General features: G+C 41.8%; 2 protein-coding genes, 1 long non-coding RNA gene, 1 other non-coding gene and 1 pseudogene across 7 annotated transcripts; 3 read left to right on the top strand and 2 right to left on the bottom strand.

Annotated features, from left to right (window-relative positions):
* Nucleotides 1-275,540: 275,540 nt before the first annotated feature.
* On the bottom strand, nucleotides 275,541-1,112,821 carry CACNA2D3 (calcium voltage-gated channel auxiliary subunit alpha2delta 3). 3 transcript variants are annotated; one of them, XR_002136724.3, is made up of 38 exons: nucleotides 1,112,556-1,112,821; nucleotides 1,111,809-1,111,890; nucleotides 928,823-928,939; nucleotides 858,127-858,186; nucleotides 786,254-786,416; nucleotides 733,352-733,483; nucleotides 723,335-723,395; nucleotides 723,091-723,241; nucleotides 712,035-712,109; nucleotides 668,566-668,655; nucleotides 660,378-660,491; nucleotides 566,636-566,714; nucleotides 556,966-557,099; nucleotides 510,744-510,761; nucleotides 491,718-491,789; nucleotides 490,287-490,367; nucleotides 482,640-482,714; nucleotides 457,622-457,705; nucleotides 449,509-449,580; nucleotides 449,195-449,256; nucleotides 447,728-447,795; nucleotides 443,763-443,808; nucleotides 443,551-443,648; nucleotides 441,317-441,410; nucleotides 438,305-438,400; nucleotides 433,439-433,560; nucleotides 430,726-430,806; nucleotides 362,018-362,079; nucleotides 360,991-361,035; nucleotides 351,363-351,425; nucleotides 348,067-348,137; nucleotides 334,107-334,182; nucleotides 331,445-331,497; nucleotides 329,891-329,946; nucleotides 320,470-320,581; nucleotides 278,543-278,653; nucleotides 278,238-278,303; nucleotides 275,541-275,952 (listed from the first exon to the last, which is right to left on the bottom strand). XR_002136724.3 is itself a non-coding variant. In XM_088798500.1 (38 exons), the coding sequence occupies exons 1-38, from the start codon at nucleotides 1,112,675-1,112,677 to the stop codon at nucleotides 275,860-275,862; spliced, it is 3,276 nt and encodes a 1,091-aa protein (XP_088654626.1). In that variant the 5' UTR covers nucleotides 1,112,678-1,112,821; the 3' UTR covers nucleotides 275,541-275,859. The 3 variants fall into 3 exon arrangements, 2 of the variants coding, with proteins under 2 accessions (XP_088654626.1, XP_088654627.1); XM_088798500.1 differs by having other exon boundaries at nucleotides 278,238-278,320; nucleotides 278,541-278,653; XM_088798501.1 differs by lacking the exon at nucleotides 510,744-510,761 and having other exon boundaries at nucleotides 278,238-278,320; nucleotides 278,541-278,653.
* On the top strand, nucleotides 278,187-285,442 carry LOC148758246 (uncharacterized). Its single transcript, XR_016021306.1, has 4 exons — nucleotides 278,187-278,315; nucleotides 278,536-278,679; nucleotides 279,078-279,173; nucleotides 285,056-285,442. It is a non-coding gene; the product is annotated as an uncharacterized LOC148758246 (long non-coding RNA).
* LRTM1 (leucine rich repeat transmembrane protein 1) lies at nucleotides 387,835-412,304 on the top strand. 2 transcript variants are annotated; one of them, XM_088798502.1, is made up of 3 exons: nucleotides 387,835-387,984; nucleotides 401,991-402,587; nucleotides 407,804-412,304. In XM_088798502.1, exons 1-3 carry the CDS (start codon nucleotides 387,933-387,935, stop codon nucleotides 408,235-408,237), a joined length of 1,083 nt encoding a protein of 360 aa, XP_088654628.1. In that variant the 5' UTR covers nucleotides 387,835-387,932; the 3' UTR covers nucleotides 408,238-412,304. The 2 variants fall into 2 exon arrangements, with proteins under 2 accessions (XP_088654628.1, XP_019579795.2); XM_019724236.3 differs by lacking the exon at nucleotides 387,835-387,984 and adding an exon at nucleotides 398,645-399,432.
* Nucleotides 856,797-856,903, bottom strand: LOC141567406 (U6 spliceosomal RNA). Its single transcript, XR_012489990.1, has one exon. It is a non-coding gene; the product is annotated as a U6 spliceosomal RNA (small nuclear RNA).
* A 2,375-nt stretch (nucleotides 1,112,822-1,115,196) lies between the features above and the next one.
* LOC148758245 (heat shock cognate 71 kDa protein pseudogene) lies at nucleotides 1,115,197-1,136,863 on the top strand (annotated as a pseudogene).
* Nucleotides 1,136,864-1,153,433: the final 16,570 nt, after the last annotated feature.

The following is a 1,153,433-nucleotide window of genomic DNA, read 5'->3' as shown; positions in this document are numbered from 1 at the left end:
GATAATTGGTCTGGATCCCAAGAGCTTGCTGCTAAGTTATTCTCTATTGCCTTTTGTAAAGTCCCTTCATATCCAACTCTCTCTCCTTTAGCCACTGGCCCTGTGCCCTTGCTATTCTCCAAGGACGTGGGGTCTTTCTGCTGCTTTTGTGTCCTTCTTGGATGGAGGGTATTTGGTGAAGTTGTCTAGGTTTGATTTTTCCAGCCCACCTTTTCTCTGTGTTCTGTCCTTTTTCTGGGTCTCTACTCAGCCTCTGAGGCCCAAGATCATCTATTCTCAGACCCTTTATGTCACCCAGCGGATGCTGAGGTCTCTTTTCCTTCTGCTAGCATTCAGTGTGGGAAGGGGTCGGAGAATTGCTGCTGAGTCCCCACTCTAGCAATGCACTTATGTTCACTGAATCCAGGTTCAGGCTTGCCCCCATCCCCAGCATCCACCTGCTGAGGCCTTCATTGTGTCTCAGGAGGGAAACTTTGACAGTACAGGTCCATCACCTCTTCTCCCACATCCATTGTTATATGGGAGTCCTTTCCTCGCTCATCTCCCCACACTGGGGACAGCTAAATGTTTCTAGAATTCAAAAGCCAGGGACAAGATTCTTGTTTCTTTCTTGGTTGACTTATCTTGTCCTGAGACGGTGAACTCAGGGAGGCCTTCCTTGAAGAAAAGGCCAAAGGGACAGTAGGAGAGGGAAGAAAAAGAACACACTATTTCAAAACATTATTCCATCACGTCAATTTGCCTCAGAGGTCTAGATTTCAAAACTTGCCTACTGACTTTAATCTTGAGGTTGCCAAATTACAGCTGGTGGGCCAAACCTGGCCTGCTGCCTGTTTTTGTATGGCCTGCAAACCAAGAATGGTCTTTATAGTTCAAATGGTTACATTTAAAATCGTTGTGAGGTAACATCTATTATCTTCTATTTGCTTCTTGGTCCATAAATTCTAAAATAATCATTCAACAGCCTTCTCAGAAAAAGCCCGCTGACCCTGGTGTAGAGCACGGGGTGGAAGTACGGACATTTTTTTTCAACTCTCTGAGGCTACTGGAGGAATGGACTGGTTTGTCTTTGCTTCTCCACATTCCAGCTCCTTAGAATAAAATATCATTGACTGCTTAGCCATCACCAGTTGGCCTCAATTTCAGGTCAGTTGAAAAGGATAAAACTTCAGAAAAGCTGGTGCGGGAGAATCTTCCTAATAAAAAATCCCCTTCGGCCTGACTGTTGCCCTGAGTTGTCCCCAGGAGCAGCCGTTCCCTCTTTGGGGAGCTGCTTTCCACTAGCAGTGACATGTGGAAAATCTACTATGGATATGAAGTTTCCTGCCTGTAAGCTTGCATTTTGGCATTGTCCCATAGAATACATTGGGAAACAAATGTGATTCTCACAATATGGTTCACCCGACAGGAAAATATGTCATTTGAGTCAATGAATAATATATGTTGCTATACATTTTTAATAAAATGAACAAATTGTTTCTGAGTATTTGGAAGACTTAATTCTTCATTTGCTAGTTCATTTTGAAACCATTACGGTTCTGTGTATTGCTCTGTACAAAGATGTGAAATTAACCGTCATAATTTCTTCTGCGGTCTGAAAGTTGAACAAGTTAATGTTTCACCCAAATTAGCTTCTTTCCCTTCACATTTGCTCTATCATTAACCTTCCCTATTTGAGCCTGCAATAAAAATTACATCATGATCAAATTCAAGGAAAGGTTTTGTGTAAGCCATGCCTAACGCAGATATTTATTACTGGGCTTGAGGGGCAGGAGTCAGATTTATTTGGATAATTTGTTCACAATTTATGCTGTGACTATTTTAGACTCTTGAACACACAAATGCATGCTCTCATGTCAACCCATTGCCATAGTGATGGGCACATCAACTACACCCTTAGAGCTGGGTTTTGCTGACATCTGTAAACTGAGACCTTTGAGCAAATCTTTTTGGCACGGCCAATCTTTGCTGTGAACTGGGAAAATTCATCTCCTTAGTTTTGGTTAGGCCACTGGCTATACCAATTTGATTATTTTGACTTTCTTTTTGTGGAGTCAGTAGTGATGATAACAATAAAGATTAAATTGAAAACACATATAATATATGTAAAGGTCAAGCCTTCATATATCTTTTCTCTCTTGATTCTTGGGCACCATGTGGACTAAGAACATAACTAAGAAGATAAACACCATTTCTGTTTAAAAGGAGGGCATTCTGAGGCCCAGAGAAGGGAAATGGATCAGTGGGGGCCACACAGCTGGTGAGTAGCCTGTTCCTCTGTCTTTCAGCTTTAAGCCCCCTTTCTATAATATTTCCTGTTTGTTTGATGGTCAACATTGGAGGGGTCCAGATGATCCCCGTTGTGGTTAGACAGCTTGAGTGTGTTTAAAGGTACCTGAGAGAAGAATGTTTTTGGAGTTTAAATTGGGCTGAAGCATCTTTGGTTCTGAATTTAGACGCAATTTTACTTTTTTTGAGGTTTTAGTCAAATTACTTGAGGCAAATAGAACTTCTTTGTTCAAAGGAAATAGATGCTTTTAAAAGTCTTATAAAATAGACCCATAATGCTTTTTGGGACTCAAATAACTCTGTCCCAAAACATTTAAATAAATTAAATGTAAGTGGATTAGAAACAGACAGATTGTCTTTCCATGAACTACACCCAGGCCAGACACAGAAGGAGAAGCATGCGGAGAAACGTGTTTTGGGTTTCCTTAGATTCTGGCACTCACAAAGCTTAGCCTCACTTCTCTTTCTGATAATAAAATGGAGATGAAGTCTGGTCTTTTTTCTGAGGCGATTGCTTTGTGCCTTTCCAATATGCTTCTCTTAATGTGACCATGTTTAACCTTTACCATATTGAATGGTGTTATCCTTCCCTTAAGCAGGTAGGCATTTAATGAGGCATGGTGGGGTGATGGTGTTTGACTTGACCATGCCCACTATCTTTGACTTTGAAACCTAAAGGATGTACCTGTAACGTCAGTTAACAGGGAAATGATTGGGAGGTTTTGGTGGGTTGTAAGTACCGTGGCTAAGAGTCAGATGGGCGGGGCTTAATCCCAACCTTCCCACTGACCTGTTACATAAGTCAGCATGTAACCTGTTTCAACCTGTTTCCTCAGCTGTAAAATGCGAATAATCATAGACTCACCCATTGTTATTAAATGGGGCAATCTTTGTCAAGTGTGTATTTTAGCTGCAGGTATAGCACTTAGTAGGTCCCAGATAGCTATTCCATGACTTCATTATGGTGGATGTGGGTTACTTTACTGCTTTGACTCTGTGGCCCTTTTCTTTCCTAACAGCACCTGATTTTCCTTCAGGGAGCTCCTCCTCCCCTACCACATGGAGTCCTGCTGGGATTGTCAGTTAAGCTGACCTTTCCTCAACAGACAAGGGAGTGGGCAGGTGCCCTGAGGTAGACCGAAAAATTGTCTCTTCTGGGATTTGAGGCTGGAGCCTAGTAACTCAAGGACTGCAAGTGGCTGAAGTCTTAAGTGGTTTCTGCTGCCTGTGTCCCCAAGAGGCCCCAATCCCTGGCCTAAGGCCTTGTTGGTCAGCTTTTCCTTAGATCCCATGAACCGATAAGAGTGTGTGTGTGTGTGTGTGTGTGTGTGTGTGTGTGTGTGTGTGTATACAACTAAAGTTTAACAGTGCCGTTGTTACTCAAGGTCTGATTAACTGTATTGCTGTATATTTCTTAACTGATAAATTTCATCATCGTTTTTTTTCAGTACATGCGTTCAGTAAAAAACTTATTTTTAGAATTACAAATGTGAAACATAGTTTAAGGGAAAACAATAAAGAAAACACCATAAAAGGAAAGAACAAAATCATTTATAATTTTTAACAGGGAGAAAAACCCTCTTAACATATTCATAAATATGAAGTTTGTGTGTTTTTGTATATTTCTGTGAAATGATTTTATGAACATCTATACACATTTGAAGATGACGTCAGAGGGAACAATGTATGGGGAAGTATTTAGGGTCACTGTAGGTGGTTATTTGTGGAAATTTTGCGTGAGCCAATGACACAATTCTTATAAGAGACATTTGTGTTGAACTTAAGTGTGGCTCTGATGGTCACGCAGGTCATTCTGCTGTCCTATCTACCCAAGGGTTCCTCTCCTTCAACTCACTGCCCAAGTGGTGATCTGGTTGGCCAGATCCAGTTCTTGGGAATTGAAGGTGATCCATTCCCTTCTTTGAAAAGTCTCTCCACCAGATGAATAATTCTGGTAGCATAGAGAGTGGATGGTCAGGGAGTCAGGTGGTGAGCACACTGAGAGCCAGAAGACAGTGACCTATCACTGTGGCCACCTCCTCTTCACTGAACACTGGATATGTTTTCTATACAACGAGGCCATATTTGACCCTGGAATGAGGTCCAAAAGGAAGCAAATAAAGCAAAAACAACAACAACAAAAAGTATTCATTACCCTCAATTTTAGACAGATGACCATTTCTTTGGTAGAACATTGAATGGCTTGCGTCTGGAGTCCAGTCTTTATGAAATATACATTCAAACCCCAGAATCATCCTCACTTTGATGATTTCTCCCCTTTCCTGTATACCTTCCTGGTGAGCAGCTGAGACCAGACACGCACGTAGCAATCTCACACCTTTCGTTTTGTACTCACTCCAGGGCAGATACACACTGGCACGCCAGCAGAAACCATGAGGTAGCTTGCATTTATTTACTTACTTATTTGTTTATTTATTTAAAAAGAAATGGTAGAAAAAAAAAAAACCACAACAACCAAAAAAGCATGTTCTTTTGGGCAATCATAGTTGGAGCCTCTGAAGCTGAGTGTTTATGTCTGCAACTCCCTTGTGCTAAAGCTTGGAGTTGTGGAATTCTAAATTGAAACCACAGACTCAGAGCCATTAGCCTCGGGCGCTCTAACCATGACAAGGCAAGTATGCCGAGTGGTCCACACTGGTAGGCGTGCGTCAGCCTAGAGAACTGACCATAGTGATAGCTGTCACTCAACCAGTACAGATTCCATCCCATCAATCTGTTGAGAGGGTTCTTCGGTTCCTGTGCACAATCTCAGGGCTCATCTTTACAGAGAACATTAAACTCAATTTCATCAGGTATCGGTGTAGTTGTACTTAAAAAGACAATTGTGTTACAAAGGAAGCTTCTCTTTATCTCTTGGACCATGGATTTAATACGCTTCCTGTGCAGCGCTTGTAGAAGTGATGCATATATTACATTAGTAAAGTGGCCATTTACATTAGTCATTGCCTTATTCATGCAGCCCTTTAATAGAAATTAGTTTAAAATTAGCCTCACTCTCTGTAATTTGAAGTATTTGCAAAGATAATTTTATCTGGCTGATAAAATTTATTATGGTATCCTTCTTAGCAATTATAAACTGTTTACGTGAAAAGCGTTCAGTGAGATACATGGACCATGGCTTCTCAGGATGCAGTCTCAGCACACATTATAGAGAGGCTGGCAGTTTGCAATCTACTGTGCCACACTGATTATAAGCGTCTTGGAGCCAGATCACCAAGGTTCTGATCCAGGCTCTGCTGCTTGTTCACGTTGTGGCCTCACACAAGTCATTTCATGTCTCTGAGCCTTGGTTTTCTCATGTATAAAGTGGGGTTAATAATGGGATAAACTCAGGAGTCTGTGGTGAAGATGAGATAAAATGTTATGCAAAGGCCTTACATGCCATAATCACTCAAAAAATATTACCTGTTTATTACAGTCGGTGTTGCTGCGGTGGTATCCTTCCTACGAACTGGGAAGGGTGTGGACTATACAACAGAAGCTGACTGCTCTGATCTTTTCAATTTGTGAAATAAGAAAATATTTCTTTTACTAAATATCATCCTCTGGGCTCCAGAAACTCATTTTTTTTATCAACTTTATCAGTCAGTGATATACTTTCTGAGACCACCTTTATGTAAGGAACTGAGCTGGGCTCTGTGAGAACATCGTGGGCCTTCAACACACTTCCAACCTAATTGGTGAGTATATGGCATGTCCTCTGGTATGTCCTGTTGTAGGCCAATGGCGCCAATAGCCAGCGCTTGGCAGCCCAGAGGAGGGAGCCATGGCCAGGGCTGGAGAGGTCAGTGGAAACTGCTGAGAGAGGAATCTTGGTCTTGAAGGACGTTTAGATTTTAGGCAGGTGGGGAGGAATAATGAAGGCAGTCCAGATGGGGAACTCTACCAGAGGGAGGGGAGCCCAGTCAAGGTTTGGGTGAAAGCAAGAAGTAAACTTAATGGTACGTGTAACTGTGTTCCATGAGAATATATGGCTGCAGGCATGGGTAGATCTACCTATTCTAAAAGTGCCCCGAGGATACATCTTCTCTTCTTTCTTTATCTGGAAGGGAAGCATTGTCTTTATGCTTTCCGGCTTAGATGGTGACAATGCTGACCAAGGTCTGATTGCATCTAGCTGAGTTTGATTGAGTCTTGTGCTTATCGCTGAGCCAATCACTTTGGCCAGGGGCCTGAGATATAATTGGCCACGTGTAAGATTACAGTTAGTTAACCTAAGCAGGGGTAGGGGGATCCCCAAATGCAAAGTGGAAATTGCTGCTGACAGTAGCCGAGTAACTCAGGATTCCTGTGGGGGGAAATGGTCTTCAGCAGAGGAGATGTTCTCATGTCTAGGTTTATTCTCTTGAATTTGATACCTGATTTACAACAACATGAAAATCGGGAAACCTGTTACTTACCTTGGAGATACTGAGTTTAATTCTTTGTACCCTTTTACATTAAAAAATGTACAATTGGGAACAGTTACCTTCATCAAAATGAATACTACTGGATTTACTTCAGGGCAAACTGTGACCCCTTCACCCCCTACGAGTACTTTGCTTTTTATAATACAAGGGACAGGATATGACTGAATAGGCCATAATTGCTGCTTTAAAGTTTTTTTTAAGACTGCAGCTAACTTATTTTCTCTGATTCCCTTGGTTCTTTGAGTAATTTTGGAGTTGGTTCTCTATGTTTTGGTAGCACTCAGTTTCCTCAAAGTTGAGGAAGTAGAGTTAGGGTTTTTAGAAGGCAAGCACTAATGAAAATAAGTGGACTGCATTTTAAAACCAGTATTTTTATACTAATGAGAAGTCTATTTCCTCCTCCTTGGAAAGTCTTCATCCAGTTTTTTATTGCATGGAAAATTCTGACAACAATTCCATGCAAGATGGGTTGAGATTCCCCTTTTGGCCGAAGGTGTGATAATGATGCCAATGATGAATATGGCTGAAGCAAAAACTATCGTCTATTAAGCATGATGTGATAAGGGTTTTACATTTATTGTTTCATTTAATCATCACAATAACCCTGTTATGTTCACCCCGTTATCTTAGTTTTACAGATGAGACTTGGAAAGGCTAAATAATTTGTTCAAGATGACGCAGTTATAAGAGATGTAGCCCACCTTCCAAATATACCTACCAACCTGAACCTGTGTCTTTGCAGATGCTATAAAATGCTATTTGATGGTGACCCTTTTGATTAGCATCAGTTTCACTTGCCAAAGTCACATTAATATTATTCATCATGTGATTGTGAGCTAAGTATCCTGACACACAAGATGGTATTGTTGGGGGCAGCAAACATGGTAACCCAGAGCCAGGCTAAACTTTTTCCCAAGTTTTCTGTACATACTAGTTTTGTCCTGTGCAGCCCCATCTGCAGTTACCTTTTCCTACCATAGTGCCACTGTTGGAGATGAATCCTACATGGTCTGACTAAGGTTCTCCCGTGGCTTTGTGGTGTGCTTGCTGGTCTATATCCAACTGCAGTGGTGTCCTTGGGAGATGTTGCCTCAGCCACATGCTGAGCTAAACCAGCCATCCTTGGGGTGTCTTAGGTAATAACCTAGTCCCAGTTCCTAGTAGGACGTACTTGATCTTTCTTTCTGCCATTTGAGAATGAGAACCCAATGTTATGGTAGCTGGTGTGCTAAGATCACTAAATGAATCAATGAGTGGATACATTTTTCCTTACATGTAATAACCTCTTAGGGAGGCAGGAGATACAATGGTGAAGAGTTGCAGTCCTACCAACTTGGTTTAAGTCTTGTCTTCCCTATTTATAGCATAAGTAATTTGGGGCACATATTTAAATTTCTGAGCCCCAGGTTTCCTCATTTGTGAACAGTAACTTTTTTTTTTCTTAATGAGTTGGTTCTGATGCTTCACTAAGAAGATTTGCATATTAAGTTCTCAATAAATGATAATAACTATTATTAATCAGTCCATTTGTGCTCCAGGCTAGTGTTATGCAGCCAGTTCTGCTTTGATGCTTGTTTTATAAATTCACATTTATTCCAATGAGGTTGATATATTAGGGAAAAATACAAGCATAACACAAATTTTACGTTTGAGTTTGCTGAATTTTATTGAGGACAAACAATGTGTGAACTCTAGAAACGGCACCCAATGGAATGAAGACATGTAGAATACACAAAATACACACACCTCAAACACCCACCATCCACCTCAGGTCAGCAGGGATGTTATGAATCACACTTTCCACATGTGGAACTATAACTTTCTGTCCAATTTCAGATAACCTCCTTCCACCACTACACAACAATATCTCACAAGCTGCAACCCTTCCCATACCCACTCCCACAAGAAAAATATCAGGTCTTTTTCAAGGTAAACTGCCATATTTATGGTAATGCTATGTATTTCTCAACCATTTAACACATGTGAAACTGTTACCATTTTTATGAGGGTTCTATCTTTTTAAAAAATGTGTCATTGGTGAAGATTTTGAGTGTTGTGCTCCAACACCTCCCCCCCCCCACATACTCCATGGTTTTTATTGCATAATTTTGCATAGCATGGCGATTTTTAGGAATGCATATTCCATGTAATAGCAGGACTGATGCACTGGCCATTCATCTGTAAAACAATGCCCCTGTTCTCAAAGGGGGGGCTTGCAGTTATGCATAGTGAATTGTGCTGCTAAATTGTAATTTAGATCACTGGCACCCAATCAAATGGTAATGGTTGAACGGCAGAATGGGTATGCTATGCTGATCATAGCTGGGGCTCTTGCCCACTGGAACCTTCCTTGCTTTTTCAGAGAAGCTCAATGGAAGCCATGGTTGGCATAGTCTTCTATGTGCTGAGCTTTCTTCACAGACACTTGCCAGCACTTTCATTTCTCTCTTTTCATTTCTCCTGTGCTTGAATCCTCAAAGATATAGGCATATGATACCATTTTTCTGCTTTAATTGGCAGCGAATTCTGGTAGTAAAGATGCCTTAAATGGCATAGTGTTTTAAGATTCTTTTCAATGTACTTTTACAATTCATTAGTTTACTTGATTACTTTACATATCTGGGGAAGTTGGTAAGACTGTCTTCTTTACATTGCAGAACATCTTGTGTGGGAAGAGCACAAGCATGGCCATTTTCCCCTTCATGCCATGGCAGATATTATTAGTCAAGCCTACATCTGCAAGCTTACTGAGCTTGCATTTTTCTTGACAGTGCTCCTCGTAGCTCCTACCAATAGGTTGGTAATAGGAAATGGTATTTATTTGCCTTCTAAGATCTAGACTTTTGAGCTTCCTAAGGCAGAATGGATCTCTAGCCTCCATCACAGTAGGCATGAACGAATGTCTAATGGGGTGGATTGAATGACTGAGGAAACAGCAACGCAGGTTATGTGATGTCCTCATGGTGGAATGTGTATATTTAAGATACGTGTTAGGCAATGCAATGTTAAGAATGTGCTGTTAGCTGTAACACCCTCAGGCAGCCAATTCCTTAATCAGGAAGTCACACTCCACGGGAAGTGAGCCAGCATGCTGATGAGAAAGCCCTTTTGACTCTCTTCAGCTCCTCTTTCTCTGTCCATCCCGTGGGCTCTGGGGATTTGCGTATGGAATGCCAGAGATGGGTTTCCCTTAGTGAAATGAGTGGCTTGTCCATTCATGATGGGTGTTAGAAATGAGCTCTCACAGGTAAAACTAGTGTAGTCAATACATGTGGATTAGTTGAAATATACTAGGGACACTGTCCCATCTTCACATTAAACAGGTTGTAAAAACCTACCTGGACCCTGTTCACTGCGGCTGGACCCTGAGGCATGACCCTAAGTGACACTGTGCTCAGCCACTGGTGCATGGATTTCTGTTTATCTGAGGCTGACTATAGGGGTAACACAAACTTGACTCTAGACTATTGGGGCATCTGTATTGAAGCACCTAATATTTTGAGTCAACCTTTCATGCAAGCTGCGGTCAGCATGCCCGAGAAGTCACAGAGCTGGGATCTCACCAACTTTATATTATAGGCTGCGTCAACTGTTTTGTGCAGCCTTGCCAATTAATGTTTGTTTATAAAAGGGATTCCAGGGGGGCAGATTTAGGCTGAAATGTGTTTTCAGTCGGAAGGGTGTGGCGTAGGGCTAATCCTCACAGTTAATTAATGGCAGTTATCTACCCGCCAAAACCTAATACATCAGTGTGAGTAGCTTATGTCAGTTCAGAACTCCAAAGTCACACAGAAAATTAGGTCAAATCTGGAACCACCATGCACATCAGTGCTTTTCCCTTAGAACTGTATGATTCTTTTGTTTGTTTGTTTTAGTTTCAGGTGTACAAAGCAATATAATAGTTATACATTCACACCCCTTACAAAGTGATAACCGCCCCCCCCCAATCTATTACCCCTCTGATATTATGTATAGCTATTACAATACCATTGACTATACTCCCTATGCTGTGATTTTTTTTTCAGAGAGCCACTATGTAGGGTTGTGCAGTGGTGCTCTGTACAAGAATTCCCCTCTAAGGGACATCATTTGTATCACAAATTGTATATTTATTATGTTCATTTTCTGGCAAATATCAATAGAGTGCTATGTTCTAAAAAAAAAAGTAGTGATTGTGTGATTATGACAACTTTTAAACAAGTGGAAGTAAAGAGTCTTGAGGGAAAGGTTGCCTTCTTTTAATGTTCACTAGTGGAATGCTAGTGGGTTAATTTCTTTTAGCATTTCAATTAGTCTTTCCCTCAGGTAAATCAGCAGGAGGGTTTGTATTCCCTCATACCTAGTACCTACTAGGACTCCACAATTTGTTGAGTGAATGAGCAATTAAGAGAGATAGAAGTTTATGTTTCTAAACACTCTTAAATGGCTGCTCTCTATAAGCAAAGAACTAAGATACAGGAATATGAAACTCTTGAGAGCTGGAGTACTAGGCTGTGAAGTTAGGAAAATAGGTGGAAAAAGAAGAGAAGAAAGCTTGAAGCACCTTAATATGCTTGAAACAAGAGGGTCTTTGGAACCTCCAGCTTCTCTAGCTAAGGGGCCATCTCTCCATCCATGTCACACTAAATTCCTTCACCACGTTCCCATCTCTGTATTTGTCACAATCGGAAGATACTGTGTCCATTTTTTCCTTTACTAGGATGTGCACTCCATGAAGACAGGGATTTTTAACTAACTTGCTCAGTGTTGTATCCGTAGACCTAGAACAGTATCCAGCCTTGAATAAATATTTGTGAAATAAGTGAATGCATGCTGAAGATTAGTGAAAAGTGTACACACAAAAGACTAGAGATTTGAAAAGGAATCTTCAGAAGATCCCATCTGCTATGGTCTAATTCATTCATTCTTTCTGTTTATGACGCATAGTAGAGTGGCTTCTAGATTTTGACTTCCTTGAATGAAGACTCTTTGTGAATTTGTGTACAAAACTTTTTGCGGACATGTTTTCATTTCTATCAGGTAATTATCTAGAAGTTGAATTTCTGGGTCATCTGATAAATGAATGCTTACCTTTATAAGCAGCTACCACACTGTTTTCTAAAGTTGTTTCATCATTGTACATCGCCACCAGCAGTTCCAGTTGCTCCACATTTTTGCCAAGAGCGGGTACTGTCAATTTTTAAAGTTTTAGCCATCCTGGAGTAGATAGTGGTATCTCATTGTGGTTTTAATTTGAATTTCTTTATTGACGAAGATATTGATTTATGTCTTAATTGTTTAGTTTTGTGAGTTGTGTGTTTATATTTTTTACCCATTTTTTTTTTACTGGATTCTTAATCTTATTAATGAATGTTATATGTTCTCTGTATGTTTTGGATACAAATATGTTGATAGATATATATAAGTTGTGAATATTTCTCACCAGTATGTAGTGTATCTTTTACTTTTCTTACTGATGACTTTTAAAGAGCAGATGTTTTTAATTTTTATGAACTTCATTTTATCCATTTTCCCACGGTTCATATTTCTTTCATCCAATCAAGAAATCTTTACCTATCCCAAACTTGTAAAAATTGTTTCCTAACAAGTTTTATAGTGCTAGTTCTTACTTTTAGGTCTATGAGCCATTTTGAATTAATTTTTGTTTATAGTCTGATGTAGGGGTAGGTGCTCATTTCTTTAAATAAACATATCCCGTGATTTTAGCACCATTTGTTGGAAAGACCATCCTTTATGTAGTCATTCTTTTGTTGTAAATCAATTGTCCATATGTATGTGTGTCTATTTCTGTTCTATTTCCATGTCTATATTTATGACCTTATCACACTGTCTTGATTACTTTCCCTTACTAGTAAGTATTAAAATCGGGCAGGATAAGCTCTCCAACTTTATTCCTCTTTATCAAAATTGTTCGGGTTATTCTTTTAAGTTTTAGAATCAGCCTATCAATTTCTACAAAGAGCATACTGGAATTTAGATTGTGATGACCTTGAATCCATTAATCTATTTGAGGGAGAAATGACATCTTAGCAATATTAAAACTTTCAATCTGTGAACATGACACAGATCTCTCTATTTAGTTAGGTATTTTTCAAATTTTTTGTGAGTTATATTTTTTTAGTTTTAAGTATGTCCATTTTATTCACAGATGTTTTGTACTTTGTAAATGGGTGTATTTTTTTCTTTTACAAAAATAGCCCTTTTATTTTAGAATAGTTTTAGATTTACAGAAACATTGGGAGAATAGTACAAAGATCTCCTGTCCATCTCTTACCTAGTTTTCCCATGTATTACCGTTTTACATGACCATTTATATCTTTGTCACAACCAGGAAAACAGCACTGGTATCTACTATTAACAAAACTCCAGCTTTGTTCAGATGTCATCAGTTTTCCCACTAATGTCCTTTTTCAGTTCCAGGATTCCATCCAATATACCACGTTGCATTTAGTCATCCTGTCTCCTTAGTCTCCTTTGGTCTATGGCAGTTTCTCAGACTTTCCTTGTTGCTATGACCCTGACAATTTTGAGGAGTATTGGTTAGGCGTTTTATAGAATACCCTTCATTTGGGATTTGTTTGATGTTTTTTTTCCTCATAATTGGACTTGAATTTGGGGTAGAAAAAGCACAAATGGAAAGGGTCAGTCTCGTTACATCAAACGCTCTTTTTTGATTTTGTTAGTTTTTGAGCTAGGAGAAGGTTGGACTATAGTTTCAAATATTTTTGTTTTATCTCCAGCAGAGCCCTTGAATCCTATTTTCGTGTGCCTCCTGTATTGATGCTTTCTTGGCAAAATCTGAGGGTGTGGAAGAGGGGTGAGAATTGTTGGGTTGAGTCATTTGTTTGTGCATTTGGATTCAGTCCTGCTGCTCCATGGTTTCCATCGAAGATTCAGCTGGTTTTCTTCTTATCGGCCCAAAGGATCTCTGTTTATGGTTGAAGCCCATTCCTGTCCCTCTGTATCCAAGCTGAAACGGAGGCTCCACTCACTTACTAAGGCCTCTTTTCTCTCTGTAATCCCGTTATTCAAGGCTTCTAACTGCTCTTTAGTAGCTCCTTAGAATAGTATGATTTTTAAATTTGTCTGGTGTTTTCTTGTTGTGAACACAAGAGAAATGCTCCATCGTATCTTTCTATACCCTAAACAGAACAAAAGTTCCATACGTTTGGGTATTTTCTTTACCTTGTTTATTCTTTGTTTTTTGTCTTTTCCTTCCTTTTTGAATTGCATGATTTCTTTACAATTCTTCTTTTATCCCAACTAGTTTGCATGTTGTGTATTTCTCTTATATTTGTATAGAGTCAATAAAATATTTTTAACGTGGTTGCTTAACTTGAAAATGAAGTATATGTCATGTTTTAACATTCATCACCCCCCCTTAATTATATATTATTGTAATCTCATGTTTTTATCTCACCCCTTTTATCCTAAAAAATTAGTAATTATTATTTACACATCCAGTTCTTGCTTTAAATTTTTCCCAATTTGCTCACCATTGTTTCTCTCATCCCACTCTCTCATAGGAGGCTCAGATTCCTTCTCTCTGTGATCCACTCTTTGATAGTTCTTTCAGCAAGGGACTTTAAGTGGTGACTTCTTGCAGGCTGTGTGAAACTATATTTATTTTATTCTTTGCTCTCACTCTTGAATGGTAATTTAACTGAGGGGAAAATTCTAGGCTTACTATTTATTTTTGTTCACTATTTTTGGTATATAATTCAATTTTCTCTGACTTATACTGTTGTTTCTGAGAAGTTTCCTGCCAGTTAAAGTGCCATCTCTTTGTTCGTAATATATAACCTTCTGCCTACCTGCTTTTAAGATGTTTTCATTGTCTTTGGTGTCCTATAGATTTAATGTGAAGTATCTAAAAGTAGATTAACTTTTAAGTTTTTAATGCTTATACTCGTGTAATATTCCCGTGTACTGTGGTTGCATAATTTATGAACTGAGCTCATGTCAATAGACATTTAGATGTTTCTACTCTTTTATCACATCAAAATTACATCAGTGAACATCCTGGTGTAATATCCTTGCACATGAATAAATGTCATATTGTTTTAGTCACCAAAGTTTTATGATGTATTTTAGTATCTAGGAGTTTAATGAATCTCTGCTATAGCATTACTCTTCTTTTAAAAAATGTTTTTATTGCAATTCTCACTGAGTAGTCTTCAGATTAATTTTAGGACAATTTTGTCAAGCTCTAAAGCAATGAGATGGCATTTATTTTATAGGCCAGTTTTGAAGAAGAATGGTATAATATTATGTCTTCCTATCCAAGTGTTTCTATGGTATATCTCTTAATTTATTTATCTTTATTTTGTACCATAGTATAATTTCATAGCTTCTTTTAGGTAGGTCCTGAATGTGTCTCGTTTCTTTATTTGTAGGTATCTTGTGTTTTCAAGGTATTTTTGAATCTGATATTTTTGGGGTTTTTAAAAATAGGATATTGCATAAAAATTTATTCTTGTACATTTATTCAGTTCTCTCTCTGGCTCTAGTAGCTGTGTTTGTTGTTGTTGTTTTGTTTTTAAACTGATTCTCTTGGATTTTCCAGGTTTAAAAAACAACACGTAATTTGCAAAAAAAAAAAAAAAAAAAAAATCACTACACTATTCCTTTCTAATACTTTTACTTAAAAAATTTTTTTTATTAGTTTTAAGTGTACAAAACAATGTAACAGTAGACATTTATACCCCTCACAAAGTGATAACTCCCCTACCCCAATCTACTACCCCTCTGACATGGTATACAGCTGTTACAATTCCACTGATTCTATTAGTTTTTGTGTAATGTAAGGATAGTGATATCACGACTATTATTTAACATTCTGTACTATATAGCCAATATCCTTTTCTTAACTTCTTTGGGAATTACAACATCTATTCATAGGACACAGTACTGCTGGTTGATGTAAGACATTTAAAGCACACATTAAAAATATATCCTCTTTCTTTTTGGAGTCTGAAGTTGAAAAAAAGACTATAATTTTATTAAAGACACTTTTAATTGTAAAATATATTATATATACAAAATTTTGTAAAATGTGATAGCACAGTATAAAGAGAATAATGACATGAACCCTAAGTTCCAACTACCCACATTAATTAAAACACACACACACACACTTCCACTACCTTCCAAGCTTTCTCTTAATACTTCCATGATTTCATCTCCCTCTACCTATGGTAACCAATATTCAGAATTTCTCATTTCTTTGCTTTTGTTTATGGTGTGTCACAATTTACAAATCCTTAAAGAATAAATCCATTAATTTGCCTGAATTTGAACTTTATGGAAATGGTTATGTTGCTTGCATTCTTCTGTACTTGCTTTTACACTTATTGTTTTTTGAGATTCATCTAGTTTAGTCCTTGTAACTGTTACATTCTACTTTCCATTGTAGAAATATAGCACAATGTATCTATCTATTCTGCTGTGAATGGACATGTAGATTGTGTCCAGTTTTTCACTTTTATGAACAATCTTGTCATATCATTTTTGTATATGTTCCCTAGTACATATTTGTAAGAGTTTTTTGAGGGAGCATTTCTTGCAAGACTTTTCCAACCAGTGATTAGAATTGCTGGGTCTTGGTGCTTGAGCATGGTGAATTTTACTGAATAATGCCAAAATATTTTTCAAAGTGGCTGTTCCAATCCATATTCCATTAACAATGTAATAAGAATCTCATAACTCCACATCCTTACCCCCATTTAGTACTATCAGACTTTTAAATTATTCCCAGTCCATTCATCCATTCAGGGACATCCACTTCATATCTTGGCTATTGTGAATAATGCTGCAATGAACATATGAATGAACATGTCCCCTCAAAGTAGCGTTTTGGGCTTCCTTGGATAAATACCCAGAAATGAGATTACTAAGTCCTTCTTTGTCTCTTGTTACATCATTTGTTTTAAAGCCTATTTTGTCTGGTATAAGTATTGCTACCCAGTTTATTTATTTTTGTTTTTATTATTGTTTGTTTCCATTTTCATGAAATAACTTTTTCCATTCCTTTATTTTCAGTCTCTGTGTGTATTTTGATCTGAAGTGAGTCTCTTGTAGGCAGCATATGTATGGGTCTTGTTTTCTTATCCATTTAGCCACCCTATGTCTTTTGATTGGAGCATTTAATCCATTTACATTTAAAATAATTGTTGATAGATATGTAGTTATTGCCAGTTTTTAATTCATGTTTTGATCTTTTTTTTTCATCTTAGTCCCACTAAGATTCCTTGTAATACTGGTTTAGTGGTGATGAACTCCTGTAGCTTTCCTTGTCTGGAAAGCTCTTTGTCTGTCCTTCGATTCTCAATAATAGCTTTGCTGGGTAGAGTAATCTTGGTTGTAGGTCCTTAGTTTTCATCCATTTGAATATTTCCTGCCAATCCTGTCTGGCCTGCAAAGTTTCTGTTGAGAAATCAGCTGACAGTCTTATGGGAGCTCCCTTGTAGGTAACTAACTGCTTTTAAGATCCTTTCTTTGTCTTTAACCTTTGTCATTTTAATTATGATGTGTCTTGGTGTGGGCCTGTTTGGATTCATCATGTTTGGGACTCTCTGCACTTCCTGGGCTTGTATATCAATTTCCTTCACCAGGTTAGGGAAGTTTTCCATCATCATTTCTTCAAATAGGTTTTCAATTCCTTGCTCTCTCTCTTCTCCTTCTGGTACTCTTATGATGCAAATATTGGTACATTTGATGTTGTCCCAGAGGCTCCTTAAATTGTCCTCATTTTTCTGGATTCTTTTTCTCTTTGCTGTTCTGTTTGGGTGCTTCTGCTACCTTATATTCTCAATTGCTGATTCGATCCTCTGTTTCATCTATTTATTGTTGTTTCCTTCTAATGTACTCTTCATTTCAGGTATTGTACTCTTTATTTCTGACTGTTTTTTTTTTTTTTTTATGTTTTCTATCTCCATCATTATGTTTCCTATCTCTTTGTTGAAGTTCTCCCTGAGATCATTTGCATCCTTGCAACCAGTGTTTTGAACTCTGTGTCTGGTAGATTGCCTGTCTCCATTTCGTTTAGTTCTTTTTCTGGAGCTTTGTTCTGTTATTTTATTTGGAACATGTTTCTTTGTCTCCCTATTTTGGCTGCCTCCCTGTGTTTGTTTCTATATATTAAGTAGGGTTGCTACATCTCCCAGTCTTAGTAGAGTGTTCTTATGTAGTAGGTGTCCTGTGGGGCCCATTGGTGCAGTCTCCCTGGTTACCAGAGCCAGTTGCTGCAGGTTTGTCCCTAGTGGGGGTTGTGTTTGCCCTCCTGTTGTAGTTGAGCCTTGGTTGCTCTTTGCACATCATTGTAGTTGCACATTGTAATGCTGAGCTTAGGGCTGCTCAACCAGTGGTCTGGGACATGCTGAAACCAGACGCTGCTTGTTTGGGATTTTTGAACCTTTGAGAGACTTTAGGAAAGTCTGCAGCCTGAGCCAAGTCAGGTGGTTTGTATGAAAAAAACCACTGGAAGCAGCTTGGGTGTGCCCGAAAGTTGGGGGAGCGAGGTCTCAGAATCACCAGGGCGGGACAAATGAACAGCTTTAGCCAGGTTGATAGAGCCTCAGATATGGCATCTGCCTGTGTCTGCACACTGAGAAGGGGGAAGCTCAATGAGGAAACACCAGCTCCATCGTCCAGAAGAAATCTGTCCCTCCAGCCCCCATCTTGAGACCAGACAACTCAGTTCCTCCTTGTATGTCCCTGTCATTGCCTTTCAAGCTGCTGCCCCAGTGCTGGAGCTCCGAGTGAGTGAGGCCATCAGTGAGTAAGTCTGTGCACAGGCCCTCCAATAGGAACACCTAGGAGTGCAGCCACCCTCCATTCCACTCAACCACAATCTCTGCTGCTTTTCACAACAAGGAATTATGGGGACTTTTCTCCCCAACAGTGGAACCCTGGGCTGGGGAGCCTCATGTTGTTCAGGGACCCCTAGCTCCTCCAAGGGGGCCCCTGCAGCTGAGATATACCTCCCATTTTTAATGGTCACATGCGGGTGTGGGACCAGCTGTTTTGTGTCTCCGCCCCTCCTACCCATCTCATGGTGGCTTCTTCTGTATGTCTTTAGTTGTAGGGCTTCGGTTCAGATATACTTCAGGCAATTCTCAATAATGGTTGTTTTGAAATTGTAATTTTGATGTGATTGTGAGGTAAACAGCATTTACCTCCTCTGCCATCTTGACTGGACAAATCTCTGATTTCTATTATTATTTTTCTTTGGCCCCTTGTTTGTCTGTTTGTTTTCTCCCGAATATATACAGTTTTTCCATTTATCTTCCCTCCAGACACATTTTTTCACTTAAGTGAATATTGGTCAGAGAATGTAACACAGATGAATGACATCAAGTTTCTGGACTTTCAGAGGCTGACTTTATGGCATAATATGTGGCCAGTTTTTGTGCTTGAAAGGAGTGTGTAATCTCCAATTGCTAGACTTAATAGTCTATGTAATCCATTAAATCAGGATTGGTAATTGTCTTTTTCAATTTTTAATGATTTCTTGGTCTATTTGGTCTGTCACTTATTGAGAGAGGTGTGTTAAAAGATTTCTATTATATTTGTGGATTTACCCAATTCTTGCAGGTCTGCTACTTTTAATTTTAGTATATAGCATATGATTGAACTTTTTAAATTCTAGCTCTGACTGGCAGTTTTGTCTTTTATCTGTAGACATTAATCCGCTTACATTCATTTGTGAATGCTGATATATTTACATTTATTTCTTCTGTCTTGTTATGTGATTTGTGATTCTTCCTTCTCTTCTTTTGCCTTCTTTTGAATTTTGTTTTCTTATTCCCTTTTTCTCTGCTACTTCTTTGGTATATGTGTGTTCCATGCTTATTCTTTTAGTAGTTACACCAGCAGTTTTAATGAGCATACTTAGCTTAATTAAATCCAAATTTAATTAACACATTTCCCATCCTTTTGGAAAATCCACAGTTTAGGATAATTTAACTCCCAGATTACCATCCTTCCAACTACTGTTATTCATTATTTTGTTTTAGCTGGAGTTCTTTTACTATTATAGACCAGTATTTTTGTTTCATTTTGTTTTAGCTATTATTTTTGCTTTGCTCCATTCCATTTGGTGTTATTTTTTATTATTACTTTATACAATCATTGGATTAGTCCACATATTTATCAATGTCTTTGCTTATTCTTCCTACTTTCATCAGACTTTCATCTGGAATAATCCTTTTTCTGCCTAACACATCCTTTAGAATTCAAATTTTAAGGACAATTTATAGCTTACTATTTTGTGGATAAACACGATGGTTTTTTTTTTGTCTTCATTTTACCATTGTTATTGAAAGAGAGTTTCATAAGATATTGATCTCTAGATTGATAGTAACTTTTCTCAGCCCACTGAAGGTATTCCACTCCTCTGAGCACTCTTGTGGGTGAGTAGTCAGCAGTTATTCTAAAGGCTATTTCTTTGTAGGCAATTTGTTTTATAATATCATTACCTGCTTTTAAGATTGTTATATTTTCTTTGCTTTTTGGCAAGAAATGATGCATCTATGGTAAATCCTAAATCTGAAAATTGGTAACATGAGCTCTTTGATAGTACTTCTCCCCTATTCTATCTTTATCACCTTCCAGAACTTGGATTACATTTGTGCTAAACTTTCTCTATAAGAAAATTCCATCTTCTATGTCTCTTAATTTCTTGTGCTTATCACTCATCTTTTTATTTTTGGACTACATTAGGAATACTTTCCTGTCTTCCATTTTATTAATTGCCTCTTCAGCTCAAACGCTCTGTTTCAAATGTGGCCACATATTGCAACCTTTAATTGTTGAGCAGTGTACCTCCATTGGTAGAAATAACAGGCTTTGGGCCAGCCCTGTGGCTCAGGTTGTTGGAGCACCGTGTTCCTAGCATCAGGGTCACCAGTTTGATTCCCACATGGGCCGGTAGACTGCGCCCTCTACAACTAAGATTGTGAACAATGGCTCTCCCTGGAGCTGGTCTGCCGTAAGCAGCCAGAGGTCAGTGTGGGCTGCCGAGGGCTGCTGTGTGCTGCCACAGGCTACTGTGTGCTGCCAGGAGTGGCCGGCAGCCAGCGTGAGTGGCCGGCAGCCAGTGTGAGTGGCCAGCAGCCATCGGGAGCGGCTGGCAGCCAGTGAGAGCTGCCGTGAGCTGCTGTGAGCGGCCGACTGACGACCGGCAACTGACTGCCTCAGCTGGGGGGAGCGCAAGGTTCATAACACCAGCATGGGCCTGGGAGCTGTGTCCTACACAACTAGACTGAAAAACAGTGGCTTAAACCAGAGTGGAGGCTGGGAGGCAGAAGAAGGGGGGGAAAAAGAAACAACAGAAAAAGAAATCACAGGTCTTATCATAAAAAGCAATGTCATTCCCTAGAGGAAGATCAGGTCTTTCCAATTTTTGAGCTGGAGACAATAGATTTACTGAGAGAAATACAGGCTCTGCTTGGCGATACAATTACATCCTCGATGGATCCCATGCTGCATCACTTCATGCTTTTCCTACTTTCTTAATAGCCAGCTCTTTGGTAGGTAATGCCAAGAGCCCAACTGAGGTACCACCAATATATGTATCTGTAACTGGCCACATAAGAGGATGAAATCAGCACTTATAAGCTTCATGCTTGCAGTAAAGAATATAATTTTACCATAATACTGATAACAATTCCACACGCCACCCATTTTGACCACTAGAAAATTATTTTTCTCCCCGGGGAAAAGACAGGCTTGTCTGGTCCAGTAGGCATGCGAGACTCTATTCCTTCTTCCCATTCATCTTTGTCAGAAGTTGGAGGACTTCTTCAGGTCGTTCTCCTTGGCGCAGTACCCTTTCGGGGTCAAAGGTTATTCATCTGAACCTACTCAAAGGAATGGTTTATGTACCATGAAATTTGTAAACCAAGTAGACTATCCTAAGGGATTTTTCTGGTCTGTTTTATAACTGCCAAAAAGACACAAAGCAGGAGTAAAGTTCTGTAGACCCTTGATCCATTTTTCTTCTTTTGCTATGTTTGGTGGAACATTTGGTCTTTTACTAAAAAGGTGGCGTGGAGTAGACCTTCTGAAGCAACTATTGAAGACATCCATAGAGGGCAACATTCTGAATTGTATATAACTTTGGAGGTCTTTAGAGAGGACAGGTGCCCTGAGCAGGGTTACTCAACAAGTCAGGGCCGGCTTATCTCATTATGCCCAGTGAGCACTCCTGTTATGTGCTTGATTTTACTTTTACTTATTTTTTATTTGGGAAGAGGGACAGGACTTTATTGGGGAACAGTGTGTACTTCCAGGGCTTTTTTTTTCCAAGTCAAGTTGTTGTCGTTTCAATCTTAGTTGTGAAGGGTGCCATTCAGCTTCAAGTTGTTGTCTTTTCAGTCTTAGTGATGGAGGGCACAGCCCAGCTCTAGGTCCAGTTGCCATTGCTAGTTGCAGGGGGCACAGCCCACCATCCCTGGGGGGGTCGAACCGGCAACTTTGTGGTTGAGAGCACGTGCTCCAACCAGCTGAGCCATTGGGGAGCTCAGCGGCAGCTCAGCTCAAGGTGCCGTGTTCAATCTTAGTTGCAGGGGGTGCAGCCCACCATCCCTTGCGGGACTCGAGGAATTGAACCAGCAACCTTGTCGTTGAGAGCCCACTGGCCCATGTGGGAATCGAACCGGCAGCCTTCGGAGTTAGGAGCACGGAGCTCTAACTGCTTGAGCCACCGGGCCGGCCCACCGGCCCTTGATTTTAGTTTTAAATGGTCACTGTGGTTTTTCGCTGGCATGATCCACTTTCTTTTCCCCATCACCCTCTCCAACAACAGTGATACAGCCCTCACTAAATGTAGTATCATATTCCTGTGACCACAATGATTGTAATGGCCCTATGATTCAGTCAGAAACATACTGAGACTCTTGTTGGGAATGTCAGAAAAGAGGCACATCTGCTTTCCCACTAGACTAGAACCTACAAGGATGTAGGCAGAAGTTGTAATGGCCGTCTGGATACAGTGATGGAGAAGTCTTTGTGAGAATGGAGCCTACACAGAGGGAGTAGGGCCAATAAATTGAGATGCAAGAGATCCGGGTGTTAGTTTCTGAGCACTTGGATCCAGCCATGCCTGAGGTCATTCCTCCTTTGGCCTTTCCTGTTTCATAACTCAATCAAATCATGACAAAGAGTCCCAGTGTATTTTGATCAAGCCAGCCCTAGCTTCTAATCAAGGGACCGCATGACTCCAGTTATTAGACATTTTGTCAGAGTTGCTATGATGGTTAATTTTATGTATCAACCTCACTGGGCTGTAGGATGCCCAGAGAGCTGGTGAAACATTATTTCTGGGTGTGTCTGGGAGGGTGTTTCTGGAAGAGATTAGCATTTGAATGGGTAGACTGAATAAAGATCACCTTCACCAGTACAGGTGGCATCATCCAGTTTATTGAGAGCCTGAGTAGAACAAAGAGGTAGAGGAAAGGCAAATTTCCTCTCTTAGTTTGAACTAGAAAACCCATTTTTCCCCTGCCCTTGGAGATCCGTGTTCCTGGTTTCCTGGCCCTCAGACTCACACTGCGATTTATACCATCAGCCCCCTGACTCTTGGGCATTTGGTTTTGGACTGAATTACACCACCAGCTTTTCTTGTTCTCTAGCTGGCAGAAAGCAGATCCTGTGACTTCGCAGCCTCCATGACTATTTGAACCAGTTCCTATAATAAATCTCTGCTTATCTATTTATTATCTATCTATCATCTACCCAGCTATTATCTATCTATCTATCTATCTATCTATCTATCTATCTATCTATCTATCTATCATCTATCTATCTATCTATCTATCTATCTATCTATCTATCTAGCTAGCTAGCTATCTATCTATCTATCTATCGATCGATCGATCTATCTATCTATCTGTCATCTATCTATCATCATCTCCTTTCAGTTCTGTTTCTTTAGAGAACCCTGAAAGTACAATTGCTTAATTTTTATTAATACTAGTATTATCCTTAAATGATCTACAGATTTGGTAGGGCTCCTTAAACATTGTCCTGGTTGGGAGATGAACTTTTGGCCTATTTTGAGTGTATCATACGATTGTAAATTATTTGGAGAAAATGATTCAAACAAATAAAAAACAGAGTACATTATGAGTAGCAAGAGACAGTTTATGTTCCCCTAATTTTATTATTCTTGGTTGATATTAAAATGCTCTTCCTGGCAGAAAGTCAGGAGACTTTGGGGTGAGTGCAAGCTGTGATAACTCTATGGATCCACTCATCCCACAAAGACTCTAATTTGACCTTAAATAAGAGAAACAGAAAGTTAGTAATTACTTGGAAGGTTGTTCTTAACAAATAATATGGAGATGATATGGGTCTCAAAATTAATGGAGAATGCCAAAGCTCAAGGAACAAAGTGGACATTTAATTGTCAACAGAACAACTATAAGCTGAGCCCAGCTAGTTAGGATAGGAGAGCTCTGGACCCATCCTGTAGATAGGATGGGAGTCTCTCTCTAATTCTCATATTCTCAACCTCAGCACTAATGACTTTTAAGATGGAGTAATTCTCTGTCCTGTGCATTGTAGGATGTTCAACACCATCCCTGACTTCTACTGACTAGAGGCCAGTAGTATCCCCTGCCTTAATTGTGATACTTAGCCAAGTGTCCCTGGAAGGTAAAATCCCAATTGAGAACTAACGCTCCACCCAAAGTTCTCCTGCCTTTATCCTGTTTCTGAAGCTAGACTGCAAACGAGATCTGTACTGGTAACTATAGGTAGTCAGGCACAACCTGTGCTAAATATTTATAGAGAGACTGTGTCATGCGTCAAAAAGAACATGGACTTGAGAAGCAGTCAGAGCTAAGTTCAAATCCTAGATATTCCCAGATGGGGCATGTGATACAGTTGCTTAATTTCACTGAGTTACAATTTCTTCAGGTGTAAAATGGGAATAATAATTCTCTAATCCAAATGGTGACTTGGATTGAGGTGACAGTTGCTAAGTATTTACATGCTAAGTGTTTAGATTTGTTAGTTGTCAGTGTGTGTGTGTGTGTGTGTACGTGTGTGTACCTGTGTGTACGTGTGTGTACACATGTTTATGTGAATGTTTCTGTGTGTTGTGCCCCGTGGTGCCAACCTTGGTCCTGCATGATTTATCTCTTGATGGATCAAATGCCTCCCACTGGTTTGGTTAAAAAAAAAAATCTATCTATTCTTAGTGCTGAAGAGAGGACCAGGGCATAAATTGAAGGACAAGAGGAATATTGCCATTAAAAGATTTTGTTTTCACAGCCTGATTTCTCCATGGTTTTGGGCTGGTGCCAGTGTGTATGGTTTACATTCTCCATAAAAAGACAAGTTGCCTGCTGTTCACAGTCAGGATTGGTTGTGCAGGTCACGTCACTGCAGTGACGTCATAGAGTAAGGATAAAGTAATAAAATGGAGGATTTTATTCATCATGTTTCCTGGGGGACTGCTCTTGAGAAAAGCTTTCAAAGATGGGGAGTGTCTGTAGGTTCTGGGCAATCGTGTATGTGTTGTGTGTGTGTGTGTGTGTGTGTGTGTGTGTGTGTGTGTGTTGTTATATTGATATCAACTATAATGTTGGCAGCTGACAATCTTAGTGCCATTTATATGCTAAGAATGGCACAAAGGACTTTATAAGTTTTCGACTGTTTAGTTCTCTCTGTAACTAGGTAAGCATTCATAGAAGAGGAAATGCAGGAGTTAGGAGCGTGCCCAAGTTCACATAGGTAAGAAGTGGGGCTGATTTTCACATTGGCTCTCTGAGGCCAGAGGTCCAGCCCAGATCACTGACAGCTCCTGCCCCAGCCCCTCCTGGACTCACAGTCCTGTCTGGACTCTCACTGAGTGCCTCACTCGGGAAGGAGGAGTGCACAGCCTTAGTTAGCCTCTCACTGGGAAGCACTAAATAGCCACCTCTGGGACTGGGCTTAGGCAGGCAGCCCAGCGACTTTGGCACGAAAGAGATTGGGCTCTAGCCTCAAGATGCACCTTGAACCAGTGGAGGTTGTGCAGCTGCCTCTGACTTTCCTCACAGTAACCGATGACTGGTCCCTCCCTCCAAAATCCTTGGGATTTATTTTATGTTTTCCTCAAAGGCTCTAGAGTGAGCGTGACGCTGGCACATAAATCTCAAAGTAGGAGGGCTAGTGGGAGGACAAGTCAGAAAGGAGAAAGCCCAAACACACACGGGAAGGGCGGCCGATTCACATAACCCCCGCTCTGGGGCCGGCGAAGGCCAAGGAGGCCACCCCCAATGGCTGCTCCCCAGGCCCAGGACGCTAGGGTCAGCCGGTCTCTGGCCCTAACAGAGGAAGCATTTCTCGCTGTTGTTTAAAAAAAGAAAGGAAGAAAGAAAATTCCTGTTAGGTATTGCTGCTGCTCACTCATCTGTCAGAGTCCTTTTGCACTGACTCAGTTTCCTAGACATTTATGGAACCCACGCCCAGCAGGGTGGTGTTCAGACAAACTATGAGGCCCGCACACCTCCCACCAGCACTACTCCTCAGCTTCTCGCTGCCAAGATCTGACAGCTCTCCACTCTTCACCACCCGAAACACTTAAAACAAACACAAAAATGAAAGAAATTCAGTTGAACTGGTCTGTGTATAGATACAGCCCTGAATTGTCAACAAATACTGGTAGTTAGAAACAGAGTAAGTCGTTCAGAAGTTCGAGAACTTGGGAAACACTTTTCATGAACTGGTCGCAGGACCCCTAACTTTCTACACGGGACACTGTTTGCCTCCTTCAGGTCAGACTCCAGTGTCTCATCGCCAACCAGGCCCACCCTGAACCCCCTGTTTACAATGGTAAAACTGAACCCTTGATGGCTCTTAACCTTCTCTGTTTTTCCCCCGTGGTACTTGTCACCTTATAATGCTCCACGTAACTTATTGTCATTTGTTTACTGTTGATTACCTGTCTTCTGTCTCTAGAATATAAGCTCCGTGAGTCAGGGCCTTTATCTGTTTTGTTCAATCATGTTTCTCAAATACCTGGACCAGTGCCTGACACATGGAAACCACTGAAAAATATTTACTGAATGTATGAAGAAATGAATGAGTGAACAAATAAGTGGGCAAACCATGCTTGCCGAAGGGTGTGGCTCAGAATGTAGAGTTCATGCTTAGCTTTTCCCTCTCTGCCTGAAAGGTTTAGTTGGTGAAGAATTTTGAATAATCAAAGCGGGCAATTTTGGAACTGATATATCTGGATGATGGTGAACATCCCAGGACGGGGACCTTCACATGGCAGGAAGAATGAAAAGAAAGTCCAGGCCCCAGATGCCCAGCTGCTCCCTCGGCCCTTTAAGGCCCTGTGCACCTCTGTGATACCAAGACTTTTGTCACAGTATCTGGTGCTTTCCCCAGCTCCAGAGGACAAATGGCAGCCCCGTATGTTTCCTCAACCAGGTCAAGGCAAGGTTGGCACAGTGGTGGGCCTGGAGGGTCTTTTCCTGAGATCCATTACATTGCGTTGGAGGAATGCACCGGGATAGGTGTCTCTTTGAGTCTTATTCTCTTGGTTGTTAGTATCCAAACATCCAACTCAGACCAATTTAAGCAAAAAAAAAAAAAAAAAAAAAAAAAAAAAAAGAAAAGAAAAAAAAGGTAAAAGTCTAGGAGTATCTGCCTTCAGGTACAATTGGATTCAGGGCCTTAAATGATAGCACTAGGAAATTGCTTCTTCCCTTCTCCCTGCTCTGCCTACTGAGATACTGGTTTTGTTCGTAGTCCCCTCAGTGCTTGCCTGGCTACTCTAAGCTCCCATGATTATAACAAGCTGAGAATGAGAACCTGCTTTCCCACCAGCTCAACAAAAGCCCAAGAACATTGGCTCAGAGTGGCTTGACTTAGACAACTCCAGAACCAATCTCCATGGCCAGGGCAATAGAATGAGCCAACTGGTTCTGCGCTCTACCCTGGATTCAGGGTTTGAGTCAGTGTCCCCGGCTGCCAATAAATTAGGAGTAGGAGAGAAGTGGGTCCTCAAATGAAAATTATCATAAGAAGAAAGAATGTTATCATAAGAAGGAAGACTGGATACTGGGACAGAAAAAAATAACAAATGACTATTACCACAATGTAAAAGGAAACCCATTTGGAGCAGAGAGATAGAATGGGTCCACCTCAGAGACCAACTCCACTTGAGTATCAGTGGCTCTCTGGAATGCCATGTTGAGAAATAATCTGAGGCCGAGCCAAGGAAAAACAGTGTTGTGATTGATTAGAAATATCTGCTATGTGCTTAGAAAACAGTTGGGTGCCAGATATTTGTTCTCCATTATTTAGGCATTAGCCAGTGGAAATAATTACAAGTGAAAGCACGCAAAGAATGACAATTATTCTAGGTTGTGGTCAGTTTTGAGACCCACCATGAGTTTATTTATTAAAGCCCTTGTTGCTTTATTATTCACATACCAAGTCAGGACAAAAAGTAGGGTTCCAGTTAACAAGGCAACTCATTGCCATCAATGTCAACCTGTGATGCTGAAGCAAGGTGACATTTAACCTTGCCTTTTTCATTGGTGACATTGCCAAAACTATCCACTATGTGGCCCTGACCAGGACTTGCCAACTGGCTGTCAATAATAACTTGCTTGTTCTTTTCCTCTTGCTCAACAAATCTTGACCCACGCCCTATTTGTGACAGGCACTATGCTAGGCACTGTATAAACAGATCTGGACCCTGTCCTCACTGAGTTTATGGCCCATTTGGGGCAGTCCTGCTGTCTTCTTCCTTACAATGTCTATTTTTATTCCTGGTTTGTTATCTGCAAAGAAACCATATTCTGGTATGTTCCATTCCAGCCCAATGAATATCACCATAGATGTTCTGCCTGGAAATGTCACTGCTCCTAAACTTGGGAAAGAGCATCATGTGACTAAGGCAAACCTCCCCAGGCTACACAGGGGCATTAGTTCCAAGAAGGTGTTTTTCAGCAAAGCCACAATTTGGAAGCGTAATGAGAAAGCTGGCATTTCACAGGCATTGATCTCACTTATCACGGCCAGCAATCCTAATGGACAGGACCTGTCTTGCCAATAAGAAAGCCAAGAATCAGGGAGAGTTAAGTGATTTTCTAAACACCACCAGGTAACAATGGTGGAGCTGGGATTCAAATCTATGTTTGCTTATTCTGAGAACTAGGTTCTTAACCACTAGGAATTACCATGCCGTGAGCTCCTGGAAATAGAGGTGGTGTGGTTTGATTTTACACATGACTCCAGTGAGCTTCAGTGGAGGATGAACAGGCACTTAAGTGTAGAGTCATTAATGATTTTATTTATGTGTTCCCTCCTTGTATTAGTCTGTTTAGACTGCTATCATAAAATACCAGATTGGGTGGCTTAAACAACATAAATTTATTTTCTCACAGTTCTAGAGACCAGAAGTCCATGGTCAAGGTGCTGGAAAATTTAGTACCTGGTGAGAGCTCTCTTCCTGCTTTGTAGACTGCTGCCTTCTGGCTGAGTCCTCACATGGCTTTTCTTCTGTGCATGGAGAGAGAGAGAGAGAGATAGGGGGAGAGAGAGAGAGAGAGAGAGAGAGAGAGAGAGAGAGAGAGAGAGAGAGATGTGCTTGTGCTCTGGTATCTCTTCTTATAAGGACACTAATCGAATCAGATAAGGGCTCTACCCTTATGACCTCATTTACGTTTAATTACATTCTTAGAGGTCCCATCTCCTAATATGGCCACTGGAGGTTAGGGCTTCAACATATGAATTTTGGGGAACACAAATATTTAATACATGGCACTCCTTTTCTTGGGATTAAAGTTATTTTATAGGTTATGAAGAGATTATTATGCATAATGGGTGTCTCCAGTGGTGGATGTTAACTTTACCAATAGCCTTATAGAAGTTTAAGACATTTTATAGCATAAATCATTGATTGAGCATTAATGAATTATAGGGAGTTAAGAATGTAATGTTTGTATTTCCTTTAAGTGGATAGGACCCAAGTCTAGGTTTCATTTTTATGCCTTTCCCATTTCTCATGTTGGATACAATGCCCAGGAGTAATTAACATCCATGTATCACAAGGCCTTCTCTTCTTTTTAGTAAAGATAACTCCTGATAAGTTTAACAATTGATATTTAATTTTTCATCCTTGTAAGAAGTTTTGTAAAAAATAACCAGATGAGAAATGCTCATTTTGCCATTTTCTGCTCTTTGCTTAAAGGATTCTCCCTCTGTCTCTGTCTCTGTCTCTGTCTCTGTTCCTGTCTCTCTCTCTCTCTCTCTCTGTTGTGTTTACAAAAGTGTGTCACTATATTTATGGGACCCTTTGGATTGAGCTAGGTTTTCATAGGTTTAGCAGACTATTGGAAAGTTTTCCTTTACTAATTCCCCATATAGGTGTCCTTCTGCCAAGTGGATCGTTGTGGGTTTAAGGCATTAGGGGTGTAGTTATTTCCTTACTGAGTTTTATAATCTTTTCCCAGAGCTCCCCATCCAAGTAAAACATCCATGGTTTTCATGGAGGCGCACCCTTACCTGGAGGTGCCTAAGCTGTTACAAATGGGCCAGAAATGGCCGTGAGGAATCAGCCTAGTGGGTCTGCATCACAGGCATTTAGGAATTTGGGGATGAAATTAAAATTTTGTCAGCATTATATTTCAGAACTGAAAGAATGTAGAAGCCCTGTAGGAAAGAGATTCTCTGGTTCCCTCCCTGAGCAGGAATGTCTGGCAAAGTAGATTTTGTGATTTTGCAGGGGCCACCTGTAAATGTTTCCTCATAGCAGAGGTGAAGATCATTATCCTGATACATAGTCACAAGTTCTGAAGATAATCCTTTTCTTCTGGGTGAGTCCATATTTTTCATACCTCTGACGCCTTGGTGTCATGAGGGGAGAGGCCATCTGATGGTGAAATTTCTTTGGGAGTGGGTCATCATGGGTCTAGATGCCACACGATTAATTTCCATTTGGCTTTACAGGGAAGAAGCAATGGCTGGAGAGGAATCTAGGAAGGACCCCTTGATTGGGTCCTGTTTCCGACCCTCACACACATACTGCATATAACGGAGTAAAGAAATGTGACATGACTCCAAGTGATAAAAATCCAAGACAACTGAGCTAAGCAAATTGGGGCTTTATAACCAAAAGTTATGAAAGCAACCGAAAAGTTCAAGTTTGAGAGTAATATTGCTTTAGAAAAACCTGGGCTAACATGCTCAAATAGAGTCACTGTGAATCTGTATTCTCTCTACCTCTTGGCTCTGCCTTCCTTAGTGTTCTTTGCATTCTCAGGTAGGCTCTTCCCATGTGGAAGTAAGATGGCTATCAACCACTCTGGGTTTCATTCTACCAACTCAGCAACACCAACAGAAAACATAAATCTCCTTGCCCATAATCCCAGCAAAATTCTCAAGGCTCACTCTCATTAACTTCTCTCCATTTATGGAAGTGAGGGATGGAGTCAGCCTTATTTAATCTACAAACCCTGAAAGTAGGGAAAGAATAATTTCATAAATGGAAATTTGGGGTGTTGTACCCAGAAGAAGAGGGAAGAGGTGGATGGCATTCAAATCAAATCAGTGGGAAAACGTCGTAGGTTACATAGACTATTACCATCTTGGAGAAACAAGAAGACTGAAAGATTTTCTATTGTTTTATTATGTGCTTTCATTTATTGATTCATTCATCAACTTTACCAAATGCCCACCATGTAGAAGCACCAGACTAAAAATCCAATGGTGGGTAAGAAAAACATGGTCCTAGTCTTCTTGGATGTCCCAACCTTGCAGGGAAGACTGGAATATTGTCCATTATAATCAGTGTGTAGTGTGGTGATGAGGGAAATACATGGTGCTAAGAAAGTACATGGGCAAGGACCCATCTCCATTTTGGAGGGAATGATGATGTATTTGAGGCCTGAAGGTTGAGCAGGGAATTGCCAAGTTCCATTGTGGCTGAGGTGTAGGTGGGAGGGTCAGGAAGGAGAAGAGCATTTCCTAACAGAGGGAACAGAATGTGCAAAAGCGTGGAAGCTAGGAAATTAGGAGTATTGGACGTCTGGGGCACTGAAAGAAATTCAGTATGTTCTGAGACTAAAGACCTCTCTGTTTTTCCAGGGGAGCACTGGGTCATTGGTGGGTGATACAAGGAGGAGAAAGACTGAAGAAATTGGTTTAACTCCTTAATCCATTGGTCTGTCTTGTTACCTTGTGATCTGAGACCTCTTCTTGCCATTGCAGAGTCAGACAGTGTAGCTCTGAATTCAAAATAGGCACGCCGTACTGAAATATTTACAGATATATCATGAAACAGAGGAAGACATTATTTTGTTATGTTTTACTGTATAAAAATGTTCCTGATAAGAGAATTGAAGATATAAGTTAATACATGGAGTGTAATCAGAGCTATGTTAAAATAATATGACAAAAGCAGTGTATGCATTGAAAAGGGAATGGAATGCACCAATATGTTAATTACTATGTGATAGGATTCAGAGTGTTAACTTTTCATTTTTCATTTGTATTTTTTACCCACCGTTTCCATGGATAAACAGGTATAAAAAGGGGGGAAAACTAAGATTAAAAACTCCACCAGTTAACCACCAAATGTTTATTCAATCATACCTTACAGAAGACAAGCACAAGCCCCTAGTCTTCAGAACTTGTCCTCTGGCCTCTTGGAGAGCATTTGTGCTTTACAAATGCAGTATGAGACAGGAGTGCTTCAGCGCTGATGGGAAGCCAGGGGCAGCTAGGTCTGCAGGGACTTTTCTCTGCAGCCACTATATTTTGAGTCAATTCTTAGAAGAAATGAGGGGAGTCCCCCCACCTCACCCAGAGACTGTGGGATGAAAGGAGTAAGAAAGAGCATTCTCCAGAAGGACACATCTTGTTTTTCCCCCACGGATTTCTCCATGGGATTGTCCCTATTTCTTACTGGACTGGACCTTGGTAGACACGATAAGGTCGGAGGCAGTGGGACTGACCAGGGGTCCAAACGTTCATCTTCTCTTGCCTGGGAGCCTTAACACGACTATCATAAAAATGTAATGGGCAAGTGACCAACACCAACCTCAGCAGATAAATGTAACACCTAAAACAGAGACACCACAAAGGACTTTTAAGGAACCTCAAGATCTGAAGATTAAAATTGGTAAAATATTATATCTGGAGTAAAATGTGTGCGTCACAGAACAATTCCTTATCCTTAAATAGAATTTGCACATTGATCAATAGACTTCAAGTTTGGGGTTGCGGAGGGTACAAACAGTAAAGCTAAAGCACTAATTTACTTAATTTAAATAATGCAAGTGTGTGAGAAAAAAGTATACGTTAGTCAATGAATGAGAAAGCAGAGCTTTACTTACTAGGGTCAAACTGACATGCATTAAAAAAGAAATCCTCCCTTGAGACCTCAGCAATTTTTATAATTGTAGTACAAAAGCTAAATGTTTTAGTTTAGGGGAGAAAAAACTGAGTTGAGTTTTGCAGCTGCATGTCTGCTCTGCTAGTCAAAGACAGAAGGAGAGGGGGTTGATAAAAGTACAAATGAGCAGTGTTATCTTTCAGGCCTGGGAAGCTACTAGTGGCTGGTTGAACGGTTACATTTATGATGATCTATCTATAGTAGCATCAGAAAAGGGCAGATTGTCAGTTTCCCTTCAGCACTCTTGCCCTGGGAGAGAAGGGTGTAAAAGGAACACATCTGAAATCAGGACCTGAACAACACTTGGGGGATGAGATTGTGTCATTTCACTATCTTTGAAATTGTCACCAGACATCCAAACATAGGACACTGGAGATATGAAAAAAAGAAGAAGCCGAAAGAATCGATTCCTGGATGTTGGCTGGCTCTTCCTTCATGGGGCTTGAGGTCACTAGCCAGTGCAACGTAAGAGTGTGATTGATGGCAATGGTATCATATATTATAATAATAAAAGATGTTACTGATACCATAAGAGCTATTTTTATCTTGTTCTTCCCTTATTTTTCATCTGTATCAGTGTGGTTTATGTAAACCTGACACATTTGTGTATGTGAAACAGATGCAGGGTAAAGCACAGTTGTGTCTATTTGAACCATATTTTTTTAATCATAGACATGATTTATGAAAATGTTCTTTGTGTATGAGTTTTTTCTTTCTCTCTCAAACAAAACACAATAATTATAAATCTAACATTCAATTTTTCTGGTACTTAGAGAGCTAGAAGAAGTAAAGTTTTTAAGTTGCTTTGCCTAATCTGTCTTCATTAGGTGTTGTAAGAAAAACAGTATGTGGCTTTTCTGCAGATGCAAATTAGAATTTTAGGAAAGAACTCCCTACTCAAATGCATGATATGGAAATGGTCCTTTCAACCACAAGGAGCCACATCCCCTAAAATACATACTCCCCTCCCCTATGGTCCCAGGCACTGCTTCCTCTGCGGTTCCGTAGTGAATGGCACAAAGAAAATTTGGGTCTTTCTCAACCTGCACCCTCAATGGAGTAACTCACAGAGTTACTCCCTGAGACAGATGGAATCCAAGTGTTTCTTATCACTGCAAATGGCCCATCCATCAGATTTCTCAGACCTACAACCTACAAGTCTTCTCTGTCACCCTCACATCCAATCCATGACAGTGGATTGGATAGAGTTTATTTCCTTAATGTTTTCAAAACCCATCTACTTCTCTACACTACACACCAGCTCCCTCTTGGACATAGAATTGTCTTCACATAATCTCCTGAAACCTACTCTTGCTCTTCTTAAGTCCCCTTTCTTCTGCACCCAGTACGATGTGATGGGGCAAGTGGAGGGAGCCGTTGCCAGACCTTGGACAAGACCAGTGGCTGTAGGAAAGGGCTACCCGCCAGGAGTTGTGGCCTTCAGTAGAATGAATGAATGAATAATGAGTAAATATGTCAATCTCTCTCTCCTCTCCTGTTTCCATATCCTCCTGGCACCTTCCTCCGACTGAACCCAACTTGAATAGAGACAGCAGGAAGGACCAGGGGATGAACGTTGCAGAGGTCACTTTCCTCAGGTACAGAGCAGGGAGGAGAAGGGTGGTGTGAGCAGGTAGAGTTATACATGCAGCTCTCTGCTTGGAACCCTTCCAGTGGCGTCCCACTGTGTAGCCCTGACGCCTACCGTCCCATCTCAAATAGTGAGATATCAAAGTATTAGAATTAAAGTAGCTTTCTTACTTTTTCTCACTATAGGAAGAAGTTGATGCCAAGACCTGCTTTTATGAGCAGATTTTCTGAGATTGGCGCATTGTTCAAATGGATACTGTTAAATTCATATGATTTCAAGAGCTGATAGGTGGTCTCTGTAGTCCTGCTTATGTATCTACTTTCAGCTCCCCCACATTACCTTCGTTTCCAAATGAACGATCCTGATTCTGAGTTCCTTTCCATCAACACAGCTGGCCTGTCACCAGGCTTCATGTAAAGGTGAACTAGTCTGTTCATCCAAACACGGTTAATAGTTCGTTCTAGCATCCCTCTCACCTCTAGAATGTTTGCAATACTAAGTCTAAATTTAATGTGTGCATTTACCATGCAAAAGTGGAAAACACTTTAAAAAACACACTTTTAAAGAAAATAATGATCTCTGTTTCTGTCATTTATTTTATGCATTGGCTTTGTTCTTTTTTTTCTTTTTACCTTTTTCCCCCTGCCCTCTCATCTTGTCTTTCTCCTCCTTTCTTTTTTGTTCTTTTATATATTCTCCCCTCTTCTAGAATTTTTCATCTTTTACTAAGAATAATATCTTACTTTTCTTTTTAAAAAGTACAATGAAAAAAATTACCCATAGTTCCAGCCCTTGAAATGAACTACTATTAGCACATGGCTTATCTGCTTCTAGTCTTTCTTCTACTGTCCATGAAAGAATGTCCAGCCTAAGAAAAAGTCTTGTAAGAATTTTTTTGAGCCAAAATGACAATTGCTGGGAAGCAAAATCTCAGCGGAATGAGAAAATGCTCCCAAGAATGGCAGTTTTGTAGCTTATTTTATACATTAGAATCAAAAGAAGCGATGTGAGGAGGGTTACATGAAATCCATTGTTGGTCGATTAAGGGGGCTGGAGAAAGCAAAACGGGGAAGTCTCTGGGATTAGATAAAAAGTAAAATGGAGAGACACGTACTTCTTTTACATTGGTTGGTACAGGATAGTTAACAATGAACATTTACAGCAAGTAGAGATGGTATGTGGGCAACAAGATAACAATGAGGTGTTCTATGGTCTAGTGCTCTGGTGGGAGGTTGTGCCCTGAGGGGTCTGGAAAAGGACATTACTTGGATATTTCAAAGGTATATCATCTTAGATGCAAAAAGACACTAGACAGACTCACTTAAGGTAAAGATTGACCTTTGTCAAGAAAGCTACAGGCCTAGGATGTGACTACCCAGCATGACTCACTTTTAGATAGGCATTTTTATGTTCAGACCATCCTATGTGGCTACTTTTAGTCCCTGAGTTTGTAAGGCGCACCATGCAGGCCTCCCCTAAGCTTGTCAGATTTAATGTGTGACCCCTTTCCTATCCACACTACCATAGGATGTTATAAGAAAGCCATTTCTGTCTCATTTAGCAAAGAACTCAGTATTATTTAATACCTGTTATCTTGGAGCCACTGCATTTTAATATCATGTAATATGTTAAAAAAATTTACTTGACTTGATGTGGCAGTGGGTAGGTGCAAATGGGATTTGCAAACTTTAACCCCTCTTTGGGAGGTATAAAAGGGTTAGATAATTGAAAAGTTGAAGAAGCTGAGAGGTGGAAATAGAAGAAAAATCCTTTGAAGAGAGTTGTGAGCAAGCTGTGATTCTCACTTTATCTTCAATTCCCACGCCACAGTAGGTGAGGGGTACTTCCTCTTAACCCAATGGCACATGACTGAGGTTTCAAGCTCACCCATCACCTGGAGACTTTTGGGACATGGAAGCTTGGACAAAACGTGGCTGTGGTAGGCCGCTGCCCTGGTAGGCGCAGGGAAAGGAGACTGTTCTGAGCACCTCACCCTCCCAGAATTTGTTTCCTTTGGACCAGATGCAGGCCATACAAGGAGCGTTCCAGTCTGCCAGGGATGTTGGGACTCCAACAAAGAGACTCTCTGCATGGGGTGAACCCCACCAGGGATCCAGAGAAGACTGCAGTGTAGCCAGTCTGAAACCGTCGCCTGTCTAAAGACTTGGAGAGGAGAGATCCCCAGTGATAGAAGAAAAGCCAAGAAAACCGATTCCCCCCCACAGGGCCAGCTTTAAACATCTGCCATGACCAGAGAAAACCATTGTGAGGTTATACTAGTGTTGAACCAGAAGGAACTTTCCTGCTTTTCATCTCCCCTTACTGCCTGCCAGGCCTGGAGAAGTCAGAAATCCAGTGACTGGGGGCAGGAAGATAGTGGCAGGACAGGGAAATGAAGAAGGATCTGTAGGCTTCTTCCCCTATTAGAGGTCCCAACCCGAGGCAGCCTGAGCTGGGAGGGGTGAAGCTTTACCTTTAAGTGGAATTTTGACTATTACATGGAGCTGTACATTATTTATAAAAATGATACAGTTGCTGAAACGGTAAGTGACAAGAGGACATTTTGTGGTTTCAGGCAGACCAGAACATTTATGGGCCCATCTCTAGACTTTTTCCAAGAGGTGGGAAAGAATTGGCTCTACAAAGTCGGTTTGAATCGGTAAATAAGGAAAAGAATAGAGTTGTGTGCTGGCATCTAATTGGCCTGCAGCTCTTTATGAATATACTGATTTGTATATTGATTGCATGTGTACATGCCTTTAAAAAAATAACAGAAATTACATATGAATTCACCACCCCAAAACAAAATTAAAGCATTGTATTTAAGCCAAAGCCCCCTTTAATTCCTGTCTCCTTCTTCATCCCTGCCCTCACACCTGTGCTGTGAGGTGGTACCTTAGATTCCTATAGGGCATTTCACTATGTAAAGTTTCCTTTTTTCCCTTTTCTCCTATCTCGTCATTCGATCCTTGTGGCAATTCCTTGTAGTTACTAGGAGCAAAGTGAAGTATGAACCCCATTTTACAGGGGAGAAGACTGAGGCTCGTAGATGTTATAGACGTGTCCATGTGCTTACATCTGCTTAGTGGCATCGAGTGCTTTTGCCTCAGGCCATGTTGCAATCATGAGGATGGATTTTTTTTTTAAAGCAGTCCATCCCCCAAGGACAACAAGATTTGTCTTCTCCTCTTTCCTCCCCTCCTCCTTATACTTACCTTCTAGAGAGGAATCTTTGCTGGCGTCTTTGGTATGCTGACCCTCTCTGCTGCCCCTGCATGCCTTCCCTGTTAATGGAAGGGCTGGCATCCCTGCACCTTTAGTCATGCCCAATTCATCTTAGTGGACCGGGTCAGCCAAGCCAACATTTACTCAGGCCCGAAGCCATTGGGCAGAGTCTTTTACAACAGCAGCAGCAACAGCCAATAAGGAGACCTGTTTAGTTCAAGTTCATTGCCTTTTGGCATTGGTGCTTGAGGTCTTTGGGATGAGTCCATGGCATTCCTTTGTAAGGTACAGTGACCATCTCTTGGGCAGCTTGGGAATTCCACAATTCAAATTAAGCCACTTGGTGTCATTTAATTTGGCACTTAAGGCTGGAGCCACCCTGGGCTTCTCTCAGGATTTGGATTCTTCACCTTGTAGCTCAGAGTGGGAAATTCCTCATTAAACAGCCAACTTCATGTGGCTCTTTAGAAGAGAGAGGCTATAAAATGCACACTGGGAGTATTCAGGGGAAATTTGTTCAGGTTGTTACCTTCTTTTCTTGCCTTTTAAAATTCAACTCAAAATTCCAAACAGTTGAGGAACTATAGAATCCATAGTTAGGGTCACTATAAAACATATCATCTAAACCAAATGCGTCATCTGGGACTGTCTAGGGGAAAACCAGGACACGGGTTACCCCTGCCCTAGTGTACCAACCAGTCTACCCCTTGGCTGAATTCATAAACTGCTTCCACATACCCAATTTATTTAAAAAAAAATTCTTTTAATTTCCCCTTCACTGAATAACCAAGATATTTAATTGATGGATTTGTGGTTGGGATATCCTAGGGCTATTAGAGTACTATCGTCTTTATGAGTAAAGCTTTGGGGTCAGACCTGAGTCTGAATTCTGGGTTTACTACTTTCTATGAGTGAAATCTTGGCCAGATATTAATGACTTTTTCAGAATAGACAGTTGAGTGTAATGGTAAAGAGAAGGGACTCTGGAAGCAGAATGGCTGGGTTGTAAGCCACTTATTAATAAGTGATAGGCAAACTATTTAAATTATTCTCCAGTTTTCCTATCTGTAAAATGGGGATAAAATAGCACTTAACTTCAGCAAAGTTGCAGAATACAAAAACCAACACAACAAAATTCACTTTTGTTTTTATATATTAACAGTGAACAATCCGAAAAGAAAATTGAGAAAATAAGTCATTTACAATAGCATAAAAATACTTAGGAATAAACTTTAGGAAGGCAAAGACTTATATACTAAGAAGTATAAAATGAAAGAAATTAAAGAAAACTCGAACACCTGGAAAGACAAATTCTGTCGTGGATTAGAGGACTTAATATTGTTAAGATGTCAATACTGCCCAAAGTAATCTATAGATTCAATGAAATCCTTATCAAAATCTCAATTATGTTTTTTTGCAGAATAGAAAAATCCATCTTAAAATTCATATAGAATCTCAAGGGATCCCCAAATAGTCAAACCAATCTTGAAAAAGAAGAACAAAGTTAGAGGTATCTCGCTTCCTGATTTCAAAACTTACTACAGAGCTATAGTAATCAGTCATGTGGTACTAGCATAGAGACCAATGAAATAGAATAGAGAGCCCTCAAATAAACCCTTGTATATATAGTCAAATGATTTTCAACAAAGTTCCTAAGATCATCCATTGAGGAAAGGACAGTTTTTTCAACAAAAGATGTTGTGGAAACTGGGTCTCTACATGCAAAAAAAAAAAAAAAAAAAAAAAAAAAAAAAAAAAAAAAATGCAGCTGGACCCTTACCTTACACTATATACTAAAATTAACTCAAAATGGATCAAAGACCAAAATGCGAAAGCTAAAACTATAAAACTCTCAGTAGGAAACATAGAAGAAAAGCTTCATGACATTGAATTTGGCAATGATTTCTTGGACATGACACCTGAAACACAAGCAACAGAAGTAAAAATAGATAAATTTCTTCACAATTAAAAGCTTTTGTGTATCAAAGGACTATTAGCAGAATGAAAGGCAGCCTATGGAATGGGAAAAATATTTGCAAATCATATATCTGATATGGAATTGATATCTATAATATATAAAGAACTCCTACAACTCAATAACAGCAACAAAAAAACAACTGCCCCAATTAAAAAATGGAGAAAAGCCTTGAATAGACTTTTCTCTAAAGAAGATATACATATGGCCAATATGCACATGAAAAGTGTGCATTTATTATCACTGTTTATTAGGAAAATGCAAATTAAAACCACAATGAGCTATCACTTCATACACATTAGGATGGCTATTATTTAAAAAACAACAATAAAAATTCAGAAAATAACAAGTATTATCAATGATGTGGAGAAACTGGAACCCTTGTGCATTGCTGATGGGAATGTAAAATGGTGCAGCTGCTGTGGAAAACAGTGTGGTGGTTCCTCAAAAAATTAAACATAGAATGACCAAATGATCCAGCAACTCCACTTCTGCGTATATATCCAAAAGAATGGGAAGCAGTATCTCAAAGAGATACTTGTATATCAATTTTTATAGCAGTATTATTCACAATAGACAAAGGAGGTAATAACCCAAGTGTCCATCAACAAACGGGTGGATAAATTAAATGTGGTATAGACATACGATAGAATATTATTCAGCCTTAAAAAGGAATGAAATTATGGCATATGCTACAACATGGGTAAACCTTGAAGACATTATACTAAGTAAAAAACACCAGGTATAAAAGGAAAATACTTATATGGTTACACTTATGTGAAGTACCTAGAGTGGTCAGATTTATAGGGACAGAAAGTAGAATGGTAGTTGCCGTGGACTGAGGGTGGGGGTGGCATAGGGAGTTATTGCTTCTTGATTGTGAAATTCCAGTTTGGGAAGATGAAATTAGTTCTGGAGATAGACGGTGGTGATGGATTGCACATCAATGTGAATGTACTTAATGCCACTGAACCGTATACTTAACAAGTGTTCAAATGGTAAATTTTATGTTATGTATATTTACTACAATAAAAGAAATCACACTTACAGGTAGTGTTGTTAGGAGGATCAAGTTATTAGATCTAAAGCAAGTCTAAAGCAAACTTTTCCTGTAAAGGGCCAGAGAGTAAATATTGTCGATTCTGTAGAATAAATGGTGTCTGTAACAACTATTCAATTCTACTGTTTTAGCAGAAAAGCACTCATCGACAATGCTTAGACAAATAGGCATGGCTGTGTTCCAAAAACACCTTTATTTATCAAAACAGGTGGTGGACCAGATTTGGTTTATGGGTAGAAGTTTGCTGACCCCTAAAGTCTAAAGAATTTAGAAGAATTCCTGGCACAGAATCAGTGCTACTTGATTATTAGATATTATTGTTGCTATGACACAGGATTGCTGTAATTAAATAAAACCATGCATACAAGCACCTGGCATAGGTATGTATTATCTAATTTACAAGTGTAGCTTTTAAATCAGGACATACATACTAGGGATATTTCATGCCAGGTTTGAAACCTGAGATGCAAACGAGCGCCCAGAGGTGGCCTAACAACAATGAGGCAGGGCACGTGAGTTCTGAAGGAAGTGTGTGTGAAGTTCCCTTGGATGGAGTAGGTGCCCCACAGCTTTCATGCATCCTGCCTTTGAACCTGTGATGTTCTTTACCTTGACTGCTGCTCCACCTCATTAATTACTGATACACTGGCATCATCACCGGCTGCTGATGGGCCTTCGTGTTTTACCTGACACCTCTCCCCACAAGCACAAGGCCCAATGCACATAAGATGTTAGAAATGTGTGTCAGAAGGTGAGCACATCAAAGTGAAGGGCGGTTTATCCATATCTTTGGTGCCCTCGCTGTGTTGACATCCATATAAGCGACTGGGAGATAAAGTCTCTAGTGCCTTGGGTGCTCTTACGGCAAAAAGCAGCCATTGAAAGGATGTTCAGTGAACATGGCAAGGTACTCAGTGAGGCAGAGCCCCTTGAGGCACTGAAGCAAACCCTCATGTCCACACTTCAAGTCTTAAATCTGACATGGCGTGAATGAGTCTGAAGTCTTTGGGACCTTCACATACTGCTCATCTTGCCAACATCTGGGGGGAACGTCTTACTCTCTTTGTTCTCTTTCTCTCTGAACTCGGTTTGGTAGTAGTGTTGGCAGGGTCTTCTCATTAGGAGAATGTTAGTGTGTAGAATTCTCCAGTTGGCCCCAATTCTTGATGTGTGTCAAACACACCAAGAGACATTTCCCTTCTCTGCTGTCCAGGACCACTTGGGGCCATGCACACATAGTTTCTGCATGAACACAACACTCTCCAACAACAGATGACCCCCCCCCCCCCGCCCCCAGTCATCCTTAGCACAGGCCTTTTTGTTCCTTTGTAAGGACATGTCCCTGGGAGGGCAGAGGAGCCTGGAAATGTCTGCTGACATTAATGGCCCTCGGTCTTGAAGGAGCTGGAATCAGGGCCTCCTAGGAAGCCACAGAATCCACAGTCTCCCAGGTAAACTCTAAAAGCAGAGGTATGAACACATCAGGCGATGCTGGCAAGACAGAACGTCAGCCTTCCCCCGTGTCTGCGGCTCAGCCCTGGGGTTTGTGATTGCAGGCAGCTTCCTGGCCAGCCTGTGGGAAACGTCAGATCTCTGCTCTACTCCGGGATCAAAAACAAGTCACGAGGAACAGTGCCTTTCCACTGGAGTCGTCTTCTGCCTCATCCAAAACACTTCACATTCGGAAAAAGAAAACATACACTCCGCAGACCTCCCCCTGACCCCTGTCAAGATCCAAAAAGCGGAGGGAGAAAAGAAAGGGGACTGTTTGGACACTGACATTTGACTAGAGTTCCTTTCAGGAGAGCTAAATCCCCCAGAGAGACAGCAGACATGAACACAGGTGCACACACGTTTACCTACCTGATAAAATCAGGAGTCGTTGCTTATTTCTCCGCATATTGTTTCCTAAACTTTCATCTCACATGGGTCCCTAATGGGTCTTCTAGATGTCTCTTTGTATTGGGATTTAGTTGTGATTGGTTTTCATATACTATTACTGTTATTTTTTGTTTTTCTCTATTATTATTGATATTTTGGAGGAATTAATAATGATGGTTATCTTTAAAAGAAAAGTCACAAAGCAGGTATTGATTCGTTAAGTCAGCCCACACAGTCTCCACTTCACTTTGGAAGTTCTGGAAGGTAGGAGCAGGAGGTAGAGAGGTACGTGAATTTAAAAAAACAAAGGGTCCAAACAGTGTATGCCCTACATTTCTTACATGTGAGCGAGAAGGGGGTGGTTGCCACTCTTAATGCTGCCCAGTACCAGACACTTGTTCTACAGTGGTGAGAAAGATGGTGGTGATGGCAGTGACGGTGGCGAAGGACCATAGCTCAAGATGAAGTTCATTAACAGAGCTACTGCTAGTCTAAAAGGAATAAGGGCCCCCCTGCACTGCATTCAGGGACCTTCTGATTTCCTAAATCTCCATTTCCTGCTGGTTTGTGCTCCTGATGTATTGATTAGGGCAAGACGCCTTTCATTTTTCCACTGGAAAGAAATATATAAAACAACATTTAACTACACGTGGGGCAATGTGACTAAGAGAAGATTAATGCATATTTGCCGGATAGAGTATTTCCCCCCCAGTGACTCTGACTAATGAAGAACACACCGAGCCCTGGAGGCAAAGGGAAGGGCATCCACGTGTTCAGGATTTTATCATCACAACGTGGACATTACTGATTTATCACACGTCCCTGGGACTGATATTAAATGCTCACCTCTGAGCTGAGTGTTCCGAGGAATTCAGGCTCACATACATGGTGGTCCCTGTTCTCTGTTGGTCTTTTCTGGAGAGAGACTTTCATAATTAACTCGCATCAAGTCTGAGCTCTGAGGAAGCATGGTGGGAGCACCCACAAAGCACAGGAGAATGGATGGGACTTGGACCACAGGATAGGAGGAAATGGCCCTCAAGTAAAGGTTTGGAGGTAGGCGTGGGCAGGAGGTGCTTGGTGAGGGGAGATGAGTCCAGTACGGTTGGAGTGACAGATGGTAGGAGGGGCAAACAGATGCCGTGGGGCAAACATGGCAGGTTGGGGAGGTTGGATTTTATAGCCTTTGAAGTGAGGAGATTTAGAAGGTTCCTGAGCAAGAGAATGATAAAATCCTATCTGTTTTGGGAATGAAAACCAGTGTAGTGTGGAGGGTGAACTGGGAGAGGGAGAGGGTAGCTGTGGGCTGGACCTAGATGTGGTGTGCCTAGATGTTTTTAAGGCAAAAATGTGTTGACAGCATTGGAGGCAGGAATGGGTTTCACAGCTGATGTGGATGGAGTGGGGGGGTCATTATGGGGCAGGAGTGTTGGGTGTTGGTGGAGTACAAGTTGTTGATGATCATGCCACAGTCGAACGCCTCTAGTCATCCATCTTAGCCCATGATTTATGAGGAACAGCTCCTGAGGGCATCTGGAGTCCTACCAGGCCTTCCCCATAACCTCTCCCTGAAGGACGTGGGCAGCTGAGACATCTGAGGAATGAGGCAGGATTGCATAATTGGATTTTTCACTTGGGCCCAACCAAGGTCTGGTACTTTCTGTGGGAGGGCGGTACTGAAAGCTTTGGAGATCTAGCTTCTAATTCCATCAAGGTAGAGATTTATGAGCTATTATGGTTTATCCTTGGAGTCCTGGGCCCTCCCAAAGGAGAACAGACTGCTTTGGGAGCAATGTCCAGACCAAGGTGGGTTTTGATCAGTAATTGGCGAAGCTCCCCATTCACTGCATTACTGGACACTTCCTACATTGCTAGCTGCTTCATAAACATAATTATCTTTAATCTATTATGCATTCTAACATTTTATCACCAATTTACTGGTGATGAAACTGAGCTTGGAGAGTTTCTAAAACTTCTATTTCCTTGTCTTACCTCCTAGTTTTAGTAAAAATAAGTCATTGGTATTCTATTCTGTTAGTATTTGCCATTCTGTTTGCCTCTCTTCATAAATGAGCTATGGTTTATGTTTTTTTTTTCCTGTTTTTTTTTTTTTGTTTTGTTTTGTTTTGTTTTTTACTTCTCTCTTTGACAGCTTTTAAGACCTTCTCTGTCTTAGTATGAATCTCTTTTTTCTTCATTCATTGCTTGGGACACTTGGTCGAGCCTTTCAATCTGGAAACTCATGTCATTCAATTCTGTTGACGTCTCTTGTTTGCTTTAGTCAGATATCTTTTTCTCATGGTCCTGCAGGTTTATGGCACCTTATATCCTTGACTGCCATTTGGAAGGGTTCATTGGGAAGGAGTACATGGAAATAAACGTATTGTGTTCTCGGGCCCTCATTTTTAATGGGAATTGCTTTGAGCTATTTTCAGTATTTTTCTACAACTCTATCAGAAATTGTTGGTTGTCCAAGCTAATGCCAAATAGGCTCATTAGAAATAATAGACTAATTAGAAAGCATCATCCAATGCTTAGAATAATGCCTGAGACTTAGTAAGTGCTCCATTGTAGAATATATATTATACTTGTTGCTGTTCTTTTATCGCTCTAATGATCTCTCTCTCTCTCCCCCCCTCTGTGTGTGTGTGTGTGTGTGTGTGTGTGTGTGTGTGTGTGTGTGTGTTTGGGGCAGTAAGGAGTCTGGTGAGAAAACGTAGACTTACAATACAAGCAGACCTCAGTTCCAATCGTGACCCTACCATAAACCAAACAAGTCCTGTAACCATCCTGAGGCTCAACATTCTCCTCTACAAAGTGAGAATAATAATACTGTGTGCAGAATTGCTGTGAAGAGTAGATGCGATGATAATAAGAATTTTAATATTAATTAACACCTACTAGTTCTCTCATAGTGTCATGTGCTTGACATGTATTTTGTTAATTATTTCATATAACAGCACTATGAAGTGGATAATATTCACATCCATCTTATAGGTGAGGAAATGAGACTTAGAGAAGTTATTTACCTGAAGTCACTCACTTCAGAGTGGTGAAGGCAGGCAAGACTCATATCCAAGTCTATGGCATTTATCACAGAGCCATATAAATGATGGCTGCTTTCATTGTGTTCAACAAACTTAGGAACTGATGTCCTTATTGATTAACAATATAGGGTGAGTTTTTGTTTTTGTTTTTCTGCTTTTTTGGTAGACATAATGTATAAAAACAAGGAGCAAATAGAGAAGGAGTAATAAAAAGGATCCATTGGTGGTGAAAAGTAGGTGGACTCTTGAAGAGGTTATGCATACAATGTCTTCTAGTAGTAACATTCTGTGATTCAGAGGTTGTTACACTCCCTAGCAGTTTTCAAATTGTGTAGAAACCCAACTCAAACTGGTTTAGGCCAAAAAGGAGAATTTACTGGTTCATGTAACTGAAAAGTACAGGAGTTTCTAACTTCAGGACTTCAGGTATAGTGGGATCCAGGTTCTCAAAAGTTATCTTTAGGACTCAGGCTTTCTCTCAGCTATGCTTAGCTTTGTGTTGATTCCATCCTCAGACAAGATGGCTGCCCACAGTTTTAGGCTTATATCAACTCTTCTCGCAACTCTTGTGGAAACCATTCCTCTTTTCATCTATTCTCAGAAAAGTTTCAGAGTTGAATCTCTCATTGGTTCTAGCGATCTTACTCCTAGAGCCTCAGTTGGAAGTCTTCCCACATTAAATCACATAAAATTGAGAGAAAGCAAGGTGGTTTCCCTAAGAACAATGAAAGTGCTGCATCTAGAGATGGTAAAATAGATGGTGAGCCATCAAAAAAAAAAGATGTTCCCATATGGAGCTCTGGGGAATCCCTTGAAGGGCTCTGGGAGTTAGAGATGGGGATTGGGGGAGTTGAAGCAGGATGGAGAGGACTCAGTGGGACCCAGACACCCAAGTTGAGAACTACTGACTTACACAACCCCAGGAGGGCACTATTTATGTTGTAGAGTCTGTGAACAGCACACTTGCCCAAGACCCATTTCAACTAGAGCAAGTCAGTCCTTTTCAGTTTTACGTGGGCCACCATGGGAGATTTTAGTTAAATAAAGGTTGAAAAACACTGTGTTAACCTAAAGGGATTGAATGGGGGGGGGGAGGCAGGGATCCTGGGAAGTTGGCAGTATGAGATCTGTGAGTACTAGAAGGAAGTATCCATCTTACATTCCAAGTAATGGGCAGAAGGTTTATCAAAGGAAAGATGGAGGTGCTGGGAGAGAAAGAGGATTGGTGATAGAAGCTAGATAAAGTGGTGGGCTGGGTGTAGACTGTCCTAGAGTGCCAATCTTGGGTGTCACCAGCTGGCTCAGGTGTGAGTCCATGCCTAGGCATGGACTTCCTGCATGGCTCTGCCAACAACCCAGGGTTGGTGACATCTGCATCAAATTGGGAAAGCCCTGTTTTAGGATCTTAGAGGAGTTAGATGCCCCCTCACCATCCCAGGAAAAATAAAGAACAAAAGGATATCACTTGCAACAAAAATATCAAGGATGGTTTGGAGTCACCAGAAAGAGTCAGGAAACCGATGTCCTGTCTTGCCTCTTTTCTGCCCCTTAATGAGCTTGTGAGTAGCTGCTGTGTCCCTGGCCCTGTGGTCAGCACTAAAGGGGAAGATATGAAACCCACATGAATGTTGCAACAGCTATGACCAGGGCACCCTCTGCAGAACTTGCTCTTGGTCCAGTGCTGTGCCAGTAAATGTTTAACAACCAACTCTCTGGAGGTGGGACAGCAGGGTGGAGTTCGGCTTTGTAGCACTTGCTAATTTCTGTGGTGTAAATACTCCCATCATGACTGATTTCAAGCTACCAACATGACACCATTGAACACAGAGTTGGGAAGAGATGTGCAGTAGCATATCATTAATAACCACAAGAGTATAGATAATAGCAAAAGGTAATATAATACAATATTAGGAAGTGATGGATCTTGAACATTTGTTTTCTTTGTTTTTAAGGGAAGTCAAGTATAAATGTATATAATTTAATTTTTAATAACAACTATGTTTAACAACTGGGTCACAGAATTCCGAAAATTTAACAATTTGCTCTTGGGAGTCCTTTTGGCCTAACTCTAGCAGAAGACTGCCTTGTTCTATTCATTCTCCTAGGTCCCAGGGGTTCAGAGTTTTTCTCTCTGTTCTTTTAGAAGCCTCACCCCAAGGCAAATCCATTGCCTAGACTTGTTTATTGGTCAGTCTCTTGGATGTGTTTTCTGTAACTGAGACAGGAAGCCTGGCTGCTCATTTCCATCTCCTCAGGGTAGTCCAGAAAGGCATAGGGAATATTTGATGAATGGATAAGTGAGTGCGTGAGTGAGCGAGAGAGTGAGTGAATGAGTGAGTAGCTACTGGGTATAAGGGGATTGTGGAGGCTACAGAGATAAATCCTATGTTCCCTGCTCCACGTTTCCACCACTCGTGATGCCTCTTGGTTCTAGCACCATCCTTATGTGTGATCATCCGTTTAATGGCTGTTTGTGTGGCTGGATCATCCTTTCAAGAGGACAGGGACTATATCTGGCTTTTCACTTGTCAGCATAGTACCTGTCACATACTGTGTTTCCCCGAAAATAAGACCTAGCTGGACCATCAGCTCTAATGTGTCTTTTGGAGCAAAAATTAATATAAGACCCGATCTTATTTTACTATAAGACTCGGTATAATATAATATAATGTAATATAATATAATATCGAGTCTTATATTAATTTTTGCCCCAAAAGACGCATTAGAGCTGATGGTCTGGCTAGGTCTTATTTTTGGGGGAACACGGTAGTAAATGTTCAATACTTGCTGATTTTGGCTGACTCTACAAAGCTAATAATACTTTTTTAAATTATGTAAAAATACACAAATTGCATATCAGAAAAATATTCTCACATTACAGATAAGGGTTGGCCCTCTGACTAACCCTTAATCCCAAATCGTCCCCTTCTGGCAAAGTGACCACAACAATCACTATGGTATGTATCATTTTAGTTTGTTGTTTGTTTTCATTTACTTACAAATATATCTATGGAAATATATGGTATTGTTTTGGGACTTGTGCCCTTCACCCAGTTTCCCTCAGCAATTACATTGTGTATAACTACACTGCAATATCAAAACTGGGCAATTACATTGGTAAAAAGCCTACGCCATTTTATCACTGTGTAGATTTGTATCACCCCCATCACAATTAACGTACAAAATTATTCCATCAATAAATTATTCTGATTATTAATTCCACCACCTACCCCTTTGTACTCACCTCTTATGACCTTCCTCTATTCCCTGACTCCTAACCACTAATCTTTTCTCATCTCTATAAGTCTGTCATTTGGAGGATGTTATATAAGTGGAATCATATAGTATTTCACCCTTCGAGACTGTTTTTTCACTCAACATAGTGCCTTTGAAATTGAGGTTTTTTAAAGTTGAGTTTTTGTTTGTTTGTTTGTTTGTTTTTACGTAAATGACATTGTGCTGCACATATGCTTTTTAACTGGACTATGTGTCCCAGACCTTTCCTTTCAGGATATTCAGATGTAGCTAATTCATTCTAACAGTCATATGATAGTCTATAGAATATCATACTTGCCTAATTCTGCTATTGATTGTTGGCTGTGAATTCTTTCCCCTCCTCTCAAGAGGCTGCTTACAGGATTGCTTTCCTAAACTCCTTCACACAGAGAATGAGTTGGGATGGGGAAGAGGGTGCCCCCCAAAATCCACAGAGGGTCTTAAATCTTTAAGAAAGGCACATGAACAAGTTCTCATGGTTCTCGAATCTCTTTTGCTTCACTCCTTTGCTAGGAGGTAACTTGTCTTCCTACGTACAACCCCGAAACATGAATGAAGCCGGCGGCTGGGGGAAAGGGGAGAACAATGAATGAATGTCTTTCCAATCACCCACTGCTATCAGTGGATAAATCCCATAGCAGTGATTTCTGCCCCTAGTGCTCCCTAAACACATAAACACATCAAGGGACCTAAGAGCAGGTGACAAAATGCCATTCAGCCCCCCCCCCCTTTTTTTTTGCCCTCTTTATAGATAATAAGACCACCTCCTGTGTGGTGAGTGGGTGGAAAGGTATCCCACAAGCATGTAATGGGGTACTGATTCTGAGGGGTCTGGGGTGTAAGGTAACAGGGTGGAAGTGAGGCTCTGGGAACCCTCCTGCGAGCCCCACTGAGCCAACACGAGTTATGAGCTCTCAGCTCTGTCCTGAGGGAACCCTATCATGGTTTCCAGGCCAGAAAGCTTTGGCAAGCCCCAAACCCCAAACTCCAGTACCCAGGCAAGCCTGATTTGTGAACGCTTCAGGCCTGAGCCTCCCACAAATTCCTTCTCTGCCTCCCCACCCTTCTCTTGCCACGCTTTGAGGCTTTTGTACAAAATTTGGGGCTTGGTATCCATGTCTGGGAGGCTCAGAACTTTATTTAGAGTTTTCTTATTCTTTGGGAGAATAAAACAGGGCTCATTTTAATAGACTAAACCAGGAATCTAAACTGAAAGCAGAGGCCATGTAAACAAAACCCTTTTATGTGGTGCCTCCAAATGAGTTTACTTTAACAAAAACAGGACAAGTAAATAAGCGAGGTTTACAAATATAAACTGCAAAGTTGCTGAAGTGTGAGATAAATTGTCTAAGGCCCTTCTGTTTAAATTCTATGGCCTGGCATTGCTCCTTTTGAGTTTCTATCAGACGGAATCTGGGGAGGAGAGAATGTTCCATGCGAGAGAAAAGAATTTCCCATAGTGGGGCCAACCAATGATCTGATTAGAGGACTTCCTGCAGGAGCTGAGAGGGTTGGCCCCTCCTCCCTCCCAGGGTGCAGGGAGATGCCTAGCTGGTGATATCACCTGACTATTCCCACCCTGTGGAAGGGACTCTTAGAAACAGCCTCTTCTGCCATCATGACCCAAGAGAACAATGAAGTGATGGGGGTTGGGAGTGGGGTAGGGAGTTGACCTTTAGAGCGATGATGAAAAAAATTCTATCAGATGTCATTGTTACTTGAGTGGAAATTTCCCTCCTTTATCCACCAAGAAGCATAGGGTGTGCCCAGCAGGTGGAATTCATTATGAAGACAACCATCCTTGCCAGCGGGATTGGGGACCTGGCATTCAACCACTCTCCCAAGGAAAAAATCTAAACATGGCATGAGATTTCATCTGGGTGGTTCTGAGGCAGTCAATTGGGTCTGGAGGTGGGAGTAGGGGTCAAACCAGTACAAGTACTGCAGGAAAGAAGGCAGAGAACAGAGGAGGGGTGGTGGTAAGATGACCTGTGTGCTGTGGTGTGCTAGGAAATGTTTAACAACCAGCTCTTGGGGCTGTGGGTAGAGCCCTATTTGTCGTGTTTCTGGATTTTCATGGTGTAAATTCTTCCAGCAAGGGCAATTTCATGTTATCAACAAGAAGTCGCTTGGCTCACAACGTTTTTGAAAATTTAACGATTGGCTCTCCCTCACTGGTATGAGCTGGCTCCGTCATTCCACTACCTACGTGGTTCAGGAAGCGGGTCTTTAAAGGCTGAGGTAGGAAGTGATGGATGGAGAGTTATTATATAGGAAAAAGACATATACATCTATATATACATAAATACATAAAGCACTCTCTCTCTCTACATATATATATGCGCACACACACACACACACACACACACACATACATGACTTAGAATATTTGTTTAATGTCTGTCTACCCTTCTAGACTCAATGGCAGGACTGCTTCTCTCTGTGTTACGGATGTATTCTAATAGCTAACATAGTGCCTAACATATAAGAAGGTCTCAAAACATCTTTTGATTGGTCCAAAGGTCTGTTGAATACTGTAAAAGTGCTTACTATGTGCCAGGTGAGCCCTTGACAGGAAGTATTTAAGTTCATCTTCACAGCAGGCTTATCAAATTTTGATGGGTATATCACATGCAGGGTTGACTACAAATAAGGTTGTCTAGGCTCGACCCCGTATCTTGCCCAGGAATCTTCATTTAAACAAGCTTCCTAGATAGATTTTACACAAACTCAAATTTTAGAATCGCTTCCTGACAGGGTAGATCTTATTATTCCTATTTTATAGTTGAGGAAACTGAGGCTTATGAGTTTCAGTAACTTCCCCAAGGTTGTACATTAGATAACTGGTGGGTCAAGGACACCAAGCTAGGTTTGCCAGATGTCAAAACTAACCAGTAGGCTGGATGGGTTCCCACTGAAAAACATTGAATAACTGAATGACAGATCTCTCCATTGGTTGTTCACTGCAGGATTTAAGAAATAAGAGTAGAGGCAAGGGAAGCCACCAGAAGTCAATTACACTAGTTTTGGAGTGTAGTAATGAGCCAGGTTTAGAGTAGAGATAGTGGACACGCAAAGTAAGAAAATGTCATAATGATTCAATGCTATGTGTCAGGTACTATGTGAGTTTTGCATCATAATCTCATCGAATGTGCATAACAACTCAACAGGAGAAATTTGTCAACCATATTTTACAAAATGGGATTCAGAAAGAATAAGTCATCGAGTTCACCATTAGGAAGCAGAACAGCTAAAATTGGAACTCTAGTTTCTCTGACTTTATCCTCCTTGGTCCTGTTAAATTACGATTCAGACCTATGCACTGTGACTAAAAGGGATGGTAAACGCCACCCTGCAGGAGGGTGGAGGCAAGTCATGGGTAGTGGACTTCCTGCAAGTCCAGTGAGAGGAACTTTGGCAAATGTTGGAAGAAACGCAGTGGAGGACCAACACAGTTGCCACAACCACTGGAAAACACGAGTCTGTGTCTGTCTGGTTCCTGGAAAATGTCACTGTGTCTGAGGCATCCCCAGCGTTTGTGTGGACACATGCTATCTGCTGGTGAAATGATTTTCTTACGGCTCTTCAGTACCCTAGATCTGTGTTTTATCTTATCTCATGGCCATGTGCAGGTCAGCTGAAGCTGGGAGCATCTATTCTTGGAATTGAGGTAGTTTCCTTGGAGATAAAAGTCATCAGTGGTGATTAAAACTGCAGAATAAAAAGTTAGTGACTTCTGAAGAATGTTGTCAGTGTCACCTTTTCCTCCATCTTCTTCATCTTCCCCGCTTACAATTTTGCATAGAGCTAATGACAAAGCTGTGAAAATAAAAGTCCTGCTGGCCAGCAGAGGAACATGTTTGCATGGTGGGGAGGACGGAGTTGGAGAGTCTGCATTCTTCCAGGAAGACAGCTGTCCTCAGAATCATCCTTCTTGAGTCCCAGGGTTTGGAATCAACATGACACAATATAATTAACAAGCAGATCCATGTCTGTATAGAGGCTTTCTATAAAGAATGTCTGGGAGTCTTTGGGTGGGAAGAAGATAGGATGGGAGGCTGAGGGTAAGGAGGAAGGGGCAACACCCAAATGACTCTGCCAAGGCCATGCTTTTTATTGGCCTGCTCCTGTGCTGTTCTTTCCTAAAGTGTAGGAGTGTGTGTGTGTGTGTGTGTGTGTGTGTGTGTGTGTGTGTGTTGGAGGGGGAGACGGCCAGTTTTCTTATATTACCATTGAGATTATAAATTGGTATAATCTCTCTGGAGGGCAGGTTGGTAAATGTCACTGTCTTTGATGGTTGCCTACTATTGATTATTATAAAACACGAGGATTTTGGAGTGGTTTGTTACTGCAGCATAATTTAGCCCCATCATGGCCAAAACATTAGATAATGATTTACATTTAGGCACAAGGTATTTGTACCCTAAAGTAGAACCCTAAAATAGTAATGCAGCTCTAAAATAAGGAGCTAGCTTCACATTTATTGATATGTAAGGCTCTGCAAAATATATTTTCAAGTAAAAAACGCATGACACCAAATAGCATGCATGGCGTGATCCCAGGTTGGTAAAGCTAAATATGTAAACTGTAGGTGGCCATGGGCATCAACACACTGGACTGCATAACTCGCCTTCCCTCCTGTGGCATCTCTAACTGGTGTTGTCTCTGTCTGTTCCCAGGCCCCTGGTTCTTAGGTGGACTGCTTCTTGATTTTAGTTTCTCAGCAGCTCTCATTTGTACAACACCATAAACACTCAGGAAGCCAAAGCCTATAAAATTCCGATCTTTACGCTTGCCTCATGTCATACATCGTATGTGAAGTTCCCAATGCCATAAAGATCTCACCAGGTGCTGAGAGGTGTGGAAAGTGCTTTATGTTTATGCATTTGGGAGGACACCTCCCCCCAGCTCCCCATGTGGCTTCTTTTCATCCTGCCATTCATCACTGTGTGTGGTTGCCTAGGATTTATGAAAAGACATATTCCATGTTTTACCACTTCATACAACTCTGTCGCACACTGTACCCTAATACCACTGCTGCCATTTAAAAAGTGAAAGCTGAACTCAATCTTTGGCACCCCCACCCCTCCGTAATGATATTGATTGCTGATGTGGCTTTACAGTGTCTCTTGGCATCATGGCAAATCATGGTAGGCAAAACGTGTGGTAGTTGAGACCAGCAATTGCTTGTGCAGCCAAGCATCTATTTATTAGTAAATATGGGTCTTTGTAGCCTTAGGAAGACTTGAATTAATACTAATTTAATACGAAGACTGCTACTACTATAATAGTAAGCATTGTAGTTACTTGTCCTTTGTTGAACATTGACTGTGTTGGGCCCCACGCTAAGCACTTCCTGTGCATTCTCAAATTCTACACTCACCGTGTGAATATATGTCTCTTTCCAGGAGTACAGTGATCATCTGCCCTTCACAGGTGAGGATGCTGAGTATTAAGATGAGAAGTAAATGAGCCAGGGTCACTTAGTTTGGAAGGGGTGATGCTGAGATTGCAATCCACGTATCTTGGGCTCCAGATTGTGAGCTAGAATTTCTCCCTCTTGGTTCATGGTTCATTAATGGTGAGGCTGCTTTCAGGCATCCCTCAGTCCCCACTGTGATATCCCACTTAGTCAGTAATTTCTGGATATTAGTCAATAGAGGAAATGGGGAGAAGGGATCAAGAAATCTGCCATTACATCATACACAAACCTCAGCATTGCTCTCTCTTGCTACCTCCGGAAGTGAGGTTGAACAGAACCGGCCTGACTGACTGTGAACCACCACTCCATTCAATCAATCAATCAATCATCAATCAATCAATCCAGTACATCTTTAGCCCATTCCTAGCAAATATTACACATTATTACACAAGATGGCTTTCAAAAAGAATGCCCAGGGACCCATTCTTTCCCTCCAGCATAAGTCCTTTCCTTCTTCCACATGCTATCAAAAGTGAAATGGGGGTAAAAGTGCCAATAACCTAACAGCCCTGCAGGCAATTGGTCTGTTTCTCTTTGGCCTAAAGTTTCTATCTCTCAAGAGCCAGTGTGGAAAGAATAGAGGAGACCATGGTTTTAGATAATTCCACCTTCCCTCTAGTTTTACAACCTCTTTTACTAGGACACTCATGCAGCCCCATTGGAACACCCCCAGTCTCTGTCCTACCAATGAAGTTAGAAAGGTAGTTTCCTTCTCATAGGACCAGGTCCAAACACCTTAGGATGGCTGTCAGCCTTTATAATCTGACCTGTTTTCAGCTCTCACCATTGCCACCACTTCATAACTATCCCCCTCTCTGTTAAACGTCTCTCAGTTCCATCAACAAACCACATTTTGCCCAATCTCTGAAACGTCAGCTGTATAATTTCCCCTCCACCTGGAACAGTTTCTTCCCATGCCCCCCCCCCCCCCGTCCCCTCCCCCGCATACTGGATAAAATCAACTCATCCTTCAGGACTAAGAGGCATCACACTTCCCATGGGAAGCCTTGGCTGGCTACCACCCTCTCAAACATCCTTGCCTGGAGCAAATACAACCTCATCCCATCTTCCCAATTCCTCTGTACCTTTTACTAAAATTACAGCGCTTATCACACTTTTTAGCTATGTGACCCTTTTCTGATGATCTCTTCTATTCTTACAAGTCTATCTATACATATTTGTTAGTGAGAGGAGTCTCTACTGTTAGGAGTTAGTGAGAGGAGTTCTTTCCTACTACACCACTGGCTGGTTGACTACGTCGACTTTCCTATAAGGCCTACGATGGAGGACAACCTGGTGGTTTTTATCGTAGGTGTGAACTGGATGGAGGAATATTTTTACATAAAGTGTTATTTGGTGCCAATTGATAGGGAGGTGGAGGGCATAACAGGATCCTGGGCTGTAACTTGCTTTTTCCGTTTTCCACCCCTTGAAATGTATGTGTGCTTCAATAAAGCTTTCCCTCCCACTTGTAAAGATAGAGAGATACCGATACATACATACATACATATATATATATAGAGACAGAGAGAGAGAGAGAGAGAGAGAGAGAGAGAGAGAGAGAGAGAGAGAGAGAGAGATTTACTTTATTTGTAGTATCCCCAGCACCTTCAGTGACCAGCACGTGATAGACAGTATGTGCAGGAGGGAGGAGCTCACCTGCGCAGGTGTCAGCCATCCTCAACGTCATAGACAGACATTTCAGTCCTGTGGTCTTCCCTCTGATGCACCTTCCTCTGCAGGGGTATTTCTGCCCCTACCTGCCACTGCAGAAACTCATAACCTGGTTATCACTAGGCTTGTACTGCATTTGTCAATGCCAAGTTTTCCTCTCCATTCCTGCTGGTGGAAACTTTTGCTTTCCCCTGTCTCTCTACTCCCACACCAACTCTGCCCAGCGCCCACCTCCCCCCACCCCCTCCTGGCCGCCTTTGTTCCTTTTATTTAAATGCATCACTTTTGGCAAAAGCAATACTCCTTCTGGCCATCCTCGTGTTTCCATCACTCTGAAGCTTTCCTTGCGTATGTTACAGACACGGTGTCATCAAACACACCCCTGATCCCTGCCCCATTCTTTCACAAGCCCAGACCGCTGATGACCCGGTGGACCACCCCAGAACCCAGAACCCTCTTGGATGGTCTTGCCGTCGCTGTTCCCTTGAGAAGGATGACACAAAGAAGGCATTATGCCAGTCTTTGTCTGAGTAGGTCCCTCCCACTGTATTGCTGCTGTTGCCATAAGGACCAGCTAAGAAATGTTTATATTAATTCAAATGCTCATTGGGGGTGGGGGTGCAAAACCAAACAACACAGGCTGTGGAAAAGTTGCAGGTGTGCTGCAAGAAGAGGATTAACTGCTGTGTACAGCCTTGTTTCCCTGGCGACCACATGTGCTGCTCTCCTTAGAAACGCCTGGATTTGGTTTGATTTGCTGTGCTGGGTTTGTCAGAGTGTGGGCCACTCCTGGATAGGTCAATGTGGTGAGTGACCATGGTTCTGTCTGCTGTCTGTCTTTGGCCTCTGTTTCTCTCTCTCTCTCTCTCTCTCTCTCTCTCTCTCTCTCTCTCTCTCTCTCTCTCTCATTTTTAAGGACACTTTCAGCCTCTTAGGGGAGACATAAAGTACCCTATACAATGAGGAAGCTGCCTATGAAAAGAGCCTGCTGGGTATTCCGTGCTGCACCAGAGAAGTAATTGAGTCCAAGTGGACAAATATTTGAGCTCAATTATGGGCTGAGGCGTTTTGGCAGAGCAATGTGGACAGCTCACAGGATTCTCCTCAGTTGGTGCATGACAGCTGGAGTGTTGTCATCCAGGAGCTGGGGCCATCTCTGGGAAGATCTGCCCCCTCCTTAGGCTGCTCTACCCAATGCCCACACCAAGGTTTGGTCCCTGCTGAGCGATCCTGCGTACACTCTTCCTACTGAGGAGCATTCAGTCTCATGTATGAGACGTTGTCCTGTCTGCTCATCTTGGGTATAGTCGGTCTGGGTCACTCAGTAAGCCCCTTGCCAGCATGGTGTGTGAGTGTGCCTGGGTGTTTGCATGTCCACATGTTCACCGTGTAACTGAAGTGCTTTGGCTTGAACAACTCTGCAATGTGGCAAGTGTTACTCTAGCCGGGTATAAACATTTGTCCTTGGCCAAGCCTATAAACTGTTTCTTCTTTAAACTGGGATGTTCACTCCCAACTTGGTGAGACAGTGTTCCAAGGGCAAGGGTGGGGGGCTCCGGGTCCTCTTTCCTCCTCCTCCAGAGAGAGACCTTGCCATGACACCGTCAGCCCTCCAACCTCTTGTGGAGGGGGCTTCAAAGGGGCTGCCGCCTGGGGGCCTCTTCACTCATCCTGAAGTGTCCACGTGCTAGAGCCTGCGGTCTTGGTTTCTGGGGGCTGAGTGGTGGTGGATGCTCCCCCACAATGGCCCACAATTCCACCCCACGTCCCCAGAAAGGCAAGCGGGAGCAGAGCAAAGGCAGCCCCTTCACAGGAAGATGAAAGCCCACTCCTCTGTCACCCCGACTCCACCTTCTGCCTTCCCACAGTGGTCGCATGGTGGAGGCTCAGTTCTTTGATGAAGCCAGTGGCACAAAGAACATTGTACAGGGCTCACAGAGGCAGATTTAGGGCCAAGACACCTCTAGCCTCAGAGCCTGGGAATAAGAAAGTGCCGGAAACTGGGAAGGACCTTTCAGGAGCTTGCCTTCTAAGAATAATTCCCAAGGACCACAGAAAACATTTGGGCCTCTCTTCCTGAGAACGAAAGCTGTGTTATTTCATCCACACTATGATGGATTGTGCCCTCAGCAATTGTAGGGGAATATAAGAGGAGCAGGGTTAACCTTCAGCGTCGTCCCCGCTGGGTCCCCTGTCCTGGTCTCAATCTCCTGCTCCCTGAAAAAAACCTCTGTTGAGTTCCAGACCTTAGTTCTGAGCAGTCTGTGATTTCTGCCTTCATCTGTACAGCCTTCCCTTACCACCTCCCTCCTGACTTCTATTGTGGAAGCCGGGTCTCTGGAGGAGGCAGGAGGAGACAGCCTCTGTTTACCCTCATCACCTCCAGATAAACAGACATTAGCATTGTTGTATGTATGGGGTCCTTTCAGTATTTTCTAAAGGTAGGTCTCCTCCATCACCCCTTCTGGTAGGGCTAATGTTTTTGTTGTGTTTTAATGATCCTGCTGGTCTCAATCTCCTGAATTCTTAGGAGCCACTAACCTCCCCCTGTTCCGACCAACTCAGTCTACTTCCTCGATGGAAGAGTACTTTTAAAAATCACCCAAGTAACGTTTGAAATGCTGCTGTGTGTGATCCCACTGTCTAGACCTACAGCTAGTTAGGAAAAGCACTCTCTTACCCTCCAGCAGCATCCACATGTGGGAGCCCACCCCCCAGCCCCCATTTAGTTCTTCTGTGCTTTGTTACTGGCACCTGTATCCTCTTTCCCCACGCTGAAATGCCGACATCAGTGTCTATGTTTAGCCTTTCCAGTAGAATGCCGTTTGCCCAAAGAGACTGGCCCTGTTTAGGAAAAGGGGTTTTTCTAAGAGCTCAGACCTAGTCTCCAGGACTCTGCATTGGGTTTGGAGACCACAGATTCCAGAGAGTGAGGTTGATTCTCCTTGCTTTGCTCTCTGTGGTTATAAGTATACCTCCCCCACTTTCCATTCTTGTACCTGTCTTTCACTCTCAATTCCATTATTGTCTTCATAGTCTCATTAGTATCTTAAATGATCATTTTCATTAATTTGTGATCTTGTTTATTGTTCTTTATTTTACTTCTTCCCTCACTATGCTGGGAGCTCCATGAGAAACTTTTACCTCATCTGTTGTTCTTTTTTTGCTAATTTATTACATAGAACTGGGCAGGATGCATACCAGGCCCTCATTCATTTTGAATGAGTAAATGAATGAAGCAAGAAAGCAAGCAGGATAAGAAATCTATGAATTCCCTGGCAAATGCCATGATTAATAGCTTCACTAATATCCCAATATCCATTTCCTACAGGAATTTTGTACAAACAACATCTCAGAATGAACTATGAGAATACCAGAGTATTTTCAGATAGATATAACAACTTCACCCTAACACAAAGAAGCAGACCAGGTGTGATTGAAGGGATACCAAGAATTATATCTGACCCTCAGGACACCTCCCAACCTTTCTGGAAAGGGGAACACCTTTCAACTCAGAATGAGAGAATCCTTATCAAGGAAGAAACTTTGACTTGAGTTTCCACTGAGGGACAAGAAATGGAGAGAAATGTTGAGAGTGGGATGTCTTGGAGACCCAGATTTTCAGAGCCCATGAAGGGAAGAAGAGAAGGCAGTGTGTTACAAGGGGGAGGTTGAATGGCTACTTCTAGTGAGGGGATCTCTCCCAGTACTACGCAGCCTGTATGATAGAAATGTCCCTTGTATTAGCTTGCTGAGGAAAGTCTAAAGTCACATTCCAGGCCAGCACGAGGCCCAGAATCAGACTCTGGCTTGGGTCCAGAAACCAGTTTGGGTATAGGGTCCGACTATAAGAAATGGGGTAAAGAAGAACCTTGGACATTGGCCTGGAGAACCAAAGAGACGGTGTTGGGATAAATTTCAGGGATGGGTGAAGGCATAGGAACGACGTAGACATAGAAGGGTCAGCTGTGGAGGTGTGGGCTCCATGCTGAGAGATGGAGCTCAGGGGCTGGGGAAGGCAGTGAGGAGGTGCTCCCTGAGGCCTTGCATGGAGGGGTCAGTTTATGGGGCGCCTGTGGCTTCCCCTGTGGGTGGAGAGGGAGCTGTTAAAGGCACTGAGCTGATCTGGACAAATAAAGATTTCTTTCTGAGGCTCCTTGTGTGTTCTTCCTCCCCAGCAAGACCACCTCCCCTGGTGAACCTCCTCCTTGACCCATGGTGACCAGTGCATAGTTCTGAGTACACAAAGCACTTGGTGTAGAGGTGGACACCCCACGGGCTCTGGGGTCCTTCTTCACAGATTTCTCCTTAGCTTCAGGGGACACCCTGGGACACTTTTCCAGGAGCTGAGACAAGTCACCTGAAAGCATTTAGCTGAGCACAGTGGGCGTGAAGAACTCAGGGGCGGTTTGAGCATTTAAAGGGAGATATGTTTGCTAGTGTATGCAGCCCCAAGATCCATGTTTTACAAGAGAGCTGGGCAGTGCCGAGAGGGGCCTCCGTGCTTTTCATATTTTACCTCTCCCACACTTGAGGCCTGGTGGGCGGCTTTCACTTTAAACTTAGAAAACATTCCAGCCCTTGCCCGTTAGTGTGACTCCTGATACGCCTCATAAACTATTCATAAAACAAAACGATTCCAGCCTGAGTTGCTTCTCCGTCTTCCTCCTCCTCAAGGTTTATTTTCCCCAGCCTGTTCTGCCCCCTCCACCTTCCTGGTTAACCCTTGGGGGCCTCACTTAACGAGGCATTGCAGCCTGGCGTGGATAATGTGGCCACAGCTCCACACGTCCTCACGTGAAACCCTAGACCTTCTCTCTACCTCAGTCCCCCCCGTGTGGTCCTTGTCCTTCTAGACAACCACTGGCTATTCCCTTTCCTCCTGTTCTTCAGCATCAAGGACATTTAAAATGTTTTTCAGCAAGGTTGTCCCTCTGCTGTGTCCCCTTGCCCCAAATACCTAGGTCCTCAGTAGGCCTGAGAAGGCAGTTCGCTGTGTTGTCATAGGTTCTTCCTTTGCCCACAGACACAGGGTGTCACTTTAGAGAAAGGTCACCGGTGGTTACTCATGGGACTAGAATTGAAGAATGAAGTTGGTGCATTCTCCCTTTTAACCAACCATGAGTTTGATGAACGGGAGGTTTTGCTGTAAACCTGGGTTCAAAGCTTGGCTTGGTCATTTTCTTGCTAGAAGGCCTCCCTAAGCCTTAGCTTCCCACTATTCATTCAGCCAATCACTAATGAGCACCTACTAGTATGTGCCAGGCCCTGTTTTTGGCACTGAGGACTTAGAGGTGATTAAGCTGATGAGTTTCTGTCCTCATGGAGCTGACATCCGAAATGAACTAGGAATAATAGATAACCTACCTCAAAGGGGGTAAGTGTAAATTTCCCCTAGGCTGAGCCACATGAAATTGCAATTTTTTAGGTCAAAATTGTAGAGTAGTGATCATTTCATATGAATCAAGCCAACAGTAAAGTGCCTAGTACACAGTGGGTTCTCAATGAAGAGGTAGGAAATGACCATCTTCTTACAAAGGATTTATGTACTCCTCAACAAGAAAGAAACTGTCTTCCAAAAGTCTAGTTCATTTAGTGAAAAATGCAGTTGAAATCAGGTATTATTTACAGCTCGTGTTTTTTTATTAAGTGTTACGAGCCCATGAAGTCTCGAGAAGCAGCTGACAGGAAGTAGCTTGTTGAGTTTTACCCTGCGTTTTAATGCTCCCGTCCGCCAGACCGTATGACCAATATTTCAAAATATGCTGATCCTTTTCTTGAGTAGATCAGCAGGGCTTAAAACAGACTTTGCATTATTCAAAGCATCCATAGGGGAAGAGTGGGTGAGGAGGAAGACCTTCTGTTAAACATTTATGTCTCATCGCTGAATAGCAAACGTAACCCATCTTTACTAAAACCTCTCCAAAAGGTTGAAATACATTTCATACAATGAATCTCTTTTTTGCCATCCAGAAAATATACAAAAGCAGGTGTCTAGACTTCTTGGTGTGTGTGGAAAAAAAAAAAAGAAAACAAAACAAAAAAAAACCCAAAGCCTCAGTTTTTAATGTTTGCTTGTTTTCAGGTGCAGTTGGGGTTCTTAAGAAAACATTGATGCAGCTTCCCAGGGATTCCCGAGTTGCTGAGGCATTTGGCTTTCCAGGACTTGAAGGCAGTCACCAACTGCTACTCCTATGAGTTTGAGAGCATTGCAGCCAGAGGACCCAACTTTGAATCTTGACTTGTACTGTCTAGGAGTGTAATCGTGGGCAAGTTCTTTTTTATCTCTGAGCCCCAGTTTCTTCATTTGAAAATTGAAAATAATAGGATTGCCTACTGCTGGAGTAGTTTTGAACAACCAGAGGGAGAGTGCTTATAAAGCACTTATTAAAGTGTTGGGCATATACTGAACAATCAATTATTGTTATTGCTAATAATGATAATATGATCATTGATACCAATGTTATTATTTGGGGGGCATTGTCAGTATCTGTACTCTCACCAAGACTCAAAGGCGTGCAATTCCTTTGTGACGATTCTTCTTCTGTTTTGCCCAGGTTCGTTTTCTGCCCTTCTCTGTTCAGCTCCACCCCCTTGGATTGGGTTACCCAAACTTCCCTTACTTCTGGGCTTCAGTTGACTTAGGACAGTGAGATACACCATGGTATGAAACATAAAACCAAAAGACTGAAAGCATTCTTAGGTGGGACTAGATTTTGTTAGAACAACATCTTGTGGCGGAGACTTCTGTTACATGGCTTAGACAACTTTCAATATAGTCCCTCTAGCTTATGTATATGCAGAAGACACAAGTAGGAGAAATCACTTAATATAAAACAAACAAACAAGCAAACAAACAAACAAACAAACAAACAAATTCAACCTTCTACCTGCCTTCTTGAGAGATGACCATTGCTTACTATGTGGTCTTGCAAACAACAGTAATTATTTTTAAAGCAAGTGCTTGACTATTTTTAGGGCATCTATTTCATGTTGGGCTTTTTTTTTTTTTTTTTAAAACAACACTTTAAATCAACAGAAATGGCAAGGTTTTTCTTAAGAACCAAGAACATCTTTTGTTGGAGAAAATGTTTTCTAGATATGTTAAAGCACTTCAGAGTCTCCTTTCTTTTGATTGGCACAAACTAGAGATAGGATTGCTTATGTGGCCGTTTGGCCTCCTGTGAAAGTAAGAGCCCCATCTTAGAAACTTGACTGTCCTCTCTCCTTTTACTCCAGCCTCTCCTCTGTTACACCCTTGAAGTTTACTGCTGCCATGCTTCCCAGAGGCATCTGCTTTAGCATTCCCATCACTGGAAAGGATCAGACAGATACCTCTCTGAGAGTTTCAGTTTCTGTAGGCATTTGAGCTGTCCTAAAGAACCTTTCCTGCTGGTTCCCTCTCCTGCCTGGACCTCCTAGATCCAACCAGAACCAGGAAGCATTTAACACCTGTTTGTCAGTGAAGAGAAACCCATGTTGTAGGAATAACTAGACTTCCATATCTGCCTAGGATATTTCCAGAAAGTTCCTTGTTGCTCACTGGCCAAGGGAAGTTCTGAATCTTGGAGAGTTCAGACCAGGAGAATTTTGTTCTCCATATAGAATGCTTCTGAGTTATAACTTACGCTGTTTATGAAAGTTGGTAATATCTAAGGTCCTTCACCCACTAGATCTGAAGAGTCTGCTTAACAGGCAGTGAGAAACTCCTAAGGGAGTCAGAAGAATTTATTCTTTTATCATAAAAAAATTATTAATCACCTTCTCCTGCACTGGATATATGATAACAAACAAAGTGGATACAATTTCTACTTTTAAAGAGTTTAGATATTAGAGCTATGCTATCCAATACAGCAGCCACTAACCACAGGTGGCTATTTAAATTTAAACTAATCCAAATTAAATAAAATTTAAAATTGTGTTCCTCAGTCACACTAGCTCTACTTCAAGTACTCAGTAGGCACAGGTGCTAGTGGCTACCACTTGGATAATGCAAAAATAGAACGTTTTCATCATTGCAAAAGTATTTTTGGACAGTGCTTATTTGGAGAGGTATACAGATCAGTAAAAACCAGTTAATAAAAAGTATATTAAATGCTATAATGAGAAAAATACTGGCAGCTGTGGGAGCCCACAGGGGGCACTATAATTTTTAGAATCCTTGGTTGTAAGTAAGTGATGGAAAACCAACTATCAGTTATTTATTGACACAATAATGTTGTATAACAAACCATCCCAAAATTCAATGAATTAAAACAATAAGTATTTCTTTAGCTCACAAATCTATGGGTCAGACATGTATACTGGGCTTAACTGGGTAGTTCTTCTGGTCTTTGCTGACTCACTTCCTTGTGTTGTGGTCAGGTGTCTGGCTATTGGTTAGGGCATGTTGAAAGCCAGGCCATGTATATCTCATTTCCCAGCAGGGTAGCTTGGGGGTGTTCTTATGGCAATAACAGAAGTGTAAGAGTGAGCAAATTTCACCATGTGTGCACATTTAAAACCTCCATTTGTGCCTGCTAACGTTTCAATGGCTAGGGCAAGCGACGAGACCTGCCCAGATTCAAGGGGTAGGGAAGTGGACTGTGCCTCTTAGTTAGAGAAATTGCAAATTCATGTGGCAAAGTCATGCATATAAAAAGGAGAATTAGAGATAGTGATGGATTAATTTACCATGCCTCTTCAAACTGGCTTAATTTTAGAAGGTCCCTTATTGGCTTATAGAATTCAGAAGACTAAGTGTAGTCTAACTTCAGTCACGAGTGGATATAGGTGCTCAAAGTGGTGAATAATCAATCATAATCCCTCAGTTATGCTTACCACTGTGTGGTTTCTTTCTTAGCTAATCTTTCCCTGGGTAATAGCAAAGGTGATTCCAAACAGGTCTAGACTTACCCCATCAGACTTCACAACCCAGCATAAACAGTTCTGGCATTGATCTCATTGGGCTGGCTTGGGTCATGTGCCCACCTATGAACCAATCACTGCACCCTGGGAAACTGAATGCTTTTACTGGCCAGATAAGTGCAGATCCATGGAGCCTGAGAAGGAAAGAGATAGATGGAGACCAGAAGAACGATGGTTTCCTCAAGGATAACAGGCATACTCTTCCCACAAAAAGGGGACTAGATGTCAGGAGTGGAAATAATAAATTTCCTCTACAGGCAGACTTTGGGAGGAGGTGATGTGTGTGTTCCATGCCAAGGTGCAAATGAGGAAATACAGAACTGAGAGCCAGTACAGGACGCTGGAAGATTTTAAAGAAGTTTCAGTCTGCAGTAGAGTGGTAGATTCATGGTAAACTAAAGTGAAGAAAGGAGTGGAATGAGGGGAAGGAGAAGAAAAGACAAATAGAAAGTAGTATGAGAGAATGAGGGTGAAGAGAAAAATGGTGAAGAAAGAAAGCAAGGGAGAGAAATACGAGCGATAGATAGATGGTAGATAGATGATAGATAGATAGATAGATAGATAGATAGATAGATAGATAGATAGATAGATAGATAGATAGATAGATGATAGATAGAGACAGAGAGAGACAGAGAGAGAACAGGCTCTGAATTGTTTGTCCTGATATTTCAGTTCTGATTTTCTGGATTCTCCAATCCAGGACTGTTCTCACACTCTTGCAAGTCTTTCTGTCAGTTTCCTCAACCCTAAAGTAGGCACTAAAATACCTGTCCTGTCTGTTACATGCCACTGCCGTTTCAAAGGATCTAAAAGATCCCAAAGCCCTGTAAAACATTATACAAGCATGATTGTTAGTAGGTCAAGAAGGCTTTCAAATAAGACCCCACAGATAGCACTGCACCACCAACCCCTTAGAGTCCATCTCTGGACTGACTCTTGGAAGACGTTGAAAAGAGGCTCAAAGCTATCAGTTAAGAATCAAAGGTCAGACAAAGAACTTCCCAGACAAGAAAAGCTGAAAAAGTTTATAACCACCAATCAGTATTACAAGAAATGTTAGAGGGACTTCTTTAGAAGAATATAAAAAATATGAATAATAAAATGGCAATAACTATATATGTATCAACAATTACTGGAAATGTTAATGAATTAAATGCTCCAGTCAAAAGATAGGGTAGCTGAATAAATAAGAAAATAAGACCCTTACAAATGCTACCTACAAGAGACTCACTTCAGATCTGAAGACACACAGAGACTGAAAATAAAGGGATGGAAAAAGATATTTCATGAAAATGGAAAAAAAAAAAAGAAAAAGAAAAACCTGGGGTAACAATACTTATACCAGACAAAATAGACTTTAAAACAAAGGTGATAAGAAGAGACAATGAAGGACCCCCAGTAATACCAGTTCTGGATATTTATCCAAAGAAACACAAAACACTGTTTTGAGGGGACGTGTACATCCATATGTTCATTGCAGCATTATTTACAATAGGCATCAATGGATGAACAGATAAAGAAGAGATAGTATATATATATATATATATATATATATATATATATATATATATATACAATGGAATATTGCTCAGCCATAAAAAGAATGAAATTTTGCCATCTGCATAACATGGATGGATCTAGAGGTTATTGTGCTGAGTGGAGTAAGTCAGACAGAAAAGACAAATGCCATATAATTTCACTTATATGTGGAATCTAAAGAATAGAACAAACAAACAAAACAGAAATAAACTCATAGATATGGAGACCATTTTCATGGTTGCCAGATGGGAGGTGGTTGGGGATGTGGGTGAAAAGGGGAAGGGATTAAGAAGTACAAATTGGTACTTATAAAATAGTCATGGGGATGTAAAATATAAGCATAGGGAATATAGTCAATAACATTGTAATAACTGTATGGTGTCAGAGGGGTACTAGATCTATCAGGGTGATCATTTTGTAAGTTATATAAATGCCTAAACACTATGCTGCACGCCTAAACTAGTACAATATTGTATGTCAACTATAATTGAAAAAATATTAAAAAAAGAAAATAGGCTTTAACATATCATCATTCCAAATTTTTCCCACTTCTTAGTAGTAAATAAAGCTCCAGTCATGTGCCAAAAGGTATAGCTCCATGAATTTTTACTTATGTGAATGTATAAATTGTTTATGCCTGTATGTTACCAACCAGAACAAGCTACAGAACATTTCCAGCACCTTGGATGTTTCATTGGGCCCATTACCAGTCAATACTCTTCCTAGTAACCACTCTTCTGGCTTCTATCACCATTGATTAGCTTTGCTTGATCTTGAACTTCACACAAATGGAGTAATACAGTATGTACTCTTTTATGTCTGGCTTTTGCTCAATATAATGACTTTGAAATTTATTCATGTTATTGTGTATACCAGTAATTTGGTTTCCCTACTGCTGTGTAGTATTCTATTGTATAAATGTATAACAGTTTATCTATTCATTTGCCTGTTTATGAACATTTAGGTTGTTTCCAGTTTGGGGCAATTTTCAATAAAGCAGCTGTGAAGTTTCTTGTACATGTCCTTTGGTGGACGTGTTTCTGTTTCTCTTGGATAAATACCTAGAAGTAGAATTGTTGAGTTATAGGTTAGATTTAGATTTAGTAGGAATTACTAAATATTGTTTTCTAAAATAGTTGTATTAATTTATGCTTTTATCAGCGTCCTGGCCAGTAGTCCCATTGCCACACCTGTCACCTGGTTCCAAGCCTGATTTACTTTCTCTCTCATACTCCACGCTCATCTTCTCAGAAGAGAGATCTGGGTCCTGGCATTGTTCTGGAATCTAGAAAAGGCCACCATGCCAACCCTTTGTCACAAGCTGGTTTGAACCTAAAGGCAATTTCTCTCTCCTCCCCTACTGCCTATCGAGCCGCAGGTCCTCTTACATGGCTCTATGGTGAAACAAACATATCCGGCCACAGACTGGACCACTGGTATATCCCTACTGCGTGTTTGTTGACTTCCTACAGTGTCTCAGGCACCACAATATGTGCCCCATCACCGGAACCTTCATTCAGAACTTCGCTTACATGTCACCTCTTTGAATAGCCTTCACTTCACCCTCATAGTTCAATTCTTTCACCTCTCCTTATTTTTGTCACAACTTGAAATAATATATACAGAGGGTGCCAAAAAAATGGATACACGTTTTAAGAAAGGAAAATTGTATTGAAATTGTAATACTCAATATATACCGATAACAAAAGATGAATCAAAGTCACGTTTGACTTCTATAATGACAAGAGGTGCTCAAAGTGGTTACCATCAGCGTCCAGATACTTCTGATTATGGCGAACTACTGCTTGAGCAACGTTGACCAAAGTGTTCCTTGTCTACATTTTTTGGCACCCCGGTGTATATAAATTTGTCTAGTTATTTATTTTATGCCTTACCTCCTCCTCCTGCCCCCCAACAAACTACAAAGTGCCTGGGCAGAAACTTCATCTTTCTATCTCAAATGCCTATAGCAGTATCCTGAAATAGTTGTAAAAATGCTCAATATATATTTAATGAATGTTCGATTGGATTGTTTAGGTTTTCTCTAAACCTGTTGTGTGAAACCAAGATTTTTCCATCAGCATGTATTATATGCTAGCTACTATATGTTTACTATAGGCTGCATACTAAGCCAGTGTAGATAAATTTGGTCATCTGATTTGTAGTTCATCATAACTGTATGAAGGTGGGAATTATTATAATTTACATTTTGTAGTCGAGGAAAATGAGGTGCAGGGATGCTCAGTGACGCGGTCGCTGTCCCGAAGCTTAGTCAGTAGCAGAGGCAGGGCTTTAACCCAGGCCTGTCCACTTGCACACATGCACTTTGGTGTGTGTCCCTAAAAACTCTTGTTATTGTGAGCCGAACATGGCCAGCTGAATACCAATGGCAGTTCCCATTGCATGGCATGTGGGCCACTATCTTTCCTGATAGGTAGGCAGAGGAGGGTTAAAGAGGAGTTCTTATGTATGGTCGTTCTATGCTTTTCCTGTGAGAGGCCACAAACACAGGAATGGAATATTAACAAGAGCAAAGGCAAGGACGCTAAGTAAGCCAACTGAAGGACTGTGGGGACCTGCCCAAGTACCACTTGAAGAGAGAACCCTGGGAGGAGCTGAGGAACTTGGGCTTGACTTTGCCCCTTTCTTCCTGTGACCTTGGGCCAGATTCCCCACACATCTAAGCTTCAGTTTCTTCATGTACACAATGCAATATAATAATCCTTGGTATAAACTAACCACTCATAATAATAGTGGTCCTTATTTTCAATGTTAATACATTATTTTAGTTACTGGTATTTTAAATATGATAGCTACCAATACTAATACGGTGCACTGAATAAGAGACAATTAAATTCCCATCTCCGCTCTAGGACTGCAGGCAAACACTTACCCTCTCCAATCCTCAGTGACTTTGTCTGAAATCTGGGCTAATCTGTACCTGCTGTGTATGGCAAACTTGCAGGACTCAGCGTTAGAAGGAGCTGAAGGTGTTTAGATGAGGTTGATACACATGCAAATGTTTGTCATCTTAGCTGTAGTTGATGTGAAAGAAGGTAGCAAGCAAGGGAGGGCAGGGTCTAGAAGCTCATTGCCCTCACAGACATGTCCTCCGCTGCTTGGAGACCTCTCAATAGCTGTCGCTGTTAAAGGGGTGCAGGCAATGGTCCTCCGTGTCAGGGAGCATCATGTGAGGGGTGGCTTTCACTTTGTGATCGTCAGTAGAACCAGCTGGTCCTGCTGGCCGTAGAGTATCTTTATTCGGGCAGGTCGAGTCTGGTTTGAGAAGGCAAACTACAGGTGAGCTTTTGGACAAATTCTGAAAGACCCTCTCGTTGGGAAGAAGCCACGGAATAGAGCCGGCACCGATGGTGCAGGATTTTTCTTTAATGTCTAGTGTACCTCATGCTCAAAATAATAATTGAAATATATGCTGTTTATTACATTCACATATGTTTGTAATCAAGGTACAACTCTAGCGGATGAGAAGCAAAAAGCTATAATTTGCTGCTTAGCTTCATAGTGGTCGTACATTCATTTAAATAGCTTTATTTATCTTCTTCTCCGTAAAGAACCTTCCATATTGCAAATTTATTGAATGGCTAATGGCCTAAAAGTATGGGGTTCATTATAGAGCGATGTATTTATTGCAGTGTTAATTAAATAAAAGCATTGTAATCTTTCCAAATTGAACAATTATGTTCATTTAAACATTTTAAACAGAAAAATCTTTTATACGCTAATTGAGTTGCATAATGAAAAGCATGTGTAATGGAAATTTAAACAAAACAAATACTGAAATAATTTGAACAATTTTTTTTTTTAACAATATAAAATGTCTACCTCCATCTTTATTAGAGATACACTAACGGCCAGCTTGCTTTCAGAGCTGGTGACCTCTGCGCAGAGTGTATGGTTTCAGAGCCCACTGGCCACCCTCACATACCATCTGGCCAACTCTTAGACATCAGCGTTCTGGTTGGCTACCAGCCGCAGCCCCTGACACTCTGGCTGTTAGCCTGCATCCTGACAGGCTGGCTTGAGGCCTGTAGGCCAAGCTGACAGCCTTTTCTGCAGTCTGATGAATGGTTTCTGGCAACAGACAGCTATGTTCTGACTGCCTGTGAGAGCAGTACCCCATCTAAAACATGTACACTATCTCTCCCAGCTTGCCTGAGGTCGGGGCTTCAGAAGTGCCTTCTGCTGCTGATTGTTTTACACCCAAAAGGGGTCTTTATTTGCTCTTGGAATTCCCATTCCCTCCCCATCTCTGTCAGGCTGTAAGGGGTTGGTGACAAAAAAGGTGCCATCGTCAGCATGAACAGGATTAGCTTTATTGATGCACTCCAGTAAAGATTTTTCGCTGCCTGTATTTTGTGGCTCTATCCCATGCTTCAGTTATTTAGGGCTAAATCTTAATGTTACATTGAGACGGTAGGAAGGGGTGTGGAGAGAGAAAAACAGGCACATTTTTCAACTAGATGCTCATTTCCTGGTTCCACAGAGGATTTATGTGGGATCCTTGGTTTGCCCATGTCTCATTCTCCGATTCTCCAGTTTTGAAATGGTCTTTACTTTAGCTAGACTCTATTAATGCCGTCTTGGATACATGGCAAAATGTAGGAGACTTGCTTCCATTTTCTGACACCTAGAGTTTGCTTGGATTATTGAGAGGCTTAAGGATAAGTCACTGTATTAAAACCTTCAATTACCGAGAGGTAGCAACAGTAAGTTGCTTTGGAAGCAAATTCCTGCTTGTCTTATCCTTAGGATGAAGTTTTAGAAACATGAATATCTAATAATAATCCCCATACTGACTAAATATATTAATAAAAAAGGCTTATGGCAGCCTAAATGAAAAATATATATACTCTGATTAGGCATGTAACTCAGGCGCATTTTTCCTCTGACCCATTCATGAAAACTTGCCCAAGTGTCACTCAAGCTGAAGGGATTTAAGTGGATCCCAAAAGAATGGAGAAAATTCATAAGGTCAATTCATTATGCCCAAGGTGATGGTGGTAAGGTTAATTGAAGACAGGTGAATACTCAACATGGGAGGCATATCTCTGGCTCAGTCAAAACTTGGTGAAGAGAGTCTCAAGCCTGGACTGTGTTCCTTAAGAGAGTCTCGCCATTGGCCTTGACTTTACAGATGGAAAGAAAGAGGCCATTCAAAGAAAAACCCTGTTAGTATGCCTGCCCCCTTATTTTCCCTTCCCAGCTAAGGCTCCAACTTCTAGTATAATCTTGGGGAATGGAGTGGGGTCTGTGCCATTGATGGGTGGGGGCATTGACACTTTCAAACAAGGTTCTACCCCTTGACCACCTTCTCTATGCCTCTCATAGACCAACTGCTGGTGCTTCATGCTCACTTTTCATTTAACTTCTTTTCATGTATTTTGGCCATAGTCCTAACAATCATTGAAAGGCGCCATTTTGCAGAAGGTGATAGAGAACCAGCTGCAGGTTGAGATGGTTTAGAGAGAAGGTCTGGAGATATTGACTAGGGATCTGACTCATATTTTATTCCCAGTATCATCACCATTTAGCTATGAGGTTATGCCTGGAATTTGCAGAGAAAGTTCTCAGGGCCTTGAGGAGTAAAACTAATAATAATAATAATAATAATAATAATAATAATAACAACAACAACAACTTACCTAAGATCGGAGAGCTACTAAATGGCAGAACTGGGGTTTGTGCTTAGGTAGTTTAGATTCAGAGTTTACACTCTTAACTACTATTGTATACTAGTTCTGTGGGTTCTTTGAACACAAACTCTGTTTTGAAGTTATTATTATTGATGAGGCTACTGATGATATGAACAGCTCCTTATAGGCCTACACAGTGTATCATGCTCTATAAATTTTGACACACTATTTGAACAATCCAGGAAGGTTGATATTTGTGCCACTATTTAATGAATGGGCACACTGAGGGAGTTACTGAATTTATTCCCAGGTCATATAACCAATAAACGGTAGATTCGAGTCTAGGCCTGAGATTCATAATATTTATAACACTCTCCCCCAACATGCCTATCTCGTCTTCTTACCTTTAAAGGGGTGAATCGACTGGTTTAGGAAAAATGAAATCCCCACTGGGATAGTTCGTTGGTCACAGCTACACACAGGGTGGTCTCTTTCATCCAAACAGAATGGGTACCTGGACCATTTGTTTTCAGGATTTCCAGAGCTAGGGCACCCCTCTATTGACACGACTAACTGGAACATGACCATATAATTTTGAGAAACAATATGTATGCTTGTTCCTTATAATTATAGTCATGTTTAGTGTGCAATGCACTGTTCAACCAGCTCTGGGATAGAGTTAAAAACACTGCCTTCTAGGGTTAAGAATACCCATCACTCATTTGCTCAGTCACTCAACATGTTTATTGAGCTTTTACTAAGTTCTAGGCACTGTTCAAGGTGCTGCTGACACCATGGTGAACAAAATAGGAAAAAATAGCAGCTGGCCTCTTGGAGTTCACATTCCAGTTGGAGGGACAGATTCTAAACTGCCAATATAGATAAGGGCCATAAAGAAAATTAAAGCAAAAGGAATAATAGCCCACTTCCAGTGAAACCCCTCCAGCACAGATACCTTTCCTCTCATTCACATTCAACATTTCCATCTTGAAAATCGGAGTCATAACCCTGTTTCGTTTTAGTGTTGTGTGCAGTCTTTGTGCCAGGCAGCATGCTGGCTGTTGGGGCCAAGACCAACAAGATCCTGTGTATCTGGACATATAGCTTTGAGTGGAAATAATAATAAATGAGTAGAGAGAAAACAATTATAGTGTGTGTTAAATCTATGGAATTTGGGGTTCATCAAGTTTTTTTTTATATATATAAGGGGTAGTATTTCTGGCTTTGAAGGCCATATAGTCTCTGTCTCAACTACTCAGCTCTACCATTGCAGTGTGAAAGCAGCCACAGACTACGTGTAAATGAATGGGCATGGCTATGTTCCAATCAAATGTATTTACACAAGCAGGTGGACTACCAGATCTGACCCTCAGGCCATAACTTGATGACTCTGCTCTAGAAGATAACAAGATGGGAACTTATCAAGAGATTCTCAGGGAACTGTTCCTTGTGGGGCTTGACTTTTAAATGTCGAGCTAAGAGAAGAGGAGTTAGTTATGGGAGGGAGCATTCCAGGCAGAGAAATGGCAAACACAAGACACAGAATGGGTAGAGAATAAGGTCTCAGGCGTGGTTGAAGGCTGAATGACAGGTATACCAGAGCTGTGAGAAGAGGAGAGGAATGATGTAGGCTGAAGAGATATGCAAGCACCCAAGCATAGGGAGACTTGCAGGCCCTACGTCAGAGATAGAGGTCTCTCATCTGTCTACTTAGATTGGAAGATGGGATATGAGCCTTTCCTTCTAGAACAAGGATCCCACTAAACCCAAAGAAGCCAAGTTATCCATTTGTGCTTGGAGGGAACTTTTTTTTTTTGAGAGGGTGATGATGGGAAGAATATGCCCAGGGTCAACTTCATGAAAGTGATTTCACCCATAAATCCTTGCAAAACCCCAATCAGTATTTTGGCCCAGTTTCCTTTCAACGATGGTTGTTATTTAGAGCTGATAATTGCACACAGCTATTATTATCCAGGATGGGGAAAACTCAGCAGTTCACAAGTTCAGCTCAGATAAGCAGTTTAACGTCTGGTTGCTTAACCTTCCCTTGTGAGCCAACATGAAACTTCTACCTTCCCATCTTCCCTAGAGGCCAAGTCCTGAGCAGCAAATCCCCCAGCCTCCAGACATTCATGTGGCTATTCTAGTTCCACTGCAAAACTGCAGTATCTTTTCCAATGCATTGTTTACCTTGAGTGTTTCTCTAAGACCCCACATGGTCTGGTTCTCCCCCTGCCACCTTTACACATAAACCCCTCCCTGTGAGCTTGCTCCTCTGCAGGTAGCTTCACACTGTGGGGAATTAATTCTAATCACTGAGAAGGAAGTGGTCAGAGCAATACAAGAGGTTTCAGAGCCTCTGAGCACTTTATTTTCTCCCGGGGCAGCACGGAGATCTGCTTTCCTGACCTTTATGGGATTTCAGGGGATAGTAAAGACGTACTCAGCAAACAGTTTTCAACCTCATGTGTCCCAAGTTTGTGACATCTGTCTTCTGTTGCCTGCGTATATTTTTTCTGGATTGGATGAAATTTTGAACAAAGACTCCTGCTTTTATTTCCGGAAATTTTGTGCGTCATTGTAAATCATATGTAATTATGTGCATAAGAAAAAAAAGAAGAAGAAATATTTGGGTTGGACCCTGAAGCTTTGATTTGGCTACTTTAGCCAGTTAAGTCCAATTGAATGGAGTCATTTTCAATATCTCCCTAAAGGTAGTTAAGTAATAGTACTGGGGTTTTCCCAAGGGGATTGAGTGAGCAAGTTAGGTTCATTAAGGCAACAAACTAATTAGCTTTAGAGAATGGATTGGTCCATTACAACATGGTGCAAAAAAACCTTCTCATCTTTGATAAAACAGCAGAAGTAGCTGCTGCTGGCATGCGCACGCGTGTGTGTGTGTGAGTGTGTGTGTTTGTGTGTAGGATATTTTCATTTGAGTCAGCTTTTAAATTGTTTGCAAGGAGACACCCCACAAAATAGGCTGTGATATTGAGGGGCAGCTAGATTCAGGCTGGCAGAAGGGCATGTGCCCAGAAAGCACAACCCGTCACTTGCAGAAGTTGATTTTCTGCTAGTGACAAGACTAGTTATCAGCTCAATGCACTTGTCTACAGTGGTTGAAACCATCTCAGTGTGTGTGGAATCAGAGTATATAAAGAACATTTCTTTCTGAAGCACCTCTTGGTTTGAAGTATTGGTTACTAGCCATATGAACTGATGTTGGCTAATTGAAGCCTTGTGAAACTTATTAGGAGGCTAATGGGAAGCTCACAGAGAGAGGAATGAGAACATAGAATGGTGAGCAGGTGTCAAGGGCTGGTGGAAGGGTCAGGAAGATGGGAGTAGCAAGGGAAGCAAAGCCACAGCCAGGTCTGTCTGATCAAATGAGTTGCTATTTGGGGGCCTGACCTTCTGCCCTTGAGTTCTGAGACCAAGGTTCAAAGTCCTGGGAGCGAGTTTGTCCTGTTTATGCTGAATCTATGAAAGATGTGTCTGACTCTGGCCCTTTGACTTCCATGGAGGAAAGTGGTACTGGAATTATACTCCCTCCAGGGCAAAATGGAGCCATAGGAGGAAGTTACTTCCTGGTGCGATATTAGGGTAATTAGGAAATTAGTAAATTAAGGGGGAGAAAATAAGCAGTGAACAAGCAGGCAGAGGGAGAGAGAGAGAGAGAGAGAGAGAGAGAGAGAGAGAGAGAGGAACTTTTGTGTGGTCTTTTAAGAGAAAAGTTCATAGGCAGATGTCTTGACTCAAAACCTGCCATCTTTACCAGGACAGATTCCAAATCCTAAATTTCGTAATTCCGTTGTCATTCAGTGGTTTTCTGTTTTACCTTTTTGATAGTGGCAGTTGGGATTGGGGAATTGGAAGGAGAGACTGGGGAACACAGACAAGAATGGTTTGGTAACATTAAACCCTCAGGAGGTAATACATTTCATGCTAATATAACTAGTGTTTTCACATTTGATTCATTTTTTTTTCATGGCTCTCTCTGGTCCACACACATCAATGAAATCACTCATTCATTCACTTACGATTTTATTTTCTATGAAAAATTTATTGAACACTGACTTTGTAAAAGGCAACTCTTAAATATTCTTGAAAAAGGGGTCACTAAGGATCTATGAGCTCACCTCCTAGACAGGACGTCAGACCTCCAGTCACCTATAATAAAAGGCAGAATGGAAGAAATGGCAAAAGGACAGGAGTAAGAAGGAGAGATCATGCCCAGTTAGAGAGAACAAAGGAAGGCTGCCCAGAGGAGGTAGCATTTGAACCAGACTCTGGAGGATTAACATTATGTACCCTTAAAGCTGGGGAGACCCAGAGGTAATGCCTGCGCTGCAGTGATGGAGACCTAAGTATGTATAGGTGTGTGTGTATATGCAGGTTCATCTGTATGGCTTCACTTGTGCACTCAGAGAGGGGGATAGTCAACTTTCAACTGGTACAGCAAGGCACTCCGGGCACTGACCAATTAGAACTTTCACTGCCCAGCTGAGCCCACCAATGTGTAATTAAGCACCAGCCTTACCTATGAGGATATCAGTGAAATCCCTGTTGTACATGTTTAACTTAGTCAAATGAACCATGTCCACTCAGATCAATTTTGGGCATCCTTCCCTTCAGTTGGGTTATGCCTTCGGTGGGCATAAGTTGGGAATTAGGAATCTGATGTTTTCTTATGCTGTTCTGTTTTCTTAGTGTAGCTCCTAGTATGAGCATCTGCCTATGTTAAGGAAAGTTCTGCTATTTACAAATCTATATTGTTTGAAGAACATGACCTTTAAATTCAGACCAACTACTTCCTGCGGTGCTGCCCTGATGAAAAAGAAGCCTCTTTCCATACCAGTGGACAGATTGGCTGTGTTGCCCTCACTGACAGTATTCTACTTCACGCATAGTTCCAGGGATGAACAGGGAGAGGTCAATTCTTGTCAAGTTTTGCCTTGCTGACTTTGGAACCAAACGCCCTTGTTGTGAGCGTTATTGGACACGGTCTGATACAAGCGTGTAGGTAGCGTAACAAAAGGCACAAATATATACCCAGGTGCAGTCCCCACCTTACGTCCTCCAGTGGACAGCAGCCATTGGTCGTGAGCCATTCTGGACTTTCTGGCTACAGCTGAGTGGAATCACATGGAATTTCCCTTTTTTTTCTTTGTTCCTTACCCTTTGGAACCATCCCTTCACCTCCATTTATACCCTCCTCCTTATGTGACCCCACAACACCTTGCTATGTTGGCGGCGATCAAAGAGAGGAAATTGACCTATGGCTTTCCTTCATGGCTGAGTCCCCAGCAGCCTCTGCCTGTCCTCACTCTACACCTTACAGCTTCTCAAACTCTATGTCCCATCAACTGAATGCGGTCCTCTGGACTGCATATTCACATAAGTAAAATAAACGAAAATGTTGGTGAAGACCCTAAGCATATCTATCTATATCTGTATCTATATCTATACTTATATCTATATCTATATCTATATCATCTATCTATGTATATATAAATTATATATGTTCATTTATTTATAAGTGTGTGTACTTTTTTTTTTCTCATTGCTAAATGGAGTCAGGTGGTCAGAGCTTGGACCGATAGCTGGGATCTGAGTCCTGGTCTAATCTTTAGTGGCTGTGATAATGAGCCAAAAATAAAAAAAAATACAAACACAAATATGCCAAAAACAAACAAGCAAAGCTCTCTGTGTGTCAGGTTCCTCAGTGGTGGGAAGTATGAAATAATACCACTGACCGAGTAGGATTTCTGTGAGGATTAAAGCAGTCAATGCGTATGAAGTCCTCGGTACAAAACCAGTGCTCATAGTTAGCTCTTGTTTGTATTATTTTACCTGATGACGGCGGTCACTGCCAATGACAGACAACTAAGGGAGTTATGTGTCCCAGAGATTTGGGACAGCATGTTTCTAGTGTTACCATGGCAAGGAGAATTTCACCCCCCAAGGAGCCACACTGAATTTTCTCACGTGGAGACCTAATTTACATGGAGGTGAGGTGCTAGCACCCTCCATCCATTATGCCCGGTGGGAATAGAGACTGGGAACATAAACAATTCTGGCCATTTCTTCCTGGGAAAATGTATTCCATACTCTGCCCACTCAGCCTACCAAACAAGGCATAGTGTAACCTTAATGACAATTCTACCTGGGAAGGTGATGCTGGGGATGCAGAGTCAGGGTCGAGGCAGTAGGGAAAGTAAAACCTTCTGGACTAGTTGGCAGTGGTCAGATCGGGATTCTCAGGCCTGGCCAGAGACTCTGGCTGACTCAGATAACTGTTATTTGGATCAAGTGAGAAACTGTAGGTGAAAGTGCAAAGTGCAGAGCTGGGAGTTGTATAAGCAATTATTGTAAAGAGCAATGATATCAGCAAGGAACGCAGAGCTGAGGACGGTAACCTGACTAAATTACCCTGTAGAGCATCTGGGAATGGGATTGGACGATCCATGAATTCACTGATACTGTTAGCAATTATTTGTATGTTTGGGTTGTGTATCTCAAAAATGGTTAAGATCCATTGTTATAAAGAACTGTGTACATTTAAGGTAGGGCTGTCTTTTAAGGCATGCTTTGAAAACAACACAGAGAATAGATTTTTGTTAGTTTTTACATTATAAAATAACCTTGGATAATTCTCACTAAGCAGTGGAATTTTAATCAAAACTTTAGCGAAAAAGTAATACAAGAAAAAATGTACACATTCTAGAAAGTAAATAGAGCATCATCCCAGTGTTGTTCAGGCTATCATACACCACTCTCCAATCTCGGTGTAAGATACTGTGTTTTTTCTAGAATGGAGGAAAAAAAAATGTTGCATCAATTCCTGTGTTGCAATTCCTTCTGGAATCCATTTTAAGAGACAAGCATTTATCTTATTGAACTATTAACACCATTTATCTCCAATTTATAAAATGTCTTCCTTTATCTACCTCCCTTCAACAGTCATAGTTATCACTCCCACAAACACATACATATCACTTATACAAAAATGTCTGGGAGTTATAGGATATTTTATCTGAGAGCTTTCCTCATTGCTTGTTAAGCATTTCTTACTATCTGGTTATTATATTTAGTGTTCATCTTAGATGACAGACAGATCACTAAAATTCTAGTAATTGCCTACGAAAGAAAAGATCTGAAATCATTAAGAGGTTTCAAATTTCATTTGTATCCAGATAATTGAGTAAAATCTGCAGAAACAGGGACTAATTGTCTGTCCTTTGCCCCTCGGTGTGAACACAGATCTGGTTTCCAAAGGGAAAATTCTTGCATCAGAAATCAGTCAATGGTTTAATAAATATTTGATTCAGAAGCTCAGTTTGAACCTCAAGGGATCCAGTGTACAGAATAATTTGGATTTCTTCAATCTGCCTCTAGGTCATCCCAGGGACAAGTTGTGTCCCTCCCAGGGAGGCTGGCCACCAGGCTTTCCAAGTGTAGCTCTCATTTCTCTTTGTGAAAAATCTGGCTTGACTGTGTTTTCCAAATAGAATTCCCTTTCTGAAATGCAAATTCACACTCTTATTTCAAATCCAGGTGAAGACTCAGCACATCAATTCGCTTGTTTCAAGGCCAGGCATAGAGTAGCCACCTATCAAGTGATGACATTTTTTAGATGTATTGGGTCCTGAAAAGGTGTTTGAAACAAGAATCAAATTAAAAAATGAGTGGTTACATATGTGTAACTGACTCTGTTGCAAGCCATTAAAATGGAATGTATTGAGGCCGCCATTTGCTTCAATTCCAGAGAACCTTTCTCTGCAAGCTTGAATGGAGGTGGGGCCATTTTCTTGGCTGTTTGGGAATGGTATTGCCTGTTCTGTTTGAATTGGGGGAGTGGCTCACCTTGGGATCCCAGTCCAGGGTTCCCATTTGTGAGAAACATGATCGCAGAGGTAATTATTTGATTGCTGAAATATTGCTTCTCAAACATGAACCCTCTCTCTTTTTTCCAAGGTCTGTATCTATTTTATCTAAACCTGCAGTAGTCATAACAGCCCTCTCTTTTCTAAGGGAGAAAAGAGCTATCAGTTTTTCTCAGGCTTGAGCATTCTCCCACCTGTCCTCAATTTAATGCACAAATGAAAGCACATAAATCTTTGTGACATTTTGGCATAAAGCACCTACTTCAGATGACTCCTTTAGGAAACTCTGAACCCAGGTGTTTGGTTTTTGCATAAACTTTGCAAAATGAGAATTGTAACGCGACTGTGTGTACACACACATACATACACAAGCACCTCCCCCAAAAGGTGGTTGCATATGAAATGTGGAGAGCCGAAGGGATGTGGGTGGGGGTAGGGGAATAACATGTGTGCAAACTTAATATATCTTTTCCTCACCTTAAGTTGGACCCAGACAGTTAAATTATAATTACAGCCCCATCTGGAGGGGGAAAAAGTACAGTACTCCAGTGCTTCAAGCCTTTCAGCCATGGGTACTTTGTCAGGTAAAATAAACACACGTCCCATTTTCAGTCTGGGGTCAAACTCAACAAAAGCCATGAAAGATGGAACACTCATCAAGAACCAGATTGTGACATGGTCAGAATGACAGCAACAACAGGAAGAAGGAATAAAATGGTTGGTTATTTCTCTCAAGCCAGATGGTTCAGGAAGGTTGCTCAAGGCTAACCTCAAAGGGATATAAATCCTCAGCAAAACTCATGGTAGATTGGTGCTACTGCCAAGTCTAGTGGGTGGAATGGGACAGAGTCCTTCCCTGTCCGGACAAATTGGTCCCAAGAGGTGCAATGACCCAAATGGGTCCATGGCCGACCTTGGAGTGTTTTAATTGGATCGTCTCTGGTCACAAAATGGTGAGGCTGTAAAACCTCACCAGAAACACTTGCTGACTGTGTCCCTGTCCTGGGAAAGAAGCCAGTCTTGTTTTCTAAGAGAATGAAGGTGATACAAGGAGGAGAGTGACAGAGAGAGGGTCCTAGGTGTATGTGAGTCCCTGATTGCATTCATTCTTAAGGCCAACTCATGCCACCATTGCCACTATTTCCACAGACCAGCAAATTCTCTTTTTTCCCTATTCTACCTCTAAATTTCTGTTACTTGCTATCAAAATGGCTCAGTCTGATAAATCAATCATAAAATGAAATTTATGAAAAGATTCCTTTTGTTTGATCTAATAGTATCGATGTTAACAATAATAATTGCTAACATTTATTGAGGACTTACCATGAGCCAAGTCCTATCCTAAGAAGGAGAAATGACTCTGGGTGGTGAACATACAATGTGATATATAGATTATGTATTACAGAATTGTACACTTGAGACCTATTGTACACTTGTAACTTTACTAACCATTGTCACCCCAATAAACTTTAATTAAAAAAAAGTTGTCCATTTTCTTTCATTTAATCCTCACAACCCCGTGAAATAAAAGCAATTATTATTCCTGTTTTACAGATAAGGATATTGAGGAACAAAAAGGTTGAGAGACTTGCCCAAGTTCTTCCTGCTAATGAGAGGAGGAGGGGAACCCCAAACCCAGGCACCAGAGCCCAGGCTTTTACCCACCCCCTATTCTACTTGTATGTAAGTCATGACGGTGGACTGAGCACCGTCACTCCCACCAACTTGCAATTCTAAGTATTCTTGAGTGAGTAAGGAGTAGAGTTAAAGCCAACATATCCAGAGACCATGCTCAACTCTACAAACAATTTTGTCTACGTCAGAGCCAGAACAGAGTGACAAGTACTGATCTCCTACCAATAGTTAGAGAGACTTCAAATTATTGTAGCCTTGCATTTCCCCATCATTTTTTCCTTCTCTTTCCCTTGATAACTCTGTCTTAGGAGATGTGAGCACAGAGTGTCATATGTGTTGCAAGAAGAGGATGAATGAATGAATGAATGAATGAATGAATGAATGAATGAATGAATGAATGAATCTGATAACCCTTATATCCTCAGTGGTTCTCTCAGTCGTCCTTGGATTTGAAGGGGCATGAGGAACACCTGGAGAAGCTTGTTAAAACCAGGACTGCTGTGTTTTTGATTTGGTTTCTGATTTAATGAGACTGAGCTGAGTTAGGGAACTCAGAAATGCATTTCTAAGAGAACTTGCATTTCTGACAAGTTCCTGGGCAATGCTCGTGTTGCTGGTCTGGGACCACACTTTGAGAACCGTTGTCCTTTGGCAACTGCAGCTGGCTGGTTTGTAAGCACGTATGACACATCCAGTCGATTCAGGAAAATAAATCAGCCAATTTGATTGTTCAGACAATTTAGCCTAACTGGCCTGTGTTCCAAAATGGCCAAATCAAGGTGAGCATATTTCAGGGGTACTGAGATGTATAAAATGGCACACGAATATATTTTAAAATTTTATAAGCAAGAAAATATTAAACTATCTTTTTATTAACAGTTTATTATATCAAAATAACTTGAAGCAGTGTATTCCTACTTGTTGTTGAACAAAACTACCGCTCTTCATCACTGTGATTGGTGCCAAGTGGTCACAAGTCTTGTCTCGTATCTGAGTACTTCTCAGTACAGGACTGTGTGCCCGCTTTCACCTGAAACTCGTCACACGCATACAGTGGGGCATGATCTCACCATTACTATCCTGTATGTTAGCAGAGATTTGTCATGCAAATGAGTTTGGGTGAGCTAGGCCAATATCATTTTACTCTCTTAATTGTAATCGCTTTCTTTAAAGAGACCAAAAGATGGACTTGATCCAGAAAGAGGAATTGTGAGTAATTTTGTCCTTGGGACACAAATAAATTCTTTGGGGATATCAGGCAAACATTAAACACCTACCTACTTTTGAATGCAACATTCAAGTTTGAAAAATTGTCTTTCCTGAAATCTTTCTCTAAGCCAGCAAATATGTCACAGATGTACTTACAAGTTAGCCTAACTGAACAAAATAGACATGAAGCAAAGGAATATCTTGCCTTTTTTCAAGAAATCATCTTTTATTATCATTATTTTTAAAATTAAATTTATTGTGGTGACAGTTAATAATATTGTATAAGTTTCTAATGTACGATTGTATAATACATCATCAGGATATTGCATTTTGTGTTTACCATCCATAGTCCAGTCTCCTTCTGTCACCATATTTTTTGTCCCCCTTTACCCTCTTATTATTTGTTGATGCAAGAGATTGGCCTGTAGTTTTTTTTCTTGTAATGATTTTGTCATGTTTTGGTGTCAGGGTTATGCTGACCTCATAAAATGAATTTTAAAATATTTTCTTTCTTTCTTTCTTTCTCTCTCCCTCCCTCCCTCCCTCCCTCCCTCCCTCCCTCCCTCCCTTCCTCCCTCCTTTCCTCCTTCCTTCCTTCCTTCCTTCCTTCCTTCCTTCCTTCCTTCCTTCCTTCCTTCCTTCCTTCCTTCCTTCCCTCCTTCCTTCCTTGGTTTCAGGTGTACAAAGCAACATAGTAGTTAGACAGTTATACCTCTCACAAAGTGATAACCTTCCTCCCCCAAGCTACTGCCCCTCTGACATATTATATACCTGTTACAATACCATTGACTGTCTTCCTTATGCCGTACTCCACCTCCCATGACTATATATATATTAATATATATATATATTTTTTCTTTTTTTCTTTTTCTTTCTTGTATTTGACAGCTTCAGTTGAACAACACTTTTGTCAGGCATCTGCAGTCTATGAAGAGATCCACCTGATAAGACCAGTACCCATCTGGCACCTTACATAATCACCTTACATAATCTTTACAACATTGTTGATTATATTCCCCAGTCTGTATTTCATATCCCCATGACTATATTGTGTCTACAAATTTGTTCTTTCTAATCCCTTCACCTTCTCCCCCATCCTCTCCCCCCTCCCATCTAGGAACCAATGGTTTTTTTCTTTCTATATCTCTGAGTCTATTTCTGTTTTGTTTGCTCATTTATCCTGTTCTTTAGATTCCTCATATAAGTGAGATCATATGGTATTTGTCTTTCTCAGTCTGACTTATTTCACTTAGCATAATATCCTCAAGTCCCATCCATGTTGTTGCAAATGATAAGATTTCATTCATTTAAAATATTCCCTTTTTTTAAATCTGAAAGAGTTTATATAAAATTGCTATTATTTCTGCTTAAATGTTTGGAAAACTTCACCCCTGAAACCATCTGAACCTGGAGTTTTCTTTGTGGGAAGGTTTTTAGTTAAAGATTCAATTTCTTTAACAGATTTCTTGTTTCTTCTTGTGTGAGTTTTAACAAGTTGTGTTTTACAAGGGATTTATCCATTTCATCGAACTTGTTTAATTTATTGCCATAAAGTTATTCAACATAACACATCATGATTCTTTTAATGTCTATGCAATCTGCAATGATATGGCCTTTTAAAATCCTGATATTGGTAATTTGTGTTCTCTCTCTGCCTGTGCCCCCTTTTTTTTCTTGATCAGTTTTGCTAAGGGTTTACTTATCAATTTATTCATCTTTTCAAAGAATCAACTTTTGGCTTTGATAGGTTTCCCCATTATACATCTATTGTCTATTCCTTTGCTTTCTGCTCTAATCTGTATCATTTTCTTTCTTTTACTTTCCTTGAGTTTAATTTGCTAAGATATTTATTGAATCGAAGCATATATAATTTACTTTCACTCTTCTTTTCTATTATATGCATTTAGAGCTAAAAATTTGCCCCTAAAGACTGCTTGAGCTACATCCCACACAATATGATATGTCATTTTTTTAATTGCTTAGTTCAAAATAATTTCTAATTTCCACTTTAATTAGTTCTTCAACTCCCAGGTTATGTAGAAGTAGGTTGTTTAATTTCCAAGTATTTGGAGATTTTCTAGTTATCTTTCTGTTATTGATTTCTAGTTTAATTCCACTGAGGTGAAAAACATACTCCTTTGAAATCTGTTGAGATTTGCTTTTTGCTCCAACATTGTGATCTATTTTAATAAATGCCTCATATATATTTGTAATAGAATCTGTAATTATAGAGTATAGAGTTCTAGATAAATTCAATTAGTCAAGTCAGTAAGAGATTACTTCTTAAAAGAAAAAAAATGAAAACTTTTCCAAAGTTTAAGGGATAAGAAAACCACATTGACTGTATGCTTACTCCTGGAATTTTAGCACTGAACCTCTCAGCAACAAGTCATGGATCTTTGTCTCAGCATCTGATGGCTTGGCATCTCTGTCTGGATGTGTAAAGAGCATTTCCAATTAATATGCCCCAGAGGTCCTCCTAATTTCCCCTTTATATCTGCTCTTTTCCTATCTCCTCATCTATGCTACCAGTGCCCAGGGGGAAAACATTAGGCGTTGTCCCAATTTCTCTCTTTTCCTCATACCCACATCTTCAACAGGAGGTTGTGTTCCCTCTACTTTAAAATCTGATTGCTTCTCACAGCCCCCTACTACTCGCTGGCCTAAGGCATCGAATTGCCTGTTCTTTCACGGGTACCACTATAGTAACTTCCTAACGTGGTTCTCTGTTCTTTTTCGCTTCTTCCTGCATCTCCAGCACCTGCCATGTCCTGCAACAGGGCACGTAGGTTTTGTTTCTCCCATAACAACTAGAGTCAAAAAGGAAATCAGATCAAATCACTTCCTTACTAGGAAATAAATAAATATACAAAATTCAAAGGCTTTCCCTCACATGTAGAATAAATTATAAAATTCTTACTATGGCCTATGAGGCCCTCTGTGATCTGGCCCTGCCTCCCTCTTGAATCTCATTTCCCACCCCTCTCTCCCTCGTCCACTGCTCCAGCCACAGTGGCCCTCTCACTACGCTTGGAAAATGTCTAGCTCATTTTCTCCTCAGAGGCCTGGTACTTGCTCTCCTCTCTGCCTAGAATACTCTTCCTTCAGATCTTTACACTCGCTCTTCCATTTTATCTGTGTGTTGACTCACATGTCACCCCCCTGTTTAATACCCTATCCTACCTCCACTGTGCTATCACTTGGTCTCCACTTCTCCTGAAAAAAGTGTCTTCATAGCACTTATTGATACCTCAAATTACTCATAAAGTCAATTGTTAGTTGTGTTTATCTATCTTTTGTACTAGAATATACTATTCTATGCGGTGAGCATCGAATTGCTCTGGTTTATTGCTGAAACCTAACCATGTAAACCTGACACATAACAGACACTCAGTAGACAGCTGTTGGTTAGATGAATGTGTAGATGGACGCATGGAGGATGAATGTTTAACAAAAAAAAAAACAAAACAATTGTTTTACATCCATTTATATGTAATGATTAAACTCATCTTCCTCTAGGTATTACTGTGCCGTTCTCATTCCTATTAGAAGGTTGGTTTACGCTCTATGTAAGGTTAAATTTCTTAAAGTAATCTGTGGATCCTAATGGCACTAATTTGGGTTGGAGTTGACACCAATTAGTTTGAGTTGGTTTTCTTTGAGTATACAGAAGCTTCACAGTTTCCAAAGACTGTGCACAATCATTTCTGAAACAGAAGTGTACTCTGCGTGTGTGTGTGTGTGTGTGCCTAAAAGCAACTGTATCATATATACCTAATCCATGAGTGGACTGGACTGTGGGCATTAGTGTTGATGGATTAGGATTTAAATATAGGGGAGGGTGGAGGAAATTTTAACTTAGGTGCTATTTTTTGTTTTTTAGGGGAAGTATTTTTTCTTTCTGATTTTCTGTAGAACATGGTAAACATTACTATCTGATCTCCACCACTAGCAGAATAGGCTAGGCCTTTCTAAATATCAGCATTGATAATTCTCACCATAACCCTACAAACCAAAGATGGCTATTGCTATTTTCCAAATGTGGAAATTGACACACAGAGACAACATTTGCGAGATGACGTGGCTGAGAAGTTACAAAACCAAGCCTTTTCCTGTCTTCTCTCTGTCCCCCAAATTGGTGCTATTTCTGCTGCAATGTATATTGCCTCTCTTTTCATGATGACTATGGAAAATAATTCAAAAAATAATATTTAGGAGTTAAGAGTAAAACCTTCTTGCATATACATGTACTTGAGTCTCATGTAGTAACTTATCCATAGCTTTTTATTATAACCAGGCAGATGTAGATATTTTAGAATTTTCCTTACTTATATGTCCTATGTCTTCTCCTTTCTGTGTACCTCACTAAATTTCTGCCAGCCTGTGGAAGAAACAAGATGTTTCCAATGATTTTCAGCATTCCAATATGGTTGTGCAATGAACTGTTCCCGTCTGATTGTTTTTATGTCATTGTGTGATGTTGCTTCAGACCAAAAAGCCCTCTGGGGTCTTGTCAGATGTTAGTGACCCATATTATCATATAGTGTGTGCTTTTACTTAATCCAAGTATTTGTTCAAATGTTCCCTCCCTAGAGATGCTTTCCTAAGGAGACTATCATCAGTAACTTCCCCTCCATCTACTTTTCTTCATAGCTCCCAACACCACCTGATCTTCTATTATACTCTTTAAAACTATCGTTCTCTTCCACAAAAGTAAAATAATCTCCCCAAGGAATGGGACTTGATCTTATATCACTGTCTTTCCAGGGCCCAGGATAGTGCCTGGCACATAAGAAGGCCCTGAGCGACTATTTATCAAATGAATAAATGATGCCTCCACCTGCCCCCCAACACAAGGCTACACTGAGCCCCTTGTGGAAGCGGGGACTGGACATCCCTGGCTTCGGAGCATTGCACAGCTATATGGAATCACTTTGTGCAATACCTTGATTCTGTGGTCACTAATTGACATCAATCAATCAAGCTGAGGTTCAGGTCGACTAATCTGACTTGCGTTCTAAACATAGGTTGTCACCCGTGTCAGGATGGGATAGGCTAATGATTCTCAAACTTTGTTTCTACCAATTGCTACTAAGTGTTCAGTAGAGAGAGACTTAAGAAATACCTAAGAAATTCCCACCTCTAAGGTTATAATGGTGGTCTCTCAATGCAGAGGATGAAATGATAGACTTTTCTCAACTGCTGAGCCTTCTGTTCTTTCATAATTTCCTTTTAAAATCTGTGGTGCTACTACCTATTCCACTAATAGATTCAATAATAGCCAATGAATTTGCTAGAAGAAGTCTGAAATGACCAGACACATACATATTGACCCCATGTTTCTCCTGAGGATGCTTGTTCAGGCCCTGGGAAGTCCCTGCCCTCATAGAGATTGTTTCAATCTCATTGGAGAGAAAGACGATTAAAAAAAATAACAAAACAGGACAACATTTACGGTTGAGTTGTTAAATTACATATCAATAACATAGCCATAGTTTAAGTTAGAAAAATTGCCCCTACTGTGTTTCCCCAAAAATAAGACCTAACCGGACAATGAGCTCTAATGCATCTTTTGGAGCAAAAATTAATATAAGACCTGGTTTTACTTTATTATAATATAAGACTCGGTCTTATTTAATATAATATAATATAATATAATATAATATAGTATAGTATAGTATAGTATAGTATAGTATAGTATAGTATAGTATAGTATAATATAATATAATATAATATAATATAATATAATATAACCAGATCTTATATTAATTTTGCTCCAAAAGACGCATTAGAGCTGATTGTCTGGCTAGGTCTTATTTTCAGGGAAACGCGGTAGGTCATGCACTGGAAAAAATGGTATCAGTGTTTCCTGGGGTACTCCAGAGAGAACATGACTTCCAGATGTTCTCTCTCTGAGTGTGTTGGGAAGCGCTCATGTTAGAAAAGGGGTACCCTCAGCCCTTGGCTCGGGTCTGAGCCTGGTGGTTGGGATCCATGATGTCAACCCTGCTATGGGTATTTTAGCTACAAATTCCACCAACCCCCATTGCATGTATTTGTTTACTTAGCCTGTAATAAATAACTTCAAATACAGAGATTCCATCTGAACACAAACAGTCCCAGCCTTCAGAAAACTCTGCAGCAGAGCTCTGGGAGTCATGTGTGTTTAGGGTAATCATCTCCAGGCAACACTGGTGGGTCCTAGAAATTGTCATTGCTGTCATCTTCCTATGAAATCCTTCATCCTTTTGAATGCTCATAAATGGGCATTTTCATGCAGAGTACATCATTTTGAATTGAATTTCAATAACTCCTCCAGTGGCCGCCTGCCAGCCTGACAATGTCTGTCCTTGTGAAACGAGCCTCAGTGAGTCTGTTTGGAAGCGTGCTGGCTTTGGTTTCAGCAACAGACTAGGCTGGGTCCAGAAAATATTTTGTGATATTTATTTTCATAGCATGAATAAGCAAAACATTCAAGAAAGTGCTGATGGGTCTCTAATTCTTCAACTCTGGCTTAGAAAATAGAAATTCAGATTCTCTATTCCACCTCCCAGTACCACCCCATTCTCCCTTTTTTTCCAATGGGGGCTGATCTTGCTGGCTTTGGCAGGAGCGGGGATGTGTTGAAATGCTATAAATTACAGTTAATGTGATATGGTTCTGTTTATCCTTGTCCAGAACTGTTGAACCTACCAATTTTTCCCTTCTTGGCTTCCTATGAATTAAGGCAACCATAGAATAGCCAGTTGGAAGGCTGGACCCTTTTCTTTTTCAGTTAGAGTAAAAGACAAGCATAGCTGATGAATGCTGGCCCCAAAGAAAAGGTTTTTTTCGCTTTGACAAGACGTCCAGAAAAAAAACCCAAGACACTGCCCTATGTACTTCTAAAGAAAAAAAGATTATGTTCTTGGATATAAGGAATTGAAAGCATGATTCAATTTTCTAGAGAAGATTCATACCAATAAAGTTGAAGTGGAAAATGTCAATGACTTCGTAACTATGAACTGAACACGACAGTGACAGGTGCCATATTTGAGTTTCTCACTCACAACTGGAAAGATCACCCCAAGCAGAGAGTCACTGGCAGGGTCTCATTGCCTCACACCTAACTCATTTGAAAGGCTGTCCCTTGATGGGCACGCCTCCTGGATGCTTTTGACTCAGTCACTCTGGCTATCATGGAGCAAAATGGTCAGTGTGACTAAATTGTTCAACTGCCAATCACTAGGTTTGTTAGAGGGATGTGACAGTTACACTTTTATCGAAAGTCAGAGAATTGGTAGAGTTTTGTTTTCATGTAAATTGAAGTTTTGAGAATGGGCTTTATTAGGGCCATAGAGTTCTTTTGGGAGGAGGTAAGAAAAATTCACAGATGTGGTCAGAATAATCATAAATAATTGGAAAAAAGGTTCAAATTGAGCATTTACATATCTGGTGTGCTTTAAATATTGCACAGTCCAACTTAGGTTTGATTAAAGAAACAAAACAAATAGCAATGATTTTAAAGAACTGCGGGGGAAAAATTTAAGAAAAAAATCTATTCTATCACACAGTTAATAATTGGCTTTAAAAATGTGTAAGGGGTGGTTAGGAAAATGCGATGTGAGCTTAAGAGTACGATGAGCACTTAAGAGTTTTCCAAAACGGAGACAGATGACATGCTGTGTTTGTGGAGAGAGAAATGACCCCTCCACGAACATCCCCCTATGCAACATGCAACTTTTCTGTGTATCCACTCAAATTCCTTATATTTGTCTGGCACATTGCGTATTTGTATACATTCGTTTGACAAACAGAGAACTTATGATTTGCCAGAGACTTTTAAGCACTTGCAAATATCACCCCAGCTACAACCTCATGACTACCCCGTGAGTTAGATGATCGTATTTTCTTTTCACACGGGGAAATAGAAACACCTGGAGGTTAAATAGCTTCATTCATTCCCTTAAGCTCTAACTGACTTGCTGCGCATTATGGAGCCCTTACTACGCACAGACGCTGTGCAAGGGGCTGAGACACAGCAGGACTGGGACTTAGTCCTGACCTTCAATGCAGTTTTGGAATGGTAGAGAAGACAGACAACTAAATAAGAACTCATAATAGAAAATGGTAAGTAGAGTGATTAAAAAAAAAAAAAACTATGTATACGGGCGGCCGGATGGCTCAGTTGGTTAGAGCGCGAGCTCTCAACAACAGGGTTGCCAGTTCAACTCCCGCATGGGCCAGTGAGCTGTGCCCTCCACAACTAGATTGAAGACAACGAGCTGTAGCTGAGCTGCTGGAGGGGTGGCCAGATGGCTCAGTTGGTTAGAGCACTGAGCTCTCAACCACAAGGTTGCCAGTTCAACTCCCGCATGGGATGGTGGGCTGCGCCCCCTGCAACTAAGATTGAAAACAGCAACTGGACTTGGAGCTGAGCTGCGCCCTCCACAACTAGATTGAAGGACAACAACTTGACTTGGAGCTGATGGGCTCTGGAGAAACACACTGTTCCCCAACATTCCCCAACAAAAAAATAAAAATAAAAAACAAAAAATTATGTATAAAAATCCCTCCCTCACACAGCAACATCTTAAAGAACCACCAGCAATGAGTGTGTTTTGCACGTGTTGTACTGTGCTCTGGCCATACCACATATTATCTCATTTCACTCTGACACCAACCCTATCGGGTATTCGTTCTTTCCACGAATGACACCCACTGAGTGTCATTCCTAGGGTAGGCATAGTACCCACTATTATGAGATTGGAGTCTAGTCAGGGAGATTGACATTCATCAAAAATATCACAAAATATAAATGAGATGGTACAACTGTGATAAGTGCCACCAAAACAAGTGACACAGAGCTAGAGGAGTGCACAGTGGGGGGTCTCAGCTCATGGGAAGGTCAGAAGAGGCTTTTCTGAGGATGTAACCATATGAAGGATGAAGCGGGATTAAGCAAATGAGCTGGGGAAAACATTCCAGCAAAAGGGAGCAAGATGGTGCATGGAGAATTGGATGAACTCACTGAAAACCAGTCAGGAGAATGCAGTGATATGAGCAAGGCGAGGTCAGACCCAGAAGGTCCTTGCAAGCTACGTGGGGAGGGAGGCCATCCTCACCATGGCACTGCGAAGCCACTGAAGTGTGTGGCACTTGGTGGATAATGATGCTGATTGGCATTTTTAAAGACGACTTTGGCTGTTGTAGAGAATGCATTATAATGGTCCCAAAGGTAGAAGTTGAGAGATTAGGTCTCTAGGGGAGAGAGATGCTAAAGTGGTGCCTATGAGATGGAGAGAAACACAGAGATCTGAGAGATGCTTTGGGAGGTAAACTGACAGGATTGCGTGTGGTGAATATGGGAATGGCTCAAGGGTGACCCATTTTACGGATGAGAACATGATGGCCAGAGAGACGTTGATTAACTCTCCCAAGGACACACAACTGGTAAGAGAGGACATCCAAGGACATCTTCACTGGAGCCCTTTGACTGCTGAACTCAAGCACTTTTACCCTCTGTTCTGTGAGAACAAAGAAGAGGGAACCAGGAACCTTGGCTGAGGAAGCTGTATAAAATTCTAAGAAGGAAACAATATTTGAACTGGTCTTTGCAGCATGGGTGAGAGAAAGGAAATGGGGACATTTTGGACAAGGAAATTGTATAAAAACAAGCAAGATAAGGAAACTGAGGAAAGAAAGAAACTCTATGCCTCAATTGTGGTGCTACATTGTTTTTCCCAAAAATAAGACCTAGCCAGACCATCAGCTCTAATGCATCTTTTGGAGCAAAAATTAATATAAGAGCCGGGTCTTAATATTTAATTTATTATTAAAATATTAAATATTTTAATATAATAAAAATACCAGGTATAATATAATATAATATAATATAACACCCGGTCTTATTTTAATATAATATAAGACTGGGTCTTATATAATATAATATAATGCCCGGTCTTATATAATCTAAGACTGGGTCTATAATATAATATAATATAATATAATATAATATAATATAATATAATACTGGGTCTCATATTAATTTTTGCTCCAAAAGACGCATTAGAGCTGATGGTCCTGCTAGGTCTTATTTTCGGGGAAACACGGTAGTTACAAGAGTTCATAGATTCGTTCAAACTCACTTAAAATAGGTCAATTTTAATAAGTATAACAGGTGCCCAAATCTTGGTCTCTAAAATCTTTGCCCACTAAAAGGAACCAGGAATTCTCAGAGAAATGGCTGCTTCTGGGGCTGCAAGCAGATTTTTACAAGATGAACCTAGAACATTTCGTTGTGCCAGAAAGTAAAGTTATTTAAAAAAAAAAAAAGAAAGACATATCACAAGGAAATAATAGCCAATCTGAAGGGGGTTTTCTAAAACAAAGTTAGAAAACTCTGGGAAAATGTGGGCACCCAAATAATTAAGGACAGTCATGAATTATAAACTATGAGAAAAACAGGAAACTGTGAGTTCATACTTATAATAAATGGGTAGGAGGGGAGATCTTATCTACAAAAGAAGGCTGAATGTGGACTGACACATGTGGAGGGAGTGCTGGAGTTGGAAAATCATCATTTTGCATCCACCGTAATAAACTTTTGTACATGCAATGATCATCAAAAGACACTAAATCCATGGAGATATTTTAATGAGGAGCAGGATATTTGAATGGTTTCAGAGAATCTTCCCATACATTGCTTATTAGTTGCAAGGAACAAAGTAGTCACTACACAGTGGAGAAATTGGATAACACTTTGGGTGATTGCCGTCAGCTTCACCAGTAGGGCAAATGGCCATCGTGGGTCTCCAGACGTCATATTCATAGTTATCGTTCCAGTTGTTGACTTGAAATAGGATTAAAGCAAAGGATATCAAGTGCTAAGTCTCAGACAAAGAAGAGGGGAAAAAAATGGCCAATGGATTTATAAAAAAGGATGCTCCCCCTGACTAATAAATGGGAGAATGCAATCAAAGCAATGCAGTATTCATGTCCTCAAACTGATATTATTTAAATGATAAGTGATTTTGCAAGGGCAAAGGCATGGAGAGAAGTAGGAACATTCATACTGTTTGCATGAGGGTAACTTGCTAAATGTTTTCAGAAGTTAATTTAGTGGTATTTATCTATGTTAAATACCCTTACCCTTAGACTGAGCGATCTCAGGTCCAGGACTTGATCCTAGAATTGCCACTAATTACATACAGAAGAACATTTGTTCCAGTGCTGTTTGTGGTAGAAAGCAATTAGCAACTGTACCAGTTATCTATTGCTACATATCAAATTACCGCAAATTTAGCAGCTTAAAACAACACACATTTAGTATCTCAGTTTCTGTGGATCTGGAATCCAGGCACAGCTTAGCTGGGCTCTCTGCTTCACAGTCTCTCACAGGCTACAATTAAGGTGTTGGCCAGAACTGGAGACTCATCTGGGACTCCAATGGGGAAAGATCTGCTTCCAAACTGACATAGCTGTTGGCAGGATTTCGTTACTTGTGGGCTGTTGGCCAGAGGCTACCCTTAGTTCCTTGCTACACGGGCTCTTCTGTAAGCCAGCGAGAGACTCTGCTAGCAAGAGGCAAGTTACAATCTCTTGCCACCTAATTGCAGAAGTGATATCTCATCACCTTCACTTTATTCTATTGATTCACTAGCCAGCCCACATTTAAAGGGAGCCAATTACACAGGAGCATAAATACCAGGAGGCAGGGATTACTGGGGACCATCTTAGTGTCTGCCCACCAAGATGACCCAAATATCCACCCAGAAGGACAAGGTTGAATAATTTATGGAAGCACTGCACCATGGGAAACACTTCTGTAGTTCATGAAGAATGATTTCAATCAGTACCTCTGTGCACAGACTTGGAGAGATTTCCCAAACCTATTGTTAAATGAATAAAACAAACAAAGCTATTTTGAAAACAAATGTGATGCCATTTTGTAAAAACAAAATATTTTTCCAAAACAAAACATATATATGCATTCAAATACAAAGGAAGAAGCTTGGGAGGAGACCCATCCCATCCACCGATGGTGGTTACCACATACCCAAGAGATGTAGGTTCAGGGTGGAAGTGGGGAATAATGAGCAACTTTCTCGTTTTATTCATCATATTTATTGTTTGGTCTTTTATTTTTAAGTGGGAATATATTTATGTATTGTATATTTGTGTCTAAAAAAAAAACGAAAGAAAGAAAACCTTCAAGTGGGGAACTGGGGCTTATGTCCAAGAGTGTTAACTTTTGAAAACACAGCATGCTACGCATAAACGTGTCCCAGCAGTGCCTTTTCACTGTGCACATTCTAAAGGTCTGCTTGGTTTTCCATTCCAGCTTTTTCTCAGATGTTTGCGACTATGCTTGGAACAAGGGGGCTAATAAGAGCTCTGTTGTTCCAGACCCAGGAGCTGTTCTGGAAATACACGAATGAGTAGGGCCGCAATGAGCTGGCAGCTGGATCCTATCGAACACTCTTCTTTCTCAGACACAAAGGAAGAACCACAGTAGCCACCCAGAGCGAAGCCTGGTGCTGCGGGGCACTTCTGGGAGGCCACAGGAAGGCATGTGGGACAAATAGTCCCTTTTGTGGTGTGTCTTTCTGTCAGATCCATGACCTACTTTATCATCAAAAGATGAGCCCTGGCTCCTGTGGTGGAGGCGCAGTTCAAGAGCCACTGCTTGTTGGTGACCTTGGGCCAGCTGCCTCATTCCTCTGTATCCGTGACCATTTATAAAATGGTCACGGTGATATTATTCTATCAGAGGTTTGCTGTGAGGATTAAATGAGCTGATACGTCCGAGGCACTTGGCTTAGTGCCCAGAACATATTAGGCATTCCAGGAAGGCTAGCATTCGCTGCTGTTGTTGATGTTATTTATTGTTATCAGCAAAAGTTGGCATTCACTAAGCCCTTACCAGTTTCCTGATCCCAGCTCTCTGATAAGTGTTTTACATGCATTGTCTCATTGAATCTCCCCAACCTTCCAGAGTGGAACCTATTCTTAATCTCCCCATTTTATGAACAGGAACTCTGAGAGGTTAAGTTAGCTCCCTAAATTCATAACCTGGGAAGTAATAGTGCTGAGATTTGAACTCAGGTTTGCGTGTCTCTGCAGCGTCTGCTCTTAACAGTAATACCCTGTTGCTTCCGGGGCATTGCCACCACATTGTACTCCTCTCAGGCTGTGGGGAAAGCTCCATCAGTGCTAGAGGATGTGAGAATGGACCAGAATACTTAGGAGAGGATGAGTTGGGAAGCTCTGCTATGAAGATATGACAGAAACACGAAGAGAAATGGATGAATGAATAGTTGGTGTGGGAAACTGTCTACAACTTCCTCAGAAACCAACCAATCAAGGAGATCTAAAAGTCAACAAAGATAAACTGGATTTGAGTTACACATTTAACATGCTTGATGTGTGTGTGTATAAAATCTTGGTACTCAACAGAGAACATCCATTCTTGTCACACACATAGAGTATTTTCAGAAATTGACCAAGATTTCCCTTTCATCTGGTGGTGGACCCAGAGACACTGCCACAAAACTACAAGACCTCAGGAAGAGCCATTCCAAAGAAACTTTCTAGATTGTCTATTGCACTCCATGTGAGCTTCCAGATATGTTCACACATCCACACATGTCTCATTTCATTTTAATGAATGATGGAAATACCATCCTCATTCTACTTGTGAGGTCACCAACGATTGAGCAATAACCTACCAAAGGTACACCATTTGCAAATCATGGTGCTGAGAATGTGACCATAAGGGCCTTACTTGTTCTCAGGTCCAGCAGCTTTTCTCTCCCAATGAGCTTTGCCTGCGCAGGAGTCAGAGGTTCAATGAGAGTTTTATGGAAAAACATTTCTTGAGTTAAGTTTTCTGGATACCCTTCTTTTTCTCAAACTTGTTCCTGAAAGAAAGCTTCAGACTAAGGCTGCAAGCCTGACAATCAAAAAGACAGACAATGACAAACGTTGGTGAGGATATGCAGAAATTGAAATGCTTTTACATTGTTGGTGGAAATGTAAAATGGTTCAACTACTTTGAAAAATAGTTGGCAGTTCCTAAAAATGTTAAACATAGAGTTAGCATATGACCCAGAAATTTCACTCCTAGGTATTTACCTAAGAGAAATAAAAACTTACACTCACACAAAAACTTGTTCGCTGATGTTTACAACAGCATTATTTATAATAGTCAAAAAGTAGAAACAACCCAAGTGTCCATCAACTGATAGATGGATAAAAAAAGCTATATCTATACAATGGATGAAAAAGAATGAAGTACTGACACATGCTACAAAGTGGATGGACTAGAAATTATCATGTTAAGTAAAAGAAGCCAGTAACAAAAGGCCACATAATATACAATTATATTTATATGAAATGTCCAGAATAGGCAAATCCACAGAGATTGAAAGTAGATTTGTGGTTGTCTAGGGTTTGGTTATGGGTGGGATGGGCTTATGAATACTGTGTATGGGTTTCTTTGTGGGGTAATGGAAATCTTCTAAAATTAGATTATGATGATGGTGGATAACTGTGCACTAAAAACTACTGAATTGTTAACTTTAAAAGAGAAAATTTTATGGTATGTGAATTACATATCAATAAAACTGTTTTTTTAACGGGGTGGGGGTGGGGGGAACAACAGCCTGACTTGCCAAGATGTCCTGCTTTTGAAAATTGAATGTTCACCAACACCTGAAATTTGCTATTTCTTATTTGAAAATGTGCCGAACTGGGGGAGATACTTCCAGTAGAGAAATCAGGAAAGACTAGAAAACAAGGCATTTGAACTTTAAAGCTTTAAATATGCCTTAAAGAATGAAATAGGTTTGGGCATATGTAGGAAGGCTATTCTAAATGAAAGGAGGAATGTGAGCCAAGCCTCAGAGGTGAAAAGGCAGAAACGAAAAACATTGACCAATGTTGTTTGAATTATACAGAGAAGACGTACTGCATTTTTAAACTATACTTACAAATACTCACAGATATGAACAGCTTTTGGGTAACTTTTATATTGGAAGTCAAAGGGAAAAAAATACAAAAAACTTAAGTGAAGTTCACTTTATAAGAGATATTGGTAGGCAACCTTTATTATTCCAAGCAAACATATCAATAATGGCTTCCATTGAGAAATTAAATATGGTCTGGGGTTGCTAGGAACACTTTTTAAAACATTAACTGTGAAAAACAACTTCATCCTAGCACATCTATTCTCGGTAATCAGCCTGTCTCGCTTTTTGGTTGTATGGCTGATTCAGGGTGGTCCCATGCAGGGCAAACTCAGAGCGATAAAATGGCATGCGGCATTACTCATGGCAGACATTTGTCCTCTCTGAGAAGAACCTTCGTGGGGCAGGTCGCCAGAGCGACGACTGTCTCAGAGCTTTCAGGGGAGATGATTCATCCCAAGCCCCAGGCACACCAGCAGTCCTTTTATAGATAGTAAACAGCTTTCTAGAGCCTCTCCCCTCTACAGACGTGTCTCAGCAAACTTAATATCCATTATGTCTTCTGCTTTTTGTTCTCTGCTCAAATGTCCTATGATTCCCCATGTTGATCCATTAACGACAACAATGAGAATAGAATATCTCAAGTTCTCATTAAAATTTTACCTCTGTGTAAGGGTGGAATAAAGCTTATTCCAGTCTTTATTCCTGCTCTTTCAGAGATTGAATTCACAGGGAGAACACGGACAAGCCATCCATTAAAAAGAAATCAGTAGGTGACTGAAGAGATAATGGATGAGGATAAACCTCTGCCTTTCAATCTCTGAGGCCTTGTACAAGCAGAAGAGCACATGGCTGCTTCAGGGGCGTAGGCAAAGGTGGAGGGAGAGCAGTGAGATAAGTAGACTGAGGCTGAGAACAAAAACTACTGCCTCACAATCAGTCTTTGTGGGAGCAGAGATTTGGGTTCCTCTCTCCAACAGAGAGAAGTGATCTCGGCCATCTGAATGCTAGCAGCGGAAGGTGCTTCAGGAAGAAGGCCCAGTGGAGAATTTGGGAAGAGGGAGTGAGATGTGATATCTAGTAGAACTAGATGGACTCACCAGGCAGCCTAAGCTCACCCACCATCAAGAGACGTATGTGTATGTCTGTGTGTAGGGGAAACAGTGAACCATATCCTTTTTATTGCCAAAGTTTCCTAAAAGTCATGATCTGGCCTGAAGTTCTGCCGCTGGTGCTGTATCTGTGACCAATATCACAACTGCCACCACGACCACTAACAGATGGTCCACTTATGAGGGCTTACCTGAGCCAGGTGCTTTCCCCAAATCATTTCTGATCGTCCTCAGAGCCACCAGGTGACATTGGCTGTAAAATCCCAATTCGTATTTAAGGAGCATGAGATGTGGTCCCCAGAGTCTTTGGGCTGCAATTCACATCCGGTGTTGCCAGACATCAAAGCCCTGCTCCATCCAGGGCACCAGAACACAGGACAAAAGGGTTTACTGAGTTCTTTGATGGAGGAGAAGTGAAGAGGCTCCTCAGTGAGGGAAGGGTTGAAGAGGGGGTACAGAGTCCGGAGACCGGTGAAAAAGCAATTTTGTTTGATTCACTCTATGCTTCAATTCCATAGTGTTCCAGTCAGTCGGTATGAGGGTTCCTTCTTAAGCAGTAGCTAAACTGCCCAGAGTGCAGGATAGGAAAGGAGGAAAGGGGAGGCGAGTGTTCCTCACATCTTAAAGGAGAAAAATATGGTTTTCTCCGACTCACACAGACAGGTTCCTGGGGCTATCTGGCGATGCGGCCTCCAGGCAGGCTGATTTGAAACGCTTCCAAACGGATATCATGCTTCAAAGCGTCAGCCCCTGTGGGCCAGAAGCTGAACCTGAGTGTGGGAAGGGGACAAGAGGGCTGGAATTCAGGCTGCCCTCCCCTCTCCCAGGCCCGGGAGGGTTTGTTTAACCCCTCTGGGGTGCTGTGTGCCTTCCTTGTCGAGGTGGTTTGTGGCTTAGTGAAGTGATATTTATAGAGTGCTCTGTGATTCTTGGGCGAACATTCGTTTTATAAATGAATGATCAAATTTATTAGCAATGAGTAACTAACCCGTCTACATTTATTTTGTTGATAATACAAATTTACAAGGTTTTAATTGCCAGTTTTAAAACCCCAAAAACCCATACATAAATACATGGGTAATAAAATATCTTCTCACTGTGCCCTTGACTTCTGTAGTTACATTAGGGCTTAGGAGGAGGGTCTGAAGGAGGTTTCAGATGTAATCACAAAACTTGCCTAAAAGGACTCAGGGCCAGAAACAGTCTAATTTAACCTGGCTGGTGGTAATTTCATGTGTTTAAACCAAAATGCTCCTACTGATAATAATTATTAATAGTTCTCTTTATAATGCTTATTAACGTGAATAATCATCTCCTTTTATTTCCGCTGTTATCTCGTGTAATGCCCTATGTCCTCATTACTCTGAGTGTGGTCCCCAGATAGCAGCATTGGTATCACCTATAGCTTGTTAGAAGTGCAGGGTCTCAGGTCTCCTTCCAGACTTACTGAGTCTGAACCCAGCCCGCACCCTAACAAGGCCCCAGGCTCTCTGTGTGCACATCAGAGTTTGCAATCTGCTGCATTCTGAGGTAGTTGTAATCTCTCCCGTTTCACAGTCAAAAGACTGAGCTTCAGAAAAGTTCAATACACTGTCCGTGGTCCCAAGGTCAAGCTGGATTTGAATCCCGTCTGTTGCAGTCAAAGCTCTCAACTGTAAGCCAGATACGCAGGTGTGCTGAGTCCACACGAGAGTCCAGAAGCACGGACTTGCAAGGACAGTGCTGACAGTCCTGGGCCCCCAAGTAGTGACTTCACTGGGCTCTGGTCCATGGGTTGTATACTCAGCTGTTTGTACCTTCATCCTTTAGACCTAGTCTGGGGGAAACTTGTGATGGCCAATCTCTGCACACAGTCCATCTCAGAGAGACCAAGGAACAGCTTGAAATTATGACCAAGGGTGGTCTCACGTAACATTTTCCTTCAATAGCAGAAATGACTGTCGGTTGACTTATTGCTTAAGAAAAAATAACCTATTTTAGAACAGTGATATGAATCCCATAAAGTCAGAGAATGTCTGAGGTCAAAATGAAATGGTAAACTCATCATATTAATAGCAATTTAACAAATATTTAATGAGTGTTTACTATATGTAAACCATTACTAAGGCAATATCCTGAATGCTGAGAATAGAGCCGGGGTACAAAACTGAGTCCCTGACTATAAAGAGGAAGAAAGTCGTTTGTTTGTTTTTTTAATTTATTGGGGTGACAATTGTTAGTAAAATTACATAGATTTCAGGTGTACAATTCTGTATTACATCATCTATAAATCCCATTGCGTGTTCACCACCCAGAGTCAGTTCTCCTTCCAACACCATATATTTGATCCCCCTTACCCTCATCTCCCACCCCCCACCCCCCTTACCCTCTGATAACCACTAAACTATTGTCTGTGTCTATGAGTTTCTGTTTCTCATTTGTTTGTCTTGTTCTTTCGTTGTTTTTGGTTTATATACCACATATCAGTGAAATCACATGGTTCTCTGCTTTTTCTGTCTGACTTATTTCGCTTAGCATTATGCTCTCAAGATCCATCCATGTTGTCACAAATGTTCCTGTATCATCTTTTCTTACCGCCAAATAGTATTCCATTGTGTATATATACCACAACTTCTTTATCCATTCATCTATCAAAGGACATTTTGGTTGTTTCCATGTCTTGGCCACCGTAAAGAAAGCTGTAATGAACATTGGAGCACACATGTCTTTATGCATAAATGTTTTCAGATTTTTTGAGTAGATACCCAGGAGAGGGATTGCTGGGTCATATGGTAATTTTATTCGTAATTTTTTGAGGAACCTCCACACTGCCTTCCATAACGGCTGTACCAGTCTGCATTCCCACCAACAGTGTATGAGGGTTCCTTTTTCTCCACAGCCTCTCCAACACTTGTTACTATTTGTCTTGTTGATGATAGCCATTCTGACTGGGGTGAGGTGATATCTCATTGTGGTTTTTATTTGCATTTCTCTGATGATTAGTGATGTTGAGCATTTTTTCATATGTCTTATTTGCCATTTGTATGTCCTCTTTGGAGAAATGTTTCTTCAGGTCGTCTGCCCATTTTTCAATTGGGTTGTTTGTTTTTTTGTTGTTGAGTTTCATGAGTTCCTTGTATATTTTGGATATTAGCCCCTTATCGGAGTCACTGTTTGCAAAAATCTTCTCCCATTCAGTTGGTTGCCTCTTTATTTTGTCGATGGTTTCTTTTGCTGTGCAGAAGCTTTTAAGTTTCATATAGTCCCATTCGTTTATTTTAGCTTTTACTTCCCTTGCCTTTGGTCAAATTCATAAAGTGCTCTTTGAACCCAAGGTCCATAAGTTTAGTACCTATGTTTTCTTCTGTGCAGTTTATTGTGTCAGGTCTTATGCTTAAGTCTTTGATCCATTTTGAATTAATTTTGGTACATGGTGACAGATAGCGGTCCAGTTTCATTCTTTTGCACGTGGCTTTCCAATTCTGCCAGCACCATTTATTGAAGAGGCTGTCTTTTCTTCATTGTATGTATTTTGCTTCTTTGTCAAAAATTATCTGTCCATATTTATGTGGTTTTATTTCTGGGTTCTCGATTCTATTCCATTAGTCTATGTGTCTGTTTTTCTGCCAATACCATGCTGTTTTGATTATTGTAGTCCTGTAGTACAAGCTAAAGTCAGGGAGTGTGATACCTCCAGTATTGTTTTTTCTTAAGATTGCTTTGGCTATTTGGGGTCTTTTGTGGTTCCAAACAAATCTGATGATTTTTTTATTCTATTTCTTTAAAAAATGCCATTGGGATTTTGATGGGGATTGCTTTAATCTGTATATTGCTTTGGGTCATATGGCCATTTTAACTATGTTGGTTCTTCCAATCCATGGGCACGGAATGTCTTTCCATTTCTTTGTGTCTTCTTCAATTTCTTTAAAAAATGTCTTATAGTTTTCAGCATATAGGTCTTTCACATCCTTGGTTAAGTTTATTCCTAGGTATTTTATTCTTTTTGCTGCAATTGCAAAAGGAATTGTTTTTTGTATTTCTTTTTCTGAGATTTCATTGTTAGTATATAGGAATGCAATGGACTTTTGTACGTTGATTTTGTAGCCGGCAACTTTACTGTATTCGTTGATTGTTCCTAATAGCTTTTTGGTGGAGTCTTAAGAATTTTCTATATATAGCATCATGTCACCTGCAAAGAGTGACAATTTAACTTCTTCATCCCCAATTTGGATGTCTTTTATTTCTTTCTCTTGACTGATTGCTCTGGCAAGGACTAAGGAAGAAAGTTTAACAAGTAAGATGATCGGAGCCATTCCTGGGTCTCTCCATCAGACCCAACAGGAAGTCACATTGATTTTGTGCCTTAAATACTGAACTGAGCAATGCAAATGTCAGCTACAGCAGGATTCATTCAATTCACCCAAAGTATCAGAGCTTGCCATTTCCTTCTATTATGGTGGCCTTAACTTATTATGCTGTCACCCTGCATGCATCCACTTTATGTAAGACAAGAGCTCTCCATTTGTTGGACTGAGCATTTTTTACGTCAGTCAGGGTCGGATTCTAAGAATCAAGAGAAAGAAGGGATATTGGGGTACAGGGAGCCTGCCCTACTGGGCATCTCCCTTACAAGGTACTCTTCGGTATTATACTCAGCAACCCCAGACTCAGTTTGCCTACCTGTCAAATGGGTAAGTAAATATTCTCTTTATTGATGCAAAAAGGAGTGTGACTTGGGTGACTAGAAAATATGTGGATGTTCTAGGAAATAGGTTGGCCTGTATTCTTACACAGACCTTTCCTTCCTGAACCCTCTGGAAAAACAACCTTCTCCTTTAGCACAGTTATTGAAATCATTCAGAGTGCCTTCTGAGACCAAGACCTTCTAAATTTATGACCTGTCATATGCAAATTTTCTCTAGGGGCAAAGTCCCTCTGCAAGGAACACCCTTCACTGAGTGCCATTTTCAAAGAGTTCATGGGAGCTGGGGGAAGAGAGACTCACTATTCTAATGGAACCACAAACAATGTGACCTACGTGAGCCAAACCCCATCCAAACCTCTGAAAACTACCCCTGGAGGCTCTCTGGGGAGGGGGACAGACAGACAAAGACCCTTAACAATTGTCCTTTGTTTCTAATTTTATTACGAATTACTTTAGGATTATTGAATGAATAGGCATTTAGGAATCTAGTTTCATCTTTCTGGGTGTCCCCTTGTTAGATTCCTGAAGCCTAAACGAAACACAGGCCACCCAATAAACAAAACTTGGATTCCTGGGTCAGTTTACCTGACTCTGTCCTTTCACGAATTGAAAATCATAATCATGGAGCAGCTACTAGTTTCAGTTGCTGGACTTGAAAATGGGCAAATCCAGTGGGATCCCTGCCCTCAAGGTATCTTGGATAAGACAAGTAATAGCAAATATCAAACTTAGACAGTGAAGACACACAGTGTCCCCTGGTTCAAACATGGATATCTGGCCTACCCTTGCATATGGGGGAGGAGAGGTTGTTTTGCATGTACATGGATTTCCTAGAAAAGGGAGTTACTGGGACAAGGTAAATACCACAAAAGCTGTCTATACATATGGTTTAGAATTTCTCACTGTACAGAATAAAGAGATACTTTTTTTTTTGCATATGTTCTTATTTTTTCTCTAGTACTAAGACAAGCATTGTCCCCACTCCCAATAGAGCTCATACCACAATAGGAAAGAGAAATGGCATAACCACAAAAAAATAATGTAGTGATTATTAGGAAATGACCGTGATACCGTTTCGATGGATTTCTCTTTCTTTTTTTTTTAACTGAAAGTTGCAACTTCCATGTTTGTAAAATCCCCAGGAAGTCCAAGTCTCCAGAGTAAGATGGATATCTGGCCTACCCTTGCATAGGGGGGAGGGGAGGTTGTTCAGAGGACAGGGGCGTCTGGTTGACAGAGAAGGAGGTGATTGGGTGATTCAAGAGGACCTCTCAAAGGAGGTCGCAGTTTGCTTAGGACCTGAAGAGTCAGGTCTTAGTCATGAGGGTTGTGGGCAGCAGACTTAGAGGTAGACAAAAAAACATGTGTAAAGGCCTTAAGTGGGGCCATGAGCTGAATGTTTCCCAAGAACTGAAAGAAGGTCAATGAAGCTGCAATTGCTTTGCAGTAATGGAGGGGAGAATGAGCAGAGCTGATGGCAGAAAGAAAGGGAAGAGGAAGATCACAAAGGTTATGTAGTCCATCAGTGGTCCACTGATATGATCTGCTTTAAATTTGACTAGCAGCCCTCCAGCAGCTGTTTGGGTAACAGAGCTTAGGGGGGTTGGATAGAAGCAAAGGAACACTTGAAAAGCTGTTGGAATATTAGAGACCAAAGATGGTGAGGGTCCTTAGTGATGGAGCTGAAGAGGAGCAATTCAACATTTGTTTTGGGCATTAGAGTTTCTGGAACTTGTTGGTTGATTAGATATTGGTAGATATTTTCCCCCAGGATGCTACTAGGTTTTTGGCTTGAGATCTTGAGAAGATGTGTGGATCAGTTTTCTAAGATTGCAGGAGGACCTGTTTGGGTGGGGGTGGAGGGGGAAGGCAAAGTGCTAACAGAGGGACAAGCATCCTGAAGGTGCAGAAATGCAGAAAGCTGCCCTGGCCAAGTTATTACTGTTGCTCTGGTTTTGTTCACCAGGAAAAAGCCATTCTCAGTGATCATTGATGCTGGACATGAGTGAAGGTGAAGGAGTCATGGCATTTCTGCCTTAGATATAGGACAATGTCTAACTCGTAGGGCTTGGTCTGTTGGCAAATCTGTGTTGAAGTCCTTCTCTTGCTGGGCACTGTTCTAGATATGGTCAAGGCAGGTTAAATGGAGTTGACAAGAACCAATTACAATGTTTTCCTTTAAGTTTTAATGCAGGCATCCTCAGTGAGGACCAAAAGCATTTTGTTTGTCTTCAAGTGGTAAATGTGCGCTATTCTTAGATGGTGAGAAATGTCCAAGGTGGGAAAACTCAGGCTTACTTTAGAGTCTGTAGTTTTATACATGTGGCAATTTCCAGCGGCATGGGACAAACATGAACATTTGAAACAACGAGATAAATATTCTATGCACAAGTCTTTTCCACCACTTTAATACTTGACTAAAAGGAGCCTTTATTTTTGCACTTTGAAAGTCTTAGCTGTGGACTGCTATGGGTAATATTCTTTTGATGGGAACAGGACCTTAACTCCAGAGCTCATTTCAAATAACATTGGGTCCAAGGCCAAGTGCCTTGTGTCATTGGCCGGTCAAACCATACTGAGAATGCCCATTACAAAAAGATCTTTATTGCATTTTATCTCTTTAAAGCAGCAACCCTTTTTGGCAGCTGGAGCTGCCTTCTCTGGATCTAGTTAGTGGCTATAAAGGAGGCTCAGGTTTCTGGCAGTCAATCAGAACACAGGTGGAGCCGGCCTGTAGACCCAACAGCCTCCTGGCCTAGGCTAAATGGGGATTTAGTGGACCTCCTTGGGATTTGTCAGGGAAAAAAAAAAAAATCACGTTTCAAGTGGAAAGGGAGTAAATCTAGAATTCAGGAAGGGAGAGGCAGCTTATAATAATAGTCTCTTACCTCTGTACTAGGCTTTGCATTTCACAAATTATATACATTATTCTATTTGGTTCTCCCTCCAAAAAATCCTGTGAGTTATATATTGTTATCCTCATTTTACAGATTTGGAGAGCAAGGTTCACAAAGAGAAAGTGACCTAACCGAAGCCACAGACTAAGAAATAGGACTCAAATTCAGGTCTGACTTCACGTCTAGCTATCAAGAGCAGGCTTTAAGGAAAGTGGAAAGGAACTAAAATTTATTGCATTTTACCTTGCGCTTGGCCAAGGGCAGTGCTGGAGCAGAGGAAAGAGTTCAATACTGTTTACAATTTCATTTGTCAGAGCCGATACTACTTGGGGCATGAGGTTTAAAACAAACAAATAAATAAATAGAAGCCAATGTCACAGGGATCGAAATTGATACTGGAATTTCCATGCGTCCTCTATCATCTTTAGTGACAATGTGAGCATGATTTAGAGCAGGGTCAGCAAACTACAGCCCACGGGCCAAATCTGGCTGTTTTTGTAAATCACAGTTTGTTGGAACACGGCCACGCCCATTCATGCGTGTGTGGTCCATGTCTGTGCTTTTGTGCTGCAATGACAGGACTGAGTCGTTGGGACAGAGATCCACACAGCCTAACATGTTTACTATCTGGCCCTTTACAGAAAAAAAAAAAAAAAAATTTTGCTGATCCCTGATTTAGAAAAATTTTCTCATCTTGACTAGAATCACGGACTCATTCCTGAAGGCCTTTTAAAATAGGAATTGCAGTAAGGGATAGATTCCAAACTTGCTGCAAATAGGAATTTAGTATTTAAAGTACTTGGATGAGATCTCTGGGATGTCCTCTGAATGCGAAGTTAGTCATGTCTGGGACATGGCATATATATGTCTGAGAGTAGTATACGCGAGGATTTATTTACAAGCTATCTATTAGTGTCACCTGCCATGGATGGAAAAATGGAGCAAAGAGTTGTTACAGACTGAATGTTTGTGTCCTCCCTCAAATTTGTACATTGAAACCTAATCCCCAATGTGATGGTATTTGGAGGTGGGAGTCTTTGGGAGGTGATTGGTCATAAGAGCGGAGGCCTCGTGATGGGATCAGTACCCTTATAAAGAGATCCCAGAGAGCTCCCCCACCTTCCTTTGTCATGTCAGGACACAGAAAGAAGACAACTATTGACAAAATAGTCAGTAAGTATGTTCTCACCAGACACCAAATCTACCAGCACCTTGATCTTGGACTTCTAGCCTCCAGAGCTGTGAGAAATAAATATTTGTTGTTTAAGTCCCATAGTCTATGGGGTATTTTGTTACGGCAGTCCACACGGATTAAGACAGCGGTGTATTGTTCAGGGCTGACTAACTGTATAGAAACAACCCTCATATCTTGATGACTTACTTTTCTTTCTCATGTTACAGTTCAGTGTGTGGGAAGCATTGTGTTCCAGACAGTCATGTAGGGACCCAGGTGCCTTCCTTGGTGTGGCTCTACCATGTTCCAGGGCCTCATGGCCCTCCATCGGGTCCTTTGCATGTAGCCAGCAGAAGAAAGAGGAGCAAACATTGGGGAACAGAGCAGGAGGTTTCAGGGGGCTATTCCTGGAAGTGGCACACATCCCTTCTGCCCACATGCTGTGGGGGAATTTGTCATATGTCCTTATGCAAATTGAAAAATGCAGTTTACAAGCATGCTGAAGATGAAGGAAACAGGGCTACTGGTGAAAAACTAACCAGATTCTGCCTCAGTGATCTGTGGGGATCAGATAAAATGTTTTACATGCCCCTTAGTTACGGAGTCTCCTTCCTTCCTCCGCTCCTTCTCTTCCTCCTTCCTTCCTTCACTCTTGCCTTCTCTCCTTCCTTTCTTCCCCCCTTTTTTCCTTCCCTCCTTCCTCCCTGCCTCCCTTCCTTCCTTAGTTGCTTATAGTCTGATATGTTTAGCCTGGTCCTTGGTCATGATAACTACAAAAGAAACATTAAAGACTAGTCTGTCCCTGTCCTATGATCTGTGTTTTGAATTTTACCTAAATTAATAGAGGAAAAATTAGAAACAAATAGATGCAAGAATCCTATCCCCATCACAGCAACAGTGATGCAAGCAGGAGCTTGGGCACCAGCCTCCAAAACAGAATGGATTGGTAACATTTGGCTTACGTATGTGTGAGTTTAAAGTGGCATTTAATTAAAAAGTTGCAAGCTCGTGAAACAAAAGGTTTTGTTTGGCTCTCCCTTCTATGATCCCAGTTTCTAGGAAACAATAACTTGTGATTTATGGGTTCCCTTTTCACAGAAGTATGGAAGTTATATGTAGCTCATGTTCAAAAGAGAAAAAAAAATCCTGATGGTAACTCATTATCTGTCTGGCTAACAAAGGACAAAGGACAAATCTTGGAACATCTTTCTTTGCCATTTCATATTTATGACACATCCTGTTGGTGAAATGAATTCTCAAGGCAAGCTCTGGAGTTTATTATTTTTCGTCTTCTCAGTCTTCATGACTGCATTATTTTTTAAAAAATGCCAGGCCAGATGGAAGCTTTCTTCTTTTGGGGCTAGGAGTGGAAAAGAGACTTACGAAGCCATGGAAGATGAATCCTACCACACGCAGCCCACTTCTTAGAGGAAGATGGGCATGTCTCTTCACCGTTCATGCATTGCCTTATTGGGGTTTATTCTAAGGAATGTTCTGATTAGGAGTATAGATTGTTGTAGAGGTCCCTTATTACCCCTTTATGGACATTTTACCATCTGAAATTATGTGGGTCAGTGTGTGTGGTCTGATTGTCTGTCTCCTTCAATGACCCTGTGAACTCAGAGAGGGCAGAACCCCTGTAGGGATTATCCAGTGCTGTCTCCCCAGTGCCTAACATAGGACTTGGCACATCACATGCACTATGTAATATGAAGAGAGAGAAAGAAGGAACGGACGAGTAAATGAGTGCATAGCTGTCGGGAATAGATGACAGGCACTGTTACCTCCCCACACTGCTGCGTCTGGAGGAGAAGAGGAACGCACCCTAAGACTTCGTGCCTCCCTTACCTGAGAGCACTCACCTCCCATTGGTTGGGACCTGTGGATTTGTCTTCATTAATCACTGAAAAATTCGCACCAGAATTTTAGTGACAAAATGGTGTTCCTCTGACTGAAACGCTGATGAGGGGAGGCGTCAATACATTTCTAATTTGTCCCTCAGGGAGAAAGTACAGTGATTGTCTGTTTAAAGGCTTTAGTTAATACAGTCCAACTCTAATCTAAGGAAATTGAGTCTCTTTCTTGGAGGGCTGTAGGGAAGGAAATGTTTTCAGAAAAACATTAGTTCTTCAAGATGTCACTTATGAGATGCTCTTCTTAAGATGTAGGAACCAAATCAGTAAGATGCCTGGGAATGAATACTTCACAACAGTCCTGGCTGCTTCTAAGGTTATTAATCGACACTGGCATTGGGTCCCTGGGAAGGACTTCATCCTGTTCCTGTGAAATGATGAGCCTCTGCTTAGCCAACCTGTCCTCATTCCTAGAGGCAGTGAGATATGGGGTACCAGCCCGGTCCGTGGCAGGAGGCCTCCTGGTGAGAATCACAGCTGCAACACATACCAGCTATAGGACATTGGGCAGGATTCTTTCCTTTTTTTAATTAAAATTTATTGGGCTGACATTGGTTAGTAAAATTACATAGGTTTGAAGTGTACAATTCTGTGATACATCATCTAAATATCATATTGTGTGTTCACCACCCAGAGTCAGTTCTCCTTCTATCACCATATATTAGACCCCATTTACCCTCATCTATCACCTCCCTCCCGCTGGGCAGGATTCTTAAGCTTTGATGTCGGTTTTCTCACACCGAAAATGAAGACACTGGTGCTGTGAACCTTGCAGGTTGCTGAGAGAATTAGACAAGACAGCGCTTTCTGAAGGGGTCAGCGTAACAGGCAGCACGCAAGAGAAACTTCACCCGTGTTATTTACTGTTGCCATAGTTATTGCTTTTCCAGCTCCATAAGGAATCCCAAGGATTGATGACCGTTTTACAGAATATTATAGAAGTTGAAGTATCACGCTGTAGGTTGAACTAGACAAATTAGAGTATCTTCAGTTCATAGAGTCTATGTCTCTTTGATTTTCTGCTCCACACTAGACAAGATTTTATAAACATTATGCAACATTAAAATCCCTTTTCCTAGCAATCCTGACCAATCATGGCCTATTACATCTATTATACCTAATAGTATCGCTGTCAATCTCAGCCGTTAGAGGGTTATCATGGGCTAAGAAGGACAACAGACCTACTGCACAGCAGCTGATGCCCTGAGTCCGATGCACAGAGCAGACATTACTAATCAATCAGGACACTCCTTCTGGCAGGTCTTGCCTCAGTCACGTACTTGAGCACAACACTCCAAACTGTCTCCGTTCTCTCAGTTGATTAGATAATGATGCATATTTTCTTCCTAACTGAAGGAGGCCATGACAAGTATAAGCTCTGGTTCTGCTTGAACCACTACCCAGGTGTATGGCATTTAACTTTGCTTTTCTATATTATAAAGCTTATATTTTATTAAAGCTCCAATAAACGTTTCTCCATCTTCATACATCTATTGGGGGATTGACATGAGAGAAAAGTCGAAGTTTTATAGCAGCTTAACTCACATGGAAGGGCCTTTTCAGCACTAGAGAGAATTAGCACAAAATTCCATTTCGTGATGTGTGTGGTGTGCCTGTTCCTCAGAACCCTCAAGACAATTGTGGCTTCTGAGGGGGTCTCTTGTTCTCTTAGTCACATTTGTCTTAAAACTGCTTCTTCTTAACGTTATTTCATGTACATTGGCCCCTGTGGTATACACTGACCTAGCTAAGGGTCCTTCCTAGCCTTTTTGCTAGATTTACACCCTCTTCCCACAACACACACCCTCTACAGGGGCTTTGTGAATATGGTGAGTTTGGGCAGATGAAGCTGGGTTTGCACATTGGCCAAAATGGTTATACAAATCCATTTAGCTACTTACCACTTAGGTATTTTTTCTCTCCTCCTCCTCCTTCCTCTTCTTTGTGAAACTCACTGCACCACCTGTCAGAGTTCTCTGGCCCCTGCACATATTCTTAGTGCCTTATCTTCTCCCCGTTTCTTTCTCAGACACAACAACAAAAGTTAGAATCTTTTCATTTGAAATTCAGCCCTAATTCAGATCTGCCCCCTTTTCTCCTGATCCTGATTCAGGCCTTATCTTCTTATATCCAAGTGGTGCCTTATTAGTGATAGTCCCTTCCCTAAGAAGAATTTTGGTAACAGCTATTAAAAATTATGTGTATGTGTGCTGGTGTGTGCTACACTTGGCTTCCTGATAACCTATCTGTTCTTCCACTCTATCTCATTAATAAGAATGCTGATTTTTGGTTGTCTCATTAGTACCTGGTTGACAAAACCGCTTCCTCTAGTTTACCTTGTAGCTATAGTCAGTGAAGTAAGTAAACTTGGATACAGGCTGAAGTATTGTGTGGGATTTGTGGGAAGTCTCCCAAAAAGAGAGAGCAGGTCTCTTATTCCTTCTTTTAATCTGCTATCTGGAATGCTAACGAGATGGCTAAAACTCCAGCAGCCATCTTGTACCATGAAGACCGGAGCCCACCTTAGGGAGGGTGAAACAGAGTGTCTGAAGACTTCGTCAAGCTTCCAATTTGTTCTCTGTTTCAAAATAAAACTTCTATCTTGTTTAAGCTCCTTTTATTTAGGCGTCTTATATCAGAATACAATTCATTATTTTCAAAGCTTTCGTCCTTATGCATCTCTCAAACTTTACTCTGAAACACCTATGAGATGCATCCCCTGCACCCTCAATACACACATTCTTTTTTGTTTTTATGGTTGAATGGGGGCAGCTCTATCCTCACAGACAGGTGGATTAGATGTGAGCCCTTTGCTTTCAAATGGTAGAACAGAGGTGCTCTGATGGGATACAGGAACATGGGTGCTGTTGAGAATCTTCTGCCCTGAGCTAAACCTCTGACCCTGGCCAAGGAGGTTCAGATGGCTTCCAGGAGACAGCAGGCAGGGCATTCCAACACTAATGTCAGCTTTATAAAAAGACAAATGAATGCGGTACTGAGGAAGGCAATGAACCCCGTTATTCCCATGATGGGTTCCTGGGGAAGCCACAGACAATTTTGTGGTTCAAATGACAGACGTCACCCAAAAGTTGAGGAGTTCACATCAACTGAAGTGCACATTTAAGAATAATCAAAACATAAAACAGATGTCAATATCAAAATATTGAGTGTGTAGTCCCAAAATTAAAGTCAAACATGAAAAATAAGTTGAACCAAAGCACACATTCTTTTCTTTTTCAAATATTTTACTGCTTTTCCAAATAAGAAGAGGTTAGGAAAATCTAAGAAATTGCCAGTATTGTGGTGAATTTACCACCACCTGGAGCTATATAAGAGTTTGCTGTAGGCTCTTTCATCTCAATTATTGAAACTTTGACCATTTAATGCCTCACAAGAGCTGTAGTTAAATGATTTTTGTATTCATCTTTGGGTGATGGAGTCTCAGAAGACTTCTGGATTTGCTAAATCTAGACATGAAATTTTGTGTGAGAGTCATTGTGTGTTTATATGGACGGGAATATTGCTCTTGTTTTTAATTTGGTAAACAATGATAATATATGATCATAATGGGAAATATCCGCTGCAATCTGAATAGATGTAAATTCTACCCTTATTTTCTAGCACCCGTGGAATGCTAAGTCCACCATGCCCTCAACCACAAATGATTTCTATTCCGCTCAGAAAATAATACTCTTCCTGATTAAAACAGTGCATTTTAAAACTTTCAAATGGTATAAAGAGGACTGAAGAAGAAAGTAGAAATTACCCTAAATCCTATTAAATACAGATAACCATGGTTCATACATGGCCCTCATTTCCCTCAGATGTGTTACTTACTAGTGTTGGTTTATGCTTTTGTTGTAATCTCTGTGAAGGCGGGAACTTTTTCTGTCTTACTCACTGCATCTTCTCACAATGCCTAGATGCGTGTCTGGCACATAGTAGGTATTCAAAATATTTATTTTTGAATTTATGCTTTCACATTTGCATGCTTCTTTTCTTGCTTAACATATTGTAGACATCTTTTCAAATCCATAAATGTAAATCTACAACATGATTTTTAAATGGCACGCACTTTATTGGATATTAAATGTGGAGTCTTGCTGTATGTGACACACATGTGCACGTGTGTGTCTGATTATCTTCTTAGAATGTATCCTTGTGAGAGAAGTTATTTGGTCAAAGGCTATACACATTCAAAAGTCTCGCAAATATTACCAAACTGCCCTCCAGAAAGTACATATGGATTTTCACTCTCATCAATTCAGAAGGCTCATTGATCCTCCATCCTCTTCTAACCTGGGTAGTGACATAGCTTTGCCAATCTCATGGCTAAAAATGTTATTCAATATTGGTTTGATTTGTATTAATGTAATAATTTATGACCATGGACATCTTTTTACAAACTTATTGGTTCTCTGTTGGCTAAATTTGTGTTCAGTTCCTGTATTTCTCATTCCTAATTTTGACTAGCGAGCTGTCTCTCTTGTGGTCATTGTTTAGACTAACTACTGATTCATCTGTTTTACTGGGTTTTCCAAGTATTAGTTCTTGGATTTAGCACATCCCTCTTTTTTTTTCTTTCTTTCTGTTTTCTACTATATCAATCTCTATTTCATCATTATGAACTCCTCCTTTCTACTTCCTTATTTACTTTTTAGTGTTTTTTTCTATATTTTTGAGGAAATACTCATCTTATTGTCTACTATGCTTTTGTTTTAATAACAAATGAATCTTTACCTCATTAGTTTTTGCAATACCCTAGAAACTTTCGGGTGAAATGTTCTGATGTTGCTTTCCATATGTTTTGCATTTGTCTTTTTGATTTTCTCTATCACATTCGAGATGTTATGGAGGTTTTCTTTTTTTTTTTTTTAATTTTCATTTGTTGGTCAGGGGGTTTGCTGTTGGTAGTGCTTGTTCTTTTATGTATTTTGTGTTGTTGTATGTGATTAAAGAGTACAGACTGTACTATTTTTACTTTTTGGAATTTTTTAAAAAGTCATTTGGAACATTTTTGAAAATGCTTCTTGAGTTCACTACTATGTATTCTTGGACATAAAATAGATACTTATCTGATTATATGATTTAAAGCCACTCCTATTGATTTGTGTTTTGCTTGACCTGATGTGTATAGAGAAGTGTATAAAGTCACGATCCCTAGGAAGTTTCTTGAAGTTTCTCCTTGCATCTCCAGCAATTTTTATTTTGTACATTTTCATGTGTTTGCAGTGATTTTTTTTCGCTTCTATATTTTGATAGATGGTCTATCTTGTGCCTCTTCATGGCCTCTCTGGAGTTAAAAAGTATGTGATGGCTAATTTTACGATAGGGTCATCCTTCTGTACAAACGAGGAAACTGAGAACCAGAAGTTCAAGTAACTGGTACGAGTGCAAGTGAATGGACAAAAGCCCACGGTCTTAACCGGATGCTATCGTTTTTTTCCACTATTTAATTCTATGAAAAATCTAACTGGTCTCATTTCTGTTATTAAGTGACTTTCCTATTCCACATAGATGCTTGTGGAACTCTCTCTTGATCATTTAAGGACAATAATTTTACTGAATTTTTTCTCAGCATTGGTTGATATTTATCAATTTTTCCAGGATCGGTGAGCCTTTTTAGTGCATGGGCCCAGGTCTTCCTCATCTTTATATTTGTTTTATTTTAATAAACATCTTACTTTTATTTATGATTACCAATTATTCACTTGTCAGATATAAAAATGTGTATAGTAAATTATTATAACATATACTTAACATACAGAATATTTATATTTATATTGTCTTTCCATCCATATCTACCATTCTTCCTTTTAACATTTTAAATTTATTTGTCATTATACGCTACACTTCATGTATTTTCCAAATACTGTTTTCTGTAGCTGTGATTCTGCTCCTTCTCTGATGGATGCTGTTTTATCTCCTATAAAAGCATTACTTTCTTCCTCAGTTTCTTTCCTAAGCTCTGCTAAATCCTTTTTCATCATATCATTATATTTTCTTACCATATTTTGCCCATTTATTTCATCCATGTGCTTCAAAATTGATTTGAAAACTCAATACAGTTGTCATTTCTTTGGTTTTCATTAGACATTTTTCTAAAATGAAACCCTCCCCTCTTCCTCTTCCCTTTCTCTGTCCACCCTTCTCTCACTCTTTATGCTAGATTCCTTCCCTTTGGTGGGGAAAAGGGTCTGAGGGACAGAATTTTCATGTAGAGACATGCCAATTTTTCTTTTTTTTCTTTCATTCTTTTTCCTATTATTTTTTTTTCCAGTTTATTTTTGAAATCGTGGTTAGTCTGTCTTTCTGTTTGTCAGAAAAATTAAGGTTTACCTCAAATGTATGCACTCTTTTCTTATAGCATGAGATTTGGGGTTAGAAGTTGATAATCTCTCAGCTTCCCAAGAAAGGCAGTCACTGCTAAGGGTGACGTGAATTCCATCCCAAAGGGTGGGTATCCTTCAGATTTCAAGGTTTGCCCATCTGTGGTGTGAGCAGACTCCTTTACAGAGTTAGAGTTTCAGAGAAATCCTGTAGCTAACAGGCATTTGATTCAGTGTGGTTACTAGCATTTTCCTCATTTCAATCTACCTCTTTCGCTGCCAGGTCTTTGTTGCAACACTTGCTGTTAGGATATCTCTACTTACTTGGCTTCTGCCATCTGCTAGACTAGAGAAAACTATTACTAAATTTATCTACTTCTCCAACTCCACCCATGTGGCCTTCGAATATTATCTATGGGGTGAAGAAAGATGGCTCTAGAAGGCACATTGAGGAGCTTACCCTGGGCTGTTCCCATGTCCCCAGTCCCAATGTCTAGTCTAAGACATCGGTGGGTATTTTTTGAGAATTTCCTTGCTCGTTTTCAACCACTCTGTTCATCCTTCCAGAAGGACACTCTGTTTTGGTTTCCAGAATCTTCTTTACCTTAGGTCCCAATAGTTTCATACCTAAACGACATTTCTGGGTATTTAAACTATCACATTGGAACCATGTCTACTAACAATATCAATAATAATTTCTTTGTTATTTTTCCTTCTTTTGATTAATTTTTTTCAGCTTAGAAAGGGGAAGTTTTATAACCTCCTAGGCTTCCTATACCTCTTCACCCATCTTTTTCAGAACCTTCCTCTCCCTCTATAACATTGAAGTGCATCAGCTTTTGAAGACATTTACCCTCCTCTGCCTTGTATTTGAGTCATGTGTGTATGTGACCAGTGTTGCTCAAATCGACAATACTTAAGGACAATTTGCTTTTTCAGTTTCCAATCCATGATAAACCCTTACCTTTATAACTACAATAAACATTGAATTTTTAAAAATGAATTAAAAATAAGACATAAAATGCAAATTTGAATTGTTATTAGATTCACCAGACATAACATGACTTCCTATAAAAGTTCCTAAATACTTTCTCTCAATTTTTCTTCTTAGTCATCGCTATGGGTCACAAACAACCCATGGGCCAGGCACAGTCCATGGTGCCCCCTTTGAGTCGCTTCACTGTAAGCACCTCAAGGGTCACGGTTTTACTAACCAGTGTGTCCTCTTCTGTACCCACCTACCACTATGCCCACAAAATAACTACAGAAAAATAACTGTTGAGTATATGAGTAGGACAATAATCCTCCAAGTAGCAATAATAATTAATAATACTCTTGAGGTCCAAACTCTTAAGTTTATTCATGACCTTCACAACTTCCTTTTGCATTGAAAAGATGCAGGTGCTATTATTTGGATTTACAGCCAAGGCCCAGAGAAGAATGGGTCTACACACAGGAGGCCTTTTTATCCATGCTGTTTTATTTGACCCAAGGTATTTTTCCTCATATGCTATTTCATGTCTCTATAGGGAGTACAAAGCATGGTGTGAGAGACGAGGCAGGATATTAACCGGACCAAGGCCTGGGCCAGGTGTAAGCGTTCTGTCTTCTGTCCGTCACTTTATTTATCATCCTTCTCTTGAGGACTTTGTGAGGACCCTCCGAATCCCAGTCACACATATGGACTCTCTGCTTGAGGAGCATGTTATGATGAAATGCTTATTGGCAGTAATACTGTCCCTGAACTAAGAAATAACGATCAAGCCTATGTATTTTGGTGTATTCCTCTCCAGGGCACTGGTTTCCCAATTTGGAGCGAGTTGCTGCGGAACTGGGCTTATTTAGGATGGGAGCTGAGCTGAGAGTCAAACATCATCAGCAGGGAAACCACAATGAATAGGATGAAAGGAAGGGGCCTCACTTACTGGTCAAATGGAGCCTGGCTCTAGCACCAAGTGCCAGTGTTTTGCAGAGAACTGAACTGCCGTTGGAGACATACAGAAATGGATAAGCAGGAGCCTGCTCTCAACTGGATGGGAAGAAAAACACAAAGAAAGCTTTCCATAAGGCAAAGCAGTCTGTGTAAAGGCTGTACCAGATCCGTACCTAGAGAGCTAGGGCGAGGCAGAAGAAGGAAAGAGTAATGTTTAAGGGCAAAGGGTCATTTCCCAGAGTATTGCAATACACTACCACTCTATATTGTAGGTGTCTACTCTACATATTTTATCTGTTGTCTTCTCTTGACTGTTTACCATCCTTCCTTTGCCATCCCAGGTGGCAATCTCATTTTGCATTTTTCTCATATTTCTCATGGTTATATTTACAGCTTCTCTGTCTATGAAGTTGTCTAATATGACTTTCGATCAGAGTTGTTGCTAGTGTATGTGAAATGCATGGAAGAGTATCTGGCAAACAGTAGGCATTCAACCCATAGCTCGCCCGTGTTTCCAGCTTTCTGGACTCTACTGTCTGGGGAAAGACTGTCGGCCGGTTATAATGACTGTAGAACATCACGTTGAGCTCCTGTTAAGACAAAGATGAAAAAGTGAAGCCCTAAGCAGGCAAAGGGATGACCAAACCCAAGGATAAAAAGGGACCAAATTGTGCAGAAACAGAACAGAAGGGCTGAATTGTTGACAGTTTAAAAATCTATTGTTATGGTTTTTCTTTTCTTTGAGATAGAAAGGGACTTTACCTCATGAGAAGCTTCAGGTGAATCTTTTCTAAAACTCTATAACCTGGACTATTATTTGATAACATTTGTTGATTTAATGGATGAACCTGAAGAAGTTGTTTTCATGTATATCAACATTGCCCCCAGGGACATTGGGTCTGTGGGACTCAATGCGCTTGGATAGTTTAGAATGATTTGGTGAGAAGCACTAGGCTTAGGGAAAAGTGTAACCAATCTGAAGTCTTTTGAAAGCACGAGTAGATTGGAGACCATTAGTGTAATTTGAACTATATTTTAGGTGCAGTTTCAACACTAGATTTGATTTCATGGTTGAACATGAGAGTTACCACTCTCCAGCCCAGTGGCTCTCAACTGGGGGAAATTTTACTCCCCGGGAACATTTAGTGATGCCTGGATACATTTTGGTTGGGAGGAGAAGGGTGATGCTACCGGGATCTAGTGGGTAGAGGCCAGGAATGCTGCCAAATATCCTACAATGCACAGGACGGTCCCCATGACAAAGCATTATCTGGCCGTTTGAGCAAACCTGCTCTAGACAGATTTCCTAACTTAAAAGGCAACAACTAGGGTAGCTCTTCCTAAAGGCTGAAAGAAAACTTGATCATTATCATCTCAAAGACCCTTTGGACTGAATTCCCCAGGTGCTCAGATGACCTCTGGGCCTTTGAAATACACTTGCAGATTTGCTGGCCCCAGATCGTAAGCCCCTCCTCCATATACAAAGCAGGCTCAGGCCAAGTTCTTTATGTTCTTTGCCCTACTGTAGCTAACTGTTTAGATATTCCCAAGCCTTGGGCATTGTCACAATGTAAAGCACTTGAGATTAGTGCAGTAATGAAGGCTGTGATCTGATTGGTCTCTCTGGGGGTTGTGGAGGCAAGGCGGACAGTGAAAGTGCTGTAGGTACATTGTATTACGAGCTACAACAGAGCTAGCAAAAGAAGGCTTTTAACACTCACTTGTAGCTGTTCTGAGCAATGACAAAGATGCCTTCAAGATGTATTTCAATGTGTTTGCTTATGTGTCAGTTGCATAGCACTTGGATGATACAAAGTCACTCCCCAGGAAGGATATACTCTTCAGTTCACACCTCGGATCTGTGAGAGGTACTGAACCTTTTAGCAGTACAGTTCAGTAAACACTCATGGGGTTTCCACCATATTGCAAGAATTCAGATCCACCCAAATGGCAGAACAAAGCGTGGCAGCATGAAGAATGCACAGGAAGTGAACTCAGCTCAGCCTGGGGCAGCAGAAGGAGGTGGAGAAGAGTTGCCTGCAAAGAACCTGGGGAGACTCAAGGGATGAAAAGAGGGAACGCTTACAGTGGCAGTAAAGCCCAGGAGCCATTAGAGAGAAGGTATCTTGCCATTGACAGTGAAGGGTGAAAAGCCCTCATTGGCTCTGTTCTTCCTTTTGGCTTCTTGTGTGTTTCTTCCTTTCTTCCTTCCCTTCCTCCCTCCCTTTTGCTTCACCTTCTCATCTCCTTTCTTCTTTTTGGCTACCATTTCTCAGAATTAAAAGAGATGTTTGCCCTGAGCAAGCCCTATGCCTCCTCTTTTCTAATTCTCAGTAATGAAAATGCTGTGGACTTAAATCCTAGATCATCAAACTTACAATACCTGTAAAATAAAAACTCAAGCCAGTGAAATAATTATCAACTAAACAAAGCAGCTGCTCCAGTGGGAACTTTTTAATTGAGAAGAGAAAAAAGACACATGCATTAATATTATCAACATTATAACGTGAAGTGCCTATCATGGACCAGGCCCTAAAAGAGACATTATTTATAGACATTATCTTTAATTGTCACACCACTCTTCAAGATGAGCCTGATTATTTCCATTTTCATGATGAGTTACTGAGGCTAAGAGATTGGGGTAAGACAGAACTAAAGTGACATTGACCCTGAAATATATGGAATGGAATATTTGATTGGTAATAGAAATCTTTTTTTAGATAAAAATTTTAATATACTTATTTGAAGCTTTGAGGGTGAGCATCATAAAGAGAAAATTTGTATCATAATTAAAATATACTTGCAACCCCATAAATCATATATTTTGCATGTAAAACTTGGTATATCTCATCCATCTTAATGCTTTAAAAACTACATCGCAGTCCATGAGGGGAAAGGAGACAGGAGATAAGAAAGAGTCATAAAACAAAAGATCTGAAGATAGCAGTAGCCATGGCCGATGGATGAATTTCTTCCTGTGGAATTTTCCAATATAACCAAGTGATCTTGGGTCCCATAGCCAGTGCTTTCCCTTGAAATTGGACTTCAAGGAATTGGAAACTTCTTACATAGTCTCTACCTATTGTTATTAATTCTTATTATTAATTGTTATTAACAATTTGACTGGTGTTATTTAACTTTCTGAGACATATTTCCTTATTTAAAAGAAATGTAGACTAAAACATTAACGACCTTGTAGATTCATTATGAAGACTAGTATAAATGGACATAAAAATGCTTAGTTAGCACAGTGTCCAGCAGAGTAAGGGCTCAGTAAATATAGGTATTATTACTGAAGTTTGCCTATCTATGGCTCGTTAAGCCAAGAGAAATATATATCTTGTCTCTCTGTGCAGTGGATTCTTTCATTTCTTTCAGAAAGATAAAGTCTTAAAATTCCAAGTTATGCTTAGCAATAGATTTGAAATTGCCTCCTCAACAAATTCAAATCAACTCCTAATATTTTTACAAAGGCAATTATCCCAGTAACTAAGAGCAATGCCAGGCTTTCTGCAGCTCTCCTCAAACTTACTTATCATGCCTCCTGTCACTCCCGCAGGTTTGTGTGGTTTTCTGAGCACTCAGGTAGAAAAGTGTTCTACCAAATAAAGTTGTATGCAGAGGGCTAATATATAACATAGATCAATGCAGATCTGCTCTCTTTGAAATAAGGTGAGTGCCTGCTCCTGCTCTGTCCCTATTTTGATATCTTTGTCTCTGCATTCCAGGGGAACCCTGAGATGTTTCCAAAGGAACTTGAGGATTTCAGTGAATGGACCTTAAGAACCACTCATCCTTATGAATGAGACAACAGTATCCCCTTCTCAGGAGGCCTTGGAAACAGTCCTGGCTTCGCTGGGAGAGGGGAGAGGAAGTTGAGAAGGAATAGGTGAGCTCCTCCTAGTACCCACACAACATGCATGAGATCAAGTTCCCCGGCCTGGATCTGGCTCTACAGGACTCCACACATTTATATGGAGCCAGGGCATGTATTTCAGTCATCCATATGTCTCCAAATATTTTGATGCTTTGATAATTTAACATCACCCCAATGGTCCAGCTGTACAATCTTCCCTACCAAATACAGAGCACATTCTCCGTCACCATATCTTTGTACTTGAGGTTTCTTAGAATAATGTCCACCCTTCCATTTCTGCCTGGATCTCTGACTCACCTGTCCTCCAAAGCCTTCTTTATGAGACCATCTCCAATTCCTGGGGCCAGAATTCGTCTCTTTTGTGTGTTTGTTCATTTTTGCCTCCCTTGCATTATTCTAGCTCCATGAAATTCTCGTTTTGCCTGGGGCAGTAATTTGCACATAACAGACAGGGGAACTTCTCACTGAATCAAACTAAATGGATGCTGTGTGGTTGAAGTGTTGGGTCAGCTGCCTGCGTTTTTCCCTTGGCATTGCTTCATTAGCCGTCCCTGCAAAGTCAAACGAGGGAAGGATCATTTCCAAAGAAAAGGGCAACCTTTTCATTTCTAATTTCCTTCCTTTTGGGTGTCAAATGGAAACCAGGCAAGATATAATCATTCAATTTAGTTCTTCAACGGCCCTATTTTTCATCTTGATCCTGAACTTCAGGTACAGTCTGTAACATTTCTTTTTTGAGTGAGGCCATTTTCATCTCAGTTCTCAGTAATTGTAATGAACTATTGACCATCTGTTTGTTCTTTGAAAGTCAAACTAGCTGGTTTGGGTGACTCTTATCTATTCAAAATCCAGCAGCGTTGTTTAAACCTGATATTTCCTGTGGAAACACTTTATTTTGGCTATTTCAGCACCTCTTGCCTGAGTGATTACAGAACTGTTGTTTTAATCGAGGGCAGTGCTCGTAGGAAATATTTTAGTGGGATAAATTATATCTACAAACATTTATTGAGAAATATATTGCATACAATGCAGAGTATTAAGATAACTACAAAGATAAATACCATATACTACGGAGGGAGACAGAACCCCTGTCCGCAAGTAGCTAATCAAGCACAAGTCAAGAAATGCTGACACACGACTAAATAGAAACATTCTTTGGTTGTTTATATCCCATTTTGGGTTAGGAATTCATGGCATCTTACAAAGAAACATACAATACTGGAAAAAAAAAAGCATGAGTAAGAAATATCAAGGAAATGGAAAACAAGGTCAACTAGAGCCAAAATTGATGCCAGTTCACAGAATATACCCCCTGGAAACTGTAGGAAAGCAAGGGCCATTTCCAATGTGTGCTCAAAGATAGCCTCAGTGCATGGCACAGGACCTGGCACATAATAGAAATTCAAAAACAAAGGATGCAATGGGAACTTCTTCCACTGAGGCCTCTATAAACTACATCAAACCAACATTTAGAGAATGTAAAAATTTGAGGACACTTTCTCTGGACCAGACTGTATTAAAAAGCTGGAAGCTACAGCCCCTGCTGCCATATCTTTCCATCTGGGGTGACTGTGTTTTGTGTGGAGAAAGGAACTGAAGGAAACATGTATTGCAGTCTTATTGCACTAGTCCAGTGGCTATAACCTTTCTAAAGAATTTTTCTTGAATTGCATCTCTGTTACATTTTATTTTGATAGGTAGAGTATTCCTCCCCATGTTTATGGTTTTCATCTTTCCAGCTGGAGGCATGTAGAGAGCAGGAAACACATATTCTTAATCTTTGCAAATTTCCCTGTTTCTTGAGCATATAACAGAATACCTTGGATGTAGGAGGCTCTTAATAATGACTTTTAATTTTGTTTTATTTTATTGGATATCAACAATAGCTAACTCAGTTTGAGATAAGATTCTGTTGTGCAAACATTGATGATGTGCCATAAAGCCATGTTTACATATTGACAGCATATAGGGTTCAGGAGGCCAGTATGAAGAAAAGATAGGTCACTGCGTGTGTCTGACCATTCCGTCAATGAGGTTTCATTCTTCGGAAAAATGATTCTAGACTTTTGTGATACCAAATTTGGGGTGTGGGTAGAGGAAATTAGGAAAAGGGGGTGTGATGTAAAAGACAATGGAATGTTGGATGCTGTTTTTGATGGAGCATAGGAATGGAGAGAGAGAGAGAAGCTTTGAAGCAGCCATTGTGGTAAAAAAAAGAATAGAATAAGCAGGATAATTTTTAAACTAATAGCATGGATTCTAAATTGGATCTTTAAAAAATGTTCTTTAAGAGAGACAAGGAAGGTTAGATATATGATTTAAAATTTGTTATTAATTTTGGCTTCTGTAACATGTTTGCTTGAATAAGAAATCACACTAGGACAGGATCATATGTTACCGAGGAACTATTCAGGTTACAAAAAGTGTAGTTTTACTTCAAAACACACACTCTTGGTTACACCAGTCATAATTACTCACTTTGTGAGTTAGGAAGATATGTAACCAGGAAGGCATACAATACAGCAAAACTCTTCACTCTTTAATTTTTAAAAAAAGTAACTTGAAAGCTTACAAAGTAATAAGTTTCATTAGTCAATTTGAAGAGCAATAAGATAGTATTTTTACCTAGCAAATGTGCAAATATTTTGGAAAATTTTGCCACATCTAAAGTGAATTCTGTTATAAGTTTTTAATAACCAAGCCCCAACTCCCCCAAGTTAAAAATCCATACATTACTGGTGGGATTACAAGTTGAACCCGAGTTCCTGAAAAATTACATGGCAATGCATATCAAGAGTCTTAAAACTATTTGTACCATTTGGTGAAATAATGATCCTAAAGCAATAATCAAAATGGAGTCAGAATAGGAATATGATATACCCATTAAAATCAGGTTTTAATGATTATGCAAAAAAGTAAATATCTATCATCTATCTATCTATCTATCTATCTATCTATCTATCTATCTATCTATCTATCTATCTATCTATCTATCTATCATCTATCTATAGAATGACTTCAATTTTGTAAAAATACGTAGAGTTGACCCTTGAACAACACAGGTTTGAACTGCATAGGTCCACTTATATGTAGATTTTTTTCAGTAAACACCTGCACTGTTTTTGATCTGCAGTTAGGACTCCCCAGATGAGGAGAATCAACTGTATGCTTTGATCCATACCATTTTATATACAGGACTTGAGCTTCCGTGGATTTTGGTATTTACTGCGGGTCCTGGAAACAATCCCCCGTGGATGCCGAGGGAGAACTAAGATTTTTGGGAGTCAAAAGTTATATGGGGATTTTTGACTGCACAGGGCATGGGTGCACATAACCCCAATGTCGTTCAATGGTCAACTGTATAGTCATACACTCACATAGACAATAGGTTGGAAGGAAGTACTTCAAATGTCAGGTTGTATTGGACTGTTAGAATTATGGATGAGGTTTTTTTTTTCTTTTCTCTTTTTTCTGCTTTTAAAAATAAAATTTGTATAGGTGGGTATGGCTTTTAATGTGACAAAAATAAACATTTGGTGTGGGGGGGAGGCTAGTTTGTAACCTAAGCAAGTCTCATTTACTTTGCCTAACAAAGGATTCTGTTAAATTTTCTACCAAAAATATTTGACAAGCAGACCTATCAAATAGATTTGTCACTATCTCTTCAAAGGAGGAAATCCTGTTTCACATTCATCCTTAGCCCAAAATAGCTCATTTGATTTTATCAGTCCTCAGCAAAGCCCTTATGTGAAATAACTTTTGCATTTTTGAACTCCATCGCTATAGGGCAAGATTCAGTACTTAATGGAAATCATCACACCGTTAGAACTAGAACTAGAGCTCATCTAACATGCTGGCTCTGAGGAGCCCCGAGCCTGACGTGCAGTGGTCACCTACAGCGCGTTCCCTTGATCTGACGGCACTGGAGAGGATTGCAGAGGTGGGAACAAGACAAGACATCATGAGTTGCCCATAGCAGCCCCGGGATGGAAGGCAAGGAGAAAAGATGTGAGGACCTGAGTGGCAAAAGCAGGTGCAAAGATGAGTCTCCAATCGATGTCCATGGATGAGATATTGACCTAAAAAATTAACTAATTGTCAGCACCGAAATACCTGTCCTTGCTGTAAGACATGACCAGATCAGCCTCCTTCTCCTTGGCATCTGCTGTCTGAAAAATCCCTTGCAGATCTGTTTCTCATTAACTGTCTAACTCCTCTCCTACCTTATCTAAAATCATACCTGCGTTCGCTCTTCTGTGCCTCTTTATTTTGCTTTCTTTCTGTTGCTGGCATTCGAACCAAATTGCATTTGTTCATCAATAAGGACCCTTTTATCACTAGACTTCTCGGGAAGTTCTGACAGTTGGTGTTTATTCCCCTGACAAGTAGGTTCTGAGGATGAATCGGATGTGGCTTGTCAGGCACTTTGAAGACAAATCTCTTGGCAGCGAGTGGGTTGCTGTGAATTGCGTCCCGGCTTTGTTTCAGGACCCAAGTGTGATTCTGAGACAGGTAATGAAATGAGGAGCCATTTTATTTTTCATGTCTATTGGCAGGAGTAATAACAGTAAACACACCATGGGGATGCCTTTAGAAGTCCAAGAGCTACAGGGATTCAGGCAATGATGTGCATTAGGAGAGATTTGTGAGATGCTGGGATAAAATACAGACGCTGAAATAAAACCTTTCCACCAAAATGGTAGAGGAAAAGCTTCCTTAGATTCCTTAATGAGTCGTTTCTTGGGTTCATCTACAGTCTGCTTTTCACCCATTCACCAGGAAGTGTAACATGATAGGTGAGGATACAAACTTCCTGTTAGAAGAAAAATACCTTCTGGGGAATCGCACGCACAGCATTGTGATTATGGTTAACGACGATGTATTATATATACTTGAAGGTGGTTAAGAGAGTACATCTGAGATCTTCTCACCACAAAAAGAAACGGTAATTATGTGACGTGATAGAGGAGTTACTAACACTAAGGTAATAATCATTTTGCAATATCTATGTAAGTATATCAAATCAATGCATTGTCCATCTTAAACTTACTCAATGTTATATGTCGATTAGTATCTCAATAAAGCTGGAAAAAAATTGAAAGTAAAGAAGATGAAATTTAATGTTGCATGGCCTTTGTCTAGCGAGGAGAGTCAGAGAGGGCAAGTGACAATCTCATGAGCAGCCCAAATAATATGAATAAAAACACACACCCAACGTTTAGAGATAAAAAAGCATTGAACCTTTTTATTATAGAAATTCCTAAATTTCAGACATCTTTCAGGTGTTTCTCAAATTGACAGGCCCTCTAGACTCCCTTTGGTTTGGCGCCTGGTGAACACACACCATCATGTATGCTTGTGGCCCAACTGTGGGAGCTCAGTGACACTGGTACTGTGCCCACCTCCACTCACTCCTCCAACTTTATCCAGAGAGATCAGCCCAGGGGCACATGGTGCCAGCTATACCATATTTTAGTCATTCACTCAGCAGTCATTCATTCATTTGCTTGCTTGTTTAGGGCAGGAGTCCAGGGATGAGTGGTATCACCTTATTCGTGATTATTTTTCAAACTGTACCCATGCTGTGGATTGGGGCCAGGTAAGTATGTGATTTGGGTTCTCTCATGAGCTCGCTTTCCTGTCAGTGTTACTCAAACATAGTCAGTAACTGTGGCTGTTACTACAAGTGACAGCACCCCCCCACTCACATACTAGTGCAGAATCTTCATCTGGCTTCAGTGCATCCCGGTCAACGGCGGCTTGTTAGACATGGGCTGCAATGAGGCCCAGGGATCTGGACTTGGACAAGATTCCCAGGTGATTTGGAAGCAGGCAGTCCCTTTAATTCACTCCAATATTGGCATAGTGATTAGGAAAGTGGTTTTAAAGTGAAAATAAGGGGCGAAGTGGGGGGGAGGACTCAAGTTTTCCTCTATTCGCACTGTCTTATTCTGAGAGCATTTCTCACACCAGGTCTTCGGTGGCTTTGTTCTAGTCCTCCCTCAGGGCCATTTTTCTACAGCCACCGTCCTCCTCAACCCCCAGGAATAACTCACCATCTGTCCTTCCATCTGCATGTGGGCGTTTCTTAACATGGACTTCGCCCTGCATTTCCTTTCTATGATCACCATAATACTTGAGATTTCTTTTATTAAATGTGAGATAACAGGATCACAGAGATCTGAATTCAAAACCCAGCTCTTTTACTTTCTAGCCATGTGACCCGGACAATCAACAGAACCGCTTTCAGCCTCTGTAAAACGAAGGTGACAGTGTTATTTACCTCATAGAGTTGCGGTGAAATATAAAAGAGTTAGAGTATGTTAATATGTGTTGAATGAGTAAAAGTTTAGCCCAGGGAAGACTCCCTGGGCTAACTAATACTCACTAATTATTGTCAATATTCTTGTTGTTTAATTCAGTGGGCATGTATGCAACTTTTACTATGCTTATTATTACTTTTCATTTTCTTCCCAGACAGAAGTGTTTTTAGCTTACATTATCGTTTCCTCTTTGCCTTAATGACTCCCTTTTGGATCATTGTAAGTTGTTTCCATCGTCTCTTATAGCTTTTCCTTCAAACTACTTTGCTAGTATTTTTGCTTTTTCTCCCCCCTCTTCCAATTCAGCATATCCCAATTCTTGCCACAGGTGCTGGAAAGAGAACAGCACACTTTAGTAAGCAAGTGACTGTGACGTGTACAAGGTCCATGCTTTCTTTTCAATTAAAAGGCACTCAACTAGGGCCTCTTTCTAATCGGGAGGTAAATCAGCTATATTTCTGGGTGAGAAACAATTAGTTCCACTTACATTTTAGTTGCATTTTTACTCCCCCAGGTTCATATATGTTGTCTGCCACCTTCTTTTTTGTTATCTTGTGCTTATGTCATTTCTCCCCCTCTTTCCCCTTTACCTTCTCTATTGATTTAAATTAAGCTTGGTTGGTATTTCTTTGAAAAGAAAACACAAGCTTGCTGGGTTGGGAGGTTTTTCCAAGGCCTCGCTGCTCTAGTAAAATCCTATATACGTAGGTCCTGCAAACTAACATTATTTTTGCTGTACAAACACCACGTGCATGTTCTAAGACATGAGCCCTCTGTGCAAGATCCTTTCACACATGCAAAAACAGCTGACATGTCAGCACTTCCATAGAGTGAAAACAAAAGGATCCTGGTTGAGAAAGGTCAGGGCTGTTCTACTGGTGCATGTCTTACCTTGAACTTCATCCCAGCATGAGTGATATGATGGTGGGTATTCCAATTTTATACTTTGTTATACATAGTCTGTTCCCAAAGATATGCCTCCAATTTTGAATTCCTCCAATGGAACCAGTGTTAGTCTTCTACTGATGATACTGAAATGATAATACCACAAATTTAATGGCTTAAAAATAACACATATTTATTATCTCCATTTCTGTGTGTCAGTTCACGCAAGACTTAGCTGGATCCTTTGCCTAGAGTCTCACAAGACTTCAAAGTTTTGGCTGGGGCTGTGATCTCATCTGGAACTCGACTGGGTAAGGACTCAGCATAGGCTCACTTAGGTTGTTGGCAGAATTCAGATCCTTGCTATTGTAGGACTGAGGGCTTTTTTGCTGGCTATCAGCCAAGATATCATCAGCCCCTAAAGGCTGCCAGCAGTGCCTTACTGAATGGGGTTCCACATGTGGCCTCTTCCTCACAGCAACATAACTAGAAGGGAGAGAGGGAGAGGGAGAGGGGGAGAATGAGCAGGGGAGGTGTCTTAGGGACCAAAGGTAGGGTTGTTTTCTCCAATATCAGGCTCTGAACCAGGAAGAACTTTGAGGATTTAACCCGTACTGTGCAATGTGAACTATCTGCTTTACAGATTAAAAGACAAGAACGTCTGGCTTACAGGGCTTTTGTGATAACTAAATCCATAAGGCAGCTAAAAGTCCTTTGTAAACTACATAATAAATATATCTTAATGATGTAAGTTATTTCTGTGCTTAGAGACCCAAGGGAACAAAGTGTATCCCATTTTTTAAGATTTCTATGTAAAGGAAGGAACATTTTAAATTTCGTAAAAATATAGCAACTCAACTCATTCTCTTTGAAAATGAGTCAAATATTCTAGAGAAAGTTGCAGTTCTCTTGATGACCACCTCTAATCCCAGCCCTTCTGCCGAAGTGAACATTGCAGTCAGTGAGTTATGTGTTTTTTTAACCTTTTAACATTTTATATACTTATTTACAGATTATTATACATGTACTTAAGAAATATTTCTAAAGCTAGTTTAGAAAAGTAAACTAGATCAATCCTTGGATATGTTTTCTCATGTTTTCTATTATTGAAGTGTGTCTGAGTTAATTAATTTAATTAATTAAGCTTTAAATTAATCTTAGTTTTCTTTGTGCTAATGTAGAATGTTTTTTCCGCTAATAAAATATTAATTGAAAAATCCTTGTGAAGTTTTGAAGTTCTAGCCTACGGAAATGGGGGATTGGGATCAAAATGTACACATTTCCAGTTATAAAATAAATAAGTCCTGGGGATATAATGTACAGCATGGTGACTATAGCTAATACCATACTGCACATTTGAAAGTTGCTAAGACAGTAGATTTTAGAAGCCCTCAACATAAGATAAAAAAAAAAATTGTAACTATGTTAACTAGAGTTACTGTGATGATTATTTCACTATATATACAAATATCAAATCATTATGTTGTATGTTTAAAATTCACATAAACTTCAAGTACACATAATACCACCACTACCACCACCACCACCACCGCCACCACCACATGGATGGAAAGAAAAACCCAGAGCTAGGGGAGTGTTCCATCTTGCACAAGGTGGGAACAGCTGTGGGAGATCACAGAAGATGCAAACAAGACGGGCAGCCTCATCTGTCTTCTGATTGCTACACCAGAGTTTCCCAGTGGTGTGAAAAAACCCCTGGCCTCTGTTCTCCCAAAGAGCACGAAGCTAACATGCCATCCAGAACATTATTCCCCATATCAAACCAGCCCCTTTTAAAGGCCTGAAGAAAGTAAATTTAAATGTCAAAGAAATCCCCCACAAAAAAAAAACCAAAAACCTAGCATAACGTTACATGTCAATTACACCTCAATAAAAAGAAAAAAGAAAAGGATATGTATAAAGTAAAAAAAAAATACTAATGTAACAATCCCTGTGAATTTCTGGGGATTTATCCTGATGAAATAACCATGACAGCAGCAATAATTTCTGTAAAAAAAAAAAATCTATCACAGTATTATTTATAATGATGAAAGATTGGAGCGATGCAAATGTTTAACAAAGAAATTAATCATTAAATAAACACATTATATATCTTTATACCCATGTTCATTGCAACATTATTCACAATATCCAAGATATGGATACAACCTAAATGTCCTTCAACAGATGAATGGATAAAGAAAATATGGTATTTATATAATGTCATACTATTCATCCATAAAAAAAGAAGGAAATTCTGCTATTTGTGACAACATGGATGAATCTGGAGGGCATTATGCTAAATGAAATAAGACAGAAGGAGAAAGACAAATACTGTATAGTATCACTTATATGTGGAAGTAAAAAAAAAAGCCAATTTCATAGAAACAGAGGATAGAATGGTGGTTGCGTGGGGTCGGGTGGTTGTAGCATGATGTAGATAAAAGGGCAAGAATTTTCAGTTATAAGAATATGTTCTGAGGATCTAATGTTCAGCATGGTGATAATAGTTTATAATACAATATTGTATAGGTACATGAAAGTTGCTGAGAGTAGATCTTAAGCATCCTCACACACACAGAAAGAATTACTTATTTATGTGAGCTGGTGGATATGGTAATTATCTTGGTAATTATTCTATAACGTATACATATATCAAATAATCACATTGTACATTTTAAATATACACAGTTATATTTGTCCATTATTCCTCAATAAAGTAAAAAAAAATAATTACATAACAACATGAGTGGAACATTATAAAGTTACCCAAACTGGTATCTACAAAATTTGTTTTAACATATGGGCTGTATCCATAATATAATGTCAAATTTTGAAAGTAGCCTCTAAAATTTAAATGCTGTATGATCCCATCAAAGTGCATTTCAGCAGAGAGAAAATAAAACTAAATGATCATATGTTTGAGAACTAACAGTGGGTATATAGATGGGGGGTGGTAGACTATGAAAGATTTTTGTTTTCATTTTTACAAATGTTTTCATTTTCCAAGTGTTTCCATTAAGTGAAAAGGCTTGCATTTTGGTTTAACATTTTAATCAAAGTAATAGATAAACGTATTTTTAAAAGTCAAATAGCATCACAAAACTTTAGGATGAAAACAGCAGTCCTCTTCAGCTTCTCATCTCATCCCTGAATCCTGCTCACAGAAAAACCATTTCTTCTGGTTTCTAAATAACATAAATATATGCTATTCCTTTTTCTTTTTTCAGTTCTAGCTATTATTTATAGAATTTCTAGAATAGATGAAGATTTAGTTCTCCTTCCCCCCATTCACCCCATGCTATGCATATGTCTCTTTTCTCCAGCTTCCCAATATACTAATATAATAACGCATAATTAAATACGTTTTATTATTGTCGTTGAAAGTGCTATTTATTGACAGCATATGTAGTGTTCTATGATTATATTTTTTTCTATACTACTCTTGGTTTTTGTTGGAATTGATAACTGCCCTCACTTTTTTCCTCTTTTATTTTCTATCTACATAGCAATCATTCATCTGCAAACTCTCCAAGAGAATTATTTACCTTCTCTCACCATTCACATCAGCAATGCTAGAGACCAGTGCCGTTCTGACCCCGATCATTTATACAGACTCATTTTTATGACACAAGCTTTTAGGATGTTTTCTTTATTGTGGTATCATGAAACTTCATGATAATGTACCTAGTTGTGAATCATTTTGTATTCATTTTGCTGGACACTAGATCCCTTTTAATCCGAAAACTCATCATACAGATCTAAGAAAATTTTCTTATTATCGGTTTGAAAAAAATTTACCCTTTCAGTTCTCTCATCAACAAACCTTTACATTTTACTGTTTAGTTCATTGGTTTGACTTAGCTTTGTTTTTACTCTTACAGAAATGTTACAGTGAATAACCTTGGGCATATTTCCTTGTGCTCACTTGTAAATTTTCCTGTACAGTAAATATTACACGGTAAATACTGAGACGCAAAGTAGAATTTCTACATCAGAGGATATGCATAGTTTTAAAGTTCATGAAAAAAAAATGCATGCTTCCAATATTGAAAAAAAGCCTTCAATATAATTGGATAATTTTGTTCACTGCTTAATCACAATACTTCTGTAACCCAGAGTCACATTTGCTTTTTATAATGCTCACAACTTCATTTTTGACACCCTCCCCACGCCAGTTTCTGACTCTCTCTTCTATGGAGGAAAGAGCAGGCAGAACCAGTTTATTATCCTAGCTCCACCCACCGCTCCCTGGCTGCAAGACGTCAGCAGGGCCCTCTGTGGACTTCAGTTTCCTCACGTGTGAAATGGGAATCATATCTACTTCCCGGTGCTATTAAAGGATTCAATGAGACGCGTTTAGCACAGTGCCTAGCACACAAGAGATATTTAACAAACAGTAACTCCTTCCCCTTTATTGTCCATTCTATGCTTTTGGAGTTAATGGAATTGTCTATGTGGTCAGAGATGCAACTTAAATCCACACCATAACTGTAACTGGATCTACGATGATCCTGACCAGACCGAAATCTACTTGTTGAAATCTAGATATTCCTTGAAGGTCCTCTAGGACCTATTCCAAGCCCCATCCCAGGAAACAGAGCCTGGAACAATCCCTTTACTGTAGGCACCCCACTCTGTATGTCCTAGCGACCCTGGGCGGGGGTGGGGGAGTGGGGGGTGGTTGGGATTGTTCCCCTTCTACTCTGATGGAGCTCTGTGTATTTTAGATCCATAACAGGGATCCATGGGAAGGGAGAATGGTTTCTATTCCATAATTCCTTGTCCTGTCTCAGTAGCCAATCCATTTTTATGAAGCTTCATGGCATAAAGTGACAATGAGCTAAATCATTATTGTTTATTTGATTATATCACAACTCAGATAACAATTATTTCCTGAGCACATGATATTTTGGGCCTTTCTTTGTAAAGGTTAAGTTCCCCTTACTTCCCTTTTTCTTTCCTCCCTCCCTTCCTCCCTCCCTCCCTCCCTCCCTCCCTCCCTCCCTCCCTCCCTCCCTTCCTTCCTTCCTCTCTCTATGGTAGTGAATGGCATGCAGCTCTTGCTTTGCCTCTAGCTCTCTGTCCCACACCACTGGCAGGGGACAAAGTGGGGAGAGTATGGTGGAATCTTACCTGTTTACTGCTCACATCTACACATCTTTCCCTTGACCTTGCCACTCCAGAATGCTCTTATGAAGTCTGGCTTAGAAACCAGGTCCTCAGACCCATGTTACAATTCCCATTAGTGAGCACTGCTTCTCATGCTGAGGGGTCCTATCTGACACAAACAGGCCAAACCAGAGCAGTTCCTGTAGAAGTTCTAGGCAAAGTCACAGGTCAGGATACATGGTGAGGACAGGTGCGTAGTGACAATCTAGAACTGACTTGATTGTATTATGTATTATTCTGTATTCCAGAATGTCTGTGTGTTTATCTGTGTTTCTTGGCCTAACAAACCCAGTGGTATAACCTTACAATTTCTACTGAGTATTTCAGAAAATGACTGAAAAACAACTTGGCAAATGAAGCCAAGTCCCAATTTAATGAACTGAAAGATCTGGTCTCCATAATTCATCACGTGGGAAAAACGTACTGAATACCTACTCTGTGCCGGGCATTGCATGTGGGGTGGGGAGCACCCGGTCCATGGTACATACCCTCCCTGACTCTCTTTCTCAAATCCCACAGTCATGCCTATTTCTACCACTATGATAAAGATTTAAATTCTAGTTTAAGAAATAAAAGTTATCATTTATTGAGCATTTATAATATACCAGGCACTATGCCAATTAGTTTGCTACTTAACATTCATTACTTCATTTAATCCTCAGATTAAATGAAACCCCTTGAGATAGGTGCTTTCATTATTTCCACTGTAACCGATGCAGAAACTGGGGTGTAGAGAGGTTAAGTAACCTGCCGACAAACAGGTAAGAAGTAGTGACACCAGGGTGAGCTCCGGGAAACCTGTCTTTAGTTTATGTCTATAGCGACCATCTGACTCCTGCCTCAAACACCCAACATCAGGGATCCTATTTTCCTTCAACACTGAAATTATAAGAATCCTACTTAATCTTAGGGATTCTCAATTTTTTCCAGGTTCTTCTTGAGAGACACATTTCTCGCAGAATGCCTATTTACCTCTTTCATGTAGTAACCAGCTGTGCATGTTGTCTCTCCTGTCCCACCTACAGCCGGCCCCCCAATATGAACCCAGGCCCCTCTCTCACTTCCCTGAAGCACAGCTAAAACCATGGATTTAACAGGAGATTACTAAAGCCTTTGGAAAACAGAAAGGGATTAAAATGCTCATAGCAGAACCCCTCCACAGACTCCCCACAGCACCTCCTTCCTTGACCTCCAACAATCCACCATACTGAAGGGGCCAGCTCATTCCAGGCCTCTGCCCTGGGCCCCCATTCTGCTAAAACCTATAGCAAACAAGCCAACCACAGAAATCTTCCCCTAAAAGGAAGCATAATCTGCATCTATGTCTCCATCCCCAAAGAAGGTTTTACACTATCAGGCAGAGCCCGTGGTCTGCAAACATCCCACATACAAAAGGGTCTCAGTTGCTTTTTGCAGAACTCAAATGCCCTTTCAACAATTGTCCATGGCCCGACCCCCACCCTCCCCCAGCAGCTGCCCACAAACTAAGATGAGTTTAAGCAGCTGTCCTTAGACTCACAAGGATCCAGCAGGAAGCTTTAAAAAGGCCATTTCCCCCCCATTTGTAGCCAAACAAAACAAACAAACAAAAAAATCAGGACTCAGCTTCATTCAGGATGCCCAGTTTTATATTCATGAGGTATTCTCAGTTCTAAAAACCATTTCCAATCTGTTATCTCCTTGTACCTGGGAGATGCATTATCACGCTTGGGGACACCATTCTGAATCTTCTCATGTCCCTGCACCATATAGAAACTAAGTTCAGAGGAAGGCATGGGCCTGACTGTGTTAGCCTGTTTTCCTAGTCTTTTTCCCTGGGTGCTTTTCCTGTCCTTGAGTTACCTTCTCTTCGCTAAGGCAGGGTATTTGACTGGGTTTTGGTAACTCATAGGAATCTTATTTTTAAAAACCATGATGGCTCTTTTTATTGGATTTCCAGGAACTGATGAACATTCTTTTGCTAATAAGCTTCTTGACCACAACTGGTGCTGGGCAGGTGCGGAGTTTTAAACAATGAACTTGCAGTTCAAAATGAGCTTAAACCAAATCCCACATGAGCAGGCATAGTTTTACACATTGAGATCATTCTGCTGTATGTCCTCTCTGCTTTGTGTAGACCCAAAAGGCATTTAGAACCTCAAACCTGGGTGTTTCCTTAAACCACTCTCATGCACTGGGATCACACGTAAACATCACTCTGGTTCCTCTTCATCTTTTACCTTGCTTTCAAGGTAAAGAGGGGGATAAAAGGTGTGTGTGTGTGGGTGTGGGGTTGGGGGAGAGTGGGGGGCGACAAATCATTACTAATTCATTGATCTGTTTCAAGGCAAGTAGTCGGGAAGGCCAGGCTCTTCTTATTGCCACGTGCGGGAAAGAATTAAATCTGAAGCCTAATATTAACTGATAAAATGACACTTATGAGCTCATCTGTTCATGAGGAAAGACATCGTGGAGAAGTATTTATGCACCCCAAAAGGTGCATAAATTCTCTCAAGCCAAAAGTAATAGAAAGTATGTTTTAAAGATCTCATTCCCCTCCCCCCCTTGACATGGGTCTAGCCTTTAAAAAAAATCACCCAAACAAAGCAGAACAAAACTTAGCAATAGTTCACTTGATATACTTGATAGTCCTGGATCTATTTACGGGATAGTTTAAAGACAAGGCCAAGTTTTGCCTGATTACTCATACACAGGCTGTTGTTTATATTATCTTCATTATGAATCCAATTCTAATGCACTTGTCCATCTCCCGGAGCCTGTCACATTGTCTAACAGCCTTTGATAGTCCCAGGTCATAGGGCACCTCATTTCCAATCTTTGCATTATCCTCCCGTGGCATAGGAAAGACAGCTGTAGTCTTTAGGAATTACCAAACTAATAGAAACAGCTCCCAGAGTGTGTGTGTGTGTGTGTGTGTGTGTGTGTGTGTGTGTGTGTGTGTATACGCGCATGTGTATGAATGAAAAGGATTCTCTTCATCCAATAGCATAACATCTTGGTTTAACGTTACCCATGTAGGAAAACAGGAAAGAAATTAATGGATGAATTTATTATCACAGCTATTATCAAGTAACCACAAACCCGGGTCTGGTTTCATGACCAGCACTAAATCTATACTTGGCAGGGTTTCATCACCAATGGGAAATCTGACAAGCAGGCAGAGAAACCAATAGGATTTTAAAATGTTTTTTGAATTACCCTTTTAATATTCAAAAGCCAGTTTATCTAAAACATAGCAAATCTTATTTTTTGTGCAAACTTGTTCTCATGACTTATTTCCCATACACGTGGTAAATTAGTAAAGCGTGCTCTATCTAAAGTTGCTGACCTTTAATAAAGATAAATAATCGGGGGATAGGAATGAGCTCTCTTTTGTAAATCCATTCCTGGGTTTCTTCTGGCCTGGAATGCAAATGAGAGGCTCTCACATTTAGATGCAATTGTATGTGAGGGCCCCTAATCAAGAAAATAAATCAAAGAAGGAAGTCTTATATCTATATATAGAGAGAGGCTTGAATTAACATAAAGTTATATTGATTAGAAAAGGAAAACACATTTTTCCTATTTTCTATATTTTTTCAGCCAGTGAAGTCTGGCTGAAATATCTCCTTACACATTAAGTGAATCCAATGGGGACTTAGTCTGGCTGGAATGCTTGATGGAGTTTTGATAATGAAACCATTGCTGTGGCGGCATTTTGTGATTTCATGTTGAGTCTTCAAACTTACAGCAAGTTAAATCACCTAAAAACATGACTGCTGTGCTAGTAAAACTCAATGACCAAAGGGCCCCCAAGAGGACTCAGAGCTTAAAATGTGCAGGATACATTTGCATTAGTTGTTTATTTGGGTTTCATGTCAACTCTCTGATGTAGATGATGCGGAATTGTTCTCCATGTTTTACAAGGGCGGAAACTGGCTGACAGAGGGCGAGTGGCTTGCTCCAGACCAACTCTACCCGTGGTGACAGAATCACAGTTAGAACCGTGGTCTCTCATCACGGATGTTTCAAACACACAGAGAAGGTCTTTGCAAGCCAGCCAGAAGGAACAACCCTCTGTGTAATTCATTTTCGTATCCCCAGCTTTTAGTCTCGGATAGGAGCTCAGAAAACAGTTGCTCAATGAATGAAAGCACCGACAAATTGCAAAGACGGGAACAGAGCAGTGATAGCCACTGTGTGCTCCACGCTTAGGCCTCCCCTCCATCCACCGCGGTACACCCCATCGTCACTTACTTGGCTGGTTTCAGGAAAGCATGACCAGCCTGGTGTGCTGCAGACTTTGTTGTAAGACACAGACCTACTGTTTCTAAACCGTTTCCACGGAGTCCAGACCTCAGGCTTCAGGTGCCTGCTCACTCATGTGTGCTCTATGTGAACCCAGGTGACTGGACTAAGCTGGAAGCTGTAATACTCATTAGCAGTTACTTCCACAGCATTCTCATTCAGCCAAACAGAAGTGCTAAAACACATTTGCACCTAAGTGACTATGGGTCCATCAGTTAAATGTCAACAGGAAGTATCAGACAGGGATTAACATATAATTCAAGCTCCAACCAGAAAAATCACTCAGATTTCTTGAGACTTCAAGATGGGAGAGACAATAGCTATGCCCTGTTCTTATTTATTGCTCAACAAAATGTATAGATGGGATCCCATTTCTTGAAAGGGTCATAGGTCCAGCCCACACTCTGGAAACTGAACTTGTGTGCAGTAGATCCTGTATTTAGCTGGAATTTTCATTATTGATAGAGTTCATGTGGCAGGATGGACGTTTGAGGCTTTTTACCCACCACTGATTCCATTTTCATTAGTATATTGCTAACCGTATTACCTCAGGGTAATGCTATATATTAGGTAATGAACCATAAGATAAAAGTGGGTTGTACAAATAAAGAAAAATAGTCTGGGATGAACTATTATACATTTAAATATGAACTAAAACAATCGATTCCTTTTTTTAACCTCTAGACCATAGTCAAATGTTTTTATTTAAGTGCCTTGTAACACAGATTATTTTAAATAACCTTGTCCTTGCTCAATAGTCTAAAGCTTTGGCTGTGTGTACCACCCAGGCACACTCATGCCCCAAATTCCAGCATGAGCTAAGAATATTATATTATAACTCACATATAAACCTCTCCCTTGCCCACCATTACAATTTTAAGTCCCAGGCTAAGACTGGGTCTCCAGTTGAGTACAAATTTCAGTGGGATTTGGAAAAATCCTTTAAATAGATTTTTATTGGTTTTTAAGAACAGGGTTATTTTGTGCTAATAATGGGCATACATTAGGCTTTAGATAATTGCTTTATGTAACTTAGAGTTTTGGCTTTCAGCTAAATAAACACTCTATGTGTTCACAGGTGTATTGTCCTCAAGGGCACTCCGCTTTTAAGGGTGGCAGCTGTTGCCAAGGTGTTGCTGATACAGTTCTGCATATAATTTATTGGAAACAGGTGCTGGCTCATGATGAAGATAGACAGGAAACTAAAGCAGACAACATGTTTAACCACCATTTAAAAAGTTCAGGTTCAGAGAGACAATGTGTCTGAGATGTCTGGGGGATGTTGCCAGCATCCCAGCGCAAGTTTAAAAGCTCCTGCAGATCAGCATAAGGAAGAAATTGTACACGAATTTCAAGCAGCCCAGCCTAATGAGTGCCTGATGCTATGCTGCCAGATTTAATTGATTGCATGAAAAAAAATTGTAGTTTGTGGAAGGCTAGCAAAAAATTATAAAATACTTTCCTGAGCTAATTGTTAGAAATTACTTTCAAATGAGGTAATAACTGTTAGTTTTCAATTATCTGGACAGTGGATTAGCCTATTCTGTGTGTTCTTTCTGCTCAGAGTATTTGCTTTGGGTGCTATCTGTGGATCCGTCAACGGTGGGAAGAGCACAGGTGTCCACAGGGCACCGTGCAGGGTGAGGCAGGAGACAGGATCTGGAAACATGAGGACGGGATATTCACCCTCTCCCTTTGGATATTACTCTGCTAGGAAGACGTTCAGCAGGTTTTGGGACGGCTATCAAGTTCAGTGTCTTGTAGCCCCATGGAGGAGCGGAAATGGCCTAGAGTCTCGGCATTGGAGGAGGGCTTTGCCCCAGTAAAGGAAGAGGAGACATAGCAACTCATGGTCTGTGAGACATTGCCTGTGAAGAGACGCTTGTGTATTTTCCCCACTAATCTCCAGTCGAATCGACATGCCACATAATACACATGTCCATAGATATGAATACTAAATACAGCTGAAAAAGAAGTTGTTAAGAGTGCGTGCACAGTTTTTCAACCTCAAAAACCTAAATATCTTGGCCATTTACATGTTCAAAAAATACCCACAGGCATTAGACCACATTATGGACTAATGGCCTGCCAGAGTTCATTTTTTGGGAAAAAAAAAAATCTATATTTGAGTTATAACACATGAATGTAAAAAAAAGCAACTGAAACAACAAAATTTGGTTAAAAACATTTTTTGACCCCCAGGCTCAGACCCCGTATGTCAAAAATGTTGGCAAAACTCTATCCCAACACCAGCGGGCATGCACAGTTTAATATCTGCTTTATGTGAAAAATCACTGACAATTTAATGCTTGCATTAATTTGAAAGAATTTTATGCAGTAGGTAGAAACCTTTTCATTACCATTCCTAATCTCTACCAGCCGTCTTGCTCCCTTCTCAGAGAGAAAGTGACTGACAGGGCTGAAAAAACCAGATCTGCTGAAGTGCCCCTGCAGCTGCTTTTATCACCTTCCCAACAGCCCCATCCCGACTGAAATGCAGGAATTCAGTTTGCATGCTTCTCAGAGCCTTCAACGGAGGTTTAGCATAGGAAAGCAAATAGCTGATGTAAAAATAAACCTTTTATTTAAAAAAAAAAAAAACTTTATAAGGCCCCTTTATTTAGAGGGAGAGTCACTCAAATAAATACACCTTAACAAACTTATATAATGAATAATAATATATACTGTAGCAAGTGATGAAATGGAATCCCACAAAACAAGTGCTGAAATCTGATGATTGATTATCAAACCTATAGGATAAATAAACCTTCTCCAATTAATAGCTAGTCTTGGGGATGAGTTTCTATAGAAATGCCCCACAAGAAACAGCACCAGTCACAGAGGTCCAGGGAGAGTCAAATTCGGAAGTGAGCTTGATTCTCTGGGCTTACACATAGCCCTCTTTCCAGTGTAGTTACCAGCTTGAGAGTCGTAGTGAGATGAGTCCAACCCACCGATGGAGAAATATGCTTTCTCCATCTGAGCTAATGAATTATCCGGGCCATTTGGGACCCACGTGACTAAGCATGAGAAGAAGCTATTTTTAATTTATTAAAAAGGGAATTGAGAACTAACTGGGTTTCCCTGAATGTGCTGCTTGCCAACAAAGCAATGAAAGCACCCATTCAGAGATTTTTATTCTCTAGCTTTGGTTTTCTAGCTTTGCATCCTTATTCTTCTCTCTTAGTCGATGTGGATAGCCCAGTCAAAAGCTTCTTATTGATTTTGGAAGGGAGCTGACTTCATGTCTGTAACCAGCCATGCTCTGATGTGTCAGCAGCAGAGTTATGGGGAATAACATCTAATGAGAAATCCCAGATGGCCAGCTGCATGACTACAACTCTCCTTCCACATCATTCAGCAGGGTCTTCATTTGGAAGCAATGGAAGAAACGCCTATCCAGGGGTCCCATGAAAGCTGCTTTGTGACTGCTTTATCCTTGATCTTGAAATAGAGAAGTTTCTACTGAAGCAACCATAATGTTAGGCAAGTACTATGGACATCAGGGAGAATAAACCTTATACATCTGTTGGTCCATCTGACTGACCATCCATCCATCTATCTGCCCATCCATCCATCCATCCATCCATCCATCCATCCTTCCAATCTAATTGTGTCCGGTCTGCTCGGTTTCTTCTTATGAGGACATCACTAAATCTATCCTCTTCTCAGGTGGTGTATTAAATATGTCTTTTCTGTTTTGATGCTTTGGTATCTTAAAGCTTTGTTGACACTGGAAGAGACTGCCCTCCCAGGGTTAGGTAATTCCTAGATATAGCAAACAACTCACCAGGGAGCGTACCTTTAATGCCCTAGAGCCCACCAAAAGTATTCAAACCAGCCAATCCCAAGCCCGTTTAGCCTGCCTTGCCCATTCCTTCTCACAAGAACACCCATAAAGTTTCTGGCCCACATTTTGCCCCTCATCCCCTCTGCCTCCTGACTCACCCTGGTGCTTCCCTGTGGTCCTGCATGATGTGGCCTGTCCCCTCCTTGGGAACTGTAACAAACTGTCTTTTCAATGGCAGTTGCTTCCTGATCTGTTGGTCTCATCATACCTGAATATTAATAAAACCTTCAAACAGGTGGAATAAATAAATATACCTTCCTTCCGAGCCTCGAAGCAGTTCTGGCAGAATGGAAGTAGCCCTGAGCTCACAGGGCAAGGAACCTAGTCCTGACTGCACCATAGGCATAAATGAGTGGTTGTGGCTAAGCTGTTTGACCCTGCAGTTTCCACTTCCACCAACATGGGCAGTTTCCATTTTGCTGGAATTTTACAGAGGTCATCTAGGTTTATATAAATGAAAGCCCAAGCATGTGATATGTAGGAACAGAGTTGACTCTGATAAGTCTCCCTTGAGTATCTTGTCCTTCCTTGCTCAAGTTGTATAAACCCCACCTTAGGACACTCTTGCTGTGCAGGGTCTGCATTTTGATGGTGGGGACCACAGGGAAGCTGACTTTCATGCTCTGTATGAGTTAGAGAGTAAAGGGTAGTGGCAGAGAGCACTGAATGTGGAGTCAGATTTCTTGGGATGACTGCACCACTCACTGACCGTGTGGCCATAGGAAAGTTACTATTCTTCTCTGTGCCTTGGTTCCCTGATCTGTAAAACAAAGATAACTTCCCACTTCGTAGGGCTGTTTTGAAGATAAAGTGAGTAACGCGTAAAAAGTAGTGAGTGCAAGCCAGGGAGAATAGGAACAGGTAACGGGTAGTAACAATATTACAGGTAGAAGTGCTAGCAGACTTCTCATAACTGTAAATCACAAAGCACCAATGCAATACCCTCTTACTGTTGCCAAGAAGCCATTTCTCTGGTCAATTGCCTCCCAGAGAGGGGGGCTGCCATGTCAACCTACTATCTTTGACTTAGACATGACACACCTCTCAGCTAAATTTCAAACAAGAACTCACATATTAGGTGTTGAGAGAACTTCAAACCTAAGCAATTTTACTGTTATCAATGAGATTTTTAAAGCCAGGACCAAGTCCTGCAGGTGCATGAGATGACTACACTGGAACATCTGGATGGGATGTAAGCAACCTTATATTTGATCTGATTTCAACTGAGGTCACTTTGGGCCGCCAGACTTAATTGTCCTTCCATTTGATCGGAAACGTGCAATTATGAGAGCTGGGCTTCTTCTCGTTTGCTTACTGCTTAATTCTCTCTCCCTCCCCCCCCAAGAAACTTTCTCTTGGTGGATGTTTTTAAAGTAGTCTGGGCAATGAATAGTTCTCATAAATACTAGACTAATAACCAACAGATAAATGATTGGAACATGTAAATGCTGACGTAACAGAAGTACATGAAGTTCAGCATCAATCTGACCTGCATTTGAATCTAAACTCTAGTACTTGTGCTTGACACTTGCCTTCTCTGAGCCTGGGTCACACGTCAATAGAATGAGAGTGACAAACTGAGCTCACAGGGTTATAAAGCCTGGCTGCATGACAGCTAATACTTACGGAGAATTTATCACTAGCCAGACACTGTATGAATTCATTTCAGCCCAAGCAACAATCCTACGAGGTGGTTATCATTATTATCAGTTTATAAATGAAGACTCTGAGGCTCAGAGATGGAAGAGGGGGGAACTGGAGCCAGGATTTGAACCCAGGAAGCCTGGTCTGGAGACTGTGTCCTTAACTATTCAATTACGTGGTCTCCTAACAATGTCTCCTCAGAGTGGTCAACACACACTTTTCTTGATTTCAGGTTGCTTTGGGGCCTCTGGGACAAGGAGTGTCAAGAACTCTCCCATCTTATCCAATCATTTTTCTCTTACAGCTCCACTGCCCACCCACCCTCACTGCCAAGCTCCTTCTATCACCAGCTCATATCTCTGAAAACACAACACTCCCTCTACTTCCAAATTCAGTCTTCAGGAGCTGGTAGAAATGGGGGAGTTCGAAAGGCCAGGGAGGGGGCTGAGCTGCCTAGAGAAGGGGCCCAGGGAAACTTGGAAGCAAGGCCGGAATGAGTCAATCAGTCAGCAAGTATTTATTTAGTGCTAGGCAGCTTGGGGGATACAGAGAAATTATAAGACGCCATCCGGTCCCTGGCCGGATTTCTGGCTGGGTTCCCTACATAAGAACCAGGTCCGGATTTGGGGCCTGCCCAGCCTGTGGAAGGCTGCCATGGCCTGAGAGACCGGCTGCCCTGAGGAGCAGCAGTGGGTGCTGGATAAGAACAGGAGCTGGGAACAGATGGGCCAAGTCCCTTTCCCAGGAGAGCTGCACACCATGAGCGAGTCATGTCACTGCCTGGGCCTCAGTTTCCACAAATGTAAAATGGGAACAGTATCCATCCTTGCCCCATCAAAGTACAGATACGTTGGTACATGTTAAGTGTTTAGCCCAGTTTGGAGCACATAGTATGTGCAACGAATGGGGGTTCTTATTAGGAGGCATGTCCTGCATTAGGCATGTCCTGCAGAGGTATGCTCTGGAAGCCCTTGCGTTTGAATCTGACCTGCATTTGAATTTAAACTCTAGTATTTGTGTTTGACACTTGCCTTCTCTGAGCCTTGTGACAGCCTCGTGACAGTCATTGCTGTGGCAGCTGCTCAGCCCAAGTGTACCTGAGAGAGCTTCTCTCACATTTTGCTGTGAGGCTCCTCTGACAAGGTGGGGGTAGTAGGAGAATTCCTGCAAGCACCATTTGTGGCCCTGAGAGTGGGAGAGAGTTAACACTTCTCCCAGGATTCTTGACCAGCACAGGACAGACCTGGTGGAGAAATACTCGGCACTTCTGTCCTTCAGGTGGACAATTCTGTCTACATGGTTCCTCCAAAGGTCTGGCTAGATGGGATCATGCCCCACTGTGGCGGCCAGCTTAAACATCTCCTCAGATTTGCTTTCCCTCTGCTCCTGTTGCACTCTCCCCACTCCTCCTTGCTGTCTCCAGGAACACTCCAGAATGAAATACCTTTTCTCAGACTCTGATTTGTTTGGGAGGAAGGTGCAAAGACAGGGTATAGCGTTATGGCTAAGAGTTGCATCAGACTTGGGCTGGAACCCTGGCTCTCTCTGGCAATGGCTGTATCAAGGAAACCAAATGTCTCTGATCCTGTGTTTCATCATCAGTAAAATGGGGGAAATGTATGGTCCTGGTCTCGTGCAGTGGTTTTAAAGATTGGAGGAAATAACGCACAGAAAGCGGTTAGCCTGTGTTGGGTGCAGAGAGCTGGGTTCTCCAGAAGCAGAACTTAAGACCAAGATTCGTGGGAAAGTGATTTATTGGGAGGTAATTCCAGGAAAAGCCCGAAGAGCAGGAAGGGAAGGAAGCTAAGCAAGGATATCAAGCCAAGTCACAACAAGGGTAATTTTGGCTGAATTTCCCGAGGCGCTCTGGAGACAACGTGGATGCTCCTCCGAGGAAAGCAGCATCTCAGTGCAGTCAGACCAATGCAGACTATAGCAGGCTGAGGGCAGCTGCCAACAAAGAGGCTCAGGTGCAGGCTGTTGGGAGTGGATGCACATAAGAAGCCGTGTGCAAGCAAGCGATAAAGGGAGGAAATAGTGGGATCCAAGGAAAGATGGCAGGCACTGACCACGCAGCCACAGTATACTAATGGTGGTGTTGTTATAGTTATTATAATTTTGTTCTTTCAAAAAAGCCTTCTGGGATAATAGAAAAGCCAGGGTTTAGAGCCTTCAAAGCAACAGTGTCCCCCATTCCCTCAAGCTTTTCCTTCCTGGACCTCACCTTCACTAAAGTTTGTTCACACAGTGATAGCCTCTCCTGTGAAATACCAGCTCCCTGCCATGGGCCTCCTGCCATTTGTCACCCGTGGCTCAGGATTTCTCATTTCCCAAAGGCCATCAGGAGGGCTTCCTTGAGATTCCGTGAGGATAGAAGCAGTTATACTTTCTCTCTCTCTCTCTCTCTGAAGCTTCACACACTCAGGATTCTGTGGTGCAGACTGGACTTGGGGCGGTGTGTGTGTGTGTGTGTGTGTGTGTGTGTGTGACAAGACGTGCCATGGGGAGACCCCGTTGGAGTTGGAGTCTTCCAGGAGAGACGTGATGGCAGTCTCAACACAAGCAGCGACGGGAAGAAGAGGCAAGTGGGAGGATTTGCAAGTTATTCCTCAATTGGTTGGCTATGAGGAGATGAGACTCACAGACAACACTGAGGGGGCTTGCTGTCTATGTTTTCCACTTGGGCAAATGAATAGATGGTGGTGACATTCACGAGGAAGGGAATCAGAGGAGAAGCAGGTTGAGTGACGAAAGACAAGACCAGTTTGGAGCCCCTTTCCTTTGAAGTGTACGAGGGACAGGCAAATACAACTGTTGTTCGACAGATGGTTCTGTGGGTCTGCAGCTCAGGGAAGGCAACTCGGTGAAGCTACAGATAGTAGGAGTTCTGCCAAAAAGAGGCTAAGCTAGGACCTACCATGATGGATGAGCAAACTGGGGTGTGGCCTGGCCCACTGTGGGACTTGGGGGATGAGCATATCTACAAGACACCATTGACTTGCCCGACCATTGTGGAGGACATGGACTTGCTCTCACATCACTCCCCCAAGGTCCTTCCACCATCTTCATGCTTCTGGCAATGGAGTACTGAAAAAATATTGTTGACAAGGCATCCCTTTGGGAAAATGTGCTCAGGGCAGGGGGAGATACTGCTCTCCCTGCTTCCCAACTTCGCCCACCCCAGCTTTGCCCCTGACACTTCTGGGGAGCATGGTCCTTCTTGGGTCTCTCTGGCAGAGAGCTCAGGTCCTGCTTTGCTCCCACACCTTCACATAATAGTGAACTCCTTCAAATTCCTTAGGATTTTCCTCACTCTCAAGACCTGGTTAACTTCTTTTGCTACGCTCATAGAGTACTATGACTTAAAATCATTCATCTCAGCTCCTAATTATACTTTCCTTCATCTCATTATTTGTCCACCTTACTCACTACATTTGAGGCTCTGCTTCTGCTTGTCACCATATCCCTAAGGTCTTGCATGGTGCTTTCTGACCTAATAGAAATTCAATAAATATTTATTGCACGAATGAGTCCCCTCCTACTTCCTTCCCTACTCTTGATAACTTTGGTCGCAAACTGGGAATAAGGATTCTCAATGATATAAACCATTCTACTTCTATGTTATTCTAATTCAAATCCTACCAGAAGCATCTACAGCGTCTTGCCCCCGTTTCTCTGTTTGGGTGTATGTGCTGTGGCACTCTTGGTTTCCACTGTGTTTGCAGTTCCCTGTTTGGCCCATCTACCTCTCTCCAGGTTGCCTGATGGAGCCTATAGTCTTTTTCAGTAGCTTTGGACATAGATGACCGAAGCCAATCCCCTGCTCAGCTGTCAGAGCCTGAGGAAATTTTGATTACAGAAAACATGAACATTACAGAAGACGTTTCCAATCTTTTTAGATTGTAGGTCTCAACCGGAAATTTTCACAAAGGTTGGCGATGCGGTGTATTCTGTGTTACAGAACCCATGCCCAACCTCTGCTCATGTTCCCAGTGTCTGCTCTACCAAAAAAAAAAAAAAAAAAAAAAAAAAAGTGTTCAGGACATTTTTACCCCAAAATGTCTGGAACCCTCATGGAAAACCTTCTCAAAATGTTCATGTTTATGCCCAAATTCAACATGCAAACCTTTTCCTTTATTCTCCTCTTTGAACACTTGTGTGGGAATAAGATCTCATGCTATCTGAAGATTCCTTTAGTCCTTGGCTCGCCTCATGTCAGGTGGTAATCACTACTTTAAAACATTGAGATTAGTGCAGTAAAAAAGATTTATTAATATTAATTCATTTTATAGCAGGTTATAATGTGAGCTGGAGAACAAACAGAGTATGGTTTCATTCCAGTGCTTTACTGCAAACAAGAATGGGGTTGCATGTTGTGGAAAATATTAGCTGGAGATGCTGGTTTGAAAACCAATTTGTTTAGAAACCTTTGGCTATAACTTGCCAGACACCCTAAAATTGTGGATAGTCTGTTCTGGAGAGTAAGAATCATGAGTTTTATAGCTGTCATGTTTTTCATAATCGGCAGCATTATCTAAAGAATTTTAAAAAATAATATTCTTAAGATGCAAACCACAGACCGCTAGCTAAAGTGCCTGGTATTAAGAAGGATGCATCCTTCTCAAACTTTCTAGAGCTAGCTGTGATTTAAAAGGCTGAGTTGCCTTGCTGGCTAGTCATTTCTCCACAAGCCCAGTGTGGTCTCCACCTGCATCCTTGCCCTGAAACAGGGCTTTCAGAAGTCACTGGAGTGTCAAATGCAACGGCCTCGCCTCATCATTCTTGCAGAATAGAACGTCCTTGACACTTTCTTCCCTGACTTGCTTCCTTTGGTATCAGCAGGGAAAATTCTGAAAGGCTGTGTAACCATAATTAAGATGACAGACTCTGGATTTGGTCAGGTTATCAGGGTTCCAATCCCAGCGCTACCCTTTACTAGCTGTGTGACTTTACTCAATGTGTAAAGTGAAAGTAACAATACTACTCAAGAAGAGTCAAAGATTCAATGTATATGAAGTACTTGGAACAGTGCCTGATACATAGTAATTGCTTAATTAACACTCTCATTTTTTAGTTAGTAACATTACAGCATTAAGAGTAAGCCTGAACCCTACCTGGTAATTTTGTCTATGGTGCGTTTTTGAGGGAAAATCTTCCATTTTGATACCTGAGCTATCAATTTATCTCTTTAGGGCTTATGTTTTTGAGTCTTGATTTAAAAATCTTCTCCTATCCTAAGGTCATAAAGATATTGTCTACATCTTCATTAATTTCAAACCTTTAATTTTCACATTTAGTTCTTATTCTATATAAGGCTTATTTTTATTTGGTGTGAGGTAGCAATTTCATTTTAATTTTCCATATACTGAGGCTATCTACCCTTACCTTTCTCCCACTGATTCTTTTTTAAAGTATAGTTGACATACAATATATTAGTTTCAGGTGTACAACATAGTGATTCGACATTTCTATTCCTTATGATGTGATCACCACAATAAGTCTGGTAACCATCTGTCACCATAGAAAGTTATTACAATTTTCCCTATGCTGTACATTACATCCCATGACTTTTTTTTTTTTTTTTTTTTTTTAATAACTGAAGGTTTGTACCTCTTATTCCCCTTCACCTTTTTCACCCATCCCCCTCCCCTCTCCCCTCTGGCAACCATCAGTTTGTTCTCTGTATCTATGAGTCTGTTTCTGTTTTGTTTTATTTGTTTTTTCAGATTCCACATATAAGTGAAATCATATGGTATTTGTCTTTCTCTGTCTGACTTATTTCACTTATCATGATACCTCCTAGGTCCATCCATGTAACTAATTAAAAAAGAGATATGAGTCCCTATGTTCACTGCAGCATATTTACAATGGCCAAGATACGGAAACAACCTAGGTGCTCATCAACAGATGAATGGACAAAGAAGAAGTGGTATGTCTATATGATAGAATATTAGTCGGCCATACTAAAGAATGGAATCTCTTTCACTGATTTGTGATGCCATCTCCATAACGTGCCAAGTTCCCAGAAGCACCAGGAGTTGAAGCTGCTGTAAGCTGCTCCCTTGGACTACTGGCTTGCTCCTATTCAGTTGCCATACTGTCTTAATTACTAATTGCTTTTTAATATGTCTCACTACCTGGCAAGAAGAATCTCCTTCTTCTCCTTTTCAAAATATTCTTTGCCATCCATGAAACTTTATTCATCCGTACATAGTTTAGAATACATTTCCAAAAAAAAAAAAAAAAAAAAGCTTAAATTTTTTACTGAAGTTGCATTAATTTTCAGCTTAATTCAGGGTGTATTGATTGATATCATTTAAATGTTAAATTACTCCAACCTTGGGTGAAATGTTTATGCAGCTCTTCTTTCATGGCCTAGAATAAAATGTAATTTTTTCCCCATAAACATCCTGTGTCGTCTTTATTAAATTAGCTGATAGATACTTCACAGTTTCAGTCATCATTGTAAATTTTCTTACTTTCTAATAGAAATTTGCCTTAGTAGGTGCACACTATTGGTTTTTATAACTTAATCTTGTTTCTGGCAAACTTGCTGAACTCCCTCACAAATTCTAATTGTTTTCTCCTGATTCTCATGAGTGTCTATGTAATGGAAATTTTGTCTTGTCCTTTCCAATCCAATATTTTGGTTATTCATTTTTATCATTTTACTGCTTTTCCAAATATTTGGAATAACAATTGCTATATTGGTAAGTTTTGTTTTGTTCCTGAAATGATTATAAAATTTCTTCATGAAAATTATGTTTTCAATGGATTTTGGTAGATAAACTTTATCAGATTATTCTTAGTTTTCTAAGATGTTTTTCCTAAGTGAAAAGAAAAAAATCCTACATTTGTAGGTGTCTAAGAATTTTTTTTCCAGAAAAGAATGTTGAACTTGATCATTTGCTTTCTTTATTTTTATTGTGAATATGCAGTCTTTTAGTCTATTTTTAATGTGAATTATATTGCTAGTTGTTCTTTTATTGAATCATCTTTGAATCATTTTAATATACATTTGGGGATAAATAGGTAATATTTTATTTAAGATTTTTAATCTAAATTCAGAAGTTGACTTATATATTTTGGACTCAAACTCTTTTCATCTGGTTTAGCTATTAAAATTATACTAGACTCATGAAATAAGCTGCCCAGACTTCCCTCATTTTCAACTTTCTGGGACAATATATACAAGATAGGAATTGTATATTCCTTACTGTATCTGTAAAATATTCGGTGTCAGTCATTTAATTTCATATTGCCCTCTTTCTTATTTCTTTGGATTTTTTCTGTTGTTCTTTTTCTACCAATTGTAGATGACCACTTAACTTACTTGTTTTTCAAATTTCTTTATTTTCAGAATGTATTCATTGAACTCTAGGAACTGAGCTAGCTTCATCCAGCAAAGGCTGACATGCACTGCTTTCATTGTCATTAAGCTGTAAAATTTTCCCTCTTGTTTTCTATTCTACCTGAGGTCTACCCGATAGTAGATTATTTTGTTTTATTTTTGTTCTTAGTTTATAGACACATAGATTTTTATTTTTAAATAATTCAATTTTACTAACTTTAAATTTTATTATATTGTAATTAGAGAACAGTGTCTGATATCGAGCCTTAGAAATATATTTATAGTTATTTTTGTTTCTAGTACATGATTTCTTTTTATGACTAATCTATTTATTCTAGAAAAAAGTTTGTATTCTATGTCTGGGTGCAAATTTTTTACTGGGTGCAAATGCATAACTTCTTAATTATTTTATTAATGCTTTCTATATTCTAGTTTATTTTTATTGGATTTAGTACTTCAATTTCTGAGAGCAGTGATTTTAAATTTTTAATAGGTTTTTACTTCTCTCTCATTTATGTCATCAGTTGCTTTTGTATTTTGCTTTTATTATGATTGCTTCTGGATATATATATATATATATATATATATATATATATGAACATATATATGAGTATATCCAGAAGCAATTTATATATATTCACAGAATCTGAATGGAATATCCATCTCTCTTTATTTGCTATGATTTTTAAAAAATCTTATGTATATTAAATTTCTTTTTGATTCTTACTAGTGTAGCACTTTTGTTTTCTGTCCTTTATTTTCCTTGATTCTCTGCCCTTTTATATGAAGTATGTCTTTTTCAAACACTGTATAGCTGGGCCGCATTTTCCTTTTGTTTTAATTCAATTTGAGAGTCTCTGTATTTTGTTCACTGTATAATTTATCCATTTATATTTATTGTAATGTTGAATATATTATGACATTTTTGCCATTTAACATTATAACTTTTTATTTAACATTTTTTATTTTTACTTTTAAGATCTCTCTCTACTATTCATTAGACAGTTTGTTTTAAAAGTTACTAATTCTATTTTTATTTTTCTATTGGTTAATTCCAAACTTTTTAGGACTCATACTTTATTATTATTTTTAAACAATGCTTGTATCTTATCAATATTTATACATCCTCCTTTACAAGTGGCTAGTACCCTGTCACCTACTTTGGTCTCTCTCAATTCCTATTTTTATGTCACCCCTGTAGAAAACTACAAATGAACTATTTAATTAATTTTGAGTTTATAGGGTACAATGTTTCCTTTAAACTCATCTAAGTCCACAGAGGAAAATATCTTTCTCTTTTAACATCCTTTACAATTTAATTACATATTACATCTGGTGAATAAATTTATGAGAGTGAAGTAAGAAAATTCATACAAATTGTTTAAAACAGCTCCTGGATTCCACTAAGTATTCTCACAACAGCTTAATAGTAATAAGCAACTTGTATAATGTTTAAAAATATATAATGACAGAGCTCAAAGGTTCCTTAGGCAACAAACAGTAGAGATATTTCTAACCTGATGACCTTCTCTGATCCTACAAAATTATATGTAAAACTATGTGTACAAGTATGTGTTATGCCTTTGAGTATACAAGCACATTTTCTGAGGATCATATATTTCATAATATTCTCTGTGGGTTTCATAACCCAAAGAAAAATTTTAGTTGAACCCACACACTCATTTTTAAAATTCCAAACTGAGAACAAAAAAAGAGAAAGCAGTTTGTCTAAGATGTCACAGTGAATTGTTGAAAGAGCATAGAAGTAAACATTGCTAGATGTTTAGTCCAGGAGAACAGTCACTGTCTGGTCATTTCAAAGTCGAATCTAAAGAACCTACTACTGAGTTGGCACAGAGTAGGCACTCTATGCATACTAGTTGAAGGAAAGTATATTTGAATGAAAATGTAGCTCCAGAATTAGGATGTGGCTGATCTAATTAGATCCCAAGATGCAATTTACATCTCAGCACTGAAAACTGCCCATTTTTATTTGGCATCAATAGTTGCCAATATGGAGATGAGAGAGATTCTAATATTATCTCACAAGTATTAAAGCAGCCATGTAAAAAATGCATCAAAGAGGAATTACAAGAATTCTTGAAACAAACTTAAAAAAAAATAAAATGAAAAGTCTCAGCAAAGAAATAGAAAGTCTCAGAAAATAAATGAAAGATACAAAGAACTAAAAAAATACAATAACTGAAATTAAAAAAAAAAAAAAAACACTAAAAAAATTCAATAGAAGGTCCCAGTATCAGAATAGAGGGCACAGAGGAAAGAATCAGCAAACTTGATGATAGAACAATAGAAAATATACAATCTGGGTAATAGAGAGAAAATAGACTTAAAACAAATAAACAGACCCACAGGAACCTGTGGTAGTCTAACAAAAGATCTAACATTTATGACATCAGAAGAGAAGAGGGAAGACTCAAAGAAATAATGACTGATAATTTCCCAAATTTGGCCGAAGACATAAGCCTGCAGATTCAGAAACTGAGGGAATTTCAAAGAGAATAAACCCAAAGAAGTCCACAGGAAGACACATCAAACTTCTGAAAACTAAAATAAAGAAAATATTGTGAAAGAAGCAAAAAAGAAACAACACATTATCTATAGCAGGAAAATGATTCAAATGACTGCAAATTTCTCATCAGAAACAATGAAGGATATAAGGAAGGAGCACAACATTTTTCAAGTGTTAAAAGAAGAGAATTGTCAACCTGGAGTTCTGCATGCAGCAAAAATACTCTTTAAAGAATAAACAGGAAATCATGACATTTTCATATGAAGGGCAGATAAGAGAATTTTTCACAAGAAGATCTACCTTAAAGAATGATTAAATTGTCTTAACAGAAAGAAAATTATAAAAGAAGAAAACTTAAAACAGAGAGAAAGAAGAAAAAAACTACAGAATAAGTAAAAATGTGGGTGAATGCAATTCACTTTTCCCTCTCCTCTTGGATTTATGAATTATGCTTGGTAGTAGAAGAAAAAATTCTATCTCTATCTAATTTGGTTCTAAATGTATATATAAGAAATATTTAAAACAACTATGTTATATTAAGACAATTATAAACAGGGGAGGTCAAAAGGAGTGAAGTTTCTGCATTTCACTAGAACTGGTAAAATGTCAACACCTGCAGAGTCTAATAAGTTTGTGTGTGCATGTGTGTGTGTGTATTTAATCTCAAGAAACCATTAAAATGTTATATAATACAAAAATATATACTTAAAAACACTGTAGATAAACTAAAATCAGATTCTAAAAAAAGTTCAAGTATCTGACAGGACCCAAATTCAGGTACAATACAGGACCCAATACAGGTACAATAATCAACAGGTACCCAAATTCAGGTACAATTCAGGACCCAATACAGGTACAATAATCAACACTATGTAGTATTGGTGGAGCGACAGACACATAGATCAATGGAACAGAACAGAGAACCCAGAAATAGACTCACATAAATACAGCTAATTGATTTTTGAGAAAGGTGCAAAAAAAATTTAATGATGGAGGAATAGTCTTTTCAACAAATTGTACCAGAACAATTGAACATCCATAGGCCAAAAAACAAAAAGCTTTGAATGATAAATTGTGCTCCATCAAAATCAAAGCTTTCTTTCTGCAAGTTACCCTGTTAGGAGGATGAAAAGAAAAACTACAGACTTGGAGAAAATATTTGCAATTCACATATTCAACATAGGACTAGTATTTAGAATATATTAAAAAACACTCAAATAACAAATAATCCAATTAGAAAATGGGCAAAAATATGTTATTAAACAGGATGGACAGAGGCACTTAAACACATGAAAAGATGTTCAACATCATTAGTCATCAATAAAACAGTATGACACACCTATCAGAATTAGTAAAATTAAAAAATAGTAACAGCACCAAATGTTTCTGAGGATGTAGAGAAATTGGATCATCCATCCATTGCTAGTGGGAATGTAAAATGGTGCAGCCACTCTGGAAAACAGTTTGGCAGTTTCTTAAAAAAACTAAACATGCAACTGCCATCAACCCAGCAATTGCACTCCTGGGCTTTTTTTATCCCAGGAAAATCAAAACTTATGTTAACATAAAAACCTGTGCATCAGTGTTCATAGTAGCTTTATTCATAACAGCCCCAAGCTGGAAATGACCCAGATGTCCCAATGGAATAAACAAATTGTGGTATGTCCATATCATAATACAAGGAATGCACTACGGACACACACTGTAACTGGAATGAATCTCCAGAGAATTTATGCAGTGTGAAAAAAGCCTATCTCAAAAGGTTCCATACTATGTGGTTCCATTTGTATAACATTCTTAAAGTAACAAAATTATAGAAACTGAGAATAGTTTAGTGGTTGCCAGAGATTAAGGAAGGGGTAGGGGACAGCAAAAAAACGGTGGGTGTGGCTAGAAAAAGGCAACAAGAGTGATCCTTGCAGTAATGTAAATGTGCTACATCTTGACCTTCATTTTCAATACCCTGGTTATAATATTGCACTATAATTTTGCAAGATGTTACCACTGGGGGAAACCGGGCAAAGGGGTACAAAGAATCTCTTTGTATTATTTCTTGCAATTATATATGAACCTACAATTATTTTGAAATAAAAGTTAAAAACAACCACAAATGTAACAACAGCCATTTCACACCAAACAGAATTTAACTAAATTATGTTTGGCTTTGTTTAACCAAATAATTTACCTGAACTGAATTGTTTAGTTAAACCACCTAGTTTCACCCAAGCTTGCTCTGTTTCCCTCCCATTGCTTTCAGGAAATAGGCACCTTCACCCTCCCCTGCCCAGCAGTCTTGGTCAGACTTCCCGGTACAGTTCTCAGAGTCTTATTCCCTTAGTCATTTAGCACTTTTCCATAATGACTCAGTCTTACCCATTTAAATTAAGGTAATTAAGGAAACAAACAGAATCCAATTTCATCAATTTGAAATGGTGAAGCAGTCAAACCATCCTCAATGAGGTGAAACACAAGAAACAGAGAAGAAATACTAGTTTAACCAACCAGGGAAATGAAAGACCAGTCAAATAAGAGAAAATGCAAAAACAGTAATAATTCATTAAAAACTGTGGTTTGGTGAAATGTCGCTGTTCTTCACAAGAGTGAAGAACGTTCAGGAACATTTGTACAAAACAGCTATTTGTAACCGCAAGAAGTAGACTGCATACAACATGCTGTCTTCCTTGGGTCCCTAGCCTGCCTGCCTCCTGAATTTAGCCTTGTCATAGAGCCATGTATTTCATACACTTCTTGATTGTTTCAAACTCATTTTGTTATAAATATGAGACTCATTTCATGCAGGGTTTTTGTTGAAATTTTGCTCCTAGGCAACTGGCCATTTATTAGGTAGATCACTGACATCCCTGAGTTTCCTGCCTTTACATATATGATCACATAGCTGCTCTGGCATGAAAACAATTGGCTGTGAGATCTGGTGGGCAGGTTTTCTCAACTACCACATGACATGTTGGGTATGTGCGGGTAAAAGCTAGCTTTGATGGGCTAGGAGGAGCAGCGCAAGAATTTCAACTTATTCATACGTTGCTATTTATAATTAACATTTTGTTTATAAAACTAAATAGGTTCTCTAAAGCACCTACCTTTCACCCCAGTCCATTAATAGAGACTTAATTACTTAGATTTGACTAAAGTTTGATATTTAATTACAAAGAGGAACTTATATATATTACATGCATATATATATATATATATATATATATATATATATATATATATATATATAATTTATTTGATATTATTATGCATTGACCAAATACTTATATTTTCTTATAAAGCCAAACTGAGGTATAACATAATAAATGCTGTAGCTTGACCTTGTTATCAGCATAATTTGTCTTTATTGTTAGAAAACCTTATATGTCACAAGATGTATGTAACAAAGGGAGGGAGAGAAGATTTATATGCCCTCCAACAAATCAAACTCACATCATTTCTTGGAGGCCCCTTGACCTCAGCAGACTCATATGTTATCTATCTGTCCCCTGTCCACCAGCCATGTGGTCACTGGCTGTGCGCAGGGTCTACACTTGGGGTTGATATTGATTAATGAAGAGTTGCCTCAGGTTCCATGTGTGACCTGACTGACCCTGAGCCGTGGGGTCTCTGAAACTGTTGAGACGCAGTAGGGGTGTTAGTGGGTGTGGAGAGAAGCAGCCATCAGTTCTGAGAAGTTTTCTGTCTCTATCGTGGGAGCTGTTAATTCACATTTGGCAGATTGTGTTTTCTGCAGGGTATGGCTTCATGGAGATAAGATGATTCCTGCAAGCTGCTGATTCTGTGGAGCTTGCTGAATTGTTTCAGGGAATACGGAATAAATCCAAGGCCAAGGTAGCTGAGGAGAGTCCTTTCTCCACACCGCCTCTAGAACCCAGCACCACTGGGTCACCCCAGGGAGTGATGACAGAGGGAACATCAGGGATAGCCTCCCTGGCCTGGACCCTGGTAATAAGGGGCACACTTGGCAGTGACAATAAACAAGAGGAAAGCATGGCGGACAGTACTTGACAGAGATCCCTCCTGGAGATGGTGTCAGACAGATGATTTTGTGAACACATGAGAGACAGAAGTTGGTGAAACTTGGAAAAAAATGTCAGGGCATTTTGGAGACGCAGAACTGGAAGACAGCCACATGCCACTTGCAGTCAGGGTCATTGTCACTTGGGAGTTAAACACAAATATGACCCCATTTTATCATTGCTGGTTGATGAGGCTTGATAATTTGGTATATGCCTACATTTGGTTTATTATTTTTCAGTAGCTACAGTATTTCCAGAAGTTTTTAAGCAATAAGTCCAACCCTTGCAAAAGCCTTGCAGGGCAGACATTCTCCCCATTTTACACAGAGGACTTTCGAGGCTCAGTGCGTTTCAATGGTTTGCACAAGGTTTGGCTAACTGGTTAATTGGCAGGTCTGTCCATTTTCAAAGGCTAGGCTGCATTTCTTCACCAGCTCTACACCATATTTCCATTTCCAGGCTTGATTCCAAAGAACACAGGAATCCTGAGGATTGATGGGCATGCCACAGCTCAAATCCCACTTTGAAGTTCACCAGAGGAATGGCTTTGAATCAGGCTGGCCAGTCTTCATACTTCATCCTTCAGGGATAAAGGAAGGAGCATTTCCATGGATTGGGGTGGAAGGAGTTTCCTAATGGCGGTGATGTTGTGGGGGACAAACCCACACCTGTCCACTATATGTTCCTACTTGAGGGGAAGGGGCATCTGCATTGGGGATGGGAAGATCATAAGGGTGAGAAAGATTGCATTGTGCCCCATCAGAAGCTTCTGGAGGGTTGTCTGTCAAGTGATTCATTGTAATTATCTCCAGAGTATGAGCCTCTGAGATGGAGGTCATCGCCTCCTTGAGAGGAACAGATAACAAACTTGTTTCTCCCCAGACCTGACACCTGAGACTAATCTTAACTGACCACCCCTTCCTTCCTTTGACCTGGAAAACCATCCTCATTGGTGGATATTGGGATTGCCAATTCCAAGGCCACTGATTCTAATTTGCCTTGTCAGGTCAACCCAGACCGACTTCTTTGTGAAAGAGCTGCTTAGAACATTGATTTCTTTAAACAATTACATAGCAAGCCTTGGCCATTCCCTTCAAAGAATGATATAATAAAAGAAAAGAAGTCCGAGAATGGGAAATCTACATCATTTTTACTCCTTCTGTCGCAGGCAGTAAGAGAGAGAGAGATTAGGCAGGGGTGACATGCAGTGTGGATCGCCAACATAGAAGTGGCAAAATTCATTTAGCTTGAAACAAACGGTTACCATTTATAATTAAACTTTCAAAGGGTTGTCCGCTGATTGAAAAACATTATCCACTGCTCTTGTTTCCAGTTGTATTTAGAGCTGATTGGCTAATTTAGGGGCAATCTGCCTTTGATATTTGAGTCTGTCTTTCACTGTAACTTGAAACAGACATGTGGGAAGAGGAAGTTGGGCTGGTGATGTGCTAATTCTTGTTTGTGATTTACCCCCGAGGAACCATAAGAAACCTGCAACTTATTGTACGTTATGAACTGAAACTGGAGACAGCCACATCTGGTTTGTTGGATGCCTCTCCTCCCCTTTTAAAAAATAAAGCAGCAACCAAAAATGCTTAGGCTAGATAGTTTGATTATAACGGTTAATTTATCAGGGATAAAAGATTGGAGGCTAAGGTGCCCCAGAGAGAGAAGCTGAGGAGATTTGCAAGAAGGGTTATAAGCATCAGTAAGTAAATGGAAATTTAAAATATAGAAATTTAAAATTCATATACATAAATATATATAGGAATATATATAAATATATATAGGAATATATATATATAAATATATAGGAATATATATAAATATTTATAGGAATATATATATGTGTGAATTTCTCAGAAAAATTATGCACTGAAATAAAACTTTTAAAAGGCATTCATGTTTTGCACTTGAAAGGCCAAGAGACTCTAAACTGCTGTCGGATGTGCTTTGGGTACAGTTTTAGTCTCTAATGGGACCCCAGGGTCCTGAGGGAGAAGCAGGGGTGCTGGGTAAGAAGTGATCAGCTTGCTACCATGTTTCCCTGAAAATAAGACCTTGCCGGACAATAAGCTCTGATGCGTCTTTTGGAGCAAAAATTAATATAAGACCCGGTATTATATTATGTTAGATAAGACCCGGTCTTACATTATAGTAAAATAAGACCAGGTCTTATCTTAATTTTTGCTCCAAAAGACGCATTAGAGCTGATGGTCCAGCTAGGTCTTATTTTCGGGGAAACACGGTAAGGGCCGTGTTATAATATCCATGGACCCCTTTCTCTACTAAAAATAGTGAAAATTGCATTTTTGACTATATTGGTATAAAACAAATATATTAACATTATATATGAAAACATTTTAATGAATTCAGTAATCAAAATACATAATATTTTAAGGCAGTATTTTTTATTCTATTTTTTTCACTCAATTACTTTTTATTTCTCCTGTTTTTTTACACTCCTTGATTTCCTGTTATACATGTATTTTTCTCTTATCATAGTTTTTCCTGTGTCTCTTATTTTTTAGAAGTACTGCTACCTTAGAGCATATACAAGAACAAATTAGAAATACAAAACAGGAAACAACATTTTCTGTAAAATGAGTTTTCACGCATAGGACGTTATATTGTGTTACTGTGCCTGCTAAAGGGAAATATGGTCAGCAGATTATAAGAATGAGAAACAAGAACTTTTTATCTCCCCTTTCTCTGCCATTTACGTTGATCAATTCACCTTAGATTACTTGCTATATGTAAAGGATCGTGTCATGGCAGAAAAACCTATTACTTCAGAGTTTGAAAGCACATGCCATTCTATTAAGCTGGTGCAAAAGTAATTGCGGTTTAAGAGGTTAAAAAAATTGCAAAAAATGCAATAACCTTTGCACCAACCTAACAATAGCACAGACAGGCCTACTTTTCCACTAGTAGGTATCTGAGAAAACCTTTCAATTTCATAAAAGCAGACTTAATAAAATGTGTAACTACCCTGTCCATTTCAGACCACACAGCTCATAACGTACATGTCAGCCAGCTGTTTTGTTTTAAGTTACTTCCAGTGCCTTTTGGAAATAGGGATGTCAATTAAATAAGTCACCAAATAAACAAAGTGAGATGGACAGTTTTTGTTGTTGTTGTTGTTGTTTTTTTAGATCAGTACAGTACTGCCAGCAAAGATGGAGAGTTGTAGATGTAAGGATCAGGTCAGGAACATTCTGGATCATCTTTCAGGTTGGCAGAGAGAAAAGCCCAGTTCTGCCACACAAGGTGCTCCATAAGGGCAATATTATTTAAAGAATCAAGATTAATGCCAAAATATCCATGATGAACAAAATACCAACACTTTAAATAAAGACGGGATCAGCTATATGCCGAAGCTTTTTGAAGCCCCAAGCTGCACATTTGGGACTCTTGGAACACAGATGAGTCACCAGAGAGGCTGGTGGTACAGAGGGAAAAGTCTGAGTTCTGAGGAGAAACTTGAGTTCTGGGTCCTAGTCCTGCCTCTTTCTTCCCCGCTCAGAAGTGTTGGGTATGATCCAACCTTTTTCTGCCTCATTAACAGGATATTTCTAAGCAGTGATGGAGGAAAATATTCTTACCACTGGCAGAGCGTAAAAGTTGGTTGTAGATGGTCTGCAGATTACTATTTGTTTATTTTATTTTATCGTTTTTCATTTATTTTCATGTATATTTAGTTTCATGTATATTAGAAAATCTGAAACTGGCACAGTAATACCATGGTTTTACAGGTATTATTGTTGAGGGCAAGAGTACACAAAAAAAGAAAACAAAAGGTGGATTGAAGTAATTTACAAATCAATATCTATTAACGAAATAGCTGTCAGAAACTCTCAGTGTTCTAGTGATGAGCCGCCGGAGACACGGCAATGACTGAGGCAGGCTCTGGCAGTCACACTGCTGGCTTCCTGTCCCAGCTTCCCTCTCAAACTGCGTGGCCTCCAGCATCTTACTTAGCCTGGGTAAGCTCAGTGTCCTCAGATGTCAAAGGAGTTCCTAAATGATTGTACCTACTCCATGGAGCTGTAAAGATGAAATGAGATACCTCCTCAAGGATGTGGCCCAGATCTGGCACAAAGTCAGAGCAAAACCCATGTGAGTTCTGTTTAATTATTATCGCACTAGCGTATGTATTATTTGATTTTGCTACAGGGAAGATGCTTTGCTGTTACAGGGAGAAATAGCAATAAAGCTATTTTAACCCCATTTTCTCCCACTGAAAACTGAATTGCATAAACAATAAGCCAAGGCAGTGGGAAAGATTAGAAAGAACCGGGGCTTTGGAATCAGAAGTAGTTTGGTCTTGGCTCTGCCATTTGTCAGTGCAGTGTGAGTCCTTAGATGAGACAGACAACATGTAGCTGCTGTGACTCATTGGAATCAAGGAGCTTAGCAGTGCCTAAAAGAAAGCTGTGAATATCGCTGATGGAAAATAAGTGCACTTCACCTGGCTGGGCTTGGCAGATGCAATTTCCCTCCTTTCTCAGCCCTTCCCTCCCTGACCTTTCCCCTCCTCCACCCTTCTCGCCCTCCTCCTCCTCTCCCTTCCCATTTCCCTTCCCATTTCCCTTCCCATTTCCCTTCCATTTCCCTTCCATTCCCCTTCCCCTTCCCCTTCCCTTCCCCTTCCCCTTCCCCTTCCCCTTCCCATTTCCCTTCCCCTTCCATTCCCCTTCCCCTTCCCCTTCCCCTTCCCCTTCCCATTTCCCTTCCCCTTCCATTCCCCTTCCCCTTCCCATTTCCCTTCCCCTTCCCCTTCCCCTTCCCATTTCCCTTCCCCTTCCCCTTCCCCTTCCCTTCCCCTTCCCCTTCCCCTTCCCCTTCCCCTTCCCATTTCCCTTCCCCTTCCATTCCCCTTCCCCTTCCCCTTCCCCTTCCCCTTCCCATTTCCCTTCCCCTTCCCCTTCCCCTTCCCCTTCCCATTTCCCTTCCCCTTCCCCTTCCCCTTCCCCTTCCCCTTCCCATTTCCCTTCCCCTTCCATTCCCCTTCCCCTTCCCATTTCCCTTCCCCTTCCCCTTCCCCTTCCCCTTCCCCTTCCCCTTCCCCTTCCCCTTCCCCTTCCCCTTCTTTTCCTTCTTTCGGTTTTTTCTTTCCATAACATTCTCCAGTTTCTTATCCTAGCCACCTCAATATCTTGCCTGCTCTGTTTTTTCCACTTGCCTTTGAGATGTTCCTTTGACTTTAATTAAACTCAAGAGCCTGGAAAATGTATTCAGTCCTGTCTTTTAAAAAAAATAGACAATTATAATTTCCAGGCCATTTGTTTTCAGCTCCTAGACTCTTTTTAAGCTTTCAGTGACTGTAACCTCTTATTTCATAAACTTTTTTGTTTCTCCCTGTAGTCAACCAACTTGGCCTCAAGTCAATTATGCATTGATTTTTTCCCCCTCAATAGTAGATATAAAGAGGCTGACCAGAATGTAAAGGATCTAGCAGCAATCAAAATAAATGGCCCCACAAAACTCTGTCCTTCTGAAAATGATTTTTCATTTAAGAGATGCTTTTGACTCTCGTCCAGACCAAAACAAAGCAAGGTCAAATTTTTTTGAGAATTACAATGTAGTGAAGCCCGGAATTTGTCGGGAAAATCTTTCATGATGAGATTTCCAGTTCATATTTCCAGGTGTGGAAAGTGTTTTCCCAGAAGTTTAATGACAGAGCCAACCGGGTAGGTGCTTTCCTGATTCAAACAGGTAAATAGATTTGTGGTCTTCCATCACACATGGGTTTTATTGATTCTACTGTTGTTAGTGACATGGGATTAAGAAGATGTTGAAATGAACTCACCATGCTCATGTCCTAGAGAGAAAATCCATGACTCACATGAATGAGTCTTAGTGAGTATGCTTGGCTACAGGATTGTATATCTCCTGGGAACTTCGGAGCTTGGAAAAGAAGCTATGCCTAAAGAATGGGGCAAAGCTGTTTATGAAAACTCCAGCCACGATTTAGGAGCATATGAGAAGATGGGAGGAAATAATGAGAAACCAAATAGAATTGCAAAGGAAAGAATATTTTCTGAGCTTCTACTCTGTGCTGAGCATTCACAGACAGCATCTCATTTCATTGTCTTAAGATGTTGCCCAGGAAGGTATTGTCTCGGAGCCGCCCGGAGCACAACCACCACCCATTCCACAGCTGAGGGAAGCTATATACATTTGGTAGGTGGTGATGGCTGGAATTGAGAGCAGGGTCTGAAACTTAATAATGTGTGCCTTTCTACCATCTCTTGCTGTACATACTGAAAAAAATCATAATTTTTTTTTCATTATTGGGGATTTTTTTTTATGGCTATAAGAAATAAAAACAAGAAAAATAGGAATTTGTAATTCTATAAAATATTCTAACTATAATTTGGGTAGAAGTACATCATCATCGTCAAAAGAAGAAGCTGTAGACTAACCCACACCTTGGTTCCATTCCTGGGTGCGTTCTTTGGAGCTCTGTGACCTTGGGTAAGACAGGTGACCCTCGTGAAGCTGTTTCCTCAGATGTGAAAGGAAGTGCTAAGGATACCAACCTCACAGGCATTATTTAACAACACCTTATGGTTGTCAAGAACACAGGCTTTGGAGTGAGACAGCACCAGGTCTGAATTTCACATCTCCCACCTAATTGCTGTTTGTTCCTAGGCAGGTCATTTAACCTTTGATTCTAAATTTTCCTGGTCAGTAAAATGCAGATAATCCAAATTCCTTGTTTGCAATGCCTTTAGGGTTGATGTAAAGATAAAATGAACTTGTTAAATGATGAGCCCAGTTCCTGGTAGATAATAACTGCTCAGTAAATGGACATTAATATTATTCTGAGTATAAATAAAGATTGCTTGCATAATATAAGTGTGGGGACAGAGCCAGGAGTACAGTTTCCAGGCTCTCAGCCTCACGTGGAAAGGTGCTCATTCAGGTAGTAAATGGCCATCAACTGTGATTGCATGGCTATCAGCTGTGGCTAGTTGGCCGTCAGCTGTAACCAGTGAGCCATTGGCCACTAATATAACTGCCGTGGCTACACTAGCAGCAAATGGGGGCTAGCAAGAAGATGGTGGCTGAGCTGGCAAGCGGTGGAGTGCGGGTTGTGGATTGCAGAGAAGTGGATGGCAGGTTACGGATAGTGTAGCTCCTGCTTCCTGTGTCTCCAACCCAGCCGCCAGCGAGAATATAGTGGTATGACTCCCCTACCTATGGCTCCATGGGTGTTCCTTTTTGGCCCCACCCTGTCCTGCGTTCTTATGTGGGGAGCAGGAGCTGAGACCCTGCATGACATCCTGCATGACAATAAGAAACTCAAATCCTAAGACACAGCGATCATATATTGGTATTTAGCTGAATTTTCTATGATTCTGGGGAATGAAGAAGCAAAGAATACAGTAAAAAATCCCATTTTCTGAGATTTTTCTTTTGTGATCCTTTTGGCTTCAAACAAGATATTTTCCAACTCTTCTACTCAGTCTTAGAAGTAGAATCCATTTATATGAGGCCTCTCAGAAAAATGATGTCATCATTTAAAAGGAAAATATTAGCATTTTGTTGGAAGCTCCTTCCAACAGGAGTTGGAAGCTCCTGTGGGATGACAGGAAAACCCTGGGGGCGGGTGGGGGGTGGGGGTCCAGGGATGGCTGAGGGCACAGCCACGGGGAGGAGCCTGCTATCAGCAGTGTGCTCTGGGCGCCACACATTGTCCCTCCACCCTCTGAGCGCAACAGTCACAGCAAAATCCTTCAGTGCAACGTCATAATTATGGCATTCCCTCGTATCACTCTAAATGAAAATGAACCGGGGGAATTATTAAATATTGCAATATCACATATGTTGTATCTAATTTAGAATTCACCATAGACTAAAATCAGTTTACAAAAATACTGTCTGGGTGCCAGGTATTTTCAATGAGATTCCCAATGTGCAAGAAAAACACAATAAACATGTTTTCTATTTGAATGCCAAACTTGAAGAGATTACCTTATTAAAAATCCAAATTCCCTTGTTTATATAAATGCCAACTGTTTATAAAATATCATAGTTCATAAATATTGTTTCCTCTTAGATCATCTCCTGTTTGGCCTGTGCCTTCAACATGGTACCAGGAAAAATGTCAGAACTTGCAAAAACACTTTGAATATGAGAATAAAATGTGGGTATTTTTTTTAAATCAATGTATAAACTCCTGAGAACAATGGAGACAAGCCAAAGAAATGGACTTGTTTGCTTAGGAGCTTCCAGTGAACAGAAAAATCTTCCAGAGGGGCTCCCAGCTAGGTGAAAAATGGTTGAAAATGGAACCAAAATTTAATTGCTTCTCCAGGAGCCAAGCCAGGCCTGGAGGATAAATGGGAGACAGTCTTTGAATCAGAGTATCTATACCTAAGGACCCTCAAGATGTGTGGTCTAGTGTGATCCCCTCACCTCCTGCAATGTGTTTCTACTTCCTGTGTCTCCTGACCCCTTCCCCCCACTCTAATGCACCTGTGGGGTGTGGAAGTTTTGGCCCCAAGAAGGAAATTGCATAAGAATATGGTCATTCTGGGCTTGTCTCATTAACAACCTAACCATTAAGCCTGATCCTGTCTGCCAGTGTGGAAGGACATTTTTGGGGTACTTTGAACCCCATCCTAGTCATTGGTTTTCAAAGTGTGGCCCCTGGACCAGCATGTGTATCATCCGGACATCTGTTAGAAATGCAAATTCTCAGACCTGCTGAATCATACTCGCTTAGGTAGCTGTCTTCCCCCTGAAATCTACGTTGCAATAAGCCCGCCAGGTAATGCTTGATGCACGCTGAAATTTAAGAACCTGGTTCACTGGGTAACCAGGACTTTTCCTGCTGAATCCTATGCTTCCATTTACTGAGTGCTTACTACCCTTTATATATGGCATTTTATTTAATTCTTCCTGCAAATTTTGTGGTCAGTACTCGTATTTTTCTATATACAAATGAGGAAATGGACATTCACAGAGATTAAAGAGATGACTCAAAGCCATTCAGCTAAGTGGGAGGATCAAGGTTTAAATCCACATCTATCTCACAGCACTCTTTACATTCATTTACATTCAACACTGGAACTCCTGTCCCCCCAGGAATACCTGCCTGGTAAAAGGGAACTGCAAGAATACAGTAAGGCCTGCCACAGACCATAGACTATAGACTTGGAGGAAATTTTAGAATTCACCCTTGTACTTATGTATAAATTCTCGGCAGCAGTATCCCCCATGTGTGTTCATGGACCACTAGTTTCACAGAATATTAACAGCCAGTTACACAGACATAGAGTTCCAGGGCCAGATAGGTTTGGGAAATGGTGCTTTAAATTTTGCTAAATGAGTTTTTTAGCAGCAGGACTTCTCAGTGCTATTAATAAATACGGTCAGGCACGCGGTCACTCTCTAAAGCGTCCAGTGTATGTGGCATGTCTTGTTTAGTTAACTACACAACTGTTTCTCACAAAGCATTTCTTGGATCAAAAGGCCACAGAGCAAGATATTGGAAGGCCTGCTTGGAAATTCTCTATGTTGAGTAGAAACCGCCTCCTCAATAGCTTTCTGCCATTGCTACTTGTTCTTTCTTTGGCAAGACTGAGGGACTCTAGTCCCACCTTCATATCCAAGCTTTTTGGAGATATAAAGACAAGGACTATATTCCTTACTAAGACTTGTTTTTCCAGGTTTCAATTCCCAGGTCTTCCAGCCATTCTTCAGTGGCTCTATTGCCATCCCCTTTGGGCAGGACTATCGCAGTAACCTCATAGCTGACCTTTCCTTTTCTGATCTTGTGCCGCTTCTAATCCCCACAGCAGCCAAAGCAAAAATACAAAAGGATCCTATCCTGTCCCTGCTTAAAACCTTTCAACAGCTCTTCACTGAACTTGGATTAAAATCCAGCTCCCTAAAATGACCTAAATTCCTCCTCCCTACCTGAAAATTTAACGACGACTTTCCTCCATGAAGCTCTATCTATGCTTGCCTCTCAGTTCCTCAGAAGGCCCTTTCTCACCCCCACGTCTTTGTCCTTGCTGTCCCTCTGTCTGGAAGGCTCCCCCATCATTCTTAAGAGGCTGCCTACCACTGACCTCTTAGGTTTCAGTTTAAACATCACTTTTGCAGAGACCTTCCCAGAGGACCAATCTAACTTCAGGGTCCTGTTACACTCTACCCCATCACTTTGTCTTCCCCCTCATGGCACAGCCCATGCTTCCTAATTCTATATTTGTGTCATCATTGTTTTACTGCCTGTATCCCCTGCTCAAAAGTAAAAATCTTGCATATCCAATAAAGATCACAATGCCTGGCATGTGGTTGGCTCTGAAGAGTTGGTCTACACATGTTGGTCTCCAGACCCCTCACATCCTCTCCCTGCCCGTTCAGATGTTGGTGTGCTCTGCCTGGGCTAAGTTAAATCACACTATCACCTCCCATTCCTGGATATCGTACCTCAGTTCACGTAACCAAAGACCAAGTTAGGTTCTCCAGTGGCTGCCTCCTACCTTGGACTCACATTAGACTTACATTAAGTCTTTGAACACACCCAGATTTCCCATATGTTCTCTTATGTAGTATGACTTGTCCAGGCTAAACATATGCTATATAAACCCCCAGGCCTCAGCACGGATCCTCCATCATGACATGTGTCATCTACTTCTCTCTTTTTCAAGCATGAAGTCATGTCTCTTGCTTATCAGAGCCACCCCGATAACTTGCAGAGAGCTAGGTTGAGGAGTGAGGACTAGGTCCTTGAATTGGACCCTCAGAAGCCTCTCACTAGGTTGGCATCATCCTTTGGTGATAATTCCTCTTTCAGTTGAGGACTAATAGTGGTACTTCAGATGTTGCATCACCCCGTGAGAGGAGCCATCTACATAGACTGGCATCCATGGTAACCACGACATCCATGGTAGTTTGAACAGAGAAAAACCATACCTCCATTCTCATTGGCACTTTTATTCTACCCATTTGGGGTTACATATATCTTCTGCCTATCTTGGCACATATCCTCATCTCCATGTTCTGGACCTTTCTGAGCTAAGTGGATATTCCTCTTCTTCCACGAAGTCATTTTTTAATTTAAAATGCTCTTTGCATTCCCCTTCAGTGTTTCCCATAGGGACTGAATTAAGCAGAAGAGGAGGAATTAATTATTAAGATCATGGTCTTTAGATCCAGACAGAAGTGGATTAGAATTCTGGCTTCATCCATCATGAGATGTGACCTCAAGAATTATTCAACCTCTGTACCAGCCTCAGGATCTTCATATACAAAATGGACAGTTCAAATGCACCTTTTAGAAATGGGGTGAGGATCTAATTGGCACTGTGCTTGGCAGGCTAAAAGGGGGCTGGGGCTGTTGTTGTTTGTTTCTTGTTTGTCGTCTGTCTCTGTTATGTCTTTCTTCCGAAGCTAGCTTCTCTCGGAAGGAGGGAGCAGATATTTCTGTGGAGATCTAGATAGTAAATATTTGAGGCCTTATGGGCCGTGCAGTTTCTATTGAAACTACTCAATACTGCCATTTAGTGTGAAGACATCTGAAGACAACACATAAACAAGTGGGCATGTCTGTGTTTCAATAAAACTTTATTCTTAAAGGGGGTTTTTGCCTGCAGGCTTGTCACATCCTGTCCTCGGACTTCACTTTTAACAGCCTAATTGATTGCTTTTGCAAATTCAACTCCTGGTTTCCATGCGACTTACTTTTGGTCTGAAAGGGAGACAGGAATCTATGTCATTATGATCAAGTAATTTTTTAGTTTTACTTGATGAATCTCTGAAATATTTGTGGGAAACCCTGCAGATAGTACAGAAAGAATGATCCCAGTCAGCCAAGAAAATAATCCCTTCTTGAAAAATGTCATGGAAGTGACAAAGCCAGTTTGGGGAAGGAAGACAGTAACTTGTCCAGTCAGTTGAAATGCAGCAAATTCCAAATTAGAAGAGTTTATGACAAGCAGCAGTTTGTGAAAAAGAATCAAATGTAGCTTGCTGGGTTTTTTGACTCATTCTGAATTCTATTCATTTACTAGGATTACATTTGGCTGCTTGTAGCTGAAATCTGACTTTAGTGGCTGAATCAAATTCAGATATAATGGATGCAGCATCCGGGGAGCAGGTGGGAGATGTAGCAGCCGGGGATGGGGGCTGTGAAGATTTCAAAGATCTTGGCTCTTCCTAGCTTCCTGTCCTGTGATCCTTAGAAATGTGATTCTTAACTTCATAGTCACAAGATTGCTGCCATGCCTCCAGGCACCAAGTGCAAATTTCAGGCTTGAAAAAGGGGAGGCTGGAAGCAAAAGCACTGACAGAGTTGTCTGTCCCAGGAGTCTTAAGTGTATGGCTATACTTAGCTGCAAGGGAGTCTAGAGAAGTGGGTGTTTTTAACTGGATACGCTGATACATCAAACAAATCTGGGATTCTCTTGGTGAGGGGGAAAAGGAGAGCGAATTTGAGGAAGGTAATGGCAATGTCTGCCACACTCTCCAAACTGGCAAGTCTGTGCTATATCCTGGCTAAAAGGAGGGCTCTAAAATCAGCTTGACTCAGCCAGGTTTCCTCATTTATAAAGGGGAATCATAGTATCTCTCTCATAGGATTGTTGATAGAATTAGATAAAATAATCCATGTGAAGTGCCAATTATTATTATCATTACTGCTACTACTCCCCCTCCCCCGCCACCTTCTTGGAAATTGCATTTTTCTTTAAATTGTCTGATTCTGTAGCAGCACACCTGTGAACTTACCTAAGAAGGAGATAGTATTAGTACCACCTAACCTCTTACCAGTCATTACTTTCAATATAAAACAATAGGCAATGTTTGAAGGCATTGAGTAATTCTGTTTGCAAGAGTCTCAAAGGGACACTCGAAGTAGGTCCTGAAAAATGAGTAAGAATTTACCGGGCAGAAAAGAAGGAACCAGAAAGGGTATTCTAGGAAAGGGGGACAGCATGTGCAAAAGCATGGCGTCAAAAAAGAGCATTACATCACCTAGTGGCAACCGCTTCTAACTGCAGAGGGCCAGTGGACTTTTCCCAAGGGTCCCAAATGCATGACTGAGGGTTATTAGGAAATTACAGCATTGCCACTACCAAAGATGACCTCTATGTGAAAGGTTTATGTTTGTCAAATAGACAACCAGAAACTTGAGGCAATCTGTCCAGAAGATTTTAGATCACATTTTACTCTGTACCTGCCATTCCTGTCCTGGAGTCAGTACTTTACGTTCACTATCCCGTTACACCATTCTGATAACTTCATGAAGTAAGTGTTATAATCCCCATTTCATGTGTGAGTAAACTGGAGTTCAGGCAGGTTAAACCATTGCTCAAGTTCACTCTCGCAAGAGCATTTGAACCTATGCCAGTTCTCGCAACTGTGAATCTGTCATCTCTCTCCGGGCGAGCCACCTACCCACTCTGTCATCATTTTTACATCACCTTTATGCAGGAGAAGGTAGCAGGTTTTCTCAAGACTTAGAATTTTAGGGCTAGAAGAGCCTAGAGCTGCGCTGTGCCTAGCGTGCTCATTGGGCACGTGTGAGTCCTGAGCACGTGAATGTGGCTGCATGGCTAGTGCCACTGATGAACTGAATGTGAATTTTATTTAATCTTAGTTAATTTTAAAAACTGGAAATCTTTTAAGTATGTTTGGAATAACTTGGATATGGGAATCTGCTTTTCACCCATAAATATTGTGCAATCTAATTACGGATCAAATATGAGTGATGAAAATTTAGCATCTGAAATGAGATGTGCTGTAAGGATAACACCCAGCCTGGATTTCGAAGATGTAGGACAAAAGAAATAATGTATAGTATGTCATTAATAAATTTTTATGTTGATTCCAGGTTGAGATAATATTTTGGATATAGTAGGTTAAATGGAATAGCTTGTTAAAATTAATTTCATCGGTTTCTGTTTTACTTTTTAGAATGTGACTACCAGAAAATGTTAAACTGCTTGTGTAACTCACATTAGATTTCTGTTGAGAAGTGCTGTTGTAGAGAACACATCTCACTTCCCAGGTGAGGAAATTGGCTTCTCTGTCTCAAAGAGAACTTGACCACTGGACATGAACAGATCCCATTCACGCCTTTGTCTCAAATGGCACAACCTTGGGAAGTCACCATGCTTTCAGGGATCCATTTCTAAAAGCCTAGGTGGAAATTCTGTCACACTCCAAGTGTCTATGACCCCATTAAAATCTTCAGAGTTTCAAAGATATTAACCATCATAGGTCTACATTAAGAGGAAAATTGGAGATTAAGATGTGATATCGAAAACTGATAATAAGTTATGCTACTTTAGTAGTTTATAGACTTGATTCAAAAAGTAAATAAATTAATAATTATCCTTATTGGATAAAGTACAAGGGTACATGTAGAGATACATATATATGTGTGTGTGTGTATATATATATATATATATATATATATATATATATATATATATAGTATGCACATTTTAAGAAAGGAAAAAACTGTATTAAAATTGTAATACTCAATAGATACCAATAACAAAAGATGAAAATAAGTCACGTTTGACTTCTGCAATTACACATTGCTACCATAATTCAATTCAATTTCGAAAAGTAATACATAGATAACATCTCTTAAAATGTGTATATATTTTTTTGGCACCCTCGGTATACATATATACACATGCATGCATATATACATACACCTTATATATATTGCATATACATATATATAAAAGGTACTATTCGTATTTCCATATTTTAGACAAGAAAACTGATTAAATAGCTTGCCCATAGTCACTTAGCTAGTAAGGGGTAGAGCTGAGACTCAGGCTATAGTCTGTTTGATCCTAAAGTCTGCACTCAGACCAACTACCCTATAACATCAGTACCCAGAAGTCCTACATAGCAATTTCGTTCAAGATGCCCTTTCCTTTTAGCAGTCATCTGTACACCCACAGACCATAACTGGGTCTGTGCTGAAATGAGAAGAAAACCTGGGTGTCCTGAACGCTGCACAACAAGGTTCAGGGAACTTGGAAGTGGGAGGTTTGAATTAGCCTCCCAGACCAAAGGGAGTGCCGCCCATTTGTTAATTTGATTTTGTTTAGGTTACTGAGCCATGATTCATCCTTAATTGCATTGTTTCGAATGACTAAATAGTCTAAGTATTAACCAACTGCTAAGTGGTTGCCCAGCCTTAGTTTAACTAGGACACGTTCAGCTTCGGAGTCATTACAATCAAAACACTGTTGGCCCTCTGCTGGGTATTAGGTTGTCTGCCCACTGAATGATGGTTCTGGTGCCTGGGGTGGCAGAGCTCCAGCAAATGTCGCTGTTTCGTGGGTGGGATTTGGGCCCCAGTCCCTTCATTTAAGGTTGAAAATTCCCATAGATGGAATGCCAGACGACAGACTAAGCTGATTCAACAGACAGATCTTCCTTCTGACTGTGGACTTTTGGAACATTCTTCCTTTGAAACAGAAATGTTTTGAAACATGATAAAGCACATTTAGACTTCCAGATTAAAGGTTTTCTTCTCAGAGCATGTTCCACTGGGCCTCAGATTCCTTCTTTACCAAATGGGGATAAGACATCGGCTCTACCTTTTACTCCACTAAGTATTTGAACAGAGAAAATGAGATGATCTCTTATAATGGACTTTGGGCATATTTTTCAAACAGCTTATCAAAATGTAAAAGATTCTTGGTGGAATAGTAGTCTCTTCCAGTACATCGGTGGTGTCATTAGTGTTTGAACATGAAACATCCCCATGTTTAATTCCGTATCACATTTCCAGCCCCACAGTTAATACTAATAATTTCAAAATATCACAGCCTCTTGTGAAAGACTATGAGGAACTGAGAAAAGATGGGAAGTTGGGCTCCATTGATGGTCCAGTTTCCAGAAACAAGGGTTAAAGGTGAAAGATTTTATCATGAGAATGATAGTGCCAGGTCAACGGGCAGGTTGGTTTGAGGGTATGGAACACTCCAAATCCTGTTTGATGCTTCTCACACTTCAGCACACACAAAACCCACCTAGAGAATTTATTAAAACACAGATTCCTGGGCTCAAAGCCCAGTTCAGTGGGTCTGGGGTAGGTGGGGCTAGAGACAGTCAATCTCTAACCCAGTCCTGTGGTAGCTGAGGTTGCCAGTCCATAGTCCATACTTTGGACAGGACTGACCTAGGTGAATCCTGCACATGACCACAGCTACTAGGACCATTCCAACCAGCATCAGACCCTTTATATACCTGGACAGCTGGCTAATGTCCCCAAGGAACTCCCTTATCCCAGAAATAGCCAACCCCAAATTCTCCCTTTCCATTCATCCTGAGTGCAATGGCTCCTTGGGTGATCTCCCTGTCTCAGAATGCGCTTGCAACCACACATAAATTTACTTAAAAATAAGCACAGGCGCAAACATGCAAGAATCTGCTTAACATGAAGACTGACAGATTTTAGAATAATGTCCTTGTCCTTACAAATACCCCCATCCCAGGGCGGATTGTAGAGGGCTTAGAAAGGAAAGCATGGATGGATATTCACAGCTGTGAGGGGGAAAGGGAGAAAGCCTCAGTCACTCTATCCCCCCTCTCAATCCTTTGCCAGCTTATTGTGACGGGAGATCTGTGAAAGGAGCCCCTTTGACTACTTCCACGTACTGAGCTCCTTAATCAGGCTGGAGAGCTGCAGACACAGGAACATTCTTTAAGGAAGAACATCTGGACAGGGCAAGAAAGGGATTGACCGCAAGTACTGGTGGCCTGCACCAGCTGTCTCCTAGGAATGAACATGTTCCCTTCAGGAGCATTTGAGTAATGCAAGCATGCTGCAAAATGTTTTACTTTGAATTTGAACATAGGGAAAATGTCCTTAATTTAAGTCAACAAAAAGAAGACCTGCCACTAAGGCACTATGACAATGAAAATTGATTAGGAATACAGTAACTAGAAGGAGAGAGACATTTGTAGTAAATGACCACGATGTTAGGAACATCAAGTTCATGGTTGGTGAAGCCTTTGGCTATGGGCTGTTTTAATCCAACATAGTAATAATATGCATATCTAAGCTCACTGACTCTCAGGATTAGCACAGTATCGTATGAACATAACACAGCATCAGCCTAATTTAATAAGGAAGTATTAACTCACGGGATTCCTTTCATGATGAGGTATTATTTCTATAGCCATTTAGTATTTTATTGGTCTGAGACAACGCAGTGCCAATTTGCTTCACTCACAAAATACACCCTAATAAACGTGGACGTCTTTGTTCTAGCTGTGGTTTCAGGACGGCCGTTGGACAGACAGAATAAAGTCTGGTCCTCCACAGATCAAACATCTGTGTCTGCATCACCATCACAGGCTCTTTGGTATGGCTGATGGTCTGTTTGCATACCTTTCTCTCTTGCCCAAGGGGAGTCAGATGGGATAGTTAAGGTCCTCCCAACTCCCAGATTCTAGGATTGAAAACAGCCATAACATGCGTGCTGTATCCCAGGGCTGGAGATGAGGTCACCCTTTCGGGCTCCGAGGAATCCCTGTGGAACGGGGCTTGCGTCTCACTTACATGGAAAAGTACAAGCATAACTGAAAAGAAAAATGTCGGCCAGGGTCATGTCAATGTCAAGGCCCTAGAAAAATGCTGAAGGTCAGCACAGTTTTCCCAGAAGTTTGCTGACCCATTTCCCCAGAGCAAGGCGCCTGCTCTCCTGCCCCCTACCTAAACACAGGGAGTCTGAGACTCAGAGAGAGGCCATGCTGGCCTTGAACATGAGAGATGGCTGTCACTGCAACCCCTGCCTCCGGTTGGCTTCACCTCCCACAGGGACTCCTGCACATGTCCTCCTTCCAGGTCCCTGACTCTGACCTTGGTCAAATTCTCATTAAGTCTTGCCTGGAATTTTGAAGTAACCTTTCAATTGGATGTCTTTGCCTCCAGTGTTTTGTCTTCCGATCCAGCTTCCACTGTGCTACACAATAATCATTTAACAATACAGTTCTGAATAAGAGTCTCCTCTGCTCCAAAGCTTCCCATGGCTCCCCATTTCCTGTAAAACAAAACCCAAACCTTTATGGCTTCTTAAGGTCCTGGCTACATAGTCCACCCTCCTCCACCTCCTACTTCCCTCCAAGACTCACATATTTTCTTCTTCTGCCTGAGCAAATCCAGAGATCTCCAAAAGTACAATGACCTTCCCCATCTCTGGGCCTCTGTTCATCTTGGTTCCTACCGCCACAAATACTGTCCCTTGTGCCTTTTTGACCACCATGCAAACTTCAAAGCCAAGTTCAGATTCCCTCCTTTCCAGAATATTTTCCCCATGCCACCCATTTAGAATTTGTCACTTTAGGGCACTTACATTTGGTCTCCTATTCTATTTATTGATGTGTCTGTCTGGCATCCCCAATAGACTATGCAATCTAAAGAAAAAGGCCCAGTCTTTACCAGTTCTCAGCAAACCTGGCACATAAAATGCTCATAGTAAATCTATGGGGCCCCAAACCTCGGTACCTACTCCATAGAAATTATCCACATATGCCTGTCCAATCTTTGCCTGTGTACATTTCAGTCACTTCCCATGTTCTTCTGGGCATCATCCGTGTTGAGTATTGAGATCATTAATGTAGTATCTGATGACTGTTTCTAGGTGTTCAACCATTGTTAGGCAGAATTGCTGAGACGATGAGAGGAAAATTTCTTTCTGTGTAGAGAGTACACAGAAAGAAATTTTGGATACATTCTGTTTAACATTGGATTGGCTTTGTGGCCACCCTGTATTATTATTTATTATCACAATGTTGACCTTTGACCATACATGAAATGTGAGTAATATTGTGGTAAATACTAAAAACCTGGTTAATACCCAATGAGACGACTTCAGTCTGAATCACAACTCTGCCACTACTTTCTAGCTGTGTGACCCCGGCTAATTTACCTTACCTCTATGAGCCTGTTTCCTCACTTTTAAAATGGAACTGTAACAGTACCTCTTTCAAAGGCTTTTCTGAGGCAGAAATGACATAGTGTATGCATAAAACACAGAAGAGCACTTGGTACTTAATTGATGCTCAATGAAAGCTAGCTGTTGTTGCTGTTATTATTTACTATGGCCATTATTATTACTAATGTTTTCCCCTCCTAAATTGCCGCCCCATATATGTATGATTAGCTTAGCATGGACGCTTATGATAATCAACTACAAAGTGTTCAAATACGTGATCCCTAAATAGCTTCATACTGGCCATTTGCTACATATCATGTCAATTTATAGTCTCTCCATAGTCTGTAGTCTTTTATATCTTTACATCTTTGAAAAATCAAGTTGTTTTCAAATGAAGTTTTTGCCTATAGAGATTCATGAAAAGTTGGAGGGGTTTTCCAGGCAAGATGGTGGAGTCGGTAAATGCTGTGCTTACCTTCTCTCATGAGCACATCAAAATGCGATCTAAACTACAAAACAACCATCATTGAAAATCACCTGAAATCTTGCTGACAAAGTCCTACATCTACAGACACACAGAAGAAGCCACCTTGAGATTGGTTTCACCTGAAAGTACTCCCTCAATCAAGCACTAGCTTAAGACGCTTCATTTCAGGCTCCACGTATAAGAGATCCAACTTAAAGCAAACTACAGCACTCAATAAATCAGAAGCAGTCTCTAGCCACCGTCTGGGAGCTTGTTGTGGTGAAGGATACTGACAAACACAAAGCAACACTCCCGCAAGCTACCTGTCAGTGGGGCTTACAGAGGCACACCTGTGGCAATAGAAGAGCCCTCACAGGAGCATCTGGCCGCAGTGGCCTCACAGAAGTAATGCGCTCCTCATCACCGGAGATACTCAAGCAGAGGCTGCACTGCCACATCTGCTGAGATGACTTGTACAGTTTCTACCAACCAAGAGTATAAGAGAGGGGAGATCCAAGGTGATGGAGTAGATAAACACTGTGCCTGCATTCTTCCATGAACACATTAAAATTACAACTAAATTATAGAACAGTCAACCTGGGGAACCATCTGAAGTCTAGCTGAACAGAAGTCCTACAACTGAAAATACAAAGAAGAAGCCACCTCAAGACTGGTAGGAGGGGCAGAGGTGTGGAATGGGCTCCACACCTTCATGTGGGTAGAATCAAGAGGGATATTTCATCTGCCTTGGTTCTCCCCAAGGAGCAAGAGGCCCCCACACTGTGCTCCCCAGCCCGGAGTACTGATGCCAAGAAGTGGAGCCCACATCTGGCTGTGAAAAACTGAGGATTCCGACCATCTGGGTGGGATGGAAGGCTGCGGGGAAACCCAGACGTCCTCTTAAACAGCCGGCGCACATACTCACTTGTTCACAAGCACTCACCTTGGGCTCCAGCGGAGGGAAGGTGACTCGGGGGGCCTTGGAGACATACGGGGGTGCAGACCAAGGTGTGTGGCTTTGAGGGGAGGACTGCAGGACAGTTGCATTTTCCCAGTGAGGGGTTTACCTTCCTGCAGCCAGCAGGTAGGCGCCATCTTTCCTGTGTTGAGCCCACCCCCTCCAGCTAAGTCTGAATCTGATTGGTCTGTTGAGCTCCACGGCTCCGCCCTGCTGACTCACTGGGAACCTGCCACTGGAGGTACTTTCTCCACAAGCAGCCAGCCCTGGCTGCATTACACTCTTTCTTGGAAAACTATCAGAGTCCCTCAGGCCCCAGGGGAGCGGCGACTGGCTTCAGTGTGCCCTGAGACTCACTTCAGATTAAAAGACACACACAGACAGAAAGTAAAGGGATGGAAAAAGATATTTCGTGAAAGTGGAAATATAAAAAAACAAAAAAAATCCGGGTAGCAATACTTATACCAGACAAAATAGGCTTTAAAACAAAGGCTATAAGAAGAGACAATGAAGGACTCAGTAATCCCACATCAGGATATTTATCTGAAGAAACCCAAAAAGCTACTTTGAGGGAATATGTGCCTCTGTATGTTCATTGTAGCATTGTTTACAATGGCCAAGATGTGGAAGCAGCCTGGGTGTCTGTCGATGGAAGAATGAATAAAGAGTAGGTGGTACATATACACAATGGAATATTGCTCGGCCAGGGAAGGGAATGGGTTCTTGCCATCTGCAGTGGCATGGATGGACCTGGAAGATGCTGCTCCGAGTGGAGAATATCAGACAAAGACAGATGCAATGTGATCTTGCTTATGTGTGGAATCTAAAGAACAAAATAAACAAACAAAACAGAAACAAACTCATAGATACAGAAAACATTTTGATGGTTGCCAGATGGGAGGGGGTTTGGGTGAAAAAATGGGAAGGGATTAAGAAATACAAATTGGTTGTTACAAAGTACTTATGGGGATGTAGAGTATAGCATAAGGAATATAGTAATATTGTAATAACTATATATGGTATCAGATGGGTACTAGATTTGTTGGGGTGATAGATGAGAGGGGATTGGGAGGCAGGGTGAAAAAGATGATAGGATTAAAAAGTAGCTACAAAATAGTCATGGGGATGTAAAGTAAAGCTTAGGGAATATAGTCAATGATATGGCAATAACTATGTATAATGCCAGCTGGGTACTAGACTAGCTAGGGGGATCACTTCTTAAATTACATAATGTCTAACCACTATGTTGTATGCCTGGAGTTAATATAAAATAATATTGAATCTCAACTGTAATTGATAAATTTAAAAAGGAGGGGGAAGGAAAGGGGAATAAGAGGTTCAAATTTCCAGGTATAAAACAAATAAGTCTTGGGGATATAATATACAGCATAGGGAATATAGTCAATAATATTGTGATAGCATAGTACAGTGTCATATGGTTTTTAGACTTATGGTGATCACTTCTTTAGGTATATAAGTGTTGAATAAATATGGTGTACACCTGAAACTAATATATATTGTATGTTAGCTATATTTTTTAAAAAAGTCTTAAAATAATAATAACAAAAAAATGTTTGGGCTAGAGGGATGTTAGCAAGTCTCAGTAAGGGCAAGTCGTTTTACTGGACCTGCATCCCTCTCTACACCTAAAGCAGACGCTGATAATCAATGATTGTGCCCTTTCCAATGACCCCAGATGCAACTTTCCAAACCTTCCAACCCAGGGCTTGAGCTGTAGCCACTGATCATTTAGAGTTGACATCTGCTGGGGGTGCCAAAAAAATGTACATCTTTTAAGAGGTGTTATCTATGTATTAGTTTTCAAAGTTGAATTGAATTCGGTAGCGGTGTGTAGTATGATGTTGTCTCAAAAGATGGAGTTAATCAAATGAATGCTAGCATCATTCATTGTATTACAATTAAAAAAATTTTTTTAATTGGGGAATATTGGGGAACAGTATGTTTTTCTAGGGCCCAGCAGCTCCAAGTAGTTGTCCTTCAATCTAGTTGTGGAGGGTGCAGCTCAGCTCCAAGTCCAGTCGCTGTTTTCAGTCTTAGTTGCAGGGAGTGCAGCCCACCATCCCATGCGGGAATTGAACTGGCAGCCTTGTTGTTAAGATCTGAGCCATCCGGCTGCGCCTCAATGTGTTGCAATTTTAATAGCATTTTTTCCCTTTCTTAAAATGTATATACATTATTTTTGTCACCGTCTGTATTTTCCATCCCCTGTCTCGTCCTCAGCCCTCATTTTCTAGTTTTCTTCCCCCTCCTCCTTATGGCTGGCATTGCACAGAACTTCTCCTGGAAGCCCTTGGGAAGGGCCATGCTGTCATAGTTGAAGTGCTTTCTGTTCTTTTAGAAGTCTTCAGTAACTAGATAGGTCACAGTTTGGACAGAAGTCTGACATTCTTATCTATTGGGATGATCCACTGGGCTCTCTTTAACTCAAAGAAAACTCAGCTCAAAATCTAGTTCAGCTGATTATTTGCATTAATGAGGCGAAGCAGAGATGGTCTGGGCTCATTTTCAACTTTATGAGATTGACTTCAACCCGTAAGTACCACTTTAACTCTTAAAACACTAGACAGCAGGCAGCAGAGACATTTTCTGCTTAGATATGAAACCAACAGGTTTCTAATAAAGAAGGAAACCAAGTTTGGAAGAATATTTGAAAAAAATGTTGCTTATCTTTTTTTGGAAAATTCTATCGCCGTGTAAGGAAAACCCAGTGCTATGAAGGAGTCACTGATACATCCAAGGTAGGCTCACCCTCAGGGCCACGGGGAGGGCTGGCATGCTCACTGGCCTGTGATCTCTGAAAATGTCCACAAAGTCAAGCTCTTTAAGGTAACCCGACATGATCAAGGCCAAAAAGAGATACGACCCCAAATAGGGATTTCTAAACACTTCCTGTGGTACCAGGAACATGAGTCTAGAAAATTGTTTCCCTTTGCTTCGGCAAACTTAACAACAATGAACCATATTCTGACTGCACTCTGTACATAAATGACAACATTCACATTTATCGCACCACTCAGAGCCAGATGAGGCTGTCGCTGCTGGCGTTATGGCAATGATTTGCCCCAGAGCAATCCCCAGCCACGGGGAGTCTGCATCCACTCGTGGATGTTTGTGCAAGGGACAGTCACTTTCAGGATTTCCAGAAGAGGACAAAGAAATATAATAATAACACCGCTGCAATCTTACTTCCCACTGAGGTGAGTATCTGACTTCCTCTACAGGTATCCTGCTTGGCTCCTGCCCTCCCCTTCCCCCGACTAATTCCTGCTCCCCTCATAAGAGTCATTGCAGTTCTTACTGTCTCCAAGTCAGCTCCTCTGTTACCTCTTGCCTCCCAAATCTGGTGAGTGAGCCCTCTCCATCTTTATACTTCCCCCTTATTTCCAAACTCCCTTGCAACACGCTGCTCTCCTTAAAACACACCTGTCCTATTGACTGTTGTCACTCCATCACCAATACATTGCTGGAACACTGTAATTGCTTGATAAATACTTGTTGGGTGAATGATTTGAGTGTAGCTAGATAGAGAAAACTTTAATTTTGGGGACAAACATTGGTTGAGCTGCAGATCACTGAACTGTCAGTGAATTCCATCCCCCTACAAAAGAAAGAGCACAACACAGAAAAAAATAACAATGTAGAAATTCTTCTTAACATGTAGTCCCTTTGGAACTTTATAAAATGAATTTTATTTTATCACCTTTGGTCAGAATTATCCTTGAATCGTATGCAGTTGGTCAAGTCTTCTGTACCAGGTTGTGCATTCCTCAATGACAGGGAGTAGATATGTTATTTCACCCACAGCACCCTCTGAAGTAGAATTACTATATGTCTTCTTGCTACAGAACTCTTGCCTCTGCCTCTCTCCCTCTTTGCACAAAGATCACAGTTAAAAAGCAAATAAAATGTGAGCATTCCATACTTTGGCTGGATCCATTGACTACTTGGTGCCAGGTAAAGGGATTGGTGGTTTTTCAGATTGGTTTTGTCTTTTGTTCTCTGAATTTAGCATCATGTAAAGGCAAAGCATAGCCTGAAGGTGTACTTAAAATGCCGTTCTGTTCTTGAGCTGACTCAGACAGGCAATAGAAAATGGCATCCTGATAATTAATGCCCTTAAAGAAACTCAGCACAGGCTACCAACTGTAAACAATAAGTTATTAGTCAGGGAACATACTTGTAACATGAGCATGGAAATTCCCAGGAATATTTAGAGGGCAGGAAAGGGAAGATGCAAGATTATCAGGATCATTTTATTATTAGTTTTGCTTGATCGTTTTATACATAAGCCAACTATTTCTCACCATCATCCCAACCTCTTCTACTAGCTTGGATTCCTCTTAATTCATTTATAAAACAAAAGTGTTGACTGCAACCTTTAAAATAAGTCCACATCTTTGTTTAATTATAGATTCTATACAAACTATTTTAGCGTTAATGAAGGGATATAAAGAAAGAATAAAGAAAAGACAATTATCTTATTAAAATGCCAACTAAAAACAAGCAACCCTATTTTAAATGTACATTTATATCATGGAAGAGACTGGGTTAAAAATGTCCAAAGTCACAAAACTTTTTAAAGATGATGCCAGGACACTGCAAAAAAGACAAAACTGGTTGAACATAAGATATGAGTGGTTGAAATATGGTTTAATGTTTTTCCTTCTAACTCTTTTTCCCCCTTTTGGAAACTGATAAAAGATTCTGTATTTTTTTTTTTTTTTAAAAGAGTTGACCTCATTTTTAGTTTGTTTTCTAAAAGTAGAGATGTCTTTACATGTGTTTAAAAGTATGTCTGTCAAACCTTTGGAGGACTTTTCAGAAGGAAGAAACCTACAATGCATATCTTACCAAATTGTTTGGGGATTTTCCACTTTTATGTGTTTGGGCATTTTTCCCTCTTAAACATCAAAACCTAATAATCGTGGCGGAAGGTTAAATATTTTCCATACTTTGTTTCTGAAATTTGTTCCTTACAAAGAGCATATGGGGGAAGAAAATTTACACAGCCAATCTATTACTGATGGTTACCGCTGGGGTGAAGCAGTAAGATATGGGAGTGGGGGCAGTGAAGGGGGACTCTCACTACTTTTCCATTTTATTTACAATAAAAATGTACTCATGTGCCACCTTCATAATTTTTACAGCTAGTTAAGAAAGAAAAAACACACATTTAGATAAAAAGTATCTATTTGGATAATTTAAAAAGTTATAGGGCATCCCTGCTTTGAACACTGTACATAGGATTCCAGTAAGAAAAGGGTAGGGGCAAATTATGATCTGCTCTGCTGGTAGCATTCACCCTCTACAGCATTTCTGTACAGGAAGATTGAATAACAGAATGGGGAGCAGGAGGCAGAACGAAGAATCTGATATCCAGAATGGCGTTTTCTATTGAGGAAAGCTTTAGGAATTAACACTTTAAGTTATATCAAGCTCACATTGAATTCATTTTCCTTAATGCTGGTTTGCTTTAACTCAATATCCTTTAAAAAAAAAAAAAACAAAACTATGTCTTCATGACATCATCAGTCCATTTCTTGGGGCTTAAAAATAGAAATTTAAAGTTTACATGTAATAATTAAATCTAAAAGAACACCTTATTTAAATTCTCGAATCTCTTAGGGGCTAGGAATGAAATGTAACGCTAACTTAGTTTAATAATTTGTTCTCTTTCCACCCAAACACACAATCACTGCTTGTGAAATCCTCATCAACCTCTCCCCCCCACCACCCCCCGGCCTTACTTTTTTCATCAGGATGTGATGGAATTAAAAGCTGATTTGAAGAGCAAAGTCCAGTTGCATCCCAGATCCGGGTCTCCAAACATCCAGTGTCATGGGACATTTCATGACCACGGCACACCCATCATCTTATTTTCCAAAAATGGATGTTGGCGTTAAATGGGGGTGGAGCTTTCTGTTCTGCCAGGATTTAAAACTATGTATACATAAAGCAAGCAGCTGGTACAAGGCGTGTGTGTGTGTGTGTGTGTGTGTGTGTGTGTGTGTGTGTGTGTGTGATGGAGAAAGAGCTGGATCAAATGAATAGTTTCCCGTTCATAGCAGGACATAAGTTTCATTCCACGAAAGAAAATATAATTGATTCCGTGTCCATCAGCACATCAAGAGGATGGCCGGTAACTCACTTCCTCCTGGCCTGGACTAGGGGATGACAAGGCTTAGAGGAAGTGACCTGGGATAGGCCCCGGGCTGGCCTGGGAAAGCACACACCCAAACAGCCCCTTGCCTCTCCTGGTCCCCCTGGAGTCTGTCGACATTTGAGTCCTGTCCTTTTTCCACTCTTGGGAGGACACACGATGTCCCTGCAGGTCCGGCAGTCTGGGTTTGATTAAATAATTATAAACTCCCAGCAGCAGATCTATCATTTATGTTCTGAAACATGCCAGCCTGTGTCTTTTGTGGCCATGCCAGCCAGTTGTCAAGCCACTCTTGTTATTGTCAATGAGAACACAGTGGTTCAATGTTTGTGCTAGTTCCTGGATTTTGGTGATAGAACGTAGCCCAGCAGTACGTGGCTGGTGCCAACCTCGTTACAGAAGTTCATAGCAAATCCGTTCTATATTTATTCAGCCCACCACTCTGACACTGAAATTGCCTTTGATGAGCTTATGATCGGAGGCTTCTATTTTCCACTTCTAACTCTGGGTGATTACATACTCTAACAGCAAAGACGTCAAGTCCTGTTGTCCGTACATGAAGCATGGTGAGCTGGGGACTGGCTGGTTGGGGGAGGTAGGGGACCAGAAGGGTGCTTGAGCTGACCGTTCAGCCCACACAAAGAAAGCACAGAGGCCACCCCTTTCATCTCTTTAGTTAACATGTTTAAAATTTTCCACGTCCTCCACCGCTAAAGCTCAAAACAAAATTGTTAAAATAAAGCAAGAATATTTCATAGTAATATGTTATCTCCTACAAAAGCACAAAGGGAGGTGGAGGACACCACCTCATTGAGTTCAAGGAACATTTAAAGAGATATTTTTGGTTCTTGCCTTAATTGAGCCACAAGTGATCTCTAAATTATTCCCGTTTAAAGAACCCATTATCAGCCATAACTTGGAAAATAACTGAAATGCCTGAATGGGAAGTCTCTACTTTTTGTGAACATGAATACTCTTGCTGACAATAATTTACATGGTCAGGATTACCTTCCTGTTCCACTAATGATAACATAAGAGGAAGCTGGTAGAAATTATGATGTATAAAAATGTAGCTATGAAACACAAGCTTTGTTTTGGAAAGAGAAAGATGGGCCTTCTTTTATTTTGCATAGTTCTGGACAAAAGACTTCAGAAAAATATGAGTCCACGTGGCTTACGTGTGTTTTCATTTTTGAAAAGTGATCAAAGTCACTCATCTATTGAAAGGAGTACAATGAAATGAGATAATAAAGATTAGTGAAAAGAAACTATATAAACTGAAGGGTACCAGACTCACAAAATAAATTTCATCAGTCACTTATTTTTCATCACTGTTTTTTATTTGCTTTTACATGTACTGAAATGGCATGGACTTGAATTAGTATGTGGACGAAATGGGAATCTTGAAAGAAGAATTACTTTATACAAAGATAGAGTCAACTGAATTGTGTGTTTTGTTTTTACTGCTTCCTTTAAAAGGATGATTAAAATGTGTCCATTTAATGGAGAAAATGTAATATTCTATCATCACAGGAAAGGCTTCAGATATTATATTTTATTTTTAAGAGAATGGGTTTTAGAAAAATAAATATTAATGCAAGTTATTTAAATGTGTATAATTTGACATCATTTTTCAAAATGAAAAAAAGTCCTATTTAGAAAGATGGTTATTATTGTTTTGTTTTTAAGATTTGAGATATAACTTCTGTCATTGGCATAATTTCTAGTGCTATCACATTCACCCCAACACTACTCAAATTATGCTTTAGCTTTAATATTTTTGAAAATGAGTCAGTTATTCTTTTAAATGAACTTATACTTCAAAAATAAATCATTTCCAAATATTTCAACTTAAAACTATGTTATTATTCTACTGAGGCAAACTCAAGTTGGAGAAAGTTGATAATAAAGATATTCGGGTGTAGTAATATAAAATGACTTTGGGTGCATGTTTCTGGGGGGTGGGAGGGGGAAATGGTTAGGAAAAAGCAAAACCTTTTAACAAACTAGCAGTCCAGAGATAGAAATACGATTTTGTTCTTCGTTAGCTTTATGTAGGAGTCCTTATGTTTGTAAACATAGAAAAGACAAAGGACTCTTAAAAGAGAATAAATATTGCAAATGTAGAACTTTTAGGCATCTGTGAAAAAAGCTGGTTTTTAGTGCTTCTGACTATCGTGCTTAAATAGAAATGCAGCCATGTGGGGGACTGTTTTTAGTTAAGGATTTTGGATGTGCTGATCAAGTGAAGAAGTAATCGGTAATTGGCCACTAGGGGGCCTTCCCATTGGTCCTTTTATAAAACGGAACGTTAATAATAAACTGCAAAGATGTACCCCAATATTTTCTATAATACATAGAAATGGCTGGTTGGGAAGTGATTAAAACTTCCATCATCTGGTTATTCAGATAATATGAAACTATTGATTGAATTTTCCCCTTCACTGAACATAACTTAAAAAAAAAAATTAATTGCTGTTATTTTTGGTTTTGGTTTTTCTTTTTTTAGCTCAATTAATGGTTGTTGTATCTGCTTTTTATGTAATCTTATTTTGTTTGTTGATTTGCCCCAAAGTTCAAAGTTAGTTTAATATAATATAATTTAATTTAATATATAGTTTAATATAATTTAATTTAATATAATCCAACCAGTGCATTGATTCAGTTTAGAGGAAGAACCTGGGTCTGTTTACTCAGATGAACCTAACCAGATGTGCACGCTGCTCTGAGCCCATGTTCATTTCTTTCCACAACTCTCCACAATGTGCTTGCTCAAGCCAGGGAGGCCACGGTGTAAGGTTCATTTGGCAAGCCTCTGTTGAGCACTTATTACGTCCTTATCATTGTGTACTATTAGGTGTTGTACTCGGTGCTGGGCTACAGCTGGAAACTAACGTGGTGTAGCTGCCCTTGAAAAGACAGCAAGAAACACATATGCCTTTAAAAGTAGGAAATCCTGAGAGGCAGAAAAACGTGCTTTCAGAAACAATAAAATAAGGTACGAGGTGAGGGAGTCTGGGGGTGCTGGGCAGTTTTGAGGAGATTCCGTTTGGTACAAGGGAGGAGGCCCTGGGAGACTGGAGACCAGCAGGTGGGGTGGAGGATTTAACCTCAGGAGACCTGGGGTCAGGTCCTGCCTCCCTGACTCATCAGCAGCTGAGCTTGAGCTTGGGGAGGTCGTGGACGTGCTCAGATTTCTCTGTCTCACCTGGATGTTGATGGTGCTGGCTCCTTCTCTCTCACCAGATTTGGGGAGAGTCAGATGAAGTGATTTATTTGAGGATGCTTTATAAAGGGACATTCAAAAGTTATTATGTGATTCCTCCAAACAATCAATGGTTTTTATTGAGTAAATACTCAATGAGAGTACTTGCATGGACAAGAGGTATTTTTCTGTCCCTAAGTTTTAAAATATTTAATGACTTATTAGCATGAAAAATGTTCCAATACATTAAGTTTGGAAGGTTTTTGCATGAAGTATCCTTTTTTTTGGTAATATGGATACATATATGCATAATTGGTCAACAAGATATAACCCAAGGCTAACATTCCTGGTTAAATTATGAGTATTTTAATTTTTTTCCTTTCTGCTTTCTGTACTTTCTGATTTTCTACAGTGACCCTGAAATGTTTTACAGTAAAATATTATGTTAATCAAGAAAAATAATAGAGAAAAAGAGATAATGATAAGCTAGGTGGAAAAATTCCATTTTCAAGATGAAAATTTTCCTTGTAAATGTTTTGTTAAACATTCATGTGAGGAGACTTTCATCAAATATGCAAATAATTTTCAAATCCCCACACAAAAAAATTAGTATCAAAATATTTTTAAAATTTAAATTGAATTTTCCTTCTATAACCTAAATGTCTCTTTTACATGTCTATTCACCCCCAAAGGGAAATCTATCAAAATAATGAAAGATATTTTCCTTGTAAATATTAATATATATCTCTTTATTGACTTCCATGTTAAAACACGTTTCTGAAGGATTTGTTTTTAAATGGATAGTTCTTCTGAATGGCTTCTGCTTCCAGGTTGGGGCACATTAGGGTGACTTCTGCTAACTTATATCACCTTCCAGAGTATATTTGAACAGCACAAAGTATTTGAAAAGAGCTCCCAATATTACCCATTCCACGTTGCTCTGATTTCGTTTTAAGGGACATTTTGTGGGTTTCCCCCTTGCTTTCATAAGCTGTGTAACTTTGATCTACTTCTTTTCTCTATCTGAATTCCCTTCGTGACTTGAAATTTGTTTGACCTTCTACACTTTTGCTTATTTTCAAGAACACAAGTACTGAATTAATCAAGTTTGCTTGTTACAAATACAAACATGTCAAATAATGTCCAATCCCTTCTCTCCATTTCACCCTCTTCCTAGAGGTCACCACTGTTGCCAGCATGTTGCATGGCGTTTCTGCTGTTGTTTTTCTATGCATTTGCATTCAGAGATATATGCCAAAGGAAACGAACAGTTTGCGGGTTTTCTCTTTCAAACAATGTGATACCATATTGTAAGGGTTGTTCCACACTTTTTCCCCTCAAGATTCTATCTTACAGATCTGTGTAAGGATACATAGATTGCCATCATTTTAAAATATTCCTGTGTTTTAAAGACTAAATCCTTAGCCCTCTTTGGGTATCTCATGTTTGTAAGGAACTTATCTATCAGGTGATCAAAGCATGCAATTTCAAAACAGTTTAGAATACGTTGGACCCCTGCTTTGTGCAGATGGCGAGAGGTACCGCGTACTACCCCTGCCCTTGAGGGGAATATAAGGTAGTACTTAAAAGGAGAAAGGAAATAATAAACCCCAGGACCACTAACTCTTCTGCCATATCATACGTTTCATAGTAGAGAAATAAGCAAATCCACTCAAGAACACAATAATTTAAACTTTAGGCTCAAAGATCTGGAAGATGAAAGGAACCTCAAGAGGTCACCTACATCTATCCTCTACTTTTAGGTACTTAATTTAGGAAGGAAAATTAAGCCTGGGTGTGGGAGTGGTAAATGAACACCCAATTGAAACTAAACAAGACTAATATGTGGCCACAGACTCTGTTGTTCTGTTGTTTCCATTTATTTCTTCTGCAGCTGTTTGGTATCTTGAGTTTTCTCCATAGCTTAAAGTAAGGAAAAGTCATATTTTCGAATGAAAGACATGGTCAGTTTACCAATCCATAACAGGGAGGTGGACCTTGAATTTGTGGAAATACCTAAGAGGTAGAAACTTCCTCCCCGAGAGGGCAGGCAGGGTGAACATTTGCACAGTCCTGAGACCTGCCTCCCTAGTGATGGAGCTAGATGCTACCACAGTGTTAGAGATCTCGAGGGGGAGCTCCCACTCATCCCTTCTTTTATCCAGGTGCTCACGTTTCTCACAATACTGGGCTTGGGTTTCTAAGAGCCATCAAAAGTTATCAGACTTTGTGGGTATGTTCAATGTTCTCCTAAATTGGTTTGGTAAAGTAGGAAATAGGATGCATGTTGGACTCCAGGTGAGGCAGAAAATTAAGAGTAGAACTAAACTCCACCAAGTCAGCTGTAAACAGCCCTACCATGTTCAGTCTGGCTCTAATGTCCCGAGATCCCAGTGGGCAGACAGGGGGAGCCTGGATGACAGGTACCAGCCACATGGAGCTTCCAAAAATTCTTCAACTCTGTCCAACACACACTGAGCTTTAACAGAATGATCATTGGAATTAAGGAGAAAGTTTTCCCCCTGAGACAATGAAAGTAATGTTTTAATAGACTGAACTATCAAAGATGTAAAAAATAGAAATATTTCATAATATATGGATCCAAAACACCTGAAGTACACAGCTTAAGAAGGACTTCTATTTTTTTTTAATTAATCTTATTTTAGCTACAAGAAGATGAGTTTTTTTGTTATTTGTTTTCTTTTCTTTTGAAACATATCTTAGGAACCGATTATCAACATCATAGAAAGATCTCCCATGGGCTGCTGTAAAATACAGTATCCCACTCACACATTTACATTTTTGTTCAAATTTTTTAAATGTTACATTTTTGGGTGGTTTTCAAAACAAATTGTAGTTAGGAACTTTGAATCATAAAATAGTAGAGGTTCATGTCATGTAGCTCCATTCTTGAAGGTTATGTCACAGAGACACAACAGGACATCTTAATAGTGCTGGTAATTTAAGATACATTGTTAAAACACATGCCAGCTAATAAAAATAGGGTAGACTCCATCTCTGGCTGAGAAAATTATCTGTTAATTCATTTTTGTTTTGTCTTAATTTGGACTTTTCTAAAAGCAAGTAATATTTTTTAATCAATGCAATACAATTTTTATGCATAGTTTTATTTTCCTCCTACGACACAGACATAGGAAATACTAATAAAAACCATGCTTTGGGAGTTCACTGGAGCTCTCTTGCTTTACATGGCACTTACTTCTGAGTAGAAAAGTTACGTAGATCTATTCCAGCTCTCAGACTATTCATATATAATATGTCATATCAAAATCAGTTACTCTGATTTACTAACAATAGTATATTTTAATTTATGAGCACATGATATTTATCAATTAGTTATATGCAAATAGGGTATCACTGAAATTTTACTCAAGGGGAAAACAATTCTCCCAGTCAGAAAACTTATACCAAAATCGTGTCTGCTAAATTTGTTACAAAATATGGCTATGCTTTTGACATCAACCAAAAAAAGTCACAGATATACAAAGATGCCAGTTTGAATTTTCAGCATCTTTTGCTTTCTCACAAATAATTTGTTACTTAGGAAATATAGTTTTGAAACAATGTAGAGTTTAATTTGAAGCAATTGAGAGTTTAATCTGTATCACTTGTCGGGGTAGGGCAGTAAGAGATGAATTTACTCCCTAAAATGCAAAACAGCTTCCTTTACTTTGGGCTCAGCTTAAGTCCCTCGACTAGTGATCCACAGTTTGGGGACATACTTTTGCTCACACAAGCCACGCACTTCATGAACTGTACATACCCCTCAGAGCCTTAGTTTTCCACACTTGAATTTCAACCCTTTGGAGATTCTTCTGTTACAGAGAAAGCCTGAGGGACCCTATCCAGCAAAGGTGGGCTGGAGACCAAGTGTTGAGCCACAGCCCATGTCCTTAAGGGAGAGGGACTCATGCAGGACTTTGAAGGCTGGGGAGAATAAAGACTCTGGAAAATGCTTTGGAAAATAGCAAAGCAGTCTACAAAGATTTTAGTTTTATGTGTCTTTACAGAAAGCCAAATATTAGGATGTAATCTGACATTTCTATCTAATTCTGTTGGTAAACTGCAGATTTGGGAACATGCATCCTAGAATGACAATGTCATTGGGAGCTGGCTTACAGAGAAGCGGTACTTGCGTAGAAGAAATGAACTGTCAAAACCATTTGCTGTACGTTCACACTGTGGATTTCCATGAAAACGTAGTGGTAAGGTTTTCTAGGTAGAAGGGTAAAAGAATAAACGGCAGACCAAGCTAAGTTTCCACTTTATATCTACCATTGATGAGCTGTGTGACCTTGGACAAGTGAGCTAACCTCTCTGGTTCTATTTTCTCATCTGCAAAATAGTGCAAATATTAATAATGATGGTTACGTTCAGGAAGGGTTTAATACCTGCCAGGCATTGTTCTAGTAACTCAGCCCTCACAGAAAGTTTGGAGTTTAAAATCGTTACTATCGCCTTCGTCCAGTGGAGGAAACAGGTTTGGATGAAGTAAGGGACTCCAGCTCATACAGCTAGAAAGTGCAGGACCAACCTTCAGTCAAGCTGCCAAGGTCCAGAGAAAGTGCTCTGACCCACAGCGCCATGAGAGGCAGGTGAGCTTCAGCTGAGGACGCCCTGGGGCCCCATTACCACCCCCCCACACCCATCACTTACAAGCCCTGCCACCTTGCTGAGGTGTGGAGCGTTTCTCTGCCTTACGTTTGCCACGTGTAAACACAGGATAATAATGGGATCTGCCTAACGACATTGTTGTAAAGATTAAATGTTTGTTAAAAACTCAGAACAGTGCTTGCTCGTTAAGGACTAGATAAGCACTTAAGTGCTATTATTATTATATTAGAACTCATATTCTTCAATAATATGAATTGGAGCAAGGATTAATTAATACATATAAATTACATGCCTGTATGTAATAATTACCCAGTAAATGATTCCTTCAGGAGGTTTTGTGCCAAGTATACGCCATGATTTAGGTGCTGGAGAGATGCAGAGCACAGGGTGTGGGCATCTGCCACGGAGCTCACGGTCGAGTGGGGCAAAGAGGAATGGTTTTAGTTTCCTTACCTCAGGGTATCGGAAAGTTGTCTCTCAGCAGCTGACTACACATGATTCTCACCTACCTGTAATAATGGCTCGTGTCATGGGGTAAATGGATGCACGGACCCATCGCTGCCCTAGCCCAGTGGAGACAGTCCTATGGCGGACACTCTGTTTCTGCCCCTTGAGATGCCTCTGTAAGAGTTCAGAGTGACTTAAAGGGTGGGAAAGGCTGAGTCAGTCTCCATAATAAAATACTCAGTGTAGAGGGAGGAGGAGGAATGAGCGGTGCCATCCTCAGAGCACAGATAAGAGTGTGCACGTGTGCACGTGGGATGTGTATGTTGTGTCCACTGGCATGTGTATATTTTGTGAGCGTGTTTTCTGTGTGTGTGTGTGTGTGTGTGTGTGTGTGTGTGTGTGTGTGTTGGGGGCTGGAGTGGTAGCTGCAAGGTCTGAGGAAGATAGGAGACAAGAAATGGGATTGCAGCAAGTATTGAAAAGACCCATATCTTCCTTCTTGTTTTTGAAAGGCAGGAGTAAAGAGACCCCATTCCGTTTTATTACCTTTGACTCATTAATTGTGTTTGTGCAAGCCATGCTCCTTAGAGACCAAACAACCATGTGGTCTTATGGGGTCTGGAGCACCTATTTGCCAGAAGCTTAGCTAGGCCCATTTGTTCAATAAGGGCTGTCAGTTCCTGCCTGTCTTTGGCTATGCGCCTGCAGCAAATGATGTCTCAGCTCTGGCCTGGTCTCGGGGGAGCCATAGTCAGCAGCCAGCAGGACTGACCAGGGATGGAGGGGCAAAGCAAGTAGACGAGAGCTCAGAGGCCAAAAGTTTTCCCTGGAAGTCAGGCATGCTCCCCCACTGTCCTACAAGATAGGTTCACCCCCTGCTCGTGGTTCTTCTACGTGTACAGCAAGGAGAGGTGAGGCTGCTTCCATCGGCCCTTTCCAATGGAGGCATCCCTTGGAATTGAAGCAGGCTGGCTGTGTGTGAGCGGATGGGGTTGTGAGGGGTGGCATTTTGGAGGGGATGGGGGAGGATTAACAAGGGAGAGTGAGAGACTAAAGCAAAGACAGGAGCCAGCCTGACTGGGCTGCCTGGTCCAGAGGAAACAAGGACAAGCAGGGGAGGAAGAACGAAGGGCTTTGGCTGACCTCCCCCACACCATGAAGACTCAGGTACATTCTGTCTCTGAGCACCAACTTTGCTGCATGGTTTTGATTTTCCAAAGAGTTTTACTGGAACTCCAGCTCCTTGAGGGTTCCTGGGGTGTGTGGGTGGTCAGTGGGATGGTTGGAGCAGATTCCTGACCCTGTCCATTTGGGAAATGCATCAACAGATCCTTTGCAGTGGGATTCTCTGAGCCTTCTGAGCAGTTCTCAGGAGGGGGCTCTTACATGGGCATCATTTTCCAATCTTGGACCACAGTGGCCTCTCTAACATATGGTCACAGCTATTGCCATCACATACAGAACAAACTGCACAAACACTAACCTACCGAGATTTCCCAAACTGCCCTGATACAAGTCACACGAAGGCTTATTGAAAGCACTGATTCCTGGCTCCAGCCTAGACCTATTGAACCAGGAATTGTAGGGGAGAGGTCTGGAAATTTGAATTTCTAAACAAGCACCATGGGCAATTTTTATCAGTAAAGCCTGAGACAATCATGTGCATATATACAGCATTACAATTGCTCCCTACGCTATGTAGAAGAAACCAGCTCTCTTTCCTGTTCAGGGCACCAGCTATCTGTGGTGACTGACGTTGGGGATGAGAGAGGAGGGCTCCATCCCTGAAGTCAGTATGTGCAACATCTAACCCCCCCCACTCCCAACTTAGCAGCGTCGAAACCCTGTGTCTTTGAGGCCACAATGAGTTTAGGCAGAGTAAAACTACACAGCAGACACGGCCCCAGAACAGAAGCTTCCCACCCAGGCTGCCTCACTCACCCTTCCTCACAGTTCTCACATTTCTCCCTGGGACACCTACCGGCTGCTTCTGGGTTCCTTACCATTTTGAACTCCTGAGGCTGGCATCTTAAATATGATTTCTCAAAGCACTCCCTCTCCTGAGATCAAATTTCCCAACAGAACGTATCAGCACCCTGGCAGGGGCTGCAAATCAAAGTTAAACCTCTCCCACGGTGCAAGGGGCGGTGCCCTGAGTGAGGCTCAGGTCATCCCTGCAGCTGTCTGTCAGGCGCTGCTACTGTGCCATCTTTGACCACCTAGAACAGTGTGGCCCTAACTCAGAGCTTACCATACAAGTTTCTACTGAGAAACTGTGAATCCTTTTTTCAAATTTCTAATTAGAAAATTAGAAATACGGTTGTACGGTTTTATTAGTTTTCTATTGCTGTATAACAACATCATCAGAAATTTAGCCACTGAAAACAGCACACATTTATCATCTTACAATTTCTGTGGGTCAGAATTCCAGGCAGGGCTCAGGGGAGTCTTCCACTTAAGGTCTCACAGGACTGTACTCACAGTGTTGGCTGGGGCTCTCATCTCATTTGAGGCTTGACTGGGAAGAATCTGTATCTGTTTCCTAGCTCATTCAGAGTGGGGACAGAATTTAGTGTCCTATGGTCATAGGACTGAGGCCTTACGTTTTTGGATGGCTGTTTACCAGCGGCCACCTCAGTTTCTTGGCATGTAGCGTCTGCGAACATGACCACCTGCCACCTCAGAGGCATTCAGGGAGAGTGCAGCAAGATGGATGCTACATTCTGATGTTACATAATCATATACACGTAATTACATATATCCCATCACCTTTGTCATAGTCTATTGGTTAAAAGCATGTCATAGACCTTGCCCACACTCAAGGTCATGAACACCAGGAGATAAGGCTCCTGGGGTTTTCCTAAGGAATCTGTCTACCATAGTCGTGGTCACCAATGGAAGAGCCAGCTCAACCGGAAAACAATACTTTTTCTCTAAGGACTGGGTCAGCCTGGGCAGCTATACGTGTGCTGCGGGACCCCATACTCTGATCAGTCATCTGATGTGCAGGTAGAGATCCAGCCCAAAGTGAAGCGATCATATTCTTCCTTCCAGGAGTTTGGCTTTGGGCTCTACAGAGAGCCAGTTAGTCTGGACTATTTCCTTCCAAGGAGAAGAGAACAATGAATTGTTGGGCATTTTTTTCCAACACATGAATGTGGGAGAGAATGAAGTTGGAGCAAAGAAGAATGAAGTTGATACATAGGAAAAAAAAAAAAAAAAAAGGACTTTAGACATGAAGAAAAAATGTGTCTGGGTTTCTGAAAGCTATCCAGTTCCTGATTCTAGTTTTTCATGTAGCCCAATGATTTTTGAGATTCAGAGCTTTCCTATATTCTGTCAGTAAATTCTCTATTTTGCTTATGCTCACTCAAGTTGGCTCCTGTTACCTGTCAAGGTCAAAAACTGGATTAAGTTGAGATGTCAGAGTGGGCCTTGTTGATTCTTTACTCATAACCTCTCCATCACCTATTTCCCTACCAAGCACTAAAACATGTGTCTTTACTGCTTATCATACACTGTCATCCTTATCATGCACTTAGCTTCCATGCACTGTCATGGGTGCTGGAGTACAAGAGTCAATAAGACTCAGAGCTCCCATGCTCACGACTCATAATCCACAGAGGCATCGGCGTGTAAGCAGCGTTACAGGTGGGAAGTGCTGAGGCATACCAAAAGGGAACATTCACCTGGGTCTGGGGAAGAGATCTTCCAGGAGTGCTTCCTGGAGGAGGTGACTAAGCTATGATTCAAGAGATGAAGAAGAACTAACCAATTGCAGGGGAGAGGAGAGATGATTGTTCCAGACAGTGGAAACAGCATGTTCAGAGGGTACAGGAGCATGACAAGTCTGAGAATCAGAGAGCCAAGGACAGTTGAAAAGGTATTTTATGGAAGTGGTGAGGAAACTCACATTTTACATGTCTGTTCCTCAAAACGATTACCTCTTTGAAAATAGGGACTATGTTTTTCAAATTATTATTGTGAACACCTAGCTTGGCACTTAGGGATTTACTAATTAAAAATTGTGTCTAGGTATTTTATTTATATAAATTAAAATAACTCTTTTCAGTTTAGAGGGCCAGGACGTTTGACAAATGCATACAGCCATATACCCATCACCACTACGAAGACAAAATTTCACCACTCTAAAACTTCCTTCATGCTGCCATTTGGTAGTCAATTCCTCTCCCCACTCCTTGCCCTTGCTGGTATTTTATATATGTAGTATTTCGTTTAATCGTCGCATCCACCTACCTGATATAGGTAGCATTGTCTCTTTGAAAGATGAGGAAACTGAGGCTCAGTGGATTTTCCTTCCTTCTTTCCCTGGCTTCATTCTGGAAATTGAGTGATTGGTGTCTGTGTGTGAAGATAAGGGATCCCATCCTCTCAGATTACCAGGTAAGACACTCCGATGCCTCAGGTCATGCACAGGAAAAGATCAAGTCAGTTCAGAAAATCGTGCCTTGTTTCCCCAGACTTGGGCTTTGTGCTGAAAGGATATAAGAGCAGAAAACCAGCATTATCTCTGGGTCAGGTCTCCCTTTCCTGGCCTTTTGCTGTAGGGCTAAAGGCACACATTTTACAGAGCCAATAAAATGCACCTTCTCAAGAAATGTTACGACAGCTGGCTTCCAGATCCTCTGATTGTTATGTCTTTTTCAAGAAGTATCATTAATTATTTTTAATCATCTCTTGATTTTACCAAGAAGGCCATTATTTTTACAGGCAGTTCACTGATAAATTGGGGAGTGTTTTCATGTTGTTTTTTTCCTGTGGTGTGGTGTAACTTTCTTTGTCATCAATACATACGTCAAATCAGGCTAACCGGAGTATTTCCCCAGCCACAGCATATGGTTGGGTCATACAAACAGCCATCGTAAATCCTCCTTGACAATGGCCCAAAATGATATCGTGACCTGGTCCCCTTGGAATCCAGATTTATGAAGATCTGAATGTGAGAACTGAGTGTTAGGAGCATGGGTTTTAAAAAATGTGCCACGTGAGTACATCTGTCTCTTTACATGGCTACTTGCCTCCATATGTGGCAAGTGAATGAAAAATATGTGCAGAGGTATTTGAAAAATTCTTGAGGTGCCTCAATAAGCTTGCCTAGATCCCTGTGCAGAGTAAGCACCCAATAAATATTCATCAAGTGAGTGGATGAATGGATGGATAAATGAAGTGGAACTTGAGTGAGTTATATAGTCATCTCATTTTTCTAGAAAGCAGCTCATACTGGGAAGGCATACTCGGTTGCCTTTCCAACACGGTTCTCCCTTTTCTACTTGTGAATGCACACCCAATTTTGTTCAGGAAGCCTTTCTATTCCCAGGGGTAGAATCTTACTCTAAGCCAATCAGAGCGTGGCATTTTTCACGGAGATTGTGATTTGTCAGGGAATACGCATGTGACCTTTTTTGGCCCAATTAGGCTGAAGGGGATGACTAAGTCTATGGCATGGGGAGGAGTTTTCCATTTCTTCAGATGGAAATGGGAAAGGTAGAATGTTATTGCAGTTGATGCTCTAGAGTTTTCCCTTCCATGCCCACAAGATCCTGCCTGGGCTGCCCTACTTACGTTATGAGTTTGAGGGGAACCAGCTTTGGGTTGAGGCCAGTACTATACAGAACAGAGGGTGGAAGAATCTCATGCTTGATGACATAGTTGAGTTCCTAGACCTTCCTGGAGAACACCCGGGTTCTGGACCACCTGTTATTTGAAAGAATAATTTCCTTCTGATTTCAGTCACCTTGAGTTGGGATTTCTTCTGCTTTTCCCTGAAAATGAGAAACTAAAGTAAAAGCTTAAAGTTGAGAAGGAAATAAGAAAGAAGAATGTTCTTGGTGATTTAGTGTTGCTTCAATAAGTAATAACACCACCTCTGCATGTAGTGCACACACAAAACTCACTTAGATCCTGTCTCTCATTGCCAGTACCCAGGGGGCATAAGTGTTGTTATGCTGGTTCTCCCCACTTCCTTCAGGTAAGACTTGCCCTTCTGGAAAATAAATCCTCCTGCTTGTCCAGTTGGGGTGATTGAGGATTTTTTTCCCTTACTGGTTTTGCATGGTTCCTTTGCAACACAGAAAAGAAGATGACTGCCATCACATACTCTACAACCCTTTCATCTTTTCAGCCATTCATACAATTTTCCCTCTCGCTAGCACACAAAATTTAGAAAACGGTACAGCAAGTATCCCTTTTGGAGTTACTACAAGCAAGATGCCATGCAACTTATACAATAAATGTATTTCTTGCCTACAAAGATCTTATCTTCTGGTTGGGTAGCATTTTAGACCGTGAATGGGGGACTTGAATAAATAGAAATAGAAAACTGTGTTACCCATTAAAAATGGTATGTCACTAATTCTTGGGTGAGAGAAAAATAATAGTAGCTCTTAAATCTAAAGACTTTTTGTCTCTTTGCCCACCATCATCTTGTGCCTGGAAAGCTGCAGTGGTTTCCAGATCTGTTTCTCTCCTGTATATTGTCTGATCGATTTTCCATGCTGAAGCTAGAGAGATCTTATGGAGAAGAAAAAGAGATCATGTCATACCACTGTTCTTCCTTCACTGCCTACAAGACCCTGCATAGGCTGCCCCTCTGACCTCTGCCGCCTGGGCTCATATCGTGCCCCATTCTACTTGTTTCTTTCCCTCTGGGGGATTTCTCAGTCCCACTCAGCAAAGGCCTTTGAATATCCTATTTCCTGTGCCTTCTCTCTACTCTTCAACTAGTCAACACCTACTCTTTTTCCTTCCAATGTCAGCTCAAGCGTCGTGTCCTCAGAAAAGTCTTTTCTGACCTCCCCTACTGGGACAGAACCTACCACAGGCTCTTGTAGCACCAGGAATCTTTCCTCTGGACTCATCTCCATCAAAGTTCTATAGTTTTCGTCATCATTTTAAACATCGCTTGTATCCTCCACACGCCTCTAGATGGGCAGGCATTTTATCTGTATTTACTCACCATTGGCTCGGCAGAGCTTGAAAAGTGTTTGGTGTGTGATAGATGCTCAATAAATACTTACAGAAGAAAGAATGAGTGTAAAAATGCAATCCACACACTTTGATCTAGGCGCCATGCCACAAACCAGACCACCTTGTCATTTACTCCTTAAAACCACCGTATGAGAGAAGCTCTATTATTATCCCATCGCATAGTTGAGTACACTGAGGCTTAGAGACATAAACTAACATGCCAAGGTCACATGTAGGTGACAATAGGGATTCCAACTAGACCCATGACTTCAGAAACTGAACTCTTAACCACTGACCTCCACCATGTGTCACAGGTGAAAGAAAGTTCTGAAAGTTCAGAAAAAGAAGAAGCTTCGTGAGTGAAGGAGTTCTGGCTCATCTCACAAGACAAGATGGCTTTGGCCAGAGAGGTAATAAGTAAGAGGGTAGACACATATGGACCCTGCGAATATACAGGCATCTCTGAGTAAAGCTCCCCTCTGGGTACATGAATTAATAAAAAACCAGACCATCTCCCTGCAGATACAGCCCCATATTAGGACATGCAGCGTGATGAGCCAAGCACTGGCTCAATTTCAAGTCCCACTTCTCCCCTCACCTGGGCACTTTTTCTGCAGTGCACAAAGCATACAGCTGTATGCAGCACCCTGCAGAAATACCGGTTTACAGGCAAAAAAGCAAGAGGTGAAAAAATTCGTTTGGCTAGAATAGATTCCTTTTGAAGAAAATATAAAAATCTAACATTTGTGCTGCCTAATAGAGTAGCCACTAACCATATGCAACTATTGAAATGTAAACGAATTAAAATAAAATAAAATTTAAAATTCTGTTCCTCAGTCACACTACCCACACTTCAAGTGTTTAATGGCTACATGTAGCCAGTGGCTACCACATTGGGCAGCCCAGATAGAGAACATTTTCATTATTGCAAAATTCAATTGCATAGCACTGGTCTAGAAAGCAAGCTGGAGCCATAGGTTGTAAAAAGGAGCTCAGCCTTTGTGCCATAGGCCATGGGGAGGAACAAAAGGGCTGTAAGTGGGAAGCGATGGTGCTAGGAAGAGTAATAATTATTTATTGAGGGATTCGGATGTGCCAGGTGGTGTTCCAAGTACCTCTCAAGCATGATCTCATTTAATCTTTATGAGCCTACAAGGCACATATTATTATTGTCCCTATTTTATAGGTGAGAAAATTGAGGCCCAGTGAAATTAAATAACCCATCTAACTCCAAAAAGCTCTACTTTATATCATGCTCTTACTTGGTATCCAAATTAGCCCGATGATGGGAATGGAAGATCGAACAAAGAAGAGGCTGAGGTCAGGGAGGCCAGTTCAGCAGCCCCAGAAGTATTCTAGGCATGAGATGATGATGGTTTCATGGGGTGTCACACGCTTCCTTTGTGGAAAACATGAGATGTTCCTGGTTCTTCGTTCCCAGCCTATAGTTTTCTATAGTGTCCCTCTCCTCCTCCCTAAACAGGAATTGAAATGGGCTACATTCTCTTTGGAATCAGCTTCGCTTATCTTTTTGCTCCTTGCGATGGTGTTTCCAGAGAAAATTGTGTTTGCATTAGGCTTTAACCTAATAAATTTTTATCCCTGGGAGGGCGTCGCCCGCCTCATCCTGCTGCTGTGCTTACCCCTAGAGATCCCACGGCAGCTGGAGAGCTTGTGTGGGCCCCCCACACACATGCTAAACCCAGAAACCCCATCTGGAAATGCATGTGGCAAAAGTCTTCCCTCTTCTCCCAGTTTCCCCAGTAAGTGGAAATGCACCAGTGGCTCCCCCTTCCTGCGGGGATGTGGGGTCTTTTTTCTTCTTTGGGGTTAAATGTAAGCTTTCACACGGGGTGATTCTCTCTTCATTTTACGCTTCAGCACTCCTGAGTTTGTGAATGTTTCAGCTTTAGGTAAGGCCTGTCAAGCGATGGAGATAGATTGGCCTTCCCTTGGTCTTGTAAAGGAGCTGGTTTCCAGTATTTGGTTTCATGGATTATGGACTAGCAGACCCCCATTAACCCCACTGAGGAACTCTGTGAGAGAAACCGCTGGATACTGATCTATGTGTGACAGCTGGGGAAACTGAGGCAAATGAGGAGGGAGAGAATTTCATACGCATCAGAATTAAAGAACTAGAAAGAAAGCCATGGCGTCCAGGTTGCCTGGTCATGCTTTAACCGCAACCCACACTTGCCTATTTAGTTACAACAAACACAAAAAAGATAAACATAGATGTAAGTTAGTCTAAACACCAAATTTTAGAAGTTTTCCCTCTGATGTCTAGTCAGCTATCCTGACCTTTATTGGAGGATAAACCGACAGCTGTGGACAATTATTTACTGTAAGTCAGAGACTGAAGGGCTTGGATAATGAAGTGAATGTAGCATTAGAAGCAGAGCAATGTGCTTGGTACCAGAAAGTTACCCTTATAAGTCAATTCTTAAATTCCAAAGATTGAGGCACCAAGTTCACAACAGAAGAGGTGCTCAGAAAACCCAGGAGGTGTGGAGCAGTCAGCTTTGCTCATAGGTGAGCGATGTTACAAAAACGCACTGCCACACCTGGACCTTCCTCAGCCTGGAATGGTCCAGGAAGATGCTCCATGCAGATGCTACTGGGATGACATGTCCCTTGCTGTCCATAAAAGTGATGTACAGCTGGCTGTGGAGAAACCCAACCATCTCGGCTACTCAATAAGAAACAGATTTGGATTCCCTCACTCTGGCTGTCAGATTTTATAGTCACCCCATGGTCTCTGGCAGTGTGGCCTCTCAGCAAGAAGCTGCTGAAGGGGCGCTCAGAAACATTTGGCAGTCAAGAGAAGGACAAAAAAAAATCTTTGCATAATTCAGGGGTGAGTTCAATGCCAATAACACTTATACTCCACGCCAAGAAAGAATTTTAAAGCCAGTGAGGTGCCTCTAAGCTAATAAGGTGTTATTACCTTTAAGCGTGTCCCTTTTGCCCTTTGATAGTAAGCACTGTTTTAAAGCATTTGGAAATTCCATCCACAATTTAAAACAGGATATGTCACCTCTGCACTTTGAACTTCCAAGAGAAAAAGAAGCCTTGCTTGAAGTTGATACACTTTATTACCGGGTAATCTCTCTCTCCCCCCTCTCTTTCTCTGTCTCTCTTTCTCTGTCTCTCTGTCTCTCTCTCTCTGTCTCTCTCTCTGTGTCTCTCTCTCTGTCTGTCTGTCTCTCTCTTTCTCTCTCTCTCCCTCTGTGTCTCTCTGTGTCTCTTTGTGTCTCTCTGTGTCTGTGTCTGTCTCTGTCTCTCTGTCTCTCTCTGTCTGTCTGTCTCTGTCTGTCTGTCTGTCTGTCTCTGTCTCTCTCTCTCTCACACACACACACACACACGCACACACGCACACACACACTTCTCCCTAACCTGTACTATAATATAATGGAATCCGGCCACGCTGAGTGTGACAAGAGCAATGAGACTAATGACGTCCTCGCCAGGCCTCCTCCTGCCTGGAGGCCAGCCCACAGCACAGGGAAAAATTTGCTGTAAATACTCTCATCTTTTGAATGGAGTTCAGCCCCATGATGCCTTTCAGAGCAAGCCCTCGGCCTGAAGGAAGAGAAGCTGAGGAGTCTGTGTTCTAGAATTTGAGAACTCACTTTCTCCCAAATTTAATTCTGAGTCTGAATTTGAGACCAATTGTAGTTTGTAAGTTATAAATGACAAGTAGAGAATGTCATCCTTGTCCTTGGCAAAGTAATTGAGCGTAATAGAGACAGTATAAGATAAAAACATGCCCTAAGAGCAGGGTCCAATGCTTGCTCTGCTATTCACTGTGTTACCTTGGGCCCGTCACTTAATTTAGGTCGTTGGTGAATCCTTACATGTCACTTAGAATTAGGACTTAGAACTGGAAGTAACCTTGGAGACCATCTTGTTCGATCAGTATCCCATTAGTCTTACCCATGATGAAGCAATTAGAAGACTCCAGAATTCCCAATTCTCAGTCCTTCATTATTTCCATCAGAGTAGATTACAACAGAGTAGATTACTACTAAATCTTTTGCCAAGTACACCAGCCCAAATTAGATAATATTTGAGAGTCAGTGATATTTTGAGGGTGGACAATAAAGCTTAAAACTATGGCGCTTAGGAGGCTAATTGACAGCTAAGAAACTGCTTCTTATCCCTCTCCCTCCTCCCAGGATTCAGTCTCCTTGTGTCTGGATTGAGTAGTATCATGCTACATTCTCTTGATTACAGTGTAAAGCATGATGTTTACCATGGAACACAAGGCTCTTTTCCAACTGTCCTACCCTGTTCATCCAGCCTCAACTTTCACCCCACATATACTCTCTGTCTGGCCACAATGACCAGCCCCTGTCACCTAAAATGTCACATACATTCATCACCCCAGGCTATTCATGGTATTCACTGTGCTTGCAATGTTCTTCTTCCTTTTCTACCTGGCAAATCCCTACTCATTATTCAAGATCAAGGCCAATGTTAACTCTTCTATAAGGCTTTCCCAGACATTATCACTAATTCTAGTAATAGGAAAGTTGAGCACCTACCTAATGTTGAGCATTGTGCTGAATGCTTTTAATGATTATCTCATTTCATTCACGAATCTTCACTACAAGTCTCTGAAGTATATACAATTATAATACCCATTTTGAGAGAGAAATGCAAGTCTTACCAGAGTAAAATAACTTGCCCAAGGTCACAGAGCTCATTATTGGTAGAGCAAGTTTCAAGTCCAGATTTGCCTGACTCTATAAGCAAGTTCTTCCCCGTCTGTCTATCTGTCCACTCTGACTCTCCCAATGAACTTTACTTACACTTCGATTACATAATTTTTCCAGTTTAACTTTACATCTTTTTCTTCCCTTCTAGAGCAAAAGTCAGGGTGTGTGTTATTCTGTTTTATATCTCTAATATTTAGCTCACTGCTTGGCCCACAATAGATGCTTCACATAAATGTGTATAAATGTGTTGAATGGAGAAATGGATAGATGGTTGCAATGAATGGATGAAGGGAAGGAAGGAATCAAGGAAAAAGTATTCAGCTACCTCTAGGTGCATTATTCTAAACAAGCTAACCTCTTCCAAGTACACCACACATTGTTTTCCATAAAAAAGAATGTTAATGCTGCCTGGAAAATGTATCTAGATATTCAATGCGTATTTTGTATTGACCCTGAGCCTTATTAATGGCAGGAAATTCAAAGAAAAGTCAAGTCTACGTTGCGTACACCTATGGCCACAGAAGAGGAGTTTTAAAATGTTGGCCAAAGCAGAAAACATCTGGACCAGGTCACAGCTTTGAAGAATAAACATACATGTTCTCTGAGCTCAGCTTTTTTACTTAAAAAAAAAAAAAATCCTTTATGTACTTCTCATGACTTGAGTACCACCATGCCTTTCAATATGTCCTCCAAGGAAGAATTCTCAACAACTAACTTCAAATAGGTAAGATTGCAGCTGCTACAAATTCAAGTGTTTAGACAACACCAACTTGCTTTTATTAGGGAGTGTGTAAAAGATCTAGAGAAAATGAGAAAAGATCTTAGCCTCAGACAAAAATATATAAGGCTCCAAACAGATATGTCAGGGGAGGTTCCAAAGTGGGTCCCCATGGCTCAGTGTTCAAATGGGCCTGGCCAGAGTGCAAGCCTCCCATCAAAGCATGTGAGCCAGGATGGTTATCATTCCATGTTTTCAAAGCCTGTAGAATGCAACATGAGAGGCAAACGTGAGTTTCCAGGTAGGGACAGAGGTAGAATCAGAGTTCTAGGTGACATGTTAAAAACAATTTCTTGCTCTGACAGGCCGAACTGCTTTGAAGCAGCATAACATTTGGCACCTCTGTGGGGTGGCAATGTCCAGCTATGAAGTCACTGCAGGTCAGTTTGTGATGGGAAAGCATCCCAGGACCCCACCTTGGTGTGCTCTTAATGTGGGAAGGCTGACTGCTCACCTGATTGTGGGAAGCCTGACTGCTCATCTATCTTGAACCCCAAAGATGTAAGTTCAGACCAAATTCTACAAAGAATTCAATTATTTAAGCTTGGTAACCCCTCTAGGTATCGTGTTTCCCTGAACATAAGACCTAGCCAGACAACCAGCTCTAATGCGTCTTTTGGAGCAAAAAATTAATATAAAACCGGTCTTGTTTTACTATAGTATAAGACCTGGTCTTATATAATGTTATATAAGACCAGGTCTTTGAAACTGGACAAAATCAAGGTAGAAAACAGCTTCAGTCATCCACCCAAAGTAAGGGCATATGCTTAAAACTAAAGCAAAGTCTTTGCTGAGATACTGTGTTTCCCCAAAAATAAGACCTAGATGGACAATCAGCTCTAATCTGTCTTTTGGAACAAAAATTAATATAAGACTGGTTCTTGTTTTACTATAATATGAGACCAGGTCTAATATTAATTTTTGCTCCAAAAGACACATTAGAGCTGATTGTCTATCTAGGTCTTATTTTCGGGGAAACACGATATCTCAGCAAAGACTTTGCTTTAGTTCTAAGCATATGCCCTTACTTTGGATGGATGCCTGAAACTCTTTTCTACCTTGATTTTGTCCAGTTTCATTTTGGAAGAAGAGGCTTTTATAAATTAGTTTAATGTCCTATACGTACAACCACATCCTAAATATTAGAAATAATAATTGCTTTTTTTAATGAAAAAGACAGATATTGAATTTTTTAGAAGATGAATGTGACCTGTGTCCTGAGACCAACAGTAATGAATTAAGAGAAGAGTTATGTCAACATGAGAATGGAAGACTCCTGGGTAGGACTGAGGTTGAAGACACCATCTAGTATCAAGATACAGTGACTCTGGAAGACAAACAAAGGGTATTTGTTGCTGGAGTATAAATGTTCTGTTCACTCAGGAACCAAGACCACTTCAAAGACCATTTGTTGGCTTGGTGAGAAGCTGTTGCCAAGGTGAAGAGTCCCTATGTCCCAACTGCCCATAAAAATGTCTTCAAATAGCAGGAAGGAGCTGTACAAAATGGCTGGAGTAGCCAGAGGAGGGAGTAGAGACTCAGGAAGTGGATGTGTCTCCCTGAGTAGCACTGATTGAGCCAGGAAGGTTTCCACATGCTGACTGGCCAAGACAAACACAGTCCGACACTGACAGGGAGGCGGCCATTGGGGAACAGCTGAACCACCACAGTCATGCACTCTCTCGAAAGACTGTCACCGCATAAGCGAAACCAGGCCTGTGGTTTCCTGTCATCCTCTGTGGGACACAGCTCAGACTTGCAATGACTCATGGCCAATGGTGTGCCAAGATTTCACGTCCCATCTCCCATGAAGCCCAACCTGCGCAGAGTCAGGGCCATTCCCACTGCTTCCGCCTCCTGAGGAGCTTAATGAGGGGATTAACGGTGGCCAGGATGTGAGTGGACCTCTTCACGTGAACAGCCCGGCTGTAAAACTGGCCATGCACAGGCACGCAAGTGCAAAGCGGGGGGTCAGTAAGTATCAGCTGTGCTGAGCCAAGGCTGCGGAGACTTAGCTTTGCTGGTTGTGTGGAGAGGAGGAAAAGAAACTAACATTTATTAAGTCAGGCCTCTAGAGACATGATGCGGTTCGGTGGTTAAGCGCGTGGGCGTCAGATTGCATCTGGCTTCCCAGCTCACTAGCTGAGTGATCCTGGGAAGTTGCTTAGCCTTCTGAACCTCAATAGTCTCATCCAGAGAAAAAAAGGAATATTAGTAGTATTTACTTCATCAGATGGTTCTGAAGATCAAATGGAGATTATAAATGTAATGTTTGGTAAATGCTAGCTTTTGTCACTGTTATTACTGCCACTGATAATTGTTCGGTTGGTAATGGAACTGAAGAAAAGAAGGAATTACTTCAGAAGGAATTCATATGTGTTCTTGAGTAAAATGCTTTATGGAACTTGAACCCTGGACAAGTTGGAAGAGAATCTAGACCCAAGTTCAGGGTGTGTTCTGTGGGCAATTAAGCCTAGGGACACTTTGGGATCTGTACGTACTTCCGGAGTAGATTGATCAGAGTGACCATCTCACTTCCCACCTGGCACCGTCATTACTAACCCAAATCCCAATCACATATGGGCCTGCTATTTAATCCCACCAAACACATATCAAAGGCTTACCACACGCCGGGCACTGTGAGAAGCACCGGTGTGGGGCCTGGGGAGTGTGACAGAGAGGAGTAAAACATGGACCCTGTTTTTGAAATACTGATGGGAAAGATGGACACATGTGCTGTACACTCAACTAATACTAGGCAGGAGAATTCTTGTTCCAATGCTGAGACAAACTACATGCAGAATGCCTGGGGGAGAGATTGATTCTGGGGGGAGATACCTGTGAAGTCTTCTTGGGAAGGTGTATATTCTGAGATTGGGTCTGAAAGGTTAATATGATAGGGAAGCAAACACTATAGATAAAGGGATCACCTTTTGCAAAAGCAGTAGCCTACAGTGGAAGGAAGGGATAAACTTGAAAATAAATTGGGAAGGTGGGAAAAGACCACATTTTGTGGAGTTTTGACTATCAGGCTGGAAAAGCGTGGATTCTGTTATTTATTCTGGGAAGCAATATGCATTGGGAAGAAAAGCTCAGACATTGATACTGAAATGAATTTGAGTCATGGCTCTTCCTCATGTGCATGGTGTGACCATGGAAAATTACTTCACCTCTGGACTTCAGTCTCCCCACTGTAAAGCAGGGGTCACAGCAGTGGCTGACACATAGGGTTGAGGATTTATGTAGGATGCTCAGCACAACGCCTCAACACAGTATACTTTTATTTAAAAAATTGGCTGTTGGCTATCACTGTTAGCAATCAAGAAGCTATTACAACACTATTTATTGAGGAGACCATCTTTACCCCATTGTATACTCTTGCCTCCCTTGTCATAGATTAATTGGCCATATACACATGGGTTTATTTCTGGGCTCTCTGTTCCTTTTTATTCATCTCTGTGTCTGTTTTTATGAGAGTACTATGCTGTTTTGATTATTATGGCCTTGTAGTAGAGTTTAATATCAGGTAGTGTGATACCTCCCTCTTTGTTCTTAATCAAGATTGCTGTGGCTGTACGGGGTCTTTTATGGTTCCATATAAATTTTAGGATTATTTGTTCTAGTTCTGTGAAAAATGCCATTGGTATTTGGATAGGAATTGCATTGAATCTATAGATTGCTTTTAAACTAATACAATCTGGAATGTCAAGTGTAATTGAAAAAAAAAAAAAATTAAGCTTAACAAGGCCAGTGGAAAACAAAAGGAAGGAATGTATGTACATTTCAGAGGCAGATGGAAAGGTTAACAGCCTATTGGGTGTGAGAAGTGAGAGAGGAGGAGCCAATGATATCTCAAGGATTCAGGCCCAAGAAATGCGGAGTTTAAATGGTGTGACCAAGGTAGGATCATGGGAAATGATCTGTTTTGGGTATAGTAAATCAAAAGAGGCTGGAAAACTCCTTTAGGTTGGTATTTTCTGTAGAAATTTTAAATTCAAAAGTCTGAATTTCAGTAGAAGTTCTATCACAAAAGACTTAGCCTGGGGATTGTGCATGTAGAAGTAAAAGGCAAGACTTTGGAATAATGAGATGGTCCTGTAAAGATCTTTAAGAGCAATAAACCTGCTGGAAAATAGACATTCTGAAATGTGTATTTATAAGAGAGGATAAAGTAAGGGAAATAGAAGAAGAACTAAGCAGTTACTGTGTTCCAGAAACCCAGTGATGGGGGTTTCAAAAAGGCTGCAGTAATCAGCTCTGCAGATAGAGATGATGGTACTTTTCATGAGCATCTCAGGAGAGTATAGGGGAAATGTTAGTCTATAAGGCATCGAGGAAAAATTAAAAGGGGAATATGGGTGTGTGTTTCATTTGTAAAGTAGTTCAGAAGTTAAAGAAACGTGACAGAGAGTGGGAAGGAGGTGAAAACCAGTCTAGCACGTGGCAGGAGTAAGTACCACTTGAACAGATTTGTAAGTAGAGGAAACGACCATTTGAGAAAATCTGTGGATGCACAAGAAGAAAGAGGTTTCGATGAGCTAAGAAGAAGCAGGGAAGTGTGTGAATTAAAGACTCAGGAGGGATGTTAGTTTTTGAGTAAACCAGGGCCACATCTTACGTGGATTCCAGCGCAAGGAAGAACGACTGTGTTTTAAGGCAAAGAAAAATTGTATTTGGGTAGTTGGTTGATTGCAGTTTGGTGTTCCTTTATCTTTTAGTAAATTGTAGATTTTACTTTAATAACTTAATGAAATTTCATAAGCTATACAAAAACAATGTGGGATGGGATTTTATTTCCTTAATTCTCTTGAGAGGCTGAGTAGGGGAGCAGGAATGAACAAGAGTTGATTTGAAGTCGTCAGAAGTCCAGGCTAAGAACCTCATAAAATCTCAATAATCTGGTCACAAAAGGAGAATGCTCACCAAGAGGAGGGACTGGGATTCAAATGAGATAATATGTGTATGACTTTGCAAAATTGATCTGTAATTAACTAGAGTCGATTATTTTTCTTTATCATACTTATGACATTTTGTTCCTGAAGCTGTTTTTGGAACTTGGTCCATGACTTAAAGAGAAAATGACGTCTGGGGCATGAGCAAATGGAAAGTTTGTCCTGTGCTTTATTTGTGCCGTTAGTAATGTGTGATGTAGAAGAAAGCAAGGCATATCTGGAAGTCAGTCCCTGTCAAGTACCCAGAAAAATGTGCCACCATAACACTGGGGGGACTTCACGGATTTTCCACTAAGGAAGGCCCCTTCTCCTCTAACTTTTTCCCAGTGATGTCTCCAACATGGTTTTGAGTGACTCAAGCTTTGGGACTTTTACCACTTCCCTTGTTATACACGTTTGCCATTTCCCAGATTTCATCATTAGGGCATTTCTTGAAATTCAGCCGAATGTGTTCCTTTTTTTCTGATTTCACAAAGGATTCTGTTTCAAGCCTCAGCTGTCAAATGGCGACCCCAACTGTGAACAGTAGTGAATGTGACTATGAAATCAGAGTTTCCAATGGGAACCCAACTTTCCACCCTGATATCCAATTCCCTCTTTGGTTCAGGATTTAAGAATAATACACAAAAAAACTTTGTAAATTATATAGATGTCTAACCACTATGCTACACACCTGAAACTAATATAAAATAATATTGAATGTCAAGTGTAATTGAAAACAAACAAACAAACAAACAAACAAATAAATAAATAAATCCTGTTTTTTTTTTTTTTAAATGCACAGTCTTCCAGACCTCACCAATTTGCCACCGCTGGAGCCCAGCTCGCAGGACCCCAGCTCGCCTTTGAGGTTGACAGCCTATAGGGACTGTCTGCCAAGAACTGCCTTGGAACCTCATCATCTTTCCAAGACCCTGTTTTTAAGCAGATCAAAATGCTTTCCCCAAACTGGTGAAAGCCAGGGGTCCAGGTCAAGGTGAATAAGTGTGGGATTCTGAAGGAAGCTGGCAGAACTTCAAAGTAGGATTGGGTGGGACCTGAGTCCTTTCTTTGAAAACCCTTTTCCATTGTTTCCCAGGCTTTTTCAGTCTGACACATCAATGACTTTGCCTTTCTGTTCTCACCCTAGTCTCTACAACACCTATTCAGTTGTCCATTAGTTCAGTTATCTGATGCTGAGATCTTTTAGATGTTTGCATGTTCTAAAGGCCAATGAACATACAAAACATACCGATCCATACATGTGAAAAATGTCCATACTCATGCATACTTACCAACCAACAATCTTATCATAAGCCTTGGACTCATAATTCAACTTTCCCTTTATTCTGAAAGTACTTTGCTGTATCCCCCATGACACTTAATACATAATTGGGTTTCCCCCACCAGACTACACACGCCCTGAGGACAGCAATTGTGTCCTCCTAGTCATCTTTGTGCCTTTTCTCAGGCCTAGCACCGAACTTGTTGCACTTGAAATATTTGTTAAATGGTTAGTGATCACTACAGGCTGTCTTAACCTTTCTCTTAATTTTAGCAAGTTATCTATTTATACCACAGCAAGTACTTTCTGGAACTGAATTATTACTCTTGATGGGCCAGGAAAAAAAATACATATATTTGAGGTCATTGCTTCATAACTTAGATCAATAAGGAAGCAATCAGGAACTGTGGACACAATAAATATAATAATACGAGTAATTATCACCATCATGAGTCACATTCATTGAACATTTACTACGTGTCATGCACGTGTAATGTGTGCTCTGTCATGTGTTATCTCATTTGGCTCTTAAGGTTGGACTGTCCTGGGCTCAGCCCATGGTCTTCAGGTTTTCTCTATCTATACTACCCTTGGTGAGCCCACATGTCAGTTATATGCCACCGACTGCCAACTTCTCCTGATCTAACTCCTTTCCCAAATTCCAAATTCGTATGTCCAATGCCTGTACTTGGATATCTAATAGACATCACGAATTCAGCATGTCCAAAACTCACTCCTGATCTCTCTGAAAAAGCTGTTCTACCTTCTGCCTTCCCCCGTCGATGGCAACTGCAACCTTATAGTCGCTCAGGCCAAAGTGCTTGGAGTCATCTAAATTCTACTCTTTCTCTCATGTCCCACATCTAATGCATTGGAAGGGAAATCCGACTGTCTCTATCTTCAAAATATTCAAAATTCAGCCATTTTTCATCACTTCCCCTACTAGTCTTCCAGTCTAAGCCATGGCCATCTCTTTCTTAGTTAGAGGTCTAGCCAACTAATAGAATGTTATGCTTCTATCCTTGTGTCCTATGGTCCGGTGCCAACAAAGCAACCAAAGTACACATTTTGTCAGATCTTGACCATCCAGTGTTCCCCAGCTTCACTCAAAGGAAAAGCCAGAGTCTTCCCAAGGTCTTGGATGACTTGGGGTCCATTTGTTCTTTGACCTCATGTCCTAATACATCCTTTATTGCTCTCGACTCCTGCCATGTTTTATTCCTTGCTCTTCCGCAAACATGCCAGGCAGGCTCCCATGGTTGGGTCTTTGCTCTGGTAATTCCCTCTGCCTGCAGTGCTCTTCCCGTACGCACTGCTGGGCTCACTCTTCATGCATTTCACTTCTAAATGAGGCTTGCCCAAACCACCATATTAATTCTATCGTTTGCTCACCACCCAACACTCCCAATTCCCCTCACCTTTCTCTACTTTTTCTTTATTCACAGTGTTTATCACCTTTTAATATACTCTATATAAGGTTGTTTGTATGTTGTGTTATTTGGTTATCTTTCTTTCCCTTGTATAACACATGCTAAGTGAGGGTACAATTTTAGTCTCTTGTTTGCAAGTGTCTGACTCACATAGTAGGCACTCAGTGTTGAACAAAAGAGTGAGAAGTAATAGATGCTCTTGGAATTCAAATGAGATAATATATGTGTATGACTTAATATATGTGTAGGCCCAGAGGAATGGTTAAGCATTGATTCCATTAAATCATTTCTACCTACAGTCAGTTGTTCACTGCAATCCTGCTATTATTTGTTACTTATAACACTCAGGCTCCTTGTCTCAGAGCTCAAAGTGGCCTTAACTTCCAAGTATAACACATTCTTATACCCCTTGTGCTCCATTTCAGACTCAAAAGCCCTACACCCCGCCCCCCCCCCCCCCCAGTCCTCTAAATCCCTTTCCTACAGCCAGAATCTTTGCCTTGAGAAACCACTTTTGTCTGCAGAGTGGCAAGGCGCCATTTCATCTGCTTGAAACCAAATCCAATTAAGGATGGGAGACTTCTTTGTCAAATAGCTGCTTGATAAGTGGAAACTAGTAAGCTGCTTCCCGCATGGACGGCACTCCTGAAAAACTATTTCTTGAAGACAGAATTACAGCCTATCACAATTCCTGGCAAGTGGTTATCCTTTCCTGCTTCTGATGCTCACCAAGGAGAATGCTGGGAGCTGGGAGTGTGCTTTCAAATATATAAGGGCAGTGATGGAAAAAGAATGCTTACTTTTGGGAAACAAAAAGGAGTGTTTTCCACTTGGGGGAGAGGAGCTATCTCCTGTTTTAGTAACTGCAGTTTCACTAATTGGTTATAGTCTTTTATAGGGATCTAGATTAAGTAACACCAACTCAACTCAAAGCCTTTAAGTTCATTGAAGATGATAATTTTTTGGTAAGCTGCACCATAGCATCAGCAGACACTCAGCAGTCAAAGTCAAGATGCGGACGTCCCAAGCCACAGTGAGACACCTTCTACAGCATCTCCTTTTTCTTCTTTTATGTGATACACCTGAGCTTTGGGTGTTATCATCCCAATGTCTTTCCTGAGTTTTGATAAAAGAGACTTGCGTAGGCTCGGGGAAGCATCCTTAGGGAGAAATCACATAGAATCCCAAGGAGAGTCGTCCCGATCCTTGACAGCTCTACCAGAAACACAAAAGAGGAAGTAATCAGTAGTGACTTTATGTCTCAATAGGCCCCACACGGAGCCTGCTTTCCTAAGGAAACACACCTCAATGTCCTTGCTTTCTAGTTTTTCATATCCGTTTATGATGTGCTCTCCCCAGCAGGCCCAGAGGAATGGTTAAGCATTGATTCCATTAAATCGTTTCTCGTTTCTACCTACAGTCAGTTGTTCACTGCAATCCTGCTATTATTTGATATTCTTCCCCATTTTTTTTTTTTGGCATGCATAGAGTACTGTCAATAAAGTCTTTGTAAAGAATTTTGTCTCTCCCTTGACTTTCTTCTCTTTATTATCATCTCATTTTTATTGTTTTTGGAGAGTGAGAAGTGTTTGAGAGAGGGGTAGCATGAGGGTGTCCCATATTATCTATCTACCTGCTTTCTCTCTGTCTTTATGGCACCCTTTAATTTCAGGTGCTTGCCCTCTCCTCCTTTATATCTATTCTCCATACAATAACCAGAGTGATATTGTAAAAGCTCAGATATGCTCATGTCGCCTCCATTGCTTAAAACCTTTCAAAGGTTCCCAGTACTCTGACCCTCAAGTGGCCTCTGTGGTCCTGGGCCTTCTAGCTCCTTGTCTCATTTTACACTCCTCTGACACATATTTTCACCACTTTAGCCACCTTCCTCTTTCAATTCATGAAGAATCTAGGCTCTGTGCCCCAAAAGGCCTTTACCAAGCTATCTTCCTGCCTAGGGTTTTCCTTTCTGCTTCCATCCTCCACATCTGCCTCCATTCCTAGTTAACTCATTGTGAGATTTCAGCCAAAGCATCATTTTCTCAGGGAACTCCTTTACCCACTGAAATCCTCTTTCTCTGACCCTGGCCATATAAGTGCCCTGCTTTGGTACTGTCATGCCACCATGTGCCAATCCTTTATAGCACTGCTCTCCTGTTTATCTTGGTTATCTAGTTTTCACAGTAGACATGGAGCTCCAACAAAAGTGCTTTTCCCATTATTGTATCCTCCGCACCCAGTATGTTCCCAGGAATAGTATGTGCTTAACAAATAGCTATTGAGTAAATGAATTAGTAAATGAGTAAGTGAATAAAAGAAATATCTCATTAAGGTATTTACTACTTCATAATTGAGGTAAAATATGATTAGGTCACCTTGCAAAAGAGAAAATAATCTACTAATGTATTAGTCAGCGTAGGTTATCGCAGTAACAAAACAACCGCAACATTTCATGGCTCAACACAAAGGTTTTGTTGGGAATATGAAACGGTCTAGCAAGGCAGTTTCTTACAATACTAAACATGTGCTTACTACATGATCCAGGAATTGCACTCTTGAGCATTTATCCAAGAGAAATTAAAACTTATTCAAACAAAAACTTATACACAACTATTCATAGCAGCCTAAACCGAAAACAACTCTAATGTCTTTCAACTGCTGAATGGTTAAACAAACTGGTCCATCCATACCATGGAAAACCACTCAGCAATAAAAAAGAATGAACTATTGATACAACAGATCTCAGGAGAATCATGACGAGTGAAAAAAAGCCAATCTCAAAAAAGGTTATATACTTGGTTGTACAACATTGTGAATGTAATTAATGCCACTGAATTGTACACTTAAAAATGGTTAACATGGCAAATTTTATGTTATATTGTATAATTCCATTTACATATTCTTGAAATGTAAAATTTGTAGATATGGAGAACACATTAGTGGTTGCCACGGGTGGCTGTGGCTATAAAAGGGCAGCACCAAGGATTCTTGTGATGGAACTGTTGTGTATCTTCACCGTGGTGGTGGCCCTACAAATCACACATGTGACACTATTTCATAGAACTAAATACACACAAGCACACACACAAAGGAGTGCATGTAAAATTCATAAAATTTGAATCAAATCAGTGGATTTTATCAATGTCTTTTTTCTGGTTGTGGTATTGCATTACAGTTATGCAAGATGTTACCATTGGAGGAAATTGAATGGAGGATATATGGAATCTCTTTGTATTATTTCTTACAACTGCATGTGAATATACAATTATCTCACAATAAAAAATTAAACAACAACAACAACAACAAAGGGTTATTTCTCCTCGTGCCACGTGTCTTACTTGGTACAGCTGGGGATTCTAGTCCATGTTGGTGGCACAGGCTATTAGAGCCTCCGCCGTCTGGGATCTCATCAGTCACCTCCTCAAGGGAAGGGGACATAGCAAGCTACTCCCTGGCTCTTAAAGGCTTCCACCTGGAAGCGACACACTTATGTTTCATTGGCCAAAGCAAGTTCCTTTGGCTCTCCTAGTTTCCAGGAAGTAGGAAATTCAGTCTTGCCATATGTCTGGAAAGAGGAGAATCAAAATATTAGTGACAACACTAATGATCATAACTGTTGTTTAAGATTATATAAATGGTTAAAATATTAATAAAGCATTTTTGCATTTATCTCATTGTGTGACCAATGAAACAAGTGACTTCTACTTAATGATAAATCAAATATAGGGAAACATGAATATGAATATTATACTTGTCACTGTGGACAAAACTGTATTGTACCTGAGTTCACTTTTTAGAAAAAGTGAAAACTTTCTGAAAAACAGAATGAAATGCTAAAATATAAGTGCACCCATGTAACAAAGAACATTTTTCCTTAGCGTTTGCTCTTACTTCCAAATGTATGTGGAAAAGAACTGCCCACTAAATTTTCATGGAAGTAGTGCTTGTAAATGACTTTCAGCTTTTCAATCTGAAGGCACAAATGGTCAATTTAAAATATAATTCAGGTATGTATGAAAGTTTCTACATGTTAAGGGAGGCCATGTGTAGGGCGTCCGAAAGGGTGGGCATGGGTGGATGAGACTGACATCTCAAAAGACATAAGTGAGGGACAAATACCAGAAAGGCCAGGAATTTGCTAAGAAAAGAAACATGGTACCATTAACTGGCAGACACCCAGATTGCTCCTGAAACGACCAGCTGAATATTGTGGTTGTTAAAGGTTAAATCAGGTATTTTGCTATTTGAAAGTATGTGTAAAATATGGTCTTTGACTTGTACTTTGTCAGAAGACAATCATATTGATCAGCTACTTAGGAATGGGGTCAAAGGGAAACCAATCTTTTTTTTTAGCATCCATTACATGGGGTCACTGCAGAATGCTTTTGCACCGTCAGTAGCACCCTAATTTACAAGTGCATGAAGAGGTAGAAAAGTGAAGTCATGCATCTAGAGCTGCCATTTGCACCTAGGACTGCGTGACTGCAGAGTCTGGCTCTTTCTGGTGGACTATGCTATACCCCTCATTTATCATCAGTTCCCTTGGGGCAGGGCTATGAACAAGAGCCTTAGGACTCTGCTGAGTCTCCTTTTCCAGACTCTGTTCAACTGCTTCTTTCCATGACCTCTAAGCTCCCGCCAGAGGACACCTCTCACAAATACAACCTTCAAAATCCAACCTCTGTGTCTTTGCTAATATTATTCTTCCTGCCCTATCTTCCTTATGTACCCCAAATCTTACCTATTCTGCAGGTATTAGCTCATGTGCTGCATCCTTCAAATCTTCCTACATCATTGCCTTTAAATCTGTCAGATACAAGGCAAGAAAGGAATGAATGAATGGATAAATAGACAAATGGCACTTTCCTCTAAAAGTAATTCTTCATCCTTTCTTTCTGTCCATAGCATTTGTTGTTTTATATTCTATTGGAGGTCAGCAGCTATTTCAGTTCACTGTAGAAAACATTAATTGACTTCTTCCTATTGCAAAGCTCAGTGCCAAGTAGGGTAGGGAATACAACAGTGAGTGAGACTCAGCCCAGACCCTGCCCTTTAGGTGTCTCAATGTCACACAAGTAACAGGAACATTTTGTGAAATGAACTTGGATGCACTTGTGTGCCCCTGCCAGACACTCAACAACTTGAAGGAGGAAGTACATTTTCAGAGAGAGCGATGTGACTTCATGCCTTTTCTAAGAGTGTCTGACTCACATCAACACCCCTCATCAAGAGCAAGCCCAGTTCAGAATGACCCTATTCCTAGCCAGGCTCCGGGATGGATGGCCTCATCGCCCAGGATTGCAAATAGCCTATTGCGGCTTCAGCTGGTCCGAAATGATAAGGTTAGAAAACCAAACAATATCATCCTGAGTGTTCATAAAAATAAGCAGAAATTAGAGAAGACTTAGCATTCTTAAGAGTTATTATTTATTATTATAACCTTGCTCATTTCAAGAGTGATCCCAGAACATTTAAAAAAAATTATAATAAAATAAGATGGCAACATAATACTACTATTTAAAACAAAATCACAGATTAATACCAGAAAACTCCAGACTATTCCATTTAACTTCATGTAGGGGAGTCTTTGAAATTAGGTTAAGTGACTCCAGCCTTTTTATTTATAGAAACAACTTGGATGTTGGTCTGAGAAGTGAGATATCCAAGTTTTCAAATAAACTCAAGTCACAGAGAATTGTAAATAATGAAGAACCATGTGGATGAAAATAAATCTTTTAAATACCCTGTCTAATTGATAGGAAAAGCATTCCATATTAGATAAAACCCAATAAAATGAGTTAAAGACAGGATGTAAAAATTATATATATACACACAAAATCACAAAACCTGCACCACCATTCTGCATCCTGAAAGGGAGGGGGGATAAATGAGAAAAAAAAGTTGTATTTCTATAATTGAAAAAATGAAAAAGAGCCTTAGGACTCTGCTGAGTCTCCTTTTCCAGACTCTGTTCAACTGCTTCTTTCCAATGAACAAGAGCCTTAGGACTCTGCTGAGCCTAAACATCCCTTCTACCCCCGGCCTAAGAGGAACCATAGAAAAGAAGCAGAGGGAACAGCCTGGCTGAGTGCCCAGCTAGCCAGTAATGTTCCTTTGTTTGAATTAGCAAAAGGCGCCCCCTCAGGGTGGATATGGCACTTTGAACACATGGTTTGGCATTAAGAGCCTATATGCTGAAAAAAATGGTGCCTTGGCCCCCCCCAGAGAAGACAGTCTCATCCACAGTTAGGGTCAGTAGTGTCAGTAAAATAGAGAGGGGATTTTTTAAACAGTTGAGGATGTTGCTATTAATAACTCTAGCCTCTACCACCCGTGTAGGAAGAAAGGAGAAAGACTAATATTGTCTGCATTGTAATTGCCTTCTCTTAGTCTCTGCAAGTGCCATTATTGTGATTCCTAATATCGTTCTTAGAATCATTTATTCTTGTTAATAATCGCAGAAACAACCATTTGGAATCTTTGCAGCTTTGGCAAAGGCAGTCAAGGAAATATACATCGTATTTAATTCTCTTTTGAGAGTAAGTGGAAGGTGCTTAATCATGTTCATGAACCTGTAACTCCTCTCTTATATCAGAGACTCCACTCAGGAGGCCCTGTATCTTCTTACAGCTGACAGGCTACAAATCATGCCCTGGACTGCCCTACTGCTGCCTTTGAGAAATAGCACCAGCAACTTGTGTACACCGTGTTTCCAAATGTTGGGCTCTATTTATGGAACCCATCAGGAACAGTTCCTCCTGATTTCAGAAAATCTTCCCTGTATCAGAACATAAGCACCCCTCTTGGGTTCAAATTGTCTGATTCCCATAGGTGTGAGCAATGCAAAGAGAAGCCCATTTGCTTCTCCAGTGTTTTGGTCTTGATGACCAAGAGAAATTTTGAGAAATTACTATGTAGAAAGTAGTGGATTGGGCATTTGAGAACTATCTCTTGTAATGCTCAGAACAATCCTATGAGATAGTTAATATCCTAATTTTATAAGTAGAAGAATAACCTTAGAGTGATTATTTGTCCAGGGCTCTATTTCTCCTAAGCACACAAGAATTCTAGTCAGCTTGACTCTAGAAAATTTTTAATTATCAACTACCTCCCAGGTTAACCATCAGCCACAAAAAGCATAGGATGGCAGGATCCCTCTTCTATCACGCCCCTCTCTCCAGTGAGCTCTCTGGCCCCCATAAGTCAAAAGAGAGCACTCTCTAATTTTTCACAGAAATGAAACAAACAATCCTAAAATTTGCATGGAACCACAAAAAACAAAACAAAAATAAAACAAACAAACAAACAAAAAACAAAAAATAAAAAACTGATTAGTCAAAGCAATCCGGAGAAAGAAAAACAAAACCAGAGGCATCTCACTTCCTGGTTTCAAACTATACTATGAAGCTATAGTAATTAAAATAGTACGGTGTTAGCATAAAAAGAGACACACAGATCAAAGGAACAGAATAGAGAGCCCCACAATAAACCCACACATATATGGTCAATTACTTTATGACAAATGAGCCAAGAATACATTATACAATGGGGGAAGGACAGTCTCTTCAATAAATAGTTCTGGAAAAACTGAACAACCACATACAAAAGAATGAAACTGGACCCCTATCTTAAGCAATACACAAAAGTCAGCTTAAAACGTGTTAAAGACTTGAATGTAAGGTCAGCAACCATAAAACTCTTAGAAAAATCATAGGGTGTAAGCTCCTTGTCATCTGTGTTGGTGATGATTTTTTTTGGATCTGACACCAAAAGCAAGGGCAAGAAAAGGAAAAATAATTAAGTGGAACTACATCAAACTAAAAAGCCTCTGTACAGCAAAGGAAACCGTCAACAGAAAAAGACAACCTACAGAATGGAAGAAAATATTTGAAAATCATATATCTGATTGATAAGGGGTTAATATCCAAAATATGTACGGCACTTACACAACTCAATAGCAAAACAAAACTAAAAACAAACCAAAACAAAAAAATGAACTCATTAAAAAATGGGCAGAGGAGACATTTTTCCAAAGAAGACATATAAATGGCTAATAGGTACATGAAAAGTGCTCAACATCACTAATTATCAGGGAAATGCAACCCCAAACCACAATAAGATATCACCTCACATCTCTTAGAATGACAGATATATATTCCATACATATGGAATAACAAGTGTTGGCAAGGATGTGGACAAAAGGAAACCTTTGTGCACTGTTGGTGGGGATGTAAATTGGTGCAGCCACTATGGAAAATAGTATGGAGGTTCCTCAAAAAATTAAAAATAGAACTACCATATTATCGAGTAATTCCACTTCTGGGTATTTATCCAAAGGAACAGAAACCATTAACTAGAGAAGATTATCTGCACCCCCATGTTCACTGCATCATTATTTATAATAGCTAAGATATGGAAACAACCTAAGTGTCTATTGATGGGTGAATGAATAAAGAAAATGTAGTTTACATACAACAGCATATTATTCAGTCATAAAAAAGAAGGAAATCCTGCCATTTGTGACAACATGGATGGAATTTGAGGGCATCACGCTAAGTGATATAAGTCAGACAGAGAAACACAAATGCTGTATGATATGACTTACATGTGGAATCTATTATAAAACAAAACAAAACAAAAACGCAAAGATGCAGAGAAGAGATTGGTGGTTCCCAGAGGCTGACTATGTGGGGTAGACAATATGGGTGAAGGTGGTCAAAATGTACAAACTTCCAATTATAAGATAAATAAGTCCTGGGGATATAATGTAAAGCATAGTAACTGTAGTTAGCAGTACTGCTTTGTATATTTAAAAGTTGCTAAGAAAGTAGATCTCAAAAGTTCTTATCACAAGAAAATAATTTGTAACTGTGAGGTGATGGATGTTAACTAAACTTATTTCGGTCATCATTTTACAATATATGCATATACTAAATCATTATGTTGTACACCTACAACTAATACAATGTTACATGTCAACTATATCTCAACTGAAAAATATCACTCTCTCCAGTAAAACCAGGATTAATAATATTGGTTGAGTCCATTGTCTTGATATTTTCCTCTTTCAGATTTGAGCCGTAACCCACTTCTCGGTGCACGCTCTGGAGGCATTTCAGGAAGTCAGAGAGGATTCTCAGAGCAATTGCAATCAACCCAACATAGTTTGTTGAACAAATGTAGGACCTGGAAATTATAGTTTATTTGCTTCCTCTCTTCTGTTACGTAGGAACAACACCAGAGATTAAATATGACTCTACTAAGGAAAAGTGGCCCCTGGCACCATTTTCACTCAGACACATCAGGGTAAGTTTCTATTGCATCCTCATTTGAGCTAATCTCAATGGGGACGATTGGCGGTGGGGGCGGGGGATGATCCTGCTTGCTGAGTGTCACAGCCCTTCCAGAGGCCAGCAATGCTTGGGTCCTTGTGGGAAATTCAAGTGTTTGCAATTCCAGCTGTGCAACGGATGTTATTCTCACTTTGTCTTTCACTGATGTGAGATAGCTGAGAAAATGCTACACTTGTCATCCTCCCTTTCAAGGGGGAAAAAATGTCTCCATTACAAGGCTATCTATAGTTTGCCAATGTTTTCTCAAGGAAGGGAAAAGAGGACACATTGAAAGACATGGCTGCCTGTGGACACTGCTGAGTAAATTTCGGCCAGTTTAGCATAGTCATGAAACTCCAAAAATACATTTTTTTTCCCGGTTCAAGGGAGAAGGAAACAGTTCTACCACTCTATTAAAGATGTGCTGGACTTGACAAAGAGGAAACCTGCTCTTGCTGCTTTGCTTTCAAGTGTTTCCATAGACCCAAATATCTGGGTGATTACAAGTAATTTGCTTCAATTTAATTTATTTCATTCAAATTCATGGAAAAAATGCCTGTCATAGGCAATGGAAAATAATTAAGATATTAGACTAGTGTTGGGTGTTCAGACAGCAAAGACTCATTAGCTTACACGTCAATGTTGAGTTACAGTGTTGTTGAACTTACAAGTATGACAGAAATTCTAGGAATGAGATGACCACATGAGTCCCTGTCATACCCCACTCTTTGAAGTTCCTTGCCTTTCTGCTCCGGTCTTCATCTTCTCTAGTGCTCTGCTGCTATCTCTTGAATGAATTGATTTTGCCAACTTCGAGGATCCTCCTTATTAATCTATTCAATATGTGCATTCCCTTTGGAAGAAATACAGTAGTCTTGTGTGCGTTTCCTATCTGCTCCTAATTTCCTATTCTGTGAATTATGTCATCTAGTTTTTGTGCTGTTGCCAGTGGGAAAAGGCTGTCTAGATCAATTTGGTCAGACTGCCTCATACTCCTAGAAATACCAATTAGATCACCACAAAGTTGACTCACTCCTAGGAAGACCAACCCCAATTTCCTGTACTATTCCTCGTTGTTTAAACAGTTAGCCTTAGAAAGGCTCTTAGATAAGTCATTTGACTCACAATGCTTCTTTGAAGATCTAATACCACAGCAGGTCAGATTTGTACACATCTTGCAAACTCAACAGAAATAAACTGAGATACTAACTCTAGCAAGAAATCTCTTCTGATTATGGAGGGTGGGTGTTGAACTAGGAGGTAAAAATTTTGATTTTCACACTTCTGAATTTCATCAGAGCAGCTTCGGATGAGGTGGAAAATTTTTGTGATTTACAGGCTTATTAGGTTAGAAAGTAAAGGGTAATATAATGCCCACATCTACACAGCAGTGAAGAGTAAAAAGAGCTTCATGTCAAATTACCTGGATAATGTTTCTATTATTTAGTGTGATGTCCACGGGCAAAGCACAAAATTTGATGATTTTGAGAAGTATTTTAATTCAATTTTGTCCTCTTGGCAGAGTCCAGGTGAGAGGCTAGAAGACTGATTAATCCAAATCTCCCTCTGAACCCAAGATCCTAGGAAGTCACACCTGTAATCTAATCACACCATCCTGAAGAAACTCTGAATACACAAGTAAGTAACATGAAATGTTCAAACACACTTTGTAGATGAAAAGTATTTTCTGTTTTGTGATACCTTATAGATATCAGGTTAGCTTTTAAAAGATTAATGTCTTGGAACAAGGGAGACATTGTTCCAATTTTTCACCATTTACTGTGATGCTTCCCATAGGTTTTTGCAGACTTTTTTATCCAATTAAGGAAGTTTCTTCTGTTCTTATTATGCAAAGAGGTTTTAGCATGATAGGTGTTAAACTTTATAAAATGTTTTTTCATGCTTCTATTGAGTTGATTAAATCAATTCTTTGTTTTCTGTTTATGTGCTGAATTACATTGATTAATTATGTGCTGAATTACATTAAAACACTCTTGCATACGTGGAAAAGTTCTTCTCAGAAATACTATATTATCCTTCATCCTTTTCATACACTACTGGATTTTATTTGTTAATATTTTGTAATATTTTTACATTTATATTCATGAGAAAGTCTGTTTTCTAATTATTTCTTGGAAATCATTGGGTTTTGGAATCAATTTATGCTGGCCTAATAAACAGAATTACACAGGATTCCTTTTTTTCTATTTTCTAGAAGCATCTGCACAAGATTGGTTTACCTTTTGCTTTTGAAATTTTTGGAAAACATCACCAATAATGTCATCTGTGCCTGGAGTTTTGTTAGTGGGAAAGTTTAAATAATGAATTCAATTTCTTTAATAGATAGCAAACCATTCAGAGTTTTGTTCCTTCCTTTTGTCAGCTTCCATAATTTGTATATTTCATGGAATTTGTTCATTTCACCCAAATTTCCAAATCTGTTGGCCTAAAGGTGTTTGTTCTATCATACTCTTTGCTTTTTAATGTCTGTAGAGGTGTAGTGATGTCCCCTCTTTTCTATTAATTTCTCTTTTCTTTTTTTCTTTCTTCTTTCCTTTCTTTTTCAAAAATTATTTTTAGTGTAGTTTTATCAACTTTATTAATCTTCTCAAGGAATTATTTTAGGATTTATTTATTTCTTCTATTATACTTATGTTTTCTATTTCACAGATTTATCGTATAGCTTGTAAAGGAATTTTTACCAGTTTTCTTTAAGCACAGAGAAATAAAAATTAAATAATTCAATAGAAGAATATACAAAATTTTTATACTGAGGCAGACCTTGTCAAATTTTAAGATAAAGTGATATATGCATATTTGTCAAAGTAGTATAAAAAAATACAAACTGAAAAGTGAAAGCCTCTTTCCCACACTCACTCAAATGCTTCTCTCCAAATATAAACTTTTTTTTTTTTCAATTTCCTGTGATTCTATTCAGGAATATAAAAATATTCTACATTTATCTGCTTAACTCTATCTAGATATATTTTATAATTTTTTTAAAATTAACAGGATTGTACTCAATACAATATATTTTACTCTATTCACTTAATAACATATCTTAGACATCTTTTTTAAAAAGTACATATATATTTTCATTGTTCTCTTTGGAAGTTGTATGGCATTCCATTATGAAACTCTACTAATTTTCACTAAATATATATTAATTTTTGAATCATTTTCAAAGTATTGCATGCACATGGCTGAAGTGCAAAAAAAAAATATAGAAGGACTCATAAAGAAAATTAATGTTTCCCTACTTCTCCAAACCTCCCCTATTCCAATCCTTAGATCAAATACTTTTAATCCTTTTAGCAATTTCTTCTCTATAGTTCTAAATTATATAATAACTTAACTATTCCTTGATGTTTCAACTTTGGATATTTCTCTTGAATTCCTGACCTTAATTTGCAATTTGGTGGATCATAAGAGTAATGCAGAATAATGAGAACAATAATATCAAAAGTATTTAATATCATGAAAAAGAAATACTTGGTCCCTGCCTGTGGTTGGCAGAATAATGGTCCCCCAAAGATGTCCACATCCTAATCCGTGGATCCTGTGAAAATGTTACTTAAGATGGCAAAAAGGACTTTGCACATGTGATTAAGGTTCCATAACCTTAACGAGATATGGAAATTATCCTGACTTCTCTAGGTGAGCTCAACCTAATCAAACGAGTTCTCAAAAGTGTAGCTCCTTTCCCAGTTTCAGATGGGGAGATGAGACATGAGAAGGACTCAACTTGCTGTTGCTGGCATTGAAATGGAGGAAGGAGACCATGAACCAAGGAATTGGGAAGTCTATAGAAGCTGAGACTGGCCCTCATTTATAGCTAGCAACTGGCCGTGCAATCTCAAGGAGCTGAATTCTGCCAACAACCCAAATAAGCAAGGCCCAGACTCTTCCCTAGAGCTTCCAGAAAGTAAGGCAGCCCTGCCTTTACCTTGATATTAGCCTGGTGAGACCCATACCAGGCTTCTGACTTACAGTCCTGTAAGGTAATAAGATCTGTGTTGTCTTAAGCCACTAAGTTTGTGGTAATTTGTTACAACAGCAATATGAAACTAATATACCACTCTCGTGGAGCTTACAGTCCAAAGGTGGAACAAAAAACTAAATTGGAAGTAACAATACAGTGAGGTATATTTTATGGGGTGTGGATGATGTGGCCCTGGCTGCACATTAAAAAAGACCCTCTAACCTAAAATTGACTTTGTTGACAAATGATGGTCATTTGTACAGATATGGTCATTGTACAGTAAGTCCTCATTGAATGTTGTAGATAGGTTCTGCGACTTCAAGCAAAATGATGTATAATGAAACCTATTTTACTATAGGTTAATTGATATAAACAAAACTTAAGTTCCTAGGGCTTCTCATCGACATTATAATGAAAGGATGTTGAACGAAACAACGTTTTTTGAAGACCTGCTGTGGTATGAGTACATCTGTGTGTATCAAATAAACAATTTGTTAAATGGAAACATTTAAATAATACAGTTGTGTTACCTTTTTGAAGCTTTTGTGTTTTGATGTATTCACATCTCAAAGAAAGAGGTCTGAGCCTCTCTCCTTATCTCTTGGTGTTGAACAGAAAGTGTGCCTCCTACATGAGTTGAAGTGAATGGGGATGAGACATGTGAGAGGAGGCAGGGTTGAGCAGAGCCAGGTGGAGGTGAGATGTCATTCCACAAGGAAGGAATGACGTGTGCAAAGGCCAATAGTAAAGCTATAAATCATGGGCACAGATGACCTGAGGGGAGACCAGAGCGTCTGGGCCAGTGGGGGCAACAGTGGCACTGGGGAAGCAGGTAGGGCATGTTGGTCCCTACCTAGGGGCTATGCTGGAAGTTTCAACTTCACCGTAAGGGCAGTGGGAAGCCGTGGAAGGTTTAAGCAGTGAGGGGAAGGGAGGGTTGTGTAATGGGAGCCACATACTTGTTTCCTTTCTGGCATGATTCCCTGTTTGTAATACGATGTTTCTATTACGGTAGCTGCCCCTTTCCTCTGTACATCTTGACCCTCTCCTGGGAAATGCTCTTATTTTTTTTTCCACTTTCTTTTTGACTCGTTATTTTAAATATTTTCAGACAAACAGAAAGAAGAGCACGATATCATTAACATCCACAAACCCATATCCTGTATTTAACAATGTTAACATTTTGCCATTTCGAGTCATCTATTTTTTCTTTTTCCTGATGTTGAAGTAAATTACAGACAAGAAGACATTTTATCCTAAAATAGTTCAGTAAGAATCCCAAAGAAGGACATTATTCTACATAACCTCACATCAGTATCATTCCTAACAGAATTAGGCCTAATATCATCTAAGCTTAGGCAATATTCCCATTTCCCTCATTGTCCCCAAATGTCTTTTACAACTGTTTTGTTCAGTCTAAGATCCAAAGTCATGTATTTTATTAGATTATTATTTCTCTTGAGTCTCTTTTAATCAGAACAGTCAGTCACCACCACCCTTCCTTTAATTTCCCAAGACATTTAAACTTGTTAAAGAGATCAAGCCACTTGTCCTGTGGAATGTCCACTTTCTGGATTTGTTTAATGTTCTTCACAGTATTGATAAATTTGTTCCTCTGTCCCCTCTTCCCTGTAACCTAGTTTTAGAATCCTTTAGCACTTTCACCCTGAATACTTCTCGAGGGATGTGAAGTACTTCCCACTGCCTTCCATCAGGGGCACGTCATGTCTGGTGGCCCCACCATGACATATGTCAAGGTCAATCTCTACTTATGGCAATGACAGTGATGAGTTTTACACTTACGATCTGCAAATATCTGTAGGCTAACACATTGGCACCATGTGTATATCTACTTTTCCTCCAACAGTTTGCCTAAAGATTTCTGTACCCATTCTTCATTTTTGTTTGAATAGGGTTATTTCATAGGGGTTGCAAAATGGTCATATGTTTTTTGATCCAGAGATGAGCTAAACCATGAGAGTGATCAAATTCTTTTGTTTGGAGGGCCACCTAATGTGGAAAACCTCAAGTGTCCCTCGTTTTCTTTTCTTACAGTTCTGCCTCTCTGGGTGTTGTCTGGAAGAGGCACATTCAAGGTTGTCAGGCCTCATGTCCCTCCCTGCAGCCCAGGTGTACATATACACATACCTAGCCAACAACTAAGATTGCCTTTCAATGATTGACAGAATTACAGCCAGACAGCCAAATTCTAAGAGCAGAAGGTGTTCGAGGCGGCAGGAAGCATGAGGCCCGCATAGGACCTTCTCTTGCATGCATGGCTCTGTCACGAGGGCAGTCAATTACCCATCTCCTGTTTTTTTTTTTTTTTTTTTTTTTTTTTTTTTTTTTTATGGGGTCACCCAGCCGAGGAGGAACAGTGGGCAGGAGGTTCATTCAGCCCTAAGGTTATAGCAAGAAAAGAGATCTTAATTTTGATTCCAGAGATTTATCATAACCACTAGAAATATTTCCAGTGAAAGGCAAAGGAAGCTGAATTGACATGGTTTCTCATCCAATCAATGTCCCTGACTTCTCCTCCCTGACACAAGCACTTGGCAGAGCCACCCAGCACTTTTCTTGTGAATGGAGACTCTGTTAATTAAATACCACTGGCTTCCGGGAGACATTTTCTAGGCAATTATTGATTCTAATTCAACCTGGTGGAAACGTTCCCCACATTCTTGGGAGACCTCCCTGAGACAGCGACCTTTCCCCCAATCTTTTTTTTTTGCTTTTACTATTTTTTTTAACCTTCCTCGTGCATTTGGAAATGATACAATCCTCTAATAAAACCAAAATGAAAATAATTGGGCTCCTCAGTGTATTCAAGTATTCGTTCATTTCCAAAAGTGGAGGCATTTTATCCTTTGGGCCGCTTTTATCCCCTTTGTAAATTTAGGTTGTATACCTATTGGCTGTTATTTTCTCCAGTTTCCCAACCACTAAACCGTTATAAATACAGGGATGCAGCTCAGGGGCCTTTCATGTGGCTCTTTTCTCTGGAAAACCACCGGCTTGGCACCCATTGGCTCCGCATGTTGGTCTAATATTCTGTCTGCTAAGGTAGCATTGCGGTTTAGCAAAGGGAAGGGAAAAAAATACAGGGGAAGTGGAATGCCACACTATGGTGTAAAAGACTTGTTTTGAAAATCATTAAAGATACATCAAGGTTCACGAGGTCTTTGATTTCAGAACCAGGCACCAGGGGTCAGATGGCTGAAACCCCCTGCATATCGTACACCATTTTGCGGGTCTTTGCACTTGTGCATTTTCCTGGGGAGAAGGGTCATGACTTTCACCAGATCCTGAGAGTGATTCATGTTCCAACTCACTCATGATTTTCAGTGCTCAGGAAGACACAGAAAAACGTACTGTATAGAAAGAAACTAAAAAACAAAATACACCTTATCGTATGACCTCCTCAGACAACAGCCCTGGTTCAGCCTGCTGTATAGAATGATAGCTCCTTTCACTTTCAAAAGAGTCCTCCCTTGGATGAGCTCCCTATTTATAACCCTGGTTCCCAGTTGTTGGCCTAAGGTTCCTACTCCCCTCTGCAATTCGGCGACACCAGCCTTTTACCAGTATATCTGCTTAATGGGACTTTCAACTCACCCCGGATCACGTCTTTTTGGCTAACAGTCTGGGAAACGGTAGTCGTGCTCCAGACTATTAGATCATAAAAGCCTGCAGGGTAAGTCGGGCACAGGACCTGGCACACAGACAGGGCTATGGGAGGATTGTTCAGTAATGCTGTCCTGCCCAGAAACCCCCTCGGGAGGGTGCGAGTCAGGCCTATCATGGGGCAGGTGGGGGGGGGCAGGAGAGGGGAGGGAAGGGGGAGAACAGGGAATGAGTACTCAGGTCAGGCCTCCTATTCACAAAGGATAACACTTTCAAACCAAATATAACCTTTGGGGCAGGCAGAGGGATGCAGGAGACTATATGAAAAGTTCTTAGGTACCATGACACTTTTATTTTTCAATGTTTTAAATATATAAGGAATCTGAAAAAAATGCAAATATCCCAGGTCACTTTCAATCTCTGGAAAGCCCTAGACCCAAGATAGCTATTCATTCATTCAACAAATATTAGTACGCACCTATGATGAGCTGCACTCTGGGAACTCATTGTGGAGCAGAGCAGATGTGGGTCCTGCCCTCCCCGAACTCCCAGCTTATACTTGTGTGGGGTGTACAGAGGTTTCAGAGATGCTGCCAGATGCCAAACCTCTAGGACATTGTACATATTTAATAAATCGTTGTTATTAATGTTATCCATCTCTGAATTTAGCACAGACAGGCTCTTTACTTTGAATAAACAGGTTAATATTGTTTCTTTCTTTATATCCAGAAAAGAATTGATGTTTGATTGCTGGTGTCCTACTTATAAAATGAGAATCATCGGAGAATTACAAAGAATTGGTATTGCTAGAATGATACATTTAATAGGCTAGTTTCTATTCTCTGAATATTTAGACAGACAAATTAGGAATTAAGAAACTTATTTTAATTGAGGTCTATATATATCTCCAAAAAATCAAATACAAATGTGCATGTGCGTGTGCAAACACACACACACACACACACAAAATAGAAAATAAGGAAAGACAGACACCCACACATCTTTTTCATTAGAAATATTGACAACAGAGGCTGGTTTCTCTTAGAGAATGTTACAATTACTTAAAGAGCTTGACAATTACTATCATCATATAAAATAATTCAAGGATTTTCACTTGATTTTATTAGTGCATAGTAACTGAGGCTGCTTAATTAACCCTTACCTTTAAAACCAGAAGTGTCATTTTGAAAAAGGGATGGAAAGGGGTTTTGAAAACATTATTCTCTGCAATTTATCTTTCTCTTTGGAAATAGTCACTTCAATAATAAACCCTATCTGAAATGCGTTGTCTGCACTTGGTGAAAGCACTTTGGGAGGTCACGGATTTCACAACTCTAATCTCTGCACACTGCAAGATCCTTCCTAGCCCGGTGTGATAAATCAAATTAATGTCTCCAATTACAGCTCAGGAATACGAGAGACAATTGGTTCAGAATGAGCTGGCCCCTTTGCAAATTACGACCTTTTTATTTATTGTATATATCATGCTTGCCTTTTAGGCATTTTTATTTGAGGTGTCTGTAATTAATGATATGGTTCATTAGCTGGAGAACAGCTCATGCAGCTTGGCAGCACAGTAGTTCACAGGACTGTGGGACCTAACTGATTCCACATGGCCTCAAATATTTCCCTAATAGGGCCTTAGCAGGAATATTTTGAAGTGTACATAGCAAATGACATATTTCCAACCAAGAGTCCACAGTGGAGGTGTGGTATGCTGGATGGTGTTGTTTTTAGCTGATACCTAATTAATATCACCAGCTGCTTTTATTACTCCCTCCCCTTTGACATCTATCAAACTCAGGTAATGGCATTTTAGGTTATTGATTAGAATGTTTTGGGGCTTGAGTTACTGAGAGTACACTGAACACCTGCATCAGTGTGAGAGAGTTAAGTACATTGTTTTCCTTTGTATTAAATGCAAAGAAAAGCCCAACTAGAACGAGGAAAAGCCTTACGGGGCCCCAGACTGTGAGGGGTGCACTTTTCTCAACGGATCCCAGCTCTGGCTACACATGTCAATCAAAAACACTGACCCTATTACAGAGATCAATTTACTTGGTAGGGCCCAGGCATAAGTATTCTTTAAAAATTTCCCCAGGGTTAAGAGCCTCAGATATATTTTCACCCCTGAGCCATCTTTTTAAAACATTAGTTGGATTAAGCCTTGGTGGCTTCCCGCTGTGTTTACGTGTCACGGAAGCCTCTTGTGCCCTTGACCCCTTCATGACCCAGCCCCTGACCTCATCTTCTGTCACGCCCTCCCCCACTCCCCTGGATGTACCATTGATGCTGTTATTTCAACTCACAGAACTCTCATCTGCCCCAGGCCTCTGCTCACACTGTTCCCTCGTCTCATGAGCACGTCCACCACCATTTTGCCAGACTTGTTCTTGTTCATTGTTCAGGTTCCAGCCTAAATATCACCGAGCAAGGACATCCTTTCCTCCCAAATTAGAGTACCTGTGTCCCTGTGACTCTCCCAGCAGCCTGACTTTCCTTCTTCTCATTTCATACCACTTGCACTCCAGCATCTGTTTGTGTAACTCTTTGTACATCATCTCTCTTTCAAGAATATAGACTCACCAGGGACTGGGCCTGCCTGGCTCACTGCTGTACCCCTCTAATCAGGACTTCATGTGACAAAGAGGCGATGCTGACAGAATGAATGAATGCCTAGATGAATGGCTGACATGTCACAAAATGACATAGGATTCAGAGAAATTGAACCTATCCGATGGAAAAAATGTATGAGATGTGACAATTAAGTTTGCGAACTGATCCTAGAAAAAGTGCTACATACCTCATTGCCGAACATCAGTACGGTCACTTTCAAAGTCCTCCCCTTAGGAAGCTATGCACCAACACCAGTGTCTAGTCCACCCTTCAAAGCAATTTTGGAACTCTTTTTTCTGAAATGGCCATGAGAGTTGTCATTATATTACCCTTGATGTCCTGAATGGCATCAAAATGTCTTCCTTTCAATATTGCCTTTATCTTCAGGAACAGAAAGAAGTCATTGGGGGCCAGATCAGGTGAGTAGGGAGGGCGTTCCAATACAGTTATTTGTTTACTGGCTAAAAACTCCCTCACAGACAGTGCCCTGTGAGTTGGTGCATTGTCGTGATGCAAGAGCTCCTTCAGGACCATTTTTGCACACATCTTTCTCATGCCAAGATTTTCAGTGAAGATTTTCCTAACTGTTTCCTCTATCAATGTTTACTTGGTCGGCTATGCTTCTCACAGTCATCTGACAATTTTGACGCACAATTCCATGAAATTTTGCAATGTTTTCGTCAGTTCTGCTCATTACTGGCTGCCCTGACCTCTCGTCATTAGTGACGCATTCTCTCCCCCTCAGAAAAGTGTTTAATCCATTTGTACACTGCTGTTTTCTTCATGGCATTATCCCCTATAAACTTGGACTAACATGTCCCTGATTTCACTTCCACTCTTGCTTAGTTTAACAAGAAATTTAATGTTTGTGCGTTGCTCTAATTCAAACTCAGACATTCTTGCGACAGCACACAAAAACACGCAACAACAATAACGAACGCCACTCAGCAAGACACCGCCACACGTTGACATGAACACAGCTGTGAGACACTGAAAGGTTATGAAACCTTACTGAGCTGTTTGTACAGTGCTGCCAATGTAAGCGCATGGTGGCAAGTTTGAGAACGTAATTGTCAGACCTTCGTACAAACTTACCATGAATAGTAATCATATAGATTAAATGGTGACTCATTTATAAACAATATGCTTTTATAGAGTAAGATTTACTCTCGGAAAGCTGAATGGAAGGAAAGTGCTGTTTAGAAACTTTATCAAATTTTAATATCTCTGAGTTAAGAAATTTTAATACAGCTATTAGTGCCTCAGCATTTCAAATATGAGAAATAGAAAAGTAAAGGTTTGTGAAAATTTGTTTTCACTGTATTTATCCTCCGGAAACCTCACAAGTCATAAAACATGTAATATTAAGTTAGAGCATCTATTTGAGTTGTTCATGTCTCTCTTTGTGATATTTCTGATCATTTTAATTTCACCTCCAACAGTCCTTTATCCTCCAATGGGAATATAATGATAAAGCACCAAGAAGGTGAATGAAGGATTAAGGATTAATTTAATACAAAAATAAAATAACTCTGAGGTTTGGGCATTTCCCTGGGAAGATGATATAGATACAGAAATAGATACAGATGTAGTATTTAAGTAACAAATGCTTGCACTTAGTTACAGTAAGATATGATAGCTGTATCCTTCATCTGAATTCTGGAGAAGACTGCCTAGCTTTGCAAGAAGTGACATGGATCCGGAAGGGAAAAGCTAGTGTTCTAGCCTTGGATCTGCCAGAATAGCTCTGTGACCTTGGACACACAGCAGAGTGAAGGCGGTGGAGACAGTAACACTCAAATCCATACCTGCCTCACATGTTTCTTGTTAATCTTTGAGATAATCGGTCTATCAGGAGGACAGACGGAATCTCATCAGTTCTTCTTCTAGTATTCATCAAACATGGACTAGGGATGGGGGGAAGAGGGAAGCAATTGCCCTAAAACCTGGAATCCTCAAAGTGTTAAGTTTAGCCCATGGTTACGATGAATGCAAGTCTCCCATCTGCTAAGACCAACTAGGACAAGCCTTCAAGGAAAAGTCCTCCTATGTCACTTGATGACAAAATGTTTTCAAGAGCTACTCCCACCTTTGATCTCTAGCCCCAAAGAACCCAAAGGAAACTCTGGAATTATTTCACTGAATTCCAAACTGAACATTTCCCAGGTCACAGATTGTCCATTTGAGTGTCATGCTTCACCCATGTGTTTTGGCTGGACCAAATGTAATGTACCTTCTAAAATTTTGGCAAATAAAATGATTGCTATCAGCTATTCCAATTGTTTCAAACTTGATTCCTTATTATTACAGTTATTTAGATAATTTTCTTGATCTCCACAAAAAAGTGTGAAAAGCAGCAGATGTAATTTTTTCCTCCAACTTATATTTGGGAAAATTGAAATCTCAGTGGCCATCCCTTTAGGAAAGTCAACTTTACTAAAGGACTCCTCTTCATGCTCACCAAAGATTCTCCTTTTCAGACCTTTTTTTTTTCTTTATTGGCATAAATCACTATGTGTAATTGTTGTATTAGTTTCCTTACTTTTTCATCCATATCCCATCTAGACCTGTGTTGTCCAATCGGGCAACCACCAGACACATGTGGCTATTGAGCACTTGAAATGGGCTGGTCCAAATTCGGATATGCTATTAATGTAGAACGCACACTGGATTTTAAAGAAGTGCTCGCAAAATATACCTAATTAAAATTTTCTTAGAGTGCCATAATATTTTAGGCATATTGGGTAAATAAAAGATACTATTGCAATGAATTTCATCTATTTCTTTTTTTAATGTGGCTATCAGAAAATTTTAAATTGCATATGAAGCTAGTATTTGTAGTCTGCTGTACAGTGCTGGTCTGGAGGGTATGATCTTTGGGCTCAGGGACAAGTTCTGTCTTATTTACACCCATTCTTGTGCATCAGTTCTTGCACACTTGTTGTACACCAGTTCTAAGTATAGGGCCTGATGCACATTTGATGTCCCCACACCCCCAAAACAAAAACACTGGTGATTGAATGAATGAAGCAACAACCATGTCCAAAGCTTTGTAGGAATTCCCATTATGAATTCAAATCTAAAAGATGCAAGCTGTTAAGTAAACTCGTTAACTAAAAAGGTTTAAACCATTGATTTTGGAATTTGTTTGGGGTGCATCTGTCAGATCACCACTTGTTTGAGGCCTCTTTTATGGCACCTCAGAGCATCCATGGTGATGCTCAGAGAACACAGCCAGAAAAATGGCTTCCAGGCTCCCTGTGTACGTCTCTGTGTGTTTCTGAGAGGACCCAAAGCAGACTGAAAAAGATAAGCCTTTCTCTATAGATGGAGTATAGTCTTATAATCTTGATAGGTTATTATAAGGTCATTATCACAAACTACTAGCCAGATGATCTAATTCTTTTACTCATTGTTAATCCCTCTGGCTTGAGACCTTGGCAAGCCCCTGACCCTTGATGTGCCCAAAATTTCCTCCTCCGTAAATAACACATAACAATATTCGAGCTGGGTCCTTTATTGGGTTGTTGTAAAGCTCTAGTGAAATGTTAACCAGTATAAAGATTTTTTTAGAATAAACAACATGTTCTACATAGTAATGAAAAAGGGACATAAGTAAATACGAGTACCTCATTTTGTCAGTGGTACCTCCCAACCATTCTGCATACACAGAGGATATTCAGAAACTTTTTCTGAGGGCTAAAAACAAAACTCGTTTCTTGAAGGGAATCACACCCCCTGCAATTACTTCCCCTATGTTTCCAAGAAAATGATGTCTTTGAAGGTAATAAAGAAAATGTCCAGAATGCTCAGCACACAGCGGATGGACACCAGCTGGGAGAGGAGCTAGCTAGTGTTGCTGTGGGTGAGACCGGAAGAACTGGTTCCAGCCCCTTCACCAAACTGACCACCCTGCCAGGGAAGCCATCCCAGCGATTTGGAAGGTGAGTTCTTTACCTTCAGCCCGCTGTATATATCTTAAATGTAATCCAGCAATGTTTAACAAACAAGACTGTTCATTGCCCTGGTTTGTTCTTTGTAATTCATTTTAGACACATCAACAACATGAATTTGTGAGAGACTATTGGGTATAATTTTAAGTACCCAGATTTTTCAAACAAAATTGCCAACATAAAGATTGGTGTGCTCTGCCTATGTATAATGTTAAATCTGGCAATAGACGCTAGGCTGTTTCCAAGATCTTCAACATGTGTGGCAACATTTCAGTCTGGACGCCAAATGAAAAATCAGACAGAGGGGATAGATAAATATATATGTAAATTCTTTCCATAATGCAGATATTTTCTGGCTCAAATTATCGATTGTTAATGAGGATCTAACGTGCCTAGGTGTTCTATTAGAGGAAACGCTTCATTTGTATCCCTATAGCTTTGAGGACATTTTCGCTGCCCATCCCCAGGTAGCTGTGCAGTCCTAAGTCTACCTGAATAGTCCAGGAAGAGTAAGAATTATTTTTCCTAAGAATCTGTGGCTCTGTTAGAAGGGTAATCTAGACACTAGTCCTTTGTGGATTTCAGATATTTTGGCTGATTTGTTTGTTCTGGTAGAATTCCACCTAATGCTCTTGAATAATTAGCAAAGTTACGTTTGTCAATTGATGATGTTGGAATAGCATTGATGTTATGTTCAAGTATCTCAGTCTTTGTCTGAGACAACTAAAACATCTAACGATAACTGTTTCAAGGGTTTAAGGTTCTTCCTGGATGCTTTTCTTCAGCAAAGTTATTTAAGAAAATCTAAATGACTCTAAAATAATTGAGATGATTGAAAGGGTCCCTTTCAAATTAGATGAGCGGGCATCTGGATTAGACTTGGGATTCTCCAACTCTCAGTGGCAAAGAGATGGTGAATGAACATTTTGTAATGCAAACATTGTTGCTTACCAAGAGGTATGTCAATAATTTGCACTAGACAAATACAATCAGAGTGAATGTTTGGGGGTGATATAAAGGTCAAATAAACTGATTTCAGATCTTTGGTCCTTTATTTCTACAATTGCCTCATTTCTTATATAAATGTAAGATGGCTTAGTATATATTTAGTGCATGGATGAATATAAATGCATTACCCTTCCTCAGAGCTGGGACCCAGACTACAGTACAACACTGAGCTCAAGCTAGATATTCACTGTTTTCTAGTCACATCTTCAGCAAGTGGCAAGTGGACTTTGGTCTTCTCCAACTGTGAAGAAATGAGCATCCCTAAATCCAGTCTTTTCTTCTAAGCAGCTGGTTCAACCATTAGCTGTCGTGTAATATTTACTTTCCAGATTTGAAATCTAGGTTGTCTCTGACTCTTGTTCTTAGCAAACTAAATCAGGTTATTTTCTCATATCCCCCCATTTTTGTAATGTCCCCTGATCTGGACCTCAGTAATGTTCTCTGTTTCAGGTTTCCCCTCAGCTTATTTCCTGACCATTCCGGGGCTGATTCTTCAGGCATTGTTAGTGGCAATTAACCGCTACAGTCCCCTATGCCATTTTTGACCCATTGGCCCAAACTGAGTCTCTCATTAATTCTGGGCCCTCTCTTTTCAGAGAACAGTGCTGCCTCCATTGTCTCTTTGGGCATGGCTTTATAAACTTGTGAGAAAGCTAGTTCTGTCTTAATCTTTATTCTGGAGGCTTTTTCTTTGGGTGATGGTAATCTATGATGAATATCTTGCTTTTGCTGAAGGAAGCTGGCTTCTGGGCATGGAACATTTGTCTCTGTTTCAAGGTTTCACACCCCTTTGCAGTAGTCTTTTCCAACTGAATTGGCAATGTTCTTATCGTCAATGAAAACAATAAAGATTAATCATTGGTCCCTTCATGGTCTTTGGTAGATCATTAATCAACTGAACTTCTGCATTGTGTAGCATTATTGGACCCAACCTGCCTATTTCCATGGGACAGATCAATCATTACTGCTTGCGGAGAGTACACTCACTCTTCCCCAACAACGAGATTCACATATAGCCATCTGCTCTGGCTCTCACTTTAATCTGAACAGTTTCTTTCATATGCACTTTTACTTGCTACCTGATATAGAAAGAGCATGCTTTAGAGATGAATTAATGAGACATTGTCAGTGGTGCCTGGCACATGCTGATCTACTCTGGATCTGATTAGGGTATGTGTCATCTACGCTTAAGTTTTAAGTCTTCTTAACTTTTAGACCAATGCTTTTATTTCCAATAATCAGAGTAGAACGAGCTCCTTTTAAGGGAGGGCTTGTGACTTGCCATTTCTGCAGGTACGCAGTGTTACACTCACCTTTTCGTTTGTGTATCACAACAGTCCTGTGAGGGGTTTGTACTGCTCTGGGGCCCACTTTGCAGATTAGGAAGTCAAAGTAATGAAGCAGTAAAGTCATTTGATCAAGACCACAAAATTAGTAGTGATGTATTTAGATGTGGTTGAAACAACAGCAAGTCACAAGACATTACAACTGAACCTGGACCGTCCATGGATTAACCTGTATGATTAAGGCAGTCTTACTGTTCTCATACATTCCTGACATCTCTGGCCTTCTTCCTTTCTGTAAGAGAGTAAGGAGCCTTGACCACTGTCACCCTGCTCAGCTAAAGATATTAAGCCAGTTGACTCCAAGCCATCTGCTCACAAAATTTTGTCTATTGCATTGGGCAGAGAGAATTTACACCCAACTGTTTCTCAGGACACTGAATTTCATAGATGGTAATGAGCTTTAGAGCAGCTTTGTTCCAGTCATTCACATACAGTTAACTTTTGAAATGGGCACTGGCCCACGAGTGCCGAAAGTCAGGAAGATGCTTGTGTGGGTTTCTTTAACCCTTTGCCACTAACAAAAGTTTTCATCTGTGATCAGTTTAATATTGCTTTTTTTTTTTTTTAGTAAAACTGGTAATAAAAAAGCTGAAATGTCATCTGGACAATAAACTCTTTGGCCAGTCTTCAAAATCACCCAATAAGTTAAGGAAACAGTTAATGTATTAAACAGAGTGTAGGAAGTGGACATAAATTAACTAAGCTTCTGTATATTGTTTTAACTTTAAACGATATTTTGAAGGCTGTAAGCACCCAGGAAAGAAAATAGCCTAGCGAGGTCCATTCCCCTTCACCAGCTCTCAGACACCCCGTATCCCAGGAGAACTTAATTAAGGTTCTTATGTTACTCTCACATTTGCCACCTCCACACTGACTCTGTTGAAAGAAGTTCTGCCCCAATGATGGGTCAAGGCATGAGCAAGCATAAATTAACTGGTAAGCCAGCAGTTCCAGGTCAGAATGGCGGACCTCAGACCAAGCATGCCTTTCACCCCTGAGAATCCCAGGGGGACCCAGAGCCTCTCCTGCCTCTGGTCCAGGAACTGAAGCCCAGGACTGAAGGAAAGAAGAGCATGAGAAGGGATGTGCACAGCTGGGAGCCTGTGGGTCAGGTGGTCACTTCCGGTAGGTGGCCCAGGGCACATGCTTAGGAAGAAGGGAGACACCTTTCTGATGATAGGCCTTGAAAGTTGGGGACGATACTCTGTGGAAAGACAAAGTTGTCCTGCCTTGTGCAAGGATCTCAGGTATGCTGAAACGCCCTTAGAAAACTGGCTGGAAGCTACTACTGAGGCTTGCTTTTATCATTTACTATATGCTTTATTTCACAAATAATACATGTTCCTTGTTGAAACACTAAAAAATTCAAATGAGCAAAAATGAAGTACATAAATACTACCTGAAGTCTTGCCCACCTTCCCATTCCACTGAGATGACCTCTGTCAGCATTTTGCTGAATGCCTTTCGTGTCTTTTTGCTTTTAAATGGGGAGGGAATACATACACTTTCACTCCTTCTTCACACACAAATGGAATCAAATGTTTTAAATGTCTTACTCTTAATATAGCTTAAAACATCTTTCCATGTCAATTAGTATGACTTACTTCTAATGATTTGCTTCTAATTTCTGTCAAAACGAGGTTGGGATGAGCATGCCTCTCCTTAACATTTGTGAATCTGGAAGCTGGTCTATCCAGGAGAACACATGAAGGCTGACATAGCCTTCTAATATTGTGTCTAAATATTTTAAAGTTGTGAAGCCAGCCTACAAGCTGTTAAATGAAAAATATTTTATCCTCCAATCTTGATAAACATGATTTTATAAGAACCTGACTGGTCAAGTTCAAATGTAGACTGTTTGGATCCCTTGGGTTCCATGCTGGGACACAGCAATACCAGGTGAGCAGGCCCCGGCCTTTGTACCCTCCAACCAGTCCCAGTGAGTCCTGTACAATATGGGGTCTCATGTTCAAATTTTGTCTACACTGCCTGAAAAGAGCCAGCCCTTAGGTCTAAGGATGAGCCCACTCGTGGCCCAGTCTCCCTTTGGGAGGTGGACCTGGGAGCTCAGGGCCTTTCCCAGGTCCTGTGCATCTGAGGTGTGGTCTCGAGGAGGGAGCACAGGGTGGGCATGCTCCCTTGGTGTGGGTCTAGCTCACCCTGAAAGGAAAGGCAAGGCTGGCTGGAGTGGGCCAGAGGAATCCCCTAAAGTCTGAGGCTCATGGAGGGTGGTACTGGTGACTGGCATCATTGCGCACTGATATTTATATGTTTCTCCAATTATTTCCACAGATTAGAAGTGCATTAGCTGAATCAACAAGTACGGCATTTGTCATGACTTTCCTGAAACCTGGCTCTACCTCACAATCCCACCAACAGTACAGAAAAGTGCCTCTAAGTACAGGCCATGAGCACATCGACCTTGAGTAATGTAATTCTTTTCCATTATTACCAATTTGATTGATAAGCATGACATATTACTGATTCAACTCACATCTCATTACTTAATATGAGATGAATCCATTGTCACATCAGTATTTCATCTTCCGTGAATTAACTAATCACATCTTTTGTCTTTGTCTTGGATGGTTTAATTTGTTCTGTTTGGGCTCTCGATACATTAAAGATATTAGCCTTTTGGCATATCCATGAACAAACTATTCTTGAGCTAGGTAAATTATGTTTGTTCTTACTCTCCTTTTCTGGATCTATTACCTCTCAAGGATGAGTTCCAAAAATGGACCATTTTTAGAAATCAATAATTCTGGACTCAATGACCTGGTTATATAGGTCAATTCAACTTAACAAATATCTGTTCATTTCTTATATATGCTTGGCAGAGTGACAGAGAGAATTCTACAATTGTATTAAAAATTATATAGGCTCAATATTAAAAACAGAATGGAGTTACTATTATAGGAACATGAGAACACCTTGGAATTTACCACCATCCCCTGCTTATCACTAAGGAGATGATGTCCTCTTAGAGGCAGAGGGTTGTGTTCCTAGATGTAAGGACGTATGAATTACAGATGAGTATAGTTCTTGTTTGGTACCCAAAGCCATGTGTGCTGTATTTTCTTGGGGGTCTATACAATTTTCAAGGATAGTTTCAATTACATGCAATTTTCAACTTATACAATGAAGTTAGCCCTGTAATAATGTGACATCATTGTACACCAATTACTTTTAGAAAAGTAATAAAACAATAATAATAGGCACAATGTCAACACATTGGAGGACATGGAAGAGGGATACAATGATTCTTATTGATGGACCCCCATGAGAAGCACTATCTTGAGAGAAAGATATTTGGTGAGTTAGAAATACTGAATATTTATTGAGACACTCCTGTTATGAGATGGGTGCCCTTAGATAATTGTATTATCCCCATTCTACAGATAAGGAAATGGGCAGTGACAGACTAAGTAAGCTGTAAGAGGTGGCATAGACAGTAAGACAGTGGATTTGTTCCACTGGGCTTTGGAGCCTGCTTTCTTATCTGCTAATCTGATCTCTACTGCCTCCCGTGACAGCCTCTGACACTCTGGGCAACCTCGGTACCTGGAAGGAAGGTGTAGAGATGTGGGGATACAAAGTATACTTGTGAAACGGACCTGTAAATCTAGAAAAGGATGAAAGGATGACAAACACCTGAAATTGTGCTGCTACAGCCCTTTCCAGGGCACATGGTGCTCCGTCCTTCTGAAAATGCATTCACCATAGACTCCCTCTCAAAACTTCCCTCCAAGTTGTCAGTGCCAATCAGGAGAAGTTATGCTATTCTTGGGCTACAACCAAAGTTCTTTACCTGACTGAGTCCAAGGACTGTCTGGGTCCAAGTTTAGAGAATATGATAAGAGTGTACACTTATACAAACGTGTTTCTTCTCTGAGGAGAGAGTCCATAGCTTTCAGCAGATTCTCAGTAGGATCTATGACTCAGGATAGATTATAAACCACTGGTGAGGATTAAAGAAAATTTGGCGTATATCAAGAGACAGCTATAACCAAAATTGGGGAGCAAACTCTGGGGGTCTTTAGTTCATCAAATATTTATTGAGTTTATGCCATATGATGACCTTCGTGTAGGGGGCTGGTGGTACAAAGATTTGGAAGCCAATTAAGTAGGTAAAAAACTAGTCAGTGCTAAGAATTTGGGGCTTTATTCATATGCAAAGAAAAAGAATGGTTTTGTTGTGGGGTGTTATGATGTTGTATGATGTTGTAATTTTATGTTGTATGGTCTTTATCTGCTTCTGCCTCATAGGATAGCGCTAGTAATCACCCATTTCCATAAAGACATCACCCAAAAGTTCAGGGTGTATGTTTTGATTCCTTTTTGGGACATGGCAGTGGTTTCTTTGAATAGGATAAGGAACCATACCACACTGAACTAAAGTCAGGGTTATGAAGGCTGAGAACTCTCTATCTTCTGAGCTAGAATGGTCTCTCATACTATTTGCATGGATGCATTTGAACACATGTTCATTCGGGTTTATGAGAGAGAATAAAGGCAAAGTTATCTGAAAATATTAATAAACCTACTGTTGTCTAACCCCCTCATTACCCACAATGAGAAACTGAGAGGAAAAAAGGGAAGAAAAGGGCTATATGGTAAGTCAACATTAGGGCTGGCACTAAAATCCAGACCCCATGTTTCCATCCCAGTGTCCAAATAATAATTCCCTTTACAATTTATGAAGTATGATCACATCCTTAGTATCCATTAATCCAGATGCTGTTTTCTTACACAGCCCTATGGATCAGTCCCTCCAAAACACAAGCTAATGGAATTGCCCCCTTATCCATAGGTGTGGATCTCTGTGGCTTCAAACTGGGCTTTGCGCGCCTTTGAGGTACAGAAGTACATCCCTTGGAGTAGGTACGCGCAGGGAGTTTTAGAAGAATCTGTTTCCATAGCCTCTACTATACTCATGGCTAAAGTTGATTTAGTTGAGAATATGCTAGTAGTTGAGGTAGGTCTTAGTTTGAATTCCCCCAGCAGCATGCACAGTAACAAAGATTCTAGTGCAAAGCGTTAATTTGGAAGGTGAACCCAGGAAATACCTGTAGGGGAGTGAGGATCGGAGATGGGGAAGGAAAGGCAGCCTGGGAAGAGTGTCGTCCAGCCTTAATCCTGCAGGGGGAACTCTGGAAGCCAGAGTAGCACGTGATGGAGATGGGGACTGTATGAATGGAGCAGGCTTCCTGTTCCAGAGAAAGCTCTCAGGGGAAGACATGGAGGGCACAGATACACACGGAGCATCAGTAGTTCCCAGAAAAGCATCATACCAGTTCACTTTCCCACCTGCCCTTTTACAATCACTCTTCTGTTCCATTACAAAAGAATGGCCTCTCTCTCACCTACCCTGTTCTTACTGCAGTCCTCTGCCCAAGGTGTACAGTGTCCCCGTGTGCCAAACAAAGGGACAACTTAAAGGGCTCAAACGTGTGTCCATGAAGCCTTCCCTCATGACTGCACTGTAAACCTACCCCTATTCATTTCATTAAGAGATGTATTACCGATAGAATTGTACATTTTCTCTCATAATATTTTATCAAAATGCATAATATATTTATATTTTCATTATGTATTAGTACTACATAATGACAATTCAACCCAGAATAATTTTTTATTTATAAATTTAAGGTCACAGGAGATTCTAAATTCTAATTTATATGCATATTTATGTTACAGAGTATTATGATAGGTAATCATTAAGGGACTTTCAATCATAGAAACGTATTACACTGGTATAAAATTCTATAGGAATGGAATACCATTTCAAGGAAAAACGTGTAATTTCTCAAAGAACTCGTTCATTTATATTTTAAATGGTGGGTTTCAAGTCACCAATGCATTTATATTCCATTGGGTATATTTTAAAATGGTAAAATATTTCTATAATAAAATTTCAATGGTTCCAATATGCTGCAACTATTTAAACATGTTGAGAAATGTTAGTTGTGATATTAAAAAGGTGAAAGATCTACATAAGTTTTCAAAGCTCTTTTAGGGAGGGGTATAGGAGTAAGGAAGTTTAGAAATGACCTGATCTTGGCTACTTTTCGCCTTCTTTGTCTCCATTTAGGCTAGTGGTTCCCACGTATCTTATACTGGTGGCATATTTGTAACCTTTACATGGTGAAACGTAATGCATACAGAACATTGTATAAGTGATTTATCACTAAGTGAAATTACAGGTAACCATCACCACATCAAGAAACAGAACAGTCCAAGCCCCAAAGGCCCACCCCGTGCCTGAGGAGACCCCGATCTTGATCTTTAAGGAAATCATTTCCTTGCCTTTCTTTATGGTTTTATCAGTTAAGCATGCATTCCTAAACATTATAGTCGTGCCTGTTTTTTTCTCCCTGTGCTTTATATAAGCAGCTCCATATAGTACATATCCTTTAGGATCTAGCTTTCTTCACTCGACAGTTTGGGTTATTCATCCATGTTGATTCATTTTTGTTGCTATAGTTAATTCATTACCATAGCCCTAAGCCAAGTATTCCATTTTATGAATATACCACCATTTATTTATCCATCTTAATGCCGATAGACTTTTGGGGTTGTTTGTATCTCTGGGCTTATGTGAATGACACTAGTATGAGCTTTTCCGTGCTCACACTTCTGTTGAGGATATGCCTAGGGCAGGAATTACGGGGTCATATGGTAAGGATAAGTTCAGGTTCAGTAATCAATGCCAAGATGTTTTTCAAAAATGTTGCATTATTTTTTACTCCCATTGGCTGCGCCTGAGAATTCCCATTAGTTCTCATTGACTCTAATACTTCCTATCATTACACAATTTCTTCATGTTAGCCCTTCTGATGGATGTGTCACAGTATCTTATTGTATTTTTAAATTATAGTTCCTTGTTTATGAGAAAAGTTGAGCACCTCTTCGTATGTTTATTGACCTTTCGGATATCCTCTTTGATGAAGCGGAGCTTCTTGGCCATTTTTCTGTTCGGTGATCTTATTTATTTTAAGATTTCTTTCCATATTCTCAATGCAAACTTTGTCAATTATATGTTGTCAATGTCTTCTCCTGTTTTTTATGCTAAATTTTCATTCTTGTAAGGGTGTATTTTGGTGGAGTGCAGAAATGTTAGTTGTCAGATTAAAAAGGTGAAAGATCATATATTAAGTTTTCAAAGTCCTTTTAGGGAGGGGTATAGGAGCAAGAAAATTTAGAAATGATCTGATCTCAAACAGTTGTTGCCTTCTTTGCTTTTAGGGTTAGTTTTTTGTGCCCTGTTTAAATAACAACTCCTTACTCCAAGGTCATGAAGATATTCTCCTATATTGCTTCTAGAAGCTTCATTGTTTTACTTCTACAATCTACCTGAAATTGATTTTTGTATATGGTGATAAAGGAGTAAAGTTTTTTCTTTAACATGGAAAGCAAATTGATCCAGCAGAACTTATTGAAACTGTCCTTTCCCCACTGATCTGTAGAGTAAGTTTGTCCTAAATCAACTGTCCACATATGTGGAGGTCTGTTTCTGGCCTCTTTTTTCTGCTCCATTGGTCTATTTGGCTGTTCTTTTGTCATTACCACCCCGTTTTATGAACCATAAATTTAATGTTGTAGAGCTAGTCTTCCCACTTTTTCTTCTTCATTAAGGTGGTCTTAGCTTTTCTCCTTTGTTGTTTCCACAGAAATTTCAGAATTAACTCGTCAATATCTAGAAAAATGGCTGGGATTTTGACAGAGTTGCATTGACTATATAGATTAGAGTGAACCTCTGTAAAGACTAAGCCTTGAGCTCTATAACACATGTGCATTCCTCCATTTATTTAGACCTCCTTTAACTTCAGTAAGTTTATATGAGTTTCGATGTGAATGTTTTGCACATTGAGCTCCCCCCAGGTAGTGGATGCTTCTCAATGCAATTATCAGTGGTAAAATTTTTAATTATTTTTGTAAAGTTTTAAATTATTTTTTCAGTATTTCCATAATTTTAGATAAGAACAACAACAACATATTTCTTTCATATTATCCTGGTATCTAGTAAGCTTGATAAATTATTTCTAATGGTTTGTAGATTCTTTTGGATTCTACGAAGGTATATTTATTTCATCTGGAAATAATAATAGCTTTTTGCTTTCACTTGTTATCTTTATTAGTTATTTATCTTGCCTCTTTGTACAGACCAGGATGTGCAGGATAACGTAGAACAGAGTGGTACAAACGGGCATCACTGTCTTTTTCCCCATCACATAAGAACAGCTTTTAACATTTCACTATTGATGTCAACAGATCTTACATGCCTTTGGAGATACTTTTATTAGATGACAGAAGTTCCATCCTATTTAAAGCTTGTTAAGAGTTTTTAATCATAAAAGGGTGTTAAATTTTACTAAACACTTTTTCACGTATATGGAGATGCTCATTTCCCCCCATTTATTCTATTAACATAGTGATTTGCACTGACCGGTTTTCAAGTGTTAAAACAACCTTGAATTCCTGGAACAAACCCAATTTGGTTGTGATGTGTTATGCTTTTCATAATCAGTAGGTCTGGTTTGCTGATATTTTGCTTAGGATTTTTGCATCTATGTTCATGAGAGAGACTGACCTATAATCTTCCTTTCTGTAATGTCCTTGTTAAGTGTCGATATCAGGTTATTCTGGCCTCATGAAATGGGTTACAAAGCATTTCCTCTTTCTATTCTCCCTAAGAGTTTGCATTCCATTTTTCTGTCCCTTTGGGTGTCATCCTGGTTTTCTCATGGGGCCTGTCTTCCACCTTACTTTTCAGTTGTGTTGAATATGCTATTAAACTGTTCATTTCAGTTACTCTGTGATTCAATTTTAGTTTCTATTTACTTTATTTCTTAGTTCCCTATTGACATTTTCGGTATTATCTTTTTGAACAATAGCTCATCGTTGAGGATCCCATTATCTAATACTCTCTGGATTTATTTCTACTATCTGCTATTTCTCTTAGGTTTTGATTCCATTGTCCTGTCTCCTTGTCTGGGAAGGAGAATCAGACCAAGTCACAAGACCAGCCCAGACTGATGATGTGGAAAAATAGACTCCACTGCTTGATGGGAGGAGCAACAGTCACATGACAAATGACAAGGATCAGAACAGGTACAATCCATCTGCATTTCAATGGATTAATTTCTAATTCCTAAAATAAGTGGGAATTAATCATGCTTGCCTTTTAATTCCTACTCATCTTAGAACACAGTCACATTTTCCTATTATCCACTCTCATATCACCACTTCTTCCTCCTTTGTAACACTGATCACTATAATAAATTTTAGATTTATATGGGAGTTTCATTGATTAGTATGCATCTTTAGCACCACCATATCCATTAATAGCATTTTTAATAAGCCACAAAGTATAAAACGGCAGCAACTAGACTATCATACCTACTCTGTATCCCCATCTAAGTCAGCGCATAACATGTGCGAGGTGCATAATAAATATCAGTGGAGTGAAAAATAAAAGTGGAAATTGGAGAGCCGACCATGTGAGAAAGGCAGCACTATGTATTCCCATTTTTCAGACGTCAAAATTTAGGCCAAGGCAGATTACAGAGCTGGTTAGTGACAGCTCTGCAATCTGTCTCATTATGAAATCCGGCTGTTGGCCACTGCACACGCTGCCACACCTCATGGTTTATGTACTTTGCAAGAAGAAAGCCCCGCAGTCCAGAGCAGGCATTTTCACATAAGGCTCATTTGTGGATTAGAATTGGTTTTTTATGAAAGATAAGAGATTTGAACTGCTGCTGGCCTAACCACCATTACACAAGCCATTTAAATGCTTCTTCTCCTTTTTTTTTTTTTTTTTTTTTTAAGTATGTAATACCAACTGAGAGATAAACCAGATTTATTACCTTGGTGGCACAGGGGGCAGAAAATGGCCAATTTGTCATCTCTTTCTTGTTGACTCACAAATGATTTCATGTGGCAGAGGCAGTTTACATTCAGAAATTTCCCTTTCACACCTGTCAGGTCAGTTTCTCAGGATCATTAATCCCTAAGACTCAGCGCAGGCACAGAGCTGGCTGCTCATTCAGTTTGTTCTCAGGATAAAGTCAGTGCGGGACAAGGTGAAGATGGCCACAGTGCGGTTTAGTCGGCCAGTCAAAAACTGACAGAACAGCTGCCCAGCCCAGGCTCGACACTACAAAGTCCTATTATGGAAAGCAGCCTTGACTGAAATAGTCTTTCACTGAGGTTTGGCTTTGGAGTCAAAAGACCAAGTGTGAGTTTTAACTATGCCTTTTACCAGCTGGGAGACCTTGTGGAAAGTTACTTAATCTCTCTGAACTTCCATTTTGTCATTTGTAATATGGGATGGGTGATACCTAATCCATCAACCTCTGAGGGTTAATTTAGAGAATCATAAAATATTGAGGTTCTTCGTCTAAAGGAGTGTTGTTTTAGCCTGACCGGCATAATTCCCTCTTCTCCAGGGAACAGTGCACCACATTTCCTCTGGAGAAAAACTATTCCTTGGCAATCGATCTATGGGTTTCAGGTCGGCTTCCATTCATGGCTCCAGGGATAGAAGATATAATTCAGGCCTGGCCAACGAGGAAATTCTATCACCCTGACCACACTCCAAAGTGATTGCTTCATAGACAAGCATGTGACCAAATATAATCAGAGTGAACCTAGGACTTGAACCCAAATGGATGTAGGTGGGGAGTTGCTTGCTATTATCTTGCCATCACGTAGAGCCTGGGCATGGGACCAGAAGAGAGGACCGAGAACCTGAAGATGAGTGCCCGCCCTTACTGACATCATTTAAGCTCCTGGATTAAGCCACACCTGAAGGCTGTGTCCCTGGACTTTTTTATTATTTAATTCAATGAATACCCTTTTTCAATTAAAAGTGCTAGTTGAACTTTTTAAAAGAAAACTCTTTATGGTATTCCCCCATTTCACAGATGAGAAAATGAAGGTTCAAAGATGAGTAGTAGTCACATGTCTCTAAGCACATGTGAAATGTAAACCGACTGCATAAAAATGGAGTTAGTCATTGCCAGGCCCTCTTCTCTGTACCTTTCCTCACTCTTGTCCCCCTGCTATGTTTTCCTTCTCCCTTCGTTCCACCAAATGAAACCCATCCAACGTTCCAAGTTCAGCTCCTGTCCTCTCAGGATGTCCTCACTACTTTGCCTTATGTATGTCTCATGTAGATCAGCCTATCTCATAAATGCACAGCTTTCTCTCCGATCTGTTACTCTTTTGAAGTCTTCATGCCTTGAGAAGATTGCCTGAGTTCCTCAGAGGTATCAGAGCGATCTAAACACCATAATTCTCAGCTCCCCATGTTCACATTAGGTGCCTTTCCTTGCTGATAGATTAAAATGTACTTGTCACCAACTTAAAATGACTGTTAGCAAAAAAGTGTTGATTAAAAGTTAATTCATGAAGAGCACAACATCTTAGTATAGTAGGAAGGTATATTCAGTCTGGTCTTTTTCCCATTGTTGTCATGAGTTTTTCTATTCCTGCTTCCAGAAAAAGAGATGCTTGGTCTCTGTCTTGCCTTTTTTTTGACTAATAATGCTATGGAATTTCAAAGTAGCTTGCCAGTTTTGCATTTTAAAAAATACTAATGGCAAAAATGATCTAGGTGAATTAAACTATAAAAAGAAACTACAAAAAAATGGAAGAAATAAAGGTGACCCTTTAACTTCAGGATGGAAGAGGCTTTCCTCACCCTAGGGACAAATACAAAAACCAAAAAGAAATGTAGAATTTTAAAGAGATATGTATGTATACTTGGTACATAAAAAAGAAAAAGCACTATAAGCAGAAGTAAATGACAATGACAAACGTATGTGATAGGTGGACATTATAACTTGCCAAAAATTCTTTAACCAATAGAAAGTGAACAAAGGACTTGAAACACAATTTTACAATAAAGGGGGGCTATTGATGGCCAATTGGTAGAGTCAAAACACATTCATTTACACATGGACTCAGAGAAGCCAATTAGAAAAACAATATGTAGTCATTTTTTGCTTCTAAAATTGAGAAAAAATATGTTAAAATGATATTTGTGTGGATCAAATAGGAGGGAGTGAGCTCCCAAATATGTCCCCTGTACAAACAGCAGAGGGTGATTTAACAGGAAAAGTCAAATGAGAAACGTGCATTGCCTTTGACCCTTTAATGCAGGAATTTATCCTGAGAAATTAATCAGAAAAGATTCCTTTATTGAGATGTTGTTTTTTATCTCAGCCCTTTATAATACTGACGCATTGGGGGTGGACAGGTTGCTCAGTTGGTTAGAGAGTGAGTTCTGGGCAACGGGGCTGCCGGTTCGATTCCCACATGGGCCAATGAGCTGCACCCTCCACAACTAGAATGAAGTCAATGAGCTGCCACTCAGCTTCCGCGTTGCCAGATGACTCAGCTGGTTGGAGCGCGGGCTCTCAAACACAAGGTTACCGGTTTTACTCTCTACTCCCACAAGCAATGGTGGGCTGCACCCCCTGCAACTAACAGCGGCAAGTGGACCTGGAGCTGAGCTGCACCATCCACAACTAAGACTGAAAGGACAACAATTTGATTTAGAAAAGTCCCAGAAGTACACACTGTTCCCCAATAAAGTCGTGTTCCCCTTCCCCAATAATAATAATAATAAAACCTTATATATTGAAAATAACTTAAAAGTCCACCAACTGCACACTGGTTAAGTTATGATAAGTGGCACACTCCCATGATAGATATGGTTATTGAAGGTGATGAAATAAATCTGTATGCACTGATTGAGACATATGTTGACAATATATCGATGAGTTACAAAAAAAAACAAAACAAAAAAAAAACGAAAGCCACAAAATCTGCAGGATCTCAATTTTTTTTTTTTTTAAGTGCTTGTACTAAATACATGGAGAATAATGGGAACATATATAACAAGGTGATAATAGTGTTGATTTCTGGCTTGAAAGATCATGGGTGAATTTTCTTATTTTTGCTTTTCTGTGTTTTCCAAATTTCTGTAATAAACATGTTACTTTTAAAATTAGAAATATTTTTAAATGTAAGCAGCCTTTACACTTATTTTCACCAGTGTATCTGATGCCTGGATCTGATACACGGCATCCAATAGGATTCATATACCAGTGGGCTTGCATCATACACCAGCGTATGAACCACTTGGGCCACCTCTGTTTCACCAGGATTGCTATTTTCTGGTACAAAGAGAGATTTGCTTAGTAACTACTCCATTCATCCACCAACTGGGCACAAGCACCATAAACATTGTCATTTCCCAAATGGAAGAAGGTATGGCTTTGAAGAGCGGCGCCTTTAATCAGACGAAACATCTCACTTTTCCCTAGTCATTAAACGGACTTCAGAGACAAAGGCCCAAGGCCCTCCATCTGTTCAGTTTGTATAAAGACAGTCAACTGATGCTGAACACTGGGGATACCGAGTGTTTATATTAGAAGTAATGAACTGAAAGCAGGGCATCTAATCCTTTCCCTAGCCAGGAGGTACTTCCAACATTTTAAAAGTCTTTTTAAAAGAGTAATAGAACTTTATAAGCATATTGGTCCTTTCATCTCCCAGAAAGTATACTCAAGGCATAATTCAGACCTTTGCATTAGATCATATTAAGCCTAATTTGGTTGTTCAGCTCAACAAAGAGCCTGGGGATCTTTAGGAAGTTGTAAGAGTAATAGAAGCTAAAGAACCTGACTTTTTAAACAAACATGCATCTTTCCCATATGATAATGACTGTGTTGAATGTACTGCCGGGGGGTCTTGCCAACATATTGGAGGTTGGGTAATTCCAGCAACAAAGGATGTAGGGGAAAGAGTGCACTCAGCGGGTGTCTCCCCTGGATTTCCATTTTACTAGGATAACTCTTCTTCCTCCTTTTAAGTTTCTGGACAATGGCCACTCTCGTGAGCTTTTAGTGAGCTAGGTGTATATGGTAACCGATGGCCCCAAATTTCCCAACTGGCTTGCTCCAGGGACCTGACATTTGATTCTTAAACCAAGATGATTTTCATCATTTTGTTTTTCACCCACATCTGAGATCTCAGATAATAAGTCATGATTCGATTCTTTCAAAGAAAAATTTGATGCACAAACCTCACCAGCAGGTAAATCACTTGTGGCAGGGTAGGTTGGGCATAGGCTCTAGTCAGAGGCCTGGGTTCAAATCCCAGCACTCTCATTACCTAGCTGTGTGTTCTGGAACAAGTCACTTAGCCTCTCTGAGCTTCAATTTCCTAATCTCTGAGGAGAGGGGGATGGTAATACTTGCCCAGCCTACCTCACAGAGTAGGAAGAAATGAGATCATGAATGTGGAAACACTTTGCAAACTACAAAAAACTACATATTCTGACTATCGTGCCAAGTTTTGTTGTCTTGCCAGCTCCTTATGCAGTCAAGTATCAAGTATCAGAGACTGGAAGAGTAACCATGAATCAGTCACAGAGATGCTCAGAGCTGAGGCCGAGAGCCCTCGAGAAGCGTCTCTGAGTATATTGTAAACCGCAGTCCCACCTGCTGTGCAGAGTCATCCGTCACCTTCCCAACAGTTATCTCCTAGGATGATGTGCCTTGTTTGATGACTAAGAGTTTTGTTGCAGTGAGTAGTGCTCAAGTTCACAAAAGCTGGCTGCTCTGCTGGGACAGGGAAATCTTTACAGAGAGATTCTGTTGGCTAATGGGATCTTCTGAAGGGGAGTTGGCCAGCAGCCACCCTCATCCAGCTCCCCTCCCCAGGCTGACTCTGTGTCTATTAGCATGAAAAATGGGGAATTGATTGGACTTATATCATCCATAAGCTAGCTTAGCTGAATGGAGATCATTTGTCTAGTGCATATATTCCCAAATCCAAGGGAGGCCCGCCATTCTCTTTTCCAGTGAGGTCATCCTCCCTGTCTGCAGCTTTGACATCTAGCTAACCAGGACTCTCACCACAGGCTGCATGTTAACAGATAAAATGGCCTTTCATCCAGGAGTGACGGGCCAGCTTTGGGGATTTTCTTTCCCTCTTCTCTGTTCTGTTCTCTTACGCTATGATCTCTGCTTCAGCTGGGTCGATAAGACCCTTAAGCCTCAAGCAGAGGCACTTCTCTTGGCCCTGAAATGTTGCTCCCCATGCCGGCCAGGGAACACATTTTCCTTTATAACTCATTTTGAAGCTTTGTTTTTCATGTGGCGTGGCTCACAGAAAACTTTTCTTTCATTGACGGGGATCTTTGTGACTCTCAAATGAAAACACAGGATTTGATCAAAAAGGATAGTCAGCCATGGAACCTCTGGTGGTACTGTATAAGAAAAACCGCATATGCCTGAACTAAGACAGAAAAGCTCATTATGTTGGGAACCTGAAAATTCCCATATTGATCTCATTGTTCTAGGTCCCATGTTGGAGGAGAGATACATTATCTTTCTACAAGGTGCGGAACAATGCTGATGCCTGCTTGCAATCTTCACAATATCCCTACCCACTGGGCATGCTCAGTCCCACTTTTCAGATGAGGAGCTTAAAGCCCAGAGAACTTGAGCAGCTTGTTTAAGAACACACACCCAGCTCACACTTCCTTGCACTGCTCTCAAATGTCATCGGGTTATTCATTTATTCACTTAGTTCACACCCATTGAGCAATATATGCTTGGCACACTTCCTCCTCCTGGGAGTTTAACGCTGAACAAAAGGACCAGATTCCTACAGAATTGAATAAGCAAAAGACACACACAGATAATTTCATATGTTGGTAAGCACTTCAAAGCCCTGACAATGAGGTTATGGGATAGAAAAGAATGGTGGGGTGGATTGGCTCCTTCTGCCAGGGTGGTCAAAGCCACTTTGGAAGGAGAACATAGATCTGCGACTGAAAGGTAAGTCAGCTATGCCACTTTCTGCTGACAGAACCCAGCAAGTGCAGAGGATCTGAGGATGGGACAGGAACAGAAAGAAGGTCTGTGGGTTGGCCATGAAGAACAGGGCCAGGTGGGAAGAGATGTACTTGAAAAGGCAAACAGGACCTGATCATGCTCTTGCAGTATACAATCAGGTGCTTGCATTTTATTCTGTGTGGATGGGATATCATCTCATGGTTTTTAGTAGGGGACTTATCTCCTGTTCTAACGGTATCACCCTGATCTCTTCAAAAGATAATGGCTCTAAGCTGGGTAAGAATGGCGTCCTTATTTTGGGGCTGCCTACAGAGAAATACCAGCATGCCAGTATGATGAAGGAGGCATCCACACAGAGGAGTGGCATGGGGAGATGTTAGAGTCTGGGCTGGGTGAGGAGGGCAGCCACCTGGAAGGGTAGCCTGATCTGGATGGTCAGAGTGAGCAGGCCTTCTCATGGGTTAGCTGGATGCAGGGTGTCAGAGCCCAGATGGGGTGAGGCAGTGGTGGTGATGACAGATTGATTACACACAGAGAATAGACAAAATAAACGAATATATTGGGATAATATCTGCCAAAGGGAGTTACATATATAGAAGGGGAGAAAACTCTAGTTTTCTAGAACCATGAACCCTGAGGTGGTGAGTTGAAACTGGAGCTATTGGAGGTGTGGACTCAGATTTCAATAGATGATAGATAGATAGATAGATAGATAGATAGATAGATAGATAGATAGATAGATATAGATATAGATATGGAAGTAAATATAGATGTGTATATATTTTTATATATGCATATGTATATTTATGCGTGTGTATATATTATGCACGTGTCCATGCATAATATATATGTATTACACAGGTGTATGCATATATGTGCATGCTCATGCATGTGTGGATACAGTATACGTGTGTGTATATATATATGTTTGTATGCATGTCTGTGTCTATAAATACATTTATATGCATACATTTCTTCCCTAGCTCTGCCTACTGACAGGACTTGGTAACAACACCACCCCAGTGAGCACACTTAGCACTTGGATCTTGGCTTCTACATACCGTTCTCTTCTAAAAGGAACATGGATCCTTGAAGAAATTCCTGGGATAGGGCCAGGAAAGTACAAGATGAACCTGGAACATCTTATTATGCCCAAAAGTAAGTGCTTAAAGAATGATGGGAAAGGCCAGATGGACACTGGAGATAGCTTGAACTGGCCAATTTGAGGGTGATTTACATATCGAAATAAATAAAGATAACTTATTATAATCCATTGTATTAAATAAGAGACTGTTACTCTACACTGGTAAAAATAAATGAATAAGTTGAAAGTTTGATGAGAAATAAGCTGCATACATAGTTTCAATATACCACCTTACAATATACCACATTACAAAAAATGGAAAATTGTTATTTTACAGTTACTACCTTAAGCATTTATTCAAAATCAACATTATCAATAATTGGACAAACTGAAATTGTGTGCCACCTGGTAGGATGCAATGAGAATGCAGCATCACTTCTCTGATACTCCTGCCAAAGGTGCATGAGCTGAATCTGATTTTGAGGGAACAGCAGACAAACCCAAATTAAGGGAATTCTACAGGACAACTGACTTCCAATCTGCAAAAGTATCAGGGTCATGAAAGTTAAGGAAAGACTGAGCAACTTTTCCAGACTAAAGAAACAGTTAAATCTAATGTGTGATTCTGAAATGGATCTGTTTGTCTTAAGTGACATTACTGTGACTATTGGTAAAACTTAAATGGTTTTTGAGGATTACATGATGGTGGTGTGTCCTTGTTAACCTCCCGATTTTGATGGTTTCAGTGTGGTTATTTAGAAAACATCCTTAATCCTAGGACACTACAGAGTGATGGGACATCTGGTTGGCAACTTACTCTCAAATGGTTCAGGGAAAAGTTTCTTTGTACTCTACTCACAACGTTTCTATAAGTTGTGTTTGTTACAAAACATTTTTAAAGTAAGGAAAAACTCTGTCACTGCACGAGTACAAATGTTTTTTCTTACTTTAAAAAAAAGTTGAAACAATCACAACTTACAGAAGAGTGGCAAGTAAAATACAAAAAAACCTTTTAAGGTATATAAATGTTGAATCGCTAGATTGTATACCTGAAACTAATATAATATTGTATGTCAAATACTATACTTCATAAAAACAAAAAAGTTCTGAATGTTAAATTAACCTAAATTGACACCATTTCTAACCAGCACAGAGAAATTCCACATATGATCAACGTAAGAAGTTTTAAGGTATAAATACTACATCCTAGGTCTAAGGACAAAAACGAAACACATTCACCTACTAAAGCCTTAAAACCAAGCCACCAAAAGCACAAGATGATCTACTGGTAATTTAAATGCATGGTACACTAAAACTTAACACTATTCAGAGAAAGATAACAAAATCTAGGACATCTACAATGTACCATCCACAATATCCAGTGTACAAAAATTACTATACCTGTGAAGAAACAGTAAAATGTGACCAGTCAAGATGATCAATCACTAAAAACAGACCAAGATATGGCCCAGATGTTAGAATTAGTAGATAAGTGTAAGACACACACACACATATATATGTATGAATATATATGTATATATATATATTATATATCATATATATGTTAATGAGCCTAAAGCCATGTATATAGTGGACAAAGAAATAAGGGAATTTCTGCATAAATATAGAAACTATATAAAAGAATTTCAAGTAATGGAAAACTCCAAAGGGTAGTTTCAGGCAAGGCTTAATCCAGGATCTCCCTTGCTCTATACCATGTTTCCCCGAAAATAAGACCTAGCCGGACAATCAGCTCTTTTGGAGCAAAAATTAATATAAGTCCTGGACTTATTTTACTATAATATAAGACCCAGTATAATACAATATAATATAATATAATATAATATAATATAATATAATATAATATAATACCCGGTCTTATTTTACTATAATATAAGACCCGGTCTTATACTAATGTTTGCTCCAAAAACACATTAAAGCTGATTATCTGGCTAGGTCTCATTTTCAGGGAAACATGGTATTATCATAGTCTCATAGTGGCTCTCCTAGCCATCCTAGGGAGTTCATTTATGTCTACAGAAATTCCTGTCCTTACACCATCAAGTTCAAAGGAATAGAAAATGTCTACATGTAGTTCTTGCTCATCCCAGAAGTCACTCTCTTAGATGGGATCATATGCTTCCCCTTAAGTCAATCTTTGGTACAATCATTGGTGGGGAGGAAAATTGATGGTTTAAACCAATCATGGCTTGTTCCTGGAGCTTGGAGTTGAGTCAACTCCCCATAAACTATGGGCAAGAAGTGATTTTTCAAGGAGAAATAAGGATATTGTTTTATTAGAACAAAGGTGAATGAACCCTGGGTAAAAGATAAACACATGTGTATGTTACATTAGGTTAGATAGAGACACTACTCTCAAGGAGTGTATTGCATTAAAAAATGCTTTGATGAAAAAGGGCACAGACTGTATGCAGCATATTAATAGCTATATCTCTACCACCTAGAGTGATACTGGCACATAGAAAGATTTCAATAAAAATTATGGAAAAAATTAGAAAACTAAGACTGTACAAAAAATTTAATATAAAAACATGTGTTCATAATCCCATAGTCCAAAGATGACCACTCTTAAAATGTTGGAATCATTCCTTCCTGCTTTTCTTCCTGTGCAATGATGCATACAGTTATTCATACTTGGCAAAACAATGTTTACTTGGATTTTACCTTGTTTTTATTTTTCTACTTAATATTGCATCATATACATATTAAAAGTCATGAAAATCACTTAAAAACATAATTTTAACAACTGTTTAACATGCAATCATAAGGATTCAGTATAATGTATTCAAATAGTACTTGATTAAGAGATATTTAGTTTGTTTCTAATTTTTAGCTATTACAAGTTATGGTACAAAGAACATATACCTACAAAATATGTGTATGTCTTTAAGAAATTGTGAGCGATAGGTATGCTTTTTTGCGATCACTCACAGTCTTTTCCCTATATTGCATTCTTAAGTTTTGCTGCTTGATTTATTGTGCTGCTGAGGATGATGAAAAAATGAATTGGGAAAAGTGAAATGAGCTAAATTAATTTTTTAATTTAACTTTTGTAAGATTAACTTAAAAAGAAAAGACAAGAGGCTACTCAAAGGGAAAATGGGGAAGTTGGGAGGAGCCACCTGAAGAATGGGATGCTTTGGAGAGGGAGATTTAAGTGTGAGCACCTATGGTGATGCCTGGGACTTTAGAAGATGGATGCTTAAAGAGGATTCATCACTTCACTGTGTGTTGCGTAGATTAGTTTCCCCCTTTGCTATTTCTCCAAGAGTCTTCATAGAAGCATCATGCTATAATTCCGTTTTTGGAGTTGGACTTATTTTTCTTTTAGAAGTCTGAAGTTGACAGGAGATGAAAAAAGAATGAGAAAAGCACCCTCCTTGTTCTACCTTTTCCAGTTAGCTATTCTTAGAAAAAGCTGCAGGAAGTAGAATTATTGCGTCAGAAAGTATGCACTTTTAAAAGGCTACTGTGACATCTGGAAAGGGTAGAAACATATACTTCACTAGTAGAGAATGAAAATGTGTTGTGTGCTCTTTTGATAGATGCTCTTAACATTTTGGGAAAGCAAAAGTTCACGTGAATGTCTTTCCAGGTATTTTAGTGTGGAGGATGGCTTTTATTGACAAATGGCAAATTCTAAAGTGGGGCATTATGTGTTTCTTGATGGTCTTGCCCATCCTGGTTTGGGCCAAGACCAAGAAGGAAGGTCAAGAACATATTATAGCTTCCATAGTTGAGCTGAGCCTGGACTGCCCTGCTTATACACTTGGATTCAACTATTTTTGTTTTCTGGGGACATTCTAGATGGTTATGCTGAGAAGAATCACATCAAAACACCATTGGGGAGGTTTTTTCAAGAATACAATGTGGATATGTTCTACCAGCTATTCCCACACTAAGGACAGAGGAAGAGGGCTTTGGGGAAAGGGTCCACCTGCTCTTCCAAGAGCCCAGGAGCACCTTATCCTGAGTGCGCTGATGTTGAGAAATACAGCACATCCTCTGAAACAAAGAACCACAGAGACACACTGAGAATTCACCTTGACTTGTTTTACTGTCATTTCCAGTGAGTACCTGAGCTTTGGGAATCCCAACAATTCCCAACATGTCAATGAGACCCACATATCCTCCTGTTTTTGGAAAAGGCCAAGCAAGACAGTGTGTTCCATTTTGCTGCCTAGGACATCTGAGTCATTAAACCTTTTTCTAAAGTAAAACCCCAACTGGGAATCTATGCCCCCTTCTAATCTGAAACAGCTGCACCCCAAGGTTTCCATCTTGAGACAAAATGCTTTGGTGCTCTTGGAGTTCTTAGCCAGGACTATTCTTCCTAAGACTGCTTCTGAGTCTTGCTTACCGCTAAGTGCTTCTTGTAAAATATGGTAAATGTAGGGCCTCAGAAATGCTTTCTTTAGGGGAGGGAAGAAGAAAGCGTTGTGTGAGATAGACAGCTGAGCACACATAATGATTGCCATATGTCAAAGGATTTTGAGCCTTTAAAATGGACTTGGGCAATACTTTGCTAAGTGTTCCCATAAAACAACTGCTTTTATAGGTTTCTGAGGTCTTAGCAATGGAAAACATGGATTCCTGATATTTCTGTATCTTGTTTAGTTTTACCATTCTTTTGTTCCAAGGACTTGGGGACTATCTCCCCTTGGCACCAACCAGAATCTGATCTATTTCATCCAATATGGCCCATGAGTTACAATGAAGCATTTTTCTCATGCTATTCCCCATTTTATTTAGCCTTTTAAAAGCTGGGAAAATTGCCCTTTAAGTAAACCTGAGAGCCCTTGGAGCAGAAGTTTATGAAAATCAAGACCAAATGAACCGTTTATCTGGCTTCCCGTGTCCCTCTTCAACTTCAGTGGGAAGATGAGGTGATTAATTTGATAATGAGGCAAAAAATAGGTGGGAGGAGCATATATAAATTAATAACTTCCTTTGTATATAATCGCTAATGCTGAAAAATTCCCTGTGAAGGCCTCCTCACAATCTAAAATGTCTCTGTTGGCTTCGGCATCTTAGAAAGAAGCAAAGATTCTTTCAATGGCCCCAAGAGAGAGGTTTGATTAAATTTTTCAAATCAGAGAAATGGAGTGCTCTGTCCCCAAACTCTCCCCATACACTTCTTTGCAAATTGAAGACTGCAGCTTTCTACCTACCAAAGACTAAGGATTTGTGTGTGTAAAGGAAAATTCAACAAAGTCCTTGTTCTCCGGAACTTGTTCTGGTTTCAGAGACAGAAATAAGAGAGGAAACAAATAAGATGGCTATTTACTTTATTACGTCCTTTTGAGGAGATAAACAGGAGGGTGAGCTAAAGGGTGATTAAAGACAAAGTTTCCTCTTGAGGTGGAGTGATCAGCAGAGGTGTCTCCAAGAAGCTGATATTGCACTGACACCTGAAGAGCAAGTTAACCATGGAAAGGGCATTCTAGATAGACGGAACAAAAGGACAGAAGTCCAGAGGCTAGAAAGGGCTTGGCAAGGAGTAAAGAATGCTGGTGTGGCTAGAGCAGAGTGAGCAAGGGGGGGAGCATGAAACGAGGATGAAGACGCAGAATGGTGGGGTGCTGGCCACACCCTGCTGGGCCTTGCTGGCCCTACAAACCAATTTGCATTTCAGCAAACTCTAGATAATATTAAAGCCTTCATGGTAACCTGAATCTAGAATGGATCTTTGTGCCTGGGATTTGGACAGCCATGTGCCAACAAAGGAAATCTGCATCATGAGAGGGGCCAAAATTATGAGTTTGTATCAGGAAGTAAAGCATAGCACAAAAAATACCATTTAAAATTGTCCCATCTCACATAGCCTTATGTCACATCAGATTCTGTCCCAACCCCTCTAGTCAATCTCTTTGTTGGTCTGTCTCGTGTTGATTGTGCAATGTAAATGTTAGACAACATAAAGCAAATACAAGACAAATCGATTGCAAAATGAAACTGCAAACTTTGCAAATGATGCAAAATTCCTTCCTGAAAGTTGAAGAATCAAATTAGCCATACCCAAAGACATGGACCAAGGAGGATTGGGCAGAGTTAAACCAAAAGAGAAAACCAACCACATTGAGGATATAATTGGAGCTTTAAAAGAGAATGATATGCATATCAAAGATTAAGAGAGACCCATGGGAAATGTGACATCCTTGAATAATTTTGAAAGGGAAAGAGAGAGAAAAGACAGTTTATAATTATGTTGCAGAAGTTCAAGGCAAGTTGAATTTTGCTATTATACAACTTTGTCAGAACAACAGAAAAAAAAGTACAATTCATACTGAATTTCTCCTAAGAGGGCAGAATTTTAATTTATCCCTGTATTCTTGTCTATTTTGTTAAATATTAACTAACATGAGCTTATTTTCATAATTGCTAGCTTTGTTTTTGAGTTAAAACCCCAATTAACAGCTTTTTACAGTTTATTTTGAAAATGTAGGCCCTATTTTTGATGGATTCATGTTAAGTAGCATTTGTCCAGCACCCATTATCTTCAAATAATGAAGACCTACTGTGCACACAGTTAGGAATCTGCTGCCTGTACTTATTAAGATGGCAGCTCTGAGTCACTCACTAATGCCCAAGTACCTGGAATTACTTCTTGAAGAGAGAGATGACTCTCGTGAGTATTCCTACTCTCCGCTGATCCTTCACCATGTATGAGGTGCCGTCTGGGAAAGGAAGAAAGCTAAGTCTAAGACCCACTGGCTTCAACCAAGTGAGTTAATCGGCCATAGTCCAGCCAGCAAAGGAAGACACATCTCCCCAAGGAGAAATATTTCTGCTTAGCAAGAGCTTTCAGAAACTACATTTAAATTTTCTTTGTTCCAGGAATTTTCAGATGTCTGGATAACAGTGTAAAGACTTCCCAGATGGAAGATGTACTCTCTTCAGGAATTACAAATATGAAATAAGTACTTGAAATTCCTTCCCACACTGCCTTTGAGGATGTCTGTCTGTGGACACCTCTTCAGAAACTTCCTTAGTTAGAGCCAAGAGCTTAGGACATGGTGTCCAAGAGACCTGGGACTGTATCCAGGCTTCTCTACTTCCTTATTCTGTGATCTTGGACAACAGACTTACCCCTTCATTTAGCTCAGCTATGAAGCTGGGCATAGTAATACTAACTCCCTTATAAGGCAGTTGTGAGAAGTAAGGCAGACACTGCATAGAAAGTGTTTAGCACTCTGCCAGGTCAGGAGTAAGCTATAATATAATGTTTTCTACTAGTAGTACAGCAACAATACCTGAACAGAAGTTACACCTGACAATGCTACACTCTGTATCACATTTTGAAAAATGATGATATAAAACAACTGCAAGGATTTTGTGGTCACAGTAGTTTCTTCTCAGCTCACATTGCAGGTCATGGAATGCATTGTGTACCGAAGTGAAACATTTCAATTTTATTGCATAGGTTAGAAAAGCCTTGGAAAAGTTTTAATTAATGGTATAAAAGAACTAATTATAATAAGAATAATATTAGCTAACATTTACTGAATGCTTATTATCTATACCAGGTACTGTTTATACCACTTTTCATATAATAATTTATTTAATCCTCACATAACCCTAAGAAGTGGGGACTATTATCATTCCCCATTTTACAGATTTTGGAACAGAGGTTAAATGGAAGAGCCAGGATTTGAACGAAGGAAATATGGTATCAGGACCAGTGCTTGTAATCATTAGTCTGTAGTGTCGTATGGGTGTGTCATCATTCTGTTAGCTTTAGAAGGATTGGATTGGAGGTAAGGGCATGGATTATGCTGTTGAAATAGTCCAGAATAGACATGATGAAAACATGACCGAGGCTTTGATAGTGGATGTAGCAGGATTTCAAAGACCTGGTGGCAGGCAGAAATGAAACATGACTTGGTTTTTGACAGAACCTGAGGTGGGTGATGAGAAGATTTAAGAAGTTAGGCCTGCTTTGGTTGACCAGTTGACTGAATTGAAAAGATTTATAAAGAAGTAGATCTGGGACAGGGGAAAAGAGAACACAAAGTTTAGTTTTGGACATAAGAGATCTAAAATCCTTGGAAACATCCACACGGAAAAAAATGTGAGAAAATTTTGTAAGCCAGATAAATGCCAAGAATTCTAGGGAGAAAGCAACATAGTTTACCATTAAAAAAAAAAAATACAACTCACAGAATTTGAGAAAATATTTGCAAATTATATATCTCAGAAGGGACTTGTATCCAGGTTATATAAAGTACTGCTACAGCTCAACAGTAAAAAGACAAATAGCCCCATGAAAAAAAAAAATGGCAAAGGATCTAAATAGACATTTCTCCAAAGAAAACATACAAATGTACAATAAACACATGAAAAGATGTTCAACATCATTAGCCATTAGGGAAATGCAAATCAAAACCACAATGAGATACTACTTCACACCCACCAGGATGGCTATAATAAAAAGAACAGATAATAACAAGTATTGGCAAGGATATGGAAAAATTGAAATACTCATAGCAATGGATACACCGAGTTCTACCCTATATTTCTTCCAGATGACTTCCTTAAGAGACTCAAGCTATCTATGATTACAGAAAAATTTCCAATTCTCATAAGTGCTAGCAACCCACAAGCAAATGAGTCAAATTAATTTTAAACTAGCAATTTCAAATATTTACAAAGTCTGTCTAATTCTCATCATGTTTAAAAGTGGTGTTCTGAAGGACTTACTGAGTCATGATTGCATAATGGATCCAAGTGGTAGGTTACTGGTAACTGGAAAGGACTCAACTCAAATTAATCAAAACCCAGGATCATATGAGATTGCAAAGGTTGCACTTCAATTCTGGCCGGTTTAAAAGTTTCCTTCTGAAGTCTTTGTCCTTTCAAGAGTAGCACGTGTCACCTTCCCCACACCAGGCTGTTTTTCTATCATCATCAGATCTTAGAATAACTTCATTCTTTCTAAAACCAAAAAGCCATCCTAGTTCCAAACTACGAATCATTAGGAAAGGTTCCACGGCGCTTGTCAGACCTCGTGCCACATTCTTTCACTAAAATGGGTTTCAGACGCTTCTGTGGGGGCAACGGTCTGCGTCCACTTAAGCTGCCTACCATGCAGTTGGGAATTTTTATTGGAGATTTGGAAAGGGAGCCATGTGAGGTTCAGACAAGGACCTCTCTGCTCATACTGTGCCTGTGGGCAGCATGGATGGAAAGCACAACACCGGCTCTGGTATGAATCCTGGGAAGAGAGGGTGAGTCAGAGCGTGACTATAAGCTGAGGTCTTTGAGCTTTATTGGATGGACGTAAGGGAGCCCCTTAAGGGTTTTATACAGAAAAATGGAATAATCCAAGATGATTATTAGTAAAATTATTTTGACTGTGTAAGATCTGTACCGTGACTTTGAATACTGGATAATATAAGTAAGTGCTTCCTGTGTGCCAGGCACCACCTTTACACTTGACCTACATGAAAGCATCTACTCCCTACAATTGTCCTGGAGGGACAATTGCCCTTCCTGTTTCCAGATAAGAAGACAACATTTCAGATAGGTTAAGGAATTGACCCAAAGCTACTCAGTTTACTCAGTAAACTACAAATCCAGGACTCAAATTCTTATCTATCTAATTCAAAGATTTACTCTGCAAATCCTTCCTACTCCATAGGATGGTGCTGAGGCAGAAGGGCTGGAAGGCTGTTCCTTCAGGGAAGGGTGACAAAGGCTTGAGACAGACAGAGATGGGGGGAGGCATGGGATGGGCCAGATGTGGGAGACACAGCAGGAGAGGGATGAATGGGACAAGGTGATTGACTGAAGGGGCCTGGAGATCTTTCACTCTGTTCCAACCACTGTGTGAACAATGGGATACAGAACCAAGGGTCTCCCCTCCTCTCAAAGGATTTCCTCTTTGGTCCTAGGATAGAAGCCATACAGTCAGACATCATGAGTTGGGTGCATGGTGGGCACAAACAACTGGAACAGATGATAAAAGCTGGAAGGATACGTCAGAGTGCTACCTGCCAACTTGGTGTAGGGTGTGGGTAAGATGGAGTGTTTTGAAACCAGACCAACTGCTTCACACCCTGCCCTTGTCACTACAGTGACCATTGTGAACAAAGTGCTTAGTGACATGCTGAGTACATTATAAGCACGTAACAAATGTTGCTTCCTGTTTTCTTATTGCTTCTGTCACTATTATTTCTTTCAGGACTGGGCAGGCTTGCTTTTCTTTGCTTTAATCCAGAGCTGTCCTTCCAAACTTTTAGAATCACTGGAAAATAAATCCCCCTAAGAAAGAGCTTTCATTTTAGACAAAATCTTGGAGATTTGGGGAAGGTATTTTAGATTATTCCTTCTTCTGAGCCCTAATGGTGTGGGGTTCACCTCCACTATCTATGGATGGGTTAAAACAAGATGCAAAGAGAATTATCCAAGAAAGGAAGAAACAGGCCATGTACAGAACAAAATAGCCAGGTCTCGTGCAGATGAAACAAGGGATGGAGGCAACCTGCACAAGCGTCTCATCCATTCTCATGCACTGGTAAGTAGAAGAGAGTGGACAGTGTTGAGGCTACCAAGATGTAGACCTTAGCCACCTGACTTCACCTAAGGCATGTGGACTTAGTATTCTCTTCTGTAAAATGGGAATAAAACTAACCTCATAGGGGCCTATTGAGGTTAAATTAAATGTTGGTATGGTGCCTGGAATACAATGAGTGTGTAAAAATGGCAGCTACTGAGGGGGATCCAAGAGGGTGGAGTAGAGAAATTCGGTGCTTGCCTCTTTCCATGATCACATTAAAATTACAACTAAATTATAGAACAATCATCCTGGAGAACACTCTGAAATCTACCCAAACAGAAGTCCTATAACTAAGGATATAATAAAGCCACATCGGGACTGGCAGAAGGGGCAGAGATGTGAAAAGGGCCGGCCACACATCTGTGTGGGGCAGTTGAGAATCAGGAGGAATATCTCAGCTAGTGAGGTCCTCCCCGCAAGAGGAGGGAGGCACCCCAGTCCCACACTGGGCTCCCTGGCCTGAAGTACCAGTGCTAGGAAGAGGAGTTCCCACAGCTGCAGTCCCAGGTGCTCCTCTTAAAGGGACTGCACACAGACTTACCCGCTGACAGACTTTGCTCACTCTGAGCTCCAGCTCTGGGACAGTACCTCAAAAGGTGTCAGCGACATAAGAAGTGGGAGGAACTAAATTGTCTCTCTTCAGGGTGAGGGCTAGAGGGGCAGCTTTCTTCCAGATGGAGGAGTTAGTGGAACCATTGCTTCTGGGTTGAGCCCCCCCACCTCCCAGTGTGCAAACACAGGTGGCCACCATATCTGAGTCTCCATCAACCTGACTAATACCATTTATTCTCCCTGGGACCCTGTCCTGCTCAATTTACAAGGCACATCTAAGCTGCTTCCAGTGGCTTTTCTGCATAAACAGCCTGACTTGGCTCATGCTAAAGACTTTCCTAAAATCTCTCAAAGGTTCACAAAACTCAAGCAAGCAGCATCTGGCTTTGGCATGTCCCGTACCTCTGGCTGAGAAGCCTCAAGCCCAGCACTAGTGACAGCCAGCCTTGGTCTGTGGCTTGGCCTCTCAAGGCACTTCCAAGTCCAGTGTGGGTGACAGCCATCTGCAGATTGATTTGTGGCTCATGCCAGGTGGCTGGAGGCAGGGTACAGGGTGCAACTAAACTTGGCCTGCAGTGGGGCCCCTCTTAGGAGGCCCAGGACTGGAACTCCTGATGGCTAGCTTTGGACCCAGCCAGAGCAACACCCAGACACCTCCAGGGAAGACACATCCAAAAGGCAGACTGGGGAGGTGCCAGAGCCCTGCTAAAGCGAATCCTGATCTGTAAGGTCAGCCCCTGCACCACAACTCCTCCACTGTAGTCATAGCCAGTCCTCACAACCAATCAGCCCAAGGATGAGTCCCTTCTATTGATGTGCAAACAGCAACCAAGGTTCAACTACAACAGAAGGGCACACACAAGAAACACATCTGGAGCACCCACCTCAGGTGATGAGGGTGACTATGCCACTAAGCCCCATAACATACTTATTACATAAGGACACTCTACTAAGACTGGGAGACATAGCAGCCTTACCTAATACATAGAAAACAAAATGAAACAAAACAGGAAGGCAGCCAAAATGGGGAAAAAAGAAACATGTCCCAAATAAAAGAACAGAACAAAACTCCCGAAAAACAAATAAATAAAATGGAGATAAGCAATTTACCAGATGCAGAGTTCAAAACACTGGTTATAAGGATGTTCAGTGATCTCAGGGAGAACTTCAACAAAGAGACAGGAAATATAGACACAGAGATAGAAAACATGCAAAAGAACCAGTTAGAAATAAAGAATACAATAACTGAAATGAGGAATACATTAGAGGGAATCAACAGTAGGTTAGATAAAGCAGAGAACTGAATCAATGATTTGGAAGATAAGGTAGCAGAAAACACCCAAACGGAAGAGCAAAAAGAAAAAAAATTCAAACAAATGAGGATAGTTTAAGGGTCCTCTGGACAACATCAAGAGTACCAACATCTGCATGATAAGGGTACCAGAAGGAGAAGAGAGAGAGTAAGGAATTGAAAACCTATTTGAAGAAATAATGACAGAAAACTTCCCTAACCTGGTGAAAGAAATAGATATACAAGCCCAGGAAGCACAGAGTCCCCAAAAATTTAACCCATCATTGTTAGCATCTGGGCAAACCACATGTGAGCTGATCACCAACTTGACCCTTCTAGATCACCATTGGCTTGTCAACAGACACCAGCATCCACTTGGAAATCCAACCAAACCATATTGCCCAAAATAGCTATGGCCAGAGAACCCCTTTCTCATTCCAGCCAAGACAGGTGGAAAGGACCAATGTAGCCCAAACCAGATCCTGTCTCACCTGTGTAGCCTCCACAATAGAAAAAGCATCACACTCTTAAAAATCATTGCAGCTTCTCAAATCTTTATACGACCCACTCAGTGATTGTGTTGCCTCAGGCTAGCCCTTTTTTAGATTACGGAATTCAGTGCCCCACTCAGTGCCGCATCCAGCTGGAACCGTTAGTAAACTTTGTAAGTGGGTAGAGGGCTCCTCAGGAATTACCCACCTTCCGAATAGGAAAACTACAGAATGTACACATCCTCATGACAGGAGGGCTGGAACTTCATTTGGCATTAAAAGGATAAAACACTAGGAGATCCAAGATGCTTCAGTAGATAAACACTGATTAGAGGGAATCAACAGTAGGACACATTAAAATTACAACTAAATTATAGAACAATCAATCTGGGGAGCCATCTGAAGTCTGGCTGAACAGAAGCTTTATAACTAAGCATATAAAAACGAAGTCACATGAGACTGGTAGGAGGGTGTAGAGACACAGAACCGTCCCCAAACCTAGGTGTGGTGGTTGAGAACCAGGAGGGATATCTTGGCCATGGAGACTCCCGATGGAGGAGGAGCGAGAGACCCCAGCCCCACACCAGCCTCCCTAGTCCAGAATACTGGTGTCAGGAAGAGTAGCTTCCACACCACCTGGCTGTGAAAAACAGTGCGGATTCCAACCATCTGGGTGGGATAGAAAGCAGCAGGAGACCCACACGTCCTCTTAAACAGTCCACACACAGACTCTCTCACTCATAAGCACTCACCTTGGGCTCCAGCAGAGGGATGGTAACTTGGGGGGCGTCAGAGGCATACAGGTGGCAGACTGAGGTGTGTAGCTGTGAAGCAACAGCTGGAGGACAGTCACCATTTTCCCTGTGTGGAGTCCTTCTCCTGTGCAGCAGGCAGGTGGGTGCCATTTTTAATATGTTGAGCCCTCTCCTATAGGCCAAATCTTAATTTGATTGGCCTGGTGAGCTCCACTGCTCCACCCTGCTGACTCACTGAGACTCCTCCCCACCCAACTTGCCCAACACCAGAGGCACTTTCTCTGAGCAGCCAGCCCTGCCCACATTGCACTCTTTCTTGAACAACTATTAGAGTCTGGCAGGCCCCAGGCACGCAGCGACTGGCCTCTGTATGCTCTGAGACTTTTGCTGAGTAGCTCCAGGCTGAGGACTGGCACCAAATCAGTCTAGATTAAACTGCTGATCACAACTCTTCCCACTGCAGTTACTCCCTGAGACCCTGCCTTCCCTGACTTGCGTACTGCACAAGGCTTTACTGGGGCTGAAACTTAAGGGAGCCGGCAGGTGGCAGCAGGGTGTCGTGGCTTTTTGTGGAGCTACCCCAGGCCCACTACAGGTGGCAGTCCTCAGTGTGGCCTCTCCCACATGCCTCCAGGGTTTGCACAGGGAGCAAACAACTGTAATCACTTCGCAGCAACTATCAGGTAGTTCCCAGTGGGTCAGGGCAGTGGCTGACCTGGGCCTGCACAGGAACCCCTCCCAAGAGGCCCCAGAACCAACATACTTGGATGTTGGCTTCAGACCACAGCAGAACACCTCCCAATTAGCACCACAAGTGACACAATTTGAAAGACACACACAGACAGGAAGTAAAGCGATGGAAAAATATATTTTACAAAAATGGAAATGAAAAAATTAAAAAAGGCTGGGGTAGCAATACTTATACCAGATAAAATAAACTTTAATAAAACAAAGGCTGGACCAAGAGACAAAGAAAGACCTGGTAATCTCACTTCAAGGTATTTACCTTAAGAAATCCAAATGCTACTTTGAGGGGACATGTGCATCCATATGGTCATTGCAGCATTGTTTACAATGGCCAAGGTGTGGAGGCAGCCTGGGTGTCTGTCGACGGAAGAGTGGCTAACGAAGAAGTGGTACATGTATACAATGGAATATTGCTCGGCTGTGGAAGGGAATGGGTTCTTGTCATCTGCAGTGGCATAGATGGGCCTGGAGGGTACTGTGCTGTGTGGAGTGTAAGACAGAGAAAGATGCAATGTGATTTCGCTTATATGTGGAATCTAAAGAACAAAATAAACAAACAAAACATAAACAAGCTCTTAGATACAGAGAACACATTGACGATTGCCAGATGGGAGGGGGTTTGAAGGTGGTGAAAAAGGGGAAGGGATTAAGAAGTACAAATTGTAGTTACAAAATAGTCATGGGGATGTAAAGTATAGCATAGGGAATATAATCAATACTATGGTAGTAACTATGTATGGTGCCAGGTGGGTACTAGACTAGTCAGGGGGATCACCTCTTAAATTATATAATTGTCTCACCACTATGCTGTGCAACTGAAATTAATATAAAATAGTATTAAATGCCAATTTTAATTGAAAAATTTGAAAAGGCAGGGGGGAAAATGTTAGGGGGAATAAGAGTTCTAAATTTCTAGGTATGAAACAAATAAGTCATGGGGATGTAATGTACAACCTAGGGAATATAGTCAATAATATTGTGATAGCATGGTATGGTGGTTAGATGGTTGCTGGACTTATCATGGTGATCACTTCTTTAGGTATATAAATGTTGAATAACTATGCTGTATCCCTGAAACTAATATAATGTTTGTCTGTTAGCTATATTTTTAATAAAAATCTTAAAAATATAAAACAGTAGTAATGCTGGTGACAGCATTACAGACAATATAATGCAATATGGCCTCATGAAATTGCTACTTCCTGAGTCTCTGTGATAGCACGTGGAGAGGAAAGGAAGTGACATGGTAAAAGTTGACATGGTGGCAAAGTAAACAGAACATAGACTGGGACCCATTAAGGTGGCATTAAATTCTGGCTTTCTCCATCATTGCCTGTATGACTTGGCCAAATACTGTAATCTCTCCGAACCTTAGACTTGTAATTTGCAACGTGTGCCTTCTCACAGCGTGTGCCAAAATTAGTGTAAGGAGTGATGTGAAATAATTATTGTGAAGTGCTTTCCACAGTCAGCATTCAATAAATGCACCCGTCTCTACCCCAAGCTTATTGCTACAGCTTGGAGATTATGCGGTAGCTGAATAACTGAACAGCACATTTGGGGACAATATAGAATTACATAGAAATATAAGGACAGTGTGATTATCATTTAGTAGTCTTGATGCTACGGTCAGTGGTGAGATGTTGTGCCATGGTGACAATGTCTTCTTAAAAACATGCCACTGAAATATTTATCTCTCATCAATCGTTTCTTCTTAACCATTTGGAGCTAGGATAATTACAGTACGGTGTTGTTTGGCACAAAATTTGGTGGTAGGATTTTCGTTAAGAAACTTGGCAGCCTAACATACCGGGACACACAATATTATAGTTTAGAGCCACACAGCATGGCACAGGCTGAGGGAAGTAACTGAAGACAACCAGTGCTGGCAGCGGCAATGTGATTTTGTGCTTTGCTTTATTACATGTAATTGTGGGAACAGAAATGATAATATACAGTGCTGAGCTGCATTATGTCAGCCTAGACCCTTCACCTTACAATCTGAGTAGCAGTAATGCTAGCACACTATAGTTACACGCTTTCTATTTGCAGTGACATGAATATAAAGACATTAGATTATATGAGGGTACCTACAGTGTTTGAAATAGTGCTAGTTTGTATTATGTTACAGTAAAAATTGTGCAGTCACATTTATACTGTAGTAGCTCCAATATCGACAGGGCTGACACTCTGCCAGGATACACGTGTATTGCTAATTCATCATATTAATAAACCACCCCCCACAATACGATTTATCAAAGCCTTCTGTTTAAGAGGTTCTATGCAGAGAACTTTGCCTCATCATTTCATACACCTGCTATTATTCCCATTTCACTGATGAGGAAACTGAGACTCAACAAGCAAGTTACCTGAAGGTGCTACAGACAGTAAGAGGCCGGGCCTTACTCCACACCTTTTACCCTTAACCATTACAATACTATGTACCATGGATCAATAGGGACCAGTGCAACATGCCATGGTTCTGCACTGCAGCAGCACCTGGTGCCCTCAAATAGGGAGTAAGTCAAGATGGCAGTATTTCTAGTTCAGGATACTATAATTCAGCAGCATTTGACACATTAAAGGTGCTATCCAATAGTAGATTTAATGATATATTTGTTAAGTAGGATTAGAAACAGCTTAGTATAACACTGTGGCTACATATCTACTGCATTCAAAATACAGTACTTTCTACTCATGTGTGCAATAAAGGTAATGCAGGGTGGTTCAAACCAGGAGTCAGGAAAGTTACTTTCCTTCCTGTGCCCGTGTTGCTTCATCCGTAAAATGGAGACAGTAATTGCATCTACTCCCTCAGTCTGTTGTAAAGATCGCATGGGTTAATCAAACCAGTAAGCATTTTGAATGGTACCAGGTGAAGAGTCAGATCTCAGTACATGTTCATTGCAAAGTTTGTGCTTGGTGGTGGTGGTTTGATTTTTATTACATGCCAGACATTGCTCTAGGAGCTGGAGACAAAGCCACAAACAATATCAGGGAGATCTTTGCCCTAGTGGAGCTACAATACAGGAGAAGAAAATGAACATAAATTATTCCAGATACAGGCTTAAAGAAAAAATAAAAGCCGGGTAGTACAACTGTGGGAGAAGGGCTGCTTTCCCAGGGTCTTTGAGGAAGGGATATTTGAACTCAGCACGAAAGGTAAGAAGGAAGAGCTTCATAAAAACCAGCATCTGGAAGCTTCCAGGTAGAGGGCACAGGTATAGGAAAAGCCCTGGGTTTTCAAAGACATAGGCTGGCTGGCAGAGTTTAGTGAGTATGGGACAGAGTAGCTAGCACGAGGAAGGGCCAGCAATGGAGACAGAGCCCAGGCTGGGACCCTGTATGGCCCACAGGTTCCCAAACTTGCCTTCATATTAGCATCATGGGGAGTGTTTGAAGAATATGAATGCCTGGGTCCTTCCCTGAAAAGCCAAGAGTTTTGAAAATTTCCCAGGTGACTCTAATGCACAGAAGAGTTTGAGAACCACTACTGGACTTGAAGACGGGGTCTGTATATTCTCAAATTGCAGTAGGCAAAGGTATGATCTGATATTTGTTTTAGAAAAATTGCTCTGGCTGCCGTGTGGAGAATGGACCCTAGAGTGGGGATTGGGGGGGGGGGGCGCAGTGCAGAGAGCAGAGGAGAGGAGACCAATGAGGACGCAGTGTGAGGGAACTGGTAATGGCTTGAAAGAAGATGGTAGCAGTGAAGGGACGGGGAGAAGTGGAGGGTAGAACTCATGAAACACTCTGAGGGGGAAAACACAAACAAGGGTGGCTCCAAGGTTTTGGTTGGAGGAGCTGAGGCCATCGGGAGGAAAGAGTATGGTAGACAGGGATCAAGACATCTGCTTTGGACATATTAAGTTGGAGAAAATTATTAGGTATCCAAGTAGATATATGGAGTGGCCAGTTGGTTGAAGTCGTTTCAGGGAACAGAATCTGAGGTGCTAGGTGGGAGGGTCATTCACATGAAGGTGATGTCTGACAGTGTCATTGGGTCAACAGCACGATTCAACTATGCTTGCTGTGCTGACATCACAAAACAACTCACTAAAAATGATGCCACTCCACTGTTTAGAACGAGGGAGGGAGGGAAATTATAAATATTTCTAGTGCACATATTTTCTGTATTAACATGAAATTAAAGGCATTATAATGTAATACTTGACCTATTGTTGCCAGTTCTGTAGAATTTCAAAGGAGAATGGCAGGTCATGTGATATTATTTTTGTGAAAACATGACATGATTGTTTTGTGTAAATATAATGCATTTTGATACCTGTGTGAGCAACAAATGAAATCACTTGTTTATTTAGTGCACAGAAGTGAACAATATCACTGACTACAATAGTCACAATACTACAGCCCCACTGTTGTTAAAATTTTGACAGCTTGGCAGCTGATAGTATTGTTATATTGTTAACAACACTGGAGACGTAGTAATTTAAAGAAGTACAACATTGTAGTATTGTTATTCCTATAAATACCGCAATCACTTTGGTATAAAGTAGTACGATAACATCAGTTTTTGTAAAATATCAACAGCATAATGTGGCTTTTTTTAAAAAGAGTTTAAGTGGTATTCTCCATATGGCTTTTAGATGTCTGCTCTACAAAGCAGATTTTACCTAGGCACGGAAACTCTTCTACTTTATTTGGTAACCATGATACAATGGAATCTATTTTCTCTGGTTCAGGATCCAGTGTTTTAGGAATGCTTACAGGTCTGGGTAGTTTCACATCTTGTAATATTTGAGATCTAATTTCATCTCTTGTTTATGGGGAAAGCCAGAAGCCAAACGCTCAAGCAATAAGTTTGAGAGTCATTTGTAGTCATTGTTCTTTTCCTTCTTCAAGTCTTCTCACAATGAATTCCTAGGATTTATGACTTCTTTATTTCTATTGCCAAATAGTTCAAACCTTGAATATTATGGGAGCATGTGTTCTCATCCATATTATGATTTCTATTGAAGTTTAGTTCAATAAAATTCAAGATTCTCTGTAATAAATTCTTCCCATGTAGATGATATTTTTATTTCCTTCTGTAAATATTTTTATAACTGAGAGTGGAGCATCAAAACAATTGTTAAATATTTGTCTAGAATCTGCTTTAGAACAAAGTCTCTGCCAACAACCATCCTTTCCTAGTGTCTGGAATGGGTAACATTTTCATGCACTTTTCAGTCTGTACCTTCAGCAATGAAGTGACAATAAAACCCAAACAAGGAGATTATGATTTTAATATACTTTATTTAAAAAGTACACAGTTTTAAATTTGTTTCGGTGGGTTTCAAGCAGAAGGGACACTGCCCACTTGCAGTCTCGTTTCTGATGATGGGTGGTTATCATGTAGCAAACTCACATTTACATGACCAGCAAAGTAAAAAGATAACATTTTGTCAACATATCTTTAAGAGTTTATATCACGCACAGTTTAAATTCATGAGATGCTGATGGTTGGACTATATTTCATGTCTCCTATGTCGCACCATATTTGTGTTCACAGTTTATCCATAATTTAGCATGCCACGAGAACATCTCTGTCCGTGTCACCTCGAGAAGAGCATCAAAAGCAGAGGGAACAGGATAAGGACCATCTTGGCCTGGAGACTTGGCGCACCCCCACATTCCCTTGCATTCTCCTACAGGGAAAGGCAGGGTTGGTTAGAGCTGAGATGGATGTCAAGGTGCCTTACACTTTCCGAGGTATCTTGAATGCCCAGGCTTGCCCCTGCTCTTCAATTGTATGAACAAAGTATTTTGGAACCTAGACAATTCAGGGACATGAAAATGTCTAAATTTCATCAAGTTAGTGATGAGAATCTCTGGTTTCAGTTGCTAGCATAATATATTCAGAATTACTCTTTGCATACTATTAGGTAGAAGATTCAAGAGGTAAGGGACTATTGGTGGCGACGTCCGTTGTGATCATATTGTAAAAGGAAAATATTGGACTTCTAGTATTTTCCTGTCAGAATGTAAGTAAAATACCACATTTAAGGAGCCTGCTCATTTCAGAGACTTGGCTATGAAAGCTTTTGTGTTTCTTCTTTCTTTTCATTTTGGAAGGAGGGCTCTGTTTTACAAACATGAAATCATATTATTTATTACTTTCTGCAGTACGCTTTTTATCTATTGACTGATGGAAGTTTCTCCAACTCCATTATTCTAGCTCTGTTTCATTCAGTTATTTTCTTATTGATGGGCATTCATTTTCTCATCTGTTCTTTATTGCTACAAAGAATGCTGAATGTAGCTCCTCAGCAGACAATGATATTTGCCCCCACCTCTGCCCATGGTAAAGACGCCAGGAGTGGGGGTACAGACTGAAGGGGTATTTTTGTTTTAGATGGCTATAGCTAGATAGTTCATTGTTACCTGTATATTCTGATCACCCAGAGGCTTGTATCTTTCATGTTCATGGTTTATTTTTATATGTAGTAACTTGACTTACTAGTTTAAAAAGTTCTTTATAATTTGATTTATAAATATTTTTTTTAAGTTCTATAAATTGGCTACTGACTTTAAGTTATTAATTCTTTTTATAGAAAAGTTATAATTTTTGCATAGCTAAATAAATCTGTTTTTCTTCCATAGCTTTCCGGTCTGGGATAGAAAGTTCTCTCCAATTCCTATGATATATTGTAAGACTTATTTTACTGTTTAAGTCTAATCTATATTCTTCCCTTTGACTTGAACTTTGTCATATGTAAGAGTTTCTATTCTGTTCCACTGACCTCATCTTACAAGGTCTAGAAACAGAGAAAAATGCTGATTTTTAAAATGTTTTTCTTGTATCAAGTTACCAAAGCAAATTGTCTTATTAATTTTAGAAGATTTCTGCTCTAGTGACATTGTCTAAGTACATAGTTCTGGTTTTAAAAGAAGTGATTTTAGTGTTTGGCGGACTGTTGTTTGTGTTTGCATTTTACATAGAGCTTTTATTAGGGGTGATCAATGAATTTTATCAGAGTCCTTTTCAGCATATATTTGGATAATATGTTGCTGTTGAATTCCCCTTTGAATAGAGAAGCGAACATTCTTAGTAAATTCCACGTTCTTATTGGTGCTATACTTACTTGAAAATCTTTTCTAAGATTTGGATAGTTTAAATAACATCAAAATCATTTGCTATTTAAAGATGAGATTAACACTCATCTGAGTCTGGTGGCATTTTTAAAAAACTGATACCTTCCCAGTTTCCCTGTAGTAATTGATTGGTCTAGGCAGGCTTACCATTCTTCAGGGTGGGTGTGGAGTTAATTTTCAAAGCTTTTGTTTTTGCTATACTTAAAATTTTTTTTGCCCATGGTACTGCAGGAGGTATTCTCTTATAATTCATCTAAGTCTGTAGTCAGCTCACCTTTCTCACTACTGAACTGAATTTTCCTCTGATCATCGCTTTCAGTGTAAATGCAGTACCTTTATAGTTGTGACTTCATGTGGTTACGGGGTTTAGAGTCTTACCATTCCACCTTCATAAACTGTGACCCTTTACCTGATATTGATATTGCTACTTTTGCTGTACGTGAATTTCTTGTAAATGAAAGGCTATCTAAAAGTAAGCAGGGGAAAATAATTTTAGCCATAATTTGAAATAAATAAACCAAGAAGATCAGAGCCAGTTTGTGTGTAATAAATGGAACATGATAAAATGACAGCACTTCCACAGTAGGGAAGATAGTAAAGAGGTTTTAAAATACATACATACATACAATAACAAAAGACGATTAGCACAGATGAAATAAGAAGGCATTGAGGGGCTGAAAGTAGGATACCATTAGCCTTCCCGTATATTCCTCTTTGATTTGCCTGAAAGGGATTGTTTTTTCATGAGTAAATTTATTAGTTATAGTTCTTTGACCATGGTGAGATTCTCATGGCAAATCAGATGGGAAAAAGAGAAAGGAAAGGTTTTCCAACTTACCTCAGGGTGAAAGCCATGGCAAGATTCAGGACGCCTTCTGATCTTCTGGGCCTTTAAACGTTCACACTTAAGAGATTCGTTATGTTGACTGTAGTTAAGGCATATTTCCAAAATGTTACTTTCCCTTACTCTGCATTTCAGACGTCAAAACTTGGTACGAAACTCCCTTACCTACGTCTCTCTCTCCGGCAGTGGAAATGACGTCATTTTCCCCTCCCAAATATTTCTCCCCCAGGATTCCTTACTGTTGACCCCCCCTACTGGCTTCAGCCATAGTGGCTGGACCTACGCACAAAAGGATATACCTGATTTCAATGGGTGCCATCGTGATTGGGGCTGCGGACTCACAGAGGCAGCTGCTGTCCACCACCACCATGAAGAGATTGCTGCTTGGGATTTGCTGGATGACAAAGGACCTGTTAGAACAAGAGGCCCAGTCACAGTGAGTGACCATTTACCATTCCTCAAGTAAAAAGCCGTGAGGAAAGCTTTTCCCCCGGGGAGTAACTACTGTAGTAACTGGAAAGCAAGCTTCAGAGACCGCTTTATATTAAAGTTGCCTCCTTCCATGAGGCTCTTCACTTTAAAATACCAAGCTTCTCTAAGAAGACAATAGCTTGTAACCTATAACTATAGCCACATACAGCCCATAAAACTCACCTTGGGAAAGCTAGACTTTTATAGGTATAAAACAGTAGAGTCAAATTTGACTACATCACCTCAATTTCCAAGGTCTAAGAGGGATGACTTTTCCAAGCTCATCCCTTCCTAAAAACATCATCAAAAGTTGCATTTGATGTTCCTCTCTAAGTGGATGTTTCTCTCTTCCTGGCCTCAAAGGTAGATTGATGTTGTGTCATATTGAAGAGAAAAGATGAAGTGAACTTCCTACACCGTTCCCTGTACCGCTCTTCACAGTGTCTGCCCTGAACACAGGTACAGTGTTTTGATGAAATTGATGTTAGTCCTTTATGAAATTCCACTCGTCTAAGAGAACAACTTGTGCTGGTATAAGGCTGGATGGCAGCTCTGACATTATGTCCTCAGCACAGCTAGTTCAACTGAAGTAAGCTTAATGACATCTGCTTCTTACAGTACCCAACACAGTGAAATGGCAAAGTAACACCACCATAAAAATACTGCTTTAACAAGAAACTCCACTGATTCGTTCGAGGAAAAACTAGAGACTAAAATCTCATATTCTTCCAGAACCAGCAGATTAGCAAACTATTTAGCCCCAGGCCTAGAATCTCTGTCACATAACTTTTCATGATATTTCATTTAATTCAATTTGGTTGGATGTAAGAGACTATAACCTAACAAAATGTTCACTTTCTCCATAAATTTTATCATTATTCATCTTTCTCTCAACAAATTTGTTCTATTCTCTAGAGTGTATCACCATGCTTTACTAAAATCATCCAATGAAGAAGAATCCTGCTTTGTAAGAAATTACACAGAAAGGGAAAGGAGCCCCCTTTTAATTTCACCTGTTACTACCGCATATGCTGAATTATGTAAGAGTGCCTCTGAGATTACAACACAACTGGCTTCCTTTGTACAAATGCCCAGTGCCTGTTCATCTAATACCCTACGACTATGTGGTTTTTTTCTTTGTTTGTTTTCTTTTCGACTATAACAGGGAACAGGGCATGCTACTGCTCAACAATGTTTCCCCTGTGCCTAAACTATTACCCACACTCTAGGAAAGTTGTTCTCTGCCCTTCCCATCTTTCTCCACAACTATCCTTGGCTTGAGGAAAAAATTCAAACTTGCTGTCTCAATAAAACTTTACAAATCTCTGCTTTCCCTTTCCCTTTTAACAATAGGTGTTCATCAGAGAATCAATGATTTCCATGTTGGAGGCAAGTTAACAGAGTCTCAGAGAAATGCAAAACCAAGATCACACAACTTTAAAGAACAAATGGTTGACTTGAAATTTAAGCCAAATGAATCTACCAGATAAACAGTAAAAGAGAAAGAGATTAAAGAGATTAAAATATGAAATAGAAACTCCAATGGGGGAGAATATTTTCTGATTAAAGGAAAGGTCCTTTTTTTTCTCATTAAAAGGGTCCTTGAAGCATGAATGAAACTTCAGATCGTGAAAGATATAGATAGACCAATCCTAAAAATCTTCTAGAAACAAATTACTTAAAGAGGAATGAGAATGATACCACTTCTCAATGGGAGTACTTAAAAAGAAGAAAACAGAGCAACATATTTAAAGTTTTAAGAAAATGGAAGAAAGGAAGTAAGAAGTATGTGAGGTCCACAGGAAAATTGATTCTAAGTAACTGTAGATAATGATAGAAAATTATGTTTTCAATTTTAAGGATAATTACTTTTTTAAATAATCCATGAAAAATGAAAACCTGATCAATCCAAGATAGCATGGTAAATAACACACACAGAGACAGAGGGAGAGAGAAGGGGGGGGGGGGAGAGAGAGAGAGAGAGAGAGAGAGAGAGAGAGAGACAATAAAAGCCTAAAATTATTACCAATAACAATAAATGTCAGGTGATTAGATCATATGCTAAAAGGCAGAGACTCTTAAATTTGGTTTATAAAAATATCAGTATTCTATTTGCAACAGACACTCCTAAAACACACTGACGTGGAAAAGATGTCAGGATGAGGGATGTCAGATGACAGGAAAAGATATACCAGAAAAATACTAACAACAAAAGAGAGGAACAGAAACAGGTTAACATTATTACGAGAATATTCAAAGTGAAAATCATTAAATGTAATTAGTTCATACTACAAATAGTATAATGTGAATAATTTTTCATATTAAAAATAGTATAATAGTATAAAAAGGAATGACATGAACTTTTATGATCATAATGTACAAATTGATAGAAATATTGAAGTGATTGGTGAATGCATGATCTATTAAAATACAGGAGCAAAAGTTCTTCAGATCTAAACAATGTAGAATGTAAGTTGTACTATTTTTGAACACAGGGAATTGCAACACATTCCAAAGAACAGAAAGCATTGATTATATCTTCTTTACAATAAGGTACAGTTAGAAATTAAGGGCAAAAAGATATAAACAGTGGAAATTAAAGATTAAAAAACATATTTAATTAATCCTTGAGAATTTGAGAACAGCCCAGACTCAAATCCGTGCAGTATGATCTTAAATATTTTTATTGGAAAAAGAAAAAAAAAAAGTTTGCAAATAAATGAATTAAAATTTTGAATTGAGAAGCTGGAAAAATAAGAACATAAAGCTGCACCAGTGCCCTATACTTGGTCTTCCCTCTGGTCCACTGGGCTGTACCAAAGCCCAGCTCTCATGCTTCTGCAAGGATGTCACTGATGGAAGAAAGGAGAGGTGATTACTGCACAAATAGTCTACTAGCCATTCCCTTCAGTTTACAAACATGCTGTCATATCTCCCAGGTCAGGAAAAACAAACCTTTCCCTTCACCTTATCTCCAGCTACTGACCTGTTTCTCTGTCTTCCTTTATAATACAACTCCTTACAAGAATTATCCACACTCTGTCTGTTTACTTTCTCACTTCTCTCCTTCTTTCACAAATCGACTCTGATGAGGCTGGAGTCCCGACCATGTCACAGAATCAGTCCTTGTCAAGGACACCACCTTTCTTCTCAGTCTCCTTTGCCTCTGCTTCGTCCTTACCTACTCACTGTCTGCCCCTCACAACAGACTGTGGTTTCCATGGGAGGAAGGCTGCCTCTATCTGCCCATGGTTATGTTATCTCCAGCACTTAAGAGTTGTGCCTGGGACACAGCAGATTCTCAGTAAATATTTATAGAATCAATGACAGGATTACTTCACAAAGATAAAAACAGATGAATAAAATGGAAATAAAAACGTGAAGATAACTTAAAGAACCAATCTCTGGTTTAAAAAAAACATTGGCATAAATCAACTTTTGGCATTACTGGTCAAAAAAGAAGTCACAAAGTCACATTAAAACTCAAAAGCTATGGAGACATTTAAAATATTTTAAGTGACTATTATGTATATTATTGTAAACAATTCAAAAACTTGGAGCAAACACAGCTTTGGAGACAAAGTATAAATTATCAGCATTTGGCCATGCTATAAAAAACAGAAGCAGACCAAACACCATGAAAAAAACCCTGAAATGCTCATTGAGAATCTACACCCAAGTGAATACTACCAAATCACCCAAGGAACAGATACCACTGTGTTCATAGAAAACCCACTGACCAACTATTAGAACTAATAAAAGAACTCAGCAAGCTGACCAGTTACATAATCAGCATATAAAACCACAGTTTCCCTGACACTAGCAATAACCAATGAAAAAATATTTATGAAATAAAGGACCATTGATAGTATCTACTAAAAGGCATTTATTTATGAAGAAAATGACCAAAATTTACTGAACATAAAAAGACAAACTACAAATTGGAGGGGAGTACAATGGTCGTGGAAAGGAACACATATATTAAAGATGCAATTTCTCCTTTGATTAACCTTTTAATTCAAAGCAATCTCAATCAAAATCCCAACAGGATTTTTAATGGAATTTGAGGTGATGATCCTAAGATTCACTCAGAGGAGTAAATGTAAAGAATAGTGTGGACAATTGCATAAAGTTGGGTTTTATAAAAAGGTGGATGAACGAAAGTGGGTTGCCTTAACCAATATCAAAATCCATGAGAAAATTTACAGGAAAAGAACAAAACACAGGGGAACAATTGATTTATATGTACGTATGTACACGTGTGCGTTTGTGTTTACGTACGCGTTTGTGTTTGCGCGTGTACATGTGTTTAATCTCACCAAAAATTAGAGAAATATAAATTAAAATGAAAATAATGAAATGAACTGTTCACCAGCACACTGGCAAAAATTTAAATCTGTGGTAATATCAAATGGTGGAAAGTCTAAAGAAGTGAATGTTATTCTACATTGTTTGTGGGAAAGTGAGCTTTTATAACCATTTGTTATTATTACGATTGATACTATCTTTTTCAGTAGTTTTACTTCTCAGTAAGAGAAACTCTTATTCAGGATCCCAAGAAGTCATGTAGAAAGATGCTCTTGGTAGCATGGTTCATTGAAAAAAGAGAAAAATGAAACCCACCTGAGTGTCCATCAATAAAGGAATGATTAAATAAGTAATAGTAGGTGCTTCTACAGTTTACTTGACACCAGATGAAAGGAGATCTCTATTTACTCTCATGAAAGGCTATCCAAAACAAAGTAAGTGGTAAAATAATGTTGCAAAACTATACATAAAGTATGAATGTTTAAGAATATGAGTATTTAATTCTGCTACAGAGAACAAGGAAAATAAATGGGATGGATAAGACTTATCAGATATATTCGAAATAGATAGCAAATCAGTAAGCATTTCATGGCTCCTGTTAGACATAGAAAGAACAAATGGACTAAAAAAGTAGAACATACGTGAATTGAACACAAATATAAAAGAACAGAACATATGAAGTATCTTCCCATAGCTAAGAAACAATTGAAAGGCCAAGTTAAATTAAATATTTATAAAGCACAGACCCTGTCATCTCCAGACTGATAGCTCTCACCTAAGTCATCGTTCAGTCCACTCATTGGCAAATCCTATTCTCAGCCAGAGACACACAGATACGATTCATGGGTGCTTAGTGAGTTAGAGGCAAGCTACAAACTGGTGCTCCCATCTCTCCAGTGTAACATGTCTGTATTGCCTCCAGGCACCTTCTGTCTGCTGAGCCCACATGCCCACCCTCAAGTCTGATCCTTCTACCACGTCATCAGTGGGAGAGAGAGCAAGAGAGGAAGGGAGAAGAGGGGGAACGAGAAGACTGATGAAACACTTGTCAAGGGAGGCTTGAACTTAATCTGTCATGTTGAAGTTCTTTGTAAGGCAAAAGTGTTCATGTATTCTTAAAACATCTGTAAAATGGAATCTAGGCTAAGCGCAAAGAGTATTGATTATCTCATTTTAGATTAGAGAAAACTAGGACTCAGAGAGGATAAATAAACTCAGATAGAAGCTATATGAATAAGACATAATTGTGTCCATTTTAGAGATAGGGAAACAAGAGGCTAAGTAACTTCCTAGAGTAACAGGGGCGGAGCTCAAGTCTCCAGAGCCCAGGCTATTGTGGGAGCAGACCTCCTGTCCTGTACTGGAATTACTAGCACTCAAGCTCCCTGAGGGCAGATCCAGAGTCATTACTCTTTGCATACTCCATGCTTAATGACAAGTGCAAAATATTACTGGTTTTCACACGTGCACCCTCTTAGTGGAAGGCTCCCCAAGCTTCTCACTAACGCACCACAGCAAACTTCTCTTTTTTCCCCCTCAAATCCTAGGAGATGAAAAGCCCTGCCTGCAGCGATACTGAAAGGAAGGAAAACAACCCCCTACAAAGGATTTGCCAGCGGAAAGATTAACTACTTTTCCATATTTTAAAGACTTACTGTCTGCTTATTAACATGGTGCTTCGGAGGGGTCTGGGCAATGTTAGCTGTACATTTATGTGCACAACGTGTATTTATGGCCCAGGGTGCAGGGTTGAACTTCATAAAACACACCTCTATCCAGCTGGGCCCAGCAGCCAGACTGACATCACCCTGCAGAGGAACCATGGCCTGGTGGGTTTGCCTGGGGGCCCAACACCGCAAGAGGGAAATGCCTCAACAGAGAAGCCCAGCAGTCATTCCTAAGCAGGGATAGGTCAAAATGCGTGAAATAAATTAGGTCCTCGAGGGAAAGAGAGAAGGGAAGAGGGAAGCGGTTTTGATGTGTCCATTGCCGGAACTGAAATAACCCAGTGCTCTCGTTTTCATTCACTACAGACTGAGAAAGACTAGAGAGAAAACAATGATGGCATTTCAAGACAGCCTCCCCTGCTGAGAGAATACTTGCTGCTCGCTATCTACCAAGAGGGGCTTTGCCGACCAGATGAGGAAAGCAACTGTGCTGCCTCCCTAACGCTCCCCCTGAACAAATATGCATAATGGCACGGACCCAGGGATAAGATTCCCAGAGGACCCCAGGATGCACATTTGGAGAACGTGGTTGGCTTGCCTTTATTAATTGGGTACAAAACTGTGATTGAAAAATAACTGGGGCAGTAACAGAATCTTCAAACATGTTGAAGTCTGTCGCTCTTTAGATTTTTCACCACTTATAAATTTTCCAGATTTTATCCAAAGATGAAATAAAAGACAATGAGTAAGTCACAGGGAATTGATTTGAATTTGGCACCGATCCTGTTCTATCTTATACAATTCTCCGGGGGGGGGGTGGGGTAGGTAGGTGCATCGTGGTGAATCTCCAACAGGATCCTATTCTCTCTGAAGATGGGGATATGCCTGTCCTCCTGCGTGTACCCCAAAATGCCCCACACTGACCCAGGCCCATAAGTTGTGCAGAGCAAACATTTTGGTGACTGGATATTTAAATTCAAACTAGAAGTTATATATTGAAGGTGTTTCCAGCATAACTCTATAGCCAAGCTACCGACCGGCATGGGGGAGTGAGAGGGGAACACCAGAACCGACTCAGGCTCAGCCCGAACAACGTAAATGAATGAATAGCAGGGCCTCACGTGTCCACCCCAAAAGTGGTAGGCCTGGGAAATTTCACAGGTGAATCATGTTAGCATGCCAAGGCACATGTACTTCTGAAACATTTAAATTGTTCCAGAGCACAGGAAAAGAAGAAAAATATTTCCAATTTCTTTAATGAAGGACCCTGATATGAAACCTGACCAAGATTATATTTTTTAAAAAGCTACGGAATATCTCTTTTAATGAATATTGATGCAAAGATCCTAAATGAAATGCAGCAATTAGACTTCAGTAGGACATTGAAATAGTAATAAAGCATGCCCCAATGAGGAATAACCTAGGAATTCAAATGAACAAGCTTATTGAGTTGCCTTGGCTTAATAGAAATAGAAATGTGAAACAATTCTTTATTTTTTTTAAGTCTCTGTTTTCTACCCTACTATGTTGAATTCTTGCTTTCTCATCTTTAAATGATATCTTCTATAGATTCCATAACTTTCTGACAACTTTAGTTAATAAAATTAGTCAAGTCTAGTTTAATACTCCACTTTCATCATCTAATTCAAATCTTTACACTTACTGTTCTTCCTTCAAGCTTCTATGTTCTTGCTTCTTCAGAAGTTTGGGGTAGGGGAAATGGGGCAGTAAAGAGGCAGCATTTTCTACTTACCAGGCCATGGTGCAATTCTCTCACCATGGCTTGATGGACCTTTGGTGCCATTCGTGTGGCCCAGCATCCAAATGGTTTTCTTGTAAGGTTATCATGGATTCTTCAGAGGATGGAGAGCTTTCCAACATGGCCCCAACTTGACCCCCCATGCAGTTACTCTACAACTCCTTGCCCTTGGTGTGGACATCACCTGGAGAGCAGCCCTCTTGTTGGCTTTAAGCAAGATGATAGCTATCTTCCATCGTGTCCACCTGACCTTGAGAAACAGTCACATTTGCTGGCAGCAGCATTTCACTGCTGCCCCTTCTCTAAACCTTGCCGTCTCCATTCAGGTCTCTTCCCCTGCTCAAAAGGCACACGAATGTATCAGTATGTCTGCCACCTAGCAGATATTTAACCAGTGCTGGACTTCCCTTCTTTCAAGCAACCCAAAATATAGAGAAAAGTCTGTAAGAGCATTCCGCCACTGCCCTTCTGGCTCCCAGCAGGAAAAAGCACCCCTGGAGGGGAAACCTCTTTCTAAGAACCTTGATCTCTTCTTTGTTAGGCCTCTCACCAGTCTTCAAATGGCAGACAAAAGGTGGGCCAGCTGTCTACCTTCAAATAAGCACGGGGGTGGGCATTGGTGAGGAGGGTTTCCACATCTAAATTAATACCAGTTAAAGGTTGTTGTCTTTAGAACCTGTGGTGTTTAGTGTCATTTTGTCTTCACCTCAATCCGGGGCTACACTACATGACAATCTGTTCGCATATTCCCAGTAAATCTATTTATGTAAGACACCCTGTAAAGAGTTGGAAAAGAGCTGGTGCTATGGGATCTGTTCAATAGGTGCCTGAAAGACATTTGACAAAAATCCCATACCTGAAAACAATGCTGGAGAGAACAGAAATAGGCGCTGGATTGTGGACCAAATTTAGCATCATGCTTCAGGATAAAACACTCAGAATTAATTAGAGTCAGAAGAAGTGGAGGCTCGCTCCCCCCTCTATTATTCATTATTGTTTTAAAACTGTCAGCTCATGCAGTTAAACCAGAGAAAAGAGGGATGATTCAGTGTTGAAACAAAGGAAGAATTCACAGGTACCTAAAACTTGCCCCTGCCCCAATCCCAATAATTATTTCCTGTTTCCCAATATCTCCTAATGGTGCCACCATCTATTGAGTCACACAAGCCAGAGATCTTGAAGTAATTAGTCACATGTTCCTCTTTGAACATCACCATGTGCTGATTTGACCATCTCCTTACTACCTCACCCGTCAACCTTCCATCTCCCATTCCTCAGGGCCAGCTTTATGGGCAAGGGACTAATGCAGTCACACCGGAACCTACACCCCAAAGGGCTTCTCATGTGGCATTTACTGCTCTGCAGGCAGGGTAGGCTTGACAGTTTTAATTTTAACTTTGAATTTGTGTTTTACAAGTGAAGTCCAAGGGACAAGGGAGAATGCATGGGGAGTGGGGTGGGCAGTAGGGAGGGAGGGGAAGGAGGAGGTTCTTAGGTGCCAGCCCAGCCTCCAGCCCTGGCTGAGGCCTAGGTGCAAGCATGGGATGGGTGGAGGCATGGCAGCAGCTGGCAGCACCGCAGCACATTCAGCCTGTGACTTGACGGGGGTGATGCTCGCATCCACTCCCGATCCAGGTACCAAGAGCGCCCTGACGCTAACATAGAAATCCTTTGTTGATTGGCCGTCCACCATGAGTGGGGGTGGTGAGCCTGTGGGAAGGGAAGATTGAGTCCTCTTCTCCAGAGAGGACATGGCACCTCAGTCCAGTGACTAGTGGAAGGGAGAACCCAGCAGCCACTGGGCTGGCTGCACACCCCACTGAGAAATAGGCTTAGGGCCTGGGGGTTCCTGTGAAGGCCTGCATTTAACCCAGTGAGTGTCTCTGTGTCTAAGTAATGGAGCACAATATTAAATAGAAATGCATTTCTCATGACAGGTCAAGAGAGACCACAGAGAGAAGGCAAATGTTTCATCTTTTAGTGCCTTTAGTGGCACCTTTTTCCTGCTTTTTGAGCAAGCATCCCGCATTGTCATTTTGCACTAGGCCTGCCAATTATGTAGGTGGCCTTGCCAACCCGCATCATTCTTTGCATACTTTCCACCTGGTTTCCCTGCCACAGCACACTCTCTATTCCTGAAGGGGTCCTTCCGAAGTGCAAGGCTGATCACTCCATACCCCCTTTACACCTTTCCAGGGCTCCTTCACAGCTTCACAGGGGTCTGCACCTGAGTGAAGCAAAGAAGGCCCTGTATGATCCAGCTGGCTCTCTCTCCACCCTGATGCATTCAACTAAGCCACCTCCCTTCCCAACAACCAGGCATGCTGACCTACTGTGGGCCCGTGAATGCATCGTGCTGCTTCTCCTTCAGTGCTCAACCAAGACGGAGCTCTATTTCTTAGTCTGCGCTGCTCAGGGGAATCACCTGGGGAGCTTTTGCTTTTATTTTGTTTCAACCTATGTGCTTGGGCCACACTTGTAATAAATTACATTAGAATCCGTGGACGTAGGGCCAAGGCTTCTGTATTCTTTTAAGCTACTCACGTGACTCCAATGTGCTGCCAAGACCTACTGGTCTAGAGTCGCCCTCCTCAGACTTAACATGCTCACAATGACCTGAGTGAGGATCTTGTTGAAATGCAGATTGTTCACTGGGTCTAGGGTGAGGCCCAGTGATTCTGTCTTTGTCACCTGCTCCCAGATAACGCTGATACTGCTGGTTCAGAGACCAGCAAGGCTCTGCGTGTGGCAGCTACCTCTTTCTAGACCCTTGGAGAACCCCAATGCAGTTCTAAGAGACATATGTTACTTTCCCCGTGAAACACTCCCTCACATACGGAGAAAGCATTTTCCCTGGCGTGTTGTAGGTACGTGTGTCACCCCTGTAAAATACACACACCTCTCAGTGCATGTGGAACGAGATGCTCACGGCCACCTTATCACCTTGTACTGCACATCGGCAAAGGATGGAAGGATGGACACCACCAGCCTCGGCTGCATTAGAAATGCTCTGAAAACTAAGCTATGGCACGGGTAGGACATTCTCTGGTGGTAACCCAGGGGAACACATGGAACAATTATCCTCTAAAGCAGGAGAAACAAGGTTCAACAAAGGCCCCTCTGGATGTCAGGTAGAAGGCACAGGTCACACACATTTAGAACCATGAACAAAACAAAGAAGAAAAGAAAACAAACATACAATGGTGTCCCAGTAGGAGCTCAAATCAAAAGTCATGAAGGCAGATGCCTCAAATTTCAGGAGTTGATTGGCCACCACGGGCCCCTGACATAGCTTATGCTAAGGCTGCTGGTGGTAGAGACTGATTTACTCAACAATACAGTACTGTGAGGAAGCCAGCTGGGGTCTTCTCTGCTTCCCTTCCTCCTTTCTTTTTTCCTTCTTCTCTCCCTCCCTCTCTCTCTCCTCCCCCATCCCTCCTGTCTCTTTCTAGATAAGCAGACAGAGAGCTATTTAATTTTTAAATTCGAGTCATTTTGTCTTCTACTAGACTTCTGAGATCAAAGCACAGACACACACACACACACACACACACACACACACACATATATGCATCAGCTCAAAACTAAAGCTATTGAATAATAATGGAAAAAGAGTGAACGATAATTCAAAGTAGCAGAAGCTCCCTGGCCAATAAATTGTACAGAATATATATAGTACGAGGTTTAAGCAGCCAAGAATTCTTTATTCTGACAGCTCTTCAAGATGGAAACCTTTTTGCTTCTGGTTGATTTCAGAAAAAAAGAGGAGCCTGCCCTCTATAGCAGTTTTCTTTGATATCCAATCTCCCTTCTTTGGTACCAATATCCTACTCTTCGTTCAAGAATCTACCCTTCCTCCAGGCAGCCCGATGCTTCTAAATACCTAGCCCTGTACAGTTATGTTACCTGGACCTAAGTGATTGGTACAATTCTTTCCCCTAAAGAAAGCAGTTGGTTCAGAGATGAGCATTGCACCGAAGTTATTCCAACCAGACTGAAACCCAGAACTCTTATCTCTACTCCCAACACATGAGAACAAGGAAGCTTTTAGCCTTAAGAGCTACTGACAACTTTCCTGTGCTAATGAATGGAAATGCATACTGGAAAATGCCAATAGAAAACTTAGGTCTTGGTCCTAACCTTTGGGAAAGTAGAATAAACTGTACCTACAGCTTGCATCTCATCTTTTCACTTTATTATTTAAGCTTGCTTGATTTTAGCCATTATTTATAATGAAATGATACTAGGTGATGCTCTCTTAGATTCCTTATGAAGGCCATCATGCTACCTGATCAAATTGTAGTTGGAAAACAGGCATTAGGGACCTGAGCCCTAGAAGCCATGGCTCCTAGGTGTACCTTGGATGGTCCCCCAGGAACCCGACTGCTGCAGGCCTCTGTTGCTCCACTTCACTAGGTAGGAAATGTGCCATGTTTTTACAGTGAAGAAGTGAGATTAAATGGGGCGAACATATTGTCTTTGTTATACTTATTTATTCAAAAATATATATAATGGACACATTATGAAGTTCCATTTGTGAGTTGTTGATGGGTAGAGCACACAAAAATCTCAAATGATGCTTTATCTGCAGGCCACAGGGTCCTGGGGGTGGGATTTATTATATTGTAGACAGAAAGGGTAAAAAAGAGCCATAATAATGACTCCCACTCATCCTCAGCCCCACCAAGGATTTACTGAGGTGTATGATGCTGATCCACAGCTTGAAAAAAATTTGGCAGGAAGTTCTTTGGCATATTAGCCCAAGGCAGGTGGTAAGGAATGGTATTTTGTGTTTGAAATTTGGGGGGTGGGGAGAGTCCCACAGAATGAAAAGCAATAGGGACCTAGTTTTCTTTCTCATCTCAGAAGAAAAATCTCAAAAGAGCTGATAGCAAAAGATATTTTCAAAACTTGGCTATTATTTTAGCTTTTCAAAGGTGTTTTTTTTTTTTGTTTTTTTTTTGGTAGTAGTGTCTTCGGTAAAGCCTCTTAATTATGACATGAACCATTTTCATCTAAGCCCTTAAGAAAAGTAAGGAATTTGTCAAATATTTTCACTGGAACTATTAGTGTCTTTTCTTATAAATAATGAGAATAAGAGCTAACATTTATGGAGTGTTTACTTAGTGCCAAGCACTTTGCTAAGCAGTAAGCAGTTCCCCTTTAATCTTCACACCAACTCAAAGAACTATCATCTTCATTGCACAGATGAAAACATTCAAGCTTTGAGAAGTTAAACAACTTTTCCAAATCCTAAAACTCATCAAGTATCAAAGTATCAGAACTCTACACAACGAGGATTATTTGATTCTAAGCCTTTGTTTTAACCATTAGGCTATAGCTAATCACCACCATCATCCCCATCACCACCCCTGTCATAATAGTTGTTACCATCTACTACTTACATTTACCATATGCAGTCATTGTACAAAGGTGTTTTTACCTCAAACTGACTCGTTTCACAACAACTATAGGAGGCAGGTAATACCATTCCTAAGTTATAAAAGAAATACTCAAGGCATAGGGAACTTAAATAATTTGGTACCATCTTGACTTAAGATAGCATATGTAATAGAGATCAGGATCATAGCCTGAATTTACGCTGTCAGACTTTACAGCCTGCTATCTCATCCATTAAACAATAAAATCTCATGTGGAAAAGCGTTTGGGCAGTAGCAATGCAACAATTCACTGATAAACTGTGACCAAAGAATCTGTCCCTAGATTGAAGGGGGCAAACTGACATTGCCTTGGACTCAGTTACAATCTCCCATTTTCTTGTGTTACATTGTCTTCCACATCGTCTTCCACAATCCCCATGTGAATCGTCAGGTTCATTTATCAAAATAGAACAGCATCATAACAAACCATTATTAGGCCTGAACAGACCTCAAAGTAGAAAGAATTCACTAGGGGATTAAAAATCTAATTTTAAATGATCTGGCAAAGTCAGATTCTGACCGTCAATAACTGCTTGCTAAAAGATTGCCCATCTTGCATTACATGAAAAAAGCATTTTGCCTGGCCTACTATGTGAAGGCCAAGAAAACTATTAGGCTAAGTATGAGGCCAGTTTTGCATAGAAAAAAAGAATGGAAGGTAAGATAGAGCCATTTAAATACTTCTACTTATCCCGCATTTTACAGATGAGGAAACTAAGTAACTTGCCCAAAGTTTTTAAGTGAATGAAATCTGGAGTTGGGATTCAAATACAGGCCAACTGGCTTTAGAGTGTAAGCATGTAACTTCTCTGTTTCAGTCCTGAGATTACAGGTTATTTTTACTTTTTTCTTTATACACTTCTCTATTGTTAAATTTTCTGCAGTAACTAAGAATTACATTTAATACGGACAAAGAACCATGTAATAATAACTTTCTACTCTTTAGACAATAGACGTACAGATTTATAAAACGAAGTCTCAGGGATCATCATTTTGCTCGCCAGTCTCTGTTGCTAACTACCAGAAAAACTAAAATCAGAGTGAAAATTGTTAAATGAAGAAACAAGGAAGTATCTGTTCTTCTCTTCCATGTGTTCAATTTGACTGTATATGCTTGAAACCCACAAAGGAACCCTCTCTGAGCCTTTCTATAGTATCAGCCTGGTCTACAGTTGAAACTCAATACATTTTCACGGATTGAATTAAGGAAGGACTGAATCCGTGCCTTTTGACTTTAAACTTTCTGAATAATATATCTTGTAGCTTTGAATCAGTCTCCTTAGGAGAAAGTCGGACAAATTATGTAGTTTGCTATATTTTGGGATCTGATTTCTAAAACCAATTCTGCTAATAATTCCCACCACTATTAAATAGTCTCTTATCATAAAACAGCTTGATTATTCATTTTGAAGAGTATATGTACTGAGGTGGAGACCTATAGCCACAGGGAAATTTGAAGAGAGACAAGTGTATTATACTGTATCAAAGACAATGTTGTAAATTACTCTTCACACAGATTTTTGTGATGATTGATAGTATACTCCAATACAGAAAAAAAAGTCTCCTAAAACAAAACTCAGAACTATTCTCCCATATTCACACAGAGAATATTGATATGGAGTTCCGGGAAGAATAAAAGAAAAGAGGTGGGTGATAACAGGAGTATTAAAAGTGGTTCAAAAGTCAATGGAATTGAATCAAGCTCCCAGTGTGAAATTAACAGGCAAACCACCTTGGGAATTATCCCGTTCCCTATCTCAGTCTTAGTTTTACTTTCTCAAAAGTGACTTCTAAGGTCCTTTCCCAATCTAACATTCTAAAATACTTGGCTTTCACATCATTGTTTCCTCCTTGCACAAACCTCTTAAATTTATCCGTGCTGAGATAACAGACTTCAATTAGTTGTTACTATCATCTTCTCTTTCCTTTAGATTCCTCCACTGCCAACCCTAAAAAGAACCAGTTTTTTATAAAAAAAAAAAAAAAGAGGTATTCAGACTTAAAAAGTTAAAGTTCAAAAATTCTGAGTGTTAAAGAATACCTATATTTCTCAAACCATTCCCAAAAATTGAAGACGAAGGAATGTTTGCAAACACATTCTATGAAGCCAACATTACCCTGATACCAAAACCAAAGACACTATTAAAGAAAATTACAGGCCAATATCCCTGATAACCATAGATGCAAACATTATCAACAAAATATTAGCAAATCAAATTCAACAATGCGTTAAAAGTATTACACACTATGCTCAAGTGGGATTAATTCCACGGATTCAAGGACGGTTCAATATCTGCAAACCAATCAATGTAAAATACAACATTAACAAAACAAAAGGTACAATTATATGCTTATCTCAACAGACATAGAATAAGCATTTGACAAAATACAACATCCATTTATAATTTAAAAACCCTCAACAACCATGGGTATAGAGGGAACACACCTCAGCATAATAAAGGCCATATATGAAAAACCCACAGCTAGCATCATACTCAACAGTGAAAAGCTAAAAGCTTTCCCCCTAAGATGAAGAATGAAAAATCAGGAACAAGACAAGGTTGCTCCCTCCCACGACTTTTATTTAACATAGTATTGGAAGTCCTAACCACAGCAATCAGATAAGAAAAAGAAATAAAAAGAATCCATATTGGAAAGTAAGTGGTAAAACTGTCACTATTTGCATATGATATAATACTGTCTATAGAAAATCCTAAAGATTCCACCAAAAAACAAAAACAAAAAACCTATTAGAACTAATAATTTAATTCAGTAAAGCTGCATGATCCAAAATCAATATACAGAAATCAGTGGTATTTCTACACACTAATAATGATATATCAGAAGGAAAAATCAAGAAAACAATCTCATTTAATTACATTAAAAAGAATAAAATACCCAAGAATAAATTTAACTGGGAGACAAAAGACCCATACTTTGAAAAGTATAAGATATGGATGAAAGAAATTGAACACAACACATGTAAATGGAAAAATATACCATCCTCATGGATTAGAATTAATATTGTTAAAATGTCCATATTACCCAAATCAATCTACAGATTCAATGCAATCCTTATCGAAACACCAATGGTATTTTTCACAGAAATCGAACAAATAATCCTAAAATTTATATGGAACCACAAAAGACTCAAGTAGCCAAAGCAATCTTGAGAAAGATAAACAAAGCTGGAAGTATCTTGATCCCTGATTTCAAACTATACTACAATGCTATAGTACTGGCGATAAACAGACTGGCACATAAACAGACACATAAATCAATGGAACAGAATAGAGAACCCAGAAATAAACCCATGCTGACTGATATGGTCAATTAATTTATGGCAAAGAAGACAGGACTATACGATGGGGCTAGGGGAGAAGACAGTCTCTTCAATAAATGATATTAAGAAAACTGGACAGATATGTGAAAAAAAAAAAACTAAGCTGGACAACTTTCTTACACCATATACAAAAACTAACTCAAAATGGATTAAAGACTTAAATGGAAGACCTGAAACCATAAAACTTCTAGAAGAAAACATAGGCAGTAACTCTTTGACATCAGTCTTAGCAATATTTTTTCTGAATATGTCTCCTCAGGCAAGGACAACAAAAGCAAAATAAACAAATGGGATTATATCACACTAAAAAGCTTTTGTACAGTGAAGGAAAAAAATCAACAAATACAGAAAAGATAACCTCCTTATTGGGAGAAGATATTTGCAAATGAGATATCCAATAAGGGGTAAATATCCAAAATATATAAAGAACTCATATAACTCAAAAGCAAACAAACAAATAAAACAAAATTATCCGATTAAAAAATGAGCAGAGGATCTGAGCAGACATTTCTCCAAAAAAGACATACAGATGGCCAATAGAAATATGAAAAGATGCTCAACACCACTAATCATCAGAAAAATACAAGTCAAGACAGCAATGAGATATCACCTCTCACCTGTCAGAATGACTATTATAAAAAATCAACAAATAACAAGTATTGGTGAGGATGTGGAGAAAAGGGAACCCACATGCACTGTTGTAGGGATTGCATATTTTAGACACTATGGAAAACAGTATGGAGGTTCCTCAAAAAATTAAAAATAGAACTACCCCACAACCCAGCAATTCCACTTCTGGGTATTTAGCAGAAGAAAATTAAAATACTAGTTTGAAAAGATATATGAACCTCTATGTTCACTGCAGCATAATTTACAATAGCCAAGATATGGAAGCAACCTAGATGGTCATCGCTAGATGAATGAATAAATAAATAAGATGTGATATCTACATATAGATAGATAGATAATAGAATATCTAGATAGATAATGGAATATTACTCAGCCATAAACACACAATCTTACCATTTGCAACAACATAGAGGGTAGTATGCTAAGTGAAATAAGTCAGACAGAGAAAGACAAATATTGTATAATTTCATTTATATGTGGAATAAAAACACACACAAATGAACAAGTAAAACAATAAAAGAAAAGACTCACAGATATATAGAACTGATGGTTGCCAGAGTGGAGGGAAGTGGGTGAATGGGTGAAAAAGGTGAAGAGGAGTAAGAGGTACAAACCTCCAGTTACTGAAAAACAAACAAACAAAAGAACGAAAACAAACAAACAAAAAAACGCAGTAAGTCACAGGTATGTAGTGTACAGCACAGATGACACAGTCAATATTATCATATTAACTTTGTATGGTGACAGATGATTACTAAACTATTGTGGTGCTCACATAATAAAAAATATAAGTGTCAAATCTATATGTGGTAACCCTAAAACTAACATTATATGTCAACTATACTGTATAAAAAAAATTCTGAATGTTAAATGAACCTAGATTGACACCTGTACACCATTTCTAACTAGTAAAGAGAAATTCTATACATGATCAAGGTAAGAAGTTTTAAGGTATAAATACTATATCCCAGGTCTAGGGGCAAAAATGAAACACACTCACCTACTAAAGCCTTAAAACTGAGCAAGGTGATCTACTGGTAATTTAAATGCACGATAAATTGAAACTTAAAATTCTTCAGAGGGAGATAAAATCCATGGTATCTACAATGTACTATTCATACTTTCCAGTGTACCAAAATTATTATATATGTGAAAAAATGGTAAAATGTGACCAGTTAAGATGAAAATCAGTCACTAAAAACAGACCAACATATGGCCCAGATGTTAGAAATAGTAGATAAGTATGTGAGGATATATATTTTTTTTTATCTTGGCTGGTCACATTTTACTATTTTTTCACATGTATAATAATTTTGCTACACTGGAAATTATGGATAGTACATTGTAGATACCCTGGATTTTCATATATGTATATATGAAATGAGTTTAAAGCCGTGTATACATTGAATAAAGAAACAGGGGAGTTTCAGCAGAAATATAGAAATTATGTAAAAAAAAAGCAAATGCAAATCCCAAAACAGAAAGAATTACATATATGAAATCTTAAATTCATTGAATGGCATTAAAAGTAGATTGTACAGAATACAAGAAAAGACCAGTAAATGTGAAGCCAACTCACTAGCAATTATTCAAATTGGAGAACAGAAAGAAAAAAGATGAACAAAACTTCAACAGGCAATGACACAGTATCAAGCAGTTTAACAAACATGCATTTGGAATCCCAGAGTTCAGTAAAGAGAGACTGGGCCAGAAAATATATAGAAGAAATATTGATTGGCCTAAAATGGGAGAAAGGAATTGGGAATACATTATCATAAAATATGTATATTATACAACAAACAATGTATGACTATTTGAAAGTAAACCATTAGTAATTAAAGATGTATGTTGTAAACCTTAACACCACCATTTTAAAAAGTGTTTAAAGAGGTATAAATAATAAGCCATTAGCAGAAAATAAATGGAATCATAAGACAATATAAAAAGGTAGTAGAAAAAGAGGAAAAAAGAAAACAAAGAATAATTCAGATGGAAAACAACCAGGAAGATGGTTGATTTTAAGCCAAACATATCAACAGATACTTTAAAAATAAATGGCCTAACATACCAATTATGAGATAGAGATTAACATCCTGGATAAAAAAGTAGGATCCAACTATATCCTGTCTATAAGAAACCCTCCAATTATAAACACATAGATAAGTTCAACGTAAAAAGACTAAAAGAAATACACCACGAAAATACTAAACAAAAGGAAGCTGCGATGCTTACATTAACATCAGATAAAGTATACTTCAGAACAAGGAATACTATAAGTATAAAGAAGGATATCACAAAATGATAAAGGAGTCAATTTACCAAAAAGTCATAACAATCCTAAATGTGTATGTACCTAACAACCAAATATCAAAATAAAAGAAACAAAAATTAATAAACACTGAAACAACAACAACAAAACAAGGCAAATCCACTATTACAGGTTAAGACTGCAACAGTCTTCTTTTGGTCATCAATAGGATAAGCAGCTTAAAAAGACAGAAAATCGTGAAGGATGTAGAAACACTTTACCTAACTGACATCTTTAGAACATTCCAGTCAACGACAGCACAATAGATATTTTTTTCAAGTGCATGTGGAACATTTACCAAATTAGATCTGGTTATGGGTCATAAAGCAACTCTTCGCAAATTAAAAAAAAAAAATTAAAACTATACAACAAATGTTTCTAAACCATAATGAAATTAAACCCCAAACCAATTAACAAATACTTCTGGAAAATCCCTAAATATTTGAAATTGAACAACCCTAAGGTCAAAGAGGAAATTGCAGGAGAAATGAGAAAATATTTTGAAAATATTTAATGAAAAATAAAATATAAAACACAAATGAAAAATGGTGGGAAGCAGTTAAAGAAGTGCTTCCAGGAAGATTTCTAGTATTAAATGCTTATATTATAAAAGGAAAAAAGGTCTCAAATCAAAATTCATTTTTCATCATAACAAACTAGGAAAAAAAGAAAAAAAATTCAAAGCAAGGAATACAAAGAAAGCAATACAGTTAAGAGGAGAACAATAAATATGAGAACAAAAATCAAATGAAACTAAAAGCTGATTCTTTAAAATGATCAACAAAACTAATAAACCTCTTTTCTTCTATTACCAAGTCAAGAAGAGAGAAGACACAAACTAAAACTATCATTAATGAAAAAGGGACCGTCACTATAGCTCATATAGATATGAAAAGGATAATAAGGGAATACAAAAAACCAACAATGTGTCTATAAATCTGACAACTCAGATGAACTAGACAAATTCCTTGAACGACACGATCTACCAAAACCCACTCAAGAAGAAACAGATAAACTTCAACAGTCCTATATTGATTAAAGTTACTAAATTAGTAGTTAAAATTTTTCCCATAAAGAAATCTTCAGGCCCACAAGTCCACCAGGGAATTCTATGAAACACTTAAGGAAGAAGTCATAGATTCTACACAAAATCTTTTAGAATATAAAAGAGGAGAGAATATTTCACATATCTTTATAGAAGACCAGATTATCCTGATACCCAATCAAGACACAGTACTACAAGAAAAGAACATTACACATCAATAGACCATATTAACATAGAGCAAACACGCCTCAACATAATATTAGCAATTTGAGTCCAGCAATATATGAAAAGAATAATATATCTTGACCACATAAGGTCTACCCCAGCAATGCAAGACTGGTTCAACATTTAAAAACCAATGTAATATTCTATATTAAAAGACTAGGGTATCTAAAACCACTAATAGCTAATACTAGACTTAATAATAAAATTCTAAATGCTTTCCCTCCATGACTGGGAACATAACAAGGTTGCTCATACTCTCCTATTAAACATCACCCTGGAGGTCCTAGTCACTACAAAAAGGCAAGAAAAGAAACAAAAGTCATGCAGCATGGAAAAGAATAAATATAACTCTCTCTAAGCACATATGACCTAAGTTGTCTATATAGCAGATCCTAAAAAGCTACAGAAAAGTAAGCATGATTAATAAGCTTAGGAAGGTGGTAGAATACAAGATCAACATGGAAAAATCAATAATATTCATATATAGTAGCAATGAACAATTGGCAATTAAAATGAAAAGGTATTTAAAATAGCACCAAAGGAACAGCAAAAACTTAAGTATAACTCCAACAAAACATTTAAAAAATCTGTAAGCTGAAAATGGTAAAACACAGATGAAATAAATCAAAGAACACCCAAATCACTGGAGAGGTATGCCATGTTTATACATTGGAAGACTAAGCAGTGTTACGATGTCAATTTTACCCAAGCTGAGCTATATAGTCAACACAATTTCAGACAAAATCCCAGCAGAATTTTTTTAAAAAATTGACAATTTCATTCCAAAATTTACATGGAAAGGTAAATGTACTAGAATAGATAAAGGCATTTGGAGAAAGTGGAGAAATAAAAAAAAACAGTTTACAGATCCTTGTTTCCTGATTTCCAGACTTAATAGAATGCTGTAACAATCAAGATGGCTTGATATCGGAGAAAAGAAACACATGTAGATCAACGGAATAAAATAGAGTCCAGACATAGACACACACAAATGTGGTTGTTTGATTTTCAACAAAGGTATAAAAACAATTCAGCGGAGAAAGAATAAGCTTTTCAACAAATGGTAATGGAATAAGTGAATATCTATATGCAAAAAAAAAAAAATCTGAATTTGTACTTTACACCATGTACAAAAATTAATTCAAAATTGATCACAGATATAAATGTAAAGTTGAAGAGTATATACTTTTTAGAAGAAAGTATAAGAGAAAAATTTTGTGACCTTGGGTTAGGCCAAGATTTTTGAGATATGAAACAAAAGCACAATCCACTAAAAAAATTGATTAATGGGATTTCAACAAAATTAACTGAGTTCTGCTCTCTGAAAGACACTGTTAAGAGAAGGAAAAGACAAGTCACACTCTTGAAGAAAATATTTTCAAATCACACATTTCCACGTATCTAGAATACACAAAAAATTGTCAACACTCAAAACACTCATTTAGAAAACCCCAATGTAAAAAAATGGGCAACATGTAACAAACAAACAACCTGATTTAAAATGGATAGAGGAACTGAATAGATAGTTTTCTAAAGAAGACATACAGACGGCTCACAGGTAGTCAATATCACTCATCTTCAGGGAAATGCAGAAAGAATATAGAGCATTCTCTAGAACAAAGAACCTCCCAGGTAATGGCAATGTGTGCAGTTCATTTGGTTCTGCTTCATACAAACCAAAAATAAAAAGACACTTTGAAACAATGGGGGAATTCTGGATATAGATAGGGCATAATATTTAGGAGTTATGGTTAACATATGATAATGGCATTGTGATTAACCTTTTTAAGTCCTTATCTGTAAGAGATACACTATAAAGTATTTACAGATGAAAAAAAAATATGCTGTCAGGGATTTACTTTAAAATGTTCTGGCAAAACAATAATAATAGTACTACTAATGATTTTAATAATCATAAGGAGAATGTACATGGGGTTAAAATGAGATGGGATCGGTAAAATGCTGATAATTGGTGAAGCTGTGTCATAGGGACACATGGGTCCACTACACTATTCTTCTCAATTTTGTTTATCACATTACCATAAACAAGTTTCCAAATTAATCTTTTCCAATGACCATTAAAAGGTAAAAAAAAAAAAAGTGTCAAATTTTTTTCTTAACTCTGACACTTGTTACATCTTTTCCCTTAAGTTAATTTCCAAGCTATCACTTGTGAGAGATAAAAAAAATACCACAGTAATACAGGCTAGGACATTTTCTGAAGATAAACATTATTGAGAAGGTCCTAACCATGGGACTCATTATTCTTTGGATACTAAGGACAGATAAATGAATGCTTATGCCTCTTTTAGGTCTCCCTATGGTTCTATTGTCAAGAAATGTATTTTGGGACGGTGCCAGAAGAATCTTTCAGGGTAGACAACATGTCTTTCCTTTCTCTTTTTTTTAATTGAACGGGCAAGCAGTTAGCCTCCATTTCACACACCCAGTCAGACATCTGACAACTTCTTTTCTCTATGGCACATGGCTCTCTAGTCTAGACCGTCCAACTAAACATCCTAGCTAAATAAATGTACCTATAGGTTAATATTTACCTATTTGGCATTATGTCTTAGCGTTACATATCTTAGCATTATGTCCAAAGCATTTAATCTCTTATAACTATCTTAATAGTCATGACTAATTTCTATCTCATTCAATCTGTAATGGAAATCATTAGCTTAATAGAGTGGTTCTCAAGATTTGTTTTATAAAACTATTCTGCCAAATATTGATGCATGTTTGGTGAATTCCTGGTTAGAAACAGCTCAGTGGGTAAGTTTACTATAGGACTTCCCAGAACCTTTAACAGGCTAAAATGAATTCTAACTTTCTAAGAGGAATAAGGAATAAATTCATTTTAATCTAGGCATATACTACATTTCATTTCTTTGGATATTCTCATATACATATACAGCATGTGATTTCATGCCTGTAGATGTATATTCATATTTTATTTTGAATTTTTATTGAATTTTATACAGCATTTTATTGAATTTTTTGATGAGTTACATGTGCATATACAGCATTTCATCTTATACCTGTGAATACACCTTCCTACAGCACTTCTCAAACCCACCGGACAAACATGGCCTCAAGATACCCAGGCTATGTCTCCAGCATAAAAATTTTAGGATGAGAAAAGGTAACTGGTATATTCACCTTAATAACTTAAGGGGACAAAAGATAAAAGTTTAAAAGAAAAGGGACACACTCATGACCTTAGTTGGTACGGACTTTACTATGGTTCTTCCAGGTACTGTGACCAAATTTTCCAACCTTAATGGAATTTGGTTGCTTGAGGTTTTCAAGTCCACTTGGACAAAACAGCACAACTTTTAGAAGCAACTACTTTTTCACTGATGTTAGTGAGAGGAAAGGGGAGTCTTAGAAATTAGGCAAAATAAGCTGTTTTGGGGATGCAATGACTTTTCAGGAATGTCATACAACTTGATTACAAGATCGAGGGCAAGAGCCCAATTTATCTGATTTTCAATCCCTGGTGTTTACTACAGTGTATGTCACCACAGGTGTGCACAGTGAACAAATTAGTTCATAAATAGATGCACTTAAAAATATACATTTACTTTGATCTAAAAACAGCAGGGTTGTACCTTATAGTATTTTGCATTAAAACAATGTTAAATACTAGGAAAAAAAAGACTACTTCAGAGGGGAAAAGTGACATCACAGAAGACAAATTAGAAAAAGAAATAAAATATATACTGAAATGAGAGGGGAAATGTCTGCCATGATATACTAGACAGTTAATTTGTCTCATCCTTCAAACATCACTGTACGGTAATCTGGAGGAATCCCCTCCTGTTCCCTTTCTTCCCTTTCTAAATTGAAGGTGATACCTGACATCCTGTATCACCTGGCTTTTGTCTATGGTGGGGCACACCCCTCGCAGGGAGGGATTACCTGCTTTCTCCAAGATCCTGGGACACAGGTTCTGCAATTCTTCCTCCTCAATGTGCCAGTGACGTCTGGGCGGATTCTGTTCAGGTTTTCCCGAAGCTCTGATTCACAGCTCATTTATGATTACTCATCCCTTTTTCACTGTCACTCATTTCCCATAAACTCAACTTTACACCCTGGGTCGGTGATCTATCTCCGAGCCCAGCTGCATTATAACAACACCTCCTATCCTGTTTCCCTGAAAATAAGACCTAGCGGACAATCAGCTCGAAAGTGTCTTTTGGAGCAAAAATTAATATAAGACCCAGTCTTATTTTACTATAAGACCGGGTCTAATATAATATAGTATAATATAATATAATATACATAACACCGGGTCTTATAATAATTTTTGTTCCAAAAGATGCATTAGAGCTGATTGTCTGGCTGGGTCTTATTTACGGGGGAACATGGTAGGTGTGGTCCTGAACACACATTGGTGGGACCTCATTACAAACAACTTCTGAATCTTTGAGGAGGCTACGGTGCAGATGAAACTTTTGGCATTACTTTACCCTTGGTTTCTTCTTCTTTTTTTGTTTTTCTGAGTTATTTCTGGCTTCTTCTTAGTTTATGCCAATAAGAAAGAAAGCGAGAGAATCAAGCTTTTGGCAAAGAAGTGCAGGAAAAGTACTGTCACGTCCTATTGTATTATATCCTAGGAGATCCTGCAGAAGTCTCCCAGCCTGGCTGTACATCAGAAACACCTGGGGGATGTGGCCAAAAATACAGATTCCCAGACTCACCCCCTGGAAACTGGGAAGCAGTAGGATCAGGATGAGGCCCAGGAACCTACATTTCCATAATCGCCCGGGATGATTCTAATGAGCCCCCTCCTGTGTTTGATACCTACTGATAAATGTTCTGAAAGAGAAAACTAATGTAGAAAACTGGCATCATTTTAAAAAGTGGAAAAAAAAAAATTCTTGGCTCATGGTGACCATCTAAAAAATAAATCACAAGGGATGCTCTAATAACGTAAGATGGGAGATAATCACAATATGGCTAGCTAGCCTATTATATGGTTTACTGTCTAAGCCAAATGGTCTAATGAAACTGTCCATGGGTACAGGTGCCCCCAAAAGAAGAGCCATCATTTTGGCCTTGTCCAATTTTACTTTTAAAAACAAGTGGAGACCACGGTTCAGGAAACACCTGATGGATTGATGTTGTATGTACCATAGGAAATTTAAGTGGGGAATTCAAGCTAATGTGCATTCAAGACCTTTCTCTTAATTCATCTCCATCACTAGGCCAACATATGTTAGCCTCTAGCCTAGTCCATGTGCGAATTACTAGATGCTTATCTGAATTCACCACTTCACATAACATGTAGAGACATAGCTTGAAAGCATTTCTAGAATTACCCTAAATGCCCAGACCATTCAACTCTTCTTTCTCTAGCCCGCACAGTTTCCAAACCCAGAAAACAAGATTGTACAGTATCTGTTTTGCCTCTGTTCTTAAAAACCAATTCAGTTTTCAGAGCTTGATAGGCATGCATTTGAAGCCAGAGTTCTTTACAACGCAGAAATGACAAAAGAATAGATGAACAGGCCAGCCAGGAAATGGCTGGAATCAATAGCATTAGCATAATTCATTTGAGAGATTTACCATAGACTAACATAAGCATTGTGGAACACACAGGCCTGCTCAGAGAACTGTGTGACTTTTTATCAACCTTGAGCACTTTATCCTGTTTTAATCAAGGTTCATTAATCTCAACAATTTTTCATGTTGCTTTAATTTTCCTGATTACTTGTACTTATAGCCATGCTCACACATTCAAAAAGTGTTTCTGAAGCTCATTTTTCTATAACCCCTCAACAAGCCTGTGTAATGTCATTTTACTGTTGCTCATTATTAAGTTGAAATAATTAACTTGGCACCCTGCTAGAAGTCAATACCTTTTTTAAAAACTGAGCTTACAAAAAGAAAATGTAAGGAAGTTTATAAATAATTACTAACAAAAGCTTTAAATGTATAAACCTGTCTATCACTACTGCATTTTTTGTTTTTCTTATGTCTTAGGCTAAATTACAAACAGAAGTCTCCTATCTCCTTCACATGAGAAATAAAAATGTACATCACTTACCGTTCCACTCTCAGTTGGCACCATATTTTCCTGGAGGAGTGTTTTTGGAAAATAACTTCTTATTATCTGTTCCTTATAAAAGTTATATCTTATCCACCCCACCGCCCCAATAAGCAAGAGGAAAAGGAATCAAAAGAAACACATCTATATTATGTAACTACCATCATCAAGATTTATCTTAACAAAGAATGATTCTAGGAATTGATACTAAAAATATCACTACGTAGTTTGAGGAGTAAAGACATTCATCTATGATGGCATCGCTTACATAGCAAATATTACAAACAGCATAAATGGGCTGGTTAAAGCAACTAGCAAATCTGCATACTGTGTGGTAATTTTTCAAAATTATGTTGCAGAAATATTTAAGGGCAATGAACTATGCTATGACATTTCAAGTACAAAAAGCCATGCTATAAAACAATATTTATCCCCATAAAAAAAAACCTTACAGAAAACATGAATGAGAGCAAACACACTAAATTTTATCAGTAGTTTTACTCCTCGATGATGAGACTGTAGGTAGTTCTCTACCATTTTCATAACAGCCATGTATTACTTTTGTAATGAAAAAATTGTTATGATGCGCAATGTTTTTGATGCAATAAGTAGGACAAATAGTTAATATTCTTACTATAGAAAGACAATATAAAAGTCTAATACCTTAAAAAAAAAAAGACTAACAACATAAGACTAACAACTTAAGAGAAAAATAGAGGTAAGGACATAATTAGAGTACACAAAAAGAGAAATATAACACACATAAAACATATTCAACCTCAGTCATTAAAAGAAAAATTAAGATAACAATGATATTCTATTTTTCATCTGTCAGATTGGCAAAGGGCAAAACATTTTGATTACACACTTCATCGATAACATATTTTCATAAATTGGTAGGAGGGCAAATTGGTTTAATATCTCCAAAGTGCATATTTGCAGGATCTCCCTAAATTACAAACATGCATATCCTTTGACCCATCAATTCTTCTAGCAATTTATATGGATAAATTACATGTTACACAGGATATTCCTTTCTATTTTGTTTCAAGTAGTCAACATTTTGGAACAACCCAAAAGTCCAATTTGGTGAAATGAAAACATCTTCCAAAATGGAATCGCAGGTAACCATCAAAAACAAACAATCAAAAAAAAAAGACAAATCTACATAATGATGTGAAGATAGTTTCAGATATGTCAAGCGAAAAAAAACACGAAGTACAGTATATATAGTATGTTATCATTCCTGTAAAAAAAAAAAAAATGAGTGGTGAAACATTCAATATACTTGTATGTGTACATTTGCGTCAGGCCTCCCGAGGACCTGGAAATAATGGTTGTCCCTCTAGAGAAGTTGCAGGGGGTCACGGGTGTGGGGAAACTTAATTCTCATTACATGTCCTTCTGTACTACGCAGTCAAATTGCTCACCATGTTTGTGTATCACACTTTGTATAATATTTATTTATGTATTTAGTCAGTCAGTTAATAACTATTTTAGAAGTATCAGCTATGAAGAAGAAGCAATGATGCAGAGAAAGATTCCTGAATCGTGGGGCTGTCCATTGGGCTTTGGGTTTGGCATCAGCTGCTCCATTCTTTCGGGACCTTAGGTAAGCCCCCTCCCTTCTCTGGACCACCTTCTCTTTTCCTAAGGAAAATCACAAAGTGCTCTTTTGGCTCTTGGGAATCTGAGCTTCTAGTTGTTTTCAAAACAGACACTTGTTTTCAAATATCACACTAAATAGCAGGTGTCTCAGATACTAGAATTACACCCCACCACCCCTCCCCTGTTGCTCACGCTTTACAAGGTTATTCTTCTCTTGGGAAACTTTGCTTCAATCAACAATTTTCTGACCATGATTTTATATACGAGGCCCTATGTTAAGCGCTAGGAATATAGGAATTAAACATCACAGGTCCCCATCTACAATGAATTCGATATAAGACCTCTCAGCCATTGAGTGCCAACTAAACGCTAGATGCTGGAAAAAAACCTTTTTTATAATTGTACCTCGTGATGTGTACATCAACCTAACCCCTGCAGGCACTATTAGCATCTTCATTTTACAGACAAGCAGTTGGCAACTGAAAGGAGTGTCACTTGGTGGCAAATATCACCCAGTTAGGAAGTGATGGCACTGAGAACTCAAACCCAAGTTTGTGTGACACCAAAGTCAGAATCACTTTTTACCACTGGGCTAGCCTATTTCACCTGATTTGGTGGGGGAGGAAGAGAAATAAAGAGCTGCTTAGACAGTTATGTGGTAAGTGCTATGAGAGAACCCCCAAGCAGGTCTGATGGAGATCTGCAGGAAATGTGTGGCTCTTGTCCAATTGGATGTTTGTAGATTTCTTCCCATAGGTCAAGTAAATGGTGGAATTGTCAGTTTCCAAAGCAAACCCTGATTGTGAGATGAACTCAGTCTGACATGTGGCTACATAGGTGACTTGGTACCGTAACAGAGAGGCATTTAACTGGATGCCACAGGAATTCTGTATCAGAATTGGAATCAGGCAGACCTTGATCCCACTCAGCTCTATAACACTGGTCAGGAGACTTCAATTCTTTGAGCCTTAGATTCCCACTTGGTGAAATGCACACGAAATGAAAAATTGGAAAGAAACATAAATATGGAAATGGACATGAAGTTCCTGGCAAAAAACAGGCATTCAATAAACAATAATCACATATGAATTCTCATCTAAGCTTGGATTTACCAAAATAATCTAAGATTGCCAGGGCAATCTACTTCAGTAGAAATGGAATCATTCATGAAATATATAATTTGTTTTCTAAAAGTCAGTGTAGCAGTTTTTGTTTGAGAAGCATCTGATAAAATGACTCTCGCCTGAGAATTTCTCCCACATCCTTCCGACTTTGATCATCTACACCTCTAATTATTGTGGCTCATGAGTGATTCTGATCCTCTTTTTGTACCCTCTCCACCTATTTTTCTTCCAAACGCACAAAGAACCTTGGTCATTAGCCAGGGACTGATGCGTCTATGAAGGTTCTTGGGCTACATCTTCCTAGGCATGAAAATCATATTGAGATTAAGGCCTGCTTCTACCCTAGGTTGCCAACGGGTCTTCTTGTAAAAATCATGAGTTATCCTTAAAAGGTGGGAGTGCAGGTCACCTGAAGAAAAAGAGAAATTCCAAGTCCCAAAGAAAAGCTGATCATGAAAACATGAATTTGCTTCTTGAGTATACAAAATATGCCATGAAAAAGTGGTTTGTGTCTAGAAATTTTAAGTCTATATTCAATATGCTGCATTTCAAGCAGCATTTCTACTTTGATCCTTTGAGCTCCTTTAATACATCAGATGGGTTTTTAATACCCATAGGAATATATAAAGTCTTTCCAAGTTAAACAAATGGAGGGCAAGCTGGAGAGTTAATAAACACACATCTATAGGGTTTTGGCAACTCGCTAAGCCACTTCAGGTGCAGCACTGGGCAGCCCAAGGGAGGAGCACAGACTGCTCTTTGAGGTAGGGATGGTGGGCGTCACAGCACAAACAGCCATTGGGATGGAGACAATACACCGCAGAAATGCAGCTTGCACACGTCAATAGTGTGGATACAGCTCTGCACTCCTCCATTCCACATGCAAATAAACATTCTAAAAATATTCCTTGGCTCTGCTGGTCTCCTACCCTCCAGCATGGAAGAGGAAAGCCTCACTCTGTCGAGAGCCCGGCCAGACTTACATGTGCTCCCACCCTGCTTTCCCACACATTAAGAAATGTACAAATGGGAAATTGTTTGTGAGACTAATTCATGTCAGGTAGAGACCTGCCTAGTCATTATAGACATACGCCCCTCTCATTTTGCATCATGGACTTGTGAGGGAAAACAGTAATTTACAACATTTCCTGTACTAAAACCTCTCCAAACACTGCTTATCAAAGGGCAAGTAAAGATAGCAACACTTACACAACAACGGCCATTCTATCTGGGACCTCAAAGTTGTAATCATCATTGCGTCTGGAAATAAGGGCACCTTTTTTTCCTGTGAGCATCTGAGAAAGAGAATCAGTGAAGTCCTGTCTCCAGTAAAGTGCTTCACTGAGTTGAGATTCAGAAGAATTGGTAGAAAAATCAAAAGTTTTTCATCTCAATTATTCTAATGCTTTTGGACTGTTTTCATCTTTTGACACTATTTCAACAATTCAAAATAAAACTCCCAAGATAAGCATTTACCTCCCCCTGCCCTTTTCAAAAGTTTAAAGCCAAATGTTTTAGCAATGTACAACACTAACGAGACTGTTCATTGTAAGAGTTAGCATTGAGTTATTCAGACCTGGTCCCAGACCCATAACATAAAAACATAGACTGGATGAGTGGTATGTCTTCAACATTACATGGCAAATCATTGGAGAGCTTTTAGATTAGATAGAGTCATATTTTAAATCTTCTGTCCTGGAAAGAAACCACCCTTAGGATCCAGAAGTTACTCGTATCATTTTCTGAGATGCAGAACAGCAAGCAAAACTATACAGGGTGAAGGAGGCTGTTTCCTGTACCGTGGCATGGGCGTGACACTGGGAAAGTCAAAGTGACACGAACTATTTTGATTTGGGTGACCCATAGCACTGCACATTACCAGCCAACATAGCAAGGTCTAAGTGAGTAAATGACACCAGTGGAAAACCTGGAGGACAATAAATGTACAGCCCTCAATGTCCAACAGGAAGAATTTGAACCTTGGTGTTAATCTCACTGCAGAATGGAAAGTTGCGTTGTTTAGAAGTGAACTAAACCCATTGGAAAGGGCCAATGATGATTTCATGGGAAACTGAATAACATTTATTTACATGTTTCAAACAAGATTGAGTACAGTAGTTTGGCAGGAGTCTATAGAGCAGGAGATACAAAACTATTTCAACAAATTAGTGTATGCTTGCAAATTAAGTGGTTAAAACCTGTTCTATTTTAATGCCTACAAATTATATTGTTCATGACTCTAATGTACTCCCACTGACAAAGTCTGTGTCTAATTTGTGCCATGAAATATCTGATCACTATTGTGTATGTGTAGTCCCTCATTTAGAATTCCAAATTTTTTACAGACCAAGAGCTCAAATAGATCCAGGAAGTGGTAAAAATCCAAGATCTACTTTATCTAGGACAGTTTCATTGGAGCAAAAACCTCACAAACTACTTTTCCCGACTGATAATATTAGTTGCACCTTCTAGGCTAAGATATCCAGAAGAGGCGACTGACTGGAATTCTGTGGTTTTCCTATATCCCCGTCAACACAGACGGGTCTGTGCATTGTGCTCTATAAAAATATTTGGGAAGCATTTACGCTGTGCTGGGTGCTGTGCTAAGTAGGAGGATTATACATTTTTTTAACCCACATATAGATCTTACGAAGCAGGGATTATGCCTCTTGTGGAGATAAGCAGACTGAAACCCAGAATGTTTAGATAACTGGTTAAAATCTTTGCTCTGTTCAGTGTGGTAGCCCAGACTGTAGTCCAGTCCCAGAGCCCATCCTCTTCGCCATTATTTAGGGAAGACACCATGTCCCCATTATTCAATGGGTCCATTTTACAGGTCATTTCCAGAAGGCCCTGTTGATAAGAACACCTGCAGGACATTTGCTGAGAACAGTCTGAAGACTTGTGGTAAATGGCCCACCCAGCGTGAGACCTCAACAGGAAATTGGAGTAGTTTGTAGGAAAAAGGAATCCCTGAACTATGGTTCTCTGAACTGTAGCCCACGAAACATGTCAACACAGCTTCGAGACCAATTACTTTCTTTCAGCTTAGTAGATAAATGAAAGGCGCGTGGGGAAAAGTGATGAGAGAAGAAAAGTGTAGCCACAACTTTGGGGGCTTCCAGAAAGATGAGCAAAACTTGTGTGCAGATCCCAAAGCGAAACTGATGGCAACATAATTTTTATGAAAAGTGATGAGTGATAGCACTAAAAAAAGAGACACACTCAAAAAAATATATATCTGATTTGCCTTAAAAATTAATATCTTGCCAGCATTGAAATGTGACAAGATTTTTAAAGCTTTAGCATTGCAAATGTTACGTATTTAATTTTATTTTTGATTAAATTACTTTTCTTAACTGGATATTAGTATTTAAGTTAGCAATTGATTTTCATTCCAAGGAAACCTTTGTGGATCCTTTTCTCAGCGAAGGTTGAAGGGGTATCTAGAAGAAAAGCAATGTATTGGAAAATAGTAAAACATTACATTCTTTTCAGATATCCAATTTTGTTAAACTTGTTGACAGTCACAAATGCCCAGAAAATATGGGCTGAGTTGTTTTTGATTGCTGTTTGAGTAACAGATTAATTTAATAATCAGTGGGATATTGAATGACGAAAATTATTGGTTAGAGCAGCCAAACCACCAACCCTAATGACATTCTTATGTAAATTCGTATTTTCTTTTAGGCTCCTGCATTCTTAATAAACCCTATATTTTTGAAAATTCTTTTTCAAACATTGCATACTGTCCCTCTGTTATAATATATCTGTCTATAATATAGACAGATAAATGTCCACTTTTGGAGTCGCCAATTTATATGTTTCTATTTAGAGTAACTGAGTCACTGCGTGATGTATTTTCCACATAAAACCATCAAGTCATTTTGGAAATAGGACACGGAAATGGGGTTGGGGGCAGCCAGTCTTCAAAGATCCTTGGAGACCAAGAAGACTTTCACTATTCAGCTAGAAGCACCTGACATGGTTTCCTGAGTTATAGTAACATGTTTAGGCACCAAGGTCATGTGATTTCTTCCAAGAGATGGAAGGCTGCGAGCACACTGCAACATGAAGCATGGTCTCCTGGGAGGCGCACAGCTCTTAGGGATTGTTGCTCTATGGTTTGCCGTTACTTGTGGAGGGAAGTAATCGCTGCCTTGAGAATGGTTTGTAATGGACATAGTTTTGTATGTTCCATTGTGGGAGGCGAGATGTTTTTCTTTGAAAAAGATCTTAGTGCGTAATTTCTGAAATACTGTAATTTTCACCAAACTCAGTTTCCAACTCGCTTCTGGCCAAATGCTGTAGAATTGTGTTATTTTTGAATGTCACTGCCCCTGACCTGAAGTTCCCTACAAAATTGATCAAAAATTAGTAATTGTCTTAGAGAACTAGTCCTACAAAATCTCATTCTTTCCAGGCAAAGGTTTACAAATTTCTACACGAATTAGATGTAACGTAGACCATGCAAATTTGGCTTCCTGGTTGCCACCAAATGTGTTGGCCATTATACTGAAAGATCTCCTGGCCAAGATCAAGAAGGGAAAGATGACAAAAGTCAGTATTATTTTTTTCCTTAACGTATTGCATTCTAAGAATACAAAGATCATATGAAATGCAAAATGTTATCTTCACAAACGTTTTGGTAAATACTTAGATATATTTTCTAATACACTTTATTTCATAAAATGGAGCAATGCAAGACAGAAAGACAAGAATAAAAGGGTTCACTCCTTCTCAAGCTCCCAAAGTGACTATTTTTATGAGCCTATTTTTACGTGACATGAGCATGATACCATAATTTTATAACAAAGATTTTTGGATTAGAGGAAAAGAAAAAGTTGTGAATTGATTTCTCATTCAACTAGTTACCCAAGCTGATCTATCAATTTCTAATCCTCAAAAGAGAACCTTTCTGTTGTTCCACACTGGTGTCCTTCAACTTCATTTGAAATCATTTGACTTCAGTGTCTGAAGTCTTTCAAAGGACTAGTTGTCTTTGACAAGATTAAAGGGGCAACACAATTTGGCCCTTTCTCATTCCTTGTCTTCTCTCTCATCTCTCCTCAGCCCCAACTCTGTGTTCCAGCTTCCCTGAACTTCTAACAATTTGTTGAACAAACCACAATTTCTCTTGTCTACTTAAGGCTCTTCCTTCTACCTGGATACTCTCACCTGCTAACTCCTCTGTGTGTTGGTGGTACATTAGAGGTCACTTCCAGGAGGCCTTTCCTGACCAACCCAAGGCTCCATTCTATGCTCCCATGTAACCCTCTCTAAGCATGGAGTGTTGATATTGCCTGGTTACTTGTCTGTAAACTCCATGAGGATAGGGATCATGTGTGACTCATTTATCACTGTTTCCCCACAGGGTAGCCCAGTATCCTGGATATAACAGACACTGACGTCCTAAGCTATGTTTAATATTTTTCCCTAAGGCCTTATTTTGTTTTCCAAGTGAATTCCTTAGAAACCTCCCTCAAAGTCAGTCAGACATCTACCATCATGTCTTATGAACTAAATTGCCATCTCACAAGTTGACATTAGAAACAAGTAAAAGCAATCAATGATGTGAGAAATCAATAGAGTGGTTATCTTATGGTAAGTGGGGGTTGTAACTAGAAGGGGGCTGGTGGGGAGCTCCCGGGGGGGGGGGGGGGCTTGCAATGTTCTTTCAGTTCTTAACCTGAGTGCTAGTTATATAAATGTGCCCACCTTGGGAAAACTCATCAAGCTGCAAACATACAGTTTGTACATTTTTCTCTATGTGCTATACGTCAATAAAAAGCTTATGAAAAAAGAAAGGAGCCCTTTCTCCTCTCCCCATTCTGACCCCTGAGCCTTTATGGTTTTGCTTCTGTAGAGTATGACTGAACTGCTGGGGGGTGGTCTTGAAATAAAGCTTTGAAAGGAAAATCCTTCAAAGCCTGCGATCTTTCCACTGCTGCCAGCACATTGTATAAGGTCTTACTCAACTTCTCGACCTCCTGTGAGTCTTCAACCCAGCATGGAATTCAAGATTTGAAACAGACTAGTCATGGTGGGTGTAAACACCTTCAAATCAACTTCGTATCTTCTTTATCCTTGGATTTCCAAGGACCAGCAGTTTCTGGGCCATAGCAGGCAGGCAGTAACCTCTCACTGAATGTAAGGGGGTTTTCTCTTTAGTTTGAAATCGTTAGGTTGCTTATTTTAATCAAACTGCATTCATGTCATTGGTTTCTAATTATGAGTCAATAAGGAAACATATTACTTGCCCTACAATTATCTGTCTCGGTTCTATTTGTTTTCTCATTTAGGATGGAAATAAGAAATCTAACTTACTCCACTAAATACAATTGCCTATCATTCTCTGAAAGATCCTGGCCACCTCATGGCGTTTGTAGTTATGATAATGCAGGATATAATATCCCTCTGGTCAAAAACGTTTGCAATCATTATCGAATCAGTAGAGTCTACTTCACAGAGTCATGAACTGTTAACAATCCTTAAGTCATACATGAACTTTGATCATCTGAGATCTATACATATATATACATATATATTATATATATATGTATATATATACATATATTATCTATCTATCTATCTATCTATCTATCTATCTATCTATCTATCTATCTATATGTTGCACCTTTTGCCACAGGGAATTCTAAAGCAGTGAAGTGATGTTAGACTTACGGAAAGGAAAATTCACATTTCAACAGAATGGTTTATGGCTAAGTTTGTATGGTATTACGCTTGTATTAAATGCAGCCATTGACTGAGTACTTACTCTGTTCTAGGCATTATGCTAAATTCACAACATAAATTTTCCCACTTCATTCTTACAACAAACCTATGATATGCTTACTATTATTATTCCCCAAATTACCCAGGAAGAAGTTGAGTTTCAGAGTGTGTTGGTGCTTGCTCATGGTTACACAGTTAGCAACTGCTAGAGTGAGAACTCACACCCTGAGCTCTCGGATTCCACAGCTCCTGCACTAAACCACAATACTTCACTGCTTTCTTGTGGTTGCTCTCAAAAGTCTTCTGTCAGAATAGTAAAATATAACATGGCAGATTGGGCAAGTATGGAAGCCATTCTGCTCTAAACACTTAGACATGCTGGAAATGAAACAGTAAAACAAAACAAGCATGTTTAAACACACACACACACACACAAACTTACAAGAAAAGATACCAAATGCCAACTTGTACATTTATAACTAAGTGTAAAAAGCTGATAATCTGGGACTCTGAAATCAAACTTTCAGCCTAAACTACATGCTGCTTAGAAAAAATATTTACTATAATTATATGGTGCAGAAACTCCTAAATACAAAAAATTACATAACAATTATCCCCAGACATTCAGTATCAATAGGATATATCATTGAAGCCCAAATGTAAACCTGTTGTGAAGAGAAACTCAAGCTCTATTTTGTCCTCAGAAAAATAATAATTAATGGTAAACATCAGTTTATAGTAAAAAATGACAAAACACATGAGCAAATTATCTACCATGACAGAAAGCAGACACAAGAAAGAAGAGGATCAGTACTCTCAAAATTTAAACTACTAAAACAATCTTAAAAGGCCTTCATAATTAGCTGTAGGAAACTTAAGAATAAGGCTGTCTATAAAAGAATACACAGATTTTTAAAAGAAGCAAATAAACCTTCCAGAAATAAAAAGACATCCGTATTAAAAACTCAATGGATTCTTTAAGCAGCAGCAGACTAGACACAATCAAAAAGAAATTAATGAACTCTAGTATAAGCTGAAGGAAATTATCCAGAATAAAGTACATAAACAAACAGAAATAAATTTATATCTAGACATACTGCAGTGAAACTTCAGAAAATTAAAGAAAGAGTAAACAGTTTACAAGCCATCAGAGAAGGGGAAAAGACAGACTATTTACAAAGGTGCAAAACTAAAAGCCAGAAGACAATGGAATAGTATCTTTAAAATATTTTGATTTACATAGTATGGAGATAAATTATTCCTGCAGAGTACATTTAAAAAATGTGTCTTAGACAAAGAATGAGAGAATTTACAACTCCCAGATCATTCTTGCAACAACTTCCAAAGTACTATAAAACAAAAAAGCAATGGTTTATAAAAAAGCAATGGTGAGTAAACAAATTGGTAAACATTTCATTTATGATAGGCAGAAACAACAATAATACAGTATTTAGTGGATTTAAAAGCACAAAAGAACTAAAATGTTAGAAAATATCACATGAAAGAGATGGGAGGTAATCTAAGTTAGAGGGTTATAAGTTTTTTGTCCTGGAGGAGAGAAGAGATCCTGACCAATTAGAATATGTCAAAAAAGTTAAGGCTAACTACTAAAAGAAAAGACTATACTTCACAAACTAGTAAGGAAAAAAAGGAATAGAGAAAACTCAATAAATCCAATAGAAGGCAGGCAGGCAGGCAGGAAGGAAGAAAGAAAAAAAAAAGGAGAATAGAGCCCACATAAAACGGCAACAGAAATAAATCCAAACTTTTTGGTAACCACAAAATTTTGAAAGATTAAATCTAGTAATAATAGAGATATTTCAAATCAAGTTATAGTCTATTTATAAGATAGAATCCTAACAGAAAATGATTAAAAAACATTGAAAATGGAGGAAAGGGGGAAAATGTTCCTAGAAAGTGTTACCAAAAGAGCTACTGTACCTATGTTATTAGCAAACAAAATAGATATTAAAGTATAAAGCACTTGCATTAAAGAAGGTTATTACATAGTGATAAAGGAATGATTTATTAGAAAGCTATTATCAATGCCAAACAGAGATGTCCATGGTAATAACACTTCAAAATATAAAAAGCAAAATGCATTGAATGACATGAAGGAGTTGAAAAATCCCTAAGTTTAGTAAGAGGTTAAATGCCATTTAAAATAGACCCCATCCCTAAAAAAAAAGGAAATTTTGAAACACAATTAACACACTTGAACCAACAAATACATGCTAATATATTAATCCCTGAACCCAGTTATTAGAGAATGAAACTGCAGTTGCTTTCAAAAACACACGGACAAGTACTAGAATACAAAGTAAGTCTCCACACATATTAAAAAATATGTGTTATGCAGACCACAATGTCATGTAATTAGAGATCCATAAACATAAAAAAATAGTCTCAAAACCCACATATTAAAAAATCTTAAAATACTGTTTTAAAATTTATACATAAAAATTGTGAAAATTAGAAAATTGTTAGAGCTACATAATAATGAAAGCCGTATGTATTAAATTTATGGTGATCAACTGGAATGCAGAAAAAATTACACAAATACATAAAATATATTATACATGAGTGGAGCTGAAAAAGCTAAGTGGCAAACACAAAATGTTAGGAAAAGAAACAACAGAAAACCCCCTAAAACATAGAAGAAATGTAATAAATACAGATAAGAAGCAAAATAAATGAAATAGAAAATCAAAGAAACAACAGAGAATCAGACAAACTAAATGATAATTCTTTGAAAAGAAAAAGAAAACAAATATATCTCTGCTCGTGTAGAGAGGAAAGGAGGAAAAAAACATGGGAGGGAGGGAGGAAGAGAAAGAGGGGAGAGAGAAGAAGAAGAAGGAGAGGGAGGAAGAGGAGGAGAAAGGGAGGGAAAGATTGATTTAAAAGGGGGCAAAATCACAAATATGCCAGCATTTTTAATCAAAAAAGAACACTATTAACAAATGCATGCAACAAACTTGAAAAGTGAGATGAAGTAGGGAATTTTCTAAGATATATAATCACCAAAATCATTTCCAAAAAACCCCTCAGAAATTCCAAAGAGATATGTAACCACTAAAGAAAGTAATTTGGTAGTTGAAAATTTGCTCACACAAAAACAAAGAAATAAAAACCTATCAGTTACTGATAGCATTATGGGTAAGTTTTACTAAACCTACAAGAAACAGTTAAGTTGTTGTAATATACAGTTATTAGAGAAAGACGAAAAACTCTCCAAGTAATTTTGTGACAATAAAATGACCTTAATAGCAAAACCAAATGACAGTACAAGAAAGAAGTATAGCTCACTCCCCTTTTTGGGCACAGATGCAAAAGTTCACAATATAATATGAGCACATGAATCCTGAAATATGGTTTCGTTTTTCATAATAATGACCGTCAATGTCCATCCTGGGAAAGCAAGTATGTTTTCACAATAGACAACCCATCTACTACTAAAGATATTTATATTAATAGTATATATATTTCATGATTTAAAAAATTGAATTATATCAATTTAACTCAACATATTAACACATTAAAATTATTTTAGGAATGAATATAGAAAATGTTTTTTATAAAATTCAACATCCATTCAAATTTCAAACAATAACAACAGCACACTCTTAAAAAGGTTTTCTTTGACTTAATAAATGGTTAACTATCAAAGACCTCTAGTAATTTGGGACACGGATAATAGTTATGGCTGCACAACACTGTGATTGTACTTAATGCCCCTAAATTGTACACTTAAAAATAGTTACAATGGTAAATTTTTTTATTATATTTTACTACAAGTTAAAAAACCCTACAGCAAACATCATACTTAACATAGAATTATTAGAAGCAATTCCTTTAAATTAGGAACAAGACACAGCTGCCTACTCTCACTACTTCTATTCAACTATGTTTCCGAAGTCCAGTGCAATAAAACACAAAATGATAGTTAAGAATGGAGATCAGAAAGGAAAATTTTTACAAGTGATATTACTATCTACACAAAAAGCCCCAGAGAATCTACACAGAAACTATGAGATCTAAAAGAACATTTCTTGGATATAAGGTACTCAATGTACAGAAATCAGTGATGTTCTCATATGCTAGCAATTACCAATTAGAAAATATAGTTTTAAGTATATGCCACTAATGATAGCAAGAAAAACTATAAGCTGTCTAGTTATAAATCTAATAGAAAATTATAAAACTGTATTGAAAGGCATAGAAAAAGATGTATGCAAATAAATAGATCCAGGTAGTTTCTCAGGGAAAAGGTTTACTATCAAAGATAGCAATTACCTTCAAATTAATACATAACATAGCAATTTTAATGAAAACCCTAGCATGGATCATGGGAACTAGTAAGCTGATTCCAGAATTAATATGAAAGAGGAAAGAAGAAAGAAAAACCAAGACAACTTAGAAGAAGAATAAGGAAAGGATATTTGTTCTCCTAAATATAGTCATATTATAAAGCTATAATAATTACAGAGGCATGATGTTAACATAGGTGTACTGATCAACCATAAAACCTGGAAGCAGATCTGCTTATATGTGGGAACTCAGCCTATGGCACAGGTGTTGTAATAAATATATTGGAAAATAAAGACTATTCAATAAAAGTGCTGGTTAAAAGGCCGACTATATGGAGAAGGACCAAATTAGACCCTTCATCGTGCCACACACACAAACAAATTCCAGAAGCATTAAAGTCTTAAATCTGAAAGGCAAGTCTTTAAATCACTCAGGATAAAAATATATGGGGCTATCATTATGACATTAGGGCAGAGACTAATTTCTTAAACAAAGAACGAAATGCACAAATCATAGAAGAAAAGAAGAATAAATTAGACTACGTTAAAATAAAAGCTAAAGAAAATTTCCATGTATCTAAGGACATCTATAAATGTGAAGAGACAGAAAGACACATATGTAAAGTATGCGACTGCAAAGAAATCGCACCCAAAAAACAGAAAGAACAGCCAAATCAGTCCAAATAGATCCACCACCCAACAGAAAACTGCCAACAGGAATGAAAAGGTCAGGAAATCCAAACAAACAAACAAACAAACAAAAATTTAAAAAGAGATCCATCCTCATTAGTAATCAGGAAAATGCATATTAAACCACCAAGAAACGTTTCTAATATATTAGATTTCAGTGAATACTGAAGATTTGGTGCCTTCAGTAAAGATAAGGACTTTCCTAGAACAGAGAGCTGAAATTGCCATCAGTTGAGGAAACACCAATTAAGACTTTTTCCAACCACCAACGAACAGGACTAAAAATTTCCTATATTCAAGGATGCATTCTTACGCATTTTGAATGCTTCCCAAACTCTAAATGATCCAACAAAGCCAAGTGTTTTTCTTCCTTCCGAGCTGGTGGAAATACTTCCTCACACAAGAGGGCAGCCATGCTTCCATCTCTCAAAATATAATCCCGTGCATGCCAGCGGCATTGGCCCATCTGGGAAAGCTCTAAACTGAGGAGGAAGGTGGGGGCCTTACTTGGAGCAGTCTTCACAAGCAATGTTCCCTGAGGTTTCCTTGATGGTACGCTCAGAGACAAATGCTGGATATTCAGTATCGCAAGGTTCCAGGGTCTGTTTCAATTTCTGGGCTGTAGGGATAAGGGAAAAAAAAAAAAAGAAAGAAAGAAAAAGAAAACGTAAGGCACAGGCTTTATTGTGACTGGCAGCCCGTAGTAACTCAGAACACAGTTCCGCTCCTTGTGCTCTGTGATTTTTCTAGGCACAGCATAATGCATTATTTTCTAATTAGTCAATGATTTCATCTGCCAAGCAACTCTATAAGCTATAATTCCTCAAGCAGTTGTGTTGGCTTGATCAGCTATCATTTACGCATCATAAGAATTCTCCTTTCTGGGACATCAGTCATCGGGTCTCTGACCTCAGACTTACTTGAACTTAGCAACAAACACATATGTATATCTAAATAAATGTATAAAATATAAGTTACACCATATTATTTAGGGTGAGACAAAGGTCATGATACAATTGCATGGCTTTATTACAGAAACAAAATTGAAATATGGACTAGTAAAATACGTCATGTCTTTGAACCATAGCCATGAGCCTTATCCTACTATTATGAAGTTCCTTGTCCAGTAATACAGCACTAAATAACCCTGGTATGTAACTGAGTACATAGTAGGCACTTGGTAAAGGCTTGTGGTTGATCACATTATTTAAACAAGTTATGCCCAGCGGGCAACTTCCAAAACCTCTCTAAGTCTCAATTTTTTAAATTTGTAAGTTGGAGATAATATAGTTCTTCTGTCAGAGCTGATGGAGGGGTGAACAGCAAAGAAACAATATATGATGAGTACTTAGCACTGTGCCTGGAATATGAGTGCTAAGTGTCTAATAATAATAGTAATAATACTTAACAATAACTGAAACAATGCTAGCATTCTAATGAAGCCATTGAGACATGCAAACGTGAGGATGACAGATGCCACAGCACAGTGGCACAGTGCTTAAGGGTGAAGGCTCTGAAGCCAGGGAAGCTTTGAGTACGAGTCCCTTCTCCATTGCTTCCAATTAACCCTCAGTATTCTCATCTGTGGGAGACGCCAGTGGTACAGGTATCTTCATTTGGAGGTCTATTCTTCACATTTTCCCAGTAGAACACTCACAGCTTTCCAAACTCTGTACAACGTTTCTGGCTGATGTTTATATAAAATATAAACATACATTTCTAAATATGTATTACCTACCCTATAGGTTATATGCATACAGATAATTTACAACTGCACAACTCAATAGGATTTTAACAAAATGATGTGTGGACAAAGTCTCATGTTATACTCGAAATACAGTTGGTTGGATGTCAGCTCCACGGGTAGATGTTTTGTGGCACGTGTATCTGGAAGCCCACTGGCATTAAGTGAGCCATCACAGGGTTACGGAAAGCAAAACAACTGTTTGGTAACAATCAGATAACCGTTGCGTAATCAGGAAACCATGCTCTAATAAGCATTTATATCATAATGTGATTGTTTTTTATAATATAGGCTTTTCCCTGACCTTTAATTATTTTGAGGAAATTAATTCAGTGTTTGGGATTGAAGTGTAGTACATTGTAATTTTTCCTATTTAAAACAAAAGGAAGTAGACTTTTAATCAGCTTTTTTTTTTTTTTTAATGCAGAACATGTGATTTTCAGGAACTGGTCACTGACATAAACAGGAGGTGCCCATGCTAATTTACACGGTTTTTCTGAGGAATTAATGAACTAAAGCATCATAACTCTCAACAGAATGACACACACGCACTCTTTCTCACACATGCATGCACACACACAATCTTCATGAAATGCTAGCTGTTCTAGTGTTACCATCCACATGCCAGGAGTTGGGCTAATTGCGTAGTAGCTAAGAGCTGAACTTGGGGGGTTGTGTATTTGCTCCCGCTATGTGATCGCAGATGAGTTTTTAATCTCTCTACACCTTGTGTAGAGAGTGTCTTCATGTGCAAAATGGGAATAACAGTACCAGCCTCACAGGGTCGTCTGAGGATCGAATGAATTGATACGTGAAAGGGCTGACACATTGTGAGTGCTATTTGAAGGCCTGCGCTTATTGCCACCATGACAGCTACTGCATATGTCATTTCACCGAATCCTCAGACTGTTGGCCTTGCCAAGCCACATCTTTTTGGTTAGAAAAGGCACGCAGATGGCTGCCTCCCTCACTCCTGACTCCACTGATGGTACAGCGCGGATAGCTGTCAGGCTCCCCAAGGGCCACGTCCCAGACCCGGTCTGTCCCCTTGTGGCCTGCAGTGCTAGCTCAGAGGAAGCACACGTCTGCTGAATAAATGAATAATTCTCCTGAATGGTGCTTTTCAAGCAAATCAAATGGACAAAGGAAACGTGAGACTCTCAGTCCGTAATGACAAACTGCCTGCCTTCAGGTGGAGGGTGAGGTGAGTTTAGGTGGCCCAAGCCCCACAAACAACACAGAGAGGCTTCGGTGGGAATATTTTCCCAGTTCTTTTCCAACGTGTCTGATTTTGTCAGGATGACCCCTTTGCTTTAGGCTAGGGAGCAAATCATCTTTTTAATCATCTTTCTTTCATTTGCTCTTCTATTTTTTTAACCTCGGGAGGCTAAACATAAAGTTGGGAAGCTTCCTTTTAGTATTTACCTTATTTAAATGTCAAAAAGTGAGTCGGATGAAACGAAATAAGGATTAAATAAATAGCATAGATTATAAGTGAATATGGCACAAGCATACAGATGGCCCAATGATGGTAACAGCTAAATTTATTAAGAAATTATTATGTACCAATGATGTCCTGCTTTACATGAATTAATTTATTTGACAGAAAAACAAAAACTATGAGGTAGAAACAATTGTTACCCCTGTTTTGCAGATTAGTGAATGGAGGAAAGGACTGAGTAAATTGCCCCAATTTATCCAGTGAATATGTGGCAGAGCCAAAATTTGAACTTGGGCTGTCTGGCTCCAGCACAGATATATTTAACTGCTCTGTGAAGCTTGGCCAATGAACGAAAGGAAGAAAGGTCTTTAGGGCAGGCTGAGAGAGGCCGCATACGTGATTTAAACAAGCCCGATAATTGCACCATTTCTAATTCTAATTATCTGGGCCCAGTTACCATGGAATGAGTCCAACAAATCCAATGGCAAGACTCATTTGGCTCTGATCCTTTCTGGAGATGAAATTTTTCACAGATACCTGTACCACTGGCGTCTCCCACAGATGAGAATACTGAGGGTTAGTTGGAAGCAATGGAGCAGGGACTCGTACTCCAAGCTTCTCTGGCTTCAGAGCCTTCACCCTTAACCACTGTGCCACTGTGCTGTGGCATCTGCCATCCTCACGTTTGCATGTCTCAATGGCTTTATTAGAATGCTAGCATTGTTTCAGTTATTGTTTAGTATTATTACTATTATTATTAGACACTTAGCACTCATGTTCCAGGCACGGTGCTAAGTACTCATCATATATTGTTTCTTTGCTGTTCACCCCTCCATCAGCTCTGGCAGAAGGACTATATTATCCCCAACTTATAAATTAACCACCCCCCTTTGACAATTGAAAGGTACCCATACTAATGTGGTGATAAACTGTTGAGTCTATTTGCAGCATGACTATAGATTGGCTGGAGGTTGTTTGATGTGCTTTTGGGGAAACACATTAATTATCATATAAAACCATGGCCACATTTAATCTAAATAACATGGTTTATTATAAAGACCTTTCTTTGTCTGGAATACTATGGAAAACACCACTCTATATTTGCCAGTCATTACTATCTAGTCTTGGAATTTCAAACCAATGACCAAGGCTACCAGCGATCCAATGGTACTGTTTTAACTCTTAGGCATTTAAAATTCACTATCTGACAAAGGTCACAGAGCTCAATGAGACTGATTCTTTCCTTTTCCAGAAAGGAAAACTGGGGTTCAGAAAGCAGACATAGCCTTCCTTGAGTCCCACAGAGAGTGACTACTCACCACAATCATAATTGACTTAAACAGCAAAACCATCACAGCCACCACCATCCCAACTGACACTCACTATGCGCTTACTACGTGCCAGACAGCATGCTAGGCCCTTTGATGGATAGAATCTTTGCCATCACATAGTGAGCAAGGCCCTGCTGCTGTCTTGTTTCACAGATGAAGAAACTAAAGCTCAGAAAAATGAAGATGCTTGCCCAAAGTCACACTGCTGTTAAGTGGTGGGGCCCGGATACATACCCAGGTGGTGACATCCTGGAGCCTATGCTCTTTGTCATCACACTGTTTTCCCTTCCGCCCCAGTTACACTGGGTGCAAAGCTGAAGCCACTGTGACCTATCACTCACTCACTCACAATGAAGCACCCACACAATTGAATATCTTTAATTTTCCCTTAGCAACAAATGTCCCTGATGAGAATAACTGACTTGGGTTCACAGTAATTATGTGCAGACAATGGGGAATGAATAGAGTTGCCATTTGAAAAGCTTTCCTCTTCTTTTGTCTCTGTGAATGCACCCCCATTCATAACCGGGTGCCAGCAAGCTCCATTCTCTTTGTGCAACTTCGCCAAAATGATACCTTTGTGATAATCAAGCAGAAATGGGCTTCCACAGTCCCCTTCATTAAGGAAATGAAGCAGATAAACAGTGTAATTATGGATTCCATTTTTAGCTAAACAAAGATGTATGTCTCAGCTCAGGGTCTGTATCTCGTGAGGGAATGGTAAACTTAGAATGAAGAAACCTGGCAAGTCAATATAGTTAACGGTGCTTGAAACTTTTCTCTCCTTACACTGGGTCTAAGATTTACGTTTACATTTAACAAAGACATCCAGGTGACAGCAGCCCCACAGATGAGTTTATTTACTCTCATTTGATTCACTTTCTTCATCTATTAAAGGGAAAAAGTCATAGCTGTGCCTAGCAGAGGGCTTTAGGCCTGAATGTGACATTCTCGGGCAACAGCCTGCCCAACGTGGGGGCTCCCAGAAGGCTAGTTGCCTCTCTCCCCGCTGTCTCGTTGAGGTGGCGGGTCTTGGTTTAGGTAGGAGCCCATTATCTATCTGTCTGACTTAGGAGCTTCATAGAAAGGTTCAGTGACAAATTCTAGCAGTCCCCACCTGTCAGATATGTTGAAGGAATCTGAAGATAATCTAATGCCAGCACTCTGGAAATGGAAAAGCACTATATGTTGACACACTGTGTATCAATGATATAATTATTTGACAAAGTTTTTCGATAGTCTGTGGGGAAAAGTTCTCATGATGTGGCAATGGCATGAGACAACTTGGATTTTTTCCAGAATCTTTTTACAAAGCTTTCAAAAACAGAAACAGAGAACTGAGGCATCACATTATTCCTCTTAGCTAAAATTCTGTCCACTGTTGGTCTGGTGGACAGGGAAGATGGAGAGAGGGGATGTGAAATTTCAGAATGGGGACCTTCACAAGTTGCTGTAACCATCAATGAGTGCAGAGACCATGACCTCCTTCCTTATTCGTCATCCCCTACCCCATCCCCATACTCCTTGGTCGACACCAGGGTTTCTCAACAGTGGCTCTACAGTAGTGCCCCCATACCCATGGTTTTGCTTTCTGCAGTTCCAGTCACCTGCAGTCCATCGTGGTCCGAAAATACTAAATAGAAAATTCCAGAAATGAGCAATTCATTAAGTTTCAAATGGTAGGTAGTATGATGAAATCTCATGCCCTCCGATTTCACCTTGCCTGAAACATTAATTCATCCCTTTGTCTGGTGTACCTGTGCTGTAAACACCACCTGCCTGTTAGTCATTTAGTGGCCATCTCGGTTTTCAGAGAGAGAGAGAGACCACGGTCACATACATTTTATTACAGTATATTGTAATAATTGTACATTTTATTATTAGTTATTGTTGTTAATTTCTTAATGTGCATAAGTTATACATTTAGGTATGTATGTATAGGAAAAAAATATAATATATGTAAATAGGGTTTGGAACTATCCACAGTTTCAGGCATTCACTGGCGTGTTGGAACATATTCTTGGCAGATAACAGGCGACTACTCTATTGACATTTTTTTTTCTATTGACATTCTGAGTCTGATAATTCTGTTGTCAGGGGCTGTGTGTTGTAGGATGTTTAGCAGTATCCCTAACTAGATGTTAGGAGTGCCTCCATCCCCAGGTGTAACTAACAAAAATGTCTCCAGATGTTGCAATGACCAGTGGAAGGCAAAATCACCCCCAGGTTAAAAACTACTGGTTTAGGCAAAGGTCACAGGTACTCAACAGAGACTTAGAAACTAGTTGTCACATCTAAAGGACCAGAACAAGGGTGTGGGCAGGTGCCTGTGTTGGCAGATCACGGGGAAGGTGAGCGGGCCCAGGTGAGAATGTGGGAAGTGGGAATGGAGACTGGCATGAAGAAGGAGATCCTCAGGCTCACCATCAAAGCCCTTCGGCCAGGGAGGGGCAGGCACACCGGTGTGAAGAGGAATGCCCAAAAGTAAAGCACTGAAGACAACCAGCCTGCTGCCCTCAGCACTGAGCACACTCCTAACAGCCAAGCGCCTTCCAGAAAATACCGCCACCACCCAAACACAAGCACCACCCACCAGGTGTAGCATCCTTGAGCTGCATATGTCTTGCCGAGGACTTTGCATGCACTGTGGAATTCATTTCCCACAACCGCATTATGTTATAAGCTGACCAGTGAGGAAGTCAAAGCCCAGAGAGACCACATGATTTGCCCAGAACATCACAACTCGCAAGAGGCAGAGGAAGGCTGCCTGACCCCAAAGCTACAGCTTTTCATTTCTTGGTGAAACAGCCATTCTAGCTCCCAGAGTTCAACGTACGATGCAGAAGGTGGAGTGGCTTGTCCCCAGGCATGGGTGCTACAGAGAGAGCAGCCATTTAACCAACTGGCTCTATTAACCTTCTCTTAGCCTCTATTAACCTTCTTTCTTCCTTTTATCTCTTTGAATCTCATTTATCTTTTCTTAAACCCCTAATAGTAAAAATGTAGAAAAGCTGGTCAAAAGAAAAGTAAATTAAAAAAACAAAACAAAACAAAAAAATGCAAGTACCCACTTAGTAGGTTCCTTCTCGTCTCTTTTTCAAATCATGTGCAATTTTAAACAACAGCAGGTTCACGCCACAGGTGAAATTTTCTTTGGGGTGCATGATAGTCTTTGCTTCCTAATTTACCTGTCGGTCTCTGCTCACTGACTTCCCATTGGCTATCCTGACTGCCGATACTATTTAACTCTACACACTCTTCCTCCAACATTGAATGCTTTTTGGGGGTACATCCAGTTTTGTATATTGTTTTTTCTTGTTGTATTACTTCATTTCATGAGCACTTTTGATCTTGATAAAAAGTTTTCAGAAACAGAATCTTTTAAAAAGTTTTCTATGCCCTTCTATGGATGGGCTGTAATTTATTTTTAAATGTTCCTGTTGTGCATCATTTAAAGATTTGCCAGTATCTGCAATTCTTAAGTCTCAGGTGACGGTCACCCTGTCACAGAATCCCTGTTCCCATCTCAGTTAATTTCCTTAAGCTCTATTTCTAAAAGTGGGATTGTGGGCATTCACTGTCACTCAAAGATGCTACCAACCCAAGAGGAAGAGGCAAGGGTCAGCCCCTGCCTGGAGGGTCACCAGGATAGTGTGTGTGTGTGTGGATGAAAGCAGAGCATCTGGTTCCTGCCCCACTGGGCTGTCAGCCTCCCAGGATGGAGCTGACCTCAGACACACGTGGATCACGTTCATTGTTATCAGACGCTGCTCCATGCAGGTGTACACATGCGTAGAACTCTCTGCATGTGTTACTCCATCTCATATTCCAACTAACAAGAAATTAATGAGTTCCTGAATTTAGGCAAAATGGGTCTAGTTGTAAGTTGCACAGCTATGATGCCAGTGACGCTAACGATCACGCCTGGCAAAAGAAAGATGCGTTAGGGCATTTAGGAAGCAAAGGTAGCGTGCCCGCTATGCACTGAAGAGCAGGTCCGTGTTACGGGATAACAATGCTTAAGACACAGCTCCTGCCACCAAGAAATTCTAGCTCGGTGTGAATCAAACAAACTGAGTCAATAATGGTGAGGAAGGGCTGGGAAATGGGTGAGTTGACTGGGACAGAAGCAAGAAGGAAATGTTGCTAATTCTTCCTGGGAGAATTGAGGGAATTCTCAGTGACTGGGGTCTTAAGGGAAGAGAGAGCAATGCCCTGCTGAAATACAGAGGGCGCCCAAAACATGTATACACATTTGAAGAAAGTAGAACACTGTATTAAAATTGTAATACTCAATATATACCGATAACAAAAGATGAATCCAAGTTATATGTAGACATTTTTGGGGGCACCCCCAGTATATCCAGCACCTGGGGGAATGCTGATATGTTACTAAGCTACCTCTTTTTAAATGGCAGATAATTAAAAATCATCATTGTGGTAGCGGTCTGCTTCTGCCTGGCATCCCAGGTACAAAAAAAAAAAAAAAAAAAAAAAATCAACATGAATAAATGCACAAAGGAAAGAAAGAGCAGAGTGTATCTGAGAAACAGCAAGTGACTTAACAGGCGGGGGGCCAGCTGGGAGACAAGCCTCATTAAAGAGCATTAGTTTGTAGGGCAATGCGGACTCAAGTATTCATCACGGTTGGGGTCAACGCTGTCATCACCATTATCATGAATTAATTACAGCCACCACTTTCTGCGAGCTTACTGTATTCCAGTCACTGTGCTCAGCACGGAACTCAATTTATCTCATTATACACACACACACACACACACACACACACACACACACACAAATGATGGGAGATAAACAGTATTTATTATTTTGCTCTTTGGCTTCCTGCAGGGAAACTGAGCCTCGTCCAGATCAACTAACTTGCCACAGGCCAATCTTGGAGCCAGGATTCAGATCCGGACCGATCTAATGCCCCATGTCCTGCTTTGAAGCGTCTACGCATTACTTGCTCAACTCATGGAAGGTTTTTGTGCAGGAAAAGCAGTATGATCAGATTTATGTCTTGTGAGGGTGATTGTCAAAAAGAAACAAAAACAAAAACAACAGCGCAGTTATCTCTTCCTTCAGGCTGAAAACAGCAGTGTGTCTGTCTCCCTTAGAGTTTGGCAGTGCCTGCGAGCGTTTTGAGGACTTCACCTGTGCAATGTATGACCGGAAAGCCTTAGTTAAGGAAACAGGTCAAAGTGTATACTCAACACGGGCTGAATGAAGCCTGGGGAATTTTTGTCAGGCTGGAAGGTGCTGCACCCAGCACAAAGAATGCCTTTTGTGACAGAAAAATCATCACTTTGTCCTGGGTAGTTTTATACGAGCACATCCCTGATGAAAAGTAGCCAGTGAACCCAGGGTTTATTGCTCTGAGCTTAGAAACAGAAACCAGTTGCTGCTTACCTTTAGCTGTCATATCTGAGTGCCACCAGCTGCAGAGGTTAAATTCCACTAGGAACCTGAACAGGTGATGGAAAAGCCCAAAGTTACTTGGTCATCCACACCCTGAATAGAACGGTGACATCTTGTTATTCAGCAACGCTCACTTCGTTTGAAAGAATAACATCAGCATCTGGAGATATTAACACAGTTGGTCCCGGTATCATTGAGTTTTCACTGGGCTTTATGTGTGATAGGGTATTTTATCACCAATGCCAACCAAATCCTGAAATCAGGTTTTCCTAGTCTCAAGGACTCTGCTGAGAAATATCCTGCTTCATAGGCAAAAACAGTTTCTAGTTAGAGTTTGAATCCATAGTAAAAAGTCAACTTCTAAAGGGCTTCCTTTGCCTTGGTTCAGAAATACAAATAGAATATTCTTTACTAGACTATGATCTGCAGTAATAAAGGATGCTTTCAAACCTTATACTGCAATGCAAACTTGTTTAGCCGTGTGTGATTGTGTGTGTGTGTGGTGGCGGGGGGGGGGGCAGATGGGACAAACTTCTCTTTATGAAATTATACCACAATGCAAATTTAAAACATTAAACTTTCTTGATTGCTCACTAAGAATGCAAATATATATATATATATATAAAAACCATCCTCCAAATGAATGGGACACACCAAAATTCAGCCATTTTCTTTTTTCCAGGCACATGGCTATCTCTAGCAACTAACTCTCAATCAAAATCCTAGTATTACCTGTTACTGTATTTTTTTTGTTTCTTATGTGTATGCAGAACTTAACTCCCCACTTGAATTTATAACCTTGCTAAATGTTAAAGCAATAGAAAGGCAATGTTCATCGATGTCTGTTCATCAAATACTTTCTCCCTTAAACCCACAGAATTGGAACCTTAATGGGGAAAATAAGAAGAGAATTTGGTGCAGCTTAAATGACCTGGTTTCCATGCCTGTCCATTTCTCCCTTTTGTGTGACATAGTGTTTCTGTAATGTGTCATCTGGAAGTCAAGCCTTTCATCTTTGTGCCATTTCAAGTCTGACCTAAGTCACAGATGCATCCAGCTCCCTCCGAACAGGACCGAAAGTTGACAGGGTAAACAATTAAATCACACCTGAGAAAAGTCCCCAGCCCCTGGCCCATGACTACACAATCCCCACTTCTATACATGGCAAGACATCCAAAGTAGCACAGTGGACAGCCCTGGCAATTTGTTCTTTTGACCACAGGCCACCCAGGCTGCATTAAAAACAGCCAGACATCTATGTTAAATTTAACAGTAACCACAATACATAAATTTGGTTTGTGTATTGCAAGCTGTTAGTCTGCTAAACAATTACATAAGGGCAAAAGCAGTGACCATGAATAACTTAATAAAAGATAATTTTTTGGTCTCAGCATTCAATATGCTGAGATTTTCAATGAGGTTATCTCGGAGTATTATGAATCTAATGGTTATTGAAAGCATAAAGCAGAGACTCCCAATGCACTTAATCATACAAAAGAAAAGTGATAATATATTTTTTAAAAAAAATGTAGCAGTTGTACTTACAAGACAAATTCTGTCATTATCCATTTTACTGCAGCAAGGAAGGCATTATAAGGCTGAAGAGAAAAATTTAGTTTATTAAAAAAAGGATCAGACACAAAATGGAGTTTAACTTAAGGCTTTACATAAAGACAATGTTATTCTTTTAGAGAGATTGATATCATGTTAAAAAAAACAGTGAAGCTCTAGCTAAAAGATGAAAATGGTTGGATACTGTATCCCAAAACTAACATTTTAAAACTTTGAACTCCCCTGTAGTGAGATGTGATTTACAAGTAAAATAAACATGATCTAATACAGGGGTTATCTCTGGGAGGAAAAAGGAAGTTCAGCAAAGGATGCTTAAACCTTTACCCTCTAGGGGCTAATATTTCACAGCCTAATGTTGAGGGGCTGGAATCATATAACTAATTTCAAATGGTAATGTACAAGGCTGCCCCTCGGAAAGGTGATTCCCTGTTCTCCATCACTGTATGTCATTCATTGAAATAAGCAAGAATTGCATATACTTGATTTTAATGCCTTCCATGAATTATGTATGATGCAAGCTGCCTTTTCTCACACTTCCATATTTGGACTTGAAAAAATGATAACCATATAAACATGTGATTTTATCCTTCACTCTATAAAAGAAGGCATTGACAGCCTAATCTTTATTTCAGAATATTTTAATTAAGAAAAGTAGTTGGATTGTTTACTCTGTGATATTTCCTATGTGGATAATTCAATTTCCTGGATTCTGGAAAATACCAAGTCTTCCCCTCAGTTAGTTCTTTGTACTTAGGTAGGCCAGATATGTAAGTGGTGGGCAGATTTGAGAGACAGGCAATGACATTGGCAAAGCCCAGGCTCCAGATGGCAGGTTCAGAAAAATCTCAGGACCTTTTCTGGTTGTGTTTAGGTATCAGAGGCCTGAAATGCCTAATCCTGGTTTCTTAAGCAATGACTGCTTAATTTTACCTTCTGAGCATTTTGATGGTAAGGACTAGAACTAGGAATGGGGGCGGGGGGGTATCCAATTTTCAATACAACAAGAATCAGTTTATATCCCCCTAACTATTCTTGAAACATCCCTATTTCAAGCCAGTAAGTAAACTGAACGACAAATATCAACTGGAATTACTCCCAGTCCACCCAGATTTCAGACTGGATCTCTTGCTCTCATTTGATTGAGTGTATCACCATCATTTCCTTAATCACCAAGCCCTCCGGATTAGGGTCAGATAAAGACATGAACTATTAACTATTTCCTAAAATCAAATGCAAGCTTGTAGGCCTGTGGTTTTGACATTTCGAATCGTAGGGCTTGAAAAATAATCATCTTTCTTTCAAATGACCCAGATGGTCAGACCATGGGACAGTTTGTGTCTTTGCAACTGCTGGGATGGGTAGTGACATTTCAGCGGTTCTTGGTAGTGTGAACCTGAGGGAGGAAAGAAGAATAAAGGGATTAAGGAGGTGGGGAGGGACAGGCACTGGGGCAGCTGCCCTGAGGCCAGAGGGACAGCACTGGAGCATTTCCTGCCAGACACTGGCTCAATGTATGGATAAACAAAGGGATTATGTAAATACAGGATTAAAAAATTTAAATGCACATTATCATTCAGAAGAATAAAGCCATTGAGCTTTTAAGCCTAAATGATGAAAACATATCTTGGGAACATTTTAAGTCTGGAAATATTCATGCTAAGGTTAGGAAAGTTGAGTTTGGAAAGACAGGTTGATTCTCACTGAAAAACAGTGGTTTTCAAAATGTCCAATTCTTAGTTCTTAGTTGCTTTGTAAATATTTTCTAGCTCTGACTCATTTCTTGTTCCTTGAGGGTAGGAGAACTGTGTTAAATATTTGGTTTTTAAATAATCCCCTTGCAAGATTGTACATCCGCAAATGAGAAGGTGTGTGTATTTTAAAACCAAAATGAGTCTCAAGTTTTGTGTTTCAAATGAAATTTTAGGTTAATTTTTAGAATTTACAAAATAATAACATGTAAGGGTTATATTTATATACATATGTCCGATTATATTGAAGTATCTATATCTATTTTTGTGTGCGTATGTATATATGTGTTCAAATTATTGGTGGTCAAACTTACATTGCTTACACATTGTAAATTCTATTTTTAAACCGGGAGCAAATGATAGCAGTTAATTTCTAGCAGTCTGAAAAGTCATTTTCTAATGCGACAATAGCTGTCGACCGATTCTCAACTGTGACACCAGCCATGGAAGCAGCTCCAGGGAAAATGATGTTGAAAGTCACTCAGCAACAGCCTCATTAAGGTCGAGAATCTATGATCAAAATATGAATTGGTATAATGGGCTAACAGCTCAATTACAAACCCAAAGGAAGATTTCCGTGGGACCAAACCAAATTGTCTTTTATATAAGACTAAGAGAATCCACAAAACTTGCCCCTTTTTCTGTCCATCAAAAGGGGGCTGCTGTATTCATCCATCAAAGACTTTAGATCTGTTCCTCATTCACATAATAGCTGAATTTGGGTTTAGACAGAAGTGACTTTTCTTAACCAGTAAAGTCAGGAAATACTTTTAAACCTTCATGGTTTTGAAAAAGATAACTTGATTGCCCCAGAGGAAAAGATATGCTCACACACAGAGACAGATGGAAAGGTGCAGCTGGTTTCCGGGTGACTGCACTGTACTTACGTCAAGTAGCCCACGGGCACCATCGCTGCTCTCCTTGTTGGCCCGACACATGGCTTGATAGTCATAAAGGGTAATTCTGTAGGGAAGAACGGAAAGGAGCTTCACTAAAGGGGCAAACACAGGAACCAAACGGTGCCGTGGACCAACCAGCAAGGTCAACAGTCACTAACACTACCATCCAGTGCAGCAGTGACAAACACAAATGTATGCAGACCCAACAGGGATGGCAAAAAGGTAAAGGGGACCAACGTTTTGCCACCCCCAAAATGTGCCTTTTGAGATATTGATTTGAAGCTGGTTATTAAGAAGCACAAGACTCAGAAAGAACCTTTGACCCCTCCCCCTTCCTGTCTAATGGAATTCAGATGGAAAGGCCTTCTTTAGGCGGGGACTTTTAGCATGTTTACCTTAGCCTCTTTGAATTAAGTATAACAGATAGGAAGGATCCACCACACATTTGTTCTACAGGGGAGACCCCATTGTTCCTGGTCTGCCTAGCAGGAATTTGTTTGCCAAGTGTTCCCTCATTCTCCTCTCCCTGTGAACTACCTACTTCCCCCTGGAAATCCTAGACCTCTGCCCCTTCTCCTTTGTCTGGAATGGCATGGAAACCTCAACTGCCCTATGCATTTCAGGTCAAGTTCTTAGGTCCTCCCGAATGTACATTCATAGAATAAACTTGGGACGCTGTCTCCTGTTAATCTGTCTCTGTTAATTTGATTATTAGCCTAGCTAGAAGAACTTAGAAGGTAGGAGGAAAGTTGTATTTTTTTCAGCCCCTACACCAGGAACATGGCCAAGTCCCGTACTGGAGACACAGTCATGCTGCACTTGTGTAAACTCAGAACGAGCTCAAAACGGTCCTGTCTTGATTAGCGAGATACTGAGTAGCCTTTCAGAGACAACAGACCAAAACCACAAGTCACGCAGCTGAGTAGGCACAGAGAAGAGACCTTTGACCTCCAGCTGCACCTGGAACCAGAGTCTTCCCCACCCTTTCCCCAAGCAACCAAAGGATGGGGACATCACCACAACATGAACAGTAGCACCCTTTCAGAAGCAGAGGGTCCGTTGTCCAGGAAGACCCTGTGCTACGGTAACACTTTTTAGCATAAATGGCCAAGCTCCAAGTCCCGCCAATTAAAACTGGCCCTGCCAGCACTTCCACATACCTGTTTCCTCTGTACCTTTAAGAACCATCTCCTGGATCAGGCAGTTGGGCTTCTGAGCTTTAGCTTCCCGTTCTCCTGGGGGAGCCATTCATAATAAAATAGCCAATCTTTCTCCAGTGCAACACTCAGTGTTTAGTGTTTGGCTCTGCTAGCACCAGGTAGACAAACTCTTTCTGGTTTGTAACACTTGAAGAATAGACAAACAATGGTATTGGGGAGGAGAGGAGGAGAAACCCCCCCAAATTGATGAAATAATCATTTTGGTTTGACAGGAATGATTTGCATGAACCAGGATACTCTAGAGCAGGGGTGTCCAAACTTTTTTCAACGTTTTTCACCAAGGGCCATATGTGGTAAAATACACAAACAACCGGGTCACTCACTCGAGGTGAAGTACGTATTGCCTCACCTGGTTTATTTAAGTAAACTAAATATATTTTTGGAATTTGCTGAGGGCCAATAGAACATGGATTGGCCCGTGGGCCGCAGTTTGGACAGCCCTGCTCTAGAGGAACTATGCTGTTCTGAACAGGATTCTGGGGTCTGGATGGAAGGCACCTCAGCCATGTCTCCAAGGTCACGCAGAGCTGGGAAGGGCCATTTCAGATTAAGGAATGGCGGGATTCTGTCTCTCGCAAGCACTAGGAGACATGCCTGGCCCAGGATCAGCCCAGCACTTGGCAACTTGTTGGAAACCAGCTGGCTCATTGGCTTAATTCCCACTTCCAGTCCCACCACCACAATACTGAGTGTATTCTTACTTTTGAAAACAGTGCCGTTTATGAAACAAGAAAATGTGCACTTTTTTCTCCATTGATGATAAGAGTATAGCTTTTCTCTCAATTATGATGGTTATTCAGTTGCAGAGAAGTTCTACTTTATAATCGCTTCAGATATTTTAGTTTCCTATCAACCATTTTACAAAGTAAAGGAGAATGGCAGTTTCTGGGAGCAAGTTAACAGCTTTTAGATGGAGCAAACACCTTATTCCAAAGGAGACATGCATTCCATTCTTCCCCCCAGCTCCCCTTCCCACTATTCTGGGCACCCCAAAGGACAGACACTTAAAGTCCAGCCTGAGTTACATAACAGCTGCCAGATGACATATTAACACTGCAATACTACATGAACTTCCCCATGACTGGAAAGAATTCTCCCCGCAGGAATTCCTTTCTAGAATAATACAATGCTTAATGTGGAGCATACTTAATGCTGTGCTGGAAATGGACAACCAGCCAAGTATCTGGGTCAGGGAAGTCCCCAAACACCCTTCTCACAGAAATCACTGACAGAGCCCTGATAGTAACCCAGCCACAGAGTCAACTGCAGACCACAATTGGTGCCTGCCTGGCCCAGCCTGCCAGTCTGCAAACACATCTACGGGATTTCCACGGGGGACCCTGGAAAGGCTTTCCAGGATTTGGCAAGAATTATTGTTGGCTTCGTCCTTTTCCTACTGCCCGACTCTGTCTCTGGAGCTGAAACTTGGGCCAGAGCCGGGGTGAGAGGCACATGGGTTGAGTGGAACATGCGTGTGCGTGGGGTCTTGTACATGTGGATGCAGCACGCCTTGGTTTGAAACGTTGGTTCTGCCATTCATCCAGGGTGAACTCGTGTGCAGGCTGCTCTCCCTCTTCTGAAGCTCCCTTTTCTCACTTGTAAAGTGACTCAAAGGATGTTCTGAGGTTTAAATGATTAGGTATGTAAAAGTATGCGCACATACTACGACAGAAGGCCTAATTTTGTTCTTTGTTAGAGTCTGGGCTCTTAAAGCTACACTGTTCCCAAAGGCTCAAATGACGAATGGCAGCATGGCCTAATAGTTAGAATGCCAGCTTTGAAGTCTGTGACACCTGAGCATATATCCTTACTCATCAACTTATTACAATTTTTTTTAACTTTCTTGGTGCCTCAGTTCCCTTATCTGTAAAATGGTGAGAGTAATGGCTACCTTATAGGGTGGTTGTGATGATTAACTGAGATTACATATGTGTTGTATTTAGCACAGTGCACGAGACAGAGGAAGCATTCAACAGAAGGCAGAGCTGCAGCTGCTGTTACAATTTATTAGTATGGTTTTCATTGCCATTATTAATTAATGGGGGTGGTGTTTAATGTAATGGGAATTGACTCAGGCTTTACCCAGCTGGTTGGAGGATGGACAGGCCTCTTGGTTTTCTTAGCTCACTGACACATATGATGAACTGTAAAATTCACACATTACTGCAGTAAACTCATAAAGCACCTTCAGAAGCTGTGCTGGGGTTATCAAGAGACGATGCAGGGAATTCTGTTCCTGGGCTTCTTAGCTGAGGACCATGATAACAACTGATGTCTATCGAACTCTATTCGGCAACCATGAGCAAGGTACTCTTCTAAACATGTCCCTACAAGATAGTTTTAATCATCCCCATTTTACAGACAGGCAAGGCAAGTCTCAGCCAGTCGAAACAAGGTACCCAACTCCACATACCTAACAAGTGGCAGAACCAGAATTAGCTGGGGGCCAAGCTGTTCCTACCTCACTGTATCTTCTCCTCAGCAGCAGTCTGACAGATAGAATTCAGCCCTGCGCCTCATCCTAGAGTCCTGGTGGAATGTCCCAGGAAAGGTTGCCCAAGATAAGGTCTCAGAACCAATGTCCAGAATCAACTTTCAACCCAAGCTGAGGGGCCCGGCTGGACCAGCTGGCTGGGCTAGCGAGAGCCTCTTGCCATGGTAACTACCCTGACAGTCAGATGGCAGGAAGCTCAGGATTCTCCTGGGATCACTGTCAAAGGCTGTAGTTTACATGTTGGGGCCAAACTCAGTTGCTCTGCGGCAGCCTCCAGGCCAGGGTTCCTGCCTTTCATTTTACCTGGAAGCTCTCCTGATACCATGGTTGCTACGGAGGTTACAAAACAAGCCTGCCCTGTCTTCTCCACACTTAGACAGCTTTAACTAGATGTTGCAGAAAGAGAGACTTCCAGATTATTACCCTTTTTGAAGTGATTTTGTTACTGTTTTAAACAACTCCATTTTGTGGCTACCTGCATCCTGTTCGGCTGATTATGGTTAAAGAACATGATAATTGCCTGCTTTCATTCGGCTCTAAAATAAGCCCCGAGCATCGGGCGCAGCCCAGGATTGGTGCTGTGCTGCTGCCCTCAGCAGGGGGAGTTTATTCTTATACAGATAACATGCCTTAATCCCTATGGCATCACCACCAGGCAGCTTCAACCCCTGGACCTTATCATTAGCATCTCGTGCTCCCTAGACAGGTCTCTTTGAAACTTTGACAGAAGGCAGATATGGTCTCTGAAGAAGAAGCTCAAAGCGGTACATCCAAAGCCTGGACAACCCTACACGCTCCTGGACCGGGTAGAGCCTGAGATGACAGGCCCATCACATGAGGGCTTGTTGAAAGCCATTTTGCTGATTCTGTTCTTTTCCAACTCAACAAAAATCACAACCAACAAAAACATTTCTTCTAAGAATTAGAAGGTTGAATTTCAAAGGCATGAGCTCAGCTACTTTAGGCTTGTTAGTAACTGTGGCAACCAGCATTTATCAAACATCTATTCTGCGCCTGTGCGGCCAGGTACCTTACCTGTAATAACTCAGCGAGTTAACTCACTTTTCCTAAACAGTATGCCTAAAAACCAAACCTGACACCGCTCAATGATCAAAAATACAGCCCTAAAAGCCAGACAGGGAGGCATCTGACATAGAGGCCTGCTGTGGGACATATTTAAGCCATTTTAAATCTACAGTTATGAGAAGAAAAGTGACTCACGAAGGTAGCATGTAAAATATGTATTCTTTGTTGATCTGTAAAATGTGTTGTCTGGGGCAGCTTTCAACTTGCAAGTGATAGGCTACGGGGCAGGAACAGAGGGTATTCTCAACAGAGCGGCTGTGGCCATGGGAAGCCTGACTCGTTTTTGACCTCTCAGAAAGCCAGGGAAGAGGAAAGCTCAGTCTTTTGATGTGAGTGCTAATAGAAGATCCAAAAGGTACTCTGCCATCTCTCCTTTTTGCATCGGTCGCCACAGCAACTTCTCACAGAAAATGCACTGCTCTGGAAGATGACAGCAGCACATCGAACGCAGCAGAGATGTAAGTTTACACAACCCTGGCCTTGCTGCCTTTGAATGCTCTGATAGGAAATCACTAGAACAAATCTAGTTCGAGCACCCATCATTAGCAGAGAATAAGTGTCATGTAGCTGCACTGGCCCGGACCCCAGCACCCAGGATATTGGGGCCACTCAGGGTGCAGTGCAGGACCAGAGAGAGACGGGAGCTGTGAGAAAAGCCTCACTTATTCTATACATTAAGCTGGTCTGTGAGCACCAAATGCTTTTCATCGACAGGTGCTGATAATATTTCAAAAAGAAAGAAAAAAGGTTTCAGATAGTAATCACATTGGCACCTCACCCAGGTAACAAAAGCAGTAACAGGAAGAAATAATCAGTTACTTCGTGCCAGCAGTGTAGGCATTACCTCTGATGTCAGGGGCATGGTTATATCTGAAGGCTCGGAAAGAGAGCCTGCTCCAGGGTTCTTACAGCGCTGCTAAGTGGAAGGGCTAGGATTTCAATCTAGGTCCCACCTTCTGTAAAGCTGTGCATTTCAACTGCCTCCCAAGCATGGATCCCCACTGGATATCCTGCTCCTTCGGGGGACCTTGGGGATAGGTCTCAGCAGAAGAATCTGGAAACTGGGATATAAGCTCACTCTCAAATCCTAAGGCCACTTGTGAGTATACAGTTGGGCATTTGTTTAAAATAGCAATTCTCAATCCTGCCTGCCCTTTAGAATCATAACCTGGGGGACTTCAAAGATTTTACATACATGTTGATGCCTGGACATCACTCCTCCCCCCAAGATTTCATTGGTCAGGGAACCAGGCATCAGTTATTATTATTAGTTTTTACTAGTTCTGATATTCAGCCAGGGTTGAGAGCCATGAATTTCAGAATGTGATGTGTTCCACTTGCCAATTATATCTTGCGTGTTTTAGTTTTCTCCCCTCTCAAGTTGACTGTAAGTGCCTTACAGAGAGGAACCGAGACTCATACAAACCAGCACATCATCCCTGGGCTGAGGACCAGTCTGGACATGTGTAGGGGTGTGTTATGGGCTGAATTGTGTCCCTGCACATGCCCATGTTGAAGCTCTTACCACCAGTACCTCGGAATGTGACTGTATTTGGAGACAGGGCCTTTAAAGAGGTGATTACATTAAAACGAGGCCCTCAGGGTGGGCTCTAATCCAATTTGACTGGAATCCTTGCAAGAAGAGAAAATGTGGACATAAAGGCCATCTGCAGGTCAAAGACAGGGGCCTCAGGAGAAACCAAATGCTGGACTTCTAGAAGGCACCTGGATGCTGGACTTCTAGACTCCAGAACTGTGAGAAAATAAATTTCTACTGAAGCCACCGGGTCTGTGGTACTTTGTTACGGCAGCGCCAGCAGACTAAGACAGAGCGCTCACTCCACTCGCCAACCAGATGGGTGCCATCTACAAACCTCAAGGATGAACAGAGTTTCTAACTTCCCTGAGGGCAGCAGCGATTTGCTGTGAGTGCTCCCGCGCTGAGAAGAGAAAGTCCTCTGCTAGAACATGGCCCTGGAGAGCCTAAGAAGCTTCCAACATCAGAATCACCTGTGCCCCCTCTCTGAGCAGAGGACAGCTCTCCCAGCCACATCCGCTTCAATTTTGGGTCAAAGGAAACATGGATGCCCAGGGGGCACACCTAGCTGGCCGCTTCTTTGCCCACTCACCTGCCCCTTCCACGAATATTAGCTTTACTTGTTCGACTGAAGGGGAAAATGGAATCAGGATTAATCCCACATAGAAAAGATTAAATTTCTCTTGCTTCTTTGTTTGAGTAAGAAGTAGAAGGAAACGGCTGAATTCCACTTAAGCAATGAGTCAATGCAAAACCCATTTGAGGCCAGCAATATGCATGCTCGGGGAGCTTCCTTGCGCTCTGCCAACGTCATGAAGCCATGTGTACATTTCACAGCCACTGCACCACGGCAATGCCTGGGCTGCACTCAGCACAGTGTGGGGCCCGTAACCGAGGCTCACGGCATCCGTACCTAGGAGGCTGGTGTTGCCATTATCACTGAGTCCAACCCAACAGGTGTTCCTGCTTTCATTGCTTGGGGGCAGGCATCATGGTCAGACCAGTTAGATGGTGGCTCTGACCATCTGTGTCCAGGATTACTCGGGACAGATGGGAAGTGGGGAGACCTAGGAATTGTGAACACAGCCTCATCCTTGGAAGATTTTCAGAGAGGATATCACAGGAAGCCAGGTGCACTGTGGAAAGGACTTGTATGGTCTGAAGCAAACGGGGGAACACTGGATGTGGCAGAGACTATCATCGTTTCCCAATATCCATTCTCTTCTTCTGCCAAGCGGGACCCTGGCTTCTCAATATGCACATTTCCCAGGTTTCTTTGTAGCTACATGAAGCCATGTGATTAAGCAGAAGTATTGCAGGGAGTAAATCCTTTAATGAATAAAGCTTTAATTAATTAATAAAATATATTTATTACAAAATGTTAATAAAGAATTGTAATTGGCCTTTTGGGCCTCCCTGAATCCTCCTTCTGCCAACATTGATTGCAGATGTGATGGCTGGATCTCAGGAGCTATATTGGACCATGAAGTAACCTTGAATTTAACAGCCAACTTGGAGGAAGGTAGATAAAAACAGACATGGTCATACATCCAAAAAGGTGTGGCCATACATTCCTTCACGTAAAAGAGAAAAAGACGCTTATATTCTTTAACCCCTTGTTATTTTGTGATTTCCTATTATTTCTAGTAGGACCAGCTACTAGTTGATACGTTGGACTCCAAATTTGATTGAGAAACTTTCTTTCACTATCTCTTGAAGCAAAACACGCATGTATGTAAACAAATATCTCTGCAGAAAATGCTTTAATTGGTTCCAACTACGGGACAAGATGAGTGGTGATTAACAGACCATGGTGTGGAAGCTGGAATCCAAGACACATGCGTTCAGACTTCATCTTCCTCACTCACTGCTGTAGTGAACTTGGACAGGTTACAACAACGCTTGGAGCCTCTACTTCCAGTTCCACTTTTGTCAAGTGGAAAGAGTGATAGCGGTTTCTTCACGGAGCTGTTACGGGGATTAATTAAGGTAATGTATGTGAACCGCTTGGAATAATGGCTTGCCTGTAGTTAGTATTCAATAAACCAGACATGCTGTAATTATGAGGAAGGTGGTATTGTTGTAATTGGGCATCCTCAAGCAGCAGTTTGAGAATTTTAAAGAACGGTCCATTGGAATCTCCACGTCTCTGCACTCCAGAAAGTTTGGCCCAGAAACGCAGTTGTCCGAGCCAATCTGTCTTCTTGTTCCCTTCAACGCCACCTTTGACAAAGCATACTTCTGTGGACATGGTCAGGTCAACAGGAAGCCAAGAAGCCATTACATTCATTACATGAGTTGCTGAGTATTAGACATCAGTGGGGCAGTCGGCATTAAAGGAGAGCAGACATCCAAACATAACAGACTTCTCTTTTAACACTCTCTAGACTCCAAGGCCGGGGCATTCACTGAAATGTAATGTGATTACCAAGGACAGGGAAAGCTCCCAGTCACCCACCGTCGTGCCAGGGCAGTTCCATCATATAGAAACAAGGGTAGAAATGGTCCAACTCTTGATTTCTACCTGATGTGTCACCTTTTTTTAGAAAGGCAATTAAAATAGCAGAAGGAGCCACCACAGGCAATTCCACACAAGTCAACTATGCTAATAAATGTATGTGTATGGGCCGAGGTGAGGGAGACATTCCCCAGGGCCCGAGGGAAATATGAATGGTCCTGGAGAGGTGAAAGCTCAGGCATGTTGCACCAACTACAAAACAAAGAATACAGAACCAAACAGAAAAGACACGGCCAAGAGAGATAGGAACTATCAGTAGCTCCCAAAACCAAAACAAATTATTAGCAAGTGGTCTGTTTCTCTGTAAGCCAAAGGCCAGGTGTGCCCAATTGGTCTTTCCTTCCTCAAGCTTAATTAGATACACAAAGAACAAGGGAAGACCCCTTGGCAGAAACCACAAGAATGTTTGCTAAAAGCATGCGTTATTCCATTTAACCCTCACTTGCAGGTCGATGAATACTTTTTTCATTTCTACTTTGCTGCAGAGAAAACTGAAATTTAGTGAGTTACAGTTGCCAAAGTTCAGGCAGCTCCGAAGTGGGCAGCATCTCAACAGGTACCCAGGTACTTTCAACTTCGTATTTCTTGTCCTGGGCTATAATGAGAATCACGTGGATGTTTTGAAAAAGCATCAATGCCTGGGCTTCACCCCCGAAAGAATTGAATGTGAATCTCTTGGGGCGCATAGGTGTCTGAAAAGCTTCCCAGGAGATACTAACAGACGCCAGGCCCATGGGCCCACCCCCAAGGTTGTGCTGTGGAGGTAACTGCTATGCAGTAACCACATTTTGGGGGTCATTAGTAGTGACAAAAAAAAAAATGTGAAAAAAGATCTCAGACTTTTGGAGCTCTGATCCAAGAGCTAATCTTATGTCCTTGTTGCAATAGCTTTGTAATTTGCAAAGCATTTTCACATCTTGTTTAGTTGATTCTCACAAAATGCCCCTGAGGTCCGCATTTTGGTGATGAAGAAACAAAACTCGAAGAGGCAAAAGCATCTGTCTGTCCAAGGCCGCACGGTGGTGATTCTGGTGCTCAGCCTGAATCTTCTTATTTCAAGGCCAATGTGTCAGAGGCCCTATCAGGGACCTATCGTACCTAAATACTCGCCTATGACTGGCTATATATAACTTTTCACTTTTCCCTGGATATTCGACATTGAAATTGCATCACTGGAGGCAGAGAAAAGGGGGCAATAAATGAATCCCAATAAAAATATTTTGAAATGAGATTTTCTCCCGCTAGTTGTACGAAGGGCAAAGTCACTGCTAATGACAGCAAAGGCTGTCACAATGTGTGAATTTTGGGAGATGTGACAGTAAGGCTCTTGCTATACATGAACATGGGTGAAAAGGAAAAACAGCTAAAATAAAAAATCCTACATGAGTCACAACTCAGGGAATCCACTTACTTCCCATGACAGGAATGAAGAAGCATTTGAAGCTCTCCATTTGAAACCCAAAAAGCTGACCAGGCATTTGGTATCTTAGGAGAAAACACGTGAAGCCTGGGAACGTGGCTTGGTGCAACGATTTATCAACTTCAGCTAAAAGCAATCGGGGTGATCTTATCACTCAGTGGCCTCCCATCCTGAAAGCTCTGCTTGCCCAGATAAGACATTGCTGAGGCGTCTTCCTTAGCTGCCCTTCACTTCTCAGACAGAACTGAAGGAAGCTCCAGGGACTACACAGTGCTGTTGTACAGAGAACTACGTCAAGGGCAGAAACCAGAAAATTCTCTGTGCTCAGACTGCAGGATGTTTGAACCCAGCTCTGTTGCACAGAGACTTAGGGCAAGTTCTGAATCTTCCCCAGCCTCATCATTTCCATCCATAAAATGGGTATATATATATACCCAGGCCTGGCTTCATGGGCACATGGCCTGTGTAATTGTACAGAAGCCTGCACTTAGAAGGGCCCCATGCTTGGTTAAATGCTCTGCTGCCGCTGTCTTGGAATTCTTGATACTATTTGAACAAGGGGCCCCCTATGTTCATTTTGTTCTGTCCTCTGCAGATTGTGCAGCTGGTCCTGTTTATACCTGTCTCACAGAGTTGTTGGAAAGGATTTCAAGTGGTCAGGTCTCAGGTGCCACCCAGGCCTGGTGTGTGGAAGGGGCTCTGGGAAGGCAGCCACAGTGATCATTATTTTCACACTGCTGAAGTGAGCAGGGTGTTACTTGGCCCCTGGATGCTACGTCATATGCAAGCTGGGTGGACAGAGTCAAGTCAGAGACTCAGCTAAAGCGACCAAGTGGGACCCCTCTGTCTCTTAGATGGTTTGCACACACTACTGCAGAGCCTTCTCAAAGCTCCCTCAAGGTGGTGATGTGCTCACACCCGTCAGTGGCTCTCCTTCCTTCTACATGGCCTTGCAGACGCACAAGTGGATGTTCTTTCACTCTGATGGCACTACTGAGTAGAATGGCCGTCAGGTCACCAGGAAACAATCCAGGAAAGAGTCTGCTACCACATAGACGAGCATCAGAGAGAGAGAGAGTGAGAGAGGCAGCAAATATACACCAGGAGAGGGAGAAAAGAGGGAGGTGGATCAAGGAATGCAACGTTCTCCTCTTTGAACTCTGTCTTTCTGGAGAAGATGATTTGTAGGGCTCTTGTACATGAAACTCACTTCTTTAGAGCTGGGTGTAAGCAGATCAAGTAAAAAAAAAAACTTTGTGCTATTTGGGCACTGATCAAGATGCTGAGATGAGAGGTCCTCTCAGTGAACTGCTCCCAAGCTTTACCTGGGCCATGTCGCCAGAGCGACTCAGCCTCCGTGTGTCCTGTGTGACATGGCATAAGACTTCTGTCCCAGAGCGTCGTCAGTTACTTCTGGCTGCATCCTGTCAGTGCTTCTTCAGGACAGCTCTTCTCTTCATGAAAAGACTGTCAACCTAATGCTGCGAGCAAGCACGGCACACTGGAAAGGGCAAGGCCATGCAGGTCTGATTTCAATGAGGACGGCAGGACCCCAATAGGAGACCCCATCATCAGGTGCCCTGGGAAGTCTGTTGTGAAATGTGTGAGTACTGAAGAAGCCTGGTGCCAAGCCGAAAGCAAAGCCAAGACTGAGCAAGGATCTACAACAACAAAAGTCACAGCAGCAGCTAGCAATTATTGAGTCCTTAATATATGCCAGGCGCTGTGTAAGAACTTTATGCTTATTATTATCTCATTAACTCTGACAGCAACCCATGGAAGTAATCATTATTATCATCTTCATTTGCCCTATAAGGAAACCAAAGCTCGCAGAGGTAACTTAACGTATTCTAAGTCATGCAGCGAGGAAATGTCAGAGCTTGGATTTGAACCCAATCCATCGGACTCCAAAACCCAAACTCTCATTGCTCTTCCTAGCCCCAGGAAGGGGCCCCTTCAAAGAGGCCCAGGGGGTGTGTCTACTAACTCCCACATGACAGCAGTTGTTGTTCAAATGGAGAAAAGTCCCCAGCTCTTCCCTCTTCTCAAATGTGTTAGCAACTCTCATAGTAAAAGAAAGTTCTAGATTCATGCCAACCATACTTTACCCACATTAAGGAGAAGACTAGGAATTTAAAATTCCACTACAACCTTTTTCCCCCCCTCCCAACAAACTATTAAAAGAAATATCCAAGAGGGAAAAGGGGGGAAAAAGATTTTGTTAAAGAAGTTGAAAAATATGCTTTCAAATGAGAAACATGTGTGTGATTATTCTTCCTCTTTTGTCTCCCCCCACTACCAAGTTGAAAACAAGCTAACATGATACAAATGTACACATCCACATAAAGATATGAAAAACCAGTGGTGCCCTGGATGGCAGACAATCCAGAAGCTACCCTGGGAAGCTTTAAGAAGTTCAAGAAAACTCCGTAGCAACTCAAGTCCAGCTCCAAGCAGAGTTTTCAAGCATGTGTATGACTCCTGGCAAAAAAAGTTAAAAACCATACTTGAATTTTAAAAAGGGAATTGAGCAGGAGTGAACATTCTGCTACAGGGCAGGCCTGAAAGCACGTGTGTTAGAGATTGCAGGAGTGCTGGAATTATGCCATGGTTTTTTTTTTTTTTTTTAAATATCATTTCTTGTTTTCCCTCCTTCTGGCACAAACAAGCTATGGAATCTCAAAAATTGGGTCATCATTTTTGAATTCCTTGCTTTCAGCACAGTACTCAGTTGGTCTTGTTGACTGGCTTAAAAGTCTGATTTCCTGAGCTAACACTTCCTGGCCATTCAGCTGCAAGAGAATAATAAACGGGGAGACTGGCTTTCCCACTGGCAGCCAATGTGCAATGGTTCTCACAGGCGAGCTGAGGTCCATCCTTGTGTTTCCTGCTATTATATACTTAACAGCATCCAATATGCCCATGAAAGCAACGCTTCAAAGGCTGCCATTTCCTGGGAAGCCAAGAGAAGGGAGACAAGTTGACTCCCGGAAGACACCCCTGCCATCCTCATCTCTTGGGGTGATGGCTTTTCCCAAGAGCGTGGCTGGCCTTCCCGGGGAGGGACACTGTAAGGAAAATGTCCTCCACAAGTTTTACTTAGGATCAGTGAGAGCTCTCAGGACGCAGCTGAGCAGTACATGCCACCAGTGGAATTTGGCACCATCTGGGTTTTCTTCTAGCAGCAGATGTAAACTTACCTCCATCTGGGAGCAGGTGTTGAGACCTTTCACTTGATTTTCTAAAATTATATCAACAAGTCTCTAAATATCACTTTCCATCCCCGAATCCCAGATTTCTAGCAAGCTTCCCCGGTTTGTCAATGTGAGACAAAATACACACTCCTTCTTTCTGACCAAGTGAAAACGTTTCCCACTCTTTTGCACTCACTTGCTTAGACTGATATATAATAATTGTGTCCCAGTTCAGGCTCCGCTATTGGCCTCCAATAAACTCTATGCTGGGCGAACAGGAAACTCATTGTGAGCTGTGTTTCTAAGACTCTTAACACTCATGCAAGAGGCATCAAATTTCAGCGAGATCTTCTGGAGCATGAACACAAGTACAAACCAGCCACGGGGTCAAGTCTGGGCTTGCTTTATTTGACCTTGGTTTGTTTTATTTTATTTAGGCAAACTTTCTCGGGGGGCGCAGGGGACCATAAAATCCTTACCTTTTAAAGGAGCCCATTGTTAACAATTTGTTCATCACAGCTCCTTCGACCTCACCAAAAAAGTCTCCAGTCTGCGAGGAAGAAAAGAAGACCCATGAGGAAGTGTAGATAAATAATGTGCCCAAATACCAGAGAAGAAAAAGAAAAACGGACATAGTCTGTCCTGGAGCTGACAGGAGCAAAGGCAGGTTTTCAGGACTACTGTTACATACTATACGTGGAAAAGGTCTTAATAGTCATGGGATAACAGAGCAAACTAGGAAGCAGATGTGAATGTCCCACAGTGCATGGCAGGGGTGGGAGGGGGGGGGTTGCCTGTGTAACGTGCTGAGAGCTACACATACACACACACACACACACACACACACCACTACCCTTGGACGGAGTAAGCATTAATCTGCACTCAATCCCTTGTGATTAAAACTACTTCATATAGACAGAAACAGGCTGTGAAAGGGCTTCCTAAGTAGTAATAAAAAAGAATTGTTTATAATTCCTGGATGACCTGTTTAGGGAAATACAGCAGTCCTCTTCATCGGCCCTATAAATTTCCTACAGTTGAGAAAACGTCGTTTTTCAGGATCCCTTTCTGAGGAACACTCCCGTTTTGTCCACAGGCAGTTACTACGTCGACAAGAAGGAAGCCAGTCTGGCCGCTGGAGGAGCCAGCATGGCCAGTCAGGGTTCCAGGGGCCCACGCCTACTCGGGGGCTGGCCTCCAGGCCTGTGAGGACCAGAAGTCCCTCCTCATCACCAGGATGATGCTTTTGCTAGCCTAGTTCGTGGTGCTGGCTGAGATTGGTCAACTGAATGGTGGAAAAAGGATGAACATCCTCGAGCTTTGCTCTAAGCTCCCAGGACCACTATCAGCAGCGTCTCGTTGGGGAGGGTGTATGCAGTACAAGAGAACAGAGTGGGGGCAAAGCCTCCCTCTGCCAACACCCTGCAACGGGCCAGTGTAGACCAGTAGAGAACCCCTATCTCTACTGCGGCTGTTCTGAGGGTTTGTAGCTTATGTGTGGGTGGGTAGAGAAAATTCTCTAAAAGCCTGAATTAACACATTCCATACCGAATCCCAATTCCATTACAAATGAGTGACCTCAACCACGGTCCTCGGAGTTTTGGGGCAGAAAGACCTATATGGACTTTGCCAAAAAGTCAAGAAAGAGAGGCGGAAGAAGGAGGAAAGATGGCACTGACCCTATTTCACTCCAGGGGCACTAGAACCTCTGGGAAAGTCTGTGGGCATGTGCTTTCCCAGCAAGAAGGACATTGGTATTTCATGTGTGTAAATATACCTGTGTCAATGGAACTGGTTGTTAGATGAAGAAGAATGACCCTAACTGGGGTGCAGGAGATCGGACATCAAACAGGCCCAGGCAGAGCAGGCCGGCGGGTTCCCTGGGCAGCACTCTAGGCGTATTCCACAGAGAGACAGCAGGGGACAGAGCAACGTGCAGTGGCCATGGCTTCGTCAGAGCCGCTATGTCTGTGCTCCGTGTCGTTGGCTAGTTCAGCAGTCACCATTGAACCGCATGTGCCATGCCCTTTCTCCCCCAGGATCAGGTTCCTCTCTCTGCCTCTCACTGTTATGGCAGGAGGACTGGGTTCCTCCTCACAGGTGACTAATTTGAGTTCTTGCTCTATCAATGGCTCTTTAAAAAAAAATGTGGTAATGTTGCTTAATATGCTCATATGTTTCCGGTGCACAACATTATAATCTAATATCTGCGTATCCTACAGTGTGCTTGTCACTCAAAGGTCTAGGTTCCATCTGTCACCATACATTGACTATCTCAGTGTTTTTCCTCCCAGCCAAACGGGCATATGACCATAGGCCTATGGACTTCACTACTGCCTCAGAGTCTGGCCTCATTTCATGGGCTCATTCCCCATGTTCTACTAGTAACTGTCCAATGTCCACTGATGTTCAGTAGCTGAGGACATGGGGTGTCAGCAGTTTGAGTCTCAATCGTATGAGTTTTTTCACCCACCAAAGGCACACTTAAAAATCCCACAACAATCTTCTGGATAAGAGAGGAAACAAGCACAGTTCCACATGTTACCTGGGGCCAGTGCTTGTAAATGAAGGAACATTAAGCTCTGACCCTCAGGAGCCACACGCAAGGACAATTAACTAATTTATGAAGCATCAATGGGCCTATTGTACTGCTGACCACTAAAGAATTGTAAATGGTTTAAATGGGACTGCATTATAAAATGTTAGTATCCTCAAATACCAGAGTTAGGAGGAGGTTGACGTAGTCAGCCATCCTCCTTTCACAGAGCCGCCAGATGGCCGGGACAGGTTAAGTGACGTACACAAGATCCCAACACCAGTTAAAAGGAAAGCGAGCTCGGCCAGAAACCCTCTCCCTTCACCTCTATATTAATACCACACTGCTAAGCACGCCTGTATTTTATCTTCTTTTAACATGCTACTTTAATTTATAATTGCCAAAAAGAAAAAAAGAAAGTAACACACACACACACACACACACACACACACACACAGACACACACACACACACACACACACACACACAGGTTTAAAGGAGAAACCCATGCTTCTCTATTAAAATACTATTGATTTTAACTTATTTATAATTTCTGAATACAGTGGAGATTTCTGTGCTCGGCCCCATAACTTGTTTCTCTTCCATCTCTTTCCCTCCTGCCCCACAAGGCTCAGTCAAATGAAGGACATTCTTTGTCTGTCTATGGATCCTTGTTCTTCAGTGTTGAGAGCCCAAGTTAATCTTTGAACTCAGGTAACTGATTTTCAAAAAGCAAAAACCATAAAGAATAATTATGTTGGATATATATCTGTATCTGTGTACATAAAAATTATATATGTGTGTGTATATATATATATATATATATATATATATATATATATATATATGCATACACACACACACACACACACACACACACACACATATGAAGATAAACTATCAAAAGGAGGAAAACTCCTTAAAATTGCCCAAACTCTTTAAGGCACTTCTACCCTTCAGGCAAAGAGATTTATAAATTGAACATTTTATGAGTGAGAGAGCAGACCCTGAGCTCTACAGGACCCCCCTGCCCCCCACTGGGAGGTAAAAACTCTTTGGGGCCTGCTGAGAAGTAGGCTCTGACATTCTTAGAAGGATGGAAATACGGTTTTATAATCTCCTGCTATTACCTCTTAAATATAGATCACTGTCTCAAAGTTTTAACACCATAATTTGTTTTCCTTGACCCAAGCATGTTGTGAACGCCTTACTCTGAGTTGGGAGAAATTTCGCACTCACCTGTGTGTAGTCTTCAGACACCAGAATAAATCCATTATTGTCTATGAGGTAACAGTTCACAGTCTAGAAAATAAAAATACCCCAGGTTCAACTCTGTATCCTCAGACTGCTTTTACACAAAATGACGTACTTCCAACCCGAGCGCAACCTATTTTAGGTTGTTTTTGGGGAATTGGAAATGCCTCTGGCTGTAGGAGGTAATGCCAGGGTGAAGCTAACCCCACTGTTAACATGTGCAGAACTCACCAACAAAAGGAAAACACCAAGCAAACCTGAACACCCCAGATTAGGATAAGAAAGACTATACATTAAAACAATCATTAAGTACAGTTTGTCTTCGTTTTATTTTCTTTATATGACCTGAATAATATTCCCCAGGAAAAGAGCATTCAGAGGCCCCGAGCCCGTATTCATAGCAGTTGAAGTGCAGGCTGTTTGGAAAGCAAAACGCCAGTACAGTGTCATTACTCTAATGATGTATCAATGAAAACACCGCGACAGCTCAGAAGACCATCAGGGGACCAGGTAATATTTTTTAATTTGTTCATAGACTTAGGTGGGGGGCGGGTAAGGGGCTGACTTCTGTTAAAGGGGCCCCTCAGGCCTCCTAAAGGTTTTCAAACTGTGTTTTTAATTGGGAGCTGGATTTGGAGGCAGGGCTGTTAGCTTTTGGTAGCTCAGACTTATAAATTGTGGAAAGCAAGGTAACCCCAAACCTCTGCTTCCCCCACACTACTTTAATCTCAAGTGAATGATTTGCTACAGGCTAAGTTTTAATTACAGTGCTGTGGAGTTTAAACTTAAGGTTTAATTCTGTCCTTGATGTAACTCAGTTTCTATTTATTGCAGCTTTACATACCAACTGCAACATTTAATTTGTAACATATCTTTACCCTGAGCTAAATTCCCCCTCGCTCCAGGTCACCGCAGGGCTGGTGTTTTCTGGGACATTTACCTATCCACGGAGTTGGTTTTAGTCAGACATAAAAAGTGCAGCACTGAGTTGATCAGAAAGATTCATCTTTATTACTACGCAGTGGTGGAGGGTCAGCAGAAAATGAAAAACCCTGCTAGTGCCTTTTATAAGAGACTTGGCTGCTTTGATGAGCAATGGGATGTCTCTCGGTTATTCAAGACGGCCAGATGCATGACTTGGGTAACTTGGTCACACTCTTGCTACCTGAAGAAGCTCTCAGCTGCATGGATACTGCTTTGGCCCGGGTGGGAATTCTGACAAACTCCATTCTCCGTTTTTTGGAGATAGCATTATGGAAGGAATCTCATAGAGCTGTGCTGTCCAATATGGCAACCAAGAACTACATGCTGACTTAAATTTAAGATTAAGTTAATTAAAAATTAAAATTAAAAATCCAGTTTCTCAGTTGCACGAGTCACATTTCAAGTGTTTCACAGTAGCTGTAGCTAATGAGTATACTTTTGGACATTTCCATCACTGTAGAAAGTTCTTTCAGACAGCAGTGGGTTTGTTTGCTTTTGTTTGTTTGTTTTTTTGTTTTTTTTTTCAGATTAGTACGCCAATGAGTTTTAACCCGGTTTACATTGGGTCATATTAGATAAATCCATATCCTTGTTTATTTGAATGTCATGATCCTCATTTTCCAGGTCTAGACACTGAAGCAAAAGGAGGTGACCCTCAATTCAATCAGTGAATACATGTTGAGTATGGGAATGGCCTCCATACTCAGATATTGACTCTCTAAATCCTCCCAGGTGTGTAGAGAATCAAAAGTCATCATAACCCACCCCTCATTATAAAATTGGTTCCTACTCAAACATCCCTAGCCAATCAATAGTACTCTTTATATTAGACATATATCTTTGGTCAGTATCTCTGTTACAAGGCAGGTGCAAAGGAAATAGATTATAAAGTCAATTGAAAATCTTGTGAAAGAGGCAACATTTCATGAAGTCCAAGGGAGTGAGGTTGGAGATCAGCTCCGATCACAGAGGTAGCCATTGGCACATTAGGATCTGTCAGAGGTAACACATGAAGAAAGAAAAGAAAAAAAATCACCACAGATAATATGAAAGAGGCTTCCAAAGAGAATGAGTTCAAAAGTAAGGGACTAAGAAACGCTCCTGGGATAACTGATCAAACTGTACCCTAGTTGACTCTACTGTGATCATTCTGAGAAAATCAAATGTAAAGAATTCTATATCATTTATAATTTTATAATTTTATCAGAAACATTCTATAGTTGACCCTTGCACAACCTGGGTTTGAACGGTGCTGGTGCACTTATATGTGGATTTTTTTCCAATAAATACTGTAAGTGTATTTTTTCTTCCTTATGATTTTCTCACATTGTCTTTTCCTCACCTTACTTTATTGTAAGACTACAGTATATAATACATATACCATACAAAATACGTGTTAATCGACGGTTTATGTCATCAGTAAGGCTTTCACTCAACAGTAGCCTGGCTATTAGTTAAGTTTCTAGAAAGTCAAAAGTTTACACACAGATTTTTCAACTGTGTGTGGGGTCGGAGCCTCCAACCTCTGTGTCGTTCAAGGGTCACCTGTCATTTCAACTCCCAAACCCCACTAAACTTATTTCTTTGTTTGTAGAATTAGAGTACAACTGCAATTATAACCTAAGTTTCTTCAATGAAATACATGTATTTTCACAAGTTCCACTTCATTTAGAGACAACGCTTCAATGAAATGTTTCATTATATGCTGCAAATTAGGACCTCTGTGCTCCTTATATGGGCGAGCAGGGGGTGGAACCGAGGGTGGCTGGCCACTAGGAGACTCGCCTGTCAGGTACCCGCCCTTGCTCCCCACTCTCTTCTGGTGTGGAAGGAACAGAGGTGAGAGTTCAAGAGCAGGAGGTAAGGCTGTTTTAACCCAGAGCTTGGAAAACCAAGCTGTAGGAATAGAAAGATGGCAAGTTTGGGAGAACACCAGTGGAAAACGATCACACCAAGAAGTTTTTCTTAAAACATGTGATCCTCTCTAATAATATGATGACTTAATAGGCTGAATAAAGCAATAATACTACCAAGAAGAAGACAAAGAAAAGAAGAAGAATGGCGGCTACAGGAGGACATCAGCTCATGCAGTTCTTACTTTTCACAACGTCAAGTAGGGATTATCCACTTGGACAGAGGAGAAAACTGAGGCCAGAGATGTTACCTTCCCCAAGGTCACACAGTGAAGCACGTAGACATGAGTCCAGTGCTATGGGACCCCAAAGCTCACTGCTTCTACAGGCCAAGTCATCTTCCTCAGCAAAGACAACAGGACACAATTACGGTCCTGGGGGTCCTGCTGGCTCCTGGAAGGCTTTTCCTGTTAGAGAAAAGTCATCCCTTAACATACATAGAGCTAAGGACATAACTCATCTGCCACATGTCACTAAAGGAAACATGACAAATGACAGAAAAACCTGCCAGACCAGTTAAGACACCTAGTGTCTGGAGTGTTATTATTATGGCTGAAAACAAGTAAGTAAAACCAACAAAAACCAACTGGTGTTTGGGGTCATTTGGTAAAGTGGTATCGACCCCAATTTTAGGTCTCTGGACTCCTCAGTTGCATTATTTTTAAATTAATATCTGAAACCAAGAGACTTAGTCAGATACAGCCGAGGGGGATTTTCTGTATGTCCCCATCCCTTGCTAAGGAACAATCTATGGAAGAAAAAAACACACAAAACAAAACATTATAAGCTACCATCTAAAAATCCACTTGATGATCCACTCATTTTGGTCTGATTGTTCTACATCCTACCAGTCGGTGTTGGGAAGAGGAACAGGAGGGCTGACCGAGGTTCCTGGAGGTCTGCGTGCATGAGCTTCCCCTTGCTCCAAAGGCGCCTCACCTTTGGTCCAGCACAGTGGGCATGTTCTCCTGGGTCAGGACTGGGGAATAGCATTTGCTTCTTCTACATTGAGTACCAATTGGCATTTACTTCTTGGACCATGCTTCCATTTAACATTTTTTTGTTTTTAATTTACTTTCTCTTCCTTACATTAGGATTCCATGACAGGACCTTGGTGGCAGAGAAGATGCCATACTGTACTTACTGATGAGTAAGTTTGCATTTCAATGTTACACAGATAATCCAAAGATCTGGGCACACTACTGAGCAAAAAACAGATACTGTCAACATTACAATTTGCAAATCACTGAGAAAATCACAAGTCAAAAGCAAGGATGCTGTGTCATTGAAGTGGACCTGGATCGCTGACTCTGAAAGATGGTATTAAGTTTTCAGAGGCAATGCTGTTGTGTTAGGTAAATGTAGTCACCACGATGACTTCCTGAACAGACCTCCCTGCCAACAACCACTTGGATTAAATTATTATTGGGACATGCAGGGGAATGGAGTTATCCCACTGCAATTAGGTGAGCAGAGCACTAGGTTATGGCAAAATCAAGACAGAATTAGCTAGATTCCTGTCTGACCAATTGTTTTCTCCATGTCTCTTTACAACAAATAATATTCAGTTGCCTTCTCCACTCCCCCTCCAATAAAAGGAAACGAAGGAGCTATTTTCTTAGCTTTCCCTCATTACACTACTTTTCCTCCATTATTAAGCCAAAGCTCTGAGAAGGTGTCTGCCCATCACCCTGTTCCAAGAGCAGACTGACAGGCTGGAGGGCTTGGAGAAATGGAGCCCTACGTTTTCACAGCTGTTGTGGACGCCAACTCCACAGCCACCTTTGACAAAACATCTAGGGATGTGGTTGTCTGAAAAATGCAGAGATAAAGACAGAGAGGGAGAAAGGCAGAGATAATTTTTTTTTTTTAAAGACATCTTTCTTCAACTATTTGATGACGCAGTATTGCTCAGAAAAGTCTGATTCCAGGTCATAAAGGCAGAACAGGCAGAAGCCAAGGTGAAAGCCCAAAACCAGGCCATGGAAATTGGGCAGTCAGACAGTAAGGAAGGATACCTGGAGGTGAGAAACAGAGCACCAAGCTTGTGTTCTCTGGAAGAAGGTATTAGCCCCGAGGAGGCTAAGATACTAGCTTGAGAATCAGAGACTCTTGATATTTGCTATCAGTGTGAGTTTGCACAAAGTCTGTTAACACTCTGAGTCTCAGTTTTCTTATCTGAAAGATGGAGATAGCAATAATTATTTCATGGGGTTGTTGAGAAGATTAAGTGGGAGGGTGAGCGCAAAGTGCTGAGCACAGTGTGAAGTGCGTAGTGGAGAGTAAGCCCTCAGAGAAACTGTGCTGACATCCTTTCAGCAAATAATGTTTATTGGTCACCTACTATGTGCCAGCTTTATAAGCATCCTAATACTACACATTTAGGGTTTCTCAGAGAGGGAAGTTGTTCCACAATTCATAGCAAAAGGTTGTGGAGGCAGATTGGTTGCCTGTTGTTTTCACGTGTGAGGAGAAAGAGAGAGAAGAGAGAAGGGAGAAGGGGGACGGCTGGGTTCTTACACCTGATGGTGGGGCTTGAGTCTCTGCTTCTCAGGCACACAAGGAGCCACTTCTTGCTACCTTTTCTCCAAGTCTCACAATCAGACCCCTAATAAAATGATTGTGGAACAGCTTGGCCCTTACTTCACATCACTTGGTATATCTTTTCATCATAGGTCAACCATCATGTCAGAATTCTCTCTTCTTAAAAATAATTTTATTTTCTAATGAGAGTCGACATACAATATTATATTAGTTTCACGTGTACAACAGGGTGATTAGACATTTATTTTATTTTATTTTATTTTAGATTAGACATTTATATAACTTATGAAGTGATCACCCGATAAGCCTAGCACCCATCTGATAACTATACATAGTTATTACAATACTATTGACTATATTCCCTGTGCTATCCTTTACATCCCAGTGACTGTTTTAGAACTGCCAATTTGTACCTTCTTAGTCCCTTGACCTTTTGTACCCATCCTCTCAAACCCCCCTCCTATCTGGCAACTATCAATTCATTCTCTGTATCTATGAATTGTTTCTATTTTGATTGTTTGTTTATCAAAATGCAAAGAGGTCACTTTGGACAGACGTACCTAGTAGGAGTCACCTGTGTCCTTGCCCTCAATAGCTATTCCAATGAGGGTGATTCCAGAGATGGAGGCACCTGGCTGCCTGATTTAGCCCTTCCTATAGCCTGTCATACTTCAAAGAAGCATTTCAGATTCCAGAGGAAATGCCCAAAAGGCCTTACAAGTCTAATCACGACTATTAGTCTCTATTCCTTTGGAATCAGAGAGGATGGCAATTGAATTTGAATATGAAAATTTCTACCCACTCATTGCCCCCACATCTCCTCCAAATGCCACAGTAGGTGAGAACCTTCTCATTGTCCACTCTTTTTGCAGAGTGTTGTGTCCTCATCAGAAGATGGTGGCTGTTGGAAAGGTCAGTGGGAGGAGAGAATGAGAGGTTGAGGAGACAATGGTTCCCATGGATCAGACTGACACCAGAGGTGGGCATGGCCTTCTTTCTTCCCTTCCTTCTGAATGCCACCCAGGTGTCCATAGACTACAATAAACCTTTGCTACGTCAGTCCCTTGCATGTGGTAATCGATGCCTGTAAAGCAGTTATGCTCTGGGCATTGTCTTCAATGTCATGCCCTTCTTTATCTTCAGTGACTTAAATGTTACTCCTCAGAGAAGCCTTCCCTGAGCACCCATATTAATTCAATTCGTAGCACTTACTACGGTTGATAATCACACATGGCATCCCCCCTACTAACCACTTAGCTCCTGGAGCACAAGGAGCCATTTCTGACTCTGCTGCCCATTGGCTCCCCAGGGGTCAAGAGGTAGCAGGCACATGAGAAAGGCTCAGTAAACATGTCTTGAAGGAATGAATGAGTATATGAAGTACTGCCTCTACACTCTGAAGTTACCGCTCACCCTGGGTGGACTGGAGCTCCTTAAAAATCTTGTCATTGCCTGGGCCAGCCAAAGATGCATCTCTATAAGATGGGAAGACATCTGGACAGACAGCCTCCACCCACCGGCCCAGGGCACTCCAGCCAATGTCCAAGGAGTCCACTGGTGGGTGAGACAAGGGAGCCAGAGTGGATCCAAGGCAAAGCGTGTCTGATAAGTCTGAGGGAGTTGGGCCAGGTCTTCAGTGCAGAGAAGGCATAAGCATGTGAAATTAATGAGGCCCCACACCTGTTTTTAATGGGGACCTGATCACTTGAGGGCGGTTGGGGGAGAAGAGGGACACAGTCTCAAAGGCTTAATTAGAAGTTATGAAAGTAGAATGACACATGGAAAAAGTCTGCCAAAAGGTTGGAAAGGGGCCTCAGTGGGATGGCAGGGATGGCTTTTCCATTTAAAACAATGTCAACTGGTTGCCTGAAGCCAAAACTGAAGAGTCAAAATGGGAAATGGGTGGCAGTTACAAAGTGCAAAATGAGAACATTCAAGTATCAGATCAAGTTTGGCAATCAGAGCAAATGCAATGCTTAATTTTCAAAGTATGTGAACCTTTAAAAATGACATTTGAATGGAGGTTTATCCCAACAGCTGCTGAAGATAATCATTAGTAATGAGGAAGACATCTCACCTTGTACTTATGACACCAGGGGAAATTGACAATTGCCTAAAGTGCACATTGCTGTTTGACGGTTTAGATTTAGGTGAACCAGTACGCTAAGGGAAGAAAAATTCGGCAGACATTTTTGGTTTGTAGCTAACATTTATCAAGTGCTTAGCAATTGCCAGGAGCTATGCCGGGCATTTTTCATATATCATCCCATCTATTCCTCATGATTGCTCTGTGAGGTGGCTATTTCTATCGCCACTGTAGTGCTGAGGAAACTGAGACACACAGAGGCTCAGAAACTTGCCCAAGTTCACATAGCCTATTACTGTCAGAGTCACACTGCGAAGTTATCTTAGCTCCATGGCTTATACATTTAACTACCTGTGAAATCAGTCATTGAACAACGAGCATATATTAGATGTTTCTAAGTGGGAATTCATTCCCACTTTTAAAAAATGTGCTAATTTTACTTGTGAATTTGATGACTATTCTAGTTGTCATTTGCCTTTGTTTTTGTATGTGAGGATCCACAGGGGTAGAGTGGGTTGTAGGAAGATTATTGCTTTATTCATCAAACTGTTTAACCAACTATCCATCTGCCATCCAACCAACAGATAGCCAACCAATCAACCAACCAACCAACCAGCAACCCACCCAATAAACCAGCCAACTAATTAACCAACCAATCAACCAACTATCCAAACCACATCTACTGCACCAGTCAACCAACCATCTAGTCAGTCACCCAACTACCCAACCAAGTATCCTCAGTTCTGTTGCCATAAATTGGGATTAGTAATTGTACCTTCACTGTATAGGTGAAGGGCTTAATCAATATTATTATTGATCTGTGTTGTCTTGAGCTGAGTACTTCAATATGACAATAAATGTCTCAAAGGCAGAGGAGAGGTTTGAAGCTACTTGTCTATCCTACGGATGGCATTCCCAAACTGACTGAAAGGGTGTTGGTCATAAAACATCACGCGATGCTCCTTCCCAAAGGAAAATTATTTTTCATCTGACAGTCAGAAAAAGTGGGGCTTCTGCTGAAAAGCTGATTGACTGGCTTTTACTCTTCGGATAGCGACTCATATAACAATTATGTTTTGTGCTTTTTTAAAAACTGGCTGCCAGATCTTTGGGGACTGTGCATTGTAGGTTCCAGCTTCTTCCCTTTTACACTTCTCTACTTATTTTGCCATTGCCTACTTTTTTGAAACATACTTCTACACTATGTTTTCTGTGTTGAAATTATGTTTGGCTAGGATTTCTTAAACCCCTGTGGTAACCAGAAGAAATATAAATAAATGATTATTTATAAGTTCCAGTGTACGCATTGACTAATGTTTAGCTAACACAGAGAGAGAAAGGCCACTGGAGCCAAACTGAAAGACCACTACACATCTGCTTGCTCTAAAACATAGGGAAGATGGTGTGTAAAGACGAATGCTGTAAAAACGTAAGTATGATAGGCAGACGTTTGGCAGTGGTACATTTTTGTCTTCCATTGCTCATGTGTGGGATTCAAATTCCTCCTCCCAAAAGAGTAAGAGAGAGATAAAGAGAAAGAAGAAGGGAGGGAAGGGGAGCTGTACGAGAGAAACTTTTTCCAATTTTCAACTCGTAGCTTGTCAACTCATTTCGTACATGACATTAAGCAAATCATTGAATTTCTCGGATCCTCAATTTCCCCCTCTGCAAAACAGGAGAACCATTCCTACCCATTTCTCTGGGTTGTTATGAGGATAACAAGATAACACATGGGAGAAAAAGCTTTGAGCATTGTAACGTGAGCATCAAATGGCAGTAATTTGTATTTTTCTCTTTAAAATGCCAAAATTCCAACAGTGCTGTCCATGGGACATTAAAAGCACATTTCTCCAGCTCTCATAAATTACCTGATTGGAAGGAGAAAGGAAAAAAAAGAAAGAAAGAAAGAAAGAAAGAAAGAAAGAAAGAAAGAAAGAAAGAAAGCAAGCAAGCAAGCAAGCAAATATTCTTGGGTTTTGGGAGATTGGTCCAGAGCAACCTGTCAGACCTGGCTCTGTTTATGGCCGCATTCCCTCTGTGAAAAGGTACCCTCTGTCACCTCCCCTTGGCCAAGAGGCCTTCTTACCTCATCATCGCAGCTGATGGAGCATTTTCCATCCAGAGAGGCACACTGTGGGTGGGGGGAAAGCAGGGGGAAACGTGTTATTTGGACATCCCAGGGTCTGCTAGGCTGCCACTTAGTTACTCAAGGAGCAGCTATCAGAGTCCTTGCCTGTTATGCAAATCCCAGATTTCATCCAAAGGGAATGATCCAAGGTGAGTCTCACCTGCCCTCTCTAGGGTTAATACCAATTCCAAATAGTAATATCATAGACAAATTGGGGCTGGCGGACCTCTTTTTCATTTTCATTCATCTTGTTTTCATTCATATTGCTATCTTTTTAAGATCTCAATTTTTTTAAGGTCTCAAGAAATATAATTATGTAATTATTTATTTTTCAATTAATTAATCGCCAGTGACTTTTCAAAAAATAAACTCTTCGCTGTGTTCTTATAGTTTCCTAAAGTATCTTCATTTAAGAAATGATATTATCATTCAGACATTTAGCACGAAAGCAACATATGTGTTGTCATTTCTGCTGAATTACTGAACAAATACCACTGTGATTACTTAGTACAGACAGCATAGTACCAGGAAAGAATGCTCCAGATTCTCCAAGGCAAAGAAGCCCTCTGGCCTAAGAAGGCAGATGCAGGCATAGCCAGCTCTAGTTATGCAAAGGCCTTCAAAAGTGCGATAAGGAAATTCACAAATAAAGAACCAGGCAGCAGAAGATGAGATGAAAGTCACTATGAAAATTCACAAAAGTCTCCAGCAGTTAAAATAAAAATGCATCCCCTGGAAAGCCACTATGTTGATCTCACAATTAGAACTGTTTACAGGAGCAAATGTCCTGCTTTCCCAGCATGTGGTGTCTAACATGCTGACAGCCCTTTATTTTGCAGTGAAATGAAAGGTAACCTGAGCAGCCGGCAGTTCATTTTACAAACATTCATCGGAAATCTGGCCCTTGTAGGCTCCGGGTACCCAAATGTGAACACCTGTATAATAACAGAGCTGCTGATGCTTCAGCGTGCTGATTACAACTTACCTGTCTGCTGGCAGTCCAGAACTTCCTTTGGAAAAATTCAAGTTTCATCTGAATGCCTACAGCTGGGAGACATTATAAATAAAACAAAGCATTAGAGATCCTTTACACATTTTTTTAAGGTTATCACTGAAAATTATCTGTCACGGCAAGAAGCTGATATAAGCTGCTATCAGATAAGAACATGTAAAAACTAAATTTACAGTGACGCATACAACTGAGACATTTTATCTTTCAGGTAAGGAATTCTCACAATTACCTGTACTCACGGAACTCGACATAGAGCAAAACAAGCACAGTGCAGACAGTTCTTTAGTAGACATATTACTGGGGTATTTCTAAAAGTCATACACTTGTGGTTCGTCCCCCACCCCGACACAAGCTAAAAAGAGGAATAGAAAACAGATATTCAGAAGATCACTGTTTCTTCAGAATTCCTGCTTTAGAAACTTGCATTTGTATAACACATTATACATGTGTTTGTGAGGTATAAAATTTGAAAAGCGCTTGTCCTGAGGCTGGTATTTGGAAGTGAGTCACTTTGCCATGATGTGACTTAGTTTTACTGGCCCCCAGGATTCTCATCTCAATGAGCTTCTCTCCCCAGGAACTCAGGGAATTACACAATTCTGTTTGTGAAAAGCTCCCTAAAGCAACAGTGAATGCTAGTTCTAGTGAAAGCATCATACAGAAAGGGAAGAAGCTAAGAAAGCGACTTGAACTTTGGGAAGTGGGATTTGGTAGAACCTCAGAACTATGACAATATGTTTCTCCATGAAGCCAAGACAACATAAACAACTGTTAACACCGATGCAAAAGTGCTCGAGTCCGGGCTGAAAGCTTGTCAGACGGAGAGAAAACTTTAGAGGAGTTTGAAAAGAAAGAATGAGACTCTGTGCTGGAAATACTGGACTCCCTGTGGGATACCACTTACCCTGGGGCAGTTTTGCAAACTCTAGTCCTCTGCACACATCCTCCCCAATTTTTGCCATATCTATATACCACCAGTATTCTTATTTATCTTCTCATGTTTTTTTTTTTCTTTTAAGTACCTAAAGTAACTTCGACTTACGTAATACAATCTATCAAAAGAAATACACAATTAGAAAAATCATGTTCACTTGATACTCTTAAAATCTGCATGCGACCATGTTGGACTCCCCCACTTGGGTCATCACTGCTGTGCTGGCTACAGGGACTTGAAGATTCATGACGGTCTTGGGCTGTTACCTGTACAACTATCCAGCATGTTCCTATCTCCTAAAGACATTGTTGAAGCAAGGCCTGAGAGTCAAGGCTGACTGGGGTCTGTACATTTGCAGAGACTCATCCTCTATCTTTGCACTTAGAATGTCAGACTCCAGGAAAGGAGTAGCGCTAAGTATGGCTGCCGTTTGCAGAATGGGAAGTCTCTGAGATGAGCTATTTCTGCACTCTGGCTCCATCCTGTTTAGCCTTAAGCATCCTCCGCCCTCTGGACCATGAGCTCCCCAAGGGCAGAGACCTGTTCTTGCTGCCCACTGGATCCCTGCCCCCAGCAAGGTGCGAAGCGCACAGATGACCCATCTGTAAACGCGAGCTTCCTAAAAACCCTTTCAGTTGATATTAGAGTCAGTAATCAGAGAGAGAGAGATGGAGCAGTAACAGTAACATGGATTATAATCTCACCCAGATTAAGGTTTTTCAGTGGCAGTTCTCAACACATTAGAACAACCTGGAGACCTTCAAGGGAAAGTACCGATACCTGTGCTGCTCTCCACCTCCACACCAAGACCAGTTCAATCAGAATTTCTGGGAGTGGCATCTAGGAAAGGGTCATTTAAGAAAAGCACCCCAGGTGACCCAAATGAGCAGCCAGAGGCCAGCACGGCTGTGCTATAGGCCTTAGTGAACTGGTCACCCAGGACCTACCATGATGTGGGCCACTTTGTCAGACAAAAAACATGAGACCCTCTTCCCAGCCCCGGAGAAAATATCAGAGAATACCCAAAGGAAGCTGATTTCACAGCCCGAGGGCTGTTGACTGCATTTTCAGGTGAAACTTGTCTTCCAAAATGCCTGACAGGCGTCATGCCTGCTGGGATGAGCCAATCAAGGAAGCTGTGAACCAGGGTGAAGGCGGGTTTTCTCAGATCCCCCAGCAGGCAGCGCTGAGAGCGGGCCCTGTGCTTTCAAGAAGGGGCTTGTATCTCTGGTTCTACCAAAGATGGGGAGGGCAGAAGAAAACTGGCTCCAGAGCCAGGGCCTCAAAACCGTCTTGAAATCCAATCATCAGTGTCTAAGAGGAGAGTGGTAACTGAGTTTCTATTTCTTTCTCTATGCATCTTTCTCTGCAGCTCCCCTCCTGCATCAGTCTCCAGGCTGGCAGACAGAGAGTATTTCTGAGGCTATGTCTCAGGGCCAAGGCCAGCAGCCATGGCAGGTTTTGAGATCCTACCGGATAAAAGAAGAGGCTTCTCTGAAAGACTCACCCCATGGTGAGCATTCTATGGTATTTCTAGCCCTAGCAGCGCAGAGCAGCCCCTGGCCCATCGATCATCTACTGACTTCCTCCATCAGCGACCCATGCCCTTTCTGAGTACCCCTCCCCTTCTGTGATGGAGCCCTGTTTTCACCTCCCTAATGAAGTTGGTTGCTCCCTCCTGGGTGTTTATCCATCTCACATACTTGCAGCCTGCTATCATCTGCCCCTTTCAGTCTGTACCCCAGCTCCTCAGAGCGCTTTAATCTTTCCTCATGAGTCAGTCCCTCCGTCCCATTAATCATGCGGGCTGCTTCTCTCTGATCTCATTCCAACAGGCTGCATCCTCTCCCTGGTCCTGATGCCCTAAACTAGACACTGCTTCCCTCTCTCCACACCCACTCTTTTGTCTGGGCCATGGGGTTGATGCCAGAGGGCTCACACACAGTCCTGACTGCAGTGGGTCCTCTCAGGTTTGCCCTGGCCTTGCTTTTGCTTGCTGACCCCCATACCCGCTCCAGGAACTCTGGCCCCTGGCTTTCCACAGCATGTCTGGGTTTGTAGTATTTTCACCTACAAGTTAATATACTTCTTTATGCTTAGGAAATTCACAAGGCAATTGGTGTGTCAACTTCATGACTACTTGTTCAGTGGCCTTCTCCCAGCCTAGCTCCAAGCTGGGTACTAAGAGGAATGAGAGCAGACGCTCCCTCCTTTCCAGGTGGGAAGTAGCCATATGGTAAAGAGGACATCAGAGGCATACACAGAGAAGCGTGGAGCACAGAGGGTGGGGTGGCCTCGGCCTGGAGCAATGGTGAGAGCCTAGTGAAAGGTAAGGCATGGCGATCTGACCCGTAGGAAAAGTAAGAACAGAAGAAAAGGTATTCCAAGTGCAGAAACAGCACAGGCAAAGGATGAGCACTTTTTGAAGACCACTGTGTCTTCTGAGGCTTAAAAGAACGGGAATGGGGAATGTGCAGGCTGAGGTCAAATGGCAAAGGGTCTTGAATGTCAGGCCAAGGCATCTGAAGGGTATCCTGGAGGCCAGGGGTTGGCTCAAGCGCCAAATCCAGCCTCTTTTTGTAAATGGACTTTTACTGGAACACAGCCACACTTGTTTGTTTGCACACTGTCTATGGTAAAAAGGCAGAGCTGAGTAGTTGCCACAGAGACTGAATGGCCCCGCAAAGCCTAAAGTACGTACGACTTGGCCCTTTACAAAAAAAGTTTGCTGACTCTTGCTGTAGGGCCTGAGGAACCATTTATGATCTTTAAGTAGAGAAGTAGCAGGACCTCAGATCTACGTTTTAGAAAGTCCGTGACGAAAGCCTTGAAGAGGAAGTACTAGAGAAATGACATGGACAGCGGGTAACGAGGACAATGAGATGAGTTTTTGGCAGCCACAGCCACTTGGGACATTTGGCTAATTAGCTCTTAATCATGAAAATGATGTAAAGTGAAAAAAAAAAAAGCCAGAATAAAAATCCCCCCCGCAAACAAACAAAAATGCTTAAGAATATCCAGACCAGCTCTAGTCAGAAAAACAAATGTGAGCTTCCACAAACAGAAATTTATCTTCCTTTCAGTATTTTCCATTGTTTTGTCCCATATGTTATTTTTTTTTCTTTTTTTTTCAACTTTTATCAGAAAACATCATTATTTCAGCAAGTCCCACTCTCGTTGCCCTCGCCCGACATATTCCAAATGCAACCTGAGGCATTTGTCATGCCGTCTAGTTTGTTCTTTCAATAACATTTCAAGCCATAACAGTATGTTCTGATTCAAGTGAATCTTGCTAATTTAATAAGGAAAACAAGGACAGAAAATACTTTAGTGAAACCCAAGTCCCAAAGAGAATGCAGAAAATAAAAACACCATTCCTGCGTTTGAAATTTTTTAGACAGTCCAGAAAATCATCAACATACTTCTCCTGGAGTTGGTGGTGTGAGTTACTTCCATTTCATTAGGAATGCTCCCAGGCTCCCTGCTAGGAACCGTCCCCAAAAGGATAGAGACAGAGTCCCTTTTCCATAATAGCATCTGGTGGCATCTTAACTCACCTCCCAGGAGCAGAACAGACCCTTGAGATCCTTCCCAATGTGCCAACACATATTGTGTGGGCCTCTTTGACCCCAAGACACTGCAGTGGTCTTTGGAAACCAGCAAAACAGCAGAATCACTGTTACGAAAATTACCATCCCACAGAGCCCCAGAGCCTTTTACGTGAAATACGCAGGCATCTGGATCACTGACATCTCCTTCGGTTATTGAGGCTACTGTTCCTGTAACTCACCCCAACACTCTAAAAGGGCCTGAGTACAGATTTTCAGCACAGCAATACAGACCAGAGACTTTTCATTAACTATGTAACTTCCAGACTCCCTCTTTCCCCAACTTTCTAACTTCCTTTCTACCTATTATTTATGTCTCCTTCTTCCCCCTCATGTTTATCAGAAACCTGGTATGTGCTCGGTGGCGAGTGTGCTGAGATGAAACTGTGAAGGATGCAATAGCCAGGGCAGGGACCCGGGTAGGATAGTCAAATCACTGAAGACAGGATGGCACTTCCACATTCCCAGAGCTGATGGAGACTAGCACACGGCATCATCCAAGCACCAAAACATACAGGCCATTTCAGTCACAGAATGCCAATGCTGAGTGCACCTGAATTGAGACACACAGCCGACCTCAAACGCTCCTGTCCTGTGATGTCCAAATTGATGGCCACTAGCTATATGTGGCTGCTTAAATTAAAATGAAATGAAACGAATAATTTAGTTCCCAAGTTGCAGTAGTCACATTGTAAGTGCTCAATAGCCACACGGGGTTAGCGGCTACTCCCCTGCATCAGGCAGCTCTAGAACATTTCCACTGCAGCAGAGAATTCTATTGCACAGTGATCGGTGACAACAGGGGAAATCACAAAGACGTGGACAAAGACGTGGAGAAGGTCAAGTTCTCCACAGACCTGTCCATGCCACCCACTCCCTGGAGGCGGAAGAAACGGAGAAGACTTAGGTATGAGGATTTAGATCAACTAGAACTGCCAGGGTGAGAAGACCTGGATTTGTGAGGGGAAGTTGGTAATTAGTTTGTGAGAAACCCGAAGAAATCAATGCAATATGCTCAATGTGGCTACCACCCCCAAGATTTATTTATTTTGCTTTAGAAAATTTGAGAATACAAATTACATTTCCAGTGCTATTATATTCAAATGCATTCAAGATGAAATCATGCATGCATCGCATATCAGGTTAATAGACGTACATTCAAGTGTAATCAGAGACTCACCAAAGAACAATGTTACATGTAAAATTAGAAATAAAATAACTTTTTTCATATTGTATTCACTTAGCAATCATTTTCTGTGGACTTGGCCTCCAGTCGCAACATACCCCTAGCAGCACAAATCCCGTTTGTAAAATAGCGCTCACCACGCCTGGCACGCAGGCGTACACAAACATCCCTGCTCCCATTTGCCCAGTCTTCCTGCCGCACAGTATGTTCACATACACATGGAGAGCTCATGCAGGAGACAGAAAAACAATCCTGCCGCCAGCAACGAATCATAGCCAGGAATTTTTTTTTTTTTTTTACCAGGAAAACTAGTTGTGAACCCAGTTTCTAAGACTACAGTCTCGTCATCGTGGGTACATCACTTTACCTACCTGTCTCTACAGAGTCACACTGGCTTCAGCTTCTGAGCCGAACTGTTGTGGGATGGGGATAATTGACACAAAAGAAAATGATGTGTATTAGAACACTCAAAAGGCTTCTAGTACAGACGGTGTTGCCAGAATCAAGTTATAAATCATTCCTAGAGTTTTTATCCTTTATTCTTGTATTTCACCACCAAGTATAGCTTTCTTGCCGATACATTGAGACTGAACAGAAAATTCCTCCATGATAAATGCATACTGTCCACTGTTTGCAATGTCCTTTAGGGTGTAATCTTGATGGGTAAACACGCTAAAAAGTTAGTGTACTGAAGAAGGAAAGAAGATGATGTAGTACAGGCAACGTGAAGCGGAAAACGGACGATGGTTATCTGTACAGCTGGGCAAGCTTTTGAGAATGGATTTTGTTTGCCCTCCAGGATTAATGAAAGATGTGCTCCCCCCTTCAAACCCTGTCCCTCACCCCTTCTGAAACTGTGATCATTTATGCATACTCAGGACAAGGCTAGACGGGTCAGCATCGAGAATCCAGAGGGTTATTGTTCAGGTACTGGCACTGACAGCAACATGTGCTCATCAGCCAGGTTACCTGGACACACAGCTTCTCAGCTGAGGGGCCACTGCTGGCAGCGAGTGGACAATTATTTCATTCTAGTGCACAGGCAGAGAAACAGACCCCAGAGCTGCCCTGAGCTGGCTTGGTTCACAAACAGGAGTGTTTTCTTCTAATAGATTCCCACCCATGGGCAAGGATGTAGTAGAAAACTGTACCTTTATTAGAGAAAATAAAACTATAATAAGTGCATAAATAAAATACAAGTTAGGGATTTCCTATGTATTTCATCAGTGGAATAATTTTTCTTCAAACCCAAATTCTACAAATAAATGCTGGCCATGCATTATCTCATGCAGAAAACAAGCCCCTCACTGGTCATATTTCTCAAGCAGGGTCGTGGCTGTTTTTAAAGGGCTGGGTTAATAATCTCCCACCCCGTCCTCAACCCTGCTTTGACAGTCAAGTCCCTGAATTTCCCCTCCTTTGCGCATGATGGCATGGAATGCTGGAGGTGACAGTAACAAGGCCTGGCATATTTAGATTCCAACTTGCCTTAATTAACGGTCAACTCTAATAGCTGCTAGCCAAGCCACATTTGTTTAAATGTTTCTTCTGTTTGTTTTCAAAACAGTTAATTGCAAGTAGAACTAACAATGCAGCTGAATGTCACTTTTTTGGAATATTTCACGATTAACTGGGGGTTTGGAAGAAGGCCACTATTCTGGAGTGTTGAGGAGGAGAACTCTAACCTTCCTTCCATCAAATACGAGCCCATTCCAGAGGTCTGCTAATGTGCAGGATAAATGACTTACCACATGAATAACAATTTAAAATTGTAATGTGAATTATGACATAGCTCATCTGTTAAATATTTCATGTGAAGATTTTAATGAATTGCATGATGGAATGTTGGACAAAAAAGACAACTGAAATCCTGGGACTAATTTGGGCGAAACTGAGAACAGAGTATCCTCGCGAAGATGAGGGGGAAGAAAAGGCAGCCGCACTCACGTCCCCCTGGGTGTCAGACTGGCAAGTCCAAAGGCTTTCGTATAAGATTATAGGGGAGGGAGAATGATCAGCAACAACCTTTTGAAAACTATTTAGATCAAAGCAATATTCATTTATTATAAGCCTGGTAAAGCCTGAACATTAATCTCCAAGGTATGGTATTATTTCAAAAATTAGGGGAAAAAATACATTCTCACAGCAGCAGACTCACCTCCTAGTTTAGCCTATGCCAAGTGAAGAAACACAATTATAAAAGGGAAGGAGGTATTTTAAATACAGCCCCCTAACTGCTTGCATACTTCGTTTCTGAAGTGTTCCCTGTGGTACGGGGGCGGCGGTGGGCGGGGGGTAATCTTTCTTATACATGCTTTTAAGTAACAAAGAGCTACATGATACATGTCTGTGGTGAGAGAGAGGGAGGAGAACCAGGACTCATTATCACTCAATTGACAACGCGATAGCAGAAGATTTTCTTTGAAGACGCATAGCTGCGGAAGCCTATTTTAATCTAAAACCTTCCCCACCCACTGTCTGGAGCTGGCTTCTGGGAATGTGTGTCGGAAGGCCTGATCCCTTTGCCTACACATTTCTTTCATAATCACTTTGTTTTTGTCCTGTCAGAGTTCCTTGGGAGCGGTCACCTTTGGTAATGTATAATAAATGACAATTATGAATGTTTCCTCCATTTGGGTTCTAATTATTTGACAGAATCAACGTTGAAACGAGTTAGCAAGGCTGTGGAATGGAATAATAATTTTCTTTTCACCCCCGAGCTAATCTGGAAGCATTTTTCCAGACTACATCTGAAGAAACATATATTCCCTCAGCTTTCTGAGGCCAGTGGAGCTGGCATCGAAAAGTTTTTGTCAGATCATTTTATGCTCAAAAAACTCTTCAAATAATATTATTTCAATAAAGTTTTCAAGCCAATACATTTTTAGAGTCAATTCCCATCCTTTCAACCTTTCAGAATAAAACATTTAAGCCTCAGGCTTCATTGTATTTTAATCAGGGTTACACAAATCAATGTCCATTAAGAAACTATAAGCTTGCAAATTATAGCTCCCCAGTTAATAATTTCTTATTAGGTCACCACCTAATAACAGTTACCAAAGAGATTATAACAAAATCAAGAGTCAGATTTCCAAACATTTCAAAACCTATTAAAAGAATAGTCACATATATTTGCCAAGCACCTCTGAGCTGGATGTTTGTGACAATATTTAGTGCCAAGGAGCACTAAAATAGTCATGTGGGTGGCTCATGGAGCTGGAAGGATGTGTCCAGCTCCTCTGATTCTGCAGCTCACGTTCCAGGGCACAGAGAAGCAAAGGGACTTATCCAAGCACACTCAGCTCATTTGAGGGAGCCTCAGTCAGTTCCAGAGCTCCCAAACTCAGGTTCCTCCAGCGCTGGGTGGGAACTGGCGTGACTGAGAGCCCACCTTGTCTGTGCTGGTGTAAAGGGAGCAGCTCAGCTCAGCTCAGCTCAGCTCAGCTCAGCTGATGCCTTGTGGGAACATGGTCTGGATACTGTAAGGTATTCTGATGTTGCAGGAGAAGCTGACAATGTTGATTCAATATGTAGACAATTCACTGAAAAATTCACAGCACTCCGACAGGGTTACCAGATAAAGTACTTCTAATTTGCTAAACCTGGCAACCCTCCACTGAGGGTCACGTGGCAGGGCATACCCCGGGCAATGACCTGTGTTGCATGCTTTGCCCTGAGCGCACTGAGATAGCTTGTGTTCTCTAGCTAAATATCAGCACTGGGAATCAAGGCTGCCTCCAGCAACGTGAGTTTACTATTTGTTTCAGAAAATTCTTACCTAGAGGTAAAGGTCTATAAAGGAGTCAAAATACTTCATGATTTACTTGAGAAAATTCTCTCAAATCAATTTACCTGAACAACAGACTGCTTAGGACAACAGATGGCTCACCTGGGAAAACTGCTCACTTATCAAACAACTATTGATTTGTTAAGACGAGCCAATCACATCCCCCCACGGAGACACCTGCCCAGAACCCGGAACCCTTGCACTGCCTGCCTGACCTTCCCTTTCTGGGACACGACTAAGACGCTGTGAACACGCTGTTCGCCCTCACTGACTGTGCTTGGTCTATGGAGTATTCTGTGATCTTCTTGTCCAGTCAAACCTACTTTATTTTTCTTCAGAGCCTTTATCAGTATTGGGCATTCAATTACATTATGTGTTAATGATTATGTATCATTCCCACCTGACTAGAGGTAAGGTCCTTGAGAGCAAGGGCTGTTTGTCTATATAAGTAGTTTCTACACCTAGAAAAGTGCCCAGCTCAGGCAGGGACTTGTGAATACATGTCAAATGCATGACGGAGTGGTCAGAGGCTGTGCTGATGGGGATATCAGCTATTCTCAAACAGCTTTCTCTCTCAGGAGACCTACGTTCGCCATCCAGGTGGCATGGGCTCTGTCCTGAGGGAAATGGAGAGCCACAAAAAGATTCTCAGCAAGGAATGGATGTGAGAAGTGAGCAGATCTGTGCGGGTAAAGGTGGTGGCTGCATGCTTTATGTGTGTGTGGGGAGGTGGGGGGCAGTTAGGAGTTGGGAGCATTTGTACAACCAGGTAGTTGCAGATGGACTTCCACTGAGCAAGGGCCCAGAGATGGGATGGAGAGGCGTGGTCGTCCTTCCAACCCCCCGCACTGAGGAAAGCCTGGAAGGAACCCTGAGTTTTGCCATGGTGTCAGTCTCATCTACACTTTGCCAGACTGTGGGGGCAGAGCCCCAGAAAGTAGTTTCCAGGCTCTCAGCCTCACACAGACAGGTGCTGGCTCAGGTAGTAAATGGCCATCAACTGTGATTGCATGGCCATCAGCTGTGGCTAGTTGGCCGTCAGCTGTAACCAGTGAGCCATTGGCCACTAATATAACTGCTGTGGCTACGCTAGCAGAGAGAGAAGGGGAAGAGAGAGAATGGGGGCTAGCAAGAAGATGGCGGCTGGGCTGGCAAGCGTGGATGGCGGTTTGAGGACAGTGTGGATCCAGCCTCCAGTGAGAGTATAGTGCCGCCGCCAGAGAGAATATAGTGATATGACTCCCCTACCTATGGCTCCGTGGGTGTTCCTTTTTGGCCTCACCATATCCTGTGTTATGTGGGGAGCGGGAGCAGAGACCCCCAAGGCCACCCTGCATGACAAATGGCGCAGCGAGCAGGGTCTCCCGCACGACACAGACACTGCCCATTCCCCCACTTCAAGGCTTCGTTTTAGCTTGGTAAATTCCAACAGGTTTTGATTTTGCTTGCAAATCAAACACGTTTCCCTGCTCACTAGATACAGCTCAGAATTACTTAAGACCTATGCCATGGTAAAAAATGATTTTATAAAGTGAGTCACAGGCATCTTATCACATAATAATAACAGTAGCATTGATATTGACATTGATTAATAAACGGGGGTTTATTAAACCCCTACCATGTGCCAGGTACCTGCTAGATGCTTTATAACGCACCTTCCCTCACGATACCATGCAAGGTGTGTCGTACTCCCGGCCACACTTTATACATGAGAAGACCAAGGATCAGAGGAGTAAGTTACAGGCCTCAAGTCTCCCTACTAGGAAGTAATCTTCACCCTCATTTTCACCTCATAGAGTGAAGTCAGAGGTTTCCACAACTGTGAGTTCCAACAAGCTCGTCATGTTTTTCCTGTGACATTAAATGCAGACTGGCGGTTTCAGGATACATCACACATCGTTCTCTATTTAAACAATCCAGAATATTCGCACCGATTATAAGACTATTCAAATTGGTTCTATCTTTTCCAGACACCGATGACTAATTAGTTTAGGCGATTGGGCCATTACGTTAAGATGACTCTGAGAACACGTTGCTTCTCTGGAGGTAGAGTTCGGGTAGTATTCAATAAAGAAGCAGGACAGGTAGCAGGAGAAGGCATTCATGAGGACCTCGTGACCAGTGACGAGGGAGGATGAAGAGAGCATGTCAGGCCACTGCAAACTCCCATGCTGCGAATGAGCTTGGAGAGTCTGAGAACGGCAAGACCACCTGCATGGCTGGTGATTGCAAGTAAAGAAGCTGCACTTCCCTAGTTTCTGTAAGACAACGGCCAGGACCTAATGAGGAGGTTGGAACAAAAACTGGTGATCATTCTGGGGATAGCTCATCACTAACAGAATTTCCCTCTCGACGGTGGGTCAACAAGACCATCATTCCCAACCTCGAGCCAGAGTCTCCATTTCAAGTGACCATAGGAAAGACAAAGAAGAGAAACTGGGCAGGGCAGGCCATGTGCCTGGGAGTGTGCTCACGCAGCAGGGCAGCCTGCGAGGGCCGGTCCAGCATGTTATCGGGCCTGGTTCCCTCTGGCCATCCCCAGACCCACTCCAAAGTCAAACACCTGGGTGGCAGATGTGTCCGGCCATAGCAGACCTGGCCCAAGGCAGATCCTCCCAGAACAGCTGCACATGAGGTGATTATGAGCTGGGAGGGAGAAGTGAATGGGGAAGCATTAATGAGAGGGGCAGACAGCATTTTGGAATAATCAAGCACTTTTTTTCCTTCAACCTCTTGGAATCTCAGGAGCTGGGAATATTTGGGAATCAGGCTTGGAGTGAAGGATACCAGTTTTGTCCCCCAATTTAATCAGGCAGATGCTGAGGATGGAAAAGCCGTCTTTCATTATTAAGTGATTGCTCCCAAACACATGCTTGGGGACACCGTGTCTCTCATCTGGGTTCCTGAACGGGCTTTCCGAACAGGCTGCCCTGGTCAGGTCTCTGTGCATCGTGAGGGTGGGCAGTGGGAGCGGGGCTGACAGTGTCCACACCCAAGAGCCCTCAGTGTAGACAGAGGCCTCCGTGGTGAGCCAGGCGGCCTGGCCTCAATATCCCTCAGCTCAGACCTTTATCCTTCCACAAAGGCTCATGGGTGCCCAGCAGGCTTTCAATAAAAACTGAATGAATGAATGAACAAGCAAATGCACTGTATCCCAGGCATTCGGCAGTTAATCAGTTGCTTCTCATGCTTTTCTTTGAGGGCTAACAGTTTGAAACACAGTTGTTCCCAACAGTCTTCCCAGAGTTTCCTGGCACCCCCTGGCTCCTGTCCATTCCCTCAGCTAAAGCATTCCATGCTGAGGGCCTCAGGGAAGGGAGGGCACAGAGGAACTCAGAGAACAAAGAAGTAAATTCTGGATTTTTGTGTCTCAAGTGCTGAGGCCCCAGGAGTCGGGGCTGGAGGGATGATTGGAGAACTGCCTGGGCCAGTTCCTGCCCTCTTCACCTGGCCTCCAGCCACGTAAAATGACCACACAGGAGTGATGATTTGACTGGGAAAAGAAGAGAATCCGAGGAAAAGACCTGCGGGTGTCTCCCTTCTGCTCCTCCCCTGGGTCTAAACCCAAGGTCAGAGTGGACGGTGTGGGGGTCTCCCAGAGCTGGGGGAGTACTCTCCAACACACACTCCTCTTTCCAGCAGGCCTGGGAAGTAGCAGGACACTGGAGCTTGGCTTCTTCCAGCCCTGCTTCTGCTGGAAACAGACCGCTTGGCACAGGCCACAGACAGACACCCCAGCGAAGGCTCACTGCAGGCTTGTCAGTGAGGTCCAGAGACCTGCCCACTGACCTATACGTGGACTGATGACAGAGGACCCTAGGGGATTGGCTGACTCAGGAAATGCCTGCATAATTAGATGAGTAAATGCCTCCTTCCACCCTTCAGCCTTAGGTGGGCTCTGGGGAAAGAGAAGAAAGAGACAGTACATTCACTGAAAGTTCTCTCCCACCAGGATGATTGAGGCTTCTGATATAAATTAATTTTAGTTCAGATAAAGCTACATTGATGACCCACTTGAAATGTGTGGACTGAAATCAGTAGCGCTTTCTCATTGGTGACCCAAGAATAGAAACAACGGAGCATTTAACAAAAGTGGTGACCTCAGGAGTCCAATCAGAAGCCATATCCTAGGCCTTTCCCCACATCCACTCAAGGCCAGCCCTGGACAGAACCCAGGGTCGTGAGCACTGAAATGCATCGCTCTCCTCATGCAGTGATTCAAACAGCTTGCCCGGTCCTCTGCCTGTAATGGCCCTGTGTGCAGGGCTCTGAGGCTGCTGGAGCATCCCAGCGGCTTTCTCCAGAGGCAATGGGAGCAATGGATGCAAAAGCTTTATCATTAACTCCTCCCCTGCTCGGTGGAAACTGGGCCTTCAACATGGGCAAACGTCTTCAAATGGAAAGAATTATGGGGGTCCTCTGAGGCCCCCTGTAATGACCAGTGCCGCTTCTCTACCCATAACACATGTTGGGGCCTCAGCAGTGCCCTCTGATCTTGGCCCAGCGCTGTACTAGGAGGAATTTCATGAGGCTCACCTCCATAGATAGGAAGCCTCAGCAGTGTCTTGAGTCCCCACAATTATAGTAATTTCTTAGTTGCCATATGTATCTATTTCCTATACTTATGTCTAGATTGAAAACTGTCAAACAAACTTGGGTCTGAGTCCTGCCTGTCTCATGTATGGACAGTGTGACCTCCCAGTCCGTTTCCTCCTCTGCACAAGGGAACAGGAATCACGCATACCTCAGAGGGTTGCTGCATTCAGACTCATTAGCTTCAACGAGCAAATGCATGTTGTGAGCCTAGCACAATGTCAAGCATGTAGGGAACATTCAATAAATGTCACATGTCTACACACACAGGGACAGCTATGTACATAAAATATGTGCAATATTTAATATATCTATCTCCCTTGTAGCTGAGTCTCCGCACAGTTTTTCCAAGTCTGATGCACTCTGTGTCACTCGCCAATCTGCCTGCTAAGTAGCCGAGGTTCCTCTATCAGAGACAGGCCTCAGATTAATTGCATTTGCTGGCTAGCCTCCTTGTAGAGTCCATGTTACCTGCAGGAACATTGGGCTTCAACCACTGAGGAATGGTTCATCTTTTTCGCTGCACCTGTTGTAATTGCAACTACCCACCACATTCCCAATTCTGCTGAGAGCTTGTAAAATCTGAAGCTTTGGTAAAATCCTCACAGGTCTATGTGGTCATTGTCACCTCTGTTTTACAGCTGAGGACATGGAGGTTTTTGAGTGGCCCAGCAGGAGGACTCATGATAGAAATTTCCAATTTGGAAGGTGGCAGGGACTCTAGGGAAATGAGGACTTGAACCCAGATCTTTCTGACTTCAAAGTACAAATTACAAAATAAATATCTACCGTGTTTCCCCGAGAATAAGACCTACCTGGACCATCAGCTCTAATGCCTCTTTTGGAGCAAAAATTAATATAAGACCTAGTCTTATTGTACTATAATATAAGACCAGGTCTGATTACATTAATTTTTGCTCCAAAAGACGCATTAGAGCTGATTGTCCAGCTAGGTCTTATTTTCGGAGAAACAGGCTAAAATGAATGACCTAAAGAGAGTCACCCAAAATCACTTAAAAGGAACAGGTATTTAATGAGCCTATCCCTGTAAAAAGACTAATATGAGATTGATAAATCCACATATTTTCTCACAAATTTTGCTTTACATGTGCATTTTCATTTCCAACATCTGTGAACTGATCAGTTTCCTGGAGGCCAACAAGAGCTCCTCCTAAAACGCTCAGGGCACCTTTCAAAGCCTCCAGCCTTCATGCTCGCTGCCTCTCTCTGAAGACAGAACACAGGAGAGGAGGCCCCTGGGAAACAAGGCACTGCCCAGAGGAAACCTTTGATCGTGGGGAGTCCTGCAGAGTAGAGAGATCCTTTGTCTCTATGGAGGCAAGTGACATAGAGAAGACATGGTCCAGGGCATAGAGGGCTGCAGGAGTTGGTCCCAATAACAGGACATGTAGGGCACAGCCTGGGCCAGGCCACCAGCTAGCATTATCCCACTTTAACCTTTCAGCAACCTTAGGGAACAAGATATTCTCACCATTTTAAAGATAAGATGCAGGCCGTTAAGTGACTTCACTAGGGCCACATGGCTGTCAGAACTTGGTGGAACGGGAATTTCAGACCACAGACTGACTCAGAAGTCCCCTGCCCTTTTTACCAGTGATTCTCAATGGGGCTGCATCGCTCCTTAGGGGGCTGTTTTGGAAGTCTGTAGTTTGTCGCAATAACTGGAAGGCCGATAATTCATGGGACAGCCCCCAACAAAGAACGGTTCCATGCCCTCAGTGCCAAGTGCTCGCCCAGTACCGATGTGCTTGGAAAGCATGATCCGTATCTAGGGCTTGGACGGAACTCTGTTTAAATCTAAATACAACGTATGCCTTGCACATGGAATTTTCAAGAAATGTAACTACAGCCTTGAAAGACAGAGAGGAGTACATTTTGTTTTGCCTGCAACTTGATTATTTCAGAGAATTCCATCACCAAGGAGACCTGGTTTGTGGTTGAGATGTCCACACAGCAGCCCCTGCGTTTATGAAGATTCCATGCAAGCTTCTGGCTATTTCCTTTTGTTTCCTCTTGTAGTTGTGTCCAAGCATTTACACACTAAAAATATATATTATCCTATGATAAACTACTCTCCTTTTATTTCTTGATATTATAGTTGCAGTAGTCTATAGATTTTTTTTTTTTTTTTTTTTTTGCAGCATGCAGAGAAACAGTTTATAGTTTCTATATATTTCATTTTGGGATGGTAAAGGGGATGTTATGAATTATTATAAACAAGGGGTCCTGGGTGGGATAGGAATGAGAACTGTCCTGGCTTCAGTTTCTCTTCTGCCACTGAGTCTGGTGGTTATTCTCTCTTTTCTCCAACACCCTCCCCCCCACGTCCGATTTTGTCTGTGGCTCCCCAGCTCTCATCTTGCCTTGAAAACATAGCTTTGGCTGGGCCAAACCTCACATGTCGCCGTGGCTTCCTCTGTGTTTCGCTTCCCGTTTGTTTTGGCTTCGATCAAGGTGTAAGATATTGGTATCTGAGGCGCAGCTCAACTGATGGATTTCCCATCTCAGAGGCGAGCAGTAAAGGAGCAGTTCCCTCTGTGCTGAGAGAATTGAAGTCCTCTACGAGGAAATCCTTCTCTTGGGGCTATACTGCTAGAGCCTGGAGCTGGGCAAGTCAGCTCTGCTGTTGGTGTATTTTCTTTTATCAAACAGCATTGTCTTTGAATTCCAGGCAAGCTGTGAAAGGGAACGGGGCCTTGCAAACGGCTTTTCCTTGCACAAAGCATCTTAATTATAATTATTGTCAGCACTTATGTCATTGCCTTGGGAGATGAAGAGGGAAGCAGGGAATACTATGCAATTTCACAGCACACACCAGTTCCCTAGAATGAGGAGGGGGGTTGCAGAGAGTCAAAGAGCTAGGAACAGAGCCCCCAGTCGATTAAAAGGGGCCTTTGTAGTGGCTGCATCTGTACATTAAAATAAATCTCTCCTAGCACTAAAATAACATCTACATTCATTTGGGCCAGTGCCACATTCAGCATTTAAGAAATTTGACAAAACGTTGCTTGAGCATGTTGAAGTTTGCCAGCTCACAACAAAACAAGAAAGCTACCTCGGCCGCATGGAAATACTTCTCCCTGTTCCCTACTTTCACTTATGACTCCCATTTTCCGGCTGCACTTAAAAGAAAAAGACTGCCCTTTTTTCAGGTGCCAACCACTTAACATGGCCCTGAAATGGGCAGCAAATTGCCGCAGGAGGTGGTAAACTTCAAGAGGAATCTTTTTCTTTTCCCCTAAAGGAAACTGCTAGAGACGCGGCGTGCCTGATAAAGCCTTTAATAGCTAGAGAAACATTATTTGGGGTGGCCCTCAGGTAGACTAGACATGAATAATGCCTCGTAAAAATAATTACTTCTACCCAGAGCACCAGATGAGTTCGGTGGGGGTCCTGTTTCCAAGAGAACTGCAGGCAAAAGAAATCTTCCATCTTAGGCTACAACAGGATGTACCTGTCTGTGGAAGAGACAGTGGTCACTTCGGTGGAGCGTGCCCCTTCAAAACCAGTTTTGAATTTTTCAGAGATCCTAACCAGCAATGTTGCGAGACTTTTCAGGCTGCTTTCTGCTGCTTTATAACACAATTAGGCCTGAAATAAGTAACCAATCCACTTGTTGACAATGTTGTAATAGACCCCGAGCCCAATGCAGTTCATTTGGCTGTGGCATAGGTGGGTAGATTTGCAGTTCAGAGCTGGAATCACGGTGGAGAAGGCCATCAAACCCATCCTATTAATTGCACAAATCAGTAACAAGAAGCTCAAAGAAGTTAGCAACTTGACTGAGATGATTTAGACATGACCTAGACTAATTCTAATTCCAGCTGTGCTGGAATAACAGATAGCTGTGGCTATTGCCAGCTGGGCATGCGTGCCTTCTTTGTTGGGTAGCAGAGCCCCACCCCCCTTGCCCACACCCACACCATTCCCTTTTGGGAACTGTCCTGCCTTCAGTTTCAATCTGTGTGGGTTGTGTACGGTTTGCCCCCTATGCAGTAGGCACAGGAATGCATCCTCCCCTCCTCTGCCATAGTGACGGGCACCTACCCGAGCTTTGCCAAAGCCCTAGGACTTTGAACTGAAACTTTCAGGAAATAAGAGGATTCTTTCCGTTGAGTTTGCCAAGTTGGTCAGATGAGTGCTGGGGGCACTGCTTGCGAATAGGGCTGACAGGGCTGACACAAAGACAAGTGAAACCGGGGACTAAGAACCCTCGTGACTTCACCTGAGCAGTGGACCAACTGTCCCTGAAGCTTTGGACTTTTTACAAAACAGTGAATTTCCGCCCTCCTCAACCATTCAGATAATTAACTTCCTTTCATTTGCTTATTTTGCTTCAGCTGCACTGAATTTGTTTTTTGTTGCTTGCAAGGGATGGCACCCTGACAATGGTAGTCTAGGTTGGTGGCTCCTTCCAATAGCAGAAGGGCAACTTATCTTCATGTACAGAGATCCATCATACAAGCCCCTCCATGCACACAGCCCAATGTGATAGCTGATGACAGCACTGGCACAGAAGGCACGTCTGTGGCACGCATCCTCACCTTCCTGACTTCATGCCAAGCAACACTAATGAAACCTGGTACTCTGTGCTACGGAGCCTCACCCAGTGCAGCTCTCCAGGCAACCCTGGCCACATGGCCATCGTTCCGTGGTGCCAGGTCAGCATGACCACCCTGGTGCTCATGGTAGACTCTTCATAGGAAACATGGTGCCTTTTCCCAGACCAGCTGAACACACATCAGCCCTTGAATTGCTCTCAGGAACCACACTGTGGAGAATGAAGAAGGCAACCATATGCACCTCCATGAATGGCCTGGTCACTAACCTTTCAGGACTATTTCATTTCTTCCTATTGACGATTATCAAGAATTGACAGGAAAGAGACAGAGGCATGTTGCTCTGGAGGCAGTTGCAGGTAGATGTGTTGGCAGAAGTGAAGTCTGAAGCAGCTTGTAAGCGAGTGATTGAGAACCATCTGCATGGATGCTTCCCGACCCACATTCTCTACCCTTCCGTCATCATAAAAGCCTGTGGTTCCTGCCAAGTCCTTAATGCCTAGAGTAGCTTTTGTTCCTAGGATCAAGTCCTGACTGATAGGCTCAGCATCTCCTGTTTTCATGGGGTACAACCAGAGGAAAGATTCCCTTTGCACAATGCTAGGTCTCTACCGTCTCTGCACTGTAAGTAGGGTCCTTCCCCAGGGCACCAGGCCATTGGGCGAGGGTGCCTAGCACTCAGGATGCTATGGATCCATGCTGCTATCCCACAGACACTTTAGATCTTGCAGGTCTTTGGCAAAATGCCCCAGTGATTCATGCAAAGTCCTACCCTGCATTGGTAGCCCACCCTGACTCTGGGACTCCTTTCCTTTCTCTCTGTCCAACAAGTCCTAGCTACAACCTTTTGTCCCCCTTGTGTCCTGTATTTTTTAGGTTTGTTTTAGCACTGCTTGAAAGATTACGCCACCCTTTTTCTGTTCCTTAGTCTATTGAAAAACTCAAATGGCAGCATAGAGTAACGAATGGTTGGCTCTGGATTAGAATGCAGGCTTAAACTCCCTCTGCTTGGTTGTAAACGCTAAGTGATAAGTTAGATCTAGCACAGTGTCTGGCATATAGTGAGAGCTCAATAATTGTTCACTTTGGTATTATAATATTCCCCTAGAGTGGAATATCACTCTCCTCAGAGAGTTCCAGAGAGGATTAATGATGACCCTTCTGCCAGTTGGAGTTGGCAATTTACTGTCCCCTCCCCAGCAACAGGTGCTCAGATCCATAAAGTCCCCTTGGAACTATCTCACTACCTCACCCCCCCTCTGTCATTTTCTCTCTCTCTCTCTCTCTCTCTCTCTCTCTCTCTCTCTCTCTCTCTCTCTCTCTCTCTCACTGTTCCTATAACAAAACATTGAAACCCTCCTTGAATAACTGTTGCTTAGATCAGGCAATAGCAAAGAGCTGCGGGTTCCCTGCCTAAGGCTCTCCAGGTAACTCGAATCCTCTTTAATGCACTATGATAACAGGCAGATTAATTTTTCACAATGCTTAACTTTTTTTTTTTTTTTTTTTTTTAATCAAAAGAGTATTACAATTACAGTTAAAGCTCATTCACACTTGAGCTCTGTGCCTTAAGAGTAATCTCATTTGGGGACTTATTGGTCCCAGAATTTTTTTTTTTTTTTTCATAAACTGCATTTGCTTCCAAGGCCACATTTCTTACCTTTTATCTTTTCCTTTGTTTCACATGTTTAAGAAAGGGTTGGAGTCTTTTCGTTCGACGGAGAAGAGCAAAGCAATGCATTTTTCTAGCATTGGGTAGACTACTTGCTCCTCATAGGTTTGGAGCCGGTCCCCATGCAGTTTACATAGCTGCCATTGTTACTTGGTGTTCTGGAAAAAGGCATTGGTGCAGGCAGACCTGCATTTCCTCTTTGTTAAATGAAACGCTTAATTATGCTTGTCCATTGGAAGGGTTTTTTCTAAGAGGCTTCATCTTGTCTCCTGCTGTTAATGCTTCCTCACATTGCCTCCACCTTTCACGTACCTCCTCTTTCTTTACCTCTCTTCATTCGACAGATGCTGACTATCTTCTGTGCCATGAGATACAGTGAAAGATATGACGGGCACAGCCCAGAGGTTCTTAAGGGGCACAGATATTACTCAACCAGTGACCATTGTGAGTGTTGTGAAAGCCAGGTACAGGATGATATGGGAGGATAAAAGGGGTGCCCAACCAGGCCCTGGGGGTCATGGGAGAAATGATATTTGAGGCTAAGACCATGAGGCAGAAGTCTGAAGAACTGAGAGGCTTTTGGTATGTGTACATCAATGTGTATTGCTTTTTATATGTTTAGAAGCTCCCACTTCTATTTATGGTAACTTAGAATCAAGGGAACGGGATAATGAGGCAGAGCACAAATTTTCCTGCTGTTTGGAAATAGCTGGGTGAATGGGAATGGTGAAGACCTCTGTGAGGAGAAGGAGCTGGAACAGTGGAAAAAGCCCCTCTCTCATTCCAACAAGGAGGACCACCCACCATCTAAAGGGTACCCTGGCCCTCCCCCAGCTTACCTGCACTGCCTATTGACTGCCCAGCGGGAGTCACTTCTCTCCATGCTGCAAACCCTGCCTGGTCTCTGTCTGACTCCCCACATCCTCATAATGTACCAGGACATCTCTAATCTTGAGTAAAGGAAAGGGTGGCTCTAGACATCTAATAGAGTAGTGATAGGGAAGCATTTCACACCTACATTTGTGGGGAAGAGAATGACCAAACTGGACAAGCTTGAGATTCCATTGGGCTAGGCTAAGAGTTAGTGACACTAAAGTTTGGAGATGTTAAATTACTTGCCCCAGGTCACAGTGCTAATAAATGGGAGAGCATGGACTCTAGGTCTCTTCAAAGACTCTGTTCTTTATGACTATATGCCTGTAAAACACTGCCCATCCTCTGCTGATGTTCACAGGCTCCTGGGAGAAAGACAGATACATGCCTGGACTGGGTACAGGAGAGCAGGATCAAATAAGAGGTGGCATCAGGGGACAGGGACAGTTGGCCTCACTGGGCCACTTTTAAGGCCAAGATGTTATAGAATATTGCTTAGAGAGCCAGATTTCCTGGCAATTCTAATCACTGCCACAGTTGGCTAGAAAGCACAGATTAGCAGTTACCAACACATATATTCTGCTGTACATGCTACAAATACCTTTTTTTTTTTTTCCATGTTCCTGAAAACTGCTAATGTCCAGATGAAGGAGGGGTGAGGAGCTGAACTGGGAAAATGAAAACCTGCATGCTCTCTGATGAGACTCTCTAGTCTCCCTTCCCCTGTCCATCTCCCAGGCTGGCAGCCAGGCTTATATCCCCCAAGCAAGCTTTAGAGTTATTAATATCCCTCCCACCCCAAATAGGCTGGGTCTCCATTGATTCACCCAATAGTAAAGCCCATTTGTGGGGAAATTTTCAATCAGCATTTTAGTGCCTCATTCTTAAATAAGAACTAAGGCTACACATACATGTGGAGAGCCTTTGACATGACAAAGGACAAAAACAAACAGAAAAATAAATGAGTTACAGTTAACAGCACAGACAGTAAGAAAAAACAGTCAATATATTCAGAGAGATCAAAGGAGATGCTGTGTCCTTGTAACAAGAACAAGCTGTTGTAAAACAGAACTCTTGAAAATTTTAAAAAATTGAGTCAAAATAAACAAATAAATTTAAGAGTAGAAACAAGTTGGAAAAAGAAAATCTCCCAGAAAATAAAATAAAAAGACTTGGTAAAATAACATAAGAAAATTTCCTAGAACTGAAGGATACGTATTTCTAAATTAAAGCAGCTTGCAAAATGCCCAGCACAATAAATGAAGGGGACCCATGGCATCAAGGAATTTCAGGACACTAGAGCCAAGGAGTACACTCTGAAAGTTTCTGTGATGGAGTTTCGGCAAACGTGGTCATATCAAAGGATCTGGAATTAGAAGGGTATCAGATTCTTTAACAATAATAGTGGAATTCAAATGAAAATGGAGCAACACCTTCACAATTCTGAGGGACAATGATCACCAGTCCAGAATTCTATACCCAGCTAAATGATCAGCATGTGCAGGAGTGGAATTAAGACATTCTCAGAGGTACAAGGACTGAAGGAATGTTATCTCCCTTTCTTAACCACTGGTGAATGTTTGTGAACAAAATGGGTAATTAAGTCAGGAAAAAGGAAGACAGGGCCTAGGGAAAGAGGGCTAAAGCAGAGGAAAGGGATGTGAAGGGATATCTTAGGAGTCCAGCTAACCAACAGGCCTGTAGAGCAACTGTCCAGATGGAAAAGGATTACAGAGGGTGCGTGGAGCAAAGTCTCTCCAGAGAATGACAAAATAGGCAAAAATACTGAATATTTAGAAAATAGTACTAATGGGCATTTGAGATACCTGATGAAACACATGGGGAAAAAACAGTAATGGGTAAAAGGTAAGCTAAACAAATGAAAGGACGGGAATTTTTCAGTCCAGGGAAAAATATCACACAAAAGGAAACATACAATAGCACTCTGTTTAACATAGTAGGGAACATATATAGATGGTCTTAATAATATAATCACTGTCTAATTAATACAAAACTCATAGGTATATAGCTGTGTTGGTGAAATAGGGAGAGGAATAGGAGGGCTGCTGTAAAAAGGCCAAAGCACCCACCTATTAAAATAAGTAAATAAGTCATGCCTGAAAATAAATAAAACATAGTAATCTCAACTTGCTAATGAGAAACAGAGATGCTAAGAAAGGTGGAAGCTGTTGTCTGAAGTGGGACTAGGGTTTGGGAGCAGAGCGGGAGTGATGGGTAGGAACCTGCTTTTTATCTTTGTAAGCTTTTTTGCTATAAAACCAAGTTAACTAGAAATAGAAAGTGAAGCATTAAAGGGGAACAAATAACAAGCAGATTCAATCAAGCTCCTGGCACCAGACCCTGGCCCACACCTACTTCTCACCTTGCCTATTTCTCTCTGTGCCCAAATCAGAAGGTGGGCACACCTGGAAGGTGCAGCCACTCTGGGAGGTGGATGGGAGAACTTAGGGAGAAGTCAGTTCCTGCTGACTTCTTGGGTTAGGGTTGGAATCTTTGTGTTCTGTCTGACTCTCCTTAGCATTTGTCTATCCAGAAGGTGAACCTCAGATATGCTATGGCCCCACATATCAGAGACCAAGGAGATATGAGATGTGCAGACCCATCTGTGCAGGGGTGCATTTGTGAGTCACTGAGCCATCACAGAAGTCTTTCTACAGATGCTTTGGATGGCATGGCTAAGGTACCAGTGATTGCCAGGCTCTTGCTAACAATCACGCAGTAAACCCTATTTGAAGTTCGTACATGACTGGGGACACATTTTTTTGCAGTAAGGAAACTGATCCCACAAATGCTACCTGTGATCTTCTCAGGGTGGAACATAATTCCAAATAAATCAAGTAGGTTTGCTGAAAGACAGCTGTCTTTGCCATTCCACCAGGCTAAAGTTTATCCCATGGTGACCAGTTTCCATTTTTACTACAGTCCAGACAGGTGCAGACTGAGCTGCGGAACTGCACAGTGGGGAGGCCAGACCTTGAAGCTTCTGCCCAGGGTCCCAGGGACACTCACCCCAGCTCTTGGCTTAGTGCCCTTTCCGCTAGAGGTCAAAGACATCCATTTGAAACTGCATAGCTAGAATTCTACCAAAATCCCATTAGCAGGAAGAAATTATTACCTTAATAAAATTTAATCTTGTAATGTCCCACAAACCATTAAATATTATGGGTTATTTTCTCTTGTCACACAAGACAATGAAAACAATATGGGATGTTGTTTGGGGAGCAATGATACATACTGAAAACTCCAAATGTCACTGAGACTTTATTTACTGCTCACCCACATAATCCCAGCATTATGGAAACGATGAACAATGAATGGAGGGGGAAAAAAAAAACAACAGACAAAACCGGAGTCTTAAAGCCCTACTCCTGTGCCAGTAAGTAGTTTGAAAACAGTGTTCGTCAGGATCCATATGTTTTCTGCATGTGGAAGAGTACTTTTACACAGGGGGGCTTACTTCATAACTGAGATTCTTTTTCATTTAATTCAGTCATATTAGATTATGGGGCTGATTATGATCATATCCACAAATCAGTATTTTAACAGAGTTTCCATGGAAACACTATATGCCCCTGTTTTTTAACTTTTTGGACAAGGCTTTGCCTGTTTAACAACTTGAACAAGTTTGACGAGGACAACATGTTTTGTTTAAGTTACATTAACTGGGGCCAATATTTCCTAATTGCATTACCAGGAGAAACATTCACAGCATTACTTGTACCATGGAAAACCTCCCCTAGCCCAGCGTTCGATTGGCTTTAATCTCTGGAGCACAGGAAACATCCCAGGATTGCCTTGTCTTATCAAGTTTTAAATGTGTTAACTGGTTTTACATCTACGAAATAATCTCCCTTATTAAATGACAAAGTTAGTCTTATTAAGAGGCTCGGCATTTATGGCTATATCCATTTATCTCTTCAAAGGCAGACACACAGATACCTTTTACTCCCTTGCTAGAGAACTCAACTCATTGTGCATAAATGCATATCCTTTTATGTACATTCCATCCCCCAAAATGGTGAAACAATTAAAATCAAGCACCGTATTAAGCACAGAATAAATGCAAAAGTGACGTCCAGGAAACATTCTTGTTTTTCACACAACATTTTTTTTGTATTCACACCCACACAACCAGAGATGTTTATTTCCAACAGTCCACAGTTGGGGAGTAGCCTGTAGCAAAGTTTTTGAAAATGCTGCACTTTTAAAAAAAAGAGTTGGGGAGGAGGGGGGTGAAAAAGGGAGGGAGAAGGGGGTTTTAGGGACTGAAGTCAGAGTTCACCCTGACACCATATAAAATATATGGCCTGAAGCTCTGTGAGATGTCTGCGTCTGAAATGCTGGTGGAGCTTAATAAAATATCAGTGAGGAATAGTTTAATTTTACAGCATTAGGCACCGAGGCAGTAATTTGAGTGGGGTGAGCTGTATTTTAATACATCGAAGTATATTATACTACAGGGAAGCTGAATATATTTTTAAAAGACATACATTCCCTATTTGAAATTACTTGACTCAAAAACTTCCCTTTCTGAAGGAGGATACATAGGAAGCAGTCCGTCTCCCATGAGCTACCTGTCTTACTTTTTAAACTGTGGACATATCTCAAAAGCCAGCTGATCTGTTTGCAGGCCAATGTCTTTTATTCGGGGAGTGAAGTTGCAGACGGAGACTGGAAACCAACATGGTGAGTATGAGGTTCTTTCCTGACTATGGAAGTCCAGCTGTCTAGTGGGATGGCCATCAGGTCGGTTCCACCCTCTCCCTCTTCTACCCTCTTTTCGGGCTACTTATCGGTTCAGATCTGAGTTTGGCACCCTCTCCTCTGCATTAGGACCTAGAATTCCTCAGTGTGAAGGGAGCAGTGATTTCACTTCTATTTTCTTGCAGGGCATGCTCTGTCAGGAGTCTGGAGATTCTAAAGCAAGCGTGGCCAAGGGGCTTTGTTCGGATGGCTGTCCAAGCACTCCACCAGGCAGAGGGGCAGGAGCAGGTCCACGAAATGCTATGCTTCTCCTGCTACCGGTCTAGAGATCAAAGGGATCTCTCCTCTTCCTGCCCAGCTCTGAAGAGAGGGCAGGCCTGCAGGGGCAGCTTCTAAACAGGGGAGCAACCATGACAAATGTGTCCGAGATCTGACTGATAGCACCGTTCTGGGGATGGACCAGATTAGTGCTAACTCCACGCACAAAGTGCCCTGCTTCCCTCACTTCCGGCCCCAGAACCCCTTCCCTATAGCTGTAGCCACAGCAGACAGCGTCAGGCTCCGCTTCTCCTGGTGGCCCTTGGCCTGGAGAGGCAAGGGACAATGAAGACCTAGAAGGGCAGAGGTCCCATGGGTAGGGGTGGGAGTCATTTCTATCCCATCTGTTTTTTCTGGGCTAAGTCTCTTTTAAGGCCCTTCCTTTGCTTTTCATCTGATGAAAGGGGAGGGGCTGGGAAGAATAAAATAAAAGAACATAGTAGGTGAAAGGCTTTGAAATCAGGCGGCCACAGGTTCAAGTCCTAGGTCTACTAGTTACAAACTGATCTCTGGCAAGTGACTCATTCTTGCCAAGCAGATGTGAAATAACAGTTCTACGCCTGGGATGGTAGAAGAATTCAGGACTGTTTCCAGGTAAAGCACCCTGTGTGTGAGATTTTCTGCGTGTTCTGTGAGTTTTAGATGTTTGGATTCAGCCCTAGGAATTTAGGGACTTACTGTGTTAGAGCAATTGGATTTCTAGACAGAGGAGCTAAACAGAGAACAAGCTGCCAATTAACAGTGCCAGGTCACCCCAAATGTGGTGAAAGCATGGAGAAATAAACGGGGGCCTAGATTCACAGTTTCCTCTTTGTTCCAGTTTACGGTCCAACATTTGTTACCCTTTCAGACTGACTTCTTCTGGACCGAACACTTGTTTCTTAAGCCACTAGACATGCTTTGCTGGGAGAGAGACATAAGCTCCCTGAGGTTCCTGGCTGGCCCACTGTTCCCAGCAAGCCCTGGTAATCAGAGGAGCTCTACCTGGGGATCCCCCCGGTGCCAAAGTCAGAAACTTGAAATGCCTGTGCCATCCTCCACCTTGTCTGGAATCGTATTTCTAGGCAAGCCATGGGTTTCCTGTGCAAATGCACAGGCCACGACTTCCCTCCTTCAACACATCCTAAAATTGTGTATCTCATTTTTGAAGGCCATTAAAACAACAACCACCACCAAAATAAAAACCCCAAAGAATTAACTTATTTTTATCATTGTGGAAAAATTACCGTGTTCACGAGGACAAGAAGAAAACAGCAAGTTTGCATCAAGATGCAGAAGTTGGGGGGACAGGTGGGGCTCAGTAGCTTTCTAGCACATAATTCAAATTCTCCCATCCGCAAAATGGCTCTTAGCTTTGTAGTCCAGATTTATGACTCAGATTTGCAGAGGACAAGCACCTACTTCAGGAACAGAAACTCGGATCATGTTAGCGTGATGTCTGCTGTTGTCTGCCTCAAGCACTGGGCTGGAGCGGATTCTGAGGCTGTGCTGGGCTCTGTGTGGCTGCTGGGTGGGGCTGTCTCGGTCTACAAAGTAGGTAATCTTGGTGCCCAAGCACTCTGCCATCCCTGGCCTGCGGTGTGTCATATCCACAGTAACACGTACGTGGACGCGCAGGAGGGAAAGTTCTGTTCCACCACCCTCGCCTCCAAGCACCAGGAGGGCTGGCTCTTCCTAAACTGCACTTGACTGGCACACCTGTGTGGGGAGGATGACAGCTCCACTCTGTCACCCCTCAGGCAGGTGTGGAGTGAACTTGCTCACCACTGTGAACTGTAAGTAAATGCTCAGGATTTGATAAATGTGTACTGAGATTTTGTAATGCTTGCAAAATTGCAATTCTCTCTACATCTGTATGGAGGACAGCGAGATGCATCGCTCTAGGTATGGTGAGATGGTGGAGCTGCCAAAGGACACCGCCTGGGAAGTGTCAACACCTCCCAAAGTATATTACAAGGTACAGTGCAGCATCCTAGTCCTGACCCCAACACCAGACAGCAGTATTCTTGCAGAGGTGTGTGTGTGTGTGTGTGTGTGTGTGTGTGTGAGAGAGAGAGAGAGAGAGAGAGAGAGAGAGAGAGCTTTTCAATATTAGTAATACAGTTATAGTGGAAGGTAGGGGTGGGGGACTCAACAACCAGCTTCTTCACCTCTTCTCCAGCATCTTCTCACCTGAGCGCCCCCTCACCCTCTGTGCTATAGTCACACTGGGCTTCCAGTAGCTCCTAGGACACACTGGCATCTCTCCAGCTTCTCAGCCTTCCACATGCCATGTCTTTACCCAGAATGATCCTTGTCCCTTCCCCTCCCTGTAGTAAATTCTAGCCCAGCCTTCCCTTGCAGCCTGGTTATAACATCCATAGGGATGGCTGCCCCAGCCTCCCAAGTCAGATTCCCTAACTGTATCCTCTTATGGTACCAGGTACCTCCTCTTCTTAGCACTTTTCACAGCTGTAGTTTTCATATATTTGTGTGGCTGTATCATGAATGTCTATTTCCTCGCTAGATTGTAGGAGCCATTTGGATTGTAGGTCCATCCATTTTGCTGTTTCTTAGTTTCATGCCCATAGCATTCCCAAACACAGAACTTAACAGTGAAGGAACACAGTAGATGCCTCCTTAATAAGAAAAATAACACCGATTTTCAGAGATGAGATGAGTTGGGGTCAAGAATGAGAGTCCCTCTAATATATCCCATTTTTATATAAGGGTGTTTTCACCTTCAGGAGAAATGTAAAACACCAATAAGTAGAGACACACCAGTCGCTAAGAAGTAAACACCTACATTGCCTATTTTCAGGAATGTCTCAGTACATTTAACAATCATAGCTCTTCACACACAGCAGCAGGGCACAGCTGCATTTCCAAATGTCTTCATGGTAAGAGCAACGCGGGGCCATGGGTAGAAACTTATAAACATCAGCTGTAGCAGTGGAGAGCAGTACACTGAGTTTATTTTCTCCTCGGCCCTCATTAGAATCACAAATGAAATGTTGACAACACATGAAGGAGCCTGCTTGTTGAACACAAATGTTTCCACTCCTATCAACCTCGAAACTCTGATAGTCATGCTTCATGATGAAAGCTAAACAGCCCTGGGGAGGTGACTACATGTTTTCTCTAATTACGCAAGGATGGGGAAAAGGGCCCCTACCAACGAGGGACTGACTAGAGGAAAGCTGGGTAGGTAAACCTTTAAAAATAACAGCACAAGCGTAGTAGGTGGCCCAATATGGGATTCTTGGACTAAAGGATGAGAACATTATTCATCCTTTGCACCAAAATGGGAAGTTTTGCCCATTATAAATCAGGATGGAGGTGCATTGTAGTCAATGCAGGACTTTATTTTGCTAACAAAAGTCCCACATGAAGGTTGCAGTCACATGACACCAACAGCCAACCTTTTTTTGTTTATGGGACTATTTTGATGACAAGCAGAGATATGTAGAGCACAAATTCACTTAGATTGCAGCTGATTCTAGGCAAATACACATTTACACACATGCTTTATAATCCAAAAAGATGGGGAACTCTGTCACACAAGCAAAATGCTCCTTTGCGTTTAACTCACTGTGTTTGTGCCAACCCAGATTAGTGCAAATAGATACAGCCGAATTGCCTAGTCGATACAAACACAATAATAGAGAAGATACTAACTAATGTATATTGGTATGTGCAGAAGCATTTTTTTGCTAAGATTCTTACATAAAAGTATTATTTAACTCTCCCTGCAAATCTGCCAGTTTTGCCAGGGTTCCTTTGTACAGATGATTAAATTGAAGATCAGAGAGGTTAAGTAACTTATTCAAGGTGATACAGCCAGTGAAGGATGGAGGCAGCATTAGAACCTAGATGGTTTCATTCCAGGTTCCATGCTTTTATAACAGGGATACTGGTCTAAGATGAAATGGTGAGACAAATGAACGCTGGAATAACAGAAAGGATTCCTACAGTTCAGGATCTGTAATTGGTGGGTTACAATGTAAGTCCTGCTTGAGACAATTGTGCTTTCCAGAATATTTTCAAGCCACATGTATCAAAGAGCTAATATAGTGCAAACTTTAAAGAGAAAAAGGCACAACACAGATTTATTATTGCATCACAATATACATACACTAAGCTATAACTTGAAAATATGAAAACCACATTGTCATTTATTTCAGAAACTGAACTATCATAATATTCTAGAAGTACAAAAGCAAATAAAGATTCACCAAGAAGAACCGCACAAAACATTCATTTCATGTGTAACATGAGTAAACAATCAAACATAAATTTGATTCCAATTTATATTTTTGGGGCAGGGACAAAAGTAGTCAATCAAAAGATCTAAGTAGAATGAGTCAGGGTGAGTTGGCCAGGCTTCCTATGCTGCCATGTTTCTTGATCTTTCTGTTTCTTTCATTAGCTTTATATCAACCGGCATCTGTCTATGTTTACTCTACCAGCTGCATGAGCTCACTAATTACCTTTAATCATACTTATCTGAAATGCATCTTTATCTTCACATACATCCTGTATGCAGACAAACTGAGTGCTGAAAGGCTGAGGTTGGGAAGACATTGGAATGGGAAGTCTGTACTTCCTCTAACCTTGACAGTGTAGAGTGGATGGACCAAAAAAAAAAAAAGAAAGAAAAGCATCTAGGTCTGCCTTTGCTACCAACCCAAGGACTTCTGAGACTTGGTTTCAGAGCGTTGGACAGTGTCACTATCCAACAAAGTCATATGTAGTCTTTTCACGGGTAACAGATTCAAGGGGATGAGATGATCAGCATAGACTCTGATATGATAAATAAGGATTCCTAAATAGCACCCTACAAACTGGTTACACTCTTTGAAGGCCAAGGGCCAGCAGGCTATGTCTTTTCTAGTTCCCCAGCACCTAGCTCAGACCTGGGCTCCATGGACAAGTGGACATTGAAAAGCAGTCTCATACATTTTGGCCACTGTCTTCCTTAGTTTTAGGAGGTTTGGAGGCCTACATTTCATATGCACAACTCCACTAGTTTTATCAGCTAGCTGAAGGCCAGGTGAAGAGAGTTTAAACTCCACAGTTAGTCCGATTAAGTAAACTGCTTGACTGTAGGTAGCCCTTGAACCTCACTTTTCGCCTTAGCAAAAAGGCAAGCAAGAATGAGGAGGTGCACATATCCTTTCCACCTTCTCATTAGAGAGACCATATGGCTCTTGGTTCGCCATTGATTGCCTCAAAAGGAAACCACGTTCTACTCTTCTGAGTTAGTTAAAGCTCCATACAATTATATTTGTAGCTTACTGTCAAAAAGAATGGATTATATTTTTTAAAAAAAGACCTTAAGACATAAAATACATAAAACTATAGGTTCCCTGAATATTGTACCTAACAATCCATGTGTTTGCAATAAATATGCTGGAGATCTTGGGCAAGTTACTTAACTTTTTTATGCCTCAGTTTTGTCATTCATTCATTCATTCAGCATTTATTTAATAAACCTACTATGTGGTATTGTAGAGACTATGGGAAGAAGTATAAGAAACCATCTTCAGCTTATAGACTAGTGAGTTGTTGTCACTTTTAAGCGAGATATTGCAGATAAAATGTGGAGGCAGAGACTGCTAATGCTCTCCAAAATGTATGATTCCTCATTCCCCTTTTTTTAAGACACATACCTAGACTATGTTTCCCAGCCTTTCTTGTTGTTAGATATGATCATGTGACTTCACTCTGGTCAATGAAATGTAAACAGAAGTGATAAGTACCATGCCCGATCCCATTTTCTTCCCCCATCAGTCAGCTGATGGAGAGGGTTCTGAGAACTAAGAGGAGGGCATAGTGAGAAGAGGAAGGAGCCTGGGTCCCTGAATAACTGCGTGGAGACTGGCCTCCTGTCAAATTGAACTGGACTGTGCTAAGAATAATAAATAAGCTGTTGTGGTGGTAAGCCACTGAGATTTTGTTACAGCAGTTACATGACTTTAACTAATACAAATTCTCAGCAAGCACTGCATAAACATGACTGACATTTTAAAATATATTCCTAGTTCTCTTGCTGTTTTATAATATGAAAGAGAAAAAGAAAAGGAAGGTAGAAGGAAGGTAGAAGGAAGGAAGGAAGGAAGGAAGGAAGGAAGGAAGGAAGGAAGGAAGGAAACAATACTGAGGCCCGTTAAATAGCTCTCTATACATTTTATAACTGGCTGCCATCTAGTCATCCACAATTCCTAGGAAAATGTTCTCCCAGTGCCATATTTCCTCCACAATCAAATACAATGTCTGAGTGGCTTTGTGGTCCTGAGGGCTCACTTCCTCCTGTCTTGGGCTGCAGCTGGCACTCGGCCTGGCTGCCTCCCTGGCATCAAATCACCACAGTACCTGCTTTGGATGGGGACCCACGGGCAGGAATGGGGAAGCACTTTGCTGTGATTTTACCAAAGTCGATGTTAAAACCGGGAGACATGCTTATATGCATGATATAGCTTGGTCACATGCGGAGAGCATTTGGCAGAGAAAGATAGATGTCACCTTTGGGGCGAATCCTTGTGGAGTGAGAGGAGGCGAACTCTCGGAAGCTCCATTTACACATATAACTCAGCTAGTCACTGGAAAATGAGCCATCTGAAATGTTCCGATAAATAAAACGCACCTCTATTTGCTACTTAACGAAGCTATTTTGTATTTTTTAAATTATAGATGTAATAATACATGCTGGTTATAGCACATTGAACATACAGCGGTGTAAACAGAAACATTTAATTTTCCTTTCTTCTCCGTAAATTATCCCTGCCTCTGGGTAATCAGGGTATTCCATCTTCAGACAAACCAATGTACAGTTTCAGGGTGAACCCCTCCACTTTTCTTTTTTGTTTTTTGCAACAGAAATGGGATTACACCACGTGCATTCCTATTCACATTGCTTTATTTAACCTAACAATTTATTACGAGTATCCTCCCAGGTGAGTATATTTAACTCTAACATATTCTTTTAAACTAGCTGTATAACACTACCTGGGAGAAAAAGGATTTGAAGACAGCATCAATTTTAAGAATTAATAATTGTTGCTTTTTTTCTGGGAGTGGGGGAGATGAAATGTTAAATAGACCAATTTATATTAGGAAACATTCTGATTTAACATGGGCAAACGTGCATAGGAAGTAGACAGAATCTAGAAAAGTCTTGAAATCTGAGGGTCATGGTAACCACAAACTCCGAGAGTGTGTCTGAAGCAAGTTTCTGTGTGAGAAACTGGACTCCTTGACTAGGCGTTGGTACCAGGCGCCCCTGACAGTGGAGTCTTCCCCTCTAGGGCGTGGCTTGGCCTCACCTGATATTTGGCATCTTTCCTTGGTCACTTTTTTGCATGCAGAGTTGAGTTGCCACTTCTGGGACCTGGTTCCTCAGGGGAGGGAGGGAGAGAAGGCACTGCCGGCATTAGAATGCAGATCACGAACCCTCCCTTTGTTCTCTGGGCTCAGGTCAGAGGGAATAAATCAGCCTCCGCATCCAAAGTCCTTCAATGTTCAAGTGTGCACTGCCCATCTTTTAATCACCAGTTAGTCAGCAGGGACAAAAGGGAACCAAAGAACCCCTTTGAGCAGTAAGCCATGGCTCCCAGGAACCCACTGCTGTGGGGGTTCTCTGTGCGTTCCCAGGGCATTCACATTTGAAGTAGGAGCAGCCGACCCCAACTCTTTGAGGTCCAAGAATACACACTGCTAATAGGAAATGCCACTGTTGATCACTTTCTTTTCCAGATCTCTACCAGACCCGCGCTGTGCACTTAACACATATCACTGATCCTTTGCGTATCCAATGAGGTGGTATTGTCTGCATTCTACAGATGAGGAAGTGGAGACTCAGAGAGATTCTGGGGTTTGCCTAAGACCACACAGCTTTAGGGTGTAACTAGCATGCACGTGTGCTTCTTCATTTAGCCACCCAGCCTGGCCTTGCAGGTTTCCTGGCAGGTGTCCTGGCCTCTTACACCAGCTGTGCTGTCAATGGATTCATCTTTTTCAGGCCTCTGAGTCCACAAGATGTGGACCCTAGTTGGGCCATGCAGGACACAGCTAAATAGCTCTGCTGTAACCCAAAGAGACACTCAAATTCTTTGTTTGTCCAAGCCCTCCGAAAGTCTGTAAATACAGGGCCTTTTAAGTTCGCTCAGGTGTTCTGACCAGAACGACAAGATTTTACACATAAGAGGGCCCTAAATTCATCCTACCCAGCTTTCTCATTTGATAGATGAGGAGACAGGGTGGTGGGTGCACCCAGATGGGTGGTGGAATTTGGGGGTGGGGAACAGGTGATGGTAATGGAAGAGAGACAACAGTGGCTATAGAATGGGCCAGAGCAGGGTTTGCACACTACGGCCTGTGGGTTGATCCAGTCCTCTCCACTTGCTTTTATTAATATGGTTTTACTGGAGCACAGACTCGCCCTGTTTTTATGGATTGTCTATGGCTGGCTTTGTGCTATATCAGAAGTTGAGTTGTTGTGACAGAGACAGTATAGCCCTCAAAGTCTAAAATATTTACTACTTGGCCCTTTACAAAAAAATGTTTGCCGACCCCTGGGAAAAACAGAGGCACACGAGTCCATGTGAGTTATTGTAACTTTCTGGTTCTTAGAGCAAACTTTAGGTTCATAGGTATTTGTTATATTATGATGAGTTAATGGCTGAAGGATTCACATGGGCCATTGATAGTCATGTGTCATCAAGGAATGATTATTATTAAATTCTCTGCACTGAAAATAGACAGATAGGATGGTGGGAGGGAAGGGAGGAAGGATGGAACCATTTTGCCCTTTTTAGGATTTAAATGGCTCTTGGTCGCCTCCACCTGACTTTCCCCCACTGTATCTCCCATGCTCAAAGAATGTTGGAGAGAGGACAAAAGATGGCAGGCTGAGTAAGCAGGTTTTTCAGGAAGGGGGCAGGATGAGAACGTGGGTCCTCTGAGACATGAAGGGGCTTGGCCAAAAGAGAAGAGGGATCCCAGAGAGCGGGCAGTAAGGATAGTCACAATCTGATTTTTAATCTTCATTCACAAGGGGCCTCTTCCCTTGGTACCTGAGGGGACAGACTTCCTGGTCTTTCATCAGGACCTCCCTCCACCTGTCAAGTCAAGGTTGCTCTTTGAAAGCTAGCAGCACGAAAGTCCTGGAACACATTCTCATGGGTAACGGTTAACATATGAGATCCGACAATTAAGTTCGCGAACTCATCCTAGAAAAAGTGCTACATACCTCATTGCTGAATATTACTATAGTCACCTTCGAAGTACTCTCCTTGGGAAGCTATGCACTGATGCCAGCACCTAGTCCAGTCTTCAAAGCAATTTTGGAACTCTTTTTCTGGAATGGCCATCAGAGCTGTCATCGTATTACCCTTGATGTCCTGAATATCATCAAAATGTCTTCCTTTTAATATTTCCTTTATCTTCAGCTAAAGAAATAAGTCATTGGGGGCCAGATCAAGTGAGTAAGGAGGGTGTTCGACTACAGTTATTTGTTTACTGGCTCAAAACTCCCTCATAGACAGTGCCGTGTGAGCTGGTGCATTGTTGTAATACAACAGTCATGTATTGTTGGTGAAAAATTCAGTCGTCTAACTTTTTCATGCAGCCTTTTCAGCACTTCCAAATAGTAAACTTGGTTAACTGTTTGTCCAGTTGGTACAAATTCGTAATGAATAATCCCTCTGATATCAAAAAAGGTTAGCGACATCATTGCAGCAAGTTTGCGAACTTAATTGTCAGACCTCGTATATTAAGGCCATGACATGCATTGTTTAATCCTGGGAACAATCTTGTGAAGCAAGGACTACCTTTATCCCCATGTTAGAGCTGATGCCAGGAAGCTCCCAGTGGGCAAGTCATTTGTCCAGAGACACTGAGCTAGTAAAGGGTGAAGACAAATTCAAATCCACACTCATCTGATTCCAAATCCCACACTCAGCTGCTCTGTTGCACCATCTGGGGCCAGGGAGTCCACTTCATGCTGGTTCAGGAAAAGCACATGTTTTTTCACCTTTATATGTAGTCACCATGGGCACACAGGACGTTCTAGTATGTTGAAGGGCAGCTTCAGGCACTGACACACCACCTTAGCAGATGGCAGAAGATTTGCACATTTAAAGAAACGTTCCACTCCCTGGTGAAAAGTTCCCAACAGCGTCAATTAGAGGACAGTTACAGTTCATTGATGCCTGATGCTCACAGGGGCAGCTTCATTGTTTTATACGTGAAAAATCAGGGCAACGATGAAAGATTGAGAAGTATTTCCAAAGTCATGTGAACCGAAAGGTCAAGGCAAAGGGGGTGGGGGTGGGGTGGGAGGAGGAGGTAAGGAGAAAGCAAAGACGCAGCGGAGAAGTATTTGTGGCGCCAGGGAGAAGAGACTGTGATGTCCACTAAAGGAAACCATGGCTATGAATTTCAGGGCATCAAGACCCTGTCAACACAGCTAATCCGCACGGATGTTGGCTGAATAAGACTTCGATGACCAAACAAGTGCACTGTGGAAACCATGTCAGCCTCCAGCAGGCCAATTTGTCCTCATATTACACACTCTGCTGGCTCTGTCGCTAGACCCCCAGATCGAGGAGCCACAGTGAGCAGCCCCCAACCCGACAAGGGTTGACACAGCATGGTTAATAAGTCAACAGAATTCAGAAACCATGACCGGATTAAGAAGGCAGTTTTATTTTGGTGCCCTGGACTTCAAGCAGATTAAATAATCAAAAAGGCTGAGCCACCGGGGTCATGTCTGAATGCTACAGCTGTTCACCGAGGTTTGACAAACATTCTTTCGGTGGCTGGTCGCCTGAATGGGAAAGGCAGCGATGATCTCGGGGAGGTCAACACTTTAAGAAAGAAGAGGGGCACAATCAAAAGACCCTCTAAGGGAAAACAATCTCAGCCAGATGGAGACAGGGGACGGACGGCTTAAATAAGTGGTCTCCTGAAAGCAAAATTGTTTTCTGTGTTGAAGAAAAGCACAAGCAAGATTCAGAAGGGAATAAAAAGCTGGATTCCGAGTTTGCCATGCCCGCGGCTTGTTGATCTGCAGATTCATAAAGGTGGGCTACGGGTTCAGCGAGGAAGCCCGTGGAGACTCAGTCATGAAAGGTGAGCCATGATAAATCCCCTTGTGTCTTAGAAAAGTTCCCTGAGAGAGGAATGGGATTCCCCTCAAAAGATGTCTGTGGGAAACCTGTTTTCAAGGTGTCTTTCTCAAAAGACCAAACAGATACAGAAAATGTCTCTGACGAGAGGATTTATGTTTGTGCACTGTTGGGTCAGAGGAAGGGTTTGGGCACAGAGGTACCCAGCCATGATCAGATATGCAGTTGGCATGTCATGGACCATTTCATAGAAAATAGCATGCTTCAGGTTGGAGTTCATATATCATCCACTTTGGAGGAGGTGGACGTGGAACAAAAGAAAGAATGAACAAACTGGCTGCGATCGCAGAAAGACAAGCCTTTCCTTAATAGATTTGTGGGTTCTGTGGAAAACATGTTCTCTCGTTTAAGATTTGATTTCCTACAACTAGTTAAGACTTGAGACCCACAGCTAAAGTGCGGGGTGTCGACTCATCTCTGATGGGTAGACATTTGGCTTTGAAAGGAGTTATTTATGTTACTTGCAAAATTATAGACAGCAAAACAAGAATTTCACTCTTTTGTACTTTGGAAGAGGAAAGGGGACTGCATCCCGTGAGCTAAACGTCCTCAGCAGGCCCTCCAAACGTCTTCTCTATTGCCCCAAAGCACCGATCACACCAGTAGAGAATTCAAGGAAAGGCTCCAGTGCATTTGACAGCCACATTTTCCCTAGTCAAGGCTGAAAACAAACAAACAGACAAACACAAAAGTCTCTTTCAAGGCCATTTTTATGAGCAGATAATTATCTTGCGTTTCAAATATTATTTGTGGCCTTGTGAATTCCTCTACCAATTTAACCAAATATCCTTGACAGATGTTTGCCATATTTTGAAATTCAGTCTCAGGAAAAAAGAAGGGAGTGACATAGCTACTGTGGAGAATGATCCAGCAGAATCTAAGAACAGTCAGCCTCCACCCTGAACGCTGCTAGGGGGCTCCCGTGGCTGCTAGAGACCCTCTTCCATATGTCCACATGGCAAGGAGTGCCGTGCAAGGACGCTCTTGGCAGTATCATTTGTAGCAAAGAAAAACTTCACCAACTCAAATGCTCATCAGTAACAGAGTGCCTAAGTAATAAATGGCATGGTCTCACCATGGAATATTCTAAGCATTAAGAGGAATAAATTAGCCCTCAGTATATGAACATGGACAGATTCATTGTGAAGGAATAAGCTGCAGAATGAAACATGCTGATGCTTACATTTATGTAGGTTTTTTTTTTTTTAAAAGCAGTATAGTGTGTGTGTGTGTGCGTGTGTGTGTGTGTGTGTGTACGCACGTGTGTGTAAAAGTGTTTGACAGGCAGTAAAGCACAGTAGGTAAGAACTCTGACAGACTCTGGAAGCAGACTGCCTGGGTTAGAATCATAACTCTACTAGTTTACTATACGTGTGACCTTGGGCAAGTGATTTGAAGCTATTCTCTGTATCTCAGTTTCCTCACCTTCAAAATGGGGATAATAGTAGAACCAGATTTACAAGGTTATGAGGAGTAAATTAATTAAAATATGTATATAAAGCAGTTAGAATGGTGCCTGGCTGAAAACACATGCTATTTGGTTATTTGCTATTGTTGTTATTAAGACTGTTTTTTAAAAAGCCTAGTGGGATACAACAGTAATGGTGGGAGTGAAGGGTCTTCTTGTAGGAAAACATGACTTGGGTGCTAATCAAGGGAGTTTAACTGTATCAGTGATGCATTGTTTCTTTGAGTTAGAAGAAAAAAGAGAAGAAAGAAACATGATCACTCATGAATGATTGACAGAACTGTGTTATAGGAACATGGGTGTTTATTATGTTATTCTTACTCTGTTAATGTATTTTTATAGAATTCTTGAATTAAAAAGGGGACAATCATGATTCATGGAATTATTAACACCTGCAAAGATGGGCATCAATATATAGGAATGCTTTGGACCTGCCCTATCTAATATGGTACCCATTGACACCATGTGCTGTATAAATTCATTAAAATTAAATGCAAATAAAAATTCAGTTCCTTGACTACAGTAGTCATATTTCAGATCTCCGCAGCCACATGTAGCTAATGGCTACTGCTTTGGACAGTAGATATCAAACGTTTCCATCACCACAGGAAGTTTTATTGGACAGTGCTAAGCTGGAGCATACTTTTCAGAAAAAGTGAATATCTGAACTTCCTGTCACTTTTCCACACTTCTGGCCCCAGATAATTCTACAAAGGGCGTGTGCTCCAGAAAGATTTTTTTATCTTTCTATTTGATATCCTTAAGTTTTCCATCTTCTGATTTCTGAGCTACTGAGGAAGTATCTTTTCCAAGGTCTCTGGCAATAGTTACCAATAGTTTGCAATAGTTATTGAAACTGGGGATGTACCCAGTCCAGGCCCACTCTATGAAAGATGGTGAATGGCAGAACCTCTGTTTCAGGTTGTGGAAGGTGGCTGGCACAGAACCACAGTACCTATGAATTCAAAGTGGGAACAAATGGTGGTGCCACTTACAAACCAGTTCCTATCCCAATTTCTTTCTGTTTGTTACAGGTGAATTGTTCCTGCTTTCAAGTGTGATTTTCGTGCTCCAGGTGGTGGGTGCATGCCCAGAGAAGTGCCGCTGTCACTCATCTTCAAGTTCTGTAGACTGCAGCCAGCAGGGTCTGGCTGAAATTCCTTCCGATTTGCCTCCTCAGACTCTAACACTGCATTTACAAGATAACCAGATACACCAGCTTCCCGCTTTTGCATTTAGGTCAGTGCCACAGCTCACATCCTTGAACTTGTGCAACAATTCTCTTTCAAATCTGGCCCCTGGAGCATTCCATGGACTTCAGCACTTGCAGGTCTTAAACCTAACCCAGAACTCCCTTCATTCCCTGGAAAGCAGACTTTTCCACTCTCTTCCACGCCTGAGGGAGCTTGATTTGTCATCAAACAACATAAGCCACCTTCCCATATCCCTGGGTCAGCGTTGGGAGAACCTAACCATATTTGCAGTCCAACAAAACCAGCTTCAGCAGCTCGATCGAGCGTTCCTAGAATCCATGCCCAGTGTGAAGCTTCTATTTCTCAAGGAGAACCTCTGGAAATGCAATTGCCACTTGCTCAGTCTTAAACTCTGGCTGGAGAAATTTATCTATAAAGGTCAGTAACGTCTATTTAGAAATCCCTATCTGTGTGTTATGAGCCTAGGATGAACTTCATCTGTTCTCTGCATTAGAAGGAACAGTGAGGCGTGTGCAAGGGACCAGTGTAAGCTTTTCTCACATTGATGCCATTTCACGGTATTGCAAAAGAGGCAAGTGAGTCATTAAAGGGTATTTAAAGTCACCTACAAATATGATTCATGGAGATAACATTCCACTTTTTGGTTAACAACAACATTAAGTTATGTATCTGGAAACTATATGCCTTTAAGAAGGATGGAAATTCTATTGCTACCTGAATGGCTGCTCAACTCCAAAGTGGCATCAAATTCTATTTTCAAATATGATCCAACTGGGACATAGTATCTCCCCCGGGACATATTCCCTTCTTTGTCTGCTTCTACTCATTTTCTTTAAAATTATCACTTTGGCTTTAGCAAATACCATTTATTGAAATTGGATGCAACAGGGCCACCTCTCCAAACTTACTTTTTCTTTAACCAGATGTCAAAAGCAAGCGATCCTAACACATGAAAGATGAGGGGCTCTGGAAATCACCCAGGGGTCAGCAAATGACAGCGGAGGGCCAAATCCAGCCCACCTCCTGTTTTGGGTAAAGAAAGTTTAATTGGGACACATCCATGCCAATTATTATTTAGTGTGTGTGGCTGTTTTGCAGAATAAGGGCAAAACTGAAGAGTTTTGACAGAGACTGTATGGCAAAGCTTAAAATATTTATTATCTGGCCATTTACAGAAAAGTTATCCAACACCCTTCTAACTCAATGCTAGCCTGCTATCAAAGGGAAACTGAGGCCCAGAATAATTCAGTAACTTGCCCTAGATGACAGGGTGGAAGCACAGATGAGAAAAGAATGAATGGCTTTTGTGTATTGCCCCTACATTCTTTCCTCTACGTCACAGTGCTTCTTTCCTCCTAACTTTCAAGCATCATTCATTCATTCCTATATTTGAGTGCCCCTTATGTGCCAGGCACCTTTCTAGGCACTGAGAAAAGGTCATTGAACAAAAGATCTCTATTAACATGGAGGTTACATTCTGATAGTAGAAACAGATGTTAAATAAAGTAAAATATATGTTCAGAAAGCTGTTCATACTAGGGAAACGATGAGGCAGGGTAAGGGGAGAGAAAGTGAGAGGGTGGGGGTTCCATTTTAGATAGGAAGAAGGTGACATGGGTGAACAGGACCTGAGCAGTAAGGAGGAATGAGCCATAATTAGGGGAAAGGATGGCAGATGCAAAGGGCCCGACAGGGGAATAAGCTTGGCTTGACAAAAGAGTGCCTACAGCAGAGAAAAGGAGTGAGAGAGCAGATAGAAGGCAACACAAGCGTTCAGGGGCCAAGCCATGTAGGAACATGCAGAAGAGGTTGAGTGAGACATTTGGATTTTATTTTAGGTGAAATGGAAATCTCTTGAATTTTAATCAGGGGAACAATATGATCTAATTACATTTGTAAAGGTCACTCTGGTGACTCTGAGGAGAGCTGTCCAAAGGCTGCAAAAGAAGAAGCTGGGGGACGAGAAAGTGTTTTCAGTCATCCAGGGAGGAGACGGTGGTGGCCCAAACCATGGTGGTGAGAAGTGATCAATGTTGGGAGGTATTTGGAATATTGAACTGATAGAAATTGCTAATGGGTTGGAGTGTGAGATGAAGAAAAGAGAGTAATTATGGGAAATTCATTTTTTTTGGTCCTGCAGGAGTAACCAGATGAATGATGCTGGTAGCTAATAAGTGGCAGACTGGGGAATGGGGGAAATGGGCGTGTGGAAGGTGGCAAATCAAGCATTCAGTTTGGGGCATGTCATGTTTGAGATGCCCATTACATACCAAGGGCAGCTGTTGAATTTGTGGTCGTATGTTTGAGGCTATAACTCAGGAAGACAGGAGAGCTACCGTATTTCCCCGAAAATAAGACCTAGCCAGACCATCAGCTCTAATGCATCCTTTGGAGTAAAAATTAATATAAGACCGGGTCTTATTTTAATATAAGACCCGGTCTTATATAAAATAATATCATATAATACAGGGTCATATAATATAATATAATTAATATAATATAATATAATATAATACCAGGTCTTATATTAATTTTTGCTCAAAAGACGCATTAGAGCTGATGATCCGGCTAGGTCTTATTTTTTGGGGAAACACGGAACAGGCATGAATTAGGGAATCAGCAGAGTCTGGATGGTTGCAGCAGTTACACAGAAGGAAGCAGGTTAGAGTACAACATGAGTTCAAATATGCAATATTGAATGAGAATGCCTCTCAACAATATCATAGCAAATAGCTTATCACTAATTAGCTGATCTTCAAGTTGACTTATAGTAGGGGTTATAGAATCTGGCAAACATATTTCTTATAGGAGGCTGCAAATAAAAGTATTTACATCTAGAGTTGAAGTGGCATTAACTATTGTGTTCTGAACCAAGTGGTAAGCATCATATAAAGATAGTTTTCATCAAAGAAGAACATTCCTTGACAAATAATAGTTCCCAGGTCCGGGACACTAGAAGCAACATGAGATGGAATGAAGTTCCCTCTACCCTGCCACAAAGTTGCTGTAATCTTTGGGCAGATTAGTTGATGAATACTTAATAATATCTGTCTCCTCCACAAAAACATGTGCATAGATTTTATAATTAGTATTCCTCTTTCTCCATTCGTAAGTAAACAAATCATCTTTATGCTAATAGCTAACTGTATTAGACATTTATTCTGGGCTAGGTATTGTGCTAAATATTTGACATACTTTATCCAGTTGAATCCTCAGAGTAATCTTAGGAGGTGAATTTCATTATTTTCCCCTCTCTCACTTTCCAGATAAAAAAGTAGAGGCACAGGATGGTGAAGTAACTTGCTTAGGTTAACACAGCTAAGTAATGGTCAGACTCAAGCTCCAATTTCTTCCAAGATAGTGGTTAAGAGCTACTAGTAGCCAGATGGGGGATAATGAATGCCTCGCAAGTTGGAGCTTCTTCCGTTGTCAGCTTCCATGAATCTAGAAGGGAGTAGGACCCTCAAGGTATCGTCAGCAGACTTTCCTCCAGGGGTGGAAGGGTGGGAGGTGAATCCTAGCTGAGGACACAGATGCACATGGAGCTCTTGGTGGCTATAACCCCGCCCTTCAGCCATGTCTCAGGTTCTAGCCTGTGTATCTCCTTACCTCTGGGCCCAAAAGCTGTGTCCCCCACCCTAACATTGAGCAGCAAGAAGTTGTGGAACTGGAGAAAGACAGCGTTTAAGCCTGGAGCAACTGGGTGAGCCACCCCGGTCTAGCTGTAAGTCAGCTGATGGAACTGATAGAACTGCTGGTCCCATGGCAGGTGGGCTTTCTTCCCCTGGTAGATGTCTAGTGCTCTTTTGCTGGGTGTGCACCATCACTTCCTCTCAAAGCCCCACACTTCATTTCTATCTCTCTGGCCTTCTGCCTTACAACAAACTCCCAAGCAGAGGCATAAAATGGTCCACGAGGCAGGAACCCTTCATCACCATGCAGCCTGACGGCGCCTTGGGCTCATGGAGCAGCCACCCTGCACAGCTGGTCTCCTGCACATCAGCTCAGGAAAGGAGGAAATTCCTCTGTTAACTTTTTGCTTTAAAGTTGGGACTCTTGACTCTGGGGATCCCTGAAGAAGTTAGGAGGGACCCAAGAGTCTCTAGCAGTAGGCGATTCAGTTTCAAACAGTGGCAGAAAAAAAAAGGTGTGGGTTGAATTTTGTCATAGCTACTAACCCTGATATGACCTGGGCTACCGTAACTTTTGCACTGCAAACTGGCTCCAGCTACTAACAAGGCCGTGTAGGACTCGGCTCATAAACCTCAGATAGGATATATGTGAAGGCAGACCCCAAACTCTGAAGTGCTATGCAATAGAAGGTTATAATAACATTGAAGTGATGGCTTCCCACATTTGACTTTCTGGTATAATTTTATAATTGACCTACGGTGTGTACAAAGAATCTCCAATCTAACTTGGCTAAGAGTGGTGCTGGGTTTCATAGCCATCCTTGGGGAGGAGTTCATGGCAGCCGTGGGGGGGAAGTGAGACAGGTCATAGGGGTGAGGTTCTGCCCAGGCAAAGGGCTTTACTGAGGGTCATTGTGTTCACTCTGCTGACCTCAGGACGCTCCTAAGAGGAGGAAGTAGAGACAGGCAGCGAGTGTTGTGGGAAAAACTGGGATCAAGGGGGAGAGCTGGGTTTGGGTGTTGTTCTGTCCACTCATGACCTGGGTGACCTTGGACAAGAATTACCCATTACAGTGGACTTGTGAGGACTTACCTAACCATGCTTTATATACGTATTATCAAGTTGGATACAAATTTGATGTTCTTATGGCAACATTAGTCAGAGAATTCTATTTGCCTGAGGTCACATAGTAAGTTGGTGGTCAGATTTGGCCAGAATGGAATCTGTTAGTTCAGTGCCCTTTGTAGAAAAGAATTCCTAGGCACCCCAACCCTGTAGTCTACATACTCGAGGAAATCAATTGCTTTAAAGAGAATGGAAACTGGGTCTAATAACCCATTGGAAAGTTTGGTACTGGAAGTACTAACTGTTCCAAAGCCTGAGGAGATGCGTTAATTGTACTTAATCCCATGCATTTCAGTAAATGTTACTGCCAAATCTTCAGATACACAGAACACTCAAAGACCATGACCTCCCCATTTGGCATCACTGAAGACTGTTGTTAAACATAGAGCCTTTGTAATTAACATATAACATCACGACAAAGCACATTTGTCTATTTATTTATGTATGTATTTTAGATTTCTGATGGGAACTTGGTACAACAGATTTATCTGTGTGGAGGGGCTCATTAGGGGCATGAGTGGCAGGAATGCACCGGCTACAGTGCCCTCAGGTTGTGCTCCAGTGTCCCTTCTCATCAGCTTTTGCAGTGCTTTTCCCTCGGCATTTGTAAGGTAAAGGTGACTTGGCTTTGCATTCTTGGTCATACATAATTGCCAATTTAGTGTGTGGCATTTTTAGCATTTGGCCAATTTAGAAATCCTAAAATCGTAAACTATGGTTGTCAAGTTCTTTGACTCCAGGAGGGTTAAAAAAAAAAAAAAAAAAAAAAAAAGGTGCTTTATAAATTCCATCTGCCTAAGTTTTTACAGGCTGAAGATTTTGGAATTCAGTTGTATCAGGGTCTGTTATCATCCTTTTGCTTTTGTTTTTTAAAGGTGGAATAATGGACAGTGTCATCTGTGCATCACCGGACACCTGGAAAGGAAAGGACCTCCTCAAAATCCCTCTTGAGCTGTACCAGCCCTGCCCTTTCCCATTTCCAGGTCTGCAGACCTCGCAGCTGCAGCCGCTGGGTTCTGCCCACTGGGCTGTCCCAAGCCCTCCTGACAGCGACAGTGCAGGGGAGCCAGACCACGCAGAGCATGAGCTCAAACCCAAGCCGAGGCCAGCCAATCTGCGTCACGCCATGGCCACCGTCATCATCACCGGGGTTGTGTGTGGGATTGTGTGTCTCATGATGTTGGTAGCCACCATCTATGGCTGCACCTATGCAGCCATTACAGCCCAATACCATGGGGGCCCCTTGGCTCAAACCGAGGAGCCTACGAAGACAGAAGGAAAAGAGCTGCTTGACAGCTCACCAGCCTGACAGCTTCCAATTCAAGCAGGAATAATCACTTTAGAGCAGAAGGAGGTGTCTGAGTAGGGCTGCCATGTTCACTGTGACTGCCTCAGTTTGCTTTTTCCAAAAGAAAAAATTAAAAGGATGTATTCGGGAAAAAAAAAAAAAAAAGAAAAGAAATAAAGAAAAATACTCCTGGGAAGAAATGTATGTTGAGATTTTAAAAATACCACAGGTGAAATAGAGATGGTACTTGTGCTCTGTACCTGAGAAGTTATTAGAATTATTCTCTGTGGGAGAAGGCCATCACAGAGAAAGGGGAGATGCCATCTCTTTAAGGTACTCTTCCCCGCATGAAGTTGCTTTTACAGAGCACAGAAATCAGATACGTGTGCCAGTCAGCACTCCTGGGAGCTTTATGGTCTACTGGAAAACTGTCCAATTTCAACTGCCTGGGAAGAAGCTGGTGATCTTACCCAAGCGGCACTGACTACATCTATAATTCAGTTCATGTTAGATCGGTGATAATTTTAGACGTTGTGTATGTTATATATTTAATGGGAGTGTCTGTTGGTTGAGAATTTCGTAGCTTGCCACAATAGTCAGATTATATTTAATTTTTTAAATCAGAAAACCATTTGGGGCTTTCTAGGCCACAGAGGAAGAGGAGGGTTCCCTGACTGCAGAATGGGACTCAGGCCCAGGGTCTGGGGAAGATTTTTGATGCAAGGGTAAATAACATATACACAAATACAAAGAGGATGGGGAGCCAGAATTTGGGGCATTTATTACTGAAAGGCCATATCTACTAGGCGATTGGAACCTTCCATTTATAATTCTCACAGCAGGAATGAATTGAGGGTGGGCTGAGAGCGAAATAATGGCTTGTGTGTATCTGTATCTACATATACATAGTGTACAGACTCGTACAACCACACCCACACATAAACAAACTCGGAGCAATCAGTTTACCCACTAATGAAATGCAGCCGTGGCAGGGTGGAAGCCAGCAGCTGTTGACCACCACCCAGCTTGTCTACTCAACACTCTGGGATAGGAAGTAAGAAGGAAGTCTGAAGAGAGTGGGAATTATCTAGAGACTCAAGATATGTGGCAGCAGCCATCCTGAACATTATTTAGGCCGTGGTTTAAAAAAGTCAGGTGTGGCTTGCTTTACTCCACAGACGTGGTCCTGAGGAGTTGCATGCAAAGTGAATTTTTTAAAATTGAATCATCATTTTAATGCAGTAGGGGAGCTCACTATTTAAAGGAACCTTTCATGGAATCTTTCTGTAATGACAATAATTGGCTCCAGATTTATGCATTTTGTAAATTGGCATTTTCTCATGCTAGGTTTTCTTAAAGTGGAATCTATCTGCTCTCTCTCTCTCGTGATGCCCCATCTCATACTTAGTCACCTGTTAGTATTAAATGACTTCACATAGAAGAGTTAAGGACAAGTCAAGAGCAGACAATGGCAAATGTAGGGCAAGCTGCTCCTCCAGAGGCTTTGAAAGACATTGCTAATCAATCCCAGCACTTTTCCCAGCTGAGCCTGGATGGACCACAGATGCCGTCTTAAGACAGCACTGTAGGCAACCAGAACTAATCAACTGAAGTTGGTTCAAAGGATAAAACACATTTGCCATTCAGGGCACTGGCTCTGCATTCCCTCCCTCAGGCCATGTAAAAACTGGTTTGAATCCTAAATCAGTAGTCCCTTCCCTAACCTGGAACGGAACGAGAAGTCTCCTCACCCAGCAGTGTAAAGGGCCCAAGGGGAAAAGACCGGTGAACCTACCACAGCCTACCCTGCAGGACACACCGGCGTGCCCCTAAGGGTCACAGAGGCCCACAGTGCTTCACAACTAGTGTGGGCCCCACACACGCCCGCAAGCTAATGATGGACCATCTTTTTGGAGCAGCAATTTGGCTAAATGATTTTTCTGGGGGAAAAGCATAAACTTTGATGTTAATGTTTTCTGCATATTAAAACAAACCTGGATATATTAAAGAGTAGATTGAAAAATGAGCATGGATTTTAAGATCAAAAAGCGACCCCAGAGAAAGCCAGCGGTTGCATCAGCTCCATCCCCAGTCCTGGTGCGTCTTTTCTGGCCTGATTCGTGTGCCACTGTAGTGGACAAGGCGGAGCAACTGGTCAAGGATGTACTGAAACAAATCTTTCTTTCCCTTGCCCTGGCCAAGCAAGCAATATGAGAAAGGAAATTTAGAAGATCCCTTTATATGTCGTGTCCATTTCACCAAATGTTTCTGGAGCTTGCACTATGTGCCAGGCATAGTGAGAGGTGTTCTCGTGAGCATTTGTCATGCAGTCCTGGCAACCACCCCGTGAGATACTTGAACAGATATTACATAAGCTGATAACTACTGAGGCCAATAAGCGTGCTTCCTGTCACTGTGATTTGAGACTGCCAGTGTACAGTGCTCTGCCAGAGGTTTGGTGACATTGCAGGTCAACCCCATCCCCCTGCCCGCAGTGATTACATGAGAAAGCATCCAATATACCACAGAAAACCCTGAACGTGGCTAGAACCCTCACTTGTCAACACCCACGTCCTGTTAGATTTCTAAGTACAGATGATAACTCAGGCAAACAGATTCCTGTTTTATAAGTAGTCTTTAAGGAAAATGATTAAAACAGTGCATACGTATATTCAGATTTCTATCTTTTGCCTACAATCACCACAAACAGCAGTTGGCAATGAAAATAATTACTTACCCTGAAATGTCAACAGCTTCTCAGCGCAGAAAAATATAAATCAAATTGTTTAGATTAACAAATGCAGACTTATCATTTGTTAATATGAGAAATGAAATGTTTTAACTGTAAAAAACATCACAGATGAAAGACCCAATTTGCAGGGTATTCTGCGAGAACCACAAATTATCTTTCACAACCACTACAGCTCATGAGGGGTAATTTGCAAACGCCTCACAGATTAGTTTCAGCTGTTTATTACTGCTGTCATATTCATAGATTCCCCCTATAAAAATGCCCTTCCATCATAGAGCCTTGCTAGGGTACACTGTGAACAAAAATGATGTTGACTGTTGATTGTTTCTGAGAAAACCATCTACAATATAGTATTTTTTCCCCATCATATTTAGTGGGACGGTATGACGATAGCCTGGTGACTTTGGCTCTGCCAGAGGTCACAGATTCACAAGAGCAGCCCCCAGGGATGCTGTAGCTGTCTGGCTTGAGGCCTATATGGACGCAGTATGAAGAATGCACCCTGTCACAGAGGCTGTGGAGAAAGAAGACCTAGGGTCACATCTATACCTGAAGAACTTTTAAATATTAAAGCAAACATCTCTGACCCCGCAGGACAAATCTCGTGTTTCTGATGATAACATGCCAGTGGACAGCTGGGTGTTTTATTTTTCCTTACAAACATGAAAAACTGAAAACTGATTCACACTATTTCCTCCCAAAGGTTCATGAAAATCAAACCTCATTACTCAAGTTAACCAAGTTGCCCCAAGAAGTAAGACACTTCTGTCTTAGATCCTAAATATCAAAGGACGTGGCTAAATCAATTTCTGAAATGATATAGCTATAGCCCACATGAATATAACTGCACAACTGTTAGAAACCTTTCTGTGGCAGATCAGGAAATAAATGTTTACAGTTTGATCAAACCCACCAGTGTGTCCATTGTTAAATACTAGTAGTCAGAAACCTACCAGCAAATGACATTCCACCCCCACAAGGCAGCATTAGGCTGTGAATTATATGTGCAACTTCAGGGAACTATCCTGTTTTCCTTTTTGATGAAAATGCTTCATGATAAGTATTTTTTTATGCTCAAATTGCAATGAGGTCTCAAAGAAACCCCCATCCTATTCAGAGAAGCAGCTTCATAATCTACCAGTCTCCTCTCAGACACTAGACTGGACTATCCACCTACTTTTCACTCTGATGACACTAAATATTCATTTGGGTGAATAGGATGTCACCTAGTTACAAAGTTGTCACCATCAAAGAGACCCTGAAAAAGAACCAGAGGGTTGGGAGGTGGGAAGGTCCTTGGAGAGCATTTAGTCTAGGCCTGGCAGATTTCAGGATAGCTGTGACTAGCCTCCCTGCCCATTTCAGACACTGTTAACAGATGAGGACAAACTTATCTACTGAGCCCAGCTAAGGCCACAGACTCCTTCTAAATCTGTTTCCTAGGTACCCGCTACTGATCAACTGGAGTTGACATACGAGATTAAACCTATTCGTTACCCTGATATAGTTTCATGTCCTTATTTTACAAATGGGAAATTGAAGCATGGAAAAGGAAAGGGACTTTTCCAAAGTCATACAGATAATTAACTGCAGGCATGATAAATACAGTTGCAGGAGCATGTAGGTAGCATGGATGATACACTCCAGCCCCACTATTCTGCACTCGTTCTGTGTGAACTACAACACGAAGACTACGGCATTATTATAGTAATGCTGTGGATAAAGACAATTAGAGTACACCACCACAACATTTACTGAGCACTCGATTTTGTGCCAATTGTTTTCCAAGCATAATATATTCGTTTTCCCTAAGCCTCGTACGGACCAAAACATTTGGGCTTATTATGGCCACATTACAGATGAAAAAGCAGGATGATTGGGTTTGAGTCATTTGTTGAAGGTCACACCACTAGTAAGTAGTGGAGTAGGAACTTGGATGCAAGTCTCTCCAAGGCCAAAACCTGGTCACATTTTGGGATATGAAAGGTCCAAAGAAGTCAGAGTTGGGATCCCTTCCTGGCACTGCCAGCCCTTGATTTAAAATATGGCAGAGAAAGAAATCCAACCACCAACCAGTATGTCCTTGCGAGAGCTGTTCCCACCAACACCCAGGAAGCCAGCTGAAAAAGCCAAGGCAAAATGGGAAAATTAAGATTTTTCTATCACCCAAGACTATGCTAGCCTGGAAAAGATGTTCTAGGCTGGGAGGGGAAGAAACTCCACTGCACTCTCTCGTAGCTATATGAGAAAAACGATAAATTAGGTGCTGGCCAATTCACAGTATTTGCCATTGAAATACTTATGAGTACAATGAGGTTCCTAGAAATTAGGAATACTGGTCAATGATATCCAAGTCTCAAGGAGGAATGCCCACTACCGAAAGTAAAACAAGACCTTCAGACAGATGAGAGTCTGAAGGAAGCGATTAATAGTCTACACTACTCATCCTTATGCTGCTTTTCCTTTCTCTGAGAGAGTGGGCTTCAAAAACCAGAGGGAAACCATTCTCTCCTATATGTAGAGCATCTGAGGACTCCTACAACCCCGGCTATCAAGACCACTTGCTATCTTCATCCACTAGAGATGAAGAATCTCTACAATGTAGCATATAACAGAATGATAACAGGAAGGGAGGACAATAAGATATGCACACTCTAGGGACCATAGTTTTTATCTACTGTTTCTTACAAGGAATGAAAACTACAGACTACTTTGGTTTGTATAGGCTAAGCAGTCAGATCACCACGCAGCAGGAGGTGGCATCCCTTACCAATCCTGCCATGCCACACTCAATGGAAGATATCTGGACACTGGACCTTTGTCTAGGGGCTGTGTGTAACAACCAGCCTTTCATATTAGTCTCCAAGTAGTACTCTAAAGTCAACAATAAAGGACACTCCAGGGAGAGTGATTTATCCTGTTCATTGGCAAATACCCCATACTTTAATGATGATTAAAATTAAGAAAGATACCTAACTTGGAGCCCATTAAAAGATACTTAGGAAAAAAAAGGAAGGAAGGAAACACACTGCCCTCAAGATGCAGAAGAAGTATGAAAAATCTATTTTAAAACATATCCCAATACAACTTTTAAAGTTTCTGAGTGGATTTGGTGCACATTATACCCACTCACAATCCATTGGCCAAATCATGTCATATGACTAAGTTCAGAGTTAATGAGGCACAGAAGCATACAACTCCAGTAGGAAACACTGCAAGTGACATGGCAATGGGCAAGGACATGCCATCTCCTTACAGGGAAGGGAGGAGTTAATAATTGCAAACAATCAGAACATAATAATAAAATAAAATAATGACTAGTGATAGTAAATAATAAGCAAATAAGTAAGTGACAAATGAATAAAATATACCACAGTCATCATCAGAGGTACAAAAGAAACATAGCAACATATTGAATTAGTGATATAGAATACACAATATGGAATACTCCCAGATTATAGAAGGGGGAAAAAAACGTGAAAACAATAGAAGATGATTGAAACAAAGGAGCAAGAGTGAAGAATCAATACGTAGATAACTGGCTTTCTCCATAAACAGATTAGAATATATCAAACAGAAGAAAAAAAAATCGGCCAAGGTATTTTCCTGAGTTACAGAAAAACTCAAGTTATGTAGATCAAGAAAGGCTTACTATAAAACAGATTAATGGGGAAAAAAATCAAAAGTTAGTCTAGGTTAGTGTGTGGCACATATAAGTCTCAATTAGTTTAAATCAGAGAAAATAAATTAACAAATAGATTTGGGTAAAATTTTCAAATTTAAAGAAGAAATTAAAAAAATTTAAACCTAGAAACCAAACAAATAAAGACAAAACTTAACAAGGCACCAAACTGAGATTGCAATGTTCAGACTTGCAAGGACTCAGGGAATACGATAACTTCAGAAAAAAAAAATATATCTCAAGATACACTTTAATTGATTAGGAATGAATTATAAAAAGCTAGAGGAAAGGACGGTGGAGGAAGTATGTGAGAAGGACTTAAAAATGTGGAAGTCATGCCATTAAAGTGACAGCGATAAGCACTAAAATCAGTGAAAGTTAGAGTTAAATCTCAGTGGTTTTGCTAATATGGCTACAAAACAATACAAAGCCAATAATTTAACAAATTTCTAAGCACCAACTTCATGCCAGGCAATTTTCTAAGTATAAGAAATGAAGGAGAGAACAAAAAAATATAAAGTACATGCCCCACAGAACTTAACATCTAGCGGAGGCAGAAGATAAACAAATTAAAAATATATTAGGTGGGAAAAAAGCAGGTGTGAGTGAAAGTTACTGCTGGGGATTTCTTTTTTATATATGATGATCAGAAAAACCCTTGCTGAGAAAATATTTGAGCAGAGACCAGAGGGAAATAATGGAACTGGTGATGAAGATAACTGGAGAAAAATTTTCCCAGGGAGAAGGCATAGCAGATACAAAAGCCTTGAGATAGGAGCAACATTAGTATATTTGAAGAGCAACAAAGAGGCCCTGTGGCTATGTTTGTGTGGACAAAGGCAGAAGTAGAAGGAGATGAAGAGGGGAACTAGGGGTTGGTAGGACCTCATGGGTTGTGGCAGGAAGCTTTTAAGACGATGCTCAATGATTCCCACTTCCTGGTACTCATGCCCTTGTTTAATCAGCTCTCCTTTTTATTTTATTTTATTTTTTTGCCAAAGAAATATGAATGATGTGTCATTTCTGGGTAGAAGCATTCAATTGCTAGACTAAGGAGTCTGGAATGTTGGGTTAATACCTGTAGGTATAAGATAGCTGTCCTTGAGAGTCACCTGTACCGATAAGTGTACTTTTTGAAAGCAAGAGACAAGCTTTTGTTGTGTTAAGTTGCTGAGCCCTTGGGGATTTTTGTTGCTGTAGGCTAACTTATGCTATCCTGACTAATATACCATCTAGTGCACTTGAGGGGAAAATGCCTCTAATAATAAATATATTTTAGTGGCACAAATTATTGACAAATATTTTGTTATCAAAATTAAAATAAAAAACCTCTATTGAAAAATAATCTATTATCGTCCCAGTAATTTAGTGTCAAAATCTTAGAATTATCTGTGATTCTTCAATCTTGATAGTCACATTTAAAGACTGGCTAAGTTCTACTGATGTCAGAAGTGGAGAGTGGAAAGGCTGGAAAACAAGATTGTGGCTCATATTCCTGTTTTCTAAGTTGCTAACAGATGTTTTGGGGCAAGAGAGTTAATATCTATGAGTCTCTGTGTTTCTATTTTTTGTTAATGAAAGTTGGGCTATGATATTAAAATTAATTTTCAGCTCTAATATTCTATGTTTTTTTGAAATGTTTCTCAAATGAGATTTTTGTTTTGTTTGGTTGTGCAATCACCACTCCCTGAGGGTGGGCTGGATTTAGTGCCTTGCTCCTGACAAAAATGGAATATGGCAAAAGTGATAGGACAGCACTTCCAGGATTACATTACCAAAATCCCTGGCTTCCACCTTACTCACCTCTCGTTTGTTCTGAGGGAAGTCAACTAACACATTGTGAACTGCCCAGTGGAAACATCCACGTGCAAAGAAGTGAGGGAGGCCTCTGGCCAACAACCGGGTAGGAACTAAGTCCAACAACCCAGGAGGCGCAGAATCTTGCTGATCTCATGAATGAATGTGGAAGTATTTTCTCTGCTTGTTGAGCCTTCAGATGAGACCACAGGTATCAATAACACTTTTACTCCAGCTTCATGAGGGACCCTGGGCCATAGGACTCAGCTTCACTGATTTCATGCTTCACCCAGATTCCCGCCTCACAGAAATTTCGAGAGTGTAAATGTTTGTAGATTTAAGCTGCTAAGGTTTGGAATGATTTGTTCTGCAGCAGCAACAGATAACTAAAAATGGACCATTGTGAAAATGAATTGTAGCGTTTAACTCTGGGTAAATTGGGAAGTCAATAGAGTTTTGAATAGAGGAGAGACATGATATTACATACCTTTTAATATGATTGCTGTGCGTCCTATGAAGAATAGATTGAAGGGGCCAGAGGTGGAAGAAGTCAGGGGAAGCAGGATGGAAAGCCATGGCAACAATCCAGGGAAGAGATGGGAGTGACCTGGCCCAGTGGGGTAGCACTGGAGGTACTGAGAAGTGGTCAGATTCTGTACATCATTTGAAGAAAGAACCAACAGGATTTATAGATACATTGGTTGTGGGTAGGAGCAAAAGGGAGGAGTCAAGAATGACCTCAAGATCCTGATTCAAACAAAGAGTAAAAAAAAAAAGTGTTTTTGAGACAATGAGGAATTTGAACACTGACTAGGTAATGGGTAATTAGGAATTCTTATTTTTAGGTGTGGCAATGGCATTTTTATATTAAAATACAAAGAAGTCCTTATTCTTTAAAGATATATACTGAAATATTTACGGAGGAAATGATTTAATGACCAAGATTTGACTTAAAGTAATATGGGTGGGGTGGAAGTGTCCTGGGGTGTTGAAAGGCCATGAGGCTGATAGCTCCTGGGATTAGATAAAGACACATGGAGTTTCTTTTTATATTTCTGCTTACTTTTGAGTATATTCAATATTACACAAATAAATTGTTTTCAAAATGACTCCAAAGTTTGTGGACTTGTAAATAACTAGATAAGTAGAATGATCTAGATCAGCAAGGCTGCAGAGAAAGAGAGGAGGGCAAAGATATGAATGGAACTGGGACTTGAACTTGGAATCTACTGCATTTGATAGGCTTATTTGAGAAGGAGTGGAGCCTTTGAGTGGTCAAGGAAGAGTCAAGTGAGAGAGACGTAGGAGAGGTAAGCAGCAAAGTAGGTGAACCAAGTAAAGAGATACTTCAAGGAGAATGTGATCAGCATGACCAGTGCTGCTGATGGACGAAGAAAAATGAACATTTCAGGCAGATGGGTAGCTTAGTTGGTTAGAGCGTGAGGTCTGGGCAACGGGGCTAACAGTTCAATTCCCACATGGGCCAGCGAGCTGCGCCCTCCGCAACTAGAATAAAATCAATGAGCTGCCGCTCAGCTCCTGGGTGGCCAGACGGCTCAGTTGGTTGGAGCGCGTACTCTTACCCACAAGGTTGCCTGTTTGATTCCTCAACTCCCTCAAGGGATGGTGGGCAGCACCCCCTGCAACTAAGATTGAACACAGCACCTTGAGCTGAGCTGCCGCTGAGCTCCCAGATGGCTCAGTTGGTTGGAGCACATCCTCTCAACCACAAGGTTGCTGGTTCGATTCCCGCAAGGGATGGTGGGCTGCATCCCCTGCAACTAAACTTGAAAGGAGAACAACTTGACTTGGAAAAGTCCTGGAAGTACACACAGTTCCCCAATAGGGTCCTGTTCCCCTTCCTCAATTAAAAAAAAAAAGAAATCTTTAAAAAAAAAAAAAGAAGAAAAATGAACATTTGAAGTTCAACTTTGGATTTGGTAATGTGGAAGTTATTGGTAATATGGATGAGAAATGTTTCACTGTGGATGAAACCTGATTGGAATGGGTTCCAGAGAGAATGGGAGACAGGAAGTGGGAAAGGTATACAGCATAAAAGAGTGAGAAATGCATAACACAAATAAAATCACATAACAACAAAAATTATTGTAGCTTAAAAACCTGAATATATCAGCAGAATTCTGGAAGATGGTAGAAGAAGGCTAGTCAAGAAAAAGCATATAAAATGACCATGAACTACATTTTCACTTGGACATTTCTTTTCATTTTCAAAGACAATTGTACACTGTCATCTGCCTGAGCCGGGTTACATATAATTTGTCCTAGAAGTAGGAATGACATTCAGACAGTAATCCTGCCCTCGCGCAGATCTTTTCTAGTCTATGTAGTATAGAACCTAGGAGTTCTTGGGGAGTACGAACTTTGGGAGGCTATGGGAATCAAAAGCCTTTGATCAGCACTGTCCCTTTCCCTCCACAGACTGGCCAAGGCATTTTCCATGAGCAGGGAAGTCCAGGCGGACACTGCCAAGCTTATGTTCCCGCTACAGACTCTGCTCATGCCCGTCCCTTCTTCCCAGGGAGGAGAAATGCACACCAGCTCACTTATCCTTTGCGGGCCCTTCACTTAGCATGAGTCATATATATTCCTGTCTTAACGGAGATCAAAATCCCAACAAGGTCATGAAGAGATTTGCCTGGATAAAGTCAGCTAAATAAATCCCCAAATCTCTTATGAGCCATGGAAAAAAAAAAAAAAAAAAAATCTGAGAAACTGTTTTCCACCAAAGCATGTGAGAGCATTTCCAACGTTCTACCAAGTATTATGCTGATTACATCGTTCAGAGGTTTATAAACCAGAGCGAAGATTAAGTAAATCACTGTCTTGACAATGAGAGCATGCATTTTTAGAAAGCTTAGGATCTCTGATTGGGATTTCTGTGTAACCACGTACACAAAGACATTAGGTGCAACTGATGGACACAGTCTGATACCTGGAGTTCTGTCTTCAGCATCTACTAATATAGCCTCTGATTGAAATATCCACTTCACTTTTATAAGATAGAAGGATGGTGAAAGAAGTGAGGGAACCAGTCAGTGTTTTATTTATTTTTTTAATGGACTGTGATGTAGTTTCATCTACAGCAGGAGTTGGCAAACTATTTTCTGCAAAGGGCTAGGTACTACACATTTTTACCTTTGTAGTCCACCGAGTCTCTCCAACTCCCCAGCTCTGCCGTTTTAGCAAGGTGCCATACACAATACTGGCATGGCTACATGTCAATAACACATTATTTACAAAAAGATGGTAGCTATTTGACGAGGCACTTATCTTCAGAATACATAAAGAACCCTTCTATCTAAACAATAGAAAGGCAAATGACCTAATTTAAATACAGGCAAAGAATCTACATAGACGTTTCTCCACACAAAGATATGCAAGTGGTCAATAGGCGCATGCAGAGATGCTCAGCGTAATCAGTCATTAGGGAAACGCAGATCACGTCACATCCACTAGGATGGCTAAAATAAAACAAGACAGATAATGGTACGTGTTGGTGAAGGTGTGGAAAAACTGACACTGTCATAGGCTGCTGATTGTACAATGGTACAGCCACTTTGGAAAACAGCTCGGCAGTTCTTCAGAATATCAAACATAGAGTTACCACATGATGCAACAATTTCACTCATAGGTCTCTACCCAAGAGAAATGAAAACATATTCACACAAAAACTTGTACATAAATGTTTATATCAACATTATTAATAACAACTAAAAAGTGGGAACAACCCAGATGTCCATGAAATAAAAGAAGAAAACAATTGTGTGTGTGTGTGTGTGTGTGTTTCCATATATATATATATATATATATATATATATGGAAATCTAATTTGGCAATAAAAAAAAAAGTATTAACACATACTACAACATGGATGGACCTCAAACACACAAGCTAAATGACAAGCTGATCACAAAAGGCCACATATTGTGTGATTGCATTTATATTTCGTGTCCTGAATAGGCAAATCCATAGAGACAGAAAGTGGATTAGTGGTTTCCCGGGGCTGGGGTAGTAAGTGGGATATTAAGAATGAAAGTGTGGGTATATGGGGGGTTCTTTTTGGAATGTTGAAATTGTTCTAAAATTATATTGTGGTCATAGTTACATAACTTCGTCAATATACTAAAACCCAATGAACTGTAGACTTTTTTCTTTCATGTTTTCGAATTTATTTAAAGAATACAAAAAAGTGCATCTGAATGATTTAAAAAAAACACACCAAAATTTGTTTTTAAATCAACATATGCTCCTGCACCAGGCCATACGCAGTCTAAAAGATGGCTCAAAGACATGTGCTGACTTCTAGACAAACTGTTTAATATTACTGAATTTGATACAAGAATATGCGAAGTTTCTATTTCTCAAGTGGTGATGGGCACCTCATAACTGCTTGCTCAGAACCACTCACACACCGTTTTCTCTCCCTCTCCCCCACACTCTTGCCTCAGTGACACATAACACAAACTTGGGAGACATGAACTGTATACTTTAAACAAGTAAATCTTATAGTACGTGAAATATGTCTTAAGAGAACTGTAAATAAACAAAACAAGACAAAATAGGTGGTAACCTAGATTTGGTCCAGTGGGCTGTAGTTTGTCAACCTCTGTTTTAAGGCATAGGTACATAAAAGTGTGAGTTTCAAAGTTTTACTACGAAACATGCCAAGATATTATAATGACATTTCCTATGCAAGTTTTCACAGAGAACAGCACATGGCAATAAGTGTGGGCTAGTGAGTGGTGGTGGATGGAACAGTCATTCTTAACAATACAACCACACCAGTAATACTTCAGCAGCTAATCATTACTGAGCACTCAGCTATAAGCATTTACCTAGTACTTTATATATATAACAACATTGTATATTATATGAGTTGTGATAAAAAATATGGTGAATGTTTAAATAAAATAAAAATTATTCCAGTAAAAGACACATTGCCATTAATCCTCCTCAAAAATACTCCCCCTCACTTCAAATACACTTATCCCATCGTTCTTGCCACTTTCTGGAGCAGTTCTGAAAGTCCTCTTTCATGAGTGTCTTTAGTTGTGCTGTCATGGCTGCCTCCGTGTCTTTAATCGATTCAAAACGTTTACCTTTCATGGTCATTTTGACTCTGGGGAAGAGTCAGAAGTCATACGGTGCCAGATCCGGTGAGTAAGATGGATGAGGACACACCGTAATGTTTTTATTTGACAGAAATTGCCGTACCAAAAACGATGTGTGACATGGAGCCTTTCTTTTGTGATCACAAAATATGGTGAATGCTGCTGCTGAGTGCCATCCAACAGAAAGACAGGGATCCTTCAATGTGGGAAACAGTGTGTCGAACCTTAGTAACAGTGTGTGACTAGTTTCAACTTGTTCAGTGCAGTAAGTCAGGTGTGAGTTGAGAGAAAGTGTGTTTTAATATGTGCCATAAATCATCCTCCATCATGACAATGCTCCATGTCACACATCATTTCTGGCATATGGCAATTTCTGTCAAATCAAAACATTATGGTGTATCCTCATCCACCTTATTCACCAGATCTGGCACCTTGCGACTTCTGGCTCTTTCCCAAAGTCAAAATGATTCAGGACATCGAGGCAGCCATGACAGCGCTACTAAAGATACTCACAAAAGAGGACTTCCAGAACTGCTTCAGAAAGTGGCAAAAATGATGGGATAAGTATGTTCGATGCAAGGGGCAGTATTTTGAGGGGGATTAATGGCAATGTGTTTTTCACTGTAATAAATTTTTTTTATTTAAACATTCACCATATTGGTTTATTTTTGTTGTTGTTTTCTTTTTTTGCAAATTAGATAAACACATTTATTTACGTTTAAAACAGAGTCGTGCCAAACACCAAGACGGCCTGTACAAAAGTACTCCATAAATATTCTAAAGCAAACGCAGAGTTGCTTTCCTGTTTATTCAAGTGTAGGTAATGGAGTGGGGATGGATCAGGGGTCTACATGGGCCACAATGGAGCTGGCTCAGAGACAGTGTACTAGGCATACTAGAGACATAGATTCTATTTTTGACTTCAAAAAATTAGGAAACTAGTTTTTTTCCACATAAATGAAACACAGATATATAAAGAAATCAATATAAAAAATCTATTCACATTTTAAAATAGATTAAGAGAGTTTGGGACAATTTTCCAAATGGAGTAGAACTTAGTAGGTGGTTAATGGTGTTATCAATACTTTTTCTCTCAAACCTTTTTCTTAACCATTTTTTCTTATTCTGTTTCTATTTTCCTCTATGAACATTGTTTTAGTTTTTGCTTTCTTTTTCTTTTGGATTTTTATTTATTTTTTAAAAAAAGCATATTGTTTGATAATACCTTGCACATCAATTTATTTCTCTTACAGGAACCAAAGGGGCACCCTAAAGCCAGACAATCTGAGTGTAATAAATATTACATTATTGATTAATGATGAAACAAATATCCATTTCTTAAAAGCTAGGCTATTAGAAATCCAACCAATCAACCTCATTTTACAAACATGAAAACTCTGGCTCAGAGCAGGAGCAGAGAATGGCTCTGTGCTCATTCCTAAATCCTTGGTTCACATAAGCTTTAATGTTTAAATCTCACCATGATCTTCAAAAAAGGGGCCTTAAATTGCTGATACAGAAAATGCAAGCCAGGTATGAGGACCTGTTACCCTAAAATTCGGCTGCTGATTTTTGGGTTGGGAGACGTGTTGGGGCTTTTGACTAAGGTTTATAAAAGGACAGTGACTCTTGGAAGTGAGTGTCCTGGAGAGTTAGCACAGAGGATCCAGTTTCTCAAAATTCTAGGCTATTTTTATTCCTAGAGCGGTAATCTTCACCATGACCTTGTCACTGGCTATTGTGGTATGCAGAACAGCTGTTCTACATGGCAAACGCTAACTCCAATTCTGTTGCAGGCTTAAAATACAATGTGATCAGTAGCTGCTCACTAATCCACTTCTATAAAGTGTGTTGTTGTCAGTCCTACTGGCTTAGCTCTCCTTTTGCTCCTGCATTGCACCCATTTGTCAGATTACAGAAACAAACGCCAAACACATAAAAAGCCACTAATAAGACATATTGCAGAGGATATAAAGCATGAGTACTTTTAGAGCAAAATAATGTTATATAATTTTAAAGTTATGGATATGCTGCATTTTCCTATATTTGTAATTCTCTGTTCTGTTGTAAAGGCCTTTAATATTTAAATAAATAAATACGTGAATAAATGTATAAAATATGAAAGTTGGTAAAAAAAAATAAAGAAAGAAAGAAACCCACCTCAGGGGACATTTTGAGCAAAGGTTTGCCTTGGGTTCCCCTCCTCCCCCCGAGTAATGGGTCATGTGGCCACCTGCCCATCAGTCCTGCTTTTAGATCATCTAAATACACCCGAACCCTGAGAGATTCATTCATTGTCAGAGTACCCACCTGGAACATGGCCACAACATGTATGAGGGGTCTCATTCAAGATTCTTGGAGAAGTCCATTCCCTTTGCCTGGAATGCTCTTCCCACCAGTCTTTCCATAATGGCTGCCTCTCATCATTCAGGACTCTGCTTATGTCACCTCCTTAGGGAGGCCTTCCCTAAGACCCTGCACCCCCAATCTGGAGACGCATTGCCCCACCACACACCCATACACACGTATGTATGAACATGAGCATGCATCCCTGCCTTTACACTGCCAGCCGCATTTCATCTCTTTATCCTGATGTGTTTTCTACAGAGCATTTACCACTACTGGAAATTCCCGCTTCTCTCCTTTCCTTCACTCATGCCATATTTCTCTGTTGTCTTTTATCTCCCACACAAATGGAAGCTCTCCTTTGGCAGCAACTTGGTTTCGCTGTGTTCTCAGGGAGCATTGTAGCATTTGGATGGAATGATTCTTCATGGGGCAGCTGTCACCCCAGCTTCTGGGTGTAGGATACCAATAGTGCCCTCTCATGAATAACAAATAATTCCTCCCCATTCTATAATGCCCACGGGGGTACTTGTTCACAGCTGTATCTCCAGCACTAGGTATACAGCAGGTGCTAGATATATGTGTATTGAATGATTTTATTTAAAAAAGAAGAAATGAAACAAGATCTGTCTGCCTATGAGCCTATAAGGGAAAACACTGAATTTGACACAGCCATGAGCTGGGATTACCTGTCAGTTTAACCCAGCATTTCTAAATTTTGCCCCTACTGACATTTTGGACGAGATAATTCTTTGTTTTTGTGGGGGCTGTGTGTGCCTTGCAGAACGTTTGGCAGCTAATGGTCAATGATGTTAATCAATCTCTTTCCTAGTTAGCTGGTTAAAATGAAATCTTTTGTCCTATCATCAAACCTTTCTCTTCATCACACTGCCTTGAATTATGCAAATGAGACTACATAACCCACATTTTAAAAATTCATTCAAAGAAATGAATCTATTGTGGTCTATATTCCTTGCAAAGGAACAGACCGGCAGATTAGAGCACTCCCGCCCCCAAATTTACTAAAAATCATTGAATTTTGTACTTAAAATAGGTGAATTTTTGGTATGTAAATCAGACCTCAATGAATCTGTTTAAAAAAAGTTTCTGTAAGAAACTGATGCCTAACGGACACATAGACCAATGGAACAGAATAGAGAGATCAGAAATAAACCCACATCTGGATGGTCAATTAATCTACGACAAAGGAGGCAAGAACATACAATGGGGTAAAGAATGTCTCTTCAATAAATGACATTGGGAAAACTGGACAGATACATGCCAAAAAATGAAACTAGACCACTTTCTTATACCATATACAAGAATTAACTCAAAATGGATTAAAAACTTAAATGTAAGACCCCAAACCATAAAACTCCTAGAAGAAAACATAGGCATTAAACTCTCTGACATTGCTCTTAGTAATATTTTTTATGGCTATGTCTCCTTGGGCAAGAGAAACAAAAGAAAAAGTAAACAAATGGGACAACATCAAACTAAATGTTTTTGCACAGCAAAGGAAACCATCAAAAAACCAAAAAGATAACCTACTGAATTGGAGAAGATATTCACCAATGATATATCTGATAAGGGGTTAATATCCAAAATATATACGGAACTCATACAACTCAACACTAAAAGACAAACAGTATAATTAAAAAATGAGCAGAGGGCCTGAATAGACATTTCTCCAAAGAAGACATACAGATGGCCAACAAACATATAAAATGATGTTCAATGTCACTAATCATGAGAGAAATGCAAATTAAAACCATCATGAGATATCATCTCACACCTGACCAAATGGCTATCATTAAAAAATCAACAAACAACAAGTGTTGGCGAGGATGTGGAGAAAAGGGAACCTTGTGCACTGTTGGTGGGATTACAAACTGGTACATCCACTGTGGAAAACTGGAGTTTTCTAAAAAAAAAAATAGAACTGTCCTATGACCCTGCAACCCCACTTCTGGATATTTTTCTGAAGAAATCCTACACACTAATTAGAAAAGATATATGCATCCCTATGCTCGTTGTAGCATTATTTACAACAGCCAAAATATGGAAGCAACTTAAGTGTCCATCGACAGACACTTGGATAAAGAAGAGGTGGTACATATATGCAATGGACTATTATTCGTCCATAAAAAAGAAGAAATCTTACCATTTGTGACAACAAGGATGGACCCAGAGGGTATTATGCAAAGTGAAATATGTCAGACAGAGAAAGACAAATACATGTGATTTTAATTATATGTGGAATTTAAAAAACAAAATACGCAAACAAAATAGCAACAAACTCATAGATACAGAGGACAAACTGATGGTTGCCAGGTGGGAGGAGGGTTGAAGGGATGGATGAAAAATGTGAAGAGATTAAGAAGTACAAATTGACAGCTGCAAAATACTTGCAGGGATGTAAAATACAGCATAGGGAATATAGTCAATAATATGGGTTCTAGATAGGCACTAGACTTACCGGGGAATCACTTCATAAGTTACATAAACATCTAACCACTATGCTGTACACCTGAAACTAATATAATATTGAATGTCAACTGTAATTGAAAAAAATAGAAATTTAAACAAAAGAAACTAATGCCTCATGTCTATAATCTATATCTTTCTGTTGCTTATCAAATTAGCTATTCTAAGCATGACGTTTTATGCTTGGACCTCAGAAAAGACATCTGCTGATGCAGAGATAACTACTGGGCCAACACAGTTGCCACTAGGATGGGACACTAAACAGTTTTATATTCCTTAAAATATCCATTTTGTTCTGTATCATATTACTATGGTGTGGAGTGGAGTTTTATCTGCTGATTGCCTCTCTCAGTGTTTTAGTCAAGTACTGTGTTCCCATGGTCTGGACAGTAAATTTTGTAAGCTGAAGTACCCACATATAGCAGGCGAAAATGAATCCCATATTCCTTGAGTCATTTATTCAGTCAATACTTTTGACAAACTTATCACATGGCAGCCCTTGTACTAGGCACTGGGAATAAAAAGATAACTGGGACAGTCCTTACCTTGGAAATGTTTAATATTTATTCAAGAAACCAAAATGGAACATTGTAAGTAAGGATTGATTTTAGATTCTGAAATGTTAAAATGTACATTTTTAAGTAAACAAAATAATTCAGAATTTATCATCTATTATTTTAAAATTCCATAAATCTGGACTTCCTCACAAAAATTGAGGTGCAGTATTTGTCAGAGGAACAAGTCTAAAAGGAGAACAGGGAGGTCAGGCAAACACTCCAACGAGGACAGGAGTCCCCTGCAGAGTTTCGTTTTCTAACTTGGCTCCCTTCCTCCCCCTGTACATTGCTTTTCTTCTCTAGGTCATTTCCATCGGGGCATGGTAGAAGCAGTGCCTATGACTACTGGTCCCTAGGGCCCTGCCTCCCCATCGAGAGGAAAGTGGAGAACTAATGCCATTAGTTAGACAATGTGTGGAACGTAAGTCAATAATAATTAAGGACCAAACAGGTTTCTACAAGTTCAATTCAATTTACAGAATTCTTAGAGGACCGATCTACCATGCTTCAGGCACTCCTCAGGGTTATGCCGTGAAGGACAGAAGATGAAAAGAACAAAGTCTTTGACCTCTAGGACCTCTTTTTAATTCACTTGCCCTGTGTAGACGTGGCTTTCAAAGTAACTGCTATTTGCAGTCTCGGGGCAATTACAGGGCCTGGTTATGATTCATTTATATCTAGAGTGCCTGGTCAAAGCAAGAGGTGAGGAAATATTTATTGAATAAATGAGTGAATGAATAGATATGCTGCCACCTTGAAGATAAAAATGGGTAACTGCAAATCCTAGCTTTTTTATACTTCTTCATATTCAGGTATTTTCTTGTTTGTTTTCTCATGTTATACCCGAGCCAACCAAGAGTAAGGTGAGAGAGAGAATGAGCCCAATCTTATTTTAGATCGACCTTCAGAGACCCAAGACCACACATTTAACAAGTTATAGAGTCAGTGACAAACCTATGTAGACTTTGCCGTCCAAGGTTTGCATTTCTAATAACAACAGAAAAATGGATAAGGGGCCTGACACACACAGAAGATTCCAGGGCTCTGGAGAGACTTGGTAGGTCATAGAGAAAGTCCTATCACTTCTTTCTTTGCAGTGGGAAAGCAATTAAGAAAATTCAGCACACGAGTGGCAGCTGGAGAGTTGGCAGGTTCCTCAAGAGAAGGGCTGTAAGCAAAGTCATAGGCCAAGAAGATGGATGGGGCCCATTTATGCACCGAGGCTGACACATAAATGGAATCTTGCCCAGTTTGACTGCCCTTTCTTCAAAGATGGCATTGACAGATGGTATCTAAATGTTTTTGTTTAAAAAAGAAAGCAAGAAAAAAGAAAGTAGAGAATAATACTAATAATAAAAACAAAACAAAACAAAACAAGAAACTCTTTCTACTCCAAACAGACACGTCGCCAATGAACATGAGAATACCAGATCAGGTCTGGGAGCAGTGTGGGCCTTTCAAAGTAGTCCTTGATAATTATTTGCAAAGTTGTACACCTTTCCTTTCATATAAATTTCAATTTAACACAAGGATTTCATTGAAACCCCAAATGACTGCCAGTTGGCTGTATCCCATCTGCGGTGGAAGGCACACTGGTGGGGGACATGCCTGCTCACATATTCCATCTTCACCTGCCAAAACAAGGCTTCTTCCCCAATTAAAATGGCCTTTTAAAAAAATTTTAGAATGGTAAACAATGTCTACTTAATTTGAGGAAAATACACAGAAGAAAGTTATGGAACGCACTCATACAGAGTCAGTGAAATTTGGGGGAAGTAGTGAAGAGGCTGCTCAGCTTTCAGAGACAGAAAGGTCCTTCTGAGGTCATTCCGTTCACGGTGCTGCATCCACGGCAGCCTTCGAGATCAAACTGAGCAAATCTATTTTATCTTACATCTACCGAACACACTATAAAAAGGAAAGCTAATAATCACCAGTGTTACAAGGTAAGAACTAAATACAACTCCTCAGATCACCTTGTTTCTTTATCATGCTCTGTCATTACCTTCTGAACATGGGGACCAGTTGACACATACTAAGGAGCAGTAAACAAGAGCATGTCTCTTCCACCAACTCAAGGTGGGCCAAACCTGCCTGTGGTCTCTGGCTAACTGTGGAACGCCATAGTAGATCAACAAACCATTTGGAAAGTTCCCATTCTTCTCCAGACTGGATACGCAGTGCCCAGGCTGAGCCCACGTTTCACCCATACTCAGTCCCAAAGACATTTATTAAATCCGAGGCATCTGGAAATATTTGAGCATAGTCTGTAAAACTTGGACAGAGTGGCTTGGATGGCCACCGCCATCTTAGGGTCAGCACAGAGCATCCTTTGTGATGACTGAATGAGAAACCCAAGGAAAAGATTTTAAAAAGAAATTTCAAACAGACAGACAGCTTCGTCCGATCATGTCTTTGGCGGCTGCTGCATGTGGTACCAGCTCTAGGGAGATAACACGCCTCCAGAACTAGCTGGCGGGTTCAGCCTGGAGGGAACCACATCTGACCTCCTGTAAGCACAAATAAATCTTCCTGAGTTAAGTAATGATCCTGTCTCCTCCTTTCCTCAAGGAACACGAGACACTGAGTGACAAAATTTAAAGACAACAGCCGTGAATCCTCAGACTCCTTATCTCTGAGCTTTAGTTACAGGTCTGCCTAGTTCAAGATGAGCTAAGGTCAGACACATAAGATTGTCTTCCTTGCTATACCAATAACCCAGAAATAACCAGGGCAGTGTCCCCAAATCTTCCAAACCCTGCTAATACAATCAGGATGCATAGGCTAAGTCGGAAATAAGGTGGAAGGAAACCCAGTGTTTCCCAGCCAAAGAACGACCACTTCAAACATGGCTGCTCTGTTTGTATTCCTTCCCACAAACATTTGAGACGACACAGAAGTTGACGTTCAAAGTCACCCTCCAGTACAACTTCTTGAGGGAGGCTGCTCCAAAACCAAATGACTCCCTTTGGTAAATCTAGCCAATATCAGGATGGTGCTTGGAAGGTCTCACCCATCCATCAACCTGTGGATTCAACAATTATTTATCAGAAATAGATGATGTGCCAGATACTCTTTCAGGCTCCATTTTTTCTCAGCAGATCTCCTTCAAAGAGAGCCTGCGGCAGTTTCCGGCCTTTAGGCCAAATACCACCAATGAAAGCTCCCAGCCAGCCACAGACACACTGACACTCCTGAGACTGAGAGATATGGGAAAAGCCAGAAACAAGGTTTCTTTGACGATTCAAGACTCTCAACTGTAAAATGTTTTGGCTTTCTCCTTGTCCCAAACCGGCACCTGCAGATACAGTTAACTCTAATTCCTCAGGGGAATTAGGGTGATGAAAATCTCAGGCTCTCTGGAGAAGGGCACATTACAGCTTGAGCTTGCCTAAAACAAACCCACAATTTCCTTGTAGACCCACTGTTATCCTAATGATGTGGAAATGGGAGGCCGTGCTTACTTTAAATGAGCATGCTACCTACTGTCGAGAAATACTCTTTTGCGCACACCAACAATTTCTTCCTGGCTCACAGTTGAAGAACAAAAGTCCTGGGAAAAATTTCTGTTTTCATATCAAATACAACCAGCTGTCAGACCCTGGGACTGGAGGAGATGACACCAATTTGAGGAGGGAGTAATTAAATTGTTTTTTCCTTCCAAAACCAACTTTCCGGTACACAGAAGTAGTTGACTCACCAGATAAGTGGATGCCATGCTTACTTTATATTCATAAATTGAAATCCATTGTTTACCTGCCACCACGGGAGATTTCCGTTCATCCAGGAGCTGGATGGAAGTACTCGCTGTCACCACATTGCTTTTGTTGACTGTTCCTGTAAGAAGAAAAACGAAAAATGGAGATACAGTGCACGTGTTCAGAGAGTAGTAATGTTGGCTCAGTAACCAATTCTGCAGATGGGACTGGGGCTCACTTCCCAGAACCCAGAGTTGGCCTACTCCGTTAGGCCACAGATGCTGGGTAGCCAGTCCGCTACCCAGGTGAAGGAAGCAAGGCACCAAGTCATGACCACCTACACTGGGAAACGTCCAGCCTGTTCTCATCAAAATTATTGACCACCATGGCGGGACCACATTTTTTTCTAATTTGTGGTTACTAATTGCAGTGTTTACTTGTGTCAGTAATCATATTTATATTGCCTTTCTAAATATAGCTGTGGAGAGCTACATGAGAAAAAAGTTTCGAAATTATTTTACAATGAGTTGAGAACCTCAGCTCTGATTTGTTGGTTAAAACTTTACTGACTTATAAAATTCTAATCCCCAGCCCAGTTTTTCTTAGCAAAATCATTCTGAACAGGAATAGAGCTGGAATGCAATCCTTACTCCAAACTCTTGTTAAGGTGGTAACAATATGGCATTAATATTAAGAGATTTTCAATTACTAACAGTGGGTCCAATACCCACGAATTAAAAGATGCTGAGCACAAATTCCTAATGGCCACAGTCAATCACTGTTAGCCCAGTGCCTAACCTTATAAAAGGTGTTCAATGAACGTAAATGAAATGGAATCGATTGAATTGAGAAGCAGGGAGAAGGCAGACCTGAATTTGAATACACTTATGACCAAACCAATTAAGAATTTCCTTCTGGCCCAAGTCTAAACAGTAATGAAAACCAGCTTGTTTTCCAGTGTGTACAGGTATTCAACACACAGTAGAAAAAAACGAAAGCGCTCCACCACAACACTTGTACTTGGTGAGTTTCAGCATTTTTCCCTGAATCTAAAGGGGCCAAGAAATCTCTTAAGATATTATGTCATCCATAACTTTACCATGAAAAAGGTCAATTCCTTTTCATTATATGATTTCACTGAACGTTCAATGAACACTCCACTTGCCAAAAACCAATTAGACAACGGCCTTAATTAATCAGAATTTGTTTCTTCCAGACATAACTCTTTGTAGGAAAAACCATGAATAAGAAAACAAACAGACGTGAAGGCCATCACACTCACACACACACAACACATTTGGGGGATGCTTGCATCTCCCACAGCTCCTTCTCCCGGTCCAGTTTTGAGCAAACGCCACTTGTCTCAGAAGGATAACTTAATGATTCCAATCCAGATATAACAAAAAGGTTCTATTTTCTTTTCCTTTAGAGAACCGTGAAACAGAAAGCATCATGAGATTGCATGATAAAAGAAGACAGTATTACTGATAAGTTTGCAGCAGAATGAGGAAGTCCAGTTGATATTTTCAGCAATAAACTGTGATAAGTATAATAAAAAGAATGATTTCTGGTCACCTGGAAATTTATGTTTGAGAAAACGCACGTATGGGTGCGGGTACGCATAAGCCTGTCAGCAGAGGAACACAGACTCAAGAATCTCAGTCCTAAAAGGAACCTAATTGATAATCTTGTCAAATATCCTACCTAGCAAGAGAATTTCTACAATAGCGTTTGCCTTTTCTTGAATATCTTCATTAATGAGGGGCCCTCTTCTTAATGAGTCCATTCAATTAACTATTAAACAACTCTTGTCAACATGTCTTGTGCAGATTTCGAAAGCACTTTTGATGAAGGTGTTTTCATTCAGGGACATGAGCAAGTGCCAAGACTCCGGGAAGGGGCTTTGACACCCAGCACTCGGGATCCTCCATTCGGGATAACTTAGGAATGCTTGTAAGAGGTTAATACTAAAGGCTCTGATATAAAACCTAAGCATAGACTGAACTGTGCAGAACATTCCAGATTTACAGAATTGGGTTTTACTGCTTTCTGCAATTTCTGCAGTGCACAGTGCAGACCCATACACAGAATGAACACCAACAATACTGGATGCATGAGACAAGAAAAAGCCAAGGACAATTAAAAAGCATTTCTAGTTTGACTTGCTTCTCAAACTAATTGAAATAAAACAGGATGCAGTTATTTTTTTTGGAGGGAGGCAACCTTATTTGTTTTTTATAATATCATAAAATCTTAGGACTGGAAAAAATATTGGCTGCATGCTCCCCATTGGTTACTGCAGCCTTCCATCAGGATAGCACAAGGCTATACAAATTCTTAGTCCTTACTCCTGCATGTTGATTTTTAAAGCAGTTCAGTTCGGATGCGGAATTGGGGGACTCCAAAGTGATGTGATTTGCTGCAGGTTCTGCCATAGGATGTGCCTGCCTGAACTTTCTCTAAGTAGGGCCATGACAACATTTGAAAAAATCTGAGAAGTTTGTATTCAAATTCCACATGGCACACAATTAACAGTCCTGCTCTCTGAAATGCTCTTTGCACAATCTGGTTAAAGCAAAGTCTTCATTCTATTTGGGGTTGTTACACTTATGGAATAGGTCACTTGTTCAGCACTGGGCCGATATTCAGTATTGGCTCCTGAGGCTGACTGTAACTCTCCGCAGCATCCGGGCAGCTCCCCCACACTCTGCACGCAATGCCCAGGCCAGTAGGACCAGACAGACAGCCCTGCCTCCAACAAGGACACCCACCTGTGCTGAAGGGGATCGAGTAGACGAAGCTCCCTGGAATCTGCTCAGCGGCTCTTCGGTACCACAGAGGGAAATGGTCTGCGTTAAAAATATTCTCCTTGTCTCCAGCTCTCAGGAAGTCCCTTGAAATGGAAAGGAGTAAGAGCATGGTATCAGTCCGCAAGGAAAAGACAGACACGGGTGCATCGCAACTGCCTTTGTTGGATAAAAACCAAAGCGTAGTCAGAAAGCTTTGTCTTGCCTTAAAATCCACACATGGACACATATCCGTGGAAAGATCAACTACTTTTGTAGATCTTAGTCTTAGTGAAAGTGTAAAGGAGGTAAAGTGGGTCATGTGGGGATGTGGGTTCCCTTCTCTCCGCCTCTCCCTACTCTCCAGCCCAACAGGACTGCTCTGGGTTCCCTCAGTAAACCCCCTGTGACCCCCTGCCTCATTGCCTGCTGCCACAGTACTTCTCTCTATCCAGAAGGCTGCATGCACTGTGCCCTGCATCTGTTCTCCCGTTAAAATCACATTCATTTTAAGGTGTGCCTCAAATACCACCTACCATATTCATCCAGAGACACACACAGGTTCTTGCCCCACGTTGGGGCCCCACAGCCTTGGTCACTCTCACACAGCCTTCTTTTCCTTGTCCTTATCAGCACAATTGTCATCCCTCCATCCCAAGCCTTCCAAGATGATTAAGGAAAGGAGGCTTTGTTCGCCTTTTTGCATCCTTCCACAGAACCTTAAATGTACCGAAGCCCCAGTAAGTGCCTGACTTATCTTCCAACTCATGTTTACTCTCCAGCATCTGAGTGCTTTGTCTTGGCTGATATGGTACAACTCAGGGTTGGAAGTGACTATCTGGTTAGCCCAGAGCCTGCAGAGATCTTTCAGGAAGGGAGATCAATCAGGGGACAAGGTGTATGTAGGGAAAACGCCACTAATTGAACCAGAAATGGCACCATTTTCAATCCAGAAGTTTGCAGCATGGAGTTGGTTCATGGCGAGAAATACTCAGATATTCTACATGGCTTTTATATACCAAATTATAACTAGTTGGTTATTAGAAACTACTTGAACTTGGCATCCAGTTCAGGAAAGTATTCTGTAGTTGTAGGGTATGGTCAACCAGTGATCCATTGATAGCTTCCAAAGATGCAGGGCTCACTCCTTTGAGAAGACGCCTATGCCGTCAGAGGTTACCCTCAAAGTCTTAGACAGGACTGAAATATGCCTCCCCGTAACTCGACCTAGCATGTCCTGAGTACTCTCCAAGGGCAGAGGCCTTCTTTTTCTTCACATTCCCAGGGCCTAATACTCATGAGGCACCCAGGGTATGCTTAATGATCACAGAATAAATCAAACCTCATATCCAGATAAGAGCTCCTCAAGTATTAAACACAATTGGCCATGTCTTTTCTAAATAATCCTTCTCAATTCTTCCAGAACCCCTCCTCAGTATGGCCACCAGCCTGTGTAAAGGGCTCTACTTTGTTCACATCCCATGATAATCTGTGCTACTGCACCTGAACAGAGCAGACCAAAAATGGTCGGACCTTCCTGCCTACATTTGTTTACTGATTCTCACCAACAGGACAATATTCCAGAAATTAAAATCTTATTTTGTTTTTAAGTTGGCAAAAGCACTCTGCTCTCACTCAGAAAACCAACTTGGGAGCCTCGGACCAGACTGAGGAGCTGCAGACCTCCCTGTGCCACTCAGGATGCTGCACGTTCGGAGTTCCCGGGTCGACGGCACAGACCAGCTCCCCTTGGCCCTGCTATATTCAGCAGTAATGTATCCCCATCCTAAAATCATCAGGTTGCACTAATATTGAACTGTGAGCTTTTTCATTGTTTTCTTTAGGCCTGAGTTTCTTCAGAAACCTGACTTGGACAGGTGTGTGACGGAGACTGTTGCCCAGACGTAGGTGGGATGAACTGCTGCCTCCCACACTCTGCCACGGGCACAGACATGACATGTTCACTCATGCACTTCTGTTCAGTAGTGAGATGTGTATAACCGTATGGAGGAGGTGACCTTCTCATGCAGCAGTTAATGGTGCTTTAGACGGCCCTTTTCCAGTCATGGTAGGTGGCATGATAGCTTGGTTAGAAGGTGTGAGGTGGTTCTGGCTTAGACTGATGGAGACATCTATGCTTTGGGAATGGCAGGCAATAGTTCTGGAACACTGCACATCTGGCTGGCTAGTGTCTGCTGCCTCGGACCAGACCGGGCTGGCACCCAGGGCAGGAAACAGGAGCCCGCAGCTCATGATCTCTATTAGCTCTGTATGAATGCGAATGGGTCCATGACAATGCCCAAGTAGTGATTCAGAAGGAACCAGGAAGAAGAGACCTGATTCTACAGAATCTCTGAAAATGTTCTTCAGGAAAATAGATCCTTCTTCTGTGTACTAGGGGCTGTTCTGGTGTTGTGTAACCCAGGTCTAGGTTTTAGGCAGAGCTGAATGACCCTGGGTGAGTTACTTGGGTCCGTTACTAAGTCTCTAAGCCCCTTTTGCTCATCGACAAAATGAGAAGAATAAGAATATGACACTTACCAGGATACTATCAGAATTATATAGCACCATAGGTAGAGGGTTATGTCAACTGAAAATGGCTCGAACAAACATATGGGAATCTTAAAGGCCAGCAGTTTCTTTTGTTCTCTGTGGTTCAAATGGGAGCTGTGAAGTGCTCACCCCTTCGGACTTAGGACTGTGGGCGAGAGGGAGAGGCTGACATCACTGGATGTGTCTGTACGTACAATATGTGATCCAAGAGGCCACACTGATGGCTCGGGACATATTAATACTGGGGCTGATGACAGGTTACAGAGGCCACGAACTACAATGAAATGCCTCCAGCAGCAGGTGGTGGGGATAGGAGATGGAATCCCAGTACAGGAGGCTGATGATAGTACTAGTTAGTTCCGGGGGCGGGGGGATCTTGTGTTATACCCAGTACTCCCTCAACACTTTGAACTCTTCCGTGTATGCTTTCTTAAAAAAAAAAAAAAAAAGAAAGAAAGAAAGAAATTCTAAGTGCTTTCTAATCATGGCTAAATAGAGTATGTCCAAGTAGTTGGGTCTCAATGGCTATCATTGCATTGGAGGGGGTAGAGGTCTAAGACCCTAAGACCATAAGACCACAGAACCCAAGTTGCCTCTATATGAATCAGTGATATATGTTTCTTAAAGACAACGGAGTAGTTCATCCATCCAAATATCTAATGAGTACTCAGTCTGAGTCACTGTAATATCACAGAGAATAGAACTCACGGTTGTAGGTATTTCTAGCTTCCCAAAGCAATGTTTTATTTATCATTGTTTTGATCCTCACCATAATGCAGGGGGATCATTATCGTCATTTTTAAAACGCACAGAGTGAATGCAATGAGCGAGCTAAGATAGGTGCACACCCCAGCCGTCCTGAGTGCGGTCCTGCCATCTTTGAACTCTCACGATAACACAGATATCAGACTAGCGAAGGGCCATGTTTTGTGGTTGTTACTGTTTTCCTTGTTTGTTGGCTTTCATCTCAAAACAAACAACAGCCCTCCTCTTTGAGCATGAGACAGTCTCTGTCTTCTTTGCCTCTCTGGATCCTACGGGAAAAGGCAATGGGTGTCTCACATTTCTGTTCCTTCCTGGGAATGTGCCCTCAGGAAAAATAACTGTTCGAAGGCAAAGGGCGAAAGAAGGCTTGAAAAATATCAAGTCACAACTATAGCCAACTTCCTAAATGACAAATGTGAGAGGCTGAGAAAGAGTCCTTGAGTAGGAATTAAGGCAAGTCCACGGAACATCTAAAACTCGATTGACCTGTCATATTCCAGACTTGGTTGTATGAGATCATATGACGGTGTCAGGGCCTCATCTAACAGAGGCAAGAGCACTGCTGAGCTGGGCCTGATGACAAGGAGCATCTCCTGGTAGGGTCCCTGCTGGGTTCTTCCCTCTGAAATTGGCAGCCACCCTGTGGCTTGGTTATTCACCGCCAGGTACCCCAAAGGCCAACGTACATGAGGCTCTCTGGTAACCTCTGAACTACCCCATACACTTTGCACGCTTTCTGAATCTCTGATTCCATTTGTCCCTGGCCTACTAATGCCTCTTACTTCAGAGAAAAGAAGTTGAGAAAACTTATTAATGGGCTCAGAAAAGACGCCCCAGATTCACACCAGCTGTGGACAAATACCCATTTAAAGAGTTAAGGCCCAGTGGCTCTCTGCAGACCCAGGGACTGAGCAGTGCTTTAAAGGGCATCTGGGTACTGGACTCGGTGACTAGGCTGTGCCCACTGTCCCTCTGGGTCTCTCTGGAAGCACAAAGAAGCATTGTCAAACCCGCATGACACCAGATGGCCCACTCCTGGGTGTGGGGCTCTGCAGGCCCTCAGGCTCAGTGAAGAGGCACAGAGGTTTATCAAAACATACACAAACAAATAAACAACAGACTTGAAACACTGATTCTTGGACAAGCAGGAATTCCTCAGCAGAGCTGCACAACAGCTGAACTCCCTGAAGCCATTTGTGGGGGGATGTGCTGTCCCCCCTCTGGCGGCTCCCCCAGCAGCCGCACCATCTCCAGCGTTCTGAAATGACTCACTCAAGAGGGTGGTAGGGGACTCGGGGACAGTGGCCAGAAGGCAGCAAACCTGAAGAACAAAGGGTTGTGGAAGGGCCAACGGGCAGGTGACCAACACACTACAGCCTCTGGGGTACAACGGACAGGACAGTGTCACCAGGCCTGGGGGGCCTGAATTTTGTTTCTGCCAGTGGTGGAAGGAATCAAGAAATGAAACAAGCTTTCCTTTGAACCTCCCCTCTCAGGGTCTCACTGGGCCCCACAGAGAACCCTCCTACTCACTGGTTGGTGAGCTGCTCAGCCCCAACAAACAGGTTGATTCTCGAGAGGCCGGTACGAGTGCCAAGGAAGGCAACTTCCACACCCTTGTCAGAATTCCTGAAACAGAGCAGCAGACATCAGGGGGATTCTTCCAGACAGGAAGCAAGTAACGGCTTCTGCATTTTAAGACTCATGGAATGTTTTACAAAATAGCAGTTTTGAAACCTGAAAATTTAAAAGAAATGATAGAAACACACACACACACACACACACACACACACACACACACACACACAAGCACAGAATACAAACTCTTGTCACTTATAAAAGTTTTTATTGTAATTCGTGCAAGAAAAGTTCAAAACTCCATGACAACAAAAGCACCATGAGAAAATGCACCCTCTATGCTGAATAAACACACCTTTATCTCAAGTTACTGGGTACAAGTTCAGAGGGAGAATGGGAATGACTTTAAGGAAAGGAAGAAAATCCTTACAGCTAGCCTAGCTTTTTGCGTTCATGCTACAAAGTCTATACTTGGTCCAGAGACCACTTGTGGAATCTGGCATTCGTGAAAACAAGCAACTGAGCCACTTGATCAAGGCTGCAGCATGCCCCATTTCCTAGTCTGGAAATGTCCAGAACTTGAATTCTTCACCATTTGGGGGGCACCGACTTATAACTTCAGTCAGAACATAGGCCTTATCCTCACCACCAACCCCAAAGAGAGGAGTAAAGAAACAACTTCTTCAAACAGGCCTACAGAATGCCACGCAGAGGAACCCTGAGAATGGCCTGAGCAAAGAAAAGTCGTTTAAAAATTCACTAAAGATGTTTTTTTCAACTGTCAAGGCAAATTTTGTATGTTTGAGCATGGTTTTCAGGATATTGACAATGCCTACTTCTTTAAAAAAAAGGGAAGCGGTTTTTCTCAACAAACACATAATTTATTCTACAAGTAGGAAGAGCATACTGATTCTTGAGTTCGTCTCCTTGCCCAAGATCCTCGTAGCAATTTGATTTGAAGCACTACCCATGTCATCTGCAATGTAAGATCATTTGGTTACTTGATCTTTGATGGTAGTCGAAGTGGTCAGTACTACCGTTGAGTATTTAAGGGGTGAATAAAACCCAACACTACGCATTTGTTTCTGCTTGTGGCCTATACCAAATTGGAAAGCCAGGCTGCTCAATCAGTTACAGATGTGGGCAAGAAAGCAAGCTACCATTTTGGAAATCTATAGCATGTGTTAGGAGTGAATCAGCAATCTTTGTACAGGATTTTGAGTTTCGTAGGAGCCTGAAAGAAACATTTCCATACCCACCAGAGATTGCAATCACAGGAAAGGCTCTGACTCTTTCCCAACATCCCAGGGAATAAGATCCATGTACGCAAGCAGTCCAAACACACTCCACATATAATGAGAATGGCAGTCTCTCTTTGGTGCTTCAGGCTCATGTATTAAACTACCTACCTGACATCTCCACCTGGGAGACTTATAGTCACTTTAAGTTTAACATGTCTAGAAAAGAACTTTGGCCACGTCCGGTCCCAAACCTGCTCTTCTTTCATTGCCTCCTGTCTTGGGAAACGGTACCACTCTCTACCCAGCTATTCATATCCCAAAGCAGAGACTGATCCTTGACACTTCAGCTGCCCTCCCCTCACACAGCAAACCCGTCATCCAGTCCTGGGGTCTTACTGCTGAGGCGTGCCACAAGTGTATCTCCTCTCTGTGCCCACCGCCACTGCCCTGTGTAAGGGGCACAGCCCTGGGAATGCATGGAGGAGCCTTTACCCCATCACATTCTATTCTCCAGAGCAGTAAAAGGAGCTTCTTTAAAAATACAAATTCAATCATGTCCTTTTAAAAATCCTTCAATGATTTTCCAACACTCTGAGGATAAAATCCAGAATCTTACACTTGACTCCCAAGGTCCTGCCCCTGCCCTGAGCCCCCTGCAGCCTCATCTCCCAGATATCGTATACCCCACCCTCTATATTTGAGTTATGTCGGCCTTCTCTAAATTCCTCAAATGTGTCAAATCCTTTCTCGACTCAGGGCCTTTGCACCTTCTGTTCAATTTCCCTGGAACTTCCCCGACCCTTAAGCCAGTTCCTGCTCAGAAAAACCTTCCCTGTCTTCCATCTCCCCTCTAGGTCTATGTCTTTACTTATCCTTCAAAGTAGTTACCACAATTCTTAATAAGATAGCACACTATATACTACAGATACCATGACGGCAAGAATTATGTTGAACTGAATTACCTTCATTTCACCCACACCTAGCTCAGTGCCTGGCACATAACAAACATGCAATCGACATTTGATGAGTGAATGAATGGACGGAAATGAGAACAGAATGAAGAAGGGATAAGATAAAGAGAATACACAGAAGGGAAGGTACAAGAAGGAATTAAACTAATAAAGAACAGAAAATGAAAGAGAACTGAATAATGTAAGATGCGAAGGTACCAGGAATCATTTTTCTTCTCGTTTTGAATCTAATAATAATAAAACAATACTAATAAGCTGCTGAAGCAGGTCTCGTCCCGGTCTTTGACAACTACCCTGGCCCACTCCCCTCCCTCCACATCCTCCACTTCAGAAATAAAACCACAGGGTTACATCTGACACCCTAATGAAATAGAGCTCTCACTTCCCCGTCCTCTTCACAACCTAACCTGGCCCAGATCCCAAGCTCCCTCCAGACTGTGCAGTAGTGGGAGCCATGGCAGGGCAGGAAGCAAACGCTCCTTCCGCCTCCCTCTCTCTTGGAAGTGTCACCCTACCTCAGCATACCAAATTTCATGTAATGTTAAAACTCAAACAAATTAGATGTCAAACCCAGTAGCTTGCCATCCAAACCCGAGCTGCTAATCTGCTCTAGCTCTTGTGGTTTAGAGCTTTGAAGAAAATTAAAGAACTTTAACACCAGGCACCTAAAACAGTTTAGTTCTTTAAACTATAACCATATTTCGGACTGTTTGTGGGGAAATGGCCATGAAAGGGGGACACGTGCAACCACTTACTCAGATTTGTTGAGGGCAAGGCTGGTCCAATAGGCTTCAATGGGTGCGCTCACCACGGCATCAAAAAGGACCTCCTGGATCAGTTCCTTATCACCTGTTGGGAGGGACACACTTGAGAAGAGAGCTTTGGCCGGGCCCCAAACAAGGGCACGACAGGCACACCCTGGGCTCATTTTGCAGTGTCTGCAGGCAACTTTCTCACATGGGGTGTTCGTTGCTTTACACATTAATCTCCCACCAGCCGAAAATCTGAAACAGTTCTGACACCTGATATGCCCGCAATACAGGAGCCCCCAAAGCATTTGGATGAGATGATAGTAAGTGGAGCGTCTTGGGTATTTCACACTTTACTTTTCTGCTTTCTCTCCCCACCTAGTAGTTCATGCCATATACCTCAGGCCAACTCTGGGAAGCGGAGACCAAGAGGCAGTACTCTCAGAACGTTTGCTCCTCTTGTCCCCATTTCTGTCCTCTATCAAAATCTGTGAGGCTTTGGGGCCCTGTTTTCATCAGTTGTAAGAAGGGAAAGAGACATGATAATTACATAGCTCCTGGGACTCTTATTTTGTGATTCTGCCCATTTGAGACATTTTCCCCCTTCATTTTAGAAGGGGGGAAATGGGTCCCTATGCAAAGGGGCTCTTGGTAGAGCTCTGTGGAAGCAGCTAAGTCATCAGGGGGATATCATGAGTCTAGCAGAGGCATCGTAGCGCTCCCCAATCACTCCCCAAAGGGGGCAACTAATTATCACACACAGCAGGTCTGTCCTCACGTAGGCTAGGGCCCAAGAAGACAGTGGAGCTCTGTGATAAAAGTAAAAACTGAAAACAACTCACCACCAAAAAGACAATGGATAAACTGAGATACAGTCATGTAATGGAATGCTACGTAGTAATTCAAACGAATGCATTAGAGCTAAATCATCAACACAAATACACTTCAAAAATATAACAAGTGAAACACAAGTTGTAGAACAATACATATATTATACCATATCTAATATATAGTATACTATGTATGTGTGTGTGTGTATATATATATATAAATTTTATAGAAAATAATATACAAATATATTTTGTATATAATATATAAAATAATAAAAATAATCGTACATATTGTGTACGGATGCCTATGCATGTAGTAACAGTACACATGGGTGGGTACAAATACAGGACGGCCATTCTCTGGGAGGGAAGTAGGACTGGGCAGGAGCACTCAGGGACTGCAACATCATTCTGTCATGTCTCAGTCCTTAACAAGTACCTGTAGCAAGTATGGGAAATATTAAGACTTGATAAAGCTTGGGTGGTAGATATAAATGCTTTTTACATATTCTTTTTATACTTTTGTTTTCTAAATATGTCATTTAAAAGGTCAAAGGAAATTTAAAAATTGGGCTTATACGATGACCATCTGATCTTTTCTCTACCAGAGCATATCCCGAAAAATGGATTGACAACATGAAGACGTGGTCAGGGGCCGAATAACCTCCTCCTACCTCTCACAGGGTTGCTGTGGTTATTCTAGAAGATAACATGTGTGAAGAACCCTTCACATCACCTAATTAGTGGTATCTGTGAGGGGTACGGGCAGGGGCCATGCTCATCTGTGGTGAGTCTCCCCTGCCCCGTCTATAGCTACTGCTGCTAATTATGCCAGTGCAGGGTCTGACCTTGCACTGGGTGAGTGTCAGGTCTGCTGCTGCTCTTCCAGCCCCTCTGAACCAGCCACCCGACATTTGTGACTCATTGAGCTCCCTCAGGGGGCAGGTGGAGCAAGGAGAGGCAGCAGATCACACCCCACAAGAGGCAACGTGTCACAGTGGTGATCCCACTCTGGAGAGAACCAGAAGACCTTGATCATGGCCTTGAATGAGACAAGTCCTACTCCCAGCTCCCATGTATCATTTGTGGAATGAGGGAGCTGGATGAGCAGATGCGTACTGCCCCTTCCCAGGTGTAACATTTTCATCCTTTTCAGGTATTTGACTAAACAGTTCAGTAGGGGGATAAATCCAATGCATAGGGTTAAACCAGGATTTGGTTTCTGCAGGATTTTCTGTAACCCACATTCTTTCTCCTGGTCCTACAGGAGGCAGACATTGGGCTGGATGTACTATGATGGACAGTCTCTGGCAAAGCAAAGCTTCCCTTGACACTCAGGCAAAGGATGGCTTTGCGTTCGCTCCCCACGCCCGCCACATGCACACAACGCACAGGTGGAAGCACACTCACATTGGAGCAGAGGTTCTCGGCCTTTGAGGTACAGCCTAATAGCTTCTAACTGAGACAGATGACGGTGCTCTGGGTGTAGGTCAGTGTTGCAGTAGGACCTGAGAACATGACATGGCCCAAAACAAGAGCATGTAAATATGCACAGCATCTTCTGCCAACTTGAAATCAAAGAGGGCACCAAATGCCAACACTGAGGACGAGTTAATTCTTACCATTCGTCTGCCAAGGACACATCAGGGTGTTCTAAGTCATGCAGGCCTGGAGGTCAAAAAGAAGACGTTCATGAGTAGGTGCCACCTGTGTGGGGCACAGACCCCCCCCCCACACACACACACACACCCATCCTCTCGTGTGCTTCAAATGTTCTCGGCCAGGGCCACGGGGCGGTTAAGGGTAGACATCATCCCCAAAGATATCTGCCTGGGAAAAGGGACTCTGCACAAAGGAAACACATTCTCCTCCCAGGCAGAACTCTCTCCCCACTCCACCTCACTCAGCCCCCACTGCCACCTTCCCTGGCTGTGTATCCCAGGAAAGCCTTCACTCCCTGGAGAGAAATGACACAGCAGTGAGTCCTGGGAGAGACGCCTTGCATGGTAGTGGAAACACTGATGTTGGAGTCCCGTGCAGCCTAAGCTGGGAACTGGGCTAGGCCACCTAACTCCTGTGTGATGTTAGCCGGTTCCTTTACATTTCTAAATGTCAGTCTCTTCATGTGCAAAGCAGGAATAATGGTCAGTTAGTCCCTAACTGATGTGTGGTTGTGAGGGTGAAATTATAGGTTGAATGATATGAAATTGCTAATACTCAACTGTTTTGACCAGCAAAAATTGCTAGTAGTCACAGAATCTTAAGTAAAAACACATCATCAGTCTGGAAAGGTAGCTAGGAGAACAGGGGCCTTCGGGGAATTTGGGAGTTTTCCTAGACTGCCTGAGACCACCCCGACTCTGTGAAATCACTCTTTCCCTGTGTCTTCATTTCGATGGGTCATCAGCAGACATACAGTTCTGAGTGATGACCTCGGGGACTCCAGTGATGCTTATAGCCTGTTTTAGGATGTCAGAGTTTCCCAAACGACCAAAAATATCTCACTGCACTCAGGGTTCTAGTTTCCTTCTCAGATACAAATGTATGAAATATAGCAAAATAACTGACCTAGCATCACACACTCCTGCTGGATTTCGCAGGAAGTAGGGGATAAATTAGATAGAATATCATCATATATTATCCAATTGGCCACATCCTGGCTCCGACACCTACTGGTTGGATGATCTTGAGAATGTCACTTCAACTCTTTGAGTTATATTCACCAGGAGATGCAGGTACTAATGCCTAACTCACAGACTCCATGAGAGGATTAAAAGGGGTAGTGATTAGTCCCTAGGACAATCCCTGCATCCATCAGTCCTCTTTTCTTCCCCTCCCTCCCCTTCATTTCATTTATTTACTGAGCATCAACTCAGCACTATTGTACAAAGAACTGTCCCAGGCCCTGTGAATATCGCAGTGAATGAAATAAAAATCATTCCTCTCATGGTGTTTACTTTTTAGTGGCAGGAAAGAGATCTAAGTAAATACATTAAAATACATAGCTTATCAGTTAGTGGTGAGGGCTATGAAGGGAACGAGAGAATTGAGCAAGGCTAGGGAATGCCAAGAGATGGGAAGGGTTGAGAAAGAAAGTTTCAATTTTAGCCACGGAAGTCAGGGAAAGCTTCACTGAGAAGGTGACTTTTAAGCAAAACCCTGGAGGTGAGGGAGAGAGTCATGCAAATAAGTGGAGAGAGTGCTCATGGCAGAAGGAATTGCAAGTGCAAAGGCCCTCACGCGGGATCTTACCTTCCTGGAATACTGGATTAATGATGTCAATTTTATCTATTTTTCTAGTTTCTGTTCTCATCAACTCTCATCCACAAAACCCTCTCTGGCTATATTTATAGGACCTATAGATGATACCATGACAGAAAGATCTTTTTGATGGCTTCCTCATTGAGTTCCTAGGGCACCAAAGAAATTTAATTGTTCTCTACTTCTCTCACCTCTTATTTTTGTTACCCTCCTAACAAAATCACATCTCCTGATGATTGATAACATGGACGAAAATGACATAAGCTCTACTTTATTCCACAACTACTGTGTCCTGCATATAAAAGATGCAGATAAAGTGTCAAGGAGATTCAAAAGAGGAATGATTTCAGCAGGTACAAGTACAGCCCATGCCTTCAACCTCAGTAGCGACTCCTTACACTCTGAGCAAAATCTACCTGCTCACCATCTTTGTAATGTCTGGCACTGGCAAAGCCTGTTGAAAATGCCTGCGTTCTGTGGGGCAACATTCCTTATGGAAGGTCCTACAGCAGTGTAGTTGCCATTCCCCAGGTATTCCTTCTTTCTCCAGGAGCAGAACAGAACAATAATCATGCCTTGGCTCTTCCCGATGACAAGACCCTCTCCTAGTTAGCCCAAGGGGAAGCAGCTTTCTCAGGCTCTATTACTCAGCAAAGTTGGCAGGATTAGAAGCCTTCTTATTTATAGAGGACCAACAGAGAGAGGAAGATCTGACCTCATTTGTGTGGATAACCAGACACTCTCCCCCTTGCTGAGAATTCATACTAATTTCTTGCATGGTGGTTATGGTTAGCTCTGAAATTCTCTCTATGTGACCTCTCAGCCTAACAGCTGTGGAACATACAGGGAGAAGATAGTAACTAAAGAAATGATCCAAAAGACAATGAAAATAACTTGCAGGCCCATGCATTGAGGATTGACGGAGGGAATAGACACGAGAGGTAAATAATCCATTAATAATCTCGCCTCCTATTGTTCTGACCATGGGCTATTTCCTCAGCTGACCTCAGATGGCTTAGACATAAATTTTTTGGCTTCATAGGCAGTGATATCCAAAGCTACACATGGCTCAGAGAGCCAGAAAATTCTAGAATTAAAAAAGAAAAATTAAATACTCAACACATCCTGTTGAGTATCTTGCCAAAGTCAAAGTTGCCTGTTTTCTCTTGCATGTCTCTGGGAAGAGAGGCCACACAATTGATTAGCTCTGCAGTGGGCCCACTCTGGGTTCTGCCCCTGTCACAACAACCCCCTTCACTCTCCCTCCTGATCCTTAAGATCGCACAATCACCCAGTAGACAAAAGCCAACATCTGTGAAACAATGCATGGAGTCAGCTGTAAACCAGAATGCTGTCTATGGAACTTGGCACCTCAGAGACAACCAATCCCATTCTTCATTCTCTGCTATATCTGAGCCACAAGGTGGTCCAGCTTCTGGACATTCCCATTCACTTATAACCCGCTCTAACCAATTGAAACCTGACTTGTAACTGACCTTCCTGCCCTTGGTCATACTTCCTGAGGACACCCAGAAAGAACACTGGTCTGGTCCAACTCCTTTTCCGTGGAGATACAAAATTCAACACCCAGACTGGGGAAGGGATGTACTCGAGGTCACTCGGGAGTAAAGCCCTTCGGAGGCCAGCCCCACGTGAGCTGGTGATACTGAGATAGGTAACTTCTCTGAGCTACTGGGTTGTTGGGAGATAAAAAGGACAGTAAGGGTGTGAAGCAATTCTAAAGTTTAAAAGGCTATCCCAACTGCTACCACTTAGTGGGAGTTTACAGTGCACTGATGCTTTATGAAGACAAGAGGATCCGGGATTCGCAAGGTGCTATGTACCCCTCTGAACCATGGAAATCATTTGAATGATCCTATTTCCCTTGGGACCCCGGCTGCCATGAAACACAAGTGAAATTGTGGCTCAACTATGGAGGAGACTAAGCCTTGCATATTTTTGTTTTCATTTTTTTCCTTTCGCTTGAGGCTTTACACACATTTGTATTTCTCCTGGTACGGATTTTTATGGATGAGAAGAATACAGTTAGTGGATGATTCCTACGCGTGGACTCAACAACTCTGTGAATTAAAGCAGAATGTAAATAAATGAAATCGCAAGGAAGGCCACCACCTGTCCGAGTTCCCACCATTCTGAATCAGTCTCGGAAAGTGAGATAGCGTCACGTGGGCCATCCGTCGAGTCAAATGCCCAGGAATTGGACAGAGGGCTGGGCAGATGGGCAAGTTCTTCCTTTAACCCAGGGGTGGGCTCCGGGGCTTTCTTCCCACACTAGACAGTAAGACTGATCAAGGCAGCGTCTTACCTTCTTCGATGGTTACATTTCCTCGGAAGAAATATTTCCCATGGCCTCTGGAGAGCGCCACACCTAAACTGTGCAGAGAAACAAAGCAGACCTTGAAATTCATGGCATTGACTGGAATAGACTTGTGGGCTAACTTTATTTTCCATTTTCACATTTCCATTTCATATTCTGTAAACAATTTTTCCAACAGTTTATTTTGAAAACCCCACTGATTATAGTTGGTGTTGGTTCTTCTTAGGTTCAATCAGCTGCTTCAAAGTAATTTTTCTGATTGGAAGTGCCAGAAACAATTGGCTGCGCTCATGTGTTTTTAAAGAGGTGTGGCAAACTGCTCAGCCCTCCAGCCAGTCCTCTCTTAGACACCCTCAAAGGGGTCACTTGCCCTGCTCTTCACTACCACCTTACACACCCCTGCCCTACACTCAGCCACAGATGGGTCTTTCCAGACCTTAAGAGTTTGGGACCAGGGGAAATTAACCCTTTCTTAAGGACAAAAAGGAAAACTTCTACCACCACTTAAATGTGGCCACATTATTGCGTTGTGGGCTTCTTGCTCAACCCTCTCCCTCATCTAAATAGATTTTTCACACTCACTGGCTTGCTTTAAGCTCCTTTCTGTTTCTGCCGAAAGTAAGAGAATATGTTTTGAAAACACAGTCTCTCCACTTGGCAAACCTACTCAGTGGTCATGTATTCCCTGGATTGCTCTGGTTCCGAATGTAATCCAGCCACGACCCCGGCAGTATCTGACAACAATGCCATAATTTATTTTTCAGATTAATCTATCGTTGGTAAATTCTTTTCTCTCCTTGGCTCTGTGAGGCAGCAGCTCAGGAACATGAAGCAGCCCCAGTGAAACAACTTTTTACAAAAGGTGTTCTATACAACACTAAGCTAACAGTCGTGGGAGACTTTAGAATGCCACACACGCATCTGTAAGCAGGCGATGAGGCAAAGCCATTTTTCAGGACTGTTACAAAGAGAAATAACAGGATTCAAAGGTAGACAAGCACAGAAGGACAGTTCAGGGAAATTAAAATGGAAGCACAACATGGAGGAATGGATATGCTATTCCCAAGTTTGAAGGATTTTATTTTTTTTGGGGGGTCATGGAAATAAAAGGTGAAATGGTACTCACTAGGCAGCAAGTTAGATGGCTAAGGACCCTGATAACCCTCTGAACTTGTCTTTCCACCCTTAGTTGGAACCCCAAAGCTTATTTGCTTGATAATGAGATGCAAAGCCATGACAAATTGAGTGAGTTCTCCTAGGTGAGCCTGAACCATCTTCCCCCTCTGGAAAACAAAAACAAAAGCAGCCTGGGAAAAGCCCCTTCCTCACTCTTTCCAGCCTTTTGGCAGGGTGTTTGGTTATCTTCAGATGATGAGCTCTGAGAGTGTCAGCAGGTTTTGTACAAACACAACTGATGGGTCTGATGGAATGTCCATGTATTATGGTCAGCTCTACCTGAAAGGAGTACCCTTGATGTCTGTATAATAGTAGTCATTTGTCATCACCAAAACCCGTTTCTAGATTGAAAAAAAAAAAGTCGTAGAGAAAAGAAAACATGGTTAGTCTGCTAGGTGAAGTTTTCAGAAATAAATAAAAATAAATGGACACACTATGATTAGGTTAACTACATGAATCTTGTTTGAGATAAGTAAAGACAAGAGAAAAATGATCTCAGCGAAAGATATTTATTCCAGATAGAGCTTTCAAAGCTCATTTTTCACAGTGGTTTGTTTTAAATTAAGCGGCAAGAATGTTTGAGAAAAATATACCCCTTTGTCCACTGTCTTCTTCACCTCCATGGAAAACTTCCCAGTCTTTCGATTCACCATGGCGTTTCTTAACTAACAGGATAAAAGAAAATGGTGTTAGTTCTTCCCCAGGTTACCATGTCATCTGGACACCTTGCATCCTCCAGCTCGGGAACACACTTGACGGCTTGTGTAAAGAGAGGTACGGTGGCACTGGGCTGTTTCTCATTGAACCTTGGGTCCTTTTGCAGTAAGTCTGCATATTACATTCAGAACTCTAAAACAGGGCTTCTGAAGAATAAACAACCAACGGCTGTTGTATAGGGGAGAGAGGCTAACTACAATAAATAAATGACTTTCAACTTCAATTTGGGGTGCTCGTGTAAACCTCAGGGCAACAACGACAAAAAAGCCTGTGCAATGTTGATGAATCCTGAGAGACAGAGAACCAACCCCCAGAAACCCTTGAACACACTCAAGAAGCAAGAATGTCTCTGGGGACAAGTGAACATTTTCAAAAAGGGTATTGGTTTGTCATGGAGAAATCATTTCTCAAAACTTAATCAAGTTGAAGATGTTTTCCTATATAGTAGTTTAAAAACAAAACAGAACGAAAAAGCCAGCCATTTGGAAGACAGGGATGTGATGACTATAGTATGAATAGCATGAATCAGCTTCAAACGCTCTCTTACTCACGCTGAAGGGCAGTGAACAGGGAGACCCTCTATCTGATTTTTGGAGGTCCCATGTGGAACAGTGAGCCTGGCTCCCTCCCCCCACCCCGGCTGACCTCTTCTAATTATGTGTGGCCCTTCCCCGAGTTCAGAGAAGGACAGCAGACACAGTGATGAAAGATGTGCCGTCATGGGCACCAATGGGAGACGACAGGGAAGGCCATTTAATGGACTAGGAGCAAATGCTGACATGCCACAGCCTGTCAGGAAAGGCACTTTCCCAGTCCCGTGCCTTTTTATTTTTTTTATTCTTTCCCTTCTTTCTTCTATCAGGAGCTTGAATAAGATCTGGCCGATAGAAAACTGCAATGCTTGCAAGTAACCTAAATTTGATTCGGGTTTGTCTAGATTTGGGTTCACGTTCCCATCTTCTGTGTGAGAGAGTAAAAGCATAATTTTTAGCTGGAGGCATGTATAAAATAAAACATATATTTTACTCTAGATATTTTTTAACAACACATAATGGGCATTTCTGGAAATATTTTCCCATTTTAACTTTTGTGGTTTTGGATGGGGAGAGCTGGTCCTAATTACGTCTACTTTCTAACTTTTAAGAACGGCTCGATTTATCTTGAACATGGTTTTCATTTTTCCTTTCTCGTGCCTGCCTAAAGCCATTTGGGACCTTCCCCTCTCACATACCCCAGGCAAGTCAGAGATTAGGTAAGCTCTCCATGCCTCCGTGCCACCCCACCCCCAACTCCCAGTAGCACAGAACAATCAGCGTGGGGGGATTCAAGGCCAGGGTCACCAATGCTTTCTAGAGGCAAATGCTTTCATGATTTATGTAGTCTCTCTCTTTTCTTCAATAGTAATGAAAATAGGCCACACCTATTGAACATCTACTTGTGAGGCAGGATAGCACTGCAGTTAAGAAATGGACTGGGGAGCCAAAGCTTTATGATATTGGACACATCACCTACCCTCTCTGTGCCTCAGTTTCCTTGACTGCAAAATGGAACGAATGACAGCAGCTATCTCACAGAGTTGTAGTGAGGATTTGGGGAGTTGATATTTACTAGAGTGCCTGGTACCCCTTAAGCATTCGACATATGTTAGCTACTCTCTACCATCATCATCATCCTCGTCATCCTCACTTTTCTTTACTGTCAGACCTCTCCCAATAGCTTCATGAATCAGCATTCAAACTTGAGCTTGTTTGACACAGATGACCACGCTCGAAAACAATGGTTTTCAAACTGTTTTGATTGTGAGTCACGTAAGAAATACATCTTCTCTGATGATGCCCTCTGACATCTGCTATTGTAATAGATTCCATTGCTTTTAATTGCTGCTCATGAACAACTAAATGGATTTTGTGACTCTCTCCCAACTCCCCAGGTTGAAAACGACTGCTCTTAACTACCTTTGGGTTAGCACAGACTGAAAAAGAGGCAGCCCAAGGTAAAGAGAAATAATCCAGGATATCAAAGGCTCAAGTTTCAAGTTTTACCAATGACACATACCACTGTCCTGTGACCTGTCTGTGGCTCGATTGCTTCTTCTTTCACTCATTCTGTCAAAACTGTTCATGACTGAGGACTTCCAGACCCCCGTCAGGTATGGTATAAACTGTGTTTCTTAGGAGGCTTGGATAATACAGATAGATACTGAGCTCTTACTATGTGCCAGGCACAGGTTTGAAAACGCTCAAAATCATCTCCTAAGGTACCATTATTATCCCTGTTTTATAGGTGGGGAAACTGAGTCACAAAGTTAAGACACTTGCCAAGGTCACACCGGCTCTCTGCCTTGAGCCCATGCTGTGACTTCTAAATCAGGAGAGAATGCATTTGGACAAATTTAAAGCATTAAAATAAAAACTGTGTAGTATGAATATGAAAATTATATATTGTTATTTCTGGATTTTTTTTTTTTTTAATCAACGAAAAAGTTTTAAACATTGACCGTGCAGTAGTCTGAGGTTTTAGTGTCCCAGCAGGCTCTCTCACAGGTTACAGGTCCTGTGGTCTGGGATTGACGGGAACGTGGTTTTCTGTCCTCACTGACAGAGTCTGGATGGTATGTGGGTTGGTGCTTTTTCAATAGACGGGCAAGTGAGAATACAGCCCTGTGAAGCTGGAGCCGTCCAGCAATGTTACTTTTCCATCTGAGGAGAGTGAGGCTTGAGAAGGGAGGGCAACGTGCCCCAAATGCTATGGTAAGTCAGTGGCACCACCAGTCCCAGGGTCTAGGTTCCAAGACGGTACCTGGAGCAGGAGCGGGAGTAGCGGAGAGTACCGTGCTATCCGCCCAGGCGCAGCAGGAAAGGTGTGGCTGACGGTGCTGCTCAGAGCTGTGCGAACATCCCTGGAATGTGCCACGGCCTCGGTTATAGCAACTGAAGAAATGAAAATGGCCTGGCAGAGGAAAATCTCCAAACAGTGTGGGTGTGCTCATATGTTAGAATATTATATAGTTGTCAAAAAGTCACAAGTGCAGATGTTCCACTTACCACATAGTCAAAGCAAAACAAATTAAAGTGTCGATGGTATACCTTTATTTCCCCTATCAGGTATCAAACATCTGTAAGTGTGTTAATGCAGCAGACATGAAAGCAGCTTTCACCACAATGTGGCCGGTAAAATAAAGGTCTCCAGGCCTTGCACAGCAACCTGGAGACTGGGATCAGGCTCCCCGTCTCCTCCCTCTGGCCCTGCATGACTCAGGTCAGACTTGCTTCCCCAGACCCCATAGTGAGTCTGTCTTACGCATCTGCTCCCTGAGGCTGAATCAGTTTCCCTGACCATTCAAAGTACCCTCTGTACTAACGACCATTATAGCTGGTGGCCATGCTTCTGGTTCGACTGGGAACCTACAGCTCTTCTCTTATGTTAGAGTTCCTTAAGGAAGCTTTCCCCAGAGATTCATAGATCACTGAACGTTGTGTTTATAATTACATAATGGTAGCTTGTTCCCCTAATGGTGGTTCAGCATCCACATCAGAACATGAACCTCACCTTCCCGGGGGGAAAGGTGGATGCGATTCCAAGCCCCAGTCACATGCAACCCTGGTGAAGCCACCAGATGAAAGGGGAAGGGAGAAGCACTGGAAAAACAAGTCTGCTATTGCCAAAGCAGCTTCCAACCAGAATATGAAAAGAGACTCGGCACAAAACAGCTACACAACAAAATCCTCTCTCTCTTTCCTTCTGTTTGGGGTTTCAGGGGGCAGGTGGGCTATGCTGGTTTGGGGACTCAGGGCTCAAGCATGAGATGCAGAGATACTGGGACGGGTGTAAAGAAGAATAAACGAAATGGCCAAATGTCTCAGAAATATGCCTTCGGAGAAGAGGTTTATAGGGCTTTGGGAAGAAATGACTCAGAGGAACCTTTCCTTCAGAGTCATCCCAAGTAAGAAGAAAGCGAGTTGACCGGAGGACAGTAGGAAAAATGGCTGACACCGCAACACAAGGATTTCAGCTGGACTGGAGGCAGAACGTGATGGAGCTGTGTTCACAACACCATGTGGCAAGCACTGCTGAGCAGCTACATGCCAGGTACAACCCATCCTTCCTGTACCACTCAGGGAAGGACAACATACACATAAGGTACTGATGGAGAGTCTTCACGGACTTTTGGGCTCAGGAGTTCTGAGGTACACCAACATGGTCAAGAGCTCTGGGGCCAGACTGCCTGGATTGGAATCTACACTCAGTGCTCTTGTACCACTTCAGCAATTCTCTGCCTCAGTTCCCCAGCGTGTAAAATGAGAACAGCAACACCACCAACTTCACAGAACTGTTGTGAGGAATAAACAATTTTGTCCATATAGATAGCACTTAGAATAAGTAGGAAGAACTCAATATGTGGTAATTATTTATATTAGCTTTTTTCTGTCTGTAGAAATAATCGTGTTCATGGTGGTAAGTTTGGGGATGACTAAAAGATAATAGACATAAGATAAAAAATTATCCTTAATTCCTTCAGCCGTCTTTGGGAATTTATAACCAAAGGATAAACACCATTTTAAAGATTTTTTTTTTTCCTTCTAAGAGGTGATCAACACCAATGAGTCAGACTGGGCTTTGCATGTTTCAGGGTCCCTTCCTGGCTCATGTGTCCTCCCCAAATCTGTCCTACTCATTGTATTGTTGACACGATGCCTAACTCATCCTAGAGCCAGGAAGTCCCACCCATTCTCTTCTAAATGATTTCTAATGTTTTTCTTTTTTCTTATTTTAATTTTAACCAGTCTATTTTGCATGTGTATTAATAGTATGTGACTTCACTTCTTTTTGGAAGTGCACAGTGTCTAGGTTATAAATATCGTCATTATTCAACAAAAGCTTCGTTGCCAAGGGAGGTGGGGTGCTCCTTCCGAGAGGTTCTCTGCAGCTAGGCCAACTCATGCTGATTCCTCCTCAATGGCTTTTGCTTGGCTGGTCTTTCCCAGATCTTGATCTAAAGCCTACACCCTCTGCTACTTACACACAAGCCCCAATGGCAGACATATGGACATATAGGATCTTGTGTAGACTTCACAAAGATGCGTTGCCTAGATTTCAGATTTCTCCAATCAATGGAGTGCAAATCCCAAGGAGAGAAATGGTGACTTGGGTTTTCCCAATCAAACATGCTGATCATGAAGGAATTCACATTTCAAGTGGGTCTTGCTTGCAAGGTGACAAGAGACTCAAACCAAAGAGACAACCCCAGACTGATTCGTGCAGAACAAGAGCATGGGACTTGCTGGAGATGTGGGAACCCCACAGGTAGATGGTAGAACCCACTCCTCAGAGTCAGAGGAAGGTGAGGAACGTGCACTCAAGGCTGGGAATCTGAGGTTGTACAGCTCCGAGGAGAAAGGAAGAAAGGGCAAGGAAATAAAAAAGCATTTTCCAAAGCATTATTAGTAAAAGGAGATATTACATCATTAAAAATGAACCGGGGCACAGGTGATGACTAGAGTGAGCCATGCAGTAAATCTCTTCAAATAACAGGCAACGCAGAAGTGAGTGTCAGCTGAGTGTTAACCAGCACAGGGAGGGTTTCCTGGACGTGGGGACTCTGAAGTAAGAACGAGCATAATCAAGTTTGCCTTCCATATTAATTAAAGTGGGGAAGATGAGGGATGGGGAAGTATGTTGACAAGGTACACGCCTTCTGGGAAAGAAAACAAAAAGGCTCGGTTAAGTCAAAATAAAGCAACAGATGAAGATGGAAGAGAAAGGAAAACAATGGCATACACCCTTCAAAGATACATGACAGGTTAGCAACATTCATTAATGAGAAAATCACCTCAGGACTGATGATGCTGAGAATAACGCAAGCGATGGCTGCCACTCACAGAATGCTCACCATGTCCACACAACAATGGAAAACACTTTCATATCGTTCAATATATGAACACATCTAATATTCAAAACAGCCCGATGAGGTAGATGCTATTTATCATCACACTCGTTGCAGCAAAAAACCCAAACAAACAAACAAACAAAACCGAGGCACAGACAGGTTAATTGCTTTCCCAAGACCAACAGCCAGCAAACAGCAGATTTTAACCCAGGAAGACTAATCGCTGAGTTGTGTTCCTCACAACGGGGCTAGTCAGCTTCTTGGTATGAGCAGGTTGGAAAGGTAGGATGTATACATTACAGGCAGCATGATCAAAAGAATCTGGCATGAATCCTGACAATATTTAAAGAACAAGAAAATATAAAACTCTATCAGGCCATTAAGTTGACATGCTGTCAGGCCACTGGCATGTGGGCCGAAAAGTGCAGACGAGGAAGTAGCTTTATCAAACGGAGAAGTTATTTTGTCTGAATTGGGGTTTAAAAAGACAGTACAGATGAAGAAGGAAGTAGGTTAAATTTCTGAAAGAGATGTGACGTCTGCATTTTATAGATGAGGAGGAAAATCAGAGATTTACACTTGCTGAGATGTCCAGGGAGAAGAGGATGTGAGGAGAATAAAAGCTACAGTGAAAGAAGTATAAAGCTGGCCATGTTTCTGGAAGGCGTGAGAACCCAGCCTGGAACTTCAAATGGTTCCCGTCAACATCTCTTTGGAAAGCAGGACAGACTGAGGGATGGAAACAATGCTGACTTGACTAGGAAACTTAAGAAAAGACCCTGGACAAATCAGGGAGGATGCAGGTAGAAGATATGGCCTTGGCAATGCAGAGAAAGTGAAAAGCAAGGATCCGGTCAGAAATACCTGGGTAGTTAGAATTTAAATAAGGATCGTCCGCCTGGATTCACACAAAGGTAGTGAAGGGACCTAAATTTTGCCACCCTGAAGCTGCCTTTTGGGATATTGATTTTAAATTGTTTATTAAGAAACAAGACTCAGAAAGAACCTCTGACCCTCCCTGCTTCCTGTCCAAGAGATTCAGACAGAGAAACCTGCTTCAGGAAGGGAACCTGGGTTTAATCACCTTAAGAATCGTCACCCTAACAATAGTCAGGAAGATTCCAAGCCTCTTAGCTAGATAACCCTGTGTCCCATCTTTCCGAGCTGCCCAGCAAGAATTTCCCTGCCATGTGAGGTCTGCTCTTCCTCAATTACCTGTAAATCACCCATTCTTACGTCTGAAATCTCAGACTCCCATCCTCCCTCTTTTCTCCTTTGTCCAAAATGTTTCATATACCCAATGTTGCTTTGCTGTCTTCGGAATTGTCATGCTTACTTGTATGTGAATTCTCCATGCGCATGATTAAAACTTTGATGTTTCTCCTGTTAATCTGTCTCTGTTAATTTGATTATTAGCCCAGCTAGAAGAACTTAGAAGGTGGGAGGAAACGTTTTAATATAGATATAGATATATACTTTTAGCCCCCAGAGCAACCATGTCTAACAAATCTGATTTAATGAGGAAGTATCAAGATGACGGACGAGAGTGAGTTGTGAATTGTGAGCATAGGAAAGTTTTTGAAACAGTACCAGAGGCTGACTCTGTGTGGGGAATAAGCAAGTGTGCCACTGCAGTGTGGCTGCTGAAGGGGGAAAGGCTGTTACTGCCCAGGAGAAGGGGTGGCCAGCCACGCAGTCCTGGCTGCCCTTCAGAAACATGAATTGTGCCCATGAAATTCTGATAGGTGACTTCTGGCCCTGTCTTCACACAAGGCAGAGCCACAGCCAGACCCCTGATAGTGGCAGGTCCCATCCACTAAAGAAGAGTCTGTATTAATGAGCTGCTGAAGGGACCAGAGCCCACCATGGATGGTTTCTGCAGACTGTGCAAAGCAGGCAGCGGGGTGGCTGTTTGCAACTGGTCTGACCAGCAGGAGAGTATAAAACTCCAAACTCAGTAAAAGGGCCCATTGTCTCCAAGTCCTCTGGTGGCCAGGTGTCGCTCTGGTGGGCCTCTCAGTCTGCTCCTGGGGCAGCCTCCAGGTACAGAAGTGGGTACAGTGGGGCTCCCTCCTCACCAGGCAAGAAAACAAATCACTTACCACATCATCTCGGTCTTCCCATTCCACCTCGGAGAGGTCAACGCTGCTATAGTTAGGTTTCCTTCGCTTTTTTCCTTCTTCGTACTAGCAGTGGGAAGAGACAGAACACACACACACACAAAACATTTCAATGAGATCCCCAGCCGGGGCAACTTTTAAACACTCAAGTCTTGTTTTGAGGACAGAGACTATGAATGGAGGGATACCAGTGAGACAGCCAGTTGGGTGACAGTCCTAGGGGTTTTAAATGGCAGGGACACTGAGGCCAGATGCCTGTAAACATTTGCTCTGAGCTGGGAGAATATACGAGTCAACTCTTGGATTGATATGAATTCACCTAGTGGACTCCTTGGCTCTAAACACACCAGATGCAAAGCAGAGATTTTCTTCTCCTTGGATGGTATGTGTGTGGGTTGGGGGAGAGCCTTTTCCTCTACTCCAAAGCTTTAAAAACCAGCCCTTCATAACACAGGAAAGAGCGTCTTACATATGTTTACCAAATACCTAGTGGTATTGCTCTGTGTTTTATAGTTCTCCCACCCCTACCTCCTGTCTCAAATATACTCCATACTCCTTGGCTAGGCAACAAAAAGCACTGATCTCCGCAGTTGGGTTCAACATCTTGGTAACAGTTTGCAGACACACACACCCTCCTACCTGCCGTCACACTGGTCATAGCAGCCTTGAGCTAAGCACGGCTGCTTCATCCAGAGTAGGTGTGGGTACTGGGAATCACTGCCACATTTAATGGCCATGAGGCCGTTTCTCTGGGAAAGCTGACGAGTGCATTAATAACTATGGATGTCGTTTTGGTTTTTTCCCCCCTAAATCACTGGTGTTAGTCACCCTGTGAGCCTGCCATTTTATCAACTGGACGTTCTTGTGTCCAGACGTTCCTGTGTCTTGGGGCCTTTCGTGTTGGCAGTCGGGGTGTTTATAATGTAGGGAAGTCTGCCCTCTACTGCAGGCTAAGGAAAAGCAACCCTTTTACAAGTTCCTAAGCTATGGCTAAAGGCATATGGGGGGGGGGGGGTGTATATATATATATATATATATATATATATATATATATATATATATGCACACACACACACACTCACCGGAGGTGCCAAAAATGTATATACATGACTTGCATTCAGCTTTTATTATTGATATATATTGAGTATTACAATTTTAATATAGTTTTTTCCTTTCTTAAAATGTGTACACATTTTTTGGCACCCTTTGTGTATGTATATATGTGTGTGTGTGTGTGTGTGTCTGTGTATGGATAGTTTTTTTCTTTTTCACTTTTGTCTCTGAATTGGTCATCTTTTGATTTAATTAGTAAGGTTCTATGTGAGATACAGTGTCCCTCTAAGTGTTTCAAGATCTCAAAACCACAGGTTACCATTTTGGACACTACTTGACTACTATGGAAACAGGTGCTGAAGGCACACCAGACATGAAGGAGAAAATCCCTGCCAATAGCTTGACCTGAACAGGTCTACACTGGCCCCCAGTGAAATCTAGGGGACAGAGACCAGACAGTGAGTCACTATGGGGCGAAACACAGCCAGGGGATGTTTCCTGCTCTCTTTTTTTCTGCATTTCGACTGCATTTCAGGAATCCCGAGACATCTCTGGATTCTGCCCACCCCCAACACCCAGGAAGGACTCCTCGCCTTTAAGGAGCAGTGGGCCTTGACCTCCCCTGGTCAACTGCCCTCCCACTCCTTTCTCTCAGGATTCCAATTAACAGAAGTTCACGGTCAGTTTTATGACATCAGATCCACTCCAGATGAAGAGGAAGGGAAGTGGTTCCCTCAGAAGCTGTTCTAAATGATAGCAGATTCTCAGTTGGATGCTGTTATGGAAAGTTCGTGTATGCATGCAAGCTCTGGTCCTCATGAGAGTCTCAGAGTGAGGCGGCGTGATGGGGGAGGGGCACATCATGCTCAGACTCCTCCCCGTGAGGCGCTAGAGTCGGACATTCTTGGGTCATTGTTGCCTGTGCTAATGGCTCCCAAGCCCCATTTAGTAAGCATGATTACTGAGAGCCGCTAGGCACCCCAGGAGTTCCTGCGGGCCAGCTTCTGACTGCACTTTTACACAAGTTCTCTGACTGCACAAGTTCTCAGGTCGCCTAATGCTACGTCTAAACTGTCTTTTTGGTGAAAGTTCTTCCTTTGGTGGCTTCAAAATGCTCCTTCATTCATTTATTCAACCTTCGTTTACTGGACACCTAGTAAGTTTAAGGTACTAAGGCTAAACAGTCAATTAAACAGTGTTTCATTCTTTCCCAAGGACTTGTGTGCAGTTTATCACCCTTACCTCTGCCTCCGTAAGGTGAATTTATCTCCCATCATGCATAGGGGAAGATGGGCTCCAACAAGATAAATAACAAATTCAATAACAAGTTTGATGAGATCATATTGCCAGCCTAGGGAAGGACACCCCGGCCTACCTCAGCCCTGACCAACTTTTCATGGCTAAGCTTCATGTTATTTCAAACACTGTTAGAGATTAAAAAAAGAAAAAGAAGAAGAAGAAAAGAAAAAAACCCAAGTTCCAGAGTACCAAATGTTCCTTCATCCTTGTAATACTTTTGTATGAAAAAGTGTCCACCTGTCTTTGCCAGAAGAGGAGAGCATAGGGATCCTGCCACTTCCTGGGCGTGTGACTGAACAAGGCGCCAAGCTACTCTAAGCTTCCTTTCTCTCATTTGCAAAATGGGAAAAGTAAGAGCAACTCCACAGCCAACATAGGTTGAGAGGATTAAATAGATACTGTGTGTAAAGTGACAAACACATTTCTAGGCACGAAATAAACCCTTACTATGTAGCGAGCATGATTCCTGAGAGCTGCACCCTTTTTGGGGAAGACACAGGCTCACGGTATACAACTATCTGATGTCTCATTTCCGTGAAACGAAGGGGACCCATTCAGTAAGTTTGCAGGTCACTTCTGCAAACCGTAGGCAGGCAAGTGATGTTTGTTGAAGAGGATGGTGTCAGACAATCACAAATATATGTCTTCCTTTGGTGTGTACCTTACACACCAAGAGTGGTGTACTCAGCACCAATTTGGGACTCAAGGCATTCTTGGCAGAAAAACTTATACATGTGCTAAAGAACCCAAGTCCTTTTAAATGGCATCTGGCAAAAGTGGAATTGCAGTGAACCCTTGACTTCTGACCATTCCTGAAGGTCTTCCTTGATTTTCTTTTTTCTTTTTGTAACCACTCAAGAAATGCAGTATATTATACTACTGGTATTCAAGAAGCTTGGAGAGATTGGAGAGTGAGGGAAAGTAAGATTTCCCAGCATACTGATCAATAAGTCACCATATTCCAGCAAGTCTCTATAATTTAGTTTCACTGAAAGAAACAGACAGGACTGGGGATATTCCCTCTGGACCTGCATTTGAGGAATGCCACATCCCTAATGTCTGCTTAACCAGGTATGTGAAGCAGGTCTAAAACACTTTCCATTGGGGTCTTTATTAATGGGTTAGCGCCTTTAGAATATAAACAGTGATGTAGCACAGTGATTAATTTGGGTGAGAACAGGAAGTCAGTGGGCTGTCGCATGTATAATACAGGTTGAGGGTGATGCGTAAATAGCATAATGACCCCAAATCCACCTTTATCTTTTCCCCCAGTAGGAAACTTATTAAATGGCTAAAGATCAGACCTTCTTTAGGAAGACACCTGTGCTGTGACTTGCCACCACCCAATTCCCCACATTTTCCACGGTAATCATTTTTGTTTTCCTACAGGGAACCCCGTGGACCCTGCTCTCAATATAGTTAGTGAAGGTTTAGAGGTAGGAACATGTCCTGAGCATGTGAAGACCCAGATTACCCCCAGGGTACAGTGCTTAGTTCAGGTCTAGGGACATAACTCAGGCAAACCCAAATGAGACTCCGCCTGGAATGTTTTCCTGGATTTATCTAGAAAAGGGGGTTCTTCACCCATTAGCATCACTAAGGAGGTAGGATGTGAACTTGAACTTTTCATGGCTACCTCTGCCAAAACTTGGAGACGGCCTTTGTGAGAATGAAGCCAGTGCAAAGAAAGTGCAGAACAGCTATGAAAGGAGTCCTGAAAACAGGGTGTGCCCACCCGAATCCAGCAGTGCCTGCAATCCCTGTACTTCTGGATGTTTCATGTACCAATGCATTCTCTCCACATGACCCCCTCTCCCTTTGGAAAGATTCTTTTGAAAGCTGGCTGGACTTCAAGCGTAAGTAGTCAACAGAGTTCCAACTTGTATATATTTAGCGCCTTTATTAGTATTTTTTCAATAGACTACTTTAAAGGTACATTTTCAGTGAAATGTTCGCAAACTTTGGGACTGTTATGATTATTTATGAACATGTGATTTGCAAAATATCTCACTGTTAGTTAAGATAAATTACTGGGTTTAAGCACGGCTTATCCCCTGTACATGTTTTTCCCCTCGAGAGGACACATGTGTGGCCAGAGTGAGAGTGACAGAAAAAGAACTAAACTCTCGAGTCTCTGAATCATAGGCCAGCTTTCCCCCATCCCATGGGATTTGGCCTGGGACAAATCCCAGGTCCACTAGCCTACACTCCCTCTTCCCCTGCGTGAGGCTCTTGTTACTGGGGCTGAAGCATCGTATATGGCATTTGTTAGTGTATCTGTAATCTGTAACTTCCTTTGAAAATGTGATTAACGAATTGCAAACGGTTTCCAAAGGTTTATAAACAGATACTTTGAGAGCCACAGGTAGGTCTGTAGTTTTTGGTGCCTGTTTTATGAAAAAAATATGTGAGGGAGAATTTAATAAGGAAAGATATTCTGTGCTATGAAATACTTTGAGGTGGAGTTTTAAATAAAGGCCAGATGTGGCGAACACACAAACCAGCCTGTGGCCTAGAAGGATGGGACAAGAGGGTATCCATCTGAGGAGTAAGCTGCAACCATCCAGGCGCATGCCTAAGTGCCAGAACCTTCGCTGCAATGTTTAACTGTCTAGCTGTGAGCACCCTTTCGTGTTACACGCAGACTGACATTGGAAGTGTAATGGGATGGGCGAAGGTAATGGCCATGTCAGTGTTGGTTTGAAAAAACCCTCAAATGGCTTTGCTTTTTCTGTGTTCTTTTGGGTAGGCACCAGAGGAAATCAGCTACACACATCCATGTAGCCTCTGCAAAGCAAATATTGTGTGTGTTAATAATTGATAAACTGTACGTGCCGCTCCACGCTGCCAACAGGAAGGAAGGAGATGGGGTTGGGAGGCCCACAACTGGAGAGGAGGGGGCCTGGCCCAAAGCTAATGCCATCTGCAAAAGGGGTGTGGCCAGGGCCGGGAGCCAGCCGTCGTCTGGGCAGATGTTTCTCTCCCAGGGCAGCCACAGTCCTCAGCTGGGAAACACCTTGGCCACTTCCCATGAGGTTCTGGCCTCATCTTGTCTCAGAGGCTGAAGTGGCCATTTCAGGAGGAGAGAAGGAGGCACGTCTTCTTTCCTCCACACACAAGAGAAAAGGCCCTAATGGCCACTGGGCATTTCATCCTTTCCCTCCTTCATCCCCCATTCCCTTACTTGCTCATCTGTTTACTCCCATCCCCCAAAATACTGTTGGACACTGACTATGAGCCTTGGAGACACGGAGAAGCTAGTTGAAGACGATGGTTATCAAGTAGAAGACGATGCTTCACCACCGTGAATCTGGTCACTTAGGAGGACTCTGGAGCCAGGGCCCCAGAGTCAGGCTCACACGCTAACCAGGTTTCCACCGATAGGCTGTGTGCTTCTCTGGGGCTAGCGTGCACTTACTCGTCTATTGGATGAAGGTAAGAGGTTTCAGCGCACAGGGCTGCGTGAGAAACAAACGGATACAAGTGTGACTGAGCACAGACTGACTATGTCCTAACACACAGGGCTGAGACCATGTCCACTGGCCCACACTGACGGCTGATGCTATCTGTCACTGACGTAGGAGACAGGGCAGCCCCAGCCTCACGCACTCATCCCTAGAGAGTACATTCACAGGATAAAATGGGTCTTAACAGCACAGTGGTCTATGAGTTTTATTCCTTGAAAGAGGCAGCTCAACCTGATTTGGTGGCCAGTTCTTGTCAACGTCAAAGAGAAGGTTCTCAGATAAGGATGGGGTTTCCTGGCCAGGTGGCCAGGCAGGCCTGTGACAGAATAATGGTCCCTTCCCTTAGAATTTACGAATTAGCATTTGTGACTGTCACAGCATGTCCAGCCTCAGGGGAGGGGGCCCCAGGGAAAGGGGCTCCGAGTGGCAGTATCAGCCATGACTCTCCTGGCTACAGGCTACACAATCTGAACGTTTGCTGGTTTTTAAGTTTTTGTTTGTTTGTTTGTTTGTTTTCCTGCTTGCCCATGTAACAACTGGTCGTTGTAGAAAAATTGGAAAATATTGAGAAGTGCAAAAAAAAAGAAAAGAAAAAAGAAAAATTGCCGTCACTACTACAATGCAAGGCTCGTCACTGGATACTCAATATTCTGCTATCTTTCCCAAGGGGTAAGCACTTTGAGAAGTTACTGTTTTCATTTTTCTAAGTCATTATTTCTCTAACAAGGAATTTATAAAATGTAGCGACCAATCTGTTTTGCTGTGTAAGTCACAGCCTTAAGCACGCACACACACACACACACACAAAAGCAGAGGTTTCCTGCTGGCCAGCTTCCCCCTCGCCTCTGTCACTTTCATGAAGAGGGTTTCTTGTGCCAGGCACTGTGCCAAGCATTGTGCATATCTCATCTAATTCTCACAACTCCAAGGGAAGGATAATCGCTTCCAAGATGGGAAAATGCAAAACCCAGGGATGTGCATACGTCACTTGGTGACATGCTAATAGGCAGTGGAATCAAGTTCAAAACCAACTCTGCCTGGTTTCTGAGCCTCTGGTCCTCACCACCTTCCACACTGCCATCCTTGCTGTGGTCTCCTGACTACCGCAGGTCCTCAGCCCAGATGGCATGGCATATAGCAGGCATGTTACTGGTTGCAGAACCACTCTGGAAGTCAGATCCCACCCGCTATTCATGTCTCTGTTAACAAGACTCATTTGGGCTGCCCTGAAACTGGCCTTGGTGGCCAAGGATGCAAGCCTCAGTTTTAGATTTAAGAACAACTACAATAGACTGAGTATCATGCCACACACCCGATGTACCATGTGTATTACCCAGTAACCGCTATCCAATTCAGGGCCTCAGAGGAGCCTTGCAGGACCTGGCGATGTGCTGCAGCTGTGATCTCCATGCGAGTTGTGCTGGCCTCTTTGTGTGTGACCCCATAACAGACTTTTCTAGAGAAGATACGTGACGGGATGACCCAGACATTATGCCGAGAGAGAAATTCTGATGAGTCTGTTCATCAGAGGGGAGATGAAATCCTTCATGTTCATGGGAAGATGAAAAGCCCAGATACACCGGAGGGAAACAGGGCCGTGAGGGTGTGTCCAAAAGCAGCCGGAAGGTGGGAGAGAGGCAACAGGGCATGTTGAGACAACAAGCCTTTTCCTTTTTCTAAAAGGTACCATGCTCTTATTAATTAATGTTTTTAAGTGTCTCAAAGATGAAAAGTCCTACGTGCTCTCTTAGTGTGATTACAAAATCCTTTTGATCACTGTAAAACTAAAACAGCTTTGGTATTTTTTAAAGAAACATCAATTAACAGGCTGCTTTGAAAACCCAAATGACCTTTATCTTAATCAGTGTCCTCTGAGTCTCTGTGAGTCATACACACTGTGTGTGGGGAGGAGGTGGCCCAGCCCTGCCACCATTTTTGTAGGTCAAACATGGCTTACTACACAGTGGCTGGATTTAAACTCCCATTCTCAAAAAGTCAACCTGTCCTATAATAGCAAGCTAGTCATGAAAATAAAAATCGTGTTGAGTGATTGGGGTGGGAGGAACTTTTTGTGCCAGCAAAAGGGCAGGGAACAGGGGATTCTGATGCAGGGGGGATAGTGGCCTCTGCCTGCCTGCTGACTCAGGTAAAGGGGGGATGCTAAGAAAAGACCATCTCTCAGCAGATAAAAAACAAGTACATGGATGCTTTGTGCAAAATCAAGATGCAAGTGGGCACCTGGGAGAAAGCTACTCTGGTAAATTAGAACACTTTGAGACAAACCCCTCTCTGAAGTTTCATGAACAAAGGTTAGATACAAGACAGCCTTCAAAATGAATTTCAAATAGCGTTACACTGAGTTCTTGAGCACAGACATGTTCCATATTCCGACTATTTTCTGTATTTCCTATAAAGATTTCCGATACCACGGAGTTGTTAGGAGATTATATTGAGGGTAAAAAGAGGACCTCTATAATTTGAGAGTATGGGACATTTGACAAGCAACTTTTTATTTGGTTTTGCATTTATAGATCTTAAGCTGGCATTATTCCTTTGAGAGATTAACTATTTATCACAAGACCCTTGGGTATGTGGAAGCTGTCAGACCATTTTGAACAAGAGCTAGAACTGGTCAGTTTAGCAACTGCCAAGAGAATGCATTTCCTGATTCACTCAAGGGAAATCAGAAAATAGTGTCAATCAACACTGTGACACGACATTTTCACCTCTGAATGATGCCGTGGAGTGAATTCCGCAGTCAGTAATGTTCCTAATGCCTCGCCCCAGTCCCATCACTGAGAAAAGGAGGCTAGTCTGACGATCTCAGCTTAGGGGGATGGCAGTCAAAACCGAGAGATCTCTCAACTTCAAGATTTTTGTGCTAAATGACATGAAGGGAAGGAAGAGGACAGTGAATTTGCAAGCGAAGTACGAGTAAACAGAAATTTAAAAAAGAGGGAAAAGAATCCTTACTTCAAAGCCAGCTGCCGTTACCCTCGACTCTGCTTTATGCCTGTAACAGTATCAGCCCATGTCAGGCTGCTGCGCCTTCATCAAAGGTGCATGTGTGTGTCCGTGTGTGTCATTTTATTTAGGGAGCTGCTTAACATGATATGATAACATTATTTTGTGTCTCTGTTCCTGCTTACATTTTTATAGATAATCGTGAAGGAGAGGGAGACACAAAGGGCTCCATCTTTCTGGCCATGTCGTCTAAGAGTTTCTCTGACCCTTCCAGCTAAAGTCTGTCTCCCTTCTCTTCTGGGTGGCCCTTGTTCTGTTCCTCCCTGAGGACGCAACTTTGCAGCATAAACATGCATGTGGCCATGTTTTCAACCAGACTGCTCTCTGCCCTAGTTATGCCTTGACCACCAAACTCAACAGGTTCTCATCCATCATTGGTCCATCCAGACCACTGGACTGGCAACTGAGCAAAATGTTCAGTTTTGATTTTTCATTTTTGGCGAGTGATCCTCAATTCTGCTGATGTGTCTTTTAAAAAGTGTTTGTGGATGCATGCTGGTCTGACTAAGGCCAAGAGATTTCTGATGTCACTCGTGACTCATGGGAAAGCCAATGGCACCCTGGTAAGGCTGACTGAGCCCTCTGGATCTTATATTTGTCTGTGATAACAGACATGTGGCAGAGGCTGAAACGGGCAAGTGTAATCAGAGAAAGAGGCCAGTGGGCCTGGCAAAGCAGACAGGGCTCAGCAACAACCACATCCATTGTTTCTAACTAAGTGTCTCTTGTAATTGAATCACATCTCTCCATCCCTCTTGCCACCAACTTATTGTCAGCCACCATGATACCTCTCCCCTTGATGAGGGTGATTGTCTCTAATCACCCTGCCTGGACCCCACCCCTCCAATTCGTTCTCCAGGACCCAGCCAGGCAGATTCTCCTGCTCCCCAAATCAGGTCATACCACTGGTCTGGAATGCTCCTGGCTCCTCACGTCTTATAGGCTGATGTCCAACATTCCAGAATGCCACAAGTTCCCATCACTCTGACTCTGCTGGCTCTTCTGGCCTCTCTCTCTCACCACTTCCTGCTCTCAACATACTCCCCAGCTAGGCTGAACCAGCTGTGAAAAACGTTATTATCATTCCTGCCTTCGGGCCACTGCACACAACACTCCACCTGTTTCCAACATTCTGCACCCCAACTCAAAGTCAAGTGGCCCCTTAGGGCTCAGCAGAGTCAGCTGCTCTGGAAGTCCTCACTGGCCCGTCCTTTCTGCACTCCACTCAGTCTCCCATGGAAGCTCCAGCTCCACACCCATCACGCTGGACTGCCAATGAGTTGCTTACTTGCCTGTCTCCCTGACTGGGTCCCAAGCATCTTTGGGAAAAAGGCTATTTCTTGTTCAGCATCAAACTTCCACTGCCTAGGAGAGCGCCTGGCAAAGAGTGGGTTCTCCATGAATACTTGATGAATGAGTGAACAGAGTAAATGAACAAATTAGGATGTGTATTCACTTAATGAACACCTACTATGTGCCTGGTCCGTTCTAGGCATTTTGTGAACATGAACTCATTGAATCTTCAGAACAAGCCCAGGCAGTAGGCATTCTTTTTGTCGTCATTTTTTAGTGAAGGAAACTGAGTCCAGGGAGGTTGAGTAACTTGTCCAAGGTCACACAGTGGCAGAGCTGAGGTTGACCCCAGACATCTGGCCTCAGAGACTGCTCTGCTCCATGGAGAAATGTGTGCCAGTGGACCTGAGGTTGCTGCCTGGTGCCTGCCTGAGATGTGTCCTGCCAGGGAACAGAAAGGGGATGATGGCAAGGTGACCTGTGGTCATCATCAACCAGCTCCCTGCAAATCCGCATGGAACAGAGCTGAGCTCCAAATTACCTCTCAAAGGAGTGTGTGTGAGTGTGAGTGTGTGTGTGTGTGTGTGTGTGTGTGTGTGATTTATATTTGTATTTGAGCCTGGATGAAATAGGCTTCATTTATGGAGTGGCCAACCCATATTACTCTCAAACCTGCTGCAGTACCAGGAGTCAGATAAATGATTTCCCCCTCTCGGTTACTCCCAAATCCTCTTCCTGGAGTGAGGTGAGAAACTCAGACTTTGGGGGAGAAGTAGGCATTTAGGAGAACTAGAATATCTTAACTGATTCTAAGACACAGATTACATTTCTGAAATCCCTCCCCCTCTTCACTGGGGAGATGCAATAATACTCTGTGATGCCTGTCAGCTTCTGAATATCCCAGTTAAACCCTCTACCTGATTTTTCTCCTCTTCCATCTGTTTAGCCTTCTCATCCCCAAGAAACTGAGCTTAGCTCACTGGGCAATGCCTTCCACTTGGACACGTCTGCCAAGCAGAGACCCTGCCTTGAGCGTTCCTCAGCATAGGGTCTTTGGGCTCTTTACATGGAGTAACTGAGTGTGTGTGTCTTCCTTCTAGATGATGATCTAGATTTGTCTCTTGTCAAGTCTGGCTTCAGCTCTGTCTGGGGTGAACTGTGTGTCTCTGTCTGTTGGACTTTGGTTTCATAGTCACTGGGTCCAAGTGGGAGAAGTCCCTGTGGCTCTGGTCAATGTCCCCTTGTCTTGGTCTTCGGGAGATTCCCATCCTTTCAGGAAGCAACAGATTTCAAACCTGAACCCAGCGCTCCTGGGTTCAGGAATTTTGGTCTTGGCCAGCGGATGCACTAAAGTGCTCAATCCTGAGGAATCCTCAGCCACAGACCAAAGAAACAGCAGCTATCATGTTATCTACCTGGTACGTACATATGTGTGTGTGTGGCGGGGGAGGGGAGCTGTCAGTAGGGCAAGGGCAGGGGTAGACCCTGCCCCAAGGAGAAAGGGGCAAGTGAGACTGAGATCCTCCAAGCAAAACCCTGCCTGGCTTAATGGAATGACTTCCTTGAGTCAAAATTCTAAATGTATTTCATGTTTCCCTGGCCCTGCAAACATCCATGGAGAATGTGGAAATGGCACCTGGGAGGTATGTTCACAAACATACGTGCCTGTGGCAGAGTTATGAAAGTTGAGTGAAGAGCTAATGGTTCCGGCACCTTCTCAATAAAGTGTAATGGTCAGTTCAGGGTGTGATGGGGATTAAATGATTGTACCCAAAAGCCCATGGTCTCAACCTTTTTATTTGCATTCTTTGGGTCTTATCATTTAGGATTATGTAAAAATGACAGCTGCTTATAATTATTTGGAGGTTTGAGCTGCAATAATTAAAAACAGCTGCCTTTATCTTACCGCTACCAGACTTAACCCCGCGAAGTTGGGTCTACTGAACTTCAAAGAAGGAAGCAAGAAATAAAAGAAAACGCCACACATTACTAACAAATTTCTAGTGATTCATTTAAATGTATAACCAGTTATTCCAACAGCCTTCAAACCTTTAATTATCTTTTAAATATATATAATTTGGGACTGCTAATTAGATAGCAATTTAATGCTCTCATGGGGATTCAGATGCACTGTCTTTCTAAAATGTAAACTCGGGGAGGAATAATCATTGGCATTCAAATGATTGAATTCTTCAGTTATTCAAATGAGTGTGGGCATCTACACTGTTGAAATGATCTGAACATTCTGCTGTCAGCCCCAGCTGTAGGTTTGGATGGGCTCCTCCAGAGACGCAGGGTAAGGCTTGGTTTTCTCCTAGTCCAAGTCCAACCCTCTGGAGGGAAACAAGTCAGAGCCTGGGGGAAGCCTAACATCACTCAAGCAGCTCAGTCAAGTCTCCTCTTAGATGCAGATGGCTCTGCTTTCCTTTTTGAAGGAGGGATAAACTTTCCCGGAATTTATAGTTATGAAAGCTTTCATGTTCCCTTCCCAGGAGTTCTCCATGCTGGTAGGCCTGCTATTGTCTGGACAGTTAACATTTTAATTAATAACTCTCTCCCCACAACAGGCTGCTTGCAGAGGGAGGAGGTGAAGATTTCACTCTGCCTTGAGCTTCCACTTCCTGTGTATTCCTACCCCCGTTGAGATGGGCCTTTAAATTATATAAAGATGTGCATCACATGGAGAAAAGCAATTGATCAATTAGATGACATTGGGCAATGATAGAAGCCAGCTCTCCCACCTCAGTCTCACAACATGGCTAGGGTTTGCATTCCTGAGCCGGGGCTAGTAGCTAGCAGCTGAGGCTCATTTCCCCCCGAGGGGAAGGAGGTGCAGACAAATCTATAGGAATTTTTAAGAGATCATTATTCAACACATTGCATGTAATTACATTTTGATGAGCTTTTTATTGCTAATTCATCATCCGAGATGGGGCACTCTAGATATGAAATTAATCTAGTAAAACAAAGGTCAGAGTGTGTCCAGTGAAAAGAAAAGCTTTGTCCGCATCTAATCCTTTTCCAAAACAATAAAGAAGCAGAGTATCCTCTCTCCAACCCAAATTTCCTTAAAGTACCTTCTCGATTACTACCCGCACAAAGCCAAGGCTTCCTGGTACTTCTAAGGGCAAGTGTGGATGCTCCCAGCAGGCTGGGGTGAGGGGAGAACGTGCAGGGGTCTGAAGTAGAGGGAAAATGTGCCTGTGCCATCATGGCATTAATGCAAAAGTCTGTGTGGCTGCACAGAGAACTATAGTTGAAGCGCTAGAGAAAACCAAATTTTGCAAAGAAAGAATCAGTCCAACGGGTATCTTGGCATGAGTTCTTTCTGAAGCAGACCCGAAGACCAGGATTCAAGGGTCAGGTTTTTACTTGAAATGGGTTCCCAGGAAATGCCTGTAGGGACATGACGAAATGACTCAGAGACTGGGAAGGGCAGGCAGCCAACGCAAGGTGCAACATGGAGCATGTCAGCACTGGGCAATGGGAGCTGAGTCCCACCGGGGGCTCTGGGAGCAGGGTGGGGCAGGCCCCTGGAGATATCCCACCTGTGAGGTGGGGGGCTCCCCAGTCTTTGGTGGAGGGATGCTACTCCTGGCCCATCTGGCCTGCTGCATGCCTGAGAAGAGTGGACTCCAGAAGCCAGAGAACATCCTCACTCAGGTGCTGGCAGCTGCAAGCCAGGCTGGCATGTGGGGAAACGGCGAGAGCTGAGGGGACATAGTCAGGCATTCCCAGCAACTGATTTGCTAAGCATGTTCCCAAATAGGAATTTATCAATAAAACCTCAAGTCACTCTTCCTTGTCCTTTGGAAGTCTGTCCTAAATCTACCAATAGATTCCAGACATGACATTGACTATCCTCACACCTTAGGGGCTTAGCATACACTGTTCCCTTTGCCGGAACCAGTCACCACATCCTGGCACAGGGATTTCCCTGAGGGCTTCAGGGCTCAGCTTAAAATGGCACCCCTAAGAAGGGTTCTCCCTGACCATCCAACGAAGCGAGGTGCCTCTCCCCACTTTTTTTTCTCAGATCCTTGTTTTCTTTGGAGAGAGTTTATCCGAAATGTGTAAAACTTTTTGTTTGTTTACTTTTGAGCTTTTAAAAACATCACTTCTCCATGAGATTGCAAACACCAAATGAAGGGGGAATTATGTCTGTCTTGTTTTATCACTAGATCCCAGCATCTAACAGAGTGCTTAGCACTTGAGAGGTGTTCAATAAATACATGCCAGATGAGGGAAGGAGAGAGGGAGGGAGGAAGGAGGGAGGGAGGCTCCAGAAGCACCAGAATGAGCAAGTTACAGTTACCTATCCAGGTGTCTGAAAGCCCCTTGGCTGCTCCCAACTGTGCTGGACTGGATTACAAACTGTGACCTAAAGCTTACAGGCTGCACACCAGCTCCCTGCGCCTTCCCTAGCTACCTCCTCCACAGCTAGACACCAAGTCCTTTTATAAATTCTACTACTTGTCAGCATTTGCACCCTGGTGCCTAATAATATACTGTGTCATTGTGTGATCAATCTCTTCTATGTGGATCTTCTCTCCTCTTTATTTATTATTCCATTTCCTCTGCTAGGTACCTTACCAAGCCCTGGATATACAGGGTGGACAAAACACAATCTGTTCAGTGTCTTCAGTTGCTTGCAGTGCAGTGAGAGGGCACATGTGTCAAAATATTTCTACAGTGTAGTGCGGAGCCCAAATTCTAAGGCCTGAGCAAGGAGTCTGGTGGGATAGAGAGAGACCTCTTTGGGTGCAGGGGTGGGGTGGAGTGGAGAGGAAAGTTTTGTGGGGAGGGAGGGAAGAGGTACAGACTGTGAGCTCCCTTAGAGCAGAGGTCAGAGCTACACCCAACAGTGGTTCACAGACCTGGGGAGCTCATGGGCGTATCAGTCAGGCTGCTCTGGTTGCAAGCAACAGATACCAGTTCTTAATAATCACTTGAGCAAAAGGGTAATTTACTAGAAGTGTAAATTAATAAAGGAACTGATAGAGCATCTTTTCCTCCTGCCTTTCCTTTCCTTTCCTTTCCTTTCCTTTCCTTCCCCTTCCTCCCTCCCTCCCTTCCTTTCTTCCTTTCTTCCTTCCTTCCTTCCTTCGTTCCTTCTTTCCTCCCTCCCTCCTTCCCTCCCTCCCTGTCTTCTTCTTGTCTTCCTTCCTCCCTTCCTTCCTCTCTTGCTTCCCTTTCCTTTTCATTCTTCCTCTTTCCTTCCATTCTTCCTTCTTTCCTCTCCTTCCTTCTTGGCAGAGTAAGGACTTAGGAAAAACAAACCTTCCCTCTACTCTTACATTTGTATCAGTCAGGGCCCCAGCAGGAAGCACATGGCATAGTCAAGCTGGCTAATTAAGGAAAGTTTAATAAAGAGGCTATTGTAACGCTGTGGGTAGGGTGTAGAAAACTACAAAAAAATGGTGCAGTACCCTGAAGCTACAGGCAGTGGAGACCTTTTCTCCCACTCTGCATGAAGGGACAAAGGAAGGAGCAATTACGGGAGCCCACAGAGGGAAAGCCACTGAGTGAGGGAGGCTTTGTGGCTTTAGATTATGTGCGGCCCGTCCCGGAGGATACAGGGCTGAGTCTACACTGACCCCATTCTCCTCTCTCCCTTTCTTGTGGGCACAGCCCAGAGCAGAGGAGACGCTGCTGTGTCCACACAGGTGTGGGTGTGGGGCCGAGAGCAGAGGGAAGGGGAGAGCTGTCTGCAGTAGCGAGGGGAGGCTCTCCAGCTCAACTTTCATTTTGTCAAAGAAGCTCATAACACAGCTTTGGAATTAAGAAAAGTTCTTTCAATTGAATATATTTTATTTTGTGAAAAATGACATTGTCCATAGTCATTCTTTTTTTTTCTTTTTTTCTGAAGACTGATTCCAATTTACTTTCTGACTGGCGGCCCTTGGGCTAGGCATCAGTTATCCCCTCTGAGATGAGTAGGAACATGCAGGATGCTTTGAGGACAGAAGGAGGCAAAACACATAAGGTGCTCAGCATAGAGCCTGGCCATTAACACCCTTTGGGGCAGTTGCACTGTTACTGTTAGTCCTCTATCTGCTAAACCCCATATGCCCTAGGTGTCTAAGCACATACACAGCCACAGAACTCGGGGACCAACAGGCTGTTGAGTTCTTGAGGTTCACAGAACAGAGTGTAGCTCTCAGCAAACAGCAACCAGGCACCCCACTAACTTGCCTAATCCCCAGACTCAGGAGGTGTAAGTGTTCCCAGCTCAGGGCTGCAATGGTTCCATTTAAGTGTCCAGGTCGGGGCAGTTCAAACAGTGCCCTCAACAATTTCATCAAGAGGAAAGCATGCGGGGCTCTGTTTTCTCTTTTGCCAAATGATGTATTTCAAAAGGAACAGGCTCACTACGTGGGGGTCACACAGTCTTGTTTATTTTTTCTCAGAGAACACACTCCTCTGAGCAGATACATTTACTAAGCATCCGTTAATTCTTTCTCTTAAGCGGGATAGATTCAGACCAGGCCTAAGCTGGAGTCGTCTGGGGTCTGTTCAGAGAATGTGTGCTGGCAGGGACGGTATCTTTGGGACCTGGCACACGGCGGTGCCCGGGCGCCACCTACTGGGGAGTCTCCTTCAGTTCAGCAACAGGCTGGGCAGAAGGAGGGCCAGGAAGCTGAGGATTCCAGCATTTGGGAGCCACAGAAAAGTTTGTAAATAATGGTAGTTCCCCACCCCACACACGCTGACAAACTAGGGCAGCAGAATGCATGGTTCTGAGACCAGAGAGAAAACTCATGTCTGGTCTGGTCCGAGACAGCGGTCCTGGAGAGAGCGGGGGGCCCCTGTTAAGTGGGAAGAAATGTCCCCCAGAGTGGACTGTGAATGCAGTTGGCGTGCATGCTACCTCCTCTGGGAAGCCCCCCTGCATTACAAGGCACCTTCCTGGGAAAAAAGCAGACACTTCCCCTGCAAGCCCATAGATCTTCTTGGCCCCTCTGGCCATTGGGGAGTGAGCTTCCTGTGGGCAGGGACATCCTTCTACCTACTTCTATGTCTCCATTAGTTTGCACAGTGCTTGACGCAAGGAACACCTGATGAATGCTTGCAGACAAGCAGGAGGGCAGAGGAACGGCAGAGAATAGGAGGTATTGATCAATCACGCGTGCTTCAATTTCTGCACCTGACATAGGAAGGACTCAGTAAATGTTTCATGAGTGAATGTGTAGCCCCTGCATTTCTCATTTATTGTAAGAAATTGGTACCTAGACATTTAGTCATTAGCATCCATCAAACATCAAAATCATTCGATAAATACTTACTGACTGCATCCTCCATGCAACAGCAAACTCCCAGGAATTCACCAGGGACAGTAGGGGAGAGGATGAACACAGAGACATTTCCCAAGAGTGCTATGTCAACCAAGGGAACTAAAGCAGGGGATGTCATGGGGAGTGACAGAAGCAGAGAGAGGCTCCTTTGGCCAGGGAGCAGGCATCCCTCTCCGCAGGGGTGACACCTGAGATGAGACAGGGGATGAGAACACACCAGTCGTGGGTGTATCTGACACAAGATTCCAGGCAGAGAGATGAGCAGGCACAAAGATTTAAAGCAGGAAGATTTCTGAGAAACCAACAAGAGGACCTCCATGTGGCTGGAGCACAGGGGAGCATGGGCTGCCACACAGCTCAGGCAGGGCAGGGAGGTGGCGACAGATGCAGCAGGGACCGGGCTTACGGCCAGGAGTTTGGGGTTTTCTCTCTATGCAAAGGGAAGCCACGCCATCTGACTGATGTCTGTGAAAGCCCCCCCCCTGCCGAATGAATAGTGCTGGGGTGGGGGGCAAAAACAGGTGCCCAGAGAGGAGCTGAAAGGGAGCTGAAGTCATCCAGGAGAGACAATACGGTGGCCCTAACCAGGGGGTAGTGACAGAGAGAGGCAGATGGGCTTGGGGAGCGTTTTGGAGCCAGATGCAATCGGACATGAGGGTGGATGATGTGGGGGAGGGGCCCAGCAAAAGCCCCACCCACACCTGTTGAACTAACAAGAACCCTTAGCATTTACATTGAGCAGCCGTGGATGGGAAAAAGAAATGGAGGAAAATTAATGGAGGCATTGTTGGTCCAAGAAGTATACAAAAAAGAAAACTGTTAGATGTGCGGGAGACCTTACATAATTGACAATCTGCATAAGGATATAAAAATCACATTTAAACTTCCCATCAAAATTTTTAAACATGATCCAGTCTCCTCACGTTGCCTGAGCCAAATCAGTTGGACTTTGACGAGGATTCTAATAGTGCTGCTACCATTTAAGCTTCTATTTAACTGATATTTGATACGCACTGTCTACTTAGCATTCCACATATATTTACATGTATCCATAGGCATGTCCACTTAATTCCATATGAGAGGACTATGGTATAAGAATATTTATTAGCATGTCCACACGTCAATCCGTGTGTTCACTGACATTCTGCAAAGGTCCATCTGTGACTCACGTGTAATAGCAAAAAGGCCTGGATAAATGACCTGCCTGGCCATACCTAAGAACAAAACAGCAGAATCAACGTTCACAGTGGGACAGGGACAGTCAGAGAGTGACAGAAGTAAAAGGCTGTTGACATCAGACAGAGTTCAGGCTGTGGAGAGCTAGTGGCTGGGACAACAGCAAAGTTGGATTCTAGAGGGAGTCGGAAGATTCTGCAATAGGTTAGGAACATGCCACAGTGATTGCAGAGTTTGGGCTGGTTAAAGAGCTCACCCGAGTTTTACAGAATGACAGAAACGGTTTGAGTGTCTGAATATTCTGATTAGATCAGCTGACAGCTCAGGCTCACCCCGTGCGGCTAACGCTTCCCGCCACTGGCTCATGCTGCACAGTTTGGTGCGGGACTGAACCCACATTGCTGAAACAGGCAGAGATGTGCGGCCAAACCAGAGAGGTCATCTGCCCTGGCCATCGGCTCGCTGCCCTGAATTCTGGACAGTTCCCCACTTTCACTCTCTGAGAGGCCACAGCCTGCGAGGGAGGGGCCACGGCCACCAGAGAGGAGGCTAAGAAGCCACCCACTGTTTGCAGTGACTCCCAGGATGGAAAAGTGATGGGTGGTGGTAGTGGTGAAGTTTGTTGTCATGTACTTTAAGGAAAGAGGAGGTCCTACGATCAGTCCCTTTTATCTAGAAGGGTCCACAATGTCTGGTCACACTCTAGAGACCTGTGCTGTCACGTGCGGCTCATCAGCACCTGAAATGTCGCTCGTCAGAACAGAAATGAGCTGTGTGTGTAAAATACATACCAGATTTCAAAGATAAGTATGTAAAGAATGTAAAATAGCGCATTAATAATTTTTTATATTATTGTATATTAAAACAATGTGATTGTGGATATACTGTGTTCAATAAAATATATTCTTAAACTTAATTTCATCCATTTCTTTTTTGCTTTTTTAGATGTGGCTACTAGAAAAATTGTAAATTACACAGGCAGCTCGTGTTTGTGGTTCACATGATATGCTTACTGGACCGTGCCCGTCTAGACAGATTCTAACTATAATCACCCAGTGATGACTCTCTTACTCATCCATGTGGCTGTAGAGACCAGGCCTCCTGGTCAGTCCCACCTCCAACCACTCTGCCTCCTATCTTCTGAAGAACCAACCAGCATAGCAGAGTGAATTTCACACGTCTCAACTGATCTGGGTTAGAGCTCCAGGCTCTGGCACTTTCTAGTCCCCTCACCACCTTATCAATTAGTGCCTCGACTTCCTGTATGCAACCTGGGGACATCTGCCTTCCTCGCAGAGAACCCCAGTACCTCAGCCTGGCACTCACAGTTGGCTACAGTCAGACTCCAGGTGCCAACTAGATCCATCTTCCACCCAGGCCTGCCCTCACACACACCCTTCCCTTGAGCCTCTGGGCTTTCCACCGCACCTATATCCTAGGCTTGCTATTAAATGAGTTAACGATTAAAAGCTTTAACACATGTAAAACACTTCAAACAGTGCCTGTCACATAAAAAGGAATCGACAAATGTGTTTTTTTTAAAAAAAAAACATACTAAGGCCAACAATAACAATCATACAAAAATGCATCTTCCTGAGTAGTGTCTACAGTTACTCACACTCCTTAAATATTAAATGTTACGCATCGCATTAGACTGTGAGTTTTCTGAGGGGGGGCACATCTCTGTAACCTCTCCAAGCAGCTTGCTCAGGCCTAGAGCACAGTGGACATTCAGCAAATGCTGGAGGAATGAATGGAGGTTTCTCTCCATTATCCCCAGCTCCTATCTCATCTACCACCACATCCAGTGGCCCAAGCGACTGGCAACATTTCATCCAGAATAAAAACCCACCAGCATCCTTCCCCATCTCCTGGGCTTGCAGACGCAGAATGAACAGCCTTTGGCAGGTGTCACCATGGGCTTCGTGGGAACAAGTCCTAGGTTTTGCCTGCCTCAGACTCTTCTGTGGAGCCCTGCCTGCCCTGTGGCTGCTAGAAGGAGGCCTTCTTCATGTTCTTTTGGTGATCGGACCAGGCCCACATTCCAGGCCCCCTTGGGGGAAGGAAATCAACTCAAATATCCCTTTGTTCTAACATGGAAGGGGAGATGGATCACCAAAATATATACAAAAAAAGGATAAAACAAAAATCTGATCATGCTAAAGATGGTACCTTCCCTCAATGCCCTATTGGGCAAAATGAAAAGAGAGAGATTCAGGGCTCCACATTTTAAGAAAAAAATCATAAAGCTCTCAAAGACATGGGAAGCATAAAGTGGAAAACAAATCAATCTAGACAGTAACTCTAGGTAACTATACTTTGAAATAGTTTTAACCTGAATGTTAAAGAGTGGTAGAGACCAAGGAAAAAATTCCAGACATTTAATAACCACGCAAAACACATTCTTCAGGGTCTAACTTGAATCCCACTTGCTGTGTTGCCATCCTGTTCCCCATCCAGAGAATAGGTACTGGCCCCCATCTGTGAGACGGCCCCTGGCGCCCTGGAAGACAGCTACATGCAGCTGCAGCCTAACACAGGACCCAGCACACCAGGAACCGGGTACATATTTGTTGACTCAATGTCACTTCGTGTACCAGAAGTCAAGCTGGTGGCAAGGACAGACTGGTTGAGAAACAATTGGAGAAAGACTAGGGTAGCCCGATTGTCAACAGAAAAGTATTCCTGTAGCAGTTCTGCCAATTAAACCAAAGCGAGTCTGCTGAGTAAGGCCCCTACCTCTGCGCTGTTTTTGGAGACATTTCATGATTCACACCCAAGTCATACAAGATTAAAGGAAATACTGGATAAAATCAAGCCAAACATTAAGTTCAGGGGGAAGATTTTATTGGACAAATTAGAAAAATATTGGTATTGTGCTTCAGAGAAACCCACCTCTTTCCTCTGGCTGCAGGGGCAGAAAAACTCTCGGTGGCAGATGGGGAGGGAATATGAGTTGTTTTAAGTGAGCTTGATCCATCCTCTCGCACTGGCCACAACCCCACACTCACACCCAATGTGCTAATCTGGTAGCCTTGGCCAAAACCAAGGGGAACGTGCATTTATAATAAGGATTTGATTATGTGGCTGGGCTTGGGAGAAGGCGAGGCAGGTTTGAATGAGGATTCCCTGCCCGAACCCTTAGCCAGCCAAGGAAGCTGCTGGCAGCTGGTTGTCCTTAGCCACGCAGGAGGGTTCTGACCAGGCTGGATCATGTCTGGTGCAGATATGTTTCCGGGGGAAGCTCCCAAATTACATTATCCCGAAGGACGCAAGGTAAGTGAACATGAAAACATTAGCTTTGGAGATCCCTTCGTTCATTCATCTCTGGGGTCCCTACTATGTGCCGGGTGGACTGGTGATCGGGGAGAAGGGAGAAAGCTTTCTGCTTTTGTCATTCAGGTGAACAAATGTACATGCCAGAGCCTGGAGTGGTCTATCCTTGAAGATTGGCTCTTAACTAATATTCTTCAGTTACTGCAGCTTCTAGTATTATGCTTATTGCTGCCTTAAAAACAAACAACAAAACTTTGGTTCCCTTACATGGTAGGGCTCACATAGCAATTTATAGCACAGTTGTTAACTGTCTTCTAGACCAGAGTTGGCCAAGAAAACTGATAGTGTGTGTGTCTGTGTGTGTGTGTGTGTGTGTGTGTGTGTGTGTGTGTTTGTGTGTGAGAGAGAGAGGGAGACAGGCACAGACAGGTTGAGCCAAGGTTTCACAGACTAAGTTGATGGGAGACTGAAATTAGCATTGCGTGAGCCCAAGGACTCTGCATCTGTTCACTTGTGTGCGCGTGTGTGTACAATCCCTCATCAATGTTTATCCTAATAACCTGAACAGAGTGAATAATCAAGAAGTGTTCTTTAGCTCCTCCCTAAGCATCCACCACCACATCCTCCCAACCTTTCTAGCAGCTGAGCTTCGATCAATGGAGCTAATACAACACAAACAGGGTGCTGGGTTCACCACCACTGTCTGCACCATGTCCTGGGGACTGCTTTGTCACACAAGGCTCTTTGGTGGCATTATCCCATTTATTCTGACAACCAAGCTGTGATTTATACACTATAGTTATGGCAGGATTACAAGGGAGGCTGTGTGACTTGCCCAAAAACACACAGTTCAGATGTGGCAGGACTAGGGGTCAAGGGCAACCTGTGTGTTGCTGAAGTTGCGTTCCTTCCACTTCACTGCTGTCTTTTTCCCAGAAGGAAAACATAAAACTCAAGGCACAGTCAACATCCACTTACTGATAACATTCAGATGGGTTAGTTCATGAACTCCTCAATGGTGGGCATCGCTCCAAACCTCTCCTAAAGATTGTGTGGCCTTAGGGTCAGAGACAGACAACTGGCCTGGCCATTCCTTATGCTTTTATCATAGATCAACTGCAAGATGGTTCATATGGTTTGAGTTCCCACAGGTGAGATATAGAGCATTTGCTTGGGCCATTCCCTTTATGGGAACTTGACCTTGGCTACCACTTTTGGTGAAATCATTCAGTACAATGATTCAACAGTGAGAAGAACAGAAATTACATGTGGTTGTGAATATTTGCACTGGTAGATGATCGTGTGACCTGGTTGGGCTACTTTTCTAAGAGCCTTTCGGCTGCCCTCTCAGTGGCTATAGCTCTGGAAAGTGCATCAGATAGACTCTTCGCAAACAGATCATTTGCTGCATGACCAGAAGATATAAAAAAGCAGAAAGATGTTGTGAGTTGAGTGTGCAATGGGAGCAGCTCATTTCCACTGCAGCACAGAGAGGGAAAGTACCTTGGTGACTTCTGACATCTGGTTCCATTTCATTCCTTCTTTAAAGGCTGATAAATGGGAAGATAATTCACTCACTGGCAGAAGATCCAGGTTTGATTGTTTCATTTACTCTGTTCCACTCCAACTTGGAATAAATAAGCACTAGGAGCCCAGTCTCGGCCACACCAAGCACGTAACTCCTACCACTCCCAACAGACAACCCTACTGGGTGGCTTAGAAATGGGTCAAATGCCAAGCTGTTAGACTTATATGTTTTTAGACTTAAATGTCCTTACAAAGTCAGTAGCTTTTTTCAGTCAGACTTTTCAATAATTCTGAGTTACGTTTGGAATTAGCTAGCTAGTTAACCCAATGCTTTTCTGATTAAAAAAAAAAAAAAAGATTGTTGATATCAAATATTACCATAATTCCCATCTTAAAGTGTGCATATGGGATCCACATGATGTGGCCATGACTCCATTAATACCAGGGCGATTAGAGCAAAGTTGGATGATGATGGAGCTCAAACATGAACTTTTCTAAACAATGATTCAAGTGAGAAGCAAACTGGTTCCCACAATGCTTCTCCAATAAACATTTGCATAGCAGGCACTGCCTCTATTTTCTAATCTCGATGAAAGAGAAAAAGGCATTTGGGTGGATGGGTATGTGTGAATATATATGTGTGTATGTGGATTGCTACAAGAAACAACCTATACATTAACTTTCCAAAGCAGAATTTACTGTATTACTCTTTATATCTTTGTATCTGCTTTCAAATTATCTAAACACACACACACACACCGAAAGAGACCCAAACCCATGGCAGTCACCGCTGATGCCCTTCCAGCATCCACAGGAGATACTCAGTGGACCAGGGCCTCCTATCCGACAAGCCTGGCTGCCCTTCAGTGTTCTCCTCCACACAGTGCTCTAGACAGCCTCTCCCCAAAGGTTGAGCTGGACAAAGATATCATGAGCTGTTCTAGGTTGGGCCTAACCTCACACACTTCAGAGAAAGTGCAAATGATGCTGAAAGAAAATGGTTGACACATCAGGTCTCCAAACATGCTACTGCATATGGCTTAGGCAGGAAACGGAGAAAATCTCAACCATTTCAATGAAACCAAAAAGGTACTGTTGAATCCCTTCAACGCAGGAGGCACTGGGCTTAGGCAATGTAATTTGGGGGCAAATCCCATTGTAGTGAATTTCCAGGAATCCTGGGTCTAATTTGTTGTATCAAATGTGACCTGCAATAACTCAGTCTCAGGTTGGAGTGAGAGAGACCATTTGTCATACAAAGGTACCCATTATTATATGTTTCAAACTGTCTAGAGTTAAAAAAAAAAACACAAAAAAAAACATATACTGGCAGATGTAAAATAAATAAATACATGCATATAACTATATATGAATTTATATACAAAAGGGAGATAGTAAATATATCTATCCAACATTATTTATGTATCATGTGTCAAAATACTAGTTATAAACTATTAACAACCTTTAGGAGACAATATTATAAATTGAGCTTTTAAGGTAAAAACTGCTACAAAGTATTGCCACTGAAGAACTGAACAAAATATCTTCAAATCATAAAAGGAGAAACACAGAAATAAGTATTCCTCTTACCAGTGGTCTGAGTTCTGGATGCGTCAGGATATATCCATTATTTGTGATTGCAAAGGCATAACCGTGAATCCCTAACTGTAAGAGGAAGTGAGAAAGAAACCTTCATTAGCTTGCTCCCTGGTGAATTCACAAAGCATAAAGCAGCCCGACATTTAGTAATTTACAGCTTAAACTTGGCATTCATAACCCTTATCAGCACAATATTTCATTAAAATGAATGCAAGGCACTGATCCTTGACATTTGGTGGAAATGAAGACCTGTCACAGTATAAGCTCAGCAAATAGCACAATTTAAAATGTCACATCCCCATGTTGGCATCCAAAGGCCTTACTTTGATTTATTTAAAACAAAAACAATTACATTAAAAAAAAAAGAAAAAAAAAAAGAAAATGGCTAATGTTTCTGGAAAGACGCTGTGCCCAAGTGAATAGAATTTTATCAACCTCAGTGTCTTCTCTCTACCTTTCTAAGGAAAGAGGGGGGCCTGACTCTGATTCACATCCAGGCTTCCTATAATTCCACACCCATACGGGCCATCTCAAACCTGCACTCTCCCAGGCAGTCATTTTTCATAATTCTTCAAGGATAAGAGTGTCCCTCCCCCCAGCCTACGGAGGAGCCTGCCAACCCCTTTTATATCCTTTCCTCTTTAAATTGTGAGGGTGCCAAGCTTTTCCATGCATGCTTCCATCGACACAAAGCCTGGGTAATTTTCGATGCAGAACCTCACTTAATTTATGTTTTCTGACTAAATGGGACTATGGGAAATACTTTGAGAGCAATGAAATGTTTTATTAGCTTTAAAAAGTATGTAATCAAATTTAACACTGCACTTATTTAAATAATAATCCCAGCTTTTTGACAATATTTCTATTACACAGTTGACTGCACCCATTGGCTACAATAAATTTACCTACAAATCATTCATGTATTAAAATGGCCTCTGGCATAAAACTCATACTGATCTCTCCCTCTCTGAAGAAAGAAAATGTAACCCACTTTTGCCAGAGCAGTGAAAGGGGAGAAGAAAAAAAAAAATCCTCTATTTTTTTCTGACAAGTTATTTCATAGTTCTGAGCCTTCACTGTTACTTTTCTTTAAAATTCTCTGCCACTCACATTCTTGACTATGATACTATTATATGATCCAGACAACAGAGTTTACAAACCAAGAATGACCCTGTCTGCTTCTTAGCTTAACGAATTTAACACCGACAATTAAAAGTTTCCCTTGCATTACACAAAGCAAATATGCACATGGTAGTCAAGGGCAACCGATGTTTTCTCCTGGAGTTACCTTGCACAGCAAGTTTTAATAAGAGTCTACTTGACTCCAATGATAAAAGTATATTTCGTTATGCTGTGAAAGATAAACCAGAGATTTCCTATCCTTTGAGATGTATATCGTCTCTTTCATCCTGTCTCTTGGAAAAATGTCAGACACAGTAAACACTGCATTAATTACCATTACTGTGTTCCTGTCTAATACAAACTGGAGGGGTCAAAAAGGACTTGGAGAGTCTGACTTTTTCCATTCAAGGCAAAAGTGGTATTTGATTGGAAATTCGAACTCAAAATGAGACCAAATGATATTTTACAGTCAGCTAATGCAGTCAGTGCGTTCTGAAGGAACACTACTTCAGTTCTTGGCTTGCTTACGGGAAGTAAGACTTAAGAGAAGGTAGGGTTCCTTGCATATGCTCCCTTAATGCCCTTTCCTTTTCCTATATAGCATTTATCAAAATGATAATAATCAATTATTTGTGAGTTAGATTATAATAAGTAATCAAGGAATCAGTCAAAGCCTTTGGTTATTTAATGCCTGTCTCCCCATCAGAATATAAGTTCCACGATGACCAAGGTCATGCCATGTGGTTAAAACTATGTGGCGGGGTGGCTGGGATGGAAGAAAGAGGATGGGGAGAAGGAAAAAGAGGAAAAGGAGGGAGCAGGGAAACAATAAAAGACATTGAATTGAATGCAGATCCTCCAAGGCTAACCCGAACTCTGCTTCGTCCCCTGGAAACGCAGAGGCTAAGCTGACCTTCCCACCAACGTCCTATGCTTATTGTTTAAATGCCATTTCCACTTCCTTGCTGCTCCTTTATGCCTCAGCCTACTAGGATCTCCCTTTGCTGTCCCCTCCCCACCCCCACCTGCCAAGATGCCACTGGAACACCTTTCTCTACTGTTGCCAGTGGCCTCCTAATTACCAAGCCCTATAGAAAACTCTCTCTTGCATCTTCCCGGTTGTATTAGCCACTGCACCCTCTTCCTTTACACTCTTCATTCCCTCAGCTTCCAGACTCCACACGCCTGGGTTTGCTCCTTTTCATAGGATTCTCATAGGAGTGTTGTCTCCCCCAGTAAGTTTCAGCAGCCACCTGGATGCTGTTGATCTCCAGGTCTGTGGTCCAGCCTTGGCCTCGCCCCTCAGTGGCAGATGCACGTATCCAACTGCATGTCAGTCAGCTCCACCTGGGTATCCCTCAGGCTGTTGGACTCTCCTGGTCCATCATGGCAGCGCTTCCCTCAGCACGGCTCTTTCTGCTCTTCTCTCTCTGTCGGTGGCACTACCACCTGCCCACACTCCCAAGTTCGATATGACAGCGTCATCCTTAGACTTCTTTCTTTCATCCCCAACTTCTTGATCCAAGTAATCACTAATTTTTCTTCCAGAAATTACTCAGCTTCAACTTGGCTTCCCCACCCTACCATCCGTGAAGACTTAATGTAATAGATTTCCACAATGGTGCTAACTGCTCTTCCTGCCTCAAAGGTCAGCCCCATTGAAGTCATCTTCCAGATCAAAGTCAAAGATACCTCTGGCTCTGTTGCCCCCTGTGTAAAATCCACTAAAGACCTCTTTCATGTGTAAGATAAAAATCCACGGGCCTGTCCATCAGGTGTCCCTGGGGTCTGGCTCCTACCTGGGCACCCAGTCTTACCTCCTTCCCCTCGTTGCCTCTCAGGGAACATGGCAGCAACAACAACCCCCCTGCAGTTTTCTCTCCTCCCAAGACCCTCACTCACACAGCACTAGCGGCCTAGAGCCCCGCTCCTTCCCATCTCCCCCTAGCTAATTCTCATCCATGCTGTAAGCTCAGCCTCAGGTTCATCACCTACAAAAAGGTTCTCCTGGTTCTCCCATTGTTTCTTCCTTTGCATACCATGTTTCCATAAAACCCCAAGATTTCTCCCACGACTACCTTCACTGTTATGCATGAAAACGCTACACCTGACTTCCCATCTCTCAGCCCAGCTGGCTGTCTTTCCTTCCCTTGCCTCATTCTAGATAAGGTAGTACCTCTCCCATCAGAACGGGCTTTGTGGGGAAGGAGCCATTTTACTGATCTTTGACTTCTACGTCCTTAGCATACTGTCTGGCACATGGCAGGGGCTGCGGTGAAGGTTTGTGTTTATTCAAGACAGTCTTCCCTTTACCCAATATTATTTAATTCATCTTTAAAGTCTGAACTATAGTAAGTATCAAAAGTGAGCCAAAAAGGAGAAGCTGACTTGCTATGGCAGGTGCATAGCCAGTTCTTCTCAAGCTATATCTGAGAAAGTCTTCCTGACGTTCAGAAACTATCTGGTTAAAATCCTTCCCGGGAGAACAATCTGAGAAAATGACATCAGAATTTTTTGTTGTTTGGTTGGTGACATATGGATATAACTTAATATAGATGTAAGAAGAGAAAGTCTGAGCAAATCTCAAAATACACTCGGTGGATGAATCTCTCAGAAAACCAAAAGCTTCTAATATGACAATGTCCAACATTTGCTTTTGGCCACAAATCAATATCCTGATGAAATCTCTAATTTTTATTTCATCTGAAATAGAACCAGTCTTCCTGTCCATTCTAATGTGCCGTTCCGTGGAGTAATAGAGAACAGATCGGACACGAGGCGTTCCAGCACTTGGGGCTGCCAGAGGCCTTCATCCTGAAGCATGGTCTCCCGGAGACCAGCAGTCTCGTGGTCCAACAGCTGGGAAGGAGGTGCTTCCCTTCCAAGTGCAGGGGCTTTGGGCTAATGAAGTGAACCCAATTATAAAATGGCTTGTTACCTTCACAGAGGCCATGGTGTCTGGAAATTATTGCTGGGGTGTCTGGAATTCTTAATAAAAATTACAGGAAGTCTGATTGCTTATGGGAAAAATCTATGAAGCTAAGGGAAAAGAAAGAATTCTATCTTCTGGGAAAACCCCAAGAGCCAAGAGCTGACTCATCTTTACAAGGTGTTAATCAGGAGGGAAAGGTGTGATCCCCACTCTCCTCCCTGCAGCGCGCCTCTCCTGGATGAGAGGGGCCTGTCCCGCCACGGCTGTCCCTGGCTGACAGGCACACCTTTTCCCAAGGCGTGTTATGGGAACCAGAGGCGGACTGACTGGGGTTTACGCATGTTCTATCTCTGTCTCCGGTTCCCGGCCTGACCCTTGGGAAAGATTAAAACAGAAGTGCCTGTATTTCAGGCATTGCTGCTTAAATTTCTGTAGTTGCTCTTCCTCTATTCTCTTGTTACACAGTGTTTCACTCATCATTCCCTAGATGAGTTACATTGAGAAAGTTATTTCAAGTTTCCTCAACTAAAAACGGGCCAAGCTGCACCTACTTCATGGGAGCACAATAAGGATTCCAAGGGAATCATGCACACAAAGCACTTTTACCATACCAGACACATAGTAAAAAGTTCAATACATGTTTTCTTGTTTTATTTTATTTGAACTCTTACTGTTATTGTTAATATTCTAACTATTATTTCAACTATGATGATGATTACTATTGTCATTTATTGTTCCTAATGGTTTTAGGGTAATAAATAGCAGCTAAAATCATGGCTTGCTAGCTGTGAGACTTGGTGAGATAGTTAAACTCTCTGTTTCTCAGTTTCTGTAGCTATAAAATGGGTGTAATGGCAGCGTCTACCTGTTATCACGTACAACACGGCCATAAAGAGCTGAGCTTCTGGTAGAGGAAGCTTTGAGAAATAGATCCACAGGGTAATTGGTATCAGTGCCATATTATGTTCATACTTTCTTGTTCTATTGGGCATATATCAAGTAGTGACATTGTACGTAGGTTTCCACATCTTCTCATGTGAAATAAGAGGCTTAAGAATTGCTTGGACTCATTCTGTAAGTGTAGGATACCCTTCCTCAGACAGTGAGCCTGCAGTTCTGGGCATGTAGGTCTGGGGACTTCAATGAAATGAAGTGCACCTCCTTCAGGGAGCTCACCTCTCTCCCTCAGCCCCTCTGCCTTCAGTCTCAGGGCAGTGATAGCATTTCCAGCACTTGATGATGTGGGTTTGGATCAACCAGATGTCCCATCGGGCCTCTGGAAACATAACCCCAACTGTGAAAGCCTTTGAGGTGGAAGAGGCTGGATGTCAGGGCCCTGGGTGGCAGTAGGAAGAAGGCCTTTCTCACCTCAAGAAACCAGAACAGGAGAGTTTTTGCTGGAGGCCACCTTTTATGAGCCTGGACACCTGATTTTAAGTTAGAGTTCATTTTTTTCTTTTCTTTCTTATGAAGGTGATTTTTGGACCAGACAGGAAGCACTGGGTGAAGTCAAATCCTCTGGGGACTCTGAGAAGCCTGGGCTGCCAGGTGGGGGTGCAGCACAGGCGTAGGGATGCTGGTGATGACACTGATGCCCAGACCGGAGGGGAGCCCCAGACGGCAGGGGTACCCACCACCTCAGGATGAACAACCCCCATGGTCCTCACTCTGCAGCCCTCCATCATCTTCTCCTGGACTGTTTTGATTTCTCAGGAAAAATAGAGTACAGAGCAAGATAATTTTAGGTGGCATATGGGTCTGGTATTAAACTTACTCTTAGTTACTGAGAGTCAGCCCTTTTAAAATGTCTTCTACCCTTCCAATTCTATCAAAAAGAAAGTTTCCATTTAATATACAGCTTTAACAGTCGCCTTTAATACTACCTTAAAGAGAACAGACTCAAATTCAGAAACAGATTACAAAGCAATCATTTAATGCTATTAGTTTTATGATTTTTTTTTTTTTTTACAATTATATCTATTATAATGGCAAATCACACTGGTTTTTCTTTTTAAATGGTGCTATGGTGTTTCCTATTAAAATCTATTGAAGTGAAGAAAGTTTTGAGCTGATTTACAAATGAAGTATTAAGTAAATAATGATACAGATGGTATATGAACACGGCAACAAATCACGAAGTGGTGTGTGAGTGGCTTACGTCAGTTCCAAGCACGTGGGTCTAGGACTCATATGGTCCTGGCTCAAAGTCCACTCACTACTTCCTACTCATGTGGCCCTGAGCTCTGTGAACACACTCCCTATGGACTTGCGTTTCCTTATGTGTAGAATGAGTACAACAGCACTGCACTGCTCTGACAAAGCTTTGCTAACATGAAGTGGGAAATGCATTCTGCACGGCGTCAAGTACCCGGCCAATGTTATCTGCTAATCCTGTACCACGAGGCGCCCTGTCTCGTGCTGCAAAATGGTGGTTTTTTTAAACAGCCATTTCTGCACCTCTCATTTTGCATCCAACCCCCTGTGGGGTGACCTGATCGCTTTGGCTGCAGCCATCCGTTCAGCTGACTTGCTTGGACAAGAGTTTGCTGTGATGCCTGGTGACTGGTTAATCCACTCCCTTGTTCTTAGTCCAACCCTCTGTCAAAAGGTACGCCTAGCCCTGTCATCCAACTTAAGAATCCTGCCTAATGCACATGACCTTGTATCATAAGCCTTTCCCCAGGCATTTTTAAAAGTCTTGGAAAACCCCATTTTTATTTTTTAATTAGTTTCAGGTGTACAAAGCAACATAATAGTTATATCCCCCCATAAGTGGTAGTCCCCCCATCTGAAAAACCCCATTTTTAAAGACGGCAGAGAATCCCAGCATGCACTCGCCTAGTCATTCAGTTAACCCATCATTCTTTGGGGCATTCTAGGTAGCACAGGCCGAGTGGCTATGAAGCCCACAGGTACCTGAACCCGGGATGGGAAAGGTTCAGCATCCCACGCGGACGAGGGCTGTGGGTACCAGGAGGCTGGAGGTCACGTTGAATGCCCTGTAAGCTGTTCTAAACTCCCAAAGCAGTGGCCTACCAAGGCCTGCTCTATCTTCTTTGTTCCAAAATTTCCTACTTCACCCCTTCAATCAGGTTCAAAGTTAAAAAGACAAACCAAAAAAACAAAACAAAACAAAAACAAACAAAAAAACACCTTATAATTCTCTTAGTTCTATGGATTTTAATTTAGCATTAAGAAAGAAATATTAATTTATACCTCATCACCTTTCAAGATAGAGGGAATACTCATTCAATAGAGTCAGAGGCCATTTTTCTTTGTGCCTCATTGGGTTTCTGCTAAGAGGTAACAGATGTTAGAGGGTCCACAGACTGGGGTGAGTCAGGAGACCATCAGAGAAGTTAGACCCGCGTAGACCTGTATAGACCTACTTAGATCTTCACAGACTGTTACTGTTTTTTTTGTTTGTTTGTTTTTGTTTTTGTTTTAAGCATGCCAGAAAGAGAGTAGAAGGGTAGAACGGCCTCTTTACTTTGTGTTTTTATCATTACTATGGCAGGTTGTAATGTCCAAGATAATTTATCTTGGACATTTGGCGCTTGACTATTAAATAAATGATGCAGTACCTTGTATTTGGGGATGGTCTTCAGAAGCTCTTTCACTGGGACATCTGTGCCAACCACGCCCAGAAGAATGCCCTTTGATCTCTGTTGAAAACAAACATTAAACAAAACAATAGTAAGTTAATTGGGTAGAAAAAGTAGAACCTTGTGAGAAGCCACATCCCACAGATCACTGTCTGATGCCTTCTCCAAACGAACAGAGGTTGAGGATTAACCCAAATCTCCTAGAGGAAGCTTCTTCTATTCCCACCCCCCAAAAAATGTATTACTAGACAAGAATGGCAGCTTCTCAGGCCAAACATTAACAACTACAATCTAAACACACCCATACCAAGAAGCTAGTTTTCTTCTGTCTGCTGAAAATAAAGAATGGACGTGCAGAAGCACTAAAGTTTCAGCAGCTAAGGACTGCGATCATTAATCAGTTTCTCTTATGGAAGCTTTCTACAGGAAAGACTTATAGTGTGTTAACTGCTTTCTCAATTTACACTGCCATCTGGTGCCCAGGAGAGAGAGACTAAATAGTCAGAGAAAGAAGAAAATAATCCTAACAGTTTTAGCAGTCAGTTGAAACCAAGAACTAAGGTGAAGGAATAGGCCTCTAGGGTCCCAGTTTCCAAGGTCAACGTGATGTGCTGAAACTGTCCGATACCAGAAATGCCTTCCCGAAGACGCTATGTGCTACTATTTGCTATTATTCATTGTTTTACCCACATTCAAGTCCACCCAGAACCTCACACTGTGACTGTGTCTGGAAAAAGCGTTATTGCAGGTGTAATTAGTTAAGGATCTCGAGCTCTGAAATCATCCTGGATTTAGGATGGGCCCTATATCCAACGACTGGTGTCCTTATAAGAAGAGGAGAGGATAGAGACACGTGAGAGAAAAAGGTCATGTGAAGACTGAGGCAAAGATTGGAGTTGTGCTGCCAGAAGCCAAGGGAAGTCTGGGGCCATGGAAGAGGCAGAGAAGGATTCTTCCCTAGAGCCTTCAGAGGAAGCATGGCCCTGCCGACACCTTGATTTTGGACTTCTAGCCTCCAGAATTGTAAGAACAAACGTCTATTGTTTTAAGCCACCCTGTTTGTGGCACTTTGTTGCCACAGCCCTAGGAAGCTAACACAACGCTGTTAACTATAAATCATAGAACAGCTGTCCACCATAATCCAGGATTCTTCCTGTGGTTTACCTTCCTCTGGTTATTGAACACTTCAATTTTGGAAAAGTGATGCACATTGTAAAACGATGCCTGCTTACGTTCCTCTCATCTGTGCTTGAGTTCATGATTCTAACAGAAGGATTAGACATGAGGAGAAATTATATACCTTCTATCCTTAAAATAAATGAATAAAGGTCACCAGAACTTGAGTCAGAAGGGGTCTCAGAAAACAACCCTCCTAAAGCATCGAGCAGGAAGCACAGCCACTGTACTCACGGTTTCGTTCTGCTTACTAAACACGGGCATGGCGACAGTGGTCATCAGGACCAGGCCCTGATCATCGGCCAGCTGGATGGAGAGAGAAAAGCCAGTTACCTGAGAATGATCTAAAAACCACAGGGTGGGAGGCCATCCTCCCTGTCTTATCCTTTCCTCACCGGGGGTTATTGGGAATGGACCAGTGCCCACTAGAGCCTTTGGCTCGAGAAAGTATAATGTCCCTTCACCCTGACCTGAAGGTGAGGATCCCAGCCCCTGGTTGGGGAAACAAAGTCAGTCGCCATCAGTCACTCCAGCTGATATGGTTACTACATTCAGCCGTATTGGTTCAAATAAAGCCTTGTTGGAGCTTCGTTAATTCATTTTATTTTATTAACATAGATTAATTTTATATTTTTACTCTGCAGACATTTATGTTCAATGTGTGCAATGTTAATGCTTCTCCTTAATCTGAAAATTAAGGATCAGAAAGCATGAGTGTAAGGGGTCTTATGAGTTGTCCCTGCTGAGAACAATGGAATCTGGAAACATTTATTCTCCTCAATGTAGTTGAGTCAAGACTTTTTTGGACCTCTACGGATCTTTGCATGCCAGTCCCAGATGAAAAACAAACAACACAGAAATACAAAAATAACTTGATCATCCAATCCCTAAAATCACTGCTAAGAAACTAAACATTTCTCATGGAAGAACAACCCTTGATATATTGCACACAAAACACTTCTGTAACCCTTTGAGTCGCATACAAATGCATCGAGACCCACCATCTTATCTGCTTTTCACACAGTGTTGGGAGACAGACAAGGACCCCTACTCCACCTCAATAACAAATGAGGAAACAGACTTCTAGACCACAGCAGGCTTTGGTCCAAGACAAACCTGGTTCTAATTCTCAGCTTTGAATCTTTGTTATCTGTGTGAGCTAAGCCTCCATGTTCTCAGATAATATAATCCCAGTAATTCCCCAGCATTGTTGCCATGATGATAGAATGTGAAACTGTCCAGCATGGTACCTGGCATAAGAAGGTGCTCAAAGGATGCTAGTTTCCTTCCCCTGCCTTTAAGGTCACATGGCTAGTCAATAGCAGAGTCCAAAGTGAAATCAAGGCACTGCTGTGAGGAACCCACACTGGCCTGGCATGTCTGGGGGGAGAGGGATCCTTTCTGTTTACATAGCCCACTGAAGCCTCATGGGAAGCAATTTGTGAAGGAGAATCCACTGTCTTCAGTCTAGAGAGTTTTCTGATGTTTAGGTACTTCTCCATAGCTTTAATTCCACAACAAAATCAGGCGCTGCTCCCTCAGTCTTTTTGGACAGAGGCATTATAAAGAGAAGATCCTAAAATCTAGAACCCCCCCATGGACTGAAGTCCCCCTGGATGGGCTGGCCTCTTGAGGAAAGGTTATTAAACTCAGTCCATCATCCACCATTCTTGCTCTTCCCGTAGATTCTTCGAGCTACTGGCCCTCACTACTCATAGTGTAGTACGTAGAATAGCAGCACTTGAGTGCATTAGAAATGTATAATCCCAAGCCCCACTCGAGGCCCTCTGAGTCAAATCTTTATTTTAATAATTAGTATATTAAAACTTGAGAAGCACCATTGTAGCATAATCCTTGCCACCCTCAATCATCAGAATACCTAAGGAGAAGCTTGTAGTAGTTGGGGAAACGTGTAACAGGAATAGAGGGGTCGTGTTTTTATGAGTTTTACATCCACATCAAGATGGGCCTACATTCCCCCATGAGAAATATGCGAGATGAGGCAAAAACCTCATGGTCCCTCAAGAACTGAGGATTCATGGTGTGATGGTTAATTTTCTGTGTCGACTTGGCCTGGCCATGGTGCCGAACTGTTTGGTCAAACACCAGTCTGAATGTTAATGGAGATTTTCTCATGAATTTCTAGATATGATTAACATTTAAATCAGTAGACACTGATAAAGCAGGTTACCCTTCTGTCCCCTCCACAATGTAGGTGTGTCTTACTCAGTCAGTCCAAGGTCTTAAGAGAAAACACCGATGCCCTAAGGAAGAAGGAATTCTGCTTCCAGACTGCCTCCAGACTCAAGACTGCAACCTCAACTTTTCCTGGATTTCCAGCCTGCCCTACAGATTTCAGACATGTCAGCCCCCATGATTCTGTGAGGTAATTCCTTAAAATCTCTCTCTCTCTCTCTCTCTCTCTCTCTCTCTCTCTCTCTCTCTCTCTCTCTCTGTCTCTCTTTCTCTCTCAATAAATATGCAAAGAAAATGATATAGAAAAAATATATACATATATGTCTCCTATCATTCTATTTCTCTGGAGAACCTTTACTAATACATGTGGCAATTATGTAATTTATTATTTGGGGCAGCCTAATTTGGATGGCAGATTAAAAAAACAAAACTTTATCATAATATTAATAATTAAATAAAATTAACTATGAGATGATGCTGATAGTTATTATTGCCAACCAGTGTGTGAAAACATGGTTCCAACATCTTGCTAAAATACATGAAGTATAATATGGCTGCCACTGAGGGCATGCAAGGCCATTTTCAAAGGCACAACAAACCCACAGTAAACATTTCTCTCAGAATCAAACGTGTCCCCACATTCTGACTCGTTATGTAATCTTACCGCTATAAAGAAAACTGATTTGAGCTGATCCATAACCCTGGGCAACTTCCGCTTTGCAACTCAAATCGAAATTTCAAGCAATGCCAACAAGTATCATGAATGAAATCAAAACATATGATTGACAATAAGAAATGTAGCTTTTTTCTTATAACCAGTAAAAATAAATTATAAATCATTGGTCATTAATCTGGCACAAACATAAGATCATGAGAAGCTAACTTCCAAATATTAAGCCATAATATAGTGACAACTCCATTCTGGGGTTAATTCCAAATGTAATTACTGCATCATGACCTAAAAAAAAAAAAATTCCCATAATATTACATTTGTACTGAAACCATTCATTTGTAACCAGCCCCAGGTAAACAGAGGAAATGCAGTGAGCTCAGTCTAACTACTATGCTATGAGCTCACCTGCTCTCCTACGGGCAGTTCTGGGCCAGATTGGGACTGGCTTGGCCGGAACCCTAATCTGTACCTGCCTGACGTATAAGCTTACCAGTATGGCCACGAGGGCTGGCAGGGACCTGGAAATAGCACTTGCACAACATAAAGATGCCCTTCTGTACCCACCAGCTCCATCTTTCCCAGTCTCCACAGGTCTGGGTTCTGTGAACCTTAAACACTTCATGGAGAACGAACATCAATTTGAAAGTTAATTTGCACTGTAAGTACTTTATGATCGAAAGGCATTTTGTACTCCTGCCATAGGAAAGAGCAGCCAGTGGCAAAAGTTTTTTTTTTTTTTTTCAGACCACCAAGCAGAAGTTATGCAGTCAACCACAGCCAGACACACTCTGTCCCCAAACACTAGGGGGTCCCTGCTTTTCTGTGGCCCCTTAACCTGTAGCAGCTGCTGAGGCAAGAGCTGCTTATGATTCATACATGTTGCTTCCAAGAAAAACGCAGACGTAGAGTCAACAGTCATTTTCTAAAGGGTAGAAATGGGAGCGGGGGGGATCACCATGGTCCATCTGGGCAAAATCCCATTAACGTAAGTCCAAGTAGGAATCCTAAAATGAACTGCCATTCAATTACACTTGCCCAGGCTTTGAACAGGCCTCCAAAATGCGTGGTTGTGGTGCTCTGCTGTATAATACGTGTATATTATGCCATTTCCTTCATTTCCTATGCTACATAATGGGGACCATTCTGGTATCAAAGGAAATGATGAATAATAATACCGAACACCTGGTTTATAAAACACAAACTTGCTCAACAGATTGACTGCTTCCTGTTAGCTTCCCAAGTTAATCATACATGTGCTCTCATATGAATATGCATTTAGATTCATGTGTGAGGTACACACCATGATGCCAAGCCTCTCATTCTAATGCTCGATGAGTTGCCCACTGATGACACTAGTTGGCAATGCAGACGGCTTTCAGGTGTGGCCCCAGATAGGGTAACAGCACATTTGTGGGGTTTGCTGCTGGCCTCGTCATTATTATTCATTGATTCCTTTGATAAACATTCTTTGAGCATCAGCTGTGTGCCAAGTTCCATGCCACGTTCTGGAAGACAACTAGCAATCAGACACAGGTCTTACCCCAAAGAACCCCAAGTCCTTTAGGGAAGACAGAAAAGCTAAGGAGGCAGATGCAGAGGGCGGTTGGGGTGGGTACACTGGCTCTCATTACAGAGGAGATATCTTCTTCAGGACTAGCTTGAACCAAAGTAAAAAAAAACTGTATTTACTGATATGTGTCAGAGGTTATGCGACAGGTTCAGAATTCTTCCTGAAAGTCAGCTTATCGACATCAGGCATAAGTTCCCTGCTGCACTGCAGTCTCATCCACAGGTTTTATACTTAAGAATAGTTATGAATGGTACCATGCAGGGAAACATTTTTAAAAATTGCCCTGCATCCTTCTTCTCTTCTTTTTCAAATAGTACCTCCTTCTTTTAGGGAAATCCTCTTCAGCCCTTCCACACACAAGTTCTCTTGGCAGCTAAACTCTTCCATCCTGCATACGGTTGGGCATTAAACCCAGGTTGAGCCAACCAGAGCACGACACACACACACACACACACACACACACACACACACACACACACGCATGCGTCCTGCCCAGACCACACTGATTAATTTATTAATTAGTCACATAATTCAAGATAGGCTACCTGTTTTTTTTTCCTTTTTTCCTACCTGTAGCAAATAAGGAAAACTCTCTATTCTCTTTTGTGTACAATCTTAGGAATGTAAGCCTGACAACCTTGTCCGCTCCCCACAGAGCAGTGACTGGGAAAATAAATAAAGCCAACCAAGAGATAGGAGGAAAGGGGTGTGTGTGTGTGTGTGTGTGTGTGTGTGTGTGTGTGTGTGTGTGTGTGTGATGAAGGAGAAGGAGAGGGAGGGGCAGAGAGGGAGAAGAAGGAAGAGAAAGAGGGAGGGAGGGTACCAGTCCCTAGATACCTTTGCCTCTAAGATCAGCTCTACCCATGTTTTTTCCCTATTATTGAGTTATTTGAGGCAGTAAGTGATTTTTCGTTTTCCCCAAATGAGCATGGATTGGATTTGCAACTCTTACAACAGAAGAGTCCTGATTTGTACAAGTGTCAGTATCAGCCATAAGGACCCAGGTAGCTCTAGATATCCCTGGAGAGGGCCACAAGTGCCACATGCCACCCACACAGGGGGGCACAGCTGAGGCCAGAAAGGCCAAAGGGAAAATGGCTCCAACATTCCTAAGGTGAGTGGTTGTGTGTCCTTCCCACCAGGCAAGAAATTTAGGTACCCCCAAAGTACCCAAATACTACATGGCAATAGATAGTAATTTGGGGCAATGGCGACTCTTTAGGATTGCATGAAAAACCAGTCATTAGAACTTTGTGTAAAACCTTCATAATAAATAGAAGTTTTTCTTCTTTGAAAAAAGAGCCTGAGCTAGAAGTCACAGAACCAGTCTTCTTTGGACTGCACCAGGGCAGAGATGTACGAAAACGCAGGAAAGAGGACAGGAAGGGAGACCGGTTGCAAGCACTGCCAGTATCCCAGCCGGCCCCGCTACACTGGGGCTAGTTGTGGCTACAGTGCTGCTACCTTTGAAGGGCACCTGCTATGATAGCTTCTTCACATCTCCAATTGAGGGAGCTTGCCAGGGCCGGTGGCAGGATCCTCTGTTTCTCCTGCTGCTGGAGGCTCCTGCGGGTGAGGGCCCAACCCCAGAGAAAGGAGGCAAGCTGGATGCCAGACCCTGAGCAGATATTTGAGTTAAGGGCAGCATGTCTGGCACCCCAATTGAGGGCTAGCAGGTGGTTTTCAGCAGAGCCTCCTGCCAGATCTGCTTAGGCCTGGAGGCTTGTGCTCCAAGAGAAGGTTGGGCATAAACAGGGAACTCAGCTCAGGAAGAGACGGGCTCTAAGCCAAGAACAAAGGCCAGCTCATTAACTCTCCTCAAATATCAGATTTCTTCTCTACTTTGCTTCTCTTACGTTTCCTTTTCTTTTCTTATTAAAGTTGATCAACATATTGACTACTTTAACAGAGGACATCATATAAATGTATAACATAATAAATATTTGTGTATATATTGTGTATATAATATATATGTGTGTATATATTATATATAATTTGCGAGCACACAGCTGTATTTTTGCTGGGTCTTCCTTCTAACAACTGGTGTGAACACCAACTTGCACTCCATGAAAAGACATTGCCACCTTCTAGTGGCAGTTGGGGTAAATTGCAGGCATAAGGTCCTGGGAGATAAGCCATTTTGAGAGTATAGCCTTACCAATAAAAAGGTATTTAAATGGCAGCCAGTGTCACTTAATTCCCCTCCAGTGGAAGCAAAGACAGGTTGTTCAACTGTTGGTTCTGTCAATAACCTTTGCTTTGATAGGAAAAGTATAGTACAATGAGGTGGGAAAACACATCTGAGAACATTTTTAAATAGCAGATGGAACATTTTGAAAGAAGTACCATTGATTCTTTAAGGTATGTAGGATCTGGGAATGTGAGAGAGGAATGCAGGAAAAGAGATTCTTTTTTCTTGCACTTTCTCAAATATAGCTTGAACAGAAGGAAACTAACCCCTTGGCATTCTCTCCTTTCTCCATGAGCTGAAGTTTACCAATGACCTGGGAATCCCCAAAGGCCATTCTCTGGTATCACATGCCAAGGAGCAGTGGGCACAGAATGGAAACAGATGGCACCCATGTCTTCCAGTTTTCACACTCCATGGCAAGGAGAGAGCTGATAGTAGAAGGTCACGGCAATAACACTGTACAAATTAGTTGGTAAAAGCATCAGGGCAAAAAGGCTGGACACATAGATCTGGGAAAGGTGACATGAGCAGAATACGTGGCTATGCAGAGACCCTCCTCCAAAAAATCCCTGGGCCTTCCCTCCTATTCCTAGACAAAAAAAGTCTTCTGTACCTACCCCTTTCAATGACCAATTCCTTCCCCTCCCCCATATCTTCCACTCCTTCTACTATTGCAACATCCCTTATCCTCAATACTGGAACAAGATATCAGGAAAAAATAATCTAGTAAAAACCAGACTCCATCTGTCTTAACTTTTTGGACTGGGTGTATGCAGAAGGACCTTTTTCTCTGGAGACACACCCTGGTGGAGATATAGACACTTTTCAGGAACTAACACAGGTGAAACCCACTGAAATGTGGAAAGTAAATCCTACTGGTGCATTTGATGCCTGAAAGGGAGCGCGGCATTATCCCATTGTCTGTTTGGCTAATGTTAACATTATCTGACTCCATGAATTTTACTCTCATTTAGATTTTTACAGCTGTTCGAGATAATCATGACATTTGCTGGCTGTTTCAATAGTGGTCAGTTTTAAACAAGAGGCTTTACACATGTATGCATATGTAAAAGTGAAAAAGGAAAGAAAGAATAACTTACTTCAATGATAAAATCAAAAGACTTATAAATCACCATTGGCTGAAGTGTATGTGTGTGTGTGTCTGTGTGTGTGTGTGTCTGTGTGTGTGTGTGTCTGTGTGTGTGTGTCTCATTGGTTTTTATTTATCTCTTTTCTGTATGGTGGAAGTTTTTAATAATAAGAACATTCCTGTAAATTCTCATCTACAGAAAGCATTGTATCAATAAAACCACCAACAGTATATGCTTGCCATAAATACTAATGCCTAAAAATAAATAATGATTGTAATTCTTTTTTAAAAGTCCTTTTTTGCATAAAGATCAAAATAGTCCTTTAAATGAACTATTTTAACATTTTCACATGAAACTGCTATCACAATAAAGTTTCCATATTCTTAGTTAAATGGATTATATTTGATTATCAATATTTTGGATATTCTTTATAGCAAGAGGTTTAGAAAAAGCAGGCATTATTATTTTTAATTGAAGAGCTGGTTCTTTCAATGTAAGCAATATGAATTGTCTGTCTTTTATAATACTACTCAGATGAACTGTTTCTCTTAAAAGCTAGACAAATTACAAACAACAATCATTATTTAGATTCCCATTTTGCACTGGCATTTTTCAACATTTTTTGCAAGATGCCTGAATCCTAAGTAATATAAAGCATTAACAAAGTAGCGAATAAGAATGAAAATATGAAAAAATAAACTTTCCAAATGACATTTCCCCTTGTTTTGCATTTGATTGTCTTGGTAAATTGTAGTCACTGGGTCCTAGAGTATAATATATAAATGGCATTTCACTTTTAGCAAAGACATTTGCTCTTCTTATTAAATCACTATTCCTTGCACCTGAGATTTGGATGAACTAAGTTGTAGAATTTGTTTTTAATCTTCTCCTTTTTAATAACTGAAGACAACATTGTGGATGATGACAACACTGGACAATGTTGGAACATCTGTATGAGAATCTCAAAACAACTTTCTTCTAATAAATTTGTTATTATTTAGGGAAATGTTTACGTTGTTGCCTTTCCCCCAGTATTTCTAAGATGTCAGTCATTAAGCAGGGAAATATGCTTTGTGAGTAAACATCTAGAAAGAGGAGGATGTTGTGTTTGACTAAGGACACATGGGCAAGAAAATATTGCAGATTAAAACATCTGAAAGCTGTCTTAGGAAACTTCTTTGTTTGTGTATTAGGGTAAAACATGCTTATTTCAAGAATTCTCTGAAATAATGAAAATGAGAATTATCCTGGGGCATTAGGTTTTGGCCAATATTCACAATGAGCTATGACACATCACTGACCCCCTCCCCCCCGCCCCAGCCCCGTCATGGCCGAACATTTATATTTTCACAGACGTGGTTTAGCCACCTCTCAAATCGATGCCTGAAAACACAGCCAACTGTCGGAGCTTCGGGGCCCTGAGACAAAGCCTTCCCCTTGTTTAAAGACCCCCTGAAATGCCGCTTCCTCCATAAAACCTTCCCTAATGAAGTGGAAATTGGAACCAGATGTTCTTCAACTTCCCTACAAAGATAATCATATTCACTCTACAACCTAAGATACCATCGAGGACCAAATCTGTGCAAACTCGTAATACAACAGAGTCACTAAACATTGTGGCTGGAGGAAAAGCTGGGGATTCTGTAGAGCCTGTGAACTCGAGAGGCAGAAGCTGGGAAGGAATGCCTCCTCTTTTTATCCACAGCGTTTATGATAGAGCTGGTGCATAAGAAGTGCTCAGCAAATAATCCTGGAATGAATTTATCCAATTCCATCTTTTTATTGATTTTATAAATGAGGTCCAGAGAGGAAAAGGAGTCACAGAGAGCTGCTGCCAGAGTTCAGACACTAAGGTTAGCGCTGTCCCTTTTCTGGTATGTGGCCTCTACTTGCTCCTTCAGCAAGTATCTCTGTGTACTGTGCCTGTGCCAGTGTGGTCAGACTTAGATGGGAAAGAGGTTCTGAGAAGCTGCTGCCCACATGCTGCTGTTGCCAATAGGGGCAGAAGATTCATGCTGTCCAGCTGATGTCACAGAGGTAAAGGGAAAGGACTTTTTTTTTTTAACAGCTTGGTTGAATGCTGTGACTTCCTTGGAAAGCGGTATAGAGAGGAGAAATGAGCTACAGAACCAAATAGACCTGAATTAACATCCCAGAGCAAGTTATTCAAACTTTTAGTCATTTTTATCTATCCATCCTTCCATTCATTCATCCATCCATCCATCCATCCATCCATCCATCCATCCATCCATCCATCCATCCACATCTATTCCCAAATGTGGCTTGCTATTATTAAACATTTTGTTAAATGTTTTATATTTATACAGTATTATTTAACCCTGACACAGACCTTGCAAAGTGTCTCTGCCCATCTTACATGTGAAGCAATTAAAGATAAAGGGGCAAGATAGCTTTGCCCCTGGACCCAGAAGGCAGCAGGGGATGTGAGCCTTGGCCCACCTGATCCGAGAGGCCCTGTCCTAATCATGCTGTCATCAACTTCCCACTTCAGGGGTAAGACAAATGCCATGTTTTGCTATAAGGAGCTTTGAGTGTGATGAAAGAAGCAACTAAGCAAATTATCCCTAAAATAGGAATATCCCCTGGAGTTCTTGGGAGGATTAACAAGAATTATAGATGTGAAACATCTAGTACAGTGCCTGTCACACCCGACAACTATGATTGATCTCATAAGGACCGTTCTAGGCTTGGAGAGAGAAGTTCATCAGCTTCTTTGAAATCTGCCCACTGCTCTACCAAATTATAACTTCATCCATTTCTCTATTCAAATTACATAAGAAACATAGAAAAAGATTTCTCATTTATCCCAGGAGAGGACATCACAGTTTTAAGTAGTTAAATGATGTGCTTTGGGAAACAGCTGGGGTGGTGGTGATTGTAATTGTCAGTGTTAAAGGAGGTTGGGAAGGATGCACATTGGGAAGGACATTGTTGGGGAGGAAGGGGGTCGAGGAAGAAGGGACAGAGGCTTCAGAAGCACCCAGTTTCCCAATCATCTAATGTGTCCCAGGCCTGGACGAACACGGTTGGGTCAAATCCAAGTGCACTGGGCTCATGATTCAGCAAGTGGTTTAATTCCATGAGTCATTTCTGGAAAAAGAAAATCCATACTGCGGCATTGGTCCTTTGCCTGACATCTTTCTACCTCATGAAACTAGGTTGGGTTTTTTCAAAAATCCTTCCAGTTAATTTGAAGGGATAAACATCTAACTTTCCATTTTTGGACTTCTTAGTAGCATTGCTATTCACAATTGCTCAATGGCTCTAATTTACCTCAGAGGGTCATTTCAGTTGAATCCTTTAGCATGGGATCTCTGGAAGCTCGCATAGAGCCATTTCTCCAATTCTCATGGAACTGGGCTACATTTGAGTTTGCAATGAATATATCCATTAATTGGAGGTCTGGCTAATCGTGTGACTGGAAAAAGGATCAGGCACCGAACTAGACCAACACATATGTGATGAGCTGAGTAAGAAAAACTGAAAAGGCATTTGCTTCATTAAAATGACCAATTTTCCAATTTTAACATGCAGAAAAAATACAGGTAGACAAATTCTGCAGATAAAAATTAGAGTTGTTTGTATTAAAAAAAAATATGTCAAAAAAAAAAATTAAGGAAAGGAAAGGCTATGCCTGAGTGCATGGTGCATGTGTGTGTTTTCTCTTGAGTAACTCATGGTGCTTACTTACTCTAGGTGCCACTCAGAAATTCCCCTTCTGTGAGGACCTACAAAAGCAGATTAAAGTCACTGATAGTGGTTTGATATTGACTTGATATAGACTTGGACTTAGACTTCATTTTCACATAGATTTGGTTTTCAAATTAGTCACTGAATTGTATTGATTTTGATTAGCCCTGTGTTGGAAGGGTGTTCTTCATTGTTCTCTCTCTTCCTCTCTCCTCTGTACTAATGGAAATATAATAATTAAATTTAAAAAAATACACATTTATGACTGAGGTCCACACATTCTGGGTTCCTAATTCTTTACTTCATTAAGGTATGCTTTGCAGTTGTCCTTTAAAGAATGCTCTCTTCCAGGATCTTGACCAATAAAGTCTAGATTCATATACTACTTTTTCTGGAAACATATCTAGTGCGTTATATGATAGATATAGGCATTTTAAACCCATCAATACATACAGAGGAGACCCAAAAAATGGCAATCCAACTCTTTGAGTTCAAGATCATCGTTGGGTCAATAAGAACGACCTACAGCTCGCATCTAGAAGCAAAGGAATAGAAACACTGGGAGTCCTGTGCTGTTTTCTTCAAGCCCCTTGGCTTAACGTGGGCTACGCTGACAGTAACGTCATAGTAGCCCAGTCATTTGGAGTGTTTGAAATAACTTCTCTCAATCCTCTGCTTTCCTTTCCTTATAAAAGGAAAATGGATACACACACACACACACAAACACACACACACACACACACACACACACACACACACTCACACATTTCTTTGGGAATGTAAGAACAATTGTAATAAAAATGGTTTTTAAAATTCCATTGCTTTTTATTCAGATCTTTCTTTGACTTTCAAAAGAAAAGGCAGTTTAATTTTAGCAACGTTAAGAATAGAGTTTGTATTGTTTTAACGCCTCCAGAAAGTCCTATTTTATAGTTGTGTTTGACTTAAGTAAGTAATAGAAAACATTCAAACAAATGAAAATCTTTGAAAGAAGACTTTGAATTCCTAAGACACTAAAAATTAAGTCTGGGACTAGAAATCTTTGAGATAGTAGGGATTTTTAAATCAATTATTGGTTTCTGTCTTTACTAGTATCTAGTCTTTTTTTTTTTTTTTAAGAATACCAGACTATATCAGTGTTTTAAAGCCATTTCTACTGTATTTTTAACAAATGCGTCTCTATTAAACAAGGTGTAATGCTATTAGCATTATCAGTAGTACTAACACCCCGCCATGCCCTCCAGCTGAGCAGTGGCATGGATGGGCCCTGGCAAGCACGGCTCATGAACTTCTCAGGAGAGTCCTGAAAGGACGATGTTTTTATCCCATTATGACAATGAGAAAACCAAGGCTAAGGATGGTAGCATCCTGGGCCCAAGGTTACCAGGGAGAGCTGGCAGGGCTGGACCTCACCTCCACCTCTACTCAAGCCTGAAGTTGGCCTTCAAACTACTGGGCTGTCCTGACTCTGCCCCGAGAGTGGAACGACTCCATTCTGTCATATGCGCACAGCACCAAGAGCTTTACTGTGCAGTCACAGCACCCTCCAAACAGCAACTTGGGCAAATACCATTTTCACCAGCTCCACTTTTCTCATTTTTAAGCCAAGGCTGCCCTTCCTTCCAGCCAGCCCTCCAATGAAGTATGAGTAAGGCAGGCAACACCTCCAACTGAGGTGTGGTTGCCTTGGTGACCTCCAGAGTGTAAGCATGCACCTACCATTTCCATGGGTTTCCCAGACTCGGATCAATGTTGCTCTAAGTATCTGGCATGGACTGGGCCTTTGACTAAATAGAGACCAAAACTGACCTCTCTTTCTGGTAGGAAGAAAGTTTTGATAAACAAAGGTACTTTTATAATCGGTCCCATGTGAGATACCCCATCCTTTATATACCATCATCCTTATGAAGAGAACTGTCTGTACCAAGAAACAATGTAATTGGATGTGTGTTTTCACAACTGAAGTTGGGTTTCCCACTTGTTTGTTTGTTTATGGGGAAACAATTGTTTCAGCAAACAACTGTTAGGCTAACCCTTGTTAGTCTATCCATTCAATGTATTCGTAATACATTTAGTTCTTTATTATTATAAACGTAATAATAATAATAATAATAATAATATATCCTAATTGTACAGGATAAGAAAAGTACAGAACTGTACTAAGAAGAAAACAAAATAAATACTTGTTCAAAACTACTCTATTTTCTTATGTTATTAAATCTCCTTTTGGCCCATAATTTTGTAATTGCTTCCTAATATTCTGTCTTTTGGAACTTCAGTAACTTGGGCAACCACTTTCCTACTGCTAAATATTTTGGCTCTTCTTTCCCTCATTATAAATAAAATTGCAAGTCACAGGCCAATTTAGGCTAGATTCTCCAAAAGTGGATAATGAGGTCAAAGCATACAAATGTGAAAGTTCCCGATATGTACTAGCAATGTTTTCTTGAAAGCTTTGTCAATTTTCATTCTTAGTAGTGTACAAACTAAATAAACAAACAGACTTATTTTCTCATAATGAAATTGCATCCTTGTTATTTCCTTGCTATTTCCCTTATTACGAAGTAGAACCTAAATGTTACAAAAGGTCAGATATATGTGAAAACGTGGTAAAACATGAATATTTTTAATATATACAGGTAGACAAACATTATGAGACTGTTTAAAATTCAAAGTATTTCTTTTAAATAAGAAATGCAAACAGCATCCCTGGTGACCCATCAGCCCCCATGGGGCTTCAGCTGGAGGCCCTGTGTACTGCTCTGCTGGCCAGCCCACCATCAGAAAACCATACACTTTGAGCGTCTTGCACTCATGTATTTCTGTTCTCAAACACAGAGTTGGACAGGGCCACGGGAGCGGGGTTGGCCAAGGCTCACATGGGTATGACACATGCAAAAGTTCACCTCCTTCCTCAGCAGCCGAGCAGCTTGTCTGGACCACCGCGGACTCACTCATACAGAATTACAGCGGAGAACACAATACTTGGTTCTGTGATCATCATTATGGTTGAGCAATAAGCTGTAACTCCGATTTCCACAGAGTCCAACACACTGGCCACTGGAAGAACTCAAGTGACTAGACTTGCTCTAGTTTCTATTTCCCTTGCTTTTTCACAAAATAGATCTACAAAATTAAGCTGTAGCCCACCATGCTGCTATCATCTTTCAGACTCTGAGTAGAGTCAATCTTAACAGCCCCAGCTTGAGAATGCATATGAAAGATGCCTATATAGGTTCCTACAAAACAGGAAATGATAAGGAAGAAAACAGGGTTATCAAAACAAGACATAATAGTTTGCACACAAAGCAAGTAAAGGTTAAAAACAAATGAGTCATAAACCAGAACCAAATGGAAATAGTTATCACCCCGGTTTTGCACTTCATTTACATTGATTTAGCTGGTTATGTAACTGTAATGAAACACTAAAATCACTAGACCTACAGTTCTATGAAAATAGCAGCTTTGCAAGCTTTCAATTTTCTATTTTCAATGACAGTTAATTCAACATTTCAAAGTATACAAGTTAAATGAGACAAAGAATGATAAATAATGCTGCACAATTGCTGAAATCTGATTACACTGGGATAAGAGCAGGCCAAATTCTACTTACACAAGTTTGGAGAGAGAGAGAGAGAGAGAGAGAGAGAGAGAGAGAGAGAGAGAGAGAGAGAGAGAGAGAGGAAAATAAAAGGGGAAGAAAAACTTTAGATAAATAAATGCTTCCAGTTATTCTTGCATTAATAGATATAATACAAACAAGGAAACAAAGAAAATGCAAATGGTTCAGGATCCCATTTTACACTTAGGGGTGGAAATTAGTAAAACAGTTCCATCTTGAAAAAAAAAGACAACAACAAAAATCGACTTCCATTTAAAAAGCTAATTTATGCACTCCTGAGTCCTCATACAAGTTAAGCAGCACAGAATATCACAGCAGGCATAGAACAACAGATCTTGAACCCTGCTGTGTTTGTTCAAGAAGGCAAGTTAAGCTATTCCTAACAGGAAACAAAAACAGGCAGTCAAGCTATTAAACAGGGATCCTTTTGCCACACCGTGCAGTCCTGAATGCATCAATTGCTGTTCCAAACAGGATTAGAGATGTGGTTTTCTTTAACTATGGTTTTGAGAAAAATGTTTATGCCTGCTCAGAATTCTCAGGCTGATATTAACTAATACAATACAAGCAAGACATAAAGCACTTTTGAAAACTCTAAGAAACTGTCTTTGACAAACTCCAAAGTTGTGTGAAGGTGGCATAAAACGAAGACAAGGGGGTACCAGTGTGTGGAAAAGTTAACCCACATACACAGCTAAATCTGGAATTCTCTGCCTTTTAAGTACTCAAGGCCCCATTCTACAGTAAGTCAATCACACAGTAAACAACTGGAGATTAGTCCCTACTGAATAGGCACCTTGAAAAATGGACCACTTTTTTTTTTTTTTTTTTTGCCACGTATGACTAGCAAATGTGCATTTGCAAATGGCTTTGGGTAATTCTGCTATGTTATAATAATAAAATGGAATCTCCCAGATATTTCTGAAGAAATCAAGATGTACCATGTAAGGAAACAAAGGGAACTCTTTCTCACATATGGACCTCTCTTCATTTTTGAATTCAAGGAGAATCAGTCCAATGGAGAAAGTGGTTCAATTCCCACCAAAAAGAACAGATCTGTGATGGCTTGAAGGCATCTGGTCAATTGCTACATGGTTTTTAACCAAGACTTCAGGACGCTGCCTATGTCTTTGGTAAAAATATTTAATGTTGATTAGGTGTCTCACCAGTTAGTATTACAATCTTATACCAAGGGTTGAAATTTATAGTCTAGAAATTATCTTAGCGGTGCTTAAGAATCACAGGAAAAGCAAAACAAAACACTTGTTTTTCAAACCGTTCTTCCAGAAAATAGTCACAAAGGATTAGGAGATAAGTTTTGTTAAGACCGTCGAAATATTAGAATCATGAAAACCGTAGCTTATAGACAGCAACCATTAATGAGTGCTACACATGAGAGGGACATTTTTCGCTGCAGATGAGTGGAGAGATTAAAATAAGCATGTTTACAGAGACATAACTATTTAAAATATTTATAGAGAAAACAGTTGCAGATGATACAAAGAGAGATTCCAACAAAAACACAGCACGGATGCAGACACCATATGGTCCAATGTATGCGCTCATGACCTCATGTGAAAAGCAGACTAAAGACGTAACAGCTGGAGATGCAGACCTTTTACCCTCCGAACAACAACCTCTTGGGCTTGGAAGGGGCTCATTATAGTCATGTCCATGGATGGGTGAAATCTACGGGCAATGTCAAAGGCTTTGGGAAGAAATCTCTCAAACAATTGTCCCTGGAAGACTTTGCTTTGTTGGGATGTCAGTCTGCATTTCTTCTGACTCCGCGTAAAAGGAGCAGTCAGGTAATGCGCAGAGTTTCCAGTGAAATAGGAGGAGCGCCCCACACCTCCTGGGCTCTCTTTTTCATCTCCTGATTATTCACTGGGCTTGAGTCAGAACCACAAACTACTGTAGAGGTCCCAGACCACCACATTACGTATGACTGTCCCCCGGATCTGCTCTAGAGCATCACGAGCCAAGACAAACAAATGGTCGTAGGGACTCTAAATTGTGCGAGTGTCCAGCATGTCAGGCTCTGTGCTAGGCACAAGCAAGAGAAATAACTCTCCTAAGAAAACTGGAAGATTAACCTTTCATTCTTGTTAAAGAAACAAGAATCCTAAGGCTTCGAGAGGTTCAGTAACTTGCTCCCGGTCACAAATGGCTGGAGGCGGGACGACAGCCCACCACATTCCTCTGCCGACCAAGCGGCAAGACAGCACATCTGAGGAGCCTTGCTGCTTGTAAAGACCTCATCCTTCTAGTAAAGGACTCTGCTAGTGCCACTGAGGTAACACTGGGGAGAGGAAGGGAGAGAGTGTGAGGGGCAGGGATGCTCATACCCCACCAGTTGACAGCGGCAGCTCCGAGGGACGCTGCCTTCCATCTGCAATGTGTTTCTGCACACCTGCTCTCACCTTCCAGCCCAGATACCTGAGGTTTATGTTTAAACTGCTTCTCCAGAGAGCTGAGTTGTCCAGAAAGTACCCCCAAGGAGTTCTGAAACCATTTCCTGCAGGGCTCTTAATAATTTTTAAGGTACGCTAAGTACCTTTTTCTATTTTAATAGAAAAGAAGGTAACGTGTAGCCACGGTGTGAGGACTAGGAGGCAAAGCAATGTCTTATTATACAGGGCAGCAGAAAAAGGCCCTGGGCCGGTCCACTGTCTTTTGGAGAAGGGGAAGCCACTGTGGAATGCTCCTCAATTCTGCATTTTCTATGATCACAATACCATGCTGCACTTGGCAGGGCACATGAAGTGAGTCAGTATCTAATGACAGAAGGAAAGCGAGCAGTGGGTTAAGTGCTAGTGAAGAATCACACATTCCAGCAGCGTTTGTTCTCACCATATTCTGTGCTGGTTTGTTCTGAACTTTGTTTTAAAATTCCACGCTGATGGCCCCTAAATTCATGAGGAATCTTCTATAACAAAGTGCCTTTGAATATGGATCAGTGGAAATTTGATGAGTAAATGCCAGTAAGTTGAGGTTGGTTCGTTTTTAGGCACTGAATTTGTTAAGTCTCTTTACAAAGAAATTTCAAATGTGGGCAATTAAGTAAGCATGACCTATCAAAGATGCTGAGTCTTCCAGATAATCTGGAATTCTGATCATATGTTTACCCTGGAAGCTGTTGCTCTACTCAAATACTTTAACTTTAAATGAAGTGTTCAGTCCTTTTGTGATGGCACTGAAGTGTAATCAAACATTTCCACAAGCCAAGTCACACACTAGCACGTCTCTCTTTGTTTAAATATCTCAAATATATTTGAGTAATTGTGTAATGATTTCTAGGCCTCTGGTTGTCCATATGGTCTGAACAGACTGTCTTTTGTAGAGCAACTGTGCTATGTCTCTCAACGAGGAGAAACCAAATGATCTCTGCTCCAAACTGGAGCGTTTGGGAGGTACTGCTTAAATTTCAGAGTGGCTCCCTACGTCAACTCCTGAAACAGAACCAACCCACATCTGACCCCCAGAAATCACTGTCTTCTGGAAATCTTGCTTGTGTTTGTGAAATATACAAGAACAATGCAGCAGGCATCACGTGACATTTTTTCTGCCATAACTGTCCTTAGGATACAATGACATGCCATGGAGACGATACAGCAAAGCCAGCACTGCAACCACATGGAATCTTTCTGGACAGAGAACATTCTAGATGGTGAACCAGATCATCTCAGACAGACATGAGGACCAGTGAAAGGGTCTGGCCATTGGTAAGAACTGTGCTCCGATGCACTCTGGGTGGTATGAGTGATGAGGCAAGCGAAGGAGCTGCTGATTTTGCAAATAATGAAACCCAAGGGCACTTTTCAGAGATTTGGCTAAACTTGGTTGATGGATCTTACTAATTATTCACATTGTCCGTCTTCCTAGGAAAGTATCCCAGGGGAAGACCTGGAATGCTACATCTGAAGGAATGTGCCAAACTTACTCTTGACCTATTGTTTGAGAATTCTCAGCAAAATGGTTGGGCATAGATTCACCCCCAAACCACTGGCCACTGTAGGATTCTTTGGTGGGATTAGCTTGGCAGGAGACAGTGGACAACTGCCTCTGTTGGCCTTTCCGTTCCTGTCCAACTTCTGAAGTTGTAAGAGGAAAACCATTTCACTGGTCATGAGCAGTGCTTAGTGCACAAGACCATGAAGACATGCACGACTGGGGATGGCTGGAATGTGATGGAGAAGAGTTTACCTTTTGTGCCTGAGGGAGCTGAAAAGTAAGGGGAAAACAAAACAAAAGAAAAAAGAAAGAAAAATGCCATCATTACATAAGAAGGTAAGATTAACTGTAAAACTTCATTCAGCTGCCATTGGAAAATGGAAATACCAATAATGAGAGAAAAAGAGGAAAATAAAACCAAAGCCAGGTCATTTCCCAAAACAAAGCTTTAGTGTTGATGATTTCACCTGCTATGTGAATCTGTAGTATCAACAGCTAATCTGTGAGCACATGTTTTGGGAATGACCATGCCCAGGCAGTTTGATAACCTCCTAAAAGCTGGACCTGAGGTTCTTCTGTCCAGCGGCCCAAAGCACACACTTCCCAGAGCTGATCCCTTCTTCCTGTATGCCAACAGTTCCCACTGGAGGATGACTGGAGACATTTGGAGGTGTCAAAACTGGGGGGATGGGCAGGAACAAGTGCTATTGGCCTCTAGCGGTTAGAGACCAGAGATGCTGCTAAATTGCTTACAATACACAGGACAGCCCCCACAACAAAGACCTCTCTGGCCCAAATGTCGATTACACCAAAGTTGAGAAACCCTGCTGCACATAAAGGTAAGACCATTAGAAGTAGCTTATGCTCTTAAAGTCAATTTTTCTTGCTTTGTAGCACATTAACTGTTTCCTTTATTGGTGGCTAAGGAAGCACGCTCAAGAATTTGTGCATTTGAAGTAAGCTAATGTTCTAAGAACAACAAAAAGGCAGTCAGTCACTCCATAAAATAAGACATAATAGCTTTCCCAATGGCACAGGCAAGGAACGGAAGTCATAGATATGTGGAAAAGATGAACATTTATGAGACACATTTGTCTATTTTCCTACATGGAGACAATTAGGCGGTGGTTTAATGCCACAGTATTTGTGACTGCCATTATAGATAGCATGCAGTGTTTTAATAAACATCTTTCTAATCTGGAGTGGAATTACTATTATCCACATATTAAATACCAAATCTAGGAATTACATCATTTTCAAGACATACTTCTTGTCATACAGATGAACATTTATTGAGTGTGAACTTGTCATCAGGCACTGTGTTACGCCCTTTATTTATATTATGAAACAAAATCGTAGCAACCCAGTACTAGGTACCCTTATTACCCCCATTTTACAGATGAAACATAAAATGGAAGTTTGAGGTGAAGTAATTGTACAATGTCCCATAGATACATTAGAAAGCTGGGTTGCCTGACTTTAGAATATACAAATTCAGTTCAACCCCCACACTCTTAAAAGCCACAAACACTTGGAAATTGTGACTGCAGACTTCCTGTTTCTCTCCAGTTTATAACATCAGAAATACTAGAAGATGCAAGACAACTGAACCAGACATCCAAGGTCCCCATTTGAATCTTCTGCCTTTACCATTCTTTTTTTCACCCTGGGTGGTGTGCTCTCTCTATATATGCCCTAAGACCAAGCCTTTCTTGAAACTATTCTAAGCTTCTGCCCATGTGGATGGAGCCCAGCAAAGGGCAGAAGGGATTAATCCACACCAACAAAATGTATTGGATCTTAGAGACTTCTCCAGAATGGTCTAAAGAATTTTCATGAAGGGCAGACCCCAACCTCTCCAACACTCGCTTTTCAAGCAATTTTATCCTAAAAGGTCTACCAATTTAAGAAGACAGTAATACAAGCATGTTTTTCTGATTTTTTCCTCCTGGTTATGGCTGCCACTATTCAAAAAGGAAGTTCACAAGTTCCTCCAGGGCTTCTCAAGAGTTCAGAAAAAATGCATCAAGAGGTGAGAAATTGAGCCTAAAATGAGGAATCACTTAAAGAAAAGTCTCTTAAATATTAAACATCTTTTCACACAACGGAAAAGAAACCTTGGGGAGGTGAACATTAAGGGATAATGATAAATGTATGTTTCCTTAGGAAAGCATTTGTATTGAATCACAGCTTATGTCATATGAAATGCACGGGGGGGGGGTGAGAATTATAAATGTTTGATGAACCATAAAATAAATACCAAAGTTAAGTCTTGCACACACTGCCGGACTTGACAGGTTTCTTTGAAAGAAGAGCTGTCCTTTCTCTCTCTCTCTCTCTCTCTCTCTCTCTCTCTCTCTCTCTCTCCTCCCACCCCCTCTCTCTCTCGCTTTCTCTGTCTCTCTCAAAGTTTTATCTTAGCTGAGCAGAAAACACTACTTTTTAAGTCACCCATTTAAGCACATGAGAAGAAATCCTGGGAAGGAAAATGAGAGACTAGGCTTTGTGGTGATGTCTTCAGTTTAAGACTGCCCTCAAACTCTCCACAAAACATATATTTTCCTCAAGAAATAACTCATGAGAACAAAGAGCAACTTTCCTATCGGAGCTTTAAAATACCATAAATTACAGCTTGCAATGCCCTAAACAGGTCAGACTTCTGAAAAGCAGCCTCAGAATAGAACATAACAAATTTAGGTGCTACTGCTTGGGGGTTGGCTTTCTGGAGGACACACCACCCACCCGACATTCACAAACAGTGCGCAGAGCCCTGAGCAGGGAGCCAGACCAGCCGGACATTGGTCTACCCCGGTCTCTGGCTGCAGTCTTGAGGCCCATGCCTTCCAGCCTTTGGCCAGGGCGCTTGTCTGTAAAAAGGGATGGCGGAGAGAGGACTGGAGAATGGGCCAGATCTTGGGAGGCCAATAGGTTTTGCCTTGAGAGCCAAGTCTGACTGATTAGTAATGGCTGTCTGGAGGGCCATGTTGAGAAGGGTTCTGCAGTTATGTCTGAGTTGTGTTGGAAAGAATGTAATAGCCAATTAGCAATGTCTGTTGTGGGCCAAAAAAATAAGGAATAGCAAAACATATTCCTGGCCATGATGATCTCTAAAGGTCTTACTGTACTTTTCCTTTGCAGTTCTGAGCACATATATGATTTTTCTGTGATTTATTTGTTGAGTGTCTCTCCTCTACTAGGTTGCAGGCTCCATTAGGGCATGAGGGTATCTGCCCTGAATGTAAGTCTCTATGAAGTTCTCTAAGCTGTGCCTGTGATTGGTGCTCACCTTGTTAAGGAAGGTATCTTATTAGTAGGGTATACGTAGGGTGAATGCCAGGCAAACATAATGGGGTACCTGCCTTGAATCCACTTCCTTGCACCCACACGCATACCAAGTTGATAACCAAAGCTGACGGCTTTCAAGAGAAAAATAAATATCTCTGCCAGAAGGACACATATGAAACCCTCGGATTCTCATGCCAGGCACCGGTTTCTGTATATGTGCAGACAGTCTCCCTGACCCATGGGTGTGCATAAAACCAGCCTGGGAACTGCCCATCATCGCATGGCCAGAGGGGAGGCAACTTCTCTTCTGCAAAGGCCTTTCCTTCTTCAAAGCCACTTTGTCCTGCATTGTCAGGCTCTGGGTCTGTTTTCTCACTCACTACATCAAGGTCTCCACAGCCAGCTTCAGGATCTTTGTAGGACAAATCTCCCCAGTTTGGATGATTCTATACCCAACGGTACACATCTTCTTGTCACTTTTTAAAAGGAGGGGCAAAGAAAGAAAGAAGTTATGGTAGGCTGTGTGCGTGCACATTCCTAGAGAAAAGCTGTTGCAGGATACATTCATGTGATACTTCATATTCGAACATAGAAAGATGGAGACTTTGTCATTCAAGATAGAATGGAGGAGAGGAAAGGACTAAAGATGAAGGTGGCAGTAATATTAGGAACAGCTCCCCTTTAGTGAACATTCTCAAAGGACCAGGTTTGGCTAAATGTTTCACCATCTTGAGCAATGCTGGTTCTCACAGAGGAACCCTGGGTTAGATACAGTATTCTTCGCAGTTTATAGATGAGGAAATAGATAATGCACTTGACCCTTGAACAGCAAAAGTTTGAACAGCATGGGTCCACTTATATGTGGATGTGTTTTTAATAACTACTGTAAATGTATTTTTTCTTCCTATGATTTTTACTAACATTTTCTTTTCTCTAGCATTTTTTATTGTAAGAATACAGACATAATAAATATAACATACAAAATATGCGTTACTTGATGGTTTCTGCTATTGGTAAAGCTTCTGGTCAATAGTAGGCTAAAAAGTTATATGGGGAGTTTTGACCATGTGGGGGTCAGGGGAGGTTGGTGCCCCAGCCCCCTGCACTGTTCAAGGGTCCACTGTATTTAGAATAGCTAAGTACAGGGGGGTGGTAGATGAGGGTAAAGGGGATCAAATATATGGTGATAGAAAGAGAACTGATGCTGGGTGGTGAACACACAATGGGATTTATATAGATGATGTATTACAGAATGGTACACCTAAAATCTATGTAACTTTATTAACAATTGTCACCCCAATAAACTTTAATTTAAAAAAAATAGCTAAGTACAAGTTTATCTAGCCAAGAAATGCTTGAGCTGAGGGTCAAAGTCAAGTCTCTCTGCAGCCCCACCTTTGCTTTAAACGTCAGGTTCAAGGGGCTGCTTCTCATGAAGATGAAGGGTGATAAAGCCCACTTAGTCTCCTGCAGGACTTGGGGCCTGTTGGACAATTCCATCTGGACTTCTCCCATATAAGAAAACGGCAATGAGAAACCCTGGTACTATGCTTTAGGGGAGAGTCTGGATAGAAGACAGAGAACGCAGCCTACCATGTTTCTCAGCATGTGATATGATGTATGGTGTAGCCTAATTGTTTACCATGCCCTCTCCTGTCACAGACATTGACATCTGTTCTTTCTTCCTCCTAGAACCCTCATTCTACACGTCCTCCCCTGCTGAGCTAACACCTCTACTTCTTTGATCAGTTGTCACTGTCTCAGAGAAGGCTTGTCTGACTCCGTATCACATGCCCTCCTCACATGCCCTCATAACACCACATACCTCCATTTCATAGCATAGCTACTGCCAGTTGCAGTAGCTGCTATTTTGCCCTTTTCTATTGGTAACAGAAACCCAACTTTTAGAGTTTAGGGTTTAGCTAAGCCAAGCTCAGCTAATGGACTTTATTGGAACTTGGTATGGCTAAGTGATTCAGTTGTGGCCCACCCATGGATGTGGCTTTTCCAGATAGTGTCCTTAAAAGGACTCCCTTCATCCTGCTGCCAGGAATGTTGATATGATGGCTGGTGCTCTAGTAGTTATTCTGGACGATGAAGTTATTTTGAGGATGGAAAGCACTCACTAGGACGTTGAGGACAACCGCCAGCGCATGCTATGCCCCATTCCAAGTGTTTTACCTATATTAATTTATTGAAACCTCACAAACACCTTATTAGGCAAGTTCTATTATTACCCCAGTTTTGCAGATGATAGAACTACAGGGTCACACAGCCAGAGAGCAGCAAAGACAGGATTTGAGAAGGGAGGCTAGTGAAAAGGTTATTAAATAATTTAGAGGAGAGATGGTGTAGAAATGGATCAAGGTGCTGGTGGTGAAGGTGGCAGGAGGTGCCACCTAGATCTATTGGAGAGCAGAGATGACAGACTGGATGATAATATGAGAAGAGAGACATCAACGGTGTGTCCAAGGTTTTTGGCCCAGGTAAATGCAAAAATGGAACAGCCATTTTCTGAGAAGAGGAAGACTATGGGAGAAGCATATCTGAGGGAAAATATCAGAAGTTCAGTTTTGTCTAAAACTGACAACGTTAGAACGTCCACTGACCTTGCAGGCAGAGGTGTAGGGTACGCGGTATGGCCACTGTCCGCATGGAAACAAGGTCACCTAAGGGAGTGGAGTGAGTGCAGGTAGAAGAGAGTTGACATCTGGGGACTGAATCATGGGGTGGGGGTGGGGGTGGGGTGCCACCAGTTCAAGACTACTTGCTGAGGTGGGCTGGGAGAGGGGCCGTGAGGCATCGCGGGTGAACAGAAAGAGATGCAAGTGAGTACTGAGTCCCTGCGGCTAAATAAAGGTGTCTCAAGATGAGACAGTGCGTCCAGCGAGGAAAGGGAGTGTTTTTGTTTTAACTTCCCTCATTTGCTTCGTTTCAATGGCACAGTTCCACGGAGAGTCATGGGGACAACTGAGTGGACATCCATTGCTCTTGCTCAACAAAGTTCCAGAACTCGTTGGACTTTTTCAAAAATAAAACTCCAATTAAAGATCTATTGATCAAAACAACACATTTCACTATAAAATATATAAAGACCAAATGGGAAACAAAGTGTTTTCCTGCCAACTGTGTAAAACAAAAAACGCCTGGCCTACATATGTTTATTCCATTTGTAAAACTGGCCCTTTGCCTCAGGCCTTATGAATGAGCGATAGATCCCTGTTCGCTGCAAAGGTTCCTTGTGTTTATTTTTTTCTTGTTCATGTTTGCATTTATAATCTTCCATTCTTCCTCATTAAGCAAAGTGGGATAAAGAGCCCACTCTTCTATATATCAGAGGAAGTTCTGTTAATTGGCTTTAACTCCAAAACCTATGCCAAGGAGGGGAAGCTCTCTGGTGAGCTAAGACTTGGTGGTGCAAGTTCTGTCCCACATCCATCCACTTCTGCCACCCCCCCGGGCGAGCCACCATTGTTACTCATCTGTCTCCTCACTTATATTCCACCCCCAATCCTTTCTCTACACTGCATCCAGAATGATCTAACAGTGTAAGCCTGGTACTTTGTCAGCCCTGTTGTCCAAACCTTGCTTGCTAACCTCAAAGCCTTTGTGGGGCTTTCTGTGATTGGCTGATGCTCTGCCCTCCTGCCCATGTCAATTCCCTGACACCCTCCCACAGCCCCCACACCTCACTGATTCCAATACATCTGTCAGATTTCAGCTCTGATGGCACCTCCTCTGACAGGAGCCCTTATCTTAACTCAAGTGTCTTTCTATGACATCATCTTGTTTATTCCTGTTTCACGATTTATTACATTCTGTAATCTTCTTGTTTATTTTTTTATTACCTCTCCAGCTAAGAACTTAAGATACATCCAGGGGCCACATGTATCTTATTCATTGTTTATCACTAAGGACTACACATGCACTATAAGAATGTAGTACATATTTGTTGAAGGGGTAGGGGAAAGAGAAGGGAAGGGAAGGAAAGGGAAGGAGGACGGAAGAAGGAAGGAAGGAGGAAGAAGGAGGGAGAGAAAAACAAAGTTAAAACTAGAAGAAAAAAGGAAGAAAGGAAACAGAAAGGAGGGAGGAAGTAAAGGAAGGAAAAGGGAAGAAGGAAATGGAGCAGAAATGAAGGAAGGAGGGAGGGCCTTGGAGTTCAGTAGATCAGGTATCCAATCCTACCCCTACCACTAACCAGCTGTGAAGACTTGGGCAACAATATATCATCTTTGAATTTCTCATCTCTACGGTGGTAGCAATAACACCATTTTATCGGACTAAGGCGAGGATCTAATGAGATAAATACACGTTGAGAACCTACTAAAGCCTCTGGCAAGTAATGGTTGCTGTCTATACCTCCTGACCTTGAAACCTCTAGTTTTCAGGGTTGGTCCCAAGCTCATGGTATGTCAGAGTTTAACTAATAACCAACTACCTCATGGTCCACAGAGAAGTCCATGGGCCTGAGCTCACAAGCCCCCTCAATGGGCCATCACTCCTTCCCAGTGGCTTACGTAAAGAAGTGGTAAGGACTGAATAAGGTGCTTTAGACAGTGTGTAACTCTGATAGTGGACATGTGTCTCTTTGTTCTCATCGTAATGCCTTTCTTTCATAGCAGTCCCCATGCTCTGGGTAAGGAAGGCTCTGCTCCAAGCCCCACAATGTGGACAGTGCCCAGACCTAAGTCAATCAACTCATCACCCTTTCTTGGCTATATTAATTAGCTCAGAGTAGACATGTGATCTAACCTAATCTAATAAGGACTTCTATAGAAGTAATCAAAAGTTATATCCCTCTCACCCTTTCTCTCCTCTTCCAACTAGAGCCTGCACTGCTGGGGACAGATTATCAAATGGGGCCTGAGAGTGAAGCCAATATCATGGAAGGCGGGGCAGTCAGATGGAAAAAACTCAGCGCCAATGATATCATTTGAGCTCCATGTGCATCCATGGGACTTAGCTTCTAGTGGCTTCCAGCTTGGTACGAGCCATGGAGGCATCCTGAAAACACTGAGTTTTCCCATTATTTCCATAGATACCTGCAGCTGGCCATCTCTAGTACATGCCATGGCTGCTCACAATTAAATTTTACTCGTACAAATCAAGGGATTCATCAAAATATTTCCATACTGTTTGCTCAGCTTCAGAATTACTCAGGAGTAATCGCCTCAAAAGATTTCCAATGCAATGTGTGAAATTTCCTTACAACCACACAGGGCATCATATTTCTCAAAAGTCTGGAAGCCATTTTGGTCTTTATGATAATATTAGGTAAGTCATGAGACAAAAGGGTATCTCTTTGTGCCATTCTCTTTGTCCTTAGAATCTCCTTTTCCCCTGGCCTTCGCATGAGGGTCAGTTTACTTTCTTTACTCCATACTCCTTCTCTCTCTTCTTAAATGTTGGAACTCTGCTGCTTATTCTATAATCCCTAATAGAGGCGACTGCCCCAAGTCTCATGGCTTCAATCAATTCTTTGTTATGGTAGTGTTGATGAAGGAGGAAAGAATGGAAGTTCTCTAGAGATAGAAAACCTTGCAGAGTAGAAGGCAAGAACAAAAACAAGGTCAATTTAAAAAAAATACATATATAACTGACTTTTCTACTTCAAAATTACTCAAATCCTCATTCAAATTTTTGCTTCATATCCTATAAATCCTTCAAACCTTGTTAGAAAGACACATGGGGAGCACGGTGTCTATGCATTCCATATTGTCTTGCTATTATCAGCTTGGGTGTTATCTTACCTGACCATATGCAATTTATTAGTGATTTCTCAACATCTAGTTTGGAGTACAGATGGAACTTTATTTTTCCAACAGTATGTTTAAAAGCAAGAAAAATATGGACAGAAACACTCTTCTTTGCAACACATATACTTTTTAAAGTGTTTCTTAAAAAAAAAATCTCACAAGCAATACATTTTCCTTGTAGAAAATTAGATATAAGATATAGGCAAAAGGAGACATTTAGAGCCACCTATGGTGGTAATATCCTTGTTGACCTCAGTCAACAGGATGTTAAATAACTGCACAAGATTCAATTATTTGAAGGTATAATAAATTACTTATTGAATTCCTTATTATTAGCTGAGTTAGATTCACCTTGTCACTAACACAAATGACAGTGTAATAAACATCCTCATAGTGTAAACATCCCTGTAATAATAAACATCGTTGTAGTGAAATTGTTTATACACATTTTCAACTTCTCAAGAAGCTGAATTATTAGTTAAGAGCATTGTATATTTCAATCCAAATGTTCTCCAGAAAAGTTGTCCTAATTTACCCTCTGACCAGGATTCTCTCTTTCTAATGTTCATTTCACCACCCCTAAGCCAACACTATGTATAATCAACTCAAAAAACTTCCCAGTAATTTTTAAAAATAGATTATATGGATGGGTCTTTTCTGCGGTCCAAATAAGTTGAAGACAAAGAGAATATTCAAATTCAAAATTCCTGAATGGCCAAAGGTCAGATTTTTCAAACTTCACTTCAGATGAAAAAATCTAATGTTTTTGTTATAGCAGTAGAGCCATGCCTAGATGAAAGGCAAGCCTGCATAAATTCTTCACTTGATGGCAGACATTTTTTGGGACGCTGGAAATGTGGATTATTAATGGGCAGACCAGAACAATTCTCACATTACATATAGCTAAGGACTATCGGCTGGGGGAAAACCCCAGACATTTTGCTCATTATAATGTTCTGAAAATTCTCACAATAAGAAGTCATTTCTCATCAGGCTTGAACTCTGCATTGTATTGTAAAAATAAGTTTCCAATTAAAATTGTCATTCTTCAACATTATTTTGGGTGGTAATCTTGCTGATAAATTGTCTGGACTTCTGGCAGTGTTGGGGAGCCTGTGGTCCTGCTTGTTCCCTATGAGAACACAGGTTGGTAGAAGCAGAGGAAATTTGGCGAAGTCCAGATAAAACCACCACCATGATGCATTTGTATTTCCTGCTTGGGAACCACATTGGTCCACATGGCAATCCAGGGATCAGTTTAGATTAAGGAAAGTCTGATAGGGAAGGAAGTTCTTTTCTGCAGGATTCATTTTGGAAATATCTGAGCAGGATGCAAACCCACTCAGACCTTCTCCTGAACTCCCACCCGACCAGTGTCACTTTTCAACTTTGTGACTACTTCCAGTTGGATGTTCTAAGCTTCTGGTTTTAATTAAAACTTAATTTGCAAAAATGTTTCATAATTTATGCATGTCATGCAATTCCTCTGAGACTATGAACCTGGAGCCAACTCAGGGCTATATAAGGAAACACTGTAGTGAGAAGGTTGAGGGAGGAAAGGGAAGTAGGAAGAAAAGTACCAACCGAGGTGTAACAGAGGAAGGTACTGATACTTTCCTTCCGCCTCTCACCATCTGGATCTGCAGCCACCTGGGAGAGACATGGGCCTTGATGTCTGAAAGCAGAGAGCACATACGACATTGCATAGACTCAGAGAACCAGAAGAATCAGCAATGAGCAGAATGGCCTTCCAAGGAAGGCCTTACAAGGGGAGACAGTGAGCAAAGATCTTGAAACCCTCCAAAACAGATGAATTGGTTCCCACCCTCCCCACAAAAGGAGGCATAAGAAACCCTCAGAGGAGGGGCAGGGATTGGTGGGAACTCTCTCTTTGGAGAGAAGCTCTGGTGGGTGCCACTGTTTCTTTCTTTCTTTTCTTGTGCTCTTTTCCCATATGGATGGCTTGGTGCAGGTGGGCACTGAATCTATCCCTCTCCACTAACCTGGCTAACATCATTCACCCTGCCCTGCCATTCCTCTTGAGATCCAGCCAGCCCCGCCCAATCCACTTGTCCTGGTCAGAATCTCTTCCAAGCAGCTCCAGACCCACCACACACAGTGACCAGCCTCAATTCCCATCGAAGGTTTTTCCAAGTGGGTCCAAGCCATGCAAAAGTAGCAGCTGGCCTTGGCTTACATCACAGCCTTCCCCAAGCAACCCCAAGCCCAGCATAAGCCTTGGCTAGCATTGCAGCTCTTACCAAGTGGCCCCAAGCCCAACACAAGGGGCAGCCTTCCTTGGCTCACACTGTAACCTTTCCAAAGCAGCACAAGCCTGGCACAAGCAGCAGCCAGCAGTGGCTCATACCAGAGCCCCTCCTAAGAGGCTCAAGGCCTGGCACACCTGGCAGCCAGCCTTGACCTGCACCAGAGCCACACCTCCAACAACCAACACACCTGACAGACAGCCTCAGTGGTACCAGAGCTCCTCTAAAGTAGCTCCTACTCCAGGGGGCAAGCCCTCAAACACCAGATTGTCCAAAGTAATCATAGCTGGTCCTTGCATCCAGTCCACCTGAGGGTCAACCCCATCCACCGTGATTGCAGTGGGCATGCCCATAGGTGATTGCAGCTCTACTACAGTAGGAAGACATATGCAATCAAACCGGGGATATCCCTGGAGCACTTGGCTTTGATGAGCAGGGGGATTGTGGCACTGAAACTCACAAAATACCTTCTATAAAAGGCCATTTTTTTTCAAGACCTGCAAATGCAGTGGATCTACCTAACACATACAAACAAACATAGAGAGACAGCCAAAATGAGATAAAGGAATATGTTCCAAATGAAAGGTCAGGACAAAACCCCAGAAAAATAACTAAACAAAATGGAGATAATTGATCTATCAGATAAAGCGTTCAAAACAACGGTTACAAAAATGTTCAATGAACTCAGGAGAAAAATGAATGAACTTAGTGAGAACTTTAACAAAGAGGCAGAAAACAAAAAAAAGGACCAAAAAGAACTGAAGAATACAATAACTGAAATGAAAAGAAAAATGCATTAGAGGAAATCAACAACAGATTAGATGATGCATAAGAATGGATCAGAAATCTGGTAGACAAGGTAGTAGAAATCACCCAATCAGAACAGCAAAAAATAAAAATAAAATAAAAATAGTCTAAGGGACCTCTGGAACATTCAAGCATACCAACATTCACATTATAGGGGTCCCAGAATGAGAAGAGAGAGAGAAAGGGACAGAAAACCTATTTGAAGAAATAATGGTTGAAAAACTCTCTAACCAGGTGAAGGAAACATACATCTAAATCCGGGAAGCAATTGAGTCGCAAACAAGATGAACCCGAAGAGGCCACACTAAGATACAATGTAATTAAAATCCCCAAAGTTAAAGATAAAGAAAGAATCTTAAAAGCAGCAAAAGAAAAGTAGATAGTTGCACACAAGGGAACCCCAATAAAGCTATCAGGTGATGTTTCAGCAGAAACTTTGCATGCCATAAGGGAATGCCACAATATATTCAAAGTGATAAAAGGATAAAACCTACAACCAAGAATACTCTAACTAGCAGGGTCATCATTCAGAATTTAGGGAATAAAGAGTTTCCCAAAAAAGTGATAGCTAAGAAGTTCATCATTACTAAACCAGCACTACAAGAAATGTTAAAAGGACTTCTTTAAACAAAAAAAGAAATGGCAAAACTAAAATTAATAAAGTGTAGGGAAAAAAAAAAACAATCTCATTGATAAATGCAAACATTTCATAAAAATAGTGGCTCAACCAATTAAAAAGTTAGTATTAAGGTTAAAAGACAAAAGAAGTAAGATAATGTGTAACTACAATCATAAATTAAAGAATACACACACACAGAAGATGTAAAATATGATGTCAAAAATGTAAATGTGAGTAAAAAAAATTAATGGTTTTGAAATGCATTCAAACTTAAGCAATAATCAACTTAAAATAGACTGCTATAAACATAGGCTCTTATATATGAATCTCATGGCAGCCACAAACCAAAAAACTATAATATGTATACAAAAACATAAAGAAATCCAGACATATCACTAAAGAAAATCATCAATATATAACAGCATAGAATAACAGAAGAAGAAAGAAACAGAGAAGACCTATACAAACAACCAGAAAACAATTTACAAAATGGCAAAAGTACATACCTATCTATAATTACTTTAAATGTAAATGGACTAAATACTCCAATCAAAATACACAGGGTGGCTGGATGCAAGAAAACAAGACTCATATGCTTGCTGTCTACAAGACACTCATTCTGATTGAAAGACACACACAGACTGAAAGTGAAGGTATGGAAAAAGATATTTCATGCACATTGAAACAAAAGGAAAGCTGGGGCATAAGTACTTTTTTATCAGGAAAAACAGACTTTAAAACAAAGACCATAATAGAAGGACATAACATAAAGATAAAGAGATCAATCCAACAAGAGGATATAACACTTATTAAAAACACACCCAACATAGAAGCACTTAAATACATAAAACAAATATTAACTGACAAAAAGGCAGACACTGATAATACAAACAATAATCACAGGGGACTTTAACACCGCACTTACATCAATGGATAAATGATCCAGACAGAAAATCAACAAGGAAACAGTGACCTTAAACAAACAAAAAATGAGCTTAATAGATATTTTTAGAACATTTCAACCAAAACCAACATAATACATATTCTTATCAACTGAACATGAAACATGCTCTAGGATAAACTTAATGTTAGGCCATAAAACAAGTCCCAATAAATTTAAGAAGATTGAAATCATATCAAACATCTTTTTCAATTACAACAGTATGATACTAGAAATCAAATACAATGAGAAAGCTGGAAAAAAGCACAAACACATAGAGCCTGAACAACATGCTACTAAACAATAAGTGGGATAATGAAGAAATCAAAGGGGAAAAATCTTAAGACTAATGAAAATGGAAACACAATGCTCCAAAATATATGGGACACAGGAAGAGCAGTCCTAAGAGGGAAATTCATAGTGATTCAAGGCTTACATCAAGAAACAAGAAAAATCTCAAACAAACATTCTCACCTTACATGTAAAGAAACTAGGAAAATAACAACAAACAAAGCACAAAATTAGCAGAAGGAAGGAAATAATAAAGATCAGAGTGGAAAAAAAATATTATATAGAGACTAAAAAACAATAGAAAAGATCAATGACACCAAAAGTTGATTCTATGAAAAGATAAACAAAATTGAAAACCTATAGCCAGACTCATCAAAAAAAAAAAAAGAAAAGAGAGAACCCAAATAAATGTAATAAGAAACGAAACAGAAGTGACAACTGACACCAGAGAAATACAAAGAATCATAACTGAATACCACAAACAACAATATGCCAACAAATAGGACAACCAGAGAAATGCATAAATTCCTAAAAGCATACAATCTTCCTAGACTGAATCAGGAAGAAAAAGAAATCAGACCAATTACTAGTAAGAAAACTGAATCAATAATAAAAAACTCCCAACAAACAAAAGTCCAGGACCAGACAGTTTAAAAGGTGAATTCTATCAAACATTTAAAGAAGAATTAATGCTATTTCAGAAAAAAAACTATTCCAAAGAATTGAAAAGTTAGCAATACTTCTAAATTCATTATATGAAGCCAGCATTACCCTGTTACCAAAACCAGACAAAAACACTACAGAGAAAGAAAATTACAGACCAATACCTCTGATGAATATAGGCACAAAAATTCTCAGCAAAATATTAGCAAACTGAATTCAACTATACTTTAAAAGGATCATACAACATGATCAAGTATGGTTCAAAATAGGCACATCAATAAATGTGATACACTGCATCAGCAAAACAAAGGATAAAAATCAAATGATCACCTTAATAGATACAGAAAAAGCATCTGACAAAATACAGCATCCATTTATATTAACCCCCTCAAGAAAGTGGGAATAGATGGAATTTAGCTCAACATAATAAAGGCCACATATGACAAACCCACAGCTAGCATCATACTCAATGGCGAAAAGCTAACAGAGTTCCCTTAATACCAGGATTAAGACAAATATGCCCACTCTCACCAGTTTTATCCAGCATAGGTATTGGAAGTCCTAGCCACAGCAATCAGACAAGAAAAATAAATAAAAGGCATCAAAATTGGAAAGGAAGCGGTAAAACTGTCACTATTCACAGATGACACTATACTACACATAGAAATACCTAAAGACTCCACAAAAAAAAGTATTAGAGTAAATGAATTCAGGAAAGTTGAAGTTTACAAAATTAATATACAGAAATCAGTGGCATTTCCATACACTAATAATAAACTATCAGAAACAGAAATTCAGGGAACCAGCTTATTTACAATTACATCAATCAATCAATAAACATGCCTAGGGATAAATTTAACCAAGGAGATAAAAGAGCTGTACTCTGAAAACTATAACACATTAATGAAAGAAATTGAAGAATACACAAATAAATGGAAGGATATACCATGCTCATAGATTGTAAGAATTAATATCACTAAAAGGTCTATACTACCCAAAAAAATATACAGATTCAATGCAATTCCTATCAAAATAGCAATGGTATTTTTCACAGAACTAGAACATATAATTCTAAAATTTACATAGAACCACAAAAGACTCCAAATAGCCAAAGCATTCTTGATAAAGAAGAAAAAAGCTGGAGATATCACATTGCCTGATTTCAAACTACAAAGTTATAGTAATCAAAACAGCTTACTGGCACAAAAACAGACACATAGATCAATGGAGCAGAATAGAAAGCCCAGAAATTAACCCACATTTACATGATCATTAATCCATGACAAAGGACACAGGAATATACAATGGGGAAAAGATAGTCTCTTCAATAAACAGTGTTGGGAGAAATGGATAGATACATGCAAAAAAAGAAAGACTAGATCAGTTTTTTACACCATCCATGGATTAAAGACTTACATGTAAGACCTGAAACCATAAATCTCGAAGAAGAAAACATAGGCAGTAAACTCTTTGAAACTAGTCTTAGGAATATTTTTCTGGATATGTCTCTTCAGGCAAGGATAACAAAAGAAAAAAAATAAGCAAATGAACTGTATGAAACTAAAAAGCACTTGCACAGCAAAGGAAACCATCAACAAAACAAAAAGACAACCTACTAAATGGGAAAAAATATTTGCAAATGATATATTCCAGAAGGGGTTAATAGCCAAAATATATTTTTAAAAAAACAACAACAAAAAACTCATAAAACTTAAAACCAAAAAAAAAAAAAAAAATCAAATTAAAAAAGGGCAGAAGACCTGAACAGTCATTTCTCCAAAGAAAACATACAGATGGCCAACAGACATATGAAAAGATGTTCAAGATCACTAATCACCAGGAAATGCAAATCAAAATCACAGTAAGATATCACCTCACATTTGTCATAATGGGTATTATAAAAGTCAACAAAAAGCAAGTGTTCATGAAGATGTGGAGAAAAAGGCAACCCTCATGAACTGTTGATGGGATTGTAAATTGGTACAGCCACTATCGAAGACAGTATAGACATGCCTCAAAATTTAAAAATGTAACTATCATACGATCCAGCATTTCCACATCTGGGTATTTATTAGAAGAAAACGAAAACACCAATTTCAAAAGAAATATGCGTCTCATGTTCATTACAGTATTACTTACAATAGCCAAAATATGGCAACTGCGTAGGTGTCTATTGATAGATGAATGGATACATGCATCCATACTCCCTCACCACGCACATGCAATGGAATATTACTCAGTCATAAAATAAAATGAAATCTTGCCATATGCGATAACATGTATGAACCAAGAGGGTATTGTGCTAAGTGAAATAAGTCAGACAAAGACAAATATCCTATGATTTCAGAGGTTATATATGAAATCTAAATAGAACAAAACAAATGAACAAATAAAACAAACAGAAACAGACTCATTATACAGAGAACAAAGGGATGGTTACCAGAAATGGAGTAGGGGATTATGTGAAAAAGGTGAAAGGGAATAAGAGTTGTAAACTGGAACAAACATCCAGTTTACAAAAAAAATAATAATAATAAGTCATGGGTATGTAATGTATAGCATAGGAAAAATAGTCAATATTATCATAATAACTTTGTTTGGTGACATATGGTTACTAGACTTACTGTGATCACATGGTAAGGAATATAAATGTTGAATCACTATGTTGTACACCTGAAACTAATATAATATTGTATGTCAACTTTACTTTAAAAAAAAAAAAAACCCTCAGAGGAAAACTAATGAAAACTCAAGAGTTTGCAATGAAACCATTACTTCACTCAACAGATGTCTTCAAGAGAGAATTTTCAGGGATCTGCCAAACTGTTGAATCACAAAGAAATCTGTGTAACAACTTAACTAGAAATATTGTGTACCCAAGAAAGAGGACTAGAAAGGCCCTCCCCTCAACATACATCCTTTGTTAATTGTAAAATGAATGAATCTCCAATCACCTTTCATATCTACGGTAGGAGTATAGAGACAGTATATGACATAGTAAACAAAATCAAAGGGGCCAGAAATGAAGGTAAACATGGATTCTGCACACTCACAAAGAATGGGCCAGAATGTCAGTGCTATATTTTTTAGTGGCCAATCTGGTAAATTACACATTTCATTGATAGATTAACTCTATATCTATAACTCAAAGTTACAATTTGGCCCTTCCATTTTCTATCTCCTATGAAAAACTTAATCTATTAAGTAAGAGCAAAAGACTATGCCGTTCTTTCATCCATTAAGCCTGTATCTCCATGAGTTGAATGCATTATATAGTCAACGGCAAAGGTGTGAGCTAGGGGTAACAGACAATCCTCTGTAGATATTCTCAACTAGGGGATCCTTCAGGAAACTCCCAGCTCTGTGATTCTAGTCTGTGATGAGTCCATGATTCTAGCCTATGAGAAATTCTTTCTATGAAAAATCTATGAACATTTCCTTCTCTTACATATTGTTTTCACCTGGGCCCATCAGTAAATATATTTTATATTTACCTGAACACAGAAAATGTCGCCAAAGCTATGTGTTGAATGACATTAGTTCTCTTTTTGCATCTAAGCACTGTTCAAATCAAGACTGAATCTTATTTACTAACAATAAGAGCTTGTACAGTCAGCGCTTACTGTATGTCAGGCCAGGAGCTAAGGCATCTGGATGCATCCTCATGAGAAATTCTCATGACAATTCGAGGGGTCAAATACAATCACCTACATTATAAAAATGGGAAAATTGAGACTGACCCCAACCCCCGTTTTTTTGACCCAACAGGATAAACAAGTAAAATAATTCAATTGGTCTTTTCCTAAAAACTCAAAATAATATTCATGGATAATGAAGTGAATACGAAGTAAAAATAAAAATGAAATGGTCTGCTTGCCAGTAGAGTAGGAGAGGGTTTTGTCCCCCACTCAAGTCTACTGACACACTGAATTCCATACTACTTCAGACTTATTTTGGTCATGTCTAGAAAAGAAGAGGTCTATTAATATGCTGGGACTGCTGATCTCTCAAACTACATTTTACACCCCAACCCCCAAATCTGGGGTTTGGCAATTTTTAAAACACATTTTGCCAAACACATGTTCCTATAATTTTGAAGTCCATGTGTATTTCCATTGGAATTTTTCTTATGGTTTTGATTAGCTTACAATTAAATCATAAAACAGAGTAACTCTTGTCTTATATCTTTATTTCCTAGTGACTTTTTTGTCATTTTATAGGACTTTTTTTTCTCTTAAGTTAAGAAAGTCAGGTCTTATCAGTAACACTTGGGCCCACATCTCTAAGAGACCAATAGGCTTCTGAAATTTACACTTAAGAACTAGAGGAATCCACATGCCAAGACCTGAGCTACAAAATGCTGTCATTTATATTGAGTAGATAAGTTAGGTACCATGGATAAGAAATTTTTAAAAAAGAAAGAAAAAAAAAAGGAGAAGTATAAAAATGGAGGGCTATCACACAACTAAAATGACTTGGTATAGTATCATATTCAAATACAAATTATCTGAATGTCACATCCAATAAATTGCCACTGTCTTAAAAACGTTTTTCAAAAAGATGAGCATTATTCTCTGGTAAAAATTAATTCAAACCCAGTATGTTTTTAAATCTTGAATACAAATGAACAAATTAAATAATTTAATGCAACAATCTAGAAGATAAAATAATCATTGTCATCTTTTATTTTTAAATTTTTACTGTGGTCACATGGAATTAAGTACTATTGGATTAGCCCTCCTGACACAAACAGCTAGAAAACTGGACACAATGCAAAAAAAAAAAAAAGAAAAGAAAAGAAAAGAAAAAGTGTCCTTTGATATTGGTCAACAATCAGCACAGACTTTGCTTGTGAAAGAAGGCAGAAAAGTGAGGTGAGACTCATGATCATTTCAATACTCTATGTGGAGGTGTTTATAAGACCCCAGAGCAGGGCAGTGAACCCAAGCAAGGGCTGGTAGTTGTGCTGAACTGAGGAGGAAAGAATCAGAGTTGAAGGCTGAGGTGGCTATAATTTGCAATGTAGAACACCAGAGAGAAAACTATACAGAGAAAGAGCTCCAGAAATCTAGGGAGAGGTCCTCTTGCATCTTTAATTTAATACTAAAATGTGCACGTATAGGGTGAGACTCCATGAGGCTGGGCAAAGCACAATTACAGAAGAGAGAGGAGGGGAACTGTAATGAAGCTGTAAGTGAAAAAAAAAATCTATTGGACCTCAAACATGGCTGGGAATTTATAAATTCCAAGCAGCCAGTATAGAATACCATGTTAAACACCTGGGGCACTCAATAAGAACCCCTGCAAGTCTGTGGCTCGGATTAAAACTAAACTAACCCTAGCGTGAAAGATGCACCTTATCTGCCTAACCAAAGCTTAAGATAAAAAATGTAAAGGGCCAATCTGATACATAAGTAAATTAACTGACAACCAGAGCAGAACTCAATACTTGTTAAAGGAAGACAACAAAATCCAGACACTCAAAAACATAATGCCCACTATCATGTCATTATGTTCAACAGCTAATAAAAATTACTAGACATAGAAAAAGAAAAATGTGACTCATGAGAGGAAAAAAAAAATCAATCAGTAGAAATATACCCAGGAATGATATAATTGGAAAACATGGACTTCGAATCGGCTATTACAGATATAATCAAGAACATAAAGGAAAACTGAACATTATGAAGGGAGAAATAAAATCTAAAAACAATGCCAAAAAACACTAAAAACCAAAACCAAATAGGACTCAGATTTGAAAAATACAATACTTAAATAAAAAAAGTCACCAGATGGGCTTAACAGCAAATTAGACATTTCAGGGGAAAAGATCAGTGATCCTGAAAGCAAAGCAATTAAAGTAATTGAAACTGAAATAAAGCAAGAGAGAAAAAAGGAAGGTTAAAGAACAACATTATAATACAATTTCTGAAAACCAACCATAACAACAAAATCTTAAAAGCAACCGAAGTAAAGCACATAGGTATAGAGGATCAAAGGTAATTATCATTAACTTCTCACTAGAAACAACTCAAACCAGATGATGAGAGAACATTTGCTTTAAAGTACTGCAAGAAAAAAATGTAAACTTAAAATTCTATATCCAGTGAAAATATCTCTCCAAAAGGTGGTGAAATAAAATGTTTTCAGACAAAAAAAAAAAAAAAAAGAAAGAAAGAAAGAAAGAAAGAAATCACTGCTAGTAGAGTTACAGTTTAGAAAAGAATGAAGTTCTTCAGGCCAAATGAAAATGATTCCAGACGGAAGCTTCAATCTATACAAAAGAATAAATAGTATCAGAAATGGAAAAGAAAAAAATTGGGTAAATAATGAAATTTTTCCCCTCACTTTTTAATTAAATGTTTTAAGCAAAATAAAAACAGTGCATTGTGTTGGGTGTTGGGTTTAGAATATACGTAGGAGTAAAAAGTATAATAATAACTTCACAGAGGATGGAGGGGGGGCATGGCATATACGATTGTTAAGTTCCTTCCATTATAAGGAAGGTAGATGGTGAGAAGTTGAAGATGCAAATTATTACAACAGAACAACCACTCAAAAGACACAACTACCATGTTTCCCCCAAAAAAAGACCTAGCTGGACAATCAGCTCTAATGCATCTTTTGGAGCAAAAATTATTATAAGACCCGGTCTTATTTTACTATACTATAAGACCAGGTCTTATATAATATAATAATATAATATAATATAATATAATATAATATAATATAATATAATATAATACTGGGTCTTATATTAATTTTTGCTCCAAAACGCACATTAGAACTGATTGTCCAGCTAGGTCTTATTTTTGGGGAACAGGGTAAAAAGTATAGCTAATAGGCCAATAGTGATGATAAAATGGAATTTAGAACACTCAATTAATTCAAAAGGAGGACAAAAAAGAAGCAAAATAAAAGAATGTATATATGTATACATATTATAAATATATATAAATACATGTACTTATCTATGATGGTAAGTAAGCAAAAAAATGAACAGATGAGATAGATATTTATAACAATATGGTAGACTTAAAACTCAACAATAAAGATAATACATTAAAGGTAAATGGATTAAATGCACCAATTAAAAAGAGATTGTCAAGTTGCATTAAAAAGATCCAACTATATTTTGCTATAAAGGTATGCTTTAAATAAAAAAGATATGTAAGTTAAAGGTAAAAGTATGAAAAATATATACCACAAAACAATAGTCAGAAGAAAGTTGGATTGGTTATATTTATATCAAACTAAATAGACTTTAGGACAAGGAATATTATGAGAGATAAACAAAAATATTTTACAGTAACAAAATGGCCTATTAATCACAAGGATATAGTATATGCTACTAATAATAGAGCTTCAAAATATATGACACAAAAATTGACAATCAAAAAATGAAATAGATGAGTTTAGAATTTTCATTGGTGATTTCAACAGTCCTCTCTTGGTAATTGATGAAACAACTAGACAGAAAATCAGTAACTATAGAAAAGACTTGAACAATACTAGCAACCAATTTCATCCAATTGATAGTTCTAGAACAGTATGCACAATAACTACAGAATATATATTCTTTTCCAGTGCCTATGAAATATGCACCAAGAAAGACCATATGCTGGGACATAAAACAAGTGTCAAGAAACAAAATTATTGACATCATAGGATATAGTCTCTGAACACAAGAGAATCAAATTAGAACTCAGTAACAATAATATGCCTACTAATATGAAGGTATTTGAAAAATAACACACTTCTAAATAACCCATAAGTCATAAAATCCATAAGTCACAAGTGACATCAGAAAATATTTTGAACTGAATGAAAATGAAAACATAGTATATCAAAAGTTGTGAGATGCAGCTAAAATAGTTCTCAGAAAGAAACATGTAACTTTAAATGCTTATAATGAAAAAGGAGAAAGGTTTAATATCAATCGTAAAGGCTTCATCTAAAGAAGCTAGAAAAAAAGACCAAATTAAACACCAAATAATCAGAGAAAAAAAACAAACAAAAAACTAAAAAATAAGAGCAAAATCAAGCAACAGAAATTTAACAAAAGAGTAAAACTGATGCAACCAAAGGCTACTTTTTCAGAAATATATTAAAAAATTGAAAAACAGATAGCTACACTGATAGCAAATTGCTAATATCAGCAATGAAAGAGGGGATATCACCATAGATCCTAAGTACACGAAAAGGGTAAGAGAACATCATGAACATCCTTATGCCAATAAATTCAGCAACTTAAATGAAATGGACAAATTCCTTAAAACACAAATGAGGAAAATTGCTATAAGAAATACAAAATCTAAAAGCCCTACATCTATGAAAGAAAATGAATGTGGAATTAAAATCGTCCCCCTAAGAAAGCTCTAGGCCCAAATGGTTTCATTAGTGAATTCTAACAATATTTAAGGAGAAATACATCAAAGTTACACAAACTTTTTCATAAGATAAAGATGGAAATACTCCTCAACACATTGTATTAATTTACAATGATCAAAACTTGACAGATTACAAGAAAAAACAAACTACAGACTAAAATCCCTTGTGAACATAGAAACAAAAATCCTTAATTAAATGTTAGCAAACGGACTCTAGCAATATATAAAAAGAAAAAAAAATCATGACCAAATAGTGTTTATCACATGAATGCAGTTATTATAATATTTTTATAACTGATATCCATTGATATAATTTATCACATATGGAAGATTGCATTTTCCAGGGTGAGCCATACCAGCATCTCCATGCCATGTTCTATTTACAATGTAATGTTGTCATTCCTCCTCTAAAGTATTGGGATCTATGTTTCCACCCCCTGAAATCAGGAGGATCTTTGTGACTGCCTCAGTCTAGAGAGTATGGGGGAGATGTCAGCATGTAACTTCCAGGGATAGGCTATAAATGTCATACACTTCCGCCTTGCTGTGTGGAAGCTCAAATTGGCTCATACAAAGCAACCACATGGAGGGGTGATGTCCGTGTGGCCAGCATGGGTATCCTGCTGACAGCTCACCTGATGCTGAACCTTAGTCAACAGCCAGTAGTCACCACCCAACATGTGAATGATGACGCCTCCCGGTGACGCTAGTCCCCAGCAATCAATGCACCCTGACCTTTGAGTGTCCTCAGCCAAGTTCCCAGACGTCTTGGAGTAAACGTTAGCTATCCTTCATGTTTCCTGTCCAGATTCCTGCCGCAGCATTTGTGAGCATCTGAAAATGGTTGCTTCACAACACTATGTTTTGGGGTGTTCATTAAGCAGCAATAGTAACAGAAGGTTGGTATTGTGAAACTGTACCTTTTGAGCGTGACGCGAACAAGTTAGTGTGGGTGGCAAATGGCAAAGCTAAGGTATCAACTTAGCTTTCTCGGTGAAGTCATTGCATTATACTGACCTAGACAAAAAGGTTCCTGAGTGTGGCACCTCCTTATTTAGTAGGGTTTTAGCTCAGGGCTGTAAGAGGCTTTGGCTCCATCATCATCAAGATTGTGATCTGGTCCCCTAACTCTGCTTCTCTCAGGAAGACACCTGAGGTCAGGGTTTGGTATGCATGGGTCACACAATCCAAACTACCTTAATATTAAACCTTAAGCAAAGATATATCACCAATGTCTTCATTTGCAAAGCTCAAGTAGCTCAATCAGCCATGAATTCTGGGCATTTATACAAAAGTTGGTTGAAACATGAGCTTTAAGGAACACTTGCCAAACAGCTGCAAAGAGCATAGGAAGTAGAGGAATAAAACCTGTTACACTCTTGGCTCCCACTTCAATGTAGCACAGGAGATATGGGGTGGGCGGGGGGATGGTGGTGAACCAACAAATCTTTACGATAACAGGACAAAAATAATTGATTCATTTCCTTCCTAGAAAGATGACTGAACTCAGGATTGTTGAGATAGGTTGGCATTTTCTATTTTCTATCATCTTCTTCTGTGTTCCCCCTACATCTACCTGTCCTTTTTTCCCTTTGTACAAACATTGGTTTATTCTCCACAGAGGTACAAGTCCTCTATCACTAGGCTTGAACAAAATCTCCACAGATAACAGAAGAAAAATAATAGGATTTGCTTAGACTCACAGGTTTTTAGAACTGTAAGGGAGGTGGAGAGAATGGCTTCTTTTTGCCTAAACAGAATATGTCCCTTCCTTTGATAACAGCACTTTGTTTTGTCTGTGAGACAAAACCTATCTCCTACTCTCAGGTCTTTCTCAACACAGCAAGAGAACAAGAATCTCACCTGATAATAAAGCTAAACAGAATAAAATAGAGCCAAGAGATGGCAAGAGACAGATTCTCAACAACCTTTGAGCACCTAAATCCAGCCATACCTGAAGAGATACACACTTTGCCACTTTAGTTTTATGGTTCAATAGATGCTCCTTAATCACACAAGTCTGGCTGAGCTGCATTTCCTTTACAACCAGAGACCTGATTCACTAAGACATTTTACCAACTCTATACCAGTGGTTCATGAAATCTGCTCTGTGGAACCCTAAATTCTGTGAACCTCAGAGAGACTGAGCAATAGGGGCCCAATTTAATCAGAACTGCTCTTTATTTTATAGATGATGACTGTTATGATTTCATTTGAGTAAAAGAACTTTGCTAATTAAGGAAAAAAAAGACAGCTATTTAGTTCAACCATCATATTTGAGAGGTCTAGACAATCCGAGTGGCTTTCACAAAGTAAGCTCCTGACAGGAGTATACCTGGTCTCTACTGCTCCATCTGCACACTTCCTAATATCCCCTAGAGTCATGTCTGCCAACGCTGCTCACACCAGCTTTGGGTCTGGTTTCTGGGATGGAAGTGGGTCTGTGGCTTCTAGGCATTTCATCCCAACATGTAAGAGGGTCCAACATGAACCCTGGCGTTGAGTGCATGCTCCGGGAAAATGCTCCAGGTGTCACTCTTCCCAGAGTGTACCATGGACCATACACATTCAGGGAAGCAGTCAGTAAGTCAAAGACAGTCACCTCCTGAAATCATGGTAGGCTTCCGTGAAACAGCCTCTTTAACTACTGTGGATGGTACCACTGACAAAAGCACCAAGCAGTTCCAATGGTTTTGTATTTTTAAAGATCCCAGTATGGGAGAGCTTCGATTGGAACCATCTCTGACTCCACTGGACTCGTGAGGAAGTCCCACATATTTGTCTGGGCGCAAAATAATTTCTGTACCCACTGCCTGTCAGAGTAAAGGGTAGAATTCTTTTCAGTATTCTGAAATACTGGTTTGGTTTTTGAGAAGCCTTTTGGAATCTATCATCTTTAAAATTTTCTTTTAAAAAGCAACATCGGGTCATTTTTGAGACAAGTTAATTAAGTTACATCTGTCTCAATGTGGCAGTCCTCTATTTTGAAGTCAAATAAAAAAAGAGAGAATCCACACTGGCAATAATGTCCTTTTAATTGAATAAACCAACAGTTTTCTCATTCTGATGAGCATAAACTGTTTACAGAAAAGATTTTATTTAAATTACCCAGAATGATTACTTTAAATGCACAGTTTGGTTAAAAGCTATAGTCATAAATAATTAATTTTTCTTTTAAAAGAATTATGCAAATGTAAGCCATGAGCTAAAAATGGAAAGTGTCTAATCACATGTGAATTGAGCTAGCATTTCACTTCCTTGCTACTTGTCTCCGTGTTTCTGTCTTTGCACCTGCTCTGCATATAAACAATGCCGGCCCTCACTCACCATGGTCTAGGGTAGTTCTTACACCCTTTGCCAACTCTTTAGATTCCTATTGAATATTGAGTGAGGCCAAGAAATGGGTATAAACAGCCTGGTGTCATGCCATGCTCATGTAAACATCAGCAAATTCTTGGTGAAGGAGGGAAGACAATACCAACCGATCAGGACATGTTTCCTAAGCATCTGTCCTGTGCAGGCATTCTGCTGAGTGAGCAGAGCTCAGAGGAATAAACTCCTCTCTGAGGAACGTCACAGACTGTCTATAACAGAAAGTCAATTAAAAGTACAAGGATCAAGACTAGACAGAAACATCTTCAAGTGGTCAGAGGCATCGGCTGGTAAGCAATGTACGGTGAGGGGTACCACAGAAGCCAGGCTTCTGAGCTTTGGGTCAGACGATCTGAGATTCTACAATCCCTTTTCCCTTGTCTGGCACTGCCTAGCAACAGAGACACCCCTGAGCCTAGTCAAGAAAGAAAAGGCCTTTCTAGATGGTTGGCTGCTGCCACAGGACTGCCCAACACACCAAGCAGTGCCTGCTCCATGTGGCAAGAGGAGCGCAGCGGCAGGAAGATCAGGCTCCGGAGGTGGGAGCGCCAATGGATGTGAAAGGGGAGTTCTAAGTGCTGAGAGCCTGCGATGTGTCCCGTTGCTATTCTAGCTGCCAGAGTTCTGGTTTACAGGAAGGGAGGTGCCAGGGGCTTCAGTAACTGAGGAAGACAGAAGTGGATTCTGGAGGGCAGGAGGGAAAGGGGACAAAGAAGAAGCTGTGAATGGCATAGTCAGGCATAAGGAATTTCCAGCCCCCACAGACTATGCCTGTAGAGTTTCATTTGGCCATCGGGTGTTTTTAAAGTGTTTGAAATGAATACCTTGAGATGGCATGCGTGTGCGATAGGTCATCACTCCATTCCCTGTTTTCTTATACCCAGAGTTCTACACACACTCCCTTCACCAGCCTGGTCCCTGGGAACATTCACTTTTGCGCTCTCTGACGTGCATGATAAACAACACGTATTAATAGATGATAAATTGGTGGTTTGTAGTGGCGGCAGGCAACCCTGCTTCAAGGGCTGCCTCTAAACCAGAAGGTGAGAGGGGAGAAGGCCCGTCCCGGGGAGAGGACACTGCATCAGTTATCCCTGCAGAATCCGCGGGGCAGAGTCTGTCATTATTCCCCTTTGATATATGATGACACTACAGGCGCAGAAGGGCTAAGCAAACAGTCCCAGATGACACATCTGCTAAGTGGCAGAGCCTTGGAACCCAGGCCCTCTGGCTCCAGGGCTGTTTTCTTAGCCAGCATGGTACACCCCTGCCACCTGCAAAAGTGACACAAATACCTTATTAAAAAGGAAAGAGCAAACATTCCTCATTCTATGAGAAGTTTGTTTGGTCCTTTCTCCAAAATCTCCACATTGCAATTCTTTGGGAGAACAAAGGGGGCGTAGCTGAACACAGAGGGCTCAGTGCTGCTGCCTGCCAGGCCTGTTTGCTTCTCTCCCTCAGCCTCACTGGCAGAACCCTCAAGCCCCAGCTCGCGTTCACTTTAGATGTGACTCAAACTGGTCTCACTGAACACGGCCATAATTCACTTTGGTTTAGAGGAGCTTTAGAGAAAGCTCTAGCAGCTCATACAGTTAGAACTAAATAGCTAGAACTAAATAGCAGTTTAATGAGTAATGAGTAAATGAATCAGAGGCACAGATTAAATTTCCATCCAAATAACCATAGGCTTCTCAATTAAGGGTGAGGGAGAAAGCACGCTTGGCAAAACAGTTTGGTTTGGCCATAGCCACACGGATTTTCCCAGCCAACTTACTGCATATGTCAGTGCACACAGATCTGAGAGAACCTGGGCCTTGGATGTGCTCACAAACCTTACTCAGAACCAAGCGCGGGCTGGTAACTTTACAGGGCCAGCAGTCTCCTGTTGGTTATCCGAATGGCAAGTCAGCATCACGTCACTCAATGTTTACGCAGAAAGCAGCCCAGAGGTGTTCAGGACGAGGGCAAGTGCATCAATGCTCAGATAATTCACCGGTTTCATTTTAAAACATTTACCTTCCACTGCAGAAAGAACAGTTGTTGTTCTTAAAACAAATACCTCTAAGGGATATTTGGGAAAGTTATTCAACCTTTCAATGTTTCGGTTTCATCATCTGCAAATGGAGAAAATGGTAGCACCTATCTTGTAAGATTTATATATTTATGCTTCATGACATATTTAATTTTATAATTAAATGTGATATTAATGCTACATTATTTAGAGATAATTTGACATACAGTTATGTGTCAAGCTCTTTGAACTGTGCCTGGACAAGAGTGAGTATTCAATAAATGTGGATGCAATTTTCATTATTTTGGGTTGCTCAATCAGTATTGCAGAGACCTAGGGAATGGTATGTGTTTTTTCACTTACTAAAGCTTAGTAAATGTCTCTTACATACCAGATACTGAGAATCGATGGAGAAACCTTTCACAAGTAAATATCGGGGAATATTTACTTGGGGCAAATTCAGTCCCCTGAGCCATTACTGCCATGGCTATCATAACGTGAATTTTTTAAACTCCACATTATCAACACCTTAATTTTTTGTCACACATTACAGCTCACATAGCGTCTGACCTATGAAATAGGGAAACTGAGGCCCAGAAAAGCAAAGTGATTTATGTAAGGGCACACAGCCAGTAAGCAGTGGAGCCAAGACTTGAACTTCAGGTTTCAAACTCCAAGTTCAGTGATTCTTTTTCCAGTGTCCATTCAATGGTCAAGGGCCTCAGACATTCAGTGGGGGGTAGTCACTGATAGCATAGAGTTCAGAGGGACAATGGTCAGTTCCTTGGTATCCCCAGGCTTCGCCCTCATCTTCCTTGGGAGAATTTCACAAGCGATTTTTTGAGACACCGCTGAGAATTCCTCCAATGGACATTAAGAGGAAGGCAATCACTGCAGAGATATCAGGAGAGTTGAGGGCACAAAGGTGTTGGGGTACCCTGACACATCTTCCCCCACACTTAGACACTGAGTAGTGGGACTTTCCTGAACAATCAGGCAAGGGGTATTCGGGCAAAGCCTGTAGGGGGAATCAGCCAAGCTGACTGAGAAGTGGTAGACAATGATTCACTACGTTGAGGAACACCCTTCCTTCGGACCATGAATGCCCAATATTGGTGCAAAAATAAAAGGATTTTCAAAGCCCTTATGACCCACAGCTATGTTATGATTGACACATGAGATGTGATGGTTAAAAAATTAAAGACCACATGGAGTCACAGAATACAGCAGGATTCCCATTAATAAAGAAATTCATGGCACCTACAGTAACAGTGTTGGGGACAGAGAAATTTACAATGGTTATCATCAGAAGCCAACATTAAGAAGTAGGGAATTGCTAAGAGAAAGAAGACTATAAGTAGCTACCTTCCAGTTACATAGACACAAATCATTTGTGCTTCTGGTCCATATACTTAAGAGAAAATTAAAGATTCATGGTGATTTAGATTAAACAAAAAAACCTGTGTCCTAAGTTAATGGTAGGGGCCTCACAGATTTTATGAAGCAATGGATTTGGACTGATAAGGTGGTGTAATCCAAGAGGTTCGGGTCATAGTGTTACCTTGATTGCCTGTTACCTATAACTAACTCAGATGAGCTACTTCAGAATTTAGTTGCGCAATTGTCATTAAATGCGTTGTGACTTTTGTAAACACACTCAAATACAAGTATGCGTGTGCATGAAACACCCACAAGAAAAGAAACACTCTGAAACATGTGGCAATGGTAAAATTTGGTTGTTTTCATCTTCCTCTTTGGTAATTGAAATTAATGAATAAAACCCACAGAGTTCTTTCAAATAACAATGGCTTCCACATCTCCATATTGGAAAATTTAAAAATCTAATATAATAAAAGATAACAAGCATAGGTCATACATTCACGAACTCATTCACTTAATGACACAATGAACATTCATATGCACATTGGGTATGCTGGCCACATGCAAATATAAATAAGACACATGCTCTTGGAGGTGGCACTGTATCTGTCCCCAGTTTTAATATTCCATATGTAAAATCTGTTGTGATTTTTTTTTTTAACTACGAATGGATAAGATGGGTGCGAAATGGCAAAATTGCAAACTATTCACTGGGATACAACTGAGTGATAAACATCACATTCACTTTTGTTTTTTCATTTTAAACCTATAATAATGTAGTTCTTGGCTAATTACTTATCCACAAACTATCTACTAAGCATCAACCCTTGGGCTGGGGAAGACTAGAGGACATGAGACTTGGTTATCACTCCGTACTGTGATGTTACAAACTGGAGACCTAGGCGTAAAGTAAAGATAACAATACTGGGCCGTGAAGCTAGAGCAGGGAAGGGAGAAGTACGTACGTAATAGAGACTTGAAGAATGAATAAGTGTTAGGCAAGTAGATTCAACTACACTGAGAATCAAACCATGTTCCCCCAAGTGGAGATTATTTTACCTGGAGGGGATCAGAGCATACCACTCCAAAATATGTCACTTTGGCATAAGGATTATTTTGAGCTGAAAGCAAATGAGAAACTGTACACAGGAAAAGCTCTCTACCCCTCCCCCACCCTTTTCAGGCTAAAGGCTGAGTATAAATTTCCCTTTTGAAGATTTCCCCCTTCCTTCTCCCATGCCAGGAATAGGACATGACTCTTAATCATGGGAAATACTCTTATCACCCTGGATACTGCAGGGGATTGAGTCTATACAATAAACCTCACTAAAATAGCACTTGTCTTCCATTTGTTTCCCCCATATATTTACATTCTTCCTGTCTGGGGACGACCTCAACACCCCCACAGGCACCCTCCTCATACCCTTCCCTAGGGGTTAAAGATGTAGAAAATTGGAACTTTCCCCCCAACACCCTTCTTCTGATGCCTTCGAGAAAATGTGGTAAACTTCTGTAAGAGGCAGGGGGTTACACTGTAGTGAAGAAAACAACATAATATTAAGTAAGAGCTACCCCTGTCCTTGAAAAGACCTTGAGTCACTTTGTCCATCTGGAGTCAGGCACTTCCCCCCCACCCCCATCCCCCTGCTGAGTCTGCTGTCCCCTCTATTGTCTCAGGAGACAAACCTGTTTTTTCATTTGTCCTATTTTCTCATACAGAGCAAATTCATTCTGCCCCCTCTTTCATTCCAGGCACTGCCCTGAGGCCATATTTTTACATCTGAGTGGCCCCACATCTTTACTGAGGAACTCTGATTTGGAGGTGAACACTGGCAGTGATTGGATATGGAGGGAAGAGGGTAAATTTGATCATTTATTCTTAAAAAGGAAAAGCAGCTAAAAGTTGATTATTTGGGGGAAGAAAAAGCAGTAAAAGTTCAGTAAAGAAAGGTCTGATGACGTCACTGCTTCCCCTCCAAAGCAATGTTTGATCAGCGGTTCAACCTGGAGGCAAGTTTCTGAGACACCATCTCGCTCCAAGGTTAGCTGGAAGGCCACTGGGAAGGCCTTGAACGTGAGCACAGATCTCCGCTGCTCTGTTTAATGCAGGGCTCCCGGATTGGTGACCTTCCTTTCCTAGGTTCAAACACCCCACTGCAGCCTGCCTTCAGAACACTTTGACTTGTTCAATTGTGTACTTAAAGTTTTGATCTACTTATTAACTCACTGCTTGACTCGCCTGACTACCCATCAAGGTTGCCAGACTTTTCTGTTCAAAGTCATTACCAGTGCCCCCAAGGAGTCTGATTCAGGATGCTCAATATCCTGTAAGAGAGAGGCTGTGTGTATCAGGAATAACATATCATGATTCTGACATAGTGACAGCGATGGAGTTATAGAAATTATAGGATGTGATTACAGTGTTTGCTGTGATAACACCATCAAAATCCTTTTGTGATGTATAACACATTCGAAATGCAAATTCCAGGATATTTAAAAGTCCATGAAATAGAATTGTTTTGACTCAAGATTTAAGCCCAGGAATGCTGTGGCTTTTTGTATAGGGTGATGAGCTGAGTTTTCCTTCTACCACTTAATATAGCACAGAGAACTCTCCATATGAGAGATCTGTGTTGCAAAATTTACGGTTTCCTATCTTGGGTTGTCAACACTATGGGGAACATGATTCAGGACAAGTCAAGCTCCTGGGTCTTCACAGCTCAAAGCAGGCACCATGAGTTTTTCAAAATTCAGTAGAAGCAGTATAACTCAGGCATGTGGGAACCCAAGGACACTTCTAATCACACAGCAGGCATTTGAAAGACTTTGGCACAACACAAAGCAATCTGGGGGGCTTGATCCTCCTCAGCGCTCAGGCACATATGTCAGACCTACCCAAGGGCAACATTGCATCAGAGAACAGACCTCACACCAGGCAGGCAACCTAGGTTTGGATCCTATTTGTTCCACTAAGTGTCCCATCTCCTTGGGCAAATTCTCTATTTCCCTATGACTCAGCTTCCTCTGGAAATGGAGACCATAGGACCTACCTGGCAGGGATGCAGAGGCACTGAGCACAGGTGCATTTAACTGCCCCATACTGGTGGCTCTAGCATCCCAATCATTCTTACTGTGCTGCTCAAATGAGGCCTGGCCTGCAGCATCTTTCGGAAGATGCTTCTGAAAATCACCATTCGTTCTCATAGCCCAGCTTTCCCTCACAAGCTTCCTGGTTCATACCCACCAGCCACTGCATTAGATTAGCAGGGGCAAGGCAGATTCCAGCACTGTGATTACTTTTTACTCTAGTTGTTTCTAAATGATACGGCCGGAAAGACATCTGAGAGAACCGGGGGCAATGATATCAGTAGACTGTTTTTTGTTTTTTTCTTTTTCATTCCCAAGCATGGAATGGAGCTTCCAGGCAGGACAAGCTGGACACACCACTCAGGGTAGGGTGCACAGCTGCAAGGACTGACGTGACTTGGGGATGCCTTCCTGCTGGGAAGGAGAATACACGTACCAGCCTCTTTATCCCCTTTCTTCTGAGACTGTAACTTTTTTAGCAAGTACAAAAAAAAAAAAAAAGGCATAATTAATTCCACAAGGCTGTATGCATAGAACAATAAGTAATAATATTATTCTGAATCTCTAGATAATAATGATTAGCATTTATAGAGGACCATGTGCCTAGCACGGTGCTAATCAATATCACCTTTTTAAATATTCACAACTCTATGAGATCAGCAATATCATTATTACCATTTTGCAAAGAATAAACCTTGATTGCATCTAGTATATAATGCTGTGATGTGGCATGTAATTTACGGTAGCACACTTCATAAATGTGATAGGAATGTGTGTGCTCATTTTCACTGTATCTCAGACGCAGTCAATTGACCTAATCAGGAATATGCATTCTGGCTTATTAATATTTAAGTAATAGGTGAGATGTGTTACAACTATTTATTTCTGACCAACACAAGAGCTTTTGGCAATTACCATGATGGACATTAGAAATGATTTTTTTTTACTGGTCAATTGGAGGTGTCCACTCTGTGTGGACTGGTCCAATGAATTGCAGAGTCCCTCCCTGCTTTTCCCTGTGTGAAGCCACAAAAGGACTTGGGGAGCTCAGTGGCCCCTGTCTTTAGGAATAGAGTCCCGGGCCTGAATGTCAAGCAACCTTGTCTTCAGCTGCTGACTCAGGCTTCTCAGTCAGCTGACTCCAAGTAGAACGTTGACTGACTCCTGTAAACGATGCCTTTGTTCTGATGCAAGATGTCATCAGAAGCACTAAAATGATAGAGAGCTGGGGCTTCCTTGAGCTTTCACAACAGTTAGTTGGCTCTTGTGAATGCTGGTAATAAATGTTTGTATGGATGACAGAATTTGTCTGAGATTTTGTTTTCACCATAGCCTGGTAACAAGATTCTGAGGGAGAGAATGTAAAGCCTTCACTACTCAATGCTGGAGGCTACCACGAACAACCAAAATTAATTTAATAATTTAAAATTACCTAACTGGCTTGGATTGTTCATTACAAGGACGCAAACTGTATTTCCAAAAAATGAAAGCTATGACACCTTCGTGCCTAGCATAGGGACCGTCCTTCAACTTGGTAGGGTCTGGTCAATGAACTAGGTACCTGTTCCTCTGGTTTCACAAGTGTCCCCAGAACAATGATGGCCGAAGAGTAAACCCTCGTGTGTGCTGACAGCTAGAGAGAGAGGCAATCCAGCTGGCTAAGTAGGCCATGAAGTCCATATACTCGGTCTCCTGCTTCAGTCTGAGGTTGGATTATCATTGCAAGAGAAATGGGAAATGGACAAACTTGATCTGGATTCCATGAAGTCTGGGGAAATCAACAGACCTTACAAAAATGTATGGTTCTGCCAACCCAGCAAAGGGCTGCTGTGAACCTATGTGCTGTGGCCAAGACACAGCCCTCCATGTGTTTCTGCATTCCCAGCCGCCGATTTTCTTTTCCAAGTTTGTTCTTGCCTTGCATTCAGTTGTACTTGGTTGAAAATCTGTTCTTAATAATATTAATAGTTAAAAATTAAGATTATTTTAACCTTTAAATAACTTATGTTTAACAAAACCACATTATTTTCTAAGTAAAAAGATCCACACATTTTAATAACAAAAGAGAGTCAGTAATCTCACTCTAAAAGGAGAGCTTTTTCAATACAATACAGTTTTGTTACATATGTATTGTCATGCAGTGATCAATATTTCTTAACTTGAGAATTCCATGCTTTTACATAACAGTAAACTAAATAAGAAGCAGATTGTCTAGGGCTAGGATGGTCAACAGCTGCCAAAAATCTATGATTCCCTCCCCCTATTCCCTTAGTATTCTGTTGCAAAAATTATATTGAAACAGTAACTCATTAAGGATTTCTCAGTATCTTCTTCAGAAAACACACTACCATTCTATCATATCAGACTTTCTGGGAATTTTCCTTTCCAGTCTGGCCCAGAGTAATTAACTTGGCTTGAATAAGGACGGTAATTAAAAGCAGACAGCATTTGTATTTTGATGGAGAATTGAGTGCTAATGCTAAAGAAGCTCCATGGACCTGAATATTTTTCCTGGCCTCTCCCAATATCAAGTTTCTTTGGAGTCCACCTAAATTATGATGATACCCTACCAAAAAATCACATTCCACTCTTCATCCATAAACCGTATCTTTAGCAAGAAAACCACTGTTAGGAACTTTTCCATCAGACCTAAGTAATGTAGTATAAACAATGTGCCTTAAGCAATCAACCCTTTGCCCAACATACTGCTTTTAACAACATGCACAAAAACGGAGCATTACAGAACTCCGGTTCACCCCCGAAAGTTCCCTGTTCTTCCATCTAAAATCAGTAACTCTCCCTGAGTAGATGAAGTTGGCATTCATCAAAATCAGTTGCTTCAGACCTGAACTTGACCATTCAGATAGATTTTTCAAAAGGAAGGACAAATATCACATTTGCACTTTGGGGAAAATATTTTAAACTCCATCTTGGCACCACCATCCACTTTGTAGTCAATGTTCTTAATGATTTTTTCCCTAATTCTTGGTGCCTCATTGTATCTTTTCAGGAGAAGTGTAGTGCTGACTGGGAACAACAAACCAGTGAACAGTAAAAGTAAATTGGTGGTATGACTAAGAACAAGCCCCTTAGCCTCTCGGTGTAGCTACTGAGTGTGTAGTACTATGTGCCAGGCACAGTACTGGGTCGTAGGGATCCAATACAGACTTGCCCCCATCCTCCCATTATTTTTGGGAAGACAGACAAAAAATAATTTTTCAAGAGAAAAAAAATATCAAAGGACTTCATTGAAATAATTACAAATGATTACAACTTCTGTGAAGAAAAGGGATAGAGATCTGTGGTGGAAAGTCAATGGGTGCATGAGGAATAACATTCCAGCTACAACTTGGAGAATGGGAAAGAGTCTCTCCTTCCGGACAGGAGCAGAGTGGAAGCGCCATGTTTCCCGCTCAGAAGGAGAAGCATGTTCCAAAGCCTGGAGGAGGGAGAAAGTTTGGGGATGCTAAAGCACCACAAAGGGAACCAGCATGGCTGATGTTTCGAGAGTGAGGGGAGAGTGGCCAGTGATGCTGAGGCTCTGATGACCATGGTAAGACACTTGGAGACAATATATAGGGAAGCACACTGAAAGCCAGGAAATGAAAAACAAATGTAAGCGGTTATTTTTAAAGATTCTGCGAATGCCCAATGTATGCCCAAGAATCAGATATGATTCCAACAGCATCAATACCATTTACAAAATTCTTGTATTTTAACAGTAGGTAAGTATTTGTAGCATGAAATTGTATATGGCAAAAGCACCATCAATTTTATCTTAACCAGGACATAGCGGATATTAAACCCTGTTTGCCATTCAGAACTCCATTATCCTAGCTCCTCAAAGCATGCACACACGAATTCAGACCCCTTTGATGTAAGTGGCAAATGCTTCCTTGGATTGGCGGTGGTGGCTGCCTGAGAGAGAATCCCAGTGATGTAGTCAAGATGAATCCACTGACCGTGTGTATAACCAAGAGGGCCTTTAGCAACTTTGCAGCAGACTCACTGAAATGTTGGAGATGGTGCCATTCTCACCTGACATCTACGAAACATAGATACTTTGAGATGCTCTCTAACCTTGAGACGTGTAATCTATGAGATTCCTACAGCCCCGTATTGCATATGCCCATCCCTGAACTCAGGATCAGAGTGAACAGGACATCGTGCCTCTCCACAAAGAGTTTATAATTCAGTTGGATAAAAGATATGGAACTTTTTTATATAGGACAAAAAGTTCCAGGACGGTGCTAAATGCTTTGGAAGCATATCATGAGGACCCCACTCTAGATCGGGGGGGTGGGGTGGATCAGAGGGGATCAGGCGGGGCTTCCCAGAGGAGACGGTGATGAAACTGAGCACAAGGGATAATAAGCCCTGAGGCTTCCAGATGGGATAGGAGGAAGCGGCTGGTTCTTGCAGAGAGAACAGGTGCAGTGGTTAGGTACTGGAGAATATCAGGGGTCGTTCTTGAGACTGGGTTTGTGAGTAGGGGAAGGCTGGGTGGTCGCACTGAATGGGGAAAGGAAAGACTGAGGGTAAACAGGGATCAGGTTACCAAGTGATTCAAATGCCTAAACTTTAGGTTCCCCGGGAAGATTTTGAGCCAGTGGTGATCCTACCTGCATTTTTAGATCCTCTGGCTTACTGGTTGACAACGAAAATAGCTCAACCATTTGTGAAACCCTTTCAAACTGGGCCTTGAAATGCTTTACAAAGCAGACAGAAAGTCATCTAATTTGGTCTCATGATGGCCTTGTCCTTGTAAGGTGTGAGGGCAGTCCTGCCCATGCGTCCCTTCTACTGGACCAACTGATGACCACACAGTGCATTTGACACCTGTCTTCCTCATAGGAAGGATTCTTCCCATGCAAAGAAATGCTCTTTAACAGGGGGCAGAGGGAAAGAGAAACAGGCTGGGATGGTGCTCAGCTCTTGCTTCATCTCAGCCCCCCCCCCTTAATTTGGTCACTTCAGAAGAGAAATCAATGACTAGAGTGTTGAATAGTTGTTTCCATCAATTGGCAAAGATGTTGATGTTTCAGATGTTTTCATTAAACGTACTGGAAATTGATTCGAAAACATGTTCCTTTTGCCTGAATAAACAATTGTCTTTGCTTGTCCTTTCTGTGTTCAGAACAAGAGAGAATTTCCCCAGGGGAACTGGCACTGAGCATCATCAGCAGAATAAGGCTGAAGGAGATTCCTGACTCCTGTATCTCTCTCAGAAGCAGGTGTGAAAGGTCATAAAGGAATAACCTTTTAAGAGCAAGAGGAGGCAAAGGAGCGGCCTTCTGCCATTTTTAAATAGAAGCAGCATAAGAGCACAAGTCAGGTGAAATATTCTTACGTACGGTATCTTTAAGCCCTAGCTGCACAGACAGACAACACATTTATCACTGGCACAATAATCCTTATGGAATAAGAGCAAAAGAATTAAATATTTTACGTGGAAGAAGTTCTTTCTCTAGCAAGAGAAGAGCAACTAGCATCTGATATCAAACCACAGCCTGGTTCTCTGGGATTATTTTAATTATTCTTCATGTTGATAATAAGAGGAATGTGCTCATTTTTGTTTAAACCATGTCAAAGCATGAGAATCAGCTCTGAGAATCTAAATTGCCTAAATATCTGGGCTGTGAAAGTGGAAAAAGCAGCACAAAGTTGGTTGTGATGTCCAAAATACCTCGCTCAGCTCTCAGACAGCACAAGAGAGAGGGGTTCCTACCACCCATGAGGCAGGATGTTGGGTGGAGGAAAGGCAGGGTCAAAGACGTGGGAGGCAGGGAGAGGATTGGGGGGACACTTGTTGGAGCAATTGGGGCTAAAAGGAAGCCATGAGCCTGGGGCTCAGAGAAGAAGAAAGAGGACATATTCCCGAGAGTTAATATTAGAGCCCAGCTGGAGATACAACTTACCGAAGCCTTAGATAGAAAAGTCTAGAAATGCCAACTACTTCAGACTCCAGCCATTTCCTCCCACCCATACTTTTTTCTTACATAATCTATTATCCACAGGCCTGGCTGATCTGCTTTTATCATATGACCTGTGTCACATGACCCTTCCCCAGCCATAGCTGATTGGTTAAGGGGCAGGCATCTGACTCAATGGAAGGAACCATGGGCTAGAGCAAGTTCTGTAATTTGCTCAGACATGAACTCAGATACACAAACACTGAGTTAATCTCTGCTTGGTTTGAACTGGGATGTCATATAAAGTAGAGTTGGAGGGGACCATGTTTCACCCACGAGTGAGGGGAGACAAGAGAACTAGTTCACAGAGAATATAAAAAATACAGCTGACATGTGAGGTGGCAAACACAGGCAAAAGGCCGTGTGGCTCCAAAAAGAAGGAACAAAGGAAGCGATTGTTTGTTCAAGATGATTTCCTATTCTCTTGATGATTCTGGCCTCTGCTGAGGCTGCTCCTATATCCATCTAATAAGTTTCTCCTAGCGTGAGTGGGTTCTCCGCCTAGAGCCAATGTTTTCTAAGAAGTGATTAAAGTATGGTGAGTCAACTTTTGATTATCTGCAGTAAAGAAGAGAAATAAGGCAGAAATATTATGAAATATTAGTAGTATCATTATAAGAACGCTTCCACTTTGGTTTTCTAATACAACCACAGACACAGCCTGCCCATCCCCATAACCATCTTCCCTAACTAGACCCAGACCAGTACCTTGTTGTAAACTCCGGGCACAACAGATCATCTACAGCAGAAAATCCCACTTTGCCATTCTCAGAGGTTGACTCAATGATTACTCAGGATCCTACCCAGGCTCTGCAATGCCAGGAAAGAGCACAAAAAGTGCTTCAGATTCTCCCTTATGCTCTGTACTTTCACCCCGATATCTACCAGAGCAGCTCTGCCTCTGTACATGTTATATATGAAGGGTCCATGGAAATATTTGACTAGATAAAGAGCACCACTGGTTAAAAAATGGTACCAAAATGAGTACCATACTGATGGGATACATGGTCTTTGGCTTGGGTTATTTTGAGTTCTACAAACAAGTGCTATGGAGGACTTTGCTACTTCTCAGTCCTCCCAGTATCCATTTTCTTTGAGACTGGTTTCTTCCCCACTCTGTGAGATTCGGGATATCAATTAGTAGCTCCATCTAACTTCTCAGTATGGGGTTCTGACCCAAACAGGCCTATCCTAGGCTTGACATAGATACCATAAGAGTAAAGGAGGCAAGGACTACAAACATAATGAAATCTAATGGATGGTAGAGGCCATCGCTACTACCCTGTAGAGAGAAACTGCCTGGGAATTAACTTAGTAAGAATCAAGGGATAAGTCTAAATAACATGGAACTGAACCCTAAATCTAGTCATGCCTCAAGACAAAACTATATAGATGTCTTGGTTCCAAGAGTCAACAAATTCCTTTTTGACCTTGGCTAGAGTTGGGCGCTGTCACTTACTAACAAAGAACGCTGAATAATCTATCATGCTAAATGATTATTTAGACTTAATGGTCTTATCCATTTCTATAAGGTCTTAAATCTATTTCTAGAGGCTTTCCTTTCATTATAGACAATTGTAAATTATTATGCCACAATAGCAGAAACAATAATAAATCTAAAAATCTGAAAAAAACCACTTGAAATCTAACTTTCATTTTTAGCCTTAAGCTTTTCTACTAGTTGACTGTCATCCATACAGAGTGTTAATATATCTTCCCTGAAGATAATAATTTTATACTTTTGATTCATAGTTTTGTAACACTAACTCAAAGAAAAGAAGGTTAAGCTTAGGGAAAAAAAAAAAAGAAACAGAAATCTAGACTCAAAGGGAAGAAAAAAATATTTGGATGAATATAAATGGTACCAGCAATCAAGAATGCACTCATTTTTTAACATCACCATCTCGTGGCAAAATAAAATTTAAAATAATAATAATAATAATTATTATAATAGTAATCTGTTTCAATGGAAATCAAGTACTATAATATTTATAGTCTGTGCCAGAGTTAAAATGACTGCAGGGCCAGAAGTGAAGTGTCACAGCATGCTCCACATGTTTTTAACACGGTTTCTAAAGGCTCTGGAGGCTATTAAATTTAATGAACCCATCTGCTATGAAATAGAGGTCCCATCGTAATCAGTTTCCTCCATGCCATGTAATGCAGATGGCATTCTCAGTTCCGCAACCCAGCAGGATGGTTTATGTTTCTCTTTATGTGTGTCTTTTTGTTTTGACGATTTGAACTTCTTTGATATGCAGTGGTGTCTTGGGAAAATACTGTAAATTCAGTTTCCAAGCCCCAACAACTTCCTTATGATGGCTTGGACCCCCTGAGTAATTGCTTCTAGGCAGTAAGATGTTGTAGCTTAAAGCAATCACCTAAATGACTCCTAAATGGCCTAGGTGCCATTCCTAGATGGGAAACTGAAACAAATGTGTAATTTATCAAATGCAAAGCATTTTCTCCAAGTTGGACTTAGTGGGAGGTAAGGACGAGGGACACAGGTCCAATTTGCAAATGCAACTAAATGGGTTTGAAAGTTCCTACAAATTGCAGACTGAAGAGCATTACTAGCAAAGGGGAGGGCCAGGAGGCCTTGGTAATGAATTCTCATTATTTTAAATGGTCACATTCCCACTGATTCTAAAAGAATTTTTTGCTTCCCTTCTGTGTGTCACTGTGGTCTATGCTAACTCCCCTGGAGGGGTCGATCAGGATGGGGGTGTGTCCTCAGTTTAATGCAGGTTCCGCCCTGCACAGCAAGTTGGGGAGCATTCCCAGGATGACTAAGATCCAATTGGAAAGCACCAGCTGTTTGCTTACAAAATGGAACAAATTCCATTGTTAAAGATTTTTCGCTCTGCACCTAAGAGATAATGACTGTGCATGACTAGTATTCAAATAAGAAGCCCATGCATTTCAGAATTTTGGTGTTTGCTGTTTTATCAATTAATACATGAGATCTTATTTGATTAAACATAATTAATGTTGTTAACATTAATTCATTTATTTGGGCTTCACTAGGAAAGCAAATGGAATAGAACAGCCAGGCAGGAGACAGAATATTTAATCAGACTGGTAGTAACAGGCAGGGAGGATGGGCCCTGAAAGCAAAGTTTTGTCAGTGTCCATTCTACAACACCAGGCTTGGTTACATGGAATCCTTGACTTTCATGTGTAAGAATCCAAACTCAGCTTATGCTCACACACTTTTATCTTGAGCTTGTTCAGACCCAGAACTGTAGGAATCAATGCATAATTAATAAAAAGGGAAAGCACTGTACTTGCAGGTTACCTTAAGCTATTCATTTAAGTATTAAATCAATTACATAATTATATTTGTTGCTGCTGGGTTTTAAGCCATAGTAACTGATGAGTCAAGTAAACAGAAATCTTTTCGCCTTAACCACCAGATAATTAAGGAGAAAGAAGATGTTTAAGGCCATATTAAGCAAACTTGTAGGATCAAGTGTCCAAATTTCCTAGATAATTAACGAATACCTATTTTCTTAGTATTTTATAGAAGTGACGTAAATCAGCAGGGTCAGAAGTTATCTGATTCCTAAAGAAATCAAAGCCAGTTTCCGACTGCAATGTCACAAAGAGAACCAGGCCCCTTGAGACATCAGTGGTGAGCAGACATGGTGACCCTGAGACTTTCTCTTGACAGAGTTTGCAGGAGGAGGCTCTGGTTGTATTTCCCGCTGGCATTATCTTTCCCTCTGAGACCACAGAAGGACAGAGGCTGCTGCAGTAGGCAGGATTCTAAAATGGCTCCCGAGATTTCTGCCTCCACAAGTACATGTCCCATAAAATCCCCTCCCTTGGAGTACGAGTATGATGAGATATCACTCCCATGGTTAGTGACTATCATTCAACTTTAAGTTAATTAAAAGAGAGATTACCCTGGGTGGGCCTGACCTACTCAAAGAAGCCTTTAAAGGGAGGTGAGGCATCAGAGAGGTGAACTCCTGGGGGCCTGGAAGAAAGCAAACGGCATTGTATGAACTGCCTGTAGTGGCCATGTGATAAAGAACTGTGGGTTATAAGAGCTGAGAGCAATCTCCAGTGGATGACAAGCAAGAAAACGGGACCCTCAGTCTAACGACTGCAAGGGACTGAATTCTGCCAATAATCTGAATGAGCTTGGAAGAGGCCCCTAAACTGCAGATGAGAACTGTAGTGCAGCCAACACTTAATTGCAGTCTTGTAAAACCCTCAGCTGAGGGTCCAGCTAGCTTGTGCCCGGACTCCTGACCCATGGGAACCACACATTTTGTTGTTTTAAGCAGATAAGTTTTTGGTCATCGGTTTCATGGAAATAGAAAACGATTACGGGTGTCCCAGTGATGCTGACCCATTTTATAGAGTGTTGGCAGTTCTAGCTGGGAATAGCAACTGCCCTCACACCAGTTGGTGGCCCTCTTCTCTGTGTCTGGGGAGGTCATTCTCCTTCATGGAGCACAGGGCTCCCGCAGGCTACCAAGTGGCAATAAGACAATAACCAGAAACTAACCTGGCCACCAGATTTACTGCATCAACCTAGGATGACACAAATCAAGGTAAACTGTAAGAGAGAGAGAGAGAGAGAGACAGAGAGACAGAGAGAGACAGAGAGAGACAGAGAGGAAGAAGGGAGGAAGGGAGGGAGGGAGGGAGGGAGGGAGGGAGGGAGGGAGGGAGGGAGGGAGGGAGGAAGGAAGATTAAGTGTCAATTTCCTTGAATGAAGGAAAGACTTTTCCTCCCCAGTCTTTTATGATTGCTTTGCTCACGCTTAACACATTGGAATTTTTTTTTAGCAACTTTCTTTACAGCCTTTCCAAGGCATTCCTTTACATAGTCACAGAAGTAACACTTTCTTTTCCCATTCATGATTCATTGGTTGAAATAATCTTTAACTAATTTATGCAATTATGATAAAATTACAACTGGCATCAATAGATGGGGGAATGAAGAGGATTGGTTTCCAGTAAGCTTGCAACTCAACTGGGGGCACAGTTGTGTGTATGATTCTTGTGCCGACATGGCCTTCAGACCAAACGTCCGGTGTGCTGTTCAGAGCAGAGAGAGGGCACTGAAGCCATTCAGTGCAGTCGGTTAAGAGGGCTCCTACTATGTTTCCCTTTCCTTGGGCAAGGCAGCCATTTTTACACCTCAGTGAGGCTAGGAGGGACCCTCCTTGGCTGGTGCCTGCAGCATAACAGTCTTCCTTAGGGACACGGACCCGAGGCACCAACACCAGACATTAGTGCCTGGCCCACAACACGCAACTGCAGCAAAAGTAATTCCAAAGGATTAAAGTGTATCTTTAGGGGAACAGTGCTTTCAAAGTACACATCCTTCTTACGTCTCAAATTCAGAATGGTACAAGCCATACTTAGTTACCATGAAGTTTCTTTGAGACCCAGCACCCAATGCTAAGTGCTTCTGAGTTTGGTTTTCATCATTGCAAGCTCAATTGGGACTGTCCTCGAGGTGTCGGGACAGTCATGAGCTTGCCATCATCTTCTGGGTGGTTCCAAATTTGGTGGGTTCATCTTAGAATGTAGACTCTGCAGAAGTTTGGTATACAAATCCTATTTTGATTCTCCCTAAATGACAGGATATTTTTTTGTTTGTTTGTTTTTGTTTTTTGTCTTGGCAGAATCCAGGCCCAGATAAGGAGTTTGAAGAGACTGTTGCTTCCTGGCCCAAGAAGCACATATTAGAACAGCAGATGCCCTCTCCTCACTGACCTGGCCCACAAAAGAGGAAGAGATTCTCCAGTGTCCTCACTGTCCCAACAGGTTTCTCAATACCACTAAGATGAGAAGGAGCCCTCCAAACATTCTACTAGGGGATTTATTTATCAGGGCTATTTGCAAAGCTACAACAGGAGCTAGGAAAGCACAGAAGTGACACTGAGCTATCATTTCAGCACAGGCATACTGGTGGGGGGGAGAGTGTTAGTTTTACGCATGTCAAAGGGTTCTTGATGAGGTGGAATAAATGAGCTGTTACCTTGGTATACCATTTTACTCAATAATGAGCCATTTAAAACATCATTTTATTTTAAGGTAAGTAAAGGTGATTGTGGCACAGAATGAAGATTTCACGTAAATACTTAAGCTAAAGCACAAGGCTTCGAAGACATTTCCATTGCACTGCTCATCTAGGGTTGCTCCCAGACCATTTACTTTGCCTTTCTTGTCAGAAGTTCTTTCAGGGAAAAGCTACAGTAGCAATGGGTTCCCCTCCCTCTTATTGCCCTCCGTATATAAACATAAATATAAATATGCATGTATATAATTAGTAAATCTAAAACAATTGATTTAAGTGATTAACATTATTTAAAGCCAGACATCATATTAATGCAAAGCTTTATTCTCCGCCTCACCATGACCTCTAGGTTGCATATGCCCAGCCAGGATACTCTATCATGTGATGTGTTCTTTTCTGAAAGCGTGCCATGTTTATTTTCTTCTCATTGGTGATGCTGCGTTTTCTGATGACTCACCAAGATTTTTGTCTGGATTGATCCCACTATAGATACTCTTTTCACCCCTCTCACAACTTGTCAAAAAGCTCTGAGAAAGCGCTTTGAGACCATGAAAATACTTTGCTCAAAATTTCCCCCTAGATTTCTCCTAGGGCTGGGGCACCCCTTCTTATCCGGTTCATATTCCCACAGTCCCACTGTGTACCTGAAGGCTGAGAAGGGGCAGGCTGCTGTGATGGCCCCCAAGATGGGTTCCCCTCTGTTGTTCCTGCCCTGTGTTTGCTTGTAGCTGCCAGAAATGCAGCCAGAATGAGAGATCTCATGGAGAGAAAAGCTGGCCCACAGCAGCCATTGAGATCACTCTGGAGAACAGCTATGTCTGGGTTACAGTGATTAATGTGATGTTAATCCCAACAAAAACGATGGGAGAGAGGCCCTGTGGGAACATTTAAAATCAATTAATGAAAAACGCCACTCCCATCAGACTCATTATCACTATGAAAAATCACCCTGAAAATACACAAGAAACCAGGCCATTCACTGAGCCATTGTTTGATGACTGGCAAAGCTCCTCTTTTTAAAACGAGTTCAGCATCAGAATCTTTTGCTTGGAATTCAGCTGTAGAAGGAGCCCTGGCCAGAGTTCTCACAACGATGCGGTGCCGATATGACCACCATATTCTCACTTGTCTATGGGAAGAAAATGCCTGTGGCCTCTAGCGTGACTCCTATTTGAGTTACACTTGAGCTCCAGTCACCTTCCCAAGTTGAAACCTAAAGATTCATCCCCACCCAGGACTGGGTCTCTCAGATGGCGAGGACTGAATCTAATATGCTTATAATCATTGCCACAGTGACAGAATTTGTACACATGTGGGAAGGAAAAAACAAGGAACTAAAGAAGATGCAATCAAAAAAGTGAGTTTTCTGTCCTGACCAGACACTTTCCAGAAGTGCCGGTGACAGTGATTTTTCACCAACCTTGTTTGCCAAGGGGACCAGTGCAAACTCTACAACAAGGGAAAATGTCATTGAACCCCATTATTGAGGAAGAGTGATACAATTGCTGTCTTCTGGTATCACCACAGGAAAACCCTCCCATCTCAGGAGGAGCCCTCGGGCTGTCCCCCAGGGGCCCTGTGAACTCACGGTGCTGTCGATGTAAGCTTCCGTCCACACGACGTCGTGCTCCTGGTCAATCACTTTGGGCCGGCTGAGCACGTGGAGGTATTCCATGACATTTTCCTGCACATCAGCCAAGGTGGAGATCTGGGTGAAAAATCCTGCCAAGGGAAAACCCAGTTTAGTAACAGATGGGGGTGGGAGGGCGGGCCATGCACATACCATGCCGTTTTGGCCTCCAGTTAATTTCTTTCTTTTCTTTTCCTTTTTAAACGGTATTATCTCCTCTCTGCCATCACCCACTTCATGAGAATGTGTTCACGTTAGAAAAAATAGTCAAACTAAAGGAATAAGATCAGACATAAACCCACCTCCCAGATGGAGCCCCTGTTGACCCTTTAGATAATGTCTTCCCAGATATATGTAACATACATACATACATACATACATACATACATACGGACATACACCTTCCTGGCAGAAATGGGAGTCCGCTCAACATGCCATTTTATAACCTTTTATTTTTTACTTTACTGAGTTTATTTCCAATGGGAAAACTATGAACCCCAAAATTGAAAGTCTATTCCATTTTTATCATATAACAACAATAGTCATGACGAATTTTTGAGTGCTTCCTAAGGGACATGGAATTTGCTGAACACTTGATAAGCTTTGTCTCATGTATTCTTGACAACACGAGGAAGTGGGGATAACTGTACCCACTTTTAAGAGAAGATGACTGAGCCAGACTGAGAATATGTGTTTCCCCCATGTTCTCATAGGTGTCAAGCAGCAAATACAGAAGGTGAACCAGGCTTGAGTCTCTTAATCTCATCTTTTTGCTTTTACAAAATTTTGCCCTTTGTGTGTTGGAGGCTGAAATGCTAGCTCATGGCCTCCTGTGGTTACCAGACCTGCCTCTTGAATATGCTGGGTTAGCCATGGTTTCTAAGCAACAGAAAAACTCTAATCATGCTACTGTCTTGTGAATGGGGATGCCATTTTGATCTCGAGTTCAGGGCGCAGCTATACTCCTCTTCCATTTGGGGTCCCGTTGGTGTTGCTGTGGGTTAAGAGACGCTAGAAAGGATGAATTGGGCACAGGAGGGTACCCTTCGTTGAAACATTTACGGAAGGCTTTCTTGGTGCCCAGCACTGGAGAAGCAGAGATTCACAAGATGAGCAGGACCCCTGTCTCCTGGGCCCTGAAAGGGCTGAGTGAACAACGACAAAACAGCACAATCAACTTGACCCTACAGTGCACAGCAGGGCCAGCCCATGACTTGGCTACCCTGAGACAGGGTCAGTCCCACTGAACGCTGAAGGATGAGGAACAGTGAACTAGAGGAAGAGGGCTTAAAGAGTGTGTCCAGCAAAGCAAGGAATGCAAATAAAGGCCCAAGGTCAGAGTCAGGTCCTTTCTAGGAACTGGTAATAGCTCCGAATGGTTGGGATAAAGAGCTGGGGAAGAGAGAATACAAGTAAGGTACTACCAGATCAGAGGAAATGAGCAGGGCGATGGCACATAGGACCGTGGGAAGGAGTTTAGACTTTATCCTACAGGCAGATAGTCGTGGAAGAATTTTAAGCAGGATAGACAGTTACGTTTCCTCCCCATGTATTTAAATAAGGACCCTGATAACTAGGCTCATGCCAGATCCATTGCCAACAAATCAGAGAGGGTATGTATGCCTCTGAAGCCAGATCTGTCACAGCACTTGCTACGGTGTTTATAAAATCTCTTAGTGTCTAAAACAGGGCTCAGGGTAAGGAAATGCCAGACTTCCCGTTGTCCAGAAAGGACTGGGACCCTCCCAGGGCATTTCCAAACAAAGACCAGCTGGTTTGAATTTGGTATGCCAACTCCAAACCAGGTTGGGACCATGTGGCTTCTGGCTTCCTGATGACAGTTCTGTACAGTGCTAATTAACATGCACTGTCACTCCTGCCCGCCCCCACCCTGCCGGCCAGGGCCAGAGCCTCGCCCATCCGAGGGGAACCGGGGCCCCAAAGGAGCAGGCTCTGAGCGCCTGTTTGAGTACGCAGCCCTGGAGTGGGGCTCCTGTACACCGTGGATCTCCCTCAGAGGTCAGGCGTCACAGTCAGGGAGACCCATTGGGACACCGCTGTCACAAGACTTCCAGGTGGCCCCTCTTGGAGGCATGGTGGGAAAGACAAGCTTTAAAGAGGGTCACTGGATGAAAGGGGGTATCCATAGTGATCTCTCCAAGCAAGGTGGCTGCAATCAGTGTTTGAAAAAGAAAGGAAACATTTCATCTCCTCTCAAGTAGGCGAAGTTAGTCGGGCTCTGAGGAAAAGGTCTTAGAAAGACAAACATGACAAAGAGAACAAGCTGAGAGGTATTGCCATAGTGGTGAGAGGAGGAGAGAGCGCGATGATTCTGGAACATCGGGGTACATGGGTGAGTGATTCTCAGTGTAGAACAATTCCCATTTGGGGTTCCTGTGCCCAATGTGCAATAAAGACAACATCTCTTAGGAGGAGTTCTTCTTGGCTGTCTACATTTTCTTTCTAATCTTCAAAGCCAACAGCAAAAATCCTTGGTTTGGGGTTTCTCAAATAGGGCCAAGAGAGGAAAGGGAATGAACGCAGGGAGGAGGATGGGGGAGACAGGTCATTAGCATAGAGGGGAGTAGAAAGGAAAAACCACCACACATTTGGACAGGGATTGAGCTGAGATCATCCTCACTTGGCCTTGCATATCACAGTCAAAATTCTGAAAATACAAAAAGCTGGCTTCTCCCCAGAGCCACAGACCCATAGCCAACTGTACACCTGACACCTCCACAGGGTGACTAACAGGATCCTCAGACTGAACTCATTGAAAGCCAACTCCTGATTTCCCTCACCAAACTCATTCCTCCCCCATGTGTCTTTCCCATCTCAGCAAATGGCGCCACTCCCTGACTTAGGCCCCAAACCTAAGAACTATCCTTGATAGCCATCATTACTTCCCCCACTGCGTAGCTAATGCACCGCCGTCTTCGTCTGGCCCTATCTCTAAAATCTATCTAAACTCCACTTCCTTATCTCTCCTGCTCCCAGCCCACGCCAGACTCCACTGTCTCTCCCCAAGTATAGCAACAGCCTCCCCCCAAGACCCCCTCCTCATCATCTCGGCTCCTTACAGCAGCCAGAGGGATTGGCTGAAAGTGTAAAGCAGATCATCATGTCCCTGCATACGATCCCCAAACAGATTCTATTTAGTTAGAATAAAATCCACGTGTCTTACCCTGACTTCCAAGACTCTCCTTCAGTTTCCCCCCAGCACTGACCTGCATGACCTCACCCCCTTTTGTTTTCTTACCATTGCTCTCATTGTTTCAGCTCCCTGGCCGTTCTCTTCCTCTCATGTGCCAAGGTCATTCCCCTCTCAGGCTTTTGCCCTTGCTGTACCCTCTGCCTGGCACACCTTTTATCTAGTTTCTCCATGGCTGGTGCTTGTTTATCACTCAGGATTCAGCTGTCTGAACTTATTTCATCTTATTTCACCCCACCTTCACTTCCTTCAGAAGATTAATCCAGTGCTGAACTCTGAGTTACTAGTTTACTATGTTCTCTTTCATCATTATACTAGTTCCACAAAATGTGACATAAAGCTGGCGCCAGTCTTGTCCGGAGTGGTATTCTCAGAGCTGGGAGCATGGCTTTGTGGGAGCCATTTGTAATGCAGGGACACTCACTGAGGTCGCACTGTGAGTCACCTTGCCCCTGGGTACTTGGGCACCACAAGAGCCCAACTCGTGTGCTCATTATACAGGGAGGAAACAGAACACAGAGAGGTCAGTGATTTGTCCCAGATCGATTTGAATCGAGGTTCATCTGATTCTGAAATCTTTGCTCTTGACCACTGAAGACACAGCCTCTTCCTGTTTTAGAAAAGGACAGGATGGGATGCTCAGGAGTCCTCCTCCAGGAGGAAGAGCTGCCCATGTCTCTGTGGTCGGGAAAGGTTGAGGATGGGATGGGGGCATATATGGTTCTCTTCTGAAGGTCCTGAAAAATGCTCAATAATTAGTACCAAAGATCCACTCAAAACCCAGGCCACAGTTCTAACTTATATTTCAATATATAGACCAGGGATACAGATGTATAAAAGGTAAGAAAAGCTAAAATTATAAAAATAATATTAATAATGTATATTGTAAAGTTTAATGCAATTTTAATTCATCTAACCCCAATCCATTAAAACCTCAAACCTTTCTGAAAGACTCTTCTGTTTTTAAATGTTTTCATCTAAGTTTTAGTTAACAAATGTACCTTTTGATGGATAACAGGAAGTCGCAGAGGGCTGGACGCTTTGGCTGTAACCATAGACACTTCCCTTGTTTTCCCTCTGCGTTCTCTGAGCTGCCCCTTCCCTCCTCCCCACCCCTTTTTAAATTTCTTTTAAATTCTAGCTCTTGAATGTTTATTCTCTTCTTTAATGTGCCTTTTTGGACTTCATATATCATGTAAGAAAACAGAATCAGCAATCATTCGGTAATTACCAAGGAGTAATTAATGCTGAAATTAGCCACCTATTACAAATGGTCTTCTCATTTTTCTAAGTAACATCGATTTATTTACCTTATTCCCTTGCAGGGTCTCCTGTGAACTCTGGGTTACAAACTAGTCAGTGCGATAAAGGACATGCAGCCTGGTACTTTGTATTTCTGAGATTCTACCACCCTCACTTCGAGATTTCTTGAGTCCCTTGTCTAAAAGGTGCCTTTGCATGAAATGCCCCATCAGCACATCTTTCCATTTTCCACCTTATGAAGATGCCAGAGCCGAGGGCCCCTGAGTTTGCTCCTCCATGGGAGACCCTGGCTGGGGACCTCACATGCCAAGATCCTCGTTCTGCCTTTGGTGTGAGTGGTTCTACTCCCTTTGAGTCTTGACAGACACCCTTTTCCCCTCCAAACAAGATAAGCTGAAAACAAAGCCAGTGCTCAGATTTCAGTCTTCGCGGGGTAATGGGTTGGGCAGGAATGTCAATGGTGTGACCTTGTTTGTATTCCGTATGGATGAGTGTTCTGGAAAGACCCTGACAATATTCTCTTTCATCTTCCTCCACCCCATCAACATCACAGACTATTGAAAAAACACTTACTTCTGTAGAAAAATGTATAACGTATAAACAACTTTCTATCTCCACATCTCCTTGGACATTCATTAAGGTCTGTTGGGCCCTGAGAGCCAACGGCACATGTCTGATGAGCCAACCAACCAGGAGAGAATGACCATGAAGGCAGGAGCCGCACAGCCTTGGTGGGCATGTGCCCACCTGGAGAATAAGGCTCTCAAGTGTGAAGCCATCTGAATAATCAGCCAGACTCTCAAATTTAGGAACAAACCTTTTCCTTTGTGAAACTGGGGGCTGGAAATTAGGGGAATTGGAGAGATATTGGTCAAAGGATACCAAAAAAAAATTACACAAAGTTATCTGAATAACTTTCATTTTTGCCTTCTTCCACGTGTTCCAAAATACGAAAAGTTTTAAATGCCGCTTTCCCCCTACCCTCACCTACAACCATTCTAGCCTCATAAATCTGAATCTATCTTTTAGTGGACAAGACACTTGAAAAGGTAGAGTGAGGGTAAGAATTTTTTGATGGGAAAAAGGCTTTGGGTCTGAACTTCTGGGGAGGGCTCAGGCCACTAGTTCTCTTTCAAAGAAGGAGAGAATAACCATTAACCTATCAAAGAGGGCCAAGCTGAGCAGACAACCAAGAGAGACTCATGTGGAGTTTCCATTCGACCTAACGATGACTGATTGGTTGAGAACCCAAACACGGAGGCCCTTCTTTATTTGCACAGCTGGAAAACACTCCATTCACCGTGATTTCTGAAGGAGAATCAGGCAGTACTTCTTTAACATCTTGGCACACCGAACATTAGAGGTCATCACGGCATTATGGCATATCTGGACTAGTGAGCCCCTCTGTTCAGTTTTCCCAGTTCACTTATTTATCCAACAGTGTGAACGCAGAACTTTATATTCCACAAGCCATTGTACAGTGGCAATGATTGTTCTAATGTGTTTAAAATGGTTTGCTGCTTTGCCTCATTAGGGCTGGTTCCCTCAAGATAAGACTTAGTTATGCATAAAATGAAACAAACCAAGGAGCTCCAGGCCTCTCTAGATTTTGCTAGTCGATTGGAGGAGGCAGAGAACAACCATTTCCCAGGGACAGTGTCTGAGGTCCACTGGCTGAGAACCATCTCCATGGCTACCAGACTTCCAAGCAAAAAGTTCTGTACCAACAGAGGGTCCTCGACCACTGACCAGGGGAGAGGTGCTGGCCTGATGATTCCTGCTCCTCCCCAGGGTCACTCTGGCCAAGCCTGGCCAGTCAGCCAACAGGCTTCTTCTTGCGCTCCCCTGGGCAATCCCTGGGTCTGCTCTGGCCTCTGAATGCTAATGCTTCATTTCACCGAAGAACTTGTCTGAGTCAGGACGAAAATATGTAAGGGGGCCCCTCTGGACCTCATGTCACTTGAGATGAAAAATGTTATGCTGCCTCCATACTATAACAATCTGAGACTATAAACAATGATTTAATTAATGACCATAGAAGAATACTTGCTCACTGATGTTACGTGGTCTAAAACCCCATAACTGACGCAACGTGAAGCCAGTGTTTATATGGGCACAGATGACTGGAACCTAGCGTTCTGATGGCAACTGCTACTTTGAAGGGTGGTAAACAATGGCATTTTATCCCCAAGGCCCTTTACAGTGCGGAAGGTGAAACTATGGAGAGGGACTGGCTCTGGCAGGGAAGGAAACAACTGGATTCAGACAGGAAGAGAAGGAGAATCGCTGTGGAATCCAACAGCCCGGCCAGCTAAGCAGCTACTATTACCTTCTTGGATTTTCCAAGTCGCTGTGCTCAGAACTTTTAAATCTAGAGGGCTGTATTCTATAGCCAGGCCCTGAAGTACTCTGAATTGACAAAACTATCTTCAAAAGGATGCTTCAAAGATTCTTATAAACAATGACTAAAACTAAATTATGGTGTAATATTAGTTGATTAAGACAAGACTTCAATTTGAGTAATTTTCATCAGCTGGACACAGACAGTGGTAAAAACAATAACCCGTGACTAAATGCATACTAGCTGATGGGAAGAACTACAATCTGATGTGGCAGGAATAACAGCAAAATTTTTCAAAAATGGACAGGAACTCTTCCCCCCCCCCCCCAAGACCACAGGATAAAGAAAAAAAAAGGGAAAAGTATAGTTCACTCAAGATTTTTAAATGTCAACAAAGTCCCCCCAATTTTTTCATAATGGCCCCTTTACCCAGAGGACATCAGGGACGCACTCAGCCCCCATTCCTCCTACAGGTCCCCCTGAAATGAAGCCAAAGGCATGACTCTGAAACAATCAGAATCACCGATACCTTTTAGTGAGGCAAGAAAGCCAATAAACCACAATAATTGTAGGATGTGTTATTTTAGAACTTCAAGGAAATGTAAAAAACTCTATGCAGCTCTCCACTTTTTAGATGAGGAAATTGAGACTTGCTTACAAGACTGTTCCAAGTAGAAACAGATCATTAAAGGCAATGCTAAGTAAAGGAAAACCTAAGCAGAGGTTTATTTGCCTGGTTGTACATGTACTCGCTGAGAACGTCCCACACCCAACCCACACACAATGCTTAGCCCATCTAAGCACATGTATTTTTTTTTCTCCATGGGCTTACCTCTGCCATACCAAATTTGGCAGGGGAGAGACCTGGCCCAAGCTGGGTGTCATAATTTATTTTGGGAGGGAGGTCGGGCACTTGAAATCAGAACTTAAGAGTTGCTGATCAGTCTCAAATGGAGAAGATATAAACTCTTTTTCTAATATCATTCCTTAGCCACAATATGTGTTGTGTAGGTAGATGGGTGTACATGGTATGGGGTGACCATTTCTGGATGTGCATACTCCAGAGCAGAGAAAGTCTATCTGCAGAGGAGAAGAATGCCATGGAGTGTATAAAGAAACCAAGAAGGGAAAGAAAAACAAAAACACAGCTCCCTGGTCCCTCATGAGACACGAGCTTCCCCTCCCACTGTGGAAGCTGAGTCACTCCCCTCTCACTCCAAAACATTCCTCTTTTTAATTTCAGGGAACAACATTGGTTGCTTGCAACTAAAATAACTTTGTCTTAAGTCACTAAAACTAGATCTGAGATCTCCAAAGCCTTCATTGCGTCCCCTTGCCTCCACTAATGTACAAACACTTCCACTTTTATAAAGGATGGCTTAGGAGACAATATAAAAATAGACCACTGAAATCCATCAATGCCAATGTATGAGCAACAAGAAAGATCTTTCTTTATTAGTATTTGCAGTCAGGTTACTCATTTTTTGAGCATCCAATGATCACTCTGAGTAAGGTAGGAGGCTGGGGTCTGTTAGTGCTCAGAGTCAAAGCCTGCCCTCACAGAGTGTGTAGCCTCAGAAGGGAGATAAGTCATGTCTGCAGGTCAATAAACACCAGGAAATAATATCGGGCATTTATGTGCCAGGCACTGAGCTACCAGCTTTACTTGCACAGCCTCATTTCATGCCCACAGTATCTGTATGGGGCAGGTATCATTTCCCCTGTTCTGTAGGTGACATAACTCAGACCCAGACAGGTTGGGTAACTTTCACATGGTTGGTAGATGACGGAGGCTGGATTTGGACTCAAGGAGTCTGGACTTTATTACCTATTTGCCTCCTATGCTTTGCCTTATGGGTTGATCTAGAATGAAAATAAGCTTTCCATAGACTGCAGGGCCCTGTTCCTTGTCTCCCTGTACCTTTCCCCAAAGCATTACTTCTTACACACAACAGGGGATCATCCATCAATTAACTTGTGAATATAGAAAACCCAACAATCATCGAGCTCTTACTATGTACCAGCATTGAACCAGGCACCTAACATGCATCATTTCATTAAGCCTTATATTTAATAAGAGTCACAGGAAGAACTATTATCACCATTTCCATTTTTAAGATTAGAACATTTTAAGGCAGGTTAGAGTTAACTGACTTAATTAGTTGTACAGGCTAAGTCACGCTACGGGAACTTATCAAACCAGAAATCTCAGTGGCTTAACACAAAGGTTTATCACACATACTATACATCCAGTATGGGCTGGTAGATGGCAGGGGACAGGATAAGTGGAAAGGCATCTGGTCCATGTGGTCACTCAGGGACCCAGGCTAATGAAGTTTGCTCTATTTCATGACTATCCCATCATGTAGCTTCAGAGTTTATAAGAGCAGAAGAGAGTATAGACACCACCACACCAGCTCTCAAATACTTTAACCCAGAAATGGCCCAGGTTGGTTTTGCTTAAAGCCTATTGGCCAGAACCAGTGTTGAGGCCCCTTGGGAATGGTGAATGAGCACATGGATATTTGGTGCACAGTAAATTCTCCCAATGTCACGCAGCTACTAAGCAGTAGAGTGGAAAGGCTTCACCACTCCATTTGACGATGTCCTCCAAATTTATAAACATATTTTGGAAGAAGCTGTTAGAAGCCTATCAATAATCATTCAGAAACACCCAGACCTTATCTTAGAATTCACAGTCTTCTAGAACTCTCTACTTTCTCGGGGTTTGTTGCACACAATGAGATAGTCATCTCAATTTCTGCATCTCCAAGGAGAAGTTATTCAGATTCAAGCACATTAGAGAGACCTACCTTTGTTGGCACAGGCCATCCACTTGAGATTGTCTGCAAAAGCTGCCTCTCGTCCAATGAGGTACGTAAAGATGCGAACCTGAGAGGAAGACAAACACATGGATCAATGGTATTCACTGTTCACTGTCCTGCACAGACCACATGCATGGCTCACACACATGTGGTTTACCTCTTTAATGCTCCATGCTTCCCATCTGTAGGAACATATTTAAAACATTTGAAGTACAGTCAGCTAGAAATATATTCAAAACCGGGGCCTTTGATCTTTTCAACCATATGGCACTGGTGGTGGTTGTTTTTCGGTGTGGAACTTGTGACAGAGGAGAATAAGTTGCAATGGGAGGCTGGCAGCATCACGGGCCGGGGTTTGTTGCACACATATGGACAAGGAGCATCAGGTCTGGACCAAATCCGCAACCATTTTCCTCATCCACACAGGAAATGCAGAGTGTGCACTTCTTGGGAATAAAAACGCCACTGAAAGACCCTTAACATTTCCCCCCAATGGTGAGGACAGGCTGCAGACACTCTCTTGCCATCTGTGGTGTCTGGTGTGATTTTAGGAGGTAATTAACTGGGACAAGAGGTACAGCCTGTAGCCAGGAGACCAATGGAGACACTCTCAAGCCTTCCTAAGTTTTTGGTGCCCATAGAGCAGAGAACACATGTAAAGCCTTGGCTGTTTTGTTTGCTATTGCTTTCTCAACTGTCTCTCATGAGAGGCCAGAACACTTTGTTTGTTTGTTTATTTTTTATTAAAGTATTGTTGACATGCAACATATATTATTTTCAGGTGTACAACATAGTGATTTGACATTTATATTTCTTATGATGTGATCACCCCAGTAAGTCCAGTAACCATCTGTCACTATACGGTTATTACTATCATACCAAATATTTTCCCTATGCTTTATATTACATCCCCGTGATTTTTTTTGAAACTGGAGGTTTGTACCTCCTATTCCCCTTCGTCCTTTTCACCCATCCCCTTACTCCTTTCCTTTCTGGCAACCAACAGTTTGTGCTCGGCATCTATGAGTCTGTTTCTGTTTGTTTTGTTCGTTTGTTTTGTTTTTTAGATTCCACAGGGGAAATAATACAGTATCTGGAGAGGATGTGGAAAAAAGGGAATCCTCGTGCACTGTCGGTGGGATTGTAAATTGGTGCAGCCACTATAGAAAAAGAGTATAGAGATGCCTCAAAAAATTAAAAATAGAACTACCATACAACCCAGAAATTCCACTTCTGGGTATCTACCTAAAGAAAACAAAAACACTAATTCCAAAAGATATATGCACCCCAATGCTCACTGCAGCATTATTTACCATAGCCAAGATATGGAGGCAAAGTAGATGGCCATCGATAGATGAATGAATGAACAAGATGTGATATATATATATATATATATATATATATATATATATATATATATATGTAAAACTCAGCCATAAAAAAGAATGAAATCTTGCTATAACAACATGGATGGACCTATTAATAGGAGGTATTATGGTATTATGTTAAGTGAAATTGTCAAACAGAATTCTTTGAAGTAAACCAAAACGCACCTCCCAGAGTAGTACTTGAGAGTTAGATGGAAGAAAGATGGGAATTAAAAGGGCTAAGACCCATTCATTCAAATTTAAAATGGTATGTGGGTCAATACTGCACATCCAAATAAAACTCTACTGGCAGGACAAGGACAGTCCTTTGGTCACCTCTTGGAGACTGAGTTCAATGAAGACATGGTGGTAGATGAACAACGCTTGACATATGGCACCAAAGCTTTACCAGCTGACATCCCCTCAGCTCCTCCAGATCGGGTAAGGTGCCCCTACTGCTCCTCTAGAGCCTTTATTGTAGTTTCCTAGCATCTTGTGTGGTTACATCTGGGAGCCTGATCTCCACTAGACTATGTACTTGATGAGGGGAAAGAAAGGCGAGGTCTCTTCCCCCTGGCTGTGACCGGAGGGCGCACAGTATTTGGAACATTACAACTCAATACATCAATGGGTAAAAATATGTGAGTGCTCATAGCTGGCTGTAAAAATGAAGATTTTATTTTAATGATGAATATCCTCTTATCTGGGAATTATAACTTGAAGACTCGTTTTTAGGTGATGGCTTATTTCCAACTAAAGAGATGTTTAAATACACATTATCATGATGTAGCCTTAGTCCGTCCTCATCTGTGTTCAGTAATGCAGCCATTTCCCCCATCACAGCAACTGCAAGAGGGCTTCCTGGGTGGATGACAGGCAGAGAAGCCTTTGCCTCTTTTCACTCCCTTAGCTTTTTTCCACATTATTCCCACTGGAGTCACATTGGGAGGAAGACTTTTTTTCTTTTCTTTTTTAATTGGGAGATTCTGGTTTGTCTTGGGAGATGGGGGGGGGGGCGGGGAGAAAGGGAAGATTCAGCCTCATATAGCCAAAGGTGGTTACCCTTTACACCCCTACAGAGAGCTGTCCTTCTTCACTTTTCCTGCCTGACCGCTGCTGGCATTTAGCTGATGATTTCTGATTTGGGGGAAACTGAGGCCCAGTGAAGTAAAGTGATTTGCTTAGTTTCATCAAATCCTGATCTAATCAGAGCGGTCTTCTGAGACTTCAGGACAACACTGGGGGTTCCTCTTCACCTCCTGGAGATGCTGGTTCTGTGAACGCAGAAAACCCCAACCAGCTCCAAGGCCCAGAGCCAGCACCCACAGCAGCCAGAACTGGAATCTAGTCTCTTGAGACCAGACCTGTGATTTTTTTTTCCTCATAACATGTTGCCTTTCCTTTCAAATTTTTTTTTTTTTTTTAGTTCAAGTTTATTGGAGTGACAATTGTTAGTAAAGTTACATAGATTTCAGGTGTATAATTCTGTATTACATCATCTATAAATCCCATTGTGTTTTCACCACCCAGAGTCAGTTCTCCTTCCATCACCATATATTTGATCCCCTTTACCCTCATCTACCAACTCCTTCGCCCCTTACCTTCTGGTAGCCATTAAACTATTGTCTGTGTCTATGAGTTTTTGTTTCTCATTTGTTTGTCTTGTTCTTTTGTTGTTTGTGGTTTATGAAATCATATGGTTCTCTGCTTTTTCTGTCTGACTTACTTCCGTTAGTATTATAATCTCAAGATCCATCCATGTTGTCACAAATGGTCCTATTTCATCTTTTCTTACTGCCGAATAGTATTCCATTATGTATATATACCACAACTTCTTTCTTTTTTTTTGCTGTTTTTTTTATTTATTATTATTATTAGTTTCAGGTGCACAAGACAAAGCAAAACTTAGACGTTTCTCATTTATATCCCTCACACTGTGTGAACCCACCCCCCCCATCCACTATCCCTCTGTACGTTCCCCAAATTAATTTTCAAAACCCCGTGGTCATCTTGTGGTTACTGACTATTTTCTAAACCTCTCACCTTCCCCTTATCCTCATCCCCTCCTTTCAAATTTAAAGGCAACACTAGACTGATACAAACTTGCATCCCCCTGGCTCTTAACCAAGCAGAGGGCACAATAGATAATTTTTAGGAAATGAAGCTGTGAGTCCATCTTTGTAGGCAAAGAGGAGAGACTGACACAGACCAACCCATTTGTTTTTGAGTAAAGGTAACTGTGTGCACCAAACCTCCTCTGCTGTCCGGATCCAGAACCAGAGGATTCCCTGAGCGCTCTCGGAGACATAGTTAAAACTCCAGAACAATGCCAGGAATCACTGACAAAGCTGCTCTAATTCCTGATTTTAAAAGATGGCAACCCATTTGGAAAACCAGTAGAATTGTGCCAAACTTCAGACCAGACATGATTGCTCAAGAATAATCGTGCTAACAACAATCACAATAATAAAAACCAGCACTACGACCACCCCCCCAACCCCGCCGCCACCACAGCCACACACACGCCACTGTGGCCTGTATGGCCAGTATCATCCCCTGGGTCAGGCAGGCGCTAAGGGATTTACAGCATTACACTTGTTTTGGTGGCTTCTATTTATCTTATTACTTAGGAGAGAAAAAAAGAATGTTTAATATTTCCATTTATGTGCAGTCCTCGGCTTCGAGTGATGGCCTGGCGTCCTTATCTGACTAGAAATGGCATGGGAGTGACTTGTATCTCTGCCTATAAAGTAAACATAACCAAATAATACTGGGTTCTCGCCCTGGATTTCTCACAGTAATGCTTTTCAATTGGCAATGAAAGAAAAGGGATTTTACCCCAAAATAAATATTTTGGAGAGAAATTGAACAATATCTATAGCCTTTTATAATTGTAATTTTTTTCAGAACCAGTCAGTCCGTCTCTTGGCATTTATCTTATAGCCAGGATAACGAATAAAACGCCTATGGGGACCAAGCCCGTAACAAAGATGACAGGAAGTGATAGGAGTATGCAGAAGTGTAGAGTGCATATCTTCTTAAAGCCCTGCAATTTACTTTTACACATTTTCACAAATACACACAAGTGATCAAAGTACAAGGATGTTTACATTCATTATTTGTAATGGACTTAAAAACCGGTAAATCCTAAGTGTCTCTTGATAGTTGATTGGCTAAAAAAAACCTTATAGTACATTTATACAGTGGAATACCACACAGTTATGTACTCCTGCAGAAAGACGTTCATTTAAACCAGTAAGGGGAAAAAAGCAAGTGGTGGGATATTGTGTAGCACAGAATCGCACTTTTTTCTAAAAAGGGACTTGCTCTTTTGACTTCATAAATTTCAATTTCATTCGAATGCTTTTACAAATAAACAAGTACTGCTTTAATCATTAAAGATCACTTTGAATGAAAAAGGAATGGCTGCTACTTCTTAAACCATTCTGTAAGGACATAGGAAGAATAAACACAGCAGTGAAAATCAAACAGAAGAGATGACACGTGGAAATTAAGTCCGGCTTGGCACCGTTCAGGTGGACTGTTTTAGTCCAGTGCTCGATGAACTGAGTGCAAATCTCTCTGAGCAACACCGCCAACGGCTCATTTCCATCACTAACAGATCATGGAACCTGATGAACTTTATTTCCAATGGCTGGACGTTTCTTCCCTAAGAAGTGCCATCAAACAAACTTTTGCAAGGACTTGGACCCAACTCCTTTTCTGACATGCCAAGGCGCCTCGGCAGAGGACACTGAATATCATGCGCGGGAAGGAGTCATGGCACAGGTCAGACCAGCGCAGGCATCAGGACACACCAGTTCCCCAGAAAGGCCGGCCTTTGTGCTCATCCTGCAGGCATGAAGGCACCACTTGCATTAACGCAGCACAAAGTTGGTTGGAAAAAGTCTGCACCAACCTATTAGTAGTTCGTTTTGATGCCCCACTTAAGTTCGGATGGTCTTTAAATGTTCTACAAACCCAAGGAAGCTTAATAAAATGTTAAGATGTGGACATTCCAAAGTTCAAAGTCGCATAATTTAATCGACTTAGTATAAAATTTCCCAAATGAAACAAACAAAAAACTCAATCCAGTTTCTCCAAAAAACAGATTTATGCTTCTTACTCATATAGATAGATGCAATTCCCATGAAAAACAGCGGGGCATCACTCCTCCCCACCTTTGGTGAGCGGAGGTAGTTTGAGTTTACAAAGATAATGACTCAAATTCTCCCCCGTCTGCAGCCAATTAAAATAGAGGAAAGGAAGTAGCTGCTAGCAGGGCAATAATGGGACAATGCACAGCCAGGACACAGGCTGCTGCCGCTTCCACAGGTCCCGACAGTAATAAATGGAAGGTCACCAATACCCATGCTTTGGAGACAGTCCAAGAGTAGCAGCTCACCATCCATCTGCCACCAGTAACTTCTGAGCACTTACTATGTGCCAGGACCATTCTTAGGGATACAATTACAATGAATAAACAAAACGCATTCTCGGTCCTTAAGGAGTTTACATTTTCATGAGTGTAAAACAGATAATACATGTCAAATTCACATATAATGTTTATGTATTTGTTGGATTAAATGCTTATGGAGAAAATAAAACGGGGTAAGGTAATGGTGAGTAATGGGGGTTGCTGTTTTAGAAAGGAAGGGAGGGAAGGTCTCCCTGATAAGGTGATACCTGAGCAGGGATCTGGACAAAATGGGATGGGGGAGGGGAACAAGACATACGGCTATTGGGGAAGAATGTTCCAGACACAGGGATCAGAAGGTACAAAGCCCTTGAGATAGGGATGCTTAGGGATAATAAAGAGACCAGTGGGGATGGAGTGGAGTCTACTAGAAGGGGTTTTAAGGGATGGCTTAGATTGACCACAGGTGCTGAATCACAGGAAACTTTGGGGGCCATTTAGAGAGCGGGATTTTTCATTTTTGCAGTGAGAAGAGAAGCCCCCGGGGGCACTGAATAGAACCCTGACATGAGACACATATAATATTGTAAACAGTCATTCTGTCTGCCATGTGGAGAATCGGCCATGTACTGTTGTGCTCAACCAGGCTGCCCATTTGATTTCCCTGTGATGATTTTATTATTCTGAATGCCCTGGTCCCATCTAAGAATAATTAAATCAGAACCTCTGGAAGCAGGGCCCAATTTTTAATCTCCTTATGGAGGTTGCAATGTGCAGCCAAGTTTGAGAACCACAGTCATAGGGAGATAAAGAGAAACAGAGATACTAAGTAGGAGGCCACCGGAACGTTCCAGGTGAGAGATGACAGGCTCTGGCCAGGGTGCTGAGAGTTGTCAGACTTCCCTGGGCATTGGATTCACTAGGAGTGTTGAACTGCCTGTTAGAGGTGGAGTCCCCAGCACCTACCCTCCAGAGATTCAGATTAAGTAGGCCCAGGGACCTAGATTTTTTTAAGAGCACCCATGATGGGTCTGATACAAGTGCTCTGAGGTCAACACTTAAAAAAAAAAAAATACCACCGAGAAGATGAGGCCTGAGCAAAGAGAAGTGGGGCTGGGAATTTCTTGTTTCCCCGAAAATAAGACCTAACCAGAAAATAAACTAGACTTCCGGAAAAATGGCGGCGTGAGGTGAGCCTCTGTAAAGCTCCCCTGGAATTTACAAAGAATCGAACAACAAAAACTCCACAAAGGACTCCCTGCACAGCAGACAAGCAACACGAAGAGGCCCACTACCGACTGAAATCACCTACAGGTGGGAGATTCGCGCGAGTGGAGGGAGGAGGAAAGGGAGAAGCGCGCGGAGACGGAACCGCGCGGGCGCAGGACGCAGACCCAGCTCAGTGCGCCGAGCTCGCTGCTTCCCGGAACTACCGCAGCTGCGGGAGATCGGACTGCTAGGGCTCCGCCAGGGCTCCACAGGGCTGAGGGGACAGCATATAACACGGCTGAACCCAACGCTCATGGCAGAGACCTCGGAGAAAAGACTGAGGGAAAAAGGCTGAAAACGGTGGTTTAAGCCCGCACTGCCGAGCAGAGAACGGAGCCTTAGGCACTGAGACTAGCCGCCCCCTCCCTCCCCTCCCAGAGCTCGCCCCGCCCCCACCTGCCCGGTGCTAGAAGCGAAACAGTAGCAGTGTCAGATCAAAACAACAGAAAATTTGCTGTTTTGAGATCTGTGGACCGCAAACACAAATTCACAGCCCAACTAGTTCCAGCAAAGGGGAGAGAGCAGTGGAAGCAGGACCGGCTGTGGTGGTGGTCGCCGCCATTGCTCTGGGCCACCTCTCACAACTCACCCCGCCCCTGACCCCACCTATCTGGGCGGATCCCTGCAGGAGTAAACAGAACTGCTGAAATATACGGGCTCTGAATCAGCAGCTGGAAGAGCTTTCGAACATCAAAAGCTCTCCGCATACCCACCGGGACACTGCGCCCTGTGACCTAGACGAACTATTAACAGAGGAGAAGCCCGTCTCCCAGGGAATCCCCCCATTGCGTGAGAAGTTGGAATAGTGCAGAGAAAACATAGCACTACTGTGTGGGAGAAGAAAAATAAGTTGCAGTTGGAGAAATAATAAAACATTCTACCAACAAGTACTGGCAAACAAAAGAAAGACCGCTTTCTATCAACCTGTTGCAGAAGTCACTCCTGTAGATGTCTAGGAAGAGAAATAGTAAACCAGTAATCGCCATGAATAACCAAGGCAACAAGATAGCTCAGAAAGAAAGTGAAAAATCTCCAGAGAAGGCACTTAAAGATACAGAAATATGTGACTTAAATGACAGAGAATTCAAGATTGCAGTTCTGAAAAAACTCAACGAGATACAAGAAAACACAGATAGGCAGTTAAAGGAACTCAGAAACTCAATCAAAGAACAGCATGAACATTTTACGAAAGAGATTGAAATCTTAAAAAAGAACCAAATAGAATTTCTGGAGATTAAGAACTCAATAGAAGAAATTAAGAATGAAATAACCAGCTTAGGTAGTAGAGTTGACCAGATGGAGCAAAGAATCAGTGACATCGAAGATAGAAACCTGGAAATGACACAAATTGAAGAAGAAAGAGACTTGAGACTTAAAAGAAATGAAAGAACTCTACAAGAACTTTCTGACTTCATCAGAAAGAGCAATATAAGAATAATGGGCATACCAGAAGGAGAAGAAAGAGAGAAGGGAACAGAGAATATATTCAAACAAATTGTCGATGAGAACTTCCCAAATTTGTGGACAGAACTGGACCCTCGAATCCAAGAAGCAAATAGAACACCTAGTTACCTCAATCCCAACAGACCTTCTCCAAGGCACATTGTATTGAAGATGTCTAAAATCAACGACAAAGAAAGAATCCTCAAGGCAGCCAGGGAAAAGAAGACGGTAACTTACAAAGGAAAGCCCATTAGATTATCATCAGATTTTTCAGCAGAAACTCTACAAGCCAGGAGAGAGTGGAACCAAATATTCAAACTATTGAAAGAGAGAAACCATGAGCCAAGAATAATATATCCAGCAAAGATATCCTTTAGATATGAAGGAGGAATAAAGACCTTTCCAGACATACAGAAGCTGAGGGAATTTTCTAATACACGACCTGCACTACAAGAAATACTAAAGGAGGCCATTCGACCACCATCAACAGGGACAATTTGTGGCAAACAAAACTCAAAAAGGGGGAGAGTAAAGGCTTGAACCGGAATATGGGAATGGAGAAAGTAAGCGTGCTGAAGAAAATGGAATACTCTAAATATCAAACTTTCTTTTACATAAACTTAAGGGTAACCACTCAAAATAAATCCAGAATTGAAATACATACTGAAATAAAAAAAGAAACAGAGGGAAACATCATAGAATACCACCACACAGAAATAATAGACAACAACAAAAAGGCAAAGAAACAATGGAGACACAACCTTACCAGAAAACTAAGGATAGAATGACAGGAAATCCTCACATATCAATAATTACTCTAAATGTAAATGGACTGAACTCACCAATAAAAAGGCACAGAGTAGCAGATTGGATCAAAAAACTAAACCCAACCATATGCTGTCTCCAAGAGACACATCTCAGCTACAAGGACAAGCATAGACTCAAAGTGAAAGGGTGGAAATTGACACTCCAAGCAAATGGTACCCAGAGAAAATCAGGTGTAGCCATACTGATATCAGATGAAACAGACTTCAAGGTGAAAAAGATAACAAGAGACAAAGATGGACATTTCATAATGGTGAAGGGGACTGTACAACAAGAAGACATAACAGTCATCAATATTTATGCCCCCAATCAGGGAGCACCGAAATACACCAAGCAACTACTAACAGAACTAAAGGGAGAAATTGACCAAAACACAATTATACTAGGGGACTTAAATACATCATTGACAGCTATGGATAGATCATCCAAACAGAAAATAAATAACGAAATAGTAGCCCTAAATGACACATTAGATGAAATGGACATAATTGACATTTATAGAGCACTTCATCCTAAAACATCAGACTATACATTCTTTTCTAGTGTACATGGAACATTCTCAAGGATAGACCATATATTGGGACATAAAATCAGTCTCAACAAATTTAAGAAGATTGAAATCATACCATGCATATTCTCTGATCACAAGGCTTTGAAATTGGATATCAACTGTAAAAAGAAAGCGGGAAAAAACACAAATACATGGAGACTAAACAACATACTTTTAAAGAAGGACTGGGTCAAAGAAGAAATTAGAGGAGAGATCAAAAGATACATTGAAACAAATGACAATGAAAATACATCCTACCAAAATTTTTGGGATGCAGCGAAAGCAGTTTTAAGAGGGAAATTTATCTCATTACAGGCCTATCTCAAGAAACAAGAAAACTCCCAAGTAAATAACCTCATGTTACACCTTAAAGAACTAGAAAAAGAAGAACAAGTAAAACCCAAGGTCAGCAGAAGAAAGGAAATAACAAAAATTAGAGCAGAACTAAATGAAATAGAGAACAAAAAGACAATAGAAAAAATTAATATGACAAAGAGCTGGTTCTTTGAAAAGATTAACAAAATTGACAAACCCTTGGCTAGACTTACTAAGATAAAAAGAGAGAAGACGCTGATTAACAAAATCAGAAACGTAAAAGGGGAAGTTATCACGGACACCACAGAAATACAAAGGATCATCCAAGAATACTATGAAGGACTATATGCCACCAAATTCAACAACCTAGAAGAAATGGACAAGTTCTTAGAAACATATAGCCTTCCAAGGCTGAACCATGAAGAACTGGAAAATCTAAACAGACCGATCACCAGTAACGAAATTGAATCAGTCATCCAAAACCTTCCCAAAAGCAAAAGTCCGGGACCAGATGGCTTCACTAGTGAATTCTACCAAACCTTCAAAGAGGATCTAATACCAATTCTGCACAAACTCTTCCAAAAAATTGAAGAAGAGACAGTACTCCCTAACTCATTTTATGAGGCCAACATTACCCTGATACCAAAACCTGGTAAGGACAGCACAAAAAAAGAAAACTACAGACCAATATCTCTAATGAATACCGATGCAAAAATCCTAAATAAAATTCTAGCAAATCGAATACAACAATGCATTAAAAAGATTATTCATCACGACCAAGTGGGGTTCATCCCCGGGGCACAAGGATGGTTCAACATACGCAAATCCATCAATGTGATACATCACATAAACAAAATAAAGGACAAAAATCATATGATTATATCAATTGATGCAGAAAAAGCATTTGACAAGATACAACATCCATTTATGATTAAAACACTTAATAAAATGGGTATAGAAGGAAAATACCTTAACATAATAAAGGCCATATATGACAAGCCCTCTGCTAATCTCATAATTAATGGAGAAAAACTGAAGCCCTTTGCTCTACGTTCAGGAACACGACAGGGATGTCCCCTATCACCTCTGCTTTTCAACATAGTGTTGGAAGTCCTTGCCAGAGCAATCAGGCAAGAGAAAGAAATAAAAGGCATCCAAATTGGGAATGAAGAAGTTAAATTATCACTCTTTGCAGATGACATGATGCTATATATAGAAAACCCTAAAGACTCCACCAAAAAGCTATTAGAAACAATCAACGAATACAGTAAAGTTGCCGGCTACAAAATCAACGCACAAAAGTCCATTGCCTTCCTATATACTAACAATGAAATCTCAGAAAAAGAAATACAAAAAACAATTCCTTTTGCAATTGCAGCAAAAAGAATAAAATACCTAGGAATAAACTTAACCAAGGATGTGAAAGACCTATATGCTGAAAACTATAAGACATTTTTGAAAGAAATTGAAGAAGACACAAAGAAATGGAAAGACATTCCGTGCTCATGGATTGGAAGAATCAACATAGTTAAAATGGCCATATTACCCAAAGCAATATACAGATTCAATGCAATCCCCATCAAAATCCCAATGGAATTTTTTAAAGAAAAATAGAACAAAAAATCATCAGATTTGTTTGGAACCACAAAAGACCCCGAATAGCCAAAGCAATCTTAAGGAAAAAGAACAATAATGGAGGTATCACACTTCCTGACTTTGGCTTGTACTACAGGGCTACAATAATCAAAACAGCATGGTATTGGCAGAAAAACAGACACATAGACCAATGGAATAGAATTGAGAACCCAGAAATAAAACCACATAAATATGGACAGATAATTTTTGACAAAGAAGCTAAAAACATACAATGGAGCAAAGACAGCCTCTTCAATAAATGGTGCTGGGAGAATTGGATAGCCACGTGCAAAAGAATGAAACTGGACTGCTATTTGTCACCATGTACCAAAGTTAATTCAAAATGGATCAAAGACTTAAGCATAAGACCTGACACAATAAACTGCATAGAAGAAAACATAGGTACTAAACTTATGGACCTTGGGTTCAAAGAGCATTTTATGAACTTGACTCCAAAGGCAATGGAAGTAAAAGCTAAAATAAACAAATGGGACTATATGAAACTTAAAAGCTTCTGCACAGCAAAAGAAACCATTGACAAAATAAAGAGGCCACCAACTGAATGGGAGAAGATTTTTGCAAACAGTGCCTCCGATAAGGGGCTAGTATCCAGAATATACAAGGAACTCATGCAACTCAACAACAAAAAGACAAACAACCCAATTGAAAAATGGGCAGAGGACTTGAAGAGACATTTCTCCAAAGAGGACATACAAATGGCAAATAGACATATGAAAAAATGCTCAACATCACTAATCATCAGAGAAATGCAAATCAAAACCACAATGAGATATCACCTCACCCCAGTCAGAATGGCTATCATCAACAAGACAAACAATAACAAATGTTGGAGAGGCTGTGGAGAAAAAGGAACCCTCATACACTGTTGGTGGGAATGCAGACTGGTGCAGCCGTTATGGAAGGCAGTGTGGAGGTTTCTCAAAGAATTACGAATAGAATTGCCATATGACCCAGCAATCCCTCTTCTGGGTATCTACCCAAAAAATCTGAAAACATTTAGAGATAAAGACACGTGTGCTCCAATGTTCATTGCAGCTTTGTTTACAGTGGCCAAGACATGGAAACAACCAAAATGTCCTTCGATAGATGAATGGATAAAAAAGTTGTGGTATATATACACAATGGAATACTATTCGGCAGTAAGAAAAGATGATATAGGAACATTTGTGACAACATGGATGGATCTTGAGAGAGTAATGCTGAGCGAAACAAGTCAGACAGAAAAAGCAGAGAACCATGTGATTTCACTGATATGTGGTATATAAACCAAAAACAACAAAAGAACAAGACAAACAAATGAGAAACAGAAACTCATAGACACAGACAATAGTTTAGTGGTTGCCAGAGGGTAACGGGGGCAGTGGGTGGGGGGTGGGAGATGAGGGTAAGGGGGATCGAATATATGGTGATGGAAGGAGAACTGACTCTAGGTGGTGAACACACAATGGGATTTATAGATGATGTAATACAGAATTGTACACCTGAAATCTATGTAATTTTACTAACAATTGTCACCCCAATAAATTTAATTAAAAAACAAACAAACAAACAAACAAACAAAACAAAAAAGAAAATAAACTACGTTCTTAATCTGTAGCTTCACAAAAGATATTTTTAACCAGCTTCTGTTATTATGTGCTCATTCCTATGACTGCAAATGCAGGGGAACATTTCTGAATAAAAATCTTAATCTCTAAGCAGAAGATGAGGGTTAGAACTTGATTATTCACAAAAGTGCTTCATAAATCACTGCCAATCTGTGTCTTCATGAAAAGGCTGCAAGAGCAGAGGTGGACTCAGGGAGGGTTGACACCAGTGGAAACAGTTATAGTGAGCAGGCTGCTTCAATCTAGAAGCTATCATGCTCATAATAAAAGAAGAAACATCCTTATCCAAAGGGACGAGAAAGGCGAGTAAGGTAACGCTGTCCTGTGCAGCGATAAAGAGGGAAAAATGAATTAAATTACAAAAGTAATAAAATTTCAACAAATGAATACCATAGATCATTATGAAAAATGAACTGTCATTTTGGGGATGCTCTAAGAGTCTGTATAATCTCCTTCCTCTCAAGCACAGACCCTAATACCTCATGTGTGATATTGAAAATATTCTAAATGAGGAACAAAAAAAATATCACCAGTTGTAATTTCTGGCCAGGGCTATAGAAGTCCAGTTTAATGGTCATGTTTTTTTGTCAAAGTGAAGGAGATGGGTGTCTGTGGGTCACCCAGAGACTGTGACCTGGGTTAGCACAGTGGAACAGAGGGGGTTACACACCACTTAAAGTAGCAATAAAAAGCCAAGCTGCAAACCTTCTGCGGGGGGGTGGGGGGTTGGAGGAGGGTAAACTTCACTCAGGGAGCAGAACCAGTACACTAACTATATCTCTTTATTTTCTGTATTTCTGGTGCTCTGATATCTAGAGCCTTGCTGCCCTGGAGGGACTGTCTGTCCCAGAGTTAGCCAATTCCTGGAGATAGTATACAACTCACCTCCAAGTGCACCTTTGATATACAACCAAACACCCCAGAGCCCAAGTCTCCAACCACTTGCTTCTATCAGGTGCTCACACGCTTGGCCACTATCCACCTGCCCTAATCACCCCAGGGCCTGGTGCCCGACAAGGAGGGACAGCACCCCCCTACACCCAGAGCCACTGTAATGCTTCAGTCGTAAACCTGCCTTCCCTGCTTTGCCTCTTTCTTCTCATGAAAACCACAAGAGTCTTCAGTCCACTGCCTGCCCCACCCCTGTGCCCACTCATCTTGCCTTGCTGCTCCCGCATGCCCCTTCGGGCTATGGCATGCCTCTTGCTTCTACAGGTCTATGAGCCTAATAAACTTCCTCCTTCATGACAGTCATTTCCATGTCTGTGTGCTTTGCCATATCTGATGAAACCAAATCCTGAGTACCTGTAAAACAGCTGGGAATCAGAAGACTTGGGTTCCACTTACTGGCGTGGTGACCTGAGTAAGTCAGTTAAACCCCCTAAGTTCATTAAACCCTCTGCTGTCTACCTATAACATGTGGATCGTCCCGCGACCCTGCTCACTGTGATTGACAGAAAATGAGATAATAAATGAAAAAACAGGTCAGCAGCAATGAATTCCAGGAAGCTAGGGCTGTATTCCACTGGTGTTTCAGATAATTTTTCTTCGGTCAGAACTAAACAAGGTCAGCCGAGGAAGGCCAAATTTCTTATCCATAGATGTGCCCCTCATACTGCCCAGAAGTTTGGTTGGAGAAGAAATTGACACTGGTGAGCGAAGAAGAGGTTTTGTATTGTTCCCCCCCAGGGGAGGGTGTTCCAGTCATCACTGATATTTGTCGTTACCAGGGACAATACGATTGACAGTTTCTAACACAGTTAGAGTAATATTAGCGGTATAACAATAACAACCTCTATTAATCTTTGGAGAATAATAAGATCCACAAGAATTCAGCAAGGGCTACGGACTTTTGCCCTACCAGAAAATGCCCAAGGCTGTGTACATTTGCAATTTCCAACAAGATGCATGAGGTTTGGGGCATTTCCTCCACAAAAACCCACACCTGGATTCTCTAGGAACCTCTGGGTCCCAGGTTAAGAACTTCTGTCTTATAGTCTTCTTGTATTCTACACTATAAATTCCTAAAACCACAAATTGTGTTCTTTGGACAATCAAGATGGGCTCTCTCGTCTGAAGTGCTTGCCAAATGGAGAGAGAAGTTCGTACGTCTACTCGCGTGGCCATTCTCTGATTTACTGTGTACCAGATACTGGCATCCATGACCAGCTCCAGAAAAGTCATGTTGGGAATGAGTTCTCAACATGCAGGAACAAGGTGGACATGTTAGGAGCTCTGAGACTAAATGGGCATCACTGTGGTTCTTATGACATCACATCATGAAGCCTTTGAATGATCACATTTAAAGGGGCAGGAATGGAATGGACAAACACACAGGACCCCACTTCATTCATTTTTGAATCCATAGAATCCAGCACAATGCTTGGCAGTACCATACAAAAACCCCCTCTGCTGATACTAGAGCTCTTGAAACAAACTCATCTCCAAGCTTCATGCTGCTGGCCACCACACAAGCCACGGATTCCTATGGCTGGGAGACCCCTCCCTGTGACCCTGGCCCTCTCAGACCTGAAGAGATCAAGTGGTGACAGTTACTTCTTCAAAGAGCCATGAACAGAAGACACCATGAACAAAAAGACAAACTCACATGTGTAAAGCTGTTAAATTAAGCAAAATGGATCAGAAAACCTCTAATGGAAAAGGGAAAGGGATTGTTATAAAAATCGAAATGGTGAGTTATGCTCATGAAACATCATGGGATCACGTCACTCCCAAGCTTAATAACTTCCAATGCCATCCCACTGCATTTGGGATATATTCCAAACTCGTAATCACAGCAAACATGCCCTGGAAGATCTGGAAACTCTTTCTGGCTTTAGGGTCTTTGCATCCACCTTTGCCACTTCTGGAATGTTCCTCACTTCCCACTTTGCATGGCTAACTCCCTTTCACCCCAGTTATCCTCCTTCCCATCAGCTCACTTGTCTTCTTCATGACCCTTGGTACATTTTTCAGTTATCTTCACAATTTGTTTGTTTACTTGCATTATGTCTATTTTTCTCTCTAAGCAGAAATGTAGATGGGGGACGGAACTATGCCTAATTCAGTGTCCAGCATGTAGTAGGTTCTTACTAAATATCAGTTTCTCACTTTCTCTCCATTTCTTTTCATACATTTTGGAAGTCAAAAGAAGTCAACACAGAACACACTTGAATGTACCAGAATTAAAGTTCTTTCTTTCATTACCCACGCCACTGTAAATAACTTTCCTATTTTTCTAGACTGCTATGCTATCTATCAATCAGCTGAAGTTGCATTTTCCCTCTGCTCACTTCCCTTGATTTCTTTTTACACGAAGCTCAGTGATAAAATAGGAAGAAATGGAGAGGTGTCTTTGTAGTCTCGTCTCAGGGGCAGAAAACGGTGTCTTATTTCAGGCCTCGCACAGAGTGATGATTAGTTTTATGTTTTTTCCCAGGTGCTACCCCTTGATTCTAGATGGAAGCCATGCAAAGATGGAAGACAACTGTATTTTCAATAACTGCCTGCCTCAGCGATTACCTCATAGGGAAAATACTACATCTTAAAATAACGGTGTGCCAATTGCTATTCCAAGCAACTTCCCATGAAGTCTCTCCTTTCCCCTCGCGCTTTGTGACAGTTTGGACAGATGGCATCATTTCATGGAATGGAGAGACGACTGGATAGACAGGTAGCCAGAATGCAGTGGATACAAGACAGAGTTGAGAATTGGACACACCTAGTTTTAGAATCTGGGTCTTCCCACATGAGCTGGGAGGCCTTGGGTGAATTACTTGACCTTTTTGAACCCCATTTTCTTTATTTGTAAGTATCATGGTTAACATAATAGTATCCACACTGCAGGATTGCTGATAAATGGAATGAATAAATAAAATGGTAGGGCTTGGGGGGTGGGGTCATGCTGCAAAAAAGTGTGTGTGTGTGTGTGTGTGTGTGTGTGTGTGTGTGTGTGTGTGAATTCATTCTAAGGGGAAACCCCCATTAGTTATCTTGTCTAGACCCTAAACAGAAAATGTATGGGAGAAAGCCCAAGGGTACAAAGCTTGAAGACATACTTGGCCTGCCTTTTTCTGGACCTTAGAAAAAAGTTCCTTTTCCTGAAGTTCGTCCACCCCTGACTTGGTCTCCCTTTGCCTCCCTCCACTACTGGATTGGTGAGACCCCAAGGGTGCAGATCGGGGTGCAGAACCAAGGCCCACTCGGCCTTGGGCACAGACGTGCTGCTCGTGTGTTCTCACTGGGATGTGGGGTCAAAGCCGCACTGTAAGAAGCAGCACACATTTGGAGACAGCAGCCCCTCCACACACCATCCTGCTGGATCCGCACCACGGCCGAGAATAGGGCTAGGATTTAGGATACGGGAATTCTGCCCAAATCATTCTCAAACACATTAAAACCAAGCAGCTTGTGAACTCTAAACTAGCACAGTTGCTTTCTCCCAAGGTTCCTGTCACTTCTATTTTCCCAACCAATCCTCTCTGTCACTAAGAATTAGTCCAAAATAGCAGTTTCCACTGTCACCTCCGCCTGCCTTCTGGGGCTTACTTGTCAGTAAGAAAGTCAAGGACTCATCAGACAATGGCAAGGATATTGTTGAGGACAGTGTTCATTCCATTTAACTGTGATTCTCCAGGAGGCAGAGAGGCAGGGGCATGATGCTGGGGTGCAGGGCAGGGGCTCGTGTAACAGAATCACCTGTGGGGTTTCGGCCATCTATAGATTCTCATTACTGGACACCAAGCCCGACCCTGCCAGGGGTTCCAGTGTTCCCAAGATCTGCAACTCCCACTACAGGAGCATGTCCCCTGGATGAAGACCACTATTTTGGAATCAATGAGTAGTAGCCTCAGATGGATGAGGCGGGAAAGGGAGGGAAAGCTCTGGAGGAATCTGGGGGACCATTATCTTCTTTTTGAGGAACTCCAGGGGAAAATTAGTCTTTTCTTCCATTTTAATTTTATCCTAAGCAATTTGTATGTTTTAATCTTACAGACTGTGAATCCTGCAGCTCTCTCGGGTTCCCTCTTCACATTGGCTGTCCTCAAGCAGTGGGCTCACACACCTCAGAGATTAGGTGCTTTTTGGCTCCAGTTTTATACCCCTGCGTTTGGTGTCCCCTCTCCTTCCTTCTGATCTCCAATTTGTGTTAGTACATTTTCGGTTTTCCATCCACCCAGTCTCCTACCCACTCTTCCATCCATCAAGTATGAACTGGGTACCCACTAGATACTAAATCTCTTGCTTAATGCTGGAGACGGAGTGGAGAGGAAAAGCCCATATAGTCTCTACCCTCATTGAAGTTGTTAAGTGTTGGAAACACTTTTTATAGACGAAGGAAGGCAAAACGATATGAAGTAAGAGGACATGGGGGGACAAGAGCTGTCGCTGTTATTTACTACTCTTGACTCCTCAAAAGTCGCTCGTTGGACATCTCCCTCAATTTTTATACTGTCACTGTCCTAACTTTGTGACCTCCGCCAGGGACACAGGCTTGTTTTCTCTCTTCGGGTAAGGAGGCTGTGGTAGAACCCGAAAGAGGATCATCTCCTTCCAGAACTGCTTCATTCTTGCACTATGCCCCCAAACAGCTTAGCTTCCTTGAATAGGACACATGCCACCTAGTGCTCTGACTCAAACTCCAGTTGTTGAGGAGTAACTTGGGTTTTTGTTTTTGTCTTCAATCTGTAATGTATTGTGTTATGGTGCATTATACAAAGAAAGGTATATTTGTTTATTATTTTAATAGCCAAAATATGTCTTTTTTATAAACACTGAATATTCTTTCAAGCTGTAGTGAGCTATCATCAACCACGTTTCCCCGAAAATAAGACCAGGTCTTATATTAATTGTTGCTCCAAAAGATGCAGTAGGGCTTACGTTCAGCGGTATCATCCTGAAAAATCATGCTACGGCTTATTTTCTGGTTAGGTCTGATTTTCAGGGAAACATGGTTTATCACTATAAGTTTAAGGTCTACAGTGTGATAATTTGATACACAGATACATTGCAAAATGATCACCACAATAAGGTTAGTTAACACATCCATCACCGCATATACTACTGTATCTTTTCTTCGGTAGTGAGGACATTTAAGATTTACTCTTAGCAATTCTCAAGTATATAATACAATATTGTTAACTATAGTCACCAAGCTGTATATTAATTACAGAATTTTTTTCTTGTGATGAGAACTTTTAGGATCTAATCTCTTAGCAACTTTCAAATATGCAATATAGTGATATTAACTATAGTCGCCACAGCGTACGTTACATTCCCGTGGCTTATTTATTTTATAACTGAAAGTTTGTACCTCTGACTCCCTCACCCAACTCATTTTGTTCAACTCCCTCCCCCTGTCGCTGGCAACCACATATGTATGAGCATTAAGCTGTATATTAGATCTCAAGAATTTATTCATTTTACATACACACACACGCACACACATACAACAACAAATCCATTCACTTGTTGATGGACACTTATTGTTTCCATGCCTTGGCTATTGTGAATAATGCTGCAATGAACATGGGGCACAGATATCTCCATGAGACGCTGATTTCATTTCCTTTGGATACATACCCAGAAGTGGGATTGTTGGATCATATCGTAGTTTATTCTTATTTTTAATTTTTTGAAGACTCGCCATACTGTTTTCCATTGTGGTTGTACCAATTTACATTCCCACCAATAGTGCACAAGAGTTCCTTTTTCTCCATATCCTCTCCAGTACTTGTTATCTCTTATCTTTTTTATAATAGCCATTCTAACATGTGTGAGGTGATATCTCATTGTGGTTTTGATTTGCATTTCCCTGATGATTAGTGACAGCTGAGCATCTTTTCATATATCTATTTGATATCTGTAAGTCTTCTTTGGAGAAATGTCTGTTCAGGTCCTCTGACCCATTTTAATTCGGCTATTAGTCTTTTTGCTTTGAGTTATATGCTTCCTTGTATATTTGGGAAAGTAATCCCTTATCTGATATAAGGTTTGCAAATATTTTCTCCTATTCCATAGGTTACCTCTTCATTTTGTTGATTGTTTCATTTGCTGTACAGGAGATTTTTAGTTTGATGTAGTCCTACTTGTTTATTTCTGCTTTTGTTGCTTCTGCCTTTTAGTGTCATATCTAAGACAAATGTCAAGGAGATTTTTGCCTATGTTTTCTTCTAGTTTTATAGTTTCAGGTTTTACAGTTAAGTCTTTAATCCAATTCAAGTTAATTTTTGTGAGTGGGGTCCGATTTCATTATTTTACATATGGACATCCAGTTTTCACAACTCCGTTTATGGAAAAGACATTCCTTTCCTCATTCAGTATTCTTGGCTCCCTTGTCAAATATTAGTTGACCATATACAGGATGTTTCTGGGCTCTTGATTTTGTTTCATTGGTCTGTTTTTATGACAGGTAATTCTTTTTAAATTAAAGTTTATTGGGGTGACAATGGTTAGTAAAGTTACATAGGTTTCAGGTGTACAATTCTGTATTACATCATCTATATATTACATTGTGTGTTCTCCATCCAGAGTCAGTTCTCCTTCCATCACCATATATTTGATCCCATTTATCCTCATCTAGTCCCATACTGTTTCCATTACTATAGCTTTGTAGTATAATTTGAAATCAATCAGTGGGATGTCTTCACCTTTCCTCTTCTTTCTCAAGATTGCTTTGGCTATTCTGGGTCTTTTGTGGTTTCATAAGAATTTTAGAATTGTTTTTTCTATTCCTGTGGAAAATGCTACTGGAATTTTGATAGGTGTTACGTTAAATATGGAGATTGCTTTCAGTAGTACAGACGTTTCAACAATATTAATTCATCCAGTTCATGAACACAAGATATCTTTGCATTTATTTCTGTTTTCTTCAATTTCTTTCATCAATGTCTTCTAATTTTCAGTATACACATCTTTCACCTTTTTGGTTAAATTTATTCCTAAGTATTTTACTGTTTTTATGCTGTTGTAAATGGAATGGTTTTCTTTATTTCTTTTTCAGATAGATTGCTGCTAGTGTATACAAGTGCAACTGATTTTTTTTTTATGTTGATCATGTGCCCTACAACTTCACTGAATTCATTTTATTACTTCTAACAATTTTTTGGAGGAATCTTTAGGGTTTTCTGTATATAGTATCATCTCATCTGCAAACAGAGACAATTTTACACCATTCTTTTGTATTTGGATAATACGTATTTATTTGTTTGTTTGTTTGTTTGCTTATAACCTAATTGCTCTGGCCAGGACTTCAGGTACTATGGTGAAGAGGAGTGGTAAGGATGGGCACCCTTGTGCTATTTCTGATTTTAGAGAAAACGCTTTCAGTCTTTCACCATTGAGTATGATGTTAGCTTTGGGTTTTCATATACGGCCATTATTATGTCGAGGTATGTTCCTTCTATATCCAATTAATTGAGAGCTTTTATCATTAAAGGGTTTTGGATTTTGTCAAATGCCCAATTGTAAAGTCATCATATTATTTCTCTTAGCTTGGTCCACTGGTAAGAGGAACATTAGAGGCCAAAAATTCCTTCCTACTTCTTTTCCCAAATTCTTTGTTCCTGGATATAAATGCTCATTCTTTTTCCCCCTACATCTTTCATGTAAGAGAAAACAACTGAAAGTTAAGTAGTATTGGTCATGCAAATAAGTTGGTGAAAAAAAGCATTTGACAGACAAGCACTGAGGAAGGTGAGGTCACACAGGAAAATAGATCATCCCTGTCCCCAAGGAGCTTTCATGCAGTATAAAAGTTATAAACCCATAAGAAGATTTAAATGGAATGCAAAGGAATGATGGAAAACTGCTCTGGGAGGCAGCAGAAACATCTGATGAAATATAAACCAAGAAAAGCGATGTATTTGAATAGAAAAAAATATATATACAAACTAAAAAAAACATATAAAAACTATTTTTGTTTGTTCTTTTGCTATCAAATTGAAAATAACTGGTTAATAAAATGAGAGTATTGGGAAACAGCCTTTCTGCTGGTGTGAATATAAACGTGCATAAGCTTTCTGACAATAACTTGGTTATACTTTCAAATATTTAAAATGTGCATAACCTGTGACAGCAATTCTACTTCTAGGAAATCACTTCTGGGATTTTTTTTTTTTTTTTTTTTTTTTTTTTTTTTTTACCAAGTGGAAATTTTTTATTTTGCTAAAATGTACAAATAGAATTAATAATATAACAGGCCACAGCCTATGGTTTCTAAACTTTTATTCATTGATGATTTCCATAACATGCTGTTGTCTTTCATAGTTCAGAGAAAGTTCACATGGCTGATGCTCTGTGAAAGCCCAATTTGCCTTCCTTCCTAACCACCAAATTAATTTGTCTTTTCAGAAGTCTTGCCAGATGTTTTTTTTGCTTGCCTTTCCATGTTGCCCAAGGAAACCATCATACAGTGAAACAAAGATTTAACATAAAGGATATATGTTGCAGCACTGTTCATAATAGAGAAAATTATAACTTGAAGGTACCCACAGAAGGGAATTATAGTGCATTTGTTCATGAACTTTCAGGAAGCCATCACAAATAATGCTAAAGCTGATCACTTAATGAATTGAAAAGATATCACTAAATAAACAAAATAGGCTCCAAAACACCATGGACATCCTTATCCAATCCATAAAAAAATATAAATATACATGCACAGAAAAATAATGGAAAGATACAGGCGAAAAAGTGCTTAATGCCGTAATCTCTGGTGGTTGAATAACAGGTGATACTTATTTCTTTCCTGTTATCTGCTTTTTTTTTTACAAATATTATTCAGTGAACATGTATCATAATATTATTATAAGAAATTTTTTTTCAGAAAAAGACAGTAAGAAATTTCGATTCAATTCCATTCGATAGATATTTATAGAGCATCTATGTGACAAGCTCTGTGCAAAGCTCTACGGTACAATGTTGACCCAATACCTAACTCCATGCAGGTAGGAAATACACAGTTTAGGCTTAAGCATTATAGAGATTCTATGCTATTGAACCGGTCTCATGGGGGTGTTTCACTGAAAACTAGAAGCAGCACCATTCCACGGGACATAAAAAATGGAAGTTACATTAAGGATTACCCAGAGCTGTTAAGAATAGGCAAGTTCTGATTCCTCTGCATGTTTGCAGCTGAAAGTTTATTTCTGAGGGTATCCAATCATCATTTTATTTCATGCTTCTCCTCTTTGGAAAACGCCTGACCTCAAAAATGTCTCGAGCCCAAGGTAACATGTCAACGCTGACAGTGAATGTGGGTACCTGAGACATTACAGCAGAGCCTCCCAGAGGACACCTCTGAAGTCCCACCATCCACATTGATCATCTTCAGGTAACTAGAGAACATAATCTAGACTCCCAAAAAGTGATGGGAGGATCCACCAAATTCTATGACTATAGAAGACTGCCCAAGAGGTAGAGCTGCCATTAAGAAATCAGAAAATGAGTGAATGCTCTTGCAGTGCAGCTTTGCAGCTGACTATGGTTAACGCAGCATACTTTGATTTTCTTCAGAAGTGTTAGAACAGAGAAGAAATGCTGGAGTGCTACTTGTCTGTCTCCACACTAAGGCAGAGAAGGACTGGAGGTAGTGGCTTCCCAGTTATAACTGGAGCTTTGCAGCCCCAGGCCTGAGGCTGGCCGCCTACTTCAGCATATAATGAGTTTGGCAATCTCTGATGGTCTTTTCTGAATGCTAATCCCCATCACAGAACTTCTGTAATGCATGATATAATTTAATACACCTGGCAGACTCACCACCAGTTCATTCTTTTGTTATGTAATAGCCCAAAGTGAAGTCGAGGGTGGTTAATGCTCTGAAAACTAGCTATTATCCCCAATAACAGGCGATTTTCAAAGGATTATTGCCGTCAGAAACCATTTTGCAATAATTGGCAAATGGGAGCCAATGTAGCACAGTAAGATGGTCTTTGGGAGTTGCCATTTATTTTGTACAGATCTGCAAAGATGCTTCAAGCATCCCCCAAAGGAAACAACTGGAGTAGTGATGGAGTTTCCAGGGCCACATCACTAGAAAAGTTAGAAGGATGTAGACCTTAAAGTTACTCTTCGAATCTCTCTATTTTTGTAAGACTTTTCATCATTCCCCCTCATCATTGCCCTTTTCAAATATTCTGGACTCCTAAAAGCTTACTTCTGGGTAAGTGACAGAAATCCTTGGAGCTTTCTGTGAACTAATTTCACTCTGAAGATGTGTAACCTTTGTGTCAGGCCAAGAAGGGAAGATCAGTCATGGAGCTGATTCGGAGGGATTTACTTCTGATATGCACATCCTGACTTAACTGAATCTCACTTTAGGAAGATAATGTCAGTTGGGTTATGACAAGAGAAGCATGACTCACTGTCCTCAGTGTGCAGGAGTTTGGCTATCAGTCTACAGCCAAGTCAGAGTTTTATTCAACACAATGCCACCCTATTACCAAGTAAGTCCTGCCTCGTGGGGGAAGACTTCCTTTCAGGTTGCAGTTTTGTTAGACATATGAGTACTCTCTTAAAAGAAAGGCCTATGAATAATATATCTCCTTAGGATAGTTCCCCTAAAACACATTCATATCCTCCAAACTCAAACTCCAAATTCTGCAACATCAAGAAGGTAGGTTTTTTTTATGTCACTGCTATGATAAAAATCATCGAGTTCTTTGTACTTTACACAGATTGCATAAATCCCAGCTGTTTGAACTTGGGAAACGTGTTCAGTGATGAAATTAAATTGACATCATCTTCCTTTATCTTGACAGTTCAGACGACTGGAGGCAATTGCTGCTCTGGCTGTCAGGTTAGGAGAGTCAGTAGCACAATTATTATACTGCCTAAAGTTTATCTTTGATTAAAAATTAAATTTTACTTCCCTTTATCATTTTCCATAGCCCAACAACATGCATGTGTTCTCTAAGTTAAATCAAAATGGACTAAATATTTAATAACCTATTCTAATTAGCTACAACTGTTACCTAATTTCTCTATGTAAATGAACGTGAAAGGGCCCAGGAGGCCTAACGTTAACCTTCATCCACTCGTTATAGGAGAGAAATTATAGGCTCTAATTAGATGCTTCAAATTGCAAAGAAATAGAATTTTCATAACTAGCTTATTAAAATCCCAGGGCCCCTTTGGGACAGGGCAAATTGCTTCTACTCTGATCTGCTTATCCCTGTACAACACCATACAGAAGACTCGTGTTGTCTGCCTTACACGGCTCATATTTCTCCCAAATTAATGAGTACTCAAATTATTCCAGCTGCCCTCTTGGCACAAGGAAAAATTGAAAATCTATGACTGCCAAGTGACGTGGATAACTCAGCTGCTAAATAAAATACGCTTAAGGGGACACAGCTGCTGGGGTGCCTATTTACATTAAAATTACTAAATCCATGAACACAGAACAAATGTCCCAAGACAGCTAAACAGTGTTCAACACTTGGGTTAACCCTTTTATTAGTCCAGGGCCCTCAAGATGCAAGTATCTCATGTAGTGGGGCAGAAACATGGAGTTTTTAATCAAATACCCTAATTCCCACAAAACAAACCCCTAAGTATTACGGTGGGAGAAACAGTGGGGATAGCCCCTAGTGAGTCCCTACTCTTGAAAGTTCTTACTTCCATTGACTGGCTTTACATCCGTTCATGTCTTCATATAAGCCAATGAAAGCTTTCATTCTCACTAAAATTAAATGTAGATCTTAGATTTACTAAATTTTGACATTTCATAAATCTTTAACAAAATTGTCTTCTGTGCTCTGACCGCTTAATTGTTTAAAGAGTCTAATAAAGCTCAAATGACCAAGACATGGAAGTCTTAGGAAATGATTCCCCAAAGGTCAGCAATGAATGGTATCTCAAATAGAAGTACTCAGCCTTTCAGTGCAACTTATTAAGGAGGTCGCTGGTTAACCAATTCAGACAGCGAGAACAAGACAGCATGAGAGAATAAAGAACCAGAACAAAGTATGGGGGGAAATGGTTCAAATATATATTTGCAGAGGGTGCCAAAAATGTATACACATTTTAAGAAAGGAAAACTGTATTAAAATTGTATTACTCAATATATACTGATAACAAAATATGACTACAAGTCACATTTGACTTCTGCAATTACGAGAGGTGCTCAAAGTGGTTACCATCAGCATCTAGACACTTCTGATTACAGCAAACTACTGCTTGAGCAACATTGACCAAAGTGTCCGCTTTGTATACATTTTTTGGCACCCCCAATATATATCTATATCTATCTCTCTATATATTCATACATATATATATTCATTCAGCACTCATTAATATAAAATTAATGAGCTGCCATTACTATCACAAAATTTCAGACACTAAGGGATTTTGCTCAACTGTCTCCAAAATCCCTAATCATTGATAATGTCAGTCACCTCATCCAGATAAAAATTCTTAACCCGGAGTTCAAAAGTTAAACCCCCATCCAGGTCCATGTCTCAACCACACACACACATTCAAGCAGCGAAATACTCCTCAAAGTCAGTCTTGGGTCATCAAAGAATGTATCAGCAAAGACCATCTTCTCTCATTGGATTTGGAAGTGGTTTTTTTTTGTTTTGTTTTGTTTTTTAAAAAAAATATCACAAGTCATAGCCTGGGTTGTGTGGCTAATTACAAAAGTATGTTCTGTTTGCCGTCCTCAACATTCTGCCTGGCACACTTTGCATTGTCCAAATCATGTAAAATTATAGAGTGATGTCATCAAACAGATCAGGCTCAGGGGAAACAGATGAAGATTCTATAAACACGTTTCACCCTTAAACACATAGCCTAAGCAGGATACTTCCTCTCTGTGAGAGAAAAATGGCAACGGATGAGATTTAAAAAACAGAATGGGCCATGTGAACATCAACCCACAAACATTTGAAGATGATTAAAGCAGCACAGACATAAATGAAGATAAGAGGGAAAATATTGCTCTTAGAAATAAAGGCCTCGACACTGAAGGAGACCAATACAAAGTCAGTTTCAATTACACAGTGATGCTTTTGCTCCACGCAGTTGCCTTACATACTTTGCTTGTACTGAAGTATTTGCCTAAATACGTGGTATCTCCACAGAAGACATTACCTGCCTTTGAATCGTCCTGCCTCATTGAGAACCTGAGGACGCAGACATTTTTAACACATAGTCACAGAGTCCTGTATCCTGCTGAAAACCAAACATTTTGGAGATGTGAGCTTTGTAGTTATTTCCCTAGGATGTGTGTCAAAAGACAGGATTCTTACAAAACCTTCGCTGTCACATTTGTCATGACACTTCTGATTCTTCTAGGGCCACTACAAGCCGTGGACATGTTCTGGATAAAATGCAAAATCAGCACACACAATGTGATCTTAAAGAAAGATCAGACAATGGAAATGACCGTGACCTGGAAAAGCATATTTACAATTCATCCTGCCTTTGACACCTTACATATAAACAAAAGTGGTCCTCAACAACTCTGGGGTTACATATAGTCTTCAAAATAGCTCTGATATATTGGGTCAGGTGACCTTGTTAAATGAGAAAGATAGAATCACGTGACAATTATCCATGTTGATAACAGGAACAGTGCCATGGGTAGTATAAAACATCACAGGCTCTCAGTGTCTATTTCAGAGGAAAGAATACCTTTCCTAATTATCTAAGAGGAACATTACTCTAGGAATGTGAAAGGAAAGTACACGTAGGTGGTGTATGACATGTGATCAAAAAATATGGCGAATACTGCTGCCGAGTGCCATCCAACGGAAAGACAGGAATCTTCAATACAAGGAACGGTGCCTCGAACCTTTCTAACAGTGTGTGACAAGTTTCAACTTGTTCGGTGCAGTCAGTCAGGTGTGAGCTATGGTTGAGAGAAGGTGTGTTTTAAAGTGTGCCGTAAATCATCCTCCATCACGACAACACTCCGTGTCACACATTGCTTCTGGTACGGCAATTTCTATCAGATAAAAATATTACAGTGTGTCCTCAACCACTTTATTCACTGGATCTGACACCATGCAACTTCTAGCTGTTCCCTGAAGTCAATACGACCATGAAAGGTAAATGTTTTGAATCAATTCAGGACATGGAGGCAGCCATGAGAGCACAACTAAAGACACTCATGAAAGAGGACTTCCAGAACTGCTTCAGAAAGTGGCAAGAATGGTGGGATAAGTGTGCTCAAAGTGAGGGGGGTATTTTGAGGGGGATTAATGGCAACGTGTCTTTTACTGTAATACATTTTTATATTTAAACATTCACTGTATTTTTTATCACACCTCGTATGTTTATGTGTATACGTGCAGTCATTTAGATATATAACTACATAAAATCAGAAGACAGATTGACATGCAATCACTGACTGACTTCAGATTCTTTTATTTTATTTTTACCATGTTGACTCTTTTACGATAATAGTCAACCTAGTTCTGTAAGGTAGATTGAATGAACTGACCATCTTTAAAACACAGTTTCCTACCTTTTGCTATAATGACACTGTTATTTGATCTCTTGACAGTTTCAATTTAGGAAAACAAACCAAAAGATGTGTTTAAAGAGAATATAAATTAATTTTGTTTCAATAATACAGCAATACTTGCTGAAAAGTGTGACAATGCATAGTTAAGAGTCAAACTCACCGTGGTAAATTAAATATTCTGTTTCAATCTGATATATTCCCTTGAGGAGTCAAATGACCATTTCTATTGGATATTATTTCATATGTACATGCGCTAGCTAGCTTTTTAAAAATAGGAACTTGACCAATGGAAGCAGAAGTAAGGCCTAGCAGACTATTTGTCTCTATGTCCATAGAGACTAATCTTAATTCAAAGTTTCACAAACATGTCATAGTAAAATTCTAAAAATGAAAGAAAAAATCTTAATGTCAGCTAAAGAAAAAAAGACTGTACTCTCTAAGGAGTAATAAATAATAAGACTGACAACTGTCTTTTCAATAAAAACAATAAAAGCCAGAGGCAACAGAACACCTTGTGTTCTGGGCTGAAAACACTGAAAAAGGGCTGAAAGAACCTAAGTTTTGAATTAGAATTCTATACTTTGTAAAAATATCTTTTAAAATGAGAGAAATATTAAAAATTTCAGACAAATTTGTTATCAGCACAATTCAAAGAAATACTTTATGCAGAAGGTCCTATCTTTTTACTTTCAGATCTTGTCAGTACAATGTAACTGTAAATAATACTATCTTTTAATAGATGTAATAATAAAAGGACTGATTTAACAGGAAAACATAACAACCCTAATTTGGTATACTGGTAACAATACAGATAAAACAATACATAAGACAAAAACTGACTGGAATAAAAGAGAGATAAATATAACACTGTAGTGGGGGATTTTTAACACAACTCTCTGTAACCGATAGAAATAAGCAAACAGTAATCAGTACCGACATAGAAGATCTGAATATTACAATTAGTCAATTTGACCTAATTGACACATATAAAACAGTATATTCGTCAACTGCGGAATACATTTTGTTTACAAGTACTGAAGGATCATTAACCAAAACCCATCAACGTTTGTCTATAAAGTAAGTCTAAATGTATTTGAAAGGGTAGAAATCACACAAAATCTATTCACTATCTTATGGAATAAGTTAAAAATCATAAAACATTAACTGGAAAATTTGGAATCCAAACTGCTTCAAAATTAAATAATACACTTTAAATAATCCATGGAACAAAGAAGAGCTCACAAATGAAAATTAGAAAATAGTTTGAATTAAATGATAATGAAAATATATCAAAAAGCATGTGGGATATCACTAAAGCAACTAGAAGGAAACTGATAGTTCTGCATGCATATAATACAAAAGAAGACTGAAAATCAATGATCTAAGTTTCCATTTTAACAAACTATAAAAATGTCAAGGAAATTGTAAGGAAAGAGATTAAAAAAAAAAGAACAGAAATCAATGACAGAGAAAACAGATGTACAATGCCAAAAGTTGCTTCTTGAAAATCCAATAAAATTGATCAATCCTTAAAAAGATAGATTGAGGAAAAATGAGTGAAAACAGAAGTTAACCATAGTAGGAATGGAAAAGAGAAAGTCCTATAGATCTTTTATATATTAAAAAGAAAATGAAGGGAATTTATAAATAATTTTAGGCCTACAAGTATGAGAATTTGAGGGAAATGAACACATTCTTTGAAAAGCATAATTTAGCAAATCTGATTCAAGAAGGAATTTTAAAATCAGAAAGCCTACCTCTATTAAAGTGATTGACTCTGTAAGGAAAAATCTTCCCTCAAAGTAAAACTACAGTCCCTGGAAGGATTTATGTAAGATTGTTCTTCCTTCCAAAGAACAGCAACAGAAGAAACATTGCCCAATTTAATTTGAGGCTAGCATATTCTAATCAAACACCTGAAAAAGGGATTACAAAAAAGGAAAATTTCAAACTGATATCTTCCCTGAACATAAATACAAAGATCTTTAAAATTGCAGCAAATCAGTGTCAGTGAAATGTAAGAGCTTAATATATTATGACAAAGTAGGTTTAATGCCATAAACCCAGTTAGTTTGACTTTTGAAAATGAAACACTACAATTCATGGCATTAAAACAAAAAATATGGTAATCTCAGTAGATGCAGAGGAAGCACTTGATAAAATTCAACACCCATTCAACTAAATTCTTACCAAGCTAAAAACAAGCTCTTCCTTAACCTTAAAATGAGTAAGTACAAAACCAACAGCAACATAATATTTAATGGTTAAACCATTAACAATGTTCACTCTGAGCTCATGGATAAAAATATCTACTAATCTTTATCTTTGCAACATTTGTATGGAAATGCAAAAGACCAATAAGAGCAAAGATCATTTTGAAGAACCAAAATAACATCAGATAACTTACGCTACCAGATATTAAAACTTATAAAGCTCAAGTAATTAAAACAGAGGATTTAGTATAAGCATAGACAAATAGGCCAATAGCATAAAACCAGAGTACCTAGGAAAAATATATATATATATATATATATATATATATATATATATATATATATATATATATATTTTTTTTTTTTTTTTTAAGTTCTACTATTACACAATAAGGGAAGGGTGTTTTTTTTCATAAATGGTGCTGGATCAACTGACAATCCATGTGGAAAAAAATAAACCTTAATTAAGTTCAGATGGATCTTGAAAATAAAGTTTAATAATGAAGCTTAATAATGAAGCTTCTAAAAAATAACATGGAGAATTTGGGTGGGGAAATATGTCTTAAATAGTACATAGAAAGTGTTATCCATAAAGGAAAAGATCGATACACTGAACTTTAGCAAAACTAGAAAACTTCTGTTTGTCAAAGATAGCATTTAAGAGAGACAAAGGAAGCCACAGAATGAGAGAAGATATTTGCAGTATATATATCCAATGAAGAACTAGTAGCTAGAATATATAAAAAACTATTACACATTAATAAAAAAAGGCTAATAATTTTTATGGGCAAAAAAAAACTTGAATAGATACTTTACAAAAGAGGATATCCAAATAGCCAATAAACACATATAGCCAATAAGCATATGGAAAACTGATCAACATTAGTCATCATGGAAACACAAATTAAAATGACACTTAGATACTAAAACACACACACACACACACACACACACACACATTCCAGAATGGCTAAAATTAAAAAAAAAGAAAAAAAAAAAGAATATCAAGTATTGGTGGAGAGGAGTAGAACTCCCATTGCTGCAATCACTTTGGAAAACTCTTTGGTGGTATCTACTAATGACAACCATATGCATAAGTTATAGGTCGATTATTCTACTCCTAGTTATACCCTCAACAGCAATGCATACACAAGGGTGCAATAAAAGTAATGTAGAATAATTTTTATAGCAGCATAATTTGAAATAGCCAACGTTGGAAATACTCTGTGTCCATCTAAGTAGAAAAGATAAATAAATTATGATAGATCCACACTACAGAGTACAACATGGCAGTGACAAGAACAAACCAAACCTCACTGGCACACACAACAACCTGAATGAATCTCACAGACATAATATGGCGCAAAAGAAGCCAAACACAGAAGAAGAGTACATACCAAACTGTTCCATTTATACAAAGTTCAGTCATAGTTGAAACTAATCCATGGTGATACAAGTCAGAAAAGTAATTATGTTTGGGGACATCATGACTGGAAGGAGGTATGATGAGGGACGTTTGGGGGGTGCTGGTAGGTTCTGGTTAATGTATATGGTTCACATGTGAGGGGTCACTTGGTAAAAAATCATAGATCTATACACAAGGTTTTTGTAACTTCTCGCATGTTATTTTTGAAACCTTCCATATATAAGGTCTAAAAAGTTAACTGACTATGCTTACCTAAGATTGTATCATTATAAGTTGAGAGAAGGGTACAAAGGAACACTCTACACGATGTATTTCTTGCGAGTCTAAAATTACTTCACAATGATTTTTCTTTAAGGCTTTTTGGTAACACAGTGCTACCATCATCCTCATGAAGATAAGCATAAATGAATCAGAGCTGAGGAGCTGGCCTAGTGAGGGAAGAATCTATGATTGCAATATCTTTGCCAAAAGCAAGAATACGCCAGGGAACCTGGAAAAGTGGGACAGAATCACAGTGGCCCGAGGTGAAACTCACTGACCTTACCATCTTCTACTTTCCAAACATGGCCATTGCTCTTACCATTAGAAATCTAAAGAATCCTGGGGTGCGTCAAGCCTATGTGGGAATCCTGAGTGTGGCTAAGAGGCAGATTTGAAAGGTGGATTCTATGGCTTGTCCACTGGGTAAGCCATCCCGTTAAGACAGCTCACATGGAAAGAGGCCACGGCCTCAGAGCACAGTACCGCCCCCCTCCACCCCAGAGTTGGTACAATGTGCTCAATAAATGAAAGAACTTCAGCTTTGATGACTTTCCTTCTGGACTGTATTCTTGAATAAATTAATGCCATTGCTAATCTCACACAGATGAACAAAGGCTGTCTGAAAACAATAGCCCTCTTATTTCCAGGCCCGGTGACATTAAAATATCATCTTGTCTTTCATCATCTGTCTTTATCTTCAGTTATCCCTGCTATGGTATGAACACAGCCCAAGACAAGATATTAACCCCCATTGAATTCAGGTCTTGCAATATATTTCTTTCTAACCAAGAAGCTGAAGCTTTCTGCTGTCTGTCCCTTGGCCCAATTGTCATAATCCACTTCAACCAACAAATCCAGCCTCCTTCCCACAAGGAAGATTCAAAAACCATCATCACATATGTAAAATTTGAACAATGGCTATGTTCATTCTCCAGACCACATTTTCATCTCGTAATTACATATGATGCAATCTGGGGAGGGAATTTTAATGGAATAAACATTTACTCTAAGATTTAACTACACGAGAATAGGATTTTGAAGAGAACACTCAGAATCCTGCTAGTTTGGCCCCAGGCTAGCAGCACAATGGCTCTCAACTTCATTTTCAGTGAGGTCCTTAGTGCCTACAAAGGATCCCAAAGCCATCCCCACCCAGCACTTACTGCCAGGCCCTCCCTGTGCCAAGCACTTGGACTGTTAACTCAAGTAGTCCTCGTCTCTTGTTCAGGTAAGTACTGTTTTTGTCTAGATCAGACAAATGAGGAAACTAAGGCTTACGATCACCCAACTAGTGAGGGGAAGGGGAAGGGGAGGGAAGGGGAAGGGAGGGGAGAAGGGAGAGGGGAGGAGAGGGGAGGGGAGGGAAGGGGAGGGGAGAGGAGGGAAGGGGAAGGGAGGTGAGGGGAGGACAGGAAAGGGGAGGGAGGGGAGGGGAGGGGAGGAGGGAGAGGAGAGGAGAGGAGAGGAGAGGAGAGGAGAGGAGAGGAGAGGAGAGGAGAGGAGAGGAGAGGAGAGGAGAGGAGGAGGAGAGGAGAGAAGTCTAACTCTAGAGTCCTTTGTCTTAACTGCATCCTGGACTCCTGTTCCTTCCAGGGTAATGTGATTCCAGATCGAGTGCCTCTTCACCTTTCTAATAGTCACTTTTCTATGAGGATAATGTTATCTGTTTGGATCTTGCCCAGTTTTTTCATTCTTGTTATTCATAAAATTGGCTTTGCACAAACCACATGTTTTCTATGATGAACCACATAATTCCACAGGGATTTCAGACCTTGGGCTTTGGTTTCAAAAAGCAAAGTGCAGGGCCCAAAAAGGAATTGGCTTTTATTCTTATCGATACCTTTTATCATCACTTCTAGCAGTGAGCAAGGTGGCATCAGATTCTTCCTCAAGACAGAACCAGCAGCAGCTTGCCCCGCTGCAAAGCAATCGCATTAAATGGTATGAATTAATGGGGTCACGTCTGACATTTATTGAGCATTTACGTATGTGACTGGCAGTGTTCTAAGCCATTTTAGGCGTCATCTTATTTAATCATCGCAACATCGCTATGGGGTAATGTGGTAGGCAGAATAACACTGTCCTCCTACACTGACATGATGTCTACATTCTAATCCCTGGAATCTGTGATGATGTTATGTTACATGACAAAGGGGTGTTAAAGTTGCAGATGGAACTAAGATGGCTAATCTGCTGATCTTAAAATAGGGAGATTGTTCTGAATTATCCCACTGGGCCAACACGGTCACTAGGGTCCTTTAAAGTAGAAGAGGGTGTCAGAATCAGAGAGCTGTGATGTAAGAAAGACTCAACAGGCCATTACTGGCTATGCAGATGGAAGGGGGCCATGAGCCAAGTAATGGGGGCAGCCTCTAGAAATTGGAAAAGACAAGAAAACTCATTATCTCCTAGGCTCTTCGGAAAAGAATACAGCCCTGCTGACACTTTTAATATAATCCAATAAGACCCGTGTCAGATTTCTGACCTATGAACTATTAACTTAATAAATCTGATTTGTTTTAAGCCACTACATTGGTGGTAATTTGCCACAACAGAAAAAGGGAACTAATACAGGTAGGTTTTATTATGATGTTGATCTCTGTTTTCCAGATGAAGAAACCAGCACTGAGAGTTTTAGAATCGTATCTGTGGTTACCCAACTAGTAAGTAATAGCATCAGAATCTGAACTAGCCGGGCCAGAGCCCTCACTCTTACTATATGCCTTCCCACCAAGGAAACGCCTTGTACTATCAAAATTGTCCCTATTATTTCTTTCATTAAAACAGAGGCTTTGTTTAACAAGTTTAATATTCATTATGTAGCATTAGAAAGATAAGGGAGAAGAAGGAAACAACTTTTATGTAGTTTTTCAATATACAAGTGCTTCACCCTCTTAGTATTTTATTCTTTTTTATGCTATTATATATGAGATTGCTTATTTTTGTAATTATTTATTTACTTTTTGGCTACAGTTGTATAGTTGTGGGGAAAAAAATGAAATCGTTTTCCTAATTTTCTTTTTCAAATAGTTCATTGCTAAAGTATAGAAACACAACTGATTTTTAAATATTGATTCTGTATCCTGCAACTTTATTAAATTTGTTTATTAGTTCTAACAAGGTTTTATTTATTCATTTTTTAATTTTTAAAATGTTTTTGAGTCTTTAGGGTTTTCTACATATAAGATCATGTCATCCAGAAACAGAGATAATTTTACTTTTTCTTTTCTGATTTGAATGACTTTTATTTCTTTTTCTTACCTAATCGCTTAGGCTAGGACTTCCAGTATCATGTTGAATAGAACTGGTGGGAATATGCATCCTTGCCTTGTTCCTGATCTTAGAGAAAAGAACTTTCAATTTTTCACCATTGTGTATGATGTTAGCTGTGGGTTTGTCATATATGACCTTGATTATGCTATGTTCCCTCTATACCAATTGATTGACAGTATCATGATAGGGTGCTGAATTTTAACAATGCCTTTTCTGTATCTATTGATGCCTCATCTGTATCACATGATCTTCTGATCATGTGATTTTTATCCTTCATTCTGTTAAATCAAATGTCACATTGATTTGCATATGTTGAACCATCCTTGCATACCAGGGATAAATCTTATTTAATCATAGTGTATGATTTTTTTTAATGTGCTTTTGAATTTGCTTTGCTAGTATTTTACTGAAGATTTTTCATGTATTCATCAGGGATATTGGCCTGCAGCTTTCTTTCTTTACAGAGTCTTTGGTTTGGGTATCAGAGTACCACTGGCCTCATAAAATTAGTTTGGAAGTGTATCCTTCCCTTCAAAGTTTCAGAAGTTTGAGAAGAACTGATGTTAATTTTTCTTTAAATATCTGGTAGAATTCATTAGTGAAGACATCTGGTCTTGGGCTTTCCTTTTGTTGGGAGGTTTTTGATTGCTGATTCAATCTCCCTACTAGTTATTGGTCTGTTCAAACTTTTTATTCATGATTCAATCTTGGTAGGTTGTACGTTTCTAGGAATTTATTCATTTCTTCTAGGTTATACAGTTTGATGGTGTATAATTATTCATAGTAATCTCTTATAATCCTTTGTATCTCTTTGGCATCAGTTGTAAAGTCTCCTCTTTCATTTCTGGCTTTATTTATCTTCTTTGTTTTTTGTTAGTCTAACTAAAAGTCAATTTTATTTATGTGTTCCAAAAACCAATTCCCAGTTTCATTGATTTTTTTTCATTGATTGTTTTTTCTCTATTTATTTTATTTCTGCTCTAATCTTTATTTGCTTTCTTTTGCTAACTTTGGACTTAGTTTGTTCTCTTATTGTAGTTCTTTGAGGTATAAAGTTAGGTTATTTATTTGACATCTTGCTTCTTTTTTTAGTGTAGGTGTTTATCGCTATAAACTTCCCTCTTAATACTGCTTTTGCTGCGTCCCATAAGCTTTGACATGTTGTATTTTCATTTTCATCTGTCTCTAGATGTTTTCTAATTTCCATTTTGATTTTTTCTTTGACCCATTGGTTGTTCAAAAGTGTGCTGTTTAGTTTCCACATATTTGTGAATTTTCCAGTTTTCCTTCTGCTATTGATTTCTAGTTTCATTTATTGTGGTTGGAAAGACATTTGGTATGATTTCAACATTCTTAAATTTATTAAGACTTGTTTGGTGATTAGGCATTTGCTCTATCCTGCAAAATGTTCTATTTGTTCTTGAGAAGAATATTATATTCTGCTAATGCAGCTACATTTAATATTCTAATTACCAGTTAAAAATCACTTCTATAGAGAGATCCTCCTGGAGCCTCTAATCTAACTGAGTTCTTCCATTTAAATCAAGATGCTCTCCAATCCCATTTTCTCTTTCTGGGCCCTCTGTTTTCTCTTTCTGGGCCCTGTGTTTCCCAGTCTCACTTGTAGTCAAGTTAGGTCCATGTGGCTAGATTCTGGCCAATGGAATATGAACAGAAATGATATAACACTTCCTAGCTGGCCAAAAGCATGCCTGTATAATACTCCTCAATCTTTCTCTCCCTTCTATTACAATTATGGAGACCACTTTTAAAGTGGTACCAATATGGAAAGAGTCTAGACAGTCACATTACAAGAGAACTAGCTAACCTGCATCATACTGGAAAGTGAGAAGAAATAAGCCTTTGTTTTCACTGAGCCATTTAAATGTATTATTTATTGTATTGCAATACAACCCAGCCTAACCTTATTAATATTTATTATCTCTCATCGAGACATTTAGTTTTCCTTCATCAGGCTTACCACAATTTACTATGAAATACGTAATTTGGAGTTTGCTTGTTTATTTCCTGACTCCTCAGTAACCACTGTTTACCTGTGATATCCATTGGCTGGATAGTTCAGTGCCAGGTACACAATATTTGCTCAATAAATATTTGTACAACGCATAAATAAATGGGTGTTTAGCAAATAAATGAAACCACTCTGTGATTTTTGTCTCCCACATCTCTGCATTTTTTTTCCCCCTGTGAAAACCAAAGGCATATTTTCTTGTTGAAAGACATGTCGCACCTCTACAGGGTGCTAGGCATTAAACTTTTTTTTTCTTTTTTAAGATTTAAAAATTCAGTCTACAACTGTTAAGGACAGGTGTGGAGTCACATTTTAGGGTTATAAATAGATGTAAATAATAGTTATTTAAAATTGGTCCCATCTCATCATACCAGAATTAGTGGAAAACCAAAAGAAAACAATGTATCTTTTCAATTGATCGGGTTACAGAAAAAGAGGGAATCTTAAGACCCAAGATTGAGAAGCCAAACTGGGCTAGTGGAAAATAAACAAGTAACTGAAAACCTATGTAAGCTTGTTAGGATCTCACTTCTTCACCAGGAACTCAGGTGCTGGAGGAAATTCTAGGGTCTCCAGGGATCTAGGCATTCAAATTATGGCTTAATTTACAAATGTGCATTTAAAAGCATTCTTCTCTAAAAGATTTAGTTATCTTTCTCTTTTCCAAATAGCCCTAGCCCTCCACCTCCTGCATACTTGGGGCCAAGGCTGGGGGCATTTAGTTTTCATGAGTCTCTGCCCAAGCAACATGTATCGATTATAAACAACCCAAAATTCAGTTTGGCAGGAATCCCAAGGTCTCCAATCAAAAGGACCTTATTCAATTCCATCCTTTTGAACAAGAGTTTATTTGGGTGATTTTCTGTCACTTTGTCTTTGGTAGCTCAACAGAGAAAGCTGGCTGTTAATCTAAACCTCAAAACTTACCTCATTGAATTGAAATTTCCATTTTTTATTATAACATGCAAGCAAAACAGTGGTAGCCTGCTATCAAATTAGACAATACCTTTGTAAATATAATGTGATACCATCCAGCTACTTCTCATTCTCAGAGATTATAGATCAGTAAATTCGAATGGATTTTTCAGTTGCAAACCCAGAAAAGTTTCACTTGATGGTTTTGTAAGTTCTTCAGCTGAGTTGAGGCAAGGCCCCCGGGCTCCTTAAATTATGGCTCCCACATCTCTAACTTTTGGCTTCAAATAAACAATTATCCTTTTTTAGGCCATAACCTTGTCCATTGTTCAACATGGGCAGTACTTCAAAGCTTTAAACAATGCATATCTATAGCCTCTCTGTGGACACAGATGGACCTGAAGTCACACACCCAAGTCATGATTATTATATCTGAGATCCGACTCCAACGGGAAAAAGGGAATGAAAACAGGATTAGGAAGAGCCTTTCCATAAGATGAATGGTTGCTCTGATTGACAAATAAAACATTCTACTCACTGTCCTCACTTCCCTGCTGAAGTAGACAAGAAGATAAACTCAGGCAGCAGTATCCCCCAGAATTCCCCCCTCACTCCAGCTACCCCACGCAGTGAAATTCTGGGATGAGCAGACCATGGGAATGCAATAGGTCAGCAAGAATCCTAAGGAGCTCTGCCCTTACTCAAAGCCTTTTGCATAATATAACTTCCTGGTAAGCCTTGGAGACATTAGCCACACTGTGGTACTAAGACTGCAAAGAAAATTCCACCGATGAAAGACAGAGGCAGGGTTCTTTATCAGCCAACAAAACCAATGTCATTCTTAATCCATAACCCAGAGTCTTTTTCCCATTCAAACTTTAGGTTGCTCTGTGAACCCTTTTCATGTTTCAGGACAAGGGTGAAGATATCTCCTGCATTGAGATACTGGATTGATGGCATAATGACCCAGGGTGGACCAATTTATCTGACCTTCATCTAGAAAGTAAAAGGCAATAGGCACATCCGAAAACTGTAGTAAACAATCTTAAATATAATATGTGGGAAGCACACATTACAAGATTCAAATCAAATCTCTCCTCTGACCTCCAAAATGCCAAGAATGTCTCCCTTAGAACTGGTCTGGACTGTGGCCAATTAGGTCTGAATTCATTACATATGTTTTGGGGGATGGGGTTTTTGCCTGGACTCAGTCTAATGAATTGTTGGAGCTTCATGGAAATGCTCTAACGATAAGAATTTTCAGAAAGTTGCTGGCTCTTGCCTTCTTTCACTTGTTTCCCCTTAATTCACCTTCTATGCATTACTTATATTAAGGACTTTGTAAAGGAGGCCTTTGTAAGGGAAATAACTGGGGCAACAGTGCAGCAGAGCATGAAATCCCAATCTGGATGGTTGGCTGCTTCGTGAAATGTGACCAAGAATGGAGAAGCCAAAAACGGAGGTAGGGAACAGAGTGATGGAGCTCACAGTAGCTGATGGAAAGCTTCCCAACCATATCACGACAGTTGGCCTGAGCAGGACTCGGAATAAAATCCATTATGTTGCCCACAGAGCACGGGATTCTGGCACAGTCATTGCAGAAATGTTTCCCTCTGTGAGCTTTAGAAGTTAGCAAAGCCTTCTTCCATTGCTCCTCATCCTGGGAGTGAGAGTCTAAAGCTGGAGAGCACCAGTTCCCACAGTGCCACTGACAATCAGTTAAAAGCTCATTTTGAAGGGAACCAAAGATGTAGCCCTTCGGGAAAAGGTACATTGTCTCCAGAGGCATCGTTGCTCAAGGATGTCCAGTCTCAATGGCAACACACTGAGTCATGGGTGACTAATAGCTAATGACAGTCCAAGCATCAAATTCTGAGAATAGATACCATTTTAAACAAATACAGATTTTAATCGAACTGTTAATAATATCATCCCATACACTTGCATTCTAAAGGACGTTCCTGAATGGAAGGGAAAGAGGCAACTGATGCATAACTCTAGGCAAGCACTGGCTTGTGTCAAATGTGGCAATATCATACATTACTTATTCCATCTTTGAAAATGTTGATGAGAACTACCACTCCTTTGAGGAGAAAATGTTCTATTGTGGGTGCAGCACCCTATGTCAGCCTTCTGTTGAAATGTTGACCCCAGCAACAGAGCCAGTACATGGCTTTACCCCAACTCCCTTTTAGCTGAAGAACATGGAGGAAGCTCTCTCTTTGTGTTAAAAGACGGCTTTACTTGGCTACAATAAATTAATGCATTGTTTGGTCTTGATGGGCATCGTACTAGTCAAAGAAACACAGGCTCCAGGGAAGAATTGGACTTAAATGTGGAAAGACGGCTCTAGCTGATTTGATTTATGGTGTGTGAACAGGATGGTGCTTACAACATATGAATGAGCTTGTGATGCGATCTCCAAAGAAGCAGAGAAACCCAAACGATCAGTTATCCTTTTATGACAATTATGTGATGAGATAAGGGGACGTGGGCATCACCTCCTCACCACTTCATTAAGGATGAGCTTCAGTATCACTGAAATGCTCATTTTGGAAGATGTTCATTTTCAGGTTTGAGCAAGATAATAGTCTTCAAACACAAATCCTCGTATCAGATTACAAACTCATTGAGTTAGGATCAGCACATTATTTAAAGCAACTTACATACTTCTAACTAGGAAGACGCCCTATTATTTTATAACTATATCTGATAATCCAAACTGGGTTAATTTGAAGGATATATATATATATATATATATATATATATATATATATGACATTATTTGGGAGGTTCAGACTATTGCATTAATTAAATAACTGTGATCCTGTGCTAAAAACACTCATTAAAAATATTGTTCTTCGATGGCAAGAGAGGCTGTCGATATTTGAGAATCTGTCTGAAGCCCTTGAGTTTGCTGGTTTTTCGACTGTGGAATCATCCACTTACTCAAAACAAACAAACATGAACAACACAAACAAACAAAAACTCATAGACACAGACAACAGTTTAGTGGTTACCAGAGGGAAAGAGAGTAGGGGGGAGGTAGAAAAAGGTCAAAGGGGTCAAATATATGGTGACGGAGACACGATTTGAGTGGTGAACACATAATGCAATATATAGCTGATATATTATAGAACTGTACACTTGAAACCTATGTGATTTTATTAACCAATGTCACTCCAATAAATTTCATAAAAATGAAAATAAAAACAATTTACAACAAACAAACAAAAACAATAACAACAAAAAACTTTTAAGAACCAACTGCAGTGCTAGCCATGTCACCAAGGGCTAAGGAAAAACAAGCTGAAAAAAATCAAGTTTTTGTTCTCAAGTTACCTTACAGCTCTAGTTCAATAACATAATTCCAAAGACTCTGATACAACACTAAAATTTGGCAACACCAAGAGCTAACACTGTCTGGGGACAGAAATAATGTGACCCCTGGAGAAAGAGCAAGGAAGTGAAGACAGAAAAGAAGGCCAAAGAATTGAAATAAATATGACAAAATGTGAACATTTGCTAATGCCAGATAGTGGGTATTTGGTATATTTGAAATACTTTGCAAATTAAAAACAATGACTCAATTTCTTGGAGACAGAGCCACCTTCAGAAATAAACAGGTAGGACGACCTGTGCAGGTGACGGTGCAGAGGTGGCACTAGCTACACCTGCAGGGTGTGTGGGACCCTGTGCCCAGCAGAGCATGGGGAGCCCACACAAATGTCTGTTGCTTTGACTTCAGTTCACTCACCACTCTCTACAAGGATGCTTCCCGTTGAAAACAATCTCCTACTTGGTTCAAGGAGATAAATGTTCCTGAGGTCTGTGTTGGAGGGGGCTGCCATGCTCATCAACAACAACTGGACCTGAGTCATTTCTTTCTAAAAGTATTAAGAGATTTTAACCAGTGGGAAGGGAGGCCCACATCTGGGCCCCTCCCTTACATTGGGTGAGTTACGTTTGTGTCTCTTGGCCTAAACACATCATGATAAAGGGATTCCACCCCAGTGCTGTTTCTGATATCACCTCAACATCTGGGTGATCAAGAAGACTGTTCTTTATGACATCAAAAAAGAAAATTCCTAGCTCACCAAATTTTTATCAAGACACAGAGCCCACAGAGATCACTGAGCCTGCAGCCAGCAACATGGGGGGAAGGCGAAAACCCATTTGCCAGGTATCAAAAATTAGAACAAAATTAAGAAATGGAAACTATTTACGGACTGGAGCTCCAGCAGCCCCCCACCCCCACCCCACCCCAATAGAAGATTTTAGCTGTCAGTTAAAAATGTTTAAGGAACATACTTGGACTGCAGCATTTCTAATGCGGCTGTCACACTACATTTAATGCAGAAAAGATGTATTTTTAAATGATCCGGTTACTCCGAGGGCTTTGGCTTATAAAAGCCTTTTTTATTGAGATTCTAAATTCCAGTCTGAATAACCTTTCAATTTGTTCCAGTAATTTTTTCCCCTCCTGCATTTGCATTGGCAATACAGCTGGAGTCATTTCAAAGACTGGGCTCTGAGCACGGGGCCTTTTGTACCAAGCCTCCCCCTTCAGCATGGACTGTGGGTGCCAGATTTGACATTTCTATGAAGCTGTTTGCACAAGAAAACCACTTGCCTTTCAAAAAGCAAGATTAAAGTGGGTTTAGGAAAAGAAAGAGAGCATGTAGGATTTTTCATCACTCTTATGATTACCTGGGGCTTGAGGTAGGGGTTTGGACTACGAATTGAGTCACTTCAAAATTCCTTGAGTAGTTCGAGTGCTGCAAACAAATGTGGCTCTCGGTTAATATCTCTGAGTACATCCCAAAGCCCATGTTTTAGTATCTAACCATCACTTCCCTTTGGGCTCTACTGTGAGCAATGTGACTCGAACGTCTTCCAACCTGGAGTGGGGTGACACTCATGACAAAACTTCCATGCAAAGATACAAACGATGTGTAAACTCTACTGGTTTTCATGGGACTCTACCTAAATATTGAAAAGAAAAAGAACCCACTGCAAAGATGGGAAAATTGTGCACGGATTCTAGAATATTCCAATCAAAACTTGGTAAGAGGATAGCAAATGTTGATTAAATCCATGCTATGTGCCCAGCACTGAGCTATATGCTTTCAAAAATATTTTTGTCCAAAACAAAACATCTCAGTAACAGGCCACCACTCCAATCATGGAGAATGGAGACATTAGATATTTTGAAGAAAATTTAATACTACCCCCAAATCTAGAAACTACTTTTACACTTAATTTGTTGGAGTAGAATTAGGCCTATAAATTCTTAAACGTAAATTCTAGCCCCAAATGGCTAAAATGAAACTTGTGTAGGTTACTTTGAATAGTGCCAATTTGATGACATCTTGTCTAACCTAAAACTTTTCAAAGACCTTTCCTAGGGAATGAATGTTCATGACATGTATTTACATCTTTTAAGCCCATCTTGTGAACAAGAGCTCGGTATACTGGGTGCAAAGAGAATGGGGAAAAGAACTCACTAAAATTCCTGCAATTTCTTGCAAACGGCTGTTAGGCTTCTTTCACGTAATAGGGCTCATTTAATTTTCATTAAGATCACTAGTTTTCAGAATCTGATGACACACACAACCAGTTTCTCATATTCTTTGTTCCTGATCCACTTGTAAACATAAGATAATCTTTTTTTTGTGTGTGAACTGCACGCATTGTTGCTCGTAGAGATAAAGACAATTTATAGGACCAGAGATGATTTTTAAAGCTTAGAAGAAAATTTTAGTTTTGCCAAATTGGTTTCTTTCAGAAATCAGACATACTTAAGCACTATGACAAGAAGCTGACTTGTTGCATCCACTGTGGCTTCAGTTCCATTGACATTACGAACAGACAATTCTGCTGCCTCTGCCTTTGGAAGAGACAACTCACTCATACTTTTTGAGAATATGCTGTGACTTTGGGCAACGAAGTGCAAGGGCAAGGGATTAGTGCTCTGGAGTCCAGTGGATTGGCGTTAGGTCCATGTTCCTGCCCTGACCAGTTCTGAGGCCTGGAACATATGACTTTCTAACCCTGTATAACAGAGGAGTGACAGCACCTACCTCAATGAGCTGCTATAATAACTGCATGAGACAACTCATAGAAAACACATTGCATGGAGCCCAACACATAGTACAGTCAATTAATTAAAAATGGAATCCTTTTATAGTATAACTACCATGTTTCTACCGACTGGTTTTCCAATGTCTCATAAATTATAAAACCCTAAAGGTATAACCACATATGTCAGGAAACAAACAAACAAACAAAAACTCAGCATCTTGACTGTTATTTATCTGAGGTATTCTGTGGAGACGTGCTGGCCAACATAACTTTCTACAAGGATGAAAATATTATATATCCGTGCTAATATGGTTGTCAGGAGCTAAATGTAACTACCTACGGAACACTTGAAATGTAGCTAGTGTGATGAAGGAACTAAATTTTAAATCAAATTTTTAACTAACTTAAATGTCAATTTCAGTAGTTTTACGTGGCTAATGGCCACCATATTGAACAGCACAGTCAGCCCTGGAGTGAGAGAAAATCAGCTGAAGAGCATAAATAGACAAGGAAATGCATACTGGTGGGAAAAGGCCCATTAGGATTTAATGATCATTTAGCGCTCCCCCAGCAAACATTCAAGGAGTCACATGGGGTTAGACATGTGAGGGTGAGCTGGGAATCAGACTGCCCTGAGTTCAAATTCTGGACGCACCATTTACTAGTTGTGTGAGTCGGGGTGAACTATTAGCGTCTCTAAACCTTGGTTGTTCCTGGCTGTGATTAAGTGGTGCAGGCAGATAATTCAGGCTCGGAATGGGCTCTGTTACCTAAGGAAACCATCAGTGACAACCTCGTGTGTGCCTGTGTCACACACAGGTTGTAAACACACAAACACCCACACAATTTTACATCATGGTTAATATGCTGGTTTGGGTTGGCATAATTTTTGGTCATTCACTCAACAAGGGTCTAAATTGTCTAATAAACACTGTGGCTGTGAGGTGAGACTTACAGGGATAGAGGAAAAGCTAAACTCACATTACTTAACACATGCTAAGTACTTTCCTGAAGCCCCTCATTTAGTCTCATGGCAGCTCAGGATGGAGTCAATATTGCAGTCTTCATTTTTTGTGCCCCATAAACTGAGGCACAGAGTGCTTAAATAGCTCACTCAAAGGCACACAGCAAAGCAGGAATGCAAACCCAGTTTGATAAAGTCTCAATTCAAAATACACTGCTGAGAACTATAGCAATAAATGGAGTATGCCCGTGTAATAAAATGCTACTAGGCTAACAGGGAAAGTAAGACAAACACAAGACAAAGTAAAAAGTGTTGTCACGGGATAGGGGAAGAGGCCACAAAGAAATGCTGGCTTCTAGGCAATTTGGATGTGGAACAAGTGGCTAAATGAACAAGCCCGTTGTTTTCCAAAGGAGGGGGCAACTCTGGTTCCCAAAAACAAGAGTGGGACACTCTTTGCCCTATTAAAGGAAGAGCTCATACACATATCTGCACATCTCGGCCCCTTTCTCCCTGGCTCCTCCAGAACCCTGTCAGCCATCCCCCTCCTCTGCTTCTCTCCTGCTGCTGCTTCTCCCAAGCATCCTAGCACGGTCTGGCTCCACCAGAGACAGGCTGGCATGGGGTCAAAAGAAAGGAAAAACATTTTTTTAAAACTGGAAAACAGATGCTACCAGTTACCTATGACTTGAGTTATTTTTCACACGCTTGGGTTTTGTCATGTCTTGATAACTTTGTCTTATTTTCATCTTAAGTCTTTTGGGCAAGTTCAGCAGCTTCTCTGTGTCTAATGAAGCACACTGTCAACATTCAGTAACCACTGAATAATAGCAGTAATTGCAGCCTTCTTACCTAAATGCCTCCTATGGTTTCAATAATCTTTGATTCTCGTCTAAAACCCTTGCTGAGCTGCCTGCATTTACCTAGTTGTTAGTGATTTGTACAAGCTCTCACTCTCTCTCCCATACCTCCTTATATTTGTAGAAATGGTTATATTTGGGAGAAAACACACAGAAGAAGAATACACGCAGGCCATTGCCCATGTATCAATTTATAAAATGAATCAGAGAGATGAAAAGTGTTAGGCAAATGTATTTATTATTTCTATGTTGTTAACATTTTCTCCAGTCACACTGCATCTCGTTCCCCAAATGTTTTAATCATGTTTTATTCTGACTGTAAGAATTCTGCTTACTTGAACGTTTTCATCTCTTCAAACACAACTGCAAGCAGGAGGCAGAGATTCTGTTTTAATCCTTTGCTTGCCCTCCTGAATGTCAAGTATTTGTGTTCAGCATTTTCAAAATCAATAGGGACCAAGAACATATCAAAATGAATATCAGATAGTTCAGAGCGGAATATTAAACATGTCTTATGTTTTTCTAAAGCAACTTTTAAAAACAGGACCGTCAACAAAGCAAGTTGAAAGTTTATGAAAACAGACAACTCTTGCTGTATTCTATTTCCCTTTGTCTGGAAGCCAGTTCTCTTGAAAGAGTTCAAAGGAAAAGAGAATTGTGACTCATCTTCTAAACAAACAACACCACCCCTGTATGTCAATAAGTTAACCTCCCCCCAGATTGTGATGTCCAAACTTATTCCCCCTAATTTGCTATTCAAATTCCTGAGCCTACTCCTTGGTTACAAATCTGCTATTGTTGAGATTAATTCTACATCCACAGGCAGTTTCCTGGGAAGCACCCCGAGTAATCAACTGTCGCTGTGATCTGACAATAGCTTGAAATATTGTTATTTGGCTTGCTTGAAGCTGATTGTTTTAAATGCAGGTAAGGAGAGAGCAGCAACAATGATAGCAGAGAGCTCAGAAAGGGGCAATAAACATTATTTTGTTTGTGGAAAGTGTTAAGATAACATCTTGTGCATAATTTTAAAAAATAAGAATGAGTGATAGGCCAACAATGCAGATCACCATGCTCACTGGTGAAATGAGACTCTAGAAAAAAAAAAAAAAGTCTGGCTAAGGGAAAAATAAATTAACTGCTCCATCTTAAAAATACTTAGCAAGTATTCTTCTTTCTTCCCTCCCTGACCCCCTTCTCAGGAGCGGCTTTGGTATCCATTAAATGGGTGATTTGAATTCATGGAAGGTAGTTAGGAAAAGGACTAGAAGTATCTAGCCTACAGCTACTCTTGCTCCAACTTCATCTCTCTGGAATGCATGAAAAATAAGTTAAGTATGTATACTGCTCCACTCTCTTCCAGGCCATCGGGATAGGGGGCACCTTGCAGCCAGGGGGAGGGAAATTACAGGAAAGAGGAGAGGCCGGGAAAGGGTAATGAACACGTGTGACTGTGAGCAAGGTTTCCATCCAGACGGCCAAGGAGGGATTTTCCTCCACAAACTCAGAATCTTTACTTGTCCCTTGAAACTGGGGGGATTAGGAGCTGCTGATGCTACTGCTACCAAGAGTCCACCTTCGAACAGAAGACTGTTCTTCTCAGTCCTGCTTTAAGGAAATTGAACTGCGGTGGTTAAGAGCCTTCCTGGAAGCACATAGATTTCTTGTTCCTCTTTGAGTCTCAGGTGGGAATTCAAAGAAGATGCCAAGGGATTAGGCTCCCACAGGAGGTGCCTCTGTCACTTGCTCAAATCAGAGGCCCTCTCTCCTGGGAGGCCGTCTCTTGGCCCACGTGGCCTAAGCCCAGTCCAGATGGAATATGTGAAAGCAACTGCACTGGCCAGTAAAGCTTACCATGTGCTTACAAAGTCACTGTGCTCAAAAATCGGTCCCCTGATTATTCCATGGATCTCGAAATGTGGAAAGGAAGTGTGAAAGAAGAGCCACGTGACCTCATAAGCACCTTGCCTCCCAGCAATTCTTCTGCCTCATGGTCTGATTTTCCCCAAACCTTCAGCCCCCTTCCACCTTCTCTAAGAGGTCTTTCTGAAGAGGAAAGACCACACACACACACACACACACACACACACACACACACACGTGCTTCAGAGTGAGACAGACCTGAGTCCGAAGGGTTGGTGGAGTGACCCTAGAGGAGGGGTGCGATTCTGTCCTTACCCACATATTCCTTATGTGGGAAATGATGAGAGATGAAAACCACCTTCTCACTGAAGCTGGCTTAGCTGACCCCACAGTGGCAGCCTGGGCGGGGGTGGCTACCGGGACTCTGTTGGCAAATGAAGGGGGCTTCCTAAAGTATTGAGTCTCAAACTGTGCATAGACTCACTTGGATGCCTGTTAAAATGCAGATACCTGGGACAGACCCCTGACTGAGTTAGAAATTTGGGGAGGAGGCCAGGAATCTGACATTTTTAGAGCGCTCCAGTAGACTCCAAAGCTAGGAGCCCTCAAATCATGGACTCAGAAACACTGCTTCTCCCCAGTGAAGCCCCAAGCAGAAGAACTCTGGACACTCTTGGAGCTGTAGAAAACAAGCTGAGAGACAATAGAAAGTAAGAAAGGATGATTTTTAACATGATGCTGGCTAATTTAAGAGACCACATCCATTTGAGCATCCTTGTAATGTCATCTGGAGAGGTCAGTGGGCAGAGAATCAGGGTCTTTCATGAAGTAGAACCACAGGAAGAAGGGTTTGCCAAGTGATGTGGTGATGGTTGGTGCATGTGCGCCCATAGGCCGGATACATTCTACCAGAGAAACAAAACCCTCTCTGAAGGAAAGAGCCTATGACAAGGAAAAGCAAACAACTGGAATTAGAAACTCAGCTGATGAAGGAAGGTAAATGCATTTCTGTACTTTGCAGATAGCATCGCACCTCAGAGGCATCTGCAAATAGTTTCTTAATATCCGTGTAGCAGCAAGTAGACTCCTCCCTGCCATGCAGACCATCAGTGCTCCTGGAATAAGGATCTTCTCACCAACCATCTCGAGATGAACTGTGAAGGCTGCAGGAGTCCACCCCAATCTGCTGACCTGGGGAGGCGCTCACCCAAAGAACAGATAACACCAGGAATTACTTGTAAAGTTACAGCTGTCAGCGGCTGTAATTAAGGCTACCAGAAGATGTTGATCTGATTATAATTATGGAGTTACCAGAAGCCAGAAGCAGAGATTTGAGAAGAAGTGAATCCCAAAGCAGTAGAGGAGTCAAATCAGAGAGAAAAATAACAAATAGGAGCACACCCGCTCCTTGACCTTGGCCATGACTCCCACCTCTTTCCCAGCCCCTCAGATGATACTGGGGAGAGAAGTAAAGAGAGAAAAGAGAAAGAGAGGCAGAAAGAAGAGAGATTTAAAAAGCAAAGTCCTTTTCAGAAACATTAGCCAAAGCAGAGCCGGAAAGAAAATGATTGATCATCTGACTTCACAACATTTTTAATTGTTGACATGGCAATTGCCACCAAGAAAATCAGAAGGTAAACAAAAAAGAGAAGTATATTTGTGGAGGATGACAAAAGTTAGTATCCTTATACAAAAAGAAATCAATAAAGATTGATATAAATCAATAACGAAAAAGATGAAGTCCTTAATTTACAACAAAAGGAGGCAAAGAGTTTGGTGAGTCATTCACAGAGAAGGAAACAAAAATGATTGTATAAAATCATATTAGTGATTAAAGAATTGCAAATTAAGAGGAGGTTCCACTTATTCTGCAATCGGATTGGCTAGGTATTTTACATTATTTTAAAAATAGCTTTATTAAGGTATAATTAATATAGAAAGAACTGCACATATTTCATGTGTACAATTTGATGAGTTTGGACATGTGAAAACTCCCATGATACCATCACCACAATCAAGGTAATAAACAAATCCAACAGCTAAGGGTTTTCTCAAAGTTCATCTCTAGCAACAGCTGGTGAGTGGAGGGAAGATGACACTGGTACACTGTAAGTGGAGTTGTGTATTGGAAGGACTGGCCCCGAGGCCATTTGGAAAGAGGTAACCATAGCTTTAAAATGCTCCACTTTGGAACCAGTCATTGAACTTCTATGTATCCTAGAAACAACTCATGAGATGCACAAGATTTTGATTTTTTAAAAAGCAAAGAAGAAAAATCCTACACACAAATACCAGTCCTCACTGAAATTATGTGTTTATAAAGTATTTCATGACATGACAAAGTGGCAATGATGTAATAGAAAGGAAGGAGTGATCAAAATACAAAATTATATAGCATGATCCTCATTTTTTGAAACACATACATGGAAAAAACGCTAGGAAAACTACGTCAGCATTTTAGCTGTGTGTTCTCTAGGAGACACACTGATAGGAAGATTTTATTTTTCTCCTTATATTTTTTCCAACACTTCTTAAAACAAAACAAACAAACAAACAAACAAAAAATATATATATATATATACACACACACACACATATACACATATATATACATACATACATATATATGTATGTGTGATATATATATATATATATATATATATATATATATATATATATATATCAAGGTGTAAAAATACACTACAAAAAAGGGAGTAGAATTAGTAGAGAGAAATTACCCACCCACAGGCAGAGGAGTGGGTAGGCAGGATGAAGCCCCTCAAAAGAAGGGAGAAACAGCCAACAGAACTGCAGGTTTTTTCTCAAAGTACAATAGCTCCTTGAGTCCGTGATTTTTGGTGTTTGGAGTGTGTTGATCCAAAAGCCTCCCCCACAGGATCTAAGTGGCAGGCCCACTGGATCCTCTCATTACCCAGTCCCAAGATCACCAATGCCACCAGGCAAAGCAGCCAATCTGTGAGAACACGTCTTCACCAGTCCAAGGGAAACGAGGAAAGTAACACGAGGAAAACAGAGTTTTCCATAAAGTTCAGTGTCCTTCATTCAAGGATTGTCTTTTATTTTAAGATTATATCCCGCCTACATTTCAGTGTTAAAATGTTCATTCTTCTTTGACATGATAAATAACAGACAATCGTTGTTCTATTTTGTTTATTTTAACATCCTGACCAAGCAAAATAAAAATCTGCCAACCCATGCTACTGTACACATTTTTTCTTTTCTTTTGACATTTTACTGGTCTGTGAAATCCAGATATATGGTAGCCAATTTTCCAATCTGTAAGTCCTTATTCAAAAGAGTTGGCAATTGCATTTGTGGGAGCGAAACCTCAATGGCTTTTTCCTTCAGGCTCTCGCTGGGTAAATTTTCAGCAGAGAATGATAGATAACTGTGTTCAAGTTAAACAGGTTTGGCCAGGCACACACATCTGTAGAATAAAAGTAACTCTTTCCAAAAAGGCTGCTAGAGACACGCAAATCTGCCTGCAGAATGAAAGAAACAGGTAACTGGGCTGCAGCCCATCCTGGCTGTTGGTGAGTTAAAACAGGTAACTGGGCTGGAGTCCATCTTGCTTGTTGATGGGTTGTATTCAAAGAGCTGAGGCCTGGTAGTTGCTAAGAAATTTTGGTAGAATCCAGAGCTGAAATAGAAACTCAGTTTTAACTACTATCTGGAGAGTCATCTGTCTCTGACCAGAGAAGAAAGGAAGCAGGGGGCCTGGGAACCCGCAGCTCAGCACTCAGGCCAGCATCCGGCACAGCTGTCTACGCTCCCTGCTACCTCGGAAGGCACAGCGCCCGGCTGTGCGGGGGACCAGGAAAAAGGGGGTGTGTGAGGTGGCACTGTCCTGAAAGGCTCTCCTCACTAGGTGGGCTTGGTTTCAAAGGAATTCTTCGAGGGGGAGAGGGAAAAAGAAATCTGACCACAGGATCAATAGAAATTCATATGCCTCGTTTAGTTATCAGCCGTTTGTGATGACTGGCATAGCGGCCACTTGTGGGCTATCCACAGAGTCCAAAAGAAAAGATACACACAGACTGATGGAGACCTCCAGTACATTCCTACCCAAGAATCAGGTCTTGAGGCTTACAAAACAACAGAAAAACCCTGCTAACGTGAACATCTTACTAAGCACACATTAAATAAGTTAAAAACTACGTCCCACAGCAAAGGCAGCAATAGGCCCTAGAGCGGGACCCGTCTCCATGCCTCCGGGATATGAAGGAATTCAGCATTTGCTCATTTTTATGTTAATAAACTAAGGACTTTGAGCTAGAGATTACTATAATTACTTTTCTTTCTAAGCTGTCTGCTGGGAATACACTTCCGGCACCTTCCTTTGGCATTCTGATAACCTCTTCCCAGCGAGGCAAGCTACATATGGCCAGGCTTCCATCACACAGCCCTCTCTCTTCCCCTTCTCCCTGCACTGAACGCTGCCACCATGTGTGACTGGAAGCTAGTCAAGTGAACCCTGCAATATGTTCCTTTGCTGATTATGCTCATTGCACTATGGGTACGGCATCCTAGAGCGTCAGGAATTCACACAGTAGCATAGTCCCCACTGCTGCCCAAACCTGAACAGGATAGATATCCTGGGCAGGAGGCAGGAAAGTCCGCCCTGTGTGGGACCACACATTTAGCCAAGGGGGAAGCGATTTCTGTGGTCTGACATATATTCATTAATATTTCAAAGAAATGTAGAACTCCGCGATGCAGCTTCATTTTTCTTTCACTCCAGGGTTGGCCATCACAGGGCAGGAAAGGGCTTTGGATTGTTGGAACCCATATCTCTTTTCTTAAGAACTGACGGAGCCCTACCCATTAGAACAGAGGGTTAAAATATTTGTAAAGTCATCTTTAAACATGTGAAAAAAATAGAGAAAAGCTTAATTGAGAAACTTTATGTTTCTTGCCATTTGTAGGACACTCGATACCATAAAATGTAATTAATCATAGGATAAGAAGGAGGGATACTTGAGTGGGTCTTCGCGGCATTACCCCCTAACAGGTAACGTTCTCTAGAGGACTAGCCTAAATCCCTGTAGGACCAGCTTAGAGGTTTTCCCTCTTATTCTAGACGCAGAGGAAATGAAAAAGCAAAACAATTAAATGACACAAAAATCTATTCATCATGCCCTGATGAATAAATTATACCTATGAAGTCACATTTTACTAATTTTCGATATCATTTCAAATGATCATATTTCTTTCTCAATCAGATACAATTCTGCTATCAAATCATATGCTGCCTGAAAAAAAAAAAAAGGATAATTGGTCTAATTAACTGTCCATATAACAATGACGATCCAATACGGATGACACGAGCCAGATAACGTACTCCATGCAATGTGTGAAAAAATGAGCTGTTGACACAAATGAGATGATAAAAGTGATGATGATGATGATGATGGTAGTAACAATGATTCAACAGATACATGTTGAACATTTAGTATAGATGGAGCTCTGTTCTGAGCACTTAGGATTCATCGATGAACAAGCTATAGAGAGCCCCATCCTGTGGTGCTAATGTTCTATAGGAGAGGTACAAACAACAAACCCCACAAATAAGGAAAAAACTGAATAGTGTGTGAGAAGATAACAGTACTATGGGGGGGGGCAAAGCAAATTAAGTCAGGAGGGTAGTGGATGGGGGAGGGGGTTGTCACTGTGTGAGGGATATAAATGATAAATGTCTAGCTATTACATTGTTCTGTGCACCTGAAACTAATAAAAAGGAAAAAGAGAGGCACTGGGAGCTATAAAACCAGAGTCATTGGGGAGATGCAATTTTAAATAGGGCGGTCACGGTTGGCATTATGGAAAAAGGGAGTTCTGGGCAAAGACGTACAGGAGGTAAGAAAGCCACTCAGACATCTGGAGGAAAAGTGTCTCAGGCAGAGGGAACAGGCAGTGCAAAGGCCCTGAGGTTGGAAAGTACTCGCTTCTCTCAGAGTAGCAAGGAGGCCAGCCAGGCTGGAGACACAGAAATGGACAGAAGAATGGGAGGAGGAGAAGTCAGAGAGATGCCAGGTGGGTAGGGACAGCGGGACAAGTAGAGATGAGGCTTCCTTATAAGAAATCGGCTTCTACTCTGAGAAAATGGGAACCACCCGAGGACTGTGAGCAGAGGAGAAACACGAACGGACACAGGATCACTCTGGCTGCTGGGCTGAGAACAGATTACGTAGGGAGGGGTGCCAAGGAGGCAAGGAGACCAGTTGGGTGGCTCGTGGAGTAGGCCAGGTGAGTGGACCAGGGTGTTGGCATGGGGCAGTGTATGTGTGTCGGAGTCTGGGGATATGTGAAATAGAGCCCACAGGAGTTACTGATTGGCTGGATGGGGGTGTGTGGGAGAGAGGCTTCAGGGATGACTCCGAGCTTCTGGCCTGTACAACTAGGACAGTGTCACCATGAAACACAAGGGGGTGGGGCCGATGCGAGGAGAGCATGTTGGGAGGTAGATGAGGAGCTGACCTTTGCACAGGAGAAGTCTGAGATGCCCACTGGACAACCAGGTGGAGGTGTGGAGCCACGGCTGGATGTACAGGTCTGAGCCTCAGAAGAGACGTATACCCTGGAGATATACACTTGGGAGCTGTCAACGGGAATATGGAATTGAAAGAAATGAGCCCAGATAAGTTCACCACCCACGGGAGTGATTGTAGATTGCGAAGAAAGCAGCACCAAGCACTGCACACGCACATTTAAGGTCAAAGATACGAAAGGGAACCGGAAAAAGAGACTGAGAAGGAAAGGCTGGTGAGAGGAGGAAAACCAAGAGCCAAGTAAAGACAATACCTCATGGAGGGGGAGAGATCAACTTGCTGCTGCTAGTGAAGCAAGAGAAAGACTGCAAGATTTAACAACTGTCACTATAATTATTAGCATTAGTAAGAGCAGATATGACTTTTGAACTCTTTCTGTGTCAAGAACTCTGTCAAGTGCTTTATGCATATTAGATCATTCAATCAACCATAGAGCACATTTCACTGTCACCATAATGCAGATTGAAACCTGACATCTGGAGATGTGTGTGCAGCCAAGGGGGAGTAAACAGATACAAATATAAACCTCACTGAATCCAAAGTTGGTGCTTGTAACAGCTGTGCAACCTGCCTTTCTCCCTCTTCCCTTCTTCCTGGATATTCAGGGGAAAGAAAACAGAAGGGAAGAAGGAAAGGAGAAAGTGAAAAAGGCAACAAATGCAACATGAGTTATGGAGAAGAAGGAGGAAAGAAGGAAATAAATGAAGGGCTCTTTATAGATACAAATGGCTTCTATTTGGGCTAACATCAGCAGGTAATTTAGAAGACATAGTGTATTGATAATGCATACTCGACCAATTAATAATAGAAAGTAAGGAAAAAGAGCTCCATGCTTTTGGGAACAGAGAGCCATATCTGCCATTAATAAAAGATTTATCTACTAATCCCTTTCTTCCATTTTTAAAGGCCAGTGTGAATCTTATAAACAATAAGAAAATACGACACATAAGAAGTTGCTTATATAACAAGAAAGAAAATAAAACATATCATCAAGTAAGAGCATTCTGGTTAATGGCAGTGCAAAGACAAAACATTCCAAGTTTTACTTATTAAAAAAAAAAAAAAATCCATTGGGCAAGATCTTGAGACAGAGGGTGCCTGTGGGGCATTTGAATACAGAAGAATCATTCTCACTAGTGGAGTTTTCTAGTGATTGTGTGTATCTAATATACTGTGATTTCTCTTGTAAAGCACTGCACTAAATATCCATTCAGCCGGGTCTGGGAGAGACTCACAACCTTTAGAAAACCAAGTTTCTTTGTCAAAATGATTCCTACAATGACTCCTGCAAGCACATGCCTTTCTGTTTAGTGTCGTGTCTCCAACATATAATAAGCATTAAATTATTATTTATTGAAGAAGCCGAATCCAAGTGATTCCTTTTGGTTTAGGTACTTCATTCCAAAACTTTTGGATATATTAACCAGCTAGTTTTAAGATGATCAATTTCCTGTTTTCCCTTCTATATACCAGAATTTTTATTTCCTTAAAAAAAAAAAAAAAAAAAAATGTGGAGACTGTTTTCCCAAGAAAAAGAAAAGCCCCATTTGAATACCAGAATATATTGAGTGCTTCTTCTTGGCACTCAGATAAGCCATTTATAAAGACCATAGATCAGAGGTGCCATAACTTTCTTGATTATCAATAACCCCAGGCCAAAATACCTAATTGTTCCGTTCATTAAGTAGTTATGTCCTAACAACTTCATAGGCATTTGAAAAAAATAGTAACATTTTATATCATTCTTAAATCACCATATTTATACCTGATGGACCAGGCACAAATTCTCAAGCCTTGAAATCAGACTGGATACTAACACCCTCATTTCCTGTCCCACATGATTTTCCCATGGTACTTGCTGTTTTGATCACGGCAACTGCCAAAAACACCCGTCCTCCCAAAATGCGACACGACTGAGAGAGAAGTAGCATGAGCCACTGAAGCTATAGTGGATGCAATGTCAGTGCTGAGTGTCTCCGTGCTTCCCTTGGAATTTTAAAATATTCTGCAGAGCTCCTGGGATTCCTCTGCCATGCCCTCGGGTGCCTTGGTGCACAATTTGGGAAGCATAGCCATGAACTCAGCTTAAATTTCAGCGTGTCTGAAACCCATAGTGAAAACTAGGAAGACATTTAAACTTAAACCCAGTAATTGAAACTTTCTTCTACCCTCTGTTGGTTAGTATATCCAACCTTAATATTACTTTCACACTTGACCACGGATCTTGAGACTGGAAGGCAACTTAATATCTCTGTGTACAGTGTCTAAAGCACTTGGTCTGAATCACCGGCAGTTTCATGACAAGAGTTAGAGCACTAATGAAGAGTTAGCCTGGGGTAAACCAACTTCTTCTGTAAATGTTCTAGGCCATATGGTCTCTGTTGGAGCTACTCAACTCAGCTGCTTAATGAAAAGGCAGCTAGAGACGATATGTAAGTGAATGAGTGTGGCTGTGTTCCAATAAAACTTTATTTATAAGAACATGTGACGGGCCAGATTTGGCCCATAGGTTGTATTTTGGCAAACTCTGGTCTAGCTAAATAGGGAGATTGCTCTATTTCCTGATTTGAATTAATACAGTCCTGCTATGAGAAACAGGACAATTCAAAACACCCTAGTAAAAACTATTTCTGTAATAGCCAGGTGATTCAGCAAGGGCTTGTTGAACACTGTTTGAGGTAGGTGATGGAGACTTTAGGGCACTCCTTGCTAGGTAGCATCCCACAGACTAAGAGGACATACAGATATAAGTTAATAATTATAGCATGAAAGCCCAGAAGAAAGTGGGATTTTCACCTCATGAGATGGAAAAGGAGTCAGGTGACAGCAACTGAAAAAACTCCACAAAACACAAAATGATCCATCCAGGGGTGACCTTTATTAACAAGAGGTCTTTCTGCAATTGTTGGTAGTAGTAGCTAGCCACCAACGGTTATTATGTAGTTATTATGAGTCAGCTCCCATGCTAAGCACTTTATAAGTATTGTATTATTTCCCCAGAGGAGAAACAGAGGTTAAGGTTATACTGCAAGTCAACAGCGGCAGCAGGATTTGAACCCAGGTTTTCTTTTTCTAGAATCTGGCTTTTAATCACTGCACTAAATAGCTTCTAGAAAAAGGAAGACAATGAGCATCTAGAATACAGAAGGAAATGTAGGAAACAGCTTCTAGAAATCAGAAGGAAAATAATTAGATTGACGGATTCATTCCAGGGGTTGGCAAACTATGGTTCATGAGCCAAACCTGGCCCACAGCCTATTTTTGCAAATAAAGTTTTATTGGAACACAGTCATGCCCATGTGTGTACATACTGCCTTTGGCTGCTTTCATGCTACAATAGTAGAGCTGAGTAGCTGTCACAGAGACCATAACAGCCTGTAAAACATAAAGCATTTACTATCAGGCACTTTGCAGAAAAACTTTGAGCACCCCAACTCACTCATTCAGTTCAAGGTGTTTTTATTTATTTGCTCATTTTCTTCTTTTTTTAAAAAATTCAGTTCAAGGTGTTTTTATTTGTTTTGTTTTGTTCTGTTTTGTTTTTCCCTTTCTCATGTTTCAGAGCCAGTCCATAAACTCTCGGCCTCACAGTGGCTGTCCCTCTGCACTCTCCACTGCTGAGCAGTCCTCTGAGACAGCCCATAGGCCTTTGCTCTCTGGAACGTTGTCATTTTCCATATTTGGCTCAGCTGCCAAGATGCATGCAGGAGTTGATAGAACGTAAGGTGACATTTAATCAAAGTCAGGACTTTCCAGTCTTGCTGAATTTGAAGGTAAACAGATGTCTCTGCAGATTCCTATACTCCACGCGGGTGGGACACATACATCAAGCAAACAGGAAGGATTGAAGGATGAGGCAACTTTGCAGACCCTACTCTTATTTGGCTGGTAGTCGCACCATTCAGCCAATACTCACCTTTATCAGACTGGACCCACTAAGCTGCCCTCACCATTTCTGTGATCGGCTGAGAGCTTCTCAGTGCAGAGCAGATTTTTTTTTTTTTTTTTGAACATGACAAACATTTAATAATGTTTTTCCAATTTTGCATGTTGTCTCCTGGGCCTCAAAAGAAATGAGGGAGGTAGGAGTATCTTTTACCATTTTATCAGGTATCTACAGTATCTGCTCAAACCACAAAATACATCAAGGGAAAACAAGACAGAATGAGTCCCATGAAGAAATTGCTAAGCACATGTTAGCTCTGTTGGCCAGGCCCACTCCTGGGCAGGCAACAAGGAGAAGCTATGCAGCTGGCAAAGCAGGTGACTTCAGTCAATGTGTCTGATCTGGGACGAAGTCAAGTCTCCGTCATGCCTAAGACAAAGATGGCGTTTGTTGTGGATTGAATTCTGTTGCCCAAAAAGGTATGCGGAAGTCCTAATCACTGGTACCTGTGATCGTGGCCTTAGTTGGAAAAGGGGTCTTTGCAGATATAATCAAGTTAAGATGAGGTCATACTGGATTAAAGTCACCCCTAATCCAATGACTGCTGTCCTTATAACAAGAGGGAAATAACAAGAGGCATGGAGCAGAGTCTTCTCTAGAGCCTGCAGCGGGAGCATCGTCCTGATGACATTTGATTTATGAATCTGTTGCTTTAGATCACTTCATTTGAAGTATTTTGTTACAGCTGCCTAAGAAACGAATAGCATCGATGGTGGTGGTGGACTTAGAATTGGGAGCAGAGGAAGACTAGTAGCGAGCATTGAGGAATAGCTTTCCATGTCCCAAGTGCTGTGCTAGACGTGTGTTGTATGCATTCATTTAATCCCCACCATCTTTGAGATAAGTCTTGGTTATCCATGTTAAAGTTGAAGGCACTTCCCTTGGAGAGCTTGTCCAGTCTCAGGGCACCAGCAAGGTCTGGATTTGAATGTGGATCCCTGGGCTCCAAACCCATGCTCGGAACCACTACTTCCTACTGTTGCTCATGTCCACATGGGAAGTTTTAGCCCGTGTGTGTGTGTGGTTACATTTCAGGACCTAGCCTGCTGGTCCACACAAAGAAGCTGGCTCCAAGAGCCCTCACCCACAGGAACAGAGGGCTAGGAACTCCTACTTGTGGGCAGCTGCCATCTCACACAAATTGTCTCCCAGCAACTTTAGGTGGGAGAAGGCTGGTGGCACCTATGAAATTCATGTAGAAATCTAACATGGAACGTTCCATGTCAGAAATGAACTTCTGGTTCTCTTTCCTTTTTATTCCTGTCACTGAGAAACATTTTAGAGAGAGGGCAAGGGAAGAGGATACAATCTATATTGGTTTGTTTCTCAGAACCTTTATCTAGTTGCCTTTGCCAGGCCAGATAACTGGGATACAATTTTTGCTTTTCGTATTTTCACTGCATTGTCATACAATGTAATCAACTCAGGAACTAAAATGAATAGCTCAGCGGCAAAGATGTCACCTTTGAAGGGCTGTGTAGGAGGCAGTGGATATTGGGGTAGCAAGAGCACATTCTCAAGTCGGATCCCCCCAAGCAGTGTACATGCAACGGCTTACCCTGGCTCCTTCCTAAGCTGCTGCTCTGGAACCACTGTTGACAGCCTTGTGAGAAGAAAATAAATCTGCATTTTCATGTGGCCAGACATGTTTATGAAAAGGGGTATATTTAAAGACCATCATCCTGAGAGCGTGAACAATATTTGCTTTTTGAACTTAAAATTCTGTAATTCTATTCCTTACTGATTTCATTCTCAATGTTTCAACAATATAAAACAAGAACTTATGGTCCACACACATACTAATTATGCATCTCCGTTTTCTTCTCGTCTTTCTATTGAAATACTTTCATTATCATTACATTACTAGGGTTTTGGTGTGTGTGTGTGTGTGTGTGTGTGTGTGTGTGTGTGTGTACCCAGTGGGGGTATTTTGTTTTGTTTTATATAAATGAGACACAAAAGGGAGGCAACCCCACATAGTAGAAACATAAAACTTTGCAATCATGCCAACATGGATTCAAATTCTCTATATTAGTTCTGTAGCTTTGGGCAAGTCACTTATTTCCTCTGAGCCCAACTTGTTCATAAATTAAAAGCTTGGAGCATATAGACATTTCAGTGTGAATTCATGTTCTCCTGCTCACGCCGTCTGCCACCTTCTTCTATGTTGCCTCTGTTCAGTATTTTCACCGTCCTTTTGATCCGCACACAGGATGATGTGGTGTCACAGACTTACGAGACTTGGTCAGGAGAAGCTAGGGCTCTCGTCTGTTTGTTTCTCTCTCACACCTAGGTAGTCTTACATACGAGAATAGAACGGGAACGTTTCACACATAGGAATTTCCTATGGCTAGAAGGTGTTGGATGGGAAATGCCATTAGATAATAATTGAACAAACGGAAAAGATATGTTCTCTCTCTCTTGACAGCAGAGCTCTCCCACCAAGCAACACTCCATGGCCCATGTCATCTACAGGTCCTGGGGCTGCTGTCCCTTGCCTAGCACTGTGCCTAGAACTCAGGAAGTAAGTGCTCACTAAGACACCTGGGGAGTAACAGACCCAGAGGGAGGGCTCTCTTACCGCTACCCCCTGTTGATTATAATTCCATTAAAAAAAATTAACAAAATGGCTATGATGCCCCAAACCTCCCAAGCATTCAAAGGTCCTAATTGTAACTAGAAGTATTAGGTTGGTGTGAAAGTCATTGTGGTTTAAAAGGTTAAAAATCATTGCAAAAGCCACAATGAATTTTGCACTAACATAATAAATGTTCTTCTCCATAGATGATGGGATAATGTGATGCTCATTGAGGACCACCTCTGCTGGGTCAATTCTTGCCATTCAAGGAGAAACCGATCAGGAGTGAATCCAGCATCTCACAATCCTGCCACTAAATTCACAAACGCCATTTCTCCCCTTTCACATATTTTAATTACAGTAGCATATGGAGGCACAGATCAGGGAAACCCTGCAGATACTAAGACAGTAGAATAAGTTTCCTCAGACAAGACCCAGACTGGGGGAAAGGGGCAAGCTGAAGAAGCTTAAGCACATTTTTACTATCTGAAAGCTACATATAAATTCAATAAAAACTCCATTCATCAGCACAGCCTCAGAAACTTGCAAACATATAAACACACCCAGAAAAATTAAAAACATCTGTGCAGCCAACAGAACAAAACCTTAAAATAAAAAGGAAACGTTGTTGAGCTGGGCAAGATTATCAGCTTCTCCTTTTCCACAATTATGTGAAGGCATATCTTTGGAAGTATCTATACATTTGATCCAGGGACATAGTTGGTGAATTTTTTCCCTGGTAAACAATTTTTTCACCTCTAAATGAATTTGGAGGCTATTTTACAATTTCAGCCTCCCCTCATCACGTCCTATAACCCACCCTTACAAAAATGATTTGCATAAGAAAATTATTCCTACATGATAGATGAAGAACTGAAATATCTCTTTCTACTGTTATCAGTGTTCATTAAGTATCAGTTTTAGAATTTAAATTAACAGCAACAAAAAAATTTACTCAGATTTATCTCACTGGTTCAGGGTCAGACAGGCAATAAAAGATTGGATTTTACATTTTCAAAGTTTCAAAATTTGAATTAATTTGTAAATTTGGCAATTGCCAAAAAGGTAATTTTATTCACTGTGGAAATATTTAGGTTTGCCATTTTACTTAAATATAAGAAATGGTTTCTCCTTTGAATCCAATTCTTCTTGATGCTGACCAGGTCTTTCATCTGTTGATCTTGAACCCAAAGTGAAGCATATTTTCAAGGAATAGTCTGCATGGACTCCTGAATCCATTTTCTTAAGTCAGCAATTACCAGTGACTAAGGCATTTCTGAGTGGGGACTTGAAGGAGGAATAGGAGTCTGACAGAGAGCTAAATGGTCATCCTAGGCAGACGGTGTGATGTTGAGCACACACATGGAGGTAAAGCACGTTTGGGGAAAGCACAAGGGGCTTGACCATGGCTTAGATCCATTGCTGCTCCAGCTGCCTTGGAGACTGATGCACATAGAGAGGCTCCTCATTCTGGATTTGGAGTCGTCAGTCTCTGCCTCCATACTCCCTGAACTTCTTCCTATCTCCTCAACCTCTGTCCCTGGCATTGACCTAAGGCAGTATGAGGAAAGCACTTGGAGAAGACCTAGGAAGAGTCGAGCCTCTTTGACTATATTAATACCAAGGAATATGATGAAAGCAGGACTATGCTGAGAATCTTGGCAGCCTTGAAGGTCTGATGATTTTGCAGTTGTTCCACTATGGGGTTCAAAGGGCACCAAGTCCCCTCCACCTTTACTCTGGCGCCTGAGGGAGCCTTAGGGAGGCTAAGAAGAAAGATCCATGGGACTCCAGCAGAAGGGAACCCTCGAGAGAGAGAGGAATTTGGTTCCCAAAGAGCATGAGGGTGTTTGTTCTCTACAGAGCATGGCTAACAGTTCAGTCTTGAGCCTTTTTATCCACGTTCTGGACTCTTTGTGTTCTTGGCTGACCAAATGTAAGGTTACTTGTGCCACTATCCACTAAAAAGAGGCATACGCCTGAATTTTGAATACTTTAAACAAGTATTCCTTGAGCTTCCAATACAGCCCCTTACTTGAGCTGCTACCATATATTTTCCCCATCTGATCAGACAGCCAGTGATTTTCTTTTTTTTTGCCTGTAATTCTCCGTAAACTGTAGAAAACATCATTTATATTTTTAAACATGAGGCAAAAGCAAATTTCCCTGAACACAGAAATTTTTATGCAGTTAATTAACTTGTTTATCTTTTTCTTTTTCTTTTTTTTTTTTTGCTGTTTACCGTCCTCATGTGTGACTGAATTTCTGCGATTTCCCAGATGTCCCTCTTTTCCTATTAAATTCTCTCTCTTGAATTCTTCAGTTTGCAGTCTCCCTTCTTGCCGTCTTATTCTACATGGATAGCAAACTTGAAACCACACAGGCAACAAATCTTAAAGCAGAGGCACTTCTACTCCAGCCATGGCCACACCCCTTCACTCCTGTCACCCTCTAGCCTAGGATTCCCTCCCACCCTTCCTTCCCCACTGATCTCAGCCCCTAGGACGTTTTTCAGATCCTTCAGTTCAGATTATTATATTCAACAAGAAGTTGGTCCATCTACAGCTACCTCCATTTACTTCTTGTGTGTTTAAAGTAATTGGCATTTTTGATTTTTGTTTTGTGAATTTTCACCTCTTGCTTCATTTCTTATTACAAATGTATTGCTCAAGATTCTAAAGGTAACTCAACTTTCCCTTCTAAGTACTGTAGTCCTTTGCCCTTTATCTCTGATGAAGATCTATTTTTAAGCCTAAAATTCCCCTCTTCTCCCCCTCCTGTCATGTCTTAATCAATCAAACTCCATGTCTATGGCCACTCGCATGATTCCAATATTCTCCTGGGTTCAGGGATTTGACTATTTTCCCACCCAAATAGTGAATCAACTGGGATAAAAATTATAATATTTCATAATAATAAAACATGATTTATAACATATTCCTGAGACAGAAGAGTAAAAGAGAAAGTACTTTGGCTTCAAAAGACAATTCTTCAAATACCACTGAATTGTTTCAAACCATTACTAATTGAATTGTCATCTAGTTACTCTATACAATTCATGATTCACACATTGCTCTTGAAGATTGTTAAATCTTGACACCTATTTGAAGAGAATTTACATCTATTTGTCTTGAAATAGAGGCCAATTCTTTTTATTGATGATTACTATTTATAAGCTTAGGTGATGAGAGCAATTTTTTTCCTTCGTTCAAATATCAAATTAATCTTTCCATTTACAGTTCTTGGCCTTGATAAAAGAAAACTTGGAAGACATTGCATATGCTCAGGTCTGTCTTTCCTTTTTATTTTTCATTCTCCTATAGAACTACCCAAATTAGGCTTCCTTGCATAAAATAAGCCTGCTGAGTTTGCCTTCTAGCAAGTGGCTATAAGGCTCAGTGCACCAAATACTGGTACTACTTCTTATTCAAGAACATGCAATATTATAATGGTTTTAAGTGTAACATGTAAAGTTATATATTTTGAGGTACAAATAAGAAAACACAAGCTTTAACGTAAATTGGATATGTTTTGTTCCTGGGACATCTATTTAACTGCAGGGCTACACTAAAGGGCACGTATATATCTACTCCTTTCTGACTCTCAAGTACCACACATCATTTCAGTTTAAAAAGGAAAAAAAAGAAAAAAACAGTATAGCTGACTACCAGCTCCCTAAACATACTGAACCAGAACTAATGAAGTACGGATGTCGGATGGCTTACCTGGTACCCAAAATAATTCCTCTGCCTCAGCCATTTTAGAGGTCAATGTGAAATGCAAGGGATGTGGTCCTGAAAATCTCAGCTCTGGCCAATCTACCGTGTTTCCCCGAAAATAAGACCAAGCCGACAATCAACTCTAATGCATCTTTAGAACAAAAATGAATATAAGACCCAGATTTATATTATATTCTGTTAGATAAGACCTGGTCTTATATCATAGTAAAATAAGACCGGGTCTTATGTTAAATTTTGCTCCAAAAGACGCATAAAGCTGATTGTCCGGCTAGGTCTTATTTTCAGGGAAACAGGGTATCTTCCCCCCACCTATAAGAGCAATTACAGCTGAGGTTTATTTTTTGTTTTAATGAGCCCACTCTGCCCTCTCATTGGCAGGCAGCTGGCAGTGCTTCTCTGACCTTTGCCTACCAGAATGGCAGGAGTACTCCTTGGAGAAAGCAGACTGGGTCTCTGCTCCTTGCGATTCCTGCCAGCCCACAGGAAGAACAATCCTTATGACCTCGATATCAAAATGAAGCAGAAGGTTGTTTCCCCAAATGCCACCCAGCTGGCTCATTTGTCTGAACCTTTTTGACTTGCAAACAGCCCAGCATGTAGGGCCCATGGACACCCATGTTCACTGCTCCACAACATACACCCTGTGGCGGGAGGGACTGAACAACCCACCTGTGCCCAGATACAGAGTCAGCATCTATCAAAGTCCTACCAAGACTCAGGCACAAGCTGGCAATGAAACCAATGTATCCATTCCAACATCCATTCACCATTCCTTCGATTAGCTCTGTTATGTGTAAAGAGCACGGTTTCTTTAACAGATGGAGTATGTAATTTACGTTCCAACATCAAGATATCCCACAGGCTGTTGGGAAGAAGTGAAGAAAGGGACTAACATTTACTGAACAGCCGCTATAAGTCAAGCACTGGGTCAGGGCTATTACATGTGCTAACACACAATTCCCACAGCCACGCTGCATGATCCATGTTGGGTAGAGCCTCACCATGTAGGTGAGGAACCGAAAGCTCAGGGAATTAAGGGATGGGCAGCTGTTTGTTGCACTGGGATTCAAACCCAGTGCTTCCAGAAGCATGTTCCAGAAAAGGATACTTCTGCCGAATATCAATAGGGGTTCTATGGAAGAATAAATGGTCCAAAGTCTAGGATATAACCACGGGAGTGGATGGTTGAAATGGGTAGAGGACATCATCTTTGGGAGGGATGGTGTTAAGGGAATCCGACACCAGGATATCAGATGATCTATCTCTGTGGTTGTTAATGTCACCAAGAATGACTGTAGGAAGATAGTGGAGAGAAAGGCAACCAGCCCAATGCTAATCCCTGAGTGATCGGGAGATCAGGACGACAGCACAAGAGAACACATGGATGGTCTAGCCTGAGAGAAGGCCACTGTCATTGTCAATACTTAATTATTGTCAGTACCGTGTTATCTCCCAAATCTCCATTTTCTGCATTCAATTCTCAGACCACCAGCTCACATCCCTCTGCCGTCTATCACCGCCTCTTATCTTCATTGCCTTCCTTACCCACTTTAGATGCCAAGACTCATTCCCTTTGAACCCAGTTTGAATTCAATTCATTCTCCTTCCACCTCACTTGTAGCCGCCACCCCTGATTAGATACAACTTTCTACCTCCTCCATGACTATACCCAAGCAGCTAATCCAGCTGCAGAAAAACTACAACTGGGTTGACCAGTCCCACTTTAAATTTATAATTAAAAACCTCAAGTGGGCTCTCCCACTGCTGGGCATCCTGCTACTTTTCCCTTGGTCTATTCTCTGTTCAACTTTCCTGAGACAACAATGCACCCATTTCTTTCCTCAAACCTCCATCCTCCTTCCCCTTCTTACTCTCAACCTCCAACATTCCTCTCCCTCCTTTTCCTCACTCCCTCATGAATAAATGAATGGAAGGGGCCTGTGCTCTGTGAGACCCCTTTGGGGAAATAATATTCTGTGTCTTCCGCAGAAGAAAGAAACTTTGGGGACCGTGTCTATAAATCAAGCATGGAGCATGTTCTAAGTTTCTGCTTGCTAAAAGAGACCGATAACCTAAAGTTACTGGATAGCATTATTGCTACCAAAAAATAGCTTTAACAACCTCAGGGATGACACGAAAGAGAAAGTTATGTATTAATGACACATGGGAAATCAACAAAAACCTTTAGATTTCCAGTGTCATCGGGCTGCTTCCCTTGCTAACCGGCACCTGCCATGGAAGACACAGATGCTGGCCTGGGCGAGTGTAAAGACAGCCAGGGCTCTCCTTGGTCTCTCAGGCAGGCTGCCAAAGCCACTGGAGTCTAAGGCAGAGAGGAGAGAGTAGAGTGCTCCCACTCCACAGGTCCTCAGTGCAGACCAGCTCTGAGCAAGGTCCAATATTGAGAAGGAAGTATTTTAGCTAAGGTGAGCCAAACCCATCAGAATGACTTGCAACTAAAATTGAGATTTAGAATGAAGGGTTTCTGAACATTAAGGATTAGTGTTTTACCAATGACCTTTGGTATTTTTCAAAGTTATTCCAAGCAATGAAGAATCACCTTATAAATGTACTTTTTTGATAAGATGTGAGAAGTTCATGGTGGGGAGAGGCAGTCATTAAATTATATGAGTTTTTAAGACTTAATAGATTTCAACACCGGAGAGAAAAAAGAAATGGCCCTTGGGGATAACCTAATTTCTCAAAGTCCATTCTGTGTAACACTAGTCTCACAGGTTGCTATTGTTATAAAAACAATGTGTTCATGGTCAGTTTTGTTTGGGAAGAATGTCCTCTCTTGGAGTTTTCAAGCACACTAAAGGTTCTGAGAAGTTCTGCAATAAAGAACTTTGTCGTAATTCGTTATATTATACATAGCATTTCCAAAACCTACTCAAAGAACATTTCTTCCACCCCCCTAATGCCTTCTAACATTCAACTAAACACCTCCAAGAAATTGATCTGGCCCAACCTTCCCATTTTATAGCTTTTAAAAAGTAATAGATTCTAAGAGATGTGGATTTAACCCAGATTATACAGCTGTTTGGGGCAGCAGTGAAATGTGAAAAAGAGAGCAGAGTCATGGTGGGTCATCACACCTGATTCTATCTCCAAAGGCAAATATCCCTAATTGATTCTCCCACTGAGCCCATATGCAGTCTCAGAATCTTGCTTAACACACTCAGCCCATCAATAGAAGCTGGCATGTGAAATTAAGTCCATTTGCCATCTGTAAATTAGCATCCAGGTCTTTGGACTCTGGGTTCCCAAAGTGACAACGTCATCATCGTCATCATCATCACAGCTGTCATCTATTGAGTGTTTATTTTGTGCCAGCCACCATGCTATGGGTTTTACAAGCAGTCTCTGCTTTAATCCTCACAAGAACCCTAAGAGAGAGTTAACAAGGCGATTCCCGTTCACACACAGGAGAGCCGAAGCACAGATGCCTTATATATCCTGCACAAGGTCACCCAGTTTGAAAGTGGCTTAGCTGGCAACTTGGCTATGCCAAGCATGTACCCCCAGGATATATCCTTAGTCCTGACCAAGCCATAAATGTGATGCTGAGTTAGGCCTGGGAAAGTACAGACTATTGCCAACAAACCCTTTTGATCTTTAATTTTTCTTTGAGAAACGATCCCCTAAGATGAGGCTAGGGTATCCATCAGCAGATTTTAGAGAAGAGAAATGTGATATATGAACAAGTGGTGGGGTCTGCCCAAGATCTCAGAGGAAGAAAAAGGCCTCGGTGGGGTGAGAACATGGCACTGAGGGTGGGGCACTGAACCAAGTCCCTTTGGCTGTTTTCTCAGCTTGGCCCCGTCCCCTGGGACATGCAGAATCTCCAGCTCTCTCTCTCTCTCTAGACCCTCTTACCAAGAAATGCAAAGTGATCAACCTGATTAAGAAACTCCAACCAATAAAAGAACTGCTTGCTCTAATAGCAAAGGTGCTAATTATCTGCTAGGGCTCAGCCAGTTTCAAATGGAAACCTTAAAAAAATGCAGCTGTGCGTGTTCAACATCCTGTACCAAATGAGGTCTCCTGACACATACTCAGCCCCAGAATGAAGGCCCAGACAGAACAGGTGCCTCATTTGATGCTGGGATCTTGATAAAGCAGGACGATGAGAGAACTTTCAGTTTACATGGAGAATCCCTTTGAAGGGTAGATTCTTTGTTTCCCTTGGCAAGGCAGTCATCTCGGTCAAGGAATTCATGTGCCTTTGTGACCGGATCAAGTCTCACTAAGCTTCCCATTACAGCAGGGCAGACAGGGGCAGACCCACTTGTGGTCAGTTACTGACTCCTACAGGATCTGACTTTCTCCCTGAGTCTTGGGGCGCTGGGCCTTGGCAACCTCTCCATCTGCAAGCCGCACTTGGCTTCCAGTCTACATTTCCAGGGCTTCTTCAGCTAGGGAGTGACTCTGCCTCCTCCTTCCCTCCCTCCCTCCATAGACTGTTGCGTAATTCTGCTGGGAGAGAGGCCAAAATATCCTGGTGCCTGCCCCGAGCAGCTGCATTTCCGCAGAGTCCGTGAACCTCACCTGGCCATCTGCTGGGGAAAACACTGGAAGGAAGGTGTTATGTAAATATGAGAGTAGCTGAGACTGATGGAGCAGCTCTGTTCTCCTTGTCACTTTTGATAAATCGCATACTCCCCTGCTTCTCCTCTGCCTTCCCAGCAGCAAAGTGATTACTGAAGAAGCACCAGGAAAGCCTTTATGGAATAGAAATAGGTGCAGCCGGATAGATTCCGCCCTCCAAGGGCTCCCACAAGCCTCTCTGTAAACAAAAACAAGCAGCCCAGGCACCTCCGAAGTGCCTCCACAGCCCTGCAAAGCGCAGGACCAGCGAGGGTGGAGGAACAAGAAAAGACAAGATGGCTTCCTTGATTTAACCAGATGTAAATATTTCTCCAATGAAATGAGAACCCAGTTACCAGGTACAAAGGAAATGATCAATACTTGTTTACTTCTAAAATGGGTGATGGGTCCCTTGTGAAAATGCATAAACATCAAAAACAAATTCCTCAGTTATTTCTAGGCACTGTTTTTAATATGATTCATACCCCTCTCTCCCCCTCCCCCACTTTTTAACATCTGGTAAACCTCCACTAGAGACAAGTTGATTTCCTAGCCAGAATAATGCATTTCTGTCCATCACAACATAATTAATAATAATTTCCATATTTACTTGGCTTTCATCACATATCTCTTTGCACTGGTGAGGGAAGGCAGAGAGAGCAGGTAATCCCCCCTCAATCTGCTTGGCAACCATTCCCAGTTAGCTAAGAGTGCACCTTATTAAGATAATGGAACGTAAATCAAAGTGAATAGGTCCACACGCCATGCTGAGGGTCTGTGTCCACTTGCACTGCTTGCCAGACAGCAAACAGGTCTGCAAATTAAACGTGAAAAATCAGTGAAGACAAGAGGCCCATCACAGGAAGGGAGAACCCTGACAGTTCAGCTAATGCCTATAATTACCATGATAAAGGCTTCTAAATGGCTTCATTCCACCTTGTCACTCAAAACCTTAGCTGCCACCCCTCACTCCTGCTACCTGCAGTGACCTTTGTCATGCTCGAGAAAACAGCTCCCATTCTGTGTTCTCTCTTACAGAGTGGCCAGATGGGGCGGTTTTGCTCCATTATTTGCGCCTGTAAAGGGAAAATGCCAACAGAAAGATTCATTATGGTCCAGCCCATCTCCACAAAGCTTCTCTGATTTATTAGGGCATAAACTGCTGTACGGGCTATAATGAGACATAAATGTTCTGGAAGGCCTATGAACTCCACGAGGAAACGCCTTGCCATCACACTTCTGTGCACCTAATTTATTAACAGCTTGTGCCGGCACAGCCTGGAAAATCCTGCCAACTCCACAATCTGCAGCAGTCACCTTTGGGGTGGGCAAGGGAGAGAGGGAAAAATGTGTCCAACGTAGACAAATGACAGAAAACTTATGGGCACACTACACAAAATGGTGAAGTTGTGCATTTTCTCCCTGAGCTCCTCAGCAGATATCTGGCCAAGCTTGCCATGTGGGAGAGCAAGGTTTCCTCAAAGAAGTGAGGGCAAGATCACTCTGGACGTGTTGTTATTTCAGGGTTTTCTTGGCCCTGATGGAACACAGGGGAAAACATTTATATTTATTTCAGAGGATCCCCAACCACTGCTTCAACTATCATCTGAAGAATACTTTCTCCAAGGCAGTGTTCGCCCCAGCTTATTACAGCACGTTTTGCAAGATGATTAGCATTTTTGCTCTCTACACATCACCCTTTCGGTTCTAAATATAGAACAAAAAATTAACAACAGACCAGCCCATTTTTATACTTCCTTTTTATACAACCAATTTTTTTCTTAGATCATAATATGCATGTCTCTTTAATTCAAGTTTGGTTGCATGTGCCAAACTTTATGAAAAGAGTAAGATTAAGTAGTGAGCTGCCAAGAAAATATATAACATACTGACTTAATATTAGGTATTAGGCATTTTATACTCGTGCACTAATGAAAGGAGATCATCTTTTGTCACTGAACATTAATTTACAAAATACTTCTTGAGCATATACCAAGTCCTGGAGATCCAATAGAAACAGACGTGGCCCCAATCCAGGGCAGACTACATGATTTGTGGGGCCCAGTGCAAAATAAAATTGTGGGGCCTATTGTTCAAAAAAGTATTAAGGATTTCAAGATGGCAAGAGAGCAGAGCATGAAGCCAAACACGGAGCCCTTCCAACCCGGGGCCCCGAGCAATGGCATGGTGGCACGTCCATGGAGACGGCCTGGCACTGCCCTGGGGAACATCTAGCTGAGAAAAGGAGCCAAACAATAAGACAACGCCACTGATGAGAATGTAAGAAACATACTTGGTAATGCTCAGAGGAAAGGCATACTGTCCCATGGAAAAGCAGGACAAAGGAATACGCAACCTAGGCTGGGGCACAGGGGACAGGAAAGATGCCTGAGTTGAAATCTGAAAGGTGTGTGTGTTGTTGAGTAATGAACAGGAGCATCACCAGGGATAAAGCAGCACATGCCAGTGTCCCCAGGGGAGGGAGAACAGTGCCTCAGCACAGGAAAGCCCAGGTTTGAGGGGAAGTCAGAGCGAGCCTAGATGCCAGACCTCAGTGGGGCATTGCAGGCCGCATGAGATTGAGGCCTGCAAGGAGTGTTTACAGCAAACACAGATAGACTGGTTCTCTAGCAACCGTACGGCTCCTCTTCCAAGGTCCTCGTCCCCTGCGTCGACTGACTGACGACGGAAGTAACTAACCCATTTACCACCAGAGCAGTCCATGCAGGCGTGGTGAAAATATTTACTTTTATGATACCAGAAGGAACAGAATGATTTTGTTTTTAATTTACAAGACAAAAAACTCTCCTTGCTGCAAAGCCAGGCGTGTGCTCACAGTGCATTTGTACACCTGAGGAATACGCCTGTGTAAACAGTGATTGAGATTTGTTGCTAAAATTAAACACAGCAAAAGGCCTAGAGTGCCTCCTTGAAAATGGCAGAGACCAGCCCACCCATTAACTTCCCCGTTCTCCATGCCCAGAATGTTGGTCCAATAATCCTGAAAGCACCCCTGCTGGCAGGTCCCAGCCTCCTGGACTCTGCCAGGCTGTTCACACGTGATTAAATATTATTGTGCAGAGGAAAGGAAGAAGGCAGGCGAGGGTCCTTTGTCTCTCAGCCACATGCTAATGACTCAGCGTGGAAAAAAAGTAGGAATTCAAGGCACTGTATGTTTAATTGACCTACTTTTTTAAAAATTAGGCTTAATTGGTTATTAATATTTAAAATATTCTCTCCCACACCCAGGGAATTTGCTTTTTTGGTCTTGAATCTTGAGGCCTACTGATGATATTTGTTCCTAAAATAGAAGTTTTCCTTAAACATTGTATAATAAATAGTTATAAATAGTCCTTTGAATTTTTGAATAAGAAAATGCTTTTTTTCATGCCAAATCTGATTTTCTTTTTTTCTTTTTTTTGCCATCTCAAGTTGATATAGAACTCAAATTTTAAAATGCCTATTTTGACTCTTAATACATGGTCCAAATATTTATCACCAATTTTCAACAAACTAGACTGTGTCTCTTCTTACAACTTAATAGAACGTGATCTGTTGATAACAGGCAATGCATCAGTTTTCAGGGTTCAACACTGGCATTGAGTGAAAGGAGGGATGCTGTTTTTTGAAAGAACGGACATAAAATGAAAACATGTTTGTCCAACCAATACAAGCACATGTGTCCCCTCCAAGTGGCCTTTGGCCTTATCAATTTTGCTTCCTTCCAGCCACTGCCTTAGAAGATTGTTACTGATTATGTATCTGATTAGCAGAAAACAAAACTCACCTGCAGATGTCACATTTTTAGTCTTAGAAACCACTACATATCTCTTACTCTTTTAAGGTATCTTCAAATCTTTAGCTTCTAGGACCCCAACAATATGTTCGAAAAAATAGTTCAAGGAAGGGTCTTTTTCATGTAAGCATCTTCTGAATGGATCCAATTCAGAAGTTTTTAGAACACTGTGCATGCAGTCATTGTGCTGTGCCCGCCAGGATATAGATAAGTGACTAACACAAGGGGGACCTGATCTTTGGGAATTTAAGCCAGAGTAAGCTGCTTCTGCTAAAAGCAGGAACGAACTAACCCTTTGGTCAACAGAGTTCACAAATGACTCTTCTGCTGGAAGGAAAATCCAATCCTAGAGCCAGAGAACTGTCTACAGATGTTCCACTGGAATTCAGCCACCAACCACATGGGCAGGTTCTTGTAAGGATTCCGCTGCCACAGGTGCTGGGCCAGACGGAAGGTGTTCCATCGCACAAAGCATTTCTAACGGTGCTGGGGATAGTGTAAGGCTAGGTTCCCCTCACACTACCAGGCAATCCTTCAGTCACTTTGCAACATGGGCCATAAAACAAGATTCACCTTTTCTCTTAGGAAAACCTGGTTTAACATCTTTCCAGGACTTCTTTTCTATGTGTTATTTCAAGGGACAAATTTGAAGAGGAGGCGGCTTCACAGCAAACAGCAAAAAAGCCTTTGGTGCCTGTGGCCATTGGAAGAGATTCATGATGGCTTAAATGGGAGGAGGAAAGCCAGTGGGCATCTCTGCATTTTCTCTAGGGCTGTGTCAGTAATAGGGTTGAATGGACACCCTCTTCATACTGGGCACCTTTATTATTAAATGTAGACATTGAAATACTTCATAAGTCTCATGCTGAATGGCTCCTTCCTGGCTTGGGTTCCACTCACTAATGTGATACGGAACAATATATTTTTCAGGAAAGTTTAAGCAGAGCTTTGTTCTTTGTTTGTTTACAAATGACTTGTTACACAGAATAATTTATTTCATATTTTATGCTATTGGAATGGAAGGCTATCTCTTAGTTTGTCTCAGAGACATTTCTTCTATTTTCCTGCAAGTCAACTTTCCCTACATCATTGCTGTGACCTTTCAAAGCTGAGTATTGAGACATTGAAAGAATTTTCAGTTTCCTTTTGGCAAATAAGGAATTATTAGAAAAATTATTCCTTCTTTCTCCTTGTATCTTTCTCTAACAATCAAATACACAATAATATATCCAAGGGTAGATTTTTCTCAGTTAGTCTCTTCCATCTATATCCCTTCCTGATTAAATATGCAGCCATCCGTTTAAGTATACATCTGCACTCTCATCCAACCATCCACTCACTTATCTACCCATCCATCCATCCATCCATCCATTTACCCACCCACCCACCCATCTATCCAACTGTTTAAGCAGTAATGTCACAGATAATGAAATTCTGGGTCAAAGAACTCATTCCCTTTGGCCTTCTCATAATTCTCTTTCTATTTCTGACAGGGCTTTTTGTTTCCTTTTTTGTGTGTGTGTTTGTGTGTGTGTGTGTGTGTGTGTGTGTGTGTGTGTGTGTGTGTTATAAGCCTTAATAATGCATTTGTGGGAGAATCTTGGAATTAGCATAGCTACTTTACATATGGCCATTTGCAAGTATATGGAGCTAACTGACTTTTCTTAGAGGGAATAAAAAAGAAGTATATCATAACTTTGTATTTCATTTCCAAGTTCTGTGGCTGTAAATAAAGCTTTGTTCGTTGAGCTTGAAGGCGAACCCCACAGGACTAGGAGCTCAGTGCGAAGAGACAGACGGCTTGCCAGAGAGATGAATGCATTTCATTATCTTGAGCTTATTCCATAGGCATAATTAGAACTCTTTTGAGAAGTCAACTAATTATGTAATATCCAGCAAAATATGTGAGGATTTCATTTTGGCATTAAGTAGAATCTATCAAGCTCTGTTCTAATTTATGATTTCCTATTAGAAGGGGGAGCAAACAGGACCAGTCATTTCCACAGCAATGGTTTCTGATTAGTACTACCGGATAATATAAAGGCAGAGTATATATCTTCCCCTTGGGCCATCGCTGGAGAAAAGGCAGCTTAGATCAGCCCTATATATTATTAGATGTCCCCGTTGTCCTACAGAAACACAGCTGCAGGTATATTACTTCTGGCTGGGACGACGGTAATGTGAGGCATCAGCAGAGACATCAGATGAACAACCTTTACTAGCAGGCTCGCTTTTTCCTTTCTATGCGTAGCCTGTGTGGAGCAGGGCGGCATGGTCCCAGGCTCAGAGGTTCCAGCTGAAACCTCAGTATGACCCAGCCCCCAGCCAGCAGTACCTCCATCTCCGGCCATCTCTCCTGGCCTAGCTTTCACTCTGACAAGACACTTCAGCAACCTCCTCGCTGGCCCTATGGAGAATGCACCAGCCTGTGGACCCTCCTGCTCTGTCATTTCCCATCACCGGGGTGGGGGTGGGGTCTCACCTCTTGTCTAGGGCCAGGCAACGGCTTTGACACTCCTCCTCCTCCCCCCCGAGAAAGTAAGGTGAGGAAAATAACATTGCATAACTCTTTAAGCTGCATTCCTGAGAATTTCTCAAGTTTGTCTATAAAGAAAGGCAAAAACGGAATAACGATGACATTCTTTTTCAAGAAGAGGAAAATGAGAAGCACAACCGGGTAGTCTCATTTGCAGGTAATTTGCAAAACGAATTTGACTTTCCCTTCCAAAGCCCAAGTTATTCCTGGATAAATTAGTTTCAGAGGATGCTTAAAAAACAATGGTGGGGAAGTAAGCAATCCCAATGCTATATGGCTGTCAAGTAGCCAAAAGTGGTTCAACAGGTTTTTGAAAATTTTGAATGACAGAATATTTTCGAAGATGCAGATATGGCTTTGCAAGCTCAGAAAGGCAAAGTTGGGTCTTTAGGTTCCGAAGGAACCACAGAGAACAGGGATGGCAGACATGTGGCACAGGGGACACCACGGGCTTCTTATGCAAGGAAGACAAGGCTCCCTGGTCACAGCCCTATCCCTTCCCAGCTACATGCGCTCTTACAACACTTCCCAAGGTAGCACTGCAGAGAGCCACCTCCGTAGGCCCAGAACTGGCCCTCGAGATAAAACCTCCTTGCCATCTTGGATTCGGCACAGACAGCTGGAGTTAATGAAAGAGTTAATGCGATTTTCCACTCTCCCCACTTGCTTTGAGGGACTCTGGTGAGAACCGGCCTGATCAAATCACCTTTAGGGAATGGAAAAATCTAACTCACCACACATGAAGGCAAGCATAGAAAGGAATGCTGGAGATGAACCAAGGACAGGCTGAACAGAACTGCACCATCAGGCCGCAAGAAAGGAAAACACAGACCCGAGAAGAAAAAAAAGGTGGCAGTGAAGCAGCCATCTTCCTAACTCTGTAGAGACGACCCTGTCTCTCACATGTCCAAATCCCCATCCTTGGGGTGCGGGATTCGAGGCCTGGTGTGCACATGGCAAGGAGGGGGCTCAGCCCCCATTCCCTTATGCATCTCACAGATGTGTCAGCTGGTATGAGTTAGCCAGGCAGTGACCACATTTTGGGGAGAAATCATCCATTGATTTATCACAGGGGGCATAAATCATAAATGCATTTAGTTGTCTTCATCGCCTTTCTTGTCATCCTGCCCCTCTGAAGTGAAATTAAGAGGCAGATGTATTATCTGGGATCAATTCCAGATCCCATTTGTGTTTTAAAAAAAGAAATCCAGGAAGGATTTCGCACAGCCCTTCTGTCACAGGTTGATCAAAGTCTCGGGGTCTTGCAGGCCAAGTCCCCACACAGGTAATGCTGAGAAGCCTGGTGATGAGGGCTGCAGACCTCGGCCCACACGAGCCCCTTGGCCCAGATGGGGCTGAGGGCAACAGGAGTTCTGCACTGTCCCTAAGAAAAGCCAACCCCCTCTTGGGCTCGCAGACACCAAGGCCTGCACAGCCTCCCCCAGTGAGCCAGGCAGGTCATCGAGGCAACAGGAGAACAGGTGGTGGGTGTCAGTCATGGCTGCAAATTTGAAAATTAAGTCAATGATAAAACTGGTCACAGCAAAGACAGAGAGGGATCCTTCCAGAAAGGTCTGGAGGAGTCCTCTCAAATGCTATTGCATTCTCAGGTCTCAGGTTTCATCTAGGCCTTTTCAGGGATCCTGCCTCATTCCCTCCATTCTCCTTCCTCAAGAATGTTGCTCCATTTACCTCACTGGTTCCATGGACCACAAGGTAGTGCTCTATGCCTTTTTTCATGGTGTTTGCAAGAAAAGTAGGAAGGAGTTTTGAGATCACAGCCTGAGACCAAGTTGGACATCAAACTGAGCTTCTCTGTCCTTCAAAATAAGACTTTCTGACTCTGGGTTACTCCTAGGAGTTGTCCTCTTCTAAATCGGCACTGAGAAAATTGTTCTTTCCTGTCTCTTCTACGTACTCTGACACATCCCACCAAGCACCTCTGCCACGTGCGCTCCAGGAAAGAAGAAAGCACAGCGAGCTCCTCACCTTGGGTCACGAGGTAGGATCAGCACCTGTGCTTGCTGGCCTGAGGCGAGGGAGCAGTAAAGGGTCAAGACAGAAGGAGGTAAGGGCCTTTGGAAGATGAGGGACAGAGGGCCACCAGCAGCGCCCAAAGGAACTCATGGCTGGCCCTGTCCAAGAGGATTCCTGCATCCTTCACATCTATCTGAGTCAGGCACATTGCGTCTAACCCCTGCTGGGAGGCGTGCACAGTATTCAGTCTCTCAGGACTGGGCTGGCTCCCTTGAGACTTCTCTTTGTTGTGGTCCATGGGCCTCATCTCCCAGGAATCACAGGTAAGCCATTTGAGTGCAATGTCAAGCCTCATGCCTGAAAGTTATTCCAGCTCTGCTAGCACATCATCTGTGTTGAGTCTGCAGTCTCTCTCTCTCTCTCTCTCTCTCTCTCTCTCTCTCTCTCTCTCTCTCTCTCTGTCTCTCTCTCTCTCTCTCTGTCTTGCTCATATTAAGCAGCTATTCCATGCCAACATCCCAAGTGCTAGATATATGCTGGTGACCAAGAGAGACATGGCGTCCACCCTCAAGGAGTTTATATTGTGCAAAGAGTTAATAATCAAGTAAACCCCAAAATGAATACATAATTTAACTATAATTGATAATGTCAGTAAGGAAAATAGCAGGTAGTACGAAAGCCTTAGCAGGAAGGGAAGTGGTGGTCAAGGAATGCATCACTGAAAAAGTAGTTATATTTTTTTAATGTGTGTGTGCGTGTGTGTGTGCAGGTGTGTGCGTGCATATGTGTGTGTGTGTGTGTGCATGCATGTGTGCATGCATATGTGTGTGCACACGTGTGTGTGTGTGTGCGTGTGTGTGCGTGTGTGTGCGTGCGTGTGTGGGTGTATAAACACACAGCTCAAGTCAGAACTTCAAACTGTAAGATGGCTGTGTGTGCCATATGCCTGTTCCTCTAAGAATTTCTTGAAGGCCTGGAGAGACCCTATGTCAGATTTTTAACACGCCCAGGAAATCTATGGCAGCAATAAGGGTATTTTTAAGTGTCTGCCTGGAAGAGACAGAAGCAGAGAGACCCACACCCCACACCCCTTTCTCCTGATGTTAGGAAGCCAGTGGCTGGTCCCTAGCCTAACACAACTCTCGCTGGATTTTTTTTTGTTTGATTGAAATTTATTGGGGTGACAATGGTTAGTAAAATTACCTAGGTTTCAAGCGTACAATTCTGTAATACCTCTCACTGATATGTGGAATATAAAATTGGATTTTCTTTTTTGAAGGAGGTCTAGAATTTTTCTTTTTTTTTTAATGAGAAGAGCTCATAATAGGCCATTTCCTAAGTTAAGAAAAAGGGAAGGAAAGGATCAATATTTTTAGAAAGGTTAAGATAATTATTCTGTGAGGAGAAAACAAATTTCTGTAAGTATCTCTGGCTCACGCAGACATCCTTCTGTTTTGAGTCTGAACTGCAACAGTCTTCTCTGAAAATCTAAAACTATCACTTTTTATCTGTGTTCCATCGAGGCACAGAAACAAATCACGGGAAAACAAAATTAAAATGATCCAAATCTTAAAAGCCCTAAAGTTTTCATGAGTTCTGAGGGTCAGATTTATAGAACCAAGGCTTAGCAGTGCCAAATACTCAGGCTTCTGACCCAAACGGCACTAGACACTTGCCTCCACCCAGGTCAACCGTCTCCAAATCACAGGGCACCTTGGAAACTGGCTCCAGGGCCTGATGTGGCCCAGGAGGCATGTGGCATTTAGCGAATCCTCCCTGTACACCTCACTTTCAGTTTGTGTCCCAGCACGGATTTCCACAGGGGCCCCTGAGCTGTCCAGTAAGGCCTGCCAGGCAACGGGCTTCCTGCCGGAGAGCTAACATGCACCTCATCCGTGTCTCCCCCAAAGAGGCCCCATTAGTCACCATCATCAGCTGTTCAGTATTTGAGATACGAATCCCCAAGGAGTGAAGAGGACAGGACAAAATCTTTATTACGTTATGGAAGAGCAAGCAATGAACCAATGTCAACTGGAACGTGGAGATCTTGGGAGGGAGTGGAAAGGCTCTTGTGGGAGGCAGATCTACGCTGACAGAAGGGTCCGAAGTGCTGGGCTGCAGTAACAGATCATGTTCACTAAGCCCTATAAATCTCCTCCCTCCATATATTTTATAGAAATGATTAAGGCAAAGGTAGTCAGGCTACAGGTCTATGGCCAACAGCATTTGGCATTGGGAGCCTCCAGTTTTATCCCCAGATGTTTGAGGAGGTAATACAGAGGTCAGGCTATGGAGAATACCAGATTTCCCAAAATCTATTGGAAGAAAGAGCTTCACTGATGAGAGCCAGAGGTGATTTCTCCACCAACAAAGTTAGCTGAACAAGCCCAGGGCCCCTCTGTGATGAAGACCTAGCACTGTGAGATAAGAGTGAAGCACCAGGAGGTACACGGCTCAGGTCCGGTTTTGGGTTGGGGATCCTTCCTGTTGGACTGTCGGGATCAAGGTCAAAGGGTAGGTCATTCCTCTGTGTCTCTAGCACTGAAAACAAGGCTGTTAGGGATGCATGGAGGGCACGGAAAGTTTGCCTTGATTAAATCTACTTGTTCTTCCCTCCCTTCCACAAATGTTTACTGAGCACCTACTATGCACCCAGCACCGTGTCAGGTACTAAGCTTTGCGGAGAACTAAACAGGAAGTGATCTTAGGTCTACTGGAGAAGATAAACATTGCAGAGATAATGACACCAGTCATCAACCAGCACTGCATTAAGTGCTACTGAGACACTCCAGGTGCTGGGAATTCCACTCCCTACAGGCCATTCACCAGGTGCCTGGGCCCTCTCTGCCTTCCAAAGGAAGCTTGACAGGGAAGCCCTAGGCAGGTTCTATCTACTCCAGGGCCTCAGACCAGGGAGGGGCGCTGGGGAGCAAGTTAAAGCTAGGGCTTTGCGATCAAGTTACTTAGCTTGCTCTCTAGTTGGTTTGCTCACTGATAAAAGGGATGTACCGTAAATGTCTACAACCATAAAAGTGCTGTGAGAATCACAAAGATGGTACTTACACCGTGCTCAGCCAAGTGCTGGGTAGCATTCCCTCCTTCCTTCAGGGAAGGCTCCCTGAGCCCACGCTGTGTGTTGGGCACTTGGGTACACCGAAGGACAAAGCAAACATAGCACCCTGCTCTCATAGTGCCATGTTTCCAGCGAACGGGACAAGCACAGTTTACTTGCTTGCTCTGTACATCTCATATGTTCCAAGATGAAGAATGCTATCACTAGAAGGAAAGCAGTAACTAAGCTTGCTCAGGTCACGTCAGGGGTAACTTTGAATGAGGTCGTGAGGGTAGATCTCAGTGAAAAGGGAGTATCTGGGGAAGCACATGAAGGCAGTGAGGCGTGAGGCAGTGTAGAAATCAGAGGCAAAGTGTCCCACGCAGAGGGAACAGGAACTGGCTCCAAAGGTGTCGTGCACCCAGCATGCCTGAGAGCAGTGGGTTGTGCGGATAGCACGAGGGGAGAGCAGCGAGAACAGGACGGAACAGACACCTATCCGGCCATGCCCTGTCGGCCTAAACTCAGCACAGAGTGGGAGACAGTGGAGGTTTACTGGCATAATTTACCTTTAGTTTCCAAAGTGCCTGGCTGCTGTGTGGTGAACAAGCTGTGGAGTGCCTATTTCTGATGGAATAGATGTGAGAACTGAGAAGAAATGTGATTTGATTACAATTGACGTGCAGGTATAAGAGTGGCAGGGCTGGCGAAGCGAGTCGGCTTCCAGTCCTACAGGCCACTGGGTCCCGGCACACTGGGTACCTTTCCCAACAGCAGGGGGGTGTTGTGCCCTCTCCACCATCCTGCTAAGTTCCCCTTCCTGATCATCCTACAAAGGAAATGCAGGACAGCGGGCAACAGAGGGTGAGCCTCCTGGCAGTTTCCGGCTAACAGAGGCACAGAACCCCTGGTGGAAGAGCCATCCATCTACTTGGCCAGCCCAGTTCACAGCCAATTCACAAACAGGTTGCTGTGAGGCTTTCCACCAAATCACCTACAGGGGGAGTTTTACGAAGGAAGCAAATGAGGTGAGGAAAGAATATGAGGCTGCTTAAGAGAAAACAAAATAAAAACAAACTCATAGATACAGACAACAGACTGGTGGTTACCAGAGGGAAGGGGAGGGCGAAATGGGTAAATAGGGTCAAATGTATGGTGACAGATTAAAAACTAGACTTTTGGGTGGTGAACACAAAGAGCATGCAGGTATGGAAGTCTAATGTCGCACACCTGAAATTTGCATAATGTTATTAACCAGTGTTACCTCAATACATAATAAAAAGTAAAAACCAAAATAAGTAAATAAACAAAGCTAACATGATATTCACATGAAGAAGAGAAAAACTAAAACTGACCAGTTGCCCACCCACTTCACCAGCCACATGGGTTCCCAAACCCACTGTGCCCAGTCATGTCCTCTTCTGTTTCACAGCAGAGCAGGCTGCCCAAGGACCTTGGGTGGATGCACCTGCCGTGCCTGGCCCAGGACCCTGCAGACCAGGATCTCGCCATCACTAACACGCCTGAAGCACTTGCTGCCCCCAAGGCCTTGCTGGGCTCTGGCACTGTTCAGCCAGCCCTCACAGCAACCACTGAAAGGGTTGGTCCCTGTCCCTACACTTCATTTCCCAGGTGAGGATACTAAGCACCAGAAGATTCAATCACTGGCCCAACGCCACCCAGCTCAGAAACGGTAACAGCTGGACACCCGCCCAGGCGTCTGAGCTACGACCACAACTCTAGAAAAGGAACCCCTAATATAAAAGCAACACTACTTCTCAAATCTCCTTTGCATGTTTCACTAATACAGAGAGGCTGCTCCTCTGGATTGAGGAACATTAGCTTTTATCTATCATTAATTAATGACAGTGAGTGGTTAAATAGATCTCAGAATATTGTGATAGGCGCCAGAAGTTCAGGTAAACAGGACAACGCATGCATATATGTAAAAGGCCTGGAAAAGTTTTTAAAATGCAGCTGCACACTTAAACCTTCTTATAAGTCAACCAAGACACCACATAAGCTTAATCCATATTCAGGAATAAAAGAGTACTTTCTACACCACCTTGAATTCATCTAGTACAACTGCACTGGAACTATACCAGTGAAATAAAACCAATGTGAGTGGTTGGCAATCATGGTGGCAATGCTGATGATAACAACATCGTGTACCCACCCACTCTGTGCCCAGCACTGAGCTTGGTAGCGTCATCTTGTTTAATTCTAAGCAACACTGCAAGGTGTGTATAATTAGCCTCATTTTACAAATGGGGGGAAGCAGATTTGTCAGCATCCAGACACCACCCTCCTTCCATTAGGCACCACTGCTTCCCTACCCACATCCACTCCCCAAGAGCCCTAGTCAATAGTCCAAGAGAAATAAAAACCCAGGAAATAAGAACTTGACATGTCATTAGCCTGCAAATAATGCTGAACTTATTCAGCAAGCTTCTAGTTATCCCTGGGTGTGCCACTTACTAAGCTAACGTGCCTCAACACCACATCCACTGGGCTTTGTGAGGCCGGCTGGGGCTCTGCTAACCACATTTCTGCTTCGTTGGAGGTTTCTGGCAAGGCTCTGCCAAAAGGCTCATTAGGGGAGGCTACGGGGATGGAGAAAGGGGAAGGGACTTGCTCCTTTCTGTTTGCTGCCTGGTGGCTTCTTGTTCCCAGTACCATCAGTCCAGCAAGCCTTCTTCACTCTGGCCAGGATGGTTCATTCCAGTAGCAGTGAATGAATCCAGTTTGTAGATTTTCCAACACTCATAAAAGCATTTTCAACCCCTGCAGAGACCCCAGCACCTCATCCTCAAATGCCTGGGTCCTAGCCCCGCAGGACCCTCCTCTGGGCTCAGAGATCCCAACACCTTTCAGCCAGCGTGCCTTCCACCAAGGTCTGGGTCCCAGCTCTCCTCTCAGCTTCTGAGTTTTAATGACCTCTTCTCTTCCCTGCCCCTCCGTGCTCTCCCCCACGAGCCGTAGGGGTGGCCACTGTTGCCTGCAGTTGCCACTTCCATGGTACCCTGGACTTCTCTTTTTGCCCTTCCTGGTTAACAATTTTTAACATTAAATTCTCTTCTCTCATTAAAATAACTGGTGGATTTCTGCCCCCTGACTGGACCCTGCCTGATGCACTGGGGCCATAACTTTTCCCAGTGGCATTTCTCAGAGTGCTTTAGCTGGGGCAGTCTTCACCCACTGAGCCGTGGAGAGGGCACTAAAATCCTCATCACTCACATAGTGCGGTCTAGGAGCTGCCTGCCAAATTGCCTATTCCAGGGCCACACCTGCAGAGAATGGAACTCAGGAAACATTTTGTTACAAGTCCCCCTCACCCCCAAACCTTCAACCCCTCAGTTCCAGGCACAGGTGTGGAGACAGTCTGCCGTGGCTAAGGATCAAAGCCCCCACCTTCATAATTGCCGGCTCTGGGCAAGTGACTTAATCGCCCTGAGCCTGAGTTCCTTCCCATTTAAGAAGAGAATGACAATAGGAGTGTCTACCCATAGGGAGGAGCTGAGAATCAATGACAGAAAGCAGGTACTAAGTCTGACTCTGCGCCTAGCATGGGGGTGGAGTGGCTTTGGCTCTCCATTTACTGGAGGACAGTGGGGGCCACTAGGGAATGCACACTGTCCCCTCTATCTGCTTTCTGAAGCTAGGGGAGCCTGGGTGGAGCCCACTGAGCCCACTGAGGAGAAACAGCACTCGCGGCAGCAGGGGAGGGCCCACGAGGCCGTCTCGAGCCCCTGACATGAAGTGATATTTCAATGGCTGGCAGCAGCCATGCATCAGTAGGCCCCGTTCCTGACTTTGTCTCGTCATGTTCTCGCCCGAGTGACAAGATGTCTAATACCAGCAGAAGTAATTAAAAATAAACTGGGAGACAGCGAACCATTTCAGCTCTGCCTTCAGCAGCGAGGAGGGCCCGCGTGAGCTCTCACCACGGTGACTGAAAATGCCTTTTCCTGTCATACCGTTGACTGACCACGAGAAATGAATGTTCCTGCTATTTCCCTAAGACAGCTTTAGGATTTATCGCCCTGGAAAAATTACAGCAACAACACAAACTCGCCCAAAACTTTCAGACCAAAATGTGACTTCAGCCGGGAGGGAGAGAAAAGAGAGAGGGAGGGAGGGGACAGAGAAATGTAACAACCCAACTAAGCCCTGAATTAAAATGGGACAATCTTGGAAGAGGAAGAAGAGGAAGAGGAAGAGGAGGAGGAGGAGGAGGAGGAAGAAGAACCCATTTCCCAGTCCCCCACCCAACTGAAATCAATGATGAGGAGAATCAGTAGCCAGACTGCACCCAGCCACAGTCCAGCTCCATGCCTCGTGGACTGATTCCTCACACAGTAGTCAGAGAGAACTTGGGGAAACAATCAGCTCACGTCTCTCTATTCAAGAGCCTCCCACAGCTCCCCGCTACCCTTGGATCACAGTCCTAACCCCTATGCCCACCGAACGCCAAAGGAGCTGGCCCCTGCCTCTCCTGCCAGCCACCCCTGTCACGACGCCCCTTCAGCAGCCAGGTCCCAGTGCTGCGCTTCATTTAGCTCTTCACACACACAGCCAACTTCGCTTCCTCTGGGCCTTGAAAATGCTATTTCCTCTGCCCTTCCCCCAGCTCCTTTCACTGACATGTGCTCTCTTCAGAGAGGCTTCGCTGGGCCACCCCATTCTCTGTGTCGGGCCCTGCTTGTCTCCTTCAGGAGATTTATCATGCTCTCTAATGAATTGCTCTTTTCACTTGTTATCTGCGATCTGTTTTCTGCTCTCTGGGAGCTCCTCGGAGCTGCCATGTCAGCCCCATACTCCCGAGTTCTGGTATAATGACCTGGGACAGAGTGTGGGCCTCAGGAAAACTCTGTTGAATGAATTACCCTCCATATGGCTACTCCCTTCCATTTGCTTCCCCTGCCAACAGCCCCTGCCACCCTCAAGCCCCCATGTTAATCTGCTTCTATGGAACGCAGAACAGACAGAGCCAGAGAGGAGGTGTTGGGGGAGGGGGTTGCATTTTGAGACCCCTTGGCCTCCTCTACAGGCAGTATGACCTTATCTCCTTCCCCAGTGGTATGTGGTATTGGATAAATCCCTTCTCCTCTCAACTGGCTCAAAGGAAGGCAAAGGAAATGCTTTATAAATTCATTTGAAAGTCAGAAAAGGCAACAGTGTAGTTTAGGAAAAAAGAAAGAAGAAAAAAATTCCTTCCAAATTGCTTAAGATTCTTTAAGGGTTGGGTTCTTAAGAGAATAAACGCTAACTCTGCTCAGAAATTCTGCTCCCCTGAGAGGCCCATACCCCATGGAAAGAGGAATTCCTGAGCTTTTGCAAACCAGAAAACGCCCCAGAGCACCCCCGGCAGAGCTAAGCCTTTCTGCACCTCTGAGACCTCTAGGACCTGGCGCGTTTAAAGCTTTAGTTCGCAAATTATGCCAAGGAAGGAAGGCCTGGGGCAAAACCCCCAAGAGCGCCCCTTTTTGGAGATGCAGGTGACATGCGCTCAAAAGACAGTGATTTCCAACGGTGTTTACAAAAGTGCTCCAAAGCCAGGCCCCCAAACCATTCTGTGATCAAGGACTTCTCTGTCCTCATAGAAGAGCTTCTTTTGTCTCACCCCTCTTGTCATCCCTACCAGGCCACTGAGGAGCCTCCCAGGGCCCTGAGCCCTGGTTGGTTCTTGAAGGGCTGTGCCTTGCTTTTGTTCTAGAGATAACTGATAACAAAACACAGAGCACACATAACTGAAATAGCATTCACCTTAGAAGTCCTCCTGTCCCCCTAAAAGAGGGAAATCCCTTAGTTACACCCAGGCAGCCCCTTCCTGTGGCTGACAATTTTCTCCCCTCTTCCTCTCTGCCTGCAGTCCTGATGGGTTCTGAGATGGCCAACTCTCTGACATCCTGCAGACCCTAGTGCACTTTGGGGTGGGAAGGCCAAGGAAACAAACTTATTGTCTGGGTGACAATGTATGCAGCATGACAGTTCTTTCTCAGACCTAAGATCATTTTATTTTGCTTTTACCCTCAAGATATCTACATGCTGGTTAAGGGTACAGCCTCAGCATTTGAGGCTGCGTTGTCATTTCAGTTCCACCAAATGCTAGTTACGAAACCCTGAATCAGTTATGTAACCGCTTGCTGCCTCAGTTTCCTCATTTGTGAAAAGGAGGTAATAACATTACCTGCTTCATGGGGTTTCTGTACGAATTAAATACACATGATGCATTTAGAACAGTGCCTGACACCCGGCACTCAATAAGAATAGCTCTTATTAGTTTTGTTTTATATATTTAACTATAGGAAACCAGTGTAAAGCATTCTCTTGTTGAGGGAGATTCTGGTTTAGAGAAATATACTGAGCATTCTAGTGCTACCTGTATTTCTTATCACAAGGAAAGGGCAGTAGCACAGGAACATCTAACAGGTACAGAAGGATTATTGTCTAATACAAAACAAAATAAGAGTTATGAACCCATAACTAGGTCAATTCTGGCCCCACTGTGATGGGGGTTCCACGGGTTCCATTGTATTTGGATTCAGGGCTTCCTGGGACTTGAAAATGAGGAAATCTGATTCTCTCCAGGGTTTCCTGGGACTTGAAAATGAGGAAATCTGATTCTCTGTTACTCCAGTGACCTCTGCCATGGGCCCATGTCACCACAAAACCGGGTTCCAGGGTCAGGTAGGGCTAACATTTATGAAGATCCAACATTCCAGCCACTGGGTGCAGCAACCCCCATCACTATGTACTGTATTGCAACCCTGAGGGCAGCACTGGAGGAAAAGAGGGAGGACAGAAAAGGCTCATGACAGAAAAGCAAAAGGGGGGCTCCAGATGTTGAGGAAGAGATAACCTACAGCACAAAGAGAAGTATTTGCCGTCAAGTCTCCTCCCCCCTCCACCATTTATTATGTGGCTAGTATAGTTTAATCAAGTATAAAAAGCAATGGAAAGATAGGAAAAAACTACTACTACCATCTTGAATTCAGCCAATATATAAAATTCCAAGGGCATCTCAATGACTTTCAACAATACACCAGTTGGTTCCTTTAGATCGGGGGTTGGCCAACATATTTTTAAAGGGCCAAATAGTAACTATTTCAGGCTGTGGACCACATGGTCTCCGTCATAACTATTCAGCAGGAGACAACATACGTAGAAACAAATGGGGATGGCTGTGTTACAATAATACTTTATTTATGGACAGTAAAATTTGAATTTTATATAATTTTTATGAGTCATGAAATATTCTTTCTTCTTTTTTATTTATTTATTTCTGACCATTTAAAAGTGTGAAAATAATTCATAGCTTAGGCCATACAAAGTAGGCAATGAGCCAGATTTGGTCCATGGGCTGTAATTTTCCAACCCGTTCTTTAAATCACTAACTTACCATTTCACACTTATCCTCTCTACCTCATGCATCAGGGGAAGTAATGATAAATAATTCCATGACCTTTTTTTTTTTTTTTTTTGTAGTTCACTTGGAAGAGCGACTACATAGATGGCAGGTATGACCATTTTTCTAATTTAAATGTAGGCAGCTTTATTTCTTGAGCAGATCCTGGAATGAGTCCCTTTCGTGTTGAGAAGTTCACGTTTTATTCCAAGTGTGTAAGAGCTGCTGTTAAGCCACAAACCAATGGATATCAGGCAAAAGTAAATGGCACCCAATAAATGAATAAATAGCTCATTTCTGCTCTCAGAAATAAAATACTGGTAAGGGACACACTGCGTAGGCAATCAACATGTGGCCTCCGTAGACTCGCATAATGCATTCCTTCTTCCAACTCATTCTAAAATGATTTCTTAAGCAGTTGCCTTGAGCAAAGCCCTGGTAGGTGGTAGACAGCTTTGAAAAATGACACCCCGAGTGCTCCCCCGGCCTTCTCCCTACTTCTACCTCCTTTCCTTTTCTGGGAACCCAGCTGCCATACTGTGAGGAAGTCCAGGGTACTGTGCTGAGGAGAGGGGACTCACATTATGGCCCTGGACGATGCGACGCCACCTGGAGAAAGAGGCCATGGCAAGGAGAACCAAGGCAGCCCAGCGCAGCTCCTGGCTGCATGCAGCGTCATTAGAGCCCCCACCTGACACCATGTGGTGCAGAATCACCACCAAGTTAAACCACAGAATTGCAAGAAGTAGCTGTTATTTTAAGCTACTATGTGTGGGAATGTTTTATAGTACAACTACGATAAGTGATTGTCTTTCCTTTCTCCCTTCCCCTTGCTTCTATTAGTTTTCTATTGCTGTATAGCAAGTTACCACAACTATAGTGGCTTAAATCAACACATTTGTTATCTCACAGTTTCTTTGGGTCCAGAGTCTGGGCACAGCTTCGCTCGGTATTCTGTTCATGGTCTCACAAAGCTGCAGTCAAGGTGCTAACTGAGCTGTGTTTGCATCTGGAGGTCTGACTAGGGAAGAATCTATGTCCAAGCTCATTGGGATTGTTGGAAGGATGCAATTCCTTGTGGCTATAAGACTGAGGGCCTAGCCTTTTGCTGACAGTTGGCTGGAGGATGCCATCAGGTCCCTATCACCTGGGCTGCTCCAAAAAGCAGCTTACTTCATCAAACTGGCAAGGAGAGTCATTCTGCCCTCAGGGAGTGTCCCATCCCCCTTTTAAGATTAAATAAGGCTGGCCAGCGATAAAAATACCTTTTGATTATCTCAAAATCAACGATTTGAGACCCTGATTGCATCTGCAAAATACCCTCACCTTTGCCATATTCTATTTGTTAGCAGCAAATCACAGGTCTCACCCATACTCCAGGTGAGGAGATGATACAGGGTGTAAACACCAGGGGGCAGAAATCATGACACTACCCTAGGGTGTTTATGACATGCCTCTCAGCCGGGCTGGGATAAGGTGCATGGTGGTAGGAATATTCAGAGATACAGAATCTCGGAAGGACTCACCAATCCAATGAAGATGAGAGAGAGGCTCAGAAATAATCATATTACTAGACATGAAGCTATGTTTGCCTAATAACAATTCTGAGAGAGTTTGAAGTCTAGGGCACAGACCAGGACAAGATGGCCTGGAGGGAAAGAGGAAAGCTGCGGGCAGACCCGAGAGAAAGGAACAAATGCCCAGAGGCTGAGTAACAGAGGCCATGCCTGTGAAATAGCAAGTACCTGTTAATCCAGAACTCCATACTAGGGGCATGGAAAGCATATGAGTGAAGTGGGCTTAGAGGAAATGACCGAGTAGTGAAGGTCATGGTCAAAGAGAGCATGCGTTTGCCCTCTAAGGAAGCAGTCATTTTTCAGCTCTAGCCATTTTTTGTCATATGAGAATGTTGGCTCCAATGTGCCAAGAGTATCTTTTTATGAGAAAAAACTAAAACTTTCAAATTTTATATACAATAACCAGATTTTTAAATGATCAGTAATTGGCAATATTTTAAACAAAGTATGGGCCAAGAAACATACCTGTGCACTCGATTTGACTGAAGGAATAGGTCCTTGTAAAGGTTAACAGTGGGAAACAAAAGTGGCAGAGCCCATGGAGTAACCAACCCTTACTCCTTGGACTATGTCTTATGGTAGTAGTTCCCCAGCTGTGACTTCCCCACCAGTAGCAATGACAACACTGGGGAACTTGTTAGAAATGCACATTCTCAGGCCGCCCAGCTCCACTGAAGCAGCAACACTGGGGATGGGGCAAGCAATGATTGTTGAAACAAGCCCTCTAGGCGACTCTGATGATTACTCAAGTTTGAGAAAGACTGTCTGATGGGAATCAGATTCCAGCCTTCCGATCATTTTTCCTTCTCCTGAATCCATTTCCTATTTCTAGAATCTAAAAGATTACCAACTACAGTGTGACACAACTGTCTACTAAATATCTAATGTTCAAAATAATGGAGAAAGATGACTGCTTAGACACTGCCCATCATCTCCCTCTAACACAGGGCTAAACCACACGGGGTTTCATGCACATTTATTCACCTGCACCTTCACAGAGAAGTCCTCAAGAGGAGAAAGTATGTACACATGCATATGTCTGTCATGGAACTCTCCAGAATGGTGCAGAAAGGAAAGGGATCTTGCTATTAACTTTTAATCATAAAGAAAGACCCTCTTGCTACAGAAAGAAAATCTGCTTCTGCTCGATAATCCTTTATAAGAAGATGAAACTGTTCTGTGCAACGTTGAAATTTCCAGGATACTGGTTCCAATTAATCCAAGGAAGCACCTGGCCTAAAGTCAATATTATTTCTTTGGAAAGATATGTTGAAATTTGTGTTTTGTCTGAAGAATTATGACTTTGCAGCCCTCATCCTATGCCTCTCTCTGCAAGAAGGCCAGAATGTTTAAATACGAATATTCCTGGGCAACTGCTATCCATCGAGAATCACCAAGCAGGAGGGATTCATGTGAGTCTGCGCCCTCATATGATAACACATTTGGTGTTAAAGGAGCTGCTTATTAAAAGTCCGGTTCACCTCCTTCATTTATTTAAGATGATCCGAAATAATTCAAAATATCCTTCAACATACCGTGAAATGTCAGGGCATCTACCAACATTCTAGTTGACTAAAATGCCCATAAACTTACCCACGCTTATTAGTACTGTGACCCCCTCCTAGGGCTGTGCACTAGGTACCGGCCCAGTCCCCAGCCCTGCACTAGATGCTGCAGGCACGCACGTCTACCGCTTGTTCCTCCCGTCACATCACACACATTTACCAGGAATTTACTCTGGAGTCCACCTGTCCCTGGAAATCATCACCCGAAATACTGCTTCAAAAATTACAGTCAGTGCTTAGTGTGGGAGTTGCATTCTGCCAGATTTATTCCTAGATATCCCTGAGGCAGGTGCCATGTCAAAATCCCACATTCTCTTAGTAAGCCCAGCACAGCTAGCTTTTCCTCCAGCCTCAGAAATGATGGCTGTTTCTAAGGTTGAACATGAGGGGAAGGAGTTGGTGTCCATTTGGGGACCATGTCATACAAAATGTATGTATCTTTAAACACCAGACTCAGATCTGGTGAGGTGAGGTGCCTATGCTACCAGAGACGCGTGGGGACCACAATTGTCCAAGGGAATATGAAACAACATCTCATGTCCCCTCAAGGGTACATGCTCTCTGGATACAGCGGAGAGCACAGTTGTCATTTGTCTTCTGTTTCTTTTTGCCAAATGTATATGGTTAGTTAAAATCCCCAGAAGTTAAATATACAAAATAGAAAAAGCAGGCTGGTCTTGTTCTGGATGGTCTCACACACCTATAGAGACCGTTAGAGTGACGCCATTGGCACACGGGATAGGAAAGCACCTTTGTGATACCCCCAGGTTAACACCCTCACTGACTGAGCTCTTTTTCCTGCTGAAATTCCACCATTGAGGTAACACTGTGATCCACAACTGCCCATCTGCTGGTTGGCATCCACTTGAGGAACTTACTAAAAACACGAATTACTGGGTCTCATCCTCAGAGATTCCGATGCTATAGGCATAGAGCAGGGCCCAAGTGTCCATATTTAAAAGGTCTCCCCAGGGAGTTCAGAATGGCTCATAGCTTGAGGAACCTCTGAATTAAGGCACTCAAAAGGCATCAGTAATATTAATATCTGTCATTGACACCCTAACACACAGGTTAACCAGATAAATAAATGTCAACTTGGAAAGCAAAGAAGAAATCAGCACAGACAATAAGCTTTGACAAGGGTGTGAACAGCACTGGAGGAATAGAGAAAGCTTCTGGGTGGCAATGAGGGCTCAGGGAGGAACTATAGAAACATAAACCATAACGGAGATGGCTGCAGGGCCACCACGGCTGACTTCACCGTTCTATGGAGGCTGGGCCCACCAAGTAACTCTGGCTCCATGGAAAACAGAAAGAAAGACACACGTTGCTCACAGAGGACAAAGCACACTTCACAATGAATCTTTTCCCTGAACATGTCGAACATGTCTTTACGGGCTTCTTCTCTCCTCCAAAAACGTTTCCCTTTGAGAACAAAGATAGCCATACTATTCGGCTTTGGTGAACCAAAAAACACAAGGCTGAGAAACTATAGGTCGTGATGAGATTGAATCCACGTGGGCACTCATTTCAGGACAATCATCCAAGGACTGCACTGCATGGCTGGCATCCGCGGCAGCTTACCTTTCGATCGGGCCAATTGTATTTTGCGAAGATGGTATCATAGGTGTCCACGGCCCCATCGGTGATGAGCATGATGGCCTGGCTGCAGATGCTTCCCTGTCCTGTATGGTTGAACTGTGGAAAGAAAGAAGTTCAAAACAAACACATGTCAGAGAGCTCTGATTATCCACGAGACTTCAGAGGCAGAAGGTCCAGGGTTTAGGAAGCCTCTCCAAAGGAGAGCTCATCATCTGCAAGACCAAACCAGAACCTACACGATAAGCCTTTCCCCACACATGAATCACCAAATTTACTCTGACAACTTGGAATGAAATACAGACCACAGAAGGGATTTCTGAAAAACACACACCGGGTGGGAAGTGAGATTCTAAGGCACATAACCTCTCTTACCGTCAAGTGTGGACAGCACTTCAGAATACAAGCCCAAAGGAGTTGGCACGACAACCTTTTAGGAACACATTATATGGGCAGCAGAATAGGTGCCAGGCAACGTCTCGTTCAACATCTAAATGAGTCTGGTTTGGATGGGGCTAATGGGTACAAGCTGTACCATGTAACAAAATCAAGGGGGTTTCGGCCATATAGAGGAGAAAGTCAAGAACATGACAATTCAGATTAGAACCTTACAGCACTCTTTGTGGGGGTTGGTTTTAAATGTGTATTTGTTAGTGTGTAACATTATGTATTAGTTTATATATGTTAGCATGTACAGTATGCTGAAGTTTCAAAATGATACCCTCCGGTGTATAAAACCCTACCTTTCTTCAACTTTCAGTTTTGCATAACATTTAAAAAAATCCCTGCCCTTGTGAGTGGCAGCAAAGGTGACCAGATTGCACTTGCCAGAGCTTTGTGTCCTTCCCTTAAATCAGGAATGAAGAATTCCCTTAATGAAGGCTATTAATGCTACACTTCAAAGCAACCCCCTGTCCTTCCAAAACCCTACAACTGCATGATAATGGCAAGGCATGGAAGCATGCAAAAAGTCTTTAACCTTCATAAGTGAGACTCCCTCCATTATAATCTGTGAAGTGTATTCATTTATTCTAAGCGCCCACACATTGATGGCAATGTAATGTACACAAATTTCTTCCCTCGTGTAGTTCATATTCTATTTGGAGAGACATATAAAGCAAAGTAAATAAGTAAAGGATGTTATACGGTATGTTTGATAATAGTGATGCTAAGGGGGAAAAAAAGAAAGCAGATAAAGGAAATAAGAAATGGGGAGGGAGCAGCTTTAGAAAAAGCAGTCAGGGAATGCCTCACTGAGAAGGTGGCATTTGGGTAATATTCGAAGGAGGTGAGTATCTGGGGGAAGGGCATCCCAGAGAGGGCAAACAAAACAGTACATAAGGGGCGCTGAGTGGGAATGTGGCAGCATGGTCAAACTGTTGACCATGAAACTGGGGAAGGATGGAAGTGCTTTTGAATTTGCTGTGGCGTCCTGATGAACCAGAGAGCTCACAGAACATTCGACTTGATGTTTAATCCTAGTCTCTATGCACAGAATTCTGATGTGGAGTTTGAAGGTGCCATAACACGAGCGAAGACTATAACTGGATGTATGGATGTATGGGATGGATGGATGGATGGATGGATGGATGGATGGATGGATGGATGGAATGCCTTGTGGCCATATTGGGACAGATCAAAGTCAACTCAAAACATTCAAGGGTACCATGGTATAGTGGAAAGCACTCAATCCTATCCCATCACCACAAACTGTGTGGTGCCTGAGGTAAGTTCTCTTTTCAGTGTCCTTTTCTTCATTTATAAGATGGGAATACCATGCTTACATGGTTGTTATAACAAAGGCTAAATATTCATCATACACTGGGATACAAGTATAAACTTAATCTTTACTAGCCTCTGAAGTAGGTACTCTCATTACTCCCATTTTACAGGTGGGAAAACTGAGGCACAGGGAGCTTAGCTAAGTTGCCCAAGGTCACACAGCTGCTATCATAGCTGGAATTTGTACTCAGGACGTCCACCTCCAGAATCTACTCTCAGCCTCAGCACACTCTACTGCACTCCCTATAAGGAGATGAAGGTCCTCGAGCAGACAGTGATATATGGTAGGTTTCCACAAATGTTCATTTCCTTCTCTTTCCTCTTCCTCTCTCTAATCTTTCCAGTGTTCCATGGTCACTTGGCAGACACCAGGGACACCACCGTGAGAGTAAATGAGGTTTCTTAAATTTTGTGCCCTAAGCACTTCCCTCACTTAAGTCCCGGTGCAGACAGCCATTCTTGCAACTCAGAGTGGGCAGGTGTCCTTGAATTAATGAACACAGATAGCCCATGACACACCACAAACCTTTCCACATAACTACTATTCTACTGTCTTTATCGATATAATTTACTATCCCAGAAAAACTCTTGCTGAGGAGGATAAAAATTACAAATAAGTTTATTGCTTATTCCAGGAACGTCCTGAAAAACCCATCAACTCTTAAGTAGAAAGCATCAAAGGGCAATTAATATTCTCAAAATTCTTTCAACCCATGATCTCAAAATCTTCCCCTAGCTGCATCCATCAATCCTACACTGTAATATTGGGATCCTTTCCCGATCTTAACCAGGACTCTTCCTTCTAATCCACCCTGAAAGACCCGCCTTCAACTAGACCTCACAATCCCAATCCCAAGGACTTTGTCCTTTCCACACTGACACAGTACTAAGACTCTGTCGTCATAATGCATTTTCTACCTTATTGCTGTAAGAAAAAGCAGCCTTGTAGCCTTGTCTTATCAACAGGCTGTTCTGGAGATATTTTGGGGAGCCTGAATTCGACAAAACCTTCCCAGTTGCTGCATAAACCCAGCAGTGGGCCACTGAATAAAGGGATCTATGCTTCAGGTCCCAGAGACTGCAGAAGGTGAAAAACTCAGGACACAGTGAGAGAGAAAGAGAGAGAGGGGGAGGGAGAGAGGGAGGGAGGGAGGGAGGGAGGGAGGGAGAGAGAGAGAGAGAGAGAGAGAGAGAGAGAGAGAATGTGTTTGTGTATTTGAGAAATAACTTTTTATTTCACAAAACAGTTGTGTGAGTTCATGCAACTCATTTGAAAACATCCCAGAGAAACTCTCTCTAACAAAAGGCAAGAAAGAGGGGGAAATGAAGATATCTGAGTAACGCAGACTGGGAAAAACGGGCTGCCTAGAGCTGTTTATTTAAAAACATCACTTTCCTCCCCGGCTAAGTCCTTGGTATTCTCTGCAGCAATCTGCAGTTGGAGAATTTTGAAGAATGCAATTAAATTCAAATGCTTTGATGAGTAATATCTCTTCTCTTCATATTTGTCTAGAACTTTTTTTATTGAATAGCAAGAGTGATGAAAGTGTTTTCCATAATAATAACAATGACAAGGGCCTGATGATGAACTGCAATTAGCTCCGTGATTCATCAGTTAGCAGCAACAATTTCAATGCATCCTGACATTTAAAGCATTTGGTTGTGATTAACAGTCTTTGAAATGTCACCAAATTTTATTTAATTGGCTAAGAAAAATTTTTAAAAGGTAATCACTGCAAAGATCATATTCATCGCCAAAAAAGATAATTGCAGTTGTCACATGACAAGGTAGACGCTAACTACTGTAGCAAGCTGGCTCTGTGTTCTTACAGAGTCTAATGAATGCAGCCGAGATCAATAGCCAGAAGGGTCTCAGAAGTCTATTTGAATGCTCCTTTCAAAGTTGTTTGGACAATAACGGCAAGCCTTTAGTCATCTGAGCAAATACTGAAGCTGAAATGCAGGTAGTGGCAAAACGGAATTAACTTCATTTAGTTATAGTAATCTCTAAACCACTCTAAGTTCCAGCCACAATCAAAATTTCGTGTGTGTGTGTGTGTGTGTGTGTGTGTGTGTGTGTGAGAGAGAGAGAGAGAGAGAGAGAGAGAGAGAGAGAGAGAGAGAGAGAGAGAGAGAGAGAGAGAGAGAGAGATTGTATATTTGAGAAATAACTTTTTTTTCCGCATTGGCTTACAAAGGCAGGAAGAGAACTCTATCACTGAAAGGTCATATTGGTGAAGTGGAAAATAGCTAAAGCTTCATTTTCATGGGAGATTAACCATCTCTGCGTTGTTTCAAACTGTTTGGCTATTTACAAGCCCAATGGCAAGAGATAGGATGGAAATGTTTCTCTCCTTGGGATGAATGTGCACTAAAAAAATAGGGTGTCAACTATCAACAATCTCAAGCAGGGACATTTTGTCACATTTTTTGATCCTTCTGTTTCTTGCTTTCCAGAATTTATATTCTGCCCATAACATTTTCTGATTGGCTAAGCCCCAGAGGTGTTTTTACAGGTGAAGGCAGAGCAGGTAGGTTATATGGAAGGTTTCCCGGGTTCAAAACTACGCTCTCACCAGGATTAAAGGAAGAAAATACACCATGTGTTGGTGATTCTCTGGATCTTCGGGGTGTTGGGAGCGTAACCTGGCCTCTCAGAGTCGGGCCTAGATATGATCCCTGAAGCTGTGCTCTTTGAACTGTGTCTTTTACATGATTCAAATCCTGAGATTACGACATGGTATAAAGCGTTCCTGGGTCAGTAATTTGAGGATGGGTATAAACGCATTCTGAAAGGGTTGTTCACCGCAGGGCTTCCTGGTCTTTACTGTGTACAAGGGCATCATGCGTCTCCCCACCTGACCGCAGCTCCTACGTGGGAGTCGCGTGGCAAACCAGCATTCAAATGGACACGCAATGGGAAACACTGGCGTAGGGATAGCTGAAAGCAAAACTGGTAAGTGGAAGGGATGGGGAGAGAAAAGATACATGGCCAGGAAAAGAAGAGAGAAGAAGACAAGGGAAGCAGCTGTTCCTGAGGCCTTGGGCAGGGAGTAGGGTGAAAGCATCTGGAGTCGGAGCTGCTCCCAGAAACCACAGGCAGCCTCACAAGAGGTGAGCCGCCTGGTGTTTCCTTGGTCACAGAGATGGCACTTCCCACCCAGCCCGGCACTGCTGAGAGCGGGCTGGCACCCTTCACCATGCTGAGTTCTCAGTCCCACTCTACCAGGTGACAGACTTCATGTGACAGCGATGTGACAGCTCTTCAGGGACCCACACTTACTTGGCTTATTGCTCTGCTGTCACTCTCTTAAAATTCTTAGTAACTTTCAAGCCAGGAGCCTGCCTTTTCCTTTTGCACTGGGCCTCACAAATTATGTGGCCAATTCTGGGTCTATTCCTATCCTCATTTTACAGAAGAGGAAAATAAAGGTGAAACTGAGCATAGTTCTCTCAAGGCCACAGATAGAATCCAGCTTCTCAGCCCAGCCTGCCTGACGCCAGGGACCACAGACTTAACCCCACGGCGAACGTCTTCTAACTGCCACGCCTTCACCAGCTCTGCCAAGGAGTGGGGAAACAGAAATTCACTGCAGGCAGATTTCCAGACAAGTAGCCTCCCCCTACTCTAGACACTATCGGCTTTTGAGATAAAAAGAGCCAATTTTCCAGTTGGGAAAAGCCCTCTCAGTATTGCCCCCTAGAAAGAGCCTGCTGAGACACAGAGCTTGGCGTCTCCAAGCCCTGAGGAGGCACCTATCCAGGGTTCAATCAGAATTTGAAGGTCTAGCTTGGCCCTTTGCTTAGGCCAGCTAAGTTTATAAATTATTAATAAGCTGTTAAGAGGAATGTGCTGTCCTAGACACTGAGGCCTACATGAATGTTAATTACCTGTAGCCGACAGCCCCTTGGAGAGAGGTGAGAGGGAATGGCCTCAGGTTTATATTGAGGAAGCTGGTGTGGCACCTTCCCTCCCTTTGTATCTCTGCTTTGCCATCATGGCACTGGCTCAGGGCTGAGACCTATGTGGCCTTCTGGGTACCAACAGATTTTCTCGGTAAAAGAGAGACTAGAATCAGGTCCTACCCTTAGCTTGAGAGGCCAATGTCGCTGACTAAGAACAACTCGAGTTTTGGAGTCAGGAAAACTGACCACCACCTATGACCCATGCAATGGTGGGGAATGCTCCCCTGCAAACTGACAACAGCCTGCCCTGCAGAGCCGCCTGGTGACTCAGTGCAGTGAGGCTTCTGCACATACATCGAGCTGGGCTCCCAGCTCCTGCGACACCTCAGCGTAATGATTGCTCCTTTTACTGCCTGTTTGCTCTCAGCCTCAATCCCATGCCTTTTCCCTACAGAACACATTTCCCAGGCTCCCCAACAGTTTTGACAAGATTCACCTGAAGGAGAACACTGCAGGACACAAGCGAGAAGCCAAGGTATTTCTCCATTTCTCTCTGCTTTAGGGGTGGGGGTCTTTTCTGGCAATGGCTGCATCCCCTCCACAGTGCTGGCTTCCATGGGAACAGGCCCTGCCCTCCATGATCCCAGCTCTTGCTGGGCAGCCCCCTCCGTGGTTCTGTTCCCATCTGGATGGCCACAGCGAGGAGGCTCTGATGGAGTCCCTCCCTCCTGCCACAGACAGGAGCTGCCTCCAGCCAGCACTAATCTGTGGATTGTTTCATTCCCTGTTTGGCTTTTCAGCTTTCCATCCCCTGTGCAACCAATTTCCTGAATTAAACTCCTGCTGTTTGAAATACCTAGAGTGGTTTCTATTTCTCTGCTCCTTAACATCTTAACTGCTGGCCCAAGCCACCATTATAATTGAATGGCCTTCCTGATACTGTCCCTGCCCTTCTACAGTTGCTTCTAAATACAGCAGCCAGCCAAATGCTGCTAAAACCCAGCTTGGATCATGTCATTCTCTGCTCAGACTCTAGTGACTTTCCAACCAGCGCAGAGCAAGAGCCAAAGTCCTCACATGGCTCCCCATGATCCAGCGTCTGCTACCGCCATGATCTCATTCCCGAGCACTCTCTCTCTGCCCCACCTTGCTCCTGGTAGACTGGGCTCCTTGCTGCACTGCACATATGCCAAACATCCCTGCCTCAGGGCCTTTGCATTTGTTGTTCCTCTTTCTGGAAATTCTCCCTCAAGACATCCACATGGCTGCTCCCTCACTTCCTTTAGGTCTCTACTCCAACATCAGCTCATCAGAGATTTTCCCTGGGTCGCTGTATAAAGCAACAACTCCTTACATGCTGAAACAATGCTGCTATTGTTCTCCGTCAGACTACTCACTTCATCTGCCTCTTCTCATTAGAACGGGGCTCAGCAAACTTCTGTAAAAGGCCACATAGTAAATATTTTAAGTTTTATAGGCCATGTGGTCTCCACTGCAACTAATCAACCCTGCCACTGCAGTGAAAAGCAGCCATGGACAACACATACTCAGGTGGGCATGGCTACATTCCAATAAACATTTACAAAAACAGGATGCAGGCTGGGTTTGGCTCACAGGCCATAATTTGCTGACCTTTGCACTAGAACGTAAGGTCCTGTAAGGCAAACACTTTGCCTATTCTGTTCTCTGGTGTATCCCCAGTGCCTGACATTAAAAAGCACACGATATATACTAGCTAATTAAATGATACAGAACCTGCATTGATAAAGTTAGTCATTATTTTTCCTGCTACCCTCCCAGAGTAACAAGAACACAAAAGCACATGCTACTCGAAGCTTAACATAACTGGATTCAAGGGGAAGAATCACCAGGCTAGGACTCCCCAACGTATTTCATGGGATGTTAACAGGTACTACTTGAGAAATGCATTTCTGTTCAAAGTGTGAGAAACAGGAGGTTAAGAGCAGTTGTTCCTGCAGTACTTATTGGAGACTTAAATATGCTACTGCGTGTTGTCCAAGGGGCTGAAAGAGAGGGAAAGATAGGAATAGCACTCTCTAAACATACTGCACAGAGAAACCCTTCACCCTTGCAACATGATCACATTCAGGGATTCAGTGTGACACCCAATGAGAAATGGATCTACTCTATGAAGACACTGAGAGTTTCTTCGGTGAAAACAAATCTGCATTAGAAGGTGTCCAAGTGTTAAGATGCTGATGGCCCCGGAGTCCATGAGTATGGCAGAGAAGTCCCCTGACCAGACGGCACCCTCAAGTCTGCCCAGCAGGGGGCTGGTCTCGCCTCACTGGCTGGACGTGGTGCCCCAGATGTTGTAAATGGCCAGCTTCACCCTGCCATCCCGTGCTTGTGGGTACTGCTCAGTGATCGCCAAGGCTAATAATAACAACACTATTCAGCAACTAGAAAAATAACCCTATCTAGTCTGCTGGACACGAGAAAGGCAAATCAAAGAGGGGCTTACATCGCTGAGAATGTTGAAGGCCTCGTTCAGAGCTATATCCAGCATTCCGATTCCTTTGGCAAAAAGTTTGTCCAGGTGTTCCCTGAAGTGCTGAAATAACAAAGCAGAAAATCCATTAGCATCTGTCCTGTTACTATGTGAAATGCCAACCTTGAATGAACAGGTGTATGCTAACAGAAGGCCAATGAACCTAAGACCCAAATGGTCATAATTTGGTTTTTCCTTCTAAATTTAAAATGAAAGACACATTCAATGTAAAATTTACCTTCCATATGCATTTCTGTTAGCTTTGATTAGATTGTAGAAAAAAAATTGTTGAATTCTGGTGAAAAGCACAGAATTCATCTAAAAATCCCTGCTTTCTTTTCCAGTTTCATCTCCCATGACTCTCTCCCCTTCTATTACATATTTTCCCATTCTTGATTGCTTTTAGGACTCAGTGCATGCTCCCCTTTCTACAAACCCACTCTCCATCCATTCTCTGGCTCCCCTGCCAGGCTCCCTCCCACCTATTTTGGGGACTCAGTTTGAACACCATCCCCTTCCTGCCCGAAAAGCCTTCCCAGACCACCTGCCCTACAGACTGGCTTAGAATGCTTCATTGGGACCCTCTGCTACATCCCATGCTCAGATCACCATGTACTTAGCACTCCAGGCATGTTATCTGCCTGATTAGATTCTGTCCCTACTCAAGACTGTGACATCTCTAAGACCGGGTATGTCTGGTTGCCCACTCTGTCTGTCTCCCATGACTACCACATATCTGATATACAGAAGGTACTCACATATCCAAAGAGCAAGGATAAAAACTAGATCACAACATGAGAGTTGTGATTATACAAATGAGACACAGGCTAGAAATCAGAAGAGATTCGAGGAACAAGAGAAATGGAAGCGAGTCTCTTCAGAACTAGTCTAAGGCCCTTCTGACTATGTTGGTTCCACAGAAGCCCCACATCTGCTGGAGAGTAAAGGGGACAAAAGAAAGTACCGTGAAACCCCACACATTTCTGCTTCCAACCAGGGGGCAAGAGCAAGTCCAGGCACATGCGTAGGGATATGTGAGTGTGTGCAGTGTCCACTGACCCAAAGCCCATGTCCACAGTGACACAGCTGCCTGGCATGATTTTCCAATTGATCTATTCCAAAACCACTTCTTTTCCATGGAAATGCCCTATTCTCTCCCCAAGGCATCCATACCCGTGTCTGCTGGGTTAACTGGCAGGAGGAGTCACCAGGAGAGAGAGGAGCAGGAAGCGTGGGCTCACTCATCAGAGACATTGCCGGTGATTTCTGGCCTGGGAGTGGCTTTCTTTCTCTTACGATGCCCTGGGAACCAACGGTGCCCCAAGCATGCCATCATCGTTTAGATGATGCATCTCGTTGTAGACTCAGAACAGGTCATCAAGACCAATCCTAGGGCATGGCTTCTGGTCCTAAGATATGGTTTTGCCTGGGCCCCCTCAGGAGGCATCAGTGGCTGCTGGTCATGGGCGTGGGCTGCAGGCTTGCTGGTAAACTGGACTGGAGTTTGGGGGGACTCCTCACAGTGCTTCAGCTTTAATGACACCCAGGCCTAACACGAGTCAAGGCTGGAGTTGATCTGTCACATTGGGAATATTCATACAGCCCACAAGACCCTTCCCTGGCCCAACCCTCCCTCATAGTAACCACAGGCTGGTGTTCACCGCAGCAGCCACAGTTATCAAAGCTGACTCTACGGCAGATGCCTAACAAATACCAGGCCAGTAAGTCTTCCAACAGCCACCTTTCAGAGGGGAGACTGAGGCTCAGCACTGTGTTCACACACCTCCCAACTGCCTGGACCAGGGCCCACCCAGCTCAGCTGCATCCACTCTAATACCCTCCTTCTTTCCATAATACACCTGCTTTTTTTTTTTTTTTTTTTTTTGGTGGGGGGAGTACCTTGTATGCCAGGCACTAGCCATGAGCTTGATATACACCTGGCCAGGCTGGTCTATGTCCTAAGAAATGCTTTTTCTTAATTTCTGTGCTGGGCTGTGTCTGAGGCTACAGGCGATTATCAATTGCTGGAGCGATGGAGGCGAGGAATGCTAAAGGTCAGAGAAGCAGGCAAACCACAGGGCCAGGAACCAAACCTTCTGCTTCTCTGTTCTTCCTGCCTGACGCCCAAGGCCGAGCAGGATACTAAGCACAGGGCGGGTCCTCCATGAGCACTTGGTGAGCAAATCCAGGCAGTTAACTGAATGTGAGGAAGCCTGGGGTCCTGGCTGTGGGTGGCCGGAGGAGATCAGGACAGATCAGTCTGCCTTCACCAAGGACAACTTCCCTGGGAAACCTGACTGTGGATGAGTGTTGACCACCGAGAAAACTTAGATCAGCCAGCGGCACCCCACACATCCCACAGGACACAGGCCATGATGAAACACCCATCACACAGCTTGCAGAGAGGCTGGTCTTTAACCAGCCCCAGGCTCACATGGCAGTGATCAGACCCTGCCTCGACAAGTTCATTCTATTCATCTGATGTCATTTCTGTCAACTGCATTTAATTGTGTCAGTCACACAAGTTTACACAGTATTTTTTTTTAAGAACACAGAAACCCCATTTAATTTTTCTTTTAATCCATGTGTAGCTGTGTGTCACGTGGAGAAAGGCCCTTCAGGCAATGGTTGCTTTTATTGTTGGGCATTTAAGAGTAAAATGTAACAACATGTCATAGACTTCCCCTCGATTCACTTTTATAACAAGGTCAGTGGTGATTCTGTTTTTTCCTGGTACAAATCTGGTCCGTATATTACATGGAAAAAATATTTCCTCAGGTTAAGAGTTTCCAAACGATATCACAGATGAAGAACTCTTTCTCTGTTTCTTTCTCTCCAGTCTCCCTCGTGCCCAAACTCCCTTTTCTCCTGCTCCCTAACTTGGTCTTCCAGGCTGCACTTAACTCTCAGCCCAACTCTCTTACCCAAAACCGGATCTTGCCATCCAGGGAACATCCTCCCATGATGTGACTACTAAGAACTGCTTTGTTCACTACGGTAGCCACGAGCTACGTGTAACTCTTTACAATTAAATTTAATTAAAATTACCTCAAATGAAAAACTCGTTCCTCAGTCTCAGTAGCCACATTTCAAGCACTCAGTCGCCGCGTATGGCTCGTGGCTGCTGCGTTGGACAGTGGAGATTAAAGAGCATCTCCAGCAAGGCAGAAATTTCCGTTGGATAGTGCTGACCTAGAGACGTGAGGGCTCAACTGGACCTTCCTCCTCACCAAGCCACTGACCAACGGTCAGTCCGAGGAAACTCTAAGGCTTGTTATACCCAGTGGATACATGTGATTTTTGCTTGTCCAACATCCAGTCCTCTTCTGATTTCCCTTCTGTCCCACTGCCAAGGATTTATATGATTTGGGGAAGGCTAACCTCTTTCTCCCTCCTTCCCAGATCAAGGGGTGGGCCCATTTATCAGGCCTGTCCAATCTGTGAATTCCATACCATTGGCCACAGTCAGCCATGGGCACATGAGCCAATCCCTGAGCTTCTGCTGAAATGTGGGGAAGAAGACTCTCTCTCTACCGAGATTACTGAACAGTCAGGAAGGAAGCTTGGTGCTATTACACAGGAAGAGCTCATCTGAATAAAGGTAACAGCCAAGCAGAAAAAAGCCCACAATGGAAGGGGCAAGACAGAATCATGACAACATGATTTGAGCCTCTGAATCCAGCCATATTTAGCTTTTTCAGGCAAGTGAGCTAATAAATTTGCTTCTTTGTCTGACCAAGTTTAGCTGGATTTGGACCACTTAATGGAAAGGACCTTGATGACCATGACCATCACCATGACCCCGGCTGAGACAATACCTTCCCCAAACGCCCCCTGCATTACAAGGATCCTCCCAAGCTCAGGTATGCTCTCGCGCTCCTCGCCTTCCCGACCACCGTCATTGCAACTGCCTGGTTTTCACACACTGTAGGAAATGCCTATGGCAAGGCACTTCCTACCCAGTGTGCTGCACGGGCACATGGATTTAACAGCAGTGCTTTCACCACCATGGCACCGAGTCACCCGCTGAAGAGGAATCCTAACTGTGTGCACTCCGAGGGCGGTGTCTGGAAGGAACGAAGGGGCCTGGCTGACTGCCCCACAGCCTCCTCACCAACACAGATTTCGTTTTCTTGACTCCCAGTCGTACCTGTTCTCAGATTCAAAAACTGTTATATTTAATGCAATCATAGTATAACCATTGTGTGTAAGCAATTGGTATATAGACCCCATGGACTCTGGGAGAAAAAAAACTGAACTAGGATTAAGGAGACTGAATTCTAGTTCTGCTTATACCATTTACCAACTATGAAACCCTGAAGGCAAGTAGCTTTGGCTTTCAGGCCTCAGTTTTGCCCCCTGTAAAATGGGAATGGGAAAGCTCCTGCAGAGGGGTGGAACAGAGAGGGCACCAGTGCCTCCGAGCAGCAGGCAGAATGGGTGGTCTGAATTTCAAGTCCTGACCTACCACTTACCCTCTCTGTCAGTCCGGGTAAGAGACTTCCTTCATTTGTGCCCTCATTTTCCTCCTAATGCAAGAGGGATTGAACTGACCTCTCACTAATATTACAGAAAAAAAGAAATCATCTGAAAGAACCATGATGGCAGGAAAATGAGAGACTATTTTAATTTCATATTCACTAAAACAAGTATTTTTTAAAAAATCCTACAAAATTATACATCAAACATCTTCTATGCCAACTTCCTTACTTGCAACTTTACAATCTAATACACCTTGAAAAATGACTTATTTTGCCCTTCAAAGTCCAGGTTTTATTAAATGGAGAGAGGCACGTGGTTGATTTCACTGACACCAAGCCCTGCGTGTCTTCCAGAGTAAGCTACAGAGAACAGAAGATTGCCCAAGCCAGGAAGACACTCCTCAACAACTGTGTGCCAGAAGGTGGCCCGTTTTCATTATTTTTCTAAATTAAAATAAACAATTTATTGGAAGTGGTGACAGTTCCATTTTATTATTAAACTTCAATAAAGGAGGAGGAGGGTGGCTTTTTATCTTTGCTTCAGGCACTCATGAAGCATATGCGGCTGCCCGGGAAAAGGCCTTGCTTCCAAAGCAATTAAGGCCGCTTAATGCCTGGGGAGATGAACCAACACACGCACCACGGCTTCCTGTGCCCCAGTGCCAGCCGGCACAGTGAGTCCGCTTATCTCTGTGAAACACTCACAACATCCAGGACAGCAGAGGGTCCCGGTGAAATAACCCTCTCCCTCCACCAGCATTTGATTTAGTTGAATCAATAGTGATAAGTCACTCTGCGATAACAGCAATCATGTTTGTTTCCTGTCTGTATAATTATAATGAATGTATGAGTCCTCCCCAGTAAGAGCAGGGGATTAATATGAAAGCAGACATCAGGACACAAACCCATCCCCCACCCACATAGCCCCTGAGAACAGGGGGCCTTGCCGGGGCTATCTGCGGGGGGGAAGGCTAACAGCCACTTTCTCAGTGATGCCCATCTAGCCATTCCAGTTCAGCAGATCTGAATTTTGTGCCTACTGGATGCGGACAATGGTCACTGCAGCACCTCAGCCTCGGGAAGGCTTTCGGAAACTGCCACCCCCAAGTCCTCCAATGGCAGCCAACGCTGGCTGAATGACAGCTGGATGCCAGCCACTGTGTGCTTTTCATGCAATATCTCACTTGATCCTCCTAACACCCCTCAAAAACAGGTACTATTATGTTCCTGTTTTATATAAAGCAAACGGAGACTCAGAACGGAGCAATATTTGTCCACGCTGGCAGGGCAAGTAGGAGGAAGGTGGGTTTCGAAGTGCTGAGCTCCATATCTGAACCCCTATGCAACACAGCCCCTCCCAACACCCAGGGCACAGCGCTCAGAATTTCTGGTAAAGTACAGAAGACAGGGGCACAGACTCGGGGGGCCACGTGCAAAGCCACGATCCCACTCAGGGCTGGCTTCACCGGCGTGTGACCTATGCAGCTGCACAGGGGCCCATGACCAGAAGGTCTCCATGCTTCCTTTAATAGTTTACTGTCACTGTCTTGAAATTCTTAACACTTTTGCTTTGGAATTTGTGATTTGTAAAGGCAGTCCATTAGAACAAGAGCACGTGTGTGAACAAAGGCGGTAAGGGAGGGAGGCATGTCCCCGGATCCTATTCAGGTGTTTATCAGTGCAGACATTCCTAAAACGTGCTTGACTTTATGAGGTTACTTTGCACTGTGGCTGTCAGGTCACAAACTAAAATGAAGGAGCAAAGGTAAGAATCCCCTACAGAGGCTGTCCAATTTTCAGCTCTGTCAGTAACAGACGTGGAACCACTTGCCTTCCCCTAAAACAGGGATATTGCTCACAGCAGTTACGTCTGCCTGAATAGACGAGCAATGTCCCATTGATCATGTCCATTTCATTCTGATGTAAAACTCCTCATTGAAACTTCCAAATAAGCCTTCACAATTCTCTGTGAGAGGTCCCGCTGCCCCTGAGTGCCAAACCCAAACTGTAGAGGCTCATTTATCAGAGACTCAGAGGGTGTCCACACCTGGCCTCTGATCTGACTGGGATACCAGGCCAGAGGATGATTCAATATAAACATGGACTCTTTCTCCTGGCATCCCCTTCCCAACCCCAACCCTGGGATGACTCCCCCGGGCTCCAGTTCAGTCTGAGAAATCTGCTGGCTGAATTTTACTGCATCTTTTGGGCATATACAATAGGGACCCAGGGCAATGCCCAGTCAACGCACTTTATAGGAAAGACACAAATCTCGTGACATTGCTTCTTCAAAGCCTGGCCTCCAGTTAATCAGACTCTCATTTGTTTCCAGTGGGGAAAGTAGGCAGGGACATGGTGTTTCTCAAACATAAAAACAGAATGGCCCAAGAAAGCTGGTATGAAAGAGTCAGGCCCAGATGTTTGCAATTTGGGAGAGAAAGTACAGACCCTGATAGAACCTTGTCTGAGCCAGTCCCCGTTTCTCCTTAATGTTGTCTATAACAAATTGAAGTGTCTGAAGGTAGCAGCTGTTTAATGCTAATGCCAAATTAGAGACATGATAGATCTCCTGGATGTGAACACTGAATGTTATTTCATACCAGGTAGTCAGATTAGCTACAACCTCATTGCGATGGCAAGAACACTAATTATGCCATGTAAGATGGTGGTGATGACTCCGGAATTGGAGATTCTCTGCAATCAGGAAATAGCTAACGTGGAACGGGCACCTCTGCCAAAGCGGTCCATGGTGGGGCAAAGCTGGGTCCAGGAGGTCTCACTGCCATCTCGAATTCGCTCATTGTCCTCCTCGTGGGGTGTCTGAAGAGCCAGCTCTGTGAACCTGTGAGACACCGAGGAAAGCCACGGCCCAGAAACGTCTGCTTTGTGTCTTGGCTTGCTGCGAGGGCATGTGTGTAAATAGCACGCCTCACCCTTCATGTCTTTCTGACATTTCTGAAGGTCCAAGTTCTCTTTTATAAACTTTATGAAAACCTTGATTTGATTCAATTTTATTTCTTGGAGGAAGAATGCTTTCATCAGCTGTGGTATACGCGAGCAGTCAGGAGTCACCGTTTCAGTTAATTCTAAACACGGTGCCAAGCTCTGTAGAAGTTTCGACTTCGAAGAGATGTGTATTTATAATCAGATCCAGGAAGAATGGAATGCAGACGCAGTCCTGTGGATGCCGTGGGCTTGTCTTCACCAAACCACCCCTTCAAAGTCGGGCTGACAGCCCTTTGCACCCAAATGCAAAGCTACAGCCCAGCGTGGAAGGTGCTAGGTGCTAAGGGCATGCCTTTGGAGCAGGGTCCCTACATTTGCCCATTCAGTGGCGGAAACATTCATTTTCAGGACAGCTTGGCAAAGACGTGTGACCCATGCTAAATTAGAACTTTTTTCTGTATGATCACTTGGAAGATTCGGATTATTTTCAATTACGATATACTTGTTTCAGTGATCTCTGTCTTTTGCCAAATTAATTACATATGGGTATTGAACTTAATTGTCTAAATTTCTTCTGACCTCATTCAAGTCTGTAAATAAGCAAATACACTGTATGACTCTGATTTTTTCTTTTTTCTTTTTTAGGGCTATAGCAACATTTATTTGACCAATCACCTACTGATGAAATTTTAGGTTTTCAGTGTCTTATTTTTTCCAGCCATTTCTACAGTAAACATCTTTGTACACACATCGGGGTGTCACAGTGCATATGTATAGTAATGTCAGGACAATGACTTCCTAGAAGGGAAATTATTGGGTCAATAACCTCTTCATTTATACCATGCAGAGTTACTGCGAGAATTTAATGAGACAATTCAAAGTCCAGCATATGGTAAGCACTCAGTAAAGGTTAGGTCTTATTAGCAGGGCACCAAAAGCACTGTATTTTGAGCCTATTAAAGTATCCACATAGAAATTCTAAAATCAAAAACCAAAACAGCCACACACCCTCCCCCCCAACACACACACACACACAACTCTACATATAGCAAAAGGAGAGCTATTGGTTCCTAAGGAAAGACTGGGAATTCAGGTAGGGACCAGGGACTCAAAAATGCTCTCAGGGGCTGGGTCTCCCTGTGTCCAGCTCCTGGTTCTCTGTGTCTTTCATTCCACCTGTAGGCTCATGACCACAGAGCGGCCTACATCACTGGTCTTACATGGTCCTGGCCTAGCCTGCCCAGTGGTCAGAGCTGGGGTTGCCAGACAAAATACAGGACACTTAGTTCACTTTGAATTTCAGATAAAAACCAAATAATATACTAAAAGTTTATTATCTGAAATTCAGAGTTAATTGGGCATCCTGTTTATTTGTTTGTTTTGCTAAATTTGGCAACTCTACACCAGACCAATGTCAACAATATGTCTATCAGAAAAGTTCCCAGAAACGTTCTGATTTGCCCAGCTGAGGTTATGTGTCTGGGCCTGAACTAACCAGATGGCCAAAGAAGGGGGTCCTTGACTTACCCAGTCTAGATCATTCAGCCTAGATGTGCCCATTTCTGAACTTGAGGTCAACAGCAAGAACTGGGGAAAATCCCACCTAACCTTCACCAAATGAATCTGCTAAGGACAGAGAGCTTTCATTGGCATGAGGAGGGAGGGGGGATGCTGAAAAGATAAAAACTATGAAACAGTCAACTTATAAGCAGCTTGTGGAAAAGCTGCAGCCTTTCACTGGCTTAGATCACATTCTCAGAAAAATGACACGGCCAGGGCAGCAAAGACACACACACACACACACACACACACACACACACACACACTTTTCCACATGGAGTCATTGCTTTACTTTGCAGCATGTTGAGCGGGGACACATGTAATAAGGAGATAAGAAACAAATGGCAGCTTTTCCCAGGAAAAAATCACCATATGATCTAAAATGTTAGAGAAAAGTGTGTCTAGAAAATAGGTGGTCCTGGGGAGGGTTTGAGGCCTAGCAGAAAGAGAGTGACTGAAACAAAAGAGAAGATGATACTGCTGACAACTAGTATTTATTGGGTGCTGTCTCCACACCAGCTGTGGCCTGAACACCCATGAGTAGAGTTTCCTTCAAGCTTAACAACAAGGCAAGAGACATGGCACCCTCATTACCGTCATTTTATAAACGAAGAAATAGATTCAAAGGATTCTCATCACTTGACAAGATCTCACAGCTAATAAATGGCAGAGCTGGGACTTAAATCCAAGCATCCTTTCTCTAAAATATATACTTGCCCCTCCCCCATCAAAAAATTTTGTTATACAAAATGTCCATATCAACTCATGGCAAATCTTGTTTTACCAATATCCCACCACCACCTACTTCGTCTCCCCGTGGTAGCCAGCTCCCAAGATGGCCTCTAATGAGCCTCACCATCTGATATTCACAGCCTTGGGTAGGGCCCTCCCACACTGTGCCAGGGTTGGGCTCTGGGACCAACTAAAGACAAAGAAGTGATGGTATGCCACTTGCAAGATTAGGAGCTAAATGACTCTATGGTTTCCATCATGGCTGCTTTCCTGATCTCTGCTGGATAACTCAGTCTATGGGAAGCCAACTTTTTGGTTGGGAACCGTCCTCTGCAGGTGCCCATGCAGTGAGAAACTGAAGCTTCCAACTGACAGATATCAAGGAACTGAGATCTCTTGCCAACAGCCACATAAAGGAGATCAGCAGTAGGTCTTCCATCATAGTCAAGAGATCAGAAGACTGCAGACCTCAGCTATGTATTCAATGAAACCTCATGAAAGACCCTAAGACAGAACCACCCAGCTAAGCCACTCCAGAATTCCTGACCCTCGGAAACTCTGTGAGACGATCAATGTCTGTCATTAGCAGCTATCAAATTTGGGGAAATTTGTTCCACAATAATAGATAATTAATACATCTTCATCCACATTTGTTTTGAAGAACACCCCAGACATCATATTATTTCATCAGTGAACATGACCATATAATGTCTCTGAAAGATAAAGACTTTTACAAACAAATGCACGATACACATTTTATATTGTGTCGATCACAATCACACAGTTTGAACCAGGATCCAAATCAGGTTCATACATTGTGATTGGTTGAAGATTCTCTTAAGTCTTTCATTCCAGAGTTCCCTCTCTATTATTTTATTTATAATCTGTTGCTGAAGAAACAAATTTCTTTGTGATTAAGTGCCCAGAATCTGAATTTTGCTGACTGCATTCCTGAGGTGCTATATAACATGTTCCTCTGTCCCCTGTGTTTTAGTAAATAGATCAGAATCGGGCATGATAACAATGAGGTTTGACTACTCATGCATGCATGTATGTACGTATGTATGTATGCATGCATGTATGTACATAGGTAGGTATGTGTGTGATATGTATGTAGGTAGGTAGGTAGGTAGGCAGGTATATATTTGGCATTTACTCCATTTATGGTGCTATTACTTCTTTCAGACAAATGTCTGGTAGTCTCCTTGTGATCCTGGCAGCCATCAACGTTCAATGCCTAGGTTCATTAGCTCATTAGAAGTGACATATTAATTCTATCAGCCCTCTTTATTCGACGAAAAATTTCTAGAAATAGGAACTTCCCTCTTACAGTATTTAGTTATCTGAGGAACATTTGTAGAGGAAAGTTGAATAAATGCTGGTTGTCCTTTGTCTATTTACTAGTTTTCAAGATAAAGATTGGTCCAAAGGTAACTAATGAGGGGTCCCCTCCCTCTTTTCTTTTTTGTATCATCATGCTCTTATGGTATTTCTGCTTCACTTGTTTAGTGTCAGCAGGGATTATAGCATATATTTTGTATTTCAATCTGTTGATAGTTTTGCTTTGAGGGGTATGTTCAATTTAACCCATGTTTGGATAGTGGGAGCCTCTTCTCTTCAGGTTTGTACCCACATCCTTTTATAGAAAGTAGTGAATAGATTCCAGCTGTCACAACAGACAAGATATGCTGTGTTCATCTTGTTCATTTTCTTCCCCGACCTAGAATCGGGCATTTCTCCAAGAGCCCAGTGAAACCCCCATTATTAAACACTCCCAATGTAGAGCCTCTGTGTTTTCCTTGGGTACATATCTGGGAAATGAGGGGGAAGGACAAGCAGAAGAAAGAACACAATGAGGCCGATGGAAGGGGCAGAGAAGTAAACGGCAGTCTGAGCAGCTCCTCAAGAGCGTCAAACGTGGTGCGAATCATTCCATTTCTGTGATGGGCTGACAGGGAAATAAGGTAGGGAAATACCGCTAGACACAGGTCAGGAATTTATTCCAATAACAGGAAACATGGTAAAGGAAAGAAAGGTTGGAGTTAGATGAAGAGTTTGGTGAAAGAGGCAGGAGGTGTGTACTTTATAAGTCAGGCTCTAAGCTTGCTTAGGACCATAATGAGAATCCAAATTCCATCAGTCAGGAGGGGAATGGGCCTCCAAGGGCATCCATTCTATCCAACCCCCATCTGTGTTGTATGAAGTAAAGTCTGACTGTCTGAACCCCACATCTTCCCTGTCATGGTCTCTGCTTTGCTTTTCCCATGGCACACATTTTATCCCAATCTTCTTAGCCTGCTGGCTTGTCTTCATTCATTAAGTCACCAAATATTGATTAGGAATCAATCAAACGTCAGGTACTATACCTGATCAACTGAGGAAAACCAGGTCTGGTCTCTGCCCACAGAGTTCATATACCAACGGGGGGAGACAGACCACAATCAATAAGCACACAGATACCTTCAAGAGTAACAAGTGCCATCAAGGAAAGGCTCATGGTACTTTGGGAGCATACAACAAAGGCCCTGGGGGAGGGCCCAGAGATGAAATAGGCAATGGCAAGAGCACAGGGGCATGAGAGTGATAGGTAGAGAAACAGCACATGCCAAGGCCCTGTGGCAGGAGGAAACAGAGCACATGAAAATTACTCTGGTCCCTGAGAACAGAGCACAGAGGGGGAAGGGACATGGTGGACCATGGACCTGGAGAGCCAGGAAGGAACCAAACCTGGCAGGAACTTGAGGCCACATTCGGGGCTTGTGTTCAATAAAATTATTAGCTAGAATGATTGTTTAAAAAACCAAGGAGACTCCGAGCTAAGATGGAATAACAGGTAGTGAGGCTCTTAAACAGGACAGGAAACCCTTCTCCAAATCAGCAGCAGGTGGGCCAGGACCCTCACAGAACAGGGTGACAGAAGCCTGGGGCCATTCCCACACTATAAAAGGAAATAGGAACAACCAACCAGAAATGAACTGATAGGTTTTCAATCATAGGACATGAAATCAACAGACAGCTTTATAGACAACACACTCCCAGTCCAGGAAAATTAAGATTCAATCACTGGTGAGGTGAACACAACTGCAGAAGACATCTCCCCAGTGGTGTGGGTGCCTGACCACTGCAGTGTACACCTGAAGCTGAAGCTGAATAATAATGAATGTCAACTATATATATATATATATATATATATATATATATATATATATATATATATATATATATATATTCACAGGAAGCGGAGTACAGCATAGGGAATAGAGTCAGTGGAAATGTAACAGCTGTGTCCGATGTCAGAGGGGTAGTAGATTGGGGGAAGGGAGATTATCACTTTGTGAGGGATATAAATGTCTAACTATTACATTGTTTTGTATACCTGAAATTAATTAAAAAAGAAATCTCCCCAAGAAGTAATTTTATGAATTAAAAAATAATAATAATTCACTGTCATTGTAAGAATAAAGATAAACCTCTTTTAAATACCCAAGTTGTTTGTCTTTAGGAAAACGCTTCCTTACAAATGTGCAGTATGCCTGACAGGTAAAAATGCAAATCAATAAACATATGTATATTGTAAGAGGTCTTTTGGCTCAAAGTCACAGATCAACTAAATCCCAACCATGCTAAGTTCTGCTCCTTCGATCCACTGTCGGTGGACGGTCTCACGGTGTTTCTCAGTGTCCGCCTGTGCAGGCTCCCCATGCTGCTCTTCTTCATGTCCAGCCCTGGCACAGTCTGCACTCACACCCAGACCACTCCCCTCGTCTCCCAGCTGCAGGAAACGCAGGGGACTCTCTTCAGCACGCAGACCACCCGCCTGAAGGCAGAAATTGCTGTCCAGTCCTATCTGCGGTTGTGGTCCAGGCATCTCAGCTGGCTCAGAAATGAGGTTCTCACTGGTTATCAGCCACTAAACATCCTCAACTAAGTAGCTGGCCTTTTCCATTTGTTAGGGAACCTTCCCAGAGCCCTGGAGGTTATCTGCTTCTCAGCCTGGCAAGCAGTAGATTTCATGAGTTTAATTAACATGTCTCTACTCACCTCCAATTGAAATTAAAGGAACTTTAGAAAGATCATTATTTGCATCATGCAGAGAAAAAATAGCAAATTATGCTAATCATCTGACATCTGGATAGTGTTCCTCCCAAATCTAATAAAGGCAGGAGCTGGAGTAGGTCCATGAGGTGGGGTTCAAGCCCTCCCTGAGCCCCCCGACATCACCTTCACAAAGTCCATTTGGCATTTGCCTCTGTTACTCAGGGTCGTCAGGCCGCTCTGATTTCAGGTGGGCTACAATCATGAGCCACCAGGACAATGATTCATGTGATGACAATACAGGGTGAGTCCACCACAGCATTTTCTGAGTAAATCTGGAGGTAAAGGGCCTTACAGCCTACCTAAGTCAAAGGTGCGCTGACCAGGAAATACCTGGCCATTAAAGAAAAAGAGATTCTCCTCCAATAGGGGCGCTTTATGGAAAGCACTTTCTCAGTTACACTGGGTGTCAGTGAGCCCTACTTCACTCCCTGTGGATCCCTGAGAAGAGCAGAGGAAGGGCAAGGGGGCCAAGCCTGGGATGAGACAATGAAGGTACAGCACACTTTCCCTATGACAGGGAAGATGTGGGGTTGTCAGACTTCACTTCATACAACACAGATGGGGGTTGGACAGAATGGATGCCCTTGGAGGCCCATTCCCCTCGTGAGTGATGGAATGTGAATTCTCATTATGGTCCTAAGCAAGCTTAGAGCCTGACTTAGTAATGTGCTCCGTTCTGGATTCATTTATTTAAGAAAATGCCACATGACTTTGGAATTCTACAACAGGCACCAAAGTTCTTCTTTTTAATCTTCTCCCTCTGCATCCTGCCAAAATCTGAATGGCATTTTCAAGGAAGCACCATGTATAAAATACTGCCTTCCCTGAGATGGTAATTCTTGACCAAGTTTGCAGGGATTCTTCTGTGTATTCCACTCCTTTTTGGTACCAAGTTAGAGAAGAGACTGGGCACCCATGTGCCCTAGGCCTCATCATTCTATGTTCCTATGGAACATCATTCCAAACTAGGAAAATCATTCCATGTTCCTAGTTTCATTTGAGCACAAGAGCAGACATACTAAATTAACAAAATGGCCCATTCTGGTCAGTATTTTAGAAGAAGAACGACTTCACTGCTGAATGATTCAAGTCTAAGCATCATCCTGAGGATGTTGGGAACAAGGACAGAAGACCGCCTGGCTGCAGGGATGCTGTCTGTGAGGGACATTGTGGCAGGTCTGAATCCATGAAGTGGGGCAGAAAATGACACACAGAGAATTCAGAGAGTCATGTAAAAGCTGTTTAGCAAGGATCTATCAAATTACTTCCTGAAACAAACACAATCCTAGAAATGGTCAGCAGTTCGAAATGTCACATGCCTCACAACCCAGCTCACGTCTGTGCCATCCCCACGCATGGAACACATGCCCAAAGTACTACTCTAACCCACACTTCAGTCTAGCGTGACTGTGTTACACTTTACCCAGGCCCAGTCGGGACTTGGAGGGGAAACTCTCAAAGGTTATTGCTGCAGGAGACTTGGCTGAGCCCCTGGATCTGGAGCCCAGACATAACCCTCACCTGCCCAGTCTTCCCTGGGTTCTAGGATGAGCCTGGGAAATACATCCTGATCACAAACCTGCAAGGAGGACAATGCTATCTTTTGGCGAAGGAGAAACTATGAAAGCCAGACATCAGAGGTGTTTGAAAAACATCCCAAATACGAGCCCTTGAAAACTCTGGAAGAAAGGAGCCAGACAGAGTCATGTGTATCGAGTTTCTCAAATGCGGTGAATGCCACTGGATCAGAGGGAATCTTGAGGTGGAGAGGGAATAGCAATAAGCTTTTTAAAGTATTATATGTGACTCTGCTATGTGCTACTGACTGAAAGCTGCTACTCTAAAGAATGTAAGATTAAAATGAGCAGCTTGTACTGAAAAACAAAAATAAAAAAACAACAAAGGAAAATGTAGGGTATTCATTACAATAGTTGTCAAGCACTTCTAACAACTTGTATTGTAAGTTAAATTGTGTCCCCCCAACACAAACGGTGCAGTCCTAACCTTATTTGGAAATATGGACATCGTAGGTGTAATTAGTTAAGATGAGGCCATTAGGATCGGCCCCCTAATCCAGCACGACTGGTGTGCTTATTAGAAACACAGGCACACACAGGGAGAAGTTCTCCACGTGAAGACAGAGGCAGAGATTGCGATGATGCAGCTACAGGCCAAGGATGCCAAGGACGGCCAGTAACTGCCAGAAGCTAGAACACACATGGAAGGAACTTCCCCTACAGGCTTCAGAGGAAGCGTGGCTCTGCTGATACCTCGATTTGGGGCTTCTAGCCTCCAGACCTGTGAGACAATAAACTCCTGTTGTTTGAAGCTGGTTTGTGGTGCTTTGCTAGTGCAGCCCTAGCAAACTGACACAAGAGCATTTCCCCAATTGCTACGTACTAAACTTACTTCATTAAATGGTGTGCCCAGAAAAAGATCAGGAATGCTGCAAAACGAAACCATCTAACTCTTCTGAAGAGTCACAATGCATGTGATCACCTTAGAAGGCTCTGAGAAGTCCTGCGAACAAGAAGCTTATTTACACTTGTCATGTCTCTCCTCCCTGCTCCTCATCAGGACATTTACTAATATTAACATCTTGTCAAGGAACTGTTGTTTCCTCAAATACATATTTGAGAAACACTGGCTTGGACAATAAAAAAAGAAAAAGGGAGAAGCCTAGTAAGACTTGCTCTTTTAAAGAAAACTGATTGGATGCTAGATTTCCACAGCCACTCTGATCACTTGATATGCAAGAAACAATACGTTTGCTTCTAACACTTTCAGATCCTATATGAATTATCATCTATTTTGTTTGCTAGAGCTATGTGATATTTTGATTTATAATAAGAAATATATATTTGGTCTTTGTCCATCCTCATTTCTGGCACAAATCTCCTAAAACCCTTGGAATGTCCAGAGTGGTGAGAGCTGTAAAGTCAAAAGAGACTTTTTGTTATTTATAACAAGCCCCTTTCAACCACACCTGAATTTATGCTAATGAGGTGAATTTTGGAAAGCCCCAAAGGATGCTGGCTGGTTGCCAGGGAAACCAACCTTGATTAGAGGGTTGGAAGTTTCAGCACTACCCCCACCCCCGACCTCCTAGGAGGGCCTGAAGATGGAGTTCAATCACCAGCTGCCAATGATTTAATCAATGATATCTATGTAATGAAACCTCCATAGAAACACAAAAGGACAAGGTATGGAGAGCTTACACACTATGGAGGGCCACACATTAGCTTGCACAGGGCCACCTGCTCGCTCTGTGCCCTCACAGGGTTTTTTCTCTGGGCATGTACTTTCCTGGTGTCTCTTCTTATAAGGACAGCCTTCATATTGGATTATGGCCCCTCCCTTATGACCTCATTTAACCTTAGTTACCTCTTTTAAGGCCCCAACTCCAAATACACCCACACTGAGAGTTAGGGCATCAACATATGGATTTTGGGGAGGACACAATTCAGTCCATGCCTTTTCAATGGCTCAGTCAGGGGACGTAGGTCCCTGTTTTGCTGGTAAGAAAACAGGCCAGAAAGGTTAAGGAAGTTGCCCAAGGTCACCAGCAAGTATCAGAGCCCAGATCAGAACTCAACAGCCTCCAAGTCAAGGGTTCCTTGCACCTCTCCACACTGCTCGGTCCCCTACTCCCAGCAAGCTGCTTCCATGGCCAGAGAGTCTCATAATACATGTCTGCCCTACACAACGCATTCCTATTACCTTGTTGTGAGAAGAAATTTGAGCCATGACACTTTTAAATATGCAAGAGCCATGTGCATTGCAGCAAGCCACATCCTTCAGGGGTACCATGGAGACCCCAGGCAGGTGTGGCCTACAGTCTTGGAAAGCTTGGTAAGGGAGGAAGAACCTTGTAATGACTGAACGCACAGATTCTGGGGCCTGACCACAGGTGTTCAAATCCTAGCCCTGTTACTCTATCGAGTATATGATGTTGGTAAAGCCTCACCAACAAAATGGGGAAAATAGAAGACATCAGGCAGGGCTGTTGGGAAGGTCAGATGAGATTATAGATATACAGTACTCAGCAAATGGCCTGAAACTAGTGAATACTGAGAAATTGTTTGCTGCTATTTAGGGAATCTTTTAACCCCTTTTAAGTGATTGCAGACTCACAGAGAAGTTGCAAACTTAATAACAGAGAGTTCTCAAACCCTTCACTCAATGATAATAGCTTTACTCTAGTACAATTATCAAAACCAGGAAATTGACCGTGGAATAATACTATTAATTAAACTACAGGCCTTATTTGGATTTTACCAGGTTTTACACACATAATTTCACTGATGTATGGTTTTATGGCATCTTATCACACGAACAGACAGATGTAGCCATCACCATAATCAGGATACTGAACTGCTCTATCACCACAAAGAAACTCCCTGAAAAATCCATATATGTCGTGTTACTATTGGGATTTTAAACCACTTGGGGCATGTGCTGGGGGATATCTGAGGGACATCTATGATGCTGGGAGTCTGAACAAAAACAGCCTCATGCTAGGAGCCCCTCCACAGTAAGAACCTGCCATACTGTGCACACTGATGAATTTAGGGGCGTCCTCAGGAGCCCGGGAGAAAGAAATCCATGTGGAAGTGAACATGCCCACTAAAGGCGGAAAAAGCATGTTCTCCTTTGGCATGGCCCCAGTTACTCTGCCTGGGAATTTCTCCAATATTGTTTAATCTCAGTGGCAATAATAAAACACTATTTTAGTCACAACCTTAAAATTGGGGTTTTATCCACTTTGCTCCTCTGGTTCCAAGGACTACGCATGGGAAAGATTTTTAACTTCACTTCCAAGGCAAACTGAAAATGCTCTCTCCAAAAAAGCATACAAGGGAGTGGAGGTCTGAATAGTATCACAGCAGAGTGTTGGCAAGCATGAAGCAGATATCCACACTGGGGACCGGGAGGCAGGAGCGTTTGTTTAAAAAGGATGCAGAAATCATGCAGTAAGTGTTTATTTCAGCCTTTTATATTCAGCGGTGATGCAAAGAGGAATTGCAGAGGGGGTGAGCAGCAGGGGCTGTGTCTTGTTCATGTCCCCAACACAGGGATGCAGTCCCCCCATTTGTGCTGCACGGAGCTGTGTCTGCAGGACCACAGCACCACAAATGCAGGCAGCCGTGGGCTAGGGGAGCCTCTGAGAATGTGACTCTCTCCATGTGCCTCAGAGTCCTGGAGCTCAGTGGGGCTTCCTGTATCAACACTCCAACCTCCTTGTACCGAGACTAACTCCTGTAGCCACTTCTCCCCAAAGTGTAAAATAAGAAGCTTACAGGAGAAATGCACTGGTTGTTGTGATGTGACCAGTGAATGGAAAAATACATAAAAAGGAAACAAAAACAGGAAAGAAAGTCTGCTTGACATGGTCAAGTGAGAAGAGCAACTGATTCTAAACAACACAGAAAACCTTCTCCTCCTAATTTTTTGCTATTGTTCTACCTTAATGTCCAGACAAGGAGGTCTAGTTAACCTAGGCTGGAGAAAATAATCAGACTCTGTTTTCATTTCATAATTAAAGCGCACTTTTATCTGCCAGCAAAGGACACTCTGTTTTAATGTAAAGAAGACAAAGTCACTTAAGTGAGCTGGAATGAAATTTCACAAATTCATATGAAATAAGTTCTCCTCTAGTTTGTACATGATACACAACTGTCAATCAGCTTTTACCTGTATTTAATGCCAATTCACTTAGCTGACTGATGGGCACTGGAATTCACAACACTGCTCAATTAAAGAGTTATTAGCACACACTTTCTTGGGATCTTTACATCTATTACATCTATTACCGATGCTGGGAGAACTAGACAAGGTCGCTGGCTTCATAGGGGTTATGTCTTTATTTGAGATGGTGTCAAGAGAGAGACAAGACAATAAATGAATTTTTAAAAATGTTAAAGATAAAATAACTTGTGATAGGAGTCCTGGAGGGTGTGTCTGGTGAGAAAAAGAGTGAACTAGGGAACACGGGTGACCTTGAGTTGGATGATCAGAGAAGTCTCCCTAAAGAAGACAGGGAGTACTCCAGACAGCGCAGAGCAAGTCCTAGGGCTGAAAGAAGACCACAGTGTGTCTGAAAGGCAGCCCACGTCCCTCTAGTACGAACACCAGAGGCTGGTGCTAAATGACATTAAAGGGTGAGTCCACACTGGGGCAAGAGCTTAAAGATTCTTATGACTGTCACAGGAGTATGGGCTTTAACCAGTGCTGTGGGTTGAATTGTGTCCCTCAAAAAAGATATGTTGACATCCTAATCCCCAGAATCTTAGAACATGACTTTATTTGCAAGTGTTATTTCCGATGTAATTAGTTAAGATGAGGGCACACTGGAGAAGGGTGGACCCCTAATCCAAGATGACTGATGCCCTTATGCTATAGACTGAATGTCTGTGTCTCCTCAAAGTTCATATGCTGAAATCAAATCCCCAATGTGATGATGTTTGGAGGTGGGGCCTTTGGAAGTGTTTAGGTTATGAGGGCAGAGCCTTATAGAGGAGGCTCCAGAGAGCTCCATCACCCCTTCTCACAAGACAGCCATCTATGAACCAGGAAGTGGGCTCTCACCAGACACTAAATCTGCTGACACCTTGATCTTGGACTTCCCAGCCTCCAGATCTGGGAGAAATGAATGTTTGCTGTCAACGTCCCCTAGTCTGTGCTATTTTTGTTATAGCAACCTGAATGTAGTAAGATACCTTATTAAAAAATGCCATCTGAGGACAGAAATACAGGAAGAACACTACGTGAAGACAGATTGAAATGATGTAGCTACAAGCCAAGGAATGCTGAAGATTGTCAGCAAACCACCAAAATTAGGAAAATGCCAGGACAGATTCCCCTACAGATTTCAGGGGGAGCATGGCCCTGCCAACACTTTGATTTGTCAGACTCCTCACCTCCATCACTCTTGAGACAACAAATTCCTACTGTTTTAAGCAATCCATTTGGAGGTACTTTAATTTTATGAAGGAGAGCAAGAGACCGTGATTTATCAATATATGGTCCTGCCAACATTTCAAACTAAGGGTTCTACAAAAACTCAACCAAGTAAAACATATCCTTAATATTTTCCTCTCTCAGACAACATCACGACTCCATAATAGACCTTCAAATTCACATCTCTTTAGTTCTGTACGAATAGTATGAGTCTCCCTTTTCTGGGACGCCCCTTGTTTTCAAAAATGGATCTCTGAATCTCTTAAAACATAGTAACTTCCTGAAGTTTATTTACCTGTGAATGTAAGGCCCTTCCTTCTCTGCAGATCTTAAGCAATTCCTTGGGGGGAGTGGGAAATATTGGCTCATATTCACGTATAAAGAAAAACTTGTAAAATGACATGTCACAATCTGGGGTGGGGGGAGAGGGGTCTGGGCCTCTGGTTGATGGTCCTCTCATTTCTTCCTACATATGGATCTTTAGCAAATTTCTCAAGTCATTTTTTAAAACTCCAAGCCAGTGACCCTTTCCCCACAACACTGATAATCACTTTTCTATAAATCTACAGTTTCAAAAGTTGTTACAAGCTCATTACAAATGAACCCAGTTGTCCAAATTAGCAGTACTGCAGTTAAGATCTAAAGCAGATTGAGAGATTTTAACTATTTCAGTAGATAAAAATGAGCTTTATTTTGACTTAGCAGGATAAAATTTAAATGTTGTTAAATGCATCATCCATGTTTCTGAAACCCCTTCCATAAACCAAATTTAGTTACAATCATGGCAACAGATATTTCAGTGTTGGAAGCGATCTCTTATGTTGACCCATGAATAGGAAAATCACCTGCTAGTGAAATCACCACCATCTTGTATTTACTTAAAACTAGGTATACCCAGAAATAAATTACAAAAGTAATGATTTACATTAGTCTAGTTCTTTACAGTTTATAATGACCTTTCATATATCTGGTCCCTTCAAGTTCTCTCAGTGACAGCTTCTGTTCCTCAAAGAATCATGCCCTCATCTTTATTCACTTGTTTCAATACTCTTCTCCTTCCATTATTTTCCTCCTCCTTTCATTTATTATTTACATAGAGAGAGTCATATTACTTCTGAAATCCAAGCTCTCTTCTTTCCTCTTTCCAGGAGAATTTGGGGAGTGATATAATCTATCCTGATTGGTCCTTGGAATTACCCAGGCTTCCTAATGTGGACACTGTGGAACAACTGAAAACACTATATGCCGAAGCTTTCTGGGGAAGGAATAGGAGGGTCCCCACTCAAAGATAACCAAGCTAATCTATTTTGACATTCATCTGTATGTAGTCATATAGAGTCCTGTATGTATAGTGTATATTCATATAGTATGTAGATACTCTACAGTCTATATTAATATAGTATATATGAAGAGTCAACCTTACCAGGGCATGGGCACTCCCATATATTACCACGAGAACAAGCACAATTCCCATGAACAGTACATAATCTCCTTCTGTCATTGTCCACATTCAATCCACCAGTAGGTCCTGCCAAGTCTATTTCCAGAAGATGCTCCAAACCCATTCATGCTTCACCACCTTCCAGAGCACCATCCTGGTCAAGACCCCACTCATGCTTATAGCCTCAGAGAAGGACGCTCCTCTGTGATCATCTGCTTCTATTCTGACCTGACGTGGCCATGCTTCTCATAGCACTCTAAGGGAGTTAAAAAAATGTACATCACATCACGCCACTCTCCTATATAACATATACCAATGGCTTCCAGAAACTTTTTCTATGGAATGGGAACTCCTCAGAATGGCCACGACGTGGCCTGGGCCCCTCTCTGACAACACCAGCAGGACGCGGCCTTCTCTCATGCAGGTCTCCTTTCAATGGCAGCACCTCAGAGAGGCCCTTCCTGACTGCCAACCCATCCATCCCCACCAAGTTACTCTCTGCCACCTTATTCTGCTGTATTCTTTTACAGCACTTAGCTCTTTCCTGCCACGTTTGTTTGATTCATTCAGTAGGTATTTATTAGTACCTGTTATGAGCCAGATCCTCGTGGAGTTCATATTCCAATGTATGAAGTAGAAAATAGATGACTGAGTACAAGACAGAATTCATGATGATAAGTGCTTTGCACAAGTATAACATAGGGCAAGAGGGTAACGAGGCTGCAGTTTTAAACAGGAAGGTCAGGAAGGTGGCTCTGAGGAGGCGGCATTTGACTAGAGACCTGAGGCGGTGAGGGAGCTCGTCACATGGGCACCTGGGAAGATCCCTCCAAGCGTAAGAAACACAAGTGCCCAGACCTGAGCGTGGCAAGTCTTCTGGGCCCAAGGAACAGGCTGGAGGCCAGCATGGCTGGAACTGGGTGAGTGGAAGGTAATGGAAAGATGAGGTCTGAGAGATAAGGAGAGACCAGTAATGCAGCCCTCACTGGCTTTATTCTAAGACCCTGAGCCACTGTAGGATGTTGAATACAGAAGAGGTATGATCTGACATCTATGTTAAAAAGATAAAGCATCACTCTGCCCTGAGCGGGTGTGGGGCAGAGGAGCTAGGGGTGCTGGGAGGAGCTAGGGGTGGAGAAGGGTGGAGGCAGGGAGACCAGTTAGGAGACTGTTGGTCACACTTCAGGGAACAGGATAATGATTCAGCCTAGGGTGGGAATGGTGGACCATGGTCAGATTCTGGGTCTTTGAAGACAGAGGTGACAGGACTTCCTGGAAGCATCTTCTCTAGGGAAGGAGAAGGGACAAAGATAACGCCAGGTTTGGTGGCCTGAATCTAGGAGGTCTGGGACCACCATTTGCTGAGATAAGGGAGACTGAGGGAAGAGTAGTTTTAGAAGGTAAAACCAAAGTCTGATTTTAGATGCAAGAAACTTGAGCCTCCTGGTTGACATTCCACAGAGCCCCTGAGAAGTTAGGAGGGGCTGAGATCGGATGGAGATGTGACGGTTGGTATTATTGGGGTCTAACGTCTGAGTCTGATCATCGCTTTGGTTATTATCTGTCTCACACCAGAGCTAACACCTCCATAGGAGAAAGGACTCCATCAGTCTTGCTTACATTACACGCCTAACGCCTTAATGGTGCTTAGCCCAAGGCAGACACTCAAATATTTGTTGAGTCGACACACAAACTAATACATATAAAAAGCCTTACATGTGTGCAAATGTTAAATATTATTTGACCCAATTTCAATTCTATAAATTTATTCTAAGGAATTAATCAAGCAAAGGCTCAAATATTTATATACAGATGCTCATGCCAGCATTGTTTATAATAGCAAAAAAAAGAAAAAAGAAAAGCAAACTGTATTTTCAACAATAAGGGGGTTGGAATGCCGCACACCCATCTAAAATATTGCAGAAGAATATTTCAGGGCCTGGAAGGGTAATGACAACTTACTGTTAACTGTAAAAGACACTTAAAGAACTCATAATCTGCCTTTTTTTTAAAGCACAGGTATCTGATATGATAAAGCCTTCAGAACAAACACAAAAATATTACAGTTGTTCTTTTTGATAACAGGATTATAATGTGGCTTTAAATGTTTTCTTCCTGTTGCTTATCCATATTCTTGATTATCTTGTACAATAAGAAATGATAAAACAATGTTTTTAAAAAACTATATGAAAGCATCATTACACAGACAAAGCCTCACTGCTGGGAACGAGGCCCTCTTCTCAGTATGTCTACATTCGTGAAATAATTCCATGTTTTGGAATCGTAGCCTCAAAGCCACCTAACAACCTGCCACCAATACCAGTTGCTCTATATGACAGACTGACATGCTATCAAGTACTCATTGGGTGGCAGACCCTGGAGCAGTGGGGCTAGGGGAAGGAAAAATGGAGCCAGAAAGACCTCCGATGACATCTCAGAGGAGCAGGCCCTTGAAAGAAAGGAAGAGATTGGATAGATGGTTTGGAGAGAGCCTGGCAGGTAGGAGGAATGCTTGGAAAATAAGAGCTGAAAACCGCTGGGGGGGACCCATGAGTCCTGGAGCCTTATTTGGTTGGGGGCCATCACACCACCTCTTCCTCTCTGGTGGAGCCACCATAGGAGCTCTGGCAGGGGGGGCGGCAGGGTCAGTGCTGCCTTTGAGTCCAGCTCCCTAATTGATTCTGCCTGTGCTACAAATGCAACTGACTTGCCAATTAAGGCAGAGCTGATTGAAGCTTGCCCGCATCTCGGGTTATTTCTTCTTTCCACACGTTTGTTGATAGTGACACCAAACAGAGGGGGACCACCCACAAAAACCTTCAACTTCAGACAAGGGGAATGTCTAAACAACAGCAGACACTGCACTGCTTCAACTCCAGTTTGAAATTCCAGGTTATGGGGCTGGTGTTTTTTAAAGGGTCCCGATCCAGGTCCCTTCTGAGGTGTGAGTAAAGAAGAGTGGCCTCCTCTAGTGGTCAGACAGACTTTCACATCATCACAAGTGAAGTGGAAACCAATTTAATACTGGTTAAAAAAACAATACTAAAGACAGAACCCTAAGTCTCAGTCTACCTACCTCAAAAGCCTCTATAATTATTCAGGACTCTTCTTATTAGCCCTTACCTGTTCTTTTGCAGGCACCATGCAACCAGGTAGAAAAGGGGAAATACTTATTCTCAGAGCTAGCAAATGTGAGATCAATTCCAGGGTGGGCTTCACACAGGAACCCGTGTTTAGCAGGGCCCAGTACTCGGTTTAATGCTGTTCTGTCACCATCTTGAAATTCTTAATTTTTAAACCAAGGTCCCTGCATTTTCGTTCTGCACTAGGCCTGCACATTTTGCAGCCAGTCCTGATGGAGGATGGGCCTTGGACCCTGGCATTGCCTGAGAAGACTGCCAGCACTCACAGACTCTTTCGTCATTACACAAATGTCTATCCGTGTTCATCAATGTCTGTTTTTATTTCCCAGCACCCCAAAAGGCTAAAATAAGAACACAGCATGTCTTCCTTAACTGGGAACCGCACATAGAGTCCTTCACAACTATTAGTTTGATGTGCTAGCTATTAAAATTAAGTGCTGTCAAACATCAGGAAAACATGAAATGATTTAGAAGGCAACTCCTAACAGTGAAAACATTTAACATTGTAACTCTATAAATGAGCTATCCATTTAAATCGGGCTCCCAACACTTGGAAATGAGAGCTCGGGAGGTACATGCTCATTAAGCTTCCTCATTCAAACAAACCCAGGCAGAATTGCTAGTTTCTGTAGGGTGACTAGAGCACAAATTTGGGATTCTACTAGGCCCCAGTGGCGTTTAGTAGTAGGTTCGTGGGCTGACTACAATAGAATTTCCTGGAAACTTGTTTAAAAACATCCTGGGTTCCAGGCTGAGAGGTTCTGATCTGGCACATTTCAGATGGGCTCAGGAATCTACTTCTTCTTCTTTTTTTTAAAAATGTTATCCATGGGATTCTTAGGCCCAGATGCCAAATTTTGGTCATCTACCACCTCGATGACCAGAATGGGAATTTAGAAAATACTCAGGTCAAAATGCTTTTAGTCAAATATGACCAATCTCAACTAGCATGATGTGTCTATGACGAAAATGTGGTGAGAGTGTAGTCTTGCCTAGCTACTCTGGATCACACCACTGCAAGTCTTCGGGCACGTGATCTGAGCATCACCAAAATAATAGTAACATTTGATTATCAACGAAAATGAGTCAGAAGCGAAGAAACCTATGGGCAGAGAGATGAAGTACAGCATCCCATCCCGGGAGGGTCGTGACCGGGAGGGCTCCGGGTCACAGTCCTGGACTGCTCCTTCTAAGACCCGCAGCTTCCACACACAGCTCATTAGATGTACACACAATGAAATCATGGCGTAGGAGACTCATACAGACAGCTGGTGAGAAAGGAAAGCCAAAATCAAGTACAGCAGGAGGCTCCATTTACGAGCAGCTCCCTGGGTGCCTCATAGCACACTACATTATCTCGGTTACTTGGCAGTCTGCAGTTCCCAAAACCAGTCCTTGAGGAAAAGCCAGGCATGTAGCTTCTGACTCCCCACCCCCCAGTGGAATGATCATGAGAAATCATCTCCAACCAGGACACACTGATTTGTGCAACATGCTCTCCTGGAAGACCCAGCCAGCTGTTACATGAGGTCAATCCAACTAGATCCAGCATGAGCTCGCTGCAAATACCCAAGAAAGCTGCTAGCCTGTAAGGCAAATCCTTTAAGTATTACCCATACAGGAACATCTTCTCTCTAAAGATAAGAAAGAGGCAGGGACACAAGTTGAAAATACCTTCTGCTTTGTGCTGCAAAGATATTTAAGGAAACTGCTCCGGAATTAGCAACAGGACCCAAATAATGACTAACTGGAGCTCAAAGGGCTTAGGTGGAAGGGAGTAAGGCTGCAGGAAGTTCCTTCCATTGTTTTTCAGGTCTTCTACCCAAGGGTGCCATTTGATCTCATCCCCCAGGGAGGTGACAGGCTGCATCACACACTGCTGAGGAGGCAGACCTGGCAAGGTTTGAATTAAACAACAGCTCCTCCACGGCAAATGCCTTCAGCACCAAGCCCTGATCCTAAAGTGTTTCAAGTAACCAAATGACTCTAAACTTGGGGGCTGTGTGCAGCCCACGCCAGCTGGCTTACACTGCCAGGGCTCTTGATTGGCAAAGCCAAGGTCCTCCTTAGGCTCAGGGATTACAGCTGAGGCAGAGACCCTGGCAGCTGCCCCACCTCCCAGGCTCTGCCCCTGGGGCCAGTTAATGCTGCCATGACCTGGCGTCCAGACCCAGACCTAAGAAACAAGCACAGGGTAAAGTAACGTGGCATTAAAACCTTCAGTGATTTCTCATAGCTCACCTTAACCAGGTTTGGTAAAAGCAACTGGTTTCTTCGCTCAGAAATCATTGAAGTTAGAGGGCAGATCACAGGGCTGCTTTCCCACACTCAAGGGGTAATCTGCATATGAAAGCCCAGTGTTTTGGCTGCCAGGTTTGGTTTTTTATTGTTTTATTGATTAGTTCCTTTACTTGTAGGCTCCTGTACAATTAATAGTGATATTAATACAATTAATAGTAATAGTAACTGAAACCTTAATATGACCAATTGGAACACCCAGGCTAATGGGTTACACCTGAGGTCACCTGGAATGAACAGGGGTGGCCATAGCAAAATCTAAGAGAAACACTGAACTGTCAGGGTGCACTCACATGAAACTGCTAACATTTTACCACGTTTTGATCGACAAACAGCAGTTTAATGTCGTTCCTCCTAAATAGCTTTTTATTCTGAACAAGTCGCTCTGGATTCATCCAATATAAAAATATGAGATCGCACGGCATGATTTCCTCTCCCATAGAGCTGGTGATGACCAAAGGAAAGGAGAGAGATGAGGCTCGGGAAAGTAAGGAGCCAGTGACCAAGCGTGAGGGAGGTGTGATGTTGTCCCTGATATCTTGGTCACACGGGCAATGCTCTCTCATCCGCTGTAAACAGAAGAGCCAAGATGACTACACCTGCTGGGCCATTCAAGAGGATGGGACTTTAAAATGCAACCTCTTCAGGTGTATGGCACAGTGATCAGGCATCTACAGCAGCCCTGAAGTGGTCTCCATAATAAGACAAGTGTCACCTGAAGCTGAAGCTGAATAGTTGTCAACAAATGTCAACTATAATTTAATATATATAAATATGTGTGTGTGTGTGTATATATATATATATATATATATACACACACACACACATATGGTCACAAGAAGTGGAGTACAGCATAAGGAATAGAGACAGTGCAAATGTAATGGTTGTATGCGATGTCAGAGGGGTAGTAGATTGGGGGCGGGGGGTTATCACTTTGTGAGGGATATAAATGATAAATGTCTAACTATTACAGTGTTTTATACACATGAAGCTAAAAAAAATGCAACTTCTTGCTAGTTGCACTTTCTTTTGTATCTTCCCAGCAGTGGCACCTGTCATAAAAATAATATGGGTTTTAATGTAAGGCAGGAGTTTCTTGTGGACATTAGATGCTGTCCAAAACCCCAGTGTCTCACAACTGTAGTCCCAACAGTATTATTCTCACAAGTCTCTGGAGTGGCCTATAGGGGGAGCTAGCTGCTCTGAGTCATTTAGTCACAGTTGACTCAGGAATTGTTCTGTTTACTGATGGCCAAGGACATATGTGTGCATTCAAGTGCTGACCTATTTCCGTGCCACATTCTAAGGTAAAATTCCCATTAGTGGCTAAATATTTGTGAAATCATGGGCCGCACATTGCAGTTCAGTGGTTTGGGTGTTTCCATTAAAAATATCTAAAAGTGGATACGCTGATGATAATGTAAGCACATGAGAACTCGATGCAGAAGGGCTGGTCTCTCTGGCGGAAATGCTCTGGGAAGTGGCCTGCTCTGAAAACTACAGTTTATCCTTTATATTATCTTTCTATTGGTTAACCATTTGGGGCCAAACCACTTCGTACAAAAGCATTAATAATCATTAGTGCGTAAGGAAGTAATTAACCACTCCCATTTGTTAAGATGCTGGGCATTGTGCAAGTGCTCTAAAGCTCTCATTCCAGTACATCTTCCCCGAGCCCTGTGTGATAGTCTAGGAAGAGTCCTATTGCTCCTCATTCTATGGATGGGAAGAGACAGGCCAGCTTGCAGACGCGAGGGGACACACACACTGCCCCACAGCTAGTCACCACCGCTAAAATTACTCATCTCCTCCATCCAAAGTAAAGACTACTGAACAGAATTTAAATTCAAATCGTCGTGCTGAACAGTAACTCTAATGGATATATGTATGTTGCTATAACTTTTACCCAAATCCTAGACACCCGGGCTGTGGCCTGAGTACTCCTGGCTGTTTGATCTAAATGCTTTTTGGTCTCTCCCCCACCCCCAAACACCAGGCTATCAGCTTTCATTTTTCAGCTGTCAGTGTGCCTACCTCTAGCTTTTCCGTTTACTCTCAAGACCTGAGACACCGTTTTAAACAACAGCAGGATGAGAAAACTAATATCCCTTTCTCCATTCACCCACCTATTTAGTCAATATGATCTGAGCACCCCTGATGGCTTAGGGCTCCTTCTAGGAGCTGCAACAGAAATAAACTGCAGAGTATTTGTGTCTACGGAGAGCACTTTCAGGTTGTGGTGAAGGTGGGTGAGAGGCAGACAAATGAACACGTAAATAAAAAGACAGAAATATCTGTCACCAGGCTTCACAAGAGTCAGAGCAGGGTGACGTAGAGGAGGGGTTCTGGGAAAGTGAGCTTGGGGCTGAGACCTGAAAAAGGAGTATTTCTCCTTCTTTCTGGCAGAAGAGTTGTAGTGAAGCCCTAAGCTGGGGATGGGCATGGAGTAAAGCAGGATGCCAAAGAAACGGACAGGAGGCTCTGCATGCCCAGAACAGAAGGAGAGCACAGACCGGCAGGCAGGGCAATATCACCCAAGGTCTCGCACCCACTGGAAAGGAGGTCAGATTTCATTCCAGGTGGAATAGGAGACCTTGGGAGGGTTTTGCTCAGAGACTGACTTGATTTGATGTGCTCCTTCCTTCCTTCCTTCATTTAATCTTCTTTATGGACAGCCTGGTCTGACGCTGGAGGACGTGGGAATGGTGGTGAATATAACATCGTCCAGGACATCATGGCCAGTGGGGAAGACAGAGGGAAACCAGGTCACTACGTGGCCTCCAGGGGAAACTGCAGTGGGTACTGAGTCCTTAGGTTGGAAGGAAAAGTGTTCTACAGAGAATGTGGTTTTATCTGAGATCAGAGGGTGAAAAATAGTTAACTGGGCAAAGAAGGTGTGGGAGAATAGGAAGGAAAGAGGTAGTATGCTCCAGATGGTGAAACAGAGCTTATGAAAAGACCTGGTTTTAAGAGGGTGGATGGTGACTTCAAGAATAGAGGTATTTCAATATGGCTGGATTAAGAAGAAAGAGGGAAGGAAGGAGGGAGGGTAAAAACATTGGTGAAAAGGAGGGATTGAGAAATGTCATCATAGCAAGAGATGATAAACAGGAGGTAAACATGGAAGACTTGATACTAAGGGGCCTAAAAAAATTCAATCTTCCAAGTGGGGACACTTCTGACAGTGAAAGGTAGCACTCTCACAAATTAGAACCTGACAACGGATATATAGGGACTGCCCCACTGGGTCGACAGGGATGTATCCCCTCTCTAGCCATTAATAGGGAGTTTGCCCTACACAAAGAGCAATGGGGAGGTCATAAAGGAATGTAAGCAGGTAGCTCTGAGGTTCCCCGGGTCCCTGGGCCTATGGCACAGAAGCACATCCGTTTTAGGTCAGGACTGTAGGCAGCGAACTCTGCAAGGAGGCCACCACGGGGCAAGATGATTAGGACCGGAACTGGGAACTGGGGAGGGGCAGCTGGAGCAGAGATGTGGGAGAGATTGGAGACCACTGAGGAGGAAGAATGCGTGGGACTCAGAGACTGAGGAAGGGATGCGGGATGGCTTGCGGGTTGATGTTTGTCTTGGGCATCTGGATAAATGGTGGAACCATTCCTGGGATAGGAAGTGCTGAAAGAGAACGATGTCTTTCGATAGTTCTTCTAGTCCCACCCAGTCATTTTTCCTTTAATGTTGCCTAATAATCAAATTGGTTAAAATCATGTGACAAGTAAGAGTAAACAGTCTCTAAGTGAGAGTAAATAGCTTTGCTCACCTACTGTAACCTAAACAGTGAAAGAATCTGTGAGCTCTGGGTAAATGAGGTGTGAACATTCATGATAAAGCAGCCAAGAGTATGTGGGAACATAACTACCCACTGGGGTCTCAGGATTTGATCAGCTTTTTATCAATGCTACCCCAGAGCTCTACAGAACTTGAGACATCATGACCACGAACCAGGGGAGAAGCTTCTAGAAGAGGGTCGTCTGTGTGTTTGATGGGATGCTGAGGTGAAACATGGGCAAGGCACAGATGTCACTTGGACCCAAACAGCTGTCATGGGGAAAAACAGGGCATGGTCACTGAAAGCATGGGGATTAGAGGATGAATTTGCAAAAGGCAATCCCCATGGTGTTCCCTGGCTGGGAACTGGGGGAAATGGCAGGAGCACAATCACCAGGCCACTGTCAAGCAATAACAGGAAAGCAGTTCTCTTGAATAGTCACCTCCTTAGCTGAGTGATAGAACCAAGAGGAACACACACACACACCTTACGGCGGAACTGCCATGCGCAGCCACAGAGATGTCCCAGATAAAGAACTCAACAAATTTCCACTTGGGTAGAGATAAATGATGAACGAACGTTTGGATTATCATTGAATTCACACTTCATACAAGCAAGCGGCTCAGCCCTTTCTACTAAGGTAGGCAACCCAGCTCCATAAGGATAGCTTATCACATCGATCTCCCATCACATCACATTCAACGGTGCTCCTTTAAAATTTAAATCTGAATTAGGCTTAGCTCTACACAGCAAGACTTTAGAAGAATGAAGTAGTGTTGAACTATATCGGAAAGGTAAGCCTACCTGCTCAGGTAGTGAGGATAGTGGAAGGATAGTATCGGGAACATAAGATACATATCAGTGACATGATTGTGTGTGCCCGTGTGAGTCATTTAAGCAAGCTCTGACTCTCCATCTATTATTCCCCTGCTCAATCAACTGACCATATACATCCGGGCCCAGGACTCCCGATGTATAAGTTAAGAAGAATAACGGTAATAATCATGAGAATCAAATTAGAAGTATTTTCTAAATTATAAGGCACTATATTATTGATGTTATTATTTCTAATATCTACCTCTATTTACAGTACATATCCATGTCTTCTTGCCTTCAGGTTAAATGTAGACAAATTGAGAAATCAGGAATCAGTTCCCTGGCAAGTCTATCCAAGGTTGAAAGTCGGCCCAAGGTAGAAATCCAGCCTAAACCCTCATTTATCGAAAGAGTTAAAATGAGAAGAGTGAAAGAATATTAGCCAATCTACTCTAGCTCTCAACCACCGATTTCCATGGGGCCGTTTCACAAAGATTTTAACCTTAGTGTAATGTAAGTTCTTTGTTTAATAACAGACTGCTCTTCTTAGTCTTGTCCAAAGTCTAGACCAGGGGCCATAGGGGCCTGCACCAATTGTTGTAAATACATTTTTATTGGAACACAGCCATGCCCACTTGTTTCTGTATTGCCTATGGCTGCTTTCATGTCACAATGGCAACGTTGAGTAGACAAAGCAGAGACCACATGGCCCACAAAGCCTAATGCTTACTACGTTGCCCTTAATAAAAAAAACAGTTTGCTGGACCCCTGATCTGGACTCATACAAGAAATTCACCATCAGCACAGTATACCAAAGTGAAGATTAACAAGAACGTTTTTATACTACATTAATGGTTTTAACCCAAACTGCATCGGGGAATCCTAGCTAATCTAGGTAGTTCCCCACTGATGGCTTGACTATTTTCACAAGTGAATTTTATCAAATTAATATACATATATAACAAAGTATAAAAAGGGAAATAATTGAGCATAGTTTCCAGGATAAAGCTCCCATGGAAACAGTCCCTAGACCATCATTTTGGTAACTTTATCTCTACAAAACTACTGTACAAGGAATTAGGAAACATTTGTTTTATGAATCATTTGAGTCACTGTAAAGTAGCAGTATTTTAACTCATTTAAGCCAGAGGGGTGATATGGATTTAAAATACGGCTATATCCCTGGTCCTTGATAAGCAGAAATCAATCTACTTGCCAAGGGAAAAAACCTATCTGGAAATTAGCAGGAAGGACGTCCTCATAATCATAGCAAAACAATTGGATTCGTATTTCCAGACTGACTCTAATAGTTAAAAAAAAAAAAAAAAGTTTGTATTAATTTCCAGAATAGGAAACTGATAATAAAAATATTTCACTTCTGACTGCAAAAATATTTGGGGCTCAGCGTGAAGACATTTGCTATTCAACAGGTTTCAGCCATATACTATGAGTAAGCTCTAGAAATCTGCTGTACAACATAGCGCTTACAGTTCCCAATACTGTACTGAATACTCAACAATTTGTTAAATGACTAGATCTCATGTTAAACGTTCTTAGTACATTTTTTAAACAGAAATATATGCAACATACTTCCTGAATCCCTCTCCTACTTCCCTCCCTCCCTTCCTCACCTTCCTTCCCTCTCGCCTTCCATTTCCTATCCTTTCCTCCTTCTCTCCTTTATTTCGTTCTATCTTTAAGCAATATAGAGACCGCAAAGTATACTATTCTTGAAGTTACTTTTTTCAAAACTAATTGTACACCATGGTTACTCTTTCATGGTAATATATACAGAGGGTGCCAAAAAAAATGTATACACATTTTAAGAAAGGAAAAAACTGTATTAAAATTGTAATATCCAATAAATACTGACAACAGAAGATGAATACAAATCCTGTGTATACATTTTTTTGGCACCCCTGGTATATAAGCCTGCTTATTCCTATTTAAAGTTGCATTGCATTAAGTTATATTGGATTGAGAAGAATTTGTGTACATTTAACTTGCTCAAGAGTTTTTTCTATGTAAGTTACTTTTAATGTACTCATGACATTTAAAAAGCAATGCAATTCTTACTACCCCTTATGAGTTTTGAATTGAATAAACGTGGGTCAGTGTTGTTCTCTGCAAACTTTATCTCCTTTGGCATTTGGGAGGCAACATTCCTTGATCTGCACAAGGGCTACTTTCTGCGTACAGTTCATAACACGCCCCTCACCCCCATGTCATTGGCAAACTGCACCTTGGATGCCCGTAAAGCCATGAGAGGTGGGGAGTATTAGAATCCAAAGGTGCTTCCTTTGACAAAACTTTGACAAAGTCTGGGGGAAATACAGCAACTCTGATGTGTACTTCGGTGAATTAATGGACACTCAGGGAGCCCCTGGGGAAATATCAAAGCTACTGAGGAAGATGAGAGGTACATGGGTTTCTAAGATCCGTTGATTTTGCAACAAATATTCACAAATGAATCTCAGAGCCATGAAATCCAGTGGGTTTTAGAACATTTTCATTACAAAACCAGAAAAACACCATATTACTCTCCTTCCTCCCTTGCCCCAGAAAGACCACAGGAGGTTCATTTTAAGGTCTGATGAATGGTTCAGAAGGTCTGAAGTAGATTACGATGCTAGTTTATTCATTTAAATTCTATATTTGAGCTCCAGGCTCACCCAATTTGTCATGGTTTCTTTTTCCTTAAAGAAAAAAAAGTGAGTTATTTGGTACATAAAGCAGCAAAACAAAATTCTCTCCAGACAGTAAACAATACTTTTAAGACAAAAACAAAAACTTAGAACCTCAACATCGCTTGCTCAGGGATGGTGTGTCATGTGCTATTTTCAGCAAAATCACAGGAAATCTGTGAACCAGGACAATTTAGTTTGACCAAGGCCAGTATTTTTACCCTAATGCTTTCTTCTATTTCAAGACTCATTGAGATTATCTCACTCTTCTTTCGAATTTTTTCAATAAATTTTATCAAATGCTGTTTTCATTAAAATTATCTACTTCTGATCTTTTTAAGCTACATTCTGTGAAACCAGAGTTAGCTGTCATTGAACTAAAGGTATATGACATAATAATCCCAGATGTCACCTTCAGGAAGCCCTTTCATGCCCTTTCATTAACAGGAAGTAATATTACAGTGGTCACTAGGGAAACTGTCAGAAGATGAAAAAGTATAGGTAGAAAAGAATCTCACGTATTTGTCGTCATGAGAACTTGTCACTATACACATGGATATTGAAAAATGAATCATCCCAAAGGATTCAGCCCACTCTAGTCAGAATTATGAACTCAGCGGATGGAAGACTAGCACCAATGTGCACAGTGCCAGTTCTACACAGGTTTATAAAGAAGGTCAGAGTCTTCTGTCCCCTTTTCACACAGAACATGAGAAAATGGCTTCCAAGCTGCCATTCAACACATTTGGCCTGAACTAAGCAGACTAGTGAGGATTGCCAACCCTGGAATCAGATCCTTTCACCCATGATCTAATTCAGATTGTCCTGATTCTATTTAAAACATAATGAGTTTTATGCTTTTGCTTTCAATGTTTTGTGGATATTCTATTGAAACGAACAAAACACTTTTTTCAACCAGAATCCTCTTCCAGGTGGCTCATTCATTCATTTGACCGACCATCCATCCTTCCATCCACCCATCCATCCATCTATCCATCATCCTTCATAATGCTTCTACTGAGTATCTATCTTGTAGGTCATGGCCTAGTTGCCCTGTCTTTTCCTCCTGGGTAACTAAGCAGGTCTGTATAACACAGGCCTGCCTCTAAGCTATAGTTGCAAACACCTGGACCAGGCTGGCTGGCTGCCTCTCCACCCACAGAAGATGCACTTATGGCTCCAGAATGGGCACCTGACCTAGCAGAATCAATCGGAGTCCAAAGAAGACACATAGGGGAGGTAGCTGGACAGAAAATGGACGATTCCTGACATTACATTTAGGTCCTGGGTGCAGTCTTTTCCATCCTAGAACGCTGTAAGTAGGTGGGCAGACATAAATTCCCGTTTTGCCTTTCATGAATTTGCTAATCTCTGTCACATGCCACTAAGTGAGTGCTGAATGTCCATGGCCTAACATCATTTGTTGATAAAAATGGAAATTGATTCAAATTAGTCAAAGGAGCTCATCTTTGTTTTAAAATATCCCAAAATTGCAATGAAAAATAAATGCTTTGTCTTCTGAGGTTTTCTCCAAATAAAAAGGTAAGAACACTGCAACTTCAATCGACGTTATTTTACATATATACCGTGTTTCCCCAAAAATAAGACCTAACCGGAAAATAAGCCCTAGCCTGATTTTTCAGGATGACATCCCCTGAGCATAAGCCCTAATGTGTCATTTGGAGCAACAATTAATATAAGATCCGGTCTTATTTTTGGGGAAACACGGTAACTAAAGCAACTTTACATACATTGTTCAACTGTTCACACTAGTTTGACAAAGCCCAGTTTTTAAGAGTTCCTCATATACTTCAGATTATTTTTAATTAACCTTTTCATTTTCAGGTCATTATAGATCCACACGCAGTTGTCAGAAATAACACAGAAAGATGCCATATACCCTTTACCCAGTATTCTCTAATAACATGTTGCAAAACCATAGTCAAACATCACAACCAGGTGTTGACATTGATACAATTGAGATACAGACCAGCCCCATCACCACAGGAACCCTCAGGCTGCCCTTTTATAGCCACTGACCTTTCCCCACTCCCACCTCTAACCCCTGGCAACCTAATCTAGTCTCCATTTCCATAATTGTGTCATTTCAAGAATAGTATATGAAAGGAATCACGCAGTATATATTATTTAGGGATTGACTTTTTTTTCCCTCAGGATAATTCCTCAAAAATTTAAAGATTCATCTAAGTTACTGGGTGTATTAATAGTTTTTTTTTTTCATTGATAAGTAGTATTCCATGGTACATCTATACCACAGTTTGTTCAACCATTCACCTACCGAAGGATGTATAGGTTGTTTCCAGTTTGGGGCTATTATGAATAAAGCTGCTATGAATATTGGTGTACAGGTTTTTGTGTAAATATAAGTGTTCATTTCGCTGAGATAAATAAATGCCCAAGAGTGCAAATGTTGGGTCATACCGTAATTGCCAAATGTCCTGAGTGGTCATATCATCTTACATTCCCTCCAGCAGTGTGTGGTATGAGTGAGCCAAACTCTCCACATGCTCATCAGCATTTAGTGTTTTTCATTCTTTTAACTCTTTTATTCTAGCCATTCTGATAGATGTGTAGTGATATCTCATTGTGGTTTTAGTTAGCATTTCTCTAATTGCCAGTGATGTTGAGTATCTTTTCATGCACTTATCTGTCATTTGTATATCCTTTCAGTACAATGTCTCTTCATGTCTTCTGCCCATTCTCTTAATTGGATTGTTTGTTTTCACAGCTGAGTTTTGAAAGTTATTTCTAAATTATCTGTATACTCGTTGTTTATCCGATATGTGGTTTACAAATATATTCTTCCAATCTATAATATTGGGAGAAGGTATTTTATAGCTTGGGAGAAGACATTTGCCAACCACATATCTTTTCATCCTTTCAGCAGGCAGTGTCTTTCATATAGCAAAAGTGTTGTTTTTTTGTTTTTTTCCCCCTAATTTTGAGGAGATTCGTTATATCAAATTTTCTTTTTATGGTTTGTGGTGTCAAACCACAAGAACTCTTTGTCTAGCCATAGATTCTGAAGATTTTTCTCCTACTTTTTTTTTTTTTTCAGAGAGTGTTACAGTTGTACATTTCAGATTTATGTCTGATCCATTTGAGTTAAGTTTTGTTTAAGTTGTGAGATGTGGGTCAAAATGGAGGTGTTTTGGGTTTTTTCTGCCCTTGTGTTTGTTGTTGTTTGTGCTTATGGATGTTCAATTGCTTTGGTACCGTTCATTGAAAGGATATCTTTCCTTCATTGAATTGTTTTTGTATCTTTGTCAAAAATCAGTTGGGCATATTTGCATGGGTATATTTCTGAATTCTCTCTTCTATTCCATTGATTTATATTCTATTATACTTCTCCGTCAGTACCACACTGTCTTGATTACTAGACCTTAACATTGGGTAGATTGAGGCCTCCCATTTATTCTTTTTCAAGATTGTTTTACTATTCTAGGTCCTATGCCTTTCTATGTAAAATTTAGAATGTCCTTGTATATGTCTATAAAAACCTTGTTGGGATTGATAGCAATTCCATTCAATTTACCGATCAATTTGAAGAGAACTGACATCTTTACTATGTTGAGTCTTCCCGTCAATGAACTTGGTAAGTCCCTCCATTTATTTAGGCCTTCTTTGGTTTCTTTCATCAGCATTTTCTAATTGACAGCATCCAGAGCCTGTACATGTTTTACTAAGTTTATTTCTGTGGAGCAATTGTAAATGGTATTGTTTTTTAAATTTAAGCTTCCATATGTTCATTGTTAGTATACAGAAATGCGATTGGTTCTTGCATGTTTATCTCGTATATGTGACTTTGTTGAACTCATTTATTAGCTAGGAGTTTTTTGGGCTTTGCATTTTTGGTATATTCTTTGGGATTTTCTATATATACAATCATGTCATCTAAAAATAGGGATAGTTTAGTTTCTTCCTGCCTAACCTGTATGCCCTTCATTTACTTTCCTAATTTTATCAAGTTCCCAATTATAACTATAGGTTTTTCTATTTCTGCTCACAGCTGTATTAATTTTTTTAAATTTATTTTTCAAGTATAATTGACATACAATACTATATTAGTTTCAGGTGTACAACATAGTGGTTAGACATTTATATAACTTACGAAATAATCACCCCAATAAATCCACTACCCATCTGACACCATACATAGCTATTAAAATATTGTTGACTATATTCCCTATGCTTTATGTTACCTCCCTGTGACTGTTTTTATAACTGGCAATTTGTACTTCTTAATCCCTTTCACCTTTTCACTCATTCCCCCAACCCTTCTCCCATCTGGCAACCATCAATTTGTTCTCTGTATCTACAAGTTTTCTATTTTGTTCATTTGTTTTCTTTTTTTAGATTCCACATATAGTGAAATCATATGGTTTTTGCTTTCTCTGTCTTATTTCACTTAGCATAATACCCTCTAGGTCCATCCATATTGTCTCAAGTGGCAAGATTTCATTCCTTTATATGGCTGAGTAATACTCTATGGTATATATGTACCATATCTTTGTAATCCATTCATTTATTGATGGACACTTAGCCAATGACACACCCAATAAAGTGTTAATACCCAAAATACGCATATATGAGGAACTCATACAAATTAACGTCCCCCAGAAGCAATACGATTGAAAAATGGGCGGAGAACCTAACTGGACATTTCTTCAAAGGGGACATACAGATGGCCAATAGACATATGAAAAGATGCTTAACATCACTGATCACTAGCTCCGTAATTTTTGTTTCATGTGTTTCGAAGCGCTGCAGTTTGGTCCAAACACATTTACGATGCTTATATCTTCCTGGAGGATTGATTCTCTTATCATTCCGTATTTTTCCTGATTGTCTTTAATAATTTTTCTTTGCTCTGAAGATGACTACCTGGAATTAATGTAGCCACTCCTATTTTTGTACTTAATGTTTGCATTGTATATCCTTTCCTATCCTTTTACATTCAAAATACCTATGTCATTGTATTTCAAGTGAATTTCTTGTAGTCAGCATATGGTTGGATCATTTTTTTTCATTCACTAGGCTAGTCTCTATTTTTTAATTGGTGTGTCTTAGACCATTTATGTATAAGATATTTAGTGATATGTTAGGGCTTAAGTCTGCCAATATATGTCTTTTTCCTGTTCATTCCTGTTTCTTATTCCTGTTCTCTTTTCTTAAACTCCTGTGAGTCACTTTATAAGTATACCTCTTTTTATTGTTTCCTTTATAGTTGCTCTAGTCATTATAAATATGTAACATCAATGGTATCAGCATTTCCACTTCCAGTGAAATGAAAAAATTACTCCTAATTAGGTCCCTTTACCCTCCATACTTTTAAAATGTAATTGTCTTAAGTATTTCCTCAACAAACATTGGACACCACATCAGCTGATGCTATAATTTTTGCTTTAACTATCAAATATGATTTAAGAATCTCCTGAAAATTAGCATACTCTATTATATTTACTCCTAATTTACTCATTCCAATATTCTTTCCTTTCTGAAGTTTCATGTCTTTTTCTGTTATTTCCTTTCTGTTTGGAGAACTTGTCTAGCATTCTTTAAGGGTAGATTTCCTGGTAACAAATTTCATAGTTTTCATTCACCTGAAAATTTCTTTATTTCCTCATCATTCATGAAAGATATTTTCACTGAATATAGACTCCTGGGTTGACAGTTGTTTTCTTGAGAAATGCTATGCCACTTCCTTCCGGTCTCCACGATTTCACATGAGGAATTCCCTATCATTCAAATGAATAATGTAAGTAATATGCCCTTTCTCTCTGCCTGCTATCAAGTCTTCTATTCCTTGTTTAATTATATTTAATTAGGATGTGTCTTGCATGGATTTACCTTTTTGGAATTTGCTCAGCCTCTTGAATATACATGTTTATTCCTTTCACTAATTTGGGGATGTTTTCAGCCAATACATCTTCAGATATTTATCTAGTCTCACTCTCTTCTCTCCTCTCCTGGGACTTTCATGACATGAATGCTGGCTCTTTTGTTTTTGTCCCACACGTCCCTGGGATTCTTTTCATTTTGTTCCAGTCCATTTTCTCTCTGTTGTTCAGATTGGGTAGTTTCTATTGATCTGTCCTGACATGCACTGATTTTATCACTGTTTCACTCTACTATTGAGGCTAATTCAGGGAATTTTCTATTTGGGTAACTGTATTTTTCAGTTCTATAATTTCCACTTGGCTCTTTTTTATAACTTCTTTTTCTTTGCTGAGATTTGCTATTTTTGCATTTGCTTCAAGAGAATTCCTAATTGCTTGTTGGAAACATTTAACAAGTTCAGCATCTGATTCATGTCAATATTGGTTTCTGTTGATCGTCTTTTTTCACTCATGCTGTGATTTTCCTGGTTTTAGCGATGACAAGAAATTTTTTTATTGCATTCTGGGCATTTTGGATTGTATATTATGAGACTTTGAGGCCTGTTTAATCTTTTTTTCCTTGGTAGTCAGTCTCTCCATTGAAGTGTAGCACAAGGGTCAAGTGGGTGTGGGTAGGATGCAAAAGTAACTTCCTATTCGGCCCCACTGAACCTGTCTGTGGTTGTCTCATTGGCATAGGAAAGGTCTTATCTCAAAGGTTTTCTTTTGATAGGCCACCTTTTCCTGGTCTTTAAGCTAGAGGGAACAGGCTTTTCTTGATTTTTTCTTTTTTTTTTTTTTTTTTTTTTTTTTTAATCTGTGCCTTTTGTTGGTTCAGATGGAAGGCATCTGGATTGTTCTATTCAGGATATGTGGGAATCAATAAGGAAATCCAGGGAACTCACTTTCATGGCTTTAGTCTAGGCAGTTCACTTTCTTTCCACCTTGTAGAGTATTAGTTTATGCACAGGGATTTTTAGTTCTAAGGGGAGAATCTAATTGAAATGTAGCTACTCCATACTGGCAGAATCAGAGTTTGGGTTAATTTTTATGTTAAAAAAATATTCCAGTCTTCAATACCCATAAATTCAAAGGCACTTTTAAATAAATTCTTAGCCCACCTTCTCTAACAATTTTTTCATTCATAAGACTTTGTATCTCCAAATAGCAAACTTCCCCTTGATCATTTGTGAAGTCACCTAAAGGAAGGCCTTGATCATTTTCAGCATCTTTTCTAGTTAATGTAAGCACAACCACTGGACACCTATTTGAGGCTTGAAAGATATTCCAATGCTACTATACTGAGAACGGGATGGAATCCAGACCCAGGCAAGGCCCAAACAAAGGGAAAGTCCCTAAAGAAACTTGCCGGTAAGTTTATGTCATTTTTTCCTACCTTAGCCTAGAAAATGATCATAAACACTCTCTGGATATACTTGTTCTTTGAACTACAATGTACCTGTTTCTCTCTCCTAAAAACAAAGCTTCATATGGTGTTTCTTCCCCTCAAATTGAAGCTTGGATATTAACTCTGGTATAATTTTTCCTTCTCACTCAGTGTTCCAGTTGTAATTCATTTTTCTCAATCCTCTGTTGTTCACTCTCTCAGCGATGCCCAAACCAAGTGCTTCTACCAGCTGCATCTCAGAGCACCAGTGCCACTCCCTGCCCATTTGGGCCAGCGGTTCTCCCCAGTACACGCATAGTGTCACACAGAGGCCTACCTTGGCCGCTGTCCTCGGCCACCTCACGAGGGCTGCTCTCCAAGGGAGGAGCATTATTTTATTGTCCCACATAACATGTACAACAAAACAATGGGAATAATGGCAGCTCTGTGTCCCAGGGGGTGTGACATTGTTGCACTCACAGCTACGCTTTCAGCCTGAATTGTCACCGGGTTCTGTAGCAGTGATGTTGGTAGCTGTGGTTGTTGTTCTGACAAATTTAAAGATAGCCAAAGGGACACAAGATTTATTTTCTAGAAATCTATTGTGGGGATTTTCCTAGAATGCTCCAACTGGAATGAAAATTTCCACCCCATTTCTTAAGGCCCTCCTGTATCCTATCTTCCTTTTGTTCTGCGATATTTATGGACCAGGCAACCCTGGGAGCATTGAAGATACAGAGGAGAGCAGACATTGTTCCTATCCTTATAAAGCTTACCTTCTGACCTGGGAGACAAGTTACCCCAATAGCTACCCCAACAAGTATTTAATCAATTGTATTAAATGCAATAATAATATAACAAGTGGCTTCAATTTTCTTTAAGATCTCAGCAAGTCATATTTTTTCAGTAGTGTCAACACAGGTGTCAAGCACAAAAGAGGATGTGCGTAGAGCAAGAAAAAAGAAAAAAGGAAATGCAATTGTTTTAGAATTAGCGAGCATTTGAATTCAATGTCATTATTTTACTGTCATGAGTTCATTTGTACCTTTTCCTAAATGTTCTCTATGCTGGGTTCTGAGGCCCTCAATGAAAAAGCAGTACATCTGATGAGCTTCTAAAAACCAGGTGCGAATTATTATAAGCGATTCCCCATGAGGGAGGCAGGAGGTGCCTGGACCCCCAATGTGCCCGCCCAGCAGGAGGCCCTACCTCCTTGTTTGTCCTGTCGGCTTGCACCAGCGTCCCGTTCAGGCAAGGTTCCACGTAGTGAAGCTCTTCGTTATACTGCGAAGGGAAGAAAGAGCCAAGAGGAAACAATTAAGCATTGGAAGAGTACTAAATAATTTAAGGATACACACACACAAACGAAATAGCAGTGTGGTCACAGGCTCAATTCACTCACATAAGGTGAATTTCTCAACTGGTGCCCCTATAGAAAATCACGCTTAAGTGCCCAAGACAGACTTCATTCTTTTCTTGTTTGAAGAAACTTCTAGAGCACATGTTGGTGTAGGGCAGTGTTCAGATTGTGCCCAGTTACATGACAATCCTTCAGGGGTGGCTCCAAACACTGGGGCTCCCTGGGTATGGCTGACAGCACATAGCCTAAGTGGGATCTAGAGAGCATCCCACACCTGGGCAGATAGAACGCTAGCGCCTGTCTTTGGCTTCACAGAGCCAAGGGAATCACATGCGGGTCACGTGTGCGGGTCACACGTGCATGAGGACAGACTGGAGGAGTGCCCTTGATGTTCCCTGGTTCCCCCGGGAGGTTGTGTGGGTTTGGGCAGGACGTTGCTCATGCACAGTGACACCATCTTCCACAAAGGCCAGTGCCGGTCTTCCAATCATTTTTAAGCCCAGAATACCCAGAATAAGACCATTCGTTTTTATCCAAAGCCCACAAGTAGGGAGTGGAAATGTGAGTGTTCTTATCTTCATTTCTCGCTTCAAACACTATTCTCTGCACTGTAGTTAGGCTGGTCCTTTCAAAATATAAATCTGATGATGTCACCTCTTGTCACTCGCATTCACTGCCCCCCATTACTCCTCAGAGGAATCTTCCCAGGGGTCTGCAAGGCTCTGGCCACTTGGCATCTGTTGCCCGTTGCAGTATCTTCACTCACTAGTCCTCCCCATGAACTCAGCACCAGCCAGCCCTATTCCCTTCCTGTCCTCTGACATTTCCTGTCCTTCCCTCGAGCCTTCCAGCACTGGGCCCTCTGCCTGGAGCCCTCACTCCAGCGTCTCCCCGCTGACCCCTGCTCATCCTCTGCGTCATCTCATTCCTGCGTCCTCTGGGAAGCCGCCCCTGGTGCAGGTGAGGCTCCTCTCAGCATACTCCCAAATTCTACTTATCTGGTGCCTGGATCTCTCACCCCAAGGTGAGGCAATATTGTTAGAGCCCATGTCTGGTTACTCAGGTGTATTTCACATGATAACCCCAGGGCTGGGCCCATGAGAAGTGCCTGAGAACAGTTTGGTCAATGAGAGCGTCATGGCATTTCCACTTCATTGACCAAAGACCCAGCCCATATCTCCAGAGGGAAGGAACCGGAACTCTCTCTCACAGGCCCAGATCTCGCACAAAGTCTGGCTAAGGAGTTTGGACTTCAAGTCTGTGGCACCAAGGAGCAGCGGCGTGAATGCAATAGAGATGACCTTGTGACAACTGCTTGGACACACTGCAGGGAGAGACTGAAGAGGACCAGAGCTGCAGCTGCTGCAATAGCGACTAAGACGCAGCAGGTTTCACATGCCGAGACGCTTATAAGCAAATACTAATATCAGCAGTTGACTGTAATTGAGCACTTCCTTCATCTAGACATAGGCTGGACTTCATCCACAGACTAGTTCAGCCTCACGTGCTAAGTGCTTCCAATTACTCTCCCTTTCCAGATGGGGAAACCGAGGTAGAGCAAGGATGACCAACTTGCCCAAAGTTACCAGGGAGCACATAAGGGTGGAGTCCAGATTCAAAGCCAGGCAGTCTAACTTCATAGTCATTGGTCTCAGGACGTCAAGACCCAATTTCTCCCCTTTGGCCCCCAAGTCTCTGCTTCCCATCAGTCTGGTTTTTGCTCCTTCTGTAACCTCCATTCTTAGTCTAGTCATATAAAGGCATTTGAAAAAGTATAGTTCAATGGTCTTAGAGCTTAAATCTCCTCTGATGAGGCGTGGAGAAAAACTACACTTGTGCAATTCTGAAATTTAGGCCATTGACAAATGGGAGTGCAACTTTTCGTCAACAAATGGAACATCATCTCAGGATCCAGAGAGTGACTGCAATCCAAGCTGAAGAAGAGCTTCTCCAAAGTTCTTAGTTTATATTAGTCTGACACTGGAAAAAAAAACAACAAGAAACCCAACCCAGCCATTCCCCTCTCCTACCTCCCCTGTTGACTGATTTGGTCCAGGGCAACAATGTATCCATTCCCAAAGCCTGAAGCATAACCAGGCTTAGCCCATCACAGCTCCCCGCTCACCCTCTGCTGGATACAGGCTTCCATAGCTTGTCTTAGCAGCTAGTGGTGGTGAAGTAACTCAGTCTCTGCCAATGAAACATAAGGGGTAGTTTTCTGGGCAGTTTCAATGATTTTTTTTTTCTTTCCATTAAAGGAAAACTTCTATATCTACTGCCTTCCTTCTCACTTGGGATGCAATTATGCAGTTGCGACAGTCATTTGCAACCATGAGGTGACAAGATTAAAAGTGGAGAGCAAAGTTCAAGGAAGACAGAGCAGGGAGATGGAGCCGGAGGGGGTTGCTGATGACCCTGTGGAACCACTGACCCAAAACTGCAGCTGCCGTCCTGCAGGCTCTTCCATGAGACTATGAGACGCGGGTATGCTGAAGCAACCTTTATTCAATTGTTCCATACTTGCCGCCCAAAACTTTCCAAGTCCATTTTCCAGCTAAATTTACAAACTTCATCTGCATTCGGCCTAATACACACTCTCAAAGTTGATTTTTGGGGTTGGACAGTCTGAGCCGGGAGTCAGGAGACAGGTCCAAGTGTGCCACATACTCACTGTGTGGCCTTGAGGAAGTCACTAAACCTCTCTGATCCCAGGTTGTTATGCATAGGAAGGTGCTAATTCATCTTGGGTTTAGTCTCCAGGGCTCCCTGTGAGGACCCAATGGGACAATAGACCTGAAACTGCTTTGCTAATGAAAAGGCCTGTGCATGTGGGGCGGGCTGCAGAGGGGGCTTTAAAGTAAAGAAGACCAAGAAGTTCTTGCCCTCATCAGGGAGGAACATGTGCAGTAATCAAAACCACGCTCGCCGTCACTGTGAGCCGGGGCCACAGTGGAGGGATGTGCTCTTCTGAACCCCCGCCAGCTTGTTAGTGGCATCATCCAAGCTTGCAGTTGACTAATTTCCCTTGACTGCATCAGGGTAAAGCTATGCTGAGCAATCTGGTCTGTATCACCAAAGGGAGCTGGGTTCAGCCGTCTGTGTGAGGGAATGGTGCACGCCAGGCAGCGGTGCCAAGGAGGCCCAGTGGCTGTGCACGCTCGCCACGCTACCCACAGCCCCTCCCGAGGGGGGTACCAAGGGCACCCTGCATGTGAAAATGCGTCCCGGCTCCCAGCAGCTCTCCATTTGGAAACCTTGCCGTTCTGCATTTTTATGGATGGTCCCTAGATTTCTACTTTGTGAAACTGTAATGTGGGATGGCCAAATCAATTTACAATTGGAGATCTGGTCACCTCAGCCCTTAGAAAGCATTCTCCTTCATCCTCACTTAAACAATCAGATATCAACAGTCTAAGAAAGAAAAGGATGCAATGCACATTATCACTAAGCAGATGAAATTTTCTTCTGCCATTTGCTTTTACTCCTTCCTGCTACCAGGATTGAACCCTAAAGAGGAACGCCACCAAAGTGGTAGGTTGTTCTTGCAAATTTCTGGGAAATGGGAAGAATCTCTTAGCAGAACAGGAGAGGGCCCAGGCAGCCCTGGAGATGGTCCAGCCAGCCCACCAACCACACAGTAAGGACATGGACAAAGAATTTTCACCCCTTGAAGAGCTTATAAGTGGCCATATAGACACAGGACCCATTGGTTTCCTTCTACCCTTCCCTTGCCTGGCTCTTCTCCTCTAATTCACAGAAGGGTAGAGCAGTAGAGCTAAAGCCTGAGGCAGACCGGCTGGCTCTGCCACAAACTAGCTGGGTGAACTTGTCCAAGGCATCTCAGCTTTGTGAGCCTCACTGTTTATATTGAGTATTATCACTGTACCTCCCTCCTGATCTCACAGTGAGGACAGAATGAGATAATTTAGTCAAGAGTTAACACAGAGCCTGGCATGTCAGCAAGAGAAAGAAAACAGCTAGTGCACGTGCACAAGAAAGAAAGAAAATACATACATCAGTGTGACGAGTGCTACATTGAGACAGACTGACAGGTATACTCTCCACCTGGAGCTGGTACTAGCTAAGTAGGAAGGGGGTGCAGGTGATGGCAGTGATCTCCCCTTTGGAACAGTGCTCACATGCCCCTGACCTCCTCCAGAGAGCACAGACTCTGCATTTGCTGGAAAGAAGGGCTTCACCAGTAGATACAAGTGACTGCCTAAAAACCTGAGACAGAAACCACCATGGTGTAGGGACACACACTGTCCCACTCCGTGCCACACTCGGAACCCTCTCAGTGACTGGGGTCTTTGGCAGACTGGGCGCCGAGACAGTGCAGCCAGCTTACTGCCAAGTCCCCTCCCAGGAAGGCATCTGCCAGGGAACCCTTTGTGCCTGCGTTTGCTCACTGAATATTAACTAAGCACCTGCTATATGCCAGGGACATCGAATACTGGCTAAATGTGCACGATTGTCATTGTGGCGTGGTCATGAACCACTTTTTCTTGCTTTCATTAGTAAAAGAATATGTTCATTATATCTGAACATAATGTCTGTGTCTCCTTTTCATGATAAAAAGTGCTTATCTGCGATGCTGTAGTGGTCCATCCAAAAACAAAAACAGGCCTGAGATAAACCCATGATCTTCATCACGGGAACTAACCCTCCGTCTCCAACCACCAATCTCTACTCCCTGCAGCAAGGGACACATCACCACCCTCCGTTTCCTTCTTTTTGCCCCGTCTCTGTAGGCATTCCCTATCTTTCCCATTTTACAGATACAGCAAAATCCTCAATGGGAATTTTAATGAAGATCTAAAATAGGAAAGGTGAGTTTTAAGTTTCACTAAATGAATGGCTAGAGGGATCTAAAAGCAAAGAACAAAGAGCTGGACTCGCCCACCAAGAATCGTGCATCCTTCAGCACTGGTGGGGAATCATGTCACACACTGGCTCCTGCAAATCACAGCCCAGGGGCCAGAGAGCAGAGGACCGCTGACTCTGGGTTCTGGATGATACTGAAAACTGAACGCTGCTTAGTGTCAGAAACTGGATTTGATCGAAGAAAGCAGTGGAGCTTTCAGGCCTAACAGAAGCTCATCATCAGTTGCCTGAAAAAGAGAGTGAGGGAAGACCTAGCTAAGAAGGGAGGGACTTTAGGGCAACATGTCAACACATCGCCCTGGAGCTGAGACTCCTTCTGCGTCCTCCACTGCCTCCAGATGAAGTCCCAGTGCCTCTGCATGGCTGACCAGACGTGTTTGATCTGGCCCGCCCCTCTCAATCCAGTCCCATTCTATTCATCAATACCCCCATCCACCTATTCCACCTCTTACATTCACCCCGACTCCAATATGTCCAAGTACTGAACTCCTGTCAGTCAATCCAACCAGACCAGCATTTCCTGGGGATAGGACAGGAGTTACTACAACCCACAAACAGCACTTTCTCTGTAATTCTCCTTCCTCCTGCCCTAACTTACTGCACATACCTGACCAATGCCTACCTATCTTAACTGTTCACGTAGTCAGCACTCAGCCAAGAAGCCATCACTGAGTCCCCAGTGGGTTACATGCCCCATCTCTGTGCTCTCCCGGCCTCCCTCTCTGCCCTTCTCCAAGACAGCACTAGCCACACTCCATAGTGAGCAGCTGCTTCCTGTTTGCTCCCACACCCAGCTCTCTCACACAGGAAACATCAATGTCCTCAAGGGAAGACAACTTGCTTTCCTTATTTACAAAGACAGCCCCAGGACTTAACTCTTAGCACTCAACAGTATTTGCTGAATGAATAAATCATCAGAAAGAAGAACCAAAAAAGCAGAATTGTAGAGAAGTTTACTGATAGAAAAGAAGAACAAAGCCTAGAAAAAAAATTGACACAGAGACAAAAAAAAAAAAAAAAAGAAGACAGAATCTCTACTGCTTCCAAAAAACAGATAAACAAAAAGTAAAGGAAGTAAGTGGGTATATTTTAGAGAATCCTACATTCCACAGAACCCCACAGAATTAGAATGTTGGCATGCCATACAATGCAAGAAAACTAATGTAGAATTACTGGAATGCCATTAAATACTTTTATGGTTTTATTGGTGCACTTTTGATTAAATAACCTTTCAAAAGAAAATATGTAGGGATTATGCAGTGAAGCAGATGAACCCACAATATTTTCACCAACACAAGGAATCCCAGAGATCTTTTGCATTATAAAAGCTTCTTCTGTAATTTGAAACACGACTGGACATAATTAGTAGTACAGGACAAATGAGCACTGAAAGAAAATACCATTCTCATACTTTTAATACGGAATCGATTACTTTAAAAAGCAAATCCACAGCAGGCAAAGCACTGGAGAAACGGTTTTAAAGCAAATTCTGCAAATTAAAACCAGGGCACCAGAAAGTTCTGGGTTGAACTAACAAATGATGCTCTTCTCTATTCAACTCTGCACAAGCAAGCGCGGCTGCAGGAGGCATTTAAATTGATTTAACAATATCAGCCCAGTTAATACTGTATTCATTTAATGCATAGTTCTTGACTTCTGTAAAATCATTTTTCAAATTTCAGCATCAGACAGGACAGAATTAGCACCCTCATTTTTATGATAATATTGTTAATTTAATGCATGGCTTGAAGTTAGACTTCAAAGTGAATCAGAAAAATATGCCTTCTCTCTCTCGTCAGAGACATCTCTCTTCATGCACCAGTGGTTTGACCTTAAATTTTAGCTTCCAATGCACAGTCACTCTCATATTTCAACTATCCTTTTATAATTCAATCATTTAGTTCATCAGTCTTAGATAGATTTTGTAATACCCTGTCCATGAAAGCTAAAACAATTTTTAACATTACTTTTTCATGTTTATTCTCTGGAAAGACCTTCATTGGAAGATTTCAATACAATACATAAGCTGCATTTAGCAACGAACTTAATACAAAGATGCAAAAATGACTGGAATGGCCAAGGAAAGCCTTTTCCACTATTTAAATCTCCCTCTTCCCTTCCCAATTATGGCATTGAAAATCAAATGGCAATGATAAATCACATGTGTACAAGCAAAAACCTACAATGCATAAGGGCTTCCAACACTGAAAATAAAGATTGCATTCTATACTTTCTCTCTAAAACACTGAAACGTCTCCTTAAACATCTACCCAGCAAGCAAGAGAAAGCTAACAGTGTAATGAAGGGTGAAATGATAATGTCCTCTCCCGTACACGGAAGCCAGCCCACAAGAACAATGTATTCAAACAGACTGTCAGGACATTGTAGATGGAGTTTCAAATATTCCAACCCCTTGCACTTAATAGCCTGCAGTGGGGGTGCCCCTCTAGACAGAGGGTAGTGACCATTCTAAAGAAACTGAAGAAAAACTTACACCATATTCCTGGAGCAATTTTGCCACTGTGAAAACAGGAGGTGATGGAGAAAACCAAAACAAAACAGCGCCACAATTTGGAAAGGCAAAATTGGTGAAATACACTTAGGATTGGGAGAGAGAATTAAAGGGAAGGCAAATGAAGATTTGCCAATTACAAATCTCCCAGTTAGGAACTCAAAATGTTGGTGTTATGGACTCAATGTTTGTGTCCCCCCCTAAATTCCCAGGTTGAAGACGACCCCCCAAAGTGGTGGTATTTGGGGATGGGGCTTTGGGATGTAACTAGGGTTGGATGAGGTCATGAGGGTGGGGTCCTCGTGATAGGCTCACGCCCTTCTAAGAGGAGACATGAGAGAGCTTGCTCGCTGTTTCTCTCTCTGTGAGCACATACAAGGAAAAGGCCACATGAGCACACAGAGAGAATGAGGCTGTCTGCAAGCCAGAAAAGGAATCCTCACCAGAAGCCAAACCCTTCCTGACCTTGATCTTGGACTTTCCAGCCTCTTGAACTGAAAGAAAATAAATTTCTGTTGTTGAAGCTACCCAGTCTATGGTATTTCGTGACAGAAGACGGAGCTAAAACAGTTTCTAAGTGTGTAAACATTATAACCTACTTAGCAGACATTCCGATAATACCTATGTGCATGTCCTTCAGTACAGCAATTTCTCTTCTAGATTTTATTCAATAGAAGCACACCCAACCCTGCAAAAATATGTGCATGCATCCATTCACTGCAGCAGTCTTGCATAGAAAAGAGATGAGTACAGCATAATGTCCAGCAAAGAGAACAGGTTAAAAACTTAACGACAACCATAGGTGACAGAATACACTGCTCGTCAAATACACGCGATTACAATGTGAGTATAAGAGCAAGTTGCTGAATATTCTCTAAAATATGATTCGATTTTTGTGGGGAAAACTATGTACGTTCACATACATAGAAAAATTCGGAAGAATATGTGCCAAATGAAAAGGGAATGGGAACATTTCTGAATTGTTTAAATTTTTACATATGTTGCCTATATTAAAAACAATCAACATGTAAAAGTTACTGTTAATTAGTGGTTCCTTTTATGACCTCGGGTTTTTGATATAAATCCACTAACATATTTGATCCATTCCCTTACCCACTAGGGGAACAGAAGTCATGATATTAATATAGAGGCTTCAAATAAAAATGTTCAGAGTATCTTTCTAGTTATTGAAATAATAATGCATGTAATCTTAAAGCTGATCATTTATGTTGAAAACTAACAAACAGATGTACAATGAGGGTTAATGGGAATTCTAATGGGTTTCTTTATATAGCGGGACAATTTGGGGTAAAAAAATTTTTCCTTGATGTTCTATGCTAACTGGCATGTCTACTTTTAATTATCTTAATCACCCTCTCTTCATTATTGAGTTGACACTGTTTGTATATCTTAATGAACTTAGAGATTTTTTCAATCGATTTCTTTTGTTAACAGAACAATAAATCCTGACTGATAAAGGATTCGGGATGTAATTAGTTAGCTCTTCTTATTATGCAAATTTCTGATATGTCTGTAATGAGTAATTAAAGATTAATAAGAAAGATAGTCTCAAATTAGTTGCTTTTAATCTGTAAATGCTTTAGGATCTGTGGGGATCAGACCACATTTGCATATTCACAGTGAGACTGGGAACTAGAGTAACTTCTCTTGATTTGGAAACCCAAAGTTCTAACTGAGTGTCTCCTTGGAAAGAACTGTCCCCTTAGCCATAGAGTTTCACAGTAAGACGGTTGAGTGATTCAACTTACATTCCCTTCACTTCAGTTCAGGAAGCCAGAGGAGGTAAAGCCAGACCGTTTCTGAGTCCTCACTGTGCCACTTTTTCTGGCTATGTGACCTTAAGAGTTGTTTCTACATCTTGGTGCCCGTGTCTCCATGGCACTTAGCACAGAGTTGGGAGAAGATCCAATGAGAGAATCCACATGGGACATTTAGCAAGGGGCTTGCACACAGTGGGCACTCTATGGAAGGCAGCTGCTCACATCATCCATTCAACATGTATTTAAACTCCTACTATGTGCCAGGCACTGAAGGTAGTTCCATAAATGAATGAGACTAACCCTAGCTCCCATGGAATTTATGATTCTTTCTTTGCCCTTTCTTCTTTAGGGCTTTTCAAAATATGAAGCTAAAATCATCATTACCTGTGGTTGTGTCCTTTTGCTCAGAGTTTCATCAGAAGCACATAAAGGCAGGACACTAATTCAAGAAAACCCAATGTCATTTAAACGTCCCTGCCCTCCGCCTAGTGAACAAAAGTGGGTGTCATGCCCACAAAGAAGGCTGTGCAGAAATGGGGTCCCTTGATGACACATTCTGCTCAGGGGCTCAAGGAAGCCAGGCAGACCACAGCAACAGCGTTCTTAGAGCACACCCACACCACTCTTCAAATAGCTCTCCTTCTTCCATACGCTACCACTGGCCATGCCTCTTGTGCACTGGCTCAGCTAATCCTGGCAGCAACCCTGTGGGCGATGTGATTATACAAGCTTCACAGCTGGCGGGCTAATGATCAGATTCAAGTGCTTTGCCCCAACACTACAGCTGTATATGGCAGAACTAGGATTCAAAACCTATGTCCCAACTCCAAAGCCCAAGTTCTGTCCCCTCACCACGCTGCCGCCCCTGCCTGTTTGCCGCGACACCAGGTCCCCCATCCAGGTGAGGTGACAAAGCACAGGTGACCCCATGTACTGGGCTAAGTACTCAAGGAAACAAGCCAGGCTCATTGTGGCTACCATCTTTGGGAAAAGAGTGGGAGGGACATAGGGGATGTGATGAGAATCATACCAGAGAACTGGGGAGAAGAGGAAAGAAAACTAGAGACAGAAAGCTGAATCAGTACTCATTCCAGAGAGGCTGTTACTGCCCGGCTTGGTTTCTGGATCTTCCACTTCCCAGCTCTGTGACCTCAGACAAGTTACAAACACTCTTAGGATCTCAGCAGCTTCGTTGGGGAAAATGGGAGAACCACCCCTACCACCTAGAATTTCTGTGATGAACAAAGATAATGCAAATATGAAGAGTAAACTAAATGGCACACAGGAGGCACTTAATAAATGCCGCTTTGGTTTCTGAAGCTGAGATAAAGTGTTCTCTGAGTCTTCAACTGTTCTCCACATTTTAGTTATTTGACCATGATCATTCCCATCAAGATAAAGTTAATTTCCACATGAGAAAATCTAGCGATTTGAGGAAAGTCTTCCCAGGCCCAATTCCTAAGTTCTGAAAAGGCTGCCTCCCCAGGAAAACCAAATCTGGTGCTACTCCTCCAGGGGACAGAAGCTGCCTGCATGGCCAGTAGAGGAAATGTGCTCAACTGCATTACCATCTCCCAAAGCCCCTTGAGTATCAGGATGCAGTAAACTCACAGAGGACTCACTGGGCCTCTAAGGCAGTGCGCACACAAGCAGTCACAGTGTAACCATTACTGCTAAGAGCTCCGATGCACCCCAAGAGCACAGAAAGCCCCCAACAGCCACACTCACAGCAATTATGTTGAAGAAGTCATCATCCCCCAGTGTGTCCAAAATCGATGAGACTGTTTGCTTGGCGATAGTCAGACGGAGACCCTTCATGCTGCCACTGACGTCAACTAAAATGACCACGTCTTTCGGAGAAGTCGCTGCCTGGATGTACCTAGATCAGCGGAAAATTAAGTAGAAATGAGTCCTGAACCTCCCTGCAACGTTTCTCTTTAAAAAATAACTGAGCCGTGTGACCGTTTCCTACCATTTTCGGTTCCTGCAGTCAAAGGCGATGACTCCATTCTCATCTGGTTCCCATTTAATCCCTAGAAGAAAAATGGAGTCGTAAGAAACCCCGAAACTTCAAATATTTACTCATAGCATTTCAAGGCTGCTCTGCTTTGCTGATTTAACGGACAGGGTGACAAATCACATGCAAAGACCAACCCTAGAGCTTCTCACATGCTCCATCACACGCAGGGCCATAAGACGACAGCAAAACGCCCTGAGCTCACTTGCTCCAAGACCTGCTGGAGAAGGGTGACGTGTTTGCAACGCGCTGTCCATTAAAAAAGGACACGACTCCAGTCCCTTCCCAGGGCTAATGATAAAGTTAGCCAAGGTCACTTCTCACTGTCCCTCAAGTCGTTAGACCTAGTGGCATCATTCCTAGATCTCCGGGCAGAGTTAGGCCCCATCCCCGGACCTGAGCAAGGTAATCTCTATTGCATAGTGGGTAGAAAGCACTTGGTATGTTTCTATCTCAGAATATGCACAGGTGTGTTCTCTCCTCATTCCTGTTTTTAAAATCAGGAATTTTGGCCTGGCTTTGCACAATGAAATGAAATAAAATTCCCCTAGTTATACTATACAATGAAGTTGGAATTTCAGGCTTTGAAGCCTGGAGGGTTTTCCCCGTGTGCAAACTGGGATTCAACACCCTTAGTCTCATGGTTTGCAGACCGGTTGGGATATGTCCCAGGTGTACAGTCTCTATTTACAACTTAGTTTTTAAGAATAAAATTTCATTTAAAAAGAAAAGTGTTTGCTGCCTAAAAGTAAGATAGAAAAATCATTGTTTTCAACCATCAGTGCTGATTAGGGATGGAGGATTTGAAACATAGACTTTGGAGTTACGAAAATTAGGAAAGAAAAATTACAGCTCAGGAGAAAATGATGGCTCAGAATATGTCACTGAGAGTCTCCATTCCAATTAATAATGGCCAGCTTTCTGGACCAGACTGCGCTAATAATTGGCATGTACTTAAGATAACATCCCCAAATTGTTACACAGAGACCTGTGAGATGGCAGTTTGTAACTCAAAGAACCATGTTGTTCTGTCCTCCTTATATCTATATTTCCCACCTGCAAATGTGCCTAATTTAAGGAGTTCCCTGTAACAAACCAGAAAAAAAGAAGTATGAGAAGCCATTGCCAATTGAAGGTCATTAGGAACAAAGATAAAACAAACTGACATGATATTGTACACTAAGGGACAAGACACAATTTGTTTGAAACACATTTGACACACTGCTTTGCAGAGAGCCAATGCAGCTCGGATCACACAGTTTTGACACATAAAGCAATTATATCCATGGTGAGGCTAGGTAATGTTCCAATTTATAATTCTACAAAGAATTGCTTTGAGTTCAATACTGTGTTTCCTCGAAAATAAGACCGGGTCTTATATTAATTTTTGCTCCAAAAGACACATTAGGGTTTATGTTCAGGGGATGTCCTCCTGAAAAAACATGCTAGGGCTTATTTTCCGGTTGGGTCTTATTTTCAGGGAAACATGGCATAAAGCGATTTTTTTTTTTTTTTTAATGTTTTGACTCATGGTAGGCATTAGTGGATATTTTTGAGTTGAATGACGGAAAGTGTTCTTAGACCATGAGCACATGCGGCCATCCTCCACTCAGCCACCCACTCTGCCATCTGTAGGCCTCCCTGGCACTGTGTGCTCCACTGGGAGGAGAAAATGTATTTATTGCCCCAGCATTCAGGCCAAGGCCTGAGGGAAAGGAATTAATGACAGTCCATGCTCTCCTATTGGATTGAGATCATTTCCATGTAAATGAGCTTGCAACTCCTCCCAGGTGCTGCTGAAACAGTGCTTTTTGAAAAGCTGATATGACATAGTCTGCTGGGTCAACCTGTAAGGGATACAATTCCAGAGAGAAACTGGATCAAACGGGATGACCCCAGACCCTTATTGTCTCTGAATCACAATGTTCATGAAACTCCAAGCATTCTGCCAGTTGATGGACCCACAGCAGTGACTGAGAAAGACGGGCCTAGCCTCCGCCCCCCGCCCTCAGGAAGCCCCACATCTAGCAGACAGGCAGACACGAGGTAAGAAATCACAAGAACCAGAGATGTCAGGAAGAAGTAGCTCAGACTATGTTAGTGTATAAAAGTGATTCTAATTCCTAATGTGAAGAAGGCATCTTCTTTAAGCTGAGAGCAGAATGACGGTGTATTAGTTTTCTAATATAGAGAGAGTCCTACAAACTGGGTGGCTTGACAGAAATGATTCTCACACAGTTTTGGAGGATAGATGCCCAAAATTAAGGCGCTGACAGGGCCGTGCTCCCTCTGAAGGCTCTTGGGAAGAATTTTTCCTTGCTTCTTCTTAGCTTCTGGTGGCTGCCAGAAATCCTTGGTGTTCCTTGAACTGTGGCTAGACCTCTTCCTCCATCTTCATATGGCTATCTTCCCTCTATGTCCCTGTGTCATCTCCTCTTATAAAAGCCACCAGTCATCTTGGATTTACGTCCCATCCTAATCCAGTATGATCTCATCCCATCTTACCTAATTACATCTACAAAGACCTGATTTTCCAAGTGGAAATTGGGTCTTTGTAGATGTAATTAGGTAAGATGGGGTGAGATCATTCTGTCACATTCTGGGGCTCCGAGTGGACATGAATTTCGGGTGGAAACACTATTTAACCCACTACCTGTGGGTAGGATTTGTAAAACATGTGAGGGGTGGCCACAGGGTGAAAAACACCCCAGGCAGAGAGAACAATGTTTGCAAAGCTCCTGAGGCTGAGAAGAGTTCAAGTTCAAGGAACGGAAGGACTGCCGGTGTGGCCATGCACAGAGAGCGTCTGTCCCATGGAAAGGATGACGGCAGGAACCTCGAGGCCCAGGCCCTCCCAGTCAGGACAAAAGGTACAGGCTGCGTGGGGCTGAAGACAGTGCCTCAAGGCAGCTCTGGGCACCTCTGCTCGGGATGTAACAACAAAGGTCGCACCTGGTCTCAAAGTCAGGGCTGGATGGGCCCGGAGGTCAACTTGCTCAAACCTGACATGTTTGAGCAAGAAGCTTCATCTCACAGCAGGGACTTCAAGGTTCTCAGGCTTCAACACGTTTCCCTGCGATTTCTAATTAGGACAAGGACGTGAGCTCCCAAACCCCACGCCACTGTTCTCTTCCTCACACAGGCCGTTCCATGAGGGTGTCCCATGGGAAGTTCTCCGGGATGTTAGGATGAGTTAAGTGAATGAAAGTCAAACTGGTTTCTATGCCATGGAAAGAACGTAATCTGTCATTGTGCATCTTGAATCTCTGTGATTGGGACAGCAGAAGTGGCATTTACCAAACTAATTTGACCACTGAGCTTTTCTCTCCCTACCCCCAACCCCCAAAAAAAAATCTCACAACAAAATGTTTTAGGAGATAAACTTCAGGAAACCTGATTCCAGATGGTACCGATTCCCCAAGGACATATCAACTTTTTAGTAGGTAATTTTTGTACACACAGATATTTTGAAAATCTTCAAGTAACTTTGAATCCCAGAGAAATAATAGTTGGCTCATCTCAAATGTGCCAACTTTGAGACCCAGGGAATCATCACGTAACCAAGAAGTACCCTCAGGAGCCACATAATTTCTGGAAGTGCCAATGTCCCTTTTGGGATCCCTCCCAGATTAGATGGGTGTGAATCACAAGATGAATGATGCAGTTCAGCAGAATGTAGCTGCCATTCAGCCTTTTCTCTGAGGGACTCCAGGCCTCCTTACTACCATCAGTGATGGCTAGCCTGCCTTCTTCAACTCTCTGAGGACAAAGTCTCTAGAACATTCAGCATATCCCTAAGTGAAATTGAAAATAATGTTAGAATATCCATGGCAGATTCAAATGTTCAAAACTTACTGATTTTAAAATGTGATACAACATTCTTCTGTCACATCGTTTTTCCCCCAACATCATTATAAACTAATATTGCAGGGAAATTAATGTCATCTAAAACAACATACAACTTCCTGATCCCCTTCAGCACATGCAAAGAAACAGTAGAGCCATACAACATTGTCCAAAAATCAAGCCACACACTGCCAGTATAATTCCATGTGGCAAAAGGGTTTAAGACTGTCCAAAAAAGCTAAGAAGAACTACAACAAATAGCACGGTAAAAATTCAAGTATCTTTTTGGCCTTGGAATTTCTTTCTGCTTGACACTCATCTCCCCTTTTCATAACCTCCACCTCTAACAAAGGGTGTCTTGGCCCACTGCTTCTTTTCTCTCTTCAGTGCCAAATCTTTTTCATAAAACGTCCCTGGCACTGCCAATGACATCCAAGCCATTTCCATAACCCACCACCTGAACCAACACTAACTATCCCATTGCAACCTGGGATTTCTCTTCCCTATCTCAGAGTAAAAAGTCCAGATAGATGCAGAGAGAAAGGAAGGAAAATCAAGAGGTAGCAGACGCAGGTTTATCCCTAACTGGATAAGTTCTGCCCAATTCCTTCCTCAACAAGTTGTTTTTCACTTGGCCCAAAATCTAAAGTTTGAATAACTTTAAACTTTAACAAGATTTTAAATCTCTTCCAATATAACTTTAGCTCTAAAATAGCTGATCTATAATGAAATGCCAGCTTCTAATGTGAGTTGAGCTGTAGTCAAATTGGGCCTAAGGTATTTTCTGCAATATTGGCTGTGCATTCCTCCAGAAAACAAACAAACAAACAAACAAACAAAAACTCCTTCATTCAACCAATGCTATTTCCCTTAACAATCTCTTGAGCAATCATTCACCATGACAAATGAGTACATAACAAGAGAATTGCTATGAAAATTATGAACTGTGGTTTCCCATGATCATTCATTGGGGTGGCCCTGTTGAGCTGTCAAGAAGAGAACTCCAATATGAACCACACGTTATCCATTGCTAAACCTGAGCTTGGTGAGGAAGATGGGCAAGAGGACAAACACAAAGTAATGCTGTGCACAGAACCTACACTTGATATACGAGTATTACTAGCCAACAGCTTGCCTGAGTCCAGACTTGCAGAGAGCTCTTTACTTAGCCATCTGTTTCCCTCCTCGTGACTATACTGTGCCCCAGCTTTCACTTTCATATGGCACAGAAATCACGACAGAAGGTTAAGAAAATCAATTCCCTTTGTGATCATCAAGTCTTCTACTGGAACAAGCTCCCTGAGATGTGGCTCTGGAATGGTGAGAATCTGATGTTGGAGAAGTGACTGAGCCTCTTACAAGCATCATACATAAATTTAATTAGTGTCCTATATTTGATTAGATATTTATCTCTCTATGCTGTACAGATAGTTTTCTCTCCATATAGTTAAGGACTGTTAAATACAGGGAACTGCCAGCCAGCCATATCATTTTGGATAAAGATAAGAATTGGCCAAAACAGGAAGGATGGCTCAGCACTGGTGACCCTATCCAGGTAGAAACTGGGATCCACACAGGATTTTAAAATCATGAACTGGACAAGGCTCCCAGGTAAAAGGCTCACTGTGCAGGTATGAGTCTGCCTCCTAGGAGATGATGAGCCTGGGAACCCTACTAACCATAATGAGGCATCACTAGGCAAATGGTAAACAGAGGGAACTTTCAGTGTCCAGGGCTTGGTGGATATTGGGATCGAAAGGGTGAGGGCTTAGAAGGACTCGGAGAAGAGGAAGCGATGGGGAAAAGAAAGGGACCATGACTCTACACTGTATCTATGCCAGTTCCCTGCTTGTTCACTTAGACCGACTGGACTGCAGCCAGTAACCCAGACAGACAGTAGCTCGATTATTTCTGAGGAGTGAAGGCTGCTACTACCAGTGTGATGGGGGACACCAGGTCTGGTGGACTTTGATCCACTGAGTGATACATCCATGTAACAATACACACTGAGTACCTAGTGTGCTATTCTTGGTGCTGGTGACAGAGTGATGGACAAAACAAATGTGCCTGTCCCCCTGAAGGCAGATATCCTAGGAAAAGAGGCAGGGATTGCAAGCCTGATGGCTCAGGATTGCAGGCCAGCATTTATATTTTATAGGGTAAGAAGCATCATGAAAACAAAGGAAGAAAGGTAGCTGAAGAATTAACACTATCACCAACTCCCTTTTACCGTCGGTGTGACTTAAGGTAGTCAGTTGATCTCTAGGCCTCTGTTTCCTTATTTGTAAAATGAGGATTATAGAAGCTCCAGCCCATAGAATCATCGTGAGGATCAAATCAGACAACGCGTATATAAGCACCCAGCAGAGCTCTCCATAAACAGGGGCCATTACCACTATCATGAGTATGAATGTTACTATTCACAGCACCCCGAAATGCTCCCAAGGGTGAAACTGAAATTAGCAGAGCTTCGATAAGCCCTGAGTAACCAGTCCTGCAGCTCCCAAAGGCCCTTTAATAGCATTTTATTCTGTTGCTGTTGTTTGGAAGGGCCTATCTGAAGTTCTCTGCTCAGGGAGACCTTTTGCAATGCAGGCACTAAAAGACAAGACCAGTAGGACCTTGGAAGACTGGGCATCGGGCTACAGAAAAGTCTTCCTACAGAATTATACTGTTCATCATAGTGGATACTAGCCCCCTGTGGCTATTGATTTTAAATTTAAATTAATTAAAGGTAAATAAAATTCAAATTTTAGTTCCTCAGTCTCACTAGGCACATTGCAAGTGCTCAATAGCCACATGGGGTCGGTGGCTACCATCTTAGACATTATAGATACAGACTATTTCCATCATCGCAGAAAGTTCTTTAGACAGCACAACAAAAGTGCAGACACATGCCCACAGGACATAGGGTGAACTTGTGGAGGCCTATGTAAATCTTTACAGAAATGGACATCATCACAGGTGTGCTACAGGGGTAGTGATGACTACAATTCTCCTTCCAGTAAGAACTTCTTCCCACTTCCAGAAGTTGGGATTGGTGCTCCTTTAACGTGATTTCCCCAGCATCTTCTATTCCCCCCACTTTAGCAAGAAACACACTGTACCATGCTGATTTGTTCATCTGTCTTTCTTCCCATAATGGCCACTGTCCCTTCCTTTGGGTATCCACTCGAGGTAAGGCTGCAGTAATCCTGACTAACCCCCATGGTTCCAGATGACTGGCCTTACACACTGTCCAAGTCCACCTGGCTGTAGCATGTGGGCACGTGACCCAGACCAGACTAACCCTTGGACTTCCATTCAAACTATTGAAACAGATGCTCTCTCTTCCCATCAGACCATAACTAAAAAAGAATTCTGCAAGCCCACAGCCATGTTCCCCATCACGAGGAGATAGCCTGCTGGTGAAATAGGTCAGAATAGAGGAAGGTAGAAATGACAGATGAAAGGAAAGATTCAAAATCCAAATGACATTGCTGAGTCCTGGAATCCAGCTGTGTCTCAAAACAGCCCATTCCCTGGATTTCAAGTTACATGAGGCAATAGCGTGTTTCTTGCTGGAGCTAGTTGTAACTGGGTTTCTGTCGCTTGCCACCAAAGTCCCTGATGCATGCATTTCCCCACAAGAAGGAGCTTCACAGGGGCAAAGAGCTTCTATGTCTAGTTCATTTTATCCTCAGGGCCTCACATGGAGCTTAGAATAAAGCAAGAACTCAAGACAGACGTGTGTGTGCTTATCATGGATTTATACTATTATACCACTCTAAACATGGAAATATGCAACCTGAAAAGAAACCCATCCTGGCGGAAGATGCCCATGGATCACTTTTCCAGCAATCATGTTGTGTCCAGGAGACAAGAGATGTGCTCCTGTTCAGAACTAAGTACTGACTGACCATATGACATTTATCAGGGCATGAAACACCTTTGGAAGAATGTGATCTATGGCTATATTAACATAGAAAAAAATGAAGAAATTTTACAAAGTCAAAATTTTGCCACGGTGTCATTAAAAAACTAATCATTTCTGAGTCAACTGACTGATGAAAACTTTGTACATAATCTCCTTTATTACACAAACCCTTTCTGAGGATTCCCTTTTGTTATGGACTGAGTGTGTCTTCTGCCCCCCAAATTCCTATGTAGAAGCTCCAAGCCCCCATATGATGGTTTTAAGCAGTGTGGTCCTTGGCAGTTAATTAGGTTTAAATGAGGACATGGGTTAGAGCCCCATGATGGGATTTGTGCCCTTCTAGGAAGAGTAAGAACTACAAGAGCTTGCTCTCCCTACCATGTGAGGGCTCAGGAACAAGGCGGCCATCTGCAAGCCAGAGAGATGAGTCTCACCAAGAACCAAATCTGGTGGCATCCTGATCTTAGACTTCCCAGCCTCCAGAATGATGAGAAATAAATGTCTGCTGTTTAAATCACTCAGTCTATGATTATGCTATGGCCACCTGAGATGACTACACCTTCATTTTAAAATTTCCTCATGACCACCGTTTTAGGACTTCCTGCTGGTGGAGACAACAGATGACCTGTGGTTTCTTATCTGCTCCACCTTCATCTAAATGCCACATGGTAAGATGTAAGACGTTTCTGTGGCTTCCTCAGTGGATCAGCCACCCACCATGCTCTCATTTCAGCCACATCTGCGTTACATTTACTCTCTGTTTTGTGGATCAAAGCAGATTGCAATTTGGTGACATTGGAACTGTAATAGGCCACTGTTTATTATAACATTATCTTTAATAAGATGCTTATTGTTTAAATTTCTGGGAGCTCCAGGAGGAACCATGTACGCCCTGCTGAACACAGCTCTTGGGAAATGTTGACTAATCTGGCGAAGCAGATTGGGCCGGTGAATCTCAGGGGACAGATGCTGTGTGCAGGGCAAACGTCTCTTCTAGGCAGAGGCTGGCAGTCTCTGGGCCTCAAAGTGGGAAGACATCAGGTGCCTAATGTTACTTAATGAAAACATAAAAGACTCCACTTAATTGTTCCAAGATTATACAGGGTGTTTTTTATTTTCTCCTTTTTTTTTAGGGTGAGCTTGTTAATTTCTACAGCTGTGTTGCTGGCACAATTGCAGCCTCGAGTCTTGTTTTCACAACTTACAAGCAAAATTAAAACTTCCCTTTTTAATTAAAATTCAAACCAAGCCAGAATGAAATTCCTATTGCAAAGTAGAGGCCTTGGAGGGCCCCAGAAGAAACACCTGTTCCACAGGCATGATGGCCAAACTCTGGTAAATACACTCATTTGAAGAGGCTGCCGGTGGCTCTTAAGGATGGGGTGCTGACCTCAGCGTTGCTTTGGCCATTTCAACCTCTTCTTCCAAGGGCACTCAGCTCTAGAGTGGGGACAGCCAAGTGCAGATTTTCCATTTCTTATATCTGTTGGTCAGAATTTAACTCTGCCCAATTATGACTTGCTCCATTCCCTGATTATAATAACAGTAACAGTAATAATAATAGTAGTAATGGTAACAAAAGCAAACTCTTGTCCAGGAAGATTCAATATGGTATGTTTCACACTTCAATTCCCCACTTTTGGTGGCAGCTCTATGAATTACTCTATTGAAAAACATGCTAAAACCACATACAGGTTCAAATGCCGTGTGTGTGCGCACACACATGCAAATGCCACACTGCCACCCGTCTTGCACCCTGATTTAACAGTTTTTTCTTTAATTCAAGACATGACAATACTGTATTAGTTTCAAGTATACAACAGAGTGATTCAACATTTAAATACCTTACAAATGATCACCACATTAAGTAGTAACCGTCGGTCACCGTACAAAGTTATTACGGTACTACTAGCTCTATTCGCAATGCTGTCCATTACATTCCCATGACTTATTTATTAAATAACTGGAAGTTTGAACTTCTGAATCCCCTTCACCTCTTTTGCCCATGCCCCCTCCCCTTCTGACAACCATCAGTTTGATGTCTGTGTCTATAAGTCGTTTCTGTTTCATTTTGTTTGTTCATTTCTTTTGCTTTTTAGAAACTTTCATTTTCTCCTAAGGGAAGGGAAAAAAATTTTAACCCTGAACCCTAAAGGAAAATATTACAGGATCATTCATCTGAATCATGGTCCTTCATGCAGGGTACTCACCTGGATACTGCCTGAAAAAGCCCTTTGCACTTCCAAAGTATTGCCAAATGAGAGATGGGTCACGGTCAAAGTTATCTACAAAAACTTTGTTTAGAGATTCGGACCAATAAACCCCATTGACAATCGCTGGGTCTGAAACAAAAGAGAGAGAAGAGGGCTGTTACAAACCAAAGTGAGATAACAACTGGCTGGCATCCCACATAGCTGGCAGTTATCAGCACAGGCCTATCTTGCAGGAAGCTGTGAAGAAAGACACAGCCCCCGAAATGCTTAGCTCTTGGGAATTCCACACATTAGGGCTTCCCCATCCTATCTGAGCCCTTCAAGCCACTCAGGAGCCTCTACGGATGGCTCCTTACTTGAAAGGCACATCCCTTTATTTTTAGCTTTCAATCTTGCATAGCCCATAGTCCTTGAGAAAGCGAAGAGAGACCATCTTAGCGTCATTTTCCCCTTTCCCCCCTCCTGAGGCAGAACTCAGCATTAAAAACAGGAACAATGTGTTTTCTCTCACTGCAATTACCTCAGCCAACTAGCTTGTTCCAACTTTCTCCACCTCAGACTTAGAAGTTTGCTTAAAAAAAAAGAAATAAAAGTAAGTAAATTAGAATTATGTAACTAAATCGCTCTACTTCTTTTATTCAGCAGAATGTGGGCTCTGTGAGGGAAGAAACCGCCTGGCGTTGGTCTTCTGCTGTACTCCTTTGACCAGCATGTGGCAGAAACTCCAAAAACTGATGGATTGATGATAAGATGCATGGATGAATGAATGGATAGTTAAAACGGAAGGTTTCTCTCCAGATTCTAGACAAACATCTACCCTTCTGCCCTGCTGTCCCATCAGCCAGTCTCTTTTCCTCCCCCTTGACAGCCCGAAGATAACCCCATCTTCTGTCCGTAGATGTGGATTAAGGGCTCAGACACAGAGGGAGAATAAACAAGTATGTCTCACATACTGGCGGAAGCAGGGCTCTGTGGTCACTGAGGATGCACCATGACAGTCCACTTTTTGTTTTGGTTTTTAACTTCTGAAGCGCCCGTTTCAAAATGATGCCACATGAAGCAACATTCTGCTCTAAGAGGAGAACTAACTGCCCGGTATGGTGAGGCTAAGAACAACAACAGGATGAGCATGTATGTCATTAGGAAGAGCTGGAGGAGAAGCCCGAGTCCTTCTGTGGCGCACTTACTGTGCTGATCTTCGTTCCTGTCGCCTCACCACAGCCCCCCAAGGCAGGTTGCCTTGTTACCCTCCACGCTACACAAGTGGACACTACGTCCCAGAAACTGAGTCTCAGAGTCCCAGGACTGAGTCCCTTTCCTAGAAGCTCCCAACTAGTAAAGGACAGAGCCTCCGATCTGTGTTTGCCTTATTTGTAAAATGGGGTCAAAGTGTTGTGGGGACAGAGCCCCAGAGAGTAGTTTACAGGCTCTTGGCCTCACGTGAAGGGGTACTGGCTCGGGTGGTGAATGGCCGTCGGCTGTGGCTGATTAGCCATCGGCTGTGGCCGGTTAGCCAATTGGCCACTGGTATAACTGCTGCGACTACGGAGGACTGCCGAGGATTGCCGAGGAGCCGAGCAGAGTCGAGCAGAGCCGAGGAGAGCTGAGGAGAGCCGAGGAGAGCGGAAGAGGAGAGCCGAGAGAGAGGAACAGAGGAGAGAGTGGAGAAGAGTCCTAGGTTGGTCGGTCGGTTGGCGGAAAAGCGGACGGCAGGTCGGCGTCCAGTGAGCCCAGCCTCCAGTGAGACCGTGGTGGTATGGCTCCCCTACCTATGGCTCCGTGGGTGTTCCTTGTTGGCCTCACCGTATCCTGCATTCTTATGTGGGGAGCGGGACCAGAGACCCCGCAGGCCGCCCCGCACGACAAATGGCGGAGCGAGCAGGGTCCCCCGCACGACAAGTGTCTACCTGAAAAGGCTGTTTGGAAGGTTAAACAAGTTGACAGAAAGGGACTAATGGTAAAAGGCATTCACAAAGCCATCAGTGGAGTTATTCCACTGGCCTGGAGTTCCTGCGCCCTCACCAGAGCTCCTGGGGTACTGAGTTAGAGCAATCCCACTGCGATGTCCTTATTACAAAGATTCCTCCATACTACACAGCTAGGGGCATGAGGAGAGATTGGGTCACACCGCTCCTCAAGCCTCACAGCAAGCCAATGAGCAAAATCATGCAAGAAATGTGTATATAAATTAGGTACACTGACAGGGAAATTCACTCTTGGACCCCACCCCTCTTCCACACTGTCTGGCCTTTGTCCCCAAGATGTTCATCTGGAGAGATCTGAGGCAGAGCCCACACAATGGCGCCTGACCCAGTGGGCAGACATGGCCTCTTGTCTTACTGCCTCATCTCCGGCTGCCTTATTTTTTCAGATCACTTACTCAGATTCCATAGGCAACTGGGATTCTGACTCTCACCTCAAGGGTAAATCTTCTAACTCTTGTGAACAATAATAATCACATCATCACCTGGGAGAATGAAAATGACCAATTCAACCTTTTACCGCAAAGCAATTTTGAGAAAGACTTTATCTTCACAATCCTGGAAAACGGAGTCCTTTATTGTTCCTGTCTAAGCTTGACAATAATTACTGACTCACTTTCTCCCACAAAAGCCTCTTACATTAATCCACAAAGATGCAAATACAATAGTGACACTGAAAAAATCTATGGTTCTTGCCTCCTCCATCAATGGCCTCAACTATGTCATGTAAAAATCTTCCACAATTAGAAGCAAAAATTCCATTTCACTAGGTCACTGTCTCAACATGTGAAGGAGTCAAACAGTTTCCAGTTAGACCATTATTTCTGTTAAGTGTGGTTTCTTTGGGGGTAGTAAAAGGCTTCCGATGCCTCAAGGCGGTACTGGAAATCTACAGTTATCCCCTCGGGAACTGTGAGCACATTCAGAAATGCAAAAAGAATTGTGGTGGGCTGAGGATCATTTTGCCGGCTTCATTTGGGCATCAAATCTTGCTCTGAACTTATGCCTCTTCAAGAAAAGGGGGCTTCAATTCCCAAAGGGCATGGTGAACGAGAGACGTAAAATCACTCAGACATGATCTAGCTAAAACGGGGGGCTGTCGCACACACCCATTTGATCAAATATTTGAAATAATACTTCTGTTGACTTTTAAAATAATCACAGTGTATTGACTGCACAAGCTTGCTTAGCAAGCAAATTAATAAAAGGGAAAATCTTGAATTGCCATCCATTGTTACTGTCATCGAAGAGATAAAAGGAAAACAAACAAACAAACAATAAACCCCAAAACAGAAAAATCATGACATTATTAAGTGTCATGGTCATCTAAATGTTTAGGTTTAGGTTAAAAAAAAAAAAATACTTAAGTTAAAAATAATTTTTCCAATATCACTGTCAGAGAGTGGACGTGAAGTAGCCCAAAGGGCCAGTGCTTTCCATTGCACCCCATATATCCAGGTCCCCAGCCCCTTCCACCATATACTGAGGAGGTGAACGTACATTGGAGTGTGGACCAGAACCCCAACCTGATGCCCCCTCTGTGGTTGCTGAGCAGATTTGCTTTCTTATGGTCACTTGTGGAAATGACAGCTTCCTCCTAAGTAGCAGGCTTACTTTCTCCCTTGTTTGTGTTTTGTTTCAAAATTTGTTTAAAAGCCCCACTTGCTTCTTTTAGGATTCTCTAAGAGTCTTAGATTAAGCTCAGCTTTGGCTTCTACCTCCACCCTAATCTTCTTAGATATTTAAAGTACTATATTAGCTTCCTGTGGCTGCTATAACAAAATACCACAAACTGGGTGGCTTAAAACAACAGATTTATTCCAGAGGCTGGAAGTCCAAAGTTAAAGTGTCAGCAGGATTGGTTCCTTCTGAAGGCTCTGAGGAAGAATCTGTCCCATGCTTCTCTCCTAGCTTCTGGTGGTCGCCAGCAGTTCTTCATGCTTCTTGCCTTGTAGGTGCATCATTCCCATTTCTGCCTCCATCTTCACATGTCCTTTCTCCTCTGTGTGCCTCTGTGTCAAATCTCCCTCTCCATTTCTTTGAAGAAGCCAGTCATTGGATTTAAGGTCCATGCTAAAGTCAAGATGATTTCTCTCAAAATCTTTAAATTAATTTCATCTGCAAAGATCCTATTTCCAAAATAGGTCACATTTGCAGGATGTACTAGAGGACAACATTCGACACTGTACATGTACTTGTACTTTCTATATAGTATGTCCATGTTTCATAGTTTGTACGTATTCTTTTTAAAATCTGAGTTTAATAAATGCAGGCTTTTTGCCCTATGAAAGCTGTTTAAAGCCCTTCTCCCTTTTCTTCTTTATGGGCACAACTCAGATTTTTACGTCTGCATTAGAATTTTATGAGCTTACCATTCTTCCTGACCTCTGTCAATGGATCCTACCTGTACTGCATCAAGTTGGATTAAAATCATTTTGCTTAATGTCTAGTGTATGTGTCAATGCTCAGCTTTCTCTGCTCAATAAAGTGAACTCCACATAACACGGTCATTTTCTCCAATGTTCCTGTCCAGTCCACATCAACTTATTATTCATGTTGGTCAATCTGAAGTCCAGGAATAGCAGTTCTGCTTCCTGCTTCCTCCACCTTTTGAGAGATTAAATTACCTCCGAGGCCAGTTGAAAATGTATCAGATGTTCAGCTCTTAGCGAAACAGACGACGAGCAGATGTTTAGAGAGTAGGAGTCCCACACCACCTTTGTGACCAATTTGCAATTTGTATCAGAAAAACATCTCACACATCCCTGATCTGTCTTTGTAATGTATCATATAACCCATCGAAAAATCACCTTTGTAGTTTCCTTCTTTTATTTCCACCCAAATAACTGCTCTCACCTGTGCTTTCCCCGCAGGTTGGCACTTTGCTACACGGGGGTCACCTGGTGTTACAGATGGCTAACATTCTCTCTGCATACTCCCTCTTACACATACTCACACAACTTTCCACTTTAGTTCTGCATTTTTGAATGAGTAGCCCCTCCTGTCATCATATTTCAGTCACCAATTCCATCCTCTTGAGTCCTGCCTGAGACAAGAAGTCCCTTGGGTTCAAACAAATTAATGGATGCAAGCACTTAGCACAGCAATTGGCACATACAAAATGCTCCCAAAATAGTGGCCGTGCATTAGTAAATGAATAAATAGGTCCTGAGAACTCCCAACTTTCATCCCTGTTCTCTACAGCAGGTGTCACTGAGCGGCACCCTCACATTGCCACGAATGAGTCTGGAACTCAGGCTTTGGAGTTCTGGGCTTGAGACCACATTGGGCACTTGTTAGCTAATAGCGTTGGACTTGTGACTTAAATTCCCTGAGCCCAGTGGCCTCATCTACAGAAGGAGATAGAAGAGCCTACCCTCAACGGCTGCTGAGAGAAGGCACGTAAGCTGCTCAGCAGCGGGAGAGGTCTATAACCATCAGCAGTACCTCACTAATAGCACGGAGTTCTGTGGTGAGCCCCCAACCCCCAAACCAGAGCAGTCCAGCCGTCTTAACACTCTCCAGGTGAGGCTCTACCTAAGTCTCTTCCTCCCTTCCTCACATTTCCAGGGCAAGTCACTCTCGATAAGTCTTTCATTCATTTGTCCATTCAATGAATATTATTGAGCACCTACTATATCAAGCATCAGCAGTGAACTAACAGACCATGAAGCTGACGTTTCAGTCTGAGCAGGGGAGACAATGGACAAATAAATGAGAATTCCAAATAGAAATGGGTGTGACAAAGACAATAAAAAGGGATGGCAGGCTTGAGAGTTAGCTTGTTTGGGAAGGGTGAAGGGGAGTAACTCAAATTGGGTGGTCGAAGATGACCTGTTTGAGGAGAGAGATGAATGCTAAGTAGACAACAGTCCCAAAATGTCTAGGCAAACTAGAACATTCTAGGCAGGGGCAACAGCAAGTTCAAAATTCCTGAGCTGAGAAGAAACCAGTGTCTTGAGCAACAGCGAGTCAACGAGCATTGCTGGGACCTTGTAGACAAGAGGGAGAGGTACAAGCTGGCACTGGAGAGGTGGGCAGGCCCTGGAGATGGTTTTAGCAGATCAGCAGTTTCCTGACAAGCATACATTTTCTAAGAGACACAATCCGTGTTCCAGGAACGCCAAGGCGCATCATGGTTTTATTCATGGCTCCAAAATCAAGTTTACTTTCTTCTGACATCTACAGGGAGCATAGCCTGCTTCCTCTTTCCAGGACACACCCGTCAAGCAATCAGGAGCGTCATGCCTTAATACATGAGTTTCTTCCCTGGACCTCAAAGTCATCTGATACGCAGTCCATCTTTTTTCTCAGTATTATTTACTCTCCAGTGGATTAGCAACACTGTATTAATTTAAACTTGCTATTTTCTACCAAAAACTATGAATCCATTTCTAGAGAATTTGAGTGAACTTGGACAATGATAGGCTAATACAGAATCATAAACTACTGTTATCCAAAAACCATTGCTTGAAGGGAAGGGACTGAGTTCAGGTTCAACTGGGTTTTTAAAGTGTGGCCTTTGTAGAAAAGGTGTTTACTGCCTCGGACAAGGCTGGAGAAAGGATCTCTGGCTTTCCTAAAGGTCTTTGAAGGTCTGTGTCTCCTGAATATGAAATTAGACCGAGCAAAGGGAGAGGGTCTGAGTCCATACAGGAGTTTTCCTCAGTGCTGCATGTTGGACTAGATTCAAGAAAAGAATGGCTGAATAGTTTTCATGTCTCCCATTTCAGCAAGTAAATGACATCTCTCCCATTCATTCCAAATAGATTATAGATTAAATAATGAATAGTTTCAATGCTAATTATGAAGCACTTATATGTATTGGAAAATAGCCCTTAATGTGTGTTGAATTATAAAGTAGGTTTATTTGCCAAACATTTACCCTTCCTCTAAACTTAGTGATGTGCTAGATATTAAATGCAGGTTTTACATTTAATTCACAAAGCTGGAGCCAATCTCTGGCAGCCCTGGGATGGGAGGGATGAGGGGAACTCATGGCCCAATGTTGAACCACTCTTGATGGCAGTTGGGAAGCAAAACGAATGGTAAACACACACACCTACCAGTCTGGCCAATCCTAGAGGGCGCTCTAGACTCTCTCCGCTGGATGCCTCAGTGCGCTAGACGACAGGGTGAATTCCCAAGTGAGATTTCACATCATTGATTAAACCTGTTTTTGTTTTTGTTTTTTTTATGCCTTAAAGATATGATCTTTAAAGAGTCCTCCTCCCTTAACATATTTTAAATTTTGTGGAGAAACTTGCATTTGTTTCCCTCCTTGTCACTCCTTATTCTCCTGGAATAAACCATTCCCAAGTCTCTGTCAGAGAGATTCAAAAGGAGACGATTATATAATAGAAATGAGAATGATGACGATAATGATGATGACGACGATGATGACAGCAGCAGAGGCTGCCATTCTGGAACATTTATATTGTGCCATGCACGACGCAGGACCCTTTCCAGGCAGTTACAACTACTCTTCCCAGCCCCATTTTACAGATGAGAACACTGATCCTCAGAGTACTGAAGTCTGTTGCCCAAGTACCTCACCCTGCCTGAGGTAGAGATTATCTAAATTCCTGCCCAAGTTATTCGATGGAAGAAGTCTTGACCAGAGGCCTTGGATTCTATTTACTGCCACCAGACAGTAAGTAAGGGGTAGATGAATGGGATAGCACTAACGGTACAGTCTAGACACCAGGTAACAGGTGGCTCAAAGCAGGCTGTCTGCCCCAGATGTCAACAAATAAATTGGGTGGGCCCTGCAGGAGGGGCTGAGATTAGCTTTTGTTGGGCCCTGACATAGCAGATCTGCATCCAATGCTGGGACGTGAGTGTGAGTTGAACGGGACATGGTGGATAGGATAGTGCTGGGGACCAATGCTGAGCCCCTCTGCAAGAGCCCCCTAACACCTCCCCCTTGGGATCTCTGCGGAAAATGGCCAGTGAGATTGTTTTGTCACCAGCAGCATTTAGATTTGGGATCTGCTTGCAGAGAGGACATTGACAAGGCCTAAAATCTTAGATACAAACTCTAGAGTGAAGATATGCACATCTCAAAGCACTTCTGATTCTGAAGTGGCATTTGATAAACTGTAGTTAAGCGGGTATTCTCTACTGTAAACCACCTCTTTCGATATGTGGTATTTCCCTACTGGGTCTCCCTGCAGGTCTCAAACAAAAAGCTGAAGAACCAGAACCTACCTCCTTCCCGAGGTTTTGCTCCAGTTAGAAAGGGAATAAGATTCATCTTGGACAGGTGTAGAGATGGGGTGACACAGAATCACCCTTTTCCCACCAGCAAGTACTACCATGTTTCCCCGAAAATAGGACCTAGCCAGACAATCAGCTCTAATGCGTCTTTTGGAGTAAAAATTAATATAAGATGCGGTCTTATTTTACTATAATATAAGACCGAGTCTTATATAATATAATATAATATAATATCATATCATATCATATCATATCATATCATATCATATCATATAATATCATATAATATAATATCATATAATATAATATCATATAATATAATATCATATAATATAATTAATATAATATCATATAATATAATATAATACAATACAATACCGGGTCTTATATCAATTTTTGCTCCAAAAGACGCATTAGAGCTGATTGTCTGGCTAGGTCTTATTTTCGGGGAAACACGGTAGAACATCAGCCTTGCAAGACCCTTGCAGTGGCTCCCTGGAACTCAGCGTCCTACCCTCAGATCGTGCTAATCAGTCAGACTGCCGCCCTGCTCCAGAAGCATCCATCGTCCCCGCTAACCCATCATGCAGAGATTAAGCAGCATTGCCTGGCGGCCCAAGCCTCTCTGACCTGGCCCAGGACCCCTTTTCAAATGCTTTTCCCTTCCGGCTGCCAACATACACTCACATCGGCACCCTGACCAGTCTCGCGGAGGCTTTTCCTTTCTTCTAATTGTTTTACTTATTGTAGCTCTTACTACTACCGTTGGACAACCCACTTAAAGGGTGTAAACCATGTCATAGTTTCTAATATCCCAGGAGCACTTAGCACCTGTACTAGATGCAGTACGCATTTATTCATTCACTTAGAAGATACTCGTTCTATGTTTACTGGGTTGCCAGGCACTGAGACAGGATTTGAAGATAAAGCAGTGGGCATAACCAGACCTGGCCTTTAACTCAATGGAGCACACAGTCCACGGGAGAAGCAGAGAACCCAATAATTATCTAATTATGTATAAAATTAGAGTTGTAATTAGCACAAGAAGGGACAGAACGTGATGCTGGGAAACATATTCTTGGAGAAGGTCATCCTACCAGCACTGATCAGCTGGAACCTTCAGAATGAAGAGGCATTAAGGGGATGGGGAGTGGGGGGCAGAATGTTCCTGGCAGAGCCAACCGCACCTTTAGACACTGGTAATCCAGAGACCAAAAAGGAAGCTGAGGTGTGTGTGTGGGGGTGGGGAGGGGGGGGACAGGGGGGCAGGCACCTAGCAAGGCGTTGAAGACCCCAATCCACAGGCTGCCCTCAATCTCAATAGCAATGAAGGCCCCTGGAGGGTTGGAAGAGAGGGTGGGTATACACTGATGTCATTTGGAGACCAATCCAGCCAAAGCAGGCAGACTCCTGCAGCTGCTCTACGGGAACATAATGGTGCTGACGCTGGGGCAGCAGAGTGAGAGAAGCCAGTGGCATCGAGAGAGGACGTGCTCACCAAACACGTGCTGGCCTAGGTTGTGTACACTGAAGGCAGGCATCTATGCCTGGGCTAGGAGCTCTCCTGTGCATTGTCCAGGCATCCCAGCAAGGAGTCCAAACAGCAGGAAGCCTGGAGGGCAGGGCTCCAGAGCAGTGCACCCTGGGGGAGTACACTCACAGGCACCTGGCGTGCTCCTTAGATCACACCCAAATGCAAAACAGCGACTGATGGCAGCTGGATTGTTCAAACAGCTGGACTGTCCAAGATTTGCTGCCTAACCCCCATTTCTCTGTAGTAACCATCCGCAGAATGGACATCCCTCCCAGCCATTCTCGCAGCGTGGCTCTACTTGACAGAACTTATTCATTCACAGCATGAAAGAATAGACGTGAAAAGAAAAAGAAATCCTTGACCACCCACATTTGGGTGTTGGACCTTTCAGCGATGCTCTCTTGCTGGGCGCTGCCACATAACACATGGCACCCGCTGCCCCATGGCCCTCATCTCCATCACACTCACTGCTCCTGGGAAGGCTCACTATTTCTCCAGGATGAGGGGACCAAGATCTGGCAAGGGGCAGACACAGAACAAGTGAGAAATACGCTGTCCTTTACTCGAGGTGTTCCTTGGAGGATGGCTGTGCAGGGAGTGGGGGTGGGGATGGGAGTGGGGATGGGAGTGGGGATGGGGGTAGGGTGGGCTCGGGCTCAGAGCCCCCAATCCCTGGGCCTCCATCCCAAACACGCTCTCCCTCAAAGTAAAGCCAAATAAACTCTTACTCATTCGGTCAAAAAGCACCTAAAAATATGTACGTTAGCTGAAGCCTTATCCTATGTTCCATGGGGAAGGAGGGAGAGGGGGGACACAAAGAAGCAATTCTAGAGAAAATGGATGTTATGACAAGTCACATACAATAAAGAACAACACCCAGTTAGAGAATACATAGCTGTCATCATTCAGTAAGAACCCATTTCTGATACTTACTCAGAAAGTCTCCTCTCATTTCAACTGTTCAGAAGAGAGAAAGAAATTTAAACGGTCCTTTCTTCCATCTTTCGGACAGGCCTGGCTCCCAGTAAAATATGATTTTGTGAGCCTGCCATCTGCGCTGATGCTATCAGCTTTTTATTGATATTTAATATAAACACAGCCCCGAGGCTAGCAGGTACCTTGACAGGGTCTGAAATATAATTGCCAGGGAACTGTACAAATGCGTGTAGCAATTAAGGAGCTGTCAGGGATATTGCTGGTGTGAAGACACAGAGCTTGGGGCTGGACAAAGGAAGACCGGCTGAGCAGGGAGGCGAGGGAACCCAGGGCTGCGAGCAGAAAACAGGGCAGCAGACTCACACATCACAAGTGCTGTGGGCTCAGAAGTCACATGCAGTGAGATAAGTGAACTAAGGATTTTCAAAAAGGGAAATGGAGCCAAGTTTGACTATGCTGCTTGCTTTCAACACCTAAAGGCTGAGAGCTGTCTCTCCTGCCACTGCTCTGAGATATATATTGTAGAGACAACTTGCAGCCTTGAGTCTGGCTTTCCAGAGAAGACTGGGTGAGGGGACATGAGGGCGGAATGGAAAGGGGGCATGGAAAGGAATTTGTATTCTGCACTGCTTTTAACATCTGGCACAGTGATACTAGCCTGAAAAACTGTCTTATGGGTGAGAAAGATAGGGGAAATGGGGATGAAAGGGGAGTTCTGAGTTGGGAAGAAGGGAAGATGCACCAACTGGAGGGCAAGGTCCAACAGGAGGGTGATCTGAGGTGAGCCCGTGGAGGACCAAAGAATGCCTCTGTGCCGACTTCTCCTTGCAAGTCCTGTGTTGTTACTGATTTAACAGGCGATGCAGTGGTGGTGGGGATGGGATGGTCATGGTGATGGGGGAGTAGGCACAATCTCCTCCCTGTACCCAGATCTCTTGTCTTCTCTGAGATGCCTTGGAGGCTTGGTTTTGGTGACTGGAAAAGGCGGGGTGAGAAAGGGAGTGTTACTTGATGAATGGCTGGGGTTTGGGGATCAGAATGACCAAGTCTAGTAAGACTAAAAAGCACCATAATTGGCTTTTCAATTCCTATGAGGAGAGCACCCTTTTTCTTTTCTTTTTTTTTTTTTTAAATAGAAGCGTTTAATTGCTTTATGTTTACAGTTTTAAAAGTCTTAAATGTACTGAGGGAAAATCTGAGAAAGCCAGATTTAACATGTTTTAGGGAGTAAACTTTCTTTTTTCTCTTTTTTATTTTATTTTATTTTATTATTTTATTTTATTTTTAATTTTATTAAATTTATTGGGGTGACAATTGTTACTAAAATTACATAGATTTCAGGTGTACAATTCTGTATTACATCATCTATAAATCCCATTGTGTGTACGCTGCTGCCTGAGATTAGGGATACCAATAGCCAACAGCGTAGTTAGCATAAAAATATCCTGATTTCCTTTTTCTTGAGGGAAAGGAATGGATGGAAAGAGGCTTATGCTATCCCCTCACCCCTCCAAACACACACACACACACACACACACACACACACACACACACACACTCCACAGCCCATCCTAGGTAAGTGCTTTCAAGCAGCACACAAAGAAACCTTTCGAATCTTTATTAGTTATATATTTCATGATGTTAGAGAAATTTTAACCAACACACCCATGGATACTCAGATTATTGTGCAGAATGATGCTAAATTTATTTAGGTAAAAAATGAGTGAGTGCATTAATTTAAAGAAAAGCATTAAGTAATTACACAGGTGTTGAGCAGAAACAGATGAAGTCATAAGTGTGGCCCATGAGTGACAGACTGGGGAAATGCCGCTCCAATGGCTCAATGCAGTGACGCTCATCATCGGCTCCCACAGTTTCCTTCCCAGGTAACTCACACCAAAACCTTAACAGCGTCTAGACCAGTGTGCGTGATGGCAGGTGACATATGAACCTACTCCTTGTATAACGAAAACCATGTATTTCCCCTCAATAAAATCCTCTATGTCTTCCTGCTCTGAAACTGACAAACTCCTGAAGGCATTCAACCCCAAGGATATGAAAGTGTAGATGTGGTCATCCAGCAAAGGGCATTTCTAGTTCTACAACCCTAGGAGCATGTAAACAGAAGTCAGAAGTATGACTGAGAAAGTACAGAAAGATACTCTAAGTAGCAGACGATGTTCTCTGCAAGTAAACAGCAGGGAAGATCCGCCCTCTCACAGACCTCCGGGGAGGAAGCCAATTTTGTACCGAGGTGGTTTTGATGGATATGGCACCAAAGGGACTGGGCTCACATGGCGAGAACACTATAAGGATTCGCTTTTGATGCCCAATTTCATGTGAATATCTACAGGTCGTAAACCCTCTGGATTGTATCACTGGATGTTCAAACTGCTCCCAAAGAGCATGATACACACTAGGAATAATGCCAGCTTCTAATAATATTGGCCAAGAACTATTAACAAGGAGGCTCCAGCCATCTTTCCACCAGACCTCACTCACCCTATGAATTCTTTTATCAACTATTTATTTGGCTTGTTGAACAATAGCAGTTGGGCCAAATTAATTGAGACCAAATGATGGTGTTTATGGACCTTCAGTAGCTGGTGCACCCTAATTCCTGAGTGGCAGGAACCAATGCTCAAAGATCCCTCCTCTTGTCATATAATGGCTCATGAAAGATCAAAGGGGATAGGTTCAATTCTATGAAGTGATTTATAACTAGGATGCCCATACAATTGGCCATCTGAACTGGATCACTTGCGGGGGTGTCTTTTTATTACTATATAGGGACCACCACTGTAAAGTGGGTCTTTCCTCAGCAAACCAGAATGGATGGGCACCCCATTTATAACTCACCCCATTCCACAGGGCATAGAACTGATTGCTTGATTGTGTGTGTGTGTGTGTGTGTGTGTGTGTGTGTGTGTGTAAAATTGTTAATCTCTGATGTGATCGTGACGTGTAGTAGGTTGGTTAACCAAAAAGGATTAGAACACGGAGTCCTTTTTAAAATAATACACCAAATGCCTTCTTTTAACACTTAGCCAATTATTACCTTTTAACACTTAGGACCATGGCCTTTTGAGTATTGTGCTAGCTGTGGGCATTCAGCATGCTCTAGACACCAGAAATAGAAAACATTAATTAATCCACTAAATTGCTTAACTGGAAGCTACTTAAGAGTTTCTACTGTAATTATGTCAATGTAACCTTGATTCTTCAAGTTGTGGATCTGCCCAGTTTAGGGAACCAAACACCATACTCAAAATACCTTAAAAAATACTGGACCCCAGAACGAAGAAGATGAGGGGTAGGAATGGCTTAAAAGATAGATTGATCCATAGATTACCAGTGATTTCACCAACGCCCTGGCTTCCATCTTTCTTTCCAGTGTGTATCCTACTGGGCTGGCTCCATCCTCAGACCCTTCTTGTCACATAGCCTGGCCTTTCACGTTACAGCCCTCACCCCAGCACCTGCAGCCTTTCCCCTTACGGGGCCACAAAGTAGCTACAGCACTTACAGTCATCAAATCTGATGCCCTTCTCAGGGTTAGAATGAGATCTTCAAATATTTCCTTACTTTTCATTGACTTTGACCATCCCTGAACTAGTCAGCATGGGAGAGGAATGCGGCATGCTGATCAATTGGCTTAAACCTGTTAAGCCCTGAATTCTAAAGAATTCAGTGTGCCACTAGGGGGAAGAGGACGTAAAGTGCCAAACCATAAACATCTCCAAGTTTTCAATATGGTCACAAACACCCGAAGAGTCACCTCAGAGGCCACAAAACCCTTATGACTCAGGATTTCACCAAGCACTAATTCAGTTAAAGAATTTAAATTTGGCAGAATCATTCCCCAAGTGAAGCATTTCCATACCATACTGCTGTACAAGAAAGATGTTAAACATCTATTTGTCATTGCATGACAGCTAGAAGGAACTTTATCAAGAAAGGTTTGATGTAAAAGACAGATCACTGGGGATGCAAAGAAAAAAAAATCAAAGAAGAGAGAAAGATGTGCTTCATGGGAAATAATTCTGCAAGTCCAGCAGATTACATGCTACAAATGACAATGGAAAAGAAAAAAAAATGTTATTGCTACTAAAATAAACCCAACCAGGACATACATATTTAATAGGAACTGTACGAAGAGAGAAGAAGCCAACTGCTACAGAAATGATGTATAACAAGGACTGGCCTTCAGACATGGAAGTGAATCTCCAAAAACATTCAAGGACAGAGCTATTTACAAATTTTAGCTGGAATTGCTTAAATAAGGGAATGCTTTTAAGTCAAGGTTTAAGAAATGTTTTCTTAAAAATGTTGGTAGTCTAAACATTATTTTCATATTTGTAGAATAAACCTATTCAAAAAGATCTAGCAATAAAGATGGTAAAACTCATATATTATGATGGTGGTTTGATTAAATAGTTTGGAACATATTTTTAACTGCCAGAAGTACAGAGTACATCAAAACTCCAGTAACATTTTAGAGACCTAACACATCTGATCAACGAATTTTATGACAGCGGCTAACTAGAAATAAGACAAGCCATCTTATGCAGGTAGTTTCCAATTAAGCTTTTTTACTTAATCTGCCATGATTTCATTCCGTGGTCTGTTTGATTATTTTTAAATAGTTTGGTTCTATTTTGTATGTGAATTAAAGGTCATATAAATTTAAAGTTGCTGCTATTTCGATAGCATTTATATGATCAGAATATAATGAAATTATAAGAACTGGAAGATATGTTACTCATGGAATGTCCCAAAGCAAGGACCATCCATGATGCCACGTCATAGTTAACAAGGTCAAAATAATGAAGGCTAGCATGGTCACCGTGAGGTCAGGAGGTGGGCAGACTCAACCATAACAAGACCAAAAGATGCCAAGAGAAGATAATAAGCTAGTTTCAAAACAATGGTCTATCATAAAGGGTTCTATTTAAGAGAGAAGATATTACTTAAAATAGATATTTAATTTTTAGTTGATCAATATTTGTTCTCTAAGACATATTATGTACTTACCATGTATATGGTAGATCTTATCTCTCACAATTGAATTAGGCATATGCATGGTTAATTAGCATATGGAATCAGTATAAATTCATACCAGAAGGTCAATCCAATCCTCTTGATTAATGTAAAGTCTATTTAAGAAGGAAAGGAAAGGAAAGAGGGACAAGAAAACATGGGCCCTTTCGTCTTGAAAGTAGCTGACTACAGTGCAATGAGGGGTACAAAAAAATTAATAACGTTCTGGGTTCTTAACTTTCTCCAGACATTGTCTTTAAAACAAGAAACAAAGTTCAAATGTTTAAAATCTCTCCAAAACTATTAGCAAAAACAATATGGAAATATATAACAGATGCACAAAGGCATCTTGGGATGAATATATTAAGGCCCCACAACTGCACATTCTAAAATCTATTGAATGGTGCCAAAGAGAAATATAAGAAAGACATTTTGAAAAACAAAATGCAATGTTTCAAAAAACAACAACAAAAATCTTGAGGTCTTGAGCCAAGAACTAACCCTCAGATGGCTATTTCAGACGCTGACTAGACCACCAAAACAGGTCATGCTGTCACACTGGCTACCCTTGAGAACAGTGACAGGGCTCCAGCCTCAGCCCTATGTGGGAAGAGAGTGCAATAGTAAATGTATTCTGCAAGAAGTTTCCACTTGGGGCTTTTTATCTTAAATCAAACATAGAGCTCTATTTCAGGGGGAGAGTGGAAATCACTCTCTTAAAATAGTTTTATTTTTTTTCCCTTAAAAGAATAACGTCATGTAATGAACAAAAAATATCCTCAACATTTGAAAAAATTAAATAATCAGAAAAAAATTAAAATCACCCGAATCCCATCAATAACTACTGCTAACATCCTGATGTAAAACCGTCTCTTCCCTTCTCCGTCTATGGTAAGACATTTTGTACTAACATGGAATTGTGCTGTATGTACTTCTTTATAACCTAAACCCTCCTGTTTGGTTCCATTTACCAATTTCCCAAGTCACATACATCCCCCTCATCTGTAATAGCAGAATAGCATTTATTTCCAGTGGCGAGAAGTAAAGCAGCTCATTTTCATGAGTGGCATCTTTCGTACCAGGGATTTAGTTTAAAGTAAACAAATACAATTTCCTCACAAGTGTAAAGAGAAACACGTTGGGGAACTGAGAAATAATGCATGTGTCTTTACTCTAAAAATGTACACAAGCTAGCTCACTAGTTTTAACATGTCCAACCTCTTTCTTGCCCACCTTTCTCCTATAAGACAAACAGTATCACTATTTTAAGTTTTCATTATGAAATACTTTCTGACTTTAAAACACTTGCAAAAATTGTAAAAAAAAAAAAAAAAAAAAAAAAAATTATATGCCCTACACCTGGCTTCCCCAAATATTAACCTCTTATTTAACCACAATCCAATAAACAAAACCACAACCTAACGTTGATACAATACTAGCATCTAATCTATAGATCTCATTTAAATTTCATCAACTACCCAACCAGTGTCCTTTGGGCCTAATCCAGGGTCGCACATGACATTAGTTGTCCTATCTCTTTAGTCTCCTCTAATTCAGGGCAGTTCCTCAGTCTTTCTTTGTCTCTCAGGACGTTGATGCTCTCCACTTCCCCATGCAGTCCTGTATGAAGGTGACAAACTTGTCTAAGGATTCAAAAGAGCTCTGGTGAGTATGTTAGGTTCCTAGGGCTGCCATAACAAACGACAACCATCCGGGGGTCTTAAAACAACAGAATTCTATTCTTCCACAGTTCCTGAGGCCAGAAGTCTGAAATCAAGGCGTCAGCAGTGCTGGTTCCTTCTGGAGGCTCTGAGGGACAAAGTGTCCCAATGCTCTCTTCTACGTTCTGGCGGTTGCTGGCGGTCCTTGGCATTCCTTGGCTTGTCTACACATAACTCCAATCTCTACCTCTACGTATGTGGCTTTCCTCTCTGAGTGTCCCTGTGGCCTCCCCCTATTCTTATAAAGACACCTGTCGTTGCATTTAGGGCTCACCCTAAAATCTAGGATGATCTCATCTTGATATCCTTAACTAATTACATCTGCAAAGACTCTATTTCCAAAAAAAAGGTCATTCGTTATCTGAGATTCTGCATACACATCCATTTTGGAAGGGAACATCATTCAACCCACTATGATGTCCTTCAATTAGGTTGTTTCAAAATGTGTATTTTTTGGACAATAAACATTATTGTTACTGAGTCCTGTTAGATAATTTCTCATATTGCCTTAATATGAGACAGTCTGAGCAGGTGAGAAGGATTATTGTATTTGTTAAATTAGGGTCAAACAAACTCAAAACACCCATGGTATCTCGGGGGAAGATAATGGGAAATTGTATTTAGTTTTACATTTTATATTTCAATTCTAGATACAACTCAGCATCCGCTTCACAGTTCACTGCTGTTTCTTACTCTAGGTGAAAATGTAGCCAGGCTGGACAGGGCATGCCTGGGTGTGAAATGACAGCGAACGAGGCGGGCATGGCCACAGTCCTGGGCATGGGTCACAGAAAAGGAATGAGTGGCCTCTACCACAGACCTCTGCACTAACAGGGGTGTCACAGCAGTAACTGATCCAGGCCAGGAAAAGGACTGAGGTGCTGTCTCAGTCATCAGTCTGTTGACTAGCGGGGGAATGTAAACACTTTTGTCCAGGAAGGCATCGGGAGTTTGCAGCTGCTTCTGAATTGGATATTCTTGTAAGAACTCATTATTTCCAAGAACCACCAAGACGCCACCTCTGCCTCGCAGGCCAGGTGAAAAGGATAATTGGGACAATGACCGTGTTCAACAGCCTGGCTGCTACTCGATTAGAGAAGGAGATGAGGTTGGCTCGGCAGGATTCGTTCTCTGCAGAAATCCACTACGGGAGAGACAGCAGCTTGCCCTTTCCAAGAGGACTGCAAATTGAGTTGGTGGTAATTTCACTACTAGCCACAGGATTTCCGGGCTGAGTAAAATGAACGGTGGTTAATCGCTTCCAGCACAGCAGCAGCGCCCACTCCACAGCAGACTCTCCTACCTGGTCCTGAGGTGCCCGCCACAAACGGGATGAGCCTGAGATTGCTCTCCAACACATTCATCAGCCTCACAGTGTAACATGTCTTTCTTCGCAATATTCTTTAATCGAGCAGATGAGACCCCTCATGCTCACAGTTTGTGAGCTGCCTGGCCCAGCCTCAAGTTTACCAATTTCGAAAAGATAAAGCTTTGAAAAGAGCGATAAATATTCAAAGCACGCACACATAGTTAACCTATGTAAGCACCATCACGCATGTGTGTCCACATGGAGGTTAATTTGGATTGAAATGTCTTTGGCCTGGGAAGGCAGCGCAGAGGAAGGCAAAGAGATCCAAGTCTTCAGATGGAAGTAGGTGCACACCATATGAATGGCCAAGTAGCAGAAATCATTCACAGGCACTTGCATTTCTCTCTCTCTCTCTCTCTCTCTCTCTCTCTCTCTCTCTCTCTCACACACACACACACACACACACACACACACACACACACTCGAACTACAACCGAATATAAACAATATTGATGGTCCTGGAAAACGCACCATAACCTGTCCCCTAAGTGTTATTTGAATAGGAATTAACACAAGAAAAGAGAAAAAGGGGCTCAATTTCAAAAACACATCTCCCTAAAAACAAAGACACATACGCAGTACTTCCACTTTCCATGCTTTGGCTCACCTTATCCTTTATAACATAGGTCCCCTATGCACATTTACAAATGGAGGTCGGGGCAATAGACAGCACAGGTAATTTGCACAAGGCGTCAGCTTTAAAAAGGTAGCAGAACCTGAACATGGTCAACAGGTATTGAGTACTCCGGATGTACCAGGAATTATTGTAAGACATCCATGTATAGTAATAACACATTTGATTCTCAAAACAACTCTGGGGTAGGGATGAATGTAATCCCCATTTTACAGATGGGGAAACAGCTTAAGCTGCTGAGTGAGGTGTCCAAGGTCACACAGTCAGTAGCACAGCCACTAGGTAGGTCTCTTTGAACACATTTTATCAACAGAAACCAATGCAAAGAGAGAATAAGTACACTATCATGTCACATTTCCATAAATTCAAACTAAAAACAAATTCATAGATTCAGAATGTGGACCCCTAAGGGCAAACGAAAGCGCCAGCCTTAAGAGAGGTGGGCCTGGGATCTCACATACACACGCGGGTGCACCTTGAACAGAACCAGATGGGGACCCTAAGAATTCCGTGCATCTTTGTATGACGGCCAAGAAGAAGGAAGACAGAGCAGGATGGGATGGCCCCAAATAACTCAGACACTGGCTCAGTCTGTGAGGATGAGGGCGGTCTTCCCTGCAGGGAATGGCGATGAATAACCTTGGCATCCTCTCTCCCTGTTCTCCTGAATCCTCAAGTCCCCTCTGCATTGTCAGAGGGGGATTCTAGCTCACGAGGCCAGGGAAAGAGGCTGCACAGCAGCCAGCACGCTGTCTTTCCTCAACTGTGAGAGGCCGAGTCCTCCACTGACGACAGAGGACTCCTTGACGGGTTGCTGAGAGGAAGGGGAAGGAAGAGGCATTGAGAAAGAAGATGCTGAGTGTCCTGGATGTACAAGTACACATGGTATAGTGGTACTTCATTCATTGATCGATGAGTTGGGGTTAGTGTCCATCCACATCATCTAAGTGACCGAATGTTGCTCTTACTCAAGCATCTCCGGGTGCTGAAGGGCAGCCCACAGTGAGGACAATGGCAGTGCCAGCAGATCTTTAAATAAGCTGGAAGGCCCAGGGAAGGGATGTGACTTGTCCAAAGCCAGTTGTCAGCAGTTTAAGACCAGAGCCCAGATCACCTCCTGGGTTCTACTCCCCAAGTGGACACAGGGTGGTCATGTAGCTGGGCTGGATGGGACACGCATGGGTGTGAAATGACAATGAACGAGGAGGGCATGGCCACAGCCCTGGGCATGGGTCATAGAAAAGGAATGAGTGGTCTCCACCACAGACCTCGCACTAACGGGGATGTCACAACAGTTACTGACCCAGGCCAGGAAAATGGCTGTGGTGCTGCCTCCCAGCTCCGGTCTGTCACCCCTGCAATCAGCAGCCAGCATTTTCCAAATGCTCTCTGTCACAATCTGCTCTGGCGTTGCCTCATCATGGGGAGTGGGGACCTCACATCAAAGAGCCGAAGTTCAAATTCCCACTTGACTGGCCGAGTGCCCTTGTACCTGTTCACACCTGTAGGAACATCTGAGTCCCTGCACCACAGGTACCCCGTGTCTTCTCCCCACTGTGGCCGTGAGCACGGGGGGGGGGGGGCTGCCTGAGGAGAGCACTCAGCACAGGGCCGATGGCAGGCTCTCACGTAACTGCTGCTGTTATTCTCTAACCTGTGAGGCGAGCTTCAGACGTGACCTACACTCCTTGTGGGGATAACTGCCGCCCATTTATCTTCCTAGTGGGAGATGCAAGCTGAGGACAGAGCTGATTTCCCATGACCGGGTTATGGAGGAGACTTGGGAAAGAGCGAAGATGCTGAGTGGGGATGGGTGGAGCTTTATTGCACGGCATGGTCTGTAATCTTCCTATGACAAGTCAGTCAAGGCTTGTTCTCAGAGGAGCTCTTACCTGGGTTGTGAGGAAGCCCTGACTTGGCCTCCATGTGGGCAGAGCACATCCTAAGGAGCTTGACCATGTGAGTTGTTACTGATGTTGCCATATGTTGCCCGCCCACTTAGAACCACCAAGAAGGTGAGACTTAGCCCAGGAGCCAGACCAGCATGGTGTCAGGCATGCAAATTCTCAAAAAGCCTCTGTGGAAAGAGTCACTTCACATGACTGTGTACTCTACACCACGTTTGAGATTCCAGAACCAAGGCTGGCGAAAGGGCTTGGGGAGGGAGTCGGCGGGGAGCCAAAGGATCCATTTGCTGAGTGCTTACACAGGATGGTAAGTGCTTTCAATACATTATCACGAAGCACCTGCCTCATTTGGATTTATGCATTTATGTGTGTGTTGACTTGTTTATTTGCCATCTCCCTCTGAGGCTGGAAACTCCATGAGAGCAGAGAACCATGGTCATTATACTTTCCATTGTACGTGGAGACTGCGTATACATCCAGACAAAGCAGGGCAAAGCCAAGGCCTGAATGATTTACGAAGCCTTAGATGTGGACAGTGTATTGCTTACCTAGACATGGAGAGGAAGCCACAGTGCCAGCCAGCTCCTTGAGGTCCTTGTCTCACATGACAAAAGGAGTAACATGAAACCAAAGGGGCCAGATGACCCTTTTGGGACAAGCTGTGGGACACTCTGTTGCCAAGGAGCCACATCTAGATTGCAGCAAAGCAGTTTTATGTCCTGTAGCTCCATTCTGAGGGTGCGGGGCAGGGATCCTCACTCCTCATCAGAACCCCGGAGGAGGTGACATGGGAACTGTCTCATGACTACCTCCCCGCAGCTCCTTACGAGCCTTCCCTCCTCTCCTGTCCAGGAGGATCCCAGGCGTCCAGCCCAGACTCAGCTTCATTTTGGCTCAAGCCTTTACCTAAGCAGTCGACCTGGGTCCAAACAAAGTCTCCAGGGCATCCTGGTGGAAACTGGTCCTAGCAAGTGCATGATACACAGTAAGTATTCAATAAATGTTTGTTAAATACTCATAAGTGGCTCCTAGGAAGTGGTGCTATTAACAGCCCTGTTTACAGAGGGCAGGTGAGGGATGGGGTAGGGGTGCAGTAATCCCCCTAAGGTCACACAGCTTGGGAATGAGAATGAGGAAAGATTTAACCACGCCCTCCACACGCTTCCGGCCCACCACATGCTGTCCTCTGCACTGGGAGCCAGAGCGTGAGTGATGAGTTAACCCTACTCACTCCCACGGCCCATCCAGGAACTCTTCAGTAGGTGCCGACCCACACACTAGCATCCCTGTCCCTCCATGTCCCTGTCCCTCCCTCCCTCCCTCCATCCTTCCCTCCCTTTCTCTCTCTTTCCCTCCATCTCTCTCTCTCTCTGACTTAATTTCTTCATCTGTAAAATAAGGATAACAATCCTTAGCTGATAGAAGTGGGGGAAGATTATGGCTATTATCGAGTCATATCATTTATTAAACATTTATTAATACATGCCAGTCTCTACCGGGCCTAGCTGTATATCTCCTTCACTGAGACATGGTGGTGACAGCCCCATTTCACCAGTAAGTGAGGTTAAGAGACTTCTCCAGAGTTAACACAGTACTGGGCACTTGTGAACACTCAATGCATGGCAGCTGCTCTTGTAATAGTACCACTGCTGCTGCTGCTGCTACTACTACTACTACTAGTACTACTGGTATTACTTAGAACAGAATAGGCTCCAGCTCATCTATTAGAGTGAGAGAAAAGACAATGAAAGAAAAAGAGACAGAGGAGAGCTGGGAAGACTGTTTTCACCCATGTCCAGAGTCCTCATCTGGTCCTGTTCTCAGTTGGGATCGCTCCTCCAGCACACGGCATCATGTGCTGGCTGAGGCCCAGCCTGCACACCAGCCACCCACCTAACTCGGCTCCCAGAGCAGCAGCAAAGTGAGCCATGGAAACCCGAGTGCATGGGGACATTCGGTCACCCTGTGAAGAACACACTCGTTCATGACTGGTCTGCTGGCATGGCTGCTTACTGGAGGACTTTCAACCAGGAGAGCTCGGAAGATCCCTAGTGGGGGGGCTCCAAACTGTCCTTGAGATTGTTCTGCTCGCTCTCTGCATATCTCAGTTCATACACAGATGAAAAGTGGTCCAGCTGAATCAAATAAATGTCTAAGCACGCTCACAAGATCTTAAAAAAATATGTTCACTGTAGAAAATCCAGAAAGTACAGAGAGGGACAAAGAAGACAATAATGCCACCCATAATCTACTCGGAATGCCCACCTAGTCTACCACCCCCAACCCTATTGCCTAAAACATGCCATTACTGCATGCAACATGCCAACTTCAGCTTGGTCATTTCCTACCAGGATTAGAGGGAGAAGCTCAAAACCGGACGTTTTTAATAACTTTTTTTTCTGCTCTAGGGTAATTCAAGCGGAAAGCCCACATTTTTAGATGGAATACATAAAGCACAACCTCAGACACTCATGTGTAAATAGCTCGTAGCAATGCCATTGCTGAGAGATTCTCTAAAAGTTGAAACTTTAAATTTTCCAACAAATAACCTTTCAGTCCCTTTGATTTCGGCCGTTCTACCTAGTGGCCACTTCATCTGTTCTCTAGACAAGAATGAGTTCAGAGGTGACACTGACAAATTGGCCAGCAGAGGTCTGGTCACACCAGACATTATTCAGCATCCTGACAGGTGACCTGTCTACCTGAAAGCTTCTACTTTTAGCTCAGCAGTGAGACCTGATATGAATCCTAGCTCGAGCATGTCCACCAGCTCAGACACAGCCTGCCATCATATGTTCTTTCAACACACATGCAGCCATACAAAGTTTTTCAATAATTATCCATAATTGGAGCTATCAATATTCCTGTTACCCAACAACCATTATCGGAAATGTAAGTCAAGGAAGCATATGACAGCTTTTAGCATCAACATAAAACAAAAGGAGGCAGCAGGGACAGAGAATACAAAAAGTCATGTTTTAATCTGAATCCTCACAAAGCCCCAAATTAAATATTAACATTGTTATAATGAAAAACTTATGTTTTTATAGAATAGAATTTTAAAGTTTTGAATCCAGAAAGTAAAAGAAAGCTGGGATTATAATATAGATGAGCACTAAGTATTTGTTTATTCATTTAAGTATTTCTTAGAACTTGCTTTACGGGAGGCACTGTAGGAAAGCAGTGATTGTCAAATTTTAAAATGCATCAGAGTCAGTTAGACAACCTGTAAAACACAGATTGCTGCCCCCCACCCCTACCTATCCCAGAGGACCTGATTCAATAGATCTGGGGAAGGACACACGGGTTTCCCTTTGTAACAAGTTCCCAGATGATACTGACGCTGCTATTCTGGGACCACAGTATGATAACCACTGTTCCAAGCTATGAAAACAAAACAGAACAAACCAAAGCCCTCTTTCCCTGGAGCATACATTCTGTTAGAGTGATAACCATTAAGTATAAAATAATTTCATTAGTGGCAAACACACCACTTCTACCATGAAAAATAAAGTAAAAAAAATAAAAAATAAAAAGAATCGGGGACGATAGAGGAGGTAAGGATCATTTTTAAAAAGATGGTCAGAGAAGACATCTCTGAGGAAGTGACATTCAAACACACGAAGTAAATGAGTGAAGAGAGAGATAGCCATGTAAAATCAGCGCAGAAGACATCCCAGGCAAAGGAGCATCTCATGAGAAGAACCCGCATGCCCTTGAACACCGAAACCAGTCTAAACAGAGCAGAGAGATCATGGGAGGGGAAATCTGAGTAGGAAGGAGAAAAGATTAGATTGATACAATTTTGTACGCGGAAGTGAAGAGTAGAGAAATTGTGTGATCTGGTTCATGTTTTAAAAAGAACCCCCTGGCTATTAAGAGGTGTGGAGACAACGATGGAAGCAAAAAGACCCAAGTTAGGAGGCAATTAGAGAAGACAGCAGCTTGGACTACCAGCTTTGCTGGTTACCAGCAGATCCAGCAAGGTGGGGGGAAAAGGGAGGTGGTCCAGCAGGGGCCGCAGACAGGCACCTGTGGTACAGGATGTGGATGGGGGTGGGGGAGTGGGGGGGAGGGCTGCAGGACAACCACAGTGTTTCGTCTTGTTTTTATTGGAGGCGGGGGCAGCAGGTGGAAATAAAACATTTATTTGAAAATATTCTCAAGACTCCAAAAAAGTTGCAGGACTTAAAATAGTATAAAGGACACCTGTAAAGCCTTCTAGATTCTTCCATTCTTAAAATGTTATCCCATTTGCTTTAACATTTGCACACACTACACACACACACACACACACACACACACACACGCGCGCACACACACATACTTTTCCTTTCCAAACCACTTGAGGACAAGCCACACACACCATGGCCCTTCCTCCCTACATTCCTCAGAACCACAGCACTTCAACCTGTATGTTCAGTTGTACTTATGCACCATCTCTTTTGAGTCTTCACCCCGAGTTCAGTAGAAACACATCAGCCCATGACCCGACCTAGCTAGGAACCACCACAGTCGGAACAATGCGTGAAAGGCAGTAAGCCTGGGATACATGATTCCACCAGCAAGTTGTACAATCACTCCAAAAAGATCAACAGGACGTGGGCGGCTTCAGGAACATGGCAGAGCCCAGAATGAGGCTTGGGGGCCTTGCAAGTGGACAGGATTTAGACAGACAGGATTCGATTAGGGGAGGGCAGTCTGCATGGCACATGAGGAGAAACTGAGAATGGAATACACGGTGACAGACAGAAGGCCGCCCTGTACTGGCAGGCACTTGACGGCAGGGGTAGAAAACGAGGTCAGATGGGCACATCAGAGAAAAGGCATGGACAGCCAGCCCGATGACAGACTGAGAAAGGGGACAGCTCTGGGTCTGCTAGTTCCAGGCACTGATTACCTGCGGAGGGACTTTAAGTTTGGAACAGGAAGCTTGACTTGACTAGCACAGTGACAAACTGACCCAAGTTCCCTCTTCTACATTTGCCAATGTTGCAAATTTCTAATATTACCTCCTCTGCCTCAAAGTCCTCTCGGTCAGGGTCCCACCCAAGCAACTCATGTTTCTCAGTGACTAGCCAACCCTTCCGCCTTTGAACGATGACACTGATGTTCCCAACTTGGATGTCACAGAAATGCACTTAACTTTGCTTTTCTCGAAGTCTGAAGCCCAGCTAGCAATGCCGTCCTCCTCTGAATGACATTTCCAGAGCCCGACTCTCAATTCCATCCTCAGAGACGAGCTGATTCACTGCAAGCTGATAAATGCAGGCAGTAATCCAAAATTCTGCTTGCACAGGGGAGAAATATATTGAGGGTATAGAGACAGCTCAAAACAAGATTGAAATGTGATGAACCACTTACTTTTTTTTTTTATTAAGTAGGGTTTTTCAATGTGCCACTTAAAGGGATTTATGACTACCCTTCCATCATACACCCCTACCAAATTCATCCAAGAGGTGGCCGGGCCAAGAGTTCCTGTAATTCTGAAGCGCTGGAACTCCCAGGCCAAGTAGATCCCCAGTGGGTGTACACAGATGATCATCTACAACCAGAAGGTACGTAAAACTCCTCCTTCAGAATGCAGGAATCGGCATCAGACCAACTGCTGGAGCGTGGCAGCTGTTCCCACAGATTCTGATCATCTATCCTCGACCAGAACACAAGGCAGAGCACACAACATCTTGAAAGCCATGGCAGCTGCCAGCCTATGTTTCTGCAGGCTTTTAAAGGGCTTTAATTTGGGTGTCCTGGAGTCTGCGTCACTTGAACCAAAAGTGGATCTATCTCCTTTGGATTCCACATGGGAGGAAGGTACCCTCAGGCTTGTTAAGGACGCCTGTGCTGAGGTAGTGGTGGTGTGTGTGTCTGGAGGACGGACCACAACAGGACACATCTATTCTTAGCTCAGCCAACACAGCGCAATCTCCCAGGTGTCTATTTTCTACAAAGGATGTCACATTTCAGGCAATACTGCATATGGTTAAGTGTATCAGGGGGCTGGCTGTGTGACGCTGGGCAAGTTACTCTGGGTCTCTGCACTCCACCCTTCATCTATAAAACGATGATCTATAAAACAGAACTGACCTTCACAGCATTCCTGGGGAGATTAAAGGAGATGTGCATTTAAAACGCTTAGCCTGGAGCATAATAAATTCTTCAAAAATGTTAATATAACATTAGTTGAGTTCAACTTTCCTATCTTACTTTGAAGACACATGAGGCCTGGTCTGGAGTATTCCTGTGAGGAGGTAAGGAAGGGAAGCAAGGATTTCCCTGGGGTTGCTTCTGTTTTACATTATACATGTGTGCTCAGTGCCTTTCAGAGTAGCAAGAAACACGCTTTTCTTATTCCCTTCCAAGTTAATTACACACATGGAACATTAGCCCTTTCCAGAGTCAAGGGGCTCATCAAATCACCTGCATCCTCATTCAAACAGCAACTGCAGAGCACCCACCAAGTATGGGGCCGCGGCACTCAGCCTGCGGAAGGGGTGGCAGAACAGCCCCAAAGGTGACAACACATGGCACAGTGTCAACAAAACCGGGGCACTGGAGGTAGCACAGGAGGGACACCTAGGCTTATCTGTGCAATCGGGAGGGTCTTCTAGAAGGAAGCAACCAAAGAACTGAGATGTGCTAAGATGCTCCAGGGAGTGAACCCTCAGCCGAAGATCTTCTCGTTCTCAAGCCTTTGACCTGAGTGCTGTGAGACCTTCCCTGCCGGCTGCTTGGAATCTAGGACCTCACCTAAGGCGGAAGTGCAGGGTCTATACCAGCTCCAGAGGGGCTCTGGCAGCTGGCTGCCTCTATTTCCAACACAGACATTCTCACAGCCGCAGATGCTGCCCACCTGCCCACCCAAAATAAGACCCGTGTATCCCTGATAGCCACTTAAAAACCTAAAATAGCCAAAGTAAAGCAATTTAAAATTTTTACCAGTGTACATCTCAAACTGGGTAAGAAAGAACAAAAATAAGTGTTACCAAAAAAGTGAGAGTTACAAAAAAAGTAAGAATATGGCCCTTTTTTTTCCCTTTAAGCTCAAAATTTACCAATTCAAAGAAATATTAATAATAGTTTTATTATTATACAATAGATATACCGTTATAATTACAATATTTTTATTTCTTCTATGTATGTGCTTTGTTGTGTTTCTCATTCAATCCTCATAACAACCTTTGGGGTTAGGAACCATTCTCATTGCCACTTTATAAATCAAGAAACTAATCTATAAGCAATACTCTGCCCATGGTTTCAAAGCGTTAAACGTCAGGGCTGCGACTCATACCCAAAACCCGTGCTCCCACTCATATTGCACTAATAACCCTCACGCTGGCTGCACACCCAAACCTCCTGGGTTTTTCCAAGCCTTATCCACACCGCTTTCTGATTTTCCAGAGGGGAAATTAGAAACTGGGTGTTTTAGAAGGACCCTGAGAAGCTCCACTGAGAGCACAACACACGAGGAGCCCCTCAGACATGCTCCACAGTTAAATTGGCACAAATTATTTTTAAAACGATCAGTTAAAGTTTCTAGAAATGATCCCAAAGGCATACAGCAAATGAAGAAACATTTATTCAAGAACATTTACTAAAATTCAGTAAGAAAAACAAAAATTGACTGTATTTGAACCATGACCTGCTTGCTCTCACTCCCTTCCCAGCTCAGCAAGACAGAAACTCCACTCCAGACGGATAAAGCCAAGAACACAAGGCTGTCTCTCTCCCCAATTTGCAGTTGTGGGGCATTCAGTCTGAGAGGGTAAGACATCAGCATTTCTCACCCTGCTACCAGGTACCTGTCACTGAGGCTAAGTTCTAAGTAAGTGCAGCTGTGAGGTGAGGGCTCCCTTCTTCCACGCAGCCTACATTCCCATGATGGAGGATCCACCTTGGGCATAGCAGGCTGAGAAGACTAGGGCTTTGATTGCCCTTGACCAGACTTGTAAGGTGAAGAAGGTTCCGTGCTAGGAGAGGCAAGCTGGAAAGACTTGAGGTTACTGCTCCCCCTATCCAGTGAGCATTTAGCTCCTAAAGCATAGGTGTCACTCAGAGAGAATAGTGCCATCGTCCCACCACCAGTCCCAAAGTCATCACTCAGAGATTTTGCCAAGGGAACTGATTTCATGTACAACTGAGTGTGGAGAAGTTCAAGCCTAAGGGCTCAGCAGAATATAGCGTAGTCCCGCCGCCTTTTATCTGTGGGAATACATTCCAAGACCCCCAGTGTATGCCTAAAATCACAGAGAGTACCGAACCCTATGTATACTATGTGTTTTTTTTCTATAAATGTGTAGCTATAATAAAGTTTAATTTATAAATTAGGAACAATAGAGACTAAGAACAATAACTAATAATAAAATAGTATAATTATAACAATATATTATAATAAAAGTTACGTGAGTGTGGTTTCTCTCTCTCAAAATGTCTTATTGTACTGTACACACCATTCTTCTTATGATGACATGAGATGATACAATGCCTACATGATGAGATGAAGTGAGGTGGATGACCTAGGCATTGTGACATGGCATTTGGCTATTGTAAGGGTTACTTGAACATAAGCACTGCAATGCTATGACAATTGATCTGATAACTGAGACAGCTACTAAGTGACTAATGGCTGAGTAGCATATACAGACAGCATGGATATACCAGACAAAGGGATGATTCACATCCTAGGTGGATGGAGCAGGACAGCGTGAGATTTCATCATGCTATTCAGAATGGGGCACAATTTAAAACTTACGAATTGTTTATGTCTGAAATTTTCCATTTAATATTTTCAGATTGTTGTTGCCTGTGGGTAACTGAAACCGTGAAAAGCAAAACCGCAGATAAGGGAGACTACTATACATTCTCCTCCATACACATGGAAAATTCTTCAAGATAAAACATTGGCTAGGCAACAAAAATATATCTCATTGAATTTTTAAAAGGGTAGACATAACAAAGAGTAGATTTTCTGACCACAATGGAATAAAATTAGGAATCAATAACAGAAATAAATTTGGGAAATTAACAAATATATGGAAATTAAGAAGCACACTCCTAAATAACAAATGGATCAAGGAATAAATCAAAAGGGAAAAATACTTTGCTATGAAGAAAAATATACAACCGACCAAAACTTATGGGGTGCAACCAAATCAGTGCTTAGAGAGAAATGTAGAGCTACAGTATCTTATGTTAAGAAAGAAGATCTCAAATCAATAAGCTAAACTTCCACTCTAAAACAATGTAAAAAGAAAAGTAAATAAACCTAAAGCAAGCAGAAAGAAAAAAATAATAAAGATTGGAATGAAAATCAATGAAATAGAGAATATAAAAGTAGTTAAGAAAAGGAATGAAACAAAAATCTTATTTTTTGAAAAGATCATCAAACTTGATAAATCTTTATCTAGATTGAACAAGAAAAGAGAAAAATTCAAATAACTAAAATCAGAAATGAAAGAGGGGGCATTACTACCAACTTTATAGTAATAAAAATAATTAGAAATAAATACTATGAACAATTATACATCAATAAAATAAATAAGTTAGATGAAGTAAAGAGATTCCTAATAAGATATAAACTACTGAAACTGACTCAGGAAGAAATAACCTGAATAGACCTGTGACAAGCAGAGATGAATTATTAATTTAAAAAATACTCCCTAAGGAAAAGCCATAGCCAAGATAGTTTCATTTGTAAATCCTATCAAACATTTAAATAGCAATTTTTCACATATTCTTCCAAAAGAATAGAAGAGGAGGGAGAACTTCCCAGCACGTTTTATGATACCACACACTACCCCGTCAAAGACATCATAAATAAAGAATACTATAGAACAATATCTCTTAGGAATGTGGATTCAAAAATCCAATACTAGCAAACCAAATCAAGCAACACATAAAAAGGATTATATACTATGACTAAGTGCAATTTATCTCAGGAATGCAAGGTTAGTTTAATATCTTAAAATCAATAAATGTAAGGTACCATGTAATTATAATAAAAAACAAAAGTCATATGATCATCTCAATTGATACAGAAAAGTCATTTGACAAAATTGAACTCTTTCATGATTAAAAACACCAAATAAACTAGAAGAGAATTCCTCAATCTCATAAAGGGCATCTATAAAAAAAACCCTACAGCTAACATCATAGTGGATGAAATACTGGATGATTTCCCTTAACTTCAAGAACAAGACAAGAATGTCTGCTCTCACTACTTTTATTCAACATTATACTGAAGGTTCTTGCCAGGATGATTAGGCAGACAGATGAGAGAGGGAGAGGGAGAGAGGGAGAGAGGGAGAGAGGGAGAGAGGGAGAGAGGGAGAGAGGGAGAGAGGGAGAGAGGGAGAGAGGGAGAGAGGGAGAGAGGGAGAGAGAGAGAGAGAGAGAGAGAGAGAGAGAGAGAGAGAGAGAGAGAGAGATTATCCAGATTGGAAAGGACAAAGTAAAATTATCTTTTCACTGATGACATGAGATTATACACAGAAGATCCTAAGAAATTCACTAAAAACCTATTAGATTTAATAAACAAGTTCAGCAATGCTGCAGAATTTAAGATCAATATATAAAAATCAATCGTATTTCTAGATACTTGCAATAAACAACCCCAAAAAATGAATTACAAAAACAATTTCACTTACAATAGCATCGAAAAGAATAAATACCTTGGAATAAATTTAACAAAGAAATGGAATCCAGAATAGCCAAAACAATCTTGAGAAAGAACTAAGTTGGAGGGTTCACGCTTGCCAATTTCAAAATTTAATACAAACCAATAGTATTCATGGCTAGAATAAGGGTAGACATACAGATCAATGGAATAGAAGTGAGAGCCAAAAAATAAACTGGTGCATCTATGGTGAACTGATTTTCCACAAGGGGTGCCATGACCATTCAATGGAAGAAAGAATAGTCTTTTCAACAAATAGTGCTAGGACAACTGGATAGCCACACCCAAAAGAATGAAGTTGGAATCTTACCGTACACCATATAATATAAACTAAAACTGGATCAAACACCTCAATTTAAGGGCTAAAATTATAAAACTTTTAGGAAAAAACATAAGGCGAATCTTCATCATCTGAGATTTAGCAATGAATTCTTAGCTATTACACAAAAGCATAAGCAACAAAATAAATATAGACAAATTGCTCTTCATCAAAATTGAAAACCTTTGTGCTTCAAAGAACACCATCAAAAGTGAAAAGACAACACACAGAATGAGAGAACATATTTACAAATCATATATGATAAGCAAATCATATATCTATACCTAGACTATATAAAGAACTCTTACAATTCAATAATAAAACCACAAATAACCCAATTAAAATAGAAAAAAATTCTAAATAGACATTTTTCTGAAGAAGATATACAAATGGCCAGTGAGCATATGCTTGAAATCATCAGTTGTCAGGGAAATGTACATCAAAACCACAATTAATATCATTTCTCATAAACTAGAATGGCTGTAACCCAAAACCAGATAACAAATATTAGCAAGAATGTGGAGAAATCAGAACCCTCATACATTGCTGGTGGGAATGGAAGAACGGTGCAACCGGTTTGGAAAACAATCTGTTCATCTCTCAAAAAGTTATACATAGAATTACCTTATGATCCACCAATTCGAGTCCTAGGTATATAACCATGAGAAATCAAAATATATGTCCACACAAAAACGTGTATATGAGTATTTATCGCAGTGTTATTTGTAATAGTCAAAAGGTAAAAACAACCTACATATTCATCAGCCGCTGAATGGATAAACAAAATGTAGCATAGGCCTGCAATGAAATATTATTCAGCCATAAAAAGGAATGAATATGATACATGTTACAGCATGGATGGATCTTGAAAACATTATGCTAAGTGAAATAATCCAGTCATAAAGGACCACACATTATATGATTACATTTATATGAAATGTCCAGAAAAGTTAAATCTATAGAGACGGAAAGTGTATTAGTGTTTGCTTAGGGCTGGGAGGAATGAAGGGGGTAGGTGGGTGATCCCTAAAGGGTATAGGGTTTCTTCCTGAGGTGATAAAAATGTTCTAAAATTGATGTGGTGATGGTTACACAAATCTGTGAACATAGCAAAAACCATAGAATGGTACATTTATGGGAAATTGTATGATATGTGAATTATATCTCACTAAAGCTGTTTTCTTTTTTTTTTTTTTTTTCTTCCAAAAAGCAGCTTGGAATGCTGTGATCATTAGATGGAGATAACCATTGCCTCACCCTCTGGAGTCTCCCCAGGTTCTATCTCTGCAGCAACTCCAGTTCCTGAATACCTTCATGATGCTGGCTTTGGACTGAGTCAGTTCTGGATTTTGTGAACAGCTGTGTTTGGGCCAAACACACTGACACATGAGCTGTGTGAAGCCCCAGCCTCATCTGCTTCTAAGATTTAAACAGCTTCTGGTCCTGGACACTGTCCCCTCAGCTCTCAGGATGGAAGAGGTGCCACTGACAAAGAGTTCTCTCTACTTGGTTGTCTGTGTTACCATATGAGTGGTGCTGGGGAGACTGCACTGAGGCACTTGCGAAATACCAGCTGATGTACATGTAATGAATTTCAGTCTTTCTAAGTATCTATGGGGAGGGTTACTGGAACTATTAAGAATTTCATTTGTCCTGGGAAACCAGCTTCCTCACAACTAACCATTTCAACTTCCACAGTATTGCAACCTCCCCTCCTAGTATTTTTAACTCAGACACACCAACACATAATAGACGTGCTCAAACTCCTTGTTTGCTTCTTGGGTGGTGATATCCTGGCCCCAAGTGTCCCCACCCCACCACAAACCCCAGTGGCCTTGATTTAAGCCACTCAGTGACAGCTATGGTTGTGCTTCTCACCAACCAAGTTAATAATCAGTCCCCATTTAAAATCAGACCTTGGTCTCCATCCTTTGTCAACAGCATGTTTGACTTAGATTTCTGTCAGTTGAGCTAATATAAACATCCCTCAGAGACAGAGTACTTCTCAAACAATTCCTCCTAACTTGGCCATCCTTTAGACAGAAGTATATGCCTATAAAGGAAGATAAGGCCCTTTCTGGCACAACCCAAAAGTGTACTATGTGTTTCCTGAGACTAAGCTATTTATTAAGAGGGGTTGCCTAAAATGGGACGAGCATATTATCTTTGCTGTCATATTGTCTGACAAGGGGGCAAAGCTCAGAGCAGACTCCCTACTCTACTGTTCAAAGGTCTGACTTCTATTTGAATTCACACTGGTGTGGGTCTGCTGGTCTCTAGATTCTGATCCCATGAAGAGGACCATCGCTGCTTTTCAGATGCTGGTGTGTATGACCAAGAACATGGTGACATCCTGGAGGATGGAAGGGAGTGTCCCCGGGACTGCATCTGGGCTGAAAGTGGTCCAGGCCCATCACATCTCTTCACCAGATCTTCTTCCTTGGCAAGAGTCACTACTGTGAATACCAGGAAACGGACCTCTAACTCATAAACAGGTCCCTGAGCAGTACCTTTCTTTAGGACAAACTTGGTGAGTGTGGAACAGCTGACCTTCATAACAGACACACTGCAGATACGTGTTGGTATTTCATTTCTCACCACCTGTCACCTGATGGAAGATAGCACTTGGAGGCCCCTCTCTGCAGTTACACGCGGAGCCCATCCATCACCACACAGCACACTGGGCCCCCCACACCCAGGAATGTTCATTAGTTTTCCATCCTCACACTCCAAATCTTTTTTAAGCTCAAGGTGACAATGTACTTGTTAATTCCTAACATTAGCTAATAAATGTCATTTTCAAATATTTTATGTGACTCTGAATTTGAAGGATGAAGATGGCTTTTCCTGTGTAAGTAAAAAATAATCACCAAACCCCAGGTCCTGCCTCCTTTTTATCATCTCTAGTGAGACTTGGGAGAAAAAAACAGGGTAAAAAGTGACAAAAGATATTTCATATCTTGACAGTTGAAACAACTTCTAGTCATATCTTCTTCAGCAGACACCTTAGAATGAGCTACAGGGGAAGGAAATCTAAAAGTCTAGAGTGAAATGTGTCAGGATAAGCAGAGAACATTTCTGGAGTCGGATTATCAATAATACCAGCCATAAAAATAACTAGCCTGGTGGCTGAGGCTGAGAGAAGCAAGCCTGGCATAAACTTTCTCTCTCCCCTTCTCCCTCCACCCTCTCTCTACCATTCCTCTCCATTCCTCTCAGGTAGTTTCTCCCCAGCAGACTATGAAATTGACTAACTCTCAGAGATTCAGGAACGTGTCCAGTCTGACAGCCAGGGAGGAGCGGAGACTGGACCCCAAGCCTGTGCTCCTAACCACCCAGATATCTGCAGCAGGCAACCACCCAGATTAGTGCTGGCTCTACACCTGCTAGTGAAAGATTCCACTACCACCCCAACCCACCCATTTAAAATAAAGAAATCTCTGCAGACCAGGGTACTCCCCGAAAATATTCCATCCAGGACAACAATGGGAGCCCACTGTGCTTCCTTAGAAGGATGCCAGGAAGATCCACTCCAAGAATGAGAACCCCAGGGCAACCAAGGGCTACACGACTGGCATGCAGGCGGCTGGCTATCCTGGTCCTCTGCTAAGATGCCCAGGGGGACCCTAGACTCGTTCCTCAACTGAGTTGGGTCCTAGCCCACTGACTATGAGAGAGCCCTGAGGCCTCTGAGGCCAGCTTCCAGGGTGTGTGGACCCAGCAGGGGGACAGAGCAGCAGGGACACAGGACCGAGGCCAGACAGTCAAGTGGTGCATCAGAAGAGAAGAGGCAAAGGGCCTGGACCCCCTGCGAGACTCTCAGGATTGCCATTCAGAGAAGCTTTAGAGCCCCTAGGGGTGAACAGAAGTCACACATTTACCCACTGCTGGGGTCACTGCCGTGAGCCATGCTACATTATAGCCAAGGGAATGCAGTGCCGCTACACCTGGCAGCACCACTCAGTGTCTGCAACCTGTGTGCCAGGTGCTGACCCACCTACACTGGCGCTAGTAGCCTCAGCTCAGCCGCAGGGCTCAGCTTTAGCTGTGGGAAGAGACTGGCGTGGACAAGGGGGCCTGGGAGGGGCCCTGGAGCAGTGGATGTCCACCAACTGCACCCACTGTTTCCACATTCAGGCCACCAACCAGCCAACCTGATGCTTCCTGGCAGGAGGTCAGCCCGGGCTGCAGGAACTCATTGCTGATCAAGTTGGGATCAGGCTGACCCAAGAAATCCTTTCCTCATTGTCAGTGAGGAGCAAACTGGCTTCATCCAGGCCCCTCTCTTGGTTGTTCCCTAAAGCCTGGCAGGTAAAACAACTGACTCTGGAGTCAGGCAGGACTGAATCTGAATTCAGATTTGGACAAGTAACTTAGCCTCCCTGAGCTTCATTCAGTCTTCTCAGCTATAAATGGGCGACCAAGAACAACATTAGTGGCGAATGCTTTCTGAGCCTACTGATATGCTGAAGTCTGTCTGTCTGCCTGTCTGTTTCTCTCATCTAGTCCTCACGAAAACTTCATGTGTTGAGGTGGGTACAATTATTCTCCTCAGAGGCCCAGAGTGGTTAAATACTTTGTCTGAAATCACAGCACAGTGGAAGAGGGGAGCCTGGATTCTAACTCGGGCTGTTTGGCTTCGGAGCCCATCCACTGACCCACGGACCACCCAACCAATGACCTCCTGCTCCTAGGGGTGCTGCGGGCGTCCAGGGAGCCAGTGGTGATAGAGCCCTTCACGCAGCACCTGCCACAGTCAGCACACATGCATGGCTGCTGGCCTAGTTAGCGACTGTTATCCCTTCAGCGACAGGCGTGGCTTAGTGGGTCTTACGTTGATACCTGCTGGGTTTTTCTCTCAAAAAGAGTGAACAGGATGAAGCTTCTCTGTGAGCTAAATGGTGGTTCTTACACAGAAAACTGACAGTTCTATTCTTCAGTATCTTTCTTTTCATTCAACACAATAGCCCCAAACTACTTAAAAACTAGTGCCATTGGGCGTATTCGAATATCACTCAGCCACTTGCTAGACTAGTCACAAAAGAGAGGGTGGAGCAAGAAGGACAAAAGAAGAAGAGACCATTTGGCCCACTTTCAGTACCCCTGCCTCAAATCCGCTGTGAAAGAAAGCGTTAACTGGCAAATAAGAAAAGAATAAAACATTATACATTGATTCAGTTGAGACACGCAGATATTCTGTAAAGGGAGATAATCCACTGCTACCGAGAGAAGGCTGGGGAAGCATCCTGCGCTAGGTGCTGCCAATGGACTGGAGAAAACGAAGGAGATAACAGAGTATGACAACCTGTCCTTGAAATCCAAGAGAGTGTTCCAGGAACACTATAAAACCTTATGGAGCATTTATCTTCTAGGCATCCTTTAAAGTCTGGTTGGTGAAAAAGCAAACCAGCACCAACTAATTCTGTGCGCACCTTAGGAAGGCGTGACCAGCGCTACCCTTTTCTCAGGGCTCCACTCAGCCAAGAAAATGTTACCCTGTGACAGGCCTGCAGAGTCTGCCTGAAAGCCTAAGAGGCCTGGCTGAACCTCTCCGCCACTGTAACTCTATCTCTGAGAACAGGGAGGCCCAAGGTCAGCAGTTAGGAACTTGTCAAGACTAACTGAAACCAGTCAAAACCAAGATGACTGTCTAAATGACCTCCAAAAAATTTTAAAGCTCATTATAATATAATCTCCATGCTAAATAATACACCTACTAGTGCCATGACAATTGACAATTGCCATGACAACGGTGGAAAAGACCACAAAGGAACAAAAAGAGGGTGTAATCCTGATGAGAGAGAGAGAGAGAGAGAGAGAGAGAGAGAGAGAGAGAGAGAGAGAGGCCCCTTTCCCAGAAAAACCCGTGACTATTCCTTTTATCTATTTACTTAAACCTCCCTTTCATTTCACTGTCCTATTTTAGCCACCTTTCGACCACTAAGGGACAAGAAGCTGATTTGAGAGCTGTGCTCCAGCTTCTCCATCCTCTGGCCCTAGAATAAAAAAAAAGCTTGTGCTGCTAACACTCTCTTTTGGTCTCATAATTGGCTTAGGGACAGCGAATGGGACAAGAACGCAGCTTGGGGTCCTCCCAAAGGGCATTTTGCCCCCTTGTAACAGAAACTTCCCCATTGTCTCCCTAATGCTAGCCCATTACAGGCATACCGACTGGTCCTGAGCCTGTGCCCCAAAAGACAGCCCCTCACCATCTCTTCACCCAGGTACCCGAGGCGCTTGGCCCTGCTATTTCCCTCCTCCACTCTGATTTGACAGCAGTAAACTCCCCACATCAAAACCAACCCCAGAAAAGTCTCTAAAGGATGAAAATGGTTGGACCATTCCTCCCAGCACCCAGCCCTGGGCTTTAAATAAAGTAAACCCGAGAGAAGACGTGCCCAAGTGGATTCAGCTGCAGAGACTCTGCTTCAAAGCTCTAGCGAGAAACTACAGATTTGGAACCAGGAGACTTTTGACTCCAGTCTTGTGTCCCACCATGTAGAGTTACATGCCTTCCGTCTCTCTGGATTAATCCACCTGCCAAAAGAGAAAGGCACAGTGTGTTCTCTCTACCTGAGTATGGAGATATACAAACATGCACCTAGGTGAGCATGTCACAGGAAGCAGCAGTTGTTGAGGTAGAAACCACCCCAGAGTTGTTCTACTGTCGTGAAGTGAGAGGTTGGGGGGAAGAATAGGATTAGAAATGTACAAAAATAACTTATTCTCCCACTTCAGAATGGAGAGAGACTACAAAATGGCGGCTGTTTGGAGATTATAAAATGGAGCTGCCCATATTAAACAGAGAATGACGTTTTGAAAGATAAATAATATAATCAAAGTGATTTTTACTAGAAACCCACCCAAAATATCGGAAGCATGAACTTTTGCATGTCACAGCCTTCACGAGCAGGCATTTGGAGGAACTGGTGGTGTGAGCAGAGAATAAACCTGAGAGTGGATGTGACCCCCACGGCCTACCTGTGCTGTCGGGCATTCTTTAGATAATGAAGATGCAACGTCTGGCCCCAGTACTATGTGACTCATGTCACCAACGCAGGTCAGGCTTGAGGAGGGGGCCTGGCAGGGGGTTAAGCAGTGAGGACTGGCTGGGTACTTCAGCCCTGGGCAACTCCTGCACCTTTAGAGGGACCATTGAGGCCCAGGAACAGATGCTTCAAAAGGCCCTCTTTCAAGCAACCTGTGGCAATGCCAATGAGAGCACAAAACAGGACTGCACGGCCACCTGCCTTTGGCTTCAGACCAGAAAACCACACTTCTAATCCTGGTTTTCAGCCTGACCCTTGGAAACACTGATATAGTTTATTCCAAGTGAAGAACGTTCTTCATATTTGACGCAGGGTATCCCCATGTCTGTGACACCCATCAGTGGCTGGTGGGAGTTTTATGGAATCATTTTAGAGGGAAACAATTCCTCCTTTCCCACGCCAACATTATTTGTATGAAAATAACTCCTGCCACCATAAGGATACAATATGATACTAAATACAATCTCCAGCAAAGTCAGTGTCTGTGCATAAGTTTACTCGATGGTCCTCCTGCCTCAAACAAAACCACTGTCACCATGCCAACCACAAGCCAAAAGGACTATCAACTGGGAAGCCACTAACAATTGACATGCAGGTGTGTTTCCTTTTGTCAGACAGCTGTGTACCTGAAAATGACTTGTAGATGAGTGGCTTTTGTAGATCAAATACTCTTGTTCCTTTGTTTTTAACTCCTAAAAAAGCAACACATGTTCATGGTAAAACACTTAAATTGAACAGAGGGTGGAAAGTGGGAAGTAAGTACTTTAATTTCCTGTATATCCTTCCAGAAATGTTTTGCATATACAACCACTTATGAATATCCTCTAAATACACACACACATGCATTGTACTATTCATTTTCCTCTGCATCTTGGCCACTTATTGGTGGACATTTGAGCCTTTTCACCTGAGCACACAGAGATTCAGCTCATAAAGTCTTCCAGTCCCAGGGAACGCCCATGCCTTCTGTGATGCTAGTGGCTGTTCCATGACAAAAGGACACCATCATCAAGTAAGTTTTGAGAAAGCTGACTCATACCAATACATGGATTTCTCTATGATAGAAACTCATATTCCTTGAGTATCTCATATACACAGTGGACCAATAGTGGCAGATTTTATGTGGCATCTCCCTCCCTTATTTCACCACAAAACATTTTTTCAAGGATGACTTACTAACATCTTGTGCAATGTGATCTCTCTTCCTGCAACACTCCCCACCTCCCATGCTGCCTCAGTCCTTGGCTAAATTATTTCCTACGCATCTTTCAGACCTCAGCCAAGCTCATCTTCCTCAGGAACATGTCCTCCGACCATGGCCATCGCCCACCCCTAACCAGGCTGAGCTCTGGGACACACTCTTGCCGAACCACCACCCTCTCCTCCACTGCATTCCCTCAGACTGCATCAAATGCTCAGTGGTGTGATTCCTCTCTGCTGCCTCCCACCGGCCTGTAAGCTGATCCATCACCACACCTTCTTATGCTCATGCCTACGGCTGGCACACAACAGGTGCTCTGTGAATACCTATTAAGTCAATATATGATGGTGGTGTCCCCAGAACCCAGCTCTGTGCATGTCACTCTGGTTGCTACTGTGAAGGAATTCACTTCTCCTAAACACACCATAGAGAACTTTCTGGTGAGGCGAAGAGCCATTTTGCATTGTGCCTCATTACCTCCTTACTCACTTGCCTCGTATGCATTTTGGTCTGGCAGGTTTGCAGGATTAAATGTGGGACCTTCTTGTCTCAGACAGAAATATCCCCAATGTGTGAGCAGTTGGTACCCACTGACATTCTGATACAGGATTTGCTTTATATTTTTAGAGACTTTCTGCTCCAACATTTATTTTGCTCAGGGAAAGAGATTGGAGTGTTTATATAAAATAAGACTAGTTTTCATTTATGATGGGTTTTCACATTCTGAGAAGAGCACAATTTGACAAAAATGGGGTCTTCCACTTACCACACATGTGAAGGGTGCATGTAAACAGGCATGACACAGCCAACGGAACACTGGGGCATAGCCACAGGGTGCTAGGGCTGGTGGCATGTAGGACACAGTATAAAGAGGTGGTTCTGAAGTCAATGTGTCCGGCTCATGTGCTGACTCACCCATTTTCCTAGCTGTGTCACCTAGCTCTAAGCCTCAGTTTTCTCACTGTAAAATGGGAATAATAATTGTTCCTACTTTACTGACTTGCAGGTTGGATTGTATCGTATTAGACCATGCTTGTGCATGCCTGACAATCAACACCTCATAAATGTTATCCAAAGGAAGAAAACTGATAGAGGGAGATATCAGCAGACTAATGCACAGGGGAACACCTCCAAGGACAAGGGGTTGTATGTTCTGAACAGAAGATTCCATCAGCTGGGAGCTGGAAAGAGAGGAGAGAGTGAGAGAAGGGAAAAGGAAGATTTCCTTCATGCTTCTGCCAAGACTAGTACCACCAAACAGCTGAGGGACCCCCAGGCCCTCCGGAGAGCCCTGGGTCGCAGACGAAAGGAAAGCAAAGACGTTATTTGAAGCCCGATAGCATTTCATTGACTCCACCACCAAGGTTCTTGCAGCCATGTGGCCCCAGCAGTGGGACTTGAACACAAAGGGGCTCCCACGTCTGAACATGATGAGCAAAGGGAAGGCAGGGGAGGGGGTCCAACGGCTTCAGACACCCGCAAGCAACTGGCTCCACACGTTTCCTGTTCATTGAATTTCCACTGGTGAAAGGGGTCCCAAGGTGCAGGAGAAAAATAAATGTCATCTGGTTCAGGCTCATAGATATTCCTAGGCATCAGCCATGACCCTGTCGGCTTTTCAGTATTGTCTTTGTCATAATGACACTAAGAGTGATTCTTAGTAAGCATTTAGCACCTGCTAACCACAGTGCTAAAGGCTTAACACTATTGTTGCATTTAATCCTCATAAACCCCCATGAGATAGATGTTATCATGATGCTTACTTTACAGATAAGCAATCAGCTTAGCCTTAACCCTTGTGGCAACAAGCATAAGTCACACTTACACCTAGACCACATACCCTTGAATAAGCCCCATGGCTGACTCAGTGCATCCCAGGGAGGGCTGCTGAGGAGGCCTGGGCCCAACTACAGTTCTATTTGCACGCCTCCCCTGCTCTTCCAAAATCCTGGAGGCCCAGTCTGCATTTCCTCAGCAAAGCCACCCCTTTCTCATTCTTATCTTGGCTGGTTGAGTCAGTCCGGGACAGTGGTTGTTACCCTATTCACCCTACGGAAACACACTGGACTGTCAGCCAGGCTGTGACGCTCACTGCTCTAATTTCCAGAGAGTTGAAGATGACTCCATCCTTCTCCCTCATAATCAAAGCATGGATCAGAAAATATACGCTAAGTGTGACACTATTGTAGGAATGATGTCGAGTTCCCCCTCAGTCATTAAAAAAATGTAAATTACCTACAAATTCTACTCTCTACTATTAATGTCACATTTCACAAATATAGAGACACCAGGTTAAAAAAAAAGTTAACTATCGTTCTTGCTTTTTTTTTCTTTTGTAGAGTGATCTGTTTATTTCACACGGATCTTTTTCATTCATATCTATCTATCTATCTATCTATCTATCTATCTATATATATATATATATATATATATATCATATACTATACATGTATGTATTTTATTAGTTCTTGCTCTTACATTGTCCTTTACTGCTTTACTGCCCTGGCCCCTCCTTTTAGAATTCCCTAACCTAGATTCAGCTCCTATCCTACTGCAAGCCTCCACCTTGATTTCTATTATTCTGGAAAAAAATTAGAGAGAGATTAAAAACTACAAACAAATTAATAGACATGAATGTAGTATTATGTCATTAGGAATGCATCTAAAACTATTGTCTTCAAAAGCAAACAAACAAAAAAATCAAATCCAAATACAAGTAGAACTGACAGACCAACAAGTAGAAGGAAACAATGATCTATTTGTAATGACCTATAGTCATGTAGGAATCAGGCAGTAATGCAGTGGTGCAGGATTTAGGTACTAATGTAGTCATGGAGAACTCAGGTAGTAATGTGTAGTATGGAGGATTCAGGTAGTAATTTCTAACTCAGGATTCAGGCAGCAATGCAGTAATGGAGGCTTTGGTAGTAATGCAGGAGCCAGGTGGCAATGTAGGATTCAGATGGTAACGCAGTAGCATAGGATCCTGTTAGTACTGTAGGGATGCAGGATTCAGGTGGTAATAGAGTAGCACAGGATTCAGGTAGTAATGTAGTAATGAAGGTTTCGGGTAGTAACATAGCAGTATGTAATACAGTTCAACAAACACCTTGGAAGAGCTTTTCTATCCCAGGCATTCTGCTAGGTTCCCAAAGGGATGAAAATATCACAGCCCATGACTCCAAGGAAAGCGAACCCAGTGAAAAAGAAACCACTACATTGTGGGGTCATAAATGAGGGGGCTGGTGACTGACTGTCCTGGAGAGGAGGGCTGAGACCACAGGGAAAGACAAGGCAGCTGTGAAGCTGGGTTCTCAGGAAAGGACGAGTCTGGCCAGGGCGATGGGCAGAGCAGGCTGGAGGGCAGACCTAAGGGAAGGCCATTCTGGGAGCTGGAGTCCTGGCATCTCACGTGACAGGGAGAGGAGGAGATGGCTGGCTAGTGAAAGAGGGCAGTGAACCAGCATCAATTTGAGAGAGTGTTTACACCTCACCCTACAAACAAAGCTGATGAGAAGGATGGGTTTGGGGAAGGGCCACATCAGGAACCCATCTGGGGAGCTGGGAGCTGCAAATTGGTTCAGCGTGAGGAGACTGTATATAAATCAAGTGCCTCCAATGTGCAGGCACCTTTACCTCCTCAAAGGCTCACAATGACAGTCACACTGTACTGATGGGGAAACTGAGGCTCAGACAGTAGAATGCTCTTCCCCACTTTACCCAGCTGGTACTCATAGAATTGTGATACATGTCCAGGCCTGCTGCACTCCAAAGACTCGCTGATGACTCTGGAAAGCACCCAGAAATAGGCCAGGATGAAGATGACGGGGGCCACACGGGTCAGTGTCAGGGTGAAAAGGGACCAGAGCAACAGCTAAGTGTTTCAGAGAACCTTAGGCGGGAGGTGTAAACGCCTTTCCCACTTGCCTTTCAGGAAACCATCCACTAGCACCTAAAGCCATGCATTTGCATTTTACCCCATTTAACATGGTGACCAGACTCTAGAACAAAGGCTATGGAAGGTTTTGCCTTGGAATTCTTTCCCAGTAGGTTGTGGAAGATGGTGGTCCCTACTGCTGCCTATACACATGGGGTAGTAGTAAATGAGAAAATGCAGCTAAGGTGCTACGTATAGAGCATGGCAGCATGGCTCTTGATAAGTAAGCAATTCATTCATTCATTCATTCACTCATTCATTCATTCACTCAACAAGTACACCTTCTGGGCTAAACATAAGCCCAAGCACAGGGTTAAGGGATCACATAACACCCTCCCCGCACTAATACTAATTCTGAGGAAATACAGACACAAACCTATGCACACACATACACATATGCAGCTGTGTAAACCTATGTTGGTGTCATGTAAGTGCATGCATGGGTGTGCTCACACACACACACACACACACACAATCAGAAGTGTAAAGGAAATGCCAAAAGCACTTGAACTTGGCTACTCCAATTTAGTCCAATTTTGAATTTTAAGACAGGGATAGTTATTCTGTGACACAAAAATTAACTTCCAAACTACAAGAGAAAAACTGTGAGCACTTTGGGACAACTGTGGAGACACCCCAGTGGCACTACCTTGCGTGTGTCATACCAAACACGTTGGTCCTGCAGTGATCACACTAATGGAACAGGGTTGGGAAAGTTCACCTGGCGCTGGTGGGAACTGCAGGTGCGAGAGGGCCAAGCGTTGATGGTGCTGGTGGTGCTGGGGGGGAGGGGGGCACAGGGGGGATCCTGGTGACTTTCTCCCAGGCCAAGGCCACGTGTTCAGGCCTGATTCTCTGATCTGGACCCTGATTCCCATTTACAACCACAGCACCATCACATTCAGTTAGTGTAGGGAGACTGACGTGAACACAAGATCCGAGCCAACTCCAAAAGCTTCAGTTCAGAATTCCAAGGAGAAAACAAACCATTGAGAGTCTTAATTTGTATTTGATATCCCGGAGTATCTCAGTTTCTCTCTCTCTCTCTCTCTCTCTCTCTCTCTCTCTCTCTCACACACACACACACACACACACACACACACAGGGAAGAGAAACAACTTTCAAACACAGCATTTTGAAAGGTTCATGAGCCTTCTTGCACATCAAATGGCTCTTAGAAAACATTTTAATGATTTCCGTGTAAACAAATCAGAAACATATGGATTAAATTTCCCTTAAAATATACACATGTAATTAAGGGGAAAAGTGCTTGGCAAAACGCATTTTGCATTTTATCAAACCCAACATTTGAAAAATAGGTTGAGACATCTGACAAATCTAAACCCAGCTATCCTGCCCATCCCGATGGCAGCACACATACTCTGTACCTATGCAGGGGCCCACGTCCACCTCACCAGACCTCTGCCCTTTCCTGGGGTTTTTAGAGGAACCTACTGGATTGTAAGAGACAGACTGATTCCTTGGGCTCTGCAAGAATGGTTATCTGTCTCCCTTTTCCTGGACCTGTTTTCATATTCCAAGGCTGGGCTCCCAGGCCCAGCCCAGTCTTGCCTAACTGGAGGCCCTGCTGGGGAAGTCTAGGAGATAAAGGGGTGACCCAGGCCACGTCCTGCAATTCACGTCTCTCCTACCTCTGCCAGGCTGGCCACCTCTCCCCATGCCCTCCATCACCAGTGGAGGAAGGAGAATGAAAATTGAGAGCTATTTCTGTTGTCATTTCTTCATCCGTATCAAATCAAAGTAGAAAGATTTTTTTAAAATTGCACTCTTTTTTCATTCACTCACCTTGCAGTATTTATTGCACCTACTGTGTGCTAGGTATCATGCCAGGGCTGGGCAATCATCAGAAAACAGATAAGGTCCTTGCTCTTATGGAGCTAACGCTCTCAATGGAGCTTGCTCTCTGGTGCCTGGGCCCAAGAGCTCTGACCTTAGCCGTCCAATGGGCCATGCCCCATTCCTCTCACCTGTGTTTTCTCCACACTGGGTCCTGGATTCCTTTTGTCCCTTCTTCCTTTTCTCACTTCAGTGTGGGTGGGACCAGTGTTCCAACACAGACCTGTTCCCAGCTAAGCAGCTAACCGCACTGTACCTGTCCCCAGTTTCCATGATCTCCTGATGACTCTCACAGCCTCTCACCACTGGCCAGCCTCCCAGGTCCCATTGCTACCTTCCTGACTCCCACAGAGGGGTGGCTGCTGCTGCTGCTTCCACTGGGGGCCAGCCCTGCGCAGCCCACTCCACAGCCATCCAGACTGCATGCGTCCTCACTCTTCTCCCACCCCCACGCTCTCCCACCTGGACACCTGCAAAAGGTTGGGTGCTCCTGTGAACACTCTTCACTACCAGCCAGCCCTTGCCTGACTAACTCCTTCCTATCCTTCTCCTCTTAGAAAGACCTTTTTTGATGCCCAGGACCAGGTCAGGCCCCTGTTACATGCTCTTTAGTACCATACCCTGCCATTTGTAACTCTTGTCACTCTGATCATACTTGTTCAGCACCCATCTTCCCCCACTGCCCAGGGAACAGGGCCCATGTCTGTCTGACTCATGGTCATATCTCTAGAGCGTGGCACAGTCAACATTTGATGAATGAATGGATAAAAAAATGAAGGAACAAATGGATGAGATATTCTTTGAGTGAGACAATATTTTGTCGTTCTCCCTATTTCCCCCTTTGTGTCCCAAGCAGATAATCAAAGTCTTTGTAATTCTTGCTTCCAGGATGTTTGCAGGGCTGACATGTAAAAGCTACATAAATCAGAAATTCCCCAGCTCATGTGGCAACCTCAGCTCAGTGAAGTTATTGAGCTGGGTGTCATGGAGTGCAGAGGAGAGAGGGCCACAGGTCAGCGAGAGAAATCAGACTCTGGATATGGGTCTGGGGTCTTCCTACGGTGGGATCTTGTCCCTACCGCCTGGCAGAACCAGGAAAGTTAGAGCTTCAGAAGGAAGTCTCGCGACGGACCTAACGTGGTAGAACCCAACGCCTGCGGTTCTCCGCCTGCTCAGAAATTCCCATACCCCAAGGTGACCTGAAAGTAATTGAGTCCCAGACACCAGAGGATCCTGAGGGACCAGGTTCCTATTCTCTCAAAGCTCACACCCAGAGAGGCAGCCAAATAAGCTGGACTTGTTATCAGGAAACCAAGGTCGACCTTGGCACAGACCTTCCTACCTGTGTGACCTGGAGTAAGTCATTTCGCCCCCCTGACCTTTAGTTTCTTGGACTGAAAATGGGAGATGAGAACACTGCCTGACCTCTCTCATGGGGCTGCAGAAGGAATAAGATGAGGACAAGTTGTAAAATGATATAAAAGACTAAACCAATTAACCTCCAAAATTTGCATTTTGCTCTATCCAGCCTAAAACATCTGAAAAGCAATCTACTATCTGCCGCTTTTCTGCTTGGATCTAACATAGTCACATGCTACGGGCTCCTGTTCCTCTCCTCTCCCTCTCCCTCACCTCACAGCCAAATTATAGAATCATTTTTGTTTAATGTTGTCCACGGGCACATTTGTAAGCCATCACCTTTTTTATTACAATTTTGTCAACTGCCTTTCCTCTGTCTCTGCAACGTCGTGGTTACTGTCCAGTGATGGGGAGAAGGAAGATGATCTTGAGGGGGAAAACCCTCAAGATCAGTGGCCCAAAATCCAAAACAACACAGAGCCCATCTGTGTTCATCAGCAGCCACGCGAGAAGATACAAGCAGAGGATTATAGCCCAAACCCTGATCTATTTCCAGTTCTTGGGTTTCAAGTACATTGAAACAAAAATATTTGGGAGACAAATTATTGCCTTTTCCTCTGTAGGTGCCTTGAAAACAATGTCTCACAGCCCAACAGCCCAGGCACTGAGGTGGTATGTGATCTAGAGAGACACGATGAATGAAAACGCTGGGTTCTAGTCCTGCTTCTACCACCTGTTGTCACTTGCTCTGAGTTTAGGTTCTCCCTGTTTGACCTATAACTGCCTGTGAGACTCAAACAAATGAACGTGGTCACTGATAACAGCAGAATGTGTTGGCATTTGTCAAGTCCCAGGCTCCCTGAGAAGGCACATGTCTTACCAGTGCTATCTGACTGCAACCACATGTCGTGGGTCTTACTGCCTCTCCTACAGGCGACAAAAGCTAATGCCAGTGGGTCACCACTGCACCCCAGCCCACACGAGCACTCTTCCTGCAGGGCTCATGGTAAGCCCGTGAGGTCAGAAGTGTGCTTGTCTCCACTTTACAGCCAAGGATGCTGAGATTGGAGGGGAAGAGGAAGCTGCCCGCACACGTGTACCAGGTGGCACAGTATGCCAGGTGTCCTTCTCAGTGTTTCATCTGCACCACAGCCCCGAGGCAGGTCATGTGATTGTCATCTCCAGTTTGTGGATGTGACAAGGACACACAGGCATTTTATGCAGTTACAGATGCGCCGGTGAGCACAAGCCATGGAGGCGGGGTCGTCACCAGGCTGGCTCTGGACGTGGCTCTGGCCCTTGGCCACCCTCCCTCACCACCATTTCCCAAACATTACTTGCTCTCCAGCTTTCTTAGGGAGATTGTGAGCCACCCAATGTCCTTCCAAAGTGTTTCTTTCCATTGAAATCAGCGCAGTATGTTTCTGCTGCTTGCAAACACCCTAGTAACACTACTGCCCTGGTTATTTCTCACAGCCCAGGAAGCATAGACACTGGTGCGTCCCAGCTCATCCCACATCTGTGGGAAACCCATGAAGAGCCTGGCAAAGAGCGGGCACCAGGCTGTATCAGCAGGGTCCCTACCCTCGGAGAACACAAAGCAGAGAAGGAAAAGAACGCAACCCATGCGCTTCTGAGACAAAGCAATGATAGAACAAAGGAATAAATCAAAGTCACTTACATCACAAAAGACTGAAGGAATTGAAGAGGTTGTATTGAGATGGTTTTTAAGAATGAGCATTTGGATAAACAGGAAAACAGGAGGCAGGGACAATAGGAATGGAGGAAAATGAGATATAATGGAGGAAAAGAAAGGTGTACTCAGTGAACAGAATGGGGGCTCAGTGAACAGAATGGGGGCTCAGTGGACAGAATGTGTACAGAAGGGACAAGTGAGAATGAAGGGGTAGGTTGGGAATAGAACATTCTTCTTTCACACACACATACACAGATATACATATGCATAATATATACTATGTGTGCAGGTATATATGGGCATGTGTGTATATAATGTGTGTGTGTGAATTTTATACGGCTTCAGCCTAGAAAGTACTTAACAAAGAGTTCAGCTTTATCTGAATCCACTGTCAGACCATCACTAGTTCTCACAAAAGCATCTGCCCCAAGCTTGACTCAGAGGAAATGGAGTTGGTCACGGCTCCGAAGGCATGAGCAGCTAGTCTTCAAAGAAGTCCCACTGACAGTACGACTCTCAGGCTGGAGAAACCAGAGCTTCCCCTCCTCACATATCCATTGAAGGGTTTTCAGGAAGAAGCTGCTGCTTCGGGCACCAGGAGGCCCCTAAGACACATGGCTAAAGGTTCCGGGAACACGGCTCTTTGAATTCTTACGGGCCGTCGGGCGGCTTGCACACGTTAACAAGCCTGACCCCGAAGTGTCTCTCAGTGACGTGGGGAAAGGCACCTCAAGCACCCAGGTTAAGTGCTGGCCTGACTGAGCAGCCTGGTTGCAAGGCCCAGCCAAGGAGGCAGAAAGCAGATTGCAGAAAACAGGTCGATTTTCCCAGTTTCATTTATGACTAGATGTTAGACCCAAGAGCACTGCTCACAGCAGCTCCAAGGCAAATCTCAGATCACTCTGCCATGTACCCTGGGGCGGGGGGCGGGGGCGGTCCAAGCTGCCAGGAGACCATGACCCTGTATTGGTTTCCTTTGTTGGGGGTAAGATTTCTAACTGAGGAACATTACAGCCAGTGACCAAGCTCTGAGCATGTGTTTTAAGTACATGTCATCAACAACTAGATCTGAGCTGGAGGGCCCTCTAAACATAAAATGCATTTCTGCAGCTTGAAAAGAAAAAAAGACTGTTTGGGGCTGGTTTGAATTAGGTAGAATGGAGACAGGAATTTTCCTGAAGTCCCCTCCCCTTTCCCTTGGGCAGCTACTCACTGCCTCGCAGAGATAAGATTGGGAGCCTGACTGACCTTGGCCCGAGGCTGCAGCCTGGCCAGGGGACCGCTGAGTCTGGGTAGGAGCAGCAGGCAGACCCCACGAGGACTGCCTAGAACGACTGTTCATATCATCACCTACCTCCCACGGCTCGGGCCACTTGACTTGTCGTTTAGGATTCTGCCTAGCCAGGCTCGCAGCCACACACCGTAGCCTGTGTGATCAGCGGCAGTCCCTTATGTGTGGCACAAAGCACAATTATGCCTTCAAGCTCAGGTGCAATTAAATCTTTATAATGGTGCTAATGGCTCAAGCAACCTTGAAGCAGCTGCCATATTTTAAAAAAATCATTCTGAGTTGTTTTATATCTGAAATTGCTCTGTAAAATCTTGTTAATTTTTCATCTTCAGTTGAGAATGCATTTAATGCTGAGAGGATGGCTTCCTTCCAGCCACACTGTACAAAAGCGGATTTCCTTGCTCAGCTGACAAGCCTGCCCTGGAGAACTAACCTCCGCCGGACAAAGCTGAACTCAACCCTCTGAGGCTCAAGTTCCCAGGGATTTGCCTCCTACGGAAGAGGCCAAAGAGAAGATTAGGTCACAGGATAGAGCACAGTCCAGAGCCCACTAGGGGCCGTTCAGACTGACATCACTGTCTCCAAGAGGGAGAGAGAACAAAGACAAATGTGTGGCTGCCCACATGAGCGCGTGGTCAGGTCCCCTCCTTGGCACTCCCCCTGCCCCTGACTTTCCATAAAGGTGACCAGTCACTTACGATCTTACTACCTGTCTGCTCCCCAAATAAACTGCAAATCCCTCAGGGGAGGGGCTGTGTCTGGTTCACCACCCGGTCCCTGATAACCATCAGAACAATGAATGAGTGGGGCACGCCCTCCACTGAATTAAGGATGGGTAACAGGTAGACAAAGAAAGGAAGACAGTAGGTATCCAACCACAAAAACAGGCATGAGAAGAATGTTTCAGAGACCCGTGAGTTGGATGTTCTTCCATCATTGACCAACCTCTTTAAACAATGAACTAGAACAACTTAGAAAAGCAATTTATATTCCTGTTCTATCCCAGTGATAACAATGACAGCACATGGCTGACAACTTTCTGCCAGCAACCGTGTGCTCAGACTGCACCCAAGTCATTTGACATCCTCACTATAACCCTCTGAGGGAGGAGGTAGCCTTATCTCTATCTTACAAAGACGGAAACGGAGGCTGAGGGACGCAAACTTACTGGCTGAGGCTCACAGGGCCAGCAAGGGGAAGAGCAGGAGACCTTCTCTTGACACTGCGCTCTTGTATCTGATACTGAAAAGGGTAGGTGGTGGAAACAGGACCCTGATATTTTTGAAACTTCAATGGTAGACAATAGGGCAGATTTTTACTTTGGAGGTACCATTGCTTTCTGAATTATTTTTTCGGGGAGGACGGCTCTTTGTTTAGGAGCCTCTCAGGTATGACAAAGCAGAGCAAAATCCTACTCAACAATGGTGACAATAACGAGGGTAACGTCACTGACTTAAACTCTTTCTACACATCATCTGTTTAGTCCCCACAATCACCAATGTGGTAGACACATATTATCCACATCCTACAGACGAGGAAACTGAGATCTGAAGAAAGGAGGTGGTGTGCCGAAGGGCACAGCCAGTGAGAGGTGGAACCATGGGTCTAACCAGAGTCTGACTGACGCCAAAGCCCAGTCTTTGAGAAGAGAGAGAGAGAGAGAGAGACAGAGAGAGACAGAGAGAGAGAGAGAGAGAGAGAGAGAGAGAGAGAGAGAGAGAGAGAGAGACTGACTACACCAGGGGTTAGTAAATGACCTCCTACAGGTCAAATCTGACCATCTGTTTTTGTAGATAAAAAGTTTTACTGGAACACAGCCAACAGCCATATCCGCTGACTTCCATATTGTCTATGGCTGCTTTTGTGCCAGAACAGCGGAGATGAGCAGCTGCAACAGAGACTGTATGGTCTGCAAAGCCTGAGATACTTACTATCTGGGCCTTTACAGAAAACAAGTTTGCCAACCCCTGTACTACACATTAGAGAGCTTCATGGAAACAGCAAGCCATAGTCTCCAGGCAGAACAGGCACACGCTTCACCTGTCCAGCTTATACTGATACACCCAGCTTATAATTGTGTTTTCCAAACCAACACACTATCCCAAACCAGCCAGCCGTACCCCCACACCCCCTTCTCTCCTCTCTCCCAAAGGAGCAGTCCTATGAGTCTTACCTTTGTTGTACATGTTCGTTGGCACCTGGACGTCACTCAGGCTGATGTTCACAGGCAAGTTATTGAAATGGTCATTTGGAGCTAAGATGAATTCCTTCCCCAGCTCCAAAAAATTCCCGTCTTTGTCCCTTTCATTTATCAGCACAGCATTGAAGTATTCATACTGAAAGAGAAAGTCAGAAACATTCCATGAGGCTCAGGGCCGAGGGCTGTGGACTCCGACAGACCTGAGCCTGGGCCTGGGCTGCAGGTCGTCATCTACCCTGCGAATCCTACTCTGGTCACGGAATCCCTGTCAGTCTTTCGTATCATCGGGTGTGATAGCACTATGTAAATACTTCCCAATGTCATTACACATTCTGGGAAAACATAAATTGGAGGAGCTGCACAGGACTTCATTATGTGAATACAGAGAAAACTGCCTTAAAAATATTTTAATTCTTTAAATTCTGAAGACAGACCCTGTCTTTGTGCAGCCTCCACTTAAGTCGGAGAAGATTGGAACACATCAAAAAATAACAAGTAACTATAGAGAGCCATACTTGCTATGGAACAATAGTAAAACAGGCGATGGGGAAAACAGCAGTGGAAGGGCTGTGTTTTTATACATGAGGCTCGGGGAAGGTCTCACTGCTCTGGTGACACAGAAGGAATGAAAGGGGGAAGTGAATTGTGTGGACATGTGGGGGGAAACATCCCAGGCAGAGGGGACAGCAAGGGCAAAGGGCCGCGATGGGAGTGTGTTGGCATGTTTTACAAATGGCTGTTTCATCGTCATCACCATCATCATCACCATCTAAGATACACAAGGCTTGCTTTGTTCCAGAAATTATTCCACATGCTTTTCATGTGTTAACTCTCCTTTCATGTATTGATTCTTATAACAACTCAATGGAAAAGGTTTTAGGAGAATTTCCACTTCACAAATGAGGAAACTGAGGTATAGAGCATTTAGGCACCCTGTCATCTCAACTGGCTTTTTCTAGGAATTGCCAAGCTAATTTTAAGTTTTACACAGAAATGAAAGGGATCTAGAATATTGAAAACAATTTTTAAAAAAGAACAGAGTCCAAGGACTCATATTTCCGGATTTTAAGTCTTACCATAAACCTAATTAATCAAAACAGTGTGGTATTGGCATTAGAATAGACAAACAGATCAATGGAACAGAAACAGAGAGAGTCGAGAAATAAAGCCACACATATATAGTAAATTGATTTTCAATAAAGGTGCCTAGATAATTCAATGGGGGAAAGTAATTTCAATAAACTGTTCTGGAACAAATGATTAATCATATGAAAACAACATCCTCAACCACTAATTCACAATACAGACATATTAATTCAAGATGGATGACAGACTTAAATGTAAAAGCTAAATCTATAATTCTTTTAAAAAATGATGAATGTCTTTTGGCCTTCAGATATGCAATGATTTCTTAGGACAGAGAAAGCACATACAATTTTAAAAATTGGTAATTTCCACTTTATGAAAATTCAAATGATCTGATCATCAAATTCACTATTATTAAAACAATTAGGAAAGCAATTGTTGAGGAAAAGTATTTATAATACACATCTGACAAATGACTTGTAGCCAGGATATGTAAAGAACTCCTGTAACTCCACTTAAAACATTAAGGAAAATACAGGAAAAGATCTGACCAGATACCTTGCAAAGGAAGGTATAGGAATGGTCGCTATGCAAACCAAAAAGTGTTCAACATCATTAGGGAGGGGAAGAGCAAAACAGAACTCCAACCAGACGCAATTTTATACCCACTAGAATAGCTAACATTAAAATTTCTGAAAATAATAAATGTTGGCAAGAATGTGGAGTAACCAGAAATCCCATACATTGCTCTTGGAAACATAAATGTTACAAACACCTTGAAAATTCATTTTGTAGTTTCTTGTACAGTTAAACACATATGTACCTTATGACCTAGTAATTTCACTCGTAGGTATTTATTGAAGAGAACTTAAAACATATAGCCACAAAAACGTTTGTATAAATGGGCATGGAAGACAACAGCCAAAACTAGAAGCAACCCAAATGTCTGTTAATAGGTCAAAGGATAAACATATCTGTGATACATTCATACAATGGATTACTACTCAGGAACAAATTACTGACACATTCAAAATACGGATGGATCTCAAAAACATTTTGAAAAAAGAAGCCAGAATCAAGAGTACATATGTGTGGTCCTATTTATATGAAGTTGTATAACAGGCAAAATTATTCCATAGTGACAGCTAGCAGGGGGTTGCTTCTGGGAGGGACAGTGGGGATCCACTGGAAAGAGACATAAGAGAATATCCTGGTGGCTAGAACAAGCTGGGTCTTGATGGGGTGTGGATTAGTCCGGTGTATTCATTTGTCAGTACTCATTGAATTGTATGTTAAAGAACTATATTTTACTATATATGCCTCAATAAGAAAATTAATCACAAAAGACTTTTTCCACTTTTTAAAAAATTACTAATTTTAAAACTTTATAGAAACGAAACTCGATTTAACAAATTCCACTCCCAGCCATTTTTTTGAAGCATGATTTACTGTGATATGACACCCAGAAACAAAAAAAAATCATAGCATGGGGTTACTGAACTCAAGGGGTTCACCGCTTGCAGTGTCCCATTCAAGAATGAGACATGGTGGTCTTAGGTAGTTTTATTTCCTAGCAGCAAGTAAAGGAGAGAGAGGATTCACATTCAAAGCTCTGTGACCCCCAAGGGAGGCTTAGCCATTGCTTCTATACACTATTTGGTTAATTACATGTTGATTTTTTTCTTTGCTGTTGGTTACACTTATGGTTTGGGTTCCTGTCAAGCTCAGCCTGTTTATACAGCTATGTCTGCAAAATACTGTGCTACATTTTAAGATTTAGCATGAACAGTCCTTAGTTAAGAACCACCCAGACCTGCATACCCTTGTCCTAGCAAGTGGAGCACCTTTGCAGGCAGAAACACTGTGACTGGCCCATGAACTGTCCATGCAAAGGGGGAGTCCCTTTCTTCGGAAGGGATCTGCTTTCTAAGGAACATGGACGTGTGGCTTCCTCCCACAGCTCCATTTTGAGTAAGGTCTGAATCTTCCACAGACTCACATGCTTCCCAGAATATTATCAACACTTTTAAAAACTCAAGCCTTCAATGCCATTATTTTATTGTAACGATGGTAAAGGAACAAAACAAAGCCTCGGCCTGCTTGGCAAAGGCCAATACAATCGGGGTTCAGGCACAGGTTCTTTGGAGGCAGCTTCAAAACTGCTGTTTAGTTGAAAAATCTGTACAGCCCAGGATGTAAATGAAGGGAGGATGGAAACAGGCGAGCAGGCTTTTGTTCAATGGGGCTCATCATTTACGACCACGGGCGACTGTGTGTGCCACTTCCCCTCCCAAATCCATGTGTCCATTCCATATGAATTTTGAAAAGGCTGACTCAGTGCAAACAAGAAGACTCATTCCTTAGTCTTTGGAATTCATTGCTATAGTGATGAGGTTTGGTGGCTTTGCCCACATGTTCAGGAGAAGGTATGCTTAGCCCAAGTCACCTTATGATTTCTGAATCCCTGTCACCCATGGAGTCCAAGTAAATTAATGACGTTGTGAGCACATCTGATAACCTACTAAGTGTGAGGGGGCACAAAGGAAACTAACCCAGGGGACAGGCGGTGGCATATAAAAGTGGTGGCTGGGCTGGTCACCAGAACCTGACCTGAACCTGGCCCTGGCTCAGAAGGAGAAAGTCCAATGAGTATGTGTCTAAAACTGATTCAGTAGGGCAGGGGTAGACACAGTTTTCTGTAGAGTCAGGTACTCAATATTTTAGGCTTTGTGAGCTCTAGACGCTTGTTTGCAATGCCTGTTGTTCCAGCAGGACAGTGGCTACACACACAATATAACCCAACAGGCCTGGCTGTGTGCCAAACTTTACCAAAATTTACAAAATTACAGAAGAGATTTGGTCTGCAGGCTGTAGTTTGCCATGCCCTGCAGTAGTGTGTTAGGAGAGTTTCAAGAGACAGAAAGAAAAAAAAACCTTGGGTTGGAAGGAATCAGGCATTTCTTTCACTAAAAACTTTTTGAGCATAAGATTGAAAAAAAACGAACAAAGTTGAAGGACTGATGTAACCCAACTTTAAGACTTATTATAAAGCTACAGTAATAAAGGCATTGTGGTATTGGCGAAAGAATAGACAAACAGATCAATGAAACAGAATGGAGATCCGAGAAATAACCTCCCATAAATACAGTCAACTGATCTTTGACAAAGGAGAATAGATAGTCTCTTCAACAAATGGTGCTAGGACAACTGAACATCCACATGCAAAAAGAAAAAAAAAAAATCTAAACACAGACCTTAAACCCTTCACAAAAAAATTAACTCAAAATCAATCACAGGTCTAAATATAAAATGAAAACCACAAATCTCTTAAAAGATAACAAGGGAGGAAACATAGACGACCTTGGGTATGGTGATGCCTTTTCAGATAGAACACCAAAGATGCAATCCATGAAAGAAATACTTAATACACTGGACTTCATTCAAATTGACAATTTCAGCTCTATGAAAGACAATGTCAATAGAATTAGAAGCCAAGCTACAGACTGGGAGGAAATATTTGCAAAAGACACATATGATAAAGAACTGTTATCTTAAATATACAAAGAATTCTCAAACCTAAACAATAAGGAAACACAACTCAATCAAAAAACGGGTCAACGACCTTAAAAGACCCTTCATCAAAGAAGATATAAAGATGGCAAATAAGCATATAAAAAAGTGTTCCACATCACACATCATCAGGGAAATGTGAATTAAAATAACAGTGAGATACCACTACACACCTGTTAGAATGGCCAAAATCCAAAACACTGACAGCACCAAAGGCTGGCGAGAAAGTGGAACAACAAGAACTCTTACATTGTTGGTGGGAATGCAAAATGGCACAACCACTTTGGAAGACAGTTTGGCAGCTTCTTGCAAAAGTAAACATACTCTTACCATATGGTCCAGCAATCATGCATGCTCCTTGGCATTTATACAAAAGAGCTGAAAACATGTCCACACGAAAACCTGCACACAGATGTCTACAGAAGCTTTATTTGTAATTGACAAAACTTGGAACTAACCAAGATGTCCTTCAGAGGGTGAATGGACAAATAAATCATGGTACATCCAGACAATGGACTATTTAGCACTAAAAAGAAATGAGCTATCAAGCATGAAAAACATGGAGGAACCTAAATGCATATTACTAAGTGAAAGACACCAGTCTGAGACGGCTACATACTGCATGATCCCAACTCTGTAACCTTCTGGAAAAGGCAAAACTGTGGAGACAATACAAGATTAGTGGTTGCCAGGGGTGTGATAGGGGAGAGGGATGAATAGGCAGAGCACAGAGATTTTTAGGGCAGTGAAAATAGTCTGTAAGATACTAGGTTTATGCAAAAGTAATTATGGTTTAAAAGGTTAAAAAAAAATTTGCCAAAATCGCAATTAGTTTTGCACCAACCTAATACAATGATAAATATGTGTCATTATACATTTGTCCAAACCCATAGAATGTACAACAGCAAGAGTGAACCCTAAACTAAACTACAGACTCTGGGTGATTAGGTGTCAAATATAGGTTCACCCCTGGTAACAAACGTACCGCTCTGATGAGTGACGTGGGACTGAGGAAACAGCAGGTAGCTCTCTCTGTACCTTCCTTTCCATTGTTTTTAAGCCTAAAACTGCTCTAAATAATAGTCTTTAAAAAAATGTTTTTGAGCAGCATCTCCTAGCTACATGTTTATAGGCATATGTACTACTTACCAATGTTATACTAATGTGCACATTCCAAAACAAACTACAATGATTATATTAAAAGTAAGTGACGTATTCCCACTGGGCGTCCAGGGCCTTGCTTGTGCCCCCCTGGCTGCACCACTTCTCTGCAGAGCCCCAAAGCAGCGTTTCCAAAATACAATGTGTGTGACACAAAGCCATTCCACGGGACAAGTGTGCGGAGTCATTTGTTAAATGTGTGCCAGGGCAAACAAAGGTTTGGCAATATAAGGGGAGCTGGGGTTTACAGCAAGGCAAAGAGGTTTCTTCACTCCGGGGCTTCTCAGGTCCGGGGCTTTAACTCACTCTGAGAATATACTGTGCTAACTTTGAATGTCTGGGGGAGGGGTGTTGAATGCAACACTCCTCAAATACGCTGCTCATGTAGGCGTCCTCCTCGGCATGGACAGTGGGGTCACAGGTGCTTGTGCCATGGTTTTATCAATGGGCAGCTCCCCGTGAGACGAGTTCGCCAACTGTAGGAATTGAGTCCCTGTTAGGTGCTGTTGTGTCCCCAGCCTGTAGCACTGGTCAGTTGGCCAACTGACCATCTGTTCATCTGGTCTCCCTCACAGGCCACGTGGTACCAGGGTATGTTCTCAGCAGGTTAAGGACATCATGTTGTAAGCCGTGTCTCCTGTGGCCCAGGGAAAGGGAAGTTGTAGAAGGCCAAGGTCATGCTGCTGCACTGCCTCTGTCACAAATTCAGAGAGAAGAGTGTGTCCAGAGTAATGGGGTAAAGGTGACTCCAGAAGTGGCCAGAATTGCTGGTCTGCACCCATCGTCCTAAGATGAAGGGGACAGGGCAGGAGTTGCGATACCCCCACAACCTGCAGCTTCCCCAAGGGCTGCCTGGGCATCACCCTGCAGGTAGAGTCCCTCTCCTTCAATGCCACGGTCACATACATGGCAGTTTTCAGTTCTGATAGAGCTGCCACCCGGGAAAATAATTCACTCTCCACCCCTCCACCAACTATAGAATCCAACAGGTCAGGACTTCTCTCACCAGGCAGAGTCAGGCGTCAGATTCAAGAGGAAATATCACCAGACAGCAAAAACAGTTCAGTTTGTGCGCCCTTTCTGCTTAGTGGATGGTGACTGCCGCTATGTGTTGAGAAGGAAACTATGCTCTCCTCTAACAGTGGCCGCGCCTCTCCCACACCACCTGCATCTTTGAAAACCCCTCACTCCCTTTTTAGGAGTTGATGCACTTCCTATAAAGAGCAAGATAGGACATATTTTAGGTTTTGCCAGACAGTCTCTTATTCAATTCTGTTATTTTAGCAAAAATAGTCAAATGCAAGATGTCAACAAATGGGTGTGGCTGAGTGCCAATAAAACTTTATTTACAAAACAGGCACTTTCAGGATCTGCAGCCTGCAAGCCATTGCTTCCTGAATCTTGCCCTAGTTCCCCAGTTCCTTACTCTTTCCAGGTGAGAGGCACCTAATTTCCTAAATGAAGGTGTCTTACTGCAGTGCTTCTCAACTCCCGCTGGGGAGCTTTTCAACATCCCAGTGCCCAGGCCAAATCTCAGGACGATTAAATCCGAATCCCAACGTGGTATGTTTTCAGTTTCCCAGGGTGACTCCTGCCTTCCCTTCTGGCAAGGTAAGCTGTATAACAGAACCACAGCTGCAGAGGGCCTGCTTCACAGGCCGGAAGTATGTGCTCCACTAATTTTGGCTTTAATTAGATCCTGCCTAGAAAGTTCTCCAATTGTTTATTCTCTGTGTGTGCTGTGGGACAACCAACTGTAAAGTCCCTGGGAGGTGGGCCTGTGCTGTGCTCCAGTCCCCTCGTACTCGCCACTGACCCCAAGGATAATTCCAACCCCCAAAACCCAGCCTGCACAAAGCCAGTGCCTACTCAGTCAATTGCCAGGTTAGTCAGGATGGGCCAGAAACACAGAACCAAGGGGAGAGAAGGAGGGAGGAAGGGAGAGGACGAGAGGGAGGGAGAAAAAGAAATTGATTAAATGAATTGGCTCATTTGATTGTGGGAACTGGCAATTCCAAAAATCTGTAGAGTGAACTGAAAGGCTGCATATTCAGGTAAGAGTTGATGCAGCAATCTTGAGTCCAAATTCCACAGGGCAGGCCAGGCAAGCTGGAAACAGGCAGGGTTTTCATGATGCAATCCTGAGGTAGAATTGTTTCTTGCTCAGGAAAACTGTCTTTGCTCTGAAAGCCTTAAGCTGCCTGGGCGAGGCACCGCCCTCACCAGGAGGGTGATCTGCTTCACTGTGGTTGTAAATGTTAATCACATCTAAAGAAAAGCTTCCCAGCAACATAGAAACGTGTTTGACCAAACAACTGGGTACCACAGCCTAAAATTAACCATCACCACGGTCTCTCTCAATGGACTGTGGCAGCAGTTTGTCAGCTGGACTCCCAGCTGTCTCCTTGTTTCCTGCCACCCATCCAAGCAGCAGCCAGGGTGACTGTTCAGAAATGTGAATTGGACTGTTACTCTCCAGTGGGTTCCTGCCACCCTCAGAATAAACCCTTCCCCAGGCTTTGAAAGGCTCTCCGGTCCAGCTGCTACCCACCTTGCCCACTTGGTCTCCTCCACTGACCAGCCTCTCACCCCACTCCAGCCTAGCTGCCAACTTGCTACTGTTTAAACAAGTTTGTTTCCACTTCGGGCCTTAGCCCAGGTGGCTAACCCTTGCAGGCAGGCTGAACCAGTGCCCTGGGATTGCCTTCGGCAGCCACACCCCTCAGTCTATATAACAAACTCAAGGTGGCTAAGCTAACTTGAGTGGGTTTCTGTTACTTGCAAGTGCAGAGTCCTAACTAGTACACTCTTTGCATCCTGATCGTGCAAAACCTCCAGGATCCCACCAGGAAGACTTGCTCTCAGCACCTCCAGGCGCCACATGGAGGTGTCCCTCTCGCCTGGTGGGCTATCCTTGTGTTCACTCCCCACCTGGCCCTGTGACTGGCTTCTTCCTGTTGGCACAATCACCACCCATCTTTCTCTATCTGATCTTTAAGTGCCTCAATTTCCTCCCTTGTAAGTGAAGCAATTATGAACTCCTTCGCAGCTGCATGTGAAACTCAGGTAAGAACTGAAAGGGCAGCTGTAGTTAAGTGCTCAATCCCATCCCCAAGGCCCAGGGCTCCCCATGTCCCCCAAAGCCTTTCTCCTTTCCAGTTACCCCGTCTCCCCTGAGCTCTTCTCCCAACTCAGGAAATCAGTGGGTTCTTTGGCCCTTTTCTTCGCAGTATTTTCTCCCCTGGAAGTCCTTGGAGGGTTCCTATTGGGTGGTGAGTCCCCTAAGGGCAGGCAGGAGGGCAGGCAGGCAGGCACCCATCTGTCCTTGGGTTTCAGAAGCATCCGTCCTTCCCAGAGACACTGAGCCTTTCTCACCTCCACCTCCCATACCAAGCAGTGACTGGGTCCTTGGCAGGTGGTGGGGTGAAAACAACACTCCTCTTCTGGATCGCTCAGGTAAACATTTCTACAATCCACCACCAGATGGGAAGAGCCTCCCTACTCCCTGCCTGGAAGTTAGTTCCAAGCCACGGGGGGACATCTGGGTGGGTCTCCTGATTCCATCCCTCCCTCTGCCTGCATTTCACCCTGTATTTCATTCATGAAGCAAGAAACCAGCCAAATGTGGCTAGAAGGGGAGGGGCTTTGGGGCCTGATGCCCAGGGTTGAAACGGGTGCTTGCTTCCTAAGGGCATTCCAACATCTCTGCTACTACTCGGTTTCTTTCTCTGTGAAAAGGGAGTGGTGACGCCTACCTCCTCAGGTCTAAGGATTGAATGGGATAAAATGTACAAAAACAATGGGCGCAGTGCCCAGAGCAGGCTCTTAATATGTTTTGGTTCTCCCCTCTTTTCCTTATTATTTTCCTCTTCTGTGCTCTGGGAGAATGGCCAGCTTTTTACAACTTAGATTAAAAAATAAAAATTAGTAGGAGTATTAGCTCCAAATGAGCCAAGCGAATACCCAATCCCCAGCACATGTGAGTGCTGTGGGGAAGTGACATATATTCCTGCTCATCCATGCCTCTCTCCGAAGGTCTAGGGCTGTCTGGTTACTACTCAATAATCTCATTTTCTCTTCATATGTGAAAATTGATTTTTTAACGATCTGTTCCAGAATATTTCTAGCTATTAATGTTACATTAACTCATTTATAATTCCCCAAGTGCCACAGTTCCTTTTTAAAAAAAGCAGATAATGAATATCCCTCTCCCAGCCATCTGGAATCTCTAGCCTCTGAGAATACTCAAATATGAGTATTAATGGCCTACTTAACAAGCTACTTATGCGAGCCATGGACTGCAGCTTTCTGCACGTCGGTCTCGGTGGCCACTTGGCATTTAAGTCGAAGCGCCTTGGAATGGAACATTTAACTGCAGCATGTTGGGTTCAAATCCCCACTCTGCTGCTTAGCCACAGTCTCTCTGCTACCTCACCCATACAATGTGATTACAGCCACTCACATTACAGTGGAGTCATTTCGGGGAAGAAACGCTTCCAGGATAAAAAGCCCTCGGTTCACTGACTGACTCATAGTGTTAGGTTGAAGTGTATAGTCCTGCTTTTTTTGGGAGGTCATAAATGGCTGTCTATTGGTAATGTCATACAGTTCCACCGAACAGGTGATGGGCCAACAGTAGTAATCACTATTGTGGTATCGCTGATTGGCAGACCAGGGCAGAGGGAAATGTTTGAAAAGACACGGCGAGACCACTGCCATCTCCCACTCACGGGTGATGGGTTTCCCCTCAGCACCCACCCACATTGCCTATCCCCCACTCTCGTCTCCTAGGGCAGTGTGAGCTTCCTGAAACGCCAAGCTGATTGGGCCATGACCCTGCACGCAATCCCCCAGGGACTTTGCACCGTTCTTAGGACAAAGGACACATTCCTTACCATGGCAGACAAGTACCCGCAGCTCTGGCCCAGTCCTCCTGGCTGGCACACCTAGCACCATACAGCCTCCTTCCTTGTGCCTCGGTCAGTCCCTCCGCTGCTCCGGGATCCCAGGTCCATGTGGCCTCTGCCCGTGCTGCCCGGCCACCCCTGCTGACAACACTTTCTCCAGCTGACACTTTCATGAGCCCATTCCTCCTTAGATCCAGTTCAATTATCACACCCTCGGGGCAGCCGCGTCTGATCTCCCTGACTGGGGACATCGCTATTGGGTGCCCTTGGAATCTCACAGGTCTCTCGTGCATAGGACTTCTCCCAGGGGACATAGCATACTTATCTGAGTGACTATTTGGTTGAAATGGCCTCTACTCTACCATGTGAGATATACTCGTATGTTTGCAGGGACCACTGCTGTTTCTTCTTGTGCCTTGGTAATCCAAGCATCTAATACGATACCTGGCACCCTGATTACTGAAGGGATATGAAGGGAGTGAGTATCGTACCACAGCAGTGCCCTCCAGTGGTCCCCAAGACATAACAGGAGCTCAGAGGAGCTGAGGGCACAACAGTGAGCCAAGCTCTGCCCTAGAGAGACGGGGGGGAGGGGGGGGGGCAGTTGGGGGACCCGCATAGGGTCTGAGGGCTCAGGCTCCCTTGGGGCTTGTCTGGTTGGCTGCTCAGTCTAACACTATGGTAGGGGACCTCTCCAGGCAGCTGAGAACCCCTCTGTGGGCTCAGTCAGGGTCCAATGAACCCTGGCAAAGTAACATCAGACTAACGGACATCCCAGCCTGGCTGGGCCTTCCATCAGTTTTTTCATTCATCAAATGGCTATAAAGGTCCTCTCTGTGCTGCTTCTACCCTAGCACCTCCTCTTCCCAGCAGCCAGAATGATTCTTTAAATAAAGCTGTCACTACTTCACTTAAGCAACGGCTTCCCAGTAAGTAGAATACAACCCAAGGTGGAATTCTTCATCTAACTCTTTCCAGCTCCTTCAGCTCAATCAGACACACTGGCCATCTTTGGAACTGCAATAGGCCAAGGCCACTTCCATCTCAGGGTCTCTGCATTTATTGTTCGCCCTGCCTGGGATGCTATGTCCCTTGACCTTTGCATGGCTGGCTTTAGGTCTTAGTATAAACGTTGGCTTCACAGCAAGATCTTCCCTAAACACCCCGACTGTATGTCTCTAGTTACTGCCAAGCCTAATGCAACAGAATTTTGTGCAATGACGAACAAGTTCTACATCTGTACTAATACACTAGCTCCCAGCCACTTATGTTTACTGGGCACATGAAATGTCACGGGTGAGACTAAAGAACTGACTTTTTCATTCGATTTTATTTAAATACATTTTAATTTTAAATAGCCACACACAACTAGCAGTTACCAAACTGAACAGGCCCACTACCCTGTTCTATTTTCTTTTTTGCATTCAATATCTGAAGTTTTTTTTTTATTTGTTCATAAATGTATGTGCATCTCCTCCCCTTAGAAACTTGAACTCCATAGGTAAGGAGGACTCTTTCTGTTTTGTTCATAGCTGGAGCTCCAGTGCCTACAACAGTGCCTGGCTATTGGGAAGCACTCAAGTGCTTTAAATAGGTCGACATGTGTCACAAAAAGATGTTGATACAATTATCCTCATAACATCCACCCAAGAGTGGGGGTTTTCACCCCAGGATTTGTGCCTCTAGCAATCGTGAGATGTGTCACACTTGTTACTGGTAATGGTGGAAGTACATTTGCAAAGGACTGCCTTTCCTAGTTAGTTAGAGTAGATTTAAGGTTATCTGAATAATAAGCTCATGCTCAATCATCTGTATCCAGATTGATTTTCTTGAGTGGGAGGGAGAGGAGGCCACTACCAGCTGGAGGAGAAAATCTGCATATGGGAGTGTGTCACACATATCAGTATCATCTGTCACTTCTACTTGGGTAGGAAAAAAACGTCAAATGTGGTGAATAAGATTGCTTTGCTCTGTTTAGCTTCTCTTCTCCTCTATTTCGGTAATGGAACCCCAAATCTCTGATAGAGGGGGAGGTGTCAATCCAGGGGGCGCTGTCAGCCACACTCCAGCATGGGATCCAGCTGGCGAGTAAGAGTCTTTTTTCAGGCAATGCTATGAATGCTGGGAGACTGAGGTTCCCGCATCCTTTCTCAAGGGTCGCACGTTACAATGTTGCTGCTTTTGGCTGCCAGTGGCCAGCTTGCTCCCCACACCGATCACTCTTCAGAGAACAAATCCACACAGAAACAGAGCCAACAGCTGGCAAGGAGAGAGCCAAGTTTGAGCAAGTGATTCTGTTCAAATCCTTGACTCCAGTCATGCTTAAAGGCAGAGTTGTACCTTAGAATACCCAGATAAGTGTGTCCAAAAAAATGCCCTTTTTGTTCCGGATTCTGATCTGACATGGGTTGCTAGAGCCCTAACCGAGTTCAGAAACACTGTCATCACCACGTGCAATAAGATCGGCTTCCCTGAACCTCAGTTTTCTTTACATGCGAAAGAGGGACAAAAACATCCACTTGTGTTAGTTGTTTTTTTTCAGAAGTGATAAAATGTATCCTAAGATATGAGAGTATTTGATGGAATTCGGAGAACTAATACAGCCAGGCCCCAGGAAAGGCCTGGAACCAGCATCAGGGTCCAAGTTCTCTCACTTCTCCTTTCTGCTCCTGTCTAGGTGTTTGCACCAGTCTCCTCTCTACAGACTGGCTTTCTTGGCCCATTGGTTCACACAGTACAGAGAAACACCCATAGCTTCTCCTTGTTTACACCTTTCTAGTCAGTGATTAGCGCAGGAGAAACTGAAATTTTTTATCCAATTCCCAGATCCTAGGAGAGGGAATCTAATTTGTCCACCATGTGTCAGAAGACCACCCATGATCCAATCAATTGCAACAGGGCAGGTGAGAGGGTGATGGAGCCAAGTTTTACAAACATGGTTCTTGGGACCCATCCTCATGAATAAAGGGGCTGTTTCAGTGGGCGGAGGAGGCATCTTTGTTACCTGGCAGGGACCTCAAAAGGTGTCTATACTACACTATAGAGGATTTTCATAAAAACTAACTGGGCTAACAAACTGTATGAAATCATTGTGGAGATTAGTCACTTGTTATATGGCTTATGCTCAAGAACTATAAATTGAATCTGAACACGTGGCCTTTCAGTCCAAATCAGAAAAGCAGCTTACAAGAATAACCATCCAATAATGAACTCCTTTAGTGTCCAAAAACTAGACTTCCTTGGTTCAAGTGAAAACATTTTGAATCCATAACCGAGTAGCCAAATGTGAAAGAATAAGACGCAGTTAGGGTACTTGGGTTTTAGAGCGTAATTCTTTATGCACGACCATACAATGCCTCCTGACTCTAAGCAAAATCCATATTTTTGGTGCTGCATATTAATAGTATTAAATTATATTTAAAATTATCTACCTAAGTTGTTCTTCAAAGGAACTCTCACAACTCCCAATAGACGAAAAACAGCTTCTTCACAATGCCCAGTTGCAGTAAGAGATAAATTACCCCCTCTCATTTCCACATCATAACTTTGTTATTCCCACTTAGAATAGTTAAGAAGCAATTAAAAGATAAACACAGACTATGTGGCCTCATTATCATGATTATTACTGCAATTTAGAATGTTCTAGCACTTAATATTGCAGTGGTCCAGTTGCTCTGGTGATTTACTTCTGAATTTCTCACAGGAGAAATTAGGGGAAGAGGCATCCAAAGCCACAACAGACACACCACAAAAAAGAGGTGACATCCATCTCTAGTTACCAAGGTAAAACATTATACTAACGTCTTTTCCATCACTACCTAGCATCTTAAAACACAGAACGGCTTCTCTAATACAGAAAAAAAAAAAAAATGTGATAACAAATGTAGTTACCACTAGTATGCCTAATGTGCAGAGCTGGATTTCCCAAAGCCTAAGTATATACTTGGGGTGGAGAAGATCGTGGGAGAAGACAGGGTGGAAAATGCAACGGAGAGGAAATGTAAGATTTTCTAGACATATCTAGAATATGTAGGAATTTTGCAAAATCCAGAAAAAAAATGTTATTTCATTTTCAGCACAGTAAGTTCTGCGTCATTTTAAAAAGTGCCAGAATTATTTATTTATTTATTTATTTATTTATTTATTTATTTATTTATTTTAAGGAGAGCGCAGCTCACAGTGGCCCATGCAGGGATCGAACCGGCAACCTTGGTGCTACCAGCACCACTCTCTAACCAACTGAGCTAACCAACCACCCCGCCAGAATTATTTAAAATTCTGCTGAAGGTGATGTACCCAGGTACTGTAGTATTTCATTGCTTAGGACCCCTTACGCTCTTACTCAGACTCTCCTACCCGTCTTACCCCATGAGGAAACTGCAGCTCAGCAGGATTAAGTAATTGTCTGAAGAGCCCACAGCTAGGAGGTGGCAGAATCTACCTGGACATCTCATGTGACTAACTTCATCACCTACTCCATGTTTTGTTGCTCGGGGCTGCTTTTCAAAATTGCACCTTCACAAGATACCATGGAAACAGTCATCTACTTCAGTGCACCAATATCATACATTATCTTGTATTTACTGAGGGTTCTGAATATGTTTGAGTAAATGGACCTATTATCTGAATTATAATAAGTTGTGGAAATGAGATGTCGTGAGTCAGGAACACAAAAACTAGAAATTAAATAAAATGGCATTCCTTAAGGATTCTGCAACAACTTCTCAGGAATTAGATGGAAGGTTGTGAGGCTGTCATCTTTTTCTCATTCAGCCCTCCCTATTTATTTTTGTGTTATTGTTTTAACCTCATATGACAATAAGTAAGTGGGATAAAAAAATTAAACATCAAATGAAAAATAATACAAGACGGTAAATCCATTTAGTGCCCTGACACCTCATTTGAGATAATGCTCTGGAGAAAATGGATCAACTCTTCCATGCTGACAATACAGATCGGGAACTACTCTATGGCCAGAGCAAACGACTTCAATTTTGTCTTGTCAATGGAGGTTAACCTTCTATGTAACCTTAACAAGCTCTGTTCCCATCATGCACACTATGAAAGCTCTGAAACACTTCCACCTAATCAACTGCAAGATGTTATTTGCTTTAGAGGCGTTTAGGATCAGAAAATAGAATTTTTCAGGCCCCATGTGTCAGGACCTTGAAAAAAAAAATCATTGTGTGGCATAGCAGAGAAATCGAGACGTAAACCAGCAACAAGCTCTTAAAGCTCTCAGTGATGCAAAGAAAGAAACACACACGCACACGCACACACACACACACACACACACACACACACAAACATCTTTTAAAGTTAATATTCCTCATGATTTCCAATCCCTCTATCAATTTAACATGACACTAGCATTCTGACTGCTAGGCTGTTTCCAGGAGTCATGATTCATTTATTCATTTTCTCAGGTCACATTTGCTGGCACCTATGATGTGTCAGGGTGGGCAGAGCAGTCATGCTCACTGAGCATCCCATATAATCTCAGTATTTCCCAGCTTCCCTTGTAGTTGGTGTGGGGCATGTAACCAGTTTGGTCAATATGCAGTGAGCAGATGTGCTGTGTCACTTTCTATCTAAAGCATCTGGGAGGGGGACTGTGAGTACCCCACACTGTCTGTCCTCCCTTGTGGCAATTCCAGAAGCTACATATTCCAGATGACAGAATGGCAGGTGCCTGGGTCCCTGAGTTGCCCACTAGAAGAGAAGTTCCCAGGAAAACCTCTGGACCTACAGTGTCTTTTACATAAGCAAGGAATAAACTTCTATGTGTTACTCCCCTGAGGTTTCAGGTTGTTATACTGACTCATGCAGTTGGGCACTGGGGTAGGCGTGTGAAGAAAAAGAAAAGAAAAAAATATATAAATCCCTACCCTAATTTATTCAAATCAAAGAAAACTGAAAATAAACATATAAACTGTGGGCATTTGTCTTTTATAAAAATGTTTTCTTAGATGAGTTTAAACCACCTCAATTCGCGTTCATATCTCCCTGCTCACTAGTAATGAAGGCATTCTATGTGGTTGAAAGCCTTCCATTAGTTTAAAAGCTCCAATTGTTGAACCATCCACATCAATAAACGTGTAATAAAGGACAGAATAACTAAGTGTTATGTAAGCAGAAACTATAGCCATATTAACATTCATGAGTCTACCCACCACAGTTCCATTCAGAGTCATTTAGAAATATAAATACAATAATAAAATTTCAACTTGCAAAGAACACAAATGATCTCCAGTTCCCCTCCCCATCCCCCTTCAATGACAACTAAGTCGGTAGTATCAGTTTCTTTTATGACATCTCAGTTCTGCCCTAATTATTATGGAAAGAAACTATTAAAGAGTTAGCAAATACAGCAAATGCAATTTGTTGGGAACTGTAATTGTAACTTACATACCTATGGATACATATTTCTCCCAAATGTTACCTTTAAAGGTGAAAATATATTTATCAGCTAATGCGCCCCAAAGAAACATAAATATTTGGCTGTTCGAAAAGAAAAACTCCTTTCAGAAATCCCCTTGTGCATATTTTAGCATCACCTAATGAAAATTTTATATAAACCAATAGAGTCAATCTAGTATCATTGTGTGAGTACGTTTATAGCCCTAAAGATCCACTTACATAAACAAACGCAGGCTTTGCTTAACCCCTCAAAGCATAACTTCCCTCTTTTCAGAAAGCTACACATTAATTCAAATGTATTCACTTCATAAGGTCTAGGCAAATGGATTTCAGACAAACTCATCTAGCAATAGAGTTGCCGGTAGTCGGGGGTGGAATAAAATGAGAACGTCTATTAGCTTTTCAACCGCTCTGAAGAATGAATGCTATGTACACTTTTGGGAAAAAGCTGTAAGGCTGGGCTTGCGAGAGCAAGTAGCTGGGGAAGACCTGAGCACAGGTACCACACGTTTCACATGCTTGGGCTATTTTGAAGTCTTTGATCTTTCCCAAAGAAGCCAAGGAAGCCAGGTCACCTAGAAGCCAGCTCAGATTCCAGGGCCATTGCGGAATATTAGCCACAGGTTTTCCAGGGGGTGGGAATGGAGATCACACAACTTAGCCATCTGCGTGAGGTTTCCGAGAAATCCTGCAGGCTTCCTAGGAACACACTGAAAGCACAACTCCACTTTGGCTGTTGGCTGTACAAATGAAACACCAGAGGGGAATGAAGGTTTGGGCGGGGGGAGCTGGTGATTGTCCCAAAGCTTTGAAAGACAAAATACATGTGTGGCTTCTCATCAAATGTCTTTCTTATTTCATCACCCAAGTGCGGCCTAGCCAGAGGCCACGTTTTCATGTCTGACTTCTACATTCCCCTTCCTATAAGCAATAGCAGAAGTGCTGTCCACCTCCAGGGAACTTGGATACCCGGAGGCCATCAGGAAATGAGCATCTCCAGATCTTGCTGCTTCTCTCAGACAGAGGCAAAGCCACACACAGGATTAGAAAGTGCCCCAGGACCCAGGGATTCCTGTGGTCATCACGGGAGGGGTGATCTCAGGCCTGAGTCAGAAGCCTGGGATTGTCTGCTCTGGATTGTTTTTTCACCTGGACAAGTCTTCAACTTTCTGAGCCTCTGTCTCCCCATCTATCAAAAAGACATTTCTATCAGATGACCCAAGGGGTTCCCTCCCTGGTTCCACACACTTCAGATTCTGGAGCTTGTTCCCAGGCTTTTCAGACATTTTACACCATCTATCACCCTGGTATATGGAAACACAAGTCCACGTTTTCCACCCAAATTGCCCCAAATGGAAAAGACATTAAAACATCCTTGGAAATCAGGAGGCAGACCAAACTGACCAGCCACAATCATTAAATTCTTGAAAGCTCTATGTTAAGCTTAAAATTTCCATGCACATTTCATATTCTATAACTCGTGTTTACAACCCTGGTCCTACATTTTTCCTTATTAGAAGCCCTCACTTCTGCAACCGAAACATGAACTACCCAGGAAGTGAAAACAGCATCGGTGGTGGGCCAAGGAAGTACAATACAATGGGGAAGCATAGTGAAGTAATCCAAAAAGTAGAGACACTCCTGAATGTGGATGCAGGCTCATTGGCTACAAATCCACACGGGGCTCTACAGCAAGCAACAAAAATCTCAGCAAAAGCATTTTACCTTCAGACCCCTGAGAAGAGGTGTGATGAGCACTCTGTGTGTTTGCTTCAGGAGGGGTGCTTGTATGATCCATTTCAGGGTCAGGGAGACGTTTCAAACCCTATGATACACTCTACTTGTGTGAGCCTGTGTAGGGGAAGTTGGGGGATGAGCAGTTTCCTGTGATTTTCATATTGTGACAAACGATTGAGAGGAGAAGAAAATTCTCCTGGATTTTTATAAAAATTAACCCAAAAGGAAAAGACAGCCTGCTAAAAAGAGATGGAATTCCCAGTTTCTAAAGATGGTATAATGTTCGATTGAATAAATAACTATAAAAAGCTTGACTAACAGCTGCCCGCTGAACATGTATTACTATAAGATCTTAAAATACATAGCTCAATTGCTTGCTTTCAAATGTTTGTCCCCATATGTAATAACACTGCCCAATGTCTTCTTCTAATGAAACTTTAGTAAAATAATGCCTATCAATGATGGTTCTGTGCTTGCAGGACACACCGGCTAAGATGAAACCTTTTCTCCTATTGAGTTCTGATGTCTCCAAAAAAGGAGAGAGAAAAAGTGGAGCCACCACATGCCTCAGGACTGTCATCATTTTCATGGAACAATCCAAAATGGGGAAATACGGGAGAACTGAGGCAGGTAACACAGGCAGAGAGCAGGTTCCAGAAAGTTCTGTAATTAAGCTGCCTGCTAAAAACCAGACTCCAGGTTTTCTTGTGTCATGATCATTTTTTTCTGTGCTATTTCACCTGGGTTTTGCTCATTAATAATTTTATTATGCTGTTATTTTAAAATTTAAACATACTCCTTTTAAAAAGGTAACTTTGTATCACTAGTATAACTGGGAAAACTTGTATCATGAGCCATAAAGTAGAAAGAAGCCATAAAAATACAATAAAAGCAAGCAGTGGCATTAAATTCTAGTTAACTGTAGCTGCTGGTTTTCTCTTGGTTAAAAATGGAGGTAATCAAGAATTAGAAAGATGTTGAACATTTATTAACACTAAATTGAGACTTTATCCCTGAGGTTGTCAAAGGGATTAATTGAAGAGGAATAACTCTGTCATCATTGGTTCAATGTCCCTCTCTATGAAAGTCCCACCCACTTCTCTCAGGTACCACCCATGTAGCAATCATGCAAAGGGACAGTGGGGATGATGGCTATGTTATGAGACAGAAAACCCATTGAGGAGTCTGAACTTCAGAAAGGGGCAGATATGAAGTATAGACATCTCCAGGGAATCTGTGGAGATCAGATTGGAAGAGAGACCACCAGAAGACAAGCTAGGAGACAGAGGCAGAAAGTCGGGCAACAGACAATGATGGCTTCAATGAGATTGTGGCCGTGGGCTGCAGAGAAATGGACAGGTGAGAGATCGTAGGGATGTGTAGTTTCACCAAAGTTGGTAACTGATTAATGTGGGGAGCATGGGACGTGCTCAAGGATGATTCTCAGATTCCCGGTTTTTGTAAGTGAATGGACGGTGGAGCTGCTCTAAGGGAAAGGAAACACATGAAGAGAAGCAGGTTGGGGTGGGGGAAAGGACGGCTGTTCACTTTTAAAAGTGCTGTAATGAGAGACATCTGGCATCGTGGGTAAACACGTGGGCCCTAGAGTTGGGTTGCATGGTTTCAAATCCCTGCTCGGCCACATACTACATATTCTTGTAATGACCTTGGTCAAGCTACTCTTCCATTTTATGCCTCAGTTTCCCAATCGCAAAAAAAAAAAATAAATGACGATAGTTTTTTTCCTCCCAGGGTAAGGTCCTCTATCCAGGTACCTATCTAATCACTTACATGTATCCAGTACCTATGAGTATTAGCTGTCCAGTATCATTCCCAGAAACACAGTTTATCCTGATAATATCTGCTGGTTAACAACCATGCCCAGAGTGACCAATAGGAACCCTGGGCTGCTCTCTGCTGACCTTCCCCCCAGGCTCAGCCTCCCCTCTGCATTCGTCGATGAGGGCATCCAGCCACTAAATCGCCATTGAGGGGAAGCAGAGCTTGCCACCCTAAAATATACGTTTGGGAATATTATTAAGCTGGTTATTTCTAAGAAAAGACTCAAGAAAAACCTTTGATCCTTCCTCTAAGTGCCTAAAATAATTTAGATAGAGGACCTGCTCCAGGAAGGGAAATATCATCATAGAGAACTATACTTTAACATGAACCAGTGTGTGATTGGGAAGAACCTAGCAAGGTCCATTTGTTCAGAGTCCTCTCTGTGTCCCCTTGTTAGAAATGGCCCAGCAAACATTTATTTACCAAACATTTGCTTTTCCATTTCCATGTGAATTGCCCTCCTGACCTCTGAAGCGCCAAACCACAACCACCTCCTCCATTCTGCTTAGCTCAAAATGGCATATAAGCCTTAACTGCCCCCTATTAACTGCCTTGGGCCCTATACTCTCAGGAAGTGCCACTCCCCCCCACCCCACAAGTACATATGTAATCAATTTGGTCATTTTCTTCTGTTAATCTGTCTCATGGTTATGTGATTATTAGTCCAAACAGAAGAACTTAGAAGGATAGAAGGAAAATTATTTTTCTCCCCGCCCCGCCCCACCATTCTATCTACTGCTTCTTTACAGCCAGACTAGAGAGGGGTGTCCAGGTTCCTATCTACCACCCACTTACATCTTTAAGAATAAAAAGCAAAGGAGTTATTGAAGCTTTAAAAATTAAGAAACAGCCTTCAAATCTAGGCAAAGGATTTAGTTATAAACTAAAAAGCTGTTTTTCAGTGATTTGATTCACAAAGCAGAATTGAACTGGAGACAGAGTTAGAGGCAGAAACTAATAGTTGATCTTGGTGGGCCTGGCCAGGCCTCAGCAGCTCCCCCAGGATCCTAAGATGAACCCAAAGAAAGTGATGAGATCTCCCAACCTTCTTGGCTAACTTTCTTACAAGGATATTTCTTCATTTGTTTTAAATGAATACATTTCTGTACCAAACTCCAAAAGCAAACCAAAGCAAAAAAGCCCTTTAGTCTTGTTTTTCCCCTTGCTGCAACAGAGACTTTTCATGCCACTTGCAATTTCTCTGAAGGAGGTAATTCAATTATTTTATTCTCTAAAAAGCTGAATCACAGGCAAGCCTTGGAGGTAATCTACCTCCGATTAAATCAGAGCTCTGGGGCTCGTGGGGAGTGTGTTCTTTCCCTTGCAACTCACAAAAGGGACAACTGTAGTGGCAGTGAATCCAGGAGAAAAGCTGGGTGCTAGGAGAGGAACATATCCCAACCCTTTGATCCCAGGCTCCACCAAGGCAAGCTCCATCTCCCGAGTTACTTCATTCATTCCCAACAGTGACTGGCTATTCAGGGTAACATTTTACTTAGATTTCTCTTTAATTAGCTCTCCTGGGAGTCTGTGCTCAGAGTTGGAGTGAAAAGATTGATGCCAACATCTTCTGTGTAGAGTGAGTTTGCAAATAAAAAGACTGGTGGTCATAAAATATTTCCCAGACTCCTCTAATACCACCACTGGATTACAAAGGAATCCTGTGGGTTATGGTCCCTAGTCCCTTAAAGTTTCAATTAAAGGATAGAGAAACTCAGCATCTAAAGGGATGTATGCAGTAGACAGTGTTCACTCTAGAACTCAACTTCACTTGGGCAATGAAATAATTCAATTCCAACTTAAATTATTCTAAGTGCATTGAATCCCGGTGACCTAGACCACCTCCTTCTTGTATCTGCCCCCAACAGTTTCATTTTCTCCTATTCCCTTTCTTCCTCTCTCTCTCTCTCTCTCTCTCTCTCTCTCTCTCTCTCTCTCTCTCTCTCTCTCTCTCTCTCTCTCTCCTGCTTCCTTCTTTTATGAATCTCCTTTAATTACAGCCAACATTTGCTACGTACTTGCATGTCAGATGCTCTGCTAAGTGCTTTTATGCATGACTCAATATAATCATCGAAGGATAAGAAGTATTGTCTTAGTCCCTGTGGATTGCTATAACAAAATACCTTATATAAGACTGGGTGACTCATAAACAATAGAAACTTATTTCTCATGGTTCTCAGTCTGGGAAGTCCAAGGTCAAGGCACTGGCAGATTCCGTGTCTGGTGAGAGCCCACTTCCTAGGTGACTATCTTTCTCCTGAAACCTCACATGGTGGAAGGGGTGAGGAAGCCCTCTGGGGTGTCTTTTATAAGGGCACTAATCCTATTCATGAGGGCTCCAACCTCACGACCTAATTACCTCCTAACATCCTCACCTCCAAATATCATCACATTGGGGATTAGGTTTCAAAATACAAATTTTGGTGAAAGGACACAAATATTCAGTCCATATCAGGTATTATTATTATTACTACTACTACTATTACTATTATTATTATCTCTATTGTACAGACAAGGACACCAGAGATTGAGAGATAAAGCAACTTGCCCAAAGTCTTACAACAACCTTGCCCAGATCTCATTCAAGCTAAGACGTAAAGCCCAATATGGCTAACTCCGTAACTATCACTCCTCACCGACTAAGCTTCTCTCTCTCCCTCACTTCCTCCTGCTCCTCTTTCACAAGCCCAAGTGGGTTTAGGCAGCATTGATGTATTTCCAAGACTTCCCAGGTTCACAGTTCACAGCACAGAAAGGAGCCCAAATGGCTTGTCAAGGGTAGCCCACAGAGTTGGTGCCTTTTGCCAGTTTCAATTGGTTAAACCCCCATTCAGACGCCATTTGCTGCTCTGCTTTGAACTTATTTTCCTGGAGACAGATCAACTGAGGCAGTGGTCTATCTCGTTTTGCCAGCCAAGACTCCTATTGTTGTTTATTTGATACGGGGAAAGAACCCGCCCTGGACCTTTCACTCTAAAACAACACATGAAAAATAGTCACTTTTCAATTTGAAAGTTAATTGAAGTTGATTTTTAGTACTGAAAGCTTCATGGTGTTTCCAGCAAATAGGCTACAAGCCCCAGAATGACAAAATCCACCAGGACTCTAAACTTTTCTCTTTAGATGACCCTTGATTCTCAACCCAAAGATAACACCACAAAATGATGAAGCAAAGCTTTCAACAGCGGATTGCCTACAAAAATCCCAACTAACTGTCCCAACATTTTGAAGGGCATCCACTTTTCTAGCTACACTTATAATTATAGTGTTGGGCAACTAATGAAACTCAATACATTCAGAAATCACAACATTATAATGAGGTGGTTCACTTTTTACAACCATTTTACATCGATTGTACTAACCTTCTTCTTTTAAACTTTTCCACATGTTTAAATCCATTTTCTTAAAAAAAAAAAAAAAAAAAGTTAACTTTTTTACCCAAGACCCCAAAAGAAATAAACACTATATATGAATAACACTTGTAATGTTACTGAGCAGTGCCAGCCATTGAGGGGAAAAAGTTGGCCGAGATCAGCAGATTTCTCTTCCTTCTAAAAATAAAAAAGGCAACAACATCAGCATAATTTACTGGTTTCTTTCTTTCTTTTTTTTCTCTGTTAGGTTGTGGTTTTCTTAGTCACAACAATGGGCAGTATAACCAGAGTAACACTGACATCATATTGAAGGAGTCCTGAAATTATAACAGGTAAAACTTAATTTGATATTTTAATTTCTTTTTCTATTTGCTCCTTGATTCAGTACCAAAAATAAGTAAATAAGTTTATACAAACAACACCTAGTGTGGTAATCAGAATTCTAAAGATGGCCCATCAGAAATTCCTGTCCCCTGATGATTCAAACATTAATCTGGGAGTATTTTGCCAATAGAATCTCAATTGAAATCTCAAGTCAGCTGACCTTAAAATAATGAGATTTGGGCAGGACTCCATCAGGCAAGGTCTTTAAAAGCAGAGAACTTTTGCCAGCTGTTAGCAGAAGGAGAAATCAGACGGATTCAAAGCACAAGAAGAATTCAGCATGCCCTTGGTGGTTTTAAAGATGTAGGGGCCGTATATAAAGGCTTTCAAAGGGCAGCTTCTAGTTGCTGAGAGCAGCCCCCAGCTTACAGCCAGCTAGGCAGTCAGGACCCTAGTCCTACAACCACATAAATTTTAATTCTCCCAACAACTTGAATGAGTTTGTAAAAGGATTCTTCCCAGCACCTCTAGATGAGAACCCAGCCCAGCCGACACCTGGATTTCAGCTCTGAGACCCAGAAAACCAGCCAAGCCTACCCAGACTTCTGACTTAAAGAACTGTGAGGTAATAAATGAGCATTGTTTTAAGAGCTGTGGCAATGTGTGATGCACCCAGAGAAAAGTAACGCACCTACTATGTGCATGGCTCTTTGCTAGAAGGTTCCCAGATGAAGTGTACAGATTTTGATGTCATCAGTATGGGAGAGTTTTCCTCCCAGAACACGAGCTAAGAGCATCCCTGCCTTCTTTTCCACAAGTCCAAAGAGCTGTGTGGCATAAAGTTCTTTAGTGAAATGTCATGAAAACGACCAGAAGCAAATGTACGCTAGGAAGGGTTTCATTCAGATGACAAATAGCCGATCAAAAGCCTTCTAGGACTCAGCAGATTGGAGGATAACAGCGTCCTGAAAAAGTGACTGTTCATTGAAAAACCAGGATTTGTCAGGCAGTGAGCTAAGAATTAACTTCACAGAGATATTTTGAGGATTAAATGAAAATAAATAAATATGGGTCAGTTATTAGGGTCAGAATTCCTGAGTCTAAATGGCTTAAACAAATAGGGAAGTGTATTCTGTGACATAACAGGGAGCCCCAAGTTAGGGCAGACTAAAGGTGATCCAGTCGACAATGCCTTTGAAGACCCAGATTTTTTCTGCCTCTCTGCTCTGTCAATCTGTGATAAATTTGTTCTCTAGTTGGTAGTAAGATGGTTACAGCTGCTTTGGTGTTTGAATCCAAAAACAATGCTGTCCAGAGAAAGAAGAGTAGGGTCAAGGGAGACTCTCTATCAGATTTCTCCTCAAGTTTCATTGGCCAGAGCTTCGTCTCACATCCAAGTCTGAACCAATCCTCGGCAAAGGAAATAGAGGAATGATAAGCTTCCCCCCAAAGGAAGAGAGTCTTGGAAAAACATGTAGGGCTTTCTGGAGAGGGAATAAATTCCTGAATCAAATCAGCATCCCATTAGCATGGAAGAGATGGGTAAGGATGCTGGGTGTGCAACCAAGAGTATCATGTAGAAGCTCACAGCACAGGGCTGGCACAAAGTACAGTTGTCCCTTGGTATCCACTGGGGACTGGTTCCAGGACCCCCATAGATACCCAAGTCTGCAGATGTTTAAGGCCCCTAATGAGCCCTCTGTATCCACAGGTTCTGCATCTGCAGATTCAAACACAACTGAAAATGGTTGGTTGAATCTTGGGATGCAGAAGCTCAGAATCTTCAGATCCAGAAGGCCAACTATATGCACTCAAATTTTGCCTGTAACATTCATTATTTAAGCCTTATCTCACTTAATCCTCACAATGATTCTATAGAACTGCTGTTGTCATTATTATTATTAAAAACATTACAGATAAATGAAACATGGTTCAAAGAGAAGGAGTTACCCAGTCAAGGAACACTCCTAGCACGTACTAGCAGAGCCAGGATTCGGATCTAGGGCCAACTGGCGCTAACTGATTCAGAAAAAGCATTTGCTCTGCTGGAAAAGCATAGCTCCAAGGGTCTACTGCAAAGTTTTCTAGCCTCTTTCAGTCAGGCTGAGTGACAATGACATACATTTGGATGAGAATTAGGACACTGTGGGGACAGGACACTGGTGAGACCCCACACCCCATACCCAGCCTCATGAGAAGAGAGCACTGGAACAGACTGACAGAGGAAAATACAATCTCTGTGGGCACAATTCACTCCCAAGAGGAACCCTGGGCCTTCCTCAGGCTGCTGCCTTGATCCTACTTTGTCCTTGTAAATTAGGAGATGCAAAGGTCCACAACGCCTCATGTTTTGCTCCCACCACCAATGTTCCAGTGGTGCTTCAAAGCATTATTACAGCTGAAACTATGAACGGAAGCAAAAAGACTTTTTCTCTTCAAATGCTTGTGTCTTATCTTAGAGAAAGACAGTGCTAGACTTTCTCTTAATTAACAAGTTCCACCAATTTCCTTTCCGGTTTGTATTAAAAAGGATGGATTCTTACCACATTCTTGGTTTTAATATCTGTTGAGGACACAGTTTAAATTAATAATTTCTGGAGATAGGGTCATATACATATCTCCTTGGGATGGCATGCTGTAACAGGAATGCAGCAGTTGCAAGTGACAGGAAAAGGAAGGAAGGAAGGAAGGAAGGAAGGAAGGAAGGAAGGAAGGAAGGAAGGAAGGAAGGAAGGAAGGAAGGAAGGAAGGAAGGAAGACAAAAAGACAGAAAGGAAGGAAGGGAAGGGAAGGGAAGGGAAGGGAAGGGAAGGGAAGGGAAGGGAAGGGAAGAAAGACAAAAAGAAAAAAGAAAAGCCCCACTGGTTTGAGTAAAGAACAAGAAGGCACTGGTCCATGTCACTGAGGTGTCGGGGAGGACATCTGACCCTGAGGCACAGCTGGATATGACACAGCCTCCAATAATGTTGTCTGGATTCTGTCTCGCCCAGCCTCTAGCTCTACTTTTTTCTGTGTAGGCTTGTCTCAGACGGCCTTCTCCACAGAATTGCAGGATAGGTCTCACAGCCCTAGGCTTAAACTTCCGCGGTAGAAGATAGCATGTCTTCCCCAACAGCTCCAGCAAAACCCCAGGGCTGGGCTCTGATTGGCGCTAACAGGGTCACATGTCCAACCTTGAATCAATCTCTGTAGCCAGGAAAATATCACGCTTTGATTGAGTTGGGGAGCAGTGGGTCCCCAAGGAAAATCAGGGAGATATTACTAAAAGAGGCAGGAAGAATGGATACTGGGCAGGCAAACCACAAACGTCCACCATATGGCCCGATGCTTACACCCTCGATAAGATAGCTTCCTTCTTACAGTGACAGCCCACTCTTTATCATATCACTGCTGGCCTGGATGGTGACCCAAAAATCCATCACCTGGCATGAAGCCATACATATCAAATAGTAAAAAAGAGACAATTCCCTTTGCACCAATCATTAGGACTAGTTTGAAAGATTTTATCTTCTTATCAGTTTCTTATCAGGTTGACTCCTACAAAACCCTATGAAACTGACACTTTTCATAAGTTAAAAACCTATCAAATATCAGTGATTTCATATGGTTTCTCCTAAAATGATGAGTGGGTTCTGTCTGACTTCACCAAGCCCATCCATATTCATAAAAGCTAATATTTATTTAGAACATGAACCACACCTTTAACTCTAGCCCTAAAAGTTTAATACCGAGTATTTTAATAGATTACCTTTAAAAAAAAAAAAAAAAAAAAGCCCTCTAGGCAAAGCTATAATAACAGAAAGCAAATCAACAGCTGCCTGCGGTGAGGGACGGGGGTAAGGATATTGATTATAAAGGGGTACAAGAGAACTTTGGGGGTGAAGGAAATGCTCTGTATAATGCTTGTGGTGGTGGCTACACAACTAAATGCATTTGTCAAAAGTCATCAAATTGTACACTTAAAATTGCTGGATTTTACTACATGTCAATTATACTTCAACACAGCCGACCTTCCAAAAAGTTAAATTAAAAAAAAAACCAAAAAACATGTTATGACGTAGTATTTGATTGATGAAGACACTAAAGCTACACATACAACTGTGTGTGGTGAGATTCATGGCCGAGATAGAACTGAAGAGCCCTTTGAGACCAACTAGTTCACACCCCTTCATGTACTGAGCGAGGTGGACATCTCTCTGTGCTAGCCTCTCTGGCAGGCTCTCCCCCTTCTCATGGTAATGGCCGCCTGACTCTGTGACCGCAGCCTATGTAGTTTGGGGAGCACTGACTGCATCTCTGGATCCAGGAGTGAACTCACAATAAGCCACTCAGCAAAGTCCATCACCCCAGTATGTGAGGTAGGTACTTTGTATGGTTAGAGCTAATAAAAATAAGGCTTAGGAGTTTTGTGCAAGTATTACTAGAAGATATACCATTTTCTATGGGGTCTAAGCAGTTGGGAAGCCAGCGGGGACAACTGCAGGGACATAATTAACCTGAGAGTGAAGCCAATAGAGAGGAATAAGGCAGTGAGAGAGCAGGAGTATCCATGTCCTGATGACAATGAGTTCCTATGGCAGCCATCCCTGAGATACTATGAACTACCCATGACAATATTAGTTACAAGAGCCAAACAGGCTCATTTTGCCCAAGCCAGCTAGATTTGTGTTTTCTGTCATTTGCCACCCAAAAGGTGCTGTTTGTATAAATATGGAAACTGGAAGCTCTGAGGATAGTGCTGTGAGTTGAATTTTGTCCCCCAAGAGGTATGCTGAGGTTCTAACCTGAGGTACCTGTGAATGTGGCCTTATTTGGAAGTAGGGCCTTTGCAGATATGAGAAGTTAAGATGAGGTCACACTAGATTAGGATGGGCCCTAAGTCCAACATGACCTGTGTCCTTATAAGAGGAGGAGGAGACACAGAGACATGGACCAACACAGCGGGAAGATGGCCATGAGGCTGGAATTGGAACGACGCAGCTGCAAGCCAAGGTCAAGAATTGCCTGCAACCACCAGAAGCTAGAAGAGGCAAGAAGAACTCTTCCTGAGAGCCTTCAGAGGGAGCATGGCCCTGCTAACATCTTGATTTCAGACTTCTAGTCTCCAGAGCCCTGAGATAATAAGTTCCTATTGTTTGAAGCCACCTGTCGGTGGTACTTTGTGACGCAGCCCTAAAAACTAACACAGATTTTGGTACCAGGAAGTGGAGTGCTGCTGTAACAAATACCTAAAAATGTGGAAGTGCCTTTGGAATCAGGTAAGGAGTTGAGGCTGGAAGAACTTTGAGGTGCATAATAGAAAAGCTCAGGTTGCCTTGAGCAGACCATTGGTGGAAATAAAGACATTAAAAGCAATACCAGTGAGGGCTCAGGAAGAAGAGAGGAAAACGAGATAAAGAGCCTATCATCTTAGAGACTACATATAGCATGAACAGACTGTTGCTAGAAATACGGATGTTAATGATACTTCCGGTGAGACATTAAAAGGAAATTATAAACACGCTATGGCCACTGGAGGAAAAGCTATCCTTGTTAAAAAGTGGCAAAAAACTTGGTTAAGTTATATTTGACCTTTGAGTGGAAAGTAGAATTTGTGATGATGAAATTGGATATTTAGCAGAGGAAACATCAGAGCAATGTGTGGAAAGTACGGCCTGGTTTCTCCTTGCTGCTTATAGTAAAATTTGAGAGGGAAGAGATAAATCGAGGAAACTGTTAAACAAAAAGGAACCAGCAGTTGGTGATTTGGAAAATTTTTAGCCTATTCAGATAAGGAAGATTAGAGATTAGTCCCCCCGTGACTCATGGATCCAGTCAACCATCTAAGCGAAAGCCAGGAACAAAGATGGGATTATGCAGGAAGACTCTGTGGGGAACCCTTCTATACAGTCATGGATCCCCAGGACATTCAAGGAAGGTTAAACGTTTTTTAAGACTTTTATAATAAGCAGAAACACTGTCAGCCTGGACTGAAAGACCGAGATGGGGTGAAATAAAGGAAAAATGACTTCAAGGGCAGAGCTACAGATTCAGAGGTGAAAGAAGATGGGACTGAAAGGGTGGGGTTGCCATGTGGTACCCAGAGGGTGGAGCCTTAAGTCACAGAGCATTATTCGCAGGTTCTGAAACCTACTAGGACTTGCCCTGGGTTGCCAACTTGCTTACAACTCCTGATCCCTTTATTCCTTCCAATTTCTCCCCTTTGGAATGGGAACATCTGTCCTATTCCTGTTCCACCATTGTATTTTGGGAAGTGGATAATTTGTTTCACAGGTCCATAGATGGAGAAAATTTTTCCCCAGGATGGATTATACTTGGACTCTCACCCATGATAAGCCATATTTAGGCCAGGAGCAGAAACCTTATCTTAAAAACCATCTTGTCTTGATCCTGACTTGCTGAATCTTCTAGGGGCCTGTGATCCGCAGGCCTGGGTGTGGAGCTGGAGGGCCTGCCTGTGCCCTGAAACCCTTTGTCAATGAAAACCCCCTGAAGCACTGAAAGGGGAACAGCCTCGTTCACCCCCTCCTATAAAAGTCCACACCCCTCTTTGCTCAGGGGAGGTTATGATCGTCTCCCTCTGCTCTAGCCTGACCTCCCGCAGCTGAAACATGCCCAATAAATTCTGATAGACCGATTTTGGTCTCCCTCCACTCATTCTTCCTGCTGTGCCTAACAACCCATACCTGATTTAGATGATTTAGAAGATAAGACTTGAGACCTTTTGAGTTGATTATATTTAGATAAGTTATTTTGATTTAGAGTTGATGCTGGAATGGGTTAAGATTTGAGGAATGATGGGATGGAGTTAAATGCATTTTCCACATGGGAAGACCCTAAATTTTGGGGGTGGGGGGTGGGGGAGAATGGATAAGAGGGCAGACTGTTGTGGGGTGAACTGCATCCCTTCAAAAGATGTGTTGAAGTCCTAACGCCAGATACCTGAGAATGTGAGTTCTGTCTTCCAGAATCATGAGATGATAAATTCTTGTTGTTTAAGCCAGTTTGCAGCACTTTGTTATGGCACTCCTAGGAAATTAATATAGATTAAGACTTGCCCAGCTCCCCAGAGCCAATCAGCGGCACAACTATGAACTGTGAACTTAATTTATATATTGAGTTAGCTTACAAAGGAAAAAGAAAAACACAGAAATTACTAAGTAAGTATTTTAATAACTATTTTTTTCAAAAACAACCAGTCGTCCCAATTATTGAATTTATAGATGAAATGTCCAAGAGAGAGAATAAACTAGAGTTTGTATGTGTATATTTATGTAGATACAGAATGACATAAAATTGGCACCGAATTTACTTTCCTTCATATAAAGAAAAGCACACTTGAAACAAAACTTAAAGCAACAAATCAGCAAATCTCTTTCATTGAAACATGAACATACTATGTTCTTTAAATGGAGTCAATTTGACTTGCCCTATATATTCAGCAATTCCTAGAGACAAATTCCTATATTTAGTCAATTGTTCAATATTAGCCAACAGGAAAAATTATTTTCCTTTTATACTGTTTATGGCACAAGAAGCCAGAACTCTCTTTCCTTTGTGTCGTACAGGCCACTCTATGAGAAGTATTAACTAAGTGTGATTAATAACAGATTCTTGAATCTAGCTCCTCTGCTCCACGATAGTCCAACACCGCATGCATAACTGAAGGATTTAAAAATATAATTCAACTAATTAAAAGCTAGTTTGCCTTTTTTTGTAATGTTAATTTTTTATTAGTGTCAGGTGTACATGGGACTATGAAATACAGTATGGGGACTATAGACATTACAATGAATTTTAAATGACATACTTAAGATTGGAGAAACCTGTGGCAACCCCAAGCTCCAACAACTCATTCTGGGCCGGTGAAGATGAAGCAAAGCCATCAGAAGGAACACAGGCTCCTTAAGAGCAGTGGCAATCAGAAGCCATTGATGCCCATCATTGCTTTTACATGGCTCTCGTGTTCGTAAATCCAAATAAATTCCCCTTCAAGTTAATCTTGAAAGCAGTATAGTTTGCTTTCTCTTGTTTTTCACTGAAGCGTTGATTGAGTGACATTGACCAGTCTAAAAGAAATAAATATAAGATCAAGTCTCATATGGTTCCAAAGTACTCATTACTGAATTCATCTTTAGTCAAATTTGGAAGTGAATAGACACAAAATAACTGAAGACGAAGTATCTCTGCAGAGAAGATAGATGATCCCCTGACAAACAGAAGACACGGCTCACCTTGCAGTTAGAAAACTAAGACACTCTCCTGATGAAATAATGCAGAAGTGAAGCGCCTGTCACAAGGCCTGAGTTCGGGACGATAGAAAAAGCTGAGTCTGTCTGGTTCACAAACACACTAGATGTCTAAGGTGTTTTGATACACAATTCAGTGGTGACCAAAGAGGTGAAGACAGATCACATTGGTGGGAACATGAGCACGGCTCACTCATTTTTCCACTTCTTAGTTCACTGGCACTTTTCTATAAAGAACATTTGTAGGTGTGGGCCTTTTAGCAGCCCTTGTCCTAGCTTTTGTTTCAGTCTCCAGTTTTCTGAAGGTCAACTAGGGACCTGGTGGGCACATAACTTATCTGAGCATGAAGACAACACACAGGAAGAGGAAAAGGAGGGACAGCAAAGTGTGCAGGTCCTGATGACATTGTTCGAATCCCTGGATAGAACAGAGTCTAGACCACAGGTCTAGAGGACAAGGCTCCTCCTTTGCCAGGGGAGAGGCTCATGACCCAGACTTGGGCGATCAGCTTAGAGCTGAGCATGTGACTGAGGCTGAATTTGCCAGGTCAACTGGAGGCCACCGTCCTGAGTTCTGAGACCTTTCAGATGTAGAGTTTTCTTTCCCACTGGGGTTGGGCCTGGGAGGAGGTGGGGCTGGCCCTGTGGTACCCAGCCTGCTTAAGAACAGACTCGCCCAGGAAGATGGGGCTTAAACATAAAGACACGGAAGCAAGAGTCAGATGTTCTTTTGACATCATCTGAGCCCCTGTCTTCATCCTTGCTTGAAGCCAGAGCTCCCCTGAACATTTTTTGTAAAATTTCTTCTCATTGGATTGAATTTTCTGTCACAACCCAAACAGATATCATCAATAGACAAGGCCTTTTCTACTGTTAAATTCCATATGAGCTGGTTCTTTCTGGAACTTTCTCCCAGAGGTATTATTAAAGGCCTTGAGTCCATTGCCAACTACTCCAAGGCCAAGATTAGAATTATCCAGCCTGGAAGGACCAGAAATGCCATCTAAAATAGCTCAAAGGTTAGTGCACAGTAACATGTGTCCTCATAACAGAGACGACTCCTCACAGCTTTCTTTCACCATCGCCGAAGCATCATTTTCAAAAGAATAGGGAAGTCGGGCTCTCTGGCCTGATGCATAACTGTGACTTAACAGGAACCAAGCAGTGTCTTGCCTGAGTGTCAGCAGGAGCAACAGATGGGTGCCCTCCTGTCATCGTTCAAGGCCCAGCAAGAATCCAAACAAACAAAAGGTCTGTACAGCTCCCAGGCCACAGAAGGCCCGCCACACCACATGAGATGGAGAGTCTTCATTTCTGTGGTCTGGCTTACAAGCCCTGTGTATACTCCATTTGACTGACATGAATACAAAACACTGGAAATAGTTCACTTTCTGGAAACTTCCTCTCACAGCCATTGGAGGCCCTTAGACTTGAACTAGTACCCTTCCTAAAATAGCCTTTGAAACTACTGATGTTCTCTTCTGACAACTTCCTCTACCAGGATGTATCTTTTATTTTCTCTTTCCTATTTTCCCAATTTTAATCGTCTTGGCAAAGAACTCTTCATTAACATTTTCACCCAGCATAATACAGTTTTTCAGATTGTTTTCCTCTCAGATAATTTTTAAGAAAAACAAAAACCCGCAGCTGCCATTCATGTTGTGGTTTTAATCTATTTTGAATTGGAACAGATTAGCACTCAGAAAAGTTATGTAACACTGATCAAAAAAAAAAGGAGTTCAGAATGTCTGGTTTGCAACATTTGAAAACAAGGACAGTCTTGTTGGCTAAAAAAAAAGGTATCTACTGTGTAATGAACCGAGCTGTCAGCCCAGGACTAAAAGAATGTTCCTCCTCGGGTGTCTTCCTCCCAGATCCCACCTTGAAGAATCTGGAATGTGGAAGAAGCCTTATCTGTGGACCGGACAGTTCAGAGAGACTCCATTCTGGGACCCTCCATTCCAGGGAGTCAGTGGTGCAGAGAACCCTCGTAGGGGGTTGGGGCGGGAATGCTAGGGAAGACATGTCAGATCCAACACACTGCAGGCGCCCAGCACGCACAATGGAGTGAAGAAGTCACCCTGAGCCTGGATTCTGAGGTGGCTTAGACATCACTGTCACGATGGTTCCTTACATATCATCATTTAGGATTACCATTGTGAGGCCTACACCACAAACAAGATTTGATCAAAGAGGAGTACTCAAAGAAAAAAATAAAACAGAGGGACACCCCAAAAAGGGACAAGGACAAAGAAGAACATCCATTCATTCTGGGTGGTAATCTTAGTGTTTATTATATTACTCATTGTCCTTTTCTGAAAGGTTTGAAAGATCAGGCAACAGCACCCAGTGAAAGAGCCTTGTCTCGTGAGCCCAGACACCTGGCCTCTCCCTTTCCTCTCCCCCTGGCCACCTGTGATGCTTTAGCTAAGTCAGGTCCATCTCGAGGCCTCGCTGTTCCCATCTGTGCAATGAGAGGTCTATCCTCTCTCTACGCTCTATGGATTTATCCCCCATGAATGTTCTTGACCAAATTGGCCAAAGTTTGGGAACTGAGAATCTGAACAGGGAAGGGCATTGATTCTGATCATGTGTGGATGTCAAAAGAAGAGAGACAGCAGATCAATTAGGAGCCATGGAAAGTGTCAAACTTGAAGCATCTTGTAAAACTGCAGATCGGGCAAAAACATCTTCTAGCAAGACATAAAAATGCCTCCTATTAGGAACACAGGTGGATGAACCCCAGTGCTGAGGAAATCACACAATCAATGCAGGCAGTCCAAACCTGCTCTCAGGATTCTTATTGCCAGAGCTGCTTCTATCAACCTACTTCAGCCATTCATTCAGGCCGTTCAGGGCACACCGACAGTCACCGACGTGCTAGGGCAGGTTCTATGACAGACACTGGAGACACAACAAAAAACAGGGCAGCTCCTGCCTTCAGGGAGCTCTGAGACAAGCAGGCCTCACAGACACAAAACAAGGGAGTGGCTGAAGTCATCTTCCAAATACAGCACTATGAGGCCCCACCTACTCTCCGGCTATTTTAGTTGTATCCTTTGTGTTTTTCTGAATACCAAAACAGGACATGTTTCTAACCAAAAACTTACATATTACAGAAATGAGACATGAAAACTGTGAGTGTCCCAACACTCCCCTCTATGAGATAATTGCTGGCGATAATGATGTGCAGTCTCCACTTCCTCCCCCGGTCATAGATGAATGCGCATGTATATTTAGATGTAGATGTCGATATATACATTTGATGCATGCATATCTATAAAATGTCTATAGCTATATCTCTATCTATAAATAGATAGAGATATAGACATAGCTATGGATATAAATATGTTCTATGCATTCAGTATGCAAGCATTTTATTTCTTTGAGGGGGTTTTTGGACTCAAATAGTGAGCTCTGCACAACGTTTTAAATTTCAATTTGTTGCCAACATTTTTAAAATCTAATGGATAGTTCACTTCAAAATATGGATTTCCAGCTCTGATAGCAGTGGACCTCACATTTGCACATGGCAGCAATGGCCATAGAGCCGTGGCCCACCTAAGATGGGGCATGTGTCGTGTTTGTCCCAGTCCCTTCCCCTGACCGTATGGCCCTGACCTGAGGCTGAACATCACTACCATTTGTCATCTGCCACCTGGCTGACCCCACTCCGATCTGCTCCGTGCCTGGCCCAGGTGGGTTCCGCAGGTTTCAGCCTTTGGCACATTTAGTTCAGACCCATTCATGGTAGGCAGAGGCTCACTCTGTTCAGGGTGAGGGGAGGGATGAGGAGAGGATGATTGCATGGAGAATGTGGAATTTGGGCTGCACTTGGAGAGGTAGATTTCTCCCTCAAGAAAGAGAATCTTAATCCCTAAAGCAATAGTAAAAGGAGTTCAGTTATTTCTAATAAGGAAATCCTAAAAGCAGTACTCACTGAGCAATGAGCTAAGTTCTAAGTGAGAATTCATTAGCCCCTATGGCCATGTTATTCAGAATTATTAGCTCTGAGTGCCTCAAAATTTAGGCCAACCATGAACTTGAAACCAACAAAATCAAAAGCTTCATGCTATTGGCAGCTCCGAGTGCCCCCCCTGGAGAGAAAAGGTTAGTAGCTATACAGGGTGGGCAGTAATTCACGTTACTTGGTCTTCTTGATGTGTTTCCCATCTCAGGAGGTAGTATCCATGGACAAAATGAGACAGAAAGTTCATGGAAAGGAACAGGCTAGTTTATGTAAAGGTCTATTGCATCAGCCAGGGTTCTTTGGTTTCAAAAAACACTCACCATAGCAATTTAAATCAAATGGGAATGTTTTGAAAGCATACAAGGACTTCACAGAATCAACAAGACTGGAGAACAAAACTTCAGAGAGAAGGGACAAGGGCCACCATGGGTTTCCAAGTGGCAAGAATTATTCCATAGCACAGTCAGGAAACCACCAAAGAAAGAGTACTGGGGACTTTCTGCTCCCAGTGAGGTCCTGGGAGAAGCTGACAGGCCAGGTCTGAGCCAGGGGTTTCCCTCCGCTTAGGGGAAAGCTGGGCACCTTGGTTAATATTTCCGGCCATGGACATTCATTGAGGAAGCATCCAAAAGAAGATGGGAATAGGTGATAAGGGCGAAAACAGTGTGTCAAATTCATTGTCTTTGTGACGCTGAAGGTGGCCAGCTCTCCGTTCTTTCCTTGCATTGCAGGGATACATGGGACATCATCTGGTGGCTTCAAGTCCACTGCCAATATTGAACACCATGATGAGGAAGACAGAAGTCAGGCAAAGAGAACTGGAGGACAAAGAACCAAATCCTCAGCTTGCTCTCCTCAACAACAACAACACAAAAGACGCAGCATGTGTCACAATAGAACTCTACAAAGCCAAGAGGACTGTGTGGTCACTTTGATCTGTGACCCACGACTCAGATCAAAGGAGGAAACCGTGAAAGTCGGTCTCCTTCCCAAGCTTTTCTATCTTCCTGTATGAAAGACAAGACATGACAAGACAAACACGAAGGCTGAACACATGTGACTGACCCTGTGAGGAGCAGACGCCAAATCCCCGCAGGCCAGCTGCAGCTGGAGAACAGAGCGCGGGGCTGGGCGGTCTGCCGACCTGTCTCTGTTCCTCCTGGAAGCACTGGCCAGGCACGTAGGTGAGGGGGAGGACGAAAGCATCCCCCATGCAGGAGGTCCTTCCCCTCCCATCTTCCTAATTCTCCCCAGTGAAGAAGCCTGAAAGAATGAACAGTCCTAGACAGAGATGCCTTGTAGAGCGATCAATATACAAAAACTGGAGTCTTCCAGTCAAGAGTTTTGCAACAAATTGACCACAACCGGAGACATTGCCTAAAGCGAACTGTGTCTCATTACCATGCCTTCCCGCCTGCCTCCCCACCACACACACCCACACACACACACACACACATACACACACACACACACACACACACACACACACACACACGTAGACGACAAAACTAAACCATTCGGGGAAAGGCAGACGGCTGGTGGTATGGAAGGATTCCTGGTCTAGCCTGAATTCCCTATTGACTGGTTCTGGCTTATAAAGCTGCCCCTTATCCCTCTGACTCCCTGACTGTATGTAGACTCTTTCACCAATAAAATACGAGAAGTGCTTATTTTCAAGGTGCTTTTCGTCATCAGTAGTTTCCTGTTGCTTCTTTCCCCATTGACTTTCATTCAGCACTGTGTGTGGCAGGGGACATATTGTGTCTTCCATATAGCCCTTCCCCATATATAGGTAGGTATTAATAACCATTTCTACAGACAAGACAGGCTCAGGGAGATGTGGATCACAGTCAAGTTCCCAAGCAGCTAGCAAGTAGTGGGATGGTTTCACATCCACCAAGAGCCCAAGCTCTTTCCCCACTGGGCCTCTGACCTCCATCTCAGCAGCGACTCACAAAGCAGGTGGCCACCAGTAAGCCGGGGACCCTGTTTCTCAGAGGACGTGGCCCAGTGCTGCATATACAGTAGGCCACCGTTCTGTTCATGTATAGCGAATGGACATACAGAGGGTTGACTGAATTAATGAATAAATTAAATGGATGAATGAATGAATGAAGTGCTGACTTGGGGAGCAACTGAATTAAGCTGTCTCAACTAAGTAGCCTGAATTTTATCACTGTTCAGATAAAGATGTGATGCTGCTATTGACTCTCAGCCCATTGACGACGCATTCAACTGCAAGGAAGGGAAAAGCCATCGAATAAGAGCTTAAACTCAGAGCTCACTTAATAACAATGTCCAGAAGTAGGTAGTGCAGGGCAGGTGCAGCTGTTCCAAGACGCCACCGAGGTACCAGCTTTTCCCATCGTGCTAGGCCACCATCCTTAGCCTGTGGCTTTCATTATCATGGTGGCAGAATCCTGCTGCATCTCCAGGCATAGCATCTGTGTGCCACGTAGGAAAAAGGCAGAAGGGGAAAATCCTTCTCTTTACAAATCTTCATGTTTTTAAGTGATGGGAGAAATCTCCTCTAGGAGTGTCTGCCAATATCCCGTTGGCCAGAACTCGGTCACACAGGCATTCATAGATGGAAGGGAGGTTGAAAGATCACGGAGACGAAGACGAGGGAGAACGGGGCAGGGGGGCGGGGGAAGGGGGGGTTGAAACAGGCTCTGTGAGTCATCTTATAAAGTCTACCATGATGGGTTCATTACTTAAGTCCGTATCAATAATTTAAGCACACTCAAGCAAAGGGAAAAGTTCTTTGTGGTTTTCTTTGTTCAAGAGCCAGTATAAAACCATGCATAATTAGAGACTTGAAAGTAAAAGTTTGTGTCATCACAATGCCAATCAAATATATCATCCTTCATAATTTATTCACTCCATGGGCCCTTGATGGGTCAATTTTTTTTCAATGAATGATATCTGACATATAAAAGGCACTTAGAAATGTTTATTGAGTTAAACCAGATCATGTTTGTCTAATAGTGAAGGAAAGCATCTCCTGAGTGCTGAGTGCACTGGATTCAAAACAAACCGAAGACAGCATTCCCACTTTTAAGGAGTTTGCAACACAGCAAGGGGGCTCAGGAAAACCAGTGCCAACTACAGAACAGTTACCTGCTAAACTGTGTTAGAGACAGAGGCAGCTTGAAAACAGAAAGGAGGAGCGTGGCTCAGGTAGGCTTCTTGGCGAGGGTGGAGCTTCATCTGGGCCTTAAAGGAAAACACCTACTGCTCTGACATCCCTCCTAACAGAACTGGCACACTGAGAGAAAGGCTTAGAGCTGGCTGTGTTTCATACCTATCCTTCAAGGTAGGTGTAACCCCTTCCACTCCAAATGCTTCAACCCAGGTCTGCCTCGGCTGAGCTGGATCTCTGTAACTGGAGGAGGAACGTAAAGGGCACCCCAGACAAGGCACAAAGCGGAAGCACAGGTCCAGAGTGTGGGTAAGAAAATGATGGACCACAAGCCAGCCCTGCTGGGTGCTAGAATGGTCCACAGCGGAGGAAAGACGAGGCTGGCCAGATAAGATAAGGTCAGAGAACCATTGGAATGCAAGAGTAGATCTGGACTCAGAGTATCGGAAAGATCCTAGATAATTACATGTGACAGTGACATGATGTAAATGTCACACTGGAAAAGCACAGCAGACAGCTGCGAGGCAGGGATGAGGGGAAGGGGCAGATTGGAAGGAAGGAAAGCAGTGCGACTTGGCTCCGCCCTTCCTGATGGGACTGGAGAACTTGGTATCCATGGTGAGGGGAGTTATGTCTCACAGGACAACAGCAGACTTACTGAGGGAGTTTGCCAGCCACCAGCCTTCTCTGCAACTGCCTCCCCTAAGGCGTGCTTTATGACGTGACCCTATCACCTGGCCATGGCTTTGAACCACGTTTGTCTAATAATGAAGGAAAGCATTTCCTGAGTGCTGGGTGCATGGTAAAAACAGACACAGTTTCTCCCCCCTAGGCATCTGGGATTGGGACTCAAGCCCTCTAGTCCATGAACTGCCAGCACTGGCCTCAGAAAGAAACATAAATTCAGGGCTGGGGCCCACATTCCTGGCAAAGCAGAGAAACCAGGTCTGAAAGAGACCAAAAGAAAAGCAGCAGATGCCAGTGGATGGGAGAAGCAGCCTTGGTTGCTAAGAACTCCTCTCTTCTCTGCCCCAGGCCCTCAGGAGGCTGGTTATTCTGCTTCCCTAGGGTTCCATAAGATTTATATCCTGATTTAAAAAACTAAATCTAGTTTATGCAGGCTAGCTTGAGTGGGTGTCTTTCATTTGCAAGCAAAGTAACCCCACTGGAGACAAAGATATTTCAAAACAAGACACAAGAAGGGCTAGCTAAAGGTGACTCCAGGCTGCCAGTTGTGACGTGCAGAAGGTGGAAAGTGGACATCTCCAACTGCCATAGGTTAATTGTGTGTGTTGGGGGGGGGGGGAGGACGGGCACTGGGGAGTAATGAGGCTGCTTTTATAACTGTTGAACTTGAGACAATGGCGAGGTTTCTCACCCATGGCAGGTGGAAATATGGATCCAGCCAGCCAGCATGACCACCCCATATCTGGTCAACGATTTGGTCCTGGTATTCCCATGCATCTTCTGCAAAGTTTTAGAACAGGTACAGAACGTATGCTTACTCATCCATGCCAATATTTAATTCTTAGCAGAAGCTACCAGAAAACTAAAACAAAATGTATATTTTACCAAAGTAAAAATAACAGATTAACCTTTTTGGTGTTATATAAAGCTTAGATCAAGCACATCATTTGTAAAGATGATCACCAATCTATTAGTGCCTCCCTTAATGATTGTTAAATTACCCCTTTAGTGGATAATTAATGCATTTAATGTCTCTCAGTATTATGATTACTTTTATGCAAATTTAGAATGATAATAGCTGACAAACACAATACTCCCTTTATCATAATTTAGCCATCTAAATGCCCTTGATACAAAAAACAGGTCACCTGAAATACTTTTAATAATAATTCAATTCAGTCTTTCCTTTAAGCAAAGAAATATGCATTAATTATACTTTGATTTCTCGAGGAAGTTTTCCATCTCCCAGGGAGTTGCTCTGACAATCTGCAACAAGAGGTCATCCTAATTTCTCAAAGCAACATTTTTTCAGGAAGATTTTAAGAACTGAAAATTGTTTGTAAAAGTCTTCATGTCCCTTATTTGGGAGCTGATAAAGGGAAGTCAACCATCTTAAGGCATATCATGAAACACAAATTAGTAACTAAACCCTCTGCACGCCAGCTTCCAAATTATTTTACTATCATATTCAGGAATTAAACCACAAGGAAGTTAAACAAATAGATTTCCTTAGAAACCAACAGATTGTCCTCATGCAAAGAGCATTGTAGTAATAAAGCAGTGACTCTGCTCCCCTCCTGTAATCCTTCTCGTGGAGTTCACAAAGACCTTCACATCCTCAGACAAATTTTCATTAGCCATTTAAACATCACTAATTCATTACAATTGCATTCATCCCTAATATTTTCCTTAATACAACCCCTACAGAACATACACACATACACTGTATGCATCTATATCCATGCATCCTCCCCCACCTCACCAGTGAGGGTCCAGCATCAACACTGTCCGTCCACTCCTGGCCAATGAGTGACAGCGTACCAACCTGCAAATACTCTCAGGCATGGAGCATCTGTCTCCCTTGCTACCTAAGAGCAGTGCTGACACCTCTGGCCACCACTCACTTGGTTTCCTGACTAGCTGTGTTTAACCATCTTGGCGGACCAGAGAGGCACAAAGGTTATGTCCGTCCATGCTCTAAGGAATCAAGAAAGCAAAGAAAGGAACACGTTTTCTAGGGCCTCCGGGAATCCTCAAGGAAATGGAACTGTAGCTAATCATGAACTCTTGGAGATAATGAAAAGATTATTTTTTCTTTTCTTTTTTTAAGAAAAAAAAAATCCGTTTATTTAAACAAAAATAATAATAATAATAATCTCATCCAAAGATTTCCTGACCCTCCTTGTGGTCTGGGAGGAGTGACCAGAAATGTCTATCTGAACTCCTTGGCTGAAGACCTACCATGATGCACTAGCACATCTGATTCTCACAGAGCTTGCATTTCCAGGAAAGCTATCCCCTGCTCAATGGAATCTGTAAGAATCTGACTTAGCATATGGGCCAGAATGAGCCAAGGAAACAGTACAGGGGGAAATACCCAAGGGGCTTTATTTCAATTTGAAACATTCAAAAAGAAACAAACACACACACGTGTACTCAAGGAGCCTCCAACAAGCATGTCCATTATGAAACGCTTATAGCAACTAATCCAGAAAAATGTGTTGAAAAATCTCTCTCAGTAAAGAAACAGAAAAACAAAGCAGTGCATTCACATCAAACACAGTAGTTATGAGAAATCGTAATAAAAACATATTGAATGTAAAAAATTTGCAGAATGCCATGTAGAATATAGAAGCATTTATGTAAAATCCTCATGAGCCAACACTCTGCATTTTGTAAGATACATGCATATACTGGTGTGCAACCATGTTTAAAAAAAAAATGTTAGGAAGGAGAATTACCAGATTGAAACAGTGGTTGTAGGCATTACAACACAGAAGCATAATTTATCAGTCTACTAGTAGAGCTGTTTCTAGTGAAGTGTTACATCTAGGAGCCTTTAACCACCCCACGTTTTAAGTATAATTGTCTCAATTGTTCCCTCTATATACATCGAGCAACACATTAGGTTTTATCATTTTTGCTTCAACCATAAAACATGGTTTAAGAAATACATGAGAAGTATGGTCTATTATATTCATTTGCCCTTATTTTTACCCATCCTGATGTTCTTTCTTTTCTGAAGTTCCAAGCCTCCTCTGCTATCATTTCCTTTCTGTTTAGACAGTTTCTTTTAGCCATTCTTTAAAGGTAGATCTGACAGCAACAAATGCTCTTATTCCTTAATCTGAGAACTTCGTTTTTCCCTTTATTCTTGAGGGATATGTTTGTTGCAATTAATAGTCCTTTTCTTTATTATATCACTTCCTCTGGCCTCCATGGTTTAAGATGATAAATCTGCAGTAATTCAAATAGGTGCCTCCCTATAAATGATGAGTCAATTTTTCTTTGCCTTAGTTTTCAAAAGTTTAATTCTGATATATTGTCATGTAAATTTCTTTCAGTGTGCCTTATTTGGGGTTCGCCCAGCTTCAGCTTCTTGGATCTTCAGGTCTATGTCTTTCACGAAATTTAGATAGCAGTCAGCCATTATTTCTTTGAATGCTTTTTCAGTCTCACTTTCTCCTTGCCTTCTGAATCTCTGATGATATGAATGCTAGTTCTTTTTTTTTTAATTGTTATTGTCCTATAGACTCATCCACCCCAGGCTCGGTTCTTCTTTTTCCCCCAACTTATTTTTCTTTTTTTCAGCCTGGGTAAACTCTAGGATAGTTTCTATTGATGTGCCGTCAAGTTCACTGATTCTATCCTCTGTCACCTCCACTCTACTACTTAGCCTGTCCAGCAAGGTTTTTGTTTTGTTTTGTTTTTTCCGTGTGTGTGTGTGTGTGTGTGTGTGTGTGTGTGTGTGAGAGAGAGAGAGAGAGAGAGAGAGAGAGAGAGAGAGAGAGAGAGAACGAGAGAGAGATTGTAGTTTTCAGTTCTATAACTTCCATTTGATTCTTTTTTTATAACTTCTATTTCTTGGTTGAGATTTTTGAATTTTCATTTGTTTCAAAAAAACTTACAGTAGCTTATTGAAGTATTTTTCTGATGGCTTCTTTAAAATCCTCTATGATAATTCCAACAACCAATTCATTCTGGATTCATGTAGTCTTTTCTCATTCAAGTTGTTCTTTTTCTTGGTTCTTTGTAGGATGAGTGATTTTTCAATTGTATCTTGAACATTTTCGATATTATGGGACTCTGGATCCTATTCAATCTTCTCATTTAGCAGCCTTTCCCCCTGTGCAGGTCTAGGAAAAGGGCTGGATAAGTGTGTACGTAGCTTCTCACTGGGCCCTGTCATCACTATCTCAGCAAAAGTGCTGCACCGAGTCCCATTACCTTATTGTATTCAGGTGGGGTGGCAGTTCAGCTCGCCCCTCTGCCCTGCTGACACCTTCCCATTAAAGTAGGGCTCTAACTCACATGGCCTGTTGGCTCTAAGAAGGCTAGTAAGCTCAACTCCTTATAGGACTCCACTGCCCCTGGAGAAGTGAGGGAGAGAAAAGGTGACATACTACTTTGTTGCTGTGGAACGAACACAGAAGCTCAGCTCCCCACTGGGTCCTAGTAACCCGGAGGGAGAGAGGAGCAGTGCACTCACTAGCCGGCCTCCCACCACCTCATTCAACTTCATGGACGCCAGGTGGAGGTCAAAGTTTAGCCTGGTACTGGGTCCTACTCACATGAAGCTGGGGACACTGCAATACTGACAGCCTCACCGCACACCACTTTGATCAGTCTCACTGATGCTACATGGGACCCAGCCGGCACTGGTGCAGGGTGGGGGTGGGCCAAAAACAGAGTACCAACTATCTTCTCTTTTCACCATCTCATTAAGTGTTGTGGCTGCTGTTTGGGTGTGGAGTGTGGAGGTTAAGTTTCCCACTGGAGTGGGCAAAAAGAGAATGCTAATGAACCTCATCTTGCCTCATTTAGTCTTATTGATACTGGGTGGGGATGGGGGTTCAGCTTACTCTGGACCCCCACTGTCAGTGTTCAGCAGGGGAACAGGATCATGGCCTGTGTCCATGGAAGCGATGGAAGATCAGATTCCCACTCAGCCACACGAACACTACCCTGTGGGAGAGGCGGACACTCCCTGACTGCCTCAAATGCGAGATTAGTCCTTGCTCAGGTCCGCCAACACCAGCAGGTGGGGGAAATCAAAGCTCTGCTGCTTGATTCTGCTGTTTGGGAACCTTGGGTGGAAGACTGGTTCTCTGCTTGGCCCTGCTAACACCATAGGGAGGAGGGGGATTATTTTTTCCATTGGTGTTTGGCTGGTGTAAAGTGAACATTGCTAAAAAGGTTTCTGCTGTTAGACCATCCTTTTCCCAGTCTTCTGTTTAGAAGGAACAGGCTTTTCTTGCAGTCTGTGCTCATTAGAGGTCCAAGTGGGAGGCTTCTGGAGTGCTCTGTTCATGATGTATGAGAAGTAATAAGGCAACCCAGGGGACCCACAGCCATGTGGTTCCTCACGTCTGAAGGTCCGTAGGCAGTCCATCTTCTGCCTTCTACCTTTCCAAGTCTTCCTATGCTCATTTTTTATGTAATGTCTAGAGTTTTTAGTTCTAAGAGGGAGGACCTGGGTGTAATGAGGCTACTCCATCTTTGCTGGAACTGGATGGATCAGTAACGTTCTAATGATTCTTAAGTAGATCAGGCATTCATTTGTACAATTCCAATTTTCATTTTACGAAAGCTTAAGAATATCCAGTCAAAGGAAAACTAACTCCTGGCAGAAATATCAGAAAAATGACAACTCTACCATTTCCCAAATATACTCATTTATTTGATATGTATATACTGAGCATCTACTCAGTTGCAGGCACTGGCTAGTCCCTGGAGTTACAACAGCAAAGAAGATTAACAGACACTGTCTCCATTCGCATAGAGTTCACAACTAGAAAGAGAGACAGGCATTGGACAAGTACATAAATACCCAGCTACTCACAACCTCGATAAGCAACAGTCATTGTGCTAATGAGCTCTATTCATTTCTCCTCTTCCCAGTGTTTAATGTGAAATTAAGCTCAACATAGGACCATTTTATTATCCATTTCACAAGTGGATTTGTGTTCATTTTTTTGCTTTGAATCAAAACATCAGCTCATAATATTCTGATTAAAAAGTGTTAGCTTACCCAAATTAAAACCTTTTGATTTCTTTTCTTTTTTTATGAAAGAATTCCACCACTTAATTACTTTGGCCCAAGCAAAAGGCATGGTGAAAAAGGCTATGACATCAAGTAAGACCTAGTAATCCTTAGTCTTCATCTGTGACTGGAAATCAGAAGATACAATGCAGACAACATATTAGGGGAACTTCCCAAAATGTCAACCTTTACTCCATTTGCTCATTTTACTCATTTTATATTTTAATTAAAATAAATTGAATCCAGGCAGGCTTTCTTAAAATTAATGCCTGAAGTAATTTAGAAAAAAAAACCCCACAAAAAACCATAATAAACAGCAGCAGCAATATGAGCATGCCGAAAGCTTCACATTCCTAATCTATTTGTAATGTTTCGATAAAACCTTAGCAGAATCCTAACCAAGCCTGGGTGGGAAGAAACACTAAAAATGGGCCCACTGGCACTGAACACTTTGAGAAAGGGATTTCAATGCTTTTGTTTTCAGTGGGAAACTCACAGATAGTTAGAAAAGAGCATGTTTTTACTTCCTCCTTCTTTAAAATGAATTGCACTATTTTGGAGAAAGACATATTCTAGAATTCACTTGGTTACAGAAATGCATCTGCATTTTTTGCTCAAGTCATATTTCGATATCAGCATCTGAAAACACCAAGTGAACTGAGGAGCTAAAACAAGAACGCCTTTTATTTATCCCCGACAAGGAAGAGCTTCGTTATTGATTTTATGATAATAAAACTAATATAATTTCATTTTAAAAATTAGAAGAGACTGAAGTATCAACAATTTTAAAGAGCTATAATTCCACGGTTGTAGTGAAATATATAGTCTTTTAGCTGTATATCTATGAACAGACAGATTAATAAAAACGGGACCACAATAGTACAGAGCGTTTTGCAGTTTCTATTTCATTTTGTTTTGCCTGAAAATGCAACATGGCCATCTTCCACATTAATGAACACAGACCCTCATCATGGTTTTTATGGCTATAATTTATCTAAGGAGTCTCCTATGGAAGGACATTCGGTTTGAACAACCAACTTTATCAATACGTTTATATATAGTATATATTACATATAATATGTATGTTTATGTATATTATGTATACTATATATAATATATATTACATACATCATTTTATATATAATATATATGTATATATCAATGCATTACATATACGTATATATACATACATATATATAAAATTTCATGAAATATTTCTCAAGCAAATTTTCACGATAATCAGGTAAGTGTAGAGAAGCAGAGTCTTCACTAACAGAGTCTTCATTGATTGAAAGCATTTACTCTAATATGAAAGTGCTTGTCTTGTTGAAGGTCATAGGCTGGGAGGAAACTCAAGGGTCCAGCTGCTCCTAGAAATTACCGCAAGGGAGACCCGGGGCATACCTGATGGACTCAGAATACCTAAGGCCCATCAAGAAATCACGTCTAGGATTAGGCCAACTTCTAAGTATGCTGAGTTGGAAGAGGAACTTTAATCAAAAATGGCTACTTGGTGGTGTGAATTCCAAGTGTTGGCTCTGGGGACAAAGTTATAAATTACAAAAGTCAAACAATTCAGTGGGGATCTTAATAATATATGCACAAATAATTCTAAACAAGCCCAACAACTCAATCAAAGCTGTATTATTCATCCAACCCAGTATTTTAAACACTTAGAAGGATAGGGAAAATAACAGTAATTTTTTCTGAAAGTGAAAAATAGCAACACTGCATCTTGGTAAATCTGCAGAGAATAATTTGTATTGAAAGGGACACCCAACAAATAACAAATTCATATATACAAGCTCATTGTAAAACTTGCTTGGGGCTAGGAAATGTTTTCATATTTTCCCACAATTGACACAGGAAGTTGTTGTATAGCAAGGACATAATTAGTATTAAATATGATTAATTCTTACTGTGGAGAAACTCAGGAAGTGTTTTGTGTTTTGATACTGCATTGTGGCTTCTTTTTCCCCTATCTCCATCCACAGCGCAGTCAAGTAGACATTTTTAGGACATTCATTCCCAGAATTCTAAACAGCATGTCAGATTATAATCAGGGAACTTGGGCCTTTTTCTTCCAGTGACTGGGAAATCTAACTCTCTTGTGATTACATCATTCTTATTTCATGGATGTTAAATTTTCTGCAATATAATGAAATCCATAGAAGACTATTTAAAATTAACTCAAGCAAATGCTTCATTCCACCATCCAAGAAAAATCCATGGCAAAAACAACTACTTTACATTTTAGAGGGCTTCAAAGCTGGATACCAAGGTAGGCATAGGAGTTTGGCAAAGTGCCATTCACGATACAGTTGTCCACCATGGCATAAGCCCCAGGAAATCTATTAGTCCCTTCCCATTCTTACTGAAATTTCAGCTACAGCTGAGAAGCATTAAGACCACTCTTACAGAAGGTACTACCACATGGGGGGAAGACAGGGTTTAGGCCAAATTCCCAATCTAATATAGGGCTCTAACATACCCTCTCCAACCAGGTGGTTTGCTGTTTAAAAGGAGGAGACTTCTCTCCTTTTTAATTAGAAAAAAAAAAAAAAAGGAAAAACTGCTTGCCATTATAATACTTACAAGAGAACTTTCCATGGGTCTCAGGCTTTTCTGAAAATTAGTTTTATGATTTTTTTGGTTGATTAAAGCTAACCTTACTCCCTTTAAACATTCCTTTTTTAAATTTAAGGCTCCTATCCCATATTAGCCATGCTCTGGGGGAAAAATGTAGCTCATTAGGAGTGGAAATCTATAGCAGCTGCCAGTCTTTCTGTTTTTGTTGTTGTTGCCCAACCTAGAACTTACTCTGTATTCCACAGGGACTGGCTTCACGTCCTCCACATTCTGCCATCCTACCGTCCTCCACGAGCGCCCGTCCAGCTGGACTCTGTAAACCAGAAAGGCTGACCAGGGATTTACCTTCCTCAGACTACAGCGGGCACCTGATCCCTCCTACCGTCAGAGGCAAATCCTCCTGCTAAAGATATTTTCCTTCCCAATGTAAATCAAGCATAGATCTGTAAAAGGAACATCGACTTCACTGGGTATAGGAAACCTACAGTAACTAGATAAGTTCTGTTAATACACACTAACCAAATTCATCAAGGAAATGAAGTCTGACGAGTTTCACGAAAATTTGAAAAAAGCAACATACACAAAGGGCAAGATGGTTTAAATACGAGCCTCGCTTATCCTCAACTTGTTTTTTGCTAATTTAGAAAGGTAAAAGAGATCACTTGAAAGAGGAAGAAGGCCCATTTGGATGAACACAAAGAAGATATTAAAAAGTAAAAGGTAAAAAAAAAGAAAAGAAAGAAAGAGAAAAAAGAAATACTTGGGAGTTCCACATTTTTAACTCTGGCTTGACATTTTTAAGGACTTCAAATGGGCTTGCAGTTGCACTGGTGTGAATCACCAGCGACATCTAGTGGATGGAAATGTTATGGTGTCTGGCTGCTGCTCAAATTCAAATCAGATCTGGGACCTCAGTGCCTTGCCCTATCTTAACATATTTTTTTGTTTGCAGAAAAAACATAGGTAACCTTCATTTACTTTAATTCAATAAGTCTGTCTGAGTTTAGTCTGAAGATATGAACATGGGAGAAACTCAAGTTGCTTCGTCAACCTGGCAAGGATCACGCGTATGAAGAACCTGAGAAAATCTAACAGTTGGACATGCTGAGACCTGGGTTTTATAAAGCTGCATTGTTGCTCAGATTGATTTAATTCAAGTGAAGAAGAAAGGGCTGTACGGTAAACAAACACTGAAGTAGTAATTATGTGACTATGGCCAATGCTATTTCACCCCTGTCAAGCACATTATGCTTCAGACATTTTTCAAAATGACTTGACATTTTTTCTGCGTGACATGTTTTGGGTTTGATACAGTGAAAACAGCTGTTTGCCTCCTGCTGCCTGGAAAATCCAGCAGTGGAGAAGTAACACTGAAGACTCTTCACTTTCCTGCAGGATCTCTTTAAAAACTTGCAAAAAGAGCTCACGGCTGTCACATGCTGGTCGGAGGGTATGGTGGGTGAGGGCAAAGCCTTCACAGGTGGCAGGATAGGATCTGAGGTCCTGGCCCTGACTCCTCATGGCCTACCCCGCCCTCCAGGTCCTAGCCGTCTGACCTTGGGGATGTTATTACCCTGTCAATCCTCTCCTGTGACGTGGAAACGCACCACCCACCTCCCAGGGTTGTGTGGGCATGTTAAGTAATTGGTGTAGTACCCGAGGTCAATAACCTGGAGTTATGATTACTAGACTATAAACTCCGGGCTGGCACGGCAGAGCACATCTCATGTGTTTATAACTACAGATAGGGTCGCCAGAAGAAATAAAAATACAGGATGCCCAGTTACATTTAAATTTCAAATTTAACTAGGTGTCCTATGTTTTATCTGGCAATCCTACCATTTGCCTAGGGGAGCCCTGCTTTACAACTGTTGCCCAAGAGTAATTATTAATAGATCCTCTTTCGCTTTTAAAAGTATCTCGATTTGAAGATAACTACTTTGGGACCCCTAATTCCAAGCCCACACCAAGCATAACGCCATGCATGTAAGAGGATATTAAACAAAGCATGTCTTAGCCAAATGAACAGCTATTTTCTGGATGGGTGATCTAAGGAAAGCACATGTGCCCTGGATGTTTGCTCATTTAAAAACTGTTCTCTGCTACACACTTTGAAAAAAATCTGTTTTATGAAAAATTTCATTAGTCAACAGATATGTATCGACAATCCACACATACAGGACTTTCTGGCACTCCACAATGCCCAATGACTGGGCAGAAAGCATTTCCAGTTCATCTGGGCTGCGTGCAGCATAAGCTTTAGTAAAGAAAGACTCAGTTCTGACTTCCAATAACACATTCCAAAGCAAAGAAAACGGGACAAAAGGACATAAAGAAAGGGAGAGGGAGGGGAAAAGGGAGGAAGGAGGGAAAGATAAAGAATGAAGGGGGGGAAAGAGAGAGAAAAGGAAAGGAAAAAACATCAAGAGTAAAGGAAGACACAAGTAAAGACAGTACATGCAGACTTGTGAATAGGGAGCTACATGGCATGATCTATTTGAATCAAAAAGGATTTTCTGATTGAACAGAATGGAAAGAAATCAAAGGACAAGGCTTTGCAAACAGACATCACTGCCAACTGTGGTTCCAAACTATTTTGTAAAATGGAAAAAAAAATCAAAGAATGCATATTTATACACACAGAACTATTAGGAATGCAGATGTGACAGTTGACAAATTCAGTTGTTCCTCAGGGAAAGACACAGCATCTACCCTCTGTTTGCTGCACATACATTTCACTCCTCAACTGACTTCACTTCTGCACACTAATTGGGGCTGGTATTTATGATGGGTTAATGGCAGAGCCAATCAGGAATGTCGAAACACTATCATTAATCTCACTGGGAAAAATAGCTCAGCAAGATGTGCATCATAATTAATGTCACCGAAAAAATTGTTTTCAATATTCAAAATATTTAAGGGAAGCATTGGTGGTACATTAACATGTGAAACAAAGGTACTATGTGAGTGATTCCAAAATATCCTAACCCATTAAAAGGAGTGGGAAGGTAAATATTATGACAGACATGTAAAGTGCAGTGTATAACACAAATGGAAAGCTGAAAAAGATCAAAATAATTTGGAGCTATAAAAATTATTGCTAGTTTATAGCATTCTTGAAAAATAAGTATATTTTCTATAAGAGTTTGGTGCTTGACGTAAACTTTGCAAACATCCTGTATCTTGCGAATACAAATACAAATGTGTGTACCAACTAGTGTATCTGTGATACGGACATGCCCCGGTCTCTTCTCTTGCCCACTATAAGCCAGAAATACACATCTGTGTTAAAAGTTATCCAGGATACACACCTGGGTTAGTCTTACACTGAACTGTCTAACAGAAGAAACAACTCATTTAAACCAACCAACCTCCCATGCACCCTGAAGTGGCTGATGTCTCATAGGCTAGGAACATGCTGACCTTCACTGCTCTGGTGAAACCTGGGCTACCAATAAGCCCATGTGTCCATCTCCAGTCTAGGTCCATGGAAGGCCAGCAAGATCACTCATTGAACCAGGTCTCCCAAAGGCTGTGCTCTCTGCCGGTTAACAAGGCAAAGCTGTAAGATGCTCAAGGGCTGGTGACTGGCCCCTCCCCCATCCTCAGTGCCTGACCCGAGGCCTGATGCCTCAGAGTTGCTCACATGTCCATGCTTGCTCACTGAAACCACAGAAAATACTGCCCTTGCCCCCCGCCCCAAATGATAGCGTGCATTGATTTATCTACATTTGGGAGGAAACCCCAAGCCCACTTTGCCTTGACCGTATCTGGTATCCCCAGAGCTGTGCAGATAGGGCAGACCTGGAGATGGGAGAGTGGATGACAAGGATACTAGTGGAAAATTCCAGAGAAAGCGCAGCACAGGGATACGGTGCTTAAACAACTCTGAGCCTGGTGCCTTAGATCCCTTTCTCATAATCTTAACCGGTGGCTCGGAGGCGTGAAGTACCTTGCCTAAGAACTTGCCCACCTATTAAACGGCCACACTGAGCTTTGAAATTAGATCTTTCTGACGTGTAAATCTATGATCCTTCATCAGCTGAGGCTGCCTCAAGAAGAACTAGCTGTAGGTACATCTCTTCTCTTCCTGCATCCCTGAGACCAGTGCTGTGAACGAGGCAGAGGGGATGCAGAGATGCTGGGATGTGGGATATGTGAGGTATGGAGGATGCAGGGATGCAGGGAGAATATGGAAGTGGTGAGCAGAGGCAGTGTGAAGACATCCAAGTCCAATGGACCACCACAGACCAGGAGTTGCTGGGGAAGTGGCAGAGGCTGCCTCCTGGCTACTTGATCCATCACCCAGAATGCAGAGCCCTCCCAAGGTCCTGGCTCCATCTGCAGCTCGGGATGGGACTGACATGGAAAACAGTCATTCAGCAGAAGGATGAAAGCCTTGTCATCTTCAGCAGCCATGTAGTCAAGCCTTCCTTCACAGAGGTACTGACTCATCAGGAGCTCTAGTCCTCCAGGATGCATTCAGGCACAAAGGGAGGAAGCAGTTTTTGCCCTTGGAGCAAAAACCCAGATTCCCTAGCCTCCTTTGAGAAACATGAAAGTCCATCGTGTCATAAAGAGCTCCTTTTGTTGCTTCAACACCAGAGCTGTCTGCTTCCCAAGGAGCCACAAGCCACAAGCTTCCCTCCAACGTGGCTCCAGGGTTCTCATTAGCTACCCTCACCACCTGGCCAAGGGTAGGCCCCATAAGTCGTTCTAACCATGACCGAATACTTAATTTGCAGGTTCCCGTGCACAAGGAAAATGCAGGGCCTCTCGTGTTCAATTATTATTAAGTATTTCAAGACAGAATCAGCAGAGCATTAAACCAAGCGTGGGCCCTTCTGAGCATGGGGCCTTGTGTGCCCACACAGGCTGCAGGCCCACGAAGCTGTCCGAGGTTCTACTGCTCCAGGCAGGTCAGAGAAAAGCCTCAGCCTGGGAGTGTGGGAAGCCCTCTCTTACACAGGCTAAGGGACTTTCTGCTCAGAAGGTCAAGCAGAGGCTTAGGTAAACCCAGGGCCTGTGTACGGGGTCCGCTCTCCAGACTCGGAAGCCGAGGACACCTCCGACTGAAAAGCAGATGATGAAAACCTATCACCAGTTACACGCTTGTGGCCACAGTCAACAAAACACTGCGCACACAAGCTCTCCAAGTTCAATACAAAGTCAACACACTATTCAGTGCCAGCTCCATGGGAGGCTCTGTGCAGGGGCTGAGGAAGCAGGGGAGAGCAACACACACAGTCTCACGTGATCTTCACCAGCGCCCCTCAGGGAGGTGGCATCCTGATACCTAACGAGAGAGTGAAAAGACGCGGGTGCAAGCACTCTGCTGTTGCTGCCTCTGATCTCTGCCTTCCCTCTCTGGCTATGGTAAGGCACGTAGCAGACACTAAGGGATGTTTACCCACTAATTAATTCCTTCATTTCTCTTTTAAAAAAAAATAACTTATAAAAATTCAATTTTGATTATCCCAAACAATTTCCTTATAAAAAAGTCTAATCAGCATCGCAGATAAAACTCCCCTTTAACCACGTCTCTGTCCAGATGCTACAAACACATCATTCCCACTGTAATAACAAAGACATAGAGACCCTCAGTACTTATAGGATCATTTTCCCTTTTAACCTACATTATGTGACATTGTACAAATAATTCTAAACCCTGCCTTGGATTTTTAAAGTTAACAATACACGTTCTGGGCACTGCCCTTGCCATTACCTGGATGTGCTTAATGCCTTTCAGCTACTACCTAGAACCTCATTCCATGGATATGCCACAGTCTCATCAGCCTTTCCCGGACAGGCAGACATTTAGGCAGTTTGCGGATTTTTGCTGAATCCAGCCCCGCTGCCTTCGAGTGCACATGTGCGCGTGTCTCTGTAAGCAGCTGCAAGACGGGGAACTGCCGTTGCACAGGCCCGGTGCACTTGCAGGCGTACAGGCTCCTGTGGTGTGGCTGCACCACCGGAGACCCACTTCCCCAGGTCTCACCCACATTTGATATCACCATCGTCATCATCATCATCAGTATCATCATCATCACTTTGCCAACTGATTGGTACAAATGGTACTTCCCTGCTTTAATTTACTTTTCCTTGATGACTAGTGAGATTGAGCATCTTCTCTTCGTCCATGAAATTCTACTCCTGTCAACTGACTGTTCATATCTTTTGCCCATTTTTCTCCTGCTTCTTTGCAGTAGATTGATATGGAGGAGTGTTTATAGTGATATTTTTGTGATTGAGGTGGAAGCATTCTGTGTCTATCCTGGTCCTTTGTTTGTTGCCTGTATTGCACACATTTTTTTAAACCTTTCAACATTAGAAACCTTCCCTTCAGAAGTCTCCAGCACCAGAGACTGGTACAAACCCAGGAAAGGTTACTAGTATTTCTGCAGTCGGGGTCTACAGTACACAAACTGCAATTTGCTGTTTCCTTTTGGAAAATCTTCAGTGTGCCAGCACAATGGATGCCGAAAACCACCCTGAGGGATGCTGCTCCGGGACCAGCACCACCCCGGGGCGTTTCTGACAGGAATCATTCCCAGGTTCAATGAACTGCTTTACAAAAGCACGGCTGGTTCTCTCTCTCGCCAGTGAACCCTGACATGCAGACACTACAATTAGGAGCAAAGAATAAATTAAAAGCACGTCCTCTCCGTAGCGTAGAATAACCAGTGCAGGGGCAGGACGGATCGTATTTTTTTAAATGATGTGTGAATTATAAAAATAAAGACAATGGACAAAACTGAGAGGTGATTCATAAGGTTCTCAGTGAGGCAGACCACCCACCAGCTGTTGAAAACATAGGTAAGAAATACCTCTCAACCCAGTGTCCCTTGAATATCTTTTCTTCCATGATCTTCTGAAATTCAGTCCCCTAAATATCTCACCATCCTGAAATGGGAAGTGGCCCAGGGTGATACGCTGCTCAGTGGCTTGAATCTCCTCTTCTCATGTGTATTCATTAAATCCTTATCTCCAGCATGCCTTGGTTCGCAACCCTTAACATGATGGCCATGCAGCAGGAAACAGTTACCTCTCCCAGAAAAGCAAATACACTAACAACAGCTCCCCAGCCTCCCACACCCCCACTCCCGTGGTGTCCAGGTGAACTTCTCAAGTCCACAGCTGGTGTCTGCCACTTTGGAAAAATATACATCAATAACTGGAATCCCATCCAGACACTTCCAAGGGACCCCTAAGACCCTCCTGGCTCAAGAGCAGCGTCACCTGCTCTGTCTTTTTTCCTATTAAACTTAAAGGTCATAGAAAAAAAGGCAGAGGAAGGAAACAAAGAGAGCACCGTGTGTCTGACTCACTGTATCAGGCCCCTCCAGTTGTTGCTGGCTCCCTGCCTGCTGTCTCGAGTCTCAGGGGAAATAGTCTAGAATCTTTTCCTTTGCAGGTAGATCCAAGGAAATAATGAATGAATCAATCACTGACTACTCAGAGCCCTTGGTAGAGAGATGCTGCAGATTACAGATGTTCCCACAAACCACCACCACGCTCACTGCCTGAACATCATGCCAACGGTGCCTCTTGCTTCATCTGAGAGCAGAGCCTCTCCCACCCCGAAAGAGTGTCCTGTGGCATGTAGTAAAGGGTGACTTCAGGAAATATAGGGACCATAGCATCAAATACTGCAGGCGACAATGCTGTAAGCCCAGTGGAGTAGGAAATACTCACAACCCCTACCTGACTCAACTAAATTCAACCTGTACCTTTGATAGTCTGTCTGCTTTCCAAATTCATCACAACTTCCAATCACCCATCAATACCAGATCAAAGAAAGACCTGGAAAATAAATATTCATAAACAAAGGCTGCTTTCTGGAAACTCTATTTAAGCACCGTTCACAGAATCAGAACCAGTTAATTTCTGATCCTGGATCTGTCATGTCCTCCATGTGACTTGGGTAATTTATTTAACTTTTTTGAATGTCAGTTTTATCCTTCGTGAAGTGAGGGCAATAATAGCACATATCTACCCCCACCAGATTGGTACGAGGATTAAATGCCAAAGTCAGAGCTCTCAAAATGCTACCCCACCTGACAGTTTAAAGTTTAAAACATATCTTGTAGTTCTGAGTCCAGATCCTGTAACTTCTCTCAAACAATGACCTGAGATTGGATTGGACCTGGCTGGGATGCGCCTCAGATTCAAGGTCAAAACCTGCCGTTGGGGTTGGGACATATGAGACCTGTAAAGTACAACTGAAATATCTCCAAACCAAAGAGAATTTTGCTGATTTAAACCTAATAGTTAACGTTGTCTTTGAAAGTTGAATGAATAAATCCCTAGACTCCAGACATCTGTCTTGCTAAGACATTTCTAAGAGCGTGGTGGTGCTCCTGGAAATTTATGTGGAAGCACATGTTCCCAGAACCACCTGTCTTATAGTTCAATGCCACTTTTAATTCAGAAGATCCCAGAAAAAAATGGCACACAGTGTCAAAAAAGAAGCATAGACTATAATAAATGGCTGGCATTTAATAATGAAGACAAAATGCTTAAGGCAATAATGAGAGAGATTTCCTTTAACACTGCTAATAAAATTGGAATAGAAATATAAAATATGACCTAGTAGCAGTTTCTCATTTGTGTTTCTCTTCTGACACAAAGGAACCTGTTTAAAATAATAACGAAAGCAAACTAAACAATTAGCTAACCTACTGTTCCCAAACCGGCTGACCACTGTTCCAGGTCTTCTGTCTCTCTCTGCCTACTTAGTTAGATAGGGACCTCTCACTGTCTGCCACACACACCCAGGAGGGTACAGGTGTGGCTTGAGTTCAGCCCCTCTGTGGGCCCGAAACACCCAATCCTGTAGCCCACCTGCATCCCAAAGAGGCTTGAAATGGCTCAGATTCTGCACCTGGGCAGCCCTCTTGCTGGGAAGTTACTATCAATTCTGCAAGCAGCATCTTATTTTTTTCTCTTTGGCAAATGATGCTTTTCACCTCCTTCCTAAAGGGTATCTAACTCTGAGATGACTCTTCATTTTCTTCTTCAGTCAGTCCTTCACAGAGTTATTGAGTGCCAGCTGTGTGCCTAAGTCCCAGTTACAACACTGGAAAACATACATGGTCCCTGCCTCACAGCTCACAGTTCTTGAAGAAGGTAGAGACTAGACATGCAATTATAAATGTAATTAATCTCTTTGTGTTTCAAGAGTATTGGTCAAAATAATGATCACAATAATAATAAGGGTTACCCTGAACTGGAATCACCTTTTGCACCAGACAGTGTGCTAAGTACTTCATGTAGGTAAACAAGCCCATGGAAGGCTGACACCCTTACAAGAGAGCATCATCCTGCAAATTATACAGAGGAAGAAAAAGAGGCTCCAACGTGCTAAGAAATTTGGTGCTGGTCTGACCAGTAGTTAGAAAACAGAGCCAGGATTCAAATCTGTTTTTCTGTCTCCAGAAGACATTCTCTCAACAGCTATATCTACCTCACCCAGAATGTCAATGAGCAAACATAATCAGACATAACAAATCCTCTTTTATTTCCTTGTAATCAAAGAGGTATTTTGACCAGACAAGACTGTTTGTGGCCCATCATTCTCCTGACATGGGTTTCAGAAAATATTACTATTAAATTATAATTCCACCTCCTCTCCCTCTCCAGTTTAATCAGAACAACCTCTACAATTCAGCCAATCTCACATAGAACAAGATGACAAAAGACTTTAACCCTCCCCCCAAAAAAAAATTTTTTTTTTTTCATGGTGGTTGTAATATTCTCAGCCACCTGAAACCTTTTAGGAAGAAAGTTATGAATACAGTCAGATGCACGACACAATCACTTCCAAATAAGTCAAAGCAAAGGTTTAATTTGGTTCTGAATTTCTTTAACTATACAGAAAACTATGGTTTGGTATAAATCAAGTAATTTCAGTTCCAGAGTTAAGTTCTTAAAATCACACACACACACACACACACACACACACACACACAAAATGTCCTTGTATATTATTCAGAAGAACCCCTTTAAATCGAAAATAACAAAATTATTTACAGGAGGGTCTATGAATGATCCAATCAACAGATCTTTCCTTGAAATTTCCTTTTCACAGTGTTAAAGTGGAAAGTTTATGTCTATTTGAAGGGAGAAAAGAATAGAGAGAGGATTTTGTCCTCAGAGATATTTCCCATAGGACAATAGTATGTCTATAGAAGTTGCTGGATTTCCTAAAAGAATTAGTGCATCCCTTATGGAAAATAACTGCTCTCCTTTCCATGTAAAAAATCACAATCTCAGAAACTTAGGTAGTTCTAGATCAAGAAGGAAAATCAAACCAGTCCCATCCCCTCATTTACCTGAGAAAACATGAAATCTGAAAGGAAACATGACTTCCACAAGTCTGCACAGATAATTAGCAAAACTTCAAAGCTCTTGCATATTAGTGTAATACTCCAAGGAAGACAATTACTTTTTCCCCACCATTAATGACCACCAGCTTGAGAAAGGGCATTTTTTAAGGTTGCTTATTTATTTTGATGTTGTTTTATTTTGCTAAGAACAAGTGAAATGCAAATTTAGGATTTTCCATGGGCGCTGACAATTATGGCTTTTATAGCTATTCTAAGGAGATGATATTAGAAGTTTGCTTTCTGCTAGACACAAAGATTGAGATACGACTTCAAATCACACCCATATTTGCTGGTAAATACCCATTCTTAGAGGCTAGTTGTGTATATCTCCCAATTCCTACTTGTATTGTAAGAGGTTACCCTTGCCACAAACACACTATCTACAGCTCTGATTATCAGAGCTGGGAAGGTAGTTGGGAATCTGCCCAAGAAGGCAAATCCGAGTTGCAAGAGCATGTTTCCCTTCTAATTTGTCTCCTTTCTAATTTTAAAGATGTTTTCTCTATAAGCACTTTTCTGTTAAATAAAATAATTTGACAGCTATTCATTTAATATATTGATTAAATATAATTAATCAATTATCTTGTTCATAATTAATTAGTATATTCATATATTTGTCACTGTATATTAAATGGCAGAAAAACATCACTTGAATGAGGAAAATTAGCATATTCATGAATTTATTACAAGTAACAACAAAAGCCAACTGTTTCACTAAAAAGTTGCCATTAGTATAGAGAAAGATATTTGAATACTACAGCAATAATTGAATCATTTCTGGTCAAACATCAGTATTTGTTTTAAGAAAGAATAACTTCTTCTAATTGAAATACACAGATGACAACTTCATGAATTACTAACAACGCACAACTATGGTGATCCCCAGTCAGCTGTGGATTTTAGTAATTGTATTGCCATGACAAATTTCAATTAATTCTAACAAATATCTGTGGACGTCTGACTAGATGTCAGGTGCCCGCTCTCACGGAGCTTACATTTTGTTGGAGAAGACAGAAAATAAACAAAAAATCCTACTTGGGAGCTCAAAAAACAGAGGGGGACAGGAGCATAGCAGGTGGCTGATAATCTATGCGTAATCTTGGGCAAGTTATGTGGTGCTCTGTAAGGTACATGGGAGTTCAGATTTTACTCTAAGTGTGAGCAAAGCATAAGTGCAGGCACATAAGTAACTTGAACCTATTTGTGTTACTGTGTAGAGAAGATGATCCAATTGCCAAATGAGGGAACGTCTCACTTCTGTACGTTTCTAATAATATCAGCAAACTGATGTTTAATCATTTTTACCAAATCATTCTATTTTATTAAGATAATTTTTTCTTTTTTTTAAATTTTATAGATATCTAGGTTAGAATTTACTATTCTAGAAAATTTCCTTTGGAAGTATTTGATAGACCATGGTAAGTTTCATCTTAAATTTATTTCCTTGTAAGATTTTGTCCATGCAAATTAAACTCAGTGCTGCAACCTGTAGTTCGGTGAGGCAACATAACTTATTGGTCTTTGGAGTTAGACAAACTTGGTTGTGAATTCTGACACATACACCCACTGTTGTAAACCCTGGGCTCATCACATGACCTCTCAATCTTCAGTTTCTCCATGTGTAAAACAGAGATAACAGTATCCATCCCCCAGGATTGTGGGGAGGAGAATAAATAAAATAATGCCTGTGAAGCACTTAAACCACCATCTGCACTTAATACAGTTTTGGTAATGGCATCTATTACTCTTATCATTGTTACCTTTATCTATTAGTATTGATTAGCCAACAAAGAGAAATGTCCTGAAATTGTTAGTCATGAAAGAATTTTTAAATGAAAGAATTAGGATTACCATATCAAAGGTGTGTGCTTGAATCTACGTATATATTATGAAAACATGCATCAAAAACTAACCTGAAAGTAGAAAAGGTGAGAAATAATTCATCTATGTACATATCGGGTGCTTTATGAATAAGTTTAAATGAGATTAGGAAATTTCTGTTGAGTTGTGTACTTTCTGGATTGCCATTGGATTCAAGTTTTACTTTAAGAATTCAACAGCAGTTGGCAAATCCCTATACCACAAGATCCTTAGTGAAAAATCAGCAACCTAAGGGCATTTTCCATAACTGCCAAAAAATTTGATGCAGAAAGATCCCAAGGCAATGACCTCTGCAGTCAGCCATCTTAATGCAAGACACTAAGGTTTCTGGAAATGTACTACGGGACTCCAAATATTATGATTAACAGAACCACTAAGTGTTTATCTCATGAATGTAGCTCTGTAAACAGGGCACCGGTGTCCCCAGATGCCCCCTTTCCAACCTGGCTGATGTCTGATACATCAGAATCACACTGTGCATATTTAAAAAATAATAATAAATAATAAAGCTGAACTTTAAAAGTATTTGTTAATTGGAATATTTAATAAAGTTTGAATTTGTGCTTTTTATTGTGTTTAAAATATATATTTGAAACAAATGTGTTTTAAACAAATATTTATTTAAAATAAATATCCCCAGCTTGGAGAAAGCCCAATTGAGAAAAATCCAAGAGTTAAAAGAATCACATAAGAAGTGATGACTTTTTAGTAGGAAAGAAAGTGCTTTCTAAAGCAATAATTCAGAATTCAATAACCTTTATTGTCTACAAATTGAGGTACATATGGTCATGATAGAAAAAAGAACATTGTAGCTAAAACACTAGGACAATTAAGAAAACACATAGGGGTTTTACTAGGTTGTTCATTTTTATGAAATTAGAGATAAAAGACCAAGAGTTTCTAAACTCAACCTGTTTAAAAAGAGGGTTTTTATAAAGACTCTTTAAAAAGAGGGTCGTTAATGTGGAAATGTTGTATAGGCAAATAAAACATAATTTTGGAAGGACAAAGAATGCCATTATTTCTTTATGGATTTCTTTATGGATTCAAACAAAACCAAATCATTATCATTGCTATAAAGGTGCACTTTTGTCTTTAAATTTGTTGATATTAATATCTTTATCTGCATTTATAACAGGGGATGGTACCAACATAATTAAGAAATGATAAACTTTAGAGAAACAATGTTTGCTTTACATTTCAAGATTCTTTATTTTTTTATTTAATTTTATTATTTCCAAGTGTATAAAACAACATAATGATTAGACATTTATTCCCCTCACAAAACGATACCCCACCCCCAAGTCTACCATGCCTCTGACATCATACATAACTATTACAATACCACTGACTACAGTCTAGATTCTGTTTAAGAAATGCATTTTTCTCTTTCTGGAAGATGGCCTTGTATGTTTCTTTTGGAACAAATAAGTCAATATTGTACTCAGCTTACATGATGTTAAAATGCAAAAGATCAAATCACTGGAGGCTACCCTGTTATGTATAGTTTATAATTCTCTTCATCTCTTTAATAACTGTTTAATACCAATTTAATTGATTCAATAAATTTGGTATTTTTAGAATACCTGATACATGGATGGAACTATACTAAATTACAATGAAGAAATTTATAAAAGTCAGTCAGACATACTCACAATGTCAATCATATAACAAAAAATAACTAGACATGAAGCAAGAAATGAATTTTTAAAAAGTGACTTCAAAAAAAAAAAGTTAACAAAAACAGAAATGACCTAGATGTTGGAATTAGCAAAGAAGGAATTTAAAATAGCTATTATAGATATGTTTGAGAACTTTAAACATGAATATAACTGGTGCATAGATGAGGAATTTCAGCAGGAAATGAAAAGTATAAAATTTTTAATGAAAATTCTGGAACTGAAAGTACAATATATGAAATAAAACATTTACCAGATATGTTTAAATAGCAATTTGCAGACTAGAGAAGAAAAGAGTTAGTGAACTTGGAGACCAATTAATAGAACACAGATTGGAAACAAAAACAAATTAAAAAAGAGCCACAATGACCTATGGGACAATATTTAGCAATATAACATAGATGTGACTTAAGTTCCACAAGGAAATGTAAAGAGAAGCAGGCACATAAATTTTGAGGAAATAATCATTAAATTTTTTTTCAAATATGGTGAGAATATTCAAGAACCTTGGCAAGCTCCAAAGCAGAATCAATACAAAGAAAATCACATGTAGGAATATCCTTAACATATCACACTGTATAATATACTGAAAATCAAAGATAAGGAGAAAATTCTTGAAAGCAGTAGAGAAAAATGACTCACTGTATTCAGAGGAACAGAGATAAGAATGATGGCTGGCATTTCATCAGAAGCATTAAAGATCAGAAGAGAATGGGATTACATCTTCAAAGTGCTAACAGAAAAAATAAGCTGTCAAGTAAAAATTCTATATCCAGCAAAATTATCCTTCAACAATGAGGGCGGAATAAAGATATTTTTCAGATAAACAGAAGTTGAGAGAAGCTGTTGCTACCAGACTTGCAACGCAAAAATGCTAAGAGAAGTGCTTCAGGCTGAAGAAAAGATAACAGATGGAAATTCTAATCTATAGGAAGGAATGAAGAATGCCAGAAATAGTAAATGTGTGGGTAAATATATTACTATCTTTTTTCCTATTTATTTATTTTTTTATAATATGACTATTTAAAGCAAAAAATAAAACAAAATAAAAATAACATTTTATTATGGTGTTTATAACACATAGAGGTAAAATACATGACAACACCACAAAAAGGATGGTGGTAGGTAGAAACACACTGTTTCAAAGTGCTTGTTTCAGGTGAAGTAGTACTTTACACACTAAATTAAGGCTAGAGACACTATATGCTTATATTAAAGATGCTTATGTAATCAAAGCAGCAACTAAAAAAAAAAAAAATGTTTAAAAAGGTAGATTAGAACTTTCCTGGAAAATACAAGTCACCTCGAAGTTTGCAGAAGTCCCACAACCTAAAACAAGGCCTAACATATACTGAACTCTGAATAAATGTTAAATTAAGCAATAGACACTTCTGTAATAAAATTAACAGGATCGGAAGTGATAAGCATCATAAAAGTGGCAAAACAAAATATCATTTGAGTTCAGAGGTGAGAAAGATTATTAGGTAGAAAGCAGATAAAATAATTTTAATTTTGTACTTGTGGAAAATAAAAATCTTACGGGTTCCCTGTGTTGAGGGAGATTTCTTCTAACTGTGGTAGGTGAACCTAGAATCTCCACTTAATCAAGATATAGTCCTTGGGGATTTACTCCAAGGTCCCTTGAACTCCCAGACTAGGTGAGATCTCCTGTGTGCCCTGTGACAATACCCTGTGTTTCTCTTTCATGTCATTGATCATGATGCAAATTTAACAATTATGTCGTCATGTCTTTAACATGTGTCTCTCCCATGATATGGTGAGCTCTGTGAGAATACAGACAGGGCAGTGTCCACAGGGCAGTGCTGACACACAGGAGGTCACTGATGACAATTTGTTGAATGAATTACAGCCCATGAGAGATGGGCGAGATCTTAGAACTCATCTAGATATTGTAAGTATGTCATTTTACAGGTGAGCAAAGAGTCCATAGCAACAGATCTTTGAGCATGTAAATGGTCCAATTGGGACTGGAACTGCTCGAAACTAAATTTGCAGATCTCTAGGCCAAAGCTCTCTCTGTTGGATCAAGATGAGGCTTCACCCTTTGCTCCATCTTATATTTTGGTATGAACAACAGTCTGGGTCGGGAGCATAACATCTGACGACCAAACAACTGATGAACACAAATCTCAAAGTCATGACATTGGTCTTATAAAAAGTTACAATGTTGTAGCCAAATGAACAAAAATGATAGCGTGTGTGCATAGGGTGTGTGTGTCTGAAAAAGGTCAACTGAAAAATGACTTTGATTTTAAAATGCTCACACTTTAAGTTTCCTCAGAAACTATTTACACATCAATCTTGTGAATAAATGACAAGTCCCAACGAAGAACATCTAAGGCAAGACCTTAAAATGCAGCAGACTAACTGTGACCCCCTGCCAAGCTGATAAAAGAAAAAGACAAAAACAATAGGCATATTCTCATAAATTAGATTACAAAAAGAGACACTTATTGGAATGCAGAGTGTGAAAATTTCCTTCTCTTTTCATTTCTTACTCCTATAGATGTGACCCCTCTCTTTCTTATTTACTGTGTGAAGTCAGTTAACGATCGCTATGAAAACCACCATTTCTAATTCTGAGAGCTGAGTCTTCTCTGCTCCACCAGCACCTCCCTCCGAAAGGAGCTCAACACATCCCTCAGTCAAAGAGGACCAGAATGGATTAGGGCTTGACAGGAATACATGAAACCCCCCTTATCCCCCAGGACAGTCGTTTCCTCCACTCAGGAAGTACCTTTACTAAACCAGTGCTTTGCTCTTGTTCACAACAGTTTTTCCCCAGGGCAAAGGCTCACTTGCCAGCCGGGGGCCACCATCAGGAAAAGGACAGCATTGCTTGCTGCTTGCTGCTCCATTGCCTTTTCCAATCCTTTCCGGGAATGGCTTCCTTCTCCCAGTGGATGGTGTCAGAAGTTCTAAGGCAGCCGCTGGGTCTCCTTCAACACAAACCTCCCACTGCAACAGGCAGTGGCCAGGAGGGAGAGGAAGTCGATCCAACACGTATCATAAGTCATCCCGACCCGAGATTTCCCATCAGCGGCCTTTGCATCATTTCCATTCCAAATCCTTCATTCCAACTCTGAAATCAGGCCACTGTGCTTGCAGGATAGGCAACGGCAGCTTGGTGATGACCGGGAGGGGCTATTCAGGACACCCTACATCCCCCCAGCTCCTTCCCACTCTCACATGTTTGTTATCCCTCTAAATGTCACCGGGCTTCTTTTTTTCCTATCACTTACAAAAACACAAAGAAAAACAATATTATAGAAAACTTTGTAATGGAAAAGACTTCTGTAGGATACACAATTCAAAACCACAATTCCTTTTTTTTTTTTTTTTTTTCCCACTGCGCACCAGCTTTGTGCAATTGGCACTTATTTGGGACAGATTTCAAAGAAAATGTTTTTGCAGTTCAAAGATAAACAGGTTTTTAGTAAACTGTTAAAAAGATTTTTTTCTTCTTCTTCATTGCCAGTGGAACATACTCAAAAAGTAAGAGTGGGAAGACATTCTCCCTGAGTTACACTACATGTGTAGACCTAGTTTTCTGGAAATTAAACAGTACATAGGATAATCAGGGCTTAGAGTCCACCCCCAACACCCTGTCCCCGCCCCAAGTTAGGTTTTATTATCAAAATAATGAGGGTGAAACACTAAAATAATCATATGTGATAATAAAGACACAGTGTTTTTGGGGTTTTTTTTAAGCTCTATTTTTGTTATAATATTAATCTCATATGGGCTTCACATTAAAAACCTATGTTAATTCAAAGCATAAAATAAAAAAGGGTACATGCCATGTTAACAAGGCCTCTGTTTATATCAACTACAACTGAAAATGACCCAAATGGATCTATCAGGGAATAAAGAACAAAATGAGAAGAAGGCCAATCTGGAATCCACAGGCCATCAGAAAGGGGGACAGGCCAGCGGGCTGAACTGACACCAGCGTCCAAGGAAGCTTTCAAGCCCACTCTGGGGTCTGTGGAGGACACTGTGTTGGGCAGTCTCACACATGCTACCCTTCAAAGGCTGGATTTTGCCTCTTGCCTCATATAGCTTTTGTTAGGAACTAATAATCTCATGTCATATGTAAGGAACTTACAGAAGGGGCTGCCGACTTCAAGGCCATAAGCCCCTGGGGGAAGAGTTAAACCTCTGGAGAGACCGTAAGAGGAAATTTAAACGGAAACTAAAATTCTGACAATGGAGGCATGACTTTCCTTTGGTAACTTTTGATGATTCTACCAATGGAAAATCAAATCCTTCCCCTTTAAAGCACACGAATGCGAATGGTGCAATAACGCAAAGACTCCAAGCTAAAGTAACAGGGCAGATACATCCTGTCTTTTCTTTTTGAGGAATGGGGCAAAGGGTGGCTAAGCCTATATAACTTGAAGCTACATTGTTTAAGAAATTTCACAAAAACACTATACACACACACACACACACACACACACACATTTGTATATATATGCACTTATACATATATATGTATAATATACATATATACATATGTGTGTGTGTGTGTGTGTGTATATATATATATATATATATATATATATATATATATAGTGTATATATATATGTATGTGTGTGTGTGTGTGTGTGTGTATTTTTTTTTTTTCCTTGTAGGAAAATAGACTCTCAGGTCCCTCTGCTCTTCCTGAGCTAACAGTGCGGGGACCTCCTCAGCATTATTTCACGGTGAGCAGATGGTAGTCTGAAATTTTTTTGATAAAAACAATCCACTGGCAGGGGTTGCCAAGAGGTCAGTGGAACCCAGATTAACAATTGATCAGCTCTAATGGACCATCATAGCAATCAACTCAGAGCCGTACACAGACCTGCTACCCCAGGAATAGCAATGGGGCTGACACCCAAGCTATTAACAGACTTACGCTTAATAGCATCAATGCTTTGCAGCTTCAAAGCCTTCACCTGAGCAGACATGCAGTTTTCAATACACATCCATTCTCTCAAAGGCCTCCCTCTTACAGGTTTCCACAAAAGAGCACTCGGTTTACTCTGACGCGGAGAAGATTTCACTGAGGTCTGAGGGCCGGGCAGTGAAAGACACTCTGCAATATTGACTGATTATTTAAACATCTACTCATGTGTTCCTACCACAGCTGTAGCCTCTGATATTTCTCATGTACTCATACAGAACACACGACTGGGGAGGAAAAAACTGGGCTCCCCCTCTTTGTTCGCAAGAGCACAAAAGCTATACTACGGCGGAGACTCATTTTCTCCCCCTCCATTTTTTTTCAAGAGGCTGATGCTGCACTCGTGTTTACAGCACCACATTTGACGAGGAATCAGTTGTGCTACACGAGGATTTTTATTGTAAAGCTTTGATAATGGGAAAGAAGTCAGAACACTCTTGAAAGATAACAATAGCTCCAGACAGACAAAAAAAGAGCAGCTCGAGGTCAGTTGAGCTAAACCACAGAGCATTTTTCCTCTGCTGAAGAATAAAAACCCCGTAAAGTCAATTAAATCATTCCTTCTCTTGCCCACCTACTTTTATTAGACAACCGTTCTAAGAATAAAATTAACTATATGAGCCATAAACACCACATTTTCCCAAACAGTCCTGACTTCCAAGAATCTTTTTGGCTCTCCTGCAAATTCACTCCTTCCTATTGGACCAATGGATTCAAACAGACTCCAATTCAAACAGAATTCCATCTGTCTGGTCCAGAAAAACCCACGATCAAGGACATTCTCTTACAGAAACACAATACAAGGGGCAAAATCAGAAAATTCCACATTGATGCAATATTATTATCTAAATGGACAGTCCATATTCAAATCTCTGTTTCTGGTTCAGAATCCAATTTAGGATCACACATTGCATTTAGTTGTCATGTGTCTTTAACGTCCTTTAGTCTGGAACAAGTCCTCAATGTTTCTTTGTCTTCCTTGACCTTGACATTTTTGAAGAGTCCAGCCAGTTTCTTTGTGGACTGTTCCTTAATCCAGATTTCGCTGATGTTTTATGACGATTAGACTCAGGCTATACATTTCAGACACACTGTGGACGAATTCTATATAAGTGATGTTGTTTTCTTTCTGGTCATCATATCGACTTTGTTTCATCACTGATGATATTAACTTTGATTACCTATTTAAGATGTCTGCAATTTTTCTCCATAATAAAGTTCTATTTTCCCCTTTTAATTAATAAGTAGACTAATAAGTAATTTGTGGGTAGATGCTTCAAGACTGTCAATGTCCTGCTCTTCATCAAACTTACTTGCTAGTTTTGCACCCATTGAAGATGCTTGTCTGAATCAGTTACCATAATTCTCTAACGACATCATTTCTTCTATAGTAGTTGACATTCAACTGTAGGAACTTTCCCTTCTCATTTATTTATGTACTTATATATTTATCTGTTTATTTATTGTCAGAGCGGACTCTTGGATTATTTTATTCAACGTTATAATCTAATTTAACTTGATTTCAGTTGAGTTTCTGTCATACAGTACCAGAATATTCCTGGAAAGGCTTCAGGAAATCCTGAGGTGAGGGAGACAGTTTCCCTTGGCCATGAACTCAAGAGGTCCTCCCAATCTTCACATTAACAAAGGTGCTTCCTGACGCCTCATTAAATCCCTCTGGCCCACTCTAGACAATGCAAACCCTCTGAAAAGGAGGCACAGTAAAGGCGAGTGTGACCAGTAAATGGTCCCTGGCTCTTCCTGGAGCCACACCGTGGTTGTGGCTGTAGGAAGACAAGGTGCTTCTCTGTGGATCCAGCTGACCCCTCTGCTCCTTCTCTTGCTGCGCTGCTCAAAGAGCTGGGCTGGCCTCCTCACTCAACTCCCAGTGGCGCCAACAGTCCCCGAACGGCTCCACCTTCCCCTGGAACCTCTTGTGCTTGCTACACTCCTGGCTCTACTTGCTTCATATTTTGGGTATTATGCCTGAAATTGAAACCCAGGTGGTAGGCTTGATATTTTCTACTTCCCCTCTGGACCCATTCTTTTATTTTTTTCCTAGTTCTTTTCAATTTTATTTTTTTATATTAGTTTCAGGTCTACAAAACGACATAATGATGAGACATTTATACTACTCACAAAGTGATAACTGCCCCCCAAGTCTACCACCCCTCTGACATCACATAAAGCTGTTACGATAAAGCTGTTGACTATATTCCCTATGCTGTACTTTACATCCTGTGACTGTACACACACACACACACACACACACACACACACACACACACAGACACGTATTATTCTACTTCAGTTTCAGGTGTACAGCACAGTGGTCAGCATCTACACAATCTATGAAGTGATCGCTCCAATAAGTCCAGTACCCATCTGGAACCCTACATCGTCTTTACAACATTATTGATTATATTCTGCATACTGTACTTCACATCCCCGTGACTATTTTGTAACTACCAATTTGTACTTTCTAATCCCTTCAAAAACTATGGAACGCTTCACAATGTGTGTGTCATCCTTGCGCAGGGTCCATGCTCATCTTCTCTGTGTCATACCAATTTTAGTATATGTGCTGCCACGGCCGAGCCCTCCAGGCCCATTCTTCACCCTTCTCCACCCAGTGCAATGTCTCAGGAGGCTGAATCAAATCAACTACACCAACAGCTGGATTCAGCCAAAGGTGGGTACCAGAAAGAGATCAAAAGGCTAGAGATAGTTATTGGGGTACCTTCCCCTGAAATTCCACCCCTGCCAGCTCAGCAAGGGGGACTGCACCCCTCTGTCAAGTGCCCTTTCCATAGAGCTACGACCCCTGGCTTCTAAAGACCGCTTCCCTCACCTCTCTGCTTCTGGTTAGGAGGTGGGCTTGCCCTGGGGTACAACACCCCTGCTTATTGGTTGCTCTTACCATACGTTTTTAAATATTCCATTTATTACGCTTTCCTCAATTATCCCATTTGATTGTGAATTCTTTTATCCAGAAGGCAAAAAATATAGATGGGAATGATGACAAGAGGTACATCCATGAGATGGAGCCACAGGCTATCTTAGGTACCACCGTCTTTTTCTGTGTGTGCTTGAAGATTTATGGCTGTCTTTATCTTTTCCAGGTAAATGAAAAATGTGACCACATGCCATTAAAAAAGCTATATTCTATCAAAGCACTGCTGTGAGAAAAGCCACAGAACTCAACATGACAATACAGTAGGGGCCCAAAGGAACTTCTAAATATTATTCAGTTCACTTGTTGCCTTTTACTATGCTTTCTATGTACAAGACAACATCAAAAGGCTTCTCAACCAGACACAGGTGTGCCATGACTACATATGAGATCCAGTGAAAGAAATTTATTAAGTGGATGTCCAAACCCCACATCTGTGAATGACTTAATTTTTAAATATAATTAACAGTCAATTCAACATTAGCCCCATCACAACATTGCTTTCCATGACTTAAAATGCAGCGAGAGATGTGTCTACATCCTGCTATCTGTCTTATCAATTTACCATTCAGAGTTCTGGTAATTACTGACACTTGACTGAATAACTCCCCCAGAATCGGGGAGGAGTTCATCAAAATCTGGGTACATGCATGTGAGCATGTGTGATCACCCATTATGTGTCATGGTGGAAAATGGTTGAGGACTGCTATCCCACCTTATCAAAAAACAGGCAAAGTTATTTCACCACTGTACTCCCTCCTCCAAAGCTTTTCTTTCCCAACCCCTAGTGCCTAGTATTCTTGGTACACCTAGCATTTCTCCTCTGGCAGCGAACACAGGAAACAACTGAACTCAAGTGATAATCAGTTACCTGCAAATCTGCATCGAATTCGTGTTTCAGGTGTGCTTCTTCTGCAGCCTCCACAAGACGCTGAAAAGACAGAAAGCAACATGACGAATTACAAGTGTGGTCTGCACCCCATTTCAACAAAGTGAAAAGACTGAGGTTTCTCCACTGCCCCAAAATGAAAGATTATATCATGGCATGTTCACTGTGACATGTGCCTTTGCTCCCATAAAAATGAAAATAATAACATCAATGTCAAAATCCAGTTTTTGCCTTCATCATTCCACAAAACAACATTCTTCCAAAAACCATTTATTGTTATGTGTGTATAAAACACACATGTTCTACACCCATTTTCATAACAATTTAAAGACACTGACCCTTGAGGTCCTATATGGATTCCAAAACCTACCTAGAAAAATGCATTCCTTAGGTAGACAAGGCCCTTCGTCAAGATTTATTGAATTGAATTGAGTCCAACTTTAAGTGGGTTAACTTTTTTCCCCAGTGGTTTGGAAAACACTACTTATTTTAATTCCCTCAATCATTCAAGGTCAATTCTTTCTGTCCCAGTTCTAGTATGTAATTATCAGGTGACAGTTATTTGAATTTTATGGTACATCAATGCCATTTTGACAATCTGCCTCCCAATAAGAAAATCACTGAAATTAATCAATAAGCAGTAATCATAAATACACAACTGCTATTCTTATTAGCCAACTAAATCCAACCAATTCATACTCTTATGAAAAATACTTAATGAAGTCCCATTTAATAATTATTCAACTACCAAAGTCATTTTTATCGTTACTTCCCACCATGAAAATATAGGCTAGGAGATTTTGCAGAAAACTCCTTTAGTTAAATAATATTTCACTGAATTTTCATAGAACTAAGAGCAAAACCTTTAGACCCAAGTAAAAATTTGAACCATGTCTATTTTTCCATCATTAATCTGGCAGCCTCTGCTGCCTTTACCTTGCTTTTCCTTGGAATACAGACTTGAGTTTAATAGGCCTTGTTTCAAAAAATGACGACATTAGTATTAATCTCCAAATGATCACAAATCCACAGACAAATGTTCCATGAATAATTATTAAATTAGACATAAAAATGAAAAGGCTGAAACATATTTAGATAACTTTAGGCTCCAGTATAGAGCACTGAAGCCCTCTCTCTCTCTAGGCCATACAATGAAAGAGAGAGGCCAGCCAGAGACAGTGTTATACAAAGACAGGAACCTGGAAGGGGTCAGATTGGTCAGGAAGGGACTTCTCCTTCTCTGGTCAATCAAAGGACAGACTCCAGGAAATATTACAGGGCCGGAAACAGAAGACTTAGTTCTAATTCTAGCCTTGATGCAACCCATTATAATTGTGAGATCTTGGGCAAGTCCCTTCCTCTCTGGGCCTAGTTTCCTCATCCCAGACACATGATAAAGTGACCCCAGAACAGTGGTTCTCAAAAGTGTGCCCTTTCCCACTGGAGCATCAGTTTCACCTGAAAATTTGTTAGCAATGCATATTCTCAGGCCCCATCCCCATCCTACAGAATCAAAAGCTCTGGGGGTGGGCCCAGCAATCTGTTTTAACAAGCTCTCCAGATGATCCTGATGCCACCGAGGGTTGAGAACCCATGGCTAAAACCACCACTTATCCCAGACCGCATCCCTGATGCCTTGATTAATGAGCTCCATCAACCCTCCAAGGTATTTCAACTCTCATTTATCTCTTCAAAACCTGTGTACATATGTGTTTTCACAGTGGGACACATGAAATACTTTACAGAAGAGAGGCATGAACTGGAGAGGATGAGAAATAGAGAAAGAAAAATAAGGAGAGACAATATCTATGTAGACCGTTGGCCCCAAGCTTTCACTGGGTCAGCCTTCAATGGATCGTGGTCTTCTTGGAAACATCCCAGTAATGAAGCCTGTCAGCCTCCAGGGAGCACGATACAATTTGCAAACATATTGCTGTGGACCCTAACAGATGAGTGACAGGCAGTGATATAAGAGATCTACATATTTGTGAAAGTTCATTCTCTTAATCTTTTTGTAATAGACTTAGAATTTCTATGCATGTATCATAAAATCAGTTACATATTGAGCTTTATGGAGTGCACATAAATATTACACATGTCTGAATATTTACATTATCGAAAAATGTCATGCATTTATGTATTTACTTAAACACATAGAAGTTGCTTTTTCATGGTGTCTAAGCATTCTGAGAATCCAGGGAATAAATGTCAATGAAATACATAAATGATCAAAAGATAAGAACAAAATAAAATTTCACAATAACCAGGACAGATAATACTGGAAAAAGTGAAGAATTGTAAATGTACAAAAACAAAAAAGCAGTGTAGGACCAATAAATAAGAGAACAAGATGGAAATGAAAGGCATATTGAAACTATTATGAAAGAGCACAGCATGAAATGCATTTCATATATATCATTTTATTTACATTTGTGTGTATGTATGTATATGTATATCATACATACCATATAACATTCAAATATAACATAACATGAAATGTATTTCAACCACAAATACTGTAATACAACACATGGAGTACCAGAAGGTAACACACTAGAAACAATTCAGTAAAATTGCAGTAATTACTGAGATTAGCCAGAATATTGTTCTCTGTGTGGAGCAGTGAGTACATGAGAATTTGAACCCTGCTGCCAGTTTTTATGTTCTTTTTCAGGTTAAATTTGCTGCATGGCTTTTTTAACTTAACTTATCTCACACATTTCTTGTTTCCATGAAGATACCGTCCCATCATAGTCACCATTAAGCTTTAGGAAATATGATTCAGAAAAAGGTAGTCAACTGTTAGCTACATAATAGTTGCCTCATGGAAAACAAATGAATACTTTGGAACAGGGTTTTTTGAAAGGATATGCTCTTTGTGCAGTCAGCCACGGGGTTATCCCAACCTGCTCTTTGATGCCATGAGAGACAGGCCTACATTTTATGGGATAATTCAGGGGGAAAGTCCCCAAGAACAGGCTCAGCTGTTAGACAGTATAGTAATGAGTAGCAGGACCTCAAGAACCACGTGCCTTTTAGAAAGAACAAAGGATAGATGGTCTTTCCTCTGCAACACTCTTATAAAGATAAACGGGTTAAAAGAAATAGTATCTAAGAAGAAAATCATGTGTTATAAATCTGCTAAAACAGAGTCCTGGGGACAGACGTTTCTACTGTTAATAAAATAAAAATAAATTGAATCATCATTTAAAAAAGCGAAACCACTCAACTTCCAACTCTTACGTTTGTCTGCCAGTAGAAAACAACCTATAATGTCTCTTTCCTACACAAATATCCTTATTATCTAATTCAAATTAAGTATGTTTTAAAAATAAGTTTGATTATCACTTGTAGGTAAGAAAACTAAACTTAAATGTGCTGATATTTTAGTTATATAAGGAACTGCCACTGAACCTGAGGAAAACTGTTATTTTATTGTACCTATTAAAAAGGCAGTATGTTTTTAATAAAGTTGATTTTCTCTTGTATGAATTCCCCTTTTGGATCTGCTGATGAAATTATAAAATTGTGACTGTGGTTTTTAATTAAAACTGAGCACTGGAAATAAAAATGGCTTTGAAGACTAGTATTCAAAACTGAGTTTTGAGGTAAGAAAAAACAGTTTTGTCCACAGGTTTCCCCTCCCCATTTAACGCCCAAAACATTTCTTTACTCAACAAAACTGACAACAGTATACTGGAATGTACATCCTAGAATTGGAACAAAGCACCTAAAAGCTCAAAAGCTGTAATTCATGAGTTGATGTACATTTCATTGACTTTTATATTTCTAAGTAACTCCTCCTCTTTGAAATAAATACAAACAAAAGCTATCTCCGTAGATAAGAAATGCTAGAAGCCATGGGCCATGGATAGTATTTATGGCTGAAGTGAAGGCAAAACTGCCAAGGGGGATACAAGGATATTAAAGCACTGCATTTAATATCATATCTCATTTCTTGTTACAATGGCCCCACATTTTCCCTACTACACTGCAGAATGCACAGTCTCCCAGCTCCTCCCCCAAAACACTTAAATCACCGCTAGGGTTAAAGACATCATAGAGGTCAAACTTTCTGTCATGGTCCAGAACGGAGAAAATAGGACACCATGTCAAACTAAAAATTGGATCAGAAGAAGAAAATGATTTTTTGTTCTATTTGTATTTCATCTTTTTGTTCCTGGTCATTTTGGCTTAACAGAAGAAAAGATAGAAAGACATGTACAGTGAGAGGTGGGGAACGTAATGGAAAATGTGATTACACAACCAAAATAACTTACTACTGGACTCCTGCTGATTATGTCAGAATGAACAAATTGTGTACAAATGGAAAAAAATTTAAATAAAAATTCCTAAAATTTGGGGGAGAGGGGAGCAGACAATTATGGACTAAAAGTCTTAAAGCAAAACAAATATAAAAACTATATGGAGTAGCGAAGAAAAAAGTTGTTTCTATTTCTCATGATAAAACTAAAAAGTGTTGGCTTGTAAAACTGTCATAATGGGATATTGGAAAACTTCAAAGCACTTAATATCATTTAGTGGTTTTCATTTAATGTTTTGCAACAACATTTAATACTCATACCAGGGTTTTTACTGCCTTTTTTTCTGGAATGAATACATAATTCTTTCTCAAAGAATGTTTACGCTCAACTCAGGGGATTAAAAAAAAATCTATAATCATTATCATGGATTTAGCTGCATTGATAATTAACTTGGAGCTAGTTTGTGAATTGCCATTAATACCAGAGTTGGAGATCATATGAGTTTTCCTTCAAATCAAAAGAGCCAAATGCATAGAAAAACAACCAAAGGCATTATCAAGAAGTAATAATTACCACCACAACCATACCCAGTGTGGCATGCATCATTCATCTTTTCCTTACACTAGGTTTAGTGGTTTTTGTTTTAAAAGCTACAATTTGATGGAGTAAAAGTTACACCTTTCGCCAACCAGCATGTACATTGGGTTAATGATATCCTAGCATCGTGTTTCATGGCACTGCTTGAACTCTGCATGCTGACCATCTACACAGGTGAGAACATAGGAAACCCAAATCCTCTCTATAGTCACAGATTTCAAACTCATTTGATCCCAGAAACAAAATGAAAAATCTCTATCTTTATTAAATGCCATCAGCACATCAAAAGATGTCTCTAGGAATCTGGACAAAATGAGACTGATTTGTTCCCAGGACTAATTTCAAGCACTCTTCCTGTATGAATGGTCAGAAAAAAAATAAAAAACAACAACAACCCCCCCAAAAAAAAAATTTAACAACCATTAAGTTAAAAATCAAAGAGTAAATGTTCAAATTTACATTTTCATTCCTTCTGTCATTGAAATCCCTTCCATTCTGTTCTCTGGCTAGAGTTTCTATCACTCTGTAATACTGTAGATTAATCTTTGGTGCTTTTGTAGCTAGAGTTATCGGTTGATTATTTCTCAAAGTGTGGAACTCATAGCACCAGTGAGCCATGAAACAACAGGAGGTGGTTTACAGAAGGTGAGGGACACATGCAAGGAAAATAGCTGTTTCAACATAAAGGGATAAGTGACAAAGAACGCTAACAGTAGTCCAGGAAGCTTCCGAGAAGTGACATTTAAGCTGAGCCCTACAAGAGAACAGGAGGTTTTTCCAGAAGAAAGAAAGGTGCTGAAAGTGTGTTCCAGCCTATGGAAACATTGCAAACAAAGTTTGGGAAGCAAGAAAAAGTTTGGGAAACAGCTGGATCTCAAGACCTACACAGAGGCCCTCTCATGGACGAGGTAACCATCAGGCAACAAACCAGGGCAAAAGGAATAACCGAGAGAGATGGACACAGTTAGACAAGAAGAACTCCAAGACATTTTTTTCCCTTCCATCCTGAAATGCTAAAACTGCAGTCATATCTGAGAGCTTAATAATATTCAGTAATCCTTATTGATACAAATGTTTTTACTTTTCAATTCCAATAGAAATGGCACAAATAACTCACCAACTATCAAGATGATTGTTTTTTTCTCTAAAGAAAGGAGCCTCTAAGGAGCCTTCATTATTTCTTTGTTCCTTGAGAAGAAATAAGCTTTGTAGCACATGAATGACCATTTTGTATAAAATGACCTTCTGCCTGAAAGCTGCAAAGATTGCTTCGGCTTTAAAAACAGCAAACATCTCAAAGTGGATTCTAAAAACTAATCTATAAAATTTCCAGAGAAAGCAGGTAACAGAACAATAGAGCAAACACATCTTGTGTGTATGCAGGGCGCTCTCTTCCCTCTTTCTGTCTGCTTCAGATTGCATGAGGTTATCCCAGTCTTTTAGGACAAAATAAGCCTAGAATTTACATCAGAAGACAGGACCACAATCAATAACCAACTATCGTTGTTTCCACAAGAGATACCTGTTATCAATTTCAGGCTGATTAAATTAATACCTGTTATCAACGTGAATGGCCTATTTCCAAATGAAAGCCATCTAATCTAGTCCTACATCTAAGGCTACCTTTGCCAATGTGCAACATTTGCAGAGCTACTGAAGATGGAAACAACCAAACATTGCTCAAAGGGCTGCTCATGGGCCAAGGCAGCTGGAGCGGAGCTAGGAAGAGAAGTCAACATTATCTTTCAGTCCGAGTAATTTGTCCAAGTGATTCAGCATTTTAAAGCACGGTCTTCTGATTATGTAACCCTCCTGGGAACGGTTTAGAGTTTGATTATCAAAATCAAGGCCATTTAACCATAAACCTTGTAAAGTTTCCTCAGGACCCTTCAGTTCTGAGATGTCTGAACTAATTCCTTGGTGGGCAATAGAACTGTCATTAACTTCCCAAGAGGGTAGTCAGGATGGACAAGACTACGAGTATGACATTATGTCAGCTTGAGGATAAATATTTGTTTTACACACTGGAAATCATCTATCACTGAGGGCTCTGACAGTGGTGAATAAAATTATGTTCTAACCTTTACTTACATCCTCTCCAGGACCTACGCAGAGATTTTTGACTGGAACCCACAATAGGCAGAGTTTTGAAGGTATTGTCCATTTAGCTATGGAAGATGAGAACATCTGCTTAAAACAAGATAGATACGATAAGGCACAGCCAAGTGAAGAAGGTGAGCATGTTGGTGAGCTAGTCTGTCCTACAGAGAGCTTCCATTTCTGGTGGCAACAAGTTCCCATCACTTTTGTTCAGTTTAGTTTGACAAGTATTTTTTGAGAACCTATTAAGTAACCAGAACAGCAACAGGAACTAAGGGGGACACCAAGACTCATCAGTGAGTCTTGGCTCTCAAGCAGCTTTTGGTATTTTAAGCACGATGGCCCCGGTGAATCAGAACAGTCTCCGAGCCCAAGGACAAGGGTTGGAATCAGGTCATCCTCCTCACCAGCTGCCTGACTCTGGGAAAATCTTATCTTCCCTGAGTCTCGATTTTCTTATCTGATGAACTGAAAAAATATCATCGTTAGTCTATACCTCTGTGTGTGAATTTGATGAGAATGTACACACAAAACATTTCCTAAAGGATTCCACACAAGTGTAAGATATTATTGTGACGGAGCAGGGGAAGAGATGAGATTTTCCAGCATAAACAGCTTGATTGGAACAAGGAAACTTCACAGAGTCTGTGCCTGCCACAGTTGGCTGTCATGTGGGGAGAACTTGGAACAACTCAAGTTCACAGTTACATGGAGGTTATGTGAAAGTGAATTCTGCTGCCAAGGAAAGGCCTCCAAACCTTGTGTTCTCAAACACGTGGCTATGCACCTGCTCCTTAAGGACTGGTGTGCAGAATCTACCACTCTCTTTCAGCTTCAGCAGCAAAATCTGTGATCACTGAGGCTGAAAATGGAATGAGGCAAGGGCCTTTATCGAAAGGTTTGACTGATGTCCTCAGAATGGCACAATCACAGAAATTAAGCTGTTTGCCAAAGCCAGCTCCTTTGATGAATAGCACTGTGAGACATGGAACAGGACAGAGTGTGGCAGGATGGCAAGTGTGGCAGGCAGTTCCCAGCCCTGGGGCCCCAACCATGGCCAGCAAAGGAAAATTACCTTTCTCCTTGAACTTGGACAAATGTGGAACAATTCCCATGTCCACTCACACTTTATCTACTCAAATTGATTTTTATGTAAATTTGATACAGGGAAAAATCTATTTCAATTTCCGTTATATGCTTTCCTTCTATGCATCCATCCAGATGTTTACCAGGTAACTTCAGTTTGGGAGAGAACCACCATGTTGGTCCAGAGAGCAAGCTCTGGGGTCAGACAGCCTGACTTTGAATCTTGGCTCCAGCTACTTAATGAGAATACTCTGGGCAAAAGTTCTTAAAACACAGTAAATGTCCATCAATGTTAGCTCTTCTGATTGTCGATGATAATGACAGTGACAAGTAGGTGAGAAGCACTATGCTAGCGGCTCAGGCCATGAAGCTCACCCACACTCTCATAGCTCAGTTGGGAGGAGAAGCAAGAAATAAGACAATGTGGCCTGGGCTATCACAGGAGGTGGTGTAAGCTGATAACGGCAAACAATTAGTGGGTTTCACACTTCCTATCATAGTGTCAAACTGTTCCAAGTGCTTTAGTCAATTAATCCAGTTAAATCCTCACCACCATTCTATACAGGAAAGCACAGATAACATCGCAACTTTACACATGGGGAAACCAAAGAGCAGGGAGGTTCAAGTGTTATGAAAACTCAAGGAAGGGAGCAGATAACCCTGCCAGGGTCCGGGGCACCAGTGTGGGGCTGGTCTCACAAATGACGTGACAGTGAGCCTGAGTGAATGGATGAGTGGAGGTCAGCCAAGTGGCCAAGCAAAATGACAGAAGAACAAACATCAAAGGCTCCAGGTAGAAGCCTCATGTGCCTACAGAGTGGCAGGTGGTTTGGAATGGGGAAGGTCAGTGGTGTTGGGGGAAGGGTGCTAAAAGGGGGGCAGTGAGGTTCAGACAAGCAAGGGCCAGGAACAAGGCAAAGGGAGACCACGTCCTGTGCACAGCGGGGATGGGAGCTGAAGTCTGACGGGCATAAAAGCGACATGATCAGTTCTGAGACTTCAGTCACTTTTACATTAATCTGGTAGCAGTGTTAAAAAATAAATTGCAAGGAGATAAACCTGAAACAAAGAGAGGCTGTAGCAGGGAAACCACTAACTTTAATGCCACTCATTCCACAAGTCTCCCAATCCATCAGTGAGTCCTGTAGGCAATTCCTCTAGAAATGGCCCATGTTTTTCCACGTTTATCATAACCTCGCCTGTTCCCTGTTACAACCCTAATCAGAGCCACAGCTTTCTCCCTGCGGAATCCCCACACTCCAACATGTCTTCAGCTTCTGCTCTATGCCCTACAGTCCATTCTCCACACAACTGCCAGAAGACGACTTTCAAGAATAATTCTGACGTTGGTTGCCTTTTGAAACCCTCCAGTGACTTCCCGTCAATCATGACCAAGACCCACATGCCCCTCGTGACCCGGCCCTGCACCCTCAGCGCACCCCCTCCCCTACAAGCCCCAGACTCCCGGACATCTTTCTGGCCCCAGACCACCATATACTTGTCTCTGCCACTCCTACTGTTCTCTTGGCCTAGAATGTTCTTTTCCCAGATCCTCAGTTGTTTGCCCCACCCTTATCATTCATTCTGCTGCTTAAATGACTCCTCCTTTAAGATTCAATCCCCACGCCACCTCCAATAAAACAGTAACTTGCTTCACGCTAAAATAGTACCAAGAACACGACCGATGCTCCAAATATTAACTGTATTGTGTGTGTTCCAAGAACTGTGTTTGGTTGGGAATATAAATGTGATAAGATGCATCTCCTTCCTTTGAGGATGTTACAGTCTAGGGAGGGAAATCAACCAACAGAACCACAACTCAATGTGATAAAAGTTCCAAGAGCAGGAAGCAAGGGATACTATGGATGCCCACTGACAGATCAACTAGACCTGGCTGACGGGGGCACATGGAGGCGTCTCATCGATGCTGACACCTGAACGACAGGAGTTAGCCCAGAAAACTGAGGAAGGACATTCCAGGATAAGGACACTACAAGTGAAAGGCCCAAAGGCAAAAGAGAACCTGATATAGTCAGGCAATTACAGGTAGTTCAGTGCATCGCGTGGGGGTGGAAAATAAGGAGGCTGCAGAGTTTTAAGCAGCTAAATATTATGAAAGTAATCCAGACTTTTAAAATTGTCAAAAGGTAATCCAAGGCAATAAAGAGAAAGACTGTAGAGAAGGCATGCTAAAGCTATTTAGGAAAGAGAACCTGCAAGACTCAGAGGCCGACAGGACTTAGAAAATGAGGGTGAAAGTGGAGTAGAGGTCATTAGCTCTGGTGCTGTTCACCACTACCCAGTAGTGCCCCCAGGAGATATCCAAGGATGGGAAGAGAGGGAGTTGGGGCTCAGGAGGAACATCTGAGAAAACAAAGGCAGGCAGATGCTGCAAAATCTCACAGTAAGACCCAGTAACACAATGACAGAAAATCCGGTGATTCAGGGTATGTGTTGGATGGTGCCTGTTGATTTTCAGCACCACGTAAGCTGTCCCTTCTACAGCGCAAGCTGGAAGCCTACATGCTACATGTTCTAGAGCTCTCTGCCAACACGGCTTCATGTTAGACTTGTGAGCGACTGCAAGGCAAGAAGAGGAGATGCCAGCATTCTCCAGCTGAAGCTACGGCCAAGTACGTGGGCATTTGCAGATGACAGGTATCTTCTGCCAGTGTCCTCCAGATGCCCTCCTGAGAATTACCCACTGTGCCTGCAGACAGCTGAGGCCACCGGTGGTGACTCCCTGTGACCTGGGCACTTCCTGAATCTATAAACTTGGGCAGTGTCTTCCCTGGCCCTCATGTTCCCAGTTCTCCCAACTATCAAATGAGCTTTAAATTCCTGATGTTAAATCCCTGCCCACTTGGAACACCCAAAAGGTGTTTTGCTTTTCTGATCAAACCTGACGGGGTGAGCCAGAGGGTGACTGTGTAACACCAGGTCAGAGCAGAGGTAGGGGCAAGGGCCAAAGTGCAGACAGCAGAGAAGTGGAAGTGAAGGAAGTTTGGAAAAAGAAGTCTGGCCTCCTATATCAAAAAACTTAGAAAAAAAGGAAGGAGGAAGGTCAGGTGATGGAAGGAGGAGGAAGGAGAGATTTGGGCCATAACAGGAAGGAAATGCAGAGTGAAGGCAGGCTTTAAGATGAAAACATGCTCACATTAACAAGGCAGTAAGAAGAACTGTGCTGGGAAGCTTGCTGTAGGCCCAGCTCAGGACAGCTCTAGGATCCTTCCCAGGGGCCTCAAAGCCATTGGGCCCAGGCCTCCAATTCAAGGACCTTAAACTTAGAGTTTCCACATTACCTCCTAAAGCGGTTACAGGTAAAGTCCTATAGAAACCATAGCACTGGAAGGAGAAGTCATTTAAAGGTGCATCCCTTTCTTGGACCTCACGCCTATGGTGTATTATCATTTTTCTTTACTGTATCCTTAATTTGCCCGGGAAGAGCTCAATTATATTGTATAGGCACTCTTTACTAAAACAAACAAATAAACATACAAAAATAAACAGTAATTTGTTAAATGTAAATATTTAAAATACACCACAATTTTCAATGATGTTTTGTCATTTCTTCATTTTATAACATAATGGGGGCCTTGAAAAACAGAAAATCCAAATGGCCTGGGTCTCTCTTCACTTTTGAAGGGCCTGCGAAATAGGACCAAGCCGGCTTCTTTGCTTTAAGATAGAGGCAACCACATGTATTTTGTGTCAAGCTTATTTCAGATGAAATCAAGAATGAATAAAAAATAAGGCTGTTTCCAGGATCTTGTCCCCAAGCCTTTTATACAAGTCCCTTGCTTCAATGGCCTCCGAAAAAGGCCCTCCCCGCCGCAATGGAGAAATAAAATCCTGAAGCCAACACTCTGAACCTTGCTGATCTTTTCAAGAAAATGACTGTTTCAACTCAAAATGCAGGGTGGCAAGAGAACCAGCCCTGCTCACGTGATGCTCTGTGCGTGAGCTTTGGAGTCCACAGGTTGCTGGGTAAACCAAGAGGCAGGTTCTGAAGTGTGTTCTTACACTCACTTTCGGTTATTTTTCCTTCTATTTCTCTTACTATGAAACGGACACCCAGGCGTTCCTTTTGCATGCAAGAAATGACACTTTCACCCTCCGGAAGCAGACATAACATTTCTACATTTCCAAGGATGAGAACCTAGCTTAAAGGATAAAGTGTCTCTAGCTCTTTTAATGCCCAGATAATGAACTGAAGTCACACGTGAGGTTTGCATTTTGATGGAAAGTTATTCATATGTTTTACTCTCGCAGCTTCAACTCTATTTCTCTTCTGTCAACTCTTAATTATAACTTTATGTCCAAATGACAATGAAATAAGTAGATGTATGAACAAATGCTAGTGGTAAAAGAATTGAAGAATTGAGGATTTTTTTTTTTTTTTTTAATGAAGCACTGAATCCATTTTACATCAAAGTAAACTAGAGCAAAAACTTCACTTCCCTCAGGTGTCTATGTAATGCCGCATTTGTACGCCATGCCGGCTCCTAACAGTCATCATTTTTCACACACGCCCTCCACGTCACCCATGCCCTGCCGTCTGAACTCCTGTAACTTTCCGATGCTCTGACCGGACCAAACAAAATTGAGTCTTCCTTTCAGCACAATGCACTGACGCTCCATGTTCCCCTTTCTGTGAACACTCACCCCTCTTCTTTTACTACAAAACGGACACACAGAGAAGCAACAAATTCAACCAAATTAAATTTCCACTGTGTGAATCAAAAGCAGGTAAATAAGTATCAGTAACTCTACATCGTTTGAGCAAATTCGTAAAATATAGTTGGACTCTCATGGTTTTTAAATTCCCTTACATTTCTGAAGGAGCGAAATGACTGTGAGCAAATGAAGAGTCCTAGGAAGATACAGAAGATGGGAGTGAACATGATCAAGGCCCTTCTCTGTGTCAGGCACTGTACCGATGTTGGCCCACTTCAGCCACACAATATGCCCTAGGGAGTTACCACATCCCCATTGCACAGACAAGAAACAGTCTCAAAGGGACACAGCGACTGGGTTATGGAGCTAAGAATGCAACTCAAGGCACTCTCCCTTGATTCAACTATTATGAAGACTCAAACCGTAGATGCCATAATGGATGCCCACTGGAGTGACATAGGCCCTTCGAAAGATGGCCATTAGCAGCTGCCTCAACTGGTCCTTAAGAAAAGATACTTAAATCCAACATGCAAATAAATTGAGGCCATGATCTCTTGATTGAAGCCTGTCATGAGCATTATGCTTTCAAACCAGGTGTAAATCAAGGGGCAAAAGGCCTAGCTTGGAGGAAATTACACATTCTCATATCTTTTGCACTGTGTCAGAAAGCATGCTTGCCATCTATTCACCCACCAAGAGAAAAGCAGACTGATGTTCTGCTCACAACTTTCTTCCTGTCCTAAAAACATGGATGAAAATCTATCTTTGAAGAAAAAAGAAAACAATCTGAAAGTGGATGATTGTCTAATATCTCTCATGCCAAGTGGTCCTCCCTTTCAGGCCGGGAGACCACTTAGAGAATTTCCTGTCTCCATCTCCATGGCGACAGGAGGTTGGTACAAGAGTCAAGACCAAGCATTTACTTTCTGCTGCGCTGGGAAAGGTGGCAGCCTTATGTATTCTGATAGCAGCTCCTCAGTGGCATCCTTTGAGGTCAAGTACAGCTCAGTCTCCACAGGGCACTGAGCAGAATCAGTTCAGTAGCAGCGGTACACATCAGCAGGGATATAGACAGCAAACAAGGAAACAAATGTATTAGATCACATCAGGTAAGTAAGTACCACGAAGATGATAAAACCAGGAGACATGGTAGAGAGTGACAGGACATGCACACTTGGGTGGTCAGGAAAGGAATCCCTGCAAAGTCAATACCTGAATAATAAGAAGAAGCCCAGAGACTACCTGGAGGAAGAGCTTTCTGTGAAGAAGAGCAAGTAAAGGCCCTGAGATGCTGGCTATTAAAGCTGAACACAGGTCCACCAAAGGACCAGGCCAGGTATGCTTTGCTAGTTTAGGATTATTTGGATTTTAGAAACGTAAAATGATGCATACTCATGTATCACCTATTTATTGCAAATCATCCCCAGTGAGGGCTAGGGCAGCACCCCACGTTCAAATATTAATATTTCTGTAGTAAGACATAATTATTCACACTTAGAATAAATATTATGCATCGTCACATGTCAGTTCAGGTCAGGTTTTTCACCAAAGGAGTTATGAAAAGATTTTCAATGTTCAGAGCTTTCTAGATTTCAAAATTACAAAGGGGGCTTGTGAGCCCACTCGGACTTGAAAAAAAATCAAATTGATAGATGATTCTGAATCTTATGTTTGTTAGCAACAAAGTTTTCTCAGGCCTTTGGCTCAGCAACCACCTGGGCCAACAAATCATAAAATTAATGAGTAAGGATAGATCCAATAACTGGCAATGGGAGGAGGGATCTCACTGAAGTGATGAAAATGCACACAAAATGTAACGTGCATCAATGACCACATTATGGTGATACACGCACAACTTGGCAAATCTACTAAAATCATTGAATTATACACCTAAAATGGTGAATTGTATTGGATATTATAGCTCCATAAAGTGGTTAGAACAAACATCAATGGGAGAAACTCAGAAATGTGAATTAATGTACCAGTTTTCAAGTGCAGAAATCTGCTTATGAATAATATGATCACATTTTCTCACAGTGAAAGTATTGCTAGTATTGTAAAATGATGCAGCCACTTTGGAAAACAATCTGGCTTGTCCTCAAAACGTTCAACAGAGACTTAACATGTGACCTAGGAATTTCACTCCTAGGTATATACACAAGAAAAATGAAAACCTATGACCACACAAAAACTTATAAATGTTTGTAGCTGTGATATTCCTAATAGCCCAAACATAGAAACAATCCAAATGCCATCAACTGATGAATGAATAAACAAAATGTGGTATATTCATGCAGTAGAACATTATTAGGCAATAAAAAGGAATGAAACACTGATACATGCTACAACATGGATGAAACTCGCGACTATCACACTAAGTGAAAGGAGTCAGGCACCAAAGACCACGTATTGTATGATTCTGTGTATGTGAAATGTCCAAAAGAGGCAAATAGAAACAGAAAGTAGATTAGAGGGTGTATAGTGCTGAAGAGAATGATAAGATTAAGGGCTGACGTCTAAAGGCACTGGGTTTCTTTTTGGGGGTGATGAAAATATTCTAAAAATAATTGTGGTCATGGTTGTACAACTGTAAATATACTAAAAACCCATTGAATTGTATACTTTAAATGGGTAAATGATATGGAACGTGAATTATATTTCAATTAAACTGTTACCAAAAAAAACAGATCTTCAGTATTTTAGGATGAAAGTAAATATGTAGTGCTGTCCCATGTTCCTTCAAGCACACGATGACTCCTTGGAGGCTGCCAACTTAGCACATGCAACCTGTATTCATAGAATGTGACTTGGTGACCGCCAATCACCATCAAAAGAGGGAAACTGCTCATCTGCCAACTATGAGACTGGTCGAATCTGCACAGAAATTTAAATCTGCTTTAAAGCATTACTTATTTACTTGGTGCTTAAGTAGGATCTTTTCTGCACCTTCAGCACAACAGCCCATTTCATATTAACTAGCGGAATTGCTGTTACTTATGAGAACTGTGATTAGAAAAACTAAAAACACTAAATAAATATTATTGAGATAAGTGTAAGTTAAATATATTAAAACGATCCCTAGAAATGTGTTATACTGTGAATTTTCAACTAGTACAGTCTAAGAATGATGACTCTGATGGCATCTAGACTAATTCTAGGTCTAAGAGCTAACATACAAATAATGCTAATTAAAAACTTTCTCACTTCTTGGAAAGTAAACACCAAATGGAGGAAAAGATCATAGATTTGCCTCATTTTGGAAGGCTTATAACAATTTATTACTTTTTATTTATACTCCACCACATTCCAAAAAGATTTGCCCATTGCTTGTATGCTACATCAAGAAAAAAACAAACAAAAAGCCCTCAATTATTAAATTAATTAAGAACATCTGATCTTAAGGGGCATGAAACCAATTAGCCACCAAATATTTATTAAGCATCCACTATACACAAAGAATGTGGCCTGGCACTGAAGGGAGCTACAAAATACTTTGACAGTCTCTGCCCTCTAGGAATTTGTAGTCACATCTAGAAATAATAAATTACTCTCCCTGATGCTGTTTGCCAGATTTCAAATAAGGGGTCTAGTTAATAAGAGGCGTAAGAGCCAAGCGAAGGAGTGACGACTTCCCACAACGGAGGCTAGGAAGAAAGAAGAGATGAATTTTAAACTAACTGTAAAAGGTGCCCAGGACATAGATAGTTCCAGAGGAAAGAGGCGGATAGCTCGAGTGGGAAAGGTCAAGGTGTACTTTGGGAACAAAGGGCCCCAAGTCCAGGCAGAGAGCTCATCTAGGTAAGGCCAGACAGCAGAACCGCAGCCAGATAGGGCAAGCATGAAGACTGAACTTCATTCTAAATGAGCTCAAAGGGGAAGTGATCCAGGGCACTGAGAGACTCGGGTCCACAGAGGATCGTGGCAGGACAGAAGAGATGCTGAGAAAGCACAGGCCTTGACGTGTCCCTCCGCCAGCTGCTTGGAGCAGTGTGTACATCACCGAACACCATGCGAATGGCTCCCCAGCAGAGCCATGGCTTCCTGTCACTGTCAAGTCTAATCACAACCACCAAAAATAAACTTAATCCTATTCTATACTGCTATTAATATCAAAACACCTCTATGTCACGAATTATTTTACAAGTTTCTTAAAGAACAATGTTCCTTTATAAAGTCTCAGGCCGGGGGGCAGGGGGGGGGGCGCGGGGGAAGAAAATCTTCTTGGTGACCTGCCATAGCCCTGAGATATTGATATATTATATGTATACATATCTGTGATTACTTCTATGATGTTAATTAAGCTTTCACTGTTTGGGAAGAAATGTAGGCAGGTTGATGAACAGAGCAAAAAGGGTAGGTTAAAAGCAAACCACCCCTCCAAATATTAGCTTGCTTCAGGAGACATAGCTCATTATTAAACTGACTATGTCATTATTTGCTGGTTATGTGCTGGTTTGGTTACATTTGCTGATTATGTCATATTTGCTGGTTATGAAAATGAAATTTTATGTGAACCAGAGAAGATCAGTGACTTACGTGGGTTTTCTCTCCATCTCTGTCTCTCTCCCTTTGTCTCTCTCTCTTTCTCTCTCTCAGAAGAAGGTAAGTTCAACCATTATTTATTAAGCAAAGATTAATAAGACACAACCCTTCTTCTTGAAGATTGTACAAAATAATAAAGAAAAGATATGTAACCAAATAACTATTATTTGATATGATGAGTATTATAGGTAACTCAGAATTGGTAACTTTACATAAGCATTAAAATGATAATTGTTAATAAGTCAAAACAAGCATATCAACTTGTGCCTATATATTCTAACAAAATCTTGCTTCTTATATAATTTCCCTCATTTACCAACATGTCTTTAAGACAAAGCACTGAACTTACACTGTATAATAAATCATAGCTTTTAATTTTCGGGTACTCAATGAAAACCATCAATAGTGCATCCTGCTTTGCTGATAACTAATATTATAAGCAACAGCCAGACAGTAGATGGTGAATCATAGGACAGATCAATATCAGAGGTCAAGGTGCGTAGGCATCTAAACCATGCAGATGGCAGGAAATGTTTTACAAGGTCAGGAGCAAGGAGAGATCAAAAATGTGTCCCAAAGTCCAAAGGGACCAGTAAGAGCACTCAGAACACTCAGGGAAAACATGATGCTGGAGCAAGATCCTGGCCCAATTAAGGTCAACCAACCTACACAGGAAGACAAGTTGGCGTGGTTTATTTAAAAAGGGACTACTGCAACACTGGATGAGCTCTTCTGGGCACTGAGTGAGGGGGCAGAGTGTGTGGTCTGGGCTCTTTCAAGCCTGTACTTCTGTCTTGCCTTAATCGCCTGGAACGGTGTTTTTACCATTCTCAGATGGGTTCCATTCCCTAGGATCCCTGCATTCCCTTTAACTAGGGACATTTGATAGCTGCTTCTTGTAATTAGGTGATGGACAGTCAGAAGTAGACTCATCAACTTCCCATTCTCTAAAGGCTGGCTCTCACGGAAGCCACTCGGGGCTGGAAATAACATCTTTGGGGACAATAAAGTGGGAGCACCTCAAACAAGATAGGGACACTTGAGTACTGATAGCCAGAGAATCCCAGTATCCACAGCAGGTTGGGAGCAGAGCTGACATCCACAGGAGTTGTCCACCCATTGGTCATTTAATTGTTTTTAAAGAAATGTCTTCCTTGTTGGAGGATCAAGTAAGTGAGTCCATTGAATAAAATTTAGTGGGTGGTGAGGGGAGAACACCTCTAAGCAATCTGACTGGACAGCTGTTGGAGTAGAAAATTATCAGAAAAGTAAGTTGGTACTAAGAGAATTAGACTTGGCAGTTTATCAAATGTGAATAAGAGAGGATGGATGAATTCTAAGTCAATAACCATTTTATCATTCCTAACAACTTGCACCTGGCAGGTGCCTGGATGCCAGCCAAGGCATTTACTTGCAAAATACGTTTTCTTTGTCTCCTGTTTTCTTTGCTCTTGCTTTGTATTTGTAGTACCCTTCTGTTTTTGAGGTTGCTTTTCTTTTTACCAGCATTGTAGCCTCTTGTAAGAATCTTAACCATAATTGCAAAGATCGTTTGAGACAATACAAATATGTATAGAGTTAAACAAGCAGCTGCTTTTTTCTCATCAAGAGACATCTGGAAAAAGAAGGAATGTTAAGAAAAGCTGAGTCCAAATCCAGGAACCATGTCTACTGAATATTTAAGCCGGTGGTTTCCGAGGTGAAACGCATAGGCCCTTCTCAAAGATTTCTCTCCTAGTTTTTCAGTTGTATCAAAAGCCTTACTCTAGTTTATGGGCAAAGTGCCTAAATCATTTCAAAAAATAATCTAGTACATATGTGGAGCTGGCATATCTCCTGTGAATCCAATTTAAGCTCCTAATCTTTGCATCCTAATGGGTTTATACATTTTCTGACGAGGGGGAAAAATGTATTTTACGTTTGCTTTCCAAGTTTCAGAGAAAACTATTTTCTAGCCTCAGGGTTATTAATCCTCAAAAGGAAAGCCCAACTCTTCCTTCATTTTGAGAAGTTATCTAGATAAAGTGCAGAGCAGCGGGAAAAGTAAGTCCTGTGCCATAATCACTGTGCACTACGTGTTATCCAAACCAACAACAAGCAGGTGTGTCTTTTCCACATGTGATGCTCTGGCTAAACTCCTCTCATCCCTGACCAGGAGTTCCTAGCCCTCCTTCAACACCCTCATCAAATCTCCTCTGTTCTGTGAAATCCTTGTTGAACACTCCATAGCAGAATAAATGGCTCCGACTCTGGGGCCCCAGAACCCTTTCACTGGACTATCTGACAAATCTGTACGGAGCTTCATCTGTACTGTATCGTGCACATCAGCCACAGAACCGGCCCTCCCCTCCTTGTTATCTCTGGGTACCTAGGACTTACCCACAGCTGTATGCTCAGGGTATAGGTGACATTCTGTGATGGTGTTCCATCAGTGTCAGTTCAACAGTGAATGACCCTTCCCGTCTTTCCCTGGCCCACCCCTCTTCTATTAGTGCGAACTCTGGGATAATAGATTGCCCATTCACCTGGGCTCTTCCAACTTCTGGCACATAGTAATTACTCAGTAAATGTATGAGTGAATGAATGAAGGAATGAATGAAAACACATAAAAGCAAACAGTCTCCACCAAACATTCAACACATTTGTTGAATTAATAGCTCCCTCCTCAGAACTTCTTTATCTGCTTATCCCTCCTTGCCATTCTATATTTTCTGCCTTGTATTCTATAGATTTATAGATAGATTTTTTCTCCTGGAGTAGAAAGCCCCTAAGGTCTAGGTCTTGCTTGATTGCTCAGTGCCCATACTGGAGCATATTAAGCCCAGAAGTCATTCAAATGTCAGATTACTAAATAATTATATGAGGTTACAGGATATCTGAGGTGGCCCCACTTCACTCAAAGAAGAAAGTCCAAATCGTGAGCCACATTAAGGGTTCAACATCATAAATTGGTGAGTTGAGTTCAGGTTTCAGAAACACAAGTTTCACTATCTCCAGACCACAAATCTCGGTGACTGCTGCCAACCATGTCATTTCCCCCATTTCTCTCCTATCAGACAGAAAAGACACAAAATTTGTCTCCAACCTACTATAGAAAATAAAGGGAAATGCATGAAATTGTATATATTAAGAAATCTGAGTTTCTCTGACAAGAGTTCAATATATTATTAGTCAAATACAATGCTTAGAAAAGCTAAATATGATTATTTACTTGATGGTTATTCACTGCTGTCAAAAATGCAACTTTTCATTCACCACCTTCCTCATTCCGCTTCCTGGCACTTATTTTTAGTTGAGAACAAAGGCAGTCTATGAATTACAATCCATATTGTAATAGACAGCTGAAGAGAGTCACTGTAATCAAGCGAAAAATAATCAATATTGGAAAACACAATTGTCTTACTCCAAAAGTCTAAAATTGTTATATAATTGGCTTTTTTCCATTTGCCATCCTTTTTTATTCACAACTTTTTTTTTAGACTGAAGAAGTAACATGACCTACATGTGTTAAGAGGAAAGGAAATCATTTAAGTAGCAGTAAATGAGATACTATTATCACAATTTAATATAAAATTGCCGTCTATCATTTAAACAATTTGATCTGTGTCAGGAACAGGAAATTTCCATAGACATTCTTAAAGACTACAAACATTTTTCAAGCTATCAAATTAAGAGACACAGAAATAATTAGATGTTGCCCAAGGTCTTTCAATTCTGAAGGGAGAGATTTTTCAGGAAGATAAAATTGTGTGTCACTGTTGTTTTAATATTTGGTCTTAATGAAAACAGGGCCATGTTTCAGACAATGATTGAGTTACAAAGTGTCAAAAAGGTCTTCACTAATTATTTTTTTAGGTAGCTAATCAACATTTCCTACATGCAGAGAATGTTAATGTGCCCTCTTGAGGGCTACACATGGCTCAATTTCAAAGGCGTCCTGCAGTATGTGCCCAGTCCATCCGCCCCCGTCTGAGACCTACGGGGGCCCAGCTGCCATATTGTACTAATCAACCTTTCCTCCAGCATGAATATGTGATTGAACTGGGCTCCTCAGGCACTCTTCCCTAAGAATTTGGTATTGGAGGCTGGGACTTTCAGCAGTCTCTATGCGACATTAGAAGTAAGACGTGAACTTGGAAAAGGGGTTTGAGCCACGGTCAACAACAGTGCCCAGAGACCCAGAGAAAGCCCGGGTGCTGAGAGGAGAATGCAGGGTGAGGTGGAGCAGCAGAGGTGAAAGGCTGAGGGTGGCTCCTCAGCTCCTGGTCACTGCCTGACCCCAACCTCTCTGTCCGTCACACACCTCTGTTGCTTCACCATCAAATCCTCATGTTTACCAGCGCTGCTTCCTATGGGTGTTGGTGCCTTGTCACCAAAAGAACCCTGAGACAACTTTTACAACCAACCCTGACTGCTTGGAAAGCCAGCAAGACAGCTTCTCTATAAACTTTAAAAAACAACAACACAGCAATGACCATGAGGGGCTTCTAAATACTCTGATTCAAACGGCACCCCCAAATCCTTGGAAATTCGGTTCGAGCCATTTTCAGGCTTCACTTAGCAAGAAACACTGTGTAAGAGCAGCTGGCCAGAAAGAGCAGTCAGAGATCTCAGCCATTGTTTTAACATAGGAGGCCATCGTGTCTCATCCCCAGGTAGATTCCATTCTCAGCTCTGGAGCGAGAGGCATTGGGACCCCATCCTAGACAGTAGGGCCGACAAAATGCGCTCCACACCAGGTCTCCTCACCCTGTATTTAAGTGGTCAAAGGGCCTAATTCTTTTTTGTTTTGGTTTGGTTTGGGTTTTATCCTGTTGTGTGTGCATTATCCAACCCATCAGTCCAATAACTTTTGTAAAACACAGAAGTATAGTGTGCTTCATGGCACAGCAATGTCATATCGTTATAAATATCTGAACACTTGTTCTCAGTTTCTATTATTTCATTGCAATAATAAGCAGTTCATGAACCAACACCAGCCTGTGAGCCACACTTTGAGGAGCTCCGGTCTACCCTGCAGTTATAGCCCTCCAGGACTGTTCAGTTGTCGCCACCCAGTGCTTTCCTGAAGACACTGTGACAGCCCCCGGTATGAAATGGGGGTGCAGGGCAGAATTCTAAGATGGTTCCCCAGATCCTACTCCTCTGGTCAGTAATATTCCTTTCCCTCGAGTGCAGACAGGGCTTGTGAATATGATGGGGTAACCACCCCCTCGATTAGGTTATGTTATATAAGCAGAAAGGGGTGAGACGCTTCACTGCTGGCTTTGAAGAAGCTGCCTTACTGTGAGAAAGCCACATGGCCAGGATCTGAGGGTGGCCTGTAGAAGCTGAGAACAACCACTGACCAACAGCCAGCAAGAAAATAGGGCCCTCAGTCCTAGCACCTCAAGGGACTCAGTTCTGTCAACAACGTGAATGAGGCTGGAAGAGAAGCTGAGCCTCCAACAAAACCGCAGCCCCTGCCAACACTTTGGTTTCAGCCTGGTCAGCCTGAGCAGACAACCCAGCTGTGTTGTGCCGGGACCTCTGACCTATGGATAATAACAGTAAACAGGTGCTGCTTTTCTTATGCAGGAATAGAAAACTAATACAGTGGTATATTACTAATTGTGGGGTTGTTGCAAGGATTAAAAATCATTTATGGGAAGTGCCGAGCGTATCGTAACTGTTCAGCTCACAGTAGCTATTGTTGATGATTAGTTTTCCTAATGCATGTAGGCCTGTGCGCAATGAGTAAAGTATATGGACGTACAAGCTTACACGTTCACATACATGAAATCCGAACAGAGTTCATAATCTTCCCACAGAGGACAGTCTGACTATCATTTTGAAAAACTACACCTTACATCCCTTAGATCCCTCTCATATCTCTCGCTTTTGATCATTGTCATAAGCCTGGGACGCAAATACTACCATTTCCATTACACCAGGGAAGAATCTGCAGCTCAGACTGACATAGCCAGTTGGCTCCTAGCAGAACCAGATAATAAGCCTAGTCTTTTTAAAATCTACAGCAGCCTTACTTTTAAATGTAAAGATGTCCTGGGCTGCCATAAGCTGCCTCCAACAGTTTCAAAAACTAAACGTTCATCGTAGATGTCATTGATTATAATGTAGGTCTCTGTCCATCCTGAAATCGCAGGGTAAACCGTATTTTCTGGTTCTCAAATGAAAATAAAAGAAAGAAATAAAGTGGATATTCCCATAAGCAAAATCCAAGAAGTTACGTCAGGCCTAAAAGCATCATTCTTAGATGCTGCCTTTTGCAATGAGAATTAAAACCCAGCCTGACCATGCTGGGGATGTGAAGACATACAGCGCACAGCTCAGACCTGCTCTGTTTGACCTGCGCATGATATTTAGAGCTTCTAGCCAGGTATGCAGTGTTTTCAATTTACTTCACAGGTTCCACATCAACTTTCGCACTTCATTTACAACCACCTATTTTATAAGCTGTGGAATTCTTTGCCAGTACTTAATTTTCTGTAAAAACAAATATTCAAATCATGACTGGATGCGAACATTTTCACTGGCATGTTTCACAGCTAAGAAACATTAAATTTTTATATTTTGTGTGCAGCTATCTGAGAGTATGGGATTCTTTTAAATACTTGCTAACACATATAAAGTGACAAATATTAGCAATTCTTGTAGAATTTTTTTACTACCTTTTGTAGACTCTCAAATACATCAGCACCAGTGAAACAATACATTTTCAAATTTTTGGATAGCTTACACATGAGACAAAATAAAAGAAAATCAAACAAAGCATATACTGGGTGTTAGGCAGCCCAAGCCTTGAATGGACCACATAAATCTGGAATTGAATGGCTCCACTCTACCTTTTGGGGCAACCACATACTTTATCATCACAAGACTTTACATTATAAATGGTGTATAAATATATGTGCCCCAAGAAATATGTGTAGAAAGTTGCTCTCCAAGGGAGAGAGCAGACAATGTCTGCCAGTATCAACAGTATGTAGAGGAAACTGGGCTCAGAGGAACCAGAAACTGCAGCTGGATTCCTATGGGGTTGTGACATAGCCTGAGGTTGTGCCAAGAGTAATGATGGATAGCTTACAGGGATTAAAATCGGAGGACACAAGTGGCCTCCCAATCCCCTGCAGGCTGGGTCCCACCATGGGAGGGACAACAGCCCACCAGAGATGAAGGCAGGTCTTTAGTTTTCTTGGACCTTCAGAGCTAAAAAGGTCCATGAGGATCCCAGGCTCTACCCCTTTCATTAAGCATTCGAGTTAGAGCTGACTGCTAGAATTTGGTATTTGAGATTTTGTCTGTACATACATTTTTATTCATTCATCTGTTGGAAGAAACTGGAACCAAAAAAAACCCAGGTAATTCTCTTACATTTGCATAACCCAAACTAATCCAATCCGGGGTCAGCAAAAGTTTCTATAAAGAGGCAGATGGTAAATATTTTGGGCTTTGCAGGCCACGTGGTCTCTGCCTCAACTACCCAACTCTGTTGTTCTAGTGCAAAGACAACATGTGAAGGAGTGGGTGTGGCTGTGTTCCAATAAAACTTTATTTATCAAAACCCAGATTTGGCCCACGGGCTCTCATTTGCTGACTCCTCAGTCTCTGATAACATAACTACAACCCTCATAACTTTTGCATTGATGTAGCCCCTGGTTCTCAAATGGTGTTCTAACAGATGTCCTTCTTCCCACTCCATCCTCCACCTGCCACCAGATGTCTACAGCAGAGATCTAAGCACATCCCTCTCCTGTCAAACTTTAAGTGCCTCCGTAGCCTGGAGCAGTACCCCAAATCTATACCAGGGATTCCCTGGTATTAGTCCAGCTACTCATGGGTGAGTTACACACAAAATGGTACTATCTTCAATATCATGTGTTTGAGAAATGCCAGCTTCAGCTTTGACAGTTATAGATTCCTTTACCACAGAACATGTGCGGTCCACACACTAATAGGCATCATGCAGCTATAAAGTCGCAAGAATCATTTCGGAACCATGTTTGACCATGGAGCCCTTCATTTCCACAGAATACCACTCAGAACTTGTGTCTGGGGGATAAACCTTAGGAAATACACCCACATGACTGTAATCTAGCCCTCAGTTCCCGTTTAGCATCTGCCAGGACCCTCCCAGAATACCCTCTACCCCACCCCCTGAGCTGTGCATCACGTCACACTGCAACACACGCCACAACACAACCCGTGCCTGACAAATTCTATGCTGCAGGGACCAGCTCAATGTTTCAGCAGCCTCTTCCATAAAGTTTATCTCCCAGACTTTATGCCCAGAGAATATTTGAAATAACTCAATTATCCGATGTTTGATTTATTCCTAACCTGATGGTGAGCAACATCATCCTGGAGGAAGTGATGCTTCCCACTTGACCTCATGACCCTGGTGACTAATTGGAGAAGAGACTTTGAATCGTTCCCTATTAGTTTCCCTGATCTGATCCAGTAGATTGAGTGCAATGAAACGTCATTTCCTCAATAATGCATATGTTATGAATATACCAAATATATTCCCTCATTTCTTCCTTCACCCCATGTTATTTACTGGGGACTCCTCAGACAACAGACAGGGATGGTTGAGGGAAGGAGAGGAGGAAATTATCCTAAAACATGTCCAACAAATACCAAGTACAAACTATTAAAATTAATGATCTTATTTGCTTCCCAGACTTTTCCCATTACCTTTTGCCTTTTAATAACTGAATATTGGTCTTCTAGCTTGCTTCTGGTTGATACCCAATTTGCCGTGTTGTTGATTCATAGGTAATTTCACACTCTAACTACCAGAATAGGAATTACTGGACGCCAGTGCTGGAGGGAAAAACATGATCATTTTTCAGATAAGGAAACTACGGGCCAGCAGGGAGGTGTCTTGTCCCCGCAGCTCTCCCACGTTTGCTTCACGTCTCAGGAGATTGTTCAAGGGCCATGAGATGCCCTTCTTATCTTTCCACAGACTTCTGATTTTAAGTATCCTCAGGCTTTTTCATCCTAATTTTACAGATGATGAAACCAGGGCCAGGAGAAATTGATTGGCCTGCCCAAGTGACTCACTTAAACACTGCATGTTAATGCCAAAACATCACAATTGGTCCTTCTTGCAGTTGTGGCCGCAAACGGAGAACATTTCCTTTACTTAAATGAACCCACATATTCTTCTTTACAAAGAAACAAGGTAATGAATTCTGGACTCAGATATAAATAATGCTTTTTTAGTAAATTCAATGGCAAAAAAGATATCAACCCTCTCCTTGCCATCCTTTAGGTTTCTACAACATTTTATTTAAAAAAAAAATAGATTTTATATTTCAGAGCAGTTTTAGGTTTACAGAAAAATTAATAGGAAAGTACAGAGAACTCCCAAAGACCACCTCACCCCCCCCCCCACATTCAATTTCCCCTATTACTAATATCTTGCATTAGTATGCTAACATATGTTACAACTGGTGAGCCAATACATTATTAACTAACGTTCATAGCTTACATTAGGGTTCATTCTTTGTGTTGTACATTCTATGGGTTTTGCCACATATATAATGACGTGCATCCATCATTCCAGTGTCACACAGACAGTTTCACTGCCCTAAAAACTCCCTGGACTCCACCTATTCATTCCTCCCTTTCTCCAAACCCCTAGTAACCACTGATCATTTTACTGTCTCTATAGTTTTGCTTTTGCCACCATGTCATATAGCTGGAATTAGGCAATATGTATGGAGCCTTTCATACGGCCTTCTTTCACTTATCAATATGTATTTAAAGTGACTCCATGACTTTTCATAGCTTGATGGTTTTTTGTTTTATCACTAAATAATATTCCATTGTCTGGACATACCACCGTTTTTCCATTCACCTATTAAAGGATATCTTGATTGGTTCCAAGTTTGGGCAATTATGAATAAAGCTTCTATAAACATTCATGTGCAGGTTTTTGTGAAGACATAAGTTTTCAACTTATTTGAGTAAATACCAAGAAGCACAATCCCTGGATTGTATGGTCAGAGTATGTTGAGTTTTGTAAGAAAAGACCAAACTGTCTTCCGAAGCGGCTGCACCATTTTGTGTTCCCCCCAGCAGTAGACCGGAGTTCCTGATGCTCCCCTTGCTCACCATCATTTGATGTTGAGCCTGTTACATTTTTATAAACGATGTGCATGTGACCGCCTCACTTTACAACAGCTTTCATGGGCTCTACTGTTGTATTCCAAGGGTCAGGATCTGATGTTCAATATACCTGAATCCATATCATAATGATTTGTTTATTCCAGGGTTCTAAAGGGCTAATTGTATCCACTGACCACATCTCATTCACTTAATAAATATTCATTAAACATCCCCTATGCACTGTGCAACATGAGGGCACTGAGGGCAGAGTAATTAACAAGACATATGGTTCCTGCACTCACAGAGGTCATGGCATAGCACAGACTGGAGGGTCAACTCCCACGGTCCATCACGTCAAAAGAAATCAAAGGTAAGGGAGGGGATGCGGTCACCTCTCCTGATGAGTCCTCAATCATGGCACCCCACAAGGAGGGGGTCCTCTAGGATGACAAAACAAAGCGCCTAAACGTCTCGCAATTGTGTTTTAGTAAAGTTGCCGGAAGAATTTGCTCTCCCAGAAAACCCAAGGAGAAAAGTGACACAGAAGCGAAAATAAATAAGTGTGGGTAGAGGTTTCTGAATCAAGAGTATGTATCATTTCTGAAAGTGTTTTTGACAAACACTAAGGCTGCAGGAATGTTCCTTTTTATTATTAATACCACTGTTATGGACTTTATAGGTTCATATGGCCCATTTTCAATAAATTACACTAACAAAAAATATTTAATATTTTGGCGGGATATTCATTAGCATGTAATACTGAACACTCCTTATATTTTAAGGTTACCATCCCACCTTGCTTCTATTCTTAAAGACTACTCATCGACTCCGCGGTGCTGGTAGCACCTCTGGGCCAGTCCGCATTATTTATAAAGGGTTTCACAGGAACAGAAATGTAGTGCCTAAGAGTGGCTGCCAAGACGTAAGTCCCCACGCTGTGTCAAGGTTAGACATCGATGCCAATAAAGATTCATTAGGTACAAAAAACTGAATCAGCAGTGTCTTTGCAGTGACCTGAGCCCTCATGTTGGCGCAGAGCTCTAGAAGTTCTCAGCAAAGAAGAAAAATGAGACTAAAAGATAATTCACATACAACATGACAAAGATAAAGAACAGCAGGCCTCACAAACAGGGATGACCAAAAAGGAACATTAAAATGACTTTAGAACCATCACCCCATGAGCTCATCTGAGGTTCCTTCCACGCGCTCGCGCTCGCGCTCTCTCGGGAATGACAGTTAGCCTACATTGCATTGACCATGGCCTTGCACAGAGCTGTCCAGATTGCATTCTGGGAGCTGCCTTCCATGTCTGGACATTGGGGAATAGTTATCACAGAGCATTTCAGGAGGGGCCTCTGCAATTTGTAAGCAAATCAAACCAGGATATGGCTGATCCAGCCAGTCTTTGGGAACCTCCAGATATCTGACTGATGAAGAACTGAGCAATTCTAAACTTCAGAGCAATTAAGGAGAGCAGAGCAGTGAACAGCGTAGCTATATGTGCACTTGTACAATGGAGTTTCCAGTATACCTACAGTGCATGAGGTGAAAGGTATGTAAATTCAACAGGGCTCTTTTTCTCTCTGCTACACATCTGTAGACTCTCCCCATTAACATGACTTACTATACCACCTAAATGTCAGTCCTTCCAAGCTTCCACCTCCAGCCTGGATTCTTACCCTGGGCTTAAGCCTTATAGCGCTAGTGGTGTTTTTAACATCTCCACTGACATGTCTGATAAACATCTCAAATTTAAGATGGTCAAAGTGGAACTGAAGGCTGTAAAGTTAAATCTAGGAGTTATTTGTTTCTCTTCTTCCCTCAACCCCTCCAGCACATACTGCCCTCTGGCCAACCTATCAGCAATTCCTGACGACTCTAACTTCAAAAGTACCTTGACCGGAACTCTCTCCATCTCTACTGATACCCTATTTCCAGATTTCTTCATTGATGAATGTAAGAGCCGCCTAGCTGCCCTGTGTTTCCAGTCTCACCCCCTACACACTAGCCTCCACATAGCAGCTGGAATAACCTGAACGTAAACCAGATCACATCTCTTACTGCTTGAAACCCTTCACTGGCCTCCAGTTGTACTTCAGGTAAAATCTATACTCCCAGCCAAGCCTGCAAAGATGTGTACAACCCAACCCCGTCCATCGCTTCAATTTCATCCTTCCAGTCATGCAGATCCCACTGTCACACTGTCACATTTGCAGAGAGACTGACCCTTATCCCCAATCTAAAGAGATCACAATCCAATCACTCTCTCATGCTGTGTTATTTTCATTCTCTGAAGTACACTTATCACTATTTTTTCATACACACACACACTTATAAAGTTTGTCTACAACAGTATCTCCACTACCCAGAAGTATACCCAGGACAGAAGAGGTCCTCAATAAATACTCAGGAAATATTTTATTGAAGAAATAGAAACTGATAAGCCATCACTCAGCTAAATCCAACATAGTCATCTCCCTGTCTAGTGTTGCAAATGATTTTTGTTTTTGTTATTGCTATTGAGTAAAAGATGGAGTAACTGGCTTACATTTATGGACCATGGTGTACAAAAGATGTATTAATATCATTAAATACGAGAATCCCACTCAAAGTCAAGGAAAGGCATGTGAGAACCAAGTAGCCCAAGGGGTCCAGCAGACACGTCTTAGATCTCACATTGTAGCCTCTGAGTAGAATGACAAGTGAAATTAAATTTAATATTTAAATAGTTTTGCCCTTTTTTTTTCCCTGTTGGATGATTTTGCATGAGTTAAACTGTCTTTGCTGAGAATTAAAAGCATAGACAGAAAACCCTGAATGCACAATAGAGAGACTCAAAGACACTCAGGAGGAGTTCACAGATGGAAACCGCTGGAATCCCATTAAACTTGCAGCTCACTACAGCACTGTTTGTCATATTTTTATTATACTTGCAATTTTTTCGTTTTTGGTTTTAGGCCTTAAAAAAAAAAAGTTCATACTTTAGAAGCTTTAAAGTAATGGAAACACTAGTCGTTGTTGACTTTTGTCCATGCCTCAAATTCAATTTAAAGAGATATCATCAGGGGGCTAAAAGGCCCTGTACTTAAAACAATAGTAAACGGGATCCTGTCTCCGTAATTCCCTGTGTGAGTGTGTTTGTGGCAGACTTATAAAGTGCACACCGATGCCAGTAATTCTAAGGAGAAAAATTCCTCCACTTCCAACATGCAATCCAAAGCAAACACTGCACAGCACGTATGGGTAAGTGTTGAGGGGCTGGAAGGCTGAGATTTATGTGCAAAGATGAAAAGACCCTGAGTGTGTATAGCTTGGCGAAAGAGACATGATAACTGCCCTTAAATATGTGACAAAGTAAACACCAAAGGGGAACAAAAATAATGGCCAAAGCTACACAAAGGAGGCAATTAGGGGTAATGGGAATCTTGGGCAAACATGATAAAAAGCCGTCCTGGCAGGAAGACTTTCTAGATGGAAGGATAGTTTTCTGGGACCAAGCACTACCCGCGGGGGTGTCTCCTGAGACTCCCCACCTTGCCTGCCGCAAGGCTGGCTGGCCTTTCAGACCGGGTCATGATGGCAATAAGCCCGAATCTGCGGGGAGGTGGCTTGGCCAGTCACTCGGGCATCTCATCACCCCACTCCACTGCCCTCTCTGAAGCCTGCCAGGGGAGAGTGGAAGGTTCCCAAGGGGTCACTTCAGGTTCTGGGGTTGAGACTGGTGTTTTCATACATTACTCTGGTCCACTGCATTACTGGTTCCCTTGTACTCACCAAAAAGCCCTGCCATTTATGACACCTTTGCTTAGAGCTGTGGTTCCCAAACTTGACTGATCATCAAAACCACCGTGAAGTGGGAACAGATGGTAAATTTATACAAGTACCATCCAGGACCTCCCCACACCCACACCTGCTGAACCAGGGCCATCAAATTACTGGGACAGGGCAGAGGCGGGATTCAAACCTACGTCAGTCTGGCTCCAAGACTCTGCACTCAGCTGCTAGTCATGGGCCTTAAAGAGATGGCTACCTTTCCCAACAATTTCAAATTTCAATCTACGTTTCTTTCCGAGTTACACAGGAATTCTGCTGCCCTCATTGCCCTGCTATTTCTGACTTTGAGGAAGCAGAGTATCAGTAACCTCATGACTTAAGTGGGGTGACTAGAAAACCACCAGATTTATCGGCCAGAACTCAGGATTTACTACCAGTTACATCCCCCAAGCATCTAGAAGTGACTGTTTCTAACTTTGGTGGATATTTCCTTAGAATAAAGTACCACTGCATCCCTACCCATTCACATCTGAAAGTGAATATTTTGGGGGTGGATGGTAATTTCTGAAGTAAGCCTAACTTGCTGGGTAGCCTTCAGAGTGGACTCCACTGTTGCCCAAGAGACCAGGAGGTGCCTAATCTGATTGGGAGGAGATTTTAAACACCTTAGTGGTCACTGCTTTCTTGTTTGTGATCTTTCCACACATTGGCCTATGGGTGGGTGACCCCATGAGTTACAATGGACTTTCCCCAGGTTTATGTCTATGATTGGCATATACCAATTTATTCAGATTCAAATCACTTTACAGGTATTTACTGAATATCTTGCAGGAGTAATACTGCTACTACTACTAGGAGTCGTAACAATAGCACAACCACCCTCTTTAATTATACTGGACCCTGGGACTCTATCTTCACAATAATCCTATGAAGTAAATCCCTTCTGTAAATGGCTCAATAGTGCCTCATGGATATGAAGTAGCTTGCATGGTGAGGGGCAAAGAGGCAGCCAGACTAGAAATCAATTGTACATGCCATTCTCTCACCCTTATGCTATGTGACCTTCTATTAAGCAAAGTGCAAGGGGATTATAAGAACAAAGGAGAATGCCCAACTCACAAAGCACCTGCCATCAACTGGGAAACAAGAACAGCACATGTATCCGTGCATCAATGCACCACAGGCCACCGAAAGCAAAGCACCAAGAGCCATGCGGACCGGGAGGAAGGAGACTCACTGCCAGCTCTGAGAGAAGTGCAGCAAAGGGGGAATCAGACTCTGAAGAAGAAGGATCTGACATGAGTGAAGGTGAATCAGATGAGCAGCGTGGAAGCACTCTGCGGGAAGCCAGGAGGCCGCTGAGCAAGGCATCACATCACGGGATGTGCTTTAGCAAAGTTACCTGGCAGCAGGGCACAGACTTGAGAATGGGATGGGAGGCAGGGGGCCAGCATTCAGTTTCCAAGAACTCTTACTCTCCCTTTACAAACAGTAACGTGCTTGGCAGTGACAGTGAGTCTAAAAAGGAGGCCACCACCTGGCTTGCTGAAAGAGTTTCTCACCTTGGAACACAAGGTGGAACCACACAAACTGTTGAGATGAATCACTCTTTAAAGTTATTACATCCCAACTACCCTTGGTTACCTAGAACATTCAAACATGTAGATAAAGCTGAGAACGAAAGAGTTGTACAAAGCAAGGAATATAAACACGCAAACGTCTTTTGAATCTTAGTTTCAACCCCATTCTAACAAAATTGAAAATGGTAGCCAGCAGCAGCAACAAACCACCAATGGCTACCTGACAAGGAATAAAAGGAGACAGAAAATATTTAGAACCAAACTCAGGAACACAAAATCCATAGCAGTCTGGTCACATTTGACCCAGAAACAAACAACCTCTGTATGTTTTACTAAATGATTGTGTCACAAGTAATGGCTGTTAAAAGTCATTGATGAGCCCACAGGGAAATATTAAATTACAATACCATTCAAATAGGCACACAGGTAAAGAATACATTCAAAGCACAAGTCCCACAATATTCATGACATTTTACAATACCCAATGCTTTGAGTATCTAGAAAGCTGTCTCCCACAGAACATTTACCTGGAAGGTGAGCAAGAGGATACCATATGACTAGGTTGATAATAGATGTTTTGAGCAGGTCATGCTGAAACTTCTAGATGTTTCTGACTGTTCAGTAAAGCATGCATGAAATGTGAAAGTGTAAATTATTTTATTGTTAGCTTAGAAGAATCTAAAATCTCTACCACTTTGCAGTAGAGTCCCTGTGGTCAATTATATTGACTCCACCCACACCCAGACCTCAAGCTCAATGAGGAAAACGCCGGTTTATCTTGTTCATTTTTCTATCTCTAGCTCCAGGCCTGGCACAGTACTTGAAGTGTAACAGATGCTTAATAAAGGTCAGATTAATAAAAAATAGAGAAATTGTAAGCATCAATCAGGAAAATACTACACTGATCTGAAATAACCATTTAAACAAATAAAATAACTAACATTAAACTGCGCAACTGAAAACCCATTTGGTATTTCTACAAAGCATGATGTCATTTGAACACCTTAAATTTTATTCTATACAAAGGAAGGGGGGAGGGTGGTCCACTTCCCATCCAAAGATCTGTTTATCCCCTCAAAATACAAGGTGAATTGGAAGGAAGGGTGAAGGCAACACTACCCATTGGGCAGATCAGCTAAGTCCACCCCGATGAGCAGCCAGAGCTGACGGTAAAACTGAATTCAGCTCTTTCGGTTATAAAATGTCAAAAGATGTACAAACAGCCAAAACACAGCACAACTACATGGGCAACATCTAAACCAAAGGTCTCTCTGTCCAAGGAACGTATTAAAGAAAACTTGCATCATGGCAGCCAGCACGTACAGACACATCGCAGAAGGCAAGCCACTGTTCTGAACAATGGGGTAAAGAACAGAGGTTTCTGATGCTCAGATACAAGAAGGAGTGTTGGGGTTGAAAGCTGAGGTAAGAATTTGAAGAAGTCACATTGGACAGAGCGGGCCATCCACCCTAACAAAGAAGAGACTCTGGGATGGAGCCCACTATCCCCTAACAAAGCCGAGCTATGGGCTGCTATGATAGACGCCCGGGTAGTATGATTTTTCAGGAAACTTTGTGGACAAAAGAGGCTTCAACCTAATTAAAAAGGAAAAAAAGAAGCTCACTGGTGATTTTAAAGATAAGGAAGCTAATAATGAAAAGTGAGACAGACAAAAATTAAAGGAGCATAGTGAAATAAAGATAAACACAGCAATGTTCTGAACAGATAAGAAACAAACAGCTTGGCTCAGTCAGGGGAGCCGTTAAGAGCTATTGGGAGGAGGAGTGACAGATGGGGCTGGAACTGCTGATGGGCTCCATGAAGTCTTTGCTTCGGAATTCCTAAAAGGAGCCTCCTCTTAGGAATGTCTCCTAATGAGACATTCCTAATGAGAAAGTGCAACGTTCAGAACGAATGGTTGCAGGAGGCCAGGCTGGGACAGATTCAATCTACAGGCCCAGTGGGCTTGGGGTGTGTGGGCACTTCACTTCCTACTTTGCCTCATGCTAAGTCCCTCTTCTTGGGTTCTGCAGTGTGATTGTGGAGCTGAGAGCTGCAACTGGGAGAACAGCTCAGAAACTCAGCACACTGCTCCCTGAAATGACTCTTGTGCTTGCCCCCTTCACCACCATCCTCATCACTACCTCAGACCCATTTTCTCTCTCCTTCCCTGGGACAGAGCTAGGAGCCTCTTACTTCCTATGCAGGGTGCTAATCGAAAAAGCCACAGTTGCAATTAGGTACATTTCGAACAAAAGAATCTTTTTTCTTGACAGAAAAAAAAAACCGAACAAATAATTTTAATGTCATTTGCAATAATCCACAAAATGAGAGAAACAAGTCATGGGTAGAGAAATAACAGTGTTTCTTCTGAGAACAAGAGACTCCTGATAATGTGTGTTGAATTTCCATTTAAAAGGAAATAGATGTCTCTGTGAGTTCATAGTATCAAGCATTTTCTAACCAAACCATAATATTGTAGATATCAGAGCACTGGCAATTAAATTACTAGAAAATTACCCATTTCGACTTGCATATGGAGAGTCTATAAAGTAAAAAAATATTTTATCTTGCAGTTAAGATGTTTCAATGAACAGCCAAAATGCCAGCCAATGAAACTTAAAAAAAAAAAAAAAAAAAAACCTTCAAAATGTATCAATATGTGCTCAGGCTGAGAACAAAGAGGACTAAATTCCAAACAGAACAATAATTGGCTATGTTGAACCCATTCACAGAGCAAGAAAGGGTGTGTGGTTAGAGAACTGGATTATAGTCAAGATGTGGAAGTTTATTCCTGGCTGGCACACTGGGTATTCTTGATCAAGCCTTGTGCTGTAATCAACTCATCAATCCAATGAACCCAAGAGCAGAACAGTCAAGGAATTTTCTTTCAAGAAATAGTAACGTCTTTGTATTAACATATGAGAATCAAATTAATGCAAGATATGACTTTTTGTATATGGGCCTGCTTTGAAAAGCATATAGCCTTATATAATTACATTTATTAAATAAACACGTATTGAGTGCCTACAGTGTAGCAGGCCCTGTGGTCTGCAGGCACAGTGGTCCCCAAGTAAAGAGGCACCAGTTCTACCTGGGATGGGGCAGAGGAAAGCCTGGAGTTATCTTACCACAGCCACAGGGTCATCTGGCAAATGGACCCCAAAAGAGTCTTCTATAAAGGAGCTAGTAATAAAAACAAATTTAGCCAAAACAAGTTATTTCTGATCCTGACTCAGCATAATCTAATTGTTTATTGTGTTCCCTCAAACTTCTGGTATACATACTGTATTAAGGGTATTTACTGATAAAGACATCTATTAAATCTGATAGAAACACAAGGAACAAATAACTCTGAAGCATCTTCCTCACTTATCTAAAGAACTTATTAATAAGGCAGAATAAAGATCTCCATTTCAGAGATCCAAGATGGCAGAGTAGGTAAACACTGTGCCTGTTTCCTCCCATGAACTCATTAAAATTACAACTAAATTATATAACAATAAACCTAGAGAACCAGCTGAAGTCTAGATGAACAGAAATTTTGTAACTAAGGATATAAATAAGAAGCCACATCAAGACTGGTAGGAGGGGTGGAGAAGGAAAATGGGCTGCCCCCAAAACTCTGTGTGGCAGTTGAAAATTAGGAGGGATATCTTGGCCACAGAAGTTCCCCCCTGGAGAAGTGAGGGACCACAGTCCTACACCAGGCTCCCAAGTCTGGAGTATGGATGCCAGGAATAGGAGCCCCCAGAACAGCTGGCTGTGAAAAACAGTGGGGATTCCGACCATCCAAGTGGGATGGAGGATGCAGGAAACCCAGACATCCTCTTAAAGGGCCTGTGCACAGACTTACTTGCTTGCAGGCATTATCCTGAGCTCTGGTGGAGGGACAGTAACTTGGGGAGCATCAAAGGCATACAGGGAGCAGATGGAGGTGTGTGGCTTCAGGGCAAGGGCTGGAAGACTGTCACCATTTTCCTTCTGTGGGGTCGTCTTTCTATGCAGCTGGAAGGCAGACACCATCTTTCCTGTGTTGAGACCTTTCCAACAGGGCCAAATCTAAATCTGATCAGTCTGGTGAGCTCTGCTGGGACCCCACCCTACCCAACACCCCCAATGCTGAAGGCACTTTATTGGCAAGCAGCTGGCCCTGCCCATATTGCACTTTTTCTTGGAAAACTATCCAAGTCTGTGGGCCCCAAACTGGCAGCAACTGGCCTTGGTGTGCTCTGAAACTTTTGCTGAGTAGCTCCAGGCTCAGCATTGGCACAAAACCAGAATCTACATTAACCTGAGATTCTGCCGTACCCAACTAGTGTACTGCAAGAGACTTTATCAGTGGCTGAACTTTAAGAGAGCTGGCAGATGGCAGCAGGCCTCGGGTTGTCTTTTTTCTTTGTTGAGCTACCCCAGGCCCAGTACTGGTGACAGACATCCTCAGTGCACAGTGTGGCCTCTCCCACAGGCCTCCAGGTTAGCACATGCAGAAAACAACCATGGATCACTTTGTAACTCCTACTAGGTAGTCCCCAGAGAGTCACAGCAGGGGGTGACCTGGGCTTGCACAAGAGGCCCTCCCAAAAGGCCCCAGAAGCAACATACTTGGAGGTAGGCTTCAGATCACAGCACAACACTGCCCAATTAGCCCCAAAAGTGATACACGCAAAAAGCAGTCTCAACAGGCACCAGAGCCCACTGGGGTGAATCCTACTCAGTGGGGTAAGGGTCCCACACAGCAATTTGTAACCTGTGGACATGGCCAAACCCCACAGCCAATCAGCCTGAGGGTCAGTCCCATCCACTGATGTGCCAAGGTCAATCAAGGCTCAAATATAACAGGAAGGCACACAAAACCCACACAAGGGACATGCCTGGAGCACCCGGAACAGGTGACCAGGAGACTGTGCCAGGGCCCCATAGGGCACCAACTACATAAGGCCACTGGTCAAGACTGGGAGACATAGCAGATCTATCTAATACATAGAAACAAACACAAAGAGATGGCCAAAATGAGGAAACAAAGAAATACATCCCAAATGAAAGAATAGGAGAAAACGCCAGAAAAAGAATTAAACAAAATTGAGGCAAGCAACCTACCAGAGACAGAGTTCAAAACAATGGTTGTAAGGGTGCTTGGGAACTTAGTGAGAACTTCAACACTGAGATAGCAAGCATAAAAAAGGACACAGAAACAATAAAAAAGAACAAGTCAGAAGTGAAGAATAAAATAACTGAAATGAAGAATGCACTAGAAGGAAGCACCAGCAGACTAGATGAAGCAGAGGATCTAATCAGCGATTTGGAAGACAAGGTATCATAAAACATCCAATCAGAACAGAAAAAAAGAAGAAGAAAATCCAAAAAAATAGGGATAGTCTGAGAGATCTCTGGGACAACATCAAGCATAACAACATGCAAATCATATGGGTACCAGAAGAAGAAAGAAAGCAAGGGATAAAGAAATAATGATTGAAAACCTCCCTCACCTGGAAAAGAAAATAGACATACAAGTCCAGAAAGTGCAGAGGGTCACAAACAAGACAAACCCAAACAGGTCCACACCAAAACACAATATAATTAAAACGGCAAAGATTAAAGACAAAAAGAGAATCCTAAAAGCAGCAACAGAAAGGCAATTAGTAATTTATAAGGGAGCTCCCATAAGATTGTCAGCTGATTTCTCAACAGAAACTTTGCAGGCCAGAAGGGACTGGCAGAAAATATTCAACATGATGAAATGCAAAGACCTACAACCAAGGGTACTCTACCCAACAAGACTATCATTTAAAAATTAAAGGACAGATAAAGATCTTACCAGACAAGAAAAAGCTAAAGGAGTTCATCACCACCAAACAGTGTTAGAAGAAATGTTAGAGGGCCTTCTTTAAAATGGAAAATAAAATCAAAATTATGAATAAAATGGCAATAGCTACATATCCATCAACAATTACTTTCAATGTAAATGGATTCAAAACTCCAATCAAAAGATATAGGAGAACTGAATGGATAAGAAAACAAAACCCTTACATATGCTGCCTACAAAAGACACTTCAGATTGAAAGACACACATAGACTGAAAGTTAAGGGATGGAAAAAAGTTACTTCATAAAAACAGAAATGAAAAACAACAAAAAATGCTGGGTAGCAATACTTATACCAGACAAAATAGACTTTAAAACAAAGGTTATAACAACAAACAAGGACGAAACAATCCCCCTTCTGGGCATTTATCTGAAGAAACCCAAAACACTACTTTGAGGGGACGAATGCATCCATATGTTCATTGCAGCATTGTTTACAATGGCCAAGATGTGGAGGAAGCCTGGGTGTCCATCAATGGATGAATGGATAAAGATGGTATATATATACAATGGAATATTGCTCAGTCTTGGAAGGGAATGGATTCGTGCCATCTCCAGCAGCATGGTTGGACCTGGAAGGTATTGTGCTGTGTTAGACACAGAAAGACAGATGCAATATGATTTCACTTATACGTGGAATCTAAACAAATAAAGTCATAGATATAGAAAATATTTTGATGGTTGCCAGATGGGAGGGGTTTGGGGGTATGGCTGAAAAAAATGGGGAAGGGATTAAGAAATACAAATTTGTTGTTACACAGTAGTCATAGAGATGTAGGGTATAGCATAAGGAATATAGTCAATAATATTGTAAAAACTATGTATGGGTACTAGATTTATTGGGGTGATAGATGGGAGGGAGTTGAGGGGGAAGGGTGAAAAGGGGGAAGGGTGAGAAGGGGGAAGGGATTAAGAAGTACAAATTGGTAATTACAAAATATACATGGGTATGTAAAGCATAGGGAATATAGTCAATAATATGGTAATAACTATGTACGGTGCCAGGTGGGTACTAGACTAGTCAGGAGGATCACTTCTTAAATCATATAAATATCTAACCACTATGCTGTACACCTGAATTTAATATAAAATAATATTGAATGTCAACTGTAATTGAAAAATTTTTAAAGGGTGGAAAAGGTGAGGGGGAATAAGAGGTCCAAATTTCCAGGTACAAAACAAATAAGTCATGGGGATGTAATATACAGCACAAGGAATATAGTCAATAATATTGTGATAGTGTGGTACGGTGTCAGCTGGTTGCTGGACTTATCATGGTGATCACTTCTTTAGGTATATAAATGTTAATTAATTATGATGTACACCTGAAACTAATATATTATATGTTACCTGTATTTTAATAAAAATCTCAAAAAAAAAAAAAAATCCCCATTTCAGCTAGTCTTCAAAATAAAATGGAGTATTATAACCCTCAAAAGAGCACTTAAATCACTCCATCCAGTTTCCACACCAGCAGAAAAGTGCACTGGTGAAGAAAGGGAGCTGTGGAGTTGGGCAGATGGGGGTTTAATCTCCACTTTGCCATTTCTGGGCTCAGCTACGGGTCTCCCGGCCTCTCCTTCTTTATGTAAGGCAGCATCTGCCTTTCTTGTGGGCATGAGGAGTCAACGTGGATGTGCACATAAAAAGTGTGGCACAGGACTCATGTGTGGTCAAAGCTCCATCGACATTCAACATGACCGCAGGCATGAGTGATACATCTGGCTTTTCATTTTCTCTGTCACATGCGTGGCTCCAAAGTCAGCCAGCTGGCAAATCTCTACCCCACTAAAAATGCACATGAAGAAATTGTACACTTAAAAATAGTTAAATAGTAAATTTGTTATGTATATTCAATCACATTTTTGTTTTTTAAATCTAGGAAAAGGAAAAAGTATGGAGACAGTAAAAAGATCACTGGTTGCCAGGAGCATGAGACATTTTTACAGCAGTGAAGGTGTTTTGCGCAACTATGAAATGGTGAATACATGGCATTATACATTTGTGAAAACCCATAGGACTGTATGTTATAGAATGAATGTTCGTGTCTTTGCAAAATTTCTATGTTTAAATCGAATCCCCAACATGATGGTATTTGGAGGTGGGGCTTTGGGGAAGGAATAGGTCATAAGGGTGGGATCCTCAGTAATGGGATTAGTGCCCGTGTAAGAAGAGGCCCCAGAGAGCTAGCTTGCTCTCTTTCTGCCTGGTGAGGAAACAAGGAAACGTAGGCCGTCTGCAACACTGGAGAAGGCTCTCCGCAGAACCCAGCCCTGCTGGCAGCATGATCTCAGACATCCAGCCTCCAGAACTGTGACAAATACACTTTTGTGGTGTACAAGCCTCTTAGTCTACAGTACTTTGTTACCTCAGCCCCAACTGATTAAGACACTGAATAACACAAAAAGTGAAGCTTCATGTAAACTATGGACTTTAGTTAATAATAAGGTATCAATATGTATTCATCAATTTTCACAAATCCACCACACTAATGCAAGATGATAATAAGCGGGCACTTTCCCGCGAAATCGCGTCGTAACGCAGGGCTTTTTTGACATTTTCTCGCCAAAATTAGACTTTCTGTAAAATATTCATATCTTTCGATCTATTTGATATTTTTCTATGAAACTTTCAGTGTTTTAGTTTAAAAAGAGGTCTCTATTTATTTACTTTGCAAAATTTTTGCCGGTTCCAACTAGAGGCGATATGACGAGTTTACTCCTTTCCCACAAACAATGTGTTAATAAAAGGAGAAACTACGTGGGGTTGGGGACGGAAGGGGTATATGGGAACACTGTACTTTCTGCTCCATTTCTCTGTGAATCTAAAACTGCTCTAAAAATAAAGTTTATCAATTTAAAAGCTGCATGAGGAGAGTAACAGGCAACAATTATGCTACGTCAAACCACCAATTCACAGAGATCCCAAGTACAATTAACATCTAAATATTGTGGACAGGAAAGAGAAAACTATTGCAAGGGCCATTGGGTATTCTGAAGGAGAAATCAATTTCATACCACGCTCCCTGATGCAGGCTATTCTTACAGCCCAGAAGGATCTCTTCAGACTAATCCTCCCTGGCACGGAGCTCAACCAGACCCTGGGTGAGATGTGGTGCATGGAACTAGGGAGGAGCCTTCTCTGTGCTGTCATCTCTCTCCACTGCCATGTGATGCACGATTATCTCACGAAGTAACACTTACTAATGGGTTGCTATAAATCAGGCCTAAACTAACAATACCCCAACCCGGAGGCAGGGTCGTCCAACCTCTTGAGCCAGGATATGGCTTCCCCCTCCTCCAGGATGGCAGCCTTTTTTTAACCCTCTTTCTTACCCCCAGCCTCCAGCAAGGTCTAAGGCAAGCAATACACTCAGTCCAGAGACATGGGGGCAGCGTCCTACAAATCTCGGCATGTCATGATACAAGTGGGATCTTTGCAGCCCCTTACAGTTCTTTAAACTGAAAACATCTGTAACAGACACCTGGTTCCCTGAAAAGCTGTGATTCAAACACTAAACATGCAATTTTGAGGAAAAAGAAAAGCAACAAGAGAGACCCATTAACTAATCATGTTCTAAGGTAGGAAAGGCCTGGAACCCTCCGTGGCCAGAGAGCAAGGCCAGTGGGATGACATAAGACCTAAGGTGCTTTGAGAAGTGACAGTGGATCGTCACTAGACACCCTATTTAATAACACTGAACCTCAGAGAGAGAACAGTATTTCTTTTCCAGGTCTCCTTCAAGCCTCCTGCTTGAAGACAAGGAGAGGGAAAGTCTCAGCCCAGCGTCTGCTTCTCTAACACCTTTTAGAGCTGAACTCATCTCCCCTCACCACACGCCTCTGGCTTAAAGCCCCGCAGGCCTCAGCAATGAGCTAGAACTGAGGAAGCCTGTCTGGGGTTCACTCTACTTCCTTAAGTATCTTTTATGGCCAGCTGGTTTTCCTTCAACACTAGTGATTTAAAGGCTGTTTTTAAAATAAATTTAAGGAGAAAGGAAGTCAATGTAAAGAAAAACATCCTGTGAAACATTTCTATAGGTGCTACTCGGATTAGGCAAAAATTATGAAGGCAAAACAGAAGTAGCTGGAGTTTGGGTTATTCCAACTCCCTTATTTCACTGTTGGGGAAACTAAGATCCCCAGAGGAGGAGCAATTTATATAAAAGTCTCAGAAATAATAAGCAGCCGAGCTGGAACCCAAACCAGGTCCCGTGACTCCATCCAAAGAGAAGTTCCCTGCGGAATAGAAACCTTCTGATCAGATGGGCTGTTAGGCAGAAAAGGATAGTATAGGGATAAATGACTTCGTGTTGCCAAAACGCAATTTGCTCTTGTTTATGGTTCCCAGCATGCCAAGGGCAATGATGGAAAGGAATGGACAGTCTTTTCCTCCCTCCCTCTCTCCCTCCCTCCTTCCGTCAGTCACCAAACATTTGGGGAGCCAAGCACTGCGGTGGGGAGACACCCAAAGAATAAAGATGCAGTGGCTCAGCTCTGAAGGAACTCAGAATGTAATCAGAGGTCCAGATCCCAGGTAATGAAGCACTGCCCGCTGTAATGCCAGGAAGACGGGCCCACAGGGCTCCCCGAAACAGGCGAGCGAGAGAGAGGCCGCGCAAGCCTAATTCAGCAATACACCTTACTAACAATGCTTGTCTCTCACTAATTACAAGTGAAATGGAATACTCTATTATTATTTCCTCTCCTAATTATCTGTGACATGGTATGCCTGGCCTGTTTCAGCAAGATAAATCCTAAAGAAATTCCTTCAAACTGTCTGAATTTTTTAAAATACGTATTCTTATCAGCAAAAAAGTGAGCATATGCCTGCAAATAGGTACATGGATATACACATTACATACATATCATTATTATGTACATTCTCTTAATGTACTACTGCTCTACTGTGTACATTATAATACCTACACAAAATAGGCACTTTAAAGGAGACATGCTGATATTTCCTACCCACATGGCAGAGCAGCAGCCCATGCACCCCGCTTTAGAAATTACTGCTCTGGCTCAAGGCTTCTCAGCATGAGATCCCAAGACTGCAGGGGCTGCAGTCTGCCCGGGGCTCTGGCGTGGAGAGTGGCAGCGAGGACAGTAAAAGTCCAGCTCCAGTCCTCCTCTAAGCTAACTGAACAACGCTCCATGCAGGGCCCAGGAATCTGAATGTAACAAACTTCTCAGGGGAGCCTGAAATTCCCTGATGGTCTGCAAGTGCTTCTCCGGATGAAATACATTTTCCCAAGAGGAAACAAAAGTTTAGGAACTTCTTGAATGCAAGCAATCTGTTTCAAGTGCTCACTATCCAACAACTATCATCCTGAACAACAGGGAAAGTAAGCTGCGGTGATGGGTCGGAGGCATCTGTCCCCATGCAGCGACACAGGGAGGGCCTCCACGGACCCCAAGGTCCTGGGGCTCTGAGAAGGCTGCCTGCCAAGCCCCAGACAACCAGAGCGCCCCAGCCTGGTGGCTCCCCTTTGAGGCGGCTCAGGCTTTGGTGGGCACCTTGGCTGGTCGCCAATTATCCATCTTGTCAACTTCAAACCTGTCCTGGTCCAACCACCTCAGACACTCTCTTCATTGATGCCAGTTTTACCTCCTGGGTTCCAGGAGGCATTTTCTAAGTTTAAACTGGTCCGTAACTTGTTCAATGCTGTTCTTATCAATGATTTGTCATCTAATCTACTAGTTTGGAGGCAGCACAAGGCTCCAGGTTCTGAAGTGTCGTTTTCACACAGGAAGATGTTCTGCTCCCGTGACTGATCACTGTTTTCCCTCCCACCCACCCTGCCAGTCCCACCGCCCAGAGTGCTCCCAGCCAGGCGCCAGGCTACAGGGCACCTCTGCGCAGGGCACCTCTGCACAGCCCAGCATCAATCACCATCTCCTGTGTGCTTCAACAGAAGCGCGTGTCTTTATGATAATACTCAGACCCATCACCTCATGGGACAGCTTCCTGCACAGATTTCTATCGCTGCCTCCAGACTATAAGCTTCTCCAATCCTGACACAGCCTCACTCGTCTTTAAATCCCTCTAATGACGATCATTTACACATAAGCATGGTTCAATAAATGTTCAATGGATAAACAGCCTATGCTACTCTGTTACAAACATCCTTAATACAAGTTTAGGTGACACAGCATAACATTGTATGACTGCTCTATTATTCTGGCACATTATTAAAATAAGTATTATATAGATATTTATGGGCTCAAGTCCAAGCTCCACCACTTGCCAGCTGTGTGATCTTTGGCAAGCAATTCATAGCTTTGTGAGTCCGTTTCCTCCTCTACAAAACAGGGAAATAGTACTACCACCCCTTTTTACTGTTTTGATGGTTAAATAAGTTTATATGTGTAATAGGATTTGAATCATGCCTGGCCATGGCAAACAATAAATGTTATTTATTATTCTTTTAATTTAACAATTATTGACTATTATTACTGACTCAGGCATTATGCTACACATTTAGACCAAAAAAAAAGCCTCACTCTAGTTTGGAAGGCAGAGGGAATACAGTTCATTACATACACTATGCAAGTGTCATACCAGGAGCAAAGCCGACGTAAAGATGTGAATCGACCAATCAGCAGATGGATAAATGAAGAGTTCTCAGTGCCTGGCAGCAGCCAATTGCTGGAGACACTCCTAACAGTTCCAGCCTGGCAGGGCTTTGAGTTCCTAGAGCAGGGGATGCTGATGATAATAATACTGGTCCCCCTTTACCAGGCTTCCCCTATGTCACATCATCCCACCTGTGTGTACAAGATGTTAAGGTGAACCAACCTCCTCAGTCCCTACAGGTCAGAGGGAAGGCTGGGTGCCACTGCCCTGAATTTATCTCTCTATTGCACCTCGAGGTCTCCTCTCCGCAAAGCCTGCTGCTACATCTCCATCAAACTACCGAGCTGGGAGCCGATGGGCACTGGAGATAGCTCATAGCTCTGACTCGGGCACTCGGTCAGGGGTCTACCTGGGCTCTAGGATGGGGCTGCCAGATCAGTCATGGGTGGAGTCTGAGTGCTGGGAACCTTGGAGGGTAACGAGAACTTACACGGAAGGGGCTGGAACAAATTCAGTCTTCTCCACTGGACCTCTTTAGTAGTAAGGAAAGGACGTCTAACACAGAGGTGCTACACAACATAGGGAATGTATTAGCTCGAGTGACTGAAGGGATGCTATCTTAGGAGAATGACCAGGGAAAGTGTCTGAGAATTGCCATTTGAACAGAGACCAGAATAAAGTGCCAGGTAAAGCCACGTGGCTGTCTGTGGGAAGAGCAGACCCAGTGAAGGGAACAACAGGCACGAGGGCTCAGAGGTGGGGCGTGAAGCACAGTGAGTGAAGAAGAAAACGGTGAGAAGTGAGGTCAGGGCACAGATGTGGCCAAAGCTCCTTGGACTTTGTACACTGCGGTGAGGAGCACACCCTACCGAACACACACATCCTGGCCATATGCTCATTGCTGGGATCCGCTCCACCCAAACCTTATGGAAGGGGTCAGGAAGGGCAGGTTCCCACAGGAAATCAAGAACTACAGTACCAGGAAGTAGAGTAATTGCTGTTGCACAGAAAAAAGGATTAGGAAAAACAGCACCACATCCATTACCAGAAAAACAGAAATCCAAAAGCCAACCGCAGTTGGAACAAGCTCCACTTTCCCAATCACATTACATTTTACAATCATTGCACAGTGTGGTGATGATTTGAGGGTCTCTGAATCATAGCACTAACACAGACCTCTCTGTATAATGCAAATCTGAATGAACCAACTCAAATGTCCAAAATGGAACATGAGCGCGCGCACACACGAGTCTGACAAAAACAACTTGGTGAAACATTAAGACTACACTGTGATGCTTTCACAGCTTTGTTCATGCCTGCTTATAATTACTTTGCTACTCCCTTCTAAAGGACGGGAAGCAACACGTATTTATGTCTGTTTCAGTTTGGGCACTGTTTAGTAGATGATGTAGGTTTTACGCTAGAGATTAGAAATAAAAATGTGATTTTGTGTGTGTGTGATCTGAGTCAGAGGCACAAACAGGAGGTCAGTAAGAGTCCTGTTAGTTTGGTGTTCACACTGTAGCCAGGATTTACGCAAACGTTAAACAAGTTCTGAGGCCGAGGTGGCCTGTGCAGAGGACCCTCGTGCAGATGAGGGTCAGGGGGACCCCTAACTCTCACAAAGCTTCAATCAGTCACAGCCTAGAGGTCCATCCTAAAAGCAGAGGAATAGCTATTCATTCATTCAAAGTAGACTCGATTCCAACTGTGAAGAGCTCACAATTCTGTCAGGTATTAAAGAGAAGGACGCCAAGCCTGTTCTAGGGAATACAGCCCAGCTGGGCACCAAAGAAGGAGCTGGCAGAGTCTCAGAGACGATCCATGCTCAGACGAAGTGTCCCATGGTAAAAGCATAGGATGGTTTAAGGTTGGGTGATTTTTTTGTTGTTGTCGTTTGCTTGTTTGTTTGTTTGTTTTTTTATAAGAAGTCTATAGGACATATTTAGTCACAAGTGACAGATATACAGCAAACTGACTCAACTAAAGAAGAGGGGCAAGTAATTGGCCCATAAAAGTAAACCTCTAGACTAGCTAGCTACATCCACAGCTAGATTCAGTGTCAAACCCTATCACCATGTACCTCCACATCCGCACGTGTGAGCCTGCACACACGGCCTGTATCAGTGGTGGGCTTTGTTCTCAGGCAGCCCTGCCCTCATGGGGCTAAAGGAATATAGCTGAGGCAGCCCCATATCATAGCCTAGCAGCTCAGCCACCCTGGTGAAAAGAGAGTACCTTTGTCTTCATCTTTCCTGAACAAGTCTCCAGTGGGGGTTTCTTTGGGCTGACTCAGGTCAAGTGCCCATCCTGCAAATGACTAAGACAGAGAGAGGAAGTATACAGACTGTCTAGGCCTGAGTCATGTGTCACCCATAACCCCCCACCCCCACCCATAGAGTAGAATGAGGAAAGAAAGTCAGGGTACAGCTGCCTGAGCAAGGGGGATGGCTACTTGGAAGGCAGAACACAGCAGACATCCATGCCAGGAGGGTCAGGTGTCCTCTGAGCTCAAACCTGTCCTCTGAAAAACACCTCTACAGTCTCATTAAATAAACACATGTAAACTTCATAATTAATTTTCAATAAATATTTACAGTTCATTGCAAATTATATTCTCTAAAGCCACAGAAAATTAGGGTTTGATGATTAAATTTCATACTACTTTCCACCCTGCAATTACCAGGAGCTGGTGGTGTCATTAGTAGTTTTAATTCTACCCACTAGAGTGCATCTTGCAACTCACTGGCAAAGAACAGTGCTATTGCCTAATACTTTAAAAGGCTATTAATTAATGAGGATTTATTTTAATTGCTTGAGTTTCTAATACTTTTGTAGGGAAAATATTCTGATCTGATCTGCACATCAAAAAACATCTATTCCTCATTCAACGAATACTTTCTGGGTATCTGTGCTACAGAAGGTACTGTCCTAGGTGAACAAATCCTCCTCAGGGAGCTTCAATTCCAGCAGGGGAAGAAATAAAAGCCAGATACATAAAAACGTAATCTGAGATACTGATTTGTTCCGTGAGAAAAGGCATAAACAAGGCAACGTGAGAGAAAATGACAGGGCAGTGGGTGGGAGGAAAAGGGGAGGGAGGACGGGATTTTGGGGTAGGGGGGAAAGGGTTCTGTCTTGGGCAATGTGGCCAAGCAAGGCTGCCTTAAGGAGAATCTGAGCTGAACCTTGAATAACAAGGAGGAACCAAAGTCTGGCAAAGGAAATTCCACTCCGAGAGAACACCACACACAAGGGCAGTGCAGAGAGAACGGCTTGGCATGTTCAAGGAACCAGCAGGAGGTTCATGCGGGAACTCGGCAGGAGGGGGGCCTGGGAGAGGCGCGCAGAGCCAAGATCATGCAATGGCCTTGCCAGTGGGTTTCAGTTTCATTGTAAATGAAATGAGAAATAATGGAGGGCGATGTGCTGTCTGCAATAACAAAATGAACCTGCAGTGTTAACACAGTTGCCTTTATGTATAAATTCTAAAGGCTGCAAAATAATCCTAAGGTTAATGAAAATAATGAGGGGATGGGGATGCCAGGATATCTGTGGTGATGCTACTAATTGCTGCTGCTGCTGCTGCTAGACAATAATAATGAGCAGGAACAATTATTAGGCACTTACTGTGTGACCAGAATTGGGACATGTTTTACGGACCCCCAAGGGGGAGGTAAGTCACTGGTCTCATTTACAGTTAATGACTCTGAGGCTCAGAGAGGGAAATCACCTTCCCTAAGAGTCACACAGCTGTCAAGAGGCAGTCAGGATTTGAACAAGGAGTCAGGAAGCTCCAAAATCCATCCTTTTCAGTACTGAGTCAAGTGACCCATTTTTTATATATATATATATATATATATACACACACACACACACACACACACACACACACACACACACACATATATACACACACATATATATATATATATATATACACACACATATATATACATACATATATACATACATATATATACACACATATATAATATATATATATATATATATATATATATATATATATATATCAATCACACACGCACACACATGGGTGGGGGTCAGGGGAGAAGATATAGAAAGAAGCAAAACATGGCTGGGAGTTGTCTTCCAGTACAGTTTACCATCTTTCCCTGCGGGAACAGAAGCACGCTCACAAGCTGCTTGGTTCATAAAAGAAAAAGAGAGAGCACACCTTGCATTGGTCTCGAGTTCATATTTTCCTTTCCGGTCCATGGTAAACAAGTTACTGTGTTTTATTCCTACTAACCCATCACCCAAGCCAGAGGAGAAAAAATTGTTCCCAAATGTTTTCTGCACAGCCTTTGTGCATTGGTGATTGCTGTAATTTAACCTCTATAATAAAACAGAATCATCACTGGATGACAATTTATAGCACAGTTTCAGGACTGTTTACTTCTTCCATCATGCTCCATTGTGATTACGATTTACTGGTGTTGTCTGCCCTGGCGGAACACCCGCACAGCTCTGCCCACAGCCATCAGGCCAGACAAGGCACTTACTTAAGGCACCCAAAGGCTCTGGATGCAAGAGCCAGACTACATCTTAATGACCAGGAAGGGTTCCAGGTCTTGATCCACTAGTGTGGACAATGAAATAAACTATAAAGCATTCCGGGTGATTTCAGCTGTCCGCTGTAGTCGTGCATCTTCCTGGTAAGTCATTTTGAAAACACTCCCATGGAGGCCGGGTGCTATGCAATCACCCACTACAGACATGGAGCGTCATGATGCTGTATGGAAGGAGGCCATCTGTCTGGCCAGGTCATAGGGCTGCGGTGGAGGGAAGAGCACTGGGGTAATACCGAAAAACTGTCAATGACACAGAAGGAAAGGTAGAGGTAAAATGACAAGACATGGGGCTTCAGAGGCACAAAATCAAGTATCAGGAGTGGCAGAGTGCTGCAGCAACAAGTCTTCTCTACCCAGAAAGGCCCAACCTCATATTCCCTACACGGCCTTCAACTGCTGAGGGATGAGTCTGTTTTCAGCTAACGTCGAGATGGCAGAACTCGAGCGATGCAGGTATGAACCAGGGTGCTAACGGAGGACCCATTTTAAAGGAATTCTTCAGCTAAAGTAAGTGACAGACATGGGCTTCGGAGCCACGCTGGGTCGCTGACTGTCCTACCATGTTTTCAACCTCCATGACCCAGGACCTGCCTTTGTTTACTCATCTGTAAAAAAAAGGGGTGATAGTACTACCTACCTCTAAGGTTGCTGGAACTTCATACATGTGCATGACCCCATTACCATCTGCTGTCTCAGCCTGCCATCCTGTATGGGCATCTCCATCTATATCTCACTGTGTGTGTACCTACCCCTCATACAGAAGGATGAGTTATTCATATTCAGCATACCATCATCACTGGTCCACACAAGGCCCCCCTCTTGATTTCTAGTTTCCCCTTCAGCCCTGACCTATATTCTACTTCCTCTAATTCCACACCCCCACTGGCACCCACTCTAATGAATTTGATAGACCTTCACTGTGCCTGAGTTTATGTAAAATGCATGCTGTTTTATATGTTTTTAATTTACGTAGATGCTGTTTTGCTATAAATCTGATTCTATTTCTTATTCATTGCTTCACTCGAGATCAGCGTGGGCTGTTTTGTGGAAATCTAGTTCACTGCTTTTCATGATCACACCCAGCACATTTGACCTGTCCCCTTCCCAAATGACGGGATCCTGGAGAGTTTCCAACCGGCCCCAAAACCATGCTGCAACTGTCCACCTCATCTCACCTTAATTTGTTATATTTCTTTAAATCAACTCACATAACTTATATAAATTTGCTTTAAAAGGCAGTTATATGTGCTCAAATATAGATTAAATACACATATAAATGTTAAAATTGTCAGGCAGCGATGCCCCTGTGACCCCTGGGCTTCCCCAAGTGCATCACCACACCCTAAAAGGCTGGCCTACTGCTGTCCCACTGGACACTGGCTGAAAGGCTGGAGCTGATGAGTTCAGGTTATCAGTCTAGTTTTCTTTCTCGAAATGTTCTCTGTAATGGGCAGCTCTGCCTCTCCTCAGACAAGCAAGGCCTACGAGAGAATTGAGTAAAGCCCTGGAGCAGCGTCCTCAGGCCTCGGGGGAAAAACTGCAACGCGAGGCCCATTCCCGCGGCCTTTCCTCCCCTGAGGAGCTGCAGATGGCCCGCTGTCCACTCAGGAACCCTGTCTGGCTGACTACTCCTGAGGAAGTGGGCCTAAGCAGGGCAGGAGGCTTCACAGCTGACAGAAGACAGAGTAGAAGAGCTCTCCACAATCCACTGGTGCCTGCCCTGCAAACAAAAGCCACCTGGGTTCTGAGGAGGGAGAATTTCTCCTAAGCTTCCTCCCTGAAATAGAAGCGCTAGTCAAAGAAGTCCTTTTTTAAAACTTCCTAAAATGTGACCACTAAGTATTCTGTCACACTCATGCTTTCTGTCTGACCGTGTTTCCCCGAAAATAAGACCTAGACATACAATCAGCTCTAATGCATCTTTTGGAGCAAAAATTAATATAAGACCCGGTATTATATTACATTATATAAGACCCAGTCTTATATTATATTGCATTATATTGCATTATATTGCATTATATTGCATTATATTGCATTATATTGCATTATATTGCATTATATTGCATTATATTGCATTATATTGCATTATATTGCATTATATTATATTATATTATACCCGGTCTTATATTATAGTAAAATAAGACTGGGTCTTATATTAATTTTTGCTCCAAAAGACGAATTAGAGCTGATTGTATGGCTAGGTCTTATTTTCGGGGAAACACGGGATTACATTAACAAATAGAGCTAAATAATAATAGCAACCAATAACGAAGGCACTGGGCTAAAATGCTGATTTTCTCATTTGACCCTCCAAATAACTCCATTACATGGGTATTTTAATCCCCATTTTATAGATAAGGAAACTAAGGTTTAGGGAGCCTATGTAAACAGGGCCAGATTATTCAGCTATTAAGCAACCGAGATAGGGTTTGAACTGAGGGAGTTCCACACCAGAACCAGAGACTGTTTCCATCAAGCTGCTAGTATAACATGCATATTTATGTATGCAAATAAAAATAAATTACCATTTACAAAATAGTCACTATGTCTGACACCAGGATTAATGTCGCATCCATGTTTTTCATTTGATCCTCACATCAGTTCTGAGGTCAGCTGTATGACCATCTCCATCCAAAAAGGAAGAGACCTGGGTTCAGGGAGCCAGCCTCAAACCCAGCACTACCTGTAGTGTAAGAGTCACAATTCCTGTCATGTGTTCCCACATCCATTTCACAGATGAAAAGACGGAGTCTTAGAGAGAGTAAGGTCTCACACTCAGTAAATGATGGCTAACCCATGGTGTGCAAGGCTCCACAGCCTAGGTAAGTATACTACCTACCAAAAAAGAAATGAACCAATTTCCAGAGAGCTCACTGAATATCAAGTGCATCGAAACTCTACAGGCCAAACAAATGGTGTGGGCCAAGGCCTTGTACTCCCCCTGGAACAAGAGAAGATAATTCTCAGGGCTGGTCTTCAATTGCTGGGGCCACTGAGACAAAGGGAACATGCTTCCAGAAGCCATTCCTGAAAGCAAGCAGATCATATGCTGTCTCCTTAAAACTGCCTCACAGGAGTGAGACCCAATGGGAAGCAAGCTTGGAGAATTAATGGGTGACTGTACCTCCTGGGCTAGCCCCTAGAATGTGTCCCACCCACTTACTGCCAAGTGGTGGATCAGACTCCCCAAAATAGGACAATCCAGAACTGATCCACCTGTAAATGCAGCTGGAAAAAAAAACAGCAGTGCTTTTTGCTTCCACGGAGAACAGACCTCATGGTGTCTCCCAGCACAACAGAGGCTGCAGCACTTCACAGCCCCCTCCTTGGGAGTGCTCCCTGGGGGACTTCACACACCTGGGGCTGTACAAAGGATCTGTTCTCTCTAACCACCAAAGTGCGCTCAGCGGGAGGAGGGACTGGCGACAAAGGAGCCAAACCTCACACTGCGATTTGAAGGAGCCACCTCACAGCACTGCTGCTGATTAGAGACAGCAAAATGCATTTTGGAGGGAAGGGATGAGTGAATATAAATCAAATACACAGAGAAAAGTGGGGAAGATGGCAGCATTACCCTCGGCACAATGGGAAAGGGAGCCAGCCAGCGAGCTGTGCAGAGACAGAAACTCACTGCCCTTCTGGTTCCTGAATCGTTTGGTGTGACACCAAACTTTCCAGTGAACACCTACTGCCCGCCCAGCCAGGGGTGCAAGGTGCTGGGATTCACACTAGGAGCAAAATGGACACAACCACCACCCTGGTGGGTGGCAAGGGAAGCATTCAAATAACCACACAAATCGGACCCCCTTCATCCCCCTGCACCAGGTCCCCGGACACCACTCTCACCTCCTGGACCTCACAGCGGCCCCCTTGTCTTGCTTTCTCCATTCTAATCCCAACCCCCACTCCATCCTCCTTTCCATTCCTTCAACTCGCCCCACCTGCTCCCTCTCCAGCTTCAGACATGCTGTTCCTTCTGCCTGCAGCCCCTTCTTTGCCATCTGCTGGGTTCTGGGGTACATTCCTCATCACTCAGTTCCCCAGGGGGCACCACCTGAGCAGCCAGTACCTCCCACCTCTAAGACTTCCCCACTCCCCTGACTTCGACTCAGTAGCTGTCTCCTCCAATAGGCTGCAAACTCCCTGGGGGGAGGGAGCCTGCATTTCTTCCTGTGGCTGTCAGTCTAGTTCCGACAGTGTCCAACGCGGAGATCCCAGGCTGTCCATTTCATGGGATACAGCTCACAGTCCACAAGACAGATAGGATGGTAAAAGCAGCCACGGCCAAGGACAGACAAGGCAGGTAGGGTAAGTGCTCACCCCCACACACAGGCCTTATAGGGATGAAGGCAGGAAGAGAAGACAAATCACACCCATACTCTCAAGCTTTTATTTTCTCCTCCTTGAAATGGGAGGAATTCTCAAAGAAATGAGAACTTTGTCCCACTCCCAACAGGCATTAGTTCACCTTGTCCAATTTCCTGCTGAAATAACCAGATAAATGAGAGAACTTGAACTTGATTTATAAGGACTGTGACCCCACCTTCGGATTGTTTCCAAGCAGCAGGAAGTGAGTGATGTGTACACGTCCCACAGGCACACTCTGATGAGAACGGAGGCCCCTACGTGAGGAGGGTACGGAAGTGGCCCAGCAGCCGCTCAGGCCATGGGAAGTCACCCACTTCTCTCAGGCTCCCTTTCAAACGGACTCCAACTGAGAGGCTATCCTAGGGTAGAATCCAAGGGCTGGAATCAGACAGGCCTGGATTAGAATCCCAGCTCTACCACTTAGCAGCTGTGTGATTATGGACACGTCAGCTAGAAGCTGGAAACCAACCTCTAAAATTAGATGAAAGTGCCTACCTGTGATGCTCCCTGGAGGACAGGATGAGATAAGTCAATGCTGGTCAGACTTGGTTGCACATTCGAACCTCCCAGGAGGTTTTGAAAAACCCCCATGCCGAGGCCACGCCCAGACCAGGTCAATTAGAACCCCTGTGGGAGGGGCTGGGCTTATATAGATTTTAAGCTTCCAGGTGATTCCAACATGTAGCCAAGTTTGAGAACGAGTAAGCTAGTTCCTTTCAATACAGAGCGTGATCTCTTGAGGAGAACCATCTCAGCTTCACCCGTAAGCTCATTGGCAATGCAGACTCTCAAACTACTGAAATGGAATCTTCACTCTAACAATATTCCTGGGCTGTTCTGACAAACTTTATACTCTGAAAAGTGCTAAGATGATACACCTTAAGTGCTTAGCCAGGTTCCTGGGCTCTGGCAGCCACTGTTTATGGGCTCTTAGTAAAACCTGAGGAGAGGCACTACAACAAAAGGGTTGAGAGAAGGCCGGCTGGGTTGAAACCTCAACTCCCTAATACCAGTAATAAGAAAGTGGGCCTCAGTTGCTTCACCTGTAGCATGGGTTGATGACTGGTAATAACTCTACCCAACTCAGACAGGGGTTGTGAATATTAAATCAGATAACATACAGTGCTTAATGCATTCTTGTCAGAGTGAGCATGACAGTGATGTTCTGATTACAGCTATAATGATCCAGCCTCTTGAGATGATAGCACTGGGTAGATTAAATGTCAGGGCTGAAAGGAATGCACCTTAAATTGCAAAAGTATTTTTCAACAAATGATACTGGGATAATTGATACCCACATGCAAAGAAGGAAGTTGGAACCTTACCTCACACCATATACAAAAATTAATTCAAAAGTATCAAAGACCTAAATATAAGGGCTAAAGCTAAAATTCTTAGAAAATGATGTAGGCACACACCTTCATGACCTTGGATTAGACAATGATTTCTTCGATATGACACCAAAAATACAAGCGACGAAAAGGAAAAATAAATAAACTAGACTTTGTCAAAATAAAAACTTTTGTGCTACAAAGGATAGCAACAAGGAAGTGAAAAGACAACCCTTATAATGGGAGAAAATATTTGCAAATCATGTATCTTATAAGGGACTAGTATCTAGAATATACAAAGAATTCTTACAATACAATAATTAAAAGACAACACAATTTAAAAATGGGCAAAGGATCTGAATAGGCATTTTTCCAAGGAAGATCTATAAATGGCCAATAAGCACATGAAAAGATGCTTCACATCATTAGTCATCAGGGAAATGCAAGTCAAAACCACAATGAGACACCACTTCACACTCAGTAGGATGGCTGCAGTGGAAAAACAGATATCCTGCATCAGAAAGACAGAAAGTCAAGTGTTGGCAAAGATATGGAGCAGTCAGAACTCTCACACATTGCTGGTAGGGATGTAAAATGGTATGGCCACTTTTAAAAACAGTCTGGCCGTTCTTCAATAAGTTCAACATAGAATTTGCATGTCACCCGGCAATTCCATTCCTAGATATACCCAAGAAAAATGAAAACATGTCCACACAAAAACTAGTGAACAAACGTTAACAGCAGCATTAGTCATTACAGCCAAAAAAATGAAAACAGCCCAAATGACTATCAACTGATGAATGGATAAAGAAAATGTGGTCTATCCATATAATAGAATATTATCTGACCATAACAAAGAATAAAGTATTAATACATGTTACAAAACAGATAAACCTTGAAAACATTATGCTCGGTGAAAGAAATCACTCACAAAGACCACACACTGTTATGATTCCATGTATATGAAATGTCCTGAATAGGTAAATCTTTGGAAACAAAGTAGAATAGGGTTTGCCTAATCTCCGTGGCAGAAGAAGATTTGGGGAGGAATAGGGAGTGACCGCTAATGGATACAGGATTTTCTCCTTGGGTTGATGAAAATCTACAGTTGATTGGGGTGATGGCTGTATAATTCTGTGTGTATACTAAAAAACATTGAATTATACACTTTAAATGAGTAAATTATACCGTATGTATTTTATATCTCACTAGAACTACTAAAAAATTGCAAAGGTAAACCGGGTGCTGTGTTTCCAAGGTTAGGCTGATGATTAGATATCTGTTTTTTAAATGCAAACAACACAGTTAATAAGACAAGTTATACCCATGACAAACATCAGAGAGGAAATGTGAGAATCTAATTTAAAATCATTGACTATGCAAATGTAAAATTTCAAAATATGTAAATGTACCACACTGCGATAAAAAGGAAGGATGTATGGGGCTAATTTCTTCCTGTTAATTCTGCTAAAATCACTCCTTTATTGTCCTGTTCCTGCCATGGTGAGCTTTTGATGTTGTTGTTGATGAAGGCTTAGTGCTCTTTTTTCTTGAATGCAATTTGATGAATTATTTTTTCAGTAAGGTGCCTGCACAGAGAGATAAGTGCCACATATTCAAATGTCACCACTTTGAGCATTTGTCATCCCCTTCTCCTCATGAGATAGTGTCTCAGTCATCGTTCTAATAGGAAAATGTGTTCTGGGGGAGGGGTTGGGAGAGAGGGTATCACTTGATTTGAGTTTCCTGATTCTGTGCATGAAACCAGATCGGTAATTATTTACATAGATCAGGTCTTATTAGAGTTTGGAAAAAATACACAACAAATAGGACTTCTTATGGGTAAGAGCCTTAAAACAAGGGCTAAAATCCTAAAATGTTAAAGGTAAAGAAAATCTCAGAAACAGTTCCATGTGGTGGCTCTGAGAGAGAGAGAGAGAGAGAGAGAGAGAGAGAGAGAGATCCCCTGCCCCCTTATCTGGTGTCCTGTGAATAATCTTCCCCCACCTCCAACCAAGAACTGTTTGAATCCAACCTCAGAAAGGCTGTAACATTTAAATGAGGTACTATATGTAAAGCAAAGCATGTGGCGTGACAGATGAGAAACACCAAAAATGTGATGATGATGATGATGATGATGATGGTGATGATGAAACAATGGCAACGATCCCAGCTTACTTTCTGTAGAGTGAACTTTAAAAACTGTGAGTGACCTGCCTATGAGCTTTCCAACTTCAAACACTCAGCTACTCTGTTATGTCCCCTAAAAGAGGTGGTGGCCCTGATCTGACTAATCCAGGGGTTGCAAACTCCATGCTTTTTGGGGCCAGAGGGGCAAAATAAACGACTGGGCAACAGCATGGAAATCAGCAAACTGGGCAGTTCACGCTGAGTGCTGCCATGTGGGAATGGGGGCCTAGGCCTCTCAATTTTTCAAGCTTTAAATCTGGATATTTTTATATCACTTCATATTTTTCTATGTGAGTTTACTTTTTTTTCTCAAAGCCCACACAAATCCAGTAAAACCTGTCTGTGTCCAGGACGCGCCCAGGGGCCACAGCTGTGATACAGATGCTTTATTCTGATTTCCCCATCTCCACTGAAACATCTTTACTGAAAATTCCTAAGAGTGTGAACAGCAAGGCCTCCTCTTGTGCTCACAGGAGAGCTGAACATACCTCTGGAGTAAATCATCTCCACCATGTCTGGCCTCAGAGGCCACCTCTGATTTCCTGATGAGAACTGTACTGTCCCCAGACTATGGTCACAGAGACTGCAACGACAGGCTCCCAGCACAGCCAGGGAGGGGGTGCACTGAGCCCTTTGGGGTAAGTCCTCACAGAGACAGGCTGCCCGGCTCAACAAACATTTGAACAGAGGCCACCATGTAGCTGGCCAAAAAGCTGCCTGCAAGCCTCGCTCCCCTGCAAACCTGGCCATGCTCCTGCCTGGGGCTGCGTCCACGGCCACTTCCATGCCCCCCATCAGATCACCTTAGTGAAAGCGCTGAGGGCCAGTACCTTTGCCTGGGCTGAAGTTCTTACAGAGACACCTGCTTAAGGGAGGGAGTCTCCTCCTCACTGACGGTGTTGGGATATTTATAAGCAACTCCCCATTGTGACCAAGATGAGGGTCTACTTTCTGACGGCCACCACGGGCTTCTCGGGGCCCCTGGAGAAGTTCCTCTCTACAAAACCTATCAGTGATGAGATGCACGGGGATACCATTGAGGGAGTCTTTCTAAACATATTCCCAAGGGTATTATTTTCCTCCCCAACTGACATGCAGAAAATCAGTTAAAAAGCACACAAGAAAAAAAAGTCCACATTTGCCCCTTAGAGTACACTGCATTACATGTTGTCTGTTCATGCAGCCAGTACAGCTTGGGATGTGCAATCAACGATATCCTAGCTGATTTTTCACAAAGACTCTGATTACTTGAAAGGGCTGCCATCCCTCCGCTGAATGCAGTGTAAATGAAATGCCAATGAATTCCTAACTACCGTTTCATTTTCCCCTCATAACCCAATTTAGAAAATGTAAATAATCTCCCTGTGTTTGCAAGACCAGCTGTTCCTTACCTCCATATAGAAAACTGAGCAAAGACCAAAAAAAAAAAAAAAAAAAAATCAACTGATGCCACTAACAGTCCTTGGTTAAACATACTAACTATGCATTCAAAATATTTCTGAAAACCTTTATTTTGTTGCCAGTAATTTATACAATTATAGCCAGTGGTCTTTTATTGTTGTTATTATTGTTATTAATATTATTATTATGGCTTTATTCTGTCATTTGGACCTATTGATGATGACACTTCAGTGATTCACAATAATTTCTTCCTCCCCCATGGGCCTTATAAGATTTCTTTTGCCTCGCTTGAGTATAAATTAGGTGGCATTATTACCTACTTGGTCCAACATGCTGAAATAAGCATGTAATGCTCTGAAAAATCAGAACAGGAACCAGCACCTTGTGGCAACACTACTGCACTGAGCTACCCCCGTCCCTTCCAACCCACCTACTTTGGTTCAGACGGTGTCCTGCACATCTTCCTCCTACAAAAGACACCTCACTCTTCTAGTTCTAGTGGCTGAGGCCCTCAGACCACTTCAGGGGGAGCCCGGCGTCTCTGCATGAGCTGCCTGATGGAGCGTAATTGCTATTTGGGCTAAAGGCAGGGACCTGCACTATAATTTCCTACGGGAGCTTGTGACCATGAGCCTCTCTTCTCCAGGCTGTTTGGTCCATGCACTCAGTGTTGACCAAAGCAATAGGAAATCTTTCAACACTGGATTTTTTTTAACAGAAAAGAAAAATAGGCAATGAAAATGAAAAATACAATTTTAAATGACATTTTACTTTGAATGCAAAAGCAATGTTTTTCTTTTTCTTTTTTTCTTTCCTCATCATTGTGTAACATAAACTAAATCCAAATTTCACTTGTGAGACAGAGGAGAAATGGATCATTTAGTGAGAAACAGGCAGCAGGACAGGTGTAAACACACAGGAAATGTTTGGGACCCCACGTCCTGGTGACTATATGGTCTTTCCAAGCCTGGGGCATTTACCCCCAGGACAGCATCATTACCAGTGTAGCAAGTTCATTCACGGACACTCACCATACACCCTACCTGGTCTTGGGGATATAGTGGAAGCATGACTGTCATGGTCCCTGCCCTCATGACACTGGGGTTCTAGGGCAGAGTCTGGCCATTTGCAAGTCAACACTGAGATAAACAGAATAAATACAACTTCTTTCAAGAGGAGTATAAAGGGAATAAGCAGGATGTCATGATAGACAATGCTGGGAGGGGTGAGGCAGGGCTCCAGATGAGTGCCCTGACCCAGCCACGCTACAGCAGGGACAACACCAATCAGCCAATCAGCCTAAGGGTCAATCCCACCCACTAATGTGCCAATAGAAATCCAGGCTCAACTACAACAGGAGGGCACACACAACCCACACAAGGGACACTCCTGGAGCACCTAAAAGAGGTGACCAGGGAGACTGTGCCAGGGCCCCACAGGGCTCCTACTACACCAGACTGGGAGACATAGCAGATCTACCTAATACATAGAAACCAACACAGGGAGGTGGCCAAAATGAGGAAACAAAGAAATACATCCCAAATGAAAGTCCTAAAAAAGAACTACACGAAATGGAGATAAGCAGCCTACCATAGACAGAGTTCAAAACAATGGTTGTAAGGATGCTCAAGGAACATAGTGAGAACTTCAACAAAGAGATAGCAAGCATAAAAATGACACAGAAACCATAAAAAGAACCAGTCAGAAGTGAAAAATACAGTAACTGAAACAAAAAATACACTAGAAGGAATCACCAGCAGACTAGATGAAGCAGAGGATCGAATCAGTGATTCGGAAGACGAAGTAGCAGAAAACACCCAATCAGAAAAGATAAAATATGAAAGAATCCAAAAAATTAGGGATACTTTAAAAGAACTCTGGGACAACATCAAGTATAAAAACATTCACATCATATGGGTACCAGAAGGAGAAAAGAGAAAGCAAAGGATTGAGAACCTATTTGAAGAAATAATGACTGAAAACTTTCCTCACCTGCAAAAGGAAATAGACATACATGTCCAGGAAATGCAGAGAGTCCCAAATAAGATGAACCCAAACATGCCCACACCTAGACACATTATAATTAAAATGGCAAAGGTTAAAGACAAAGCGAGAGTCCTAACAGCAGAACAGAAAGGCAACTAGTAACTTCCAAGGGAGACCCCACAAGATTGTCAGCTGAATTATGAACAGAAACTTTGCAGGGCAGAAGGGATCGATGCAAAATATTCAAAGTGATGAAAAGCAAGGACCTACAACCAAGGGTACTTTACCCAGCAAGGCTATCACTAAAAAATCGAAGGAAAGATAAATAGCTTCCCAGACAAGAAGAAGCTAAAGGAGTTCATCGCCACCAAACCAGTATTACAAGGAATGTTACGGGGCCTTTTAAGATTAAAAAAAAAATCAAAATTATGAACAAAATGGTAATAGCTACATATCTATCAACAATTACTTTCAATGCAAATGGATTAAATGCTCCAATCAAAAGATGTAGGGTGGCTGAATGGATAAAAAACAAGACCCTTACATATGCTGCCTACAAGAGACACACTTCAGATTGAAAGATACATACAGACTGAAAGTAAAGGAATGGAAAAAGTTACTTCATGAAAATGGAAATGAAAAAAACAAAAAGAAAAAAACACTAGGGTAGCAATACTTATACCAAACAAAACAGACTTAAAAACAAGGCTATAACAACAGACAAAGAAAGACCCAGTAATCACCCTTCCGGGTATTTATCCGAAGAAACTCAAAGCACTACTTTGATGGGTTGAGTGCATCCATATGTTTATTGCAGCATTGTTTACAATGGCCAAGATGTGGAGGCAGTCTGGGTGCCCATTGATAGAAGAATGGATAAAGAGGAGGTGGTATATATATACAGTGGACTGCTGCTCAACCTGCAGCAGCATGAATGGGCCTGGAAGGTATTGTGCTGAGAGGAGTGTCAGACAGAGAAAGACAGATGCATTGTGATTTAGTTTATACATGGAATCTAAAGAAAAAATAAGCAAAAAGAACAAAAACAAACTCATAGATACAGAAAACATTTTGATGGTTGCTAGATGGAAAGGGAGTGGGGAGTGTGGGCGAAAAAAAGGGAAGGGATTAAGAAGTACGAATTGGTTATTAGGAAGTAGTCATGGGGATGTAGGGTGTAGCATAAGAAATATAGTCAATAATATTATAATAACTATGTATGGTGTCAGAGAGGTACTAGGTTTATTGGGGTGATAGATGGGAGGAATTTGGGGGCAGGGTGGAAAAGGTGAAGGGATTAAGAAGTACAAATTGGTAGTTACGAAATAGTCATGGGGATGTAAAGTAAAGCATAGGGAATATAGTCAATAATATAGTAATAAGTATGTGTAGTGCCAGGTGGGTACTAGACTAGTCAGGGGATCACTTCTTAAGTTATAGAAATGTCTAACCACTATGCTGTACACCTGAAATTAATATAAAATAATACTGAATGTCAATTGTAATTGAAAAATTTAAAAAGGAGGGGAACAAGTGAAAGGGAATAAGAGGTTCAAATTTCCAGGTATAAAAAACGTATGGGGATGTAACATACAGCATAGAGAAGATAGTCAATAATATTGTGATAGCGTGGTACGGTGTCAGATGGTTGCTGGACTTATCATGGTGATCAGTTCTTTAAGTATGTAAATGTAGAGTAACTATGGTGTACCCCTGAAACTAATATAATATTGTATGTTAGCTACATTATTAAAAGACTTTTAAAAAGAGGTTTAAAAGCAAAAGGTATTGAAAAATGTTGTGCCTTTTAATACTTCTTGGTGTTATGATCTCGACTTTCTCCTTTATCGTTTCCTTCATTCTTTCTTTCTATTACAATAAACATGTATAATCAGTAAAAACAAAACAAAAAGCATACGAAAACAAACATGATTGAGATGAGTTACATAGAAAACCCCACTAAATCTTCCATAAAGCTCTGAAAATGAAGAGCTTTTAGTCAAATACTTGGGACTGGGACAAAAACCCATGAAGTTGGGGAAGGTTTGGTGCAGTGGTTCTACCAAGAAAGAAGAACTTTCTATAGGTCAACATCCCCAAAATAATCAGGAAACCTGGGGTACAGTGCACCAAGCCAACCCTACTGCCATAAGTGAGGCTGATGGAATAGGAAGGAGCCTGAGGAGACAGGAGATAAAAAGCACATCCAACATCTCCTGCGGTTCTCCCCTCTTCCCTTAGCAGGAAGCTCATCCCCCTCAGGAGGCAGGCAAGTTGCTCACTCTCAGTGTGGATGGCAGAGCAGCCTTCTGGGCCTCTCTGTGAGGCTCAGGTTGACACAATCCAAAGTATGTTAGCGGAAACCCTAAACCCATTTGGGCTGAAGTCCACGAAGACCACACAGTTCCATGTGGTTTTACCATCAACCATTAACCAAGAATGGTTCGCTGACCTCATCAGAATTGGTAAATCCAGATCGTTGCTTTTTTTTTTGTTTCTTCTGGTTTGAGGTTTCTGCTCTAAATTTTCTTACATATGTGTATGAGATTTAGCAATCCAGTTTACCAAATAAAAGAAAGAGAGAGGGGAGAGGGAGGGAGGAAAGGAGGGAGACAAACAGCAAATAAGCCGCAAGATACAGCAACATAAAAAATAATCGTCTCTTCCTTGTTCATTTGTGATTTAAAAAACTTTTTTTTTTCTGAAACAGATTTACTCCTCTTTCAAGGAAAAAGTTTTGAAATTTTGAGATGAGATCAGATATGAACAGAAGGCAGAACAATATTTTAGATATGTCCAGTCCCCTCTATTGGCTGAGAAGAAATGCCATCCTAACAATATTAGGTCAACTCAGCTCCTAAGAGCTCTACAGCTCATTTTGGACTTAATAGCTAAAAAGCCCTTATGATCTAAGAATAATTTTATATGGGGAGAATGAATTCTGTCTTAAGAACTTTTACTTAATTTAGACATTTATAAACAAAATGATTGATTTCATTTCCAACTTAATGGATGTCCGTCTGAAAGTACGCCTCACTAATAATTTTCACCATGCTTACAGATATATAAGTATATGTGTGGTTTTTAAACCAGAAGTATTCGTATAGTCCTGTAGACATCAATCCTTCTATAGCATATATTCTTTGGTACAGAGCATGCTCTCCTTGGGTGCACCCTGATTTTCATGCCTCAGTGTACATATATTTGCATAAAAACATAGATGTGTTTTATAGTCATACATATATAGATATGCACCAGTCGAAAAACAGCTAGAGAAAGTCGCTTTAATAGTACCCTCTAGCTTTTTGGAAGATTGGTGTAAATCTCTTCTGCAGGGGGAAAAAAATCCATCTTTCTGAGAAGGTAAATGTTTATTAAATGCAAATACTGATATTCGTTACCTAGGAAAAAACGTCTTGCTACATGTGAAATTTCTCGATAAAAAGCTTTCAAGTCCCGGGTTCCTCCAGATAAACCCCTATCGGTGAACTGATGCGTGAATGCACTGAAATTGAATTACTGTACAACAGCAATTACTTTCCGTGGTACAGCTATAATGGGAATCGGTTCTGCAATGAACAGCAGGTAGCTATAGGAAAGGGGAACTTCATATACAATCTAGTCTCTTTCAGCTTTTCCCAAGAGCAAGCATGTTTATTTTTAAGCAAAACATTCTTTTCTGAGTGCCCGATTTATCATTTTATCAATGTAAATCGAAAATAAATGAAAGAAGATTAAGTTTATTTACAGGTATGAGCTTCAGAGTGCTTTCAACATTTATTCAGTATCTTACCGAAGGTTTGAAAACAACACACGCTTCACTTAGTGAGTGTAGCTACAACTTATTTTTCATATCTGTTCATTATGTCTCTTTGTTGTCCCCATTGAAGTTCATTCTTTTAGACACTTAAAATTAACTGTTTTGGGGAGGAAATGAATGTGAACAGCAAATAATATACTTAATATTTTGGTTGATATGCTACTAAAATCGATATCATCTCTCTTCGTGAAATGTGTTTAAATTTGTGGAGGCCAGACCTCTGTAGAGCCCAGTAGTGAAAGCCGTGTGGGTCAGTGCCTGGCCCTGAAACCACAACCAACTGGGAAGACATAAAGATGTTACAATTCTGGCCCAAATCAGAATAATAAAGGCAGTGGCCGCCCCTGAGCCACACCACACAATCAACGGCAATCATCCTCTGGAGAACCCACCCTTACAAAGCCCTTCTGGAGAATCCTAGTGTAAATTTATAAATTCTCCGAAGCCCCTCTTCTTGTCATTTCCTGGTTTATCTACTTTTTTCAGGTTGCGCTGCTCATCTCAAGCATATGGACCTTTCTGAAGTCCTGGGATCATTACCTCCCGCTGGCTGTGCTGGAATCTGCCCTAAAAGTACATCCCTATAATCAGAGAAACCCATGGTTACTCAGCTCCTTGCTCCAGATTCTCCTCCGACTGCAGGCTGCGCGGTGCCTGCGTGGAGGTCCCTGGAGCTTCTTATGATCCTTGCAGCTGTGTGATGGTTTGTGCTACTCTGAGTGGAGGCTCAGATTTTAAAGACAAAGGAAAGGCTGGGCAGCCTGTCCATATAACCCAACCCATGGAATGCACATCCTTTCCTGTCCCCTCTCCTCAAATCAGAGAAAAGGGTTTGTCACCATCGGCAAGTCAGAGGAAAGGGGAGCTGTGTCAAATGTGCCTCCCATCAATAGTTCAGATGAGCTCTGTGACACAGTCGAGCACTTCCAGGTCATTTAGGAATGGCCCAACAGGAGTCTGCAGCAGGCAGAGCACTGACACACATCACTTCCCCCATGTCCAGCATGTGAAATATCTCCCTTAAATGTTAATGAATTGAAAGCAAATTGATTCCATTTCTTGTCCGTTCGTAGGACTTACGACTTGATAAACCACTCAGCAACATTAATTGAGGGCTTGGTCGCATGAATATGTTTGAACAAGGAAGTTGGGAGATAATGCTTTGGGCACAATCATACACAAAAGCGGCATCACTACCTCAAACCCGATTTGGCTTCAGGATAAAAGAATCTACATCAAGCCTCCCCGTGGATTGAGGGAAAAAAATTATTTAAACTACCAATGGCATTAAAACGTACTAGAAAATATTAGTTAAGAAATGCTACCATAATGATGGCACCATTATGTTAATGGCAATTATTGAAGCTAAGGTTATTTGTAATTCGCTGGCCTGAAAAAAAAATGAAAGTTACATATAGTCCATTACCAACCAGATGACAGAGGTTATGTAATGGGCAGGCCACTTTAGGTTTCACATTTACTTCAGACATCTGACGGGGAGAAAATAGGACTTTCTGTGATAGGATAATTGCATAGTGGAGAGTAATTCAAATAGGGGACGAATATGATAAAATCACTCTGATTCAACTAATCACTGGGGAAAGTGATGGGGTAAAATGATGAAATCAAGCCAGAAGAGACAGAAAAAGATCAACACTGTTTAACAGCCAAGGGATGGCAGGCATATTAAAGGCCTGGGTTACTCCAGTTTTTTCCCCTGGCACTAACTGAAGCTAACTAATGGTGTTAGTATGCTCGTAGTTTTCTAAATTGCTATTGCCAGTCTCATAAACACTTTACATACATGAAAGGAAGTTTTATTAATCAGTGTTGTTTGTTTTTCCACCATCCATAAGCACTTGGTACTGAATCAATTACTGGCAGGAAGACACTTGGAGAGGCGCTAGAACCTCTGACCTGACTCAGATTGCTGGAGGTGTGCATGGCGGCTTGGAAATGGAAGATTGCTAGGGATGGTGCATCGTGGTGATGGAGCGCATTCTAAATTCCATTCTTTTCCTGGGCCATTTGAGCGGGGGCAGGGGTGGGGTTCGCTGCGTGGTGGGTGGCATGGGAAAGAGAGGGCCTTGGTGCAGTGAGGGGCCTCCTAGGGCAACACCACAAATAATGACTCTACTGCAAACACACAGGAAAATTTGGATTTCACGTCTTTGATCTCCAAATGCTCACAAATCCCACGGGCAAATAGCAACCCTTCCTTTTCAAGAAGTAAGGTGTCATTAGAGGATGAAAAACAGTCACACCCACTGCTCTCAGGCCTCAACATACACCAACACCCGGTGGCCTCTCTGTGGCCACCTCATCTCACGCCAAATGCCATATGGCTCATGACTGCTGCCCACAGAGCCGCTCGGCTGACAACGGAGCCCAGGCCAATCTCAACGACAAAACTGTCTCAAGACCAAACCTCAACTTGACATATAAGCCTTCTTTCTTGTTTAAAGATTGGGAGCAGGGGAGAGCCACGTATCACTGGACTGTGCTTGCAAAGGATCTTGTACATCTATTTTAAATACATGAAATACACATTTCTGAGAATCCTGGATAGCTTTACTCTGGGAATATTTCAATGCAAACAGAGCAATTTTCTTTTTTTCCTTTACAAAGGAATCACACCAACCATATCAGTCTTTTTTTTTTTTTTTTCCAACTTCACTAATTTCAAGCAAAAAGGTTTCAAAATTTGGTTCCCTCCTGTCCTCACCCAGGGCCTTCCTGAAGCTTGAAGATTCAAGATTCCCTCACTATTAAATGCTCACAGGCTGGAAGGCCACTTAACCGGCAGTAACGGGAAACATTGGCCAAATGTTGACTGTTTGCCAGGCACTGTGCTAAACACTTTACACAGATACACACAGAGGCAGTGCCATTCTACCACCTGGGTGCTAAAGAAACCACCGAGCCTGCCCATGGGACCTGGGCAAATGACTTTGCCCTGCCAAGCCCCTTTGCTCATTTCTAAAACAATGGTGGTGACAGTGTCTCACTCCCAGGGTTGATTGGAGACTGAAATGAGAGGACACATGTAATGTGCTTAGCACAGGGTCTGGTGCACACTGAGCTCAGTAAACTCAAGCACAGGTTTAGTAAATCACTGACCCCTTCCACCATCTCCAGGGAGGTAAGTGAGGAAAAGTGGTCGGCGGGGTTACTTAGCTTTTCTCATCAGCCTCTCCCACCTGGGACAGAACTGAGACGCACCCTCGGCTTCCCTACCACGTGGGCCCCTCGTCCAGCCCCCGGTGCTGGCGGGACCTCCCTGTTTGCGTGCCACACACGAGGGCTTCCTCGTCTGTCAACCACAGAGGCAGAAGCTTGGGACATTTATGTCTCTCTCTCTCTCTCTCTGCTCTAAAATTCTGTGATTCACAAGGAAATAGGTTAAAACAACTATTTTCCCCCTCTCAGATCGACAATGTCATTACTAGTATTTAAAACAGAATAAAACTTTTTTTTTTTTTTGGTAAGGATTCAGGAAAAGGGGCACTCACATACCACTCCTGCTGGAGGGGCTGCTACTGGCCTAGCCTTATCTGGACAGAAATGTTTCCATATGCAAAGAGCCTTGAAGATTGGTTCAGAGCCTCTGAACTGTCTTCCCGATCCGGAATTCATCTGAAGGAAACTGGTGCAGGATGCTGTGCACTCCGGGGTCTCCGTGTGCCTGGAGCCCACCCCTCAATCCCCATGTGAACTTGGAAAGTGACTTACCTTCTGCCTCAATCTCCTTTTTTGTCAAATGGGGGAAATGATAGTAACCTCCATCACGGGGCTGCTAAGCTGGTGTTAGGATAAGTGAGTGTGTGTAAGATCCTAAGAGGAGCACCCAATGTAGGAAGTGCTGAGTCACTTCATCTATTGTTAATATACAAGAGATTCACTGCAGAATTCTTTACATCAAAGCTTGCAAACCACTTAAATATCCAGATACAGAGGAGCAAATGGATCAGTTATGACACACCCACAGATTGCAATATTATGCAGCCACTTAAGAAAATCACAAAATACAGTGATGCAAGAAAAGGTTCATATTATAATGATACAAAGAAGTAAAAAAAAAGCTGGATAAGAAACACAATTGCAAATTAAACACACACACATATACATGCATAGAAATGCAAAGAAAAAGGAAGGAAGGAAATATACAGGAACACAAGCTGTGGTTTCCTGCTGGGTGTTGGGACTTCAGATGATTTTTCCCCCTCTGTTTGACAACTTTTCGATATATTCTTAAAGTTCCACCAAAGGGATGTGCATTTTATAAATAAAAATGATAACTATGGTGGACTTTTTTTTTTTTTTTTTTAAATTTCAGGTTTCTGACTGTTAGATTTGAATGGCTACCATGCTGCCTGTAAAGAATACCACTTGCTTCAAAGTAGGGGCATAATCAGAGGCTACCATGAAGCTCCCAGGGCTGGCTCTCAGTGCAATATTTCTGTGGCAGATAAAAGTATTTCTTTCTTCCGAGACACTTCAGAGTTTCCACCAAACATGTCTCAACTTTTTAAAGTTAATAATCATAGTACCATGATTCCCCGAAAATAAGACCGGGTCTTAAATTAATTTTGGCTCCAAAAGATGCAGTAGGGCTTAGGTTCAAGAGATGTCATCCTGAAAAATCATGCAAGGGCTTATTTTCCGGTTAGGTCTTATTTTTGGGGAAATACGGTAGCAGCAGAAGTTACCATTTACTGAACACCGTTTATGTGCCAGGGTCTGTGCTAAGTGGCTCAAAATCATAGCTTTGTTTAATCTTCATACTTCCTGTGTGTTTTTCCCACTTACAGATAAGGAAACTGAAGCTGCTTTACCAGAGGCCAAAGCTGAGGAAGTGACAAAGGCAGGCACTGAACCTGCTCAAACTCATGCTCTCACCTACTAAATTACAATCCCTCCTTCCCTGAATCAAAACGGTACAAAAATGTTTTAGAGACAAGCAAATGTATGGGATCATCAGGTCTAAAACAAAACTAACCTGTGGAAATCTGATTTGGCCAATGAAGTGTGAGAGAAGCTAAAGTAAGAAATAGTCTTTTGTAACAAAGTGATTTTGGAGAAAATTATTAAAACCGAAAAGGAAGCAAACTATACATTAGAAATAATGAACTCTGTCGATTGCAATTATTTCCCATAATCCTGTGCCAATATGGCATTAATGTAAGATACTGCACCATCCAAAAGCCCTAAAGCAAGAACGGAAGATGCCCTCTTTAGCTGGCTATAAGGAACAAAGTCAGGAACCGCTTTGGAAATCCAAAATGATATATCTGTGCACCGTCGCTCCATGTATTCTGCTGTTAATAAGAAATTTCAGGAAGCTCTTATCAGTCAAGACAAACATTATAATTACAGCGATATTCCAATAGCGAACAAGAGAACTCCTGACTTCATCTTGACTTATTTAACTCCATTGAGATTTTCAATTCCACATTTTGGCAAGCATTGCTTAAATTTTTTACAGTCACTTAGGTGAACCACAATGTACCTTTGAAGGATTTTTGGCAATTAGGGAATGCATCACACAGTCATAAGCCATCCTCTCTGGCTGTGTAATTAGTGCTCCTTCTGCTGAAGGCATAAAATTATAAGACAAAAACTGGCATCTGAACCATATATGGAAAGGGCAGTTGGATCCCTAGTAACTACTTGTCCTGGTTAACTAGACTTAAGAAAAGAACATGTTTATGTAACAGTGGAGTTAACTTGACCTTGGAGAGTTGGTCCCTGAAACTGCCTTTGGGTCCTCGGACAATCCAGAGCAGAAAGCAGAGTCACTTACCCTTACTGCTTCAGACTTTTTGTGAAACATCTCTTCCATGTTCTTTGCCAGTTTCTTCACCAGTTGGAGGCCATCGATTTCTTCTATGGCGACATCTTTCTCATATTCTTTGTATTTCTGTAAGGAGGGAGGGCAACAATAAAGGCATGTGATTCCACAAAACACCACACCCAGGATGTCACAGCACATCTACCTACAAGGAGTAAGTAAAAAAAAAAGTTATAATAGGACTGTCTGTTGGATTTGGGGAGAATGGACTGCGCTTCAAAATCATTAAACCAACTAGGGAGAAATGTGAAAATTAGCTCTGACTCGCTTGGAAACTTAACTGGCACCCAGGAAAAGAATAAAGTCTAAAGCACATAAACTCTTTATCAGTCATCCTCTTCCAATTTGACCACAGTCAGCCATTCTCCTGGAGGACTGCCCCAGATTTATTAGCAGCCAGGAAAATGACTATTCCAGATGTGTCACAAAATAAAAATGAAGAAATTCAACTTTTGTGGATTTTTTTTTTTTTTCTTCCCTTGAACATCACTGACTTAATTTTTTCATGGTCAAAGACTGGGACTTAGGGGAAAACAGTTTCAAGGCTGTGACTCTAAAGTATAACTACAGCAGGAGTCAGCAATCTATAACCCTTGGGCCAAATCCAATCTGTCACCTATTTTTATAAATAAAGTATTATTGGGACAAAACCGTACCCATTTGTTTACATACTCAATCAAGTTAGTAGTCACAACACAGACCAGATGACCCACAAAATCTAAAAGACTTATTCTGATCATTTACAGAAAAAGCTTGCCAACTCCTAAACTGGAGTAGGAATTAAAGAAAGTTAACACGGCAGAGCATTTTACAAACATTTTATAACGATAGAGCCCTTGCTATGGGTTTTAGTAGTTTGACTCAATTATTAAGGACTTCTTATGAGCTCATAGAAAGGAATATGTATAATAAGTACAACAACAAAACAAAACAAAAAACAATACATAGTATTTCATAGTAATTGGTTAGTCTGTTCATAAGGGACTGATTTGACACATAGTTTACCCAAATTCTCAAAAACAATTTTTCATTTAAAAACCATCACACACCCTGGTCATTTATCTGTTTAAACCAGCAGTTCTCAAAGTGGTCCAAGAACTCCTGCAAGGTCCCTACGACCTTTTCAGGAAGACATGAAGTCCTCCCTTTTCTAACAGCATATCTATGTGAAGCCGGTTTTTTTCATAGATTTTAACAAATCACAGTCGATTTAAGACAGAGGCACATATGAGAATCACCTATCTTCTCTTAAACCAAACATTAAAAAGATTTGCAAAAATGAAACACAAATGCCACTCCTCTAATGAACTCTTGCTCTTTTGACAAAGGGAGTTGTTTTTCATAAAATGCTATTTATGTTAACATATAAGGAGTTTTTATGTTTTGAATTAATTTTTAAATGTCTTGGTTTTAATTTCTAATATGGCAAATATGAATAAACATAATCCACATAAACAGAAGGTCTTAGGGATTCTCGATATTTTGTAAGAGTGTAAAGGGGTCCTGAGTCCAAAAGTTTGGCTTCACTGAAGATTTAATTTTAGTCCCACTGGAAAGAAATATTGTTTATTAATAAAAACCTTCCAAATGGAGTTCCAAATACTTCTAATGTCAACAGGAACCCATTCATGTAGCTATCAAAACGCCGGGGAACTGAAAATATCGAGGGCTTTACATTTACTCTATTTATGGGGAAAACCTGAATCAGTTACTAATCCCTCACCCCAAGCTCCTACTTAGGAAAAACAAAGGGCTCCACATCTTATTTTGGCTTTAGTGACCTTGAGAATCATTTTTGAAGTGGAAAATATAAAAGCATTTTAACAGCAGAATCATTTATGAGATATAAATTTATATTTTCTCCCCATTCCTCTTCCTGTACCTTTAAAAATGTAAATTGGAAGGAGGCTCAGTCATTCCTTGACCCAAAGAAGGGGGAGTGTGTGTGTGTGTGTGTGTGTGTGTGTGTGTGACACAAAATGCTTCCCTTTCTAGCTTAGATTCCCACTGGGTGTCTGAAAGGAAAAGATTAGAATTTGAGGACAGAGGGAGTGACTAAGGAAACAAACGTAAAAAGAGTATTCCTCTGATCCCTAAAACTAAAACTAAATCCCCAGCGTTTGGGGGCATCTGGCCACACAGTCCCCAGGGCCCACCGCCAGACACTAGCAGAGCAGGAGGTGGGAAGGGCAGGAAGGGGTACTGGGGCCCCTGACATGAACATGAGGTCCAAGGACTTGGCACTTCTCAGAATTAAGGCGATCCTAAAGAAATAAACCAAGTGCTATTCTGGACAACCTGAGTCTGCACCAAGACAGACATCTGCTACATTATTTATAAGATGCTCTGAGCTGCTCTGTGTGGTCCTATAATGGACCATGAGTTGTGACATGTTTCTCCCTGCGCCCTGAAAACATCCATAAAAATCTTACATGTTTGTCTTGACAGTCTCTCTCTTACGTCTCACCTGGAAAACCAGTATTCCTTCTCCTAGCCCTCCCCTTATCCTCAACAAGGGTGTTCTGCTGCTCCAAGACAAGGACGCTGCACCTTCCCTTCGAGCCCCCAGAGTTATCTCTCCTGGCATTGTCACTTGCGTGGTCCTGGTCCTACGGTCACCCACTGGCCCACAGCACACACTCACAAGACTCTTCCAGGCAAAGCTTGTTGCAGAACAATTGCGATGTTACAAGTAATGCAGCTGCATTTGTCCTATGGTTCTGTAAGGGTGACCTCCCCACCCTTTGGGAGGTTGACTGGATTGGCCTGGGATGTGGGAATCCAGCCAGCCCAAGCCTGGCTCAAGCTAACAGCGTCCTCTGCTGTATGAATAAAACTTCAATGACAATCACTGGAAACTTTCCCTAAGTTCAAATACAAGCCAATGTCTTTGGAGCCAAAAATCCTGGGGGTTCTCTGCTGCCTGCCAGATGTGCTCCAAAAGCCAACAGCTGAGGCCAGCTTATAGCCAAGGCTGATTCACCATCAAAAATACAAAGTTCAAAAAGTGAATAAAACAAAATAAAACGAATGTCAGTCTAATATTTACAGAGTCAGTGAAATCAATCTCTGTCTTAAGTAATTCTGTTACTAAAGGTAATTTAGAGGCTTCAGATAAAGAAAAATAAAATGGATTTCACTTAGCCTTTACTTGAATCTTTTGGTTTTTATATAGGGGCCATTATTCTGGCTATATCTGTTACTCGCACGTGTTCCTCTCCCAATAGACTTCTAAAAGGGAATCAATTTATTTAATCCTCACCATCTCCCAAGGTGTCAATAAGATCTTGCTTCATCTTCTCTTCTTCTGAGTCTGCTCTGTGAAAAGGAGCCACTGACTTTCTGGAGGGTTCGGTCTCCCAGGACTATTTGTACCTGGTGAACTAGCTTACCAATCTCAACGTGAAGCTCTCTGCCAAGCCAAGGACTCCAGATCTGGGACAAACATAGCAGTTCACTGGTTCCATTCCTCTGCCAGCCTAAGTCTTCTCCCTTCAAGACATGTGACAACGGGTCCTCTTGGCCAATGAGCCAAGCCCAGACTACTTTCTCACCACCCTGGGGAAGTCATCCCATAAGCAAAAAACACTCTGCTTTGCAAAATGTGTTAATGCCTGTTGGAATCAGGTCAGAACAACCTAATGCCTCACTCTTACCAGGAAACGTTACACTTTGCGGGAATCAAAGGATTTTGAAGAACAGAGAGATTAACCCAGTGATAGCCATTAATCAACCCCAAGTCTTTAGCAGCTTAGAATGGTGATACACATCAAACCGTTTAAAACTGTGCCTATAGTATGACACCAAGCAATGTGACCTCCAGTACAACTGAATTCCACACCGGCATCCCCAATTGTGTAAAAGAATGTGGGAAGTGTGCACACAGCACGGTATGAATAGTAATCGGTGACATTTTATTTTCAATTGGTAATCTGCACACACACGCATACACATAAGCACACACACAAACACACTGCTAGAAGAACACGAGAAGTGTGGAAAGCTGGTTGTGCAACTAGAAATGGTTATTTTATTTTTTTATTTTTTTTTTTGGCTTACCTGTATTTTCTAATTTTTATAATAAGCATACTATTTTGGAGATTAGCAAATGTAACAGTTGTGGTTATACGTAGAATAACATATGAGCACCTAGTAAACAGGTTTCTTTAGGGGAACGTGGTCCCAATTAGAATCTGTGTAATTAAGCGGCACGTCTTCATTAGCAGAGCCTAAGGAAGTCAGTACAATGCGTCTTCTGTGAAGCCCAGGCCCAGCGCGGTGCCGGAAGCTTTTCACATATTAATTCGTCTAATTCTCACAGCTACACTGAGAGGTTGGCATTATCCCCATGTTGCAGATGGTGAACTGAGGCACAGAGACGTTTAGTCAATTGCTAGAAATCAAATGGATAGAGAGTGAGTTTTAAACCCAGCAAGGTCTAACTTCTGGTCGCTTGGTCATTTGAACTTGGAGGGTAAAGTACTGACTAAATATTTGCAAGCCTGTTTCAGGGGAACCATTTCACTGCCAGTAACAGCCCCTGTTCCATTGATTTTTCTAGGCAACAGTGGCTTGGACTCGCCAAGAGAGTCAAATATCAAACACTGGCGACATGGTTAGTTCATAAGGGCTGCAGCTCCTCACAAGGCTGCCAAGTGAGCAAAAGCCATGAAGCCAGGGCACACTGGATGTGACAGGCGTGGATTCGGTCCCTCCCCAGGGTCAAAGAGGGCGAGTGAGAAGCCTGGTCTCAAAGGAGCACAGGCAGCTCCTGACAATAAAACTACCTGGAGGTGGCCCTGGAGCCTTAATTATAAATCACTGGTTGTGTTTGGGCGACAAATCATCTTTTGTTCTCCAAGGTACCAACAAGCACTGGAGGCAAAGTCCCCAAGCTCCTCTTCCTCCAGCCTTCCACACAGCTGCACAGGCAATGGTGCTTTGTCTTCTGTAGCTTCAAGGATTGTGCGGGCAATTACGTTATGTAACAATAGTCGACCTTCAACTGGGAAGAGGAGTTAGGAAAGTATCAACAGGTCCCTGCAAACACATATGAGGAAGGAAGGAGAGGGGAAGAAGAACATGGAAGAGACATTGTGCCACTTGATTACAGATTCAGGCCAGTCTGGACTGGAATCCTGTCTCCAGTACTCCATTTATTTGTTCCGCTAGCATCTACCTCGTGTCTCTGGTATAACAGGCAGGGTACTAGACACCAAGCACGGTGATAAGTAAAGCAAAATGGAAGAAAGCTGGCAGTCAGATGGTCCGGAGTGTTCTGATGAGTAAACAGGCAAAGATACCGCACAGTGGTAGGTTGGACCGCCTGGTGGGAGTGGTCAAGGCAGTGACTCCCATTTGGCTGGACTTTTAAAGGATGATTAGGCTGGGAAGATGGGAGACACCATAGGGGATGAACAAGCCAGGCGAGGGTGAGGCAGTTATGGAGGCCCAGGGACAAGAAGCTATCTGGGACTAAAGGAACTACCTCCTACTCTATTTCATTGGCACATGGATGGCCACAGTGGGGGATTCTGGTGAGAGATGAGGTCAAAGCAGTGAGGAAGGCGAGGCCATCAAGCACAGTGTTCTAGGATTAAGAGTCTGGACCTTATCCTTACTTGGGTAGGAGGCTGGGGCATGGACACAGGCAACAGCCAGAGCCACTGAAGGGTCTTTAGATGTTGGGACTCAATGATCAGATGTGTCCTTTGAAAAACTTTAGTGTGCAGAACGGGTAGGAGGGCGTAAAGCTGGGTGGCGACCAGGAGCTGGAGACTGAAGCAGCCAGAACTTAGAAGACAGCAATGGGGAGAAGCCCGAGAGTCAGGGGAGCGAGAGGCGGGCTCTCTGGGAGCCATGCAGACGTCGATGGTCAGACGCAGCAGCCGTTTGGGAGGGTGGGTCGTGTCACTTTAAGGAAATCACTTAACCTCCTGGGTCTCGGTGTCCTAGTTCAGAATGCCAGGGATAATGACGTCCACCTTCCAGGGCTGCTCTGGAGGGTCCTGGGAGGACATCGGTAAAAGCCCCCTGCACAGTGCCTGCATGGAACGGGCCACTCCAAATTCTTGTGCTCCCCTGATTTTCCCACTGGGCATTTCTGCTACAGAGGATTCTAGTAAATGTATTTTCATGCTAATGTCTTTCTGAATGGAAGCCCTTAATGTAAGAGACAAACTCCAACTGGGTGGTTGATGATGCCCAGGCTCTTCAGTCTGCTACCCCTGTCCCCTGCCGCCCCCCTAGCCTCTGCCCACCCGTCTCCTGACCCTCCCCTCACCCCACAGCCTGTGGCTTTAGCCAAGAACACGGCCAAGGCAGATCACAGCCCTTCACAAAAGCGCCTCTCAGTATTCACGACACAGAAGGCAGGCAAGCCTGAGCAACTTTGTATTCCCTCTGTCTCAGGAGAACATCTGAAGCTTCCATTCCTTCTGTTAGCAGAATCAGCATTTGGCAAGAAATCTTGTGATGAGCCAAGAACATTTATCATTTGCGAAGGGAGACACAGAAACGCATTATTTCTGCAGCATCTATTTTGCCAGATCATTTCACACAAACACCAGGAAGAGAAAAGCACTACTTCACTGTCAGAACACTTAATGTTGTTCATACATTGGGGTCATTTTTCTCCTACGTGATAACTACATATCTAGGAGTGAGTCGCCTGGAACAGCCCCCAGAGAGGGGCTCCAGTCAGGAGACTTCTGACCAATCATAATTAATTGGGATGAAAGCCAAACATGAAAGAGGGGCTCTGAGTACACTCAACACCAACAGAAACAAATGCCCTCTGTAGAGAACGGATGCAGGGACTATCCTTAGCCAAAGAGCTGGTGTATCTGAACGTGGTCTCTTGGCCAAATTTTTCATCAAAAACTGAAATTACATCTCACAGTCAGCATCATTAAATCACTAGATGAGGAGTGACCGAAGCCCTAAGGAAGGAGATAGCAAAGCAAGGACCTGTCCATCTCCAAGTGAGAATCCCGGGGGTTTGCCTCAGAGCCCACGACTTGAGAGAAACTGGCCTGCTTCTCCATCCCTGCCCTAAGCCTCTGGCGCTTCCCTTGGAACCCTTGACCTAGATCCCTAATCAAACCTGTTACTGGGAAAGCACCTTGGAGACAAGCTAAGCCCAGAACCCTTACAGGTGGCTTGTTATATAAGAGCAGGAGATGCCTCCTGTTCTTAACTTACAGTTCAATTTTCAGTCTTGTTCTCATTCCTACAAGTTCTAAAATAGCCACAGGGCAAAAGTTCATGAAACCAATCATTTAAATAAGGATCACACCAACACAAAAAAAAGGAACCTAATTGAAATCACTTCTACTTTCATTCATGCAACAAATATGTACAAATCACCTGCCGTGTGCCAGATGGGTGGGTGGGTGGCTGGGGGAACTACTGGCAAATACACATGTTCCCTTGGGGTATAAAGAAGCTAATTTTTGCATTCATTTTACTAAAAATCAGTAATAAATAAGTTGGAGCAGAGCTGCGTGGATCACTTTAATCTAAACTTGAGGCGTGAAAACCCACACAGCCCTTCTGTGTATGCGTCCACCCGATGTCACACCTGTCTGCAGTGCAGGTAAATCATTTCTGCCAGAGGTGGGAGGGTGTTCTTTCTACTGAGGGTGTAACAAGTCTATAAAGCACAGACATATTTTCTCCCCGAGGAGGGAGGGGTTAGTACGAGGTATTGTGGGCAACCCAACACTTGTGTAAACACTGAAAACTTGGCCTGGACCAGGAAAGAATCACAGTCAACAGGTAGGAAGAGGGTCCCAGGGAGGGATGTAAAACAATGAATGGGCCAAGGCGCCTAGAAAAGCGAATGGCTGTGAAGCACATGCAGTCCCCTGCCTCTTGGGCAATGAAGCCGACAAAGCATCCTCTTCATGTGATGAGACGGTCATGCGCCATCACAAGGAGGTGGCTGGAAAGCAGAGGCAGGACATCTCTGACCAAGGCCTGAAGGACAGTGGGAATAAAAGGAGGGGGGGTCGGAGGGGGGGCAGTCTCTTTAGACTGCATGTGAGCCACTCCGCGTACATGCACATGGAAGCATGCATGTCCCTCGAGCATGGACAGGGATGCACTTCCTAGTCTGTCTTCTCTCTTACTCCGGGCAAAGAGGGCTGACCACGATGGGATGGGTGGGAAAGGATCCACGTGGATTTTGCTGGAAAGCTATTGATTTGGGGCCTGGTAGCAGCATCCTTGTTGGCTTAGAATCACTGGCCGGGGTTAAAGTCAGAGGAAGATCAACAACGTGTATTCCACTTTCTGAGCAGTTCAGCGTGGTGCTAAGACCAGGGACTCTTCAGCCAGATGTACTAAGTTCAAGTCCGAGCGTCACCACTTACTGGCGATGTGACAAGTCGCCTAGACTCCATCAGCTTCCTTTCCTTCAGCAGTAAAGTGGATGACACAAGACCTCATATTGTTGTTGGGATGATCAAAGGAGGTCACGTGTGTCAAGTTCCTAGCCAACTGCTGGACACCACATACTGAAAAATGGCAAAGGGTGGTAATAAATTCTGACATACGGGGTCTGACAATTAAGTTCGTGAACTTGATGCCACGATGTTGCTAACCTTTTTTGAGATCAGAGGGATTATTCATTCTGAATTTGGACCAACTGGACAAACAGTAACCAAGTTTACTATTTGGAAGTGCTGAAAAAGCTGCATGCAAAAGTTAGACAACCTGAACTTTCCGCCAACAATTCATGGCTCTTGCATCACGACAATGCACCAGCTCACACAGCACTGTCTGCGAGGGAGTTTTTAGCCAGTAAACAAATAACTGTATTGGAACACCCTCCCTACTCACCTGATCTGGCTCCCAATGACTTCTTTTTTTACCGAAAGATAAAGGAAATATTGACAGGAAGACATTTTGATGACATTCAGGACATCAAGGGTAATACAATGACAACTCTGATGGCCATTCCAGAAAAAGAGTTCCAAAATTGCTTTGAAGGGTGGACTAGGCACTGGCATCGGTGCATAGCTTCCCAAGGGGAGTACTTCAAAGGTGACCATAGTGACATTCAGCAATGAGGTATGTAACACTTTTTCTAGGATGAGTTCACGAACTTAATTGTCTGATCTCGTATGTTCTGTGTCTTCTGAAAAAGGTTGTTATTTCGTCTCAACAAGAAGAAACTCTTAACCAACCCAGTCCACAGCCTCACAGATGAACTAGCTCTGAATGCTGCTCTGGGCAATGGTAGTTTCCAAATATACTCACAAGGCACTGAAGAGTCTTCTTTGAGGATGGCTCCTTTCTGGCAGAAATTGGATGCTAGAAGCCTGTATTTGTGTGTGTGTGGGGGGGGGAGGGGGCGGGAGGGAATGACAGTTTTTAGATATGTTACTAAAGATGTTGCCATAAAAACAAATCATCTACAATTTTTGGATTCTCTCCTTATAGACAGTGTCATTTTCTTATTATGACATAAATGTACTTAGTATTCCTCTCGACTCTATTGCATACAGAAGTGTCACTTCAAAATACAACACTCCAAAGCAATTATGTTTCCAAGTAAATATATTTCTAAATCCTTTAAGCTGATGTTAGGAACGCTTCTTCTTAACCATAACAACAAACCTAACTAAATTCACGGAGCTCTAGGTCACAGAATATTTTTCTGTTTGAAAATGGAAAGTGACGTTTTGTACAAATAATTCTGTTTCACACAGGTATTCTGATCAAGTGTCCAAGGTCAAAAAAAAAAAAAAAAGAAAAAGGAAAAAAGAAAAGAAAAAACCCACCCACTATTAATACTGTGCTCTTCCAGATCTAGTTAAGTTCAGAAAAAAATCCTTGAAGAATGCAGTTTTTCCCTATCAAAGCCATCAGAACAAGAGACAATTTGCATAAGAAGAAGCGAGCTTGTTTAGAATTGACAGAAGAGAGAGGAGAACAGGGTATTAAATTACAACCCAAAGAACAGAGAGGAGGCAGAGAGCAGCTGGGCTCCCACTTGAGCAAGGCTGTGGCAAATGGAGACCACTCTGGGATATTGGACTATCTCCTGTAGGCAGTTCTTACTCTGTGGGGTGAGAAGCATGGCTGCGGACTGCTACTGAGAGCAGCAGTTACTAAGAAGTTCCAGGGACAGGGGAAGAAGTGGTATGGCCTAAATGACTTCTCAGGGTGCCTTCTGGTACTCACCTCAAGGGAGCCCTGTCACAAGAATTAGCAGGGTCCCTGGGGCCCTTGTTCTCTTTGGCGTGTCCTCCTAAGTCACACAGTTCCAGGGAGACTGTGAGCAGCTGGCTCAGCAATGGGTGGTCTCTGATAGGTTCCTACTACTTCCTGATTGTCAGGTTCTGAATTAAAAGATGAATATCTCTCCTCTCCTTGTTTCATTGTCTACACTCCTTTTTTAAAAAAAAATCTTGATAAGTATCATAAGCATTTTCTGTTCACTGCAGTCTGTGAACAGAAAATTTTTGTTCTGTGATGATAAAATTAAGTGTGGATGTTGCATTAGAACCCTGTTTTATATAAGGGAAATTAAGTCAGAGGCAAGCTACTAACCAGCTGTTGACACAACCATCCTTGCCCTATCATGGCGGCATAACATACTGCTTTAAAACTGGGAAATTCATCTATCTACTGAACAAAATCAAATGGTCTCAGTGATTATTAAAAAATCCAATTCCTGGGTATTTTCTGGATTACTGCCTGGGGGATCTGAAGCTCTGAAATTCAAATATTGATGCTATACATACACCCTCTCAAAACTAAAAGCCAAAATAATGATTACAGGTCCATGTGTGTTAGAGAAGAAAAATCTCATTGTACGCATTTATGAGTGTGCTTTATGTACACTAACCAATTTAACTACAGCCAAACTGCAAATAATAAAACATTACTTGACAAAGCCTGCATTACTTGATATAGATTATTTTCTACAGGCCACTTTTTTCAAACACAGTTTTCTGATATTTCAATTTAAAATAATTCATCTGTCTTGCTCCCTAAGGATCAGACAGGATAGAATAACAACAATAAATTATTGATAATAGAACCAGCATTTATTGAACACTTACATTGGGTCAAATAGATATTATTTCCTCCCATTTTACAGGTTAGGGAACTGAGGCACAGAGAGATTAGGTAACTTATCCAAGGTTATACCACCAGTAAGTGGTAGTATTAGTTAGGAGGACACAAGCTAATGTAATACAAATATCCCAAAATCTAAGTGGCTTCACTCAATAGAAGTTTATTTCTTGTTCATGTAACCATCCCATGAAGAGGATCTATGTCATCCGACAGCCTTCCACACTGGGGAAGGGACCCAGTGATTCAGGGACCCAGGATTCTCCGCTTGTGTGTCTGCTCTCCCCTCAAGCTTTGGAGTCTTCTGCATTCAGCCAGCAGATGGGGGAAGAGGACGTGCAGATGGGGGAAGAGGAAGTGCAGATGGGGGAAGAGGAAGTGCAGATGGGGGAAGAGGAAGTGGAGAAACTGCTTCCTGAACTCCTTCAAGTGCAAGTGACACGCATGAGCCCTGCTCACATTCCACTGGCAGTAACTGGCCGCATGGCCCAACCCAGTGTAAGAGAGCCTGGGAAATGGAACCTGTGGCTGGAAAGCCATACCCAGGAGCTATGTCAACACTACGGAAATAGATGCTTAAATCATCAGGGGTCTGTTAGCTGTCTGTGCTGCTGTCACAGAATCAGGAATCGAACCCAGGAGGCATAGCTCCAGAGTCCGTGCTCTTAAATGCCACACTTTAGTATAAAAGATTAATAAACTGTTAATTAATAAACTGATAGGTGAAACCTCAGATTAAAATGTGGCTAGGAACCATCTGCATGATGGATACATTAGAACTGGTACAACCAAGTCCCAGTCTACAGAAAGGAGCATAAGACCCAATCACTTGTATGTGTAATTATGGCCAGGCTCAGATGTTAGAAGCCAAGTTACTGCAACACAGAAAGGAATACATTACAAACAATTCTTAGCCCTTTTGTCCAATTTCCTTAATCCCAGCTCAAATAAAACTGCTATTTGATTAACATCAATGACCTTCTCTAGCATGCAATATCAGTTGCCTAGGCCCCAGGAAAGTTAATTGGCTTAACTAAAGTCTTTTTAATTCTATATCCAAGATGTCCTGGACATCGAAGGCAATCAATGAATAAATCTGCAAGATGCATAACAAGCTTAGAGCTAATACTATTTGCAGCTGTTCAAGTGGTTTCCATCCTCTCAGAGACAAACACTGGAATGAGTGTTAGGACAATGCATCTGAATGAATCTTTAACTCCATCAACTCCAAAATGGACACAGAGACACCAATTTATGGCACTGCCAGACCCTAGCTTATTGTTGGGAGAATGTAGAGAACCATGATGACATCGTGCTTAATAGTTATGAACCCGCCCATCCTCCTGTGCAAAGGAAGAGCTGAAGTCTGAGTGAGCCTCCCTTCTCGTGTTGGAAAGCTTCCTTTGTAAGAAGTTGGGAAGATTCTGTTCCCTACTGCAGATATCAGAAGGAGGCTAAGGAAAATGACCCATAACATCGGCACCCTTTATGGAAACATCACCTTGCCTCACATTTGCTCACAGGTGCTCTAGGAGTTTGCAGCCGACGGCCCCTCCCATTTTACCTGTCATAAACAGTACCCAAAAGTGCAGGTGTTGCAGCCGAGGCACCCTCTGCTGAGATGCAAAACATAATCTGAGCCTTCTATGAAATTCAATGTCACCAACTTCAGAATCTAATGATTTTTTTACATACTTCACCAACCCTGGCACACTAGACTTCTTCCTACTCAATATCTTTAAAATCAGTGTTAGCATCCAAAAAGAATTTAGAAATAATCTATTTCAGAAGCCACAAACTCAAATGCCTGCAGAGACCAGACAGGTCAGACCAGGTGAGGGAATCGAGCCAGTCTGGGGCTTGTGTCAAATAGCAGCAATTCTGTCCTATCTCAAACGGTGGCCACTTTTGGGCATCTGCTGATCTTCGTGAGTGAGGTGCACACTATAATTATCCAATCCTCCATGTGTTAAGAGAAGCCAGAAAACTATGTTTTTATGTGACATCTCCCATTGAGTCCCTTTCTTTGAACTCTCCAGGGCCCAGATACAAAATGTCAGCACACATCTTTCTCCTCATTTGTCTTCGCATGAGGAGACCGAGACAGAATGCCAAGGGCTCGTGTCTCCCACAGGCAGTGATGTGCGGGACAGTGTGTGGACTGCTCCTGGGCATCTAACACTAACCCTTGAACCAGCACTGCTGGGATCTCCATCATAACGTGAGTCTGAGGCACCAACAGGACACAGCCAGCTCTGGCCAGTAGGGGACAGGTGCCCACCTGGCTCACGAGGGGCCCAGCCCATGAGGACAGTTCCAGGGCCCTCCTCACCATTCATGCTCCTTGACGATGCAGGGGCTCAGAACCGGAAGCTGCCTCCCCTAGAGACTGCTGTGTACGACCGAAAGCACTTGGTTCTTCATGCATTGGGGGCTGCTAGGCCTAGAAACAGGATGCTGAAATTGAAAACTCTGAATAGATTGAGAATCCCACATACTACTCTTGAAATAGGGTTTTTCCTATGGTGGTTTGAAGACTCTTATAGTCCTAGGAAATGTTATCTAATATCTCGGTCTCTGTCTCACACACACACACACACACACACACACACACACACAATCACTATGATACCAGTACTTTTTCTCTTAAAATGTGGTTAGGAGATTACTCATCACATCCACCTTACTATAATTATCATGCTAAGATACGACTCTAAGATGTGAATTTGGGGGAGTTGGGGAGAGAGGACGTTCTGGCATTCAGTGAAGTCCTTGGACCCCTCTCAGAATGACATTTTACATGCAAAAACTTAAACACATAGAAAGGAAACCAACTACATTGAAATTCAGTTTTCAAATGTCTAAAACATACATTTGTACTGTAGTAATGCAGGCGTTCCTTCACTAGTGCGTTAAATAACAAGATCTAGTGGTGAGTGTTAGCTGCCGTAATCTCGGAGTCGAGGATGAGCGGCAACAGCAAGGAGGTATCTGCAGTGACTAAGACACGATATGAAAACACCCTTGATTTCTGCTGGTGACAAAGTCACAGGCACTGCTCTGAGTTGTTACCTACGTGGAGGATAAAAGTAATAAATTTCAGTTAGAGGCTAGTGAAAATAGAAGACGTCATTTTTTCCCCACCTTGGTTCATAGCCCCCTGAATTCTCACCAAGGCTGTGCACACAGGCTAAGCACCCCTATGTACTACCCAGGAACAGCTAGAGGCCCCAGAAAAGACCACCTGATGTGTGAATAGTAACAGCGATCTGCCCCCACTCACACGCCGCGTCTGGATGTTCAATACCTGTTGATGGCTGCTGGTCTGCCTCACATGTACTGTCTGATCGTTAGCATACATTTCCCATCCAATGTAAGGTTTCTGTATATTAAACATATGACACATCAAATTATGGACATTTTCTGCAGTAGTCAATTTTGGCAGATGGCTTTGCTGTCTACATTATGTGTAGATTACAGCTCATGAGTTCTCTGGGTGCTCTGTCAATAAGTAATAATTTCTCAAATGGATCATGGAAGGGTAAACACTAAACTGGAAACAACAGCTCAAGCCAGGGTCTTAGAGCAGAATTCATGGGAACTACAATTTCTCCCCTATATAATACTGGGTTATTAGAATTCTACACAAAGAGCATACATTCATGTATTATTTGTGTGATTAAAAATATATAAACACAAATTCAAAGGAATTTAGTAATCACAGATATAAAAATATAATAAATGTCTCATAATGTGCAAAGAAGAATGTGACTGACTCAAAAGGTTTACACTTGAGAAATGAATTAAACAGCCTATTCAACAAGACTGGCTGTCGTCTACAGCTACTAGATGACTGTGTCAAAAAAATGTTTCACCCAATGCATATACGACTGTACTATCACAGAAGTCTGTTCCTGAAAGAACGCTAAGTGAAGTACATTATGTTTATAATTAAAGCCATGTCAAAGCACAAAGCAAAAGACCCTGAGAGGAACAATAAAATTCTGACCATGGCTGGGTTATGGTGGCAAACTTTTAGACGAATTTTTTCAGTTTTCTGAATTGTTTTGTTTTATGATATTGCTTTTCAAATGGGAAAAGTAAAGTCTAAGATGGAGAAAAACAGAAATGTAAGAGTGGGATTCAAATCCAGGCAGGCCAGCTCCAGAGCCCATGTTCTGAGCTCCCCAATAACTCTCCTAAAATAGGTGATGGTCGAATGAGACTTTTTACTTATTACTAAAGCAAAATGTTCTCACTACAGGAGGAAAAATCAGGAGGCGGATATAAGCAAATAGAAGAAAACAAGAACCCTTAATCCCACTTCCCCAAAATACGATGGGTTAGCCTTTGATTTATATCTTTACAGATTTTGTTTATTTTTTCAGTGTATGATTACACGTGTATTTTTTTCTTTACAATCAAAACAAGGTCATCCTATATATGCCAATGGGCTATATTTTCAAATTACTTCCCCAAGAAACTTAAATACAAAACAGTTCATCTTTCAGACCAGCAAAATAATGAAGGCGAATATTCAAGGGTCCGAAAACCCCAGGGCTCTGACACCAATGGCCTGGCGCCCTTGGGACAGCCATAGTCAAGACAATAAAACACAGGCTTCTCATGAAAAAGAGGGGCAGTGAATTTACAGCAGTGGTTCTTACCCAGGGACTATTATGTCCCCCAGGGACATCTGGCAGCATTTCTGTTTTGCACAATGGCGGTGGGAGAAGAGCAGGGAATGCCACTGGTATCTGGTGGGTGCATGCTAGGGATGCTGCTAAACATCCCACAAAGCACAGGCTAGTCTCTCACAACAAAGAATCACCCAGTCGAGTATGTCAAGGTGCCGAGGTTGCAAACGCCCAGGTAAGAGAATCATTTTCAACACCGAATGCACATAACACAAATCCTAATGGCCACCAAGCCTAATCTCCCTCCAAAGTCTGAACTTCTGTTCAAGGCAGCTTGGACAAGGGGCTCGGGACTCTTCCAGGGAGAGCCTCCTGCAGCCCCACTGCTGGGCAGCACTGAGCAACAGACTTTCTCAACTTGAACTCACTCTGCCTCCCTGTAATATCTGCCCTTAGAACCCAGTTATGCAGCCTAATTGTACAGACTGAGTCTCATCCTGCATTGAAATGTTTTAAGAGAGAGATGGAAGAGGCCATCTGGCATAGGTTAAGAGCATGGACTGCCCGGATGGGAATCCCGACCCCACCACTTACTCTCCATTTACTCTCCATGGATCCTTGGATAAGGTGTCACAGACATCCTCGGCCTCAGTTTCCTCATCTGAAAAATGGGGGTAATAATAATAACGAACTCATGGGGTTTGCTGTGAAGATGACATGAGTTTCTATATACAATTGCTTAAAGCAGTGCTTGGCACCATCTGCCACATTTTGTTTCAGGCTAAATATATCCCCATGGGCCCTCAGGAGACATGGATTCTCGACCCCTCTCCTACCCTGTCTGCCCTCTCCAAGCATTCCTGTTTGTCTCTGTTCCTCTTCAAACCCAGAGAATCCATCTTCCAACCACACCCCTGGGTGTGTTCTGACCACTGCAGGACCCGGTGCAGCTCTGGCATCTCTGCACTCCTCATCAGCATCCAACACTGCACCCTGGGAAGCACTGGGTCTGGGACAGCTGCTGAACGCACAGATGGGCCCAGATGGGCCCAGAGCAGGCACACCAAAAAACAGATGAGCTACATGAGTCAAAGATTCAAGGAACCTCCAGAGACTAATAATTTTTCGGTCAAGGCTTCTTGGAGGAAAGTGTCCTTTACATGAGCTCTTAGAGTGAGGCCCTACAAATGGCGGAAAAAAGAAGAAGTTCCTGGATTCCTGGACTAGAGAACATGAAGTCACTGATGAGGTTGACAGTAGATGAGCTTACTTTTCACCCAAAGTCAATCATCTAATCAATCGTGATAGGACCTAACAATATCAGAGCACTTGTGATGAACTAGTTGAGTATTTCATGCAGCATTGCCTTCTCCTAACAACTCTAGAGACGCATGCTACTCTTAACAAGCAAGAAAGCTGAGGCCCCAGGAGCTAACACCCTGGGTGTGGGTATCATAATTTGAAAGCTCAGAAGGGCCACCAAACTGCATAGACTCCAGCAACACATTTCATAGCACAGTGCATATATGCGTATGTGAACACACTCTCTCATGAAAATTAGGCTTTTGGAGATGACCCCAGTGAGAGATTTCATATATGAAATTCTTCAGTACAATGAGGAACTTTTCTCAATCAATTTCTTCTCAGGAAACAAACCAGCAGCATCCATTAGGAAATCAAGTATAATTAGAAGAAAACTATTTCAACAAGGTCATGACATTGTCAAGACAGACTGTAGAATCAAGTCAACTACAGGTTGTCTTACTCAATGGATATTATGAAACATTATCTGTCAGATACAAGGCTAAGTGATGGGACTGCTCCAGACATTAAAAACAATAGATTCTCCCCCTCTCAAAGAGCTTAGAGTCTATTGAGGAGATATTAACCAAATAAAAGCAAAGAACACACACGTTATTATACACTGACAAGTAGCACCCAAGTGCTATGACTCCAACAAGGGAGACCCTAATTAGATTGAGAGAAAAGGCCTCTCTGAGGAATTGCTGTTACCACAGAGACTGAAAGGGCGAATTGAAAGGAGACGGGGACACTGAAGGGAAGAGACTAGTAGGCAAAGGGAATGCCCACACGCTCAGCTAAGTGGACTGTGAAATAAAGAGAGCACTGAAAAATGAGTGAGGTTACTCACAGTAACAGAGGGCAGAGGCAAAAGGACGAGGTGAGAGCAGGGGAGAGGGAAAATAAGTCCCAGAACCAAGCCAAGTACACACCTCTCTGTACAAATGGATGGAGGAGGAAGAGAGAAACAGATGAAAGAGGAGTAGACAGACAGGAGAGGGTGAGGTCATGGAGATCAGGTACAAAAGGCCAATCCAGCCTGTAGCTCATGGTGACAGGGGCATAGTCTCCTCCTATGTAATTAGACTTTGTGAAAGGCCATCTCATTTTGAGTACTGAAAACTATTAAAAGGTCCTGGTAGGTGAGGGAATATGTATATGGATGAAGAGTGCTTGCTCAGCAGCCATGGTGCTTTTGGCACAAATTAAACTCAAGATCGAGAATCAGAAGGTACCCCAACTGCTGTTTCCATTCCGTGCTTGAGGTCCTACAGAATTTTTCCATGGAAACTTTAGTAATGTTCTGAGAAACACATTCTGCTAGAAAAAAAATTGCTTTCCAAATGCCGGAAAGACGGCATTCTCTCCACAAACCAAAGTTGTTTTTAAAACAGACTCCTGAGCTCTACCAACCACTTGCAGATCTCAATTCCTTAGCTCTCACGGAGGGATTGAACTCCCCAGAGGCTGAACATCCATGTTACTGCACCTGAGAGATACTGGAATTGTTCTCAGCAGAGAAACTGTAAGGCTAGAAGCCTTGGCTGACAGACTTTACCAGGGAGAGGAGAGTGTGTTGCACACAGCTTTGGTATAAAACTGAATACAATGCTAAGAGTGTTCAGTAAATCCGAGCTTGGTGAACTTAGGCCTAGAATCAAAAAAGTGACAAAGTGAGATCAGAGCTGTTAATATTGCCTAGTTGTTCCACAAGCGTTTATCGTTCGATTTTAAGAAAGTATTTTCTTTTCTTCCCTTAAATTACATATTCTGTAATCTACGCTAAATCTGCATAAGGAATCTTAAACAATGGTCAGGTGGGAGACATATGTCTGCTGGAGTCATGACTCATCTTTTCCGAACACGGGATGATCCAAAAGCAATACAGCCCCAAGGGAATTAGCAGCCTTCTCTCCTCTCCTCCCGAAACGTGTGTGGTGATGTACGCACATGTGCACGCCGTGTTTCATGAGCTACAGTGGGATACACTTGGGGAACAAAGAAAACTAGAACAAGCACAGGAAATTAAGGATTATTTCAGTTGGGAGAATAACCAAGTTTTGTTTGCAAAACCCTAACTAATAAATGCAGTACTTCTGCAATTTTCATAATATTAAATAATTCCTATTAAAATGATATCTATCTAATCCTGTATAACTATTATATCTGCAATTATAATCTGAGTGTTTGTTAAATATGATTTCTTTTCCCTTTTCTTATCTTTGGATATAAATAATTACATCTTAATATAAAGAGACCCATTCACCCAATGGACCATCAAATGTAAGAATCGATGACAATGACATTATTGGTAACCCTTGTACCCAGAAAGCAGCATAGTCAAAAGCCAAATATATAACCAGACACCAATTTCCTATATTAATAGAAAAAAAGAGAAATGAATAAAAAATAATAGTGGGGGATTGAAATTAAGTCAGGGGGCAACACACATGGTCACTTTTTTCTTCTAACAACCTCCACCCCCTTTCCATTCTACAGCACAGCCTATATCCTAAAGACGAAAAAGCTATAGATCATCAGAAAATCAATAATCCTTTGTGAATTAATGAGTCAAACAACCCAACCCAACATTCTCTGGAAGGGTTAGATACAGAAATCTAGACAAGGGCCATTTCAGAGAATGGGCCATGTGACAGGGATTGCCCATGGCATTTTCTACATCAAGTCCATCACTTGGCAACAGGACATCACATCCTATAACACTTCCATCGGGTAAACTGCCATGTCCTGCTGTCAACAGACAAGATGAGTCCCAGGGCACTCCTCTGAAACCAACAGAAATGCATTCACGGAATTCAGGTGAAGTTCAGGAGGTAAAGATGGAATGAACAAAAATTGAACACAAGTCTCTTATTAGAAGAACATCCTCTCATAAAAAAATGATTTTTAGCTTCTACTCCAAATTATTATTAAGTTTGAAACTAACTCCTCTGATTAGAGGGAAAATTCTTTGAATTACTAAAATAGAAAAAAGATGCATCTGAGACATACAGAGACAAATGCTAAGAGTAAAAGAGATCTGGCAGCCTTGTTTATAGTATCTACACCATTCCATGTTCATCAGCCATAAGATTTTCACAGGGAACACAGCTTCACTAGGGAAAAATCAGCAACAAAACACAGGTTTCAATTACCAAATATTTATCTTCCAAATAAATCTTGTGTCTTCTAACCCTTACAGAAAATCGATTTGTTAATTCACTTCTGTTTCATTCTATAATGTCTCCTTTTGTTAATCCTCTTTCCCTAGGGGACTCCTTTCAAATCCTGTCACTTATCCTTTACTGAAAACGTTCCCTTTTCTGAATTCAAGGTGAATTGTACTTAATAAACGAGCCCTAAATTTATCTGCCTTTTCTTGCATTCATTTTGTGTTCCACGGTCTCTCTCACTAATTGAATGCTTTTTTAGCTGTTCCATTTCCTTGTTATTACCATGCTTCCTTTAATCCATTCATCTTTCATTAAACATAGTGGGGGTGAGGGGGGTCTACATAAGGTTAACCAAGAAAAAGGAAAGCAAAAGGAAAAAATTGGACTATCAACCAAAAACAGAGAGTGAAACAATTTTAAAAGGATGATGTACATGTTAGTTAAAGAAGCTCTCAAATGTAAGGCACTTGGGCAAACACTCTCCTTGCAAAAAGCACTGAGGATAACTAGCCTACAGCCCCCCGGACCAGGAGTGTGATGTATGGCCCTGTACCCTCCTCTACACCTTTATAATGTTTCGGTTAGGCTATAAAGTGCTGGTTAATACATACATACCGTGTTTCCCAAAAAATAAGACCTAGCCGGACAATCAGCTCTAATGCATCTTTTGGAGCAAAAATTAATAGAAGACCTGGTCTTATAGCAAAATAAGACTGGACCTGATATTAACTTTGCTCCAAAAGATGCATTACAGCTGATTGTCCGGCTAGGTCTTATTTTCGGGGAAACACAGTGTGTGTGTGTGTGTGTGTGTGTGTGTGTGTGTATTATATAATTTATATAATATTATATAATTTATATATGTGTGTGTACATATATATCTGTATATGTATATATGTGTGTGTATATATATATATATATATATATATATATATATATATATGTATATATATATATATATATACACACACACACACATACACATATGGTACCACATATCTCAAGGCCAATAGCATGCATTTCATGACTCTCATCACAAACTAAGTTTTCCCAGCAACCAAGTGAAATATCCAAAGCTACATGTCACAAATGAAGACTCAGAAATTCGCAGAGGCTACTAACTGGCCCACGTTTCCAAAAATGGCAGAGTCTAGGTCCAGACCTAGACAGAGGACTCCAAAGCAAACCCATATTCTTGCCTCCTTATTCCCAAGGAATCAATCGGTAAGTTAAGTCAATTCATTGCAAAATGGTAACACCTCTCCGTCTGTCTGTTTTATGAGTCCATATTCATATATCAGAGTTTGGGGAGCAAAGTACTTCTGAATTGTTGAAAAATTATTACATATGACACAAGCACATGACCTGTGTAAATGCTATAAAGGACTCAGGAAACGATAAATGCCAAGTTGAGAAAAGTGAAGGCAGGTCAAATGATCCTGCCCTCATTGTCTTTGCACACCTGTTCTTTTTTCTATTGAAAGTCTCCCCTACCCTTTATTTGCCCCCACCCCTCCCTCTCCCTAGCTAACTCCTATTCCTTCATCAATACCCTGATCAAGGGTCATTGCCTGTAGGAAGCCCATTCATCCCCCAAGCCAAGACTTTGGTCCCCCTCACTAGTATTTACTCTTTGGCTCATTGACCTACCCTCCCAGGGTAGATATCACAGCACCTGACATATTTGAAAATGTATATGAATATCATGAGGAGTTTGATTAAAATGAGGATTCTGATTCAGTTCTGGGGTGCGGCTGAAGACTCTGCGTTTCTAACAAGTCCCAGGTGATGCCAATGCTATTGCTCCATGGACCATAATCTGAGTTCTAAAAGAAAGAGACGCTGGGTTTTGCCTCCACATTCTAATAATGGGGCAGCAGGAAGGCAGGGTGAGAAGGCAGACTTGTTGAGGAAATAATGGGTAATATTTCCCACCTCGGTAGGTCAGGAATGCTGTTTAGTGGTGCTGCAATTTGGTCGGCTTTGTTTTTTCTTTTAACGTTCAACATTAATACAAAAAGTACCCTGATTTATGAAGATGCACTAAGGCCTCAGTCTAACTTCAAAGTGATTTCCTACTATATTCAGGAGACTTGAAAGAAAACACCATCTTTAGCATCTCAAGGAGCTCAGAAGTCAAAAACAACAGGTGAGGAGGATTTCCAGTCAAGATGACAGAGTAGGTAAATGCTGTGCTTACCTCCCCTCATGACTACATCAAAATTACAACTAAAATACAGAACAATCATCATTGACAATCACCTGAAGTCTAGCTGAACCAAAGCCCTTCAAGTAAGGACATACAGAAGAAATCACTGCAAGACTAGTAGGAGGGGAAGAAATGCAGAACAGGCTAGTCCCACACCTGTGAAGAACCATTTAAAAAAAAAAAAATCTGGAGGGATATCTCAGCTGCAGAGGTGTCCCAGGCCCACACCAACCTCCTTAGCTCAGGGTTCCAGTGCCAGAGAGAGAAGTCCCCATAACTTCTGACTGTGAAAACCAGAGGAGACTGTGGCCGAGTGAGACTATGGTGGCTGCAGTCCCAGGTAGTCCTCTTAAAAGGCCTGTGCATAGACTTAACTCACTGATGAAGTCACTCGCCCTGAGCTCCAGCACTGGGGCAGCAGCACTAAAGCCACCAAGGACATATGGGGAAGAACTCAGTTATCTGGCTTCGGGGCAAGGACTGGAGTGGCAGCTTTCTCCTGATAGAAGCCACTGTTCCTTTGTTGAGCCCTCCCCACTTCTGGCATGCAAATGCAGGTGGCCACCGTCTCTGAGTTTCCATCAACCTGGCTAACACACCCAACTTTCAGGCACACCCAAGCCACATCTAATGGCTTTTCCACACAAACAGCCTGTCTTGGCTCATGCTGCAGACTTTCCTAAAATCTCTCAAAGGTTCACAAAACCCAAACAAGCAGCATCTGGCTTCTGCACGTCCCATACCACTTTGTGAGCTGCCCTAAGCCTGGCACTAGCCACAGCCAGTCTCAGTTTATGGCTGGGCTTCTTGAGGGTCTCCCAAGCCCAACACAAGTGGTAGCCATCTGAGGGTTAGTTTGTGGCTCATACCAAGTGGCTCTGGGCAGGGTGCAGGCTGTGGCTGAACTTGGCCTGCAGTGAGGCCCCTCCCAGGAGGCCCTGAGAACAGGCACAACCGGAAGCCAGTTTCAGACCAAACCAGAGCATCAACCGCCACCTCTAAGGATGGCAAGCCCAAAGGGCACACTGGGCAGGACCAGAGCCCTGCTACAGTGAATCCTGTGTAGGGTCAGCCCCTGTGCAACAGCTCCTCCACTGTAGTCATGGCTAGTCCTCACAAGCAATCAGCCTGAGGATGAATCCTGCCTATTGACATGCAAACACCAACCAAGGCTCAACTACAACAGAAGGGCACATGCAACCCACACAAGGGACACACCTGGAGCACTGGGCTCAGGTGACCAAGGAAACTATACCACTGGGCCCCACAGGATGCCTGCTACATAAGAGCACTCTACTAAGACCAGAAGGCATAGCAGCCCTACCTAACACATAGAAACAAACACAGGGAGGCAGCTAAAATGGGGAGACAAAAAAATATGTCCTAAATAACAAACAAACAAAAAACCAAACCTCCACAAAAAGAACTAAACAAAATGGAGACAAGCAATCTACCAGATGCAGAGTTCCAAACACTGGTTATAAGGATGTTCAGTGATCTCAGGGAGAACATCAACAAAGAGATAGAAAATGTAAAAATGGAGATAGAAAACATAACAAAGAACCAGTCAGAAATAAAGAATACATAACTGAAATGAAGACCACATTAGAGGGACTCAACAGATTAGATGAAGCAGAGGATCAAATCAATGATTTAGAAGGTAGCAGAAAACACCCAAACAGAACAACATAAAGAAAATAGAATCCGAAAAAAAAAAAAAAAAAAAAAAAAATGAGGCGAGTATAATGGGCCTCTTAGACAATATCAAGCATACCAGCAGTCACACCATAGTGGTAACATAGAAGGAGAAGAGAGAGAACAAGGAATCCAAAACCTATTCAAAAAATAAGTAATAATGGAAAACTTCCCTAACCTGGTGAAGGAAATAAACATACAAGCCCAGGAAACACAGAAAGACCCAAACAAGATGAACCCAAAGATGCCCACACCAAGAAACATCACAATTAAAATACCAAAGTTTAAAGACAAAGAAACAATCTTAAAAGCAGCAAGAGAAAAGCAGTTAGTTACCTATAAGGGCGCTCCCGTAAGACTGTCAGCAGATTTCTCAACAGAAACTTTGCAGACCAGAAGGGATTCACAGGAAATATTCAAAGTGATGAAAAGCAAAGAACTACAACCAAGACTACTCTACCCAGCAAGGCTATCATTTAGAATCAAAGGGCAGATAAAGAGATTCCCAGACAAGTAAAAGCTAAAGGGTTTCATCACCACCAAACTAGTATTACAATGAATCTTAGAGGGACTTCTTTATGAAAAAGAAAGAAAAAGAAAGGAAGGAAGGAAGGAAGGAAGGAAGGAAGGAAGGAAGGAAGGAAGGAAGGAAGGAAAGATATATGAATAATAAAATAATACACATTTATCAACAATTACTTTAAATGTAACTAGATTAAATGCTCCAGTAGTGTACCTGAATGGATAAGAAAACACGACTCTTACATAGCCTGCCTACAGGAAACTCACTTCAGATTCAAAGACACACAGAGACTGTGTGAGTCTTGTAAAGGGATAGAAAGAGATATTTCATGAAAATGGAAACAAACAAAAAGCTGGGGTACCAATACTTACCAGATAAAATAGAGTTTAAAACAAAGGATATAAGAAGAGGCAAAGAAAGACCCAGTAATCCCACTTCTGGGTATTTATCCAAAGAAACACAAGACACTACTTTGAGGAGATGAGTGCATCCATATGTTCATTGTAGCAGTCCTTACAATGGCCAAGATGTGGAGGCAGCATGGTGTCTATTGATTGATGAATGGATAAAGAGGAGGTGGTACATATATACAATGGAATATTGCTCAGTCATGGATGGAATGGGTTCTTGACATCTTCATCAGCATGGATAGACCTGGAGGGTATCGTGCTGAGTAGTGTATGTCAGACAGAGAAAGACATGCAATGTGATTTCATTTGTACGTGTAATCTAAAGAACAAAATGAACAAACAAGCAAAACAGAAACAAACTCAGATACAGAGAACATTTTGATGGTTACCAGATGGGAGGGGGTTTGAAGGGATGGGTGAAAAGGGGAAAGGGATTATGAAGCACAAATTGGTTGTTACAAAGTAGTCATGTGGATGTAGGGTATAGCATAAGGAATATAATCGATAATATTGTAATAACTATGTATGGTGTCAGATGGACACTAGATTTATCAGGGTGATAGATGGGAGGCGGGTTGGAGGGCAGGGAGAAAAAGGCGAAGGGATTAAGATGTATAAATTGGTAGTTACAAATGGGGATGTAAAGTACAGCATAGGGAATCTAGTCAATAATATGGAAATAATTATGTATAGTGCCAGGTGGGTACTAGACTAGTCAAGGGGAGACCACTTTTAAATTATATAAATGTCTAACCATTGTTGTACACCTGAAATTAATATAAAATAATATTGAGTGGCAACTGTAATTGAAAATTTCAAAAAAGGGGGAAAAGATTAAAGGGAATAAGTGGTTCAAATTTCCAAGTATAAAACAAATAAGTCACGGGGATGTAACATACAGCACAAGGAATATAGTCAATAGTATTGTGATAACGTGGTACAGTATCAGATGGTTACTGGACTTATCACATTGATCACTTCTCTAGGTATATAAATGTAGAATAACTATGCTGCACACCTGAACCTAATACAATATTTTATGTTAGCTATATTTTAATAAAAATCTTTTAAAAATTTAAAAAATGAAAAAAATTTTAAAGTGAGAAAACAGGATAATTCTGAGAAAATAAATTAGGTTGTCAATGTTCTCTAATTTCTGACTCCACCATGCCAATTCCTTTCCCTCACTATGGACTGGGTTATGAAACAACAATAGTGTATCTGTCTTAAAGCCTCTGCTAGGATTCTTCCTCAAAGACTAATAATAATGATAATAATAATAATAATAATAATAACCACAGCAGCTGCAGCAGCCCGGAGCTTAACTGAGCACTCATCCTGTCCCATGCACTGTTCTAAGGGTTTCACATAAAAAGTAAGTAGTTTAATTTAATACCACAACCACCCTGCAAAGTTGCTGCTATACAACGAACAACCTGGGGCTATGAGGAATGCCATGGTTTGCCCAAGGTCTCAGAGCTGGTTCACAGCAGGGCAGGCATCGAACCCAAGCTGTCTGACTCCCAAGTGTGAGATACGCTGCCAAGGTCATTTCATCGTAGAATGAAGGAAAAGGTGACCCTAGAGACAAATTCTGAGAACCGGATCATAAACTTTAGATACGAAGTAGGGGAGGTATTCCCTGGAGTGTGCACAAAGGTCCCCCTGACCTCAAAAGTTGCTGAATTCAGCTCAGACACAAGCCCAGCTCTGCCCAAGTTGGCTTGCTCATCAGGGCATCCACTGATCTCCCGTTTTACTCATTTGCTTCTTACTTTGTATGGAACACATTCCTCTCCTTTTCCCCCACAATACAATTTGTCTCTCTCTCACTTGGCTTTTTAGTTAAAAACAAGAGAGATGAAGCTTGAAACCTAATTAAGGAAATGGCCCGTGTACAAAGAAAACAGCCAGGGATCATTATTCAAACAGCAGCCTCTCTTTTTATTTTTGAGGGAAAGCTAATGACTGCTCTGCAGCCCAGTGGCCTCTATATCATATCGAATACACATCCCGTTACTAGAGGATAATGCCAGCAATTGGAAAACACGCTGAATAAAAGCATGCATGGATCCCTCTTCTCACTTAAACGTTGTTTTGATGATTTAAAATAAAGACAAATGTTATCCTGGGAAACGCAAAGTTCCCTGTAGCCAAACCCATCCATTTTATGTTAGTAAGATTCCCTCTCCAGTAGAGCTGGGTCTGTGTGATGGGGGCCAAGGGCAAGAAAACAGAAAGCAACAAGACTGAGTGTACCTTCCTGTGAAACTGCTGTTCTGGGGTGGCTGGGAAGGGAGAGAAAGACAATGACGGAAAGGAAGAAAGCAAAAGAAATACTCTGGAAAACTCCTGGTTGTATCTCCCTGCCCCCGCGGCCCCCGGATTTTGATGAAATGTGTTCACTTCTAACCATTCCAACTGCCAATGCTAATTCACACCCATCTCTCTACCTCAGGACCTCAGGCACCTTCCCAACATCCTGCCATCCTTGCCCCATCCAATTGTTTCTCCATATGGCTCCTGCAATGTGCATCCTGGAATGCACGCCCTTCTAGGCTGGACGAAGGCAAATGCTGCCCACAGGATTTCCTCCACCTGAAACCCGTCAGCCTTTCCTTCATCCATCATCACACCTCTTATACTCCACACATACTTGTACTCCAGCCACACGGAACTCCGTCCTCTTCCATCCAAGCCCAGTAATTCCTTGAACCTAAGAAGGGAGGTCCCACAGAGTTCACTATATCTGGACCACTCTCCATGTTCCACACTCCCCCATCACCTGCCTGTCTCCTACAAGGCAGGTGTACTCTGGGACACCTCTTCCTTTACAAGGCCTCCTTGCACCTCCAACCAGATGAAGCCTCCACTGTGACCTTAGAACCCTGGAAACCCCAATTATTTCCATCATAGCCCTCGCCACCCTTCCAGGGTTTTTGGCTATTATTAATAAATGTGCTATGACCATTCAGGCACAGGTATTTATGTGAACGTAAGTTTTCATTTCTCTTTATAAATGCCTAGGAGTGCAATGCGCAGGTCATATGGTATGTGTATGCTTAACTTATAAGAAACTGTCAAACTGTTTTCCAAAATGGTTGTACCATTTCACAATCCTACTAGCAATGTACAACAGTCCCATTTGCTCTGCATCCTTACCAACATTCGGTATTGCCAGGTTTTGTTGTTTTGGGTTTTGAGGGAGGGAGAGAATATTACCCATTCTCATAGGTGTGTAGTAATCTCTCACTGTATTATTATTTTTTTATTAGTTTCAGGTGTACAAAACAATGTAATAACTAGACATTTATCACTTATTGTCGTGCAGGGCGGCCTGCGGGGTCTCTGATCCCGCTCCCCATACAAGAACGCAGGATATGGTGAGGCCAAAAAGGAACACTCACGGCGCCATAGGTAGGGGAGTCATACCACTACGGTCTCACTGGAGGCTGGGTTCACTGGACGTGCGACCTGCCGTCCGTTTTGTCTGCAACCCACCGACGACTCTCTTTCACTCTCCTCGGCTCTCCTCCGTAGCCGCAGCAGTTATATTAGCGGCCAATTGGCCAACTGGCTACAGCTGACGGCCAATCAGCCACAGCTGACGGCCATCTACTACCCGAGCCAGCACTCCTCCACGTGAGGCCGAGAGCCTGGAAACTACTTTCTGGGGCTCTTCCCCCACACTTATACCCCTCACAAAGTTATAACCTCCCTCCCCCAATCTTTTACCCCTCTGACATCCCACACAGCCGTTACATTTCCACTGTCTCTATTCCTAATGCTGTGCTCCTTTACTTGTACATATATATACATATATATACATATATATATATGTATTTATATAAAGTTATAGTTGACATTCATTATTGTTCAGCTTCAGCTTCAAGCGCACAGCACAGTGATCAGGCATCTACAACATCCCTGAAGTGGTCTCCCTAATAAGACACATAGAGTTTCCAGGTGGAAATTCCCACCCGTTCTCAGGAATATTTTTCACTTTCCTGTTCCCGAATCCAGAGACATAAACTTTTTTCTGTTTTCCACCATAAATCATTTCCACAAAGTGACGCCCGATACTACCAACCACCTGGGTTCAAGGAGCCGATTTTCCAGATTTCCTGACCAACTTTTCTCGGAATTTGGGAACAGAAAAGTGAAAAGAATTCCTGAGAACAGGTGGGAATTCCCACCAGGAAACCCTTAAGACAATTGTCCAGCTGATACCCTACAAAATCTTTACAACATTATTGATTACATTTCCCAAATTGACTTTTGTAGCCCCATGGCTCACTGTATTATTAACTTGCATTCCTCTAATGACTGACAATGCTAAGCACCATTTCATATGCTTCTTTACCACCCATATATCTTTGGTGAAATGTCTGTTCAAATCTTGCCCAATTTAATTCAGCTGTTTGTTTTCTCATTCTTGAGTTTTTAGAGTTCTTTATATATTTTAGACACAAGTCTTTTGTTATATGCATGAATTGCAAATATTTTTCTCCTAGTCTGTGGTTTGTCCTTTCACTATTTTAACAGTGTCTTTCACAAAGAAAAATTTTAAATTTTGATGAATTCCAATTTGTTCTTTTATTTTAGTGAACCATGTTGGGGATGTCACGTCTAAGACTGTTGTGTCTAATCCATAGTCACAAAGATTTTTTCCTATGTTTACTTTTGGAAGTTTTATAGTTTTACAATTTATTCTGAGTTCTATGATTCATTTTAATTTAATTTTTCTAAAAGATGTAAAGGTCAAAGTTCATTTACTTTTGTTCCAAGCCTCATTTGTTACAAATTAATGCTTGTTTTGGGAGAGTGTGCTTTTAAAAAATTTAATGTTAACACATTAATAATATCAGCAGCTAATTTTATGTAACAAAATTCTTTTTTTAATTAAATTTATTGGGGTGACAATGGTTAGTCATATTACATAGGTTTCAAGTGTACAATTCTAAAATACATCATCTATATATCATATTGTGTACTCACCACCCAGAGTCAGTTCTCCTTCTATCACCATATATTTGACCCCTTTACCCTTTTCTACCTCTTCTGAGCCCTCTTTCCCCTTACCCTCTGATAACCACTAAACTTTTGTCTGTGTCTATGAGTTTTGTTTCTTTATTTGTTTGTCTTGTTCCTTTATTGCCTTCAGTTTTATATCCCACATATGAGTGAAGTCATATGGTTCTCGACTATTTCAGTCTGACAAAATTCTTGTAATTGCCAATAAAATACACATATTATGTAAAGTGAGAGAATGTGGAACAAAAATCTGCCTTGGAAAACTCAAGGATCCTCTCATACTCATCTTGTTTGAGAGAGGACTTTATAAGTTATTTTTTGCATGTATGGTAAAATATCATAGCATAAAATGTATCATTTTAGCCATTTTTAAGCATACCATTCAATGACATTAAATACATTCACAAAGTTGTGCCACCATCACCACTATCTAGAACATTTTTTCATCCCAAACTGAAACTCCATATCCATTAAACAGTAAAGCCCCATTCTCATTTCCACCAGCCCCTAATAACCTCTATTCTACTTTCTTTCTCTATGAATTTGCTTATTCTGGGTACTTCAGATAAGTGGATTCATGCAATATTTCTCCTTCTGTGTCTAGTTTATTTCACTTAACATAATGTTTTCAAGATTCATCCATGTGGTAGCATTATCAGAATTTTGTTCCTTTTTAAGGCTGAATAATATTCCATTGAATGTATTTTACGACATTTTGTTTATCTAGACATCTGTAGATGAACAGTTGAGTTTCTTCCCTCTTTTGGCTATTGTAAATATTGCTACTATGAACCCCGGTGTACAAGTGTCTGAGTCCCTTCGTTCAATTATTTTGGGTATATTCCTAGGAGTAGAATCATTGGGTTATATGATAAAGCTATGTTCAACTTTTTAAGGAATTGCCAAACCATTTCCCACAGCAACTGCACCATTTTACATACCCGCCAGCAATGTATGAGGGTTCTGATTTTCCCACATCCTTGCCAACACTTATCATCTGACATTTGGGTTATAGTCATCCTAGTGGGTGTGAAGTGGTACCTGTGGCTTTCATTTATGTTTCCCTGATGATGAATGATTTCAAGCATATATTCATGTAATACTTTCATGTGTTTATTGACTATTTGTATATTTTCTTTGGAGAAATGTCTATTCAGAACCTTTGTCTTTTTTTCATTTGGGTTGTTTTTCTTTATATTATTGAGTTGTAAAAGTTTTTTACATATTCTAGATACAAATCCTTTCTAAGACACATGATTTGCAAGTATTTTCTCTTATTTGATGGGCTGTCTTTTCACTTTTTTAATGCCATCCTTTGAAGCACAAAAGGTTTTAATGTTGATGAATTCCAATTTATGTATCTTTTCTTTTTTTATTGTAGTGCTCACACTTTTGGTGTTACATCTAAGAATCCATTGCCAAATTTGAGGATATAAAGATTTAGCCCTAAAAAAATGATTTAGCCCTATATTTTCATCTAAAAGTTTTTTGTTTTCACCCTTACCTATAGGTCTTTAATCCACTGTGAGTTAGTGTTTGTATTTGGAGTGAGGTAAGGGCCCAACTTCATTCTCCTGAATGTGGCTGTCCAGTTGTCCCAGCATTGCTTGTTGAAAAGACTATTCTTTTTCCATTGCTTGGTCTTAGCACCCTTACTGTAAATCAACTGATGATATATGTGAGGTTTTTTGGTTCTTTTTCTGGCCTCTCTATTGAACTAATGCTTTTTTTAAAGTTTATTTATGGATTTATTTTTGGTCAATAATCACTCTATTAACACACATATGTTTATCTTCCTTCCCAGATTGTGTTATGTTCCACAATTTCTAACACAGTGTCCTGCACATAACATGAATTCACTCAATACTTGAGTAAATGAATAAATATGTGAATGAATGAATGAATGAATGAATGAATGAATGAATGAATAATGTAAATACTCCTTCCCTAGACATTTTTATGAATCTGTCCAGCACACTCACTCTCTAGGGTAACTGTCACCACCAAACATCCCCTCCCTGATCCAGGGACAGATCATAATTTGGGTTTTAGGAAATGTCAGAAATGTACCACTAAGCCATATCAGGTAAACCATATACACTGCAAATAAAAGTTACAGAAAACCAATTGCTCCAGCCAGGTTCTGTTCGTGCCAGCGGGAAAAGGCACACTTTTTCTTTAGTCTGAGGTCATTAATGTTTAGCTTTGCTTTTAAAAGATTACAGATTCAGATCACATGTGACATAAAACCTCAATGGCTAAAATGACAAGAGGTTCTGATGAACTGTTTAAGCTTTCAGAAACAAGAAGGAAAGCCAGAAGAAAAAAGACGGTATGTTTCAAGAAAAAGGAGCCTTCAGGGTTATGTTTAAGGGACAAAATTCAGACAGTGTTTACATATGGACAGGTCATTTTTACTGCCTGTCTGAAATAAAGGATATTAATCATTCCTATAAGTGCTTTTTAAATTTGTGTGCTGATGGTGGGGGCAATGACTTTTTTTTCTTTATTAAACAAATAATGTATGTTCATGGCAGGTAATGTAGGAAATTAACATAAGCAAAATATAAATAAGGATCACTCATAACTTACAAGCTACTTAGACACAATTTGTATTTTGGTACATGGCCTGCCAGAATGTTTTCTACCCTCTTGAGTATGTAGGTATGTATTTTATTCACATAGTCCTTTATGACCTACTTTTTCCACATATCAAGAACATTATTAATGTCAAATATATTCCACCCCGTCATTGTTATTGCTGTATAGCATTCCAGGATATTGAAGGACCTTTATGTGATTAACCAATCACTTATTTGAGAACACCCTTTACTTGTATCAATAATGCTGCAATGAACATCCTCCTCTAATTCTGATTTTAGAAAAATTACCGAGGCAGGCAATCTGATGACTATTTTTATTAAGACCCTCTGGTATTGAAAGGTTTCTTGCAACTAAATTGCTTTTTTACAATTTATTCTCACACTGAAATTCACCAAGACACAGAGGTTTACTACTCAGAATATACTCGTATTAGATAGCCTTACAATGAAGACATTTTAATAAAAATTTTTCCTTAAGTCTTTACAACATTATTGATTATATTCCCCAAACTGTCTTTCATATCCCCATGGCAATATTGTGACTACTAATTTGTACTTTCTAATCCCTTCACCTTCTCCCCCATCCCCACCCCCCTTCCATCTAGCAGCCATCAGTTTTTTCTCTATATCTCTGAGTCTGTTTCTGTTTACTTTGCTCATTTATTGTTGTAAAGATTTTTTATTTGTCTTACCAGGAAGACCACTTCATGGACTGTGTAGATGCCTGACAACTGCACTGTACACCTGAAGCTGAAGCTGAATAATATTGAATGTCAACTATATAATCAAATATATATATATATATATATATATATATATATATATATATAGTCACGGGATGTGGAGCATAGCATAGTAAATAGAGTCAGTGGAACTATAACAACTATATAGTCTATGTCAGAAGGGTAGTAAATTGGGGGTGAGGGCTTATCACTTTGTGAGGGGTATAAATGTTTAACTATTACATTGTACACCTGAAACTAATAAAAAGTAAAATTAAAATAAGTAAAGAAATAAACACTCTCATGCATTATTGCTGGGAGTGTAAATTGCTGTATTTTTTTTTTTAATTTTCCTTAAGTAGATTTATTTTGAAATAATTCTAATTGATAGAAAAGTAACAAAAGAAGTAGAACTCCCACATGCCCTTCACTCAATGTGCCCTAATATAACATTATACCTAACTGTGGCACATTTGTCAAAACTAAAACATTAACATTGGTACAAAACCCAATAAACTTTTTAATGATATAAAAGGAAAAAAGAAAAAAGGTTTTCATACAGCTGATATGTATGTAAATACACATCTCAGGATGGTAGTAAAAAAAAAACCATCAGCCTTTTCCCTTGGGGATAGGTCTATACATGGAAACCTCTCCAGTGTTAGAAGATCTGGAACAACGCTGCTATGATCAGATTTCACACTGTACAATGGGTGTGTGATTCACCCATGGTTTCTCCCAACTCTTGGAACTAATCATATGCACAACACTTGCTTTCTGATAACATTGATTAAATCATATCCCCAGAGCATCACTCTGTACAACGAAAGCCAGGTGCAGAGAATGAACCACTAAAGCAATTTCTTTCCCTTGCTATGAACACTTCCTAAAGAACTTTACCTACTCTTATTCTTAAGTATCTAAACTCAAGACATTTATCCACTAAGAATCTTGTTCCAGTGTTTAACATTCAAATCAAATAACCCAGAAACTCAAACTTCACATCATATTCTGTGACCAAAAACACTGCCTAGCATCATGGGCTACTGGTGGAGGGAATACTCTGAAAGTCTCTCTCTCCCTATGCAGAGGGGTCTCTCTGACCCTGTAAAGGGGAGGGATTTATTCCAGGGAGGTCAATAGCTGATATTCCTGCAAGGATTAGAACCCAGAACTTGGGAAAGTTAGACTGGCCTCTTTTCCACTACACGATTCCGCCTTCCCTACTAATTCTCTCTTTGGACAAGACTTCTTCTCACAGAAATTCTGCAATTTGTATATTATAACTAGAATCACATTTTTAAGTCCTGTTAGCTCAAAGCCCATATCAATCTTTTTTTTTTTTTAAGGTAAAAATTAGTGTCATGTAAAGCCATATCCTTCAGCACAAAACTGCTTCATCACAAGGTAAATTTGCCCTCAGAAGAAGTCCTATTTCTCACGTACATTTCTCATTGTTTGATAACAGATTTTAATCGACAAGCACAAACAATGCTAACTACCATGCTACGATTTGTGATCCAGCTAATAATGACCATATTTGACTGCAAAAAAGAAAAAAGAAATCCAACCAGAAGGTCTGTTCTCATCCTAGAATGCTAATTCCTAGAGAAAGAGATGACACTTATTCTCTCACCTTGCAACCTGTTTTCTTTTTCATAACACTTATTGCAATTTGTAATGTTTACACATTGTTTGTTGAAAGTCTTTTAAATCATTACACTGTAAGCTCATGAACGTATAAATGACAGCTGCCCCCTCAGAGCCCAGTGCATAGATTGGTGACATCACATCGAGAAGAGCACGCATCCCTCGACAGTCACTTCTGTTCCTAGATCACTTTCGATGTCTAGAAATGTACACGATATTGACATGAAGATGCCTCAGCTTCCATGCCTCAGGTGCACACATGCCCATTTACTGTGAGGGTGTTAGAACACCAGAATGAACCACACAGGAGCCCTGCGTCTCTATGTTAACACATCATCTGTTCTTCCCATGTAATGTTTGTTACTTAACCAGAGGGGCTATTAGCATGTCAACCTAGTCTTATAAGGTGGCATAAGGCGCTTATATTTACTCAATTCCAAAGTCTACTTCTCTATACCTTTGTTCGTTTATTACAAAACTGATAAATGCTCATTGAAAAAAATGACAGGTAATCAAAATAAAAAATCTGGTGATAATTCCACCAACCTGCCACCCCCCACCAAGAAAAAAAAAGAAAAAACTTAATATTTTGATGTGTGTCCTTCATTTTTTCTCTATGTTTAATATATATTTTAACAAATTGAAATTGTACCATATATGTCATTTTATGAGGTATATTTTAAGTACTTTGTGATGAAAAGCTTTCTATGTCAATACTTTTGCTGTCACCATTGCTTATGTTAGTCATACATTGATTTGCTGTCACCACTGAAAGAATAAACCCTTTTTAATATTATAAATGCTGAGAGAGAGAAAGAAAGAGAGAGACAGAGACAGAGAGAGAGAAAGAGAGAGAGAAAAAAGAAAGAAAGAAAGGGAAAGAGAGAGAGAGAGAGAGAGAGAGAGAGAGAGAGAGAGAGAGAGAGAGAGAGAGAAAGGGAAAGAAAGAGGGAAAAAAGAAAGAAAGAAAACTAGTTTACTTTAACGTGGAAGCAAGCCTCCACTTTGTCCTATTCGGTGAGCAGTGCTAACACAGGACAGGACATGGTAGCAATCCCGTGTCACACGGTCACATAGGGCCACTGGGACTGCACATCTCCCAGAGGCGTGTATCTATTCCGAACTGCTGGAAAATCCTATTGATTCAGATTCTCCTCGCTTCCTGATCCACTGCACTAACACAGAGTTTAAGCTCCTGATTTGGAGCTTTAATTCTATACAACAAAATATAATTTATTTTTCCCTGCAAGAATCTGCAGAGGAGGGAAGACATCAATAAAACATAAACGCACCAATTGGACATTCTGTGGGTTCTGAGGTGTACGAGGCTCCCGTGTGACCACCATGGGCACACATCTGTTTTTGCAGTTCTCGCTCAGCAGTTTAAGGAATGAAGAATCACCTCATTACAGAGCTGCCATGTTTGAGTGAGCTCTGGGGTCTGGGGTCTGCCTTCCCTCCTCAGAGCCTGGCCTCTGCCCTTCCACTACGGCACGTCATGACATGGGGGACAGAGAGGGGTAGGTTTGCCACGCCTCCCTACACATCACCCAGTTGGTCTAACACTTAGGTACTCGTATGCTCTCTGGCTACCTGGATGCACAACGGGAAAGATTAGGAGTCACAAAATGTGTGGGAATCTGCACAAAAACAGTGATGCCTTCCTATTTTAGAAATCATGAAACATTCCTGCTGGCTCAAAGCCAGGGGGAGAGGGCACTGTTCTTGATGTTGTTTTATCCTGCACTGCTTTTCCCACACCTAATTGAGATGGGTGAATTGTCTGCATGCACTACCAGACATCCTGCAGCCCCCCACGGTGCCACCTTCTTCCTCCCAACGCCAAGGCTTCTAGGTGCCACGGTCTCATCCAGCACTCACTCACACATGTCTAAGTGTGCCAGCCACTAGGGTGGCTGCTGGAGATAGAGAAATGAATGAGATATCCACAATCCCTGTCCTCTGGAGCTCACAACCTCCCCAAGGAGGAAAAATAAGAGAGCTCAACACCACGATAAGGGAAGTAGGGGATATGCAGACCATACCTGGGAGTGGCACCCGGTCCAGACTTGAGAGTCACAAAGGGCTATCCAGAGGAACGCTGCCTAAGCTGAGATCCAAAGGCTGAGTACCAGCTGGTTAAGAAAGATGAGGATGAGAGGGAATGAGAGAATGATGCAGAGGGAACAGCAATGCGAACGTGAACAGACAAGAGACTGACGAGCAGAAGACAGAAAGTAGGCTGGGAGGGGTGTCACCACTGAGCTCAAGGGGGAAAGTGTCGGCACGGCGCCAAGAGGAGACATGGCCCACACCTGACTTACAATCAGGCCGTGGCTTCCATGCCACCTCTCTGAGGCCTGCCCTGACTACCACCACCCCACCCCAGCCCCCTCCTTCTCTCTCCTCAGGACAGTGTTCATGGACTTCATAGCACTTCACATTTGTATTTACCCATTTACTTGTGTCCTCCCTGCACTGGATCAGCACTGCCACAAATGCAAGAACTTTTGTGTGTTTCTCCCCACTGTACACCAGCACCAAACCTGGGTCCCGAGAGGCCCGGTGCTCAGCAAATTCACGTTAAATGAACACCAAGTCATCTTTCTTGGTTTCATTTATGCATAGTCGCTGTGTCAAAGAAATGGCTGTTAGAATTCTCCACAGGTAGAACTAACCTTGGATTGCCTCTACTACTGGAAACTCAGCGTAGAAAATGTATTTTGGGGAACCTTTGTTTCAGGCTATAGAAAACCAACACTAAACAGGTGACTTGGGTCATATCCTGATCATGGCCACTTCCAGTAGTTGAGGCAGCTGCTCAAAGCACAAGCCCCGAAGCCAGGTTCTCAGTCCTGGGTTGGAGGGCAGAGGCAGGTCCACGTATAAGATGTGCGGACTCAGTTTCGGTTATTAGGATGAACCCCGAGTTCTGCTCAGGCCTGCAGGTGTAGTGATACTCACACTACATAGAGCTCTCCGGCAGCAAAGACAGCAGGCTGAGGAAGGGAAGTTCGAGAAAACCAAACCTCCTCTTGCCTCATGTAGACAAGGCCTCTCTGTGAAAGCCCCCACTTGCAAGGTACAAACTATGTTTAGTCTCAGCATAGTCAAGGTCATCTTCAGGCAGGACACACCACCAGGGAAAGGGAGCGACGAACTTGTCAGGATTCCAATATGTAATAAATCCACTGTCCCTGGGGAAATTACTCAGCTCTACTTACATATGCATAATAGTTGGGCCATCCTGTTTGGTCCACCTTCGTGCACACACAGCCAAGGTCATAACTACCTGCCCGGAACTGTGGCTGAGAGGTGCCACTGAAATCACTTGTGATGTTTCAATTCCTTAGTCAGAATCTGTACTTCACCCTTGCCTTGGACTTGTGCATTCCCCTCGTGTAACTGGGAATTAAATGAGTCATCAAAGTGACACAGCCAATCTCTTCATCGCTGGGCCTCGCAAGGGAGGGAGAAGCTTTGGGGAATGTGGAAACAAGTTCATTTATATCAGTGAAGTAGATATCTTCGAGGATCCGTGTACATTAAAGAATGCTAATTTGATTCTGTCGGCTCTGTGGCTGGGCTTTCGATACTAGCATGTTTTCAAGAGGTAAGAAGAGTGCAGAAGTTTTTAAAAATGGTAGCGGCAGAGTCCTGCAGGGTGGCTTTGATGCAAAGGACAGGATGCTGGAGGACATTTCCCAGGGAGACTCACTGGGTCTTTAAGTGCTACCCCCAAGCCATGGAGCAGAGCCCGAGCAATACAGCATCCGGAAAAGAATGGTGCCCCAAATTGGAAAACTGGAGCTATACAGAAACAGGTGCCTGGCCAGATTTGGTCTGAGGGCAGTGGTACATTGGCCCTGGTCTACATAAATAATCGTAGTACGTGGTCATGAGAGAGAAATTGGCTGAGAGACAGGGTTAAAGACACAATGGTTGGGCAGGCAGAAAACACAGGGTTTGAACCTTTACCTCAACCTGACAGATACGTAGGAAAACGTCTTCCATATCCTCTTTCCCCATCTCTTGCATTCTCTCTCACCCAACGCCTTTCAGTCTTGTTTCTACCTCTCTCCCACCCCACTCTGCCCCGCCACAGAACACCAAACTCCCAGCTAGTCAGCGTGGACTTCCTCAGCCATCGCATCCTCTTTCATTTTCTTATCAAACTGCTCTTCCTTTTCTCTCAGGTCATTTTCATATTTTGGATGGGCCCCTGGTGGCCATTCCACTCTGCAGCAAGAGGTCAGACAAGGATGCCGTAACCTGGGGACTGCAGGAGCAGGAGCACATGGGGCACATGGAGGCAGCGAACGCATTCCTGCAGGTGGGGGTTCTTACTCAGCGCTTCAGAATGGCCCAAAGAGAATGACACCTTGATTTTCACTGACATCTCACCAAAATTTAGCATTCCCTTGAATTTTGAATAACAAATAGTCATGTTAGAAGAAACTGAGATTTTATCACCAATAGAAATCATATATTTTCCTACCACAAATTAGTTGTTGCCAGTATCTCAAAATGCATTTACTTTCATCACTATTTTGAAATTAAACCTGCTGTTGGATCTTGATATTTAAGGTGTTAATAAATAAGCACATATATTACTATATCATACATTTGGGGGGCGGGTATTTTGATAACTGTATGTCATTATAATTGGGCTTCCTTATAATTCTATGCATTTCATTTTATGAATGTGAAAGTTTTTTGTTTTGTTTTTTTTTCCCTAAGAAAGAGTGTTAGACTGTCAAAGTGATTGATGGCTTAAGAGAAGTTAAGAACCGCCTGCCTGGGAGAGGGGTCCATGAGATGAGGCTTGGAGGACTGAGAATTATCCAGCAAAGGCATAGAGGTGGGAAGGGGCAGCGGCCACTGAGAAGAGGGCACATGCTATGAAAGCCCCAATGGCCACAGCTAAGCAGGTTTCCAAGTGCCAAATATACCATGTGACTCAGCCATGGAGGGCAGAGATATGAAGGTCATCAGAGAGGGCTCTGCCCAAGATGCCACACAGTCCAGTGCCGCACAGACAGCAGGCTCAGAAATAAGCCTGTCTGGGGGGCGGGAGGCAGCTTCAGGGATGGTTCCCAATCCTGCTTTCTGGTATTGGGGCCTTCGTGGAATCCCTTCCTGGGAATGTGGCTGCAGCTGGTGACTTCTTTCTAATGAACAGAATGTAAAAAAAGTAATGTGACGCCACTTTCAAAATTAGATGATTAAAAGATTCTGGCTCCTCTTTTGCTTGCCTCGCTTGCTCTCTCACGTGCCTGTGAGGCTCACATGGTGAACACCTGAGGGACGCCTCCAGCTAACAACCAGCAAGGAACTGAGCTCCTCAGCCCAACGAGCACGCCAGTGAGCTTGGGGCAGATCTCCCCAGGGTTGAGCCTTCAGACAAGACTGACATCTGGCTGGCATCCTGTAAGAGACCCTCAGGCAGAGGACTCAGGTGGCTGATTCCTGACCCACCGAGATGGTGAGGGACGAACCATTTGTTGTTGTAAACCACTATGTTGGGGGTAACCTGTTAGATGACGGCCCAGAGCACACTGTGATGAGGAGAACCAACATTCTAGGGGCGCTGAGGAAGCGGTCATCTCCTAGCTGGGAGGATGTCTCAGGAGACTTGCACTGGAAGTGAGCCGCAAAAACAAGGATATCACAAAGTTATTAGAGTTTTTAACAAAGAGTAAAAATGAAGTCAAAAGAAAATAAATAAAAATGGTTCTAGCCAGATGATAAAGTTATGAGTTTCTGCTTTCTACCTTATACTTTTCTACAATTCTTAGATGTATCTATATAGACAGAAGCGATCCTATAAATATAGAAATATATATTTATATATTTTCCAGAACTTTCTACATTTTATACTAGCTTTATGCAAGATGATTTTAAAGAATGGGGAAGATTTAGACTTAGATATCTAAATAAGAGAAAGTCCTTTCCAGTAGACTAAATGACATAAAGAGGAACATGAAAGGTACAGAAAGTGATTTAATTTATCTGGATGATTAGTAGGTTAAAGAAAGTACTAGGAAATAAATCAGGGAAGTTAGAATGGGATCGGAGGTGGAGAGGTGTGTGTGTGTGTGTGTGTGTGTGTGTGTGTGTGTATGTGAGGCAGAGGCAGAGGCAGAGGCAGAGGGAGACAAGGGGAAACCAAGACAGAGAGACAGGGAAAGCGAGAAAGAGGGAGAGAAAACTCTCTTTTTCAGCTTCTAACCAGTTGAAAAAGGAAAAAGAGCCCAGCAGCCAAGAGGAATGAGATGGATCCAGCCCCTTCTTTCCAACCAGTAATCACAGCCGGATGAGAGGAAAGAACAAACCTGAGACCTTCACAAATTCCACAGCATTTCCTCACCAAAGGATAGCCTTGTGGTGGGCATGTGGAACCACAAAAATCTGCTTTTCCTTCTCAAGTGACAGGTTTACAATGAGCAAGATAGGATAAGAGCTGGAAATATGACGTAGCAGCCAGGAGGAGAGGCTGGCTCTCCTCGTAGCCATAGCAGGACCCAGAACAAGGGAGTCCAAGGGTCGGCTTTGAACACTCTCACACGGAAAACCTGGGATAAACTAAGCCAGGGAAGAATGGGTCAGAGGCAGGCGGAGCCACTTCTGCCCACTCGCCCTGCTCACCATGCTCACCAGTGCCCTTGGAATGCTGGCAAGTTCCCAGGGCAAGCCAAGCAGTGTCCCTAAGGAGAGTCTGTAGGAAGAAGCCCGAGTCCTCACCAGCCCATGTTGGCCAAGTGAGAGATGGAGGATGGGAACAAAAGAAGCCCCAGATAAGTGTAGGGAACCTGCAAACAAGGGCACCTGCATCTGCTGCTCCCACAGCAGTGTAGGAGCCAGTCTATGACCAGTACTATTTTTTTTAATTAAAGTTTATTGGGGTGACAATTGTTAGTAAAGTTACATAGATTTCAGGTGTACAATTCTGTATTACATCATCTATAAATCACACTGTGTGTTCACCCCCCAGAGTCAGTTCTCTTTCCATCACCATGTATTTGATCCCCTTTACCCTCATCTACTATCCCCCTCTATGAGTTTTTGTGTGTCTATGAGTTTTTGTTTCTCATTTGTTTGTCTTGTTCTTTTGTTGTTTTTTGGTTTATATACCACCTGAAGAGACATTTCTCCAAAGAGGACATACAAATGGCAAATAGACATATGAAAAAATGCTCAACATCACTAATCATCAGAGAAATGCAAATCAAAACCACAATGAGATATCACCTCACCCCAGTCAGAATGGCTATCATCAACAAGACAAATAGTAACAAGTGTTGGAGAGGCTGTGGAGAAAAAGGAACCCTCATACACTGTTGGTGGGAATGCAGACTGGTGCAGCCGTTATGGAAGGCAGTGTGGAGGTTCCTCAAAAAATTACGAATAGAATTACCATATGACCCAGCAATACCTCTCCTGGGTATCCACCCAAATAATCTGAAAACATTTATACATAAAGACACGTGTGCTCCAATGTTCATTGCAGCTTTGTTTACTGTGGCCAAGACATGGAAACAACCAAAACGTCCTTCGATAGATGAATGGATAAAGAAGTTGTGGTATCTATACACAATGGAATACTATTTGGCAGTAAGAAAATATGATATAGGAACATTTGTGACAACATGGATGGATCTTGAGATTATAATGCTAAGCAAAATAAGTCAGACAAAAAAAGCAGAGAACCATATGACTTCACAGTACTTTATTTTATTAGGAAAAAACAGGTTATTTCTCTAACTCACAGTTCTAGGGACATTTATGTTAAGTCACACATAATTTGAGAAATACCAGAAATCTTCTTAATTTTGGCGACCATCTTTACCACCACCAGGGATCTCATTGCCAGGTATTGCAGGTATGTCAGTCATGAAATCCCCAGTAATCAAGATTCAAATAACCACCCATCTCTGGCATAAAGACCGCCTCTGAACTGGGCTCAATCAAAAGGTAACACTGTCTAAATCACCAACATCTGCCTGATTTTTCCCCGCATACTCAGACTCTCAGAGAATGTCATGAGCCTCAAAATCTGCTTGGCATAAAGTACTGAGCACCCTCATTGTCAAAAAAGTGGGCAAAAGACATACATGTGTTGTAGAGGTGGGCTGAAGCACACAGAAAACCCCAGCACCCACCCCCCCCCAGCACAGAAAAAAGGCACAGGAAGAACACAAAGCTTCCCTCGCTGGCTGAGAGCAGCTTGCGCAGAGCACGGAGCTGGCAACCTGCTCAAGACTTACAGGAAAGAAGAGAAAATGTAGAATCACCTCTAAAAGAGTCAACAACTCTGACAGCTACTGGTAATGCTCATCTGACATGAACATGTCACACACACACATCTTCTAAGCTTCCCTCTGGATGGGTAGGGCAATGTGTCCAGCCCCGGCCAAAGGATATGGGAAGGCAGGGGTCACATCCAGACCAACACATTTAAGAGCCACCCAGTGACCTTCCAGCTCTGTCTTCTCTGCCTGAGGAACTAGAGGCTTCATGCTGAAACCAGATGGAAACAGCTAGTTCCTTGATCACTGTATGGTTGAAAGGTGCCCAGGCTAACTGCCTACGCCATGGAAGACTTTGCCTGAGTAAGAAGATGAATAAGGGTTACTGTGTTTGGGGGTTAATTTGTTAACCTAGTCTCTCCTGACAAAATCAACAACTAGGAGCAAGGCTGTCTCCACAGATGCCATCACAAACAGGTGACAGCAAAGTACCAGCAGCCCCTCCACCTGCTGACTGGGCTCTACATGGACCCATGGAACTTGGAGCAACCCCAGGGAGAGCCAGAGGGAGTACTGTGAATTGAGTGGGATTTCATTTCAACAACTTGGCAGAACAGGGGCTCAAACTAGAAATGAAGTTCAATTAGAGAGAAAGAAAGTGACTTGTTCTGAACACCTCAATTTGTGGAAACGGAACCCGCTCCCCAGATGTCTGTGTGACAAGTGAAGCAAAGGCCAACTGGCTCTTCTCTGGCTGTCTGCAATTTGGCCGAGGGAGTTGATAATTTCTCATTTCAGAGAATTATCGCATTTCAGGATGAAATGGGACCTCCAAGTGCTGGGATGACACACAGGTTTCATCTCCAGTGCCAACTCCAGTGAATTGTGGGTGACTTCCTGGAGGGTCACGTCAAAGGGATTCTAGGACTGTGTCCAGGCTCAGTGGGGAAGAGGTGGATAGCTGATTACAGAGGTCTGCCAAAGGAAGGCAGAATGAGCAGGAGAATGGCAAGGGCACAGGAAGAAAAAAGGGAAAAAAAAAAAGCTGACCCTGACCCTAAAAGCCCCTCTATCTCATTTTACAGATGATGAAATCAAGTCCCAGAAAACATGCCCGAAGCTCTCCAGACACATGGTCCTAGACAGGAGACTTGAACTCCCATCTCTCAAGTCCCATTTATTAGCGTTCTATTACCACCAGCTGTGGTTTAGAAATAATTACTTCTAAAAATGCAAATGAATGCATCCCTCCTGCTTTTCTCCAGGGTATCTTGGTAGCTCACTTTTCCTGATTTTATATAAAAACAATGCATACAAGTAAATCTTCTCTTAAAAGCAGATCATTTGCTCCGACAAAAGGGAAAGCCAGAAGCTTGAGAGAGCCCCAATGCGCTATTGTGTCTCGGAAGAGGGAGGGGCTACATGAGAAGCCTTGCGGGCAGCCGAGGGAGCTGAGAAACGGCCTGGACTGAGAGCCAGGAAAGAAACAGACACCTGAGTCCTACAACTGCGAGGAACAGATTCCAGCTGACAAGCTGACTGAGCACGCAAGAGCCTTCTTCCCCTGAAACCCCAGACTGTAGCATAACCAGGATGGTACCTTGATTTTGGCTGCGCGCCGATTTCACCAAGCCCCCCTGGACTGCTGAGACATGGAACCGTGCGATAGTAAATGGAAGTTGTTTTAAGCCGCTAAGTTTCTGGTAAACTGTTTGTTATGCAGGAAGAGAAGCCAATACAGCTGGCAGTTGAGTGGCGCCTCCTGTGGATGGCTGGCAAGGCCACATTTGAGGAATGGGGACTGTCAACATCTTAAGTGGTGGCAATGGTGGAAAGCAACTTCTGTAGTAAATTCAAGAAAAGTGTCAGGGCACTTGCTGGACCAGACCAATTAATTCCTGTAACACTCAATATACAGTATTTCTATATTTTGCATTTAAATAAAGTCAATTTCTGTATTTTGTATTTAAATAAAGTAAGGATTGTACGGTAATGACACAAAAAACAATCTTCAAAGTGGAGGCCGAATAAAACAGAGAAAAGAAACTACTTTTCTCATTCATATTTGCAAATTCAGCACATAGGTAATTTTGCTAAAGGCTGCTTTAACAATTAAATCCGCAGTTCACTTGAGGAGAATGCTAAATGCAGGGAGAATAAGACAATTTCAAAAACACTTTTAAGCTCAAGCATCACAAGGTCTGAATTAAATGGTGCCCACATACGATTTCTGCCCACCCTCAAACTCAGACCAGCTGCTTCCGGTTCTGGTATAACAAGCCAAGAAAAACTTGTATGTGTCTCTTCTCCAGGGCTAAAATACGATCGATACTAATATTATTATTACTAAATAATAACAATGCAGCAGATACTATGTACTGAGGTCTTCTCTCATGGGCCAGGCACTTTTCTAAGTATCTGACATAGTGTTAAGTCTCTTTCATCAAATCAAATTCATGAAACAAAAAATAAATGGTTTCAGAGCCACTGCCTCCAAAGGTTACAGTTTCCAAGTGCTTTGTTTCTTCCTGTCTCCTATTACATAATGGTTAGACTAGAAAGAGAGCCCTGGATTCAAGTCCCAACTTTGCCCCTCACCATCTAGCTGAGGGACCTTGAGCAAGTTCTTTTTCCCCTCTTCAAACCTCCGTTTTCTCATCTCTAAAATGTTGACAATAATTGCCCTTCATTCACAATTTGCCATTGTGAGGGCAAAGTGAGATCAGGCACACATCTCAGGTCAGTGGCTAGCAGGAGGTCACAGCTCAATAATGGCAGCTATTGGCCACGCTACCAGCAGAGGTGGAATGTTCCCTGAATGGCCATCCATATAAAGGTGGCCCCACCTAGAACAGACAAGCAGTATTTCTTATACATGGGCAGTGGCTTCTTTCTCATTAAAAATTTGTCATATGAGCATTTTCTTTAAACCTTTAAAATTTCTTTCCAAATCCCCATGCCACAGCTCGGAATATTAATATTTCCCAACTGCCAAAGCTAGCACACTGTTCTGACTCTGAATATAAACACATACCAAGCCTAGGTTTCAGACCATTAACTTCTTTTCCCTTTTCTTCTTTTTATTTTATCATTTCTAACTTGGAGCAAGCAAAGAGATTTCTATTTTAAACATTATGAAAAATACCCCCAAAATATCCCTTGCCTCCCAGGCTGAAACCTTTTTATGCCATTAGATTAAGCCCCCAAATTGTTTTATGAATGAATTGCAAACCCCTGAAAATCACATATGTTTAGGATGGAAAAAATAACTCAGAGCACCAGGCTCTAGAATAATCACTTGGAATACCCTGCCCCATTGCCACCAATCACTACAGGTACCTCATCTTCTATATCCCATTTAGGACGTACTTTCTAAGGTTTAAGAAAAGCTTCAAGCAGCCCGGGATTTGGTGTTCATTTCCCTGAACATCAGCCTTAGTGCAACAAAAACATCACATAATTTCAGACTCACATCCAACTTTGGGCTCCTGAAAAAGTAACTAAAATCCATTCCATTCAGAAAGGATAACTTTAATCCTGTTTTTAAAAATAGAGTAGTGGGTATCTACTGCCTGCTGACCATATTTCTGAGCTCTCATCTCAGGGACAGGAAGACAAGGTCCACCCTGCACCTCCAATGGAACTCGTGTACTCCCTAAAAAAAGCCTATTTAAAGTGGACTGAGAAACCCAGAACGGGAGGTTCTAGGTTGTCATAGCCTCCTTTGCAACTCCAAACTCACTGTCATTAAAGAGTATTTGTGAGGGGTTATTTCAAAAAGGTGAGTACACATTTCATACTAAAGATATCACTTTACAAGATCCAAGCCTTAAAAGGTAAAAATATACAACTTAGTATGAATGTATGCCAGTGTCTCCACACTCCTATTATTTGAGTTGCACTGTCACACTTGGAATGTCTGAAAACCACCTGCAATCTTTGTTGTTGTTTTTCCAATACACTCACGTTTTCTTCTTACTGCCTACTTTAGGCTAATCCTTAAGCCCAAATGGCAGTGACATCACGAGTGTACTGGTTATATTTCTCCCCATTTCGCATTACAATAAATACAAACTACTGAAATGTAAAACATCTGTGGTCTCTGCTCAGAGCAAAGCTAAGATGAAGTGTATACAGGATTAAACCATTTAAATGTGCCCAAGTTTCTGCTGATTGGGTCACTTAGTGTCACTAAAATGAGAGGGGAATAAACCTGTCACAGACTCATGGTAACTGAGAGCTAGCAGGAGGCCTAGTCAGGCTGGATGTCATCCCATGTCATCAACTTACCCTTTCTGCCAGTGGTGGCTCTTCCTAAATTGGTAGCTAAGGCAACAAAGGGCATACACTAACTCTGCCAGTGTCACTCCCTCCAGCCTTTTGTAAGGAACAATTCTGTTCCTTAAGCATGGACTGACTAGGCAGCTACTACAATCATTATTCAGTTACCTATTCACTCATTCAGCACATAGCATAATTACATGAGAGGTCTTTGTGTGAGACTGAAGACCCTAATGGCAGTGAACTGGACAAAATACCCTTTGATGTGCATGAGTAAAACGTTTTTGGGGCCCTCGGTGTTTGTATTCCTGTAGAGATGTCCCACTTTGAGCCAGCGATGTAACAACAGAGCCCTATGTTCTCTGCAACTATAATCCAACACCTTTAGCCAGAAGGCAGAGTTAACTTCAGGCAACCTTAAATTCTAAAATCCAAAAGACGTGAATTCAGGAAGTTGGTGCTCTTGGGAAAGTTTAGCAGATTCCTTAATGTCCTAGCTCATTTTTTTCAACCTTGTTTTCCATTTCAGTTATCTGGAATAATAGCAAAAAAAAAAAAAAAAAAAAAAAATCAGTAAATTTACTATTGACAGCAGCTAGCAGACTATCCAATTCCAATTAGAAGAGATATTATGGAGAGCTCATGTTCCAACATCGCTCATGTTAATTTCACTCATCATCGAGACGGCTAAAGGATGTTTCACGTCTGTGAGGCTCAAGCCAAACTGGTCCATTTTCTGTGTTTGGCAACAACCAAAATTTTCCAAGAGCCACTGATTTAAGTCCCAATTCTCTAGACCTAAGAACTTTTTCCACTGCTTTTAAATATGATTATATATAAAGAAACATGGGCCCATGTTTTTCTAATTCCTATGTCCTTCATTCATCAAATGCTTTCTCTGAGAGCTATTTGATATCTAAGAAGCCTTCTGAGTATTTTTAAGTCTTTAAATTTCCCCGCCTCTTTGAACTAGGAAGCTGCATTTTTTGCTAACAGCAAACTAAACTTGAACCTCAAAAGGCTTTAGGTCAGTTTGAAATTTAAACCTCCTCAAAGTACAAGTGGGTTCTATCCCAAGAGAAAAAATATGCTTTCTTCTTTTAAATATATTTTTTAATTTCCCCCTCATATGCAAACCAAAATGAGAAAGATGTTGTTTAAAAGGACAATGTGTCTCTAAAAATGTGGTCTTTAAGAAATGAAAGAAACTTTGGTAGTTTTCTGTCCAACAGACTGAAAAGTAGAAGGTCGTAATTCAATTTACCTAAGTCTTCCCCAAGTAAATAGACAGGTAGGTAGGTAAATAAATAAGTAAATAAATTAATAAAGATTCATGTATCTCTCACAGCAGCTGCTACAAATCCACCAGACACAATGAGCCCATTACAAACTAAAATACTGAATGAAAACTCTGGTCAACATCTCCCAGGGTCTCCCCTTCCACTTCATTGTATATAGTAAAAAAAACAAACCAACAAAGAGAGAGAAAACATGAAACATTAAACCTTTTCCACTCTGAAGCTAATAGATTATTCTAGGTCCAAATAAAGAGAGAAAGATAAGCACGCCCCCTTCCTCTGAGCCTTCAGGACAATTAACGCATCTTAGAATTCAAAGGCAATTCATTCATATTTCTGTCTGTCCTTAACTGGTCTCCTGATTGTCAAAGAAAGAACTCACAGGCACTGTGATTATCCTTCATCATCACACAAGGCACAGTGAATATAAGAGAACCTCAACACAAGAGCAGAAACATCAACACACAGAAGTGCTAGGAGGACAGGAAGTAGGAGCAGTTTCCCCAAAATGCCTGGGATGCAATCTTTGTAATCAGTCAGGGATACCACCCACCACATCTGGGTGGGCACCAGAGCCGATTATGCTAATTATGATTGAGCTGGATGAATAGCAAATCTGTCATATTGTGGCTGGGCAGCCACTGGGGATAAAACACCAGGGTGCAAGACACGCTGTTGGGTCGCTTCCTCCTGCCTGTACAGACATGGAAGGCAGTCATGTCACTACAGAAAGGCTAATCTCCTCTAAATATGCTGAGGGACCCATGTTAATAACACAGCTTAACAAACGTCACTAACATGCAAGAAAATGAAACATAACAAAACACAGGGCTCAGACCACATTACATAACCCCAGAGGGGACAAGGTTCCCACTCTACCAGGTACATCATGCATGCCTCACGTAGATGGTCACTCGGCACCACCCTAGCTCACTGGGAGCTTCGGGAGGTACGGATGTATGTATGTCTCTTTGCTGTGTTGCTGGGGACTCACACAGAAGCAGACATGCTCAATAGGTGTTACCTGAATCAATGACCTGACACACCCCCAAACCACCCACGGGTCCCTCTGTGAGTCACATACCATCCTGTTACACACTGCTTCCTCAGTTGCATTGAGCATCTAAATTCCCAGAAACCATAGGTGCTCAAGAACCAAGAAATACCGGGCTCTGGCTTTGCACTATATGGCTTCAAATCTTGGCATCACTTCCTAGTTGTGTGACCTCGGGAAAATTACCTTAGTTCTCCATGCCTCAACTTCCCTCTCCTGTAAAAATGATGACTAAAAGCACCACTTAGCTCACTGAGGTGCTCTTGTGATTAAATCAGATAATCCATGCGAGAGACTTAGAACTGTTTGGCAAACAGTAAGCACTCAATACATGCAAACTCAGTAATTAAAATTAATCAACTTCATTTCCAGGTATTAACATGAACTAATGTAAAAATATACTACAGAATAAAAAAAGCAAGTTGCACAATGATATACGAAGTCTGACAATTACGTTCATGAACTCATCCTAGAAAAAGTGCTACATACCTCATTGCTGAACATCACTAAGGTCACCATCAAAGTACTCCCCTTGGGAAGCTACGCACCCACGCCAGCGCCTACTCCACCCTTCAAAGCAATTTTGGAACTCTTTTCCTGGAATGGCCATCAGAGCTATTGTCGTATTACCCTTAATGTCCTGTCATCAAAATGTCTTCCTGTCAATATTTCCTTTATCTTTCGGTAAAAAAAGAAGTCATTGGGAGCCAGATCAGGTGAGTAGGGAGGGTGTTCCAATACAGTTATTTGTTTACTGGCTTAAAACTCCCTCACAGGCAGTGCCGTGTGAGCTGGTGCATTGATGTGATGCAAGAGCCATGAATTGTTGGCGAAAAGTGCAGGTCATTTTCGTCTGACTTTTTCACACAGCCTTTTCAGCACTTTCAAATAGTAAACATGATTAACTATTGTCCAGTTGGTACAAATTCATAAGAATAATCCCTCTGATATCAAAGGAGGTTAGCAACATCATTTTGACTCTTGATTTTGACTGACAGAACTTTTTTGGTCCTGGAGAATTGGCTGCCTTCCATTGTTAACGCTTTGTTTCAGAGTCGTATTGGTGCACCTATATTTCATCACCAGTGATAACACAGCCCAAAACATCATCTTGCCTCTCCAAAAGGTCTTGGCAAACTTCAACTCTCCTTTGCTTTTGTGTATCGGTGAGCTCCCTCGGGACCATTTTTGCACACACCTTTCTCATGCCAAGATTTTCAGTTAAGATTTTCCTGTTTCTCTACTGATGTTTACTTGGTCTGCTATGCTTCTCACAGTCAAGCCGACAATTTTGACACACAATTTGACACATTTTTGCAATGTTTTCACAAGTTCTACTAGTTACTGGCTGCCCTGACCTCTCAGTGACGTGTTCTCTTCCCTCAGAAAAACGTTTAATCCATTTGTACACTGCCATTTTCTTCATGGCATTATCCCCATAAACTTGGACTAACTGATCTCACTTCCACTCTTGCCAAGTTTAACAAGGAATTTCATGTTTGTTCATTGCTCTAATTCAAGCTCAGACATTCTTGTGACAGCACACAAAAACATGCAACAACAATAATGAACCCCCACTCAGCAAGATACCGCCACACGTCGACACGAGCACAGCTGTGAGACACTGATATACCAAGGTTATGAAACTTTACCGAGCTGTTTGTACAGTGCTGCCAATGTGAGTGCACAGTGGCAAGTACACAAACTTAATTCTCAGACCCATATGTAGAGTATGTATTAGAAAGACAGTAGTAGCTTTCTCTGGAGGTAAACACACACGTATGTACAAGTGTAACTAAAATTCTCTGCAAAGCCATACTATAAATCTATGGTTACCCAGGATTGGGGGAGTCTAATGGAGCTTAAGTTTTATCTGTAATGTTTTCACTATAATGCAAGTGGATTCTTGAATTATTTTCTTAAATTATCATTAAAAACTTAAAACAAACTTTTAAAATGTATACCAAAAATAAAAACAAAAATGAGACAAGGGAAATTGTTTCCACTGAGAGAACTGGTAGGGGGCTCTCCCTGTAGTTGCTGGAGGAGGGAGCTGTGATCACGTGGTTAATGGCTTCTTCTCGGCTGGATCACAACATCTGCCTGACCAGGGTCTCACCTGCCTCACCTTCCCTCTTGCATCCCCAGCACCAATCACGGCACTAGGCACACAGTGGGTGCTCAGCACATAGCAAGAGACCAAATGAATGCATTTAAGAAACAAAACTCAAAATTGCTTTAAGCAATTTGATAAGGTTTCATTTTTCAACATCTGCTTTGAAAGCCTAAGCACATTTAATTATTTAACTTTCAAACTATGAGGAAAGAATTTTGATCAGTTGGGAGTTTAGCCAGTGCATTTAAATCACAGATATTTGGGGAACTCTCTCTGCCAAAATAATGCTCCTTTTATTATGACCCCCCCACCCCCATCTCACATCATGACCTTGGAGGCACAATAAATAGCTTTCCTTCCCCATCCTACCACAGCCTGAGATTGTGATACGATATGCAGACGTGGTCTACAGAGTCTTGCAGGCCAAAGCAAGCACGTCAGCAAAACTACCCATCATTGCTATAGATTTATGTCAGTCCAGCAATTATACAGCCTGTCACGGGTTCTGGGAACATGCTAAAGTGAAATATAAAAGAACTCCTTAGAGAGCAGCAGCAAAAAATCGAAACTCTGGCTCCTTCCCCCCAACCACCTCTCCTCTTCCACTGAGGTCACAGCCCCTTGTGGGGCTGCAAAAAGCCACCCACCCCAGCTGGCCTATCAGGCGGATCATATTCAAGCATCACAGAGACATTTGTGCAATTCCGATGAGGGAAGCACAGGACATTCAAACTTTCCAGCATGTTGCCCCTTGAAGCACATTTGTATATTTTGGACCACGTCCCTGACTATCACCCTCCATAAAGCTGGGGTGATGTGGGGTAGAATCTAAGACCCTGTGTCACTAAACACACAAGACCATGGATCTTTCTGGACGTAGGTTGCTCATGCTAAAGGTGAAAAAGACTTTACATTTCTTTCAGTCCCTGCAAAAAAACAGGTGAACGAGGAATTTTCAAATGCTCTCCCAGCCATGAGGAAACACAAATTAGTTCACAGAGAGTCCTGTGGTCACAAAATCATGTATGCAGGCCAGGCAGAGTAAGGCGTTCAGCCAGGAACCTCCTTCTTCCCCCCCTCATCACTCGCCCCAAGGCCTTGAGCACCCACTATGTGACAACCGTCTGCAGGCTCGAAGGGTTCAGCAGTGAACACGGCAGTCCTGCCACCATGCTTAATGGTCCAGCAGGGGAAGGAGACACGTATGCAGGCGGCCATTGCACAGCATGGGTTTGAACTGCGTAGATCCTCTTACACATGGATTTTTTTTCAATAAATATACAGTGGGTCCTCAGTACCCTAGTTTTGTATCTGCAGATTCAACCAACCATGGATCAAAACAGTATTGTCAATCCACGGTTGGGAATCCGCAGATGCAGAGGTCCAACTGTTTTCATTTTTCTACGCCACTCTGTATACGGGACTTGAGCAGCCATGGATTTTGGTATCCGCGGGCTGGTCCCAGAACCAATCCCCCATGAATACTGAGGGACAACGGTAGTTAAGTTTTGGGGAGTCAAAACTTATGCAGATTCTCGACTGCCTTGGAGTCGGTGCCCCCAATCCTCGTGTTGTTCAAGGGTCAACTGTAATCACAAAATCAGTGAATCATGATGGTAGTAAGTGCCAGGAGGGAATCTCGGTGCCACAGACTGAAACCAGACTTCAGGTGTGGACAAAATATGGGCTTTATTAGTGTTGGCTCCTCAGATTTTGGATTAAATGAGATCATTAAAGCATTCAGCTTAATGTGGAGTCTCAAACTTCAGTATCCTACCGTATTCCACCTCCCCCTTTATATCAGAGAAGTGGGGAGAAAGAGAGAACATGCAGGAAATGAGTTCAAATTTCAGGCAAAGTTATTATGGAGAAAAGGAGTCAGGGTCACATCATACGGGGCAAAGGATGTAAGATCATCTGATCAGTGCAGACTCCTCTACAGAGATGACATATGAGCTGAAACCTGCGTGATATGTCAGCTGAGCAAAGAAAAGTAGGGGAAGTGTATTCAAGACAGAGGAAATGTGAGCGTGAAGGTCCTCAGCAGAAAGAGGTGGGCTTGTTTAAGGAAGAAAAAGAAGGCCAGCATGGCCAAAGCCTTGCTGAACACTGGGGAGAAGGAACAGGAGACCTAAAAGGCAAGGGACACAACCGGAGGCCTTGTAAGCCAACGTGGGAATTTGAGGCACTCAATTCTAGGGGCCTAGTCCCCAGAGGGAAAAAACAAATAGATGAATACAGGAAGCTCCAAAGAGTGACATCTCAGCATGGATACAAGAAATGTAGTTTCTGTTAGAAAGCAGACAATTTGTCACATGCCGGTTCCATATAAGGAATGGGTTAAGTATTATAACTAACTGGCTGACTCATCGTTTATGAATATCACACGATACTGGGTTCAACTCTTGGAAGGAGTTAAGTCTAAAGATCTTGGACTTCCAAGGAGGAGGAGGAGGAGGAAGCATATTTATACACGACTCCTCTGCCCATGTATTACTAAATCTTAGCAGAGCAGCTGGTCCATAATCACAACTGAAAATTCCTGAGCATCGCAAAAGCTGAGTGGCTAGGATGCAGTGCTTTGCTTAAGCAGCTGCAAATTTTGTCTCTCTTCTCAGAAGTCCCTATTTTGCAACTACATAAACGTACTGGCAGGCTTCTGTTTTAACTAAATGGACTTTTAATTGTGTGTGTTTCCTTCACAGAAAGCCTTTATGACATATATTCACGATGCTGTCATCGTAAAAGTTACTTAAGAGGACTTTTTCATTCACAGTGAGTGCTTCCAGAGGCGACAGCACGGTTTCAGTTCAACATTTCCCTTCTGGAAGAGTTCTTTCAATCCCACTGCCCAGTAAGAGCATGTCTACCTGGCTTTCCAGACCATGGAAATGAAATCTCACCAATTTGGCTTAAGTGGAAGCAAATTGTCATGCAGAGTGTCATGTGGGGTCTCTGGTCCCGCTCCCTGCACAAGAACTCAGGACATGGTGAGGCCCAAAAGGCACACCCACGGAGCCATAGATGGGGGAGTCATACCACTATATTCTCACTGGCACCTGGGTTGGAGACACAGGAAGCACGAGCCACACGATGCGCAATCCGCCATCTGCTTCTCTGCCAACCTACCAACCAACCAACCAACCAACCAACAAACCTTGCGAGCTGCAATCCATGCTTGCTAGCATAGCCACGGCAGTTATATTAGTGGCTAATGGCTAACCAGTAACAGCTGATGGCCAACTAGTCACAGCTGATGACCATTTACTACCTGAGTGAGCACCTTTCCACGTGAGGCCAAGAGCCTGGAAACTGCTCTCTGGGACGCTGGCACCACACATATTTTGATTTTTTTGTTTTTAGGAGCTTTTTTTTTCCCATTGAGCAGGTTAAACAAGGCAACTGAAAACATCCAGAACTCACAACTGTATCTACATCTGCTGTGTTTGTTTCTCTCTCCATCACAGCTCTTAGCTCTGCTTGACTTCCTTCCATACAAGCAGGTCGTTCCAGTGGCCTGTTCAGTCCATGTCACCATGCCAAACTCTCATCCTATCAGCTTAGCCACACTGGTAGGAAAAAGTCCAGGAAGGCTGAGTCACAAGCCCTTTGGGGGCAATTCCTGTATCCAGGATGATCTGGGACCTCTGTGTGCTGAGCCTGAACATCCTCCCACCTTGTTGCTGGACCTTACAGGGCTCCAGCACCAAAAGAAAAGAGGACATGATCCCCCAAAGAAACCCAAAACTGGGAGCTAGGAAAGCATGATGACCGGGTGAATACTTTAGCCACTTCAGTCCGCTGCGGTGGGAGTTAACGAGGTCACATGCTGATCTGATCACATGCACTGAGTGACGTGCAATCCTCCTCCCTAAGCGGCAGCCATCTGGGGCTCGACAGTTCTCTGAGTTCCGCTTTCGTAGGTTATTTATTATTAATCGCTCCTGGTCCCCTCAGGTGTTATGAAAGTGTTCAATCAATACTTTCAAACACTTACATGACTGAGCAGAAATGGAATCACTTACCTCTAAAGCCATTTCCAACATCTCAATTGGGTATTTCATATTGGCTCTTTCCCCTGCGCTGACTGCTGATGGCATAAAATCCCCTCCTTCCAAAGTGTAAAAGGAAAGCTCTGCTACTAGAACGTCTCCAAGACAAAGCAAGTTGAACGGTGAAAGTGGCTTCAAGCCTGTGAGCTGGGTTGGAGTCAAACCTACCTTACCTATCCTTTCTTGGCCTTTGTTCTCCAACATCAGACAGAGTTGCCACCTTCTGTCACGCGCCACCCCTCCCCATCTGATACTTTCTTACATATTTGAGTGCACAGTTATTGTCTGTCTCCTTAAGCTTCCCATGAAACTGAAAGCTTCAGAGGCCCAGGAAGTCATTGACTTGGGTAGCCCCAGGGCCTAAATAACATTTACACACAACAGGTGCTCAATAAATATTGGCTGGTTATAGGATTAGTTGTTCATAGAATCCCCCTTTTCACCAATCCATTCCCATAGGATCCAAATTGGAATGCTATCATAAGTAACTATTAAATTAAAAAGCACTGCCACGCCTACAAGTACTAGCTTCTGACTCACCCCCAGAGTCTAAGAGTCCCACCTCCCGTAGGACAGCCATCTGCCCAGGGTTGCAAAAAGCCCTTGAGGCCATGACGGTGACTGTACTTTGATGCCCCTCCATTTCTATAGCTCTTTTACCTTCTGGCACCCACTATGAACTTGTGTCCTTGATTTTCTGCTAAAGATATTAGCAGAAACCCTCCTCTCAAGTTCTACTGAGATCTTGATTTTATGCAACCTAATGGTTAGTTGGTGGATGAGGAATGAATGACCAGCCATTGCTGGTACTGTCCCCATTGTCCAATGTACTCAGTGGTCCTTGGCTTCCTACCTGAAATGCCCTAGTCATTTCTCCATTTACAGGCCCCCGAAAGCAAGCGTGCTCAGAAGACTCTCAGCAAAATGAGCACGCTGCTTGAATTAGCCTATTGCCACCATGGAAGACCACTGGTCCCACTGCCATTGAATTATGCTCTTGCCTTCACTGAAATGCGTCTGAAGTTGTCTTGCTTTCATGTTGTCCAACAAACCCTCTCTTTTTATGAACAAGCTTTTCAGAAAAGAAATGTACTCTAGCTGCAATCAACCTTTCTAGAAAGAAACCATTCTCTCTGACATGACAAAACCCACTAAAAAACAACAACAACAACAACAACAACAGCAGGAACAGCAGCTGTACAACACTGCTGACACCTAAAAGAGTAGGAAAAAAATAGCTGGTGGAGGAAAAACTAAGTCCATAAACATTGCAGGGAGGTAAGGCTCCCCCAGCTCTCACGCTACGTGCGGCAACCAATTACTCTCTCAAAAGAAGAATGCAGGTCTTACACGAAGTGGAACAATTAATTTCACGCTTGTCATCCTGGCCTCAATAGTAAGTTGATTTGAATCAGATATTTGTGGTGCATTACAGCTTGCACAGGACAGTTCTGGTGCCTCCTGAGCTGCCGGACTGCCTTGATGGCTACCATTGTAAAACGATCCATCAATAAGAGTGATTACGGTATTGATCAAAGTGGTTGGCTGCTTCAGAGTGGAATCAATTCTCAGGAGTTGCTGGGAACAGAAATGTCTAATGGACTATTCCATCACTAGTCACTGCAGCAACTAAAACAGCTAATATTCTGGAAAGTTCTTAACAATCACTCATTGAATCTGCATTTCTGCTTCGCTGGCCATAACTAGACCCTGCTGGCTGTAGTCTGAAAGTCAGTCCAAGTGGATGAAGAGAGGGCCAACAGCAGATTTTTAAAAGTGTCGGCATCGGCCAAGAAAAGTAGAATAGGTAATGTGGAGAACTACCTTCAATAATTTTATTGTGTCCTAATTACAGAAGTTTATGATTTTTCTCAGAGTGAGAAAGTGCACTGGGAAGAAAACAGCTTATGTTATAGATGCTGTTCTTACAATGACAAGAGAAGAAAATTCTGCTTTGCAATGTTGATGGCATCAGTGACAGAGAGCACAATGTCATCAGTGTGAAATGCTCAAGCATGTGTCACTCGCCATATTCTAGCCCCTGAGGGAAAATGTGGACATTCTAGGAAACAGCATAAACGTGGGGAATGCAACAGTGGCCCACATACCTATAAACCTACTTTCTCTTTCCTTCCCTCATATAAATGCTGATTGATTATAGCGGCTCTGCCACATCCAGGGCAGCCCCTGCATGGAATAAGAAGGCACCAGAAGCTGCCACACTCCTTGTCAGAGGGTCCCTTGCTCAGCACTGTCAGAGAAAGGGTAGCTGTTCAGCCTTGAGAACTTCCTCTTCTGGTCTTCTGCTTCCAGTCCTGGCCACACCCGGCACGGCGCTTCCCGGCACACACAGCACAGAATGCCCACTTCCTAACTGATAGGATTACGGGTCCAGCAGAAAAAGTGTTGCCAACCTCAGGCTTGGGGCTAGGGATAGTTCTCACTGAGCCCTAGGACAGCTCTTGGAAAGGGAAATGGAAAGGCAGGAAGGAAGCAGTGGATGGTTAGATAAAGAACCACCACTTAACCCATTTCCTATCTGGAAATGGACAAGGACCCTGGAGAGATCGGACAATCCCTGACAAAGCCAAACCTGTCATCTGACGAGAGAGCAGCCCTCCTCAGAGCAGTGCTTCTCAAGTGGTCTCTGACAGCCTCAACATCATCCCACAAAAGGGAAACATCCATATTTAGGAGTCAGGACTCAACTTAGACAACCTTTCAGGGTGTATTCATAGTAAGTAAGACCTCACAAAGCCTACTTTTTGACCCTAAATTTGACAATGACATCCTGTTTCCAACTATGCTTTTGCATTTCCATATTTTTCATTAAGTATTTCATTGCTCACCCCAGCTCTGACACTTAACAGATGTACAACTTTGGGTACGTTATTTGACCTCTCTGCCTCTGTGTCTCCATGCCTACCCCTGTAACGGAGGATGAAATAATTAATTCTGAGGGCAGAGTGTTCAGAAAAGTCTTTACTGAAAGACGCTGGAGATGACCTCAGGGATCCCCAAAGTACTTGGCAGTGGAGGTAGGGAAGGGCTGTCAGGCAGAATAAACAAGGCAAGTAAAGCCTAGAAGGGCAAACACAGGGCCGACCAGTGCTGTCTGGAGCACCGGAGTGCTGGGGTAGAAACTACCCAAGTCAAGTGGGAAGCAGACACAGAAGGACCTGGAAGACAGCGTTCCGAAGATTATACTTCTGTTAGAGGCAGTGAGGGCTGCCCTGGGCCTCTAAGCAAAGGGGCGAGCTGACAGAAACACTGGTTCAGAAAAGGTAACCCCAAATCATTGTGCAAGAAGGATTGAAGTAACAAGGGAAAAGGAGAATGAAGACCAGGTAGGAGATTGCTGCAATCATTCAGAGGAGAGATGATAAAACACCAAATTCTTCCAAAATAAATCTTCTGTAATTGGGACATTATTTCAAAGAGTAAGTTGATTAATACTCGTGCGGACATTGCCAATGCATGCCCTTGCGCTGCATTTCATTTTGTTATTTGCAAGAGTGGAAGTGGCATTATTAGGAATTTACAGGATCATTAGTTGTCCACCTCTTATATATCAAAGCTCTATAAGACGCCTGAGTGAATTCCGAGTTCAGTTTGGAAAGCTTCAAGATAACAACAATATATTTATTTAAAAGCTTAGAAGGTTTTAACGCCAGAATGACTCTTAACTCTCCTTTGCACTATAAACATTACCATTAAATCAAACAGGATTCCATTTTTAAAAGGGGAAAATCCGGTTTAGACCGTTTTTAACCTGAGAGAAAAATGTGTGCAATAGAAACAAACAGCCATTCAACAAGGGAAAAGTTACAGATGTTTGTCTTCTGTCAGCAACCAAATATTAATTTCACTGATGGCGAGATTAAGGAGGCAGACAATAGTCAACTGAGATTACACCAGTGCTTTTATCTGAAATTGGCAGCACCTTTGAGCTGGGGCTGGAGGACAGGGAAATGTCCTATTAATACTTTGCACAATAGATTGGCTGATAAACTCTCCACTTTGCAGATAAGGACCGTGTTCGTCCCAGAAATTGCATCGACGCCCTTAGAGCATGCAAGCTGCTGCGTATACGGTTCTCCCAGATCTTTCTTCCTGATTCCTATATATTTCTGAGTAAGGAGATTTTTACTTTAACTCAAATTAATTAGTAACAATAGTAATGAAAACAATAATACTAATAGCAAATTACATAGCACTTATTACATGCTAGGTTCTGTTCTTAACGTTTAGCATTTAATTGTTACACAATAACCCTGCACATTAGGTACTATTATCATCTCCATTTTCATACTGGGGAACTGAAGCTCAGAGAGGTGAAGTAATTTGCCCAAGTCCTTATCTTCTCCCATTAACACACACAGGCACCTACCTGTGACCACAGAGAATCTAACAGAAGACTGTACTCAGTGGATACATCATTGCTCTCCTACAGAGTAAATACAGTGTATTGTTCCAAAAAGCAACAACAGTTTATTAGAAGCTACTTGACAGTTCTCACCAAGCCCTAGGACAGCTCTTGGAAGGGTAGGAAGGAAGCAGTGGATGGTTAGATAAAGAACCACCACTTAACCCATTTCCTATCTGGAAATGGAAAAGGACCCTCGAGAGATCGGACAATCCCTGACAAAGCCAAAACTGTCCTCTGACGAGAGAGCAGCCCTCCTCAGAGAAGTGCTTCTCAAGTGGTCTCTGACAGCCTCAACGTCATCCCACAAAAGGGAAATATCCATATTTCCAAGCCCAGCTCAGACCTAGCCCGGTGACTCGTGCTGAGGAAACGGGACACTGCATTTTAAACAAGATCCCTGTGCGATTTTATGCAGATTCCTGGTTTAAAAACCAAAGTTATCCTGATCTTGCTACGTAAGGGGTCCCCTAAAAGTCATGCACACATACACACGCTCAGCACTACTTCCTCCAAATCAAAGTGTGTGTGTGAGATGGGAATAAAGAGACCCACTCACAATGTCTCATTCACAAAAGAATTCACAAGTCTGGTTGAGCAGAGCAAAGAAACACTTTAACAACACAGCCCTGATACAGTATTTCACAGCGTCGTACCAACACGAAGGTACTCTGGGCAGCAGTGCTGGGGAGCGGGTCAAAGTCGGGGCAGTTTTGAATCTTCACCATTAAAGGTTCAATTTCAGAGCAGCGGGTAAACAAGATGGGCACAGAATGATTCAGTGAGAATATTACTCAAATTTAGCCTTAAAAGACCAGCCAAAACCACAGGGTCATAGAAAAAGCCAAAGTCATTTTACTTTAGGATGGCCTGCAAAGTCTCAGGAAGTGCGGCCCAGAAATGATTTAAAGTGGGAGCCACGGAGCCTCAAAGCTAAGATCCACTGTGTTTACTCACAGTCTAGTCCTCCGACCGGCTCTGCTTTCCCAGATGCCCCCAAACTTCTCCTCCAATGCCCCTCTCATGGAGCCCTCTGTCCATGGCGGGCTCTAAGACGGTCAGAACACAGAATAACTTAATCATACTGTAGACATAGGACAGTAGTAACTCAGGAAGCATCACTCAGAAACCTGGCACAGACGAGCCGGGGGGTCACAGACACCTGGCAGGGGATAAATGGCAGGGGACAGATGACGAATGCCTGGTCCAGGCTGAGAACAGAACAGAAAGCAGAGAAAGGCAGTTCTGAGTCCCAGGTTTGGCACCCTATGCAGAAGACACCACAGAGAGGTGAGTGATGACAAAAGTCCTGGCATAGAATGGACAGAAACTGCTAGAGACAAAAAAGTCTAATTTTAAGAAACTGTAGCCAAGTCCTTGTAATATAGTCACTGGCCAGTTAAGTCTTTATAGAAGCCCCTAAAACACTTCTAAAATAAAGAAAAGAAATAGTTAAAAAAAAAAAAAAAATCTCGTATACAGGAGAGAGCCGAGACACTGGCCCACTGCCCTGCGCCACAGAAATAAGACAACTCCTTGCTCACAACGATTCCATGCTATCACATTTCTGTAATAGGTACGCTGATATTATCTACTGGTAAGTCTATGTATATCCATAGTATGATTAAGTTATTCTAAAATAAATTTTAGTGTGAAATCCAGTACAAGAAACTCAACTTAACGCTAGGGATAGTGGTCCAACAATCTATTCACCAGACAACCATCCTCCAAGAAAGCAGAGGTTTTTCCTGTAAGGATCTGCTTGTCCTTTAGTAAAACTTTATAAAGGGAATTTAAAAAAAAAAAAAACAGAGGTATTTGGTACCAAAAAAGCAGCTCTGTAAAAACAGAAATAGGTACCACTAGGATCCAGGCACTTTACATAGATGCATCATGGGATCCCAATTAAAAAGGATTTCTGGAGAGATACTGAATGAATAAAATATTTCAAAAGCTGCTAATAGACATAAATACTGGAAGCAAGCAGAGTTCACCAGGAAAACCAGGAAAACATCAGGGCTTCTCTATAACCCAGCGTGTCCTCAAATTTCACGCCATTGTTCTGCCCTGTAAGTGACATCATTTTATGATAATATCATTTTGATATTTTTCTACCTAGCCCCTTGGAGCCAGGTCACTTATTACGAATTCCGCTCTATGTCGGTGCCACATTCACGAGTATGTTCTAAAGGAACAATATTCATTCAGATTCACGAGAGAAGATACAGACTTCAAGAGCCAGAGCAGACGTAAGACAAACATTGCTCAGGGAAGCAATAAGCCTCTCCAGTTCTGAAACTGTTGGAAGAGCTGAATGAGATCTGATCAGCATAGAGGGGAAGCTTCCAAGAGCCATTTCTGACCAAAATCGGTTGACATTTGAGATTTCCACTCATTTGTACTACAATGCCACGGTCTGCAGATTCTAAATAAACTGTGGCAGATGGCAGTAATAATATAGCTTCCACAAAGAATCCTGGATTGTCACCTTATTCCATCCTAAATAATCTACGTTTTCAAATTAAATTGGTTATACAGATATACTTGTTTTCTCTTAACCTCAAAATACAAAAATACTGCCTTTCATAAGAGTAAGAGATGCTCCGCAATTGTGTTTTAGAGGCTGACTCTCCTTCTTTCCATCTCTTACAACATGACTTGAGTCTCACTCCCTTTCTTCTCTTGCAGAAGCCTCATCACTGGTGTCCCCGTTTTCCTCCTGCCCCCCAAATCCATCCCATCTCCTTTTTCAAAACCCAGCAGCAGGACCAGTGCCATGCAGGTCCCAAACCTGGCTGGACTTCCTCCTGAGCACACATTTCCCTGCCTGTCTACCTGATCTGGCCCTCCCTCAATCTCCTGCCTAACCCCTTACCACGCCCCCAGACCCTCCAAGGAGAATCTGTCTCCTAAAACAGACTGTACCTCACAATCTGCAAGCTGGTGCTGCCTTGGGGTCTTTGCACCAGCTGTTTCTTCTACCGAAATGCTCTTTGCTCAGATCTTTACTCCTTCTTGTCAGTAGATCTCAGATTGTACGTTACCTTCATTGCAGATTAAATGGTACCTTCCCTAAATGCGCAGACCGAATCACTACCTACTATCTAGCATATCGCCTATTTCCCTCCTAGAACTTACCAGGGTCTGATGTTTTCTTGCTCACTTGTTTCTTGCCCTCCCCCTACTAGACTGTAAGCCCCCTAGGAGTAACACCCTTATCACCTGTGTAAATACAATGGATCTATAATTCTGTTTGTCACTTATCAACCACACATTACTGACCACAAAACAGGATTCTGCCTAATCCAGTATGTATATGAAAACAAAATAAACCCATCATGAAAATCAAGTAAGAAAAAAAGTGATAGTGACACTAAATGGACTAGTAGACTCTTGTTGATCGTAGCTGTTTCCTATCACACTTCACACTTTACAAGCATTGTATCCCAAGATTACATAATGGTTCCAAGAAAAGCAGGCTTCTCTAAGGAAGCCTATTAGATGCATTTGCCCACTGCATCTTCAGAGAAGTCCTGACTATTCCCACACTGAGTGAGAGCTCAGGGCACTGACTCCATGGTAGTAAAGCTCCATAATATGATTTTTTCAAATAACAAAAAGGCAATTAAAGAGTTGTCTGTATCTATTTGCGGACTACTTTTATATTATTAAGAGACAAAGGAAGAATGATCCCACTCACACCAAAAAACCCCACAGAGTTTTAGCACAGAATGTTGAATCCTTGTGTGTTAGGGTTCTCCAGAAAAACAGAACTAATATAATATAATAAATATAATATAATATAATATAATATAATATAATATAATATAATATAATATAATATAATATAATATAATATAATATAATATAATATAATATATAGATAGATAAATATAGATATAGATATATAGCTATATAGCTGTACAGATATATTCTCAGATACGAGATCCTAATATTGAATTTCAAATTATTTTTGTTTCAGGTAATTTTCCTTGAATTATAGGTTTAGTGTTCTGTTCTGTGCTTTAGTTTACTTTTTCAGGGCCTCCTATTAGTTATATGTTAGCTCTCCTTTGCTTATCTTCAGTGTTTGTCCCTTTCTCTTGAATTTTTTTTGTTTCTTCCTATTAAAAATGTTCCTAATTTTTATCTTCTGTTTCTTTTAAAGCATTATCTGTTGTGTTTATTTGCTCTTATGTTCCTTCTAGTTTAATCTTTATTTCTAAAATAGTTTTCTTTTATTTCCAATACTTTCCTCACTTCTGTCACTACATTTCTTAGAGTTTCCTATTTTGATTCATGCTGTTCTCTTATACTTTTGATCACTTTCTTAACGAATTTTATCTCATTTTGACAATAGTAGGTTATATTTTCAATCTGTTTTGTGGGCACATCTATTTGGTGTGTTATATGTAGAGATGTTGCTCTGCTCTTTATTCTTTCTATCTTATTTTGTCTTTGTATGAGATTTTGCCTCCATCTTTTTCTGTGGCTTGTATTTATGTGAAATTAATTTTCCTAAACTTTTAGGAGGAAGCATGGTCCACAGGAGCTTTTCTAGCTTCAGAGCTCCCTCTTCTGTTGTTTTCATGTAGTGTCAAAAAAACATGTTGGGTGCTTTCTGAGACATCCTGGCTCTATTCCTACCCACATGTCCTCTTCTATTACCAAAACTTAAAGAGGAAGAAAAATCTCTGTGATCCTCTGGGCAAAGCAAACAGTGACATATAAGGGAAAAAATGTTACAATCAGACTTTGAAAGTAATGATTTTAGCAAAAGAAAATAGAGTAACATATTTAAAATATTCAAGGAAATAAAATATGAACCAGGGACTTTATATTCAGAAAAACTACTTCCAAGTATAAAGGGCATATGCAACATATATTAACTCAGCGAGTATGGTTCCCTTGACTCATTTCTGAGGAATATACAACAGAATAAGCTTCAGACCATCAAAATGGCTAAAGAGCAGAGATAAGGACTGGTAGTGAAAATTAAATATATAGATGCTTGAAAAATTAAGACCAAACAAGGGTTAAATGGAAGAGTATAATATGTAATGTTGTATGCTTTCAAAAATGTAGATATGATAAAACTATTTTTTAAAACAGAATGGGGGAAAAATGCAAAAATATTTTAAGTATTTTGTGCTTTTTTGTTTGTTTTTTAATTAAAGTTTATCGGAGTGACAATTGTTAGTAAAGTTACATAGATTTCAGGTCTGCAATTCTGTAATACATTATCTATATATCACGTTGTGTATTTACCACCCAGAGTCAGTTCTCTTTCCATCACCACATATTGGATCATTTTAAGTATTTTGAGTAATAATATTCATGGTGAAATACTGTTCTGAGATGTTTTATGTATAATATGAGGTCAAACAAATAAATTGTCATGAGTTATGAGATATTCTAGTTCTATCATTCTTATATCCTTAGAACCAAGTTTCTAGGTTCTAAGGAACTTGGTTCTAAGATAGGAGATACAGATATAATACATAAAAGGTTAAAAACTCTATGGTCTTGTATTTGAATTGCAAGTATCAGTATTGAATCATAAAGTAATAAAGTACACACACACACACACACACACACACACACACACACACACTCATATCTATACCCCGGCCAGCTTCCAGCTTTGTCCCTTAAAAAGGCCTAGAAACAATGACTAACCAAGTAACACTGAGCACTTACAGCTCCCAGATTGTGGCCTTGATAAACTATTTCTCACTGAAAGAAATCAGAATATCTCAGAGAAATGGTTGATTCCAGGTTTGAGGCAGGAAATGCACAAGATAAGCCTGAAGAATCCTGTCATTCCATGTAGCAGGGAAGCTATCAAAGACTCCAAGGGCCATAAAAATGGAGCCAACTTGAAGAGGCTCTCCCAGGGCAAAGATGAGAGCTTCAGTAAAGATGATAACTGCAATTGATTAAAACCCATAAACTATGTTTAAATCCATTTGTTCATAAAGATACAGGGGGAAAAAAAGAACCCTCAATGGGTGCCTTCAAAGGATGATGGGGGAAGATTGCCTGCCTTGAAGCTGGTGAACAAAGGCAAACAGATTTATCTTGCTTGTCTTTTATGAACTATACTGAATTAGAAACCAAAGGGGAGACGAGGAGAACACTTCTTTATGGAGCTACTCTAGCTAATAAAGGAAAACTAAATGATACAATCAGAGTATCACTGCTTTGGAATCCTAGTGAATTAATGAATGTAGGCACTGAACACTCACAGCTGTCAACAACACAGAGGGCAGCAGGTGCCATGTGACTCCTGGTGAGCGAACACTCGGCCACTACCTGGAGTCCTGCCAAGGAATGAACCTGAATTTGGTCAATCCTGTGGATTGCAGCTGCCAATTAATTTACAGGAAATACCAAGGGCAGAAGAATAGGATGAACTCCACCATGACCGAGCAAACAGCAAAATGTAAACTGTGGGAAATTCTATAAGTTAAATGGTCTGATTTTTCACAGATAAATTTTAAGGGGGAAGAGAAACCTGCAGATTGAAAAAAGGCATAATACATATCAAACATATCAAGGAAGAAATGGGTGAGACTAAACTGTAATGTTTAGGATACACATGTGAGTGGACAAACTACAAAGAAATGCAAGAACAAAATTAAAGCGAGAGAGAGAGAGAGAGAGAGAGAGAGAGAGAGAGAGAGAACTTATGGTCTGACAGGTGAGAGGAAGACAAATAAAAATAAATTTTAAAACACATTAAAAAATCCCGTGTTGAAATTATCAGGTGACAATGACAATAGAGAAGCAAATCCCAAACTAATCATGACTATTTGCTCTTTCAAAAGGATCCATTCTTGTATTACATTCCATTTGGTGAATAGACAAGGGGGCGAGGGCACTGGTGACATAATGTTTAGATGAGCCTACTTTTCATCAGCAGCATTCACTCATGGCGGCCCTGGTGAGGGGCTGGGAGAGAGCAGTGTGGACAAAGGCAGGCTTTCTGAATAGATGCTGTTTCTCAAGCTCTGCATTATACTACCAACCGCATTACACAGAGGGTCCAAACTTGGCTGATGAAACCCATGTCCAAGGCCGAGGTGCTTGAAAGACCGTTGCCAAATCAACGCCGTGGGAGACAATCCAATATACCAGGTTTGGGATGAAGGATGAGAGGGCAGGCCCAGCCTCAGGCCAACAGCCCTAATCTTCAGATATGATGCAAACTCAGAGCCAGGACTCTACTTCCTCTGTTCAGCACACGTTACCTTTTGATGGTTCCAGCCAGGGAGTCCCCAAGGGAATAATTATTCATAGACACACACACAAACACACACTCACCCATTCACAACAATTAGAAAACAAACAAAAACCCTGTGTTCTTTGATAACCCAGTTACTTGTAGACTATGACCACATATGTAATGTATTGTCCAAACGAAGACACTGTTGAATATGAAAAGGGGTGACATTAACAATTATGCAAGATAACTGGTATAAACTGGCCCTGTCCTGGGTGAAGGAGGACAAAAGTTTACTTTAGGTATGTCCCACCCAACACAGTTTAAACTGCTCAGACGTCACCTAAATCCTTGCAAAATTCTTGTTTTGGCCTCCACACAAAAGGTGATTACCAGACTCTCAATGGCTCCCCAAAGGTAGGAACAAGATGATTTGGGGAGGAACCTTGGCAAACATGTACTGTTTGTTAGTCAAACATGTAAAATGGGGGTTGAATAATGTACAGACAGCACATTATACATGATTCCATATACCATTGCTTACAATGAAATTAAAGACTTTCAGCATGTTGGTTGATTGAAATTAAAAATGACTGGTAAATGCCTCTACAGACAGTATCAGTAATGACACACACACAGAGACTGTAAATGTCGGACGCAGATGCCTACTTTTGAAAATTACGGGCATATCCAAGCGATGCTTCTTTTTTTTTCCTTCAGCCAATCAATCAGTAACAAATCTTTGCTGAGCCTCACTGTGAACAGAGCATTCTGAGGCCACAGTGGTCACTTTAGTCCCTACTCAGGGAACTCACCAGCCAGTGAGTCTTTGGCACAAATGTGATTTTTAAAGCTAATGAAGCATTTGATAGTTTGATTAAATAACAATGAATGTATACTGTGTTTCATAGTTGACAGTTTGAACATATTCAATCTCATTCAACTAATAGCTGTCAGTTTCCTTTAAAGTTGAAGAGGAAACATTCTTCTTTAAGATCACCTCGAACGCCAGCTGCTTCTGGCTCACAGGTGCTCTCCCCAGGTGACAGGTGACAGGTGACAGGCATTTCCCACCCCCTGCCCAGATCAGTGTGGGTCATCTATAGCTTTGGGGGCCACTTCTCTCAGCAGCTGAGTGTTTTCTCAAAGGCACACACTGCGGCCCTGCTTGGACTCCATGGTTTCTCCACTACCTCCCAACGGCGTCCTAGGCTGAGAAGGATGGAGGGGCAGTAGTAGGCTCTGGGAAGAAGCGCTGTCATGAATTAGTTAGGGGGTTCCCCAGCAGAGAATGGGGGACGACTGTCGCCTGAATCGACAGAGGGGAAGCAGGCGCTCAGAGGTTCATCCACATGGTGTGTCTAAGACACATGTCAGGCACTAGATGTGCCTTTTCCATGGGCCACTGCCGGCTGACTCTATGTTATATATGACACACAGGTTACAGCATGAAGGCTAAGCTCTGTGACCTCCGGGAAAAAACAAAAAAAAAACAGAATGAGTCAAAACTGGAACGGTACAATTTGGAAAGAGTCTCTAGATACATTCTAATTTCAGTGTCTTTATGAAATCAGTCAGGAATACAGGGCACATATTATTATCCGTATTTAGAGCAAAGGATAATAACACTTGGAGGAATTAGTGACTTGTCCAAAGCCACACTTCCAAAATGTCACAAAGCTTAGTCAGAGCTCAAGAACTTTCCACTCGGCTGTTTTAAGTGGAAACTGCAGTCTGGAAGCTGGTAATCAGAATGACGTGGAGGTCCCTCCCCCCACCCCGCCCCGCCAGGGGTGCTTTATGTATGTGTGGGAGGGGATGTTTGTTTTTGTTTGTTTTCCCCCTTTTAATTCTAATTAACTAACCATTTTCAGTCAGAACTATCGAATGCTTCGTTGGCCTTAAGAACGAGTATAAGGAAGAAAACACTGTTATTTGCGCTGCATGTAAAGACATCCTGTTCCTCCTGTGATATGAACAATCGCCAAGGCTGCAGTTTTTGTCCTAATCCCATACAAGCTGTCCCAGCTGTGTCAACGACTTGGCTTCAAGAACAGGAAAGAAATGAAGAGCAAAGGATAAAAAAAAGGAGGATGGGGGAAGGAAAGCAAAAAAAAGAGTGCTGAGAATAATCTGGAACCATGGGAACTTACAGTAAAAGACTAAACACTGAAGAGAGTTAACAGCACCCATTCCCTTCTCATCCAGGTTCATCGGGCATCACCCAGTGTTTGCCAGACGGCGCCCTCAGTCTTGGGTCTTCTCATGCTATGTACCCCCTGACCTTCCTGGGGAGTAAACCCACGCTCTCCACAGCCTTGGATTTCCAGAACTCCAGGAATGAAGGGAAAAGCACTGCTGAGCTAGAGCATAAAAGAACTGGAGGCAGAGGGCACAATCCTGGAGGAGGTCTGGAACTGGGGGCACGGGTTTAGGCTCTGAACTTGGGGTCCGGCTGACTGTTGAAGCTGACTGCAGTTCACCTGGAACTCAAGCTCCTCAGGTACCTCTGTTGTTAGGACGAGTATTTTCCACAGAGCACTTCCAAATTTGGAAAATTGGTACAAGGTGCTTTATTGTCAATTATCTTCCAAACTCCCTCCTGGCACCAGTACCAACCAAACAAAATCAACCACCTCCATCATTAAACACCCTGTTCCAGGCCCCGTGTTGAAGGTTTTACCTGTTTTCTCTCACTTGATCCTCACAGCAACACTGTTTCATGAGTACTCTTACCATTCTATTTTAGATGGGGAAACTGAGGCTTAGGAAGTTGACATAACTTGCCCAAGGTCACACAGGAAGCAAGTTAGGAACTACCAACCACCTACCACCAACAACACACTCAGCATTTGAAGCTGGGAACATGTGTCTCCAGAGGTCAAGCTTGTAACCACTGCCCCATCCTGACGCCCTCTGCCCCAGGAGCTTCCCAATATTTCCAGCCCACCACACACTCTGCCACCTGCCACCTCCGAAACAGCCACATGGGCAGCATACCATGCGCACAGCAGCCTCCAGTGTCTCACATGCACTGTGAGTTGGGGGTGCCTGACTTGGTCTCCATGAGCCCCGTTTGCTCAGACTGTTCTGCAGGCCTTGTCTCCATCTCAAAGCTGCCCAGAAGGCCGTTTGTGATTTACATGCCTTCTTAGCCTGTGGACTCTGCAGCCAGCTGGCTAGGGGGTTAAAACCTGGCTCTACCACTTAGCAGCTGTGTGGCCTTGGGCAACACGCTTAGCCTCACTGGGCTACTTTTTCTCATCTCTAACATAGATACTCATGATAGGGGAGGTGGTGTGCTACGAGAATTATGTAAAGTTCAGCTCATGAAGTGCTTACAATAGTACCTGGCAAGAAGGAGGACCCAGTCACGGTCACCTAGACAACAGCACTGAGATCTGCTGGATCAAGGTTTAGATTTCTCCTAGCCCCTGAATGTCTGGCAGCCAATAAAAGCAATGATACGGAGGGATCCCAAGGGGCTGGCTCTTAGCTCCATGCCCAAGAAGACTCATGTGCCACTGGATTCAGGTTCCATTTTGAGGCCACCCGAAAGAAAGGAGAAGTGGACAAAAGAATAAAGACTTTAGTCTTTATTTTTAGACAGTTTTTCCCCCAGGAAGTTGGATGATAACAGCTGGCCTGGGTCCAAAGGTAATTTTTTTCTTTGTACCAAGATATTTCCAGGAATGACAGAAAAAGTTTCTGAGAGAAAGGTCAACCTTTACTCTTCTGTGGCGGCTCCAAGTATCTCTTTACAAAACCAACCGAAGAGGACAATTAAGAGTCTGAAATCAATGCAGAGAATCACATCATGAACCATAACACAAGGAAGCCAAATTCTTCTTTCTACTACTTCCTTCCTGGGCTTCACTTACTAGAGGGAAATGCATCTCTCAGCTGCTAATCCATATTCCCTTTAGTTCACCTCATTAGCATTCTGAGGGGATGCCTCTCAGAAGGAAAATCACCCTGCAACTTCTGTCGTCCTGATTATGCTGAGGCAGCAGAGGGTTTTCAGTAACCGTCTTTGACAAGCATTACTATATCTGGTAATTACTGTTCTCTTGGGTAGGTTGGAACAAAACACACTGGCTTTTCATTGCTGATCTTTCAGCCTAAGTTGCTGGACTTCTGACCTGCAACAACCAAACAACAGAATCTGTCAGCCACCCTTCGTGGCCCCTGTCTGGGTTAGTTTTCACTTAAAAGAAAAAAAAAATCCACCTAAAATATGACCATCACCAGTCAATTCTTTTCTCATATCTTGATGGGTTGAATATTCCCTCTTACAAATTCCTTCTTGCTTGGAGAGCCCCCATAATTTCTTGGACCACTACAGATAGTCCTGGGTAGTTTGTTGGAAATGCCAAAAGGACAGTTTATATTTTAAAATTAGAAATTAAGTTCTTTAAGTATATAATTCTGTTTTCTGTTCTGTAAACTTTATTCCTGGCCCCAAATAAGATTCCACAGGTGTCGTTTACAGTGATTCTTATAGCAGCTAATGTTTAGTGAGACTTTACCAAGTGTGTAGCACAGCATAAAGTACTTGGATTTTAAGTGCCATCTGGTTTTATTCTTATAGAAACCAAGTTGGCAGTTAATAGAGTTGTATTATATTTTCACTACCCTATTTTAATGATGAATAAAGTGAGAATTAGATACTCAAATAACCTGCCCTAAATTCCACCTAAGTTTGACTGGAAGCTCTGATGTTTACACACAATACACTATTACCTCCGTTGCCATTATTCTGAGCCAAGCTCAGATGTTTTGTTTTTCAGGAAGTGAAGTTGTAAGTTATGATTCTGAGCCACAGCAGCTAGTAGAACCACATTTGTCCTTCCCAAACCTCTTCAGGACACAGTGATCTTCCTATAACACAGCCCTTTGGGCTTGGACTCCTCATTTAGTAATTGGAGTCACAAGAGACAGAATAATCCTTTTCAAATGCAGTTACTGAAAACCCAGGGCTCCTTCAGCATTCTTTGATCCTTGCACTGGCAATGAACTCTATCAATGAGTTTATGTCTTGTCTGTCCATCGGAATTACGAAATCTTCAAAGGCTAGAAGAGTTAGGCTTGTTTCTCTACACACTTCCCTTGGGACGGTGGTTACCCTATAAATAGCCACTAATTGATTTATTTCCACATTTAACTAATGCAATAACTGCGTTCTTGCTTATAGGGCTGCAAGCAAAGCATCTCAAAAACTTCAACCCCTACTTTTTCCTGTTCTTCAAGAGCCTCGGAAAGGTCTTAACCACACTCCCAGCCAAGTCCCACCCCAGAGCTAGGACTTAGCTGTCTCAATAGTTACTGTCCAGCACTGCCAGTATGTCAGCCACAGGGCCAGATACCCACTCATTTTTACGTATCAAATAACAATATTTTGACAAGCATTAGGGAGAATAACTGACGACGAATTTGTGAGCATCACATCCCCAATATGTTTCCCTTTGACAACAATAAACACATCTGTTGGTTTAGATGTTGCTAATAAATAAAATACTCAAAACGACCTGAAGACCTTAAATGAGTTTATTAGTGCTGTGGCTCATATTTTTGGTGACCATCACTTTGGAGGCATAAAATATTACTTTCCTTGAACCACAGGAAGAGTCATTCGGAATCACTGTACCATGTTCCCATTGGTCCCATCATGGACAGTTTAGGCCACAGTAGGGAGGTAACTCTCTCATGTTTTGGGGTCTTCTTTTCAGCACCGCTTGCAAAACCTCATATTTCTTTTATCCTTAAATTGGGAATATACTTTCGTGCTTTTCCTTCTCAAAAAAAGCAGGATATATTTGCTTGATTGTATCCACTTCTCTACCAGGTACTGTCACATATAAAAACTAACACCATAAAAACTAGAGATAATCTTTTTGAGATTTACTATTTTCTCCCCAATAGTAAGAAGATCTATGATAATAGAAAGACGGTATCTTAGCAATCGTTTGAGGTGTTTGGTTTTTTTTCTATTAAAATCAGTCCACATAGTGGCATGGCCGTAAGAAAGCAATTAAAAGACACAATTGGATTTTTTTTTTCAGCATAATCATTTGAGGTGATGTGCTATACCTCTGGTTCAGCAGCAATTTACTTCTGCCTCCTTAAAATGCACAGGTGACTGACAACCGACAAGTGTCAACACAGACAATTACGTGACCAAAATAAAACCCAAAGTTCTACAGAGGTTCAACCATGTTCTTTTTAAAAATTACAATCATATATATTGGAGGGGGATGACATTACGGGAAAATTTAATAACATACAAATTATGCTACAGATGACCTGTGGAAATAAGAAAGACAAATCTGATGAGTACAAAGAAATTGAAAAACAGTATGGAACGGTGTTTTTCAAGTGTGCACTTTGAAACACTCCCTCAGCATCAATCTGGAGAGCCTCTGCAAGAGGCAGGTTTCATGGGGTTTTGGAGATAAGCCATACCACTCTCAAAGACTCACAGTGTACATCAGGAAAATCAAGGCTCTGAAAATTCCTGTATTAAAAAAAACCTGCTTAACTTGGCTTAACTCTATTTCCTAAACCTATTTACACATGAAGCCAATTTTTTTCCTACTTAACATCTATTAAAACTTGTTGAACTCGTGGAGCTTTGGGGAAATCCTGCAGTAGAAAGAAGAAAACACTGCAAAATGTAGCCAGGGGAAAATTGAGCCAAAGCTGGCATGCTTTGCTGCATGCAACACATGCTGACAGCAGACACACTCAGGTTTTCAATTGAGGTAAAAGATATTGATGTAATAATTCCTAAGAGGCAGGGAAAAGGCAATTAAAAAGTTGAGTCCATTAAATAAAGTCTTCGTAGGTCAGCTCGAATTCCTCTACTGCTTGGGTCAAGATTTAACTTTACCATGAAAATACGTCCAAATGCTTTTGACCTACATTTTATTTGTATAATTTAGATAAAGCCAAACTACACAAATACTTAGGTTTTCAGGGAATATAGAATACTAACTTCTTAGATAAACAGCAACAGGGCCACCCCTTGGTAGATGTTGATAGATTTGGGAAGTAAACTGAGTGCTTTTACCCTCCTTTCTGAACCCTCTTCTCTCCAAGCCTCTGCCCCAAATGATCCAAGGTTCTCGTGCTCTGTTTCCCCTGCACGGCGAAACTTGTAAGCCCTTTTACACCAGATGTGTTATTCCTCCTGGGTACACGAGCAGCTTGAAAGAGGTATGGTAATGTGTAACACAAATTATTTAACACAAGCAACTCTTCCAGGTTGATAACAGACACTTTGTAGGGGAAGGACTGCCTCCTATGCTTGAAATCAAATCGAAGTAACCACTGGCATCATCTACCACCATTAAGCAGAATCATTGGAGCTGTGTTAACGGAATGGTTTTTACAAGTGAAAAAAAAAGAGACGTTATCATTAGCAACAACAGCAGCTGCCATTTAAGGAAGGGCTAATGAGTACCACCTACTGTGCTAAGTGCTTTACATATATTATCACTTTCATTTTATCCTTGAAACCATCAGTGATACGGTGTTACTGTGATACTCATCTGATTGAGGAGGAAACCGAGGTTCAGAGTGTAAAACCTCCTGTGCAAAAATCTGTTACCTACCTGGATTTGAACCCAGGACACTTTGGCTTGGCTGCTATGTTGTACAACAGGCTTGGTTTGGCTTGCTTGGAACAACGGTATTTCAAATGAGCTTTGCATTAGTTTAAGAATTCCCCAGTTGGCCCAGGCCCAAAATTTCCACATCCCTAACAGTCAATTTCTATGTAGAGAGTCTGCATTTTTTGCGCTAAGGTTTTTAAGCCACCAACTCAACTTTCATCCACAGAACACATACAGGCATGTTGACTTGGCATCCTACTGTTCAATCAAAAGGGACAATAATCCAGAGTTTAGCTCAGTAGGTATTTTTAAATAAATTTTTTGTCTTAGAATAGTTTTAGGTTTACAGAACAATTGCAAAGATAGTACAGGTTCCTCTATTGTTAACCTCTTACATTCGCATGAGATCTTTGTCTGCGCTAAGGAACCAATATTGATACACTATTATTAACTAAAAATCTGTATCTTAGTCAGGTTTCCTTAGTCTTTACCTAATGTGATTTTCCTCTTCTTGTATCTCGTTTAGGAGATCACATCACATTTAATCATCATGTCTCCTCAGAGTCTTCTTGGTTGTGGTACTTTCTCTTAGACTTTCCTTGTTTTGATGATCTTGGCAGTTTTGAGGAGTAGTGGTCAGCTATTTCATGGAATGTTCTTTAAGTGGGATTTTTCTGATGTTTTTCTCATGACTAGAATGGAGTTGATGGGTTCTGAGGAGGAAGTGCCTTTTGCATCACATCATGTCATAGAAATATGTGCCATTATCATCACATCATTTGACTTACCACTGTAGACATTAACCTTCATCGCTTGGCTGAGGTGGTGGCTGTTAACCTTCTCCACGGGAATATTATTCCTTCTTTTCTCCCTTTCCATACTGTAGTCTTTGGAAGGAGGTTGACAGCCAACAGGTGAGGCATGGGAGTTATGTTCCAACTTCCTTGAGGTGCAGTAGCTACATACACTATATCGAATTCTTCCGCATGCAAGATTTGTCTACACTCTCCCCATTTCTACATATCATGGATATTTGTGCTTTGAGTTACAATCCGATACTACTTTATTTTGTTATTAAAAGTATTCCAGTTTGGCCATTGGGAGCTGTTTCAGTTGACTCCAGTGTCTCTACAGAAAAAAAAACTCACCATTGAGTTTTTATGTGTTTTGTGAGTACTTGTTTATTACTTTCTGACACTACAAATGCCCCAGGATCATCTTACAAATTATCTGCCCCAGCCCTAGAAGCTGCTATTTCTCTAGGGAGCCCTGGTTCCTTTTACTGGGAAATGGTATTAGAAACCAAGATCTCGGAAAGTAGGTATTTTTCTAAATGTTCATGAAAACCTGCTTAGTTTCATTTATAGCAATAGTCAACACATCCTTAGTCTTCTAAATAGAATCAGTTCCTGTGTAATTCAGGCATACAAGACAACTGAAAGCAAAGTGTGTGAAGATCAAAGAGAAAATGTAAGTCCTCCATGCCTAATGATTCCCAACTTCCCTCCGACTGCGAAGGGATCCAGATTTTGTGCTTACAGACAACTCCTCCTTAGGTTAGATTGTCAAGAAGTCCACTATGGCCAGATTGCTCATTTTCCCAACGCTATATGAATTTTGTACCGAACAGCAAACATTTCTACACTCTTTCATAAAATGTAGAGCAAAGAGCCACGTCCTGCATTACCTGTGCTGTGTCATTGGATGTGTTTCTGAGGGAGAAGGCCACAGAGGCCAAAAAGACAAGGCAGTCTCTTTAAAAATGTACACTCAGAGCACACCCATCCATGGCGTCTTGAGGCTCTGTGCCTTTGGATCAGCTGTTCCTGTGGCCTGCGTGGCCTTTGCGCACCCTCTGTGTTGGGGGGGCTCACCCTTGCCTAAGCAATAACCTCTTATGTATGGTCCACAGCCTGTGGATGACTTTCCTGTGGCTTCCAGCTAACAGCTCCATCTATCATTCCTTTATTCCACACTGTGGCAGGCTAGTCCAAGCCCTGGGACCTGGGATACAACAGTGAATGCTAACAGACTAAGGTCCTGTTCTCACAGACTTAATATTCCAGGGGAGTAAGAGAGGGGCAGAAGAATGTCAGCTGGTGGCAAGTGCTAAGAAGAAAAGGAGAGTGAATGTGGAAGAGATATCTAGTCTCTAGTCAATGGCCACCTTATCGGACGGGCCTTCCCGAACACACTCCCATCACTTCCCTCTCCTTAGCCTACTATATTTGTCTTTCTAGTACCGTCAGAGTGTCCACCATGTTGAGTATAACTCTGTCTGTCATTGTGTCTCCCCCAGTAGACTGACAACTCCTTGGGAGCAGGGGTGGGTTACATTTATGTTGTAAGCAGAGAGTTTTGCAGAGATCCAGCACCCAGTGAGGACCAGTCAAACTCCAAGGCAACTGACTAATATGAGGCTGTGCAAACAACAGGGGCCTGGACCACAACATGGCTTTGTATCCTAATTATACAATATGAAGCATAGTCCTTCTATTATCATAAATCAAAATGTCCATGTCTATATCTGCATTTCAAGGAATAAGCTATTCAGTATTAGGAAAAGACTTACGAAGAGCCACCGAGGGCAAAATCCAAACAACTAATGCGAAAGGAACAGACCTTGAAAGCATGGTGGGGTGGGGTATTATATTGAATGCGGAGCTGGAGGTCAGAGATGATCTGAATATGATATATCTAAAAAGGAAGTTCATTTGGTCAAAACAAAGAAAAAACATCTTCATGCAATTCACCACTGTGACATGTTTCCTTTAGGGCTTAAAAACCTGCCTCACAGTATCACTATGAAAATTCAGAAAGATTACGTGCGTAAGAGTCTTAGCCCCCGACCCAGCTCCTAGTAATTTTACAATGAGTGGTATTAATAAGAGAACAGTGACAGCTAAATACATCCTACCACTCAACTCGTTAAACTCTTATGGGCATTAACTCATTTAATGCTCTCAGTAACCCTATGAACCAGGGTTATCATCACCTCCCTGTAGCTGAAAACCCAAGCTCCAAGAGATTCAGTAACTTTTCTGAGAGCATGAAGCCAGCAAATGGCTAATCCAAGATTGGAACCCTCAAAATGTTTGATTCTATAGCTGACTCTTCATTTCAGACAGACACACACAGCACGCCTGTACATCACATATGTATACAGATGGTACACACACACACACGTCTTGTAGTTCTCATAAAACAGGTCTGTGCTGGACAATGAAGCAGTGGACCCACGAGTTGGGCTGGCGCCAAGGCATGCCACATGGGAATAAGCCACCCCATGTGCACTAAGGGCGAGGGGTCACATCCAGTGCAACAGCTTCGGCACTGCTACCTGAGTTCCTGTGAAATGCCCTCCCACCCCATCCCAGGACCACCACTTCTATTCATCATGCAGGTAATTGACATGAGGCAGCTGCTTGTCTCCATGGAATGGAATATGATAAATATGTCTTTACAACCTTGAAACCTATAACCTTGGCCTTGAGAAAACTGTGTACGATTAACTATAATGCCTGTGCAAATCATTCATTCTTTCATTCCACAAATGTATGGAACCACTAGTATATGTCAGGTACTTTATTACACACTGGAAATATACAAGTGAATCTGGACAAAAATCCCTTTCAGCTTCACAACAGCATTATAGCAGCATCTAAAAACATTCTTAGAACACAACCACACATTAATTACACATATATGGGAGCCCCTTGCTCACAAGGCTGGCCTGCTTTGCTAGCAGATGCTCACAGAGTATTTGATGAATCAATCAACATAGTAAGAAACATACTGCTTTAGGTTTTTCAAGGAACTCTAACAATCATTTCTAAGGACTCATCACATTTACCCTAAAAGGTAGAAACAAGTAACACTGACCCTACCTTACAGATGGTGGATCTCTGGTTGCATGTGGTTAGCTGTCAGAGTAAGGACCAGAAGGTACGCTTTCGAATTCCTGCTTAAGAATCTCTTCTCCCCAAGCGAGGTAGAGCACGTTGGATTTCAGTGAACAGAAACCCTTATCAATACCCAGATGTCTGACACCTATGACATTTGAGCCACCGATTATCTAGAGACCTAAGCCCCCTACCAAGAGCTCACCTCTTGTCGTCTCAATGTGACAGACCCCAAAGACATCGCATGGAAACACTGAGCACCGAGCCCTGGCTGATATGTTGGCAGAGCGGATATTTTTTGTAAACCACGGGCTATAGACAACACTCAGGCAGACCTAGAAATGAAGTCTGTCCAAGTCACCATGTGTCCCCATCACTGTCTATCATGTTTACCAGAGCTGGATATCTTTTGGCATCTGATTCAATTTACGCAATTAAAAAGAAGCTTGGAAATTTTAGATCATTTAATTAAACTTTCTGAATTTTGTCCTATTAAGCAGCAGAGAAAATGTTTACAACTCAATTGAATGAATTAGCATTTATAATTCTTCCTTTTGCAAAGAGATTTATCTACAGCTATATAAAATAGTGCTGAAATAAAAATGGCAAATCTAGATTCTTTGGCAAGATAGAAGGAATTTTATAAGATTGTAGAGGTGACATGTGGCCTAAACCTCTCACACAAATTTATTACATATCTTGAGCTGTAAGTATAATATGTTTAATGAAGCTAAACATTGGCAACCTGCCTCCCACAGAGTCCGGAAGAGTTTGCCTTTAAAATCTCCTGCGTCTAACTGTGGCTCAGAAACTATGTACATGCTAAAATTAGCTTTTCATTCATAGATCATAGAATACACTCTTCAAAATTATCTACAAAAATTACTACACCTTTTCAGAAATTAATGACCCTCACAATCTACCAATTTCAACAGGTGTTCGCTTAGATAATTCTTATGAGATTTGGGAGACATTTTCTGGAATGTGACTAAGGTAAGTCAGTGTCTCAGTGGCGTTGGGCTACTATGACAATATCCACCAGGAACTGGGGGGTGTAAATAACAGATACTTATTTCTCACAATTCTGGAGGCTGAGGAAGCCCAGACCAAAGTGCCAGCATATGCAGTGTCTGGTGAGAGCCCTCTTCCTAGTTTGCAGAGAACTGTCTTCTTGTTGTATCCTCGGCTGGGGTGCAGGAGGGGTAGAGGCCACACTACTCCGGCCTCTTTGTATAAGAGCACTAATCTCATCACAAAGACCCCGCCTGCATGACCTCATCTAAACCTAATTACCTCCCTGAGGCTCCGTCTCCAAATACTATCACATTGGGGGGTAGGACTTTGACATATCAATTTTGGGGAGACACAAACATTGAGCCCAAAGCAGTCAGGAAGGAGAATTTTACAAACTCTTGGAGCTTCATCTTTTGGGGAGCCCAAAGAAGAGTCCAGAAAATACTCCACTGGCAAGAATGGGGAAAAATTAAATCTGGTATAAAATCCCTACAATAAAATTATGCTACCTTTTAAATTTATGTCTGTTTTTTAGGATCAGAAACTGGGAACACTAATAATTCAAAAATGCATTAAACCACATGACAAAAGAAACAATTAAGACTTCTCATAGTTAGGCCTATCGTGAGTAGGTCTGATACTTACTTCTGTATGCATGTATGTATGTATGTATGTATGTATTTTTGCTTAAAATTAAACTTAGCTTTGGCAAAATTTTCAACTTGCACAGTACTTTGCCATGGTTGATACTTCTTTTACCCTGGGTTATTTAGAATCATCATATGTTGAAGTGAGAAAGAACAGACAGAAATTACATAAAGATGAGAAAAGGAGGAAGGTTTCTGTAATCTGCAGCCATCCAAATGACTAAAATTTTCCTACCTATTGAAATGAGTGCGGGAGACATCATCAAAATGGCGGCATGAGGTAAGCCTCTGTAAATCTCCCCTGGAATTTACAACAAATTGAACAACTATAACTCCACAAAGGACTCCCTGTACAGCAGACAGGCAACACGAAGAGGCCCACTACTGAATTCACCTAAAGGTGGGCATATCATGCGAGCAGGGGAGGAGGGAAGGGAGAAGGGCGGAGATGGAGCCGCGCAGGCACAGGACACAGACCTAGCTCAGTGCGCCGAGCTCCCTGCATCCCGGAACTACCGCAGCTGTGGGAGAGGGAAGAACTCGGACTGCTAGAACTCCGCTTTTGACCCACAGGGCTGAGGGGGCAGCATATAACACGGCTGAACCCAATGCTCACGGCAGAGACCTCGGAGAAAAGACTGAGGGAAGAAGGCTTAAAACAGTGGTTTAAGCCCTCACTGCTGAGCAGAAAACAGAAGCCTTAGGCACTGAGACTAGCCGCCCCCTCCTTACCCTCCCAGAGCTCGCCCCGCCCCCACCTGCCCGGTGCTAAAAGCGGAACAGTAGCAGTGTCAGATCAAAAGAACAGAATACTTGCTGTCCTGAGAACTGTGGACCGCAGACACAGATTCACAACCCAACTAGTTCCAGCAAAGGGGAGGGAGCTGTGGAAGCAGGACAGGCTGTGGCAGTGGTCGCTGCCATTGCTCTGGGCCACCTCTCACAACTCACCCCGCCCCTGGCCCCACCTGTCTGGGCAGATCCCTGCAGGAGTAAACAGAGCTGCTGAAACACATGGGCTCTGAATCTGGTGCAGGAAGAGCTTTGGAACTTCAAAAGCTCTCCACATACCCACACAGACATGCACCCTGTGACCTGGGCGAACTGTCAACGGAAGAGAAGCCCATCTCCCAGGGAATCCCCCCATTGTGTGAGAAGCGGGACTAGTGCAGAGAAAACATAGCACTACAGTGTTAGAGAGGAAAAAAGGCTGCAGTTGGAGAGAAAATAAAACATTCTACCAACAAGCACTGGAAAACAAAAGAAAGACCTCTTCCTATCAATCTGTTGCAGAAACCACTCCTGTAGATGTCTAGGAGGAGAAATAATACATCAGTAATTGCCATGAATAACCAAGGCAACAGGACAGCCCAGAAAGAAAGTGAAAAGTCTCCAGAAAAGGAACTTAACGATATGGAAATATGTGACTTAAATGACAGAGAATTCAAGATTGCAGTTCTGAAAAAACTCAACAAGATGCAAGAAAACACAGAAAGGCAGTTTAATGAACTCAGAAACACAATCAAAGAACAACATGAACATTTTACAAAAGAGATTGAAATTTTTAAAAAGAACTAAATAGAATTTCTGGAGATTAAGAACTCAATAGAAGAAATTAAGAATGAAATAGCCAGCTTAGGTAGTAGAGTTGACCAGATGGAGGAAAGAATCAGTGACATCAAAGATAGAAACCTGGAAATGACATGGATGGAAGAAGAAAGAGACTTGAGATTTAAAAGAAATGAAAGAACTCTACAAGAACTTTCTGACTCCATCAGAAAGAGCAATATAAAAATAATGGGCATACCAGAAGGAGAAGAAAGAGAGAAGGGAACAGAGAATATATTCAAACAAATGGTCGATGAGAACTTCCTAAACTTGTGGACAGAACTGGATCATCGAATCCAAGAACCAAATAGAACACCTAATTACCTCAATCCCAACAGGCCTTCTCCAAGGCACATTGTATTGAAGCTGTCTAAAATCAACGACAAAGAAAGAATCCTCAAGGCAGCCAGGGAAAAGAAGATGGTAACCTAAAAAGGAAAGTCCATTAGATTATCATCAGATTTTTCAGCAGAAACTCTATTAGCCAGGAGGGAGTGGAACCAAACATTCCAACTATTGAAAGAGAGAAATTATGAGCCAAGAATAATATATCCAGCAAAGATATCCTTTAGATATGAAGGAGGAATAAAAACCTTTCCAGACATACAGAAGCTGAGGGAATTTTCTAATACACGACCTGCACTACAAGAAATACTAAAGGAGGCTATTCGATTACCATGAACAGGGACAATTTGTGGCAACCGAAACATAAAAAGGCAGAGAGTAAAGGCCTGAACTGGAACATGGGAATGGAGAAAGTAAGCGTGCTGAAGAAAATGGAATACTCTAAATATCAAACTTTCTTTTACATAAACTTAAGGGTAAACACTCAAAAAAAATCCAGAACTGAAATACTGTAATAAAAGAAGAAACAGAGGGAAACATCATAGAATACCACCACACAGAAATACTAGAAAACAACTAAAAAGGCAAAGAAACAATGGAGACACAGCCTTACCAGAAAACTAAAGATAGAATGACAGGAAATCCTCATATATCAATAATCACCCTAAATGTAAATGGACTGAACTGACCAATAAAAAGGCACAGTGCAGCAGATTGGATCAAAAAACTAAACCCAACCATATGCTGTCTCCAAGAGACACATCTCAGCTACAAGGACAAGAATAGACTCAAAGTGAAAGGGTGGAAATTGACACTCCAAGCAAATGGTATCCAGAGAAAATCAGATGTAGCCATACTGATATCAGATAAAACAGACTTCAGAGTGAAAAAGGTAACAAGAGACAAAGATGGATTTCATAATGGTAAAGGGGACTATACAACAAGAAGATATAAAACTCATCAATATTTATGCCCCCAAACAGGGAGCACCGAAATCTACCATGCAACTACTAAGTGAACTAAACGGAGAAACTGACCAAAACACAATTATACTAGAGGACTTAAATACATCATTGACAGCTATGGATAAATCATCCAAACAGAAAATAAATAATAAAATAGCAGCCCTAAATGACACATTAGATGAAATGGACACAATTGACATATATAGAGCACTTCATCCTAAAACATCAGACTATAAATTTTTTTCTAGTGTACACGGAACATTCTCAAGGATAGACCATATTTTGGGACATAAAATCAGCCTCAGCAAATTTAAGAAGATTGAAATTATACCAAGCATATTCTCTGATCACAAGGCTTTGAAATTGGATATCAACTGCAAAAAGAAAGTAGGAAAAAACACAAATACATGGAGATTAAACAACATATTTTAAAGAACGACCGGGCCAAAGAAGAAATTAGAGGAGAGATCAAAAGATACATAGAAACGAATAACAACGAAAATAACATCCTACCAAAATTTTGGGGATGCAGCGAAAGCAGTTTTAAGAGGGAAATTTATATCATTACAGGCCTATCTCAAGAAACAAGAAAAATCCCAAATAAATAACCTCATGTTACACCTTAAAGAACTAGAAAAAGAAGAACAAATGAAACCCAAGGTCAGCAGAAGAAAGGAAATAACAAAACTCAGAGCAGAACTAAATGAAATAGAGAACAATTTCATTGAAGAAAAAATTAATGTGACAAAGAGCTGGTTCTTTGAAAAGATTAACAAAATTTACAAACCCTTGGCTAGACTCACTAAGATAAAAACAGAGAAGACACTAATTAACAAAATCAGAAATGAAACAGGGAAAGCTTTACTATATACTACCAATGAAATCTCAGAAAAAGAAGTACAAAAAACAATTCCTTTTGCAATTGCAGCAAAAAGAATAAAATACCTAGGAATAAACTTAAGCAAAGATGTGAAGGACCTATATGCTGAAAACTATAAGACATTTTTGAAAGAAATTGAAGAAGACACAAAGAAATGGAAAGACATTCCATACTCATGGATTGGAAGAACCAACATAGTTAAAATGGCCATATTACCCAAAGCAATATACACATTTAATGCAATCCCCATCAAAATCCCAATGGCATTTTTTTAAAGAAATAGAACCAAAAAAAAAATCATCAGATTTGTTTGGAACCACAAAAGACCCTGAAAAGCCAAAGCAATCTTAAGGAAAAAGAACAATACTGGAGGTATCACACTCCCTGACTTACCTTGTACTACAGGGCTACAATAATCAAAATGGCATGGTATTGGCAGAAAAACAGACACGTAGACCAATGGAATAGAATGGAGAGCCCAGAAATAAACCCGCATAAATATGGACAGATAATTTTTGACCAAAAAGCAAAAAACATACAATGGAGAAAAGACAGCCTCTTCAATAAATGGTGCTGGGAGAACTGGATAGCCACGTGCAAAAGAATGAAACTGGACTGCTATCTGTCACCATGTACCAAAATTAATTCAAAATGGATCAAAGACTTAAGCATAAGACCTGAGACAATAAACTGCAGAGAAGAAAACATAGGTACTAAACTTATGGACCTTGGGTTCAAAGAGCATTTTATGAATTTGACTCCAAAGGCAAGGGAAGTAAAAGCTAAAATAAACGAATGGGACTATATGAAACTTAAAAGCTTCTGTACAGCAAAAGAAACCATCGACAAAACAAAGAGGCAACCAACTGAATGGGAGAAGATTTTTGCAAACAGTGCCTCCGATAAGGGGCTGATATGCAAAATATACAAGGAACTCATGCAACTCAACAACAAAAAAACAAACAATCCAACTGAAAAATGGGCAGAGGACCTGAAGAGACATTTCTCCAAAAAGGACATACAAATGGCAAATAGACATGTGAAAAAGTGCTCAACATCACTAATCATCAGAGAAATGCAAATCAAAACCACAATGAGCTATCACCTCATCCCAATCAGCATGGCTATCATCAACAAGACAAATAGTAACAAGTGTTGGAGAGGCTGTGGAGAAAAAGGAACCCTCATACACTGTTGGTGAGAATGCAGACTGGTGCAGCCGTTATGGAAGGCAGTGTGGAGGTTCCTCAGAAAATTACGAATAGAATTACCATATGACCCAGCAATCCCTCTCCTGGGTATCTACCAAAAAATCTGAAAACATTTATCCATGAAGACACGTGTGCTCCAATGTTCATTGCAGCTTTCTTTGCGGTGGCCAAGACATGGAAACAACCAAAATGTCCTTCGATAGATGAATGGATAAAGAAGTTGTGGTATATATAACACAATGGAATACCATTCGGTGGTAAGAAAAGATGAAATAGGACCATTGGTGACAACATGGATGGATCTTGAGAGTATAATGCTAAGCGAAATAAGTCAGACAGGAAAAGCAGAGAACCGTATGATTTCACTGATATGTGGTATATAAACCCAAAACAACAAAAGAACAAGGGAAAAAAATGAGGAAAAAAACTCATAGACACAGACAATAGTTTAATGGTTACCAGAGTGAAAGAGGGGAGGGGGTGGAAGACGAGGGTAAGGGGGATCAAACATATGGTGATGGAAGGAGAACTGACTCTGGGTGGTGTACACACAATGGGATTTATAGATGATGTAATACAGAATTGTACACCTGAAATCTATGTAATTTTACAACAATTGTCACCCCAATAAACTTTTTAAAAAAAAGAAATACTGAAGGAGGCTAAAATAAATGGGACAGGCTGCAAAAAAAAAAAAAAAGGGGGAAAGAAAGAAATGAGTGCTCTGAACAAGATATAAGAAAATGGATCCCAAAACAGTAAATTTGGTACATTATATGAAAAGCTTGCCAAGGCAACTGATACTCAGGGGGAAAACTGGGGTTTTTATAGCCAGGTAACTGCCATGTGAGCAAAACAGCATAAGAAGGAAAAAAGCAGAAATGAATCTAGCAAACTCCACAAACTTTTCAGATTTCCTTACTTTATCAACAACTTTCAAATCCTACATAGAAATCACTAGTCCGCAGGCCTTACACAGATCAGGTAAAACAGAATCACGTATCATGAGACAGAAGACCTAAACCAGCAAGAGAATCAAGTCTCCCCAGGCTGGAGAGCAGCAGCATTGCTGGTCTAAGAAATGTCTGATTCATCCCTGATGCTTGAACACAGCACACAGGAAGCTCTGACCCAGTGGGAGCACTCAGGGCCTTGGAGGTGCCCGAGACACACGTATCAGGTGCAACTGGCCTCCAAAAGATCCCTGGGTCTTGTGTGAAAACACATGTGAGCTGTAGTGGAGAGGAGGGCAGCAGGGTGCTGTCACTATATCCGCACACTCCTGGCATGTCTGAAACCCATAGGTGAAAATCCAAACTGAAAACCCAAACTCCACTCGTCACAACATAGGCAATAACGCCACCCCTCCATCCATCGTCTGTGAAATGGTGATTCTGTCACCTCTCAGTTCACACTGTGAGGACATTATCTGGTCACCACAGAAAACAACTTAGTAAAGACTGGCAGGGACCTGCTGAGCAATAATAAAGTTGAATATAAATAGGCGACATGGTCCTTGTTCTCAGATTTGCGACTTCAAGGTCTGAATTTCATGTGTGAAATAAAAGGACTCGAAATAAAACCCTAGAGTCCCTATGAACTCGCTAAAGAATCACTGCCAGACTGTGGCCACTTCCTCAAAGACAGGGCCCATGTTCCCATGAAAGAGTCTGCCAGAGTCAATAAGTATCGTTCAATCTTTTTAACACCATTTAGTGGTATCCTGGGCTAGGTGATTATATACATTATGTCTAATTTCCAGTGCAAGCCAAGTATTATTCTCATTGCACAGGTGATAAAATAGAAACTCAAAGAGATCAGATCTCTCCATAAAATCACACCCAGTTAAGTGGCAGAGCTAGATTTTGAACTCAGGTTTCTGCCACCCCATCCTGCTAAGGAAACCAAACTGGAGATCTATCAAAGCTCAAGATTTAGACCTTTGAACAGGTCTCCGTTTTCTAATCTATAAAAATCAGGAGAATGGGCCAAATCTCTCTGCACCCTGGAAGTGCTGACAATGTATTATACTAGTGTTCCTGGTATCTGAGCTAAAAGGTAGAAATTTGGTCTTGGCAAAGGTCACATGACATCCTCTAATCACATAAAAAGAGGAGCCACCAAGAGTTCCTAGAACAAAGATGGACCAAGAGCATGAAAGTCAGTTTCACTTCATCCAAGCTTTGCTGGCTCAGAAAAACAACTTCTCTCAAGACCGGCGAAAGGGAGTAGGGGAGATGACCAAAAGAGTCCTGGCCAATTGCTGAATTGTTGCACTTTGCTTTGTCCTCTTGCAAAACTCCAGCCTCCAGCCTCAATAATGCACGCACAGGACAAACTCAAACCCATGTAGCAAAGGCTTAGAGAACTTAACTGACATTTGAACTACCCATATAAGCTTAAGAATGACCCCTAAACTAAGCTGCAGAATGATCCCTAAACTAAGTAAAGAATAAATCAGCATTCCATAGCTTAGAAGGCTGGGCTAAGATGTGAAACACCATCTTAATGGAGACAGAATTTACACTCTGAATCTAATTAGACTGATTACCTGAAAAAACAAACAAACGAACAAAAATCAACATTTTCCAGAGGATTCTAACTAGACCAAGAGTTGACAAAAGATAACATTCAGAATCTTCAGGAGATAATCCAAAATTACTTGAGGAAAAATTCAATTAACAGATGCTCACCCCAAGGTGCTCCAGATGTGGGAACTATCAAGCAGAGATTTTAATAGAGCTATTAAAACTATAGCTCATACCAAAAAAAAGGAACTAACAAAACAAAGACTCATAGAAACAGAGATCAAACTGATGGTTGTGGGCGGGGCCGGGGGATGGGTGAAAAAGATGAAGGGGAATATAGTTACTAATAATGTGAAAGTTTGCACAGTGACAGGTGATTGCTACACCTAGTGAGGTGATCACATTGTAAGGTATATAAATGTTGAGTCACTATGTTGTACACCTGAAACTAATATAACATTGTATACCAACTATACTTAAATTTAAAAAAAAATACCATAGTCTGTGAGATAAAGGAATACAGAGTTGAAATAAATGAAAAAATAAGAACACTCAGCAGAGATATACAAACCACAATAAAGAATCAAATGAAAATTTTAAAACTTAAAAACACAATGAAACAGAAGTTGAATGATACTGAATGTCAACTATAATTAAATATATATAGAGAGAGAGTCACGGAATGTGAAGTACAGGATAGGGAATAGAGTCAATGAAATTGTAACAGCTAGATACGATGTCAGACAGGTAGTAGATTGGAGAGGTTATCAGTTTGTGAGGGGTGTAAATGTCTAACTAGGACATTGGTTTGTACACCTGAAACCACCACCAACAACAACAACAAAAAACCACAACATCTTAAATAAAAAACTCAACTTAGATGGGCTCAATAACAGAAGGAAGATGCAAAGAAAAGAATAAGTGAACTTGGCAGAGAGGGCAGTAGAAATCATCTACTCTGAAATGGAGAGAGAAAAGAGGTTAGGAAAAAAAATAAACAGAATTTCAAGACACTCCGGGACAACATCAAAAAGCCACTGGAGTCCAGACAAGCTAGGAGGAAGAGATTTGGGCAGAAAAATATATTGAAAAAATAATAGCCAAATTCATAGACTCAAGAAGCTCAGCAATTAAGAAACAGGGTAAACTCAAAGAAACCACATCTAGATACAACATAATCAAGTGGCTGAAAACAAAATATAAAGAAAAAAATCTCAAAAGCAGCTAGAGAAAAATGATACATTACATAAAAGGAAGCAATGATTTGTATCACCACAAATTTCCCATCAGATCCACTGAATTTCTCATCAGAAACTACAGAAACCAAAAGACAGTAGAACAACATTTTTTAAATGCAGAGTACTATGTCCAGTGACATACCCTTCAAGGAGAAAGGCAAAATTAAGACATTCACAGATAAAAGAAAAATGAAGAGAATTTTTCCCAGCAGAACTGCTCTATAAGAAATGATAAAGAAAGTTCTTCAAGCCAAAGGTAAATGTTAATAGAGGGAAACTTAGATCTTCAAGCATGACAGAAGAATAATAGAAATGGTAAAAAGCTGATCAAATAATAGACTGCCTTTTCTTCTAAGTACTCTAAAATATGTATGACTGTTTAAAGCATTGTCTGTTTGGGTTTTCAATGCATGTCAATGTAACTCATACAACAAGTATAACATAAAGATCAGGAAGTAAAGGGACGAATGTGATTGCAAGATTTCTACGTTTTATATGAAATGTTATTCACTCTAAGGAGACGGTGAAAGGTGGTTGCTCTCAGAACTACAAAATGCATTAACTCTGAATAAATGAATCAATAAGAAAAAATTTCTTTGAGAAATATAAATGTTGACTATGTCAATAGCATATCTTTACAAAAAATTTGCTAGAAAAATATCACAAGTATATGAAACTAGCTACAATATGTTAATTTAATAATTAATACCGGGGGTGCCGGTATTAATTGTATACAAGTGGAAAGAAAATGTATACAAGTGGACACATTCGTTGGTCAACGTTGTTCAAGCAGTAGTTCACCGTAATCAGAAGTGTCTGGACGCTGATGGTAACTTTGAGCACCTCTTGTGATTTCAGAAGCCAAACGTGACTTGTATTCATCTTTTATTACTGGTATATATTGAGTATTACAATTTAAATACAGTTTTCCTTTCTTAAAATGTGTATACATTATTTTGTCACCCTCTGTATATTTCAGTGGATTTCAATTTAGATAAACTCTCATATAGGTGTAAGGTTTCACCTTTTAAACAACCCCAAATAATTCTCATTAAAACTTAAACTATCAAGTTAGAAGCTCAAAATTACAACTGTACCTCAGGAAAATATTCAACTGTGAAAGACGCTGAATTAATCAACTTTAAATACATAGAGGAGACTAAACTATAGTTATCAAAAACATACTGGTTATCCAAAATGGAAACTAAATAATTAATGGAATTTTGGGTTATGGCTGTAAGGTTCTCAAGATCCTACCCTCTCACCTCGAACACTTTAATATCCTAGACTGTGTGCTGCATGAAGGCAGGGACTCATTCATTTGATTTCTATATCCCCATTACCCAGCAAAATGCCTGCCACATGGTAGCTATTAATACCTAAAAGATGAATTAAAGACTATTTCCCAGGGTGAGAATAAAATGAAGAAATACACTTTAAAGTGCATCGCCTGGTACCTGACACAGAGCAGATGGAATAAATGTTGGCTGGTGAATAGCAAACTCTTTCTCACCTCCAGCCTCTCCCTGTCTCCACTCTCACCTAAAGCTTCTTTTATGCAAGGCCAGCTCGCGTGGAGTTGCTGAGCCTCCAAGCCTCTCAGGCTGGAGAACGCTGAAGTCGAAATCCACATGCTGGAACCCTGGGCCTTGTCCTCCAACAAAACAGCCCTTTGGGAGCCAGTTGTCACATCTGAGGGTGGCTTGATTTTTCTAAGCGAATCACCTGCCATTCTTTTAGGCTACATGAGTATCAGAGCTTTTGTAAATTTAGCAATATTTTGGTCAATCCTCATTTTTAAAAAATGTATTTAAAAATGTCCTCTATAAAGGGAGTATTAGGTAATAATTACATGCCTAATTAATGAAGCTTTACCGAAAACCTGATAGGAGTGGTTATGTCCCAAACATGACTGCAATTTGTGTGATGAAAATACTATTCCTATCACAGCAGGCTGACTCTAAACAAAGTTAGAGGAAACATCCATAGCAGTCACCAAGAAACAACCAAATATTGACATAAAAGGGGAAAACTGTAATTTTTTAATATTTTAGATAGCCTTTGCATGGAAGTTCTTGATCAAAAGTTGCTTGAAGAACCACACAAGACCCAGAATAGCCACAGCAATTTTGAAAAAAAAGAACAAAATTGGAAGTATCATGCTACCTGACATCAAACTCTACTATAAGTCTACAGAAATCAAAACAGGATGGTACTGGCATAAAAACAGACACACAGATCCATGGAACAGAATAGAGCGTTCAGAAACAAACCCACACTTACATGGTCATTTAATCTATAACAAAGAAGACAAGAACATAAAGTGGGGTTAAAAAAAAAAGTCTGTTTAATAAATGGTGCTGGGAAAACTGGACAGATACATGCAAAAAAATGAAACTGGACCACCTTCTCATGCCATATACAAGAATAAATTCAGAATGGATTAGAGACTTAAATATAAGACCTGAAACCATAAAACTCCTAAAAGAAAATATAGGCAGTAAACTCTCTGACATTGTTCTTAGTTATATTTTTTCTGATCTATTTCCTTGGGCAAGGGAAACAAAAGAAAAAATAAACACATAGCAGTACATCAAACTAAAAAGCTTTTGCACAGCAAAGGAAACCATTAACTAAATGAAAAGACAGCTTACTGAATGGAAGAAGATATTTGCCAATGATACATCTGATATGGGTTAATATCCGAAATGTATAAAGAACGCATAGACTCAACACCAAAAAAAACTAAACCATCCAATTAAAAAATGGACAGAGGTCCTGAAAAGACATTTCTCCAAAGAAGACATACAGATGGCAAATAGATATATGAAAAGATGTTCAACATCACTAATCATTAGAGAAACGCAAATTAAAACCACAATGAGACTTCGCCTCCCACCTGTCAGGATGGCTATCATCAATAAATCAACAAACAAGTGTTGGTTAGGATGTGGAGAAAAGGCAACACTCGCGCACTGTTGGTGGGATTCCAGATTGGTGCAGCCACTATGGAAAACAGTATGAAGGTTCCTCAACCAATTAAAAATAAAACTACCTTATGACCCAGCAATTCCACTTCTGGGTATTTATTCGAGGAAACCCAAAACACTAATTCAAAAGGATATATGCACCCCTATATTCATCGCAGCACTATTTAAATTACCCATGATATGGAAGCAACCTAACTGTCCATCAACAGATAATTGTTTAAAGAAGAAGCAGTACATATATACAATGAAATATTACTCGGCCATAAAAAGAATGAAATCTTACCATTTGCAACATCATGGATGGACCTAGAGCATATTATTTTAACTGAAATTAGTCAGACTGAGATAGACAAATACCATATGATCTCACTTATATGTGGAATCTAAAGAACAAAATAAATGAACAAACAAAACAGAAACAGACTCGTAGATACAGAGAACAGATACAGAGGGGAGGGGAATTGAGGAGCTGGGTGAAAAAGGTGAAGGAATTAAGAAATACAAATTAGCAGTTACAAAATAGTCACAGGGATATAAAGTACAGTATGGAGAATATAGTTGATAATATTGCAACAACTATGTACAGTGCCAGGTGGGTATTAGACTAGTCAACAGGATCACTGCATAAATTATAGAAATGTCTAACCACTAAGCTGTACACCTGAAACTAATACAAAATAATATCGAATGTCAACTGTAACTTAAATAAATAAATAATTTAAAAGATAAATAAAATAAATAACATATCAAAAAAAAGTTGCTTGAAATTCCATTAGAAAAGAGAATAGCAAACACAATTTTAGAAATTCAAAAGGCACATTTGGCATGACAAAATGCCAAGTGCAAAAACAGGCTTGAGGTTTGTTAGAATATTTACTCTACAAGAATCTTTCAGTTGGTAAGGAAAGATAGTTCTATTTAGCAGAATCCTTAATTAATTTCCACCACCTTGTCAGCATGCTTCATGCTATGCCCTATTCTACCAGGCTCTGGGGAGCACTCAGGAGCGTAATCACCCAGCTTTCGGTGGGCCTGCACACTTCTATCAAAGTTGAAACACTGGGAGGGATACGCATGGTCCCCTAACCATGGAACACACAGGAAATAAGCCCAAGGTGCTTCGGAAGGGAAGAGGTGATTTGGTTAAAGCAAGCAAACATTTACTGTTTTCCTTATGCAAGAAAAGGAGGATTGTAATGCCAGCTAGGAATGAGCAGAAATCCCCCAGATTCCTTTGAAGGAAGGAAACCCCAAAAGGCACATGGTTTATTACCCAAACTAGAGGTCAGACAGGTGTCAACAATGGTCTGCAGACCAAGGTCTCCATAATGCTTCCTAGACTTCCGTATCCGTCTCCCCAAATGTGAGATGGACAATCCACAGAAAAAATGGACAGTGTGTGCCAGAACAGGAATCTCAGCCAAAATGGAACAGGCGGAAGTCAGTGATGTGCTGGTAAATGTCTAACACCCATCTATCCAGGACAAAGAACAGGGGGAGGAGAGGTGAGAAGCCCTGAACTGTAACATTTGCTGATTTCCATGGTATAAATACTCTATCCTGGCCAATTTTAAGCTATCAATATAAAGTCACTGGACATGAAATTGGAAAGAGAGAAGCACGATTAGCTCTTGAGAGCTGGTATCAGAGAGCTCCAGCACCAACTGGAATGGTAAGAGGGAGACAAAAACATGAGTTTTTCATACGCAGGGCGTAGAGATCTACAAGTAAATACCAGTTACTGACTGAATGGAATGGTTTATAATGGCCCCTCAAAAATGTCTACATCCTAATCCCCAGAACCTGTGGTTACATTACCTTATGTGGAAAGAGAGACTTTGCAAATGTGATTAAGTTAGGGATTTTGAGACGAAGAGATTATCCTGGGTTATCTGGATAGACACAATGTAGTCATAAAGGTCCCTATAAGGGACAGAGGGAGATGACAGCCAGAGAAAGAGAGGTGCCAATGGAAGCAGAGGTCGGAGTGTGCCATGGAAGAGAGCCTTGAGCCAAGAACAGCCTCTGGAAGCTGGAAAAGGCAAGGAACGGATTCTCCCTCAGAGCCTCCAGCAGAAACACAGCTCTGTAAACACCTTGATTTTAGCCCTGTACAATCTATTTTGGACTTCTGACCTCTAGAACTGTAAAGTAATAAATTAGTATTGCTTTAAGCAACTAGGTTTGTGGTCATTTGTTACAGCAGCAATAAGAAACTAATACACTGACTAAAACCCCAGTCACTCTTAAAAATGAGGGTAGAGATTCATATGCTAACCTCTGGGACAAATAAAAAACATTAAGACACAATAGAGCCCTTCACCTCACCCTACGGTCAAATCAGACATGCAGACTCAACATTTGAGCCAGTTTTCAACACCAGGAAATTTCATGTTTTAAAAAAAAAAAAATCAGATTTTTTTTTTTTCAGGCTTGTTTTGGTAAAACTAGGATATCTGACCCCACTGGCCCCACATCTCATGGGGAAATATCAACTAAGTGGACATGCAGCTACTCAGAGCATGTGCCAGTCCAGGATGCCAAGCTCTCCCTGCCCACCACCCTCACCTACATGATGACCTGTCTGGCCCCTGGACTTCTTGGAGTGGGAGATCCTGCTCTAAACTGAGCTTAGCTGGAGAGGGGAGGGGAGGGAGGCGTTAGTCCCACATAGCAGGAGGGTGGTCTCTCTCATGGCCCTCACCTTCCTACCTTCCCCTTCCATCACCACCCACCATGCTGGAGGTTTGAGAGGTCCAAAGAACAAAGGAATGACACACCCCTCCATCCTTTCCTTTCTCCCTAAGGCCTAGTTTCCTGTGGCTGCCGTAACAAATGTCCGCAGATTAGTGGCTTCAAACAACAGAAATGTATTCTCTCACAGTTCTGGAGGCCGGAAGTCTGAAATCAAGATGTCAGCAGGGCCATACTCCCTCCAAAGGCTCTTGGGAAAAAGCCATTCCTCACCTCTTCCAGCTTCTGGTGGGCTGGTGGTATTCCTCGACATTCCCTGCCTCTGTCTTCACTGCCTCTTCTCCTCCGAGTGTCTATAAACACCCTTTGTCTCTCTTTTGTAAAGACACTTGTGATGCCACTTAGGGCCACCAAAAAAATATCAGGGCAATCTCCTCATCTCAAAACCCTCACCTACACTGGCAAAGACCCTTTTTCTAAATAAGGCGACATCTACAAATTACAGGGATGATTTCACATTTTCAGGTGGCTATTATTCAAGTTACTTCAGTGTCCGTCAGCTCCCTAGCCCCGGGCAAGGTGTGGGGCAGCAAGACAGAAGCAGGATAAGGGACCCAGCCACTGTTGAGGCTACTGGGGTGAGGGGTTGGGGGTGCTCAGAAGCCAGGCTCTCTGTACCTGAGACCCCACCTGCCCTCTTAGTCACTGCCCTGCTGAACAATCAATCATCTGGTTGCCTCCCCATCGCACCACAAATAAAACCCTACGTCCCTCTCAGGCCGCAGGGCGGCCCTCTCCCCCAGCCTCACTTCCCCAGCCAGATAGCCTCATTTCACTCCCTGCAAATTGGGCTCCTACTTCTCTCCAGACCAGACAGGACCTCCTCTCCTCAGGAAGGCCTTCCCCGCACGTCTACACAACAGTCTTCACTCTCATCTTTTCTTTCCAGCACTTGTCACGACCTGGGATTACTCACCTTGCTCTCGTTTGTCTCCCTCCACCAACCTCCAGAAACCAGGGACCCTCGCTGGCCTTGTTCCCACAGCACCCTCCACGCCCACCAGGGCGGTGCTCAAAATATTCACAGCTAAATGAATGGTTCCCCCATTTCGCACCACTATGATGATTTCAAGTCCCGTCTGGGCACTGCTGTCTTCCACCTGGGCTTATTTTTGACAAACACAAAACAGTTAATACATTTTTCCTGGGTTTCCTTCAAATGTGCTCAGTTAAATCACCGATGTTAAAAAGCTTTTCTAACCAGACAATTATGTTGTGTTGCCTTCCAGCTGGAGTGCAAGAAGCCATTATGTTTTCTTTGAAATGCTTTTTCCTTCCCTAATTAGTTTAAAATGTTGACATTAATCCAGAAGTGCGATTGTAGTAGGCGCGGGCACTTTGGTGCTCACAGTGCACCCCACACACTTGGGGAAACAACTGGATCACCTATCCCTGCAAACTTTAAAGGAAAGTAGGGTCTTTGAATAATTATATAAATATTAGCTTTTATTTCACATTATGTAAAGTTCATGTATATTTGGAATATTTAAACATCATTAAAACACGCGTTTTTAAAAATCATTGAAATGCAAAGAAATGTATCATTGCAATAAGACTGACATTAAAAAGCCTGTTAGCTTGGAATGGAAAGATCCCAACTTTAAAAGCTTCTGTAGTTGTCAAATATCTTCTGCAAAGGGTGTGTGTCAGGCTCCTCAAACTATGCCACCACCCATCACCCCGAAAGTAAAAGTAGGAAAGAGAATATGTGTGGACACATAGGATATGAGTGCACAGCTCTCAAAGGCGTCCATCACCCAAAAAAGGTGAGGACCATCTAATTTGGGGAATCAGCACAGGACTAGTTTTACTTAACAATGTAAGGAAATTAAAGAGGAAATACACACACACACACACACACACACACACACACACACACACCTACTTTCTATTATGATCATTTCATAAAGGATATTTTAAATAAAAAAAAAAGAAGAACAAGCTCAGAATAAAAAAGCTTACCCCTTTAATGGAATATGTTTACATGTATGAGTGCCTCTCTGAATTATCCTTATTGCTCTTTGGTCAACTGAGACCAGAGGAAATCAATTTCATACCCACAGGCACTGGGCTGTGGACCTGACTTTGGAAATTACATGAAAGGCTGAGCGACAGATGAAAAAGTAAAGAATGTGTTGCCCCACCGCCCACCCTCACCAGCTTGATTCCCTTGGAAAGAGGGAAGCCCCTCCAGGCAAGGCATGGGAAACCCAGCAAACAAAGACAAGATAAATCTTGGCTTCTAAAATCCAAAGGTCAAGTCTATGTGTACATAAGAGTATTTGAAGGGAGATGAGGTGGAGCAGAATCTTTCGCTCCCCCATCAACCCAGGGCCTCTGGGTTCTGTGGCTGCTCTGAGGAGCTGCCATCAGCTCGGAGAGAAGGCAGGCGCATGCACCATGCATGGGAGAGGACTGGACGAGGTCACAGCCATATCTCAGCTGATGTTCAGCACAGGATCCTCACATCTGAGGATCCTTCCTCCAGGGCACTTTATGGACTGACTATCTATTCTCAGGAGGCTTGTTGGAGAAAACTCCAGCCAAACATCAGAGGGTTGGTGTCAGCATCTGAGCACCAAAGGATGAGAACCACGGTGACTACTTCTCACTCGGTCATTAATACTGGCAGTTAGGTATTACAAGACAAAAACACAAGCATTGCCACGTTGGTCTAGTACTGTCACCTCTAGACACTGTCACAGGACACAGACCTATCAGGGCTGCTTCTTTCTGACTATGCTGAGACAGCCTTTTCACACCCTGGGATGTTGAACGGCCACTTAACTGTGAGCTATTCTGAACAGAAGCATCAATCACACTCTTCAGCTCCAATGCAGACACGTTGTGTATTGTGCTGTTCCACACATGACCGGCAGTAGAGAGTACTGGTTCATCGATGATGAGAGTCACAGCAGATGAAATCCATTCACTTCTCCAACTCACCTTTAGTGACAGCCCAGTGGGTGCTAACCAGGTCCTGCCCTCCAGCTCCAGGCTGTATCCCTTAGACAGGAGAGGATGGACCCACTTGTCTCTCATGGTGGTTGTGATGTAGAGATGTATTTTACAGCTCTTCTGTGTGTTTACTAGTCATAAGAAAGGCACTTGGAAATAATTGCAATAGACGAAATGTTAATGCTAGATGCCTAAAGCATGGTAAGTGACAGGTATAATAGACTGATTAATTAAGCCAGAGTTTTCTGGAATATGAGAATATCCCCAGAAGAATTTTAAACGGCAGTTGCATTCTTACCAGAGACATCTAGTCTTTATGAGTAGCCATGAGATGCTCCAAGGCCCCACACCAATAAGGCTTGAACTCCAGGGCCCAAAGGATCTCAGCAAATGCATTTGTCCCAGCATTTCCACTTGAAACACTCAGGCTCAGAGCACCCCAGCATTGCAGGGTTAACCCAGTGGTGGCCCAGCCATTCATCTGACTCTTGAGGCCCCTGTTCTCCTGGCATTTTGCTAATGAACATGCTCCATCAACAGTGGGTGCTAGAGAAGGACTCAAGGTCAGAGGCATCAAAGGCTTAAGCTTTCTCTCCTCCCTACCACGCCCATCAATTCAAGTGAACACGAAGATAAATATTAATAAATCTCCCCATTTGATTCCATTTTTACTTCTCCCCTAATGGCTTCTGCCATATCACATGTCCCTCTATCCATCTTCCCCCAATTAGCAGCGATCTCAAGGAATTCCTTAATTCAGCTTACATCCTCTGAGTAGCACAAGGAAAAGCATTCTCCAGGTGAGGGCCACCAACAGAGAAGGAATGCTGTTATCTTCCACAAGCAGTCTGATGGAGATGTCCATTAACGAACAAAATGTGACCCAGGGAAAACATGGAGGAGCAATTACTCCTATAGTATCAATGTTCCTCTGGGGTTAGGGCACTTGGGGGGGGGGGGGTTGTTAATGGCCCAAACCCACGCTGGGAGATAGGTACATTAACATTATAGAAATATACTAATTAATACAGCCAGAGAGAGCCTAAAGAAAAGAGGCTTTATTATTTCTGCTTAAACTATCCCATTAAAAACCTTTCAAAAGGGTGAAAAATAAGGTTTTCAAGAAGCAAATGACCTGAGCATTTTCCTAAGAGAAGGAAATGTGGCCCAGCCATTTGTGGAAACCTTTGTTAGTTCCGGGCCGTCTTCTCCACCACTGAAGCAGGTCATCTGGAGGCTTCATAAGAAACAATTGACAGTGGATAATTCTGACCTTGGGTCATCAATTCAAGAGCTCATGTTATACGCACAGATTAAAGGCTATTTGTGAGGAACCAGGAAACTCTAAGAGCAAACATATAAGGAGGGGTACTAAAGAGCCCTGGAGGGTCTGCTGATCCCAGACACTGAACAAACTGCATCACACATCAGCTCATTAATCCAAATAGAATATCCCATAAGGAGGGGTTATCATCACCCCCATTTCACAGATGAGGAAACTTAAGGCTAATGCCAGAGATTCAGCACTCTGTTCCCTCCATACCTGAGTATAGCATACTCTTAAATCTAAGTTAGCTCATCATGACTACAGGCAAGGATTTTTTTTTCCATTCCTTGAGGCTTAAAAAGTAAGGCCTCAAAGTGTCTGGGAGATGCCTTGGCAAGAAAGAGGTGGGTGAAGTCAAGATTTCTGTAATGGTGCCTACAATCTTCCTAGTGTATGGGTTCAGAACAAGCCACCCCCAAAATGTGCCTCTGTGGTGTGTGGATTACTTTGATCTGAAGGCAATCACGATACTGCAGGCTCAAGAGAAACTTTTACTCTCCCTTTAAGAATTTAAATTTAGGACCTTGCCCATAATAAAAGTTACCACCAGAAATAACTTTTTATGACCTAGCTACAGGGCAGGGCAAACTTCTAACTACTGAAGGTCTGTTCTTATCACCCTGTGAATTACCCTCCTCCCCTCTGAAACCTTGGGCCTCTTACCTCATCCTCATCTCAGAATGTCATATATACCTCATTTCACCTTTCTGTCTCTGAACTTCTCATATATGTGGGGTCTCTAACTCTCTCATGTTTGTGGGGTTCCCATAGGTACATACGTAATTAAATTTGGTTATTTTCTCTTGTTCATCTTTCTCATGTTGATTTAATTTTTAGATCAAAGAACATAAAAGGGTAGAGGAAAAACTTTTCCCCTCCCTGACACTAGCTAAATAAATTCATCTGGATTCAGTGGTGCCTTTGTTTCACTGTCATCTCAGCCTCCATTTGTTTTAAGAAATCCAAAACCTAAATACCGAATTTTTTTTAAAAATAGAAAAAGAATAAAATAATTTGTATCACATATTTTTTTATTTTAAAAAGTTAAGTATCTTTAAATAACAGGTTCCCTTTCATTAATTATGCATTAAATCATAGATGACTATCTTCTGTGGTAAAGAAGCTAATGATGGAAAATTAATACTAAAGAATTGAGTCACTGTCAACTAAGACAGCAATTAAGACACTTAAACAGTCAGAGGGAAGTGTTTATCTTGTGAAGAACAAATGGGTCTGAGTTTTGCATACAAAGGTAGGGAATACATGTAGTACAGAGCAGATTCTGGTGTCTACCAGGAGTAAGGTTCCCAGGTGCTGGTAACCTGCTCTTCTCAGAGGATGCATAACAGAGGAGCCAGCAGTCCATCAAGCACAAGATTCAGGAAATCCCTCTTTCTCAAAATTGCACCCTTTTTTATCTATCAGGTAGGAAAAAGTCCAAAAGTTCACTAGCATTCCATCTTGGCAAGACTGTGGTGAAACATGATATTACTCATGGCTGGTGTGGGGTATAAATTCGTACAGCCCCTCTACGGGTTAACTTAGCAAAATCTATCAACATTACCAACACGATCAGTCTATCTTTACATTTCACTTCTAGGGACTTATTCTGAAATAAAGGTACCCACATGTGAAATGATGTCTGTGCAAGGTATTCATGGTGGCGTAACAGCAAAAGATAGTTCTCTCAAAGGGATGTGGTTAAAATTATAATGACCCATTCATAAAAGGCCTTACTGTACAGCTGTAAAGAAAACCAGGGAAGTCTCTGTGCTCTAACATGGGGAGACTTCCAAAATGGATAAAAGCAGGGCATATAGCAATATACATAATGTGCTATCACTTACATTAAAAAGACAGAAACAAGAATACAGAGGGTGCCAAAAAATAATGTATACACATTTTAAGAAAGGAGAAAACTGTATTAAAATCATAATACTCAAGATGTACTGATAACAAAAGCTGAACACAAGTCATGTGTATACATTTTTTGGCACCTCCAGTATATATTTGTAATGACCTGTATATGCATAAACATATATCAAGAAGGATAAATAAACTAATATCAGTTATTTCCTGTTGGGGTGATGAACAGGAACCAGGCAAATGGAAAATAAAAGTGAGAGAGAAAATGTTTCTGTATTCCTTTTCATAACTTCTTTGATGCCTAAGTATAGTGCCTATTTTGAACATTAAATAATATTCAGTGACCGCCCCGTCATTATATATCTAGTTCTATTAACATATCCCTCCCTTAAATCATCAGTACCCAGTCCCCCTTCTCAGGATGCAGCCTCAGTCATTTACGCACTAGCAAGAATTCCTGGAATTCACTACCTCTCTCCTCTGTCTGACGCCTCAGCACAGATTGGAAGGCAGAAGGGTAAACCTGGGTGGGGGACACTTCAGGGGGCAGGCAGGCCTAAGAGAAGGACACAAAATGAGAACAACGGACAGCAGAAGGCCATGGAGACAGACGCCTGAGGAGTCTACGAAGTCCTCTGCAGAGGCTTGTGTGCATTGCTGTGAATCCCACATGACCTCACTTCACAGGATACTGAGCTGCATTTCATAAAGTCTTTTCATGCCCATCACCCCATTTACTCTTCTAACGCGCAATCCATATCTGAGAGATGAGGACACTTGTTCTATAGGAAGGCCAATGTCCTTACCAAGTTGACATATATATAACCCCAGCTTCACAACACAGATCTTTCTTCTTAGGTCAGTGTGAGCTATCTTACACCATGGGATATATATTTTTGCATACTAATATATACAGATTTTCAAAATATGTTTGTTGATTTTCCTATAAAGAAATACACTAGGCAGTCTTATTACCTAAAAAACAGCAGCTATTTATTTAAGCTTACAGGATAATTGTTTTGTTTTTTAAAATGCTACCACATTGTTCAAAGAACTTAGAAGTTATTTCTCAATACCTAATTTTACATGATGAAAAGTCAAGGGCTGACAAGCTGGGTCACAGATGCTACCCCTGGACTAGTGCGTCCCTATCCACACCACCTCTCTATCCGCAGGTACTCCTAATCTTCCTTCCCTGTCCACTTCTTGTTTCCATATAACTTATTAACTACAATAAACTTAGTGTTTGTCTTATTTATTATACTTATGTTTGTTCTGTCCTCTCTTCACTAGAATATAAACCCCACCAGGCCATGGATCTTCTCTCCTGTTCACTGATGGATCCTAAGGACCTAGAACAGTGCATGCTCAATAAATACATGCTACATACATCTCAAATTCAATGATCAAAAATCCACACAGAGCAAAAGAGATACATGCGCAACACTCACCTCTAAAGGAATTTTGATTTTTTGAACAAACTCCTTAAATATTTGAAAAGTGATGGAGGGAAGAAGAGCACAGAAAACTTACACAGTAAAATAATAAAAAGTTTAAAATCAGAGATATTTAGGGGGAGCTAATATATCTTTGGATTATTCTCTGGAAGCATATATGAAGGTTATGTTCCATTTATACAATTCAAGGGTCTTGCATCCAGGTTTTAAGAAATCTTTGTTCTTGGAGCAGACGAGATGAGAGATTCCACCAAAAATGACTAAAGCTCCTGTCTTTCTTTCATCAGATTTAAAAGCTTTTCACATTATGCTTTCTTTAAATAAAGTTGTAAAGGAGAACAGAATACTGAAAATGTAATTTAATGGGTGAACAGAATACTGAAAATGTAATTTAATGGGTGAACTCCTTCCAGCCTCACTCAGTACAGAATGGATACAAGAATAATTACTTTTGACCTCTATTTTCATTAGTTAAAAGTTCTGTAGAAAGTTCTCTTATATCCCTTGAGACACAGCCCCAGCCAGAGCTTTAGTCTGCAGCAAGATCACCAGGTACAAACAAAGGGACAGGAAGGTGAGGAATGATGGACAACTGACCTTATTAAAGGGCTTTTCTAAGGACCAAAATTATCTCCCAGTCTCACTTAGTTACGTCCTTGGGGGTCTCCAGTTATTCCAATGCATATCCTGAAATCCTCTAAAAATTGGGTAAGTCCTCGGTTCAAGATGGTAAATCAAGCACACACCAAATATATTGGGATAATTGGAAATTTTTTTAATTACCACCCACACAGTGATGTTCTAAAACAGGGGAAGGAAACCTGTGTAGACCAGAACTGGCTACGCCTGCCCAAAATGAAAGGAGCAGAGAAGAGCCCACTGGAGGGTCCCAAATTGCCACTTACCACCAAGAGCACACTGGTGAGTGACAAGGCCACACTGGGACTAGGACCAGATATTCTCCTACCTGGTGAAAGTGGGGGTGAGGAGAGGCGGAGGTGCCACCCTGGTCGGGACTGGAGGCTATCCAGGGCCAAGGTAGAGCTACTCAGAGACCAATACCTCCCACACAATAGGAGGCTTCCCGAGCTAGTTAGTGGGCTTGCTGGGATCCAGCTCTCCCTCGGAGGTCTCTGTGGCAGAGCAACATCTTGAAGGGCAGGCAGTTGGTAGACAAGATCAACCAAGTAAAGAAGTTCCAGAACACGCTAACTACTCAAACTCGGGAAAAAAGTAAAGGAGATGAATCACCAAATTGAGTCAATAATACTGAGTTACCCCAACCTGAAAAGGGGCTATGAATCACTGGGCTCAACTGACAGGGGATATGAGAAGCAGGGCTGACACCTAGGCAGTCACTCAGCCAGTTGGGCTGTAGATCACTTTTCAGTATAACGGATAAGTGTCGTGAGAAAAGGTGCACCCGGGGAAGATAATCCAAAGTAATCTCACGGCAATGCTTTCCGTCAAGTGGCTCCATCTCAGGGCTCCTGTGATGAAGTTACAGGGAGAAGAGATGTGTCAGTTTCCTCTCATGCCATTAGCACTCCCCTCACTAGTGACCATGCTCCGTGGCCCACTCTCCACCTGATGCAATGGAGCCTGGTCTCTGACATTCCTCAGGTAACTCAGACAAATGCAAGTTTCTCCTCTCTGCTGGCCTGGAAGACTGCCACCAGAAATCTTACACCAAATTCCATTCATCCAGGAAGGTTAGCAGGGAGAGAAACACATTGCTCCAATCCTCAGACAGAATATGGAGAACAGCATAAGAATGGATCCAAGAGAGATTTTAAACATGGTCATAAATTTCCTCACAATGCTCTTTAAATGATTAAAAATGCAAGTAGAGGACCACTCAGGATACAGTGGTACCAGAGCATGGGAAAGCTCAACTCTCCCACTTGCTAGCTGTACAAACTTGGTAAATGGCAATATCTCTGAGCTTCACTTCCCTGGTGAGGAGGATAGAGACCTTAGAACACATCTCCCAGGATTAGTGAGGTAGTGAACATAAATGGTTTAGTAAGGTGACACACAATGAGAGCTCAGCACACAATAGCTCTTGTGGCAAACACTGCCTAGAGGCTCACCGACCCCATTGTCCTCCCTGGGCACTCAAGAAGACTACATTTCCCAGCTTCCCTTGCACTAAAGTTGGCACCATGTGACTGGATTATGGCCAGCGAATGGGAGCAGAAGTGATGTACTTCCCATTCTAGTCCGCTCCTTAAAACATGCTCTTCTCCCGTGTCTAGTCACTGTTTGTCTATAGCTGTCTGATGGATTGAGTCCTGCCAAAGGCTCTCGTAGTACCTGGGAAGGAGTGGAGCCTCCAGATGAGAAGAGCCCAGGTCTTCGAGTCACTCCTTGGAAGAGAATTGCATCAGACTATCACAAATAAGCAATAAGTTTGTATTATCTTAAGCTTCTAAAATTCTGGGGTTACTTGTTTCAGTAGCCAGGGTCAATTCCCCTGACTAATTCAGCTATTACATGGATCTTCAATTATCAGAAACAACCAAACCCCCATACATAACTAGTATAGGTGGGTGTATAGCTTAGCATTAGGTTTGCTCTCTCAATGCTGCTAATGGCAGAGTTTCAGTTTTGTTTTCAAGGCCAATTAGTATACGTCAGGAGAATAACTATGAGAAAGAGAAGAATCATCACAATTTGGAAATGCCAGTAGTAATGAGACGTTCCTCCCAGGACATAAAGTCTCTAATACTCTTCCAAACATGGTCTCAATACAGTTTTCCTCTTCCCTGTGATAAACTTACAACGACCTTGAGCTCAGCTCAGAATTTCCACCTCAGTTAAGCCTCCTTGACCTCACCTCCCAGCACGCAGGGAAAGCTTCCTCTTCTCAATGCCCTATAGCACTCAGAACACTGTCATTGTCCTGTGTTTCAATCCCTCTTTACTCCCCAAATTAATATATGCTGGCAGTAAAACAATTTAAAAACGGAAATGCAAAAGAAGAAATTGCAACAACTCCTCTTTCCCAACGGCATACCCCAGAGGCATCCACAACTAAGACAGGTGCATCAACTTCGAAAGTTGTTTTATCTGTAAATAACTATAGATTCTATTTATTCCTATGAAGGTAATACGTGCACATGACATAGGGTTATCTGATTAAGCAACAGAGTATACCAGTTATCTAATTACATTTGAATTTCAGATAAACAACCAATAAACTTTTACAATAAGCCGATCCCAAATATTACATAGATGTATTTTGACTTTAAAATATTCATTGTTTATCTGAAATTCAAATTGAATTGAACATCCTGTATTTTATATGAGAACCCTAAAATAACAATGTTGACTGTTTAACAAAAGAAGATATCCCCTGCCCCATCCTCCTTAGCTCCCTTTCTGTCCCCTATCCCATTCTCTGCCCCATTCCAGGGCCAGAGACAAACATACTCAACTCTTTTAGCTCTTGATGTTGGTATTTGCCTTCATGTTGCTAAAAATCAAGAAGTAGCAATACAGGCATGTTATCAGGTATAGACAGAATCGACGTCCTATTGTAAGTGAGGAGTTGGTTCTCACCACAATATCCTGCTTTCCTTCCCTCCATCTTCCCAACAGAGTTATAATTTTCAAAACAGTCAATGATGTAAAAACTGACCATGAACACACTGTTCACTGAAAACCAAGGACGACGCCATTATCATCACATTTCCTCTCTTGCAGAACTTTGGTTTTCCTGATAGCTGCCTTATGTTTTCATTTGCTGATGGTTTATGCGTTCACAGCAGATGATCTACCAGCCCCATTTCCTTTTTTCCTGGAGACCTTACTCTGGTTCCCTCCTACCCCTGCTCCAGCCAAACACGGAGTCTCTGGCCCAGCTTTCATGCTGGGGCTTCCTGCGGCCTACAATGGATTATCTGTGTCCCAGATCGAATACCCTCTACCTGATGAAGAAGAAAAAGAGGGAGCCTTATGCTCCAGTCAGTTCTGACTATCATTACTCTGCCTTCCCTGACTGAGAGTTTGTCAGAGCATAGAATTCTAGATTGGAAGTCATATTCCCATCCAGATTGTCTCCTAGCTGCCACTGTTACTGTTGAAAACTTTGATGCCAACCAGATTCCTTATTCTTTTTCTGCAAGCTTTAGGGTTATCTTTCTATCCCTGGTGTTCCAAATCTCATTCCACTGTGCCTGGGACTGGGCTCCCCACCAATTGCCATCCCTCACTTTGCTAGGTGAGACTTTTCCATCTTGAGAGTCCTGTCTTCAGTTTGAGAATACCATCTTTTATAAGTGTGATAATCTCCTCACCTCTCTTCTTTTCATTGTGGAGCTTTGACTAGTCAGATATTATGCCACCTAGACCAATCTCTTGGCTTTCTGTTCTTTATTACCTGATTCTATGTCTTTATTTACTGAACACAAATGCTAGAACTGGTTTCTCCACCAGTTATTTTGTTCCATCAGTCTATGATTCTTGAGCCAATGCTCACTCCTTTTGTTCACACATTATAGCAATATTCTTCAGTATCAAGTATGTCAAGCTTCCCTATTTTTGCTGTAATTGTTCAACATTTCTTTCATTATTCTTAAGTGCTTTTCAAAATAAGTATATGAAAATTATATGTGTAAATTAAAATTTCTGGTAGCTACATTAAAAAGTAAAAAGAAACAAATAAAATTAATTTCAATATTTGGTTTACTCTAAAATTTTATCATTTCAACTTGTAATCAAGGTTTTCAAATTATGAGACATTTGACATTCTTTTTCTTGTACTTGGTTTTCAAAATCCAATGTCTATTTCACATTAACACCACATCTCAGTTGATACCAGCTATTTCTCAAGTACTCAATAGCTATTAAGTGTCCCAATGGCTATCAAATTAGCACAATTCTAAGTAAACCACAGAATCACTTAACAAGTTCCTGTACAACAAAATATAATAATTTTGAACTATAAGTAAAGAACACTATTTTCACCTCAAAATCTTAAAATCTCAACAACATAAAAAGCAAGCAAGCAAACAAACAAACAACAAAAAAACACTTATTTTCTTAAGCACTTGCCTAAAATGTTTTGGGAAAATGGGGGAACATCAGAAAAATCTATGGGTCAATATAATCTCATGGCTATTCAACTCTAAGTAATTAAATGATATGAAACATATTATTCTAAAACAGTTCTCCCAGTAGCATTGCTCCTACTCTGACAATTATGGCAGGAATAGATACTAAAATAAGAAAATCACAAGTATATGCTAGAAACCTTTTACATTTTATTTTACGTTGATGCTTTCCTCCCAGCTGGATATCTGCCACTAAAGCTAGAGATAAAATTGACATCACAGAGTAAAATCAGCTCACCATTCGATATTAGGAGACCTTCCATGCATTTTATTTGGTGGTAAATTTTCAACTTTACATATACCTTTCTTACGTCTTTGATATTACTTTTCTCCTAGTGGGTGTAATAAGTTGAGGGGCTAGAGCAATAGAAACTTAATACAAAGCATTTTGTCTAAGTTACTGAAAACTAGAAATTTTTTCTGCTCTGGAATGAAGAACTGCCCAATAGAAGGCCTAGATGCAATCTGAAATGCTTAGAGATATGAACACAAGGCCTGGGGCAGCGCCTTATGGAATGAAAAGTCCAAGGATGGGAGCTGGGAGAAGTGAGCTGCAGGATGGACTTCCCACCCCCAGTTATGTGACCCAGGGCAAACTTTCCCTCCCTGGGTCTCAGCTACATTAGCTACAAAGCAAGAGGTTGGGTCTGAATGGCATTTCCCAAACTTTAGCTATTCATATGCCAAGGTCATCATATATGCTCCATCCACACATGTTCTAGATCATGGATTGGCAAATATTTTCCTGTGAAGGGCCAGAGGATAAGTGTTTTCAACTTTGTAGGTCAGGCGATTGCTGTCGCAACTACTCAACTGTGCCATTATCGCATGAATGCAGACATATGCAATATGTAAACAAAGGAGAAAGACTATATTCCAATAAAAGTTTATTTACAAAAAAAACTGGCAGTGGGCCAAATTTGGCCCTCAGGTCATAGTTTCCTATACTATTATTTGTTTAATATTTTTATTTTAAAATTGATTCACTTTCTTTATTAACATTACTAGCATAAGTGGAATAGCAGTATCACTTGCCATAAAATAGCGGACATTCAGAAAAACAAACATATAATAATTTTTTTAACTATTGCATGCCACCTCAATTACCTTGTATACTGCACTTTGAGAAATGCTGCTTTTAAAGACCATTATCAGTCCCTGAAGAACCAAGTTTCTCTGACATTCTCCTTTAAGATTCTTTCATCTAAAAAAGAGAGGGAACAAGAAAGAGTCCTTCTCTCTTAGAGATGCACACTGAAATACTGAGAGAATGATGTTATGATGCAAGGGAATTGCTTCAAAATAAACCAGGGGGCAGGGGAGGGCAATATTGGGGGTACAGATAAAACCACATTTGGCCAAGAGTGGATAATTATTGAATTTGGATGATTTCATTGTGCTGTGTTTTTAAAGATGTCCATAAAAGAAAAGTTTGTTTATCTTTTAAAAAGAGTATATCACATAGGGAATAAAACCCTTAGCCTAAGGAGCAGGAGGATCAAGGAGAGGTGAAGAAGGAAAATAAGAAGACCAGAAATGAGGGCTTAAAAAGGAAGAAAGGGGTGGAGGGGGACAAATGGTAGAGGGCCGGTAATAAGAGAAATGGAATACATTTCATAAAGCCTTCTATTGCAAAGCAAATGTAAGAAGCCAGGCACTCAGGAGCTCATGGCAGTAGCCATCACTCAAGTACATGAAAATCAGCCGAAGAACGAACAAAGGCTTTGGTGAATGACCCACCCACTTCTGGGAGGCCTCCCTAAGCCTAGGGCTGAGGATGATGCCACTGGACTAACCCAGAGAGCCAGTCACCACCCAGGATGATGGGCCAAACCACAGCCTTGAACTAACAGATACCAAACCTTGCATTCCACTGTGCTTCCAGCTGAGAGTCATCCTTTTAAATAACTGCACGTAAGGCTCAGTGCCAGAACAGGAAAACAAAGCCACTTCAACGTGTTAGAAACAGGCAAGTTTAATTTCATTGTCCAAACATACTGGAACGGAAGCATAAAAAGTGAGCAAATGGTGTAAATTAGCAAATAGAGCCCCACGGAGAGGCTGGTCCGGCAGTACTGGACGGAGGGAGCCCAGCCAGCAGCCTCCAGCTGGTTTACAGAAATGCCGTGGGAAGCCAGAGGCTATGGCCTCACACCAGGCTGCTGGCCCTTCTGGTTCATATGATGAGGGTTCAAGACGCATTAAAATGCCCTTAGAAAGGCTAAGCCAATGAAGAGGAGGTGGGTTCACTGCATCAGATCGCTTATGGTCAGATTGGCAGAGCCAGGAGGAGCCTATTAGGATCCGGACTCTTTCAGGTGCTACAAAGACAAAGCAACACAAAGATAGTACTTCACCTCCTTCCTTGTCACATACAGGTAAAGAACAAAAACAGCCTTTTAGCTCTTTTAGGTTAAAAAAAGAAAAGTCTGATAAGAAAGAAGCACCAATTTAGCTTCTGACGTCTCTGTTTCCTTGAAACTCACACATGCTGTTCTGACTTTCATCGTGAGGCTATCCAAAGACACACAGAATACCACTTTACTAATCAAAGACCAAGACCCAAATTCCTCACCTCATAGAGAACACACTTCCTAAGTGAGTCTTTAACACTCAAAGACTAGAAACTTTTAACTTCAGATTGGAAATAGTGAGGAAATGGGATCGGAGAAACAATGGCCCATCAAAGAATGTGCAAAGAACTGAGAAGTAGAGAGAATATGGGAAGAATGGGTTCAGTGACACACACCTGCTCAGCCCTGTCCCCACATGGCCCACACCCGCTTGCAGGACAGCTCCTCCCAGCAGCCTGCAGATCAAAGTTGCTCACATAGAAGCCGTTCAGAAACTGAGAACCAAAACAAGTGTATGCCATGGTGATGGCTTACCTCAAAAAATCGACACAGAGCTCAAGGAAGGAATTGTGTCTGTGAGCTCATCCTCAATTCCCCCAAGAGATCAGTATAAGACTAGAGGGGGAAAAAACTGTACTAGGAAAAAAAAAAAAAAAGAAAAAAAAAACTTCTGATAAGTTTAGATATGGGAAAAATGCTGAAGGTGGATCCACACTGGAGGCAGGCATTACATATTTTCCCGGGAACTGAGAGGGGGTGAGGACATGCTGTAGATATCAACACCTACCTATAGATATGGAAATAACCTATAGAGACCAGAAGGCGGGGCCAAAATGAAGGCATTTCCTGCCATCCCCAAGTCCAGCTTCTCTAGGACTTGACTCAGGCCCACCCAACACACATCCAATAACATTTTTAACAGATCTGCTTTTCTACCTGAAGAATCCGTGCACGGAGATGAGGAAACCTGGGCTAGAATTGACTTTAAAACATGGCCCTTCGTATAATAAATTTTAAAAGTGTTTACTAACAAGTCCTACAATGGCTTTTTACAAACATTAGTCGGGGGAAGTGAAACACGTCTTACATTGGCTCTCATAAATAATGCAAAAGGTCTAATTTACCATAATCACGTCTGGCATTTATCTTCAGTGGATGATGTACTGGGCACATGCATTATTTTATATCGAAACAATTGCAGGCAGCAGGACTGCATCTGTGTTTGGAATTCAGTAAATCCTGATGCCCCTGCAGCCTATGAGCAAAAACTGCCATCTCTGAAGACATTCACCTAGGCAAAGGCTGGAAATGTCATTATTTTCCATGGGAAATTAAGTGGGAAATTACCGAAAATGCAATTTAAATGAGGATTTTTTTCTGACACATAAATATTCATAACTTGCAAACTGACAAAGCCCTGCAGATACCATAGGAACCACTTTATAAGAAGAGCTGATTCTTCCAGATTCCGTTTGTCAGTGACAAGATAATTTTCATAGCAACAAATTAACATCTCAAAGAGAACTGGGAGGGCTATGATGTGTGGGCAGGAAGCAAGCTAAGGTCTTACAAAGGCTTTCCAGACTCGAGTTTTGTTTTAACAACTTTCCTATGAGGATCCACCCATGAGGTGCTCCTCCTGAGAATTCACTGCCCTCCCACCCCTTAAGAGGCCTGATTTTGCAGCGTGGTGGTTTTTAATCTGATGAGACCAAACAGCACCTTTTTAAACAATCATTTGGTGATGTCTCCTTTACGACCATGAAATGAAACTCAGATAATAGAACATTAAAAAAGAAAAAATCAGTAGTATGCCTGACGTATAATATAAAAGAGAAAAACAGGCAGGTGGTTTATAATAAAATAATATACATTGCAGTTGATAAACACTAAGGCACAACTACACTAGAAAACAAACAGTTGAATGCTTGTGCCTCTGCACAGAATCGCCCAAAGTTCAACAGCTACAAATGCAAGTGGACCAGGCGTGTCCTTTTTTCAATTATAGCTGGCAATCAATATTATATTAGTTCCAGGTGTACAACATAGTGATTCAACATTTATATAATTTACGAAGTGCTCACTCCAGTACGTCTAGAACCTACCTGGCACCACACCTAGTTATTAAAACATTACCGACTACATTCCCTGTGCTGTACTTGACGTCGCCGTGACCGTCAGTCTTAATGGCTATAAACATTGTCCTCCGTGATGTGACTCCTCCAAAACAATGAATAACTCTTGATGATTTACAGTGGTCAGGCACCAGGAAAATTCAGTGTTTACTAAAACAATGAAATTTTAAAAATAATAATGTGTGTGTTTAAATTAGATTCTAGGCTTGACTCATTATGATCGGGTTTTTCACCTGCTCGGATGTCCAGCAGAGCAGCTGCTGCGCATGAGAGACATGGGACAGTGGCTCCAATAGGGGATCACCTACACCCTGAAGAAAGCTGATCATCCCTGAGCTCTGCACTCTGAGTGCCAACAGTGTCCTGCAATCATTGTGACGCTGTGACAATCCAAGCCAGTGCTGCAAAAAGTCCTTGAAAAGGTGGCCTCCACCCGCCCTGCCGAGACCTGGATGACCTGGGCTCCTTCCTGGGACAAGTAACTCAGCCTCCCAATGCCGCACTTTCCACATCTACGAAAGTGGGGACAATCACTGCACTGACCTCACAGGGCTATGAAGGGCAAATGGCTCAATATTTGTAAAAGTTTCCACCAGCACATGATAAACCTTCAATGAATACTAGATATTTTTCTGATTAAGTGATGAACTCTGTTATTGCATCTTTGTGTCAGTCTCTCTTAGAGCTAAATCTTAAAACACAAGAGCCAAATGAAAGGGGAAGCAGAGGCAGGGGACAGAGTGGGTGGCCTAACAAAGACACCGTGGCAGAAATAAGCCAGGCTGAGGACACATGTTAAGGAACCTGGAGGCAGCCCTTTCCCAGGACACCCGTGATGTGGGCCCTGCCCATGTGCTAATCAAGTAGAAAGGAAGGGAAAGGTCAGAGGAACATTCCAGACAAAGTGTTGGAAAGACGGGGACATGGGAGAGAGGCAGGAGAGAGAATTGGTGTGGGTTTCTGACTTTGGCAATCGGGAGATGGCCCCACCATCAGATCCCTGCTTCTCAATTGTGAATTTAATAATAGCTCCCATATATTGTGAGCTAACTATGGTCAGACACTGAGCTCTCAAGATCTCAGCAAGGTAAGTACTCGTCTCCCATCTTACGTAACAGGAAACCAAGGCATGAAAAGCAATGACTTGCCCATGGCCACGTGGTCTGTAAATGGGGGAATCCAAATTTGAACCCAGGTCTCTCAGGCAAGCCATGGGGCTGATGTTCCCAGCTACACACTCTAAATCAGCCCTGAAGGAGAACATTCCCCCTACGACAAGCTCTTCCAGGTTGGTGGTTCCTCCCGAGTGCACATAGTCCAGTGGTCATGGGTGGCAGCTCTAAAGCCAGGCTGTCCAGGTTAGATGGTCACATACTGGTCCCCAAACCTCAGGCAAGTGACTCCGTTTCCTCATCTGGAAATGGGAATAATCATAGTACGGGACTAACAGGGCTGTTACGAAGATCAAATAAGATCATGTTTGAAAAATTCTTAACAACAGTGCCTAGCAGTTGGGGTTCAAATGTTTATTATCATGATGTGATCTGATGTCACCATCAGAGACAGAGGAGAAAACCTAGTAATTCCAGAAAAACTGGACCCTGGAAGAGGTGCTGGCAACAGTATGCCAGTTGCCAGAAGACGTGCGCCTCTGCGCGCTTTCTCCCACCGTGTAAATGGACACAGCACACTCCCACCCAAAACAGCCTCTTGTCTCACAGCCACAGTCACAGCCACGGGTGCTGAAGACACGGAACATGAAGGCTGAAACCAGCCTCCCCGACTTAACACGTGACCAGGGAGCAACACTTCACCCCCTGCGCCTCATGCCCTCACCTACAAAGTGGGTTCAATAATAATAGCTTCTTCCTCAGAGGGAGTCGTTGTGGGGATTAAACGTGAATTGTTAGCTCAAAGCCGGCCAAGGTTACGTGCTGAATAAATGTTAACTATGATCATGAACAGCCTCCTCCTCAGTCACAGGGGAAGGACATCTGAAGGACAGTCTACGCAGTCCAATAGGGCTGCAACTAATATTATTTCACTGCCCGTCATTCCTCGATGCCGCCTCCCCACGGTGGCTCTTCCACAGCGATCGGACTCTCTTCGAGGGGTCAGAAGTTCTGCTGCCTCCATCATACCTGCTCAATTAAAGGTCACTTTCGGTGTGCACTTGCCACACCTCTACTCCCACCGGAGTTACCTGGAGGTCCCCAGGGAACAATCCATAGCCAGCATGGTGTGGGCGCACACACACACACGCACACTGGGTGTGGGGAAAAGCATGTGGGGAGCTAAGGCAGCCTCCTGTGTCTTGTGCTCATTCCTCACTTTACTGGGGAAGAAACACACTCAGAGAACAGTCATTTGTCCAAGACCCCACAGTGGGGGCAGTGCTGGGACCTGAGGATCTGAACCTCGAAAGCATATGCTCACTGTGGACTCCTGCGTCCTGCTTTAGGTCCCTGGTTCATAAACACCCAGGAGTCTGTCTGAGCATTGCTGCAGTTTCCATGTTTTTACCAGAGATTAATGGGCATATCACACTAGCCCTGTCTCAGTCAAAAGTTGTCGCGGACATGTTGCATAGGGAAACTCAAATGCCGATGCCCCATTTGCAGAAGGAAAAGTAAGCACTGTTTGTAGCAGCAAGCATTTCCCCTTTAGCATAAACTCACCATGGTGATATATTTTTGTCAAAATACATCATTTGTGCTAAAAAGAAAAGTCTTCCCCTCCACCCCCAAGCAGTATTTAGAAGAACTTTCTGGAAGGGGGAGGATGAAGGGCCACCCACTCTTGAATCACTTGGCACTGCTGACAGGAATGAAAAATCACTGCAGCCCAGGTTCTGTTATTATCAAAGTACCGGACTTATCATAGGTCCCACATTTATTTATTTGGGACCTCACCCAGGTCCCAAATAAATCCAAACCTCTTCCAAACAAACCCCCTCCATGTGGTTGAATCCTAGGACTCTCCACTTCCAAATTCAGGGTAGAAACAGCAGATTAGGTATTATTGCATAATAATGTCGGCCGCAACAGCAGCTAATGTGTATGGAACCCTTCATCGCTGGCTCTGTGCTCCACATACATTCACTCTTAGTCTTCACAACAGCTCTATGGAGATAGGTATCATTATCCGTCATTATCCCCAAATATCAGAAGACGGAGGCCCAGAAAAATTATATAACTCCCCCCAACTGCAAGGCCCTGACACCAAACCCAGCTCTTCAGAGCCCAACTGTCCACCTGGGGGCGAATCCACCATCACCCCCTACACACACCCCATGAGCAGATAGCGTGGCAAGTTCGGTCAGCTCCATGTGGAAACACAGACTACAAATAGCACGTCTCTTTCCAGGGAGCTCCCTGGACACTGGATTACACAGTCCACTTAACAGTTTGGATGGCTCAGCGTGGCTATAAACCAAACATACGAAACTGAATAGTATGATGATGATGTCGCTGTTGATGATGTTAAAAAAAAAAAGTGGGGGGGAAAGGCATTAGAACATTAAATATGGCCAGAAGGCAGAAAAATACTCATTTTAAAATCATTAATCTGATGTGATCTCTCATTATAAACAGACACTGAAGATTGCATGTTTGTCCCCTGTACTGTCCCTGCTCACTGAAGCAGCTCAAGTTCGCTACTCTGTTAGTGGATGGAAACGGCTGCTCTCTAAGCTTCAGGGTTCTGCTCTGTTCCCGCTGAGCAGGATGTGTTGTGGCTCCATATTAGTTCTTCATGAGTGTCTTTGAGCGGGGTCACCATTAACTAATTAAGACAAACCCAACTCAATGAAGAGAACGTTTCCTTCAGTTTCCACCGAGCTTGATCAAGCAGCAATCCACACTAGATACCACAGCAGGCTCTGATAATGTCCCCCTTGGTGCCAGGGACAGTCTGTGAAGGGTTTTCTTTTATTTCATTTTAGACAGAGATCCCCATTTTACAGGGAAGAAAACTGAGGCCCAAGGAGGTTAAAGTGTTCTGCCCAAGATCATCACACTACCAGTGGCAGGGTCAGGATTCGAATCCAGCACTACAGATCCCAACCCTGTGTTCTGTCCACTGGACCGTAACACTTCTGCAATTGCCACATATGGTCTAAGATGTTTCTAGAATATGTTCCTATATAATCTTACAAGGGGAGTCAGATGAAGAGATTTGCTTTCCCCGGAAGCCAGATGTGAAGGAGAAGACGAGAAAGCACACCAGGAAGATCACTTTGAGGTTCACAATCAAAGGTTTCTATACACAGGAATTCTGATAGTGACATGCTTAAGAGATTTAAGCGGGAGCTGAAAATCAAAGGGTACAAAGATGGGAGGTTTTAAATCTCTAGATTTTGGAAGAAGGAAAGTGGTGTGTGTGCTGGTGGCAGGGAGGGAGAGGTATCACTCATCTAGAACATAACCTTGTAACTGCCAGCAGTAAGTTTTAAACCTTGTATTTTTCCATTACCTTTCTGCCTTCTGTTCAGGGAAGACGTTGTAAGAAACATTTGCCCTTTCTTTCTGGGTACCTCACCTTACTTGCTGCTAACACTTTGTAACAACCCCACCTCCAGTCAGGAATACTGGGGAAAGCATTTATGAGGATGGATTATTACATGTGAAGATTAACTCTAGTGAGTTTGTTCTGAAACACTCACGTGCAACTTTTTAAAAAAGAGACAAGGCCTTTCAGATCAGAGACATCACACACAGCATCCGTGTGCTGGGTTCCTGGAAAGCCTTCTAGCTATGGCCATACAAACAAACAGGACGCTCCACGGGGTCTCTCTGAGGAACCAACTCTACATACAAAGGATTCCCAGTCAACAGCCTGGCCAAGTGGGAATGGAAAAATCAGGATTTATGACCATGAAGTCCAAGAATTCCTCCAACAACTTTGAGCCCTCATTTCCAAAGTAAACATAAAGGGGTTATTTTAGCTAGTGCTTCCAATAAATATACAGAGTCCTGCCAGAGACTCAGACACCTCTGCTTCACTTCTGGCTGAGGCTGGATGCATTGAGGGAAGGGTGGAGAAAATTCTATCAACTTGTCAAAGTCAGTCAAAGGCCGAGTCCATTATCCTGAGTTGCTGGGGGACAAACACTACAAATGATATTGAGAGGCTTGCCAAGTACTAAATGAGTAATGCTCTATATTCTACAGAATTTGGCAGCTAATATCACCACTAATGTCACTCCACTGATAAACAGAAAAAAAAAAAAAGAAAGAAAGAAACAGCCATTTTTGAAATTTGGGATCTGTGGGTCTATTAAAGAAGGGGCCATGTGTTCATTACCTGTGACCTGGAAAAGGCACAGAATGTCCTCGTATATAAAGAAACTGTAAAACTATAACCTTGGGCCAACTGTCTGGCAAAAAACACAGCACACATGGCCTTTCGTTTGCTTCCGGAGCAGCAGAAGCCTTGTGTTCTGATCCCAACTCATACACCAAGGCAATGGGGACTCCAAGACACTTGGCCTCCAGCAGAGGGGTATCATAGTCTAACCTACGATGGTTCCTCCAGCACAGCGTGGGTGCAGTCCTGAGGGCATGAGGAACACAGGCTGCAAACAATGCCATTCCTTACTACATTCAACACTGAGAGAATTTACCAGGTCCTGGAGCTGGACAAGCTGCGTGCCGTTGTCCTTGGTGCTGAATCATCACTGCTCTTCTCAGCAGGGTTGTCCCTGCAGGGTAATTCCTGCACAGCTTCTCGTGCTACTCACACATTTGTTTGTTTGTTTGTAAATTCATCTTTTATATTTGATAAAAGTAAGTGTAACAATGGAAAAGATGGAACAGGCAACATGACCTACGTTTAGCAATCTATATGATGAGCTCCACGGACATATGTTCCATAGCTATAATAAATGTTCTTCCGAGTGGCTGGTTAGGGAAGCACCACCCCTTGGTATTCCCCTGATGCTGTATCTGTGGACCTAAGGTTATGTGGGAGTTCTACTTTCTTTGTGAGGGGCTCCTCGTACCCTGCCCTTCTATATGGTGAACACCAAATCATCCTTAAACCCCAAGTCAATCATGACCTTACCTGGGATGCCCTTCCTGACTGCCTGGTGCCCATTCAAGACAGACCAGTGATGCTTTCCTCCACACCCTTACAGTACATTACACATGCCATTATTCACCAGTCCTGCAGTCCTGGGTTTGCATGTTCACTTCCTTTATACATATAGGAGTTCCTTGAAGAAAGTGCCTGTATTTTAATGAGTTTAAGAACACAAATGTGGTATCCAATTATTTCAATTGTCAAGGCTTTAAAATCTCTGCAGTTTCCTTCTACCGAGTTCCTAAGATCCAAGCGAGAGACAAGCATGGTGGTATTTAATATTCAACTCAGTATATGGAGTTTTATTTGCTAACTTCGAAGACAACCCAGGAGGCCAATCAATCACTCCAGTCACAGATAGAGTCATCAGGAGGCTAGAGGCCAAGATGTCAAGTGATTCTCCCAAGGTCACCCATTCATCAGCAATGGCATCAAGTTAAAACCTGCTCTGCTGCCAGAACTCTGAAAGTCACCCTGCAGTGCGCACAGGGACAGCAGCAGAAGAGGGGAAAATTGCTGAGAGATTAGGGGGTTCCCAGCAGAGGACTCTGTTTTTCTAGATGAATGCAGTTCAGACATTAGGGGACGTCAGGCCACCCTTTCCTTTCCTTCCTCACCAGGCCAGCTCAGCACCATGGCAAGGCGTGGAGGTCAGAGGAGCTTCCCATCAGGGAGGCAAGTGAGAGCAAATCTGGGCTTCAGAGAAAGACGAGCCAGCTGTTGAATTAGCACTAGGGTTGGACCTGAGATTTTAAACGCTCATTCCCTTTTAATTCACCTACTTTATTTTAATATTAACTCACTTAAATTTTTTTCAGACGGCGTAAGGAAGAAGAGATAATATAAATCAAGATACAGTGGAGAGCACATTAAAAATGCAGTTCTATTATCTTAAAACTAGAGATGTAATTAGAGCAGTCATGTAATATGAAGAGAAATTACCAGAAAAAAATATTTTAAGGGCCTGGTTGAAAAGAAAAAATATGGTCTATATCATTTAATCTCTGATACATGGAGAAAGAAGGAGAAAAATACGCCTTCAGATCTTTCAAATACTTCCCCATTGTCCCCTAAATTATCATTCTCACTCGGCTTTTCTGTTCCACACGCATAATTTACCACAGTGCACAGCAGCCTCATTTCTTCCTTTCTTCGTCAGAGAAGCACATATCCTGGGAAGATGTGGAATTCATCTCCAGATTTATCCAAATGATCTGTGTCTTTGGGGATACTTGAAATTTTTATTTGGAAAGAGCATTTCCTCCTGCTGTACTATTCACTCTAAGAGTTCAGCCAAAGAAAACAAAAACAAAACACTGTATTAAGTTATCACAACATCATATCCATCCAACAAGCTCAGAGCGCGTGCCTGTTGTGTGCCTGGTACACCTTCCTAGTTGTTGGAGCTAAAGATACACACTAGCAATAAGGTCTCTGCCCTAAGAGCTCCCAGTTGGGGCCCGGGCAGGGAAGGATGACGGCACAGTTGCTTAGAGGTATACAGGCCACTAAGAGCTAGAGGAGGACAGGGGAGCAGGATCTCACGCTGTTTCGGGAGTCCAAGAAGGCCTCTAGGAGACGGGATGCTTGAGCCAAGTCCAGAAGACTGAGTAGAAGTTACTGAATCAACACATGCTTTACAGTCAGAGGGAATAGCACAGAACACAAAGCAGAGTGATCTGGAGACCAGGGATCTAACTCAGGATGGGCAAACTATAACCCACAGGCCAAATCCAGCCTGCCCTGTCTCTAAACTTTTACTGGAACACAAACATGTGTTCTGTCTCTGTCTGCTTTCATGCTACAGTGGCCGAGTCCAGTAGTTGCAAAAGAACATATGGCCTGCAAAGCCCAAAATATCTGGCCCTTTAAAGAAAAAGTTTGTAGATCTCTGGTCTAAAGGATTTGGCTTTGAATCTGTGGATCAATATGTTCATAAATAAATATAATTTAACCTTTAGATATTGTGTGACTGACCTCTAAATATCTAAAACCCCATTTCTAGAAGTGCCCTTCAGGCAAATTAAAATTTGGAGGGCTAAATAAGGCTGGGAAATGCCAGGGCAAAATTAAACAGATATCTGTCTCAGGACTTCTCAGAGCCGCCTTTAATATAGCAAGACCCAATTGCCAAGAAAAAAAAAATTGAGAAAGAATTTCCCAGAGTTATTTGTTCAAAAGATTTTTTGTGAAGACGTTCTCTTCACAGGAAAACAATTTAATTCTAAACTAAATATTTTTTTTTGTATCCTAAAGAGCCTACATGTCCTGACAAAGTAGAGCTTGGAAACCTATGGACTCTGTGAACACTTCAGAAGAACTACAATCTAAAAAACATAAGAATCACAACTTCATGGTACTGAAATAGGTTTTTCATTACCTCACCTTCCAAACCAGTGGGTTCATTACTGCCTTGTCAACAAAAGAATCCCAACATTTATGAATAGAACCTACTAGAAATATAGGCAAAGTCCATGTGCTTCTAAGGCAGCAGGGCCTCTGTCTCAGGCCCATGGGGCAGTCACGTAATGGCCATTAGGGCTCCTCTGCCTACGTCACTGGTACCTTAAAAGTCACTCTCCTCACCGGAACTGGTAATGGTTTGGATTCTTGCCTCAGAATGTTGCTCACAGAAACAAACACTGCAGCATTCTGCTAGTAGCTCTGGAAATCCCAGTTCTGTAGAAAACCACCCTTCATGTGCACCCACATTCACTACGCTAAATCAAAGACAAAATAGAAGTTTAAGCCAAGAAGGGATGAGCACATGCATCGTGGTTAGGAGAGGCGCTCTCTCTCCCTCAAAACGGATTCAATTTCATCAGGTTTAATAATAACCCATGGAAGGCAAAAGGCACTTGCACATGTGATGGCTCTTTTCACACAGGCATCAGCCATAAGAGCAGGGGAAAGATGGGGCAGGCGAGGGGACAGCTCTCGGGGCACAAATGTCCTGTTCTACTACCGCTGGTGCTGGGCACAGCCTGGGTTCAAACACAGACGGGGACTCCAAGCTAGTGAACTTGGACAAGTGACCTCATTTATCTGCCTCTGCACCTGAAGAGGAAGGGTCACAGACCTAAGCACAGAGCCCGGCACGCAGTGAACAATCACAGAAATAGTTGGTATTCCCTTCAATGGGTGACGAATGTCTGCTATCCTGGGGAGGCAGCAAAGACCAAGGCAGCACCTGCCCTCAAGGGTTTGTCAGCTGGGTGGCAAATGTTCAGACAGAACTTTTCAGGGCTCTGGCTTTCCCCAACCACCCTGAATCTCTGATACCTCCATTTCCGCAGGTCTGTAAGAGCTTTTGCTTCCCGTACTCAAAGAGACTGACGGCGACATGTGCTTGTGTTCATGAAACAAACGCTGCCTTCGAACTTGACCTCTAATGGCTGAGTCTCATTTAAGAAGACGATCACAAATGCACAGGGAAAGATGCCCTGGAATAAGCATGTGACTCTACAGTCAAGGCAATTCCACGTTCTCTAAATTGAAAAGTGAGTCCGAGACGAGAGCAATGTTCCCATCAGTCACTGCTGAAGTCTCTGTTGAAGAGCCATTTATTTTGTGGTTCCTCATAAACTCAAGCAAATGCGAACCTAGACACTGAGAGAACGTAATACACTGAGGTATTAGAAAAGAATTATGGGCTTCCCGAAAGAAAAGTTCTAGAGAGGCAAAGGGCACATTGGCAAATAGCTGCCCCCACCCCCATACAGACCAGGATGCAAAATCCAGACCTGTCCCTGACCAGCCATGTGACTCTCAATAGGTTACCTCACTTTTGTGGGCTCATGAGTCCACTCAGCCAAATGAGGGTATGGGTCGTCATGAACTCCACAACTACCCAGCAAGCTCAGCTGACACTCTGTACTATAAACCAGAAATGGGTACAAATACTATGGAATTATGGGGTCTCCCGGCATCTCCTTCAGTATATTTATTTTTGAATAGCCAAAACAAAACAAAACAAAAACAAAACGAGAATTTTTTAGCCCTGATTCTTCCAAACTCTCACTTTCTCACTCACTGGCAATGGTGGCAGCTTTTATTCCAATTTTGTTGGGGTCCAAGAAATTATATTTCACAGTGTGGGAAAAAAAAAATGTTCTTTGTGGGGACAAGGTCAGCTTCAGGGGGAAGAAATAGGAAAGCTTTGTCTCTGAATATTTCTCATGAGAATATGTAGATTATATCTTTTAAATGGAGATGAATTGTGATTTAAAGAAATGTCATAATATGCTGTGAAATAAACTCAGAAATAGGCTTTCTATCCAATTCCTGACAGATTAGTTCCTCTGTTTGTTAACTGAATTTGTGCCTCCGCTTCTATTTACTGCTCTGATTGTTATTTTCAAATGTTATTTGAGCTATATGATGCTTCCAGGATTTATTTTCTGTCCTGTGCCACGATAAGCAGTTTCTGCCCTCCCAAAGGAAATCGACAGTGAGAAAGCGATCGCCAAGGGACCACTTTCCCAATAGTCATCCACAGCATGTGCAGAGCACTCTACTACAGCAAAGTGAAACTCAACCAGAATTAATTGTTAAAGTTATCTAATTGTGGCCACTCTAAATCAAATGAGGTAGTAACATTCATTTCAGACTTCTGTCTCTGGATTTCCAAAGGCAGCATCAAATTTCTCCAAAGTTACCACCAACGTCCTCTCTCCCTCTGTCCAATAAGAAGAAATGCGTTTATTTATGCCAATGACAAGCAGACTCCTAACATCCGATTTTATGACACTATCTCATTGCAGAAAGCTGTTACCTCTCCTTTACACTTACAATAAAGGGTGACAATATTTATCAAAAAACTCATTATTATGTGAGACAAAAAGCTAAAATTGGATTTTCAAAATAAAAATAGCAATCAAGCAAAATCTCATTTAAAGCAAATAGACTTTTTCACTCTGACGGGGTTATTGAATGCTGATGAGTTCTCCTCAGTGAGTGCTGGAAAAGGTTGTACTGCTAAGTAGCTCACCCAAAACACCCTCAGTTTTCATCAGTCCTGGCACAGACAACAAAAGTATTTGCATTAAAGATATTTTAAAACTTCAGCTTTGGGGCAAAATAAAACCTAACTTTGACAAATATTGTTGCCTGTAAATACACTTCCAGAAGTGTGTATTTATCAACATTTCAAGCCCACCAGCTTATTCAAGGTACCAAAACCAGCTTCCAAATTTAGGTATTTGCTTCAAACCACTAAAAATATCATTTTAAAAATAACTGATGTATTGTGATAGCTTAGAATGTGCCAGTCTCTGGCCAGGACATTCATGCTTACATTTCCCATCACAATCAGCTGTCAGGGACTCCATCACAACAGCACTAGGAAAGAACACAGAATCAACTCCAAAGCCCGTGTCAATAAAATGCACATGGGACTTGGGCCAGCTCACAAGAATTGTTTAAAGGGCAAATGAGACAGTTGATGGCAAAGCACTTGAAAAACATTTTGCAGTATAGGTGATGGGTTCAAATCCTACTCCTGTCCCATCAGTTGGATCAAGTCATATGACTCTCTGAGCTCATGGAATAAAGTATTCTTTATTTAATGGAAATGTAGATTACGACAGATTTTAATAGGAGCATACATTTTAAAACCCAATAATTTATTTATAATTAATTGAAATAGCAATGTCTTTCTGTTGGTCTGCCTAACCTTAACTGTTATTTACATTCAGGGTTATTTCTAACTTTTTTAAAAAGTCTAATTGTAAACAGCCCCTGTGCTTAGTACAAAGTTAACCATCAGATGGTATAATTCATCCTTGGGGAAGTTTATTTGCTTTTACGATCCCTCGTGGTAGCTGTTACTGCTAAATATGAATATCTTGATTAATAGCAGCAACATAATTGGTGTCCAATATTTGTTCATCACCACAGCTTAGTTTCTTTATAAAATACTTCCTTATATAACAAATAAGACTTTCATGTTCTACCTGACAGCTTGGTTAAGAAACCTACGATCAAACCCGTTTACACTGTAAGTAAAGAATGAATATTGTGTCAGCTGTTCTGCTGTTTCCACTCAGGCTAGAACCATCCCCTTGTCACAGAGAAGAGGGGCAACTCCAGCCATACCTGGTTGGGGGACAGGGACCCTAGAAAGCCTTTGTTATTCATCACTACAGAGTCAACCAGATGGTTGGCTAGCTCAGAGACCCTACTCAGAGTTAACACGTACCGGGTACCCTCCTTCTGCAGATGTTTGCTGAGCACCTAGTGGATGTCAGAGTAGAAGATGCAGCCCCTCCCCTCAAGGGCCTCCGAGGCTGGGAGGTCAGGCAAACGAGCACAGGCTTAGCGCATGCAATACGCCCAACTCTAGGATTACTGACCTAGCACATCTCAGGACACCAATCAGCAGGGGAGCAGCCAAACCTGCTGAGGAAGGAGGCAGATGGTTCTTGGAAGACACTAAAGTTAAGGACACAGGACCTGGGCTTTGAAAGAAGACAAGATAATAACTATATAGAGAGCTACTCCCCACAACACGGGGAGAGAGCAGCAGCTGGCAGGTGGAAGGCCTGGGTCCTAATCCCAGTTCTATGGCCGGGTCTCCTTGGACTGAGGGAAACCTGGGTGGGACTTCAGCGTCAGCAGTGAGCTCGTGTAGCTCACTGGCTGTGGGTGTGAGCTTTGTAGTTCACAGAGCTGGGCTGACTCCAGTCACAAACCTCAGTTTCTCTACATGTGAAATGTAGATGGTAACACATTCATGTGCAAGACAGACCTCTATGGCATGCCCACTCAGGGTCATGAGCTCTAAGTGAGTTTGCCTGGCACAAAGCAAGTGTACAGCAAACCAGCCTGTGTGTGGTCCCACCTGGTCAACTGAGCTTCACTCACTCCACCCACCTCCTGGCACTATCGAGCAACGGTCTCAGAGATGTAGAGTCAGTATATCAAGCTAAGGTTGTTCTTCATGTTACATCCACGTTTCTGGAAGACTTTCCTTTCCCCATTAAGATGGAACAAAAAAAGCAAAGAAAAAAAGTATTAGTTAAAATGTAGCATTAAAAAAAAAAAAAGGAAAAAAGAAAAAAGACTCTCAGAAACTAAAGGTAAGAAAATCCAGAGCACAGACAGAGATAGCCCTGGCCATAAAAGAGGTGTGGCCTGCAGACCCAACTGAAGAATTCTGGATCTCAGCAAAATTCCACTAATGTGTGGCTCCTCACCATCAGGCAGGAGGTGGAGGTGTGGAGGGCTCAGCCAAGCACCCTGAAGAATCAAGACCTACTTGGGTCAGAGAGAAGAACGGGGGACAGTTACGCCAAGAGCAGCTGCAGGATCCCCACAGAAGGGGTCTCTGTGGGGAGCAAGAGAGCAAGGTTGCCTGAAGTCCAGCTTTCCAGATCTTTCTGCACATCAATAATCCACATGCAACTATTGAGATGCTGACAAAAGAGACAAGCGGTCAAGTTCCCAGTCTCTGCTGAACAGTTTAATCTTCAGTGGATTCATGGCTGTTTCTCATTCCCTTTTTTTCTTCTTTCAAAACTGAAAAGGTGCTGGACCTCTGATGAAGGTCGAATGACCTTCCCAGGATGAGCTATGTATAGCCTCTCAGGGGAGAGCTCTGAGCCAGTGCTTTCTACCTTCTCTCCCCAAAAGGGTTGACAGTGCAGGCAGAGACGGAACAGGCACTGCCAGCCGCCATCTTGAATCAGTATGCACGCTGAAGTTTAAGAAACACACCTGCTATACAAATGAACCTCCAAGCCTGTCACCTAAAGTACCTTCCAAACAAAGAACCTAGAGATTCTGGAAACCAAGCCGTCCCTGGACAGCCCAACCCTTATAGTCTCAGACTCTGCCGTTATATAGCCCAGAACAAAAGGCCCTGCACCCAAAAGCAGAATCCTACTCAAACATACTATCTCATTCCTATTTATTTTAAAACTGCTTCCTTCAAAGGACATCATTTTTTATTATGACAGATTATTTCTGTTCATCACATCAATTAATCGGCTCCTGACTGTTGAAAATGCAGACTGATTGGACTTAAGTAAAAACATACAGCCAATTTCATAATTTCCAGGCAAACAACCAAGACAGCCCTCAGAAACAGCAAAGCACAGTTTGTAACAATGCCACTCAACCCTGCCTTTCTGTTCCTGTGTCTGCTTACTAAAGCAGACAGAAAATGTAAGAGCTTCTGCCAGCGTGTGGACTCAGGGAGGCTGAACTCCTAGCAGACAAAAGCCAGCTTCTCTCTCCCTGTCCACCTTGGGAGACCAGAGATACCGAAATTGCCAGGCAATCAATACTTGATTGTCTCAACTGCTTTAGAAACAATTCTAAAACAGAGGCAGGGGTAAGTATCCATGGAGGCTCAAGCTGTCTCTGAAGCCGATTCTAGAAGACAAAGAGAAGTGTGGAAAACAGCAGAGCCTTCGTCTTAGGGGGAAGGCCACTTTCTAAGTATTAATCCCTGGTTTTCCTGCAAGCACCAGCATCACAGAGGGCTCATGACCAAACTGTAACCTCCAGAGAAAGGTCTGAATCACAGTCCACATGGCAGCTCACTTTTATAATCCTTTTTACCTTGTCTTCCCCAGTTTTGCTTCCATCTCTATGGAAACTGGAATGGGAATCAGGAGCCAGCCCTGAAAATGATAGTCAGAAACTATCTCCTAATTCTATTTCCATGGAAACAGATGACAGATCAGTGGAAATAAGGTAATATTGTTAAATAAGATAATCCTTTTAAAAAAGAAATTCTCCTTCCCTAATTTTCCACCAATTTCACAGAGCTAAAATTTGAGAATATATACATTGCTCGTGAGCTCCAAAAGCAGCAACATTCTCTTGAGGTTAAAGATAAAAGTTGGGGACAGAGAAGCAAGAATCCAACCACACAGGAAACCAGGGAAATAAAGGAAACTTCATCTCAGCAGCAACACAAGAGGCTAAAGTAGAATATTCTGCACTCGTCACACAGCTTTGTCTCGGGCCCTTCATCAGCTTCTGCAATAGCACTGTCACCATGTTATGATGGTTTTAACAAAAGAAAGTAAAAATGTTTCCTAAAAACTAAACTCTCGTGGAAACTTTGCAATGGGAAGGATCAAGTATGGGGACAGGATGATTCTCCGCAGCCATGAATTCGCCAAAGCTAACTATCCCATAAAAAAGCCCAAAGAGCCCCAGTGCTCAGCAGGGTTGCAAAACACCTCCTGAAAGGGCAGCAACCTGGTGGTGAAGTGTGACTGCTCCACCTCCCATTTCTGTTACGAGGAGTGAAACCAAGAAAATGGAAGACGTCCTGCCAAATCCTCCCTGCGAAATAACTGGGTCCCATACCCAAAATAGTGAGCCACAGACAAAGAACTTGAATTTGCAGGCTGAAAATGTAACACATCACAGCATTTCAGGTCGGAAATAGACAGGACTCATGGGAACTGGCATATTCAGATAGATGGTATTTCTTCTGAAGTAGGTGGAAAGAGAGTCATGCTGTGGAGCAGATAGCACGGCTTCATCCACCTTCTCCTTGTTATCATGGTAACAGCTCCTGCTTATGGGGCACTGGCTTTCTGGCAGGCATATGCTAGACAGCTGACACGCCTGTGCTACATGCCCCTCCCAGGGAGATACTGCAGAGAAGGGACCTGAGGTTCAGGGTCACTCAGCCAGGGAGCTGGGGCTGCACTGGAAACTCAGGCCCTTTGACTCCTGGCTCCAGGCTTTCTAAACTCGCCAGAGGCTGCCCCAAATAGCCACTTAAAATCCTTGCAACCAGAGAAGAAAGCATAACCTCTAGGGAGCAGGCTATGCAAAAGTCCATGCAAATGAGTGGCGGGCTATTTGTTGCCATAGGAAGCACTGAGTAAATGGTTTTTGGATGAAAAGTAAAAATGCATTGGGAAGAAAGAACAAAAAAATCAAGAGGGAAAATGGAGAAACAAAGCATACATTCTCATATTTTAAAAATATACAAAGCCAACATTTAAAAAAAATAAACAACGACGAACAAGGGAAGGCTTAAAATCACCTTGTGATAAAAGAATACAAAGTAGTTTTGGAAGCGGATATAAATATGTCAAAAGAAAATGTTCTTGTATTTGATAACAGAGTTGACAATGACATCGCAAAGCTATACAAGCTAATGACACCACAATATACAGACTCAAGCCATGTGGGAAACAGATTTTAAGGCTGAATCAAAGAGAAAACCTCAGGTGTGTGTGCCATTATGTTTCCAGCACAAGCTGCAGTATGAGCATAACTGAATTAAAACACAAAATGCACAAATTGGACACCATCATTAGCCCTTCAAAAGAAATCAGAAAATAAGATAATAGCAAGGAATTGCTGTGACACAAAGAAGAAAATCGTCAAGAGTGTGAACAGAAACACATTCTGAAAGCAGCATTAGTAGGTGCATTCATGGCTGTGGTCCAGGGGAACTGTTTCTTCCTTAAACACATAAAACGAAAATTTGAAACTAAGCAAATCATTTGGAGAAATAGAATATTCGAACAAGAGAAGCAGAAAAACTCATAATCTGGTTGGATGTATGTAGTTAAGGCAGTCAAACCCCGAACCCAACGGAACACAACAAAGCATCTAAGAGCATATTTTCTCTAATGCCTGGTACGAATATTTAGAGAACAGGGCCCCCTTTCACTTCAAAAGCCTTTTCAAAGTAATGAAATATTAGCTACAATAAATGTAGCACAGAATGTGCATTTGAAAACAGCAAAAAGTTCAAGTTGTTGAACTTATTTGTACTCGCATGGAAGAGGTCAATGTCCTATGAATAGAGGACATAGACACAAATCCAACTCTGAGCATAGAAATGGGCTTGCCTGACTCCAAAGCCCAGGTCCCAGACACAGAACAGGAATTGAGCAACAAAACAAAACAAACAAACAAAAAATACCACTAACTAAGAAGCAAGTGGGGCAGAGGAAAAAAAAGGGAAACACTACCTCCCAAACCAACCCCACCACCACTACTACCAAACTTCTGTCTGCTCCTTTAAGAAAAACCTGAGATGTTTTTTCTCAGCATAGATTAAAGTTCATCAGTTTACTTCTGTTTTTTTTTTGTTTTTTGGTGTGTGTTTTTAATTTTGATTTAATTTATTCTAATGGTTGTCTTCTTTTAAAGCAATATTCCTGGATTTCCATTTGTGGTAGTTACATGTTTTCCATTTTATTTTATATTTTTTTACTTCGTTTCAGGCATACAAAACAATGTAATAGTTAGGCATTTATCATTTATATACCTCACAAAATGATAACCCCCATCCCCGAATCTACTACCCCTCTGACATCGCATACATCAGTTCACTTCCATTATTGCCCCTATTCCAGGAAATCACTTTATGCACAGTTAACATGGGTGGCAGAAGATTCCCAACCCACTTCAAAAGTCATAACCACAGAAGAATGATTTGCCATCAAATCATTCAAAACTCCCTGCCTACCCTCCCCAGCAAAGGCATATTCTCCTTTTGCATGTCTTTAAGCCAGACTGTAGTGGGTATCTGGATCGGTGGTTGACTTCTAGCACAAACACCTTTGAAAGCAGGAGACCCATTAAGTGGGCAGCACTTTGCAGATCCTAGAGCAGGTCTGCAAACTATAGCCAAGGGCCAAGTCCAGCCACTGCTGTCTTAGTAATAAAGTCGTATCGGAACTCAGCCATGCCATTCCTTGAGGTATTGTTTATGGCTGCTTCACACTGCAATAGAGTTGCAAAGCCTGAAATATTTACTATCTGACCCTTTAAACTTTGCTGATTCCTAGAGCAAAGCAAACTTTAGTCTGCAAGTATCAAATTCAGCCCAGAGCTTGTTTACAGAATCAAATTCCAATCATATTCCTAGACCCTTCCCGAGATCTTCTGACTCAGTGGGTCTGAAGAGAGGCCCAGAAATCTCCATTTTAACAAGCTCAAAGAGGGTTGCAAAACACATTCTAAGAAATTCTATGTAAAACGGCGACTGCAGATGTCATCAAAATGGCGGCATGAGGTGAGCCTCTGTAAATATCCCCTGGAATTTACTCTAATCGAACAACTATAACTACCCAAAGGACTCCCTTGTACAGCAGACAGGCAAGATGAAGAGGCCCACAACTGAATTCACCTAAAGGTGGGCGAATAACACGAGCGGGGTAGGAGAGAAGGGAGAAGTGTGGAGATGGAGCCGCATGGGCGTAGGACGCTGACCTAGCTCAGTGCTCCGAGCTCGCTGCATCCTGGAACTACCACAGCTGCGGGAGAGGGAAGAACTCGGACTGCTAGGGCTGACTATGGCCCACAGGGCTGAGGGGACAGCATATAACACGGCTGAACCCAATGCTCATGGCAGAGACCTTGGAGAAAAGACTCAGGGAAGAAGGCTGAAAACGGTGGTTTAAGCCCTCACTGCAGAACAGAGAACAGAAGCCTTAGGCACGGAGACTAGCCGCCCCCTCCCTACCATTCCAGAGCTTGCCCTGCCCCCACCTGCCCAGTGCTAGAAGCGGAACAGTAGCAGTGTCAGATCAAAAGAACAGAATATTTGCTGTTCTGAGAACTGAGGACTGCAGACACAGATTCGCAGCCCAACTAGTTCTGGCAAAGGGGAGGGAGCTGAGGAAGCAGGAATGGCTGTGGCGGTGGTCACCGCCATTGCTCTGGGCCACCTCTCACAACTCACCCCGCCCCTGGCCCCACCTATCTGGGCGGATCCCTGCAGGAGTAAACAGAATTGCTGAAACACATGGGCTCTGAATCTGGTGCAGGAAGAGCTTTGGGACTTCAAAAGTTCTCCACATACCCATATGGACACTGCGACCTGTGACCCAGGCGAACTGTTAACAGAGGAGAAGCCTGTCTCCCAGGGAATCCCCCCATTGTGTGAGAAGCTGGAATAGTGCAGAGAAAACATAGCACTACCATGTGAGAGAGAAAAAAAGACTGCAGTCGGAGAGAAAATAAAACATTCTACCAACAAGTACTGGAAAACAAAAGAAAGACTTCTTCCTATGAACCTGTTGTAGAAGCCACTCCCGTAGATGTCTAGGAAGAGAAATAATACATCAGTAATTGCCATGAATAACCAAGGCAACAAGACAGCTCAGAAAGAAAGTGAAAAGTCTCCAGAAAAGGAACTTAAAGATATGGATATATGTGACTTAAATGACAGAGAATTCAAGATTGCAGTTCTGAAAAAACTCAACAAGATGCAAGAAAACACAGAAATGCAGTTTAATGAACTCAGAAACACAATCAAAGAACAACATGAGCATTTTACGAAAGAGATTGAAATTTTAAAAAAGAACCAAATAGAATTTCTGGAGATTAAGAACTCAATAGAAGAAATTAAGAATGAAATAGCCAGCTTAGGTAGTAGAGTTGACCAGATGGAGGAAAGAATCAGCGACATCGAAGATAGAAACCTGGAATTACACGGATGGAAGAAAAAAGAGACTTGAAACTTAAAAGCAATGAAAGAACTCTACAAGAACTTTCTGACTCCATCAGAAAGAGCAATATAAAAATAATGGGCATACGAGAAGGAGAAGAAAGAGAGAAGGGAACAGAGAATATATTCAAACAGATGGTCGATGAGAACTTCCCAAACTTGTGGACAGAACTGGATCATCAAATCCAAGAACCAAATAGAACACCTACAGGCCTTCTCCAAGGCACATTGTATTGAAGCTGTCTAAAATCAACGACAGAGAAAGAATCCTCAAGGCAGCCAGGGAAAAGAAGACGGTAACCTACAAAGGAAAGCCCATTAGAGTATCATCAGATTTTTCAGCAGAAACTCTACAAGCCAGGAGGGAGTGGAACCAAATATTCCAACTATTGAAAGAGAGAAATTATGAGCCAAGAATAATATATCCAGCAAAGATATCCTTTAGCTATGAAGGAGGAATAGAAACCTTTCCAGACATACAGAAGGTGAGGGAATTTTCTAATACACCACCTGCACTATAAGAAATACTAAAGGAGGCTATTCGACCACCATCAACAGGGACAATTTGTGGCAACCAAAACATAAAAAGGGGGAGAGTAAAGGCCTGAACCGGAATATGGGAATGGAGAAAGCAAGCGGGCTGAAGAAAATGGAATACTCTAAATATCAAACTTCCTTTTACATAAATTTAAGGGTAACCACTCAAAAAAAAATCCAGAATTGAAATATATACTGTAATAAAACAAGAAACAGAGGGAAACATCATAGAATACCACCACACAGAAATAATAGACAACAACAAAAAGGCAAAGAAACAATGGAGACACAGCCTTACCAGAAAACTAAAGATAGAATGACAGGAAATCCTCACATATCAATAATCACCCTAAATGTAAATGGACTGAACTCACAAATAAAAAGGTACAGAGTAGCAGATTGGATCAAAAACTAAACCCAGGGGGCGGCCCGGTGGCTCAGGCGGTTGGAGTTCCATGCTCCTAACTCCGAAGGCTGCCAGTTCGATTCCCACATGGGCCAGTGGGCTCTCAACCACAAGGCTGCCAGTTCAATTCCTCGAGTCCTGCAAGGGATGGTGGGATCCACCCCCTGCAACTAAGATTGAACACGACACCTTGACCTGAGCTGCCGCTGAGCTCCTGGATGGCTCAGTTGGTTGGAGCGCGTCCTCTCAATCACAGGTTGCCGGTTCGACTCCTGCAAGGGATGGTGGGGTGTGCCCCTTGCACCTAGCAACAGCAACGGGACCTGGAGCTGAGCTGCGCCCTCCACAACTAAGACTGAAAGGACAACAACTTGACTTGGAAAAAAAAAAGTCCTGGAATTACACACTGTTCCCCAATAAATTCCTGTCCCCCTTCCCCAATAAAATCTTTTAAAAAAGAAAAGAAAAAAAACTAAACCCAACCATATGCTGTCTCCAAGAGACACATCTCAGCTAAAAGGACAAGCATAGATGAAAAGTGAAAGGGTGGAAATTGACACTCCAAGCAAATGGTATCCAGAGAAAATCAGGTGTAACCATACTGATATCAGATGAAACAGACTTCAGGGTGATAAAGGTAACAAGAGACAAAGATGCACATTTCATAATGGTAAAGGGGACTATACAACAAGAAGACATAACAGTCATCAATATTTATGCCCCCAATCAGGGAGCACCGAAATATACCAAGCAACTACTAACAGAACTAAAGGGAGAAATTGACCAAAACACAAATATACTAGGGGACTTAAATACATCGTTGACAGCTATGGATAGATTATCCAAGCAGAAAATAAATTACGAAATACCAGCCCTAAAACACATTAGATGAAATGGACATAATTGACATATATAGAGCACTTCATCCTAAAACATCAGACTGTACATTTTTTTCTAGTGTACATGGAACATTCTCAAGGATAGACCATATATTGGGACATAAAATCAGCCTCAGCAAATTTAAGAAGATTGGAATCATACCAAGCATATTCTCTGATCACAAGGCTTTGAAATTGGATATCAACTGCAAAAAGAAAGTAGGAAAAAACACAAATACATGGAGATTAAACAACATACTTTTAAAGAATGACCGGGTCAAACAAGTAATTAGAGGAGATATCAAAAGATACATAGAAACAAATGACAATGAAAATACATCCTACCAAAATTTGGGGGATGCAGCAAAAGTAGTTTTAAGAGGGAAATTTATATCATTACAGACCTAGCTCAAGAAACAAGAAGAATCCCAAATAAATAACCTCATGTTACACCTTAAAGAACTAGAAAAAGAAGAACAAATGAAACCCAAGGTCAGCAGAAGAAAGGAAATAACAAAAATCAGAGCAGAACTAAATGAAATAGAGGAAAAAAAAAGACAATAGAAAAAATTAATGTGACAAAGAGCTGGTTCTTTGAAAAGATTAACAAAATTGACAAACTCTTGGCTACACTCACTAAGATAAAAAGAGAGAAGAGACTAATTAACAAAATCAGAAATGAAAAAGGGGAAGTTATCATGGACAGCACAGAAATACAAAGGATCATCCAAGAATACGATGAAGGACTATATGCCACCAAATTCAATAACCCAGAAGAAATGGACATGTTCTTAGAAACATATAGCCTTCCTAGGCTGAACCATGAAGAACTGGAAAATCTAAACAGACCGATCACCAGTAACGAAATTGAATCAGTCATCCAAAACCTTCCCAAAAGCAAAATTCCGGGACCAGATGGCTTCACTAGTGAATTCTACCAAACCATCAAAGAGGATCTAATACCAATCCTGCTCAAACTCTTCCAAAAAATTGAAGAAGATACAGTACTCCCTAACTCATTTTTTGAGGACAACATTACCCTGATACCAAAAGGACAACACAAATAAAGAAAACTACAGACCACTATCTCTGATGAATACAGATGCAAAAATCCTAAACAAAATTCTAGCAAATCGAATACAACAATGCATTAAAAAGATTATTCATCACGACCAAGTGGGGTTCATCTCCAGGGCACAGGGATGGTTCAACATCCGCAAATCCATCAATGTGATACATCACATAAACAAAATAAAGGACAAAAATCATATGATTATATCAATTGATGCAGAAAAAGCATTTGACAAGATACAACATCCATTTATGATTAAAACACTTAATATAATAGGTATAGAAGGAAAATACCTTAACATAATAAAGGCCATAGATGACAAACCCTCAGCTAATCTCATAATTAATGGTGAAAAACTGAAGTCCTTTGCTCTACGTTTAGGAACACGACAGGGCTGTCCCCTATCACCTCTGCTTTTCAACATAGTGTTGGAAGTCCTTGCCAGAGCAATCAGGCAAGAGAAAGAAATAAAAGGCATGCAAATTTGGAATGAAGAAGTTAAATTGTCACTCTTTGCAGATGACATGATGCTATATATAGAAAACCCTAAAGACTCCACCAAAAAGCTATTAGAAACAATCAACGAATACAGTAAAGTTGCCGGCTACAAAACCAACGTACAAAAGTCCATTGCATTCCTATATACTAATAATGAAATCTCAGAAAAAGAAATACAAAAACAATTCCTTTTGTAATTGCAGCAAAAAGAATAAAATACCTAGGAATAAACTTAACCAAGGATGTGAAAGACCTATATGCTGAAAACTATAAGACATTTTTAAAAGAAATTGAAGAAGACACAAAGAAATGGAAAGACATTCCGTGCTCATGGATTGGAAGAACCAACATAGTTAAAATGGCCATATGACCCAAAGCAATATACAGATTTAATGCAATCCCCATCAAAATCCCAATGGCATTTTTTAAAGAAATAGGACAAAAAAATCATCAGATTTGTTTGGAACCACAAAAGACCCCAAATAGCCAAAGCAATCTTAAGGAAAAAGAACAATACTGGAGGTATCACACTCCCTGACTTTAGCTTGTACTACAAGCCTACAATAATCAAAACGGCATGGTATTGGCAGAAAAACAGACACGTAGACCAATGGAATAGAATTGAGAACCCAGAAATAAACCCACATAAATATGGACAGATAATTTTTGACAAAGAAGCAAAAAACATACAATTGAGAAAAGACAGCCTCTTCAATAAATGGTGTGGGGAGAATTGGATAGCCACGTGCAAAAGAATGAAACTGGACTGCTATCTGTCACCATGTACCAAAATTAATTCAAAATGGATCAAAGACTTAAGCATAAGACCTGAGACAATAAACTGCATAGAAGAAAACATAGGTACTAAACTTATGGACCTTGGATTCAAAGAGCATTTTATAAATTTGACTCCAAAGGCAAGGGAAGTAAAAGCTAAAATAAACGAATGGGACTATATGAAACTTAAAAGCTTTTGCACAGCAAAAGAAACCATCGACAAAATAAAGAGGCAACCAACTGAATGGGAGAAGATTTTTGCAAACAGTGCCTCCAGTAAGGGGCTGATATCCAAAATATACAAGGAACTCATGCAACTCAACAATAAAAAAGCAAACAACCCAATTGAAAAATGGGCAGAGGACCTGAAGAGACATTTCTCCAAAGAGGACATACAAATGGAAAATAGACATATGAAAAAATGCTCAACATCACTAATCATCAGAGAAATGCAAATAAAAACCACAATGAGATATCACCTCACCCCAGTCAGAATGGCTATCATCAATAAGACAAGCAGTAACAAGTGTTGAAGAGGCTGTGGAGAAAAAGGAACCCTCATACACTGTTGGTGAGAATGCAGACTGGTGCAGCCGTTATGGAAGGCAGTGTGGAGGTTCCTCAGAAAATTACAAATAGAATTACCATATGACCCAGCAATCCCTCTCCTGGGTATCTACCCAAAAAATCTGAAAACATTTATACATAAAGACACGTGTGCTCCAATGTTCATTGCAGCTTTGTTTACGGTGGCCAAGACGTGGAAACAACCAAAATGTCCTTCGATAGATGAATGGATAAAGAAGTTGTGGTATATATACACAATGGAATACTATTCGACGGTAAGAAAAGAGATACAGGAACATTTGTGACAACATGGATGGATCTTGAGAATATAATGTTAAGCGAAATAAGTCAGACAGAAAAAGCAGAGAACCATGTGATTTCACTGATATGTGGTATATAAACCAAAAACAACAAAAGAAGGAGACAAACAAATGAGAAACAAAAACTGATAAACACAGACAATAGTTTAGAGGTTACCAGAGGATAAGGGGGGGACGGGGGTGGGAGATGAGGGTAAGGGGGATCAAATATATGGTGATGGAAGGAGAACTGACTCTGGGTGGTGAACACACAATGGGATTTATGGATGATGTAATACAGAATTGTACACCTGAAATCTATGTAATTTTATTAACAATTGTCACCCCAATAATTTTTTTAAAATTATAAAATCTACAAAAAAAAAAGAAACTCTATAGGCTTAAGAGATGTCTTTAAAAATATAAACTTAAGAAGCAAATAATCATAATATTAGAAGATTACTTTCCTTTTTAAAGTAAGGAAACACTCAAAACATGAGCTTGCTCAGCTCTTTCCAAATGAAAATTGTCTAGGGCTGGAAAGTGCAAAGACCAAAAAACACCTGTTCAATCTTTTAGGCTTACCTGTGCTTTGCAAAGATTAATCGTTTCCACTAAAGTTTGCTCAGCCATGCTCTCTAATTATTAGTGAGGCACTGCTCTCAGGCAAGGAGACTGTTTTCGTTTCCATAACAACTTGGTTCAGACTTTGGTTCAAAAAACACACTTGTAAAAAGAGGTGAGCAGCCAGCCTGAGTCTGCGTGTGTCAGCCAGAAAAAATAGCTTTGCGGTAACTCACAACCCTCCACAGTACATTAGTAACCCTTCTGAAAAACCTTTTAATCCCAAGATTGAATTATTCCTAAATTTTCTTGTGATGGGCTATTTTAATACTAATTGTTGCCTGAATCATGGATCAGACTAATAATATAAGGCAATAATGTGCACTTTAGGATAGAAAATGATGTAATTTTTCCCCAAAGGACAAAGAGGGGAGAACCCAAAGATGTTCAAAGGATGTTTAGTACAAAAAGAGTTCCAGGGTCAAATCAATTAGAGAAATCCTGGTTAAACAAATTAAACATCTTTCTCCACTGAGACTTCACAGAGCTTTTACTTTGCTAATGTGCTTTTTTATCTCTCCCAGATTAGAGGGGTGGTTTCACTTCCAATCATAAGCTCCTTAAACCACAGAGTTCTTATCTTTGCGTGGATCCCTAACTGCCCCAGGCCCAAGTAATCTGGTCCTACTCTTCCCAGGACTTTCCCTATAAGAACTGGGACAGTCCCAGGCAAACCACGACAGTCGGCCGCCCCACTGGACCCTCAGCACATGGACAGACTTTCCTTAGAACACCTGACTCCTGTACTGAAGTTGGTTGAGTGTTTGTCTTCCTGGTAGAGGGCAGGCACCAGACTCACTCTCTTGTCGTAACCCCAACATCTACTAAAATGCTAAACACAAGAAGCTCAATAGGTGTGTCTTGAATAAATGAATTAATGAACTAGAAAGCAGAAGATCCTTTTAAACCAGCCCCACCCCTCCTATTCAGTCAATCTTACTAAGTTGAACCACATGAAGTCACTGTTTCTGTAGGTCAAAAATGGTCAAATGTCAAGAATTTCATGTTTCAACCTAATTTACACATTTTTATTCTAGAACTGAGGTTTGAACATGCAAAATGTGTCATGTAAAGTTGGCAGCCACTTTCTCCCTGTAGTCAGCATTAGGTACTGAGGCCATCATACATGCCAAAAGCCTTGCCCCACTGGGTCTACGTCAGCCCAGCCTACATTTAAAGGGTCATTCAGACAATGAGACCACCCTTTAAAGTACAAAGTATGGAGTGGGAGCTCCATTTATAGAGTCCAAAGGGAAAACACCACAACTCTGCCCCATCCGAGCAGCATGTAGCGGTGCTGCGTGTAGGACCAGAGCTTGCCAAGGACTACAAGTCAAAAAGGCTCAGTAGAAAACAAGCACACGGGGCCCGATATGAATAACATGTTCTCTGCCAAATCAAACGAACACCTTTCGACATGGGTTTATATTGGCAGCCCAGGGAGAGTAAACAGCATCGCACCACTTGGAAGGGAAACGAGGAGGTGCTGGATGCCTGAAGAGAGGCACTCGGAGGGCAGAAGTGCAGGGCAAACATCGCTGAAGATCCACCCCTTAACTGTGCAAAGGCATGTGTGCGCTGGGAATGTTTGATGGACTGGTGGTGCTTTTTCGTGAAAGAGGCCTTTCATGAAAGCAAGAGAGCCATCTCTCTGGCCATTTAGAAGATACAACCAGAGGTCAGGAGAAGAGGAAAGACAGGGCACAATCTTCTCTGGACTCTGGCCGAGGGAAGAAAGACAACCAAAGGCAGACAGAAAGGAATGCTAGAGAGGCAAACAGACAAGAAGAGGAAGAAGAGCAGATGAGAGAGGGAGATGGACAGAAAGAGAGGAGGAGCACATGGACAGATGCTTAGGGAGAGACACTACCATGGATTTCAGCCGAGACTAATTCAAAGTTCGATGGAAAGACGCGCCCTGGAAGTCACATGACATAGCTTTAATAGCCAGCGGTCACTGACCATCCGGCTAAACATTCAGAATGGAAGAGAAAGAGCTCTGCTCCTCAAACTCTGGCTAGAGACTTCCGTGTTTTAAGCTTTTAAGCTATTTTGTGAGTCCCACCTTATTGAATCATTTGTGCTTCCAAGTGTCAAGAGACATCTGCATTTCTTTAATTAACCTTCATTTTGGATGATCATTTCTTCATTAGTTTTGGACATAAAACATTCATGCCTGGGACATGGAGGTTTGTAAACAACCTGCCCTTCCTCTGGGATAATAATGCTGAATCAGTCAGAATGACCTCTGACAGCTCCGAGTGCATCCAGGCATGAACAGTACCGCCACCAGGGGTCAGCCCTGCCCCCAAGAAATGGCAACTACCAAGTGCAGGGCCTGCCAGGATGTACCCAAGAGCCTCAGAGCATTTGATTTCAGAAAGCACCAAAACTCTTCCTTGGGATCCTCTCACAGTAACTTGTCAAGATCACTTTGGCACAGCAAACTAACTGATTTCTCATGACAAATATCGAAGTGTACGTTACAACACTGTTAGAGAATTCAGAAAAACCCTCATTGATAACTTCACTGATCACTTATTATTCTTAAGAAATACTTACAATCTTTAAGAAGTAAATGAAAGGCTCAGAAACAGGTCCACAAAATTGCCTGAAATAGACAATCCTCAAAGTTCTAGACTGTAAGGTCCTTTAGGAACTTTTGATCCCTGTGCCCTCCTCCTCCTCCCAACCACACTGTCAGGTCACCTGTCCAGTCTTTCCATCAATACATAAGGTCTCCAATTACTCAGACTAAGGTTTTTACAAAACTTACTCCAGCTATACTATTTTTTTTTTTTTTTTTTTTTGGTTTAAAATATCTGACAAAGCCTAGAGAAAAACTAAAATCTATTGACATGGCAAAAATAACAAAATCTACTCATTTCTCCAGCTAAGTTAAAGATTGACAAAAATTAGATTTCTTAAATAGAATAGAAGCTTTAAAATGTACACTTGCTGGACTTCACATAAAAAGGTTTTACTGAGCAAAATTGATTCCAATAGAAAAAAGATTTACTCACTGATCTGCCCTTGGGTGATATTGCTGAACCAGAGGAGAAAGGGAGGGAGAAACAAAGAGAGGGAGGAAAGGAAAAAAGGGAAGGAGGGAGGGAAGGATATTTCTTGACTCTCCTAGAGCAAAATTATCAATATAGAAAAGTTCCACAGCAATCTGAGGTTCCAAACTGCGCCACAGATGCCCCCAAATCTGGGCATTAAAACTTGTCTGAATAAGGAAAATTTTTATCACGTACATTGTTTAATTTTTATTGTGCTTTGAATTTTATTCATTACCTATTTTGTACTAAGAAATCAGCAAACTTCTGCTCCTAACAGGTCTGATGTGGAAAACTACCTGACGGGCAAATTGTCTCGGTCCCCTTTTCACCGGGTCTCTGGGCAAAGCTTGCTGCTGGGCTGGGCTATTTCCAGGCTACTTTCTCCTTCACTCTTAACCTGGATAGCTCATTCTCATCATTCAGATCTTGGCTGAAATGTCACCTCCTCAGAGATTATATTTAAATTATATTAAAAATGTCATATAATTCATGTGGCCACATTATATAAAAAATGTCCCCCCGCCCACCCACCACCACCATCATCACCACTACACACACACACACACACACACACACACACACACTCCTCTATCACTGTTCCGTTTCTCCCACTAGACTATAATTTCCATGAAGGCAAGTGTCAGCTCATAGTAGAATTACAATAATAAACTGCATAATAAATGCATAAAAGAGAATCAGAGATGATGGCCCACTGAGCACAATGTAACTCGGTTCCTTTCCAAGGACCATGAGGCATTATTTTCAGTCTTTAGAGTCTACAAAAAAGCTCTATATCCTAAAAATAAACCACCTTTACTTGAGCTGGGCATGTCTCTTTGCTACCCAGACAGCACTGCCCACTCCTTAGTCAGGCTGTTATTTTCTTTATAGGTTCTGGTTCGGACACTATTTTTCAGCCTTGATACTTTTGCTGAAATTTGAATTACTGTGTTTTTGTGCATTTTGCTTTTTAGCTTTCAGTGTTGTGTTTTTAAGACCAATGACAATCAGGGGCTCTCTTTCCACAATACACTCAACAGCGCACAGTCAGTCTCCTACAATAAGCAGCATCCCTCTGCCAGTTTGAAGCGCATTCCTGATCATATTCCTGACCATCCTGAACTGTCTGCCCATTTCCATTGCAGTCTTGGGCATGAGGCAATACACAGCAACACTGGGAGGGAATTTCAGGCCAGTGCCCAGAAGAACTTCCTGGCAGCACAGTGAGAGTTCAGAATAGAACCCTTGGGATGAAGCGTTTACATCAGATTTCCTGGCAGTGAACATTAAAATAGGTAAGACCCCCAAAGTCTGCTCCACTGAGCCTCTGGAAGTCCTGGAGCACTGGCCCAGGTCACCTGCAGGGGTCTTCCTTTCTTCTTTAATTTGCATCAATTTGTGAATTCATTTGCATAAGCAGACTCCAGAGAGTCAACCATCCTGCCCCAAAAGTACAGCCTCGGCCAGGTAATACTGGCAGGAGTACTGAGAAGGCTGTGGACTTTGGCAAATATGCCTGGAATCTCATTTGGATTGTAAATAGAATTAAGCCCAGCTTCATGAAGTGGCTCCTCAGCACCCACAGCATCATGGGAGGTGAGCATCTTTGCATTCCAAATCTGGGGTCTCCATTTAAAACTGCAAACAACTCCCACACCCAAATCACCCTAACATATGCAACATTACCTCTAGATTGTTCACTCATCTTCACATTTTAAAAGACAAGCACCCCAATCAGAGAGAAAATTCAAATGCTATTTTTGCATGAATTAACAAAACAAAACCTACTGGCCATTATGCAAATGTGAAATGTCAGCACATGTGAACATAAGTTACATACTCATTCATTCCACAAGCATTTCTGTGGAACCTACCGTGTCCCAGATTCTGTGCAGGAGGCTCCCCCACTGACCTCATTTTCATGGCTCACTTTAACTCTTCCCCTTCTCAAGATCTAGTCCTTCAATCCTAAGGAATCAAATATACCAGTCCCGTGTTGGCTTTATTGAAAGGCTCAGTAACAAGCAAAATACATGAAAGGAAAGAAATGTAGATTAAAAATAAGAAAAGAAACGAGTGAAGGAAAGGGCTTAGGGCAAAAATGAAAAGAGAGTGAATTGAAGAAGAGCGTTCTCGGAAAAAAGGAAGACAAAGGAGAGGCTGCCATTTATGGAGGGAAAAGTGAAAGCACAGAAGAATCCATAAACCCAGCACCCATCCTCTAATTAGGTGAGACTTGAGCAAATCACCCCGAATCTAAAGGAAGCCCTTTAAGAGCCTCTGTTCCAATTCCACCCAGACTGTCTCACCCGAACTTGAAGCCTCCTACATTCACAACCAAATGGGCTTCCGTTCCAGCTTCTGCCTGAGCCTCTCTAGTGAAAGCACCTCACTCTCCCACCAGGCAACTTTGTCCATTTCACTGGCACTGGGCATCCATGCTCTCCTCACCTCTACCACCAAATGAAGGTAGTGAACAAGATGAGCTCAAGGCCCCATCCCCTGCCTCCCACACTCTCTGATTCTAAAAGTTGGCTCCACACTTACTCAATAACCCACAGATTTGAACCCGGTCCTCCTTAACCTCACCAAGACACCACTGGAATACGCCATCTTGAATGCACTCTCTCCCAAGTTTCAGCTGTCATTGGACATCTCCACAGACTGTGCTGTATGACAACAACTGGCACAGAGGTGCAAGGAACCCACTGGAGATGCCATGTCTCAATGAGAGAAAGGCAGAAATCTGGGGATAAATAATCAGAGTCGAAGGGTATCATGTCCAATCTGACTGTCAGTACATACCAATGCCTTAGCAGGTGTAAGGGAATTACACATTTTTCCATTTGACAACATTCTACTGTGGGCATACTATGTGCCTGATTTGGGGATATTTAAATCCCTTTGGAGAGCTCACGATTTAGTGGGAAACATAGCTGTCTCAATAACTCAAAGGGATGATGGAACAACTGAGAAAACAAGACCGAGGAAATGAAGCGCAAGACAGGAGCCAGCAGATAACTGTGTGGCTGGAAATTCTCATTCTGCATATGGCGTGAGACAAACTTCCCTCTAGAGCCAAAGACTGAATCACAACCCTTTTCCTCAAAACAATCCTGACTTATTTTTTTTTTAATTTAAGTAAACTGCAATCCAGGCAATATTGTAATTCATAAAATCTTCCCCCAAATGTTAACTTTCATCAGGACATCTTTGATAGGAGAAATGACCTAAAATCTATCACTAGCAAATGTAAATAAAGATGTCAGAATTTTTCAGACTATTAAGTCAGCAATCTGCATCTCTCTACACTAAGGAATTGCACAGAAAACTATCACAGAAAGTCTCATAAGAACTCATTAAAAATGTTCCCAAAGGTTCACAAAATCATCTGATAAATGCAACAAACCCTTTAAAATTCATGTTCTATAAATTAAGCACCACAGAGGCAGAAGCAGTACTAACAGCTTTTTAAGTAAGATGTTTGTGGTTAAAGGTACCAAGGAAGAAAAGAAAATCTTCCCCCAAATTACCAAATTTAAGTAATTTGATTAGATGAACATCCAGGGATAAAATAAAAATAAAAGGGGGCAACAAACTCCCCCATCTAGAAGCATCTAGAAGTTAATGACACTCTCTGTCTTCTTCTACCACGTATTCAACTAACAAGGAGCTCTGGACAGGCGGGTAATTTTCTCTTCTAGTCACAGAATTCAAGGTGAGCTGCTAATAACTTACAATAAGTTGCTTGCTTAAGATTAATGGTATTCAGCAAGGAGCATGATAATTTAGGCCTGTCAACCTCCAGAGAACAAATGGGCAAAGGGACATGATGGACTCAGGCTGCCAATGGTCCTCAAAACACCAGCTGGAAAAGAAAAGTCCACCAAGGTCAAACTTCCAGCCTTGGACTTCCTCTGAAATGTTGAGACAGTCTGAAAGGAAATGCAACCAACTCCACTTGGATCCATGCTGCGAATTTCAAGGCTTTGAACAAAGCCCCTGCCCATCTCAGTGATTCTTGGCAAACAAGGTGATAAGGATTTCGGGAGCTCAGCTATGATCATTGCATGCCTGGAATCCTCTCTTAGCAGCACACTCAAGGCACTTCTGTCTGCAGATTCTTTTTCGGGGTTGCACACTTCAAGTTAGACCACTGGGAGTCAAATGTATTTTCAGTGATCACTTGGTTGCCTCTCCACCTTCCTGGGAGGGCATCATATGTCAATTGTCAAGAATGGGGACAAAGAGGGATCCTTAGGACAAAATCAGGTTTGTGTTTTCATTTGTTGGAAACCCCTTCTTTCCTCCACATATGGGGGCCAAGAAGCTTGAGTCGGAGGAAATGAAGCTGCCTCAGAATCACAAGAGCAGAGGGCCCCCAAGGAACTGTTCCTTGTCTAACTGCCCCGTTGGATACTCTGCCACTCGTACAGGATGTCAGACGGATGAAAGCTCAGAATGAGCTGGTTCAGTGGTTGTCAACAGGGGCAGTACTAGCACCAACTCTCAGGAACAGTTAGAAATATTTGGCTGTTTGGGGTTGTAACATTGTGGAAGAGGCCAATGGCATTTAGTGTGGACACACAAAGAATTGTCCCCCACAACCAGAAATTGTCCCTCCCCAAATGCCATTTAGGTTTCTGTTAAAGAAGACTGATCTCATTCATCCATCTTGTTTGACAGGAAAGAAAAATGAGATTCAGAGAAGGACAGCATCTTGCTCTAGTTCACCCAGCTAGTTAAGAGGCAGACCTGGGACTGAAATCCAGGTTTCTGGCTTCTTCTCTCTATTCTGCCTCAAGGAAAGGTAGAAGCAGTGGTAACAGAGGTGATGGATATTGTTTACTGAGCCCTTACCAAGGCCCTAGGTTTAGTGCTTTGCACTTTATTTCACTGAATCCACACAAGGACTCTAGAGGAACCTAAGTCACAGAGAGGTTAACTAACTTGTGCAGGGCCACACATCCTAGAAGTGGCAGGCCTGGGGCTCTCACTGAGAGCCCTGTCCTGCTCAGGAGATGGGCATCCCCATGTACACCACACAGAGGCACGGCGGGCAGGACGCACCAAACCTTTACACAAAGTACCCACCTCCAGGGAATGCAGCAAGGACTAGAAGGTTATCATACCTTCCCTTCCAGAACTTTCAAGTGACCTAAAAATTGATTCCAGAGAAAAAAATCTTCCAAGACTTAGGAGCTATCTGGACAAAAGCCAGATACATGGATCTGAAGGAAACTGCAAAGTCAAGAAGGCAAAATGACAAAGGTAATTCCAATTGAATCCCCAGGAGGAGGAGAAGGTGGGTAGAAAACCCCATTTCAGGGTGAGTTCCAACTGCTTGCTCAATGTGTTAAACCATTGCCATGACAGGGAACTGCTTGTTCCACATTTCAGTAGTGTAAGGAGTATTCTGAAGGTTGAGAATTGCATGTGGAATCAATATGCTTACCAGACAGACATGTGGAGCTCCTGGAAAGACAAAAACAGGGAGGGCAGGATATAAGGTCCCATAGAAAAGGCAGGGGACACCTGGGCCTCAGCTGACTCACCTAACACAGCAAATGTGACATGAAGCATTCTTCTCACCTGAGATCTTTGCTGATGGTGGTTCCTCTACCAGGAATATCCTATTCCTGTCTCCCCCGTGTCTCATTATCCAGCTAACTCCTACTTGATGTTTAATCTCAACAAAGGGGTCATCTCCTTCCCTGACCTCCTGATTTGGTTAGGCATTCCACTGGGTGCTACCATAGCCCTCTGCACTGACCTTCATCCAGCAGCCTACCACACTATACTGCAATTGACTGTTCAGTAGTCTTTTCTTCAAGAAGACCATGTGGTCTGTATGGGAAGGGGCTCTGGTTCAGCCTTTGCTAATTTCTTCAAGGAGCCTCTTGTTGGAAACAGGCTGGGAACCTAAGAATGATGCTTTTCATATCATGATATTCTACAGGTGGTGAGGTTGCTGCCTCAGAAAACAACAATCATTTCTCATATAATGAAAATGGAAGGAAAAGCACAAACACTTAAACTGTGTTTTAAGGTCCTAGAGCTGAAACTGTGTCATCAGTAGCTCTTTTATTCCCTTTTAAGCCTCAATTTGACCAGCATATGTGACATTCAGTCACTAATCCATGTGCAAAAGAAAAGGTAGGTTAACCTGGAAGCACACGTTTTTTGTCAAATTAACAAAAGATACTTTAACTTGAATTGGTTAAGACCACTGTCTCCTTTGCTCCAGTTTTCCCTCTGTCACACTCCTCTTCCCAGCAGATAGAACTGGTATGGCCAGGGGCTTGTAGGGGGAGTGAAGAGGAAGTGGGGTTGGAGAACTATTCATTTTGGGAGTGGAGGGCTAGATGTACGTCTTACCTCCATGTATAGTCAATGCTGGTTAGTAATCCTAGCAGAGCTGGGATTCCCACAAAGCTTTGGGGCCTCTGAAGGGAATAATCGTAACACTGCATGATACTGTCTTGCATATGCTTATTGAGCCCTTAACTTAATAGCTGGGTGTCCATCCTCCAGCACTTGCCAGCATGTGGCGTTTTCCCACTGGTACCCAGGCGCCCTTTCCTAGTCCCATTGTCCTGGGCTGCCCACCTACCCACGGCCCTCAGTCCACATTGGTTTTCCTGCTGGACCTCATCTTTGCTCACACTCTTCCTTCAGCTGACACGGTCTCATCCAATCACATTTCTTCAGGCCATTCCATGTCTTACTCTTTTGGCACAAAATACTGATCTCAGTAAAAAATAGCATAAAACTTATACAATGCCTGAAAAATGAGGACACCAATGACAAACTGGTTAATGAGTATCTTCAATTCAAACAACATTTAGATTGATCACTACACAGAAAATTTTCAATGCCCTAAATTCTCACAGATCATAGACGAGAGAAATTTGATAGGTGTTTTCCCAAATTTGGCAACAAGCCTAAAAATATATATCAATACCAGTAACAAGTAGTAACACTGAAAGAAAGTTTTCTAAACCGTCAGTAACAGAAGGCAAATTTCCATCATCCATTCTGCAGCTATAGTTCTCACCCAGTCCTTTCACAAAACACTAATAATGCCTGGGTCCTAGCAATTCTAATTTAATTGGCCCACAGAACATCCTGGGCTTCAGGATTCTTAATAATTTCCAAATGATTCTATTGGGCGTCCCATGTGGAAAACCACTGCCAAAAAAGAATGAATCATCTTTCTATTCTCTCCACATAAAACGGTATTACAAAATTATCATCATATGAAGAGCAGATCAACAATCATTCAGCCAAAAACTGTATGAAAGAAAAAAATCTATTTTTCATTATAATCATAGAGCATGTCAGGCAGTTAATTAAAAATAAAAAATAATAATAATTTTGTTATTTTCTGAATTTTGTAATGTTTGTGGTATGTTACATAAATTATACTTTTAACTGTTAAACAATGCGCTGTGATTTATTTTCTAGTCATAATTTTGCGTTTTTTCATAAAGCATACTCCCCAAATTGTATAAGCTTGAGTCTTCCCTAGAAGAGCAATTTTTTACGTGTTGTTTTTCAAAACAGGTAGATTCCATGAGCCAAGTAAGACAAAGAACTTGGTAACAAAATCAAACTAGTCCCAAGAGGATTAGATATAGAATCAACATGCATCAACATCAAGCCCATAAGAATTTGATGAGTTTGTTGTATTTGCCTTCACATCCAGCATAAGCCTGGTGCTGTACATGGGACATATAAGTGAGAAACGTGTTAATTAATTTATTTTTACTTACGCCCTCCTCTACTATTGAATATATTACAACCATGCAGAATATTATTTTTAAGATTTTGAGGTTTAAACGTTTTTCACTTAAACTGCATCCCTTATTATATAATCATTAAAAGGGACTCTTACGAAGGGTCTATAATAACATTGTGAACGATATAACGTCCGTGAGAAAGGACATAAAATTGTACGTACCAAATGACTGCAACCACGTTTTAAAGAATCTGCACTGAAGAAGGAGAAAGTCTAGGGAAAAAATGGCTACGTTTTAATAGCAGTGATGTTTGGGTATAAAGATACAGATTTGTTTTTCTTTTGTTTCTATATTTCCCCATTTTCCAAACTTTCATAAATGATCTTGGACTAGTTTAATGGTGACTGAATCAGCCAGTATCCCAATAGGAAACAGATGACATGGGCAAACTAGGATAATTTGAAGAGAATTTGGTCCAGAGGGATGACTTAAAACAAAGGGCTTGACAGAGTTTCTATCATCTGAAGCACTGCAGCTGCCTATGCAGGGTGATCCGACACAACCCTCAGAGGCTTCTCCCAGCAGTGACTCACATCACGTCCACTGATATTCCATTGGTCAAAACAAACGTATGTGGCCATACTTAGCGTCAACAGATGGGAGGTGAGATTTCACAGGAGCCCAGGAGGAGGACGGATGGAGTACTTGGGGATGTCACTAGTGACCATCACAGAGGAAGGACCCAGACAGCCTATTTCTTTTGCATTTATGCAAATGATGAGACTGACACAAAGCTCCAAGCAGCACAAGTTCCAGAAGTGCTTGCTGGGTGAACAAATGACAATCATTTCCCACTGAGAGAGTGCCCTCTCTCCACTACCTCAAACAACATAGAAGTGAGCACAGCAGTGACACCATGTGGGACCTCAATCCCACCCTTGAAAGGAACAACAGAAAAACCACCACCAACTCTGGAAAACTGAGCACAGCCATCCGATTCCAAGAAGCCAGTTCTGCATCTACACTCTTGTTATTCAAGTGATTAGGTTTTCTGTAAAAAGGAAAAGTCGGTTTATCCTGGAGAGAAGATACACCACAGGATTCTGCCTGGGATGGGCTGGCTGCAGGAAGCCCACCGCACACTGCTCTAAATGCCGAAGATGAACCCCTTTTTTCCTGGCAAGCAGTGAACTCCGGCATATTGTTCAAAGACAGAATCGATACTAAAAACATTTTCCAGTTGGTCTGGAACAAAATTCCCACAGAAGGCATCTGAAATAAATATAGCTCACAAAAGAACCTAAATAACAGGTAAGGGGATCTCCGTGGCTGCACCCAGGGTGACCTCATGGCTGCCAGTGGAAAATACACCCCCTAGAGAGACCAAATAAAAGGCCACAGAAATAGCCAGGGGGCCCTAATACCATCCCAGCCCCATGCCAAAGAGTCACAAAACTCTAAGGAGCCTAACTGTAGGAACCAGAGATTGCAGACAACACGGCAGCAGGGCAATCTTCAGAACTTCCAGGAACCAGAGCTGCTCCGCCTCCCACCCTGGGTGGCAATTTTCTTTTGAAATAATGCAGCTCCCTTTAGAATGATATGTTGCTTTCCCCCTGCCCCCCAAAGAAGTTCTGAATGTAATGGTTATAAGGCAGTTGCTCACTGAAAAGAGCCCCTGTGCAGAGAATGCCTCCTTTGCCTTCTTTCCATTCCCCCCCAAGTCACTCACTATCTTTGCTCAACACCTTCATCATTCCTCACTTGAAGAAGAAATCCCTCCAGCACATGGCCTAGGGAGCTCTGCCGACTTACAAAGCACTCAGACTTTAGTGAGTTTGTTAGATATCTATTGCTGCATAACAAGTCACCCACAAACCTAGTGGGTTAAAACAGTAATGATCACTTCTTAACCCTCATGGTTTCTGTGGGTCAGGAATCGGGGAAAGGCTCAGATGAGCAATTCTCATGTGGGGGATGCCATGAGACCTCAGCTGCGGGGCCATCACTTCAAGGACACAAGGTTAGTTATATAGTCACTTTCAAAGTGACTCACTCACCTGGCTAGCAAGTCAGTGGTGGCTCTAGGTCAAGGGCCTCAGCTCCTCTCCACGTGGGCCCCTAATGGCATGGTCACTGGCTACACCAGAGCAAGGGATCCTAGAGACCAAGACAGACACTGAGCCTCGGAAGTTACACATCGTCATGCCTGCCAGGAAGGGCCAGCCCTGATTCAATGTGGGAAACATCAATATAAGAGCATGAAGACCAGGAGGCAATGGTGGCCATCTTGGAGTCTGGCTCCCAAAGAGTCAAAGAGACAGACAATGAGACACTGTGGGTGTAGCAGATGCAATTGGTGACCTTCCAGCTGGGCAGGAAGTTGTGAGGACTGATCACCCCCAGGAGCAGCCCTCAAACAATGCTCGTAGGCATCAGTACATACACGCCCCAGCTCCCTCACGCATTGAGTGGGATCAATCCACAGTGTATGTACTACACTGGTTTCCAGAGTCCCTCAGCAAATGACACTCCAGTTGCTCACAACAGTGACTGGCTTGATAAAGCACCCTTTATTGTCTGCTTTTTCATCCCTTTCTCACGTCCCCACTCCCCTCCTCGTGTTTCCTGGGTTTACCTTATAAATAAGCTATTTGCAATCAAGTCACTAACTCAGGGTGTGCCGCTAGGACCCAATCCAATGCAACAAGGAAACTGAAAAGTTTCCAGTATTCATGAAGCTTTCTTTGAGCCGGGGAGACATAACGTATGTACATAAGTCTGGCTGCATAGTCTCAAAAAATAAGCTACAAGTGAAGATTAGCAAGTATTAAGGGAATACTGTGTTTGGCAAACCTCAGCGAGATCACATGAGAAACACAGACTTAGCGGGTAACAATAAAAGTGACATGCTATGTATTTTTAAACTATAGTAAACGAAAGTTCTGGAAGGTATCTATTTTCAAAACAGATAAAATTTGTTCAGGTTGAATATTTGCTCCAGGAAGCAGCCCTGCTCCTAAATGACCTTCCTCAAATGCCCAAGTCACAGCTCTGGTGCCAGAACCTACTAACACAGGTTTCCTGCAGACCAGTCATGACAGATAACACAATATTAAATAACATTCATCCATACCCTGAGGAAGTTTCCTCTTTACAACCTGCTTTTAATTCTTTTGCCCATGTTAAGGGGGGAAAAAAAAAAAAGAAAGAAACCTCAATGTTATATTCAAGGTGATCTCTAACAAACTACCCACGTGTTCCTTTTTATTTCCCGAAGTCCCTTGCCACTGGACTGAGACCAATTGGTTCAGGCCAATGGATTTGAGCAGAAGTTATGTGTGCCCCTTCCAAGCCAAGGCAGGGAGAGCCAGGGTATGTCCTCACCCTCTCTTCCCCTTCACGGCAACCAGACAGGCCTGTGATGTGACGGTGGAGCCAGCTTGGACATGGTCTGCAGCCCTGAATGGAAATTTACGACAGACAGTGGCCTGAAGTGTCATCTGCCTTCAGCAGGCTCTGTGTGAGTCCCAGGTAGAGCTTTATTGGAGTTAGCCATGAGAATCCAAGGTGTACTTCTTATTGCAACATAGCTCAGCATAGTCTGACCACTAAAATCACTTCGCCTAAGTCTCTTTCTAAAAGAGAGATCAGGCCTCAAGCAAAGAGCCTTTGGCAGGCAAAAATATCCAGCTGGATGTAATATGATTGTTTTGTTTTTGTAGCAGTTACGTCCATTATGGCAGGTGATAATAGCTTGTTATTTATTTATAGTACTTCTACGAGGTTCCCATCTAAATAATGTTATAGAAGTTAGAAAAAAAGTCAACTCATAGAAAGACAGTCAATATTAGATAAAACCATGAAGGGAAAACCGAATGACTGAAATGTAGGGAACATGGATGGCACCGACCTCAGAGAGGGAGAAAAAGTTCACAGTCATAGGTTCTTTTGTCGACACAACTAAACTGTACATCTGCAACAAGATCATGGATTTTTATTAATGTGGCTATACAACCTAACTGTACATTCTCTCAAAATCGGATTGGACAAAACCTTATTTGGTGGCCGGGCATTGCAGGACAGAATGGGTTAACAAGCCCAGAGTGGGGAGCAAAGCAGAGGTACTTGGAGGCTGAAGCCTGTCCTTGAGACAGGCCTTCTGGGAGAGAAAAACTTAGACAGGCATATTGAGGCTGCAGCTGGGGAAACAATCATAATTTGGGGTGAAGGCAGAGGAAGGAGCATTCCCGTCACAGAATAGCCTGCTTCAGGAAATGTAAGCAAGCAGCACAACGGTTAAAGACACAGGTTCCTGAGCCCACGGGCTCTGGATTCGAATCTCATTTTGTCACTTGATGTGAAGCAGGTGATTGAATCTTCCTGCACTTGGTTCTCATTCGTAAAACAGAGAGAATAAGGGCCTCCCTAATCAGGTTGTCGGCAACAGTACATGAGCTATTGCATGTAAGTGCTTAGATTAGTGCCTTGTACATAACAAAAGCTAGAGAAACATTAGCTATACATTTTCTTTCTTTCTTTTAAAACCTAGAACATAGTTGGACCTCAGTAAAAATTGTTTTAATTTGAATGAAAGAAAATAATGATTTGCACGGAAAACAGCAATCAAATTAGCTAGTTGGATTAAAACAGCCATTTTGTTCATTTATTCTAGAGATTTAAAACAATGCCCTCGCAGTCATATACTGATACAAAGCTCAGTATTTTGTAGCTAAAAAGCGAGGACTGGGCCTAAAATCCAGCATTTGGTTGTTGTAGTCTACTACATTATTTAGTCTCTAATTCTTCATTGGGTGAATCCCTCAAAACGGCAGCTCTGAAAGGGTTTAGACTGCGTTTCACTTCATCGTAAGGATTAGTCACCAGCCAAACCCTAGCAGGAAAGGTTAAGTGTTGTTCTACAAAAGTTTTTTAGGCGGCAAGTAACAACCCAATAATAAGTAATAAAATTAATTTACTGGGTTGGAACTACCATTTTTTTTAATAAATAGCATAAAAATAGTGCAATGGGCATATAAGAAAAAGTAATTGCTACACACACACACACACACACACACACACCAGTTTGCCATGTAAATATATTTCTTATTGTGAGCCATAATAAAAGGTTCAAAAAATGGACTATATCCCCTTTAAGGTTTCTCTACATTAGTCATTATATACGTATTCCTTTACTTAGCATCTATCCAACCAGGACCACTGCCCCCAACTAAATTGCTTAAGGCCACGTTTGTCTTGTGCCTCATTCATTAACAACGGCACCATCACAGTGCCTGACACTCGGCAGATATTCAATAATATTGAATAAATGAGATTTAACTCATCCCACAAGCCCTTCAAACCTAGAGTCTACCCACTTCTCAGCATACTTATTTTGATTCCAAATACACACACACACACACACACACACACACACACACACACAGAGGCATTTCTCCTTTCCTGTTTTCTTCCACTGTCTTGAATTCAGCTAAGCCACTGGCACTAATGCGTTGCTCTGGCAAATGCAGTGGTCAGTGATATGGTCCTCACCTTCCCGGGGAGAACACTGTCCTCTGCTGACAGATGTGGACACTAAGGCCCAGAATAGTGACGTAACCAGCCCAAGGTCACAGAGCGGTCATCATCTCCATAACCCTATGCACCCTGCCCTGAACAGGCTATGGGTACACAACACAGAGGAACCGCCTGCATTCTCCTCCAAAAGGAGACTGGGCTCTCAGTGCACCCGTGGCCCACTTACATACTATAATGAGCCCATGAGGGACCTGAGTGTGATGAGGTTCTCCTAAGACCCTGAATTCCAGGTGACATCACTTATGTCACCTATATGGGCCAACTTAGATAAAGCTCCTTCTCAAGGAACCTCTTCGCTTCCTGGCAGTTTGTGAAACAGGATGGGATGCTTCAGCAATCTACTCACAATAAATAAGCACCAACTCATACAACCACACTTTTTTTTTTCTCACACTTAGATAGAAATTCTTCTAGTATTAAAAAGATCAATCACAGTCTGCACTTAAAAATATCTATAAATGTCTCTTTAAAAGTTTTCCCGTGTGTTTTTGTTCTATAAACACTATTAAAAATTAAGAAGGAGAGACAGGACAATTATATTCCGAGGTTTCATTTTACCTCTGCCTCTCTCCTCGCTGGGGCCTTGAGTGACTCACTTCTTTCTCTGTTTGTCATCTGCCAGCCCATAGTTCCCTAGGCCACAGTGTGGACAAATGACCAACCTCTAAGAAACATTTATTTATTCCTTAAAAAATATTGAGGTACCTACTATGGGCTAGACCGTGTGAGACTGGGGTTCACATGCATTTAAACAAAACAGGTTTTGAAAAGAAGCCAAATACTAATGGATTTTTTTTAAGTGAGCACCACTCTAAAGTCCTATCAAATAAGAAATGCAGCTTTTAAAGAAACAGGCACAAGCTCAACGGCCAAAGCATCCCAGGTGTGGCACTGAGCATAAACTCAGCCACAAAACAATGTCTCTCTTGAGATGAGAATGTTTCATTTAATGTCATTTCCTGTAAGTATGGGATATTAGCCACTACATGTTGGTGTCAGGCCACATGGGGGACAGAGTTGAAGCAGAGGGTCCCTGCACTCCAGGAGCTCAGTATCCTGAGAGAAATGCCAAGAGCATATATAACCAAATGCAAAGCATGCTTGAACCAACACTCTAAAGAGCCTGTGAGAATGGTGTAGACAAATCCTACAGAAGCACCGTAGTAATCTATCCACTCATCTATCCACACATCTGTCCTTCCAATCATCAGTCTGTCCATCCATTCATCCACCCTCCATTCACCCATCCCTCCATCTATCTATCTACCCAATCATCCATCTATCCATCTATCTATTCAGTTCTTCACCCAACCATCCATTTATCCACCCCTCTATTCATCCCTGCCTTCCTTTTTCCCTCCCTCTCTCCATACACCCTTCTGTCCATCCATCTATCCATTTATCCATCCATCCATCCATCCATCCATCCATCCATCCATCCATTCATCCAATCCATTCATTCATCCATGCATTCACCCATCCCTCTATTTCTCCCTCCCTCCATCCACTTATCCCTCCATTCATAATGTATTAAGTGCCAATTCTGCAGCTACTTCAACACCTATCTCCTCTTAGAATACTCCCCAATCCTGAATGAATTACAATTATCACTTTGTTTATTCGTCTATAATGCTTTTGTTTTAATATGACTCATATCTCTCCCTAATAAATGAGACCATAGCTCTACCTTATAAAGGAATTTAGTAATTACAATAATAGAAATGATGTTAACATTTATTGAGACTTTACTATGTCCCAGATCATTTGGTGAACCCTCATAACAGCTCCCAAAGACACCAGAATCACCCCCAGCTTAGACCCTATAGGCACAGTGTGTTGACGAAGCAAGACCAGAATGGGGTGCCCAGGCCTGTTCAGACCCTGCCCATGTTCACGGGAGACGGAAGTGGGCTGAGAAAGGATGCCTGAGTTTCATTCACTCCCATTCTCCGGCCCCCGAATAAGACTATCCCATCTGCCTTTCATTTTTGTTATATTTTTTCTTTAAAATCCTCAGAGCATTTCCCAAAAGTTTCGACCTTCGATAGCTTAAGTAGAAACTAAAAGAGAAAAACTAGAAAATGACAAATTTAGTTCCCAACAGGCAAGTCGCATCTTAACATCTTTTTATCCTTTAGTTTTGTTTTTTCTCCCCTGGGATTACCAAAAGTCTTTTTTTTTTCTACATAAGGAAGCAGACCCTCAAAACTTAACTTTTCCAGAGAAGGTCAAATCTGCTTCCGTTCTTTGTGTATTTGTATGTGTCTCCACACATGCATGAGAGGGAGGGAGAAAGAGAGAGCGAGGGAGAGATTGAGAGAGAGATACCTTCAGGAGAGCCCCTCTGTTACTAAAATAACATGAAGTGCATTACCCATTCATGAGCCAAACACAAATCAATCGTCCCCTTAATGGACTTCCGGTAAACCACAGAGCACCAGCAGGCCCACTAGGACATCCTGTGGGCACCCACAACTGGACATGTCTGGAACTAAGCGTGTCATGCTCACCCTACAAACTACTCCTCTTCTTGTATTCCTCGTTTGACTCATGAGACGACCCAATCACTGAAGGCTCTGTCCTGGGCCTCCCTCTAGCCTTCCTCCAGCCACGTCCTTCTCAAAGGGGAAAAGGGTCTTTTGGCCCAAGGGGACATGCCCACCCAGCACTAGTACTCTTCCCTTCCTACACTTCCCCCTGGTACCTGGGATCCTGAAATTCCCTGTCCAAATGCCTACCCCAAGCCTGCTGCCAGTACCTGTGTGGGCCCCTTCCCAGGTGGTCCTCCTGGAGGAAGGCAACACTGCCAACATGTGCGGCCCTAGGCCCAGCGTGGCCGACAGGTGGTTGGTTGAGGAAAGCGGGTGTGAACATAACACAGATGTGTGGGCTGGGGAATCCACACACTGCATGTGTAAGACCTCTCACAGTCCCAATCAGTGACAGGGGTGGGTGGAGAGAGAAAGCAGTCAGGCCACAGGCTGGGAGTCTCAATTTTTGCTCCATCCCTGAGCCCACAAATGTTAGAGATAGGCCTGAATTCTCCGTCCAAAATATCTCCCGGATACCCACTCTCCAGTTCTCATTACCCTGAGCTAAAACGTCCATCACTAGACTTCCTGGCTCCTCCCAGGCTCCCCCATCTCTTCCTATGATCTGTACTGGTGAGTTGTCCTAAAGCACAAAACTAAGCAGCTCCTGCCCTCATCCTCCACCCAACCCATGGTTAAAGCCTCCTACTTGGCATGGAAGCAAGCCCACTTGTCCCCTGGCTCCTGCCCACCTCACCAGCTCCGTCTCCTTCTCCTCTGCACCCACATGCAGGGCTCAGACTACAGCAGACTCCTTGCCCTCCCCACCCCCTGCAAACTTGGCAGTACCAGGTTGCCCCCAGCCTAGGTTACAATCTCTACTAGGCAAGCCCAGCCAAGTCCTGGTTGGTTCAACAGTCACCTCCTTTTGGAGGTTTCCTGCACCCCCGGGCCTCCCAGAAAGATTTAACCAGATGGCTCCTCTCTCTGGGGCTGCCGTCTGTACTGGAGGCGTTTCTGAGTGTTGATTTTGTGTCTTGCCGTCCCACTGCACCGTGAGCCCCTGGTGTGGTCTCTGTGTCCTAACCCTGTGTGTGGCACATGGCAGGGCAGTGGCAATGGAGGACACAGGTGGGGCTGACAGTCCCTGGCCACCTCAAGGATCATATCTGGAGTATCGCAGAAACCAGGCATAGAAAAACCTTCCAATCCTAACTCTTCCTGAAACCTTTGGAAAAGCTTGCCTTGGCTCCCAAGCAGACTGCCAAGCAGGGCAATAAAAGCAAAGTCTACTATAGTGCCCACCATGTGCCAGGAGGTACCTATATTAACAATGTAATGCTCCCAAAACTCTTACAATTATCCCCTTTTATGGATGAGGAAACAGAGGCAGCGAGACATTATGTAAGTTGCCCAAGATCACTCAGAGTATGAAAAAGTGAGGGCCTGACCCAGGCAGTTGGCCCCCAAGTTGTCTTTTCTACTATGCAACACCACTGATAGTAGCAGAGAAGGATAAAGAAAAACAAACAAACAAACAAAGGTATGTTTTGGTGCCTCTCTTACCAGAGCTTAGCGGGCAATTGTCCAAGCAAGGGCTCCCCTGATATGTTTCACCTGCTATCTCTACATAAACCAAATGCTGGTTTTTAAACACAGAAGAGTTAAGGGTTCCATTCTGCCAAGCTCTATGGCAACTGCCTTAATACACTAGTTCCTGACTCCTAACACTGATGCTACTCATTTCCCCATTTTGCAGGTGGAGACACGAAGGCCCTGGAGAGTGAAGCCACAGGCCCAAGTGACAGAGCAAATTAACAACGCAAGGGGATTCACAGCTCATCCCGGCTCTTATTCTGACATTTATTTTTTATCTTTACTGGTACCATAGTTGTGCACTGGTTCTCTTGGAAAAGTACAGATTTGGGATGCATAAAGGACTAATTAGAAATCAAATTATATTATTAGCGTCAGTCACTAAAAGGGGAAATTTCTCATTCTCCCCTGAACCTGCAATGCAGGCAAGAAAAGGCCATGAGTGATGCAGAGACTCAGCCTTGGCCCTGGCTGCGACAGGCGGGGAAGGTCCTGCCCCAGCGGGAGGAGCCAGAGCAGCCCGAGGCTCTGTCCACCGCTACAAAGGAGCCCAGCTGCAGCCTCGGCATCTGACTCTTGCTGCCACCCTGTGACGAACTGCAGCAATCGCAGGCGGGGAACATGGGGCCAATCAGAGGAGTCCAGGAGAGAGAGGCCCCCAACACTTATCCTTTCCCCCTCCACCGAGAATCCCTTAGGGTCTCCCGGAGAGACTCACAGGTTCTGGCTGCTCAGAAAGACCCATGGGTGGGACATTACCTGGCCCCAGGGGAAGCATTCCAGCCGTGGTTGGGAAAACCATGGGGCCAGCTGGGTGTGGGGGCCAAGAAAGACGAGGATGACAGGCCCCAGGGAAGCCCTCCCCTCCTTTGCTGGGGTACCCAGGCTCAAGTGCCCCCCAAGGAGCAATGTCTCAAGACTCCAGGGCAGGCTCTTGAGTGCAGAGCTAGATGCCATCACGGGGACCTTGGAGACCGGCGTCCCAGAAGCTGCCCCCATCTTATGGGGCCCTGGGGAGGGGGTGAAGAGGCTCCATCACCCTATTGGGAGAGGTGGTAGGCACAGAGGACGCCACTCCTGCTGGGGCTGGACCTTTTTGGAAGCGGAGTTCTCCACACTCTTTCCTAAACATACTCTGCAATGTGGGCTTATTTTGCACAGTGAGATGAATCACTTTGTTTACTTTCTTTACTCTGTACTTACCAGAGGGGGGAGCCCAGAGCCCTCAAGGACAGAGAAAGACCTTGGGTGTAGACCCAGCATGGAATAGCAAGAGGCTGCAGTCAGACCTTTGAAGTCAGACAGATCCCAGTACAAACCTGCCCTGCAGGGTGTACCCTGTGTGGCCTGGGCCAGCCGGCTGCCCTCCCTAAGCACAGCTCCTGGTCTGTGCGGTGGGGATTATCACACCTGCTCCCTGGGCCCTCAGGAGGATTAAAGAACGTGTGAGTCCTTCTATGCAGTGGTGAGCAATTAATTACAGGCTCCGACATCATATGCTATCATAATTCCTGCATCTCCTCAAATTCCTCACACTCCAGGTTCAAGCTAATTGAGTTACCCTCTTGCCTCAGCCTCTCCAGAGTCACTGACTGACTGGGACCCTGAGTAAGTTACTTGCCTTCTCATGCCTCAGTTGCCCCATCTGTAGTACAGGCAAACTAGGAGCACCGATATCTCAGAGGGAGGTGGGGAGGCTTCAATTAAACAATGTAAGTTCAGGGCAGAGCACACTGCTTGCCCAGAGAAAACTATCAATAAACGTTACTTCTGATGGAGAATGCTGCCCCCTCTGAAATGCCTGGTGCTGCACAGGGGAACAGGGAGGAGGATGCAAGCTGGGACCCCGCCTGCCAAAAGTGGGAAGCAAGCCCCAGGCCAGGCCTCCTCAAGTGCTCCTTGTCAGAATTCCTCTACAGGGAAAATGGGGTGCGGTCCGTGTCTGCTCCAAGGGGACTCCCACCGAGTTAACAACAGGGTTCTCGATTTGTTCTCAGCAGGAGAAAGGAGAACTGTCTCCCAGCCAAGCTATAAACTGTCTCAGCCGGATTTCCCTCAACAAGAGAAAAGAGATTTACTTAACACAAAAGAACAGCAGAACATCAGTGAGAAGAGATACTAGTCAAAAGCTGATCCTAGCGGCAAAGGGCATCCTTCACTTGGAGGGGACCAGTGGGTGGAAATCAAAGAAAGGGTCTGGTCTGGCTTTGCACAGTAGGTCTCCTGCTCTCTGATTTCTGCTGCACAATCTATGGCAGCGGTGTGAAAACCAACCAAGTACTCTGAATGGTGAGCCTTGCTGGGTCCAGCTTGCAGGTAAGGTGAGAGCTCCGACCATGTTCTAGGGTGTCTGGGGCCACCTCCAAATCTCCCCACAGGGCAAAGTGGCCACACAAGTCTCTAAGCAAGGCTGCAGAGCTGGATGACCACTATCAGGGTCTCAGTTCCCCAGGGCAGCTTACAAAGCACCACCTTTAGTCACTTCATCCCCATAGCAACCCCATTCTGGGCACGTGCAACCAGCATCTTATTTCTTAAGATAAGGGAAACAAGGCTCAGAGACTTGGTGACAGACACCACCTTCCGTGGCTGTTCCTTGGGGCCCTGTTGGCTGTATGGAGGGCACTGTGGTACATGTAGCTGACTCACTGAAGGGACGCTATCATCACCTGGCCACACTAGGCCACTCTGCTTCTCCCCACAGCCACATAGCAGCACACAACAGAAACATGCACTAACCACTGTGTCCTCCAGCCTCACTCTCTCTGCCTCACAGAGAAGTCTAGTCTCTTCTCTCGTGTCCTATTGTTCTGTTCTGTCCAGACCTTCCCCAAAGAGCCCCTGGGACAGTTAGTGGCAGAACCAGGCTCTGCTGTTTCCGATTACCCAGCATTCAGAAAGCAGCTGGCATTGGGCCTCTTCTTTCTTATACATTTTAGTGGCATGAAATGGGTAAGTGGACACTGCCATGAAAGAAAAAATGCAATTCTTTCCAGTGTCTAGAGCCCGTGTTTTTCAAGCTAGTAGTAAACAGCTTCTAGTTTGGCACCCAGGTTCCAGAAGTCCATGTATAAGTATTGTGGGTACTTTTCTTATCAAAATGCAGCCCTTGACATGTGCGCAGCGCAAGTGGCATCTGCAAATATCGCCATTTACTCTTAAGTTTAGACACCGCTACGTAAATGGCAACATACCGCGATATTTTATAATTAGTCGTTGTTAATTCCTGTTATTACTGTTACCCGTCATTTATTTGACCGCTAAAACAACTGCATTTGGGAGACTAAGGAGGCAGCTTGCACTCCCCCAGGCAACACTTAGATCATGGTTTATCTTTTAAAGCCAGTCTTCTAGGACTCTTCTGAGGACCCTGTACACTGATATAGGACGCCTGACACCCTAAGACCTCTCTCTAAACTATACAGAGCAGCTAAAACACACAACTGATCTCTAGAATATTTTAAAGCTCTATTCATATGAGGAGGAGTAGCTTTTAAAATGAAGTCAATTCCTATAGCCCTAAAGGCTGAACTGTAGAATAAATAGTAAGAAAAGAACTTTTGCCATTATCGAGCCTTTCCTATGTGTTCAATGTTAAGTACTTGGCATACACATTATTTCACTTACTCCTCATAACCACTCCATCAGTACGTATTATTTTTCTCTTAGGAAACTACACCCCAGGGCAGTTGATTAACTTGTTCATGTCCACACGTCAACTAAGCTGCAGGACCAAGATTTGAACCGGGGTACGCCTGCGACACAGCCTCGCCTTGAGCCCCATGTCGATTATCTAGCACATGGAAGGAAAGGTAAGTTTAGTGCAACCATTGCTGCCTGGTCTCCCAGGTAAGCCTATGCCATGGAATAGCGCTGGATGCCATGGGGGAGAAACAACGAGGACAAATGAGCACACGTATACCTGGCAGCAGGAATAGAGAGCGCTAGCAAAGCTCCCAGGCTGTGGCACAGTGACTCACCCTGTGAGGATGGCTCTGAGGGATATAATCAGGAATTCTGGAACATTCTCAGAGAGAGGGATGGTCACTGAAGCTTTGTTGACACTGGGGGAAACCTGGGCATCAACGTTTGTATCCGACATTGAGGAAGGTGACATAAGTTACAGCATATCCACACAGACAACAAATCATTCTGAAGAATACCAAATGATAAGGGGACATGTTCATGCCAGAAAGTTAGGGGGAAAAGGCAAAATAACTTTATGTCTATGGTCTGATTCCAATTTTAAGCAGCCTGAAAGAATTTTAATGTAGTTATTCTTGCATTGTAAGATTAGGAATAATTTTTTCCTTATTGTATCATTTAATACTTTCCAATTTTTCAAAGAATAGGATGAATTTTTGTTTCATAGGAAAAAGAAATATTTTAAGTGGTCCCTGCCCAAATCCATTCTAAATGTCTTGGCATTATAAAATAGTTGGTACAATATGATCCCATTTATGTAAAATAACATATATACATAGTAAATATATATGTATAATACATACATAAACATATTCAAAGGAAAACAGACTGAAGAAATCCACCAAAATATTAAGTGATCAGGCCAGAATAGCAGTTGTTTTTATTTGCTTTTTATCTGTATTTCCAAAAATGTCCATATTAAAAGACACCAATTCGCAGATTAAAATGCTATCGTTTTTCACAGCTGTTATTTCATCCAGCATCTATGCATAAACACTGCAGTGAAAGTAAATTCTTGTCTCCGGCACCTTTGGAAGCCCATGTAGTCACACACAGAATTTGTGCCTGTAACAATGAACTCAGCATTTCTGCTGAGGAAAGTCACCTACCCCACCACTTGGGCCACCCTAGGGACTTCTTCAGTACTGGGAAGCAAAGCAACTAGAGAAGAAGAATCTGGTCAGAGCCCAGCAGGGCTGCTGCACGACCAAGGCAGGCCTCAACCTCGCTCCCTCCTTCCTGTGATGGGAACAAATCCTGGGCACACAGATCTAGTCATGCCCCCACCTCTCGTGGTACCTGGAGGACAGGTGTTAGCGAGTGACTCCTGCGTCACTCAGGGTGGCTGTACTTGTGCACATTCTCAGAGAGGGATGTGTTGTACCTGTCACTGACTAGCAGTCACTTCACATGCACGACTCAACAAAGGCAGGCCATGCAAGGAAGGAAGTGTGGAGCGGTGGTCACAGATGCGGGCGTCACGATGCTTGAGCCGGAATCCTGGCTCTCTCATTTCCTAGCCACGGGACGCTGGGAAAGTTAATGAACAGTCCCTATGCCTCAGTTTCTTCATCAGTTAAATATGGATAATAACAGAGAAGCTTACTCTCAGGGTTATGGCAAGGATTAAATGAGTTAACATACATTAGGTGTTTTGAACGCTGTCTGGCCCGTAATAAATGTTCAACGCACACCAGTGTGTTGCTGTTGTCATCGTCGTTGCCATCACCAACATCATCATCCAGAAAACAAAAACGAGAAAGACAGGATGGCTTCAAAAAGCTTGTGCGGCTGAGGAGAAGACCTAATGAGAGTAATTAGACACCGAGGTCGGCGATGAGGACCGTGAGGGAGGTACAAAAGGGAAAAGATGACAGAAATTGGAGAAGGCTTCCCAAAGGCAACAGTAACTGAGGGCCCAGCACTGAGCACCAGCCTAGTAGAAGCTCAAAGCAGTTTGCTGAGAACTCGGTGTGAAGACTGAAAATTCTACAGGCATCTGTAGAGACGGGGGGTGGGGGGGGGGAGTTTAGGGCAGTGGGCACAAGAGAAGCAAAGGCTGAGAAGAAAGTGTGAGTTTTGGGACCCAGAACTCATGCAAGGAGCTGAAGAATGGTCCCAGGTGGGGTAGTGAGGGTGGAGTTGGGCCACGATGAGTGAGGAAGCATCACAAAGGACCCAGGGTCTCTTCTTCCAGCTCTCTGTCACATTAACTCCTGCCATCCCCTGGGTCTCAGCTGAAGCTCATCACCTCTGCAAAGCCTCCTGTGACCCCGTGCCAGAGCAGGTCACCACAGGGAGACTTGCATAACTAAGTCTAATTCTTGGAGAAATGCCTGATTCTTGCTCTAGGTTGCAAACTCCATGAAGCCGTGGAGTGTGTTATTTTGCTTGTCTGTGTACCGCAAAGCCAGCACAACACCTGAGACAGAGCAGCAAGATACAAAAATGTTTGTTGAATGATGAATGAATGAATGAATGAATGAATGAATGAATGAATGAAAGAAATTACAAAATTTACACCGTTTTCTCATGCTCCTGCCAGGGACCAGCCAACGTCTGAGGCAATGATATTCCCTCTGGAGATGTTCTCCACCTCCTTCCTCCACACAAAATGGAGAAATGGAAAAGAAATGTGTTATTGCTATATTTTGACATCCTGGACTAAAACCTGCTACACAAGAAGCAAAGTATTACTAGCCAGCGTCTCTCAAGTCTACACTACACTATTCAAGGGCTTAATTCAAGGACTTTTTAAAAGAGAACAGAAAGTGCTCCTCTTCATACTTCAGCCCCTCTGCCACCCCTTGTCTTCCTGACTTACCCCAGCAGCCTCACCCACAAAACAAACCTGAGAAAAAGAGGATAAACAGCGAGGCTCCTCAGCCCATTGCAACTGGAGTCTAAGGGGCTTTGCAGTGAGCCAGGAGGTTTAAATCACCATTGCAACGCACAAGAGAAAGATGACACATGCACATGTAGCTTAGTGGGAAAAGCTCTCATTCACCAAGTCCCAGAAAAAGCACCTTGAACAGAGCCTTGATGAGGATGGGATATTTCAACATCCTGGTGGGACTTTGCAGTTAATTGAGAACATAAGAGCTTTTAGGGAGCTTTTTCCAAAAGAAAGTTTACCAGTCTGTCATTCTACCCCAAAATGAAAATTGACCAAATCATTAGTTCCCAAACAACCATAAGGCTACATCTAACATGACCCACATTCTCGGGATGCCATCTTGGAAAGTACACACATGTACGCGTGAGGGACCTGGGAGCTGTGTGGAGTGCCGGCCCAGGGAGAAGCAATGTCGGAGCCAGAGCCAGGATGTGGACCCCGGACTCCCAGGCAGGAGCCTGCCCTCTCTAGCCTTGTGGCCCGTGGTCCAGCAACACACACACACACATTTCACTTTCAGATCACAGGGGACAGATGGTGTTCTTCCCAGGAACTTAGGTAACACCAACGAGAGGAGCCAACAAGCCCCCATTAGCTGATGGCTGTGGCTGAGGACAGAGAAGAACTGGCGTGCATCTCTGTTTTGTCCTTTACGATCTGGCCGACTTCTCTCAGCCTCAGTTTTCTCAGCCTCTAAAGTTCATTCATTGCTGCACTCACACGTTCGTTTATGCCATGAACATTTACTGGCAGAGCCTCTTACAGGAGCCAAAAATAAAGCAAGGAGCAAGCCAAAGATCTTGCTCTGGGGGGCTGACGTCTTCTGGCTAAGGCAATACCACTGAACCTGAAGGGTGGATGCATAACTCAACGATGGTAAGAATTAAGATGGTTGCTGCCATTCATTGAATTCCTATGACTGCCGGATACTGAGCTGAATTCCATATTCATGATCTAATTTCATCTTCAAACAGTCCAATGAGCTAGAGATCACTGAAGTAGAAGGAAAATGTTAAATAAGAAGCTAAGTAGCTAAGTAGCTAGTTATACCACTCAGAAGTGGAGCCAGGATTCGAACCCACGGCCAGCTTGCAGTGCCATGGTCTTAACCCTCAGCTCCACTGCTTATGTCTGTTCCAAACAGCTAGTGTTCCTGGGGTGTGCAAGTCCCCTTTCCTGAGTTCCACCTCCCCCAAGAGACTTGAGCTCTTTCCTGGCTCCAGCCGGAAAAGAACACAGCACATTTGTTGAATGAATGCTGGCTTTTTTTTTTTTTTAATTTGGCAGTTTAAAGCAATTAACATGATTTAGTCAGGGATGTTATTAAGTCAACATTCAAGGAAGGGTGGATCAGGGGAAATGAATATATCAGGTTATATAAATACCAATTTACTCGCTGTCTAAAATATCACAGAACTTCATCACATGTCAAGTATTTTAGTCCCTTTTATTTTTGCCTTTTATATTCGAAGATGACTCCATTCCCTGACATAACTTAAGAACAAGCCTGTGGTACAAAGATTCCCAGGAAATAACGTCAGCCAAAAATGTAAAGGGGAACTTACCGAGATGGGATGTCACTTCTGCCTCCTCCAACAATGGTGCTACCCTGTTTTCTCTTGGCCATTTAGCTAAGTCTGCCTTGCCTCCCACAGTGTTTGCTCTATGTGAGTCATTGCCCCTACCAGATTCATGAGGAAGGCCCCGTAGTATCTGCATTCCTCCCTCTACTCCCGGCACCTGGTTCCGGGAGCAGGTGCCCGGTGTGGACAGAGGCAGGGCAACAGATACTGGGAAGAGGGATGGACACTGGCACTAAATGGAAAAAGTGCCACCCGTCTCATAGTGGGACCGACAGGAAATGAGGCAGGATCTGCCATCTTCTGGACCATGCTGGGTCTCAGCACTGAGGGACCTGGGAGTTCTGTGGGGTGTAGGCCCAGGGAAAAGCAGTGTCGGAGCCAGAGACAGGATGTGGACCCCGGACTCCCAGGCAGGAGCCTGCCCTCTCTAGCCTTGTGGCCCCCAGTCCAGCCATATCATGCCCAAACAACCAAAAAACAAAATAAAATCCAGGAAATCAAGCTCAGCAAACCCAGATCCAGATGTGGAAAAATAAATTCTTGAGAGAAGGTGGGATCACCAAATTAATCTTCAAAAAACAAACACATAGGAATATAACAGTCATATTCGCATCTGGGGGTGGTGTTCCTCCATCTGGCTCTTCCATCACTAGCTTTGTCATCTTGGGCCCAGTTTTCCTCAAATGCAACACAAACATGGAATACTACTCCTGGGCTAGCTGTGAGCATTAAATGAAAGGATCTCTTCACGCACTCGCTCATTCACCAAACACTCATGAGGCATCTCTGCGGGCCAGGTCCTGGGCATGCCAATAAGAACCGAACCAGGCATTGTTCCTGGCCTCAGAAAGATGACCCAGGTCAGAGAAGGAGAGGAGAAAACAAATAACTGCCCAGCAGGTACAATACCAAACACCAGACACAGTGGACGCACTAAAAGGAGGTGACCAATATAACATAGATGCAAAAACTCTCTGTAAATTCCGTAAGTGCCAAATATCGGGTGTTTTGAAGACCACTGCTCACCCTATGCTTCCCAAAGTTCCCTCTTTCACTCTCCTCCCTTTCTCTCATACTTCCTCCCACTGCTCCCCAGATTGCCTCTAACTGGGCTTTCCACATGCAGCCAAGTGTTAACACTTGGGACCAACTAAGATGGCTGCTGTTGACAGAAAGAGGCAAATACAAACACAGGTAAGAGTACAGGGTCACAGTCAGATAGCCCTGAGTTCAAGAACCAATGTCACCATTTATTAGGTATGTGACTTTGGGTAAGTCACATCACCTCCCTGAACCTAAGTGTCCTCATCTACAAAATGGGACCATCACAGCACCTACTTCATGGGATTCTTGAAAAGGTGAAACAAAATTTATATAGAGAGCTTAGATTGTGACTGGCTGATAAACGTTAGCTATCACCATCTACTGTTATTATTGGGGAAAACACAGCTTTAGTCTCAAAAAATCAATGTTGCAGCGCCCAGAATAAAATTGAACTAACCTATAATCTACCCTAGTAACATTTTAGAGCACTTTTTTTCTTAACACATTTACTAGATTGTGAGATCAATTTACTGCTCAAAGCCAGCCTTCTAAAGAGAATAGAATAGAATAGAATAGAATAGAATAGAATAGAATAGAATAGAATAGAATAGAATAGAATACAGTCGAATAGAACAGACCAGACTGCACTCAGAGAATAAGGCTAAGTAATGCTTTATAAAACTTGTGTGTCACATGGTAAATTGTGCGCAATGGGTTGCAGTGAAGCATGTATTTTTTACTGTGGGGTCATGGTCAAAAAGTTTGAAAACTGCTGACTTCGAAAAAATACAGTTTTGTGCCCAAAAGGTCCCCGGGGTGGGGGGTGGGGGTACAATTCTTGTAGCAGGGAGACGAGGAGCAGCCTTTTATGGGAAGCAGACGGCATCACTCATAATGATGTTCACCAAACGATTTTCTGCTAAAGAGTTGGTAACCATAGGTCCCTGTAACCTATTTGGTAAGAAGAAAAGCCATCAGTGACAGGTCAACAAATTCCTCTCCATCTCACAATTGGAGAATGACCATTTCAACTCTGCTCAGTGATTTCTAAATAAACTGCTTCAACAATCAGACATGCTCCTGGGTACTTCTGACTTAAAAGATAAACTGCCTGACTTGTTCCAAAGTTCCCATTTTTATGGCAGAAGAAAAGCTCCATTCACACCATGCACATCGAGGAAGGCTGAACCCAGTGCCAGCTTCAGGCTGGGTCCACGGGCCCTGCCACAACCTCTGGCCCAGGACAGCACAGACTTCACACACACACAGATACTTAAGCAAACCACAGTAGGGAGACGTGCACACTTCCTCCCAGCAGAAGAGAGAGAGAATGATGGAGTCTCTTTAGGGGAAGCCAGCAACCTTCCTAGCAGTGATATCAGCAACATTTCTCAAAGCATGGTCCCTAGACCACCAATGTCAGAATCGCCGCAGAAGTTCACTGAAATACAGGTTCCTGGGCCCTGGGTTACGTTGACTGAGTCTGAATCTCTGGGAGTGGGGCCCCGGAATAATTCATTTTAACGAGCTCCACAAGTGATATTTCTGATGATAAAGTCTGACATTCTCTAGAGTCAGGGCTTGGAAGTCAGACCAGGCAACAAGCAGGGTGGGCAGGGTAGATGGTGAGAATGGCATGGTCCGAGGGAGAAGGGGACACAGCCTGGTGGGGGAGGGGGGGCGTGAGCAATGTGTGGTCACTGAAGCATTCAGGGTGAGGGGTGAAAGGTGGCACCCACCACAGCTCTGCATGCTTCACTGAGTATTCAATGGGTGTCTGCTGAAGCAGGAAGGAAAGGAGGGAGGGAAGAAAACATTTCCAACATTAGGTTAAAAGCAAGTGTGCTCTTGTAAGCCTATCACAACAGCTGAAGATTTTCCCATATCATGCTATTCTGCCCCAAGTGAAGCATTTGGTCATTTGATGCTCTATTGTGAAAAAGGAGAAGGTCTGAGGCCTCAAGTTTCCAGATGGGTTTATCAGCATTGAATAAACGCTTGACTAATTGCTCTATCTCCTATTCGCTTCACTTATGCAGATCGTGTTAATGGGGGGGAATGTTCACTGATGACACCCTGGGACACAATATTTTGGCTGTTAAAAAAGAGATACATTGGGGAACATTTTCTTGAGGTGAAAGTCGCTTCACTTCAAAGTGAATTAATCTGAGGGAAGTCTGCAAAAACGCCCTTGTGCGAGGCGAGTGGAGCAAGTCTCCTGTGCAGTCCAGCAAGGCAGCTATGAGAGGCATGGGGCAGGGAGCAGAGGGGCATGGGGCTAGAGGCTGCCTCTCTCTGTCCTCTAGAAGTCCTCTGCGTGGCATGGTGCCTTCCATCCCTCTGCTTGCTCAACGCACAAGCCCAGGGCTGACATTCCTGATTTATTGTGACACCTGGGGACTGCCACTGGGCCCCAAGCACCCACAGGTAAAGGGTCTGGTTCTCAAGATCTGCTCCAGCTCAGAAGTCCTCTCATCCCCTTCTGAGTGAGCAGTCGGGCTCAGCAGGAAGGTAGAAGGCAGGCATCAGATTCCGGTTGCTGCGCGACCACACGGTGAATTCTGAGTGTGATATGACACAGGACGCTCCCCACAGCAAAAATCATCCTGGGAGCCTCAGGGCATCCAGAGCGTAATGTCCCAGGGAGGAGCTGGACTCAAGATTCCTCCGAAAGTCTCAAAATGCAATATCCTGGTGGGCCTGATACTGGGGGATGTAAGTGGTTGGAGCTAATAAACATATTTTGGCAAAACTGCCCCCAATTAAATCCATATAATTTAATTCCCACTTCCCAGCCAGCTGCTCCCCCTCATCTCGGAGGGGCCGCTGCAGACTTGCGGCACATCCCAAGGCCAGGCCTGCGGAAGACAGCGGGCAATTGCACCTGCAGGGTGCAAATGCAAATAACCCCAACTCGATTTATGGCCTCTCACGAGGTTTCCTCCCACACAGAGGTGCTGGACCCAGCCATGTAGGGCGCAGCCGGGATGGCGTCCAGAAGTGGGTAGCTCCACTCCGTGGATGCTGCAGGTACATGCAGCGGACAGAGAATCAGCTCCAATTGCCTGCAATGCACAGATGCAGAACCCCAGCTCCAGTGGTGTAAAAAATAAATAAATAAACAAACAAATATGAAAGAAAAGCAAGCTGCACTGAGAAGGTGAAGTCATGCTTCGAAAACACCGTGTAACATCTTGATGCTGGTGGGCCCTCAGAGAAGGCCAGGTAACTACCCCACGTGAAGGTGAAGGGGTAGAAATTAAAATCCCCATTTCTCCCTAATGCCACTGGCAATGTAGCGTTCCAGCGCTCCTTGGAATTAGCTGCAGCAGCCTCCTAATTGCCTTTGCCGAGTTGCCTCCCCAGGTTGATGGTGGCGGCTGCGCGGCCCCATCAGTCTCGCTTGGTGCTCCTCGTGCACCCGCCCGGCACTGCGGTGCTCCCGCCCGGCACTGCGGTGCTCCCGCGGCAGCTGCTCGGCTTGGCACTGCGGAAGCAACAGGACCTCTAAGGCTTCTGGGGAAACTCGGCCATGTTTACAGGGTGCTGACCAAGATGGGCTGGGGTGCTCCCAAGGGTAAGGAGGGGGTCGCAGGCTGAGGGAAGTGAGGACCAGCTGGCTCGGCTGTCTGGCAGTCCCTGCTGGCACCGAGAGGCTATGGGCGAGGGACCTGCCTGCAGGGCTTCAGAGCTGGATTGCTGTAGATGGGAGGCAGTCCCCTACTTCTTGCAGCACCCACGCCTAATGCTAGGGACTCGTAAGGCCCAGTGTTGGGGAATAAATGAAGAAAGGGATGTGAAGGACCTAGCTCTTGGCCTGTGCTCAACAGCATCCGTACTCTCATCACCAGCCTGTGAGCACCAGGAAAAGGGCTCAGCTAGGCCCTTCCTTTGCTTATCTGTTCATTCATGCATCTGCAACAACCCTAAAGCCCACCCCAAAGATAGTTCTGTGCTAAGTGCCAAAGGGGGCCCTCTCCGAAAGAACAAGCCTGCTCTCAGGGAATTTAAGGTCTAGTTTACCTGCCTCCTTGTCAACACACCCCACTGAAAGAGATAAGGGGTCCTCAGGATATCGCACATCCCCAGACCTGCCAAGGGCACCACCGGATCCGCCAGACTCATTCCAGGCAAGATAAAACTGACCCTAGCAGGTCCAAGAGCTATGCCCTTCAAGCTAGCTGACAATCATACGGAAAAGCAGAACCGTGACTTCCCCAAGGGGAAAATAAAATAAGCACCATGAAACATCCAGAACAGAGAGACAAAAAAATGGGGATAACAAAGACAGAGGAACTAAAATTTACTGGCACTTCCCAGATATCCAGTTCTGTGCTAAGACTATTACATGCCAACATAGCTAATCCTCACCATAACCCCATTTTACAGATAAGGAACATGAGGCCTGGCTGAAGAAAGGCCAAGCTACATCTGAAAGCCACATCTGTCTTGTCCCAAGGTCCCAGAGCCCAATCTGGCGCTTCCACACAACCTTTCACATGTCATAATGGGGCATACACAAAGGGAACTTTAACCAAATTCAATGAGACTGTCAGAAAGGTTTCTTAAGAGTCAGACCTAATAAGGGGAGGACTAGCTGACCTGTAAAGGAAATCAAAAGACCAACAGCATCATTTTATTATAAAAAAAGGGAGAACCATTAAAAGCTAGTGGACTTACTGGGCCCTTCCCTCAGTTCAGCTATTGCCCTTTTTAATGCTGTATTATGAAAACATATGGCAATGCACCCAAACAAGAATAAGTATTCCGCTGGGGAAAGGATTAAGGGCATGAAGACGTTTCCCACAACCACCCCCGTGAGCCGACACCAGGCTGTGATGGAAGCGCAGGAAAAATGCTGATGCTGGGAAATACCGAGATGCCCTTGCTCAGACCCCACTCCACCCCAGGCATGTGACCAGGATTCATGCCACCCAGGCTCCAAGCTGGCCTCTGCCACCTGGAGCTGTACAGCCTGGGCAGAGTCTCACTCTCCGTCTCAGTTTTTATACCTCTAAAATGGAGATGATGATAGAACCAAGCTCAGGAGTGGGTGTAAGGAATTAAATGAAATTAAATGCTAATAAAGCACCTGTATCATTATTAGGGTTACTGCCTAAGAAGCAGTAGGGCTCAGTGATGGGCAGCTTTAGTGGAGGTGTCCAAATAAGGCCTCCAGATGGCCTGACAGTAACTCTCCCCCAAGTGGACAAACTGCTGTGTTCAGCAGCCAACATGCCCTGGTATGTGGGAGCAGCTCCTGGGGAATAAGAATAATTAATAATAATGGCAACAATAACAACAGCCCACCTTATCTAAACACTTCCTATGAGCTACTTACAGCTAAGTGTCCTGTGTGCAGCTTCTCACTCATACCTCTCAGCTCCACCCTAGAAGTCAGTACCATTGCGCCCATTTGACAGGTAAGAACACAGGTTCAGCGACCGACTTGTCGGGGTCAGATGCGGAGTGGCAGCATCAGATTCCAAACCGGACTAGTCTGACTCATATCCAGACTCTCACCTCTATGCTCTGCCTTCCCAAGACCAACCACCCCTCTTTAAAGATTTTTAAAATCAGTAATTCTCTAATTTCTTTCTAACTCTATATAGGCTCTTCCTATAATTCATAGGGCATTTGTTTCATGCAAAAAAAAAAACACTGAAAATCTTGCTGTTGAAGTATAAAACCCAGCATAAGTCTGTAATTCTGAAATTCCTGTTCTGGGAAATATGTATGGTTGGGGGATTTTTTTGGAACAGGTTAGTGAGCTGTGAGCCCTTTCCTGAGAGGATTACACCTTGTTTCAGGGTGACTAGATGACTTCTGATGTTCTGAAACACTCCAAGTTGGCCACAGACCGAGCTTTTAAAGTAGTTGCCAGTTTTTATTAACAAAGCGAAACAGTCGTGTGTATTAAAACACGTTTGCACACCTTGTAACGAGTGTCTGACAGTGATCCCCTTAAAGTGTGCCCTCTGAGCCTGTGTGCAAAAGCATAGCATTCTGACAGAAGCCCAGGCCAGAACGGAGAGGAAAGAACAGTCAAACTTCAGCGTTACCATCCACGACGCCAAACGACTATCATTTATGTCTGTGGGGCAAAAACCTATGCCCACTGAGCTGTTTGCACATGATGTGATCATGTTGTGCTAATAGAAATTTCACTGATAATGGAAACTGGTAGGAAGCTAAGAGTGAAGCTGTATGTTACGACACGTGGCCAAAGACTACCCACCTCCAATGGATTTACTGCCTCCCACACCTATTTTTCTTTTAACAATATTTTTCCGCCTCTGCCTCAGTGAAGCACAATGGAAAAGCCATTATGGATGGTGCAGAGACAAAGAGCCAAATGCCTGCCCGGTGTTTCTGACGCTCACCTTGCTTTGCAAATTACAGTACAATGTTATAGCAAGAACAAACTGGAATCCCACAACTGCCCACCTTCACTGTACAAGGGACAGGATGAGGAAAATGTGGGAAAAGAAAGCAAAAGAAATTCACCTCCTCAGGGACATAATGAATGTTTTTGTTTGCCTGGTGCCCCTGTCACACGAAATGTGTGTGATATACATTGCCTTAATTTGATGAACTCATCACAGGATCAAAGTGACTAAAATTCCAGGTGTCTCTCTTTCTCTTCATTAATAATGAAACGGGACTCTATAAATGAGAGAGTGGCCAGAGATCTAAAGCTTCCCATGTGCCACATAGTCTAAACTACTTTATATGTGTTATATCATTTAATCTTCCCAAAGCCCTATGACACAGGGGCTTTCATTATTAGCTCTATTATGTCAATAAGCAAGGGAGATGAAAGTGGTGTCCCAAACTATTTGGCCCAAGTGGAACCACATTTACTTTCATCACTGACTTCTTCTTGACTTCCGGTGCTGACTATAGTGGCTTTATGCATAAATAATTTTTAAAAGTTACACAACTACAGTAGCATCCCCCTTCATGATTTCAAAGTGTTGGTGCCTCTGTTTACACAGAGAGGGTGGCAAGTATCACTTGTTCAGCATCTTTAAGGAGATCAGCAGAGGGCCGCAGATGCTCAAAGGCCAAAACACAACAGAACATGCCAAGGAGGCTCTGAAGAGGAGGCAGGCAGAGCCCGCGGGAGGAGCCAAGGAACACGGGATGCCTGTCAGTGTCTCCTGAGACTCGGTGACAGATGGCAGTCCCCATGCATTGTTGCACCTCCCTGCCCCTGGACTGGAGGTAAGACCACCCTGCCCCAGTGAGGTGCCTCATCCCCAGCTGGCCTCTAGCACCAGGAAGTGGTTGGGAGAAGTCGGGAGTCTTCCAAAGCCTAGCTAGAAGACGTCTCACAGAAAAAACTGCCTAGAACACTGTCTAAGAGACCATTTGGATTCATGTATGTCCGCAGGGGCTTCTGGATGCACTCTTAGACTGAGGAAATTTGGGGGGCTCTGGGCTCTCATTCTGGGCAGTGCAGCAGACACAGTCATTCCTCAGCCTGGCGCACCGCCTACGTAGCAGAGCGAGCCAGGGTGGAGGTAACAAGACCTCGTGTGAGGAGTTCCTCTGGGGGTCTCCCCAAGCCTCAGGGAGAAGGGAGCCGACCTCAAGGAGAAGAGTGAGCCTCTGGGCAGAGACTGTCCACTGCCGCCGCCTCCCTGTCAGGTTGCAGGTGGGATCCCCTTCCCACATGGCAGCACGCGTCACTCACTCATCCCTTCATGCACTCGCTTGTACACTCTGCCCACGTGAAGGTGCACAGGTGCTCAAGGAAGGTGATCTGAAGAGTTGGTATCTGTCCTGCAAACAATCATGATGTCAACAACCCTCTGGCAGGAAGCTGTTACGCGTCCGGCACTGTGCTAGATGCTTTGCATATTTTATTTCATTTGATCCTCACCACAGTTTGTAAGGTAGAAGGTATTGGTCTCCTGTCACATTTGAGAGTACAGGTTCAGAAATGTTAAACTACAAGGTGACCCTACTAGGAAATGGCAGATCTGGGACTCAAATCCAGGTTCTGACTTCAAACCATGTCCTCTCAGCTGTTATCCCAGGCTTTAATTGTTTCTGAGGTAATTTCCCAGATGTTATCTCATTTAATCCTCTCAAACACCCATGAGGTAAAACAACACCGGTATTATTCACTTTTTTTTTTTCAAACAGGAACTGAGGTCAAAAAAGGTCACACAAAGATGAGAGACGATAACATCGTAGCCAGGTGTGCAGACTCTGGAAGCTCAGCGTGGTCACCTTAGAGAGGCTGCTAAACGTCTGCAAGCCTCGGCTTCTAAATCCATAAAATGGGGTGACTGGTAGTCCCTGACTCATTAGGTTGCTGAGGAAATGTAATGGGATGACGTATGTAGAGTACTTCTCATAGTACCTGCAATGCAGAAACTTCCAGTGAATGCTACCTGTTTTTACAATTTGATTAAGCAACTTGCCCAAGGCCACTCAGGAAAGCTTACAGAAAAGATAAGACAGATGCCACCACTCCTAGGCCAGTGACCTTTTAACAACACTGCGTCTCCAAAGATGTGCGTCTCTGAAAATGCTCCAAGCTCTGGACCTATTACAATAAACAAAGATGGGCAAAGGACGCCCCCTAGACTGACTGTGGCCAGAACATTAAATTAGGCTGAGAGGATGACCAACCCCGCAGGAAAAAAAAAGAAAGCCAAAACGAGGACGACCTCCCCATAGAGGGGCTTTGCTCCCTGCCCAATGAGCCCTGTGCTTGTTTTAACGCTCTGCCATTATCATCTTGAAATTCTTCATCATTTGTAACAAGAGGTCCCATATTTTCCTTTCACACTGGGCCCTGCAAATTATGTAGCTGGTCCTGTCTCAGCAGATCCTCAGCTTCCAGCTGCCTGCAAAATCTCAGATGTTGGACAAATCCACACCTGGCGGACTCGGTCACTGGTTTCTCTCCTAGCACCCTGGCTTGCTCCCTCAGGCCACTCTCTCTAGAAGCCCAAGAGAACAAGAACAGTGTTCCCTGTCAGCAGGCAGCATCTGGCACATTCTGTGATGAGCAGCATCCATTTTTATTGGCATACTCATGCACACATAAACTTAATAAGTATAACGGTAATGACATGTGCAAGCCCCGAATATCGACTGGCAGTCGCTTCTCCTAAAACAGATAACCAGTGGTCTGTTCTGTGAACCCACAGCCATTTACAGCCCTGCCCGATTTGCCTGTCCAGATCATTTACATGGATAACAGCTCTTTTGACCCTGGGAGGGTACTGTTTTCCAATATCAGGTGCCAAGATAAACACTCGGAAGTGCACAAAGTGAAGAAATAGCCATCTATTTCTTGTCAGGAGATAATGCTCTCCTTTCCAATTTGGCCTTGAAATGCCCATTAATAGTTTGGCTTCTGAGTTATTTTCATAATCTTGATTTGGGGGTAAGCAGGAAGCTAAGCCACATATAAATGTAATACACCTTATAAATGTAATGCCTTGTTTAAACTGCCTTGGAATGAGCACCCAGTGGGTATTGACCAAAGCAAATGGAAACAGAAATGTTTAACATTTGTTGAAAACATACTTGACCTTTTTCAAAGTTGTATTTGTAAAATAACTTTCTTCTAGCTACTCACACAGAAATCCTCTAAAACCCATCAGCTATGCAGATGCCTAATCTGCCAAGGATGAGGGAGGTGTGGCCCAGGCAGAAGCCGTCACTGAGGGGTCCTACCTTGTGGTTTTACATTTCAGAAACAACCACCTCCAGGGACTGGTCCCTAAATACTCAGGAAGATCAAGGGACGTCAAGTGCCCTCCCCTTCCTCTACATCATGCTCTCCCCTTGAAGGAGAAGCGAGGCTGATGAAGATTCTATCAGTGTTGCCAGAGATGAGGAACTTTTCCTCTCGTTGAATGATACACAAAAGCATCACTGCAGTCACTGGAGATGAAACATAGGCCATAGTGTCTCTTGTATAAAAATTACATTGAAAGGGGGGAGGGGGGAATCTCATATGCTAATTCACAGTCTGGCATTTAAAACATCTATTGCACTTTTTTCTCATTCTCATTCTCAGCCATAGCAAACCTCTAAGTCAAATCACAGTGTCCCAGGGAACACACAATCTGCTGGAAGATGCTTCAGGTCTCAACTTGGGAGCTGATTTCAACAAGCACTACGACTGCAAAAGATGGGGGGATCCCTGAAATAAATACCGCCGAGGTGTGTACTTGGACAAAGGAAGAGCCCATTTGTGGGTATCTGGTGGTAAATCTGGACTGATGACAGACCTGCAGCAAAGGATCCTTCTGGGAACATGCGCTTCCTAAAGTAAGTCCATCACACCACGTCATTTATTGATCAGCGTAAGTGGGAGCACTAAACAGCACGTGAGGATCAATCAAAAATCTGAAAGGGAAAAAAGCTACAACCCCAAACTTGCACTTGCATGAGTATGTGCTTCAAAGTGCAGGACAATGAAACACTTGGCAGGGCCACAGATGCTGACGCACAGCTATGCCTGGATCACGAACCGGACACCTTCGTTGTGTTTGCCCATGCCTGACAGATTTCGTAATTATTAGGCGGTGTGGTATTATAATAAGATAAAATAAAAATAAACCAGTTCGAGATCACAATAGCAATTGATCACAATAACCACACTGGAATAAAAATCTGAAGTTTGCCTCCGACAAGAAAACCGTGCTTATGTTTTCATTTCCCTTAATTCTGACTAGCAGCTGTAAATCTAAGCAACAGAGGCTGCAGCAGTTCTTGGTGAGAGAAAAAGCAAAGCAGAAATATACCTGGCAGAAAAGAAATGTTGAGAAAAAGAAATGAACAAAAGAGGCTCAGACAAAAACGGAGCAAAGCCATGCAAAAAGAACTTTCTCTGGACAGCAAGGGACTATGCATGAGGTTACAAATGCAATTAGATACACGCGTGAGTAAGATGCACGAACTGAATGCTGACTGGTTACCCTGACCTGCTAATGCCCTGGTGATTGGGCTAACGAGACCAATAAACTGCCCTGAAAGATTGAAAATTGTCATTTCCGAGATTTCAAGACTTTTAAAAATAATCTGCCAGGGGAAAGTCCAGTGATTGAAGTGGGACTGTGACTGAAAGCATTGGCAGCAGAGGTTGAATGCACTAATCTTGCAGGATGACAAATAACTGTGTTTATTCAACAAAAATGTTCAGCTAAGTAGCACCTCCCCCGTAAAAGCAATCTGTGGAGTGTCAGGCTTCCTAAGGGCAGCATAGCACTGCTACCCAATTCCTGACAAGTGCCTCCTCCTATTTAATTATTCAAAAGTCCATCGATTCCCACATTGATAAAAAGTCATAATTATCAAAATGGCTTAAAGAGCCAACCTTTTACTTTGCTGACTCTGTCCTGTGGAAAGAGACATCAAGTTCATGTATTAAGGCCGCTCTCTCAATAACTAGTTGATAACACAAAAAAACCTGGTTGTGCATCCCAAGAAATGCTGCATGAGGCATCCAAAATAAATGTCAATTCTTTTCCAGCATTAATGGCAGAGACACACACTACCTGTATTTCTGCTGTATTTGTCATCACAATTCTGTAAAATCTAATTGGAACCTTTCATTCCCATGAACATGTATGTATTCCCTGAATGCAGGACTGAACAGAATGAAAACCCCAGCTCCTACCCAATTGTCCCTAAGGAGGATGAAATGACAATCACGCCAGTTTAATGCCTTTTATAGTGAATGTTAGGGGTGCAGAGCCCACAAATTTAAAAGCCTAGGTTACTGCACCTACTAGAATGCTTCTCACTGAATCCCCAAATTAGAGGGGTAATGAAGCTATGCCTCCCCAAAAGAACCCAAACAAAGCGCATTCTTTGGAGAAAATGAAGCAAGATAGAGGCAGCTGAATCCTGGCATGAATATGTCAAATAGGAAAGTTAATTAAAGGGTGAAGTGAATCGAAACCCCTGCAGTATCAGCAGTGAAGGAAGGCAGCATCCAGGCACACAGCTCATCAGCACGCTCCTTCCGGGGCCCGTTTTCCTACTACCACTGTAAAACCTCTCAAGATGAACTCCAGCTCAAACCTCCACATCCCACATTCCTCCATTCTGTATTGACAACACACAACTTTGCTAAAACATGGACTACTGCATTTTATAAAAATCAAAAATATCCTCTTTTTAAGGAACTATTAGGTTGCTATTCTTGAGCTCAGCAAAGACAAGAAGGAAAAAAAAAATAGGGAAAGTCTGGCATTGAATACCTAACATATTATCATAAGCTAAAGTAGCAAAAGCCATGCTATTCAACATAGAAACAACTGATGCAATATTCTCCTTTCAGAAGCCACAACAATGAGGTACATCGGTTCATGTTTGTATTTATGTTGATGAAGTGATAATACTGCTATCACCAAGTAAATTACCTAATAAAAACCTGTTACCAAAATGGCAGTTTTCCAAGTCTCCAAACACCTTAAAATAGATGGCCAATTATTATTTAACTTATATTCATAATAACTACTTTGTAAACTTTATGCCTTGGTGCAAAAATCAAACTCCCATGCCAAAAATGAACATACTAACTCCATCAATCGCAACATGAAGCATCAATTAGAGAAAGTACATAGAGTACATAAAATTATACAGTGGCATACAATATACATACTTAACTGGAATTCAAGTTTAAATGTCCATGCCTTAAAAGTATAATTACAGTCTATTATGCAACATAGTATTGTCACCTTGGAGTCCCCTTAATACAATGTTAACGCATTTTTCAACCAAGTTTCTTAAGTTACTTTGAGAGTATCTTAATTGCTAAGGATGAGATGGAAGGATACATAGGGTTTTGACTTAGAGTAGTAATTTCTCATGTAAATGGCCAAAACCTCGAAAATAAATAAGAGAAAGGCAACCATCTCCTTGCTTTTCCAAAGGATGTTCTGCCTCCCACACTCTGAGTACCTCAGATCTTTTCTCATTCATACTCTGAACTTTCTAAATCAATGTTCTTTGTTAATTTTTAAAATACAGTCATATTTGGGGGCAATAGACCAAGAGGGCCAAAAGATACTTGCAAAAGGGCTCCCCAAGTTGTCTGACACACCCTGCCCATCATTCATGGAAGTTCTTGCCTAGCAAGTGAAAGCCATGGGTTATCTCACGGTGGATGACTGCAATCCAAGTGCGAGAACAGATACCCACCCTGGAATTTAATGCCAAACAACAGCTCACCTTCCCCTCACATCAGATTACAAAATGCCAGGCAACAGCAAGAAATGGCAACAAAGCCATAAACAGCTGGAAATAATTACACAATTGTCAAGCTGCAAACATGACAAAAGCGAAGCTACGCTTGTGAATTCACTATCAGAAAGGATGCTGATGAGAAGGTAAGAGAAGCATTTGCGCTGTTTCCAATTTGCTATTATACAGCAGCCAATAATATGGTTGATGGGGCTTTGTGCAGTATGTGAGTGTGTGTATGTATGTGTGTGTATATGTGCGTGTTAACTTCAGAGAGAAGGAAAAGCATATGTCATGTGCTCCTACAAAATATGAGATAGAAGATATGTAAGCACAACCAAGAAAACAGTCACAGGCTCTGAAGGGATTCTTTCAGAGTTGCTATAACTAAACTACAACATGCAGATGAAAATATTTCTTTAAAGTTATACAAATATTCTCTTCTTTAAAGGCATAGGGAAAATACACAGGCGATGCGATAGTACAGAACTCTTCACATAAAACATCTGACATGTGGGCAAAATGCCAAAGCAGGGTATAGACTGCTCCAGATTAAAAGAATACTAGTGAAAGAGTCAATTCCTACTGTGTTTCCCTGAAAATAAGACCTAGCTGGACCATCAGCTCTAATGCGTCTTTTAGAGCAGAAATTAATATAAGATCCAGTCTCATTTTACTATAAGACTGAGTCATATAATATAATGTAATATAATATATTATAATGTAATATAATATAATACTGGATCTTATATTAATTTTGCTCCAAAAGATGCATTACAGCTGATGGTCCGGCTAGGTCTTATTTTCGGGGACACATGGTATAAACTGAGAGGTGGGTCAGAGTATGTAAATTATCATCGTCCATAAAGGCACATCGTAGCCCCAAGTTTTTATCAACTGCCTATAATTCAATGAACTCCTTCCCCCCAAATAACAGAGTTCAGCAAACAATCTCTGCACAGTTTCAAAGAATATGGTTACTGGCAATTTTTAAACCAGAATAACTTCCGTCATTCTACTGTGGGCTGATGTTTTATTATGATATTTAAATTTCATGTGAGAAACTGTTTCATATAATGTCCCCAAAAATGCTACTCTCTGAAGCAGAATGCCATAAATAAAATACGTACTTGGTTACCAGGCAGCATGAATAACACATATGTTACATTGGCCCAAAAAGCACATTTAAAAATGCTTAAAAGTTAACAATTTAAGCTGTTTGTACCCATTTTCAGAGAATTATCTCCTAAAGGCCAACTGAATTTTCCATCTTTGAGAGAATACCTGGATTAATCCTGTTGATTCGTTAACCTGAAATTCTTTTAACCCCTCTAATCTCTCCTCCCCAGCCCATTTCTTTTTTCTTTTCTTCTTGGAGAGGAGGGCAGAGGACCGTATATCTCATAATGTAATTTTAAGCATAATGATGCCTGTTTGAATTAAAATTGATGCCGTTTCTGATAAGAGCCTAATAATCAATTCTCCATTCTCATTACAGAATTATATGGACGCAGACCAATTTCTTAAGTTTGTGGACGACTCTCGTAGGTTATTACCCGGCGGTGCAGCTGAGTGGAAAGATAACCATATTCATTCTCCTTATCTGTAATGATGTAATGCATCCCAGCCCTGGGTCTTGATGATTGGGGAATAATGGAATTGTACAACTGCAGGGATGACAAACAATAGGGCAGCATCTTTCTGTGATATACTGAACCCCAGCCTCACGCAGGCAAGGTGAAAGACATCGTAAAATAGGCATTGATTCTGCCTCTTGGATGAAGTTTGCAGTTTTTGCCAGAGGAGCATCTGCTCTCACACTGAAACAGCTATACCGACACTGAGAGGAGAGCCGCACAGAAACACTCAGTTTTCAGAGCCCCAGCCAGGACAGTGCCATTGAGTATCCTGCTTTTCTTTGTGTTTAGAATCAAGTGTCATCTAAAAATAACCGGTTGGTCGGGAGAAGTCACTGCACAGTACATTGCCAAGAAACCGTGGGATCAGAGACACCTCCGATAACTAATGCTGCTGGGTGTTCACGTTTGTTTGGAAAACTAAATCTGCCTCCATTTTCTGTGCTGGAAAAGCCCTCGTCTCCTGCAACCACAGAAACCTTACCTTTTGCAGAAGCTGGGAGCCCGAGTACTTAGCAGCAATGGATTTTATCTCCCCACCAAAAGCCGAGGCCCAGAGCTTCACCCTACAGGGAGAAAGGGCACAAGAACAAATGTAACACCCGTGTCACAGCCAACACGCACGCACACGCACACATGGGCTGTGGCTGGAGAAGCCCGGCGATTAACATTGGATTTAAAAAAAAAAAAGAAGAAGAAAGAAAAAGCGCCTTGGTAGAAACTGCCAGCACCAAACTGCAGAGCACAGCGCGGGAGGGGGCCGCCAGGGGAGGAGGTCACATAGTTCAAAATGCGTAAAGTCTCCTTAGGCTCACTAAAAACATCACTGGGTTTTATTTGAATAATTGCCTGGGAACTTACCCGCCCCAAATGGGTATCACCTGGCAAATAAGAAGAAATCCACCATCCCCCCTCTCCAAAAAGAAGTGAGATGGCGAGATAGCAAAGAGGGGGTTAAATAAACGGCCCGTGGAAGTTGGATTCGGTAAACAGGCTTCAAAGTTGATGCTGTCACTTGACATGAGCCTCTCCAGGTCTCACTCGCCACCCCGAGAAGATCCCACCGCAGCCTCACCGCCCCACTCAGCCGCTGGAAGGCAGGTGCGAGGGGCGAGGCCGACGCCCGCGGCAGGTCCTGCCCAGCCGCACCTGCAGGCGCCCAAACTTGGGCACAATGGGTCGCGCGAGCGGCGGGATCCCCTCCCCGGGCAGCGCAGAAGCCAGCACTTACACGGAGAGTGGAATCTGCTGCTCCGAGCGCACCACGTCCCCCAGCGCGGCGCAGAGAAACGCGGTGGCGAGGAGCGCCGAGGCCCCCCGGGACGCGCGGCGCTGCGAGCCCTGCCGGGCCATGCTGGGCTCCCTCCGACGCGCCGGCCGCGGCGACAAGAGCGGCCGCCGGGAGCTGCAAGGAGCGGGCGGTGGGCGAGCGCGCTGGACTGCCTGCTCCGCGCCGCCCCGCCTGCCTCTCGTGCGCCGGGCTCACTTGGGGAGCAGAAAAAGGAGCGAGTGGGGTGGGGGGGAAGAGGGCGGAGAGGAGGGAGGGAAGAGAGGTGGAGAGGGAGGCAGGAGGGGGAGGAGGATTGAAGACGCGCCTCTCTCAGCGGCGGCCGCCCGGCCCCGCCTCGGCGGCCCCGGGGAGTCCGGCGGGCCGCGGCGGGAGGGCGGGAGGCGCCGCGCGGGCGGGGACTCGCAAACTCCAGTGTCCTTGGCCGGGCGGAACGCGCCTTGCCCCGCCCGACCCACTGCGGCCGCCGAGTTCTTTACAACTCCGCAGTCAGCCACCGCGGGCGCGACTCTCCGGCTCGCCCCGGGCGGTCCCGCAGCCCCAGCGACCCGAGCCGGGGGTAGGGGTCGGGGTGGGGGCTCAGGAGGGAGGCCGAGGGCCGCGCGTGGCTCCCCGCACTTTGCCAGTGGCAGCTCCGAGCCTACCCCGCACGCCCAGTCTGAGTCAGGGGCGGCGGGGTCAGGTTCTGCCGAGCCTAGAGGTGGCGCGACCCCCACCGCCGCCGCGCAATTTTCCAGTGGGAAGGGCGGGTGAAGAAGCAAAAGTCTAAGGAAGCCACGTTCGCGGCGGCGGCGGCTGGGGTCGCACACGGGAGGAATGGGTGGGCTTGGGACCGGGGACTCAGCGGGTTCTGGCCCGGGCACCGCTGCGTGGCCGCCCGCAGCGGCTCCCCGGGCCGCTGCGTTTGACTGGAAGACGGGGAGGGCGGCGCTGCCGCGTTGGCGCGGGCGCACGAGAGCGGAGCTGCCCGCGCCTGCCCGCAGCGGGGCCGCCCTTGCGCTCCCGAACCGGGGCCAGGGCTTCCGAGCATGTGTCGCTGGGACCCGCTGAGGCCCGGCATCCGCGCAACTGCGGCGAGTGGCGGCGGCCGAGATGTCAGGGCTGGGCAGGGAAGCAAACGCAGCGCCAAGTCCTTGCCGACTGGCAGGCACACTAGCTGGGTTTCGGGAATAAAAGACTCCTCTGAGACCCGGGGGTGACCCGCTTCCCACTCCAACCCCAGCCACTGGCGGAGGCGCATTCCGGTGGCCGGCTGAGGAAGAAGGGGTAAGGGGAAAGGAGTCGGGGTACCCTCGGGCGCCCTGAGAACTAGGTTACCCCGCGGCCTCGGTCGCCGCCGCCCCCTCCCTGGGACCCGGCTTCGGATCCTCTGACCCCAGTGCGAGGTCTGGGGTGTGACTGGGAACTTTGTGGAGCCCTTGCGCCGACTGGTAGTGAAGACCTACACTAGTGAGGCTGAGTCATCCTCGATCGGCCGAGCGCAACTCGGTGACCCCGCCGAGCCGCGTGCTCCTGACGTCGTGGGGTCTCCCGGGGCGTCCGCCGCCCGGGTGCGCCTCATTTGCCTGCCTCCGGACCCACAGCTTTGCGTTCTCCCCTGTCCCCGCCTTCTGCCTCCGCACCCTCAGCTGTCAGGGAAGTGTGTGAGGAGGGGCTCCGGCTTCCGCAGAGTTGTGTCGGGCGAGGAGCTAGGCCGGCTCCCCAGCCCAGCAGTCCCTGGAAAAAGTTACCCCAACGAATGCTGGGCTTGATGTCAGAGTTGGCTTCGCCGGCAGCAGGACCGCCAAGGGGGCATTGGGGCTTTTTCCGAGTGCGGGAAAACCCCGGGCTCCTGGGAGCCGGTCGCGCTCCCACCTCTGGGCGCAGCATAGGGAACAGGCCCCACCGAGGAAGCGCCAGGTGCGTCCAGCCCACGGGCAGTGTCTCCAATCTCCACGGATGACTAACCGGTTATAATGAATTCTGCGCTTCTGTGCACGCCTCCCGTCTGTGGACGCGAGCTAGCAGTTCCAAACTGAGCCAAGCGCTGCCTGACCCTGGGGCAAGTGGTCAAGATGGCTTTGCTGCTCAAATTGGGGGCTGGGAGAAAATTAATTTTCCTGTCAGAACCCAGGAGCCTTTTTTCTAAATGAATGAGTGAGGGAGGGAGGGAAGGAGGGAAAGCATACTAGCCCTTATTAGTAAGGCTGCAATCCATTACCTATATGGTATCTACATGATAACAGCCTTTCATGCAGTCCCTCATTCATCCAGTGAATAACTGTCAAGCATTTGTGTGATAGGATGGTAGGATGTGCTGGAGACCCAGAGGACAGTAAATCAGACACCTGCCTTCACAGAGTTCATACACAAGCAAGGGATACAGGGTTTGCTCCAAAAGCCGTGATGATAAATGCATAATTATAAACTTTGACAAGGGGTCAACTATAGTGTGTGTGACCAAAAAAAGTACCTGTAGCATCCATCCCATTGTTATCCCTATTGACTGATGGGAAAAATTGAGGCACAAAATAATATCACTTAATCACATTTAAACAACCATTTGACTGCTGGACTATATTGAGAGCCACTTGGGCATGAGGTCATGAGGAGTTTTTATGATGAAGTCATTATGTGCTGCCAGCCTGACACAGGTGAACTCCACAGGTATTTCCAGGCAACTAAAGAGTAATGAGGAGAGGAGCCCTGACACAGGGCGTCACAGTCCCAGGAAAGTGGCATCTTGAGCATTTATAACTTACAATCTGAAACAGAGCATTATGCAAAATACATTTAAGATGGACCCCACTAAACATTTTCTACTCTCTGAAAAATAAAAATAAAACGATATAAGAATAAATCCAGAACTCAAAGTGGCACAAAAATTGGGGGTTTGTGCAGCTACATCAGGACAAGGGACGAGGAGCCCCTTTCAGTAGGCCAAGTGCAACAGCAGGCATTGGGTCCTACTTGCCATTTTCACCCAAAAGGCTGTAATTCAATACCCAACTTTCAGGGGAAGCATTGAATGCAGCCAAATGAGCCTGCATACTCTGTCCAATCAGCTGAGGACATTGCACTCGTCCTGCAACAATGAGGGGCTGCTGGGGGGGTGCAAACCAAAGTGAAACTTGATGAAACGGAGGTGAATGTTTTAGAAATGTTCACCAGGTCCTGGTCTATGGAATGGATTCCAGAGAAGAACCCACAGCAGCGATTCTCAGGCAGGAGAGGGCAGTGAACATGTGGGACTTTTTCTCTTCATCGCAATGGCTTGGAGTCCTACTGGCATTTAGTGAATGAGGGCAGGACAGTCACACAAAAGGAAAAATTGTCCTGTGTCCCACAGTACTTTCAAATGTCCCACTGCACATTCAGGTAGGAGGAGAACCTGCCTCTAATCATCTGAATCTAGAACTTAAAACCCATTTTATATATAACTACAAATGAGTGTTCGCATGGTTTTAATAAACACTGAATTTCCAGGAATACAACTATTGTGTAAACGAAGGGAAGGTTGTCTTCTATTTCGTTCAGAAACTTATCCAGGGGGTTGTTTGTTTTACCATTTTGGATAATCACTTCTCCAATGGCAACTGTGCTTACAGGTCCTGAATCACCAACAGAGCACATCAATATCATCCGAATATGGGGTGTGGTATCCAGTTAGTCTGCAAACTATACTCACACACATCTAAGGACTTCATTATATCTTGCAGTATAATCTTCCATGAGCATTTCACATAGTAAAATACCTCTTATTCTATTATGAATTACTTTTATTTTCTTTGATATTACCAAATAAAGCATAGATATATAGATATATAGAGAGAGATATAGATATATTTAATTCTGACTTTGAGTAGGTTATATTGTCTTAGAACTTCCTATCGGGACGGTAAAGGGGGTGTTGGGTCTAACTGAGAAAGACCTACTACTCTAGATTAGAAAGAGACACCGGCTAAACAGCTGTGATGTTGCTGGTAGGGGTACAAAATGGTTCACCCCAAAGAAGCAAAATGACAAGTGCTGTAACCTTTGACCCAGCAATTCCACTTCTGGGAATTTCTCTGACAGTTACTAAGTGACATACATACATGGTTATTCATTACTGCATTATCTCTAAGAGCAGAAGACTGGAAACAGCCCAACTGGCTATCAGTGCATAATTGGTTAAAGAAACTGGTGCACCCTCACAATGGAGTATTATGCCACAAAGTTAAAACTGAGGATGCTTTCTACATATGGATGTAAAAAGATCTCTAGCGTAAATTAATTATCTTAAAAAAACAAGATACTTAACTGTATATGGCATGCTACCTTTGTGTAAGAAATGGGGAAATAAGAATACATATTTGTATTTGCTTTAAAGAAAAAAGCAAGCAAGACGCCCAAGAAACTACTACTAGTTATTACCTGTTAGGGAATTAGGAGGAACAGAGTAGATGGGGATGGGTTTGAAAGTGACATTTCACAATGTTTATCACGTTCAATCATTTTGGATTCTTTAGGCTTGTGAACATATTACTTATTCGAAACAACAGGATACAAACATTCATACATTTGTAACAGTTCAGATACTGGGGCCTGGGATAGAGTGGAGAGAGTGGTCATTGGGATGAAATGTGAGAAACACTTAAAGTCCTCAATCCCTACAGAGGTACAGAGGTGGTTCTCAAATCCCCAGAGGTTCTGATTCAGTAAGTTCAAGTTGGGGAAGGAGGTGGAGTGGGAACTGTATTTCTAATAAGCTCTTCAGAGGATTCTGATGCCAGTGGCCAAGGATCCCTTTTGCAAGCACAAGGCTTCTCTCACTCAGAGTGGAGCGTTGAGCCTGGTGGCACTGTGGACTTTGGGGTCAAACAAGCCTAAGTTCAGGTAATGGATCACCCTCACACTCACTGGGAAGTTGCCCAACCTTTCTGAGCCACCCTTTTCTCAGCTTCAAAAGATGTTAACAACAGAGCCATTTTCATACAGACATAAGGAGGATGAAATGGGGTGGTGTAGCTAAGTATTCAACAAACGTTAGTTATTACGTTCATTCTACAAACACAAAATTTCCACACGTGGGCTATTGCTCTGGCTATCACTTTGCCTTGGAGTGCCAAAGTAGCAGAGCCCTTGGCTGAAGCCCAGCTTCCTGCTTGACCATCACCACACACACACGCACGCACGCATGCACGCACATACAGCACTCATCTTTCCATGCCCACCATACTGCCTGGCCCAGACCTCTATTATCTCCTCCATAAAATCCTTTGACTGACTCCTAATGAGACATCCCTTCTAATACATTTCTTCTTCCAACAATAGCCAGAGCCATCTTTTTAAAAACAAAAATTAGAACATAAGCATTCCCCTGCTCAAAATCTTCCAGTGGTTTCCATTTTAAATTAAAATTCAGACTCCTTACCAAGGCACCTAAGGCCCTTGATTGCCACCCTCCAGTCTCATCTTCCATCCCTCTCCCCCTTGTTAACTGTACTCCAGCCAATCTCCTTGGAGTCCCCAAAACACTGAATCTGTTCCCACCTTGGCCCTTTGCATGTGTTGTGTTCTCTGACTGGATCATGCTTCCTCCAAATGGCCCCAAGGCTGTATTGCACTGTATTCAGGCCTTTGCTCAAACGTCCCCTCCGTGGGGAGAACTTTTCCCTGACCATTCCAGGTAAAAGATAAACACATATGAGGTCTGACAATTACATTCAAAAATTTGCCACCGTGCACTCACATTGGCAGCACTGTACAAACAGCTCAGTAAGGTTTCATAACCTTGGTATATCAGTGTCTCACAGCTGTGCTCTTGTCGGCGTGTGGCAGTGTCTTACTGAGTGGCATTCATTATTGTTGTTGCATGTTTGTGTGTGCTGTCGCAAGAATGTCTGAGCTTGAATTAGAGCAATGAACAAACATGAAATTCCTTGTTAAACTTGGCAAGAGTGGAAATGAAATCAGGGACACGTTAGTCCAAGTTTATGGGGATAATGCCATGAAGAAAACGGCAGTGTACAAATGGATTAAACATTTTTGTGAGGGGAGAGAATGTGTCACTGATGAAGAGAGGTCAGGGCAGCTAGTAACAAGCAGAACTGATGAAAACATTGCAAAAATTCATCAAATTGTGTGTCAAAGTCATTGGCTGACTATGAGAAACATAGCAGACCAAGTAAACATCAATAGAGAAACAGTTAGGAAAATCTTCACTGAAAATCTTGGCATGAGAAAGGTGTGTGCAAAAATGGTCCTGAAGGAGCTCACTGATGAACAAAAGCAAAGGAGAGTCGAAGTTTGCCAAGACCTTTTGGAGAGGCAAGATGATGTTTTGGGCTGTGTTATCACTGGTGATGAAACATAGGTGTATCAATATGACTCTGAAACAAAGCATCAAAGTGCACAATGGAAGTCAGACAATTCTCCATGACCAAAAAAGTTACGTCAGTCAAAATCAAGAGTCAAAATGATGTTCCTAACCTCTTTTGATATCAAAGGGATGATTCATTACGAATTTGTACTAACTGGACAAACAGTAACCAAGTTTACTATTTGGAAGTGCTGAAAAGGCTGCGTGAAAAAGTTAGACGAAAACGACCTCAACTTTTCACCAACAATTCATGGTTCTTGCATCACGACAATGCACCAGCTCACACAGCACTGTCTGTGAGGGAGTTTTGAGCCAGTTAACAAATAACTGTATTGGAACATCCTCCCTACTCACCTCATCTGGCCCCCAATAATTTCTTTTTTTACCCGAAGATAAAGGAAATATTGAAAGGAAGATATTTTGATGACATTCAGGACATCAAGGGTAATACAACGACAGCTCTGATGGCCATTCCAGAAAAAGAGTTCCAGAATTGCTTTGAAGGGTGGACTAGGTGCATACCTTCACAACGGGAGTGCTTCGAAGGTGACCGTAGTGATATTTGGCAATGGTGTACGTAGTACTTAATCTAGGATGAGTTCCCGAACTTAATTGTCAAACCTCGAACACTCACTCTCTCACACACACATATCTCTGTGCTCTCACCTGGCTTCATTTCTCTTCCTAGCACTCATCACTACTGATAGAGTGATTTATTTGTTTACACTGTGTCTCCCCCATTGAATGAGATGTGCCCATCCTCTTCATCATTCTGACTATAAAGTCTTCAGCCAGGCCTTCGATACTATAGGGGCTCAATAAACATGGGATGAATGACTAGAACAGAGGTCAGCTTGAAATTCCTTTCTCCTAAGGTCCTGCCTATTTCCTTCTTCCTTAGGCTCTAGTACTATCCACCTCACCCAAATTACAGAGCCTCTGTAAAAGCACGAGGTTTGCCAAGAAGGAAAGAATCAGGGAAGCTGTTTCTCTGAGGAGAATTCTCAGTAACATCTCAGTGGGAGAATGCTCATTGGAGGAAGAAGAGAAGGCGCGAGTAGGAAGATGTCTTGAAACTTTAAGAGCACTGTGAAAAAGCCATGCTGAATGCTGCTTTTTAAGCTATCAGAGGAAAGAAACTTACCAGACAACAGTGACAATATTTCTAGCCCTGCAACGGTGCTGAAGGGAACAGATACGTGTTAAGATGACCACTGTGACCACAGAAGAATATTCTTCTCTTGGACTGGTTTGGAAACGTTTGAAATGCAGCCCTTGAGAAAGACAGCTCTGAAGCTAGTGTCAGGTTCACTATGCCGAACGCCTTGAATGGAGTCGGCATTAAGGCAGCTTCAGCTGAATTCAACCAAACTGGATGATCCTTTCAAACATTTCTAACTCTCCCACTGAATGGAAAAAAGAGGGCTCTTGAGTCCCCAACACAGAAAAAGACAATGGGTGGGCACACGGGTACTTTGCATCACACGTGCCCCCTGTACCTAAAGGCCCTTCCCCACTCTGAGAAGATTGTCCTGGGCAGTGGCACAGGCCCATCCCATCCCAGAGGAAAGACCTGAAAGGACCAGCTGGCTATGGAGCAGCTCACCCAAGCCTACCGTGTTTCCCTGAAAATAAGACCAGGTCTTATATTCATTTTTGCTCCATTAGGGCTTATTTTCAGGGGATGTCTTATTTTTTCATGTATAACAATCTACATTTCTTCAATTGCAGTCATGTCATCTTCTGGAACATCGTCATAACGTATTAAATGCGTCCGTCTGGCTGAGATCTTAACTGGGGCTTATTTTCGGGTAGGTCTTGTTTTCAGGGAAATACGGTAGCACCTATCGGCCCACAGGTGTTAGAGCCAGCTTGTCCACTCCTCCTCCACAGGAGCAGAGACTGAGCTTGCAATGCTCATGCTCCTCCAGCTCTCCCCTGCTCATCCCCACCTCCACGCATTCTGTCCTGGGGTAAGGCAAGTCTAGCATTCATTTGAGGAGATTCCTTTAAACCAACTTCTACCTTTGTCCCTGAAGAACAGTGACCTCACATTCACACAGCTATACTCACACGCCAAATGACACAGCTTCTTAGCCACCATTCTCTGGGCAAGAGAAGAATGCTCCTGTGAAATGAGAAGCACTTAAGAGAACAGTTGCAACATATGCCAAAGCTACTACTCTTGTTTTGTTTTACATTCAAAACATCAAGCCAAATAGAGAAAAAGAAGCAAGTGTTCGCGCAAGTACACCTTCTAATTATCTGAATCTAAAGTTGCCTGTTTTCATAGAGGGCAGATGCTTTCTGGAGGTTAGGGATGTAAGATGTCTTTCCAGGATTGGATCCATTTCTTTGGGAGTATCTTAAGAAATGACAAGGTTTCTAAGTGTCCGTCAAATGAGAACTGGTTGAATTAATCAGTTTATCATGTAATGGAATTTCGTAAAGCCATTAGAAAGGATAAGGTGACTTCTATGAACTGAAATGTCCACCTGGTAAGCTGTCCATAAGTGAAAGTGTTAAATGGAACAAACAACAGGTTGCAGAATAATACGTATAAGTATAAACCGATTTCTGTTTTTTAAAAAAACATAGATCTAGGTATACATGTAAGTATAGGTATAGATATATCACAATCTATCTTCTGAGTGTGTAAGCATGGAATAAGCTGGAAAATTACATGCTAAACTGTTAACACTGGTTACCTCTAGGATTCGAAAATTGAAGTGAAACATTTTACTTTTTACTTTCAACATTTCGGTATAGTTTGAATCTTTACAAAAAGACTGGAGAGTAGAAGATGGCATGTCTGAAGCATGCCACATGGAATGCTTAACACAGGAAGCATCCAAACAACACAGATGTTCCAAAAATATGACTTGTGTCTGATCACCTGTGTTTAAAATCATGATCAGGTAGGAAAGGAAGACCCATCAATGTTCATGAATTAGCAGAGGGAGAAGAGGCTGCTTCGCAGAGGAGTCCTGTTGGGAGGAAGTGCTCCATGTCTTCTAAGCTGAGAAACATGGCCATATCAGCAGGCCCAAAGGGCAGTGTGGACCGGGCATTGCTCCTGCCCTCGTTACTGTGCATGCATTTGTGGCTTTCCCCTCACTGAGTTGTTTTCATTGATAACAAGCATTTTTGAAATGCTGAATTACAAGTACGCAAGTATCTACTACATGTTAAAACATTTGTTTTAATGACCATGTTTTGGATACATGAGGTATTTAAATTCCAGGAATATCAATGATCAAAATAAGTAATTGTTCTGCTTTATTACTTTTATATTAAAGATAAATATAATATTTTAAATTTTGCATGAAATAATCAGGTTTCAAATATATATGGTAAAGCCTCTGTTTGAAGCCAGTTTTTTCTCTTTTTTTAATTTTATTAAATTTATTGGGGTGACATTGGTTAATAAAATTACATAGGTTTCAAGTGTACGTTTCTGTAATACATCATCTGTATGTTGCATTGTGTGTTCACCACCCAAAGTCAAATCTCCTTCCATCACGAACTATTTGAGCCCCTTTACCCTTTTCTACCTCTCCCCAACCCCTTTTCCTTCTGATGGTAACCACTACACTGTTGTCTGTGTCTGTGAGTTTTTGTTTCTTTGTTTGTTTATCTTGTTCATTTGTTGCTTTCAGTTTTACATCCCACATATGAGTGAAATCATATGGTTCTTGACTTTTTCCGTCTGACTTACTTTGCTTAGCATGATATTCTCAAGATCCATCCGTGTTGTTGCAAATGACAGTATTTCATCTTATGGCTGAGTAATATTCCATTGTGTATATGTACCACACTTGAAGCCAATTTTTGAATGATCCACCCTCAATTTCTTATCCCAAGTCAGCTTCTCCAATGACAGTCAGCAACCCCTCCCGCATATTCAACAAAGCTATACTTTTCAGAAAATAAACCAATTTCTAAATAAGATAAATAAAAATAATTTAGTTTAGTAAATGATCTATTTAAACGCGCGCGCACACACACACACACACACACACACACACACACACACACACTCCAAAGGCAAATATAAGTGTGGATGAGATTAACTACTGTTTTAAATGCTCATTGTCAATAGTTCTCTGTTTGCCTCTCTCGGCATGGATTAGAGTTGGCAGTAAAAACAAGCATAACTTCCTACTAGGAAAAGAGGAAATCCTCAGCTCATTTAGAGACTGTAAAGCACCCTTCATTGATGACCACTTCATTCAATCATGATTTTGCATCTACAAATTTCTTATTTCATGGCTTGTTGAGGAGTTGATCCCTCATCATATGACAGTACCTAATTATTCAATTACTCTAAGTGGTTAAATAAACACGATCAATTTTTCTATAGTTGCTCTTTAATAATCATATATTTAAGGAGAAATGCTTGAAGTTAAGAAGCATCGCAAACTAATTTGCATAATTAAAATCATTTGACAAAGTTGTTCTTTAGGACATAAATTAAAGTGACAATATCATTTAATCAAAATTTTGGAAACCCTTGTAAATTTTAATCTTAAGAATTTATCTTAGAGAAACAATCATGAGCACAAAGATATTTAGCTATGAAAACATTTATTATAATGTGAACTAATCGAAAAAATAAGAAACTACTTAAATGCCTAAAAATAGGGTATTGATAAAATATTAATATATCAAGGCTGATTCATATACTATTATTCTACTATTTAAAATGATGCTGATGAAACCTTAACTACAAAAAAAAATCACAGTGATCAAAAAAACAACTTATATAATATATATTCATATAACAATCCAATGCTTTAAAAGAGTTATTACAAATGAAAACCTATAAACAAAAATCCCTTAAATATATTTATTGTCAGTGAGATTGTTTTGGGTTTTCTCTCCCTCTTTTTTTTATTTAATTATTTCTTTAAAACGATAGAAGCAATGTGTGAACATAATTTTCAAAGACTTCAACCAGTACAGAAAAGTAGAAAATGAGATATGAAGTCTCCCTTCTCTCCAAAGAAAATGACTTTTAACAATTTCTGTTTTTCAGTTATTTTTGTGATTATCATCATAACTCTAAATAGTATATTATATTTCTCCCTTTTTATTTGGTTGGTCCTCAACTTAGCTATTTTTATAGTGCCCTTACCATGCGCAGGCATGGTTCTAAATGCTGAGGATGTGAGAATGTGTAAAGAATGGAGTTTTCTGTCCAATGGGTTTATTAACGTCACTCTCCAATGCGGCTTTACCCAGCATCCTTGGACATACCATAGTGAAAGTGACTTTCAAATGTGTGCACTTACCCTCTCTTTTATATTCTCTCCACTTTGAATATGAATATTTGGCAAGTATATAACAATTTTTACATTGTCCAGGTTTGTAATGTTTACATTTTATTTTATATGTCATTCTTCCAGGCTTTATCTACAGATTAATTATAAAAATTGAGACCCATCTATTTTCAATAATAGATGGTTATGTACCAATTATGATCAGTCTCTGTGAAACCATAAAGGATATCTGGACCCACAGAGACAACCAGACTTCTGGTATGAACATAGCTCTATCAATTTGGCCTTTTTCCTTTCTCAGAGAAATCTTTAAAAAGCAACAAAGATTTTTTATAAATCCACAAATTTCATTTTCAGCAAAACTTGAAGGTAGATATAGTCTGCAGACTACAAAATGCAAGTAAAGACTTCCCAAAGGAGTAGGTGATGCAGAAGCTGAGCTGAGGATGGGAGGACAGAAGAGCAGAGAGAAGTGAGGGGACCAGCATTAGCAGATGCCAGAAATCACAACTGCTGAGACTTAAGGGCTCTTTCTAAATGCAGGTGCTCCATCCCTGTGGCAACAATGGATGGCAACTTAAGTTGAACAAAATTAGAGGCAGAAGCCCTCCAAGACCCAAGGTGGTTCCTTGGAGCAAAGGAGATGGTGCTGCACATGGAATCACACAGCCATATTAAATTGAATAGTTTGTCATTATGACAGCAGAAAAAGAGAAAGTCTTTGGGTTGTGAAGGAAGTCTACAAGGAAGGCTACCTCAGCTTATCCCCTGACCTCCTACCCACATACACATACTTGAAGCTCCTGCAAATAGTTATTGATCTAGAAAATCAACTAATTCAATGAGTGAAAAGAAGAAAAAAGGAGAGGAAGGTGGGGGGATGAAGATGAGAAAAAGTAGGAGGAAGAGGAGCAGGGGAGGTGAGGCAAGGGAAGAGAAGAAACAACTGGCCCAACATCAGTACAAAGAGTCTGTTCTTTAAAAAAAAAAGAAGAAGAAGAAGCAAAATTCATCAAACAACACTTACAAGAAAAATATTGCTATAGAGCAGACATATGAAAATCGTGGCTAAATATTTCATCATGAATTTTAAAAGCATAAGAAGCAATCCCTCTCGGTGATGGAGGATCACAACAAGAAATAGAAGAACTTGGGTAAAAGACAATGAAGACAACAGGAGGGGATGAAATATAAGCAGAATTCAGGGAAGAATTAGATAAAAATGATGAAACCAACAAAGAAATACAGACAAAACTGAAAGGGACCTGAAGAAGAATATACACTGCAGAAAACAAAGTAAGGGACATAGAGAATAGAAATTATGAAAGAAAAAAATGTAAATAAAGAAAGAGTTAAATGTTAGCTAGAAAATGAAATGTTGAAGACAGGCCAAGGTGATCCAACATATGTATGATTGTAGTCTTCAAATAAGAAACCAAGACAATGAAAATAAAACAAATATTTAAAGATATAATTCAAGAAAATATCACACAAATATAAGAGAACTTGAATCTACATAGGGTATACTGTATATTAGAGAAAGCTTACCTGAATCGTTAGCTTTGAGACATGTCCGGGAAAAGAAATTGGGTCTTAAAGATAAAGAAAGTATCTTTAGTTAAGGAAAGGGTAGTTAAGGAAAATATCAAGCTGCTTATAAGGGGGTAAATCAGGCAGGCATCAGATGTATCTAGAACAACATTCAAGGTCAAAATATAATGGAGCAATTTCTATAATATTCTCAAGGAAAAGGTATGGGTCAAGTATTTTATATACAACCAAACTGACATTCTAGGGTAAAAATTACCTACAAACAGTGGTGAACAAGAAAAATCTCAGAGAATGCTACATACATGATACTAGATAAAGTTAAAAGGAGAAATTAATTATTAGAAACATTATAACAAAGTTATAAAGAAAGCACACACACACACACAAAAAAAAAAACAACTACAAATCAATCTCACATATGAATGGTGATTCAAATCTCCAAGTTACATATTAACAAACAGAATCCAGAACACATTAAAAGAATCACAAGACAAAGAAGCCAAGTAGCTCCTCATCATTTACCATTATAGGTAAATTACTAGCCAATGTAATTTGATAATAGAAGGGAAAAAAAGAAAATTAAAGTCATTAAAATTGGAAGGAGGAGGTAAAATTATCAGAAGACTAGCTAATTGTACATCTGGAAAATTAAAGGGAATCAACTGAAAAACTAATGTCAGAATTCAAAAGATATTGGGGTACCAAATTTATTCATAGAAATTAATAGCCTTCATGTACATGTATATATACCACAGCTAATTAGAAGATATAATGGAAGAAAATACCCCTATACTATAGCCACAAGAAAAGTAAAATACCTAGGGACAAACATTTTAAAAATGTGTAAGTAAAGTTTAAAACACCATTAAAGACAGAAAGAACTCTTGAAAAGGAAAGATGTATCATTATCTTAAGATATAAATGATATCATTTATCTCCAAATTTATTTATATGTTTAGTATGACTTAGTAAAAATTAAAATAAAAGAGAAACCAACTGAAGTTTTAATGGTTGCATAGGATTAGTATGATGGACTAGAATTCCAAGGACCCCAGTCATAGAGCAAGTCTTCACTCACCTGTTGACTCTTTCCCACAGTCTTCACTGAATGCATGGGAGTAGTGTACTGAAGGCTGGGGACAAGGCCAGGGTGTTGAGAAAGGTCCCTCAAGGTCAACAGTTGTTTCCTCTAGTGCAAGGCAGGGACCTTCCCCAAGTGCAAGGTAGCAGCCTGCCAAAGACTGAGGACAGAGCAAATAGGTCTGAGAAACACCTTTAAGAGACTCAGGCATTCACCACAAGAACTTCAGCTACTCTTGAAAGCTTAGGGTTAGGGTAGGAGATTTAGGTAGCTGAGAGATGAAAGAAATACATAGGGAGCCTACGGACATAAAAAGAGTGATAAAGGGATATTATGAACAACTTTATGCCACCAAACTCAACAATCTAAATGAAAGATTTAAATTCCTTGAAAAACACAACTTTACATAAAACTGACATAAGAAGAAATAGAAAACCTAAAAGCTCTAGATCTGTCAAACAAATTGAATTTTTAACAAAAACAGGTATGAAAAATTCTAAGTTCAGATTGCTTCACAGTAAATTCTATCAAACATTTAAAAAAGAAATAATTCCAGTCACAAACACTTTAATAGATAAGGAAGGACAATCACCACCTCATTGGATGAGACCAGCATATCCCTGATACACAACCCTGACAAGGTCATTACAAGAAAGAAAATTAGGGATCAATATCTCTGATGAACATAAATGAGGTGGGGATTGTCCTTCCTTATCCTATTATCTAAGTTGAATACAGCAGTTATACAAAAAGGATAATACATCATAACCAACAGGGTTTTTCAGTTTTTAAAAAATAACAAGAACATAAGTTGTTTCATCTTTTGAAAAAAATCAAACAATGTAATTCTCCACATTAACAGAATAGCATAAAGGAGAGGGAAAAAAAAGTGTGGATGTGTTAACAGATGCAAAATAAAATCAACAAAATTCAACACAAATTTAAGATTTTTTTAAAAGCTCAAAACCAGAAGTAGCAGGGAACTTCCTCAATCTGATAAAGATCATCTACCAAAAACAACTACAGATAAAATATTAATGGTGAAATAACAAACACTTTCCCCCTACAATTGGGAAGAAGGCAAGAATGTCTACTCTTACCATTTCTATTTAACATTGTACTGGAATTCTTAACCAGTGCAATAAAGTAAGAAAAATACTGGAAAGGAAAAAGTAAAATTTTCATGATTTGCATATGATATGGTTGTATACATAGAAAACCCTATAGAATCTAATATATGCATATATATAATAAAAACTACTAAAACTGATAAGTGAACTTAGCAAGGTCACAGAGACAAAGTAGATATATAAAAATTAACTGCATTTCTATATACTAGCAACAAACAAAAATAAAATTTGAAAAATCATATAAATAGCTAGGAATAAATCTAAGAAAAGATATAAATCCTCTGTACTGAAAACAACAAAACATTCCTGTGAGAAATTAAAGAAGGCTTTAAAAATAAACTCAAACCATTAATATTATTAAGATCTCCATTTTCCCAAAACTGATCTCGTTATTCAATATTGGCCCAACAAAAATCTCAGAAGACATTTTTATGGAAGTTGAAAAGCTGATTCTAAAAACACAAATACAAAGAACCAAGAATAGACCAAATGATCTTGAAAAAGATGAACAAAGTTGAAGGACTTACATGATCCAACTTTAAAATTTATTATAAAGGTAGAGTATCAAGACAATATTGAATTGGTACAGGTATGGACATAAAGATAAATAGAATGAATAGAGAGCCCAAAAATAGGCTCATAATGTCAGTTGATTTTCAACAAAGATTCCAAGGTAATTCAATGGGGACAAGAACATCCTTTGGACAATTGGAATCCGTATAGCCAAAAAATAAACCTCAGCCCTTGTATTCCACGGTACACAAAAATAACTCAATGGATTATAGATATAAGTCTAAATGCTAAAACTACAGACTTTTAGAATAAAATATAAGAGAAAAACCTTTATAACCCCAGCATAGGCAAAGATTACTTTATGCACACAATAAACATGAACCAAAAAAGAAGAAAATGACAGCATAGAACTCATCAAAATTAAAAACACCTACTCTTTGAAAGACACCTTAAAAATGAAAAGATAATATTTACCAAAAGACTTGTATTTAGAATATATAAAGAATTTCTGGGCTGGCCAGTTGGCTCAGTTGGTTAGTGCAAGGTGCTCATAATACCAAGGTTGCCGGTTCAATCCCCACATGGGCCACTGTGAGCTGCGCCCTCCACAACTAGATTGAATAACTACTTGACTTGCAGCTGATGGGTCCTGGAAAAACACTCTTAAAAAAAAAAGAATTTCTACAACTCAACTTTAAGAAGATACACAATTTACAAATGAACAAAAGATTTGAACAGGCACTCACAAATGAAGATGTATAGATGGCAAAAACACATGAAATTATGCTTATTGTCATTATCAAAAGGGAAATACAAATTTCAAACCACAATGAGATTTCACTATGCACCCACTAGAATAGTTAAGTTTTAAAAGCTAGACAATACTAACTGTTGCTGAGGTTGTGTAGCCCCTGGAAGTTTCGTATATTACTGATGTAAATGTCAAAGAGTGCAATCATTTTGGAAAACCCTTGGGCAATTCCTTATATACATATACTGTCTCTATAATCCCGAATATCCTAGGTATTTACTCAAGAAAAATGAAAACACATGCCTACAAATTATACACGAATGTTCTTAGCCCCAAACTAAAGATAATCCAAGTGTCTGTTAACAAGTCATTGGATAAACAAATATAATGGAATACTACACAGCACTAAAAACGAATTACTGATACACGCAACAATCCACATGATGAACCTTATGCTTGATTGAAAGAAGCTGGGTACAAAAGAGTGTATACCGTAATGATTACAAAATATGTTAAGTTGAAAACAAACAAAAACTAATCTATGGCGACAAATAAAAAAATGCTTGCTCAGTTGGGAGGCATCAAACTACACAAAGGCACAAAGGCACTTTCTGGGGTGATACAAATGTTCCACATTTTGTTGTGGGTAGTGTTTGCACAGGTGAATACTATTGCCAAAACTCATTAAACTGTATTCTTAAGATCTGTGCATTTTATTGTGTGTAAATTATGTCTCAATTAAAAAACAACAACAACACTATGCTTATTAGATTTCTCTGTAGCATATTGTTGCCCAGCAATAATACTGTAGTTTGCAAGAGATGCTGATGGACTACCTTGCATTGTGATAACTGCCTTTTTGTATTATAAATATTTGTAACTATAAAATCTCCATAAATGCGATCAATTGCAATAATAAAGTTGTACAACACTTAAAAATGACAACTGGTAGACTGGAGATAATGTTTGCAATTCATCTCTCAGACAAAGGGCTAATCACTCATGTATAATAATTCTTCAAAACTTATTTTAAAATACCTTAAGTTCCCAAAGTAAAGACATCCTTACTCTAAGAGTGGAGTGCTTTCCTCACAAGTGGATTTGACTCTTGAGTGTAGCCACTTTTCCTGTTTCTGGTTTCATTTCCATGTCTAATGGTGGTCTGGAAAAAAAAGGAGAGAGGTAATGAGGAAGAGATCAGGAAAGGAAGGAGGGAGGGAGGAAGAAGAAGGGAGAGAGGGAAGACAGATACATGCCTATGCTCAGAAAAAGAAAAAGTGCTATATAAAAATATACCAACATATTAATAACAGGGAGTGAAATTATGGAAGACTTTTTTAAATGTATTATCTGTGTTTTCTACAATGACCATATATTACTTTCTGCTCATTTATAGGAAATGCTATCATGCAAATGAGAACTATTTCTGGTGAACCTATTATACTTACAAGCACTTTAAATAATTTTCACAGAGTTCAATTTATGAGCTGAAATTTTATTCCTTCAACAGGCAATGCTTTTATTATTCATTTATCCCCACCCACCCGCAGAACATGGATGAATTAAGAGAGTTTTATGAACTTTTACTTATAAATGCTGCATAATTTTTTATTACAACAGCAGAGGATATTTTTTTAAAGCTCATTTAAATCTACCTAACTTATATTTGGAGTTTTCTTCTATAGTTTCCATCAGAGAGAGTGCCCATATTGGTTTCTTAAAACAGATGTATGAAAGGAATCCACTGGCAATTTGTCCTTTAAAAAAAAAAGCCTATGTATTATATTTCAAACACATAAAAATAGAGACTTGTTTAGTGAAACTTGTATAACCATAACTTACTTAGACTTAACAAATATTTTGCTATATTTGCTTCCTCTTTTTAAAAGTAAATTAGACATGACATTTCATCCCTAAATGCTTCAGCATGCATTTCTAGAAAATAAGGACATCTTCTTACATAACCAAAAAAAAAATTGTTTTAATACCTTATCAAAATTAACTATGATTTATAATATCATCTCTACTTAGACCATATTCAAATTTCCCCATTTATCCCAAAAATGTTTCTTTGCATTATTTGTTCAAACTAGGATCCACATAAGGTCCAACTGACCATTTCATTTCTAAAATCTAGTCTTTTTAAAATCCAGAAAAGTTTCTATCATCAGCACCAGATTTTCTTTTTCCTTTTTTTTTTTTTTTTAATGTTCTTTTTTAATGTTATAAGCCCTGGTTTTAAGAAGAAAGCTGCCTTGCCTTTGGAACCTCTAAACCCGGAAGAGAATTTCCCTTCTGGCCTGGAGGAACACACACTTAATGTAGCTTGCAGGAAGCCTGATTTCAGCTAGCTCTAATACCGCAGAAGGAGTTAAAATGTGAAAGAACAGCACTTTCCGTCTTAGGATGCCCATCTGATCACAGACAACAGGGGTAAGAGAAAACATTTTGAGCTAATGATGTTTACAGCTAACCAGATCTGGTTGAAGCAATTCATTGGACTCCAGTTTGCAAGTCTCATTTCTTATAAGGTTCATTTATCTTTGAATGCTCAACCACCAAAAGTACCCTGCCTTCACATTTCTCTGAGTATTAAGCTAGACAATGAATTCGTCTCCCAGCTGGTTAACTATCTTTAACCCCCCAGGCTGCTACAGTATTGTGTGTGTTAATTCAACTGCATTACAAATTCTCTAATACAGAAAGACAGCAACAAAAGAAACAAATATTAAGCATAATGAAAGGAATGTTGCTAGGGAAACTTTCATATGATACAACCAAGAAAGTCCTCCATGTATAGAAGGAAGAGTTCTTAAATCACTCAACATATAATAATTGAACATCTGCTGACTGGCTCCTGCCCCCATCCCCATACTGGCCTGGAAGAAGGTGTGGCTTTCCTTGCCAGGCCTGGGTCACAGGCCCTACCCTGAGTTCAGCAGTGAAGTCAACTTCATCCAGACCTAAGTCTAAGAGTAGTGAACAGAGCTTTCCCCAAAGAAAATCAGAGAGCAGCTACCAGCAAAAGGGGGAATGGATCCTGGGCAGGCAAAACCAATAGGTGGGCATCCATAGAACCAGGGATAATGAAAATAGGGATCTATAAACATAGAGAAGAGGTCATCATGGGTGTGTGTCCCCTCTTTCCATTCGAGTGCCCAGGTCCCTAATACTTCTTAACTAAGTAGCCTTGGTCCTCCTCCCAATGGCATCCCATTCTCTTTGGATTCGAGGTCCATCATGCTTGTTGCCCTATTGGGCAAGCTTCCTAAAGTATCTCCTGTCCCAGGCAGATAAACCTTATCTCCACCTCAATGCATTTTATAGAATCCTTAATGGAAAGAGTATTTTGGTCCCAATCCCTGTAAATATATGATAGTTCAGCTTTCTAGGCTTTTGAGTCCAGCCTTAGTGGGAGAAATCATTCATTTCTTGATTCAGTTCTTCTAGATGGTGGAAGGCAACATCAGAAGCAGTTATTTATTTTTGAGTGAAAAATGAAATGATGGCAGGGAGGTTAGCTTGGTTTTTTTGTTTTGTTTTGTTTTTAACTATTTTTTTTTTAACAGCAGTTTTAGTTTTACAACAAAATTGAGAGGAAGGTACAAAGGTTTCCCGCAGACGTCCTGTCCCCACACATGCACAGCCTCCTCCATTATCAACAATATTCACCAAAATGGTACATTTTTTACCAAGAATGAACCTACATTGACACATCATAATCACCCAAAGTCCATAGTTCACCTTAAGGTTCACTCTTGGTAGTGTACATTCTATGGGTTTGGAAAAAAGTGGAGCAACCTATATCTGGCATTATACTTTCATGCAGAGTATTTTTACTGCCCTAAAAATTCTCTGTGCTCTGCCTGTTCATCTCTCCTATCTCCCCTCCCTAAAAGCCTCTGTGGCAGAGTTTTCAAATCACAACACAGATCTACCGAGTGAGGTTGCTTGGTCCTGCCTTGTGTTTTTGTGGAGGTTTTTCCCCCTTCTCTTCCCCTACTGCAAGCAGCTCAGAAGCAAAGGGAGAACTCAGTAAACATGGGCCTGCGACAACACCAAGGTTCCCCTGGCTCTCCCAGAGTCACTTATCAGAGCCGTCCAGTGAGGGCTGCATGTGTGCTGAGCGATACATGGCAAATATTAAAGGATAATAAATAAATAAATAAATAAATAAATAAATAAATAAATAAGGGAAATGAGTAACATTTGCAAGTGCATTTATATTTATACAAAATATTTGCGGGAACGTGCCTTTCTACTTTGGAGAGTCTGCTAATCCATCACCATGACACTAATGTTGCAAGAAGCAAATCCGTCAGGCAGCAGTGACCATTACTTTTTAATAGACCACTCCATTTTCAGCAATCACACTAACAAAATCAGGACATAGCCTGGTCTGCTTGCAGGAGATGCAAACTTGAAAATGCTTCACAAATGCCTCCCTACACACACAGAAGGCTTGCTCACAGGTAGTCTAGATGCAGAACAGAAGGGGAATGTCAAGGGAATATTCAATAGGTAGATTCTTCCGGAGCCTGGCAAACACCTGTGTGGTACCTGAACACTGATGCCGAGCTTGTGTTTGCTTTTCATAAAGCTGTTCTCATTTGGCCCAAAAAAGCTCTGCGGGAGACCTGGGTGTATGGTCTTTGCTTTCAGGTTATATAAGATGAGAAAACACATGATCTGCAACATGCAGACCAGAGTATGATTTTAAAACTGCTTACCAAAGGACACTAAGAGAGAGTTTTTCACCTTTTTTTTTTAAGTTTCTGATATATCTGTGACTACACTAGCATACAATCCATTCACTCATTTGATAAGTACCTCTTAAATGGTGGAAACTGAGCTTGATGTTATGGTATATAAATATTCATAAGTCGTGGTCCCTGCTCTCAAATGAAAGGGAAAGGCACAATTGGCCATGCTAAATATCAAAACTAATTAAGTGCGAATGAAACCAGACGTACAAGTAAGGATCTATGGAAGCATATAGAAGTAAGTGATTTATGAAGCTTCATGTGAATCCAGAAAAACATCAGGGAGGGGATTTTTTGGACCTTGACTTTGAAGGATAGTTATTATTATTTTATCTTATTGCCTTATTTCAAAAGTGATATGTTTGTATTGTAGAAAATAGACATAGGCAAAAGCCTCATAATCCGATTAGCATTAGTATTCCTTTTTTTCTCCTAGAAATATGTGTTTTTACAAAAATGTGATCATATTTCATGATTTGATTTGTAACATGCTTAACCTACTGTGTGTGTATGTTTGTGTGCATATGTGTGTCATAATATTACAACAGAAACTCTCTTATCTGGCACAATCAGAAGTACCAGATAGTTGTTCAGTAAAAAAAAAAAAAAAAAAAAAAAAAATCAAAGGGAGGTATCATCAGATATAATAAAAGCCAATGCCTGAGACATCTTATTTTAACTTAAAACGAAGTCATGTGCCTTCATTCACCACTCTTCTAACGTACAGCCAAACCCTTTTCTTAAAAGAACACTGCTGAGGGGAACACCATGTCAGCGTTCTTATATAAGCTGTCCTCCAAATGCATTATGTACAATTTCTAGCTCAAATTCTTTACCATGGAAGAAGAATTTAGAGATACTTACAGTGCAATCTGAGTGCAAAAACCTTCTAGACCTTTACAACTCTTTTCTGGTCTTCCAGTCTGGTCTTCTCACTCACCTAATTCCATAGCATTTTTTAGTGACCACCATTTATCCATCCATCCCAAAGCACTCAACTTCAGCTTCATAGAAAGATGGACCCTCTTCACGTTCACACTCTTACATCCCCAATGGACATAATACTTAAACATCAGTGAGAACAAGAGGGCTGACCATCGCCTTCGTACAGCTTGTGAACTTGGTAAGCATACTCTCTTCCAGCACTCAGGCCACTAGTGGGATTGATTCGCCCTAGGAAGGAATAGACTTCTATACCTCTATCATTCATGCCTGATTTGAGGAATTGAGGGCTGACCTTTACCATGGTACCCTGGGCCCTGTAGAGAAAGCCCTTTGGGATGCCAAACTCAACAAGTCCCAGATCCATGATTGTGGGGAGCCATGGTTGCAGTTAACTTTAAAGCCTTAACAGAATGGCTCAGTTTATACTTAACCTATTTCCTCCCACTGAAGCAATTGTCTCTGCCTGCATCTGGAGAGAGCTTGCATGCTGCTCAGGAATGTGGTGGGAGTGGCCAGTTCCCAGAACAGAAGGCTGATGCCTATCAGGGCTATTGATAAGATAATTACATTTGGGAGTTTCAGTAAATTTTGTGTCTCCTGTGTTAAAGTTAAAGATTCACTGTTAACTAGGTAATGCATTTTTGTACTTGTTAAACTGCACGTCCACAGAAGGTATAAATTCTGGGGACAAAATAAACTCAGCGTCTCCAGGAACACTGGGGTCCGCGATCGCCATCATCAAAGTGTGAGTGCCTTTTTTCATTCCCACTCCCCTTGTCAGGAACCGTTCGACTCGTGGCGGCTGGCCCGCTACACATGATATTGTCCTGTTGGGTGGTTCTACCCATATCCCCAAGATTCAGAAACTCCTACGGGACTGCTTCAATGGAAAAGAGTTGAATAAGAGCATCAATCTTGATGAAGCTGTTGCTTATGGTGCAGCTGTCTAGTCAGCCATCCTATCTGGAGACAGATGTGAAAGAGTTCAAGACTTGCTGCTGTTGGTTGTCACTCTTCTTTCCCTTGACATTGAAACTGCTGGTGGAGTCATGACGGTCCTCATCAAGCGCAATACTACCATTCCCACCAAGCAGACACAGACCTTCACTACCTGCTCTGATCACCAGCCCAGTGCGCTCATTCAGGTTTATGAAGGTGAGCGGGCCATGACCAAGGGTAACAATTTCCTTGGCAAGTTTGAGCTCACGGGGCATACTTCCTGCATCTCGTGGTGCTCCTCGGATTGAAGTCACTTTTGACACTGATGCCAATGGTATCCTCAGTGTCTCTGCTGCGGATAAAAATACAGGAAAAGAGAACAAGATTACCATCACTAATGGCAAAGATCATCTGAGCACAGAAGACATAAAGCGCATGGTCCAGGAAGCTGAGAAGCACACAGCTGAAGATGAGAAACAGAGGGACGAGGTGTCTTCCAAGAATTCATTTGAATCCTATGCATTCAGCATGAAAGCAACTGTTGAAACTGTTGAAGATGAAAAGCTCCAAGGCAAGATCAATGATGAGGACAAACAGAGGATTCTTGACAAGTGCAATGAAATCATCAACTGGCTTGATAAGAATCAGGCTGCAGAGAAGGAAGAATTTGAACATCAGCAGAAAGAGCGGGGGGAAAAAGTCTGCAACCCCATCATTACCAAGCTGTTCCAGAGTGTGAGGCGCAGGCCAGGAGGGATGCCTGGGGGCTTCCCTGTGGTAGAGCCCCTCCTTCTGGTGGTTCCTCTTCTGGGCCAACCGCCAAAGAGGTTGATAAAGCCAACCTTGAGCATAGATTTAGCATTGTCCCCCACAAAATATGGAAGAACCTAAATTTGCAGCAAATTCCAAGGCAGTTTTCAAGGGGGTGCCAAAAAAAGTGCACGCAAATTTAAGAGATGTTATCTATGTATTACTTTTCAAAGTTGAATTGAATTATGGTACCAATATGTCATATGACATTCGTTCAAAACATGGCATTAATGAAATGAATGTGAGGGTCATTCATTGTATTACAATTTGAATACAGTTTTTTCCTTTCTTAAAATGTGTGTACACTTTTTTGGCACCCTCTGCAGTATATAAATTGAGCATTTTTGGTACTTGAATATGGAATATGTGCACAGGGAAAGGAAATAACGATGAACTTCATAAACACTGTAATGTAAAGTGAAAAATTCAATGTCTTAAATAAAACTACTTAAAATTGGCATAAAAAAGTAATTTTTACTATCTCTGACAACACTCTTTCTATGTCATTGTATTAGTTTCCTATTCTTACTGTAAAAAATTACCACAACCTTAGCAGCTGAACGTGACACTCACATTTACCTCACAGTTCTCTAGTCAGAAGTCCAGATGGCTCAACTGTGTCTCCCCTTACTGACTCACAAGGCCAAAATGAAGGCCAGCGGGGTTCTTATCCACAAGCTCTAGGGAAGAATCCGCTTTCACGCTCATTCAGGTTGTTGACCAAATGCAGTTCCTTTCGGTTGTAGGTCTGAGGTCCACATTTGCTTGCTGGTTGTCAGCTAGGGACTACTCTCAGCTACTAACAGCTGTTTATATTCCGTGGCATGTGGCCTCCCCCATTTTAAAACCGGCCATAGTGTGTCAAATGCCCTTTGTGCTTCAAATCTATGACTGCTCCTTCTGCTACCAGAAGAGAAAACTCTACTTTTAAAAGGGAATCGTGGGCCGGCCCGGTGGCTCAGGCGGTTAGAGCTCCATGCTCCTAACTCCGAAGGCTGCTGGTTCGATTCCCACATGGGCCAGTGGCCTCTCAACCACAAGGTTGCCAGTTTGATTCCTCGAGTCCTGCAAGGGATGGTGGGCAGCGCCCCCTGCAACTAAGATTGAACACGGCACCTTGAGCTGAGCTGCCGCTGAGCTCCCAGATGGCCCAGTTGGTTGGAGCGTGCTGAGCTCCCAGATGGCCCAGTTGGTTGGAGCGTGTCCTCTCAACCACAAGGTTGCCGGTTCGACTCCCGCAAGGGATGGTGGGCTGCACCCCCTGCAACTAACAATGGCAACTGGACCTGGAGCTGAGCTGCCCCCTCCACAACTAAGACTGAAAGGACAACAACTTGATTTGGAAATAATTCCTGGAAGTACACACTGTTCCCCAATAAAGTCCTGTTCCCCTTCCCCAATAAAATCTTTAAAAAATAAATAAATTTAAAAAAGGGAATTGTGTGATTAGGTCAGGCCCATCTAGATAAGCCTGCCAAAGTCAACTGTGCCATATAACAAATCATCATCATGGCAATGATAACTCACCATATCAATAGGTTCCAGAGATTAGAACAGTGGAATCTTGGGAGCCATTTTTAGAATTCTGCCTACCATAGTCATTAAATGGGGACAGGCAAAAAGAACTCTCCAGGCTAAATGAAGCACATAAGCAACGACACAGGGGAATGACAGGGTATCAGATGAACAACTTGGGGAATAACAACACTGTAACACTCCCCCCCCAAGTCCCAGCTGTGGCTTCCTCTACTTCTAATGTCCCCGCTAAAAATGGACAAGAGACAGTGAGGGAATATGCGAAATTTAATTATGCTAAGATATCTAAATAATATTTCCTTCAGTTGCTTCCTAATTATTAGTTTAAGAAATGAGTCAAGACTCTAAGGAAGTGTCATCACATTCTTTCCCCCAGAGAACAAGAGCAAAGGCTTTTCTATTGACAAAGAACCATATTATGATGTTAAAATTCACCCATTTCCCAGCCATTCAAGAAGAAAAAAATTTAAAGGAGAATTCCCAAAGCTAACTGGTAAAACTGATACGGTGAAAAATTGCAGTGTAAATGAGTACAACTCCTTAGGGATACAAATTTGCGGTAGGCTAAAAGGGATAAAAAATATTCGTACCCTTTGACCTCACTTTCGGGACTTTATACCAAGGAAATAATCCAAAAGAATTTTTTTAATTATGCCACTTTGCTACAAAAATACACTTTGTAGCAATATTTATATACTACAATACATTTCATCTAAACATTCATAATTGAAAACTGATTAGGTAAATTATGGTCTTACCATTCAAAGGAATATTATGCAGATATTAGCATTTTAATTGAATACTGAAAAATGTGTATGACACCTTATTTTAAAAGTAAACTGCAAAACATCATCTATCCTACTATTACAACTGTGTGAAAAATACTTCTGTGCATAACCAAGATTTAGGAGGCAACTTGAAAAATGAAACAGATTTGAATAGAATTGTGGATGAACTTTTTCTTTCATTTTGATTTATATTAACAGTGCTACACGGTTGTTGGTGCAATAAATAATAACAATAGTAAGCTTTTTAAAAAAAAATCATATATGAACTCCAAAAGACTCTACTACTATGAATGTTACTGCACTGTCATTGGTTTTAAAAGGACCAGAGACCGCTAATCAAACAAACAAAATATAGGTTAAAAGTCAGGATCCTTGCAAAATGAGCCATCACTCCGAGCTCAACTCCTTGAAGCAGCCAAACAAAACGCAATCAAAAGCATATTTCCCTTCGATACCTTTCTCATTTCATTTCAAGGAAATAAGCACATGTGATGCTGAAATTGTCCTCCGCCATGTGAAGCAATGAGGAATGTGAGGAGGTAAAGAGAATGAATACAATTCACAATTCCTGGAGAGAGAGAAAAAACTTCATTTTTTAAAAGATTGTTACAATAAAGGAGTAAAGCCTCCTTAAGCAGACCCATCATCTAGAGAGTGCTAATTAAGAAAGGCTTTGTTTTTCACTCATCATTTTGGTAATTCTGGTTTAAAACATCTCTTACATGAATTCACATTCATAACCTGAACTGGGCAGATATTATAGTCAACTGCTGGAAAGTGATTTAAAAAGCAAACAAACCAAAATCATGCCATTTAGCCACAAGCTGAAATAAACTACCTGCTCCCTATGATCATATAGATTTCATTATTTGCAAATATACAGCAGTGTCTACCTCTTTCATTCTAAGGTTAAATTGGTTTTCACTGTGTTTTTCAGGGAATTGGCTCTTTTTCCTAATGGGATTTGCACTGCCCTGAATCTCGGGTCCGGAAGTCCACTAGAGAAGAGGACCTGGTGGGGAGAAGATCGCAGCCCCCATTTAGGTCAGCGATTGATCAGGGAGCGTTGACCTGCCTCACCCCTGTTGGCTTCTAATTGCCTCTGGTTTTATTTCCATAAAAGAAGCAAACATTTACCATTTTAAAATTCCTCCGCTAGTAAGCAGCACTCAGGAAACATTCATGCCTCTTCCAGCACTACGGGATCTATTGCAAATCCTTTAAATTGTCATATTATCCTCTCATTTGCTTCTCGTTTAGCAAAGCAAATGATTAAAAATTAAACTTTCATTTAGAAGCATAATTATTCTAAAAAATGTCAAGGCCTTGTGTTAAATAAATTTACCTCAGCAAAAAGAATGAGGATTTGGAATTCAATTGAAGAGTTAATGAAATAACCATAATTTGGTTAGGCGAATCAACCTACATCATCTTATTTATTTAAACAGATTTCTCTCCTTATTCAGTTGTCATATACGTAGTATATGTTTTATTCCTTCAATAAATATCTTGGCTTCACAGAGTGAATTAGAGAAACATTTTTATTTTCAATTAAGAAGAGGATTTTCTATATACATGAAAATAAGTTAATGTGATCTCCCTCAGAAAGAGTGGAAATTTATAAATTAGGAAAGAAGCAATAATACTAATCTGAATTAGTATTATAGATGCTATAACTAAAAAATCCTATGTAACATGAAATGTTGAACTGAGTAACTGAGATAAACTAATTTAGCATCATGAGTGAAGAGGGCCAATGCCCAGTGCCTGGAAAGCTCTAGGTTGAATGAACGAATGAAAGAACAAATGAACTAAGTAACTGTGACAGACGGGCTTCTCCTATTGCTTCCAGTGATCTCTGCCTCCTGTATTCCTACTCTTGTATAATCCTCTCCCCTAGGAGATGGGCTGGACTTAGTGACTTGCTTCTGAGACACAGAATATGGCAAAGGTGATGGAATGTCACTTCTGAAACTAACTCACAAAAGACTAGAACTTCCATCTTGCTCATGCTCCTTTGTCTTCTCTGCTTGTTCTGATAAACCAAGATGTTTTGAGCTGTCATGTGGAGATACCCATGTGGTAAGGAGCTAAGGATGTCCTCCAGCCAATCACTAGTGAGTCCAGTGGCCCACAAGAAACTAAATCCTCCCAAAACCATGTAAGTGAGCTGAGAAAGTGGATTCTTCTGAAGTCGAGCCTTGAGATGACTGCAGCCCCAGCCAACACCTAACTGCAGCCTGGGAGAGACCTAAGCTGTACCCAGATTTTTGACCAACAAGAACTACAAGATGATAAATGCTTTCTAAGCAACTAATTTTGGGGTAATTTGTTACACAGCAATAGATAACTAATACACTAATCAATGAATTCATGCATGGCAGCGCATATCTCCCATGTACACATTCATATTGAAATGCCTGGGCTCACTCTAGCAGCAGACTCAGAATTATTTCAGATAATATGTTCGCCATGCTAAAATACATGTTAATTCATTCAGTTGTCCAGGTAGTCAATACCATGCTGATGAGTCCAGGAGTTGGTGGGAAGGGAGGCCATGGCAGAGATCACATAGATTATATAATGGAAATGCCACCTCTTTGTCTCTTCTATCTTAAGATTGTACCCCACCCCCAGAGTCCAATAGGTCTACTATAGATTTTATTAGGTGGTGGGGGTGGGGCAAGCCTGGTTCTAAATGTATGGATATGGACTAAGAGTACAAATGAAAGCCCATATACTGTTTACATATTTAAAAGTTATAACCAAGCTACGCCCACAGCACAATGCATGTTCTCTGAGAGTTTTCTCACCTATGCAATCCTCCTCCCAGGAAGCCAAAGGAGTCAGCTCTGTGCTCCAAGGCCAGCCCTTTATCTTGTGAGCCTGAGTAGGGTCACAGATATGCCAGGGCAGGGCAGGCTGGAAACAAGTTTGAATTCTTGTGCTGTGCCTTGGCTGGTCCAAGTAGGGATGGGGAACAACCCAGTCAAGCTCCCCAGGGAGCAGGGTGTGGCTGGGAAGCCAGAAACAACTATGCTGAAAGACCAACCAATCAAGGGCTGTCCCCCTGCCGGCTCCTGGAAAGAAATATGCAAAACCTCCAGAGGTCCTTAGCTAGAGTGGAGTAGGTTCCATGAGCTCATTTATCCCATGCAATCACCATTCAATCATCACCACAGTTAGAAGGAGGAAACTAAAAGGAAAGCCTGAGAACGGGTTTTACTAAGCGGCAACCCATTGCTTAATTATGCAGAGGACAGTACTTCAGTTTACAGTCTACTGTGTCCTTCTGCTTCCAGGCAGATGTTCTGAAGAACTCATGCTTCCAGCCTCAAAAGTATCATGCACAAGTCGACTTTTATTCAAGATAAAATTAACTTTAAAAATAATAATAGTGACAGCTAATGCCCACCTGTGCCAGGCACTGTGTTGCTAGTTTCCCCAGGATAACTTCACCAAGACCTGGGGACCCCTCTGTTGGGTGGGGACAAGTACTGTAAGAGGAGGGAGCAGAGGTCCTAAGGGGTTAATTTCTTGCTCTAGAAAAAGGCAGAACAGGAACGTCAGCATCATTCAAGACTGTGTGCTCTCAGCCTGGACACAGACCCTTTTGGCTGATCGCATTTCAGAAGAACAAACTATCTTTCAAGGTCTTGTCCTTGGATCAATCAACCGAGACCCTGAGAGGGCCTCCACAGCTACACATCTCTCTATCCACCACTCTGCTCCATCCACCTACCCCTCGCCCTTCCGGGGGACAGAGAACCCTTGACAGTGATACCACCCAAGCCCCGGATATAGCTAACTGTCTGAGAGATTGTAGGAAGATATTTACCTCCCTCTTGCCTCTCCTTCCATATCCACCAAATGGGCATGGTGAGATTACGGGTTCAGTCATCTACACCACAAGTACAATAGGTCTTTATGCAAATGGCTCTCCCTTTTCACTCTTCACTTTTGAGCACCAAAATGTATAAATCCTATACAAGACCACTGTCTATACAAAGCTTCCCCATAAAGCCCAAAGTTTGGTATAGGTTGCTAGTCCATCATTAATAGCATACAGAAGTGGAATCTATGACAAAGGGGCTAAATCACTTTCTTAGAATAAAAGTTAATAGGACTATAGCTCTACATAATATCTAGTAGGCATGCAAAAAACACTTAGTGAATGAAAAACAAAAAAAGTTAAGCTTAGCTTATATACTAAGATCTATGATTAGATTGTATACTATATAGTCAATATGTGCATTTTTACTAATTTTAATACTAATATAATATTTGATCAATACTCTCTATCACTGAAAAAAGTTCCATCAGGGCAAGGCCTGTCTGTTTTGTGCCCTTGGATTTAGACCAGTGCCAGGCATATAAAAAATCCTATAAATATGTAATCAAATATTTACTGAATGTCCCTAAATATGAGGCACAGTACCAGGCACTCAAGCCTTCTGTTATCCCATTTAGTTCCTTGTTTTCCCAGGGGCAGAAAGTTTAATGGAAAGAGCACTGGATTAAAGGTTAAGGATCCTGATTCTGTTGCTTCTGCATTAGCTCTGTGACTTTGGGGACGTCACTCAATCTCTCTGAGCCTTACTTTTCTCATTGATAACATCATTTAATACGAATGCCCTTCCTATTTCATCAAGGTGTTGTGGGGGCCAAAGTGGAATAATATCACAGTAATTTACTTTTTCATTATGCTAATAATTTATTGTCTGTGTCTGCAATAAAGTCTCATGAGGGCAGAGTTTCTTGCCTGTTTTGTTCACTGAGAAAATCCCAAGCACCTAGAAATGCTGGCACTTCAGAGGCATTAAATTAATACTGACTGAATGACCTAAATGGACATCAAAGGTGGTGATCAGGGGATCTAGGGTCACAGCCACCAGCTGTAGACTGTGGCCTTAGCTGGCTATTCCAAAATGGTTAGAGGTAAGAAAATTCTTATCTCCAATGGATCCTTCAGAAAGCAATCTTTCCATTAGAACCTGCCATGCTTAATGAGTCCCTGTCATCTCTACTAAGTACAGATACTTTGCTTCACATGTGGGACACACAACAGGGCAGCCTGTTAAGATGATTCTAGTGGAAGGTAGACGTGTGATTAAATTAATTCTCTTTCAATCCTTGTTATCACTCAAGGAGAAAACTTCATTGGGGGTAGTCTTTGACTGCTCTCTACTAACTGGCTAGAACCCGATTTTAAGAAGCTTTAGGCTCAACAATTGTAGCTACCGTTTTTCCCCGAAAATAAGACCTAACCGGAAAATAAGCCCTACCACGATTTTTCAGGATGACATCCCCTGAACATAAGCCCTAATGCATCTTTTGGAGCAAAACTTAATATATGACCCAGTCTTATTTTGGGGGAAGCACGGTAGCAGCAGAATCAAACCAAAATTTAATATGGTTTTATTTTCAATATACTCATTTATAGCAAGCAATGTTGTTTTGCCGTTTATGATAAGCATACAAAATTTCCTTCCATTTGAAAAAGTGGGTAGCTTTAAATAAAATTCTTAAGCCCTGGGTCTGTCACTCAAGGCTGTCTTTCTTCCCACCTCCCTTCACCTCCAGCCTCAATATCTCTTCATAATGTGTACCAGTTGGGTCAAAGAAAGCTTCTCTCCTCCACCAGAGGCATCATTGCCCTGGATGTGGCACTGACTGGCCCATGCCTGTCACACTCCTTCCCTGACCCAATCCCCGTGGCCTGGGGTGAGATGTATTGATGGGTTTAGGTCAATGGCGCCCCTCCCCAACCTCATCAGAATGAGGCCACTCCCAGGCAACCCCGCTGGGAGTAAGGGAAGAGAATTCCCCAAGAAAAAAAAATCCGTAATCGTCACTGGCAAAGCCAGGAGCTACCCCTAACCTCCCTGGTCTCCACCATTTCACTCTGCCCCCAGGGTATGAAGCACCCACCCTGGCGGGGTTTGGGGAGAACTCCAAGAAACCCGGACAAGGCACACTCCCACCACCGCATAGAGTAAGAGCTCAGCAACGCGGAGCTGGTCAGAGCCTGGCGCACAGTAGGAGCTGAGGAAGGAAGTCTTCAATCAGAGAACGCACGAATAGTCCAAGTCCGGCGGAAGTCACCCCTCTGTCCTGTCTCTGCATATTACGGGTGTTGACAGTTCTACCTCCCTCATTTAATGAAAGCAAGGATGGTGCTTCCAAATCTCCTAGAACGGCTGGGAGACCTCACACACTGGCTGCGGGAGCCTCAGAACCGGGACGAGGGGCAGGAGTAGGGGCCCTCCCAGGAAGGCTTGCTGGAGCCATCGAGGGGCGCTCTGCGCATCCTGCCTTTGGGGACCTGCAGCGAGCCTACCTGATGACCGCCCCTCCACATGGTTGAACGCTTTGGCTTTTCGCTGGACAGGATATTAGATTTCAGAAGTCATGTCTAAAACCTCAGGCAGAACAGGCAGAGAAAGAGTTGGGCGGTGCCCTGAGGGGAGTAGATGGGACGCTCCTCCCAGGGTCCCAGATGGAGTGGAGAAGAAAAGCTATTAACAAGGAAATAAAGAAAACAGCAGCAGGTCAATTAGCGCCAGCTTGGGAAGCAAGAAAGCAAGCCGTGCGCGCAGCCAGGAGGGACCACCCCCTCCCCCGGGACATCTGGAGGCCTTGCGGGGCCACCCATCAGCGCGTACCCCGCGATCCTGGGACACCAGCATCCCTGGTGCACTGGAGCTGCGTGTGTGGACACCCTGACTCTAGACTGCAGAGACTCCGCTTTCCTTCTGAACCTGCCGGCCTCGGCGGGCAAAGCATTTGGGGATGTGGCCTTTTTTTTTTTTTTTTTTTTTTTTTTTTAGTAAGAGCAGGTCAGCCTAGCGCACTACTTTTTATCCCCTTTCTTTTTAATGTTTTTCTCATCGTAGTCTCCTTTACCCCTGCCCCCAACACTCTCTGAAGTGCATTTAGTTGCAGAAGTCTCTTTGCATTGTACCCAAGAGGGTGTATATTTAAATTTTCTAAAGGCCCCAGGAATCTCCTCAGGGCCCTGCTTCTAGTAATACACCAAACCTTGAAAGTGGAAGAAAATAGTTTTCTGACCCTGTCAATCCTCTTTAAAATTGTGACTCAACTAGAGGACCCTAGTTCACAACTGTGCCTCCAGGTGTGAGACCTGTGGCCCTCAACCACCCTGAGCTGGGAACAAAGGGGACACCATCGTCCTCCTGTTGAGCATTTACTAGGGCCAGATCTGGATGGGTGTTCTACAGGGCAATCCTAAGAACTATTACTAAGCCCATTTTACAGACAGGAAAGTGAGGCTTGGGGATGTGTGACTTGCCCAAGGTCTCCTCCTTTGTAAACTGTAGAGTTAGGTCTGGAATTCTGGCCTGTGGGTCTTCAAATGCTCTTGAACCTCTTATCATGCCTGATAAGAGATTCACTGGGTTATCAACAATTTTAGCCACCAGTCAATTTAAGGAAATCAGCTACAAACAGTGACTACCACTTTTGGACAGTGGCTCTGTTAACCGTTCACCCTTCACCGGCAGTTGCAGTTTCTGGAAAACATTAAAGACCTTATTTCATTCAGTTGATTCTCTGTGGTGAGTCTATAGCAATGGTCAATTTTCCTGCAGGCTAGTAAAACCAGGTGCAATCTGGCACTCAAATGTGTGCACTTGACATAGAAATGCATCTGCTCACAGTGATAGCAGCACTGCAGAAAGTTTAGCATCATGAAAACATATTTCCTTGCTTACATTTTCTGGTGCAGATGTTCTCTTTTTCAGTGTCCTTGGGCTTAAAGCCTTCATAAAGCATTGTAATCTAAAGTCACAGTGACAATGTGTATTTCCTTTTCAAATGTAAGAAGTTAGAAAAGCCATAATCATAAATTAACACTATAGTTTTAAATGGAGTATCTGTCCAAGTCTGAGATTTACAGCAACATCTTCACCAATTCTCCAAATTTTCCCTTAAAGAAAATTTTCTATTCTCTTAAGATCAGCTTATTGTGTCAGAAGAAAATTCACCTATTTCTTTAGCTGCATTTCTCCTTTACTGTGCCCTAGCGATGGGATAAAAACTAAATGCACTAATAAAGAAATACCTTTATGTCCTAAAAGCAGGGGGAAAAGGACTGACCATGTAAGGTTAAAAATTAAATTAAATTAAATGAAGACCAGTAACTTCTAGGCTGTAAGGACTAAATCTTTTACCTCTCCATGTTTATCAAGTATCTACCATGTGCCAGGCCCAGGATTAAGCACTGGAGAACAAAACAGATTCCATCCCAGCCTTCAAGGACTCACAGAGTCATAGGGAAGACAGACCTGAGGCCAATAGCTACTAGTTGATAATTAAATCACAAAGGGAAATATAGGAACATATAACAGGAGGATCTAACCCAATCTGGGATTAAGGAAGGAAGAGTCTCAGCTGAATTGAAAAGGTGCTAGCCAGACATAGCTCACTCCAAGCCTGAAGAGTATTTGTGAAGACCAGAAGGCAAGAGCAGAGCCTGGCAGAATGGAAGAACTGAGAAGATTCGATCGAAGGGGAAAGATCAGGGAGTGGTGTCAAGTAAAGTTGGAGAAATCCCAGTCAATCAGTAGACATGACTTTGCCATGAGAACCTAACCCAATGGTGTAGACCACAGAGGGTATAGACTCCATGAGAACAAAGACCAAGCCTGCATTTGCTTACCATACTTGGCATACTTACTAGCCCAGTGTTAGCACATAGTAGGTTCTCATAAAACAGCCGCTATGTCTACATTATTGTCACAAATCCTCATGCATAATAATCCCTCTTTTGCTCTATTTCCTTTTCTCCTTCAAGCTAAATGTTGCTCCTGTCTCTCTCATTTTTCCTTTCCTGATTGGAAGTTCATAGATTCATAAGGTTTCTCTCTACTTCCATATTCTTCCCTCTTCTTTCTTCCCATATTGCTATATAATGTATTTAATAATTCCTTGCAGTGTCTACCGGAAAGGGAAATCATCCAGCTAGATTAAGGGGAAAAAAGTCCAGGACACCCTTACTTCTTAAACAAATATCCATTCACTCCAGGGTGGCTCAAATTTGGATAGGGCTGGTGGATACTTACACAACCAACTAGCAAAATAAGGAGGACTTTCTAGTTCGTGCTTTAAGTGACAGGTAATTTATACCCAAATGGCGAGTTCTAACTCATCATCAAGTTCCTCTTCACCGATTACAATGCCAAAGCTTGAGGTGGCACACAGAAAATGTGTGCCCTAAGTGCCAAATGGGTCCCTCCGGGACTACAGAAGCATTTTGGAGACCACGTGTCAGGCTGATGCACACACAATTTTGAGTCGTCAAAGCTCATCTTTCTACTGTGGCAGAAATCACCAACAGACTTGGCTTCTCCAAGATTTTGGCTCCATGTAGTCTCCAGACACTCATGCATATGTTGTATTTGGTTTTGTTTTGTTTTCAAGTACTTTGGATTCCAGGAGACCTTCCTAGAAACCTACTTAATAAGCAATTTGTTCTGAAGACTTTTTTGAGGTCCTCAGCCTTCTGGGACAGTCACCCTGCTTTAGGACCCAACTAACACAACTTATATTGTTCTCCTACTGTTGGTGACAGGTCCAGTCTTCCCCAAGAGCTCAGGAACACAGGTTTCTGTCCCCTCTTTCTCTGAGGTCCTGCTCAGAGCTCATATCTCCAGCCTCTTCTCCTCTAGCACGAGCAAAGCCTCCTCCCTGTCATTTCCCAATCAAGTCTCTGTGCAGAACAGACCTGTATAAAATGTGGAGGCTATAGAAGGTAAGTACAGCACAGGGTGGGGGTGGGAGGGGGGCTTCAAACTGAATGCTGGACATGAATCGTTACTGAAAATCCATCAACTGTCCTCTAACCAAGACTCTCGTATTGGATGTAGTCTCTTTGGTTCCTTGGGCCACTGGCCCTTTTTCTCTCATCTCCCAAAAGCTTTTTTTATCCCTCTGTTTTTCTCCGGATGAATTCCACTATTACCCTATCATTCAAAAAGCAACTATAGACATTTCATGTTCTCAAACAGCAATTATTTCCTTCCTGTTGCATGTTTACTGGAGACCCTCCAAGAAGAGGAGTTTGCCTTTAAAAATCAAAATCTACAGCTTCTGTTTCAAAAATTCAACAGCTTCCTTAGACCTGAGTCTTCCTGTCCCTCTACATCTCTCACCCCGTGAGAATGATATTTCTAACATAGAGAAATGGCCCTAAGCCCGCCATTTTATGAGAACTTTCTAGGTACCCAGTGCTTAACAAGCCTTATTTCATTTCATCTTTGTAATGGCTCTATAGGATTGGCATCATTCTCCTCATTTTAAAAATGATAATCATAATAGAGCTAAGACTTGTTGACTACCTACTATGCATCACTTTGCATAAGCACTTCTCAGGGATCACCTTGCTCAACCCTCACAACTCTAGGAAGTGGGGGCTCATTACCATTCCCATTTCACAGATGAGGAAACTGAGGCTCAGGAGAAATGATGGGTGTTAGCAGCACTTAAACAAGAATGGAGCCCAGCTCCCCATGACTCCAAGGCCTGTGATTTTTCACTACACCACACCGCTTCAGTATGACTGAGCTTTGGGAATTTGGGGCAAATTTCTTTAGAAGACTGAGCATCAGCAATGATCTTCCTGAACTAGCTCTGAGCTAGCCCAGGGTACCTCAGAGCAGGCCTTCAGTAACTAGTTGCCAAATGAACGAGATATACTGGTTCTGAATTCAGTCTGTAGAGACTCGGAGGGGCACACTTCCTGGTTAAGGATCTTGGTTATCATTCGGCATCCCCTGAGATGGTTCAATTGAGGGAGAGCCCAGCAACTAAGAACAAGCCTCCTTGCTCAAGAGTGCAGCATGAAATTTTCATGGGGAGAAAGGGAAAAACAGTAATTGTGGCAAGAATAAATGAGGCTGTATTTTAATAAAACTCATGGCATCAATCATCTTTGATTTCCTTGGATCTCTTGAAGGTGGGTTGGACTATGGCATCATGAAAGACCCTGCTGCCACTGACAGACTTGGCAACTTCCAGTGTTCTCCAGCCAGCTAACAGGACCTGCGCTTTTTCTCTCCCTCTGTTTCCACACTGTGTCAGGAACCTGTCATCCTAAGTACTCAGAGGAACACTGGCCTGGTACTAATGGGAGAAAGAGGTAATTCTCCTGGAACCTGAAACTGGAAAAATGAGGTTCCCGGCCTCTCCAAGCCTAGAGCTGGGTTCCAGAGGTGAGGGGGTGGGCATCTGCTATTCTGGTCAGACCCATGTCTATGAAAAAGCTTTCCTTGCAGGCAGCTTTATGGGACAGGAGCGGCCAACATGACCCCTTTCCCAGCACAACTGGCAAGGCTATACATCTCCCTGACCTTCAGGTGGGCAAAAGAGAAAAGAAACATGGAAACACTCAGTATTGGAGAGCGTGTAAAGGACTGGGCCCTTCTGAGAGTAAATGCCAGAGAAGTCAGGCTGGCAACGTGTGTCACAGAGCTTTAAAAACATACATTTGACCCAGCAATTCCACTTCTAGGAATTTATGCAAAGGGAATGATTTAAAATATATAGTATTTTAGCTATAAGGATGTTCACTTACTTAGTGTTTTTACAACAGCGTAAAACTGGAATCAACCTCAATGTCCAACAACAGAAAACTGGTTCAATTAATTTCGGTTCATCTCTACAATGGAATACGCAGCCGTCATTAAAATAATCCTGTAGAGCTTCCTTGTTGACAAGGAAAGATATGACATAATATCTTAAGTTGGTACGGTTCCATTTGTGTGCGTGTGTTCGCAGTGGTTATTTAGTAGGATTATGCGAGTTTGTCTCTTCTTTATGTGTTTATGTAGTCCATGAAAATGTTGTAAGCACAGAAAACGTATAATCATTTAAACATACATTTAAATAAAGGAAATATGTTTTTCTGGTAGTAATTACATCCAGCCATTCATTCCATAAATATTTATTGAGCTTCTGCTGTGTGCCATTCACTCTCCTATGTGCTACAGGAGATTCAGAAGCAGATGGTCCAATTGAAAGATATTTCTATTTATTTAAAAAGGACTATTTATCAAAAAACCCACGGACAAAAACCAATCCTAGGAGGTTCCCACACGCGCTAAAGGATAAAAATCAGTTTGCTGCTGCACCTGCAGTTGGAACTGAGTTCACACCTCTACTCATAGACAGTAAAGCACCCGCTCTTCCGCCGAGCCATGCAGTCAGCATGATTTATGGGCAGGAGTCTGCGATGTTTCACCTTTCTGCCTTGAGGCCTGGCTCAAGGGTATAGCTATCCTGTCTCTCAGTGTTACACCGTTCACGCAGCCATTCATCCTTTAAGGATTTTCTGAGCGCTCAGCCTGTGCCAGGCGCTGAGCTGAGCATCTGGGTTGCAGCCTGGAAGACACAGTCCTGTGATAAGAAGAGAAGCCTTCCTTCAGTGTAAGCGTTCCCCACTGCGTCGTCTAGCATATAAGCTACATCTCTTGGGGCATCTTCCCTTCCCACCTTGTTTTACCTTTGTCTTCTATTGCAAATCAGCTTTCAATCGGACCATCTGTCCCTTGAGAGCTGCTTCTGAACCTCCTATATCTCATAGGAGAGTGAATGGCACACAGCAGAAGCTCAATAAATATTTATGGACTGAATGGCTAGATGTAATTACTACCAAAAAAATTATTCCCTTTATTTAAATGTATGTGAATCTGGTATTTGATATCCTGGGTCAGTTAGAACTCTTTTCAGATATAAGTGACCAAAAAAAGAAAAAAATACAACTCAAACTACCTTAGGCAAAAAGGGAGATTTACTGTCTCCCATAATTATGAAGTTTATAAGCATAGCCTCAGCTGGGTCCAAGGCTCAAACAATCCAGACGTGGTCTCCCTCTATCTCTCACCCTTGTCTTATCGATGTTGACTCCATTCTCAGATAAGCTCTCCCTTGTGAAACCAAGAAGGTTCCCAACAGCTCCAGGCTTTCACAGACCCAAGTCTAACAGGAAAAAAGAAAGAGTGCATCTCTTTTGAAATCCAAGCAAAAATCTCCAGTTTGGCTGCTTGGACCTGACTGGTTGCCTTGGGTCAGGTCCCCATCCTGAAGGAATCACTGAGCTGGAGGACACCAGGTCCTGACTGGCCAGGCCTGGGTCGTGCGCCTATGTCTGCAGCAGATCGTGTACTCGTAGTGAGGGAAGAGTGGCTGGCTCCCTCAAACACAATCAGTGCACCCTTACCAGAAGGGAGGGTAGACTGCGGGAATAGAACTCATAAGCTTTCTATTACACTTTCCTTCCTGACAGAAAGCACATCTTGCCTAAGTTTCTTTGGGCCTAAACTCAACCCATTCCCTTTTAAGCATAAACATCTTTGTTTTCTCTCCCTGCCTGCACAGGACAATTATACTCAAGTCCACGTGGGGAAGAAGGAACTGTTCCAAACTAAACCTCCTCACGCTGGCCAATTGCTGCCCATGGACTTACGTTTGCATTTGCCAGGGCAGCCATTCCACCAACCCCATGGATCATGTGGGATAACAGGGCTTTGGAAAACAGATGTCTGGGTGCACCTTCCCCCATTCTGATTCAGGCGTTCTGGGTGGGACTATTCATATCACCCAATCACCACCTCCACTGTGAAGTGTAGAGCAGCAAAGGGGAGACAGCCTTGGCTGTGCGTTCAGACAGTGCTGAGAGCAGGACTCTGACCTGCCATTTACTAACCCAAGGACAGTTAACAAATTAACCCATCTCTCTGAGCCTCACTTTCCTCATCTGTAAAATAGGAATGATAACCCCAAGTTTGCAGGATGCTGTGAGGATTAAACGAGAAGCGGACAAAATTCTGGCACTAGTAGGTACTTAAAAATTCTTAGATGTAGGTTCCAAACAAGATTGCCAAGGGTCATCTATTACTCATTCATGCAGAAGCAAATCTTGCTTTGTTTCTGACTAACTTGTTTTTCAAATGCCAGCCACTCAATCCATGCTTCACCAAGGAAAAGCAGTTTGTTGGGATGCTTAATTTAAGAAATCCCTCTTAATATTATCATATTGTGAAAGGGTATTTTTTTTTTAAGTGAGTGTGTGCCATGCTCAGATAGCATGAAGTACAAAAGAGACATGCATATTCAAATTAACCTTATAGAAAAGGTACTCCAAAGACACTTTCTGAATAATAAATGTGAATAATGGCAAGAATGTTGGTTACCCAAGCACCAAAACATGTTTTAGAAACTTCAAACATTTGGTTTATATATTGTTGACATTCTATGAAAGAAAGGTCCCAGGTGAAATGTAAAGAGATTTTACTATTTGAAACTGTTGCAAAAACAGCCTGTCCCTAGCACAGGAATTCTTAGAAGGGTTTAAATGTCACTAACAGTCTCA

The sequence above is a fragment of the Rhinolophus sinicus genome, chromosome 5 (genome assembly GCF_057876585.1).
Source record: "Rhinolophus sinicus isolate RSI-liver-muscle chromosome 5, RSI-T2T, whole genome shotgun sequence".
Classification (NCBI taxonomy): Eukaryota; Metazoa; Chordata; class Mammalia; order Chiroptera; family Rhinolophidae; genus Rhinolophus; species Rhinolophus sinicus.
The sequence above is the reverse complement of the archived record's forward strand: the minus strand, read 5'-3'. Positions and strand labels throughout refer to the sequence as shown.

Excerpts from the sequence above, each read along its gene's own strand:
- LRTM1 (XM_088798502.1), top strand. The coding sequence starts at position 387,933 with ATGTCTTTTATTCGGGGAGTGAAGTTGCAGACGGAGACTGGAAACCAA. Across the intron at positions 387,985-401,990 it reads GGAGACTGGAAACCAACATG|GTGAATTGTTCCTGCTTTCA; the intron begins GTGAGTATGAGG and ends TGTTTGTTACAG. Across the intron at positions 402,588-407,803 it reads GGAGAAATTTATCTATAAAG|GTGGAATAATGGACAGTGTC; the intron begins GTCAGTAACGTC and ends TGTTTTTTAAAG.
- CACNA2D3 (XM_088798500.1), bottom strand. The coding sequence starts at position 1,112,677 with ATGGCCCGGCAGGGCTCGCAGCGCCGCGCGTCCCGGGGGGCCTCGGCG. Across the intron at positions 1,111,891-1,112,555 it reads CAGCAGATTCCACTCTCCGT|GGTGAAGCTCTGGGCCTCGG; the intron begins GTAAGTGCTGGC and ends TTCTCCCTGTAG. Across the intron at positions 490,368-491,717 it reads TTAGTAAGCAGAACGAAACC|AGATCAAAGGGCATTCTTCT; the intron begins GTGAGTACAGTG and ends TGTTTTCAACAG.